General features: G+C 32.5%; 13 protein-coding genes and 4 long non-coding RNA genes across 27 annotated transcripts; 10 read left to right on the top strand and 7 right to left on the bottom strand.

Moving 5' to 3' along the window:
- The first annotated feature begins 234,060 nt into the window (after positions 1-234,060).
- LOC143189977 (uncharacterized) lies at positions 234,061-237,491 on the top strand. Its single transcript, XR_013004128.1, has 2 exons — positions 234,061-234,147; positions 237,383-237,491. It is a non-coding gene; the product is annotated as an uncharacterized LOC143189977 (long non-coding RNA).
- A 7,657-nt stretch (positions 237,492-245,148) lies between these two features.
- LOC143189974 (uncharacterized) lies at positions 245,149-246,016 on the top strand. The gene is made up of 3 exons (XR_013004126.1): positions 245,149-245,267; positions 245,644-245,811; positions 245,870-246,016. It is a non-coding gene; the product is annotated as an uncharacterized LOC143189974 (long non-coding RNA).
- A 4,587-nt stretch (positions 246,017-250,603) lies between these two features.
- LOC143189969 (sphingomyelin phosphodiesterase 1) lies at positions 250,604-253,589 on the top strand. Its single transcript, XM_076393995.1, has 9 exons — positions 250,604-250,826; positions 250,877-251,157; positions 251,531-251,698; positions 251,757-251,972; positions 252,023-252,198; positions 252,250-252,444; positions 252,771-252,941; positions 253,027-253,198; positions 253,252-253,589. The coding sequence occupies exons 1-9, from the start codon at positions 250,754-250,756 to the stop codon at positions 253,564-253,566; spliced, it is 1,767 nt and encodes a 588-aa protein (XP_076250110.1). The 5' UTR covers positions 250,604-250,753; the 3' UTR covers positions 253,567-253,589.
- Nmd3 (60S ribosomal export protein NMD3) lies at positions 253,554-259,243 on the bottom strand. Its single transcript, XM_076393996.1, has 7 exons — positions 259,034-259,243; positions 258,694-258,979; positions 258,398-258,638; positions 258,052-258,345; positions 257,732-257,999; positions 253,919-254,095; positions 253,554-253,864 (listed from the first exon to the last, which is right to left on the bottom strand). The coding sequence occupies exons 1-7, from the start codon at positions 259,075-259,077 to the stop codon at positions 253,672-253,674; spliced, it is 1,503 nt and encodes a 500-aa protein (XP_076250111.1). The 5' UTR covers positions 259,078-259,243; the 3' UTR covers positions 253,554-253,671.
- Positions 259,173-260,444, top strand: LOC143189976 (uncharacterized). Its single transcript, XR_013004127.1, has 3 exons — positions 259,173-259,418; positions 259,478-259,779; positions 259,827-260,444. It is a non-coding gene; the product is annotated as an uncharacterized LOC143189976 (long non-coding RNA).
- A 397-nt stretch (positions 260,445-260,841) lies between these two features.
- On the bottom strand, positions 260,842-325,245 carry Tsp66E (Tetraspanin 66E). The gene is made up of 7 exons (XM_076393999.1): positions 325,105-325,245; positions 314,188-314,273; positions 305,086-305,184; positions 276,875-277,003; positions 262,541-262,615; positions 261,372-261,653; positions 260,842-261,315 (listed from the first exon to the last, which is right to left on the bottom strand). Exons 2-7 carry the CDS (start codon positions 314,251-314,253, stop codon positions 261,172-261,174), a joined length of 795 nt encoding a protein of 264 aa, XP_076250114.1. The 5' UTR covers positions 314,254-314,273; positions 325,105-325,245; the 3' UTR covers positions 260,842-261,171.
- Positions 325,246-328,022: 2,777 nt separating this feature from the next.
- MED14 (Mediator complex subunit 14) lies at positions 328,023-337,392 on the top strand. 2 transcript variants are annotated; one of them, XM_076393990.1, is made up of 12 exons: positions 328,023-328,358; positions 328,414-328,546; positions 328,603-328,902; positions 328,954-329,086; positions 329,155-329,534; positions 329,586-329,727; positions 329,788-329,992; positions 331,387-331,546; positions 331,605-331,809; positions 332,223-334,570; positions 334,622-334,795; positions 337,104-337,392. In XM_076393990.1, exons 1-12 carry the CDS (start codon positions 328,189-328,191, stop codon positions 337,302-337,304), a joined length of 4,551 nt encoding a protein of 1,516 aa, XP_076250105.1. In that variant the 5' UTR covers positions 328,023-328,188; the 3' UTR covers positions 337,305-337,392. The 2 variants fall into 2 exon arrangements, with proteins under 2 accessions (XP_076250105.1, XP_076250106.1); XM_076393991.1 differs by having other exon boundaries at positions 328,027-328,358; positions 331,605-331,813; positions 332,227-334,570.
- Positions 337,393-338,557: 1,165 nt separating this feature from the next.
- On the bottom strand, positions 338,558-454,183 carry LOC143189967 (E3 ubiquitin-protein ligase RNF19A). 2 transcript variants are annotated; one of them, XM_076393993.1, is made up of 12 exons: positions 453,829-454,183; positions 418,547-418,850; positions 410,339-410,451; positions 374,640-374,832; positions 374,460-374,550; positions 370,476-370,690; positions 355,803-355,947; positions 355,290-355,426; positions 355,132-355,229; positions 345,119-345,400; positions 340,680-340,856; positions 338,558-339,491 (listed from the first exon to the last, which is right to left on the bottom strand). In XM_076393993.1, exons 2-12 carry the CDS (start codon positions 418,761-418,763, stop codon positions 338,904-338,906), a joined length of 2,256 nt encoding a protein of 751 aa, XP_076250108.1. In that variant the 5' UTR covers positions 418,764-418,850; positions 453,829-454,183; the 3' UTR covers positions 338,558-338,903. The 2 variants fall into 2 exon arrangements, with proteins under 2 accessions (XP_076250108.1, XP_076250107.1); XM_076393992.1 differs by having other exon boundaries at positions 453,948-454,183.
- Positions 347,605-351,135, top strand: LOC143189971 (uncharacterized). Of its 2 annotated transcripts, none has more exons than XM_076393997.1 (6): positions 347,605-347,850; positions 348,222-348,447; positions 348,508-348,634; positions 349,619-349,888; positions 349,941-350,481; positions 350,537-351,135. In XM_076393997.1, the coding sequence occupies exons 2-6, from the start codon at positions 348,233-348,235 to the stop codon at positions 350,656-350,658; spliced, it is 1,275 nt and encodes a 424-aa protein (XP_076250112.1). In that variant the 5' UTR covers positions 347,605-347,850; positions 348,222-348,232; the 3' UTR covers positions 350,659-351,135. The 2 variants fall into 2 exon arrangements, with proteins under 2 accessions (XP_076250112.1, XP_076250113.1); XM_076393998.1 differs by having other exon boundaries at positions 347,716-347,850; positions 348,207-348,447.
- A 451-nt stretch (positions 454,184-454,634) lies between the features above and the next one.
- LOC143189964 (uncharacterized) lies at positions 454,635-855,419 on the bottom strand. Of its 4 annotated transcripts, XM_076393988.1 has the most exons (11): positions 854,960-855,098; positions 644,493-644,545; positions 614,060-614,092; positions 571,167-571,258; positions 503,604-503,672; positions 464,454-464,698; positions 459,681-463,110; positions 458,436-459,614; positions 458,213-458,379; positions 457,498-457,712; positions 454,635-456,630 (listed from the first exon to the last, which is right to left on the bottom strand). In XM_076393988.1, exons 6-11 carry the CDS (start codon positions 464,660-464,662, stop codon positions 456,206-456,208), a joined length of 5,625 nt encoding a protein of 1,874 aa, XP_076250103.1. In that variant the 5' UTR covers positions 464,663-464,698; positions 503,604-503,672; positions 571,167-571,258; positions 614,060-614,092; positions 644,493-644,545; positions 854,960-855,098; the 3' UTR covers positions 454,635-456,205. The 4 variants fall into 4 exon arrangements, with proteins under 4 accessions (XP_076250103.1, XP_076250099.1, XP_076250101.1 ...); XM_076393984.1 differs by having other exon boundaries at positions 454,840-456,630; positions 458,436-463,110; XM_076393986.1 differs by lacking the exon at positions 614,060-614,092 and having other exon boundaries at positions 454,840-456,630; positions 458,436-463,110; positions 854,960-855,419.
- LOC143189973 (uncharacterized) lies at positions 549,360-550,547 on the top strand. The gene is made up of 2 exons (XM_076394000.1): positions 549,360-549,628; positions 550,241-550,547. Exons 1-2 carry the CDS (start codon positions 549,464-549,466, stop codon positions 550,400-550,402), a joined length of 327 nt encoding a protein of 108 aa, XP_076250115.1. The 5' UTR covers positions 549,360-549,463; the 3' UTR covers positions 550,403-550,547.
- Positions 855,420-866,461: 11,042 nt separating the features above from the next.
- On the bottom strand, positions 866,462-866,885 carry LOC143190617 (uncharacterized). Its single transcript, XR_013004287.1, has 2 exons — positions 866,805-866,885; positions 866,462-866,748 (listed from the first exon to the last, which is right to left on the bottom strand). It is a non-coding gene; the product is annotated as an uncharacterized LOC143190617 (long non-coding RNA).
- A 1,905-nt stretch (positions 866,886-868,790) lies between these two features.
- Positions 868,791-883,525, bottom strand: LOC143189963 (uncharacterized). Of its 5 annotated transcripts, none has more exons than XR_013004124.1 (16): positions 883,385-883,525; positions 882,250-882,349; positions 881,940-882,188; positions 881,192-881,320; positions 881,066-881,139; positions 880,619-881,005; positions 880,412-880,561; positions 880,232-880,352; positions 878,299-878,444; positions 878,090-878,240; positions 877,838-878,027; positions 877,650-877,784; positions 877,412-877,593; positions 875,953-876,128; positions 869,204-870,059; positions 868,791-869,098 (listed from the first exon to the last, which is right to left on the bottom strand). XR_013004124.1 is itself a non-coding variant. In XM_076393983.1 (15 exons), exons 2-15 carry the CDS (start codon positions 882,302-882,304, stop codon positions 869,322-869,324), a joined length of 2,883 nt encoding a protein of 960 aa, XP_076250098.1. In that variant the 5' UTR covers positions 882,305-882,349; positions 883,385-883,525; the 3' UTR covers positions 868,791-869,321. The 5 variants fall into 5 exon arrangements, 3 of the variants coding, with proteins under 3 accessions (XP_076250098.1, XP_076250096.1, XP_076250097.1); XR_013004123.1 differs by having other exon boundaries at positions 877,838-878,042; positions 883,385-883,521; XM_076393983.1 differs by having other exon boundaries at positions 868,791-870,059.
- Positions 883,526-934,253: 50,728 nt separating this feature from the next.
- On the bottom strand, positions 934,254-937,243 carry LOC143191076 (uncharacterized). Its single transcript, XM_076395773.1, has 3 exons — positions 936,607-937,243; positions 935,827-936,322; positions 934,254-935,724 (listed from the first exon to the last, which is right to left on the bottom strand). The coding sequence occupies exons 1-3, from the start codon at positions 937,105-937,107 to the stop codon at positions 934,859-934,861; spliced, it is 1,863 nt and encodes a 620-aa protein (XP_076251888.1). The 5' UTR covers positions 937,108-937,243; the 3' UTR covers positions 934,254-934,858.
- A 211-nt stretch (positions 937,244-937,454) lies between these two features.
- On the top strand, positions 937,455-940,101 carry LOC143191075 (uncharacterized). The gene is made up of 3 exons (XM_076395771.1): positions 937,455-938,081; positions 938,366-938,861; positions 938,964-940,101. Exons 1-3 carry the CDS (start codon positions 937,581-937,583, stop codon positions 939,827-939,829), a joined length of 1,863 nt encoding a protein of 620 aa, XP_076251886.1. The 5' UTR covers positions 937,455-937,580; the 3' UTR covers positions 939,830-940,101.
- A 28,671-nt stretch (positions 940,102-968,772) lies between these two features.
- On the top strand, positions 968,773-969,612 carry LOC143190801 (uncharacterized). Its single transcript, XM_076395370.1, has 2 exons — positions 968,773-968,838; positions 968,887-969,612. The coding sequence occupies exons 1-2, from the start codon at positions 968,773-968,775 to the stop codon at positions 969,610-969,612; spliced, it is 792 nt and encodes a 263-aa protein (XP_076251485.1).
- A 12,291-nt stretch (positions 969,613-981,903) lies between these two features.
- On the top strand, positions 981,904-993,917 carry LOC143189962 (brachyurin-like). The gene is made up of 4 exons (XM_076393980.1): positions 981,904-982,039; positions 991,179-991,339; positions 991,398-991,645; positions 993,427-993,917. Exons 1-4 carry the CDS (start codon positions 981,956-981,958, stop codon positions 993,732-993,734), a joined length of 801 nt encoding a protein of 266 aa, XP_076250095.1. The 5' UTR covers positions 981,904-981,955; the 3' UTR covers positions 993,735-993,917.
- Positions 993,918-1,083,937: the final 90,020 nt, after the last annotated feature.

Genomic DNA, 1,083,937 nt, shown 5'->3' with positions numbered 1-1,083,937 from the left:
GCGACAAAACTTCCCACAAAAGGGATAACAGGTATTAGTTTTTTATAACAGCATAATTACTTTTTTTCATTCAAAATAATTCCCTTCAAGTGTGATACACTGATTATAGCGACCCTCCAACTTTTCGATATTATTTTTGTAGTACGATTTGTACTTTGCTTCAAAATAGGCCTCAGTTTCGGCGATCACCTCTTCATTCGACGAAAATTTCTTCCCAACGAGCATTCTTTTGAAATCCGATGACCGGAAATATTCTCTAGGAGCCAGATCTGGAGAATACGGTGTGTGAAGAAATAATTCGAAGCCCAATTCATGGATTTTTGACGCGGTGCATTGTCCTGGTGAAGCAGAACTTTCTTTCTCTTCAAATGCGGCCGTTTTTGACGATTTCGTCCTTCAAACGGTCCAATAACGCTACGTAATAGTCGCTGTTAATGGTCCTTCCTTTTTCAAGATAATCAGTGTTATTAATATTCCTTCAACTAGTTTTGCTAACAGAAACGGCACTTTTTCATGCTGGAAAATCATCTTATCCAGTCTTTGATCATATTGCAAACGGTTTTTCGGTCAATAGACAATTCATATTGACCATTTGTTGTAAGTTAGAAGTTTTAAGTTAGAAAACAGTTTCATAGAATTTTTATTTTCATTTGTTGATGAAAAGTTGAAAAAGTTGAAGTTGAAAGCAATAGATAAATAAAAGCCATAGAACCAACCAAGATAATAAAAGATGATAAGTCAGAAGGAAATGAAAGATAAAATAGGAAAGCTCATGAATATATACTTTGCTATTATTAATTATCATATTAATTCATTAACACAAGGAGGTATCAAGCAAAACTTAAATGAAAGCGTACAAACCAATTTGCAGGAATTTGCATATATATATATATATATATGGTAAAATAATAATTACAGGGACATTTTGGGTTCATCTGAAAGCCCAAGACATTTGATGTGGTGAAATTTTTACATCGTCTTTAAATATACACAAAATTTACAAGAACTGGCAACATGGTAAAATGAAATGGCAGAGAGATAACTACCCTCTTATATATTTTTATCTGCCATGGTCCTTCCTATCTACTTCATAATTTTTATATATAAGGAATTATAAGGTATTGTTTTTGAACTAAAAACCTATTGCATACAAACTAATTGGCATCACATACATGTGCAATTTGTCAACTAAAATAAAAAAAACTAAAAACTACTTTTCAATTCGACCGCCAAATTTATTGGCCAAAAGCCACTTCATAAATTAAAGCTTTAAACTGTTTTCTGCGTCCTTATTTTGGACCGGCCTCAATAAATGCGCAAATATCATATAACCGCAACCACATTTCCAAATCGTTCGTATGCCCTCGTAAAATACATATTTTTATTGCAGACATGGAAATAAACCGAAGCAATTTCCAAACAGTTTACCATTTTTCATGTCCTGAATTTAAATTATGCCGGAATAAACTTTACCTGTAATAAATACAGTGATGCAATATGTACGGATATACGTACGGTATATGAATCAAAGATCAATAAACAGTGATGTATGCTTGGGTATATATATATATATATATATATATATATATATATATATATATATATATATATATACATATATATATATATATATATACATATATATATATATATATATATATATATATATATATATATACATATATATATATATATATATATATATATATATATATATATATATATAAGGATATTTTTCTAAAAACTTTTCGATCGATTTAAATTTAAGAAATTATATTTTGGACTATTATAAAAACACTGAAATTACCTAATCAAGAGAAATAATAATTTATGTATAGTTTCTCACTAGGATTGTCCTATATATTTTGGGACTGGTCTAAATTGTGATAGAGAGATAATTGACATTTCTATTCGTAAATTGATAATACATTTCACGGTTTAAGGCTTCAGCCTATATTTTTACAGGCTAGAATAGCGGCTACATAACTGTATTTGAAGAATTACTTTGTTTTGTCCTTTTCCGACTGGTTACTACAATGAAATTACATCTTATATATTTCTTTTATGTTCTTTTATACATATTAAACATTTTTCTAGAAAACTTTCTTTCGAGTTAAATATGAGAAAATAAATTTCGGACTATTATAAAAACACTGACATTATCTGATCAAGAGATATAATAACTTAAATATAGTTTCTCACAAGGATTGTCTTATATATTTTGAAACGAGGTCAGACAATATTATCCTTCTCTGGGAGAAATTCGATCATGTAACCGATTAAAGAATCCACGAAAATTCTTCAAAATATTGTAACTATTTCGAATTATTACTTGGTAAATATATATGAAATATTTAATTGCATTTTACATAATTTACTTTTTTAGAAATAAGTCTGAGAAAAGACACACAGTAGATAAGATTACTGAACGTTATGGCCATATTATTATTTGAGTATTATCTTCCTCCCTATCACATATTTTAAATCACATATTTGCATATTTAATTCAATTGAGTTGATATGGGGTATTGCAATAAGACATTCAGGTTGAGAAGTATATTGAAACCAGAACTGTCTGGATTTATGGAAATGGGCATTGTCGAAAGTAACGCCTTCGGTTTGGGTGACTTCGATCAGACACATTGAAGAAGAAACTGACAAATGGTAGATTCTTGATCAAATTTTTGATAGATTGGAAATAAACAGCTTACTTATTAACTTGATTAGTGTTTCTGAATGTGACAGTGATTGAATAAGACTTAATGAATGTTGGTTTATGATATAATGCTGACAATTACCAAGACAGGATGATGAAAGAGGAAACAACTAAAGGTCAATATACAATTGATATACTTTAATTATTGGAAATTGTGTTATAGAGTGGAAAAGTTTTCTGAGTATGTGTGTTATTATTCAGAATATACATGAACATTTTGTTAACATGTATGAGGAGAAAAATAACACTGTAACTGTTTTGCAGATATGGTAAATGCATTAAGGAGAATGCAGTGATTAAATGTAGTTTTATGAAGAAAGATGTATACAGGTAACGGGACAAATTATAAAGAAATATAGTAATACCATAATGACTTCACAAGGATACATGGCATCGAAAGAAACAAGAACTAAGCATTAGGCATAAATATGCTCTCTAATGAAAGTAAAATACGTTACTCAGATATACAATTGTTAATTAGGTGGACTAGGACTTTTGACAGGTCTCCCGTGTCACTACTGTTTTAAATAGATTCGGGATTGGGCTAAATTAACATATATATGTTAAAGATAAGTGACATTTCTATTTTTACATTGCTAATATATTTATTGTTTTGAAAGAAGGAGTGAAGCTTCATAACCGTACTTGAAGATTTGCTTTGTTTTGTCCTTTTCTGATTCGTTGTTGCATATATATGAGGACATTTTTCTAGAAAATTTTCGTTTGATTTAAATATGGGAAAATACATTTGAGACTATTATAAAGACAACGAAATTATCTAATTAAGAGAAATAATAATTTAAATATAGTTTCTCACGAGGGTGGTCTTATATATTTCGGGATTAGTTTAAATTAACACTATTATAAATAATGGATATTTGTAATGGTAAACTCCTAATATTTTTGAAGTTTTACAGTTTCAGCCAATAGAAACTTCTAGAAGTGCATCTTCATAAACATATTTGAAGATTTGCTTGGTTTTGTCAATCTCTAACTTGTTGCTGCAATTAAATTACATATTGCTCCAACAAACTGTAAACAAGAATTTGTTTTGCCAAATTTATTAAATTGTCAATAATATCAAAAAGACAGACATGTGGCATATATTAAGTACACTTCTACAATATTGATTTACTAATTTTCAGTACATTTTTCACAGTACAATATTTCCCAAAAGAATTGTTAAAATAGACTAATTTAAGCTAAAGCTAATGATAACACTTTATACAGGTTTTGACCAGTAGTTACATTGCCTATACGCTGTTGTGAATCAGTAACCTAATTTCATGTTTCTTACTTAAGTAGCGATAGATAAGGATAGAGCATGTAAATTTTTTTAGTTTCCACATTTTCTTCAGAACTTTTCAGAAATTTTAGAAAATGTGAATTAAGTCAATCTTAAGAACGAAAATCGAGCATTGATAAAGACGCTTCAGAGAGAGCTCCTAATTATACCTGCAAGCGACAAATACAAATAAGAGCCTAACAGGAAAAGGTTCAAGAATGTGCTAGTGGAAGTATATTAGATAGAAAGAAATATGTATCCTTAATGGCATATAATAAAATAATATTTAATTAATATAATAACTCGTTTAACATTGTTGTATAAGCGTGTCATTCCATGACAAAAAGAAAATCACTTTCGGATTCAACATATCCAAAAATATGAAGATGTTATCACCAAAACTAAACATCTCTCAGATTTTTTTCTGTACATTTGTGTTATTTAGAATCGAACAACAGAGCATGGGCTTGATACTTAACGACTACATGTCCCATTTTGGTGCAGAATCCCTTTAACGAAACTTATTTATTCGCTGAATAGCAAATTAATACTGAGAACATCTCCAGATATGAGCAATTTTGTGGTAGAATACGAAAGTGTGCGAAAATAAAAAGACAAGACTTACCAAACCTAAAAGCTGACTGGAAAGACAAAACAACTTGACAAATATATGTTCCACACATCGCACGAAAAAGATATAATATATATGTAAATACAAATAAAATATATTGCTAGTCAATAGTGGGTGGATTAATTAATCTCTATAATAAAAAACAACGATAATGTAAATGAGAAGACAACAAAAACCGAATGGCATAAAGTAAATCCCCAGAACGGGGAACCATTTTTCATCGTCTGAATAAAAAATCGACTCTATTAACTTTTACGAATAATAAATAGAAACGTGGCATATCGACGACGACATATGAAACGCTAACAAAACGTGATGTGCAATCGGTTCTTTTTTCAATATTTTTCGTTAGGCAACGTATTCAAATAAATAAAATACGTATATACGCTTTAAATTTATTCATACTAGAACGGACATCAATACAATTTTTCTCGTGTGAGCATTCAATATTTTAATATCTGAAAAATCGTATTGATTTCAATATACAAATTCCACGTCAGAGCATGGAAAACCGAGCTCGCTATTCATTTTTTTTAAACTAGGATGATGAGTTAGCAGTCGAACATACTATTGTTATATAAAAAAAGATTTCTGGAAGATTTTTAATAATTTATCTATAGGATTAATATATTGTACGCAGCCATGATTCATCTTCAAATAAATAATAGTAGATCATAATAATAAAATCGCTAGTAGATAAGACACTAACGGTAGGTTAGGTAACTAATTCTGTAAAATCATTTTTGACGTCTCTACGTATTTCCTTAAAATTTAAAAAAATTAAATGGAATTTGAAATTAAAATAGACGTTTAAAATAGTGTAATTCTAAATGCGCACCAAAATACTCTTAAACTGAGCACCTTGTATTGGTTTGGTCTGGTTTAGTTTACTAATTTTCTGTTACACTTAGACATTCGAAAGTATATGGTTGGTGTGAGGATGATATTACTAATGTATGATGATGATGATGTATTAAGTAACTTTAATTATACTGTAAGTGCTGTTAACCTAATACCGAGGTAAATAATACTGTTGATAATATTTGAGGTTAGATCTCATTCGTTCTGTTTATTGTATACTAGCGACCCGCCCCGACTTCGCACGGGTGCAATGCTGATACTAAATTAAATACACTACAGAAAAAATATGAACGTTGTATATAAAAACATAGCGGCCCGCTCCGACTTAAAATCGCACGGACATAAAATATATATGCCTATGTCACTCAATGAAAACATGATTAAAATCGATCCAGTATTTTTGGTTCATTCATTACTGCCCTTGGCCTGCACGCATTAAATTTGGAGTAAAACAATTCCTCTTCCCCTATACTTACTATGAAGATTTCCTGCTATCTTTGGAATATCTAAATTCATACAATTTTTATTACATTACACATTTTTAAACGCAAATTTTAAATTTGTAATATCTCCGAAAATATTTGTTTAATTTACATGCTGTAAGGAACCATATTGATCTATATTAATTGCACACTGTATTTAAGGTACTTAATTCGATAAGGATTAATGCCGTATTGCTTAAAATAGCTTCGTAAATAAGCCATTTTCTCACGTAAAAAGTAAACAATAAAAATGGTTAATGTGGGTTATCCCTAAAAGATAAACATATACCATCGCGGACTTTTTTGTAGACCTTTTTATGGTGTACAATACTGTAGTACATTAATTTGATCTAACTCGTAGGGTTAGGCAGCGTTTTTGTGAATTTCTAAATAAGCCTAAAAAAATAGGTTAATTTACGACATCACGTTAGAAACCTCTAAAATTAGCAATGTTGCCTTAGTATATTATGCATGTATTATACATATAAACCCTCTTGAATCACTCTATCTACTGAAAAAAACCGCATCAAAATCCGTTGCGTAGTTTTAGAGATTTAAGCGCATATAGGAATATAGGAACAGAAAAGGCGACTTTGTTTTATACTATGTAGTGATATGAGTTTTTAATAAATTTGTTATTTTTTCAGTTACCAAATAATAATATACAGGATATTATATGTAATATAATTTGATTGGTTTAATCGTACAAGTGTGCATGCAATCAGTATATATCTCTACAATATACGAATTCCAACCAGACAGAAGAAAATGGGCTTATAAATAAACATTCCTATTGAACGACCATGTATTCTAAAAATACAAAAAAGCATTAATTAAATTAAAGCATTTCACAAGTGTCAATCAAATTTCATCACGGTTGGATTCTAAAAACCAATATAAAATATCTGGTTTCTTGTTCATAAAATAGTTTGATGGGTTATACTTCGCTAGGTTAAGGGTAACTGATACATGTTTGTAGAGGTATTATTAAAATAAACTTCAAAATTACAATATGTGCGTTTTATTTAACCAATTATTACAAGCTTAAAGTAAAGTAAATTTTTTAGCGGCCCAGTCAAGCATATTTGGATACGCATCATCAAATTATCATCATAAAATTTTTCACTAAGTTTGCCATCAATAAAATTCTGATTCGACTTAGCAAATATGTGGCACTTGATTTCAGTAATACTACTCTCACATTTCCCAACTAGTTATTGTGCTGTTATTGGGAACCCTTTAGAGTTAAATTACCTGAAATTATTAATTTTCTTACCTAGTATTTTACTTATAGTATTTTTACTTAATATTCTTCCATATTCTACAACATTTCATGGTTAGTGTGTTTAGAATACTCGCTCTCCTTAGTTCTATAAAAGTTTTGCTATTCTTTTTAAAATTATTATTTTAGTTACAGTAACCATGGATGAATCATGTTAGGATAAATTTGGGTTTATTGCCTGGTAACTCCCATTTAATTTTTTTTCTTTTAGCTTTGCGTTTGTAGCACGAAATCGATTACCTAACTCCAAAATACAAGTTAATAATCGAAAAACATAAAATAAAGAGCACTTAAAATTTAAGTAACGCCAATGTTTCGCTTCTAATTAGTTTCTTAAAAAATTATCACCAAAAATCAATGGTTTTCCAACCTTTTATACCTTTAGTGTTCTTTCGGAACATGTTTCCTTTCATAATTTATTCGTGGACAATAATAAATGATATATTTAAATGTGTCTAAGACTATGACTTAAGCATAAAGACTGATATGGAATAAGTTCTTAGTTATTCTTGAAGTGATATCTAGCATATCAACAATGATAGTTATATGAAGGTCAATCGATCTTTGTACTATCTTTTTTTTTAGAACAACTTTAATGAAATTGCTTAAGGGATATACTGAACGCAAAACACACGGCTGAAGAATATTTATATACATTTTTTGTATGAATATCAGTAAGATAACAGTGCTATTTTAATATTTCCTAATGTTAATTGTTCAATAAAGTCACTCAACACTATTTTTATCTATTTTTCTATAATTAATTCATCTACAAAACAAAAAAATATTTTTCGACAATATCACTCATCTGCACACATAGTTTAAAAACAATTGTAAAAATCAGTATAGTTAAAATATAAGCAAAGAACAAAATTGCTAAGTTAAAATCCATCTTATTTACCAGATTTAGTTCTCACATTACCTTCCTACATTTTTATGTAGTATTTTAGAGATTCATAAAAAACTCTATAATTATCACATCTACAAGTTGGAGTATCCATGGAATACATAACAGGTCAAATGAAAAGTTCCCAGCCGACACATAGATGGCGCTTCTAGAATTAAATCCATATGTTTTTTAGTAGAACCCTAACCCTCAAAAGATGTGTGTAAAAATTTGACAGCTGTCCGATCATTAGTTTGTGAATTATAGCATTTTGAGTGAAGCAACTTTGCTATTGTGAAAAAAATGGTTAAAAGGAAATTCGATTGTTGATTAAATATTGCTATTTGAAGGAAAAAAATACAATTGAAGAAAAACTTGGCTTGATGCCGAGTATCCGGACACTGCTGCAGGAAAATCAACTGTCAAGGATTGGTATGCTAAGTTTAAACGTGGCGAAATGAGCATCGAAGACGGTGAACGCAGTGAACGCCCATAGGAGGTTATTGCCGACGAAAACATTTTAAAAATCCACAAAATTATTTTGAATTGAAATTGAATGAAATAGCAGACACTGTAAAGATATCAACTGAACTTGTACATCATATCATTCGCTAATATTTGAGTATGAGAAAGCTCTGCGCAAAGTGGATGCCGCGAAAGCTCACTTTTGACCAAAACCAACGACGAGTTGATGATTCGGAGCAGTGCTTGAAGATGATCAAGCGTAATAAACCCAAGTTTTTGCGTCGATATGTGACAATGGATGAAACGTCCAGTCGACAGTCATCCAAATGGACTGCACACGATGAACCCGCTTCAAAACGTGGGAAAACGCAACAGTTGGCTGGAAAGTTTATGGCGTCTATAATTTGGGATGCGCATGGAATAATTTTCATTGGCTACCTTGAAAAAGGGAGGATCATCGACAGCGATTACTTCATAGCGTTATTGGGCCATTTGAAGGACGAAATCGCCGAAAAGGGGCCGCATTTGAAGAACAAGAAAGTACTGCTTCACCAAGACAACGCACCGTGTCATAAGTGAATGAAAACGATGGCAAAAATCCATGAATTAGGCTTTGAGTTGCTTCCTCATCCACCATATTCTCCAGATCTGGTAGGCCGGGGACTTTTCAATTGACCTGTTATATCGAGCTGAGATAAATTAAACTGAAAAAAAATTACTTTCGCGAAATTACTGAACAACCTAATATAATGAAACGAAACACATAAAGTTAGGCACCACCATTAATAAAACCATTAAACCGACAGCGTTGAATTTTAAAATATACATATTCGAAACAATACCCATTCCCGTGGGCTTTTTTCATTATCCCGATATCATTCTCGAACTTAAACCCTGCCGTCGAATGATATAAGGCGAAAGATTAATTAGTTCCCACGTTATAATTACTGTAATAATCGCACGCCAGTATCCTACGGGAGAAAAAGGCGAGAGAAAAAAAACCGTATCCAACACGCCTGTAATAAATTTTAATTAAAGCCTGTGTCTGTCACAACTAAATTAAATTTCGTGCCTTTACCTTCCGGGTTCCTCTGGGATATGCGCGTACTTGATTCCGTTTGAATCGAGCTTAAAACAATATGGTTTCTCTTGTACTAGAATATTAAAAGATATTATTAACTCATTTGCGCGAATATGCGATGGCATATTCTTATTTAATGGATAATCGTCAGTTCGATGCGGATATTTTACAATATCATTGTTATTACTTGATTTCTCTGAAAGTTTGTATTTGTCTGGGTCGATACGATATTTTTGACAAAGATATAAGTTAAAAGCAGAGATATATTTGCACATATGCACATAAACTACGCGACTAATAAAAGGAATTTTACGTTTTACCGAAAAGGCAAATGGAATTTGAGAGAACATCCACTCCATTCATGGCATGCATTAGCTGTTTTATTGGAAAGTCTATAAGAAGGATATATAACAGGTCATTTGAAAAGTCCTCTACCGGACACATAGATGGCACTACTAGAATTAAATCCATATATTTTTAGTTATCCCTAACCCTCAAAACATGCGTGTATAAATTTGACAGCTGTCGGATCATTAGTTTGTGAATTATAGCATTTTGAATGAAGCAACTTTTGTTATTGTAAAAAAGTGGAAAAAAAGGAATTTCGCGTGTTGGTAAAATATTGCATTTTGAAGGGAAAAATACAGTTACAGCAAAAACTTGGTTTGATGGCGAATTTCCATGCACTACTCCTGGGAAATCAACCATCAAGGATTGGTATGCTAAGTTTAGACGTGGCGAAATGAGCACCGAAGACGGTGAACGCAGTGGACACCCAAAAGACTGTTAATCGACGAAAACATTTAAAAAATCCACAAAATGATTTTGAATTACCGTAAATTGAATTGAGTGAAATAGCAGACACTACAGAGATATGAATTGAATACATATCATTCACGAATATTTGGGTATAAGAAAGCTCTCTGCAAAGTGGCTGCGGCGCGAGCTCACTTTTGAACAAAAACAACGACGAGTTGATCATTCGGAGCAGTGTTTGAAGATGATTAAGCGTCATAAGCCTGAGTTTTTGCGTCGATATATGACAATGAATAAAACATGGCTGCATCATTTCACTCCAAAGTCCAATGGACAGTCATCCGAGTGAACTGCACCGATGAATCCGATAGAAAGCGTGGTAAAACGCAACAGTCGGCTGGCAAGGTTACGGCGTCTATATTTTGGGATGTGTATGGAATAATTTTCATTGACTACCTTGAAAAAGGAAAGATGATCAACAGCAACTATTACATAGCGTTGTTGAACCGTTTGAAGGACGAAATCGCCGAAAAATGTCCGCATTTGAAGAAAAAGAAACCACCGTGCACCGTGGCACAAGTCAGTGAAAACGATGGTAAAAATTTCTTCTTGCCTTCCTCGTCCACCGTATTCTGTAGACCTGGCCCCCAGCGACTATTTACTATTCTCAGATCTCAAAAGAATGCTCGCTGGGAAGAAATTTTCGTCGAACGAAGAGGTGATCGCCGAAACTGAGGCTTATTTTAAAGCAAAAGACAAATCTTACTACAAAAATATTAGTGTATCACCCTTGAAGGGAATTATGTTGAATAATAAAAAAATTTGCTAAAAAAATGTGTTTTACTATGGTAGGCCGGGGACTTTTCAATTGACATGTTATTTGTTAACACTGCATTAGGCTTCTTTTGTTATACTCTTAGTATCATTTTTACCTATTACGTATATATCTGGATTAGACCTATTGTTTAACATCTACTCCGAACGACGGTCCTATGCATTAGGTTTAGCAACTAGCGAGTGACTTAAATACCATCTCGGAAAACATAAATTGTTACCGACTTTGGTTACTGGTGTGACTAGATTGATTTTCAGAACCATTCCAATCCATAATAACCCATATTAGGTGGGAATCAATAATTAGAATAATTAGAATCAGCAATGTAAAGTACAGCTAGTAAGCTGCTAAATCCAAATGAAGTTGCTTAGTACAGATGCCCCCAGCGTACACATCAGACATAGCACCTTCTGATTGCCACCTGTTCAGTTCGATTCAACATGATACACGGTCTCGCACATGGTGTTAGAACAAGGAAGAAGCGCAAAAGTTAATCCAAGTTTCGAGTGCTGCAAAAACAACATTGTTCTTTGGACACAATTACGCGATATTACAGCAAAGATGGCAAAAAGTTGGATAAAATGATAGCAAATACTTTGGTTGATACAACAGGGACTTTTAGTAACATTTGATTCAAGAAGTTGCGGTTTTACGCACATTCTCCCAACATGTTCTAAATAAGCGTTACAGGTAAATGTCTCACGGAGTCGTGTATTTAAAATACAAAATACAAGATAGACATTTTAACTATTTATATTTAAAACTCCAAATACAAATTGCAAAATACAATCAGGTGTTCGGTCCAGTAAATAGAATAGGACTAATCCAATCCAGCATATTAATTAGTAAAAGAAAGATTTCCTTTCATGAATACTAGATTTTAAAATATGCTAAACTAACTTCTTACAGGCCCTGATGAACAAAAACTATTGTTGTATTGTATGAACAGATTTTATTATGTTTGAATCCCTGTGCGCAAAAACAAAGTCATTATATATGTGTATTTTATGTTTTTGTGTTTTGACTTTATAGCACGAATTACGACATTTCGAATTATTTGCCTCTCACCTGTCGTGATGATTTCTGAGAACCAACGCATTTTGTAACTAGAGTGGTAGTATGACGCTATGAAATCTTCTTTCTGAGCTCTATTTTCGCTGAGATGCAATAACAGAAAAGGCATTTATAAATTTCCATTCTACAGCCAATCTTATCTGGTTCGTTTAGACAATAAAGTAGATGCGCAAATACAAAGTCATTATATATACACTATTTTATTTTTTTGTGTTTTGCCTTTATGGTACGAATTACGACATTTCGAATTATTTGCCACTCACCTGTCGTGATGATTTCTGAGAACCAATGCATTTTGTAACTAGAGTGGTAGTATGACGCTATGAAATCTTCTTTCTAAGCTCTCTTTTTGCTGAGATGCAATAACAGAAAAGGCATTTACAAATTTCCATTCTTCTGCCAATCTTATCTGGTTCGTTCAGTCAATAAAGTAGATGCATTAGACTTTAGTGGGGAAAGTATTATTCTTACCTTAGGTTGTTCAGAAGGTTGGATCTCATCAGAAGGGTAATATCCTCTTCTAAAACCCTTCTGTCTACCATTATTAATAATTATAGAGAGGTAAAATCTTAAATTAACGTTTTTATAGCACACTATCACCTAACATACTTAAGAGATTTATTGATATTGATTGGCCAGGACCATATTCAACCATTTTTAATCTACTCGTAAATGAACGAGAAGATTTAGTTCGAGATAAGAAAATTTATATATACTGTTAATTTCCTACAAACCCATCTCTGTAATTTACCAAACATGTCGTAAACACAACTTTTATAAAAGTTAATAAATTTTACTCTTAAACACTCTTAACAAATGGTACATATTTAGACATAAAAGTAAATAAACAATAAAGAAAGCGTTGATATGCGAGATAGATAGAAATATTGGGCGGTCTCTATTTTTCTTACATAATCTACAACTTCCTTATTTTCCTGTAGAATGCATCTATTAATAAGATCCCTAAATGTATATTTAATCAAATCTACTTTGAAGTCATACGTATCAGAAATATTAATTAGAAGTCTAATAATAGAAGTCTAAGTATAAGAAGTTAGCTCAAATACCCTATATATAACGCTAACTGAGATTTTCACTTTCATAACAATATTACTCTCATAAACTGTTATTGTAATTATAAGTGCAAAAATTATATATAAGTAACGGGGTGTATGAATCCAAATTAAGCCTCAACATGAAAAGTGAAACCATTTTTTTACCACTCAACAGGACATCGAAAATTAAAAACTTATATATAAATATATATATATATATATATATATATATATATATATATATAAACATATACATATATATATATATATATATATATATATATATATATATATATATATAAATATATATATGTATATATATATATATAAATATATATATATATATATATATATATATATATATATAAACATATACATATATATATATATATATATATATATATATATATATATAAATATATATATGTATATATATATATATAAATATATATATATATATATATATATATAAATATATATATGTATATATATATATATAAATATATATATATATATATATATATACATATATATATGTATATATACATATATATATATGTATATATATATATATATATATTTATATATAAATATATATTATTTTATATATAAATATATATTATTTTATATATAAATATATAAATTACCAAACATGTCGTAAACACAACTTTTATATAAGTTAGTAGATTTTACTCTTAAACAATCTTAACAAAAGGTACATACTTAGACATAAAAGTAAATAAACAATAAAGAAAGCATTGATATGCGAGATACATTGGGCGGTCTCTATTTTGCTTACATAATCCACAACTTCCTTATTTTCCCGTAGAATGCATCTATTAATAAGATCCCTAAATGTATATTTATTCAAATCTATTTTGAAGTCATACGTATCAGGAATATTAATTACAAAATATATCAGCGTCAGGTATTTGAAATACAATTTGGCAAGTCTAAGTATAAGAAGTTAGCGCCAACTGAGATTTTCAGTTTCATAACAATATTACTCTCAAAAACAGTTATTGTAATTATAAGTGCAAAAATTATAGTCTTAAGTAACGGGGTGTATGAATCCAAATTAAGCCTCAGCAGGAAAAGTGAAACCATTTTCTTCCCACTCCACAGGACATCGAAAATTAAAATTATGTTATGTAACACATAAACTAACATTCATTAGCGAGACGAAGTAATTGAATTATTAATTTGTACGGCAACACATTTCTATATTAGTTAATTCATATACCGAGCGAGCGCATGCATTTTCAATGATTTAAAGCTAGAGTTTACCGTATATTGATTCATCATCAGGACCATAATGTATCGTTATTAGGCTAATTGTATATGCAAAATTATTACCATTTTTGATTTATAAATTAATCATTCGACTATCTGATAAACAAGTAAACAAATAACGCTATCAAATTCACTATTGAATTATAAATATATTATTGTGCCTGTATAACGTAGTGTATTTGTACATTGGTAATATTTTAATTGGAATATTGTTCTCCGATTTATTGGGTTAACATTAATTAGAATCGTTTGTTGTTTCTATAATATTCTATTTAGCATAATTACTATCAACATATATACAATATTAAATGGGCCATTTATTGACAAAACTAATCCAGTTTATTTAATATGCCAGGTACGAAAAATAGATGTTTATAATTATTGGTTAAATTGAATGAAATGTAATATTTAATAGTAAATGTGTTATTTTGAAGTGTAATAACGAGGTTTGGGGATTCATAACATTAATATTTTTTAATGAGTATCGGTAAAATTGTATTAATTATTAATTGGACTATACCAGGCATGTAGATAATTACTTACCAGTATTTGTAACAGTTTACTTTAGCAAAGGCGTACGATGTTTTGATTTGATACATATAGTCTTTTCAAGTTTTTTCGGTAGTGCGTCGTGGATATATGTGACGTCGAAACATTACAATGTTGCCGCATAAACTCTGAGTTTTTGTTCAGTTTGGCTTTGACAGACAAGAAAATTCTAATCTAAATAAAATAATTGAAAACAAATGTTGTTTAATATAATTTATTTTAACAATACAGTACATCTAATACATATATTATCAAAGGTCTTAAAACTACAATTAAGTATAATAGTTTGTAGGTTAGACGTAATTTGTTTATATTGAACTCTTTTCCACACAATCGATGAGGTACAGTTTCTAGGCAAGTTTTTTTTTACGTAGTGTAATGCCCCTGGAGGCCTAATCCACCGAATTAACAATTGTATATCTGAGAAAACTATTTTACTTTCATTCGAGAGCATATTTACTTTTTACGTTTAGTTCTTGTTTCCTTCGATGGTGTGTATACTTGGCATTTCACCTTGGTAAGACTGTATTTTTATTTCTCGTGATACTACACATATTACACACGTATTACCTGCTGCTAATTTTGTCTCTTAAGTATTAAATCATTATATGAACTAAATCAGGAATAATGTTCACATTATAATTTAAAAACCGCCTAATCACTCTTATCTCAACAATGCGTGTGTACTAGGTTACAGGACAATACAATACAATTAAAATTTACCAGTAGGAGTATAGGAAATATGGAAATCTTTCAGAATGTTCAAAAGTATCGGTTAAGATTACTGTATGTTTCGGTAATTTATATGTGGAAATTTAAACGTTCATGACAAAGAATCTCCTGGTATATTAGACCGAAAAAGCTTGAAGATGTGAAATTGCACGAGTTAATGGATAAAGATCCAACACAAACCCAATAACAGTTGGCAGAAGAATTGGATGTTAGACGATAGTAGATTACAAGCGATTGGGCATATCCAAAATGTGGGAAGGTAGGTACCACATGAATAGAATAACCCTAAATGATAAAATCGAATAATCTTCAGTGAAAGACTGCTTCAAGGATATAAAGGGAAGTCGATTATTATCGAAGAGCAAAAGATGATAGAAAAATCCAAAGCTAAAAAATCATGGTCATCACCTGGCGCAGCTACTCAACCACAGTAAGTTAATATCTGTGTTTGGTCGTATATTGAACTACTGAAACTTACAGCAATTGAATGATAATAATAAAATTATGAATTTGAACTGTAGGTTCATCAAAAATCTAAAAAGCCCACAATATGCTGAAGGGCGTAATGAAGTGATTTTGCAGCATGATAACACGCTGTTTTCAGCGCCATAGCAAAAGCAGCCAAAAAATATTGAAGTCGCTTGTAGAGGAAATCTCACCTGCCGTACTCTTCATACCTAACACTATACAAATACCATCTTTACGCATCAATGAGGCAAGCGCTCACATAGCAGCACTTTGCAGGTTTCGAAGCTGTTAGAAATGACTCTGTTAATAGTTTAGTTTGTTATATGTATATATTTAGTTATGTTAAAAGTTTCCAAAGAAACGGGCAACGTGTAGAGAATTAAAATGACCAACACAGTAAATAAATAAATTTAAAATATCCATTATAAACATTCCATTATTTTTCAACGAAAAGAACAGAAAGGAATTACCGACGATTAATGCTATTATGATCAGAAAATAGTATAGTCCGGTATTTGACATGCTTATGTTAACATACTCTATATTGTGAAAAGAATCTATAAAATTGTATTTAAAAAAATAATAAAATAATGAACATATTTGAAATCAGAGAAAATAAAAAAAAAAATTCTGTCACAAAATATTTTATCATCAAAAAATGTCATCATTTAATAAGAATTAAGCAAAGTTAGCTAACATTTACTTGGGTAAATATTTATTAATTAAATAGATATTATAGACCCCATTTAGACTGGATATAGGGACCCACAAAAAGAAAAGGGATTTTCTCAAGAACTTTTAAACACGCTACACCCTGGATATATATTTACTAAAATAAAATACTTAAACAAAACTTTTACGCACAAAAAAGTATTACCACTTACGCTACAACATGCCATCTTAATTAAAATCAGTAAAGAGGGTTAGTCCAAAAGTCCATTTTATTTAAACATGATGTTTTACAACCCTGTAAATTCTACTTAATGTAATAAACAAGAATATATTTCATGGAAAAGGTTCTGCGAAGCACTTTTACGAGTTTCCGTAGCTGTACTATTTTAAGTCAAACACCAAATAATTTTGTTCCATTCAGAACAACATTTTAATATTACATTTTGTCAATTAATATTGGTACCAATACTAATACCATATTTTTGAAACTATGCTGTTTGATATTAGCACGTTAGAAAGATTTGCTGTAAGAAATTAGTCATTTTATTACTGAAAAATGCTGAAAAATATTAAACATATAGAAAATAAGCGTCGATTTTAAAAATAAGCGGGACTTTTTAGTGTACAATCATAATAATATATTATTAGTAAATTATATTATATATATATATATATATATATATATATATATATATATTTATATATACATATATATATATATATATATATATATATATATATATATTTATATATACATATATATATATATATATATATATATATATATATATATATATATTTATATATACATATATATATATATATATATATATATATATATTATAATAATAAATAATATATATATATTATAACATAATTTTAATTTTCGATGTCCTGTTGAGTGGGAAAAAAATGGTTTCGCTTTTCCTGCTGAGGCTTAATTTGGATTCATACACCCTGTCTTATATACACGTTACTTATATATAAAACTATAATTTTTGCACTTATAATTACAATAACTGTTTTTGAGAGTAATATTGTTATGAAACTGAAAATCTCAGTTGGCGCTATATACAGGGTATTTGAGCTAACTTCTTAAACTTAGACTTTTCAAATTGTATTTCAAATACATTACGCTGATATATTTTTTAATTAATATTTCTGATACGTATGACTTCAAAATAGATTTGAATAAATATAAATTTAGGGATCTTATTAATAGATGCATTCTACAGGAAAATAAGGAAGTTGTAGATTATGTAAGAAAAATAGAAATCGCCCAATATTTCAATCTATCTCGCATATCAACGCTTTCTTTATTGTTTATTTACTTTTATGTCTAAATATGTACCCTTTGTTAAGATTGTTTAAGAGTAAAATCTATTAACTTATATAAAAGTTGTGTTTACGACATGTTTGGTAAATTATATATTTATATATATAAAATAATATATATATATATATATATATATATATATATATATATACGCAGTACCGTTATAACATAACAAGCTGTTCTAAATATTACAAATTATATTTGCATAATAATAAAAATAAATGTAAAAAACGGGTTCTATTTGTGTTCTCTTGTGCATTCCCTGTGTGCAGTGGGCGCACAGCACACAGAATGTTCTTTAGTTATTTATTTCAGATTCTGGTCTTACCCCTACGAGGTACTACTAACCCTAGTATCTTGCGCGTCTGCTTCCCTTGTTCTCGTTGCATGTCCAATATTTTTAGTTTTAGCTGGTACGTCGCTGTACCTTCCCTTCGTACCGCGTGCACATGTCATACTTCATCCTAGCATATTGTAACTCAAAAACAATTGTTAAACATATTTAATATGGCCCAAGAAACGATTAGCGGCCGATTACAAGCAATGGAAAGAATTCGAGAGATATAAAATTGGTACCACATTAATTGGATGACAGTCAAATAGAAACTTGAAAAATCGTCTATGAAATACTACTGTAGCGACCTTGAGGCATGTCGAATTTTACATCGTGGAATAACGGCCTACAATATGCCCAGAAATATAATCCCAGATGTTGAACACGGGCGGGGTGCCAGCAGCGACAACTAGAACACGATAACTATTAGTTGGCAACTACTATAAAGGTAAGCCACCAGTGTAACCATTGAAGAAGTGCACGGGCCATTAACAATGAGTACTACCTATTGTCCACCTAAATATAACAACAAGGCAGAACAATACCACGATTTCTTTAACACGCTGGGTAATAGATTCATTGCAGGAGGAGACTACAATGCAAAACATGTAATGTGGGGTTTTAGATCAATAACACCAAAAGGCAGAGGATTGGTTAAAGCAATGAAGAACCATAATTTATAGCATATCTCTACTGGTGAGCCAACATATTGGCCGTCAGACAGAAATAAAATTCCCGATACCATAGACTTTTGTGTTACCAAAAATATTAACAATAAACGTGCAAAGCTGAAATATGCTTTGATCTATCATGTGATCACTCACTAGTTATTATAACAGGCAATTCAAATATTATCAGCAAAACAAAACCGCCTTCTTTTCATATCACCAAAACTAACTGGCCATTATTTAGAGAGCAACTAAACAGTTTAATATCCCTAAATATACCTCTCAAAAGAGAAAGAGATACAGAAATAGTATCAAAAAATATAACAAAATCTATACAAGAGGCCTCATGGCACGCAACATCTAATAGCGCGTCATATTAAAAGTTTTATTATATATTAGCTACAATTAACCTGGCATAAAACCTATAAAACAATAAAACATGGAAAAAAATAAGGACAGAAGCAAACAAGAAAAATATCAACAAGGCAACAAAAGAGCTGAAAGAGCTAATAAATAACGAACAAAATTCGTTCCACAGGGCAGTGTTCGTGACTCATTGTTATATATATTGTATACAGCTTACCTACCGACCTCAAGAAACACTACTGTTGCAACATATACTGTCGAAATAGCGGTTTTATCTTCACACGAGGATCAAATATCAGCCACAAGAAAACTCCAACTTCATATCAACAAAATCGAATTGTGGTTGAAAATATGGTGTATCAAAGCCAACGAGACAAAATCTACCATCGTGACATTTACCCTTTGTAGAAAAATATGCCCCCCAGTAAAATTGAATAATCATGAACTTCCGCAAGCAGACAACGTTAATTATCTGGTAATGCATTTTAATCGACGTTTGACATGGAAATAATATATAGTGACAAAACGCAAACAGCTTGGGCTTAAACTAAACCAAATGTATTGGCTGATCGGGCGCAAATCTAAATTATCATTAGATAATAAGGCTTTGCTGTATAAGTCAATACTTAGACCCATTTGGATTTATAGTATTGAACTATGGGGTACAACTAGCAAATCTAACATAGCCATCCTCCAGAGGTTCCAGAATAAAGTATTGCAAGTCATCGTCGATGCCCCTTAGAACCCATAACGAGAGTGATTCAAAGTGTTAGTGCGAAGTACTCTGAAAGACTATTAGTGCATCCTAATGCATTCACCAAACAGTTAAACGTGCGCGATAGCAGTGTAGTGCATAGGCTCAAACGCAAACTACCATACGAACTGATTAGTAGATACATAGAGTGAAATTTAATAATTTATAGAATAAGTTAGAATAGTCTTTACAATAAGTTAGGATAGACGTTAAAATAAGTTGTACATCAGATTACTTACTGAAGCGATCTTCTACATGTCAGGATAGTTAACATACATTGTATAACGAAAATCATATAATAATACTTATTGCCCACGGGAGATTGTTGAAGATCTAAGAGAATATAAAAAATTTCAATAAAAAAAGATAATGACTTTCCAGTCCACCTGGCAATTGTTATTTTACTGGATTTAAATCTAGCCCTACGTTATTGCTGGTTTAACATTAAAAACTTTATGAACTATCACTCTCCTGTCCTACCGGTCATTTATCATAACCCAAGAAAAAAAAGAAACAATCAAGTTGACAAAGGTAAGACAAAGAAAAATCCCTACCGAAAACGAAGAGGACAACAGGAAACGATACAATAGAAAAATCGTCCCGTCTCCTACCCACGCGCGTCACCCTAACCCCCTACCCCCTCCCCACCACAACCCAGGCCGACCGCGATGTGTCGCACGTCCAAAGGTCGCCAGAGACGATGCTCGCAACTAAAATCGCTACGTCAATCACGAAGCGGATGTTGGCGCGACTGAGCGCCTTCCTCCCGAGACGTTTTTGCCGGTAAACATCTTATTTTCAATAAAGACGAGCGATTTGTCTTTGGGATTTGTCACGTGGCGGGGTGAGGGGTACAGGGACGGCGGAGACGTTGTTCGTTAGAAAAATCTATTTCGTCGACGAGCCGATACAGGTGACGGGTATTTCGGGTTTGGACGGTATCGATCGATCGTGTTTGATCGGAGAGATTTACGAGAGTTTGGGACGTAGACAACGTTAATGAGACTTTTTTCTGTTCCTTTCTACAGGATGTCATGGGTTAATAACTGAATATTGGGTATGGTATTCGATGTGAAGGGGTTTTATTATTATTTTTTACTATTCATCAAAGGGTAGTGCCTATTTTTGGAGAATCATAACCGGTATTGGGTAAACTTCGGCAATTTCCGCCTGATTTTGCGCCGTTGCCATTTACAAGTATCGAAAGGTAGAATCCAACGAACCACAGTGGCCATTTTGGATTTTACCTAATTGGTATTGGTAAGAGTTCTGTTTTGTAAGGTTAACAATTTTGTTTTATTTTTTAAATATATTTGAAAGTCTCCTTTTTACCAACTAGGATTTATCTGGACTGGTCCTACTGTCTAACGTTGGCTCCGAACCACGGTCCTCGACATTAAGCCTACCGGCTGGCCAGTGACAAACTTAGAGACTATACTAGAAGACATCCTGATTACCGGCGTGATTGGGATCATTTTATTTTTCTTATTTTGCACTGTTGCCTAATGACAATCACAGATGTTAAACAATCACAAATATAACGACCATGCCCTAGTAGGACTCAAACCCGCGACTATCGCAACGACAGGAGGACCGTCCTGTCGCCTTTACCACTGCGCCACCAGGCCGGCTAAAGATTTTGTTGTTTATAGTTTATTTGCTTTTGTACATTTTATATTTTAATTATAAAGGGTAGACAATAATGGATAAATCGTCAATTTGTGATTATTGTCAAAAGTGATATTATAACACCCCTAATTGGAAGAGACATTTGGGGACATTCAATCCAGGTTCGTATCCACTCAATTTTAATTTTAATTTTGCAAATTGTATTGAATTCTTTACCAAATTTATTATATTTTAGCAATAATTGACACCGCTAAAATAAAATTACCGATAAATATGACTCGATGTCATTTATATGAGCATATCTCATCAAAATTACAGTTCTCTGATCATGTAGACATTCCTTAACATTAAAATTGAAGCAAAATATTGAAGTTTAGCTAGATTGAACATTTTTGAGGTTGGCAGTTCCCAATTTGGTAGCAATATTACCACTACTAAATTTGAGCGTAATCAATCCTGAATTCATAAGGGTGTATCAAAGTGTGAGAATTAATAATCAAAATCAAATTAAAATATGATTGCATCCAGACTAGCGGCTAAAATTCCAATGGTTGTCATATTGGAAATCCGAGTTAATTTAAGAAAGGGCAAGTTGGAAATACTAGATTTATTGACTCATAATGATTAATATATTATGCAGCAAGCAAACCAATTCTATAAAGTACAGAAGAAAAAGAAGAAGAAATATAAAGAAGCAGAAGTACAAAGCATAAAAGTGATGTAACAACTGTTGAAGTATTGATAAACAGGGTTAAATATATGTATTGTTATGCAAGCCACAATTTTGTTTTCTGTATACCTACCGTTCTTTAAAGGAAGAAGGTATTAAATTAATCATAATGAAATAAGGACAAGATCTAATGTTAAAACAATATAGCCTTGATTCATTCCATAGTCAAATTTCTGTAATATCCACAAAATGATTTTGAATGGCCGTAAATTCAAATTGAATGAAATAGCGGACACTCTAAAGATATCAAGTGAGCATATCCATCATATCATTCACGAATATTTGGGTATGGGAAAGCTCTGTGCAAAGCGAGTGCCGCGCGAGCTGATTTTTGACCAGAAACAACGAGTTAATGATTTGGAGATTCGGGGAGTTAATGATTACGTTGACATGTGACAATGGAGGAAACATGGCTCCATCATTTCACTCCGAAGTCCAATCGACAGTCATCCGACTGGACTGCACACGCTGAACCCGCTCCAAAGCGTGGGAAAATGCAACAGTCGGCCAGCAAGGTTATGGCGTCTGTATTTTGGGATGAGTATGGTGCAATTTTCATTGATTACCTCAAATAGGAAGGACCATGAACAGTGACTATTACATAGCGTTATTCGGCCGTTTGAAGCACGAAATCGGCGAAAAACGGCCGCATTTAAAGAAAAAGACAATGCACCGTTTTACAAGTTAGTGTCAACAATGGCAAAAATCCATGAATTGGGCTTCGAATTGCTTCCTTATCCACTGTATTCTCCAGATCTGGTCCTCAGCAACTATTTCCTGTTTTCATATCGCAAAAGAATGCTCACTGGGAAGAAATGTTCGTCAAATGAAGAGATTATCGCCGAAACTGAGGCTTATTTTGAAGCAAAGGAAAAATCGTCCTACAAAAATGGTATCGAAAAGTTAAAGGGTCGCTATAATCTTGACTTCCTGGGAATTATGTTGAATAAAATAAACCAATTTTGCCAAAAAATGTGTTTTACTGTGCTACATTATGGTTACATTAGATGTAGTATAACGTTGAATTAAACTAAATTGTATAAAATTTCAAGGTTAAATTAAGTTTTAACTTCATAAATTGAGATAGCATAAGATTGGATACTACTACTTTGGATAGACTATATATCCATATTATTTATACAATTAAACTATTTCAGATGTCAAAAGGGATATGTAGGAAAAAGCATTTTTTCGAGAGTATAAAAACTACTGCTTCCTCGTTATTCTAAAAGCCTATTTAAGCACCACCCGCTAAGCCGCCAGTCCGTTAATTAGATTTTTAAACCTGCATATAATTCTCCGCTCTCGCGGTAGAAACTTTTACCCGCGCCGACTAGATGTAGAACTTTTCGCCGTTTATTTATTCCCTTTTCATTTCGCTGCCTGTCTAGACGCCTAACTCTAATTTGGCAGTTGATGGAAAATGCCGTTGTTTTTTGCCAGCGCTCCTCTCCAAATCTTACTTCAAACATTAAAAGCTTATTTCGCTGATCTTATCGTACATTATAGATCAGAGTGGGCGGAGCCTGGCGTCGATTGTTATCAGGTGTTATTAACGGTAAAAGATGGGAACGGTTTTATGGACGATTTTAAATGTCCATCATCAAAATTGAAACCTTGGCGGGTTTATTGAGGGGGTATTTTTATTGGCGTGTGGGCGATTTTTTATGATCGTTTTGTTTTTAAACTTTATGGTGACTCTGGCGAAGGTCCGTTAAATTTTAGGGTTGTGTGGTTTGGGTGGTAATTACAGTGAATGGAGTCATCATTTTAGGATGACATTAAAAGTATTTCAGGGTCATGAAGAATAAATAAACGGTGCAAAATTGGGATGATTTCGCGCGCGTTTAATATCGAAAAAATAAAACAAATGATATGGTACCAATATTACTCATTTAAACCAGCTGTTTCTAACCTTATGCACTTACAGTATCATGTAAAGTTTTTCGTTTTTGTTTCAACTCGTACCTCAGAGATAGACATTTTACTCTGAAACGCCATGACGAATGCAATGAAATACATCATATACTTAGGTGTTCCACGGGGCAATGTCCTTAGCCAATTGTTAACCAACCTCAAAAATCACTAATGTAATAATGTATGTTAATGACATGCTGATTTTATCAACGCATGAGGATCCAATATCAGCCACAAGGAACCTCGAACTTTATCTCAACAAAATTTGTAGTTCAAAAGATTATGTGTCAAGGAGAATGAGCCAAAATCTATCCATATGATGTTTACCCTGCATATATTATTAAGCATGAACTCCAGTAAGCAGATAATGTTGAATATCTGCGAACACATTTGGATCTACTCTTAATTTAGAAGAAACCTATTTTAAGTAAGCGTTATCAACCTAGGTTTAACGTGAACCAGATGTTTTGTATTATAGGGCGTAAATCTAAATTATATTTATATAACAACATATATGGTATCGCATTGTGGAATACTACTAGCAAATTCAATATTATAGGGATTTCACAAAAAAGTGCTGCGTGCCAACTTTGGCGGCATATTTTAGGCCGGTAACAACCTAATTGGGCCTTATACCTCTCTGAAAACCATAGCGAGTGCAATCCAAAGTACTAGTGTAAAAATTACTCTGAAAAAATGTCAGTGTGCCAAAATCCACTCGCCAGATACACTAAAACAGACTAAAACTTCTGTTACAATATAACCTGATCAATAGACATGTAGAATAGTTTTTAGAATAATATAAGATGGTAGCATATATTTATATTGGTAAATTAAATTATATACTAGTTTGTATAGGAGATGACAGCTGGAAATGCTTTTGCACATTAATTTTATAATATAAATTGCAACAAGTACTATTGTCTATAGGCAAATTGCGTAATGTTATGGGAATACTTAAAAAATATGTTTTTATTGCTTTAAATAATGCTGACATTATTTAAAAAGTAGATGTAAGAACACTATTTGGTGTGCCTAGACCATTCGAAAATTAAAAATATATATATTAATGTTTTAACAATATAATATATTTTTAATATAACCATCTTTCTTTCATTAAACATTTATATTTTTAAATGAAGCTTAGCCAAAGATCCTTTTTTAGATTATATTCCAACTGTAATAGAGAACCTTAAATAATATTAAATAATATGATAGCACACCCGTAGCTTTAACTATCAGGAACCTAGATTATGGTACATGAAATTGCAAATAATCTCAAACTTGAACACAACAAAATATATGATTTTAACATTCTTTACCTATCACGTTACATTTGTAACTTTTGCCAAGCGCAACTTTTGCCATATACTGATACAACTATTCAAGTTGCTGCTCATTGCTCGCTGGGTTCATTGCCCATCAGCTATCTTTGCCAACTCTGCTGTCTTTGCTCTCACCTTTCACAAATTTAATTTCATCACAAGATAATTTTAATAGCAGTAGATCTTGAAAAATCAATACGCATGTTATTATTATTGTTTCCGTTGTCCAACAGAATGTACAAATTAGAAGTTCATCTTGACTACCCGAAGTTCAAATTAGTAAAGGAACTACTTTTCAATATGACATAACAATATTTTCAACATTGTTTTAATCTGTTTAACATCAATAATTTTTAAAATTTAATATTATTTAATTAATTTAATAATTCTATTTTTAATAAGGTGCTTGATTTTACCGAAAAGTATATATCAATGATTTTATAATAATATAAGATAGCGAATCACGATGTGTGAAAAGGCAATAAAATAAAAAAATTAACGAAATGAAGAAAATATTCGCAAGATATTATTGGCACTCAGTACAACCGTAAGAACTTTGAGGGCTACAAGGATTCAGGATTTGCGAAAAAAAAGCTTCAGATTCAGTGCTGCAATTTGTTATCAATCACTATCAAAAAAAAACTGAGAAAAATTAACTTTTCCAACCACTAAAATAAAATAATCATTTATACTAATTTACGCGATTAAAATGACAAATGTAAATGATTATAAGTTATTGGGAGGTAATTAGCGAATTGTTAAGAACATATTTTACCAAATTCCCCAACCTAAAATGCAGATTGTTGTTATTTCACAAACACGTAGAAAGTTCTTGCCATAGAAAATATAATAATCGGTTAATATATACCCTTAAAAAACGTTAGTTTTTCCTACCCAGTATAAATAGTAATGCAATAAAAGAACACAAAAATATAAACTAATTTGGTCCGTATTATTGTCTATCATTATGGATGAGCTAATAACCCTAAAGCAGCTTCATAGAATTAACTTCTTATAAATATTTATAACGATACTAAGTATATTAAACCCTAAAGGGCTGATTTAAGTTTTCTCTAATATTTTTATCTTGTAACAATATATCCACTCAAATATAGTTTATTATCGAATTTAAAAAAATTTTAAAACTAAAAAAATCCATCCATAAAATATGTTAAGCCATGTTATGATAGTCAGATTATTTTCATCTAACACTTAATTATTTAAAATTTCAGTCGTCCATATTGATGAAAGGTCAGAAACCAGAAAAACTTCATAATTCATAGAAAAGTAATCCCAGTGTTATAAACGAAAACCCTATTCTTTGAACAACGTGATTTTTAAATTTAGTTGATGGTTTGAAATGATTCTATTAATGTAAAATTGGAAGAAGTACCTATTAAAATATACATAAAAGCTTGTTAGAAATTGGAAATATAAGTCTGCTAGCAAATTAAGGTAAACTAAAAATAAAAATCGTTCATATGTCATCTATAGCAATTTTTACAAGAGACTAAGAATAATAAGAAATAACATTCGCCATATCAACTACGCACAAGTAATAAAAAATAGGAATTCATTATTCGGAATAACGAGTGAAAAATACGTATAATTTTTCTTTTGTGTCCGTCCCTTTTCTACTAAAATAAAAACGGTTTCCCTTTCATCTTCGACATATTCGGCTGTAGCGCTTTATTGCCTTCCAGATCTTTTTTACCCTTGCGCTTCTGATATTTTTCCACTGAATTATATTCGGTTTCGGCCTTTGCCTTTGTGTCCTGCAAAGGGAATTTTCGCGTTTTTAAATGTTTGCACGGTTTCCAACTTAAGATTATTCGGTCTTATTTTTGTCTTATATAAATATAATCAAAATGGTAATGATCCGATTGATAAAGTTGCTTCTAAACTAAATGCAATATATGTACAGTTTAAAAGTATTATATATTATTTTTAAATTACACACGGTGTATTAAAACAAATATTAGTTATATCATTAATTAACCAATATACTAACAAATTTAATAACTGTTTACTTCTGTGACAATTTTTAATTTTAAATAGGCCTATAATGAGAAAATATTTCATCATTTTATATTTCTGTTAACTTAGCGATACCGGGTTAAAAGAACGATGTTGATTTTGAACTTCTTTAGCATTTAGAAACAGCGTGCCAGTCAATGCCAGTTATGCTGTATTGATAGATTGAAGTAGTAATTAGAAGGTGCTACTTTTCGTTAACACGCTGAACGCAACAGAACTTCCCATTCGAGCTGTATCGGTGTATCATCCACAAGATTTGATCTTATAGCGGAGCATTGTCATGTGAACTTACGCTTTATTGCTGATTTTACACAACAATACTTCGTTCAATTTATTGAATTGGTATCGGAAAACTTCTGCAGCAATAGTTACATTCGGATATAGTAGTTCGTATTAAACTAAACGTTGATTATCCCATCATATGCACAGCCCGACTTACCATGAACATTCCGTTTCAGCGTCTATGCGAATTCTGTTGTTGTTTTCTCGTAACAACCAATGACTTTTTGCACTTGGAATTTTTGTAGTAGGTCAATATTTCATCACCAATCACAACAAACTACAGAAAATTCTTCTTTTTGCCTGGCAAGCTCCTGTACAAAATACTACTTTAATTAATTAGTCATCTTTTGAAGCTTACTCTGTATATGTCCAATAATCAGATCGGATGGTGTTAGACTTTTTAGTCTAAGCACTTCACTGTCACTTCGCATATTTAGCTGATTAGCGACTACATTAGAATGCACTGACGCTCTTTCGGAATACTTCACACATAGACTTTGAATTACACTCGTAATTAGTTATTAGAGGAATATCGCGATATATCACTTCACAACACATGCCACACTTTATGCTGGAACCGTTGTAAGATGAATGTAATAGACTTGCTAGTGGTTCTCCATAGTTAGATTCCACATGACCAAATAGGCTTGAGTATAGATTTATACAATAATACCTTATTATCTAACGATAAGTTGGATTTGCGCTCGATAAGCCAAAACATTTAGTAAAGTTTAAGTCCAAGTAGTTTCCGGTTGGCGAGTATATGCTTCTTCCAAGTTTGGCGTCGTTCCAAGTATCATTGGCTTTTATACGCCATCATTTCACCCACGTTTGTATGAGTGTGTAGGTTTATTGTAAATTAATTCAAATGTAAACACACAATAACTTTCCTATAAGATTCATTGAAGGCAGAACTCAGTTAATTGAAAATTAACATCCGACCTTGCAATGGAAGAACAAATGCAAATGAGAAACCTTGACTTCGGTAGGACAGATGTTTTTTGTGAAGTTAGTGGTTAATAATAATTAAACAAGTTAACTTAACAATTATTTTTCAATTTTGGGGTTGTTGGAATTAGAAAAAATATGGATACCTAAAGTTAAGTATTCATTATTTATCATTATGAATCAGCTACTCCTATACAAATAGTCCAATTATATATGAAAATATACGTTCAAATATATTTGGTACTCGGTATAACAAAATCTTATTTATGTGTCCAGTGTTGACATTAACTTATTTGTAGAAATTGGAATCGCTTTTGTTTAAAAAAAAAAATATGATAGAAGTATCGTAGGACTCATATATGATTTATTTGAATAATCCTGTAAAAAAATTTTAATTGCACTAAAAAGATTCTTAAAATAATATTTATAGGCATAAAGTTTCCAAGCTATCACTGTTATAATAATTATGGTACGACAAACATTAATCTGATTTTTTTTTCATTCACGTATCATTTTTATAAAAAATGGTTTCTGTTTCATAACTTTTCCACATATGATACGCCGGCATTTGTGTTGCCTTTCAAATCGTTTTGGGCTCACGTTTCGGATATTTTCCAGCAAATTATATTCCGTTTGGACCTGTTTCTTTGTCACGCGCAAAAAGAGATTTCACATTTAGGACGTTTACATGTTTTTCCTCTCGACGTCAGCGTCTTATTCCTGCCGAGAGCAAATAATCAAAAACTTTGTCTTTAGGGGACGCCTCGGAGACAGGAATACATTCGTTCATTTTGTTGTTAGTCTGTGTATGTGTATTGTATATATGTTTTATTATAGCGCCATTTATTAATATTCAACACACCATTTATTAATGTTCAATACTAGTGTATACTCATTATTAATTGATAAATACTTATTATTAAATTAAAAATAATTAGACCAGTCTATAAAAAAATAAAGATTTCTTGAGCTTGGGTTTTACCCAATTTATTCTTTTATTTAACAGGTCAACTGAAACGTCCCGGGCCTGACACATAGATGGCGATATTAGAATTAAATCCATATATTTTTCTAGCTAGACTAAACACTCAAAATATGAGTGTATAAATTTGACAGCTATTAGATCATTAATTTGTAAATTATAGCATTTTGAATGAAGCAATTTTTTGTTGTGAAAAAAAATTGATAAAAAGGAATTACGCGTGTTGACAAAATATTGCTTTTTGAAGGGAAAAAATACATTTGAAGGAGAAACTTGGCTCGATGCCGAGTTTCCGGACACTGTCCCAGGAAAATCAATCATCAAAGATTGGTATGCTAAGTTTAGAAGTGGTGAAATGAGCACTGAAAGCGGTGAACACAGTGGACGCCCAAAAGATTACCAACGAAAACATTTAAAAAATCCACACAATGTTTTTGAATGACCCTAAATTGAAATTAAATGCAATAGCAGACACCCTAAAGATATAAACTGAACGTGTACATTATATAATTCACGAATATTTGGGTATGAGAGAGCTCTGTGTAAAGTGGGTACAGCCCGAGCTCACTTTTCAGCCAAAAACAACGACTAATTGATGATTCGGAGCAGTATTTGAAGATGATTAAGCGTAAAAAACATGAGTATTTGCATCTATATGTGACAATGGTTTAAACATGGCTCCATCATTTCACTCCGAAGTCCAATCGACTGTCATCCGAGTGGACTAAACAAAATGAACCGGCTCCAAACCGGGAAAATGCAACAGTGTGCTGGCAAGATTATGGCGTTTCTATTTTGCGATGCGCATGGAATAATTTTTATTGATTACCTTGAAAAAGGAAGGACCATCAACAGTGACTATTACACAGCGTTATTGGATCGTTTGAAGGACGAAATCGCCGAAAAACGGCCGCATTTGATCAAAAAGAAGGTGCTGTTTCACCAAGACAATGCACGGGGAATTGGGCTTCGAATCGCTTCCTCATACACCGTATTCTACATATCTGGCCCCCAGCGACTATTTCCTGTCTTCAATTCTTAAAAGAATGTTCGTTAGGAATAAATTATCGTTGAATGAAGAGGTTATCGCCAATACTGAGGCCTATTTTGAAGCAAAGGACCAATCGTACTCCAAAAATGGTATCGAACAGTTGGAGGGTCGCTATAACCAGTGTATCACCCTTGAAGGGAATTATATTGAATAAAAAAAGACTAATTTTGCCAAAAAATGTGTTTTATTATGGTAGGCCGAGGACTTTTCAACTGACCTGTTATATAAGCAAAATTATATGAAAAGTGCAAGTGGATATCGAAAATATTGGCTTTCATAAAAGTTATTGAGCATTTTTATTTTCGCGCCCAATTATTGTCAGTCCTTGCGCGCTGGCGGTTAAAAATGAAATTTACTTAATTCTGATGTTCGAATGTCCTATATGACATGATTTCGAATTTTTGTATAATCGGATGTAGAAATTTTCTATAGATGCATATGTTACATTCTCATTTGGATAAATTTATGGATAATATGGGATTCAGTAAGAGATGACATCGAATATTTGCCAATTGCAGTTTGTAAAATTGCAATAAAAATTTTATATTAGAACTCTGAGCGGATTTTACGTTCTCATTTTATCCCTATTAAAATGAGAAAGAATGTTCGCTGATGTCTGGTACCGTATAATCGAATCAGCCTGTTAATTTTATCAAATGTCAAAAGCGAAATTCTTCAAAACATTTGTGACAATTATTAGAGATTATAAACCGGAAAATTTGTTTTACCGCTATTCTTGTTTTTATTTATTGATTTGTTTGATTTTAATATATTTGGCAACATTGCGATACGCTGACGTCATATATTTTGATGAGGCGAGTCGACCTTTTCATTGGCTGTACATGAAAGACTAATACTAAATAATTATTTGCCTTGGAGTCAATAATTATTTCAATCTCATTGGTACTTTTCTGTCAATTGTTGAAAACAACGTTCTTTGGTATTGTTAACCACTTTTCATTTTATATAACTGATAAATATGCTTTAAATTTTTATTATAAAAATTGTATAAAATACAACGAAATAAGATATTGCTTTTAGTCAATCTAACATGAATAAAACGATAATTTATGCGAGGTTTAATCATCTTCTTGATATAATGTAAATAACCCTACTAATATACAACCAACAAAAAACATGAACAAGGAATCATAACTAGAGAAGTTGCTGAAAATATTGGCATAACAATTCGCTTATACTATGGATTTTTTTCGCATATTTCGGATATAGAACGTGCTATAGCAAAATATGTCCCAAAATTGTTATATTTCGACCAAAATCATGGAGGAGTGAACGTTGTCGAAGTCAATTATGAAGCAGAAAAACTAAGCAGTTTATGGAGGCCTTTTGGATTACCATTAGTTCTTACCACGTAAAGATCAAATAATAAATAACAAATACTACCTAAAAGTTTAGCGATATTTGCGATAAACTATAAAAAGGGCCTGAGCTTGTGTTAAAAATGCAAGGTTTTTCATCAGGATAATTCTTCTGACATATACAAACTACTTTCTACTACTTTCTTCTCTCAAAATTTAGGAAGTGCGTTTGTTTTAGTATGGTTTAGATTATTCAAGTGCTTAAAAATTACTTGAAAATTCTTAAATGTTAGTTACTGTGTTAGTTCACTGTGTTAAATATTGCATCACCTTAAGAAACACTCAATCATTTGAGGAGAAAAGTGGCGAGCAATATACTGTGATACCGGTATTTGTTCTGATTTTACTGACTTTAAAAGTGCATCATATCATAATATGTATTGAAATATTTTCCATAATTTTCTACATTTCCCCTCATCTCGGACAATATATCTATAATGCGTAAAAGTAGTTTGTCAGAATTTCGAAATATTGTGCCAGCCAATCCATGCTGCATCGAACTGAAAAAGTGCCAATCACAAGTCGTTGTGACACTATATGCACAGCACGACTTGAATGATTACGGCGCTTCGAGGGTCGATGTGGATAGCTCTTTTAGAACGATTAATAATATTTTGCTCTTGGTATTGCAGTCATAGATTCACCATGAATCACCAGTACGTAATACAATAGGCCAGAGACAACTCTTTTTGACCTGATAAATAATGAAACTGCGATGTTGAAACAATTTAAAATAGTATTCGAATGTACGGTAGCTATTTTAGAATTACTTGGTTTAACGCATCAAATAATAATCAGAACTAATCATCTCTCTGGCGTCCTGAACAGCTAGTTACCGTCATTTTGGGACTTTTTCATTGCATATAAACATTTGGAAATAGCTGATACAGTAAGTGCTAAGGTGACTGAAAAGTCTTTGAAAATTTGAGCTCGGTTTTCTTCCCATAAATCTTGCAATCCATTCTCTTCGAATTTTTCATCCATGACACTTTTTCCTGATATAAAAATTAACACCTTTAAATCGTTGGAAATTGGAAAATGATAAAGGAACACTTCCATATGTTTCTAAAAGTGTTTGATGGTTTCCAACAGTAGATTCCCTCAAATAAACAACAAAAGCAATTAATAAAACTATTGCTATTTATATAGGAGTATTTAAATTAAGGAATTTAACAGATTTGGCATATACATTTGTCGCGTTTCAACTAATAAATTTCACTGATTAAAATACATGCATAGAGTTAAAATAATTCCGGTAGCATGTTTTTTTAAAAATTTTTAAATACAATTGATATTAATATTAAGATCCTACATTGTCATCTATTTAATCTATTTTAATGATCATCGATATCAAGTTAACGTTGAGTTCAAACCTAAAGAAACATTAATCCTTGTATTATCAACCAACAAATATCATAACAAAAGGAGTCAAATACATTGTTCTTGCGCCCTCAGAACTCCTCATAATATCAACAGTAGTTGTTACATAACTCGTAACTTAATTAAATTATATGTTATTGTAATCAAGTTGGCATGATCATAGCTAATAAGAAAACAAATAAACCGTACATAAATCCTAGCCGAAAACAATAGAGATGGGAACGAGCGAAATTATTTTCGCCGAGCTCCGGGATCCGGATTCCCTCCGCCACCCATCCAGTCCAAAGACAGGCACTCTGATTATTTGCCCTCGACAGGAATAAGACGCTCACATCGAGAGGAAAAACATGTAAACATCTTAAACGTGAAACATCTCCCTGTTTCTCCCCGGGTTCTCGTGACAAAAAAGGGACCGGAGCGGAATATAATCTACTGGAAATTATTGGAATAGCGAGCGTAAAAAGATCGAGACGTCAATAAAATGCCGTAGTCATCGCGAAGGCGAAAAAAGAACTATATCTAATTTCAAATAAAAAATGAAAATGTTCCAGCGACTAGAATTTTAACCTCGTTCAAACTATGTTTCTTGGTTACCAGAAGGCCGGAGGTATAAAAGCAACAACCAATGGCGGATTTATTATTTTTGGTCTTGCCAGCATAGATGCCCAGTAAAAGAAAACAAAAATTTGGCAACTCCGAGAGCTCTATGTTATCTCGGAAATCATTGCAGGGTACTTTGGAACATTCACGCACTGACGATCGTTTAATTCAGACGTGCCACCATCCACTACCCAAGTATCTCGGATCGGTAACATTTGGCCCCCTTTTTTTTTCTATATTATATTTTTCTGATTTTTATAAAGTCAATAACGCCTACATCAAAAATATAACTGTGGTGACCCCGACGTGATCTTTCGCAAAGTTGGGTTTGGACTCGTGAATGAAGGGTACGTGGAACATGGTGTATTTTACGTGGCCGTTATATTTTCTGTTTCAAAATTTTAAATATTTTCAATTCGATTCGTTTTAGATTTTACCTTCAATATTCAGTATTCTCCAGATCTGCCCGCAGCGACTATTTCCTGTTCTCAGATCTCAAAAGAATGCTCGATGATAAGACATTTTCGTCTAATGAAGTGGTGATGGCCAAAAGTGAAGCCCATTTTGAAGCAAAGGACAAATCGTATTACAAAGGTATCGAAAAGATGGAGGGTCGCCATAATCAATGTATCACCCTTTAAAGGAAATTATGTTGAATAAAAAAAACTAATTTTGCGAAAAAAATTACTATGGTAGGCCGGGGACTTTTCATTTGACCTGTTATTTGTTTAACATAACGATTGTCAGATTAGATAGATTTGGTGTGCTTTCAATTTGTTTTGCATTCAAAACAAAACTAGTATTTAAGCAAAACGATTTTTTGTAGTTTCCAGCTATAAAGATTTCATGCTTGGTACACCCTCTGCTGGTAAACATGTACATAATATAGGCTTTGAAATATAGATTGTAACCAATCAATCATTGATATCAATTGTGGATAACTTGTGAAGCCACCTTCTTAACACAGCTGATATTATAATCACATATCAAACAAAAGAAGCAATATACAAGACAAGCAATTGCAAAGCTCAATTCTAGAAGTTGTTTGGTCAGGAAATATTGACATAATATCGTGAAAAAGCTAACAACATCTGAATAATGATTTAAAAACCTTAAAATTAAACATATTTCTCATTTTCACTATTTAATGAAGTTACTGTTCTTGGAAGATGAAATTAAAGAGCGTACAGCGCAGGGCAATATTGGGGGACAGAAACTCCTATAATGTCCTCCATCGTTCTGGTCTGATAACACAATAGAACCATTTTCTCTGGTTTTGGACAATATTTCTTTCAACTTAATTCATCAAGGTCTGTAAACTGCCTACAGTAGTACACTTGAGGTCAGGTCTGTATTGTTATATATGGCATGTGTTTGGCGAATTCATTCGTTTAAATAGAACATCGGCTTCTGCTATTTTGAAAATTTAACAAAATATATTTCACTAAAATTGCTAGCTATTTTTTTCTGATAATACTATCAATGAAAATGTAAACATCGGTAACCAAAATCAACAATTGGACCCAGATATGAAGAATGACCTTAAATGATACTAGATCTCTGTCTCAGTCTGTATAAATAATATTCCAGTGTCATATGAAAATACAGGAAAGTATCATACAAAAATGCTGTAAATTGACAGACCCAAAATTACGCTAAAAAGCTGATGTTAAATAGCTATGTTATGTTAAAAAGAAAAAATAACCTGATATTAAATTTAGAGGAATTTGTGGGAATATTGTCCTGTCAACATGCAATAAAATAATGTTGTGTAAAGAAATCCTTTAGACCATATGGACATACGAAACCTAGAAATAGGATTATGCGAAGAAGGGCAATTTGGACATAAGTTAGAGATTTCAAAACACACTAAAGCTATTAAGGACTACTGTTAATATCCTGTGATCCTTCAAAAATAGTGAATAGATACTTAGAAATGGACACCATTAATTAGCTCATTAAAACCCTTGTTCATAGTAGTAGTACTACTCTGCAGTGTACACGATAATATAAGTGTAAACAAGTTCATCGAATTAACAGATAAAATTCAACTTTTATTAATATTACTGAGATAACAGAAACTACAAACAATCTTAAACACATGAAATATCATATTAAGAGAATGTAGAATGACAATAAATAAAAACAACGAATGAATAAATGAATAAAGATAAAGTTTTTTTTAAATTAATCTCCTTGAACGTTAACAATCACCCCGTGGGCAATAAGTTTTATTATATGATTTCAGTTATAAAATATAACTATCCGGACATGCCAAAGATCGCTTCAGTAAGTGATCTACTGTACAACTTATAATCTAATCTTATTCTAGATACTATTCTAACTTATTTTAAAGTATATCCTAACTTATTCTAAAAACTATTCTAGCTTATTCTAGAGATTATTAAATCTCACTATATGTCTATTAATCAGTTCGTATGGTAGTTTGCGTTTGGGTCTACGTACTCCACCATCATCGCGCACATTTTACTGCTTGGCGAGTGCATTGGGATGCACTAATAGTTTCTCAGTTTTTTAACATTCCGAATCACACTCGTTATGGGTGCAATGGGGATATCGCGCTGAATCAGTTTGTTGGACACGTAATATGGGCCATCGACAATGACTCGCAATACTTTATTCTGGAACCTCTGGAGTATATCTATATTATATTTCATAGTAGTACCCCAGAGTTCAATACCAGAAGTCCAAATGGGCCTAAATATTGACTTATACAGCAAAACCTTGTTATCTAATGAAAATTTAGATTTACGCCCTATCAGCCAGTACATTTGGTTTAGCTTAACCCTAAAATGTTTGCGTTTTAACGCTGTTTAAGCCGTTAACATTGTCTGCTTTTCTACCAAGGGTGAACGTCACATGGGTAGATTTTGTATTTGCTTTAATAGGCCACGTTTTCAACCACAATTCGATTTTGTTAAGATGAAGTTGGAGGTTTCTTGTGGCTAATATTGGATCCTCGTGTTATGATTAAACCGCTGTATCGTCAGCATATATTGCAACAATAGTGTTTCTTGAGGTTGGTAGGTCAGCTGTATACAACATATATAACAATGAGCCAAGAGCATTGCCCTGCGGAACATCCGAATACATTGGGTGTAGGTCAGTGTATTCGTCACCCTGTTTGACAATAAAATGTCTATCTGTGTGAAAACTTTTTCAATTTAACATGTAGTCCACTGTGCTACAACTTGTCGAAGACCTGAGAAATATCGATAAATGCAACGGAGCAATATTGCTTATTGCTTAAGTTTTTGTTAATTTGCTTGACTAATCTATGTATTTGTTCTGTTGTTCCGTGTTTATTACGGAAGCCAAATTGATGGCCTGGAAGAATATTTCTCTTCTCTGCGATTATTTTGAGTCTTTTAATGTATAGTTTTTCGAATAGTTTAGAGATTACAGATAACAGGCTTATGGGACGATAAGGGGAGAGAAGATAACGTAATAAATACATAAACTGAGTGTAAAAATAGAACAATTTTCTGGGTGTAGATATCGAAACCAACAGAATCTAGGAGACAAAATGAACGCAATAAATTAGAAAAAGCATGAATTTGTATATTGCTATAAGTGGAAAATTTATTAACAAAATGAAAATATCAAACAGAACTAAAATAGAATAAAAAAAACTTCAATATAGAATTAGAAGAAGAGTAGACAGAAAGAAGGCAAATCTTGTAAGTGTGGGATATATACATTATAGAAATTCTTTAGGGAAGAGGAAGAAGGAATGGAAGGAATTACGGAGATTTTATTTAATAAAAAAAATTAAATCCCTCGGACTTTTACACTGTAACAACGGAATGTTAATTTATTTCATTAGAGTATTTTTTTTAAATTTAAGATCAAAGAACCAATATGGATAAGGAAACAACATTCCTATATGGAACGAACAAAATTCTGTTCGCCAAGAATCCAAGGGGAAGACAACAACCCCCGAAAGCATCCCTTTCCCGTTTCAAGACAAGCACTCTGATTATTTGTCCTCGACAGGAGTAAGACGCTCACGTCGAAAAGCGAAAAAAATATATAAACATCTTAAACGTGAAATCTCCCTGTGTTGGAATAAAGGGAAACGCCAAAACAGAATATAATTTCCTAGGAAATATTAGACTGGGGAAAAAACATATAAAAAATGTCGAAAAGGCAATAAAACGACCGTGACAAATAAGACAGAAATAGGAGGAAACGCGTTTTCGCTGCGAACGGAACGATTTTATTGAAACATATTTCCTGCTTAAATATATGGAAGAGATGATATTGTTTTATCGTTACATACATTATTATTACACAGAATTATTATTTTATTTCCTTTCAGGAATCGTATGTTTATCCGCACCATAGAAAAATTATAATTAAAAGGATATCTTAAACGGGTACGGCGTGATAATTATTACTACCTGCATTTAAATGAGAATTATTAGTAAAAAAATTATTCCGAGCAAGATTTTTAGAATAGCTGCCGACGCTCATAAATTAAATGAAAACAGAAAATGTCAGATATGTGAAAATATTGTAGGTGCCTTTGAAATTTGTGGTTTTCCCTCGATTTCCTCCCCTTCCCCCTATCATAACCTAACTTAGCTCCAATGGGATCAATGGGGAGTGCAGTCTTTCGAACAAAAAATTTTGAAAATTGGTCTATAATCGACGGAGAAATCGGCAAATGTACATTAAAAAAAATATATACAACTGAACATAGAACCTCCTCCTTTTTTGAAGTCGGTTAAAAATAGGAACCTCCGTAATCTCCTTAATCATTCTAACTTGACGATACTATAGAATAACTTTTCTCTGAACATTAGTCGTGATACTGGAATCTTAAACAATCCATATCTTGGCAAAATAATGCTCTTATCGTTCGTGCAAATAGAATAAAACCTTTTGATAAAGATTCAACCTAACTCATCAACATCGGACTGTAAATATTCGGTCCACTTGGGGCCAGATCTTCTAAATAATATGTTTATAAGAATAACACAATAAATACGTATTGCTCACTGATCACATTGTTGAAACACTAAAGATAATACAAAATACTGATGCTACAGTAGATAAGATAATCTTAATTACATTCTTATTATAAGTATATTTCTCATAATCAGTTATTGCACCACCATAGCCTTTTGAACCTAAAAATTCGACCCAAGATAGTGCCTCCGCTATATAAGAAAATACTTAAAACTTCTACTAAATATATTTGCTAAGGTACGAAAATTACTTCTACTTAAGTTTCTTATTGAATAAAATACCTTAACCCACTACTTCCTACAATAAAATTAAGAGAATAGCGCGAGAGAAAAAAGGAATGTCGAAATATATCACTAACTTAACTTGGAGACCCCCTTGACGCAAACTGTACCCGTTAAAGCCGTTAAGGGTCACATGGGTAGATTTTGTATTTGCTTTAATAGGCCACGTTTTCAACCACAATTCGACTTTGTTAAGATGAAGTTGGAGTTTTCGTGTGGCTGATATTGGATCCTCGTGTTATGATTTAACCGCTGTATCGTCATTATATATTGCAACAATAGTGTTTCTTGAAGTTAGTAGGTCAGCTGTATCCAACATATATAACAATGAGCCAAGAGCCTTGCCCTGCGGAACATCCGAATACATTGGGTGTAGGTCAGTGTATTCGTCACCCTGTTTAACAATAAAATGTCTGTCTGTGTGAAAGCTTTTTCAATTTAACATGCAGTCCACTGTGCCACAACTTGTCGAAGACCTGAGAAATATCGATCAATGCAGCGGAGCAATATTGCTTATCGCTTAAGTTTTTATTAATTTGCTTGACTAATATATGTATTTGTTCTGTTGTTCCGTGTTTATTACGGAAGCCAAATTGATGGCCTGGAAGAAAATTTCTCTTCTCTGCGATTATTTTGAGTCTTTTAATGTATAAGTTTTTTGAATAGTTTAGAGATCACAGGTAACAGGTTTATAGGACGATAAGAGGAGATAAAATATCGTAATAAATACCTAAATTGAGTGTAAAAATAGAACAATTTTCTGGGTGCAGATATCGAAACCAACAGACTCTAAGAGATAAAATGAACGCAATAAATTACAAAAAGCATGAATTTGTATATTGCTATAACTGGAAAATTTATTGACAAAATGAAACTAAAGGAAACAACTTGAAAAACCAAAGGTAATACAAAATACTGATGCAACAGTAGATAAGGTAATCTTAATTACATTATAATTATAAGTATATTTCTCATAATCAGTTATTGCAGCACCATAGCCTTTTGAACCTAAAAATACGACCCAAGATAGTGGTCGTAGTGGCCCTCCGCTATATAACAAAATACCTAAAACTTCTACTGAATATATTTGCTAAGGTACTAAAATTACTTCTATTTAAGTTTCTTATTGAATAAAATACCTTAACCCACTACTTCCTGCAATAAAATTGACAGAATAGTGCGAGAGAAAAAAGGAATGTCGGAATATATCACTAACTTAACTTGGAGACCCCCTTGACTCAAACTGTATCCGTTAAGGCCGTTAAGGGTCACATGGGTAGACTTTGTATTTGCTTTAATAGGCCACGTTTTCAACCACAATTCGACTTTGTTAAGATGAAGTTGGAGTTTTCGTGTGGCTGATATTGGATCCTCGTGTGATGATTAAACCGCTGTATCGTCAGCATATATTGCAACAATAGTGTTTCTTGAGGTTGGTAGGTCAGCTGTATCCAACATATATAACAATGAGCCAATAGCCTTGCCCTGCGGAACATCCGAATACATTGGGTGTAGGTCAGTGTATTCGTCACCCTGTTTGACAATAAAATGTCTGTCTGTGTGAAAGCTTTTTCAATTTAACATGCAGTCCACTGTGCCACAACTTGTTGAAGATCTGAGAAATATCGATAAATGCAGCGGAGCAATATTGCTTATCGCTTAAGTTTTTGTTAATTTGCTTGACTAATCTATGTATTTGTTCTGTTGTTCCGTGTTTATTACGGAAAGCCAAATTGATGGCCTGGAAGAATATTTCTCTTCTCTGCGATTATTTTGAGTGTTTTAATGTATAGTTTTTTGAATAGTTTAGAGATCACAGGTAACAGGCTTACAGGACGATAAGAGGAGAGAAGATAACTTAATAAATACTTAAATTGAGTGTAAAAATGGAACAATTTTCTGGGTGTAGATATCGAAACCAACAGACTCTAAGAGATAAAATGAACGTAATAAATTAGAAAAAGCATGAGTTTGTATATTGCTATAACTGGAAAATTTATTGACAAAATGAAACTAAAGGAAACAACTTGAAAAACTAAAGGTAATACAAAATACTGATGCAACAGTAGATAAGGTAATCTTAATTACATTCTTATTATAAGTATATTTGTCAAAATCAGTTATTGCAGCACCATAGCCATTTGAACCTAAAAATTCGACCCAAGATAGTGCCTCCGCTATATAACAAAATACTTAAAACTTCTACTAAATATATTTGCTAAGGTACTAAAATTACTTCCATTTAAGTTTCTTATTGAATAAAATACCTTAACCCACTACTTCCTACAATAAAATTAACAGAATAGTGCGAGAGAAAAAAGGAATGTCGGAATATATCACTAACTTAACTTGGAGACCCCCTTGACGCAAACTGTATCCGCTAAGGCCCACATAGTCTCGTTTCTTTCTCCCTTTAATTGAGTTCTAAGGGATTATAGCCTGGACTGGGCCACCCACGTATGTGTGTCACTTTTTCTTTCTCTATTTGAACTTTTTCTTACATTCCAATTTTCCATCGAGTATTCGACTATACATGGGCGTTTTTTTTCGAGTATTAAACTAAAAAAATGAAATATTTTTAGAGTTTTATATTGTGAATAGGGATTTTGATGACGAATAAGCTACAACTTGATATATAGTGGGATCCAATTTATTGATTTTTTTTTGTGGTTGTAGAATTCTGGAAAAAACTGATATATTTTTCAGAGCTACTGTCATTGTATTTGTTATTTTAGGCAATTTTTACATATATACAAACACATAAATATATATACAAATATATATTTAAGATGTGATTTATTAATAAATAGTTATATATCTTTAAATTTATATTTATTGTAATTAAATTAGCTAATTAATTTTTAGCATAATTAGTGTAGTAATCTGAGAGTGATACATTGTGGATTATCCTACTGTTAACTGACGTTTCCATAATTCGATTAAGCGCTCTTCTTGTTAGGAAATTAAAAAAATATAATCCAATTCAACTTTTCAAGGCTTAGTCCTGTGAAAATACGTCCTTTAGATTCAGAGGAGATATAGCTGTTTCAATAATGCTCCATATAAATCGCTGCATATAAAGAGGAAAGCTTAAATACATACACACACACTTAACATGATCTCAAGATGTTTACTAGCTATAACAGTGATAACCGTGGTTCGAAGCTTATGTTAAGCTATAGCTTCAGGTACATGCTGATTGGTAAAAAGGATAGTTTAAAATATAATTAACACCAAATATTTATTATCTTTTCACAAAACAACATGTCCAACCTATAAAAACATAATATTACTAAATTTTGTTATAAGTTTTATTACAAACTGAAAATAATACAATAGATGAAAATAAATACATAATATTAAAAACGTAATCAATGCAATAAATGTTAACCAAACATCATTTACATAATAAAACTCTAATAACTACACTAAATAAAAAAACATATTAACTATAATAACTACAGTAAGTCAGAATTAAATAATGGTTTTACAATATACAAGGATTATTTTGCAAGAAACTTTTATATTATTTTATTATTTATTTATTTATTTTATTTTAATAGCCACATGAAACGTTGACGTTCACATGAGGTGACAGATAAGGAAACGCCATCCAGGTTCTATTCAATTTTGAATTTTATTTTGTAAATTGGATTCATTTTTATACCAAATTTATTATATTTTCGGTATAATTCACCATCAGAAAGTAAATTTTCAGAAAAATTTGGCTTGATGTATATACATTAATATAAAATATGGGCATAAATTAATATTGAACAAGAGTCAGTGAAGATTCTGATGAAGAACTCATTTGAAGATTTTGAAGTGTTGATAGATAACATTGAAAAAATAACATAACACTTATTTGCTAAAGTTAAGAGTTGAAACGAAAATTTTGTCAGGGACAGAATTGAATTGTGTTTGAAAATGCGTTCAGATATGTTAAGCTTGAGGTGGATATAATAGAGTTGCGTAAATATGTTACTGTGTGATTATAAAGAAAAATATATGCTTGTGGCCTGGACCTAAAGCGGATACCACATAAAAAAGAGGGTGGCTATAACTCTACCACAAGAGTGGTATGGAAAAAAGTTTATTGCATATTGTTTATTTATACATTAATAAATAAATTATATTTTTCATACATAATGTTCTATTTGTTTTTCTTTCCTATAAAAGTTATTCTAAAATTAAATATATTTGTAAACGGTTCTTCGTATTACTAAAAACACACCACCGAAGGAAACAAAAACAAAACGTAAAAAGGTAAATATGCTCTTGAATGGAAGTAGCTACGGACTGCACTGTAATCTTAGGGGCATCTATTTTGAATAGTGTTACGAGTGAGATGTGGGGATGATTCTTACTTGTTTTCACCTTCAGTGTCGCATCGCAGTTCACTCAGTCGCCTCTTATTGCCATTAAATAAAACACATTTTAAGTAAATTCATAGCTGTTTTCTAAAACCTGTCACATTTTATTACACATGTACTTTTTTTCAGGGGAATGTATATTTGATGCCGATCACTAACGACTAATGCTGAGAATAGCCAAATAATAATAATAATAATAGTGCCATATAGTAAATCCATTGGCGTTAGGTTTTCTATATATTTTTTAAGTATTTAATTTTGTTAGTTGCTTATTAACCGATTCAGCTCTTTTGTTTCAACCGATGCTACGAAATATTCTCTGTGGAAAGTAACAAAAAAATTTAAAAAAGTCAACAACATAATCCACCCATTAAGATTGATGATAATACCTGAGCTAAATGATAAAGATAAAGCGGAAGTTTCCTCTAAACACTTAATAAAAGTATTTAATTCGTGAAAATAACATAGTTTTTTGACTAATTGCATAAATCTAAATTATTATTAGATAACAAGGTTTAGCTGTATAAGTCAATACTTAGGCTCATCTGGACCTATGGTATTGAAAGGTTGGGTACTACTAGCAAATCTAACACAGATATCCCCTAGAATTTCCAGAGTAAAGTGTTGCGAGTCATTGTCGATGCCCCATCTTACGTGTCCAACAAACTGATTCAACGCGATATCCCCTTAGAACCCATAACGAGTGTGATTCAAACTGCTATTGCGAAGTACTTTGAAAGATTATTAGTACATCCGAATGCACTCGCCAAACAGTAAAATGTGCGCGATGACAGTGAAGTGCGTAGGCTCAAACGCAAACTATCATACTAACTGATTAATAGACACATAGAGTGAAATTTTATAATTTCAAGAATAAGTTAGAATAGACTCTAAAATAAGTTAGAATAATATCTAGAAAAAGACATAGATTATAAGTTGTACAGCAGATTACTTACTGAAATGATCTTCTTCATATTAGGATTGTTCACCCTTTGTAGAAGATCTTGTCCCTCAGCAAAAATAAATAACTCCTGCAATCAGACAGCGTTAAATATCTGGTAATATAAATATATTGTATAGCGGAAAAATCATATTATAATATTTATTTTCCACTGGCAGATTGTTGAATTTGCAATATATTAATAAAAAAAATTATTAAATTTTTAAGTTAAAGACGAATTCGAACAATTTAAAAACTTGCTTAAGAAACTTGTGAAAATTTAATATTAACATAATAAATAAACCATATTTTATTAATATAATTGTTTTTGTTTTCTAATAATAGTTATTGGCACATAATTAGACAATTAACTTAACAATCTTACCCATCCACCATCGTTTTTTATTCGAAATTAACGAAATTGCCGTTTCCTAATACACTTTACCTTTCTGAATAAAACAAAATCAAATTTCGTGCGGATACGGACCCGACCGACAACTTGTTTAGGCCCAGAGGTCGTAAACCGTCATTTGGTCTAATAAAAACGAGACAATGGAGGAAAAAGGCAAAATCGGAATTCATAACTAACTCGGAATCTCCCTGATGTAGACCCGACCGAAGCAGACTAATTTCTTCGTTCTTTTAATTGGGTTTTAAGGGATCAACCAAACCGATGTTCCTTTTAAAGCTAATTACTTACTATAATATATACTTGCTGATGAACGTTGCGAAAGTATGTTAGTGATACGAAATGTTAATCAATGAAATCTGATGGGAAGTGAATTTTATCACTTTGGTTGAGATAAAATATATCATTTATTGCAGGTTATTATTATTATTGTTTTCTGCAGTGAAATGAAAATGATTAGTAAAAGAATAATTCAGAGCAAGATTTTTAGAATAGCTGCTGAGGCTCAAAAATTAAAAGCTCAACTCTTGAAGAGCCAGACCTTGAAACTAAATGACGAATTGCTCTTTCAACTAAGATATACTAATTAATTTAATCAATACAACCAATAAAAAAACAATCATTTTCAAGAAAACTAAATGGTTAATTTCAAATGATTCAATTAAAATTTACACGTAGCACTATCTCATGTGCATTATACTTTCGTTCTTTTTAAAATAAATGTTTCTAGTTCAACTGAAATATACTAATTAATTTAATTTATGGTCATCCACAATGATATCAAAGAATCACTATAATTTTATTTTACCTTTCACATGTTTGTAACATATTTTCATGATTAAGTTTTATTTAATATTAAATCTTTGTTCTTCTATGAGTCTTAACGAACTGATCAAAATAGTTTTGAGACTCCTTGTAACACTATGAAGGCATTAGTCTACCACCATTATGTAGAATTGAAACAATGGTTTGAAAGTGGCGTATACTTGGACTTGATTGAGTTTGTATTAAGAAAAGAAGTAGAAATATCAATGTTTTGTGCTAATAACTAATTAAGCTATTAAAAACATAAAAAAAATTGTTACTGTAATAATTTATATTGGCTTAAAAACACCGTTGAGTTCAGTATATTTGTATTTTAGTCGATTTATCATTAGCTTATTGCCCATATCTAGCTCACTCTGACCTTCTGGCTTTTAGAAAAGTATTTAGTGAGATTCTAGTTATATGAGCCACAAATTTTATATAAATATGATCATCCGAATAGATATATTGAAATATATTATTATGTGCTTGCATGTATATTTATCAGCTATATCTGTTAGTGAAAATCTGTCAATTCAAACAACTTCTAAACAACCTAACCCAACAGTTAAATTCGATTATTTTAATATGTCCTTATATAAAATGGCAGTTTTCCATTTCGTGTTATAAAATTATTAAATTTACACGGACGCTAATACAAGTACGTTAGTAAGACCATTAAATACATTTAGAAATCTATGCCAACGCTGGTCCGTCATATCCCAATTGTCGATATTAGTTTAAACGATTTAACTGGTTATCTTTAATCAATGATAGGACGATCTGGAAGTTTGTTGAAGAAAGTTTCAAGACAGTGTCGCAAAATTTTTAAGTGAAAACCCAGCTAAAACTCAAAAAAGGTTTTCAGTAATGTATTGAAGATATCCTATTAAAGAAACTTTTGAAGATACCCTATTAAAGAGTAGTTCAGATGTCTGAACAATATAGCTACAGAGCATAACGTCTGCCTCCACATCACTGCAAATTCAATCAAATCGAATTGTTATGGGAAGTGGCAAAGAATAATTAATATTAAAATGCAAGTCAAGAAAAATATACATGCAAGAACTCCTTGGATATGAGGAAAGGATTGTCTACAATAGCACCCTTCGATTTGACCGAACTTAATCACAAAAATAGACGCAGAAAATGACAAATGATGGAACTGAAAATTAGTATCACATAGGAAATTAAGATCTTAGTTATTTACTTGAATAGTGTTTCAGAATATGGCAGTGAGTGAGCGAAACTTCCTGGATTTGGGATTATAATTCAATCCTGAAAACGCCAACACGTGTGATGGAGTGTCAAACAACTAAAGCTGAGCATATAATTAATACAACTGTAGAAAATCGTATTGCAGAGTGTGAAATTATGTGAATAGACATATGTATTTGTTTAGAATATTAGGTTTTCCATTTGGTTAAAGTATGTGTAAGTAGAGAATGGATGCAAACTCTTTTGCAGATATAGCAAAGTCATTAGAGATGAGGCAGTGATTAAATATTAGTTTACCAAAGAAAATTTACACAGTTATCAACAGAAGAAGCTAAGGAGAAATAGAGTGGTATCAAAATGATCTGACAAGAAAATACAGCAATGAAGGAAACAAGAACTAAGCATAAGATAGTAAATATGTTCTCTATTACAAAAAAATACTTTATGTATAATTGTTAATTAGATAAATTAAGCCTCCAGGGAATATCATAGGTGGTTTAGAAAAGAGTTCAGTATAAATAAAACAAAATAACTATAATCTACAAACTATTGTGACTGTTTAATTAACTGTAGCTTAAATCCAAAGATAATCTATGCATTAGATATACTATAATGATAAAATTAATTACGTTTTATAATAGTTTTTAAAAATATATTCTCTATTACAAAAAATACTTTATTTAAATGTATAATTGTTAATTAGATAAATTAAGCCTCCAGGGAATATCATAGGTGGTTTAGAAAAGAGTTCAGTATAAATAAAACAAAATAACTATAATCTACAAACTATTGTGAATGTTTAATTAACTGTAGCTTAAATCCAAAGATAATCTATGCATTAGATATACTATAATGTTAAAATTAATTACGTTTTATAATAGTTTTTAAAAATATATTCTCTATTACAAAAAATACTTTATTTAAATGTATAATTGTTAATTAGATAAATTAAGCCTCCAGGGAATATCATAGGTGGTTTAGAAAAGAGTTCAGTATAAATAAAACAAAATAACTATAATCTACAAACTATTGTGAATGTTTAATTAACTGTAGCTTAATTCCAAAGATAATCTATGCATTAGATATACTATAATGTTAAAATTAATTACGTTTTATAATAGTTTTTAAAAATATATTCTCTATTACAAAAAATACTTTATTTAAATGTATAATTGTTAATTAGATAAATTAAGCCTCCAGGGAATATCATAGGTGGTTTAGAAAAGAGTTCAGTATAAATAAAACAAAATAACTATAATCTACAAACTATTGTGAATGTTTAATTAACTGTAGCTTAAATCCAAAGATAATCTATGCATTAGATATACTATAATGCTAAAATTAATTACGTTTTATAATAGTTTTTAAAAATATATTCTCTATTACAAAAAAATACTTTAATTAAATGTATAATTGTTAATTAGATAAATTAAGCCTCCAGGGAATATCATAGGTGGTTTAGAAAAGAGTTCAGTATAAATAAAACAAAATAACTATAATCTACAAACTATTGTGAATGTTTAATTAACTGTAGCTTAAATCCAAAGATAATCTATGCATTAGATATACTATAATGTTAAAATTAATTACGTTTTATAATAGTTTTTAAAAATATATTCTCTATTACAAAAAATACTTTATTTAAATGTATAATTGTTAATTAGATAAATTAAGCCTCCAGGGAATATCATAGGTGGTTTAGAAAAGAGTTAAGTATAAATAAAACAAAATAACTATAATCTACAAACTATTGTGAATGTTTAATTAACTGTAGCTTAAATCCAAAGATAATCTATGCATTAGATATACTATAATGTTAAAATTAATTACGTTTTATAATAGTTCTTAAAAATATATTCTCTATTACAAAAAATACTTTATTTAAATGTATAATTGTTAATTAGATAAATTAAGCCTCCAGGGAATATCATAGGGGGTTTAGAAAAGAGTTCAGTATAAATAAAACAAAATAACTATAATCTACAAACTATTGTGAATGTTTAATTAACTGTAGCTTAAATCCAAAGATAATCTATGCATTAGATATACTATAATGTTAAAATTAATTACGTTTTATAATAGTTTTTAAAAATATATTCTCTATTACAAAAAATACTTTATTTAAATGTATAATTGTTAATTAGATAAATTAAGCTTCCAGGGAATATCATAGGTGGTTTAGAAAAGAGTTCAGTATAAATAAAACAAAATAACTATAATCTACAAACTATTGTGACTGTTTAATTAACTGTAGCTTAAATCCAAAGATAATCTATGCATTAGATATACTATAATGTTAAAATTAATTACGTTTTATAATAGTTTTTAAAAATATATTCTCTATTACAAAAAATACTTTATTTAAATGTATAATTGTTAATTAGATAAATTAAGCCTCCAGGGAATATCATAGGTGGTTTAGAAAAGAGTTCAGTATAAATAAAACAAAATAACTATAATCTACAAACTATTGTGAATGTTTAATTAACTGTAGCTTAAATCCAAAGATAATCTATGCATTAGATATACTATAATGTTAAAATTAATTACGTTTTATAATAGTTTTTAAAAATATATTCTCTATTACAAAAAATACTTTATTTAAATGTATAATTGTTAATTAGATAAATTAAGCCTCCAGGGAATATCATAGGTGGTTTAGAAAAGAGTTCAGTATAAATAAAACAAAATAACTATAATCTACAAACTATTGTGAATGTTTAATTAACTCTACCTTAAATCCAAAGATAATCTATGCATTAGATATACTATAATGCTAAAATTAATTACGTTTTATAATAGTTTTTAAAAATATATTCTCTATTACAAAAAAATACTTTATTTAGATGTATAATTGTTAATTAGATAAACTAAGCCTCCAGGGAATATCATAGGTGGTTTAGAAAAGAGTTCAGTATAAATAAAACAAAATAACTATAATCTACAAACTATTGTGAATGTTTAATTAACTGTAGCTTAAATCCAAAGATAATCTATGCATTAGATATACTATAATGCTAAAATTAATTACGTTTTATAATAGTTTTTAAAAATATATTCTCTATTACAAAAAAATACTTTATTTAAATGTATAATTGTAAACTAGATAAATTAAGCCTCCAGGGAATATCATAGGTGGTTTAGAAAAGAGTTCAGTATAAATAAAACAAAATAACTATAATCTACAAACTATTGTGAATGTTTAATTAACTGTAGCTTAAATCCAAAGATAATCTATGCATTAGATATACTATAATGTTAAAATTAATTACGTTTTATAATAGTTTTTAAAAATATATTCTCTATTACAAAAAATACTTTATTTAAATGTATAATTGTTAATTAGATAAATTAAGCCTCCAGGGAATATCATAGGTGGTTTTGAAAAGAGTTCAGTATAAATAAAACAAAATAACTATAATCTACAAACTATTGTGAATGTTTAATTAACTGTAGCTTAAATCCAAAGATAATCTATGCATTAGATATACTATAATGTTAAAATTAATTACGTTTTATAATAGTTTTTAAAAATATATTCTCTATTACAAAAAATACTTTATTTAAATGTATAATTGTTAATTAGATAAATTAAGCCTCCAGGGAATATCATAGGTGGTTTAGAAAAGAGTTCAGTATAAATAAAACAAAATAACTATAATCTACAAACTATTGTGACTGTTTAATTAACTGTAGCTTAAATCCAAAGATAATCTATGCATTAGATATACTATAATGTTAAAATTAATTACGTTTTATAATAGTTTTTAAAAATATATTCTCTATTACAAAAAATACTTTATTTAAATGTATAATTGTTAATTAGATAAATTAAGCCTCCAGGGAATATCATAGGTGGTTTAGAAAAGAGTTCAGTATAAATAAAACAAAATAACTATAATCTACAAACTATTGTGACTGTTTAATTAACTGTAGCTTAAATCCAAAGATAATCTATGCATTAGATATACTATAATGTTAAAATTAATTACGTTTTATAATAGTTTTTAAAAATATATTCTCTATTACAAAAAATACTTTATTTAAATGTATAATTGTTAATTAGATAAATTAAGCCTCCAGGGAATATCATAGGTGGTTTAGAAAAGAGTTCAGTATAAATAAAACAAAATAACTATAATCTACAAACTATTGTGAATGTTTAATTAACTCTACCTTAAATCCAAAGATAATCTATGCATTAGATATACTATAATGCTAAAATTAATTACGTTTTATAATAGTTTTTAAAAATATATTCTCTATTACAAAAAAATACTTTATTTAGATGTATAATTGTTAATTAGATAAACTAAGCCTCCAGGGAATATCATAGGTGGTTTAGAAAAGAGTTCAGTATAAATAAAACAAAATAACTATAATCTACAAACTATTGTGAATGTTTAATTAACTGTAGCTTAAATCCAAAGATAATCTATGCATTAGATATACTATAATGCTAAAATTAATTACGTTTTATAATAGTTTTTAAAAATATATTCTCTATTACAAAAAAATACTTTATTTAAATGTATAATTGTAAACTAGATAAATTAAGCCTCCAGGGAATATCATAGGTGGTTTAGAAAAGAGTTCAGTATAAATAAAACAAAATAACTATAATCTACAAACTATTGTGAATGTTTAATTAACTGTAGCTTAAATCCAAAGATAATCTATGCATTAGATATACTATAATGTTAAAATTAATTACGTTTTATAATAGTTTTTAAAAATATATTCTCTATTACAAAAAATACTTTATTTAAATGTATAATTGTTAATTAGATAAATTAAGCCTCCAGGGAATATCATAGGTGGTTTTGAAAAGAGTTCAGTATAAATAAAACAAAATAACTATAATCTACAAACTATTGTGAATGTTTAATTAACTGTAGCTTAAATCCAAAGATAATCTATGCATTAGATATACTATAATGTTAAAATTAATTACGTTTTATAATAGTTTTTAAAAATATATTCTCTATTACAAAAAATACTTTATTTAAATGTATAATTGTTAATTAGATAAATTAAGCCTCCAGGGAATATCATAGGTGGTTTAGAAAAGAGTTCAGTATAAATAAAACAAAATAACTATAATCTACAAACTATTGTGACTGTTTAATTAACTGTAGCTTAAATCCAAAGATAATCTATGCATTAGATATACTATAATGTTAAAATTAATTACGTTTTATAATAGTTTTTAAAAATATATTCTCTATTACAAAAAAATACTTTATTTAAATGTATAATTGTTAATTAGATAAATTAAGCCTCCAGGGAATATCATAGGTGGTTTAGAAAAGAGTTCAGTATAAATAATACAAAATAACTATAATCTACAAACTATTGTGACTGTTTAATTAACTGTAGCTTAAATCCAAAGATATTCTATGCATTAGATATACTATAATGTTAAAATTAATTACGTTTTATAATAGTTTTTAAAAATATATTCTCTATTACAAAAAATACTTTATTTAAATGTATAATTGTTAATTAGATTAATTAAGCCTCCAGGGAATATCATAGGTGGTTTAGAAAAGAGTTCAGTATAAATAAAACAAAATAACTATAATCTACAAACTATTGTGACTGTTTAATTAACTGTAGCTTAAATCCAAAGATAATCTATGCATTAGATATACTATAATGTTAAAATTAATTACGTTTTATAATAGTTTTTAAAAATATATTCTCTATTACAAAAAATACTTTATTTAAATGTATAATTGTTAATTAGATAAATTAAGCCTCCAGGGAATATCATAGGTGGTTTAGAAAAGAGTTCAGTATAAATAAAACAAAATAACTATAATCTACAAACTATTGTGACTGTTTAATTAACTGTAGCTTAAATCCAAAGATAATCTATGCATTAGATATACTATAATGTTAAAATTAATTACGTTTTATAATAGTTTTTAAAAATATATTCTCTATTACAAAAAATACTTTATTTAAATGTATAATTGTTAATTAGATAAATTAAGCCTCCAGGGAATATCATAGGTGGTTTAGAAAAGAGTTCAGTATAAATAAAACAAAATAACTATAATCTACAAACTATTGTGACTGTTTAATTAACTGTAGCTTAAATCCAAAGATAATCTATGCATTAGATATACTATAATGTTAAAATTAATTACGTTTTATAATAGTTTTTAAAAATATATTCTCTATTACAAAAAATACTTTATTTAAATGTATAATTGTTAATTAGATAAATTAAGCCTCCAGGGAATATCATAGGTGGTTTAGAAAAGAGTTCAGTATAAATAAAACAAAATAACTATAATCTACAAACTATTGTGACTGTTTAATTAACTGTAGCTTAAATCCAAAGATAATCTATGCATTAGATATACTATAATGTTAAAATTAATTACGTTTTATAATAGTTTTTAAAAATATATTCTCTATTACAAAAAATACTTTATTTAAATGTATAATTGTTAATTAGATAAATTAAGCCTCCAGGGAATATCATAGGTGGTTTAGAAAAGAGTTCAGTATAAATAAAACAAAATAACTATAATCTACAAACTATTGTGACTGTTTAATTAACTGTAGCTTAAATCCAAAGATAATCTATGCATTAGATATACTATAATGTTAAAATTAATTACGTTTTATAATAGTTTTTAAAAATATATTCTCTATTACAAAAAATACTTTATTTAAATGTATAATTGTTAATTAGATAAATTAAGCCTCCAGGGAATATCATAGGTGGTTTAGAAAAGAGTTCAGTATAAATAAAACAAAATAACTATAATCTACAAACTATTGTGACTGTTTAATTAACTGTAGCTTAAATCCAAAGATAATCTATGCATTAGATATACTATAATGTTAAAATTAATTACGTTTTATAATAGTTTTTAAAAATATATTCTCTATTACAAAAAATACTTTATTTAAATGTATAATTGTTAATTAGATAAATTAAGCCTCCAGGGAATATCATAGGTGGTTTAGAAAAGAGTTCAGTATAAATAAAACAAAATAACTATAATCTACAAACTATTGTGAATGTTTAATTAACTGTAGCTTAAATCCAAAGATAATCTATGCATTAGATATACTATAATGTTAAAATTAATTACGTTTTATAATAGTTTTTAAAAATATATTCTCTATTACAAAAAATACTTTATTTAAATGTATAATTGTTAATTAGATAAATTAAGCCTCCAGGGAATATCATAGGTGGTTTAGAAAAGAGTTCAGTATAAATAAAACAAAATAACTCTAATCTACAAACTATTGTGACTGTTTAATTAATTGTAGCTTAAATCCAAAGATAATCTATGCATTAGATATACTATAATGTTAAAATTAATTACGTTTTATAATAGTTTTTAAAAACATATTCTCTATTACAAAAAATACTTTATTTAAATGTATAATTGTTAATTAGATAAATTAAGCCTCCAGGGAATATCATAGATGGTTTAGAAAAGAGTTCAGTATAAATAAAACAAAATAACTATAATCTACAAACTATTGTGAATGTTTAATTAACTGTAGCTTAAATCCAAAGATAATCTATGCATTAGATATACTATAATGTTAAAATTAATTACGTTTTATAATAGTTTTCAAAAATATATTCTCTATTACAAAAAAATACATTATTTAGATGTATAATTGTTAATTAGATAGATTAAGCCTTCAAGAAATATCATAAGTGGTTTAGAAAAGAGTTCAGTGTAAATAAAACAAAATAACTATAATCTACAAAATATTGTGACTGTTTAATTAACTGTAGCTTAAATCCAAAGATAATCTATGCATTAGATATACTATAATGTTAAAATTAATTACGTTTTATAATAGTTTTTAAAAATATATTCTCTATTACAAAAAATACTTTATTTAAATGTATAATTGTTAATTAGATAAATTAAGCCTCCAGGGAATATCATAGGTGGTTTAAAAAAGAGTTCAGTATAAATAAAACAAAATAACTATAATCTACAAACTATTGTGAATGTTTAATTAACTGTAGCTTAAATCCAAACATAATCTATGCATTAGATATACTATAATGTTAAAATTAATTACGTTTTATAATAGTTTTTAAAAATATAATCTCTATTACAAAAAAATACATTATTTAGATGTATAATTGTTAATTAGATAAATTAAGCCTCCAGGGAATATCATAGGTGGTTTAGAAAAGAGTTCAGTGTAAATAAAACAAAATAACTATAAGCTACAAACTATTGTGACTGTTTAATTAACTACGTTTTATAACAATTTTGTTTCATTAATGTATATACGTTAGAATGTTGTTATATATCAAAGCCAAAATAAAATAAAATCCGTAGAATGTCAAATTTATATGCGGCAATATCGCGACGTTTTGACGTCATAAATTGAGATGACATAAGTTCACTGTTAATAAATACAATAACGCTTAAAAATTCCATAATATATTGACCGATAATTTATTTACCTTGTTATAATTATCGTCATAGTAACTAACAGTTACCTAGTTTAATGCCAATATACATTAAAGAGCCAACGTTGCAATTACCGGTGATATCGCCACGCATAACATCTTATTTAGGGAGACAAAACATCGAGCTCCCCTAAACAAACACGCCGGTTGCCTAACTCCGGTCTAACCGCCGAAAACATCAGTAAACAGAGCCGCCGAATAATGTCGATGTTGTCGCGTCCATTCTCCGCTATTTAGGTCACACACGATCCCCACGGCATTTTTCGTCGCTCCATTATCCCCTTGTTGCCTTAAGCAACTAATTCCCCGCTGCACGTTATCAATTGCCCAGTAAAACTTTTGTTCCGTCGCGGCAAAACGACCCGCTTTCACACATTAAGGACGATTCTCAGGCTCTCGCCGCCCTGACGGCGTTGCCAGATGTTTAAGTGACACATGGCGAAATGGCTGTGTCCTCTCTTGTACATAATAGTTTATAATATCAGTTAAAATTTAATAAAGTGTGAGCGCGTTGGATTACATCAATTATCTCAGTAATTAGTAAGATATTTAAAAAATACTATGTTTATATATATATATATTATCGGTTATTGCATTCGGCTATTATCTTTTACTTCCCATAACATTCTTGTGGAACTTCTCATAACAATTAACTATTCCACATTGTTACTCGGTAAATATAATTAAAATAATTAATTGCATTTTATGTAATTTACTTTTTTAGAAATAAACCTGAGAAAAGATACCTAGCAGATATTGAAACCAGAACTGTCTGGATTTGTGGAAAGAAACATTGTCGAAACTAACACCTTCGGTTTGTGTGAGCTAAATCAGACACATTGAAGAAGAAATTGACAAATGGTAGAATACTGAGCATGTTTTTGATATAATGGAAACAAACAGCTTGATTATTAAGTAAATTAGTGTTTCTGAAAGTGACAGTGATTAAATAAAAGTTTATAAATGTTAGTTTATGATTCAATGCTGACAATTACCAGGACAGGGTGATGAAAAGGAAACATCTAAAGATCAGTATACAATTAATATGCTTTAATTCTAGGAAATTGTATTATAAAGTGTGAAACCTTTGTGAGCATTTATGTTATTGTTCAAATATACATAAACATTTGGTTAAAATTTATGAACAGACAAATACTAACTGTTTTACAGATATGCAAATACATTAAGAAGAATGCAGTGATTTTAAGGCAGTTTTATCAAGAAAGATGTAGACAGGCAGTAACAGGCCAAGAAGAAATATAGTAATATCAAAGTGACTTTACAAGGAAATATTGCATCGAAGGAAACAAGAACAAAGTGTAAAACATAAGTAAGCTCTCTAATGAAGGTTAAATGCATTACTCAGATATACAATTGTTAATTAGGTGGATTATGCCTTCGGAGTATACCACTGCATAATAAAGCGCCTACAACTCTATCTATACTAGTGTAGAAAAAAGTGTATATATAATAAAACACCTCTAACCTATAAGTTATCGTGGCTCTATATTTAATTGTCGTTTTAAGTTCTTCGATAATATATGCATTAGATGTACTATAATATTTAAATAAATTGTGTGTGTCACTACTTTTTTGAATAGACTATATATGGATTTTGGGCCTTTATTTTTCAGGATTATTTATTAATGTTATTCTAGTTTTTTGTATGGCTTTTCACCATCAATTTATTTGTATGGAAAAGAAAAATTCAAAGTCAGTACAATTCTTCCCATAACTGATACTCTGAGTATTCATTTAAAAATGTTGGTCTAAGTGTTAGAATAACATTCGTAAGCACACGTTGGAATTAAATAGAAGTAAACCAATCACTTTTATTATATTATGTCATTTTTACTATTCGAATATAAAATATTATTAAATATATTTGGGATCATTACTCCATTCCTTTTTTTATACTACCGCCTGCCAATTTAAAATTATTCCGAATGAACTAGTCAACTGGACCAAGTTACGACAATGCTTCAAATACGTCAACTCAGAAACCTCAGAAAGAAAGAAACATAGAACGAGACTACAAGGATCTATCTCAAGGAACAGGACACAGAAGCTCGCTCACTAGTTTTCTGTATGGCTTTTCACCATCAGTTTATTTGTATGGAAAAGAGAAATTCAAAGTCAGTACAATTCTTCCCATAACTGATACTATGAGTATTCATTTAAAAATGTTGGTCTTAGTGTTGTTTTATTTTTTCTCTTGAAAGCTGAACTATCAACAACGCGTTGCGACAAAATCGCCAATAATAGGCTTTTACAGAAAATCCTTTATAAAGATAGTAATGAGAAATAGTTGAAAATATTATGTGTGTAATTAATATGATACCGTTTATATGAAAATTATAGTATGTTGGAAATGTATCGCCTTTAGAGAAAATGCTGGTAACCAACTGCAATCGGTAAGGCTTCTTCTTCACATTGAAAAGAGTAAACCATGAACCAAGAAAAAAAAATATTTTAAGGAAGATTAACCAGTTTTTCAATGACGTCCACAGAATATTCTGAAAAAGAGATTTTGAAGAAGTGATTAACGATTTTGCTCATCCCAAATCTAGACGGGCACCTCTTCAATCAACATAGATTTTCAAACACTAAAATATTTACTTGTGTAGATTATATTAAATTATATATTCAATTAATGTTACTATATAGAAATAAAAAAACAACACATAGAGCATAAATCAACCTTCAATTTAGTACAATCCCGGAATATAAAAAACATCCATCATATAATATTTCTATTTAATACTTCGAAGTATTATAATTCATGGTGTTACCTTTCAATGATTATAAATACTGACAGAAAATTGTAACAAATATTTACATTTTTTATTAATGATTTTTAATATTATTTAAATCTCATTTTACGAATTCATCAAACCAAATAAAGTATTATAAAAATGTAAATATAAAAATGGGAAATTTAAATCGCTTTATGAACCATCCGACGCATAAACAAAGTTAAAACGGCTACCATCGTTATTAGCCAAATGAATTTTGATTTAATTTTGCCGATGTTGTATTCGTTTTGATAGCGGCCGTACACATTTAATGATGTAGAATCGGATTTGCTTAATGCGATTCCATTCGGATTGGAAACATTGCAATAATATTATCTCTGGGTGTAGATACAGTTTTTAACTGACGTATTCATAAATATAATGCATAGTGTTCATAATAAAACAATCTATCAAAACTCTATCAAGTCAACTCAAAATAGCAGTGACACGAGTGTCAATATGTGTCTGTCTAAAGTTGTAAATTTGTTTTAAAGTCAGACAATATTATTCTTGTCATTTTATTCTATTTAAAAAGAGATAGAATGCTGTTAGGGAAGTTCGAACATGTAAAGGAATGAGCCTGCAAAAGTTGCCCGTTTGCCAAACGCTTGAAAATTTTTCAAAATATTATAATTACAGTTTATAAACCGACAAAACTTAAACAAAACCTAAAAAGTAAAAATGTACAATAACTATAAGTACTAAATAAAAATTAAACATAGGTATATGTGCCTGCAAAAGTTGCCCGTTTGCCAAACGCTTGAAAATTCTTCAAAATATTATAATTACAGTTTATAAACCGACAAAACTTAAACTAAACCTAAAAAGTAAAAATGTACAATAACTATAAGTACTAAATAAAAATTAAACATAGGTATATGTGCCTGCAAAAGTTGCCCGTTTGCCAAACGCCTGAAAATTCTTCAAAATATGATAATTACAGTTTATAAACCGACAAACGTCGTTTTAACCTTTTGTTTTAATAAATTTGAAATCGCCGCGTTTTTATTGAAATTTTTTTTGCGCCTTGCAGCTGCACTGTATATTAATACGGACACGGTCACTAAAATATTTCAAAAAAAAAAAATAAAAAAAATAAAACCTTAAAATGGACAAAAAGAAACCGTGTTTGTGCGAAACAGGTAAGGAATCAAGATCAGCTTGGTGTTTCAGAGATCAAATATACGAAATATATAAAACGATAAGTAGTTTTTTCAATCGGAACATAATTTAATACAATTATTTCAGAGAAAATTGTTAGTCTGGAAAGTATCCATAAAAATCCAAAAGATATACAGCTATTTGAGAGATGTAGAACATCCGTTCATACATTGTTGGATACCATAGGACTTCAGTGGTGTAAAGATAACCCGCGAAAGGGTTTAATGGAACATCTAGATATTGCTTTTAAAAGAATACAATTTTTATAAACATATAACAAAATCAAAGAAATTTATATATCAATTTATTTATATATCAATTTATATATTTAAACGAGACATGAATATTTCAGAATGGTGCATTGGGTTGCTCATGGTAAGATGATAATAAATATAGTGTAAAGACAACAAAAGTTGACTGAAAAAGGTAAATGTTGGAATAACTATCGATCAGGTTTTGTTAGTCATAACATTTATTCATCGCGGACATATAGTTCTTCATGCTGGAAACAGGAATGGTTTTATATCTGGTGCAGAATTAGGGTTTCTCTAAGTCCAAGGGTTACTACCATGAAGAAATGAACGAGGGAGGAAGATGTAATACTCTGTGGCCATAGCATTCAGTAATCTGATGAATTACATAAAATTCAGTTAATTATTTCATTTATATTTACCGAGTTTTTGAAGTAGCTTGAAAATCAGCTTTTAAAGTACTTGGAGGAACCATGAGTTATTGTTATGTGTTATGTGTATTGTTAAGTATGTTGTTATGTCTACCACATATATAGTACACCCGTGGGGAAAATCCCAACAAAGGCTGCATCTAATGAATGGCTTAAAGTGTACAAAATAAATGTCAAGGAAATCATATTAAAGAATATACTATTTCAAATTGTTACTCGGTAAATATAAATAAAATATTTAATTGCATTTTATGTAATTCATCAGATTACTGAATGTTATGGCCACAGAGCATTACACATTCCTCCCTAAAACTGCAATTTTAATCCAATTAAGTTGATACGGGATATTGCAAAGAATTATTATAATATATTCAGGTCGAGGAGGATATGCAAACCGAACTGTCTAGATTTATGGAAAGAGGCATTGTTGAAAATAACACCTTCGGTTTGTGTGAGCTCGATCAGACACGAATAAATTGACAAATGGTAGAATCTTAAACAAGTTTTTAATAGATTGGAAATAAATAGCTTAGTTATTCATTTGATTATTGCTTCTGAAATTGGCAGTGATTGCATAAAACCTTATGAATGTTGGTTTATGATTCAATGCTGACGATTACAGAGACAGGGTGATGAAAGAGGAAACCACTAAAGTCAGTATAGAATTAATATACTTTAATTGTAGGGAATTGTATTATAGAGTGTGAAAGCTTTATGAGCATGTGTGTTATTGTTCAGAATATACATGAACGTTTGGTTAACATGTATGAGGAGAGAAATAACACTAAATGTTTTGCTGATATGGCAAATGCATTAAGGAGAATGCAGTGATTAAATGTAGTTTTATCAAGAAAGACGTATACAGCAAGTAACAGGACAAACAAAATGGAAATATAGTAATATCATAATGACTTTACAAAGATACATTGCATCTAAAGAAACAAGAGCTGAGTATAAAACATAAATATGCTCTCTAATAAAAGTAAAATACATTACCCAGATATACAATGGTTAATTATGTGAATTAGACCTTCAGGGGATACCACTACATAAAAAACACTCTTAGAACCCTACCTATACCAGTTTGGGAAAATGCTTAATGTATATATAATAAAACAACTCTAACCTATAAATAACCTACAATTGGTATAAGTGGCCATATAATTAATTGTAGTTTTAAGTTCCTCGATTATATTTAAAAGAATATTTGTTCAATTATTTTATTTATATTAAAATTGTGTTAGAGCCAAAATTTACTAAAACTCTGAGTAGCTGTGGCAACATTGCGACGTTTCCTATGTCATTGCTATTTTGAATTGACTATATGTTGAGATGCGGGAGAGAAAACAAGGTTGTAAATTATATAGAATTTATATATATATATATATATATATATATATATATATATATATATATATATATATATATATATATATATATAGATTTTTGTTTTCGCAGCCAACATACAACTTTTAATACGTCAAAATAATAAAAAATTAAGATAAAATAACGTAAATTGCAGAAACAAAAATAGAAAAAGCTTACGTCTTTTTGGTACTTACATCCCTGTAAGTACTATAATCACATATATTTTCATAGTTTATTTAAGAGTATTTAGAACAGAAAAAACAAGAAAGTTGGTTTTTAAAATAGAGGTTGTATTTGTTTCCCTACACAAAAATTTTTAACTGCAGAAAGTCAATAATTTGACATGCAAAATTGAGCAAACTTTTTAGATAGGTTTCGATTTTTCGAAATTTTTTTCTATATCTACTCGGTGGATTTGTAACATATTTTAATACGTTAAAATAATAATAAATAACGATAAATAATAAAATAACGTAATTTGCCGAAACAAAAATAGGAAAAACTTACGTCTTTTTGGTACTTACATCTCTGTAACTACTATAATTACATGTATTTTCATAGCTTATTTAAGAGTATTTAAAACAGAAAAAACAAGAAATTCAATTTTTAAAGTAGAGGGTGTATTTGTTTCCCAACAAAACAATATCTAATTGCAGAAAGTCAATAATTTGACTTGCAATATTGAGCAACTTTTTTAGATAGTTTTCGATTTTTCTCTAAAATTATTTTCTATATCTCCTCGGTGGTACTATCTTGAATAAAACAATAAATATTTTGAAATATTTACAAGTGAAATTTCAAAATAAAAGATTACTAAATATTACTTCTATTTTAGAAATTAACCTATATTTTTCATGGATAACCTAAATAATCTAGTTATCTTTGTCAATTACTCGTCAAGCGAAACAAAATCCACAATTCAAATAATTCAAAAGCCCTTTGATTGCGGGTTTAGCGAGCAATTTGACCAATAGACAATAATTCGTGTATTTAATCGGCGATTCATGGAGGAGGTTCGCACACCAAAATAACTATTATTTAACATCGACAAATTGTTGCGCACAAACCGCCATTGTGTGCACCTTTATGGATTTAATGCCTTAAAAATGCGATGCATAATAGGGAAACTATCCGATCAGGCAGCGTTTGTTTCTATTCGAAAGGGTGCGTATTAACCGAAAGCCCCATCTACGTCATTAGATCCGCACGCGCCTGGTTGAATATTGACATATAGGCAACATGGCCTTAATTTGATTTAAATTTATTAGGACCGATGATGCGTACATCCGATATAATTCAGATTACCTCATCTGTAAATTATAGAAGCAGAAGGTAAACTACATAATATTACCTCAGAACTGTGTTTCTATAGTGTCCATACGGCAAAATGCAACGTTAATTTTCGTAAATAGTATTGAAAAAATTGATTTATATTCGTAAAAGCTGACTTTATTTGACGAAAGAGGTTACACTAAAGCAACTTTATTGTTATTTGTGTCAATCAAGTCAACATTGCCATGAGCTTACAAAGAAAAATCGTTTCTCTTATCTGCAACCCTTTACTCAAAACTAAATTAGCAGAATAGAAAATAAAATCCTGATTCAAAAACGTTTGAACTAGTCATCAGAAAATTTTATTCTCTATACTAAAGTAATGACGTTTCCTTTTCTTTAAAACAATTACATATTTGTATACACTTGAGGTAAAAATTTTAATTTTTGCTACATTAAGTAGAGAAACGTATTTTAAATAAATAATGTAATACACAATCAATGTAATATTAAAATAACTATCTCAAGAACTACCACTCACTAACCTATTTTAACTGGCAACTAATTACATCTAATTTCCATTAAGTTTCAAGATTCAGCAAAGTTTAAGTTATTACACCTCTGAACATTAAACAAAGCATTATAAGTAACGTGTTCTTAAGAACTGAATCAAATTCAGCACATCACAATTAGGTAATTTACTTCTTACACTTTAAAAATGTATGCTAATGGAATGTCTTTATAATTCTGATTCCGATTCTGATCATAATTCATTCTTGTTCTGTTTGTCTCACTGATTACACTGAACTGCGATTGCATCATGTTTTATCGCTGAAGTTTTATCCATCGGGTTCTTCATGGTGGGTGAGGAGGCTGGTTCAAGAAACCCTTTTCGGTATCCTGATTCGTTCAGAATTTAGGGGAGGGAAATACTCTGCCAGCTACGAACCTCTCACGCGGATGGAACACGTGCGTAATGGGTTCTTGAAAATGCTCGAATATTCCACTATCTCAAGCCTTCTTGGAGTTTATGGTTATCTCTAAGACATAAGGGGTCTTCTAATAAGCCTAACTTGCCCCTTCAATTATCTGAAAGACTTGACAAGAAGCCGATGAGATGTCCTTTTTGCTAGCCACGTGTATTCTATTTTACTCAATGCCTTTCTATATTGGCCTGGCTTCACCAGACATTCGATACAATACGATATTTTATATTTTCTCAGGTCATAATTCTGTTTCCATATCATAAATATTACAAAATAAATTAGAGACCTAAACTATAATAATAAATATTGTAATATTCCTAAACTTAAAATTAAACATCTTTATTAAACATAGATAAATGTAATTTCATCACAACAACGACAATGAACTGAAAAGCGACCTTTATGACTCAAAACCTTGAAAATGATGAATTATTACTTACATTATTAAAATTACAATTATTACAGGGCTTATTACTTATTACCACACATATTTTGCATTGTTTCATTGCTTATCAATAATAAAGTATGGTTTTCTGTTGTGTATCTTAAATAACAGTGGAAAGGGGCTGTAGTTTATTAATCCCAAGGGCTAGAAGGAAAGATTTAGTGCAGCAGAGCTATCCATATCAACATCGAAATCCATAACGAATCCATAAAATAAAATAGCCATAAGATTTTCTTGTGCATGTGATGGAAACATCAAGGTTTATTAATATGCAAGGCAAATCATATATTAAGTTAGATTTCTACTGACGTCAATCTAATAAATTGATAGACATATTGTTGCAAAAAAGACAGAAAAGAAAATTAAAAATTGTCTTTAAATATAATCGTAGAATATAAATATTAATCGACTTATTTACTTTGATACGATAGTAGAACACATAGAAAAATCTCAAACCAAATACCAAGTAAATATAAAGGTTCTGTAGAATTTGAGATATCATGTCAACCACCTAGAAAATAATAGTTTTCAAGAAATACACGTTTCGTTTCATTTTAAGTACCACGTCAAACCTGTTATAACTCGGAAAACAATTTTAAATTTAAAAAATCCTCTCGAGGATTAAGCTTTGAAAATATGATTTTTTTTTAAATTTTTAGACTAGAATAACTCCATAGGGAGTAATAATTGTAAGAAGTTACTGAATACATATTTCAAGTGATCCCAATTCCCCCGTTCTCCCCTACTATCTCGCTTTCTAATTTATCTTATAGGAGGAATTTGGGTAATAAGCAGAGTTGAGAAAATTGCATGTTTTACTTTAATTAAAATACAAATACAATATACTTTTAAGTCGTATATTTCAGATACAAAATACAGTATTTGAACTACTTTTATTTAAAATTCAAATTACAAATTACAGAATACATAATTACAGAATCTTTGGGGCTTAAAAATATCTATTAAAGAAAAACATTTTTCTCAATCATCATCTTTTTTAAGTAAAAGATATGCTCAGCTATATTCTTAGATATAGCACAAGCCTTCGATAAGGTTTGGCATGAAGGCCTTGTTCATAAACTACAGAAAATGCTGCTAAACCAACACACCGAACTGGAAGCTAAAGCAAGGATACCACAAGGAAGTGTACTTGGACCAATACTTTATCTACTCTACATTTGTTATATACCACAAATGGAGAATATTACGATGGCTATATTTGCTGATGATACTGCGATTATAAGTGTAGGAGATAATAGTGAAGAAGCCTCACGAAAATTACAACAGGCAAGTGACAATATAAATAATAGGACACAAGCTTGGAAAATAAGAATTAATCAAAGTAAATCTGTACATGTGCGGTTCACCTATGAACAGACCGTACAAGCACCAATAAAATTAAATAATACTATTATTCCATAAAGCAACAACGCTAAATATCTCTGAATTCTTCTAGATGCCAAATTTTGCATGCAAAAGAAAAAAGGAAAAGAACTGAAATTGAAATATAAGAAAATGTACTGACTAATTGGAAGAAAATCGCAATTATCAGTACATAATAAATTGCTATTATATAAGCAATTACTGAAACCTATATGGACATATGGAGTTCAATTATAGCGATGTTCTGCAAAGAGTAACATAAATAAAACTCAAATTTTTCAGAACAAAGTCCTGAGAGGTACTGGGTGGTCCCAATTGATGGGCGCACCCAAATACTATAGGACTGATTGCATCGAGACCTTCAGATACCCACAGTCAGTCAGGAAATCAAGAGAATTGCAGGGGGGCATGAGGAAAGACTCCTTTCTGATGAGAATATTGAAATATTTCAGTTTTTGGATACCACCAGAACAGGACACAAACTCAAAAGGATCAAACCATCTTATCTTGTATAGTGTGTAGTGAGGTGCATATATTAAAATATTCAGCAGTGACGTGTATAAACATTATTTCACCAGGGACTGAGATAGGGCCGTTGGGGCCTCCTTGTTATATACCTAGATTTAAGTTATCATAAAGACAAATTGTAAGTTAGACGGAAACGACTAGTAACAAAGTAATAATTAAATAATAAAATAATCATATTGTTTACTAGTACTACTGCCCTTGTTACTTCCAGGTATTATTTCATGGTCTTTGTAATGCAAATTATTGAATTCTTTGCCTCATTCCTTGTAGTTATTTCCGACAATCAACGCACTTTGCAACTAGGGTAGCTGTTGCCAAGAGTTCTTTCTAACCCCCGTTTTAGTTGTAACGCAACAACAGTAAAATGCCTCAAATTACAATCCTGAAGCCAATCTAATCTGGTTCGTACAGATATTAAAATAGCATGTTGTCGGAGTCAAAATAGAATAAAACTTAAATTTTATGCGGCAACGTTGCATTATACATTTTGATGACGTATATTGACTGTCTTATTGGAAAGACTATATTTGCATTTCAATCACATATTTTAATTGCAAGCAATGTAAATACTGTCCAACCCTGGTAATAGGCGTTTTAATTTTTATGCTTAAATATTGTATAAATCACTCAAACAGTTATTTGTTAAAGAACTTTTAAAATAATATTTTGTATTTTTATTTTAACCAACTGTTCATTGCCAAGCTCAAATAACGAAAGATAACATAATTAAAACGATACACCCTATACGTAACGACAATTACATTGCGTTGTTTATAGGCGACCCGAACGAACTTCGAGCGTGTTATGAAAAACCGTTGGCGCGTTTCATTTGTTTCGAATAAAGTGAGGTTATGTTCGTAGCGGAATTATATTCTCGGGAGCGTTCGCCACATACAATAAATCAATGGGGTATCGATCGTTTCGGCTTACGGGTCGCGATTAACTCGTTTTGCCGTGCGTCTAAATGACCGTCGATTAAATTTCGTTTGACAAATTTAAATAAAACATTCGGCCGGCCGGCAGGTCGGCGGGTGTACGTCGCACCGATGCAGAACCGAACGAAATCCGGTAGATTTACGGCGTGGGGAGAGATGTATGACTGTCGTTTAAAGTTTCGCGGGCGAAAAAATATATAGACAATTTATTGACTCATCGTTGGGCTTATAAATTCGAACCTTGCTATAATCTAGTGTAGTTAAAATAACTTTTAATACCATAATTAAATTTATATATTGTCCTTTATTAGGTGGATATTAGTGCGACGCATTATAATTACCCAATTATAATTATCCAAGTTTACAAACACGGGTAGATATTTGATCCCGAGCAGATGAAAACGCTTCTTAACTTTATTTGATGCCCTGAACCGAAATATTCAAACGGTGCTTCAAGACTGGTTCTAGTTTTCGAGTTTTGCGCATGGTGTGAGCACTGCCCTAAAATAATATTATTTGGAACTTGCTTTTGTGCTGTGAATCTGACTAGGAACCATACAGTAACATATAGAGCGTTAACTTAATACAAATAATTTCAGAATTGTTTTTTGTATGGTCTCGGCTGAAAGGCACTGAGAACGTCATTTTGCTGAATTTCATTGGTTAGTTTAAATTACCATTACAGGTATCTGTAATCAAATATTTTATGAGGAGAGCATTTCATTGGTTGACGATTTCATACGTATCACGTGACTAACCTCTGACGTCACATTCTACTCACCCATTAAATTTTAAATAAAACGAAAATATAATTTTTCAAAACCATTTATTAACATATAATTCTGTATAAATACAAAGATTATACAAATGGCTGCAATCAAATTGAAAACATAACATATCTCGTGGGAAACATAATCAAAATTGTCTATAGCTCTTTCCCTTTTTTATATATTTTTAGTGCTATCAATTCAAATAAGATGTATTAAAGGTTCTATCTTATTGTTGCCTCATACTGAAAGCAAAGCAGCACAGCTGAAAGTCTGTGTCTATTTATATTTTACATACTTGTTCAACACAAAAATGTATTGAGGAAAGTTAATATTATTTTTATGGAATGGATAATTAAAACAGTTAAATTGTATGATATACGTCAGAATGGAAAAAAAACATACCAAAAAGTGATACTTTAAAGAACAGCAACAAAACATTAAAACATATGATATGTTTCAAAATTACTGCTGTGCTTTTATTATATTATTAACAATATCTATTACCAATATAATAAAACAAGCATGATAATCTCCTTTTGTATACCTACCAGGTAAAAAAAATGCTAGTCACACAAATCCTTAATCTTGCTAACTTGGGGTTCTTCCAAAGAAAACTACGCCTGGTTTTTATTTCCGAACATACACTGGATACACAACACTTTTGAGAATGAAGATACATTAAAATCGATTAATAGTGATTATATTTAAGACAGAATGCTAATTAGAATTAGAATGCTAATCGTATTTAATATCAGACACACAAAATTGCCGTCGTAAACGAACTGAAACAAACAATCACACTATAGAAATGAAATAATCAAATGCCTTCGTCGGTCAATTCAAATGAACCAATCAAAAAAGTGGGCCAGAGCCGCCATTGAATGGATCACGCAAAACATTTCCTCGATTTCGCCTATTTAAGTTAAACCTCTATATTTACTCTATGTTCGGAACGTGTGAAAATGCAGAGGCAACGTTGCGCGAAGTCGATTCAAAGTGGTTTTGCTACTTTTATGGACGTTATGTGCTCGACAAACGTGAAAAAATCATCTATCAAACATGCGTATTTACAATAATTTGAAGTAGTATTAAGCACTGATAAGCCATAGGTGTTGAAATTGTTTTATGTGGCGTTCAGAACAAAGCTGTACAAATGGCCACTTGGTGAAAATATATACTTTTTATTTTCTTTGCCAAAGTTATGGAGAGAAATGTCATGTGGATATTTGCTACTTTTGCTCGATCAATAACCTCGATATAAATAAAAAAAATAGCACACTATAAATATACTGATGGACAGTGGTCTATTACAACTAACGTAATTCCACGTACGGACAGTGGTCTATTACAAATTTGTCCAGATACAAGTGTCTTCATCATCAGCAATGAATAAAAATAATTTTGTTATGGAAGAAAAGCATTTAATTTATTAAAGAATAGTTATCGGCCAAAATAAATATACAAAATGTTTAACACCTGATGAAACAACAGCATAGACATAGTTTCAAGATATTGTTCACAACTTTGTCAGTTACCAAAAATTGTCATTTTAAAACCACGTAATCGATAATTTGTTGCAAAATAACTACAAGATTGATGTTCGAATGTTTCTCAAAATACATTTTCTGCATTCATATTTTTCTCACAAAACTTGAGGAAGCTATATCAAGATGTAGTGAAAATTGAAATGCGATACCAAGAGTTTTGGAACAAAAGCATGATGAACGATTATTGTTAAGTTATAATGGATGAAACTGATCTTAAGCAACGTAAAAAATACACAGTTCGACCTCTGTTCATTTCTGGTTTATACTTTTTACTTCAATAAATGTTAATAGTAAAATAATGAATTTATTGAATATTTCAGAACAGAAATAGAACCAATTTTAGAAAACAGATTGCTGATTTGCGTTTGGATTTTCCACAATTTACCTTATAAGCAGTTTTTGGTTACTTAGATTTAAAATCGGGTATAATTGAGTTATTTATTAAGTTTTAGGGACAAATGTAAAGAAAGCAAAAAAATCATCATTTTGAAGCTTTTATGCTTCTTTTTGATGAATCTATGAAGGGACGCCATTAGTCTGTGTCATGTTAGATCTTAAATCAATTTCGAGCGAGCATTCATTTGAGATCTAAGAACAGGAAATTCAAGCTGGGGGCCAGATCTGGAGGATACGGTGGATGAGGAAACAATTCGAAGCCCAATTCATGGATTTTTGCCATCGTTTTCACTGACTTGTGACACGGTGCTTTGTCTTGGTGAAGCAGCACTTCCTTTTTCTTCAAATGCGGCCGTTTTTCGGCGATTTCGTCCTTCAAACGGTCCAATAATGATATGTAATAGTCGCTGTTTGTAGTCCTTTCTTTTTCAAAGTAATCAATGAAAATTATTCCATGCCCATACCAAAATACAGACGCCATAATCTTGTCAGCAGACTGTTAGGTTTTTCCATGCTTTTAACCGGGCATCGTATGCAGTCCACCCGGCTGACTGTCGATTGGACTTCGGAGGGAAATGATGGAGCCATGTTTCATCCATTGTCACTTATTGATACAAAAACTCGGGTTTATTACACTTGATCATCTTCAAACACTGCTCCGAATCATAAACTCGTCGTTGGTTGTAGTCAAAAGTGAGGTCGCGCGGCACCCACATTGAACAGAGCTTTCTGATACCCAAATATTCACGAATGATATAATGTACACGTTCAGTAGATATGTTTAGAGTATCTGCTATTTCACTGAGTTTGAATTTACGGTAATTCAAAATCATTTTGTGAATGTTTTCGTCGGTAACAACCTCTTTTGGGCGTCCACAGCGTTCACCATTTTCGGTGCTCATTTCACCACATCTAAACTTAACCTACCAATCCTTGATGGTTGATTTTTCCTGAGGCAGTGTCTGGAAACTCGGGGCATCAAGCCAAGTTTTTGCTTCAACTGAATGTTTGTCCTTCAAAATGCAATATTTTTTCAACACGCGAATTTTCAATTATGTTTCTTTTACAATAACAAAAGTTGCTTCATTTAAAATGCTATGATTCACAAACTAATGATCCGACAGCTGTCAAGTTTATACACGCATCTTTTGAGGGTTAGGGCTAACAAATTTATTTAATTTTAGTAGCGCAATCTATGTGTCAGGCCGGGGACTTTTCAATTGCATGTTATATTATTTTCGTTTTCAGTATACCAAACTAACTATGTAAAGAGGAATGTTTTTTATTTTAATCTAATTAGATCTGAACGACAATTTCGTTCTATAATACACAAGCGTCTCTCGACAGAAATCATAATATTTTAAATTATGCAAAATACAAACTGCTGCGACTTCCATTTCAGGAGCGCATTTTTTTCGGTCTTAAGAGGGAAATGTTACGTCAACGGAAAATAAGTAATTTGCTTTTCCTTTTGTGTCTAAATGAAAGGTAATTTTTTTGGCGAAAACAAAACCTTTAATTCGACGACGTATTGTTCATTTTGTTCAATTATCTTTCGCCATCTTTCGGTCGGCTTTATGGTTTTAGTGGCTCGGATTTTCGGTCTATTTTCGGCGATAAGATTTTATTTTTTTGCTGTTGGTTAAAGTCCTGTTATTTACGGATCAGTATATTAAAGATTGTCGTTAAAATACATTCAGGCTTTTAAGAATATTTATTTACTAGACCTTTTTTTGCTATCTTTCTGGAAAGTCATAAATAAGGTCCCAAAAAAACAATTTTAAGCTGATCTTAGCCATGGCCATCTCCATGGTTATTAAATGTTTCGTGAAAAATTATCATGAAATTTTGCACACACATGTTATAAATTTACTTAGTCTTTGTAACTTTAGTGTACCCAGTATATCGAAATGTGTAATTGTATTTGATTGTCCATTTATAGTTTCATAGATTTTGAATGCGAGAAAAACATGTGTTAAAATCATAAAAATAGTTTAATAACAGCTTACATTTTATTTTAGGTTAGAAGGTGTCAAGATCATCTTAAAGAATTCTACAGATTTATTTTGTCACATTTATGGTGACATAACTATAACGTGACAACTAAATACAATAATTCCTCTGATAAAAACATTAAGTTTTTTATGGAGGAAAGAGTAAAATATTGCCAGGCAAAAACATATTGTACCGATTACTCAAAACGGTTAAGACATTGCCTTAAATGAAGACATAAAACAATGTAAATTATAACGCTAATCATTTGGACAGAACTTTAAAGCTATAGAAACATAGCTGTTTTGTATGACGATGAACTTTTATTTTACAAAAATAGTAATAAAATATTTATTACGCAATAATTTGAACATAAATATAACATATTAAAAAAAAGTTACCTAAATTAAATGTAGAAAAATTGAATTATGAAATTTAAATTAAATGAATAATAATTCCAAACGATATGTACGAAATATATGTACAATATATACGCAATAGTTATTTTTTGATAAGGTGTTGAGCGACCATTGTTTTAAAACATCTACAGTTCTTCACGAAATAAATTCGTACAGTCTCCGAATAGTTTCCAACAGAACGTTGTTCAATTTTTCAAGACAGAGCTTTTTTCGTTGTGCTATTTTGTTTTTAAGAGAAACATGTGTTAAAAAGATAAATAATTTAATAATAACTTTCATTTTATTTTAGATAAGAAAGTCTGAAGAACATCTTCATAAAATCTGCAATAACCTGACAACTAAATACAATAATTCCTCTGATAAAAACATTAAGTATTTTAAGGAGAAAAGAGTTAAATATTGCTAGGCAAAAACATATTGTACCGATTACTCAAAACGGTTAAGACATTGCCTTAAATGAAGACATAAAACAATGTAAATTATAACGCTAATCATTTGGACAGAACTTTAAAGCTATAGAAACATAGCTGTTTTGAATGACAATGAACTTTTATTTTACAAAAATAGTAATAAAATATTTATTACGCAATAATTTGAACATAAATATAACATATAAAAAAAAAGTTACCTAAATTAAATGTAGAAAAATTGAATTATGAAATTTAAATTAAATGAATAATAATTCCAAACGATATGTACGAAATATATGTACAATGTATACGCAATAGTTATTTTTTGATAAGGTGTTGAGCGACCATTGTTTTCAAACATCTACAGTTTTTCACGAAATAAATTCGTACAGTCTCCGAATAGTTTCCAACAGAACGTTGTTCAATTCTGTAAGACAGAACCTTTTTCGTTGTGCGATTTTGTTTTTAAGAGAAAAATTTATTAAAAACGATAAATAATTTAATAATAATTTTCATTTTATTTTAGATAAGAAAGTCTGAAGAACATCTTCATAAAATCTGCAATAACCTGACAACTAAATACAATAATTCCTCTGATAAAAACATTAAGTTTTCCATGGAGGAAAGAGTTAAATATTGCCAAGCAAAAACATATTGTACCGATTACTCAAAACGGTTAAGACATTGCCTTAAATGAAGACACAAAACAATGTAAATTATAACGCTAATGATTTGTAGGGAACTTCAAAGCTATATAAACATAGCTGTTTTGTATGACGATGAACTTTTATTTTACAAAAATAGTAATAAAATGTTTATTACGCAATAATTTGAACATAAATATAACACATTATTAAAAAAAGTTACCTAAATTAAATGTAGAAAAATTGAATTAAGAAATATAAATTAAATGAATAATAATTCAAAACGATATGTACGAAATATATGTACAATCTATACGCAATAGTTATTTTTTAAAAGTGTTGAGCGACCTTTGTTTTAAAACATCTACAATTCTTCACGGAATAAATTCGTAGAGTCTCCGAATAGTTTCCAACAGAACGTTCTTCAATTCTTCAAGACAGAGCTTCTTTCGTTGTGCAATTTTGTTTTTAAGAGAAAAATGTGTAAAAAAGATAAATAATTTAATAATAATTTTCATTTTATTTTAGATAAAAAAGTGTGAAGAACATCTTCATAAAATCTGCAATTATAACCTGACAACTAAATACAATAATTCCTCTGATAAAAACATTAAGTATTTTAAGGAGAAAAGAGTTAAATATTGCTAGGCAAAAACATATTGTACCGATTACTCAAAACGGTTAAGACATTGCCTTAAATGAAGACACAAAACAATGTAAATTATAACGCTAATGATTTGTAGGGAACTTCAAAGCTATATAAACATAGCTGTTTTGTATGACGATGAACTTTTATTTTACAAAAATAGTAATAAAATGTTTATTACGCAATAATTTGAACATAAATATAACACATTATTAAAAAAAGTTACCTAAATTAAATGTAGAAAAATTGAATTATGAAATTTAAATTAAATGAATAATAATTCCAAACGATATGTACGAAATATATGTACAATATATACGCAATAGTTATTTTTTGATAAGGTGTTGAGCGACCATTGTTTTAAAACATCTACAATTCTTCACGGAATAAATTCGTAGAGTCTCCGAATAGTTTCCAACAGAACGTTCTTCAATTCTTCAAGACAGAGCTTCTTTCGTTGTGCAATTTTGTTTTTAAGAGAAAAATGTGTAAAAAAGATAAATAATTTAATAATAATTTTCATTTTATTTTAGATAAAAAAGTGTGAAGAACATCTTCATAAAATCTGCAATTATAACCTGACAACTAAATACAATAATTCCTCTGATAAAAACATTAAGTATTTTAAGGAGAAAAGAGTTAAATATTGCTAGGCAAAAACATATTGTACCGATTACTCAAAACGGTTAAGACATTGCCTTAAATGAAGACACAAAACAATGTAAATTATAACGCTAATGATTTGTAGGGAACTTCAAAGCTATATAAACATAGCTGTTTTGTATGACGATGAACTTTTATTTTACAAAAATAGTAATAAAATGTTTATTACGCAATAATTTGAACATAAATATAACACATTATTAAAAAAAGTTACCTAAATTAAATGTAGAAAAATTGAATTAAGAAATATAAATTAAATGAATAATAATTCAAAACGATATGTACGAAATATATGTACAATCTATACGCAATAGTTATTTTTTAAAAGTGTTGAGCGACCTTTGTTTTAAAACATCTACAATTCTTCACGGAATAAATTCGTAGAGTCTCCGAATAGTTTCCAACAGAACGTTCTTCAATTCTTCAAGACAGAGCTTCTTTCGTTGTGCAATTTTGTTTTTAAGAGAAAAATGTGTAAAAAAGATAAATAATTTAATAATAATTTTCATTTTATTTTAGATAAAAAAGTGTGAAGAACATCTTCATAAAATCTGCAATTATAACCTGACAACTAAATACAATAATTCGTCTGATAAAAACATTAAGTTTTCTATAGAGGAAAGAGTTAAATATTGCCAGGCAAAAACATATTGTACCGATTACTCAAAACGGTTGAGACATTGCCTTAAATGAAGACACAAAACAATGTAAATTATAACGCTAATGATTTGTAGGGAACTTCAAAGCTATAGAAACATAGCTATTTGTATGACGATGAACCTTTATTCTACAAAAATAATAATAAAATATTTATTACGCAATAATTTGAACATAAATATAAAATATTATTTAAAAAAAAGTTACCCAAATTAAATGTAGAAAAATTGAATTAAAAATATACATTAAATGAATAATAATTCAAAACGATATGTACGAAATATATGTACAATGTATACGCAATAGTTATTTTTTAGTAAGGTGTTGAGCGACCGACTTTAAAACATCTACAATTCTTCACGTAATAAATTCGTAGAGTCTCCGAATAGTTTCCAACAGAACGTTCTTCAATTCTTCTATCTCTATATATAATCTATTTGTGCATCAAGAGTCAAAATTAATATTACATAGAATATTAACAGTTATAAAATAGTAGCTTTGGGAACTATCGACTGAAAACAGTCGAAATAGTCTATAGTTGCAAAACAGTCCAAACAGTCCATATTCAAAAAAATAGCGATTGAAAATAGTAATTACTATTTTCAGTCAAATGCACGGTTCGACTGTTTTTTTCATTCGTCATGTCAGACGAAGATGTTAGGTCTTGTCTGTATAAATTCTGAGATAAGAACGGACCGAGATAATTGCTTGAAGCAGTTAATTTTACATGTGTTTATACATTTTCTAAGGGTAGTACAAGCGAGACAGAGATGTATATATATTCGTTCACGTGACAACTTTAAAAAAGAAAAGGAAAAACAAACTAATTTCTATTAACATACAATAAATAATATAATTTTAAAGGAAGTTGGATTACTTTTATACTGAATATTCAGTGGATTTGTAAAAAAGGAATGGAATAATAACACCACAAATATTTTATCGTGTTTTAATATATTATTTGCTATTTTTAAATAACATAGTATAATAAATATAAATAGTACAATACAGCTTAAACAAAACCTAAAAGACTACAAACAAAAAGACTAAAATGTTCAATAACCATAAATACTAAATAAAATTAATCCATGACGAACCTAAAAATGATCGTACAATAACTACCAGACCCTTTTTAAATAAATGTTTCATTTATTTCTGAATGGAAATATTTTTGAATTACTGTTCAGAAATATTATCATGTTCAAATTTTCTTCCGTGAGGCAAGTTCTCCGATCGTTATTTATTTGCCCAGATTTCGAAAAAATCGTTCCGAGAGGACAGATGTTGCGGGTATGGAGGAATATTTTACTTGTAACTGATATAATTCAAGTAGTGTCATTTTATGGGCTTGCCAAAAATCCAATGGGTTTTCTAAACGCCCAATAAATGGCATTTCCAAATACTGCTAAATCTGCAAAATTGCTGCAATATTTGGAGTAATTATTTCTTTTATACTAGCCATTTTTTTATCAAAATATCTCCAGATGTCAATAGATTCTTGATCAGTAGTTTTGTCTTGAATTTCGAGATGTGGAACTATATTTGCATTCTTTGAAGTTAGAATGGAAGATACCTCTTTTGTGAACTTTTTGTATCGCCTCAGCATTATTTGCAATACCAAATCCTGCTTTTTTAAATCTAGGATCTAAAAATGTGGATTTCGCGCATATCGTGTTCATTTCTAAAATTGCCAGTCTTTTATTGATGACATCTAATAGAAAATTTTGTATTTTTTTCCCCATTCACTTGTTGAGATCCTGGATTTGATGGAATGTTGCAGTCCTCTTATTAACGGTATCATTAAAGACATCGTGGGATATCTTTCACCAGATAACTCGGTGGTCATTGTCTCAATGAGCTTTAAAAGTTGATCACATTCTGTTAAGATAGTCCATTCATCAACAAATAAAAACTGTGATGCTCTTCTTAATAGCCATCAAAATAAATTGTTGAATAGTAGAGTTTTCCTATCAGAAATTGTTTTTATTACAAATATTTAATATATTTTATTCACCTCTTTACCGTTAATATTTGCTACTGCAAAAATTTCTGAAACCTTGGCAACCTAATTTTAGTTTTCAAGATTAAACAAAAGTTTGGACAAAAGTCGTGAAAGTTTATCCAAAAGGTATTACCTATTATACCAGCCCAAAGTATTACCTATTATGCCAGTCAAAAGTATCTCACTGTTTATCATATATAATTTAATTTTTTTGTTCTCGAAAATTAGTGTTATTTACAATATACAGTTATTCATAAGCAAACTACAAAAAATCATAAAACCACATATTTTACAAATAAATCTATTAAAGCATAAATTCGGCGCATTAGTTTCAAGGTCGCGCTTAGGACGACATACCCACATTGTTAAAAATCAGTCGAATTAACTAGTTGAATCAAAAATAGTAACTAAAAGTAAACGACTGAAACAGTCGATAGTAAATAGTAACAAAATCAGTGGGACCGATAATAGCGACTGAAACAGTCGATAGTAAAAAGTAGTTAATTATTAAACAGTCGATAGTCGATTTCAGTCGATTGTTCCCAAAACTATAGAATAATTTCATAGAATTTTAACTGGGACACTTTATCAATAGATGAGTGAAAGCCATAAAAACCTAATAAACTGAAGATGAACTATCAGCAAGGGCGAGATCAAAGAGTAAATAAATAAGCAAAGAAAAATACAACTTCATTAAAAATATTAGGTAAAAATGTTATCCTTTTAATCAAACAGATAATAAATTAGATAAAAATATGACTATATGGACATAAATGAAATAATAAAAATATGCAGAATTTAAAATGAAAGTAACTACATAATTTACATAAATGGAGCACATAGGCCAATAGAAGAAATTATGAATTATTAACAGTACATTCGTAAACATTTTAGAGCATTAATAAATATTAGGGTGTTGAGTGATTAATGCCATAAGATATGTAATTCTATGATGTTTTATTCTCTGAATCTCTAAATCCAGTTAATTTGATTATTTACATCCACACTTAAGTTTTGGAAAATCAATAGTTAACTTAATGATTGTAAATACATTCTTTTAACATACATTTCTAAACTGCAAACAACAAATGACCCAATTCTGTTCGTTATAGTTTTAAAATACATGATAAAGTCAAATATCAGTTTGAAATTGTTTTATTTATATATGATCTCTATTAGTATACAAACATGCATTACTTTATAGCATAAAAGTAAAGAAAGATCCTGTATACTTATATCTGATGATCTAAAGTTAACAGGTCCATTGAAAAGTCGCCGGCCTGACACATAAATGGCTCTAGTAGAACTAAATCCATATGTGTTTTAGTTAGCCCTAACTCTCAAAACATGCGTGTATAAATTTGACAGCTGTCGGATCATTAGTTTGTGTATTTTAGCATTCTAAATGAAGCAACTTTTCAATTATTTTTAAATTAGTCCTTTTACTTTATTATGGGAGAAAAATGATTAATTTTATACATTGTGGTCGAATTTTGACCACAGGGCGATCACTAACTTTAATTAAACCTTTTTATTATCGGTATTAATTACCAATTAATCTCAAGAAATAATAATACTACGCCACTGCGCTCCAAACTGCAACATATACACAACATGTCGCATATATACATAGTAAGCCGTGGTCCAAACAAATGACACATACAAAGACACGCTAGATTAATTTTGCCGCTGTCTTGTCGTTGAGTAAGTAGGGCGCATGCAAACTCACACTCGACGACTGGCGGAGACCTGTCGCAGATTAAAAGTCGCCCTGTCACCTTTATTAATGTTATATCAGATATCCGGTCGCCATTCGTCTACAATAAGCCGACAGTTCGGGTAGGGTGAAGGCGCGACCGCTCCGATAAGCTCGCATTCACCATCGTTTCGGTTCGCCCTTATGGCGTGCGAGTTTATACGCCCACCACCAGCCACTACGAATTAGTCATTGGAATTATCGGTTTTTGGTTTTGCTGATAGTCTTGCGGCCGAGATTTATTGGCCGGTCAGGAAAAGTGTCGGCTTTGCCTCGTTGGTAAATGAGTAATGTTGTTAAGGTGGCAAATATATGCACCCCGGTTGATAGAGATATTAACAAGAATAATTACTGTCAGTGTATATTTAATAGACCTAGATAATAGACCTAGATAGAGCCTGGAGTGTGAAGTTGTCATTGTATTACGTGCTATCATTACTGTCAGTGTATATTTAATATAATAATATATATTATATATATATATATATATATATATATATATATATATATATATATATATATATATAATTTAGAGTGTGGATGAATTTTAAAAGATTTAAAGTGGCTTGTATAAATGATGATATATTGAATAAAACTTCTATCGCCATATTTAAATCAAAGTTGTCGTTGAATTAGGTGCTAGCATTACTGTCAGTGTATATTTAAGGATATTTTCAACATCTCCAGATTCATTCTATCTCCAGTAGCAAAAACTGTAGTAAATGGTAATAATTAGACATTTATTTTAAACCTAATATATTTTAGTTATGATTTAAATTTCGTTTTATAGCTAAGATGTAGCTAGAATTTGTTAAGAATAAAAGTCTAAGAATGTGAAATTCAGAGAATCAGAGAATAAATTAGTCAGCATTTTGCTAAGATATAGAACATTGTACCGCGATACTTTGGAATAATCAAATTTTCTAACAAAAGTAAACCTGGATCAAACAACCAAAATATAAAACTATCAACGACACCCTAATGATCTAATGACAAGGAAAATACAATGCATTATTATATAAGAGTATAGGTAAATAAATTATTGTTTTGTAAATGTAATGATATATTGACTGAGATGTCTTTGAACTTTAAGTACGATCATCCATTTGTTTTCGGCTAGTGAATGTACAATATGTTAATCGAAAGGTCGAGGTGGTCAATTTATTGATAGAGTTTGTTGATCAAGAATATAGTAGTGGCTTTTTCGTTTCATTTTAACTATATTGACTGTGTTTGATCTAAACGATTTTTGTCTTTTTATGGTAATATTTATTTGTATGGTTCTTGTAGTTCTTGTTAATTGTTCAAATATATAAATTTATTTACGCATGCGCCAAACTCGGATTATTCTCTGTTCTATTGGTATGCGCCAAATTCGGAGATGTTGGCGAATAATGTATTCTGTATATTTAGGACAGATGGATACAATTTAGACTGAATTAATTTTTAAGGCTTTAGAGTAGTTGATGTAAAATGTGATATACTGAATTGAATTGAATTCGGTGCTTCCGGAGAGATAACACTTAATACTGTGAATTAATTTTAAATGATCTAAAGTGGATTTTTTCAATGATAATATTTTAAATGAAACTTCTGTAACTATAGTTAAATCAACGGTATTATTACGTTAGCTGCTTGCAAGTATTCTGATTATTCTTCACTTGAAAAGAACATTATTGAGAAAAGGTCGTACTATATATTATTACGTACGTATTTTCTACAACTTTCGCCAAAACTATGTGCCAGGCAAACAAGACCATAATGGCCTGAACCAATGGTAATCAGAGGGCACTATATCTGATGAGTACGCTTGGCGCGATAGAAGATTTTTTCGAACGTGTGTTGAGATTTCTTAGGTAAGAGCTTTTCATCTATTACTCACTGTAACTGGTCCTTTTTGCAACAATATATTTTTCAATTCATTCAATTGACGTTGGCAGGAATTTGGAACAAGATTCATCCGATTTTGCGAGCTTTAATTTATATGGCATAAAATATTCAAGCATTTGGATCATTCTCATATTCTTCGAGCAATTGGACATTGTTTGTTGTGTTACTGCCAGCAATTTTTTATATTCTTCTTGCGCTTCCTCGTCAAAGACTCGTCTTCAAAATTTGTTGGTTTTCTAAAATCTTTTTGTCTTCAAAGTCTCCACTTTCAAATTTTTCAAATCCAGTATTCACATGATGAAAACAATAGAATTAAATTTAAAGACCCTTTAGAAGACATTTTTCTTTTTTATCTGAAATAAAAAAGTAAAACTTCCTGCAAACGCGATATACTTCACAAATTCAAACATTTTCAATGCACCGAAAAAGTGTTTTTGTTAACACTTACGAAACCACACATACAGAGTCCATCAATGAGTATTCAATATGAATTTGTTTACAAATATAGCCGATGTGATTTAATCTAATTTTAGTTAATCTATAGGCCCGATACTTGGGAATTCTAAAGACACAATTAGCTGTGTGCGCCATTATTCTAAATCTGAACAAGGGTTCGTATTGAGAAATCCTGCAAAAAAATGTTTACGTAATATAACTGACGTCATCGTAAATTTTGTTCCAAACCAAATTATCTCATTACAAAATGATTGGGACCAATAGTCAATTGTGATGTATTTTGGTGATGAATATTGGGAGATTTGCAGTACTAACAGCAGCATATTGGTTGAGTTACATGCATTGTGGTAATAAAATGTGCACAGCTACCATAAATACAGCTCTTTCTCGTTCACTACCATCAATCCAACACATCAATTCTCGCTCCTTAAAGGCGAACAGCCCGGGGCCATTCAACACGATCCCATTTACAAGAAAAATATTAATGAGCCTGTACTACTCGACGCGAACTTTACCCATTTGCGTCGGAAACTTCGCCAACACCATCAGGGCCTCGTGACGAATCGCGGGACCGACGCCGAATCGAAAAAGTCGAACTTTCCGCCGGGAGCTCTGCGTAAATTCGCGACGATTTAATAAATGCGTTTCTCTCGCCAACGACTGCGTCATCAGTCAACCCGAAATTGTGAAAGTTTCCGGATCGGGCCGGAGATTTATATTTTTTCGACAACTATTTCGGTTTTTCGCCGATCCGTTCGACAACTCTCTCTCTCCAGATTTATGCGACGGAGCGCGTTCCGGCACGGATGGGGGTCAGTCGGACGGGTCTGGAAGTTTATTTTGCGGAAAGTTTCCGGGGGGCGGGGGCGGAGGAACGGCGGCATCGATTAGAGTGGAGAATTATCGGCGGCGCGTCGTTCCCCCGAAAGATTTAAATGAGAAAAACATTAATCAATCAAGCGGCGCGCGGATTTCTTTATCTTCCCGTAGTCGGGGTGAATTTGTCGATTTGTATTGTTATTCGGGTCTGGATCGGGAGGTCTATAATTTGTTTTCGTTCGGTGTTAATTTATTTTTAATTAAAATTTGATTAGAGTCCGTTAAAATCGCGAGTTTTTGATTGACTTGGAAACTTGTTATTACCAACAAACGGAAAATTTAATAGGAAAGTGTTTAATTCTTAGATATCCTGCCAGGTCTAAATGCTGGGACATTGCAAAGCTATGTACTCATATATACTGAAGGCAGACCCCCTCCATAATGTCTCCGCTGTGGCGCTCCATATACATTGAGAGCTGGATAAGGTTTCTCTCATAATTTACCTAACCTATTTACCCCAAGAAACCTATACAAAGTATTTTGCTTCCTTGACATCCTTAAACTGATAATCAATATATGACTCCAATAAGTACTATAACAATTACTAGTTCCATTTACATCCATTTATGTTCTGTTTTGACCACTTTTTTATATACAAGTAGTATCTCCGTGTTTTAACATGTTTTTGTAACAAATCAATTTAAAAGTCTCCGGCCTAACATGGTAAAACACATTATTAATAATTTAATTCCCTTCAAGGGTGATTATAGCGACCCTCCAACTTTTCGATACCATTTTTGTAGTACTATTTGTCCTTTGCTTCAAAATAGGCCTCAGTTTCGGCGATCAACTCTTCATTAGACGAATATTTCTTCCCAGCGAACATATTTTGAGATCTGAACACAGAAAATCGTCGTTGGTGACCAGATCTGGAGAATACGGAGGAAACAATTAGAAGCCCAATTCATGGATTTTTGCTATCATTTTCACTGTCATATGACACGGTGCATTGTCTTGGTGAAGCAGAACTTTCTCTTTCTTCAAATGCGGCCGTTTTTCGGCGATTTTGTCCTTCGAACGGTCCAATAGCGCTATATAATAATCGCTGTTGTTGGTCCTTCGTTTTACAAGGTAGTCAATACAGAACCAAAATCCATTTTCACATGTTTCATCCATTGTCACTTAATCATCTTCAAAAACTGCTCCGAATAATCAACTCGTCGTTGTTTTTGGTCCAAAATGAGCTCGCGCAGCACCCACTTTACACAGAGCTTTCTCACACCCAAATATTCATGAATGATATGATGTACACGTTCAGTTGATATTTTTCGAGTATCTGCTGTTTTATTGATATTTCAATCCATGGTCATTCAAAATCATTTTGTGGATTTTTTCGGATGTTTCGTCGGTAATAACCTCTTTTGGGCATCCACTGCGTTTACTGTCTTCGGTGCTCATTTCACCACGTCTAAACTTAACATACCAACCCTTGATAGTTGATTTTCCTGGGGCAGTGTCCGGAAACTCTGCATCAAGCCAAGTTTTTGCTTCAACTGTATATTTTCCCTTCAAAAAGCAATATCTGATAACACGCGAAATTCCTTTTTATCCATATTTTTTCACAATAACAAAAGTTGCTTCACTCAATATTCTATGAAACAGAAACTAATAATCCGACAGCTGTTAATTTATACACGCGTCTTTTGAGAGTTAGGGCTAACAGAAAAACACATGGATTTAGTTCTGTGTGTCAGAACTATGTGTCAGGCCGGGGACTTTTCAAGTGACCTGTACCATTGTAATTCTAATGTCTAACTACCGTCTAATATTAGTGATTGCTCTAACTGAAAATGCAATTTTGATATTGTGATTGAAAATACCAAAACTATTAAACAGTCAAAGACAGGGACTGATTGTGCGCAAGATCAGTTACTTCGAACAGGATCAAGCTAATGAGGACTCCCTTTTACTAGTAAAATGCGTTATTAAGATAAATATTGATACTATTAAATATTAAGTTTCTAAATTTTTATAAATATTAATATAAACATTATGGATAAAATTTGTTTTAAAAAACCATATGTTTGATTGAAAATATCAAGATCACCCTGATCATCTTGTTAGCTCTATTCGAGATCAACATTATGATATGTATAAAAAGAGTTAATATTTGTTCGATATAAACTTAATTTAACCAAAGGTTTAAGAGAAAACTAGTAGGAATCCATAGAAAACTTAAGGATATGCAGCTCTTTGAGCGATACCAGCCTTTCATACACTGTTAGGAGACAGAACTTCGTGTTAAAATTATCAACGGACCGGTTTTATGGAACTTTGAGATTTTACTGCTTAGAATGCTTGCTTTTTAGAGTTACTTACATCTTTGAATACATTTTTGATAGGGTACAATAAAATTAAAGAACATTAATTATTTTAATTTATTATCAAGTGTTTAGAGACGTGGATATTTTAAAATAAAACCTTGGACCACTTTTGGTAAAATGCCAATAAAAACAAAAAACAACAAAAGTTTAAAGAGAATGGTAAGAGTTAAAATAACATTTTATTTGGTTTTGCTTGTCAAAATTTGTCAAAATATTTTGTAATAATACATGCAGATATATTATTGTGGTGGAAACAAGCTTAGCTTTATTCATTGAGCAGAGAGGTAGCGTTTTGTCACTAGGAGAATATTAATTAAATATGTATATTTTATATAATTTTTTCCTTGTTAGAAACAACTCTAAAAAAGACAAAATGTAGCAAGAAGCAATGTCTAAAATAACACCTTTGATCTACATAACCTCCATCTGACACACAAAAATGGGTGTCAAAAATGTGGATTTGACAAACCATCTGTAACCAATTGGGAAAGGTTTAAAAAATTATGGATCAAGTTTCCATCTGTGACTCGCTGCTAAATCCCAACAAAATCGAGCCATTTATGAAGTGGATGGTAACTAGTAACGAAAAATGAATCACTTACAACAACGTAATATTTTATAATATTTACGACATTACGACAAGCGTAATATGTACAAACGGCGCAAACGGCGACAAAGCCAGTATTGATGGTTGGATGGTTGGTGACTGACGGTTTTGCTCTTGAATAATTGGATTAGCATGGAATGAACTATTGAATTGTTAATTAGAATCTGTATTGAAAACAATTGGGGACTCTTGAAGGAAGATATCGCCCAAAAGCGTCCACCTTTGCCCATTGGGATAGGAATAGGGCTTCAGCAAAAGAATGCCAAACGATATAAATCGATGGCGACCCTCCAGAAAATTTTGAGGCTTCATTTTGAGGAAGTTCTAATGTATGTTATAATTCAGACCAGACACTACGTAATTCCCACCTGTTCCTGTCCATATTGTCCCATATTCTGTTGTAAAAATCAACTACCCCACAATTAATGGGAAGCCAAAACATGGGGAGCTGAAACTGTCCAAAAGTCGTAATGGAATGGCTTCAAAATGGCAATAAGTTTTCAAACAAAATGGTACATATTTGACCAAAATCGACTAATTCAACAAAAAGTCTTAAATTTGACTAAAAATTAACAGATTTGCTTTAACTATCTATCATATATTTACTGTTTAGTGAACGAAATTGAATTGTAATTATTTTAATTCATGTTTCTCTTATAAAAAACGTAACAATTATTACCTTTTTGTATCAACTCGTGATTAACTTATGTTAAGCGTATATATTTGTGCTGCTTGCTTAAATTACTTGCTGTAGCAAATGACAAAGTTGATGAAATAGTAAAAAATACAATTAATAGCTCTTTTTATTTGATTTTTGGCACATTTCCTTATCAAATACAAAGTTTCACTATTCAAAATTTCTGAGAAAATAATGATGTTCTTGTATAAATTATTTCATTGTTTGGTAAAGGCCACTATTATATAGTCACTTACTTTTCTTTAAATACTAGTCAAATTGGACCATTTTGGGATATAATGTTTCACTAAAGACTACCGAGAATAAGAATATATGTAAAAGTAATAAGCCATATTAAACTTCTCCGAGATTCTTGAAGAATGTGTTTATATTAGAAGAATGTAAAAGAAACATAAACACTACCCCAAATTTAGAAACACCATTTTGTTGGGTACATTTTTAAAATAACATATATGGAGAGACATGATGGTTATAATTTAAATTATTAATAACAAATGTAATTAACGTTTAGTATTGTCAGACTTCAATGACGTGTTAAAGAAGTAAATATTTACAATACCTAAATATTATTAAAAGATTTTTCAGGAAATGTTGAAAGTGCAACTGTAAATAATTGTACCATTTCCATAAAATGTATTTTTAGATCTTGTCGACCTATGTATTCAAAAATAGATATCTATATGAAATATATTTGTGATAATACCAGAAAATGGTCAAGGAAATCAAGGTCAAGCATCAATTTTTGAAATCCAAACAGTATTTATATTCGTGGATTACTTCCATACTAATAAAATAACTATTGTAACCTTTTCGATCAGATGGATATAAAAATGCATAAGAATAAATCCCACATGGCTGAAAATCGAAAGAATTCCATCCATACCATCCATCATCCAAGAAAACAATTTCATCGCGCAAAAGTATTTCACAGGTTCCCTGTCTAACATCAGGAAGGAAACCAGTGTTCTTGAACAACCATATTGAATTTTCTTGGACATTATGTCAAATAAAAATGTCTTCCAAATTATTATTCTATTATCAAACAACGATAATAAAAGGTTTTAAACTATAATCCTAACTAGATACCCACCACATCACTGTTACCTTATATTACCATCTTACTTATACAGAAAAGAATAACAAAAAACATATTTAATCAAAATAAAATAACAGAGAAAAAGAATTGGTAGCAGTAAAGATCTATGGCATTTTTCTCTTATTAAATAATACATTTTTGTTGCATTTTTGCAAAATTGTATATTTTCTGACAGCTCTTGGACCCCTGAAGAAACAAAACCAACGATACGAATTTTCCAAGTAATGCATTAAACCTGGTTCAAAATTCTTAGCCACATTAATTAATGGTTTTGACCTAAACTAAAATTCGCTAATAAAATACTTAAAACAATAATAATATTTGTTCTATTAATATTGTCAAATAGATCTAATAGTTTATAATTTTAACAAATAAAACTTACCTTTTAATGATTAAACACACTCCAAAATAGACTCCAATATCTGCAATTAAAAGACAAATAATGAATAAAGATATACATTGAATCTTAAAATGAATCAAATTCTAAAATATGCTCGTTATCAGAAATAGTATTATATAGGCTATTCAAAATAATAGCCAACTCACGTCATCAAGTTGTCGCATGTATTGCCTATTGCAAAATTTGAATCCGTTTTCAAATCAGACAATATTTTCGTATTTTATTCTAGTTGAAAAGAGATATAATGCTGTCTGGTACGTTCTAAAATGTAGCCGAATCAACCTGCCAATATTCCCTTGTTACAAACGCCTAAAAAATTCTTCATAACATGGGTTATAAACCAGCAAACATTCAACTTGCTGCTTATTATTACACTTATTGAAAATGCCCAAGTAATTAGATGGACAGAATCAGAAGATTACGTCTCCAATCAGTTACTTCGAACAAGAACTAGATAGTAAATGCATTAGATGTACTATAATATTAATGTAAATCATATTTGATAACTTTTTTCAATCTTATTATTTTATTTAAATTAGAATTTATTTATATTTCAAAGCCAAAATGAACTATAACTCAAAGTTGATGCGGCAACATTGACATATATTGTATATATTTAGATGACGTGAATTCACTGTTTTATTAAATGGATTATGGATATTTCTAAATCGATCTAAAGCCGTTTTTTGTGAGTCTTGTTGGTCGCACAACAAATCACGCAAAATTCACTTGATATCTAAAGGAGAAGGGGAATCTTTAAACACAAATTCGATATATGCATCGAACTTTATATGCTAGAGTCCTACTATTCCACGCAAAATTAATTAGTTGAGGGGTTGGAAGAACCTACAAAAGAGTCTAGATTACAAAGTCTAGTCTAGTCTACAGAGTCTAGTCTACAAAAGAGAGTGTTGCTGATGCAGCTTGGCATTATAATAGCGGAGAAGAGATTCATTGAATTGAACCATTATTGGTGCCGAATATACTCAGTTTCTTGAATATTGTTTGTTTCCTTGATAGCTATGGAACCAAATATTTTAGTTACGCAAAATTACCTATACCTGTATTCTTCGATGATTGTTCACTTTGAATTTTTTCATCACACCATTGTTTTTTTATAATTTCATTATATCGCTCATTTTGGCCATTATGCCTGGCTTATTTATAGGTAATACCTCATTGTTGGAATCACGGACGATGTGAACAGCCTAGAGCAAACGGTTCATCCTGCAGACGGAAGGGTGGCACAAACCAAAAGAGAGTCCAAAATAATAATGGTAATTTTGTTCAACAATTCTTCATTAAGAATTATCTCCTTTAAGCCAAACTATTAAGTATTAATATTATCATATTATTAGTACAGCATGATCCTGATATTTTCATAAAAATTTCAACTATATATATATATATATATATATATATATATATATATATATATATATACCTAAAAATTCCCACTGCTTTTAAATGGTTTCCCTTTTCTTCTACTTACACCGCCAAACACAATTGTTGTATTTTTTATTCATAGACGATACCCGAAAGAAAAGCCGGACTACCGGTCAGAGAAAGCGAGAAAAACGGTTTTCCTTCGAAAGGGGGGGAAAATTGCCGAAAATAAGCACATCCGCTTTAAAAGACGACCGACTTAGAATATCCCCAGAAAATTGCGGACCAGGGGGCGAACAGCGTGTACATTGGCGAACGGTATCCGCGCCTCCGAATCTTTCTCTTCTCTCGGACGAGCCTTGGATCCTACGTGACCAGAAAAAGGAAAGTTTTTAATCGGATCGATCTTTTCTTGAGGATTTACAAAGGTAATAAATGGGGTTATGTTCACGTTCGACTGTAACACGAGAAAACCGAGAGCGGCCTATAAATAAAGATCTTGTCATAAATAAATTGTCCCATAAATAATAAGTGCTGTCCTTGGCTCGCATCACCAGATATCCTTTTCAAATTGCAACAATCACTAAAATATGTAGAACATTAAAAAAAAATTAAATGTATACAAACCCCAAAATATTAGATTCTCAAACACACTAAACATTCGGTACATTAGGTGTTTACATGTATAGGGGACGTATAATGTAACATGAGCTTTGGATGCTACATAACCAGAAAATGGAAAGTTTTTTATCATATCGACCTTTTTTTGAGAATTTACAAATGTTATGAATAGGGCTATGTTCACGTTCAACTGTAATAAGAGGAAACTGACAGTGGCCTATAAATAAAGATCTCGTCATAAATAAATTGTCCCACAAAGAATAAGTGCTGTCCTTGGCTCGCATCACCAGATATCCTTTTCAAATTGCAACAATCACTTAAATATATAGAACATTAAAAAAAATTAAATGTATGCAAACCCCAAAATATTAGATTTTCAAACACACTAAACATTCGGTACATTAGGTGTTTACATATGTAGGGGACGTATAATGTAACATGAGCTTTGGATGCTACATAACCAGAAAATGGAAAGTTTTTTATCATATCGACCTTTTTTTGAGGATTTACAAATGTTATGAATAGGGCTATGTTCACGTTCAACTGTAATAAGAGGAAACTGACAGCGGCCTATAAATAAAGATCTCGTCATAAATTAATTGTCCCACAAAAAATAAGTGCTGTCCTTGGCTCGCATCACCAGATATCCTTTTCAAATTGCAACAATCACTAAAATATGTAGAACATTAAAAAAAAATTAAATGTATACAAACCCCAAAATATTAGATTTTCAAACACACTAAACATTCGGTACATTAGGTGTTTACATGTATAGGGGACGTATAATGTAACATGAGCTTTGGATGCTACATAACCAGAAAATGGAAAGTTTTTTATCATATCGACCTTTTTTTGAGAATTTACAAATGTTATGAATAGGGCTATGTTCACGTTCAACTGTAATAAGAGGAAACTGACAGTGGCCTATAAATAAAGATCTCGTCATAAATAAATTGTCCCACAAAGAATAAGTGCTGTCCTTGGCTCGCATCACCAGATATCCTTTTCAAATTGCAACAATCACTTAAATATATAGAACATTAAAAAAAATTAAATGTATGCAAACCCCAAAATATTAGATTTTCAAACACACTAAACATTCGGTACATTAGGTGTTTACATATGTAGGGGACGTATAATGTAACATGAGCTTTGGATGCTACATAACCAGAAAATGGAAAGTTTTTTATCATATCGACCTTTTTTTGAGGATTTACAAATGTTATGAATAGGGCTATGTTCACGTTCAACTGTAATAAGAGGAAACTGACAGCGGCCTATAAATAAAGATCTCGTCATAAATAAATTGTCCCACAAAGAATAAGTGCTGTCCTTGGCTCGTATCACCAGATATCCTTTTCAAATTGCAACAATCACTTAAATATATAGAACATTAAAAAAAATTAAATGTATACAAACCCCAAAATATTAGATTTTAAAACACACTAAACATTCGGTACATTAGGTGTTTACATGTATAGAGGACATATAATGTAAAATGAGCTTTGGATGCTACATGACCAGAAAATGGAAATTTTTTTTTATCATATCGACCTTTTTTTGAGGATTTACAAATGTTATGAATAGGGTTATGTTCACGTTCAACTGTAACACGAAGAAACTGAGAGTCGCTTATAAATAAATATATCGTTATAAATAAACTGTCCCACAAATAATAAGTACTGGGATTGGTTCGCATCACCAGATATCCCTTTAAAATTGCAACAATAATGAAAATATATATCATATCAAAAAAAAATTAAATGTATACAAATCTCAAGATGTTAAATATTCAACCACACCAAATAGCCTGTGTATTAGGTGTTTGTATATACAGAGAATGGACAGGCTAACATGAGCTTTGGTTCTTCTATGACCAGAAAAAGAAAAGTTTTTATTCTAAATCGATTTCTTCTTGAGGATTTACAAAGGTAATAAACGTTCTACTGTAACACGAGGAAACTCGAAGCGGCCTATAAATAAATATATCGTCATAAATAAATTGTCCTTTAAAGAAAAGTACTATACCTGGACCGTATCACCAAATATACTTTTCAAATTGCGATGGTTAAGCAAATATATATCACATCTAAATAATCATTTAAAATATGTAAAAACCCTAAATAAAAAATTAAAAAACACACTGAATACTAGGTATGTTAGATGTTTGCATGTATGGCACGCACTTCGATCATCAGCCAACAATGTTTATAAACTCCTATTTTAGGTTTACATGTAATAAAGTGTTAGTTTAACCAGTACATCTCTTCTCGTACCCAAATATATCAACAAGACTACCGTTGGTGACCCCAAAAGTAGGAACGCATGACGAACACATCAACATCACCTACACAGTCATCTATGTAATTGTTATCCAAATCCATATTCTGCCAAGTAAACCTGACTTATGTAGGAACATTGTTGATTAATCTATATTCATATGTTAAAAGGTTATTAAGTTATCCCTCCTCAATGCCCACGCTGTAGTTCTCCATACTTAAAATATCATATACTCTTAGAGACTTCCCTCATTGTCCATTAGACTTGCTCACGTCTGAAAACCTGCTTAAACTCCCAATATGCTCCACTTATAAGGGAGTATTGTAGCAATCGCTAAAACTCTTTAAACCAATACAAATACACCTGCGCGAGACTATGAGGTTGGTAACGTCAGGAGATTGGTACTCTGTGGTTTTGGGCTATAAAAGCGCAGCACGATCACGTCTCTTTCTCTTTACTATTTCATCCTATCATCATAAGAATATCTCAAGAGAAGCATCCATATAATGTAGTAGGAATTTTGTAGAGCCAATGTACAGTTTCGATAGCCTATGTCTCGGAAAATCTGAGAAATAATTCAATTTGGCAAACGGCTACGTAATTAACATGCCGAATATTACTTGGTATGGGAATTGGAACAAAATCCATAATTCATAGAAACATTTTACAATTTCGGCGTATATGGAAAAACAGGACCCGAAATCTAAAATTTGGATAGGCTATATCTCGGAAAGTATAAGAGATGATTCAATTTGTCAAACGACTGCGTATTCAGCGTGTCGAATAGTAGTTGGTGTGTGAATTGAAACGAAATCCTTAATTCATAAGACTATTTTACAATTTTGGAGTATATAAAAAAACAGGGAACAAAATGTAAAATTTCGATAGTCTATATATCTCGGAAACTAAGAGATAATTCAATTTGGCAAGTGACTGCGAATCTAGCATGCCGAATGTTACTTGGAACGAATCTTTATAATCTGTAATCTTTAAGAGCACTTTACAACTTTGGTCTATATGGAAAAATAGAAAATAAAATGTAAAATTTCCATAACCTATATCTCAAAAACTATAAGAGATAATTCAATTTGGCAAACGATTACGTAATCAGCATGTCAAATATTACTTGGTGTGTAAATTGGAACGAAATCCTTAATTTTGTATACTCTCAAAAAAATGCAATAGCTATTGAAATTGTAAAAAGTTTTTTATAAATTACAAGGTTCTATTCTAGCATAATAAGGCCCCTTGTAGTAGTGCGTGTTATAAAAACAGGGACGCAGTTATAACAGATACAATTATGATAAACAAATGAAAGTAATTAATCTATACCTCCATTAGAATGAGTATTTTATAAAATTAGAAATAATTTCTTGATTTACTCTGCTTCAATCTATACTAATTTCTGTTAAGGTTAACTTTTGCTTTTGTTGAGATGTCATCTTTTTTTAAAAATTAATTTGTTAATATTTTTCTACTGTACTTTTTTTCATTTGGATTTCTGCTACACCGGCCTACTCAGAGCTCAGTGTAACAACAGAGTCATGTTGGCAAAAAAAATTGTGAACAGTTGGAAAGTTATAGAAAATATTTTACTCAATATAGATTTTATATCTATTATGTATTACCAATATCAGTTTTTTTTTAATGCCAAAAAATAATAAGAATATATGCAGCCGCTTCATAATAAACCTTGCCTAATAAATAATGAATTTCTTTAAGAGTAATAATACCTTAGCGTATACAGTGATAGCTATTAACTCTGGAAAATTACTCTTATTAAATTTCCGATAATTATTGAAAAACAGTTTTAAATAACTTCCCCATCCATTAAAAAACAGTTAACCTTTTTAATAATTCTAAACATTTCAAAATAACCAGTCCAAGGCTTTCTTATATTCTATAATATTACAACAAAAAGCTTTTAACTACGTTTTTAAACCCGTCTGGATTTCACAAAATTATTAGCGAATTATAAAAAAGTTATTAAACCCAATATTTGATCGTACTCACTGTATTAATACAAACATTTTCAATTAATCAACATTATGAAAAAACTTGAAAATTGGGCGAAATATTGAACTGCTCGATCCGATGTCCGAGGAAAAGACTTCTCGTATCAGTATCAGTGACTATCGTCAAAATAAATGTTAGAACGCAAGAAGTAAATAGTTTAAATTAGTAGATCCAATAAGTCTTATTATCTTATAAACTCCTATCTCCTATGTTTATATATTGTTTTATTGTAAAAACATATGCATGACAGCCTATTAAAGAAAGTGTCACTGTTGCACCATCTTTTAATAGTCCATTAATGCTATTCAAACTTATCACCCAAAAAAACATCTTAAACATCCTAACAAATTATTTCAAATATACTTAGAAATAGGTGAAATTTCTCAAACTGCTCAACTGCATTACAGCGAGCGTTATAAATAATAACTTATTAATAGCTTTAGATCAAACATAGAAGCAGAAATACTAAAATGCACAGAAAACTTGAAATTCATTGTAGAACATTGAAACAGTTAAAATTGATTTATTTTAAAGTATACTAATATTCTTGTAGATTATTTAACTGCAGAGTCAATCTGAGGAAAACAGCAAAATACTATATTATAGGCATCAACTGATTACACTTTTTACATTACAATTTATTACAATTTACAAATATATAGTATCTTTAATAATGCATTTTTTATTAATTACATATAATATTAAATATGCTTAGTGCAATCTTAATTCACAAATTAATTTGTTACTACAGTCCTGTTATATTTGCATTAATACACAAGAAAGGCGAGTACGGAATTAATACATCAGCATGTATTTCCCAAATTAAAATAAATTTAATCTATTTAAGCTAAACTTAAGAATACACATATACATTAAACAAGTTCATGTGGTTTCGTACGCTTAAATCTTCTGATTTCCTGCGTCTTATCCAATGGCTGTATAGCTTCCACGTTGCTGTGATATAACAATCTTATTTCATGTTTTAGGCGATATCTTGGATTACTTGGTATATTCATTTGATTTCGAGGTCATCGTGCAGCTCTTCGTTGATTTCCTAGCGATAAGCATTGGTCATTGTATAACTTTGTTTTAGGTGCATTGGATTACTAGTTGGTTTGATATTTCAGTGCAACCTCATAGGTCCAAATTGGTTTTATGATTGACTGATGAACCAACCTTGTTGATTTTAGGTCAAGCTGAGCGTATCTTCCGACTAACTAATACATTTCCTTGAGTTTGAATCTATTCGGCTCTGCTTTTTGTCTAACTTGATGTTTCCATTTTAACCTACCATCGTGATATATTCCGAGGTATTTAGTTGGTACTACTTGAGGAATCGGGCATCCGTTAAGTGATATAATTATGTCTTTTTCTTTTTTTTTTTTGTTCTGGCCTAAAAACCAGGCGGTGGAATGCATGACACATACCTGGTCGCGGAGACTTGTCCTGGAGTGACAAGTTGGACCGGGTTATTTGGGACTGCCTCTGGGCTTACCAATACACTAAACCGAAACCGCCTCCCAATTGACCCCTGTGGATCACTACTGCTACTGCATTAAATTTGGGGATATGGCACCCGCTGATCGGGCAGCCGTTATTGGGCACGAAGGCCCGGCGATTCTATTGATTTGCGAACCTGAGTTAACACACAACTGGATACTGTTGTATGGGGGCAAAAGTTATGACTGTAGCGACGGATGAGGTCGTTTCAGCCTGGAAAGGGGCGGGAGCTTGGCGGTGACGCGGTGCTAAGCTCCCCACATGTCGACCAGCTTGCGATATAATTATGTCTTTGTCGCAACGCAAAATTAACATGGACAGATTTACAGCTATTAAGCTATATTTTCCAGTCTCTAGTTCGTCTGTAGATCTTGGTGACCAGTACTTGTACTTTTTCTACAGCCCCAGACAGAGATACCTCTTAATAATGCATATGTAAAATATATTTCACTTAAACAAGTAATAAAATTTCTATGAAAAAAACACAGACCGCATCATTCTCATTTCACCCGATCGATTCGTATAACTTATTCATACGTTTTTCATAATTCTTCTTTGTTCTCCGCCTGTCCCGCGGTAAAAGCTTTAATCTGAACAAGCCTGCCCGACTCTGATCCCATTTTCTTTTCATACAGTCCAGAGCCATGCGGTTGGATAACAGGGAATAATGGCTTATTCAACGGCATGAGACGTGTTGCTTTATACCGTGTCTGCAACGGTGACAGGCTGAAAATCAGACTAAAAAGAAAACAATCTGTTTCTGTACATATATGAATATATACAAGGTGTGTCGGTAATTACTTTCCGGTTTGGAACAGTTTTAATTAGACATAAGTATGCAATGTTCTGATTTGATACCTAAATACTTTTAATCTGCCGACATAAGCCTTAAAACAACACAACTTACTTTTCGCCAAAATAATAGCGTTACAGATTTATAATTTGTTGTAAATGTCGAGTTTTGTGCCTAAGAACGTGTATTTATGGCATGCATTACTTCTTTTGTTACGTCAAAAGAAAGAAGCTATTGAACGTTATCGTTTGCTGATTACTGGAAAAGTTAAAATCTGAAGAAACAGACAACAAATGATCAATTTGAACTTCGAAATTGTCCATAATAGATTCGAAAAGTCCAAAGATGTGATAAAATGGTTTTACAGCAGTCAAAGATGTGTGGAAATTACTTGGATGGGAAACCTAATCGCACCAGCAGTACTCTCCAGACCCGACTTCATCCGAATACCACCTTTTCACATCAATGGGACAGGTGCTTACAAAGCCTCGAAATTGGTGGCGTAAAAAATAGCTCAGTGAAAGGTTTAGAAGAGACCGTTCTTTTGGAATAACATACATAAATTGAAATTTTTCAAATAAATAAATATTAACTCTAATATAAATAAAGTATTTTCTATAGCGAAAAGACAAAGAATTACCAAATATGATATAAGAATAGAAGAATCGAAAATGAACGGAGTAAATATTACTAATTGTCGACCAGTAGTCCAAATATAACGTAATTCATTTATGTTATTATATTCACTTTGCAAAATAATCCTAATGGTACATAGCCAAAATGATCTGCAATACTAAAATGATTTAAATAATTTGCTAAAATTTATTCTTATCTTAAAACAACCTCAAATTTTAATAATACTTTCAAAAGGATTTTTTTTCATAAAAAATAATTAGTTGCAAAATTTGATATGACGTTTAAAATACAAATATTTATCGTCAAGTATCAAAGATCCCTTACAAAAGTTCAACGTTTTAAAAAATCTTTAAAATAATTTCTCTCTTTCAAATAATTAACCGAGACTAAAATAAATTAAAAATATCCATCAGGATCTCAAAATGTTGATGTAATAAGTTCACACCCGTTCGTTTATCAAGGAGCACATAACTAGTATAAACATATATCTACAATATGTATTATAAAAAAATTCCACCAATTATACCCTAAAACAACAAATATAAACATTATTCTAAATTTTAAAACTATATCTTATGGAGTATTGCCAATTTTAAAAATTTTAATATTTGTCTTCTTTTACCAACTATGGGTTTATCTGGACTGGACCTAAAATTTAACGTGGGCTGCGGACCACGGCCCTCAGCATTATACACAAATTGGCAACTATCTTGGTATTCTTAAAAGGGCGCTAAAAATGCACTTAGAGAATTAATATATGAAGTATATATAAAATATATATGTTTTTAACATAAAACTTATATGTCTACCAAAAATGGTTTTTTAAGAAGGGATAAAATTCACAAAACACAAATTACAGTTAAAAGCCTTAATATGTTAAAATAAAGCTAGAATAGTCTAAAATGGAAATGTTCAATTAAAATTTCTGACATTCAATTAAGCGGCAATAATCACATTCCATAAAGACACCAATTAAAATTCTAATCTATATCGAACCCATCAATGCACCAAATTTAATTGAAATTTAGTAGGTGACATTATGATGCACAACTATGTTATATTAAAACCAAAGTAACCCTGTCTCTTTTTATTAACTTTTATAAAATTTAATTTTTTGTTAAGTGTCGATAATTTTTTAAGATTGTCAATAATTTTGACCACAAGTCATTATTACGTTTCTCACATCAGTAATCATATAAAACAATTATCACATGATATATTTTGAATTAATTGAAAAAACTTTCCAATAGCACTATTGAATAAATAGTGTTATTTATTTAAATATATTCTGATCATTTTTAATTTTAAAAAAGTATTTATTGAAAAAAAATTGTATAATATATAAAACAAAATATTTCCCTTAATTTTCTGTCTTTCTACCATCTCTCTGGTGGTATAGCAATACCAATCAATAATCCATTTTCGCCTTTCATCATTTCAAAACTATGCGAAACTGTGCTGTCTCGACCAGAAGAAGCGGTAATCAGAAGGCGATATGTTTGGTTATGCGGCATAATTTCCAATTAGAGCTGTAAAAGTGCATTTTCAGAAATGTTTTAACGTGTGAGCAGACTTTGTTATGCGAAGAATTAGTTAGCGTTTGTTAGTTGCTAGTGATAGTATCTTTTGACCCAATACGTCATTCAATTTGTTAGCGAATGACATTCTCAGTGAATTCGTAAAGTAGCCATTTTTTTCTCCTTAAGGAACTTTGTCAGCGTATGTAAACGTCTAGAAACAGCTATAAAAATAGAAGGAGCATATAAGAAGATGCACGATAAACTCAACATCAAGCTTTGACACAACTACAACTTTTTTTGGTAAAACAAGCGTATTTTATTAAATAACAAGTAAGAAGTAATATTATGAAATTCGCTATGAGACTTCGCCAGTGACTCCAATGTCCAATTAAATCAGAGGTTCCAAAATAAGGTGCTGAAGTGTATTGTAAATTCACTGTGATAGGTACGCGTTTGTGGCCTACATGGCGACCTAGAAATTGATATAGTTATATACCCTATCAAATTTTTTGACGATTCCCATCAAAGAAAAATCAATAATTACACCAACACAGAAGTGTCCAGACTTCTGAGTGTAGAACATGTCATTAGTCGTCTACAACGGAAGAAAACCTCTGTTGTTGCAATTGTTTGAACACTAAGTGATTCAGTGGAAAATATAATAATAGTTGTTAATAGATTGAACTAAATTGATAATGACCGAAGAAGCCCATTTCCATCTCAGTATCCACATCAATAAACAGAACAGTCGGTTTTGGGGAAAATAGAATACTCAAGTAATTCATAAAATATCACTATGGTATCGTATTCTTACTGGAAACATCATTGGTCCCTTTTTTTGAAAACGACTAAGTCATGTTGCAGTTACTGTTACTGCTAAGCGGTACCAAGAGACGATTCGAAATTTTCTTCTGCCTGAAATGGAAGATCAAGGACTTTGGGTGTAGTTTCAGCAAGATGAGGCCACAGCACAAACAGCTTGTTCAACAATTCAATTATTGAATGACGTTTTCCAACGAATACTAATTTTGGGAAGTGGCTCCAGATTTAACAACAGCAGACTTTTTCTTATGGGGCTTTTAAAAATCAAAAGTTTAAGTAAAACGTAAATAATAAATAAACTTTTTATGAAAACCAAACTTACTTATCTTTTCTCTGAGTAAAGTTATAAGTAATCAAAATGGTAGTGGGACTTTTGGCCCACCTGTAAGAAAGGGGCAATGCAATTAAGCAGGAATTATAAAAATGAATTTTTGCGAGAAGTTTTCTTCGATCAAACTGATGAACCCTAATTTAAAGCTTAAGTTGCTAATGTATATACTACATACACTATAATTTCCAGATCTGATAACTAGAATTCATCGTTCTTGGCGGCGTCAAATCAATTTAAAAAAATATATATATAGAAAATGTAAAAGCCTAATTTATATACACTATTCTTGTATTAATCCATATACAAAAATGAAAAATCCTGCAAAGAACACCCCTCTCGAGCCATACAGTCTGAGCAGTATACAGACTGGGCAAACATATCCTAGGTAATAAAAGCGAGACCCCAAAATATAACAAAATATACATTCCTCTATTTTAACCATATTACGACAAATCGTACTCAGTTTATATATCAATAATTTAACGAAAATAACACACAAATACAAAAATATTCGTATTTCTTTATCAAAACATTGTTTCAAAGAATATCCTGCAAAATTACTAGACGTATGTTTCGATTTTCGAACAAAATTTAAAAGAGACCCGAGCACGCAAATACACATATATATATTTTCCTTTGAACAGTTCAAATATTTATATAGATAACATTGTTCAAGTACGTCAATATGAAAAATATTTTTCGGAAACGTATCAAATTTATTGAGACATCGACGGAGGGTTCTCTTTCGAAAGGGAAACGGCGTAACCGTGCTGAGCCTGCTTCGATCGCAGCGGCGTATTCGGAAGGAATAGGGAGATTTTTCATGTATTTCTGCTGATTTTCAATGATATTTTATCGTTAAAGAGATCTATAGGGAAAAAGTTAAACTTTTTCAATATTGAAATATAAAGAAAATTACTTTTATTAACAATACATTTTAATAACATTTAAAAAATTAAAATAATTTCAATTAAAATTGTTTATTGCCTGCGTTAGTTAATTATTCTAAATTCATTATAAAAAACGTTTAACTAATAAGGCATAAGAAAACTATTCAACCATTTTTATAATTTATCTGACAGGACAAGTATACACTGTTTTGGATCAGAGCTACCAAATGCGATTTCTAAGATAAATTAGGAGGCTGAATCCAAATTAGCAGGTCGTTTTTTAAATTGGTTATAGGATTCGAAATATTCAATAAATTATTTATTTTACTATTTTTGACCAGTAACGGACATACTTTTTATCGCCTGTTGATATTCGCTATAGCTTTTCGTGTAGCCGCCCTACTAGAAAAAGTCATAATTGGAATACAGAAAATGTATTTTAAGAGCCATTCAAACTCCATTCTTGTGGAAATTTTGTAACAAATTCCTGATTACATTTTTATTACTTTTTTTATATTGATTTGTGGTTACAGAGAAAATTGAGAAAAAACACTTGAAACAATTGAAACAAGCATCAAACATTGTGTATACTTTGCATCAGACGTTAGTTCTCGAATATCAGGTCTAACAAGTATTGATAAATAAATTTAATGCTTTTTTTCCATTCTCTTTCTTTAATGCTCTCATTGCATTCATTTCTTTCATTGCTCTCCGGAGATGAAGACAACTTTCTTGAGGTATTTTTTTCACTTGTACTTGTACCTTGAACAATAGATCACTGTTAGTGCATGGTTTTGACAATATATGTCATCATATTTCTGTTGTGTTATACCGACCATATTAATCGACCAAAAGTAGCAATAATCTACATGATTTTTCTATTCTCTCCATAACGTTATAACAGAAAATGGGAACTGTATATTTCCAGCAAGTGACGACTTGTACAGCTTAGTTCTACACGTGTTAAAAACAATTTCAGTATTCATAGCTTGTGTGTTCATATTCATAGCTTCATAGAGTGTTTACTGGAGTAGTACCAAAGTATATCTAATGCGCATCTTTGAGTAGATTTGTCATGATTTTTTCACGTTTACTAAGCATATAATATCTGTAAATATAACAAAACACTTTCAAAAAACTTTACCACGTTGTCTCTGCATTTTCACGCCTCCAGAAATATAATCGCAGCACAAAAACAAGTTCCCAATGATGTTTAGTGTACCGTCGACAGCCATTAACAGAGCATAGTGCTGCCACCATTTACGAACTCACAAATATGAACCAACTTCTTGACTTGACACATGATTGAAGACCTGAATTAAGGCCATGAAATAACGTAAAGAATCATTCTCATCTGCTGGAATCTAAAAGTTGGCCCGGATTTATAAACTTGTTCAATTAGATACCGAGTTACTTTTTGACACTTTTGTAATGTTTGTAGTGTAGTGATAGTACGCGAGATAATGATAAAAACAAGTGGTAGTAAGAGTCAGGCGGGTGCGGCAAAAGTTCTCAACCAAATACTTGCGGAGATGCAGAGATGATAAAGAATTACTTTTCGATGTCTAGTTTATAAAATTGATAGTTTTGAATATTAAATTTCAATAACTCATGATACACAACACGCTTAATATTGCATTATCTGTATTTTATATTGAAGCAACCTAGATAGTACAATTTAAATTAATTTGTTTGTTGTTTTATTTCAACAAATCTGATATCGACGTCCACCAAACATCTTTAAACACTTATGGTAATTCCTTCGCCATATTCTAATTATCAGTTTTAATTTCAAACATTTTAAGGTGGCGGTTTTGATATCAATGACAACGACAAAGAACAAATTTGAAGACCTAAAAAATTTTAAGGCAAGAAATTGCGGAACATATTGGAAGAAAACCCAGAGAAAATCCAGAAGATGTTTCAGACAGCTTAGTAGCTTATGAATCAATTATTTCTAGACACTTACATGCAATAGAAAAGATCCAAAAATAGGGAAATGGCTACCACATGAATTAACTGAAAATGATATTTCGAACGGTTTGAACATCACAGCTTAATTACTAGCCAGGCAAAAATAGAACATTTTTGTGATATATTGCGAATGAGAATAAAAATGGATAAATGGATTAACTAAAATAATTTCAAGTGCAAGTAATCATAACTCAATTTGTTAGAACACCTCACTAAAGTGAAAAAATGGCTAAAGCTTCAATATTTTAAGACACTTTAAATGGAATTGAAATAAAAAACTAAAAAAAGCCCAAAATGAAATCAAACTTGAATTATTGGACATTTATTAGGTAGCTCATAATTATTAATATTCCTCTTCATTAAATATTAATTAACTCTCCTTCAGTAAATAACTTAAAATAATATAAAAATAGACAGCTTTTAGCTGAGTATATATCGTATTAATAAAAACGACGTTATTGATATCAAATATCAATGTACATATATATATATATATATATATATATATATATATTTGAAAATTGCCCTATCCTGGTAATTTTGATGGAATAGTTTAATTCTAGTTACTAATGAATTTTATTGCAATTTGCCGAAAAGATAGCGTCTACATACCTTGAGAGTTCGAGATTAAATTTATAAAATGTATAAAAACGTTATTTTTTTCCAATATAAACATAAATTAATACAATTATTTCAAAGATAACTGTTTGTATGGAAAGTTCCCACAGAAAACTCAGGAATATACAGCTCTTTGAGGAATATTAATAATTTTATCAAGCACTATTAGGAAACAGGATTTAAATAGTGTAAAGATACTTCCAATTCCTGGACATTGCTCTTAAAAGAATAAAATTATAAAAATATACAAACAAGCATTTGGAATATTAGGCGACCCTTGACAAGATGCAGATAAAAAGAGTGTAAAGACAACAAATCATATTGTAGAGTGTAAAAGATTTGTTAGAATAAATGTGATTATTAGGTTAAAATGTACGAGGACGGAATGAATACTGTTTTGCAAATATGGCAAATGCATTAGGGCAGTGATTATATCTAATACTATCAAGAAACATGTACAAATAGATACTATCAAGTAGGTAGTAAGAGAAGAAACTAAGGATAAATACAGTAATACCAGAACGACTTGACAAAAAAGCACATCTACAATACAGGACTAAACATAAAAAGGTAAAAATGCTCTCTAATGAAAATAAAATACACTACTTGAATATACAATTGTTTATTAGGTGGATTAGGCCTCCAAAGGATATATGTGTTTCATGTGTAATTCAATGTATATATAATAAAATAATTTTAACCTACAAAATATTGTGGCTGACTGCTATAATGTTAAAGTTAGTTAAGTTGCATATTATACTATTTTTTTTTATTATTTACTTACGTTAGAATATTCTTACACATCAGAGCTAAAATAAACTAAAAGACAAAGTTAAACGGCAACATTGCCACGTTTTCATATCATAAATTGAAATGAGGCGAGTTCACTGCTGTATTGGATAGACAATATATTTTTTTACACTAGAAACAAATATATATTTTAATTAATAATTTTAGTAGTTTAAAAGACATCACTTTTCTATTTCTATTTATATAAAATACAATTTTTTACAAAAGACGATTTTTTATAACCGATCAGTACATGTAAAAAAATCTTGAGTTATTAAAACTTTCAATATCTTTATCTATAATCTGATCGTCAATTTGTACTCAACAAACAATCGTTAGTAATCATCAATATCAAAAGAGATATATTATTTTTTAATTTTTTATTTATTTTGTAAGCTAACTGAGCAGTCAAGCCAACAACTGATTCCAAAACTTTAAAATATTATGTAACATGAATAAAGCGTTTTAAAATTATACCCTGACATTGAACGAGTTTCAAACAAACAACCTGTTTACGACGCTCTATACAGACAGCTTACTGAAACGATATTTGCAGACAAATATTTAGAATCAATGAAAAAAGCTTACAAAAACACGCCGTATATTAAACTTCGGTATACAATATTTCGAAAAAAAAATTATATTTGAAGTTGCGACAACGGAATGAGTGCGTCGAGTTGTTTAGATAAAATAAATATTGAATTATAGAGAAAAATCGACGTTTATTTTCACTGTATTTTTAGAAATATATATATATATATATATATATATATATATATATATATATATATATATATATATATATATATATATATATATATATATATATATATATATATATATATATATATCTCACTCAATCAAAAATATATATATAAAATTTATTTTTCATAGAATTTTTATTCGTTTGTTTTTTTTTTATTTATTTAGTATCGATATTGTATGTTAGAATGAGCCCTGAACTATAATAACACATTTTGAGATATTTTCTTGCATGCTTAAATTTCGAATTTTGTTTATTAAACAGTTTTTTAAAATGAATGACTACAGATTAATAACCGAATTGATAACAGAATAATTTACGAACATGCCCTATCAGTATTCGAACCCACGACTACCGCAACGGTAGTTGCTTATCGACCTGCCGCCTTGACCACTACTCCAACCAAGCCGGTAGTATTTTCATTCAAAATATGTCATATCCGTTTGTATTAAGATATTGTTTTTTATTTAGTTTTGTCACAGGACAAGAAAAAAGTTAGAAGAATTTTACAAGAAAACTGTATACAGGAAGTAACGGAAGAACTAAATAAGAAGTAAAAATGATATTTTTAAAATAATCGATCAAAAATTTCAATATGAAATCGTTAAGAATATAAAACACTCGACAGGAAAACAAAAGATGGAAACACAGCAATAATTTCAGACAACCGAACGTAGAGAGGTTACTATGTTATACCAAAAGCGCTATATATTACCTCATTGTTTTTCTCACTTTTATGAATAAATATTGGAATTAGTCCAAAAGGTAGATCTGACCAACAAGAGACTTAGAGGAGTTAGAACCAAGCCATCACAATTTTTTTTAAAAACGCGCCTAGAACTCTATGACATAGGAGAAGACCTCGGTATGAATATAATAAAGATATAAAACAATCCAAAAACTTGTTGTCGATTAATATTTGGATGTAAGTACCTTTTATATGAAATATATTAGATATAAATACCATTATGTCAAAATAAATAATTATAATCTATTGTTCTAATCTATTTTATCTATCTTTGATACTAATCTTTGTTTTTCATTTCATTTATATTGTTAAATAGTGATTTTGAAACCTCCGATGGTATAAATAAACATATATGTATTGAGAAGCATATTGATATTGGAAACATGTGTAAATGGTGAATGTCACGGAATTTCTGTGCTTATATTTTTATCCAGACAAAGATGGATTATAATTGGATATATCTCTCCCTAGAAATAATTACTAATGAGGTTACGAGAAGAATAGTTAAACCAGCCTACTTTCACAGTACAAGGTAACTAATGGAGGAGCAATGGGGGATAAAATGCAATGTATCCACCTAATTAGAACAATCTCTTCATACAGTCTTTACTCAAATCTTTACGAACCTTCAAGAACATTCTAATACATGGTAAATGAAGCGCGAAACTGGTGCCACTTGATCGTTTAAAATTGTCGAAACTAACCTTTTAAACCCGTCCCGATCTACCAAAAATTTTGCCAATTTTTCTCTTTGTAATCAGGTGGAAGGAAACGCGCAACGATTAGCTTATATAATTAATTATTATCCAATAGAGAAAATAACCAGGAGATTGTAGGACTTGAACATAGAGATCACCACAGTTCAATTGTCTAAAACACATTTCACATATTTCCATGGTTGGAGCATGCTCACTGTAAACTTCTACCTAACTCTCTAGAGCAACATTGTTATTTTTAAAAAATTAAAAAAATTAACTTGTGTAGTTTTTCAGCTTTATTGGAATGAAATCACAACATATCAACAACACAACAACAACAGCATCATATCACAACATACACCCGCTATATAGTTCTTAAATTAAATAAAACCTGGTGTCTTTTTGGCACACTATATGGTTGTCTGACAACATATATTATTATCTAATAATCTACAAAGCTTTTTATGTCGCAAATATCAGAACTAAGCCGTGTTATACTGCCACCCAAAAGCCATTCATTATAGCCTATGTACTCGACATAACATACGATACCCTTAAGAAAAATATTTGTTCCAATATCGAGTTTCATATTTAGTAATGGCGAGAAAATGAAAACATGATACTTCTGCGGGATGACGTCAATTGGGGGTCGGGAAAAGGAAGGAAACCGGGGTAGGGGAGTTAGCACGGACAAATAACCGTTTTAATCTTGGAAAAGCAACCGCGAATTGCAGCACTTTATCTTTATACCACCGTACAACTTGGAGGTAAATTAAATTAACGATAAAAGTGGCTCAACAAGATATTTTTCCAACTTTGCACGTTGCGATAATATCTTCCACATGTAATCTTGTTATAACGTATTTCTTTCTTATATATAGCGCTGTAACTGGACAAATACCAATTCTTAACTTTAATAAATTACGTTAAGGAAAATTTACTTTAACAATATTTATTATATCATTGTATTAACGCTACTTACAGTCATATCAGTCAACGCTACTTATAGGCTCATAATTTTCTAGTCAGGCGCATAAATTGGATCATTGCTGACAATATGCTTTCTGGGTGGTATAAGCCTCCAAATCATACCTGTCAAAATTTCATATTCTTCCTAATACCACTTGACAAGCTGCAGTGGTTTCAGAAAAACCAATTTTTTATTACCCACTTTACAAATTCGAGTCAACTTTTAGAACCGAGTAGATGAAAATCATTCGTTACTTTATTTGATACGTTGTTTCAAGTTCTAGTTCAGCGCTTAGTGGCTTTTTTAACGACTGTCAGACGATGTTACATTAAATATCATTTGGAACTTTGCGCTGTGATTGTGCTTGGGAACATGCGAAAAGGCAGAGACTATTATTCAAAATGTTTTTTGATACTTTTATACATGTTATATGTTCGGTCACCGTCGAAATATCCTGATATATTCATTCAAACGTACATATTTACAGTACTTTGATTTTGCTATAATAAATACTGAAAAGCTATAGGTACCAAAATTTTTTTGTAACACGTGTATAATAAAGCTGTGCAGGTGATCACTTGGTGAAAATGTATACTTTTAATTTTTTGTGTCTACAATATGGAAAGAACAGAAAAAGCATGTAGATGATTGCTACTTTTGCTCTATGAATATCGTCTGTATAAATGCAAGAAATAGAACAGTATAAATATACTAACCTATCATCAGTATAGAAGCCAGTTTGGTGTACAAGCAATGACCTACTATGAATTTATCCAGGTATAAGCGCGAAAAATACCTTTGAAACATTGTCTTCATGAATAGCGAGAAATGAAAGCGATTTTGAAATAATAAAAGAAGGAATATTTTTCGGATCTGATATTCGAAAACTAGTGGCTGACGCTAAGTTTACAAAATATTAAATCCCTGATCAAGCAACAGCCTAATCATTGCTGTTCACGACTTTTCGGTAACCACAGATCGCCAGATTGCAAGCACGTAATCGACATTTTGCTGCAAAATTATCACAATTTTGGAGCTCGCACGTCTCCCTAAATGAATTTTCTACAATAACATGTTGATTTATTTCCACAAAACTTGGGTGACGCTGGCGACCAGCAATGAGAGCTGCTTACATCAAGATACTGAAAATCGATTGCTATGAAAACGCAATACTTAAATAATGTATTACTTAAACTGTGTATAGTGGGTTGCTGTTAATCATAGAAAATTTCAAAATTCTGAAATTTGGGAATACTCATCAATTACCCCCAAATTCATTATTATTGTAACTTTGAGTATTCAAAGCCTTTGATTTACTAAAATTTTCATATATAAATAAAGTTCGAGGGGAGCCGCCTGGGATTAAGAAGTTGACACAAAAAACAAATATACCCACAGAAAAGAGCTAGATATTAAATATTAAAAGATAACTAGCAATAACCTTGTTATCATGTTCAGGAAATGTGTCTTCAAAACTTGCTGACGAAGATACGCTTATATTATATAATATTAAATTATTTCTAGAATAAAAATTCAATGTTATCATTTCATAAATTGTCCTCAGCTTTTTGACAACAAAGGCATTATTTTTTAAAAGAAAGTCTATTTCGACTCATTAAATATTAAAGCTTACGTAAAAGCAGATGTTTCTTTACAAATATTTCAGAAAGTTAAATTTTGATCATTCCTTTTGTTAAGGGAATAAGTTTTTTCTTTATTCGTTATATCACTTTAGTAAACTCTAAAATGTTCGATACTTTGTAAATCGATACTTTTAATATGCCTTGAAAGTTTATTAAAAATAAGAAAAATACTTTTAAATGTAATTATTTGTCTTAATTCATTATCATGAATGAGAAAAAAAACAATTTCAAGCTTTTTTAGTTTTATTTTTGAAAACGAACTATGTATAATATATAAATTGTAAAGAAATCGAATGCCTTGTGGTAGTCAAATTTGTTGTCAATATCTGAGGGACCATAGGTGGTTATTAAATCTGCCGTCGCCGACTAGATTCATCAGTACCATCAATATCAGTTCATCAGTATCAGTTGTGTATCCATCAGTACAAATTAATGAGTATCAATAATTTAATTTTATAATGACTAAAGTAACAGGTGTGTCGGTAGTTACTTTCGTTTTTTTCGTGTTTTCTTTTTCGAAATTGAGCTAAACATTCATCGATTGAGCGAATTCCATCGATTCTAGAAGATGGGAGTCGAATATTTCAAAGCCTCGAGAGTACAGTGAGTGTGACAAAAATTTTGCTCTATGAGATGACCAGTGTTTTCAGGTTACACCATGCATATCAGAATATTATGAAGTTTTCTCGATAGATGCACAGCCCAAATTGATAATTTCTATAGCGATCAGTATTAACTATAACTGGTCCCATCAGACACTTAATGGCAATGGTGCAAGCATTTTGGCGTTGCAGTGGATGGACCAGCTTCGTCAGATGATATATTTTTTTCGCTCGAGATTTTCGAAATAACTTCAATTTTGACTTCCTTCCACATCTTTGAACAAGGTAATTTTAATTGTCTAATTGTCTGTCAGTGAATTCCTCCTTCCTATTTTCTACAACTTTCCCATTGCTTCTGATCAGTCACAAATTGCAACTCAATTATTTTTGGGTTTATATTTGTCTTTATTCGATAACTTCCACAATTTCGAGTATCTTTAAATGCAGCGCGATCCCCGTGTAGGTCTCTATCGGGAACCGATGACATTTAGCGGCTCGATTTTTTGATAAAACAAAAAACTAATGTACGTTTTCAGACACAAAACTCGATACTTTCAGGAAACGAAACTTTCGCAGTTTTGAGGTTAATATTAGGAATATAAAATAACATATGTATGAAGTCATAATTACCGTTGGGAACTATCGACTGAATGACAGTCGAAACAGTCGATAGTCAAAAAATTAGCGACTGAAAATAGTAAATACTCTTTTGAGTCAAATGCACGGTTCGATTGTTTTTCTCAATTCGTGATATCAGACGAAGATATACGTATCCTTTCCTGTACACATTGTGAGAGAGGAAAGACTGGAGATCATTGCTTGGGCCAGTTATTTTATATGTGGTTATATTTTCCAACGGTAACACAAGCGAGACCGAGATGTATAAATTCCTTCACGAACTGACTTTAAAAAAGAAAAAGAAAAAAAAATAATTACTGAATATTATTATAATAATACTTAACATGTAATTTATAATTTAATTTTAAATTTAAACGATTTTACGAATTACTTTTATATTTAAATGTTCTGTAAAATGGAATGGAATTTTTCTATGTAATGGAATAATACCCCACAAATGTTTTATTGTATTTTAATGTGTTAATTGCTATTTTTAATTAATATACTATATAATATATAGACAATACAATAAAACTTAAACAAAACCTAAAAACTAAAGATGTACAATAACGAAAAATACTACATAAAAATTAAACATATACCTAATCATAGAAAAAAAAACTAATCCATGACATTATTAAAAATAATCTGAACGAAATGATATAAATGCTTCATTTGTTATTGAACAAAAATATTTCTTAACAAAAACCGAGAGAGTAATGGAAATATTACCTATTATTGACATAAAAATATTTAAAATATTTTACTATTTATCATTCCAAATTTTAATCTTTCTACTCTATTACATTAACAGTCTTGAAAAATATCGTACCAAAATGCTATAATATTAATATAAAATATATTGTTATTTACAAGCAAACTACCAAAATAATCATAAAACTACATATATTATATATAAATATATGTAAGCATAAATTGGGTACGTTTTTGTCCAAGTCGCGGCTAGGACGACGGAGCCAGAACGTTAAAAATTAGTCGAATGAAACAAATGGAACCTTTGATTTTGTTACTTATTAGATTAATAATTAACTAATTTAATTATTAGATTATTAAACTTAGATTTATTAACCTTTTAGTTACTATTTTAACTAAAAGTACGACTGAAGCAGTCGATAGTAAATAATAGTCAGTTACTAAACAGTTGATAGTCGAATTCAGTCGAAAATTCTGAACACTAGTCATAATATTACATACTTACTATACCCAGTAACTATAAAACAAATATGATATCCGCAATCAAAAGAACCAGACTCATCAAGAATATTATGTCTGAGATCAACCCTATTGTAGTTCGGTTGCGATTTTATTCAGATTTCTAGCCATGTTGATTTTAAATTGCGATATAACAAGAACCTAATTATTTCTCTTGAGGAATGCCCGATTACTCAAGCAGAATCAGCTAAATACCTCGGCATACATTTCGATGGTAAGTTAAATTGGAAACATCATGTCAGACAAAGAGCAGAGTAGATTAGGCTCGAAGTACACCTCGAAGTACCACCATACAGGTTAGTCGGAACACACTATCAACTTGACCTAAAATCTGAAAAATTGGTTTGTCAGTTAATCATAAAACCACTTTGGACCAATGGGATTACACTGAAACATCATACCAACTACAAAACAAAGTTCTACGATTAATTACAACTGCTCACTGCTAAGATTTACTAAGAGATCCAAGATATACACTAAATCACAGCAAAGTAGAAGCAACGCAACTAAAATAAATGCGCTGGAAATCCACCAAAAGACGTTTAGTTTAATTTCAATTTTGGAAATACATACTGATGTATTAATCCCATACTCGTTTTGCTTCTCTAATACTAATGTAAGTAAATTAAGATTCTACTAAAGTAATATACGTGTATGCAATGGAAGGTGTAACAAGAAATCTAAATATTTTAATTGTTGTAATAAAATTAATAATTCAGACTTATAATTTCTAGAAACCAAATAATGTCTAAATTGACATATGACACTTAAATATAATAAATAATACGAAATTACCTTACAAAATATATATTTTCTGGACAACAAAAATAACAAATATTATTGCATATTATTACACATATTCTTAAGTATATAAAGTATTGACATTGGATCAGATAAAATATTTCTTTCAATAATGTGAAAAGAAGCAAAGGACATAAAATAACAAATTTGCATTAGCATCATAAAGTAAAATATATTTAAATATGGCTACACAGAATCTAAGATAATGTATAAAGAAGGTCATATAAAACAACTGATGTAGCTGATATTACGCTTATATGATTACCCAGTCCATTTACTCCCATAACAAAGTGACTCACGAAGAACACAATAAGACATAATCATACGATATACCGCCCGAAGGAAAGGCCAAACGTTACCCGAGTTATAAAAATGGGTACGAGCACCCCAGCCAGGCGGTGTTTCCAAAATAAGCGAGACCAGCGGGCAATTCGGGACATCTCGAGTATAATTTAGAGATTTATGAAGAGCCTTTATGAAGAAAAAGGGTTGAGTTATTTAACCCAATTTCAACAGCAGAAGGTCGCTAAAGTGGCTCTACATCGTTACGAGATCTTTATCGGCAATTTTTGCGGCCTAAAATCATTGTCATAACGTTTTGTTTCTTTAAAGAACAAGGTCACGTGTAAAGCTTTTTATTGAATATCGATACTCGAAATAAATATAAAACAAATTAATTTCTTTTGTTGCCTCTATATTCGAATATGTTATTAAATACTTGTAAAGCAATTGCCTTTTTATGTTTATATGTTTTGCTATATCCATTACATAGTTAATTACCTATTTTCTGAAAATGATCTAAGCAAATTTTTAAGGTTACAAATTACATTAAAAAGTTACATTATTTGATCAACTTTATGAGTTTAAAAGCAGTATAAATCAACGTTTAAACCGAGAGGATAATTTGTTAATATGTAATAAGTGATTTTAAACCAAAGTTGTATCGCATCTCTCATATAAATTTTCTGACGAATTAGGAAAAATATAATTTCGTTTCTCCAAAACATTGGTAAAGTATGATCCAATAGTAAAGGGCAATTTCAAACATTTCCATTTAATTTTAAAGTTTATGGAGAGCGTTCATGAAAGAATAAGAGCCGAACTATCTCACCTAAATTGAACATCATTTCAAGATTTTTATCAAAACTTTTCTCTGCTTAAATCTGCTATGATGTAGGCCATTCCATTGAACGGAAGAATAGTTACAAAATAGCGTTTTATATTCTCTTTTTTGAGACTTAATATATTACCAACACCGTTAATTTTAAAATCGTCATTGTGATTTATTTTGTAGATAAATATAATAATGTCTTGCAATAACAACATTATACAAATAATTGTATTATATATAGCGTATATAATTATCTTCTCTTCATTTTGTATATATTGCATATATTGTATATAATGTATATATTGTATATATTGTATACATTGTATATATTGTATACATTGTATATATTATATAAATTGTATATATTGTATATATTGTATATATTGTATGTATTGTATATATTGTATATATTATATAAATTGTATATATTGTATATTTTGTATATATTGTATATATTGTACATATTGTATGTATTGTATGTATTGTATATATTGTATATATTGTATAAATTGTATATATTGTATATATTGTATATATTATATATCGTATATATTGTATACATTTTATATATTGTATAAATTGTATATATTGTATATTTTGTATATGTTGTATATATTGTATATATTGTATACATTGTATATATTATATAAATTGTATATATTGTATATTTTGTATATATTGTATATATTGTATGTATTGTATGTATTGTATATATTGTATATATTGTATATATTGTATATATTGTATACATTGTATATATTGTATACATTGTATATATTATATAAATTGTATATATTGTATACATTGTATATATTATATAAATTGTATATATTGCATATTTTGTATATATTGTATATATTGTATATATTGTATGTATTGTATGTATTGTATATATTGTATATATTGTATATATTGTATATATTGTATATATTGTATATATTGTATATATTGTATATATTGTATATATTGTATATATTGTATATATTGTATATATTATATATCGTATATATTGTATACATTTTATATATTGTATATATTGTGTATTTTGTATATATTGTTTATATTGTATATATTGTATGTATTGTATGTATTGTATATATTGTATATATTGTATATATTGTATATTTTGTATATATTATATATACTCTATATATAGTGTATATTGTATATATTGTATATATTGTATATTTTTTATATATTGTATATATTGTATATATTTTATATATTGTATATATTGTATATATTGCATATATTGTATGTATTGTATATATTGTATATATTGTATATATTATATATCGTATATATTGTATATATTGTATATATTGTATATTTTGTATATATTGTATATATTGTATATATTGTATATTTTCTATATATTATATATTGTATATATTGTATAAATTGTATAAATTGTATATATGTTATAGTATATTGTAAATAAACGAATATATAATAATGGCGGATAAGATATTACTTATGAAATACTTATAAAAAAGACTTCTGAAAAACATGGCAAATGGAAAAATAGATGGCATCCCTCGAACTTATTGATCAACCTTGTATGGTCATCAATCAGGCGTTGACTTAACCGTTTTAACTTAGGCATTTTAACCAAGCTTGTTCAGAAAACATCAGGCCTTACTCAGCTTGGTTACTGGCGTTACTGAGATAGTTATTCTTTACTAGATTTAGCACTGTTGCCTAGAAACTTTACAAAACCACAATCAAAAGGTTGTACACAACCTTACCCTGCGGCATTCGAACCCCTCTCTATCGCTGCCATAGGAGGACTGTCCTGTCGCCATAATTACTGCGGCTATTAATCCCACACATTATAAAGCGATATATAGTACTAGAAGTTCTACTTATTAACAACATAATGTATAATGTGTTCGTTATATTATTATTATTATTACCGACATAAAATTCAACTTAAATATCACAATAATGTGTAGGGCCAGAGTCCCAACATAAAATAATTAATATAACTGTTATTAAGCATCCATTACTTCTCGGTCCTTTTGCTCTAAAAGCAAAACGTAGCCTAAAATAAGATATTTTAATGCTATGTTAATACATCGTTCCGTAGGAAGGTCAGGCATTATAATACTGTCACAAAAATGAAGAGGAGTCCCTTGACTGTATATATATATATCCAAAATAAAACCAGTAGGTAATTTGCCGCTTTTCCAGTCCAATTTAGAGATGTATGAAAAGGCTCTTTGTGAAAGAAGGTTCAGCCGTTTAATCCAAGTCATATCAACAGAATTCCACGCGATACTATGATCGTTATTAACCGATATTGCTTTGATATTTTAGAGAAACAAACAAATAATCAATAAAAAGGTTCAGGGTATATGTGCATTTTGTAACACCAACTAAGAAAAACATTTTAATTTAGTTTAAACTTGGGTTGAATTCAAAAATACATATTCGATTTGAGAATTTTTGATTACATTTTAAATCGCAACACCAAATACCGAGAAACCAGTTTCTTATAGTACGGGAGCTAGCAACCTAGAGAAAACAAGAATTTCAGGTAAGCTAATCTTTTGATATTTGATCTATCTCACTTGGTTTTCTGTTCGCTTTTCTTTCTCTCACTTGGGTTTGCGTTTACCAGTGCGCGTCGTATTTGTACAGGTAAAAATACTCAAAATTAAATTAAAAATAAAGAAATAAGAGTGCATAAATTTTTTGAAATGACTTTTAATGGGCTTAACAGAAATATTCAATTCATTTCCAGACATTTTTACGATTGTTTATAATGTTTTACATTTCATTTATAAGAAAAAATTGAAATTATTTCATTATGGCTGTTATTTTTATACGATTACTTAAGTGTTAAAATACGTAAAAGTTATTTGCCAGACAAATATAATTTTTTTACCAACTTTAAGTCTCCTTTTCTTTCCGTGGGCTCTGAACCACGGTCCTCAGCACTAAGCCTACCTACTGGCGAGTGACCAAATTTAGAAATCATCCCAGAAGACATCCGGCCTTACCCAGCCTGGTTACTGGCGTGACTGGGATCATTTTCCTTGTCGGATTCCACACTCTTGCCTAGGACATTCACATATTTTAAACAATCACAAACATACATTTACGACCATGCCCCAGCAGTATTCAAACCTGCGGCTATCGCAACAGTAGGAGGATCGTCCCATCGCCTTTACCACTGCGCCACCAAGCCGGCATAATTTATTTTAATATTATAGTACATCTAAAAACTACAGTTAATTATATAGCCACAATAGTTTATAGGTTAGGATTCGAACCTCTTATCACTATTGATTTCAATAATTTTGCATACGTGTGACAACCTGATGACTATAATAGGCACATTCCTTTACGTGATCGAACTAATCAGATAGCATTATGTCTTTTTAACTAGAATAAAATGAGGAGGAAAATATTGTCTAATTCCGACAGGCAATTCATTAAACATCTTGATGACGTATGTACAAAAAACTTTGATTAGACTATATGTTGTTTAATGTCTATTCTCTTGCTCTATGTAGATTTCAGTATTTATTTTTTCGATCTTCACTCAACATTTTGCTTCCTTAAGGTTATTTTAGGCCTCTGTTCGGCCTTTCTTCGTTCAGCTCGTTCTTTCCAAATTCTCGTTAACTATCTTATGTCCTTCATAAGTTATAAGTGGTGCCATCAAGTAACTTGTTTCTATTCTATACTCTTTCACTGCTTCTAATCTTAAATATTCTAATCTTCGCCATATTTGTTACACCCTTGACCGTTTGAGGTATATTGTTTCTTCTTTTTCTTTCTTCATGGCAAGACCCACATCTCACAGCCGAATGTTAATGTTAGTCTATATATTGCTGAGTACATTTTGATTTGATGTGACTGATCAAGCAAATCGCTTGATATTTATTTTCTGTTAAGGGATTTATTATTTATGGCATAGAAAAGATTCTTCATTTTTTCAACTATGACATTCATTTCTATCTCCTGGCCTACTAGTCCTTGTGTTTCATTTAGTATCATCAAGATGAATGTTTGTTTCCTCTGGCTCTCGCATCTATCTGGCTTTATTATATGAGAGACTGTCTTAGGAAACAACGGGATTTTCAGAAGGTATGATAATTCTATAGCTTGACAAAAAGTACTTTCCTTATACTTACCAGGAAAAGAAAGGCTGACTATAAATATGGTTACCGTCAAGACTAAGACGAGATGTACAACAAAAATAAAATAGGAAAGGCATAGGTGCGTATTACCAACTGCTGATTAATGATGAATGAACAAAAAAACAAAATAATTTCCATTACTTTGAAAAACGCTACGAATTAATTCCAACAAATCAATTTAACATTTTTTACTAAATCACCACTTCTTTTATAACAAAAACGAATATGTTAAAAATAAAATGCTCCCATGACAAAACTTGGACCAAAAAATGGATAAGTACTAAATTATGTTGAAATCCAATAGAAAACTTTTACGGACGACCTTTCCCGTCGAAGAAACAAAACATTATATCGATGATTTCGGGTCACAAATATTACCGATAAAGATCTTAAAACGGTGGAGGGCCACTCCGGCGACGACCCATTGTTCAAATTGGGTTAAACAGCTCAACCCTTTTTCTTCGGAGGGGCTTTTATAAATCTCGAAATTACGTTTTGGATGCGGCAAATTGCCCACCGCCGGTCTCGCTTATTCCGGGAATACAGTCGGTCCGATCGAGGGGGAGAGAGAGTCGTCTCCATTTTTATGACTGCGTAACGTTTGGCCTTTTCCTCCGGACGATATATCGCATTATTATATCTTATTTTGGGCTCCGTGGGGCACTACGTTATGGCAGCGAGAGGACCGAGTAATAATATATGCGTAATATTATCTACGTCGGATATTTTATCAAGGGGTCCTGGTACATTATCTTAGATTGCTTTTATTATGTTTGAATTGACTTTGTTATATGATTACTTGTTTAACTTATTTCCATAAATAAATAATAGCTATCTTCTATATAAATAAAAAAATATTTTTAACAAAAAATATTAACTATTACCAATTTTACCAACCTACTATCGACTAAACTGATCAGTTGATAGTAGTTAAAACAATATCCTACATAGATAAATAGGATTAGGTAGGTATTAAGGTAAATTGTGTGTATATAGTAGAAAATAAAATACGTGTAGTAGATAGGCTAAATAAGGTTTTTGTTTATTTTTATTTAGTTATTACAACGATTATATATTTTATTTTAAAACGTTTCTTTATGTTAAATATCTAAGTTGATTATTTATTATTTTTAGTGAGTTCGTTATTAATTTGTTTAATCAATTTTTTTATTACCGTTCAATTTTTTTGTTAAAAATATTTCATTTTTCTCTTTTTAGAGTGATCACTGGAAAGTTACACTAAAGCACTTTTATGCAAACTAGTTTTTGGATAGTTTTAGCATGTTCTTCTAATTTTCTCAATTTGTAACGAATATACAACATAGACAAACCTATTAGTATACATAACATATAACAGGTCAATTGAAAAGTATCCGGCCTGACACATAGATGGTGCTACTAGAAATAAATCCATATAGTTTTAGTTAGTTTAGCCCTAACCTCCAAAAGATACGTGTATATATGTGATAGCTTCCGGATCATTATTTTGTGAATTATCGCATTTTGAGTGAAGCAACTTGTTGTTGTGAAAAAATGGATAAAAAATTTCGCACGTTAATAAAATATTGCTTTTTGAAAGGAAAAAATACAGTTGAAGCACAAACTTGGCTTGACACTGAGTTTCCGGACACTGTCCCGAGAAAATCAACTATTAAGGATTGGTATGTTAAGTTTAGACGTGGTGAATTGAGCGCTGAAGACGGTGAACTGAAAATATCAACTGAAAGTGTACATCATATTATTCACGGATATTTGGGTATGAGAAAGCTCTGTGCAAAGTGTGACAAACTCGAGTTTTTGCGTCTATATGTGACAATGAATGAAACGTCGCTCCATCATTTCACTCCGAAATCCAATCGAGAGTCATCGGAGTGGACTACATACGACGAACCTGCTCCAAAACGTGAGAAAACGTAACATGGCGTCTGTATTTCGGGATGCGCATCAAATAATTTTCAGTGACTACCTTGAAAAATGAAGGACCATCAACACCGACTATAACATAGCGTTATTGGACCGTTTGTAGAACGAAATCGCCGAAAAACAGCCGCATTTGAAAAAAAGAGTGGTGCTTCACAAAGACAATGCACCGTATACAAAATCCATGAATTAGACTTCGAATTGCTTCCTCATCCACCGTTTTCTCCAGATTTGGCCCCCAGCGACTATTTTCTGTGCTCAGATCTCAAAAGAATGTTCGCTGCGGAGAAATTTTCGTCGAACGAAAAGGTGATCGACTAAACTGTGGCCCATTTTGAAGCAAAGAAAAAATCTTACTACAAAAATGGTATCAAAAAGTTTGAGGGTCGCTATAATCAGTGAATCGCCCTTAAAGGGAATTATATTGAGTAAAAAAAACTAATTTTCCAGAAAATGTGTTTTACTATGGTAGGCGAGGAACTTTTCAGTTGACCTGTTAATTAAGTATAAGCAACATAGATGTAGTTTTCTATTACATAATTTAATTCGTTTCCTTGCAATTTACTTCTTTGTTCTTATTCAGCGAAATCATGGCAAATGGTATTTTCAGAAAGCCACTTCTATTACTTCGTGTCGTTCAATCGTGTGGTTCAATTGGCTTGTTTGGTCCTTTGAAATCCCATTATTGACGAGATTTCACAAATTGCTTGTTTCAGATTTATTTAATTTTAAGGATTTGTTTTAACAGCTGGTAATTTTTAAAATTAATCCCAAGTAAAAGCCTGTAACTTGTTCAAATCTCAAATTAGAGATTTAAAAAATAATATTTTGAATAAAATGCGTGCTTTATTCTTTAAACTTCATCCAGTTTTTTGTAACACAACCATTTAAAAATAGTCTACTTAATATTGTGACACTTCAACTTATATTAGTTTCAAAGGTTGTTTTAGAGTGTGAACAGCTTTATTGTGAAAAATCGGTACAATATATTTTAATCAAAGTATTGTCCTTCAATAGTCGCTAATTTTTCCCATCTTTATTGTTTGATCTTCATCCAGTTTTTGGCAAAAGAAAAAGCCTTTGAATAGATCAGTCTTTAAATATTAAAAATAGTATTGACAGTTAATATTTTGACACTTATATTAATTTTAAAGGTTTTTTTTAATTTAAAGCTTTATTTTAAAAATCAGTACAATATACTTGAAATAATGTATTGTCCTTCAATAGTCGCTACTTTTTTCCTTCTTTCAAGCAGTTTACGAATTCTGTCTCGAAAGAACGATGTATCTTTCAAGGCTATCCGTGAATCGACCCATATTTTTTTATTTTTATAAGAAGTGATGGACTGCTCAGACAGGTTACGACTAATAGGTCGGAACAGGTAGTAACCAGAAGGAACAAAGACTGGAGAATAGGGCGGATGGGGAAGAATCTATTTTAATGTTTTCAATTATGTTTGTACCGGTTTTGTAGCATGTGGTCGAGCGTTGTTACGATGAAGAATAACATTATTTTGCTTTTGCTCGTATACTGGTCGTTTTTGCCGCAATGGTCGGCTCAGAAGCATCAGTGTTAGTCGATAACGATCCGTATTGATAGTTTTGTCGTGTCATTTTTTGGCCTATCCAGAACGTTTCTTGTCTTCGGTCATAGTCAATATAACATGGTTGCCATAAGCTTCACATAGTATTTGATGACCATTAGTAGTTTATTTCTCCAAATTTCTTCAAGCAAAATAGTAAAAGTTCCGGTAAACTACTTTACCCGGTACAAATCACGACATTTTAATAGCGCATACTGAAAAATGAAACCTGTACGTGAGTAAGATAGGATTTAAGACACAGTATCACCATTTGTTGTAAACCCTTAGAAATTAATGTATAATCCTAATAAAACATAGGTTAGATTTAGTCCAATAATTAAATAATTTTAAATATAGATATGATATCTGAGATATCTTATCAATTATATTCTAAAAAGCCTGTTTAAAAAAAAAATCTTCAAAGCTTTTACTAACTAGATAGTCCCGCATTACGAAAATTAAGTAACTCCATTTATTGGACATTATTTGCAGTAAATTTCAAATTAAAGGATATGCCAAAGTAAAAATGAAAATTACTAAATTAAAGCTATTTCCGAATTACATCGAACATTTTTTTTAAAAACGTTTTTCAAATAATTTAAATTGTTATTACATCTCCATATTCCATTCCAAAATGTTGGCTATTTTTCAATAAAAATTGAATTATGATGCTCTTTATTACCTTAAAATTTGGATGGAATAATATAAACGCCAGTGTTGTATATACTCCAGCTCCAACATCCACACGTTATGTACATACATTGTTTCATTTTTAAGTTAAAATTCCCAAAATGCTTTGTTTCGCATATTGTCCGTTGGCTACGTGTTAAATATATTTTCGGAACTGAATTGGTATTTGCTGTTTATACGAATAATTATGTGAAGATAAAATAAAAATATTTTGAATATAGTGTTGTTGTCCAACAGAGTAATCATTAAATTAGTGGTCAGGTTAAAATAACACAAGCAACTAATATTATGATAGGCCATAGCGACTAATATTTTATAGATCATGCAAACTATATTGGTTTTAGGAACAGCTGTCGAAAGCCTCTATACTCCTATAAAGTAGATATTAAATACATCACTTCCAGGAATATACTGATTTTAATCCAGTGTACTCAACTTCAGTCTATCTTTATCTTAGGTCTTACCTCAAAAATTACACTAATTTGGTAAATATAATTTTACAATTCTCAACCACCTATATCTATGACCGTAAACCTTCACGGTCCTCGGTATTAATCCTACCGACTAGCGAGTGATCAATTAGATATCATCCCATAAGACATCCGGTCTTACCCAGCCTGGTTACTGGCTTGACTGAGACCATATTTTTTGTCGGATTTTACACTCTTGCCTAGAACATTCACAAATATTAAACAATCGCAAACATATATTTTACGATCATGCCCCAGCAGGATACGAACCCGCGACTATCGCAACAGTAGGAGGACCGTTTTGTCGCCTTTACCACTGCGCCGCCAAGCCGGCAAATATAAGGTGTTGAGCGATCATTTGCTTTTCCAAATAGTTCCAACGGAATATTGTCCCATTCTTGTACCAAAGTATTCACTAATACGCTAAATGGCTGTTTTGAAAGAATTACTTTATAACAATTCTACGTATTTACTTTACCTGAAATAATGGAAGAAAATTGATTTGAAATAAAAAGTGTAGTTGTTTTGGTTGCACTGTGCAGTTTGTATAATCACAGGTCCTATTTATACATTTTTTAAATAATTTTGCGTTATAATTAGACAAAAAACCTTTTTTCTTTCTCTATTAGGTTAAATCTTGCAAGGCGCAAACTACATTGTACGCCATTCAATTTTAGATAGAAATTCACAAAAGCAACTAAGCAGAGAGATAGTTTAAGAATATATAGAGTATCTTAATATGTGAAAAAATATCTAAACACAGATTTTATGAAGTATTGCAGTAGCACGTGATTATAAGTTTGTAAGGCTATTATTAAAATAAACTTTAAAATCACAATTTGCGCATTTTATTTAGTCAAATATTGCACGGTAATTTTGCGAAATACAAAATACACCTTTTCTTTAACAGATCTCCTAGAAATTTAAGAAAAGAGTATACTTTAGAGTTATTACCTTATCCATATCTTTGCCAAGTGTAGTACTAATAGAATTTTTACTTAATATGCTTCAATATTTTATTACTTTTCATTGTTAATGTGCCTGGAATATTCACTAACTTCAATTCTAAAAATATTCTAGTATTCTTTTTGAAATTATTATTTCAGTCACAGTCACACAGTACAGTCACTATCGACAAATCTATTCTGGACAAATTTAGGTAACTTGCTATGATATATCACAGTTCAATTATTGCATGTATCTTTTTTCTTTAAAGATACATAAACCAAATAAAATCGAAATGCGTAAAAAATAGTTCAACCGCAGGAATGCGGAAATAATGGTTAAGAATTGGTAAGTGGCCTCCATATTTCATAGCCCTTTGATTTTGACTTAATATGGTGAACTTTTAAACTTTGTTTACTTATTTCTGGTAAAATCTTCTTAATTATATTTTTAGTTTTAAAATAAATGTATTTTTAAATAAACTTTCTAGTATATTATTATTATAAAACTTACGAATCAAAAATAATATCTTTGTGCTTCATTTATGTTAGAGATCGAAAACTACTTTTCACTCTGTGCTCTAATCATAGAGAGAGAAAGTCTAATACCAATAGTTTAGGTTCCTTAAACAATTAACCAGGTCCACAGAATAACAGATGTTATTAAAAAGCCTATGAAAATAAAAAAGTGTGCTCAGCTATATTCTTAGATGTAGCACAAGTCTTCAATAAGGTTTGGCATGAAGGCCTTGTTGGCATAAACTACAGAAAATGCTACCAAAACAACACACCGAACTATTAAAATCATACATTACAACCAGAATGTTTAGAGTCAAACAAAAAGAAGCTTACTCTACAATAAAAGAAGCTAAAGCAGGTGTAGTACAAGGAGCAAAGACTCACATAAATAAAATACAAATTTTTCAGAACAAAGTCCTGAAAGGTATAGTGTGTGCACCCAAATACTATAGGACTGATTACCTATATCGAAACCTTCAGATACCCACAGTCAGTCAAGAAATCAAGAGAATTGCAAGGGAACATGAGAAAAGACTGCATTCTCATGAGAATACTGAAATATTGCAACTTCTGGATACCACCAGAACAGGACACAGAGTCAAAAGAATCAAACCATCTGATATTGTGTAATGTTCTGTGGTGAGGTACATATATTAAAAAATACAGCAGTGACATGTATAAACATTATTTCACCAGAGACTAAGACAGGGTAAGAGGTGTATATAATTATATACCTAGATTTAAGTTATCATAAAGACAAATTGTAGGTTAGACGGAGACAAGTAGTAACAATGTATTAATTAAATAATAAAAAATAATAATTAGGTAAAAAAGGTGTATTTTCTTTCTATAGTAGGTTAAATCTTGCAAGGAGTAAACCAGAGGTTATGCTTTGAACATGAGTAATTTATTCGCAACAATAAAGCAATTCAAATGTAAGAAAATCACAAAAGGAACTAAGCAGATATCTAGTTTAAGAACATATAGAATATTTTAATATCTTAAAGCATGTCTAAACACAGATTTTGAAGTGTACTTGATACAGTATTGCAGTAGTACGTGAAAATAGGTTTATAAGGCTATTATTAATATAAACTTTAAAATGACAATTTGTGAATTTTATTTAACCAAATATTGCAAGGTAATGTTATAAAATTCCGTATACACCTTTTCATTCCACAGAGCTGCTGGAAGTTTAAGAAAACGGTATTCTTTAGTGTTATTACTTGCACTTAGCAAATTTTTTGCCAAGTGTTATGCTAATAGTACTTTTACCTCAATGTCCTTTAATATTTTATCACGTTTCATAGTTAATGTGTCTGGAATATTCACTAACTTTAATTCTAAAAAAATTCTAGTAATCTGTTTAACTTTTTTATTTCAGTTACAGTCACAAAGAAAAATCTATTTTGAGCAAATTTAGGTAATTTCCCTTCATAAATCTCAGTTCAATTTTTCGTTTATCTTTTCTTTTTTTGATAGGATACATAAACCAAATAAAGTCAAAGAACGCAGAAAAAAGTTGAGTTTCTTTGATATTGACTTAATAGAGTGTATTTTGAAATTTTGTTATTTTATTTCTGGTAAGATCTTAGTAATCCCATATTTAATTATAAAATAAATGTATTTTTTAAAATCTCTATAGTATATTATTATTTTAAATCTTTTGAAACAAAAATCATATTTTTGTGCTTCATTTATGTTTGGAGACAGAAAACAACTCTTCACTCTCGGCTCTCAACTCTCCAGACTGGTTCAATAATGTTGAGATTAATAACTGTTTGAATAAGTTTTACTAAAAATAGGGGCTAGAGAAAACGAAAATCATTTTTGCTCAATAAATTTCAATAGTAAATTTTACTTTGCACTGCCTTATTCGCCTGATTTAATACTCTATTCATAATTTAAGAAACAGTTTCCAGGACATGATTTTATGGAAACTTATGAATCGATTATGGGAACTCCAAGGCATTTCAAACATTGAATTTAACAACTACATTGTTTAATATATGCTTTTTGGGTATTGCAAACAAGAAAAATTGAAAGTGACAAATTTAATTAATTTAGAAAAGCTATAGAGCGTTAGTTAGACTATAGACCATTAATTATTAATTTAAAAATAATTATATTTTAATGTCGCAATTTATAACGATAAAAATAGTATTAAGTCCGATTAAGTGGACAAAATTGCCAGAGCGACAATTTATTATATTCCAGAGAACTGGAAAATATATAAGAACCTTAAAAACAAAAAGGGTTACAGCATTTAACCCACTTTGTTTTAGTGGCCCTTTACCAGTGTGAGATTTTATCGACAATTTTTACCGCCCCAAATCATCAATAACTATAATGCTTTGTTTCCCAAGAGAAAAAGGTCACATATAAAAGTTATTTATTGTGTTTCAACGGAAATATAATAGAAAGATAAATATTCTGATATGTGTTGCACTTTTTAGCAGCAATTGATTTATTTAGTAATATAAAGAGCAGTAAACAAGTCGTAAATTATTATATCATAATAGTACAGGATGACTAAAGACGAAATTAATTGAACAATAAGTTTATTACGGTAAATTCTAATATAGATAATCAAAACTGCATTTCAATATTTTTGAGGCTTTCAACATGAGGTTGCACTAAATGTGTGATTTTTAAAACATGGGTAGCTGGAGCATTACAATAATTCACATCTTGAAATACTGGGATATTAAATTATTCAATTTTTTTTAAAATATATTTTAAAGCCTCCTTTTACCAACTATGAGTTTATCTGGACTGGGCCTAAAGTTTCACGTGGGCTCCGAACCACGGTCTTCAGCATTAAGCCCACCGACTGGCGAATGACCAACTTTAGAAATCATCCCAGAAGACATCCGGTCTTACCCAAAACTGGTTACTGACGTGACTGGGATCATTTTACACTCTTGCCTAGAACATTCACAAATTTTAAACAATCACAAACATAAATTTACGACCATGCACAAGCAAGATTCAAACCCCCGGCTATCGCAACAGTAGGAGGACCGCACCATCGCCTTTACCACTGCGCCACCAAGCCGGCTCAAAATTTAATTATTTATACAATGTTGCCATTCCATTACCTTTGATCAAGATCATTTGGATGTTTAGATTTCCACAACTGTATGATGACGAATAGTCTAGATGTTTTTGGTTTATAACTAAATGAAATTTACAGTCCTCGCTCATTATATTTACTTCCTGCGGTTCTTGTATATAGGGAGTCTCTAATTTGACAGATTATTTTAATGTGTAGATATCAAAAAATAATAAAAACCAGAAAATTACAAATACAACGTGCGACAAACGTCTCTGTACTATTTTTATTGCCTATAATTTAGTGAAAGAAAAGATAAGTAAGTTTGGTTTCCAGAAAAAGTTTATTTGGTCATTATATTTCTTTTTTCGTTATGATTTAAAAATTATATCGGCTAAATGGTGACCGCGATTGCATAGCCAACTTTCGGCTCTTTTTAAGGCATTTTTCATGACATCCTGCAACATCTGGAAGCTGAATTTCTTCAGTTTCCTAACGAACATTGTCTTTAAGATGTTGAATCGTTTCCAAAAATAATAGTGAATGTTCCGATAAACGTCCGCGTCGACTGCCACACATTCCGACCGACAAGACGTACCTTCTTACATCATATTATATGAAAAGGTGTCCGTTTAATAGCCAAACCGCAAAAATTCATGATATAAAAGCATAAAATCATATATTTGCTAATTAAATTGCCACCGCTACAAAAACGAATAAGGAATAATATAAACACGTCTCCCTTTTCCCACACGATAAGAATTGGCCTCAATTCCAACTCGGCGCGAGACATAAAAGCCGTCCATTTTGGACAATTTCCAGATGCCGACGCAGTAAAACCGTTTGTCGAATGTTCTCCTCGCCGTACCCACTCCCCGACAAAAACAACCATTATATACGGATTGCGATCTGATTCCCGCGGCGAAATTGAGCTCGCGAGAACCTCCATGGTTTTAATTGTGTATGTGTGTGTCAGTGGGAGGAGGGGAGGGCGAAGGCGGGAGGTTTGGGCAGGCGCCAGATGCGAGTAGTGGAGCGTAAGCCTGTGCATGCAAGTCCAAACAGACACGGTTAATTGGCAATGATTCGTATGGTGTAACCGCATACTAAAATTCAGTCTTTAATTGGTGTTGGCTTGATGGTAATTCAGTCAGCAATCGTGGAGGAATTGCCTCGTTTGTTTTAGGCCGATTTTCTCGGCAATTACGCTTTTGTTCCGTATATACTTATATTAAATATTTCTAGAATAAAAATATTTCTACAATATCGAAATTTGTGATCTTTTAAGATCTATTTTCTAGCGTTGGGACAAGGGACTGAAAACAGTCGAAACGGTCGATAGTCGCAAAACAGTCGAAACAGTCGATAGTCAAAAAAACAAGCGATTGAAAGTAGAAATTTCAATTTTCAGTCAAATGCACGATTCGACTGTTTTTATCACTTCGTGATGTCAGACGAAGATGCACGAACCCTTTCCTGTATAAATTATGAGAGAGGAAAGGACGGACATAATTGCTTGGTGCATTTAATTTTATATCTGTTAATATTTTCCAACGATAGCATAGGCGAGACGGAGATGTAGATATTCCTACAAATGTTTTATCGTATTTTAATTTGTTAATTGCTTTATTTAAATAATATACTATAATAAATATATATATATATATATATATATATATATATATATATATATATATATATATATATATATATACATATAACATAATAGGACTTAAACTTTTTTAAATAAAGTAAATGCTTTATTTATTATTGAAGGGAAACATTTTTTTTACAAAAATCGAGAGAATGATAATCAAAATTATTTTACAATTTTAATCTTTTCACCCTATTACATTAACAATCTATTAATATCGTTCCAAAATGTTGCTATATTAATTTACAATATATTGTTATTTGCAAGTAATCTACCAAAAAGATCATAAAACTAAATACATATTACATATAAACCTATGTAAGCATAATTTGAGTACATTTTTGTCAAGGTCGCGGCTTGGACGACAGAGCCAGAACGTTAAAAATCAGTCGAATGAAACTAGTAGAATCAAAAATAGTAACTAAAAGTACACGACTGTTCATTGTAAATAGTAACAAAATCAGTCGGACCGAAAATAGCGACTGAAACAGTCACTGGTAAACAGTAGTAAAATCAGTCGAACCTAAATTAGAGACTGAAACAGTCGATAGTAAAAAGTAGTCAAATATTAAACAGTCGATAGTCGATTTCAGTCAATAGTTCCCAACACTACTATTTTCATTTATGAACTTTAATAATATTTATCCAGTGGAGTATTATTTACTCACTCCCTTTATCATGAAAAGTCAATTATGTTGGTCCCTGGGTATTCGCACAACTACAAGGCACTCTATATAGCATAGAATAAAATATTGTCTTCCCTTTCTAATTCAATTTGTTTTTTTAATTATTTAATTAATATATTGTTAGTAGTTGTTTCCGTCTAACCTACAATTTGTCTTTATGATAACTTAAATATAGGTATATAACTAGGAAGACCCGTCGGCCCTAACTCAGTCTCTGGTGAAATAATGTTTATACTTGTCACTGCTGAATTTTTTAATATATGCAGCTCACTACACAAGATCAGATGGATTGATTCTTTTGAGTCTCTGTCCTGTTCTGGTGATATCCAATAGTTGCAATAATTCAATATTCGTATGAGAATGGAGTCTTTCCGCATGCCCCCTTGCAATTCCCTTGATTTCTTGACCGACTGAGGGTATCTGAAGGTTTCGATGTAGGTAGTCGATCAGTCCTATAGTATTTGGGTGCACCTATAATAACTCTCAGGACTCTGTTCTGAAATATTTGTATTTGATTTATGTTACTCTTTGAAGAGCATCGCCATAATTGAACTCCGTATGTCCAGATAGGTTTTAGTATTTGCTTATATAATAGCAATTTATTATGTACTAATAATTGTGATTTTCTTCCAATTAGCCAGTATATTTTCCTATATTTCAATTCCAGTTATTTTCTTTTCTTCTTTATATGATCCTTCCAGCGAAGTTTTGCATCGAGATTCATTCCAAGATATTTAACGTATATGGAATGTGAGTGTTATTTAATGTTATTGGTTATTGTACAGACCGTACAATAACCGTTTATAGGTGAACTGCACATGTACAGATTTACTTTCATTAATTCTTGTTTTCCAAGCTTATGTCCAATTACTTATATTGTCACTTGCCTGTTGTAATTTTCATGAGGATTCTTCACTATTGATTAGCTGTATCATCAGCAAATGTAGCTATCGTAATATTTTCCATTTGTGGTATATCACAAGTGTAGAGTAGATAAAGCATTAGTCCCAATACACTTCCTTGTGGTACATCTGCTTTAGCTTCTTTTATTGTAGACTAACCTTCTTCTTGTTTGACTCTAAACATTCTGGTTGTAATGTATGATTTTAATAGTTCGGTGTGTTGTTTTCTGTAGTTTATGAACAAGGCCTTCATGCCAAACCTTATCGAAGGTTTGTGCTACATCATTGGCTTTTTCAATAACATCTGTTATTCTGTGGACCTGGTCTATTGTTGAGTGCTTGTTGATTAACCCAAACTGGTGTGCTGGTAATAGGCTTTTTCTCCCTATGATCGGTTTTATTCTTTTCAACATGAGCTTTTCAAAAACCCTAGATATTACTGGCAGCATTGATATAGGTCTATAGGCTTTTATTTCGTTTGGTGTGTTCCTAGGTTTCAGGATCATTATAATTTCCGCCATTTTCCAAATGTCTGGGACATGTTTTAATCTAAACGCTATATCGATCAAGTTGGTGATTTTTATAAGTCCCTTTCTTGGTATTTTTTGCAGTAATTCTCGTGTTATTAAATCGTAGCCTGGTGATTTCCTGCGTTTAATGTCAGTTTTAATAACTTTGGTTAACTCCTTCGGCGTGACTAATTCAATCATCGAATTTTCAGCTTCTATGGCCCGCAAATTATGTTCAATATTAGTTTCGTTTTGTTTGAAAGTTTTTTCTAGATATTCAGCAAATGCTTCTGCTTTTTGGCGATTGTCATGTGCCCAATTTCCACATAGGTCTCTTATAGGTGGACTGTGTAAACATGAGCCCTTTAGATAATTTGTGGCTTTCCAGAGTGAGTAATCAGTTTCTTTATCATCTGTTATTTTTCTCAGATAGTCATTTATGGTTTTATTTTTAATTTCCAGTATTCCAGTAACTGTACGTTCTTCTTGAGTGGATTGATACAAACAACAACAAAATATAGAATATTTAGATTTAATGTTGTATTAATAATTCTATAAGAATCTATATAGTAATCGGATTAACGAAAATTTTGTCTCTCTCTTTGAGGGAAACCGGGGAATCGGAAGGCGCAAAATTTGGCACGGTTAAAACTTATATTGGGCTTAAAAAATTTTATGCCTACATTTTTTAAAAATATGAGCTACATATATATATAAACCAATGCACCGGACAACGGAATTTAATTTTAAAAATTTAGGTAAAGAAACTATTGTTTTAATCAAAGTACTATGTTTATTTTTTGTCAAATATTAAAATGAATCATGGATGGAACATATAAAACAAACAAAAGAAGTTATGAATTATTAACAGTGAATTTGTGAATATCTTTAAGCATTTATGTTAAAACTATTAAGGTGTTCAACGATTAATGTTGTAACATAAACTATATGACATTATAAACTATATGACTTTTTATTGTTTGTTCTTTGTATTGAATAATTATTTTGATTATTTAATTCATATACGTAAGTTTTGAAAAATTAATAGTCAATTATTTATAAATCCTAATAAATAAATTACCTAATTAAAAAGATTGTCCTGTAGCTTTGACTACTGCGACTACTAAATCGGCAATAATATATTTTGACGGCTTTTTTAGATATTCAAATGACGCCAACATTTTTAACCACAGCCATATACAAGATTATTAACTTAATTCAAGATTCTAATTAAAGGGAAGCATATAACATTTTAAAAAAGGTTAAACAATAATCAATTAAATGATTAATAATTCCCCGCGTGTTAAATAAATATGCACTAATCATAAGATGAAACCTACAACTTTAAAAGTAAATCCGCTTGTACTTAGCAATGATTCTGGTGCCCTAGCTCATCAGCTACCTCTAATTTTCAGTGAAAATTGAAACTGGGACGTAGATAAAGGAAACCAACCTGGAAAAAAGAAAACATGTTAGTTGATGTTGACTAAATGGAATTGTAAATGCAAGTTATATATGTATAAAATAAGATATTATTACTAAATTGGTGAAAAATAACATTCTAATTTTTTGTATTATAGAATAGTTAATAGATCGAATCTGTGAAATGGTAGAAAATTGCCATTTCAATTATTTTCAATTTTGGGATGAATATAAATAGTTTATCTATATTTTATATAATTTGTTTTAATTTTTCTATACTAGTTAAAAAACAACTACAAAACAAATCTATATTTATAAACAAAACCCGAAAAAAGATAATATTATTATACATGTTCAATAAAAGTAAAAGTAAATATAATTTATAGACTTGGAAAATAATATCCTAATAATTTATAATATAGAATAGATTGAATGAACTATAAATAATATTATTAATATCATTCCATAAATGAATAGTGAAGAATACAACATGTCGAATGAACGTAAAAGAAGAAAGTCAACTACAGATTGCAGAAATACATTTAGAAAGAGTGCGAAACTAAAAAAAGCCCAAAAAGCAAAAAAGTGTAAAAGAGAAAATGAATATGAAGATAATATCATTATCATTATTGAATCGTCTAAAGAGAAAGTGCAGGAAGAGTTGAAGGAAATTAAGCAGGAACGAAGAGAATATAGGGGAATATAATACACAGATTATTGAAAATAACACAGTTAAGATTGAAATGAAGGGAATAAGATATATAGTCTATTAAAAATAACAATATTGAACTATAATGTTAAAATATATTTTACCTTATAACATTTTTGTTTCATTGTCTTATTTGCATTATAGTGTTGTAATATATAGAAACTGAAGTAAACTGAAAGTTAAATTCGACAATATTGCAACTAATTGAGGTCTTAAATTGAAATTACTTAATTAAAAAAAGAAATGCAGGCTTTCATGTAAGGCAAATTAGACATACAGCATCATTAAAAATTACCAGGAAATTGAGAAAAAGTATCAGTCTAACAAAATTACAAAATAACAGTAATCTAATCAGAAAAACGAAAAAAAAAACTAGCCAAATTAAGAGCGACATATAGTGAGGAGGGAACTGCAACATCTATTGACAAAAATGAGAAAATTTTGGAAAATGGTAGCCTGAAACATACGAAAATTGATTGATATGGAAAAGGAATTGGAGGAAGAATTTGAACAGGTTGAACAAAGTTTCTCCATCCTCCATCTACTCGATGTGATTGTATAGACAGCCTGTGCGAGTTTCTAACACCTCGTAGCCCATAAAATAAATTGACAAAAATGTTCCGAACTCTCATTCTGAACAATTTTAAATGCTCCAAATGATATTATTTGTTTAATGATAACAATTTCGATTGAGATGTGGCTCCAGCTAATAGTGTTTTTAGTGGTTATGGTGATATATTTCAAAATGCAAGTGAAACTTTTCCTGATGCACAGCAAATGTACCCGAAAATGTAGACGAAATCTCACAAATATATCTAAATGCATTGGGAATAAAACTGACAATGAAAATATTTCAAAATATTACAATATGTTAGCAAGATAATGTTTGTTTCTCAATATGTTACTATAGATATTGGCTGTAAATACAGAAATTGAGAATTAACTAAAAAAAGAAATGCAGGCTTTCATGAAAAGTAAATTAGACATACAGCACCATTAAAAATTACCAGGAAATTGAGAAAAAATACCAGTCTAACAAAATTACAAAATAACAGTAATCTAATCATCAAGAACTAATCAGAAAAACGAAAAAAATCTGGCCAAATTAAGAGCGACATATAGTGAGGAGGGAACTGCAACATCTATTGACAAAAATGACAAAATTTTGGAAAATGGTAGCCTGAAACATACGAAAATTGACTGATAAGAAAAAGGAATTGGAGGAAGAATTTGAACATGTTGAACAAAGTTTCTCCCTCCTCCATCTACTCGATGTGATTGTATAGAAAGCCTGTGCGAATTTCTGGCACCTCGTAGCCCATAAAATAAATTGACAAAAATGTTGGAATAAATCATGAATCTTTTATCTTCATTCTGAACAATTTTAAATGCTGCAAATAATATCATTTGTTTAATGATAACAATTTCTATTGAGATGTGGCTCCAGCTAATAGTGTTTTTAGTGGTTATGGTGATATATTTCATAATGCAAGTGAAACTTTTCCTGATGCACAGCAAATGTAGACGAAATCTGATAAATATATCTAAATGCACTGGGAATAAAACTGACAATGAAAATATTTCAAAATACTACAATATGTTAGCAAGATAATGTTTGTTTCTCAATATATTACTACAATTTTACAAATACCATATAATATAACAAACGCTATATATCATAAAAGGGCTAATTCAGCAAATACCTAAAATAATGGATAAGTATATTAGTTTTATGGAAGTTTAGTTCAATTTAGCTTGATCTGTCGAAAACAACACATTTTACTTTTAATATTACAAATAATATATCAATTTAATATCGTATTTATATTATTCTACATATAGCAATGTCCATTATTACAGCGGTTATCATGTATATTATGCTATCATATATACTTATCACAGCCACCTATCGCCTCTAATTAGGATTATAAATTATTTTCGAATCCACATAAATACGCATAACAATTTTCAAGATATTAATATATTAATATATTATATTATAGTATATTATAGTATATTATAGTATATTATAGTATATTATAGTTTATTAATTATAAACCAATATACACAACAAAGTGATTAAGTAACAGTTTACTAAAAAAACTCACCACATTGCCATCAACTTACTTGTAAGCTTATTAGACTGTATAATTAAGCCTTTGGAACATTAATTTTTGTTGTGTCGCAAGGGCGGGGCTTGAACATAGCCTACTCAGAAAAAACAAAAGTGATTTCTTCCTTTTTGTCAACGCCGTCTTGCTGACTAATGCGCATTAAATTATTTACGCCACTATTAATCCGAAATTAGGCATCGAGCTGGCTGCCAGACCCCCCTTCCTCCTGCCGCCTCATATCGCCCTACTACGCCATGGGGTTGAAACGGGATCATGACGAATTAATTAAAGTTAATGTAGCATTTCGGTCGTTATTTTCCCTTTACAAGCAGTAGAGGGGGGATGTTTAGAGAGGCGGGGAGGCAACGGGAGAGGTTAAGGGGCGGTTATATTGTGCTTGAAAATTGCCGACATAAAGCAATAGTCATCGGTACAAGCTTAAAGGCACCGTTCTTGTCGTCGGTTAGCTATTAATTTTGCCGGGGAACCAGCCAAAGGCAGGCAGGGGGTGAAAGCTCGGATGGGCATAAAGTTCAAATCACAAATTCAAACACAAACACACAAATTTCGGGCGTTCTGGATAAGGATCTGGTCTTGGATTAAACTGAATAGAGATTTACGTGTTGAAATGTATCCCTTGTATTTTTTCTCCTATCTTCCACGAATCGGAATATGACAATCACTGTGGCAACCATATTATACTTATATCGTAAATTAACACATTCCAAGCTTCAGTCACTTAGGCGTTAAGGTTATCTGGCAGTTAGTGCAGTTGCTTGCCGTAAAAATTTATTAAGATGGTATAAAAAATTGATTTTTCTCTTCCATATTTTCAAAGCCTAACCCTTTAAGAGCATACCCTTAAAAGGATTTTTAAAAATTCAAGTTACTTTCGTAGATTCAATGGTTTTAGTGAAGTGGTACCTTAAAACGAACTACCAAGTTCCACTGAGCCGATTTACAGGAAGTTACTGATTTACAAATTGCGGTTGGCTAGAATAAAAACCTTTTTTGGAATTTCTTTTTAATTTCTTTTAAATCGTAGAAATAATTTTTCGACAGTTAATACTCTTTGATATCGCAAATGATGATTGTCAAAAGTAAGCAAGCATAGAAGATCAATAGATATAAAATATAACATAAATAACTTTAATAACATTTATAATTCCACTTCCACGAATGATTCAAGAAAATAAAACATACTTTCATATTGCATAATCTTTTTAGACGCCATCTTTTTGAATCAGGTTTCGTACTAAAGAAAATACATTCATTTATAAATAACGTTGATATAATATAATCACTAAATGTCTAATGATTTTCTCTTTTTCTTATACCAGTATTGCAGTTTATAGGCAAGTATAACTTGTATCAGTAATAATATGCGAATAATCAAGAAATAGTGTGATGTACACAGGCATTATAAATATATCAGAAATGAGCACTTGTTCCTTTTCGTCAATCCAGATAACAGGTACCACTAGTAAATTATAAAATGTGAATCGTATCCTTTGAAATTATGTAAATATATCATGAGAATTCAATATTAAACTTATATTAACTAAATATTAGACATGAGAAGGCAAATTTAAAGTAGTTCGCTACTGCATTATAACAAATTGGTCTACTTTATTATCTAAACACTGAAAATTATGTTAATAGAAGACATAGTGTTGTATTAAGATCTCCTTTATTTTTCTAAACAACACGGAGTAGGTTTTACTTTTCAAACCCTAAGATCTTTCAACTTACTGCAATAAAATGCCAATAAGAATATCTTTAAAACAGTTAATTTCCTAAATTATGCTACAAATTAGTTCTAAAACACAAACTAACAAAATAATTACTGGTAAATGTTTTTGAAAATATATTAACAATTTATGGAAGAATACAAGCTCCAAATATAAAATCATCTTAATATACAATTAAATAAATCCACAAAAACGCTAAATTATTTATCGGTATAAACTGGGATAAAAAATATCGATATAGCAAAGATTTATTTATTTTAATATATTCGATTTATTCTTTTTTCTTTAATGAACGTATCAGATTTGTCTAGCTACACTACAATGGAAATAAAAATAAGCCTCCTGCACTAAATAAAAGACTATATCTCCAGTTAAATAACGTATAATTGTGTGAAAATGAGACAAGATGCCTTAATTCATTTTCGGAGATTGAGGACGATGAATGTATAGGGCAAATAAATTTAATCGAAAATCGAAGTCGTATGAAAATCTAAATTGATAATTCCATACAGGACTGATGTAGATCGCAATATATTAAAATTAAGTTTGATACAAAAATTATCTTTATGATGTAAGAATTAGTAGTAGCGGTAGTTATAACAATCTTATATATTGTTAATCAATGTCTTTATCAATTACTATTATATTTGCGATTACAGGCGATTAATAAGACCTCGCAGTGTTGCCGCATTTAACTTTGAATTTTAATTGATTTTAGCCTTTATATATTACAAAAATCTAATGCGAATAAAATAATGAATCAAAAATGTTATAAAACATTATTTATTTTAACTTCATAGTTGACTGTTCACTGTTACTTTGGATAGACATATACGCAATATTTATTTATTAATAACGTCTTGGGACACACTTTGCTTTCAACATAGCAGCAAATGAGAGTGAGTCCCATTTTTATACCAAATCATCAATTAATCAATCAACCAATGATATTAGAGATGAAAATACAGTCTCGGCTATATAACTCCCCATAACGGCTTAATTATTTTGAGATCTCGCAATTGTATTGACAAGGAAAGATTTTTTACAAAATTATGCTTGTTCCTCAAACCAAGACTGAACCTTTTTACCTGTCTGTATGAGCGCATTATTACCTTAGAATATGGTATTGTTCATCGGCAATATGCCAGTGTTAGGAACACTGGTGATCAATGAGGATAACGAGATACTCATTTACAGTAATCCAGTCATTAATGCTAATAAAAGGACCAGCTGATTATCACGATATTGCCAACCGAATCCTAACGAAACCTTCCTCATGTTTGACTGCAGCAAGCAGGCAGTTCAGATTATAGGATTGTTATAAGATTTTCGATTCATAAATCCAGCTATTGGCAGGAAAGAATATAAATAAAAGATGGCCCATGCGCATTCCACAATATTCCTCTCATTCTGTTTGCAGGTTTTATGATCATTGCATCAATTCTTTCGCAACAGAGCGTTGCTTCATTTACAGTTTTTGATGAAACAATATTACGTAAGTAAGTGTTTGAGTTCTGTTGTTACTTTTGCCACAGTAGTTTTTTGTTGCCTGTCCACAATTCTTTTAATATTCTTCGATCTCTGTCAGTTAACACGTTTGCTGCCAATAACGCACTAGAGAGTAATGTGAAGCTTTCATTGGGCGCCAATTAAACTGCAGCGCGTTATATTTGCGGTGGTCTTTCTAAGCCTTCTATTTAGTTCGTCATTAGCAGTGCGCCCGTACAGTTATATCGGCATTATCTGAAGACTACAAGTGAGTCATTTACATGCTTGGTTTAGATTTTTCCTTTTTGATTCGTACGTATTACAGAATTGCATAGGGCGAGAAAAAATATCGATATATCAGAGCCCTCTTATCCTAAGTGGAAAAACAGATATGGAACATGCTATAAATTTACAATAAAAATTCAAGCAATTGTATTCCAATTTACGAATTTTGTTTGTCTGTCATGAAAAGGTTACGAAACGTTCCGTCCAAACCTACTTCCAGAGCATTTAGAGCGAACATATTTTGAAAATACGAGAGAATAAACAATGTAAAAATTGTTATTTACAAGAAAAAAAAGAAGACACTATTTATACAGTGGATATATGCATTGGATACCCTAAATATTCTGGTTACTGTTTAGGCTGCCCAAAAATTAATTATGAGTGACATCTTGTGATTTATCTGAATAGGGATTTTGTTTATTTTGTGAGTATTAGTGAAAATTTGTATTAGCTTATGGTCGTTCATTTATTTCTATTGACTTCTCAATTTACTTGAATAGATATTTTGTTTGTATGTAGTAATATTTATTTAGTTACTTTCTTCTTGTTTTTTTTTTGCTGAATGTTTTTTTAACTTCAGCAGCGAACGTGTTACCTTTGGGTCTAGTCATCAGCATGGATACTGCCGCTCATGAAACGTTAAACATTTCAGCTATTTTCTTCACAGACCCTATCATTATCCTATCATCAACACAATAAAGAACTTCAGAAAATATTACGTTACTCTACCAATATTATGTTGCGTTACAGAAATTATTACATTAAGAAATACATATCTTATATCGTATCAAACGATATCTTATCACATATTCTTATATTTAATACCTACTTTCATTAACTTAAGGATATCTAGATATATTTTTAATCTTGTATAGCAAAAGACGTAAAGCCTTAGTTTTTAAAAATTAAATAAATTAAAGGCAAAATTATATATTTTTTAAAATATTTTAATCTCCTTTATACCAGCCAAGGTTTAACTGCATTGTGTAAACAGTATGGCTTTCTAACCGCAGTCTCCGACGTTAAGCCTACCGATTGATCAGTGACCAACTTAAAAATGATCGCAGAACGTCCGGTCTTACCCAGACTGGCTACTGGCGTGACTGGAATGATTTTGCTCGTCAGCTTTTGCACTTTTGTCCTATGAACAATCGCAAACATAAATCTAGAACCATGCGCCAGCAGCATTCGAATTGACTACGTGTCTATCACTTTAGTAGCACTGCATATATTTTAAACAATATATTAATTTCAACAAAAAACTGAGAACTATTTCAATATTTCCATATCTATTAAAACAAACCGAATGTATAAAATTTTAAACCACAATTTCTATTGTCGGTTCGGTGTTAATTTATCTGCACAGTCAAACATGAACGGGGCGAGAAACAACAAGAGGGTTACGGCGAAATCGGGGGTTGCAAAAATATTCAAGAAACTTTCCCCCAACTTAGTAATGCGACCTCGGCGACGAATAAGACGCGACATTGAATATTTCGAGGGAAGACAGTTAGGGTTTTATTTATTTTTCGGGGCCCGAAATATGCCACGAATATTCTTTATAAAGGAGAAAACAATACATCTGACGGAGAATTTAATATTAACATAAAACAGGTCGTTTTTTTCATCAAATATTTCGAGTTGTTGTTCGAAAGGGAGTTGTTGCTGCGGGCCTAAAGATCGTTATAATAAACAATGATTTTTTGCGAGAGAAAAAGTATATAAAACAAAATGAACATTACGATCATGTTTTAAATAATTTCTATGAAAATATGTTGAATAATAATTAAACATTTTATAGATTATTTTGTGTTACACCATTAAACTGCTCAGCTGCGTATTTAAGCATTTAATATGCTACTGTTAGTGCCGTGGGACTTCTTCGCTAAATCTCGCCATCTCCTATTCTTCAGTCCACATTTTATGGTGCTGGTTTTTCTCAGAGCTGTTTGTTGTATAGTACATCCAAAAGGTCGATTTCGCCTCAGAAGTATGTGAGGAATTCGATCACTTTTCATTCAACAAACAAGACCAAACCAAACTATTGTTCACTACGTCTCTAAATTTCTTCCTCAATTGTGTAGTGATTTTGACATCTTAAAATAATGACTTCCTTTCTAAAAGGATATTGGACCGAAACATATAGAATTGGCCTTAGGCATCGCATCTGAAAAACCTCGAGCTTACAAGTGTCATAGTATCTACATTTCAGAGCTATACAGATAAATTGACAAGAATGTTTTCTTCTCTAATTATCAAGCTATATATCTCTGCAGTGCGAATTATATCATGAACATTCATCATTTAAGTGTAGTACATTTTCGTAGCATTTTTTGTTGTATTAATATACCATTGGAATATATATATATATATATATATATATATATATATATATACAGGGTGTACCAAAAAGCTGTACGAAAGTATTTTATCGTAATAAACTAATTTTTGTTTCAACGAAATCTTCATGTGTTTCAACTCTATGCTAACTCATATTGTCGTGTATTCAGGGCATCAAACAAATATAGTGTCATTTTGAAGCTTTTTTTTTTCGAGAAAAAAATCAAAGTGAGATTGTTCGTTAGCCGTTCAGTCGGCCGTTTCTCTCGTCATCGATCATTTCGAAGAGCTTGGCCATGACGGTCAGCGTCTGGGAAGTGTAAGAACGTGCACTACCAACATTTCTGCTAATCGCTAGTTCTTTAAGATATAAATGCAGCCACATTCTAGAATTTGCATGAGAAGGGTCGCCCATAGAGCTGATATAAACAAGTCATCAAAGCATTGAAGAAGTTCAGCTCCTGATAGATGACAACAAGTGACTACCGCCCGAAAGATGAACTCAAGCGTCGGGGCGTTGCTCAGCGATGAGAGGGCATCCTCTTCACGGACGTGAAGTTCTCCACCGTTGAGAAAGTGCACAACCACCAAAATTACAAGAGCTGGTCCGCTGCGGCTCCTGGCACGTCGGCCAGAATTTGCGCTTTATTTGAGTTCCAACGAACGCTCAGGCGAATGGAGCAAAAGTGACGCAAGACTGGTTCCAAACCCATTTACCGGACATAAGGTCAGCAAAATGACCTCCCTGTTCGCTGGAACTCAACCCGATGCAATGCAGCATATGGTCCATTTTAAAGGGTAAGGCTTTGTCGAGAAGGTACAAAAGCTTCCAGTCGCTGAAGCAATCGCTGCAAAGAGACCCATTGTCGCCAGAAATGTCATCGCGTGATTATCATCGTGGGAGGAGGCCACATCGAAACTGGCTGAGTGTGTTATTAATTATGCTACAGGTCCATGTTATTACTGTTTATTATTGTTCTGATAAATTTATCTGATTTAATAAAATTATCACTTAAAATGTTTCATGGACTACCCTGTATATGTTATAACGTTATTTTTGTTTCACCGTTTTGTTTACATTTCCATTTTGTTATGTTTTTGTCAAGATAATGCATAGCTTAAATTTGGTGCGGCAATATTGCAATATAAATTTTGATGACTTGGTGGGTATTGGCTGTTTTATTGGAAGGGTTATATGTTCGACAAGATGTTTAAAGTGTTGCCTGCCTATTTGTAAATTCTTCTTAGTACCAGACAATATTTTCCCTTCTCATTTTATTTTAGCTAAAAAGACACACAACGCAATCTGATACATTCGAACGGTCGTCCAGTAGTCGAACGTCTGCAATATTCATCACAACATTAATTATAATAACTACAGGTCATAAACCGACCTTTGCATGTTTTGATAAATTTATCTGATTTAATAAAATTATCACTTAAAATGTTTCATAGACCACCTTGTATATGTTATAACGTTATTTTTGTTTCACCGTTTTGTTTACATTTCCATTTTGTTATGCTTTTGTCAAGATAAAGCATGACTTAAATTTGGTGCAGCAATATACATTATACATTTTGATGACTTGGTGGCTGTTTTATTGGAAGGGTTATATGTTCGACAAGATGTTTAATGTGTTGCCTGCCTATTTGTAAATTCGTCTTAGTACCAGACAATATTTTCCCTTCTCATTTTATTTTAGCTAAAAAGACACACAACGCAATCTGATACATTCGAACGGTCGTCCAGTAGTCGAACGTCAGCAATATTCTTCACAACATTAATTATAATAACTACAGGTCATAAACCGACCTTTGCATGTTTTAATAAATTTCAAATCGCTACTTATTGTTGCACCCTCTTGCCAATGCATTAGAGAGGTAAGCATTTTTACTGCTAAACATTAATGTGCTGCGGCTTATATTGAAAATATTTATCAGTGTGTTGCAGCCGAATCATAATATGAGCACGGTCACTGAAATATCTCAAAAAATGATGAAAAATGAATTCCAAAGGAAACTGTCTTGAAGGTACCTATAGACAGCTTAAAGCTATGAGATATGGTCTTTGAAACATGTAGAACATCCCTTCGTACCCTGTTAGGTAATATAGGTTTTAAATGGTCTTAAGATAACCCACAAAGAGGTCCTTGAAAATGGAACCTTCAGATATTGCCTTTAGAAGAATACAATTTTTAAATGCATATAGTAAATCCAAGGAAAACTTACTACTTCAATTTGTGTACTTAGATGAGATATGGATACTGGATCACTCATGAAAAGGTGATGGAAAAGGGTAAACGTCAGAATATCAATTAATTAGGTATTTTTAGTCACTTATCAATACTTAACAATAATTCGTTGCCGATATATTGTTCTTTTAATTATTGAGTTTTAATTATTAATAACACCTTTGGTTTGGATAAATTCGATTAAACACATTGAAAATGAAATTGACAAATGAAGGAATCATGAACAAATGTTAGATTGGAAAATAACAGCTTAGTCAATCACTTAAATTAAATGAATTAGTATTATGAATGCAGGATTATGAATGCTGACAGTTTCGAAGACATGGTCATGAGAGTAGAAATAACTAAAGATGAGTATATAATTAATATTCGACAACTGTAGGAAGTGGTGTTATAGAGTGTGGATGATTTATGTGCATAGATATGTGTGCAATTGTTCAGAATTATATATAAGCATTAGATTAGAATGTATGAGGAGAACATGAATACTAACTGTTTTGAACCACCATCGAAGGAAACCAGAACTAAATTTAAAAAGGTAAATATGACATCTAGTGAAAGTAAAATACATTGCTTGAATATACAATTGTCAATTAGGTGGATTAGGTCTCTAGAGGATACCATTACATAAAAACGCGCCTAGGACTCACCTCAAGGGTGGAGTGGAAAAGAGTTCAATCTAAATAATAAAACAACTGTAATCTACAAACTACTATAACTATGTGCTTAATCGTAGTTTTAATGCCTTCAATAATATATGCCTTAGATGTACTATAATGTTAAAATAAATTATAATTGATAACATTTTTTTAAATTGTTTTATTTAGACTCTATTTTGTTATATGTTAAAGCCAAAATGAACTAAAACTCCTTTAGACACCTTGACGTCATAAATTGAGATGGAATAGGTTCACTACTACTTTGGATAGACTATACTAATCCATTCTTGTTTACATATCTGATAATAATGATCGTTGTGACCAACATATATCGCTGATCAAAATACACGCTAGCACCTAACATTATTAAGAGCTTTTAAACTACATCCACACGTACCAATAAAACCAAAATGATCAAGCCTTTTCAATTGAGGCAAGAAATGTTCGCGCTTCCGTCAGCGCGGGGCAATTTCGATTTTTCCATTGCGTTTTTTGTTTTGTTTGTTACGACTTAATCGTCGCGCGGACTCTCAAATAGCTGTAACAAGCCGGCGGTATGTTTCGAGCATTCCCACCGGCAAACAAAAGGCGAAATCGGCACGATTATAATGGAGTTCATTACAAGAAAGTCGAGAAGCCTTACGTCGGCCTTTGTTTTCCGATTCATTGTTGCCGAGACAATATTAAATCTGAATTTAACCGAGGCGGCTTGGCGCTCGCCCTTATTGTTCCCCGGTAGGTTTTGGACTGAGAATTTGCCGGATTACAATCAATCGAATTTACATGTTAATTCGGATTTGATACTGGAGAGATAATCGAATAAAAAAACTATCGTGATCTGCTACATAATAGTTCCTGATAATTAAGAACCATGTTTCTGTACAAATATAGTATAGTTCTATCAAATGAAAAATTCAAACAAAATTCTTGTTATCAAAGATAGCTTGGTTGGCATAGTGGTGAAGGCGACAGGGCGGTGCTCTACCATTGCGCTAGTCGCGTGTTCGAATCCTACTGGGGCATAGTCGTAAATATATTTGTGATTGTTAAATATTTGTAATTGTTCTTAGGCAAGAGTGTAAAACCCAACAAGAGAAATGATACCAGTCACTCCAGTAACCAGGCTGGGTAAGACCGGATGTCTACCAAAGTTAGTCACTCGCCAGGATCATTGTTCTAAGTTCTCCGTTTCATCGAGTATATTGACGGCTCAACTGTCATATATAGGGCACTGATAACAGTACAATATGTGCAAGACAAACGATTATTGCCTCAGATTCAATGAGCTCCTTAAAGTGCCTCCAACCATATCTACTTCTACATCCGCTAGGAATGCTTATCCGTGAACTAACCTCTAAATTGGAAAAGAGCGGAAAAACTATCACCTTTATGTGGTTCCCTTGTCAGTCTGGGTATATTGCGAATGAAAGAGCGGATTACCTAGCCAAGAAGAGGGAGGGACCACTTACAGAAAATTTCCTCTTCTGAAGTAGAGATATGAAGCACCACTAGGATCTTTAGACATCTAGACCAACTGAGATGGGATCTAACAGAACACATCAAGCTTTTGGAGGTAAAAAAGAGCATTATCAGAGCCTTACCACCATTAACATCAGCACAACTTAAGTTTATTCTCTCGTCTCAAGATTAGTGACTGCAAACTATCCCATGAGTTTCTCATTAACGGAAGAAGTCCATCATTTTTTAGGCTGGAAAACCTGAACAAGCTGATTGATTTTCTAACCGTAACTACTAAAAACTTCTACCACCAAAAATATAATAGTGTGCATTTATGTAATATCATGCATGTTCGTTTACATTTTTTGTATCTTGTATCCTTATCACTGTCATGGGTTGTGCGACCATTATACTGTAACATTCATATATTCATCGCATCTGTATGCTTTTACATATTTTACTTGTCATCTTGCAATATGTACTCTCTATCCTACACATTTAACTCCAGTTTTCATATTCCGACCATGTATTTATATTCTTATTTGCATTCTATACTTTTAATAACATTGTATACTTTAACATTTGTAAATGTGTTGTATATTGTATATCTCTAAACAGGCCCTAAATAGTTCAGGAGGCTGATGGGTCTATAATATATCTTATATATAAAATTCTCATGTCACAATGTTCGTTCCCATACTCCTCCGAAACGGCTTGATCGATTCTTATGAAATGTTTTATGCAAATTCAGTAGGTCTGAGAGTCGGCTATCTATTTTTCAAACCCCTAAATGATAAGGGGTGTCCACCGCCAATTTTTTTTGAATAATTTTGTTTTATTATGTATCATTAAAAACACATACAACCCTAAATTGTCACGTTTCTATCAACCCCTGCTTTTTAATAGTCATTTTAATAATGTTATCATTTTTTATCCCGTTCGATAGCATCAATTATTATCACTTGGTAAGTTATCCCCTCTATGTGTCTACCGTTGTCAATTCTCACCCAGTAAACAGCACGGAGTAGAGATGACAACGAAAATGGTCTCCTATTTATCTCAAATTAGAAGCCTTCTCTCACTCCCTCTACAGTTTTCGGCTACTATTAGTGTTTATGTGTTAAGCGTAGTAGTTAAACATTTTTGCTATCTCAGTGTAAGTCTCATATCAAACATATTCTCAAATAACTTTATTATTTATTTATTAATAACTAATATTACTGAATATAATTAATACAATTATTAATTTTTAGTATAATTCGCACGATCAGTTAATTATTTCAATTCTGCACAATCATTGAATCGCAAGATGCTCTGATTGAACAAATATTTCCCGATGTACATACGAATTATATAAATCTCGAGTGGCTTGCAGAAAGAGCAATTTTAGCGGTAAAAAATGTGGACTTTAACATTTTGTATCTGAAGGTAAAATAGTTATTGCCATGGGACTTAACATCCTATAAATCTATTGACACAGTTTGCGATGCCATTGAAGCTGTATATGTTCCAACAGAGTTTTGAACTCACTGGATTTGCCAGGCATGCCACCGCATAACGTACAATTGAAGGTTAGATCTCCAATTATTTTCTTTCGTAATTTGAACCCACCACTGCCGTGCAACGATACGCGATTAGTCATTAAAAAATTAATGAAAAACTGTTAATAAATCCCAAGACCAAACAATGTCTGTTTGTGGCTTAGATTTGAGCAAATCATGTTTTTCACACGGACAATTATACGTTGGATGCTCCCGAGTGGTTAAACCATCAAGTTTATTTCTATTAGCTAAAGACGAGCTAACAAAAATATTGTTCACGCTGTAGCATTAAGAGATTAATATTATGTAATGAATTAATGATATAAATAATTACTACATAAAATAAATTATAATAAATTTAAAAAAATTAATGTTTGTTGTTTTGTTATTTTTATATTCCCTCGTCGTTTACAACGCTGCATGCCTTTTTCACTCATATACTACATCTTCACACACTTCCAACAAGTTAGTTTTTTTAAACTAGAAATTATCTTGAAATTTTTTACATGCCAAAATAACGTTTGCCGGATCAGCTAGTGAATAAATAAAATCAAATATCAACCTGTTATCATTTAACAAAACAAAAGCTCGATATTTTTGAGTGACTCTTGCAGCAATAACACAAAAGAGAATTTTATTCCTTATTCATCAAATGAATAAGGTCGTAACGCCGAACCGGAGAGCTATACATTGTATATAGATTGTTTGCATAAAGCATCGCCATTAAAGAGGATAGGCCATTCCAAATCGGAAATGGAATAATAAAACGTATAAAGAAGGTAATTCCCTTGGAAACTTGGGTCGTTACTACGCAAAGACGACGTGTGCCGAGCGAGATCGCTAGTTAGAATATTGCTTTTTCGATTTCGGTTTTAGAACAAACAGTCCTTCTCCCTCGCACCGATCTCCCACGCCCCCACCTCTACCCTCGCCCGTCGTCGGTTCCTTTCTTGCCGACGATAACAATAAAAAAAAACTTTTTCTCGATTGCGTATTAACGATCAACGCCACGGCATAATGAAAAATAACTCTCGTGTGCCTTCATCTCGGGCGATATCTCGAAGGTATTAACCTTTTTTACGGCTCGATATTTTTATAGACAGTTAAATTATTTGCTAATTAGTTGACGTTATATCTCGCCGCCCCCACTGTACCCCTTGGGAAACTTTCCGAATATTATTAAAAGTTTTATATAATGAAAGAGGGATGGCTAATTTTAGCCGGAATATATTAAAATCTCAAAGTCTCCGGAGACATATAACTAGACCATGTCATCAGTTTTTATACGGGATCAGCCTTAGCCATTTATTTCATTATGTTTTTTGTGTCACAGTTCTAGTATTTTTGAAATTAGTTCTTGTATGGTGTAGACAATCTATAGTCTAATCAAAACAGCAGTGAACTTGCGTCATCAATGTGTGCCTGTCGAAAGTTGTAAATTCGTTTTAATAGACAACATTTTCCCTTTCATTTTATACTAATTAGATAGAGATAGAATGCTGCTTGACAAGTTGGCATGTAACCGAATCAGCCAGTAAAAGTTGCCCGGTTGTCAAGCGTCTGCAAAATTCTACAAAATACGATAATTACGGTTTATAAACCGCAGTTTTTATTGAAATAATTTTTTTGCACGTTGCAGCTGCATCGAATATTAGTACGGGCAAGGTCACTAAAATATCTTAAAAAATTTAAAACAATATATAACCTTAACTTCACCAAAAAGAAAGCGGTCTTTATGCGACACGGGTGTATCACGACACGGTAAATCAAGATCAGCTTGAAATTATCTGTATCACAGTTCAAATATACGAAATGTATAAAAACAGTAAGTAAATTTTTCAATCGAAACATATATCAATATTATTTCAGGGAATAAAGGAATTATTTTGAAAATCAAATGTTGTAAAGATAACACAATTTGTACATTTAGATGAGATATGTATATTTCAGAATGATATATTGGGCCACGCTTGGCAAGATAATAATAAATATAGTGTACAAAATCAACAAAAGTGGATGGAAAAAGGTAAACTTTTGGAATAACTATTAATTAGGTTTCGTTTGTCATAACAATTATTAATAAGTTATTACAAACATATAGTTCATGCTGTAAACAGGAATGACTTTTTTCCTCGTGCAGGATTAGTATTTTCCTCTAAATTCAAGAGTTAAAATACATAAAATGAGTCTTGAAAAAACCGTGATAGAGAATTAAATATATGAAATTGTTAATCGGTAAATATGAATGAAATATTTAATTGCAATTTAGGTTGCCATTTATTTGCCATTTAATAAGTCTGACAAATTAAACATAGTAGATCAGATTGCTGAACGTTATGGCCACAGAGGATTAGGTCTTCCTTCCTGTCACCGCATTTTTAATCAAATTGAGTTGATATGTGGTATTGCAAATAATTATTCCAATAGACATTCAAACCGAGAACGATATTCAAACCAAAACCATCTGGATTTATTGAAAGAAGCATTGTCGATAATAACATCTTCGATATGGGTGAGCTCGATAAGGCACATTGAGAAAGAAATTGAGAAATGGTGTAATTGTGAGCAAGTCACTTGAGCAGTCATTCACTTAAAGTGACAGTGATTGAATAAAACTGGTTAATGTTGGTTTATGATTCTGACGATGAATGCTGACGATTACCAAGACAGGATGATGAAAATAAAACAACTAAAGATCAGTATATAATTAATATATTTTAACTTTACTTCCATATTTTTATTACTCATATTATATATGAATATTTGGTTAAAATGTATGAGGAGATAAAAAAACTAGAGAGAATGAGAAAACCAGAGATATGGCAAATGCATTAAGGAGAATGTAGTGATTAAATGTAGTTTTATCAAGAAAAATGTATACAGGTAGTAACAGAAGGGGAAATATAGTAGTATCATAATGCCTTTACAAAGAAAAATTGCATCGAAGGAAACAAGTACTTAGCGTAAAACGTACATATGCTCTCTAATAAAAGTAAAATATCTTACTCAGATATACAATTGTTAATTAGGTGGATTAAAACAACTCTAACCTATAAAATATTGGGCCTGTATTACTAAATGTAGTTTTAAGTTCTTCAATAATAGTTGTACTATAATGTTAAAATAAATTATAATACATAACATTTTTGTTTAAGTATTTTATTTAGATTATAATTTTTTTATAAGTCAGAGCCAAAATATACTAAAACTCAGAGTGGCTGTGGCAACGTTGCGAAGGTTTGATAGGTCGCGTGGGTATACTGATGTTTTGAATTGACTATAGATAGCTGTATTACATAACATATATGCATCATACGGGGCATGATAAAATAATGAACATTATAGCATATAAACTGAATTAGTTCATTAAAAAAACATCTTCTAGCGCAACTACAAAATAAACTCCGAAATCAACATATTAAAGTAAGAATTATTGTAACATCCCTCATATTGCTCTTTCTGATTATTCTCAGAGAATTTCGAAAAGACAGACGAGAGAGTTTTTAGGGTGATAAAGCTGAATTATAATATTTTTTACGACAAATCATACGACGCCCAACAATACTACCGCCACAAATATAAATTATTTTGCCGATAAAGTCCAAGTATTGACACATTAAATCCGACAATAGCGTATTGACACGCACAAATTACCCGGCACGTATGTATCCCACTGTTAACGGATCACGATATTTTCTACACGTATCTATGGGAACGTATCTACGGAAATCACGGCAGTATAATTGTCGCCATCAGAAAGCGATTTATTCCGTACACATTCGTCCCCTTTTCCGAATCAATTAGCGCGGGGGGAAGGAGACCCGCTCCTAACACCCCAAACTACGTTACAAGCCCCGAAATCGACGATTTAACTCAAATTATACAGTGCCGGATCTGACAATGTCGAACAAGCCTCGCCGTAACCGTCGCTAGATGGCGTCGTCCCTCGTCTTCCAATTAGAGGCCTCCTTGAATCGTCACAATCAGTGGATGTACGCGCGTTTGAACTTTATTGGCGTATGGAATCGTTGGGGAGGGGTGAATGGTAAAAAATCTATTGAGGCTCAATCTGTTGTTAAATCTAAACGGGAAATATGAATAATTGTAATTTGTAAATTCGGTTTTGTACCAACAGTGTGTTTTTGATAAAATTTTCCTCGCTACATATAATTTCAGATTCAGAATTTCGAACTCGCACATTAAAATACAGATTGCCTTATGTTATTAGATAAAAACAATGTTTTCCTGACTAACATTCTCGTTGCCTTATATCAGATGATTGCTAAACTTACCAAACCATAATGTAGCACTTTAATTATATTTGAAATAATTAGAAGTAATTTGATTGTAAAAATGTTGGATGTCATACAGGCTAAAGTGGTGATATGACTGAACAAAACCCCTTAATGTACCAGCTCCCACTTCAACACCGTAAAGTCATAACTATAGTCTATTCAAAACAACAGTGAACTCACGTCATCAAGATCTATAATGTATTGTCTGCCGCAATTAACGAATTCGTTTTAGATTCAGAAAATATTTTCGTTCTTATTTTGTTCTGGTCAAAAAGGGAAACAATGCTTCCTGATACGTTTAAACATGCAACCGATCGATCTAACAAAAGTCGTCCAGTTGTCAATCGTCTACGAAATTCCCCAAAATAAATACACCTTCAAACTATATTTTAACGCTTTGATTGTTTTAGTACATTTCATATCGCTAGTTATTATTAGTCTGATGCCGGAGTCATCAGATAGTCAGAGCCAGAAACAGATTGTATCTCTGATTAATTACTTCGAACAGGATAACGAACAGGCATGATATAATGGATGCTTTCTCTTGCATTTTTAGCATAATTACTACTTAATACTAAGTTGCTGCGGTTTTGTTGAAAATGTATTTTACCATGTTGTAGATACACTCAATATTAGGATGAACACAGTCACTAAAATATCTCAAAGAATGGAAAATAATATAATATTGAATCCACTGAAAAGAAACCGTCTTCATACGAACCGGGTGACGAATCAAGATCAGCTTGATGTTCACTCTATCAGAGATTAAATATATGAAACGTATAAACTCACTGAGTAGTTTTCTCAATAAAAACATAACTTAATACAATTATTTCAGAGAAAACTGTTAGTCCGGAAAGTATTCGTATAAAGCCATACAGAGCTCTTTGAGAGATGTAGAACATCCCTTCATACACTGTTGAGTAATATAAGATATAAATAGTGTAAAATGAAGACCCATGAAGCGAATTACTGAAACTTCCAGACATTGCTTTTAAAAGAATATAATTTTGATTGTATACAAGCATATAATATAAGCTGGAGCAAAAGTCCCGCTACCATTTTGATCCTGATTATGTGACGTTTAGTTCAGTTTCACTTTAAACATTGTGTTGTGTAGACATCCAAATTTTATTATGGATAAATATACGCCACAAAAACGAGCAGTAATAATGACAATATTTAGTGGAAATTGATGTGTGGATATGATAGATATGTGTGTAATTGTTCAGAATATATATAAGCATTGGGTTAAAATATATAAAAGGAAGAATGCTAATTGTTTTGCAGGCAAATTCATTCATTAGAACACAGTGATTAAATATCGTTATTCCAATAAGGATGTATACAGGTAGTAACAAAACAAACAAAAATGAAATGATAATAAATAATTTACCAGGAAACACTACAGCTACAAACAGAAACTAAACATAATAGGTATATATTCTCTCTAATAAAAGCAAAATACATTACTAGCATATACAATTGTTAATTAGGCGTATTAGGCCACCAGAGGATACCACTACATTAAAAAACGGGCCTAGAACTATACCCCATAGATGTCGTGGAAAAGTGTTAAATGTAACTATAATAAAACATAATCCTAACCTACAACTATTATGACTGTATAATTGATTGTAGTTCAATCCCGATAATATAACAGGTTAATTGAAAAGCCCCCGGCCTATCATAGTAAAACACATGTTTTGGCAATTTTTTTTTATTCAACATAATTCCCTTCTAGGGTGATACACTGATTATAGCAACCTTCCAATTTTTCGATACCATTTTTGTAGTACGATTTGGCCTTTGCTTCAAAATAAGCCTTCATTCGACGAAAATTTCTTCCCAGCGAGCATTCTTTTGAGATCTGTGAACAGGAAAGAGTCGCTGAGTGCCAGATCTGGAGAATACGGTGGTTGAGGAAGCAATTCGAAGCCCAATTCATGGATTTTTGCTATAGTTTTCACTGACTTGTGACACAGTGCATTGTCTTGGAGAAGCAGCACTTTCTTTTTCTTCAAATGCGGGCGTTTTTCGGCGATTTGGTGCTTCAAACGGTCCGAGAACGCTATGTAATAGCGTGCCAGCCGACTGTTGCGTTTTCCCACGCTCTCGAGTGGTTTCATGGTGTGCAGTCCACTCGAATGACTTTCGATTGAAGTGAAATTAGTAGTGAAGTTATGGAGTCCTATTTCATCCATTATCACATATAGATGTAAGAACTTGGGTTTATTACGCTTGATCATCTTCAAACACCGATCCGAATCATCAACTCGTCGTTGTTTTTGGTCAAAAGTGAGCTCACGCGGCACTCACTTTACACAGAGCTTTCTAATATCCAAATGTTCGTAAATGATATGAGTTACACGTTCAGTTGATATCTTTAGATGTCTTTACGGTCATTCAAAATCATTTTATGGATTTTTTTCATGTTTTCGTCGGTAACAATCTCTTTTGGGCATCCACTGCGTTCACCGTCTTCGGTGCTCATTTCACCACGTCTAAACTTAACATACCAATCTTTTCCTGGGGCGAATTCGATGGTGTCCGGAGACTCGGCATCAAGCCAAATTTATACTTCAACTGTATATTTTCCTTTCAGAAAGCAATATTATATCAACACACGAAATACCTTTTTAACAAATTTTTTATATTCCTTAAAAGTTGCTTCACTCACTCAGATGCTATAATTCACAAACTAATGATGCGATAGCTGTCAAATTTATACACGCATCTTTTGAGGGTTAGGGTTAACTAAAAAACATATGGATTTAAACTAATAGCGCCATCTATGTGTCAGGCTGGGGACTTTTATGCTTTAGATGTACTATAATGTATATAATAACATATATTTGATAATATTTTTGTTTTCGAATTTTATGTAAATTATAATTTTGTTATATCAGAACCAAGATGAACTAGAACTCGGAGTTAATGCGGCAACATTGTGACGTTTTAAAATAATCAATGAAATTAAACTATGAACAACACTTAATGCGTATAATTCAAAGTTTCTGTATTCCATTTGGTGGAATCTACTTAGTTGATAACTAATCTAAGTGCTTAACAGCGATTATATTAACAGTAATACGGCAAAATTATTTTGCAACATGACATTTAAAAGAGCTTATCGTCCATTCGGCTTGATGATTTCATTTTCAAAAATCAATCATGTATGTTCACACATTTATTATTATTTATTTATTTAATATATTGTTATTAGTCGTTGCCAAATAACTTACTAGTTGTCTTTAGAACAACTTAAATCTAAGTATGTAACTAGGAGGACCCATCGGCCATGAGTTCACTTTTTATTCAATATTTAATCGAATATGTCCGAAACATATAGGTCAAGGTCCATTCTAAGGTCTACTCCAAAGGACGTACGCTATTTTTTTTACTTTAAGAAGAAAATCTGTAAAAACATATATTACACAAAATAATCCCCATCATTTTCTACCAGTTTTTTCATATTATTTGCAATATGACCGATATCAAAAGAACGATGGCGGTTTAGCAACCTTCCAATCACTGATCTGTATTAGCACTTTTTCATCAATTCGGAGCCATGTAATAGCCAATGCTGCTGCAAAATATACTATGGTGGACTACCCATCACATTTTGCGGTAGATCTCGTAGTAAATAAACTTTCATACACCACAGAAACTCCTTGTTTGTCTGACAAGCAATGAAACTGCGATCCTAAATCGTTTCGAAATGGATTTTTTAGTAAATTTATATGATGGTAATTGGACTGGACCTTTCCCACGTACACATTGGAAATCAATTTATTGATCAACTGCTAAGCTGACTGAGATTTCTTTGAAAGTCTGAACTGTGTTTTAATCCAATAAACCTTTAACATAATTATTATTAAATTATTTTTAACTCAGTAAAACTAAATGGAAAACTCTTATTGTGCGCAACAGTGAGATTGGATTGCATAACAAGAATTTGCTTGTTACTTCATATTTGCACCAAGAGATAGATTAAATTAAAATACTGGAATATACCTAAAAAATAATAAAATTAAAAAAAATGAATTAAAATATTTCCATTTTAAACTGAAAATCATGTTTTTATAATTTTCAGGAACAGAAAACTATACATAACAAATCTATAAAAACACATTGTTGAAAATTAACCAAAAAAACCCTTAGTATATTTGATACAATTTAATCCATCAAATAAAGTTATAAACTCACATTATAGGTCATGAAACTTTTGATTACCCTTTTGTTACTGGAATATATATTACTAAGGACCTTTATTATTCCCTTATTAATAGAATTTTCATTAAATTTTAGTAGCTATAAACGTATCTAGATCATGGCATCGAAACATATCGACTTTTTTTTTGACTAAAATTATTTACTGCCCAGTCGTTTATTAATATTAGTCGATCCACTGGACTGAACACAATGGCAATCGTCAGGATTCAAGCTTCGTACAGTATTGACGAAGTTCATCGAGATACCAATGAAGTTATAGGCGTCAGAATGATTTCCAGGCTGACGATTTGACGCAATGAGTCGTTTCGTACTGTATGTGGTAAGTCCCCTTCATAGCTCATTAACTTCCATGAAATAATTTTCAGGAATATACTAATTAAGATTAAGTATAAATTATTTAGTTCATTATTGATGTTCGTATAATGTTCAATAAGTGATATAATGTTAATAAGAAATTTGAAAACGAACTTTTCATTATAATTTCCCTCAAAATCCATACAGTTAATCCGACAATCCTCTCATCGATTCAACGAGATTTTTGGGTTGTTTCACTATTTTAGAGATGCCTTGTAATGTATGGCAACAGGTACTTTGTGAATTAGAAATGAATTTTGTGTTTCTGTAAGCCAATTTTTTTTCGCATGTATTTTGCACCCAATGTTTGAGTTTAGCAGTTTAGAGGAAATCTAGAAATAAAACGCCTTTTACTGGTCCTTTTATAACAATACGTACTTCAATTTGATCCACTAATGACGCTAGACATCCGCAGTAACACTTTTAGGTTTTAGTAGCTTGTAATTCACCAACTATACATTGCTGCTAACTACATATGAACAAGGCTTGATTGTTCTGATTTTGTATCGATTTGGATGGGTCTCGTTAAGTAGCCCGTCACTTTTTATGCATCGGATTACTATTGTTGATCTACTGTTCTTCGCGAGCCGCAATACACCATAAAAAAATCCTGGCACGCAATACAACCGCGATGTTGAAACGTTTGGAATCGCATTTTTCGTGAATTCGTCACACAGGTCCAATAAGTCCTATAATTTAATTGCCTTAGAACTTTTTAATCTTTAATGCCATTCTGTTTTATCACTTTAAAATTGTTTAAACCAAAATCAAAAATTGTAATATGATAAAACACTATCGCTGTTAGTTTCTAAAATTGTTTTATAAGCTTCAGGAGCAAAGTTCTTCATATCAAAAGTAATGAATGTCCAAAATATATTTATTTTGTACGTTCCAGGTTATAATGAACATATCAATAATAATGAGTGAAATACTTTAATTTTATGCAAATAAATGTCAAAAATGTCGCATTTTAAACAAATAAGTTATTTAATATTATTTTTCGCTGATAAAAATATACGCAAGCACACATACATTTTTGCAGAGAAGGTGGCAAAAAGACATTTAAGAAAACTGAAGATAAAAAATGTGTGATTATATGAAAATATATCTTTGAAATAAAAAGTAGATCTCACTTTTATATTGAAAATATTACAATGAGAAGAAGGGAAAAGAAGAACAAGAAGGGGCTAAGTGTTTCCATTCAATTTTTTAAATATATTTTATCTGACAACGCAACTTAGGATGAACATTCTTGTAAATTGGATATCAAAACCAACCACTAAAAATTACTGACCTGGGTGTGTCACTACGATGTTGAAGCTTGAAACAAAACAAGAAGAAGTTGGTAGAAGACAACGAGAGGAATTTGAAATTAATAAACACCAAAATAGTATCAACCAATTACAATGGCTGAAAGCATAAACATTACTCAGTCGTGGCAGACATAAGTCTCAACTCAAAAATATTTATACAGAAGCATTCTCAGGTTAGTATTTTCTATTGTAGTCTCGAATTCGGTTAACAGAAAAGACTTGCAATACCTAACACACATAAAGAAATATATAGTTATAGAATAAGAGAAAATAACAAATACATTTAGTGACAACAATGAGTCAGTTAAACTCAATGACTAGACTACCCTAGATTTTAAGTAGTCTAATGCAAGTAAAATAGTCCATATTTTAGTTCACCTTCTTCATCGCCTTTCTTATGATTTGTTTCACCAGGACATCATCGTCTCGTATTTTCTAACTTTGAAAAAATGTTTAATTGCAATATACCTCAATATATATTTAAAGGTATAAAATCATGTTTTCTTAGTTCGGATAGTTGGAATAGTTTGGTTTCAACCTCCATAGAGTGAAGACGTGTTTTCTCTTCTCGAAAATAACCCTTTAGAAATATTACAAAAATACATTTGTATTTTATTACGGTCAGCTTTTAGTTAATGGTTTCAAAGAGTTCCCAGGTACGGGATATGGTGATATGGTCAACCTAAAGTGAACTGAATACGTGCCGCGAAACAAAGAACGTTCCAAGGTACGCTCTTATAATAATCGGACAGTGAGAACAAGAACTCTTGTAGTTACAATACATTACAAGTATCAAACAAAATGGATTCGATTGCATTTATGAATGAAAACAACGAGTTAAAAACAACTTATCAGCAGTTAAGCCAAAAATTGTTGGAACTAAGTAATGGACCAAGATGGATGGAGAAGACACCAAGAAAATCAGAAAATTATATAGAAGGGATATAACTATGAGGTTGCATTAAAATATCAAACCAACTAGTAATCCAACGCACCAAAAATAAAGTTCTACTATTAATTACCAATGCTTATCGCGACGTAACCAATGAAGAGCCGCACGATGGTCTCGAAATCAAAAGGATATACGAACTGATCCAAGACTTGGCCTTAAAACGTAAAATAAGATTGCAAACTCACATCAAAATGGAAGCAATACACCTATTGGACAACACTCAGGATATCAGAACATTGATGCGAACCAAACCACGCGAACTTGTTGAGATTTTAAGTGTATTTTTAACTTTATCTTAAGTAGATTCGTTTTATTTTAGTTTTCGAAGTACATACTGATCTATTAATCCCGTACTCGCCTTGCTGGTGTACTGATGCAAGCACCAGAGAACAATCGTAATAAATTATTTTGTAAATTAAGATTGTACTAAGTATATCTAATGCAAGATGTAATTAATTAAAAATATGTTTTCTTACAGGGCAATAGCTCTATTGTAGTATAGAATATAACTCTACTAAAGCTTCAGATATAAAAAAAACCTTTTAAATGTTTCTCGTACAATTCAAAGCGTCACCACACTATCTGGCCCGACAGATAAAGTAACAGACCATCCTTTCTCAGCGTCCTAATTAAAAAAGTTTTCTACTCACAGGGACCACAGTTGATAGCCTTCCACCCTTTAAATATCATTGGTTGGTCGCTGGATTTAACAAAAATGACCGGCAGATGGAGGTATAGATAGCATCTCACTAATATCGATGTAGTAATAATAATTTTTACTATAACTAAAAAATATATATTTGTTTACATTTAGCAGGAATTAATCTTTATTTATTTTAAGTGTCATACAAAAATATAAAAAATTATTACTTATAATATAATTCATTCTATAAAGTTATGACAAAGAAACAAATCATTAAAAATTCAGTAATCATAAAATATATAATCTTTTTTAACGAAAGAGATACCATTTTACTTATGGCGTTTCTCTATATCGCTTAAACAGATTAAATAACTTCCTTGAGAGCATATTCTTCTCTATAGGCATTATGTTTAGATATTTTTTTAAGTTTTTTTTATTATTTCATTATTACATTGTCACTGCTGTATTTTTTATTAACTGCACCTCACTAAACAACTCTACACAAGATGAGATGGTTTGATTCTTTTGAGTCTGTGTCCTGTTCTGGTGGTATCCAGAAGTTGCAATACTTCAATATTTTCATAAGAATGGAGTCTTTCCTCAATTCTCTTGATTTCTTACCTGACTGTGGATATCTGAAGGTCTCGATGTAGGTTGTCAGTCCTATAGTATTTGTGTGCGCCCACAATACTTCTCAGGACTTTGTTCTGAAAATTTTTTATTTTATTTATGTTACTCTTTGCAGAACATCCCCATAATTGAACTCCGTATGTCCATGTAGGTTTCAGTATTAGCTTACATAATAGCAATGTACTGATAATTGTGATTTTCTTCCAATTAGCCAGTGAATTTTCCTATATTTCATTTCCAGTTCTTTTCTTTTCTTCTTCGTATATTCTTTCCAGTGAAGTTTTGCATTAAAATTCTTTCCAAGATATTTAGCGTTGTTACTATATGAAATGATAGTATTATTTAATGTTATTGGTGTTTATACAGTCTGATTGTAGGTGAACTACACATGCACAGATTTATTTTCGTTAATTTTTATTTTCCAAGCTTGTGTCCAATTATTTATATTGTCACCCAGTACAATTCCTTGTAGTACACCTGCTTTAGCTTCTTTTATTATAGCTCTTTTCAAGTGAACTAAGAAAACAAACAATATGTTTATTGTCCATTTCTTTACAATATATTTGTAAAGAATGGATATAAAAAAACGAAAAATTTGAAAATTCACTTACAGGCTGATGAAATGTTCTCTAAAAAATGGCGTTGACTCTATTACCTTTTTAGTAATTTGAGTACAAAAAAAAAGTTTTTTTTCGCTAAATTGCGGCTATTTTAAAAAACCCAGAAAATATTTGTTGACATTTCTGTATTTATTAAAAACAACAAAAATCAATATTTTGTTATAGCTTTGTTATTTTTTATATTACATTTTTATTTCTATTTATTCAAATCGAATTTAAAATAAATCGGTTCAATCGAGCTTGAGATATCATGTTAATAATTTCATAATAATTCCATGTTTGGAATAATTAAACAGTTTCGAAGAAAACTTATTTAAATTTAAATTTTTTGATCACTAAAGCACATATATCTCTAAATTTTTTTTTGAAATTTTGAAATATCCTCTAAAACGACATGTTTTTAAAGGGTTAAATTTTCTAAATATGAAAATTCTTTTTTGGGTTAGTTACGAACCGGCTTAGATATCACCTCACTAAAACAGCTATATCTCCGAAATTAATTTGAATTTTGGAAAATCCTCTTAAGTGCACATTCTTGAAAGGTTACGCTTAGGAAATATGAAAACGATTTTTTTTTCGAATTTCTGCCCCCTTAAATTAAAATCAATTTGCAGCAAATCCTTTATATTTTGCTTGTTTCCAGAAAATTTCAGTTTCAAACATATTCTTGAAATCATTTTTCCCCTCATGTGAAACGAGAAATATGTTATATTTTCAATGGTTGCATATAAAGTATGTAAAAATAAGCAATTCCGACGTAAACAAACATTGGGACCGTCTAGACCGATCCTTCAGGTCATAACCGCAAACCTTCATATTTTTTCAAATAATAAAGTACCTTTTCGTATCGAGTGGAAAAGTTACAGTATACAGTCCCTGAAAATCCTTGAATATCCAAATAATGTGATTTGCTTAAATACGTTTAAGTGTATTAACTACTTACATCAATACCTTATAGATAACATTATTCTAAGACGATGTCGCAAAATCTGTATATTATATTACATTCTGGCCACCCTTGTCCTAGAAATTATTTGTCACAATCACAATTATATATTTAAAAAAACTGCATAATAAGGTCTTTCGATATCACAATAGTTTGCTGTCAAATTTATTATATTTTAATTGATATTGGTTGAGCTCCAAGATTTAACTATAGTCTTTCGGTTTATTTAAACGTAAAATTAATTTTACTTTAATTAAAAAGCGATATAATGCTGACTGATGCGTCGAAACAACCGAAACAGTATATAAAATTAGACTTGTGTGAGTACTGGTCGACACTGTTGTCATAACAGCCTAATTACAGATGAATTGAAAAGTCCCCGGCCTACCATAGTAAAACACATTTTTTTGGCAAAAATAGCTTTTGAACTTAAGTAAATTTTGTTACATTTTAGTTGGTATTTGTCGAGTTCTAAAATTTTAAATCTCGTATAATTAAAAATAAAATCAACTAGTACTACAACAAACAAAATTATTTTAATCAGTATCATAGGTATATAAAATTAGACTTGTGTGAGTAGTGCTCGTAGTAAAACACATTTTTTTTTGGCGAAAATAGTTTTTTTTATTCAACATAATTCCCTTCAATAGCGATACACTGATATATAGCGATCTTCTAACTTTTCGATACCATTTTTGTAATACGATTTGTCCGTTGCTTCAAAATAGGTATCAGTTTCGATCACCTCTTCATTCGACGAAAATTTCTTCCCAGCGAACATTCTTTTGAGATCTGAGAACAAAAAATAAACGCTAGGGCAGATCTGGAGAATACGGTGGATGAGGAAGCAATTCGAAGCCCAATTCATGGATTTTTACCATCGTTTTCACTGACTTGTGACACGGTGCATTGTCTTGGTGAAGCAGCATTTTCTTTTTCTTCAAATGCGGCCATTTTTCGGCGATTTCGGCTTTCAAACGTTTCAATAACGCTATGTAATAGTCGCTGTTGATAGTCCTTCCTTTTTCAAGGTAGTCAATGAAAATTATTCCATGCGCATCCCAAAATACAGACGCCACAACCTTGCCAGCTGATTGTTGCCTTTTCCCACGCTTTGGAACGGGTTCATCATATGCAGTCCATTCGGATGACTATCGATTGGACTTCGGACAAAAATGATGGAGCCACGTTTCATCCATTGTCACACATCGACGCAAAAACTCGTTTTTATTACGCTTGATCATCTTCAAACACTACTCCGAATCATCAACTCGTCGTTGTTTTTTTTTAAGTTAGCTCCCGCGGCACCCGCTTTGTACAGAGCTTTCTCATACCCAAATGTAACAACCTCTTTTGGACGTCCACAGCGTTCACCGTCTTCGATACTCATTCCACCACATCTAAACTTAGCATACCTATCCTTGATGGTTGATTTTCTTGGGGCAGTGTCCGGAAACTCGGCATCAACCCAATTTTTTACTTCAACTGTATTTTTTCCATTCAAAAATCAATATTTCATCAACACGATAAATTCCTTTTTATCCATTTATTTTACAATAACACAAGTTGCTTCACTCAAAAAGCTATAATTCATAAATTAATGATCCGACAGTTGTCAAATTTATCCACGCATCTTTTGAGGGTTAGGGCAAACAAAAAACCATATGTATTTAATTCTAGTAGCGCCATCTATATGTCAACCCGAGGAAATTTCAATTGACCTGTTATTTCTGTAAAATTATTTATTTACAGTAAAATTATTAATTTTATATATATTAAACATTAATGATGCTTATTAGAGTTTCTTAACCGTCAAACGTTCTGTTGGTACTTGTTTTGAAGATTTTGCTGTTTATTATTTGTGATTACTCTGAAGAAGCTCAGTTACTCTGAGGGTAAGAAAGAGACATCTTGATGTCAGCCAGAGATAGGATTTTATGAATTGTTTAAAAACAGTGAGCAGTTTTTTCGATATAAATATAATCAATCATATAAATAATTTCATCAGAGAGTGTAATCAGGGTATGTAAATGATACAGAAATGTATTGGTATGAATATAAGCTACAAAGATGTTTAATTGAACTTTAAGACATTACTTTTAAAATTATATCATTTTTAATATCAAATAATAATACTAGGGAAGATTTATTATTTCAATTTATGTATCTAGACAAGACGTGGATATTTCAAAATGGAACATTGAGCCACCTGCTAACAAAGAGTTTAAAGACAAAAATGTTAATCAAAAGAGGTAAAAGTTATAAAAACGTTTTTATAAAGTTTTGATGTTGTGGAAACAGGAATGGCTTTATTAATAGTGCGGAATTAGTGGTTTGTTACTCGATAAATATATTAAATGTTTAGGTTTTATGTAATTTACTTTTTTTAGAAACAAGCCTGAAGAAAGACAGAAGAAGAAATTGACAACTAAGGATGAGTATATAATTAATATAGGATAACTGTGGAAAATCAGAATGTATGAGAATATGTGTATATATAATATATAATGTATGTGTATAGATATGTGTGTAATTGTTCAGAGTATACATGAGTATTAGGTTACAATTCATGAAGTAGAATTAATACTAACTCTTTAGCCAATATGGCATTAGTGATAATGCAGTTTTATTTTATGAACTTTGTAAAGGAAAATGTACACAGGCAGCAACAGAAGAAACTCAGTAGAAATACAGTGATATCAAAATGACTCGTTAAGAAAATACAGGAAATGTGGAGACAAGGACTAGATGTAAAAACATTACTTGAATATACAATTATTAATTGGGTAGTTTAGGCTTCCAGGGGATACTACTACATAAATAACGTACTTGCAACTCTACAACTCTACAATAGGTGGTGTGGAAAAGAGTTTAATGTAAGTATATAATGTAAATTATCGTAGCTGTTTAGTTAAGTGTTAAGTTTTTAATAATATATGTTTATATAACAATTATAATAAATTTTATAATAAATTATGTTTTATAAAGTTATTTTTGTTTCTTTGTTTTATTTACATTAGTATTTCGTTATGTCAGAGTCAAAATAAACCAGAACATAAACTTAATGTTTATTTGAATACATTTCTGAACTCCTGAAAACCTTACAAGAATTAATTACTTTAATTAATTAATAGCTACTAACGAATCATATTCAATACAACACTCGTTTTCAGCAAAGTGATTATTTAATGTTCAGTATTTTTAAGCCCAAAACATTTTCATTATAGCCAAGAGGAATATGATATAACATCGTGACAGAAAGCTGTAAACTATCTAACTTAGAGTAAGCCTTTAATTTTATGTATTTTAGTTATATATTTTGAGGATGCGCACTCTAAGCTTCGAACTTTAGTTCACCTTTCTCACACCCCGACGGTGTAATTAAAAAAGTTTCTGGAGCCATCCTGTGGGACTGATGCCGGTTGTCGCCACTATTTAATACTCGCTGGTCTGGTCGTCTGAACTAACGACAATGACCCGGAGTTAACTTAATTTCTCCAGTGTACCATACCGAGGACCGAGGATATTTCGATTATTATATAATAGTAAAGTGATACTTTGAACTTAAGTAAATTTTGTTACATTTTAGTTGGTATTTGTTGCGTTCTAAAATTTAAAATCTCGTATAATTAGAAATAAAATCAACTACTACTACAACAAAAAAAACATTATTTTAAGGTTCTTGGAATTAAGGAACCATATCACAAAGTCATTATTGATTTTACCTCAAACTCCAGTATCTTTATAACATATCAGCGGAAACTATATAAAAAACAACATTATCAATGGATGCTTGCATGTAATTTGATTATTGATGTCTATTGGTAAAAAATGCAAATTATCAATGCCAGTTATTTGCATTGTTTACAAATTCGGTGATTTCGGTCCATATATCTTGTATTTTCGATATTCACTAATTCTGTTGTTTGACATGAAGAAATCAATTTCCGAAGCTCGTCAAACATTTTCTGAAACTTATGATGCTCCATCATATGCCAATGGTTTGGATTATAGTGATATAAACGCGATAAATACAAATCCAACAACAAAACAGTACGAAGGATAAAAAAATTAGAAGACAATATCTTGAAGACAACTTAACCGTTGATGAATAAACTGAAGTAAATAGTATAGATGTTTACGGGCACTGAAAAAGATCCAAAAGGAAGAAATATGTGGTAACCCTACAAATTGATTTGAAACACCATTTTGAACAGTTTTAATATAGCGGTTTAGGTAAAAAAATTAGTTTTCTGTAACTGTTCTGCATACTGTAACTGAAAATGAAAAATGGGCATACCAAGACAAACCCAAGCATAATAGTCATTGGTCATGGGTCATAAGAGAACTGTGCATATGGTGTTATCATCAAGCTGTAATATATAAATTACTGCTACGGAATTTTAGCAATAACAATTAAACAAATTAAGCGAGGTAAATTAAAAAACTATAATCTCATCTTCCATGACAACACATTGAAAGAGTTGTAAAAGAAGCACTGTTACATCTCGAATGGAATGGCTCACCAAGTATAACATCTTCAAAAATGGGAAAAATTATATATTGGGCATATGTTTGTCATTAAAAGTCTTTCACAATAATTAATTTCTCTGCTTGTATTAATTGCATCTTACATTAGATATGCTTATTACAATCTTAATTTACATTTAATTTATTACTACTGTTCTCTTATACTTGGATTAGTACACATGCAAGGCGAGTACGGGATTATTATACCAATATGTTTTCCTAAATTAAAATAACATTAACAAAAGTTAAACTAAAGTTAAAAATACTACTTATACTTACTTATACATTCAACAAGTTGGTGTGGATTGATTGGCTGCAATCTTCTGACTTCTTGAGTGTTGTCCCGTGCTTCCACAGTCCTGTAATTTAGCAACTTTATTTCACGTTTTAAGACGAAATCTTGGATCACTTGGTATATGCATTTGATTTCGGGGTCATCGTGCATCGTGTCATCTCTTTAATGTTAGGTCAAGTTGGGTATGTCCTCCAACTAACCAGCACAGTTGTTTGACTTTAAGTAAGTTTATTCTGCTCTGCTTTTTATCTAACATGATATTTCCAGTTTATCCTACCATAGAGATATATTCCCAGGTCCATCCGGCCAGTAATATAAATAAGTTTTTGTTGTTTAGCCTCAACGCAAAATTAACATGGACATATTTGAAGCTCTTAAGCTGTATCTTCCAGTCTGTAGTCCATTTGTAGATTTTTTTTGACCACTACTTGTACTTTTTCTATATCCTTAGACAAAGATACATCTTTTGCCATTATAACTGTGTCGTCGGCAAATGTTCCAAGTACTGTTTCTTTTGTTGCTTATATATCAGGATCAGTATAAAGCAAATATAGGTATGGTCCCAAGAATCAATCCTATGGAACGCCAATACAAAATAAGTTTAAGCTCCATACCCGGTCTGAAGCTTGTGAGATGTCCAGGAATATTGCAGAGCAGTATTTATTTTTACTCTGTGTACTTGATCGATTAATACATCAGTGGTAATTTCGAAATCCTCGCTGGAAATATGGTATTTCTATCAATGGTTTAATACGTTTTAACAGCACTTTTTCAGATAATTTTAATGTTGCAGGTAGTAGCGAAATAGACCTGTAGGATCCAACTTCTTCTGCCGGTTTCTCTAGTTTTTTAAGCATAATTATTCGAGCTACTTTAAGAGATACCGGAACATGATTCAGACTCAAACAGGCATTGAATAATAATTAAAATGGAAAAATATATATACGCTACCATCTAATATTTTACATGTGCCACAAAATTAAATTCTTCAACATTTATTCTTTATTAACAATAGCATTCTACCAATCACTCTAACAAGTTATTCGATCAGAGATCAGATTCGCTTTACCGAATATAATCCCTAATAAACTGGATATTCTAATTTATAGATTCCATCTTTGAAATAAGATCCCGGAAGATATCTGCTATGGCTTTTCCTTCGACGAAAATGACTTTCTACAAAGATACACTCTGAGAGAGCCCAATATTCTGATAATTCCTTTTGCAATCAAAAAAAAAATTCTTGTATTTATTTTTTATGAATTATTAATGAAAGCTATATTATCAAAGTTCAACAACAAGACGATCTGGAATAAGTTTATTCAATTGATTTCATAAAATCATAGAAAGGTCACAGTATGTGAAAACGTTGTTGAACTGTTCTTCTATACCATGTTAAACCATTTATCATGGCTAAAATGGCTTTATGGTCTTATTTATTCTATTCCAATAACATTGAAAATATTATTTAAATAAATATGTGTCCCTTATTGGAGTTATTGTATAATGTAGTTAAAATTTATTGTTACTGTTAGATATATGTCTTAAGTGAAATTTATCAAACATTTTATAACAATTAGATATAGAACATTTTAATAGAAGGTATAATATGTTATGAATTTTACCAAATAACCTAGTTGTCGATATAATTGAAGTCCAACGAAAAGAGAAAGCTTCAAAAACACTGTAAAATGTATAGTGAACTTGTGGATTAATATGATTTTGACTATCTATTATTATGATTCTATTTTATGAAAAGTGCAGCTATTGATGCACAAAATCTAAAAAGAGCGATGTCAATTTTAATACTCAACTGCAGCTTGTAAGTAGTCAAAAAGTTGCAAGAACTGGGCCAAATACAGCCTACATAACGTATATGCAGGTTTACATGACATGAAACAAAAGGAATTTTTGACATTGCGACAGGTAATGAAAAGTATACGGTTATGAAAATCCCAAAACGTAAAAATTCAGAAATATTATCCTTCCAAGATTGAAATTGAACCGAAGAAATCTTGAAAGGCTTTTCCAGGAATTAGAATAAATTGATTATATCCAATAAGTAATTAATAATTAATTACTTTTGAGGAAAAAATATAAATCCATTAAGATAAAACCTGTTTACAATTTCGCTCAAGAGCCCTGCTATTTTTGATCATAACGGTACATTTAACAATTTTATTTTTGAATTAATATATACGTCTTCTTTAATTTTAATGATTTGTTTTGCGAAAAAGAACGGAAATCTGTACTGGAGGAATAATATTTTTAAATCATTAGCATCAGCTCTGCCCGCTATTTTCCAATGTAGAATTACGAGGATTGTAGCCAAACAATGAATTTTAATTGAAATGGCATTATAATCAGAAAGTATTGCGAAAACAAGTCGATAAAAACGAAGAACTCAAGAGCTAATTTTTTACGAAATATTTGGACGAATATATAAATAATTTATTAGAAAGTAAAGTATGTTAATAGGGGTAAATTTTCTCAGCTGTGACGAAATATGTAAAAGAGCAGAAATTAAGCAAAACAAGATGATAAATGTGTTGCTTACATTTTCCTGTTTTCAACATCTGTGAATTAAAATCTTTTTTTATAATTAATCATAATTTTCTATTTAGTATTAATATAACAATTTTCTTATTTAGAAAGCACATGGCACTCATATGACAATTAGTCCTTCATATTGTTCTTAAAGTCCAGATATATGATATCAGTTTGATGGGTGTACTAAAGACTCCACATGAAATTAAATCACGACAGAGTTTTCATATATAGCTCAACTAAGCTAATTCAAAGAGTTGATGGAAGGCTGCATTTACTGCTGCTAGACGTGGCATTCGATAGTAAATGACACGAGGGCCTGTAAGAAGAATCGAAAAGAAACTGCCCAACCAGATAATTGTAGAATGTTAATTCTAACAACGAATAAAAATTTCAAGTGATAAGAGTATATTAAACATAAACGAGCAAAACTTTGTATGAGCGTCCAAAGGTAGTCGTAAATGCTAGGAGGAAAATCCGAATAAAAGAGTGTGGACATACTATGCAACTATGGGGTTACACCAATAATTCCAATATCATTATGATCCAAATTTACCAAAGACAAATTTCTTTGCAGCATTCCCAACGACACATCGTATATTAGAAATGAGGATATGTACAAAGATATAAGGTACCAGCAATCAGCGAACAAATTAAATAGTTAATAAAAAAAAATAGCGATAAAAAAACATTTTAATTTAATCAAATCTTAATCCACATAAAGATCTATATGGTTATATATACCTATACAAAATTCATATTTTAAAGCCAATAGATCTTTCCGTCAAAATACTGAAATTTGATGACGAAATGAGATGAGTTTATTCAATAATATATATTTATCTGAAAGACTCATTTTTATAAGAATGGTTACTTTATAGACAAAATTTCAACTGACACCAATTGGATATCAATCCTAAACTAACCAATCCTAAAAACCTGATTCTTAATCCAACAAGACGGGGTAATATATCACCTTGATGATTCTATAATAATATTCCATAAATATTTTGGTAAAAACTGATATTTAAAATAAATGACATTATCTAACTAACCCCAACCGACTTCTTCATTAATAACTTATCAGTTAGCCACAACCAAAGCCCAAATCCAAGGACATAAATAATTATTTGCCCACTTTGAAAAATTAACTATTACTTTATACTTCGCCATGAATAGTAAATTTAGAAACAAGGGACAAATATATATAGACCAATGTTCAAGATTCCGCTGTGAGACATGAGTGCTATTAAAAAGGTTAATCAAAATCAAGTAACGGATATGGTTTATCTCAAAATAGTGAGTTAACAAAAATAGACATGATGATAAACAGAAATTAGAAACTATTTCAATACGGAAGCATAACAACAGCTTAAGTGTTGAGGCCATTTACAACGTGTGAAAAAGAGTATTAAATATTTTAAGGTATTTAGGGAAGCAAGAATGAAAAGGCGAAAAATAAAAGACAACCTAAACTAATCTTAAAGGAGAATTTAAAAGGAGTTATCAAGCAGATACCGCAGAAAAAAGAGAAAAACTCCCGCCGGAGGAAGAACATTGAGCAAAACATTTCCAAACTAGCTGCAAGAGTGTATAGTTTTCAACGCTTGCCACGGATGGCCGAGTATTACAATATAAATGATCTTATGCTTGTTAGCTCACGTGGGAACTAACAACTAACAACAGTAACAAATGAGGATTTAGAATTCTATAGGACTATTTTATAACTGCTAATATTCCATGGAATATCTCTTCATTAAACACACAAATTAATTTATTTTTTACCTTCACCATTCAATTAGTGCTTTATATTGCGTTTACCAATGAAACCTTAAATTAATCAAAAGTTTATTCTATTAGAATTGACCTTTAAAGTTACCTCTAGTACAATGATATATTATGACTCCAGAATCATATCATTTACTAACAATTCTTAAGCACGAACATATTTCTTTTTTAATTTTTCTTTATCAGACATCAAATTAAATCTAAAACTGATTTCAAAAATCGAAATATCTTGTAAGCGAAGAAAACTGACGATTCTTGTTATTCTCGAATTTTGTTAATCTAAGCTGGGATGAAATTTTTACACATGTCGAATTTTTCTTTTCACAGCTCTATATACCTCTCGATAAAACGGACTCGTTAATTTGTTTTCTCTGCAAAAAATGTAAAATATAACTTTACGTGACCTATTCTTAATAGTTTTTTATACAAACTTGCCATAGACCTTAAGTAATTCCAACAATACCGGAGTAATCGAAAGTAACAGAAAATCTTAACACTTTTAACCAGTGTTAAGCATTAAATAACTTCCTGCATTAATGCTGTGAACACTAACTTTACATATTAACATTTAAAATGTAAGGATTTGCCTTCCGATCCAAAACTGTTTATCAGCGTTTTGCAGTACAATGTTGACAGATTTTTATTTCAAAATTACGTTCTTTTTTTTGTTCTGGTCTAAAACCAGGAGGTGGGATGCATGACGCATACATGGTCGCGGAGACTTGCCCTAGAGTGAGAAGAATTGGGCTTACCAATACACTAAACCGAAACCGCCTCACAGTTGATCCCTGTGGATCGCTACTGCTACTGCATTATATTTGGGGATATGGCAGCCGCTGATCGGGCAGATGACACACAACTGGATACTGTTGTATGGGGGCAAAAGTCATGACTGTAGCGACGGATGAGGCCGTTTCAGTCTGGAGAAGGGGGGGAGCTTAGCGGTGATGCGGTGCTAAGCTCCCAGCATGTCGACAGGCACGCCAACAGGCGCGTTTTCAGAAGAACTTGAGCTGAGTTGTTATTTATGGAATGATTGAGATATGAAGTGCTTGATTTCTGGAGTATCAGTTTCAATATGAATTTGATTATTACTGACAAACCATGGAGCGTTTAATACTCTCCTGAGGAGCTTATTTTGAAAAACATGAAGCCGTTTGACTTGGTTGGGTGTAACAAACTTGAAGTAGACATTAGATCCGTAGAGGAGTACGGACCGAATTAACATCTGGTAAAATAAGCATTTGATGGGAACTCTGCTAGAAGGGCAGATCACAGAAGATAGCAGGTTTGCTATCCCCGAACCTTTTTGGATTGCCTTCTGGATTAGGGAATGCCAACCGAACCCCCGGTCGAATTCAAAATTACGCTTTCGTAGTTGATTTATGTATTACAGAAACGACGAATAATCCAGCTATAAAAAGACAAAAACTTTTAAGGGACAAACCGAGGGAAAAGTTATTTTCAAAAATTTATATACATGCATTTTTATTTGTTTGCAATACAAGGTGGAGTCCAACGTGTATATATAAAAATTTTCTGACACTCTATCGACAAGTCGAAATCCGGCATTGTGCCGGGTTTATGCATGATTCTGTTTATGCTTCAAATGAGCAATGACTTAATTACGACGTAAATGATATATTTTAAATATAAATCAGTTCGAGATTATCAGATTTGAATTAACGCCTAATAAGCGTTGACTAAATAAAACATTTTAATATTTACATTTTTGTTACTTTAATTGTTTATTAACTTAATATTTTATACAATATTTATTCTATATAAAATGTAGTAATTTCAAATTCTCTTGCGTAAAATTTAACATAAATATATGAATATTTAGGCTGTTTATTCTATTAGAATAATGAATTATAATTTGTATATAATTATGCAGGCTTAAAAACATTACCATTTATTGTTTTGCAGTAATGTAAATTCATACGTGGTCGTTAATTAGTTGTCAATATCTCTAGTAGAACAAAACAAAGATAGTATAAAATTTAAGCGAGATATATAACTGTATTTTACCCAAGAATTAAAGGACCCTATCCCGCCATTTAAAATTAATCAACAAATTAGAGGTTACTAAGGTTTTTAACGTTCGGTAAATGGAGGTTTGTCTCCTTGTCAATTCCTTGTCCTTTTAATTTATGCTAATAGCCTAATATTAAAATTTACAAATATACATAATTGTAAATACTATATGAACCCAAAGACATTTGACGGCATTATCGAGAAGTACATTAAGATATATGTTTGTGAAAAAAATTAGCTCATTGGCCATGGATGTTTTCGCTATTGAATATCTATAAACAGAGTAATATATAATAAAGAAAAATACAAAAACGTTGGTATATTTTCTCGTGCTGCTAGCTGATATTGTTAAAATATTGCGTAGCTGTTACTAAATTTTAAAAAATATATAAATTAGTAAATAACTAAATGCATGTAACGTGAAATTCGTTAAAATATATTCTTATTTGCGTTTAAGGTCATCGACACATATAAAGGACCGCAGTCAAATTTTCCTTACACTTCTGGATTTGAACGTGTTACTGCAGACCTATAATGATGTGAACTTAAAAAATATTAGAGGCGGTGACAGATTAGAACTAAACAAGGGATCGCCACTCATTTCAGGTTGTTGAGATAGGTCGGCAAGCCGTCAAGGAAACAAAATATAATTATTGAATAGTTTTTAGTTATAATTTCTGAGAGCTCATCTTATATGGTGTCTATATATTTTTGGTTGACACTCTTACAGTCAACTCTCGAACCTAAATCTGTATATAAAAAACCTGTTAAACAAAGAACAACAAAAAACACTCTTAATAAAGTGAGCCCGGCAAAATGTTTGCATTATGCGTTATATATATATATAAATATATATAAATATATATATAAATATATATATAAATATATATATATAAAAATATATATATATATATATATATATAAGTATATATATATATATACATATATATATATATATATATATATATATATATATATATATATATATATATATATGTCGCTTTAAAATGTCAAAACCATCAAACTCAACACTTCTATTAAACATGTTTTATGAAATGGTCAGAACAAAATAATGTCTATACTAAATGTCGATAACAAAATTCTCTATATTAACAGTTATATTGATCAACCTACTGATCTGATGTGGTTTCCCAAGATTATTATTTCTCTTTTCTTGTTACCATTTAGAAACTTTTCAGACATTCGGTTCTCTATTAATTTTATGTCACAATAACAAGAAAGAAAATTCCTAATAGAAAAAAATATATCCTCAGTAGATACGAGAGTAACTCACTGAGTTTATCGGAGTGGAAAATATTCTACTACCCCGCCCAGTTCATAATTATTGGGTTATCTTCAGAGAAGTTCGTCAATATGGTGCGATCGAGGGATTCCGATGTAGGGTCATTGTCGTTAGTTTAGCCGACCAAGAACGATTAAGTAGCTGGGGCATTCAACATAAGTCTCCCGAGACGACTCCTGAAACTTTTTTAATTAGAACGACCGGGGAATATAAGAGCGGTGAACTGAAGCATCAACCAGCGGAAATCGTTTAGCCTCTGTATATTTAAATATAGAAAGATAGGAAATTTGAGTAATTTCAATATTGTATTTACAATATTTAACTATTATATTAACAAATATTATCAATTTTGAAATAAAAATAATAGGACACTCTTAAAATACATTTTTATAACATATTTGTACTTGTTTTTATTTTAAGAAACAATGATCACTCACTAAAACAAAACATTAACAGCAATATCAGATAAGTAATTATAAAGAATGTTACCAAAACTATCGATCAAAAGCACACTATGCAGCGTTATAACCTAAAATAAAACAAATATTTTTTATTCCAGTGATTATAACAGCCAGATTAAAACCAACTTAATGGAAAACCCGACCAGAATAACCCTATAGCCTGCGCTTCCATTATTACTCCAGTTTCCATTAATTTAAACAGCTCATTTGATCATGTTGGAGCTTTGAAAAAACAAACGAATATATGGTAAAACAAAGGAGCGATAAAACTGCCGAGGGGTTATATTCTTCTTGAATTATTAGCAACGGTTCTGCTGCTGGGTATTTACCAATGAAGAATTATCTGGCTTAGTCGAATACGTTGAATTCTAATTGAAAATTTATATACGTCATATTTTACACGTTATTGTCTGAATATATTTCGTGTAAGAATGTAAAAACTAAGGCAAGAAAAGTATTACAAATGTTTAAAAGGGCCGTTTTACCTTTTTAAGAAGATACGCTAATATTAATTAACAATATAAACCAAACAAAACTAATATTGAATATCATTTGCGTGACATAGAAGCTGAAAATTCGATGATTGAACTAGTCATGCCGAAAGAGCTAACCAAAGTTATTAAAACTGAGTGTAAACCGAGGAAATCACCAGGCCACGATTTAATAACAGGAAAACTACTGCAAAACCTACCAAGAAAGATTATAAAACTCACCATCTTGATCAATACAGCATTTAGATTACAATATGTCCCAGATATTTGGAAAATGGCGGAAATTATAATGATTTCAAAACATGGGAAGTTATCAAACGAAATAAAAGCCTATAGACCTATATCACTGACGCCAGTAACATCTAAGATTTTTGAAAAACTCCTGTTGAAAAGAATAAAACCGATCATAGAGAGAAAATACCAACACACCAGTTTGGGTTTATCAACAATCGACAAGGTCCACAGAATAACAGATGTTATTGAAAAAGTCTACGAAAGTAAAAAAATATGCTTAGCTATATTTTAAGATGTAGCACAAGCCTTCGATAAGGTTTGGGCATGAAAGCCTTGTACATAAACTACAAAAAATTTTACCAAAACAATACAACAAGTTTAGAGTCAAGCTAAAGCAGGTGTACCACAAGGAAATGTACTGGGACCAATCCTTTATCTACTCTACACTTGTGATATACCACAAATGGAAAATATTACGATGGCTACATTTGCTGATGATACTGCGATTATAGCTTTCGGAGACAATAGTGAAGAAGCCTCACGAAAATTACAATAGGCAAGTGACAATATAAATATTGGACAGAAGCTTGGAAAATAAGAATTAATGAAAGTAAATCTGTACATGTGCAGTTCACCTATAAAGAGGCTGTACAAGCACCAATAACATTAAATAACACTATCATTCCATATAGCAACAACGCTAAATATCTCGGAATGAATCTTGATGCAAAACTTCGCTGGAAGAAACATTTAAAGAAGAAAAAAAAAGAACTGGAATTGAAATTTAGGAAAAAGTATTAGCTAATTGGAAGAAAATCCAATTGGAATCCTAATTGGAAAAAATACAGCAGTGACATGTATAAACATTATTTCACCAGAGACTGTAATAATTGAATAACAAAAAACTAAAAATTTAAATACATATTTCCAAAATAGGCAGTTTTTTCTCCTGTTAAACAGAAACATGATTTAGAGGCAAATCAGAGAAATGATTATATATTACAAGTAAGTACAATTAATGAAAATTTGGCATCTAAATTTATTTATAACATGCTCTGGCATACTAGCATTTATACATTTTTTTTCTTGCTATATACACGTTCATTTTGTCTTGATATTAGCAAATGTGCCGCAATAACATGGAGTAATAAAATTATATAATAAAGGAAGAAGCATAGAAAACCAAATATTAATTAATAAATATATTAAAACATCAAAAATAGAGTATGATATCAGTAATAGAAGAAATATTCTGGTTTATATTGTAACAAAGAAAAATAAATGTCAAAATAATAATTCACAAATGCTGTTTTTTAATTTATTCGTTAATCTAATATTTACACCTCTAAACAATTAGTAGTTCTTTACTCTTGTTACTTCAGATAGTAAGGGTAAAGTCCGCTACCCTCGGAAGGAGAGCACAGATGAATAGATATAATAGATGTCACCCATATAAACCAGTCATTACGAGCAGAACTTGAAGAATAATATGATGATTTATATTCAAAACTCCTCACCAAAGTTCCTCGGCTTCACAACAACTTAATTACATTTTGAATGGGACCGTGCTAATTGAGATGCAAGCAAAGAACAAAATTCCTTTCTTATTAGAGACACATTGTTGAAAGATGATGAATTCACACAAGTCGAGATTGAATAGCAAAATTTAAACTCTGATTTAAATTCCATTCAGTATCTGTGATATATTTTCAAACTTTTTACAATTCCACGACATTCTATCTACACGACTGGAACTACAAGTAGAGTTCAACCATTATTTTTTATTTGAATGTGATAATAAAAATAGATACTATGTTTGATCACTCCAATAAAAAATATTCTGTGCTAAGTACTGCAAAGAATCGTATTATTAAAAGCCGATGACTCCTTAATTACAAATTTATTGATTTTTATCAATAAATTCTAAAAGATCAGTAAAGTTTGATAGAAATATTATGAAAAGATTTAGCAATATGAATTAATTTTAATTTAAACATTTGAAATAAACAATTTAAACACTATCTAGAGATAGTGTTTTCTAAGTGCTTTAAGATAAAGAAATTTGCATCTCATATAACATAAGTAACCGCCCTATGTTTTCTAAATTACCTCCCAATTATCAGTACACTTTCAACTGTCTTTATCGTCTCTCAACTCGAACGTCGAACATAACAGTGGCTGCCATTATAACGTTAAATTTATAAGAATTTATACAATAGTCTATACTGCTAACACACTATTAATTAATAATTAATAATTAATATACTATTAAAACCTATACCTTTTATATTACAACTAAAATATACCAATATAATTAAAAAAAATAAAAACGCTTTTTTTTAGTTTATTTATTACTATTTGTCACTTAATAAATGACAAATGAAACTAAATACCTTAATAAATATAACGTTAATTAACGAGGAACCAGACATAGAGCTTTCGAACTTTTGTTGTATTGTACATTTTGCATTATTTGATATCAAATCAATATTTGACAACAGCCCCAAAAGTCCTTCGATAACAGGAGTAACCCAAATTGACCCTTTTCCAAATTCTCATCCTAGGGCATCTCGTTTTCCAACCCCATGGTTCTGAAATATTCGATAAATACTGATCATATTTATCAAGTTAGTTTAGTTACCTTTCCATTATTTAAATTCCATATATTTAATACTATTGCTATGTTATATATGTTAACAGATTACCCACTAATAAGTATAAACATAAATATCTTGGCTATCAGATGAAATGGAATTATGCACGGTATGGAATTATTAGTTCTATTATCTAACATTAATAATTTATATCATTTCTTTGTTAATCGAGAGATAATATGCCATTATAATAATATATTAAAAAATGCATTTCTACCAACATATACACATGTTTGTATAATAATCAGGAAGAAACCAAAATTCCTATATTATGGTAGATAACTACGTATTAGACAAAGCAAGCTCTAATACTTAATATATTATGAAACTGCAATACATATTTTTATATAGGAAATAGTTAGTTATATATATATATATATATATATATATATATATATATATATATATATATATATATTTTAAATTAATTAAATCTTACATTCGATACACTTAGTGCAATCTTATGTTACAAATTAAGTTTTTACTACTATTCTGTTGTACTTAGATTAATATACAAGGAAGACGTGTACGGGATTAATACATCAATATGTATTTCCCAAATTAGAATAAAATAAATCTGCTTAAGATAAAGTTACAAAATACACTTATACACTAAACTAAAAAAGTGTGGTTTGGTTGGCTTCATTCTTCTGTTTCTTGCGTGTTGTCCAGTAGCTTATTGTATATTGCTTCCACGTTGTTGATTAGCAACCTGATTTCTTATTTTAGATTGAAATCTTGGATCACTTCGTATATACATTTGATTCCGAGGTAATTGTGCAGCTCTTCGTTGGTTACGTAGCGATAAGCATTGGTAATTAATCGTAGAACTTTGTTTTGAATATGTTCGATTACTAATTCGTTTTATGCTTTATGGTGCAACCCCATATTTATACCCCATAGGTACAAATAGGTTTTATGTTTGATTGACAAACCAATCTCTTTGATTTTAGCTCAATTTGAGAGTATCTTCCGACTAACCAATACGGTTATTTGACTTTGAATCTAATCTGCTCTACTTATTGTCTGACATGATGCATCCAGTTTAGCCTACCTTCGAGCTACCCTATTTAGCTAGTTTTATATATTAACTAAAATTTTGCAGATATTTTGATACCCAATACCTGGACATATATGTCACACATATTTTATATACGTCAACTAATACTGTTTTAGGAACATAGAAACAACTGATAATTAAGCAAGATTTCTTCCATTATTTCTCACAATGACTGATCTGTTAAAGCATTTGGAAAGGAGTGGACGCTAAATATAAGTATATATATTTATATATATATATATATATATATATATATATATATATATGTATATATATATATATATATATATATATATATATATGTATATATATATATATATATATATATATATATATATACATATATATTTATATTATATTATATTATATTATATATATATATATATATATATATATATACAACATACATACATACACAATCCAATCCTTTATACATACATATACATATACTATGTATAAAAAATCCTATATAGTAATATATACTGATTAATATTATTATAGATATTAATATCATTATATTATTATAGATTATATTAGAATAATATAACTGAGTGTTAAAATACAGTGTTCTTATATTGTTTAAGAAAAAGATCCCTCAAGAACCGATAAAATCATGCAATGTTTATTAATGAATAAGATTAAATTATATAATAATTGTATAAGGTCTACTAACAATTAATATCTATATGATGTACGAAGAACTAATTAACCAGTTAAAATCAGTATAATATTAACTGTTCTTAATTATTTTTACTGTAAAAGTCGTTTGTCTTTTGTTATATTAATTTTTATAATTCTAATTTAAGCAAGTTCTTTGGTATTAGGTCTATACTCCAATATGTTGTATATTTATGTATGCATATGTTGTATGTTTTATGTATTGTTTAAATTGAATATTGTTTAGGTCGATATATTGATATTCTTTTCAAAAAAGTACTGATAGTTTTAAAAGAGAGTATCGAATTTTTGTTTAGAGATTTCTGCCTAGCGGTCATCAAAAGAATTTTGCCTGGAAAAGTAGGTTTGGAGTAAAAAAATATTGATAGTGCTGGTAAAAAATATCAACATTTTTTTGTTTCTGATATCTTGAAATATCGCTATTTTTCTCTGCGCTCGACAAACCTATATTTTAAGATAAATAATAGTTATTATCTTGTATATATATATATATATATATATATATATATATATATATATATATATATATATATATATGTATATGTATATATATATATATATATATATGTATATGTATATATATATATATATATATATAAAATAGGCAGTACATTCTGACAATATACAGCCAACATTCTGATAAATCTTATACAGTTTTGTATAGTTTTAGATTAAAATTGTTGTGTAAAATAGATTGTTGTTTGTCAAAATCCTCCTTATAACTACGTAATTTTTTTCTGAATAAATAATATTCCGTGAAAGTAATAGAATGTTGGTTCCTCTTTTAAACTCCTCTTTTAAAACATATATGATACATATTATTAACTAAAGAAATATATGTTTACAGGTTAAAATATATTAACTTTTTCAAATAATGAAAATGAGATTTTTTTCAGTTTGGAAAGTAGCATGTAAAAATAAACATGTTAAAGGAATGTTTATCATCGTTAACTTGATTTGTATTTGAAGATAATATCAATAAAATATCCTATCCTATAAATAGTATATATATAGTATTACAACCTCTATATTCTAGGATATATATATATATATATATATATATATATATATATATATATTAGTAAAAAATTGTAGGAATGTTCGTCTGTCGACAGGAAGGTTTATCGGAGCAATCACTACTATTTTTGTGGAAGGAATTCACAGGTGAACTGAAAACACTGGTTGAATAAAAACTTATGTTCAATACTACGTGTGTTCGAAGGGAGGATTGACAGGATATTTGTTTAGGTAAAGGAAGTACGAAAGCGCTATGGAAATGGTACTGTCACAAGGGGTAGAGAAAAATAAAAAAGAGAGCGAGACTTTTTTTCGTTTTCTAGATTGACCAGCTAGATCCAAATTGTCTTCAGCTGATGTCGTTGCAGGTTCGGGATATGTTAGTTTTGCGGGCTATAGAGTCCCTGAGCGACTGGGACTGCCGTAGTTTGTTTACTACCGGGGTATGTGCACGGGTAGGTATTTTATTAAGGTTTTATCGTGTGCTAAGGTTCCTATGGAGAACATCACACTGAGCATGTTTATGAAATTTTTCACAAACGGTATGCCTGATTCGAGGTGTGTGTTGACGTTACTCATAAATCATGGGACTATGAGTAACGCACGAACTTTTTTGGATTGGAACACTTGGAGCAATTCAAGTTGTCTCTCCGAGGCATACCTGTACCACACCTGTGCTCCATTGAGGCAGATTGGACGGACTAGCATTTTATACGAATCGCTTTTTGTAGGATTGGGAGTTTGTTTTTCTCCAGAGTAGAGGAAATAATAGGCTGTACACGCCATTTCCTTTGCAAAGGGCGTGCTGGATTTGGGCAGACCATTGAAATCTGCGGTCGAACTGGATACCGAGAAATGAGACTTTCTGGAACCAAGGGATAGGGACTTTATCGATTTGGAGGCGATAGGCGCGAAACTCCTTCTTGCGGTGGAACAGAATAGTTTTGCTCGGGTTAATCTAAAGCCGCCAGAATTTGTACCACGCAATCGCTTGGTTCAATTGTACTTGGAGTCTAAGAGCGCATGGTACCAATCCACCAGCGTTGCCAACGCTTGAACTTAATTTAGATGAAAGTGGTGGCCTAAAGGCTTGTAGCGGTCGCTACAATATAATTTTTCAATTAGTCCTTTTACTCTATTATGAGAGAGAGAGATGATTATCTGATATTAAACTGTAGTATTTCGATCACCGACCCATCACTAGTAGAATATTATTAGAATTAGTAGAAAAAATTTATACCACAACTAATCAGCGTGCCATATTTTCCGGAAACAATGAAAATATGTTTATTAGTTAAACATGAGATTTTTCAACCAGGTCATGTCTCAAGAATATCAACTAAACCTAAATCGCTTACATTTTAATACGTATGAATTTTCGACGCGAAAACACAATCGTAATATGAAATTATAGAGACAGTTTCATAGTAGGAAAATGGAAAACAAGCAGAACTGGAAAAATTCATTTAATGCAGGCAATTACATTTGCGTTCGTAAACCGTGTTGACTCGGGGGCCTAACTAGAAAATCCCCGTTGTTTGTGTTGCCATTATTACCGCGGCTTCCATTAATTTAAACAACTCATTCGATAACGTTCGCGTTTTTTTCGACGAAATACGACGGCAAAAATGATGAATCAGATTGATTTAATCGAAAAATTGGGAGAATATCCGATTCCTATACACAGACATATTCCAGATTAAACCTAAAAGAATTCAGTGAATTACGAGCAACAAGTTTGATATTACCTGGCATATCAAATTAATCCATGTTGTCAGATGAACTCTGCCTGCTCATCAGGTGTACCAAAGCAATCAGCGAATTTTCAAATGCAGAATATGATTTGAAACATATGTAACTCTATTCTACAGAAATCAAGCTTGAAAGTTATATATGTTATATTTTGCGAAAGTTAAATCGTCATGGATTTATACCTCTTTGAAAATATCAAGTTTCGTACCTGAAAACGTGCATGCGGCACGTATTACTTTTCTTATTTAATCAAAAGAAAAAAGCCACTGAGAGAAAATTCAAGAGTGGTGATTTTCATGTGCAAGACGAAGGACGTTCTGGAAAAGATGGGAAAATGGATGCCACTTAATCTTAATCTTGATTAATTAAATGACAAGCAAATGGACAATCGCAAAGTCGTCTGTGAAATGCTTAAGGTCATGATGATAATAAATATAGTGTAAATACAAAAAAAGTTGACGGAAAAAGGTAAACATCGTAGTAACTATCGATTAGGTTTTATCAGTCATAATATTTATTAATAATTCATTGTGGACAAATAGTTCATCATGCTGGACACAGGAATGTTTTTACACGTGGTGCAGAATAAATATTTTCCTCTAAGTCCAAGGGTGACTACCATATAAAAATGAATCATAACTTCTTTTTACCCTGGTGTTACAGTGATTTAAAAAACAGCTTTTAAAGAACTTGGCACCATATCATAGTATAATCACGGAGAAGATCCCAACAATTGCATCAACAAAGGTTGCAATTAAGGAAGGCCTTAAAGTACATAAAATGAGTTTTGAAGAAACCATGTTAAAAAATGAACTATTTCAAATTGTTAATCAGTAAATATAAATGAAATATTGAATTACATTTTATGTAAATTACCTTTTTAGAAATAAGCCTAAGACAAAATACATGGTAGATCAGATTGATGAACGTTATGGCCACAGAGTATTACGTCTTCCTCCATATCACTGCATATTTAAGTTAATTGAGTTGATATGGGATATTACAAAGAATTATTACAATAGACATTCACATCGTGAAGGATATTCAAACCTGAATAGTCTGGATTTATTGAAAGAAGCATAGTCGACCATAACGCCTTCGCTTTGGATGAGCTCGATCAGACACATTGTAGAAGAATTTGACAAATGGTGAAATCGTGAGCAAGTTTTTGATAGATTAGAAATGAAAAACTTAATTTCATTGATTGTTGATAGTAGATATACGAATCAAGGCTTCAGAATATAATGAATAATTCCCTTCTAATCCCATCAACCTCTTGAACACCTGTTGTTTGAAGGATATGACTACTAAATTGAGTTTAGGAAGGAGTCGGCATGATGTAAATGTTAGACCTAGAACTTATTGAATGATATTGTAAGATATTTTTATATTACAGCATAGTATACAGTTTTTCATTTGTTCATTAATTGGCGTTACCAGGATGTTGTCAAATATTGTAAATAAGCTTTATAAACCCAGTGACTATTTTTTAGATGAAGTTCAATTAGTTTTCCTATACTGTTTAAAGTTAATGGTAAGAAACATTAAGTACGAAACGTGTCGCTTAATAACGTAAAACTAATAAGATGACTGACGATTCACCAGTAAAAACTTGCAGATATTGATAAAGAACGCTCCTGGTGAAGTTAATAAAATATAGCTTATTATATGTCGCTCAAATCAGAGGAAGCCATAATGACCAGTCGCTGAATAACTCAACAATACTAAACAGAAACACTTATTTTTCGTGGATGAATGTTAACAGTATCGAATTTAACAGACTGTTGTTTGCATATTTTGTATTTTTACGTATATATATCTCTCATTAAAATACATGAAAGTATTTATTATTATACCTAGATCAAAGTAAAAGCTATCAAAAGAAGAACATCCTTTTTCGATTTTTTGTCAAAATTGTATTGCAAATATATAATATAAACATACATAAGAATAAATAAAGATATAATGCCTCAAATTTTATGAATCTGATGGAAAATTATCTACAATTAAATGCTGCCGGCCGATGTAGTACCTCCTATAAGATCTATATTTAGATATCTCCATAGAAATCTGATATGTTTAACGACCAGCCAACTAGACGAAAATAACTAGACAATATTAAGCTGATAAACTCTATAGAGACTTTTCTACTTAGGAGACTCGAATCAATGGTAGATTTTAAGGTCGTCTCCGTGAAACTTTCCTTACAGCTCATTAATTTTAATTAGCTATAGGCGTCGGAAAAATGAGTAATTCGCTGGTCTTTTCTTCGTTATTTGGGTCGTCCTGTTGTGGTTTGTCGGTGGATTTAAAGTAAAGTTGCCTTCTCATGCCGTTAATTAGATTATACGGAAAAAGCGAGTTAACAAAAAGTTGTATTAAACCTATTAAGTTTGTTTGAAAAGTTAATTTACCTTAAAAAAGTCGAATAAGACGAGGAAGAACAATTACGCGTTTGGGGTAATCTGGAATTATTTGCGAGTTTCATTGTGATAATTTTGTTTTTTTATGTAAAGTGTAATCAAAACAAAAGAAAAATTAATTTTAGTATACAATTTTTTTAGATTTAGTAAAATACGTCTTAATAGATATAAAATTAATTATTCTAAATGCCTGTATTTCTTACACTTATGCTTTAGGCACTGTAAATTATTAGTTTTCTGTATATTTACAGTATTACTATTAAAAAAAACTACAAAATTTAAATCCTCGTTAACCGCTACAATTTTCTTCCCATTTTTATGGGACCCTTTAAATCCTACTTCGAATTGACTAACAGGCTATCAAAAAAGAAAATTTAAAGAGCATATACATAATAATTAAGGGTGTGCTCTGTCAAACTATATTAGTGGCGTCGATGTTAATAAATATTTGAAGGAATAATACCTAGCAAATAGGTCGCCTAAGAGTTTTTTAAGCATAAGTAAGATTTCAGACCTTCTACCATACATGACCAGAAATTCTCATAACACAAAACTACTTTATCGCATTTCTGCCGAAGCAATGATTTTCCAAGGTAATTTCTTACGGCTTGAAGTACTAATTTCTTCAATAATTTTTTAAATTAACTTGTTAATGCCACATCTTGCCGTATATTTGCAATACGTCCTTAGCGGCTAACTCAAAAACATATGGCTTTAGTTCCAGTAGCGCCATCTATGTGTCAGGCCGGAAACCTTTCATTTGACCTACTGTATTCAAAATGTTCAGTTACATTTCAACAAAACCCCAAATATTGTTACCATCGAACTTTATAATCAAAATAAAAGTTCCACTAAAAATAATTATGATCTTTTGAAAACTATAAGCAATAACATCCCCTATTTTAATTTTAAAAACATTTATTTAGGATATTTTAGGAGGGCAATATGGTTTTAGAAAAGTAATTACCAAATATAATAGTACATTCTTGAAGAATTATTGTTTCTACTAAAAGATAATCTTACTCAGAGAGTTACTTGAAGTCGGAGTTAAGGTTTTCCCTTAAAACTAAGGGCATCCACCATGGAGAAATATTTTTTTATTATTTAATGTGTACATTGTTACTAGTCGTTTCCGTCTAACCTACAATTTGTCTTTATGATAACTTAAATCTACGTATATAACTAGGAGGACCCATCGGCGCTAACTCTGGTAATAGTCTCTGGTGAAATATTGTTTATACATGTCACTGCTGAATTTTCTAATATATGCACCTCAATACACAACACTACACAAGATCAGATGGTTTGATTCTTTCTAGTCTGTGTCCTCTTCTGATGGTATCCAATAGTTGCAATATTTCAATATTCGTATGAGAATGGAGTCTTTCCGCGCGCCCCCTTGCAATTCTCTTGATTTCATAACTGACTGTGGGTATCTGAAGGTCTCGATGTAGGTAATCAGTCCTATAGTATTTGGGTGCACCCACAATACCTCTCAGGACTTTATTCTGAAAAATTTGCATTTTATTTATGGAACTCCGTACGTCCATATAGGTTTCAGTATTTGCTTATATAATAGCAATTTATTATGTACCGATAATTGGGATTTTCTTCCAGTTAGCCAGTACATTTTCCTATATTTCAATTCCATTTCTTTTCTATTCTTCTTTATATGTTCCTTCCAGCGAAGTCTTGCATCGAGATTTATTCCGAGATATTTAGCGTTGTTGCTATATGGAATGATAGTGTTATTTAATGTTATTGGTGCTTGTACAGTCTGTTTATAGGTGAACTGCACATGTTTACTTTCATTAATTCTTGTTTTAAAAGCTTGTGTCCAATTATTTATATTGTCACTTGCCTGTTGTAATTTTTGTGAGGCTTCTTCACTATTGTCTCCGAGAGCTATAATCGAATTATCTCCGGCAAATGTACCATCGTAATTTCTTACGGCTTGAAGTACTAATTTCTTCAATAATTTTTTAAATTAACTTGTTAATGCCACATCTTGCCGTATATTTGCAATGCGTCCTTAGCGGCATCTGATCCACAGCCAATAGTATTATCTTCGCATTGACATAGAAATTAAAACAAATTGTTAATTACATTGCAACAAATGACATAGTTAAAAGACAGCATTGTTATCTATATATAAGAGTTTTGTCATATATTTTGAAATCATTTCAAGATAATTTGCAGTCCTAGTATTAATAAATGAAATCAGAAAGAAGCAATAACTTACAGGTAATGTTTCTGTCCTCGGTTTGTTTTTAAAATACCAATTTTCATGAGACACATTCCAAAATTTGATTCCATTTTGATAATTAGACAAAATTACAAATTTTAATATTTACAAAAAGATCGAAAAACGGATGCTCTTGTTTTGATAGCTTTTACTTTGATCTAGGTATAATATAAAATGCCTGCATGTATTTTAACCAGAGATCCATATAAGTAAAAATACAAGATATGCAAACAACTTTGTCTGTTAAATGCGATACTGTTGACATTCATCTACGTAAAATAAATGTTTCTATTTAGTATTGTTGAGTTATTCAGCGTATGTATATAAGCAACTTATAAAAAGTTATATAGATTCTAATCATGGAATATTAAAAGTTGCATTTTCGGCATTCATTACTTTTATTCCTTGATTTGAAGAAATCTGATGTTGAATCCTATCAAGAACATTTCGCGACTTATGGTGAAGCTTATTTCTTTTACATTAATCAACTATTTCTAAACGTTTATATGCAACGAAAATGTTGCAGAAAATGCCATTTTATAGTAAAGAAATTATCATAAGACATGTTTTATACCACCTAATATTTCCTAAATATATAATTTCTCCCTTGTTACATGACTAGCTAAACTGCATTGATTTGAAGAATGAAGTTGCATAAGTGCTTTTCAATGTGTGTTAGGTTAGTTGTTTTTACTGGTAAAACATCAGGCATCTTATTAGTTTTACATATGTTAACTGGTAACGCCAATTAATAAACTAATGAAAATCTATATACTATGCTGTAATATAAAAATATCTTACATTATCATTCTATAAGTTCTAGGCCTAACATTTACAACACGCCGCCTCCTTTCTAAACTTAATCTAGTAGTCCTATCCTTCAAACAACAGGTGTTCAAGAGATTGGTGGGGTTAGAAGGGTGGGGTTAGATCATTCATCAGCCTTAATTCGAATATCTACTCTCAACAACCAATGCAACTGAAACAAGCGATTAAAAAAAGCCAGAATTGTTCAATAATAAAGGCGTTGTCTTCCATCGTGGCAACGCTAGAGCGCACACATATTTAGTGACTCAAAAACGTTTAAAAATTGGCAGAAAATGTTGATGCGGTGAATTCTCGATATTATTCAATTTGAACATCATTTGTTTTGGTATCTGCACAACTCCCTTAATGTCGTAAGTTAACTTCAAAACAAGCCTATGGAAATATCTTGATTCAAATTTTCCGATAGACGGTTGAGACAGAAAAGTGGCAAAAAATCACCGAAGAAAATGGCGCGTACATAACTTATTACTGCTTGGTATTCACATGAATACCTTTGCTATATAGGATACAATTTTATCAAACTCATTTAAATATACCAAAAACTTGTATAAGTTAGTTCATTACAAACTATAATGAGTCGGTAATTATATAGGTAATCATTGTGGTAACTTTACAAAACAACTTTAGTTTTCTTAAAGTTTAAAATATCTCATTTCACTTTACTATGAGGATGTTTACGTAAAATGAAGTCAAACAAGAATATCCGGTGGTTAACCTAATCATCCAAAAACCGCAAAAGATACCGTTCTCTTGTCGCCCGATTCAGAAAAGTTTCGAACAAACACACAAAGCCGGAATTGCAAGAGACAGAATAATCATCTTGTCGGAAATTATATTTTAGAAAAGGAAGAAAACTGTATGCAATTTAAAAAAAAATCATAAAGTATTTTGCAAGAGAGCTCAATATATTAATTAAGAGTTACATATTCTGATTAGTCATTCTGAATGAAAACAAAGTCAAACAAAATGTATAGTAACATATAACGGCCTACCATAGTAAAACGCTTTTTTTTGGAAAAATTAATTTTCTTATTCAACATAATTCCTTTCAAGGGTGATACACTGATTATAGCGACCCTCCAACTTTTCGATAGCATTTTTGTAGTACGATTTGTCCCTTGCTTCAAAATGGGCCTCAGTTTCGGCGACCACCTCTTCATTTGACGAAAAGTTCTTCCCAGCTAGTATTCTTTTGAGATCTGAGAACAGGAAATAGTGGCTGTTTCTCGGGTTTAATACGCTTGATCACCTTCAAACGCTACTCCGAATCATCAACTTGTCGTGGTTTTTGGTCAAAAGTAATGCTATATCATGCCCAGATATTCGTGAATGATATGATGTACACGTTCAGTTGATATTTTTTAGAGTGTATGCTATTTCATTCAATTTCAATTTACGGTCACTCAAAATCATTTGGTGGATTCTTTAAAATGTTTTCGTCTGTAACAACCTCTCTAGGGCTCCCACTGCTTCACCGTCTTCGGTGCTCATTTCACCACGTCTAAGCTTAGCATACCAATCCTTGATAATGATCAAGCCAAGTTTTTGCTTCAAGTGTATTTTTTTACTTTAAAAAAGCAACCTTTTAGCAACATGCAGAATTCCTTTTTATCATTTTTTTTTCACAATAACAAAAGTTGCTTCACTCAAAATGCTATAATTCACAAACTAATGATCCGACAGCTGTCCAATTTATACATGCATCTTTTGAGTGTTAGGGCTAACTAAAGAACATATGGCTTTAATTCCAGTAACGCCATCTATGTGTCAGGCCGGAAACTTTTCATTTGACCTACTAAATTCAAAATGTTCAGTTACTTTTCAACAAAACTCGAAATATTGTTACCATCGAACTTTATAATCCAAAGAAAAGTTCCACTAAAAATAATTATGATCTTTTGAAACCTATAAGCAATAAGATCCCCTATTTTAATTTTAAAAACATTTATTTAGGACTAGCGACCCGCCCCGGCTTCGCACGGGTGCAATGCTGATACTAAATTAAATACACTACAGAAAAAATATGAACGTTGTATATAAAAACATAGCGGCCCGCTCCGACTTTGCACGGGCATAAAATATATATGCCTATGTCACTCAATGAAAACATGATTAAAATCGATCCAGTATTTTTGGTTCATTCATTACTGCCCTTGGCCTGCACGCATTAAATTTGGAGTAAAACAATTCCTCTTCCCCTATACTTACTATGAAGATTTCCTGCTATCTTTGGAATATCTAAATTCATACAATTTTTATTGCATTACACATTTTTAAACGCAAATTTTAAATTTGTAATATCTCCGAAAATATTTGTTTAATTTACATGCTGTAAGGAACCATATTGATCTATATTAATTGCACACTGTATTTAAGGTACTTAATTCGATAAGGATTAATGCCGTATTGCTTAAAATAGCTTCGTAAATAAGCCGTTTTCTCACGTAAAAAGTAAACAATAAAAATGGTTAATGTGGGTTATCCCTAAAAAATAAACATATACCATCCCGGACTTTTTTGTAGACCTTTTTATGGTGTACAATACTGTAGTACATTAATTTGATCTAACTCGTAGGGTTAGGCAGCGTTTTTGCTAATAGCTAAATAAGCCTAAAAAAATAGGTTAATTTACGACATCACGTTAGAAACCTCTAAAATTAGCAATGTTGCCTTAGTATATTATACATGTATTATACATATAAACCTTCCTCTTGAATCACTCTATCTATTGAAAAAAACCGTATCAAAATCCGTTATGTAGTTTTAAAGATTTAAGCGCACATAGGGATATAGGGACAGAAAAGGCGACTTTGTTTTATACTATGTAGTGACATTTTAGGAGGGCAATATGGTTTTAGAAAAGTAATTACCAAATATAATAGTACATTTTTGAAGAATTGTTTCTACTAAAAGTTAATCCTACTCAGAGAGTTACTTTAATTCGGAGTTAAGGTTTTCCCTTAAAACTAAGGGCATCCACCATGGAGAAATATTTTCTTTATTATTTAATTAATACATTGTTACTAGTCGTTTCCGTCTAACCTACAATTTGTCTTTATGATAACTTAAATCTACGTATATAACTAGGAGGACCCATCGGCGCTAACTCAGTCTCTGGTGAAATATTGTATATACATGTCACTGCTGAATTTTCTAATATATGCACCTCAATACCCAACACTACACAAGATCAGTTGGTTTGATTCTTTTTAGTCTGTGCCCTGTTCTGGTGGTATCCAATAGTTGCAATATTTCAATATTCGTATGAGAATGGAGTCGTTCCGCACGCCCCCTTGCAATTCTCTTGATTTCATAACTGACTGTGGGTATCTGAAGGTCTCGATGTAGGTAATCAGTCCTATAGTATTTGGGTGCACCCACAATACCTCTCTTTAGAACTTTGTTCTGAAAAATTTGTATTTGATTTATGGAACTCCGTACGTCCATATAGGTTTCAGTATTTGCTTATATAATAGCTATTTATTATGTACCGATAATTGTGATTTTCTTCCAGTTAGCCAGTACATTTTCCTATATTTCAATTCCGGTTCTTTTCTATTCTTCTTTATATGTTCCTTCCAGCGAAGTCTTGCATTGAGATTCATTCCGAGATATTTAGCGTTGTTGCTATATGTAATGATAGTGTTATTTAATGTTATTGGTGCTTGTACAGTCTGTTTATAGGTGAACTGCACATGTATAAATTTACTTTCATTAATTATTTTAAAAGCTTGTGTCCAATTATTTATATTGTCACTTGCCTGTTGTAATTTTTGTGAGGCTTCTTCACAAATCACAAGTGTAGAGCAGAAAAGGCATTGGTCCCAGTACAATTCCTTGTGGTACACCTGCTTTAGCTTCTTTTATTGTAAAGTAAAAAAACTTCTTCTTGTTTGCCTCTAAACATTGTGGTTGTATGTATGATTTTAATAGCGTTATCCTTATCGAAGGCCTAGCACAAGCCTCGAATCGAAGCACAATCCAAGAATATAGCTGAGCATACATTTTGACTTTCGTAAACTTTTTCAATAACATCTGTTATTCTATGGACCTGGTCAATTGTTGAGTGCTCGTTAATAAACCCAAACTGGTGGGTTGGTATTAGGTTTTTTCTCTCTATGATCGGTTTTAGTCTTTTCAACAAGAGTTTTTCAAAAACCTTAGATATTACTGGCAGAAGTGATATAGGTCTATAGGCTCTTATTTCGTTTGGTGACTTCACTGTTAATGATCCCAATCATTATAATTTCCGCCATCTTCCAAATGTCTGGGACATGTTTTAATCTAAATGCTGTATTGATCAAGTTGGTGAGTTTTATAATTCCCTTTCTTGGTAGTTTTTGCAGTAATTCTCCTGTTATTAAATCATATGTGGTGATTTCCTGGAGTTAACGTCAGTTTTAATAACTTTGGTTAACTCTTTCGACGTGACTAATTCAATCATCGAATTTTCAGCTTCTAAGTCCGGAAAATCATGTTCAATATTGTATGTTGTCTAGAGGGGTACATTTAGTTGAATTCATTCAATTCTTCAGCAAATCCTTCCCAGCCTGTTCTCTTTTTTGTTAACGTTGGGTTTCTTTCTTTTCTTATTATATTTTCGCTCAACGTCAGAATCACTGAACTTAGCTTAAAATTTTCTTCGACTTTTATATAGTTGGATGTTATGTTTCTTACTATGAAGAAATCTAACAGGTCTGGGGTTTTCGCTTGATCGGTCGGTCAATAAGTTGGTTTTCCAATTAATATGTAACTACATCTTAGTTCAGTAGCCGCTTTGTGCAGTCCATTGCGTTTAATTGTTGTCATTCTGGATCTCCATCTTTATTTTTTGTATTAAAATCACCTCCAATTACAAATTTTTCTCCCAGGTTGCTTAGGACATTCAAATAATTTTCCTTTTTTCTGATTGTATCTTGGAGGACAGTAAATTGCGGCTATTGTAACCTTGTATCTGCTTGATTTAATAGTTACTGCTGTTACCTGATTTTCTGCTGTACTGAGCCCGGGTTCTTGATGGTGGGAAATGTTCTTTTTCTATTATTATTGCACTTCCTCCTCTTGCGGTGTTAGCTGGATATATGGTATGAATATGTACATCCTATACATTGTATAAAGAATTCTTTTGTTAAATTGGTTTCTGACATTAGGCTAATATCTAATTTCTGCATATCTAGGAATATTTGTAGGGTAGCGTGATGTTGCTGGATTCCATTATCATTCCAAATTGCTGTTCAGATATCTTTATTGGCCATTTCGGGTTTTTGGGGCCACAGGCCTAATGTTTTTCATTTCTAGTTTTTCAATCCTTTCGGAAAAATAATGGAGAAATATAATATTAAATCATAGTTTCCGCTCTGGTTTGAAAATCCGCCAATCCACTAAGCATAAAATCTAATTAAGTAATGGATTGCAAAACATAATTAATTTTTGAAAATATCTTGTCCACAATAACACCTCCGCTTGAAGAAACTCCATTAGATGAATAGAAGTAGAATTTGACAAATCAGTTAACAAATTACAGACCTATGTAGTGACTCCAATGATTGTGATCAATGAATGATTATAATCCAATGCTGACAATTACTACGACAGAGTGTGAAGAGTGTAAATGAGTAATGTTGTAAATATAATTAATATAGGATAACTGTAGAAAATTGTATTGTAAAGTGTAAAATATTTATGCCCATAAATATGGATGTAAATGTTCAGAATAAACATGAACATTTAATTAGATTGTATGATTAGAGAATGACTAACTATTTTGCACATATGGCAATTACATTAGAGAGAATATAATGATTAAATCTAATTTTATCAAGAAAAATGTACACAGAAGCAATTAATGACAAATACCGTATTATAATAGTGATATCGAAATGACTTGACAAGGAAACACAGTAACGAAGGAAACAAAAACTAAACGTAAAAACGTAAATATGTTCTCTAATGAAAGTAAAATATACAATTATTAATTATGTGTATTAGGTCTGCAGGGAATACCAATGCTTTAACAAAAACGCGACTAGAACTTAGAAACTACAAAAGAGTTATATGTAAATACAATATAACTCCAACTTACTTAATATTGTAGCTGTATAATTAACTGTAGTTTAAGTCCTTCGATAATATTTGCATTAACTGTACTATAATGTCAAAATAAATTATATTTGATAACAATATTATAGCTTCATTATTTTATTTATAATAGAATGTCAGAGCCAAAATAATCTAAAAGTCAAAGATCATGCGGCCACACTCTGGTTCACCGTTTTATTGAAATAAAGTTCTAAAATTATGTAAATATAAAATAGTACCCAAAAAAAAAATAAAAACTTAAATTAAATTGCTCATAACGATTAATATTTGATCAACTCGTAAAACACAGCAAAAAAGATACTTCATTGACTTTTCAGTCGATAGAAATTTCAAAAGCCTAGAAGTTTACGATTCTGATGGGTTTGAATTATTAAAATGTCCGTTGAAGTTTTAATTGGCTCAAAAAGTGAGATGTTTTTGCTTTTTATTACATTATCGCTTTTTATTAACTTTTTCGAAATAATATATCTAGACTTTCTTAGACATTTTAATTAATATAGAATACTAATTTTGTAGTGATAAATGACTAAAGAAATAAGATATTTTATCAATAGTAATGTTAATTTAACCATTTTATTGTAAAATTTATCAAGGTTTTATATAAACCAAGTTTAGTTTTATAAAATTATAAGAAAGCAAGAGTATCATACAGTTACAGAGAGGAGAAAACTCTAGTTAACTGTGCAAGACAAAAGTTATATAACAAATGGTGACCTAAAAATAATAATTCAGAAAATAATGTGGTAGAAAAGGGCATGACATAATCTATACTGGAGTTATCTTATCGATAACTAATTGAAATACGATACATTGAAATTTACATATGAAAAATCAGTTTGAAACCCATTACAAAACAAACAAATTAACAATAAACAGAACATGCTAGAAATTGCTCACAAAGTTTAGGTTTGTTGAATGTTACTTATAATCAAATTAATAAAACTATTACCAGCGAAATTTTTTTAACTCTTTATGAAGCCCAGAAAATTACTACGAAGAGGAGGGATTAGCAAATAATGAAGAAAGTTATGTATACACTATATTTTCGATGCATAATAATAAATCTATTAATAGATTTATTTATAGAATAGAGGACCGTTGCTTTATACATACACTGGCAACGTTTCAATATTACTCATAAAACCATTATTATTTAAATTGTTATAATATAACATAAATAAGAACATATATAAGAATAACATAACATTTTTTAAATTATTTATTTATTACATTGTTATCAGCCGTTGTCGACTAACCCACAATTTGTCTTTAGAGTAGCTTAAATCTAGTTATATATCTAAATTGAAACATAGGCTCTATCTCAGCCTCTCGTTTGATAATATTTGTATTAGCTCTGTTTTTCTACGAAATGCATCTCATCACACTGCAATATACTAAATAAGTTCAAGTGGTTTGATTCTTTTAAATCCGATTCGTCTTCTGGTGTTATCCAAGAGTTATAATACTTCGGGATTGACATGAGATTAAAGTATCTTCTTATGTCATTTTGCGATTCTCTTGGGTTGCTGATTCAGGGTCGGTATCTGCAGATCTCGCTGTATGTAATCAATGCTGCAGTATCTTGGTGCACCTACAATCAGGACTTTGTTCTTGAAAACTTGTAATTGAATTCCATATAACACACAGCCTGAAAATTTCCGAGCATAACACATGTATGGTGCTAGTTTCATTGCATTCGCCCCTTTTTTAGTCAATACTAACCTTCAAAAAAAGGCTGTTACGATTTCATGATATTCTAATCATAAGTTTATAAGTTATTGTGCTAAAAGTGGCACTACTTTTGTTATTTTCAAAATAATGGATCAAAAACATTTTCGTGTTTTAATTTTACTTTTTTCTTGATGGGAAAACCCTGCTCAAGCAAAGCAGTGGCTTGAAAGGTATTACAACGACTCCGTTCCATTAGAAATAATGATAAAATATTGGTTTGCTGACTTCAAATATAGTCGTAGAGACACCGATGATGCAGAACGCGGTGGACGTCCAAATGAGGTGGTAACACCAGAAATTATCAAAAAAAAATCGTTAAAATCGTTTTTAATGATCGAAAAGTGAAGTTGCATGACATGGTAAAGATATCAAGAGAATGTATTGGTTTCATATTACATGAGCATTTGACTATGAGAACACTCTGTTCAAAGTGGATGCCGCGTTTACTCACTGTTGACCAAAAACAAAACATATTGATGATTTTGAGCAGTGTTTGGCCATGTTCGAACGTAACAAATCGAAAGGTTTGCATCGATATGTGACAATTGATTAAACATGAGTCCATTACTTGACTCCGGAATCTACACGATCGTCATCTGAGTGGACAACAACTGGTGATAGGCTTATTTTGGGGCAAGAATTATGTCGTTCTACAAAAGTGGTACCGAAATGTTAAGCGCCGCTGGAATGATTGTGTGGCTCTTGATAAATATTACGTTGATGAATAAAGTCAATTTTGAACAAAGACAAGCGCGTTTTCTTTGTTACTCTGGGACTTTTCAGTTCCTGTGTTAGATCTCAATAATTAGTTGTGTAATAGAAATTTATTATGTATTGATAACTGTAATTTTACTGCTGCAATTAATCGTTAAATTTCCTATATTTGAACTCCAATTATTTCTTTTTCTTTTCTACATGCTCCTTCCAATAAAGTTTTGCATCATAACATCACATAAGTTGAATTTTTAAAGGAAATGATCACATTTTAAGAAAATCTTGTACTGACAAAATAACAGAACAGTGGTATTATCAAGACAACGCAGACCAATCTAAGCATGATTACAGATATTAGGCCGTTTAATATAGAAGAGAAGCATGATAAGAGATTGTCACGTAGTCAAAGGTCGGATTCTCTAAAAAAGGATGAAAAATATTACCGAAGTATTTTTGATAGAAAATATATTTGTTAATTAAAATTATTTTATTTATAGTACAAGGAAACTAGTTAAAATGTTATTCCTGAAAGTTGGATAAACTTGTCTTTTTGCTCTACTAAGATCTTTTCATCATTATCAATACATTCTAATGTCGCAGGACTTCGAGTATTACTCATTAAATCACAGTTAGATATATAGCTGTCTTGACCTGTAAAGCAAAGAGTCATATGACGATGACAATGTTAGTCGACTTCCTTTCAGGTTCCTTTCTATGATGTTAATGTATGTATTTTTCGGAGCTGTCCGAAAAATCGATTTCGCAACAGAAGTCTATGAGCAATTCATTTTATTTGAGAGACATGTCCAAACCATTATAATCCATCTGCGTCCCTGATTTATTCGTAACCTGTACATTGATTCTCATATATTAAACAAATGAGTTCATATCTAATACGAGCTCAGAGAGTAACATGTAGAATTTGCCTTAAATATCATATTTGAAAGATCTCATCGTGTCCAATTGTCTGAACCATGCAAAATATTGAGAATATAAACGTTCAAAGAACGAATTTTAATATTCATCGTAACATTTCCTTTATTTCACACTCAGCACCTTAGGAATATAAAAGCACTTACAACTTAGCTTATAACACTTTCTTCTCCTGTATTACTGATCCCAGAAACTTGAATTTCTGCGCTTGCTCTAACTGGATCCCATTTGCATATACAATAAATGGTATTTTATACAAAAAATATAACCTACTGAATATATAAGGTGGGGCAAAAGTCCCGCTAGCACTGATGCAATTTCCGCTGAGTGACAATAATGGATATTGTCAATATTTCCGCTCGTTCTTATAGCGTATAATTATCCATAATAAAATTTGGACATCTACACAATAAAATGGTTGACGGGAAACTGAGCAAAATGTCACATAACCAACATGGCGCGCAATCAAAATGGTAGCTGGAGTTTTGCCCCACCTTAATGTCAAATCAAAAACCCCTTATATAAGTACATTTCTACAATTCTTGAATTTTGAAATTTTCAAGGAATTTTATTAAAACTTCCCTAAATATCTGTAAAATTATCTTATTACTATACATAAATCATAATTATTAGCCATTCCTTAAAACAATTTTTTACAACATCATAAGACTACTTTCAACCTTTTAAAAATATTCTTATATTTTAAAGAAGTAACCATAACCAATCTAGATTGTGAAGTAAAGATTTAGAATTAAGAACCGGAAGTTATACGAAGTTTCAGGGTCTTAAAACTTTAACTTTTTCCAACTAAAGGATTTACTACCAAAAATGCTGGAGGAATTTTTTTAAAGGCAAAATATTTAATGATTCTGGTCCTACCGTACCTAAGTCTGTTTAAAATAAAATAAGACTCTATGAAACTTTTAGCCAATTGACATTCAGGAAGTGGTACAACTAAAGCTGAAAAGGTAAACAGATATAAGAAAAGCCATTAACAAAGCACTTTGGGGAAGATTTTTTCAGATGACCCATATTTCAGATGACTTTTGAATTTATCTTAAATGTTTTAACATTAAAATTGTTAATGAACTTCAAACTGTACGATAATGATGAGACATGGATATTTCAGGATGGTACATTGGGTCACTCATGGCAATATGATAGTAAATATAGTGTAAGGACAATAAAAATTGATGGAAAAAGGTAGACGTTAGAATAATTATCGATGAGCTTTTGTTAATCAGAGCATTTATTAATAATTAATTGCAGACATATAGTTCTTCATGCCGAAAACAGGAAAGATTTAATTGACTACCATGGAGAAATGAACCATAACTTTTTTGCAGTAGTTTGAAAATTAGCTTTAAAGAACTTATATGAACCATCAGTTATTATTATGGACAACTGACCATATCAACAAAGTCTACAATTAAAAAAACCGCCTAAAGTAAATAAAATAAGTTTTGAAGAAACCATGTTAAAGAATCAAATATTTCAAATTATTACTCGGTAAATATAATTGAGATATTTCATTTTCATGTAATTTACTTTACTTTTTTAGAAATAAGCTCGAGAAAAGATACATGGTAGATAAATGGTGAGCGTTTTTCTCCCTATCACTGAATATTTAGTCCAATTGAGTGGTTAAAATGTATGAGGAAAGAAATAATACTAATTGTTTTGCAGATATGGCAAATTATTTAACGAGAATGCAGTGATTAAATGTAGTTTTATCGAGAAAAATGTAACAAATTAAGAAGTAATATAGCAATATCAAAATTACAAGGAAACATTGCATCGAAGGAAACAAGAACTAAGCATAAAATGTAAATATGCTCTCTAATGAAAGTAAAATACATTAGTCAGATATATAATTGTTAACTAGGTGAATTAGGTCTTCGGGGGATATCACTGCATAAAAAACACGCCTAGAACTCTACCTATACTAGTGTGGAAAAAGTTCAATGTAAATATAATAAAATAACTCTAACCTATAAATTATTGTGGCTGTATAATCAATTATAGTATTGTAATTTTAAGTTGTTACCGCGTAACTATTGTCAATTGTTGGAGTCATATTTATTCGGAAGAAAATTTAGAGTATTGCACGAAATGGCGTTCTCGACATTTAAAAATATCTCGGCTGGAGTTCCACAAGGTAGCGTCTTAGGACCTCTCCTGTATCTGCTCTACACTGCTGACATTCCAACAACAAAAGAAACACTCTGCCTAGAGCAATAGAAAAAGTACAAGTAGCACTCAATAAAATCTACAAATGGGCAAAAGATTGGAAAATTCAACTTAATAGTTCCAAATCTGTCCACGTTAATTTTGCATTAAGGCAAAATAATAAAAACTTAATTATATCACTCAATGGATGCCCGATTGCTCAAGCAGAATCAGCAAAATACCTTGAAATCCATCTTGACGGTAGATTAAATTGGAAGCATCACGTTAGACAAAAAGCAAAACACATAAGAACCAAAATAAAACAACTATATTGGTTAGTCGGAAGATACTCTCAACTTAATCTAAAATGAAATAGGTTGATCTATAATACAATTATAAAGCCAATTTGGACCTATGGGGTGCAAATATGGGGTTGCACTAAAAATTCAAATCAGTTAGTCATACAGCGCTGTCAAAACAAGGTTCTTCGATTGATTACCAATGCCTATCGCTATGTAACCAATGAAGAACTGCACGATGACCTGGAAATCAAATGGATTTGCGAAGTTGTGCAGGATTTCGCCTTGAAACACGAAAGAAGATTACTAAATCATACTAACGTGGAAGCAATACAACTGCTGGACAGCGCGCAAGATGTCAGGAGATTGAAACGTACAAAACCATAGGAACTTGTGTGAACATTTAGTGTGTATTATTAGTGTAAACTATAGCTATAAGTTAATAATTAATAAATAATTATAATTTTATAACTGAGGAATACATATTGATGTATTTTCTCGCACTCGTCTTGCTTGTTAATTAATCCAAGTACATAGGAAAAGTAGTAATAAATTAATTGTAAATTAAGATTGTACTAAGCGTATCTAATAAAGATGTTATAAAAAATGTACTAAATCGCAGAGTTGCTGCGGCAACATCGCGACCTTTTAACAGATCACGTGTGTTCACTGCTGTTTTGTATTGACTTGAAATTTTTAAAGGATTAAGCTTTTAAGATGCAAAAATAATATTTTCCCTATTTCGGGACCAGAATAAGGTGTCTCAAAAATTGAAATTTTATTATTAAAAATAGAGATGTCAAGAGACAGCATAGTTCTATAGAAAAATATTTCAATTTTCTGGAATCCATTCAAATAAAAATAAATGAATTTTACTATTAAAATAAAATACTGAATACTCTTATGGCAATCTCGATAAAATAGTTGAAATAATATTTAATTGCAACAACACCAAATATAATTTAAACCACAATTAACAATATTTAGTGGCAACAACATATTAACGAAGTTGATAGATACATGTCGCTCTAGTACAAAATGCATAATTAAGACTCAGCGAAGCAGAATTTCTATTTTAATTAAATTATGTAACATTATTATTGCCGGCACATAAATTTGTAACTATTAATTATATCCTCAAATATTCTAATTATAATAGATTAACTAAATATTGTTTCTTATGTGCCAAAAACATTTCGAATTAAACTCGCCAACTTAAGTACTTAAAGGAACAATGTTTCTGATTCATTATATCATAAAATATCTTAACTAAAAATACGACTCGATTTCTAAAGAGGATCACATAGTACCAAACCATGGTAATTGAGTTATATTTTAAAGAAATTAAATTAAGACATTTTTTCTGCTATCCCCTCGAACACAAAACCATGCCATCGTTATTTTTTCTGTTAATTAATATTTGATGTAATTAAAATCGTACAGTTTAATCCCGTTGACGTTCGACACGAAGCCGCACAGCGCACAGACACAGACATACAGGCTCACGCGATTGTCAATTATTGTAAATATCAAACTTTACAAATTCATATTTGCCAACTATCTAATTGCGAAATGTTTATTATGTACAGACGGGATGGGCAGCCAATGCAAGAATTTTTTTTAATTGTGTAACGACCGATATTGCGTACCGTGTTATGGATAGAATATCGTTTGCATAGTAATTTAGCTGATTCAAAATTTCAGTTGAATGCTTTGAACCAGTATATTATCACCAACTAAAACCAACAAAATAACAGGTAAATTGAAAAGTCTGCGGCGTACCATAGTGAAACATATTTTTTTGGCAAAATTAGTTTTTTTTATTTAACATAATTCCCTTCAAAGGTGATACACTGATTATAGCGACCCATCAACTTTTCGATACCATTTTTGTAGTACGATTTATCCTTTACTTCAAAATAGGCCTCAGTTTTGGCGATCACCTCTTCATTCGACGAAAATTTGTTCCCAGCGAGCATTCTTTTGAAACATAAGAACAGAACAGTCGCTGGGGGGAGGGTGTGGCAGATTTGGAGAATACGATGGGTGAGGAAGCAATTCAAAGCCCAATTCATGGATTTTTGGCATCGTTTTCACTGACTTGTAACACGGTGCATTGTCTTGGTGAAGCAGCACTTTCTTTTTCTTCAAATGCGGCCGTTTTCGGCGATTTCGTCATTCAATTGTCCAATACCGCTATGTAATAGTCGCTGTTGATGGTCCTTAATTTTTCAAGGTAATCAATGAAAATTATTACGTGTTAGTGTCATTAAAAAGTGTATCCCAAAACAAAGACGCCATAACCTTGCCAGCCGATTGTTGCGTTTTCCAACGATTTGGGGCGGGTTCATCGTGTGCAGTCCCCTCGGATCACTGTCGATTAGACTTCGAAGTGCAATGATGGAGCCATGTTTCATCCATTGTCATATACCGATGCAAAAGCTTGGGTTTATTACGCTTTATTATCTTCAAATACCGCTCCGAATCATCAACTTGTCGTTGTTTTTGGTCAAAAGTGAGCTCGGGTGGCACCCACTTTGCACAGACCTTTCTCATACCCAAATTCGTGAATGATACAATGTACACGTTCAGTTGATGTCGTTAGAGTGTCTGCTATTTCATTCAATTTCAATTTACGGTCATTCAAAATCATTCTGTAGATTTTTTTCATGTTTTCGTCGGTAACAACCTCTATTGAGCGTCCACTGCGTTCACCGTTTTCGGTGCTCATTTCACCACGTCTAAACATTTATTAAAGTTTTGTTATATGTCAGAGCCAAAAAGTACTAAAATTCATAGTTGCTGTGGCAACAGTGCTACCTTTTGACACGTCTCCCGTGTGACACTTACAAGCGTACAAACTTTGGAAAGATTGAGGCTTATATCGAGGAAACATATTTGAGTCTAAAATGTTTGTGTAATATGCTCTACAATTAAATAATTCCCAATAATACGAAATCTACAGGAAGGATAGGATACATATAAATAAACAAATATTATGAAAGAAAAAACAGACATAAGCGAAAATTTCATCCCAACGTGGATTAACAACATTCGAAAATAACTAGAATCCTCTGGCCTCTTTGTTTACAAAATATTTAGATTTTCGAAGTCATCTTTTGATTTAACTTGATGTGATTTTCATGCATTTATTAACAAAGCACTAAGTTGCAAGGAACAATTAAAAAGTAGTTTCATAGAATGTTAGTTCCTCATTTGTGGATGAGTTATTAATTCCCATGAGGGGCATAAGAAAAAATAGAAAGCAATAGATAAAGGAAAGCCTTAGAAGGAAAATTAATGATGCAGGGCAAAATCGAATAGTGAAATAAATATGTAAAAAATGATGCAATCTTATTTAAAAATCTAGGTAAAAAAAAATATTCTCCTAATGAGCCTCATATTTTGTCTGACTTTATTGTCTTTGCAATATCTAATTTAGGTGAGAAATATGAATAAAAGCTAAAGACTATATAAAAACATAAATGAAGTAATGAAAATATGCAGCAGTTAAAATTTAACTAACTACATAATTTGCATAGATAAAACATAGGACAAATCAAACTAATTATGGATTATTAACAGTCTTAGTAATCCATATGTCAATAGTCTGTAGTCCATGTGTCAAACACTGGAGTAGCACCTTACATACTAACGATATTATTTTGAATATGTTTCAATAATTTTAATTTCTAAGACTTATATTATCGTTTATGTTAAAGTGTACTTTTTAGCAACATTTATATTTTTTAAACAAAAAAAAAATATTCTCGATAATTTTACATTAAATATTAAAATTATCGTCTTACTTACTTAGAATTAATTTTAATGGATATACAATAAATTACTTAACTTATAATGGACTCATTTAAGTGTAATATTGATATCAAAATAATAATGTCAGACTTATCCTCGACAGTATATTTTTATCAGCTTAGAAGATAGCAAATTGCGAGTCAGACTCAGATGTACTCGGTCAGTTTCTGATGAAATTCAAATGACATTGATCTTTGGAAAGTTTTAATACGTAATAAGTTGATATTTCGATGCATTAGAGAAAGACCTAATAAACCGACGGAACAAATTGAATCTTACAAGCCTCTTTCACGGTTACCTACGATATCAAAATTATTTGAGAAAATACTGTTAAAACGTATTACACCATTCATAGAAATACCAGATATGCAGTTTGGATTTCATAATCACCACTCGACAATCGACTAAGTATACAGAGTAACAGCGGTTATTAAAAAAGCATTCGAAGACAAGTGGTATATTGCAGGGAGAAATATTCTTCCTGCAATATTTCTTGACGTCTCACAAGCTTTTGGCCAGGTTTGGCATTTGGGATTAATTTACAAAATGAGCAAATTTCTACCCCGGAATTACTATCGACTGCTGGAATTATATACTTTCGAAATAAAATTTAGAGTCTTGCATAAAGGGACATTTTCAACACTTAAACCTACTTCTATTGAAGTTTCACAACATAAGGCCTTGGGACCGCTTCCTTATCAACTCGAGACATCTGAAAACTCAACAACAAAAGAAACAGTACTTTGAACATTTGCCAAAGACACGGTTTTCATGGCAAAAGATGTATCTCTGTCTAATGCTGTAAAAAGTACCGATCACCAAGATCTACAAATGGAGACTGGAAAATACAGCTTAATAGCTCCAAATTCTTCCATGTTATTTTCATAGCAAAATGACAAAAACTTAATTATATAACTTCAGCTCGATGATAGGTTAAATTAAGAAAACATCATTTTAGACAAAAGGCACAGCAGGTTAGACTTAAAGTCAAGCAACTATACCAGTTCTAAGTTCTAAAAAGTTCTACGTTCTATTAATTACCACTGCTTATCGCTGCGTAACCAACAAAGAGCTGCTCGATGACCTCAAAACACGGATATACGAAATGATCCAAGATTTCGCCTTAAAACATGAAATAAGGTTGCTAAATCATAGAAACGTGGAAGCAGAACAGCTACTGGACATCACGCAGGAAATCAGAATATTGAAATGAACCAAACCACGCCAACTTGTTTAGTGTATAATTGTTTTCTTAACTTTATTTTAAGTAGCTTAGTTTTATTTTAATTTGGAAAACACATACTGATATATTAAACCCGTACCCGCCTTACCTCGCCTAAATTTGTAAATTAATATTGTACCAAGCATATCTAGTGTAATATGCAATTAATAAAAAAATAGAAAAAGAAGGTGTTGATCGACCAAAAAATGTAAAACAAGGATTTCGAACCCTAAATCATTCAACCCGAATCGAGCTAATTCGTCATGAAAGATTGCTGTTAGATGTAAACAATATACTTATATCTAGTATTAAAAAAAAACAAACCCTTATAATGCAGAGCTATGTATTGTAAAATATGTGAGAGCCTACAGGGAAGTACTTACACGAGTTCTACCCTTTCAGTATTCACCAGACATCGTTCAATCAGATTATTGCTTATTCCTACTACCATCAGAGTGATCATTATTTACGTATTTACATTAATATAAGTTAATATATTTTATATAATATTAATATAAGATGGTAATAGATAAAGAGTAACAATGGATAGCACCTTAGAATACAATAATGTACACATATGTAATAACACAATAAATTTGAAAAGAAGTCCTCAAAATTAATTTATCTACTGTTAAAATTCTCTATTCGCAGATAACAACATAAACTATAAATAATTCGTAAATTAAATTCGGATACTCAACAAAATTACATACCTATACTTTAATTAGTAATTATTTTTATATATAAATGTAAACAGCCCTAAATGTTGAGCTAAATGCTACTTACAAATGATTAATAATACTCGACTAAGGCAAAATTAGTACAACTCCCAAAAGTTGAATTATTCATTTTTTTACTAAGTAATATCTAGAAATTAATACTGATTCCAGATAACCGGCATGACGTATATAATTTTGATGAAAAAACGTAATGTAATATGTGACGTTAGGATGACGGATTGGTCTAGAGTGACTTGATTATATTTCGGAATCTTAAAATATTATATATATTCTTTTGTTGTAACAACAACTGCTTTTGATATTTTTGACAAATTGTTTTAACGACAAGCTACACAATTAATTTATTCTCAAGACATGTGTAGTTGTTGAATAGTTTTCTATGGTCTTATTTTACCTTGCAGATTCGTATTTATTATATTACGACAAATAATTTTAATTAGTAATTTTAAAATTCCTCTTTTTAACACATTTTGATGCCAAAAGTTTAAGTCAAGGAACCCAATATAATCCACAAAAATATCAATGACTTTCTAAAAAATTAAGAGTTGATGAGTTAATAGACGTAAAAGCTTCATACGTCTTAGAAAAAAATTTTGTGTAAGAAAGTTGACTTAAAAAAATTAGTGATCAGTGATAATCAAAAAAAGATAACTATATAGCCTGCAAAAAGAACATTTTTTTAATTAATAGAAATTGAATCATAGATAGATCTCCAAAATATCCACACAATTACAATAATCTTGTACTAAATGCTCGGTTACATGTTACAATATATATAGATATAGTTGTATGAAAGCTTATAAATAGGATGGAGGATTTATATAGAATGTTTTATCTTGTACAATGCACTCTCCAAACTCAATCCCGCCTAATTTAGATAGTTCTAACCAGATGGATATACACGGGTATAAGAACAGAAAAAATAATATCATTCAAGCTTTAACCATACTATTTCATTAATTCTACATATTTTATAACATATTTTTATAGCACTTTATAGCATTTTATACTATTTTTCTAAATTATATATTTGATAATATATCCTGATTTATAATTTAACAACACTCTTAAATACTATTCAAGCCATAGAAGTAGTTAAATGTTTCAAACTAAAATTGATTTAGGGCGACAGGTCAAATTACACCAGTGCTTTAAATCACAGTAAGATGATATAGAGCACAAGTCAGCAAATATCCTACAACGGAAAGGGATTGACAGTCTCCTTCATATCCTAGTTCTTGGAAATGACAAGGGGTTCTGCAATTAGGTTTATAATCAATGGTTTGGCTATATAAATGGTAGCAAAAGCAATATCTGACATATTATGTGAACATGTAATTTATTTTACTAGAGAGACATCATCTTATACATTCACCTATTTCATAAAATATAAATATATTATTCTTTAAACACACTATATATGCATAATATGCAAAATTATATTTCAAACTTTACGAAAATGTTCAATTAACATAGTTAAAAGAAAATGGTTTTTTACACTCACATTACAATATATATTTCTTATAGTTATATATGTATATTATAGATATATGTATTATAGATATATGTATTATTATTGAAATTAGTTCCATTCATTTTTTTTAATATGAATTAAATTAAAATGTGCATCAGAATTACAAAAATTATACATGAAAGTAATTTTTACTAACTCAGTAATTTAAATTATCAAAATATTAATGATATAATTATTACATATTTACATCGTTACAGGTACGAAAAAAAGTAGTGATGTAATTACAAAAGGGCCAAATGTTTGAACTGATCTCTAGGGAGTTGTAACAGAAATAAAGAAAAAATTGTGGCATTGACAGCTAATCAAAAAGGCTATAAAAGACTTAAGAATATATAAAAAATAATACAAAAAGAATATGAAAATGAAGACAAAGTAAAATTGAAATATTTTATGAAAAACTTTTAAATATGTCTAGAAAATACGATTTTGATAAAACTTGCAGTTTTAAGAACTAAACCAATAATAAAAAATATAAAATAAAAATATATCTCTATTCATATAAAATATATAACTGAAAACTAATAACAGAAAACTAAAAATCCTCAAAAAAATGAAAAAAGATTAGAGAGAGATTTTTTTCTATAACACACCACAATGGCTTATAAAAGTAAAAAAGTACAATAATTAAAATATAATTGAGAATATATCAATATTATGAATTACAATAATAAGTAATATATTCATAGAAAATTAAAATAAAAGCGAGTTTTTTGAAAATATTTGACGATAAAGAGTTGTATGAAAAATAAAAAGCAAGAATGGAAGAAAATTATATAAGGAATGCGGAAAGAACAGAAAAGGAATAGAAATAATCACCAGATTTAAAGTTAAGTTAGTTAAGTTTAGTTAAAAATGCAATGAACAGAACCCTTAATTTTATATAACAATGTTTAACCGAAAGCTACAAAACTAGAAGAACTATTTAAACTAACTGAGAAGATATTAAATAAATTATAGTATATGCTCTAGAATACTTACAATATAAATTCCAAGAATGAAATTAACATAAAAGATCTTATAATAAGTTTGAAACAAAGATGAAAAAACTATCTAACAAGAAATGTATACTAAGATTTTATAGACTATAAAAAAGTATTTTACAAAATTCCAATAAAAAATACCCAAAAATAAGCAAAACTAAAGTAAACCAATACATACTGTTATTCAAAAAAAAGTAAAAGAAGAAAGGTTTGAAAGGTCTTTCAAACTTCATAAAAATATTATTTATCAATAGTTCCATTCTATACATAAATATATTATTAGGAATCTTAAAGAGTACGAATCTTTGAAACAGAACAACAAGGATTATGAGTATCATAGTTTCAAAAATTATGTATTTTTTAAATAAATATTTGTGATACATTTGTGATGAAGTTGATTTATTGCTACTATCGAAATTAACAAAAACATTGTTAATCTATCTCATTAGGATCTTGGAAGTAATTTCAAATAAATAAGAAAAAAACCGTATAACACGAAATGTTTACATTGCATTATGAACTTCCAAAATGTATTTAACAAAATTACAATAAAAATAAGCTTTCGAAAATTCTGACAAAATAATAAAATGAAGAATAAGCAAAAATTTAGTATATCAATATATACTGTTATTAATAAAAAGTTAAAAGCAGAAAGGTTCGTGATATTGCTTCATATAAATTGTAGTGACACATATTTTAAATTATACAAACGTATTATTTCACAGTATTTTTGTTAGCATTTATATTTTCACTTTTTAAATTTAAATGTTATAAAATACTACTATCTTTATCGTAAGTAATCTATGGTATGATGGCAACTTAATTACCTACCTACCAGTTAGTGTATTTAACAATGTTAAATTTTTATCTTATTCGAAAAAATATCTGGTATTTTTCTGATTTAAAATCAGTCTTGAGTTATATAATTTATATTATATAATACATCTCCAAATATATTATCAAGAGTTTCCAGCTAACATATTTTGGTATCTATTGAATTAAATTGTACAATTAAATACAAGTATAAGTTATTTATAACAAAAATGATTACGATTATCATAGCTTCGAAAATTATGTAAATAATTTTTATTGAATTTTATTTCTGGTGTTGAAGTTGATTTATTGCTACTACTCGAAATTAACGAAAACATTGTCAATTACTCACCGAAATAATTGAAGCCTTAACTATTTTCTCAATTGAAAACGAGGTACGCCTCCCTGTACGATCTGATCAAATCGACAAATGAGCCAGACAAGGACAGAGACGGGAACAGAGCGGAGTTGCACCGTTTCGCGACGGAACACCGCGGACGACTGATGTGGAGAAGACTCGGCGTTTGGGGCCTCCCTCTGGACCAGAGGGGCGCTGGCGCACCAGCCACACTCCACGGCCGATGCATCTCCTTCGAGAGGCGGTGGTAGAGAGTTCGGTTGAATGGAAGGCGTTAAAAGGGGTTTTGTTTTAATTATTTTATTTTGTAACTTTTTTGTGCGTTTTAAATAGAAGCCGGAGAAATGCGTTTGTTCCCTGGTTTAATGCGGAATATGGGCTGGAGTTGATGGCTTTGTTAATTAAATTCGAATGACCATTTTATTAATATCTAGGTTGATGATTGTTTATTACCCTGTAGTAAAATTGTTAATTTTCGACCAAAATAATCATTTTTAAATGCAGACGCAGAATTTTAAAGATAATCTATATTAAAATATAAGTAGCATCATATAAACATTATCATTATATATCTAAATAACCCCAGTAAACTCATAATGTAATATTATGTTATAATGTAATATTATGCTTATGTTGTAATAGCCACTTCCTCAATCGTCGGTGAATCAAACCTCCTGCTCTGCTCACCAGCAGATATTTTGTAACCTCTGATGAATATATTATAGTCATCACGTGGAATTCTATCCAACGCTAATTGAAACATTTTGATAAAATCGATCTTCACTGTTGGATTATGCTCACAGCGCCTATCAAACTCCACATCCGAAATATCTGCATCTAGTAGTGGTACCAGCGCTTCTAGTATGTGATATACTTGACCTTGTACCTGGGTCTATATTGAGATTGTTTTAACTTATTTCTGATACAAATTTGAATCTCAGCGAAAAACTTGAATGGTATAATACTTTGAAAATGGTCATGAAATTGTCTTGTTCTATATGCGTTGTGTCAAACTAGGTTATTTGGGAACAATTATTATATTTGTGAATGTTGGTCAAGAGGTAGTTAGAAAGTTTTCTCATCATAGAAACTAATAAGCATAATAGGTCTTGGACAACTGGTAGGTCCAATTGTGGCAAGTTTACTTTTCATACCAATACGACAGTCACTATTTTCTGCCTCTCGCTGACACTACGTGAGGTAGCATTTTAGCGTCACGCATTTTATTGACTTGGATGACATAAGTGAAGTCTTTTTCTTGGCACTGTTAATAATAAAAAAATATTGTCGCGCAATAAATTTGTGACTAATATTATTTATTATAATAACAACAAATATGTAAAAACCTTGATAAAGTATGTTTTACCATAAACAGTCACTACATATTTCAACTATATTCTTGGTAAGTATTCTTGTTGTCTTAATTGTAGATATATAACAAATATTTGTTTTACTTGGATACGAAATTTTTAATAATTCATAAGTAAAATTCCATAAACAACCTTTTTACACTATAAAACTGTTGTTTGAACATATTGTTTATAATTGTTTAGAAACTCAAAATGTAATATTAATACATAATATAATAAATGTCAATTTTATCTATATTTTAATATTGTTCTCATTCCAAATTCGGTCGAAAAATATCCTTAATTAATAGTAATTTATTTAGTTCAATTTATTTCAATTTTAGACACTTAACATTTATTGTATCTGTCATTTACAGTATATTGAATATTTGGTTATTTGGTAATTGCGCTATTTGGTTACAGTTCAGTTTTAGTCTAATTAATTACCTTAACATTATGACATAGTATGTGCGTCTCATATATTGCTAAATTATGTAAACCAATGATGAATTTGTAGTGGTATAAAAAGCACTGATTTTTCAACAAGATGTAATACTACAATAATAAATGAAAGATAAATATAGAGTTATATTTTAATATTCAGTATGATATACATATTCTAATAATTTTCTAATTAACTGATTTGAAGCTAAAATGAGAATCCAGTTTTATATTGATAAACAATTCATAGTAATTCAAGATTCCTAGCAATGATGTTAAAAAGGATGAAAATATTAATCATAGCTATTGATATATGTGCGGTTTGATTATATACGAAACCGATGTGAAATTATTTATTTTCATTAAATTATTTTCTATGCCCATGTCCAGTTATTTATACTGTTACTTGCTTGTTGCCGCCTACTCAGTTACATAGTCGTTATCTGCAGTAATAAGTACCGCAGTATCAACAGCAAAACAAATAGAAATTATATATATATATATATATATATATATATATATATATATATATATATATATATATATATATATATATATATATATATATATAGAGTGTGCAAAAGAAACATAAATAAATAAATATAATGTATGATACCTCACCTAAGTTATCTTAATGTTATTATGTAGTATAGCGTATCATGTATTTCGAAATTATGTAAACCAATGATCAATATGTAATAATGCAAATAGTGAACCCAGTGTGGACTTAAGGTATACTATTATGGACTTGCACAAAGAAACATAATATAAGCATGATTCAAACTTACTAAAACAAAGTTCTCCATACCATTACTAAAATCCCATGGTACATTAGAAGTAAAGCCATACCCAATGACCTAAGGATATCAACAGTGATTAAAAACATTAATTAAACACCTAACTAAATTTACGAAAAAGCATTAAGAAGGCATGCGTGATCACAAAAACGTTGAAGTACTACATCAGCTCGACACAGTGGCCTTACCTGAAGGTTAAAAAGACAAAAACCATTCAAACTAATATAGATATGAGTAAAAACTGTGCCGTGGAGTGCACTAGTATGAGTACATTCATCAAATATTAATTAAGTTGGGGTCTGTAGTACTGAATCTGAATTTATATCTGTCTAAACATAATATGAAAGAAACATTACTAGATTGTTGTATATAATAACTAATATTATGTGTGCAATATGCTTTTAAATTAAGAAAATATTATTCCTAATATTATTCCTGATGATTTCCAAATATATATTCAAATAATTTTCCAACAGAATCAAAGCCTAAAATAAGAATTTAAAAGAGTGTATAAATATACGAACGTATTTTCTACATTTGAATCATTTCGGATATCAAATGGACCGGAACTTAATGAACACTTTTATTTTATGTTAAGATACTCGTTCGAACTCGGAGTATGACGTCGTATTGATGAATACTTCATCATCTTCTAAGGTGCGATCTATATGAGGACTTACCTTGATACATCGGCTTATTATCTATGTCTGTATCAAGTTATTTACATTGTTAGCAGTTGTGGCTTTCTAGTTGCTTCTTCTCTATGACCTCAAATAGTAAGTGTTGCGACATCAACAGCAATTGTTCTATATAACACATAAAGTAAGCATATAATTACGCCCAAATTCCTCAGGTGCTTTAGTTCCTTTTATTATTCAATTGGCTTGTTCTATCAGAGTTTTAGTACATTTAGGCTCTGACATACCAAAATTCTAATATAGGTAAAATAATTGAACAAATATTCTATTAAATATAATTTATTTTAACATTATAGTACATCAAATGCATTTATTATCGAAGAACATAAAACTACAATTAATTTTACAGCCGCAACAATTTATAGAATTATTAAATGTTATTAATATATAAAGTATTAATATATACATATATATATATATATATATAGAGCTTTCCTCCACACTAGCGTTTTTTTATGTAGCGGTATCCCCTGAAGGCCTAATCCACTTAATTAACAATTGTATATTTGAGTAATGTATTTAATAATACTATAATGTACTTTCATTAGAGAGCATATTTATGTTTTACTCTTAGTTCTTGTTTTTTTCGATGCAATGTATCCTTGTAAAGTCATTATGGTATTACTATATTTCTCTTTAGTTTGTCTTGCTACTGTTTGTATACATATTTCTTGATAACACTACATTTATTCACTACATTGTCCTTAATGCATTTGCCATATCTGCAAAACAGTTAGTGTTATTTCTCTACTCATGCATATTAACCAAACGTTCATGTATATTCTGAACAATAACACACATGTTCATAAAGCTTTCACACTCTATACTACAATTCCCTGCAATTAAAGTAAATTAATTGTATATTAACCTTTACTGGTTTCCTCTTTCATCACCCTGTCTTGGTATTCGCCAGCATTGAATTATAAACCAATATTCAAAAAATTTTATTCAATCACAGTGTCAATTTTAGAAATACTAGTCATATTAATAACCAAGCTGTTTATTTCCAATGTATTAATAACTTGCTCAAGATTCTACCATTTTTCAATTTCTTCTTCAATGTGTCAGATCGAGCTCATACAAACGGAAGGTCTTATTTTCGACAATTTCTCTTTTCATAAATCCAGAGATTTCTGGTTTGAATATCCTCCTTGACCTGAATATCGATTGTAATAATTGTTTTCAATACCCCATATCAACTCAATTGGGCTAAAAATACAGTTATAGGGAGGGAGACATAATGCTCTGTGGTCATAACATTCATTGATCTGATCTACCATGTATCTTTTCTCAGGCATAATTCTAAAAAAGTAAATACAGAAAATTCAATTAAATATTTCATTTATATTTACCGAGTAATAATTTGAAATAGTTCATTCTTAAACATGATTTCCTGGAAAAACTTATTTTATGTACTTTAAGCCATTCCTTAATTGCAGCCTTTGTTGAAATATTTTCAATAAAAACCGCGGCGATTTCAAATTTATTAAAACAAAGCGTTAAAATAACGTTTGCCGGTTTATATCACGTAATTATAATATTTTGAAGAGTTTTCAGAAGATATGGTGCATTGTACATAACAATATGATGGTTCCTCCAAGTTCCAAATTCCAAATTCTTTAAAAGCTGATTTTCAAACTACTGCAAAGAATAGTTATGTTTCATTTCTACATGGACCTTAACCTTCCTACCCTTGGACTTACTGAAACACTAATTCTGCACCAGGAATAAAACCATTCCTGTTTCCAGCATAAAGAACTATATGTTTGCAATGAATAAATGTTATTACTAAAAAAACTAATCGATAGTTATTCCAACCTTTTTCCTTGAACCTTTGTTGTCTTTATACTATATTTATTATCATCTTGCAATGAGCAACCCAATATACCATTCTGAAATATTCATGGCTCTTTTAAATATATAAATTGATATAATTCTTCCTTGATTTTGTTATATGTTTTAGAAAATTGTATTCTTTTAAAAGCAATCTCTGGAAGTTCCATTAAACCCCTTCGTGGGTTATCTTTACACTAGCACTAAATCCTTATTATTATCCATTATGTTATCCAACAATGTATGAACGAATGTTCTACATCTCTCAAATAGCTGTATATCTTTTCGATCTTTGTGGAGACTTTCCAGACTAATGATTTTCTCTGAAATAATTGTATTAAATTATGTTGCGATTGAAAAAAAACTACTTACTGTTTTATACATTTCGTATATTTGATGTCTGAAACCCCAAGATTGACCTGACTCGTCACCTATTTCGCATAAACACGGTTTCTTTTTGGCGAATTTAAGGTTATACTGTTTTTTATTTTTTGAGATATTTTGGTGTTCAATAAAAACGGCGGCGATTTAAAATTTATTGAAACAAAGCGTTAAAACAACGTTTGCCGGTTTATAACCCGTAATTATAGTATCTTGAAGAATTTTCAGAAGTTTGGCAAACGGACAACTTTTGCACACTCATTCTATTACATGTTGGGACTCCTCTAACAGCATTCTATCTCTTTTTAAATATAATAATATGACAAGGATAATACTGTCCGACTGTAAAATGAATTTACAACTTTAGACAGACATATATTGACACTGGTGTCATTGCTATTTTGAATTGACTATATATAATATATTTTAACAAATAAATCGTGTTTTCTCAAGAAATAAACCAATCTTTGGGTATTTTACTTTACTGAAATGGTCACGAATGATGCCCACATATCACCCAAAACGGTTTCATTTTATAAACGATCCGAAACAGAGATTCTAACACTGAACGTTAACAACAGCATTTGCGTTTATCCATCATGGTTCTATACCGAAGCAGACGGAAAAAGTAATTTACTAAACTATCCCGTCAGGATAAATCGCTAGACGCAATTTGAAGCGGCTCAAGCGGCCGAATTAATTCGGAATCTTTTTAGAAAACGCGGATCAGCAGTGAAAAGTGTATCGTTTTAATTTATTTGATGGGGAACGGGGATAGGATTGGTTCCCATTTTCGACGGGAAACTGTTGAGATTATCTTATCGGATACTAAAAATTTTTCTCCCTCTCTCTCTTTCTCTCATTTTCCTTCCGAATCTATTTGAATTTGATGGAAAGTTGCACGAATGCGCTTATAAAATCGGAATAGTTTGCCACGGATCATTGAACATTCGGATATATAATTGTGGGGTTAAGGGGTTCGAGTCTCGGCTATTCGTCTGTGTAATTTGCTAGAGATTTATTTTATAATAATGATAATTGTGTTATTATTAGAACCTTTTTTGTCAAAAGTATATCGAATGAAATATTCGTGAATATATGGGGAGGATTATTTGAAGTAATAGGAGGGTGGTTCAAATATGATGGAGAGAAACACTGTAGATGGCGCGCATGTACGTTTTGAAAGTCGTGGCTTGAGTATGTGATAGCTGGGTTCCTTACGTACAGTGTGGCATAGTTTCTGTCGGAAGTACATGTTTCACGCGCCACGGGTCAACGTCAAGTGCCGACCGCCGTAGCGCAACTTATTGTCATTGTGTTTTAGTGTAGGAAGGTGTTTTAAAACAGATTTATTCTGCTTTTATGAAATCACTTCGGTAGTGAGTAGGGCTGCCGTGTTTAAATAGATCAAAGCATTCAATGATGGCCGCGAAATTTGTCGAGAATGGGCCGCATGATCGTCGACCGCCAACCAGCATTACACCAGACAACATTCGCCACGTAGAACAACCCAATTTGGAGCACCGAAGGATGAATGTTCGAGACATTTCAGCTAAACTTGGCATCAGTATTGGTAGTGAAGTCTATCATCCACAAACGCCTTCAATATCGCACAATAACGACGCGCTGGGTTCCTAAAGTGTTAAACTTCGAGCAAAAATTTACGCTGCTTGCTGACGCGATACGAAACGGAGGGGGACTGTTTTTTAATGCGAATCTTCACTACAGACGAGATATGTGCACACTATTACACTCCCAAGAGTAAGATGTCGTCTAAAGAGTGGTGGAAGAAGGAGAAAGTGGAGCCAGTCAAAGCGATCACGACTATTTTCGTGGGTAAAGTTCTGTGTACGGTGTTCTGGGACCGGCGGGGCGTGCTGTACTTCGATTTTCTGCGCACCCAACGCACCATTAATGCTGCATACAACCTTCTGAAAATAAACGTGAAACCCGCTTATAACGCACGTCTCACGCTCGATACAATATCGGAATTAGGGTGGAAGTTACTGGAACACATCTTCTACAGTCCGGATTTATCATCCTGCGACTATCGCCTGTTTGGACCACCGAAAGAAACCATCGGAGACTCAACACCGACGATGAGGTAGAGGACTTCGTGCGCACATGGCTGTCCGAGTTGCCCAAGGAATTATTCAATACCGGCATCAAAAAACTACCAGAAAGATGGACAAATGCGTAACTAGTGAAAGGAAATACCTAGAAAAACTGTACATTTTTTTAATTTTTTTCAGAAGTAAATAAACGTGTCAGAGCATTTGTCTCGATCATATTTGAACCAGTCTTGTATTTGTCCTATTTATAAAAAGGGACTTAAACTGAAATGTAATAACTACCGCGGAATATCACTCTATGAACTGCGTATAGAATTATCATATGCATTATTAACTAATGCCTACAACCTCTTGTAGATGATATAACTCGGAAATATCAATCGGGTTTCAGGCATGGTAGGTGTAGGATGACTCGATTTATAGAAATATACTGTGTTCATATGAGTATATATCTGCGTATAAACTATTCTATTTCTCGAAAGGCTTAAAGCAAGAAAAAGTAAGGCAGATAGACATCGGGAAGAAAAACCTGGTAACCAACAACAGGTCACAGCGGCTACCTATGCACATAACATCAATATTATGAGCCAAATAGCAGAAGCGGCAAGCCAAACATATTCAGCATATTAGCATAGCAAATTAAATATGACATCCCTTCGTATGTCCATTTGATTCCGAAATAATTGTTCAGTTATTTGTAATTACGTAGTGATAACTCTTGCCAATGAAAGTACTAGCTGGTTTTATGTTTTAGTGCAACCCCATATATGCATCCCTTAGGTCCAAACTGGCTGTATGATTTACTGATAAACTAATCTCGAATAATTTTGGGCTAAGTTGAGAGTATCTTCCGACTAATCACTAGAGTTGCTTGGCTTTGAGTCTAATCTACTATACTTTTTGTCCAACACGATATTTCCAATTTGAGCTACCATCCAGATAAATTCAAAGGTATCTATCTGATTCTTCATAATGGGATGAGGGATATCAAGTGATATGTTATAATTAGGTTTTTGTCATTTCGCCGCAACTCAAAATCAACATGGACAATTAAGTTTTATTTTATTGTCTATATTTATTATAGTATATTATTTAAAAATAGCAATTAACATATTAAAATCCGACAAAGCATTTGTGGATAATACCCCACATTCCACAGAAAAATTTCACTCTTTACAAATCCATAGAACATTCAAATACGAAAGTAATTCTGCTTCATTTAAAATGAAATTATTAATTGCACGTTAAGGGTATTCAGTAAATATTTTTTTCTTTTCTATTTTAAGGTTAGTACGTGAACGAATATGTACATCTCCGTCTCGCCTATTCTACCATTATTAATTAATTTAATTATCACTGTTCTTTCCTCTATAACTATTTATACAGGAAATGATTCGTACATCTACGTCAGACGTACCACGAATGGAAAAAGTCAAACCATGCATTTGACTGAAAATAGTAATTACTATTTTCAGTCGCTAGTTTATTGACTATCGGCTGTTTCGACTGATTTCAGTCGATAGTTATTCGTTAGTATAGTTCTATTTAAAAGAGTGCGTTAGAAAAAAAATACAATTACTTTATGTCCAACCTTTTATTTTCAATTTTAAAATGAATGTCCACTTTACCATAAAAGAATAATAAAATTTAACACAAATGTTGCGCATAAATGTTAAACAGAGTTTAGGAAAAACGCGCGTTATTTTTATCCAGCAATGTATCTACATCGGGATAAATTTACAACAAAACGAGCAAAAAACATCGAATTTCGATTTATATTAATATGGAATTCGTCAATTTGCTCGGACAAGGTTTACCGATGAAAAAGTTTGAAGTGGCCCCGTGTACCTTCGAAAATCGTGGGGTCCGTGTTTGATCGCCGTGGAGCGTGTTTTCCCGAAACGAAATAATTTGTCGAATTCGAGGTATTTCGTCGGTTTCCTTTGCATTATCAAATATTAACTCGACTTGTCGGCCATTTTGCGGTAGCGAAACGCTTTTACTTTCGAACGTATAAGTATCGTTCATAATTAATATTGTTTTTGTTGGCGCTGAATTATTCAACCGCGATTCGGAAAAGCTTTATGCCAAATTGCCGAGTTACAAGTCGAGTTACAAGCCGGAAAGTGAACGGCTTTTGAATTCGCTCATTTATTTCTGTTCATCCATCTTAAAATAAACTAGTAATCGCACTGTGATCGAATATATATATATATATATATATATATATATATATATATATAGGCGGGTTTTTATGTAGTGGTTTCCCTGAAGGCCTAATCTACCTAATTAACAATTGTATATCTGAAACGTATTTTACTTTCATCAAACAGTATATTTATGTTTTACACATAGTTCTTATTACTTTCGATGCAATGTATCCTTTAAAGTTATTATGATATCACAATATTACTCTTTGGTTTGTCCTGTTACAGCCTGTATACATCTTTCTTGATAAAATTACATTTAATCACTGCATTCTCTTTAATGCATTTTCCATATCTGGAAAACATTTAGTATTATTTCCCTCCCCATACATGTTAACCAAATGTTCATGTATATTCTGAACAATAACACACATGCTCATAAAGCTTTCTCGCTCTATAATACAATTTCCTACAATTAAAGTATATTAATTGTATACTGACCTTTCGTTGTTTGCTATTTCATCGCCCTGTCTTGGCAATTGTCAGCATTGAATCATAAACCAACATTCATTAAGTTTTATACAATCACTGTCAGCTTCAGAAACAATAGTCAAGGTAATAATCAAGCTGTTTATTTCCAATCTATTAAAAACTTGCTCAAGATTCTACCATTTGTCAATTTTTTCTTCAATGTATCTGATAACACAAACCGAAGGTGTTATTTTCGACAATGCCTCTTTCCATAAATCCAGACAATTCTGTTTGTTGTTGAAATTTTCTTTGTTGATGCACTGTCCAGGGTACTATATATATGTTAGCTATAGTCCATTGTACATAACAATAACTGATGGTTCCTACAAGTTCTTTAAAAGCTGATTTTTAAACTACTGCAAAATGTTACGGTTCATTTCTCCATGGTAGTCAACCTTGAACTTAGAGGAAAACACTAATTCCGTACCAGAAATAAAAACATTCCTGTTTCCAGCATGAAGAACTATATGTCTGCAACGAATTATTAATAAATGCTATGACTAACAAAACCTAATCGATAGTTATTCTAAAGTATACCTTTTTCCATCCAATTTCGTTGTCTTTACACTATACTTATTATCATCTTGCCATGAGCGACCCAATATACCATTCTGAAATATTTATGTCTCATTTCAATATATAAATGGATATAATAATTCTTCCTTGATTTTGTTATATGTTTTTAAGAATTGTATTCTTTTAAAGGCAATGTCTGGAAGTTCCATTAAACCCCTTCGTGGGTTATCTTTACACCACCTAAATCTTATATTACCCAACAGTGTATGAAAGGATGTTCTACATCCCTCAAATAGCTGTATGTTTTAGCTTTTTATGGATTCTTGCCACACTAACAATTTTCTCTGAAATAATTGTATTAAATTAGGTTTCAATTAAAAGAACTACTTACTATTTTTTACATTTCGTGTATTTGATCTCTAATACAGCTAGCAAAAAACTGATCTTGATTCGTCACCTGTTTCGCATAAACACGGTTTCTTTTCGGTGAATATAAGTTTATATTGTTTTTTATTTTTTGAGATATTTGAGTGAGTACTAACATTCAATGCGATTTGCAATTTATTAAAACAAAGCTTTAAAACAACTTTTACCAGTTTATAACCGCTAATTATAATATTTTGAAGAATTTTGCAGACGTTTGACAAACGGACAACAGCATTCTATTTCTTTTTAAACAGAATAAAATGACAAGGATAATATCTCAAGAACTAACACTCACTAACATTTTTAAATTGCATTTAATTAAATCTAATTTCCGTTAACTTCTAATGATCAACAATATATTAATAAATGTAAATGATTACGCCACAGAACATTATAACAAAGTATTATAAGCATGACTATTTTTCAGAACTGTAACAAATCAGTGCATCATATATAAGTATACATGATCTTTCTACACTTTTATGTTATAAACATAAATATGGAATAACAAATGAGGTAATACATGTTTGTATAATAAAGCAGAGAATATATAAATAAAACTATTTTAAAATTCATAATTAATTTAACATGTATATTAAAAGAATACCAAACACTATTTCTTACAAATTAGAATGTAGTTAGAATCACTAAATTAATTGTTGAATTTACAAACTTAGGTATATAAAGTAAATAATCGAAATAATTGATACAACGTTCAAAAATAAAATGTCAAATAGTCACTTGTCTTATTGCATTGGTCATTAAATACCTTAATATTTATCAATGCTTTAAAATGTTTACAAATGTACCGTTAATAATTTATAATTTCTTCTGTTCGTCAAATAAGTTCCATCTATACAAATTATGTGGATAGTTTCATTCCTTTTTTTCGTTTCAACTCCTGTATATATTATTCATTACTTCATTTATGTGTTCATGTAGTCCTTATCTTTTATACACATTTCTCACCTAAATTATATATTACAAAGACAATAAATACACCAGGCTGATTAAAACAGTTACCGGAATGTTTGAATAAAATTACATTGTTCTTTGCTTATTTATTTCACTCTTTGAACGAGCTTACAGATATTTTAATACTCAAATTAACGTATTTATTACCTGCAATATTTGGCTAGTGCTTAGTTAAGTATAAAATGTACAGAAAAACCTTAACAAACATTATAATTGCCTCTAGTACAACGATATACTATGTCTCCAGAATCATATGAACTAATAACAGACCTTCAGCATGAATAATTTTTCTTTCTTTCTTTTTGTTCACCAGAGTGACGATCTAACAGTTTTTCCTGGTTGCTTGATTTGGACCTTTTTCAATTTAGTGAATTTTATTTACCTGTAGCGCATATTGAAGATCAACAAGATTGTCGCATATCGACGCAAAAACTCGGGTTTATTACGTTTGATCATCTTCAAACACTGCTCCGAATCATCAACTTGTTGTTTTTGGTCAAATGTGAGCTCGTACGGCACCCACTTTACACAGAGCTTTCTCATACCCAAATATTCGTGAATGATATGATATACATGTTCAATTGATATCTTTAGAGTGTCTACTATTTCATTGAATATCAATATACGGTCATTCAAAATAATTTTGTGGATTTTCTTAATGTTTTCATCGGTAACAACCTCTTTTGGGCGTCCACTGCATTCACCGTCTTCGGTGCTCATTTTACCTCATCTAAAATTAGCATAATCCTTAATGGTTGATTTTCCTGCGGCAGTGTCCGCAAACTCGGCATCAAGCCAAGTTTTTGCTTCAACTGTATTTTTTAAATGTTGGCAAAATTCCTTTTTATCCATTTTTTTCACAATAACAAAAGTTGCTTCACTCAAAATTCTATAATTCACAAACCAATCCGACAATTGTCAAATTTGTACACGAATTTTTTTAGGGTTAGAGCTAACTAAATGTGGATTTAAGTCTAGTATCGCTATCTATGTGTCAGGTCAGGGACTTTTCAATTGACCTGTTATTAACATATTACAAGTTATCCTCCTTAGTCTATTATGAGGGGAACGTGATGAAATTAATAAATTGTAGTCGAGTTTCCATAGGGCAACCACAAGTATCCCTTAAAATGAATTAATAATTCTTATTACTTATTTAGCTACGCGATAGAAAATTATACAATTTTATATAGGTGTTAATCGGTCTATTATATGACCAAACCGTATAAAACCCATATTTGGAAGAAACGGAGAATATATATCAGGATTTTTCCCCTTTCCGAAATGAATAAAATAAAATATTCATCTTACGGAACGAGAACACAATGGCCATTCAAAAATTCCCCATTAATTCTGCATGCATCGTACTCCTTAGAGATCGCCACCTTTTTTTCGTTAGTTACAAGACGCACGAACCCGAAACAGCATTAAAACCGCAACGAAACAAAAGACATCGTCAAAACGTAACGCACCCTCCCCAGGGCCGACGCCGATGGCGCACAAAGGGAAGCTAAACGAAGAAATACATTCAACAAAGGCGGCGTTGATGAATGCGGCGGTTCTCCGTAGGACCTGGATCTTGTCCGCAATTTGTTATTGGTCATAGGTAAGACCCGATCTCGATTCGGTTAATGCAGGCCAGAACGAGGGGATTTGTTCCGATTTTCGACGCGTAACGATACGTTTTTCGTTATGTGCTATTTTTTCTAATTCGGACAAAGGAGAATTAGTTCCTAGGGAGGGAAAGGGAATTGGAGTGTGGATTTATATATAGTTAATTAGGTTTTTCCGTTGTTATTATGTGTTTATAATTAAATAAGCTATTTATTAAGTAAAATTGGTCTTTTTTATATTAAACAAAAAGTTTTTCGGAACGCTATGTACTAATAAACATCTGACTTTCTATTGTTATCATAAAAGAGCCGGTCATAAAAGTGAATATCAGTCTCAACCATTATAGGGTTAGAACGTGATTTGAAACGTGAACTTTTGAGCGTGAAATTAATGTTTTATAAGCAAGGCTGAATCTTCTAGGAATTTTCATTCTTAATTTCTTAAAGGTAAATTGAGCGAGTAAAATATGAGTAATTTTAATTAACATTTAAGTGAATCAGTACGATTAATTTCAATACATAATGGCTAATCCATAACACATTTCTGTCGATTCATCAATGGAATAGTTCTGTTCAAACCACCGCGGAGTGCAGACGTAACTTGCAGAACACTCTGTTGTAAAAAAAACATCTGAGTTACTATTGGTGTCATAAATGCGCCGGTCATAAAAAGTGAAAACCTACTATCAACCATTGTAGGATGAGAACGTGATTTAAAACGTGAACATTTGAACCCGAAATAAAAATTTATTTTTTGTAAGCAATGCTCTACCTTCTAGGAATTTTCTATCTCATTCTCCGAACGGTAAATCGAGCGAGTAAAATATGAGGAGCGTAAACTTAAAAATTTAAATTAAACATTTAATAACTATTAAGGATCTGCACGGTTAACTTCAATACATAATGGCTAATCCACAACACCTTTCTGTCGATTTATCAATTGAATCACCCGCTAGTCCAAAATAGCGATCAACTGCCAATAACTGAAATCCCTCAAATGCCAGATTGGAACTTCGTTACAAACAAAAAACGCTTGAGAAGTCCGGAAAAACAAGTCGTCCGAAAACAAACGAAAATCAGCGACTACTGGATTCAAAAACCCATCCAAACATAAAACAATTTCAGTGCCCTGACAGAAGAGACAGAATAAACTAGAACAACAGTCAAAACCAACCAAAAACAATTTCCAGTCTACCTCCAGTAACTATATGCAAGGTAAGAGTTGTTAAACATCTGCATGACTTTCTCAAGACAATATGTAATAATTACCCAATAAAAACAATCGGATCTGAAACAACAAAGATTCAGATGTTTGATCCTGAACACTTCAAAGTGTTTATAAAAGAATTGGACAATAGAAATACCCAATATCATAATTTTTGACTAAAGTCCGAAAAAACATTTAAATTCGTCATAAAAGAACTACTTCACGTCACAAATTCAAACACAATTATAACAGTCCTAGCTGACCAAGGCCACGAAGTTGTAAATATACACAATATTAAATATAGTGCAACAAAAGAACCACTATTTTGTATTGACTTGAAACCCACAAAAAATAATAAACATATATCTGGACCACAATTTCATTAATCGATTGTATTGATGTGTGAAATGCGTGCATGCGACGAATGATTGCACGCGTAAAACACGTCACGATAAAGTAAATTGCGTCAACTGTAACGGTGACCATCCTGTAAATTATAGGGGATGCCTAGTAAATAAAGCGTTGCAACAAAAACTTTATCCAGTACTAAGAGAAAAAGAAACTTGCAGCTACCAAGGCAGCAAATACCATTTAACTCATCTTAGACACCAACACAACATCCTCATATATCATACACACACGCAATAACTAACAGGCAGATCCAACCTAATATGCAGACAACGCCAATCACTGCTGAAACTGTAAGTACTATTAGTAAATTAAAGGAAGGGGTGGGTAAACTTATGGAGCATACAATGAGTACAATGATTAATTTACTCACCGTTGTCGTTAGTAAGCTAGCCTAATGACTGATAGCCATTACAGCAAATACATAATAGTAGTCTGGAAAGCTAATAGACTCCAGCAACATGCCAGAGAGCTTAAAATATTCTTATATGAACAAAATATATGAGGTGAAATGATATATGAATATATATCATGAGGGTATCCGAAAAGCATTTCATGGTTAGAAATTATTTACGGATTCCATAATACAAGCTATATCTCTATTTGATCTGTGATAGAGCTGATATTGCGGTAATCTTACTTCGACAACCGCATCGAATGAAGATGGTTTCTTTTCGGTGAATCTAATCTAATCTTCGGTAATTGTGCCCATACTAATATTGAGTTCAGCTGCAACACGCTAAAAATATATTTTCAGTTAAAGCAGTATTACCTAAGACATCCCTCCTGAAGAAATGACGACAGTGATGTATGTGGTCGTTATTCCATCTAGGTAATTTATAGTTGTTATTATAAAAATAGTTTTTGAGTATTTTTGGTCCCTCATCAGCCAGTTTTCCTTTGAAGATCTTCGAAATTGCATTGTTTCTACCAAAATTTCTATGATACATGTCTCAGAATGGCTTTACAAATGTTGGTGACTCCAGATTCCAATAGTCTACGGTTAAAAACTGAGCTACTGTGGCCGTTCACCTTGAACTCCAAGGTTCTGTCCAATTTCCAGAAGACTGTATTAATTCTCAGCAACTTCAGTCCGCCTTTGGTGACCCTACACATTGAACTGTGATACATATGCCGGGAATTCACGAACCAGAGGTGTTGTTTAATGTTTTTTACTTAGTATAGTTTATGGCTAGAGGTCATTGAGCAGAACCTTCAAGCCACCTTTTGTAAAATTCAGCTACGATGCTTTTACCCGAACTCCGCATAAAGACACCAAGAGAGGCTTCGAGTAACTGCGGAACGATTGCCAATCCAACTTCAATCTGTCTATTTTTCTTGAAAGTTAATTTAATTGCAGTTATTTGAATGACACCTACGAACTGCGTCATTAATGAGTTGTAAAGGAATTTGATAATACTGTTTTATTTTAAGGAAAGAAGACGCAGCTTATTAAACAGCGACACCAACGAGCATATAGTCTATTCAAAACAGCAGTCAACTCACGTCATCTGAATTTATGACGTCAAAACGCCGCAATGCTGCCGCATAAACTACGAGTTTTAGTACATTTTGACTTTGATATATAAAAAATTCGAATGTATATAAAATAATGAAACAAAAATGTTATCTTAGGTAATTTATTTTAAAACTATAGTACATCTAACGCATATATTATCGAAGAAATTAAAACTATAATTAATTATACAGCCACAATAATTTATAGGTTAGGGTTATTTTATTATATTTCAATTGAACTTTTTTCACACTAGTATTGTTGTAGAGTTCTAGGTGCGTTACTTTATGTAGTAATACCCCCTGAAGGCCTAATCCACCTAATTAACAATTGTATATTCAAGTAGTGTATTTTACTTTCATTAGACCTTTTACGCTAAGGTCTTGTTTCCTTCGATGCGATGTCTCCTTCTAAAGTCATTTTGATATTATTGTAGTTCTCCTTAGATTGTTCTGTTACTACCTGTACACATCTTTCTTGATAAAACTAGATTTAATCACTGCATTATCTTTAATGGATTTGCCATATCTGCAAAACAGTATTATTTCTCTCCACATATATTTTAAACAAACGTTCATGTATATTCTGAACAATAACACACATGCATATAAATGCTTCACACTCTATATGAACAATCCGAATATGAATTCATATTTGCAATAGATGGCAATACTTATGCTACATTGGTAGTGATTCATACATGTATGATCTATTCAAATCAGCAGTGAACTCACGTCATCAGTATGTGCCTGTCGAAAGTTGAAAATTCGTTTTACGGTCAGATTTTTATTCTCATTTTATTCTATTTAAAAAGAGATAGAATTCTGTTTGACAAGTTCAAACATGGAACCGAATAAGCCTGCAAAAGTCGTCCGTTTGTCAAACGTCTGTAAAATTCTTCAAAATATTGTGATTACGGGTTATAATGTTTAAAAGCAAACTTTTTGAATCTTTGTTTCAAAAAATTTCAAATCGCGATTTTTAATGGAAATATTTTTTAGCATATTGCAGCTACTCGGAATATTATTACAGTAGTATTATAGTTTTAAGCTCTTCGATATATTAATATGCGTAAGATGTACTATAATCCCTTTTTAAATATAATAAAATGAGTAGTAGAAAACGAATTTCAAACCTTCGACAGGCACATATGAATAGACTATATGAATAGACTACAGATATATGAATCAGCACCAATGTAGCATAAGTTTGGCCATCTATTGCAAATATGAATTCACATTTCTAATACATTACAATATCTTAATTCAATTGTTTCCTTCCACAGAGTGAAAGTACTAATAATTTTCTAAATATCTTGATAGCGTCAACACTCAATATCCTTCAGTTATCTTCGAGTTCGAATAAAATTCCTGAAAAATACCGAGGAAATATTAATCAGACTGAAATATAAATTATATCGTCTCGAATTTATTAACAGGACAATGGCATAAATCAAGTGAAGTATCGTTGAATATATATATCTGCTTTAATATTTCCGTCGGTTTTTCGCGAGGGTGGCCAGGACGGTGGGAGGGAGACAGTTCGGTTTTTGTTTCGTCGAGTTTTATTGTTATTTCGGGCGCAACTTAAATATGGACTTTCGTATAAAATTAGAGAAATGTACCGGAAAAATTTACTGCTTTCGCGAAATTTGTTTAGTTTTTTCATGAATAACATGCACAATGACGAATAGTGGCATTATCAATATCATTGTTATGTGTATTAGGTCTTCTATATATAAAAATTAAATGCTAATGTTGTTTGCTGGTCCCGCTAAAACTCGAGAACAGCTGGACCGATTTGACTAATTTAGTCTTAATTAATAATATTTGCGTAAGTGCATCGAAAGTTTATATTGCGAGAGAATATTGAATAATTGCATTGACATTGACAGCGAGAGAAAATGATAATGATCGATATAAATTCACACATAAATCACACTTTTCTATACCTGTGTAATACCTCATGAGAAACTCTCTTAAATATTGTCACTATTAAATATATCACTTGTAAAAGTCAAAACTAAACCTTCACATACCAGAAGTTTTGCTCTATTGCTAAATTGACGGAAATAATTTTGAATGTTACTGCATTAAAGTGAATTCCTAGAACATATGCAATAGCCAAAAAGTTTACTTAGTGTCGAAAGCGTATAATGGCTTTAGTATATAATCAGGTTTTCTCATATTATTCAACTATAAATATTGCTGGTTTCAATTAAATACAAACACCATGTTAATTTCTTTACCCAAAATCCGGCTCTTAAGATGATGTAAAATTCTCAAGTTCGGAAATTGTACATAAATTGATCCATTGGTTCGTACGATTAACATTCGACGTCAGAGATTCACGAGTTTGACCTCTTATAGTAAGATATCTGTTATCCTTATCGCTGTCTTGATTCCGAATCAACAACTTGACTACAAATAACTTCGTTGTAAATCAAAGGAATTATATACTTTAATACTCATATTATTATAATTATTTATAGTTCCTTTTCTAATATAACATAGAAGCGAACCAAGACAATTTTCAGACTATCTTATCGAGATTATTTTAATAATGTATTTTGTTATAAACTAATAAATATATATTTAACGCTCTTCTAGCAAAACCACAATTCCTGATATTTTTTGTCGAAAAATTAGAGCAACACTTCAAACACTTTTGAAGCTAAATTTTTATAAAAGAAGAGATATTCTTAGTTAGGCTGAATATAACGTCTTTCCTGTTGATCAGTTATTACCATTTTCTCAACCATCTGCTCCAATGGCATTAGTTGTTGATAGTAGAAAACCGATCTGGTGGTTTCGCAATATTGCAGCAGTTCATAACCAATAAATCCTGCTCTTCATGTCATCTCTTCAGAACTACCCTCATTGATGCAGCTTTTACGACAATTTTTTTTCACAAATATATGTTAATACAATCCGTTCAATAAAACAGTGAACTCACGTCATCTAAATGTATGACGTCAAAACGTCGTAACTTTGAGTTAACGTTCATATTGTCTTTGATACATAACAATATGATTTTGAAATTTACCTACATGAAATAACAGATTTCCCTTTTGTATATTTGATTTATTCAGTGTATAACATATAATATATACAATATCAGCAAAAAGTATAGAGATCGAAATTTTTTGACATCCTTAGCACTCATACCACGGTTTAAATGAAATATTTTCAATCACTATAGCCGAGGATAATTAGAACCGAAAATTGTTACCAAGGAGAATAATTTTTCAAATATTTCTTCAATGAAATATTACAGTTAATGTTATTATTCATCGTAGTTGTTCGGTATAACAAAAGCACGTAAACACCATAAAATTTAATAAAGTACTTACCTCCAACAGAAACCCATAAAAACGATATTTGACTCGGCTTATATAGTTTTAAATTACGGAACAAGAACGTAATTTTCATGCTGAATCTCATTACTTTTATACGCCTTCTTGTTCTTCAGTTTTGCGAAACAACAATTGAAACGGGTGAAATAAAAGAAAATCCTACCAAGTTCTCCTCAATATTAAAGCAAGGAACAACAAGAAATTAATTAAAAAATAACTTTTCTGGTTAATTTCAGTTTACGATGGTTTTTGCCCATTTGTTTTGTTGCAAGTTATCTAATTAGATTAGCTAGCGTCATTTTGTAACTATTACAGTATTTTGTTTACACTACGTATTAAATAATATTATAACAGTCATACGCATAAATATCGATAAATATAAAAAAGATATTTAAAAAATAGATTAATATTTATTATATAAAACGAGGGTTTATCAGGACTGCGCTAACTGTTTAACGTGGGCTTCGAACCACGGTCCTTGGCATTAAAGCTATTAACTAGCAAGTGACCAACTTAGAAATCGTCCCAGAAGACATCCGGTCTTACCCAGCCTGGTTACTGGCGTGAATGGGACCATTTTCCTTGTCGGATTTTTCACTCTTGCCTTAGAACAATCACAAATATTAAACAATCACAAACATAAATTTACGACCATGCCCCAGCAGGATTCGAACCCGCGACAATCGCAACAGTAGAAGGACCGTCCTGTCACCTTTACAACTGCACTAAACAAACCGTTATATAAAAATGTTAATTACTAACTTTTTGATTTTTCTTATGATTCTGCGGCAACATTGGATGAACGAAACGTTAATTTTACACAAGAATCGATTAATTTTCAATTATCTTCATAAAAATGGAAATACAGTGCAACTAGACTACGAAACATTTATCAGAACAAGTGGTGATTGTGGAAGGCAATATCTGATGAATAAGGAGGATGAGGATTTTTCATTTAAGCGTTCTCATGCAGGATTTTATTAATTTTGTAATATTAGCTGAACGTTCTCATGCTGTTGAATATCAGTTGGATCAACGCTCAATGCAAATTCTTCATTTTGAACTATGTCTATCTGTCTTGGATTCATTTAGTATAATCTTATTTTAAAAAATAATTTATTACTACTGTTCTGTTATAGTTGTGCCGATTCACAAAAGAAGTGAATGCGAAATAAATGCATCAGCAAATAATAAGCACGAGACTATGCAAGAGAAGATAACATATACGTGTTAAGCACTTTAAAAAGTGTTAGTGTACCCCAATGTCTTCGCAAAACAACTAAATGTGTGACGTGATAGTGTAATGCGTAAACTAGAATGTTTAACATCAGTTTAGAACATTATTATATATTGTTAACTTTGTTATATAACAACATTCTAATGTAAATAAAATAATGAAACAAAAATAATGTTATCAAATATAATTTATTCTAACATTATATTATATTGAACGTACATATTATCTAAGAGCTTAAACTACAGTTAATTATACAGTTAAGGTTAAAATTACAGTTACAGTTAAGTTAATTATAAGTTACAGATGCTTTATTATATTTACATTGATCTCTTTTTCAAACCACCTATGGTATACCCTGGAAGCCTAGTCAACCTGATTAACAATTGTATATCCTCATAATACTTTCAAGTATTTTAGTTTCATTAGAAATCAATTTTTATGTTTAGTTCTTGTTTCCTTCATTGCTGTGTTTCGTTGTCAAATATCAACGTATTTCTCCTTAGTTTCTTCTGCTACCACCTATGTATCTTTTTTGCCATATTTGCAAAACAATTAGTATTAATTCTGTCCTCAATCATTTTAAGCTAATGCTCATATATATTCTGAACAATTACACACATATCTACGTACATAAATCTTTTACACACACGATACAATTTTCTACAGTTATCCTATATTAATTATCTACTCACCCTTAATTTTTTCCACTCTCAACAACCTTCATTTAGTAACTGTCAAAATTGAATCATAATCCCACTTCCAAAAAGTTTAATTCAGTCAGTACCACTTTCTAAGCCACTATTCAAGTCAATAACTAAGCTGTTTAAGCTGTCAATAACTAAGCTGTTAAGGTGTTGTGTAATTTGTCAATTTCAAGTTCTTTCCACTTACACACCACATACACAAACAGTTTTTGCGTGTTTATAATGCGGAAGATATTCAATAGTATCAAGAAGCGCTTCCCATTATCTCGTTCCTGTTCGAAGTTATAGATTAGAAACGTAATCTGTTTCTGACTGACTGCTTATTGACTTGGGCATTTTCAGTCAGAGTAATCACAAATATTAAGCAGCGATTTGAAATTTATCAAAACAAGCAAAGCACCAAAACAACGTTTATAGCCTCTTATGATCACTAATTTAGAAGTTGATTTGGTTACATGTTCGGAAGCATTAAATTAAGCCTCGTTTTAACTAGAATAAAACGCGAAAGAAAATCTTATCAGATATTAAAACAAACTTACAAATTGTAATAGGCAACACATTATACATCTTAATGACGTTAGTTCAACGTTATTTTGGATAAACTATGTTTGTTACCTTCATGTTGAAGACTCACTGATGGGCTTCACTTTTCAGTATGTGCCATTTGGTCGAAGTTTGAACAAAATTCTACTCCAGTGCGTTAAAAATGTCTGAGTTTGTACTGAGTAAATAACATTTGCGGCAGGTTTCATTACTTTACTTCAATTTTGAAACTTATGGCAACCATACTCCATCGATTTCAACGTGTGTATCGACTACAATTGATGACAATTTACTGACCTCAAAATATGTTTAACCTGGCCCGTCCTTAAATACGAAGGTCACTGTTTATATTTCAGGAATAGGAAAAAAACAAATAGTTAAGCTGCGAATATATTTTTATTGTTTTTCGAAGTACTGGCCACGATGATTGATACACTTTTGCATACGATTAAACTAAATTTTAAAGCATTTATTCCATTCCGAATGAGGTATCTTCAAAACATGATTTTTTGACGTTTCAATAGTTTCTTCGGGCGATAAAAATCGGAACAAAAAGAAGTCATTGGGTGCCAAATCAGAGCCGTATGGCAAATGACCCATCAATTCGATGTTTCGAGTGCTCAAATAATCTCTTGTGTGAGCCGACGTGTGAGAGCTCGCATTGACATGATGAAGAACAATCCGGCGTCTCTTGTTTGTTTTCCGTATTTTTACGAATTCTAAATAATCATAATTTACCCTTCTCTAGAGGCACTGTTGCAATATAGCCAGTTTTCCCGAAGAAACAGACCACCATTTTCTTTGAAGCAACTTTTGTTGGTTTTGGTTCATCTTGAATCACCCATACAATCGACTACTACTTACTTTCGGGCTCATACGATTATATCCATGATTCGTCACCTGTCACGACTTTATAAACGTATTTCGAAGCACCGCGACTGAATTTCTTATGCATTTCTTTGCTCCATTCGACACGAGGATTTTTTTGAGCAATCTTCAAATTGTGTGGGATCCAACGCGAACATAACTTCCGCACAACTAACTATTCATGTAAAATCGTATATATGCTGGTGGAACTAATGCTTAGCATTTCGCACACAGCATCATTGTTTTATGGCACAACAGCCGATTCTGGGCGACCTTCACGAAACTCGTCCGACAGCGAACTACGACCACGATTGAATTCACTAAATCAGCGATAACACGGTAGTTTTTGATGGAGCGTCATCGCCAAAAGTCTAATTAAGTTTATTAATACACTCTTGTTGTGATAATCCACGTCGAAAATCATCGCACGAAAATGTTCACGATTCAGTTTCATTTTTTGCGGAAACTTTCAACTAAATATAAAGTAAACAAATAGCGTCCGTACGACAAAATGTTCTGAGTACGTATCATAGAAAAATAGAAATTTCACGGTATAGGCGACCTTGGGGAAATGTTTTGTTTAGTTCAATCAACGGTAGCGCTGAGATCACAAATGTGATTGGCTAGTTTAAATTCCTAGTGCCGCCACTAACATGGAACGTTATTGGTCGATCAAATTGTGTGAAGTCAGCATTTTCTATGGGCGTCCATTTTTAAGTTTGTTGTAGGTTTTGGTTTTTGATTAGATCAAGAAATCTTCGTTTTACGTTGTGCATATTTTCTGTTTTACATTAATTATTATGGAGTAATAATATAAAAATTGATCACAATGCGTCAGTGTAGTAAAAGATGTAGTGTACCGGGGTAAAAATCTGCTATGGAAATTAAACATCGTTTCCCAAAGAATGATCTCGTTCCTTTCCAAAAATGGATTGATCAAGTAAATAGTAGTAAGTTACCTGGATAAACCATAATGCAAATATATCAACGTCATGGTGTCTGTCACCGACATTTTAATGAAAAACTTAGAATTACCCTTCCTTCACGAATAGGTATTAGGGTAAATGCATATCCAACATTGTTTTTATCAGGTACATATAAAATTATCTATCTACCACATGTCTGTTTATATATTGTTTGTTTACAGAAAATCAAAACCTACTTATGAAGATATTATTAGTAACAAAATTGTAATAAAGTTGTTCGTATGCTGTCAGTGTGATGTCCCTACATAAAGAAGTCTTACAAGAAGGTAATAATTAAGATAACTGGATAATTAGTAGTAATAAATACTACTTTTAATTGTAAAATATCCCTAAAATATGTGTAATACTTTAACTTTTTAGAACAATCAGTGTTCAATAATTTTATAGTAGAGCTATTTTATATTTAAACTTGATTGCCTTGTTAAGAAAATATTTGTTACGGTGCCATCAATTAAAAATTTAATTCCTACTTTTAGAAAGAAATCAATTTTGTCTAACTTTACAAATAATTACATTTGTTTAAGAAATCTTAACCAAGATTGCTTAAAGAATTTCGTTGGATCTATTAGAGGTCATCCAGGTAGAAACAGCATCCTTCACCTAGTATGTTCGATAAATCTTTAAAAGGGCACATCATCACATCAATTTTTTCACATCATTCTCCCGGAAAAAATTGTGAAGAAGATGAACATGTTAGATAACTTATATTCTTTTTTAACGGGAGATCTAGTACCGCTTGAGGTTGTTAAGTCACCAGTTGAGTCTATATTTTCAGTTCCAGAGAACTTTGCTCTCAGAAAAACAAGTGTCTAATATTGTATTTTAGTCTTATTTCAGGTTATTTAACAAAACTTCTGAAAAAGACACAACATGCAATATTACATTCTATATTAAGTAGTTCCACAGATTAAATACTCTAAAATCTAAATATGTTTAAAAAACACATAAATGTTTAGTCTTTCAAATGTCCAATCCATAATGATTTTTAAAACCAAATTTTAAAAGTTATTATGAGGTGTGATTGTATTTTTGGTTTAATGAAGTTAATGCAATATCAACAGGGAAGGATTTAAAGTTTACCTTCAATATACCAAGATAAGGTAGAACTCTAATAGATCCCATAAAATTGATGGCACTAAACAAATATGGGAAGGCGTTATAGAAGAATTATATATATTTTAATTTTGCCTAGAATAGAGTTCATAATTGTTTTTTTTGCTTTTTTTTATATATATTTATACTATTTACACTTATGTATATTTGTATAGGATTTTATTTTAACAAATTAATTTTAAAAATTAAATTTGATTTTCATTTAAATTCTTTTGGCCAATAAATGCCACAAAGTCAGGCGAAATGGCAGACCAATCAAAGCAAAGTATTTTCCTTACAGGTTTCTACATAATTATTTTAAACTAACCTATCAAATTCACGTTGTCAGCGCCGCCAATGATTGAACTAAGCGAAATTTTGCCCCACTACTCACCATTGCAGTTGCATACCCCTGGTACACACATGACAACAGTGTTGCCAATTCCCAAAATATAAATAGTGACCCTCGTACATCACATCATCAATCACAAAGCTGTATGTATAGAAACACCCTTAACACATTCTTAGTAAACTAATAGCAAGATCGCAAACAACTTAAGAATATTAATTCTTGCAGTCTATTTGAAGCGAATAAGGAAATATCTGAATATCTCTTTTAAACTGCGAACCATTTATTAATAGTACGAATTCCAGTCAGTCCCACTACGACCTATTAAACTCGATCATTCCCTAACCCACCTGGAAAAGTTTAGTATTCCACAACGGTAGCGTAATTCTCATTTCGACTCTTATTAATTTTATATGCATCCGGTCCGGGGAGCGAAACAACATTAAGAGTCGACAGAACAAGCGCTATTTATAGAGCGGGGTTTCCAGCAACCTACTTTCCGTCTCATCGTTTTCGATGTTTAAGTATTCCTGCATACAATTTGTAATTCATAACGTTTAAAATGACGTTAGATAATTTACGATATTCGACGTTAAGTGTTGTTGAAGCAATTCACCTTCTGCATAATGGTGTGTTAAACGCAACAACTTTTATTTAAAAGTATTACGGTGTGATCATTTTTCATTTACGCCCCATCAAAATAAACAGGAATGTGATCGCAACGTTTCGTGCGTGATGAATTCAGCGAAATGAAAAGTTAGGGGTCTTGCAGTGGATCTTACTGGAAATCACCTACGACTGCTTAGGAACTAGATATCAATTTTATAGTTTTTTTTTTGTTAACTACATCTTACATTAGATATGCTTAGTACAATCTTAATTTACAAATTAACTTATTACTACTGTTCTGTTGTACTTGCATTAATACACAATCAAGACTGGATTAACACAACAGTGTATTATCCAAATTAAAATAAACTAATCTACTTAAGCTAAAGTTCAGAACACACTTACACATCAAACAAGTTCGTGTTGTTTGGTTCGCTTCATTCTTCTAATTTCCTGCGTTTTTGTCTAGTACCGCAACGCAAAATTAACATGGACAGATTTAAAGCTATTAAACTGTGTTTTCCAGTCTATAGCCCATTGTCTGTGGACCGCTACTTGTGTTTTTTCTACATCCTTAGATAGAGATACATCTTTTGCAATGAAAACTGTGTCCTCAGCAAATGTTTCATGACTTTATTCGCTTATTTTTCTTTCTAAACACTACATATGTTCTCTTAGATGCTAACATTCTTGGTCTATCTTACATTGCTTACTGTTTTCCCGCGTATATTCATAGAAAAAATAGAAATTTCACGGTATAGGCGACCTTGGGGAAATGTTTTGTTTAATTCAATCAACTGTAGCGCTGCGATCGCAAATTGTGATTGGCTAGTTTAAATTCCTGGTGTCGCCACTAACATGAAATGTGATTGGTCGATCAAATTGTGTGAAATCAGCATTTTCTATAGGCGTCCATTTTTATGTTTGTTGTTTGTAGGTTATGGTTTTTGTTTATATCACGAAATTTTCGTTTTACGTTGTGCATATTTTCTGTTTTACTTTAATTATTATGGAGTAATAATATAAAAATTGATGACAATGCGTCAGTGTAGTAAAAGATGTAGTGTACCGGGGTAAAATTCTACTACGGAAATTAGACATCGTTTCCCAAAGAATGATCTCGCTCCTTTCCAAAAATGGGTTGATCAAGTAAATAGTAGTAAGTTACCTGGATAAACCACAATGCAAATATATCAACGTCATGGTGTTCGTTATGGACATTTTAGTGAAAAATTTAGAATTATCCTTCCTTCACAAACAGGTATTAGGGTAAATGCACATCTATCATTGGTTTTATCAGGTACATATAAAATTATCTATCTACTACATGTCTGTTTATATATTGTTTATTTACAGAAATTCAAAGCCTTATGAAGATGTTAGTAGTAATAAAATTCAATTAATCTACCAAGTTGTTCGTATGTTGTCAGTGTGATGTCTCTACATAAAGAAGTCTTACAAAAAGGTAACAATTAATATAACTGGATAATTAGTAGTAATAAATACTACTTTTAATTGTAAAATATCCCTAAAATATTTGCAATACTTTAACTTTTTAGAACAATCAGTGTTCAATCATTTTATAGTACAGTAATTATATATTTAAATTTGATTGCCTTGTTAAGAAAATATTTGTTATGGTGCCATCAATAAATTTAATTGTTACTTTTAGGGGATTTATTACCTTAAAGAAATCTATTTTGTCTAAATTTACAAATAACTACATTTGTTTAACAAATTGCAACCAAGATTGCTTAAAGAATTTTGTTGGATCTATTAGAGGTCATGGAGGTAGAAACTTTTAGTAGAATTTTTAAAAGGGCTCATCACTTCAATTTTTTCACATCATTCTCCCGGAGAAAATTGTGAAGAAGATGAACATGTTAGATAACTTATATTCTTTTTTAATGGGAGATCTAGTACCACTTGAGGTTGTTAAATCACCGGTTGAGCCTATATTTTCAGTTCCAGAGAATTTTGCTCTGAGGAAAACGAATCTAATATTGTATTTTAGTCTTATTTCAGGCTATTTAACAAAATTTCTGAAAAAGAGACAACATGCAATATTTGTTTATATTCTATATTAGATAGTTCCACAGACTAAATACTCTAAAATCTAAATATTAAAAAAAAATCAATTTTAGTGTTTCAACTGTCCAATCCATAATGATTTTCAAGACCAAATTTCAAGTTATTATGAGGTGTGATTGTATTTTTGGTTTAATGAAGTTAATGCAATATCAACAAGGAAGGATTTAAAGTTTACCTTCAATATATCAAGATAAGTTAGAACTCTAATAGATCCCATAAAATTGATGGCACTAAACATATATGGAAAAGCGTTATAGAAGAAGTATAGATATTTTAATATTGCCTAGAATAGAGTTCATAATTGTTTTTTTTTTGCTTTTTGTTTATATATATTTATATTATTTACACTTATGTATATTTGTATAGGATTTTATTTTAATAAATTAATTTTAAAATTTAAATTTGATTTTTATTTAGATACTATTGGCCAATAAATATGACGTCACAAAATAATCAGGGGAAATGGCAGACCAATCAAAGCAAAGTATTTTCCTTACAGGTTTCTACATAAATATTTTAAACTAACCAATCAAATTCGCGTTGTCAGCGCCGCCAATGATTGGACTAAGCGAAACTTTGCCCCACTACTTACCATTGCAGTTGCACACCCCTGCGTATATTCTGACTTAACCTAACTTTTCACAAATGTCAAACACTACTATTAATCACGTCGAGGACATCCGAACTATCTTACCCATCGAAGAAAGAAATATTGCCCATCGACGTGTAAATATAACATTGAGGTTGTTGTTACTTTCGGTAGCAACTTCAATTAGAGAAATCAGATTTACATCTATTGTAGATTATGTATCATTCGGTTGCAATAGGTTAGCTAAATATTCTGCGAATAATTAAGCTTTTTCATTATTGCGTCGAACCCATTCATTTTGATCAATTTTAATAGGCGGTACTGTAATAATTGGTTGTTCAAATCTGCGAGATATTTTCGTCTGCCTCAGGGCTTAATTCACTTACATATTTTTCGAAGTAACTCTGTTCATATTCTTTTATCTTTTGATTTGTCCGATAACTGATTCTATTAAATCTTGTTTTGTCTACAGCATTTCTAGTTCTGTGCCGTACTCTTCTAACTCTTCGTCTTTTTTTTTATCAATTCCCTAATTTCAAGGGGTAAAAGTTTATAAAGTGTTTAACATCTGATGAAACAGCAACATGGGCATCTTTCGTCGTGCAAGTGTCGTTCACAACTTTCTCGGTAACGACAAGTTACAGCATTGTAAACAGGTGATCAATAATTTGTTGCAAAATCACCACAAGATTGGAGCTCGAATATCTCTCAAAATACATTTACTTTCATTCATATCTTGATTTTTCCCACAAAACTTAGGCAACATGAGCGACGAGCAAAGAGATCATCTACACCAAGATAAGGCGAAAATCGAAAGGCAAAATCAAATATTTTGAGACGAAGAACTGATGAGTAATTACTATTAGATCCTAATGCATGAAACTGATCGCAAGCAGTATGAAAGACGTAACCCAACCTCTATTCATTTCTGATTTATACTTTTTAAATCAATAAAGAAATGGCCGTTAATGGTCAAAAATAGTAAAATAAGGAATTTAAAGGAGTTTTGAGGAAACTACAACAAACAAAGAAACGATATGCAGGTTTGGATTGAGCCTTATCATGTTGAGGTTTTACGGTTATTAATTGATATACTGAGATTACTTTTAACAAATAACTTTATTGAATATACCTGCCTAAAGAGTTGACTGACTCTATGTAAACGAGCTAATGAATTAATCTATATACAATGACAAACAACAACAACGTGGTTTCTCTCTTGAGTGATACTTATATATATCTGACAACTACATAACTAAAAAGTCCCTAGAAAATATTAACATTTCATTATTGTACTTATACACAGATTCCTTCTTTTAACTAAAGAAGAAATATTTATTTTAACAAAACAGCTTTTGATTACTCAGGTCCAAAACCGTGTAGAGTTGTGATAATTACAATACCTAATGCAACTATTAACGCTGACTATAACATCACTCCAGCCTCACATAACCCCATTAAAGACAATATAATATATGGATTGATAATGTATCTGGAACGGTCTAACGTCCCGTCTCGTCCCCCAGTAACAGGTTATTATGGAGACCTACATACGGACTTGATAATTGATTTCAAGATCATACCCGATGCAGCAACTAAGTTCGTTAGCGATAAACTCAATCGCAAGCAGATTTCCTTCGGCCAGTTTAATAGATTGGGTTCGGAGCCGAAATTGCCAATTAACTTCCGATTTTACATCACGCAACGTCCGAAACTGTTTGTACAACTGGCGAGGCATCGAGTGCGGAGAGGTTTCTGCCAAGGCGGGTCAGTTTTTGCTGACCGGGCGTATTGCGCCAATTATCGTTTGTTGTTCCTTTATAACGTGAATAATTTGAACTGACGTTATTGTTATAAGTAGCGTTAGGAAATATAGACTGAAAACAAAATAGTCGAAACAGTCGATAGTCGCAAAACAGTCGAAACAGTCGATAGTTAAAAAACTAGCGACTGAAAATAGTAATTAGTATTTTCAATCAAATGCATGATTCGACTGTTTTTTTTTTCAATTTTTCTATGGAATGTTTTATCGTATTTTAATATGTTAATTGCTATCTTTAAATAATATACTATAATAAATATGGAAAATAAAATACAACTGAAACAAAACCTAAAAACTAAAGATGTACAATAACCATAAATACTAAATAAAAATTAAAGATATACCTAATTATAGAAATAAAAACTAATCCATGACATAATTAAAAAAGACCGCACAATAACTACTAAAACTTTTTCAAATGATTCAAATTTCAAAAATGATTTTTTTATTATTGATCGGAAACATTTTTTAACAAACAGAGTAATTAACGAGAAAATAATCAAAATATTACCTATTATTGCCATAAAAACATTACAAAAATTTTTACTATTTATCATTCACAATTTTAATCTTTTTACTCAAACTAAATACAAAATGTTCCTATATTACAATATACAATAATATAATAAAACTATAATAGACAACATAGTGTTATTTAAAAGCAAACTACCAAAAATATCATAAAAATATATATATGACCCAAAAATCTATGTAAGCATAAATTGGAACGGGATATATTACTTGTATAATGCTAATTAGTGGATTCCAGAGGATACCACTACATAAAAAAACGCGCCGAGAACTCTAACTAATAGATGATATGAAAACAAATTAACGTAAATATAATAAAACACAACCCTAACCTACAAACTATTATAGCTATATAATTAACTGTAGTTTTAAGTCCTTTGATAATATATACATTAGATGTACTGTAATGTTAAAATAAATTATATTTTATAACCGTATTTTTGAATTTAATAATACAACTATTTATTTTTAAGAGTTTAATTATTTTATTTTTATTAGAATGTTGTTTGTCAAAGCCAAAATGAACTAAAACTCAGATTTGATGTGACAACATTGTAACGTTTTGACGTCATCAAATCAAATAACGAAGTTAAAAGGTAAAGCGAAACTAATTTTTATTTCAAGATTTCTAACAGTTCGGTACAGTAACATCATAAATATCTATATAACGTACATATGTCTTTAAAAAGAAGAATATTTAGTCTAAAATTACTATTTAAAAAATTATAATACAAACTAGAATTTTTAGAATAAACTAGTTTTTTTATATTACTTAAATCTTGCCTAAAATAAACTGATATTAAGAAAATCCAAAATATAAAAAGTTTACATCATTTTAAATATCGGGGACCATTACCCATAATCCCTAAAGCGTTTTGATTGGCTCGCTAGGTGACGCCTAATAACTATAACCTCTAATAAGTGACATTTGAATAAAACAGAAGAAATATTAAATTTTAATAACTAATCGTATATAAAACGAATATTTTAGTGTGTGAACTAATTATAATTATTTATTAGGTAACATATATTAGCACATTCAATAGGAAATTCTCCATAGATATTATTTTTACAAGGAATATTCGGAGAGCGAATATTTTGAATAGTTGATTCTATAAAATATCTCGCCTCATCCATACGTCGAATCTAACGATTTTCTCGAGGTGGTTTTAAATTTCCGACGGATTTCGCGCCAGAACGCAAATAAGAAAATTGTTTCGTCCCCACTAATTCCCGGTCTCGATCCCGTATCCAGATTTTGGACGGGATTCGATTTGCGTTCGCGAAATCGATAGTCGCGACTCGGCCGCATCCAGGTGGAAGGAGACGACGGATACGTCTGAAAATTTACGTCGTCGTCGACTTTTCTTTATTCGGAACGTACGGTAAGGGACGCGATGCAACGAGAAAGGCATGAAATAATAAATAATCATATTTCAGGACCGTTCGCGAGATCCGAGAATGCACCGAACGATTTTTCTCGAAACAACTGAAATTTATTTTTCGTTTTGGGCTGCGTGATCCTGCAGAAATGTTTCGTTTTCGTTCGTTCGTTCGTTCGTTGCTTTTGTTCGCGCTTATCAGTCGCGATCTCGTCCATTATTCACAGCAATATTTTTACTTTACCTTTTTTACAAGTAACATATTGTGTCCTCAATTGTGTCCGTGTATTGAAAACAACTGAAAGTATATTTCAAAAATAATACTTAAAATATAAAGCTTTCTACACTGAATCCAATAAGAACAGGAAATAATGAACATATAATATATGCAATAAAACCGTGTACCACGTCATTTGAATTAATGACGTCAAAACGTCGCAATGTTGCCGCATCAACTCTGAGTTTTAGCTCATTTTGTCTTTGGTATACAACAAAATGTATTTAATATTATTTAATAATTTGTGCTGTTAGTACCTTGATAAATTTGTTGTACCTAATTTTATGTACCTTGAGATTTAATTACTGCATTCCTAATGCATTTGGCATATCTGCAAAACAGTTAGTATTCTTTATCTCGTCACAAATTTTAATCAAATGCTCATATATATTCTAGATCGGTCCCGAGCTTCATAGAGTCAAGACGTGTTTTTTTCCTTCCCGAAAACGATTTTCTGTAAATATCAAATAAAAATACATCTGTTTTTTTTTACGGTCAACTTCGGTTAAGGTTTGAGTACTCCCAGGTACAGGGTACGGTGAAACGACCAACCCAAAGTGAAGTAAATAAGTGCTCCCAAACAAAAGACGTACCACGTTTTCCAAAAAGGGAAAAAAGTGAAAGTTAGTGAAAAAAACATTTAATTATAACAATACAACATAATGTATTTGAATATATTGCTGAAAGAAAAAGAAAATAATTAAAACCGAATAACGAGCGACTGAACCAATAACTGTTGCAATTAACTAAGGATATGGCTGCTATCCATTTGCAACTGCAAGGTCACACGCAAGATACACCAAAAAGGCATACTGATGAAGACGAACTAGCATTAGAGGTAGGAGAACAGTCTGACTGGACCGAAGTAACAAACAAGAAGGATAAAAACAGGGAGAAGTCTGAGATGTCTACTTCGCCAATCGCAAAAAGTGCTATAAACATTAAAAAAAACGAAGCATCCTCTTGTTCTTTGCGAAGCAAAATCCCTCTGCCCTCTCCGATCAAGGTAAGCAATGTTAGAAATTTTAATTTATTTAGATCACAAATAAAACGAGTAGCCACTGACCGAGTGAAGTTTAAAGCTTTATCTAACGATGATATTAACGTAACCCTTAGTAATGAAACGGATTACAGGAATGTAAAAAAGCATTTCATTGAGATGAACAAAAACAATTCATTCAATAAACTCGAATACCACACTTATCAGTTAAAAAGTGATAAGTGGTATAGAATAGTCATTAGAGGATTACCGTCCACAACAAATCAAGACGATATTAAATTGGAATTACGGGCTTGCGAGCACGAAGTAGTGACCGTCACACCTATAGCGAAAAAGACAAATAATGTAAATGGTGATCAACAAATTAAAACTTTTCCGTTGTTCTACGTAGACATGACACAAAACGAAAATAATAAAAATATATATGAGCTGGCTCCGTGACACAGTGGTAAAGGCGATGGGACGGTCCTCCTACTGTTGCGATAGCCACGGGTTCGGATCCTGCTGGGGCCTGGTCGTAAATTTATGTTTGTGATTGTTTAATATTTGTGAATGTTCTAGGCAAGAATGTAAAATCCGACAAGGAAAATAATCCCAGTCACGCCAGTAACCAGGCTGGCTAAGACCGGATGACTTCTGAGATGATTTCTAAAGTTGGTCACTCGCCAGTCAAGTTCGGAGCCAACGTTAAACTTTAGGCCCAGTCCAGATAAACCCATAGTTGGTAAAAGGAGACTATAATATATATATATATATATATATATATATATATATATATATATATATGTATATATGACATAAATTATTACTTGTACATTGTAGAATAAATATGGAACATCCGAATAAAAATAATAATATAACTCAGTGCACAAACTGTCAAAATCTTGGACACACTAAACATTTTTGCAGTAGGGAACCAAGATGTGTAATATGTGCCGGTAAACATCACACAACTCAGTGCAGAAAACAACGCAATAGTATAGCAACATGCGTATTGTGCAATGAAAAAGGTCACCCTACCAATTATAAAGGATATGCAGTATATCAAAAAAAAAAGAAGCCCAACCAAAGAAAATTATACCAGAACAACGCTTAAGACAAATTGACAAAGCCAAAAACTCTGGAATAACATCTACCGTTGAAAATAAAAAAACACAAGAAACAGCAAGACCATCGATCAAAAATATAAATGCCACCAAAATATCAAATGATAAACAAACAGATACGAAACCGCAGGAGGCTGCAGCCAACGAGCCAACTATCGTCGACATGATGAAATTGCATGAAGAATTCCGGAGTGAAATGAGACAGAAATTCAGTCAGTTAGCAGATAGAGTAGAAAAATTTGAGAAATCCGGATTGGAGAAAACTACCCAAAACAAGCTAAAGAAAAACAAAAATGAGTAATTCGTTTTTAAGAATTATAATTATAACGTGGAACGCAAACGGACCAAATCAAAGAGTCCGGGAACTAGAATTATTCTTAAAAACAAATAACATAGATATAGCTCTCATATCGGAAACACATTTTTCTAAAAAAAAACTACATTAAAATACGGGGTTATGATGCTTACTGGACACTACACCCCAGCGAACGGGCTCGAGACGGAACAGCTTTAATAATTAAACAAAATATACATTTCGTATAAGAAGAGATTAAAAATGAAGAAATAGAAGCTACGATAATTAGTATCGAAAAAAACGGAGCTGAAATAAATATTGGCGCTATATATCCATCAAGACATAAAATGACACAACAACAATATAAAGATATCTTTTCAAAATTAGGCCCAAGGTTTATTATTGGTGGAGACTTTAATGTTAAACATACAGCTTGGGCTTCACGAATAATAACACCTGGAAAAGGAAACGAATTACTCAAAGGCATTAACCTTACAAATTGTAATTATGGTTCAGGGCGCGAACCCACTTACTGGCCTACAGACAGTAATAAAGTCCCAGACCTGCTGGATTTCTACATTACAAAAGGCATCTCATTAAATCAAATTAGTACAGAAAGCTTGTGCGATCTAACATCTGATGACACTCCAGTATTGTTAACACTGGGCACGACTACCCTAAGAAAAGCAAAAAAGCCTAATCTTACCAACAAATATACTGACTGGGAGAAATTCAGATTAATACTGCAGGAACAAATCAGTTTCAAAGTATAGATAATCTTGAGCAACAAACCAAAGATATAACTGAACAAATTCGGTCAGCTGCAAAAGATGCTACCCCAACAGCAAGAGAGAAATCAGTATATGAAGTAATTTACCCCCTCGAAATTAGAGAAATGATAAAAGAAAGGCGAAAAGCTAGAAGAGTATGGCACAGAACCAAAAGTGCTGCATGAATGTAATACCACAAAGCTTAACAGAATCCGTACAAAAAATCAAAAACATCACAGATGCAAAACAAAAATCTGAAGTGGTTTGTAGAGCTTGCGAGATGGTATATCCCTTAGAAAAAGCCTGGCCGATAGGGATACAATGATTGATTATTTAAAAAAACTTTGTAATGTGTATACCGACTTTGGACCAATCGCCTGTGAGGGTTATGTTAATCTTGACGTTGTAAGTTTTTTTTTCTATATTGTTCCTTTAAAAATTTAGAATAAATACTAATCTCCATATTAATTAATGCTTGTGAGCTATAAGTCATAAAATAGGTCAGCAAAATTATTTGGAATTTAAATAATTCGAAATAATATATCGTGCATCAATAGTTCAAATAGTTCGTCAAATTAACGTCATTATTAGATTATAATTTTGGTTAATATAGTTTAATGAACTATATCGAGATTCGCGAATAAATAAAGTCTTGTCACATTTAATGTCAAAACGTATTAAGCAAAACGGCTCTCTCGTTAACTAAATATAGTTTTTATTAATTGTAATTATTTATTGTTATCCGAAATTCGTATATTATGAATCAAAGAATTATTTTTAGGACACCGTTTTATTTGTCATCGACTATAGAGCAAATTTTACACCAGCAAGATTTTGTTCAATACGCCTGCAAGAATATCAATGCATCGATCCCCAAGCCGAGCCGTGGGTAATACCAATTCCACCCCCATCGCAGCTACCATCTGAATCAGCTACAAGCAATAAAACCGTAAGTTAAACTCAGAATGTGTTGTGATCGTCCGTATAAAGAAAATATATGTTTTTAGACAGATTCAAAGCCACTTAATAAAGCTTGTGCGATCTAACATCTGATGACACTCCAGTATTGTTAACACTGGGCACGACTACCCTAAGAAAAGCAAAAAAGCATAATCTTACCAACAAATATACAGACTGGGAGAAATTCAGATTAATACTGCAGGAATAAATCAGTTTAAAAGTATAGATAATCTTGAGCAACAAACCAAAGATATAACTGAACAAATTCGGTCAGCTGCAAAAGATGCTACCCCAACAGCAAGAGAGAAATCAGTATATAAAGTAATTTACCCCCTCGAAATTAGAGAAATGATAAAAGAAAGGCCAAAAGCTAGAAGAGTATGGCACAGAACCAGAAATGCTGCAGACAAAACTACTTTTAATAGAATTAGTAATCAGACGAAAAAAAAGATTAAAGAATATAAACAGAATTGCTTTAAAAAGTATGGAAGTGAACTAAGCCCACAAGCAGACAAAGATTATTCGCTATGGAAAGCAACTCGAGGATTTAAAAAACCAATTATTTGAGTACCGCCAATTATAAACGATCGAAATTAATAGGTTCGACGCAATATTGAAAAAGCTGAATTGTTCGCACAATACTTAGCTGGTGCTTATACTGGCGCTTGCGGTTATTCTAAATAAATTTTCTCTTTCAAAAGAAATTGTTTGCAAAAAACTAGTAGAATATATAACAACCGAATTGTTTTTATCAATTTCCACAACTTTATAAAAAGTCTAATCTGGAGAATCGTACACGGATTTGAATTTGCAATGTTGCCAGATATTGAAAATTATACGTACATTTGAAAAATATAATATAAATATATTAAATTATCTTGGATTTATAAATTAGTCTAATATTTCCGTTGAGACTCAATTTAAAATATTTTGGTACTTAGAAAATGTAGTACGAAAAACCTTCTATAAACATCTTTCATTTTATAATAATTTATAAGGAAAAAAGAGATGTAAAGTGGGTAATGCTCAAAATATAATAAATTTGGTATAGAATTGAATCAAATTTGCAAAATTAAAATAAAAATCGAATAGATACGCCCCTAGATGGAATGTCCTCATATGTCTGTTAAGATTAAAAGTGTTATAAAAGTTTTTTGACAATATTCACAAATCGATTATTTATCCATTACTACCTATTTATAATCAAAATATCAACAGTATAAGAACAAATAAACTATAAAAAACAAAATTCTTAAACTTACAAAGCAAAATCTTTATCAGTACCAGGATCAAACCCAAAATAACCGCTATAGTTCGTTGGGTTCTACCCATATTCTACTTCTTGATTGCTTGTAAATGGCAACGTCGCAAAATAAGGCGGAAACTATCGAAATTTACCGGATATCGGCTATGATTCTCCAAAAATAGCCACTTCTACAAATTTAGATGCTTGCGTGTATTCTGATAAATGTTTTCCTTAATATAGCATTTATTGCGAAAAACTGGTACAATATATAACAATCGAAATGTCTCCATCAATTTCCACAACTTTAACCCATCTTTTTGGAAACATGGAGAAATTTCGACGCATTTTCGTACTTCTTCAGCATTTAGAATCAATCTGAACAATGTCTGGGGCGTACGCTAGATGCAGCAGAACTTCCTGTTCGAGCATAACTGTGTATCGGAACAATCGCAACGTATTATCAAGCATTGTCACGAAAGATGTTAATTTCGCAACTATTATTCGCTATTACTGGTCTTTTTGCAACAATACGTCGTTCAATAACTACAACTGACTGAAGTTCAACTGGCGTAAATATTTGCAGTATAAATTTCAGTAGCAGCTTTAGCAGCTCGTATTATACTATACCTTGTTCATCCTTCCGTATAATTCCTAGAAGAACTCTCCTAGACTAACCCATGATGTTTTACGCTTGGGTCTATCGTAGTAGCCACTTTTTAATCACAATATAGCCTACAAAGAGCATCTCCTTTTACATAATATGAAAAAAAGACAGCAATATTTAAAAGGCTCAAGTGGCATTTTCGGTCAGTTCGTATGATAGCCATTTTCCCTTCTTTTAGAACTCACATCCAAATTTCTAGAAAAAGTTGATTGATCAACTACTAATTTTTCTGAAAGTTCTTTTTGGGTGTTTGACCTAAATGTAACAAGTAATTGTATTCGAACATTTTTGGTCCTTCATACCGTTTCATTATTAGAATCAGCAATTAATTTTCATTTTAATTTTTTACTTGAATATGCATTTATTAAAGAAAAAGTGATAAAAAACTTAAGTTGAGTTAAACTAATTTCTAGTACTCATTTCCATATCTCTAACAATATATGGGATGGCCATCTTCAACCATTTTTAGGCATTTATTTGAATAAAAAAAACTACAATCAAAAGGCATCAAGTATGGTGAGTTTGCTGAATTCGGTAGATTTTCATTATCTTTTGTCTCTCTTAAAACGTGTTACTTAAGACTCTTAAGAACGTTATTAAAGTAACTTTACGTCTATTACTACAGCTAACCTATTCCCTGGAAGACCTCAGAAATGATGATCAAATAGTTGATCGTTGTTTTTCCTACCAAATACAAGATATGAGTGAATATACTTCCTCAGGACTAGCATATAACACATGAACTGAAAAGTCCCGAGCGTAAATAAAGTAAACGTGGTTTTTTTTTGTTCAAAATTGGCTTTATCAATATAATCTCTATCAAAAGCCACACGATTATTCCAGCGAGGCTCTAACATGTTAACTTTTATAGAACGATTTACCTTTTGCCTCAGGCCTACTATCAGTTGCTGTTTACTCAAATAACGATCGTTTTGATTCCGGAGTGAAATGATGGAATCATGTTTCAGCCATTGTCACATATCGACGCAACAAAATCCTTTAAACATGGCCAAATACTGCTCAGAATCAACACCGTCTTGTTTTTGATCAACAGTAAGCAAATACGGCACCCAGTTTGAACAGAGCTTTCTCGTAGTCAAATATAAAACCAACGCGTTCTTTTGATGTCTTAATGATGTTAGCTAACTCACGCAACTTCGCTTTTCAATCATTCAAAACAATTTTATGGATTTTTGTTGTTTTCTGATGTTACCATCTCATTTGAACAACCACTGCGGTTTGCATCATTGGTGTCTCTACGACTACGTTTAAAGTCAGCAATTGTTTCTGATAGAGCGGAGCCCTTATAACACTTTTCAAGCAATTGTTTCGCTTGAACTGTATTTTTCCCAACAAGAGACACTGTAAAATTAAAACACGAAATTGTTGTTGATCAATTGTTTGGAAATAACAAAAGTAGTGTCACTCTTAGCACAATAACTCACAAACTTATGAGTAGAATATCATAACATTTTTTCTTTGCTTTCATTTGACGATAAGTACTAACTGAAAAAGCGGTGAATGTGTAGGAATGTTTGTCGGGTCGGTCAGTCGGTCGAAATGTGTGACTGTTGCTGCGATTATTTATCCGAACACTCACTACTATTTTTGGAAGGAATTTGCACGAGAACTGAAAGCACTTGTTGAAGAAATACTATTTATTTTAATATTAAGTTATGCATGTGGACGACAGAAGAATTGACAGGATATTAGGTTAGGTAGAGGAAGTACGGTAGCGCTGTGGATGTGGTACTACAGCATTTGTGGCGACCGCCACGACCCTTTAGGCCACCACGAATTCACCAACAACAAGTACAATGGTTGGCAACGCCGGTGGATTGGTACCATGCAGTTCCAGGCGATAAAAGACCATCACGACCACGTCTCGTTCTCTTTTCTTTTCTCCATCCCCTTGTAACAGCACCACTTCCACAGCGCTACCGTACTTCTTGTAACTAACCTAATATCCTGTCAATTCTCCCGTCGACCACATGTATAATTTAATATTAAAATAAACAGTATTTCTTCAACCTGTGTTTTCAGTTCTCGTGCAAATTCCCTCCAAAAATAGTAGTGAGTGTTCTGACAAATAATCGCAGCGGCAGCCACACATTTCGACCGACTGACCGACCCGACGAACATTGCTACAATGTAATTAAACTAGCGCCATCTATATGTTATACACGATACTTTTCAGCCCATGTATTATATATAGTAAAAAATGTAAATGTATCAAAACGCACAATACCTTGGTCAAATCGAGTCCTAATTTTAGGTAACAATTTTTGGTTTTTTTATATATATGAATAAAATTATTTTCAACTTAAAGAAACAAAAAATTATAATAATATTTAAATATCAAATAATGTTTTAAATAATAGTCATTTGCAGTCAGCGCCGGTGGATTGGTACCATGCAGTTCCTATAAAAGATCATCACGACGACGTCTCGTTCGTTCTCAAATAATGTTTTAAATAATAGTCATTTTCATTAAAATTGAATAGAAACCTATTTTATTATAAATTACATTTTTCACTCAAGATACTCTAATCTAACAGTTTTTAAGTTTTGAAGCAATTCAACAATGCCTTCACAATAATACAATTTTTGCTTCAATACCTAAATACTTTATACAAAATTGAATTTACATATTTTTCTGTTAAATACGTGACAAGGTTTAAAATATAAATTTCTCAAAAAATAAAAACAATTTGTCATTAATATACATCACCATAACCCACCACAACTTCAAGTAAACCAATCAGATTGTAATTTATATGAATGTATTTTAAAAATGTATTGTCGTGAATACATATTCCGATAACTAGTCATAAATATTTATTAAAGTAAAAATAAATACGAAGGCGAACTGAGTATTTAACTTGCCGTTTAGGAGCATCATTAGCTCATTGCTTTGTAAACAGAATTATTTTAAATTTGTTTTGTTTTCGACGAATTCTCCAGACTTATCATTCTATTTAAACTAATTGTACTAAGCAGTTTATTTCAGTTTGCATCGAGATGGTCACCCTAGCGCATTTTATCTTCTTGATAATTACGGTTACGGGTATTTATGGATATCCTCAGCAAGATGGTAATATACATTAACATAAGATTACATATTTAATAATTTCTATATTGTAGGAATCTTAGAACAGATTAACTTAGGAACCAAACAATTGCAACACTCGAATGTAATACCACAAAGCTTAACAGAATCCGTACAAAAAATCAAAAACATCACAGATGCAAAACAAAAATCTGAAATGGTTTGTAGAGCTTGCGAGATGGTAGCCGGCAATGTCATATCCCTTAGAAAAAGCCTGGCCGATAGGGATACAATGATTGATTATTTAAAAAAACTTTGTAATGTGTATACCGACTTTGGACCAATCGCCTGTGAGGGTTATGTTAATCTTGACGTTGTAAGTGTTTTTTCTATATTGTTTTAAAAATTTAGAATAAATACTAATCTCCATATTAATTAATGCTTGTGAACTATAAATCATAAAATAGGTCAGCAAAATTATTTGGAATTTAAATAATTCGAAATAATATATCATGCATCAATAGTTCAAATAGTTCGTCAAATTAACGTCATTATTAGATTATAATTTTGGTTAATGATATAGTTTAATGAACTATATTGAGAATCGCGAATAAATAGTCTTGTCACATTCAATGTCAAAACGTATAAAGCAAAACTGCTCTCTCGTTAACTAAATGTAGTTTTTATTAATTGTAATTAGTTATTGTTATTCGAAATTCGTATTTTATGAATCAAAGAATTATTTTTAGGACACCGTTTTATTTGTCATCGACTATAGAGCAAATTTTACACCAGCAAGATTTTGCTCAATACGCCTGCAAGAATATCAATGCATCGATCCCCAAGCCGAGCCGTGGGTAATACCACTTCCACCCCCATCGCAGCTGGCATCTGAATCAGCTACAAGCAATAAAACCGTAAATTAAACTAAGAATGTGTTGTGTTCGTCCGTATAAAGAAACTATATGTTTTTAGACAGATTCAAAGCCACTTAATATTTTACACCTAACCGATATTCATTATGACGCACTCTACAAACACGGTAGCGATGCACAATGTAAGGAACCTCTTTGTTGTGAAGAAGGCACTCCTAGTAAACCTGAAAATGCGGCTGGATATTGGGGTGACTACAACTGTGATACACCTCTAGAGGCGATTGAAGATTTACTTAAAAGAATTAATGACAAACATGTAAGTACTGTGTATAATCTAAAGCCCAATGCGTTATCATTATATTGTAGAAAAACATCGATTTGATATATTTCACTGGCGACATAGTCAGTCATAAATCATGGGCAACATCGATACAGTCCAACAGAGAATCCATTAGATTAATATTGCAATTTTTCAATAAGTCTTTTCCAAATATAACTATATTTCCAATATTAGGCAATCATGAATCTCATCCATCAGATTAGTAAGTTCGCATATAATAGATATCTATAGTATACATATTTACAACTTATAGCTTCTCTCCACTAAATGCTTTGTTTACCAACGTGACAACTGAATGGATATTCGATTTAGCTGCCGATGAATGGATTAAATGGTTACCCATTGAAACCCAATCAACGATAATAAATGGGGGATATTACACCGTGTTGGTAAAGCCTGGTTTTAGAGTGGTTGCTTTAAATAGCAATGTATGCTTTTCAAGTAACCTGTAAGTATCATGTGATAATCTTTATACTAAAATCAATCTATGTTTGTTTTTGCAACACTCAAAAAGTGCTCAACTGCACTCAACATGTACTCCCTATTTAAACATTCCATGCCTTGCCAATACATCTAAAAAATCCAGTTACTTTTTGAACACACCTCGTATATTTTAGGCTTAATTACAACTTCCAAATATTTATAATGAAATGATTTTTTTTTCTTCTGTTACTAAGTATTTTAAAATTGTCTCATGAACTTTTTGAGTTTTTTATTTTAATCAGTGTATTTACATTTTTTTTTTATTCATTGTTACAAGCATATTAATTTTAGGTGGTTACTGTATGATGATAAAGATCCCTTTAATCAACTCCTTTGGCTAGTAAAAGTTCTAGCACAAGCTGAACAAAACAATGAAAAAGTTCACTTGTTATCACATATTCCTCCTGGAGAACTTACCTGCCACAAACAATGGAGTAACCAGTTTGCGAAAATAGTTAAGAGGTAAAGGAATGAAATAATCTAATATAATTTTCGGTACAAATGATTAACCTTCACGATTATTAAATTAAGTTTGTTTTAAATTTAGATTCTCCAAAACAATAGTGGCACACTTCAATGGTCATACACACACAGACGAATTTAGACTATTCATTGAAGATGATCAAGTAATTAATATAGCCTTTAATGGGGCCAGTTTTACAACTTTTAAAACCTTTAATCCCAATTATAGAATGTATGAAGTAGATAACAACAGTTTGGTATGTACCGAGTATCTATTACCTTTACAGCAATAATAAACATATTTTTACAGGTGGTTTCAGATTATGATCAATATATTTATGACTTGAAGCAAGCTAATAAAAATTCGGGCACACCTCCTCAATGGTACAAATTGTATTCATTTAAAGATGCTTATGGATTGAAGGATTTGAGTTTTCCAAGCCTCAAATCTCTCTATGACAAAATGACCTCAAATGGGTCAAATAACGCTTTAGTTGAACAATATTATAAATATGCAGGAAAGATGAGTGAAGTATACCTCTCGGTACCCTGTGATATTAAATGTAAAAAACAAATGATTTGTTTTATATCATCCGTTGAAGCAAACACAAGTTTTAATTGTTGAATAAATTGGTTTAATTTGTTTTACCTTTTTGTTGTTTTTTTAATAAATTACTTTATATAAACTATAAAGTATACAACTGTTAAATTATTAATCAATAAAAAAGGGCTATTCTGCCATTTCAACATCATCAACAGTTAAATCATCCAACATTTCTTCCAATGTAACATGAGGAGTATTGCAATCATAATTTGCATCATTTTCATCCACAGCAATGGTCTTTGTATTGTCTTTGAATATATTAACATTTTTCCTTAATTCGGGGTCTTCTTCCAAATCATCCATAAATTCATTAAAATCTCTGGCAAAACCAAACATTCTTATTATGCTCGTTTAAAAGTAAAAATAAACTTACTTTCCATCAATACTGCCGGTATCCTCATCAGCCAATCTTTTCAATTTCCAAATTCTCTGCCTCTTTCTTAATGCCTTATCTGCAAAATATTTCTTTACCAGAACAACATCAGGCACATTAGACTTATTCAATTTATCGAAATTAGTATCGTTCACGTTACTTTCATCAAGATTATATCTGAAATAAAGATGTGTATTTATAATATTGGTACTAACATAAGGGTTTTCAATAAAAGTAGGATAATGTCAAATGAAACAAGTGGTGTGCAACAAATACTTGGATCACCGATAAACACTTTTAACTGACCTAGTCACTAATTATTTTTTGTAGAGCTTTTAGTTATTGTTGCGCAGCTTCTGTATTATTAACTGTGTCAATTAATATTTAAACAAAATAGAATACGTTAAATTTTATTGATTTTGTTTTCTATGGAAATTATATCTTACATGTATTGAACTTCTCTTTCTGATGATCTTTTATTCTAAAAAGTTCTAATCTTTTTCCTGTTAGAGGAGGCCATATTTAAAATTTACCAAATTATCGGTTTAAGAAAACATCGCTCATATGTATTAAGGAAATTATTTTTTTATTTTAAAAGCCTGTCTGTATAGAATATTACATTCATATGTTCAGTTTCTCACGTTGCCACTAATTACAGTAATTTCAATTAAGATCCCAGCGAGTTATATAAAGAATGCGAAAATAATTTTTCATATTTTTTTTATAATTTTTTTTTATATTTTATATAATTTTTCAAATAAGGCATAATAGATAATAATCAAGACCAACTTTGAAACTTTTAGATGAGTGTGATAACATTACCAATTTATTTAAGTCAAGCAAAATGTATCTAATATACCCTAATTATTCATGGAGGAATGAAAATATCTGAACAAACGGACATTGATAACAAATAATATAGCAATTGACATCAACAGCATTTACTTATAGAGATCAGCTATTACTGTCACATTCTCTGTTAACCTGGTGAAAAAATCCTCACCAAACTTTTTAAGTATGCATTGCCACCTGTAAACCTCGTGTGGATTAGCTCTGTCTCATAGCTATAGATGATTTTTTCACCAAAATTGGTGTTCTAGTAAAAAACTTTTGGTAATAATGTTTTGTGGTTCAGACAAGTTGTCCAATTGTGTAAGTTGTAAACACAATTTGATTTCAGTTACTACCTAAACACAACAAGGCAGAACAATACCTCGGTTTCTTTAATACGCTGGGTAATAGATTCATTGCCGGAGGAGACTATAATGCAAAACATGTAATGTGGGGCTCAAGATTAATAACAGCAAAAGGCAGAGAATTGGTCAAAGCAATGAAAGCAAATAACTTACAGCATATCTTTACTGGTGAGCCAACATATTGGCCGTCCGAAAATTCCCGATACCATAGACTTCTGTGTTACAAAAAATATTGACACCAAAACGTACAAAGCTGAATCATGCTTCGATCTATCATATGATCACTCACCAGTTATTATAACAGTGAACTCAAATATTCTCAACAAAACAAAATCACCTTCTTTGCATAACACCAAAACCAACTGGCGATTATTTAGAGAAAAATTATACATTTTGTTATCACTAAATTTAATAATAACAAAATCTATACAAGAGGCCGCATGGTACGGTGTAACGTACGCAACGTAATAGAGCGGTATATCAAAAGTTTAATTATAATTATATTACATCTACAATTAAATAAAAAATTGCTGAAAAGAGAAAACTGCGAAAAACCTGGCAACAAATTCAGAACAGAAGAAAACAAGAGAAAATTCAACAACGCCACAAAAGAGCGAAAAGAGCTAATAAAAAAGGAACAAAATCAAGGAATTATTCAGAAAACTTAACATCAACTGATGCAACGGAATATTCTGTCCGGAAAGTAACAAAAAACATTTTAAAACCTCAACAGCATAATCCACCCATCAAAATTGACAACAATGCCTGGGCTAGGAATGATAAAAATAAAACGGAAGTTTTTTCTAAACACTTAAAAACCGTATTCAATCCGTATCCGTCTGAAATATCCGCAACAGAAGGAAATAACATAGCTGACTTTCTTAACACTCCGTTCCAAATGGATCTGCCACATAAGAAATTTACTGTTAAGGAAGTAAAACAAACAATGCTCAAAAAAATCAATGATAAAAAGCTTCCGGTTTTAACCTAATTACTGGAAGAATCTTGAAAGAGCTCTCAGGAAAGTGCATCAAATTAATAACATTCATATTTAATGCCATGCCAAGGCTTAATTATTTTCCTAGCACTTGGAAAGTGGCTCAAATCATTATGATTCTTAAACCTGGGAAAAAATCAGAAGATGTCTCCTCTTATCGTCCTATAAGCCTTCCGGTCCTATGTTACCTCTCATCTCAAAACTTTTCGAAAAACTATTCATTAAGAGGCTAAAATTAATTGTAGAGGAGAGAAATATTATTACAGACCATCAATTTGGCTTCCGTAATAAACACGGAACAACAGAACAAATACATAATTAGTAAACCAAATTAATAAAAACTTATAAAAACGATAAAAAATGTTGCTCCACTGCATTTCTCGATATTTCCCAGTCCTTCGATAAGGTGTAGCACAACTTTAACTTTTTTTTTAACTGCACGTTAAATTGAAAAAGCTTTTGCCCCATATGCACTTTCAACTGCTGAAATCGTACCTCACAGACAGACATTTTATTGTCAAATAGGATGACGAATACACTGACCTACAGCCCATATATTCGGGTGCTCCGCGTGGCAATGTTCTCGGCCCATTGTTATATCTAATATACAGCAGATCTACCGACCTCAAGAAATACTACTCTTGCAACATATGCTGATGATACAGCGTTTTATCATCACACGAAGACCCAATATCAGCCACAAAAAACTTCAAACTTCATCTTAACAAAGTCGAATTGTGGTAGAAAACGTGGCGTATTAAAGGAAATGAAACAACATCTACCCATATGACATTCACCCGCTGCAGAAGAACATGTCCCTCAGTAAAACTGAATAATCATGAACTTCCGCAAGCAGACAACGTTAAATATCTGGGAATGCATTTTGATCGACGTCCGACTTGGAAAAAATATATAGTGACAAAACGCAAACAGATTAGGCTTAAACTAAACGAAATGTATTGGCTGATAGGGCGTAAATCTAAATTATCATTAGATAACAAGGTTTTGCTGTATAAGTCAATACTTAGGCCCATCTGGACCTGTGGTATTGAACGGTGGCAAATATAAAATAGATATCCTCCAGAGGTTCCAGAATAAAGTGTTGCGAGTCATCGTAGATGCCCCATATTACGTGTCCATCAAACTGATTCAACGCGATATCCCCATAAAACCCATAACGAGTTTGATTCAAAGTGCTAGTGTGAAGTACTTTGAAAGACTATTAGTGCATCCCAATGCACTCGCCAAACAGTTAAATTTGCCCGATGACAGTGAAGTGCGTAGGCTCAAATGCAAACTACCATACGAAGTGATTAATAGACCCAGAGTGAAATTTAATAATTTCTAGAATAAGTTAGGATAGACTTTAAAATAAGTTAGAATAGTATCTAGAATAAGATTTAGATTATAAGTTACACCAGATCACTTACTGAAGTGATCTATATCTCAGGATAGTTATATTATATAACGAAAATCATATAATAATACTTATTGCCCACGGGCAGATTGTTGACGTTTTAAGACATTAATAAAAAAATCAGTAACTGAATAATAAAGAGGCTAAACAGACTTTGCATAAATTACTGCCTTTATTGGTATATAAGCTAGTAAAATACTTACCCTAACACAGAATCTCCTGGTTTTAATACATGTCCTAAGTGTGTCCTAGTATGAATAGTATTATCATTAATACCCAATTCTGAAGCTTTGACTAGCCAAACATCAGATAAAACATGTTTATTGGATATACTCCCTTGTCCTGGGAAAAATTTGCGATCCTTATCCATGATAGGTTCAATATCCATCACAATAAATTCAACCAATTGTTTAGGATTGAATATTGCATTAAATGGATTTCTCCAAAATGTGGTACTATTAACTTCAGCCACTGGAAGGGTATTATAAGCACTTTTTTAAACTTAATATATTGCTACAATTACCTTGTCCACTTGTTGGATCAATTAAATGTAAAGTATTTGTGACCCTGTATACCAAGCACACTGGAGAAATACCAGCCAATGTCTGAGTCAATTTTTTAGGAAGACAAACAACACTGTCTTTTGAAATGGGTACAATTTCCACACTAAATGTGAACTTGTAATTGTAAACATTGCTGTGTATATCATGTGAAATCAGTTTCTTTGAATGTTGATATTTGCATGGCAAAACAGTAACTAAGAAATCAACCATTTTTTTAGCATTCGCTTCTGTTGCATAAAAAAAGTCCAAGCCACCTGAAAGACAAACTATCAATAAGCAATATAATAATTTATTATTGATATTTACCATGAATTGGTTTAATACCCAAGGTATTTTCATGAGCCTTATATTTTAAAATAAGCTGTTCCAAATAGTAAAAAGTTTTCTTGTTCTCAGCTTTTTGTCTTACTTGTACAATAGCTTTCCAATAATCTTTAGCTTCTGATCTGTGACAGTCATCACACATTTGATGAGTAATAGTATAAATTACCACAAATTCTTTCTGTAATATAGCACCCATCACTTCTCCATGAACCACCAGCTTTACCTAAATTGACCGATATAAATACCAATATATACTTCATCAGATTTTACAATTTAACCTTAATTCTTTTTGAATGTGGCTCGGTCCATACAAATCCGGCATCAATCAGTTTTAATCTATTAAGTCCTTTAAGCTTTTTCAAGCATAACGATAATAATTCCCTAGACTCCAAGGCACAATGAATCCATTCTGAAGGAGGCTGAAAGTACCGTTCACAACCACGACAAAAATATAAAGTTGCTTGTTCTGGAATTCCTTCTGTTATGTTTACATGATTTCTCAAACAACCTACACACATATTGGCAGGATTTGGTTCTATTTCTAATCCACACATGCAACATCGTCTAAAATGATGATGGAATAGAAGTAATATAAGATTAATTTAAAAAATTACTCACATTAATCGAATATGTTCTTGATTTTCAACGTTAAAAGGCTCCATATCTTCCAATGTAAAACATGCCGTAAGAACTAGGTTATGCTTTCCAATTCTTCTTTTTGCGTATTATTTTCTTCAAAATTATTATATGGTTTTGTATACAAATTATGATTATTATGTGCAAATGTTGCTTGCCATGGTTTTGTTGTGTTATTTGGGATTTCCAAAACAAAAATGCATGAGTAGTGATGCAAACTGGTAAATCGTTTAGTATCTAAAATCTGTTTGTTGTATGTGTCTGTAATTATTAACAATGAATTATTTTTCGATTTGTGGGGATGTTTTACATTACCTATCATTTTTTATTTTAATTTTTAAGATTTGTAGAAATAAATCTTGTGCAGGTATAAAACATTTAAATTATTTATAAAACCGGTTAACAATTTAATTGTTTTATTTTTAGGTATTTCTGCAAAAAGCCAAGTACTTTTCGCGACAGTCTTTACTGTACGATATATAAATATTTTTGCAAAATATAATTTTTCATATCTTAGTATTTGCAAAGTAATGTTTTTAATATTGTCATATGTTATATTGGGCTTGATATTCTTTCTATATTATTCTACTTATAATCGTTCCAAAGATACTTTTCCTGTATTATATATTATTCTGCCGGTATTAGCACTATCTTTGGTTTTCAACTATAATGTAATTGATCATGGAATAGAAAATTATTGGAAGTATCTCCTACAAAATCCATATGAGGTATATTTGCAGATTTTAGAGATTCCTTAATATAATTTTATTTTTAGGTTGCTTGGGCTTTCAGTATATATCTAGAAGCATTAGCAATTGTTCCTCAATATATTATGATTAGCAACACAGGTGATGGTCTACGTATACGTGCCTATGTAGTGGCTATGACAATGTATAGAATATTTTATATTTGCAACTGGATTTATCGTTATTATTTTGAATCTCGTTCTGATCCGATATCTTTTATTTCTGGTTCTATTGAAGTTATCATTTTAATATTGACACTTATTAAAATACAAGAATGTACATCCAATAATCCAAAGTGGCAAGAAAGGACCAAAATATTTACCATCGAAGGATCTAGGATTAAGAAGACCAGTGAAAAAGAAGATTTACTGCCTTTGACTGTGTAAAACTAAATATTTTTCTATTAATAATTTTTATATTATATTATAAATTAAATATTATATCATCAAGTTAGTATACACATATATTTTTAGAAATCTTATATGCTTACAATTAGAGCTTTCAAATAATAATTTTATTATACAATTGTTTTTACTAATTTTGATAGATATTTTACTAACAATATTATATTATTATTTGTAACAATATTATAGCCACAAAAATGAAATACTGGCGTGTTTATGACAATAAATGTGTTTAATCAATAAGTTATTTAAACTTCAATTCACTTTAAAAATATCATTAGTGCCTTTAAATTCAGCCTGTGAACAAAACTGTATCAGAAAATTAGAAATTAATCCTGATCAAACGTGCGATATAATTTACTTATTCTATAATCCTGGCTAAGTCCAATATTGGCTCAAATACGGGCCTGTTTTTGTGTACGCGTGTGCTTTAATTAATTTTATTATAATTTGCTTCGCCTTCGCCATTTTCTTAATAGGGAGAATGCATTTCAGAATAAACGTATTAATTTAATTTTATATGTCTCTTTGAGTTTCAAAGATGAATAAAGTGAGGGTCATATAAGCATCAGATAAAATATTTGATGAAAATTATGTCATTGCGCAGAAATTTGAGTGATTAATAAAAAAACACTGCAAGTATTACTTAATTGAACTTGTTTATTGTAATAACTTATTAGTACAATTGTTACCTATAAGTATATGCTATATATTTATATGTATGTACAATTATATAAATGCAATCAAAGTATTCAAAGAAATCATTCAGATTGAGTATGTTTTTGTTCGAATGTTTATTATGACTAGATTTTTGTTTCAGACCCTAAGGCACTGTTTTATTCATACATTTTTATACACAAAGATTACAAACTTTATTTGTATATAATACTGAATTATTACTTTTCATTTAATTAATAAACACTAATCTAGTAGTAGTTTATTAATTAAATCCAAGAACATCATAAATATGTTACTTTTCATAAATGTTTATCTTTTTCGTTAGACAAAATGCGAAAAGTATTCCGAGTAATTCGACAAGAGCCAACACGGCTGCAGTGATTATAACAATGTTGAGATTGGTTATGATCCACTTGATGAGTTCATCATAGCAACCCTAAAAATGAAGAAGTTAGATTATATTTTCTCAAAGTATAGAATAATAGAACTTACAGTCTGGTAGTAGGAATTATCTTCCGTTGGGTTCTTCATACAGTTCATATCAATAGGAGTTTTATTATCGTCAAGTTTGCAACAAGTTGCAGGAATCACATAACCATTACTAATCCAAGTGAGATCCGACTTAGCTACTTTGAAATCTTCATAATTATCTACACCGCAACATTTTAGTGAAACTTGTAGTGCATTCCAGGCTGCAGTTAAAGGCTCTTGCATGTTGCTGCTGTTATAGTGACTAATGTACTGTTTAAGTATGTTTTTGGTTTCTTCTTCAGCCTAAAACAGATTATTCAATAGAAAATGGAAGAATATTGAAATAACATGAAAGTAATTCTTTTTATAGTGTAACAAACTCGGTTTATACAACTATTTTACAGTGTCCAGTGGAAATTAAATTCTAGCATTACAAATGAAAAAAGGTAATTGTAGGAAATTATGTATCTATAAAAATGTTTACAGTTTTTGTATCAAATACCCTCCGAAAGTTTTCCATTCATTTTTACACCCTCCTAATCAAATGCATCCAACAAGTTACCTTTGAACGGTGTGACAATCTTTAAAGTATCTTTTTAGGGCTACTTGCTAATATCTACAGTTCTGCTTGTGAACATAATCTTCTAAATGAAAACAGGCTTCCTCACTAAAACTTGGTATATTTACTCTACGCCGTCTAGAAAACAGTTCCAATAATATTTCAGTCTTTTTTCAATTTTTTTTAAAAATAAAATCATAAAGTTTGAATGAATTGAATTTTGTAATAACGAAAATGTAATATGAAGTCTAATAACTGAATCACAGACTCCTTTCACAGGTATCAGCTGGTTCATTCAGCTTCACGGAACCTCATCGATCTTTTTAAAATCACAGGTAAATTTTTTGTGCAACTACAAAATAGGAAAACGAGTTACCACTTTTAAAGTATGTTTCGAACTACGCACGTTATGGGCATAAAGTAGTACAATACTCTATGGTAAGTAGTATAACACTAACTCTTATTAACAAATGCCGAGCGAAACTTATTGGAGATAAGAACATTTCCATTGGACACCCTGTACATTTTAGTTTTTGTTAGAAGAGACACAAAAAGTTAAGTTTATATTTACCATTTTTTTCTTACTTTGTCAAGTAGTTACTAATTAAAAATATATATAAATCAAACTCACCTTAGATTTGTATGTTATAGCCAATACACCTGCAGCTATCTCTAATGCCAATATCAGGATTAGTAAGATGCCATACTAAAAAATTAAATAAATATGAATGCTAAATAATGTTAATTATTATTTATAAAATAAAATTTCTAATTCTAAATTATTTCTAAATTAGAAAATAATATCAAAAATAAACTTGAAAAATTAAACATAAAGTAGCATTTTTCAAACATTCACATAAAAAATAAATAGTGGCTACTTTTCGAGAATCTTTCAGTAGTTTCCGTCTGATTTTGCGACATTGCCAATTACAAGTAATCGAGAGGTAAAATTCAACGAACTACAGGGGTCATTTTAGGTTTAATCCTGGTAGTGATGAAGGCTTTATTTTGTAAAGTTAAGAATTTTGTTGTTTATAGTTTATTTGTTTTTGTAGTTGATTATAAATAGTAGACAGTAATAGATAAATACATTATTCGTTAATATTGTCAAATAAGATTTTATTATAAGACCTTTAATCTGATCATACATATGAGGACAACCATAGAAAAAATAGAAATTTCACGGTATAGGCGACCTTGGGGAAATGTTTTGTTTAGTTCAATCAACTGTAGCGCTGCGATCGCAAATTGTGATTGGCAGTTTAAATTGCAGGTGCCGCCACTAACATGAAATGTGATTGGTCGATCAAATTGTGTGAAATCAGCATTTTCTATAGGCGTCCATTTTTATGTTTGTTGTTTGTAGGTTATGGTTTTTGTTTAGATCACGAAATTTTCGTTTTACGTTGTGCATATTTTCTGTTTTACATTAATTATTATGGGGTAATAATATAAAAATTGATGACAATACGTCAGTGTAGTAAAAGATGTAGTGTACCGGGGTAAAATTCTACTACGGAAATTAGACATCGTTTCCCAAAGAATGATCTCGATACTTTCCAAAAATGGGTTGATCATGTAAATAATAGTAAATTACCTGGATAAACCACAATGCAAATATATCAACGTCATGGTGTTTGTTATGGACATATTAGTGAAAAATTTAGAATTATCCTTCCTTCACGAACAGGTATTTGGGTAAATGCATATCCATCATTGGTTTTATCAGGTACATATAAAATTATCTATCTACTACATGTCTGTTTATATATTGTTTGTTTACAGAAACTCAAAAACTTATGAAGATGTTAGTAGTAATAAAATTCAATTAATCTACCAAGTTGTGCGTATGTTGTCAATGTGATGTCTCTACATAAAGAAGTCTTACAAGAAGGTAATAATTAATATAACTGGATAATTAGTAGTAATAAATACTACTTTTAATTGTAAAATATCCCTAAAATATTTGCAATACTTTAACTTTTTAGAACAATCAGTGTTCAATCATTTTATAGTAGAGGAATTATATATTTAAATTTGATTGCCTTGTTAAGAAAATATTTGTTATGGTGCCATCAATTAAAAATTTAATTGCTACTTTTAGGGGATTTATTAACTTAAAGAAATCTATTTTGTCTAAATTTACAAATAACTACATTTGTTTAACAAATCTTAACCAAGATTGCTTAAAGATTTTTGTTGGATCTATTAGAGGTCATAGAGGTAGAAACAGCATCCTTCCCCTAGTATGTTCGAGAAATTTCTAAAAGGGCTCATCATTTCATTTTTTTCACATCATTCGCCCGGAGCAAATTGTGAAGAAGATTAACATGTTGGCGCTTTAGATAACTTACATTATTTTTTAACTGGAGATGTAGCATCACCAGAGGTTGTAGAATCACCAGTTGAGTCTATATTTTCAGTTCCAGAGAACTTTGCTCTGAGGAAAACAAGAGTGGAACGTTGCACGTTAGTCTATATTTCAGGCTATTTGATAAAACTTCTGAGAAAAAAGACAACGTGCAATATCTGTCTACATTCTACATTAAGTAGTTCCACAGATCAAAAACTCGATACTGATTTTATAGAAGCGATGCAGCCGCGTAGACCCAAATTAACAACTCCATCAAGACTGTTTTACTATACTGTTTGTAGATCTTTAAGCTATCTCTTTTATTTAATACCTAGATTTTGTCATAAAAATAGCATATCTGTTATTCTGAGAGATGTCTTAAAAAAACACATAAATTTTAAACGTTTCAACTGCCCAGTCCATAGCGATTTTGAAGACCACATTTTAAATCTTATTGTCAAATGTTCATTGTATTTTTGGGTTAAACAAGTTAATTCAATATTAACAGGGAAGGACTTAAAGTTTACCTTCAGTATAGCACAAATACAAGATAGAACTCTAATAGATCCTATAAAATTGATGGCACTAAACAAATACGAAAAAGGGAGCAGGCGTTATAGAAGAGAATTTTAATTATTTTGTCTGGAGTATGGGGCTTTTAATTTTTTTTATTTACATTTTTGTAGTTTATTTATTTTTGCTTTTTGCAATTATGTATATTTCTGTTGGTTTTTATTATAATTTATATTATTTACATTTATGTATATTTGTATAGGATTTTATTTTAATAAATTAGTTTTTTAAATTAAATTCGATTTTCATTCAAATATTATTGGCCAGCAAATGTGACGTCATAAAATAGTCACGTGAAATGGCTGACCAATCAAAGCAAATTATTTTCCTTACAGGATTCTATATAATATTTTTAAACTAACCAATCAAATTCACGTTGTCAGCGCCACCAATGATTGGACTAAACAAGATTTTGCCCCACCACTTAGCATTGTAGTTGCACACCCCTGAGGACAACTCGTTGATCATATATAGTCGAAATTTGTGATTTCAAAACGTCGCAATGTTGCCGCATCAACTCTAAGTTTTAATTCAGTTTGGCTTTGACATACAACAAAATTCTAATCTAAATAAAACAATTGAACAAAAATTAAATATAATTTATTTTAACATTATAGTACATCTAAAAACTACAGTTAATTATACAGCCACAATAGTTTATAGGTTAGCGTTATAACCTCTTATTACTATTGCTTTCAAGAATTTTGTATACGTCCGACAACCGGACGACTTTGACAGGATCATTTGTTTATGTGTTCGAAGTAATTAGGAAGCATTGAGTGACCTCTTTTTAACTAGAATAAAATGAGAAGGAAATATTGTCTGCTTCTAAAACGAATTTACAAAAGAGTTATTCTAGGACATTAAAATTTAACAAGGAACATGAAAGTTTGGTTAAAACACAGTAATTTTGATAATGCGGTAGTATTTATAGACAGAATTTCTTTATTAACGAGTATGTCTAGTGCTCAAACAAAAATAGTGATATTTGAAATGTCAAACAAATGAAATGGTTGTCAGAAATAAATTTTCAAGTAACAAAATCTTTTTTAATTCATTATTTAATAGTTAAAATAAAGGTTAATGTTTTTTGTCTGTTTTATCCATTTTTTGTTTTGCATAATGCATTTTCTAGAGCAAGAAGGACCAGTTCACGACCTAAACAATTGCGACCGCCTTTACTTATTAGAGAACATTTATTTCGTTAAAAATACACCTACAGCTGAACGTAACGGGCATTAGTTTAACACGACTAATTGCATCGTTCGCGCCTTGTCGATACATGTCTTTTGTTTCCCGGTTTTAACAGTTATTAATGCAAAACTGTACCATAACGAACCACCGGCGTATGAACCTTGATCAAGGTCGGCCGCTTTTTTCGAACAAAAGACAATTTGTATACCCGGAAATGCACGTTCTTACAGTCCACGTCGGGTGGTTTCTCTTATCATAACGTCTATAGATCACAATGCATGGAAAGTTTTGTTTTACAGGACAATGCTGGGATAGTTAAATCATGAAATATTGTAGCGGTAAATTGTAGATTCATTATTCCTTCATATCAAATTATTCCACTCAAGTTTATTGCTAGAATTCCATGGCATTTTGTAATAGCCTTAATCTTTATAATTGTATTATATGGCTTAATAAGAAACTATAAAATACATTTTTAAAAACACGGATTTTGACGCAATGTACAAGGTACGATCAAAATGAGATGTATTTCCTTCATATTGGTGTTCATATTGAGTTTTTTTTGTTATTAAATATGGTCTAATCAAATTTTATATTTAAATTTATGTGGGCCTATAAATTAGATTCGAAGGAGTTTTTTTTAAATTGAAGCTTAATTGTGAAAAATTGGTACAACCCATTTTATTCAATGTACTCTTTTCCATCTTTCAGGTGATTTACCGATCCCATTTCGAAAGAACGATGCATATTTTAAGGCTATCCACGAATCAAGCCACTTTTTGGTATCTTTATAAGAAGTAAAGGAATACTCAGACTGCTGGAGACTCATGTCGGAACAAGTAGTGATAGGGTCTGGTGAATACGGTTAATGGGATAGTACTTCCCATTTTAATGTTTCCAAATATGTTGTCACTGGTTTTGCAACATGTGGTCGAGTGTTCTCATGCTGAAGAATAACATTGTTGTGGTCTTTTTCGTATTGCGGCCGTTTTTCGCATAGTGCTCGGCTCTTTTCATGGTTTCATTAGGTTTTAGCGGCTCATAATATACCACATGAAGCTGATACCTTCAATTAGAGATCCTTAGCTCGGAGCTTTATCGTTGATATTGATGCATGACCATATAGACCCCAATTTTTTTTCGTGATAGATTCAATTTTCATCACCAGTAACAATAGATTTGTTGCATCGACCTTTCCGATTTTGCAGTTCAAACGGAATTTCACACATGTTGGCTATACCTTTCATTGTCTCTTGGCTTCTGGAATCTGGACTCTTTGAAAAGTTATCTATACAAAATCTCTATGAAGTGTTGGTCTAGTTTTTCAGTTTCAAAAATTAACTAAATAAACTTAATTGCCATAATCATATGAAAATACAATAAAGAATGATAACTTATGAACAGTCTTATTTGCTTGATGTATGGAAAATCAAAATAAAAATGAAGATACGCATATGGCTGATGGTTGTGAATAAATGAAATATAATAACATGTTTAGTAATATCTATAGAAGGTGAAAGTTATGTTATACATTTTCATTTTGAACAAGCATATTGAAGATCATATGAAGTTTATTATTTACTTTTATATATTTTGATCAACGATATTTTTTTAATTATTTAATTAATATATTGTTACTAGTCGTTTCCGTCTAACCTACAATTTGTCTTTATTATAACTTAAATCTAGGTATATAACTAGGAGGATCCATCGGCCCTGTCTCAGTCTCTGGTGAAATAATGTTTATACATGTTACTGTTGAATTTTTTAATATATGCACCTCACTACACAACACTACACAAGATCAGATGGTTTGATTATTTTGAGTCTGTGTCCTGTTCTGGTGGTATCCAATAGTTGTAATATTTCAATATTCGTGTGAGAATGAAATCTTTCCTCATGCCCTCTTGCAATTCTCTTAATTTCTTGACTAACTGTGGGTATCTGAAGGTCTCGATGTAGGTAATCAGTCCTATAGTTTTTGGGTGCACCCACAATACCTCTCAGGACTTTGTTCTGAAAAATTTGAATTTTATTTATATTACTCTTTGCAGAACATCCCCATAAATGAACTCCATATGTCCATATAGGTTTCAATATTTGCTTATATGATAGCAATTTATTATGTACTGATAATTGTGATTTTCTTCCAATTAGCCAATACATTTTCCTATATTTCAATTCCAGTTATTTTCCTTTCTTCTTTATGTGTTCCTTCCAGTTCCTTTTCCAAGCTTGTGTCCAATTATTTATATTGTCTCTTGCCTGTTGTAATTTTCGTGAGGCTTCTTCACTATTGTCTCCGACAGCTATAATCGCAGTATCATCAGCAAATGTAGCATCGTAATATTTTCCGTTTGTGGTATATCACAAGTGTAGAGTAAATAAAGCATTGGTCCCAGTACACTTCCTTGTGGTACACCTGCTTTAGATTTTTTTATTGTAGAGTAAGCTTCTTCTTGTTTGACTCTAAACATTCTGGTTATAATGTATGATTTTAATACTTCGGTGTGTTGTTTTAGTAGCATTTTCTGTAGTTTATGAATAAGGCCTTCATGCCAAACCTTATCCAAATGTCAAAGCTTGTGCTACATCTAAAAATACAGCTGAGCATAATTTTTTTCTTTCGTAGGCTTTTTCAATAACATCTGTTATTCTGTGGACCTGGTCAATTGTTGAGTGCTTTTTAATAAACCCAAACTGGTGTGTTGGTATTAGGTTTTTTCTCTCTATGATCGGTTTTATTTTTTTCAATACAAGTTTTTCAAAAACCTTAGATATTACTGGTAGCACTGATATAGGTCTATAGGCTTTTATTTCGTTTGCTGACTTCCCAGGTTTTGGGATCATTATAATTTCCGCCATCTTCCAAATGTCTGGTACATGTTTTAATCTAAGTTGGTGAGTTTTATAATTCCCTTTCTTGGTAGTTTTTGCAGTAATTCTCCTGTTATTAAATCGTAGCCTGGTGATTTCCTGGGGTTAAGGTCAGTTTTAATATCTTTGGTTAACCCTTTCGGCGTGACTAATTCAATCATCGAATTTTCAGCTTCTATGTCCGGCAAATTATGTTCAATATTAGTTTCGTTTGGTTTGAAAGTTTTTTCTAGATATTCAGCAAATGCTTCTGCTTTTTGGCGATTGTCACGTGCCCAATTCCCACATAGGTCTCTTATCGGTGGACTGTGTATACATGAGCGCTTTAGATATTTTGTGGCTTTCCAGAGTGAGCAATCAGTTTCTTTATCGTCTGTTAAATTTCTCAGTCATTTATGGTTTTGTTTGTAATTTTCGGTATTTCTCTTTTCAGTCTTTGGGTTATGTTGTTTAAACTATTTTTATTTTCAGGTGTTCTGTTTTGTTGCCATTTTTTTAGTAATTTACGTTTTTCTGCTACCGTTTCCTTCACTTCTTTTGGATAATTAATTCCTTTAGTTGTACTCTTAATTTCTGGAGTATACGAATTTTTCTGCTTCAAAATTTAATTATTTAGTTGTCTTGAGGGGTACATTTAGTTGAATTCGTTTGTTCAATTCTTCAGTAAATCCTTCCCAGTCTGTTCTCTTGTTTGTTAACGTTGGGTTTCTTTCTTTTCTTATTATATTTTAGCTCAACGTCAGAATCACTGGCGTATGATCTGAACATAAAATTTTCTTCGACTTTTATATAGTTGGATGTTATGTTTCTTACTATGAAGAAATCTAACAGGTCCGGGGTTCTTTCTTGATGATCAACGATATTAATTAATTAAAATGTGTACCAATATAAACAGTAAGCATTTTATTAGATGATTTTGTTTTCCATAAAGAATGATAACTTATGAACAATCTTATTTGCTTATTAAATGATTCATTTAACAAATATGAATCTCAAACCGCCCGTATTGTGTCTTGTTTATTACTTTATTAGTAGTTGAATAATTTTTTTTACAATCTTATCTAACAAGGTAAATAGTTTAGTTAATCCTTTCAGACCCTAATAAAGGATATTATGATTAATGTGAACATTTACCAAAAATTCTTCAAAATTAGTTAACAAATGTACAGTAAAGCTGTTAAATATATTCGTTGAAAATAATAAATTTGTCATAATCATTTCATTGTTTTTTTGTTAGATAAACCTTTTAGTCAACATTGTCACACCTGTTGCTGCCGTTACTCACCAAATAGCTAAATATGTTCATAATATAGTACTAAGAATAAATTTATAGGCATTTATTAAAAGACGTATTTTGATCACATATATCTATTGTTGAAAATGTGATCAATTAAAACATTAAACAACCTAACCTAATTTTAAAATTCGGTGGTTTTAATATTTAACTAAATAAAGTAACGGTTTCCTATTTAGTATTATTGAGCGATTCTGTTTATATTGACGCTAATAATGGAATGCTGTCATTCTTTATTTTTGTTCATTGATTGAAGAGTTAAATCCTAGTTGGTATTGGTTTCAACAATTAAAATGTGGCGATTCTATTTATTTGATTGAACGAAAATCGAAATCAAACTCTTAAAGAACTTTCCGACGACAAGAGCTTAGCGTTTATATAACAGGTCAAATGAAAAGTCCCCGGCCTGACACACAGATGGCACTACTAGAATTAAATCCATATGATTTTTATTCAGCCCTAACCCTCAAAAGATGGGTGTATAAATTAAATAGCTGTCGGATCATTAGTTGGAGAATTATAGCATTTTGAGTGAAGCAACTTTTGTTATTGTTAAAAAATGGAAAAAAAGGAATTTCGCGTGTTGGTAAAATATTGCTTTTTGAAGGGATAAATACAGTTGAAGCAAAAACTTGGCTTGATGTCGAGTTTTCGGATACTCCCCAGGAAAATCAACCATCAATGATTGGTATGCTAAGTTTAGACGTGGTGAAATGAGCATCGAAAACGGTGAACGCAGTGGACGCCCAAAAGAGGTTGTTACCGACGATAACTTTTAAAAAATCCACAAAATGATTTTGAATGACCGTAAATTGAAATTGAATGAAATAACAGACACTCTAAAGATATCAAAGGAAAGTGTATATCATATCATTCACGAATATTTGGGTATGAGAAAGCTCTGTGCAAGGTGGGTGCCGCATGAGCTCACTTTTGACCAAAAACAACGACGAGTTGATGATTCCGAGTAGTGAGTTTTTGGGTCGAAGTCCAATCGACAGTCATACGAGTGGTCTGCAAACGATGAACCCGCTGGCAAGTTTATGGCGTCTGTATTTAAGGGTGTGCATGGAATAATTTTCATTGCCTACCTTGAAAAAGGAAGGACCATCAACAACGACTATTACATAGCATTATTGGACCTTGGAAGAAATCGCCGAAAAATGGCAGCATTTGAAAAAAAAAAGAAAGTGCTGCTTCACCAAGACAATGTACCGTGTCACAAGTCAGTGAAAACGATGGCAAAAATCCATGAATTGAGCTTCGAATCACTTCCTAATCTACCGTATTCTCCAGATATGGCCCCCAGTAACTATTTCCTGTTCTCATATCTCAAAAGAATGCTTGCTGGAAAGAAATTTTCGTCGAATGAAGAAGTGATCGCCAAAACTGAGGCGTATTTTGAAGCAACAGACAAATCGTACTGCAAAGATGGTATCGAAAAGTTGGAGGGTTGCTATAATCAGTGAATGAATTACCCTTGAAAGGAATTATGTTGAATAAAATAATCTAATTTTGCCAAAAAAATGTGTTTTAATATGGTAGGGGACTTTTCAATTGACCTGTTAGCAGCAAATTTCTTTGATTTTCTGTATTCCTAACTGTTATTTCAATACCTAGTGTTCACAGGTTCTTGTTTACTAGAGTAGCGGTTAGATGGTGTATTTTAGGTCAATTTTGTGTTTGCGTTAGTCTTCAATTAGTTTATATAATTACTTACTACTTAACAGAGATAGTTAACTAAACAACAGACAATACGAAAATACGTGTATAAGTTATAAATTCTAATTTAGTAACAGTAATATTGTAGAAACCTTGCTATGGAACAAATATTTATACTATTTATGTTAAGAACTAGTTGATGAATATAGATGATAGCATAGCTAAGAATGAAAAGTGGTCATGTTTGTAAACGTTTATACTTATACCTTTCTAATTCTGCAGGTATTTGATGAAAATATTTATCAAACGGTACAAGGTATACCAATGAAATATCACGAGTTTTTCAAAAAGTATAAATATAAGATATGATGTAGAAAGTGTATAAAATAAATCAAAAATAACATAAGATTTAACACATTGGGGTACAAGTTGACTAACAAAAATAGGGTAACAAGCTAAAAATAATTTAGAATTTGTGAATGGAAAAGTTTTAAGAACCAAAAGGTCCATCCACTAAAAAACACTCCTTTATATAGGGATTTAATATTGTTAATTCTTGAGAATTACAGTCCTAGATGTTGTTGAAAATCATTGTCCTAGTAAAAGAAATCCAGCTACTTAATGATCAGTTAATAGGTACTAAAAAGTCTAAATTGTACGTATGACAGGAACTGATTTTAGTACCCTTGCAATCAGAAAAATTAAAGGACAACAATAAAAATATTAATTAATTAATGTGAAGGTATTTGTCTAATTTACATTTATATGGCTGAACATTTAAAGAACTGAATTTTCGCTATTCTTTATTTGTAAAGTAAGCGATAATAAGTAACTGCGTGTTTTCACTTACAAATATTATAGCTGGTGTGTTACTAATTTTTATTATCATTAGTCATAAGTATGCAATGTTATGATTTGATACGCCATTTATGTCGTTTTATTCTACTGACATTAACCTGAAAACTACACAAGTTAGGTTCCGCAAAAATAACAGCAATATGGTGATTTCAACGTTGAAAACAAATAACGTCCTGGTAGTCCAACAACATTTCAAGATGCGGAATTACAAAAGTCATCAAAGCAACACAAAACTCAAAAACAATTGGCAAAAAAGTTGAATGTGAGCGATTAGAATCGATGGCGGAGGTCCAAAAGATGGGAAGATGAGTATAACATGGATTGAATGACAGCAATTAGAAAATCAAAAATTCGACAGTGAAATGCTGCTTCAAAGGTATAAGAGGAAGTAATTTCTGCATCGAATAGTAATGGATGATAACAAATTAATTTATTTCGGAAATCCCAATCATGGTTATCACCTAGGCAAACCAAATCATTGATTACAAGGCCAAATCGCTTTAGTCGCAAGACCATACTGATCGATACCGACAACAAATAATTGACTAAAAAATGTCTGCAATAGGCTCAAAGACGTGCTAAGGTGAATTTTATGACATGACATGACAACGAGCCATCTCATGGAATAAAATCCGTCAAATAAGTGTTGAAATTATTTGGATGTGAAATTTTATCGCCCCCGTCGTACTCCCCAGACTTGCGTTCATTCGATCACTACCTTTTCGCATCGATGGGGTACGCGATTGCTCTTCGCCAATTTCTGGTTTAGGTCGAAGGAGTATTCTTTTGAAACGGCATCTATAAATTTCTAGAAAGAATGAAATGCCCAATACATTGAATAAATAAATTTTAACTATCCAGTACCCAGGACGATCCGGATGGGACCTACCAACACGCCTGGTAGTATAATCTATTGTAATTTTTTTTGGACTGTAATACGTAGTACGTTGCCATTCTAAGAACTTACACGAGAACACATTTATTGCAATCAAAAATAAAACTCATTGTTCAGGATATAATAATTGTAAAATCCAATTTCTGCTAATTTAGTTTTGTTTACCCATTTAATTATAGCGTTTGACGAATTGTTACGCATCTCATTTTTATCTAATTATCTATGACGAACAAATAGGACAGTAAAACGATGTTAACTTATCTAATACTTCGTCATTGAAAATGTGAAACAGATGGATGAAGAGTCCCCTATTCAACTTTATAGAAGCATCTTTCAGTGTTTTTGGTTCAAAATTACTCTTCATATGGACATTTGGACATATGGACACTTAATGAAGACATTAAAATTGATTTGATGAATCTTATTATTAAGTTCATTGTTTCGTAAAGTCTTATATGAGACATTATACTTCTGATAAATTTATTAAACATTAGATCGTCTGATACCAATGATTCAGCACAAAAGTACTTCACTCTATATCTGCCAAGAAATGTTTAGAATATCTACAAAATAGCTTTAAACTACTAAGTTGCTGGAGATTTTTGATATGTCAAAGATATCAAAATGAAGCCCTGGTTCTATTTTTAATATGATGTAGCGTCTAATATTAAAATAAAAAGAAGTCGCGTGTTAAGAACAACAAATTAATATGAGGTCTTCTTAATATATTCAAGAATTTAGACTCCTTTTTGGTAGACTGCTCGGACAGATCATATGATATCGGTCGTAAAAAGTAATAAACTGAATGGGCAATATCTGGCGAATACGGCGTTTGTGGTTGTATATGATTGTGGTGTATCCAACTTTACTGTTTAGTTAGAAGCTGTTCTCAACTTGGGCTAAGATCAAAGACATTGGCTTATCACTCAATTATACAGTTTATTTGGACTTATAGGGTGCAAATGTGGGATTGCACTAAAATACCAAATAGACTACTAATCCAACGTTGTCAAAACAAAATTCTTCGATTAATTAGCAATTCTTATCGTCACAAAACCAACGAATAACAGGTCAATTGAAAAGTCCCCGGCATATCATAGTAAAACACATTTTTTTGGCAAAATTAGTTTTTTTTATTCAACGTAATTCCCTTCAAGGGTGATACATTGATTAGAGCGACCCTTCAACTTTTCGATACCATTTTTGTAGTACGATTTGTCCTTTGCTTCAAAATTGGTCTCAGTTTCGTCGATTACCTCTTCATTCGACGAAAGTCTCTTCCCAGCGAGCATTCTTTTGAGATCTGAGAACAGGAAATAGTCGCTGAGAGCCAGATCTGAAGAATACGGTGGATGAGGAAGCAATTTGAAGCCCAATTCATGTCTTTTTAACACGGTGCATTATCTTGGTGAAGCAGCACTTCCTTTTTCTTCAAATGCGGCCGTTTTTCGGCGATTCCGTGCATCAAACGGCCCAATTACGCTATGTAATAGTCGCTGTTGATGGTCCTTCCTTTTTCAAGGTAGTCAATGAAAATCATTCCATGCGCATCCAAAAATACAGAGGCCATAACCTTGCCAGCCGACTGTTGCGTTTTCCCACGAGTTGGAGTTCAGCGTATGCAGTCCACTTGGATGAATGTCGATTGGACTTCGGAGTGAAATGATGCAGCCAGGTTAAATTCATTGTCACATATCGACGCAAAAACTCGGGTTTATTACACTTGATCATCTTCAAACACTGCTCCGAATCATCAACTCGTCGTTGTTTTTAATGAAAAGTGAGCTCGCGCGGCACCCACTTTGCACAGAGCTTTCTCATACCCAAATATTCGTGAATGATATGATGTACACGTTCAGTTGATATCTTTAGAGTGTCTGCTATTTCATTCAATTTCAATTTATGGTCATTTGAAATAATTTTGTGGATTTTTTAAATGTTTTCGTCGGTAACAAACTCACCTCCACTGCGTTCACCGTATTCGGTGTTCATTTCACCACGTCTAAACTTAGCACACCAATCCTTGATAGTTGATTTTCCTGGGGCAGTGTCCGGAAACTGGGCATCAAGCCAAGTTTTTGCTTCAACTGTTTTCCTTCAAAAAGCAATATTTTATCAACACGCGAAATTCCTTTTTAAACATTTTTTTCACAATGATATAATTCCCAAACTAATGATCCGACAGCTGCCAAATTTATACATGCATCTATTGAGGCTTAAGGCTAACTAAAAAACATTGGATTTATTTCCAGTAGCGCCATCTATGTGTCGAGCTGGGGACATTTCAATTGACCTGTTAACTGCACGATGACCTTGAAATCAAATGGATCTACGAAGTTATCCAAGATTTCACCTTAAAACATGAAATAAGATTACTAAATTGTAACAGAGTGGAAGCAATAAATCAGAAAATTCAAGATACTATCACTATTTAGTTTAGGTACTTTAGTTTTAGTAGTCTAATTTAATTTGAAACTGGGAAATACATACTGATGTATCTATTCTTTCTTCTGTATCGATGCAAGTAAAACGGAACAATAGTAATACATTAATTTTAAAAATTAAGATTCTAGTAAGCATATCCAATGTAAGAGGTCATAAAAGAGATCTTTATCATTTTTGTAGAACAGGACCTTCTTTGTCAACTAATACATTTGTGTTAAGGAAGCATGTTCACGGTAGTTATGTTCAATGTTAATATAAATTAATTAAAATAGAAAAGGCAAACAATGATGATGTTTTGTTGGCTGTTAGTTCAAGATCTTCAAAGTTACACAAACATGTTGATTATATTACAGCAAAATAACATCTAATAAAAATAATCACCTTGAACCTTGACATGATTATGGTTAGTGTCTATTTCAAATCCCTCAAAATTAACTCACAATCGTTATAACAAATTAAAAAGCTATCTTCGTAATAATAATCACTGATTCTGAAGGATGTACACTAAAACATGTACTAATACTTCTTAAATATAAATTTCCTTATAAAATGACCAACATTTAATATTAGCGTCACAAATATTAATCACAATTCTAACGTCCGTTTATTATACAGAACGTTATTATTTTTAGTAGGTCATAAGAACTTTAAAGATGTAATATAAAATAATTCTTGCGACGTTATTTTAAAAGTTAAAATCTAAACCTAACCGTTAATTTAAGCTTACAGTGTAAATTATTAGAGCTTAGAAGAAAGGAAATGCCAGTAAAATTAGTAGATATATCGGGATTTAAAATCACAAAGAGATACGTACCAATGTTAACATCCACCTAGATTCTCGCATAGCACCGCAGTATCCCAAGAAGCTGATTATAAACATAAAAGCTCCGACAGCTACCAGTATGTAGGAGGCCTGTTGAATTACATCAACCGATGTAAAAACCTGCAATAAAGAAGGAAACGTTAATTTAAATGTTCTTATTAATATGTACATTATATAATGTTTATGTATAGTTAGATGGTGGGAGATGAAAATGTAGAAAATGTGTATTTTTATCTATTTTTTACAATAGAAAAGAAAATTTCGGACCCTAAATAATATTTGAATAGAGAAAAATCTGCAGAATACATAATCGTGTATTAAGAGTGTTTTCAAATATTTTTAAGCAAGTTTGGGACGTAAATTGTATTCCGAAGAGCGGACTATTTTGACGACATTTCAGTTATATTTTCATTTGATTTTAGCCATTTATAGCCGATCACATCCATTCAAACGCGTAGATGAAATTGCAGCTGATGAAGGTGGTTAGATTTCCCAGTTTCAAACTTTTTTAGTATTTTCAAACTCTGTGCGCAAGCAAGCAAGTGATAATTAGGAAGTCCTATGCCTGGATAGTATTACAGGGGTATCAGGACTTCTTATTTGACTTGCTACAACTTATCCTCCATAAATCTTGCAGCTTATGACCGACTGTTGCCATGCAAGAAGATGACTTTATCTCTGTTATTCGCTATCAGAATTGGCCAGTATTAAAACTGCTTGTAAATAAAAAAATACCTATTTGGTATTTGTTTTTCAGTTACTTCTTAAAAATGCAATTTGTAATTAGTATTTGGTAAATACCTGGTGGTGAGATATTTTGGAGTTAGTATTTTACAAATAATGTTGGATAACTTCCTTAATATATATTATTTACAGTTGGCAACATTGCACCTGTATTATACAACAAATTGTCAAGTATCTTGTCAAATGCCATTTTCAATTTTTGAACGATTATTTTCGCGATACTTCTGTGTATTAATTAAGTATATTAGTGTTTGAATGTCATGATAGATGATTAAGGGAATCAAATGAATGCCGTGGCCTATCCAAGATTGCAATTTGAAGCATATTATTGTTACCGCATCACAATATCTAAATATCTAAATATACATAATAGTCCAATTGAAAAGTTCCCGGTCTCACACACAGATGGTGCTACTAGAATTAAATCCATATGTTCTTTAGTTAGCCCTAACCCTCAAAAGATGCGTGTATAAATTTGACAGCATTTTGAGTGAAGCAACTTTTCTTATTGTGAAAAAAATCGATAAAAAGGAATTTCGCGTGTTGAAAAAATATTGCATTTTGAAGGGAAAAAATATGGTTGAAGCAAAAACTTGGCTTGATGCCGAGTTTCCGGACACTGCCCCAAGAAAATCAACCATCAAGGATTGGTATGCTAAGCTTAGACGTAGTGAAATGAGCACCGAAGACGGTGAACGCAGTGGACGCCCAAGAGAGGTTATCGATGAAAACATTTAAAAGATCCGCAAAACGATTTTGAATAACCGTAAATTGAAACTGAATGAAATAGCAGACACTCTAAAGATATCAACTGAACGTGTACATCATATCATTCAAGAATACTTGGGTATGAGAAAGCTCTGTGCAACGTGGGTGCAGCGCGAGCTCACTTTTGACCAAAAACAACAACGAGTTTATGATTTGGAGCAGTATTTGAAGATGATCAAGCGTAATAAACCCGAATTTTTGCGTCGATATGTGACAATGGATGAAATATGGCTCCATCATTTCACTCCGAAGTCCAATCGACAGTCATCCAAGTGGACTGCACACGATGAACCCGCTCCAAAGCGTGGGAAAATGCAACAGTCGGTTGGAAAGATTATGGCGTTTGCAGTTGGGATGCGCATGGAATAATTTTCATTGACTACCTCGAAAAAGGAAGGACCATCAACAGCGACTATTACATAGCGTTATTGAATCGTTTGAAGGACGAAATCGGCAAAAAACGGACGAATTTGAAGAAAAAGGAAGTGCTGCTTCAGCAAGACAATGCACCGTGTTAAAAAGCCATGAATTGGGCTTCAAATTGCTTCCTCATTCACCGTATTCTTCAGATCTGGCTCTCAGCGACTATTTCCTGTTCTCAGATCTCAAAAGAATGCCTGCTGGGAAGAAATGTTCGTGGAATGAAGAGATGATCGACGAAACTGAGGCCTATTTTGAAGCAAAGGATAAATCGTACTACAAAAATTGTATCGAAAAGTTGGAGAGTCGCTATAATCAGTGTGTCACCCTTGAAAGGAATTAAGTTGAATTTTGTCAAAAAAAAAATGTGTTTTACTATGGTTGGTCAGGGACTATTCAATTGACCTGTTAATGTGTTCATACAATATAACGTTATAATATAAATTTGTACTAATTTGGTACCTGTAGAAATATTATTTTCTTTAGAAGGTTGTACTCTTTCCTCAACAAGAGACTGTTTGTCTGATAGTGCCTTTAAAAATTTTACTGTTCATAAGAGGAAATTTTTCTATTACTATAATAATAAGTTGGATTGGATTAGTTATATTCAATTTACATAACCTAACAACCTTATTGTATTTTATATTTCAAAAACACATATTTTATATACATGCGAGATACTAATTTGTAATTTGTATTTTATTTTTTGTAAAGCATGTATTTTGTCCAGCTCTGTTCGCTAAATAAATATTTGCAGCAAGATTTTTGTTCGGTTTTAGCTGTTAGTAATGCACTACACTCTGTTGAACCGTTAGTAGTTGTTATATAATAAAAAGATACTTTCTTAAACCTTTACACAATATAATTAACAGACTACCGAACCCATTTATTTGTGTTCAAAGGTTTCGAATTTGCCTTGATTGTCGATGAGCGTATGGTTTGCGCAGTGGTGGAAGTAAAATATAAACTCGATTAAATTGTTACAGAATACAATGAACAATGAAGTTAGAAAGTTAGTACTAAGTGATTTTATACATGTAGTGTATATAATAATTATCATAAGAAGTACTGATTTTCAAACTTATCTAATGTTGAACTAATGATTGATATTTATGCATTGACAAAATATTATATTATTGAGTTTATAGTTACTCATACTAAAATGTTCGCAGATCTATTTTATAAACGTGAATTGGAATGTTATATGGTTGTTGAAAATACTAAACCTAATAAAGTAAGACTTTATCATTACAAACCAGAGTACTGGCCATATTATTAGCAAAATCCTAGATATAAATGATTTGTTTATAGTTTATAGTGGTCATTTTATAAAAAGCTTCATGGAATATTCAAGATAGGGTTATGAGCCTAAAAACAGCAAAGGAAATTGTATAGGAAATTAAAAAAAAATTAGTATCTATATATAATTATCTGGCCAAATATTTAAGCAGCTGTCCAAAAAACATGTATTAAAACTTGCACAACTTCACTGTTAATTCCATATAATTAACATATTTGTTATTAACATATTATGATCCCTATACTAGGCAAATCGCTCAACGATAAACATCATATTATTCAATATCAGTAATACCAGTCATATCCAAACTTTAGGGTTGTTTATATCGCTCAGTGAATGGAAATAAAACGAAATAAAACAGAAAAACGTCTCGGGGTTGCCAGCTATTCGTTATCGTATTCTAGTTGTCGCAAACCATAAAATTATCCTTATAAAACAATACCCACTAATATTCATATTCAAAACTATTATCAACCAACCAAACCCTGCAATAACCAAAAACATTAACATGTACCGCTTGTCATTACGAAATTTCTACCGAAATATTTTCATGCGCCACCAACAATAGCCGAATCGCTCGCTCGTCGATACGACGAAGCCAAACGCATTGACAAACAAAACGGAACGATTTGAAAGTCTTCCCGTACGAAACGAGCAATTTAATCAGGGGAGGCCCGGTATCGTCGCCGACTTGATTAAAAAGAAAAGATAGAAACCGATCGGCCGGCCGGTCAACGTCGTCTCCGATTATTTGTTTTTAATTTATTCGGGCCGTAATGAAAACGGCCGTGGCACGGTCAATTTCCGATTTCGTTTCTCGAAATTGGGATTAGAATTTCGCATAATGCGCAACCGGCGGCCAATTTAGTAACGTTCGACGTTCGTTTCGGTTTAAAGAAAGCGATCTTATCGACAATCGTAAACAATCGGTTTAGTGGGCGATGAAAAAACAAAACATCGTTTTTGACAGAGTTTAAGTTACATCAAGTCAGTTACGACAGTTTTAATCATTTTTCCAATTTCTGTAATTTATTATTCATTAACTATAATAAGTGATAGGTTGTACTGTAAGCCATATCGCCTTCATATTCCTTTTTTAATTAAACCTTGACAAATTATCACTGGAAATATTGACGCCAAATTCTCGTTGATAATTTAAGATGAGAACAATGCGAAAGATAAAACTCCTAGCGTTAAAATCGATTTGCAACTGTTTAAAATTAGACAAATGAGTTTATATCGTGATTTTACTAAAATCAAAATCTGAACAAATAATTATACATTAAGTATAGTAAGTACACCAGTAGGTCTACAAAAAAATTAACATGGTTCAAAATAGGGGTGTTGGCTACCGAAAAAAATATCGATATTTTACAAAAAAAAAAATGGATATTTTTAGGAAAAAATAAAAATAGTAAAATATTAGTCTTGAAAAAATAGATATTCTTTATAAATATTTAAGAAAATATTGAACCGGCTTCAAAAAATAAATAAGGAACTCAATAAAAATTTAAAAATAATCAAACTTTTTAAAATAAAATATGTACATAATAACGGCTATAATATCTATCGGCTATCGACTACATGTATTTTATATTCTGTTATATACGCATAATTTAGCTTAATACCTACCTAAACCTATTTATATATTTACTAAGTTAATGAAACTTTTTAATTTTTTTAATTATTATTATTTTTATCAATTTTTTATTTTAATTATATTATTTCAATTATTATTTTTTAAATTATTTATTTTTGAAGTCCGTTCAATTTTTTTGTTAAAAATATTTTTTATACCTATTGCAAGTTATTTGCCAGCATACGTTATTTAAAAAAAAAATTCTGTAAATATATTTTAAGAAAACGTTTATATATATGACGCATGGAGATTTAATTTAATAATAATAATTTAAATATGTAAATTAATTTAAATAAGGTGTTTTCATAAAAATAGAAAGGTTGGGCATATATTAATTATATTTTTATTTCATTTTATTCTATAATTTTTGTAATAAAATGTATTATTCGTAAATGAATATTCGTGTTTGTTTAATATTTGTGATTGTCCTAGGCAAGAGTGCGAGATTCGACAAGGAAAATGATCCCAGCCACGCCAGTAACCAGGTTGGGTAAGACCGGATGTCTTCTGGGATGATTTCACTCGCCAATCGGTAGGCTTAATGCTGAGGACCGTGGTTCGGAGCCCACGTTAAGGTGTTTCATGTTAAACATCACAGTTTAATTGCTTGGTAGTCGAAAAAGTAGGGTTTTCAAAATTTTTGACAATCCCAAATTCAAAAATTGAAGTGGAATGTTGTTGTGAATCAACAAGTTGTAGTGTATTACGAGTTTTTAAAACTGAATGACGCCAACTGAACAATTTGAATATTTCTCAATAAACGCGTTTTTAAAGTGAAAAAATGATCATAATAAACGCACCACTTTTTCTGAGACTTATATATAATTCGGAAATATCTCTCCGAGCGCTTTCTTCCTGGTTTGGTATTATCTACAAAGCACGATTCGTACTTTCTCGAAACGTCGAAAGGTACAGAAAAGTAATAGAAAGGTCCACCACCGCCACAATTACCATTCCCCGTGATTGGAAAATGATATTCGCCTCTGACAAGCCACCGCGACTCGAAAGTAAAACTGGATTTAATATATACCGACCAACCGGTCGGTAGATACGACTTTTTTTGCGTTAGTCGAAAAATCCGCGGTCGCTTTCACTTTCTTGGCGATTCGGACGTGGAGCCGACGCGGCGATTCGGCGGATGGTCTCCCTGGCCGTTGCCATTGTTATCCGATTGCTTCAACGCTATTAATTCGACAATTAACTCGATTACTGAGGATGCAAACGTGATGCAAGACTGCGTTAAATAATCATATCTTTCGATTCGTAGCGAACACCTGCGTTTACTAGGAATGAAAAAAGTATTCAATTTTTTGCCCACTCTCGATTTTTTATACTTAGAATTTTCCTTTCATTTTACAATTTATTGCTGTAGAATGCTATAAAATAATTAAATGACCTTATTCTAAGCAGCATCCCAAAAATATCCATATTTGTTGACCAATATATCGATATTTTTGTTAGCATATTTTCCAAAATATTATTTTGATAAAATATCGATCGTTTTAGATTCCCATCGTCCTCCCGTCCTCGTCCTTCCTCCTCCCATCGTCCAAAGAATTTTACGTGAAAAACTGGCGCTGGAGCAAAAAAATGTGGATATATTTTTGAATATTCTAACGATATTTTGATGAACCTCTAAAAAGTACCAAGTACCAAAACACAAGCCGCACCATAGAACTTTCGAATTTTTGTATTTAAAAAATGCTTGCATAAAAATTAGGACTACAACAGTATTACAAAGATATATCGATATTGTTAAGAAGCATCCACCTTTTTTGGGTTGTTCTCCGGTATTTTTTATCGATATATCCACATTTGCTTAAAAATATAGTAGCACTTTGTTGTTCTAAAAAATTAAAAATTAATTTATAGCCCTAATATAAATAAAAAACACTAGCATTTTTATTGGTAACGGAGGAAATTAGTCAAATTGAGTTTGTGAACATATATTAATCCTCGTGAATATCCGTTAGTATACTACTATATAATACTAGTAAAAAACCTAACTATCCAAAAACCTAACTAAAATTTACATATAAATAAAAATAATAATATATTTCAGATGTAACGATATTAACAAATTACTAGGATAAGGTACGTACCCTTTTTCGAAGTAATTATAAAAAAATATGCTTAGACATTTGGACTCGAAAAGAATATAGAATGGTTACTGATACTTTTACAGACAATAATGTACTATTAGATGAAAAATATAAAGATAGTGAAGAAGAATCCAGACATTCAAGGTACATTTAGAGCTCAGTGATGGTATGAAAAAAAAAACAAATCCAGGAAATACGTGTATATAGACAATTGAATATATCAATGGTGTTACTTTCATGTTATCAATATATAATTTTAGTGGCTTATAATTTCATTTTGTAACTTGTAAGTTCTTATGGTCTCCAACTGTGTATATTACTTTGTTGATTCTAGAGGTTTCAGAATAAAGTGTTGCGAGTCATCGTCGATACCCCATATTACGTGTCCAACGAACTGATCCAACGCAATATGCCCCTAGAACGCATAACGAGTGTGATTCAAAGTGCTAGTGTAAAGTGCTCTGAAGGACTATTAGTGTATCCCAATACACACGCCAAACAGTCAAATGTGCGCGATGACAGTGAAGTGCGTAGGCTCAAACGCAAACTGCCCTACGAACTGATTAATAGACACATAGAGTGAGATTTAATAATATCTAAACTAAGTTAGAATAGTCTTTAGAATAAGTTAGAATAGTATCTAGAATAAGATTTAGATTATAAGTTGTACAGTAGATCATTTACAGAAGTGATCTACTAAATGTCAGGATAGTTATATATATCGTATAATAATACTTATTGCCCACGGGCAGATTGTTGACGTTCTAAGAGATTAATTTAAAAAAATCTGATTTTTAATTGCCTTGTATATTGGTGAATTTTCTTATGATCAAATTACAAATTTATTATATCATCTTATGCAGAAGACAAAAAAGCATTCTTTTTCCGCTGTCAGTTCTCATTTCTTCACAGTATTTTCCGATTATTGTATTGTAAATTGTCCTTTCTACTCTACTCTTGAAGCAGCTCTACAATTCAGTTTCCTACGTTCAAACAAATTTTAAATTTGTTTGAATAAAATCTGTTTCTATACAATCAATTTATTTTTAAATATAAAAGAATTTGTGCAAAAAAAGACGCAAAAATCGTGCAGCTGTTCATTAAGAATTCCCTGTCAACTGCCAACGAGGAATTATATTAAAGATTCATCGAACTTTTTGCTCTTCCCTAGACTAGACCGCATCGAGAACAACCTTCACAAGAAATGATAGAGTACTCCAAATAATATTGATTGCAATAAATGGTAGTCAAAGGGTGTCACATATAGAAGATAGGGCGGGTGATATTCGAAAAAGTGATGACGGTGATGACTGAACTTCACACTTCAAAGAACATAACGAACATTTACGTTTATTCTTCGTAAATAATAAAATTAGATTAATTTGAAATTACAAGATCAAAACTACTATCCAACCAACCTAGTAAGACATTAAATAGAACAAAAACAATTTATACATTTACTGAAATCAATATTCCTTTTACCAACACTATTTTCATTGATCGATACTGTAAACTTTTAACCTAGTTTAGTAAATTGTTATAAATTCCTAAGTAAGTTTCAGTTTAATTAATATGACATATAAATTGTTATGGCGAATTTATAGTTCAAAAAAATCTTCAATTTTTTTTTTTGGTTGCAGTATTTTTTTTATTACTCTTCGTGAGTCCACAATCTACCCTATTGGTAATACGTATTTTTTATGTCTATATTATATATACATGGCATGTAGAAAATCACTTCATTAAGCAATCTTCTGTATAAAATATTATCTTAATTAATTAGTCTTATTCTAAAGCTTATTCTAAAGTCTACATATGTCCAGTAATCAGATCAGGTGGTGTTAAACGTTGTAGTCTACGCACTTCACTATCACGTCGCATATTTAGCTGATTAGCGAGTACATTGGGATGCACTGACACTCTTTCGAAGTACTTCACACAAACACGTTGAATTACACTCGTTATAGGTTCTAGAGGAATATCGCGTTGTATCACTTTATTTGAAATATAGTACAGAGCATCAACAATGGCACGCAACACCTTATTTTTGAACCGTTGATATATTAGATATATTAGATTTGCTAGCGGTACCCTATAGTTGGATTCCATATGCCCAAATGGGCTTGAATATAGACTCATACAGCAATACCTTGTTATCTGATGATAACTTGGATTTGCGCCCGATGAGCCAATACATTTGATATAATTTTAGTCCCAGTTGTTTCCGTTTAGAGAGTATGTGCTTCTTCCAGGTTAGGCGTCGATCTAAGTGCATACCAAGATATTTAACATGCTCTGCTTGGGGGAGTTGACTATAATTGATATTCACTGGTGGACATGTTCTTCTACGCAGGGTAAACGTTGTATGAGTGGATTTTGTTTCATTGGCTTTAATACGCCATGTCTTCAACCATAATTGTATTTGCTCCAGGTGGGTTTGTAGGTTTATTGATGCTGTCACTAGATCTTCATGGGGTGCTAAGATTGCTGTATCGTCTGCATATGTTGCCACAGTAGTTATTTTTGTGGTGGGCAGATCAGCCGTATACAGAAGATACAGTACTGGACCCAGTACACTACCGGAACTCCTGAATATATGCGATTTAATTCGCTATGTTCATAGCCTTGATTTACAATAAAATGTCGATCAGTGAGATACGATTTTAGTAACTTAACCTGCAAGCCCGTATGCCATACTTTGTCAAAATCCTGAGATATGCCTAGAAAAGCAGCCGAACAATATCTTTTGGCATTTAAGTCAGTGTTTATTTTGTTTACAAGTCTATGCACTTGTTCTATAGTCCCATGCTTATTGCGAAAGCCAAACTGATGTTCTGGAATAATTTTTCTTTTTTCTATTATATAGTTTAGCTTTTTTATGTATAATTTCTCGAAAACTTTTGAGATTATCGGTAATAAACTTATAGGTGTGTTTCAAGTGTAATTAACTTAATATCGAGATAGATAATACTGTTGATAACATTTAAAGTTAGTCCTATTTTTTATATTGTTTACTCCATAATAATGTTGGTTCTTTTCCAGTTACCAAATAATATGGAAAATTATATTTAATATAATGTGATTGGTTTAATCATACAAGTATGTAACAAGAATTGAACGCCAACAAGACAGAAGAAAAGCTTCTAAACTGAACTCATTACTAAACTATCATATTTTCAATCTTATTAATCCGCATGGATTAATTTTCATTGACAACCTGAAAAAGGAAAGAACATCAACAGCGACTATTACGTAGCGTTAATGGACCGTTTGAAGGACAAAATCGCCGAAACATGGCCGCATTTGAAGAAAAAGAAGGTGCAGATTCACCAAGACAACGCACCGTGTCAAAAATTCATGAATTGGGCTTCAAGTTGCTTCCTCATTCACCGTATTCTCCAGATCTGGCCCCCACCAACTATTTCCTGTTCTTAGATCTCAAGAGATTGCTCGATGGGAAGAAATTTTTGTCGAATGAAGAGGTGATCGACGAAACTTAGGCCTATTTTGAAGCAAAGGACAAATCGTACTATAAAAATGGTATCGAAAAGTTTGAGGGTCGCTATAATCAGTGTATCACCCTTGAAGGGAATTATGTTGAATAAAAAAAAATTGCCAAAAAAATGTGTTTTGCTATGGTAGACCGGAGACTTTTCAATTGATCTGTTATAGTATATTCTTATTATAAATCAAAAATTTTGTGATTTTTATTAGTCATCTAGCCTATTGTGCGAAAGATACTGTCAGTTGACTCAACTTTTAAACTGCTAATTGTAAACGTCCGATAACATTGCCTCGTTCGACTTGGTATTCTACTTTTTATCCAAAACCAGAATACAATTCCCAGCGTTTTCTAGTGTCTCCGTTGAAATAACTAGTTTTTTTTTATTAGCGACTATGTCATTGCTACGCAAGGCATAGCATTAAGCTCTTATTGTTATTTCTATTTTTATAATTTACAAGCAGGATTCAAATGCAGTATGTATTATTTTCAAAAAACACAACAAACACAATGCAATAGTAACAAAAGTGTCAACTTTTGTTTATATTGCATTTTATGTGCACAAAGTTCTTGTTAGAACTTATGGCGGTTATGTTCCCTCGAAAACATCTTAGACAGCTATCTTCCAATTATTACGAATAATAAACATTCTGCACGAAAGTATTACGGGAGATTCTAGATAAGGCGTTTAAGTTGATATTTGAGAGGAAAATTAGCGTTATAAAAACAAATCTACAACAAATTTATTAACCTGGTAATAAAATCCAGTAAAACCTCATTAAAAACTCTAATTTTCATCATAAAAAAGGACGAGATAATGTTCAAGGTCATAATATTCTCCTGTGGATATTTGGTAATTGTATAGCATGCATGCTAGTTTTCATTTACTGGGTTTATTCAAAAGCTATAACAGCAAATAATGATAAGATAGAATAGATTTAATATGAATACTTATTAACAGTTCAATTTAAAGTAATGTTCTACGATTAAAATTTCGCGATGACTTCGAACTTGTTAGTGTGAACTGTTAGTCTTAACTTTAGCTTAAGTAATTTAATTTTATTTTAATTTGGGAAATACATAGTGATGCATGCGCCTTGCGTGTGTTTGGTGCAAGTGCAACTGAACAGTATAATAAATTAATTTGTAAATTAAGACTGTACTAAGTATAACTAATGTAAGATATAATGAATTAAAAGAAAATAAAATTCGTCCAATTTATACCCTTTAACCTCTTGAGTGTCATGTATATTAGAGGAGTATTGTCATGTTACAAGAATACTGTGCTATATACTCTATAAAAACTTCGCGTCATAGATATTTGGTTTTGTCATTTGGATGTGGAAAACTCTCTTTCTTCTCTAGCGTTGCACAATGTAACGTGACATACGGTGTAAGGGCAAAATTGCTTTTGCGTTTGACAACAATATTAGTCTAGCAGATCGTCCAGTTACGAATCTAAAAAAATATTTACTGCACTCCAGAGGTTCTTTGACCGCCACGTGGGAATCACTTGATTTGAACCTCTAAAACTATTTTTGCGTGTCCTTTCACTGTTTCACACATGTTGATACTCTGGTCACCATATATCTCTACTATCATTCTAAGTACACCTGCTGCACTTTTTGTTGCAATTAAAATAAAAAAAGTAACACTGGAAATGGTACTTGTGATAAGGAATCGTGGATACATTTTTTACCATATCAAATTCACATCGCCATTTTGAACAACCGTTTTTCGCTGGCGCTATCATTTATAAAATGGCAGGGTTCAATTTGTAACCTTAGCATTAGTTATAAATACAATAAATTTTTTTTTATACAACATATCCAAAATTGCACGTAACGTTTTCTTCTGACACAATTTTTAAATCTAAAGCCATACATTACATACATTTCCTTTTACAGTTTTCTGATGGGATGACTCTAGTAGTAAGTAGAAGATGAAATATGTCGCAGATGTCAATCAATAAATTTGGGTCATAACTCATTATAACAAATTCATGAATAATTTGTAAGATTTTTTGATTTAGCATGAATATATCTTAAATATACTCAGGATTGCCGAATGGTCTCAAATGTGGAGTATCTGTATTTGTAAGAATATGACTTGGGTGATATTAAAGCTTTACGAACGTTAATTTTTAGGTTCAATCACTGTGGGCCCGATTTATAAAGAAAATTCTGTAACTGTAAGAGTCAAACGACAATATAATGCCCATTAATGGAAACATTATTTACAACATTCTTAGCAATATTGGCAACAAACTATCCCATCCCACAGGCCCATATATATATATATATATATATATATATATATATATATATATATATATATATATATATATATATATATATATATATATATATATACAACAGGCTACTTCAACTACCTGAAAGGGACTATTATTGTGAAAAAACCCTTTGCAAACGAAGGATCTAGTCAAAAGATCAAGACGAAATCCGTGGAATCCTACATGAAACTGAAATGAGACATTCCTCTGAACCCATATTTCATTCATATTCAGACGTTGCACCCTTCGACTTATCACTTGTGTCATCAATGTCATACGTATTAATCGTCCAACAAGATTGACTAAACATACAAGCAAATTGTAACAATACTCCTCAAGATTTAAAAGAAAAATGGTACCAGCAAAGTTGTACACTTATTACATAAGCAAGAATAATTAAACAGAATCATCTTTAATTTAAGACAATATTTTAATTCTTTAAATTTCATGAAATATTGTTCACATAGAGAAGTATATATTATATAGTGTACAAAAGTCTGCAATTAGCTTCGAAACCGTCAATTAGTCACGCTGGTAAACAGTAGACTAACAAAAAAAATGAGAATGTAATTCAAATCCCATATATAATAGATTGTATGCTATAAATAACGAAAATATAAGGAAACAATCGATTTTCCAAAAATAATTTAAGGAAATAAACTAATGAGGTACAGTTAAAACAACTGAACGTTATTAAATAATCATATCAAGGGAATAACGAGAACACCTGAGCTCCATTCGGTCAGAAATTTATTCATGTCTGTCGACCTTTATTAAAAACTGTTGTTTCCTTGAAACGTTTTATTTTAGCTCTTGTTAGATTAATGCCAATTAAAAACAGTAATATCATGGGTATTTTTCAACATATATAATTTATTTTTCGTTGGATAAACAGACTTTATAGTTTTCATTCAAGTTAATTTGAGAAAACACTTAAAAAGTATCAATATTTTCATAATTGATCATCATTATAGCCAAGATACTTTTATACGATTTATTCTTATTGATTCTCGAATCGTTGATATTGATACATATATTTATAAACTTTGATGCTTTTCCGATACTTTGAATCTAAACTCATATAGTGACTCATTGGGGTAGGATATAGAAATATATAAATGTATTTTTGGATAGTACTTAATTTATACGAGGCACATTAGACGTTGTTCATCTATAAATGCAGCAAAACTGATTACCGAATCATTTTCATTATTTGGAATATTTCTTACTTCTTAACCTGGTACAATAATGTACAGTAATGTTCAGCTGCAGTTGGTTCTTAATTAGAAATCTAAAACTAGTAAAACTTAAATTTTGAATCAGTTAGACCAATATTTTTTGAAACCAATATAGTACTACAATTTTCAACTGTAGGGCCATATCAGAGAAGGCAATTTTGCATCAATTCAATCAATCATCATCTCTCAGTTATTAGCATCAGATAGAGATTGAATATCATGTATATTGGTCATTTTTTTCACTTCAAAAAAGCATTTATTGGTCGTTGAACATGACCAAACAGAGCAATTCGAAGCCGCGCTGCATCCATCTGAACAAAGGGAAACCTGAAGACTCTGATGGTCAGTACGATAGGTGTGGCAGAAACTCCATTTAACCTTTTTTAAGAAACAATAGGTCATTAAATTTGATTAATTAAAACCGGTAGCCATCTACAGTAACAGTTCCATTCAGTTCTGACAGATCATAATACACTACACTTTGCCATTGATGTTATTTCGCTCTGGTGTCGATGTGGATGGCTCTCCTATACCATCCCCTGACTTTCCATACCATACACCATAACCTGCCACAATAGGGCATAAAAACGTTTAGTCTAGCAAGGAACGAAACAGCGATATTGAAAGGATTTGTGTCAGCCGTTTCTCCTATTTTGAGTTGGGTTTTCATCTTAGCCGACCATTATAGTTGATATTAAAATCACCAGTTTTAAATATTAGCTTTTTGGCAGACTTTAATATTCATGATGGTTCATTCATGAACTGATCAAAGTACATACAAGCATCTAATAAAACGCTGATGTTAGTGCTGCATTACTTCTTTACTCCCGCCACCACTGACAACTGGCCGCAATCGTTCTAGCTTTATATATTTAATTATGTATTTTTTTGATGATATTATATTTTCATACTTATTAAATATGTCTGTAATTGTAAATGTTAACTCAAATGCATACAAGCAAAGTAGTCAATGAGCAGATCAGGAAGATCTCAACTGCGAAAAGAAACTCCACAGCTACCCACATATTAAATATTTAGTTAATCAAAACTTGGTGAAATTGTTTAGTTATGTGATGTGTAGAGAAGAAAAAAATATATAAAATCTACGGAACTGATTGAAAACATAGTGAGTGGTCAAAAAGTGTACGAAAATGAAAATTTTACTCCCTTATCATCATTAACGACTTATTTCATCATCATTATCATTCTAATAGTTTTTAAAACATAGTAGAGCTTCAAAATATCTTCGAAATCGTTTTCCATGAAAAAAATTTCATAACTTGATGTATTATGTACGCGTCTAGGAATTGAGATGGTCACGGATACAGGAGACATTACTCTACAACATCTCCAGATTTGGCGCATGCGAATTCTGCTGCATAGAATAAACGTTAGAAAAGAATAAACTATATTGTCTTCCTTTTCTAATGGCGGTACATACTTTTCGAGTTGATCGGTACGGTCCATCAGATCAAAACAACAACAAAAATCTAGAATATTAAATTTTGTGTTACATTAATAATTCTATAATAATAATAATTAAATTGTTGTGTTATTTTTGGTGGTCTAACATACATTGTTTTTAAAATATGGAAGAACAAGGACATGTACAGAATGTGAGGTGAGGAAAAATAACATCCAAATAGTATCGATTTTATTTATGTGGGAATTTTAGTTAAATAGCTAAATTTATAACACACCATTTTCAACGATCTAGAATAGCTATCAACATATGCCAAAATTTAATGATAACAACAACAGAGAAGAAAATGAATCTTGTTGTGTTAGAAGTAGTCAAGTCATTAATGAGGTTTGTCCATCTAGAATACTAGCAAAAATTATAGTAACTGCTAATAACTAGACATTTATTATAAACATAATATATTTTAGTAATGATTTAAAATTTATTTTATAGGTAAAATGTGGGAAAGGAATATAGGGAAGAAGAAATTAGACAGCATTTTGCTAAGATGTAAGAACACTGTGCAGTGATACTTTGAAATGATTAAATTTGATAACAAAAGTAGACCTGGATCAAATAAACAAAATATAAAACTATCACTGACACCCTAATGATCCAATGACAAGGAAAATACAATTATCATATAAGAGTATAGGTAAATAAATTATATTTTTGTAAAAATAATGATGTACCATTCGTTTTAGGCTAGTAATTGTACAATATGTTAATCGAAAGCTCTAGGTAGTCAATTCATCAATGGGGTTTGCGGATCAAGAATAGTAGCGATAATATTTGGAGATTTTTAGGATAACTTTTGCTGCTTTCTTATATAGTGGTGACTTTTCTGTTTAGTTTTAGCTATATTGGCTGTGATTGATCTAAACGATTTTGGTCTTTTTTATGGTAATATCAATTTATGTGATTCTTGGAGTTATTCTTAATTGTTCAAATATGTAAATGTATTTAAATATGGTGTTTATATAAAAATATAAAGGCAGAGAGAAATTTCATTTTATTCAATAAAATGTGTTATTTTAAAAAAGTTTCAATGTATATGTCTCTTCTTATATATAGTTTCAACATTAAAACAATTATTTAAATCAGTGTATTTTTATTTATAAAAAATAATGATGATTTGTAACATTATGTTTTTATAAAAATAGAATAGCTGGACATATATTAATTATATTTTTATTAATTCGTTTCATTCAATGCTTTTTTAAATAAAATGTGTTATTTCCAAAATTTTACCATTTTTATTTATCTGCTTAATATATTCGACATTAAATCGAATAATCACCACTAAAAAAAGTAAATAAAGCTGTATATACGCCTGCGTCAAACTCGGATTATTTTCTGTTATAAAATTAAATGAGATGTGGAGTAACGTATCCTCATGGATACTATCAGAATATTTTCGGATTCCTATCGAAGAATACTCCAGAACCACGTTAACGCACTACTAAATGTGCATAATATCATTAGCCATCACAGACGGAAGAAACCATCTGATCTTACTAATCTCTGAACACTAAGTGATTCAGTAAAAAATATCTAGCTGCAGTTAATTGTTAGTATATTAAGACAGTATGTTAATTGTACACTAGTTTGAATAAATAAGAAGAAAACTTGATGTATAACTTCAAACATAATTCACAGCTTTACATCAAGAAGTGATCCTACTAAAATATTATTTGCAATATGGTGTCACCATTACGGCGCTGCGGGCTCATCCAACTATCATCCATCAACATCCATACCTTATAAGATCATTAAAAAAAAATCAACGACAACCAGGCACATACTCTACAATCTTGGATTATATTCTAAGAATATATACTTCAGTGAGTTTCAATGATATGGCGTGACTGATTTTAAGAATCTATACAAACAATTAGAAAAAACGAAAAAATTCTGATGAAAAAAATTAAATTAAACCATCTCTTTTAGTACTGAAATATTTGTTAAAAGCAAAATGCCTTTTAATTTAAATTGTAAGATTATTTAATAGGTAGTACTAATGCTTGTAGGCGTTTAAATAAAAACATGCTGAATTAAGTAATATGGTAAAAGTCAGTTATTCTTGAGTTGTATAATCTTTCATACTTGCTTAACAACATTGAATATTAATTACCGAACACGTTGTTATTCATCCTATTTATATTTTGTAATGCATCAAAGCAGTTGGATAAATCAATTTAGCATCGGCTTGGTTCTCGCTTGAAGAAATGTTCATTGATATTTTATTTAATTTTTTGTTGTTGTTACAGATTCCTTCAAGCCGCAATCGGTTTTTAATATTACAAAATTATTACGTGGCAATTTGCAACATTAACCCGACGAAAGAAAATTATAAATCTTGGTTTCACTGGATCAGACGAACGGTTTATTTTTATCAAACACAATAATTTATTGTAGCTGCTTTATAACTAACAAAATCAACAAGCATTAATCATTTAAGGTTTAACATAATAACGTCCAGTTAAATTTTTCTGCTAGCACTTAAGCGTGTCACAGTTTACTTGATAACTGGGCCATTATTTTTTTCAAAAATGATTGATAATATTGCTTGCCAACAGCCAAGAGCCAACAATAGATTAGATCGAAGAGAAATTTTCTGTTTGGTTTAAATTGTAATTATTCACTGTTCTAAGATACGTACGTTATAAAACGACATAACTACCATCGACTGTTAGACCGTGAGAACCAACGCTCAAAGAATAGCTGTCTTTAGATGTTTGGCTGTAATGTTGATGAATGTAATGCTGCTTTAGATGTCAGGCTTATAAATTAATTTTAAAGGATTTAAAACAGATGGTCTTATTTAAATTGCATAGGGTATATTTGTGACCAACTTCATGTTGAAGCCTCACAGAGAGGCTTCAGTTTTCGGTATGTGTCATTTAGTCGAAGATACTACGAATTAATAACTTTCCTAGCATCTGGAAAGTAGCTAAGATATTAATGATTCTTAAACCAGGAAAAATACTAGAAGATGTGACCTCCTACCGGCCTATAAGTTTATTACCGATAATCTTGAAAGTTTTCGAGAAACTATATAGAAAGAAGCTAAACTATATAATAGAAAAAAGAAAAATTATTCCAGAACATCGGTTTGGGTTTCGCAATAAGCATGGGACTATAGAACAAATGCATAGACTTGTAAACAAAATAAACACTGACCTAAATGCCAAAATATATTGTTCGGCTGCTTTTCTAGATATATCTTAGGCTTTTGACAAAGTATGGCATACGGGCTTGCAGGTTAAACTAAAGAAACTTCTCTCTCATCCAGACTATCAGTTACTAAAATCGTATCTCATTAATAGACATTTTATTGTAAATCAAGGCGATGAACATACCGAATTAAATCCCATATAATCAGGAGTTCCACAAGATAGTGTACTGGGCTCAGTACTGTATCTTCTGTACACGGCCGATCTGCCCACCACAAAAATAACTACTGTGGCAACATACGCAGACAACACAGTAATATTAGCATCCCATGAAGATCCAGTCACAGCATCAATAAAGCTACAAACCCACCTGGATCAAATACAATTATGGTTGAAGACATGGCGCATTAAAGCCAATGAAACAAAATCTACGCATGTAACGTTTACCCTGCGTAGAAGAACATGTCCACCAGTGAATATCAATCATCGTCAACTTGGTATGCACTTAGATCGACGCCTAACCTGGAAGAAGCATATACTCTCTAAACGAAAACAACTTGGACTTAAATTATATCAAATGTATTGGCTCATCGAGCGCAAATTCAAGTTATCATTAGATTACAAGGTATTGCTGTATGAGTCTATAATCAAGCTTATTTGGTCATATGGAATCCAACTATGGGGTACCACTAGCAAATCTAATATATCCATTATTCAACAGTTCCAAAATTAAGTGTTGCGTGCCATTGTTAATGCTCCGTACTATATTACAAATAAAGTGATACAACGCGATATTCCTCTTGAACCTATAACTAGTGTAATTCAACGTGTTTGCGTGAATTACTTCGAAAGAATGTCCGTGCATCTCAACATACTCGCTAACCAGCTAAATATGGGACGTGATAGTGAAGTGCGTAGACTAAAACGTTTAACACCACCTGATCTGATTACTGGACATATGTAGACTTTAGAATAAGCTTTAGAATAAGAGTAATTAATTAAGATAATATTTTATACAGGAGATCGCTTAATGAAGTGATTTTCTACATGCCATGTATATATAATGTAGACATAAGAAATACTTATTGCCTATAGGGCAGATTGTGGAATCACAAAGAGTATAAAAAAAATTCGTCGAAGCGCGAAGAAACATTTTTTCGATGCGTCGAAAATGTCTGAATTTGTATTGAGTAAATCGCATTTACGGGAAGCTTTACTTTTTTACTTAAAATTAAAGAAAAAGATGGTTAGAAGTCATCAAATGATGTGTGAAGCTTATGGCAATCATGCTCCATCGATTTCAAAACGTTAATACTAGTTTGGACATTTCGAAAATGGTTATTTTGACACCGAAGATAGATAGCGTTCTCGACAGCCAAAAAAATCAAAGAGGAGGATTTACCGAAAGGCATTACTTGATGAAATCATCAATGAAAAGCCGAGCACTGCGCGGAAACGGTAGGAATACGAACAAAGACACAACAGCTTTATTCTCCAACATGACAATGCTCGCTAATCACATGTTGCAAAACCTATGAAAACTTACTTAGAAACATTAAACTGGGAAGTGCTACCCTAACCACCGTGTTGTCCAAACCTTCTTCCTTCCCATTACTACTTCTTGCGACATATGAGTCATGACTTGTCTGAGCAGCACTTCACTGCTTATGAATATGCCACAAAATTGGTCGATTACTGGATACCTTCAAAATATTAATCGCTATTCCGAAATGGAATCAGTAAATTGCCTGAAAGATGGGAAAAAGTAGCGGTATCGCTAGCTAATATACTTTGAATAAAGTGCATTGTACCGATTTTTCACAATAAAGCTTCAAATAAAAACATTTAAGACTAATTTATAGGCCTAATATTTTCGAAATAGTAGAAAGTATTTTGTGTATTGGCCAGATATGCTTCTGTTTACAAAAATATTGCTCAAACTAACAATTTTTTATTACATTTTAGTCCAATTTTTACCCATATTTTTTTAGGGACTATCCCAGGAAATATTCAGTTTAATGTATCTTGATTAATGGCATGATTGAGATAGTTTCTTCTTCTCTGATTTTATACAAAATAATTATAAATATTGGCAAACTCGCGACTATCACAGAAACAGTAGGCAGATAGCCATATCCTTAAGGCAAATAAAGACTTGGCCATGGTAATATTTTGACAAATAACTTATATTAGGTGATTGCATTCATTCTATTAATTTACTAAGAAAAACTGGTACAACATCTATTAATCAAAGTATTTCCATCATTTTTTACAAATTTTGTTTATTTCTGGCAACATGGTGATTCCACGTTGCAAGAACGATGTTGATTTGGCGAAGATCCAATCATAGACCCGTTTTGTACATTTTTGCATTTCAGAATCGTGTACTAGTCAAGGTATATTGCATCGATCTGACCAAAAAGTAATTAGAAAGCACTATATCTGTTGAATACAGAGAGAGTGACATTCGAGCCTATTCGAGCTGCAACAAGCAAGTCTACTGTCAATTTTGTACACAATTATGTACTATCATGCAAGAAGATGACTTTGAGTCTTTGAGTGAGACGTTTGAGTCTAATGTTCTACAGACATTTGCAGTTTCAACACAGTTTCATTACATTTTACATTTTAGCAGATCATAATTCACTACACCTTGCAGATCCTACCTACAATATTCTGCTTCATCGTCGATGCGGATGGCTCCCCTGGACTAACCCATACATATTTGGGCTTGGGATTGTCCCTTTAGATCCACTTTCCACCGCAAGTCACAATACATCACTGGAAACTCTTATTCTCTTACCTCATAACCTACGAGACTACAATATTTACAAAAACCGAATAGGTATTTCCGTCTGTTTTTCATCCTTTTGTCAACTGTTTTTGATTTTGAATGAAGATTTTGAGTTGGATTTTCATCTAATAGATCTTGATTTTCATTGTTTTAGACCTTTTTGGTTGTCCAGGGCATTTTTTGTCATGAACATGAAAATTACCACTTTCCAATAATTCAAAATTGGTATTTTAAATTCGCACATTCACTAATAGATATCGCTGATCAAAATACATGCAAAAACCTAATTGTAAAAAATAATATATATAAAATATTTTTTTTAATGAACTGATTCGGTGCTTATGGACTGTAGTTAGTAACTGAGCAATTTCTATTTAACATGGATAATTGGATTTGATAATTTATGTGATAATTTGTTGGATTTTAACGTGAAATGTATTAATTATACACAATAACAATTATGAGCGTGTACAAACAACACAACAACTGTACAACAAATAAAGCGTAAGCAAATAGCAGAAAATTTTCATCATATCTTCAAGAAAATGTTCAGTAAGCTGAATAAAATTAATTGCACATTTGTCACTTCGGAGGAATTGAGTAAATTTATTCACATAAAAAGAATTTCACTAGGAAAGGAACTAAGTTAGTCCTGAAAAGTATTAATACTTTAGAACTTTGGGAACAATGAAGTCTAAAATCAAGAAATGCAATTAAGAGCATGGCAGGAAACAAGACAGCCTTATTTTCCATAATGACAACGATGATGCTGAGAGACTGGCTGTTAAAAAAAAAGTTAGAATGAATCCACCTGATTACCACTTGTTCTAGTTTCTGTAAAACTATCTATAAAACTGGCTGTTAAATTTAATTGGTTCAGTTTTTCCCCCATAATAACTACACCTTCCTACAGTGATGTCATTCTACAGAAAAGTGGCGAATGGCCATCAATCAAAATAGCACACATGTTTGCAAATTAACCATATGAAAAAGTAGTTATTTTATAATTTTTGTAAAGATAAATCATGATTTTTAATCTTATAATTTTTGTATATTTTAATTCAAACGCCAGTTGTGAAAATATAAAGTAGTTCAAAAACGTTAATTGCTGTAATTATCAATTTCCTTTAAAGATGTCCGCTTTTTAAAGAACAGTTTAATTTGCTCGAATATCTCGTAATGGTTGTAGGAAAAGCCCAAAGGTTTCTAAAAACCTGTCTGGTGCGAAATGCTGCCACACCTGCATGTCCTCATATTTTATAGTAGAAATTGCATATTTTACCGTTATTTTATTATGTGTTATCATATTACGTATTGTGTGTATAGCATGTTTGTCTCCCCTATATAGAGAGAGTTACTTTTAATTTGAAGAAAATTCGCATTGAATCCTTAATAGGTTAATTGAAAAGTCCCCGGCCTAACCATACGTGGCGCTACTAGAATTAAATCCATATGTTTTTTAGTTAGCCCTAACCCTCAAAAAATGCGTGTATAAATTTGACAGCTGTCGGATCATTAGTTTGTGAATTATAGCACTTTGAGTTAAACAACATTTGTAATTGTAAAAGAAATGGATAAAAAGGAATTTCGAAAATACAGTTGAAGCAAAAACTTGGCTTGATGCCGAGTTTCCGGGCGAGAGGTTGTTACCGACGAAAACATTTAAAAACTCCACAAAATGATTTTGAATGGCAGTATACTCAAACAAGAAGAAGCTTACTCTACAATAAAAGAATCTAAAGCTGGTGTACCACAAGGAAGTGTACTGGAACCAATGATTTATCTACTCTATATTTATGATATACCACAAACGGAAAATATTACGAAGGCTGATGATACTGCGATTATAGCTGTCGGAGACAATAGTGAAGAAGCCTCACGAATATTACAACAGGCAAGTGACAATATAAATAATTGGACACAAGCTTGGAAAATAAGAATTAATGAAAGTAAATCTGTACATGTGCAGTTCACCTATAAATAGACCGTACAAGCACCCATAATATTAAATAATACCATCATTCCAAATAGCAACAACGCTAAATATCTCGGAATGAATCTCGATACAAAACTTCGCTGGAAGGAACATATAAAGAAGAAAAGAAAAGAACTGGAATTGAAATATAGGAAAATGTACTGGCTAATTGGAAAAAAATCACAATTATCAGTACATAATAAATTGCTATTATATAAGCAAATATTGAAACTTATATGGACATATGGAGTTCAATTATGGGGATGTTCTGCAAAGAGTAAACAAAATTCAGAACAAAGTCCTGAGAGGTATTGTGGGTGCACCCAAATACTATAGGACTGATTACCTACATCGAGACCTTCAGATACCCACAGTTAGTCAAGAAATCAAGAGAATCGTAAGGGGGCATGAGGAAAGACTCGATTCTGACACGAATATTGAAATATTACAACTATTGGATACCGCCAGAACAGGACACAGACTCAAAAGAATCAAACCATCTGATCATGTGTAGTGTTGTGTAGTGAGGTGTATATATTAAAAAATTCAGCAGTGACATGTATAAACATTATTTCAGCAGAGACTGAGATAGGGCCGATGGGTCCTCCTAGTTATATACCTAGATTTAAGCTATCATAAAGACAAATTGCAGGTTAGACGGAAACGACTAGTAACAATATATTAATTAAATAATAAAATATAATGTTGACTCTATTCCAGATTAAATTTATGAAAGTATACAGTCAATATAAATATTATTTAACACAATCATTTCAGAGAAAAATATCGACTTGAGTCGACTTTGACGCTTATAAGTCATCCCTTCCTATACTGCTAGGAAATATAAAGTGATTTAAATATAGCCCATGAAGAAGTCTAATGGAACTTTGAAGCATTTAAAAAAATGTCATTTTTAAAAGCTTAATAATAAAATTAAGTAATATTTATTATTTCAATGTATATATTTCGACAAGACATGAATATTGAGTGTAAAGGGAAACAAAGTTGATGGAAAAAGGTAAACAACAACGTTAATTTTGTCACTTATAATGTTGTTTAATAAATCATTGCGGATATTGATGGTATTCATGGTGGAAACAGACATGGCTTTTTGCCTGGAGCTGAGTCAATGTTTTAACACTTGTTAAATATAAATTAAATGTTTGTGTTTTATGTAATTTACATAATTTTTTAGAAACAAGTCGGAAAAAAGTTACTATAGAAAGAAACATTGTCTACAAAAAGACCTTCCTTTCGAATAAACTCAGAAGAGAAACTTGAACAGTGAGTTGTTCTAGAAGTTCTAGAAGATGAGTAAGGGTAACTCTAAAAAATCATATTTTAATTTGTAAAATATCTATATGCGTAAATATTTCTGGAATTATTTAGAATATATTTTAATATTTAACTGTAGTTTAAGTCCTTTGGAAATATATGCATACGATGTACTACAATGTTAATATAAATTATATTTGATAACGTTATTTTTGTTTAATTTTTTTTACTTACATTAGTATTTTGTTATGTCAAAATTAATATAAACAAAAACTTATATTTAATGTGGCAATGTTGCATTATAAATTTTAATGACGTGCATTGGCTGTTTTATTGGAAGGACTATATTGATGTATTTATCCTGTACTCGCGTTGCTTAAGACTTGGTCCAAGTACAAAAGAAAACTAGTTCTACATTAATTTATAATTAAGATTGTACTAAGCGTATGTAATAAAAAATTGTTAAAAAATGAAAATTTCCTCTTCTGGAGTAGATATAACATATCAAGCACCACTCTACTCGAATTTTCAGGCATCTACACCAACTCTGATGGAATCTAACAGAAAACAACAAGTCTTGGGAGTTGAAAAAATAGTATTATCAGGGCCTTAACACCACTAACATCAACAGGCGCAACTTAAGCTTATTCTCGCGTCTCGAAATTGGTCACTGCAAACTGACCTATGACTTTCTCATTAAGGGAAGAAGTTCACTACTGTGCGTCGGATGTGGTTCCTCACTCTCAACCAAACACATCCTAAACGAAAGCCAAAGATACATCTCGTAAAAACGGTAAAAACCTGGGAGAGACGATGGACCAGTGTCTTAGGCTGGAGAAATATAATAGTGCGCATCTATTTAGTATCATGCATTTTCGTTCGTACCTAATTTTTTGTATACTCTATCCTTATCACTGTCATGACCATTATACTATAGCATTCAAATATGCATGCATCTGTATGCTTTTACATATTTTTCTTGTCATTTTACAACATACTTGTAATAACATTGTATAACATATTTTAACCGATAACTGATACTGTAAATGTGTTCTATATCTGTAAATAGACCCTAAATAGTACTGGAGGCTGACGGGTCTATAATAAACAAATAAATAAATAAATAATAAGTTGTCAAACATTCTATTGAATAATGTAATGTAATTAATCATAAAATGTATTTCATTCAAACCAAAAAGCTGTGATTTTCTTATCGAACAACCCAATTTGATAAAATACTTCATTACAATTCTCAATCCAAATCTTGTAAATCATTCCGTCAATACAATAAAGACATAAATATATTACTTTATGATTCTGAAAACATATTTAAGATGACGCACTCAACGTTATTTTCTTCCTCATTATTTTATAATAGGTCGCGTCAGATTGGCCATTGTTGAGAATATTCGGTACACGATCTGCATCACCACCAACCAACAAAACGTAATGATATTAGGTCAACAGCATGAATGAACCTTAAATAACGACCGTTACGTATACGTTAGGGTCGCAAACCCACGCTAAAGCATAATTGAAATTGATTATCAAGGATATGCATTAACTAAAACTGTCTGTTAAACTCTCGGGTTGCCTGTCTAAAAAATGTCCATTTTATATTTGATTTTGCTTAGTGTCATCAAGAACAACAGTCATATTTTCGGGTAAATTCTTATTCCTAATTCCATTTAATTTATAGTGACTCACTATTAACGATAAATTTATAGCAAATAATTATACTGTACTTGTAAATGCGTCATACGACACAATTAAGACAATTCTTATCAGTTAAATTAATTAAACAGTAATAAAAAGTTACTAAATTTAAATTTTCGTCAAAAGAAACAATGGTATATTTTTAACGATAGCTTTCGTAAAGAATATGCAGAATAATAATTGATAAAATTATTAGGTTATTGCATTTTGATCAGCAACATCAAATGATGAAAATACGAACCTAACCTTTTCTACATAAAATAACAATTTTTTATCGTATAATTTGAATAAGTCTGCTGATGATGCTGGACCGTCATATCCCAACTGTCGGTTTTGGCTTCAACGATTTAAAAGTGTTGATTTTGATGTCAATGACAAAAAATGGCCTAGAAGTCCAAGCAAGTTCGAATACAATGGTTTGCAAGACTTATTAGACGATAACCCAGCTCAAACTCTTAAAGAACATTCAGACATCGTAGCACTTAATGATTCAACTATTTTCTGTTAGTGCAATCCAAAAAAGTGGGATTACTACCGCATGAATTGAATGAAAATGCCAACGATGAAAATTAGATTTGTTATGATAGTCCCAAGAGCAAGAAGTCATGGGTTAGTCCAGAAGGACCATCAACATCGACACAGAAGCGGAATTCATAGCTATAAACATATCTTATTTTGCATATAGTGGGAAATCAGTAAGATCTAGTGTATTAACAACTGCTAAAATCGAAACTATTACAAATGTCTACCGACATCAAGTGAGCACTGTAAGCGACGTACTATTATTTAAAAAAAGTCACGTACACCCAGCGTACCTATCAGACGTAGCACTTTCCGATTACCACTTGTTCAGAATGATACAGCATGGCTCAGTTGGCACACGGCTTCGAAATACAAAGATTCCTCAAAAAGAAGCCTTAGAGCAGTTCTACTTAGTTCTACTTACTACTTGCTAAGAAAATTACAACTCTGAATTGGTTCATCGCAAAATAAAATTTGAAGACATACTGTTCGGACAACAAGCTGGCGTTACCAAATTCCGTTGCTTTTTGTATCTTGAGCAAATTATTGGACCAAAAAGAGTTAGCCGAAATGCAGATTCTACTCACAAGCGAAAATGTACAAAGAGCAGCATCATTGGGTGAAAGAAGAGGATTTAATGTGTACCAGTGAGCACACACACATAATTACCTAAATTGTAAAGAAAGCGTGTCGTCCTATGAGAAAGAGGAACTCATTTTCAGATTCATCACACTCAAAAATATAAAGATTTTGGCAGACAATCTAAACTATCTTGCAGACCTGTGTAATCTATCCAGCTATAAAAAATGTTAAATCTTCAAGACCATAAAGTGAAATAACTTTTGATTGAGTATACGAATGACGCTATCTTTATATCAAGAATATGGAAGGGGCCGTCATTTTTCAAACGCCTTGTGGAGCGACTTCATTGAATAAGTAGCACTGGAGATATGCGATTTTGAAGTAAAACCAATATTACTTTTCTGAAAAAATCACCTTATATATTGATGTTAGAGATATATTTATGTTTAGAAATAATTTCAATTTTAACTTATTTTTATCCTGTAATGTAATATATGTAAAAATAAAGTCAATTTTAAAATAAATTCTACTAATATTCCAAAACAATAGCATATTTGTAATAACATTTATGAACATTTGACAATAACGTTTTATAATTTATATAAGATTTATTTAATTGCATTTTGCAATGAATGTAACATATTAACATATATGGGTGATCAACTTAAATGATTAGAGTTATAAAAAAACATACCTGTATTTCATCTAAAGGAACAATTTTTGCTATTTCTACAAAAGAGCTTTTATCCACTAAAAGCCATACTCCCACTCCTAGAACTATTGTTGCTACAACCTGAAATGAATAAAATTTAAACATTATTACTGTATATTTAAAAGATTCTGAAAAAAATGCACGTTATAAAGTATATTGTATTATTCTAAGCTACAACAATTTAATCCATTAGCATTCAGATATCTGAAAAAAGGTCACAAATCGTACAACAAAAATAGTATCGAAAAGTTGGAGGGTCGCTGTATAATCAGCGTATCACCCTTGAAGGCAATTATATTGAACAAAAAAAATAATTTTGCAAAAAAATTTGGTTTACTATGATAGGCCGGGGACTTTTCAATTGACCTGTTATTTCCCCCAATTATTTTAGTTCTAATATAGTTTAATTTGTGTAGTTCAATAGTTAGCGATTATAAACAAAATTTTTCAAATAAATAACACCTATTTACGTTATACAAGAAAGACAGAATCACATTTAAACTGCAGTGGTCTAGTTTTGAACAGCGTTTTGAAGAAATTATAGAGATGGAAAGTATTTCCAAGAACATAAGTAATTCTCATGTTTACTGTTACGGCAAATATTTACCATTTATTCTGAATTCTGAAAATATATCAGGCTGTTGATTCGCTTCCTTAAAGGCAATGACCAGACATTCTTTGAACGCGGAAAGAGTTTTCCAGAAACATGTTTGGTCTTGTGATAATACGAATTGAAATTGGCTAAAATATATTCAAAATATGGGAATACTGCCAAAATAGGATTAGCAGTGATATTAACATATTATTTGACTGAATTCATTTCACCCACATTGCAAGATAAATGATGATTAGATGCTAAAAAATTACCACAGCTTTATAAAATGATACGTTATCATGACCTATATGTATATACCATTTTTTAAGATTTTTATCTTAAACGTTTCTTCATACTTTACTGAACATAGTCGAACACAATTTGGCATTTACCCGTAATTTTGCTATTCTAATTTAATACTGTTACAATTTTATGGAAATTATGCAAATGCGTCTTCAAAAAATTCGCAAAGTAATAAGTCGAAAAGATCGTGCAGGATTAACCAAAGGGGGGTGGTGTAGATTTTCGCATTCCATCAGTTTATGGGGTAACTCCTCACTTTGTGCGACTTTGAAAGCTGAATATGTGCTCTAGATATCTTCTAAAAATTGTTAAAATTCTTCGGGTATCATTGAACGATTCCATTAGTTGCGTGCACGTTTAAAACGTTTTGTTTAATTTATTTGAAGCCAAAGCCGATGTTTACGAAAGATAATCTAAAATTTTGCCTGAAGAAGAAAGGGTATATTAGAATCAAGATTAAAATCCTCTATTTTAGAAGGTTTATTTTATCAAATATCCCATATAGTTCCAAGACTTGAACATTGAACTTGACTCTGAGTGACTAGACTTGAACAGTCACTATTATTATTGATTCCACGGTTTGGATAGGTCTGAATGAAGGTGAACGTATTCTTTACAGACTCTTGCGGCGAAATCGACCATTTATATGGAAAACGCAAAGAACAGCTCCAGACATGCGATCAGGATTATAAATACACTAATATTGTCTGAAGACAGTCAACAGCTGTATTGAGTTTGTTAAACGGTTTCGGTTCTCTCCCCGAGCGCCATAGATAATGATGACAATTAGTAAACAGTAAATAACACAACTATATGAGGTTTTGGACCTGAGCAACCAAAGGCTGTAACTGTGTAAGATAAAGTAACTTTTAAGACTACTTAGCAGATCGTTTTTTAAATTGGTTCTAGTTCTCGAAATATTCAATAAATTCATTATTTTACTATTTTTTGCCATTGGCCATTGGATTAAAAAGTATAAATCAGAAATGAACAGAGGTTAAACTGAGTCCTTTATACTAATTGTGATCTGCTTCACGCGTTATGGTCTAATAATAATCACTCATCATGCGTCCATCCCAAAATCCGTATCGTCTTTCGATTTTATCTTGGATATATCTTGCTCATCGCTCGTGTCGCCCAAGTTTTGTGGGAAAAACCAGGATGTCAATGCGTAAAATCTACTTTGACAGACATTCTCAGAGCTCCAATTTTGTAGTAATCTTGAAACAAATTGTCTACTACGTGCTTGTAATATGCTGATTTGTAGTTGCCGAGAAAGTTATGAATAACTTTAAACGATACCCATCATGCTGCAGTTTTCGAATCAGCTCAACTGGCTTCAGCACTGTTGATATGTCAAGATACTTATACTGTGCTTGTTTCTGTATTTATACCGACGACATTCATCGAGCTAAAGTAACAATCATCTACATGATTTTTTCTCTTCTCGCCATAATGTTGATGCAGAAAATTAAAAGTATACATTTTCACCACTTGTACAGATTTGTTCTGCACGTGTTACAAAATAATATTCAGCATAAATGGCTTGTCATTGTTTACTGCAGGAAAACTTGCAATTACGCATTTACGGATCGCAAAATACAGACGCCATAACCTTGGCAGGCAACTGTTGCATTTTCCCACTTTTTGGAGCGGGTTCATCGTGAGTCCATTCGGATGATTGTCGATTGAACTTCAGAGTGAATTTATGGAGCCATGTTTCATCCATTGCCACATATCGACGCAAAAACTTGGGTTTATTACGCTTGATCTTCAAACACTGCTCCGAATCATCAACTCGTTGTTGTTTTTGGTCAAAAGTGAGCTCGCGCGGCACCCACTTTGCACAGAGCTTGCTTATACCCAAATATTCGTGAACGATATGATGTACACATTCAATTGATATCTTTAGAATGTCTGCTAATTCATTCAGTTTCAATTTACAGTCATTCAAAATCATTTTGTAGATTTTTTAAATGTTTTCGTCGGTAACAACCTCTTTTAGGCGTCCACTGCGTTCACCGTTTTCGGTGCTCATTTCACCACGTCTAAACTTTGCATACCAATCCTTGCCAGTTGAATTTCCTAGGGCAGTGTCCGGAAACTCAGCATGAAGCCAAGTTTTGCTTCAACTGTATTGTTTCCCTTCAAAAAGCAATATTTTATCAACACGCGATATTCCTTTTTATCCATTTCTTTTCACAATTACAAAAGTTGCTTCAGTCAAAATGCTATAATTCACAAACTAATGATCCGACAGCTCTCAAATTTATACACGCGTCTTTTGAGAGTTAGCGCTAACAAAAAACATATGGATTTAATTCTAGTAGCGCCATCTATGTGTCAGGCTGGGGACTTAACTTGTTATTTATAACTAGAGAATGAATACAAATCGTAGTAATCTGATTATTGACCTGTTACTATAAAAAAAAGATGTCATAAATGTAACAGGTCATGACACACTGCGAGCCTAAGCTGGTAATGATAAACAATCCATAATTTAATTGTATCTAGTACTCACACACTTCAAATGATGCTCGATAATCAATAACAATTAAAGTAGGAAAAGATATAACAGAACAACAACGGCAATCTAACTAATTAAACACATAAACGCAGTCAAATACCAGGAAAATCTGTATGCAAACACCAGATAATAGTATCAAAACAAAGCGCGTTTGCATAGTTGTTGATGTTAACGTTACACCGTTGTCAACAATTCGTTTCGGATAATCGTAAAATTACCATATAAAATATTTTTAACAAAAAAATTGAACCAACTTCAAAAAATAAATAAGGAACTCACTAAAAAGAAAAAAAAATCAAACTTAGATTTTTAACGAAAAAAAAAACGTTTTAAAATAAATTTATTATTAGTTATTTAACCTATTTACTACACGTATTTTATATTCTACTATATATACTAAATTTTTTGTTAAAAATATTTTAACTCAGTAAATCACTCAGTTATTTTATTAATTATTGCGATGGGTAGGCCAAGTAATGGTCCACCCTATATGAGCAAAAATAGGAATAAAGAAACAATTACTGAAAATAAGGAATGTTTCAGGCTCTGGGATCCGCTACCTACCCTAGGTGATTTAATAAAAGTTTTAACCAAACTAGAACAGCAAAAAGTATTTGCCAATGCTGAGAAACAAACCCGCGACCGCCGCGTGTGTGTTGAACCCTCTAACCACTACACAATAGAAATAGTTGCTTGTAATATTTTACGGCTTCCCATATGATAACAGGTCAATTAAAAAGTCCCCCGCCTAACACATAGATGCCGCTACTAGAATTAAATGCACATGTTTTTTAGTTAGCCCTCAAAAGATGCGTGTACAAATTTGACAGCTGTCGGATCATTAGTTTGTGAATTATAGAATTTTGAGTGAAGCAACTTTTGCTATTGTGAAAAAAATGGATAAAAAGGAATTTCGCGTGTTGATAAAATATAGCTTTTTGAAGGGAAAAAATACAATGAAGAAATTTTCGTCAAATGAAGAGATGCTCGCCGAAACTGAGGCCTATTTTGAAGCAAAGGACAAATCGTACTACAAAAATGGTATCAAAAAGTTGGAGGGTCGCTATAATCAGTATATTACTCTTGAAGGGAATTATGTTGAATAAAAAAACTAATTTTGCCAAAAAAATATGTTTTACCATGGTAGGCCGGGGACTTTTCAATTGACTTGTTATAGTTAGTGCTTAAAAAGCAAACTGAATGGCTTTTGCACTGAATGACTTCCGATCTTCCCTCACATCAGTTCAGCAATCACATTATACACAAATATTTGCTTATGTTAGATAAAAAATATGTGAAAACTTTGTACGTGCTTTGAAATTTGACGGTTCCCCTCGATTTCCAATGGGACCACCTCGGAAGTGCACTCTTTCGAATAAAAAAAGAATTTTAAAAATCTATCCATAATTGACGGAGAAATATTTTAGAAGCCGGTTAAAAATCGTCGCGATGACCATTATTTTGTAATCGACGGTCGTTTTAGAATGAATATTTCAACATGAAGGGGACGTTGGCCTGCGAAGGGTTCGAAAGAATAATTTCGATTTTATCGTTTGGACGACATTATATCGCATATCTTTATACGAGATGTCTATGCCTATTCTATAATAAAATAAAACGGTTCAAGAAAAGCTTTTAACATTCCTTAGATGAGATAAATAGTGTTTTTTTAAAAACACGAACTCTAGAACAATGGTTATTGTTAGAAGAAACTAAAAACTTAATAGTGACTTAAACTAATATCGTAGGATATGATAACAAAAGAACAATGTATTTTGTAAATAACGTATTTCTATGAAAAAAAATACTACAATATTTTCCAAATTGAACTCGTCGCCTACAAAGTATAGTCAATTCAAAATAACAGCGAACTTGCCTATGACAAATTGTAAATTATTTTTAAAATTAGACAATATTTTCCTACTCATTTTATTCCAGTGAAAAAAAAATAGAATGCTGTCCGATACGTTCGAACATGTAACCGACTCGGCCAACGAAAGTCGCCCGCTTGTCAAACGTCCGCAAAATTCTTCAAAACAACAGTGATAATAACTACAAGTTTTTTGGCAAACGTTGTGTTGATGCATTGCTTATTTTGATAGAATCAAACCATCTGATTTTGTGTAGTAACGTCATGTAGTGAGATGCATATAATAAAAAAATACTGCAGTGACATGTATAAACATTATTTCACCAGAGAGTGAGATAGGGCTCCTAGTTATATAATTAGATTTAAGTTATCAAAAAGACAAATTGTAGGTTAGACGGAAACGACTAGTAACAATATAATAATTAAATAATAAAAAAGTCTCCTATCTTAAAAATAGATTTCTATAATGATGATCCATTTTTAAATCTGTTTACTGGGTCTTTCACTCAAAAGGAAAATCCCATTGTCCAAACCATTGTAATCTTCATCTCTGATTTTATTCTTCAGTTGTGCAGACATTTCACAATAAATGACATAAATGACATACAGTTATTGTATTTGAAGTAATCGTCATTCAATGACATCAAAACAAACTAACAAGACAATTCGAAGCATTACTGTTAAGTACTGGAAGGTGTCTTAATACAGCTCAATGACTTTTGAACTGATGTAAATAGAACGGGAACGTGATGTGATAAAATACTAGTATTCTTAAGAAATACTTATTGCCCATTGGATAGGCTGCTGAATCGCAAATTGAAATAATACTTAATTAAATTAAAAGAAGAATTATAGGGTCGAATGTTGATATATTTTATATAGACAACATTACTACGACGGACATTAGTGAAACTGTTGGTGTCTGACATGAATGAATCTGTTAAATTAGTTGTTTGAAACAAGATATGTTTGAAATTATGAGAAGTGAAATAAAAATGGTAAGCGGTAAAAGTAGTACGTGCTAACTGAATTTCCTAGGTGTTAATGACTTGACTTGCTAACTGATTTTTGTTGCTGCTATTAGGCGGTTTGTATTTAGATCAACTTTAGTTCCAACAAGTTAAATTGCTTCTTTTGAGGATATGTTAAAGTCCAGTATTAGACCAACTACTTACGAACAATAGATGCAATTATATTACATATTAAGGATATATTAAAAGGATCTTATGTTCACTGAATGAATAGAAATGCATGATTAATCTCACAGTTCCATTATTATAATTATTCTCACAGTAATCCCTGTTTTCCAATAATCGTTATAATCAAAGGAAGCATCCTTTGTTTCTGTTTTTTCATTCATTTCATATTTTCTAGATTGAAATTTTCTTTGATTCAAAGAAAGTTGTAGTTGGTCAACATCTGTTGCTTGTATAGATATTCTCAGTATATGATAACACTGACTTAATCGACTAAATAAACTAACATTATCGCAGAAGGAACAATCTCAACACTTAAACCTATTTAGGCTGGAGTTCCACAGGGCAGTGGCTTGGGATGAGTCATGTATCTGCTCTGCTGAAATTATACTCCTGATACTCCAACAACAAAATAAACAATATTTAGAACATTTACCAACCACACAGTTATCATGACAAACTATGTATCACTGTCTAAGGCTGTAACAAAGAGAAGTAATAATATCAATAAATGAAGTAGAGACTGTAAAAGGCAGGTTAATAGCCAAATCTGTCCATGATAATTTTGCGTTGCGGCGAAATAACAAAGACCTATTTAAATCTCTTGACGGATGCCCGATTCCTCAAGCAGAATCAGCTAAATAACATCTCGATGGTACTCTAAATTGGACACATCATGTTAGACAAAAAGCAAAGCATATTAGGCTTAAAGTTAAGCAATTGTACTGGTTAGTCGGAAGACACTCTAAACTTGACCTAAAATCAAAGAGATTGAAATCACTAAAACATCAAACCAACTAGTAATCCAACACACACAACACAAAGTTTTACGATTAATTACCAATTCGTATCGCTACGCAACCAACGAAAAGCTGTACGATGACCTCGAAATCAAACGATAAACATACGAAGTGATCCAAAATGTCGCCTTACAACATGAAATAACATAATAAGCACAATACACGCCAACTTGTTCAGTGTAACAGGTCAATTGAAAAGTCCCCGACCTGACTAGCGCTACTGGAATTAAATCCATATGTTTTGTAGTTAGTCCTAACCCTCAAAAGATGCGTGTATAAATTTGACAGATAGCGAATCATTAGTTTTGTGAATTATAGCATTTTGAGTGAATCAACTTTTTTTATTGTGAAAAAATGGATGAAAAGAAATTTCGCGTGTTGATAAAATATTGCTTTTTGAAGGGAAAAATACAGTTGAAGCAAAAACTTGGTTTGATGCCGAGTTTCCGGACACTGCTCCAGGAAAATCAACCATCAAGGATTGGTATTACAAAAATCCACAAAATAATTTTGAATGAACGTAAATTGAAATTGAATGAAATAGCAGACACTCATTCACGCAGATATCATTCACGAATATTTGGGTATGAGAAAGCTCTGTGCAAAGTGGGTGCCGCGCGAGCTCACTTTTGAACAAAAACAACGACGAGTTCATGATTCGGAGTATGCTCGAATATGATCAAGCGTAATAAACCCAAGTTTTAGCGTCGATATGTGATAATGGATGAAACATGACTCCATCATTTCACTCTGAAGTCCAATCGACAGTCATACGAGTAGACTGCACACGATGAACGCGCTCCAAAGCGTGGGAAAACGCAACAGTCGGCTGGCAAGTTATGACGTCTGTATTTTTGGGATACGCATGGAATAATTTTCATTGATTACCTTGAAAAAGGAAGGACCATCAACAGCGACTATTACATAGCGTTATTGGACCATTTGAAGGATAAAATCGCCGAAACACGGCAGTATTTGAAGAAAAAGAAGGCCAGTGAAAAGGATGGCAAAAATCCATGAATTAGGCTTCGAATTGCTTCCTCATCCACCGAATTCTCCAGATCTGACCCCCGCGACTATTTCCTGTTCTTATATCTCCAAAGAATGTTCTCTGGGAAGAAATTCTCGTCGAATGAAGAGGTGATCGCAGAAACTGAGGCTTATTTTGATGCAAAGGACAAATCGTGCTACAAAAATGGTATAGAAAAGTTGGAGGGTCGCTATAATCAGTGTATCACCCTTCAAGGGAATTGTGTTGAATAAAAAAAACTTATTTTGCCAAAAAAATATGTTTCATTATGATAGGCCGGGGAGTTTTCAATTGACCTGATATAAGTGTATTCTTAATTGTAGTTTAAGTAGTTTAGTTTTATTTTAATTTGGGAACTGCATACTGATGTATTAATCCCGTACTCGCCTTGCTTGTTTATTAATTCGAATACAGCAGAACAGAGTAATAAATTAATTTGTAAATTAAAAGATGTAATGAATTAAAGAATATATTTAGTTTAAAAACTATACTAACATATGAACAACAAAGATACAGAAAATAAAAACATTAAATTATTTAACTTGAATATTTATTTCCAAACGCAGCTAATTACATTATGAAACAAGAATGGAACAAATGGCACTTCGTCTATAAACAAGTGAGTAAATATTGTTTTCCTTTTGCCTAATAAATATTTTATGTGGTTAATTAATTGATCGTTCGTCAGTTACCGTGCGGCCATAAGCGCACAAGACATCCGCAATAAAAAGCAATTCGCATTAAAAGAAAACGGTATACTTACGAAAATGACGAAGTTGAACGCGCACAGCACGTATTTCGCCACACAGGAACCACAGTCGTACACCATGTTGCCCAAGATGAGTAATCCTGAAAACAACGACGATATTTAATTATGCGAATTGAAAATGTGGTTTATTGACAAATCAACATAACCGAACATTTGCCCCGATAAAGATATGTATTATTAGATATTCTTAAATGCACTATCGACGTCATAATGACAAATAATAATCATAGAGAAATAGAGACTTAACTTCATAGGAAATTTTGGCGAAATGTTTCGCGACGACCAACATGTAGATGTCGCCACCTTTAACATATTACTTGCTATCCGCTATGCTAAGAGCCACAACGGTATTTGATTGGTTTATTTTGTTCTATGGTTTATTTTGCACGCCATTTTAAATGTGCCCTATATAAAGAACAGTGTGGTTAGCTTTTTATAACGATTATACATTAAATTATTATTTTATTTTATTAGTATATACAAGTCGGTAACAACGAACAATTTAGCGATGGTGAAAATAATAACACGAGCCCAGAATATGTACAAATGGAAGTGGATCAAAATCAAAATTATATAGAAGGTAAATTGAAGGAGTCAATCACATTTCTGTTCATAATTGTTACCATTAATTTCTAAACTGTCTTACTATATTTGTAGTACCTATTTCCATCTTCCCAAGCCCACCACCTGGGTGTTCGACATTTGAACAAACTCCAGAAGGTAATGGTAAAGTTTGTATTCAATCAGCCAGTATCCCCCTTTCTGCTCATTCTTACTGTTAATTACTTGACTCTATAACTTCAGTCCAGATGTTCCTATAAGAGCAAACAAAGTTTTACGTTGTACCGTAGTGTACATCTCAAGTTATTTAGTAAAACTCTTTAAAAGAGATAATTTTGAATTGCAATGCACCAAAGTTTTTTGCTTATGGTTTTATATACATTTATATAATATTTATATTTTATAGATATATTTATTTTTATATTATAATTATATTTTGTAGATAACTTTACATTATAAATTTATAATTATAGTTATAAATTACATTTATATTTATTTATTTTTACAGATTATATTTGTATTTATTTATTTTTAAATATTATTTTTATATGTATATTTAATTGAATATAATTTAATAAATTTATTTCAGAAAAAAAATTTTTATTTAAAACAAAAGTTGTTTCACTCAAAATGAAATGAACCGACAGCTGTCGAGGTTATCACGCATCTTTTGAGGGTTAGGGCTAACTAAAAACATATGGATTTAATTTTAGTAGCGCCATCTATGTGTCAGACCGGGGACTTTTCAATTGACCTCTTATATAAACTAACAATGTTTCCTGGAATCATATAAATGCATGATTTAGCCCACAGTTTAATTAATAATCAATATATATTATTTACATAATTGCCATATAATTTTTAGTTGATAATAATCGCAAAAAAAATATTAAGAAAAATGCTGACCAATGGGTTTTTACTCTAATTCCATTATGTATTTAAAAGCAAAAGGAAATGTACACCATAACATTAATATATTTAAAATTCATTAATATCCATAGATATAATCCGATAAATTTATTTATATAATGTATATTTATGTGAAAAATTAATTAAAATTAATGATATTTTATAATTAACTAACATTATAGCTGCTGATTTTTGATGAATAACACAATGTCTGCTTATCACTATCAATATAAAAAAGCATAATTGTATATGTGCCGAATTATCCATCATATAGATGAAATGTTGAAAAATAGAAGGAATATTTTATGCAATCTCATCATGTAAAGCATTTTAGAACTTTATTCCAATAAAAATGGATAACAATGAGATAATCTTACTACAATATAACAATAGTGTTAAAGTATATAATGCTACCACGAAGAATAACTGTTGTAATTTTACAATTTTCGAGCAATAATATGTTTTAAATAATTGAGACTAAAACGAATCTTGACGATATTTATAGAGACTCTGTTCCATCCTTAACAAACCAACCAAACCAAACAACTTTTTTTATTACTTAATTAATATATTGTTACTAATCGTTTCCGTCTAACCTACAATTTGTCTTTATGATAACTTACATCTAGGTATATAACTAGGAGGACCCATCGGCCCTATCTCAGCCTCTGGTGAAATAATGTTTATACATGTCACTGCTGAATTTTTTAATATATGCACCTCACTACACAACACTATACAAGATCAGATGGTTTGATACTTTTGAGTCTGTGTTATGTTGTGGTGGTATCTAATAGTTGCAATATTTCAATATTCGTGTGAGAATGGAGTCTTTCCTCATGCCCCCTTCCAATTCTCTCGATTTCTTGACTGACTGTGGGTATCTGAAGGTCTCGATGTAGGTAATCAGTACTATAGTATTTGGGTGCACCCACAATACCTCTCAGGACTTTGTTCTGAAAAATTTGTATGTTATTAATGTTACTCTTTTCAGAACATCCCCATAATTGAACTCCGTATGTCTATATAGGTTTCAGTATTTGCTTTTTAATAGCAATTTATTATCTACTGATAATTGCGATTTTCTTGCATTTAGCCAGTACATTTTCCTATATCTCAATTCCAGTTCTTTTCTTTTCGTCTTTATATGTTCCTTCCAGTGAAGTTTTGCATCGAGATTCATTCCGAGATATTTAGCGTTGTTGCTATATGGAATAATAGTATTATTTAATGTTATTGGTGCTAGTACGGTCTGTTTATATGTGAACTGCACATGTACAGATTTATTTTCATTAATTTTTATTTTCCAAGCTTGTGTCCAATTATTTATATTGTTACTTGGCTGTTCTAATTTTCACTATGGTCTCCGACAGTTATAATCGCAATATCAGCAGCAAATGTAGCCATCGTAATATTTTCCATTTGTGGTATACCACAATTTTAGAGTAGATAAAGCATTGGTCCCACTACACTTCCTTGTGGTACACCTGCTTTAGCTTCTTTTATTGTATGATAAGCTTCTTCTTGTTTGACTCTAAACATTCTGGTTGTAATGTATGATTTTAATAGTTCGGTGTGTTGTTTTGGTAGCATTTTCTGTAGTTTATGAACAAGGCCTTCATGCCAAATCTTATCGAAGGCTTGTGCTACATCTAAGAATATAGCTGAACATATTTTTTTACTTTCGTAGGATTTTTCAATAACATCTGTTATTCGGTGGACCTGGTCAATTGTTGAATGCTTGTTAATAAACCCAAACTGGTGTATTGGTATTAGGTTTGTTCTCTCTATGATCAGTTTTATTTTTTTCAACAGGAGTTTTTCAAAACTTAGTTATTACTGGCAGTAGTGATATAGGTCTATAGGCTTTTATTTCGTTCGCTGACAAACCAAACAATAACATATCAATGTAATAAAAAAATCGTGTTTTTATTACTTATTATAACAATTTAGTAAATTATCATTAACATTGGTATCTGTTCTTATCCTAATTTGCTAAACCCCCTTTAACATTTTAACTAAGCCATCATTACCTAAAAGCTAGAGAACAACATTAATGTGCTAATGAAGCTTATTATATACTGACAACGCAGAATATCTACCCAATAACAAGTATTTGTACTTTAGCTTAAGTTCTTCATAATTTTTCTTAACATGTGGCTTTCAAATGCGTTTAACATCAAGAGTCAAGATATTTGGCTTTATTTCCATATGGGATTACTTGCTAATTTATATATACTGGCTTGAGCTTGATTTCTTTGTTATTTATTTTGATTCATTTTGATAGGCCATTTTTTTTGTCTAGCATTGTATGTCAGCAATAACTGTTTACAATTTTTCGGTTTATTCAGTGTTACTCCTATCGCTAGGAGCTAGTTAGAATAGGCACCTTCTTGTTTGACTTGCTGTTGACTGATACCAGTTATATGTGATTCTAAAATGTCTGTTATTCATTAGGGAGAAACATTTTAATCTTATGCTTTAAATCCTTATACGAAACATTATCGAAAGCTTATCAATCGTGAAATGTTATTTCCTGAAACCAAATTGATGATCCGGTGTAAGATGCTGTTCTTCAATGATTGGTTTTATCCTTTTCAATAGAAAAACATCTTCAAATAATTTGGGCATTGTCGGCACAATGAGGACTCTCCTGTATTATAACGAAGCTAAATCGGGTGAATAGAGCTATGATGAAATTATGTGTTTGAAGATATATTATTGAAATTATGTGTTTGAAGATATATTATCTAATTTAATATTAGGTGCGTGCATATATTTTAATTATGTACATAATACTAGTATTTAATACTATATGCATACTATCAATGTAAATAACAGTTAAATAACCTAACCTAACTATTAATTTTGATGATTTTGACATTTCTCTACATATAATAACAGTTTAATATCCTTGAGCTATTCAGTTTATAGTAAAGTAAAACTTATTGAACGAAAACCCAACAGTTCAGCAGTTGATGAATAAACCGTTCTCAGATGTTTACATGCGAAGGGAAAGATCCAAAAAGGAGGGAAAATGATTACTACATGACCGTTTCAGGCAAAAAGAGTTCTCGTTGACGCAATGTATCTGGAAATGAAAAGCTGATCTACTACGACAAACCCAAGAGCAGTCATCCACATCAACAAGTTTTTTTTTTGGACGCAAAATGAATTTTGTTTACAACATACCTCCAGACACAACACAAAGAGTTGTCACAAAAATCAGTAAACACCCTTTAGCTCTTTCTGTTCTGAATAACTTTAAGTCTTAAGTTATCGACACGAAATGAAGTTTCAACGGCAAAATGTGTTGAAGAACCTGATCGCTGCGAAATAGTTCTTGCTCAAAAGACAAGGATTCTAAGGAAACTAACATAGATTGAACTATAATTTGTATGTTAAATCAAATTAAAGAAAATAGTGCAGATATTTATATATATACACTAGCGACCAGCCCCGGCTTCGCACGGGTACAATGCTGATACTAAATTAAATACACTACAGAAAAAATATGAATGTTGTATATAAAAACATAGCGGCCCGCTCCGACTTTGCACGGGCATAAAATATATATGCCTATGTCACTCAATGAAAACATGATTAAAATCGATCCAGTATTTTTGGTTCATTCATTACTGCCCTTGGCCTGCACGCATTAAATTTGGAGTAAAACAATTCCTCTTCCCCTATACTTACTATGAAGATTTCCTGCTATCTTTGGAATATCTAAATTCATACAATTTTTATTACATTACACATTTTTAAACGCAAATTTTAAATTTGTAATATCTCCGAAAATATTTGTTTAATTTACATGCTGTAAGGAACCATATTGATCTATATTAATTGCACACTGTACTTAAGGTACTTAATTCGATAAGGATTAATGCCGTATTGCTTAAAATAGCTTCATAAATAAGCCATTTTCTCACGTAAAAAGTAAACAATAAAAATGGTTAATGTGGGTTATCCCTAAAAGATAAACATATACCATCCCGGACTTTTTTGTAGACCTTTTTATGGTGTACAATACTGTAGTACATTAATTTGATCTAACTCGTAGGGTTAGGCAGCGTTTTTGCTAATTGCTAAATAAGCCTAAAAAAATAGGTTAATTTAAGACATCACGTTAGAAACCTCTAAAATTAGCAATGTTGCCTTAGTATATTATGCATGTATTATACATATAAACCTTCCTCTTGAATCACTCTATCTATTGAAAAAAACCGCATCAAAATCCGTTGCGTACTTTTAAAGATTTAAGCGCACATAGGGATATAGGGACAGAAAAGGCGACTTTGTTTTATACTATGTAGTGATAGTTAAACTATTCAAACTAAGAGTGAACTTAATTCATCAAGATGTTTTCTCATATTATTCTAGTTAAAAAAGCCACAATGTTGTCCGATAAGTTCGAACCAGCCTGCAAAAATCATCCGTTTGTCAAACGTCTGCAAAATTCTTTAAAATATGAACTATATTAACTAGAGCTTATAAACCTGTAAACGTTGTTTTAATGCCTTGCTTCTTTTGATAAATATCAAATCGTTGCTTATTATTGTTCCAATTGAAATGGCGAAGCCTGATAGAACAGATTGCGTCTCTTCTTGAAGGCTCTTCTTGATGCTCTTCTTGTCAATAAAATTCGTTAGAGAGGTAACACATTTTACTGTTAAATATTAAGTTGCTGCGATTTTTATTGAAAATATTTTTAGCGCGTTGCAGCTGCACTGAATATTAGTATGGACACGGTCACTGAAATATCTCAACAAACTGAAAATATAATCTTGAATTCAGTGAAAAGGAACCGTCCTCATATGAAGCGGGTGACGAATCAAGATCAGCTTGATATTAGCTCTATCAGAGATCAGATATATGAAATGTATAAAAATAACGAGTAGTTTTTTCAATATAAACATAACTTAATACATCTACAGAATCTACAGAAAGCTTAGAGATATGCAGCTCTTTGATGGACGTAGAACATAATTTCATATACTGTTGTGTAACATAGGACTTAAATGGTGAAAAGATAGCACATGAGGAGGTCTAATGGAACTTCCAGACATGGTTTTTAAAAGAAAACAATTTTTAAAAGTATATAATAAAATCAAGGATGACTTATTTCAATTTGTGTATTTAGATGAGACATAGATATTTCAGAATGGGACCAATATACCCAATGGTTGTAGCATGTGAAAGATTTGTGTGCACAGATATGTGTGTAATTGTTCAGAATAAACGAGCATTTGGTTAAAATTTGCAAGGAAAAAAGAATTACTAACTGTTTTGCAGATTTGGCAAATGCATTAGGGAGAATACAGTGATTAAATGTAATTTTTTCAAGAAAGATGTATTATAGCTAGTAACAGAACAAACTAAGGAGATATAAAATGACTTTACAAGAAAATATTGTACCGAAGGAAACAAGAACTAAACGTAAAAAGTAGATATGCTCTCTAATGAAACTAAAATATACTACTTGGATATACATTTGTTAATTATGTGGATTAGGCCTCCAGGGAATACCACTACATAATAGAGCGCTCCTAGAACTCTACCTCATAGGTGGTGGACGAGAGTTTAAATATAATAAAACACAGCCGTAGCCTACAACAAACTATTAGAACTTTATAATAATTAATATATTTATAATTATTAATTATAATAATTAATTGTAGTTTTAACTCTTAATTATCTAGGTTAGAATTTTGTTGTATATCAAAGTCAAATTGAACTAAAACTCAGAGTGGATGCGGCAACATTGCGACGTTTTGTTGGTCAGTTGCCGCGAGTTCACTATTTAATTGAACGGACTAAAGATATTTACTAAAAATGTGACACTTGAGTAACCTTAGTATGTTGAGTGATAATAAATAAATTTCATGTATTAAGTTATCAGAATATTAGCAGGGATTTACACATAGCTTATATGTAATATACAAATACCTTGATGATTCATACATTGAATAAATTAATAGTTCAGCATCGGTATATAACTGGTTCTTACGATGCTTTGCAATATCCATTGATATTTTGGAAAGGAGAAGCTAGATATCGTTCAAACATTAAACAAAGAGATCCAGTGGCAGGTACAATATATACTTTTTTTTGGTACAAGTAATTTAGTTGTATCGTATTTATCCTTTTACTGTTCAAGCGCAAAAATTAACAAGAAAATTAGCGCGATGAATTTTTACGCATACTGATTGATGATCCGGGCCAACGAAGATAATAACGTTCTTTGATGCCGTCAGCTATTTCATCAATACATCGTTGATATTTGTGCGAAAATTGAAAGTGACATCGTGGGTGCATACGGTCGACCAGATCTGTTCATCACATTTACGTGCAATACAAACTGAATAGGACAACATCTGTCGGGTCTACTAGTATATACATAACACCTGGGCTTTTTTTTACTCAAAATTGGCTTTATGCATCATCGTAATCTTCATCAAGAGCCACGCAATCATTCTAGCGCCGCTCCAACATTTCAATAACTTTTGTAGAACGATTTATCTTTTGCCTCACAAGAGGCTTGTCATCAGTTGCTGTCCACTCAGATGACGATTGATTTGATTCCGGAATGAAGTGATGAATCCGATGATGGATATCGACGCAAAAAATCCGGTTTGTTACGTTTAAATATTGCCAAACACTGCTCTGAATCATCAACACATTCTTGTTTTTGATCAACAGTGAGCAAACGCGGCATCCACTTTGAACAGAGCTTTCTCATAGTCCACTACACGTTCTTCTGATATCTTTACGATGTTAGCTAACTCACGAAACTTCACTTTTCGATCATTCGAAACGATTTTGTGGATGTTTTTGATGTTTTCTGTGGTGTTACCATCTCATTCGGGCGTCCACTGCGTTCTACATTTTTACTGTCTCTACGACCACGTTTGAAGTTAGCAAACTAACGCTTTATTGTTGTTTGTGATGAAGCGGAGTCCTTATAACACTTTTCAAGCCATTGCTTGGCTTGAGCGGTATTTTTTGCCAAGAAGCAGCATAAAACTAAAACACCAAATTGTTCTTGATCCATTATTTTGAAAATAACAAAAATAGTGTCACATATATATATGTGTGTGTGTGTGTGTGTGTATGTGTAATAAATGAATGAGTGAATTATTTAATTATTAATATTAAATCGATTTTGACCATACCGACATATTCACCCCTATTTCTATCGCTAACCACTACTTCCCTTCTCTTTTAGCGCATTTGAACTTAAGTTTAGAAACAATCACATTACAAAACTCCTAAAAAAAAACTAACTGAAAAAGCTTAGTATCAGATGATAAGAGTATGTAGTAGTTAGTAATCAATAACGCATAGAAAAATATATTTTGGCCAGTTTGTATGAAGAATCTAGACATTATTTATATCAATTAATACATGTTAACGGATAAATGTATTATAAAATTAACAAGTGTGTTCATTCTGTCGAAATTAAATCATAATATTTTGGCCCAATTGCTCACTTGAGTGATTGGTGCCTGTAATTTCATCTATTTCCTAACCACTGCTATGTTTCACCGTGAATTAATCTCCCTGATATACACAATTCCAACAGTTCCCAACAATAAAATGACCTATTTATATTACCACCCTCTTCTTTTCTGATTTTACCCTCTTCAAAATACTACCCTTGGATACAATGCTTTTATGCCAACGGCCAACAACAACAAAGCCTTCGTCGATTCAATCTGAATTAGGGGATAGTCAGAAGTCCAACGTAACTAAATCGGGCGAGTCGGACAATTGTGCGAAGAACAAATACCAATGTTATTATATTTAAAAGTACTCCAAGTTTATCAATAAGATTTTTTAAAATGAGCTGGTCAAAATTTAGTAAGAACATTTAGAATTATTTAAAAAACAGCAAATAATATAAAACATTTTAAGAAAGTAGTACTAGGTTTATAATAGTCGACCAAAATAACAACAAAAAATTAAGAAAACCAAAAAAGTAGTAATCAAAAATTATAATATGCGTTTTAGGTAAATGATTCAAAGAGTCGATATGACTGGTTCCAATAGAACTAATTTTTGTGTAAGCCGTCCACCATACTGACCTGACATTGTGCTCGTATTTTGTATTCCTGATTGTGTGATTATTTAACAATTTCGCATATTTTCCATACATAATATATAGAAAATATTTAATTTAATAACATCTTAAATAACATACCGCGGAACTTATTTTCAGTTTAGGCACAAAACAAACAATCAACAGGTGCTAGGTTAAAATATGTCCAATGTAATTAATAAAAAATACAGGAATTTCGTAAATATTGACGTCCAAATCTTCTGTCTCGATGTTTTAAATGTTACCTATTAACTATTTGGTGAACCAAAACCGTACTGGCCTTGACAATGTTATATTTTACAATAAAAGTGTTACAATACAATTTAATCTAGTGGCTAGACCGAGTTCATTCGTCTCCTGCCTAGATTTAACAAACCGACATGACTAAACAAGACGTAAAAAATGCTAAAAAGCACGCTTATAAAACAATATCTGCTTTGCTCTCTTTTGCAGGATCCTTTCCTGCAAATCTAATTAGTGATTTAATGTTCGCTAATTGATGTCATAATCACTTTCCTTTTTAAGCCGATAACTATTATTAGGTAACGGTTAGAATGGGGTATTTTTCAAAACTGAATTGTATTACGTAGGTCATTGCGAACAATAAGAAACAAATTTGCTCTGATATTTCGGAACAAAAAATAAATAACAAGGTCGTGTTGTCGGAATCAGAAACCTGGGGCTGATTCTTTTGTTGTTCAAACTGGGATGGAGATCCAATGTTATATTTTTCAAACTGTCTTTTGTTTGGCGCGTTTTAGCATTGTTAAAATTACCTGGTGATCTTTAGCATAGAACAAATCAGTGATTTTGTCCAACATTCTAATCATATTACACAAAAAGACTAGTGGATAAATAAATTCATATAAAAATCACAGTATAAAGATACTATTGTTTATATTATATCCCATTTTCAAATAATTAATTTCTATTAATATCATGGAGCAAATTATGACGAACTAAATCTGTTAAAAGTTAAAGAAAATATATCTGTTCTACACTTATTTATTTTCGTAATACCCTCAATAAATATAATTGTCAAAAATATTGAAAACTTCACATTCTATTTAAAAAAAAAAATTGAAACATTAAAATAGTATTCAAATAAACTATGTATGTGTGATTTTATTCCATAAAATTATAGTACTCGTTACATTAATTTAGTAAGTAACATATTTCTTGTTTCAATCTTTAATCTAAATTAGAACATTATTGCAAACTTTTACTGGCGTTTTTTAAAATGTATGTCAAAATCTGAAACTACATTAAACTGTCTAAACCACCGAATTTAACCTAAGCAAACAATGCAAGAACATTTTTGTGAGTTGTGTACTTACCGTTAAGACGAAAACCTTAAGTCCAAAACCAGTGTATTTCTAAATAAAAACGGGGACAAAAGTTCAGATTTATTTTAAAAACAGCGGCGCGAAGAACTACACTGACGGTACCCGAAACTCCCGACCAACATCAAAAGTGTTCGAGCAGAGACTCGACTCTTACGACTTGTCTCGATTAAGCCCGACGAGGCAACCTAAGTGAATGAAACGATTTAAATTGGAGATTGCCGCTCGAAAAGTATATATACCATGTAGCGGAACGGTAGACACGGCGGATTACACTGACCAACATAGAAACTCCTAATTCAAACAAATATATCTTAATTACAGGTAATCAATACTCCTTCGAAAATCAATAACAAACACTTAACTATGGTTTTCCAATTTTAATTTTAAATCATAATTACGTTTTTATTTTTGAAATGTCATGTCAATGTCAAATTCTTTTCCATAGTAACCTGCACTGACATATATACATTTTGATTGGTCTCTGTTATATTAGATAATAGGCTTTTTAAAATTGATTAAGTTTTTTTGGTTTTTTTGAGTTACGTTAAGTTTTGAGTTTTGAGTATACGGTTACTTTAAAGATTTAATAATAGATAGAGATGACAAACACGTGTCGATGGTAAATCAGAAAGCCGATATTTTAGGAACCTTTTAGTTTTTAGGTAATGATGTGGATATATTTATTTTGATTGATTGTAACCTACCTTTTTAAATTGAAATTATTTTTCTTTGGATTTTCAAGTTTAAATTCTGTTTAAAACAAAGCAGTTTACACGTTCAACTACAAATACACTTGGCTAAAAGCAATAACTGTAGCATGTATATATAGTATATGTATGTACCGCTTTTACCAAAAATCCAGACGCTTCATGCGATTATAATATTTTTTATTTAACTAAATTTTTGGCGAATAATTGGTGGACATTCTGAAGAGAAGTTCAAAATCAAAGTGATCTTTGTTGTTATTAATTACCAAAAATTTTAATGTCGTTGAAAAAATTGTATTTTACGGTGATAATTACTTTTCCCAGTAAAATATTTTAAAATAACTTTTCTTGTTAATGCTAATTGATTTTCCACACATAATGAATTCTTTCAATAATAAACTATATAGTACAGCAAAAAAATTTACCGCTAAATATTCAATCCTTTTCATTTGCAGCATTTTAATTTGAAAAAAAAATAGAAAAATACATATTTCTGTAATAATATTTTAATATATTTTAAAGTCTCCTTTTACCAACTATGGGTTTATATGGGGACTGGACCTACAGTTTAACGTGGGCTCCGAACCACGGTCCTCAGCATTAAGCCTACCGAATGGCGAGTGACCAACTTTAGATATCATCCCAGAAGACATCCGGCCTGGTTACTGGGATCATTTTCCTTGTCGGATTTTACACACTCTTGCCTAGGACAATCACAAATTTTAAACAATCACAAACATAAATTTTGCGACTATGCTCCAGCAGGAATCGAACCCGCGGCTATCGCAGCAGTAGGAGGTGTCCTAGCGCCATTACCACTGCGTCACCAAGCCAGCAATATATATTTCTACAACCAGTAGTATATATTTCCTTTGTCCTTACCGGTTTTGTTGTCGAATTCGAATAACGTACACGCGCAGTTACAGAAGATAAGACAACGAAGCAACTAGTAAGGCGGCCGGAATGCATTCGTTCTTGTTTCGGGGTAAAAAGAACAGTAGAAGCGACGGACCTACTTTCAAACAGGTGCAAAAAGCAACAAGTTGGAAGATATTTCGGGAATGTGACCATGTAACGAAGCATGTCTGTCGTTGAGCATTTATCCCACTTGGATTCAGGGATTGTTCTCAAGATCATATTACCCTATGGCTTCGGTTATTCACCTGTTGACATAAGATATATTAATATTGCGACACTTTCTTAGTAAATATTACGTGTGCTATACTATAAATTGCTATATATATTGCCTTATGTTAAAAATCTAAATAATTTACGATCTACCGCCTTTTAGGATCCCAAAGTTAAAAAAGACAATTATCAAACAACAGGAATTATTATGCAGGTACCTAATATTAGCATAATTAACTATCATTTGCCATAATAATTATTATGTAAATTAGAAATGTTTTTATGACTATTGATAGCATTTGTGTTTAATCGACTCTAAATTATATAGCCCAAAATTATCACCGGCTTTCCAAATTTGCTTATGATTATCAAAATAGTTATACTATGACAAATAAGTCAACAACAGGTTACAAATTTTAAATATATTAAAACATAAGGTTATTCATAATAAATTATTTTACATTAATATCTAAATTATATACAGCAGGCTCTTTTAATAAAATATACCATAGCAGCTAAAGCCCATATAACAAAAAATACAGAGTGCACAGCTATAAAAATTAATAAAATAAATTTTTTAATCGGTTCATTCTTATGTTTTCGACGGCGTCTCAGCGGTGGTACATTTTCTTTTTCTACATAAGGCTCAACTTCTAATATACTATTCGGTATTATAGACATTATTTAAAATTTGTTTGACGTTTTCTGGTTTATTTTATGATGATCTTTAAACACTGATTGTCATATTATCTGTGTATATAAACATTAAAATTCAAATAACCATGATTTGTAAATATTGCTTGGTGCTGCCATCTAAGGGCCGGTTCTGATACTCTAAATTTGGAATTAACTTATATAGTTCTATAAAAAATATTATATAGATAAGTTGTTTGAAACAAAATTTACAATAGACGTACTATCAAGTTGTTTTTACTAAATTCATTTTCTTATCGCTTCCAGCACAATCCAATAAAATATAAATAAAACAGTTATCTTTATTTGGAAGAATTATAACCACAGAGAACTGATTATGAACACAGAACTCTATGATTATGACATTATTTTGACAGTAACGTCAAATAGTAATGGGAAGTCAAAGGATTGTCTACTTTTAAAAGATGTTTCTCTAACATTCATAATTAAGTTATCGAAATAGATAAGCCGCATAGATGTTATTTTTAAAACGACAGAACAGTGAGTGAGTTTTAAAGTTAATGGTTGTGATAGTATTTTTTTAAAAATGGCTCCACTTCCCTTGGAGGGTTTACAAACCCCCGTAGCAAATAGCGTGGGGCAAAATGCTATAAGTGCACCCCAAGAAGGAAATAGAGGCGGCATGATGTCTTTGGCAATGCTTATAGATTTTATTGTTCAAAGGACATATCATGAATTAACAGTGTTAGCTGAATTGTAAGCTATTATTAATAATTTGTTTAATTTGTCATATCTAAAACGTATCTTTTAGATTGCCAAGAAAAACTGATATGGAGAGAAAAATTGAAATATATAATTTTTCAACAAGGACTAGACAGTTATTTGTACGTTTGCTTGCTTTAGTTAAGTGGGCTAACAGTGCATCAAAAGTTGAAAAATCTGCTGTAAGCACTCTTTATTTACTTCTCAGAAAATTGGGCAAACCAGTTATTTTTTCTAGAGAATTATGGCCTTTTTGGATAAACAATCGCTATTATTTGTTGAAACTGCTGATATGTTAGCCAGAATGGCAAGGGAAACATTAGTTCAAGCTCGTCTTCCAAATTTCCATATTCCTGCAGCTGTTGAAGTATTAACCACAGGCACTTATGGAAGATTGCCAGCGTGCATACGTGAAAAAATTGTTCCTCCTGATCCTATTACACCTCAAGAAAAAAGAAACACACTTTTAAGGCTAAACCAAGTTATACAACATCGACTTGTGACTGGCAATTTGTTACCTCAAATGAAAAATCTCAAAGTATGCTTTGAAAATATTTATAAAATATGTTTATTATTAGAGATATTGTAGATTGAAAATGGAAGAGTAATTTTTCATGTACAACATGAGTTTGAGGTAGCCCTCACTGTAATGGGCGAAGGTCCAAATATACCATGGCGATTGCTAGAAATTGATATATTAGTAGAAGATAAAGAAACTGGAGGTATATTGACTTTATATATTCCTGGTTATTATTATGGTCTGGTCTCCTTTAATTTACCTATTTTTTAGATGGAAAGGCTTTGGTTCATTCTCTTCAAGTGCAATACATTCATCAGTTAATACAAGCTCGTCTTGTCGATCATTCACAACCTTTGACAGAAGTTTATAATTGTTTACATTTCTTTTGTCAATCTTTACAATTAGAAGTCTTGTACTCTCAGACTTTGAGATTAATGAGGGATAGATTGGATGACCATATCCATGTTGACGAGTATATTCCTGGAAAATGCTTAACTGTATCTTATTGGAGGGAATTAACGACTAAAGGAAAAGAATTGTCAAATAAAGATTTAAGATCTGAACTTGGATACAAGTTAACAATACAGGTTGATCAACATGATCCTGCAAGACCATTGGCTGTGCTTCATATTCCTTCCTTAGGAAATAAGGTATTTTATTAAGATCATATGTTGAATGGATTTTGAATGATGCAATTTTAGGAATCTGAGATAGCTGATAGGGCGATTAGAAGTGAAGTATTGTCAATGGAAAGACTACTTGTTCATACAATTTATGTACGGACAAGAAGTAGACTTAATGACATTAAGTTAGAACTACAAGGAATGTTAAAGGATGTTGAGTGTACGTTAAAACAATAGTTTGTGTAATATCTATAGGCATTAATAATTTTATAAATGTTAGGTACCTTACAAGGCTCTCCAGCAATACTTTCTGTGGCAATCCTTCAGCCTTGTTTAAGAGCCGAACAACTTCTTATTACAGTGGATACACATACAGGCATGCTGCAAAGTCATGTACCACAATATGACCCTCCTTTAATACCTGAGATCAACAATGTTTTGAATGGTGACCATTCAAAGCTTCCTTCTTATATATCAGAATTAAGGTAAATATATTTTAGCAGTAATTTGTTTTATAGTATTGGAAATTCTAAGTATTCTTTATCACTACTCAAATATAATGGGAAAAAAATGTAAAAAATGTAAATGAATGGTTAGCCAAGGTGGCTGGCAACTCCTTCTAAAGAAGCTTTCTAGTTGGCAAATGTATTTATTTAATTTTCTTATTTGCTGATATACTTTCCGCAGGAGTTCCTTAATCCTGGCTTTTCTTATTTCGGGCTCTCTTATTTCCATCACTAACAAATCATCAATTTCATTTTCCTATTTTTATTTTTTCCCGCGTTTGTTTTTCCAACCATCAATAATTTTGTAATTCCTCATTCACTCTCCTTCCATTAACAATAATTTGTCTATCGATTTAATATATCTGTTCTAGTGTGTATATTTCTCCATATATCTTTAACGAGTATTAACATATTTTTTCTATTTTTATTTTTGTTTATTTTCATTTTTGTTTTTATTTATATTCTTGTTTTGTGCTTAAGAGTTCTTAAAGTATTCATTTCATAAAATAATGCTCGCGTTCCTTGATATTCGTCGTTGTCTTGCTTCATTAGTTTTTTAAGAAGCTTATTCCATCATGTCAATGCAGTATGTGACACCCTATACACAAGACCAACTTCTGACGTTTTATAGGTTGGGAAATCTTTTAAAAAATTCCATAAAAATGTGAAGTTACATCCAAACAATTCAAAAATAACATAATGACTCGATTGACGATAAAGGGCAGTAAATTTTAATTCACTAATAAGTTGGTATCACTCGTAATTATTACATTTATGAACTTGTTTGATTCTTGATCTATATTTGGATTTTTTCTTAGGAAAACGATTGTTTGATGATTTGTTTGGTTTCTCTATAGTATATAATTTAGTTACAAAAACATTAGAAAGTGTTAAACATAAAAATAATCGTGAGACATTCCTCCAAAGTCACCTATTAAGTCAGACCTCTATTTACCCAATTTTCTATATATACTGTGTTCCAATTTTTACATACTTCTCATCATATTTATATAGGTTGAGAGTCACTATCTAAAAACTAGGAAATTATTCTTATTATTATATTTTAGATTTTTATTAGTATTAATAAATTTTGAATTTTGTAATTATAAATTTATATTTGGATTAAATAACTAATAATTTATTATGTGTACGAAATCACACTAGTTAGGCCTATAAAAAGTTTTACTTACAATAAATTGAAAAATATTTATAAGTTTCTCGAAAATAGAAAAAATCATCAGGTTATAAATGAATTTTCAGTAGTGAAGTTGCAAACTTGTGTAATTAACCATATATTAAGAAAGGTCTAGGATTAATAGATTGACATTATTTAAACCATAAGAACTGGTTATAATGGTGCTGGTGTTATTCAGATACTGGATTACAAAAAGACGCTGTGAGAAAACTCTACAGCATCTGCCTGCGACGGCACATGAACGATTGCCTCTGCTTCATATTCCAGATCACCCCATTACCAAAATCGGAAAACACCACATGTATATTCAACTCCACAGACATACTAATGTGGTATTGGTGAGTAATTATTATTCACAAAAAATGGTTCAATTTACCGAATGTCATTATTCTATAGATCGTGGAAATTAACGAAAAAGAGAATAATCCATGTGAAATTGATTGCTCCTTTTACATATGTGTTGTGAAACATTCAAGCATTGACGATAACCCCAATGACGAGACTATTGAGACCGAAATTCCCAAAGTTTTTTTGAAGGTTCAGACGTTGATTGAGTTTGATACATTTGTTGCTACTCATGGTCCTTTTACATGTATAGATGGTATGTATTAGATTATGGTGAAATATGTAATTTCTAAAAGCCTTCTAAAATCTATCCAAAGTAGCAGTGAAGTCACATCATCTCAATTTATGTTGCCGCATTTAACAATCAAAGCGCAGAACAATGTTTTGCCGGCTTATAACCACTTATAAGTTCATTATCACTAATGAATTTTGCAGACATTTTACAACCGAACGACTTTTACAAGCCGATTTGGTTACATATTCGAACGTACCAGAAGCATTGTATCTCTGTCGGCATTAAAACGAATTTACAAATTGCAATAACCATTACATCTTATACACATCATCATCATATCATCATATACATCTTGGTGACGTGAGTTCACTGCTTCTTTGGATAGACTATATGTGAATTTCATTACATTTTCTATAATATCCCTTTGTTTATAGGTAGTTTAGATGCAGATCATACTGAGCCCAACTCACTGAAACGAAAAGGTTGTCTTAAGCCAGAATCAGCAACGAGAAGATCCAAGCAGCCGGCATATTTCATAGCAGAATTAGCTCACGTCGTTGCTATGTGTGACGAAAGACTTCCCTATGTAACTGTAGCCAGCGAACTAACCAAAAAGAATATCTTCCATCAAGGTCTTCAAGTAGAAGCAAACGCCACGGGCTTGGTATTGAAACTTATTCAATTACCACCACCAACGCCTGAAATTGGCCATTCACCTGCCTGGATGGCCTTATTGAAACGTTTGCTGTCTGTCTCTATAAGAATATTGATGAAGGGCAACGTCAAAAGTTGGATAGTGGAATTCGTATTTTACTCAACTCCGTTGTCGAGCACCCACGCGAAAGAACAAGGTCCTAGAAGACCTATCTACTTTCAGTATGAGATGACTACAATCGATCAAACATCCAAGACTGTCGATAGTTTATTGAGCGACTGGTGGCAAATCGTTAACTTATATACTATTGTTCACGATTTGAGTGAATATCTCAAAGTTGATAAGTACAACTTTTTGGGCAACTTATTCTCAATTAAATCATATAACTACAGCAAACTGGTACTGTGTTACGGACCTGAAAAAGGAGCAATGGTGTCTGTTGTCTGGAACAGTCAAGATAAAGCTTTCAAGTTAACATTCGGTGCGATGCACAATTCTTTAAATGCCCATTCATTAATTCAAGAACAACTTGAGGCTCACTTGAACGAATATCGGAACTTAGCGCAAATAATACAGTTGTTGACAGAGACTTATGAACCATTATTATCAATTAGTAAGTTGCCGACATTACCTCAGTTAGGCGTGCATACGAACAGACCTAAAGTTCCAATACAAACTTTCACCATAATGCCTCAGTCAAGTACATTAATTCGCATTGCGTTTCAAGGCATGTACTGCTTGGAGTTGCGCATCCGTGGTGGTGGATTGGTATCTTTGAGAGATGGTGCCTATAGTCGATTTGACAGAAGTAATGTGGTTGATGTTTTTAGTCCCACACCCGGCTTGAAGACCTTTTTGTCCAAATACGTCGATGAAAGCGCCGTATTTAGACGAAGAAGCCAAAGCGAAGATGATAATCCACCAAGCCCGATGGAAATCGATGGTGGAGGTAACTTTTTGGGTCCACATCGACCGCCTCAGTCACCTGCCGGAGGTAGAGCGGAGCCAGGACTTCGTTTCCATCCACCTTTGACACCTCCCTCTGGTTCAAATCCTCATACCCCGGCATCGCCGCATACTGCAAATATTAGTCAGCCTCATGCTAGTTTCGGCTCGAGTCCAGCGACCTCATTCAATATGGCGTCGCCCACTTCATTGTCAGCCAATATTAATCCGAGCCCCATGCCCCATCCTAGTCCGAGCTCGGGGTTAGTGCCAAATTCACCTCTGAACCCACAATTAGCGAGTCCTGGGGGGTTATTAAGTAATTCCAGTCCCGGTCCTCAAGGGACGAATCTGCCGGGTCATTCCCCCGTCGGAAGTTATATGCCGTCAAGTCATACGGACGGTAGTCCGTTCCCGGCATCACAAAGTCCGGCCGCTTCGAACTGGCCGGGATCGCCCAGTATGCCCCGGCCATCTCCAGCTAGACCAGGTCAATCGCCAGGTGGTCCGGTAATGCACAGCCCTCAACAAATTGATTTGAAGACCGGAAGTCATTTGGCCCGAGTTTTGCCGCAACGATCTTGGGCCGGTGCGGTTCCGACTTTGCTAACGCACGAGGCTTTAGAATCGCTGTGCTGCCCGTCTGCCCATCCTCAATGTATTCCAGGACCAGAGATGAGCTCCTTAGAAAGATTTTTAGGATGCGTTTATATGCGTAGGCAGTTGCAACGGTTCGTCCATAACGAAAGCTATCTTACCGCAATACCCAATAATGAACCGGGAGTAATACACTTTAAAGTCAACGAAATGCTGCAATGCAGGATAGGTTTAAACACTCAGCATCTTCAAAGTTTACATATCAAGATAACACCTTTAAGCGACCACAAAGACGTTTGGTCTATGGAGGAGATACAAATATTGGAACGATTTTTTGAAACAAGAGCGGCTGCACCACCTTATAAACCAACGTCCACGTTTACGTTTTGTAGCATGTTGAACTGTCCGCCGAATGTGTTGAAGGACTTTATTCAAATTATGAGATTGGATATGATGCCTCAGTTAGCCCAGCAAGGAATGAAATGGTCCGTCCAATGGTTACTCAGGATACCGCCTAACGCCATTCCAATTGTTCCGACAGGCACTCAAGGCGTGTTAGCTTTTAGACAAAAGATTCTTTTCTTTGTAAGTAGTTTCGAAAGAATATAGTCATTATTCTAATAATTGTATGCGTAGATTCAGATAACCAGGATAGTATATCCGCCTAGTATGGAACCACCTTCAGTTGTTTTACCTCTTATTTACGACATTGCTGGGAATACTACGCAGTTAGCTGAAAAGCGAGAAGCAGGTCCAGTTCCTGCAATGACAGCCGCTAGTCAGTTATTGAGACATTTTTGCCAAATGCATGTAAGTATCTCATATGTTTTACTACTGAAATTAATAAGTATTTTAAACATAACATTTTCAATTCGGCCAATCAATAAATTTGTCTTAGTATTAATTTTTAAAATACTAATTAGCATATATAATTTTTTTTCTCTCGATCATGTTCACACTTCTGTTAAATATATTAGGTGGTTGTATTTATTCTGATCATTTTTTCATAAAAAAAACAAGTGTCTAATTCTGCCGAATGGTGGCATGTGCACAAGGATTTAAATTTGCAACGTTGCCAGTCCCTGGAAATTATACGTACATTTGAAGAATATTATATAAATAGAATAAATTATCTTGAATTCACAAATTAACCTAATATTTTTGTTGAGACTCAAATTAAAAATTTTTGTAATCTATAATATAAAACAATTTTATAAACATATTTCAATTTAAAATAATTTTGAAAAAAAAAGAAAATAAAACAATATCTAATTATTTATCAATATATAAACATTACAATAACAAAAGCAATTTATAGTTATCGCAAATTATTCGTATACTTGAAGAGATATTCTTAAATTCACAAATAAACATAAAACTGAAGTTCAAATTTAAGTACGTTTACTATATATTATTTAAGTTTATGTATGTGAAAGTAATTTAACCTTTTATAAACGTATTTAATTTTAAAAGGAAAAATAAAACAATAAAACAACATGTATGGCAACATGTAAAATATAATTTATTTATCATATATAAAAACAAAAGCAACCATTTACCTTTAAAATTATTGAATATCTTTCACGGGACTAAAAAATACCTTCATTGTTTCCTCGTCAAATCTGTTCGATATGTAACAACACTATGGAAACTCCTCTCTCAATAAAAACAAGGAATGCAATTCAAATAGATATGCATTAAGCCTGGGTGTAGAATATACACATATACATTCATGACTATATTCTTTTAACATTTCATAATGTCCGTCATTCATTATGATTAACATTAAATCTTCTTCCTTTAAATTACGGTAGATATCCAGAAATTAAGATTGTGATTTACATAACAACACACATTCTCTATTTTTGAACTCATTTGCCCATACTTCAACACTTGTAGTGTCACTTTTATGTTTTGTACCTGTGGAATTCAATTTGTTTGCTTGCTGAATATTATATAAATCTTTATGAATCAATAACTCTAGTCTTTAGTCAATTTCTAACAGCTGGTTTGAAACCTTGATTTCTAACCTTGAAATTCTTCAAGCGAGTTAAATTTCAATGTTTCTTGTTCAATTTTAACACTGTGGAATGACTATGGACTGTGATTTTGACGAGATATACTCACATGAAGGACATCGAGTCATATTTATCTGTACCAACGTCAAATGCAAATAGCCCTTGTAGTTCGTTGTATTCTACCTCTAGATTGCTTGTAAATGGCACCGTCGAAAAACCGTAAAGCCAACCGTAACACCGTAAAGCCAAAGCCTCTTAAGCCTTTATTGACAAAATTGTATCGATACAATATATGTTAATTAAAATATCTTGCATCATTCTCTACAACTTTTTCTCATCTTTCTATCAGCATGGTGATACCGTGTCGAAAGAATGATGTTGGTTCAGCTTCTATCGATCGGAGTTTAGTGCCAACCCAGCCACCGTACAATCGATAAGAACAAGTGATAGTCATTCAATTTTAGCAGCTCCTAATAGAATACACCTGTTGATCCAATTTTATCGACAGCAAGGCTTTATGCCAATAAATATTCCGTTTAGATATGAATGTGGATGTTAATATGTTACAATACGCCACAGAAAAATATTTTTCAATGAAACACTAGTAAGAAGAACAGTGGTAGTATCTTTTTGGATCTTACCGGTCTCAGGAAAACAGTTGAATCATCAACTTTTTTGGTCCTGCATCAAAATACATGCAAGCACCTGATTGAAAAATAAAAGCAAACAGGAACCTATTTCGTTTGTTAAGACCATTCTATAAACACTTACACAAAAAGAATATGCCTAGTTTTGATTGCTAATTAAGCAAGTATTGCTTAAAACTATACATATTTAAACACATTCTATTTAAAGTATTTAAGATTCATAATAAGTGTATTGTTTATTGTTAAAATGTGTATTATTTATGGAAAAAACTAGATTTTAAAAAATACTTACCGCTATTCACTTATATATTGTAGAGTATTTTGCCAATACATGACAATCAACGACTAGTTCTGAATAATCATTTAATGATAACAGTAGGTTAAATCATTTGTAAAGTATGTTTTTTTACAATATAGTAAGAATCGCAATAAAATGTGAAAACTTAATTTCAGGCTAGCAGTATGGAATGTACAGTATACCCTGCCTTAAAAGAACTTCTGCAGAATCTAATACTACCCACGGATCCACAACCTAGTCCCGGTGGTCCTGGGGGCGTACAGCAAATACAATCACCAGCGATGCCGTTACCAGGTCAGGGTGCTAATCCAGGATATCAGCCCCATATGCAAGTTGGTATGATGGGCCCACAATAGCCATCAAAATCAAATTCAGTGTTGTGTACATAATTCGTTATAGTTTTTAATCTAAGGCTATATAATTTATTAAAGGGTTTTTTATTAACTTGATCTGATTTTTAATACTCCTTTCTTTACCGATTCGTAAGACGTGTTTCAATTAAAGGAAATTTTCCTTCATTCTGAATGTCTGATACATCCTAAGTTACCTGCGTTATTCCCACATTTCATTAAGTAGTACGGACATTCATTTTCATTTTAAGCATCTTCGTGTATGCGTATTTAAAGATTATTATGAATGACAGATTAATAATAATTTTAGTACAGAATGTGGTTAACTTAATAATTGATTATAATAATCTCTCCTATGTATATGTGTGCCCATATGTTAAAGTTTAAATTATTCTACATAACTCTTATTTTCTTCTAAAATTGATTTTTTAATGAATTTACCTTTTTTTTATTAATCTAGAGTCATGTTTGAATTTTTATTGTCGTCATTGAGATAAAAAGGCGAGGCGAGGAGTTATGTAGGAGAACTTAATTAATCTTCTCATCACCCTCAAATCTACACTGTTCCAATATGCACTTATGCTGAGTATATTATAAAATATGATCTTGTTTTGTTATATAACATTATTTTTATTTAGAGAGAACTTACTACTTTTTCATAATTACACACTACATTTTCTTGGACTCTTATAAATCAATCATTGATGCTAAAACATGAGCACTAACCTATCAATAAGATTTATGCAATTAATACATGCCACATTTATTTGAACATCACTGTACTAGATATTATTGCTCTTCTGATTATTTCTGTCACCAAAAAATTTAAATTAGATTTGACATTTCCTTAGGCTTAGTAAAACAAAAGCAGTTTTTTCGTTGCTACATAAACCGTTTCCAGTAGAATACGTTTGACATTCGGTCAACTGTCAGATATTATGAAATTTTTTGAGATTTTGAAAATATTTCAATCAGGAAAGTATTTGACGGTAGATACTTTATAACAGACTAGAGTTTCATTCATAATTGTGCGATATATACAACCACAAATGCTGAAATTTTTCAGCTTAACAGATTTAAAAAAAGATTAACTAAAAAAGTACTATTTGAATATTGTGTACCATTTTCTCTCGTAGCAATGACAACCAGAGCAACGAAAAAATCCTAGATCATAGGTAAGAAATGCTTGAAGTATAAAAAAGTGTACTGAAAACTAGTATTTTAAGGAAGGAGCTGTGAATGGTAAATAAAATATAAAATGATCTTAAATTTATTTATTTGGGTTTCCTTCATATATTATTCATTCATTCATCGGTTATGGTTAAAAAGTAAACCTTTATAAAATAGAGTATGTTTAGAATCTCCGAAATCTGAAATACCAAATTAGAATCCGGAAATAAACACGTTTAAAAAGGAAAACGAGAATTGAAAAATAAGAAATTATAAAAAATATTGCGTATCAATATTTAATACAACTTATACATTAATAAAACGACGTAACTTTAAACGTATTTAAGCCTTTTACAATAAATAACGATTAATTCACATCAGTCTTTCAACGAGCGTGTATAAGGAGTTGGAGTTGAGGATCGGTGGTAACTATCATTACGCACACTTATCCATATCACCTGAAGGACAGATCACCGCCTTCTGCGCGTCGGGTATTAGCGGCACCGAGGAATTGCTCAGGCTTTCGTTAGATGCCTGCTTCATTGAGATATTATCGAAGTTTGACGTCGCCTTGTCCAAGCTGACCGAGGAGGATGCCGGTCGCAGTTGACATATCACTAAATTCTGGGTCTCCTTGATCAGTGGCGCTGACGGCTTGTCCAGCGTCTCGTTCGATACCTCGATAATGGTCTTATCGTCCAGACTTTTGGACGCCGGTTTACATTCATTGATGGAGTGAAAGAATTGCGAGCGTAGAATGGCCGCTTGCGATGATAGTTTTCTGGGTGGTTTGTTCTCCTCAATGTCAATATAGATGCTGTCATTGGACAGGGTGTCTTGGAGTGGAGATACTTTGCCGACGGACTGTTTGGAACAACGCGCTCTGAAGCTGCAGCTGCTGCCGATGCTGGTTTTTTCCGCTTGATTAGCGGCAATATAACTGATATTATCATCGAACCTAACTCGTTCCGAAGTACAGTCTTCTGTTGTCATACAGCTGCACGAATCACTGCCGTTGGCTGACTGAAAATGATAAAATATTTATTAATGATATAACTCCAATGAAAAACGTGGAATTGCTTTAACTAAATAAGGACAATACTGTGAACAAAATATATAATATCTACATCTATTTGATATTAAAAAGACAAATATCTTTGGAAAAATTGTTAGCAAAGTTTATATTATAGGTTTAAAAGAATTATCACATCGTTTAAGAAATCACATTTGAAGTCTCAGTTGCAACAAAAAAAAGGATGTCGGTTTGGTAAAATATATTTCGAAATGCTTCTTTCTTAATCAAGTCAGATGGTGCATTTAAATTGGTGAAATCCTTTGAGCAATACAATGTTTAGTGTTCAGACATAATCGTTACATTTCAATAAACGATATAATCGAATTATAATTAGTTAGTTCCAATTATATTAGTACTTGACCAAGATAACAAAAGGAAGAAAAATAATTGACATAAATCAGATTATATATCTTTCACGTCAGTGGTTATAATCGATATATTATATATTTTACCATAATCAATATATTTTGATTATAGATGACATGTATGTCAAATGAACAAGATAAATAATTGGCTCTATTAGCTGAATAGAGAAAAAGTGTTCTTCGTTTTTTTAAGTCAAAGTCAATTTCTATTATTAATTTTTTTAAAGTAAATATCACTCAAAAGTTACATTAATGATACGATCAAAGAAGTTTCTTTTGCAGACATACTAAAGTTCTGCCAAGTTAAAAGGTCTACAAAATCCGTGAGATCAAATAGTTTGTTCTGACTATCAAACGCGATGGCTCTTTGTTATAACAGCTTAATATCTTAAATTGTAACAAAAAAACTGAACACATTTTAACAATTAATCAAAAGAAAACAAACCAATGCATCTTATAGCAAATTATTTGACAAACAAGCGTTAATTTATTTTAAAAATGAATTGATTATGAACAATCTGGAAGAAGAAAAATGGGTGAAAATATACTACTTTTCAAACATTTGAAAAAAAAAGGTTGTCTCTAATGGCGATTATCGAATAAAAGTTATTTTGAATAAACTGGTAATGTTTTATGTTTAAATATATGGATTACTTTACATACCAAATATTATATGTTTTAAATTATTATGATGAATTATTTTGGTGATTATAAAGACATCAAAAATACTAGTAACTCTACAGTTTGCTTTTAATTAAATTAATATCATACCTTATAGTTTATAATACTCCCGGCAAGAGCTCGAACACTGGCGCCACCATCGTCCAACGTTATACTAGCATTAACAGATTCCGTTAAGCTGCTCAAGCTAAATCGTTGAGTAGATACTAAATCAGCTTGGACTTCCAGGCGTTGAGTGGCTTGATGTAAGCTACCAGCTAAAGCCACCTAAAATAGATCAATATTAATTATTACAAACACCTAACGGTAACATAACACATTAGGTGCTAGCATATATTTTGATCAGCGAAACTAAGTATACGTTAAAAATCATCGTGGTCCGGAGATTCAGCTACTTTCGAAACTATTGGTATATTCGTCCGCCCAATAAACGTTGGGCATTTATTTGTTTAACTATTAAAGCGTTTGATATGGCTTTTTATAAAGTTAATCATTGAATTTTGACAAGGTAATAGAGAATTATATATTTAAGTAATATCAATTAATCATCTAGTCTTCAGGAATTGCAGAAGTGCATGAAAAGATTCCATACCATTAATCCTGAAGAGGTAGTTATTTGGGAAAATATTGTACTTGCTACGGCTGTATGATTGTTGATAACGAAGAGTTATCTGCCAAATTATCAAAGTAGAGAAAAGCAGATCGAATAAGAAATTAAAGAAAATACTTGAAAAGAAAATATACTAAAAAAACACAAAATATTAACATCATTGAGTTTTGAGTCTTGATTTCGTTAAATATGGCGGTGGTTTTTTAGGGGTAAGCCCTTTCTCCATTAAATATATTAGCCTTGCCTTTATTTGAAAAAATGTTCTATTGCAGCTTTTATTGTATTGTAATAAATTAGTAAATAGTGGCTAGAAGTATAAAGGAATGTATCTACAGGGAAGTCGTTATAAAATGTTATATATAAAATGTATATATATATATATATATATATATATATATATATATATATAAATACATTTTTTAGTAAATGTCATAGTTAAGGTTCGTTGTTTTATATCCTTTAATTTATAATTAAAATCTTAATATTATGCAGCATTTTTCTTTTTACTTATTATATTAATCTATATATATCTGTATGGTATATATAGGTTAATATAAATCTTATGAACATTACCATTTAATTAAAAAAGTAATACAGAGGATATTTTACGTCTTGAAGACTAATACTATGCCGATATCAGAAGTTTGATTATAATTAAGACACACAGCAACTACTATTTCTAAAAATTGGGACGCACGCGCCAGCGTAATATATTCAATCTACCGGGCCACGATGCTTTTTAATGTATCCTGCGAAACTGTACGGTATCAAATAAACAACCTAACGTAACTGTTGCGTTTCAACAAATTGAGTTTATGAATATATATTAGTCCCAGTAAGTATCTGTTAGTATACTATATATTACTAGTACAAAATTAATTCAAAAACGTAAATAATATTAAAATATGAATAAAAATCATAATATTTTCTAGATACGACAGTATCGATAAAATTACAGTGTGGGTAAATTAAAGTGTCAAGTTTGGTATTGTCAGTTTTCGTTTGTTAAAATTAAAAGTGGAGATTTCCAGATGTTTACATGGAATGGGAAAGATGTAAAGAGAAAAAGACTACCACACAAATAGACTGAAAATGCCATTTTGAGCCATTTCAACATCGTGATCATTGCTTGCCGTCCCATATTTTTCTAGCACTGGCTCAGGTATTTTAACTAGTGATGAATAGTGGATTGACAATGATAATTTCAAGCGCAAAATATCATGGGTTAGTTCAAGAGTAACATCCACATAAAGACCGAAGGGAAAAATATTCATGGCCATAAAATATTGCTGTGTATATGGTAGGACCAACAAAGTGTGGTATATTACGAGCTGGTGAAAACGAATGAAACTCCAGATGTCTACCAACATCAATTCCATACATTCAGAGACGTATTGTTGCAATAGTTGTGATGGGTACACTGTTGTAGCCTGAATAGAAAGTTCTGTCGGCCGTTACGTACTCATCAAACATAGCACCTTCTGTTTTTGAAATGCTGAAGAAGTGCAAATATGCGGTGGCAAATTATTTCTACCAATATTTGTCAATAAATGCTAAATAATATTTATATTTCCAACATCATTAAATAATAAGAAATATAGTCAATATTTCCAATAAAACAGCCAATGCACGTCATACATGATGTTACATGTAATACCAAATTCAGTTTGGGAATTTCCTTCTCATTTTACTAATCAGCATTACTATAGTTAACAACAGACAAAATACTATCTGGTGCCTCGCAATGTGTAACTAATTCAGTCTAAAACATTCAATTTGTGTTGGTACTGGTCGACACTGTTGTCAATATTAATGACAATAAGTAGAAGTTCTAAACCGGCAAACATTGTTTTGATAAATTTCTAGCCACTCTTTAATATTTGTGAGTATTCTGATTAAAAATGTCAAGGCCATTAAATAGCCAGAGTCAGCCAAAATGCGTTAGAGAGTAATATTGATACTATTAAATATTAAGTTGCTGCAAATATTTTTTAGGGTATTGCAGCTACAATAAATATTAATATAAGCAATCAAGATCTCCTTGATGTTCCTGATCAAATTTATGAAATGTATAAAAACCGTGAGTAATTTTTTTGAGATAAACATAATTTAATACAATTATTTCAGAAAAAAAACTGGAAAGTTTTCGTAGAAAACTTAGGGACTCGCAGCTCTTTGACACTGTTAGTCAACATAGGATTTACATAGTGTAAAGATATCCCATATAAAAGATTAACACCCTCTAATGGAAGACATTGCTTTAAAAAAATACCATTTCAATTTATGTATCTAAACAAAACTCATAAGTCTAAAGACAAAGAAAGTTGATGGAAAAAGTAAAAGCTAAAATAACTTTCTTTTATTAGCTTGCTTATTAGTCATGATATTTTTTAATAATTCAATGTAGATATATTATTGTTCAAGGTGGATTGCTGGAACTGAGTTAGAATTTTGTCACTCAGTAAATATACACTAAATAACTGTGTTTTATGTAATTTACTTTTTTTTAGAAACAAGCCTGACAAAAAGATACATTGTAGAAAGATGCATTGTCTACAATAACACCTTTCGTTTAGTTAAACTTCATTAGACAGAAGCAGAAACTGACAAATGGTGGAATCATAAACAAATGTTCGATACATTAGAAATTAACAGTTTTGTAACTGACTTGAATAATGATTTTGATAGTGGAAGTGACAGTGAACGGATCAACATTTTTTTTGTTTTGGGCTTATGGCCCAATGATGACAATTACCAACACAGAGTGATAAGTGCGGAAACAACTAAAGATGTTTATATTTGATGTTATATAATTAATACAGTATAACTGTAGAAAATGATATAGACTTGACAAGGAAACACAAGAACGAAGGAAACAAGAATTAAATGTAAAAAGGGAAATATGCTCTCTAATGAAATACATTATATAGATTTACAATTATTAATTAGGTAGATTGGACCTCCAAGGGATACTATTACATAAAAAACGCGCCTCATAGGTGCTGTGGAATGTAAGGTGCTGCATAATGTAAATATAGCATCATGTTAGACAAAAAGCAAAACACATTAGAACCAAAATAAAACAAATATACTGGTTTGTCGGAAAATACTCTCAATTTGATCTAAAATCAAAGAGATTGATTTATCAGACAATCATAAAGCCAATTTGGACCTATAGGGTGCAGATATAGGGTTACACTAAAAATTCAAATCAACTAGTCAACGCTGTCAAAACAAAATTCTTCGATTAATTACTAATGCCTACCGTTACGTAACCAACGAAGAACTGCACGATGGCCTGGAAATCAAATGGATTTGCGAAGTTATCCAAGATTTCGGCTTGAAACACGAAAGAAGATTACTAAATCATACTAACGTGGAAGCAATACAACTACTGGACAACGCGCAGGATGTCAGAAGATTGAAGCGAGCCAAACAATACGAACTTATATAAAATGTATACTTTTAGTGTAAGCTATAGCTTAAGTTATTATAATTTTATAATTGAAGAGTACATATTGATGTATTTATCTCGCACTCGTCTTGCTTGTTAATTAATCCAAGTACAAATGAAATGTAGCAATAAATTAACTTATAATTAAGATTGTACTAAGCATGTACTAATGATAGATATAAGATGTACTAAGCAGCAAAAAAAGTAATAGAACAACTCTAACTTACAAACTATTGTGGCTGTTTAACTGTAGTTTAAATCATTCGCATTCGTTAGATGTACTACCATGTCAAAATAAATTATTTTTTATGACGTTATCATTATTGTATTTACATTAGTACTTCGTTATGGCAGAGTTAAAATAAACCAAAACTTAAATTTGATACGGTAACATTGCGACGTCATAAATTTTGATGACGTGCCTTGACTATTTCAGTGGAAGAACTACATAAAGGCAAAACATACCGTACTAGCGCTTTCCCTGTCTGTCTCCCTGAGTTGCACCTGGCTACCAGAGGCCAAACTGAGACTTGCTTCTCCAATGCTTGGATTGACCGCACCTTTTGAGCTGACAGCGTCCACCGAAGACGAATCCGGTGCAGGTGTAGGAGCATCATCGGAACTCGAATTTCCACCGCAACCACCGCTTCTGCACAACGACACCGGTACCACACCGTAAACATAAAATAACAGGATGGGAACACCTATTCCAACAGCTAGTCCTGCCAATAACGGCGATATCATTACCTGAAAATGTAATAATTTATTATTAAAAACATATTTTGGAAGTTTATGGTAAAATTTGCATAAAATTTAATAATATAAATTCGTTACTCATAGATTTGTTATCGAAATCAACAAAATACATATAAAACTTTACATAAACTCGTTATATTTTACAATGATAAATATTTAAAACTATTCCAATATGTATTAAAATACACTGTGTATCTGTGTAAATTATTTATTTGAATCTCGACTATTTATAACTGATTTTATTGCATTATTAATAATTGTGACCATCAATTATTACTGATAACTCAACCATAAATAATAATCACAAAATAGACAGACTAAGCGTTTATACATGTCCCATGTATAAAGTTTTAACCAAGTTTTGTTCGTCAGGGCCACTTGAGTGGTCGGACCTTAAGGTTGGTTAAGGCGAAAGATCGCAATATACACATATTATGTATTTGTATTATGAATGTAGATTTTAATGAAAGACTTACTAGTATTAAAATTACAATTAATCCATAATCATCTGGTCGGTCTAAAATGCAAATAATAAACCTTCTTGTTCGAAAACTGTATGTACGAAGAGGTTTCCTGCAGTTTATTATTACTTTTACAGTCTGCTCTAGTGCAGAATCTTTTGGTATTAATTTTATTTGAAATTTCACATCCAGGAAAATAACACTCCTATTATGATTTTACATTTAAATTAATAAAAATTACCTTAAAAGCTACAAAAATAACGACATAACAACAAATCTCTTTACAATTATACATAAAAAAAGAAAAAAAAAACAAATATGTGACAAAATTTTAAATGGAAACAAAGAAAAGAAATCTGTAATCTTTTTACCTACGGCCCACTTGTGATTCGGACGTGCAAAACATGGTCATGGGTGTGCCCATTTGAGTTCCCATTCTATATTTTTATGTTTTGTAATAATAATAGACGTCATAGACGACTTTAAAATAGCATACATACGATGCGTTTACGCACCTTTGACCACATTATCATAAATCGACTTGACGATATGTCTTGCAACAAGCTATTGTTCGTCATATTCGGAAATGGTTGTATATTATTATATAACATATATTATTTTGCATACGGCAATAATTAGCACATAAATGGAGACGTTATCGTCCCTTCGTGTTCAGAAGGGTTGGAGCATGACATTCGACTAATTAATCCATCCATTCTGTTTTATCTCGAAACATTTTCTGGGGGGATGACGAGAGAGGGGATGAAAGGGAGGGGTTACCATTTCGACGACGTGCAGCCCTGCACCGTCGACCCGTAGCGCCCTCTGCCGCATACACCGCAAAAGACGCGCTTAATGTTTCACGTTGTCAAATCTATATGAATTTCATGAACTTAACTATAATTTTTGTGACATCACAAAAAGTGAAATCAATTCAAAAATATAAATGTTTGTGTTAAAAATCCTTTGATCCTTTCTAGAATCGTGTTCAATCATTTTGTTTTTTAAAACGTTTTTATCTAAATCTAGAAAAACGCTTTTAAATTTTAAACGAATTCATTGATTACTTTTCAAGTTTTGTGGATACAACTATAAAAACAAGGTTTTTATCAATTTTGAATTGAAAATGTAATTTCTTTCATAGCGACTGTTAACAGGATAACGGTTACCATGGCAACGTAACTATGACATAAGTCAACATAGCCAACATGCTAAGAATTTTGAATTTCCGTTCGACGTTTCGTAATATAGTATATAAAAATGTTATTATCTTAAAATGCAACGTTGTGTAAACATTTTATGTCTATTCATAAATCAGTTCAATCTATTTATTACTTTCCGAGTTTTTCGGACCCAAATATACGAAAATATAAAGAGGGCATTTTTTTCAAATCCTTTAAGAATATACCTCCAAAAATAATTTAAATTTTGAACCACTTAATGCATATTATTAAAGGATTAACCTTTAAAATATATTTTAACACATTTTGTTAAATATCTTACTCGAACGCTTAATTTACGCTTAGTTAAATTTATTGATTCTGTAGAATTATTAAACATTCTTACACGTTTAACAATCTCCCACAATTTAGTATTCCCAACAATCCATTCTTTAGATTTTCGCGGATTTTTTAATTCTCGACCTTCAGGTTCATTCGCAAATATCAGAAAGCGACGAACAACGGCAACGTTGTTTCCGTCGGTCTCCTTTCCCGTCTAGCCATTCTCCAAAGCGTAGTCACCGCTCGGCATCTAGGTGGGGCGTATCCAGGTCCAGAAGCTGATCCACTGCTCGCTCCAGCAAACCACCACCACCACACCGCCTTTCGAACATCGTGTACCGAGAGAACATCATCGAAAGGGCGTGTTTCGATTGTTTAATTCCGCGGCCTCGCGCTATCCGCGTTCCACGAACTGTTTGTTTTTTGGTGGAACATTTTGTTGTTCGAATAAAAAATTATAAAAGAGAATCGCTGGCAGGTAGAGTTTTATATAGTTATTGTTATTTTAATATGTATGTAAATAACTTATTGACTGAATATTTCGTATGATTTACGGAATTTTACTGATTAAATGGATATTTCAGCTAATTAAAAAAAAATCCATAGTTTAAATTGCACAAAAAAACTTAACGTAAAGATTAGATTAGATTTAGATTCTATAAATGGATATACAGCTACATGCAAGGCATCTTGCTTAATTAGGTTATGACTCACAAAAAAATCGAGTTTAAAAATACACGAAATAGAATAATTAAGCGAATAAATAATAATTAAACAAGTGGCAGCTATTAATATTAATTTAAGAACAGTAACTAGTGTAGCAATGACTAGTAGTAGTTAATGTTTCAGTGAACTAAATAATGTCTGATAGCGAAGAAGATAGCAGTGGTGCAACTAGTACCTGTGCGGACTGGCCCATCACTGAGGAATGTCTCCAAGCAGTTCTTAAGGAGCACCACAAAGACGCTGACCCAGCTCATATAGTAGTGCTGGACTTTTCCGTTAAACCAGGTTGTGAAACTGGCGAAAGCGTCCTCTCCGATATATTAGCAGTCACTGTTAAATATAGCCTTCGGTAAAACTCTTTCAAATCAAATTTATAACCTTTAATTAATGAAATTTTGTTTTCGAACAGGGATGACCCAGGTGGCACAACTCACTCTCTCAGTTTCATCATCAAGCTACTACCTCAAGATCCATTCAGTCGGTTTTTCGTAACCGAAGCCCAGTTTGATTTAAGGGAAATCAAATTTTACACTCAAGTAAGTCGGTAACCTCTTCGGACCATCTGGTTATGATGTTAAGCCTCAATGATGACTCACAGATATATAGATATTTTTTCAAAAAAGCATCGATAGTTGTAAATGAGAGTATCGAACTTTTATTTTGGGATTTTTTCTTAAGCTGTACTACTTCAAAATTAAAAACAACAAATTTTCACACCAGAATATCTTAGGTTCTTTTTTAAAATATATTTTAAAGTTTGCTTTTTACCAACAAGGATTTATCGGGACAGGAGCTACTTTTTAACGTGGACTCCGAACCACGGTCCTCCGCATTAAGCCTACCGACTGGCGAGTGACCAACTTTAAAAATCATCCCAGAAGACATCCGGTCTTACCCAGCCTGGTTACTGGCGTGACTGCGATCATTTTGGATTGGCCTTGTTGGATTTTACAGTCTTGCCTAGGACAATCACAAACATAAATTTACAACCATGACCCCAGCATTCGAACACCTTGACCGTCCTGTCGCCGTTACCACTGCACCAATCAAGTATCTTAGGTTCTAATAAATTTTACACTAATAGTTACATACTTTTTAGTCAATATATTTTTTTGACTAAAACTTTTTGATATTTTGTCAAAAATATAATATGAATAATAAAATATATAAAAATAAATATATAAGCTTTAAAAATTAAATCTTTGGCACTTAAATTTAAAGGTTCAGTGAATTCTTACTAAATTATATGCATATAACTTTATGACGTTTTCCGGTATTTGATTTTAAAGGTCTATTAAAAATATTGATTTTTTTTTGACACGATATATCAATTTTTTTCTTTCCGAGATTTTTCTTCACGGCCGACCTCCCTAATTCAGATAACGTCAATTAAATACGCAACGTGATGTATAGTGAAACTCTGTGAATACATTGTATTAAAATTGATGTATATTTAGTTGTATAACAACCAATGTATCTTGACCATTTCGTTTTTATGCGATGTTTTATATTTTTTCCAGGTAGTTCCCGATTTAGAAGTTTTCAAGAACGACGTTTTGATCGACGACTCGGAGAACGTCACCTTACCGATACCGAAATGTTATTATGCCCATTATAGCGCTGGCGAGACAGAACCCGAACTAACACCGCCATCTTCTGTCCTAGTTCTGGAGAACATCAAACCCAACGGTTTCAAATCGGTGGAGTTTTCCGCGGGTCTCGATCTGATACAAGCGAAGGCGGCTGTCGAAGCCATAGCGCAGGTTCACGCCTTGTCGTTGTCGCTTAAGGTAAAGTGTCCGCATAGTTTTACACCAAACCATAACGAAGAATGTGTTTCAGATAAGTGAAGGTAAACCGCTGTCGGAAAAGTATCCCTTTCTCTTCCAGACATCGCGAGCGTCAGATTCCTATCAGCAGTTGGTCGAACGCGGCCTGCCGCAGCTCTTCCAGTTCCTGGAGAGCAAGAACGAGCTGCAGGACGTGCTCGACGCCTTGAACGACCTCCGCCCGCACACCAAGACCATCATCGAGAACCTCCTGGCCGCCGAGGAACCCATGGCGCTCATAACGCACACCGATTTCTGGTGCAACAACCTGATGTTCCGCGAAGTGGACGGCAAGTGCGAGTGTGCGGTGTTGGATTGGCAGATGGTGACGTACAGTCGACCGACCAACGATCTTTCCTTGCTTTTGGTCAGTTCCGTGTCGGCGGACCTGAGAAGGAATCATACCGACGAACTGTTGGATGTATACTGGGAAAAATTGACCGATACATGTCGAAAGCTCAAAGTTGATATAGAGGAAGCCTTGAAGTACGATCGGAAGACCCTGGGCGAGGATTTCAAGAAAGGACAACTGCTGGCGTTGCTCCTCTGCATAGGTAGGTGTTATATCAAAACAGACACAACAATAACGAGTAAATCCTTGTTTCAAAGGTTCCGTCGACCTAGCATTGGGAAATGCCCAAATGGAAGAAAGACTCATCGAACTGCTCCAGGATTTAAATAAAGAGGGACTGCTCCAGGCCGAGGTGGCCTCGTCCACAACCAGCACCTAAATAGACACCATCTTCGTAGGAACTATCGGTGATATAAATAGCTGTGAAAACAAAAAAAAAACGAACTTTTTCAAATTACTAGTGTCCCAAGTGTATTATAGTACTAATAATGTGTTAATTCCGCTCCTACTATGGCATTGAAACTAGATTTCAAACGCGTTCGTTTAGTCTAGTCCTATCCCCTCATAGAAGACGCGGGAAGGTCGCGAGGTACGTCCCCGTCAACCAAAACGTCTTACGCCTGAATCCGAGCCTGGGAAACGTTGCCAATTAGTATTGCGCTGTTGCCAATTCGTAGTATTTTAATCGCTTCAAGCACAAACCTGCTTCGGGATCGATTGAACATTACGGTTATTGTTCTGTGCCAATCTTGTATTAAGCTGATGTTTGCTGTGTTATCATATGGTATCATTTTCAATTTTAGACATATATACATGTTATAGACAGTTATATATAAAATAAACATATATGTAATTATTGATGAATTTTCTTCACAAATTAACCCTATCTACATGAGAAAACCCATAAATAAGACTATAGTCTATCCAAAATAGCAGTGAACTGACGTCATCAAGATGCATAATGTATTGCATATTGCAATTTCCAAATTCGTTTTAATACCGGACAATATTTTTTTTCTCACTATTCCAGTAAAGAGATACACTGGTGTCTTGTCATCTTCAATTTGTGTACAGATGGGTATTTCAAAATGAAACATTAGGCCACCCTTGACAAGACGTTAATAAAAAGAGTGTAAAGAAAACAAAACTTGATGGAAAAAGGTAAAAATTAGAATGATAGAATGAATTTTTTAATAATTCATTGGAGATATATTGCTCTTCATCAGCTCGGTCAACAAGTGGGCAGCAAAGGATAGGCTTACAAATTATAAATTAAGTTTTTAAGATATCACGTTAAAAAGTGAAATATTTCCAATTACCACTTGATAAACATAAAAGAAAGGCTTAATATATATGGTAAATCATATGGCTGAATAATATGGCCACAGAGTGTAACGTCTTCCTCCCTATTACTGCATATTTAATTAAATAGAATTGTTATGAGATGTGGCAATAAATAACCACAACAGACATGTAGGTCGAGAAATATATATAGGCAAGAATTGTTTGGATATTTGGAAAGAAATGTCTACAATAACACCATTCGGTTTGGATGAACTCCATTAGACACAGAAGAAGAAACAGAGCAACTAAGGAAACAAGAACTAAACATTAAAAGGTAAATATGTTCTAATGAAAATAAAGTACATTACTTATTAATTGCGCGGATTAGGCCTCCAGGAGATACTATAGGTCGTTTAGAAAATAGTTCAATGTAAAAATATAACAAATTAACTCTAACCTACAAACTATTGTGGCTGTTTAAGTAACTCTAGTTTATAATAATATATAATATATGCACTAGGTGTAATATAATGTTAAAATAAATTTTGTTTTATAATAATTTTGTTTCATTATTTTATTTATATTAGAATGTTGTTATATATCGAAGCTAAGGTAATAAAAATATCAGCGTTAAAAGCAGCAACATTCCACCGTTTTGACGTTATACATTCAGATGACGTGTATTCACTGCTAGTTCGGATAGATTATTTTTTGGTTGATTTTAAAAATTATGTGATAGTGACAACAACAGATCTTTTTTTTGCTGCTTAGAATCTTCAGAAATCCAATAGTAAAATAATCGTATAGATTATTTAAAATAGACATCTAGAAAATATTCACATTTTTGAATGAATAGCCTTAGTCTCAAACATAAACAGAATATATAAATATTCATGCAATATATTTCTTATATTTGTTTCGTTGGGAAACAAAACAAAATAACACGACAAGAAAAATTGTTATTTCTGCCGCTCATAAATCGTTATTCATTTGTTTCAGAAAATCACCTTCGGCCTCAACGTCACGTAATTCGACAAATATAACTAATTTAAATCTTTGCAATTATTTTCTTATATTGATAATTGCTTGACTCGAATTAAATGAATATGTATTCCATCCCTTTTTGGTATATATATTTTTGTTAATGTCAAAACTATCGAATTTGACAGTGTCATGAATAATTGATAGTAACAGTTTCTAGTTGGTCCCAGCCATTCGGCAGTTTCTGCGTGATTGCCCTTTTTGTTTTGACCCTAACATTGGTAAGAGTCAGTAGGTCTAGTAGCTCTTCGTTGTTTGTACCTGTTTAGAGTTTCTTTTTTGCTGTACCGTTCATATTTTGATTATAAATAATGGGTAGTAAAAGTTTTTGTAGCAGTTCTAATATGAAGAGACACATTTCAATCGGGGTGCGTATCTATTCGATGTTTATTTCAATTTTGCAAACTGGATTCAATTTTGTTTTTTATTTTTAAAATTATTTTAAAATTAAATGTTTATAAAAGCTTCTTCTTATTACATTTGTTATATAAGATGAACGAATGAATGCATATCAAATCAGTATCAAAAAATGTTAGCTTAAGTTAGCTTATTCTATTTATATTATATTCTTCAAACATACATATATTTTACAAGAACTGGCAACGTCGCACATCAGTCTTTTTATATTTTCTTTGTTCTTGATTTAGTTGTTCAGTAATGATTTAGAAAAGTCATGTTGGTAAACTATTATACAAGTAATATCATAATTTTTATAAATTTTTACAATACTTTTACTGAATTTTAATATAATTTTTAATTGTTTGATCACTCTCTAAAGTGTAAATTCTAACGGAAGCTTTGGTAAAAACTAGCAAAGAAAAAACCTTCGACCCTGTCGTAGGTCCATAAGTCCGCAGAACACGTATGGTCAAAGCTTGTTCAGTTCGAGCGGGTTAAATTAATTTCACTGGCGGTGAATGCATTATCACCGCGCGATGCCTTCGAACGCCTTGGACGGTTTATTTTGCTTTGTGCTCGATTATTTACGTCAAATCTACCGAACGTGTAAAGTTTATTGATTTCAATTTACGGCAACCGGTAACAATGGCGTTGTTGAACCGACAGATTGCCTGTCAGCAGGATTAGAATGTTTTTATTTCCCTGTTCGGCGAATCGCTTTCCTCAGAACTCGACCTCCTTAAGCGCCCTAACAATAAACCTTAAAAATATGTATATAATTTGGTACTCTGACCCTCATGTAATAAATCCCATTTATTAAAAAACATTTTACTACTTAAAAAATGCATAGAAATATTAATACTTCAATAAATTTATATATATTTTTCAATTCAATAAAAATCCCTACTAAAATATGATGTAATACATCCGATAAATAGCAGCAAATGCAATTAATTACGCCATCCTTCCTTTTTATTTAATTACGAGCAAACCTAGACCTAGTTTTCGGCTCTCGTGTTATTCCCATATAACATCAATGGAAGTAGATATTTTTTAAAGTTCTCGGTCGATGCAATGACCTAGTTAATGTTTCCCACAGAGCCGTCAATCATTATCTCTCCCCCGGAGTTTAAAACTGCTCATGAAGTGCTAGCATAAAACCCGGCATGTACTGTTGCCTTAAATAGGCTATTAACTTTTCCATTAAAACCTTATAAAGCGAAACCTTTAAATGATAGCGTTTCTGTCGCTGCCGCCATCTAGTTGCGACGATCTCAAGTACGGTGGAATATCGATGATAAAAACCTAGTTTTCTGTAAACAATGGGAATAATTTAAAATTTTATCCCAATACGCGTATCGAATACAAAATAAAACCATTATTTTATAATTATTTTTTCGAAAACTTTACTATGGGCAATTAATTTCAATTACTAGTTTTAGCGTTATAAAAATGGTACAACCTTTGATGAAATCGATGTCAATGTTGCCTAATTTAACCTCAATACCAATGGTTTTCTATACATGTATATTAACCGCTATTAACGCGATGTAAGCTAACAAACACTAATGATAAATATGACATTGGTCGAGCATTTAACACCGATGTACTGTCAATTTCGAACTAATTTTTGAACATGAATAATTATAAAGATCCAACATTGTCGAATAATATCGCTACTATATAATATTGTCACTATATAGTATTAAGGTGATGAAATGGTTTACAGGAGAAAGTATTTTAGATAATTGTTTCCCTTATATAATACCAAAATTATACAGGATGATGGCGTAAGAAAAAACAAATTATAAGCTGAATTATATCATAAAGTAAACTAAATGTATGAAATCTAATTACAAAAATTATAGGTTGTTTTAACGACATTTTCTTGGTTTCAGATATAAGCATAATGGTGTAACTAAACGAAAAAAATAAGAACGAAGATTATTTATGAGCTCCTACCTCTTACAACGGGAACAAGGTGTACGAACTTATGAATTTAAAATTAGAGGTAGTTATTTACGTTTAAAAATTGTTATTGTTGTTGTTCACGGAGGTGAATGTCCGTAAATGAGACATTGATACACTAGGGATATTTGTAAATACCTAATTACTGACGACAACTTACCGATGCGAACACTCCAGCTACGATGGCGGCATTGCGTTTATGTTTGTTTGCAGTCTTATAACGGGCGTACAGTTTTTTGCCCACCCAAACTGGAATGCCTGGAATAATGAAGCGATGTTAGTAATGAAAGGGAGGGCATTTTAGAGTAGGCGATTTACCAATAATCATTGCAGGTACAGTGATACCTGCGACTAGAGCTATGCCAACTGGCGCCCCTACTAATGTACCCAGTTGCCAAAGGATTTTCTTCTTCCTTGACCATGGTTTTTTGCCCCAGAAGGTGCAGCCTGATGGACTGTAAAACGAAAAGGTCAAGTTGACAAGTAGGAACACTTCATTTTTACAATTAATTGAGAAATTAAACATTAAAAAATAGACCAATATTGGAATATGACCCTTAGTTACTTTGATCTATTCGATCAATAACAAAACTGATCAAACAATCATTATGTCTAAGAGATTCATCCAAAATTTTCAAATGTGTTAATCAGTAAGAAACTTTAAGTATAATACATTTTCTTATTATTCAAATAAAGGGAATCTTTTTTTGATTTTGATACTTTTATTTATTTTTGATACTTGATACTAGTTTCTGATAGTGTTAAACTTAGTTTCGATAGTCATAAGTGATCAAACAATATTAATTAGTGTAGCTACATTTATAAACTCACCTTAAAAAATGCAGATCGTTAATCTCTTTCATACACAGCCAACAAAACTCGGCCCCACAAACGGCGCACATCATATGATTGCAGGAACCGTCATCCATCTTTACTATCAGGATTTGGCAGCGAGGGCATGGTTTTATATCATCCCCTAGAATAAACAGAAAAACGTATAGTATGAAAGTGCTATTGCAAATTTTAAATTAAGTTGGCATGGAATCGTTAAAACAACTGAAAATATTTCAATGTGTATTTATTCTCCACTCCAGAAACATTATTTTGAACTTCTTTATTAGTTTTACTAAATTTTATAGCTTGAATCAGTAAGAAGTTCAAGACTCAAACATTTAACTGAACTTAAATATGTGTATTGTTCTCATCAACGCCGATATATGGAAAATGAAAATGTTTGTGTGTTATAATTTTAGTCCTAGCAAAATATTTTACGAAAATTTCCATGAATCAATTCGGTGGCTTTAACCGCATTGTCTTAATTTCAACAAGGCAGATATTCCCGAACAGGTTTGATATACGAGCTTGTTCGCCTTCAACTAAACAAACCAGCATCAGCGGCTATTAATCAAGCAATTTCCTAACTACATAAGGCATAACCTTGCATAATAACCCATCAAAGCATCGTATATTGTGGTATAACGAATCGCTGTGATTTGACGAAATTTAACACTGGAGGAAGCGATATTTCGCCATATTTTTCCAGGTGACAGATGTTTCTTTAACAGAAATCAAATATCTCTTTTTATAAGCACGCGCATATACGAGGGTCACTATTTATATTTCGGGAATAGGAAAAAAAAAACAAATAGTTAAGCTGCGAATATATTTTTATTGTTTTTCAATGTACTCGCCACGATGATCGATACACGTTTGCATACGCTTAAACCAATTTTTAAAGCATTTATTCCATTTCTGAATGAGGTATCTTCAAATAGTCTCTTGTTTGAGAGCTCGCATTGTCATGATGAAGAACAATCTGGCGTCTTTTGGTTGAAACTCGTCGGACAGCGAAATACGACCACGATTGAATTCACTAAACCAGCGATACACGGTGGTTTTTGACCAGTTCCATTTTTTGCTAAGGCGAAACTTTCAACTAAATAAAAAATAGCGCCCGTGCGACAAAATGTTCTGAATACGTATATCGTCAAAAGCGTCAAAACTTTACGATGGAACCGTCAGATGGACTCACATGACAACAGCGTTGCCAATTCCCGAAATATAAATAGTGACCCTCGTACACATCTTTACAAAATGATAATGAGTACACTCTGATTACTTTATTTGGTTGCTAGTGACGAAATCGTAACTGGTGACTGATGCGTATCACTTTTTAACAGATCTAGTAATCACCCATTGTGTCTGGTAACTTTAATAATGAAACTGTATATGACTATTAGATGGATATGACTTGCTAGATTTGACAGGGACATGTGTTGATTCATTTCGATGTCTATTGTTACAATGATAGCCTCAATTCTTCTCTATTAAGAAAGGCATTGTTTTATTCAACAGATAACAGGTTAGGTGAATCTACTTGTTTCAAAAGCTAGACGGTGAAAATATTAAACAATTGAGATTTTGACTAACTTTGCTTCCGATAGTATGAGGCAATATGCCAAACATTCAGGGAAAAAAATCACCTATTCCTGAAATAGCCGCAAATAATTGGCTTATTGCAAAAATCAAGCCAGCCATGGGCAGTAATTTATCTGCACTTCCTAAAAATGATCAAAAGTTGTATTTTCTTGAATAAAGTAATTAACAAAATATCTATAGAAATAGTTTCAAAGTATTCTTAAAAATTGATAATATTGATAAAAATATAGTTAAAATTAATGCTTGATTGATTGAATTCTTGAAAAGATATCGTTGACATTTTGCTTTCATGTCAGTTTCTAGAGAAAGGCTATATAGATGGAACAAAAAAATCTAATTTGTTCTAATTTTGGTAAAAATGTTATTATAGCCTCTCCAAAATAGTCAAAACGTCGCAGTGTTACCGCACTTAACTTTCACTTTTAGTTAATTATGTTTATATTGAAAAAACTACTTACGGCTTTTATACATTTCATCATTACATAGTCTTTATAATTAGAATAAGGTAAGAAGGAAAACACTGTCTAGTATTTAAACGAATTTACAAACTAATAGGCAAGGTAATAGGCAATACATTATACATCTTGATAACGTGAGTTCACTGCTATTTTGGATAGACTATACATCTAATCGATCAATAATTTATAAGGGATGAGAGAATGTGCAGTAGAATATATCAAAACACGTGTAGGACATGAAAATGACTCGAAATTGACATGAGACATTTCTGTTAAAATGAGATAGACATATAACTGCAGCTAAATTCCAATGGATGCTATCATAGAAAAAGTGCGCATAGAACTCTACCTCATGCGTGGCGTGAAAAATAATTTATGGCATATTTTTATAGAAATACAATTTTGGTTTGTTATTGTAATGTGTATATATTGATAAATAAATTTATGTTTATTTGCATATTGTTTTATTTTCTTTTTTTCTCCTATAAAAATAATATATTTTAAATTTAAATAATTTTATAAAAAGTTCTTGATGTTATTACGTAATATAACTGCAGCTAAATTCCAATGGATGCTATCATAGAAAAAGTGCGCATAGAACTCTACCTCATGCGTGGCGTGAAAAATAATTTATGGCATATTTTGATAGAAATACAACTTTGGTTTCTTATTGTAATGTGTATATAATGATAATTAAATTTACGTTTATTTGCATATTGTTTTATTTTCTTTTTTTTCCTATAAAAATAATATATTTTAAATTTAAATAATTTTATAAAAAGTTCTTGATGTTATTACGTAATGTATACACAATAATAAAATAAATATAATAAATTACATTTTTATCTCATATATTATTTTTTTCCTTTTTTACTTTTTTTCCTTTCAATAATTTACAACAACTGACATCGACACAAATTCAAGTTCTTGTGCGCATGTCAGGTGTTCCTACGCGTAACCACTAAAAATTATGTCTTGATTGCATGGATTGACTGGATGTGCGCATACGCATTTTGCCAACCCAAATTATTGGTGGTCGAACTCTGTCTATGTGAACAGAACGATAATCTCCAATATCTTAAGAATGTTTGAAATTTCCGTTACCGATGGTGAAAAATGAAAAATTGTCTGAACCTTAGTCATCACATGCTCCGGATGACGATTGAACCTCGCAGACAAAACACGAATCGACACTAAAGACTTTTATTGGGTCGTGAATATTAAACCTTTTAATAGTTAACGATAAAAATTCTTCGAATTATTTATCGGTACTTATTTGGTTATTGATATAATAATAGACGTTAAACGATTGTAATGCAATAAAAATCGCTGGATATATGGCGAATAACAAATAAAACGATGCGTTCGAAATGTTTCGTTCAAGGTCGCCGACTGTGAAATATTATGCAGCCGGGTGTTGCTGCTGTGTAAACAAATTTTGCAATCGTTTAAGGAATTTCAATTTTCCTTTCTGTTGTGGTTAGAGGTGATAAATGTCGAATCGCGTCGAATCGAAAAGGTAATTTGTTTGTTTTTTAAAATGGTACTTCAATAATTATTGTTTACGTGTTGCACATGTCTTTATCGAAAGATATTGGTAATGCGTCAGAAATCGTCACGTCAGAAATAATAATTACTTATATCGTGCCCACTACAAATAGTACACACATAAATAATTAATAATAATAATAATAATAATAGATGAATAATAAGATCAATTGATTTATAATGTAGGGGTAAAATAAATATTTTATTAAAAATACTGTCAAATAAATTACACGGTTGTCACAATCAGCCAACTTGATGTCCCACAAAATCACCACCATTCATTTGTTTTATATTTTAAAGTCTCCTTTTAACGTGGGCTCCGAACCAAGGTCCTGGGCATTAAGTCTACCGACTGGTGAGCGACCAACTTAGAAATCATCCCAGAAGACATCCGGTCTTACCCAGCCTGGATACTGGCGTGACTCAGATCATTTTCCTTGACGAATTTTAGACTCCTACAATAAAATTTGTCTAGGACAATCATAAATATTAAACAATCACAAACATAAATTTACGAACATGCCCCAGCAGGATTCGAACCCGCGACTATCACAACAGTGGACTGTGCTGTCGCCTTTACAGCTTTTTTTTTGTTCCGGCCTAAAACCAGGCAGTGGAATGGATGACGCATATCTGGTCGCGGAGACTTGCCCTGGAGTGACAAGTTCAACCGGGTTATGTGGGACTTACCAATACACCAATTTTCTAAATTGTCCTATTCTACTAGCAGGTTAAGAAATTAGTTATTTTGATTTTTTATATATTTTAAAGTCTCCTTTTACCAACTATGGGTTTATCTGGACTAGGCCTAAAGTTTAACGTGGGCTCCGAACCACGAACCTCAGCATTAAACCTACCGACTGGCGAGTGACCAACTTTAGAAATCATCCCAAAAGACATCCGGTCTTACCCAGCCTGGTTACTGGCGTGACTCCGATCATTTTCTTTGTCGGATTTTACACTCTTGCTTAGAACAATCACAAACATAAATTTACGACCATGCCCCGGATTCGAACCCGCGGCTATCGCAACAGTAGGAGGACTGTCCCATCGCCTTTACCACTGCGCCACCAAGCTGGATTTTATATATATATATATATATATATATATATATATATATATATATATATATATATATATATATATATATATATATATGTTTCAAGTGATTGTTTATGTGTTGTTATTCATTCTTTCTTCATAACATCTGACAACAGCAGGTAATTTTTAAAGTTATATTACAAAAAAGACAAATATGTTAGTTTATAATGATCATCAATGCACAATGTAAAAATTAACATATTCCACATACATTTTAATTACAACAACGTTGTTTTCCATTATAATTCCATCATGACAATGCAAGGTCTCGCATATATGCCATAACTCGTGGGAAATTATTGGAGCTTAGCTTGGAAATGATGTCACATCGTTGATACAGTCCCTGACCTAGCTCTCATTACTATTGCATTCGTCTTAAAAAGCAGTTTGGCACATTTTTATTAATTATAGTGACTATAAGTACGATTATAATATACCATAGCTGCGGTTTAATCTTGAGACATTTTTGTGTGCAAACTGAAGGTTCTATTGTCTAAATTATGTACACTACCGTCAACTGCTGGTGAATATGATTGATATATATATATATATATATATATATATATATATATATATATATATATATATAGCTAGTATTTTTCTGATTCTTTTTCCTCATAAAAATAAAGCTGTTACATGGTTAGAAATGGCATTGAAGTGATTTTGTAACATTTATAAGTTCGACATTTTATAACTCTAGCATTTGAACTTGAATTAGATCTTTGGATTCATCTGGTTGAGCAGATCATTCTTTGTCAGTTATTTTGAAGTCACAGTTTCGAGGTCAATATGAACACCTTTTAACTGATGGAGTATGTATGTTCACTGGAAAACACTCAATAGATTTCAAAATTGTCCGGTTTCAGTTCTTCTGGTGTTTTTTTGGTTCATAATTTACATTGTAACTAAACTAACTTTCGTTATTGTAAAAAAAATGGATAAAAAGGAATTTCGCTTGTTGATAAAATATTGCTTTTTGAAGGGAAAAAATACAGTTGAAGCAAAAACTTGGCTTGATGCCGAGTTTCCGTACACTGCCCCAGGAAAATCAACCATCAAGGATTGGTATGCTAAGTTTAGACGTGGTGAAATGACCACCGAAGACGGTGAACGCAGAGGACGCTCAAAAGAGGTTGTTACCGAAGAAAACATTAAAAAAATCCACAAAATGATTTTGAATGACCGTAAATTGAAATTGAATGAAATAGCAGACACTCTAAAAACATCAACTGAATGTGTACATCATATCATTCAAGAATATTTGGGTATGAGAAAGCGCGAGCTCACTTTTGACCAAAAACAACGACGAGTCGATAATTCTGAACCGTGTTTGAAGATGATCAAGCGTAACAAACCCTAGTTTTTACGTCAATATGTGACAATGGATAAAACATGGTTCCATCATTTCACTCCGATGTCCATGGGATACACATGGAATAATTTTCATTGACTACCTTGAAAAAAAAAAGGACCATCAACAGCGACTATTACATAGCGTTATTGGACCGTTTGATGGCCGAAATCGCCGAAAAACGGCCGCATTTGAAGAAAAAGAAAGAAGTGCTGCTTCAGCAAGACAACGCACCATGTCACAAGTCAGTGAAAACAACGGCAAAAATCCATGAATTGGGCTTCGAATTACTTCCTCATCCATCGTATTCTCCAGATGGGTCCCCCAGCGACTATTTTCTTTTCTCAGATCTCAAGAGAATAATCGCTGGGATAAAGAGGTGATCGCCGAAACTGAGGCCTATTTTGAAGCAAATTACAAATCGTACTACAAAAATGGTATCGAAAAGTTGGAGGGTCGCTATAATCAGTGTATCACCCTTGAAGGGAATTATGTTGAATAAAAAAAACAACTAATTTTTCCAAAAAAATGTGTTTTACTATGGTAGGCCAGGGACTTTCCAATTGGCCTGTTAAATATGTTAGATTTATATCATCGTAGTTGTATTCTATCCTCCATAAGTTTCTAAAAGTGTTTTCTAATGGGCTTTGGCAACAGATTTTTTCAAATGAAACGTCCGTATACATTGGTTATATTACTACTTTTCACCAATATATATCGGTGATCAAAATACATTTAGGCACCTAATGAGAAGTAATCTCAAAATTATGTAGCCATATTCACACATGACTTATTTGCATGTTTACACTATATAATACTGCAATTAAAGTGAACTATTTGTAAATTAATAACTTATTCGGATGCACTAAGAACAACATAAACTTAGAAAGCGTCATATATTTACTGGAAGCTTTTATAGAATTTGTACTGCATTATCAACTATTAAGATAATATTCACTATTATGGCTTCAGGTATTTCTAAATTGCGTTTAATTTATACCCATTATTGGCGCTTGTTAAAAATGCTAATTAAATATCGGTGTTGTTAATTCGAACCATTTTAAACATTCCTGATAAAACATAAGTGACATTGTAATATATGATATTTGTAGAAATAGAGAAATAGTTAGATGGTTGGTATAGCTGAGTTATTGGAACATTTTAAAAAGCTTTTCGGCAACAGTTTTAAGAAATGCTACTGCAGATCGAGAAATATTTATTTATAACAATTTGGACTCGATAGCTTTTTAATTACCTAATAATTTATTTCATCTACATCTAGTAATTATCTATTCTTTAGTAGTACAGTATCTATAATAAGTAAAAAATCTTTCAAATAATATAAATTTGTAGTGTTTTCCAATTTGTAGCCACCATAACAAGTTACGTCAAAGATCAGCATGTCTAAATGATGATTTTTTTGGACCCAATGGTTGATGTGGTCTTGGTACATATATGTGGTTCTGTAGAATAACTACACGGTAGACATCATCATCTAGACTCCGCGAGAAAACTTTAAATTAAATATTTTTTACTTAAACACTCATAAGTAAATCATTAGCTTTTAGCTATTTGTATGATTATAGATTCCGTGTAAAATTGCGCCAAAACTAAAGCACAGTCATGTAAAAATAATCATAATCTTGATCAAACATTTTCTACCATATAGCATTTTTTCGTAGTTGTTCAACATTGTTAAATTATTTACCATCTAAAGACCGTTTTACCTTCATAGGCTTCTTTAATTACATTCTCTATGTACCTGGTTAATTGTTGAATGTTTGTTAACAAACCAAAACTGATGGGTATTAGGTTTTCGCTCTGTAATCGATTTTATTCTTTTTTTTTTGGGAGTTTTTCGAATTCCTTAGATATTCACTGGTGGCACAGAGATAGGTCTATAAGCTTTTATTGCATTGGGTTATTTTCTCCGTTTTGGGACCATGATAATTTCAGCCATTTTTCAAACGTCTGATACATGTTTTAATGGAAATGCTGCATTGATCAAGTTGGTGAGTTTTATAATTCTCTCTCTCTTGTAGTTTTTGCAGCAATTGTCCAGGTATGGTTTTAAGTCATAGCCTGGTGATTTCTTTGGATTAATATCAACTTTAATAACCTTGGTTACTTCTTTCAGCATAACTGAATCGTTGAATGTCCGGCAAGTTATACCCAATGTACTTTGGTACGTAGGTCTCTTATAGGTGGACCGTTTAAACTGTGTACCAGAACACACACTAGTTTAACTCAATAATTTTCAGTAATATTCAAACTACGGGAGTGCGCTTATTACTTTGATGAATATTGTATTCTAAAAAATAGTCTTATCTTGCTGAAAAATATTAAATCTCACCGACAATTTGTGTTCCCTACTTGGCCAACTGTTCATTTTCCCCGAAATGCATTTTATTTCCATCTCTTCTTCAAATCCTATAGCAGCCTAATATATAACATTTCCTCCACACAACTGACTAGGACTTAAAATGATCTTTTCTTTCTTTCTTTAAATATATTTTAGAGTCTCCTTTTTACCTACTAGGGTTTATCTGGACTGAAAATATTGTTTAACGCAAGTCCGAACCACTGTTCTCGACATTAAACTAACTTTGGAGTGTATCCGGGAGACATCCGGTCTTACCCAGCCTGGTTACTGGCGTGACTGGGATCATTATCCTTGTCGGATTTTGCATTCTGGCCTAAAGACAAACACAAATGTTGAACAATCACAAACATCACGACCAGGTCCCAGCAGGATTCGAATCCGCTATCATAGCAACAGCAGGAGGACCATCGTGTCGCCATTACCACTGCACCACCAAGCCGGCAGATCTATTCTGATGATAGTAATACTACTTATACTTATACATATATAAATACTAATTATATTCATCAGGCCCTTTCAAATTGAATTTCTATTCATACATGACGAAATATTACTGACCCCACTCTTTCCATGAGATATGTTCTCCGGCAAATTGTAAGCGTTCTTTCTTATGTTTTCCACTGAAAGGTGATTTCTGTAAAGCTTCCTTTCTTCTTCAGCGCGTGTAGGAGACGTTGAAAATTTGTTAAATTTATTTTTACACCAGCTGTACTATAAGCAATGTCGTCAGCTCCAGCATAGAATTTGAAGGAACTCGCAATATTCCGAGTATCTGTCTATCATTTATGATCCTTGGCCAGTCGACTTTTTTATACAATTTTCGGGATCTTTTAAGTAATTCCTGATGACTTTTTCAGACCTATTTATTATATTTGCTATTTGTTTACAACACATGACATTACATTTTTTAGATTATTTATAATATTTCACCTGTATTTAACTTTTTTTTTCATAGTTATGATGAAAAAGTAATAATTGATTGCTGTGTCAACATCAAGAGTTGTATGTAATGAAAATTGTGTAGTGTGTTAAAGTTTTGTCGCGGTGCTTATATTAACGAATTGACAGTTTTAGATCTGTATCAATAAGCTACCGATGCCCTTAAATTAAAAATAACCCAGGTCCAATCGCTTAAATTAAGGCAGAACTATCCGGCAGAGTCATTGAAAATTGATTCTTGACTGAAATGCAGATATATCAACCATCTTCAAAGATGCCCTTATAGAAAATAACGCATAGAAAGAATCTCAGGAGAAAAAATTGCGAAAGTCTTTTTTACTTTTTTTAGATACAATAAATTGCTCCATATAAAATATCAGGAAAAAAAAGTAAACATTGTCCGATGGTCCGACGCCAACGCTACATGTTTACATGACATGGATCGTTATGCCGAACTATTTTTAAAGACAAATATGCACATAATTACTTTCCGCATCGTTTTGACGTATTTGTGTATTTTTATTATACCTCTCAGCGTAAACTGACCCGAATAACAAAACTGTTATGCGTTAGGTGGTACAAAAACATCCATAATCGCCTATCCGTTTTTAGATATTTTACTTTAAACCGTACGTTACAACACACATAAGGTGGATGCGCAGCTAATGATTTATTTGGAGCGATAAATTGCGAGATAAATTATTTTCACTTAAACTTTACCGTCATTTAAAAGCTTTAAAATTGTTGTATTTATGCCCCAACAAGATATTTACCTTATTTAATGAATACTTTTCGTATATTTTGATCGGTGTAGTTTAGTTTACAAATATATTAGGTGCCGCTATGTTGTAGTGACCGCTACAACTCTTTAGCCACCGCAAATACACTAATACTGGATTTAGCCAACCGTCAAATGCCATTGGAGGATTGGTACCGTGCGTACCGCGGTATAAAAGACCAGCACGACTACCTTTATTACTTCATTTCTTTCACACTTATATAAGGTATAACCTTAACCTAACCTGATATCCTGTCTATCCTCTTGTCGATATGAAGTCTTTACCATAGAAATAAGCAAGTTTTATGTCAATCAGGGTGTTCTGTCCCTGTGTAAATTCCTCTCACAAAGTAGCAGCGAATGTTCGCACAAACAAAATCAATACACACCCAAAGACCGAACAGGTCCACCTGAATTCCTACAGGTGGTTTCGAAGTCAATGATAAAGAATGACCAGGAGTACCAAAAAAGTTGGAAGACAGTGAATTGCAATACTTATTAGATGAAAACCCAGCTTAAACTTTCACATAGCTCTTAGATATTTATCAAATGTTAAAGGAAATACTCAAAATGTCATTTCAACATTGCGTGTTAGGCAAAAAAGAAGAGCTTTCTGTGGCATGTTGTGACGGACGATGAAGAATAACGAACTTCTACAACAATCCCAAACGACAGCTATACACATTGACATCTGGCAGGATAAGCAAGGTGTAGTGGGTTTCTGTATGCTAAAACCGAATGAAAATCTATATCAGATATCTAGCAACTTCAATTGAACAAGTTAATAGGCGTATTGTTGCAAAAAAAAATCAGCAATAACGAGTAACAGAAGCAAAGTCATCCTATTGCATGACAGTGCTCAACCACAGGTTGCAAAAGTTTTCAAAGGTACACTGTTATGCTCGAATGTGAAATTATACAGCACATAGCAGCTTCACTAACCTCCACACAGTTTCTAAACGCTGAAGAAGGCGAACGAATCGATAATTGGATCGCTGTCAAACTAACATGGTTTTTTTTCAACATGGTATGGCCATATGGTCAAAGGAAAAAGATAGAGACTATTTTGATAATATATTTTATTCTAATTTTTCTCGACAATGTATTTTTAAAGTTAAAATATTACCAGAGTACAACCAAAATTTCTTGGATTGAATACTCATAAATGTTCAAACTTGATGTCAACATATAACCTGAACCGTAACTGTTTTCAATGCTATTAACTGTTAGCTATTGATTTGACTTAAATGGATTTTTACACAGAGTTAATTTTACTTCAATTAGAATATGACGTTTTCTGGGAAGGGAGGAAAAAGTGGTTTACGTTATTTCTCTGGCAACATTAGTTTGCTGATTATATTTGTTTTGATATAAAGCGTTTTATTATAGTATAAAGATGTATGCAGGTATACTGTAAGGCCTATAAATTAATTGATTAAAAGCATTTAATAGACAGTGTATTAAATAAGCATCACTGACAGCCTTCACTTTTCAGTATGTGCCACCTCGTCGAAGTATGAACAAGAAATTGTTCCAGTGCGTTGAAAATGACTGAATGAATTTGTACCGAGCAAATCACATTTACGGTAAGCTTTGTTTTTTTACTACAATTTGAAGAAATAGGTGGCTGAAGGTCATCAAATGTTGTGTGAAGCTTGTGGCAACTATACTCCATCGATTTCAACATGTGAATGCTTATTTTGACGTTTTTAAAGTGATGATTTTAACACTGAAAACATAGAGCGTTCTGGACAGCTGAAAAAACTTGAAGACGAGGATTTAAAGCCATTAGTCGATGAATGCACCAACGCGGATCGCTATTGACTACTATCGATGCGTTTGAGTTTGTTGAAAACGAACAAAGACATAACAGTGTTACTCTTCAGCGTAATAACGCTCGACTACATGTTGCAAAACCGCTGAAAACTTAGGAGAGGTACTACTACACCCGCTGCATTCTTCAGACGTTGCTCCTTCTAATTTCTAAACCTTCTTGTTCCTATATATGAGTCGTGACCTGTCTAAGCAGAGAAAAAATGGGCTGATTAGTGAATAGCCTCGAAAGATACATCGTTCTTTCGAGATGATACAGATTCCACTGCCTGAAAGATGGGAAAAAAATAGCGACTATAAATGGACAATACTTTGTTTATATATTAAGTTCTGATGATTTAGGAACTGTTGGTCATTGTTTTGCCATAAAAGTAAATGATAAACCAACCTCAATCTCAATTTGAAACACTCTATTGTTATTATTAGCCAAATTGCTATATCAGAATATATTTATGTAAATCTAAAGATAAATTAGTCAAATCAGTAATAATGTGTATGCAGCTAATTATAAGGATTATAAAAATGGTAACACAGAATTTGTCAAGAATTATTGGCTATATCTATCACTCGACATCGTAAAAGTCTAAATGAGGTCGCCATAAAACGACAATAGTCTGGAACATAATTATGAGAAATAGAAAGCTTCTTAAAAATATATTTAAAGACGACAATAGAAGTGGAATGGAATGGAAGATTTTATGAAATTTATTTATGACTTTTTTTAAGTTTTCAACAAACTACAGTGAAAATAAACATTAAATAATTCATTGTGTGTATTTTACTGTTTAATTTATTCCGATTTTCTCTTATTTCACAGACTCCATAAAAAATAAGAGAGTGTATAACTGTTAGTGCTGGTTTCCTCTATATATGTTATATCGCGCAATTGATATGGCCATGCTTGTTCAAAATGAGAAAAACGGTGCTTTTATGTCAGACCGGAAGATGTGATGAGTGAGATGTCTAGATATAAGGGTTTCGTTTAGTGTTGGGAACTATCGACTGTTTAGTAATTGACTACTTTTTACTATCGACTGTCTGTTTCAGTCGCTATTTTCGGTCTAACCGTTTTAGTTACTATTTTCTATCGACTGTTTCAGTCGTGTACTTTTAGTTACTATTTTTGATTCAACTAGCTTCATTCGACTGATTAACGTTCTGGCTCTGTCGTCCTAACCGCGACCTCTACATAAATGTACCCAATTCATGCTTACATAGATTTATATGTAATATATGTAGTTTTATGATTTTTTTGGTAGTTTGCTTTTAAATAACAATATACTGTTTATTAATATTATAGCATTTTGGTACGATATTATTCAAGATTATTCATATAATAGGGTAAAAAGATTAAAATTGTGAATAATAAATAGTAACTAAATATTTTGACTGTTTTTATGGCAATAATAGATAATATTTCTATTACTCTCTTGGTTTTTGTTAAAAAATATTTCCGTTCAATAATAAATAAAGCAATTATATCATTTCATAGGTCGTGGATTAGTTTTTTTTAAGATTAGGTATATGTTTAATTTTTATATAGTATTTATGGTCACTGTACATCTTTAGTTTTTAGGTTTTGTTTAAGTACTATTTTATTGTCTATATTTATTATAGTACATTATTTAAAAATAGTAATTAACATATTAAAATACGATAAACATTTATGTGGAATTATACCATTCCATAGTGAAATTTCATTCCTTTTTACAGATACACACAATTTTTTACGTGTTAGTAGTAAGTGAAGGTATATATACATCTCCGTCTCGTTTATACCACCGTTGGAAAATAATATCACATATAAAATTAACTGCTCCAAGTAATTATTTCCGTCCTTTCCCCTCTCACAATTTATACCGGAAAGGATTCGTACATCTTCGTCTGACATCACGAATTGAAAAAAAAAGTGGAATCTAGTGCGCTAGTTTTTTGACTATCGACTGTTTCCATAGTTTTGTGACTGTTTTCAGTCGATAGTTTCGTTTATATTTTCGGGGAAAGAACAAGGCTCATCAAAAAGATCACTTATTTAAAAATTTATTGAATTAGTCAAATTTAATTTACTGATCAAAAAAAATATATTATCAAGAAAAGAAGACTGACAAATTATTGCAGCTGAAGCTGTAAGGTCACATAAGGTGGATTGAAGGTGCTCAAAGATCCCTAGCCATAACTTTCAAATGCTTTGAAAAATACCCTTGATTCATGGATTACTGGCACAGACATTGCTGTTGAGGTTGTGATGCCACCAAAAGCGGACAGCAATTGATGTGAACTAATATGTTCTACTGGAAGTTACATAGAAGCTTGCAATTTAGGGTGTACGGTCTCAGCCGAAGACTACTGGAATTTGGAGTAGTCACAACTTGATAAATCATTATTTGTACGAAGGTACAGGCTAGGGATGCAGAAAAATATCGATATTTTCCGAAAAAATGTGGATATTTTTTAGCCGCTATTCTTCGATATTTTTTCAAAATAAATTAAATATAATTTTTAATAAAACTTTAAAATTGGTAATATTAAATGTTTGAGGTCCATCAAAAATATTACTACTCTTTAGAAAAAAAAAATTTAGGGTAATATTTCACTATTTTTATTTTTTCTTAAAAATATCAATATTTTTTAAAATATCGATAGCAAGAGATAAGGAATGATAATGAATACTTACTATGCTGCGAATCCAAACTATAAGCTATAGAAGACGATCTAATATTTGGGGAGCGTTGGGCCCTTGCAGCGTCACATGTCTGGTTCGGGTGCCACTCGGCTTTGCAGTGGTAGCAGAAGTACGAATCGCAGCCTGGTCGCTCGCAGCGCAATTTCGGACAGCTGGCGCACTCTGATGCTATAACGGCGAAGCTACAGTCGGGTGCAGGACACCACCTAAAAGTTACCAACACTATATACTCGGAAGACTATATAATTGAAGACAATATTTAATACCAGAGCTGGGCAAAATACATACTTTACATTAATTAAAAAACAAATTACAAATTACTATCTTGCACGTATTTAAAGTCCGAAATATTTTATAGTGTATTCGAGATATAAAAAGCATAAATATAAATATTTTCTTTTAAAATACAAAATTCAGTCAGGTATTAGGTTAAGTAAGTAAAATACAACCAATTTCATGAACACTATATTCTTAAATGTACTATCAGATAAAAAACTTTTTGTTGGAAAATGAATAAAACCTCCTAAAGAAAACTATATTTGTACAGGTCCTGATGAACACAAACTTATGTTATACGAGGATCACTATTTATATTTCGGGAATTGGCAACACTGTTGTCATGTGAGTCCATCTGACGGCTCCATCGTAAAGTTTGACATTTTTGACGATATACGTACTCAGAATATTTTGTCGCATGGGCCCTATTTGTTTATTTTATATTTAGTTGAAAGTTTCGTCTCGGCAAAAAATGGAATTGAATCGTGAACATTTTCGTGCGATGATTTTTTACGATTTTCGACGTGGATTATTACAACAAGAGTGCATCAATCCCGTGCATAAACCACCGTGTATTGCTGGCTTAGTGAATTCAATCGTGGTCGTAGTTCGCTGTTGTGCCAGAACATCGATGCTGTGTGGAAAATGATTAAGCAAGATCGTCATGTCATCTATTGTGAGATTGAGGCATCCCTAAGCTTTAGTTCCACCAGCATATATGCGATTTTACATGAACACTTGCTGTGCGAAAGTTACGTTCGCGTTGGATCCCACATAATTTGACAATCGCTCAAAAAAAGTCCTGTCTCGATTGGTACAAAGAAATGCTTAAGAAATTCAATCGCGGTGCTTCGAAAGACGTTTATAAAGTCGTGACAGGTGACGAATCATGGATATATTCGTATGAGCCCGAAAGTAAGCAGCAGTCAACTGTATGGGTGTTACAAGATGAACCAAATCCAACAAAAGTTGGTCGCGCATGAAGCACTTCAAAGAAAATGGTGGCCTGTTTCTTCGGGAAAACTGGTCATATTGTGGTCAACAACATTTCTGGTCAACAGTGTCTCTAGAGGACCGTAGAACGGTAAATTCTGATTGATACCCAACCATTTGTTTGCCAGAAGTCTTCGGTGAAATAAGGAAAACAAACAAGAACAACTCTTACACATCGGCTTAACCAAGAGACTATTTGAGCACTCAAAACATCGAATTGATGGGTCATTCGCCGTACAGCCCAAATTTGGCACCCAATGACTTCTTTTTTTCCCCATCCGTGAAGAATAAACCGCGTGGTCAACGATTTTCATCACCCGAAGAAGCTATTGAAGCGTTCGAAAATCATGTTTTGAAGATACCTCATTCGGAATGGAATAAATGCTTTGAAAATTGGTTTAAGTGTATGCAAAAGTGCGAGTACTTTGAAAAACAATAAAAAATATATTCGCAGCTTAACTAATTGTTTTCTTTTTCCTATTCCCGAAATATAAATGGTGACCCTCGTATTATATGAACCCATTTTTTATATTTGCATATAATTCCAGGATAAGCTTTTTAAGTTTAACGTTTAGGAAGCGAGTAATATAAAATTACCATTTTTGATGTCTATGGTTGATTACTGTCCATATGCGCAAAAATAATCTATATACTGCTACTCCTGTTACTCCCAGGCATTATTTCATTTTTTAAAATTTTTCTCTAAGGCATAAATTGCAATATATTTATTTCAGGTGACAGTTAAAAAAAAGCTATCAAGTCATAAGCTTTCTTTTAGTTGTGATGCAATAACAGTAAAATTCCCCAAACTGCGTCCTGCAGCCAATCTAATTTGGTTATTACAGGCATTAAAGTAGGTATAAGTTTGCCATAGTCACAATTGTTGCCCTGAATGTAATCTAATGCTCTAGCAATCGGTTATAGTAGTAAATCAATGAATTGAATCAAAATTATTACCTGTCAGTAACATTAATTTTATAATTTTTCAGCTAGAATTGATATAATTTCAGAGAATGGGAATTTAAATTATATAAAATATTACGTGCCAATTGTATGAACATCGAGGACTTTTCAGTTGACGCGCGTTATCTAAATTTTTTTCCGCCACCATTTGTTCGGTCGAATGAAAATCACCTCATAATAACAACGGAAGCAATTTTGCAATCAAGCGGGTTTTTGCCGCTTTATTGTTATGAATTTTAATGTATCCAAAGGATTTATTTCAATCTTTCCATTTCCAAGCAAATGGGCTCGGCTAATTTAACGGGGTTCTTGAGTGGGTCGTATTTTTTTATCGTTAATTTACCATCCGCCTTCATATTATGAAATCTGGTAGTTGAATATTTCAATCGATTAATAAGACGTCTGAGACTGTATGAGAAACCGTTTGGATTTAATTAAATCCAGGTAATTTTTTATTTGGACACATCTTTTTAAGCTTAAATTAACATTAAAAGTTTGCAAAACTCAAAACTTTCAAGAAATTCAAGATTTCAACCCAAGAAAATACAGATGATAAACCATATAATATGAATACCTGACATATACAAAATATTTTTATTTATCAATAAGGTGTTGAGGCATCACTTGCTTTTAAAACTTTAAATCTACTCCTAACTATCTGTTCTAAAACTCCATATAAAGGGTCAGTTATGTCGAGATCTGGAGGAAACCAAGACAGATTTTTTTGCTGTGTATACGGACGCATTTGGCGGCAACATGCTTGTCTTAGTAAGCACTTCATTGAAGACTTCGAAATCTTCATTCACAGTAATCTGACCAATGATATTGAATAAGACTACCAGCTAAATACCACCATATTACCGCCCAAATCATCACGGAACCTTCCCCATGCTTGTCTGTAGGAAATAGGCAGTCCGGACCGCAGACCTCTTTTAGGGTTCTTCAGACATAAAGTCGGCCGTTTGTAGGAAATAATATAAACGATGATTCATTGGACTATACCATATTCTTCCAATGATCGAGAGTCTAGATTTTGTTATCTTTGCACCACTTCTGTTGTTCTCACCTGTCGTACGGTTCTCGTAAAAATGGTATAACTGTTTAGAGGTTTGTTCTAATCGTCGCAGAACAAAGTGTATAATACAATCAAATATAACCAATTTTTTATACGCAAGTAGTTTTGCCAACATGCAGCGAGATGAACTATATTGCTTGGTGTTTATTCTAGTTAAAAAGAGACACAATGCTGTCTGATTAGTTCGAACACGTAAACGAGCCTGTCAAAGTCGTCCAGTTATCAGACGTAATCAAAATTCTTGAAAGCAATAGTGATAAGAGGTTATGACTAACTTATAAACTATTGTGGCTGTCTAATTAAATGTAGTTTTTAGATATTCTATAACGTTAAAATAAATTAAATTTGTTGTTCACTTATTTTATTTAGATTAGAATTTTGTTGTAGGTCAAAGCTAAACTGAACTAAAACTCGGAGTTGATGCGGCAACAAATTTAGATGACGTATGTCAAAATAACTTTGAATGGACTATATATTATATTCTTGAAATATACGTATAATTTAGAAGAACTGGCAAATTGGCAAAATCAAATTTTAGTACGCATGCCATAGGATCCTGCGTGAAAAACAAGAATTTCGAGTGTATGGTTGGTAAACAACACTACAAATTGATACAAAAATAATCCAGTGTTACAACACTTAAACTTTATAAACAAAAAAATGTATACCTGGTATCAGGATCGACAGCTAGTACCCTACGCACCATAAAGTCTTCGTATTTTTCGAACAACATCTGATTGTTTAATATATTCCTGATTTCTGCAAGAGAGTAAGGCCGATAAATAGAGAACGAAAGGTCGATGTGAATATGGATGGGTGGAGATAGGAAGTCGTATCGGATAGCTTACCGTTGGGATGCATCGGTTCGAGGCACTCTGGACAAGCGATGCAGACGCGGGATTCGGTGATTTCAACGCGCAGATACTGCTTGAAGCACGATATGCAGGCCCGGTGGTTGCAGGCGTTCAGCTCGAAGAAATCTTCGGGTGCTAATTCGGCAAAGCACAGAGGACATTCCAGAAGCTGACCTGCTTCCATACTCTGAAACAAAATAAAAATATTCTTTATTTATAATCAAAAGAAATTCTTATTATCCATTGGGTAAATTCTTCAACCATTAAGAGCAATAAATTTAAAAAAGCATTATTTAATAACCATAACTCAGATAAAAACAATAACTTATTACTCAACCATTTTTTAAAGAATTATATTACTCTGGGTTTTCTGTTGATGGTGTGAATTGATTTTATAAATCAATTATGATATTTAAAAAGAGGAAAATCCTAAATATATGGAGACTTACTCAATTCATACGATAAAACGAATGGATATTCGTTTTCAGAATTTAAAAAAAAACAAAATATTCTGGGTATCGAGGTAAACAGATGGTGAGGTCATTGAAGAATAATTTTTACAAGTTTGCCGTTAGAGGGAACACTGCTTGTGTTGAATAAATACTAAATGACTAAATGACTAAATTTGTGCGACTTTGCGTAAGAACATATGACTCTATAAAAAACTGAAACATAAATCTATAAAAAGCATTTCCACTGCTCTTGGTACCAACTAATAAGCTAATTTCGAACTGACTTTATATGATTTGTATGAAATTGGATGTTATCAGGATTAAGTTCGTTGAACACTCAATATACGACAACGTATAAGAGACTAGGGGATGTTTTACATCATTCAGAAGCTGTTTGGCATTGGAATAGCAAAATGAGTGTGAAACGAGTATTTTTTTTCATTCAAATCAGTTTCATCATATTGATTTGAATTTTGTTGCTTTTACATATGATGTTTAAATATTAAAGTCAATTTTGCCGACTTGTTTACTAAAAAAACGACTTTTTAACATTTGTAACCATTTTGTAACGATGAAGTCTTAAAGATACTTATGGCTTAGGATAAAATCAGGATAAGATCTTCAGCATTTCGAAACAAATGCTAAATGAGAAGTATTCAGAAGGTGATACGTCTATGGTTGGCGCATAACTTCCAATTCAAGCTACAGTACTATTCACAACTCTTGCAATATGTTGCTGAACGTTGTAGTGCTTTGCATAGGTTTTTTGCCTGACAAGCGATGAAGCCGCAATGTTGAAACCGTTTGAAACAACATTTTTATCGCACCAAAATCGCCATAAATTTCCAAAAAGTGTTTGATGGTCTTCAGCATAAGATTTTTTCAAATCAAACAAAAATAATTACTCCGGAAAGAGCAATTTTTATAGCAATTTGGAGCGCTCTGTGATTAGCATCGGTATACACTGAATAACTTAATAACATGGAAAACTGTTATTTTATCTATAAAAAAGTCAAAACTATATTTCATTTATAATTCGCATTTTCACCATTTACAATCAGTAAGGTTAGATAATTATAACTAATTTAATTTTTTTTAAATTATTTAATTAATATATTGTTACTAGTCGTTTCCGTCTAACCTACAATTTGTCTTTATGGTAACTTAAATCTAGGTATATAACTAGGAGGACCTATCGACGCTATCTCAGTCTCTGGTGTAATAATGTTTATACATGTCACTGCTGTATCTTTTAATATATGCACCTCACTACACGACATTAGACAAGATCAGATGGTTTCATACTTTTGAGTTTGTGTCTTATTCTGGTGGTCTCCAAAAGCTGCAATATTTCAATATTCTCATGAGAATGGAGTCTTTCCTCATGCCCCCCTGCAATTCTCTTGATTTCTTGACTGACTGTGGGTATCTGAAAGTCTCGATGTAAGTAATCAATCCTATGGTATTTGGGTGCACCCACAATACCTCTCAGGACTTTGTTCTGAAAAAATTGTATTTTATTTATGTTACTCTTTGCAGAACATCCCCATAATTGAACTCCGTATGTCCATATAGATTTCAGTATTTGCTTATATAATAGCAATTTATTATGTACTGTTACAATTAGCCAGTACATTTTTCTATATTTCAGTTCCAGTTCTTTTCTTTTCTTCTGTATATTTTCCTTCCAGCGAAGTTTTGCATCAAGGTTCATTCCGAGATATTTAGCGTTGTTGCTATATGGAATGATTATCATTAGTATTATTTAATGTTATTGGTGCTTGTACGGTCTGTTTATGGGTGAACTGCCCAGGTACAGATTTACTTTTCATTAATTCTTATTTTCCAAGCTCGTGTCCAATTATTTATATTGTCACTTGCCTGTTGTAATTTTCGTGAGGCTTCTTCACTATTGTCTCCGACATCTATAATCGAACTATTATCAGCAAATGTAGCCACTGTAACATTCTCCAATCACAAGTGTAGAGTAGATAAAGCATTTGTCCCAGTACGCTTCATTGTGTAGTGTTAATGCTTAGAGACTTTATTGTTTTTCTATGGTTTTGTGCTCATTTCATAAAACAGTCTTTCAGTCTGATCACAATAACATGCAATTTTAAAAAACGTAAAAGATACCAAGACAACTAAGGAAAGATGGGGAGGAACGTCACAAGTATTAAGAACGTTACGGTAATTGAAAATATATGCGTCACAAGATACACATACACACAGAAACTAGCCTTAATAATGGGTGTCATCTTTCATCGATGCGTCAGCGTGACTCAGGGTCCAGACGGAGGCTTGTCGTCACGTCAAATGTAACCAATTTATGATTGTTACTTGTGATTCAATATAAAATTGAATTGAAAAAGAACACAAATGTTTATTTGAACTAAATCGAAAAACTTTGAAGGTTTTTTATGAAGTCATTTTAATTTTTTTAATGACACAATTAATGAAGGTAATTATACAAACATCTTATTCAAAATGATTTAAGTTGCTCCATTCATTGTCATTAAAGAACATTATTTCATTTCTATAATTATAGAAAATGGAATATTAGTATTAAATATAGTTATAAAAACATCATAAGCTTAATGTAGGAAAAACCCCAAATTTAGCTGGACTATTTAAAAGCGAAATAATGTTATTGTTGATTATTATCACTTCCATTCGAGTTATAAATAGTTTTCTAATAAATTGCACCATAGTGGTGGAAAATTTCGACACTTATTACGTTTGTCATGTAGGAGTATTGCCCACAACGATGTTTTCAACCAATTATTTCTTTGTGATTTTTTTGTTGTTTGATGTCATTGATCTTAACTAATCGATTACAATGAATACATGTTATCTGATTATGTTAATGTCAATGTTAAACGCATATAATAATAACTAGTGGACAAAGACTCGCCAGTGTGCTATATATAAATACATTTCGCCTATACATATATTTTGTTTGTGTCTTTTTTTTTATTAGCTGGGACATATAAACCACCATACTATTTTCACTTCTAACCAATTAATCAGATTATGTCAGTGTTTAACATATGTAATAATAACTAATAGAGAAAAACTCATCAGTTAGCTATAAATATAAACATTTTATTACAAAGGTAATGTATTAGTAATTTTTACTGTCTAGGGCCTATTTGGACTAAAAACTGATTACCTTAGGTTCTAAATTTCTGTTAGCACTAATTCAAAGATAATGCAAGAAAATACCTAGCTTAGTTACAGGGATATTTATTCCTTGTAGGACTTTACGCTTCTATAGACAATTTTGAAAGTAATTGTACGTATTTATTGTATTGTTAAGGTAACACTTTCCATTTTTATGTTTTAATTATGCTCTCAACAGTTTTGCAACATGTGGTCGAGCGTTGTAATGCTGAAGAATAACATTGTTGAGTCTTTGGTTGTATTCCGACCCCTTGTCATGCACTGATTAGCTTAAACGCATCAATTGTAGTCGATAGCAATCCCCATACAGAATGCTCTTTGTCTTCGATGTTAACACCACCTTTAAAACGCCGAAACCAGTATTCACATGTTGAAATCGATGTAGCATGCTTGTCATAAGCTTCACACTGCATTCTTTGACCATCAGTCGCGTTTTTCTTCAAATTGAAACAAAAAAGCCAAAAAATTTCCCGTAATGCAATTTACTCGGTACAAATTTAGACATTTTAAAAGCACTGAAAACGTTTTTTGTTCACAGTTCATTGAAATGACATACTGAAAAATGAAGCTTAGGATTCAATTTGAAATTGGCTATAAATGTACCAGATACGATTTAATACAAACACCATCTGTTGAATGAAACCATATGTTGAATATCCTTTCAAATTAATTTACGGATCAGATACAGTTTATATAAATCATTTTTCGTTACTTTCTTTGTACTAGATTCAAACACATCAAACTCCAGCGAAAAACTCCACGGTGATCCTTATGTTTAATTCTTACATTTTTCTTTGACATTGTCTATTCGTTAACCTTGAGGAAGGCCACGGGAAGACTGCATATCATCAACTTTATATACTATATTTAATTAATGCCAATATGAATATTTTACCAGCAGTCGCTCATAATTACCAATACACTACACAAAGTAAATTACTCAAAACTAATGCGCTAGACAAAATTGTTATATCCTACATATAATTATATTAATTATATTTTATATAATTATTTATGACACATATACATAAATTGGAGAATATAAAATATGTAACCAATGTTCAACTTACTCACAAGTGCGTGAAAACAAATAATTCCTACAACATATGTTTGTAAGAGCACATGTTTTATGTTAATCAAGTTATTGTTAATATTCTAGTAACGTTAAACAATTGATCGCAAAAATATGTTATGTGTAAATATTGTTGTACGGATAAGTACATATACAACACTTCTCGCTAGAAATGATATATTAGATACTAAATAAAAACCATAAGATTATTGTAAACATATCGACTACTCCAAACTTATAGTTTTGTATGGCATAATAACCGCCTATCAATTGATGTCAATTCGTCTTTAACAATCATATCGGATATATTTTTAATTTATTGCTCTGCTCCAAAAGACTGATATAAACGTTACAGAAGTGATAAAGAACGTTAAAGAATGAAGTTTCAGCTCTGCTAAATGTGAGTAAAAATATCTTGCAATTTTTCTCTATCAGCTGGTAGTTCTCTACTGAGTTACCAAATGCACTTTCAGTGTAACGAAAAATGAACAGAAATTACCTTGGGATTTTAAAACCAAAAGAAAGTGAGTTTGAATATAATTTATTATTGAATACGTATAAAAATTCGACGATTCAACCAGTAAAAGTACTCGCCAAAGTTATAAAAACTGACATCGATCCAAAGAAAGTCTGGGTTTAATTAAGATTAAGTGGATAAATGCTGCAAAATCTACACCTGTATATCAGTTTTCGTTTTATAAACAAGCATTCAAAAATTGATTAAGTGTATAAAATCGCAGACATCATTGAAAGAGCTTTTATACTTCACACACGTTATATATCATAAAAGGAAAGTATCATCATGTGGTTACATTTGCTGATGATATTGCAATGCCTATTGCACCCAATTTTAATTAACTGGGCCCTAACTTATACCATATTGAACTAATATATAGCAAACAAAATTAAAATATAATCAAACTTACAAACAATACAAAACTAATAATATAATTTAGTGATATATACAAAAAATTAAATTACCAACAAAACAAATCTAAATTAATATAACTGTTTGGGTTCGGTACCGACTTCAAAGTAGTCAGTTGGTAGTAGTTAAAATAATATTGTAAATAGATAATTAGGTTTAGGTAGGTATTAAACTAAATTTATAGTGTATATATTAGAATATAAAATACGTGTATTAGATAGATTAAATAAGGTTTTGCTTATTTTTGTTTAATTATTATGATTATTATGTACATATATTATTTTAAAATGTTTTTTTTTGGTTAAAAATCCTTTTTGATTATTTTTTAATTTTTAGTGAGTTCCTTATTTATTTTTTGAAGTCGGTTAAATTTTTTTGTTAAAAATATTTTTTCCATATTATTTGCGTTTTTAGCATACCAAAATATATGGATTTTAGTTGAAAATACTAAAAGCCCTTTTTTTGTTGCAAATCAGTTTTTATTTTTTAATTGTAATTACTAAATAAGTTCGGATCGCTATATTTCGGATTTTGATTATTACCACTTTCAATATCTTTACAGAGATAAAAAAAATGGATTTCCAGTCATATCGATTAAAAACGCATTATTTTTTCGTCGGATTAATAAATATCAAATCCCTGGGAATCGTGTAAACTCGGAATGATTATTGGTACAACATTATATATTGAAGTTCTCGATGTTAAACATTATCAAGGATATGTTCCCTGAATTAACAATTTATTTGTTCGCAGTCTCTTGACTTATCCATTGGTGCGTGCAAATAACATGAATTGGCAACATAACTAACCGAGCGTTACATAGACGACGCGAATAGTCGGCTCTCCCGCAAACTTTGTGGTATCGGTTCCTTTCTAGTTAATTTTCGAGATATATTTCCATATTAAGTTAAATTCTTTGGTATATGTTATAATAAAGTTGTGGCAGACACATTATTATTGATATTTGTAACAATTTTAAGTTTATCGTATTTGTTTCATAGAAAAGAGTAAACAGATAACCAATCTTCCTTTGTTTCTACCTAATAAACTATAAATAATAAACAATGAATTAAAAGAAGGAAAACCATGAATATGTACTTGGCTATAAATAGTAAGTTCATTAAGAAAAAAGAAATATCACATAGAACAAAAATTAAAGTGTACAAAGCAATTTACGGACCACATTGGTTTGCGAGACGTGGATATAATCAAGGAGGGATAAAATAAATATACAAGCAGTAGAAACACCTTTGGAGAATCAGGGATGTAATAAAGTGTGACTGGATGAAAAGTAGAGATATTAGAAGCTTTAGATATTAGACTTACAGCACATGCAGGAGCCAAAACACGTCAGAGAACAGGAATGAAAAGCAGAAAGACCGGCCGAAGCGAGAAGACAAAATAGAGAGAAAAAAATTGACGGATCTTAATCACTCTTGATAGTTCAGCACCAAAACTTAATATAGTATATAGATTTATCTATGTATATAATAATCTATAACTTAATTCTTTTCAAGATCTTAGTTGCCTCAAAATTCCTTATGGTAAACATTTTAATCTCGAGAAATTAAAAAAAATCACAGAACAATGTTTGGTGCGTATAAAGCTTCTTTAGTGATATCTGCTTTAATTGTAATAAAAGTAGTGCTTGTAGAAAAAAAATTGAATGTAATTATTGCAAATAATTGTCGAATGAGTAATATAATTCAAAATTACTGCTGTTAAACTACAGCAAATAAAAAATAAAGATTTAAAAGATTAGATATTAATATTTCTTTGTTTACACTATGTTACTGCACTAGCACCACACTACACCAGCTGAGACATGATGAAAAGTATCTCACAAATTCTCTAAATTAATATCCTGATTAATGGTGTCCTTAGTACTTTGTTGTTTTTGGTACGACCGCATATCTGGATGCCATATCCATACGACGTATTTACGTGGAAATAAAATTTCTTGGGATTGTATTGTTATACTTTATAACTGGCTTGAATTAGTTGAAGTAGATTTTTCTCAAATAATTTGGAGATTACGGGCAATAAGGAGATTCACCTTTCTGGGTTTAGTTAAGTCTTAGAATCTCTCTTGTTATCTAGTAATTCCAAGAGCCTTCTTACAGTTTTACTTTTATTTTAGCTTATGCAGGAAATATGTTTGAAAATTGGTTATTTTAGCAATGAAAACAAGCTTCGTTATGAATAACCAAAAATATGGAAACCCCAATGATATACATCAAAAACTAGCAGAATCGTTGACAGTTAATATAACTAATAGTTTCAGCTGGATTTATCTCTATGAGAATAATTCACAAGAAAGGAGATTTTTTGAGCTTGGTAAATTGAACATTCATAAAACAAAGCATTGAGTACAGGAAAAAAACAATGAAAAAGTTATCTTTATGACACAAAAATGATTTGGAAACATCAGTTAATTTCTTTCTAATAAACGGAAATGATGGACTTCGGAAATTTCCTAAGATTTGCGCAAAATAAATGTTCATTAATATTGTGATGACCTTTCATTATTGAATTTAAAATCACGAAACGTCGATGAATTTGCTTATTTATTCTAATATAAAAGCGTTATGAATCACAAACAAGAGAAGAAACTGTACTCTGTACTCCAAAAACAATATAATCTAGGATTTAAATAAATGTAAAATTAACACATATTCTGGTGGCTTAGCAACAACCACAATTATCAATAATGTTACTATAAAGTTTATTAAGCTAATAAATGAATTACTTATATCATAGTGTATCTTGTATAGTTACAACGAGACTTCCTGGAGATTATCAAAATAATATATTTATATTCTGGGATTTTTCCCGTATATACAGACAATAACAATGTTATATTGCTATTATTAAGTCGTTTATAACAAGAAAGCGAAAATAACGAAAATATAAGTTTTACAATTTTAATTCCGGTTTATAGTATTTGTTTTAACTTTCACACGTTTACTACGAAATATATATTAGTGAGTAATCTTCCGTGAATTTTTAATAAATATATGTTGAGATAAATCATTACCACTTGTATTCTAAAGAAATAATTCATGAAAATAATATTAAGAACACGATTCTGCGAATTACTTCGGATCTTCATTAGCCTGCAACGTAATATTTCACAATTCCTAGCAACTTTAAGCGAACTATTTTAGTTTATTACGAAAATAATTATTAAAAATGCAACAATTAATTATGAACAAAAAATGTGTGCTTATTACAATGAAACTTCCAACTCATAAATCTATCAATATGCATTGAAACCAGCATGTTTTACTGAGATACTAAATAGTTACTGCATTAAAATATATCAATAAATCTACTGGGTAATGTTGCGCCGGTGGAAAAGTAAAATTGCTACAATCGGTGACAACACCAGATCCATTACACTAATAAGTTTCTAGGATGGAATACTGGAATGCTTCTAAACACTTCTTGATCAACATTCAAAAATATACTAGTCGTTTTCAAAAGACGTCGTCTAGCTCAACGAATATTGTACAGGACAAGTTCGTGCCCACTTTCAAGTTACTATAACAGGTCAATTGAAAAGTCCCCGGCCTGACACATAGATGGCGCTACTAGATTAAATCCATGTTTTTTGGTTAGCTCTAACCATCAAAAGATGCGTGTATAAATCTGATAGCTGACGGATCAATAGTTTGTGAATTATAGCATTTTGAGTGAAGCAACTTTTGTTACTGTGAAAAAATGGATGAAAAGGAATTTCGCGTGTTCATAAAATATTGCTTTTTGAAGGGAAAAAATACAGTTGAAGCAAAAACTTGGCTTGATGCCGAGTTTCCGGACACTGCCCCAGGAAAATCAACCATCAAGGATTGGTATGCGAAGTTTAGACGTGGTGAAATGAGCACTGAAGACGGTGAACGCAGTGGATGCCCAAAAGAGGTTGTTACCGACGAAAACATTTAAAAAATCCACAAAATAATTTTAATGCACGTAAAATTAAATTGAATGAAATATCAGGCACTCTAAAGATATCAACTGAACGTGTACATCATATCATTCACGAATATTAGGGTATGAGAAAGCTCTGTGCAAAGTAGGTGCGGCGCGAGCTGACTTTTGACCAAAAACAACGACGAGTTGATGATTCGGAGCAGTGTTTGAAGATGATCAAGCGTAATAAACCCGAGTTTTTGCGTCGATATGTGACAATGCATGAAACATGGCTCCATCATTTCACTCCGAAGTCCAGGGCTTCGAATTGCTTCCTCATCCACCGGGTTCTCCAGATCTGGCCCCCAGCGACTCTTTCCTGTTCTCAGATCTCAAAAGAATGCTCGCTGGGAAGAAATGTTCGTCGAGTGAAGAGGTGATCGCCGAAAGTGAGGCCTATTTTGAAGCAAAGGCTGAGGCCTATTTCACTATAATCAATGAATCACCCTTGAAGGGAATTATGTTGAATAAAAAAATCTAACTTTGCCAAAAAAATGTGTTTTACTATGGTAGGCCGGAAACTTTCCAATTGACCTATTAGTATGAAAACTTTTTGGTAACCTTGAGATTGGCCTCAGAAATAAGTTAACAAAATCTTAAACCTTTGCTGATACAAGAACAAATTTATCACGTACTAGGAGCGCTGTAACCACTACCTGATGCAGATCATTAATTCGTATAAATTTACTTTCTGGACAATTCGGAACTATTGTCCAAGAAGTACCAACATTTCTTCATCAGAGCAAAGATTTAGTCAAAATATTTAAAATAGCATTGGGTCTGATTCCATCTGTCTGGCATAATATCGTCCTCAGACCTCACAGAACCTATGTTCACCGCCGGTGAACATAGGAGATACTGAGTCAGCTAGTACTAATTACACAATATACATATTATTATGTAATTACATATTATCACAATTACATATTATAGTAAAAGTGTTTATTTTAATAATTTCAGGGGATTTTATGTTTTGCATAAAATATTTTCCAAAGGTTATCCATTGTTACACACTTCTCTAACCAAAAGAATTCTTCTTTTTCCAAACTTTTTCAGCAAATTACCACTGGGGTATCTCGCCATGGTTGAATATTTGAACAGAGTCCAAAAATCTTGAACGACCGCAGCATACGAATTACCAATTTTGCTTCAATCGCAAAAACGATTTTGATTACAAAAATTCGACTGACCCGATCAAAATCCCCCTCTATTGATACTTATTCATAAATGTAGCATTATTAGAAATATGATAAGAAAGAAATGAAAATATAAAAAATGTTTAAGAACCAGGCAGATCTTAGGCAACTCTCGAAACAGTCTGTAAATGTTTCAGAATCGAACGAAGGTATATTTTTGATGCACTTTATATATTCAAGAATGAATAATCAAGATAGGATAAAAATCTTCAAGATGAGTAAGTGCAGATAGTTAAAAAAGAAACTGAATCAGATTGTGATAAATTATATACTTCAATAAACAGAAGCTTCGTTATTTTAAAGTTATTAAAAATTGGATCGATACTTGGAGTGCTTTCAAAGAAGACGAATTTAATCGATACGGAATCCGCATCTTACCCGAAAAATGTGCCAAGCTTGTGACTAGTGATGGATAGTATTACCCAGAATAAATATAACAAGGTTTTTAATTTGTGTTCCTAATAAAACGTGCAATGTTATATAGCAAAAAAAGACAAGTTAAACATATTAACTAACGAATATCAGTGTATTAAATAAATATCTTAGAAAATAACCGAATTAACATGTTCAAAAACTTTAGCAACGTTCCTGATTAAAAAGAAGATACATTTAATGTATGTGATTGTTTGATTAAATGATATCATCAGCGAAATTGATCGCAAGAGAACACGGAAACTTAGAAAGAAAGGCATAGAAAGGAACTAGCTCGGTGTTATTCAGAGAGGCGCGAAGATTTATAGTTCTGTTAGCGCTCTCTGTAATGGAAATGGGCATACAAACAACTAGAATTATATTATTTTGCACAAATTACTAGAGATTACATAATATATAGTAAACGAACTGAAACATACATGAATAGTAACTAAATAATTATACATTAATTTGTCTATGTAATTAACAATCTAGTAAATCTATCGCCAGAAAGTAGTCATGAAAAACGACAGTAATTGTTCGAATATTGATAAAAAGACATATTAAAGATTGTGAAAACTATCGAGAAACAAGTGTGCTACCAAATTTCGAAAAAGTGTTTATGAAAATTATGCAAATAAGATTACAAACAACTTGCGAAGAACAAGCCGAGAACAGCAGGCAGGATCTATATGGAAAGGATACGTTACTCCACAGTCACTTCCGGGTTTGGCGCATGCGCACTATCCTGCATAGAATAAACCATAGAAAAGAATAAACCATATTGTCTTCCTTTTCGGTACATTCTTTTCGAGTCGAACGCTACAGCCGATCAAGTCAAAACAACAACAAAATCTAGGATATTCAAATTCTGTCTTACATTAATAAATTCATAGTCTAACATACATTGGTTTTAAAATATGGAAGTGGAAGGACATGTAAGAACAAGGCTAAGAGCAGAATGTAAGGTTATATTAGTAAAAGTTATAAAACCCAAACAGCGTCAATTTTATTTGTAGTAGGAATGTTAGCTCCCCAATTTATAAGACATCATTTTCAACGATGCTCTATAGTGAAAGGAAAATACATTACTTCGATATACAATTGTTAATTAGGTAGATTAGGCCTTCAGGGGGATATCACTACATAAAAAAACGCACCTAGAACTCTACCTCATAGGTGGTGTGGAAAAGAGTTCAATGTAAAACAAACTCTAATCTATAAATTATCGTGGCTGTATAATTAACTGTAATTTTCTGATGTATTATAATGTTAAAAAAAACTATATATATTTGATAACATATTTGTTTCATTATTTTATTTAAACTAGAATTTTGTTATACATCGAAGCAAAACTGAACTAAAATTCAGTGTTTATACCGCAGTAACAATGCGTCGTTTTGACGTCTAAAATTTAGTGACGTATGTTCTTACCAACTTTCGATAGACTATATATAGTCCGTTCAATAATATAAGCTTGATTGTTGCATGCATCTCGGGAAATAGACATGTTGCAAAATCTACACATCTTTATGTACATCGAAACGCGACTAGATCCGAGTGGTACTTGTTATTCTACACGAAATAACATTATTTCTGTTGTTTATTTCCAATCACCGTCCGATCCCATGCGCCGCAAATAAAAACCTTTTTTGTAACTAATCCAACTAGCAAAACGACATTTCGGTATTTACATAAGGCTCTTTGTACGCCTTGTACAGCAAATGACCGAGCATAAAATTATATAAATACGAAATATGTGTGCGTTTCGATCGCCTCTCTCTCTCTCCCTCCGACTAGTCGATTCGAGCGGCGATTGTTTCGTAAGTGTAAAATCGAAAGCAAGTCTTTTGCCGTTGACCTAGATAAATGGGAAATATTGTGGTTTGTTACGGCTTTGGCGATTATTAGATGAAAAACTTGCAGTCGTACTTGTACTCGTACGTGGTTCGTTATATAAGTAACACTTGGTTAGATAACCAAGTTATTTGTTCGTTTGTGCTCCAGTTTCTTTTAAACAAATAGTACATGTTTACGATTAAATATATTGAATCTGCGAGTACGATGTTCCGAACTATATATTTATATCGGCTGATTTCCATAGCTTCCGTAGGTTCAGTAAATCTTGCCATTTATTAAGAGTAACACACGACCGGTGCCGAGCGACAAATTAGATTTGCTTTGTTAGTAATTTAATATTAAGAACCCAACCGAACCCAAACAGTTATATTGGTTTTAGCTAGTGTTGGGAACTATCGACTGAAATTGACTATCGACTGTTTAGTAATTGACTATTTTTTTACTTATGCTATTTCTGGTTCGATTGGTTTTACTATTTTTTACCAGTGACTGTTTCAGTCGCTATTTTCGGTCCGACTGATTTTGTTACTATTTACTATCGACTATTTCAGTTGTACTTTTGGTTACTATTTTTGGTTCTACTTGTTTCATTCGACTGATTTTTAATGTTCTGGCTCTGTCGTCCTAGCCGCGAACTTGACAAAAATGTACCCAATTTATGCTTTCATATAATTATATGTAATATATGTAGTTTTATGATTTTTTTGGTAGTTTGCCTGTAAATAACAATATATTGTATACTATTGATTGTTAATGTAATAGGGTAAAAAGATTAAAATTGGGAATGATAAATAATAAAATATTTTGACCGTTTTTATGGCACTAATAGGGAATATTTCGATTACTATTAGTTTTTAGGTTTTCTTTGAGTTGGTATTGTGTATATTTATTGTAGTATATTATTTAAAAATAACACATTAAAATATAATAAAACATTTGTGGGGTATTATTTCATTCCGCAGAAAAATTCCATTCCTTTTTACAGATCCACAGAACATTCAAATATAAAAATAATTTTACTTCATTTCAAATTAAATTATAAATTGCATGTTTTGTATTATTATTATAATAGTATTCAGTAATTATTATTTTCCTTTTATTTTTTAAAGCTATTTCGTGAGGAAATTTATATATCTCCGTCTCGTTTATACTACCGTTGTACCGTTCTACAGGAAAGACTTCGTACATCTTAGTCTGACATCACGAACTGAAAAAAAAAACAGTCGAACCGTGCATTCGACTAGTTTTTTGACTATCGACTGTTTCGACTGTTTTCAGTCGATAGTTCCCAACGTTAGTTTTATCACATGATTATAAGCTAAAATCAATAGCAATATATTGTGTATTGATATTTTTGATTTTCTTATAGGTGTTCAATATAGGTCTCTATATAATATTTATAACTCGACTATTTTATTTGTAACATATTTATATCACTTTGATTTAGTATATAATGTCATACTTAAATATTTAGCACTATTTTCGATTATTTTAGAATTTTGTTAGTAAAATTTCTAGAAACAGTTTTGGGTCTCTGAACTTGCTTCCAGTTTAGGTATATTATTATATAGCAAACAGAAGATATATCCTATAACTCCATCGTGAGATATATCTGTTTGCATTTCTTGAATTTGAATATTGATCTTCATTTTAAACTCTGAAGAATAACATACGATATTAATATATTAAACCTTTGTGCCAATACTGGTCACTGTCTATAAGAACTACAGAAAGTGTTACCGAACCAAATTAAAATCATACATTACAAGCCAGAATGTTTAGAGTCATACAAGGGGAACCCTATATAATAAAAGGAGGTAAATCAGGTGTACCATAAGGAAGTTTATTGGGACCAATTCTTTACCTACTCTACACATGTGATATACCAAAAATGAAAAATATCACGATGACTATAAATTTGCTATTATTCGGTATTTCGGAATAAATCTTGATGCAAAACCTCACTAGAAGAAATGTATAGAATGTATAAAAGAAAAGCAAAGAAATAAAATATAGGAAAAGTATTGGTTAGCTGGGAAGAAATCACAATTATCAGTACATAATAAATTACTAGAATGAAGTCCAGAGAACTATTGTAGGTGCACCCAGATGCTACAGGACTGATTACTTACAACGATACCTTCAGATACCGACTGTCATTCAGGAAATCGAGAGAGACAATAAATCAATTGATGAGACAATTGATCTTGTGTAGTGTAATGTGGTAAGGTAGATTTTTTAGAGAGACAGCAGTATTAATACATAAACATTATTATACCAGAGACTAAGATAGGACCGATGGGTCCTCCTAGATATATACCTAGATTTAAGTTAATGTCAAGACATATTGTAGGTAGAACGACTAGTAATAATGTTATAAATAAATTGAAACCAACTGATTGTATATGAATCTAACCTGAGTCTTAGATCAGGTTGACAAAAAGTTTCGGGACAATTGTTAGTAGAGGAATAGATAGCAGACGACGCATAATATTTTATTAGATGCTTGTATTAGTTTTCACTTTCACACGCGAAAAATTCGTACAATGCATATTAATTTAAATAATTTTCATTATTTTCTACAACCCACTTTCTGAAAACATGGAGATGATGTGCCGGAAGAACGATGTTTGACAGCGATCCAATCATTGATCCATTTCCACACATTCTCAGCATTTCAATATGAATAAGTATTAAATAGAAGACGCTATTTCTGATCAATACGCTGAGTGGGACAAAGAACAATTTCTCCCATTGAGTGTACTGGGTGTGGCAGAATTTCCCATTCTCTTTATCTTGGCTCACAAACAATGAAACAACGATACTGAAACGATTCCTGTTGGATCTTTCTCATGGCTTACAAACATCTGGAAATAGTTGACTGATCAACTGCTAAATTGTCTCAAAGTTTTTCGAGAGTTTGAGCTGAGTTTTCCTTCACTAGGTCTTGCAATTATAATATTCGAATATGGTTTGGTTTGGTTTGGTTTTCTTGGTTCTTCGATAATGACATTAAAATCTCCAATTTTAACTGATTGAAACCAAAGCCGCCATAAATTTCAAAAAGAGTTTAACAAACTTCGACAGCAGATTTCTTAAAATCAAGCATCAAAAGTAACGAATATTGAAACATTTCACAAATTCATTTCACCAATACTAATTCACTGATCGAAATACATGCAAATACCAGATACCACTGATTCAAATACATTCAGATGTACCATATTTCGACAAATAATAAATTAATTTTAATAACAACTTAATTACTTCGTAAATTGTAAGAAAACAAATATATCTCGTACGTTAACCCACGCAATTATGTATTTAATTTGAATTTGCATGTAAAAATACATTTTATACGAAGAAATCAGAGTTAAGAGAAATGAAAAAAAAAGGGGAAAAAAGAAATATATTTTTACATTTACATAACGTACCAAGTTATGTTCAACAATTTTATCGAAATAATTCTCGAAGGAATTATATAAACATTGAAATGTCACCCAGCGGTCGATGGATTATGAAAGCGGTTTATTTTTAGTAGGCGATGCGAGCATTTTTTTTTCGGAACGAACTAAAAAAGCACGAAACGCTTGTTACATTTGTGTTCCTTTCTTATCAGAACAATTACGAGTCGGGATTTGATTCAGTAAATATTTGCTTTGTAGATTTCGGGACTATTTCGTTGTATGCCAATATTTATAGTTCATTAGTGCGACTATTAATACGTTGGATGATTGTTGGAATGAAGTATTGATTAACACGTTTAATAAAGAATACATATGATATTTCGAAGGCATGTTTTTGGGATTGGTAAATTCAGTTGCTTTTTTGATCACAATTCGAAAAATATTTAAAAAACAATTGGCTGTTGATATAAATAGTGTAAGCATTACTGGATGAAATGAGACTTAATCTTAGACTGAATATTTTTTGTAACTTTGTAGGAATGTTCGTCGGGTCGGTCAATCGGTCGAAATGTGTAGCTGCCGCTGCGATTATTTGTCAGAACACTCACTACTATTTTTGGAAGGAATTTGCACGAGAACTGAAAACACTGGTTGAAGAAACACTGTTTATTTTAATGTTAAATGATACATGTGGTCGACGGGAGAATTGAAAGGATATTAGGTTAGGTAGAGGAAGTACGGTAGCGCTGTGGAAGTGGTACTATTACAAGGGGATGGAGAAAAGAAAAAAGAGCGAGACGTCGTCGTGATGGTCTTTTATAGCCTAGAACTGCATGGTACCAATCCACCGGCGTTGCCAACCTTCGTACTTCTTGTTGGTGAATTCGTGGTGGCCTAAAGGGTCGTGGCGGTCGCCACAACTTCAATAACTAAGCCATGCATCTCGATGTTGGGTAAAATTGGAAACATTATATTAGAAAAAAAGCAGAGCAGATTAGATTCAAAGTTATGCAACTGTACTTATTAGTCGGAAGATATTCTCAACTTGATCAAATTATATCAAATCAAAGAGATTGGTTTATCAGTCAATAATAAAGCCATTTGGAGCTATGGGGTGCAACTATGAGGTTTCTCTAAAACATCAAACCAACTAGTAATTCAACGCACCCAAATCAAAATCCGATTAATTACCAATTCTAATCGCTACGTAACCAACGAAGAGCTGCACGATCATCTCGAGATCAATATGGATATACGTAGTGATCCTAGATTTCGCTTTAAAACATGAAATAAGGCAGCTAAATCACAGCAACGTGGAAGCAATAAAGCTACTGGACAGCATGCAGGAAATCAGAGGATTGTATTCTTAACCTTAGCTTAAGTAGTTTTGTTTTATTATTTGGGATATATGTACTGATGTAGTAATCCCGTACTCGCCTTGCTTATGTTTTAGAGCAAGTACAACAGAACAACAGTAATAAGTTTTGAATTCTGTAGAGATGAACAAATGCATTTTAAGAATAAAAAGTAGTGACATGTTGAATCCACTGATGCTATAAAAATATTGCTTTTCTGCTCCTTTAAAAATACAAAAATATAAACACTTGAAATCATTTAAAAGACAGTTTAACAAATGCTACACTGTATCATATGCTTCTGTAACTATACATGATATATGTCAAAGTATTCACATTTAGGTTTTACTATGGCTTCTTGCTGAAATGTATACAAAATGGTTTTGCCCACAGATCCGAAAATATCAAACTATAGGCCGATAAAACACGATTTGCGTGAACTCCATTTTAATTTAAAGACAAGTCTGGCTGCAAGGGATATTTTAGAAATGGCGATTTCGATACATGATGAACCGAAAGTAAACTGAATACAGTCATATTGTAAATGAAAAAACTATATAAGAACTTTCTTCCTCATCCATTATATTTATGAAACATTAGCCTTTTCAATTGCCAGGTATTTCAATCAATGCCAATTATTTTGATGAATGTATGAAATAAAAAATTAACAGATAACAGTCTCAAATATCATTCTATTTTTTCCACGTGGTATTAAGATCATGTCAGGAAAGATAAGAAAAATAAGAACCAAAAAGCTGGTGAAACTATCCTCTCATAATAAACCCTTAAACCCAACAATTGAAAAAAATTATAAATATATTTCACATTCAAGTAGCTCAATGTGAATAAATTGTTTACATAGTCAAACGTATCTAAAACATCCCAGATAGTTGGAAAAGAGTTAAGAAATCTCTTATGAAGACTTACAAAAGCCTAAAATATGAACACTTGTAACGATTAAAAATGAAAATCGCCCTACTGGCTTGATAAACTTCCCTTATGAAGAAATTGACTAAAGAGTTATTCGTGATTGTAGCTCGTTTTGGACAGCTTCTAGTTGTTTTTTTATTTTTGAGTATTAATAGTGCCTTCATCTGTCAGTTCACATTAGATGATCCTCTGAATTGAAATGTTTTTACCTAAATGTCCATGGCTTTTATGCTATGGTGTGGTTTTCTAAACTCAGACCCGAGCTGTTCCTGCTACTGTTCAAGCTACTGTTTAAATTCCAATGATTTAAGGCTAGGGACACTTTCAGCCACTTCAGATTGGTTTTGGTAGCGACAGACTAGTAACTGTGATGCTCTTATCCTAATTCCAGTAAACTAGAGTATTTCTTCAACTTCAGAATATCCAAATTCCATAAATTCGCAGACTAGCGATATTTTCCAAAAAATGAACGTTTCCTAATTCTAATGGTTCATTAATATACGACTTTGGACACTTTCAATTCAGCTTTGGTGATACTGAAGTTTAAACTGCGATCCTTTCGCCTGAACTCCTCGAAATTTTAGTTCCTGTGTTCCTTCCTTAATAATAATGTTTCTTGATATCTAAATTAGATGAAATTATATTGATAAATAAATTGATGTCATTTAAACTGGATAGTTTTCGAAGTATAATTAAATTTCGGCTTTATGTAATTCAATTTTATATGTTTAAATACATTTCACAAAACATTTCTGTGGTTGCTATGATTTTTTCTGACCTTTATGACGCTATCGGTTTGTGGTCAGTCTTAACATGAAATGCAACAAAACATTTGCCATACTTGTTTTTATATCCATATAGTAAAGAATGTTACTAAAAATCAGAGCCGAAGCTGAATAAATCATTTTATCAAAGAATATAAACTTTCTACCTTTCAGTAATAATCTGATGAGTTACCCGAAATTCAAAAAGAATGATGTAAATTAGAGATATATAACAATATTATAGACACGGTCTACAAACAGTAATTCACACAAATTCGATTAAATTAGATGATTTGAAAAATTAATTAGAAAATTTTTCACATTCATTTTTTTTTTCATTTTACTGCATAAATATACCTGTTATAGTACTATTGCATATATTTGTTTCAGCGCATTATTAATTTTGTTTCCGGTTTTTTCTGTTGATTTTCGTTCAATATCTGGAATGAATCCATCATATATAATACTTATTTACGTAGATAAGCGATAGATTAAGTAGAAATATCGGGAATTTCCAAACATAATGTGATATTTGCTCGCAGCCTTAGACAATTAATGTTTTACTTTTTAGTAGAAAAATAATAATAGTTATGTGAATTATTATAGAAAGGTATGGTAAACATCATGTTATATTTATAGAAGCGCTATAGAACCGGCAAATTGCAAACGATGCACGGTGTGATGTACCATAGACAAAATTAACTAAAAACTGAATTTATAACCTTTAAATCTTTTAAAAAATAAATTTTCCAGCATTTTAAACTTTGTTCGAATTTTAAAAAAAATTAATTTGCGTCACATCCAAGATTTTTCAATAAACTAATAACAAAAACTAATTTAGTATTTCCGAAAAAAATGTGAATTGCTGTGGGCTGTGATTAACGGATTAACAGGTTTTTTTTAGTAGCGAATGTTACAATAAAACATTAAGATATAATAGAGATGATTAGAAAGTCCAAAAGTACATCGAAAACAGTGGGTTTATGAAAAAATATTGTCACTTCTTAATGTTGAAGAACCATAAAAACGTTAAAAGATAAAATAATGAATTGTAGTCAGGTTTTTGGGTTAAGAACGACCACTAAAAATTAGAAACTATATCGTTCTCGCAGGGTACTTTTAGTAATTTACAAGAAACGCCATCTTTGGATATAGACCAACCTAATTCCAGTTTAAAGTGGAGAGGAATACCCCGGGTTCATTTCGAAGAGGGCTCAATTAAAACAAAAAGAAAAAGCTGAGTTAGCGGACAGAACACTAGAGGAGCTACAGTTTGATTCACACTTGGTATCGGGAAGTAAAATCGGATTCAATCTACAATATCTTATTCAATATTATGATTCAATATTTCAATATTTTGACAACAAACCTTACTTATTACACACTTAAGACAAGTTTTTAAACTTTTAATTAGAAATATATATATATATATATATATATATATATATATATATATATATATATATATATATATATATATATTGCAAATTGTAAGAAATGCAGATTGTCAAAAAGAAAATCTTTTGTGAGGAATCGCGACCCTCCGGCTTCTGCGCCCTCTAGCGAACAGTAGACAAACTTCAACTAATTTCCAGATTTTTATTTTGGTCTAATAGAGTAATAGTAACGGAGCACCCTGTATATTAAGTAAAAATCATTTAGTATATTGTTAGAGCATGTATTAAATTATTGAAAACCGTTTATAGAATTAAAATTGGTGCTATTATTTTTAAAATATCGAATTTTGTCCTTATACTGTATATTACGTCGCACTGTGCGATAAAACAACGGATGGAAATATCAAAAACATTGATCGATACACGTATCGAACTTTTATTTTGAGATATTTACCCCGTTGCGCGGTCTGGTATCGACATTGATTGATTGACGAAGTTCATAATTTTTTAAGCGTCAAAGAAAAATCTTTGAAAATCAAAATTACGGGTTAAAAGTTCCAATAATACGTCAGAAAGTTTCTAGCCAAATACTGCATTTTACACAGATCTGGTACCGTGTGAGATTTACCTGGTTCCTAAGGTGAAATCTTCATTACAAAGAACAGTAATTCGAATCCATCGGTGATGTAACTGAAAGAACATTCAGGACTGTAGTGATACAGAAGGTGTAGTATATACTGAAGATGAAAACAAATAAACATGTATGAAATTAAAATACGACATTTTACATTGTCAATAGCATTACTTCACAGCGAAACTTTATGCTTTTTCGGGTCGGTCAGTCGGTCGAAATGTGTGGCTGCCGCGGCGATTATTTGTCAGAACACTCACTACTATCTTTGGAAGGAATTTGCACGGGAACTAAAAACACTGATTGAATCAAAGTTGTTTATTCTAACTTACGGTTGATACATGTGGTCGATGGGAGAATTGACAGGATATTAGGTTAAGGTGAAGGAAGTACGGTAGCGCTGTGGAAGTGGTACTGTTACAGGGGGACGGTGATAAGAAAAGAGAGCGAGACGTCGTCGTGATGGCCTTTTATACTCCAGAACTGCATGGTACCAATCCACCGGCGTTGCCAACCTTTGTAGTTGTTGATGGTGAATTGGTGGTGGCCTAAAGGGTCGTGGCGGTCCACAACAATTTGTACTTTATGCCATTTATTGCATTGCTATATATACATTAAAGTCATTATAGTCTATTCAATAACAACAACAATATTACCGCATCAAATTTTACTTTTAGTTTACCATATTTACCGACTTATAACCTCTAATTATAATCACTAACGTTTTGAATAATTTTGTAGACATTTGACAATATGGTCGACCAGTCCCAACGCAATGCAAATATTTTATAGATTGATTCGGTTGCATTTTCCCAAGCATCAGACAGCACTCTGTCAGTTCTTATCTAGGATAAAATGGGAAAAAATCTGTTGATACTTTAAAATGAATTGAGCTCGTGATATAGAATACGGTTGGAGTTTTACGGTAAACATACTCTACTGATAAAGCTCAATGGACTTTGAAGATTTAGTAGTGATAATTTGGATAAGAATTGAGAAATTACACAAAAATGGTTGCACAAGTAGAAATGCGACAAAATGATTTTGCAACATAATATCTAGTCACATATTGTAAAAGTCGTGAAAACACTCATTGCTTTAGATTACCACAGGTTTGAAAAGATGTATTACAAGACCATTTGCCTTTTTCTATCGACCTTCAAGTAGTGTTAGAAATAAAAAAAATAGTGTAAAAATCGGCTCATAGTTTAAAATGAACTATACATTTTACAAAGTGCATTTGGCAATATATTCGACGAGATCTATGACGTGCATTGGTGGTTTTATTGGAAATACTATAGTGTAATGTTATTAGGTGCTTGCATGTATTTTGATTGAATTTTTTTGAAAATAATAGTTTTTCTTTTAGTACTGTTGAACAATTCAGTGTATACAGATACTATCGTAGATCCAAATATATGACAGCAATTAAAACCTTGCTAAAAATGTGAGTTTTCTATTAAAGATTATTTTAGGCCTCCAATATTTTTGTCGAATTTCTGCATTGTCGAATGACTGAGAGATATAGTACCCTTGGAACTCAAATCTTATCAGACAAAATGGCCTGTTTCAAGCAAAGTTGATGCCAGAGAATTATTTACTCACTAGTAACTGAAAACCCTCTTAATATTAACTATTGAACTGTCATAGCGTCGATTTTACCAAATATAGAAATAAGTGATTATTTTGAAGGTGCCTCGATTAAGAAGAAAAATTGCTTTGAAAAATTATTAACGATTCTTAATCGAAATTATTTTGTTAAATAATCCATGATATTTGGCGATTTTTTATAACAATAATAGATATATCTTTGGAATAACCGCATATTTTTGCGGCTATTTCGACAGTATTTCCCTGTTACGAAGTACTATATGAATCACTGATTCGGTTATAATTCAGAATGAATCACTCACACGGAAAATACACAAAATAGAAGTGTGGAATTGGATTTGTTTCAAGTGGAGTCTTCCAATTATAATTAGACACGACGCTTTTGTCTCTTGAATATCAAACGAGATTGTGGCTGTTCCTTTTTTTATTCCTCTGGTCACTGGAATTATATTACATTGTTCAACATTTCTTTCTTGTTATGAGACTTCTTTTGTTCATAGTGTCAAATCAATAAAAACGAATAATTTTGTTTTAATTGTTACCTATATATTATATTTTATATTTCACTGTTCATCATAGTATATTAATTAAAATAAATTAAATTAAAAAGAAAAGCCAATGCAAGAAATGATGAGAAGTGTGTACTAATTTTGAATTTATAATTCGTTATAAAAGCTAATTTTTTAAAAGACAGTTTAACTTACCTTGCATCTTGCTGAAATTCAAACAACATGGTTCCTAAGATGTCAAATTACATGCCAATAAAATACAAATTAAGTGAACTCGAACTCGAATTTTAATTCAAAGGAAAGCGTCTAGCTGAGTCGCGTTTTAAAAGTTATTATTTCGATATAAAGTGATGAACCGAAATAAAATATACCAAGAAAAAACTAAATGAAAAATGTTTTCCTCATCCGCTGTATTTATCAAACCATTACCCTTTTTAACCATTTTGTCAGATGTTTCAATCAATGCCAATTGGTTTTATGAAGATATTAAATAGAAAAATTAACAGACCCGTGAAGAGCATTAAAGATCATGCTTTTTGGGAGTGGTATTAAGATCCTGCAAAGGAACATAAGAGCAACAGAACCCGAAAAGCCAGAAGCCCCGGATCCAACAACTGAAAAAATCCTTTAATAGAATTCACGTTTAAGCAGTTTAATGGAAATGAACCGTCCAATTAGTAAAACGTATCTAAAATATCTCAGATATTTGGTAAAGTTACAGAATCGTATTGTGGAATGGATATGGAACATTCAACGAATAGAAAATGCAAAATAGCCAATAATTATACTGAATAGACTAATGTAGTTATTAGGTGATTCCCTATATTTGATAAACGATTCATGTTGGTGAAAATGTGAGGTATCCATGCAAACAACTGTTTAACACCTTAACCTAACTGTTAAATTCGATAGTTTCTACATTTCCTTGCCTAAAATAAGAGTTTTCCATTTACTATTATTAAGTTTCAGTATATACAAACGCTAATCGTGGAATGTCCAAAATTGCATGTTCCCTTGAGTGCTTATTGAATGAAAACTGAGCATAAATAGTATACTTCTGCTCAAACCCTAAAATAAACAGCTTCGCATTTGATGAATTAACTATTTCCAGACGCTTACATGTGATAGAAGAGATCCAGAGCAAAAATGGCACTCATAACACTAATTAACTGAAAATGTCATTTTAAACCGCAACCTGATGATATTTTTGCAATATACATTGATATTTTTAATAAACTCTTACAATTAAGTACCAAAATATATTAGGTATACTAAACTAAAGGTTTATTAAAAATAATTAAATGGTTTTTTATAATGTATTTAATTATAATGAAATATATTTAATTTTTTTGAAAAAATATGGATATATCGGCCAAAAACATCGATATTTTTTAGGAATAATATGGATGTTCCCTATGTCAGAAAGATGGGAAAAAATATTTTGATTAATATAAAAGGAACCAATTTTTCTCAATAAATGTATTTTTGAGGCGAAAGCATGTTTAAACTACTAGTCTATAACAGAAAGCAGTTTTGACTTATACAAGAAGAAATAAGAGTTTTTTACCAAGAAAGCACGCCCTTATCACAAAAAACTAACAGAAAGAGGGATTACTGTGTAAAGGACCAACTCAAAGAAGTTCTCTATATATCGAATGCAAAAGCCTTCAATTAATCACTTATGTATTAATTATTAATGTTAAAACAAAATAAACGTTTAGATAATGTTATTTCAATTAACACTCCAATCAACGAAACAAATCATCAGACCGTATAACCACTACACCGTTTTCATAAATCAATTAATTATATAATTAACAATTATATAATCATCACCATTAGATTCATCAATCATTTAGATCGTTAATTTAAATATTATCCGTTGTAATTGATTAAAATAACGTTAACTTATGAAATTACACGATTCATATTATTTAAGTTTTCTAATGAGTCAGCAGACTTGGTGATATTTCAGGAATGCTTATCTAAAATTGGATAAAATTAGCAGCGATAAAACGTAGTTGTTGAGATAATTCACTATTGTTTATTGTAAAAAGGAATTCAATTGTTTCGAAATCAGGTCTTTCGACTAAGCATTTTCTAAAAATGTGAATTAATTTCGAGAATTATAATAACTAACGTAACTTGTGTAACAGCTTCGGGCATTTCTATAAAACGATCAAAATACTATTTTAATCGAAGTTTTACTTTGTTTATTTCAGGCAAAAGAGCTCGTGATATAGAATACGGTTGGAGTTTTACAGTAAACATACTCCATTGATAAAACTCAATGGGCTTTGAAGATTTAGTAATGATAATTTGGATGAGAATTGAGGAATTACACAAAAAAGGTTCCACAAGTAGAAATGCGACAAAATGATTTTGCACCATAATATCTAGACACATATTGCAAAATTCGTGAAAACAGTCATTATTCCTTTAGATTATCACAGCTTTGAATAGATGTATTAAAAGACCCTTTGCCTTTTTCAATCGACCCTCAAGTAGTGATAAGAAATGAAAAAAAAAAACTAGTGCCTAGTATGAACAAAAATGAAACATAATAATTAACACATTTTTCACAATATATCTATCAGTTAACAAAATATTACTTTCAAGTTTTTATGATTACATAAAGTTGTGGATTTATAATTTTTTAATGCCGTTATAGCAATTGCTATAACGCTTTAGGCCACCATTATTGCATTTTTGCAACGGTGGAGGACTGGTACCACACGTTTCCCGGCTATAAAAGACCACCACGGCGATGTCTCGCCCTCTTCTCTCTTTTTCTCTACCCTTTGTGACAGTACCACTTCCATAGCGCTCCCGTACTTCCTTTACCTAACCTAATATCCTGTCCATTCTCCGGTCGACCACATGTATCATTTAACATTGAAATAAACAACTTTTTATAAAACCAGTGTTTTCAGTTCCCGTGCGAATTCCTTCCACAAATCAGTAGTCAGTGTTCGGACAAACAATCGCATCGACAGCCACACATCCCGACCGACAAGACGAACATTTTTAAACCATGTTTTGTGCCTGAAACCCGTAAATATGGAGATTTCAACTTTCAAGACAAAGAACATCGTGGTAGCTGGAAGACGCTGGGAGATACAAAAGACCCAACACAAACTCAAAAACAATTGGCAGAAAAGTTACCGTACCCTCTACACCTGGCTACACACAAATACCTCTTTGTTTCATCGATGTGGCACCACAGAGCACCACTTAGCAAGTTCGAAGAAGTTAAAAAATTGTCTGAGAGATGGGCAAATGTATACAATCAGATGGCTAAATCTCGAATAAATAAATGTTAACTACCTATCGTAAATAACGTAACTTCTTTAGAGAAAAAACCTTTACTTGGTACTGGTGCTTCCTTTACTTTATATGAATAAGTTTATATCATCGCCATCACTTTATCTTGTTTCAGTAAACAAAGGATAACCAAATTATAACGACCAAGTTGAAGTAGATTGTAAACGATTAAATCTATGGCAACAAAAATTGTATATTGATGATGTTTTTTCAAAGCCTGACTGAAACTGCTTCCCTAGACCAAAAATTAATATATTCCAGACCTAAATTAGTTCTCATTCGTTATAGTCCGTTCATCGATAATCTGTGGTTTATGTCCTTTCAATTTACATCATTTTACATACACTCGCTCAGTATTGCATAGATCTCCAGTGATTTTCAGTCTGCGAACGACCTGTTGTCCATTGTACCTGCAGCTGAAGAGTCTCTGGGATTTCACTGAGTGTAGCATAACTTTGTGCTTCTCTGTGAACCTTTTGTCTTCTTCGACTGTACAGATTTCTAAATATGAATTGACAAGCGCTCTAAGTAAGTCTAAATTGAATATATGTTATATACTGCAACTAACAGGATACTGGGTACTCTGGTCTGGTCTAAAGTCATCAAAATTGGTCCCCTAGTCATGAACTATTAAAATTAGGAAATAATCATGCTTTTGCATGGTTATTTTAGACATGGTACTATTGGAATTTTGGAATAGCAAACTTTGCGAAATTATTCCACACGGGCAGTAGAAATATGAGCAAAAACTGTGATATTCAGAAGATCACAGACAATTGGCTCACGAGGATACAGTCGATATTCACAAATAATTCTACTACAGTTGTAAGCTGTTCAGACAGGACAAAGTCCACATATATATTTTGGCCGATTTCTCAACAGGAAGACTCTTTGTTCAGCAGGTTGTTTATAGTGCGAATAACACGACACTGGATAGTCTAAAATATTGGTTGGCTTCACTGAGTGATGTACTTATATCACAAGAGGTACGTTAATACGTTGTTGTAAGATTGAAAGGGTTTTTTTGCCTGCATACCTATTCCAACAATACGCCATTTATTTTTGTTAAATTAAAATGTTTTGCACGTAAAATTAAAGTACCTTGCATATTAGTAAAGTACGCAATACCTTTCTCCGAAATATTTCAAAATTTTTTGGTGCAATTCCACAATTGTATACAATATGGCCATACTGGTTTTAGCACACATTATACCCAAATAATAAATAATTCGGGACTGCTTTCATATGGTACAGTAGCGTCATTTAATTCAACATAATAAAATATCGCAATGTTTAAGAAGCGATATGATGTCAGAGACAGATACGAGTTTCTAAACATATGGTTTAGACATTACTATTGACCTAAAAAATCAAGTCTAAGATTTTAAACCCAATGTATACCATTAATCATATAAATCTGTAGTAAACACCATTCCGCAATGTTTGATATGGAGTAACAGCAAGTAATATCAGTCATATGCATGCTGGTTTTGTTATACTGATAACCATATTATCGAGAACTATTGAAAAATATAATAGAAACGACGAGTCTGCAAACAAATATTATATAATTACTCATCTTATTTCAAGCTTTGATGTTCTCATATTAAGATCTTAAACAGAGTTGCTTCAAGAAATATGTAACAAGAAATATAATTGAACAAATTTGGTATGGTGCAAAAAAGCTTGCCCGACATCAAGAGAGAAATCAGAATATGAAGTAAATTGCTCCCTAAAAATGACGGAATTGATAAAATAAAAAGGAAAAGCTAGACCAGAAATGCTGTAGACAAAACAGCGTATAATATATTTAGTAATCACACAAATCAAAATATTAAAGAGTATAAACAGAGTTGCTTCGAGAAATATTAATTAATTAAGTCAGGAAGCAGACAAAGTTTACTCGCTATGGAAAGCAACTCGGAGATTTAAAAAACCAATTAGAGTACCGCCTACTAAAAATGATCAAAATGAATGGGTTGGACGCAACGATGAAAAAGCTGAATTATTCACACAACATTTAGCTAATGTATTCCAACCGAATATTATAGATTTACAATGGACATAAATCCTGTTTAACAGCCCGATGTAGCTGTAAATCTGATTTCTTCAATGAAAGTTGCCACAGAACTTGAGAACAACCTGAATCCTAAAAAAGGCACCTGGTATAGATGACATTTCGCCTGTATTATTAAAAGAACTGCCACGAAAAGCAATCATCATGTTGACATATATATTTAATGCCTGTTTAAGACTGAAGCATGTTCCGGAATAGTTTAAGGTGGCACAAATTATTATGCTCAAAAAACCTGACAAACATACAGAATAAGTCGAATCTTACAGGCCTATTTCGCTACTACCTGCAATATCAAAGCTATTTGAGAAACTAATATTTAAACGTGTTAAAAATTTTGTAATAATACCAGATTTCCAGTTTGGTTTTCGACAATTTTTCAACAATCGATTAAGTGCACATAGTAACTGCGGCTATTGAAAAAGCGTTCGAGGAAAAGAAATACTGCCCTGCAATATTCCTGTATGTCTGACAAGCTTTTGATTGGGTTTGGCATTTGAGATTAATCTGTAAGATGAGCAAATTGTTACCGCCTATTGTCAATTGCTGGAGTCATATCTTTTCGGAAAAAAATTTAGAGAATCGCACGAAATGGCGTTCTCGACATTTAAAAATATTTCGGCTGGAGTTCCACAAGGTAACGTCTTAGGATCTCTCCTGTATCTGCTCTACACTACTGACATTCCAACAACAAAAGAAAAACACTACTTGGAACCTTTGCTGACGACACAATTATTATGGCAGACGACATATCTCTGCCTAGGGCAATAGAAAAAGTCAACAAAATCTACAAATGGACGAAAGAATGGAAAATTCAACTTAATAGCCAAATCTGTCCATGTTAATTTTGCATTGCGGTGAAATAATAAAAACTTAATTATATCACTCAATGGATGCCCGATTCCTCAAGCAGAGTCGGCTAAATACTTTGGAATCTATCTTGACGGTAGATTAAATTGGAAACGTCACATTAGACAAAAGCAAAACACATTAGAACCAAAATAAAACAACTATACTGGTTAGTCGGGAGATACTCTCAACTTGATCTAAAATCAAAGAGGTTGATCTATAAGACAATTATAAAGCCAATTTGGACATACAGGGTACAAATATGGCGTTGCACTAAAAATTTAAATCAACTAGCCATACAACGCTGTCAAAACAAGGTTGTTCGATTGATTACCAATACCTATCGCTACGAAGAACTATATACCAACGAAGAACTGCACGATGACCTGGAAATCAAATGGATTTGCGAAGTTATCCACGATTTCGCCTTGAAACACGAAAGAAGATTAATAAATCATACTAAAGTGGAAGCAATACAACTGCTAGACAACAACTTGAATACAACTTTAGTGTAAACTATAGCTAGTTATTGTAAAGTTATTATAATTTTGTTATTAAGGAATACATATTGATGAATTTTCTCGCACTCGTCTTGCTTGTGAATAAATCCAAGTATAAATAAAAAGTAGTAATAAATTAATGTATAATTAAGATGTTATAAAAAAATATTACGTATTGATAATACGGTTACTTTGATGAATTGAAGCAATCAAAACGAAGGCATCTAATTTTAGAGAAAACACAAAAGAGAGTAATATGTTTTCTCTCTTCAAGACCCGTTATTAATCGTGTAACCCTTGTACCATAAAATCACCAACCAAGCACAAATCATCGCTTTCGATAACATTATATTTATTATCGATTATTTTTATTGAATTCGTACCAAGGAATCAATAAAATAGTTAGAAAACTGATTCTGATAACAAACGAATCGGATGCATAACGAATGAATCACGCTGATTTAACAGTCCGAAGGTGTGGCAGGAATATCGTAACGCAACAATCGAATCAACTAGATAAAATCGTGGCGATTGTTCGCTGGGCTAAGTGAGCAGAAGTACCGAGGAAATACCTCTTTAATCGTTTCCATTCCAGTTGTTTTAATTGTTACACACGTTTGCCATTGTTCTAGACGTAAATCAAATCGGTAATTGATAACAATGGAATTGGCTGTAAAGTCGGAAACAAATCGGTGAATATTTCAACAGAAAATATTTGAAATTAAAATTAGCAAAAAATAATGTATACATTTACGAAATTTGTGAAATAAACAGACCTACGACTCGCATATTGGTAACAATGGAACTATTTGCTTGTGAATTAATCATTGAATATTAAGCATATATAAAATATTCTCGCATTGAAAATATTTTAATCAAAATAATAATCTATTTTGTTGAAAGATATTACAGTTTTTAGGGTGTTATATGACTCGGTGAATGGAGGCAAGACGAAATGAAACAGTCGTGTTTACATTATGTGACCGTTATTTATTGGCTATATAAAAAAATGTGAAAAATACAATTAGATAAAACGGATGGCAGCGGTGTTACCTGGAGACGAGACTTGGGAAGTCGATGGTGGCACGTCCAAACCAAACGATGGTCGGTTACTGAATGATGGAAATACCCTTCAATAATATCCCAGATAAACGACTCGGGGATGCCAACTATTCGTTATCGTGTTCTAGTTGTCGCTGCTGGTACCCCGACCTTGATCAACATCTGGGATTATATTTGTGGGTACTTTGTTGACCGTTATTATACGATGTAAAATGCGACATGCCTCAAGGTTGCTACAAGTTATGTCTCGTTAATATGTCATGACGTAATAATTATTGTTAAAAATTGTTATATTGCTGCAGCTGTAATAGTTTATTCAGAAATTTAATTAAGAATTTAAATTTTTGAAGAGCAATATTTTGATTTTCCCACAATTTTTCTTGACCCTCACTACGACATTTCCATATATTTTTATCTCATCGCCAGTTATCATTCGATCTAGATTATTTCTTCTCATATCTTTAAAGCAAAATGTAAAATAGCTAATACTTCTAGGAACTGAAAATTGACAAAAGACAATCAACATAATTAAGAACAACTTTTCATTCGTATGACATACAACAATTAATATTGTTAAAATAGTGATCAACACATATTTAAAATAGATGGATGGTAATTAATGTTAGATCTAGTTAAAACAATTCTTAATTACTCCAACTGATGACTTTAATCAATTGTATGTCAAGTTGTAAAAGTTTAAATCATTTTTCTGGAAAAGGTCTGCTACAAACAGAAGCTGGATGTATGCCTGATACGCAAATTAAATCAAAAATTCTTCATAGACACGGCACCAAAGGCTTGCCACCTGTTTCTGTCCGTGGCCAACTATTTTGCTGGCATGGAAAAATCAAGATGAGCTTGTAAAAATAGACTATCTCAATAATCACTTGGAAATTGGATCAAAATAATAGATTTCTTGTCCGCCAATCCAATATTCAACATATATAATTCAAGAGAAACATGTGCAATAGACTGTTTATTGAATAAGAGAGTACGAATGTATGAAAGTTGATGTGTATAACAGGACATAAAGTATAAGTATATTAGGTGGATACACTATTATCCTGAAATATAAGGATAAACCATGATATCGCAAAATAAATGGTTGATTTGGACTAACTGTGAATTAGAATAGTGAAGTTTGCTCTTATAGAGGTCTATTAAAAGTTCTCAGCACAGCTTAGTTCCCAATAATACATAGTCAATTGCGTGATTTTCGTTCCGTTTAAACATATTTTGTTGAACTTATAGTAATTATTATTCTTTAGAAACAACTTGTACGTTTTTAAAGACAAACTTAGCCGATTTTCAATCAACAATACACACAATTTCTATACATATCTGAATCCTAGTGTGATTCAGAGCCATGAATTTTAATTTTTTTATTAATTTTTAATTTTTTAACAGTTTATATGAGAACCATCAAGCGAAATTCCACAGCCGCAGAAACACATATCAGCCGCATGAACCACAACAACTACTAATTAAAAACAACAAAAAAAGAGGATCAAAGCTCGTCAATGAATATTTTTGAAGACCATCAATTCTTTGATATCGAAAATGATAGTGAGAGTGATATATATGAGGAATACAATTAATAAAGGAATATTTAAAAAAAACAAGATTTATATTATATATGAACAATAAAAGAGAAAACTTTTATCAAAATTCGAACTAAAATTACTATTTTAACCTAGAAAAATATATTAATATTTGCATCATATTTCTGAATGAAAATTTAAAAAATTATTCAGTCTTACTATACATATTTTCCTGAAACAATTCAAGTCAGAATACGTGAACAACAAATATTCAAACAAGTAGATTTTTTGTTAGATAGGTAGTATTTTGGAGTTAAGAAGCGGGCATAAAAAATGAAAATATAACAACAAACATAACTCCACTTAAAATAACAGTTTTCCAATTGGTATTATTGAGTTATTCAGGGAATACAGACGATAATCTAGAAGATAAGGGATGCTGAAAATTGCATTTTGAATGTTCATTACCATTGTTGCCTGTTTTGAAAAAAAATTGCTGATAATTTCCTAAGAAACGCTTAGAGATGCTGCCCAACTTTAACCCAATTCTGAATTTTAGTTTCAAGGAGACAATTCTGAGACACCAGTTGGCAAATCAACTATTTGTAGATGTTCGACAGAAAAGATTCAAACGGAAAATCCATTTTCAGTCATCTTATCCCAACTGTCGTTGCTTGCCAGGAAAAAAAGAAGAGTTTTGGTGAGGTAATATGACTGGCAATTAAAGTGGATATACTAAGACAATCCCAAGCACAATAAGTGACGGATTAAACAAAGAGAATCACTACGACATCGACATAGAAGCTGAATATTCATTGCGATAAAGTCTTGCTATGCAAATGGTATGATCAACAAGGTATAGTGTACATATTACAACCCAACGTATTCAACAGTCAGATCCAGTCGATCGATACGATAGCTTTTGATACAATAATTTTACTTAAAATATATTGTACTAATTTTTTCCAATAAATACCTTTTAAAATGAAAAATGATCAGATTATATACAAGCATTTGTCTGCAAATGAAAGGAAAATCGGACACTACTCCATTTCAAAGATCTAGAAAGCTTCTAAGTAAACCATGGATAAGCTTACACATGATGTTAAGCCATTCTATACCAGATTTATAACAGGTCAATTGAAAAGTCCTCGGTCCGACACATAAATGGCGCTACTAAAATTAAATTCATATATTTTTAGTTAGCCCTAACCCTCAAAAGATGCGTGTATAAATTTGATAGCTGTCGGATCATTAGTTTGTGAATTATAGAATTTTGACTGACGTTTTCGTTACTGTGAAAAAATGGATAAAAAGGAATTTTGCGTGTTGATAAAATATTGCTTTTTGAAGGGAAAAAATACAGTTGAATCCAGAGCCAAAAACTTGGCTCGATGCCGAGTTTCTGGACACTGCCTCAGAAAAATCAACGATCAAGGATTGATATGCTAAGTTTAGACGTGGTGAAATGAGCACCGAAAACGGTGAACGCAGTGGACGCCCAAAAGAGGTTGTTACCGACAAAAACATTTAAAAAATCCACAAAATGATTTTGAATGACCGTAAGTTGAAATTCAATGAAATTGCAGACACTCTAAAGATATCAACTGAACGTGTACATCATACGAATATTTGGGTATGAGAAAGCTCTGTGCAAAGTGGGTACCACGCAAACTCACTTTTGACCAAAAACAAAGATGAGTTGATGATTCGGAGCAGTTTTTAAAGATGATCAAGCGTAATAAACCAGAGTTTTTGCGTCGATATGTGACAATGGATGAAACATGTCTCCATTATTTCACTTCGCAGTCCAATCGACAGTTATTCCAGTGGACTGCACACAATAACCCGCTCCAAAGCGTGGGAAAACGCAACAGCCGGCCGGCAATGTTATGGCGTCTGTATCTTGGAATGCGCATGAAATAATTTTCATTGACAACCTTGAAAAAGGAAGGACCATCAACACCGACTATTACGTAGCGTTATTGGACCGTTTGAAGGGCGAAATCGCCGAAAAACGGCCGCATTTGAAGAAAGAGAAAGGGCTGCTTCACCAAGACAATGCACCGTGACACAAGTCAGTGAAAACGATGGCAAAAATCCATGAATTGGGTTTCGAATTGCTTCCTCATCCACCGTATTCTCCAGAACTGGCCCCCACCGACTATTTCCTGTTATCAGATCTCAAAAGAATGCTCGCTAAGAAGAAATTTTCGTCGAATGAAGAGGTGATCGCCGAAACTGAGGCCTATTTGAAGCAAAGGACAAATCGTACTACAAAAATGGTATCGAAAAGTTGGAGGGTCGCTATAATCAGCGTATTGAAGGGAATTATGTTGAATAAAAAAACTAATTTTCCCAAAAAAATGTGTTTTACTATGGTAGGCCTGGGGCTTTTCAATCGACATAACAGGTAATCGAAAAAAAATTCAGTTTTTCAATCAAGTTTGATACCAAAACCACAATAAAATCAAGTTCTGAACTATAGATAACCTGTTTAAACAATGTTATCCATACCATCATATTAGAAATATATTGAAAAGGCTTCATAAAAATAAAAACTAGTTTAACTGGACATGTCCGCCTTTGAACACTTCATGTTCGGCATTAATCAATGATCTAATAAATCATAAAAATAAAAAAAAAACTAAATAAAATTACAAACCTTAGTACTCGACGCATATACCGACGATTTACTCGTCGCTCGGTGTAGTTCGGCATGGTTTTTATCACTATCTTTCGATGTATTTGCCAATTTTCCATCTGGAGCATCTCTCGCTGCAACAAAAATCATTATTAGACGTTAAAAGAATCGACCTAGTTACGTAATACATTATAATACCAGCGTTGTGTGTTTTTATTTTCGCGAAACGAAACAAAACACAACTATAAAATTTATCTTTATATTGTAATTTGTTACGAACATTCTACCAAGCTAGCGAAAACGATTACTGCAACTATATAAATAAACAAGAGTGATTCATGCAAAATTATCGAGATATTTTTGTTGAGCGTTGCGAATTTCTTTTTATGTGATGCACAGATAAAAATACACCCCATTTTACTGTAAATAAAAGGCATCCCAATAAAATAGATGACGTCGAATATACTGCCAAATGCAGTTTGTAAACATGTAAAATTCCTTTTAAACCCGAATTAGATTTTTTCTTCTCATTTTGCCCTATAGTTAAAAAGAGACAGAATGTAGTCTGATGGCATACAGTAGTTGACAAATAATTTCAGATTTGGCGCACGCGCACTATATTACAGAAAATAAACTATGGAAAAGAATAAACTCTGTTGTCTTCCCTGTCTAATGACGGTACGTTTCATACGTTTCATGTTTTCGAATATTTAGAATTTGTGCTACAATAATAATTCTATAGGAATAATAATTAAATTGTTGTGTTATTCTTGGTGGTCTAACATACATTGGTTTTAAAATATGGAAGAACAAGGGTAGAATGTATGGTTTTAAAAGGTATACAATCCTAACAGCATCAATTTTATTTATAATGGGAATGTTAGCTGTCAAATTTATATCAAATAATTTTCAACGGCATCAAATAGGACTCAAAATATAGCAACATTTCTCTTCCAAATAGCAGCAATTTCAAAATAATAACAAGAACAGAGAAGAAAATTATTCTTATTGTGTTGGAAATAGTCAATTCGTTAATGAGTTTGTCCATCAAGAATAGTAGTAAACACTGTATTAACTGGTAATAATTAGACATATATTTTAACCATGATATGATAAAATTAATATAAGATAAGATAATGAATAAGATATATGAAATAATCAAATTTGCTAACAAAAGTAGACCTGTATCAAATAAATAAAACATAAAAATATCAACGATTTCCTAATGATCTAATGACAAATAAGGAAACGAGAACTCATTTTTAGGTAGAATATAGGTAAATAAATTATTGTTTTGTAAAAATAATGATCTATTGACTGGGGACTTCTTTCAGCTGGGGTGTGTCGATCAAGAATAGTAGCAAAAGTTGCAGTAGGGATCATAGTATGATATATATAGTAATTGTATTTATATTATTTCACTTCATACATTAATTTAAATGAAATATGTTATTACAAAAGTTTTACCAATTTTTATTTCCCTCCTTATTTATCAAATTTGTATATATTTATTTATAAAAATAACTTATATATAAAAAAAGAAGTAAGTAAATGAAACTGTTTACACGCATGCTCCAAACTCAAATTGTCTGATTCTAAAATAAAGATATAACCGAACCTGTTTGTAAAATTCAATTTATGTTCGTACTGATCGACCCTTGCCAAATTTCTTTAAAGAAGTTAATGCCGTAACATTGCGATGTGCTGACATTTGATGACGTGCACTGGCTGTTTTATTGGATAGTCTATATGTTTGGCCTATTTAAAGTTTCAACTTTCAGGTATAGTTTTCTCTAGATTAAAAGACAGTTCATAGGTCCCTTTTTTGTGGAATATTCGGGTGTGTTGTATAATTAAATAATTTTTTCCTTTGATAGAAAATGTGACAAATATAAAATGGAATTAAACCGGCATGATTCCAGAGCTGGCAAATTCAGTGTACAGTTTTCTAAGCCAGCCTATGACAAGTCTAGTTTAGATGTAATTACAATTAACAATTCTATCTTCTTTTTCCTGCCCGTCTGTTAACTTCTGTCAGTTACAGGTAAAATACAAGTATAAATGGTAAACAGGAGGACTATATGTATGACTAACACAAATAGTGAATAAACGTTACTTAGCTTGTATGATGAATATTTGTTAGTTTTCTGACAACTGCATGGTTTAGCGTTGAGATTGTCAGGTTATCCAAATTTATGGAAACTTCATTGTAAGTTTTCATATAAGTTAAGATTAACTGTTGAAACTTTGTAATCCTCGGTCAAATTCAAACAAACAATTTGAAAAATTCTATAATGTCATAACGTTACAAATAAGTGGTAATATTACAAAGTTTCACGTATTGTTTACGTTTACACTATGACTGGTTTGGAACTATACTACACCGGATAACGTATTTTAAATAATTAAGCAATAATAAGTTATAAGAAGTCCATATTTATTTCTTTAGGGCAACGTTATAGAACATGTATTAATATTTTCTTTTCAATCAAATAAACAAAATCTAAGATATTTTAATTGGTTTTTTTTATCAGTTACAGTTGTAGATATATTATCCTTTATGAAATATGAATGTTACAGTGAGTATTCTTACCTGTCATGGTTATCACAAGTTATAATGACCAGAAACTAACTTCTTTCAGTGGCACTTATTGTTATTATTTAACGTTGTTATTATATAAGAAATTAACTGTTAAATATATTAGGGGGATACAATTTTATACATTAATGTGTATAAATCAGATGAATCAAACAGTTGGAAAACATCTACATGGCTTGGTAAAGATAATTAATTCACATGAGATTTCTAAATGTCCTGGATTATTCCATTATGAATAACTGTTTCTGTGAAACAAATATACCATTTCATACATATATTCTAAATCTAAATTAAATATCAAATAAATAGTATCACTTCAATATATATGTCTATGTATATGGATGTGTATATATCTGAGCCACAATTAAGAAATGCTAAAACAGTTAATCAGTATCATTCATTCCCAGAATTAGCAATAAAGTACATAAAAGAATCAAACGTACAGATAGGATTGTTCGGTGAGTCAAGAAAATATGTGTGAAGATAAAAAAACAAATAAAGATTTGAGCTAACTATTAATAGCCAGAATAATTACTAATTCAATAATTGACTAATAATTCTCTGACGCTAATACTACTAACATTTTGGAAAATTCGTTTTTTTCATTCAACATAATTCCCTTCAAGGGTGATTATTGGGTGATTATATTGAACACTGATTATAGCGACCCTCCAACTTTTCGATACCATTTTAGTAGTACGACTTGTCCTTTGCTTCAAAATAGGCTCCAGTTTGGGCGATCACCGCTTCATTTGACGAAAATCTTTTCCCAGCGAGCATTCTTTTTTTTTAGGTCTAAGAACAGGAAAAAGTCGCTGGGGACCAGGCCTGAAGAATACGGTGGATGGATGGACTTTTGCCATCGTTTTCACTGACTTGTGACAAGGTGCATTATCTTGGTGAAGCAGCACTTTCTTTTTCTTCAAATGCGGCCGTTTTCCGAAGTACGAACTTAAATGGTCCAATAACGCTATCTAATAGTCGCTGTTGATAGTCCTTCCATTTCCATCAAGACAGTCTATCAAAATTATTCCATGCGCATTCCAAAATACAGAAATCATAACCTTGCCAGCCGACTGTTGCGTTTTCCCACGTTTTGCAGCGGGTTCATCGTGTGTAGTCGACTCTGATGACTGTCGATTTGACGTCGGTGTGAAATGATGGAGCCATGTTTCATCCATTGTCACATATCGACGCAAAAACTCGGGTTTATTACGATTGATAATCTTCAAACACTGCTCCGAATCATCAACTCGTCGTTGTTTTTGGCCAAAAGTGAGCTCGCGTGGCACCCACTTTGCACAGAGCTTTCTCATACCCAAATATTTGTGAAGGATATGATGTACACGTTCAATTGATATCTTTAGAGTGTCTGCTATTTCATTCAATTTCAATTTACGGTCATTCAAAATCATTTTGTGGATTTTTTACATATTTTCGTCGGTCCACAGCGTTCACTGTCTTCGGTGCTCATTTCACCACGTCAAAACTTAGCATACCAATCCTCGATGGTTGATTTTCCTTGGGCAGTGTCCGGAAACTCGGCGTCAAGCCAAGTTTACATCATATTATCAAGTATTTTTCCCTTCAAAAAGCAATATTTTATCAACACGCGAAATTCCTTTTTATCGATTTTTTCACAATAACAAAAGTTGCTTCACTCAAAATGCTATAATTCATAAAGTAATGATCCGACAGTTGTAAAATTTATACACGCATCTTTTGAGGGTTAGAGCTAACTAAAAAACATATGGATTTAATTCTAGTAGCGCCATCTATGTGTCAGGCCGGGGACTTTTTAATTGACTCGCTAAGTGTTGAGAATGCATGAATTTCGAAAAGATATGGCTCTAGCAGTTGACTATAGTTCCGCAGTAGCAATTTGTACATCTTGTAGATTACATACATTGACAAAGTTAATTAGATCAAGGTAAGAGCGGTGTGAGATGTTGAAACAACCAGTAACATATATATAATATACAACACATATTATCTTATTACAAGTTCAATTACCAGGATGTTTATATGTTTTGTTGTGTTAATATAAATGCTATGCAACTAATTGTTTTCACAAAACGCCACAACATCCAAGGTTAGAAAGGAACGTTTCTTTTAATAACTGGCCGCTAAACATCGAGGATATTTTGTTCGTGTGCGATAAAAATATAAAACTTTTGGAATATAACAAGGAATCGTTGGCGAAGCACCGTCGACCTTGACAGTTGATAATAATAACAGTCGACGACGTTATGTTATGAAACGGGTATGGACGCAAAATCTGAGATCAACAGGTCAGCCGTGTTATTTAAAGGCGTTCAATTTCTTGTATTTATAGAAAGAGAACCGTTATTTTTTCCCATTTTGATAAGTTATTTTAAACGATGACTCTGCACTTGTTTAATTCATGCAGTATATTGATGCTGACGGGATATCACACATTATCACCTAACAATAGTAGCGCAATCAGGTTTCGTTTAGAAAGTTGTAGATTGCTACATGTATCGATCCCCTCATTTCTGGATCCACTACTGTCAATCAACTCCAGTACAAAAGAACCGTTATTTTTTCCCATTTTGATAAGTTATTTTAAACGATGACTCTCCACTTGTTTAATTCATGCAGTATGTCGATGCTGACGGGATATCACACATTATTACCTAACAATAGTAGCGGAATCAGGTTTTTCGTTTAGAAAGTTGTAGATTGCTACATGTATCGATCCCTTCACTTCTGGAGTAATCAACTCCAGTGATTTAACAAGTGCGCAAGAATAAGGATTACCATTCATTCATATTTACGGAGCTGTATTGCGATTATGCACTGACGAAAACAACTTTGCCATCAGAGTAGTAAACTAATATATACAAGTCTACAAGTCTCTCAAAATAGGTCTGTCACCAGTTGCTGTTCACGTTGACAAGTATTTTGATTCCGGATTTCATCCATAGTCATATATTTTCCAGTTTGTTACCTTTAAACATGGCCAAACTCTAATTAGAATCATCAACACGTTCTTGTTTTTGGTCAATTGTGAGCAAACGTGCCACCCATTTTGAACAGAGTTTTCACATAGTCAAATGCTGATGCAATATAAAACCAACACTTTTGATACCTTTACGATGTTAGCTAAATCACGCAACTTCACTTGTCGATCATTCAAAACGATTTTGTGGATTTTTTAAAATGTTTTCTGGTGTTATCATCTCATTTGGAAATCCACTACATTCTGCATCATCGGTGTCTCTACGACAACAAACCAATGTTTTATTATTTCTGATGGAGGTGTTATTGCTTCGCTTGAACGGTATTTTTACCATCTAGTAGCGGCAGTGTAAAATTAAAACACGAAAAGTAGTGTCACTACATTCTGCATCATCGGTGTCTCTACGACAAGAAACCAATGTGTTATGTAGTATATTAGTATATTATTTGTTAGTAAGTATATTAGCTGTTTTCAAGTATTTCTTTTAGCGAAATATATTGATAAAAATGCAAAGTAACAAGGTAGATTGATTTAGTTACATGTTCCAATGTATCAAACAGTATTCTGTCTCTTTTTAATTAGGGTAAAATGATAAGAAAAAACTGCATTTTGCAGTCCATTTGACGTTATCTATGACGTGCATTGACTGTTTTATTGGAGTTATTTAGTTTAATAATTCATAATAATTAAAAACACCAAATTACTTCTTTTGTTTACAATATAGACAAAAAAATAGATATGAATGGAGAAAATCGATATCAATATTAGTGTTGAAGCAAATTGTTGTTAAAAACAGATCATTGTACTACTAATGCTTGTTTTAATACTCTACCGCTAACAAGTGCTTAAATAAAAATAATCAATTTGTTATTGTCATGTTTTTAAACAATTTTATTCAGAATAACCTGAACTGGCGAACTTAGCGCCTTTAAAACCGTATCTAATCAGTCATTTTGGCAAATTTGATAAAGTGCAATTGTAAATCGCCATTCATACCACAGAACACTTAAGATATACGAAAAATAAACACCTTATAATTTATTATCTCGAGAAACATCCGTAGATAACATTATGATATCATAAACATTGAATATAAATATATGGTATTTACTAAATGAACATTATTTTTATCTGTTTGGGACGTCCACGTATCAACTCGTCATTTAATGAATGAATGTTAAATGTGTTATTATTTTGAAAAATTACTTAAATCATAAGTTCCAAATTGCTTTTTATATCCTAATTACATGTTCGTGGTGAAGAGACGTATCTTATCATATTATTCCTAAAACTAGAATTGCTGCAGATCGAATACATTTAGGACAAAACCTATAACAGTGAGGAAAACTTGGTGATGATATCGGGTAGCGGACTTTGATACCTGATATTATCATTTTAAGACATTTTCATAACATTCACACTCACATGATGATGACCGACGTTAATTGAACAGATTGGACAATGTATGAAAGATATCCTCTTGCATGACAGCATATTGCAGTAGTTGTGAAGGATATACTGGTACAGCTCGAATGAGAAGTTCTGTACCTACCAGCGTACTCACCAGAGTACCGCTTTCTGATTACCACTTGCTTGGGTCGATGATTGGATCGCTGCCAAGCCAACATCATCGCCATGTCGCCAGAAAGGTGGGAAATTTTTAGAAAATGATTTGCCTGTTTATAGTAAAAAAATATGCAAGCGCCTAAAAAAACATATGATAGTATTTAATGACCCCAATATATACTACGCTTATAAATTAGTTTCAAAAGATTGAAAATTTGAAGCCTTATTGTGTAAAATCGGTGGAATTCTCCCAATCACTCACTCAATTTACGGACTCCATATCAAAAGAACGATGTATCTTTTGAGGCTATCGACGAATAGATCCATTTTTAGTAACTTCATAAGAAGTTAAGCGCTGCTCAGATGATTCATATGTCGGAACAAGTAGTTTCAGAAGAAGCAAGGTCTGGAGAATACGGCGGGGTAGCACGCCCTATTTTAATGTTTCCAAGTATGTTTTCACCAGTTTTGCGACATGTGGTTGAGCGTTGTCATGCTGAAGAACAACATTGTTGTATAATTGCTCGTATTCCGGCCGTTTTTATAGGTTTTCTAGGCGTTAGGCTAAGCGCTCGAGCACACCAATTAGAATCAATAGAGACCCCCATTGATGGTTTCATCGAGCAATGCCTTCAAATCCTCGTCTTAATTTTTTTTTGTTCTCCAGAACGGTCTTTGTATTTGGTGTTAAAATTACCACTCTTAAAACGTTGTAACTAGTATTCACATGTTTAAAATGGATGGAACATGGTTGCCGTAAGCTTCACACAACATTCGATGACCTTCAGTACCCTCTTCTTCGAACTCAAATAAAAAAGTTTTTCACAAACTTTTCACAAATGCAATTTACTCGGTACACATTCAGGTATGTACAACACACTGAAAAAATGTTTTGTTCACACTTGGACGAAATGACATATCCTGAAAAGTGAAGCCAGTTAGTGTGGCCTCAACATCAAATTGTTTACAAATGTAGCCGATGCTATTTAATACACAGTAACACCATAGGTTGTAAATATTTATAGATCAGACAAAACAACGTCTGTCGGATCAGCTAGTAATAAATATAAATCGAACCTACCTGTTGGTCCGTGATCCAACTTTCGATGGGACTTGGACGTTCCGACGCCACTGCCCGAACTGCGACGGCGCGTTAACGGCGATGAGTAGATCAGCTGACGCAGCGACCACCGCCCCGGGAAACGCTTCTTGGAACGGGTGCCCGCCACGCAAGGTGACAAACCACCAGAGGCCGTTCCGCCGCCACCATCGCCGCCATTATCCAGCGAACCTCTCATGATATATCCAAGTTTCGGAGGTTAGGTCTTGTTCAGTTGATGAAGATGTAACAGACTAGTGGGCATCGCTGGCAACCCAGGAACTATCTGAAATACGAAAATAGAGAAATTAAAAAGAGTGTCATCATTTCATATTTATTCATTCTTATATAAATTTTAATTTTGTTGTTATATATATATATATATATATATATATATATATATTTATATATATGTATATATATTAAAGTCTCCTTTTACCAACTGTGGGTTTATCTGGACTGGGCCTAAAGTTTAACGTGGACTCCGAACCACGGTCCTCAGCATTAAGCCTACCGACACACAAATTCACAACATTCACAAATTTTAAACACAAACATATTTATGCCCCAGCAGGATTCGAACCTGCGGCTATCGCAACAGTAGGAGGACCGTCCCATCGCCTTTACCACTGCGCCACCAAGCCGGCAATTTTGTTGTTGATTGTGTATTCATAATAGCCATTTACGACAAATTAGTAAAAATAACTCGAATTCAACTCTTTCTATTTGTAGTATATCACATATATAGACAGGACTCTAAATACTGCCTTGCCGTACACTTGTTATTGTTTCTTTTATTCATCAAAAACCCTGTCTGAACTTTGTTCTTTTCGTAGGCTTTTTCAACTGACTGTTCAATACTTTTGAATAAGTCATAATTTTTGAATATTAGGAAGCCAATAACGGACATTTGGAGCTGGCAACATTATCTCATTGAAATATGTGAAAACTTACTCAACATCGCAACATAATTTTATCAGCTTAATCAAATGATACGTTAAGAGAATTCATTATTCATATTCAGCTCATCAAAATCAGGAAACCATAAACCCATACAATATATCTCGCGGTTTTAGTCAAGGTAATATCTATTTGTTATTCCATACGATCAACAAATACCACAATAGAAGATGAATGGTGTCACCTTCATCGGTATTCCTACATTTGATGATTCAAAATGTCGCTAAAAACAATAGAAAATCGGCAAAAACACACAAAAGAAAATTACAAACATTACGACTTGTGTTTCTTTTTTGCAATAATGCCGTTCAATTTATTCAACGGACATTGGTAAATATTTCCAGTAACTGTTTAATTAGGTTTCAGCATCTCGTAATACACTACAACTTGATGATGCCACCATATGCACAGTAAGCCTTTAGAACCATGAATATTCCACTTTGGTGTTTATGTGGATGGTTCTTTGGTGCTTTGTACTTTCCATCGCCAACAATACGCCATAGAGAACTAAGGTGGTCATTAGATTTCGAGGCAATACCGAGTAGTAAGGTGGATAATCTATAATATTAAGAAAAAATCTAATTGCAATTTAAATAGTTAGTCCTTCATCATGGTCGATGTACATAATTGAGCTGAAATATATAACATTGCCTTTATTCGCAAATTATCTACATTCACCAGTTAGAAAATTTAGATCCAGAGGTTTCAAAATCAAACTGAAAATAACAATATGTGTTTTCATGCAACAGTCCGATCTATATCGTACACCCAATTTAACTAAAATTCTCAGTCATTTTTATGTCAGCAAATGCCAGTATTTTTAAACAGTTGAATTAAACAATTACAATAGTTCGTCTGGCGCATCCTCACGAGGGTACTGTAATAATAATAATAATAATTTGTTTGTCTTGATTGGAAAAGCCAATAGAATAGGAAAAGGCAAATATAAAATAATTTCCTTGCCAAATCTAGATATAACGTGGATAATGTTTAGATATATATTTATAAGAAATACTTAGCAAAGAAAAAATGGTTCATATGTTATATAAACATTTTCAAGTTTCCAGTGATAGAATGTATTTACTGACTATGTGTACAATGCAGAATTGTAACATTGAATATAAACATTATAGGAAATATAAACATTAACACTACAAAAAATTTATTGTTTAAATAAAATAAATATTTAAAATAAAATGTGTTATATTATGTTAAATTTAAAGCCACAGCAATGAACAAATAAGAAATAAGTTTTCACACAACTTTTTTACACATGTCTTTATGTTAACTGTTATTGTAGAAGTAGAACACTAAGTTGAACACTTAGTCATCTAAGTTGAATAAACAGGATATTATTTATAGCTTTATATTTAATATGCTAAATAATAAAAATTAACAGCTTAGATTGAATCTTTTTATTTATTGTGTAAATGTTTGATCAAATGCCAGTAATATTTAAAAACGTTACTTTTAATAAAAAAATGTTTTTTAATTTCTTGCAATAATTATTTTAAACTTGACAAGCCCACTGGTGACTATACTTGATGAAGACATTAAAGATTGTTACACAGTCCAAAGATAAGGCCCGTTTGGTACGATTTATGTTTCTGTCATATCGATTAGAGGACAGTGTAAGAGTGCATGAAAACATTTTAAAAATATTTCATACAAAAAAAACTAAAATTCCGGATAAAATGTTGAATATTTTGATAAATACATATAATTCTACAGTTATTGTCGGATACTATTCTATTTATAAATCTCTAAAATTTAAACTCTCCCATTAATTGAAAAACCAAACGACAGAACTAATAAGATTATCTCTTACGGAACACAAAAGTTACGATTTTAAGAATCTGATATCAACAGAATTATAATGGGATTATATCATAATTCTTAAATACTATTTAACGATAGAGAGCATAAATCAAATACATAAAACAACGAAAGATTCCTTCCATTCATCGATTATCCCCAATTCATTAATACACTAACAGGTCTTTCAATACAGCGATAAATAAACTTCATACCTAGCACCTGTTATATTTTTTACCAGTTTGTCGTGAAATAATTTGTTAAAATTTCTTGCTATAATTATTTAAAACTTGCTAACCCTCTGGTGATCAATCAGCGCTAAACTTGATTTAATTTGTATGTATGGCAGATTGTTTTCTATATTCTCTATATTAACAGATATATTCGGCCATATTAAGTATTCCTAAGTTGGCATTTCATTTAATTATGAAGAGAAACTTGGCATTCCGTTCTTATAAAATCCAATAAGTGCATGTTTTCAAGGAAAATTATAATAATTTAAGAAAAACTTGCCCACAAAAGAATATTGGAAGTATTTCCTAGGCAGCGTAGACCAAATAATAGCGTAGACCATATTCAGAGGCAAAGTTCAATTTTCATTTAAACGCTTATATAAAAACACAAAATTGGAGACATTGAACTACTGCTAACACAAAATGAAGACATTAAATTATTGACAGACATTAATTAATTGTCACACAGTCCAAAGATAACGCCTGTTTCGAACACTCTGATGAAAACACACACAAAAAAAATTCCGCATAAAATTTTGAATATTTTGACAAATACATACTATTCTACAATTATTCTCGTTCTATTTATAAATCTCTAAAATGTGAACTCTCCCATTAACTGAAAAACCAAACGACAGAACTAACAAGATTATCTCTTTTGGAACACAAAAATTACGACTTTAAAAATCTGATATTAACAGAATTATAATGGGATTATTTCATAATTCTTAAATACTATTTAAAGATAGAGTACAAATACATAAAACAAGGAAATACTCCTTCCATTCATCGATTATCCTCAATTCATCAATGTATTAACAGGTCACTTTAAAGAATGAAAATTTCACTGCGTTTTAATAGAGCGCTAAATAGACTTCATACCTAGCACCTGTTATATTTTATTACCAGTTTATCGTGAAATAATCCTGTTTTTATCGCGTTAACATGGCTATGACGAAAAGCAATTAACAGCTGATGTCGTTTTAATATATTGGCTATATTCGGTAAATATACGAGAGGATATTTGGGAACCAAATTTTATTTCTAAAAATAAAATCGTACGATATTACATAATAGATGAAATACCAACTGTGCAATAAATAGTAATAGCAACTTTTTTTATTCTATTACAGCAAGGATTTTTAATTATCTTTTAAAATGAAGAAAAAATGTAGGTCAAATATTTGAAATAAAAACAGTTGAAATGGAGACATAAAGAACCTCCAATTATAAATATAATAGTTAAGATTTCTCTCTTGATTTATTTAAGTAAAGAATATAAAAATACAGCTATCATCAATTTCGTTGTTCTATACCTAGGACTATACAAATCAATAGCAATTACTTTCATCAACATCATTATTCTAAATTCAAATGATAACGACAGAACCTAGGATAGCGTGCATGCCTCGTTATCTAGCGATATCTATAGAAGATACATTACGGAAGAGCTAAATTTTTTATTTTACGACAGAAAAGGTTTATTTTCAGCGGGTTATTAAAAACATTCATCAATTTCTATCTGTCTGACTTTATACTGATTTCTTTTAATTTACCACAACTGGTATTATTCCATTATTTTGATGCCACGTATTACAAATTGTTGTTACAGAAGAAAATAAGTTTTGTATGGTGTTACGAGTTTACAAATTCTGGTGGAGGTGGAAAAATAGAGGTAGCACTGTGCTTTTATAACGCCTGTCAACTGACGACGTTGGATTAAACATCATTTGGAATTTGTTGTTATGCTGTGATTCTGCTTCGAAACGTGTGAAAATGCAGATATATAGTTGCATAGTCGATTCAAAGTGTTTTTTAATGTTTGTGGATGTTATATGCTCGGTAAACGTTTTGATGTAGTGAACATTGACAAGTCAATAAAAAATACAAGAACAAAGCTGTACAAATGTCACTTGGTGAAAATATATATCACTTAAATGATAGCTACTTTTGCTCGATGAATGTCATTGATATGAATGAGAAAAACAGTACAGTGTAATTTCAGAAATGCCTTAAGAAGTTCGTCTTCATCACTAGCGAGTAATGGAGTACGGAGCAAGGAATATAATAACTAACTCAAATTTTACAAAAGGTTTAACGCCTTAATGTTGTTGCCATAATTTCACAGTGTTGTTCACAACTTTCTTGGTAACCACATATCACGGGATTAAAAGCACGTAATCGATAATTTGTTCCAAAATAGCCACAAGATTGAAGCTCACGTGTCTCTTAGACGTACGCAAAATTCTTTAAACCAATAGTGATAAGAGGTCAATCACTCTAACCTATAAACTATTGTGGCTGTATAATTAACTGTAGTTTTTAGGTGTACTATAATGTTAAAATAAATTATATTTGATAACATTTTTGTTCAATTATTTTATTTAGGTTAGAATTTTGTTATATGTCAAAGCCAAACTGAACTAAAACTCAGAGTTGATGGGGCAACATTGCGACATTTTGACGTCACTAACTTAAATGACATATATACATAGAAAAAATAGAAATTTCACGGTATAGGCGACCTTGGGGAAATGTTTTGTTTAGTTCAATCAACTGTAGCGCTGCGATCGCAAATTGTGATTGGCTAGTTTAAATTCCTGGTGCCGCCACTAACATGAAATGTGATTGGTCGATCAAATTGTGTGAAATCAGCATTTTCTATGGGCGTCCATTTTTATGTTTGTTGTTTGTAGGTTATGGTTTTTGTTCAGATCACGAAATTTTCGTTTTACGTTGTGCATATTTTCTGTTTTACATTAGTTATTATGGAGTAATAATATAAAAATTGATGACAATGCGTCAGTGCAGTAAAGATGTAGTGTACCGGGGTAAAAATCTACTACGGAAATTAGACATCGTTTCCCAAAGAATGATCTCGCTCCTTTCCAAAAATGGGTTGATCAAGTAAATCATAGTAAGTTACCAGGATAAACCACAATGCAAATATATCAACGTCATGGTGTTTGTTATGGACATTTTAGTGAAAAATTTAGAATTATCCTTCCTTCACGAACAGGTATTAGGGTAAATGCATATCCATCATTGGTTTTATCAGGTACATATAAAATTATCTATCTACTACATGTCTGTTTATATATTGTTTGTTTACAGAAAATCAAAACCTTATCAAGATGTTAGTAGTAATAAAATTCAATTAATCTACCAAGTTGTTCGTATGCATGTATTATGTATTTGTCAGTGTGATGTCTCTACATAAAGAAGTCTTACAAGAAGGTAATAATTAATATAACTGGATAATTAGTAGTAATAAATACTACTTTTAATTGTAAAATATCCCTAAAATATTTGCAATACTTTAACTTTTTAGAACAATCAGTGTTCAATAATTTTATAGTAGAGCTATTGTATATTTAAATTTGATTGCCTTGTTAAGAAAATATTTGTTACGGTGCCATCAATTAAAAATTTAATTGCTACTTTTAGGGGATTTATTACCTTAAAGAAATCTATTTTCTAAATTTAACAATAACTACATTTGTTTAATAAATCTTATCCAAGACTGCTTAAAGAATTTCGTTGGATCTATTAGAGGTCATGGAGGTAGAAACAGCATCCTTCACCTAGTATGTTCGAGAAATCTTTAAAAGGGCACATCATCACTTCAATTTTTTCACATCATTCTCCCGGAGAAAATTGTGAAGAAGATGAACATGTTAGATAACTTATATTCTTTTTTAACGGGAGATCTAGTACCACTTGAGGTTGTTAAATCACCAGTTGAGTCTATATTTTCAGTTCCAGAGAATTTTGCTCTAAGGAAAACAAGAGTCTAGTATTGTATTTTAGTCTTATTTCAGGCTATTTAACAAAACTTCTGAAAAAGAGACAACATGCAATATTTGTCTACATTCTATATTAAGTAGTTCCACAGATTAAATACTCTAAAATCTAAATATCTTTAAAAAACACATACATTTTTAGTGTTTCAACTGTCCAATCCATAATGATTTTCAAGACCAAATTTTAAGTTATTATGAGGTGTGATTGTATTTTTGGTTTAATGAAGTTAATGCAATATCAACAGGGAAGGATTTAAAGTTTACCTTCAATATATCAAGATAAGTTAGAACTCTAATAGATCCCATAAAATTGATGGCACTAAACATATATGGGAAGGCGTTATGGAAGAATTATAGATATTTTAATATTGCCTAGAATAGAGTTCATAATTGTTTTTTTTTGCTTTTTGTTTATATATATTTATATTATTTACACTTATGTATATTTGTATAGGATTTTATTTTAATAAATTAATTTTAAAAATTAAATTTGATTTTCATTTAAATACTATGGGCCAATAAATGTGACGTCACAAAATAATTAGGAGAAATGGCAGACCAATCAAAGCAAAGTATTTTCCTTACAGGTTTCTACATAACTATTTTAAACTAACCAATCAAAATCGCGTTGTCACCGCCGCCAATGATTGGACTAAGCGAAACTTTGCCCCACTACTTACCATTGCAGTTGCACACCCCTGCATATGTAGAAAATAACTTTGAATAGACTATATGTGCAAAGATATAAGCAACTCAGAGAAGTCCGGGACTGAGAATAAAGTTAATTTTTTCTGAAAAGTTGTTTATTGCTTGGGATTGGGAAAAATGACGGTCGCCGATCAATATTACTTTTAAAACGCAATATTTTTCCTTGACATGTTACGAACAAATTAAATTCAATTCAAATAACGCGACAATAACAGAGACTCGTATAACTTCAGTACATTTCACCATAACAAGACCCTTCAAATTTTACAAACAAAAATACTCCTTGCGACAGTTTTAATTTACGTCAAAGTGTGCGCTGCTTACAACAAAACGAAATCATAAACGAGAAAAATAACATCAGAGCGGGCGTTGACAACCTCCTAAAGGTCTAGATTTAATAACGTTTTCGGGATTCATAATTCGAAAGCCTACGGTACGATCTTTGATACCTTATATAAAACAAACACATTCCTTTCACTTAAAAACGACGTAAAAAATCCACAAGCCTTTAAAATCCTTCGAATATTAATACGGCCGCCATTATTAGGTAACGACAGAGTAGAACCCAGCGAGAAGAAAAAAAGAGACATTGCGGAAAGTGACAACCTTGCACAGCCACTACAAATCGAAAAAAGTACAATACCGAGCGAAATATTTTTAATCGGTTAATACACTTTAGAATATCTAGTGCCTATTAAAAATGATATTTACAAAGTAACACTGTTTAATGCATTGTGATTCAACAGCTAGAACAAGGTCAATGTTTCGTAAGGCAAATATCAAGGAATATTTGGATAACCATGCTCCACTGTAATACATATTAAAGGTTATTGGGACTATAAAAATATGTTGGGTGTTTTTGTATTAGATATTAGCGAAAAAAGCGTAAAAAGTCAAGGAAATTAAATAATTTGATGATTTCTAGGTGTATATACAGTATATTGTTTTTACTATTCAAGTTCAGAAGAAAGAACCTATAGTCAATCCGAAAAACAAGTCACGTCATCACGAGGTCGAATTTATTGCCAATTTCGTTTTAAAATCAGGTGACGAATCAAAATTATATTAGCTATTTCTATTCCAGATCAAATTTATGAAATGTATAAAAACTGTCAGTAATTTCTTCGATATAAACATAATTTAGCACTATTATTTGAGAAAAAACTCTTAGTTTCGGAATTAAGTCTCTTTGAGGGTTGTAAGTCCCTTTATACATTTATGTTAGGAACCACAGAATTTTAAATGTGAACGAAATGATGTAAGATAAGCCACGAAGAGGTCTAATGGAATTTCCAAATAGTGCTTTTTAAAGAATACATTTTTTAATAACGTATAAGAAAATTAAAGATTTGTTATTTCAATTAGCGTATCTAGACGTGATATGGATATTTCAAAATAGAACATTGGGCCACTTTTGACAAGACGATAATAAAAAGAGTGTAAAGACAACAAAAGTTGATAGGAAAAGGCTAGAATAATATTTCATTAGGTTTTGTTAGCAAGAACATTTAATAATTCGCTGCAGATTACAGAGAGAATTTCATCCAGGAAACAGGAATGGTTTTATTCCTGAAACAAAATTCATGTTACACCATACCATAGCACACTGGTGAAAAAAATCAAAAAAAATCAATCAAAAAATTTAAAGAATACATTTTTTAATAACGTATAAGAAAATTAAAGATTTGTTATTTCAATTAGCGTATCTAGACGTGACATGGATATTTCAAAATGGAACATTGGGCCACTTTTGACAAGACGATCATAAAAAGAGTGTAAAAACAACAAAAGTTGACAGGAAAAGGCTAGAATAATATTTCATTAGGTTTTGTTAGCAAGAACATTTAATAATTCGCTGCAGATTACAGAGAGAATTTCATCCAGGAAACAGGAATAGTTTTACTCCTGAAACAAAATTCATGTTACACCATAGCACACTGGTGAAAAAAATCCCTACAAGTGATTCGACAAAGGCTGTAATTAAGGAATGGCTTTTAAAATATAATTAAGTGAAGATATCATGTTAAGGAGAAGACAAATTTAATATTTAATGCTTTGCGGATATGGCAAATGTATTAGGCACGATGCAGCGATTAAATCTAGTTTTAAACTGTAAAAACATTCAGAGGTAGGAACAGAAGAAACTAAGTAAAAACGCAGTGATAACACAATGACTTGACCAGGAAACACAGCAACGAAAGGAACAAGAACTAAAGGCAAAAAGCAAATACGCTCTCTAATAAAGCTAAAATACATTACTTGGATATACAATTGTTAATTAGATGAATTAGGGATACCACCACATAAAAAACGCTTTCGTGGCTGTATAGTCCCAAAGGATGTTCTAAATCTAAAAGAAACCATATCGCAAAACATGAAACCAAGTCGATTATAAATGTAGTTTAACATCCAATGACGTTTTTGTCAATTTGAAGCAAATCATGTTTCAGTTTATCCAACCATCTTGGCTTTGCCCTTCTCTTCTTCCTGCTAGTAACTAATCTGTTTAATTATTAATTTACAATTACTTTCTGGCCGATTCTCAAAACATATCCTACCTACTTTACTATTTGTATTATTTTTCATCTTATATATAGTAAATTATTATTATGTATTCCATATCGATTATTTAGATTCGAACACTGGGTCCATACTTGGATAGTCTTCAAATAGGACGAATTGTATCATATCAACATCATCCGCATGTTACCCGAAAGATGGGCCAAGGTTTGATATTGACAGTGGTGGACAATATTTTACCGAATAAATATGTCGTGTATATATAAATAGCTCTTATATAAAAACGCTCAAAGAAAAAGACGATTTTAAATTTGTACTTTTAATCTTGATCTTAATGTTAATTGATTTAATCACTATATTATTACTTAGTTATACAGACCATTATATTTCCAAATTTCATTATTTTGTTTTTTTTCATACACAGCTCGACTTTCTATCCTTATATTAATTACTAGCGGCCCGCCCCGGCTTCGCACGGGTGCAATGCTGATACTAAATTAAATACACTACCGAAAAAATATGAACGTTGTATATAAAAACATAGCGGCCCGCTCCGACTTTGCACGGGCATAAAATATATATGCCTATGTCACTCAATGAAAACATGATTAAAATCGATCCAGTATTTTTGGTTCATTCATTACTGCCCTTGGCCTGCACGCATTAAATTTGGAGTAAAACAATTCCTCTTCCCCTATACTTACTATGAAGATTTCCTGCTATCTTTGGAATATCTAAATTCATACAATTTTTATTACATTACACATTTTTAAACGCAAATTTTAAATTTGTAATATCTCCGAAAATATTTGTTTAAATTACATGCTGTAAGGAAATATGGTTCCTTACATATGGTTGGATCTATATTAATTGCACACTGTATTTAAGGTACTTAATTCGATAAGGATTAATGCCGTATTGCTTAAAATAGATTCGTAAATAAGCCATTTTCTCACGTAAAAAGTAAACAATAAAAATGGTTAATGTGGGTTATCCCTAAAAGATAAACATATACCATCGCGGACTTTTTTGTAGACCTTTTTATGGTGTACAATACTGTAGTACATTAATTTGATCTAACTCGTAGGGTTAGGCAGCGTTTTTGCTAATTGCTAAATAAGCCTAAAAAAATAGGTTAATTTACGACATCACGTTAGAAACCTCTAAAATTAGCAATGTTGCCTTAGTATATTATGCATGTATTATACATATAAACCTTCCTCTTGAATCACTCTATCTATTGAAAAAAACCGCATCAAAATCCGTTGCGTAGTTTTAAAGATTTAAGCGCACATAGGGATATAGGGACAGAAAAGGCGACTTTGTTTTATACTATGTAGTGATTCTAACATATGTTTTAGCGCTTCTTCTATCTTCTTTTTGATATTATAACTAAGTAATTTGCATATTCCAAGAGTCGTCTAGTTCCAGATTACTGTTTTACTATATCATTCTTGTTATATATTCTATAAACGTATATAAAACGCGTATATATTGAGAAAGCATCTACATATTTTACTCATTTTGTGTTGTTACATTGGTTTTATATTACTTATACTTTAATTCCTTTTTATTTTAATTTACTTATAATTTATATTTGTTTTCTTTAGTTTAATTGATATTTTAACTCAGTTGATTACTATTTAAAAAACTATTTAAACTATTTTAAATCAATATATATTCTGCAATATTTTAGGAAAAAAAATAGAAAGACATTTTGATACGCGATGAAAATAGAAGCTTGAGGGTTTCATAACCATAGAAAAATGAAAACAACAGAACAGAATCCGATCTTGAAAAAAAAACTATAAATATGATAACAAATATAAACAAAACCAACCAGCAGAAAAATAGGTTATTTAACAAATACAAATCCTCAAAGTTTTGAAAATATATAAAACCAATGATCAATAATCACATGATCGAAATATAGCTAAATTTTATAGATAAATAATGTTTTCTAAATATTATAATTCTCTTTATTAGAATTGCCACCTATAGGTCACCTACATCTACTAAATAGATTATATACATTTAAAATATTTGATGCCACACGTCAATACCATTATTTAAAATACAGACGTAAGTGATTTGTGTTTTACCTTGAGCTGGTATACGGTTATATCAGCAATTCAAATATATGTAAGATGAATATCAATATAAACTGCTTCCAATTATTTCAACAATTTCATTATAATGTAGAAATATGTAAATAATCTCGAACAAAATTATTGCAAAATTAATTATGGATAATCTACTTGAAATACGCAACACAAAACAAGGTTTTATCGATATTCGAAAACAAGTTAACATTTATAAAATCTGAATAAATGTGAGTTCAGAATATTCATTGATTATGCTGTGTCATATTATTATTCGACCGCTCTATCGACTTGATTGAGCTACCTCGGATTTCTGGCTCTTCTGTAAATTCAAAATACTTTAAACATTTTAAAATGTTTTTCTTATGCGGTCAAGACCCTAATTCCACTGGTTCGAAGAATTGAAAAGACGTTGGTAAAGTAGACACAACAGTGTAAAACTAAATAACCCGCCAATTTTACTTTAAAAATTACCTTTATTAAATTATTATTAACAATAAACCATTAAAAACAGACGAAAAGGCAAAACAAATAATAAAATTAACATTTTTAAACAAAGACGTAACTAATTTGTACTTGACGTCCTTCAATTAATGGACTACTATATCAACAATTCAAATAACACGGTTAATTAACATAAGTTTGGTGTAAAAATGAATATTTCTACGTCGATTGACAAAAAACGAATGTCACCTTACAAAAATAGATATAACGGCAAACTCATTCCGTATATTGGACCATTATTTTTTCTTTTAAAACACAAATAATTAATTTAATTAAACATGCAAAGGGTATTTTTAAACACAAAACATTGAACTGCAAGCCTTAGTTTTTTTAATCTCATGGCAAAATATCGATACTGTTTCAACAAGCTTAAGATGTAAACGTCATCCTGTTCTGTGTGCAAACATCGATAATTTCTGGGTTTCTAATTGTTTGACTATACATCACTGATATGCTACATGATGAGAAGATACGAAGGTGGTATTTATGCGATCGCAAGAAAGACTGAAAATGTACAAAAAAAAACGGTAATGCTTACTTTTCATGCATATCCCAAATGCTAGATTTGTGTAATACATTTTGCATTCCAAACACTTCCACCATCTGTTAATTGATACTTAACCTATCTAATTGACAGATAACTCACTCTAGGAAATACACATACTAACACAACTACGTTGTTGCCTATTTTTATATGAAATAACATTCCGCAGATGAAATCAAATAAGTAAAAAAAGTCTGAGAATTAAATCATATTCTTATATAGTCAGCACCCCAAATACTTGTATAATAGATCCATCAAACACCCAATGGGATCCTTACTAAATCTTTAGATGACTGTAAAGAACATTAATTAAACGAAATAGTACACAAAAATGACATGAAGCAAAATGCATAAATAGATAATAACCAATAATGAGTATGTATATAAAAATTAAAACAAAAAATGACGAACACACATAATTATGAGCACATATCAGATGATTGCATGTATTTTAATCAGAGATATGTATTGGCAAAAACCGAAGTGTTGTACAATCCATGTATCAACCAACGATCAACTATCGTCAAGGTAAGGTCATAAATTCTTGCTGGATATATAGTACTCCCCGAACCTTTCTGGATTTGGGAATACCAACGGAACCGTCGGTCGAAGAGAATACCTAGGTACGTGACTTCATTCAACCACAGGATGGCTGCAGCGTCGATCTTAAGTTGCAAAACGCGCAGTACGGAACGCTTCTTATGGAAAATGATGGCCTGGGTTTTCTGAGGATTGAGCTTCTTCTCAAGTCGTCCTTGAATCGTGTTCTCGCACATAGATGCCGTGAAGAAAGCAGTGTCGTCAGCATAGAACGCGTTTTAACAGTATATTAGGCTTCATATATAAAAACACTACACCAAAGAAACCTGCTTAGAACTCTACCTCATCGGTGGTGTGGAAAAAATTTCCTAATATAAATAATAAACACGACCCTAACCTACCAACTACTATGACTATAATTAATTGTAGTTTAAGTCATTCGATAATATATGCATTAGATACACTATAATGTTAAAATAAATTATATTTAACATTGTTATATGACATAACCAAAACGAACTAAAACTCAGAGTTGACGGGGTAACACAGAGACGTTTTTATGTCACCAATATAGATGACGTGAGTTCACTGCTTTATTGAACGGGCTATAGATGCACTATAATGTTAAAATAAATTATATTTGTTTAAATTAGAATTTTATGATATGTCACTGTTTATTGATTTCACTGTTAGTTTGGACCGACTATATATCATAATTTGTTTCATACATCATAATCTTCCTTTTACTTATGTAACCAGTTCGTTCTAATATACGGACATATTTGCACGGTATTTCAGGAAATAAATTATCTGCACACCATTCGCCAAATTGATTATTCCATCCATCGATTGCCCCAAGCCGCTTTCAACCGGACCCGGTCCGGTTCCAATCGATCAGAACGAAACAGTCGACAGGAAGTCCCAGGACACAAATAAATATGCCGAGATAAGTTGATATGTAAGCCAAACAAAAACCAGTTTCGTATTTACACAGTGATATAGAATGAAATTTATTTTTGCGGCGTTATTTACTCTTTATGTCTCTCGTGATCAGATATTCTTATTATTATTCTTTTTGTTTTATTATCACTGGTTATCTCTAGCGTTGGGAACTTTCGACTGGACTTGACTATCGACTGTTTAGTAATTGACTATTTTTTACTATGGACTGTTTCAATCGCTATTTTTGGTTGGACTAATTTTACTACTTTTTACTAGTGACTGTTTCAGTCTCTATTTTCGGTCCCATTGATTTTATTACTATTTACCATCGATTGTTTCAGTCGTGTACTTTTAGTCACTAACTATGAACTTGAAAAAAATGTACCGAATTTAGGCTTACATAGATTGGTATATAATATATATAGTTTTATGATTTTTTTAGTAGTTTGCTTGCAAATAACAATATATTGTATACTAATAATATAGTAGCATTTTGGAACGATATTTTTTAAGATTGTTAATGTAACAGAGTAAAAAGATTAAAATTGTGAATGGTAAATAGCAAAATACTTTTGACTGTCTTTACGGCAATAATAGGTAATATTTTTTTGATTGACCTTTTGCTTTGGATCTAACTGTTGATTTTTGTTAAGAAATATTTGCGTTCAATAATAAATAGAGCATTTATTTTATTTAAAAAAGCTCTAGTAGTTATTGTGCAATCATTTTTAATTATGTCATGAATTAATTTTTTTCTATGATAAGGCATATGTTTAATTTTTATTTAGTATTTGTAGTTATTGTACATCTTTAGTTTTTAGGTTTTGTTTAAGTTCTATTGTATTATCTATATTTATTATAATACATTATTTAAAAATAGTAATTAACATATTAAAATACGATAAAACATTTGTGGGGTATTATTCCAATCCTTTTTACAGATCCACACTACATTCAACTATAAAAGTAATTCAGTAATTCTACTTCCTTTAAAATGAAATTTTTAATTGCATGTTAATAGTATTTTAATAATTATTTTATCCTTTTCTTTTGTAAAGTTGGTACGTGAAGGAATCTGTACATCTCCGTCTCGCTTATACTACCGTTGGAAAATGTAAGAACATATAAAATTAACTGCCCCAAGCAATTATCTCCATCCTTTCCTCTCTGACAATTTATACAGGAAAGGTTTCGTACATCTTCATTTGACATCACGAAATGAATAAAACAGTCGAACCGTGCATTTGACTGAAAATAGTAATTATTATTTTCAGTCCCTATTTTTTCAGTCTACGATTCCAAAATATAGTTTTGCGTACTATAGCCCATGCTCCGTACTAGGTCTCTAGTGTTAAATCTATCTATAACGAATATTATTAAGTGGACCTCAAAGAACTTGGCAATCAGCTAAATATGAATGACAAGAGTGAAATACGTAAAGTAAAACGCTTACCACCATCTAATCTAATTAATGGTAATATATAGGCTCTAGTACAAGATATTTTACATAGGGGATCACCTAATAAAGTAATCTTTTACATGTCATAACATACATTTACATGTAACAACTGTTACATGAATAATTATCATAAGAAATACGTAATGACCACTGGACATATTGAACCACTAAAGACAATAAAAAAGCCTATAATAAACAAACGGCCACAACAAAAAAAAAACATGTATTGAACAGAATTGATTTGAAAGCCTCTAATGAGCTTGTGAAATATATATATTCTTAAGATAGCTACTGAATAATCTTAAATTGCAGTAGTAGTAGTAGAAAAATACTTTTAATTTTTCTTCGACACCCTTCTACAACAGGCTGGATGACTATTTTGGAAAAACTACTATATGCGTAATTATAAATGCGCGCTAAACCGCTCCAAATCTGAGCGTGATTATTTTACTAATTTTTTATTATAATTAGACATTATAATGTTTATCGCTGGAGTGAGGGTCCCTAATGTAATTATACAAATCTATAAGAAATATATTAGATAAATGTGGATGAATTGTGTAAGGTGTAAACCATAATTTGATTGATTGATAATTTATTTGCAGAAATGAGACCATTCTAATGTAAGTATTTACTATTTATTACCTCTAATTATGTTTAAAATGCAAATATTTTTTTAAAAATTATTGCTCTTAGTTGTTTCACAATCTGCCCACAGTTCACGTCGAAAGTCACGTAGAAAATCACTTCATTAAGTGATCGCCTGTATAAGATACTATTTTAATTAATTAATCTGCCCAATAATCAGATCAGATGGTGTTAGACGTTTTAGTCTATGCACTTCACTGTCACTTCGTATATTTAGCTGATTAGCGAGTACATTGGGATGCACTGACACTGTTTTGAAGTACTTCACACAAACACGTTGAATTACACTCGTTATTGGTTCTAGAGGAATATCGCGTTGTATCATTTCATTTGAAACATAGTACGGAGCATCGACAATGGTACGCAACACTTTATTTTGGAACTGTTGTATGATGGATATATTAAACTATCTAACGGTTGTCCACAGTGGAATTCCATATGACCAAATAGGTTTGAGTATAGATTTATACAATAATATCTTGTTATCTAATGATAACTTGGATTTGCGTCCGTTAAGCCAATACATTTGGCAGAGTTTGAGTGCAGGTTGTTTCCGTTTTGCAAGTATGTGCTTCTTCCAAGTTAGGCATCGATCTAGATGCATACCAAGATATTTAGCATCCTCTGCCTCTGCAGGAGTTGACAATTATTGATATAGACTGGTGGACATGTTCTTCTACGGAGCGTAAAAGCTGTATGACGATTTTGTTTCGTTGGCTTTTATACACATATCTTTTCGGCCACGTCTGTATCTGATTTAGGTGTGTTTGTAGGTTTGTGTGTGTGACTGTCGTGTAGTCTGCGTATGTAGCCATAGTGATAATTTTTGTTGTAGACCCAGTATACCACCTTGAGGAACTCTTCAATAAAATGCATGTAAAAGGTAAATAACAAAGATTCATTTTCACACAGAAAAAAACTGATTCACGGCTGTTTACTACTGAACGACCACATATTCTCAAAATACAATGAAAAATGTTAATTAAAGACAAACCCTTAACAAAAAGGTGGTTAGGTTACAAAAAGCCAATAACAAATAATTAGTTTCTTGTACATCAGATAGTTTAACTGTGCTATTATTCGGTACACTTTAGAGTTATTATCTAGAATGTTATTCTGAGAGTATTTTTACTTAATATTGATATTATACCACATTTCATGGTTAGTATATCTGGAATACATGCTCACTTCACTTAGTTCTATAAAAATTCTAGTATTGTTTTTAAAATTATTACTTCAGCTACACCCCCACAATACAGAAATCCCATTACAATTTTTCCATTCTATGTATCCTTCTCGTTGGTAGCACAAAACCCATTTTTAACTGTTATAAGATAAATACTCCAGGTAAAATCAAAGAGCTCCAAAACATTCAAATGTTGGAATTCGGATATGATGGTTAGGAAACGGAATTAAATGACGTCAATGTTTCGTAAAAAGTCTGATTGGTGTTTGACGTAATACGGTGAATTTTTTCTATCACGTTTGTTCAAATCTTAGTAATTTTACAAAACATTTATTTTAGAATTTGTCTGCCCTATATTAATAGCATAAATCAAGATTTTTTGACCTTTATTACAGTCATCAAGCCAATTATAACTGTAAGTCATTGAACAATTTAGCTCCAACGGTTTCCGACAGGATAACAACAAGCAAACGCTAATCCGCGTCCCATAACCGAAGTTTAATTCTTTCGAACTCATTAATATCGACGCACCTCGAACAAAACATCGCCATGTAAATTTCCGACCTATCACACGTCGGAAGCGACGATCCGTCCGCGTTTATATATCCATCCATAAAGACATGAAGGATATCGATGATTTATAGATCCGACCGACCATCTATAAATTCGCCCGGCAAGGCCGCCTCGACTAGCGAAACGGTCAGCCGTAAGTGTAGGAAAAAGCCACGGGGGAACTTTTACGTTTTTAGTTGTTCGGACGGGTACGTGCGCTACGTGCAAATTTGTTTTGGTACCTCTCGGTCCATACTAATTCAATTATTCAGTTGTGGACGGCCGAGCTTTTATTTCGCAATGGTTTACAGGATTCTTTGTCTGTTCTTTGTTCGATTTAAATTACTTGGAATGTTATCATATACAGTACAGCGTTCACTATTCAACACATTTCTAACTTTCAACATGTATTTAATTAATTACTCCTTGGTATCGTTATGTATGTTATCTTCGTTATGTAAGGTGATATATTGATTATAGCGACCGTCCAACTTTTCGATACCATTTTTGTAGCACGATTTGTCCTTTGCTTTAAAATAGGCCTCAGTTTCGGCGATCACCTCTTCATTCGACGAAAATTTCTTCCCAGCGAGTATTCTTTTGAGATCTGAGAACAGGAAATAGTCGCTGGGGCCAGATCTGGAGAATACGGTGAATGAGGAAGAAATTCGAAGCCCAATTCATGGATTTTTACCGTCGTGTCCCTTGACTTGTGACACGGTGCATTGTCTTGGTGAAGGCACTTTCTTTTCGTCCTTCAAACGGTCCAATAACGCTAATCGTCGCTGTTGATGGTCTTTCCTTTTTCAAGGTAGTCAATGGAAATTATTCCATGCGCATCCCAAAATACAGACGCCATAACCTTGCCAGCCGACTGTTGCTTTTTCCCACGCTTTGGAGCGGGTTCATCGTGTGCAATCCACTTGTCGATTGGGCTTCGGACTGAAATGATGGAGCCATGTTTCATCCATTGTCACATATCGACGCTAAAACTCGGGTTTATTACACTTGATCACCTTCAAACACTGCTCCGAATCATCAACTAGTCGTTGTTTTTGGTCAAAAGTGAGCTCGCGTGGGACCCACTTTGCACAGAGCTTTCTCGTACCCAAATATTCGTGAATGATATGATGTACACGTTCAGTTGATATCTTTATAGAGTGTCTGCTATTTCATTCAATTTCAACTTACGGTCATTCAAAATCATTTTGTGGATATTTAAAATGTTTTCGTCGGTAACAAACTCTTTTGGTCGTCCGCTGCATTCACCGCCTTTGATGCTCATTTCACCGCGTCTAAATTTAGCATACCAATCCTTGATGATTGATTTTCCTGGGGCAGTGTCCGGAAACTTGGCATCAAGCCAAGTTTTTGCAATTTTTGCCAAGTAATATTTTATCAACACGCGAAATTTCTTTTTATCCATTTTTTTCACAATAACAAAAGTTACTTCACTCAAACTCACTCAAAAATGCTATAATTCACAAACTAATGATCCGACAGCTGTCAAATTCTAGTAGCTCCATCTATGTGTTAGGCCGGGGACTTTTCAATTGACGTGTTATAATAGTCCATTCAAAATAACAGTGAATAAAATATCTTAATACGTTATGGAGCCTAAGTGCTTTCCAGTTCACAGAAAAAAGTTAAATTACATTGTGCTTTTATTACTGTTTCTATTAACATTGGATTATGCACTAGGAATGTGGAGAAAAAGCAAACCATATCATGATTCCATACCGAAATGGATTGATAGAAATTATATACCAAAGAATGAAGAAAAAAACATTGAAAATTTACGGGATATGTGAATTCGAATTATGGCCGGTGGAAACAAATTCAGATTGTGTCAAACGGATTAAATAAACTAGGCGAGACATCCGACTAACCGGGTAACTAACTAACTAACCAACCAAACATGGCGGTGACAACATCATGGCTTAGGGGGTTTTCTCTGACCGATGATAAAAATTACGACGACACGCCTTTAGTTAAATTTTAATATGGAAATAACCAAACATTTAGCCGAAAGCAATAAATTCTGAGAACATAACAATAAGAAAAACAATTATTATAGTATTAGTCCGTACAAGATATCCAGATTTAAATGCAAATAAAAATAGATAAATAAATTTAAAAGTATGATTTATGGCAAAATTGAAGGATGTCAGGAATTTTATATTTTATTGTGTATTAAAAAAAGCTTATATTGATACTAGATAAAATAATTTAACAACGACAGAAGTAATATATTTAGAAAATGTATTCACAGAAAATATTGACATTCACAGCTGGTAAAAATGAACCGTTAATATCTTGGTAGAACGGAATATCTTACCATATCTTACTAAAACATAATTTATTTAAAACCTTAAAATGTTATTTAAGAAATAGTATGTGATTTGTTTGAGGAATCAACTAGAATAATAATCAATGTTTCTGCAGTTACTAATCGAATAAATGACAGATTCTTAGTAGTGTTAAAAGCGTAATCGATATATAATTCCTTTATTTTAGTTCATTTATTCATGTATTTTTATGAAAACATTTTATTTCAATAATCAAGTAATAAATCAAGTAATATCATTAGCCGGCTCGGTGGCGTAGTGGTATAGTCCTCCTACTGTTGCGATAGACGCGGGTTCGAATCCTGCTAGGGCATGGTCGTAAATGTATGTTTGTGATTGTTTAAAATTTGTGATTGTTCTAGACAAGAGTGTAAAATCCGATAAGGAAAATGATTCCCATCACGCCAGTAACCATGCTGGGTAAGGCCGTGGTTCGGAGCCCACGTTAAACTTTAGGCCCAGTCCAGATAAACCCATAGTTGGTAAAAGGAGACTTTAAAATATATTTAAAAAAATCTTATTATCAAATATATTTAGGAAAATATTTTTAGAACACAATTAGAATCTGGATGATTTATATTTTACAGTTGAGAAGTCAACAATGTGAGTTAGGTTGAGCCATGTTTACACATATATTGGAATAATATATAAAATAATATATATTATTTTTACTTAAAAACCTATTGGTGTTCAAAAATAAGAGAATTTAAATGAGTGAGGAATATTTTTAATTTTAGACCAAAGACTGGACGGAGAAACGTGAAACTAACATTGTTGAAGCATAATGATAGCTTTTGTTGTGAGTAAGAAAGTCACAGAATTTCGATTTTTTATATAGTTCTGCTAAATCTGAATCTGAATGAAACTGACGCTGCAGATATTAAATAAACTGGACGACGTCTGATTTCAAAAATATTTTTAACAAAAAAATTGAACCGACTACAAAAAATAAATAAGGAACTCACTAAAATGTAAAAAATAATCGAACTTACGCATTATTTCATTACGATTACGCAATTATTTCATTAAGTATTACATTGGACAGCCCAATTAAAAGCCCTTATGAGAAAAAATAACAGTAAAGAAACGATGATTAAAATAAGGAACGCCTCAGGACTCGGAATCTGCTAACTAGTAGAAGTACACTGCATCGAAGTTGCTGCATCGAAATCGTGACCTCCACGTAAGAGCTGAACGCTCTAACCATTACACCATAAAAGTAGTTGCCTACAATATTTCTACAACTTTTCAAATGATATGGTTAGTGCTTAAAAAGCAAACTGAAGGGCTTTTACACTACTGAACTACTTCCGATTTTTCGTCATATCAGTTCAGCAATAACATTATACCCAAATATCTAATTATTTTAGATAGAAAATATGTGAAAACTTTGTACATGTCTTTGAAATTTAAGGGTTTCGTTCGATTTCCCCCCTTTCCTCCATTAGATACTCACTTGGTTCTAATGGGACCACCTCGGAAGTGTACTCTTTCGAATAACAATTATGGACCGATTTTGAAAATCGGTCCATAATTGACGGAGAAATCGATGAATATACATTTTGGAAAAAAAAAACAGCCGATCAACCGAGAACCTCCTCCTTTTTCGAAGTTGGTTAAAAAATTACTAGTAACAGCGAGCAACAGACTCAAAATGGAACGTTCTGCCTCAATCAGTGTATTCTGGTTCTTCAAATCTCTTCAAATGGATGCAGCTAGGCTAGCACACGGTTTCGAAAGGCTGAAGACATTAAATATGGATCTATAATTGGATATCTGCTAAAGCAACATCGTTCTTTCGACATGGTTTCATGGAACATATTTTAATCAATACTTATTGTACCAATTTTTCCCAATAAATACCTTTTTAAAGTGAAAAAATGATCGGAATACATGCAAGAACTTATACTACTATAACTTTATATTTATCTTGACATAATAAATGAAAAACTATATCAGAAATTAAATATATTAAGAATAATTCTAATAAATTGAAGAAGATATTGTACATTTTAGCGGAAACAAAACTGAAGAGGTTAGATTTAGCGTCATAAAGACTTGATTGTGTACAGACATTATAGTTAATTCATATAAAACTTGTTTAAATAAATTGATAAAAAGTAAGCACCATATTATTCAAAAACTACCATATGCTATCTATTAAATAAGTATCCATTATATAAAATAGTTTTATCATCACGTTTCGTAAAATATTTTATAATATATAGTATAAGCGTTTAATGAGATAATCCATATTATCAAACACACTTCCGTTTAGAGCGAAATATATTATCGATTATTGTATACATAATTTTTATCTATGGTCAATTCAAAATAGCAGTAACACGAGTGTCAATATGTGTCTGTCTAAAGTTCTAAATTCGTTTTACAGTCAGACAATATTATTCTTGTCATTTTATTCTATTTAAAAAGAGATAGAATGCTGTTAGAATTCTTCAAAATATTATAATTAGGGGTTACAAACCGGCAAACGTTGTTTTAACTCTTTGTTTTAATAAATTTGAAATTACCGCGGTTTTTATTGAACTATTTTTTGCGTCTTGCAGCTGCACTGTATATTACTAGGGACACAGTCACTAACATATTTCAAAAAATAAAAAACAATATAACCTTAAATTCGCCAAAAAGAAACCGTGTTTATGCGAAGCCGGTGACAAATCAAGATCAGCTTGGTGTTTCAGAGATCAAATATACAAAACAGTATAAAACAGTAAGTAGTTTTTCAATCCAAACATAATTTAATACAATTATTTCAGAGAAAAGTGTTAGTCTGGAAAGTATCCATAAACATCTAAAAGATATACAGCTATTTGAGAGATGTAGAACATTCATTCATACATTGTTGGATAATATAGGATTTAAGTGGTGTAAAGATAACCCACGAAGGGGTTCAATGGAACTTCCAGAGATTGCTTTTAAAAGAATACAATTTTTAAAACATATAACAAAATCAAGGAAGAAATATATGAATTTATATGTTTAAATGAGACATGAATATTTCAGAATGGTACATTGGGTTGCTTATGGCAAGATGATAATAAATATTTTAAGACAAATGAAAGCTGATAGAAAAAGGTAAATGTTGGAATAACTATCGATTAGGTTTTGTTAGTCATAACATTTATTCATTGCAGACATATAGTTCTTCATGCTGTTACTTGATAAATGTAAATTAAATATTTAATTGCATTTTAGTAATTTACTTTTTTAGAAATAAGCCTAAGAAAAGATACATAGTAGATCAGATTACTGAATGTTATGGCCACAAAGTATTATGTCTTCTTCCCTATCACTGCATTTTTAATCCAATTGAGTTGATACGAGGTGTTGCAAAGTATTATTTTAATACATATTCAGATCGAGGAGGATATTCAAACTAGAACTGTCTGGATTTATGGAAAGACGCATTGTTGAAAATAGCATCTTGGATTTGTGTGAGTTCGATCAGACACATTGAAGAAGAAATTGACAAATGGTAGAATCTTGAGCAAGTTTTTGATAGATTGGAAATAAACAGCTTAGTTATTCACTTGATTATTGTTTCTGAAAGTGAGAGTGATTGAATAAAACCTCATGAATGTTGATTTATGATTCAATGATGACAATTACCAAGACAGGGTGATGAAAGAGGAAACCACTAAAGGTCAGTATATAATTAATATATTTTAGTTGTAGGGAATTGTATGCTAGACTGTGAAAGCTTTATGAGCATGTGTGTTGTTCAAAATATACATGAATGTTTGGTTAACATGTATGAGGAGAGAAATAACACTAACTGTTTTGCGGATATGGCAAATGCATTAAGGAGAATGCAGTGATTAAAGGTAGTTTTATCAAGAAATATGTATACAGATAGTATAGAACAAACTAAAGAGAAATATAGTAATATCATAATGACTTTACAAGAACACATTGCATCGAAAGAAACAAGAACTAAGCGTAAAATATAAATATGCTCTCTAATGAAAGTAAAATGCACTACTTAGATATACAATTGTTAACTATGTGGATTAGGCCTTCAGGGGATACCACTATATACAAAAACGCGCCTAGAACCCTACCGATAGTAGTACGGAAAACAGTTCAATGTATATATAATAAAACAACTCTAACCTATAAATTATTGCGGTTGTAAAATTAATTGTAGTTGTAAGTTGTTCGATAATAAATGCATTTGATGTACTATGATGTTAATTATATTTAATAAAATATTTGTTCAATTATTTTGTTTAGATTAGAATTTTCTTGTAAGTCAGAACCAAAATGTACTAAAACTCAGAGTTGATGCGGAAACATTGCGACGTTTTGACAGTTCTCCCGTGTCACTGCTATATATTTGAATTGATTATATAATAAATTCGTACGGAGTCAGAAGGTAATTTATTAGATTGACAATTATTGTTGATGTTAACGTATAAATAATGATACAACTATATCGAAAGAGATTTGTCAGTATAGACCAATAAATGCAGTTGTTCGTGGTCAACAAGTGATAAAACAAATGAATTATAAAAATAACAACCACATTATGTTTTACTACAACAATGAGACTTGTGATACACTTTTCGCAATTAAAAAGCGATCGAAGCTGACTTATTTAAAAGTCCTATCATACCATTTCTATATATTATATATATATATATATATATATATATATATATATATATATATATATATATATATATATATATATATATATATATATACATACATATATAAATATTTCAAATGAATATATTAATAAATAACACTGAATATATTATTTTATAGAAAGTCTCAATAGGTCTTATTAGCTTCGGGCTCGAATATAGTAGCTGATGAATCAAATGCACAGTTCAAGATGGGAGTTCAGATGTACTTGTCGTAGAACTGAAGGACTCAGAACAGCAACAAGTCTCGAATATTGATAAGTAGAAACTTCAGCTAAACTGTTCAAATAATAATAGTCTGCAAATATTCGATAATTTTGACATTTCTCTACATAATAATATGTACTTATTTAAAAATTACTATCATGATTTAAGAAAAGATCAGATATTTTTAAGACCCAGGCAGTTGGGTGAAGGAAGTGTTATTATTTGAATATTATTGAATATTGTCGGGGTGCTGTGTGTCAAAAGTAAACAAGCAACAATGTTGAACGATCAAAAAATGACACACAAGGTGAGTGGAAAAGGTTAGATCAAGATTACGTCAAAACTATTGATTAGTTATATTTTACCTAATTCTGCTAAAGTTTTAAGGCATCGTTTGAGTGGCACAATTTTACGCGCAACGTGTAAGTGAAAAATAGCTGTTTCTTTGTAATGTAAATTAGACGAATACCATGACTAACGGTCTTTAATCTTAGAATCCACTAGCTAAAAATATTTTTATTAAGAGTTGTAGTGAAAAATGTGTAATATGCGAATTGTCGCGAAGTGCGAATGTACGTTAATTCTTAAACGGAAACAGGCTACTTTCTACTTATAAATAATGTAACTAATCAGTTAGGTTAATGTCCAGGTGAGTCCAGAAACATTAAAGGAAAAAGAGAGAGACGCGTTTTCTTTCGTTGTCCTGGATGGTCAGCTAGAACCGAATGATCTTTGACTGATGTTGCTTTAGATTGAGAGTTGGATATATTGTGAATTACTGATACCCTGGGCTACGACTGGGACTATTGTAGTTGGACTACCTATGCTGTGCGTTAAGAGTAATAGTGATCTTATAAAGGGGTTGGAAGGTATCAAAGAGGAACCTCACAATGAACATATTTATGAAGAATCGGAATGCCTGATTCTAGATGTGAATTGACGTTCATAAACTTGGACCCCATACGTACATAGATCTAACCAGTATTTTATACCTTCAAGGGAATAGAGAATTTGGGAATTCTCAGGAATAGAGGAAATAACTTACCATACATGCCATTGCCTTAGAGAGACGCAGTCTGGTTAGGGATGCCGAAAAAATATCGATATGTCGAGTATCGATAGTAAATGAGAGATTCGAACTTTACTTATTTGCAATATTTATTTTTTGAAGTCGGTTCAATTTTTTTTGTTAAAAATACTTTATTTTTCTCCTTTTAGAGTAAGATATTTACTCAATAAAATGCGTAGTTGTCTTATTTAATATTACAATGAGTAGACCAAGTAGAGGTGCAGCTCGTATGAGGAAAAATAGGAATAAAGAAACAATGATTGCAATTAAGACTCCGCTTTAGACTCCCGGGTCCGCTACCTAGTCAACGTGAAACTAAACGCTTTAACCATTACTCGATAGAAGCAGTTGTGTACAATATTTTTACGACGTCAAATATGTTATAGTTTGTGCTTAAAAAGCTTTTGGCTAAATGGCTTTTGCAATGAATGACTTCCAATTTTCAGTCACATGAGCTCAACCGTAACATTATAATACACAAATATCTGATTATTATAAATAAAAGATATGTGAAAACATTGTACGTGCCATTGGAAGTTTTCCCCTCCTCCCCAACAGATCCTGATTTAGTTCCAACGGGACCACCTCGAAAGTGCACTCTTTCTAATAAAAAACGAATTTCGAAAATTGGTCATAGAACCTCCTCCTTTTTCGAAGTCGGTTAAAAAAATAAAAAAGAGAACATGAGAATACTGAAGATTACTTATTTTATCTCGGACCTGCATCGCGCTCCCTTCACACGATCCAAATAGTAAAACAATCGAAATTTTATTCGTTTTAACATTAAAAATCGCAACAGCCGTGCAAACAGTAGGCGCCTGCACGAGGTTCCCATCGGCATTACGAAAATGAGGCGGCAGATTAAATTTAATTAGGAAGCGACGAGAAAACTCGAATTCGCCTCGGACTGAATGCTAACGGCGGATTTCGTAACTGGTCAGTTCGCGTATCGCCAACACGTACAGGGATCCTCTCGGAATCACAAGTTCCACGATGCGTGCGTACGTGTGTTAGCTGCGGTGCTTTTACTTTTGTTTCCAATTAAAAATGCAACGCGTTCAGTATTCGTGGCGAGCAGCAACTGTGCCGTCGTAAGGAACGTGCAGCGATAAAATCATATTTTTATGCAATCGTTTCAATTAACATGTGGGCTGAAAAGTCCCGGACATAACAAAGAAAACGCGTTTTTTTGTTCAAAATTGGCTTTATTCATCAACGTATCTCCGTCAAGAGCCGCTCAACTCTTATTGTTGTTTCTAACGTAGCGGAGTCCGTATAACACTTTTCAAGCCATTGATTCGTTTGAACGGTATTTTTCCCGTCAAGAAGCAGCGTAAAATTAAAACGCGAAATTGTTTTTGATCCATCGTTTTGAAAATAGCAAAAATAGTGACACTCTTAGCACAACAACTGACAAACTTATTAGCAGAATATCATAAAATTTTATTTAACAGCTTTCTTTTGAAGGTTAGTATCAACTAAAAAAGCGGTGAATGCAATAAAACTAGCACCATATGTATGTATCGACCGTTGTCTATCAAAAAACTCTTCAAAAATTGCACTAAAACCATTCAGTAAGTACTTCCATAAATGAACAAACTGCAGAAAAAGTCATTAAAACACTATTAGATGTAAAAAGACTTAAACACGATCGTGACATATTAGTGATTTTTGTATTTTTGTAACATATTTTTTCTTCTTTTCCCCGTAGTGACCTTGAGGCATGTCGAATTTTACAGTGGTGCCGATTTTTGGAGAATCGCAACCGGTCTTCGAGAGGTAGAATCCAATGTACTACAAGTCATTTCGAATTTGTTCCCGGTACTGGTAGGGGATTTTTTTTTTGAAAGGTTAAGAATTCTGTTGTTTATAGTTTATTTGTTCTTGTACTATCCATATTTTGATTATAAATGGTAAGTAGTAATGGAAAAATCGCCAATTTGTGAATAATATTAAAAAAGCTATTATAACACTATTAATCTGATTAGACAGATGAGGATAGATGAAAACATTCCATCCAGGTGAGTATCCATTAAATTCTTATCTTAATTTTGCAAATTGGAATCAATTCTAATACCAAGTTCATTATAGTTTAGGCATAGCTGACCCTGTGAAAGTAAAAGTACAGATAAACATGACTCTATGTTCTTTACGTAAGTGTATCAACATCATCAGAGTTCGGTGATCAGAAATTCATAACATCAAAATCTCAAAGAGTAATAGATGAGAGTTATTAAAATCAGATAAACAAATGATTGCAGCCAAACTAGCTGCAAAAATTCCAATGGATACTAGATTGGATTAAACACAAGCTAATTTAAGTAGTGGCAATTTGAAAAGACCAGATATATTGACTTATAAAGACTTCGATATAATATTCATCAAGCAAACCAATAGAATTCAACAAGTACAAAATAACAAGTCAATTGAAAAGTCCCCGGCCTACCATAGTAAAACACATTTTTTTGGCAAAATTGGTTTTTTTATTCAACATAATTCCCTTCAAGGGTGATACACTGATTATAGCGACCCTACAACTTTTCGATACCATTTTTGTAGTACGGTTTGTCCTTTGCTTCAAAACAGGCCTCAGTTTCGGCGAGCATCTCTTCATTCGACGAAAATTTCTTCCCAGCGAGCATTCCTTTGAGATCTGAGAACAGGAAATAATCGCTGGGGGGACCAGATCTGGAGAATACGGTGGATGAGGAAGCAATTCGACGCCAAATTCATGGATTTTTGACACGGTGCATTGTCTTGCTGAAGCAGCACTTTATTTTTCTTCAAATGCGATCGTTTTTCGGCGATTTCGTCCTTCAAACGGTCCAATAACGCTATGTAATAGTCGCTGTTGATGGTCCTTCCTTTTTCAAGGTAGTTAATGAATATTTTTCCATGCGCATCCCAAAATACATCCTTGCCAGCCGACTGTTGCGTCTTCCCACGCTTTGGAGCGGATTCATCGTGTGCAGTCCACACGGATGACTGTCGATTGGACTTCGGAGTAAATTATGGAGCCATGTTTCATCCATTGTCACCTATAGACGCAAAAACTAGGGTTTATTACGCTTGTTTTTGGTTAAAAGTGAGCTCGCGCGGCACCCACTTCGCACAGAGCTTTCTCATACCCAAATATTCGTGAATTAGAGTGTCTGCTATTTCATTCAGTTTCAATTTACGGTCATTCAAAATAATTTTTAAAATTTTTTTAATGTTTTCGTCGGTAACAACCTCTTTTTGGCATCCACTGCGTTCACCGTCTTCGGTACTCATTTCACCATGTCTAAACTTAGCATATCAATCATTTATGGTTGAAAAACATATGGATTTAATTCTAGTAGAGCCATCTATGTGTCAGGCTAGGGACTTTTCAATTGACCTGTTATAAAAGTGACGCCACCATCGACTGTCCAAGCGTCCTCTTCAGGTAACACTGCGGCGCTCCCTTTTATCTTTTCTATATTCTTAATATTTTATAACGTCAATAAATAACGGTCACATCATATAAACCACTACTGTTTTATTTCGTCTTACCTCCATCCACCGAGCAATAAACCCGCAAATCTCCATTTAATTTTTTTGGGGCACAAACCCACTTATACTGGATTTTACCACTAATGGTTTTTACATTTCAATATTCGTTTCTATATATATATATATATATATATATATATATATATATATATATATAATATTATAAATAAACTACACATTTTTCAAAACAAAGTCTTAAGGGGTGTCATAGAAGCACTCAAATACTATCAGAATATGATTATATAGACAGAGACTCAGGAAAACAGTCGAATAGCAGGCAGCTTCAAATGAATTAAATCATTTGATCTTGTGAAATGCATTGAAGTGTATTTACAAAAAAAAAACAGCAGTGTGAATTAAAACATGAAATATTCATACAGAACTACTAGTGGTTCTAGTTTTAAAATTATTGTGAAATCAAATTGTAGGTTAGTCGGCTACGGTTAGTTATAATATATTAATAAAAATATACCGTTTTGTGTCAAACCCCTGTTAACTAGTGTAAATTAGATAATAATTCTGGAATTAACATTCAGAGAAAATCAAAAGTTCAGAATAAAAGCCTGTGGTTCAAAATAAAAAATCTTTAAATACTTTAAAACTTGAAAACTTTAATATAGACTAGTTTTAAATAGCTACTTTATCACTGTGAAAATAATTAAAACTGGTTTATTTATTTTTAGGGCTAATCTATTTGTCATCGGGTCAAAGCCTTTAAATACAACGTCAGGTGGAAATATCATGTATAATTGTATTTAATAGTACAGATAATATTCGTAATATTCATTATTTACAATGATAAAATATTGCTTTGTCAGATTTCTTTATTACACTATTATAATGACTAATGGTCAAACCAATTGTTCTCTTTATTATTATGTAATTTTTATTTATTTGTAAAAGTATGTCAAAGATATTTATAGGTAACATTCTCAGTTATTGTGATATACAACAGTTACACTGTCGCTCGAAATGTGTGCCATCTGTATAAATTTCATTAGTTAACCATTTTGTTCTAAAAAATGTTTAAATTTCAATAACGTCGGAATCATTGGTATTTAGACCGCATTCGACTTGCCCGTCGAGACAAAATGTTAATTTAATAACGTTCATCTGCGAGAAATTTAGTTATTTGTCAACTTTTGCTTCTTTCGAGATCTTCACTCGTAACAACTCAGCTGTTTGTTCAATCTATAAATATTTACACAACCTTCCCTGACACCATACTGTATACATATTGTTCCTAGTGTTCGGGTGATATGAAACAGTTTTATCATTTCAAAATATGTTTATATAGAACACATAACATATATTCGGAAAGGTAGATTATTAAATGTGATTATCAAAACAATGGTAAATATTTCAATAGTGTAAAGCGTATTATAGAAAACAGATTGACTTTGGATTGCCAATTGTTCCGCATCTCTACTGTATGTACTTCTCCATAAAACTCTAGCCTAGAACTATCGGAATTAGAAAACAACCATGCTTTAAAAAACAAACCTAGTCAGAAAAATCCATTCAAAACGTCATGCTACAGAGGGTAACCACCAAGGGCAACAATAGGAATTGTTATACCACGTAAAGGTTGGTAAAAAATGTGCAATTTAGAAATCATCAAAGATAAACTCATGAACAATATGATAAAAACGATACTAAAATCATTCTACTGCGACTGAATGCTGTCCAGACAGAACCACAATCACGTGCATTCTTTTGGACGTTTCTTCATGGATGAGGTGTTATATCGCATCACTAATACTATATATTGGCACTGGATATTATAAGAAATTAAGGTATTTTTCATTAAAATAAAATAGTTTTTAAACAAAAACGCTTGTTTTTATCCCTATCAATTTCATAACTTAGCTTATTTGTATTTAGTATAAAAGTTTTTTTCTTCTTGAGGTTAAAACAAAAAACAAAGCAGGTACTGTTTCTCTCTACTTTATCTCTTCATCTGTGTCTATTGGCGTCGCTTCTGGTAAACATCTCAAGCCTTAATCTCGATTTTATTAGTCAATTTGGTGGGTATAGCTAGAAAAAGGTTTCGGATGCCAACTAAGAATCAATACAGCCTAGACTATCATAAAATCGAAAAAAAACTATTTGTCTCGACCAATATTCCACAAAAAATTATACAGTGAAAATGAAGCTAATTCGATTTCTTTTTGCTGCTGTAAAACCATCTGTTTGAACCTAATTAATTTTAACATAGGGGAAGAAAGCCAGTTGGACAAGTAATGATAAAAATTAACGTAAAGGCAATAACTATCCAAAGACTTCAACATATAATCGAAGCGACGGGGAGTGGAACGTCGGAATATTAAAAACAACCATATCGGTTGTAATTTTATTAATTAAAAGAATTATATCGGTCATAAATTAGGTTTAACAGGAATACACAAACGCGGAAATTTATCGGTTACTTTAATCGCTTAAAATATATCGAATAAATTAAATTGCAATGCTAAAACTGTCGCCACATAAAGAACGTAGCATGACATTGATGCAAGGTATTGTAGCTTTGTGTTTTTACTTACTGACAGTGATTATGACGGTAGAACATTATTCGTCATTTAGACAATATATTACCGGTCAGAAAAGTAAACAATTCTCTAGCTAATAAGGAAATAGGACAGGTATAGCCCAGACCCTTTTATCAAAATCTAAGTACCATAAATAACAACTACATCAATATTTAATTGACAAGACTAGCAGGTAGAATATTAATACTACATTATATATTGGTCATTTAGGTAAAGAAAAACTTCTCTCAAAAAAAAAATTGAGAAAAACTTAAAATATACCATCATATATTGAAATTCGGCTTAATTTGATGTTATCATTTTCAAAATTGTTCATCTAACTTTAGACGAATACACCAAGGATTTGTCGACAAGATCAATACCCAAGCATCCCAAGATTCCGGAACAAAATATTGAGATCAGAGACACTGACCTTCATAGACAATATTGACCTAACAAAAAGACTCAAAGGCAGTGAAATTATGCAATGTATTTGGCAGAAAAGCTGGGCTTTCTACAATTTAATCATAGATAAGTGAATATAAAATCATCAATAGTAATATTAATTAACTTCATTATTAGAATTATTTATTCAACTGTTGTTGCAAATATTTATTTAATAAATAACAAATATTCTTATAACAAATAATCATCATCAAACCACAATTTGTTTAGATTTTTAGAGATTGTTATAATGTAGTTAAATATTTTTTAACACAAAATATTTTCTAATGCATCACATAATTATTCTTATATTCGTATTATTAAATATAAATAAGGGAGAATAAGGCCAGAGAACAGAGTACCAATTTAACAACACCTAAAAAAGAACACTCAGTATTAAATAATATCTGGTTGCAAATATTAGAGGTGCGTACGTACACCCACTAATCAGAGTTGATATTTCATCATAGGACTTTCTTTTAAACATTTCAAAACTCGATGACAATAAAGCTTTCTCTTTTTCGTTGTCCTTTTAAATAAAATTGGAAATAGTTTACCTATACATAGTATTAATAATCTAGCCCGAATTATGGAAATGTTTGCTTATTTATTGGATTAGTTTTACCAGCCATATTTTTATACCACTTTAGGGTAAATGAGGTCGCTACACCACATAAAACCACTCTTAAATTCAATGTATATTTTATAAAATTTATACCATCAAATTCAAATTTTTTCAAAAAAATCGATATTAAATCAGAAACCTCAAACAGTTTTCTACGAAAGCCGTAATATATCACAATTATAGACAATTTTGTTTGGGACGCTCCAAACATAACACACATCCATATAAATAAATAACAAATAAGTATAATATTTAATATTGGTCAAAAAATCACGTCATCTAAAACAAAAATTGGCACACTTAAAACATACGTGCGTAGACCACAAAAGTAAACCATTACGAAACCATTCAACATGCTTATATATTAAATGGTGCATATAAACAACATATACTTAATATAAACGTTAAAATAAATGTATAGATAAAACAAAACCCAGCAAAAATATGTCGTTTATTGCTTTTGCAGAATGATAGGAAACACTAATCTTGAAACAATTTCTAACTGTTTATGTAGAAAGAAATAAAACAACCACTTTGCCAGAAAAATATATCGAGCTCAACACCACATATGGGTAGATAATAATAAAAAAGACTGAGCCTGATAAACTTAAGGTTATCTCAAACAATAACACGATATGATATCCAAGCTGTAGTGTAATATACAATATCTAATAAAGTTTGTTTATTGAACGTAGTCTGGAAGATTATGTGTTTGATTTTCAGTTGGCAGGCAATGAAAAATAAATGATTTAAAAATAGTTTTATCATCACGTTTATGAGACATCAAACAAGTTAATCCCTATCACCAAATACGTATCTGTCTTGTAATCAAATTTATTAGTTTTCTCATCAGTTTTATAGCTAATTTTTATCTTAAATATATTAAATGATTTATTAATATTACATAGCCACAATTAGCCTTAGTACTTAAAATTCATGTTTGTAAAAACATTACCAACCTAGTCGCCCATTTCAAACAATGACACATCACATAACATTAAACGGTATTAGGTTGTTAGTATTTCTATTCAAAAAATTGCTACAATGATTTAATTAAAATTATTATGTTACAAACAAATGAGAAACTTATTATGTCCGAAACAATTCAACTGAAAATTCCCTACTAAAACACAAAAAACAAACTGCTACTAGTACACAGATCAAAAATAAAAATTAACAAATAAAACTTAATGCTTATTAACAATTCTGTTGGCATTCTTACTGGCGAAATCTCGAATTCATAAAACGCTGCTTACAACATAAAAATAGACTGCAATGCATACACTACGGTATTTCCCATTATAAAAACCAAAATAAACACACTATTTAAAAATATCAGTACAATTTTAGGCTATCAATATAATACACAATTGGAATATTGTCCGCACACTGTCACTGTTTCATGTCGAACCATAAAAAATGTAAAATAGAAAAAAACTTGCCTTCCTAAAAACCCACAACTGTCAGATTCCTGGGCACCAACTGACACTATCGTACGGCGATCCACAACACGACGCAGTTAAACAACCCGTACAGAGACGATTTATTTGAATAAGGAGTCCAAATCGACCGATAAGTTAAATTGAAAATGATACCGTAACTGCCACTTCGCAGATTTTCTACAAAATATCAAGGCAGGCTTCTCGCAAGCCCTCCCGAGAAGATACGGAGAGAAAGTGACGTTAGGTGGTGGGGGATCATTTTGACGTTTAAAATCTGGCACTTCATTTGACAGATAAGAAATAGCTTTAACAATTACACATCAAATATTAAATACTTTATTTTTGGAACAAATATAATATATATTGCAACATGCAGTATTAGTTAGTTAACATAAAATAAAATTCGGTATAAATTTGTCAGCTTGTGTTTTACTGGTTGCCTAACATATAAAATTGAATATGTTTTTTAGAACAGTATAGTATTTCTGAAATATATTAATAGTCTATTGTATTAGAAAGTTACCCAGTAACATAACCAAATGCATTCTAGTTGCTTAATTATCATTTAAATTATTCTTAAATTAAATATTTGAATAAAATTGGTTAGATTATACCCATATTTAAAAAACTTGTCTTCTTTGTTAAGAGTTAACAAAAAGGGTAGCTACGGGAAAGGAAAAAAAACAATTTATATATCGATCGTCCACATATTTTATATGAAACAAAAGGAAAAAAAACATTAAAAATGTGAAAAATTAGTCATAAATTAAATATATTTATCCTACAAACACTGATAATAATAGCACGAATCGGCAAAATCACAACTTTTCTTTTTTTCTTATAATTTTGAAGCATTGCACTTTGCCTCAACTTCAATTGATTTATTCTCTCATTTTTAGTTATTGAATCACAGATAATATTAACTGTACAAAACCACCAGAAAGGCAGAAGTAAAAAATAAATACATCAATATACATGATTCCTCTGTCTACTTAGATAAAAAGCTATAAACAAAAAAATAGCATTTTCTGTAAAACTACCCTAGTCTCAATTTGTTAAAAATATTCATTTGTTTTCTCATAATAGGACTTTGATTTCACTTTTGAGTTTGTTGCAGAACTTTATGTCGGTGTTGCCGTCCATCATACAAGCTTTCCAAAATAAACTTATCGGCTAAAAGATACAAAAAATTATTTATATGTTCCCTGAGCATGAAAAAATATTATTAAAGGTAATACTATATACTGAATAGTAAATTGCTAGGAAAAGGGTCAAAATTAAACATTATTTTTATAAACCATAATTTTAAAAATTAAATTAAATAAATTTGTCACCCTGTAAACATTGATATTACAAATTTACTTAAAAAAATTAACATAAAACACTCGATATGTTGAATTAATACTTATGTGCAACTGCGGATGTAAGTATATCGAATGAAAATATTCTCTATAGCATCTAGTTTTTATTTTGAACGTTCAGTTGCTTTTCTAAACTACTTACTTGTTCTTTAAAACTTAACACTTGTTCATGTTCACTAAATATTGTATCTTCACCAAAAACTTGTGGGATAATTTTAAAACAAATATTACTAGGTTACTCGATGTATTTGAGAATTTCTAAGAAAAAAGTAATAATGCTTAGATATACTGATGCACATTTGTACGACATCGTCACACATAAATAGAAATTTCTACTATTGTATATTTTAAACATTCTTATATACCAATTTGTTTTTTGAATATTTGTGTAAACAATCAAAAAATTAATAAAACCATGGAATAAAATTCAATAAAAAATTAAAACAAAACCTTAATTGATAGATTGATGAGTTATATTTTGTAATTTATGTTCCAAGAATTATATAGTACTATTGTTCTCACCAAATAACAATAATTTCATCTCTTAACACAATACATGTGTTATATAATTACATAATTTAATTATTAATTCTGGAATTCGATTGCCCTTCTCCCATGTATTCACTTATATTGTAAAAAATAAAAATTGCACTTAAACATAACATTTCGCTAATTAACTAAAACATTTCCTACAAGAGCTGGTAACTAAATAAAACAATATCAACAAATTCATTTTGTTGGGCACCAAATAATTGCATCGCAGTAAATACAAAAGGAAATAATGTACATCGTAGTAACATCACAAGAACACTCGCTGTCCGGACACACGAACGCCGTTAAAAAAATTAAATATCACCAAAAAAATTATGTACAAATACACGAAGGCGAGGTCGAGCGTCACCTGGCGGTGATCACAGTCGTCTCGATACCCAACAGTTCCTTCACCTTATCGGTGTACTTCACTAACGCTATCTTTGTCGCTCGCGTGTTTATCTTCTCGCCCATGTTGAGAAACTGGCAACAGTGAGCCTGTTCGAGAAAATCAGTCATTTTTAATTCGCGCAACACGCTCTTGTAGTTAACGGGGGCGTTCGGTATGCTGGGAGGCGCGATCTGACGCAAGAGAGCATCCCGCGATTTGATCTTCAGCTGGTTGGAAAGGTCTTGCAGCAGAACCCAGCGTTCGGTGGGCGGTTCTCCACGTAAGGTGTACAGATTAGGCGGCAGCGTTTCCGACATGTCGACCTCGATGTCCTCAATTTCCGGATCAGAATCGGTCTTAGGAACTTCGTCCAGGATATCGTAACCCGATTGCTCCGGATCTGAAAATTAATGTTTAACATTGGTATTGGGCATATATTTCAACGGAATATGTATTTTGGGGCTAAGAATAGCATATTTTCAGATATTTTCATCCGCTGATTTAAAAAATCATCGTATAAAGAATTTTTCTAATATAATTTCATATTTTATGCCGTGTCTATGTGGGAGAAATTCGTGTTTCGATATTGGCACACCTGTTAACTATCAAAATACAAATAATACTAGCTGTTTGAAGTTAAAAAGTGATAAACTTATGAAGTAAGTAATATATTTTTTAATTCTATTTAATTTTATCATATTTGCTGGTATAAAATTGGTATTAATATTGTAATTGTAATTAATTGGTATAAAATATTTTTTGTTTTTGTGTGCGTATCTGCGTGGGGAAATTCGCGTTTCGGTATTGGCACAACTGTCAAAATACAAATCTAGCTTTTTGAAGTTAAGGAGTGATAGAGTTAGAAAGTGATAACTTTATTTTATTAAAAAAATATTTTATTTTATCATATTTGCTGTAATTGGTATAAATATTTTGATTTTTTAAAGAGTACATTTTGTTACCTCAACATGCACGGAAATGTGTAAATTAATGAAGAATTTTTTATTACATATTAGTTTTTATTAACACAAAATTAGTAAAAATCGACTTATAATCTCAATATTTTTTCAAGTGCAAATTTATCTACAACTAAATTACATATTATTTGGAGTAATTTTTATTTCATTATTATTCAAAAATCAATGTTAGGCACTATCCCACGTACTTGATTCGACATCTTTGATTCAAGTAAAAATATTTCGGGAGTTATAATCAAAATACTAGTTATCTTTAGTTTAAATTAACCTTAAAAGCGTACTATACACACCGAAACAAGATGCCGGACCATTAAATTGCCACGGGCCTCCGTTTTCCCCCGATTTGTCGGTCAGATGGCTTTTTAGTAATTTTTTGGTGGCATCATCGGTCGCTAGAGAAAGAGGAGTCACGCCAGCGTATGTAGCTAGGGCAGGATCGGCTCCGTAAGACAACAGCAACCGTACAATTTCCACAAAACCGCTTTCAACTGCTTCATGGAGAGGCCTAAAATTATAAATACATGGTTAATTAAAGTTATTTTGTATTTCACCTATAACTATAGTATTCTTGGTAGGTAAATTTACACCGTTATTAACATAATTTGCTTTAATATCATAAAAATCCTAGTCCACTTTTATTATACAACAAACAAAACGCTACTTTAGTGGTGGTTTTTTTCTAGTTTTGTGATTTACTTATTTATCTAATTTACTGATTATCTTCTGAAATCTCAAGCTTCAAAGCACAATTACATATGATTGAGTAAATGTCATTGATTAGCATAATGTTCTATGGACTATGGATTAATTATTACCAGATATATGACTAATGCAATATATCAGGACTTTTTATTTTTATTTTACTTCTTCATTAACATTTAATATAATTTTTGAAATAATCATAGACATTATTAATAGATTAAAAAGTTGACTGAACAATATTTTTTAAAGTAAATATTATCAAACACATAATATTCAATATTAATTTTCTAATTGATTCCTCACCTTATCCCACCTTGCGCAGATTCATGTACGTTGGCACCATATCGTAGCAATAGTTTGGCTATATCTAAATGGCCCTTTACACTAGCTTCGTGAAGTGGGGTATATCCAGCATTATCTCTGGGAGAAGGTGGACAATCCATTTTTTCCAAACAGTATGCCGTGATATCCTAAAAATAAAATCAGGATTAATAAAAAAGATTCAGCAAAAACAAGCATAACTTACAGCATAGCCCAGTCGTGCTGCTCTGTGAAGATGAGTTTCTCCAATACCCTTATTCAAGACCCAGCTCTTTATTTCCTTTTGAATATCATCAATTGATTCTGGAGTTTTTGCCACTACTCGTTTCTTACGTTCAACACTACCCATATCTGGCTCTTCTTTCTTCGCCTTCTTCTTCTTCCTGATGTAGTCGAAGCCCGAGCTAAATTTCCGTCGGATCTTACCTAGTTTGCTTCGTCTTTTGCCAGAAATGCTACTATCGTCACCATCTAACGAAGCAGTTTCAGATCGAGCATCGCTATCTCTTTTGATGAACTCGATCAGTCTCTTATTTTCATCTTCGTCATCATCGTCCTCCAATATCTCCTCTTTGATTTTGCGGTTGGCCAGATCCTTCAGCAAATTCGTGTTATCGGTGTTGTTTAGTTTCTCTTTCATTATCCGTTTAATGTCCACGTTGGTTTTGGGTGGAGTGATGGTCTCAGTCTCCTTCTTTATGAGGATCTCTTCCAGGGTCTTCGAGAAGGGTTCCAGGTTCTGTAGGTCGTTCTTAATCTCCACGTCGTTCACGCAGGTTACCGGAGGAGCCGATGCGGGTCGGTCCTCGCCGAAGACTTCTTTGATCGTTGCTCGTTGTTTCATGGCTCGGGTCTCTTTACGCGTTCTGGACGTTAGAACTATGGTGGTGAACTTATCGTGAACTCCTAGAATGCTACTGCCGCTGTTGATGAACGCATCCTTGAAGGTGTTCACTGTGTCCTTACGGAATGGTAGTACCGCCGATTTGGCGTTGATAACGGGAACCGTGAGTCCCTTGGATTTCTCTGGAGATTTCTCAGAGGGTTCTAGACCAGGAGTGGGCGTAGGAAGAAGTTCGACGGGATTATCCGCCTTGGGGATGAGTTTTGGACTGTGGTCCTCTTTCCTCTTCGATTTCCGTTTCTTCTTCCCGCCACACTTCTCCAGCAAACGGTCGAGTATAGATTGGTTTTCCTGCTTGGTGTTGGGAAGACTCCTGACGGACGACGATCCTTCCGAATCATAGTTTGTTTTTTTACCGAACAGATTAAAGCTGCTGGTGCTCTCGCTATCGCTGTCTATCGGCTCCGACTTGAACTTTTTAAAGCTCCTCTTCAACGCTGATTCCTTCTCGACGTCTGTCATTACCGATGGTGTCGGAGACTGCGGACAAGGATCCAAGTCGGGAAGAGAAGTGGATAACCGCATTGCGGTCGGAGGCCGAGTTACCTGTATAAGACTGGGTGGCATTCGCAAGGATTTCTTGTAATTATACACTTCTTCTTCCCAGCCCGGATAAAAGTCTGAACCATCGCCGAAGAGGGGCTTTGTCGCCGGTCGAACCATCGATATGGAGTCGGTTGAGGTGCGCCGCTGTTCGGTGTTTTCTTCGGTGACTTTAGCGTCGCCTTGCAGGACGTTTTCGGTTTTTACTTCCGCCGTTTGCTCGATAGGATCCTCTACCAACTTAGTCTCGTTCAAGCTCCTATTCGCCTCTTCTAATTTAGCTTCCAGTTCTTTCAAATCTGGCTTCTTCTCTTCCGTTTCCTCGTCCTCTTCTTCGTTGTCGCTGCTATCACTCGAACTGAGTACTTTTCGCCGGACTCTTCGTTTGTTTCTTATCGCTATTCGATCATCCTTTTTAATCTCGCTGTCCGAATCGGTATCCGTTTTCACCGTGTCGGTAGTAATTGGCGTCCTTTCGTTTTCCTGGAGGACTTCGGGGACTTTCTCCTCGCTTTCTGGCTCACATTTGGTCTTGCCCTCATCGATACTTTCCGAACTTTTATCAACGGGTTCGGGATCCGGTTCAGTTTTGATCGTGACCATCTCCGACGGCTCTTCCTTCTTGATCTGAACGTCACAGTCGGTTTCCTCCATTCTTCTTCGCTTGACCCGTTTTATGGGGGTCTTCTTCATCTGTTCCACGAACGTATCGCAGATGGAACCGAAAATATCCTCCTCTTGAGACTCCGGTGGCGACTCCGGTTCGGTCTTCGTTTCGACTTCGAAGATGTTTGTCGCGGAACCGGTCGGTTTCAACGAGTTCCTCCGATCTCGCCGCATGGCCCCCAACGATTGTCTTTCCAGGACGGGCATCTCGTTATCGTCGTCCGAATCTGGAAAATCGAAGATGGATGTCTCGGAGGAACTACGCAATCCGGATTTGTCTCTTGTTGGTACGCCGTTCTTTGTACTATCGTCTTCCGTCCGACTGAACAGTCTTTTTCTTGGCGCTACAGCTGGCTGGCGTTCTTTCAGTAGCTTCGGAGGGCTCGTGCTGCCGCTGGTGGTGCTGGACGAACTGGAAACGTGTTGTATGGTGGGTTTTTGAGGCGATTTCATCGGATCGATCACCACCTGGATGATGGCATCGCTGGAGGAATTATTGTTCTCGCTGTGCAGCTGTTTCAACTCTCCTTTGGTACGAACCCGGATCTCCAAGAACGTCTCCAGATAGGTGATCTCCGATGAGCTTCCGTTCATGACGTTGTTGGCGGTCGCGGCTAGTTCCTTGATTTCCTGCACGCTGGTCGGAGGGACCGGACTGACGTTGTTCCTGTCGATGCCCGGTTTTGGTTGGAACGGTGCCTTCACGTCCGTACTAGGTTGTTGCACGTCCGATCTCTGAGCGACCACCTCGTGGGACTTCTGCTGTTCGAGCTTCTTTTGTTCTTTGACTTCGATGCTGTTTCGTAGAAGGTTCAACACTCTTTTATCCACTGCACCGGCGCTTGGTTGACGACTCGTCGTCGGTATCAGCGCGTTATGGCTTGACCTGCCGGCTTGATTAAGGTACATATGAGATGAACCCTTGGCAGAATTAGTGGAATACTGATGGTTGGTTGATCCCGATTCGCCAGTTGGTATCTGTATAGGTCTTACGGCAGATGTTTGTTTACTGTATGGCTGAGGAAGTTGATATTTCGGTTCAGAACATATCTGCGAAATGACGCTGATCGGCGTTGAGACCGTCGTTTGTTGATGGTGCTGTTGCCCAAGCATATGTTGCTGCGTGTATTCGGAGAGTTTCTGCTCGATCTGGAAATCGATGGATTGCCTCCAGTTCTCCACCTTCGGGATCTTGTTGGGAATGACCTGTGGAGGGACATCGGCGGGTCTCTTCATCGACGGCATCTCCCGGTGTTCGTACGGACTCACGGACATGATTTTGGGACTGTAATCGGTTCGAACCGCCGTACTCTTCGTCAACGCGTGCAGAGCCGCGGGGACGTGCCCGTTTTGATAATGTGTCTTGATCGGTTCCTTGTAGGCCGCCTGTCGGAAATCCGGCCTGAAGTCGGTCGATTGCTCGTACACGGTCTTCCGCAGAGGAGGTTCCTCCACGGTCTTGGTCGACGGCCACCCCGAGTGCCTGGGCAAGTTGAAGTTGGGCTGAAACTCCACTTTCGGAGCCGTCACGGTGGCCGACTGCGACCTGTTGGTGAGATTCCTCTGGATAGTGTTGATATCCAGCGTGGGATAGTCGTGACTCGAGAGAGATCCCGTTGCAACTTTGTTTTGACCGTGTTTCCCGCCGCCTGTCGAAGTCTCCCCTTCCTCCGTAGAATCGGCCGAGGTCCGGACCGTCTTCACCGACAGATCCAGCGGACTCTCCCGTTTCTGTTTGATGACCGTGGAGGGTTCGTTGATCACGTTGGCCCGGTTATAGTTATCAGTTTGACGCCTAGGCATGGCGGGAACCTCCGCTTTCGGCCGGTTGTAGTACCCCGACGCGGTGGCCTGTTGGCTAGAGGTGGTGGCGTAATGGGAGGTGTTGGCTAACGTCATTATCACGTTGCTGTAGGAGTATCCGGCCTGCGAGCTCACCTGCGACGGGATCTGTTGTTTCGTATGCTGACTGACCGGCACCCGGTAGTGATTGTAAGTCGCGCTGGAAGTACCGCTCGAGTACACGTCCCGTTTGGACGCGGATTGCTGAACGGGAGCGGACGAAGTAACGTGCGAATAGGAACTGGACGACGGCAGTCTCGCCCGTGGAAGCGTCACTTTGTTGGGATCCTTAATATTTCTACTGGAATGATAGTTCGATAACTCGGCGATGGGTGGAAGATTGTGGGTCCTTCGATAGGTCTGCTCCGTGCTGGCCGTCGAGTTCTGGTACCCTTGCTGAACGTTCGCGCTTAGAGCGCGATTCTCGCCGTGGTACATCGGTGGCTGGGACGATATCACCGGAGTAGCCGTCGGATATGATTTCTGTTTATAGTAAGCGCCTTGCGGGGAAGCGGTCTGGTAGGACTGCGTCGACGTGTACGTGGTCGTGCTCTTCGGCTGCGGTTGCTGATAGGATCTCGGCGGATACGGGTACTGTGACGCCGCCTGGTACGCCTGCTGGTAACTCTGCGCCGGGACCGATTCTCTGGAGGGCGCCCGCGACACCTGGGGAGTCTCCGATTGAAGAAGGTGGTACGGCGACGTGGTAACGATGTGAGGTTGGTATTGGTGCGTTGGGGTCTCTCGCGACTGAGGCCTGGTGAACATGAAGCCTAGTTGCTGGGGAGAGGGCGCCGCGTTCTGTCTTTCCGGCGTGTAGCCGCCGTGGTACTGTCTCGGGACGTCCTGGTATTGGCCGGGGTGCGACGGGGGCCTCGAAACCGACGGCGATCTCTGGACTGAGGTCTGCTCCCGCGACTGTGACCTGGAAGAAGGAATATTCAAATAGATTATAAAATTACGAGAAATGTTTTTGAATCGTTAATAAAACTCTTAGCTGATTGAAATTCGGTCTGCTGCAAAAGAAGCTATTCTGACATTAAAAGAGATTAAACCAATTAATAGAATACCGCCTATTAAAAATGATTTTAATCAATGGGTTCCACGCAACGATGAAAAAGCTGAATTATACGCAGAACATTTAGCTAACGTATTCCAATCGAATGATCCTAAACAGGCCTCTGAAATTTATCATATTTCACCTGGATTATTAAAAGAGCTGTCACGAAAAGCAATAAGCATGTTGACTGAAGCATTTTTCGGAATGTCCCAAGGTTTCTCGAATAATTATGCTTAAAAAACTCTTATGCTTACTCAACGTCAAGCAACTGTACTGGTTAGTCGGAAGGTACTCTAAGCTTGACCTAAAATCAAAGCGATTGGTATGTCAGTCAATCATAAAGCCAATTTGGACCTATGGGGTGCAAATATATGGTTGCACTAAGACATCAAACAAACTAGTATTCCAACGCACCCAAAACAAAGTTCTACGATTAATTACCAATGCTTATCGCTACGTAACCAACGAAGGGCTGCACAATTACCGGGAAATTAAATAGATACACGAAGTGATCCAAGATTTCGACTTAAAATATGAAATAGGGTTCCCAAATCATAGCAACGTGGAAGCAATAGTGCTACTGGACAACACGCAGGAAATCAGATGACTGAAGCGAGCCAAACCACACGAACTTGTTTAGTGTATATGTGTATTCTTAACTTTAGCTTAAATAAATTAATTTTATTTTAATTTGGGAAATCCATGCTGATTAGTATTAACTCCGTACTCGCCTTTCTTGTGTATTATTGCAAATATAACAGGACTGTACTAATAAATTAATTTGTAAATTAAGATTGTGCGAAGCGTATCTAATGTACGATGTAAATAATAATTAAAAAAAAATTTAAGTTGAGGTATCTGTGTAGCAATTAAATTATTTGTAAAACATATTTAAAGGATATGCCAATTTGTTACACTTACATCATTTACATCATCGTCGAGTCATCAAAACAAATTTAATAAAAGCTCTATGCTCTACAATAAAAACGTATCGTAAACCTCAAAAGCCATAGCTTAAATCAGTGACTTCAGTTTATTAACAATATTTAGTTCCGTCTGGCTTTTGGCGTTACCGATATCTCAAACAATTATTTCCCAGAAGTTGAGGGAAGTTATATTAAGAAATAGATATATTGTAGCAACTATAAATCTCTTTTCTAGCCGGTTTTATAGAAGTAAAAAAGATATAAGGGAGATATCTAAAATACCTGTTAGTATCTGGGGTGGTGGCGTGCTGCTGCCAATGTTGACTGGGCGTTCCCGGAGACGGGGTTCCATGGTGCTGCTGGTCGGTGGGTTGACGTTGCGGCACGTTCTGCTGATGCTGGAAGTAGGGGCCGGCCGCCGTGCCGGTCGACGGCAGCCCCTGGAAATACTGACGAGCCCCCTCCAATACGTTATTGAAGGACACATCCATAATCCGCAGGTGAATACCTGCTCAACTACCCTCTATCTGAAACAAAGAAAAACAATTAGCGTAGGGAACTATAGACCGAAAACGACTGTTTAGTAACCGACTATTATTTACTATCGACCGTTTCAGTCGTGTACTTTCAGTTACTAGTTTCATTCGACTGATTTTTAAAGTTCTGTCTTTTTCGCACTAGCGACGACCTCGAAAATAATGTGTCGAATTTATGCTTACATAGATTTATATTTATGCTTACATAGTCTCTCGATGTGTTCAAGCCTTTTGAACCTTACAACTTCTCTCATTCATGTTTATACGAATAATAATCTTAAAATATTCCTTTTTAATGATAGATAAAATTAGTTTGAAATTTAAAAAGGGTGCGATGGTTAAAGAGTTGTTAACGATAACCCCATTCCTCTTTACAATCAAGTCAAATATATAATATAAAAAAATAATTTTATATTAATCAAAATAAAACTGTTATTTTGAAGCTAATAAATTACCGAAATCATCTCTTTTCTTTTCCTTCCCAAAGAAAATTCGAAAGGAAATATGTACAATCCTGTCTCACTTATAGCATCGTTGAAAAAAAGTAGCAAGCACATGTTGGCATGAAATAGAAATAAACCAATAACTTTTATTACATTCATTATTGCTATCTGAATATTAAAATACGATCAAATATATTTGGGATCATTATTCCATTGCATTTTCCACCCTGCCACCTGCCAATTTAAAATGATTTGTTAGCAACTACAATATTTTATAAGTTAACTGATGTGTATAGCACAGAGAATGAAACAATTATCTCCGTCCTTTCCTCTGTCAAAATTAGCACAGGAAGTAATTTGTACATCTCCGTCTGTTATCTCTGAATAGAAAAAAGTGTATATTTGACTGGAATCGTAATTACTATTTTCAGTCGCTATTTTTTTACTATCGACTAGTCGACTGTTTCTACTATTTTCAGTCAGTTCCCAACGCCAAAAAACAATTATTAACGTGTAATATCTCGTACTAAACAGAGCCAAAAAATATTCGTAGTCTACCTCATTAAATATACCCTTTCACATATAAAAAGTAAAATAGGGGCTTTTGGCCGAATAAGTATCCAAAAACGTATATTCTACCGTAATATAATGATAATAATGAACAATCGCTCCTGGGCACCACACACGACAAAACAACTTTTTACCGCAATGCTAGAGCGATTAAAATCTCTCGACGAAGTTATGGCGAATGCGCCGGGATCGCCCGTCCTCCACCGTCGAGCTTTTTCCCACTGGTTTTTTACCAACATCCGTCGTTGTTCCGAAACTCGTGTAATTATCGTTTGAACGTCGGGCTTGTATAATCGTATTATTAGCCAATTTCAGCATAAAATCGTCTCGCTCGCCGTACTTATCAAGAATGAGACAAAAAGAAGCTAAAAATAGACAAAACTTACCAGAGATACACGTTATAGAAATTGGGATCAGTTGATTTATGTATGAACACGTGGTTGTAATAGTTTAGTGATGAAAAATAAACAAAATCTTGGTAGGTTTGTGTTTGACTGCGGACAAAACAAAGCAGTAATTAGTTGATTTTGTTTTCAATGACTCTTGATTGCATTTCAAACAAGCATAGAGCAGTACATTTTTTTGCTAAATGAGAAAACTAGCAAATCTATAAATAAATCAACACTTTCTAAAAATATCACATGTATGACATTTCAAACAATTCTTAAAATAGTTTTAATAGTTAAAGTTGTATACAGTATTAAACAATTACTGTGTTCTATCTATATCGTCACACATTATGTATATAAAGACAACAAAAAACAATAAAACATTGGTTTAACACGTAAAATCAAAAGTAAAACAATACACTAGTTTTACCTTTTTCTCTATAGAAGAAATGAGAGAAATACGTAGCAAACTCTAGCTAGTTAATAAGTATCAAAAATAATTAGTTATTCAACGAACATTTGTGTTTGAGAAAGCTCTTTGTAAAGTAGGTGCCGCGTGTGCTCGCTTTTGACCAAAAACAACGATGAGTTGATGATTCGGAGCAGTGTTTGAAGATGATCAAGCGTAATAAACCCGAGTTTTTGCGTCGATACGTGACAATGGATGAAACACGGCTTCATCATTTCATTCATGAGGAACAGTTGACTGGCAATGTTACAGCGTCTGTATTTTGGGATGGGCATGGAATAATTTTCATTGACTACCTTGAAAAAGGTAGGACCATCAACAGCGATTATTACATAGCGTTATTGGACCGTTTAATGGACAAAATCGCCAAAAAACGGCATTTGAAGAAAAAGAAAGTGCTGCTTCACCAAGACAATGCACCGTGAGAAAATCAAATCAGTGAGAACAGTCGAATTCGTATCGTATTGATAATAATCAGTTTGGTCCGATGATTCAGTATTATCCAAAACCAGGCATTCGATTTAGTAAGTCTTTTTCATCTAATTCATAATTCTTAGCACCATAACAAATTAATAATTTATAATTAATTTATTTACAATGAATTAATTATTAACACATTATAAATTGATTTAACATTTTTAAATTTATATTTTTTAATATTATTCAGTTAAATAAACAACTTGTCTTTGTGCATTAATTTACGCAAAGAAGAGAAAATAATCTGCATTTTATTACATTGTTTTCTCTCCAACAATTGAACAATACTAGTGAATTAAATTCGTAATTTATTAATTTTAATAATTAAGATTTCGACCATATCTAATATAAGACGTAATTAATACATAAAAGTAACATTTTGTTACTAGTAAATGTTTCGGATGGTTTTCTTCGAAGTTTTCTGATTACCAATTAAACCCAATACTTACTAATATATTAATAAGTAAAATCGAAACCTATTATCGACAAGTACGACGTAACTTATCTAATATTTACTCTCATGAAAAAAAAACATTTGCAATAGCTTGCTGTTTTATTTTGAACGTTAGAAGGTCAAGGCAGCGGATATACCTTACAGTTTCGAGCTAATAAATCGTTTTCTGTTTCTCTACCCGCTGGATTTTATCTGATTCGATAGAAAAATAAACAAAGATGAATGTCTCACTTTGTTTCATATATATTACGGCGTAAAATATATATTTTGCCAGCACGTTTTTCTTATTTACACTTGCGTTAAAAGGTTTCATTCTTAATATGCTTTCTGTCATGAGATGGTGTTAATTGGAAATGGTTAAGGCTCGTTATATTCATTCTTCATGTGGTGTTTTTGCATATTTGTTTTCTTGTACATGTTCTAAAAAGTACACAATATGAAAATTCGACCTTAACAAAACAAATCTAATTTGTTATAAATAATAAATGTTGTAAATAGATAAATAGGTTTAGATAGGTAATAAGCTAAATTGTGTGTATATAGCAGAACATAAAATACGTGATAGGTTAAATAAGATTTTTGTATTTTTTTAGTTAGTTATTACAACGATTATTATGTATATTTTATTATATAATACGTATATTTTTATTTTATTTAAAATTTTTTGTGTTAAAAATCTAAGTTTGATTATTTTTTACTTTTTAGTGAGTTCCTTATTTATTGTTTAAAGTCGATTCAATTTTTTTGTTAAAAATATTTTATCAGCAATTTTATACGACAATTCAGTAAACAAAAAAAGTAGCTTATATAGAAACATATAAATTAGAAAATTAAACTATTAAAATATTTAAACCAATTGATGAAGATGTTTTTAGTGATCACAAAGTGTTAAAATTTATAACATAACTATCATATATGCATTTGATAAAATGAATAAAAATGAATAAAATTCTTGGTAAAAACGTATCATTAACTCTTGATTATCGAGTAGCATGGCTATTAATGTTATGGTAAGAGTTTGAAATACACAAATACATATACAGTACTATTTTTTTATATAATAATTTATTGAGTAACAAAAATAATTATAATATAATAAAAAATTATTATTATAAAATATTACCCATACGTATTTGTTTTTATTGCTGTTGGCACTATTTCAATTAACCCAGCTAGTATTGAGAGTCTGTACATTGCCCAAGCGATGGGCAAAATGTATAGAATCAAATAGTAGTGGCTATTTTTAGAGAATTATTCGGTAAACTTCGGTAGTATCCGTCGAATTTTGCGACGCTACCATTTACAAACAATCCGAATCCGAGGAACTACAGCGACATTTAATTTACGATAACTATCGATACTTCATTAAAAAAAATATTGGCCAAAAATATATCGGTATTCTTCGACATCCTTACCTAATACTATTAGACATACAATGTGCGAAATCCGTGAAAACATTCTTCTTTCCGATTATCATTTGGTCAATTTATTTTCAGTCCTTTTACACCCTATATTTTGTGTTATAAGCGATAAAAACATATTTCTCTTTATCGACTACGTTTGACTCTAGATCTTTACTATTGTGATTTATACTCCGTCCGCTAGATTTCAAAGAATCGAATTGAAATTCTAGAAATTCTCTCTTCCATTGTACGTTACGTAGAATCGAGAAGACGTTTGAAATTAAGAGAGCGATTTCTTAGAGTCCGGTAAAATTTAATATGTCTGAATATATCAATTCGGAATATTTTTCTGGTAGATTTATTATATTTTTCCGTCGTTTCCGGGATGTTCGTATTTTCTTCGGAGAATCGTGGATATTCTTTGGCCGGTATTGATTACTTTTCTATAATGATATATTACGGCGAATTAGACGACTTTCTGGGAATCGTATGGAATTTTTCCCGATCTCAGATTCTATTAATAACGATAAATTTAAACGGAGAAATACGAAGACGAAAGATGAAGAAAAATTGTGTAACGAAAAAATTGATTCAAATATATAACATTATATCTAACTATTAATTTGCAAACAAGACAATAATAATTAAAATTAAATTAGACACTTTTATCACTTTATATACATCTATTTGGTTTGTTTCGCGTCAAATTTTGGATTTCATGTGTTGTCTAGTTGTATTATTTCCACGTTATTACGATTTAGTAACGTTCTTTCGTAATTTGCGGATAAATCTTGAATAACTTCGTAGATCCAGTTGATATCGACGTTATCGTGCAGTTTTTCGTTCGTCTCATAGCGATAATCATTGGTAATTATCAAAGAACTTTGTTTTGGTAGCGCTAGATTACTGCTGCGTTGCTCTTGGTGCTGCAAGATTTCGAACATTCTTCACTAAATTCCACCACAGTTGGTAATCGGTCGTAACTGATCTGACGGTGTCCTATTTTTTAGAGCTGTTTGCTGTATCTTCCGTCTAAAGCCAACTTCGCCAAAGAAGTCTGTGAGGACATTCATCTTTCATTCCACAGACATGTCCAAACTATTGCAATTTACGTTTCTGATTGAAATAATCTCAACAGTACAAATATTATTATTGATTAACATATCAGTTTTTTCAATCTAAGTTGAAGTTTGAAAAGTTGTTTCTTCATAGGAAATATTTAAAAAATATAACAAATCTACATTAACATGTTTTTGATACATGTCTTTTGTTACGGTTCTATTTTACATTTATTTATGTATTATTTATTATATTTTAGAGTCTTATTTTTACCAACTAAAATTTATCTCCGAATCACAATCCTCGGCATTAAGCCTACCGACTGGCAAGTGACTAACTTGAAGATCATCCCAGAAGACATCCGGTCTTACCCAGCCAGGATACTGGCGTGAATGAGATCACTTTTCTTGTCGAATGTTGCACTATTATAAATAATCATAAACAGAAACTTACAACCATTATGCCCCAGCAGGATTCCAACCCGCGACTATCAACACTAGAAGAACAGTTGTTCTGTCGCTTTGACCACTGCACCAATATTTTTAATATGAAAGCAACGGAAGCCAAAGGTAAAAATAAAAATGAATTTAGGAAAAATACTAACGAAATGGTAATGAAAAGGTTAAAGGTTAATCTTATACATGGGATATCCCATAGTTTTTGGATACACTACAAAAAATTATTGAAGCTTTGAATTGGTAGTACCATATTTATATAATTCAGATGTTTTTTTTAAGAATTACAGTGAATTTTATTTGTTTTTAAGTACCAAAATACTTATTATCATGGAATGTAATGCATTTCTAGAATGTTGGTCGTTCTATTAGCGTTTACTTTAAATAATCTTTGTTGAGCGTGAGCACTGATAATGCGATTTTTTGAAAATACCTTCCTTTGATATAACCACCAGATTACAACTTCTCTACCCTATTCTTAACACAGAAAATTTTTCCAAACCCAACATTTTAGCTTACAGAACTTTGCCAAGCCCTTTGATTTTAGTTGATCTGGTCCCAACCCATCAGGAGTTTCGAATAATCCCAAGAATCTTCTTCAAAGCATCTTAGATTATTCATCAAACACTATTCAACTTTATCAAGAATCGTCATAAAGACAGGCATAAAAGCTTCAATTCTTATTGGATTGTGATAAAATCGATGAAATGCTTGATATAAATTAATTTACTGATATAATGCATTCAGTTATTCTTTAAAGTTAATTAATCATAAAATATTAAATAGTAATGCGTTATTAAAAACATTTACTTTTTTATAAATACCAATAATAAATCGCGAGATATAAAAAGCAACCTTCATATCATTGATTAATTTCTTCTTTTAATCATTCTTTTTTTCAATGTAAGTTACCAATAAAAAAAGATTAAAAGGCAAGAACTTTACGGAATTAATTTATTGGTATACGCAGGTGACCGTATCTCGATGTAGATATTGTCTGATTTATTAGCATATTACCCAGTTAGCAAGTATTATATTACCCAGTTAATGTCCCTCTTTTAGTGAAGCGAAGAACTGCCATCAAATAAACCGTATTTTCACCTCGCTGGCGCAAAAGAATTCGAGATTGAAATCGGTCAATATCCCCGCGGACCTACGCAATATTAAAAGAGTAGGTCTTTCATCTTCACTTCTGTGAAGGACTGCGCGTTACCTTGAGATTATAAAAAAGATTCGAAACAGTGGTCGGGGAATGTGAGGTGTCGAGACAACCTACCTACCGCCGGTTTTCTGTCGTTAATTAATAAAAATCGAGAACGAACGCGTATAATCACCAACAATTATGGAAGTTTTTCGTAGTGACAGATGTTTGTCGATTACTGTGTGGATGTGGAATATTTCAAGCAATGTAAACAGTACTGTTAATGGGTAATATGTAAATTTGTGAAAAATGTAACGGATATTGTAATTAAATCTGTCAATTTCTCCACATTCCAAGTTACTGATTGAACACTTTGCTTAATTAACATGTCAAAAATTGGTTAAAAAGCTGGCCAACGACACTTTTTCTTAGGACAATATTTTAGGTTATTTAAATTTTCTCAAAAATTATAAAATGTTTGCAGAATACTACCAAGAACAATTTATGTAAACTAATTTATTCTGCTAAAATACTAAATAATAGTGTTGTAAGTTACGTTCGCTTCAGTGTTTTTGTTGAGCTAGTTCCAGTGGTTTGCTTCACTTGAGTTATTTCATTATATGTTTCACATTTTAAGGCCATTGACGTAATACTGAAGACGATTTTCCTTCGAAATATGATATTTGCGACAGCTCGCAGATCTCGCTAATTTCTTGCACGTAATTGGACAACATACGTCAATAATGAACACAGCACACTTGTTTTTAAAGCAGTATATTACTGATTTTACAATTAATGAAAGTGAATTGACTTTTTAATGGACAAGCCTTTTGATGAAAATAATGATATGGAGACCCTTTTTTCAGAGTGAGTGTTGAACTAATTTTTAGAAGATTTAAGGGGCGTTTCTTCTATCCATAAAATAAAATATTTTTATAAGTAACATAATAGTTTTTATGTTTTAGACCCTTTCGTATTTCGTAACTGGCGCAGTCGATACGATTCCGAGGTCTTAATCGTTCGTTAGTTACTCAAAGCATTTCTTGGTGTAGTTAAATGGAGTTCGGGCAAAAGTATCGCAGCTGACGCTGTAAGTTCATAAAAGGTGGAACGAAGGTGCTCAACGACTTCTAGCCATAAACTATTTCAATTACTCGAAGCGTTTCTTTCAGTAGTTAAGAGAAGTTCGAGCAGAAGAATCACGGCTGAAACTCCAAGGTCGCAAAATATATATATATAATACAGATCAATCATTGATGCGATCAAAAATATATTTATATCACCGTTTAAATACCAAAAAAAAAACTGTAGATTTATTGGCCCATATATTGGCAAATAAATTCGGGTAACTAACAATAAAGAATAATAAAAAATCTATTTCCCTTTGTAGTAGCCCGCCACAAAAACATAAAAAAGGAGAAAACATGGCAAATAACCGGAGACTTAAAACTTTAGTTTGTTATTTCTTTCATCTGGATCACGATTTATGAACCGACATCGCGGACCTTAAAATCAAGATACTTCAAAGAGACTTTCAACCTCGCCTCCATCAAGGATTACAGGTTGCCTCCTGGAGGCAAAAAAACTTTTTCATACAGCGGTTTGAAATAACCCACCCTCATCGAGACAACCTCTTTTTATGCTCTCCTATAAATTTTTAAAATTCGCTAGAAAATTTCCATTTTTTTGATCTACCCGGTTTATAAAAAAAAACTTGGGTTCAAAAATAGATTTTTCCCGTCCTTTCTAACACTTCCTTTCATATAGATTGTAAACTGTTCAATGAGTTGTACATTTATAAAGTCTCCCTAAACTCTATTAGACTATTGTAGACTCTGAAGGAAGAATCGATATTAATTTTTCGTTCGATAAAAATCACGGTTCACCTATAAATGTTTCACAACCAGAAATCAGAGGGAGCTAAATCTGTCGAATAGAGTTAATCTGACAACATTCACTGAGCGAGAGTCTCTAAACCAGACCTTAACTCACATTCTTTTATGTCGACGAAGTTTGAATAATTATAACAAATTGGCTTTATTATCTTACTAATTTAGAAGAAACTAACGATAAAAATTCCAAGGTATATACCTAAAAACTGATGCTGGCCTATTTTTGTGGCCTGTGTGAATATCATTGGAATCGAAATTTTAAGGTTACAGCATTCTTATTTCTCCCCCTCTTATTTTCATTCAGTATGAGGCTGTTCATCTATTCTTAAACAACTGTTGCCATTTTGACCCCCTCTCTAATTGGTTAACACCCCTGCACTCCATTCAATTTGACGTAAGCATCCACTACAATTTATTGAAGAAATAAGAGGAATAATTTAAAACTCGTCTGTTTGTTCAGCGCCTCATTTATTAAAACAAAGAAATCATTCAAAGGAAAGAGCTAAAAGAAGAGGAAAATAAGATTTCTATTGGTCCATAATATAGAATTCTAGGTTGTTGATTACTTATTTTACGGATATCACCAGATAACTCTTTCTAACTTTTACTTGTTTTGACCAATATAGAAACTTCAGAAAACCCACTTATTTTTAAGAAAAAAGTAAAACAAATCAGTCAAAAAATTAAGGGATTGCGAGAATGTTATTGACAGCAATTGTTGACGTATTAATACAAATTTCTTTAAAATAAAGTTAACTAAATGAAACGGAGTAATACCACATGTATGATATAACATTTAACTTCACAAAAACCAACAGACAGCTTCGAACGTCAAATTCCCTCGTAAAAGCTAAATACGCGGTAAAAGCAACATAATAATTATGAGCAACATTCTTCACATTTAATAAGAGACTGGCTTCAATTAGTATATCATACCATTCTTGACATATGGAAGAGCAACATCTCAATCTGTAGAAAAACACAAATAAAACAAAATACATAATGCCGTATTTTCAAATATTTCTGGTATGATGTGATATTATGTTAAAGTAGATCAAATATATCAAGAGAAAATTGTTTTATATTTTGGTTGAGGTATGGAATTTTTCTTAGAATTAATTAATTATAATGCATCTTTGCCAGGAATTATTTCCTTAACTGCCTTTTTTATTTCTCTAAGTTTATTTTTTATTATCATACAAAAGCAGTAATTTGTTGTTAGTATAATAAACATACTTTGTATCACTTCGAATAACTGAAGGCCCTTTCGACTTGATGGACTAGTAATAAAACAATAAATTAATTTTTAGCGAGTTTAAAATTTGATAAAAATCTGATCAAACGCCTAAAAGTCTCAGGAATGACAAAAAAATTGGATCGCTCTTGAAATCAATAAGTGTTTTTTATTGATCACCGACCCAAGAGCTTTTGGAACTTCCCTATGAAGTGAAACTTCGAGGATAATTGAAATGTCCTTTTTGTATGTAATATACATACATACGTAAAAATTATATAGAAATTACATATTTTTATAAAAAGTTCTTGATATTACTTTTGGAATACTAAATTAATTTTAATTTTTGATATTAACTTTCAATAATAATGAGTAAGTTTATCAACATTTTTAAATGAATTTAAAGGGATAGTTTTGTTTAACATTGTATGCATTTCAAAAAGTCAATTGCCAAATGATAGCATCACTTTAGAACAATCGCGAAATATAATCATTATAATTTATGCTGAAAGGCAGAAAGAACTGGCAACGTGGCAAAATCATTTTTTATATAATTCAAAACGTCAACTATTAAATGAGAGCACGGCTTTAGAACAATACCGAAATATAAAAGGCAGTTCACCCATAGAGCATTTTTGAAAATTGTTATAATTTATGTTGCAAAAAACTAGCAAAGTGGTAATTTCACAACGTCAATTGTTGGACGACAACAACACTATAGGACAATCCCGAAATATAAAAGGCAACCCTCCCACAGAGCATGTTTGAAAATCATTATAATTTATGCTGCAAACAACTGGCAATGTGGCAAAATCAATTTTTCTGCATTTCAAAATATCAAATATTAGATGAGATCACTGCTTTAGAACAATACCGAAATATAAAAGGCAGTTCGCTCATAGAGCATTTTTGAAAATTGTTGTGATTTACGTTGCAAAGAACTAGCGACGTGGCAATTTCACACACAACGTAAATTGCTAGACGGTAGCACTACTTTAGAACTATCCCGAAAGTTAAAATGCAGCCCTTCTACTAAGCATTTTTGAAAATGATTATAATTTATGCTGCAAAGAACTGGGTACGTGACAAAATCCAATTTTATTATGTATTTCCAAACCTCAAGAAACAGTTGACAGCACTGCTTCAGAACAATATCGAAATATAAAAGGCAACCCTCCTATAAAGAATTTTTTAAAATTATTATAATTTATATTGCAAAGAACCGGAAACGTGACAAAATAAGTAATTTCTAGTGTTATTGTCAAATGATTCGACATTTTCATTCCAATACGATCTTGGAGTGACTGTGACCTGTTTCAATTAATCTGATCTTCAAGAGCGAAGTTCGTATGAACATTGAAGAAACTGAAACGCGGAATTCGTATTTTGAAATTTTTGAATTCCATTGAAGCTCAGGTAAATTGCGTTTCTCTGATAATAGTTACATAATTTGCGTCTTTAGAAAACAATACAATCCTACGGACATTTACACGTTCAGCTGATTTCTAATTAAAAGCGACAAAAATAAATCGTGAATTCCGATCGATCGATATCAGGTGATCTCCCACGCCGAAATGTTATGCCGCACCATAACAGCGACCCAGAACGAGAGAGAGTCCCATGCAATTACCTGCTAAAGCGCTGGTCTTGACGGTACGGAGCCGCGCATAAATTTGCATTTTTAGCATCGTAGTCGACTCGGTTCGGGTATGTTAAATTCGATTAAACTGTCTCTTACATAAACGACATCCTGCTACTCGTCTTTACTTTTCTGTGTTTTCATTTTTGATGGCGGGTGATTCCCCCCGTTAATCGCGACTCGTCTTTAGGGGTATGACGGTCATGACAGAATAAACACTCGTTTCGAAACGATAATGCTTCGCGTTTGTTCGGATAATTTCGCCGAATGTTACGATAGCCTGATTTTTTTATCGTAACCATAAATCTTATCTGTATACTGCATAACAAATACTTGATGTTATATTAAAAACTTAATATGAAATGAGTTCGACATTGTCAGTATAATTTTCGGAAAATTTTCAGGTTGATTTTCAAGATGTCTTTAATATAAACAATATAAAAACTAATTTTAAACATAAAATACATATATGATCGAAAAACATGAGACGATATTTCATTTATTTAAAAAATAATTGTTATAATTATTTAATATTATATCGCATCTTAATATAATATTACTTTCTGAATAATTAACTTTAGTGATTTTTAGGAAAAAATAAAGAAGGATTATATCTGTTTTATCCTATCTACATATTTGTACAAGTTTTAAAATGAATGAAAGGTAACTAAAACTATATTTCGTTTCTTTAATCCAACTTATCAATTTATCAATTAAAATCGGTAGGATTATGATCAGAATTACATTCTATACGATAATAAATATTAATATACTGAATTAAGTTAAAACAACCTGATTAATCGACTTGAAGTTGTTAATGGTATATTGGTTACTGTTGGCTCGCTTTCTTAGCTATTAAGGCACAGGAGTTTTAAATTCAGCTGTAGCATGGACTTTGTAACAGTATAAAATCATTTAACTGCGTTTTCTACTTTAATAACAATTGTTTTCTTTCACTTCTCAACTCAATGTATTCCCTACGAAGGCTATATCTCCCATGATAGTACACTCGAAACTTTCTAATTTTTCTCTCTTTGACGTTCTTCTGTTCAATTTTTCAGTGATAACAAACTTCTTCTTCAACTTCTATAGACCATTATCAATAGACAATTTTAACTGAACTCACTGGTGTTTTCCACTGCCAAATGATGAAAAATTATTTTATTAACAAGTTCAAAACTGAATGATTTCTGAAATGATAAGATATGTTAGATGTGTCAATACCATAGATGTGTTAATTGGAGAGAAATGCCGCTGCAGTTTCCGATTTTTCATGTAATTTACGGATTCCACCTTGAAATAATGATGTATCTTTTGAGGCTTTCATAGCATACGCTAAACTGAATATAATGATGAAATTGTGCGCATGCACCAAATATTTGCCGTCATCCTTTCCCCACCTACAGTGTACAATCAGCCATTTTAAAATTAACCGTTGGTAGAGTGTAAACAAATAACCTAGAATATGTAGATTAAAAAAAATAAATTGAATTAAAATTTTGCGTTAACAAGTTTATAATAATAATAATTAAATTATTGTGTTATTCTTAGTATTGTAACATACATTGGTTTTAAAATATGGAAGAACAAAGGTAAGTACGGAATGTAAGGTTAAGTTTTATAATGTTAAAATATCCCCAAACAGCTTCAATTTTGTTTATAGTGAGAATATTGAGCCCCAAATTTGCAACAAAACATTTTGGACATTGAATAGAAGTCAACATATGCCAACATTTCACCCCGATATAGCTACAGATTTCAAAACGATAACAAGAACCAAAGAAGACAATTATTCTTTTTGTTGAAATAAAAACATTGCCAAGGATATGAGAGAAATAATATACAATTGTACTAGAAGTAGTATTAAAGGTAATTATAACTTTTATACACATTTTATTGTAATTAAGCATCCCTTTTTAGGTTAGTAAATGTACAATACGTCAATTAAAATATAATCAGTTCAGTACTAGATTCATTACTGGCGTTTGTCCATCAAAAATAGTAGCAAAAATTGCAGTAACTGATAAAAATGTCTATACCTCAACCATGATATATTTTAGTAACAATTTAATTTTTCTTTTATAGGTGCTAATAGTTGTTCGAGGCAAAGCTGATGAAAGTTAAATTAGAAAAATCGAAAAAATTAGATATGATTTTGCAGATGTAAGAGTAATGCAGAACGACACACTGAAAAAATCAAATTTACCAGTAGGAGTTTACCTGAATCGAATAACCAAAACATATAACATTAATCATCAATGAAATCCTAACTCTAATGATCTAATGACTACTACTCTGAAGGTGGATGAGTGAAATAAACAAGGAAAAAAACAATATATTTTTGTAAAAGAGCATAGGTAAATAAATTTTTGGTAACTGATAAAAATGTCTATACCTCAACCATGATATATTTTAGTAACAATTTAATTTTTCTTTTATAGGTGCTAATAGTTGTTGAGGCAAAGCTGATGAAAGTTAAATTAGAAAAATCGAAAAAATTAGATATGATTTTGCAGATGCAAGAGTAGTGGACAGCGACACATTGAAAAAATCAAATTTACCAGTAGGAGTTGACCTGAATCCAATAAACAAAACATATAACATTAATCATCAATGGAATCCTAACGATCTAATGACTACTAGTCTGAAGGTGGATGAGTGAAATAAACAAGAAAAAAAACAATATATATATATATATATATATATATATATATATATATACAAAAGAGCATAGGTAAATAAATTTGTGGTTAGTAAAAATAATGATATATCGACTGCTGACTTCTTTCAGGTGATTTCAGTACGATGATGTGAAGATTTTGCTTTGAGACAGATGAATTACATATACAAATATGGTTTTCAGACCTTTCGTAAATAATATTAGATAATATCAAGGCTTTATATTAATATAGTTTATAGACTTTGTCTAAAAATGTTTCAATATGATGTCTTTATGTAAATATAGTGCATGGACTTGATGTAAACATAGCAATCTATATATTAGCAATATATATATATATATATATATATATATATATATATAATCTCTATATAAATATGATATTTTTCAATCCGTTTTAAAGATTTGAAGATTATTTACTAGTCATTAAATGATTCCCAGCATTTCCTTTACTATTCTAACATGTTTGAATATTTTTTAATTTCATAGGGTTTAATTTCTCCCTTGCGGAACGATACACAAAGAAAAATAAATAAGAGTAAAATTTTAATCACCAGTTACAAAACAAGGTATATGCGCTTGGGTAGAGTTTACCGCTTCTTCACTGAGACTATTAATTCAAATAAATGAAAATGCGCATGTGCTAAACTGAAATTACCTTCAGTTTACAGTATCCTGGCTTTCATGTCCCAAATTGCCTTTTCATTGTTGCTTAGACAGCTCACGACTCATATATCGGAACAAATAGTAATAAGAACGAGCAAGGTCTGGAGAATACGGCGGGTGGGGTGATTTTTCACCGGTTTTCCAACATATTCTTGAGCATTATCATGCTGAAGAATAACATTACTGTGTCCTTGCCCGCATTCTCATTTTTCGTCAATTCGCGTCAATTGTAATCAATAACGACCCCTATTGATCGTTTCATTAAGTTTTAGTAGTTCATAGTATCACACCAAGTTGATCGCACCAAATACAGAACATTAACTTGGAGCCATGAGATATTCAGCTTTGGGGTTAATGTTGTTGTTTAAGCAAGTGGTTTCCATGATTCTTTTCACTTCAGATTATCGCTCTTTGTCCTTGGTGCCAAAAATCGATGGACCATGCTTGTGATAAGCTTCACACAACATTCGATGAATCTGCAGTCAAAGAGTAAAACTTCTCATCAAGCACTCCTAATTTACCTGATGCGATTTAATCCCTTAAAATTAATTTATAAGTCAATAAGTTCAAATTAACTTCTGTCGAAGACAACGCATCTTAATTTTGAACTAAAATGTCCCGGGCGAAACAAAAAAGGGCATTTTTTTGTTCAAAATTGGCTTTCTTCATGAACGTGATCTCCATCAAAAGTCACACAATCATTCCAGCGCCGCTCTAACATTTCAATACCACTTTTGTAGAACGATTTATCTTTTGAGTCAAAATATGCAATAAAACTAGCGCCAGCTATTTGTTAGGCCAGGGACTTTTCAGCCCACGTCTTAATAAATAATATATGAATATAGCATAACATTTATTATATTGTACTCTAAAAAAACAAACATTTTAATTAAATAATGTTATTTGATTTCCTGACAATACCAAAATCGTAAAAAAACGTAGCATTAAACCAAACTGGCAACAATTAAAATTGGCACGAATGCAATTTTATTTTTAAAACGAGACGTACGGAAATAGAACCGTTTGAAGATAACAACAACGATAAAAAACTTCGTAGAAATAACCATGCCGTCGATGAACAACGTTCGCTCGCTCGCACTGCGTGTATGTGAAATATTTCGGCGAGATGAAAAGATATTTTTTGGCAACATCTGCAAGCGTCACAAAATGAGAAACAAAAACTCATAAAAACGTGTTTAGTGAAATTTCCTCGTAAAATTTTTATGTCATCATAGTTCGCCTTCCTGTGCCTATGTAGCTGTTGTTATTGTTGTTTCGAATAATATTTACCAAATGTATCATTGATAATCAGGCCGTGTTGAAACTGGATAACATAAAACTGAATGGGCCTCGTTGGGAACTTATTCGTCGATTGTTTTGTTGGTTGCGTTGTTGCCAGTTTTAGGATAATAACATTAAATTTTGCTGATTTTCAGTTGTGTTGTATGTAAAGCAAAATAAATTAGTTGGGGAAGTCGTAATGGATTGTGACTTGAATGATACAGTGGAAAATCATTCTTGAACCATTGAATTAGACGAAAAGTACGAAAATGTTAATTTTATTTACCATGCGCTGTCTTTGATTACATTTTACTCTTGCTGTGATGAATTATGACCATTTTTGTTACTTAGTTCTAATAATGCGAGGAATAAACAGTAATTTTAACATTAATGGGTATTTATTTTCTAACTTTTCTCTTTTTGATGATCTTCGCTTCAATTTTCTCAGTGATACAAATCACTAATATTTCGATTTTAGTTATTGATAGATAAACCTTTCTATAAGCCATTTTCAATAGAGAATTTTAGCTCAACCAATTGACAGTGTTTTGCTCTTCAAATGATGGAAAATTACTGTGCTGAATTATGACCATTTTTGTTCGTTAACTCTAATTATACGGGGAATAACCAGTAGTCTTAACATTCATTTATAATGCGAGTGTATTTTATAAGTATTATAGACATTTTGAAAGCTGAATTTTGTAATTTTTTGAAGTATTTATAGGTGTAAAAACTGCTGTCTCATTTAGAATTAGTATATATTGTATTTATGATTAGTTTTATTATAGTGTTAATATATTAGCAGCTAAGATAGTTGTAAAAATCCGATTGGAAGAATTGGATTGGATTAAAACAGGTTAATTGAAAAGTCCCCGAATGAATGAATAATATTGAATTTTACTAAAAACCATATCGTGTCTATGACTCAGAGCGCTATTTAATCTTGATTAAGGGTAACAAATATTATTTTTATAGTTCTTATATTGTTACTAGACAATAGGTAAAAGTACATCACTAGTAGACATTGTAATAAAAACAGAAATCGGCTGAGTGAAAACAAACAAGAATCAATCAGATTTTTATCATTTACGAGATGTTGTAACATTTTTTTTAAGATGAAGATATATGTGGCTGAGGCTCATTGTGTGTACTCAGATTTTTATAGAGACGCTTTTATTGGTGTCAATAGTTGAAAAATGTGATTAAGTTCAGTAAAATAACGATGATAAAATACTTTTTTCAATAAATCACAATAAAATCTCAAATTTCGAAACCAAAAGTCGGTGGAAGGAAATTGGTACTGTTACTGTTTAATTTTATAATTTATTTTTGATCTATTAAGTTTCATTTGTTAGATAAATAATACCAATATCAATCAATAGTTTTTCGGGATGTGTCTTATATTAGGTGTATTTTGATCAGTGATATCTATCAGGGAAAATGCTATTAGGGAACATTCAAAATTACATTGCGCTTGTTGTTTGATTGAATTATTACTGTTATTGTAAATGTCTGCGAATATTAATTGAGCAAATTTAACCATCGTATTGTTGTAAAGAGGCTAGTAATAGCGAGTTACAAAGACAGTCATACCTTTTCTTGTTCACACGTTGCAAGAGTTGTGAAGGATACACTGTTGCGACTCGAATGGGAAGTTCACCGCATCTAGAGTGCTCATCAGGCGAGCGCCTTCTGATTACGACTTGTTCAGATCAATGCAGTATGACTTGGTTGGCACACGGTTTTGAAATGCTAAAATCAATCGATGATCGCTGCCATCGTTCTTTCAGTATAGTATCACTAAGTCACCAAGATACGAAAAATTTGTAGAAAATTATGGAAAACATCTCGATTAATATGTATAGTACCAATTTTTCTCAATAAGTACCTCCATGTGAAAAAAATGATCAGAATGCATGCGAACACCTAACATATCATGGATGATTAAGAACATATTATCTTATAACTATTAAATATACATATTAAATAGCCTCGGCTTACACTTTATATGAGCGACGCTAAATAAACACGTACCAAACTGAAACCTTGACGATCTAAGATCAAATATGCAATTTTTTTAGTTATGTTTATTTAATAAAGCACGTTTGGCGAAAAATATTATCTCGCGAAATCCCAAAACGTTTTTTTTTACGAAACCTTTCCACAACCTCCCGACAAAACATTATACGGGCCTTAAAATATCTCCCCATTAACATTCAACACAATATTTGAACGCTCTTTTTTCTGTCGTTTGAAAGTTCGAACGCTATCTGTCCGCCATCTTTAGGTTGTGTTTTTTTTTGGGTCGTGCCACCAACAAATCGTGTTTTCGATACCATGACGTAATTTAATTATCGGGGGATCTGGATGTCGGTTAGTTAGGCATTGTGGGTCACCTAATTGGAATAATTAAACGACTACGTTGTTATTCTCACAATCTGACCGAATTGCAACTGAACAAAAGTCTATAAAGAACACTCGATAGTTTCGTTTCTAACAAAAGGAAATTACGTTGATTAAACAAACTATAAATATAGTTTTTATTGGAAATATACGAAGGTCAAGCTATGATTATTGAAATTAGAAAAAGCTGTCAATTACCCGCCAATTTTAGTTTCGCGAAATCAGATGTATAGTGTTTCAGAAATATCTTAATAACTAATCTTTGGACTAAAACTAAACTAAACTTTGGAATAATATTAAGCAAGGCGTCAGTAAACTTTGAAATCGATGTTTGGAGGTCTAACATTTGCATGCAGGCGCAACTAGGTTGTTGTATACTCAAAGGAAGCTGATCCTCCTTTAATTGCTGTTAACTCTAAAAATAATGCTAGTGAGGAATAACTGAATCACCTATGTCTTGGAGAATACGGTAGATTAGGAAGCAATTCGAAGCCCAATTCATGGATTTTTACCATCACTGTTTTCACTGACTTGTGACACGAAGCATTGTCTTGGTGAAGCAGCACTTTCTTTTTCCTCAAATGCTACCGTTTTTCGGCGATTTCGTCCTTCAAACGATCCAATAACGCCATGTAATAGTCGCTGTTGATGGTCCTTCCTTTTTCAAGGTAGTCAATGAAAATTATTCCATGCGCATCCCAAAATACAGACGCCATAACCTTGCCAGCCGACTGTTGCCTTTTCCCACGCTTTGGAGCGAGTTCATCGTGTGTAGTCCACTCGGATAACTGTCGATTGGACTTCAGAGTGAAATGATGGAGCCATGTTTCATCCATTGTCACATATCAACGCAAAAACTCGAGTTTATTACGCTTGATCATCTTCAAACACTGCTCCGAATCAACTCGTCGTTGTTTTTGGTCAAAAGTGAGCTCGAGCGGCACCTACTTTGTACAGAGCTTTCTCATACCCAAATATTCGTGAATGATATGATGTACACGTTCCGTTGATATCTTTAAAGTGTCTGCAATTTCATTCAATTTCAATTTATGGCCATTCAAAATTATTGTGTGGAATTTTTTAATGCTTTCGTCGGTAACAACCTCTTTTAGGCGTCCACTGGGTTCACCACCGTCTTCAGTGTTCATTTTACCACGTCCAAATTTAGCATACCAATCCTTGATGGTTGATTTTCCTGGGGCAGTATCCGGAAACTCGGCATCAAGCCAAGCTTTTGCTTCAACTGTATGTTCAAAAAGCAATATTTTATCAACACGCAAAATACCTTTTTATGCATTTTATTTTACAATAACAAAAGTTGCTTTACTCAAAATGCTATAATTCACAAACTAATAATCGGACAGCTGTCAATTTTATACACGCATCTTTTGAGGGTTAGAGCTAACTAAGAAACATATGGATTTAATTCTAGTAGCGCCATCTATGTGTCAAGCCGGGGACTTTTCATCAATTGACCTGTTAGTGTTTCAGAAATCGCACAATTAATCGTTTATTTAATACTGAGCAAGGCTTTAACCTATTAACCTATTAAGCAAGGCATCAGGAAACTTTGAAATCGATGTTTTGAAGTCTAGTTCCTTAATTAATTACAATTTATTGGTGATATAAGACATTTGCATGAAGCCGCAACTAGGTTGTATACTCAAAAATAATTGGATTTAATTGCTGTTAACCCTAAAAATAATGCTGCAGTGGAGGATAACTGAATTACCTATGTGCTGGTACAATCCAAATTCAAGATACGATCATCGCAAGTAATATCAATGTACGAGTCGTTTCTTCTTGTATTTAATAAAGTGGTTTAATAGGGGGATCGTATTATGAAAAACACGTGGTTGTACAGCATCGATAAATAGCACTTCATCATCAAAATTAACATAATAAAATTACCACTATAGAGCACCCCTTATACTCGCCACATTTGGTAATGCGTGACTATTTTTCTAAATCAAAAAGCATCTTTAAAATGTTTTTTTAACTAATTTAACTAACTAGTTCTGATGGTAGTTACTCTTAATACAATTCTTTAAAAAACAAATCTGGTAATATTTATATGGTGTAGGGCGCTGATTTAAGCACATATTTATGTGGTGTGGAGTTGATTGGGTTATTAAATCCAATATGAGCTTGTTTTGGTGCGATATTAGGTTTTAGAATTAATTGTTAGAACACAAGGTTGGGTTTGTAGAGGATAAAACAGTTTTATGTGTAAAATATCATATTTTAATGCAAACTATTATCGGTTCAATATACTTACTCCAACATGTTATTTATTTCTTTTGTCTTAAGAATAAATTGCCTTTAGTTAGTTTTTCCATTTTGATATAATAATAATACTTTTTTTTACAAAACCTACGGTTCACAAAATAGTTTTTAACATTTACAGTGGCGTATACCTTGTTTATTGTTTTGATGTTATTAGTAATTGAAGAATTTGAAAAAATACTGTTTCTTAGGGATCAAGGTGAATTCTTTAAAGACTACAGGCAAGTAATTAGCTACTAAGAAAAGTCGGTCGCAACAGCTTTCGCAGATACGAGCAAACAAATCTTAGAGCAAAACTCATAATACAATAGGGCCTGTTTTTGATATTGTCTACGAGAATGCATGACAATATTTGTCTTCAATTGTCAGACTATATACAGTGTATAATACTATATACAATTATAATTCTTATTTTATAAAATCTTAGTTCTATATTTGTTACTTGAACAACCATATGAAGCTATCTTCAAATAAGACACAAAATTTCGAACTCAAAATTAAAACCTTTAAAAGCATGGTATTGATGAACAAGGACAAATAAACATAGGTCCAAATTGGCTTTATGATTGACTGATAAACCTATCTCTTTGGTTTTAGGTCAAGTGTTAAGTGCTCTATTTTTTTTTATATGAGTTTTCAATTTAACCTACTTTAGAGACATACTCCGATGTATTTAGTTGATTCTGTTTGAGGAATCGGGCCTTCGTCAAGTGATATAATTAGTTTTTTGTCATTTCACCGTAACGCAAATTTAACACGGACAGATTTTAGAATAATTAAGCGGTATTTTCCAGCCTCTTGTCAATTTGTAGGTCTTGTTGACTTCTAGTTGTACTTTTTCTACAGTCCTAGACAGAGATATATCTTTTGCCATGATAACTGCATCATCGGCAAATGTTCCAAGTACCGTTATTTTGTTGTCGGGATATCAGCAGAATAGAGCAGATACAGGAGTGGTACCAAGACACTACCCTGTGGAATTCCAGCCGAAATAGATTTAAGTGTTGCGAATGCCCCTTCATGTGACGTAGATTGATCCCAAATGCCATACCTCGTCAAAGGTTTATGAGACTTCCAGGATTATTGCAGGGCAGTATTTATTTTCTTCGAAAGATCATAGTGACGTACTTCTTGTAAAAAGTAAAATTATTATTACTTGTACTATCATATTTGTCGAAGTATGTTGCATCTGTCATCGCTCGTCGTTCAATATCCGACCTATCTACACCCGATATACCACGTGTTTCGATTTTCCCGCCACCAACTCGAAATCAAAAATGCACCCTTCCCTTCCAGCTATCGACGATACCGGTTTTTTCGGTCCCCCATTTTCCACGAAGAAAAATCGATGGTGAGCCTCCCGTACGTGCGAGTCCCCCCTCGTCGCCTCTCGCGCCCCCCAGCATGGCATCGTCGACAAAGGCGCCGCGGCGCGGACGAAGGGGAACGAACGTCACGGGGGAGACCCCGTTTTCTATTTTCCGCTCCGCATTATACCTTGACGTACCCTTCGGCTTACTGCGCTGCCTGAATCGATATCGCCATCCCCTCGTCCTATCGAAAAGCGGGGGCGAGGCGGGGAGGAGGGAGGGGGATCGGTTGGAGCGGCTGAGGGCCGACGACAGCGACGGCCGAGGGGGGGGTTTCGGATGGTGGCGTGTGGGGCAACGGCCATCTGTGGCAGACGACATACGGAAAAAATTGTGTTTTTTTTCGCCTCCTTTCCGTTTTCGGTGGGATTTTATCGATGATATTCGTCTTCTCCATTGATACGGTTTCATTACAGACGTTTCGACACGGTTACGAGGTCGTATCAAATGTATTAATTTGGTTTTGATAGAAAAAAAGCAAGTATTATTGAAAATAAATATTGTTAAAATAACAGTGAAATGTTTAGATATCTAGCTGTGTCTATTGATGAAAATAAGAAGTATCACTGTAAACAATCTAACTTAAATCTTAAATTCCATGGTTATGGCATTTCCGCACATAAAAAACTATACTGACGCTAATTATGGAATACTCAAAATTGTGGTTTAGCTCAAACTATTAAAGTTTTTTTTCGAATAAGTTGGCATCTGATGAATAAATTGTTTCCAGATGGCTGAATGAAAAGATATAGATCATGCAAAAAACACAGTTCTACAGTTCACATAATTAAAAAAAAACACAATTATAGAGCATCCAACAGGTCAATTGAAAAGTCCCCTGCCTGACACATAGATGGTGTTACTTGAATTAAATCCATATGTTTTTAGTTAGCCCTAACCCTCAAAAGATTTTTTTTATTATTCTTCGTGAGTCCACAATCTGCCCTATTGGCAATAAGTATTTCTTCTGTTTATATTATATATACATGGCATGTAGAAAATCACTTCATTAAGCAATCTTCTGTATAAAATATTATCTTAATTAATTAGTCTTATTCTAATGCTTATTCTAAACTCTACATATGTCCAGTAATCAGATCAGGTGGTGTTAAACATTTTAGTCTACGCACTTCACTATCACGTCGCATATTTAGCTGATTAGCGAGTACATTGGGATGCACTGACACTCTTTCGAAGTACTTCACACAAACACGTTGGATTACACTCGTTATAGGTTCTAGAGGAATATCGCGTTGTATCACTTTATTTGAAATATAGTACGGAGCATCAACAATGGCACGCAACACCTTATTTTGGAACCGTTGAATGATGGATATATTAGATTTGCTAGCGGTACCCCATAGTTGAATTCCATATGTCCAAATGGGCTTGAGTATAGACTCATACAGCAATACCTTGTTATCTAATGATAAAAGATGCGTGTATAAATTAGACAGATGTCAGATCATTGGTTTGTCAATTTTAGCATTTTGAGTGAAGAAACTTTTGTTATTGTGAAAAAAATGGATAAAAAAGAAATTCGCGTGTTGATAAAATATTGCCTTTTGAAGGGAAAAACACAGTTGAAGCAAAAACTTGTCTTGATGCCGAGTTTCCGGACACTGCCCCAGGAAAATCAACCATCAAGGATTGGTATGCTAAGTTTAGACGTGGTGAAATGACCACCGAAGAGGGTGAACACAGTGGACGCCCAAAAGAGGCTGTTACCGACGAAAACATTTAAAAAAATCCACAAAATGATTCTAAATGATCGTAAATTGAAACTGAATGAAATAGAAACTCTGAAGATAAAAACTGAACGTGTACATCATATCATTCACGAATATTTGGGTATGAGAACGCTCTGTGCAAAGTGGGTACCGCGCGAGCTCACTTTTGGCCAAAAACAACGATGAATTGATGAGTCGGAGCAGTGTTTGAAGATAATCAAGCGTATGAACCCGCTCTAAAGTGTGGAAAAACGCAACAGTCTGGCTATGGCGTCTGCATTTTAGGATGCGCATGGAATAATTTTCATTGACTACCTTGAAAAGGAAAGACCAACAACAGCAACTATTACATAGTATTATTGATCGTTGTCATGAATTGGGCTACGAATTGCTTCCTCATCCACCGTATTCTCCAGATCTGGCCACCAGCAACTATTTCCTGTTCTCAGATCTCAAAGGAATGCTCGCTGTGAAGAAATTTTCGTCGAATGAAGAGGTGACTAAACTGAAGCCTATTTTGAAGCAAAGGACAAATCGTACTACAAAAATGTAGTACGAAATCGGAATTATGTTGAATAAAAAAACTGATTTTTCCAAAATGTGTTTTACTATGGTAGGCCGGGGACTTTTCAATTAACCTGTTAAAATACATTTTAGTGTAATAAATTTACTCCAACGATGCCACATGAACTGACTAAAAAGGCCTTTTCGAACAGTTTTAACGTTGCGGATTAAATGCTTGCCAATTAGACAAAGAGGAGAAAAATCAGAGCGAAAATCTGAAGCGCTAAAAGTCAAATATTATTAGATGATTTTTAGTCAGAAAAGTCATCCATATCGATACCGAAGCGGAATATTCATAATTATAAAGCCTTTCTGTGCATATCGTGAGGTCAGCAAGATTTAGTGTATTATCAGCTAGTAAAAAATACTAATCTACCGACAAAAAAAAAGTTGTGAAGGATACACAGTTACAGTGAAATATCAGCGTACTCACCAGACAATAGCATCATCGAATAACTTAATAAGTTAAGATCGATACAGCATGGGAAGACTGGTATATAGTTTCGAAATGCTGAAAAAATGTGATAACTGATCGACTATTAGATTGTTGACAAACCAATATCGTCCTTTCGGCACAATATCGCCATGGAAAGCTGATGGAAAATATACGTTGTACCAATTTTTCTCAATAAAGTGATAATCATTTATTACGTAACACGATGTTTGTCCGTGATGATGATCACCTACCCCGCTATGTAAGGAAAAATAAGAATAGACCAACACCCTCACCTTTTGTTTAATATTTATCACGTAAAAGAGGTTTGGTTTGTTTATAAAAAAGATGTAAATATAAAACAGCACGAATCGTCTCTAGGATGTGTCTCCATCAAGCTCATCTTACGAATACCATTAGAAAAATGTAGCCAAAAATGAAACACAATATTTCAAAACACATAATGTTTACTTACATAAAATCTTGAGTTCACAGAAAAATATAAAAAATAATAATAATAATCTGTAAACGACCCCGATATTAATGAACACTTTTTACGGAAAAATATCAATTTATTTAATAAAACAAGGATACACTTGTCAACATCATCTAGGACTATTACGATTTAATAAATATATATTTCATATATATAGTTTGATAAATACTAAAAACGCCTATATAACAACAATTCAATAAAATTAAATTAAAGAGAAAAATGAAAAACACAACATTAAAACACATTATGTAAGAATAACAGAACGTTGAACTATATAAAACACGTGACTCACTGAGGGTTACCTATCAAGCCAAGATCTAGTCTGGTAGATTACCATCAAGTCTTTCCTGAATACATACATATATGAATGAGAATTAGTATTCCACTCAATTCGTATGAATAGAGAGCTTACTGATCCACTACTCTTCAGATTTTATTGATGTTGATTGATGCAAGTGAATTATTCATTAGTTCTTTAAGCATCTACCATTCTCTCTAATTTGCAGATCTAATTCTAATCTTATATAGAGTTCTATCTACATTATTGAAGGAATTATGCATAGGAGTTAAGGCTGTATAAAACAATGACTAAAAAAACATTGTTGATGATCATGTTGACGTCACAATGTTGCTTTATCATCAAAATTAAAGCTGTAAAAATAGGGAAGGTAAAAAAACTGAAGGACATTATTCGTCAAATTAAAAGTTATTTAAAAAAAGTTTCAAATAGTAAAAAAATAGTTCTATAAACGGTTTGAGACAAGATTTTGGTTAAATGTTAACTTAATTGAGACGCAATCCCCTTGTGAATTCAGAGATAAAATATATTTTAAATATGCATAACAGGTCAATTGAAACGTCCCCGGCCTACCGTCGTAAAACACATTTTATTGGCAAAATTAGTTTTCTTATTCAACATAATTCCCTTCAGGGGTGATACACTGATTATAGCGACCCTCCAACTTTTCAATACCATTTTAGAAGTACGATTTTTCTTTTGCTTCAAAATAGGCTTCAGTTTCGGAGATCACCTCTTTCGACGAAAATTTCTTCCCAGAGAGCATTCGTTTGAGATCTGAGAACAGGAAATAGTCGCTGGGGGCCAGATCTGGAGAATACGGTGGATGAGGAAGCAATTCGAAGCCCAATTCATGGATTTTTGCCATCGTTTTCACTGACTTGTGACACTTTGCACAGAGCTTTCTCATACCCAAATATTCGTGAATGGTATGATGTACACGTTCAGTTGATATCTTTAGAGTGTCTGCTGTTTCATTCAATTTCAATTTACAGTCATTCAAAATCCTTTTGTGGAATTTTTTCATGTTTTCGTCGGTAACAACCTCTTTTGGGCGTCCACAGCGTTCTCCGTCTTCGGTGCTCATTTCACCACGTCTAAACTTAGCATACCAATCCTTGACAGTTGATTTTCCTGGGGCAGTGTCCGGAAACTCGGCATCAAGCCAATTCTTTGCTTCAACTTTATTAACACGCGAAATTCCTTTTTATCCATTTTTTTCACAATAACAAAAGTTGCTTCACTCAAAATGCTATAATTCACAAAGTAATGATCCGACAGCTGTCAAATTTATACACGCATCTTTTGAGTGTTAGGGCTAACTAAAAAACATGTTTAATTAACTTTAATAAACAAAACTTAATTGTAATAGCGGCCGGCGACTTTTCAATTGATCTGTTATAAATCACTCTATAAAGTTAACGTTTTACAGAATTCATGCCAAAAACGACAGACGCGTCTTTAATCTACACGTAACTAACAAAAAAACCAATTACCAGGGATTCAACACTCAATAATGAAGGAAGCGAAATGATCAACGAGCGCGTTTTCAGTGATAAAGCGGAATTAACGGAGAAAGAGAAATCTGGCTTCAATAAACAAGTAATAAATCAATCGCTATTGTGCACGGAGCCACCACCACCAGCTAGCTGCCGCCGCTGTCTGATGCAAGCAATCGGGATGGCGGACGAAGCAGCTGAATCGAAACGAAAGTTAATTAAAATGCACGAGTCGCATCGATTCCGAGCATTAGATCATCTTTAATGACTCGCTTATCCGTCAAACGTTGTTTATAGATTCATAATTTACCGTTTCGAAATTGTTTTATACGGTTTTTGATTTCTTATATTAATTTTCAGGCGTAAATAAGATATGATAACGATGAAGTTGAGAAGTGATACAAAGGGTGTCAAGAGTTTTATTGATTATGATGAACAATTATTTATATGTATTCTATTTGATGTTAAACTATGTTAATAGGCCGTATAAGTTAGTCCTAAAGGATTTCTTTTAATTTGAAGCTTGTAGGAATGTTCGTCGGGTCGGTCAGTCGGTCGAAATGTGTGGCTGCCGCCGCGATTATTTGACAGAACACTCACTACTATTTTTGGAAGGAATTTGCACGAGAACTGAAAACACTGGTTGAAGAAATACTGTATATTTTAATATTAAATTATACATGTGGTCGACGGGAGAATTGACAGGATATTAGGTTAGGTAGAGGAAGTACGGTAGCGCTGTGGAAGTGGTACTATTACAAGGGGATAGAGAAAAGAAAAGAGAACGAGACGTCGTCGTGATGGTCTTTTATCGCCTGGAACTGCATGGTACCAATCCACCGGCGTTGCCAACCTTTGTACTTGCTGGTGGTGAATTCGTGGTGGACTAAAGGGTCGTGGCGGTCGCCACAAGCTTTATTGTGAAAAGTCGGTATAATGTATTTGATTCAAAGTATAATCCATCGATAGCCGCTACTTTTTTTTCTTTATCTTTTGGGTAATTTACGGATTCTTGAAAGAACGATGAATCTTTTGAAGCTATCCACGAACCGACCCACTTTTTAGTATCTTCATAAGAAGTTAAGGGCTGCTAAGAATAACACTGTTGTGTCCGTGCTCGTATTCCGATCGTTTTTCGCACAGTGCTCGGTTTAAACGCATTAATTGTAGGAAATAGCTATACCAATGGTTTGCAGTTACCACTAGGTTTTAGCAGCTCATAGTATACGAGGGTCACTATTTATATTTCGGGAATTGGCAACACTGTTGTCATGTGAATCCATCTGATGGTACCATCATAAAGTTTGATATTTTTGACGATATACGTACACAGAACATTTTGTCACCCGGATGCTATTTATTTATTTTATATTTAGCTGAAAGTTTCGTCTCGGCAAAAAATGGAACTGAATCGTGAACATTTTCGTGCTATGATTTTTTACGATTGAAGCATTCAAGAATCATACCAGATACCTCATTCGATATAGAATAAATGCTTTGAAATTGGCTTAAGCGTATGCAAAAATGTATCGATTATCGTGGCGAGTACTTTGAAAAACAATAAAAATATATTCGCAGTTTCACTATTTGTTTTATTTCCTATTCCCGAAATATAAATAGTGACCCTCGTACCTGCCCAAGCTGATCCCACCAAATTCAGAACATTGGCTTGGAGTCATGGATATTCTGCTTTGCCGCAAATGTTGATGCATTACCAGGTAGTCCCCATAATTTTTTTCGCCTTAGATTATCATAATGTATCCTCTTTTCATCACCAGTAGCAAGCAATAGGTTGGGAAAAATCTATTCAATTTGGCCGTTGAAGCAGCACTTCACACTGATCAAACGTACTTCAATGTCTCTTGGCTTTAATACATACGACACAAAATATCCAAGCTTTTGGATGATTCTTCAAGCTATTAAAGAACATATCTAATTTCTAGCGTTACTGCCAACAGTGATGCATATTCTTCTTCCATTTTACACAGATCGTAATCAAGTAATGCCTTCAAATCTTCGTCTTTGGCTACCCAAAACGCTCTTTGTCCCCGGTAACAAAATAACCACTTTTGAAATGTCTAAACCAGTATTCACATGTTGAAATCCATGAAGCTTGGTGTCGAATCATCGCCAATACAGTTTATTCAGTACAAATTCAGACATTTTTAAATCACTGAAAAACATTTTTGTTCACACTTCGACGAAATGACACATATTGAAATGTGAGGCTTCAACATGATGTGGGTTACAAATGTACCCAAAGCGATTTAAGACATAGAAATTATGGAAAATAGCGGAATATCGTAAAGAAATTGGGCTTTTCTAGCTTTACTTCAGACAAATTCGTTAGCTGATGCTGTAAGTCAGACTTAGAATTGATAGCAAGATTTTATAACCGCTCCTGGCCCACTCTAGGTAGTAAGTAATCGTTAATTAATTTTAAATTAATGAACTCAGCTGTTGCTACAGAAATTGGTGTAACTAATAATATACGTTATGTAATTGTAACATTTAGGAATGAATGAATGTTGTTAACGTTTCTACTACAGACGACGTTACATTTTTATTGTAATTTTTTAGAACAGCTAAAAGCTCTGTTCCATCTATACCTTTACGTTATCGATCCTTGTCGGTTAAAACTTCAGCAAGCTTTGAAGAAAAAAAAATGACCAATTTACATTTTAATCAAAATACTTGCTGAAATCGTTAATATTCCACGAAATTTAAAAACAATTAACCGATGAAGAGTAATATTTAGAACCTCAAAGAAACAATTCACCTTAAACTTGAACTCTGGGTTTTCAACTGACTGATCTTCACTATCGTAGGAAAATTGTCTTTTAGTTTTCATAGTTTAAAAATTTAGAATAGTAGAATTTCAACACTGCTCTGGCCGGTCAGTATTGATAGATAATAAAATGCCACCAATGGTATTGATAAATAATCTTTGGTTTTACATAAATTTGTTGTAATAAAGTTTTAAAAAATCTTTAAATTTAACTTCACGGCACCTTTTAAGCTTTTGGCATTTATTTTCGTATTTTGATCGAGAATGATAATTTATTTGATAAAGTATAACCAGAAAATACATTAATCTGCCATAATAAACTGAACGCCAATCAGAATCAGAGTGAATTACGTTGGTGTTTAATGATGGATACTATAAGGATGTCGGTTGCTATAAGTTTCCTTTAGTAATGCGTCATGGATATTTGTGACGTCGAAAAATTGCAACGTTGCCGCATCAACTCTGAGTTTTAATTCAGTTTGGCTTTGACATACAAGAAAATTCTAATCTAAATAAAATAATTGAACAAAAATGTTATCAAATATAAATTATTTTAACATTATAGTACATCTAATACATATATTATCGAAGGACGTAAAACTACAATTAAGAACACAGGTGATATACACACATAAATGTATGTATATCATCAGGCATCACGTAAATGTTATATAACGTTGCTTCTGTTTTTTTGTTAGGCAGTATTACTAGTCTAATGTGATTTTATTTTTCTGTTTTCAGTTGAAAATGAACATTTCCGACACCTGTTTTCCTTGGCACTTAATCAATGGTACCGAGCTAAAACAGATGTTCGCTGTTTTTAAACTATTTACTGATGATGGCTAGAAGAATATACTAATAGTGAGATTTTTATTACAATTTTAAAATTATTAATAGTAGTTAAAAATAGGCAGAATGCTGTCTGATGCGCCGGAACATGTGACTGAATCAAACTCTAAAATTTGCTTTATATTAGTACTGGTCGACCCTGTTGTCAAATGTTTACAAATTTCTTCAAAACATTAGTGATAATAAGCAGAGGTTATAAACTACTTAATTAATGGTACCAAGCTGAAACAGATATTCGCTGTTTTATACTGCCTGCTGTTGATGACTGGAGGAATGTACAAATAGTGAGATTTTTATTGCATATTTAAAATTATTAATAGTATTGGACACCAAATAAATACTGTCACTGTTTGTTATCCTATTCAGTGAATGTATCTATTCCAACATGATGAGTTTGGTATTTCTGGTGATTATGTTGGATGAGGAACTCCTCATTTCAGCTGCAACAGTGTATCCTTCACATATTTTACAACGTATGACCGAGCGTTGCCAAGCAAGAGGATGATTTTGCTTCTTGCTATTGCTGTAATTTGTACAACAATAAGTCTTTCAATTTATTCAATAGACGCCGGTAGATATCTGCCATATATCGCCAGTCAGAATACGCCACAGACAATCCTCTTTTTTACCTGACAAGCTAATAAATCGGATGTCAAAAAGGTTCCACGTGTAATTTTCGCTCAATTCTTTTGGTAACCAATTTCCTTTCTTTTGGATTCTTACCATCACATGTAACGACTGGAAATAGATGATCCATCAATTGATAAGCTGCATGAATGGTATCTTCAGCTAAGTACTTGTCCAATAAATCTTGCAATTAATTCGTACTGATTATAACTTATAGCTAGTTGAAACCAAAGTCGACAAATGCGACATAACTGACCACAGTCACCAAAACTTTCTAAATGTGACTATTAAACACTTTTTGTGTGTATGATCTTCAGCAAATATCAGAAAAAACTAATTTAAATAAGTTCTCCCCAGTGGTAATTTTTAATTCTAGTATAGAAAAACTCACAAGGAACCGTATCAAGTAAATATGGTGCCTAGTCAATCACTTTTATAAAATGTGTCCAAATTATCAGTAATGATTTTATGAACAGCTTTCAAGATACCAGTATGCCTACCATAAGATCGAAATCACAGTACATGAAGTGCAACGTTGCCAAATTATAAAAAGCAATAGTGATCATTTAGCGGTATTTTCAACATGAAATTTGTAATATTTCCTAAGAATTTCTAATATCCTGAAGTTAACTGCAGATAAAAGTCGGCGATTTTTTTTCGCGTTAAATAACGACGAAATAATGATGTAAAGTCACGCGTCTGCCACCATCTATAGCGCTACAGCTGTTACGATCACGATTTAATCACCATTATATGTTTATATAGTTGTTGTAATGACGTTTTTAGCATTGATATATGACATAAAGCGTTGACAAGCCCGGAGCTTGTATCGTTATAACTAAGATAGCCGTCATAACTTTTAGCACTCAATAAACCATAAACATCGGTATCTATTGCATTTAGTGGTGCCGATATAAATCAAAACTGTTTTTCAAAGATTTAGTACCTAACGGTACGACTTTGTCTTTGTTAATGCCTTGGGTAATTCATGTCTGGTTTATTAATATAAACTTTTAGTCATTTAATTCTCAATACAACTCTGTTCAGTAGAGTACATTAATTATCGTAGTTATTACCGCACAAAAATTTGGAGAAACTCGATTTTTAGTAATTAATATACTGTAACAAATTTATAAATAAACATGTTGATATAGGAGTTTCTTATTTTTACAAAAGGGCTTATAGCAATAATCAACAAAATTATTAGTTTCTTATCAAAGGTTCATAGAAATAAATTAGGTTTATAAGATTTTAATGTATAATATTTAGTCTCGCTACGCCTGAATAACTATGTATTTCTACACTAAGACAATTCTACAAAGCTGGCTTCGCAAAACAACAAACACGAGGGAAAAAGTTGTGCAGTTCTGACAGGCACACCCGAGAAAGAAGTGCTTATTTTATGACATAAAACTAAAACTAGCAGGAAGATAGAAAAGCTCAAGAAAAAATGAGAAAAGAAAACAATTGTTCATCATAGTTTTATATAGACAATCACTCTGTTAAAACAGTTAATAAAAAAGTCAGAAAGAAGAATAAGAATGTAAGGAAGCTTCCTTCAGGCACTGAAGATGATTTCTATTCAGACAGTACCCATGAGAATAAGACAGTTCAACAAGAGATCAGTCCTCCCAATAAAATAGTCAATGCGCGACATAGATGACGACCAATATATTGCCAAAAGCAGTTTATAAAAATGTACATTTTGTTTTAACCTCGGAGCGGATTTGTCTTTCTCAGTTTACCCTCCTGCAGCTGCACTTAATATTAATATAAACACATAGAGTCCGTAGGGCGGCACAATAGAAAGCGGGTGACTAATCAAGATCACCTTGATGTTAAGGCTATTCGAGATTAAATTTATGAAATGTATGAAGGAGTATTGAGAGTAGTTTTTCAACATAAATATAATTTAAAAATTACTTGAGAGAAAACTATTAGTCTGGAAAATATATGTCATTAGAAAACCTAGAGACATACAGCTCTTTGACGAATGTAAATCATTTCTTTATAGCATTAGAAAACATCGGATTTAAATGGTGTAAATAACCCTTGAAGGGGTCTAAGGGAACTCCACACATTGCTATTAAAATAATACCATTTTAAAAAGTTCATAATAAAATTAAGGAAGATTTATTATTTCAATATTCAAAATGGAACATATTCGTTGAAACAATGGCTTTATTAGGTTTTGTCAGTCATAATATTTTTTAATAATTCATTATAGATATATTATTGTTCATGGTGAAAACAGGCATGGTATTATTCCTGAAGTTAAGTTAGTGTTTGGTCACTCAGTAAATATATATATAATGTTACTTTTTCAATTCTTTTCTTTTAGAAAGAAGCCTGAAAAAGATACACTAGAAAGAAGTACTATTTCATCCCACATATCTCACACATCAAACAGAAGAAGAAATTGAGAAATAGTGAAATTGTGAATAAATATTCGATAGATTAGAAATTAATTATTTGGTAATTGATATTGAACAGTGATTCTGATAGTTGAATGAAAAATTTTGCTGTGGGATTATGGCCCAATACTGACAATTACCAATACAGAATGATAAGACCGGGAACAAAGTAAAGAGTGTGTTGTTCGGAATATATATGAGCATTAGGTTAGAATTTATGAGGAGAGAACTGTTTTGCATATATGGCAAATGTATAATGCTGCTATTAAATTTAATTTCATGAAGGAAAATGTACACAAGCAGAAAACAGAAAAAACTTAGGAGAAATACAGTAATAATAAAATTACTTTACAAGAAAATATTGGAACAAAAGAAACAAGAGCCAAAAAACTAAAAAAAGAGAGTACTCCGTGGGTATAAAATTGTTAATTAGGTAGATTAAGCCTCCAGGGCATACCAATAAATAAAAGAACGCGCCTAGAACTATACCACATAGGTGGTGTGGAAAGTAATTTAATGTAAATATAAGAAAACAACTCTAACCTACAAACTATTGTGGTTGTTTAATTAACTGTAGTTTAAGTCCTTTAATAACAGATCCATAGATGTACAATGATGTTAAAATAAATTATATTTGATAAAGTTTTTTGTTCATTGCTTTATTTATGTATTTTGTTATGTCAGAGTTAAAATAAACCAAAACTTAAAGTTAATGCGGCAAGGTTGCATTATAGATTTTGCATGTGCATTGGCTGTTTTATTGGAAGGACTATATATATATATATATATATATATATATATATATATATATATATATATATATATATATATATATATATATATATATATATATATATATATATATGTACATATTAAAAAATTCGTATGTCATAACTCTATTTGTGGTTAAAAAAACTAAGAGTTTACAAATAGATCAGATCTAAAGATGCCAATTTCCTTTGGGTCTCTTTGGCCTAATAGACAATTTTCGCCAAATAAACAAACATAATGGCTTTCGATGCCGGAGACAGTCGGTCATCGCCAAATTAATTTAGCGACGTCGCTCGCCTTTATCCCCGTTTCAAAGTCGCCCAAAACTAACTTCCCCCGGCCCGAGACTCTTTTGTTCGCCGCATCTCGACCAGTGTACCGATAAATGTTGGTTCGTCTAGGGTTTAGGGAGCTTGCGACGTCTTTAGAGGAAATATTTGGGCGTCACAGGCTAAAAGCTAATTTATAAGTCAAATATGTACGTATATGTGTATTTATATAATTATATAGAGTATATCTTAATCCGGCGCTATTAAATATCACAGGGTGCTTCATTATTGAATGTACGAGTGACCGAGGTGTATAGTAAAATTCAAGAAAAAGCATATCCGAATGTACATATTGATTTATTAGATGTTTGTGTCTACTCTGGTCATTTCGTCCGTTTTGAAGTGACATTTGTTGAAACAAATGAGTATTATATATACAATTTTCTCTTACCCTTCTAGCAAATTAGCGATATTATGTTGAAAAAACGGTGTTGGTTTAGGCGATCCCACCATGAATTCATTCATTTTTGCACTTTTTCAGCATTTCGGAACCGTGTGCAGCCAAATGGGAATCAGAAGATGCCATGTCGGATAATACGTTGGGTGTGGCGCAACTTCGCATTTGGTCTACAACAGTGTTTCTTAGGGATGCGAAAAAGATATTTTTTCAAAAGATATTTCTCGAATATTGTACATCGCGATATATCAATACTTTCCTCCGCGGGCGACACTCCTAGTGTATCCTTCTAAACTTTAGTAACTTGTGGACGAGCGTTGTTACTCGCTATTGCTGATGTTTTCTACCACAACATGTCACTCTTTCGAAATTTCAATCAATTAAGATCAGTAGATATCAGCAGTTACATTTTCATTCAGTTTTACCAGCTTCTAATACATTCCACTTTGCTCATCCTGCCTTATACACCGCAGGCATGGTTATGAATATTTCACTTCGGTGTCGATCTTAGTGGTTGGATCTTTCCCACCGTATGTAAATGTATGATTTTAATGTTTTTTTTGTGTGTTTGTGACAGTTGATTCATCAACTGTTAAGCTGTCTGAAAATTATTTGAGAGTTTGTGTTTTGTTCTCATGCAAGTCTTGCAGATTTCGAAGTTATATGACCCTCCAGAGCATCCTTTGTCACTGTCATCAAAATGACGACTTTTAAGACGTTGCAGTTTCACCATAAGTTTCTAAAAGCGTTTGGTGGGCGACAGTACATATTTTCAAATAAACACAAACAATAAAAGTAATGGATATCGTAAATACAATTTTAAACCTTACGTGATTAGCGCTGAATATAGTGAATAACTCAATGAAGCAAAATAGAAAACTGTTAGTTTAAATGCAGAAATGTTAAAACCATCAAATTTAACGGTTAGGTTGGGTTTTTTAAGAGTTGGTTCCATTGATAATTCACATTTTCACCCATAGATATCGCTTAACCATTTAGGGCAAATTAGATGATTCGGTGAATGGAGGTAAAACGAAACGACAGTGGTGTTTACATTATGTGACCATTATTTATTGAAGTAATATGAAATATAAAAATACAAATGATAAAACGGATAGCAGCGGAGTTACCTGTTGAAGAGGGAATTGGGCAGTCGATGGTGGCACGTCTGAACCAAACGATAGTCGAGTACTCAATGAATCGAAATACCCTTCAATAACATCCCAGATAAACGTCTCGGGGTTGCCAGCTATTCGTTATCGGGTTCTAGTTGACGCTGCTGGCACCCCGCCCGTGTTCAATATCTGGGATTATATTTCTGGGTATTTTGTAGACCGTTATTCTACGATGTAAAATACGACATGCCTCAAGGTCGCTACAATACCCCCTGCCAGAATTTTGCATATAATTATTTTAAGCAAATAAAAATACAAAAATGTATGAAAAAAAAATCAAATACAAAACAAAATGTGCTGCATGAAAAGAGCTTTGAAATATATGATAAATCGAAACGGTTGTGGTTGGTACGGTTGCGATTTGGTACGGCTGTTGATGTCTTCCGGTCCTACAGATACCGTTGTCTCCTCGTCGCTTTGGCACTTGAATGTGGTCCATAGACGACGTTGAAAACAAACTATTTTTCGGACAGGGCTCCCGTAATCAACGCTGTGGGAGGATCCATTGTTCGACGACGTGGTAGCTTATTTTCTTCGACGACGAAACGTTGGAAATTCTGGTACCTCGGCGAAGACATGACGAGTCTACGGTTCATCGACGAGGTACTTTTGGCACTTGATTTTTGCTATGCCTACATCGACGACACCCTGGTGGCATCAACAACAGAGGAGGAACATCGTCAACAGGTAACTCCGCTGCCATCCGTTTTATCATTTGTTTTTTTATATTCTTATATTAGTTTAATAAATAACGGTCACATAATGTAAACACCACTGTTTCACTTCGTTTTACCCCCATTCAAAGAGCCATATAATTTACCCTAAAACCAGATACATGCAAGCACCTAATAATAAGACAATTGCTTATCTACTTATTAAAGTAACAATTAACTAAAGCCTGATCTTTTATAACTTATTTGCGGAGGTTTCGAAAAAATAAAATTGCGTTGACAAATACAGCAGGTAGTAATTTTTTTGAGACCATTTTATATAGATAATGAAACAATAGAACTTTGTATGTAGTTTTAGATTGGCAATAGGAATAGAATCTTCACCTTTTATACATGGTTTTCATCTTCCTGTACTTCTTCATATATATTTATTCATCTATCAACACTTGCTCTGTCTCTACAGTTATGCAGGTTTATTTTCGATATTTGGAACAAATTTTGAGGCAAAAATTCGCTCGAAGGAACATATAAAAAAAAAGAAGAGAACTGGAATTGAAATATAAGAAAATGTATTGGCTAATTGGAAGAAAATCACAATTATCAGTACATAATAAATTGCTATTATATAAGTAAATACTGAAACCTAAATAGACACACGGAGTTCAATTATGGGGATGTTCTGCAAAGAGTAACATAAAACAAATACAAAGTCCTGAGAAGTATTGTGGGTGCACACAAATACTACAGGACTGACTACCTACATCGTGACTTCCAGATACCCACAATCAGTCATGAAATCAAGAGAATTGAGAATTGAAGGGTGCGTGAGAAAAGACTCCATTCTCGAAGAATATTGAAGTATTGCAACTTTTGGATAACACCAGAACAGGACACATACTTAAAATAATCACATCATCTGATCTTGTGTAGTGTTGTGTAGTGAGGTGCAGTTAATAAAAAATACGGCAGTGACATATATAAACATTATTTCATCAGAGACTGAGATAGGACCGATGGGTCTTCCTCGTTATATACCTAGATTTAAGTTATCATAAAGTTAGTCGGAAACGACTAGTAACAAGAAAATAATTACATAATAATAATAAAAAATCGATAAGTTGTCTTTGAGTCTAATTAACTAGTCAATGAGTTGTAATATAATCAAATATAATGTTATATAATTATAACAATCAAGCTCCTTAAGATATCATTTTATCAGTATTTATCAGTTTAATTATTCAAATAATTAGATCTATTCAGTCAATACTACAATACATTCACATGAAAAACGTTGCACATCATCTTTTTGGAGTAATATTCATTACTAGCTACTTTTCACAATTTTTCTTGTAACATTCGAATTCTAGAATTGTAAAGACGACGTATTTTTTATGTATATATGTATCGTAGTTAGTTTGGGTCCTTCGAAAAAATTAATATGTCCATTCAGCACGAGAAAGTTCATAAAAGTAATATAATTACTATCTAAGATTAAGGTAGAAAAACCAACAAATAAAATTTTACAACTATAAATTAAAACTTACCAATATTCTCAGTTAGCCTGCGGTGTAAACAGGCCAGCTTTTAGCCGGCAAATTGACAAATTTCGTCATCTGAAACAAAATATTCCATTCAATTTCGCGTCATCAGCAATATTCATACACAATTATAATAATAATAATAACAGCGATTACAATAATCTGCGAGCACTTTGTAGAAATAGCAGCTAGTTCCAAGATGTTCGTGACGTAATAGAAACGAATAAATTCAACGATAAACAAAGCAATACAAGTACGTGTGCGCTCGTTGCAAAGCATAGTTGACCTTGGTCAGTAGTAATAAACAAAAGCCTAATTAAGTCGGCTTGAAATTCAAAACATTCGTTTTACGGTTGAACGTTTCGTTAAGTCAATTCGACATTTGTTACTTGGCGTTGAGCATAAATATTTCTGCAAGACGAGGCGGATTTTTTAAAATAAATATGGTCAAAATCAAGAATAAAATAAACTACAAAACAATTGAAATATTCGGTTTAATGCCCCAATCTTTTTTTATAGGCACATTGTGCATCTGATTCACTAGAGGGCCGAAGATATATAAAAAAATATTTTTTAGATTTTATGTCAGCAAATGATACTGTTTTTTTTTTAATTGGTTGTACTAAATCCTGAGCAAGGCAATATTATAAGAAAAATAATAATTAGATGTTGCTTGTTCTGGTGGATGAAAAAAAATGATGGCGATTAATATACAATTACATATATATATATATATATATATATATATATATATATATATATATATATATATATATATATATATATATATATATATATATATATATATATATATATATATATATATAGTATATTTAAGTCTTATATTTGTAAATACATTCTGGAAATTCTGATTTTTAATATTAGTATTTAAGGAAGTAAAATGTATTGTATTATAATATTTAAGGCAATAAAAATGTACAATCGGAAAATAATTAGTTGTCAGATTAGATAATGATTTTTATGTATTTTAAAAATGCAAACAAATGTTAATCAGTACTTTTATAAGATATTCTATTAAAATCCTTTTTCTTTAATATCGTTCCTATAATAAATGATTATTTTTGTTGGAATATACACTCTCAGTTATATTGGGAGTACACACAAGTCTTCACCGTTTTTTTTTATCGAGAACTGGACATTTATCGTGAAAGGACGTAATCTTATGTTTTATTCAAAATATTGTCAATTGTTTAGTTTTCCCCATCTTTCTGTCAGCATACGATTACTACGTTCGAAGAATGCTTTATGAGATGTTGCTCAAACAGGTTATGTAGTTTTATTCGGAGTTTGTAGCAATTAGAAGCAATAGATGCGATCAACAATAGATTTCTTCTTCAAATTTGTGTTAATTTCCTTCATTCTAGCTTTATCAAAACGTCTTCAGATGTAATATATTCTTGGTCAGTATTTTAGTCTTGAATTTCAAGTTGTAGTACTGTATTTGTATTATACGAGGTTAGAGTGGAAGATATCTCTTATGTGATAATTTCTTGTATTGCCTTAGCATTATTTGTAATACCAAAGACTGATCTCTTAAATCGAGGATTGCAGGTAGCAGAAGTTGACGATTCTCTTTCAAAATATTCTCAAACCATAGAACGATTCGCTGAATGCATCATTCTACTGAAAAGTTATAAAATAATAAAAATAGGTTGTAAAAAAGATTTATCTGTCTTACCTGCTGATAAAATAAATGTTAACCAAAAAGTGTCCCGACCATCATTATTTTCTTACATTTTTTAATAGCCAAAGAAATACATTGTTCAATACTAAAGAAGAGTTTTCTTTCTAAATTTAGTTTTTTAGATTTTAGGAAATACGTTTTGACAATCAAAAGCTCTAGTAATTGTTGTGCGAACATTTTTAATTGTCATGGATTAGTTTTTTTTTTATGACCAGGTATATGTTTAATTTTCATTTAGTATTTATGGTTATTGTACATCTTTAGTTTTTAGGTTTTGTTTAAGTTATATTGTATTGTCTATATTTATTGGAGTACATTATTTAAAAATAGCAATTAACACATCAAAACATTAACGAAAAAACATTTGTGGATAATACCCCACATTCCATAGAAAGGTTCCACAGTTGTACAGATCCACAGAACACTCAAATATAAAAGCTGTAATTCTGCTTCGTTTAAAATTAAATTATTAATAATTAAGGCAATTAAATAGTATTCAGTAATTATATTTTTCATTTTCATTTTTAAAGTTAATACGTGTAGGAATATGTACATCTCCGTCTCGCTTATACTAACGTTGGAAAATATAAGCACATATAAAATTAACTTCTCCAAGCAATTATTTCCGTCCTTTCCTCTCCCACAATTTATACAGGAAAAGATCCCTACATCTTCGTCTCACATCACGAATTGAAAAGAAAAGTCGAACCGTTCATTTGTTCATTTACTAGTTTTTGACTATCGACTGTTTCGACTGTTTTCAGTCGATAGTTCCCAACGCTAATAAAAAGTAGTCAATTAATAAAATAAAGAATCGAAAGTACCTAACGCTAATAAGAATGATAAAAAGAGAGAAACTTTTCATAAGCCAAAAAAATGAACATGAATCAATAATTCCCGAACACTTGTGGGCGTTGTTGGAGTTGTAATTGAATAAAAATAAAACCCTTCACATTTTTAAACGCCTTTCTCCCCTTTGTATTCCGGTTATTATTGACAAGACGTCGAATGGCGTTTATTCGGGGAACTGTATCAATTTCGAGCTCGGGAATGCCTTTTCCGGGAACGGAGGGGAAGGGTTACAAGTGAATGTGATGCTTCCAGCGAGGCGTATCGATATCTCCGATGCTCGTTAGTAGTTTCCCGGTATCTGGAGCGAAATGGTTTCGAAAGTTTGGCACGAAAACCGGCATATTCGGTTTTCGGAGGTTCGTAAAGGATTTTTGTTATCGGAAACGAATCCGTGCTCGTTGTAACCGTACGAATTGGGACTTGTAGTGCATCGATGTCGAAAAAATATGCCCCAATGGTTTGAGAGTTGGTTTAAAACCACATAAATGTTGTATAATATTAAATGTATTTTGTAAAAGCTGTTCATTGGGTTATACCATTTTTGGTTGACAAATTACCCGTAGATTATTCTTGATTCGAAATTTTCAAGTTTTTTTTAAGCAGAAGACAAATCTCTACGTTTTATACTTGAAACGATATTAAAACCGAAAGTGAGATTCTGTATTACCTTTGGTTATTACCGTATTGTTAGAACTATTAAAGAGTTATGGTAAGATAAAAACGATCCAAAAGAGTTGCGTTATATAAAGTTGTATTTTACATTTTTTGTAGGAATTTTATCTGAGAAAAATTGTTCTTGCTTAAGAACTGGTAGTATCTGATATGGCTTTGGAAACCTAGCATACATAGTAAGGTAATTGTAAAAGTTTAAGATTTTTCTAAATTTTATTGATATTAACTTAGCAAAGAAACAGTAAAATTAATAAATAAATAAAAGTTAAACTTAAATAAATGGTGGACGAATTTCGACTACTAGGCTATCACTAGTTATGTATTACACCTCGTACTTTATGGATTTACCTGCAATTTTCGTAAACTGAGAGGTAGAATTACAACTGACATAAAATAGAAATTACTACAAGACCGACAATAACTTTGATCATTACATTGAAAATATGGTGTATTTGTATGTATTCTGACTATTTTTTGAATATATATATATGATTTTATCGTTGTCAACAAATACATTTCCGCTCTTAAGAATTTCGAAAGCGCGTGCTGCATTAATACGAAAAGGTGGTAATCAGAAGGTGCTATGTCTGGTGAGTGCGGTAGAATTTCCCATTCGACCAAGGGCTATTACTTAAATTAAACTATAAAAGGGTTTTATTAAAATCAAACTATAAAAGTAATGCTAAATTTAAATGCATTTTAAATTATCAATGCGTTATTATTGATACAATAAGCCTTTTACCTATATAATATATTATATATTTAATCTACTGCTTAATCTTACCTAAGCATGACCACCGATGTGACTAGATGATCAAAGGCACTAAACAACACTCTCAGTGGAATTCGAATCCGCAACTGTCACAAACGAAAAATGACGATCCCGTGTCCTTGATAACTACACCAACAAACCGACTATTACCGTTTAGTTAGCACTAACACTATTCTCACGACACTACAACAACACTAGAAGCTCGATTACGAATCAACTATAACATGAAAAAAATGAAACCATTACTTAGAGAGTATCCTTCAAGTACTAGACGTTGATGAAGAAAGACGTCTTCTATATAGTACCAGATCCAAACAAATTGATAAAGGGGGTTTTACCGCAATAAAATACACAAAGGATTTATTGCTTATTAAAAAAACATTTTAATAAAGAACATAGGAATATACAGGGCGGGACATTTTTATGGTTATTAAAAAATATATATAATATAGATTCTTTATGGTTATTTCAATTCTTGGCTGCCGCAGCTGCTTGGTGCTTGCTAGCTCATTCTCCTAACACAATTTCGAACCAGCCTGTATATGCAGATACCGATTCTCGGAAGAAACAGGTAGGAAGGGGGAGAGGCGATTAAAACGGATTGAGAGATATAATCGAACTTTCTTAATTACCATCGTAAACCAATTGGTAAAAGGAAACATTATATTAAACAAATAAAAAATATAGAGATGTCATAAAGCATAAACGTCTATTTACACGTTCGATGTTTAAATTAATGTATTAAGGTAAGTATTTGAGAATGGACAATTGCAACACAATTAAATTGATAAAAATAATAATATACCAGGTATGTGGGTAATTCCTTTTGGTTTTCTTTTTCATAAAAAAAACTATTGACAATTGATAATTAATTAATTAAATGAATTTATATTACTCATCTGTTAGGCCATTTATGGATGTCATTCTAAAATAATAGTTTATCCTATACGATTCATTGTACTACTACTTAACGTCCTTGAAATAGGCGAAATGCTGATTATCATCGCGAGACCCTTCGGCGCCGGAGAGTACGGCCGATGCGATCCTCCCGTCCAAATGATTTTAACTCTTTTTTGACTAGCGGTGCAATGCTATACTAGAAAATCACCGTCTAATGCCATTACCTAACACTTGTAATCGTTCACAAATTCAAAGTCGGGTCACGTTCAACTTTTCTGCCAATTGTTTTGGAATTTACGTTGGGTCTTCATCCAATAACCCTTGCAATTCCGCATTTTCATTCAACCATTTTCTTTGGACTAACAGGTTTTGTCCTGAACGCTGAAATCACCACATTTTAACTTTCGAAACCATGTTTCACACGCCCCCCACAAATCTCCACCAGCAAACCATGACTTTCTGAGATTTCCCCTTTCTATGCAACAAGAAAAATGATCTGTGTCGCTAATGCACGTCTTCAGACACAAAACTTGACATTCAAATAAAAGTATAAATCCATAGCGTTGTTGTTTTGGCATAACGTAAGTTGTATAGTTTTGAGGTTAATGTCAGTCAAAACACTGCATTGTCATAGCTAGTAAAGTCCGCTACTAAAACTGTAAAGTAATTACCGACACACCTGTAATAAATATTACACAGTAATAACATGTAATACACTAACAATTATAAATATTTCATGATAAATCGGCAGGAACATTTCCGAAATTTTTGCGAAAATAATCTTCCATTTATAGTCCTTCTAATGTTGCCAGATCAAATTTAATTTTTCGTACATTTTGACTCTGACAACAAAATACTAATGTAAATAAAATAATGAAACAAAAATAATGTTATAAAATACCATTTATTTATACACTATATAAGTTTATAATAGTTTAGTTTAAGGGTTATAGTTGTTTTATTATACTTACATTTACATACGACAACGTTGTCGGCTAGTACCAACAGAAATTGAATTTTATTAGACGATTTGGTTATATGTTCGGACGTATCAGATTTCATTTCGAAAATAATATTCAAACTATAGCCCTTTCAATAAAACAGCCATTGCACGCCATCAACATTAATAATGCAATGTTGTTGGGCCAAATTTAAGTTTTCGTATGTTTTGACTCTGACAACAAAATACAAATGTAAATAAAATAATGAAACAAAAATAACGTTATAAAATATAATTTATTTTAACATTATAGTATATCTAATGTATATTTATTGAAGGACTTAAACCACTAGTTAATTAAACAGCTACAATAGTTTAAGGGTTAGAGTTGTTTTATTATAGTTACATTTACATATGACAACGTTGTCGGCTAGTACCAACAGAAATTGAATTTTATTAGACGACTTGGTTATATGTTCGGACGTATCAGATTTCATTTCGAAAATAATATTCAAACTATAGCCCTTTCAATAAAACAGCCATTGCACGCCATCAACATTAATAATGCAATGTTGTTGGGCCAAATTTAAGTTTTCGTATGTTTTGACTCTGACAACAAAATACTAATGTAAATAAAATAATGAAACAAATATAATGTTATAAAATATCATTTATTTATACACTATATAAGTTTATAATAGTTTAGTTTAAGGGTTATAGTTGTTTTATTATACTTACATTTACATACGACAACGTTGTCGGCTAGTACCAACAGAAATTGAATTTTATTAGACGATTTGGTTATATGTTCGGACGTATCAGATTTCATTTCGAAAATAATATTCAAACTATAGCCCTTTCAATAAAACAGCCATTGCACGCCATCAACATTAATAATGCAATGTTGTCGGACCAAATTTAAGTTTTCGTATATTTTGACTCTGACAACAAAATACTAATGTAAATAAAATAATGAAACAAAAATAACGTTCTAAAATATAATTTATTTTAACATTATAGTATATCTAATGTATATTTATTGAAGGACTTAAACCACTAGTTAATTAAACAGCTACAATAGTTTAAGGGTTAGAGTTGTTTTATTATACTTACATTTACATATGACAACGTTGTCGACTAGTACCAACACAAATTGAATTTTATTAGCCGATTTGGTTACATGTTCGGATGTACAGATTTCAATCCAAATTTAAAAATTTTCGTTTTTATAAACATAATTTGGCAATAAGTTCGATCGTGTTGATGACGTGCATTGGCTGTTTTATTGGCAGGACTGTATATATGATTAACGAGAGTCTATCTACAATTTCCAAGATTCGATTTTAACAATTAGAGTGTCAAAATAAGTGTCATTAAGTGGAGCGAAAAAATGATTGCTTTTAATGTTATATGTTCGTTTATATGTTGATTGAAAACAGCTCTTTTGAACCAGATGGAATAAAAAAGAATTGGCGATATCGTATGATGCCTGACACTAAAATTAACATAGATGAGTCACATAACAATACAGAGAAGCAGCAGATGAACTAAGGCAGTCAATGACGCCCACACAAAAGGCTTTTGTAGAAAGAAAAAACGTATCTGTAAATGTACCAAAATATCTTGTAATATTTGGGTAAATAAAATGCACTAATTGTAATTTTAAAGTTTATTTTAATAATAGCACTGCAAACTCATGAGACCTGCGCTTAGACATTGACATTAAATTAGACACTGTTTAGACACAATTAAATTCTGTAAACTCTTAATCTAGATACTTGTATTAGTTTCTGTTATTTTATTTGGCTTCAGTGACATTTGGGGACATACATACAAGCATTGTTTGAAATGTTTGAAACTTATCATCACACACACATATCAGGCTGTAAAAACCTGATAAAATCACGTTGTTGAACTAAACATGTATCAGTTACCCTTAGTTACCATGCTGAAGTATAACTTACCCAATTATTTGAAGTGCAAGAAGTCAGGTATTTCATATTATCTTTTCATAATCTAACCATGATGGGATTTTATTGAAACTTTCTGAAGGCTTGTATTTAATTAATATATTCCTTTGTATTTTAAGAATATATGGTCGTTTAATAGTGTTAGAAGTCAATTGTGTTCTATCTGGTTGGCATTCAAATCTTGTAGGAATATATGCTAACTTCATCCGCATTTGCAAGACTAAACCCATTACATTACATTAAATATAAATTTCCATATTATCTAGTAATTGAAACAGGAACAACATTATTAGAGACTCATATACACAATAAACAAAACAAATGAGGTCTAACCTCAAGTTTTTATTAACGTTTTATCATTTGATAGCGTTTAGATATGATTAAATATAGTTAATATAGTAAATACAAACAAAAATTAGCGTTGGGAACTTTCGACTATCGACTGTTTTAATAATTGACTACTTGGTCCGACTGACTTTATTACTATTTACTATCGACTGTCTCTGTGGTGTAGTCCGAAAATAGTAACTAAAAGAGTTACTATTTTCGGTTCTACTAGTTTCATTCGATTGCTTTTTAACATTCTGGCTCTGTCGGCCTAGCAGCAACCTTGACAAAAATTTACCGAATTTAGGCTTACATAGATTTATATGTAATATATATAATTTTTTGGTAGTTTGCTTGTTTATAACAGTACTAGCGACCCGCCCCGGCTTCGCACGGGTGCAATGCTGATACTAAATTAAATACACTACAGAAAAAATATGAACGTTGTATATAAAAACATAGCGGCCCGCTCCGACTTTGCACGGGCATAAAATATATATGCCTATGTCACTCAATGAAAACATGATTAAAATCGATCCAGTATTTTTGGTTCATTCATTACTGCCCTTGGCCTGCACGCATTAAATTTGGAGTAAAACAATTCCTCTTCCCCTATACTTACTATGAAGATTTCCTGCTATCTTTGGAATATCTAAATTCATACAATTTTTATTACATTACACATTTTTAAACGCAAATTTTAAATTTGTAATATCTCCGAAAATATTTGTTTAATTTACATGCTGTAAGGAACTATATTGATCTATATTAATTGCACACTGTATTTAAGGTACTTAATTCGATAAGGATTAATGCCGTATTGCTTAAAATAGATTCGTAAATAAGCCATTTTCTCACGTCAAAAGTAAACAATAAAAATGGTTAATGTGGGTTATCCCTAAAAGATAAACATATACCATCGCGGACTTTTTTGTAGACCTTTTTATGGTGTACAATACTGTAGTACATTAATTTGATCTAACTCGTAGGGTTAGGCAGCGTTTTTGCTAATTGCTAAATAAGCCTAAAAAAATAGGTTAATTTACGACATCACGTTAGAAACCTCTAAAATTAGCAATGTTGCCTTAGTATATTGTGCATGTATTATACATATAAACCTTCCTCTTGAATCACTCTATCTATCGAAAAAAACCGCATCAAAATCCGTTGCGTAGTTTTAAAGATTTATCGCACATAGGGATATAGGGACAGAAAAGGCGACTTTGTTTTATACTATGTAGTGATACTGTATAGCAGCATTTTGAAACGCTATTTTAAAGAATTATCTATATTCTATCTATATATTCTAAAAGCTGAACATGATTATATTTTTGAACAGTGATTAAAAAATATTTCTGTCCAACAATAAAGGAGACATGTATTTTATTTAAAAAGGCTCCGGTATGTTGGTTATTAAGCGATCATTTTTAGTTGTCATGGATTAGTTTTTTTCTATGATTAGGTATATGTTTAATTTTTATTTAGTATTTATTTTATAGTCGTATTTTATTAAAATATGATAAAACATTTGTGACGTTATTATTCCATTCCTTTTTACAGATCCACAATTATTATTGAATTATAAAAAATATAATTCAATAATAAAATTCTACTTCCCTTTAAATGAAACTATTCATTGAATAGCAATAGTATTCAGTAATTATTTCTTTCCTTTTCTTTTTTAAAGTTAGTACGTGAAGGAATATATACATCTCCGTTATACACCGTTGGAAAATATAAGCACTTAAAATAAACTGCTCCAAGCATGATTATCTCCATCCTTTTCTCTCTCACAAATTATACAGGAAAGAATTCGTACATTTTCATTTGACATCACGATTTGAAAAACAGTTGAACCGTGCATTTGACTAAAAAATAGTAGACTATGTTCAGTCGCTAGTTTTTTGACTATCAACTGTTTTACGACTATCGACTGTTTCGACTATTTTCAGTCGATAGTTCCCAAGGCTAATAAAAATGGTCTTCAAATAAATAAATTAGCAATGTTCAAGGTATATCAGCTGGTTGGCGTCTGACAAGATTTCACCACATTTCTCCAACCAACTTTTCGTGCCTTGAAACGAAAATACGCAACGGAAGTTGTTTATTTAGTTTGTTGACGAATAGATGACGCTATGGTAACCTATTGTATATGCATGCTCTTATTATCATTAAACTAGCATTTAAAACCAATTTAGTCATAAACAATTTGAATTCGATGGGAATTTCGATTATTAAAATCATCACGGCAAGATTTCGATAAATGTACATCAATTTCCATTCAAGCTCGTCTGTTTCGGGGACCGCAAGAGCGGCGGACGGATTTTAAAGGAGTATCTGATGTTTCCATCGAGTTTTCAGCGGGACGTATCGGTATCGGCGATGCTCGTTAGTAGTTCGCCGCTATCTGGATCAAAACGGCTTCGAAAGTTTGACGCGGAAACTAGCAGGTCTCGGTTTGCATCGGTTCGCGGCGGATTTCACGGTAAAATTGCCGTGGAATTTCGGAATCAATTACTTACTCGGGACGGACCCGTCGCCGTTGGATATCGCGCTCGTTCGCCGCGAATTTATGTCGAATATAATTAATCGATTTGCAGAACCATTGTAATCGGGTGTAATAGAAACATCGGCGATGAATAATAAATTAAATTCAACAAGTGCCACAACAATATTTAGAATTTAAAATGGCGAACTGCTACGTTATTCGATTCAGTGGGATTTACTTATATATTCTATGCGTAACGCGACTATTACTCGAGAATAAATCATTGTGGTACAAGGTCATTCCCCGATCAAACCGACCCCCGATTAAGGATTATATCAACATTTCGGAAATTTCGACTGATATGGGTTTAATGTTCTCTACAAATTTCATTATTTTTAACCGACATTAAAAAAGAAGGAGGTTCTATGTTCGGCAGCATATATGTATATATATATATTATTTTTTATATATATATATTAATAAAAAAATTATATATATATATATATATATATATATATATATATATATATAAGTAAAAAAAGTTGTCAAGGTTGCTGCTAGGCCGACAGAGCCAGAATGTTAAAAAGCAATCGAATGAAACTAGTAGAACCGAAAATAGTAACTAAAAGTACACCACAGAAACAGTCGATAGTAAATAGTAATAAAATCAGTCGGACCAAGTAGTCAATTATTAAAACAGTCGATAGTCGAAAGTTCCCAACGTTAATTTTTGTGTGTATTTACTATATTAACTATATTTAATTATATCTAAACGGTATCAAACAATAAAACGTTGATAAAAACTTGAGGTTAGACCTCATTTGTTTTGTTTATTGTATACATGAGTCTCTAATAATGTTGTTCCTGTTTCAATTACTAGATAATATGGAAATTTTAATGTAATGGGTTTAGTCTTACAAGTGCGGATGAAGTTAGCATATATTCCTACAAGATTTGAATGCCAACCAGATAGAACACAATTGACTTCTAACACTATTAAACGACCGTATATTCTTAAAATACAAAGGAATATATTAATTAAATAGGAGCCTTTCGAAGTTTCAATAAAATCCCATCATGGTTAGATTATGAAAAGATAATATGAAATACCTGACTTCTTGCACGTCAAATAAATGGGTAAGTTATACTTCAGCAGGCTAAGGGTAACTGATACATGTTTAGTTCAACAACGTGATTTTATCAGGTTTTTACAGCCTGATATGTGTGTGTGATGACAAGTTTCAAACATTTCGAACAATACTTGTATGTATGTCCCCAAATGTCACTGAAGCCAAATAAAATAACAGAAACTAATACAAGTATCTAGATTAAGAGTTCACAGAATTTAATTGTGTCTAAACAGTGTCTAATTTAATGTCAATGTCTAAACGCAGGCCTCATGAGTTTGCAGTGCTATTATTAAAATAAACTTTAAAATTACAAGTAGTGCTTTATATTTACCCAAATATTACAAGATATTTTGGTACATTTACAGATACATTTTTTCTTTCTACAAAATTTTAGTACGAAATTCTATGTATCTTAAAATTAGCATCATAAAATTTTTAGACTTAGTATCTGTTCTTATTAATTTTGTGAACTGTTATATATAGTATTTTGTGCTTTATTTTCTTCAATATTCTAGTAAATTTTATAGCTAGTGCGCCTGGAATACTGACTTCCATTTTAAAGAGTTCTAATATTCTTTTTAAAATTATTTCAGTACAGTCACCTTAAGTACCCAGAACTTAATTTTAAAGGTTATTAAAAATATCGTTATGTTGATATTTTTCTCCGCAGTCGGTTTTCCCTAGCCTAAGTATTCGCTGATTGAATTTTGGTATCTATGTCAACAATGTTGCCGCACTTGCAGAAATAACATCTTATATTATATTCTTAGTTTACAAGTCCAAAACCACTTATAATTTTATGATGTCTGTCTTTTGTGTGGGCGTCATTGACTGCCTTAGTTCATCTGCTGCTTCTCTGTATTGTTATATGACTCATCTATGTTAATTTTAGTGTCAGGCATCATACGATATCGCCAATTCTTTTTTATTCCATCTGGTTTTACTTATATATTCTATGCGTAACGCGACTATTACTCGAGAATAAATCATTGTGGTACAAGGTCATTCCCCGATCAAACCGACCCGCGATTAAGGATTATATCAACATTTCGGAAATTTCGACTGATATGGGTTTAATGTTCTCTACAAATTTCATTATTTTTAACCGACATTAAAAAAGAAGGAGGTTCTATGTTCAGCAGCATATATATATATATATATATATATATATATATATATATATATATATATATATATATATTAAATATATGTTCACCGATTTCACCGTCAATTATGGACCGATTTTCAAAATTCTTTTTTTATTCGAAAGAGTGCATTTCAAATGCATGTTACTCGTATAATGTTCTTGCTGAGCTGATGTGACGAAAAATCGGAAGTAGTTCAGTGCTTTTTAAGCACTGACCACATCATATGAGGAGTCTAGTAGAAATATTGTAGGCAACTGCTTCTATGATGTAACGGTTAGAGCGTTCAGCTCTTACGCGGAGGTCGCGGGTTTTAGTTCTAGTTTGGTTATAACATTTGTCAAATCACCTAGACTAGGTAGTGGGCCCTGAAGCGTTACTTATTATCAATTATTGTTTTTTTATTCCTATTTTTCCACATACGAGTTGGACCTTTATTTGGCCTATCATTAATGAAATAACTGCGTAATTTATTGAGTAAGTATTTAACATTAAAAAGGGAAAAATAAAACATTTTTAAGAAATAAATTGAGGCGACTTCAAAAAATCAATAAGCAACTCACTAAAAAGTAAAAAATAATCAAACTTGGGTATTTAACACAAGAAAACGTTTTGATATAAAATATGTACATAATAATCGCTGTGATAACTAAATAAAAATAAACAAAAAACTGATTTAACATATCTACTACACGTATTTTATATTAGACTATATACTCACAATTTAGCTTAATATCTACTTAAATTAATAATTGATACTTATATATAGTAAATATCGCTTAGTATTATTCAAAATCAAAATTATTTCTCTTAAACCACAATATCACATTATTTAGTTTAAAATATATCTGCTATATTTGTATCAACAAGCATAGCATGAGTTTATAATTTTAATAACTTAGTACTCAATTTAATCTTCTAATATTAATAACTTTTACGAAATTGTTTACATACTGTTTTTACAGAAGGTTAGAAAATACGCCAGAAATTGTTAAATGGAGCCTAAAATTAGAAAAGATTGCCTCCTGAGCCCTACATGTTTTTGTTTTTCTCTGTTTGACAAGTAATTCAGGATAACATCAAAATCATTATAAAAATATCAAATATAATATAAAAATAAATCCTTTCCCAGATTTCAATGTATGGTAAAAATGCAATAAAAAGGTCCATTTGGGAATATTCAATTATTTTTAAATGACCTTTTGAGTGCTTTCAGGTTTTTAAATTTAAAAAATGTGCTTCCATAAAATATTGCCATTCAAGTGAATTTTCATGAGCGAAATCAAGGAATGAATTTTGTAGAAGATATTTTACAAAATAAATGGAAAAAGAAAAACATATGTATTTGTTTATCAACTCAACCAGTTTTATTGATATAGAGTATAAATTCAACTTCAACTGTTACTCATAATTTACAAATATAATTATTTATTTATTGAGCGAGAAATTACAAATTAGCCAAATGCACGGAGAGCGTTGATGTAAAATTTGGCGGTTTTCACCCGAAAAAAAAAAAACGAACGACGGCAAAATAAGCCGACACAGCATGCCAGATTCTCGGAATATCTCCAAGTCTAATTTTACCGGCGAGCCGCCAGGTCTATCGCGTGGAGGAGACGATGACTAACGACACCTGAACCGAAACAAAAATAAAACTCATTTCATTCAAGCCAACATTATTTTTTCAGGTTTTAGAGGAAGCCAAATATTTTTTTAATATAAGGAACGGGTTGTACGAAAATGTACGTACAAGGAATATCAATATATATATATATATATATATATATATATATATATATATATATATATATATATATTATATATATATATATATATATATATATATATATATATATATATATAAACTGTATAATTGTATGGGAAATTCTTAGATAAATTATTCCATAGTCCCTTGAATAAAACAGCCAATACATATGATAAATATAATATATAAGATAATGTCAAATGTAAAATACGTTTTAACCTCGGAATGGATTTTTCCTTCCCATTTTATCCTAGTTAAAAAGACATAGAATACACTCTGATGCGTCCGAACATATAACCAAATCAGTTCATAAAATTTGGGTTCGTCGTAGTCACCTTATCAAATGTCTACAAAATTCTTGAAAACATTAGAGGTTAAACCGGTATCTGTAATAGGTTATTCTGAGCAAGGACGAGACAAAGAGCTTGCCATTAAACTGCGTTAGAGAGGTAAGTACTGATACCAAAAAAAAATTAAGTTGCTGTAGTCTTATTGGAAATATTTTTAGCGTGTTGCAGCTGAACTGAATATTAACATGTGCACTGCGGCTAAAATATAAAAAATAAAAATAATATAAAGTTTACAGAAAAGAAAGCCTCCACATACGAAGTAGGTAACGAATCAAGATTACGTTGATATTAGCTCAGTTCGCGATCAAATATATGAAATGTGAGTAGCTTCTTCTGATATAAACATAGTTCAATACAATTATTTTAGAGATAACTGTTAGTCTGGGAAGTACCCTTAGAAAACTTAGGAATATGCAACTATTTGAGGGATGTAGATAATCTTTTCATATACTGTTAATACAAATATAACCCACAATAGAACTTCCATTCCATTGCTTTTAAAATAACATAATTTAAAAGCATATAATCAGATTAAAGAAGCTTCAGACATTAAATTTCTATATCTAGATGAAACATGGATATTCCGAAATGGAACAACCACTCATAACAAGATATCAATGTCAACAAGATGCTAATAAAAAGAGTTTAAAGGTTGTTGACAAAGGTTGATGGAAAAACATAAAAGAATTATATTTGGTTTGGTTTTGTTAGTAATAATATTTTTTAATTTATCATTCTTCATGGTGGAAAGAGAAATGATTTTCTCTGGTTCTGACTTAAAAGTCAACTGTTAAAAACCTTGCAGTAATCATCAGATATTGTTATGGACAATGCAATACATCATAGCACATTAGTGAAAAATATCTCAACAAATGGATTGTTAAAGCTTGGAATTAAGGAATGACTTGCAAAAAATAAATTAGGTTTTACATATACTATGCTGATGAGTAAATAACTTCAAATTTTTACTTATATATATATATATATATATATATATATATATATATATATATATATATATATATATATATATATATATATATATATATATATTACTTATATATAACTAATACTTCACTATTTCTATTTTTTCTTAAATATTATATCTTTATAATGATCTGTTTATATGATATTATTAATAAAATTAAACACAAATTATCAGTAACCGCCGTAGATATTCCTTATAGACAATAGAAAAAGTTGCTGAACATCGTCTTGAGCCTACTGAATAAATTTAAACAAACCGAAGAAGACTATTGCAGAAAAATAATTGAATAATTACGTTTGATTTCAAAAACGTAATTTTTTGACAGTACACCTAGGTAATACACACATCGCATTTTGCCTCACTTTTTTTATTAAGGGTATTCAGAATTTTATAACCAAATTCTTAATAAAATTTTAAACTGTAAGAAGGCCGAGACTTTTTTAACAGCAACATAAAACAATCGAAGTGAAAATATAATAAAACAAGGTGAAACAATAACGCGATTAACTAACACGTACGTAAAAATCGTTTTCAAAAGAACTGGAAATGTTCAGCTCCGGTAACTTGATTTCCACGGCTAAAATCGATCCATATTACGTGCCATATGCAGCTATATCACGAACTGTTTGGCGCACTGACACTTTATAACCATTTAATGTGATGTTCATCTTGTACGCTTTTGAACCTTTCGGCTCTGGAATCTTTGATCTTCGTCAGTTAATAGGGTACTTACTGATTTTTTTATTTTATCATTAGTATATTGATTAATGTACACTATTAGATTTATTACATAAGAGTTTTATATTTTAATATTGGGAAGTTATAAAAAGAGTTGACAATATGACTTAAAAAGAAAAAAATGAATCTAGATAATAGATGAAGAATAATACTAAAAAATAACGCTATATTAATTAGATTAGTGTATAAAATAGTTGTGTTTTGTTCTGGTTGGATCCAACTGTTCTTATGTTGCTGGTCTGACGTGTATAGGTTTTGTTGCGTGGCCTCAATTCCAACACAACCTTTTTGTTATATATTATCCCTTATTTTTGGGTACATTTACGGGCTAAATTCCACTATTATATAGTTAATCAACGTAGTCTTTTGATTCTGATCGTTACCAAATCTAAACATTAATCGATCTCAAATAATAGGAACTGGTAGATATTTCTTTTGTTTTGATTTGAAATTTTGTAAGGCAGCTTGGATTATATTTGTTTTTTTTTTATTTTTATGTATAATTTTAAGAAAATTTTGTGTTATTATGTTATTTTTCTAACATTTAAGATAAATCTTATTTGTTTAAATAGAAAAACATAATAACAGTATTGTTTTTCAGGATGTGAAGGTTCGAATAAAATAATTTTTTTACAAAAAGATTCTCCTCTAGCGGCGAAACGGTTTTTGAACTTTAATCTTCTTTGAAATCTTCAAAAAAAATTATTATCCAGAATATAAAGGTTCTAATAAAATTTTATTTTTCAAAAAAATTCTGCTCTAGCGCTGACACGCTTTTCAATCTCCAATATTATTTAAAATCTTCAAAAGTAATTAGTACAAATATAATATTTTTTGAGATGTTGGAAAAGTGAAAATTGGTTGGTGAACAGGTGTTTCTCCATGGATCCTCTTGAAACAGACGAATTTTTACCTGCAACTTTATACAGATAAGAACCAGACAGTATAAGACCAAGAATTGATAAAAAACATATATTTTTATTATTTTACCGTTATGTTATATTATCTAAATGTCATCTATTTTAATTAATTTATTTATGAAGCTATCTACAGACTTCTTTATATATTGGAAATATAATGTGCAAAACCAAGTTTAACGAAAAATTTTATTTCCATATTATGTCAGCAAATGGTGCTCTTATTTAAAAAGACTAATTGTGTAAAATATGCCGAGCAAAGGCAATGTAATAAAAAATATAATAATTAGATATTGCTTGTTTTTGCAACTTAAAAAAAACGATTGCAAAGGCAAAAATGATAAATTTTGCATGACTACATATAACACAGATGGCGTCCAAATATATACCCATATATATACTATTGTTGATAAAATCGAAATATGTAACCTTATAATTTTAAGTATATTTTGGACAATTTACTTGTTAATTTATAATTTCTATTTATATATTTTTATATTTCATAAATTTATAATATATAAAGTAATAATAAGGTACAATTAGAAAATTATCTGTCAGTTTCAGATTAGATAGTGGTGTTTGAATGAAACAACTTAATTTTCCTTCGTACAAAACTTGGCTACAACCTTATATATAAGGGTGTTGGCCACCGAAAAAAATATCGATATTATTAAGAGAAAATAAAATTAGTGAAATATTAGCTTAAAAAAGTATATATATATATATATATATATATATATATATATATATATATATATATATATATACATTATCTCTAAATAATTTAAAAAGTAGTTAATTTTTGGTGAATCTTTAAAATTAAATAGTTTATTAATAATTATATTTAATTTATTTTGAAAATATATGGAAAAATATCAGCTAAAATATGGATATATCGGACAAAAAATATCAGCGAAAAAACATCGATATTTTTATTAGAAAATATCGATATTTTCTGCATGCCTAATATGCTATATCGCATTCTATATGACTTTATTTTTCTCGTATTTTCTCTCCGGGGACAGTGATACACTCACTTATAATCTTTGTTATGTTGGTGGTTAAGGACAATTTCATTTTTAAACGTACTGGAATAAACAATTTACAATTAATTTCTTCCTTTTGTGATTTAAACTTATGAATCCGTTTTTAAGACAAGATGATAGGACAATATAAGATAATATCAAGTTAAATTTCCACCATATATAGCTTACAACCATCTCGGTCGTATTTCTTGTAAACGATTTTAAAAAACACTCTCGGCATTACATTTTCTTTTTTAACATATCTTTAGCTCAAATATATCAAAAAGAATCGTAGAAACTATTATCATTGAGGCTCCTGTCAAGTCAGGGTCTAATACTTTACAAATTGTTATTCCTGTATAGTGTTAATTAATTTCCTTATATGATTTATTCAATTATTTTTCAGCCTACCCTCGTATCAAAACAAACTATACCCAAAAAAATTACGACTGAACAAATATATTTTGCAATAACTTATTTTTATTACCTAAAACTATTCGCAAGGTGTCGCTCTTTTTTCCATTCTTGCTCGGGCCAAGTTCAAGGTAAACCCAACAATTAAAAATGTGTTTCTAATTGGCGGCAAATAACGTTTTTGACGGCGACCTCGGTCTCTTGCGCGAAATTTATGACGGCGGTCCGCCGGTCCTGGTGGTTGGTTGGTTATTTTGTATTCCCACCGCTGGCACGTGGTGAAAGGCGCGGGGATAGGACGACAACCGACGGAGGAGAGCACGACGAATATTACGACGAAGGGGAAATGGAAAAAATGTAATAAAGACGTCGTAATATCGGACAAGGGCCTCGGATTGGTGTTTGAGTTTTGAACGTTCCGTTTTTCTTAACTTATGTCTGAACGAAAAGAAATCAGCTATAATATATTAATTTTTTGTGGTTTAATTTATGTAACTTATTTCCGATAATACATAATGTATAAAAAGTATCCAGAACGATACGCTTAGTACAATCTTAATTTACAATTAATTTATTACTACTTTTCCTAAGTACTTGGATTAATTAATAAGCAAGACGAGTGCGAGAAAATACATCAATATGTATTAGGCAATTATAAAATTATAACTTATAGCTATATTTTACACTAAATGTATACACTTTATATAAGTTCGTATGGTTTTGTTCGCTTCACTCTCCTGACATCCTGCGCGCTGTCCAGCAATTGTATTGCTTCCACGTTAGTATGATTTAGTAAGCTTTCGTGTTTCTAGCCGAAATCTTGGATAACTTCGCAAATCCATTTGATTTCCAGATCATCGTGCAGTTATTCGTTGGTTATATAGCGATATGTTTTATAATTTACGAAATAATGCCTTAGTCAACTAGAACGAACCCCTGAAGAAGAAAAGTTGAGAGCTCAAATCGAATTAAATCAATGTAGGCCATAGTTATCGATTGCAGGAAATGCGCTTGAGCGGAGAAATGAAGGGAAAACGGTCGTCATTACAAGCAGAAACGCGACAGGCCACCTGTTGCAAGTTTAGAAAAAGTATTGGTTAACGGCGACGATATTTTGAAAAATATTAATACACACACAATTTTTAGTATGTGGATTTAAGTGTTATAAATGCGGCCCTGAGAAAATTACTTGTGTTAGCTGCGTCGTTGCACAATATACAAAAATAAAAAATATAAATAAATAACAACAATATAAACCAGCAGTTTTGATGACAGACTTCTTATCTCTTGACAAGACTGTAAACATTTGAGACAAAATCACCTCACTCATACCAGTACCATACATACAGTAACAAACCTGAATGTACTTACCCAGCCGAAGGATAATAAACCTCGTAGAAGTTTAATAAGTAGTTCGAAACAGTAGGCGGTTACCAAAAAAAAATGTTACGACTTAAAATTCGACTGATGAAATTAAAATGAGCCACACAAGCAAAAAAATATTAATGTTCAACGAACCAAAGTTATCTCAAAAGCGTTCTTTAAAAAATATCACGGAAGTTCCAAAAGACGATAAAAACAATACTTTACTTTTCATTAAAAATCTTCTTTCCTGACGTCTCCTTCACTGTTATATGTATATAGTTTTCGGATTGATTCGCATCTGTTGATTGATGAATGAGCCATGAAATATTTGCCTCTATAAACCTTATCTCATTTTGCACAAAAATTTCACTTACTTTTTATTCATATGCTTGTGAAGGCATGTATATGAATACTTAGCCAAAATACCTCTTTATATGAATTAAAACTTTAAAAAATTTATGCTACTTTAATAAGCATATTTTTAAAATACAATGAAATATGACACTATTCAAATGTTGATTGACTTTGCTATATAAATATTCTTGTAGAGCAGTCACATTACCTAAGCCCTATATCAAATGTCTTCGCGGTTTTTAGCAAGCCAACAATGAATAAGTTCAAGTGAAAACCAGGTATTGGACGTCGCAAAACTATTCTCCAAAATGTTTTATAAAGTTAAATCTCTATTTTCTCCGTGGTAAAGATTTAACCCAGAATCATCGCACTTTCGCCGGTAACAAAGCTGGGTAGGGCCGGATGTATCTACCCAGCCTTAGAATAATAAATTCCGTATTCCGTAAGTATAACTAGTGACTCAAAAGTAGATGCAGCAATATAAAGAGCTTTTCTTGTTTCACTCGTTTTGTAGTTGACAAAATAATGCCTTAGTCAACTAGAACACCTGAAAAAGAAAAGCTAACAGCTCAGATCGAATTAAATCATTGTGGGCGATAGTTATCGATTGCGGGAAATGCGCTTGAGCGGGAAATTGAAGAGAAAATGGTCAATCAAACAAGCAGAAACGCGACAGTAATATTATAACATAAGAACGCTCGGTTACCTGTTGCAAGATAAGAAAAAGTATGGACGATATTTTAAAAAATAATAAAACATAATTTTTAGTATGTACATTTACGTGCTATCAATGCAGTCCTGAGAAAATTACTTGGGTTAGCTGTGTCGTTGCACAATATACAAAAACAAAATATTAAACAAATAACAAAAACATAAAAAAATAGTTTTGGTGAACAGACTGTTTGCTTTTTGACAAGACAGTAAAGATTTTAGACAGAATCATCAGACTCACGTCAGTAACAAAGCTGGATGTACTTACCCAGCTGTATAAACCCCATAGAAGTTTAATTAGTGATTCAAAACAGTAAGCCGTTACCAAAAAACTGATACGACCTAAAATTCAGCTAATACAACACTTAAAATTTGACCTAAAAAACTACTAACAAGTTCCATAAAACAATAAATTAAAATGAGACACCGATGAGACGCACATACAAAAAAAGATTAATGTTCAAAGCATTGTAGAAAGCGTTTTTTAGAAAAATATTAGGAAAGTTCCGAAAGACGATAAGTAAACTGAATGAAAATCAATTCTACCCGACCTACTTTACTCTTCATTAAAACTCTTTTTCCTGACGTCTTCTTCACTGTTACATGTACATCCCCTTCGGATTGATTCCCCATCATCCGTCATTTCATCCCCTCCCGATCATGGGTCCCGTTCGATCGCGAGCAGCAATAAAAAGAACTCGGCCGAACCGTCTTTAATAAAGTCGTTTATAATCAATTACCAACATAATTTTGATGGCCCGCGTCGCCTTGAACTTGATACTGGAGCGACGCACAACTACTCTTCTAATGACGTTAGGATCGAGAGGAGAAGTTTTCGATCGCTATGGATGTCGGACAAACACATTTACGTGGAAGTACGTCGGAACTTCGTAATTAGTTGGCGAAATTTAATTCCCGGGAAGTTGACGGTTTCGTTAAAAACGGTTTTACAACGTTAGGGGTTGTTTTTAGGAGTTCGATGATACCAGATGTGATGCATTTGCCAAGTTGGTTAGGTATTATTTTCGTTTTGTGTTTATATACAAAACTATATAATTATAAGAAAAAAATCATAAATGGTCCTTTCAATGAAACAGCTTAATGCACATCTTAGATGACGTAGTGGATCTTTCTTTTTCATTAATAATAAACAGTTAGTAAAATATTTTAAAGAAAATATTTGAATCGGTTTCAAAAATAAATAAGGAACTCACTAAAAAGTAAAAAATAATCAAACCTAGATTTTTAACACAAAAAAAAGGTTTTGAAATAAAATATGTACATAATAATCGTTGTAACAACTAAATACAAATAAAGAAAAAATTAATTTAAACTATCTACTACACGTATTTTATATTCTACTATATACACACAATTTAGCTTAATACTACCTAAACCTAGTCAGTGCCGAGCAACAAATTAGATTTGTCTTGTTTGTAATTTAATGTTGTGTATATGTCACAAAATTATAGTAATATTTTTCTACTGTTTAGACTCGGTACCGACTTAAGTAGTAGTTAAAATAATATTGTAAATAGATAATTATAATAGATATTGTAATAGATAAATAGGTTTAGGTAGGTATTAAGCTAAATTGTGTGTATATAGTAAAATATAAAATACGTGTAGTAGATAGGTTAAATAAGTTTTTTGTTTATTTGTATTTAGTTATTACAATTATTATGTACATATTTTATTTAAAAGGTTTTTTCTGTTAAAAATCTAAGCTTGATTATTTTTTACTTTTTAGTGAGTTCCTTTAATTTTTGAAGTCGGTTCAAATTTTATGTTAAAAATATTCTTTATTTAGATAATTTTCTCTATTTAGTGTTAGATATTTACTCAATAAATTACGCAGTTATTTTGTTACGTATTACAATGAATAGCCAAGTAAAAGTACAGCCCATTTGAGTAAAAATATAAATAAAGACAACGACAACAATGATTGAAAATAAAGAACGTTTCAGGCCCTGCGGTCCGCCACCTAGTTTAAGTGATTTGACAAATGTTCGAATCGAAGTTGAACAAAAAAAGTTGCTCCCTATTGGGAATCGAACCCGCGACCTTCGCGTGTGGACTTAACATTCTAACTAATACAGTTCATAGAAACAGTTACCTACAATGTTTCTACGACTTCTCATATGATATGGTTAGTGCTTAAAAAGCAAACTGAATGAATGGCTTATACACTGAACTACTTCTGATTTTTCGTCACATCAGTTCACTAATAACATTATACCCAAATATCTGATTATTTTAGATAAAAATAAGTGAAAACATTGAACGTGCCTTGGAAATTTGAGGTTTTTCCCCGATTACCGCCCCCCCCCCCCTGATATACTCACATAGGTCTAATGGGACCATCTCGGAGGTGCACTCTTTCGAATAAAAAAAGAATGTTGAATATCGTCTTCCTCTTTTCTTGAAATCGGTTAAAAAGAGACATAATGCTTTCTTATTCGTCGGAACATGTAATCGGATCAGTCTACAAAATTCAATTGTTATTGTCACTTTTAAAAATCGATTTTAAAAGTCGATTTTTAAAAATAAACAGTTATAAAAGTCGCTTAAAATTTGTTTTTAGATAAGATTTAGTAGCGTTGACAGCTCGACATCCTGTTTAATGACTATAAAAACGACTTTACTTCCGAAGTAAAAAGTCGGTATCCGTTTATCACATGATATCAAAACATGATTGATTGAAGAATAATAGTCGAAAGTTTCATACGACATTCGATAACTTTCAATGGCCTATTCTTCAAATATAAGTTTTTTTAAAAATTAATTACATCTTAAATATGCTTAGTACAATTTTAAAGTCTCCTTTTTATCAACTAGGGTATATTATCTGGAGTCAATCTACTGTTTAATGTGGCTTCCGAACCACGGTCCTCGACATTAAGCCCACCATTTGGTGAGTGACCAACCTTGGAGATCATCCCAGAAGATATCCAGTCTTACCTGGTTACTGGAATCATTTTCCTTGTTGGATTTTGCATTCTTGCCAAAGGACAATATCACACAGAAACATAAATTTACGACCATGCCATAACAGAAATTCGTGACTATCAGACTAACAACAGGAGGACCTTCCTGTCGCCTTTACCATTGCGCATTAGTAATAAGAACAATAGTAATAAATTAATTTATTCTGTTGTAATACTTTTTTAATTAATTACATCTTACATTAGATATGCTTAGTACAATCTTATTAATTAATAGTAATCAATTTAATAAATATTTAATCAAATTAATTTAGTTATTACTGCTGTTGTGTTGTACTTGCGTTAATACCGTATGTATTATCCAAAAATGTATTATAAATTTATAGGCCTAATATAACATAATATTTTTTAAATATCGAGTTATTTCCTTTCTAGCTAACAACAAAAAAAACATCCATATTCGACGCCAACACCGAAGATTATTCCACAAACTAATATTAAACTTTCAATTCGCTTCAAGGTCTAACTACGTCTGTGCGAAAATTCGTAGTACACCGTCTAGAACTTCTCAATCCGAACCCATTTACAGGGATCGCGCTCGGTCTACCTCCCCCCACCCTCATCCTCGACGACGTCGTCGATCCGTCCTTGTCGCACTCTTTCGACGCTCACTATTCCCGACTGTATCAAGTTCAAGGTGCCGCGGACGATTAAAATTGCGATCCTAATTGTCAGCAAACGGAATCGTTAGAGGCGGGCTCGAATTTATGGCGATGCTCTCGGTCGTTTCGTATTGTTGCACGGGGGGGTCCACACTGAAAATTGGATGGCAGGGGTCGGCGGGCGAACGCGGAGGGTGACGGGGCGGTAAGGAGGGCCGACGCGGAACAAGGAAGAACGGAGGAACGAGGAAAATATAATAAAGGAAACCCTGACGGGAGAGAAACTGGGGCAAGTTGGGTTTTGGACGCTGGCCAAAGCCATGTGGCGAATTGACGGTGTGCAAGTGGTGTTTTATTTTTAGAACGCGACAATGAAGATATATGGATGTGTGTGTATCGATATAGGGCGGCGAAATGATGGTTTTTCGAGAGATACGGTCTAGTGTTAACCTATAGGGTTATAGCATATTTATTTATTAATTACATCTTAAATTAGATATATAATTTATAAAATTGTAGCGACATCGTGGAATAACGGTCTACAAAATACCCAGAAATATAATCCCAGATGTTGAACACGGGCCAGCAACGCCAACTAGTACACGATAACGAATAGCTGGCAAACCCGAGACGTTTATCTGGGGGATTATTGAAGAGTCATTCGATGATTCAGTATCTGACCAGCGTTGAGTTCAGACGTGCCACCATCCAGACATCCTTTCATGCACTCTTACAGGGCATAGGGTTTAAAGATAATCCTCGGAGAGGTTTAATGGAACTTCCAGACATTGCCTTAAATAGAATTCAATTTTTAAAGGCATAAAATAAGACCAAGGAAGATAAACTATTTCAACTTTTGTCTTGAAAAACGAATATTTCAAAATGGTTCATTGTGGCACTCTTGGCAACACAGTAACAAAAAAGTGTAAAGACAATAAAAATTGATGTAAAAAAGTAAAAGTTACAATAGCATTCGGTTAGGTTTTGTTGGTCATTATATTTATTAATAATTAATTGCAGATATATTGCTGGTCGTGAAGAATATTCCATCAAGAACTGTTTGGATATTGTGAACCATAATATTTTCCGTTTGGATAAACTCGATATGACATACAGTGAAAATAATTGATAAATGGAATCGTGAACATGTTTTAGACAGATTAGAAATTAACAGTTTAGTGATTGAATTGGACAGTGAATCGGAAAATGAAGTGAATAAATGACTGAAGGAAACTTTCGGGATGTGATAATGCTGTGCAATGCTGGAAATTCCTGAGACCGAGTGATGAGAGAGGAAACAACTAAAAGTATGCACATAATTAACTGTAGAAAACGGTATTGTAGGGCGTGAAAGACTTGTGTACACGTATATGATTGTAATTGTTCAAAATTAAACATGAGCATTAGGTTAGAACGTATGAGGAGAGAATGAATACTAACTGTTTTCTAGATATGATAAATGCATTAAGACATAATTCAGTGCTTAATTTTATGAAGAATGGTGTACACAGCTAGTAGCAGAAGAAATAAAATATACAGTGATACCAAGATGACTTGCCAAGTAAACATACCATCAACGAAAACAAGAACTAAACGTAAAAAAGGTAAATATGCTCTCGAATGAAAGTAAAATACGTTTCTCAGATATACAATTGTTAATTAGGTGGATTAGGCCTCCAGGGGGATACCACTACATAAAAAACGCGCCTAGAAACTCTACCTCATGGGTGGTGTGCAAAAAGTGTTCAATATAAACAAAACAAATCTAACCTATAATCTATTATACCTGTGTTCTTAATTGTAGTTTTAAGTCCTTCGATAATATATGTATTAGATGTACAATAATGTTAAAATAAATTATGTTTGATAATATTTTTGTTCAATTATTTTATTTGGATTAGAATTTTCTTGTATATCAAAGCCAAACTGCACTAAAACTCAGAGTTACTAAAAAACTAGAGACTATATATAATAAACCACAAATATAAGTAATCCACTATTATTCAGTTGAACTTGCATCAATTTATAAGGAGGATGAGTAAGGGTTAAATCCATAAGTATTTTCCAAGTGGAAATAAAATTAGATTGAAGGTAAAGTTAAGATTAAACACCTATAGTATATCCAAAGTAACAGTGAACTCACGTCATTGAAACGTATAATGTATTGCCCATTGAAGTTTATAGATTCATTTTAATATCAGACAATATTTTCCTTATCTTTCCATTCTAGTTAGAAGATGTACGAGCATTTCGGTGCAAATTTCAATCATTAAATTGAAAAATAATATATAGTCTATTCAAAATAACAGTGAACTTACATCATCACGATGTCGAATGGATTCGTCAGATTGTAAATTACTTTTAAAATCAAACACTATTTGTCCTTCTCTTTTATTCTTGTTAAAAGGAGTTATAATGCTGTCTGATACGTCCGAACATGTAACCGAATCAGCCTGTAAAATTCGTCCTGACAAATTCTTCAAAACACTAGTGATAAAAGAGTTTATAAACCGGTAAACATTGTTTTGGTGCTTTGCTCTCGTTTTAATACATTATAAATCGGTGATTAATGTTTATGTTTACTCTGGTTGAAAATGCCGACGCCAAATAAGTAGATAGGCAGAAAGAGATTACATTAAATAAACTAAAATGTCTAAAATATTAAAGGCGACGTTTTGGCGTCATAAACTAAGATTCATTACTACATTATTGCTTGTAAGTCCATTGCTACTTTGGATAGACTATATACTATATGCAATACAAACATACAAAACGAATAATTTAATTTTGGGTTATATACATAAAATTAATTACCAACAAAACAAATCTACTTTGTTGCTCGTACCGACATCAAACTGATCAGATGGTAGAAGTTAAAATAATATTGTAAATAAATAAATAGGTTTAGGTAGGTATTAAGCTAAATTGTGTGAATATAGTAGAATATAAAATACGTGTAGTAGCTAGGTTAAATTAGTTTTTCGTTCATTTTTATTTAGTTATTACAACGACTATTATGTACATAGTATATTTTAAAACGTTTTTTTGTGTTAAAAATCTAGGTTTGATTGTTTTTTACTTTTTAGTGACTTCTTTATTTATTTTTCGTTTTATTTTAGCCGGCTCAATTTTTTTTCAAATATTTTATCTAATGACAGTTACATTCGTTTCGAGTTGATTTTATGGTGCATTAATAACCCCATAGGAATAATAATTAAATTGGCTTATTCTTGGCGTTTTAACATACACTGGTTTTAAAATATTGAAGAACAATAGCTGAAAATTGCTGAAATAGCTGTAGATTTCAAAACTATAACAAGAAACAAAGAAGAAAATTATTCTTGTTGTTTAAATAATTAATACCGTTATACACATTTTGTTGCAATCAGTTACCCGTTTATTTTACGCTACTAACTTAATTAAGCTTTTAGCCGTAGTCTTCAATAATGTCCACAAATAACTGCATCTGATGCTGATCTCCAACGAGTGGCAACTTTCCAAGTAGGAAATAATTTTACGATATTTATTGGGATATATGTATAAGATGTTTTCAAAATTTCAATAAATTGTATACGACATCACGGCTAAAATATGTATCCAATAACAATCATGCAAATCACGCACGCATGTCTTTATTATTGTATGCTTGTGCCAAATAAAATACACCAACAATCAAATTTAAACTTCATTAATTAAATTAAAAAAGTATTCTTAGAATCAATGATGTTATTAGAATTTAAAAATTAACACATTAAAAGATAATCCGTTATTATATTGGATTCAATTGATAGAAATAAAAGAAACAGTACTTGGAACATTTGCTGATAACACAGATATAATGGCAAAAGATGTATTTATGTCTAAAGCTATAGAACAAGTACAAGTAGCGGTCAACAAGATCTAGAAATGGACTAGAGATTGGCAAATACAGCTTAATAGCTCTAAGTCTGTCCATGTTAATTTTGCGTTATGACGAATCGACAAAAACTTTATTATATCACTTGACGGATGCCCGAATTCCTCAAGCAGAATCAGCTAAATACCTCGGAATATATCTCGATGGTAGATTAAACTGGAGACATCATGTGATACAAAAAGCAAAGCAAATTAGACTCAAAGTCAAGTAACTGTACTCGTTAGTCAGAAGAAGTCGGTTTATCAGTCAATCATAAAGCCTATTTGGATCTATGGAGTGCAAACAAGAGGTTACACTAAAACACCAAATCAACTAGTAATCAATGGCACCCAAAAGAAAGTTGTACGATTAATTAATGCTTATCGCTACGTAACCAACGAAGAGCTGCAAGATCTCGGAATCAAATGAATACACGAAGTGATGAAGATATGAAATAAGGTTGCTAGCTACAGGACAATACGCAGGAAATCAGAAAAGAGGACCCATCGGCCCCATCTCAGTCTCTGGTGAAATAATGTTTATACATGTCACTGCTGTATTTTTTATTATATGCACCTCGATACACAACACTACACAAGATCTGATGGTTTGGTTCTTTTGAGTCTGTGTCCTGTTCTGGTGGTATCCAAAAGCTGCAATATTCTCATGAGAATGTAGTCTTTCCTCATGCCCTCTTGCAGTTCTCCTGATTTCTTGACTGACTGAGGGTATCTGAAAGTCTTGATGTAGGTAATCAGTCCTATAGTATTTGGGTGTACCCACAATACCTCTCAGGACTTTGTTTTGAAAAATTTGTATTTTATTTATGTTATTCTTTGCAGAATATCTCCATAATAGAACTCCGTATGTCCATATAGGTTTCAGTATTTGCTTATATATTAGCCATTTATTATGTAGTGATAATTATGATTTTTTTCCAATTAGCCAGTACATTTTCCTATATTTCAATTCCAGTTCTTTTCTTTTCTTCTTTATATGTTACTTCTAGCGAAGTTTTGCATCGAGATTCATTCCGAGATATTTAGCGTTGTTGTTATATGGAATGATAGTATTATTTAATGTTATAGGTGCTTGTACGGTCTGATTATAGGTGAATTGCACATGTTCAGATTTACTTTCATCAATTCTTATTTTCTAAGCTTGTGTCCAATTATTTATATTGTCACTGCCTGTTGTAATTTTCGTGAGTCTTCTTCACTATTGTCTCCGACAGCAAATGTAGCCATCGTAATATTTTCCATTTATGGTGTATATGGCATTATATAGTAGATAAAGCATTGGTCCCAGTACACTTCCTTGTGATACATCTGCGTTAGCTTCTTTTATTGTAGAGTAAGCTTCTTCTTGTTTGACTCTAAACATTCTGCTTGTAATGTATGATTTTAATAGTTCCGTGTGTTGTTTTGCTAGCATTTTCTGTAGTTTATGAACAAGGCCTTCATGCCAAAGCTTATCGAAGGCTTGTGCTACATCTTAGAATACAGCTGAGTATACTTTTTTACTTTCGTACGCTTTTGAACTAGCATCTGTTATTCTGTGGCCTTGTCAATTATTGAGTGCTTTTTAATAAACCCAAACTGGTGTAGATTAGTAGGTTGGTATTAGATTTTTTCTCTGTATGATCGGTTTTATTCTTTTCAACAGGAGATATTATTGACAGCAGTGATATGTAAAGTATAAATAAAAACAAAAAACTTACAGCAAAGAGCAAAAAAAATAATGAAGGATACTGTGCTTCATTTTATTAATAAATATCTTCTACATTAACATATTAATTTGGTGAATTCTTTATATGGTATGCACACAACAATCAATAAATCATATTCAAACGCTCGTTAAACATCGCGAAATAATTCCGATTCAATAAACGCCGATCGTTCCTCTTTGAAGGCCGAGCCGAAAGCGGTCACTTAATTAAACGAAGAACGAACCATCTTCAGTCAGACGCGGTGCCGGAAGATCACGTTGCAGGAAGAGATCGCCACGTTCGGCATCAACAATCCGATGGGGAATCGATCAGATTTGTTCCGGTACGCCGAGGTATGACGCATACCGTGTTTGTTAATATTGAAAGGCCACGACTGGGCACTGTTTTAATTGGTACTGCGGTAAATATGTTTGTACACATTTATTCGGTGCTGTTCTTGGGTAAATAAATAATATTCTCATATCCTAATAATTTTATAACAAGTTAACTAACATGAATCTACTACTAATCAAAATAATGCTCTTGTGTTGAAAGCCATGAAGGTAATTAGGCCTAGTAATGTGTTTTAAAGGATTTTTTGAAGTTTTATTGTGAAAAATCGGTACAATGTATTTTATTCAAAGCATTTACTTGGTCCTATCATTCAGACAATCTACGGTTTCCATCTCGAAAGAACGTTGTATCTCTTGAGGCTATTCACGGCTCAACCTATTTTTTGTTATATAAGAAATGAAACAAGGTCTGGAAAATTCTGCGGCTGGGGTAACACATGTTGAAGAATAACACTATTGTTGCCCGCATTAGCGATCTCCATTGACAGTTTCGTTAGGTTTTAGCAGCTCGTAGTATCCAAACTATGCTGATCTGACCAAATACAAAGCATTAGCTTGGAGCCATAGATATTCGATTTTGCCGTTGATGTTAATGCATGACCAGGTGGTCCTCATGATTTTTTTCACTTTGCAGTATCATAATATATCCATTTTTCTTTTCACCAGTAACAATACCATACAAAAAAAACCTTTCCGAGTTTGCCGCTGAAGCAGCATTGCCAACACGCGACTAATAACTACGACCTAAAATATCCAAGTTTTTGGATCATTCGCATGTTCTTTGAATAATTGGAAATGGTTTACAGTCTTACTCCCAACAATTCTCCGTACTGCCCTTACGATTTATACGGATCATCATCTCATAACGCTCTATTTCATCGGTGGCCTGACAGTTGACTCTTGGGGCAAAAATTCGTTTGAAGGTACATGTTAAAAAGAAAAAAAAACTAGAGTTAAAATATAGGAAGATGTATTGCTTAGGAGAAAAAAAATCACAATCAATAAATACTGTACAAGCAACTATTAAAATGTATATAGACCCATATAATTCAATTAAAGCAATGTAAATATAATACAAGTTTAAGAAGATATAATATAAGTTAAAAATCAAAGTAACTTCACCCAGATATTATATAACAGGTCAATTGAAAAGTTCCTGGCTTACCATAGTAAAACAAATTTTTTTGGCAAAATTAGTTTTTTACTTAACATAATCAACTTTAAGGGTGATACACTGATTATAGCGACCCTCCAACTTTTCGATACCATTTTTGTAGTACGATTTGTCTTTTGCTTCAAAATAGGCCTCAGTTTCGTCGATCACCTGTTCGTTCGACGAAAATTTCTTCTGAGAACAGGAAATAGTCGATGGGGACAGGATTTGGAGAATACGGTAGATGAGGAAGCAATTCGAAGCCCAATTCTTGGATTTTGACACGGTGCATTGTATTGGTGAAGCAGCACATTTTTTAAATGCGGCCGTTTTTCGGCGATTTCGTCCTTGTAATAGCCGCTGTTGATGGTCCTTCCTTTTTCAAGGTAGTCAATGAAAATTATTCCAGGCGCATCAAAAAATACAGACACCATAACCTTGCCAGCCGACTGTTGCGTTTACCCACGCTTTGGAGCGGGTTCATCGTGTGCGGTCCATTCGGATGACTGTCGATTGGACTTTAGAGTGAAATGATGGAGCCATATTGCATCCATTGTCACATATCGACGTCAAAACTCGGGTTTATTGCACTTGATCATCTTCAAACACTGCTCCGAATCATCAACACGTCGCTGTTCTTGGTCACAAGTGAGTTCGCGCGGCACCCACTTTGCACAGAGCTTCCTCATACCCAAATATTCGTGAATGATATGATGTACACGTTCAGTTAATATTTTTGGGCGCCCACTGCGTTCACCATATTCGGTGCTCATTTCACCATGTCTAAACTTAGAATATCAATCCTTGATGGTTGATTTTCCTGGGGAACTGTCCGGAAACTCGGCATCAAGCCAAGTTTTTGCTTCAACTGTATTTTTTCCCTTCAAAAAGCAATATTTTATCAACACGCGAAATTTCTTTTTATCCATTTTTTTTTTCATAATAACAAAAGTTGCTTCACTCAAAATATATCTTGATTAATTTCCTAAGTACATTTGATTTCGAGGTCTTTCGTCGTTGGATTACCAGTCGGTTTGGTATTTCAGTGAAACCCCAAATTTGCACCCCGTAAATCCAAACAGGTTTTATAATAAATCCATCTCTTTGATCTTAGATCAAGTTGGGAGTATCTTCCGACTAAACAGTTCTTTGTTTTTGATACTGATATGGAATCGCGCTTATGACCAATATTAGTTGATCGCCACAAACACTATTTATGCTGTGTATCGAAAGTAGCCCTAAACTAAGACTGACTGTGTGACTTCTAATTTTATGTCTAAAATATAAAAATATATAACTTTTAGTAAGCTACTGATTTGTAAATCTAATAAGTTAAAAAGCTAAAAGCTAGTTTAATTTTTGTTGAATTCGATGTGTGCATAAATCTCAACCAAACACTAACTGTTTTAATAAATGCAATAACGTGGACAAACTAATGCTCCGCACAGTTTATTGCGTTAAAGGGTAGATCAGAGCGAGAGGACTAGCCCGGATTTAATTATCTTAGGATAATGTTAACCTAGTTCAGCGCCGATAGTCTGGCACCAGTTATATAGAGTTGATATATTGTCGAAAGTGTTATTCGTCTTGATTACCAAGCTTACCTTCAGCTTTCATCTCAATGTACAAGTTCTAAATAAATTGATACATGTGAATACTACTATACTTGGAAGAAAATAATTTTTATTTTATATTTAATTTTAATTGGTGTCCTAATTTTAGGCCATAAATTGGAAATTATCAAGTCGTTCTAAATTGTATTTCGAAACATTTCTGTTTACTTCTATTTTACAGTTATTTATCTTTGTAGATTTGATATCAGTAACATTTAAATTACATTACAAGCAGACTGTATATAATTAAAATTCATTCAGCGGTTTATTTATTATTTTTAACGTGTAGTACAATATTTTCAGAGATTTTAAAAATATATGTGAAAATTATGGTTTTCTCAATGATAAATAGGTGTTGATATAAAAATGTTATACATTTTGTGGTACTTAAAAAAGGTACTGCATTTTCTTCTGTTATCTGGTAAATATTAGCGTCAAAATTTGCGTATTACATTTGCTAAATACTATTGTTGTAACCAGTATTTCTGACCAGAAATATTAAGTTGCCCCAGTTAGAACTTGAGATCAAATATCCAATCAAATAAATTAATGTTCTACAAACATGACTAAAATCGCAACTGGTAATTCTAAGATTTCAGAATTTCAGTGCTACTAGGTGGGTCATTCAATTGTAGTATTTTCTACCTGAATGGCAGGTGTTTTCACTATTGTCGATCGCTTAATGTAGATTTATTATTGGTTCCAAAAGATACATAGGAGAGGAGAATTGGAGTACCTGTTGGGTAATACAAAACTCAATAAATTCAAAAACATTTTTAAAAATCCAGATATTTTGAATGCCTTTCCAATAGATCTCTAACCGAAAGTCACTGAACAAACACAAAGTTTACTTAAATATAAATACTTATTAAAGTTTTGTTTGTGAAAACGTAAATACAGATCACTTCATTGCAATTTGATGAAAAACTAATTGGTATATAAATAATGTTGAATTTAGTGAAAGTATAGTTATAACATTGCATATCATTTATTGCATACTATAAATGATAACAGTTATATAACATGTCGAATATCATTGATTCAGTGTTTTAATCCACCCAACCATGTACAAGAAAACTTATAACGTTACGAAATGTTATAGGGCATTGAAATTTCGATAGGTTAAACCAAAATTCCGTGGCGAATATGATTGGGTGGCTAAAAAAAGCTTAATGAAATATTCTTGGTGTGGTCAATCAATTACAAAGTTCAGGTTGTATCGATCATTAAACTGTAAAAGGTCAAAGAACATAAACGTCACCCACATCTCTTTTACATATGAGTAGATATGTGTCGAAAATATAAACAACAATATTACTTGCTGGTTAGTTGAGTCCAGCCATGCATTTCTAGCATTGTTGCACTTGTCGAACCTGTTGTACTTGTACATAATCGAAGTTTCATGGTATTTGGTTATCTGGACTAAAAGTTAAAATTATATATTGATATTGAGAATAAATTAATTTCCAAAATATAGATTATATATAGATGTAAATTATTTATAAAATATACAAGATAAATGTCTTGTAATCAATAGACATCTTGAATTTCTGGATAAATTGAGTTTGATATGTCACAATCTGTTAAATTGTTCATAATAACCTCGTAAATAAAGCATTATTTGATACTTAAGTGAAGATTTTGCTTGATTATTTATGCTTGTAACAAAATATCATGTACAGAGGCACTAAATATGTTAACGGTACTCTATGGTGCCTCAATATTGTTAGGAACACAATCATATGAGTGGAACAAAAGGGTCTTTTATACCCCTTGCGACAGACGAAAACAATCGAGAACGTTAAGATAATTGTACTCATGAGAGATCGTCATAGCATAACTTGCATACGTGCTGTGATGTATATCACTGAACAGTTCTACAACAATAAAACTGTGAATTTGCAATTTTAATTCATACCATAATAGCTATTTTAAATAAATAAAGGTTTTCAGTTTAGGTAATAATATTAATATTTTACATTATTATGAAGACCGTAAAGTTAGATATGTCGGAATAGTCAGTATGATGTGATAACGAACGATAAGTAAAGAAACGAAGTAATGTAAGATATAAACGAAAGAAGTATTCACTGATTTATGATTATGTGTGTTACAAACATATGATCTCACAAGAAATTAATTAATTAACTATTGCTAAGCTACCAAATATTCTTTTTGTCCAAAATGTATGGCATTTAAATGACATTTATCACATGATCAACAACAATATCGATGGTTTTGTCGTTTTCCATGGCGTGATTCCTATTTAATTTCTTCCATTGGGCCAAAAGAATATTACGCGAGAATTATAGGGAACCATTACAAAGTGGTTTCAGCAACACGACTCACATATACCGTTATATCTACGACTATTTGACCGAAACAACCATTAATACCGTTCCGTAAGCTTCGTATTCACCTGACGTGGCCTCGTGCGACTTTTTCCCTGTTCCCACGACCGAACTTACTACTTCGCGGTAAACGTTTTGAGACAATTATGGCCGTAAAGGAGCATTCGCGGAAGGAGCTCACAGTTACATAAAAAAATCGACCTATGAAAAGGGTTTTGAAAATTTTATTGAACATTAGAATACATGTATTGGCGTATGATGTAGATCACATGACACTAAATAAAATAAACATCGATGAATAATCGGGACGACGATTAATTTTGAAAAATCATTCTATAATATTTTAATGTACTTATTATCTGTAGGAATAATATATCAGAACAAATGCTTTGACCAAAATAAGGCTTTTTTGTTGTTGGACGCCAAAACATCAACATTATTCATTCTGTGTGTTAATTATGAGCCTTAAATGTAGAGGTTTGCTAAATAATGTTTGCATCCTAGCCTTGTTAAAAAAATATAGTAAATATATCAATAAAAAATCGATAGACTATATTAACAGTTTAGTCGAATATAGACCAGGCATAAAAACGGTATATTTTCAACAAACATATATTTTCCAGCTTTTTTGGTAGTCGGTTTAGTAAATCTATAATATGTACAGTGTTTAGATATTTATATATATTTCCCTATAGCATCCGTCATTGAACACTGGCCTAATAATAACTCTCATTGGGTATTCGACTTATTATTCCTGGCTATTATTGGCTGGTGTATTTCCTTGTTTATTTTATCAAATAAACAATATTTAGGTCGATCTAGACCTAAATATGAAAATAAATGTATTTTCTTATAAACTTTTTTATTATATATATTTATTTTTATTTAAAATAAAATTTATTATACATAAATGTATAAATCTATAATATAAAATCGACTTAATTAGACAAATACTAATTTTCTGTCATTGTTGATTAGTCAATGAATAATGTAGTAAATACAAATTCTTTTTCCATTAGTCGTAACTATTTTAGATTCATAGACTAATATAACCTATTAATTATTTTTAAATAAGACATCATTAAACTATATAGTACAGCGTAAAACACACAAGGACTTTAACAATGAAGAAGACGATAACTAATCACCGGAAGTTACGAACGACCCAATGAGGACGAACATAAACTGAAAAAGGTTACACGAGAAAGTCTCCTAGTCTCCGATATTAATCGACGTTAACTGTTCTCCCACTGAAAATTAACGAACAGCTGTTACAACTCTTCATGATCAATGGATTACACTGCTCATTTAAAGATAGTAAAAGGTCATAGTGCAAAGAGGTAATGTAAACAGTAAATAATTCTTGTTATATACATGTTCGCGATATTTTACGTGATACGATGATATGGAGGTCAGAGCCTCGAAGATTCATGACGACGGCATCAGATATGCAAAAGTTATTATTGATATATTTCGTATACCATAGTCTGGATTAAAAAGTAATATAAGATAATTAAGTACTTAAAAATCAATGTTCTTAAGGATTAATTGTATTAAAATATTTTAAAATAACATGCATTAATTTTTTTTATTAAACTCTTAGAACGTCAACAATCTGCCCATAGGCAATAAGTATTATTATATGATTTTCGTTATATAATATAACCATCCTGACATGTAGAAGATCACTTTATCTATGTGTCTATTAATCAGTTCGTATGGTAGTTTGCTTTTGAGCTTACGCACTTCACGTACATTCAACTGTTTGGCGAGTGCATTGGGGTGCACTAATAGTCTTTCAGAGTACTTCGCACTAACACTTCCAATCACACTCGTTATGGGTTCTAAGGGGATACTGCGCTGAATCGCGCAGTTTGCTGGACACGTAAATGGGGCATCGACGATGACCCACAACACTTTATTCTGGAACCTCAGAAGGATATCTATGTTAGATTTGCTAGTAATACCCCACAGTTCAGTACCATAGATCCAAATGGGCCTAAGTATTAACTTATACAGCAAAACCTTGTTATCTAATGATAATTTAGATTTACGCCCTATTAGCCAATACATATAGTTTAGTTTAAGCCCAAGCTGTTTGCGTTTTGTCACTATATGTTTTTCCATGTCAAACTTCGATCAAAACATGCATTAATAAAAGTGTGTTTAAGAACTCAAAACTGACGTATATTTTGCTGACCATTTCTGTAATCTCCTTGATCCTGGCTGAAGTAATATTTTTTCGAAAGAAAATTCTCGCATGAAAGAGAATTCTGTACATTTAAACCTATTTTAGCTGGAGTTTCTCAGGGTAGTGCCTACTGTATCTGCTCTATACTGCAGATATCCTAACAATAAAAGAAACAGTACTTGGAATCTCCGCCTAATCTGGAAACTGGAAAAAGTACAAGTTACAGTCAACAAGACCTACAAATGAACTAGAGACTCGAAAATACAGCTTAATAGCTCCAAATCTGGCCGTGTTAATTTTGCGTTGCAGCAAACTGACAAAAACCTAATTATATCACCTGAGGGGTATCTGATTCCTCAAGCAGAATGAATAAAGATCTCGGCAACCATCTAGATGGTAGGTTAAGGAAACATCATATTAGACAAAAGGCAGAGCAGACTAAAAATCAAGCAAATGTACTGTTTATTCAGAATATACTCTCAACTTAACCGATAACTGTAATGTGAAAGCAACACAGAAGAATGAAACGAACCAAATCACACGAAACCACAGGAAAAACCTATAATATGTAAGTGTTACTTGTTAACTTGTAGGCAGAATTTTGAATTACTTGCCTTTTTTAGAAATGGGTACAATACTTTCGACCAATAGGATAGAGCTGATAATCTTGATTAACTTCAGTAGGCTAGCGTCAGTACCAATAGTGTACCGTTCTTAAAAGAAAAAATAATTGAATGAAGATTTCAGTATACTTCTATCTTGTAGATTAAGATGTCTGTTAAATAAAATAAATTTGTTGTGAGTTTTTATTAAAAAGAACCAGATTATATATAATAAAATAATATAACTTATGCAGTTTATGTTTGGAAAGTTTTATTTTTAGTTTAGAAATTGTATTTTACATGTGGGCATACGACCCTTGTAGCAACAGCTAGCCATGATAAAACCCTGGTTGCCTATCCCAAAAAGGCCGAAGTATCAGAAAGGTAGATCTTGAGCAATAGATATTCAACTATATATATATATATATATATATATATATATATATATATATATATATATATATATATATATATATATATATGTGGCGACCGCCACGACCCTTTAGGCCACCACCGATTCACCATCAACAACTACAAAGGTTGGCAACGCCGGTGGATTGGTACCATGCAAGTTCCAAGGTATAAAAGACCATCACGACGACGTCTCGCTCTCTTTCTTATCACCGTCCCCCTGTAACAGTATCACTTCCACAGCGCTACCGTACTTCCTTCACCTTAACCTAATATCCTGTCAATTATCCCATCGACCACATGTATCAATCGTAAGTTAAAATAAACAACTTTGATTCAACCAGTGTTTTTAGTTCCCGTGCAAATTCCTTCCAAAAATAGTAGTGAGTATTCTGACAAATAATCGCAGCGGCAGTCACACATTTCGACCGATTGACCGACCCGACGAACATTCCTACAATTGGTGACCCCGACGTGATCAAAGTGCCTAACAGGTAAATCAACTCAACATAAGCCACTCGACAGGTGCTTGACACGTGCATGGAAGGATAGCACGAGGAACGGAACCCATCAACATCACGTGGTCGACGACATCCCACGAGACTAGCCTGATGGACGAAAACCACAGAAGCCCATCATGTATACCAGCAACACATGAGCACCCTCGCATCACGAAACGGGACACGTAACACATTTACAGGTACCTTCAAACAAAGCTAAACGCCTCAAGACGAACGACGTCCTGCTACAGCTCCGATGGCAGCTGATCCCGTAAAACTCCTCGCTCAGGTTGGGATCCCCATCTTATCAGCAGTCCCCGGGCGTTTGTTTGCGTGATTGCGGGTGTATTCCGGAACTTGCACCACATATAGGTACGTTCCACGGCTGTTCCACTAGGAGGGGAGTTATGTGGCGACCGCCACGACCCTTTAGGCCACCACCAATTCACCATCAACAACTACAAAGGTTGGCAACGCCGGTGGATTGGTACCATGCAAGTTCCAGGGTATAAAAGACCATCACGACGACGTCTCGCTCTCTTTCTTATCACCGTCCCCCTGTAACAGTATCACTTCCACAGCGCTACCGTACTTCCTTCACCTTAACCTAATATCCTGTCAATTATCCCATCGACCACATGTATCAATCGTAAGTTAAAATAAACAACTTTGATTCAACCAGTGTTTTTAGTTCCCGTGCAAATTCCTTCCAAAAATAGTAGTGAGTGTTCTGACAAATAATCGCAGCGGCAGTCACACATTTCGACCGATTGACCGACCCGACGAACATTCCTACATATATATATATATATATATATGATATAGTATTATAGTAGGCAACGATTGTAAAAAAACGGCAATAAAAAAAGTTAACTTCGCGCGATTCAACTTAATTAACTAATTAAATTAAATGTTCATTATAGACTTCAAATAAAAGATAAAGAAACATTTACCGTCTGCTCTCTTAACCGACTAATATGTCAGAACTCTTGTTTTCGTTCCAGCGAAGGAAAGGACCACTTCATCTAACAACTTCTCAGACAAAGACGAAAAAAACAGAAAGCGAAACTTTCGACATTCGCACCTCCTCGCGCCAAAAGCGCGTCGACGACGTCCTCCACATTCCGAGTGAATCAGATCGTTAACAGACGAATTCGCAAAGTTATAATCGTTCGGAATAAATCATCATTAAAGTTATCCGTCGTAAGGAGTCCGCGACCTGCGAAAGAAGCTCAGGAAAAAAATCCTATCGAAGGAAAAGTTGGCACTTTATCGTAATAAATACGGTTTGCCTCTAAATTTAATTTGAAATTTAATTACAACAGTAAAATGTAAAAGCGACCGTATTACGGCGGTAAACAGGCGGAATTTATATCGTTACGCTTAGGGAGTTATTGCGTGCACGCACATTAACGTTAACGTTATTTACGTTTAATTAAAAAACTATCTGCATTTCTTGTGTTGTTTGTTCTTATTATATATTGTATTTTTTAGTTTAAATCATTGTTACTGGTGTAATTGGGGGAGAGAGTATTTCTTAACTAATAAGCTGATGTTGAGTTGGCCTACAATATATTTTTTAAACATTTTAACCATTTTAACATTTATCATTTTGTCATTTTGATACAAAGACCAAATTAAGCAATGAAATGTATCTAGCAAATGAGCAATACATGGTGGTGAATTTCTTTTACCCAGTGACAAAAATTATAAGTCTAATCATGCTAAGCTAGTGCTAGTTGCGATTTAATAATGGTATTCTGAATTATACTAAAGTGGAGTGTTAAGAAATACTGTTAATATTACGTGGCACGTTTATAATGATTATTCATTGGGCTTTTGGATGAATTATGTAAGTCATGAGGTTTTATAAAAGGCAAATGTTGAAATGTCTTAAGCATAAAGTATATATCAAGATTTTTCTTAAATAGGGGAAACCAAAGAAATGTTTTGCAAGGTCCAACCAATATTGCCTCTGAGATCACTTTCTTGATTAGTTCATTTGAAATACCCTACAAAGACACTTGAGTGGCTCATTTCTAACAACGCAATTTGTTGTTTCTTGTGCCATTTTTGTGTGTCTTGATTATAACACAATCAGCATTTTTGTAACTTAATTATAATCTCTATTATTTCATTATAATGTATCTTCAGTTTCACAAGCGTTACGTATCCCGTGTATGTGCGGAAACAAAAAAACAACACGTCATTTTCATTGGAGGAAACAGCCCAAGTTGGCTAGATTAAGGATGTCAGTGTGGCTTAGCATTACCTTTACCTGGTACGTCTACAATTATTAATATAGAGCACCTGTATTCACATGTATGTATTTGTACAACAGGAATACAGCAGATGAAATCATGAAAATATTACCCACAGTTTACACCAAAAATGAGTCCAAATAGGGTGATGGCAAAATTACATTGAAGGTAAATGTGATTAAACTACATGAAAAGTTTTAGCATATAGAGAGCCAAATTTTGTTGCCATTTAAGAGGTTGTTTGTAAAGGTCATTAATTAAAAACTGGCTTGATTTGAAAGTGTTCATTTACTAAAGCAAAAGTATATTGATCAAGATTCTTATATTTCATATATCGGCTTAAGGCTATTTAACTCATTTAGGTGGGATTTTTTGGGTCTACAAAAATTAAATTGGCAAAAATTAATTATTCAACAAGGATGTCAAAAAACACATTAATACAAAATAAAATAATACAATTTGTAGACCAACAAGTTGAGACTGATTTTATAGACAAAGTAGTCTCATGATTGTTTTACTATAATGTTAATAGATCCTTAAGTTGTCTCTTTAACTCCTCGATTTTACCATAATAAGACTACAGCAGTGATTTTGATATATATCATACATTTTAATTTTGTGTGTGTGTGTGTGAATGATGTGTTTTCTCTATTCTGACATATATCATACTGATTAACCGTTTTAATTATCCATTCTACAATTTTCACAATAACATTGTAAAAAAAATAACTTGCCTCGATACATTTTGTGTTGAACAAGTAAGCAAAATGTTAATAGACACAGACTTTCAGCTGTGTTGCTTTGCTTTCAGTATCACTACATAGTATAAAACAAAGTCGCCTTTTCTGTCCCTATATCCCTATGTGCGCTTAAATCTTTAAAACTACGCAACGGATTTTGATGCGGTTTTTTTCAATAGATAGAGTGATTCAAGAGGAAGGTTTATATGTATAATACATGCATAATATACTAAGGCAACATTGCTAATTTTAGAGGTTTCTAACGTGATGTCGTAAATTAACCTATTTTTTTTAAGCTTATTTAGCAATTAGCAAAAACGCTGCCTAACCCTACGAGTTAGATCAAATTAATGTACTACAGTATTGTACACCATAAAAAGGTCTACAAAAAAGTCCGCGATGGTATATGTTTATCTTTTAGGGATAACCCACATTAACCATTTTTATTGTTTACTTTTTACGTGAGAAAATGGCTTATTTACGAAGCTATTTTAAGCAATACGGCATTAATCCTTATCGAATTAAGAACCTTAAATACAGTGTGCAATTAATATAGATCAATACGGTTCCTTACAGCATGTAAATTAAACAAATATTTTCGGAGATATTACAAATTTAAAATTTGCGTTTAAAAAAGTGCAACGTAATAAAAATTGTATGAATTTAGATATTCCAAAGAGAGCAGGAAATCTTCATAGTAAGTATAGGGGAAGAGGAATTGTTTTACTCCAAATTTAATGCGTGCAGGCCAAGGGCAGTAATGAATGAACCAAAAATACTGGATCGATTTTAATCATGTTTTCATTGAGTGACATAGGCATATATATTTTATGCCCGTGCAAAGTCGGAGCGGGCCGCTATGTTTTTATATACAACGTTCATATTTTTTCTGTAGTGTATTTAATTTAGTATCAGCATTGCACCCGTGCAAAGCCGGGGCGGGTCGCTAGTACAAAATAAAATGATACAATTTGTAGACCAACAAGTCGAGACTGATTTTATAGACAAAGTAGTCTCATGATTGATTTACTATATTGTTAATTGATCCTTAAGCTGTCTCTTTAACACGTCGATTTTACCATAATAAGACTACATCAGTGATTTTGATATATATCATACATTTTAATTTTTTATTGCTGTTTTTTAAAGTATTACTTTATGGTGTGTTTTCTCCATTCTGACGTATATCATACCGATTAACCGTTTTAATTATCCATTCTACAATTTTCACAGTAACATTGTAAAAAAAATAACTTGTCTCGATACATTTTGTATTGAACAAGTAAGTAAAATGTTAATAGATACAGACTTTCAGCTGTGTTGCTTTGCTTTCAGTATGATAGAATAAAAAGATAGAAACCTTAATACATCTTATTTAAACTGCGCTAACGAAATATGTAAAAAAGAATAAAATGAATGAATGAAGAGAAAAGTGAAAATTATGGAAAAAAAGTTATTTATTATATATAATATATTATTACTATATACTTATATTTAGAATTTTAATATTTTATAATACTTGTATTTATCTAGAATTTTATTTTAATAAATTGTTTTGAGAAATTATATGTGGATTTTATTTCAAATTTCACTGATTGAAAGTGACCTCAGAGGTTAGTCACGTAATGTACATGAAATTTTCAACCAATAATGCCTGCAACCAACCAACCAAATGCCCTCGTAATAAAATATTTTTGATAGGTACCTATAATGGTAATATAAACTAACCAAATGCAGCAAAATGGCGTTCTCAGGTCTCGCCTTCCTGCTAAGATCATGCAACACAATTCTGAAATTATATGTATTAAGTTAACACTCTATATATTACCCTATGATAAACACATTAAACAAATTCAGTGATACACGCCCCTATGTCCATGGATATAGCTACACTAAAAGGCGCTGTCCAGTATTCATTCCATTAATAAAATCAGCATCAACCATAACCGGTTAACGTTTTTCAAATGAAGCTCTGCGAACGACCCAACAATAAAAACAGATGCCACATAAACCGACGCCAGCTGTTACGATAGCGACTCATTAATTTCCCGTCAACCCGACAATGTATTCGCATCGCGGCATCAGAATCCGTCGTCTTCTTCTGAATATCCGATTCAAAACGCCTCAAATAATAAGGCAGAACGTCGTCACTGACCATTCCACCGCGGATTTTTACGTCTCGTAATTAAAGAACCGGTTCGCTCGACGAGAGCCGCCTATCCGACGGTCGGTCAGCCTCACCAAACAAGCGACAATCAAAAATAGTGGATCAAGGCCAACCGAGACTCAGCAGATCGGAGCGCGAGCCCATTGCGGACGGATCGGATCGATGGAATATGGCGAAATCGACTTTTGGCATCTCTTACCGCCGCTTTGTCAGTCCGCGTGTTCGGCTTGCGAACCTTAATTTCGGTAAAATGTCCCGGCAGATCAACAAGTCGATTTCCTCGTTTCGTATTATTGTTCTGTTGTCGATTTCTTATAAGATCTAGTAAATGATATCTATAAAATTATAATACATAAATAGATATAGGACTTTTGAATAAATCGCGAGTAAAGCTGTGTCCATGGTAGAACTGTTACGTTATTCTGGACGTATTGGGACCTATATAATGTCAACATATTTTAAAGTGAATGTCTGTATACCGAGACCGACCCTTCAGATGTTTCGATCCTTATCACTTAAATGGGGTTCGTTTCCTTTCTTTTACCATATTGATCAGCTAGAACCATGGCCTGATGGAATGGTCTTTGACTGATATCGCTTCGGCTTCGGAGTATGATTGTTTTACGGGCGACAGAGGCCTTGGGTTACGACGGGGACTGTCGTAGTTTGTTTACTACCGGGATTGTGGATGGGTAGGGATTTTATCAAGGTTGTAGCGACCTTGAGCATGTCAAATTTTACATCGTGGAATAACGGTCTACAAAATACCCAGAAATATAATCCCAGATGTTGAACACGGGCGGGGTGCCAACTGGAACCCGACAACGAATAGCTGGCGGCAACCCCGAGACGTTCATCTGGGATATTATTGAAGGGTATTTCGGTCATTCAGTGCTCAACCCTCGTTTGGTTAAGACGTGCCATCATCGACTGCCCAAGCCTCGTCTTCAGGTAACTCCGCTGCCATCCGTTTGATTATTTGTGTTTTCACATTTTTTTATATTGCCAATAAATAAAGGTCACATTATGTAAACACCACTGTTTTATTTCGTTTTACCTCCCTTCACCGAGCCACATCATTTACCCTAAAGTGGTGACCCCGACGTGATCTTTCGCAAAATTGGGTTTGGACTCGTGAATGGAGGGTACGTGGAACATGGTGTTTGGTATGTATTTTACGTGGCCGTTATATTTTTTTTTGTTTCAAAATTTTAAATATTTTTAATTCGATTCCTTTTCAATTTTACCTTCAAGATTCATTTTCATTTTATTCCGATTAATTTCATTATTTTCAATTAATGTTTTAAAATTTTTTTTTGTCAAAATTTTTATTTCACAATCTTTTGGAATATTTTTACATCACTGCTTAATCATCAGCGTCTCGGCTAAACATTTCTTTCGGCGCTATGTTTAAATCATAATGTCTTCCTTCGCTCGCCGTCTCCGTCATAATGGCAGATATTTTGATTTGAAAGGCTTTGGGCAGCTTCGGTCGGATACCGTCGTTATTTGTTTTTTCTGAATTAACCTAACGTATGTGACTACGGATTAGTCACAGAGTAGCTCCAGAAGCTAGGTACCGATTGCAGTCACCGTAGACTCGTCATGTCTTCGCCGAGGTACCAGAATTGCCAACGTCTCGTCGTCGAAGAAAATAAGCTACCACGTCGTCGAACAATCGATCCTCCCACAGCGTCGATTAGGCGAGCCCTGTCCGAACAATAGCTTGTGTTCAACGTCGTCGATGGACCACATTCAAGTGCCAAAGCGAAGATGATGCAACTGTATCTGTAGGACCGGAAGATATCAACAGCCGTACCAGATCGCAACCGTACCAACCACAACCATTTCGAACTATCATATTTTTCAAAGCTCATTTTACACAGCACATTTTGTTTGGTATATATTTTTTTTGTATTTAATATTTTTTCATGCATTTTTGTATTTTTGTTGCTAGAAATAATTTTATGTAAAATTCTGGCAGGGGAGTATTGTAGCGACCTTGAGCATGTCGAATTTTACATCGTGGAATAACGGTCTACAAAATACCCAGAAATATAATCCCAGATGTTGAACACGGGCGGGGTGCCAACTGGAACCCGACAACGAATAGCTGGCGGCAACCCCGAGACGCTTATCTGGGATATTATTGAAGGGTATTTCGGTCATTCAGTGCTCAACCCTCGTTTGGTTAAGACGTGCCACCATCGACTGCCCAAGCCTCGTCTTCAGGTAACTCCACTGCCATCCGTTTGATTATTTGTGTTTTCACATTTTTTTATATTGCCAATAAATAACGGTCACATTATGTAAACACCACTGTTTCATTTCATTTTACCTCTATTCACCGAGCCACATCATTTACCCTAAAAGGTGTTGTCGTATTCTAAGGTTCCTACGGAGAACCTGACACAGCAAGTTTATGAAATTTTTCACAAACGGGATGCCTGATTCGAAATGTGTATTGACGTTCCTCATAAACCATGGGGCTTTGAGCAACGCGCGCACTTTTTTGGATTAGAACACTTGTAGTAGTTCAAGTTGTTTCTCCGAGACATATCTATGCTCCGTTGAAGCGGACTGGATGGACTAGCATTTTATACAGCGTCGCTTTCTGTGGGATTGGAAGTTTGCGTTTTCTGCAGAGTAGTGGAAATAGTAGGCTGTACACGCCATTTCCTTTGCAAATGGCGCGCTGTATTTGGGTTGACTTGATATTAGAATCTGCGGTCGAACTGGAGACCGAGGAACTTTCTGGAGCCATGGGACTTTATCGATTTGGAGGCGATAGGCGCGGAACTCCTTCTTGCGGTGGAACAGAATAGCCTGAGTTTTGCTCAGGTTTATCTGTAGCCGCCAGAATTTGTACTATGCTATCGCTTGGTTCCGCTGTACTTGAAGTCTGTTACGGATAGTGTCGGGACAGTAACCGGTTGTGAAGAAAGCGGTATCATCTGCATAAAATGCTGTGTGGGAAAGTTAGTAGAGCGGGAAATCAGCCATATAAAGGTTGAATAGGGCTGGGGCTAGTGGAGCACCACCTTGCGGAACTCCTGTGGAAATTTGTTATGAGAGGAGACTGCATCACCGATCCTCACCTGAAAGGGCCTACCGTCCAAGTATGAATCTATCAAGGAAATGAGGCTCAAAAAATTGTTATCACATTTAGGTGCTTGGCAAGTACATTGAAATGCTGTAACACTTTTTCAAGTGTCACAGCACGGATTCACTATTTCACTATTTGAGTTTTAGAGCGATATCCCGTTGAATCACTTCATTAAAAATGTATTATGGATCAGCCAGATGCGGAAGATACAATACTGAAATCAGTACACTGCCTTGTAGAACTCTTGATATACAAACAACCGATCTGTACGACAAGATATTAGTAGAGAGACGATTTTTTAGTTTAGCCTGCAAATCCGTATACCATAATTTATCAAAAACCTGCAATATATACATGGATGCAGTCGAGCAATATATTTTAACATTTAGGTCTGTATTCGTTTGGTGCTTATAATAAAAAAACAAATAATAGACAGAATATTTCGTCCTATCTTGTTCAAATATAGAACTTCTAATAGATCCTTGGTTATTTAGTTCATGACATAATATTTAAAATAGATTGATATAAATTTGCACCTGTTGCGCATCAAAAAAAAGATCGATTAATAAAGATGGTTATCAATTAAGAAAAAATTCGAAATTAAACTGGCCAGAATACAGTACTCCCGAAAGAAATAATTAACATACAGCTAACGGCCCAGATGTATTACCATACTCACGTTGAAAACATTCTAGAATGAAAATATTTCATATAACTCCACTGTATTCACTGCAGCTTGTCGATGAAAGGCAATAAACCAAAGGAGTATCAGGAAAAAGACACGACAACATTACTTCTTTGAGACCTGACTGAAAATATTTTGAATTTACAAAATTTAATTCCTTAGCTAAATGAATGTACCTAAATAATGTTCAGTTATTTTATATTTAAATATTTAACCCATGTAGTTAGTTCGTGATCTGTACTTTCTCAACTAGTCCATCTTCTCATATAGATGTCCATACCTTTAAAGGACGTGCCAAAATGTCATGACAATGTAGCAGTTAGTTCAGTTTTTAAGGTAGTGCTTTTAGAAAAAGTTTCAAATTTTCAAACAAACCACTGTGTCAAAATTTCATGAAAACAGTGATCTAGTTCTGATTACTCATTATTTGTAGACTTATTCTTATTAACATGTAATTTCGACTAGAGCTTGATGCTAAGTAACAGGTCAATTGAAAAGCCTCCGGCCTACCTTAGTAAAATTTTTTTTAATCTATTTCGTTCTTCAAACGGTCCAATAACGCTATGTAATAGTCGCTGTTTATGGTCCTTCCTTTTTCAAGGTAGTCAATGAAAATTATTCCATGCATCCCAAAATAAAGACGCCATAACCTTGCCAGCCGACTGTTGCATTTTTCCACGCTTTAGAGCGGGTTCATCGTTTGCAATACACTCGGATGACTGTCGATTGGACTTCGGAGTGAAATGATAGAGCCATGTTCCATCCATTGTCACATATCTTGATCATCTTCAAACACTGCTCCGAATCATCAACTCGTCGTTGTTTTTGGTCAAAAGCGAGTTCGCGCGGCATCCACTTTGCACAAAGCTTTCTCATACCCAAATATTCCTGAATGATATTACGTACACGTTCAGTTGATATCTTTAAAGTGTCTGCTATTTTATTCACTTTCAATGTACGGTCATTCAATCATATTGTAGATTTTTTAAATGTTTTCGTCGATAACAACATCTTTTGGGCGTCCACTGCGTTCACCACCTTCGGTGCTCATATCACCATGTCTAAACTTAGCATACCCATCCTTGATGGTTGGTTTTCCTGGGGCAGTGTCCGGACACTCAGCGTCAAGCGAAATTTTTGCTTCAACTGTATTTGTTCCTTTCAAAAAGCAATATTTTATTAACACGCGAAATTCCTTTTTATCCAGTTTTTTTTTCACAATAACAAAAGTTATTTCACTCAAAATGCTATAATTCACAAACTAATGATCCGACAGCTGTCAAATTTATAAACGCATTTTTTGGAGGTTCGGGCTAATTAAAAAATATATGGATATAATTCTAGTAACGCCATCTATGTGTCAGGCCGGGGACTTTTCAATTAACCTGTTAATAACGAATATGCTTTTTATTAAGTTTATATTTTAAATTATTTCAAAGTCTTATTCTACTTTCCATTTTTTTTGTATTATCAAAATTATCTAATTTTTAAATAATGGAAAATAACCTTTATCTTCGCCTATGGCCACCGGCGTTTTAAACTCGAAATGCCGTGGTCAGCGACCGAACTGCGGTTTCTAACCGGTCTCGAACCATTGCCCCAACATCATCATCATAATCATCATCGAAACCGAAACGTTTATCGTAAGGTTCGCCGTGCGAATACCAAACAGGGTATTATGACCGTGCGACATATGAAAGGCGACCCAAAAACAACAATAACAATCGTGGCGAGAACGGCGACGACCAACGACTACGAAAATAAATTACGCGGCCGAAACCTTCGACAGAAACGACGCGAGCGTCAGCCTCCGAGAGCGCGATACGCAATCCCAGCCGCAGCGGACACCTTCGCCTTGACCGTTTTAAACGTGTAGCAGAGATAATATCCACACAAACACATACACATATAACATTTCGCGTATTGAATTGCATAATAAATCGCCGCTCGGAGGTCTATCACGTGCGGGCCTGTAGTTGACGAATACCGAAAATTACACGACCGGTCGATCCCAATAACCTATTAAAATCGAAATAAAATATGGTTTTTACACCGCCAATAACGAATAATAACCATTTGTATATTTTGATCGTGTTTTTTTATCTCTACACGTATCTTTAAACTACAGTATCATATATAAAAATAAATGTTTATTTGTCCTCCATGCGATCTTAAACTGTTGATCCAATATGATAAAACGAAGCTATTTTATTGGTTTGTTTGAATTCACCAAACTATGATACACAAAAGCTTTGATTGATTCATTTCTCCAGCTTGTTTATTAGTCTTGGATGCTGGTTTCTGTGTCTCTAGCAAAGAAACGTACATAGATATTTTTAGTTAGTTTTATTGTGAATAATCAGTACAATGTATTTTATTGTCAATAATGTGTCCAATACGCCATCAAGATGTTTTAATGTTGTGGCGACCGCCACGACCCTTTAGGCCACCACCAATTCACCATCAACAACTATAAAGGTTGGCAACGCCGGTGGATTGGTACCATGCAGTTCCAGGGTATAAAAGACCATCACGACGACGTCTCGCTCTCTTTTCTTTTCACCGTCCCCTTGTAACAGTACCACTTCCACAGCGCTACCGTACTTCCTCTACTTAACCTAATATCCTGTCAATTCTCCCATCGACCACATGTATCAATCGTAAGTTAAAATAAACAACTTTGATTCAACGAGTGTTTTTAGTTCCCGTGCAAATTCCTTCCAAAAATAGTAGTGAGTGTTCTGACAAATAATTGCAGCGGCAGCAACACATTTCGACCGACCGACCGACCCGACGAACATTCCTACAATTGGTGACCCCGACGTGATCAAAGTGCCTAACAGGTAAATCAACTCAACATAAGCCACTCGACAGGTGATTGACACGTGCATGGAAGGATAGCACGAGGAACGGAACCCAACAACATCACATGGTCGACGACATCCCACGAGACTAGCCTGATGGACGAAAACCACAGAAGCCCACCATGTATATCAACACATGAGCACCCTCGCATCACGAAACGGGGCACGTAACACATTTACAGGTACCCTCAAACAAAGCTAAACGCCTCAAGACGAACGACATCCTGCTACAGCTCCGATGGCAGCTGATCCCGTAAAACTCCTCGCTCAGGTTGGGATGCCCATCTCATCAGCAGTCCCCGGGCGTTTGTTAGCGTGATTACGGGTGCATTCCGGAACTTGCACCACATATAGGTACGTTCCACGGCTGTTCCACTAGGAGGGGAGTTATGTGGCGACCGCCACGACCCTTTAGGCCACCACCAATTCACCATCAACAACTATAAATGTTGGCAACGCCGGTGGATTGGTACCATGCAGTTCCAGGGTATAAAAGACCATCACGACGACGTCTCGCTCTCTTTTCTTTTCACCGTCCCCTTGTAACAGTACCACTTCCACACTTAACTTCCTCTACTTAACCTAATATCCTGTCAATTCTCCCATCGACCACATGTATCAATCGTAAGTTAAAATAAACAACTTTGATTCAACCAGTGTTTTTAGTTCCCGTGCAAATTCCTTCCAAAAATAGTAGTGAGTGTTCTGACAAATAATCGCAGCGGCAGCCACACATTTCGACCGACCGACCGACCCGACGAACATTCCTACAATGTATTGCCTGCCGCAATTTGTAAATTCGTTTTAGAATCAGACAATACTTTCCTTTTCACTTTATTCTACTTAAAATAGATACAATGCAGTCCTGTATGTATGAACGTGTAGCCAAAGTGGTCCGGTTGTCAAACGTATGCAAAATTTTTCAAAACAATAATGACAAGATGGTATAAACCGGCAAACGTTATTTTAATGCTTTGCTTGTTTTGATCAATTTCAAATCGCTGCTTGTTATCGCTCTGAAAATTCGGAAGCCAGACAGAACAGATTGCGTCTCACTACTAATCAGTTACTTTAAACAGAAACGAGGTAATGGAGGCCCCCTTTTGCCAGTAAAATTCGTTAGAGAGTTAAGCATTTTTACTGTTAAATATTAATTTGCTGCAATTTTTATTGAAAATATTTCTTAGCGTATTGCAACTGCACTGAATATTACTATGAACACGTTCACTGAAATATCTCAAAAAAATTAAAAATATAATCAGGAGCAGCTTGATGTTAGCTCTATCAGAGATTAAATATATGAAATATATAAAAACAGTGAGTAATTTTTTTAGTACAAACATAATTTAATATAATTATTTCAAAAGAAACTGTTAGTCTTTTCTGTTAGATTTTAACAATAATTCATTGCAGACATGTGGTACTTCATGCTGGAATTCATTGGCATTCGTTCCAATGGTAAATATTTGGTTGTATAATATGCTTATTGAATTTAGTTAGGATACACATTATTGATTGTGTTTCAGTCTAGTTCTGATATCTTCATAACGACTTTTACACGAATTGATGATCATTAGTGCCAAAGTAATTATCGCGTTTGGTCTTCAATCAAATTATCCCTAGTATTAAATTATTTAACAGCGTGTTGCATTTCTCTATTTTTATAGAAGTCGCAAAATATAGTATTTTAAAGAAGTTAGATCACACCTCTGAACTATTTACAATATAAACTCTGTTTAGTTGCTTTTTTGTTTTTTAGATACCTGCTTATGCGTCTGCCTGGTGTCAAAATATAACAAAAATAAAAATAAAATTAATACATATTTATGTTGACACGAATAATAATAATAGCTCAAAATATTTATCTTCAAACAATATGTGTTTCTTGAACCATAGAGTAAGGGATTGATGAAATGCATTTCTTTCAAATAAAACTATCAGCAGCTAATTCTTCGGGATTCTGACTGATATGGCATTAAATTTAACTGGGTTTGGGGGTTTTCGGAAACCCAACGATCGTATAAAAGGAGAGGGTCTGCATACTCAACGCGCTAGGGCAAGTAGTCCCCTAGAGAATTTAGGGAACGATTTTCTTATTCCTGTGCATCAAAGGGAACCGTGCACTAGCCTGTGGAAAATCCTTGGTAAATAGGATCCAAATCTCATGGTATATTCGGGGAGTTTGTAATCTGCTAGGCGCGGATATTTTTTGACAGTAAATCTTCCAGTTGAATGAAACATATCTCTGGCCCACTGGGTTATGATTCTTTTAACTTAGGGAATAAAATAAGTTGTTTATAAAATTCGCCTGATTGCTATATTTGTTGAATCAGATGTTGCATGGAATAACGAATTTCAACGTATGTTATATCTTTCCTTGGCAAAAAATATGGCTTAACAGGTCAACTGAAAAGTCTTCAACCTGACACATAGATGGCGCTACTAGAATTAAATCCATATGTTTTTAACTCTATTTTTCAATATTATTTACTAATTTACCAAGGTAAAAAGAATTTTCCAAATCTCTCAATGTTTATTCAAGCCTTATGAATGTCAAAGCTATTTTCAGTGAATTTTCAACGAATAGTAATTTTAAAATATGCCTTATTATTTAAATTGAAATTGACTTTTGGAACATAATAGAACCCATCAATTATCTATTTCTTGTTCTTTCCCAAAATTAGTACGAGAAGGAATGCGTACATCTAAATTATGTCATTGTTACTTTCCAAATATTAAAATACGATGAAACATATTTTGGACCATTTAAAATTATTTAAAATGAACCTCTATGACATAAGAGATCCAGCAATATATACGTTCTTTTTTTATTTTTCACTATTTTCACTGACTGACTGTTTTCAGTCAATAGTTCCCAACGCTAGTTTTATGATTGAGTAAATCGGTTGATGCAAACCATAACGTATATTTATATAAGTGCAAATAAAGAATTCTGATTAGTTTTAAATATGTTTTCTTCTTTCATATTCATTTCGTGTACCATAGCTGTGACTTCTGTGTTAAAGAAAGAAGGCGAGAGCAAACAAGACCCGACCATTATTCGCAAACTTCCTTAATTATTTCTTTCGTTTTGTGCCGTCGTCCGCCCGTTGCCGCCGCCGCCGTCGTTCGTCCTTCGTCGACCCGGGGATCCTCCTCCTCGTCTCGTATAACTTCGCACCCTTCACGAAACTGTTTTGACAAAGCAGTAATTGTAATATAAGAAGGATCTTAGTCAGCACGTACTATCGTCCCAGTCATTTCGGATCGATTTAGGATTATAGCTTTGTTAAAACTAATTTTTCCTCTCCCATTCATTGAGGTAGGACATAATAGACAGAAGGGATCGTTAAAAAGCAATTTTTGTATTTTCGCTCATCCGTACTGAAAGATGCTGATGTCTGTTTTTTCCTTCTGTCGAATTAAAGATGATTTTGTTTTCTAAGAAACCGTAAAACATTATGTCTTATTAAATTTTTTGTTATTTTTAGAGTTTCCTTTTAATCAGCTAGGGTTTATCCACACCGAACCTACTGTTTAACGTGGACTCCGAACCACGGTCTTCGGCGTTAAGCCCACTGAAGAGACACCAACCGAGGAGGACATCCGGTCTTACTGGATTTTTATCACTGATTGATTAAACAACATTAGTCGCTAGAATAAACCATTAATTATTCTAATAATCTTATTTACAAATAAAACTGTTTTAAGAACAATAGTTTTATTAAGGAATACTATATGCTCACCCTATATTGTCATGAATACATTATTGCACACTTTGTTGATTATTGCAAACATTTCTTCCATTTCGCCTAAGATATTTAAAACATCCCAAAAATGACTTCCGAAAGCAACAGCTAGAGAACTTTGTCGATACATAAATTTATATCAAGTTGATTATTGATTACCAACCAAGTACTGTCATTGTTTCTTGAAGAATATCTTTGCGCAAATCGACAAGAATCTCTTACAACGAATAATTTTGAGTGGTATCGGACTTGATTAAAAAGGACGTATTAATTCCTTGAAGTTTTAACAATTGTACTTTCAATGCAATATTTAATACTGATGTATACTAAATTGTGAAAGAAAAACGTTTAATATATAAGCAAAACCGTAAGAATCGAGTTAAATAATGTTAGGATAGGTTACGCATAGAATAATCCATAGAAAAGAATAAACTATACTGTCTTCCTTTTCTAAGGGCGGTAAATTCTTTTTGAATCAATCAGTAAAGTCGATCAAGTCAAAACAACAACAAAATTTTAGGATATTTAGATTTTGTGTTACTAATGTAATAATTCTATAGCAGTAATAATGAAATTGTTGTGTTATTCTTGGTGGTTTAACATACAATGGTTTTAAAGTATGGATGAACGAGGGTAAGTGCAGAATGTAAGGTTATATTTTTAAAGGTGATAAAATCCAAACAGCATCAATTTTATTTATATTGGGAATGTTAGCTGCACAATATAAAACACATCATTTTCAACGACATCGAATAGGTATCAACATATGCCAAAATTTAATGATAACGAGAAAAAAGAAGAAAATGATTCTTGTTGTATTGGAAGTAGTCAGTCAAGTCATTAATGAGGTTTGTCCAACAGGAATAGTAGCAAAAATTGTAGTAACTGGTAATAATTAGACATTTATTTTGAACATAATATATTCTAGTGATGAATTAAATTTTATTTTATAAGTCAGATGTAGCTAGAATTTGTCGAGAGTGAAAGTGAAAGAGTGAAGAAATTAGACAGAATTTTGCTAAGATGTAAGAACAGTGTACAGTGATACTATGGAATAATTAAATTTCATTTAAACAAAAGCAGACCTGGATCAAATAAACAAAATATAAAACTATCAACGACACCCTAACGATCTAATGACAAAGGAAATATAATGCATTATTATATAAGACTATAAGAAAATAAACTCGGATTACTCTGTTTTAAAATTAAATGGAGCTTAATATGCGCATGCGCCAAATCCGGAGATAGTTGTGAAGTAACGTATCTTAATAAAGTTAACTCATTATATTTAAAGCAAATGATAAAACTGGAGTAACTGAATGATTTCCGTTGAATATTGGATAAACTCGCATTCGATTCTTCTTCCATTATCCTACATACACATTTTGCAACTTGCTATGATTATTTAAAAATCGAATACTAGTAACATTTGAGTATACACATATTGTAAGTTAATAAGGGCATGTTTATTCATGTATTTACTTGACAATTCCTTATAATTGCATTGGATACTTATCTAATTAAAATTAGAATAATTTTTAATATAGGATTGTAAATTTATTAAGGAAGTATTCTAGTTTAGAAATTTGAAAAAATGTCATCAGATTTTCAAACCTTATTCGTTTAAAGATATGCCCCTAAGATAATTTTTCCAAATTTATGTTTTCGGAGATATAGATGTTTTATTGACGGTATCTAAAAGCAGAAACTACTTTTTTGAGATGGTTGACATTTCAAGTTATACTGAACTGATGTACTTAAAATTTAGTATGAGCCATTTCAATATATTCTTCTATGGTATCAAATGAAAGAGTGAAAGATTTTCTTTGACTGTTTTACGATTGTTCGAAAAAAACGGGACATTCCAATTTGACATTTCCGAATTTTTTTAAAATTCATTCAAATGTTATAGTTAAAAATGTATTTTTGTTGACCTTATTTTTTAGTCCATATTATACAGGTATTGAAGTAACTATATTTCTGCAAGCCTTACTTATTGTTGTGCTTCTTCACGTATTTATTCAGCTATTATTTATTCAGTTATTATTAGTATTTATTCAATGATTCGTGGTTCATGATGAACGTAAACAACAGTAAGCTTAAGATTCATCAAATAGTCCCTCCTATTTATAAAAACTTGAAGCTATGATCTTTGTCAGGGCAACAGCATTGGAAGATATAGTTTTATAATGCTATAATAATATTTACATATCCAAATGATATTATTTTAATTCAACAATATAAATTTCACAGTTACAATCCCGTCAACTTCTTCATTAAGAATTAAAGACAGAACATGAATGAACGATGATGGTATCAAAAGACATCGACGCCCCTACCTTCTTTATGGTACGACACTAAACAAAAACCCCAAAGGCCAACCAAATGGTCAAACTCGGAGCCCATTCACATCACCGACGGCGGCCCTTCACCCGAGTTCATCGACAGGCAAGATTTACGATACAGTAATGGTTTTCGGTGTACTTTTTCCTGCGGTTCGGCAGAGAGCTCAGCGAGCGTTCGCCTCGTGACGCAATAGGGCGGCACAAAAAAGGGATGAGACCTCATAAAAGGGAGAAACGTGCTCTAAATGCCCGAGGTATAAACGAACATGGCGCGGGGACAAATTCGGGAGACGTTGCGGACCGGGTCTGTATTTTAAATAAGGCCGTTCTATGTTTCGGGTATTTTTTATTTCGTGCGGGACTGTGAGCTCTTTTCGGGGAGATTTGCGCGAAACGGAGAGAAAACTCGGGAATATGGCGGCGTTGGGAGTGTGACCTCGCGATAAGCGTTGTAAAAATGTTCCATCATTTTTTATTAAGAAAGAAGGGAGGACGACGGGGAGGAGGCTAATTTAAGTATTGAGATCGAGCTCGGTATTAAATATTCATTTATGCACTAAATAATGGGTCTGTAAAAAACGACGACGGTTTTTTGGGTACTGATGGCGTACACATTAGGGCATCATATTCATCACACTGTTAATTCTACCAAAACATCACTTTTCAGAACATATGAATATCAAAAGGCATCAAATATGCCAGCAGCATTAGGGAGAGGTTCCCCTAAAGGACGTACGCTTAGTATAAACTCAATTATAAATTGATTTATTCTTACTTTAATTTTGTACCTATTATCAAATAAAAGATAAAGTCAATAGTAGCCAATAGTTAGCGGTTTTGAGGCATGTCGAATTTTACATATTAGAATAGCTGCCTATAAATTATCTCAGATGTTCAACGGAATATCGATTACCCAATTAAAAAAGTGCTCCCGCATAAGCAGCTCGCCGAACTGGCAAACAACATTAACTCCATCATGCGGCTGCAACATTTCTCGGCGTCTTGGAAACACGCATATATATAGCGGTTAATCTCAAGAAAGGAGCAAAAGCATCTCATCAAGCATCATATATTGGTAAGCCCAAAATTTATAGAATCAAAAGGCCAATACTTTGAATGAATAAAAATTGTAAATAAAATATTTTCTTAGAAAGCAATTACCGACATACCTGGTTTCACATATTAAAATTAAATTATTCATTCGGAATTGGACATCCCTGATCTAAGTTTCTGTCCTTTCGCATAGGACGTAAATCCATTTTTGGATCGTGCTGATCATCACCCGTAGTTTTTCTATAACTCTAGGCAGAGATACATCTTTTGCCATGATAACATTGTAGTACAGTAGGTAGGAACTCTCTCACAAGAGATAAAGGAGTGTTTCATAGATGCAAACCTACACTATGCGAACCTTGATTCCCAGACCGCTTTCTCCAGGAAAACTATGTTCCAAATTCAAATACTTCACGCTCAATACCCGTCCCGGAGCATTCTTTTGCAAACCAGCGTAGCCAAGGTAGCGAAATAGAGTCTAGCATATACATAGATGGCTAGACAATAAAGATGATGATGAAGGCAATAATCATAAACAAGATAAGAACTTCCAGACCTATATACTAAATAACTCACTTCTTTGATGGTTTGAAAATCATAATTAATGCTTTACCTATCCGAAAAGGACAAAACTTCAGCAAGAACCTGCACATTCATTAGAATTTACTCAACAAGACTATTCCAATCACGTTAAAATTACTCCCATAATAATATGCTGCGGGAATAATTTAAAAACAAAGATATTGTATATGATTGAAAGCCTGTGAATATTGGTGAGAACCACTCGGCTCGGTCTACTACGAATGAAACGACTAAATAACAAAATAGCCGCTATATCAAGAAAAGCCAGACAAATATTCTTTGTGACATGGCAATGCTCGTCCGTTGAAAAGGTTAAAGGGAAAATTCTACCCACCCGCTGTATTCTCCAGATATTGCTCCTGTAGATAACTATCTCCGGTTAAAGGCACACGGTCTGGCAGTACAATAATTTCATCCTTTTAGAAGATATCGATAACTTAGTCGATTCTTGGAGAGCCCGCAAATAAGAGGAATTTTATCGACATGGAATTGGCAGGTTAACAGAAAAATGGGACAAAGTTGTAGATAGTGCTGTGGATAGTATATGTTTTGTAATTAATTTGAATTCCTAATAGATCAGGATAGTGTATAGTTAAAAAGTGGATTATTTAGTTCAAAATAAAATTAGGAAGCTGCTGTTGCAATTCGAAGTGCATTACTACTTTTTATTTTATTTAGCGTATGAAAATATTAAACTGAAAGCCTGTCAATGTAATACCGCATAACACATTTAATAAAACATTAAATCTATTTTCAATGCTCTGCTCACCTCTAGCCTTTCTACAAAAAAAAACCTGATATCCGACAAAAAATAATGATGGAAAATGAAATATGGACAAAAAAAACATTTCGACCTATACGTTGTGTTTATATCATAATAAAACTGGCTAAAACCGAAATAATTGCCTATTTTGATGGTTTGTTTTTTTTTCTGTTATACAGAATTGATCAGTAGAGAGAAATTCTTTTCTCATGTTCTGGTTTAAAAAAATTCAATCTATATATTAATGAATACTTTTCCATGTTCTAAAACATATTATTATTTCTTTTCCTCTTGATGTCTCTAATTATAAAGAAGATTAATTTTTTATAACAATGTCCATATATTTGTTTTACCACAGAAGATATTCACGTGCATAAAACAAACAGAAAAAATAAAAATAATCTCGATTTACAAAACAGATTAGGAAGTTACAAAATTGTTCGGGCTGATTCACAGAACGGACTTAATGAGATTTATAATTTGAACCGAAACTAAACTTAATAAAACCTGAATGAACTCATCTGGTTGTTTAAATTGCTTCCTCATTCACACGATATGAGAATATATATTAGTTCAAGGAAAAAAAACACATGTGAATATTTTAGGTAATTTCAACCGCAAGATAACAGGATATGAAATATTAATGTATATCAAGTAATTGGCGAATTTATAATACAGGACCTTGCGTAAGTTCTCGCTGATTTTCTTTAAATATTAATATTTTATTCATTACTATATAAGAGAAAAAGTATTGTTCATCGAGAGCTAGTACTATTTCCCTCTTTTTACAAGTATCAATAGCGAATTTCCTGATGATACTAACCGGATTTAATATGAAAATGATGTAATATGCCTTCACTTGACCGTTAATTTCATACGTTCAACGATTCGGTTGCCTATAGAGCTAGTTCTTTCAATAAAATAAACAGTTAATGTAAATTTAAATGTCAGCTTTCCCATATTACTGGTCATGATTAGTTCTCCCATGAATGAATGTATTTCAGAAATGCCATTACCTAAGAGTCAAGGTTGTAATAAACCAAAGACATAATCCCTAGGAACGATCAAGATTACGAAAAACTACATAAACGTGTTCAACGGCCATGCAAATTATCGCCTGATTGTTATTAGTTTCTATCAATGAACGCTCTTGGTTTATTAATTAATGTACTTGTATTCTGCTGAGATAATTCGAGACCACACATGTTTTATCATCTGACAAGCATTTTATGTTTATTTCGCTTTTTGCCTAACAAATCATCAGATTAATAAACAGAACGTATTACACTGAACGATAAAATTTAACTTCTACTGTGTTAAATTAATTTAACTATGGTTAAATGAATATATTAATTTTATATGTGAGGTATAGAATATTCTAGTATGACAGTTTTTATTATTATAACTTTCTATTGTGACTATGTGTGATATATAAAAAATGCATATTAACCAGAATGGCAATTTGGAGAGATTGACAACGTAGCAGGTTAAGTTGGTTTGATTTTCCACCTGTTATAAATCTGTTGAAATGAGATTAGCCCTGGAAAATAAATTGGCAAAGTGTATTGTGACGAAGAATTAAAGAGATGGTTATTGCTGTATTAACAAATAGGTAGAAAAAGAAGCATAAATGTAGAGGATAGTGAGAAAATAAAGAAAGAGGTTATCTGACGTTAAAGCCATTATCGGCCCACGGAGATTCGCCTAATAAAAGCGCACCGATGCCGGACTGACTTATAAACCTCGACAAGAGAAAACGAGTTGAAAGACATATTATTTTTCAAAGAAATTGATTTAAAAAGCTCTTTTATAGCGGTACGATATTGCAGAGAATGTATCACTAACGACGACGGAAAAAGAAGAAAACTTAGTGCACAGAGGGTTTGGAAAGAGTACGACGATTAAAAGAAGCCCAAATAGAAGAGAGAAAAGGAATAGTTGGACATGATTATTAACTTGAAGGAACTAAGGGAAGAACAGGAGCTGGACAGGATCAGGGAGGAAAATGAGAAAAGATCTATTAAGATGGAGGCAAATGAGAAATAGGATTAGTTATATAGATGGAGAGAAAAGGAGACGCAATGCAGTTGTTCAAGGATTGGCTGTGAAAATAGAAAATGAGGACGAATTGAAGATTGACATGCAGCGTTTTGTAGCCTACTTTTGTTCAATTTCAATTCTTCGGGGTATTGCTTAATAGGTACGTGGTTTTTGGCGCTCTCTGATATCACAAACCATGAAGGAGATACGAGATACACTAAATAAAGGGGTCTAGCGAGAGGGTACAAGGAAAAATAGGATAGAATGTCACTATATCTATATCACTTATTTGGTACAATATTTCCAATCCTCTGTGGCGACCGCCACGACCCTTTAGGCCACCACCAATTCACCATCAATAACTACAAAGGTTGGCAACGCCGGTGGATTGGTACCATGCAGTTCCAGGGTATAAAAGACCATCACGACGACGTCTCTCGCTCTCTTTTCTTTTCACCGTCCCCTTGTAACAGTACCACTTCCACAGTGCTACCGTACTTCCTCTACTTAACCTAATATCCTGTCAATCCTCCTATCGACCACATGTATCAATCGTAAGTTAAAATAAACAACTTTGATTTAATCAGTGTTTTTAGTTCCCGTGCAAATTCCTTTCAAAAATAGTAGTGAGTGTTCTGATAAATGATCGCAGCGGCAGTCACACATTTCGACCGATTGACCGACCCGACGAACATTTCTACAATTGGTGACCCCGACGTGATCAAAGTGCCTAACAGGTAAATCAACTCAACATAAGCCACTCGACAGGTGCTTGACACGTGCATGGAAGGATAGCACGAGGAACGGAACTCATCAACATCACGTGGTCGACGACATCCCACGAGACTAGTCTGATGGACGAAAACCACAGAAGCCCATCATGTATACCAGCAACACATGAGCACCCTCGCATCACGAAACGGGACACGTAACACATTTACAGGTACCCTCAAACAAAGCTAAACGCCTCAAGACGAACGACGTCCTGCTACAGCTCCGATGGCAGCTGATCCCGTAAGACTCCTCGCTCAGGTTGGGATCCCCATCTCATCAGCAGTCCCCGGGCGTTTGTTTGCGTGATTGCGGGTGCATTCCGGAACTTGCACCACATATAGGTACGTTCCACGGCTGTTCCACTAGGAGGGGAGTTATGTGGCGACCGCCACGACCCTTTAGGCCACCACCAATTCACCATCAACAACCACAAAGGTTGGCAACGCCGGTGGATTGGTACCATGCAGTTCCAGGGTATAAAAGACGGTCACGACGACGTCTCGCTCTCTTTTCTTTTCACCGTCCCCTTGTAACAGTACCACTTCCACAGCGCTACCGTACTTCCTCTACTTAACCTAATATCCTGTCAATCCTCCAATCGACCACATGTATCAATCGTAAGTTAAAATAAACAACTTTGATTCAATCAGTGTTTTTAGTTCCCGTGCAAATTCCTTCCAAAAATAGTAGTGAGTGTTCTGATAAATGATCGCAGCGGCAGTCACACATTTCGACCGATTGACCGACCCGACGAACATTCCTACACCTCTACTAACAACTAATATTAATCAACTTACTCTCTAATTCTAATATACTATAAAAAAATAATATTTACAATATCAACCGAATTAATTTCCAACGTTAATTTTAAACGTTAGTTTCATGCAACGCAGCATGGGTATAGAAGAACTAGTAAAAAATGCCTTAGTATTGGAAGTATAGAGAAGTAGTGAGTATTGGAAGATAGGATGTGTGTAATTGAAATGAGAATAAACTAGTTAAATTGACAGAAATAGTGTATATTAACGAGAATATGTCTAAGGAATAGAGGCAAATGCAGGGAAAATTAAGAAATAAAACGAAGGCAGAGAGACAGAGAAAACAGGATCGGAAATCGGAAGTTGATAATATATGTAGAGAAGTGGACATGTAACAAGGATAATATATGTGGAGAGAGAAAAGAGGATGATAGGAGAGTATTTGAAAAACAGTTAATGGTGAGAAAAGGACAGTGGGACAGTGAGGTATGACGGCGGCAAAAAGTAAAGATATTGGTGAATCAAAATTGGGAAAAAACGACGACGAAAAAAGATAAAGTAAATGAGAATGAGGACAGAAAAATTAATTCATTTCTTATACTAGTATAACCACCACGTTTTTATATCAAAACAGACAGATGGACAAGCCAAATTTTGTCATTTTTTAATATTTAACAATTTTTGGGTGTTACTAGGACATTTAATGATTTTTATATTACGCAAAATAATAGCTCATTGATTTAAAATGTAGAAAAAACATGTGTATAGTTTACACATCGTTATTTTCAGTTATTTATTCAATAATTTCGCATTGACTTCTGTGATGTATACGAAGAACCTCCTGAAATAGAAATGATTCGTCTCGTCTCACTAAACTATAAATCGTTTTAAACAGAAACTGGTAATTTCTTATCTGAAAATTCTTTAAAACAAATTATAATACATTCCATTTCCATCAGGAAAGGTATGGGAATAATAATTATTAATTTATTTAACCGAGCGCTTTTTTCATACAGTCGTCATCGAAAGAAAACAAAAGCAACAATTACGACCGCGTATGCAGAACCGACGCCATTAAATCTACACAACTCAAAACGGCCGGTGCTCCTTTCTAACCCAGTTCCGGTTCCCGAGACACATTCAGGACGCCGCGTTCGCGAGAGACTCGCAAATTAACCGGGTAACGTGGAAATTAAACCGTGTTAAAACATCGAACTCGAAGGCCCATCGACACGGCCACACGTTTTCCGACGACAAGGAGACGAGAGAGTGAGCGAGAGAGGAAGAAAAATCGTCCCGAGGCCTAGAAAAGTTTCAGGCCGGTCGGGTGCTTTATTATTTGTTTACGTCTTTGATAGTTTACGACCAAATAACCAGTTACTTTTAAGAAACAAATATATAGTCCTTCCAATAAAACAGCCAATGCACATTTTCGACACCGTCGAACGTATTGCCCAATTCAGTTTAAATCAACATAAAATCCCTTTTATTATCCGAACATATTTCTTGCTCATTTTACTAATTAGCATGACTAGTGTCTAAATTTGGTACGACAACGTTGCATTATACATTTTGATAACGTGCATAGGCTGTTTTATTGGACATACTATAGTAATATATTTAAACAGTCGAACTAAACGATAGTGAATCCCTGATAATTACTACTTCAGTCCTTACGAATTCCTTTCCATATTAACTTTGAGAGACGAAAGGACCGAAATAATTGCGCTGTAGAGGTCAGTTATACATACAATTTCGGGAAAGAAATGGAAAGACATTATGGTTAGATTTTAGTATATTCCAAAGAAAAGTTTAATTTTGGATCAATCATTTTTATATTTTGCATATTTGATTTGACTGTAAAGAGGAATGAGGAAGAGAAGGTGAATAATGACCTCTAAATATTTGTGTGGCATGTTCTCAATCAATCTTGATCAACTATTTAACTACCACACTATTTTTAAATAAAACAGTGGTTTTACTTATTATTAATCAGGAATATTTTAAAATTATAACTCGTTGAAACTTAAATGAAAGTAGTTTTAACTTTCAGAAAGCTTGAACAAACATTGAGGAACTTCTAAAATCGAAAAACTCAACCAAAATGAAACCTAATAGCGGAGAAGATAACATAAATAGAGTCAAAAGTATTTTACTATCCTTGAATCTTTTTAAAGTTTAAAGTTTAAAATCTTCGTTTTTTTAATCCTATTAGATTAATAGATAACATTGAAAAATAGAGTTCCTAAATGCTGATGTACATTGTTATTTACAATCATATTACAAATAAAACATAAAACCATATATTTGCATATAAACATAAATTCCGCCATTATTTTCAAGGTTGCGGTAAAAACAGCAAGGTCAGAAAGTTAAAAATTTGTTGAATGAGGTAGTTGGCTGAAACTAACCGACTGAAATAATTGAAACTGAAACCATAGCAAAAAGTGGTCAATTACTAAACAGTCGATAGTTCCCAACGCTAGTTTTGACATGTCTAGGATTTGGTTTCAACGACATAGGAGCGGTGATTTTGACGTCAATGACAAAGAACTGCCCTGAGGACCAAAAAGAGTTCGAAGACTATGAATTTGCAAGATTTATTGGAAGAAAACTTTCAGGCAGATTAGGATTTAATGGGTCAGATCTGTAAAAGAACATGTGGAACAAGAAAAAAACGAGAACAAGAATGGATCTAATAAAAAGGAAAATGGCTAGCACACGAATTGGCAAAATGCCAACTAGAACTGTTTCAAAATCACGGCTTCAGTGATTACGAAAAAGCAAAAACAAAAGATTCTTCCTGTAGCTTTGTAACATCAAACTCAAAGCTTTTCCTACTTTGGAGAGGACTTTTTTATTTAATTTATTGAAGTATCAAACGTAAAGTTAGAAATACAAATACAAGAAATGTAAATATAAAATATTTCAACAATAAGCAGCACGATTTAAATGAGAATGAGGTCATATAAAAAGTGATTTTCATATCGTCATAAATATACAAAGATGCTCAAACGGCCTTTTAAAGAGGAACAGATTAGCAACATACTTCTATCATTTTTAATGAGCAACGAAGGGAGATTGAAATGGAAACAATGTTTGACAGTCTACGTTCGAGTTATACAATGCATACACCCTAACTTTAGGTGACAAACATGATCTAGCTGTTCCGAGATACTGCTTAACTAATAAACACAAATTAAAATCATGACTACATCATTTTAGATGTCCATATATAAAACGGGACAACTTTATCATATGCTGCGAATATTTAATGGGCTCAATGCGAATTTTCTAAATAATGTTGTGATTATATATTTATCAGTCTATTGGCTTTACGAATTTTTACACATTGAACATTTTATGATAAATATTCACTACCATATACTTCCTGTAATAAAAATATTAAAATTGCGGTTTTTCAAAGTTCCATATAAAATTACACAATGCATTTCTTCATTAAAACATTTTTAATTTCTTCCGGTAACGAAGGTCATGGCCAGATTAATATGTCTGCACCAGGCATGGAAGTGGTAACCTTATACCGCTGATTATAATACGACTTTGGCGCATGAGTAGTCCGCCTATAGTAGCATCAGTATCGTTAATGTTTGGTGCTTTCGTCCTGGTTGACAGCATTACTTTAGCGTAATCATTTTAATACTCTTAATCCTGCCTTTTTAAATTAATTGAGAGTTGCAAACAAACAAACAACTTCAGGTTTGCGATTTTGCAAATTTAAATAAAAGCGACATATAATTACTTACAAACATTTGGTGAAGCTTGATGAAAATTCCGATTACAACATTAGGATCCCTCAAACTAATATTGTTTTTGAGTGTAATCCAACTTACAGTGCCTGAAACAAAATAAATCAATTATTAAAACCAATTCGAAAAAAACATAAATGCACAACAATAAGTTAATTTTTTATCTCAACTAAAGGTGATGGGAAAACATTTATTTAATAGCTGGATTCAATTAATTTTAATTAAACGAATATACGGCTTCAATTGTACACGTTCCCGAGTTAGAAACGACAGAGAAAGTATTAGGAAATGAATATTGTGTTTTAACGATGTGCAGGTCTTCAACGCCCACATATACTGGAGGAGTGCTTGCTGTGTAACGTTAGAAAATATTATTTTCACTTCAAACGTAATTTTAAGCAGGTGTTATTAGGGTGGTATATTACTTGTTGACTGTAATTTGAGTTAATTAACGAAGGCAAATTATAAATCTAATTTTAAACGATTTATGGGAGAAATTAGAATAACACGAGAATTATTAAACTACAGAAATACTGGTTGATTTTGGAAATACTTGCTGTAGCTAGAGTGCTAAATTAAGAATGACGCCCGGAATTCGCGTTCAAGTGTAGCAGTTTATATATCTATAGCAGATATTTCTAAAATTAACGATTTAATCAGGGTTGTTTCTTTTCTTTCTGGCCTTGATAAAAATTGTTATGATTTTTTTTGCTTTCTTTGTTTTTTTTTTGAAGTTCTGATTATTACTAAGTTAATAAGACAGTTTTAAGATAGTTTTTTTATTGTTATTAATAGGACCTGGCATTACTTCTATATTCCATTAAAATTATTTTGTAGAAAACATACTTCAACATATAAAATTGAAAGCAAAAATGATATTTATCCTAACAAGTCTATCCTAACTTATTCTAAAGACTATTCCAACTTATTCTAGAGATTATTATTAAACCCTGTTATCTAATGATAATTTAGATTTACGCCCTATCAGCCAATACATTTGGTCTAGTTTAAGCTCAAGCTGTTTGCATTTTGTCACTATATGTTTTTTATATGTTTAACGTTGTCTGCTTGCGGAAGTTCATGATTCTTGTACAAAAGGTGAATGTTACATGGGTAGATTTTGTCTCATTTGCTTTCATACGCCACGTTTTCAACCACAATTCGACAGTGTTAAGATGAAGTTGGAGGTTTCTTGTGACTGATATTGGATCCTCGTGTGGTGATAAAACCGCTGTATCGTCAGCATATGTTGCAACAGTAGTGTTTCTTGAGGTCGGTAGGTCAGCTGTATACAATAAATATAACAATGAGCAAAAAACACTGCCCTGCGGAACACCCCAATATATTGGCTGTAGGTCAGCGTATTCGTCACCCTGTTTGACAATAAAATGTCTGTCTGTGAGGTATGATTTCAGCAGTTGAAAGTGCGTATGGGGCAGAAGCTTATTCAATTTAACGTGCAGTCCAGTGTGCCAGACCTTATCAAAGGCCGGAGGTATATCGAGAAATGCAGCAGAGGAAACATTTTTATCGTCTAAGTTTTTGTTAATTTGGTTGACAAATCTATGTATTTGTTCTGTTGTTGCGTGTTTATTACGGAAGTCAAATTGATGGTCTGGAATATTTTTCTCTTTTCTGCGATTATTTTAAGTCTCTTAATATATAGTTTTTCAAAAAGTTTAAGAGATCACAGGTAACAGGCTTATAGGACGATAGGAGGAGACGTTTTCTGATTTTTTCGTGAGGTTTTGCTCTAGTAATCTAAATTATAAAAAATTATATTAACATAATTATAAAAAATTATACACAACAACTGTTATACACTTACAATTATTACCCATCAGAAGAAAAAATAAAATATTAATATTTAATGTGAATAACAGCGAAGTATCATATAACTAAAACAATAAAATAAATTTTAAAATCCTTCAGTTCCAATCAACTTTTGAGAACACATCTTTCCATATGAACTTCTAATAATCTTATTTCTCATATTATTCATATCAATGAATATAACCCGCATAATAACTAAAGCCTCACTACCATTAGAACAAAAAGTATGAAACCTGTATTAATAAATCAAATCTGTCAAACTCGGGACTTTCAATGAGGAGCCGTTTTGTACCTGCCTAGCAAGGAAGACAGTTTAATTGAAAATTTAAAAGTCAATTAAAGGCGAGGGGTCTATCGATCACTGGGCCATTTATTTATTATTTGTTTCCATTAATTAATTTTCTTAGGTTCTATAATTTTCATTGGTTTAACGTATTGGTTGAACGTAAATATCCTGAAGAAAGGGAAATAACCATTCATCAAGCCAGTTTTTAACTTCTATTAAATCGACAAAGTGCTGCTTTGCAAACTCGTGCCCCGTCGATGCGAAACGGAGGTAGTCAATTCAATCCAGGTCTGGAGAGTAAGGCGTATGCGATAAAACTTTCCATCCAAGTGATTTTAAGAGTTCTTTGACCTGTTTTGATGGATGAGAAGGCGCGTTATCATGCTACAGTCGTCTTATAATCTTTGGGCGTATTGTGAACGTTTTCGATCAGTGACGTGTTGAGAGTGACTGTTTGTTATCGGTAGCAATCAGTATAACTGTTTCTCCAGGTTTCCAATATCAGTGTGGTCTAACCACACACAAACTTTGGTTTTGCAATCAAAATGTTTTGACCTTGCATGATGCATGATTGCAACATGTTTTTTTCGCTTGGGATTTTCGAAATAAATCCATTTTGCAACTTCCAATTTTTCTGCCAATTGTGTTTGAGTTTGTGTTGAGTCTTTTTCAACCTTTTCGATCTACTAGGAGATTTTTTGTCTTGAATGTTGAAATCACCACGTTGGAATTGTCAAAATCACGTTTCACATGTTCTTATGATTGAAGCATGCTCACCGAAAGTCTTTACCAACAAACGATGACATTCAGCGAACAAACCAAACCAAACCAAACCAATAACGCTGTTATTTTGGTGGAACGTAGCTTGTATCGATTTGAAGTTAATATCAGTAGAATAAAACTGTAAAATTGCATATATCAAATGTAATATTATATGTTTCAAATCAAAATATTGCATTTTTATGGTTAGTGAAATATGTTACCAAAAAAAGGAATTATACCTGGCGGATGCGAAAATGGAGGTAGAAATTACAGGAGACAGATTTCATTAATTAAAAAAAATATTAGCTACATTTTATGAGTTACGAATTTACTTATTAATTTCAGTATGTGTCATTTTGTGGAAGTGTGAACAAAAAATGGTTTCGGTACACTGAAAATGTCTACATTTGTATCGACTAAATCGCACTTGCGGGAAGCTTTACTTTTTTAAATTAATTTGGTTGAAGGTTATCGAATGCTATGAGAAACTAACGGCAACCATGCTCCATTGATTTAAACATGTGAGCACTGGTTTTGACCATTTAGAAGTGGTGATTTTGTAACCGAAGGAAAACAGCATTCTAGACAGTCAAAAAAATTTGAGGGCATTACTCCATGGATCAATGGGACTATTGACTACAATTGATGCGTTTAAGGAGAATACTGCGCAAGAACGGCAAGAGCAGCGCCTCACTTTTCATGAAGATATCAAAAAAATAGGTCACTTCGTGGATAGCCTCAAAAGATATATCGTTCATTCGAGATGAAATCCGTAAATTGCCTGAAATATGGGAAAATTAACGGCTATCGATTGACAATACTTTAAATAAAATACATTGTACTTATTTTTCACATTAAGGCTCCAAATTTAAAAAAAATCCTTTCAAACCAATTTATAGGCCTGTAAAATGAATTGAAGCGATTTATTTTAGTCACCTGTAGAGTCGCAGAAGCCTTGATATTGGTTCGATTCTTATTCCAATAAGATACAATGAGGATGATGAATCGTTAAAAATGGCTAATACTTGAAGGTTGTATTTGAGGCAGATGACAACATTATCACATCAATTAAATGTTCTATTTTCTAATTAAAAATGTTTTATAAGAAAGAAGTTATTCTATGATGGATCATCTGAATCGTAGAACAATGAATGTTTAACTATTTCTTGTGGTGGAATACGTATCGCGAACACAAGCCCAAGGCCTCTAAAAGTTACAGGCCGGAGATAGGCGGCAACGTCGCGATCTGCCGCTACTCGGAACGGTATCGCCTCGACTTCGGAAAGAATTCCATTTCGGCCGTCGGTACGTCGCGCGCGACACGGTAGTCCCCTCTGCCCCCACGCCCCAAACCCCTCCGCGAAGCGGTCAATGCCTGCTAACTGTTCCGACGGGACCGGCGGTGGGAGATGGACAGAGAGGGCCGGGCCGGGGGACGGGCGGTTAATGTGGTGGTGGAGCGAGGAACGGAGAAGCCTGTGGATCGGAACGAACGTGGATTTATCGTCGGCGGTGTATCTCGACGACGACGAAAAGAGGTTGAAGGGGGCAGGAGGGGGACGAGGGACACGAAGGGTGGGAGCCGAACTGGGTGACGGTGGTGGTGGTGGTTTTGGTGATGTTTCGAAACTGAGTTGCGTGTTCGTCTTCGGCATCGGTTTTACGTGACCGAAATTGTTCGGTAATTAATTTGCCGCGCGATAGTCTTTTTTGCGTATCCGTATAGCTTCGCGAACAACAGTTCATCTACCGGTAACTGGAGTGGACGTTAGTTGTCCGGTTAATGTCATCTAGGAGAACAATAAAAAATATCTAGTTATACAAATATGCAACTACGTTCAAATTTCCCATAATAACATAGAAAAGTAATGACATTTTTATAAATATCACTTTCAAATGGTATAATAAAACAACTTAACGGTTCCATAAAATGGCATCGTCACTTTCAAAGTGTTGTTCTTCAAAAAATATATAAGGACCTCGCTAAAAATAAAAAAAAAATAATGAAACTACACAAAAAAAAACACGGACGGAGAAATCGGCGAATATACATCAAAAAATATATATATACATCCGAACACAGAACCTCGTCCTTTTTCGGTTAAGTCGGCTAATTATTACTCAAAATATCTATTACTGTTATTGGTTATGATCACAACTAAAAGAAGCCTAGAAAGAGGATCTTGAGAGGAGAAAAACTTGATAAGTTTTTTTCAAATCTCACCTAGAGTAAAAGAAGTGAATTGACGCCATGCTACCACCCTAGTCACAAAATGTCTTGTTTGTCAGGAAGAGGCAAATAATTCAAAGTCTTGACTTCGTGCCTAGAGATGCCTAGATTTTCAATAATTTATTTTTTCAATATTTTTTATTTGATGGAAGTAAAAACCTTATCATCCTGGAACGCTATCTAAATATAAAAAATATATTCATACAACTTGTATTAGTTTGTGCTCATCAGGATCTGTAGAAAGATTATTTTCTTTAGTAGGTTTTATTAGCTCCCCAAAGAGAGGAAATTCTTCTGTTACTGGTTAATAGGCATGGCTGAATTAGTTTTGTTCTATTTACATAACCTAGCATCTAACTGCATTTTATATTTCATATTTCAAATACTCGAGTCACTTTGTATTATTTTGTAGAGGAGAGAGTATTGCGTAATTTGTATTTTAATTAAAGAAAAGCTTGCATTTTATCCAGTTCTGCTCATATTGATATTTTCTTTGATTTCTCCACTTCGTTAGGTCCTTATTTATTCTTGTATATTTTTAGTGTGTCTTACTTTACTTTTCCTCAACTTAAACTAATTTATTATCTGAGTTTTCTATTTTGAAATGTTTATCAATATTAATCTGAAGATCAATCGTTAAAACATTAATATTTCTCAATGTAATTAGTCTCCCTCCGTCATATTTCTCAAATTGTTTCGTTTATTTTTTATGGGTCCTATATTGCTATATAATAAGTTTTACCTCTTTAGTAAATTTAACACTGTAGTTGATTTTTTATCTGTTATTTAATTACTTTATACTATACATTTTTGTTTTACTCAGCAGGTCCCTTTACAATTAATCTGATATTTTTCAAAACTGTACGAAATGTAAATGGAAAGAAAAATAATCCAATTCAAAAATAATTAAAAAATCATCAGCACCATGTAGTAAATGTTAAATATCAATTCAGTGAATAAAACAATAAGGAACTTTTAATATTTTTAGAAATATTCTGAAAGCTGATAACACTCTAAATCTAATCAACAATCGATAAAAATATTAAAATCATTTTGTTTATTTCTACACCTAATCTCGTCAATTTGAAAACAATGACGTTATATTTAACGAATTTACTACGTTACTATTGTTTTCAAAATGTTAAATTACAGTAATTAAAAGATTATCACTATGAATATTGTAGTCACTATGATTATTTTATTTATAATTATTTTTATTTTTAGCGTAATAACTATGAAACAACTATAACGAAGTAATATGTAGAACAACATAGATTAACGTAGATCCAAATAATATTAATTATCTTTTCACAAAGTGATGATAGCATCTTGTATAGTTAAATTACGGAAGAAAGTTTTTCATTAATTATTTATACTGATAATTTCGATCCAACCACTTATTTGGAGATTTTTCAATTTTAATTCTATAAAATTTATACTAATTTTAAAATTATGTTTCTTTTTATTTTCTCGAATATTTTCTTCGAATTCTTCCTTTTTTTATTAAGAAGAAAAGTAGAACAAGAAGAAAGTAGAAATGTGTAGAAGAACTTAATGTGTTGCTATATGGTCTCAGGTTGTTACCCTACTTCAATAAGAAAGTAAGAACTAAAAAGATAATCTTGAAAGTTGATAAGTTAACAATAATGATAGTTCGACGAGAAAATTCAAAGGTTCTTGGCCAAACACATCAACTTACAATCATTATATGTCAAGATGTATCAAGATAAATATAAGTTCGAAGTGCTGGTCCACAATTGAAGAACTCTTAGACCACCTTTCTCAACTGACCACTTGACACAATGAGGTTTTACTTGGTCTCCTAACTCAAGTTACACAGGACCTCGTATCTCACTTCTTATTAGCTCCACACTCAAATAAAACTCAATATTAAAATCTAAGGGCAATTAGTAACGGATGTTTCTTTATGTACCTGAACGTCGACATGTAAAGTTCATTTAACTGGAGTTAGGGAAAATAAATTGTAAACCATTTCACATATTATAATCCTAATATTATATCCTTTCACATCTTATTACACGAAAATGCATAAAACATATGAATAATGATGTAAAATATGACATAATACACAAATCACTACAAATCATTTCACTACAACCTCCGCATACTAATCCGACAAGGTGGTGATGTGACGACATTGAAGCGAATTAAAAAAAAAAACATCGAAACCGAGGAGTGTTTTAAATACTTGTAGCGTTGTCGTATATAAAAAACACTAACAACATCCTATAACGCAGAACTAAATAAAACACCACAATTTTATTCTAATTATCGATAATAAAACTATTCAAGGTTTTTTTTTTTGTACGGGCCGAAACCAGTTCAGGGCATACCTTGACCTTTCTTATCCAGAGACAACGAAACAAACGCCATTAACCGATGAACCCTTCGACAAAATCGCAGCACACTAATCGTCATTTCGGTCGGTTATATTTAGAAAACGCTGCATATCTGACAACTTCATTAATTTATCATCGTCTTTCCTATATTCAATTGACTGGCTATTTTTATTCAATGTAATCATAACCTTCGCGGCTCGTTGTAGTTTATCGCTCGAATTTATAAGTAATTGGACGAGTACGAGAGCGAAAACGCTCGAATATAGATGTCCTTGTTTCGAAAATAAATAACCGATATAAATGGGGTAAACTATTTTTAAGTTTTACTAATAACAAACGATTTATTATTGGTAAAGAGTTATCAGCGTGTCGTATAAATAAATAAATCGATGTACATATTATCATCGCCTTATATATATATATATATATATATATATACTAGAACAGCAACGACTTTTTGTTATTGTTCTAATTTGGCTAGAACATTTTGTCAGGTATTAAACAAAAATGTGTGTATATAGTAGAATATAAAATATGTGTAGTAGATAGGTTAGGTATGGTTTTTGTTTATTTTTATTTTGTTATTATAAGGATTATTATGTACATATTTTATATTAAAACGTTTTTTTTGTGTTACAAATCTAAGTTTGATTATTTTTTCTTTTTAGTGAGCTCCTTATTAAGTCGGTTAAATTTTTTTGTTAAAAATATTTTATTTTTTCCTTTTTAGTGTTAGATATTTACCCAATAAATTACGCAGTTATTTTATTAAGTATTACATGGCCCAATTAAAAGCACAGCCCTTATGAGAAAAAATAGCAGTAATTTAACGATGATTAAAAATAAAGAACGCCTCAGTACCTGGTGTCCGCTACCTAGTCTAGGTACCTGACAAATTTTCCAACCAAACTATAACAAAAAAAGGTGCTGCCCTCGTTGAGAATCGAAGACGCGTGTGAGCATAATATCCTAATCGGTACACCATTCAAACTGTTGCTATTTTGTTTCAACGACGTCTTATATCAAAAGGTTAGTGCATGAAAAGCAAACTGAATGCTATTTACACTAAATTACTTCTAATTTTTCGTCGCATCAGCTCAGAAATAACATTATAAACAAATATCTGATTATTTTAGAAAAAAATATGTGAAAATTTTGAGCGTGCCTTTGAAATTTGAGCGTCTCACTCGATTTCCTCCCCTTCCCCCCCAGAGATCCTGACTTGGTTAAAATGAGACCACCTCGGAAGAGTACTCTTTCTAATAAGAAAATAATTTTGAAAATCGTTCCCTAATTGACGGAGAAATCGGCGAAAATACATTAGAAAAAATACACAGTGGAACATAGAACCTCCTCCTTTTTCGAATTCAGTTAAAAAACTAGAAAAATATGTAGTGTCGTGTGCTTGAAAAATCTTTCATACTTTATGGAAAATATTTACTCTTGCTTAGACATTTAATATCAAATCTTTCACACAGCCTCAAGCAAAAATTATTCATTAAGTCAGCCAACGAATAACTACATTCTCAACTTGAGTCATTACGTCATGGCTAACTAAGACCACAACGTAACTGTACTTATGATATAATGGTAATATTTATAAACATGCTTTGTTTTGTTGTAGCGATTCTGGATGCAAATAAAACATATCTTGCATTGAAAAAACAAAAAATAATCAACCGAATAAAACAATGGACGGTCTTTTCTCAGGAATGATTTCATACTGACGCGACGACGCTATTGTTCTTGTTAAGCATTGAAACGTATTATATACTTTGGCTTTTATATTGAATGTTTGGCAAAATATAGTAAAACCAAGTTGAACATATTGAAACCAGAGAGTTTTTTTAGAATTTTTATGTTAAATATGTTCAAAATAATTTATTCCGTGTGATGAGTAGAAATTATATGGCTGAAATTTTGCAGGTATATACGTTTTAATCGCCACTAACAATTATTAATACTTTGATTTGTCACCTACTAGGAAATACAATTTTTGTAAATGTAAATGTTTGCGTAATATATGATCAAATTACACGTTGTTTACACGTTTTTTGTTATTTTTTTATTATTTTATTAATTACATCTTACATTAGATATGCTTAGTAAAAAGTTTATTTACAAATTAATTTATTACTATTGTACTATTGTACTTGCATCAATATACAAGCTGGGCGAGTGTGGGATGAATACCATAGTATGTATTTCCCAAATTAGAACTAAATTATTATAAGTAATTATATATATATATATATATATATATATATTATAATATATTATAAGTAATTAATATAATAATTAAGTATTGGAAATTTGAATAAGTTCTCGCTGTATTCTGAGAGATAACGTTATCATTATTGCGTTTGTGTAGTTTACAACGATAACGCATTTTAAGCAAATTTGAAATCCAATGTCTTATAATTTCTACGAAGTGTAAACATATTACAAAAATTAAACACGTCGAGGTTCGTGCTAAAATAAAGAGAATATGCAGCAAATTATTCTGCACTATTTAGTTCAAAAAAAGCTGCAACTGAAGCATTCAATATTCCTATGAGAAAAAGCGCGCATAATGGGTTTAAGATGTTTTATCACCCAGCTATAGTTTGTTAGAAGTTGCTTAAATTGAAATAAACCATCAGAGGAGGTTACTGCTGATTATAGTTGATGTATTGAACTGCGTATTAATTAGTAATAAGTAATTTAACACCAGCTTGGTTGGCGCTTGATCTAGGCTAGAAAACTACTGTTGCGATAGCCGCAGGTTACAATCTTAATTCATGGTTGTAAATTTATGTTTGTGATTTACGTTTAAGTTTTTGTAATAGAAATTAATAATATTTTAGCCGGAAATACCGTTAAAAAAGAAAAAAGCGTATATTTGTTTTAATTAAATCACTAAATGGACCTACAACCCGTATAAATAACATCATCTCCCATAAAATTTCTAAAAATATCTCCCGTTTATCATGAAATGCATAAAGCATATCAATCAAGTTGGTTGAATAAATAACTATTAGAAATAGATTTTATTTATGATTTAAATAGGATTGTATTTAACAGGAATAAGAGAACTATTTGTGAATAATCACTACATAGTATAAAACAAAGTCGCCTTTTCTGTCCCTATATTCCTATGTGCGCTTAAATCTTTAAAACTACGCAACGGATTTTGATGCGGTTTTTTTCAATAGATAGAGTGATTCAAGAGGAAGGTTTATATGTATAACACATGCATAATATACTAAGGCAACATTGCTAATTTTAGAGGTTTCTAACGTGATGTCGTAAATTAACCTATTTTTTTAGGCTTATTTAGCAATTAGCAAAAACGTTGCCTAACCCTACGAGTTAGATCAAATTAATGTACTACAGTATTGTACACCATAAAAAGGTCTACAAAAAAGTCCGCGATGGTATATGTTTATCTTTTAGGGATAACCCACATTAACCATTTTTATTGTTTACTTTTTACGTGAGAAAATGGCTTATTTACGAAGCTATTTTAAGCAATACGGCATTAATCCTTATCGAATTAAGTACCTTAAATACAGTGTGCAATTAATATAGATCAATATGGTTCCTTACAGCATGTAAATTAAACAAATATTTTCGGAGATATTACAAATTTAAAATTTGCGTTTAAAAATGTGTAATGTAATAAAAATTGTATGAATTTAGATATTCCAAAGATAGCAGGAAATCTTCATAGTAAGTATAGGGGAAGAGGAATTGTTTTACTCCAAATTTAATGCGTGCAGGCCAAGGGCAGTAATGAATGAACCAAAAATACTGGATCGATTTTAATCATGTTTTCATTGAGTGACATAGGCATATATATTTTATGCCCGTGCAAAGTCGGAGCGGGCCGCTATGTTTTTATATACAACGTTCATATTTTTTCTGTAGTGTATTTAATTTAGTATCAGCATTGCACCCGTGCGAAGCCGGGGCGGGTCGCTAGTCTTTCCATAATTCGCGAAGCCTATTAACAATTTATTACGAGGTTCAACTAAGAAGGTATCCATCCGTTCGTACTCATTTACAACAAAATAAACAAGACCTTTCTCGCGTCATACTACGGTATCCGTCTGGCTTCGCTAATTTTATTGCTGGCTTAATGTCATACTTAGTAGAATGAATATTAATAAACCTACAGGAGAGTTGACCACTAGTAAATAATATCGTTCGACATAATTTACTAGTAGAGTGCTACCACTAATTCGCTAAAAAAAGCAGCCGAGCTAAAAATAAAATAGCTATATTAGCGTCTTAAAACACGGTATTGCGTAAGACAGTAAACCTACCTAAATACGTACGCAATGAAGATTTTCATCCAGAAATCCCTACCATCAAAAAAAAATCAAAATGAACGATAGGAAGCATGAGACTAGGCGGAGACACCTCCAGGCCTGAACTTCCAGGCTCTGCAACTACAAGACGGACAATACCTTGTTCGTACCTTAAGAGGACGGAACACAGGATGGAAAATCTGGGAAGGATTGCCTTCGTTTTAGTTTGTCAAATAATTTGTTTATTTTGTTTGTAAAAAATGTTGAATACTGATTAGAAATACCGACCACAATTAGCAAACCACGATTAGAATATATAATGTGTTAAACATTTTATTTATAACATTTTTATTAGATACACTTAGTACAATCTTAATTATTATTATTATTACAATTAATTTATTACTACTTTTCCTATGTGCTTGGATTAATTAACAAGCAAGACGAGTGCGAGAAAATACATCAGTATGTATTCCTCCATTATAAAATTATAATTATTTATTAATTATTAACTTATAGCTATAGTTTACACTAGTAATACACACTAAATGTTCACACAAGTTCGTATGGTTTTGTTCGTTTCAATCTCCCGACATCCTGCGCGCTGTGCAGCAGTTCTATTGCTTCCACGTTAGTATGATTTAGTAATCTTCTTTCGTGTTTCAAGGCGAAATCCTGCACAACTTCGCAAATCCATTTGATTTCCAGGTCATCGTGCAGTTTTTCATTGGTTACATAGCGATAGGCATTGGTAATCAATCGAAGAACCTTGTTTTGACAGCGCTGTATGACTAACTGGTTTGAATTTTTAGTGCAACCCCATATTTGCACCCCATAGGTCCAAATTGGCTTTATAATTGTATTATAGATCAACCTCTTTGATTTTAGATCAAGTCGAGAGTATCTTCCGACTAACCAGTATAGTTGTTTTATTTTGGTTCTAATGTGTTTTGCTTTTTGTCTAACGTGATGCGTGTTAAACATTGAAGATAATTTCTCGGCACTGAACGTATCATACTTTCCACGGTGTATATTAATTAGAAATGTGGGTATTTTCTGACAGGTACATTGATTTGATAACGTGAAAATAAAGTGAACTATAATATTATACAACGCTAACGATAGTTTCGAATCGTATTCTAACATAATTACGAATAAATATTTACCAAGAATAAAGTTCAAATATGTAATGACTGTTTATGGAAAAGAATACTTTGTAAATATATAGCACATTTGTTATTATTTAGTGACAAATTTAGTGCGCGGACACTTTCTTTACATTTATTATCAACAATACCAAGGAGACTTATACGAGGGTCACTATTTATATTTCAGGAATTGGCAACAGTGTTGTTATGTGAGTCCATCTGACGGTTCCATCGTAAAGTTTGACATTTTTGACGATATACGTATTCAGAACATTTTGTCGCACGGACGCCATTTGTTTATTTTATATTTAGTTGAAAGTTTCGTCTCGGCAAAAACTGGAACTGAATCCTGAACGTGGATTATCACAAGAGTGCATCAATCAACTTAATTTGACTTTTGGCGATGAAGCTCGCTGGTTTAGTGAATTCAATCGTAGTCGTAGTTCGCTGTCCGACGAGTTTCGTGAAGGTCGTCCAAAATCGGCTGTTCATCAATTTCAAAAGAAAAACAATTCACAATTTCGACGTTTTTTTGTAATTACCATTTGCAAAATAGAAATCAAAGTTAAATATTATTTCAGATATCATAATAAGATTCCGGCAAGTAAAATATAAATATTTAAATTTTTCGTGCTTTTTATCAGGTTTGTGTATAATTATATGTATTATTATTAATCATTAATAGATATAAAACGCATATTTATCATCCAAGGACATCTTTATAGTAATAATTAAACTACAAGCAAAAACAGGGTTATTTTCTCGAAACCAAAACATGTCATTCATAATCCCGCCAATTTCTCCTACATTCGCTCAAATTTGTTGGCTAGATCCGCGGCTCCTGGAACTGCGTTCTGTTCGTCGTCAAGCGCTGAAAGTCATTGTGGCGAACACTGGAACTTAGCAAAGTGCATGCGCACTACGACTGTGAACCAATTTTGAAACCTGTTCATCATGACTGTTCGCCAAATTCAGTTCTGCTCATGCGCATTTTCAATTTTCCCACGAAATTCGCCCTGAATGCTTGCTTAGGTCTGTAGCCACCATAAGGTTGCGCACCCCTAAAATATAGAAGCACGCGCCGCCGCTGCTTGTATGTATGACAATGTATGTATTGTATCTATGTATGTATCACAATAAAACGATTGTATGACAATCGCTTGTCAATACTACATAGCGATGCCACAATTGGTCCAATCAATGGCTGGGAAATGATTCAGTAGTAATGTGCGTCTTGTCGGTCGGAATGTGTGGCTGCCAATGCGATTTTTTGTCCGAACACTCACTAGTATTTTTATGGAAGGAATTCGCACGGGAACAGAAAACACCAGTTCAATAAAAACTTGTTTATTTCATGTATTAAATACTACAAATGTTCAATGGGGGAATGGACAAGATATAAGATTAGTTTAAGCAAGTACGTACGGAAGTGATATGGAAGTGGTACTGTTACAAGGGGTAGAGAAAAGAAAGAGGAGGTTTAATTCGCTGACAATCGACGCTAAATTCGTAAGATACAAAAGCATAATAATAATAATCATAATAATCAATAATCAATAATCATAACAATCACTGTAATCACTAATAATAATCTGTACCGTGGCAAGTATTTTATCGAAGCATTTTTCATTATAAAGAATAATTACACGCCAAAAAAACATATGATCTGGTGTCTCCTTGGCATTGGTAGCCAACACTTTCACGAAACTAAACGTAATCGAGTAACAAACACAAACAGCGTTTCCCTAGCAAACTTTCAGTCAGAACTAAGCGATAAAAACCGCTACCTTACGAAATCATCGAGCACGACAAACAGAGCTTTTGCCGAAAACAATATACCCAGCCAGCGTCATAACCCGAAACTTTTTAATCCAATTGTACGCGTTTATCGGTGTCGATTTCGAAACGACATTGAAAAGTATGAGTTTCTGAATAGTTCCTGTCCCATTCTTTTATACCCATACGGCTTTAACGAGACTTGCTTCCATTCGATAAGATAAAGCGATAAAGAATCGAGTGTGAGATGTTTGTATATTTTTTAAGAGATTACGTGTCGTAAACATAACCTAGAGAGAGGCTCTCGCAAGTTTATTACCACCAATATTTTCTTTAATAATGTTTACCACTTATTTTATTCTTAAAATTAGTGTTGTAAACTATAGACTGAAAACGACTATCAACTGTTTAATATTTGACTACTCTTTACTATCGACTGATTCAGTAGTGTAATTTCTGTTGCTATTGTCGAACCTACTAGTTTCATTCAACTGATTTTTAAGGTTCTGGGGCTTTGCTGTCCTAGCTGCGACCTTAAATGTGCCGAATTTATGCTTACATAGATTTATATGTAATATATATAGATTTGTTTGTAGTATGATTGTAAATAACAATATATTGTACATTAATATAACCGCATTTTGGGACTATTTTCAAGATTATTTATTAATGTAATAATAATATTGCGTCTTTTTTGTTTCATTGACTTTTTGAAGGCTTTTGAATGTTAAAACTTCTTACATTCAAGAGTCAACGAATAATAATGTTCTTAATAATAAACTATTTTTTATTAAGGATAAATAAAATTATTATTGCATTTAAAAAAGGTGCGATGGTTAAATAGTTGACAAAAATAGATTGAGAATATACGATACACATATTTAGTGGCCATTGCTCCATTCCTTTTTACAATCATGTCAAATATATTTTTTATTAATCTCCTAGAACGTCAACATCTGCCCGTGAGCAATAAGTATTATTATATGATTTCAGTTATATAATATAACCATCCTGGCATGTAGATCATTTCAGTAAGTGATTTACTTTACAACTTATAAAATTCAATCTAAATCTTATTCTAAATACTATTCTAACTTATTTTAAAGTATATCCTAACTTATTCTAAAAACTATTCTAGAGATTATTAAATCTCACTCCGTGTCTATTAATCAGTTCGTATGGCGTTTGAGCCTATGCACTTCACTGTCACTGCGCACATTTAACTATTTGGCGAGTGCATTGGGATGCACTAACAGTCTTTCAGAGTACTTCGTACTAACAGTCCGAATCACACTTGTTATGGGTTCTATGGGGATATCAAGCTGAATCAGTTTGTTGGACACGTAATGTGGGGGCATCGACGATGAATTGCAACACTTTATTCTGGAAACTCTGGAGGATATCAATGTTAGATTTGCTAGTAGTACACAGTTGAATAACATAGGTACAAATGGGCCTAAATATTGACTTTACAGCAAAACCATATTATCTAATGATAATTTAGATTGACATCCTATCAGCCAATACATTTGGTTTAGTTTAAGCTGTTTGTGTTTTGTAACTATATGTTTTTTCCAGAGAGATGCATTCGCAGATATTTAACGTTGTCTGTTGCCAAAGTTCATGATTACTCAATTTTATTGAGGAACATGTTTTTCTACAAAAGGTGAATATCACATGGGTAGATTTTGTCTCATTTGCTTTGATACGCCACGTTTTCAACCACAATTCAATTTAATTAAGATGAAGTTGGAGGTTTCTTGTGGCTGACACTGGATCCTCGTGTGCTGATAAAAACCGCTGTATCGTCAGCATATGTTGCAACAGTAGTGTTTATTGAGGTCGGTAGGTCAGCTGTATACATAAGATATAACAATGGGCCATGAACACTGCCCTGTAAAACACCCGAATATATTGAGTGTAGGTCAGTGTATTCGTCATCCTGTTTGACAATAAAATGTCTGTCTGTGACGTACCATTTCAGCAATTGGAAGTGCGTATGGGGCAAAAGCTTTTTCAATTTAACATGCAGTCCAGTGTGCCACACCTTGTCGAAGGATGTCGAATATATAAAACATACAAATAATTTTGTATAATTCAAAATGGACCTGTTATTTTGAAGCTAATACATTATAGCAATTATCTCTTTTCTTTACTGTTCCAAAGAAAGTTCTAAAATAAATATGTACATCTCCGTCTCACTTACGATCTGATCCGTATAGTACCCAGAGTCAAACAATTGCTTCCGTTCTTTCCTCACTCAAAATTAATACAGGAAGGATGTCGTACTAAGTTAGGTTTTTACTACAATAGGTTTTTTGCTAGTTCGACTGCTTCTATTATTTTCAGTCAATAGTTCCCAACGCTACTTAAAATCTTAATATTTGTAATGAAAATATAGTAAACATTGATCATTTACGCCACAAACACCTGGGAAAAATAAATGATTTGCTTTAAATAAATTACTCATTACAAAATACTATCTCCCATGTTATAAAATAAAAAATGCAAAATAATATTAATATTAATATATAATATAGGACCTTTAATTAAAATATAAAACTATTTTTATAGATTTATATTATTTATTTTTATTATTTAATTATTTATATTAACTATGTTTATTTAAAATACAAAATGCAAATTACAAAATACAGTCAGGTGTTGTTTTCCTTAAATTGACATTAGATTTTTAAATATACTAACAGACAGACAGTCTCTTGTTAGGAAAATAATGACACCTGCTAAAGAAAACAATCTTTTTATAGGTCCTGATGAGCGCAAATTCCTGTTATATTGTGTGAACACATTTTTTATATTTGGATGATATGATTTGGATGTTCATGGATAATAAGTTTTTTGCTTTTATCGTTTAGAAAGCTAATTATCCATTTCTTCCATTTTTGTTGTCTGTGATGAAATATCACAAAATTATTTACATTCAATTCTAGTACTGCCAAGCGTTATTTTATGATTTTGGTGAAAAATTTTGTGATGGCTAGGCCCATTTAGATGATATGATAGTTTAGAAAAATTATCAAACATTTCTAGGATTCCTTTTAGTTAAGATGAAATAACGATAAAACTCCACAAAATGCAATACTGCTCCGATCCATTTATTTTATTTGAAATATATTTGTATATCAATATATATTTTTATTTTTTATGCTTGCAGAACCATTAACAGCCAGAAGACAAAAATAATGAGTAAGAAATAATATTAATCTTAAGGTCACTGAACTACTGAATAACAACATGGGGATATGAGACGCCCGGAGTCTGAAGGGTGAAGTCATTTGTATCGGTTAAGTTACTATAAACAAAGTTATGAGTAGTACTTTAGTAATGAACAAGGGTTTGTAATTGCCAGAAGGAAACCAGTGAGATTAAAACTAATGTGTTGGACATTCATTTATGAATGTAGTAGTGGTTAAATGTATATGGAGGGGTCTACTTAGATGTGTTGTGTAATTTAAAAAAACTATCTCTAATAGGCGATGTATTCCTCTGAAAAAATACTTCTAGGATGTTCGAAAAATAATTGAAAAAATCAGACCTCTAGCGTCAATCTGGCGACCACTTAAGCCGATGTTATATAATGAAACAAATGACAGTCTGGCCAAAATAGGCTTAGGTTATATGGTTAACGTATCAGGGCTTTCAGTTTGTGTTCAATTCTCGGAAACTTTGCCCAGGAGTTTTTTCTTCGTTTTACTCAGATTGATTTAATTTTAACATATTCAAAATGAATTGTGCACTAACCACACAAAATATTATTCACTGGAACATCAATAGTATAACATATTTAGAATGACATTGATCGACATAATATTATAAAATATTTGTCAAAAGGCAACATCGCACAATGACGCGAAAATTGTTACTACTGTAACATTAAAGGGTGTCCACTTGTATATATATATATATATATATATATATATATATATATATATATATATATATACAGTTACAAGCAATTTAGATGTTACCATTATTTATATATTTTTAGTTCCTTTATTGTCTTGTTCCTTATTTATTATTATTTTTCGTTTAGGATTATATTACCCAAGTATAATACTTACTTTTACATTTTATATAGAATATAGAATGAAGAATATATAGACTCTTATTTGCTTTTAAACAGTTGAGATTTTAGTTTTCATTAGTTGGCTGTAATAGATAAGTCATTTAGTTGTGAATATTGTCAAACCACCAAACAGTAATTTGGAGAAGTTTCTTTCAGATGAGTATCTATTCTATTAATTTTATTAATTCTGCAAATTGTATTCAATTCTATAGTAAATTCACTGTACTTAAGTCAAAATTGTTGCTGTGAAAGTAAAAGTTCAGAGAAATATCACTTGATGTACCTTGTGTGAGAGAGAAAGTCCAAGAAGAAACGTTTGTTTGACTTGTTTGAAGCGTATCACTACATAGTATAAAACAAAGTCGCCTTTTCTGTCCCTATATCCCTATGTGCGCTTAAATCTTTAAAACTACGCAACGGATTTTGATGCGGTTTTTTTCAACAGATAGAGTGATTCAAGAGGAGGGTTTATATGTATAATACATGCATAATATACTAAGGCAACATTGCTAATTTTAGAGGTTTCTAACGTGATGTCGTAAATTAACCTATTTTTTTAGGCTTATTTAGCAATTAGCAAAAACGCTGCCTAACCCTACGAGTTAGATCAAATTAATGTACTACAGTATTGTACACCATAAAAAGGTTTACAAAAAAGTCCGCGATGGTATATGTTTATCTTTTAGGGATAACCCACATTAACCATTTTTATTGTTTACTTTTTACGTGAGAAAATGGCTTATTTACGAAGCTATTTTAAGCAATACGGCATTAATCCTTATCGAATTAAGTACCTTAAATACAGTGTGCAATTAATATAGATCAATATGGTTCCTTACAGCATGTAAATTAAACAAATATTTTCGGAGATATTACAAATTTAAAGTTTGCGTTTAAAAATGTGTAATGTAATAAAAATTGTATGAATTTAGATATTCCAAAGATAGCAGGAAATCTTCATAGTAAGTATAGGGGAAGAGGAATTGTTTTACTCCAAATTTAATGCGTGCAGGCCAAGGGCAGTAATGATGGGATGAATCGGAATGAAAAATACTGGATCGATTTTAATCATGTTTTCATTGAGTGACATAGGCATATATATTTTATGCCCGTGCAAAGTCGGAGCGGGCCGCTATGTTTTTATATACAACGTTCATATTTTTTCTGTAGTGTATTTAATTTAGTATCAGCATTGCACCCGTGCGAAGCCGGGGCGGGTCGCTAGTTATGGTATATTTTTGAAATATATGCAATTCAAAAAAATTGGCAACGTGGCTAAACCAAATTTTAGTGCGCATGGCATGTGTCCTATGAGTATGTTCTTGTCTTTCACAATGGGTCTTTCGTCAATCGGTGTGTTTAATACCAAGAATCATGGTTCCTAGATCTAGTTAAGCACTAGGTCCCGTCCAGATAAATCAAAATTGACGAAAAGAAGTAAAAATAAAAGAAAATATACATCAGTGGTCATTCACAACAGAAGGAAAAACCCCGCTGTGTACAAATAAAGACCCGATCGGTCTTAGACCCTCTGAGCGAATAATGGTAATATATGATCGATGACAACTTTCAAGAACTAGGAAACTGTTTTATTCCACTGTTATATAATGACCACGTGAGAATTTTGAAATATCATTAAACCAACCGTACCAGTTTCATTCTAGATTATTCATTCATATTATTCATGATATATCACATTTAAAATAATAAAAGCATTAAAAATCACTATTTCCAATTAAAAAATATAGAAAGAATTAAAACGGCTTTTCTCAGGAACAGCTATAATTTTAAAAAAGAATGGATTAATCATTAAAGATGATTTACTGTTTACAGTAACTTGAAAAAACGCATCTCATCTAAAAATAGAATCGAGTCGTGAACATTTCGAATCGTTTATTTTGAATTAATCGAACAACAGTGCATCGATGAATTTAAATCTACTTTTGATGTTGAGGCACCATTGAGGTCCAGGGTTTATTAATTGATTTTTATTGATTGTTCATTAACCGTAGGTGTTGTGCGGGTTTAATGATGAATTCTGTCCGAAAGGTCGTTTAAAAATGGACTGTTGATCCGGTAAACTGATATTATAAGATGGTCATGTGGATTATGGTGAGATTAAACCATTCTTGAGGGTTAACTGATACATTCAATAATGGTTTAACATTTTGTCTTCAAAGATAGGTTAATTTCTGACTAATTTTTATATACAGATATTAGGAATGAATTGGAATATTTATAAGTTAAGGAACAGAAACATAAGGTGCTTGATTCAGTGTCGATAAGTGCTTTAAAAGTATATAAAAAGATACATAAATCAGTGCACTGATTATTGTCACCAAAATATTTTAATAATAAGGTCATGAAGTTCTGTTTTTAAAATCTCTAAAAATAAATGTACATTTTGTATAGCAAATAAAATAAATATGACTTTTGCTGTTAATGCATATAAATGCTAAAATGACTTTACGAAGACATGAACAGTGAAGCTGAACTAGAATCATCTGACAAATCGTTTCTAAATTTCCTATAAAGTTTTAAATGTCATTAATTTTTGAACATTATCAAAAATTGCAAAAACTGGCTTATTCGGGCGAACTTAAATGTACAGGGAATTCAAATTCACGTTTTTGAAATGCCGGTATTAGATTTTGAATTAACTAATTGAAAAATTGCTAAAATTGATTAGTTTTTTCCTCAAATGGACAAATATCGATTAGGCTAGAAGATATTCCTCAATAAAGCGCGTGCGTTATTGTTTCATTACCAATCACTAATATATCAGGTGCTTGCATGTATTTTGAGATATCTATAATTAATAATAATATCTATTGGTAAAAATCCGAAGTATCTATGTATACAACTGTTAAACAATTTAACTGAACTATTAAATTGGACGATTTTGACATTTCTTTACATAAACAGTTTTACATTTAGTATTACAGAGTTTTTCAGTACAATGTAAGGCCAAACATGGAATGTTTCATTTGAAGAAATCTGCGGCCGAAGCCGATTAAACAATATTAGAAAACTAGTGCATCATATTCCCATTGCCGGTTTTGGTTTCATCGACTTAAAAGTGGTAAGTTTCACGTCAGTGACCAAGAAATTCAAACATTATAACATTCCAGACTTATTGGATGAAAACCTAGCTCAAATTCTCAAACACATTTCTAACAAACCTTCAAATACGTAAGAACAACGAAAAGTACATACGCAGACGTACATATGGGTTTGCTTGCCAAATAAAAAAGAAGAATTTTCCGCAGCGTATTGTGAATGGCGATGAAAATTTACCCTACTACGATAATCTCAAGCTCAAAAAGTCATGGGTTGATTTAGGAGACCCATCTACATCAACATCGAGGAGGAATATTCATGGCTATAGTCTTGCCCTGCTTTTGTTAATATCAGCATGGTACGTATAGCGTATTACGAACTATTAAAAGCGAACGAAACTGTTATTGCAGAGGTTTACCACAGTCAAATGAAAATTGAATGATACATTGTAACAAATAAGCCCTGTAGAGTTGTGAAGGATACAGTGTTGCCGCTCGGATGATAAGTTATGCCACACCCAGTCTACACCAAACATAGCGCTTTCTAATTATTATTTCTTTAGATCCATGACTTTGATGGCACATATTTAAAATTTATGAGATCTTATTATAATTCGGTTGATTTATTCGGTTTGTATTCAATGGTAGTAGATATAGAGATAATATATAGTTATCTAAGTAAAATATTAATTACCTCATTAATTTTATCAATTAGATATTAGATGCTGGCTAAAAACTAGAGATGCCGAAAAAATATCGATATTTTTTTCTGCCGATAAAAAAAATAATTAAAAATATTTCTAAAATATATAAAATTGGTACCTAACTTTAAAGGTTTAGTGTATTTTGGTCTTAAATTTTGAATATTTATTAAAAATATTGCAGTTATTTCAACAGAAATGCCGATATTTTTTCCCACCGATATATCGATAATTTTTAAAAAATATCGAAAACGATATGTTTTAAAATATCGATATTTTTCTCGCCCGCCGGCACCACTACTAAAAACAGCTCAGATCTCAGATATATTTAATTTAGAAGTGGAACAAAATATTCAATCAATGAAACACTTAAGAAACCCAAAAATGACGTTATTTTACGTCATCACATCTGTTGATAGGACGTGACTCATTGAATACAATCCCTTCAACAGCTAGAAAGAGAACACCCGACATAGCCGACAGACCAACTTATTTACCAAGCGTAATATTTCATTCGAAACAGAACGACACGAAATAGTAAATAAAAAGCGGGCCAAGACGCAGTTTGTAGTGGACAAAATAACATCGGAAAAAAGCTCATAAATCACGGCAAAATTCCGATCTCCGAAATTTTGATTCTGACGCCAAACGGTGAGAGCGCGCGCTACCGAAATTTCGAATAATTATTTTTATTTTCCGTTTCGGAATCGAATTATGTCAGGCCTGTCACTGGAACGTTGTTGGATTGGTATTAACGCACGGGCTTTGATGGTTACATCAGATTTTCACACAACCAAGAAATAAATGCCTGTAGTCTGTAGTTCACATATAAATTCAGCTCTCGATGTTTTACTTTTTTCGGATAGTTCCTTCAACTTTTTCTTCTATTATTTATATATTAATAGAATAATTCAAATTAAACATCCGGCAAGGAAAATAATCTGAGATGATGTCCCAGTTGGTCACTCACTAGTCGGAGCACATTTAACTGTAGGTTCATAAAAAATATATGTCCCCTTTTTTAAGAATATTACGTGCAATATTTGAAACAGTTTGAGATTTCGCATAGTTAAAATTTATACAAAGTGCATAGAACAAAAGTTTACACATAATATAAATTTCACATATAAATTCAGAACATTATATAAAATAAAAGGACTCACATACAGGCCTGTACACATATATGTTAATTCGAACAATCAGGTGGTAACCTTTATTTTTTATATGGTAGTATATCCTATTGCCAAACATATATTGAGTGTGCTTGTATTTTTAAAAAAATTAGCAGCACTTTAAAAGAAAAATGTAGAAAATATAATTTCATATAAAGAGTGGTGCTGCTGATATTTAATTACTAACGATTTCTTTAATTATTAGGCAATATTATTATTCCAGTAGTATTGGAAATATGAGAGAGCAAAGGTAAAATCAGATTCAAAACTATTTATATATAAATAGTATGAGAGAATATATTGTTAATTCTTTTAAGTACAATGAATGTATGCACCTACTTTGTCGAAGATATATCCAACTGTGAAAAAAAAACGAATACGTGAAACTTTCATCCTGATAGAGATTAACAATATTCGAAAATGTGAGCAACAATATGCCCACAATAGAAAAATGTCACCATATATCCAGACTTCCATAGGTATCTCAAATTCACAATATAAATATTAGAGATAATAGTAATTTAATTGATTCTAGAAACAGTGAATCATTGTATTAGAGGTAACTGTAAAGGTTATTGAGATTTTTGGGTGTTAATTTTGTTGAAATTAATTTTTCGTAAGTAAAAGCACCATCCTAATGTTGCATATAGTAAATATATTTATATGATTTTGTACCTTATTACCTAACTTACAACCATTATTATTAAACTAGTAATTATTTAAACTAATTAAACATTAGTAACAGACATTAGAACATACGCGGATACTTTCTGGTATTATAAAAAATAAAATATGAAACATAATTAATATTATAATATCCCATAAATGGAATATAATACATAATATAAACTTGGAATAGTGCAATATGTTATTCATTTGTCGAAAAATGCATATATTGACAAACAACGAAACTAACACACGACCAAAACAGAATATATAATTTGATGTTCCTTTTATATTCGTATAAGTTTTAAGGTCTTTATCAACAAATGCAATAAAATATGGGGTAATAATGCGTTTTGTACTTTCGATGTAGTGAGCGAGCCCTGAGTGATTTTGTTATTTAAAATGTTAGCAGTCTTTGATTTTTGGTGATTTATATTAATTAATATATTTATAATTTAAGTGAGATGTCAAAAATATTAGGAATTAAATGATATTAAAAAACTGTTTTCAAAACACTATCAAATTTTCAGTTAATTTTAAGCTCATTTTTTATATTAATATAACATTCTTCAATTTATTTTTATAATGTATCAGTAGAAATGTTTTAAGCCACTGGATAATTATTAATAATAAGAGTAATGTATTAATTGATGTTACAATTTGATCATTGATGGTTTATTGATTAATAAAGCCTTGTTTACTGATATACCTTCTTTAGTAATGAAATAGTCTACAGTGTCCATTTCGATATTAATTTTTACTTTTGTTCACAATTCAGTCCGGCGTGTTAGATCAGGCGAATAAAATGGATAGTTTAATACTAGAATGTTAAAGGTATCTGCTTTTTTGTCTGATTTTGAGGATTTTTAGTTTTAGCTATTTCAAAAATAAATTATTAAGCCGTGCCCATTAGTAAACCTTCGCTTCAAACATCTTGTTAGTCGTGGAATATTTAATTGTTTCAGCATTAGAAGTAGTATAGTCTAGTATTTTTTCCTTAAATTTGGGCTGTGCGTTATTTTCAGTCATCACGGTCATCTCGAAAACACTTAGGCAATCAAAAGAGTACATATATTCATCGCAAGTCACATGTTAAAACTGAATTGTCATATCATAGTTTTAGTAGAGAATACTTTTCAGCAAAGACTTAATATAAAATTTCATAAAAATGTATATTATAATGATATAAATGTATTCTATTGAAGTCATTTTCAGACAATAAATGGATGTTATATAAATGAAGGTCAGAAGTAGAATGCCTACAAACACGGGAAGGATAATTTAAAATGAGGTTTTACGCTACACAGCTGATGCTTGTAAGAGTGTGTTATAGTTCATCTAGTTATATATAGTCATATTTCGTATTCCTCATATAAAACATATTACATTAAATTAATAAAATTTCTCCCGTTTTTATATTTCTAAAATTTTTTCTGTATTAATTATTTTAATTTCCTTTACGCCAAATAACAATAACATTCATCTAGTCTACACATCTTATATAACTACGAGGAACAATGGGAGAATGAATGAAAAATATACGCGATACGGATAATTAAGACTAGAAACAAAATATTATATTTACCCAAAATAACTACTATTGTTCGCCGACTAGATAATGATCCGACTTTTTTGATTGCAACAGGTTAAAAATCTCAAAATTTATTATTAAATGATGTTAATTTTCTTCGACCTTGTTTTGTTCCCTTATTTCTGAGAGGTTCTGGTATGCGGAAACAATCATCTGTCAGACCGTGGTTATGATGAAATAATTATGTGAAAGGACCATACATAATTTTAGTTGTTATTATTAATAAATATTTACGTATATGTCTAATGATTGACATTGAAAGGGAATCGAAAAATGTCTACGATAGGTTTCAAATATTAATAAAGAACTTTTATTCTTTTCTAGTTTCATCCAGTATAGTAAAATAATATTACTTACATCTTTAAGAGAATTGGAAAATGAATGAATTTTTTCATACTTGAAATACTTCTTTTAGAACAATCACTGAAATCAAATATTATGGGCTAATGCGTTAGATTGTGAAAAAATCAAATGTTAAACTGCATTTTTAATATATTTGTTTAGTTGCCAAAATTTATCACGCCTTATAAAATATTTTGTGTTAAAAAAAGATAAAACTTTGGTTAAATCCACCAATGAATTAAAGATGTTGTGATGAAACGATATAACCATAATGATTTCTTATAAACACAAAATCTCGATAACAAGAAACATAAGCTCTACTTTTTTTCTTATTTCACTATCATTTCTTCAACAGATTACTTCTTAACAATAATTAATGATCATATCTATCATATTTCAAGCTTATCTATTAACTGGCGGGTTATTCACTCTCAAATGTTACACTCTTGTCTAACAAGTGTCAATGTTTTAGCAGGATTCGACTAACAACGGCTTAGTGGGAAGTTTTTTTTTTGAATTTGAATAAGTTTGTAATTGATATGTAATATGTAATTGAGTTTGTTTCGAATTGCATAGATTGCTTATTGAAACATTCGGTTCATTTGAGAGCGTTACTCCAAGATATCTGGTGCTACCTATTTGAGCCTGAACAACATTTCCATATGAAGATGCCAAAAAAGTGGGTCGATTTGTATATATCCCACAAAGATAAAGAATTTTTCTGAAGTTCCGTAGCTGTCAGAAAGTAAGGAAATAACCGGAAAACAACTATAGTTTGAATAAAATATAAGGTTCCATTCTTTTGCAATATGTCCGAATGTACGAATTCATTCTGGTACTAATTTTAAGAGAGACGACATATATGGTTGCTTGGAACTGTGCGTTGTTAAGATCTGCTAATTTCAGTCTTACTTTCGATTATAAGTATTTGATTAATAAAATAATTAACTGCAGTACCTTTTTAAAATAAAATTTTATATACTGGATCCAAAATCAACAAGCATATATAGTGTATTAGTGTTGTAAGGGGATTATGTACCCAATATATTTGATGCCGGATAACAAAACTGATTCTCTTATCGCCTATTTCTCATATTTCGCCTATTTCCAACTAAAAATGCTTAACGCTCTTTTTCCTTATTTAATATTCCCATGTAAATTTTATTTACTTTATTAGTTTTTGATGAGTGAATAGTTTACGTTAAAACGTCAAAGAAGATTCAAAGCAAAATCCAATTTAGATTAAAACATTTAAAGGCAAACATCAGAACAAAATTAGAACAAACAGCGGAAGAGGCAAAATATCGAAAAAGTTGATCAAAATGAACATTGGCCAATAGTTTACCAACGTAACAAAAAAAAATGTTTTACTATCCCAAATGCTGCTATATTAAAGTAAATTATTATTTACAATCATAATACAAACAAAACCTACCTATTTTGAAAGCACATGCTTTGCCTGAACAACATCTCATACCAAATGAATGATACCATGTAGTTGATTTGCACATTGTATGAACAAAATTTTTTCAGAAAAAAGTAAACAAAAAAAAGTTTCAGTTATAAAAAAACTGACCGATAAGTGACATTCTTTTGAATTAAATAAAAAGTTCCGTTAAAAAATAAAAGCACAATTCCTGGATTCAAGAAGGTCCTACTAAGCTGACGTATTTCAATCTGAAAACATCTTCAAAAAATCTACGACATTGCATTTCGAAAATATTTCTCTAGCGAAAAATCATCACAATTTCCGGTATAATCCGCCGGATCATAAACCGAGCTGTAAATGTTAATTTTATTAACCCTTCGCGATGTCTCGCATCAAAGAGGAGTAAAATAATTTTATCGACATTTTATTCCGGATTTTTATATCGGCCTTGCACTTCTATTCGCCAAATAACGATGATAATTCCACCGAATAACTTTTGGCCTAATATCGACGCCCGACGCTCCGGGCCAATAATCTTTATTTATGCCCTCTCCTGGCTGTTGCCATTTTCTGTTCCTCCTTGTAGCTTTTACGTATTATTATATTTGTGTTTCCAGATATTTTTTCTTCATTCGCCATTTCTTATTGTTATTTTCGGAATAGAATCTCTCTCGGTTTACGATGCTCTAAATATGACGTTGGTACGGATATTTTCGAATATAAAAGGCTGCAGTCTTAGTTATTTTAATCTGTTTGTTATTTCGTAAATTCGAAATAATGTCTGGTAATCTTTGAACATTCTTGATTGATGGATAAAAGTGAAACTAGTTGCTTTGTAAAATAAACATAATGGGAATTTACGAAAAAAATAATAGAGGTTCAGTTATTTCGATGCAAATAAATAAGTGATAACCATGACAGTCATCTTACTGATTCTGTAGTGGGGGGTTCAAGACTCGCTCAGAGACTAGATAGCTTTAATTGATGACTGTTATTATCTGCGGCGAGGGTATATAATCCGACAAAAAACGACCATACTAGTCATGTCAGTAACCAGTCTAGATAAGACCGGATGTTTTGTAAGTTAGTCGCTCACTAAGAGCCCTCGCTAACAAGTAGTCTAGTCTAGATAAACCCTAATTATTGAATGTCCGATATCATGAAATACATCAAAGAAGCCTTCTGGTTGAAAGAAATCTCAACAAGAAAATAACTTAGAATAATCAATAATATCTATCAAAATCACAAGACGTCATACTATAAAAGTGACAAAAACTGTGTCAAAATATGTCTGACATATACGAGGGTGGTTCAAATATGATGGAGACAAATGTTGTAAATAACGCGCATGTAGCTTTGAAGGTCATGGCTTGAGTATGTGATAGCTGGGTCCCTTACAACAACTTACTTACTTCATTTTGGAGGACCGTAGGATGAATGTTCGAGACATTTCGGCTGAACTCGGTATCAGTATTGGTAGTGTAGAGTCTATAATCCACGAATACCTTCAATATCGCAAAATAACGGCGCGAAGGCTTCCTAAATTGTTCTTCTCCAGGCGCCTTAATACCGCGCGTCTCACGCTCGATACAATATCGGAATTAGGCTGCGAGGTACTGGAACACGCCCGCTACAGTCCGGATTTATCACCCTCCGACTACCACATGTTTGGACCACTGAAAGAAGCCCTCGGAGGTCAAAGATTTAACAGAAGGAGGACCTTCCTGTCGCCATAACCAGTGCATTCACCATATTATTATAATAATAGTATGAACATAAAAAGATTTGTAAAACAAAAAAATCTGAAATAAATATAACAAACGGTGAAAAAGAGCTTCAAATATTTTTAGACGGAAATAAACGAAACAGGGCAACCTGAGATGATAAGAGACTACCACTAATAAGCAACAAATTTGACACAAAAAACTATCTAAAGCATTCAGTGATAAATAATAGTAATTTCACTGTAGTTACTAATTAGTTGGACATTAATGAGCTGATGCTTAAATGATGAAAAACTGCTGAAAATGGATGAATGTTTACTTAAAATAAACATTGTCTATAAATAATGCTTATAGAATTCTTCGAAGAGGCCAATATAAAGATGAATAAAATCACTAATACAGAAATAAGGAAAGATCCAATGATATAGTGAACGTTGAGGTTACTAGAGAATGGACAACTTGAGTTGATAGAGCGATAGTAGAGAATCGCTATTTACATGCAAACCAAAATAGTACAGGCCTAGATCAGACAAACAAATTAGAAGTAAATAAGTCAAACTTCAATAAAGGGAGAAAGGGTCGGACAATCCTGAAATTATGGTTAGTTAAATATCAACGAAAAGGGGGAACTGAATTTAACCGAAGAAGGAAAGAAATTGGAATGATAATAAATTAGATGTGTTATGCGATAACCCAAAGATTAGCAGGTATAAAAAATAAAAGACGATGTCATTTGTGAAGATTTAGTACTAAAACATCAGTAAGAAACACTGGAGCTGATCGACCATCGAGACTTACAGTTTCACGCTTATTAAGAAATATTGGTATGTTCGGGTGTAAGTATCAACAGCAAAAATGAAACAAACAAAATAAAAACACGTCAAGTTAATTTTCATCGAATATGATAAGAAATTTATAATCAGAATCCTATTACATCGATCTGATATTTTAGTTTCTGATATTTATATAAAAAAATATTGGGGTGATGCTCATGTTCTGAAATACTTATGTTTGAGACAGTTATTAGTGAACGTGTTGTAAGTGACTCAAATTATTGAAAATATTAAAGAAACAAAAATATTTTATATACATTTCAGTCCTTTTTATTGACAACCAAACAAAAAAATGAAAGGATAAATACATTAAAACTATCTTCGAAACAAACGACAATATTCCGGTTTTCCCATCGTTCCGAACACTAAACAACTACAAGAAAACAATCTCTATACCCTCGCTTCGATTCCAAACAATTCCGACTGAGGCAAACGACCCGAGAGGATCCATCCCTCGATGAAAGACAGAGAGAATGCCCTCCCCTCCCCGGTGCCCGCGACGAATAAGAAAACAAAAATACGCACAAACTACATCACAAAACCAGGCAATGAACCAGAGCAAATAAAGAGTCCTCGGCGAGGGCCTATTCGGCGAAGACCAGACCGGAAACGCCCAGCGATGATCGCAGACTTTACCAGCTCGGCTCCGAAAGTTCTCATGAAATATTTATTAAAAGTTACAGAAAAATTTACTTTTAATCCAATGAAAGACGGAAGGCTGTTAAGGCATTAGAGTGTTTTTTTAATTAATTACATCTTACATTAGATATGCTCATTACAACACTGTACAAGTTCGTCTGGTTTAACTCACCTCAATCTTTTGAGTTACTGCGTGTTGTATAATAGCTGTACGGCTTCAATGCTGTTGTGATTTAATAAACTTAATTCATATTATAAGGCGATAACTTCGTAAATCCATTTGGGTTCTAGATCATCGCGCGTGTTGCGTAGTAATAAGCATTGTAACTAAACGTAGAACTCTGTTTTTCCAGCGTTGGATTACCATTGGGTTTAATGTTTACACTAAAACATATTTTCAAATTAGTTTTATAGTTGACTAATAAACCAATCTCTTCGATTTTAGATCAAGTTGAAAGTACCTTCATTAACCAGTAGAGTTCCTTGAATTTAAATCTGCTCTGTTTTTTTGTCAAACATGATGTTTCCAATTTAACCTACCATCCAGTGTGATACCGAAGTATTTAGCTGATTCTGCTTGAGGAACGAATCCGACAAGTAATATAATTACGTTGTCGTTATTTAGCCGCAACGTAAAATTAACATGGACAGAATTGGAACTATTAAGCTGAGTTTTTCCAGTGTCTAGTTTATTTGTAGATCGTGCTGACTGTCACTTGTATCTTTCCTAGCCAGCCTTAGGCACAGATTTATCTTTTGCCGTAATAACTGTGTTAGGTAGTAATAAGAACAATCCTTCATGCGAAACTCTACATTTTCTTTTGAAAATATACTATTTCATCAGTTGACCATAGTTCCCCGGTCGCAATTCTCTCCAAACACAATACAATGTTAAAAGCTGATGAGACCTTCAGGAATATTGCAGGACAGTATTTATTTTCTTCAAATATCTTTTCAACAACTGCCGTTACTATGTGCACTGCGTCGATTGTTGAGTGGTGATTTCAAAATCCGAACTGAAAATCTGGTATTTCTATAAACGGTTTAATACGTTCCAAGAGCAGTTTCTCAAATAATTTTGATATCTTAGGTAACATCGAAATAGGCCTTTAAGATCCGACCGATACTGTTGGTTTGTCAAGTTTTTTAAGCACAATTATTTGCGCAACCTTAAAATATTCAGGTACATCCTTCAGTCCCAAACAGGCACTTAATATATATGTCAACATGATGATTGCTTTTCATGGTAACAGAGTGTTGTAGAAAAGCTTAACAAAAGTGTAATGATGTCGATATTTCAAAAGAGATAACCATGATAAACCACGAAGAAATAAAAATGCAAGAACCAGTAATAAAATTGGAGACATGCAGAAACGTGACAAAGTAACTCTACAATATCAATCAGATATCAATACCAATCAGGTGATATATCTACAATATCAATCAGGGTCAGACGATGTCGTGGCACTTGACCAAAACACCAAACGTTGTAGCACTTTGCTTATGTCTGAATATCATGTTATGATGGATTCACAGTATAATGATATCTTTGTTCATTTATGCTTTCGTTAAACATGTTAATATTTAAAATTAGAAACACTGCAACTGTACTCTACGTCAAACTGTCAAGTATCTTGTTGTATCTAATTGTCATTTTCATTCCTAAATGATTTATTTCACGAAAACTGTGTATTAATTAGTATGAATGTTGTTGTTAGTTAGGACAACAATTGTAGCTATTTAAGCAAACTTCCGCCTATTTTAATGTCTGTAAGAATCATATTAGATCTTACTGCAATAATATAGAATCACAACAAACACAAAGCTTAGAAAGAATATTTGATAATTTAACTATCATCTGAAATAAAAGGAGCCATATTGGTGTGTATAGCCAGAAAGTATTACAACCTTACATACTGCCTGGAAGTAACGGCTGTAGAAGCACTAGTAAGAAGATGATGATTTTATTATTTTTAAGGATATTATTATAAATTTATTATTATTTATTATATATAATTATAAAGGATAATTAGCAATATCTAAATTATTTTTACGGTTTGTTCTTAAATACACAGTAAATAATATTAACGAACAATATCTCATTCTCTTGTTTCAGAATTTATATTCCATATATCTCTATAAATCTATTATGTGAGGACACTCTGTACAATAGATTAAAAGCAAATATATACAACAAATAAATTAATGTTAAAAAATGCAAGGGACTTGTAAGACTAAAAATGATTAAATATTAATAATGATAATGTTATCGTATTACTCAGATAAGATATTACAAAGTTGTAAAATATTCGGCGGTATTTCCACTTCCTTGCCTTATCCTCACTTTTTGATATAAAGTTTTGGTTAAAATCACAGTAGATATTCAAAACTTACATGAATAAAATATTGAACTGAAATAACGGTTTTATTGCCTTATTTACTGAAACATATTTAATACAAGAATATATATTATCGTTGAAATTGTTTTAGTTGGTGTTTAACCTTGAATACATATTAAAAGCCGACGGTCTCCATGATTGAGGTTATGGCCTTGATAAGATTAAATATTTCTTAAGAAACCATTGTGATGATCCAACACCAAAAAAATATTATTTTTATGTTTGATTACTCAATAAGTATCCGGTCTAAAAAAAAATGTTGGTTCATTAATTATACATAACATCCAATGGTTTCTCTAACTTTTAATGTATTTTTGTACTTTAAAAGCAACTTTCGCATGTTATTTGAATTAGATGTGATCAGAATGTTCAGTATCTTTGTCTTATCAGTATAGGTATAGATATGCAACTAGTAGTGGTTACCAGGGATGTAGGCCGCCGAGTTTCACTCCATAAACATATCTAGAATTGTTAAATTTCAGGTATTTTAAGATTTATTGCTTTTAAAAAGTTTTTGATATTGCAATGTTTATAAAATGATATATGCAGATTAAACTAAAGTCCCCCACCGGAGTGTTAATTTATGAAGAATCAAATAAATAAAAGGAAATGACTTACTACATATACATAACAATGCTGTTACATCTGCAGGATTAAACTGGTCCAATTTTATTCCACTAGCCACGAAAACATTACCAATGGTAGTAAAATGAAAGCGATATTATTATATTTGTTATCCTATATATTTTATAAAAAGTTCTTATCAATAAATTATTAAAAAAATGGTTCTTGAACCAATAAATTTATCAATGTTTCAACTTTAAATTAAAGAGATATTTCAAATTAATTCGTAAATCCAAGAAAATATAATCTATATAGATATTCTTGAAATATGCACATAATTAACAAGAACTAGCAACGTGGCAAAATCAGATTTTATTTGTTATCATGCAATTTTGATACGTTGAAATGTAGTACGGTTCAGAAATTATACAAATAGTTCTGTCCACAGTGGTATCTAGAGGCTTGCAAGCATTTACACTTTTATGATAATACAAAGTCTAGGAAACAAAAAATATATAAATATATATAGAACATAAAAATATGCAGATTAAATTAAAGTCCCCCACCGGAGTGTTAATTTATGAAGAATCAAATAAATAAAAGGAAATGACTTACTACATATACATAACAATGCTGTTACATCTGCAGAACTAAACTGGTTCAATTTTATTCCACTAGCCATGAAAACATTACCAATGGTAGTAAAACGAAAGCGATAATATTATAAATAATCACACTAGAACGCTGCTTAGAAATAATTATTTAATATTACCGCTTAGTTTAATCTTTCTTATATACATACGTGTAGGACATAGTCGTTAATTATATGAATAATTAATGTTGTTAATAGAAGTACCGTTCGAACCTAACTATAGTCAGCTTATTCCGATTCAATATAAAGATTGGACGATAATATTGGCCTATAAATTTATTTTAAAGGATTTACAGCAAATGGTGTATTAAATCGTATCTGGTACATTTGTAATCAACTTCAAAAATATTTTTCAGTGCGTTGAAAATTTCTGAATTTGTATCGAGTAAATCGCATTTGCGCGATCTTTGAAGAAAAAGGCGACTGAAGGTCATCAAATCCTGTGTGAAGCTTATGACTTATGTTTTAAAAGTGGTGACTTTGATACCGAAGTTAAAAAAGCATGGACAGCCAACAAAAATTGAAGACGAGGATTTAAAGGCATTACTTGATGATGATCCGTGTAAGAGGCAAGAAGTATATGTAGAATTGTTGGGAGTAACACAAGACACTCCAATTCCAATCGCTTGAAGAACATTAGAATCATCCAAAACTGGGATGCTTTGTTCTGTATGAATTGAAGCCTAGAAACATCGAAAGGCTTTTGGTCATATGTAAAATGCTGCTTCAACGGTAAAATTGGAAAGATTTCTTGCATCGTATTGTTACTGGTGATGAAATATAGGTATGTACCGGTGATCAATGGCGATCGCTATCGATTATAATTGGTGTGTTGAGCACTGTGCAAAAAAAGGCCGGAATACGAGCGAATGGTATTCTTCAGTATGATAATGCTCGACCACATGATACAAAACCGTTGAAAACATACTTGGAAACATTAAAATAGGGCATGTTACACCATCCGCCGTATTCTCCCGACCCTGCTCCTTCTGATTGTTACTTGTTCCGACATGAGTAGTGACCTGTCTAAGTAGCACTTGATTTCTTATGAGGATACCAAAAAATAGGTCGATTCGTGGATAGCCTCAAAAGATGGACCCTTCTTTGCAGATCAAATCCATAAATTACCTGAAAGACGGAAAAAGCGGCTATCGATGTGCAATACCTTGAATAGAATACATTGTGACGATTTTTCGCAGTAATTAAAGCTTCAAATTAAAAAAGAATAATGTATAGGCCAATGATAATAATAATAAGGCGCAACTACCTAACATACGTCGGCTATTAATTTACGAACCTCCTCGGTAGATCGTTAGAGAGAGTATCGATCGAGGATGACGACGAGCAGGTATCGCGGCCGCTGTGGACGACACTGAGCCTCGTAAATAGTTGCGAAAAGGAAAAGAAGGTGTTTTGCGGAGGTGGAGATGGTCGTTCCACCGTGACTTGTATATTCGTGTTAAAACAATGACTCGGATGCGAATCAATTCGCATTTTTAGGATGACACGGTGCTTTGTGTTTTTATTTTCCTTTCTAACAGGTTAAAGTTCGTGCGTGTATAGGTAACAAATTACTTTCGGGTTTCACGAAGTAATACGCAGCTTATCGAGAAAAAAAACTTAATACGAAAACACCAGTTTAGATTTATTAATAGACATTCAAGAATTGATCAGGTGCATTGTATAATAATTATCACTGAAAAAGCCAAAAAAATATGCTCAGCTATATCCCTAGATGTAGGACAAGTCTTCAATAAGGTTTGGCACGACAGTCTCTCGTTCACAAGCTACAGAAAATATTACCAACACAACATACTTAACTAATCTTTCATCACAGCCAGAATGTCTGTCAGTCTACCCTACAATAAAATAAACCAAAGCAGGAGTATCACAAGCAAGTGTATTGGAGCCAATTCTTTACCTACTTTACACATGTGCGATGATTGCTGTTGGATACAATAGCGGAGAAGTAATCCGAATGTTACAACAAGTCAGTGATTTGACCAAACTGTACAAATACCAATAATAATAAATAATACTATCATTCCATATAGCAACAACGCTAACTATATCCTAATGGCGTCTGACGTAAACATTCAGTGGAAGGAACATGTTAAAAAGAAAGATCTGGAGTTGAAATATAGTAAAATATATTAGTTAATTGGGAGAAAATTAACATTATCAGTGCATATTATACAAGCAAGTATTAAAACCTGAATTCAATTATGGGGATGTTGCGCGAAAGTCAATGTAGATAAAGCCCTTAGATGCATCCAGATACTAGGACAGATTACTTCAGATACTGACTGTGAGAATCAAGAGAATCGTAAGGAAGCATGAGGGGAGACTCCAGAATCAAAAGAATCAAACCATTCGATTTTGAATTGTGTTGATGTTGCTAATTGTTGAGGATGTTTCTGCCTTCCATAATGTCAGAGTAGTTCAAATGTCCTTAATATTAGTTTTAAGTTTTGAAACAAGCAACGTGTTGTGTTAGCAAATAACGATCTAGCATAATATATAGAATTAAAATTAGTAAATACATTTGATAATAAGATCATTGTTTAATAGGTAGTGTAGTGTAGTGAAGTGCATTTAAAAGAACAAATTAAAGTTTTTAATAGAATTAAAAACAGCGGTGTTAATACATGAACATTATTAGACTAGAAATCTAATTGAGAACAATGGGTCACCCTAGTTATATATTAAGATGTCTATTGTAAAGACAAATTGTAGGTTAGTCGGTAACAACTAGTAACAATATAAAAAATAATTAAAAAAAAACAACGTAATATTTTCGATTTTCTTTCAAAACTATGTTATGTCAGCATGGTGGAGAATCACAGAATTAAAGCAATAATTATCACAGAACATCACGGATAACTTTCATAGAATAAGAAAAGAATGAATGTCAAATTACAAGACCTAGTCATTTAGTCGATATCGTTTTCTGTGTTTAAATATTAATCACAATAGTTCAACTATTAAAATATTAACACAATAGTTTTACTGTCCTTGATGTAAGAATGGTTTAGAATAATTTTATGAAAATAATTCACGGAAGTACGAAAGCTTTTGTAGGCCCTGAAAATTTTCATTTCCCATATTTAAAAGTTTATCTTGTGACGGTCCTATCTACCTTTATATATTTGTTCCTTCTCCATGTTCCTTAATATAATTTTCAGGACTAAAAAAATCTCTTCAGGCAACTCTGGAGAAAGTTCTTGGTAAAAAAGGATTTGAAGTTTGCCAACATTTTTGCAAAATTTCTTTATAATTTTCTGTTTTATAGTTATCTAGAAAGTTTTTGACCACCAACACAAAACCTCTACAAGCATCACTATCACAGAATCAGTGTAATTAGGTTTGTATTTTTTATATTATTATCTGTTAAATTCTCAGCTATGTATTGAAATTGTATTTGATGCATATTCTTTCACTGTCCAAATGTACTCAACAAGTCATAGGTCATAGGGATACACATGATACTTTCCTTTCTTCGTTAAACATAAATTCCCAACAAAAGATGAGCAAGCCTTATCAAGAACCGATGACTTTTTTTATTAGTTTTTCCGAAATAAATAATATATAATCCTCCTTGACAAAGCCTGTGATATTTCTGTTTCCTTATATAAACACCACAAATATAAAAAGTTACATGAGAGCTATATTTCATCATTGACGTATCTATGCTAGAAAACAATACAAAAATAATAATATAATTTTGTGATATACAAAAAATTAAATTACCAACAAAACAAATCTAAATTAATATAATTATTAACGACTTCAAAGTAGTCAGTTGTAGTAATTAAAATAATATTGTAAATAGATAAATAGGTTTAGGTAGGTATTAAGCCAAATTGTGTGTATATAGTAGAATGTAAAATAAGTGTAGTAGATAGGTTAAATGAGCTTTTTGTTTATTTTTATTTAGTTATTACAACGATTATTATGTACATATTTTATTTTAAAACGTTTTTTTGTGTTAAAAATCTAAGTTTGATTATTTTTAATTTTTAGTGAGTTCCTTATTTATTTTTTGAAGTTGGTTCAATTTTTTTGTTAAAAATATTTTTTAACTAGTGTATTCCAAGATACAAGATCTTAATTTAAAAGACCCTTAATCTTATTAATGTTATGATTGAATATGAGCGCGAAGGCGACAGGTGTTATGTAACTGTATGGCCCCGAAATCTACTAGGCGAGCTACTAGCGAACGTTGAATTTCTCAGAATCGAAATCACATTTTAATTATCTTTTCTATTTCATAACGGTGCATGCTGAAACCGCAGTGGTTTCCTGAGAGTCAAGAGCCTGCCGGCTCTTGTCTTTTTCATACTGTCCGTTTTTTTACCAGGATCATCAGATTAAAACAATTTATGTTTTATGGTACAGTATAACATTAACATTATACATTTTAAAATTATTAGTCAACAATAAATCATTGTGTAACTCAACAATAAGTCATTTTCAAAAACATTTCTGTTTGTATATAGGTTCTATTGTCTAGCAGTCAGAAACTTTTAACGCTTGCATAATCAAAACGTATGACTATTTAATACATGTGTCTATAATAAAATCGAATTATTATGTTAGCTATAGAAGTTTCATTCTTCTTTATTTTAATCTTTCGAAAACTAAAAATTAGATGTAATATTAATGTATATATAACAATTAATGTATTGTATATTTTACATTAAATTTTAGAGCTTTCTTTTTACCTAGAATTTATATAACTAGAATTTATATGAACTAATATTACTGCTTAGTATGGCACTGATACCTTGGTTACCGCCTGAGCAGGATTCGAACCCACGACGTATCATGAAGAACAGTTGCGTCGACTAGACCACTATGCTACGAAATCGGTCCCTATAATTTTTAAATCATATATTTTTATAGCATAAATACTTTTTGTCCTATGATTGTGATTAATTAGGTGCTTGCATGTGGTTTGATCAGCGATATCTACTGATGTATATGTGAAGCATCGATGATATTTTAATTTTAATTTTTGATATTTCCGTAAATAAAATAACATTTTGCATTTAGTATTATTTGTACTTTATATTTATTACTTTTGTTGTTTAATTTGAAGAAGAAGCCCATAAATACTTTTAGAAAAATCTGTCACGATCTGTCATATCCCAATTGTTGGTTTTGGTTTAAGAATCGTCATTTTGGTGTCGGTGACAATCAATGGCCTGGAAATTAAAAAAGTTAGGACACAAAGAATTGCAAAACTTATTAGACAAAAACCCAGCTCAAACATTGAATGAACTTCTGATAGTCTAGCAACTGTCTTCAGATGTTTGGAAGTAATTGGAAAGATACAAAAGGAGGGAAAAATGCTACTACATGATTTGACTAAAAATACAATTTCGAACCGATTCAACATCGGTGTTTCATTGCTTGCTAAGCAGAAAAAGACGAGTTTTCTAAGGCATATTGTGACTGGCGATTAAATGTGGATCTACAACGACAATACCAAGCGCTAGAAGTCATGAGTTAGTTCTGGAGAGCCATTCACATCGACACTGAAGTGGAATATTCATACCCATAAAGTCGAAATTAAACGAAAAACGTCGTTAAAAAACGTTATTTTTTAAAATCGAATGAAACTATTTCTGCAGATGTCTACCGATACTAAGTGAACAACGTATTGTTACAGAAAAAGTAGCAGTAGCAAATAATCCTCTTGCAGAACAATGCTCGGCCACACTGTTGTAGCTTGAATGGGAAGTGGATCGCACCCAGCGTATTTACCAAACATAGCACCTTCTGATTAGCGTCTATTTAAATCGATGCAGCATGGCTTGGTTGGCAAACGTATTTGAAAAATTGAAGTGCGAAAATCGATAGATGACTGAATGGCTAACTAATCAATATCATCCTTTCGACACAGCTTCGCAGTGTTTCCAAAAATATGCGACAAACTTATGAAAAATTATGGGAAATTGTTATAAATATATACTGTACCAATTTCTCCTCAATAAGTGCCTGTTTAAAGTGGAAAAATAATCAGAATATATGCAATCACCTACTAGTTCAATTATAATTAATTTGTATTCAAATTCAAGATGACTAAACGCAGAGTTCAAGATCAACCGCTGTCAAATGAATTTTTAAAAGTATACTGGCATAACTCAGTATGGTTACAACCGGTTTATTAACAAATTCAGTACTAATTCAGAAGTAATGATAAACAGAACTGGAAACCTCGAAAGATATGCTATAAAATCAAAACAGATCGTTGAATCAACTGAAAAAAAAGATATTCCAATTATTTAAAATTAAATAAATTTTAAGTTTGATATAAATTAAATGCATCTATTATTAAGTAAAATTGAATTCTTTTAAACGAACTTTTCTTTAGAATTATAGAGAAAATCGGTTTAAATCACTAACAAATATACTTTTTGTTGTTGTTATTGTTTTATATACACAAACAGTTTTCAATGCTTCGGTACATTATAGTGTCCAACATTTTTATCTGGATTTAAATACAATAGAAATCCTGCCAAGAAATTCTGGCAAAGGAGGCTTACGATAAATAAAAATCTCCAACTACTTATTCATTTTATGTTCCAACTTATCAAACTAACAAAGTACTAAATAAATTAAATAATACCTGATAGGGATAGGAAAACAAGCGCTTATTATAAACAAAATGAGGTTACTAATTTTTTCAATTGTTTAAGAGTATGTAAATACTGATTTTAATTCTATAATATTAATAGATTAATTTAAATTATTAGTAACTCCTAACATAAATTTTCATAAGAATACTGTATAATAACAAATAAATTAATAATTGTTTCAAGTATATCTCGGAAATCCGTATTGAATAAGCATCATCAGATAATAACAAAGCCATCGACCTTGCCGGAATGATTTTCTATTCTCGGTATTCGAGACGTTTTATCTGGCGTACGAATTTCGTGGCCTGCGTACCTCTAAATAAAGCGGTCGTTGAAAGTTTACGTAATTTTAAATTGTTCGGAAAATAAGTAGGGGCCGTACGGTAGAGGGCGTTAAGGGAACGATACAAAGCGATCCGTGTTACGACGCCCCTGACCGTAACAAGTCGCTAATTAAATTCAGAGCCATGTTTATGCGTTTATACTTTTAATTTAGTGAGGCCTATTTTTCATACTGATTGGAAATGCCAAGCTAAATGTAAGGCTATTAAAATTATTCGGACGGCAGTCACCGCGCCTACTGGATAATTGTTAAAATTAAACAAGTGAAAAATGATTTTATTTTTTACAAGGTCGACGTTGCGATTCCACTTCCATTATCTTATTGTTTTTTTTATAACGTTAACACGTATACGTTCTGTATAAAAAGTATCAGGAAAACATTACTTGAAAGGCTGCGTACGGGATATCCCCACAAAACATTAAATGAGTGCTATGGTAACCAGGTTCACACTATGCGTCTTGGCCACCAGAGGTCCAGAGGCATAAAAACAAGAATAACTTGCATTTATTTTTTTTTAGTCCGATGCTTTGGTCTGAAATTGTACAGGACATTTTTGGTTATATTTGTTTCTATTGTGCATGACATTTTAAAGATATTTGTTGTTATATGTTGTAATTTAAATAGTGAGTCCTTCATTATGGTTAATACACATAAGTGAAAGGAAATACGTAGCGTGTTCATTCACAAATCCTTTACCTTAACCTCACGAAAAACAAAAATTAGTTGAAATTGTTCAGTCCACATACTTACACATAATCCACATATTGCATATGTTTATACATTGATCGTTACATTTTAGCGTTATTTACAGATCTGTTTATTACTCAACGGTGTCAGGAATCTATTTTAATTATTTAGTCAATGATACATTTCTATAATTTAAATAAAATTTCCAATATTTAATCCTAAATACGACATCGTAATAAGAATAAATAATTAACGGTAGTTTGTTTTGATGGATTAGAAAAGTCAACAGCATTTCAAAGGGCATTTTTTAATAGAAATTTTAGTATATTCCAATTTAAAATTACATTATATTGGACTAACTTTTCGTACTAGGTTAGATTAGATAGTATTTTAATTAATTATGGTTAATATATTATGGTTTTCTCCGGTTTTTAACATGAGATACATTGCAGGAAACCTAGAAACACCCGTATAAATGGTGTTATTCATATTCATTATTCATATTCATATATAAGGGAATATTTACAAAATTAAGAATATGGAGGATAATCATCATATTCTTCTTCAAAAGTTAACCAATAGTCGTATATATATTTGAAGTCCCTTCTGATAACATTCTAACTGATATCAATATGAAGAGTTCATATCTGATTAACCAAAGTTCTACTTACCCAATGTGCCTTCGAGTGATCTGTTCTCTATTTCTGAAATCAAAATTGTCGTAATAAGTGGATTGTGTAGAGGTTAGGAATTATTATACAACAATCATCACACAGAAAATTATTGGCTTAGTAGTTCCATGTTATTTATTCAACCGATCTGTATCTCATGGCACATTTTCTTTAATTTTTTCTTATAACATCTTCATTAGATACGCTTAGTACAATCTTAATTATTATTATTATTACAATTAATTTATTACGACTTTTCCTATGTGCTTGGATTAATTAACAAGCAAGACGAGTGCGAGAAAATACATTAGTATGTATTCCTCAATTATAAAATTATAATTATTTATTAATTATTAACTTATAGCTATAGTTTACACTAAGTTCGTATGGTTTTGTTCGTTTCAATCTCTTGACATCCTACGCGCTGTCCAGCAGTTGTATTGCTTCCACGTTAGAATGATTTAGTAATCTTCTTTCGTGTTTCAAGGCGAAATCCTGCACAACTTCGCAAATCCATTTGATTTCCAGGTCATCGTGCAGTTCTTCATTGGTTACATAGCGATAGGCATTGGTAATCAATCGAAGAAATTTGTTTTGACAGCGCTGCATGACTAACTGATTTGAATTTTTAGTGCAACCCCATAGGTCCAAATTGGCTTTATAATTGTATTATAGATCAACCTCTTTGATTTTAGATCAAGTTGAGAGTATCTTCCGACTACCCAGTATAGTTGTTTTATTTTGGTTTTAATGTGTTTTGCTTTTTGTCTAACGTGATGCTTCCAATTTAATCTACCGTCAAGATGGATTCCAAGGTATTTTGCTGATTCTGCTTGAGGAATCGGGCATCCATTGAGTGATGTAATTAAGTTTTTATTAATTCACCTTAATGCAAAATTAACGTGGACAGATTTGGAGCTATTAAGTTGAATTTTCCAATCTTTTGTCCATTTGTAGATTTTGTTGACTGCCAGTTGCATTTTTCTATTGCCCTAGGCAGAGATATATCTTTTGCCATAATAACTGTGTCATCAGCAAAGGTTCCAAGAAGTGTTTCTTTTGTTGTTGGAATGTCAGCAGTGTAGAGCAGATACAGGAGAGGTCCTAAGACGCTACCTTGTGGAACTCCAGCCGAGATATTTTTAAATGTCGAGAACGCCATTTCGTGCGATACTTTAAATTTTCTTCCGAATAAATATGACTCCAACAATTTACTTATCTTACAGATTAATCCCAAATGCCAAACCCAAAAGCTTGTGAGACATCCAGGAATATTGCGGGGCAGTATTTCTTTTCTTCAAACGCTCTTTCAATAGCCGCAGTTACTCTGTGCACTTGATCGATAGTTGAATGGTGATTTCGAAAACCAAACTGGAAATCTGGTATTGGTACCAAATGTTTAACACGTTTAAATATAAGCTTCTCAAATAGCTTTGATATTGCAGATAGTAGCGAAATAGGCCAATAAGAATTTTCTTTAATGCCTTTTAATTTCATTAATATAAAACACGCTGCCTATTACAGCATCAATCTGATTAGTAATTCAATTAAAAATGGCTTTAATTTATTTGTAATTAGTCTTAATAAGGCCTATACAACTGAAATCCTGCTAATTGCAGACGTTAAGATCTGATATCCAATAAAAATGTTATGATTATATAGGGGCACTATATCTTTATTTATATTGATATTTCACCCTCTTATCGGATAAGCGTCGCCGAAGACCTGGAATGCCTCAACATTGACAGGTTCCTGAAATTAATGTTGTTTGTGCCCTCGTGTATACGACCACTCGATGGGCCTCAGTGGTGCCGAGTTCAAAAGACGCTTTAAAAATATGTCTCAGTATTTATTTAAATTTTCTAGATAAAGTGTCAGGCTATAAAAACTAAAAAGTTGATTTTTTTGTAATGTTATTTTTAACGGATCATATAGTGTTGAGCTACTAGTAATAAGAAATTAATCAACAAATAGTGTTTATATATTGTTTGGAATACATTCGGATTAGTCATTATTATTATAAATAATACTAAAAAATAATAAAAAATGTAACTTGCTATATAGGATCACTGGATTCGCACAATCCCGTAATATAAAAGACAATCTTACTTACTTATAATCACGGTTGTTCAGATTTTCTGTTCAGAGTTCGACAGTGCTTGGATATTCCTCAAAAGGTTCAATTTAACTGAAAATTGTCTTCTATAAATAATTGGACGTTGAATTTACTCTAATGAATAATGTACAGTACTATGTATAAATAGTTTAGTTTACTGTATAAAATCAACCTGATATATAAATAAAAATAACAACCAATAAGAACCTAAGACCATTTTGCTTATTGACAAGTTAATAAAAATATAACATATTATGACATTTATTTAAAGTCTATTTTGATATTTAGAACACCGTCCAAAAAAAACCCATTTACCATTTGTTGATAAACTTTATAAAGATGGGCTAAGTGACGGGCGTAACTTTTTAAAATGAAAAATATCCTTTATGACAGTGTGTACTTTATTGTGCTCGAATATAGTAGCAGTAAAATATCGTCGACGCGATATATTATTGTTGGTTTTTTGTTGTTGCGAACATTTTGTTTGCATATAAACACGATGACGGCACATGTTAAAATTACATGCCGTAAATCAAAGGTAATGAAAATTATGTCCGCGCTGTTAATAATATAATGGTCGAAATTAATTTAACATGACTTGTATTCATATATATTCTTAAAATCACAGATATAAACTATGAAATGATATTAATAAATAGTATAGTAAAATAAAAACCTAACTAATAGTCAGACGGTGTTAAGTCTAGACTATAGAGCAGGTCCTTTCCTGAATATATATGTCGCCTGTGTATATTTGGATGATGTAATAGATTAGGACGTTCGTATTGTAGCTGAGGCTGATATGACTTGAATACAGCATGTGCAGCTTCCGAGTATAACGCAGAAAAAACATGAAGAAATATTGGGAAGTGAGGTAAATGAGGAAAATATTATATATGGAAAACTATTATACTAGTAGGAATATGGTAGAAGTTTTTGGTGACGAATAGGAATTCTGTAGAAAGGAGGACAGGAGTAGTTGCTTTTTGTGAAAATAATATCTTAATAATCGATCAAAAAGTTAGTTGGTTCTTCAGCCACTGAATCTATTATATCTCTTATCTTACACATATACTTTAGTTTACAAAGTTAAAACAATATATTTCGGATATACAACATATATATATTCAGGAATTTCACAAGACAGTGTAATGGGTTTAGTATTGTATCTTCTTATTCTAATGATTCACCGACCATAACAATACTACTGTGGCAAGATACGCAGACGATACAGCAATTTCAATCAAAATCAATCAATATAAACCAAAATATTAAATCCAGCTGATAAAACTAATTTTAAATATTAACATTCCAATCAAACTACAGTTTGAATTTTATTATTTGGCGACTATTTATACTGTGTCAGCACACGTGTTTTATGATTCTCCTGTGTACATTCATTGAAGCCAAAGCTGTTCGTACAAAATGCATGACTAACCGTTATTTACATTCATATTAAGATTTTATCAAGCATAAACATTTGTAGGAAATTGCTCGTACGTAGGGGAGATCCTACGGAAGAGTCGGTAAAACGAGTCGAAATTTCAGTGGTTTAACTTTCGTTTAGTTTTTCGAATAATTTAAGTGGAAACGCTTATTTATTGTTTTAAATTGTTTTATTTATCAGATAAGATTATATTTTACAGTTTGTCAACCTTCAAATGATAAATATCTTAATGTTCCCCAAAAATTTAATAACTATAAAAGTAATTTTGATTATGATATTATGTAATTGTTATAGTTATATGTACTTTCCCATTGTGTAAATAAGTGTCATAACATCATTATCATAAATTTTGTTTTCAATTTCAATACTTCCATTTCAATTTAACGATTTGTGAAAGTTACGAGTCAAATTCTTCGAATTCTAGTTTTGAGAAGAGTAATAATGTGCAGTGTCTCGATATTAAGAAACAGGCAACAATAATTAAATTATTTCTATTTTGTATCTTCCGTAAGTAAGCTTCAATAATTCCTTTATTATTTTGTTAACAATTTCAGGGAACCTCTAAAAATACAGAATAAAATAAAGGAGACATTACTTCATAAATATAATAAACTATATTCACAGAATATTACCCTATGACTATATTGTCTTTCTTTTCTAATGGCGGTACATTCCTTTCGAGTCTACAGGTAGGCCATCAAGTCAAAACAACAAGAAAATCTGGAATATTTAGATTTTGTGTTATTCTTGGTGGTTCAACATACATTTGGTTTTAAAATATGGAAGATCAAGGGTAAGTGCAAAATGTAAGGTTAAATTTTTAAAAGTTTTAAAATCCAAACAGCGCATCAATTTTATTTATAATGGGAATGTCAGCTGCTAAATTTATAATACATCATTTTTAACGACATCAAATATGTATATCATGCATGCATTTTGCTGAGATGTAAGAACAGCGTACTATGAAATACTATGAAATAATTAAATTTTCTATCAAAAGTAGACCTGGATCAAATAAGAGTACAGTAGAGTACAGAGTAAAAGAGTAAAAATAATGATGAATTGACTGAGATTTATTTCAGCTTAAATGTTCAATAATCCATTCATTTTAGGCTAGTAAACCTACAATATGTTAATCGAAAGCTCAAGGTAGGCAATTCATTAATGGGGTTTGTGGATTAAGAATAGTAGCGATCATAGTTGATCATATTTGGAGTTTTTAGGAGAATTTCACTGCTTCTATATATAGTGGTGGCTTTTTCGTTTGATTTTAACTATATTGGCTGGGTTTGATCTAAACGATTTCGGTCTATTTTATGGTAATGTTTATTTATATTGTAATTTCTTTCTAAAAAGTTCTAAAATGTAATATATTTTATAAAAATAGAATGGCTGGACATATTAAGTATATTTTTATTATTTCGTTTTATTCAATACTTTTTTAAATAAAATGTGTTAATTCCAAAATTTTACCATTTTTATTTACCTCCTGAATATTTTTATCTGCTTATATATTTTCGACATTAAATCTGATAGCCATTACAATCATTAATAAGATACAAAAATGTAAGTAAATAAAGTTGTATGTACGCATGCGCCAAATCCGGAGATATTTGTGAAGTAATGTATTCTCTCCCAATAAACCCTAATTGTTAAATATCTGCTCATTACGACACTGACACTGAAAAAATACACTCAGAGCTACATATTCATTAACAATAGTAGTTAGGTTAATTTTATGTTTATATAATTTTTCAATTAGTTTATGTAATTATTTATTATTTAATAAAAAAATTATCAGTAGTCCATACGGAAATAGGTGTAAGATATGAATTATTAGTAAAATGTTATAATTTTGCATATTGCTAGGGAACAAAGGAATATTCATGCCGAACAATATGAAGATAGAACTCGTTTGAAGAGTACAGTAGATAAGAAGAATGCTACCTTTTTTCGTTAAGGATGTCAGAAAGATATATGTCAGTGTTTGATGACATTCTGCTACCTGCCATTACCTGGCCTATGGCTTAACTGAAATATCGACAAACCCTTATAATTTGCTTGATTAGAAGGAATGTGATCGACAGATACAGTTTGCTTTCAAAGTATGAGTGACATGTGTTTCAAAGTACATGTCACCTTAAAAAATAGCGTACCGAGGGGTTCTATTGCATTTACTAATATTCATTTCATTCAGTAAACTTACAATTCACGACAATTTGTGGATCTGGGAAGAGAAGTTTATTAGATGTAAAGACCCAAATTAAAGGTCGCATTAGTTCTCTTAATTGTAATTAGTGCAAATAAGATAAGTGGTGTAAAGTAAAAGTGTTTCATTAATTCGTAAGAAAGCCCAGCTGAAATCGTCAATTGTGAGCAACCAGGGCGTAAAGTGAATCAACAACAATAAACAAATAAAAGGGCTGACACGGTAATTTGCTGCGAGAGCTATTGAAGAAGTTCTCCGACGACGACGAGAGATCTACTTGTTTATTAACAATAGTATGAACTCAATGGAAACCATAGCTGGGGATTGAACCATGACCGTGAACATTAAAAGGAAAAAAGCTACTTCACCTAGCCGTATTCACCAAATGTTGCTCCGTCCAACTGTGGCTTCGATAAATAAGTTGTCAGCCAAGGGTCATTTGGTAGATTTTATTGTAGCAAATCGAAGTGAATTTTCTATGAGCTGAACAATCATTTCATCAATTACCTACGTTTTTTTGATGATATTATAACTGATTGCATCATCCCGAAAAGATCATACCTCAAATAACGTAGTACAACCACATATAAAATAAAGTGCACAACAATTAATATAAAATATGCCCTCCTTAAACGGTAACCGAGGTTCGTACATGATCCGTAGTGTCTTTATTCATCAGAACGTTTACTCGAACTCGGTTGCGGTCCGCGTTTGTTGTTATCGACGAACGAACGAATCCCCCGGGTCGGCCGAGCGCTCGGCCGGAGACCCGGCAACACGGCATACGTGAAATTAGCCAAGATCTGTGTCACGGCACTTTCACATCGCTGAAACTAGAACCGTAGAAAATACGCAGCGAAATAAAGCTGATTCCTTCCACGGACGTTGGGTGCCTGCCACATAATCTGATCCGGGCTACGGAAGAAAAGACACAGAAAATATGTGTCAGCTGTTCCCATTTATTTTTAATAAAGCAGAAACCGTTTTCCAGGTTGTTATCAATTTTTCTCTTTCGGTCCTCGTTTTTACGGGATTTTTATTACTGTACATTTATTTCACTCTGGTTATATAACTTAATAACGGAAGGTAAATGATAACAATAAAAACAATTCTTTGTAAACAAACTTGAGATTCAAATATAATTTATTAGGTGCTTGCATGTATGCTGATCAAAACATTAGTTTTCTGTAACTTTTTCGTTGCCGGTTTGATGGCGCAGTGGTAAAGGCGACAGGACAATCCTCCTGCTGTTGCGATAGTCGTGGGTTCGATCTTGCTGGGGCATGGTCGTTAAGTTTGTGATTGTTTAACATGTGTGTGGTTGTCCTTAGCTAAAACCTCAAATCCAACAAGGAAAACGATCCCAGTCACGCTGGTGACCAAGCTGGGTAAGACTGGATGCCTTTTGCAATGAACTCTAAAGTTGGCCGTTCGCCAGCCGGTAGGCTTGATACCGAGGACCGTGGATCGGAGCCTACGTTAATTCTGGTACCATGGTAATACCATGTCAACAGAACAATTTTGGTTTGGTAGTGATTCGATAATTTATCTATTTCCGGATTTTTTCAGCATTTCTAAATGGCATCGATTTGAATAATTGATGGGAAGTGGTAAACAGAAGATAGCGCCTAGTCTAGTGAGTACGCTGCAAGAGGATAACTTTGAATCTGTTACTCGCTATTGCTGATCTTTTTTAACAGTATGTCGTTCAATTTAATTAATTGACAGTAGCAGTTTTATTCGGTCTCCCAGCTCTTAATACACCATCATATACCAAGCAAGACTTAAATGGCCATGGATATTGTCGGTTCCTTGATTGTCGATAGCTTTCCTAGATTAACACTTTACTTTTTGCGCTTGGGATCATCATAGTATGTTTATCATCGCATGTAAACGTCTGGAAATGGTTGCATTATCTGAACACTTATTTCTACTAGTCATAATTCCAATTTAGGTGTGCTGTTGCAAATTTCAACCTAGCCTGACTATTTTCCAATTATGTGATTCGTTTGATAGCAGGTCGTCTAGCATACTATTTCTGAATTCATCTAATGAAAAATGAAAAAATTGAAATTATGGTTTCTGGTTAGTTGTTTCAATTGGTTTTTGATATAAATATTGAAAATTACTGCATACATATAATGGTATTGAGTAACAATAGTTTTTTCTTTCAATTTCCTGGAATGGTACTGTTCAGATTGAGCACACAATTCTTCGATTTCAGCTTTTCCATCGGCCAGGGTCTCTATATTAAGTGTACTATTGTAAAATTATCCCTTCCGATACATGAAACCAAATTATAGTGAAACATTAATCAATATAATATATAGCCCATCGAATAAAACAGCCAATGCTGGTCACAAATGTAATTAGACAATTGGGTTTTAATTCTAGAGGAGAAGTAAAACTAGAATGACAATTGATTTTTAGCAGTTATGATGAACAGAATGATTTATTTTAAAATTTAACAAAGAAAATTCATTTCTGTTCACCAACTAGATATCATCGGAGCTAAAGTAACATATGTTGTTTGTTTGCACAGCAAAATAACATAAACTACTTCAGAAATATCTAATAATATATAGTATAAATCCCTCAAAATTAATTAACTAGTAGTGTGGCTACACTTTGGATTGCAGAGATTTTAGTTGTTTATCTTTTATAATTTCAAATTAAGATACCCTATCAATGGCCTTGAATCGTTGAGATTTACGAAAACGGATGATAAAACGAATAAATGTGTCGGTCATATTTAACAAGAAACTTTCCTATATCGAAAACTTTACCAATTTCAACACCAAATGCGAACAGCTGACGGGAAAGCTAGAATTCAGCGTGAAACATAGATCCACCGCTAAATATCGCGAGTCGAGTCGAGTGAACAGAAAAATGTGAAAGCCACTCAACGAGACCAAAATAATGGTACAGTCGACCGGAAAAGTTACGGCCTTCATCGACTACACAGTATTATTGGATGGGACGAAGGTTAAAGTAAAAGAAACGGCGGCACACAGTAAAAAACTTCTTGATGGGATAAATTAAAGTTTGAATTTTAAGAATTATTTATATAGAGTGTTCAAAGATCTAGCTACTATATAATATATAAACAGATAAGTATATAATACAAATTGTATTTACAAATTCTACAATAAATTACAAGATAAAACTCTGACCTTGTAAGAACAATTTTCTATTTTTAGCTCTTTATTCAACATTTGTTTGGAATTCCGAACGTATTTAAACATTTATTCTATGCACCTTATTTTTTAACATAAATTATCAAATGTGACAGGAATCATTTTGTTTTGTTAATGGGTTTTCAGTATAACAATGCTTTTAGAAAAGAATGAATACCTGATTTATTTGCTAAAATAAATTGATTTCTGAATATTATAAACAGATCTGCAATCTTCAATCATAAAGAAGCTTTATAGATCCTTTGATATGTCCTATAGATGTCCTTTGATCATTTTGTTACTTTGCCATGTCATATTTATTTTGCTCACTATTTTATTTTCCTACTATATCGACTTAATATCTATTCGTTCTATGATATTCTTGACCTTGATTGATTTTATTGTTTTTTCCTTCAATTTTAGTTCTTCATCAGGGTTTTTCTTATTAATGTATTCTTTTTAATCTTTAAGTGTCTTTTAGCAATATTCTATTAGAGTCTTATTTCTGCGAGAATTTTATCTTGTATATTTAATATTATATTTATTGTATGTTTAAACTCATTTACTTCTACAAACTAAAGGTTTCCAAATTTTCCTTTCCTCTCTGACATTCCCATTATCATTATTTTTAATTTATCGTTGTTAATCCCTTATCCTGTTATTTACTATTCTGCTATTAATATTTCAATTAAGAATAGTTAATTTTTTCATCAAAATTTTTATCAGTCAAATATTTCGAAGAATAAAAAATACTTTCATGAAATCTAAGTTTTTATTAGAACAATTCAATACTTGTATAAATTGATTTGAAAAATTTATTTTAATGCTCTACAAAATAAACTGGAGAATAATATTCATGTATACTTTAAGCTTAAATCGCAAACAAATGAAAGATTGACCTTGTAAAAATAATTCTCTATTTTTAGCTTGTAATGATTTATATCACATACAGACTATTTTTATTTCATAGAAATTCTATTTAAAAAACAATCCAAAATTATCCATATTATGTTTTTTCTCTCTAAAAATATCTATGGTTATATTATATTTTTAGATACAGCATTTCTACATACTCTATGCATTATTAAAAACCTATACTATATCAAATTAAATAATTTATAAGCTTAATGCTAATTCAGTTTATATTAACTTTTTAGGTTAATATTAATGATGTAAATTAATGTGTTTTTTTTGTTGAAGATTGAAGAAAACCAGGCTATATTCCTTATATAGAACCCAGACCACTTTAAAACTATGTTAATGAACACGTAATTAAAATGTCGTCCAACATGTTCGATTCAAATCGTTTCAACTAAATACTTGCTTATAATCAGGACATTAAAAGGGTAATTAAATTTCAAAAAGGAATAATCACGAAGCCGTGACTTAATGGATGTTTTCGACGACAATAACAATCAGATGGGTGTCTATATCTGAAACTGATAAGGCCTCTCGTAAGGGTAATTGTGCTTGAAACATTTTCTGTTCTTTCCCAAGTCTGACAAGTCCTATTAACTAATTATTTGTTGTATTATTTCAAAAATGCTATTACAAATAAAAATATTTTATGTACAAAGCTTCTATTGATTTTTTTCAATTCTTTTGATTGACGACTTTTTGTTATTTTTCGTAAAACTTTCGATCGAAATGATTATTTCTAGTGGGAAAACTAAACAAACTTTTACCGGAGTTCTTTTGATACCAAAACTTGTAATTTTACTTATTTCAAGCGTTTAGCTTATGATTTAGGTTGTTGCCTTCCTTTTCTTTTATTAATATGTCTTATTTTATTAATTTATTAATATTGATTTTATGCAACAGGTTTTTTCAAATATTACCGTTTGGTCATTAATTTCAATCGAATTCCTTCAGAAATAGTATCCAGCTAGTTATGCTGTCAACAATCCGATGCAGCTCCTACATTTACTCACTCTATCAATTAATTAAATTAAAATACATATGTTGTTTCCATCTAAAAATATCATCAAAACGGAACAATCTGCAAGAAAAAACGGGGAATTCGAAAGAGAATAACTTAGTTATGATAAAAACTAGACCTTCTGAGATGATCTCAGAATGATGTAGATCAGTCGCCATTCAATAGACTTCATAAATTGGCAAATATTAAATTGTGATTTAAAAATTGATCTTTTTTAATTTTCTGAACTTCTGCAATTTCTAGAGTTTGTTTAGCAGAAAGAACAGAATATGTAAATCTTAAAATAGGATCAGCAATCACTCATTAACCAAATGAGTATTAAGTCAACTTTGAAAGCCTTTTCCTCAAAACTAATTCTTCGACCAAATCGACATGATAGTTCAAGCTCTATGAAATATATATCTTTGAAATTTAGTAGAAATCTTCCTTGTATATCCTTCTACATCAGTGAACAAGGATTTTTTCAATTTTTTTTTTAAAGGAAGGGCCAAATAATTACCTATGTTAATTAATATTTGATGAAATTATTTGAATACAAGTATATATTGCCAAAATATATAATAATATAAAATAATGTTTTTTTAATAAGGCTAATTGACCAGTCCACACGGAACCAATTGGTCTTTTGCTGATTTCGCTTCAGATTCAGGATGTTTGGATATGCGCGCGAGAGAGACCCTTAGAGTATATATTATTTTGATTATCTACCGCGAGTGAGGAATGAGTAGGGTTTTGATTTTCGTGTTGCAAGGTTCCAAGGGAGAACCTCACACTGAGCATATTCGCGAAGATTTTCACGAACGGGATGTCTGATTTGAAATGGGACATTGAGTAACGCGCGGACTTTTTTTGGATTGGAACACTTGAAATGCAAGTTGCCCCTCGGAGACGTACGTTGTACCACACCTATGTGCCATAGAGGCTGGATCGGACCAGCATTGTCTACAGAGTCGCTTTCTGGGGAGAGAAAGTTTACTTTCACTATAGAGGAGTGGGTAATAGGATGCAGTCATTGCCTTTGCAGATAGCGTGTTGGATTTGGAGAAAAAATTACGTATACCTCTTACGGGTTGACTTACTTAATAATACATATTTTTGAAGGGAAGGTTTATTAATCATTTAGAAATATAACTGCTTCAATATACATTTCAAGTACCTCTTAATAAATAATAATATATAAATTGCAAATCCCATTTTGAACAGAAACAACTTGGTTATCTAGTACGTCGAGTCAAAAAATCAGAAAAACTAATCAAAATTCTTTCCACTTCCCAGCTCTGGTAAAATTTCAAACAAAAATAGTTAAATAATGTATCATGTACATTTCAAAAACTTTTCTCAACAAACTTATCACACTTCACTATCGTAAGCTTCAGTTTTCGTCAGAATACTCAACATACCGTGTACGTACGTTATAGAAAGACCACCCCAGTGGGCGGTTCGTTTCTTTTATCGATTTTTCAAACCGACTCAAGCCCTAAAAGGTTCACTTCAAGGCCAGGAAAACCGGAAAAGGTTAATCAGTAGTTAGTAGAAGTGAAGTCGATTAAATAGTCGAATCTTCTCGTAAAACATATACACCACATCAATAAGTTATTAATTTTTTTTTCTGTCCGCTCTCAATAGAGTATCCCGTGATATTTTAAATTAATTATAATGTTAATAATCGTATGCTACAGTAAACGCTTTCACGATTAAGTCAATTTAATTCATGGACTATTGATTATTATAATAGTTATGTTGGCGTAGTATTAGTTGAATTGTTTATTAGACTATAAACACGACATAATTTGTCTCGATTAAACTCGCAAAAGAAAACATTTATGAGTAACAAATAAAGTTTTAATGATTTTAATGTTTAATGGTTATATATTGAAATATAATGATTTATAACTTTATTTATTTTCTCTCGTTTAGTTTAATGTATTAATATATTTACTCATAATTGCTATACATACTCCTATAAACATAGGTTAGACAAACAGCAGAACGATCAGACTCAAAATCAAAGAACTACATTGGTTAGCCGGTAGACACTCCCAACCTGTCTTAAGGTCAAAGACATGATACTGATGAACCAGTTAATTATAGAGCCAATTTAAATTGATTATAGAAGCTTATCGCTACGTAATCTACGAAAAAACTGCACGATAACCTCGAAATTAAATAGATATACGATGATTGAAGGAAACCAAATGGCATGAATCTGTATAGGATATAAGAGTTACTCGTAATTTTAGATTTGGGAAATACAGACTGATTTATTTTATATCGCACTCGTCTTGTTTGTGTATTGATGCAAGTATTGACACAACAGAACAATAGTATTAAATAGTGTTGGGAACTATCGACTGTTTAGTAATTGACTACTTTTTATTATCGACTGTTTTATTCGCTATTTTCGGTCCGACTGATGTTACTATTTACTATCGACTGTTTCAGTCGTGTACTTTTAGTTACTATTTATTGTTCTACTAGTTTCATTCGACTGATTCTTAACGTTCTGGCTGTGTTGTCCTAGCCGCGACCCTGAAAAAATGTACCTAATTTATGTCTACATAGATTATATGTAATATATAGTTTTATGATTTTTTTGGTAGTTTGCTTGAAAATAACAATATATCGTATATTAATATAGCAGCATTTTGGAACGATATTTTTCAAGATTGTTAATGTAATAGGGTAAAAAGATACAATATTTTTGACTGTTTTTATGGCTATAATAGGTAATATTTCGACTACTCTCTCGATTTTAGAAAATATATATTTCCGTTCAACATTAAATAAAGCTTTTCTTAAATAAATAATCTTTATTTAAAAAAGCTCTAATAGTTATAGTGCGATCAAGCTCGATTTTAGTTATGTCATGGATTAGAATTTTTCTATGATTAGGTATATGTTTAATTCTTATTTAGTATTTATAGTTATTATACATCTTTAGTTCTTAAAATACGATAAAACATTTGTGGGGTATTAATCAGTTCCATACAAAAATTCCATTTCTTTTTACAGATCCACAGATGACTCAAATATAAAAGTAATTCTACTTCGTTTAAAATGAAATAATTAACTACATGTTAATAGTATTCAGTAATTATTTTTTCCTTTTCTTTTTTAAAGTTAGTACGTGCAAGAATATGTACATCTCCGTCTCGCTTATACTACCGTTGGAAAATATTGACGCATATAAAATTAACTGCTCCAAGCAATTATCTCCGTCCTTTCCTCTCCCTCCTCTTCCCAATTTATACAGAAAAGGGTTCGCACACCTCCGTCTGACATCACGAAAAAATCAGTAGAACCGCGCATTTGACTGAAAATAGTAATTACTATTTTCAGTCGCTAGTTTTTTGACTATCGACTGTTTCGACTGTTTTCGGTCGATAGTTCCCAACGCTAGTAATACATTAATTTATTAAGATTGCGTTAAATATATCAAATCTAAGATATAACATAAAAAAATCGCTAAAATAATTAGAAATATGGAAAGACACATTATTATATTTTAGTTATTAAGTTAACCCATTTCGCTGAATAGCGCGGATAATTAAGAAGCATAAATTAATTAAAAAGAATAATAAAAGTTTTTTAACCTAACGTAAGTAATGGCAACAATGTAAAAAGAAACGAAATAAAGAACTAGACCTTTTGAATTTATATTTACATTACATATGATAAAAAAACCTAACAAAAAAGCTAAAACAATACCTTACTATTTATCTATTCCCTAAATCAAACTAGTGACTGTTTTATTCACTTTATTATGAATTCAATGTCTTATAAAAACCTTTCATCTAACCAAAAAATTAGCCACATGGTGCTCATTTTTCAATTAATTAATTATGTCATCAGTATTAACAAAATTGTCACAAAACATTAAGGCCGATATACACATAAATGACATTTCCGATAGTTATATATAGGGTAACCACCTACCATTGACGCAATTTCCGCTGAGTGGCAATAATGGAACGATTATTTTCAATAAATATTGTCACTATTTCGTTCTTGTGGCGTATATTTATCCATAATAAAATTTGGATGTCTACACAACACAATGGTTATAGCGAAACTGAGCTAAACGTCACATAACAAAGATGGCACGCAATCACAATGGTAGCGGGACTTTCGCCCCACCCTATATAAGATTATTTGAGTTTGTTGATTTCCTCTATGACAATTTAAATTAGTTAATTTATTCGAAACCGTAAATTCGGGAAAAAGTAATTTCGATTTTCCGGAATAGAAACCATATTATACCGCCTTTGAAAGGTAAAATGACAATAAGCTCGATATTTGGGTTTAATATTAATTCACAGTAAAAGTTAGACCAAGTTTTCATTTGTCAATCACTGTTGAAACGAAATCGAATTTTTTGTCGTTTTCAAGACTGGCGAATCACAATAGATGTCAAAGCTAAGAAATCTAGCCAAATCATTAATTCGACTGTTTACTGTCAAAAACTAATGTAACTGAAACACATTATCAAAGAAAGTCTCCAAAGGCGTTGTCTCCCATAATGACCACCCATATCTCTAGTGCTTCGCCGAAATGTTGATGCATTCACCATATAATCCGGACTTTGCCCCATCTGACTGCCATTTCTGTAAAATTACTTTAATGTGTACAAACTGGCATTAAAAGAGGCGTGAAAGTCAATTCGTCCAGTTTCTCGCTCCGAGATATCAGGAGTCCTAAAGTGATGAAATATAAATTAAAGTGATTTTATAACAAAAACCGGAAATTCATATGAATAAATTCGTTTTGTAAATCATCAAAAATGGTTTAAACTATTTCAGTATCAATTATAGCCTCAGTGAAATTGGTACAAGAAATAAACGAAATTGATACTTTGATGTTGATAATATTGTAAATATTAAAATAAACTGTAAAATTAAGAGGCATTATAATAAAAAATCATTCTAAAATATACCACAAGCTTAATGTTTTGAAAATCACACTAAAAATAACGGAATAATAGCTGACGATTACTTAACAACAATTTTATTTTAAATTTATGGATATTCATCAACTGTTGAAACGAATATGAAATAGAGATACCCATTGATCAACCATTTATCAACCTCCACAAGCAAAAATGTTTTAAGGAATGAAAACTGTCTATAAAATTCGATATATAACATATAAAAAAAATAATACATAACATTGTATCCTTATTACAAAGCATTATTTTATAAAATTTACATATTTCAATAAACGATAATCAAAACAAAAAAGAAATAAACACGAACCCATGATATTTGACCGATAGATAAGCCTGACCTTTAACCGAAGGAATTAATTTAAATACAAGGAAAAAATCCAAAATATATCACTGATTAACCAGCAAATATCAACATATAAAAATTGTTTTAAAATAACATGGGGAACTGTAAACATCGATATTGAAAATGCTAATAACATAAATAATAAAAACATAAAAAAACGAATATTTGTTGACATAAAACACCAGGTGCTGATGTTAAGACTGTGTTTTTATTAAAATTAATCACTAAATTATGGCTATTAATAGGATGTTGTCTTGGATATTGGAAATTTAGAATTGACAACAAATGGTATGTCGGTATGCTAGCAATTTTGCATTCCGTTTTATTTTGGTCGGATGTAGTCAGGTCTGGAGAGTACGGCGTTACTTACGATATAGAAATGAGTTCCTTTCATACCCCGGAAGCAGCCACTGACAATTTTTCGACTTTTTAATTGCCTGTCATGTATATGGGGCGTCTATTGTACAACAGGTCAATTGAAAAGTCCCCGGCCTTCCATAGTAAAACACTTTTTTTGGCCAAATTAGTTTTTCTTATTCAACATAATTTCCCTTTAAGGATTATACACTGATTATAGTGACCCTCCAACTTTTCGATAACATTTTTGTAGCACGATTTGTGCTTTGCTTCAAAATATTGCCTCAGTTTCGGCAATCACCACTTCATTCGACAAAAATTTCTTCCCAACGAGCATTCTTTTGAGATCTGAGAACAGGAAATAGTCGCTGGGGGGCAGATCTGGGGAATACGGTGGATGAGAAAGAAATTCGAAGCCCAATTCATGGATTTTTTCCATCGTTTTCACTGACCTGTGACACAGTGTATTGTCTTTGTGAAGCAGCACTTTCTTTTTCTTCAAATGCGACCGTTTATCTTCAAACAGTCCAATAATGCTATGTAATATAGTCGCTGTCCTTTTTCAAGGTAGTCAATGAAAATTATTTCAAGCGCATCCGAAAATACAGACGCCACAAACTTGCCAGCCGACTGTTCCGTTTTCCCACGCTTTGGAACGGGTTCATCGTGTGCAGTCCACTCGGATGACTGTCGATTGGACTTCGGAGTGAAATGATGGAACCATGTTTCATCCATTGTCACATATCGACGCAAAAACTTGGGTTTATTAGGCTTGATCATCTTCAAACACTGCTCCGAATCATCAACTCGTCGTTGTTTTTTGTCAAAAGTGAGCTCGCGCGGCACCCACTTTACACAAAGCTTTCTCCAACTCAAATATTCGTGAATGATATGATGTACACATTCAGTTGACATCTTTAGAGTGTCTGCTAATTCATTCAGTTTCAATTTTCGGTCATTCAAAATCATTTTGTGTATTTTTTTAATGTTTCCGTCGGTAACAACCTCTTTTGGGCATCCACTGCGTTCACCGTCTTCGGTGTTCATTTCACCACGTCTAAACTTAGCATACCAATCCTTGATGATTGATTTTACTGGACAGTGTCCGGAAACTTGGCATCAAGCCAAATTTTTGCTTCAAAAGCAATATTTTAGCAAACACGCGAAATTCCTTTTTATCCATTTTTTACAATAACAAAAGTTGATTCACACAAAATGCTATAATTCACAAACTAATGATCCGACACCTATCAAATTTATACACGCATTTTTTGAGTCATTCTTCTATGTCAGGCAGGGGACTGTTCAACTGACTTGTAAATTGTGAGGTCAATGTCAGTAGAATAAATTGACATAAATGCATGTATCAAATCGTAACATTTCATACTAATGGATACCGGAATCTTTTACAAAAATCGGAAAGTAATTACCGACACACCTGGTAAATTAATTGTGAATTAAGCAAATAAAATATATAAGAAAATAAACAATAGAACGACCCTAATTTTCACCACATACACCAGAAATATCACCGATATGACCGCAAAAACGAATATCTTAGGACAGACTAAAAGGGAGCAATAAACCGACCTTTTCCGTCTTCAGGCGGTCATTTATTTTGATTACTTCTCAACGTGCCTGCCGAGACCAAAAATGGCAACCAGGTCCCTTCCTAGAACGATATACAGATGTAATCTAGCCCTTTGAGCTTAGTGAAATTTTAGATAGACACACCCACAAAAGCCCGATTCTTTAGGATGTCAATATATCGGTGTAAAACCATTCTCGTGGATTTATTACTGTAAATATTAATTATTTATATATTTTATTAAGTATAAATTACGTACCAATAAAAGCAGCACTCTTTGTAGTACTAGGTTTGTTTTTTATATTTTATATTGCGTTCCTAGACATATCTCAGGCCTTTGATAAAGTATGGCATACGGAATTGCAGGAGAAATTAACGAAACTTAGTCGTCATTTTGCTGTAAAAAAAAGGCGATGCACATACCGAATTACATGCAATATATTCAGGAGTCCCGCAAGGTAGTGTACTGTTCCAGTATTATATCTTCTCTACAAAGATGATCTACCTACAACAAATAAAACCACTGTGGCAACATACGCAGACGACGCGGCAGTATTAGACTCTAATGAAGATCCAGCCACAGCATCAATTAACCTACAAACACACCTAAATCAAATATAAATGTGGCTGAAGAAATGGCGTATAAAAGCCAGCGAAACAAAATCCATATATATATATATATATATATATATATATATATATATATATATATATATATATATATATATATATATATATATGTAGCTTTTACGCTCCGTAGAAGAACATGTCCACCACAAAATTATCTTATCATATTTCATCTTTTTATTCTCTTTCGATCTTATTATATCAATACCTTTTAACAACTAAGGTTTATTTGAACTGGAAGTGGATCTATCAAGATGTTAAGCCTTACCAATTATTAGTAACCAACTTTGAGACCACAATTTAGATTTATCCTACAGGCTATTCTTGTATATCTAGCTGAAAACTAAACATTAACAGTTAAAACTTCATGAACCTCCCTTTTATCAATCCACACATTCTGGTTAATTATATTAGCCCAATGTCTATTGCGAGAAGATTTAGTCTGAGTGTGTATCTCCAAGGAAAACCAGCTATCGGATAATCTGCGAATACATTCAGTTTCCTAAGAGATATTGGAGTTATTACACTATTATTTCTTATCATGTGTTTATTATATTATACCTTTTACGCCCATTTAAACTTTATGTATTATACTCATTTATTATTTTAATCTCTATTCGCTTTTTTAATGACCTATATTGCCCCTACCAACTCATTTAACAAAATTTTATTTTATTTCGGTTTTATCTTTATTGTAAATGCTTCATCTTGTAAACATTAAGTTTAAGAATATCGTTAAATATTAATGTGCGATATGATGTAGTTTCGGTGTCTTTTTCAACAATTTATACAACAATTCTCAGATCTCTTATAGAAACTCAGTGAAATATCTAAAAACATTGACAAAACACAAAACATTCCAAAAAGGTTTGAGGAGCATTGCTAATTCACCTTGAAACATCAAAACTGGTAATAAAATTTACAAAAAAGAACAGTTATTTCAATAGCCAGCGCTGAAATTATTCTGGTTTTTGGCCATTAAAAAACCTCAATAAAAAAGCATTTGCAGCAAGTAACCGCTACAGTGGTAAAACCTATATTAAAAAGAATATGTAACACCTAACCAGAGTTTTTATTATGTAGATTGTACTCATATTAATATTATCTCTGCTCGCTAATAATAAAGTTATAAATCATTATTTCATAAAGCGCAAAATCCCTAAAACTTTGCTTCTTGCTCATAATTGCTTTACTCATAAATAGCTTTTAAATATATTTCATCATTTTAATAGTTAAAATGTTAACATTCTCCAAGTATTAATAGAATTGAATTAATCTTGAGACATTAAATAACGATCATTAAATATAAAAATTAAGTGATTAAAGCTGTGTATGATAGACTAATAGTATAGAACGTAAAATACTAATTAAAGCAACAGAGTTATTACCATCAAATTTGTTCAATATTTTATAACATAATATATAATTATGTCAATAGAAGATTGAATATAATTAACTTGTCTCAATTAAATTCACTTATAAATAAGAAGTAATTATATATAACATGTATGTAAATATAATGTATTTATGTAAATATTACATAATGAGAAAGTGATGAAAAAAAAACAGAAAATATAACTTGGAATAAAAAATATTATTGGGTTTAAAGTATAAAGCAGGCATATAGAAATTAGTTGAGTTGAGTGAAATCGGAAAAGAACATATAGTATTTAAAAAAGTATTTCAAAATATTTCTATTATATAATTATTACACCATTATTATTACAATACTAAGATTTTAATGAAGATAGATGAAGTTAAAGTCTCTATTAACTATACATTGTGACAATTAATTCTGAATATAAGTAAACACAAATAAACGTTTTGTCATAATAAAACTAAATATTGAAATACTTCTTAATAAATCTGAATCAGAATAATACAATCCAAAAACATACTCTTTAACATCTTTAATTAATAAAAATGTATTTGGCTGAAAGAACATGAAACTGAGCAGTCAAACGAATACAAACTAAATAAGTTAACAACTCAAAATTCTTGTAAGTGTTCCATTTCACCACATGTCCAATTTAATATCCCCCCTTCAAAATCAAATTAAACCAAAAGAAAACAGAAAATAAAAGTTTGAAATTATGTAAGAAATTCCCAAACAGCGATTTATAAAGAGATAATAATCGAAAAAAATCTATATCTAGTATTATTGAGTTGTTTAATCGATTGTTACAATAATACCTTCTAGTACTTCAAAATCCTATCTACACCGCAAGATAGCAAACTTCAAAGTGGATCACCTTGACTCGCATAGCGAGTAAAAAGCAAAGCCTTGAATAACTTGTTTGGTGACCCGCTGACTTTGCAAACCTAAAACTAATTGAAAATAACGGGCATTGACTTTCCATAGAAATATACACTTGATGCCATGGATATGTCAATATTTAAAAAGAAATTACCAAAAATAAAGAGTTAAAGATTATTAAAAAGTATATTTTAAAGTTAATGGCGTCGATATTTTACGAAATCAAAAGAAATATCTTGCCACGCCTACGAAACTTGCCTGACCTTGTGCCGTCAAACTTCTACCTCGGTTTTGTTAAAAATCCCTCACTCCTGAGAAAAAAAGCAAGAGGTCGTTGAACAAGATCAGGTAATAGCAGCCATTGATCTTTGTTCTTTATAAGAAATAAGTATGATATATTGTATGTTAAATTTAAATAAATTTTTTCATTTCATTCATTTTTTCGGCATCCTCGAGTATAAGTGTCAAATCAGTGGTTATTATACTCTCTATACTATTCTCTAACTGTACTATCTTTCTCTAGTTTCTGTTTTATCACATTACAGTCAAATGTTTTAACTACAGGGCAAGGTTTTTGTATTTTTTTAATTTACAGAAACAGCAACATTTCGATGCTCTATATGTTATTTAGCTACGAAGTATACATATAGTCTATTCAAAGTTTATTTGTATAGGCGTCATCAAGATGTTTAAGGTATTACCTACCGCAATTTGTAAATTCGTTTTAGAAACAGACATAATTTTTCTTCTAATTTTATTCTAGTTAAAAAGAGACACGATGCTCTCTGATTAGTTCGAACACGTAAACGAATGAGCCTTTCAAAGTCATCCAGTTGTCAGACGTGTGCAAAATTCTTGAAAGCAATAGTGATAAGAGGTTATAACTCTTGCTAATGGTATCGAAACTATGTTAAGTTTGTTTATATGACATTCTATGTAGTCATGGTAAATGCATTGTCTACTTACATAATTTTGCCTTTGTTTACTTATACTTTTTATTTATAGTGGCTATATTTATACATCTTGCGTTCTGTTATTAATTGAAATCGTTTGTATATACTAATATTTATTATCATTCTTATTAATTGTAATTAAATTTGTACTTGGCTCTAAATAGCCCAAGAAGTTGAGGGGTCGTAAAATTAAAAATAAAGTTTAAAAAAATAAAGAATCTTAGGACTGCACGTTTAGAACAATTATGAGGAAAAATTACTAGACAGTGAATAACTGCTGTAATACGTGTTCCATGTGTTATATTTTTTTGTGATTTTACATCCGTTTCCAAATTAAAATAACCCAGCAAATGACAATGAATGTGTGAAAATATTCTGCAAATCGTAGCCTACGTCGCACGATATCTTAAAAATGTCTATAACTGATTAAAAAACCGTTACAACTTGTGTAGGACCAGTGAAGTTATCACTACATAGTATAAAACAAAGTCGCCTTTTCTGTCCCTATATCTTTTGTGCGCTTAAATCTTTAAAACTACGCAACGGATTTTGATGCGGTTTTTTTCAATAGAGTGATTCAAGAGGAAGGTTTATATGTATAATACATGCATAATATACTAAGGCAACATTGCTAATTTTAGAGGTTTCTAACGTGATGTCGTAAATTAACCTATTTTTTAGGCTTATTTAGCAATTAGCAAAAACGCGTTAGAGTTAGTTCAAATTAATGTACTACAGTATTGTACACCATAAAAAGGTCTACAAAAAAGTCCGCGATGGTATATGTTTATCTTTTAGGGATAACCCACATTAACCATTTTTATTGTTTACTTTTTACGTGAGAAAATGGCTTATTTACGAAGCTATTTTAAGCAATACGGCATTAATCCTTATCGAATTAAGTACCTTAAATACAGTGTGCAATTAATATAGATCAATATGGTTCCTTACAGCATGTAAATTAAACAAATATTTTCGGAGATATTACAAATTTAAAATTTGCGTTTAAAAATGTGTAATGTAATAAAAATTGTATGAATTTAGATATTCCAAAGATAGCAGGAAATCTTCATAGTAAGTATAGGGGAAGAGGAATTGTTTTACTCCAAATTTAATGCGTGCAGGCCAAGGGCAGTAATGAATGAACCAAAAATACTGGATCGATTTTAATCATGTTTTCATTGAGTGACATAGGCATATATATTTTATGCCCGTGCAAAGTCGGAGCGGGCCGCTATGTTTTTATATACAACGTTCATATTTTTTCTGTAGTGTATTTAATTTAGTATCAGCATTGCACCCGTGCGAAGCCGTTTAGTATAACTTTTATTTATTTTTTTACAACAGGATTTATGATCCATCTACTAAATACTTCTAAACTGGTCTAATATAAACCATTTGTTTAAGACTCTTGATCGTAATTATATGATAACGTTTTTCCTGAGACTGTCATTAAAACATTATATAACTGAACAAAACTTTGTACGCCAAACCGTATAATCACAAAACGAGTAAGGCGTAATTCTAAAACCAACAATCTCAGAAATCAGACACAGAGATCTACAAAACCAACGGCCGGCATCTAATTAACGACCAATACCGTCCAATTAAATTATTCCAGATCTCTTCCTATACGTTGCGCAACTATGCCGACCCAATAGCCGCCCGCCCGCCCGCCTTTACGGTTCGAAACGAAAAGGAAATTGTGTCGACACGATTTTTTCCTCATCAAGGTTGTTGTACTGTAATTCACTCACTTATTATTCTTGGTCGGATCGTCGGTTACCTCACGCCCATTACTAAAAAAGATGGAGAACAGCGGTTCGTCGCCGACTCGCGCTTAATTTATGTAAATGGGTTTGGAGCGCGGGTGACGTCACTCAGTCCTATCGAAAGCAAACTACTACCTATTCGGGCCGCGAAAGAACCATCATCTAACGGTGAAATTGCTCGTATGGCCGACGGCGTTCGCCCGAAGCAACTGCCGAAAGTTAATTGCGACCGTCTCGAATTCTAAGCCTTCCTTGAACGGTGGATATTTCTTCGGTAATAGTAAGGGGATTTATGATTTTTTTCACATCAACGAAGAAAATGGGTATTTATTTTACTTGTATTATGGTTTATTCAAATTTAAATAAAAATGAATTTGTATATTATTGTTGGCTTCAAGTCGCTTATAATATAACTGGGCTGAAAATTCCCGGGCGTAACAAAGAACACGCGTTTTTTTTTGTTCAAAATAGGCTTTATTAATCAAAGTTGTCTCCATCAAGGGCCACGCAATCATTCCAACGCCGCTCTAACATTTCAATGCCACTTCTGCCAGAACGATTTATCTTTTGCCTCATAATATAACCTATAACCAGCAATATCATTCGAGCGAAATTTCTTTGAGGTTTGAGAACAGCCAGTAGTCACTGGGAACCAAATCTGGCGAATACGGTGAATGTAGGAGTAATTCGAAGTTCAATCCATGTAGTTTTACCATTGTTTTGATTGACTTGTGGCACGGTACGCTGTCTTGATGAAATAACAAATATATTTGTCCCTTTCGGTCGTTTCCTTGCAATTTCGTCCTTTAAACGCTTCAATAATCTCTATATAATATTCACTGTTATTGGTATTTCTCTTCTCAATATAGTCGATAAATATTACACCACGTACATCCCCAAATACCGAGGCCATAACCTTTCCAGTCGATTGTTCTTTCGAGTGCTTTGGACGAGGCTCACCAGTTGCTGTCAAATGAGTTTTTGATGGAGCCGAGTTCTTATATCACTTTTCAAGCTATTGCTTCGCTTGAACAGCGGGACATAAATTATAATGTACTAACCAATCAACTATAATAGTGAAACGCATAGACTATGACCTTTACTATCATCGATCTGATTAAGGTAAAGATATATATTTACTTAAAACATTATCTGGACAGGATTATTGAACCCCTAAGGACAATATAAAAATATAAAATATTGGTGAATTTTACTTGGATAAATTTGCTTGAATAGTGAATTGCTGAATAACAATTACTGAGAAAAGATTGTGCGACGGATATTTTCAAATATTCGATGGCGTTATCGTACTACCGTTCATCAAGTATCGAACAGACTAGAAATATGCTTATCTCTGGAAACAAGTCAAATTCCTTACTTATAAATCACTGGCCGATCCTTCCTGCCACGCTTAGCCAAGAAAATTTTGACCCTAAGAATATGTATAGAATGCCTGACAATATTTCCAAGAGACATTGGTCAAGCTCGTTACCAATTACTCAGTAAAAAACACTTAAAACTAGTGCTAGTAATAGTGCCGAAAAGGAAAATAGGTGATACAACAAATTAAAAGACATAAAACTGATTAATTACAGTTATAATAGGTAACAGGTTCAGTGATAAATAACAAAAAAAAATTATCTAGTTATTACTTTGTATGTCAAACAAAGCAGAACATATACAACAGCTCCATTTTTTATAAGCAAATATCGACCAAAAATTATGATGTTTGGCTCAGATACATAAGAAATACAATGGAAACATCAAAGTAATATCGTTACTTTGACAACAAACCTGCTAGCCATCTGATATAATTATTATAAGATGAAGATCATATGATGATTGATGATGAATGATCATATAATGAAGACCTGATATGTTCTTGAAATTATTCAAACATGCACGGAGCCAACCAAAGTACTTACCGAGTAATAATAATCACGTAAACATCGCGACCGATTGACAAAACTAAATTGACATATGTAGGGTAAAATTAAATTCGAAAGAGATACAAACTCTTCAAAATAGGATTACGTACATATAACTCTCTATATAGACTCGGTTTAGTTTCCTTCAATTACTTTTCTGATATATTCAAGATCTAATTATACTTTTGTTCTTAACTTTGTAGGAATGTTCGTCGGGTCGGTCGGTCGGTCGAAATGTGTGGCTGCCGCTGCGATTATTTATCAGAACACTCACTACTATTTTTGGAAGGAATTTGCACGGGAACTAAAAACACTGGTTGAATCAAAGTTGTTTATTCTAACTTACGATTGATACATGTGGTCGATGGGAGAATTGACAGGATATTAGGTTAAGGTGAAGGAAGTACGGTAGCGCTGTGGAAGTGGTACTGTTACAGGGGGACGGTGATAAGAAAAGAGAGCGAGACGTCGTCGTGATGGCCTTTTATACTCCAGAACTGCATGGTACCAATCCACCGGCGTTGCCAACCTTTGTAGTTGTTGATGGTGAATTGGTGGTGGCCTAAAGGGTCGTGGTGGTCGCCACAACTTATATCATCAACAAAAAATCTTTATAAATATTGGAAGTAAATAACTTTTACAATAAATCCCCAGTCCACAATTTCACTGAATGCTCACGTATTGAATAATAAATAAATATAAGGAAATAATTCCCAGGATATCTTAGACACCCCTCCATATAAAAACTGTTCTTTTATTTAAAAAATCAATAATTGCCTACGTGTTTATCAATAATCAATCTTTTCTATTAATAGAAAATAGTAAATATAATAAAAACAATATAATTACTGATTTCTGCTGAGTACCACTGCAACCGAAAAAACATGGACACCCATAGAAATAATTAACTATATGATTGTAAAGATTAGTTATGCTCAAATATAACACCTATTAGGCGCTACAACAAAATGTTAAGCGTAAATAACGACTACCTACTGTGTTATAGTGTTGAAAGAACCATTGTATTTACGACTACTGAGAAATATTAAAATCGAGGTAAAATATACACACACTTTATTAACAGAAAATTCAACCGATTATACATAATTCGTTTACTCGTATTATTTGAACATGAACAAGACCCGCATATTATTATTTTAATCTACGAACAAGTAGGTGAAGGTTAAGATGCTTCCTTAATCATTTGGATAACAAAATGCAAATAAAAAACTGATTTTACACTTCGTTTATCTATACTTAAAACAACATAACATTTTTATCTGTATAAATATTTGCAGATTTGCATAGATATTTGCTATAATGCAGGAATCGGTCATGTTCTGCAAGGTCGACTCTCTTTAACTGCTTAAAGGAAAAAGAGAATAATCTGTGTATCGTTCTAATAATAAACAACAATTATTCATATCAGACAGGATCTGTCTTTCATAGATGACTAGACATCATCAAATATGATATGTGGCATAAAATATAACACTGCCAATAAACAAATAAATAGAATTGAATATAAAATTGTTAATAGATGAAAATGTTGTGAAAACATAGTTGTTTTTAAATATTAACAATGTTATATGAAATGGGTATGTATTGTTAAATGTTGTTATAATGAATAAATATCACTTGATCTAAAAATAAATATTTCATTCAGCAACAAACGTCTACTGTGTATAATTATTATAGGAACTCAGTGTCGTTAAGACGTCTATTATATTATTACTGTTTCATCCATTTAGCCTTGTTTGCAATAACTACAATTTATTTCTCAGGCGCGTTATTAATTACCTCCTTTAGCAAACTGGATTAAATTTTGGATCAAGAAGATTGCAGCACTTTGTTCGAATTAAGGATTATTATTAATTGATAGTTTTTCCTGTCTAGGATAATTAAAACTCGATAATTAATAGCTATTAGTCGATAACAGTAGATATTCTATCTTTAGATATCTAGTGATACAAGCCTCCTTAGATCATGGACTAATCCACCTCCCTTAGGTCGATAATTCATTATTTTAATAAGTTTTATATATTGTATATTTATACCAATCAGATTATTTTATTCAATCTCCTGTTTCTATAAAAACAAAAACAACAACAAACATAAGAAAGTGCATTTATACATATAAAATATACCAGTAAAGAGAAAAAAATCTAATATACTTAATTGGAATATATTTTATATTAAACACAAATAAAAAACCCACCGTTAAAACGAAAAAAAAATTGTATTATTCTTCCCAATAATTTTTAGTGTTCATAGAATGTAACAAGGAAAAAAACAACGGCAGTTTTCATTTAAAATCGTAAGAACTCATTAGCATACTGGCGTCCATAAATATCAATAACAAAGTCAAACAGAACAACAGACGGTAGCATTATTTTTCCATAAATTTTCAGGGAATACGCTTATGTAAAGGCGCTTATCTAAGAACGCATAAAATTCTTAGTTTTCCCTACAGTACGATGTAAAATAAAAAACAGTTTATAAAAGAGAAACCAGAGAACAAAAATTGGACATCCGGGATGTCTCAGACCGAAGGTGGGACCCGAGGGTATTTAAATATGAGGCTGGCCGAGCAGGTAGATCTTTTAAAAGCAGATTAATTCCTATGAAATAGTTTTTAGGTAAATAGCAGTAACAGATAAATTGATATTTTATAGTCAACAAAATATTTCCCGATACTAACAGGTTACAAACAATAAAATGTATAGATATACAAGCATGATTCTGTCTTTTCAATAGTATCTGTTACTGTTTTATGATTACTACTCGTATATTTACATATAGCAATGCATAAACAGCAAAAGACTCTTATTTACCAAAACATTTAATACACAACAGAAAATTAAAAAACACATATATTCTAAAATCCAACACTTTTCGAAGAAGGCCATAAAAATAAACGAGCTTCTCTGACATGCTTGGTTTCCTGGACTTGTCCAGTAAATTATCCCAACAAAGACCCAGAGAGCCTGTGTGCCACATCTGTTCAATAGTTTCCCCCTTTTTACGGATACCATCAATAAAAGAAGCTGATTTACTCGTAGGGTTGATAATTTAATTGCTGGAATAAGTTATAAGAATTAACGCGTACATATCAAAATGAATCGTTAATGAAATATTTTCGCACTAAAAAACTTACGAGATAAATCCGAGATAACAGGTGATTAAACGACCGAAGAGGACTGATGTTAATCGCGTAACTGTCCGAAGTTGAAGTGTGCTGTTAGTCAGGTAGAAACTTTTCTTTAAAGAAGGCTTTCAATAGCGCTTAGATTCTTACAAAAATAGATCTATACGAGTAATCTAATAGTACGACAATAAATAATACATTTCGCGTGGAAATCCACTTTAGTACTGTTACAAATATCAGAATTATTGTAAAATGCCGTAAATTAGAAGAACTTACACTATTGTAGCTCTAGTAGAATTGTTTTATATATTTGTAGAAATTAAAATAAAAGATACTAAACCAATCCGTTAAAAACTGGGTCTTACTAATCTTTAGAGAAAAAAAGTATTAAATAACAAAATATTAAAACAAAATATAGATATTATGAACTAGTGAAAGAATCAGTTAAATATTTAAAATTCATAAGTCAATATATTAAAGAAAAACAGTTTTATTTAATTTCTGTTTATTACTAGAACCATACAACCAAATAATTGAAAAACTATGTCACAATGGATATTAAAACATCAGACAAACAGAACTCAATAAGAAAAGGGCAATAATTATCTCAATATTGTCTTATACAAATAGAAAATAGAAGGCCAATACCACACAGTTATATTTATAGAAATTTACAAAAAGATGAAAGTAGAATACAAAACAAATGGTAATTTATAAAATTCAGCAAAATAGCAATTGAAAATCTGGTTAATTTCTAATAATTTGACATGAGAAAACAAAAATATAAAAATGAGTTAAATTCTATAAAACAAATTATTATATTTCACTAACTGATTATCATTAAGAGATAAGTAATCAAAAAGTTGGATAATTTGCACTAATTTAATATCAGAGAAATACAATTTAATAGTAAGTTGATATTGTACTGAACAAACCGTTTTAATTCCTATTTTTAACTATACAAGTAAGAAGGGTCATTTATTTTTAATTAGTGATGGAAGACAAATAGATAGAAATAAAATAGAAAGTAATTAATAATTTATTAATAAGGATTCACAAATGTAAATAGGAATTGAAAGCTTGATTAATTGATAATAATTTAATATGAGAAAACAAAAATTTAAAACAAGTTATATTCCATAAAAAACTCGTTTTTTCATTTCACGAACTGATTATTATTAAGAGATTACTGTAACAAAAATATTGTAAAATAATTTTATGATGAATGTCAAAACAATATTCATGAGATAATTAATCAAAAGGTTGGTTAATTTTTATGAATTTAATACCAGAAAACTACAATTTAATAACAGGTTAATATTCTAGTGAACAAACCGTTTCAATTCGTATTTTTAACTATATAAGTAAAGTTGAAGACCATTTATTTTTAATTACTGTTCGAAGACAAATAGAAATTGCAAGCCAAATAGAAATTAGAAAGTTTTACGATGATTTTATGTCTTTTTACCGACGCTAGACTATTCAAATGAATTCTCCAGACACAAAGCTTCTTCGAAAGAATGGTTAGCGTGGTTTAAAACACGATGGTTCTAGAACTCGACTAGTTAACGATAATGATGACGTGTATAAGACAGTTGTCGTAAATAATGACTCAAAGTTTGACTTACCTTAAATAACACCGAACAAATCCAGAGTGTTTCGCACAGTTAATCCAAAACACCTGAAAAAGAGAAACAAACTAGTTCACTTTCAGTACACACCAGGCCGAATAACAATAACAGAATGGAGACGATTGAATCGTCTCGGTATTTATAGAAATTTCAGCTTCGTAGTTATTTTCAGTGAGAAATGTGGTAATGTTGGCGCGTTGTCACACAGCAAGGTCGTCACCGAAATAGCGCCGATTGGCGTCTTTCTAATACCGAAGCGAAGAAAACACAAAGATACCACCAACACAATTAGGGATCACACAGAGCGAGAGAATGGAGGAGAGATCGTCGACCATCTCATGCACACAGACACACAACAGCACTGACGACGACGACGTAGCGTGGTTTTCCTTACGTTCTAACCTAATTCTCGTCCGAAAACAAATGCCGAACGTCTGAAAATCGATTTGCAGTCGCGTTTCACGACGGAAAATTCACAATAAAGAACGTGTACACGCACGTAACAAGTGCAACGGCGAAATCTTGAGATTTCTCGGCGACGCAACCCACAACGCAACTGGCCGCCGTTGATTCAGCGCCAAGGCCAAGCGCGATGCCCGTGTGGTACGGGGGAACGCGCGCGATCGCAGGGTGGGGATGGAACGAGCCGATGCGCAAGCGTGCGGCAGTGTTGCCGCTGGCATACATTTCGTTTTGATGAGAATTAATTTGATATAATGCACCGATCGCGGGGTGCTGGGCGAGCGGTATGCATTTTATTTTCGTGCGAGCGCTAAAAATTAATAACGTGTCTTTTTGAGAGTCACTTAATTGACGTTTTATGACCAAACGAAAAAAAAACAGGCCCGATTTGAGACTATAATTTGAACAAAATGTGCTGATATGAAGTTGAGCGCCACAATTAAAACAGTGGGCGAGGGAAATATTCAATATTCATGACGTTTCGTGGGACGGTGCAAGAGTGACGACGATTGTTGGAATCGGTAATATTAGATTTTTTAAATACCGTAATTTTTGACTTGAAATATTTCGTGACCCCTATTTTTAGACGTGGAATATTTCTGTACTATTTATTTTTTGCTAGCAGTATAAATAATAACTGTTTATTTTATAATTTTATTGTTTCCTTTTCGGTTGATGATTTAATAGGTTTCCAAGAAGATTTTGATTATCGGTTTACATCTCGATTATCATGTAATTATTGTGTGTATTAAGTAATTTCTGGCATTCCTTTTAGTAATAGATTGTCTTCAATTTTTTATTTTTAATATTTAAAGTAGGAAAAAGTATTACGATTATACTTTAATAGTTTCTGTATATTTAATCGTGTTTAAGAAGTATAACAGGTCAATCGAAAAGTCCCCGGCCTGACACATATATAGTGCTACTAGAACTAAATCCATATGTTTTTTAGTTAGCCCTAACCTTCAAAAGATGCGTTTATAAATTTGACACCTATCGGATCATTAGTTTGTGAATTATAATGTTTTGAGTGAAGCAACTTTTTTATTGTGAAAAAAATGGATAAAAGGGAATTTCGCGAGTGGATGAAATATTGCTTTTTGAATGGAAAAAATAGAGTTGAAGCAAAAACTTGGCTTGATGTCGAGTTTCCGGACACTGCCTCAGGAAAATCAACCATCAAGGATTGGTATGGTAAGTTTAGACGTGGTGAAGTGATCACCGAAGACGGTGAACGCAGTGGATGCCCAAAAAAGGTTGTTATCGACAAAAACATTTAAACAATCCACAAAATGATTTTGTATGACAGTAAATTGAAATTGAATGAAATAGCAGACACTCTAAAGATATAAACTGAACGTGTACGTCATATCATTCGTGAATATTTGGGTATGAGAAAGTTCTGTGGAAAGTTGGTGCCGCGTGAGCTCACTTTTTACCAAAACCAACGACGAGTTGATGATTCGGAGCAATGTTTGAAGTCCAATCGACAATCATCCGAGTGGATTGCACACGATGAACCCGCTGGGAAAGTGGCTGGCAAGGTTATGGCGTCTGTATTTTGGGATGCGCATGGAATAATATAGTGTTATTGGACGCATTTGAAGAAAAAGAAAGTGCTGCTTCACCAAGACAATGCACCGTGTCACAAGTCAATGAAAACGATGGCAAAAATCCATGAATTGCGCTTCGAATTGCTTCCTCCTGCACCGTATTCTCCAGATCTGGCCCCCAGCGATTATAGTATAGCAAAAGTATAGTATACGTAGTATCGAAAAGTTGGAGAGTCGCTATAATCAGTGTATCACCCTTGAAGGAAATTATGTTGAATAAAAAAAAGTGCCAAAAAAATGTGTTTTAGTACAGTAGGCCTTTTCAATGGGGACTTTTCAATTGACCTGTTATGTTATGGAAGTATTTATTTCTTATATAATTTTATTTTCTTGGTGATTTTTTATGATTTTACTGTTTCCTGGTCTATATTCCTTGATTATCATGTATTTATTGTGTGTATTAGGTAATTTATGGCATACTTTTTAGTAGTAGAATGTTTACAGAATAATTTTTTGTTGTGAATATTTGATGTAGGAAAAATTATTGCGTTTATGGCTAAATCGTCTCTGTATATTTTATTTTGTTTAGGAATAATTATATATTAAAGAAATATGTATTTGTTATTCACTTTTATTTTCTTGATGATTTAAGGGCTCTTAAAATCTTATTATCTTATAACTTTAATTATTTACATGATAATGGTAACTAATATTTTAGTCCTATAGATTAATTTTAAAGCATTCAGAATAGATATGTAATGTATATTAAATCGCATTGGGCACATTAGTAACCAACTGCATGTTGAAGCCTAATTACAGAACTTTCGATACGTGTCATTTCGTTACATTATACACATAATAATGATGTGAGTTCACTGCTACTTTGAATAGACTATATGGCCTATTGGTCTGTTTAAAAAACAATTAATATTATGTTTTTATCAAAAATTACCTAATATTTTCAAATTTATAATAAAGTCTATTCAATGTATGTGTAATCAATGTTTCTATCGAAGACAATACATCATTTATATTTCTTTGCATTTTTTACGAACGAAAAAAGGAAAACTAAGAGACGAGCGAAAAAAATTTACGACAACACACGTGAAATATTCGGAGTGATAAAGGTCGAAATTTTCCCTGTTTTTCTGTCTCACGTCTTGTCGCTTTATCCCGCCGCCTGCAATCTCTCCGCCAGCCAACGGTAGCTACATATTATTTTCGTAAAAAAGGCCCTTCGCGAATTTGACGATCGTTTATATTATTTTTGAGAAATATTCTATTTATTTTTTATACAGCTTCGGTGGCGTGTGTTGAAGTCAGGCTATCAACGATGTTCTGTACGTCACATAAAATATAGGGTAAATTATTTGCTGATTTATTTTTAATAATGCCGTTGAGACTATATTTGCACTTCAAGAAGGCACTTATTGGAATAAGTGATAGCCCTGTGGGCGAAATTCGACTATATTTTATTAACTTAATATTTCTTCCAAAATAGAGTGAAGGGAATAACTTAAAAATTATATGTTACTAAAACTTGTTTTCATAGTATTTTCAATATAAATAAGCCGGTTTGGTTGGCGCAGTGGTAAAGGCGATAGTACGATCCTCCTACTGTTGCGATAGTCGCGGGTTCAAGTCCTGCTGGGGCATGGTCCTAAATTTATATAAGAAAGATCATGTATACTTATATATGATACTCTGAAGTTGTATAACTGTTGTTCTGAATAAATCTTCCTTCTGATACTTTGTGATGTTCAGTGTTGTATAATGCAGTAATTTAAAATTATCAATAATTATCAATCAATTTAAACTCTCTTTTTACCAACTAGGGGTTTATTTGGACTGGAGCTATAGTTTAACGTGGGCTCCGAACCACGGTCCTCGGCATTAAGCCCACCGACTGGCGAGTGACCAACTTTAGAAATCATCCCAGAAGACATCCGGTTTTACCCAGCCTGGTTACTGGCGTGATTGGGATCACTTTCCTTGTCAGATTTTACACTCTTGCCTAGGACAATCACAAACATAAATTTACGACCATGCCCCAGCAAGGTTCGAAACCGCGACTACCGCAACAGTAGGTGGACCGTCCTGTCGCCTTTACCACTGCGCCACCAAACCGGCTTATTTTCCTTTTTAATATCGTTTCAAATGTATGGCATTTTGTGGTACAACGTTGCCTGATTTTGATTTTAAAACTTACGTATCCCTACTTGATATACAGAAACGACGAATAATCTATCGTAAGAGATGGAGCTGACAGCGCGTTGGTCAGAGCCTAAAAAATGGTTTTATATTTTGTGTCACCTGTCTGACAGATATTCTTGGTTGCCTAATTTGGGCGTATCATTGGCGTTTTATTGGATTTTATTTATTTGTAGCGCACACTACACAGGTGGTTCCGGTTTTCCTCAAAAACTGAGGCAATATCTTCGCTAAGCTGATTAATAAATAGCTAATAATTATTGAGAAAGAGGTACAATATATATTAATCAACATATTTTCAACTTTTTCTCATCTTTCTGACAACATGACGATACTGTGTTGAGAGAGTGGTGTTGGATATAATGACGTTTGAACAATCGCGGTTTCGGACTCCGCCATTTTGTGGAGAAACGTATTAGAAGTGGAAAGCGTGGATGGATTTTATTGATTGATTTTCACCCTGCTGTCGACTGTATACACTACATTTTAAGTAAAGTTAATACTACCTCCCGACTAGTCAGTACAATTTTTTGATTTTCAATTTGGTCTGCTCTGCTTTTTGTATAACGTGATATTTCCAATGTATGCTGAGGTATTTAGTTGGTACTGCTTGGGGAATCGGGCATCCGTCAAGTGATATAAATAGGTTTCTGTTATTTAGCCGTACAACAGATTTGGTGCTATTAAACGGTATATTCCAGTCTCTAGTACATTTGTAGATCTTGCGTTATCGTGTTGTATCTCTATTTAGGCAGAGCCTAAAGCAGAAACATATTTTGCCGTTATAATTATGTCTTGGCAAATATTACGGAATATCAGCAAGGAATAGCATATACAAAAGTGGTCTCAAAACACTACCCTGGGGAACTCTAGCCACGATAGGATTAATTGTTGAGAATGCCCCTTCATGTGAGACTCTAAAGTATCTTTCGAAAAAGCTTTAGCAATTTACTCATCTTGTATGTTAGTCCCAAATATACCATGGCTGGTCAAAAGCTTACAAGACGTCCAGTTAAGTTCAATTGATGAATAACCATCGTTAATTTGTGCACTTGGTCGATTGTTCACTGGTTATTTCGAAATCCAAACTGGAAATTTCGTATTTTTATTAATAGTTTAATAAGTTTTAACAGCAGCTCCTCAAATATTTTTGATATCGCAGATAGCAGCGAAATAGTCCTGAAAGATCCGACTTGTTCTGCCAGTTTGTCATTTATAATAGTATGATGCATCCGGTTGGATACTTCTGAAACTACCCGCGTACATACAATACAGTCTCAACAATAAAACAATTAATAATATATATGTCATCTGTTTAAGATCAGGTTAACAAATGATCGATGACGAAAAGGAATCAACATTTCAGTCAGTGTATAGAACACGTTAATAACGGACAGGTTATTGACAATTAAAATCCATCAAATTCCAAAGCACCTGCAGCAATCATCAAAACTAAATTAACCACAATAGATCACCTCCATAATATCGAACGCGTTACCGTCTATCTATACTGTTCTTCTCGTAAATTGTATGCTAAAGTGAAACTTGAAAAGGGTGCGCGTATGTCGGGAGGGTTACAACACGCCCCTTTATTTTGTCGAGTCTATATCGAGACACCGTTTATTAAAACGAACCGAGGAGCAATGACGAGTATCCGAAGTCTCCAGGGTTTGAACTTGTGGATTAAGATTGTAAGTGGAAGACAAAGACATTTTTGTTCAAAAATAATTTTTGCTTATTAATAATACAATAAATAATATTAAGCAATACAGCAGACAGTAGTTAATTACTTTAAACCAAGTATCGTTTACATAATTGAAATGTCGACATTAATGAATGTAATATAAATGATTTTTCCCTTCTCCGTTCTGAGCCATGACAATTTGTTTCAGAACATTATGCCACTGTGTTGTCTATTTTCTAAACTGTTTGTTATTATAATTTCTAATGAAAGAGCTTCAATTTATGGGCGCAGCTTCCATCCATCCAGATGAATCTATTGCTGAGACTAGAATGTCGCGCACGACAGTAAGGCCACGCGCAAAATGGGACACAACATGGTGATGTTTGAACAATTAACAAGAACTCCAAGAACCATATAAATACACATACCATAAAAAAGACCAAAGTCGTTAAGATCAAACACAGCCAATATAGTTAAAACCAAACGAAAAAGCCACCACTATATATGAAAGCAGTGAAATATGATCAAATATGATCTCTATTATCCTTGATCCATAAACCCCGTTAAAGAATTGACTACTTCGAGCTTTCGACTAACATATTGTATATTTACTAGCCTAAAATGAATGGATTATCGTACTTTTAAGCTGAAATAAATCTCCAGTTAATATATCATTATTTTTACAAATCAATAACTTATTTATCTAAACTCTTATATATGATAGATTTATATTTTGTTTATTTGATCCAGGTCTACTTTTATTAGCAAATTTAATTATTTCATAGTATCACTGTACGCTGTTCTTAAATTTCTTCGACTTTCACTCTCAACAACTTCTAGCTACATCTTAGCTATAAAATAAAATTTAAATTATTACTAAAATATATTATGTTTAAAATAAATGTCTAATTATTACCAGTCAGTACAATGTTTACTACTAATCTTGATAGACGAACCTCATTAGTGACTTGACTACTCCCAACAAAACAAGAATAATTTTCTTCTCAGTTCTTATTATCATTAAATTTTGGCATATGTTGATACCTATTCGATGTCGATGAAAATTATGTGTTATTAATTTCGCAGCTAATATTCCTGCTGTAAATACAATTGATGCTGTTTGGATTTAATAACTTTTTCAAATTTGACCTTACATTCTGCACTTACCCTTGTTCTTCCATATTTTAAAACCAATGTATGTTAAAACACCAAGAATAATACAACAATTTAATTTTTATTACTATAGGATTATTAATGTAACACAAAGTCCAAATATTCTAGATTTTTTTGTTGTTTTGACTTGATCGACTGTACCAATCGACTGAAAAAAAATGTACTGCCACTAGAAAAGGAAGGCAATATAGTTTATTCTTTTCTATGGTTTATTCTATACAGGAGATACGCATGCGCCAAATCCGGAGATAATTTTGAAGTAACGTATTTTTTGCTGGCGCTGTTTTGGCTAACGTGATCTTGCGGAAGACAGTGTTCTTGCAGTTTTTCGAATTCGCCTTCCAAATCAGATTCAGCACCAAATTCTAGTTCAGTCGTTATTAGTGCAGTATCAATTTCCATTGAACCAAGCCTACTACTGTGTACAGCTTTACTTACTGCGAAGCGACAACTGTAATCGTATTGCGCGGTTTCGTCGTTTGGCAGTTTTATCCCGGGGACACTCGCCCTCAATGCGTCACCTCACCAAGCTGCGTCCCATTTTGCACCTGACCTAAAAGCCAAAGGTCTACGAACAGCTCGTGCGCATTCATACGAAACTAGATTGACAAATTTCAGATGTACGCCTAGTTTACAAATGAGAGTTATTATGAGGTATTCTTAGGTTAATTTTATGTCTACAAGAGATTGTTGAGGTAATATAATTAATTACTACTTAATAGAGAAACTTAACAGCAATCAATACGAAAATTAGTATTACAGCCTTCAGGCAAAATTTCAAGTAAAATATCAAAATAAAACATACAATGTAAACGTAAATCAAATTTGAGAATAGTTATAATATATATTATATTGTATTGTAGAGTATGTAAGAGTGTGCATAGGTATGTCCAGACAATACGACTACGAAAACTCTGTAAGCATGTGAATTTGGTATATATGCACAAGGAGAAAATGGGCACAAATTCTTTTGTAGATGATTTATCAAGTGCTCTAGAAGAAAATGCGGTTATTAAATCGCAAGATCAGGAAGAAATTAAAATAATATTTATTACAAGAAAATTATACACAGGGATTAGCGAAAGAAGCAAATGAGGACAATAATTTATATAATATATATATATATATATATAAAACCATTGGATCAAGATTCTCAGGTGATGCTTCAGAGATTTTAACAAAAAAAATAAGCCAAAAGGAAAACATAAAATGGAAACGCAGCAATACCTTTCAACAAGCAAATGTAGAAAAGGAAATATGTTCTCACTTTTAGTGCATCAGTATTTGGGTTACATAATTTTCTGTAATAGTTATCTGCTCTGGAGAGATATACAAACCTAAAGAAATGATAGGTCACAAAGCTTCACATTTTATGTTAATAATTTATTTCATAATTTCTGCTAACTACATCTTGTAACTACACTATCCTAAAAATTCATGACATTTTATTTAAACGTCTACAAAATCAAAAAGTTATAGGTATAAAGTATAGAAATATGACCATTTTTCATTCTTACCTTTACTAAAATCTTCAAGCAAATCCTGTTTTCAAGTTATTTAAAATACATATCCTATTACTTACCTGTGATCTTTATCCTGTTATTACTTCCTATGATTCAATTGCCTATGCCTTCCTATGCCACTCAACTCATTTGTATGCAGCGCATGCCTCCTCTGATACTTTATGCTTTAACGTATTATTTCCTGTTTTAAGGATTATTGAACATGTCCCTTAAAGTCCTGCTTTGGAACCTTTCCAATGCTTCTATAGTGGCAATGCTTGCTGTACCCTATAATTGAATATCCTATATCCAGATTGTCCGGATGATGGATTTTTAAACCACCTGTAGCGACCTTCAGATGTTTTGAATTGTCCCGCAATTCTTAGCAGCCCACAGATCTCTTCGAGGCGTTGTACATACCTGTAGTTAGCACCCACAGTGAAGTGGTACTGACAGAAGGTACGATGTGACAAAAAGTTGGGTGGTGAAGCTAAGGGATGACGCGACGCCTCGCGGTTCTCTCCGTTCGGGACTCTGAGAGTGATCTGACGTGTCGACTGTTCGCGTCACCTGAAGGTAACTGTGCCACGTGCATTTTTTAATTTGTTACATTGTGGTTCTGTTTATTTTTAGTATCTATTCTTCATATAATTGGATCCTGTTCGTATAGAAATAAATATTCGAAATATTCGTCCTTGTCTAACCGCACCTGAATCCTAAGCATCATTTTGCTCTCTGTTATTAACTTTTTTTTCTTGTTCCAGAATGACCAACTAGAACCAAATGGTCTTTTGCTGATGTCGCTTTAGGTCTACGATAGTGGCGACACATTTATATATATATATATATATATATATATATATATATATATATATATATATATATATATTTGTATATTGTAGGATATTTGTAGGCGACAGAGACTTCTATATACCGAGGGTTGTGAATGGGTAGGGATTTGATCAAGATGTTATCGTGTTCCAAGACGCCTCTGAAGAACCTCATACTGAGCATGTTCGCGAAATTCTTCACGAACGGGATACCTGATTCTAGATGGTTATTAAATGGGAATGGCGACCTGTTAACCAATACAAACGACGGGGTCTGCTATCGAGTAGTTTACGCTTGATCCAGATGTGCCTCTGCCCAATTACCATACGACACAAGTATTTTGCATGTTCCTCTTGTAGGATGTTGCTGTTATATAATTTCACCGATAGACAGCTTTCTATTCTCGAGTGTAAGTAATATAAGTGTACTTGGTTTGGTTTGCATTTATTCTCCAATGGTTAAACAATTTCTCGATCAACAGCGATAATTATTTTTACTTAAAAAATGACGTTATTCTATTTATAATCTTACTGTACCTGATGATTTAATGGGAAAATATTTTTTTGATCACAAAATCTCTGCTTTCTGTGAGTTTTGGGACGCCCAATACAACATATGTTATCGTCGTCTTGTTATATACTACACAAATTAGCGAGGCTTTTATAAAATGTTAAATATTGTTATTTCATTTATAAGGTATGTGCTAAATATGTATGGACATATACAGTTTATTTGACGGTTGTTTAATGTTTGTTATGATGTAAAGAATTTAGAATTTTGATAAATGTATAGAAAATTGATTTTTGAATTTAATATATCAACAACCTATTTCTTCGTTAAAAATAAGAATTTTTATTAAATTTAGAGGCCTTTATTTTTTACTTTGATTAATTTTCTGATTTTTTGACATATGCATCTGGGATTAATATAGAAAATGAGCCAATTGCTACCACGGAATTAGTGTCTGTCGATTGCTTGAATCATATCTTGTCGAAGAAAAATTTAGTCTCGCATGAAAGTGTACTCTCAGCACTTAAGCATATTTTGGCTGGAGTTCCATAGTGTAGTATCTAGGATATACTGCTGATATCTTAACAACAAAAGAAAAAGTACTTGGAACAATTGCCGAGGACACGGTTATCATCGCAAAAGATGAATTTCTGTCTAGGGCAATAGAAAAGGTACAAGTAGCGGCCAACAAGATCTATAAATTGACTAGAGACTGAAAAATGCAGCTTAATAGCCCCAGATCTGCCCATGTTAATTTTGCGTTGCGGCGAAATGACAAAAACCTAATTATATCACTTGACGAATTCCGGATTCCTCAAGAAGAATCAGCTAAATGTCTCGGAACACATCTCGATGGAAGGTTAAATTCGAAACATCATCAGACAAAAAGCAGAGCAGATTAAACTCAAAGTCAAGCAACTGTACTGGTTCGTCGGAAGATATTCCATGGTTTGAGTGGTTTATCAGTCAATCATAAAGCCATTTTGGACCTACGGGGTACAAATATGGGGTTGCGCTAAAACATCAAACCAAGTGGTAATCCAAAGGACGCAAAACAAAGTTCTACGATTAATTAGCAATGCTTATCGCTACATAAACAACGAAAAGCTGTACGATGACCTCGAAATCAATGGATACACAAAGTGATCCAAGATTTCGCCCTAAAACATGAAATAAGGTTGTTAAAATCTAGTAACGTGGAAACCATACAGTTATTGGACAACACGCCATGAGTCATCTAGTCTATTCTATGATTCTAGAAAACGAAATACTATAAACGAGCATTGGAGAAGAATAACTAGCTTTCATTACTACTCACTATAAAAAAACGTTGGCTTTTGAAAAAACATGAAAAATAAATATCTATCTGAAAGTTCAATATACATAAGTGTAGATATTGCTCTACATCTATGAATTCTCTAAAGAATAAACAACTGAATATGAAAAGCATAACCATTACAGGAAGTCTACCAATAGCTTTAGCGAAGAATTATGAAAATGGTCAGAAATGGCGAGTAACAATTTCATCCATTGTTACACATGGACGCAAAAATTCCGGCTTGTTACGTTTAAACATGGCCAAACACTGCTCAGAATCATCAATACGTTCATGCTTTTGGTCAAGAGTGAGCCACTTTAAACTTTCTCTTAGTCAAATCTTCATGCAATATAAAACTAACACGTTCCTTTGATATCTTTACGATGTTAGCTAACTCACGCAACTTCACTTTTCGATCATTCAAAACGATTTTGTGGATTTTTTTAATGTTTTCTGGTGTCATCACCTCATTTTGACGTCCACTGCGTTCTGCATCATCGATGTCTCTACGGCCATGATTAAAGTCAACAAACCAACGTTTTATTGGAGTGTTTCTGATGAAGCAGAGTTCAAGTAATTTTTTCATCATTGTTTTGAAAATAACAAAAGTAGTGTCACTCTTAGCACAATAACTCACAAACTTATGAGTAGAATATTATGACATTTTGACAACTTTCTTTTGAAGGTTGGTACTAACTGAAAAAGTGAATGCAATAAAACCAGCGCCATCTACGTGTTAGGACCGGGACTTTTCAATCCATGCGTTATAGTAGAAAAATGTATATGAAGATGCATTGGGATTATCGCAATAACCAACAATCACAATATTAATAAAATATAGATGTACATGTACATTTATGTGTTAGGTTCGATACTTTTCAACCTGTATCTTATAAGAAAGAGAATTTACTCGAATGGGCCTTGAACACTTAGCCTACTTACCAGATTTGGGCCTTCTGATTATTCCTCCTCCAGGCTTACAACAAGTATCACACTTGGGTTCCTAAAATAATGAAACGATGCGAATATGGACAACTAAAAGAATTAACTCAAAATCACAACGGTTGTATTGATACAGACTCGTTATATTACCAGAAAGATGGGAAAAAAAATTAAATATGTACTTAAACAAAACAATGTTAATAATTTTGCGTGGACTTAATATTTTCAAAGTACAATGTCAAGGTCATACGCCTTATCACGTAAAAAAATCGTATCATTAATAATAAATGGCAAAGAACATGCTTAAAATTAATACCGAATACATACATTTTGTGAGCGGCTTTAACGACAAGAAAAAGAAACAAAGAAAGAAATAAATGCTAATACCACAATAATAACATAATCAACCATTATTATTTTTTCAAAGTATACGTTCGTTTCTCTCTCCGCGCTCTTTTGTCAATATCTCTCTCTCCACTAGCGTATTCGACCTTCTGTTATGTCGCGTTTTTCTGCTCGTTCGCCGTCGACGAAACAACGACGAAGATGACGGAGACGAGGTCCCTCATTTTTATGGCATACATCCTAATCAGTTTTCTTTCGTACTTTCAACGAAAATGGTTTTTGATTAATGAATCTACCGCGAAATAACAAACCGTAGATAATAAAACCACGGAATGAGAAAAAATGTTGATTTAATTAATATATACACTAATATTCATATTAAAATAACATGTTGTGCATTAAATAATGATCAGATGTTTAATGCTTCAGGATTGTCAGGGATCTTAACGAAAGCGACTACTTTTATATAGGAGATATTTTTTAGATCGTGCTATTGAGATTTTTAACTCTACCTGTAACAAAAATACATTTTCGTGTAAAACCAGGGTTAATATCATTATACTATTTTGAATATTTTTTATAATAATATAGCACGCTCAAAAATATAGGTAACACATGGGCTGAAAACTCCCGGGCGTAACAAACAGTTGGCTTTATTCATTAACATACTTAATCTCCATCAAGAGCCACACAATCATTCCAATTCCAGCGCCATTCTAATATTTCAGTACCACTTTTGTAGAACGATTTACCTTTTGCCTCAAAATATGCAGTATGCAGTTTCACCGATAACCTCTTCATTCGAGCGAAATTTCTTACCGGTGCGCACTTTTTTTTAAGTCTGCGAACCAGGGTTAATATCATTATATTGTTTTGAATATTTTTTATAATAATATAGCACACTCAAAAATATAGGTAACACATGTGCTGAAAACTCCCGGGCGTAACAAACAGTTGGCTTTATTCATTAACATACTTAATCTCCATCAAGAGCCACAGAATTATTCCAATTCCAGCGCCATTCTAATATTTCAGTACCACTTTTGTAGAACGATTTATCTTTTGCCTCAAAACAGGCCTCAGTTTCACCGATAACCTCTTCATTCGAGCGAAATTTCTTACCGGTGCGCACTTTTTTTTAAGTCTGCAAACAGCCAGTAGCCCCTGGTATCCAAATCTGGTGAATATTCTCGATGTGGAAGCAATTCGAAGTTCAATTCATGTAGTTTTGCCATTGTTTTAATTGAGTTGTCACACGCTGCGTTGTTTGATGAAACGGTTTTTTTTCTTTGCCATTGCGGTCGTTTTTTTACAATTTCGACCTTCAAACGCTTCAATAACGCTATATATTATTCACTGTTGATGGTATTTCCCCTATCAAGATAGTCGATGAATATTATTCCATGTACTTCATGTACTCTCTGCGCTCTTTTGTCAATATCTCTCTCTCCACTAGCGTAATCGACCTTCTGTTATGTCGCGTTTTTCTGTTCGTTCGCCGTCGACGAAAGAACGACGAAGATGACGGAGATGAAGTCCCTCATTTTTATGGCATACATCCTAATCAATTTTCTTTCGTACTTTCAACGAAAATGGTTTTTGATTAATGAATCTATCGCGAAATAACAAACCGTAGATAATAAAACCACGGCATGAGAAAAAATGTTTATTTAATTAATATATACATTAATATTCATATTAAAATAACATGTTGTGCATTAAATAATGATCAGATGTTTAATGCTTCAGGATTGTCAGGGATCTTAACGAAAGCGACTACTTTTATATAGGAGATATTTTTTAGATCGTGCTATTGAGACTTTTAACTCTACCTGTAACAAAAATACATTTTGGTGTAAAACCAGGGTTAATATCATTATATTATTTTGAATATTTTTTGTAATAATATAGCACGCTCAAAATATAGGTAACACATGGGCTGAAAACTACCGGGCGTAACAAACAGTTGGCTTTATTCATTAACATACTTAATCTCCATCAAAAGCCACACAATCATTCCAATTCCAGCGCCATTCTAATATTTCAGTACCACTTTTGTAGAACGATTTATCTTTTGCCTCGAAATAGGCCACAGTTTCACCGATAACCTCTTCATTCGAGCGAAATTTCGTACCGGTGCGCACTTTTTTTAGGTCTGCAAACAGCCAGTAGCCCCTGGTATCCAAATCTGGTGAATATTCTCGATGTGGAAGCAATTCGAAGTTCAATTCATGTAGTTTTGCCATTGTTTTAATTGAGTTGTCACACGGTGCGTTGTTTGATGAAATTTCGGCCTTCAAACGCTTCAATAACGCTATATATTATTCACTGTTGATGGTATTTCCCCTATCAAGATAGTCGATGAATGTTATCCTATGTACTTCAATGAAGCAATTAATGCAATTCAGAGAAGAAGAAATTATATAATATAGCACGCTCAAAATATAGGTAACACATGGGCTGAAAACTACCGGGCGTAACAAACAGTTGGCTTTATTCATTAACATACTTAATCTCCATCAAAAGCCACACAATCATTCCAATTCCAGCGCCATTCTAATATTTCAGTACCACTTTTGTAGAACGATTTATCTTTTGCCTCGAAATAGGCCACAGTTTCACCGATAACCTCTTCATTCGAGCGAAATTTCGTACCGGTGCGCACTTTTTTTAGGTCTGCAAACAGCCAGTAGCCCCTGGTATCCAAATCTGGTGAATATTCTCGATGTGGAAGCAATTCGAAGTTCAATTCATGTAGTTTTGCCATTGTTTTAATTGAGTTGTCACACGGTGCGTTGTTTGATGAAATTTCGGCCTTCAAACGCTTCAATAACGCTATATATTATTCACTGTTGATGGTATTTCCCCTATCAAGATAGTCGATGAATGTTATCCTATGTACTTCAATGAAGCAATTAATGCAATTCAGAGAAGAAGAAATTGGACAGTATTTTGCTAAGATATAAGAACAGTGTACAGTAATACTACGAAATAATTAAATTTGCTAACAAAAGTAGACCTGGATGAAATAAACAAACTATAAAACTATCAACGCCACCCTAATGATCTAATGACAAGGAAAATACAATGCATTATTCTATAAAAGTATAAGTAAATAAATTATTGTTTTGTAAAAATAATAATGTGTTGACTATATATTATATATAGAGATATATTTCTTTCAGCTTAAAATATGATATTCCAATCATTTTAGGCCTGTAAATGTACAATACGTTAATCGAAAGCTCGAGGTAGTCAATTCATTAATGGGATTTGTGGTTCAAGAATAGTAACGATCATAGTTGATCATATTAGAGATTTTTAGAAGAATTTCACTGCTTTCATATACAGTGGTGGCTTTTTCATTTGGTTTTAACTATATTGGCTGGGTTTGATCTAAACGATTTTGGTCTTTTTATGGTAATGTTTATTTATATGGTCCTTGGAGATCTTCTAATTGTTCAAATATGTAAATTAATTTAAATAAGTTTTAAAATAAGTGTTTTTATAAAAATAGAAAGGCGTATAGAAATTATCTTTATTTCATTTTATTCATGAATTCTTTCAATAAAATGTGTTATTTCAAAAAAAATTATTTCCCTCCTTATATATAGTTTCAACACTAAATCAATTATTTGTCAAATTTGTGTATATTTACTTATAAAATATAATGATATGTAGTATGATTTTATAAAAATAGAATGGCTGGATACATTAATTATATTTTTATTATTTCGTTTTATTCAATACTTTTTAAAATAAAATGTGTTATTTCCAAAATTTTACCAATTTTATTTTATTTACCTGCTGAACCTATTCTTGACTTTTGACCATTTGTTCTCATTCGACAGTTCCTAACACCAAAAATATAGTAAATCCTAATATATAATCGTAGTACAATAAATCCTAGTATAAATAAGTAATAACTTAGAAGAAAATGGACTCGATTTCCAAAAAGAAATCATGGTATTTAACTACTAATTAGCGTCAGAGTTAAATCGATGAGATCGAAGATCCGATTGAACAATTACCGAAAGCATGGCCGGACTAATCGTTTGGTCAGGTAACGGTCCCTAGATGGCGACTCCCTCCGTTCTCCATCTCCTCTTCGGTTGGCAATTAATGATACTCGCCCCCCCTCCACATCTAGCGCGTCGCGAACGGGGTGAGATGGGATCTTAGCGCGGTATCGTCGGCGATCAATTTCGATGCAAGTGCAGCGAAATTGGCTCGTTATCGATCCCGAGAATATGCGAAGCAACGATCACGGAAGATTTGCGTAATAAGTAGGAAGTCGTCGCGGAGATGTTGCAGCCGGCTCGATGAAGGAGCTAGTGATTGTGGCCGTTATCGGTACCTGTTCAGTTGTATCGGTTATTACGCGGGTAACGGATGGGAACCTCTGTCCGTTGATTGACTGCTACGATGATGCTTTAGAAACGGACTAATTATCTAGGGAACGGAATTGTCGTGGCTACGGTGTAATTGATTAAATCGTCATGCAATTATCGGCCTATAAAAATTCGATTGTTTTTCAAATTCCGATTGAAAGGTTGTTAATGAAAGGTTCCATGTCCAAGGGGACTGTACAAATGTTGTTGAGATGTTTATTATTGCAATTTATTTTGATTTTTTCTCTTCTTTGTATGAGTTAATACCCAAGGAGGAGCTGTTTATTTTAAATTAATAATATATATATATACTAGCTGACCCGACAGACTTCATACTACCTCAATCGGTATAAATGCTCGGTATGAATGAATTATTATTATTATTTCTATCTTATCTTTCTTTTTATAAAGCTTTCTAATAAACTATATTTTTTGTTTTGTTTTGTGATACGTAAATAAACAAAGATGACGGTTTTCCGACGTGCGAACACGCGACCTATAATTATCCATGCGCCAAACAGGGAAACTCCAAGTTGATTCCGCAAACTTCCAACGACTGGCCTTGAGATTTATTTATGGTCATTGCAAAGGCAAGACGCACTGGAAATTGTAAATGTTTAAAATCGAATGGTAAATCCGTTGGAATCATCGGTATACGCGAGATCAAGACATCCTTTCCTTTGTATTTTGCCTTTATGATTGTTGCCTCAATGACGTTATTCGTCATTTTTTTTTTCACAGCCGCTCTTGTTCTATTGCACAGTCGAGGCTGATTAATGTTACGCAGCATGATGACAACTGATCCTACTTTTCACTTGATTGAACAAATTGTGGGGTGGTAATTCAGGTAATTCCAGTGAATTTAAAAACTTCATGAGATAGTTGACTACGTCGTCCTAGTTCATAACGCTGTCGACTGATTTGCAGGAAACCAACTGTCCCGGAAGAAAATTCTGAATGGCCGCATCGAGATCCTCGACAAACTCGAATCTTCGACTTTTTTCCTCCTGACCATTTTCTAAATGGATTGCCAAATGGATTACTGTAGGTTGTCTTTCATGGATCGCAAATGAAAATTGCTTCATTGCTGCTTACATAGCGACCCATCTGGTACTGTGATATTTTGTCATTTGCATTGGTTACAGCGAAGAGGGCCATATCGCTACCTTTGTTAACATATTTACATATGTACTTTATCGACTTCACAGAGTTACAATATCCCACATTGATGTGAGTCTCAAAAGTTTTGAATAATATTGGCGAGTTATCAGCATTATCCAACGATTATCTACATCAACATTTTGTCATCTTGCCTTTACAACTACCAATCGCCCATTGTCCGTAACTCATCGCAGGCGATACAATGGGTATCCATCATTTCCTTATGGTTTCAGCAACCAGGTCTCTTGAGTATTGCTTGGAACACTTGCCGTCAACCATACAGGGTGAATTGTAGTTGAAAACTCCGGAAGGTTCATGTATTATGTGTTTGGTAACTACTGCATGCAATTTTGGGTCAACTGTGGGAAAGTGGGCAAGAAATTGCCCTGTATAATATGTGTGGCGCCAAATGATGTCCCCTGGAAACAGCTGTTATATTTCTGAATGTTGGCCAAGAAGTGCTTAGAATCATTCAAATCCCAGAAACTAAAGACCGTAAAGGATCTGGAGGTGGGACCAATTGTGGCAATTTTACTTTACCTCCAGCACAACAGAATTATTATTTAAAATCATTTAAAACTCAAAGTTGATACGTCAATATTGTAACATTTTCACGTTCTTCAGTTCACTGTCTTATTGAACGGATTATAAATTTGTTTTTTTTATAACATCTTTATTAGATACGCTTAGTACAAACTTAATTTACAATTAATTTATTACTACTTTTCCTATGTACTGGGATTAATTAACAAGCAAGACGAGTGCGAGAAAATACATCAATAAGTATTCCTCAATTGTAAAATTATAATTATTTATTAATTATTAACTTATAGGTATAGTTTGCACTAAATGTATACACTAGATCTAAGTTCGTATGGTTTTGTTCGCTCCAATCTCCTGACATCCTACGCGCGGTCCAGCAGTTGTATTGCTTCCACTCTAGTATGATTTAGTAATCTTCTTTCGTGTTTCAAGGCGAAATCTTGGATAACTTCGCCAATCCATTTGATTTCCAGGTCATCGTGCAGTTCTTCGTTGGTTACATAGCGATAGGCATTGGTAATCAATCGAAGAACCTTGTTTTGACAGCGTTGTATGACTAGTTGATTTGAATTTTTGGTGCAATCCCATATTTGTACCCCATAGGTCCAAATTGGCTTTATAATTGTATTATAGATCAACCTCTTTGATTTTAGATCAAGTTGAGAGTATCTTCCGACTAATCAGTATATTATTTTGGTTCTAATGTGTTTTACTTTTTGTCTAACGTGATGCTTCCAATTTAATCTACCGTCAAGATGGATCCATTGAGTGATATATTTAAGTTTTTATTATTTCGCCTCAATGCAAAATTAACGTGTATAGATTTGGAGCTATTAAGTTGTTTTTTCCATTCTTTCGTCTATTTGTAGATTTTGTTGACTGCCACTTGCACTTTTTCGATTGTCCTAGGCAGAGATATATCTTTCGCCATAATAATTGTGGGATTATAAATGTGATTATCAGGTACGTATTTGTTCAATAATTTGATGAAATTCAGTTCGACTTACTCGAATGATTTATTTGTTTACATTGATATTCACATGTTTATTAAGGAATGAATGAAATTAAAATTAAACAATTTTATCTTCTTACAGATGAAAAGTTGCCAAAAAAAACAACCCAAATGCACGTCATACTAAATATTTGAACATACAGAAAAAAAGCCAGTGAAAACAGAAAACAAGGCCCAATAAATAAAACAACAATTCATTTATCGAAGTTTCTCCCTCGTACTGGAAAAAAGGGACGGACCCGTCCCAAAAGAAACAAAAGAATACGCTGAAACAGATGAAACTCGATCGCTGAATTTCCAATTTGCATTTAGTCAGACACCCAGTTTCATTCTTGGAAAGAGCCTTTCCTTTTATTTTATTCGGTTGATATAAGCAACATTCTATGGAGATACTTTTAGTAATTTTATTATCCCATGAGGTGTTCTAAATTCAATTCGGAACAAGAGATCCCTTAACACACGGAAAATATCTTGCCATAAAAGGTTTATTAAAATCTTAACACGAAAGAACGTTATGGGTTTAAACAAGACATAAATAATGTAATGATAATGTTGATAATGAAGAAATGAAAAGATGTCGCCTCATAATTCCGACCTCTGGTGGATGTAAGTAATGTAAGTAGACGAATTTTTTAAAACTATTTAAAATCCAAATTTTGTTATAGTAGAGAAGAATGTATTCAGAAGGTGCATACTTAGTCTTGAATAAATCGGTTCACCAGAACTTGAGATATTATGTTAAATATCTCTAAAAAAGAAGTAGTCTCGAAGAAAACGCGTTTAAAGTTTAGTTTCCATATGGCGTGTCACTAAAATAGCTATATCTCCGATTTTTTAAAATTTATTTGTTATATTGTTACTAGTCGTTGCCAACTAACATACAATTTTTCTTTGCAATACTTCAAGATTAACATAAGAATGGAGTCTCTTCTATGCCGTCTTGCGACTTTCCGAGAAACAGTCGGTAACTGAATATGTCGATGCAAGCAATTAGCCTGTAGTATCTGGCTGCACCTACAATACTTCTCAGAATTTTGTTCTGGAAAACTTACTTATTATACTTTTCGCGGAACCATATTTTCGCCATATACTTTTCAATATTTGCTTGTATAATAGCAAATTATGATGTACTAACAATTGTCACTTTATTCCTATTAACCAATACGAGTTTCTTCTAGTAAAGTTTTGCATCAAAATTGTCTTGGGGACACTTAACGTTGCCACTTAACAGGTCAATTGAAAGGTCCCCGGCCTGACACATAGATGGCGGTACTAGAATTAAATCCATGTATTTTAGTTAGCATTAACAGCTGACGGATCATTAGTTTGTCAGTTATAGTATTTTGAGTCAAGCAACTTTTGTTATTGTGAATAAAAATGGACAAAAAGGAATTTCGCCTGTTGATAAAATATTGACACTCTAAAAATATCAATTGAACGTGCACATCATATCATTCACGAAAATTTGGGTATGAGAAAGATCTGTGCAAAATAGGTGCTGTGCGAGCTCAGTTTTGACCAAAAACAATGACCAGTTGATGATTCGGAGCAATGTTTGAAGATAATCAAGCGTAATAAACCCGAGTTTTTGCGTCGATATGTGAAAATGGATGGAACCTGGCTTCATCATTTTACTCCGATGTCCAATCGACAGTCATGCGAGTGGACTGCATACGATGATGCCGCTCCAGAGCGTGGGAAAACGCAACAGTTGGATGACAAGATTATGGCGTCTGTATTTTGTGATGCGCATGGAATAATTTTCATTGACTATCTTGAATAAGGAAGGACCATCAACAGCGACTATTACATCGCGTTATTAAATCGCCGAAAAACGGCCGCATTTGAAGAAAAAGAAAGTGCTGCTCCACCAAGGCGATGCAGCGTGTCACAAGTCAGTGAAAACGATGGCAAAAATCCATGAATTTGATTTCAAATTGCTTCCTCATCCACCGTATTCTCCAGATCTGGTCCCCAGTGACTATTTCCTGTTCTCAGATATCAAAAGAATGCTCGCTGGGGAGAAATTTTCGTCGATTGAAGAGGTGATCGCCGAAACTGAGGCCTATTTTGAAGCAAAGGACAAATCGTACTACAAAAATTGTATCGAAAAGTTGGAGGGTCACTATAATCACTGTATCACCCTTGAAGGGTGTTGCATAAAAAACTAATTTTTCCAAAAAAATGTGTTTTACTATGGTAGGCCAGGGACCGAATGGCCTGTCCCGAATTTTCTTAAAAAATATTTCCGTTCAATTTTTTTTCTATGATTAGGCATATGTTTAATTTTTATTTAGTATTTATGGTTATTTTACTTATTGTACTAGGTTTAAGTTCTATTGTGTTGTCTATATTTATTATAGTATATTATTTAAAAATAGCAATTAACATTAATTTTCTCCTTTTCTATTTTTAAGTTAGTATGAACTCCGTCTCTCTTATTCTACTGGTGGAAAATATATTAGCACACATAAAATTAACTGCTCCAACAATTATCTCCGTCCTTTCCTCTCTCACAATTTATACGGGAAAGAGTTCGTACATCTTCGTCTAACATCAGGAATTGATAAAAGCAGTAGAATCGTGTATAAATAGTAAATATAGTAATTACTATTTTCAGTCGCTAGTTAGTCGATAGTCGACTGTTTTAACTGTTTTGCAACTATCGACTGTTTCGACTGTTTTCAGTCGATTGTTCCCAACGCAACTTTACCTTTATAGGTTTTATCAATTTCATATGCTATTCTATCTATGTACCTGGTCAATTGATGAATGTTTGTTATTAAACTCAAACTGATGTAGGTATTAGATTTTTTATAATCGGATTTGTTCTTTTCAACAGGGTTTTTTTTAAAATACTTTAGATATTTCTGGAAGCATTAAGATAGGCCTATATATATATATATAGGCTTTTATTTCATTTGCTGATTTTCTAGGTTTCGAAAATCATGGTAATTTTAGCCACCTTGTAAACGTCCGGTACTTTCTTGGTAGTAAAATAATTTAAATTTTTAAAAATGCATATTTTAGAGTAACCTATGAAAATCTGAATAATTTTTTTTTCCAAATTTATAGACTAGAATGTCACCTTAATACTTTCCGTTGACAGTTTAACACTATAATTTTTAATCACAGTAGTAAACCATTTTTAGTTAAAAACAAATACAAATTATTCTCAAGTAACGGAACTATTACTTCAACATTAGTTTTGCAACATAAATTCCTTCCGGATTTTTCGTCTATTCAATTTTTACGTATCATTTTCGTGCGCGTTTTATACTCTTCCCTCTTGACTTATTCCTCATAAACGTTATGAGAGCTTGCGGTGGTTAAACGGTCGACGTGTTTTACGACTGTTTGATGGCCTATAAGTAATCAAAAAAGTAAAAGTAAGAACGTCTTTTTCGGTCATTGGCAATGTGGGTCACAGCATCTGGGCACATCTAAATTATTAAACACATATATAAAATTTATTATGGGAATATACCGATTTTTTATAACGCCGATGTTTATATTCGATTTCATTTTTACGAAATCCTTTTTCGTATACATATGACCTGTTTTTAATCGTTTTCTAAGAACACGTTACTTCTAAAAACTTTAATAAATCCAATATTATATATAAACGAGCATTATTTATTTATAGTCTGTTCAAAATAACAGTGAGCCGTCATCAAGATGATTAATGTAATGCATATCGCAATTTGTAAATTCGTTATAGAATCAGACAATATTTTCATTCTGATTTTATTCCACTTTCAGAGAGATACAATGCTGTGAGATAGGTTCGAACATCTAACCGAATCAGCCTAGAGAAAATGACCAGAAGTTGTTAAACGTCTACAAAATTCTTCAAAACATTAGTGATGTTTTGACGCTTTGCTTTTTGATATGTTTTAAATCGCTACATGTTATTACTCTGATTAAAAATGTCATTAGATAGTCATAGTCAGAAACATATAGAACTAACACGAACGAAAAATTAGAGACCCGCTCTAGAAAGTAAAATGCGTTAGAGAAGTTATTATTACAGTTAAATACTGTAACTATTTATTGGCGTGTTGTAGGAAATGGCGTGTACAGCCTATTATTTCTTCTACCCTGCAGAAAAAGCAAACTCCCAATCCCACAGAAAGAAAAATGCTAGTCTGTCCAATCTATCTCACTGGAGCACAGGTGTGGTACAAGTATGTCTCGGAGAGACAACTTGACAATCCAAAAAAGTCCGCGCATTACTCAGAGCCCCATGGTTTGTGAGGAACGTCAATACACACCTCGAATCAGGCATCCCGTTTGTGAAAAATTTCATAAACATGCTCCTAAACATGTGTGAGGTTCTCCACACGAACCTTAGAACACGATAACACCTTAATAAAATCTCTACCCGTCCACAAACCCCGGTAGTGAACAAACTACGACAGTCCCACCCGTAACCCAGGGTCTCTGTCGCCCGCAAAACAATCGTATCCCGAACCTAAAGCGACATCAGCCGAAGACCATTTGGTTCTAGCTGGTCATTTTAGTAAACGAAAAAAAAAAAAGAATTTGCGTGTTGCAGCTGCTCTGTGACTAAAATGTCTAAAAAAATGAAAAACAATATAATCTTGGATTGACCGAAAAGAGACAAATCAAGACCACCTTGATGTTAGCTCTATCAGAGGTCAAATTTATGAAATGAATATTACCAGTGAGTAGTTTTTTCAGTGTAAACATAATTTAATACAATTAATTCCCAGAAAACTGTTAAATGGAAAGTATACACAGAAAACTTAATAAATATGCAGCTCTTCGAGGGATATAGAACTTCTTACGCAGTTGGGAAACATAGGATTTAAATGCCGTAAAAATGTAAAGATAATCCATGAAGAGGTGTAATGGAACACAATTTTTAAGATGAGACAGATACTTCATAGATAGAGATAATTCATTATTGATATATTGTTCTTCATGCTGGATATAGGAACGGTTTAATTCCTGGCGCTGAGTTAGTGTTTTCCTCCAAGACCAAGGGAAACTACCAACTTAAATAACGGGAATAAGGGGAAACATCTGTTATTGTTATAGAAAATGAACAACATACTGGTCGATAAGATTCCATCAAGTACTGTACATTACCACATTACTACTACTATTTACATTTTACTTCTGTTTTGTTTACAGTGAACTGAAAATCTCTAGGGAAATGGATGAATAATGAATTTTATGAATTAATTATACTATAATAAATTATGAACTTCCACTCTGATTATCAAGACTAGCTATGTGAAAATTTGGTGTAATGAGCTAATCTAGGTCATATACGATAGTCTCCAAAAACCAATTGTCTTATTTAAAAAAAGCATTGAGGAAGTATTTTTTTAGAAAATATACATATATACCATTATAAAAGTACTCGAAAGTTCACAAAACTACTAAAACTAAAAAAACTGTCTAAAACCATACTTTGAAGATACAAATGAATTGCAAATGATGATTATCGATTATAATGGAGAATATTTTGTAATACTACTGAAACCTTCTCCAGTGTTAAATTGGGAGCACATAGAACATCTTTAAGCAATATATATCAGGCGCTGATAAGAAACACATTAGACTATGCAAGCCAGTGCTACATTACCGCACTCCCTTCATACGTGAAGAAACTGGATCCCATCCAAAACGCCGCTATGAGAATCATATTGGGAGCACTCCGCACTAGTCCAGTTGAAAGCTTACAGTGCGAGGCAAAGATTCCATCACTCTCCTGCTACTAAATTATGCAAGTTCCCTCAAATTCCATCCAGAATTAAACCAGTTCACTACCTTTTCCCCACGGAAAACAGGCTGGATCAATATAACGAAAAGGCACATAAGCCCTTCATCAGTCTTCCAGAGGATATGCAATCGAATGATGATTACGATCCCAGATGCGAACAGAAGAATCACTACTTTACAATCATGGCAGTTCTCAAAAATACACACAGACTTCTCTATGAAGGCTCTGCATAAAGAAACAACTAGACTCTCTACAATAAAAAGGTTTTTTCGACAGATAATTGAAGAGAACTATCCGAATCATCTTATCATCTACACAGATGGTTCAAAACGAGAAAACTTTGTATGTGCCGCTTACACTTCTAGTCTACTTGAGAGACACTTTTGGCTTCCATCACTAACTAGCGTTTTCTACGCGGAGCTGCTGCCTTGGAAGAATCATTGATTAACGAATCGATACTAATTGTATCGGATTCTATGACTTCCCTAGAGAGCCTAAGATCTGTAAAGATAATCCACCCTCTGGTTACATATATTAGAGAGCTACAGACAAAGTTACAATATAGGGGAGCAAGGATCACATACGTTTGGGCCCCCTCTCATAGGGAAATACCCGATAATGAAAGAGCCGACCACCTGGCCAGCAAGGAAGAGGAGTCAAACAAATTAAATAAACTATTTAGCAAAACAGATGCCAGAACTTACATGAAGGACCTCTATTGGCAGTTAACCCAACAAATTATGGGAAATCAAGAAAATATTTTATCAGTCCATTAATTATAACATCAGTAAATATAAGTCAAGTAGACTCGCACGACTACGAATAGGGTACTGTAAACTAACTCATGAATATTTGTTGAAGGGACAGAGCCCACCCCTGTGCGATATATGCCGGACTCAGCTTAGCGTCAGAAACATGGTGATTTGTGTTCAAGACAACTAAAATTACCGAGAACACTGGAGCAATTGGCCCAACCTGAGCAGCTGAACCTGCTGATTAGCTACCTGAAGACAGCACACCTTCTTCAGCATTTGTAATATCCATTAAGAAAATGACTATTTTAAATATTTTATTATGTAATTTATATATTCTTTTCGCATAGCACTTAATGTCTCTTAACACATTGTAATCCACCCTAAATAGCCCTAGAGGCTGACGGGTTAAATAAACAAACAAATAAATAAATAAATAAGTGATTTTTCAACTGGTATTTTTATTTTGGCATCCTTTGTTTTATTCAGCTATATAAATATGAATATGTCCATATATGGTAGACCTGAGCTATCAATGTCTTTTTAAAAATATTATATACACGAAAGCAGGCGATTAAACATAATTAAAGAGAACCTGGCCATTTTCATGAAACATTACCTTAAGTCCGAATATTGCTAATAATGTTTTCATTAATACGTTATCAAATTTGAAATATGTCTCTTCTCGACCTGTTTATTCCCAAATTCTTTGAAGTCTTATTTGTAAAACTCTTACTCCAAATTTTAAAACTTTTATAATAACTTAATAACATTATTTTAAAAACATTGGACAGCATTTATACTTGTTTATACTCTGTAAGAGCATATTCCATTGGGTGGTTTCTTATAATCTGTGGTATTTGGTCAAATCATAACAGTTGCATAGACTATATAGATATTAAGAGTGCGAACTGAATCGACATTTTAAAATTAAATATCTTATAAAGAAAATATGTAAAACTTTGCCATATAAAATTCAAACAGTTGAAAAAGCGTGACAAATGCTTGTCATGTGAACGAGAACTTAGTCAATGTAACAAGAATTTGCATCAAGTGTATGCATCTTAGCTAATAAATTACGGTCGAATTTCGGCCATCTGGCGACCTCTAGTAATTATAAATTACCTGTAATAACTGCTAGAAAAACATATTGCGTATTCTGTTATTTTTTATGGTTATTGTATTATGTAACGTTTCTATGCATATCTAAACATATTTTGTGACATATCTCACAAGATAATTCAGCTTCATATCGCGTTTGTCTTGTCTCTTATTTAAGATAAATTGCTTAATATTATGCTCTCAATGTAATATTGTAGAGTTCTTTGTTTTTGTAACAATGATTAGTGTAGTACACTTTTACTCATTGCTGTATCCAGCTCTGATTGATTCTAATAATATTATTTATTCATAACTCATTCATAACAATGGTTCGTTTATCGTTAGACATGCTTTTTCCTATGATTTTTCAATAACATTTCAATAGCATCCAATACATTAACTATTCAAGAATAGATTCTTCTTCTAATAATAAAGAACAACAGATTATTTTATTCCATATACAGTGAACATAACTTGACATTTTTGGAGTACAGAAAAAATATGGCGCTGAGAAAACTCTTCGGCTTTGCTTGGCTTTAAACCTGCATATCTGTGGTTACAGTTCATAGAATATTTCAGTTATAATGGAAGCGCCATTCACTTACTCATTCAAAAGTTGTTGCACTTTGAAAATGGATGTTCCAGAAGGTTATTGTCGTCATGTATTGTTTTTTTCTACCAGCAAAACGGAAATATTGTAGCGTAAGCTCATTGAAAATTGTTGATACTCAAGTGAACGTCAGTGTTTGACTTAGTTTACTGGTTATCGTGTCCCGAAAATTTCGATCTTAAAGATGAACCTGATGTTTGGAACTCTCATCGTCAAAATTTATGACGTCACAACGTTGTGTCGTTCAATGTTGGCGCATCAACTCTGACTATTTATCGCCTTTAGCATTTTCAATGAGAGTAATCGCAGATACTAAGCAGCAATTGGAACCTTTTTAGAACAAAGCGCCCAAATAACGTTTGCTGGTTTATAACCTGTAATTAATATCAGCAATATTTTAAACAATTTTGCAGATACTTAACAACCAGGTGAATTTTATAGGCTGATTGTAGTTTTTTTTTTATTGGAATAAAATCAGAAGGATTACCGTCTTAATTAAGGTGTGAACATAAATTTTCAAACTGTAAATGGTGTAATAAATTCGATAACGTGATGACGTGACTTCGCTGTTATTTTGAACGAACTATAGATGACATTTTTAGGCGTATCGACTTACACTGGGAATAGAGATCGATCATAACAAAGTTCAGAACCATTTACATAAGAATATAAACCGAAAGAAGCTCGGTACTTGGGTCCAAAAGAATTAACAATGAAAAATCAAGTACGACAAGTTTTTATTTGCGACGGAGCGGATTGTAATTGTGGAACGGGAGAGATTTGGACTTTTCTTCATCTACCGTACAATCCAGACTTTGATTCCCTGATTACCATTTGTTCAGACCTCTACAATACTCTCAGTAGTTTTAGGATGGCTACAAAAAAGCTTGTAAAAATCACTTAGTTCATTTATCGGTCAGAACGGTTTTATTACAAATAATGGATCAAAACTGTACAATGAAAACAATGAAATTATTTGTAATATATATTATATTGTGAATGTTAAAAACCCTAATGACAGAGCCTTGACATGTGTCGAATGTGATATAGCATTACAGTTGCAGGGACGTCATTAAAACCTTGGAATATGAAAAAATGCATTGAGTACTTAGAAGAAAATACAAATTATCCATACATAATAACTTTCTGCTGTATAAGCATGTACTAAGTACTAACTATCTAAGTATCTAAGTACTAAGTCCAGAGAAGTATTGTGTATGCACCCAGATACTATAGGAACAATTAGTTACATCGAGACTTCAACTGTCATAGAGGAAATTAAGAGAGCTCTTAATCAACTTTTGGATAACACCGAACTAGGACGCAGACTCAGAAAAACCAAACCTTGTGATCTTGTGTAGTTGTGTAATGAAACGTTTAAATGGCAAAAGCACTGAAGAGTGCTACTAACTTTTATTTTATTAGACTTGCAGGAATGTTCGTCGAGTCGGTCAATCGGTCGAAATGTGTGGCTGCCGCTGCGATTATTTGTCAGAACACTCACTACTATTTTTTGGAAGGAATTTGCACGGGAACTAAAAACACTGGTTGAATCAAAGTTGTTTATTTTAACTTACGATTGATACATGTGGTCGATGGGAGAATTGACAGGATATTAGGTTAAGGTGAAGGAAGTACGGTAGCGCTGTGGAAGTGGTACTGTTACAGGGGGACGGTGATAAGAAAAGAGAGCGAGACGTCGTCGTGATGGTCTTTTATACCCAGGAACTGCATGGTACCAATCCACCGGCGTTGCCAACCTTTGTAGTTGCTGATGGTGAATTGGTGGTGGCCTAAAGGGTCGTGGCGGTCGCCACATAACTCCCCTCCTAGTGGAACAGCCGTGGAACGTACCTATATGTGGTGCAAGTTCCGGAATGCACCCGCAATCACGCAAACAAACGCCCGGGGACTGCTGATGAGATGGGGATCCCAACCTGAGCGAGGAGTTTTACGGGATCAGCTGCCATCGGAGTTGTAGCAGGACGTCGTTCGTCTTGAGGCGTTTAGCTTTGTTTGAGGGTACCTGTAAATGTGTTACGTGTCCCGTTTCGTGATGCGAGGGTGCTCATGTGTTGCTGGTATACATGATGGGCTTCTGTGGTTTTCGTCCATCAGGCTAGTCTCGTGGGATGTCGTCGACCACGTGTTGTTGATGGGTTCCGTTCTTCGTGCTATCCTTCCATGTAGGTGTCAAGCACCTGTCGAGTGGCTTATGTTGAGTTGATTTACCTCTTAGGCACTTTAATCACGTCGGGGTCACCAATTGCAGGAATTTTCGTCGAGTCGGTCAATCGGTTGAAATGTGTGGCTGCCGCTGCGATTATTTGTCAGAACACTCACTACTATTTTTTGGAAGGAATTTGCACGGGAACTAAAAACACTGGTTGAATCAAAGTTGTTTATTTTAACTTACGATTGATACATGTGGTCGATGGGAGAATTGACAGAATATTAGGTTAAGGTGAAGGGAGTACGGTAGCGCTGTGGAAGCGGTACTGTTACAGGGGGACGGTGATAAGAAAAGAGAGCGAGACGTCGTCGTGATGGTTTTTTATACCCAGGAACTGCATGGTACCAATCCACCGGCGTTGCCAACCTTTGTAGTTGTTGATGGTGAATTGGTGGTGGCCTAAAGGGTCGTGGCGGTCGCCACAGACTAAAAGAGCCTATGAGTTTTCCTAGATAAGTATTTGGTTTTAAGTCACTGTAATAGATTTAAAAAACTATTAAATCGTTGAAATTCTTCAAATCCATCAATAATATTTATTTAAAACAAAAATGATCACAGATCGCTTACTGATTTTATCAAATTATTACAAACATATAAGTCCAATACATATAAAACTATTCTAACCGCCGAATACATTAAAAATACTAACACAATTATCGGACCTTAAAACCGATAGAATACGTTTTACCACTCTATTAAAACCCATCCGGATAAACCACTTAAAAATAACAGGTGATGATTCAGAATGAAATGTGTTTCGCGTGTTCCACAACGGAAATGGAAACAAACGAGTATCCCGATTATATTCTAAGAAGAAAAAACAGTCCCGATTCAAAAACAAAGGAACATATTTTTAGAGATATTAAAAAGGTCCAAAGTACCACATATACAATTCGCAGGAAGGTTGTTATTGAAATAAATCGGAATTTATTCATAACGACATTCGTGTTAAGGCGTATTTTAATATAAACAAGGATATTATGGGGCTGAATACAACCAATATGAGACGATATTTTTCGATTGTACTATACTGTACGTATAGGATAAACACCTGACATATATGCAATTTTTATATAGTAATAAGGTGTTGAGGCACCATATGTTTTTAAAACAGCTGTAATACTTCAACGAATAAATTCGTACAGATGAAAACACTCGACAATTGCTTCCATGATGTTGTAGATAGATATCTACTCCTCACTTTCTGCTCTATTTAGAGTATCGCACGAAAAGGCGTTCTCGACATTTAAAAATATCTCGGCTGGAGTTCCACAAGGTAGCGTCTTAGGACCTTTCCTGTATCTGCTCTACACTGCTGACATTCCAACAACAAAAGAAACACTTCTTGGAACCTTTGCTGATGACACAGTTATTATGGCAAAAGATATATCTCTGCCTAGGGCAATAGAAAAAGTGCAAGTGGTAGTCAACAAAATCTACAAAGGGACAAAAGATTGGAAAATTCAACTTAATAGCTCCAAATCTGTCCACGTTAATTTTGCATTAAGGCGAAATAATAAAAACTTAATTATATCATTCAATGGATGCCCGATTCCTCAAGCAGAATCAGCAAAATACCTTGGAATCCATCTTGACGGTAGATTAAATTGGAAGCATCACGTTAGACAAAAAGCAAAACACATTAGAACCAAAATAAAACAACTCTATTGGTTAGTCGGAAGATACTCCCAACTTGATCTAAAATCAAAGAGGTTGATCTATAATACAATTATAAAGCCAATTTGGACCTATGGGGTGCAAATATGGGGTTACACTAAATATTCAAATCAGTTAGTCATACAGCGCTGTCAAAACAAGATTCTTCGATTGATTACCAATGCCTATCGCTATGTAACCAATGAAGAACTGCACAATGACCTGGAAATCAAATGGATTTGCGAAGTTGTGCAGAATTTCGCCTTGAAACACGAAAGAAGATTACTAAATCATTCTAACGTGGAAGCAATACAACTGCTGGACGGCGCACAGGATGTCAGTAGACTGAAACGAACAAAACCATACGAACTTGTGTGAACATTTAGTGTGTATTATTAGTGTAAACTATAGCTATAAGTTAATAATTAATAAATAATTATAATTTTATAATTGAGGAATACATACTGATGTATTTTCTCGTACTCGTCTTGCTTGTTAATTAATCCAAGCACATAGGAAAAGTAGTAATAAATTAATTGCAATAATAATAATTAAGATTGTACTAAGCGTATCTAATAAAGATGTTATAAAAAAAACTGTCTGCTCTAAAACTCCCCACAACGGTTCAATTACGTCAATGTTTGGCTAATATGGTAGCCAAGGAAGATTTTTGATAATATTATGATGTTCCTCAAACCAAGACTGAATTGGGTGTATGTATGGGCACACTGACATCTTCGAATATGGCAGAAATATACCACCTGACTGACCACAGTCGTTTTGGTTCATGTTAATCGGTCTCTGTCAGTTAATTTTGGATTTGGCCCACTATTTCTCTTCGCCGATTATATTTTACCATGTTTCCTATAAGCTGTCATTACTATGGATATTTTCGATTGTCAAGGGATTCAAAAAGTCTGGGAGATCACACATTTCATCCAGGTATCGCTTGTGTTAACCCTCGTAGAACAAAACGTATAATACTCTGAAATGTAATTTACAAGACTTCGCATGTTGTCTCCTCGCAGTGTTGCTAACATGCAACAATATCATAATTATCGTTGGGAACTATCGACGATTTTGTAATTGACTACTTTTTAATATCGACTGTTTCAGTTGCTATTTTTGGTTCGACTGATTTTACTACTTTTTACTAGTGACTGTTTCAGTCGACAGTTTTCAGTCGCTATTTTCGGTCCGACTGATATTGTTACCATTTACTATCGACTGTTTGAGTCGTGTACTTTTAGTTACTATTTTTGGTTCTACTAGTTTCATTCGACTGATTTTTAACGTTCTGGCTCTGTCGTCCTATCCCCAACCTTGACAAAGACGTACCCAATTTATTCTTACAGAGATTTATATGTAATATATGTAGTGTTAGGTATTTGGATCGGAAAATAAAATTCTCGAGCGGGTTTAAGACGTATATTATAATAATTCTTTAAATAATAAAAATATAAACGAAAATAATGACATATATTAAGTAAGACAATGAATAATATAATAAACACGTAAATATGAAGAGGGCTATTGTTATTATAAGAGAGATGTGAACTGTATAAGATGGACCGAGGAATGTATCCTCGACGTTCCCAAAGCGTCCTTTTGTAATCCATGCCAAGGGCCATGGAGAGGGAGTAGGCGGTACCAGGCAGTAGCCCAGTGCATCGCTAATAATAGTTTTATTTATTTTTTGCTAGTTTGCTTGTAAATAATAATTTATTGTATATTAATATAGCAGCATTTTGGAACAATATTTTTTAAGATATGTTATATGTTTAATTTTTATTTAGTATTTATGGATATTGTACATCTTTAGTTTTTAACTGTTTGTTTAATTCTATTGTATTGTCTATATTTATTATAGTATATTATTTAAAAATAGAAATTAACATATTAAAATACGATAAAACATTTGTGGGGTATCATTTCATTCCATAAAAAAATCCATGTCTTTTTACATATCCACAGAACATTCAAAGAGTAATTCTACCTCCTTTAAAATGAAATTATTAATTGCATGCCGTCTCGTTTATACTACCGTTGGAAAATATAAGCATAAATAACATTAACTGCTCCAAGCAATTATCTCCGTCCTTCCCTCTCTCACAGTTTATACAGGAAATGATTCGTACATCTTCGTCTGACATCACGAATTGAAAAAACAGTGGAACCGTGCATTTGACTGAAAATAGTAATTACTATTTTCAGTCGCTAGTTTTTTGACTATCGATTGTTTCGACTGTTTTCAGTCGATAGTTCCCAACGCCAATCGTCATGTTAAAAAATAAAAAGACTAAAATGGTTTATAACAGTAGCAAAAACAAATAAATTGAAAAATTCGGATAAAGAATAAAAAACGAAAACAAAAAAAACTATTCTTAGATGATTGATCTATTAGCTAATCATCATAATGAACCAAAATCAATAAAAATGTAAATTATTTGTAAAACTGTGCTGTATTTTAAAGTTATGTGGAGGGCATAAGTGAGATTATTGCAGTGCAAATATTCTGATCGAAATGTAAAATTTAAGAGTTCAGCATGTTGCTTTGATGTTGCTTCAAGTTAGTGGGTGAGTGCCATATCTTGTCAACGTCTAACAAACCTTGAGCTACGTCTAATAATATTGCTCTGAGAGTAGTAATTATATGCACCTGGCAATTGTCAATTATTTTCTCTCTACAGTTGGTCTGGTTCCTCATCATCATTCTATTGGTAGCAGTGTAATAGGTTATTGGTTTTGGGATCATTATTATTTCAGCCATATTCCAAATATCTGGGATATAGTTCAGTCGAAGTTGTTTAGTTTTATAATTCCCTTTCTTAGTAGATTTTACAACACTCGTTCGATTAGTAACTCATAATCCGGTGCATTCTTTGGCATTAAAGAAATAAACAAGGATCAAAGATCTCTGTCCTTATTATAATATAACACCCTCCTTAAGAAATACTAATATATGTTGTTGTTGAATAAAACATGTATATCAATTATAATTAATTAACAAATACTAATAGGTTGTTAGGGTAATTTAAATACAATCGTCTCAACTATGTTTAAACATAAATGTTACATTAATATACTCATTAGTCTTAATCACTAATATTTAATAAACAGACATTAGTGTTTTAATTTGACATTTAAACAGACATTTAATTTCCAATTGAGCGCGCCCGATATAGCCCAAGACGAATTTGAACAACAAACGAGAAAAATGCAACAGTAAAAATAACCATAAGGAAAACATCTCCAGAAAAACAAATGAAAATCGATGATTACGACATCATTTCCTTTTCCGGTGTGATATATCGGTGTCTGCGCCGCTCCAAACAGTTCCAAAGGACGGCAAAATATGTTTTTGTTTTATGCCGGCAGTAAAAAGAGAGAACATCAAATAAAAGTGGAGGATTTGCTGAAAAGTGGAATAATAAATAAGCAACAAATAATTTTGATGATAGAGTTACGGAAGATAAATGAGCGATAGTTTATAATTTAAATATCAATAATTTAAAGTCATATGATTGATAATGTTAATAGTTAATGATATTATATAATTATTAATACTAGTGATATTGTAGTGATCGAAATTCGACCGAAATCCGTGAAGTTAATAATGTTTATTTATATGTATATATAAATGTATAACTATATGTATTTTGGTCTAAGATATAAATATATTGAAGAAAATGCGAACAACTTAACGTAACTGATAAATTTGATGGTTTTGGTAGTGTTCTATGCTGTCAACATTTTGTCTTCATTTCCTATCAGAAAAATTTCTGTGGCGTATTGACTACGATAAACCCAAACACAAAACGTCCTGGGATAGTCTAGGGGAGTCATCCACATGGACACAAAAACGAAATATTCATATCCACAAAGTATTGCTGTGCATGAAGCGGCGTCAACAAATTGTGGTATAAAAGAGAGACTAAATCCGAATGAAATTGTTATAGCAGATGGCTACCCATGTCAACTGAACAAACTGAATGACGTCTTGTTCCAAAGAAGAGAAGTAATAGCGAGTAACAGACCTAAAGTTATCCTCTTGCATGACAACACTCGGTCACATGTTTTAAAAGTTGTGAAGAATACACTGTTGCAGCTTGGATGGGAAGTTCTGCTACACCCAGCGTATATCAGGCACGCGCCTTCTGATTATTACTTGTTCAGATCGATGCAGTACAGCTCGGATGGCACAGGATTTCAAAATACTGAGGAAGTACGAAAATGGATCGATGATTGGTTAGCTTTCAGAGTAACATATTTCTTTCTATACGGTTTCCATATCGCCATGTATCGATAAAGATGGGAAAAGTGGAAATTGAGGGAAACGCTCAAATTTCAAGGCTCGTGCAAAGTTTTCACATATTTTTATAATAAAATAATCGGATATTTGGGTATAATGTTATTGCTGAGACGATATGACGGAAAATCGGAAGTCGTTCAGTGCAAAATCCATTCAGCTTCCTTTTTAAACGCTAACTATAGCATATAAGACCTCGTAGAAATATTATAGACAACTGCTTCTATGGTGTAATAGTTAGAACGTTATCTCCCAAACGAAGGTCACGGGTCATCCATTCCCGGCGGCGACGATACCTTTTTGTTATTTAGTTAGAACATTTGTCAAATCATCTAGGTAGTGGACCCCGGAGTTTGTGCGACAACAAAATGTGAAAGTTTCATCTTAGGATTAACAGAATACGATAAAATATTTGTAACAAAAAATCATCTAACAACAAATCAGTTGATAGTAGTTAAAATAATATTATAAATATATAAACAGGTTTAAGTAGGTATTAATCTAAATTGTATGTATATAGTAGAATATAAAATATGTGTAGTATATAGGTTAAATAAGGCTTTTGTTTATTTTTATTTAGTTATTACAACGATTATTATGTACATATTTTATTCTAAAATATTTTTTTTGTGTTAAAAACTTAAGTTTGATTATTTTCGGTCGGTTTAATTTTTTAAAAATATTTTATCGTATTCTGTTAATTCTAAGATGGAACTTGCACATTTTGTTGTCACTGCTAAACATGTAAAGTGATTTAACTCTTTGTGGACATTACATATATTACTTATAATAATTGTTTATCCGATCAAGTTTATGTTCTGTCATGGTTCAAACAATATAGAAATAAGTAATTCAAAATTTATATAGTACTGAAAATTAAACAACATTGTTTAAAATCAAACAAAATCGTTTAATGTTGTATCGATTTACAATTGTATGGCTTGAATTTGGTATGATTCTGCTTTTGGTGCTGACAAATATGGCATTGTTTTATTCATTTCACGTATTTGTTTCTCTATTCATTTCTTCTTCTTCTTCGTAAAATCTCATAGTCTTGCATATGCGCAGGAATTTTCAAACGAGAGGCGTTTTCAGTTACCGTATTAATAATATAGAATTTCTAATAATTAGCTACAAATACTCATCATACAAATCATCAATAAAAACAGAGCTCTCCACACGAACCCCAAAATACAGTATTAAAACAAAAAGTTATATAAAACGCCGCTAATGGAGCGTTAAAAATCAACCGGGCACAAACAAAAGAACGCGCCCCAAACAAATGAAACTCGATGGCGGAATTTATGATTTATGTCTGGGCCGATACATTTCCATTTTGTCCCCGAAACGAAAAAAAAGGGATCTCGGCGTTCTCCTTTTACTTCTTCCCGTATTTTCCATAAAAAATTGATTCGACGCTGAACCGTATTCAAAACTCTTCACCTAAAATGGAATAAAAATGCAGCATTACGGAAACAAATGAATGTTTAATGGGGATATTCTAATTTGGTATTTATGTGCGGAATATATTCGGTGGCGTTAGTACAAACCGGCAATTTATTAAACAAAAAGTCAGCAACAAGTGTGGTACATTAATTGTTATGTCACTACAAGGTAATTTTTAAATAAACACATGAAAATAAATAATTAATATTAATCACAATAATCCTATTAAGGAATTACGAATTGTGTTAAATTATAATTTAACAAAAATAATAATTATATAATTAAATCACGTTTAATTCGCTAATAATTAATTGTAAATTAATAGTAATTATTAGGAGTGACACTTAATTATAATGGACATCTTATTGGCTCTAATACATATGTTACTCAACCAAATTAAATAAAACTTAAACGATCAAAAATATTGCTCCCCTGCATTTCTCGATATTTCTCAGGCCTTCCACAAGGTGTGACACACTGGACTATATGTTAAACTGAAAAAGCATTTGCCCCATACGCACTTTTAACTGCTGAAATAATACCTCACAGACAGACATTTTCAATCAGTTAGAGTCATTAGATCAGCTGATAGGGTGGGTAGCCCAGAGGTAGTCTCCACATAACCAGTCCAACTCGCTTATTCCTGCGGTCTTCCCGACCAAGTATCCGTAACAGGATTCCCCTACCCGGTTCCAGGCCAAAAAAAAGTTTCATTCTCTTTTCTTTTCTCCATCCCCTTGAAAACAGACATTTTATTGTTAAACAGGGTGACGAATACATATATTCGGGTGTTCCGCAGGGCAGTGTTCTTGGTCCATTGTTATATCTATTGTATACAGCTGACCTACCAACCTCAAAAAGCACTACTTTTACAGTATATCCCGATGCTACAGCGGTTTTATTATCACTTTATATCAAATCTGCAACTTCATATTAACAAAGTCAAATTGTCGAAGAACTTTGTAGAAGGACATGGCCTTCAGTAAAATTGAATAATCATGAACTTCCGCGAGCAGACAGCGTTAAATATCTAAGAATGCATTTTGATCGGCGTTTAACACGGAAAAAACATATAGCGACAAAACGCAAACAGCTTGCGCTTGGACTTCGAATTGCTTCCTCATCCACCGTATTCTCCAGATCTGGCCCCCACCGACTATTTTCTGTTCTCAGATCTCAAAAGAATGCTCGCTGGGAAGAAATTCTCGTCGAATGAAGAGGTGATCGCCGAAACTGAGGCCTATTTTGAAGCAAAGGACAAATCGTACTACAAAATTGGTATCGAAAAGTTGGAGGATCGCTAAAACTGATTTTGCCAAACAAATGTGTGGGCCGGGGACTTTTCAATTGACCTGTTACTTACTGAGAAACCATGGGTAAAATTGTGTGGAAAAAAAGTAGAAAAAAATTAGTTTATAAATTACTTATCATGAACATGAAATAAATATTACAGATATTTACAGTAAAAAGTTGTCAACAACTAGTATCAAGTGTCACGAGAGAATTTTTTATGTTGATAATATGGTGTAGCGGGAAGCGACGAAACTTTCTTCTGAGGATAAAACGGGATAGGTGTCTGGCGAGACGTAACTCGCAACTTATACGAACGAGCTTTATCTGTTTTGGCATTTTCTTCATTGTGTTCGGACTAATTGCATCCTCTTCCGGTCCTAATATTATGCTTTCTCTTTTATATACAATGTTATCATTATTTCCTAGTTTGGAAAAAATGTGGAGTGAATATGATTAGATTATTGTTCGAAAAAGCCGTTGTTGATTTTTTGTAGGAACTGATACGACCATTACAAAAATGTATTGTAATTTCGAAATCTTAGAATAAATAATGGCAATATACTGGTTTAAAATTTAGAAAAAAATTTCTTTTTGCGGATATTGGAAATTTATTTTTGTTTTGTCCTTTAACCTAATTATTACAAATTAATTTAATTGCGAGCTACCCCCGGCGCTTCACCCCCGCCCCTTTTGATCCGCATTTGTAGGCATATGCGAAAATTTTAGAATTTTTTGTTTGTTGTTATTATCATTATTTATTAATTTACTTACATATGGCACTGGTTGTTCAAAAAAATACGGCGTGTTTATACTAAATAATAGAAGATGTGATGAGTGAGGTGTGTAGAGAAAGAGAGAGTCTTAGAAAATAATTCAACACATTATGAAAAATAAAAAAAATGTTTGATTTATATCCTGGACACTTTAAAACTTATAAACAATCAATATACCCTATTTACTAAACCAGTACTAAATACCCAAAATACCCAGAAATATAATCCCATATGTTGAACACGGGCGGGGAGCCAGCAGCGCCAACTAGAATCCGATAACGAATAGCTGGCAACCCCGAGACCTTCATCTGGGATGTTATTTAAGGGTATTTCCAATCATTCAGTAACAGACCATCGTTTGGTTTAGACGTGCCACCTTCGACTGCCCAAGCCTCGTCTCCAGGTAACACCGCTGCTATCCGTTTTATCTATTTTATATTTTCTACATTTTTTATAGTACTTCAATGATGCGTGTATAAATTTTGACAGCTGGCGGATCATGAGTTAGTGTAAATTATAACATTTTGAATGAAGCAACTTTTGTTATTGTGAAAAAAATGGATAAAAAGGAATTTCGCGTGTTGAAAAAATATTGTTTTTTGAAGAGAAAAAATACAGTCGAAGCAAAAACTGGACTTGAAGACGAGTTTCCGGACACTGCCCCAGGTAAATCAACTATCAAGGATTGGTATGCTAAGTTTAGACGTGGTGAAATGAGCACCGAAGACGGTGAACGGCCAAAAGAGGTTGTTACCGACGAAAACATTTAAAAAATCCACAAAATGATTTTCAATGACACACGATACACTCTAAAGATATTAATTGAATGTGTACATCATATCATTCACGAATATTTGGATATGAGAAAGATCTGTGCAAAGTGGGTGCCGTGCCAGTTCACTTTTGACCAAAAACAACGACGAGTTGATGATCGGGCCAGTGTTTGAAGATGATCAAGCGTAATAAACCCGAGTTTTTGCGTCGATATGTGACAACGGATAAAACATGGCTCCATCATTTCGATCCGAAGTTCAATTTTCATTGACTACCCTGAAATAGGAAAGACCATCAACAGCGACTATTACATAGCGTTATTGTACCGTTTGAAGGACAAAATCGCCGAAAATCGACGTTGTGATATCATACATTTCGAAGGCGTGAGTTAATTGTTATTTCGGAAAGACTATAGTCAATGGAATTATCATTAAAACATAGAAAGTAAAATTTAAAAATTGAACTATGTTTATTATCAGTGTCCAACTACCTGTATATTGAACCCGATTTTTTATTGCGCCATAAACACCGAAAAATCCGAATAAAATAACAAATTCGCCACTAAAATCAATTTTTCAATAAAGCCGTAATTTTATTCCAGCCGACGCGAGCGGCTTTCAATAAAGTTTTAGGAGAAATCTTTTTTCTTCCTTCTGTTCGACATGGCCAATTGGGAAAAGCGCAAAAACGTTTTAAACCCGTTTTTTTGCCCGACGACTGCGACGACAAAACGGATAAGTATCGGACCAGATGTTAATTACAAACTTTGTGATCCAGCTTCATTTGTTTCGGCGTTTTCTTTTGTTTTTTTGAACCGGTTCTCACCCTTCTCGTTTTTTTTTCACCGGCCTGTCGTAAAAGCCAGGCTAAAGAGGATTTTATTCTGTTTGTTAATTCGTTTCAGATACTTTCTGGTTCCAGTTTTCGCTCATCCACAATTAACCATAATTAATTTGTGCGATACAACGTAATTACTTTAATGTTAGTTAACGGCTAGGTCTGTGAAATAATTTTAGTAGGTGCTTCGCTCGTATTCTATACATTTTTTTACTTACGTACAACAGTACGGTGTTGATATAAAGTGGGCGGGGACAGACATAAAGCGTATATATAAGATAATAAATTTCCGGCTTGGTGGCGCAGTGTTAAAGATGATGGGGCGGTATACCTACTGTTGCCATAATCGCGGGTTCGAATCCTGCTGGGGCATTGTCGTAATTTTTATGTTTGTGATTGTTTAGAATTTGTGAATGTTCCAGCAAAGAGTGTAAAATCCGACAAGGAAAATGATCCCAGTCACGCCAGTAACCAGGCTGGGTAAGACCAGATGTTTTCTGGGATGATTTCTAAACTTGGTCACTCGCCAGTCCAGATAAACCCATAGTTGGTAAAAGGGGACTTAAAATATATAAATTGCAATATTGCCTCATCAACTCTGAGTTTTAGTTCACTTTGGCATTGACATACAAGAAAATTTCAATCTAAATAAAATAATTGAACAAAAATATTATCAAATATAATTTATTTTAACATTATAGTACATCTAATACATATATTATCGAAGGACTTAAAAGTACAATTAGATTTGTTTTGTTTACATTTATAGAATATACATGAATAGATTATACAACAGTACGGTGTTGAAATAACGGGGGCGGGAACAGACATAAAGCGTATATATAAAATAATGAATTAATACATAAATAAAATTAAAAACGCAAACAGGGGGGGGGGGTCGAAAGGGTGCTTGCGTATCTGTAAATATGACTCTCGTACCTATTCCATAATCGTAAAGTAAAATTTTAATACATAATCAACTTGGAGGAAATGTTTCCCGACGCCTAATATCCAGATAACATCACAATTGATTTTCGATCCATTTTATTGGTATGTTCGTGATGCCACGTGATGTGTCAGAGAACCAATCAAATGCCTTCATAATAAAAAAAATTTACAGGTCTATAATGAAAATTTTAACTAACCAGTCAAATTACTCGGATGGTGGTTATTAATAGTACGTCTATGATTAATAAAATCTTCTTACCCTAAATACAAGTTGCACTTGAGAACAAGACATACCTGAAATAGAGAGAAAGTCATCAAAATTAAAATGTTAATACTAATTTATATTAAAAATAGCATTAAACAAATTTGAAACAAACATCAAATTCTCACTAACTTTTAGTAAGTTTAACGAATACAATTAAGAATACATTGTAGCGACCTTCAGATGTCTGTACCCTAAAACATTATTAGCGATTTCTTTAAACAAAGCTTCATAACCAAAACAAATAAAACGATTTCATCATAGGGATTCTTGGTGTCTAACGAAAAATACCGATATCTCTATTTTTTAAATTATCGATATACGACCGCGAACATAACATGTCGATACTAAATCTCGCAAAATTCACTTGATATCCAGGAGGAGAAATCTTAAAACAAAAGTTCGATATATATACTGAACTTTTTCTGCTCTGGTCCTCTTTTTCCACACAAAATTCACATGATGACCGATAGGTTTTTATTACGCTATTTTACTTTGCAAACTAAAAGTTCGATTAGTAGTAAGTAATTAGTAACAGTTTAAAGTAAGTTAGATAGTAGTTATCCACTTCTTTGAAAAAAATATCGACATATTTTTTTCAAAAAATATCGATATATCTTTCTAGTGCTAATTCGTCAACATATTAGGGGTTTATATACGAGAATATTGTATTAAAATGATGAAAATAATTCATAACAAAAATATTATCATCTAAGCACTTATTACTTAATAAAAAACGAGAGTTTTTCAAATTTTTAACTTGATACTTATCTAAATAGTTATAAAATTCTATATTCATGCTCAATTACTCGCTTAAAACTTTCAGCCGCCATCAGACCATTGTAGATGTGCGGTCTATCTTCGCAAACAATTTTCATTACCACAAATTGGACTATCGCAAAAAAACATCGTGAAAGTCTGATTTATGAACGAGCACAGCCGACCTGATCTCGACTATCAGACAGCGAGCGCTCGTACAGACCGCTATGGCCGCTCGAAACAGACGAATGTCGAAAACTAGTCGGACGACCTTGGATGAGATAACTCGGGCCTCATACCAAGGTGTCCAATCAAGAAGCTCATTTATTTATTAAATCCAAGTTAGTGATTATTGTCTGGATTTATTTATTAAAACCAAATTATATATAATAAATAAAATTCGGATTTCTCAGTTTGCAAGATAAAAAAATCAATAGTTTTCCAATTACAAGTTTAAAGACAATATAATATTTATTACAGATAATATAATATTGAATAAGATATGGTAGATTGCACCCGATTACTTCCCAATACCACGTGTGAAGCAAACTGTAGCTGCTCTAGAGTTTTGTCCGCTAACTCAGCTGTGCATATTCTTTTTGTTCTATGAAGGTCACTATTTACATTTCGGGAATAGAAAAAACAAATAATTAAGCTGCGAATATATTTTTGTTTTTAAAAGTACTCGCCACGATGATCGATACACTTTTGCATACGCTTAAATCAATTTTCAAAGCATTTATTCCATTCCGAATGAGGTATCTTTAAAACATGATTTTTGACTTTTGAGGCTTCAATAGCTTCTTCGGACGATGAAAATCGTTGATAACGCAGTTTATTATTCACGGATGGGAAGAAAAAGAAGTAATTGGGTGCCAAATCAGGGCTGTACGGCAGATGACCCAACAATTCGATGTTTTGAGTGCTCAAATAGTCTCTTGTCTGAGAACTCGCATTGTCATGATGATGAACAATACGGCATCTTATGTTTGCTTTCCTTATTTCGCCGAAGAGTTCTGGCAAACAAATGATTGTGTACCAATCAGAATTTACTGTTCTACGATTCTCTAGAGGCACTGTTGCAATATGACCAGCTTTCCCGAAGAAACAGGCCACAATTTTCTTTGAAGTGCTTCGTGCGCCAACAACTTTTGTTGGATTTGCTTCATCTTGGAACACCCATATGGTCGACTGCTGCTTACTTTCGGGCTCATACGAATATATCCATGATTCGTCACCTGTCACGATTTTATAAACGTATTTCGAAGCACCGCGATTGAATTTCTTAAGCATTTCTTTGCACCAATCGACACGAGAATTTTTTGAACGAGTGTCAAATTGTTTGGGATCCAAGGCGAACATAACTTTCGCACAGCTAAGTGTTCGTGTAAAATCGCATATATGCTGGTGGAACTAATGCTTAGGGATGCCTCAATCTCACATTAGGAGACATGACGATTTTGCTTAATCATTTTGCACACAGCATCCATGTTTTCTGGCACAACAGCCGATTTTGAACGACCTTCACGAAACTCGTCGGACAGCGAACTACTACCACGACTAAATTAAGTTAATTATATAATAGAATAATTAAGTTCACGATTCAGTTCAATTTTTTGACGAGGCGAAACTTTCAACTAAATATAAAATAAACAAATAGCGTCCGTGCGACAAAATGTTCTGAGTATGTCGTCAAAAATGTTAAACTTTACGATGGAACCGTCAGATGGGCTCACATCACAAGAGTGTTGCCAATTCCCGAAATATAAATAGTGACCCCCGTAAATAAGGCCTCTTCAAAAGGAACCTGGGGTCTTCTACGATTTAAATTGGAATTAGGTTGGTCTATATGCAAAGATGGCGTTACTTGTAAATTATTAAAAGTTGCATCAGACCTACAAAAATTCATTATTTTATCTTTCGAACGTCTTTTTTTTAAATGTATTTTCAAGTCCTCTTTTACCAACTGGGGTTTATGTTTAACGGACTGGACCTACAGTTTAACGTGGGCTCCGAACCACGGTCCTTGGCATTAAGCCTACTGGCGAGTGACCAACTTAGAAATCATCCCAGAAGAAATCCGGTCTTACCCAGCCTGGTTACTGGCATGACTGGGATCATTTTCCATGTCAGATTTTGCAGTCTTGCCTAGGAAAACCACAAATATTAGACAATCACAAATATAAATTCACGACCGATTTTCGATGGTTCTTCAACATTAAGAAGTGACGACATTTTTTTGATAAACCGACTGTTTTCGATGACCTTTTGGAGTTTCCAACCAAATGTCTATTAAATCTTTAATTTTTTTATTGTAACATCCGCCACTAAAAAAACTCTGTTAATCGCAACCCACAGCAATTCAAATTTTTTTTTTGGAAATAGTAAAGTAGTTTATGAATAGTTTATTGAAAAATCTTGGATGTGACGGAAATGGATTTTTTTTAACTCGACAAAGTCTAAAATGTTGGAAGATTATTATACAAATTTGGCTAGATATTTTTCATTTATATCTATAACAAAATTAAGTACTTACCAACTTGAAAAGAAGTCATGTAAAGAGTATAGTACTTGATTTAATCGTGATTCTTGGCTGAAAGTTTAGAAGAGTGGCTAAACAAAAGCTCGGCCAACCAAGATAAAGTGATGTTTTTATGGTATTCAGTGACAAATAGTCTGCCCAACAATTCAATAAAGATACTAAAATTTAAAAGGTATAAGTTCAGTTTTTAGTTAACACTGTGCGCCGTTTAATAGACGAAAATGAGGTAATCGTTGTGAATCCGAACTTAACTATTCTCGATGTTACAATGAGCGCCAAAAACCATCAGTCGACATCGTCTTTATACCTGCTGTTTATTAAATAAAGGTAGATAGTCATAAAGGTTCCTTCGACCTTGCATCGATTATCCGTTAGAGCGAGTATGCGGGAGCCTTGAATACAATGTCAGATATTTCCTGGGTTCGTGTAGCCGATCCTCCCCACCAAAAACCACTGCCAACGGGCTCACGCTTAATTCGTTCTCGCATTACCGTCGTTTTGCGTTAATTTTAACATTAACAACGTGATGATGTAAGTATCTTTATTTGATATTTTATCAGTTGCGCTTTTATTTACTCCATCAGTAGGTTTTTTACAAAAATAATGCTTGTCTAGAGGCCTAAAATTAATTATTGTACAATCAAATCTATAGCTATAACTTTTGACAATCTTTTCCAAAAGAAATTAATTTCTCTATAAATAATGTAATATTATTTAAATCTGTGACAACTTTAAGACTTTTGGAAGGATTAAATGTCTTATATTAGGTAGATTATTGACTAAATTTATGACCGTGAAAATAAATAACGTCTAGTGTCTTAATTCAATGTGTATTTTACCAATTTAACACGTGACCGAGGCTATCATGAGGAAGTCATGTTTAGGTTCTTTTTATATTTACATTTTGTTGAGGTAATAATTTCATAGGCAATTTCATATATAATTATTTCATAGGCAAAATTAGCAGCAGATAATGCGAAAATAAGTGTAAAAGGTATGAAGTATTAGTAAAATATTATCATTTTATAACACTAATTTTGTAGATTGTTATGGAACTAGGGATGTATTTTTATGTTAAATAATATGGAAACAGAACTTATTTGAAGATTATAGTAAAGGTAAGAATGAAATATGGTTATGTTTGTATACGTTTCCTGTCTATTTGTTATTATATCTTTTTTATATAATACTTTATATTCTTTATACTTATATCTTTTTGATTTTACATATATATTACACATACATATTTTACATTATATATAAAATACATAATAAATAAAATATTATATAAATGTTTAATCGAAGTGGCGTGAATTTTCAGCATAGTGTGAATATAAGGTGTACTTAATAGAAAGTGGTTGGAATAAATTGATAACATAGAATATGACAAGAGGATTTGATTATTTCGCTCATTTGCCTAGGCAATTTCTTTGCCAGCTTGTACTGGAGGCAGGGATGTCATACTATATCAAAGGCGGTATAAAGCGAATTATACACTTTTACAAAATGCAATTCGCAAAATATTTAACGTCATGTATGACGTACATTGTTTGTTTTATTGGACGGGCTATAAAATTAATTTGTAACGTATTTAAAACCGTACAATACTGTTTTTCTTGTAAAACGACAACATTTATGGAACTCCATAATATATCAGACCTATAAATAAAGGAATTACAATAGGTGGTGTTACTGTGTATTAAATCTCATTCCTCTCCTCTGTGAAGTTTGTGGCAACCATAATCCATCGATATCAACACGACGAGCACTTGAAGATATTACTCGATGATGATCTGACTAAAATGCAAGAAGGACGTGCAGAACTGTTGGGAGTAATACAAAAACCAATTCCAATCGCTTCACGTACATGAGAATGATCCAAAAGATTGGGTATTTTATACCATATGATTTGAAGCCAAGATGCACTGAAAGCTGTTTGCAAGGCGACAAACTCGAAAAGGTTTTTTCCATCGTATTGTTACTGCTGATGAAAAGTGGATCTGTTATGATAATGCAAGCAACACAACAACGTTATTCTTTAGTATGAGAACGCTCGATCACATGTAGCAAAACATTAAAATGGGAAGTGCTGCTTCATCAGTCGTATTCTCCAGACCCTGCCCTTTTTGATAACTGTTTGTTCTGACAAATGAGTCGCGACCTGTCTGAACAACGGTTTCCTTCTTATGAAGATACCTAAAAATATTTTTAACAAACAAATTGAACCGATTTTAAAAATAAATAAGGAATTCACTAAAAAGTAAAAAGATAATCAAAATTAGATTTTTAAAACAAAAAAAAAACCTTTTAAAATAAAATATGTACACAAGAATCGTTGTAATAACTAAATTAAATGAACAAAAAACTTATTTAACCTATCTGCAACATGTATTTTATATCACTACATAGCATAAAACAAAGTCGCCTTTTCTGTCCCTATATCCCTATGTGCGCTTAAATCTTTAAAACTACGCAACGGAATTTGATGCGGTTTTTTTCAATAGATAGATAGAGCAAAAACGCTGCCTAACCCTACGAGTTAGATCAAATTAATGTACTACAGTATTGTACACCATAAAAAGGTCTACAAAAAAGTCCGCGATGGTATATGTTTATCTTTTAGGGATAACCCACATTAACCATTTTTATTGTTTACTTTTTACGTGAGAAAATGGCTTATTTACGAAGCTATTTTAAGCAATACGGCATTAATCCTTATCGAATTAAGTACCTTAAATACAGTGTGCAATTAATATAGATCAATATGGTTCCTTACAGCATGTAAATTAAACAAATATTTTCGGAGATATTACAAATTTAAAATTTGCGTTTAAAAATGTGTAATGTAATAAAAATTGTATGAATTTAGATATTCCAAAGATAGCAGGAAATCTTCATAGTAAGTATAGGGGAAGAGGAATTGTTTTACTCCAAATTTAATGCGTGCAGGCCAAGGGCAGTAATGAATGAACCAAAAATACTGGATCGATTTTAATCATGTTTTCATTGAGTGACATAGGCATATATATTTTATGCCCGTGCAAAGTCGGAGCGGGCCGCTATGTTTTTATATACAACGTTCATATTTTTTCTGTAGTGTATTTAATTTAGTATCAGCATTGCACCCGTGCGAAGCCGGTGCGGGTCGCTAGTTTTACTATATACACACAATTTAGCTTAATACCTACCTAAAATTATTGATCTATTTACAATATTATTTAGTAAGTAGTACCAACTGATCACTTAGAAGTCGGTACGAGCAACAAATTAAATTCGTAATTTAATTTTGTATATATGTTACAAAATTATATTATTATTTTTGTATTGTTTGGGCTGGGCACCGAAAACTATGTATGTGCCTTTGAAATTTGAAGGTTTTGCTCGATTTACCCGGATTCCACCATCAGATCCTGACTTGGTTCCAATGGATCTACCTCGGAAGAGCACTCTTTCTAATAAAAAAATAATTTTGAAAATCGGTCCGTAATTGGGGGAGAAATCGGCGAACATACATTAACAAAATATACAGTCGAACATAGAACTCCTCCTTTTTTGAAGTCTGTTAAAATGAATTAAAGCGTATCCGCTGTCGGCTGTCGATGGACAATACTTTGAATAAAATACATTTTACTGATTTTTCTCAATAAAGTTTCAAATTAAAAAAAAATCCTATAAAACTAATTTATAGGCCCAATTATTTAAGTACACTACATTAAAGTATACAATTATTCATGGAAGTTTATTCATACAACCGTCTATATCCTCCTGTTTAGTACCCATATTAACACCTCCATTCATCCTCGTTATTTATAAAAACAACTCGACATTCCCACGGAATTAAATAAAAATAAACGACAAAATTGTAACGTACACAAAGCCTAAATGCAGACTGCCGAGTAATGCGAATGGCCCTTTACAACGTAATTCCGCCGGGAACATCCACAACAGATTCCAGAAACTGCCACGCAAAGTGGAATGTTGTCGCTTAATACTTATCGTCAAATAATTCCTGCGAATGTAGGCGGAGGAGACTGCGGGGTAAATTGTGTTCGTTCGTTCGTGTACGGCAGAGCACCGGCAACAATGATTCATTTGTTTCTCGTTATTTCCGACCTAACTCGATTAATTGAATCGATTTAGATCCTGGATTTTTGGCCGGATTTAATTAACAATTTATAATGAAAGGGATTAACTGTGATATAAATGTAATTAAACAGAAATGTTTACTTTTGTGAATGTTAGTTTATCTACATCATCGTCAACGCATAACCGCATCAAAAGTTGAAGATAAAGTAAAGGCCAGAAATCAAATACAAACAAACACGATAAAAATATTTTTAACGAAAAAATTGAACCGATTTCAAAAAATAAATATGGAAGTTACTAAAATGTAAAAAAACAATAAACAAATACAAATATTTCAGAAAAAAATCCTGATATGCACCTAGATATTGTAGGAATAATTGCTTACACTGAGACTATCGGATTCCAAGTGCCATAAGGGCAATTAAGAGATTCTCAATAAGATATGAGGAAACACTCCACTCCCATGTAAACACCGAAGTGCTGCAACACTTGGACAACACTGAACTAGAAGGCAGACTCAAGAGAACCAAGCCATGTGATCTTGTGTAGATGTAGAAAAGTGCTACTAACTTTTATTTTATTATAGGCTTAGTATTTAGTATAAGTAAGGGCCAATGAGTCTTCCTAGATAAGTGCCTAGTTTTAATTTACTGTAGAGATCAATTATATTAATAGATAAATAAAAAATTAATTAGTGGATTAATTTTGATTAAAATAAAATTGTTCATAACAATTTGTAAAACCACATTTTTCAATAATAACGTATAGATTCACATTAACTAAAAAATGAATACAAGCAAAATGTTAAAGAAAAATTAAAAACTAAAAACTAAATGAAAAAGGCAGACAGTGTTAAGAAAAAGAAATAATCTCAGACGTCTACATTATCACGGTCACGTTATATAATGCTCAACTGTATGTCCGTAAAAGTCCATTCCAACAAGGAAACTCAAAAGGGTTAGTGTAAAACAAGTGAAAAAAATGATTACAACACATGCAAGACCTTCACCAATCTTCACCAATAATTCAAAAACTTTAATTGAAGTATCATCTTATAACTTTTTAATTTTAGTAAAAAGGACATTAAAAACCGAAGATAATTAACCGTCCAGTCGGTCATTGACCACCCGAGTATCCATTTCAAATCCGCAGGTAAAATATATTAACTTCTCCTTAAAAAAATATGGCCGTCTGGATCCCTAAAATTTAAGTAATTTGACGCCCATTTTTCGTCAAATTTTGTAACAATCAATTAATTAATAAGAGTTATTAACTATCAAACTTGATACGCCCGTTCAATATCTAGGTACCCGGGTACCCACTAAGATTAATGTATATGAACGACGGGTTTATACACACTTCAGAGACTGCTTATTAAAGTATTTAGTTAGACTTTTAAATTGATAATAGACAATCTAGTTTGTAATTTTTTTTTATTTAAACAATAATTAAAAAATAATTCTTATTATAAACAATAACAAAAATAGTAAGTAAAAATACATAACTCCGTTTTATTTTATTTTATTAATATCGCTTTCCATTCTTTTACAATTTATTTATTTACATTAATTTATTTATTATGATACAGTGCCATATAAAAATTGAAGCACATTAAATTATTTCGTACATCCTTCACATGTCGTGGTTGTAATACAGTGTTCGTCACAAATAGGGTTCTCACATACCGAACATATTTGTCTAGTTTAACGTATCTAGATTTGACAGCATGTTGGTGTTCCTATTAGGTCTACATCTTTATCGAACAATATTACGCCTCCGAGCTTGATGTTCACTTGGTGATGTTTTTTTGCTGTTATTCCAGACGCCGTCGCTTCTACTTCACTTTCTTTATCTTCATCTTCCTGATCTTTATCTTCATTATTGAGTGCAATTTCACCATCTATTATGAATAAAATATACAATTTATATAACATAAAATACATTATAACTATCAATGTAGACAAGAGAAAATAGAAATGTTAATTACCTGTATCATCACAATCCGGTGCTGCATCACGTAGTCATCATCAGATTCTTCTGCTTCGAATGTTTTCTCCAAATTCTTATTACTCTGAGAGCGGGTGACTCTATTGTAAACAATTTAAAATTTATTTATTACTGTTTTTTTAAATATTGAAAACATAAAATAAATAATTTACTTATAAAACAATTAAATCTCTCCTTACCGTCTAAAACTCGATGAATCAGCCATTGTATTTAGATTAAATACAATTATTTATTAATATATTATTATTATATTATATTTTAATATATTAATAATTAATATTAATTTTGTATATTTTTTTTCACTTTCAGTGTATATTAATAGTCTGGTCACTACCCTTGTAGAATTTCAACTGAACACGTTTCTTTCTTATGGTACGACATGAGCAGGGACATCTCAGCAACCAAATATCGATTGGCTTGGTATTCCGCTATTGTTATTTCTATGAGGACTATAAACTGTGTCCCTATAGCTATTTTAAATGCCACATAGCCAGTTTACATAGAATTTTTTTATTCAGTACACTAATGACTTGCACATCTGCCTATATAGGTGGGTACTCGGGTACTCGGTAATTGAACGAATGGTGTATGTTTGGTCATTGACTAGCAATGTCTCAACAAAAATACATTGCAAAAATAAAAAATATATATGAAGGCATAAATAGAATACAGTAACACTAGGAAACAATAGTTTTGGGAAATATACTTTCAGTTACTTTAAAACACCAATTTTTTTAATATATATTTCAAATATCAATCGATCAATAAATCATTAATTAATGCTACTGCAGAAGAAATTATTCAAGTTTCTCCGTCGGACTGTTATTTGTCCTTGTCTCTGAAAAACTATCTTAATGATGTAAGCTTGCTTAAAAAGAGGCTTATGAATATAAATTTTTCGTCGAAAAATTTCAGAAGTCTATATAGCGATAGAATTAAAAATTTACTATAAAAGTGACAAAAATATTTTAAATTTATAGGAATAAACTTACTTAAAAAAAACGAAATAAATTTTTTCTCAAGCCTTTAGATGCTTAAATAAAATAATATACTACATCAACTATGTATTTAAAAATTTAATTTACAAGAAATACTAAGTACTCAAGATACTATTACCTTAAAAGGATTAAGAGATTTTCATATGGGCTTTCAGATAAAAGATATAAAAGTTTCAACGTTCATAGCTTCAAAGTACCATCTCATGCCAGTCATAGAATACATCAACTTACAAATATTAACCTATAGGGGCAACATTACGTTGTAGTAATTTATGAGTAATGATTATCTGATTATTTACATAATTTATCTATTATGCATGCAAAGATACTGATATAGTAAGACAGCCCTTGCCATCGTTGTAATTAAAATTATGATTTACAATCTGCGTAAGTATTTATTTTACAGCCATTCTATTAAACAATAAATATGACCAGTTTGTTATAAGGAACTTGTTTTTTTCTTCTTACTATTTCCTTACTATTAACTCCAATCTTCTGGGGTTCATTCAGTGATCGGTTAAAACAAATGAGATTCAAATGTGGAAAAACGAGTCAACTTTATTTAATAGCAACCGCCAAATGTTGTTTTCTAGCTTTTTATTCTGATAAATTTCAAATACCTGATTCATATTTGTCAATATTCTGACTGAAAATTCCGAAGCTAATAAATGGTCAGCCAGAAACGTCTTTAATCAGTAACTTGGAACAGAAAGAAGATAATGGAGGTCCCTTCTTACCATACTCTTATATATTAAGTTGCTGGAGTTCCATTCGAGATGATGAATTTATAAAATGTATAAAAACAGTGAGTTGTTTTTTAAATAAATTGAAATAAACAATTAAATAATAAATATAACTTAATACAATTATTTCATAGATAAGTGTTACTACTCTTTGCGGAATGTAAGTCATCCCTTCATACACCGCTAGGAAACATAAGGTTTAAACAGTGGAAAGATAACTTACGAAAAGAACGAGTACCATGCAAATAAAGCATAAATTTTTGCTTAGATTTGCTAATCAGCTGTTACTAGGAGGAACTATCAGTTCATCAGCTATTGTTATTCCCTTATTAAAAGATTCCAACAAGTGGATTGGCAAAGGTTGTAATTAAGGAATGACTTCCATAACATAAATTATGTTTTGAAGATACAGTGTTAAAGGGAAGAACTATTTCAAATTGTTACTTGGTAAATATAAATGAAATATTTAATTGTATTTTACGTAACTTATCTTGGTTGGTTTGCTGACTTTAAACCTGATCGTACAGATACCTATGATACAAAACGCAGTGGATGTCCAAATGAGGTGGTAAGTGAAAAGTTGCGTGAATTAGTTAACACCATAAAGATATTAAAAGAACGTGTTGAAAGTGGGTGCTGGGTTTGCTCACTGTTGACCAAAAACAAAAACGTGTTGATGATAAGCAGCGTTTGGCTATGTTTAAACGTAATAAACAGGAATTTCTGCGTCAATATGTGACAATGGATGAAACATGGATCCATCACTTCACTCCGGAATCAAAATGATCGTCATCTAAGTAGACTGCAACTGGCGCTGGGATGATTGTATTACGTTGATGAATAAAACCAATTTTGAAAAAAAAAATGTATTTTTTTTTGTTAACTACATCCGGGACTTTTTGCCCATGTGTTATATTAAGTAAGATAATAATTAATGCAATAAAAATGTATATATAAAGAGCACTATTATTATTATAAGTGAGAAGTATACTCTACGAGATGGTGCCGAGGAATGTGTCCTCAATGTCCCAAAAACAGGGTCGTTACGTAATTGAACCCAAGGGTGGAAACAGAGTAGGCGGCTTCAGACAAACGGCAGTTGTCCAATAAGCAATCCACGCAGATCCCCAACATTACAATATTCTTTAGGAAAAAATAATTGTATTTCTTACAACTTTCAAGTTTTTATAAAGATTATTGATTTTGTAATCAGCAGTGATACTGTGGCGGAGACAAAATTTACTACCCAATATTTATCTAAAACCCGACCGGCTAATCCCAATAACAAACGAAAAATCTGGTCGGAATTAATTTCTTTAATCGAGTGGTCCTCGGAAAGTTTTCCGCAGAAAACTTCAAGGTCGCGCCAGTATCTTCGAAACTTTTCCGAACTCTTTCCTCGGCGGGCGTCCGTTATTGTCTACGTCACTTTAAAACCAAAGGACCAACTTTTGATTCAACGAACGCAAACTCGATAAAGAGTTTTAAACGTTGTTTCGTCGTTTCTGGTCGTTGTAGTCGGTGCAGCGTAATTTAGTCGACGGCTGATTCGAATTTCTAATCGGATCGAAAGATAAAACGAAGCCGGAATTACGAGCGATTCGTTAATTTGTTGTTGTGACGTCGGGGAAAGGATCGTCGCGGCTTGGTTCGATTAAAATCGACATGTTATTAATATTAGTTCCTTAGTTAATCTTTGATGTATTTATTTATTTATTAAAACTAGACTAAAACTACCGATTAATCTTTCTTAATATCCTAACAAATAACTGCAACTAAGATATTTTCCATTGAGTAACTCAGATACTAGTAGGATAATGGATTTTTCTTTTTGAGAGGTCTATTATTTTTTATATAGCAACTACTTTTTCCCATCCTTCACTCAAACATCTGCCTATTAATCAGATCAGAGGGTAGTACAATTTCAACCGACTTCAAAAACGGAGGAGGTACTATGTTAGGTGAATATATATATATATATATATATATATATATATATATATATATATATTTAGCATTGGGAACTATAGACTGAAAACAGCCGAAACAGTCGATAGTCGCAAATTAGTAGATAGTCAAAAACCTAGGGACTGAAAGTCAAAAGCACGGTTCAACTGTTTTTTTTTAATTCATGAAGTTAGACGAATATGTACGAAACCTTTGGTGTATAAATTGTGAGAGAGAAAAGAACGAAGATAATTGCTTGGAGCAATTAATATTATATGTGCTTATTTTTAGCAATAGTAGTATAAGCGAGACGGAGATGTACATATTCCTTCACGTACTAACTTTAAAAAAGAAAAGGAAAAATATAATTACTGAACATTATTAACATGCAATTAATAATTTAATTTTAAACGAAGTAGAATTACCTTTATATTCGCATATTCTGCGGATATGTATAAAAGAATGGAATTTTTCTATAAACAAAAGTTTTATATATATGTCTAATCATAGAATAAAAAACTAATTCATGACATAATTAACAATGATCCCATATAACTACTAGAGCTTTTATAAATAAAGTAAATGCTGAATTTATTATTGAACGGAAATATTTTTTAACAAAAATCGACAGAGTAATCGAAACATTACGTATTGTTGCCATAAAAACATAAGTATTTTACTATCTATCATTGCCAGCCGACTGTTGCGCTTTCCCATGCTTTGGAGCGGGTTCATCCTATGCACTCCACTCGAATGACTGTCGATTGGACTTCGGAGTGAAATGATGGAGCCATGTTTCATCCATTGTCACATATCGACGCAAAACCTCTGCTTTATTACGCTTCAAACTGCGCTACCATCTTCAAACACTGCTCCGAATTATCAGCTCGTCGTTTTTTTTGGTCAAAAGTGAGCTCTCGCGGCACCCACTTTGTACAGAGCTTACTCATACCTAAATATTCGTGAATGATATGATGTACACGTTCAGTTGATATCTTTAGAGTGTCTGCTATTTCATTCAATTTCAATTTACGGTAATTCAAAATCATTTTGTGGATTTTTTAAATTATTTCGTCGGTAAAAACTTCTTTTGGGCGTCCACTGCGTTCACCGTCTTCGGTACTTATTTCACCACGTCTAAACTTAGCATACCAATTCTTGATGGTTGATTTTCCTGGGGTAGTGTCCGGAAACTGTTCAAAAAGCAATTTTTTATCAACACGCGATAACAATTCCTTTTTATCCATTTTTTTCACAATAATAAAAGTTGGTTCACTCCAAATGTTATAATTCACAAACTAATGATCCGACAGCTATCACATTTATACACTCATCTTTTGAGGGTTAGGGCTAACTAAAAAACATATGAATTTAGTTCTAGTCGCGCCATTTATGTGTCAGGTCGGGGACTTTTCAATTGGCCTATTATGAGGGTTTGATCTATGTTTTCGTCCATAAGTCTTGAGATTCATCGTCTTCGAATTTTTTAGCCCCTCAGATTGTTCTTAGTTATTGACATCAATATCACCATTTTTAAATAATTCAAACCAAAACCCATTCAACCATAACACTAATTTTCTGAAAGTTTAGTATAGCATTTAAAATGATGAATATCGCAAAACCAATTTGGGGTTATCCGTGACAAGCATTTGTGCACGGTGAATAGGTCAATAATACTAAATGAAACATTGTTATTTTATGTAGAGAAATATCAAAACAATGGAGCTAGTTTATTTAACGGGTTTTTACACTAATACTTGGCATCAATAGATATCGCCAATACATCTAAAAAAATTGGAAAGGCCAATATCTTCAAACAATATTATTTGTAATTATAAAGGAATGGAGTGATTAAATATCATTAAAGGCATAATCGATATGTCTGATGAAAGAAAAAAAATTGACAACTGTTGTTCGTAAGATTTCACGACTTAATAAGAAAAATATAATAAAGATCGCGCCAAAAACTGCCACGGAAATCGACACGACACGTTGCCAACCAATTAGCGCAAAACAACAATAAAAAAGCCGCTTTAGCGCGGCTAGTCACGGAAGAATTGCTGTACGAAATCCATTGTTACGCAAAGAAAATAAAATTAAACCATTAAACTAGACTAAAAAGAACTAGAAATTTCAAGACCTTCGAAACACACTTTAGCACTAAAATTGGAATTTATCGCATCTCGGTATCGTTCTCCTTTAAAATTAAATTATATTAATGTATAATTAATTAAGAGGGAGGGTTACAAATTATGAAACAAGAATAAATTAAACTAATAAGAAATTATTGTTCAGTTTTCGCGCTTTCTTGATGAACAAGACTGTATTAAAAGTATAAGGGGTTGTGTATAAGATCTACAAAAGGATTAGAGACTGGAAAAGACAGCTTAATAGGTCCAAATCTGTCCACGTTAATTTTTTATTGCGGCGAAATCACAAAAACCTAATTATACCATCAGACGGTTCATCGATTCCTCAAACGAAATTAGCTAAATACATCGGCATCTGCAAAACATCATTTTGGACAAAAAGCAGCACAGATCAGATTCAAAATCAAGAAACTGGACAGACTATTCGGAAGATACTCTCAACTTGGCCTCAAATCAAATAGATTGGTTTATCAGTCAATTAGGAAGCCAATTTGGACCGATGGGATGCAAATATGGGGTTGCACTAAAACATTAAACCAACTAATAATCCAACGCTGCCAAAATAAAGTTCTATCATTAATTACTAATGCTTATCGCTACGTAACCAACAACGAAGAGCTGCACAATTACCTCGAAATCAAATGAATTTACGAAGTTTTCTAAACGTTTGCCTTAAAAAATAAACAAAGGTTACTTATCTACTACTAAATTATATTCTACTACATATACACAAATTATTTTAATACCTACCTAAATCTATTTATCTATTTACAATATTATTTTAAGTACTACCATCTAATTACTTTGAAATCGGCGCGGAGCCCAAACAACACAAAAATAATAATATAATTTTGTGACATACAAAAAATTAAATTATCAACAAAACAAATCTAAATTAAAATAACTGTTTGGGTTCGGTACCGACTTCAAAGTAGTTAGTTGGTAGTAGTTAAAATAATATTGTAAATAGATAAATAGGTTTAGGCGGGTATTAAGCCAAATTGTGTGTATATAGTAACATATAAAATATGTGGAGTAGATAGGTTAAATAAAGTTTTTGTTTATTTTTATATTATTATTATTAGTTTGCAGTCGGTTCAATTTTTTTGTAAAAAATATTTTATATTGTTTTAACTTTACCGTTTCTATATTGTTCTTTTTTTAATTAATTTTGATATTCTTATCTTTATTATTTAATTAATTAAAACAACAAATGTAGCATTAATATAAATGAAAATGTGGCAAACTAAAAGTATTCTTAGATTTTGTACAGTAATTTTACATTAAAAGATATTTACCAATTTTTCGAACAATTCATCCAGTTAGTTTAAATTTCACTGTTATAAGTAAAGTAAAAGTAGTTTTAATCTATTGAAACATTCATAACTTTAGGGAATTAAATTTTCTGTGCATAACATTCTTACAAAATATGTTTTCTATTCGTCGATTATTTATTCGACGTCAGCATGTCTCAATGTTGCCGAATTAACTTAGAATTTTGGTGTCAGACAGCATTCGTCGTCTTTTTAACTATGGTAAAATGTTACAAGGAAAAATCCGTTCCGAGTTTAAAACGAATGTTATTTTCACAAACTGCCTTTGGCAGTATATTCGAGATAATCTAACAAATCAATTGAAAAGTCCGCGCCCTGACACATAGATGGGACTACTAGAATTAAATTCATATATCTGTAGTTGGCCCTAACCCTCAAAAGATGCGTGTATAAATTTGACAGTTATCGGATCATTAGTTTGTGAAGTATAGCATTTTGAGTGAAGCAACTTCTGTTATTATGAAAAAAATGGATAAAAAGGAATTTTGCGTGTTGATAAAAAATTGCTTTTTAAAGGGAAAAAAAGTTGAAAAAATACAGTTGAAGCAAAAACTTGGCTTGATGCCGAGTTTCCGGACACTGTCCCAGGAAAAAAATTCTTAAAACATTTAAAAAATCGACAAAGTTATTTTGAAAGACCGAAATTGAAATTGAATGAAATAGCAGACACTTTAAAGATATCAACTAAACGTGTACATCATATCATTCACGAATATTTGGGTATGAGAAAGCTCTGTGCAAAATGGGTGCCGCGCGAGCTCACTTTTGACCAAAAACAACGACGAGTTGATGATTCGGAGCAGTGTTTGAATATGATCAAGCATAATAAACATTAGTTCTTGCGTCGATATGTAACAATGGATGAAACATGGCTACATCATTTCACTTCGAAGTCTAATCGACAGTCATCTGAGTGGACTGCACACGATGAACCCGCTCCAAAGCGTGAGAAAACACAATAGCCGGCTGGCAAGGTTATGGCGTCTGTATTTTGGGATACGCATGAAATAATTTTCATTGGCTACCTTGAAAAAGGAAGGACAATCAACAGTGACTATTACATAGCGATATTGAACAGTTTGAAGGACGATATCGCCAAGATAATGCACCGTGTCACAAGTCAGTGAAAACGATGGCCAAAATCCATGAATTGGGCTTCTAATTGCTTCCTCATCAGCCGAATTCTCTAGATCTGGCCCCTAGCGATTATTTCCTGTTCTCAGATCTTAAAATAATGCTCGCTGGGAAGACATTTTCGTCGCTATAATCAGTGACTCACCCTTGAGGGGAATTATGTTGAATACAAATTGATGTAAGAATGGGACAAGATTCTCTTGGAAACTATTCAGACACGCTACAAATTAGTGTTGAGAACTATCGACTGAAATTGACTATCGGCTGTTTAGTAATTGACTACTTTTTACTACCGACTGTTTCAGTCGCTATTTTTGGTTCGACTGATTTTACTACTTTTTACCACTGACTGTTTCATTCGACTGTTTTCAGTTCGACTGATTTTGTTACTATTTACTATCGACTGTTTCAGTCATACTTTTAGTTACTATTTTTGGTTCTACTTGTTTCATTCGACTGATTTTTAATGTTCTATCTTTGTCATCCTAGCCGCGACCTTGATAAAGATGTACACAATTTATGTTTACATAGATTTATATATAATATACGTAGTTTTATGATTTTTTTTGAAGTTTTGTTATAACTGTAACAATATTTTTCAAAAGTAATTCTACATTGTTGAAAATTAAATTATAAATTGCATGTTATGTATAATTATTATAATAGTATTCAGTAATAATTTATTTCCTTTTATTTTTTAAAGTTAGTTTGTGAAAGAATTTATACATCTCCGTCTAGCTTATACTACCGTTGGAAAATATAACCACATATAAAATTAACTGCCCTAAGCAGTTATCACCTTCCTTTCCTGTCTCACAATTTATACAGGAAAGTATTCGTACATCTTCCACTGACATCGCGAATTGAAAAAAAACAGTCGAATCGTGCATTTGACTGAAAATAATAATTACTAATTTCAGTCGCTGGTTTTTGACTATCGACTGTTTCGACTGTTTTCAGTCGATAGTTCCCAACGCTACTACAAATCTATTCCACATTCCATCCTTATTAATAAATAATTTACCCTGTGCTAGGGATGCATATATCGATATAGAACGACATATCGATATTTTCTGAAAAAAAACGATATTTTAGGCCGATATTTTTTTAGCCGATATTTCTCGATATTTTTTCTCGAAATTTAGAAAAAAAAATTTTAAGCTAATATTTCACTATTTTTATTTTCCCTTAAAAATATCGATATGTTTTTTTTGTAAAATATCGATATTTTTTATACTAATTGCAAAAAAAATTCGATATATTTTTTTCTCCGATATATCGATATATAGAAAAGTGAAAAATGATTTAAAAAATATCGATATACCGAAATATCGATATTTTTGGTGGCCAACACACCTGAACAACCACTGTAGCTTACTTTTTGCATCATTAATAGTTAAGAAACAACATAACATAACTTCAGATAATATGACGAGACAAAAGAAAATAAAAGCGATCTCTTACGGTATTCATTCGGATATTCTGAAGAGGCCAATAGCGGCCCTATTTCATAAATCATGACAATAAAAATGAATTCGATTCGTTCCGGATCTCGGATAAAATAATTCCTGCAAACGTGGGCGAGACAGACTGGTTCCGTTATATTTATTTATAAAACGACGATGAGAACGGCCCGAGTCTTTTTTAACTTACGACCGACCTGGACTTTTCTTTCCGATGGGGACAAGAATAGATTTTCAACAATGAATTTTTTTTGTTCTTCTATACATATATATTTTTGCTCGTGCTGAGTCAACTTATTATCGGGATCGTTTCTCGTTCGGTTCTGTGGAGATGTTTGGGATTAAAGTCGATTTATATAGGGGTTGATAAGTATTAATTGGGTATGTTAAAGACAGCGAGTTTCCGCAGCCATTTGTTTAAAATTGAATGGTGTTGGAAATTATGTTATTTTTGTAATAATACAATTTATTGGAGCAAAATATTGAAAAAAAACTGATAAATGATGTGAAACACCATCTTATATTGATGATTTGTGTCTTTCTAGATGATTTTCTGATACAGAATCTTTTTTTGAATTACTTATTTGTTACATTGTTACTGCTCAATGGTGACTAACCTACAATTTGTCTTTATAATTCCTTTGTAGCGATCTTGAGGCATGTCGAATTTTACATCCTGGAATAACGGTCAACAAAGTACCCAAAAATATAATCCCAGATGTTGAACATGGACGGGGTGCCAGCAGCGACAACTAGAACACGATAACGAATATCTGGTAACACCGAGACGTTTATATGGGAAGTTACTGAAGGATATTTCCAATCATTCAGTAACCGACCATCGTTTGGTTTAGACGTGCCACCATCGACTGCCCAAGCCTCGTCTCCAGGTAACACCGCTGCCATCCGTTTTATCTATTTTGTATTTTCTACATTTTTTTATATTGCCAATAAATAAAGGTCACATAATGCAAACAATACTGTTTCATTTCGCTTTACCTCCATTCACCGAGCCATATCAATTGACCCTAAAACCTAAATATAGGTATATATCTAGGAGCACCCACCGGCTCTACCTTAGTCTCATGTAAAATAATGTTTATGTGTTAAGACTGCTGTTTTCTGCTGCTGGTCTGATTCTTTTGAGTCTACATCTTGTCTTGGTGTGATCCAAGAGTTGCCGATATTGATATGAGAATGGAGTTTCTCCTGATGTCTCCCTATGATTCCCTGAGTGACGGTCGGTCTCTGAAGGTCTCGGTGTAATAATCAATGCTGTAGTACAATACTGTAGTACAAAGACAACAAAAATTGATGAAAAAAGGTAAAAGTTACAATAGCATTCGATTAGATTTTGTTTGACATTATATCTATTAATAATTAATTGCAGATATATTGCTGGTCGAGCAGGATATTCCATCAAAAATTGTTTGGATATGTGGAAGGAAGTATTGGCAAACATAACACCTTTGGTTTGGATGAATTCGATAAGACATACAGAGGAAGTAATTGATAAATTAAGGAATTGTGAACATGTTTTAAACAGATTAAAAATTAACAGTTTAGTGATTGAATTGGACAGTGAGTCGAAAAGTGAAAGTGACCGAAGGGGCCTTTCAGGATATGTGATACTATTGTGCAATGCTGGAAATTCCACAGACACAGTGACGAGACTGGAAACAACCAAAGGGATGTATATAATTAATTGAATATAACTGTAGAAAATGGTATTGCAGGGCATGAAAGATTTGTATGCACAGATATGATTGTAATTGTCCAAAATTAAACATGAGCATTAGGTTAGAACGTATGAGGAGAGAATGAGTATGCTAACTGAATGAATGTATGCTAACTGAATGAATGTACTAACTGTCTTGTAGATATTGTAAATACATTAGACATAATTCAGTGACTCATTTTATAAAGAATGGTGTACACAGATAGTAGCAGAAGAAATAAAATATACAGTGATACCAAGATGACTTGACAAGTAAACACACCATCGAAAGAAACAAGAACTAAACGTAAAAAGGTAAATATGCTCTCAAATTAAAGTAAAATACGTTTCTCAGATATACAATTGTTAATTAAGTGGATTAGCCCTCCAGGGGGATACCACTACATAAAAAACGCGCATAGAAACTCTACCTCATGGGTGGTGTGGAAAAGAGTTCAATGTAAACAAAACAAATCTAACCTACAAACTATTATACCTGTTTTCTTAATTGTAGTTTTAAGTCCTTCGACAATATATGTATTAGATGTTGGATATAGATAAACATACGCCACAAGAACGAGGAGAAATAGTTACAATATTCAAGCCTTCATCAAGCTGCTCGCGTCGCAGCAACAATCCACCAGGTATTAAGAAAAAGTCGAAAAACTGGCGCCATCTTTTTAGATGTTTCCAAAGCTTTCGATCAAGTATGGCACCACGATCTAATATTCAGAGCAAAACAGCTGTCATCTACCGAATGTCCTAATCTCCCTGATAGATTCATACTTGGATGGCAGGTCCTTTCAAGTGAGGATCGGTGACGCAGTCTCCTCTTGTAAACAGATTTCAGCAGGAGTACCGCAAGGTGCTCCACTAGCCCCAGCCCTATTCAACCTTTACATAGTTGATTTCTCACTCCACAATCATTCCTACACAGCATTTTATGCAGATGATACTGTTTTTTTCACAACCGGTTATAGTCTCGACGCTATTCGCGACAAACTTCAACTCTAACTGAACCAGGCCATTGCGTGGTACAAATTCTGGCGGTTGCAGATAAACCCGAGCAAAACTCAGGCTATCCTGTTCTACCGCAAGAAGGAGTTCTGCGCCTATCGCCTCCAAATTGATAAAGTCCCTATACCCTGGCTCCACAAAGTATCATACTTCGATCTTCAGTTCGACCTTCAGTTCGACCGCAGATTCCAATGGTCAGCCCAAATTCAGCACGCTATTTGCAAAGTAAACTCCCAATCCCTCAGAAAGCAGCTCCGTATAAAATGCTAGTCCGTATAGTCTGCATCTACGAAGCAACGAGAGATAACTTGAACTACTCCAAGTGTTCCAACCCAAAAGTGATATGAAAAATACACCCTCCATTAAATACCCTAAAAAATAAATTGATCGCCAATAAACGCGCCTAAAATATCCTCAAAAAAAATCTAAACCCCCCAAGTCTAATAGGCGTGATTGAGAAAGAATTAATTGCTCGCTACGCCTTTGTTATAATTGGGTTTAAAATATAAACAAGTCCCGGGGACCTTCCGGTATCGGGCCTACTCCCGGTCCCTCCTTTTTCCATTCTTCGCTTCCCGTGTACGTCCGCGTCGGGACGCCCCGAAAGACGGCCGAAAAACAATTATTCCCATTCTGTTTTCGAGCAGGGTTCCCCGGCCGAAAACGCTTGAACAAAAACTGAAGATGGATCCGATACTCGTCCGGATTTCGTTCGGTATTAACGCGATTAAAAGTATCGAGATCGACCTTTTCAAAATTAATAAGGCGAGATCTATCGAGTAATACAGGATTTTAACTTCAATACTAATTAATGGGCTATTAATTAATAAAAAATATAATTATAAAGTAAGAACTATTTAAAAATGAGTGAGTGAAATCAATTGTTATACAAAATACAATCTATTTTCTCTCTTTTTTTGTGTACATTAATGCACAAAGACGAGTCTGTTTCTGTAAATTAATAATGTAAAAAATATACAAAATAAAGGAGGTATAAAATATTTTTATTAAAAAAAATTTAACCGACTTCTAAAAATAAAAAGGAACTCATTAAAAATTAACAAATAATCAAACTTAGATTTTTAACACAAAATTTAGGTAGGTATTATGCTAAATTGTGTGTATATAGTAGAATATAAAATACGTGCAGTAGATAGGTTAAATAAGCTTTTTGTTTATTTTTATTTAGTTACTACAACGATTATTATATATAGAATCTATTTAAAACATTTTTTCTGTGTTGAATATAAGTTTGATTATTTTTTAATTTTTAGTGATTTCCTTATTTATTTATTAAAGTCGGTTCAATTTTTTTGCTAAAAATATTTTATTTTTCCCTTTTTAGTGCTAAATATTTACTCAATAAATTACGCAGATTTTGTTAAGCATTACAATGGATAGCGCAATTAAAATTACAGTGTGTATGGGGAAAAATAGTAACAAAGATACGATGATTAAAAATAAGGAACGCCTCAGGACCCGGGGTCCGCTACCTAGTCTAGATGATCTGACAAAGTTTCCAACCAAACTACAACAAAAAAAAGTTGCTGTTCCCGTTGAGAACCGAAGCCGTGACCTCCGCGTGTGAGTATAACGTTCTTGTCCTTACACCACACTTACGACCGCCGGCTTCGTTTCTACGACGGCTCATGTCATAAGGTTAGTGATTAAAAAGCAAATTAAATGTTTTTTACACTAAATTACTTTCGAATTTTCATCATATCAGCTCAGCAATAACATGATAAACAAATATCAGATTATTTTAGATAAGAAAATATGTGAAGGCTTTGTGCGTGCCTTTGAAATTTGAGAGTTTCCCTCGATTTCCCCCCTTCTCCCCACCAGACCCTGATTTAGTTCCTATGGGACTACCTTGGAAGTGCGATTTTTCGAATAAAAAAGAATTTTGAAAATTGGTCCATAATTGGCGGAGAAATCGGCGAACACACATTTAAAAAAATATACAGCCGAGCATTGAATCTCTTTCTTTTTCGAAGTCTGTTAAAAATAGATTAAAAATAAAAACTAATCTTCTGTCTAATTTGGCTAATACTATTTTCATCACCAACTGATGGTTATACACATGTTATACAAGATTTCTTCTTAATTCTGATTGTACATTCTTCTCGACACTGATACTCTTGACTTTCACTCTTAGCTTAGTTCTTACTAACTCTGCTTCTTGCTCTTTGTTCTGGATAAATTTTGCTTACTATGGATGGATCGTATTTGATTGCGGGAGCTCCTCCCTCAGGTTCTTGGTGGTGACTGAGAAGGCTGGTTCGAGAACCCTTTTCGGCATCCCGATTCGTTCAAATTATCGGTGAGGAAAATAAATAAATGAGGAGTTATTCCACGATCACAGGCCTTTTGTAGTTTTATGGTTATGGCTACATTAAGGGATACTCCAACAGGTCTAACTTCTTACACACGTCGTTTACCCCTAGTATCTGCATGGATGTGTTTTCCAGATGACAGTAAAAGACCTCGCCATCCATGCCTATACAAGTTTCTATTGGCTAGGACTGCAGATGCGCACTTGTTCTATTTAACCTGACAGTTTTCAAAATTCGCGTCCTTTTCTACCACGCCTGCCGTACCACAGTCTTAGTTGTGGTTAGATGTCATTTTTAGGTTAATTTTGTATTTACATCTCGTTGAGGTAATATAATTATTTCATAGGCAAAATTAGCAGCAGATAATGCAAAAATAAGTGTATAAGTGTATAAAGTATATATAGCGTGAACTGTGCAAGCATGTGCATTTAGTACGTATGCATGAGGAGAAAATGGGCACTAATTATTCTGCAGTGCTCTATGTAGCAAGTGCTCTAGGAGAGCAGTCAGTGATTAAATCGCAGGACAAAGAAGAAACTAGAAGAATCTTGCAAGAAAAATATATACAGGGAGAAGCGGAAGAACCAATGAGAGAAAATTACTGACTTTTCAGTATAATTAACACTTTGAAATCAATGGATCAACAATCACAAAGCCAAATACTTAAGAATAGAGAGGTTATGCTTCGGAGATTTCAACAAAAATGTGATTTAAAAGGAAAACGAAAGATGGAAACACAGCAATACTTTCCAGCACCCAAACGTAAAAAAGTAAACATGTTTTACTAAAAGTACAATGTATTATTTCATTGTTTTTCTTACTTTTAGCAGTAAATATCAGTCAGGAATATTAATGAATACTTAGATGATACTTAGACTTAGAAAGATGGATTAGGCCTACCGCGTAAACCACCACAAAATAAAAATAACGCGCCTGGAATTCTACCTCATAGGTGGTGTGGAGAAGAGTTTAATCTAAATATAATAAAGAAGTATAGAGACAAATAACCTGCTGTCTTTTTGTTAGTATTCCTTTAATATAAATTCTTTTTGCAATATTTCATTATTTATCAGCTCCGAGAAGTTCTATAAACCGAAAGAAATAATACATCACAAAGCTTTGAATACTATGTTACCAATTTATTCCATTTTCCATTAAATACACCTTATATTTACACTTTTCTGAAAACTTATGATACTTCGTTAGCTTTTAGCTTCATTATAGCCTTTTTCTGCTTTTAAAATATCTGTAAAATCAGAAAGATATAAGTATAATAACAAATAGACAGAAAACGTATAAAAATATGACCATAGTTCATTCTTACCTTTACTATAATGTTGAAATAAGTTCTGTTTCCATATTATTTAACATAAAAAAATATCCTTTGTTCTATAAGAATCTACAAAATTTATATTATAAAATGATAATATTTTACTAATAATTCATACCTTATACACTTATTTTCGCATTATCTGCTGCTAATTTTGCTTATGAAATAATGTAACCACAACTAAGACTGTGGAACGGAAGTCGTGGTAGAAAAGGACGCGAGTTGTTGTGAAAACTGTCAATCTAGATTAAAACAAGTGCGCATGTGCAGTCCTAGCCAATCGAAATTTGTATAGTCATGGATGGCCAGGTCTTTTATTGTCGTCTGTGTTTTCCATGTTCCGCAGTAACTTTCCTACAATGACCTGAGTTCAACTTTCGATACAACACGATATTGTATATTGTCTGTATTGTATAAGTGTATTGTATAAGTCATAATTCTCTTCCTATATCATAAATATTATAAAAATGTTCCCTAAACAGTTTTCTTAAATATAGATAAATGTAATTACGTCGCAACAAAGTGCTTACACGTACACTGATAATTTTTCTCACTATAAAAATCTGGTTTCTTTAATATTTGATGTATTGCCTATTGCCGTTTGCGAATTCGGTTTAATATCAGGCAATATCTTCCTTTTCATTTTATACCTGTTAAAAATAGATACAATGCTCTCTGATACGTTCGAACATGTAACCGAATCAGTCTGCAAAAGCCCTTCGGTTGTCAAATGTCTGTAAAATTTATCGAAACATCAGCGATAATAAGAGATTATAAACCGGCAAAGATTGTGTTGGCGTTCTGCTTGTTTTGATAAATTCCAAAACGCCGCTGAATCTTTGTGATTACTCTGGTTGAAAATGTCGCGGCCAAATAAAGAGTTAGGAACAGATTATGTCTCATGTCATCATTATTAGGTTACGAATCAAAATCTTCGAATAAGAACGATGCAATGGCCCCCATTCTTACCGGTAAAATGCGTTAGGAAGGTAAGTATTGATACTATTAAATATTAAGCTGCTGGGGTTTTTATTGGAAATATTTATATTGTGTTGCAGCTGCACTGAATATTGGTATGGACACTATAACCTATATAATGTATCTCTCAAAAAAAGAAAAAATATAATTTTGGATTAATCGAAAAGAAACTATCTACATACCTTAATTTTAGTTCTATTCGGGATTAAATTTAAGAAATGTATAAATACGGTGAGCTGAAAAAAAATGGGTAAAATATTAAGTTAAATATTATACTATATCAAATATTAATAAAATATTATATTAATATAAAATAAGTTAAATGCGGCAACATTGTGAGGTTTTGACGTCATAAATTGAGATAACGTGAGTTCACTGATACTTTGGATAGACTATAAAAACTATTGTGGCTGTTTAATTAACTATAGTTAAAGTCCCTGGAGAATATAAGCATTACATGTACTATAATGTTAAAAAAATACTTTATAGCATTTTTGCGTTTGATTGAATGATTTGATTGATTCTTTAATTATATTTTTTACCTAATTGTGCTACAGTTTTGTCGTTTTTTAGAGTGGTAAAACCATTGTTTATGGTAGATGTAGGTTCCGCGTAAAGAACCTATAAATGATAATAGTAAGTGTTTATTTGTATTATTTACATGAACCGTACAATCTAAAAGCCAACTTTTATTTTTATTGAGAATTGAAATGAAAAATCTGTAGTGTACTAAAACATTGTTATGATTGTCTTTTCAATTCCAGTTGCACAGATATAATAACAGAAAATATAAGGTCGACTAAATCAATGGATGTGCTTGTATTAAAGTAAAAGTATAAACAAGGATGAATAGTAAACAAAAACTAAATTACATGAATTTTAAAATTAAATGGTGAATGCGCCCAACTATTTAGCCGAAATTATAAACACAAACAAGGGGTTTGATTTTTTGAGTGTCGTGCCCGTTTCCCTTTCACCCCACATGCTCTGTTTGGCAGGTTGAAAAACAGTTCGGTTTAATTAAGAGGGTGTTCGTAACGTAAACAAGCGAACAGGGTCTTGAGGTCTTGTTCCACTTTTGAGACTTTTTTAATCCCCGGTTTTTCTTGTTATTGTCACCGTAAATTATCCCTGAAAAAACAACTGTTTTCTCTTTCCTGAACTTCCAAATGAAAGTCATTCAGTGTTTTCGTTATCAGGAATCGTGTTATATTATCAGTTTTCAAATGAATAGGTTTTAAAAGCTAGGGATTACTGTACTTGAGTAAAATATCAGTTATTCTCGGACGGAGTACGGACGATTCTTGTTATTTTCGAATTTTTTATGTCGTGTTTTTCTTGCAGAGATACCGCACTTTTTTAATAGTTCTGTGGCGACCGTCACGACCCTTTTAGGCAACCACTAATTCACCATCAACAACTACAAAGGTTGGCAACGCCGGTGGATTGGTACCATGCAGATCCAGGGTATAAAAGACCATCACGACGACGTCTCGCTCTCTTTTCTTATCACCGTCCCCCTGTAACAGTACCACTTCCACAGCGCTACCGTACTTCCTCTACTTAACCTAATATCCTGTCAATCCTCCAATCGACCACATGTATCAATCGTAAGTTAAAATAAACAACTTTGATTCAATCAGTGTTTTTAGTTCCCGTGCAAATTCCTTCCAAAAATAGTAGTGAGTGTTCTGATAAATAATCGCTGCGGCAGCCACACATTTCGACCGACCGACCCGACGAACATTCCAACAGTTCCAATAATACGGGAATAACCGCAAGTAATACAAATTGTAAAAAACACTGTTTAACATTAAAAACAAAATCATTTAATAATATCTTAACTCACTCACTCATTACACACAAATTTTAGGCCTAAAATTTTTCACCCGAATAAGATTTGACCTTGCCAAATTTCTAGCCTCTTGATGCTCCCGTTTTCCTTTTCAAAATGGGAGGCACAATTTTGACTAAGCCAATTAGTATATAACAGGCTTGTATTGAAAAGTCCTAGGCCTGACATATACATGGCGCTACTAGAATACCCTCACACGCGCGCTACTACCCTCAAAAGGTGCGTGTATAAATTTGACATCTTTCGGGTCATTAGTTTGTGAATTATGGGATTTTGAGTGAAGCAACTTTTGATATTGTGAAAAAATAGATAAAAAGGAATTTCGCGTGTTGATAACATATTGGTTTTTGGAGGGAAAAATACAGTTGAAGCAAAATTGACTTGACGCCGAGTTTCCGTACACTGCCCCAGGAAAATCAAGGATTGGTATTCTAAGTTCAGACGTGGTGAAATGAGCACCGAAGACGGCGAACGCTCTGCACGCCCAAAAGAAGTTATTACCGACGAAAACATTAAAAAAATCCACAAAATGATTTTGAATGGCCATAAATTGAAACTGAATGAAATAGCAGGCACTCTAAAGATATCAACTGAACGTGTACATCATATCATTTACGAATATATTGGTATGAGAAAGCTCTGTGCAAAGTGGGTACCGCGCGAGTTCATTTTTGACCAAAAACAACAACGAGTTGATGATTCGGAGCAGTATTTGAAGATGATCAAGCATAAACCCGAGTTTTGCGTCGATATGTGACAATGGATGAAACATGGTTTCATCATTTCACTCCGAAGTCTAATTGACAGTCATTCGAGTGGATTGCACACGATGAACCCGTTCCAAAGCGTCGGCTGGCAAGGTTATGGCGTCTGTATTTTGGGATACGCATGGAATAACTTTCATTGAGTACCTTGGAAAAGGAAGGACCATCAACAGCGACTATTACATAGCGTTATTGGACCGTTTGAAGGACGAAATCGCCAAAAAACGGCCGAATTTGAAGAAACAGTAAGTGCTGCTTCACCAAGACAATGCACCGTGTCACAAGTCAGTGAAAATGATGGCAAAAATCCATGAATTAGGCTTCGAATTGCTTCCTCATCCACCGGATTCTCCAGATCTGGCCCCCAGAGACCATTTTCTGTTCTCAGATCTCAAAAGAATGCTCGCTGGGAAGAAATTTTCGTCGAATGAAGAGGACAAATCGTACTAAAAATATGGTATCGAAAAGTTGGAGGGTCGCTATAATCAGTGTATCACCCTTGAAGGGGATTATTATTTATTGAATAAAAAAAATTAATTTTGCCAAAAAACCTATTATTTCGACTAATTAAATTATACAACTCGGCACACTCAAAAAAATCTCTCCAATTTCATTCCATTATTTTCGAAACCTTTTACGAAAATCAATCTTAAATCAACCAATCACTCAGGGAAAAAATTCAGACGGAACCGGGATACCTTCTTATTTGCCTTGTCTTTCTCTCTCTCCCGCCGTCCTAATTATTTCTGTTCGGGAAACCGATTCGCCGGGACAAAGTTTTCGACGCTGACAAATACCGATAATGCCACGGAAAATATTGGAGAAAATATGTTACGATAGGATATCCGAAACTCATCTCGATCTCGTTGATTTGTTTTTTATTGTAAAGAACGGGCCGGGTCGGTTCGGTTCCCGGCTACGATCGAATTTATTCGTTTCTTAAATATAGCTCGGGAAATATTGTCGTATAAAACGTTTCTCGAATTGTATTCCTTTTAAGTTGATTTTTTAGAGTTTTTTATAACGTCTAGGGTGTTTTTTAGCACAGACGACTGTACGTGCATGTTCATTAGACGACAGTAAAAAAAACCATCCATGCCTATACAAGTCTCTATTGGTTAGGACTGCACATGCGCACTTGTTGCTTGTCTTGCCCGACAGTTTTCACACTACCCGTCCTTATTAAGTTGTACTTAATAAAGGGGTTTGAAGTTTTGTGAATTATTATTTCTTTCAGTTTATATAACTCCTCAGAGCAGATAAATAATGTCAAAATATTACATCATTTAACAAATCTTATTGAAATAAATGGAATAAAATAAATAAAGAAAATGTAATCTAAACAATACACATTTAGAGACATACACACAAACCATATAAATAAAATATTAAAACAAAGATGTGAATCAAAATAACTTATCTTACATTTTCGTCTCGAATTGACAGACATGTAGTAGATAGATAATTTTATATGTACCTGATAAAACCAATGATGGATATGCATTTACCCAAATACCTGTTCGTGAAGGAAGGATAATTCTAAATTTTTCACTAATATGTTCATAATAAACACCATGACGTTGATATATTTGCATTGTGGTTTATCCAGGTAACTTACTACTATTTACTTGATCAACCCATTTTTGGAAAGGAGCGAGATCATTCTTTGGGAAACGATGTCTAATTTCCGTAGTAGAATTTTACCCTGGTACACTATATCTTTTACTACACTGACGTATTGTCATCAATTTTTATATTATTACCCCATAATAATTAATGTAAAACAGAAAATATGCACAACGTAAAACGAAAATTTCGTGATCTAAACAAAAACCATAACCTACAAACAACAAACATAAAAATGGACGCCCATAGAAAATGCTGATTTCACACAATTTGATCGACCAATCACATTTCATGTTAGTGGCGGCACCTGGAATTTAAACTGCCAATCACAATTTGCGATCGCAGCGCTACAGTTGATTGAACTAAACAAAACATTTCCCCAAGGTCGCCTATACCGTGAAATTTCTATTTTTTCTATGATTAGAACAAGTGCGTATGTGCAGTACTAGCCAATAGAAACATGTATAGACATGGAGAGAGAGGTTTTTTACTGTCGTCTCTGTTCAGTAGCTAGAACTGCTCATGCGCATTTATTCTAAACTAGTTTGACATATTTCACAGATAGGCGTTCTTTGCCACAATTACAGTCACAGAGAAATAGAGATTTAACTTCACAGGAAATTTTGGGGAAATGTTTCGCGACTTCCAACATCTAGATGTCGTTACTTTTAACTTATTACTTGCTTTAATCGCCACGCTATAAGCACCGACGGCATGTGATCGGCTTACTTCGTGTCTATGGTACGTTTAATAATTATATTATTTCGTTTTATTTATTTTGAGCGCCATTTTCAGTATGGCTGACATAAGGCATAGTGCGTTTAAAGGTTAAATTATTAGTTCATTAGTATATATATAAGTCGGTAATACAAAAAGTAAAGTAAATTAGGAAATGATGTGTATCCGGATGCAAAGATAGTAAAGAAATGCAGAATCGTTTTCGTTCGAAGAAGTATTTGGCTGTCATTAAAAAAATGTTTGATACTGTTAAAAATCCCACACCGATTGGATTAAGTATTAAACAAAATTTATGACCATTACAGTATGTTTTGTTGTTGAAAGTTTATTCATATATATATATATATATATATATATATATATATATATATATATATATATATATATATATATATATATTATATATATATATATATATATATATATATATATATATATATTATATATATATATATATATATATATATATATATATATATATATATATATTATATATATATATATATATATATATATATATATATATATATATATATATATATATATATATATATATATATATATATATATATTATATATATATATATATATATTATATATATATATATATATATATATATATATATATTATATATATATATATATATATATATATATATATATATATATATATATATATATATATATATATATATAACAAATATTTATTTTTTTAATTTTAGAAATTAATCCCCTTCCGAAAGAAGCTATGTAAATGGCTATATACTTTTCTTCATGGATCAATGGCTGCAGCTCCAAAAAAAAAGCTCCTAAATGCAACTTTAGTACAAAAGGATTAACCAATGTTAAATACACCAGGAATTTTGGTGTAAAATTTAGGTAAGAACTTGATGGATTCACTTCAAAGAAAAAAAGTGTAATTATCCAAATAAATATATTGGCTTAAGGCTACTTAAACAAGATAGTTTGTTTTAGATCTGGGTCATGGATTCAGGAATTCTCGGCTAGTATGTTTTAGAAATCATTTGAAACGCTCAACAGAAGTTAATTTTTTTCATCTCATTGGTCTTGAGATTGGAAGAAATTGTGAAGAGAATGAACATGAGGGCTCTAAATAATTTACATTTTATACTAACCGGGTATGACTCTATAACTTCAATTCCAGATTTTCCTGTATGAATAGATGAGTAAAGGCCATATCTTATGCTCTAAAAAACTGTTTTATTATACTGTCAGTAGATCCCTTGATTTTAAACTCTTATTTTATCCCGCGATATTGCCATGTCGATAATATAAATTGTACTAATACAATTGTAATAATAAAATGTATAATTGTACACTACGTAATGATTTTCCAGATAGAATATTACAAATAATAAGGTGTGTTATATACTTTTGGGTAAACCCATAATAGATCTCTAATATATTAAATTGATGGCACTAAACAAATATAGAAAAGGGAAAAGACCAGAAGTAATTTTGATTTGTTCCAAAGTTCCTTGTTCAATCAAATATCTTCACAGCAAAATATTTTTTACCGGTACATAAAAAGTAGATTTTAATTGACCAATCGAATTATTTGAATAACCAATATAACCCCATCTGGATGTTGGGCAAAGCAAACATTTTCGCCAGAGAACCCTATTGACTCAACTCTCTATTACTCCATTGTTATAGTTAGGAAGTCATTTTTAGGTTAATTTTACTATTATAAAGATTTGTTAAGTTAATATAATTATTTATTGTTTAATAGAGAAAATGAACAGCAAACAATGCGAAAAAAGTATGTAAGGTATTAATAAAATATTATCTTTTAGTTAAATATTATTCTAAAATTGGTAAAAATTGTGGGAACCAGGCCACAAAGGCTCTTATTCATGGAATATTAAAAAGAACATTCTAGGCAGAAGGAAAATACAAAAACTGGAACATAGATGCCAAATGAAAGAAGAAATGAGAAATGAGAAGAATTGTGGATGTGCACATTACAAAATTACTATTATTATTATTAAGTATGTGCTACTAGCACTTATTTATTTATTTATATATTATAGACTCACCAGCCTCCGGGACTATTTAGGGTCTATTTACAGATATAGAGTATAGAACACATTTACAGTATCAGGTATCAGTAAAAGTATACAATATTATTACAAGTATGTTGCAGGATGACAAGTAAAAAATGAAAAACCATACAGTTGCATGAATATATGAATGCTACAGTACAATGGTCGCACAAATTATGATAGTGATAAGGATACAAGATACAAAAAATTCAAAAGAACATGCATTATATTACAGAGATGCATACTATTGTATTTCTAGTAGTAGTCCTGTTACGGTTAGAAAGTTAATCAGCTTGTCCAGGTTCTCCAGCCTAAGGCACTGGTCCATCCTCACTCTCAGGTTGACCAACCGTCTTTGCGAGTTGTATCTTCGGCACTCGATTAGTATATGTTTGGTAAACTATCACTGGGCTAGTGTGGGAGCCCCCCAGGGCGATTCTAAGAGCTGAGTTGTGGGGGCAGTGGAGACGAAGCCATACTCCAATTTGCTTACCGTTAATGCTTTATAAATATTTAGTAATATAGTAATGTAATGAAATATAATGTAGTAGTGTAGTAAACCCCTATGGGCTCCCCATTGAAAGTTGGTCAAAGTGCATAGGAGACTGATATCTGCCAAACTGCATTCGCCAATCGTCAGGGTTATCGCTTTGGGGCAATTTTCATTCTGCAGAAATGGACATTGGCAGATTTACCGTGCGAGAACGATAATCCGTTTGTTTTGGCCCATGATGGTAGGCTATCGAGACATTTTTGCAGCAACCTTTGACTTAACTTATGATTTTGGCTAGTGATGGCTTATGATCCTATTCAGAAAATAATAAAAAAGTAAGATTTTATATTCTATATGATATATTCTGCAAAAAAATGTTGATATTTCGTTTCTAAGGAATGTTAATAGCAGAATATCTGATCTTAAATTTATTCAACAAGAGAAACTAATACTTTGCTTTAAAAATAAAAATATTTTTGACAAAATCACTTATAGTCTAAGCAGATTCCGTACATAATTTCAACATATCACTATTTCCTAAATTAAAAACAACTTTATTTAAAGCAAATTTAAAACGTAAACAATATAAATGATAGGCCGTGTTTATAGTTTCTCCTTTCTGCTTTCATTCGTGTCTAAGGACTGCGAAAACAATTATTTTTATTCTTTTGAATTGGCCCGTCTCTGTGCTGATAAATGATGATAATAATGATAATATTATGATGAAAATATTGAAAATAATATGTGGCTGTGGATCTGAATTTTCTCGATTTGTTTTTTATTAAAATGAGTACGTTGGCCTTTTCAAAACTCAAATTTATTCGGCTTATATATATATATATATATATATATATATATATATATTGTGTATATATATATATATATATATATGTTGTGGATCTGAATTTTCTCGATTTGTTTTTTTAGTAAAATGAGTACGTTGGCCTTTTCAAAACTTAAATTTATTCGGCTATATATATATATATATATATATATATATATATATATATATATATATATATATATATATATATATATATATATATATATATAGGTTTGAAATTGTTGTTATAGTATATAAAGTGTGTTTTGTATTGTATTTAAATATTTAAGTGGAATTTTTACGATGTTTTGAACACCGATGTTTTGTTTAATATATATTTTGTGTAATGTGCCGAGAAAATTCTTTTAATTTGTTGAATAACATCATATGTATTATTGCTATAAAATATCTGACGTGATACGAAGATTAAACTACAATTATTGAGAATAGAAAGATATTTTCGTCACATTTTCTTGATCATATTATCTGATATTTTATAACATTAATCCGTAATAAATTTGTTAACAATATGAACAACTGCCATTTTCTCGATGGGAAAATTATTGGCAGCCGTAAGTGATAGGAAGTCATTTATATTCCATTCAATGGAAAACATTTCAGATTTTAATACCTTTAATATTGATTTTTTAATATAACAGCTATTGGCAAGCCGCTGCCAATAGCGATTTGTTTAATATCCATGCATAAGTTAATTAGAGCCTCTTGTAGCTCTGTTATTAGACAAATAACAGTTCAATTTAAAAGTCCTCGGGCTGACACATAGATGGCGCTACCAGAATTAAATCCATATGTTTTTTGGTTACCTAAGCATCAAAAGATGATAAATTTGACAGCTGTCGGATCATTAGATTGTGAATTATAGCATTTTGAGTGAAGTAACTTTTGTTATTGTGAAAAAAATGCATAAAAAGGAATTTCGCGTGCCTTGCCTTTTGAAGGGAAAAATACAGTTGAAGCAAAAACTTGGCTTGATGCCGAGTTTCCGGACACTGACCCAGGAAAATCAAACATCAGGGCTAATAATGCTAAATTTAGAGGTGGTGAAATGAGCACCGAAGACTGTGAACGCAGTGGACGCCCAGAAGAGTTTGTTAGCGACGAAAACATAAAAAAACCCGGAAAATGATTTTGAATGACCGTAAATTGAAATTGAATGAAATAGCAGACACTCTAAAGATATCAACTGAACGTGTACATCATATCATTCACGAATATTTGGGTATGAGAAAGCTCTGTTCAAAGCGGGTGCCGCGCGATCTCACTTTTGACCAAAAACAACGAGTTGATGATTCGGAGCAGTGTTTGAAGATGATCAAGCGTAATAAACCCGAGCTTTTGCGTCGACATGCGACAATGGATGAAACATGGCTCCATCATTTCACTCCGAAATCCAATCGACAGTCATCTGAGTGGACTGCACACGTGGAAAAACGCAACAATCGGCTGGGAAGTTTATAGCGTCTGTATTTTGGGATGCGCATGGAATAATTTTCATTGACTACCTTGAAAAAGGAAGGACTATCAACAGCGACTATTACATTGAGTTATTGAATCGTTTGAAGGACGAAATCGCTGAAAAACGGCCGCATTTGAAGAAAAAGAAATTGCTGCTTCACCAAGACAATGCACCATGTCACAAATCAGTGAAAGCGATAGCAAAAATTCATGAATTGGGCTTCGAATTGCTTCCTCATACACTGTAGATCTGGCCTCCAGCGACTATTTCCTGTTCTCAGATCTCAAAAGAATGCTCGCTGGGAAGAAATGTTCGTCGAATGAGGCCTATTTTGAAGCAAAGGGCAAATCGTACTACAAAAAAGGGTATCGAAAAGTTGGAGGGTCGCTATAATCAGTGTATCACCGTTGAAGGGAATTATGGTGAATAAAAAAAATACTTTGCCAAAAAAGTTGTTTTGCTATGGTAGGCGGGAGATTTTTCAATTGACCTGTTACATTTGTATTGATGCAAGTGCAAATGAAAAAAAGTAAAGCCTTAACTTATAAGTCACTTTTAAATTCAGATTATTAAAAATCTATAATATAAGATGTAATTAAAAAAACACATTAGACTACAAAATGCTTCTGCAGTGGAACAAAACTCGACCTCCTATTACAAAATTTGTAAAAACCTACTTGAAACGATGCCCTACACCTGCTGTATTCATCAAATATTGCCACCCTCCCATTATCTCATGTTTAGACCGATGTCACCTAATCTAAAGCTGAGCAGTACATTTATTTCTATGAAAATACCCAAAAATACTATTACATACTACTTGAAAAGGGAACAGAAAGTTGTCACTAGTAATAAACGATACTTATTCAGCAAAAATGCATAAATATGTACAAAAAAGCCTGGTATATTCTAAAAGGCTTTTCTAATTAACCTCTTAGAACTTCAACAATCTACATGGAGTAATAAATATTATTATGTGATTTCCGTTATACAATATACCTATACTGACGTGTGGAAGATCGCTTCAGTAAGTGATCAGCGGTACAAACTTATAATTTAAATCTTATTCTAGATACTATTCTAACTTATTCTAAAATATATCCTAACTTCTTCTAAAGACTATTCTAACTTATTCTAGAGATTATTATATCTGACTCTATGTGTCTATTAATCAGTTCGTATGGTAGTTTGCGTTTGAGCCCAAGCACTTCACTCTCATCGCGCACATTTAAGTGTTTGGCGAGTGCATTGGGATGCACTAACAGTTTTTCAGAGTACTTTTCACTAACACTTCGAATTACACTCGATATGGTTTCTATGGGAATATCGCGCTTAATCAGTTTGTTGGAGACGTAATATGTGGCATTGACGATGACTAGCAACACTTTATTTTAGAGCCTCTGACGGATGGCTATGTTTGATTTGCACATTGTAGTATCCCACAGTTCAATACCATAGATCTAAACGGGCCTAAGTATTGACTTATACAGCAAAACCTTGTTATCTAAGAATAATTTATTCTAAAAAACTAATTAATACGATTTGAAATTCCTATTATAGATAGATAGATATTTAATGTTAACCACATTAGAGTAAAGAACAATTTACTAGCATTAATTCGCAGTATCACTCTCCAATATCTACATTTAGTTAAAAGGAAACTTAAATAAACGACTTTATATTGATAGTTACAATATGAATATCTCCCTCCTAAACATCCTCAATTCTAACGAAAAAACAACTTTTCTGTTTCCCAGCCGTAGTTTCTCCGTCCATCTGCTTCCATCAGTCCCAAACTACTACGAAGCAATTATTTTTGTTCTTCTTTTCAAGTGTATTCGTCTAGATAAATCTCCGATACTAATAAATACAGATAATACTTCGAAAAATATTGAGAAAATAATGTTATTATAGATCTGGATTCTCTTGATGTGTTTTCTATTGAAATTGGTATATTGCCCTTTAAAAAAAACAAATTTATTCTCTTAGATCTTGGATAATATTGAAAATATTGTCGTATAAGGCACATTTTAAAGTTTCAGAAATATATAAATGGTAAATCGTGAATTGATTTCCATTATATGTTCTTTTATTTATACAAAGTAATTTTTATTCAGATTTTGTACCAGATTACCAACATTATGTGCTTGCATGTATTTTAGTTGGCGATATATATTGATGAAAATAAGAAGTATTAAGGTAACAATTGTTAAATAACCTAATCTAACAGTTAAATTCGATGGTTTTGGCATTTTTCTGCATAAACCAACAGTTTTATATTTAACATTATTCAGTTGTTCAATATATACAGACGTAAATATGTATTTTCGACATTCTTTGATTACGAATTAACAATTCCTATTACATTTTTATTTGAACATCAAACCAATTAGTAATCCAACGCTGCCGAAACAAAGTTCTTGGATTGTTTACCAATACTTGTAAATCAAATGGATACACGAAGTGATCTAAGATTTGGCCTTAAAACATGAAATAAGGTTACTAAATTACAACAACATAAAAACATTGCAGCTACTGGACAATGCGCAGGAAATTTGAAGATTGATGCGAACAAAACCACACGAACTTATATATGTTAATGTATAAGTACTATTCTTAACTTTAGTACTTAAGTTGTATTTTATTTTTCATTTGGGAAGTATATACTGACTTATTTATCCTATATTCCTTGCTTGTATTTTGCTGCAAGTACAGCAGAACGGTAGTAATAAATTAATTTCTAAATTAACATTTTACTAAATACACCAAATGTAAGATAGAACTAATAAAAAATACTTTTGTTGTCTGTTGCTACCGAAGTTCATCAAACACTTTTAGAAACTTATGGTCATGATCATATGCAAATTGTTGATTTTGGTTTCAATTATTTAAAAGTGGTGATTTTGATGTCAACAATAAAGAACAAGTTGAAGAATGGCAACAGTTCAAAAACAATTAATTGCCAAAACTTACTGAACGAATACTGAGCTTAAACAGTTGAAGAACATTCAAACTGCTTAAAAGTTGATGAGTAAACTGTTTCTAGATATTTACATGGATGGAAAAGGTCAAAAAGGAGGCTGCTAGCTTATTCCATCGTAACGCTGGACCACATGTTGCAAGAGATGTGAAGGATACACTGTCGTTGATGGGAAATTCTGTCCTACCTAGCATATTCATCAAGTATAGCCCTTTTTGGTTACCACTTGTTCAGATCGATGCAGCATGGTTTCGATGAATGGGTCTCTGCCAAATTAAAATTGTTCTTTCAACATGGTATTGATATATTGCCAAAAAGATGGAAAAAAGTTGTAAAAGTGAATTTATATATTTTGATTAAAATATTTTGTAGCAATTTTCCTCAATAAATGTCTTTTTTAAAAGAAATTACCAAAATGTACGCAAACACTTATATACTTAAAAAAATATCAAAGCATTTTATTTTTTATTAATATGTACTAACTATACCTAAATTGTTCAAAGAATAATTTCAAACGTAGTAATTGGACGACCTACTGATTATTTTTTAATCTTTAAATGACATTTTATTTCTCTATTCACGCATTAAATTTCAATTTTTTGCCCAATTTTTCAAAAAAATTTATAGCATCTGCCTTTTTCATGACAGTATTTTAGGTCTCTCTGGAAGAACATTTTATTGCCACTGCCTGGCAATGGCAATGTTCGCAAGCATTCAAGACCAATTCACAATAAAGTATTGATGAAGATATTCACGACTAGTTGTTAGTTAAGTTAGCAAAATAAGATCGATCCGTATGATCGAAGATAGTTTGGGTACTTTATGTTGTATTGTATTGTAACTGTATATATATAAGTAATTAATAAACATTTTGCAATAACTTAATAAACAATTTAAAGGAAGAAACCTAGGAACTAATTGATGTCCGTCTCGTGAATCATTCCCATCTCTAAGAAGAACTTATTTTTGACTCTACTGATTATATACTAAATTAAACAAGTAATTCAACATGCTCCTTCGAGTCGGATAGAAGTAGCAGATAAATCAACAAGGTCCCACTTAAGTGCTTCAACCTAGATTTGTAAGAACGTTGTAAAATATTCAAGCATTATTCATTGGAAATTGAATTACCTCCATCGTTATATTTCTCTTTATTTTATTTTTCATTTCCTTTTCTTAATTTCCTCTCGGTGGTTTCTGTCAATCATTAGTTTTTTCGTAAATATATAGATTAAATTAACACGGTTTATTTCAAAGGCCTTAAAATAAAATCACATTCTGATTCATACATCTGGATACCATACACTAAAATTAAAATAAGGTATTTAAAAATTAGAAAAACAAATATTAAATAAATAAAATATGTCCAGTTTCAAACAACATTTGAGCACTTCTTCAAGCTAAAACTTTCTTCCACTTCATTAATATTTAGCCACCCAAGAAAAAGAGTTTACAAGATAATTTCAGTTTTTCCCGAACATTTTCTTATATCTCTCTCCTACTTCCTCCGCCCTCGTTAATTAAAACAGGTTCGAGACGTTAAAACCTTGGGAGACGTGCCGGAGTCAAGGCTTTTTGTTTCTAATTCCTTCTTTTTCCCTCCTTCTGCGCGTCTTGGCGTTGTACTGTCCCCAACGTTGGAAATTCGCCTTGGAGTCGATGTGCCGCCAGCAGCTTTGTAATATTCATTTTCGGCTACAAATTAAAACGAAGCAAATCAAATTGTTTCGAAATTTTATTATTCTCGATAATTATTTCGACATTTCTTCTATTTGTATTGATAAATATTATATTATTATATATGTTGCTAATTGGAAAAATGTTGCAATTATCGAAACCTATATGGACATACGGAGTTCAATTATGGGGATGTTCTGCAAAGAGTAACATAAACAAAATACAAATTTTCGCACTCAAATACTACAGGACTTACTACCTACATAGAGACCTTCAGATACCTACAGTCAATCACGAAATCAAGAGAATTGCAAGAGGCATGAGGAAATACTCCATTCTCATGAGAATATTGAAGTATTTTAACTTTTAGGTACCACCAGAGCAGGGCACAGACTCAAAAGAATCAAACCATCTGATCTTGTGTAGTGTTCTGTAGTAATTTCAAATTTTGGACCGGTCGAAAGTACGTTATTAATTTAACTTTAAATTTTGATGAGCATGTTTTTGATGCCAGCCCCCGGCATCAATAGACTTCTTCGGCAACGTATCTGTATTTATTATCAATCGCGCTTCTGTATCAACATTTCGTATAAAATCTTCCTCGTCTGTAGATTCATTAGACGATAACGTATTGTTTATTTTTTATGGATTATTGTATTGAGTGACGACAAAACAACATTGATGATTATTTTTGAGGTTAGAGGTAGCAACGTTAATGACAGCGGTAAACAATTTGTTGTAGCGACAGAATAAACAGTCCCTGGTTACGAGTATAAATAAATACGCATAAGAAATTCTTTCCAGGGGTGTGCAAATCCAATGGTAAGTAGTGGGGTAAAGTTTTGCTTAGTTCAATCATTGGCGGCGCTGACGTGTTTGTTTAGTTTAAAATAGTTATGTAGAAACCTGTAAGGAAAGTACTTTGCTTTGATTGGTCTGCCAATTCGCCTGATTACTTTGTGACGTCACATTTATTGGCCAATAGTATTTAAATGAAAATTTAATTTTTAAAATCAATTTATTATAATAAAATCCTATAAACAAAAAGCAAAAAAAAACAATTATGAACTCTATTCTAGACAAAATTAAAATATCTATAATTCTTCTATAACGCCTTCCCATATTTGTTTAGTGCCATCAATTTTATGGGATCTATTAGAGATCTAACTTTTCTTGATATATTGAAGGTAAACTTTAAATACTTCCCTGTTGATATTGCATTACCTTCATTAAACTAAAAATACAATCACACCTCATAATAACTTTTAGAATTTGGTCTTGAAAATCATTATGGATTGGACAGTGGAAACACTAAAAATTTATGTGTTTTTTTTAAAGATATTTAGATTTTAGAGTATTTAGTCTGTGGAACTACGTAATATAGAATGTAGACAAATATTGCATGTTGTCTCTTTTTCAGAAGCTTTGTTAAATAGCCTGAAATAAGACTAAAATACAATATCAGACTCTTGGTTTTATCAGAGCAAAGTTCTCTGGAACTGAAAATATAGACTCAACTGGTGATTTAACCTCAAGCGGTACTAGATCTCCCGTTAAAAAAGAATATAAGTTATCTAACATGTTCATCTTCTTCACAATTTTCTCCAGGAGAACGATGTGAAAAAATTGAAGTGATGATGTGCCCTTTTAAAGATTTCTCGAACATACTAGGTGAAGGATGCTGTTTCTACCTCCATGACCTCTAAGAGATCCAACAAAATTCTTTAAGCAGTCTTGGATAAGATTTATTAAACATGTAGTTATTGTTAAATTTAGACAAAATAGATTTCTTTAAGGTAATACATCCCCTAAAAGTAGCATTTAAATTTTTAATTGATGGCACCGTAACAAATATTTTCTTAACAAGGCAACTAAATTTAAATATACAATAGCTCTACTATAATATTATTGAACACTGATTGTTCTAAAAAGTTAAAGTATTACAAATATTTTAGGGATATTTTATAATTAAAAGTAGTATTTATTACTACTAAATATCCAGTTATCTTAATTTTTACCTTCTTGTAAGACTTCTTTATGTAGAGACATCACAGTGACAGCATACGAACAGCTTGGTAGATTAATTGAATTTTATTACTACTAACATATTCATAAGTAGGTTTTGATTTTCTGTAAACAAACAATATATAAACAGCGATGTAGTAGATAGATAATTTTATATGTACCTGATAAAAACAATGTTGGATATGCATTTACCCTAATACCTGTTCGAAAAGGAAGGGTAATTCTAAATTTTTCACTAAAATGTCCGTGACAGACAAAATGACAATGATATATTTGCATTGTGGTTTATTCAGGTAACTTACTATTATTTACTTGATTAACACAATTTTTGGTAAGAAGCGAGATCATTCTTTGGGAAACGACGTCTGATTTCCGTAATAGATTTTTACCGGTACACTACATCTTTTGCTACACTGACGCATTGTCATCAATTTTTATATTATCACTCCATAATAATTAATGTAAAACAGAAAATATGCACAACGTAAAATGAAGATTTCTTGATATAAACAAAAACCAAAACCTTCAAACAACAAACTTAAAAATGGACGCCCATAGAAAATGCTGACTTCACACAAATTGATCGACCAATCACGTTCCATGTTAGTGCCGGCACCAGGAATTTAAACTAGCCAATCACAATTTGCGATCGCAGCGCTACCGTTGATTGAACTAAACAAAACATTTCCCCAAGGTCGCCTATACCGTGAAATTTCTATTTTTTCTATGATTCTTTCTTCCCGGCGTTATAAAGGGCGCGGGTGTACTTCTCAGGAGTAAATGTTTAACTTTCTTCCCTGTCATTAGGGACGAAAGAACGTACTTTCGACCGAGGTATGAAAAAAAACATTATTTCACCAGAGACTGAGATAGGGCCGATGGGTCCTCCTGGTTATATACCTAGATTTAAGTTATAACAAAGACAAATTGTAGGTTGGTTGAAAACGACTAGTAACAATGTAATAATGAAATAATGAAAAAAATTATATATATTAAAACTGACGGTGTTTATTAGAAAAAAACATCAACATTATGTTATAAAAACATTTATTCTTTTTAAAAATCATAATTTTATTCTTTTTAAAAATCATAATTTCAAGGTCAAGGCCAATATTAATGCAAATTGCATTTTTTGCATGGAGATCGGAATAATAGGGTTTGATTTAGCGTATATGTGCTGATTTATATTACAGATATATGTCATTTCACAAAGTAAATAAAGTTTTAACTTTGAAAATTACTTTGGGTAATAGTTTCGTAGCGTATATTGGGGCTGTTGGCCACCGAAAAAAACATCCATATTTCGATATTATTATTATAAATATATTATAATTTATTATTATATTATAAATATATTATTATTATAAAACGATATATCGGTATTTTTTCTGCATTCCTAGCGTATACCACTGCGATTGGCTTTTCGAACCATTTTATTGGAGTCATTAAATTCTATGTCAAAATTCGCGAAGATATTTGGTTGATCACTATAATGCCTGTTATCTAGTAACTAACCGTTTATTTTATACATTTTTAGTTTTTAAAGTAAGTTTTACGTGTGTATACTATATATACGTATCTATATCGTATCTCTTTTTTTACCGGTTTTAGAAAAGTAGGAGGTTCTATCTTCGGCTGTATAAATATATTGTTTAATGTATGTTCGCAGATCTCTCGGTCAATTATGGAATGATGTGGGGGGGGGGTGGTTGGAAATCCAGAGAAAACCTCAAATTTCAAAAGCACGTACAACGTTATTACATATTCTTATCTAAAATAATCAGATAATTAGGTATAATGTTATTACTGAACTGATGTGACGAAAAATGGGAAGTAGTTGAGTGTAAAGGCATTCAGTTTGCTTTTTAAGCAAGAACCATATCATCTGAGAAATCGTAGAAACATTGTAGGCAACTATTCCTATGGTGTAATGGACAGATAGTTTGGTTTGAACATTTGTCAAATCACCCAGGGCCTGAGAAATTCGATATATTCAATCATTGTTTCTTTATTCCCATTTTTCCTCATACGGGCTGTACTTGTACTTCGGCTATCCATTGTAATACTTAATAAAATAACTGCATAATTTGTTGAGCAAAAATATAACACTAAAAAGAGAAAAATAAAATATTTTTATAAAAAGAAATTGAACCGACTTCAAATAATGAACTCACTAAAAAGTAAAAAATAATCACATAGATCTTTAACACAAGAAAACATTTTAAAATAAAATTACATATTTTAATCGTATAATGTAATGTAATAATCGTAATAACTAAATACAAAATCACTTTGAAGTCGATGCCGAGCCCTCAAACAATACAAAATTAATAATATAATTTCATGTCATAAACAAAAAATTAAATTAGGAACAAAACAAATCTAATTTTATATTTACAGGCAAAAGTTAGTTACAAATTCATAATATTTCTACTTTGCTTAGTTTAGAAGGAAGGTTCAATATTCTTGCTATTGTTAGAAGTAAGATTCGATATATTTGTCTTTAGAAAAAGGTTAAGAAGTGAAGTAATACGTATGAAAAACATTTATAACTTAAGTTTATGTTATAAGAAAAGTCGTTTACATTTAAATCTTATAATATGAAGAGGGTGATATAGATTAACTTTTTTAAATGGTTTGAATCAAAATAGTCGTCAACATCAGAGGTGGTTGATGGGAAATAAATTAATACATTCAGTCGAGAGCAAAAAAGAAGGAAGACATTAACAAGTCAATTAAGAGTAAATAATTAAAACCAGCTAATTCAAAATATTACCGAAGTCAGATTGAAGAATCTAGAGCAGCTGCTGGAATATATACTTTAGTCCTATGGTACACATAAAAGAAAATATAGTCGAGGTCATCATAAACTATATAGAAAATGTATTAACTATTCAAATGATAAAATTGTAAGTAAACGACGAACATTTAGAAATGTGCTGTAGTGGTCTCAAAAAAAAAGGTCTACATATACTTCATAAGAATATAATGCGTGATTTCAAATGACATCCTTGAATCTTCTAACTTTGAAATCTAGAAGTAATACTTTATTCATTTACGCCCAGCAAAAGAGCCATCAGCTGTTACATATAATCACTACATTCAAATTTTAAATTTATCTTTATTATTGTTTTGAAACTTCATATTTTCATCATTCATATATTCATATTTTACACCTAAATTCCACAATCAACAGTTTTATTGTACACAACGAAACGAGCGGTTACCAGCTAGTTAGCTAAGAAAATCATTGTGACTTTTTAAAAAATTTTAAAATATGTTAGAACCAAAATCGTAGATTAAAAGCCCCAACATTATTTGCGACCAGTTTTTAAGTACAAATAAAGGACAAAGCTCTTGATAAATCCTTTAATTTGTATTGCATTCTATTGTTCGATGACATGTTTACCGTATACGTACCAACTTTTTGTTATCGTTAGGATTTTATGCACATATGTACATATTTTCTAGGTCACTGGTTGTAGATAATCGTGAGTAAAATGTCACGAAAACTTAAGAATGTTCAGTTGATACGATAAGCGTGATAGAATTGTCTTTTTATTGTTCTTATACTATCGCTGAGTGTCATTAAAATTCCATTAGTGCCACGGCTGTTTAAAAGTAGTTTGAGTGATCGTAGAAAAACGACCATACCATCGGGAAATATAGCTAGATTCATTTACATTAAATATATTTTGATATTCTAATTCATGTCCACAAAAAAGTGATTTAAAACGAGTTTTGTCACCTACGCTTCAAAACTCAGATAAAAGTAACGCTTACTACTGGTAATAAATCAGATCGTGCCACATAAATCTTGTTTAAGAGCATATAGAAGAAATATTGTATCATCTATTACGTTAATATTTTCTATTTTGTCAATATATCAATGTATACTGATTAGTGTATTATTTATAAAGTTCTTGTTAATTAATAAATATCAAAATGTTAAAATACCACCAGTGCTGATAATTACTATTCGGCTTTTATAACCGATTTCACTGACCATGCAATGTTATGATTTTATTACGATGTTATTCTCAAAACTATAAAACTTAGAAGAAAACAAGTGTTGCTTTCCATCCAAGTGAAATCAAAGATTTATCGCACTCACCATACTCTCCAGATCTGGCCAAATCCGACTACCACCTTTTTAAATCGATAAAGTATAAGTAATCTAATGTAACACACAGAAAGAATTACAACATAGTAACAAAATTTTGCCAAAAAATTGTTCTTTGGCACCAACACTGCTAGCTACGTAAACAAGATCTATGTAAGTAATCAATCCTATAGTATGTGGATGCACCTCCAATACTTCTCAGGACTTTTCTCTGGAAAACTTCTATTGTACTTATATTACTTTTCGTGAAACATCCCCATAATTGAATTCCATATGTTCATATAGGTTTCAACATTTGCTTGTGTAATAGCAATTTATTATGAAGTAGCAATACATTTTCTTATATTTTAACTCCAGTTCTTTCCTTTTCTTTCTTACATGCTTCTTCCAGCGAAGTTTTGCATCAATATTCATTCCGAGCTACTTAGCGTTGTTGCTATATGGAATGATATTGTTATTTATCATAGAGAGAAAAAAGCGAATACCAACACACCAGTTGGGTTTATTAACAAGCATTCAACAATTGACCAGGTCCACAGAATAATAGATCTTATTGAAAAAGCCTACCAAAGTAAAAAAGTATGCTCAACTATATTCTTAGATATAGCTTAAGCCTTCGATAAAGGTTGGCATGAAGGCCTTGTCATAAACTACAGACAAACGCACCGAACTACTAAAATTGTATATTACAGCCAGAAGAAGCGTACAAGAAAGTGTCTATTGTGAGTATGATTGTTTGCTGATGATACTGCGGTTATAGCTGTCGGAGACAATAGTGAAGAAGCCACACAAAAATTACAACAGGCAAGTGACAATATAAATAATTGGATACAAGCTTGGAAAATAAAAACTAACGAAAGTAAATCTGTGCATATGCAGTTCACCTACAACCAGACCGTGCAAGCACCAATAACATTAAATAATGCTATCATTCCATATAGCAACAACGCTAAATATCTTGGAATGAATCTTGATGCAAAACTTCGCTGAAAGATGTTCCTTCCATAAATAAGAAAAGAACTGGAATTGAAATATAGGAAAATGTATTGGCTAATTGGAAGAAAATAACAATTTCCAGTATATAATTAATTGCTATTATATAAGCAAATACTGAAATGGTACATGGACATAAGGAGTTCAATTATGGGGATGCTCTGCAAAGAGTAACAAAAGAAAATAGATATTTTTCAGAACAAAGTGGTATTGTGGCCGCACGTAAAGAGTATAGGACTGAGTGCCTACATCGAGACCTTCAGATATCCACAGTCAGTCAAGAAATCAACAGAATTGCAAGGGGACATGAGGAAAGATTCAATTCTCATGAGAATATTGAAGTATTGTAACTTTTGGATACCACCAGAGCAGGACAGAGTCAAAAGAATCAAACCGTATCAAGAATCATCTGATCATGTGTAGTGAGATATAGTGAGGTGCAGTTAATAAAAAATACAGCAGTGACATTATATTCATTATAAACATTATTTTAGCATATACTGAGATAGGGTCGATGGGTCATCCTCGTTATATACCTAGATTTAAGTTATCATAAAGACAAATTGTAGGTTAGTCGGAAACGACTAGTAACAATGTAATAACTAAATAATAAAAAAAAATATTGTTATTGGTGCTTATGCGGGTGATTATATATTATATTTACTTTCGTTGATTTTAATTTTCCAGGTTTGGGTCACCACTATAACAATCTCTTTACTACATAAACAAGAACTAGAGGATGACCTCGAAATCAGTTGGATCCACGAAGGTTTCCTGATTTCGACGTAAAACTTGAGAGGCAACGCCCAGGATATTTTAGATTAAGTTAGTCTAATTTAAGTTTAATTTGAGAAATACGTACTGATTTATCAGACATATATTTATCCCGCACTCACATTGCCTGTGAATGGATCGAAATATAAATGAGAAGTATCAATAAATTAAGTTATAATTGAGCTTATACACATTTACAGACACGATTAATTATAATAACTGTTCAATACTCTTGTAAATTTTAAGATTAGTTTTGAAAATAAAATGTTTTCCCTCCATTAGACAACATAACCAACAAACAACAAAGGATTTTATATTATAATCTAATACCTTTTATTCAAAAGCACAACTATATTATGACTGCAAAATTATTAGCTTTTGGCTATTTATTATGTTTGACAAAACAAGGAATTGTATATATTTAAACCTTGTAGAGACTTGTACCGTTTCAGCCACAACAGATGGTAAAGTATGTTACTGATGAACTGCTCAATGAATTTTAATCAATGTAATTAATTCTGGTTTACTCTTGTCGGGTTTTCCTTCTTTTTTTACGAGTATACCATTGTAAAATCAGGTTGAATGTTCCGATAGGCAATTTTCTTGTACGATTTTATTTCAGCATATTCAGCGAGAAGTTATTGTTAAGCATCTTATCGTTCATTTGAACTTTCTTGAACATAGTTTTAATTATAAATATAGTTATTTGTATCTTAATTGAGTTCACCATTAAACTCCTAATGTTTTATGCACATTCACATGATATTCATTTACACGTATTCACATAATATGTAGTAATTTTCATATCAAATAGTGGTACTCGGAAGGAGCAGTGTCCTGCGAATATAGCAGATACTCCCATTTAAATATTTCTGGGTATACTGACGTAGATTTCAACGAATAACTTGTGATCAAACGTTTTCATATTGTTAAACTACACAGAGAGATATATGTATAGTCTATTCAAAGTTTTTTTGTACATACGTTATCAAGATGTTTAATACTGCAATTTGTAAATTCAGAATCAGACGATATATTCCTTCTCATTTTATTCTAGTTAAAAAGAGACACAATGCTGTCTGATTAGTTCGAATACGTAAGCGAATGAGCCTGTCTAAGTTGTCCGGTTGTCAGACGTATGTAAAATTCTTCAAAACAATGGTGATAAGAGGTTATAACTCTAACTCATAAACCCCTGTGGCTGTATAAACTGTAGTTTTTGATGTACTATAATGTTAAAATAAATAATATTTGATAACATTTTTGTTCAATTATTTTATTTAGACTAGAATTTTGTTGTATATCAAAGCCCAACTGAACTAAAACTCAGAGTTGATGGGGCAACACTGCGACGTTTTGACGTCACAAATTTCGATGACGTATGTACAAAATAACTTTGAGTAGATTAAATAATTATTTTAATATTTAGTGGCAGTTACCTTCTAGCCTGAGAAGATGTACATTTGGAAAAAAGCAAAAACAAAATGCACCTGCATGTGCCAGGCTGAGTAGATTTTTTATATTAGAAAATAGTCCAACCGTAACAGATTCAAATGTGACATCGAGTGACGGGCATTACTTAATTGATGCTGCATTTGTAATGTAAATTCTAATATACAAACATAGAAACAGGGAGACATAAAATATTAAGCGATTAACTTGAAAGCAGTGTAAAAAATTGCTTGACAATTGAAAACCTTATAATTATCTAGAATAAGAACATTTGAATCAATGATACTACTGGATAATAATTGAGTGTTTTATAACTACCACTTGAAAAAGAAATATGACAATATGTTATTTAGATGCTTACAATATGTGTCAAATTATATTAAAAATACTACTTTCAAAATTATTGTATAACCTCCATACCGTTTTATTTGATTAACCTACTCTATTTTTTCTTTAATTAGTATCTAATTTCTTCTGTTTAATTAATAAAATCCATTCTTGCGACCAATTGTACTTTTGTTCAGTATGTTTTCGAACAATTTTGATCTTACAGGCCGTTCTTTCTAATTGATATCAAAATCTGTAATTTAAATAAATACCAAAACCAAAAGTAGCAATTGGAATATGATGAACCAGCGTTAAATAATTTTACTGTTTGATGGGTTTTAGCAGCACATTCTTTCAGATCAAACAACAAATGTATTTAATACCGAAAATACAATTCTGAGTGTGCCATGATTAGCATTTCTATACATCAAATAAAACATTTTTAACAAAAAAATTAACTCACTTAAATCAAACTTAACATAGATCAAACTTAACCTAGATTTTTAAGTTTATTTTGAGATTTTTAAGGCAAAAAACGGTTTAAATTAAAATATGTACCTAATAATCGTTGTAATAACTAAACAAAAATAAACAAAAATCACACACTCAAATATCACACAATTTAATTCAATACCTACCTAAACCTATTTATTTATTTAAAATACTATTTTAACTACTACCAACGGATCACTTTCAAGCCGGTACAAGCAGCAAATTAGATTTGTTTTGTTTGTAATTTAATTTTGTGTTTATGACATAAATTTTTTTTTATTACTCTTCGTGAGTCCACAATCTGCCCTATTGGCAATAAGTATTTCTTATGTCTATATTATATATACATGGCATGTAGAAAATCACTTCATTAAGCAATCTTCTGTATAAAATATTATCTTAATTAATTAGTCTTATTCTAATGCTTATTCTAAACTCTACATATGTCCAGTAATCAGATCAGGTGGTGTTAAACGTTTTAGTCTACGCACTTCAGTATCACGTCGCATATTTAGCTGATTAGCGAGTACATTGGGATGCACTGACACTCTTTCGAAGTACTTCACACAAACACGTTGGATTACACTCGTTATAGGTTCTAGAAGAATATCGCGTTGTATCACTTTATTTGAAATATAGTACGGAGCATCAACAATGGCACGCAACACCTTATTTTGGAACCGTTGAATGATGGATATATTAGATTTGCTAGCGGTACCCCATAATTGAATTCCAAATGGGCTTGAGTATAGACTCATACAGCAATACCTTGTTATCTAATGATAACTTGGATTTGCGCCCAATGAGCCAATACATTTGATATAATTTTAGTCCTAGTTGTTTCCGTTTAGAGAGTATGTGCTTCTTCCAGGTTAGGCGTCGATCTAAATGCATTCCAAGATATTTAACATGCTCTGCTTGGGGGAGTTGACGACGATTGATATTTACTGGTGGACATGTTCTTCTACGCAGGGTAAACGTTATATGCGTGGATTTTGATTCATTGGCTTTAATGCGCCATGTCTTCAACCATAATTGTATTTGCTCCAGGTGGGTTTGTAGGTTTACTGATGCTGTGACTGGATCTTCATGGGATGCTAAGATTGCTGTATCGTCTGCATATGTTGCCACAGTAGTTATTTTTGTGGTGGACAGATCAGCCGTATACAGAAGATACAGTACTGGACCCAGTATACTACCTTGCGGAACTCCTGAATATATGGGATTTAATTCGGTATGTTCATCGTCTTGATTTACAATAAAATGTCTGTCAGTGAGATACGATTTTAGTAGCTGATAGTCCGGATGAGGGAGAAGTTTCTTTAGTTTAACCTGCAAGCCCGTATGCCATACTTTGTTGAAAGCCTAAGATATGTCTAGGAAAGCAGCCGAACAATATCTTTTGGCATTTAGGTAGCGTTTATTTGGTTTACAAGTCTATGCACTTGTTCTATAGTTCCATGCTTATTGCGAAAGCCAAACTGATGTTCTGGAATAATTTTTCTTTTTTCTATTATATGGTTTAGTTTTTTTATGTATAATTTCTCGAAAACTTTCGAGATTATTGGTAATAAACTTATAGGTCGGTAGGAGGTCACATCTTCTGGTATTTTTCCTGGTTTAAGTATCATTAATATTTTAGCTACTTTCCAGATACTAGGGAAGTAATTAATTCGTAGCATAGCATTAAATATATATGTTAATAGTTTTATAGCCTTTTCTGATAGTTCTTTTAAAATTTTGCCAGTAATTAAGTCATAACCAGGAGCTTTTTTAATATTAATCTCTCTCATTATTGTATGTTTAACTTTTTTGACCGTTAATTTCTCGTGCGGTAAATCCATTTGAAATGGCGAATCTAGAAAGCTAGTAATTTTATTTTCGTCATCTTTATGTAGCTGAGACTGGAAAGGTTTAAAAACATTTTTTAAGTGTTTTGAGAAAATGTCGGCCTTCTCTTTATTGCTTCTCGCCCAATTATTTTCGCTTGTTTTAATAGGTGGGTTATGCTGCTGGGATCTCCTAAGCTTTTTTGTTGCTTTCCACAACGAATAGTCTGTAGCCTCAGTTGATGTCAAGTTTTCTAGGTATTCTTGAATGCCTTAGTTTTGTTCAATTTGGATTAGATCTCTCAGCTCTTTTATGGCCCTATTAAATTTTCTTTTATTCTCTTCAGTCCTTAGCTGTTGCCAATTTCGTCGTAACTTTCTTTTTTCTGCTATCTTTTTCTGTATTATACATGATATATGTGTATTTTTTCTTGGAAATGTTTCACTGTTGGGAGTCGCGGAATATGCTGCCTCCTGTATATTTTTTGTAAGATTTATTGCTGCTATTTCTATATCCATTTCAGTTTGTAACGGTAAGTTTAGAGAGATATTTTGGTCTAAGTTTTCTCTAAATGAGGGCCAGTTAGTTCTATTATTGCACAGAGAAGGGGGTTTATCTTTGATGGTAATTTTTGAAGAAATTGTTACTATTATTGGTGAATGATCAGAAGACAGGTCGAAGCATGATTCTGCCTGACACTTTTTTGGATCAATATTTTTTGTAATACAGAAATCTATTGTATCTGGTTTTTTATTTCTGTCTGAAGGCCAATATGTTGGTTCACCAGTAGAGATATGTTGTAAGTTATCTTTCCTTATGGCTTTGAGCAGTTCTCTACCTTTTGAGGTTATTATTCTTGAACCCCACATTAAATGTTTTGCATTATAATCTCCTCCTGCTATAAATCTATTCCCTAGCGTACTGAAGAATTCTTGAAATTGTTCTGCCTTGTTGTTATGTTTGGGTGGGAAATAAATCGCAGAAATTGTTAATGGTCCATGGGCTTCCTCTATGGTTATACTGGTGGCTTGCAGTTAGTCTTTGCGGAATTTTTCTTTTTCGAAATGCTTTATATCATCTCGAATTATTATGGCTGTACCTCCATGTGCTTTATCATCAGGGTGAGTTGTATGATAAAGCTTATATTTAGGAACTTTCAGATAATTCTTGTCAGTAAAGTGTGTTTCGGAAACCATCATAACGTCAATATTTTGTTCATTTACGAACATTTTTAGTTCCCTGGCGTGTTGTTGGAGCCCATTGGCATTCCAGACGCCGATTTTGTAGCTATTGGTTTCAGGCATTAGGCAAGTTTGCTTACGACGGTTGTGAGTAGACCAAGCATCGTACTCATTTGATCCATTAGTTTGGCCATCATATTTTCTAATCTTGAGATGTTGCTAGTTTCAGTAGGTTGAGATATTGTCTCTCGTTTTTGTGCTGAACCATTTTCAACTATTTGGGCATAAGTTATGTCTGGTTGACTTGTTCTGGTGGGTAGTGGTAGATTGGTAGTACTGGATTGTTTTTGTTGATGCCTTTTTTCCCTTAAGGCAGGATAGAGTTTCTGCTGTAGTTGCTTGTGAACTGCGCAACCCTTGTAGTTCGCTGGATGATTTCCGTTACAGTTAACACATTTCACTTTTTCATCGCGAACTTTACGAGTACAATCTCCTGTCTTATGTTCTCCTGCACATTTTACGCATCTATATGATTTGCGACAGTAAGTCTTTGTGTGCCCGTGCGCTTGACACCTTGTGCATTGTGGTATAATTCTTTTTATATGTGGTGGTTCGCATTTAATAATACTATTTTCCAATTTGGTGATTTTATACACCGCCTTATTATTTCCATTAGGTTTTATGCCTATATAAAACATAGGCAGAGGTTTTTTTGTCGTGTGATGTCGTATATTGTGAATATTTACGACCTCGTGGCCTTTTTCAGCTAGTGCTACCTTGATGGTGTTAAAGTCCGTCCCGTGATGTAATCCTTTTAATACGAATTTAAATGTTCTCTCGGTTTTTGGTCTGAATGTATGGTATTGGGTGTTTCTTTCATCTAATTCTTTTATAAGAACTTTAAAGTGATCCGCTTCGAACAATTGGATTTTAATTGTTTCATAGCTCACTGTTTTAATTGTGTAGTTCGTAGTAATGGTTTTCAATAAGTCGTGGATGTTTTTTATTATTCCTACCTTATAGACTGTTATTGGTGGTGGTTTGGGAACAACTTTTTCAGGGCTTGGTTGTATGTTCTCTTCAATTTCTTCCGACAGGTTGCTAAAACTGTTTTTTGTCTCTATCGGTTTCTGCAACCAATAGTCACTGATTCTTGTTTGTTTCCTCCCGATTTCTTCTTCTGGACTTCTCAATCGTTTTTTGTTAATGACTGTAGTCCATTCTGATGGTGGAGTTTGCGTTATTGCTGTTTGTTCTAATTTTATATCAAAGTGTGCAGGTGATTTGGTTGAATCGCTATGGTTTGCCATTTTTTAATTTTTAATATTTTATTTAATTTACTTCCAGAGGATAAAAAAATAAAATAAATACATTGTTTATTTCACGCACTTCATTTTTCACTTACGTTATTTTAGCACTAGTTTTTTACTATAAATACTATAAATGAATTTCAAAAGGACAGTTGTAAAATAAAATAAAATAATTTTAAACACTAATAAAAATGAGATGCAGTCCTTTTGTGTGGTCACGTAAACACGTATTCACTACACTTTAGGTGATGATATAAAATTATATTATTATTTTTGAATTATTTGGGCTCAGTACCAACTCCAAAATGATTCCAAAAAAAATTTCCGTTAAAGTTTGATGATTTTTGATTTTTAGTGAGTAATTTACATTTTTTTTATTTTATTAAGTATTATAATGGGTAGGCCAAGTAAAGATGCAGCCCGTATGAGGAAAAATAGGAATAAAGAAACAATGATTGGAGCGATTGAATTTCGAACAATAAGGAACGCTTCAGGGCTAAGGGGCCCCTACTTAACCTAGGTGATTTGATAAAAGTTCTAACCAAACCAGAACAACAATAAAAAGTCGTTACCCCCGTTGGAAATCGAACCCGCAACCTCCGTTTGTTAGCTGAATGTTCCAAACACTACATCATAGAAGCAGTTTCCTGCAATATTTCTACGGCATCTCATATTATATGGTTAGTTCAATTATACACAAAAATCTGATTATTTCAAATAAAAAAATATGTGAAAACTTTCTATGTGCCTTTGAAATTTGATGGTTTCCTGTTTTGGTTCCAATGGGACCAGCTCGGAAGTGCACTCTTTCGAATAATAAAGGAATTTTGACAATCGGTCCATAATTGAAGGAGAACTCGGCGAACATAGAACCTCCTTGTTTTTAGAAGTCGGTTAATAATTCAATAGTAGTAAATGGGACACTGTTATTTTATTATGTAATGAAATGTCATCGAATTTAATATTCAGAGACTTTAGAAAATGAAAGAAATTCCGCAATTCAACGAACAGGTAAGTACATAATCTATAAAACTAATTAGAATATAAAATTATTATTAATTAGTCTAACTTTAAGCAAACAAAATGTTTTAAAAGATCATTCTTCACTGCATTGCTTGATTAAAGTTATTTTATTAAACACAATATAGCGCGTATACAGACGAGAACTGAACGCATTTAACAACACGACACCGCACACATATCAACTCTGTGATTAGACCTGTAAATTTAATCAACTGGTGTAAGATCCGGTCGAGCAGGCGGAATAAGCGAGATTAGGTCAATTTAATTTTCGAATTACGGACGTGATATGGCTAGAGCGTCAAGTGAACAATATCCTATCGTCAGGACACGTATTCAACGTTAGCGATGATGTTAGGTAATGATATCTTTTGATATTCGATATTAATTGAGGTTAATCTGGTAAATGGGCTGATGATGTGCGATCTATCAGACTTAATAGAAAGGGCTCTGTTTCTATTAAGAGGGTGTTATGGTCTAATGGCATATATTTAGGGCGTTATACAAAGCTGGATAAAAAAAATCAAAAATATTTTGGCAATCATTTTAAACATTATATTAATTGATACTTTCAAATATACAGTTACAGTTTAATTTTTAAATGAAATTGATAAGGTTCATACAATAGGATTGAAATTGAACGTACTGGTTGCCAATAACTTTAAACATTATATTAATTGACACTTTCAAATATACAGTTACAGTCTAATTTTCGAATTCGATAATCGAATGTACTGGTTATCACAATAGCGATTCTTCTCTTTATTTGAAACAAAATTTGAAAAATACTCTTAAAAAAACAGAGAAAAATCAATTTTCGACTTTTTGTCGTATTTTTAATTTTGTAGTAATAATTATAGGGACATGATGACAGTAACACAAATTAGGAAAATATTGAATTATAATAATAATACAGTATTCTAAAAAATATTTATTATTAAATTATTAACAAAATTACTAGAATTTTAGTAGATTTTTTCAAAATTATTTAACTAATATATTGTTACTAGTCGTTTCCGTCTAACAATTTGTTTTTATGATAACTTAGATCTAGGTATATAACTAGGAGAACCCATCGGCCATATCTCAGTCTCTGGTGAACTAATGTTGATACATGTCACTGCTGTATTTTTTATTATATGCACCTCGCTACACAACACTCCACAAGATCTGGTGCTTTGATTTTTTTGAGTCTGTGTCCTGTTCTGGTGGTATCCAAAAGCTGCAATATTTCAATAATCTCATGGGAATGGAGTCTTTCCTCATGCCCCCTTGCAATTCTCTTGATTTCTTGACTGACTGTGGTTATCTGAAGGTCTCGATGTAGGTACTCAGTCCTATAGTATTTGGGTGCGCCCACAATACCCCTCAGGACTTTGTTCTGAAAAATTTGTATTTTATATATGTTACTCTTTGCAGAACATACCCATAATTGAACTCCGTGTCCATATAGGTTTCAGTAGTTGCTTATATAATAGCAATTTATTATGTAAAGATAATTGTAATTTTCTTCCAATTAGCCAGTACATTTTCCTATATTTCTATTACAGTTCTTTTCTTTTCTTCTTTATATGTTCCTTCCAGCGAAATTTTGCATCAAGATTCATTCCGAGATATTTAGCGCTGTTGCTATATGGAATGATAGTATTATTTAATGTTATTGGTGCTTGTACGGTCTGTTTATAGGTGAACTGCACATGTACATATCTACTTTCATTCATTCTTAATTTCCAAGCTTGTGTCCAATTATTTATATTGTTATCTGCCTGTTGTGATTTTTGTGAGGCTTCAGAAAATGTAGCAATCGTAATATTCTCCAATTGTGATATATCACAAGTGTAGAGTAGATAAAGCATTGGTCCCAGTACACTTCCTTGTGGTACACCTGCTTTAGCTTCTTTTATTGTAGAGTAGGCTTCTTCTTGTTTGACACTAAACATTCTGGTAGTAATGTACGATTTTAATAGTTCGGTGTGTTGTTTTGATAGCATTTTCTGTAGTTTATGAACAAGGCTTTATGCCAAACCTTATCGAAGGCTTGTGCTACATCTAAGAATATAGCTGAGCATATTTTTTGACTTTCGTAGGCTTTTTTAATAACCTCTGTTATTCTGTGGACCTGGTTAATTGTTGAATGCTTGTTAATAAACCCAAACTGGTATGTTGGTATTAGGTTTGTTTTTTCTATGATCAGTTTTATTCGCTTCAGCAGGAGTTTTTCAAAAACCTGTAATGTAATAACAGGTATGTAATTGACCTGTTAGTCATCATGCCTATTCTATCAATTACTAGAGTGTAAAAATAACTAATTAATGCTCGGGAGGATTAACACCCTAAATTATTTTTTCGCCAACATATTCTCAGAACATATATTGGTCCAGTTTATGTTGTTATGAATGATTTTTATCAGCCAAAATTCTTCTGTAAAAGCTTCTGAACTGGTAATTAGTTTTCGGAAGTTTTATCGTTATTAATATGATCTTATATAATGATAATTAACGAATCACGCAAACAATACAATTTATTTTAGTTACTGTTAACAGTTTACAAGAACTAATAATGAAGAAGCTTATGGCTTTGTTTATATATTTTTCTCCAATAAGACAATAATTCTTTGATATAAATCCGACACGTTCTGAGTAGGCCATGTATCACAACTATCTCACCTATAATGTGTGAAAAATTTTTTTTTCAATTTGTTTGATAAAAAAAATGTAAAAAATTAATAACAAAAAAAATCCAATTATCCTATCAATATACCGCACTTTGCTGTGAGGTCGCTTGCTCTGCCATCCTCTTTAGATGGGATCTCCACATGGAGTCATCCACCTGTCTTGGAAGCATCCTATCCCTAATTACCTCACCTGACGCTCTCATATAGTTGCTAAACTTTATTCTGGGGTTGATGTTGACTTATTGCATTCCCTTCCTATTCACTACCCTAACTTTCCTTCTTGGACCTTCACTACTAAGCATTCCGTTTCAAGCTCCCAGAATGGTTCTATCTTAACCACTATACGATATACTCAAATCCTTATACAACATTACAATCTTCCAAGGAAATCACCAATGCCACTTCAGTTTGGGTGTTAGTGTCTGCATACATAAAATACATCCATGCCCCAACAGCATTCTAACCCACCACTATCGCAACAGCAGGAGGACTATCCTTTTTTTTATTACTCTTCGTGATTCCACAATCTGCCCTATAGGCAATAAGTATTTGTGATGTCTATAGATTTGTATTATATATACATGACATGTAGAAAATCACTTCATTAAGCAATCTTCTGTATAAAATATTATCTTAATTAATTAGTCTTATTACAAACACGTTGAATTACACTCGTTATAGGTTCTAGAGGAATATCGCGTTGTATCACTTTATTTGAAATATGGTACGGAGCATCAATAATGGCACGCAACACTTTATTTTGGAACCGTTGAATGATGGATATAGTAGATTGGCTAACGGTACCCCATAGTTGGATTCCATATGACCAAATGGGCTTGAGTATAGACTCATACAGCAATACCTTGTTATCTAATGATAACTTGGATTTGCGCCCGATGAGCGAATACATTTGATACAATTTAAGTCCAAGTTGTTTCCGTTTAGAGAGCATGTGCTTCTTCCAGGTTAGGCGTCGATCTAAGTGCATACCAAGATATTTAACATGCTCTACTTGGGGGAATTGATGATGATTGATATTCACTGGTGGACATGTTCTTCTACGCAGGGTAAACGTTACATGAGTGGATTTTGCTTCACTGGCTTTAATGCGCCATGTCTTCAACCATAAATGTATTTGCTCCAGGTGGGTTTGTAGGTTTGTTGATGCAGTGACTGGATTTTAATAGGATGCTAAGATTGCTGTGTCGTCTGCGTATGTTGCCACAGTAGTTATTTTTGTGGTGGGCAGATCGGCCGTATACAGAAGATACAGTACTGGACCCAGTACAATACCTTGCGGAACTCCTGAATATATGGGGTTTAATTCGGTATGTTCATGGCCCTGATTTACAATAAAATGTCTATCAGTGAGATATGGCTTTAGTAACTGATAGTCCAGATGAGGGAGAAGTTTCTTTAGTTTAACCTGCAAGCCCGTATGCCATACTTTGTCAAAAGCCTGAGATATGTCTAGAAAAGCGGCATGCTTATTGCGAAAGCCAAACTGATGTTCTGCAATAATTTTTCTTTTTCTATTATATACTTTAGCTTCTTTATGTATAATTTCTCGAAAACTTTCGAGATTATCGGTAATAAACTTATAGGTCGGTAGGAGGTCACATCTTCTGGTATTTTTCCTGGTTTAATAATCATTAATATTTTAGCTACCTTCCAGATACTAGGGAAGTAATTAATTCGTAGCATAGCATTAAATATAAATGTTAATAGTTTTATACACTTTTCTGACAGTTCTTTTAAAATTTTACCAGTAATTAAGTCATAACCAGGAGCTTTTTTAATATTAATCTCTCTCATTATTGTTTGTTTAACTTTTTTGACCGTTAATTTCTCGTGCGGCAAGTCCATTTGAAATGGCCAATCCAGAAAGCTAGTAATTTTATTTTCGTCATCTTTATGTAGCTGAGACTGGAAATGCTCAAAAACATTTTTACAGGACTATCCTGTCGCCTTAACCACTGCGCCAACAATCCGGCTGCTGATACTAGTTTATAGTCGTAAAATGACGACATTCATCAAAACTACAAAAAAGTAATATTGTGATGAATACAGTCAATTTAAACGTCACAAGTGTTATAACTTAGAAATTGTGATTAGCCATATTGGATAAAAGCGCAAGAACAAAAGTAGTTATCACATTAAAACTTTTAATATTGCTTCAAAAACAATGCAATAATTGCAGAAAGAGTTATTTTTACACATTAAAGAAAAGAAAAGCACCGGTGAAAGTCATCGTACGTTTATTGAAACTTGCGGTAAACAAACACTAACGATTTCAACAGGTAAACAATGATTTAAGAGGTTTTGGTTCAATGCCAAAAATGGTAATGTCAAGGTAAATGATAAAATTCATTTCGAACACAAAAACAACTTGCAATAGCATTGAGCATAAATCGAACAGTCATGAGTAAACATCCGAGAGCTCTGGATATAAATCAAAATAAAAGAAAATTAAATGTTACTGCGAGATTAGTTAAAAAACTATATTGTTTTATGAAACAATGTACTTATTTAATTTTTTTATCCTCTGGAAGTAAATAAAATGAAATATTAAAAATATAAAAATGGTAAACCACAGCAATTCAACCAAATCACCTGCACACTTTGATATAAGATTAGAACAATCAGCTATAACGCAAACTCCACCATCCGAATGGACTACAGTCATTAATAAAAAACGATTGAGAAGCCCAGAAGAAGAAATCACGAGGAAACGAACAAGAATCAGTGACTATTGGTTACAGAAACCAATAGAGACAAAAACAGCGTTAGAACCCTGTCGGAAGAAATTGAAGAGAATATACAATCAAGCCCTGAAACAGTTGTTCCCATACCTCCACCAATAACAGTCTATAAGGTAGGAGTAATAAAACACATCCATGACCTGTCGAAAACCATTACTACGAACTACACAATTAAAACATTGGGCTATGAAACAATAAAAATCCAATTGTTCGAAGCGTATCACTTTAAAATTCTAGTAAAATAATTAGATGAAAGAAACACCCAATACCATACATTCAGGCCAAAATCCGAGAGAACATTTAAATTCGCGTTAAAAGGATTACATCACGGGACGGACTTTAACACTATATTTTTACTATAGGTAGCCCTAGCTGAAAAAGGCAACGAGGTCGTAAATGTTCACAATATACGACACCGCACGACAAAAAAATATCTGCCTATATTCTATATTGATTTAAAACCTAATGAAAATAATAAGGCGGTGTATGAAATCATGTGCAGGAGAATCCAAAACAGGAGATTGTATACGTAAAATTCGCGATGATAAAGTGAAATGTGCTTAGTGTAACGGAAATCATACAGCGAACTACAAGGGCTGCGCAGTTCACAAGTAACTACAGCAGAAACTCTATCGTGCCTTAAGAAAAAAAGGCATCAACAGCAACAAAAACAATCCACACCTACCAGTCTACCCACCAGACCAAGTCAACCAGGCATAACTTATGCCCAAATGGTTGAAAATGGTTCAGCACAAAATCGAGAAACCACATCACAACCTACTGAAACTAGCAGAAACCTTGTTAGATTAGAAAACATGATGGCCAAACTAATGGATTAAATGAGTACGATGCTTGGTCTACTCACAACCGTCGTCAGCAAACTTGCCTAATGCCTGAAACTATTAGCTACAAAATCGCTGTCTGGAATGCCAATGGGCTCCAACAACACGCCAGAGCACTAAAAATGTTCGCAACTGAACAAAATATTGACGTTATGATGGTTTCCGAAACACATTTTACGGACAAACATTATTTGAAAATTCCTAAATATAAACTCTCAGACAAATCACATAATCACTCTATCATACAAATCACCCTGATGATAAAGCATATGGAGGTACAGCCATAATCATTCGAGATGATATAAGGCATTTCGAAAAAGAAAAATTCCACAAAGACTATCTGCAAGCCACCAGCATAACCATAGAGCAAGTCCATGGACCATTAACAATGTCGGCGATTTATTGCCCACCCAAACATAACAACAAGGCAGAACACTTTCAAGAATTTTTCAGTACGCTAGGATTTATAGCCGGAGGAGATTACAATGCAAAACATTGAATGTGGAGTTCAATAATAATAACCTCAAAGGTAGAAAACTACTAAAAGCAATTAAGACAGAAAATTTGCAACATATCTCTACTGGTGAACCAACACGTTGGCCTTCAGACAGAAATAAAAAGCCAGATAATATAGATTTCTGTATTACAAAAAATATTGATACAAAAAAGTGTCATGCAGAATCATGTTTTGACCTTCTGATCATTCACCAATAATAGTAACACTTTTTTCAAAAATTACCATCAAAGATAAACCCCCTTCTCTGTGCAATAATACAACTAACTGGTCATCATTTAGAGAAAACTTAGACCGAAACATCTCCCTAAACTTACCGTTTCAAACTGAAATTGACATAGATATAGCAGCAATAAACATTACAAAAAATATACAGGAGGCAGCTATTCCGCGACTACTAACAATGAAATATTTCCAAGAAAAAATACACATATATCATGAACAATACAGAAAAAGATAGCAAAAAAGAAAAGGTTACGACGGAATTGGTAACCGCAAAGGACTGAAGAGAATAAAAGAAAATTTAATAGAGCAATAAGAGCTGAAAGAACTAATTCAAAATTAAGAAAACCAAGGCATTCAAGAATACCTAGAGAATTTAACACCAACTGAGGCTACAGACTATATACCCCAGCAGCATAAGCAATAAAGAGAAGACTGACATTTTCTCAAAACACTTAAAAAATGTATTTAAACCTTTCCAGTCCCAGCTACATAAAAATGATTCTGGATTCGCACTTTCAAATGGACTTGCCGCACATGAAATCCACGGTCAAAAAAGTTAAACAAACAATAATGAGAGAAATTAATATTAAAAAAGCTCCTGGTTATGACTTAATTACTGGTAACATTTTAAAAGAATTATCAGAAAAGGTATGAAACTATTAACATTTATATTTAATGCTATGCTACGAATTAATTACTTCCCTAGAATCTGGAGAGTAGCTAAAATACTAATGATTCTTAAACCAAGAAAAATACCAAAAGATGTGACCTCCTACCGGCCTATAAGTTTATTACCGATAATCTCGAAAGTTTTCGAGAAACTATACATCAAGAAGCTAAACTATATAATAGAAAAAAGAAAAATTATTCCAGAACATCAGTTTGGGTTTCACAATAAGCATAGGACTAAAAAGTGCACAGATTTGTAATCAAAATAAACACTGACCTAAATGTCAAAAGATATTGTTCGGCTGCTTTTCTAGATATATCTCAGGCTTTTGACAAAGTATGGCATACGGGCTTGCAGGTTAAACTAAAGAAACTTCTTCCTCATCCGGACTATTAGTTACTAAAATCGTATCTCACTGATAGACATTTTATTGTAAAGCAGGGCGATGAACATACCGAATTAAATCCCGTATATTCAGGAGTTCCGCAAGGTAATGTACTGGGTCCAGTACTGTATCTTGTGTATACGGCCGAACTGCCCACCACAAAAATAACTACTGTGGCAACATACGCAGACGACACAGCAATCTTGGCATCCCATGAAGATTCAGTCACAGCATCAATAAACCTGCAAACCCACCTGAATCAAATACAATTATGGTTGAAGACATGACGTATTAAAGTCAATGAAACAAAATCCACCCATGTAACCTTTACCCTGCAGAGAAGAACATGTCAACGAGTTAATATCAATCATCGTCAACTCCCCCAAGCAAAGTAAGTTAAATATCTTGGTATGCACTTAGAGCGACGCCTAACCTGGAAGAAGCACATACTCTCTAAACGAAAACAACTTCGACTGAAATTATATCAAATATATTGGCTTATCGGGCGCAAAATCCAAGTTATCATTAAATAACAAGGTGTTGCTTTATGAATCTATACTTAAACCTATTTGGTCATATGGAATCCAACTATGGGGTACCGCTAGCAAATCTAATATATCCATCATTCAGTGGTTCCAAAATAAAGTGTTGCGTACCATTGTTGATGCTCCGTACTATATTCAAATAAAGTCAACGTGTTTGTGTGAAGTACTTCGAAAGAGTGTCAGTGCAATCCAAGCCTAGACTAAAAAAGTTTAAACAAGACTAAAAAAACTAAAAAAAACACCACCTAATCTGATTAATGAACATATGTAGAGCCTTAGAATAAGACTAATTAATTAACATAATATTTTATACAGAAGATCGCTTAATGAAGTGATTTTCTGCATATTTCTGCATATATATATATATATATCTGATAAAAAGGAATTTCGCGTGTTGATTAAATATTGATTTTTGAAGGGAAACCATACAGTTGAAGCAAAAACTTGGCTCGATGCCGAGTTTCCCGACACTGCCCCAGGAAAATAAACCATCAAGGATTGATATGCTAAGTTTAGACGTACGGAATTGAGCACCGAAGACGGTGAACGCAATGGACGCCCAAAAGAGGTTGTTACCGACGAAAACATTAAAAAAATCCACAAAATGATTTTGAATTACACTAAGTTGAAACTGAATGAAATAGCAGACACTCTAAAGATATCAACTGAACGTGTACATCATATCATTCACAAATATTTGGGTATGAGAAAGCTGTGTGCAAAGTGGGTGCCGCGCGAGCTCACTTTTGATCAAAAACAACGACGAGTTGATGATTCGGAGTAGTGTTTGAGGATGATCAAGCCCAATAAATCCGAGTTTTTGCGTCGATATGTGACAAAGGAAGAAACATGGCTCCATCATTTTACTCCGAAGTTCAATTGACAATCATCCCAGTGGACTGCGCACGATGAACCCGCTCCAAAGCGTGGGAAAATGCAACAGTCAGCTGGCAAGGTTATGGCGTCTGTATTTTGGGATGCGCATGGAATAATTTTCATTCACTATCTTGGAAAAGGAAGGACTGTCAACAGCGACTATTACATAGCGTGATTGGACCGTTTGAAGGACCAAATTGCAGAAAGACGGCCGCATTTGAAGAAAAACAGGTGCTTCTTCACCCAGACAATGCACCGTGTCACAAGTCAGTGAAAATGATGGCAAATATCCATGAATTGGGCTTCGAATTGCTTTTTTATCACCGTATTCTCCAGATCTGGCCCCCAGCCACTATATACTGTTCTCAGATCTCAAAAGAATGCTTTTTGGAAAGAAATTCTCGTCGAATGAAGAGGTAATCGCCGAAACTCAGGCCTATTTTGAAACAAAGAACAAATCGTACTACAAAAATAGTATCCAATATTAAGTTAAGTAAAGCAAGTACTGAATTGTAGAATTGGTAAGACGTCGTCGTAGTGGTCTTTCATAGCCGTGAACCGCGTGGTACGAATCACCAGCCTTTGAACTTGGTGTAGGTGAATACATAGTGGCCTAAAGGGTTGTAGCGGTCGGTACATCAGTCTATTCAATTTTTTTTTGTAATTACGTAATCAAGAAGTTTAATGTATTGCCTGTGGTAATTTGTAATTTCGTTTTCGAATCAGACAATATTCTCCTTTTCATTTTATTCTAATTAATAAGAAATACAATGCTGTCTCATTAGTTCGAATACGTAAACGATTGAGCCTGTCAAAGTCATCCGGTTGTCAGACGTATGTAAAATTCTTGAAAGCAATAGTGATAAGAGGTTATAGTCTAACCTACAAACTATTGTGGCTGTATAATTAACTGTAGTTTTTAGATGTACTATAATGTTAAAATAAATTATTTTGATAATATTTTTGTTTAATTATTTTATTTAGAATAGAATGTTGATATATGTCAAAGCCAAACTTAACTAAAACTCATAGATGATACGGCAAAATTGCGACGTTTTGATGTCACAAATTTAAATGACGTATTTACAAAATGACTTTGAACAGACTATATAAATAAACTCTAAATTTAGCTTATACTATATATGCTGACACTATACCTCCATAATATTCCGTAAAACTAAGCTGCTTATCTTGTGATCTATTTTTAGCATATCCTTGATTGTTCAAGTTTCTCTCGAGGAATTCTAATTTTTCTCGAAAACAGGAAACCGATGAATGATCCGAAAAATATGACCTTTGATATATAGAACGAATTAAATATGAAAGAAAAAACGGAACGGTATCAAAGAAACGTTCCACGTTTTCTGGGACTTTACACGCGGGCTGTACATTTAATTGAATTTCGGATTGAGGCCGGTGGTTCAGACGCCGCGTCGTCGAAAAACATCGCGTTCGTATGTGTGTGTATGGTTCATGCCATGCCGCAAATTTAAATTATAACGGTTGTTTCGTTCGCAGACGGGAAACCTTTGATACGAATTACCGCGTCGACGATAAAAGCCAACCTATAAAGTAAGTCAAACAACTTGGGAAATTACATAAAACTTCGTAATTTAAACTTTCGGCGTTTCGGCTCTGAGAATTCCGATAGGGAGAGGTGAGAGGGGTGCGGACGGGTCTTTTGTTCGAATTTAGTTTCCAACTGGCAAATGTACGAACATATTTCATGGATGCGTCTAATAATAGACAGCGATGGTGTTTCAAATAAATCGAAATGGTTCGATGGCTTCTAAGAGTGTCTGATGACCGATTTCGGACGTCTGTTTATTGTCATCGTCATCAGGACGGTTTCGATTGCTTTCGAAATGTTATTTTAATGGTAACTTACATTAAATATCCTTAGTGCAATCTTAATATATAAATTAATTTACTAGAAGAAAGTAACTAAATGTGGGCTAGTGCTTTATTATGGGCTGAAAATAATTCTTGATAACAAAATAATGAAAAGACGCAACAAATGACATCTTCGGTTGCATTCATTCGCCCTAACATCACAATCACTCTACTTCGTCAGTTCCATAGAAAAAATAGAAATTTCACAGTATATGCGACCTTGGGGAAATGTTTTGTTTAGTTCAATCAACGGTAGCGCTGTGATCGCAAATGTGATTGGCTAGTTTAAATTCCTGGTGCCGCCACTAATATGGAACGTGATTGGTCGATCAAATTGTGTGAAGTCAGCATTTTCTATGGGCGTCCATTTTTAAGTTCGTTATTGGAAGGTTTTGGTTTTTGTTTAGATCAAGAAATCTTCGTTTTACGTTGTGCATATTTTCTGTTTTACATTAATTATTATGGAGTGATAATATAAAAATTGATGACAATGCGTCAGTGTAGTAAAAGATGGAGTGTACCGGGGTAAAAATCTACTACGGAAATTAGACATCGTTTCCCAAAGAATGATCTCGCTTCTTACCAAAAATTGGGTTAATAAAGTAAATAATAGTAAGTTATCTGGATAGACCACAATGAAAATCTATCAACATCATGGTGTCTGTCACGAACATTTTAGTGAAAAATTTAGAATTACCCTTCCTTCACGAACAAATATTATGGTAAATGCATATCCAACATTGTTTTTATCAGGTACATATCAAATTATCTATCTACTACATGTCTGTTTATATATTGTTTGTTGACAGAAAATCAAAACCTACTTATGAAGATATTAGTGGTTATAAAATTCAATTAATCTACCCAGTTGTTCGTATGCTGTCAGTGTGATGTCTCTACATAAAGAAGTCTTACAAAAAGGTAATAATTAAGACAACTGGATAATTAGTAATAATAAATACTACTTTTAATTGTAAAATATCCCTAAAATATTTGTAATACTTTAATTTTTTAGAACAATCAGTGTTCAATAATTTTATAGTAGAGCTATTGTATATTTAAATTTGATTGCCTTGTTAAGAAAATATTTGTTACAGTGCCATCAATTAAAACTTTAATTGCTACTTTCAGGGGATTTATTACCTTAAAGAAATCTATTGTGTCTAAATTTACAAATAACTACATTTGTTTAACAAATTTTAACCAAGATTGCTTAAAGAATTTTGTTGGATCTATTAGAGGTCATGAAGGTAGAAACAGCATCCTTCACCTAGTATGTTCGAGAAATTTTTAAAAGGGTTCATCATCACTTCAATTTTTTCACATCATTCTCCCGGAGAAAATTTTGAAGAAGATGAACATGTTAGATAACTTATATTCTTTTTTAAGGGGAAATCTAGTACCACTTGTTAAATCACCAGTTGAATCTATATTTTCAGTTCCAGAGAACTTTGCTCTGAGGAAAACAAGAGTCTAATATTGTATTTTAGCCTTATTTCAGGCTATTTAACAAAATTTCTGAAAAAGAGACAACATGCAATATTTGTCTACATTTTATATTAAGTAGTTCCACAGAATAAATACTCTAAAATCTAAATATCTTTAAAAAACACATACATTTTTAGTGTTTCAACTGTCCAATCCACAATGACTTTCAAGACCAAATATTAAAAGTTATTATGAGGTGTGATTGTATTTTTGGTTTAATGAAGTTAATGCAATATCAACAGGGAAGGATTTAAAGTTTACCTTCAATATATCAAGATAAGTTAGAACTCTAATAGATCCCATAAAATTGATGGCACTAAACAAATATGGGAAGGCATTATAGAAGAAATATAGATATTTTAATTTTGCCTAGAATAGAGTTCATAATTGTTTTTTTTTTTGCTTTTTGTTTACATAAATTTATATTATTTAGACTCATGTATATTTGGATAGGATTTTAATAATTATTTTAATAAATTAATTTTAAAAATTAAATTTGATTTTCATTTAAATACTATTGTCCAATAAATGTGACGTCACAAAATAATCAGGCGAAATGGCAGACTAATCAAAGCAAGGTATTTTCCTTACAGGTTTCTACATAACTATTTTAAACTAACCAATCAAATTCACGTTGTCAGCGCCGCCAATGATTGAACTAAGCAACACTTTGGTCCACTACTTACCAATGGAGTTGCACACACCTGGTCAGTTCAGCGCGAGATGTCAATAGAATAAGACATTGTCATTTCGCAGCTGTTTAAACATTTTAGAAGGTACGTAAAATAATATTTCTATCTTAAGCAAAATTAATACTAGTAGTACTAACAAAACATACAAATAAATACTAAACAGTGTAATAACATATTTTATTTATAGGATATAACTTGAATTTTATGTTTTACAATTAATTAAATCCTTTGTAATGTATGACTTGTAAAGTACAAGGTCAAGTTTATTTCCATAAAAAATTTCTAATTAAATATGGACTCGCCCCGTTCACGTAGTAGTACTTAAGATGCCTAGACATCTGTTTGCAGTGTTGGTTTATTTTACTTTTTCAGAATCTACTAAGAACGACTTTGTAATTTTTAAGATTGCTTAAAAATTAAGCTTACTTCGGAAGTGGCTGTTCTGTTTATTTAGTAATCTTATTTAATGTTTTAATGCGAAATCCTCATAAATTCATAAATATTAGATAATTTTGTTTTGGCAGCATCGGATTACTGGTTGGTTTCATGTATTATTGCAACCCCATGTTTGCACCCCGTAGGCCCAAATTGGTTGTGTGATTGATAATGAGACAATGAAACTGATATAAGTGATTTATAAACCTATATTTGTTGAAACCTTTAATTATAGGTCAAATTCAGAATATTTTCCGACTTACCACTACAGTTTTTTGATATTGAATCTGATATGCTCTGCTTTTACTTTGGCTCAAATGCTGAGGTATTTATCTAATCCTTCTTGAGGAATCGGGTATTCGTCAAGTCATATAATTGGTTTTGGTTATTTCGAAACAACGCAAAATTAACATGGATAATAGAATAATAGATCAATATTACCTCTACCAGTTGTACTACCAGCAAAATTGAACAGGAGTGGCCAAAATAGGTTTAAATATAAGAAGTAAGAATTTGGAATACTCCTTCAAGCGTTTGTTGTCCATTTGTTGACAAAAATTCCGCGGTAGCAACTTGATCATATTGTTGATTACTTGAGACTAATATACAATATGATCATGATCATATGCTATACCTAGTCAAAAGCTTCTGACACGTCCAGGAGTATTGCGGGGCAATATTTATTTTCCTTTCTCTAGCTTTTCAAGAAGCGCTGTCCCTCTGCGCTTAGTCGATTGTTGAATGGTGGGTGGAATAATATCAAAAATGTTTCGCAGCCAGGAGAATATCAACTTATTTTTGAATTTTGATTTAAAATTTAGTTTTGAAAAATATATGTCATATTGCATACATTAATTATTCTGTACATCTGCACCTGCATAATAAATATAAAATATATTGACATATATAAAATCAAAGAAATAATAACAATATACTAGAACGTTTTTTTAAACGAAATATCGTTCACGTACTAGTATTTAGATGCCTAGACATCTGTTTGCAGTGTTGGTTTATTTTACTTTTTCAGAATCTACTAAGAACGACTTTGTAATTTTTAAGATTGAAAAAAGCTTACTTCGGAAGTGGCTGTTCTGTTTATTTAGTAACCTTATTTAATGTTTTAATGCGAAATCCTCATAAATTCATAAATATTAGATAATTTTGTTTTGGCAGCATCGGATTACTGGTTGGTTTCATGTATTATTGCAACCCCATGTTTGCACCCCGTAGGCCCAAATTGGTTGTGTGATTGATAATGAGATAATGAAACTGATATAAGTGATTTATAAACCTATATTTGTTGAAACCTTTAATTATAGGTCAAATTCAGAATATTTTCCGACTTACCACTACAGTTTTTTGATATTGAATCTGATATGCTCTGCTTTTACTTTGGCTCAAATGCCGAGGTATTTATCTAATCCTTCTTGAGGAATCGGGTATTCGTCAAGTCATATAATTGGTTTTGGTTATTTCGAAACAACGCAAAATTAACATGGATAATAGAATAATAGATCAATGTTACCTCTACCAGTTGTACTACCAGCAAAATTGAACAGGAGTGGCCAAAATAGGTTTAAATATAAGAAGTAAGAATTTGGAATACTCCTTCAAGCGTTTGTTGTCCATTTGTTGACAAAAATTCCGCGGTAGCAACTTGATAATATTGTTGATTACTTGAGACTAATCTACAATATGATCATGATCATATGCTATACCTAGTCAAAAGCTTCTGACACGTCCAGGAGTATTGCGGGGCAATATTTATTTTTCTTTCTCTAGCTTTTCAAGAAGCGCTGTCCCTCTGCGCTTAGTCGATTGTTGAATGGTGGGTGGAATAATAACAAAAATGTTTCGCAGCCAGGAGAATATCAACTTATTTTTGAATTTTGATTTAAAATTTAGTTTTGAAAAATATATGTCATATTGCATACATTAATTATTCTGTACATCTGCACCTGCATAATATATATAAAATATATTGACATATATAAAATCAAAGAAATAATAACAATATACTAGAACGTTTTTTTTTTAAACGAAATATCGTATTAAGTATCGTATTCTGTTCATTCTATTATGTTCTTTTTGCCAGACTTAATTTGTTTTTATAGGTCAAAGTTCAAGTTTTTTTCATATCAATCTTTTTCAGAATAAGCTTAGTTCTCATTTCCTGTTTCTTTTGTTCTCAGAATTATCAGAAAAATACGAAAAAAAGGTAAATACATTCTAGAAGAATACTGAAACGTTTGTAATATATTTTTCAAATTATATTTTAGTTGAGTCCCATAAGACCATTTAATGAAATGTAGCCCAGTAAAGCATCAGATGGAGAAGGGCGTGACTCTATTTTTGATTGCAACATTTACTTTCATTCACCTTACCAACTTATTAAGTGCTTGAATGTATTCTAATAACATTTCTATATAAATGAGCATTTATTGAAAACATTTACAAGAATATATATTAATCAAGATATTTCCATCATGTTCTACAACTTTCCCCATCTCTATCGCAACAAGGCGATATCGTGTTGAAAAAACGAAGTATTTCTACTCTCATAGTGTATCCTTCCAAAACTCTTGCAAAGTGTAAACGAGCGTTGTCATACAAAAGGATGATTTATATTAATCCCTGTTACTGGTCCTTTTTGTAACAATACATGGTTCAATTGACTTCGGTAGCCATATGCCAATTGACTACCATATATACAAGACATTATGGTCATGGATATTCCGCTTTGGTGGCGATATGGATATTCTCCTGGACTATCTCCATGATATTTTACCCTTATAATTGCCGTAGTAGATCTACTATTCATCTTCAATCACAAATATTACAGAAAACCCATACTTTTTTGCCAAGCAAGCAATAAATTGCGATGTTAATAGTTAGAAATTGCATTTGCAATTAATTCATTTATTGCATTGCATTTCGTTTTAAGTTAACATATCTCCTCTTTCGGATCTTTCCCATCGCAAATAAACATCTGGAAAGAGTTGTTTCCATCAACTATGTTGTTTGGTCCATTGTTAGGTTTGAGTTAGATTTTCGTCTAATAAGCCCTACAATTCATCTTTTTTTTTGTTCCTTGTCATTCACTCAAAAATAATAACTTTTAAGTCGATATGATAAAAACCAAGAATTGCGACATGATGAAGCAGCACCATAATAAGCCCTTAAAAGTATTTGATGTATACACTGAATAATAATACTATGTAGAAAACTGGAAAAATATTACGTCCAGATTTTAAAATATTTAATTCAATTTAAAACATCACTGACCAAAATATATGCAAGCACATAACAAACACGTGAAGATCTACAAGTACAAATACTGAATAGTTGCTCTATGTCGATCCTTTATTCAGCTATCCTTGACCTAGTATTAGAAACATTGACTAGAATAAAATAACATTATTATAATTCAGTTATGTCTATTATATTCAGCAATTTTAATACTTATCATTAGGAATTATTTAAACTTTATTAAAATAAAGAACTTGTCGAAAAAAGATCTCTCTATATAGTGAAATTAAAGTTAACCTATAATTCTGAAAGATCATTATTTCACTTTATTGCACACAATAAATGAACACGACTTAAAATACCTTAAACTCACTGAACTGAATATATTATTATATACTATTACCCATACTCATATTACTAGTATCAATATTCAACTTATTACATAATCTATCTTCATTTATACATCATCATTAATAAAAAATAAAATATTCATATACCAGCAAGGGGGATTCATTTATATCAATTTACCACATACGATGTCATATTTAAATTCAAAATTGAATAAAAAAATCTTCTAAAAAATGTCATGATACATCAACATAATATCTCTCAAGAAAACAAAAGAGCCTTTATTATGACAGGCAACTACCCTATTACGAAACTCGAGGGGTCGCTAGGCCATGACCCTGGGGACGCCGAAGACCAAAGTTCTAAATCCTGTGGTAAAATTCCCCGGTGATATACACTACAACATCTAATGAATTATTAGTTAATTTTTCAAACGCTGTATTAACGTGGCCTTTAGTATTAGCCACTTAACCACTACCTAAAAATGTTTATATTTAACATCAATTAATAATTTATTTTTAAAACAACTTGCTTGGTTGATTTTGAATGAAAATATTGTAAGAAAAACAAACAGATATAAAATGATGTTATGTCAACATATCGTATTAAAGCAAAACAAACAAACAAGAATTTCTGGAAAATCTGGTTTTCTTGTTTCTTCAGCTCGTTATTCGGATTCCCAATGTAATGTTAACTGTTAACAATACCAAACATTCCAGTTATTATTATTTTTACTTTTTATATAGCATATTTAATTTATATGTTAAGCAATGAATCAAGTATTTGGGAGTAAATCCCCTTAGTTGTAATAATTTGCATCATTGATATATTAGTCTTACCTATATTTTAATCAGCGACACAGTATACACACGGTAATATTGGAATGATCGAAATTGTATTTTTGACATTCACTACTTTCGTTGTTTGATCATCGTCATATCCCAATTGCCGGTATTATCAACGTTTTAAAAGTGATGGTTTTGACGTCAATGACCAAGAACAGTCTATGGGTCTAAAAAAGAAAAAGTTCAAAAACAATTAATTGCAAGACTTATTGATCAAAAACCCAGCTCAAATGCTCAAGAACTTTCAAATAGCAGTTGATGAAGACCAACAGAAAAGGGAAAATACCATATCTAATGGTTTCAACATTAGTTTATTTGCTTGTCAAACAGAAAAGAAGAGTTTTCTGTGGCGAATCTTATATATTTTCAGTGGCGATGACAAGTGGATTTAAAACAATGAACCATGCAATATTCAAATATAACATATATTTATTGCTATAAATTCTTTATGCTTACGGTGAGATCAGCAAGGTGAGATATGTTACGACTCTAGTTGAACCAATTGTTCGTATTTTACAATACAAAATTCAAAATAGCGAATAAAAGATCATCATGACAATGTTCGGCAAGAGATGTCAAGTGGCCGTTCGAATGGGAAGTTCTGCCACAATCAGCATATTTACCTTCAGCTTGACTGGCACACGATTTGATAATGCTGAAGAAGTATTAACTGATATTGTTTGAAAGAATGAAAAGTGAAGTTTAAATTCAAGGCTAATATTTCTAAACTAATACGTTCTGAACGTTATTATCTTTAATAATATTATCCATTGCTAAATACTGTATTTGCCAAACTTTCTGACTGCGGTTAAATTCTAGTAAATCGTAATAATATAAGTTGCATAGACCAGACCATTTTATATGAATCTAAACCAATAATAATGTAGTGGAAGAATAAATAGATAATATGGATTAAAACTTCCAAGTGGTTGTTTTTGCTCAACTCGACTTTGTTATGTTACAAAATCACTTGTATCATATATCTGCTTCTTTAAAGACCATGTTTTTGTTAGATTTCGCAGATTAATTGTATTCGAGAAGATGTACATTTTAATCAACCCAAGGTTCGGCTATAGTAAACCTGCTATCTTCTCTGATCTGCCCTTCTAGTAGACCTCCAATCCGTACTCCTCTACGGATCTAATGTCTACTTCAAGTTTATTACACCAGGTGAACGGCCTCAAGTTTTTCAAAACAAGCTCCTCATGAGAATATTAAACGATCCATGCTTTCCAAGAAATAATCAACTTCACAGGGAAACTGACACTCCAGAAATCAAGCACTTCATATCTCAATCCTTTTACAAACAACTCAGCTCAAGTTCTTCTGAAACCGCGCTTGTTCGCGAGTTGGTCGACATGCACCGCGTCACCACTAACCTCCCCCCCCCTTTACAGGCTGAAACGACCTCATACGTAGGCGCAGTCATAACTTTTGTCCCCATACGACGGCATCCAGTCGAGTGCTAAGTCATGTTCGCGAATCTATAGTTAGGTTCACTAAATTTAATGCAGTAGTAGTAGCAATCCACAGGGGTCACCTGTGAGACGATTTCGATTTAGTGTATTGGTAAGCCCAGGGCAGTCCCACATAACCCGGTTCAACTTGTCACTTCAGGGCAAGTCATCCACCGCCCGGTTTGTAGGCCAAAACAAGAAAAATGTACCTTTAAATTAATTCATGTACGTTAAATAATGTGTTATCCATTTCAAGGTAACATCATAACCTTCTAGTATTAGCGATTGTGTATTAATATCAAGTATTTTAACTTCTCTTCTCTATTCTCTTCTTCTCTTCTCTCTTCTCTTTTCTTCTTCACTTTCTCTTCTATTCAATTTCTGATCATTTGAAAAATATATGTTGCAGGAAGAAAGATCTAGTACAATATTCACGCCATATTCATCAAACATTACTCTTTTCTAGCTGAACAATAATACTGTAGGAAATATTTTTATTAGTTGGTAAATAAAATGGAAGTAATCAACAAAAAACTATAATTACGTTATACTTATTAGCTTAACATTATACAAGGCCCTACAATGATAATTACCCAAATATTCACATAAAAACTATATCAAGAAAATACTGTGAGACATTCTGTGTGAAACACTTTCGCTGTTGTCTTATTACTACTTACTTAGTAAACTTTCTTTTATTTTATTTATTAGATGTTAACTAAAAGCCGATGAATCTTCCTAGGTAAGTATCTAGTTTTAAGTTACTGTAGAAAAAAGTTGTGAGTTAGTCGACAACGACTAGTAATAATATATAAATAAATTTTAAAAAAAATTTAAATGTTCTTACCCTAAACAGAGTTTGCAGTCAAAACAAAACGTACCTACCTGAAACAAACAAAAATTCATCAATATAAAAACATAAAATATTTACCAATAATTTACATTTAAATCATATCTTTTAAAAAATGCATCAAATAAACAAATATCCAGCGAACATTAAATTCCCACTGACTTTTATCAAATTTAACGAGATTAAATCGAACAATACGGGCTATTGTCGTCCAATCAATCGATACAAAACAAACTATGGATATCCGAACGAGTGTATATACGCACACATAGGTTGGTAAATATTTTTAAAATCGAATATCGAAATTACGGCCGGTTTCTTTTTATTCCGGCGTGGTTTAGAGGTCGACATTCCCATTAGCGAGGTATTAAAATTGGAACGACAATTAAAAATAAACACCTACCGGTTGAACGAATTCAGTTAGTGTGAAACTAAGTAAATACCGGCGCGTATGTACGTCGCGTATCGAGTTATTTGGGAGATAAAATTACGGAGTTTTGTTTATTAAATTGAAACATTTAAATGAACAAATTTTATATATGTTGGAAAAACTATCCCGTATTCATAGTAAAATTTAAGCGGTTTTCTTACAGAATTTTTTTTTTTAATGTATGTTCGCCGATTTCTTCGTCAATTATGGAACGATTTTAAAAGTTATTTTTTTACTCGAAAGAGTGCACTTCCGAGGAACAAAGTCAGGATCAGATGGGGGGAGAGGGGGAAATCGAATAGTAGCGGATCCCGGGGTCTGAAGCGTCAATCATTGTTTCTTTATTCCTATTTTTCCTCATACAGGCTGCACCTTTACTTGACCTACCCTAATTTATTGAGTAAATATCTAACAAAAAGAGAAAATAGTTCAGACAAGACAAAAATAATAATATAAGTTTCTCACATATACACAAAATTAAATTACGAACAAAACAAATCTAATTCATTGCTCAGCGCCAACTTCAAACTCATCAATTGGTAGCAGTTAAATAATTATAGATAAATAGATTTATGCAGGTATTAAGATAATTGTGTGTATAACAGAGCAATTGAAAAGTCCCCGGCCGGACAAGTAGATAGCGCTACTAGAATTAAATCCATATGTTTTTTAACTATCCCCAACCCTCAAAAGATGTGTGTACAAATTTTGACAGCTGTCGGATCATTAGTTGGTGAATTATAGCATTTTGAGTGAAGCAACTTTTATTATTGTAAAAAAATGGATAAAAAGGAATTTCGCGTGTTGATAAAATATAGCTTTTTCAAGGGAAAAAATACAGTTGAAGCAAAAACTTGGCTTGATACCGAGTATCAGGACACTGCCCCAGGAAAATCAACCATCAAGGATTAGTATGCTAAGTTTGGACGTGGTGAAATGAGCACCGAAGACGGTGAACGCAGTGGACGCCCAAAAGAGGTTGTTACCGACGAAAACATTTAAAATATCCACAAAATAATTTTGAATGACCGTAAATTGAAATTGAATGTAATAGCAGACACTCTGAAGATATCAACTGAATGTGTAAATTATATCATTCACGAATATTTGTGTATGAGAAAGCTCTGTGCAAAGTGGGTGCCGCGCGAGCTCACTTTTGACCAAAAACAACCATGAGTTGATGAATCGGAGCAGTGTTTGAAGATGATCAAGCGTAATAAACCCGAGTTTTTGCGTCGATATGTGACAACGGATAAAACATGGCTCCATTAATTCACTCCGAAGTCCAATCGACAGTCATCCGAGTGGACTGCATACGATGAACCTGCTCCAAAGCGTGGGAAAACGCAACATTCGGCTGGTAAGGTTATGGCGTCTGTATTTTGGGATGCACATGGAATAATTTTCATTGACTACGTTGAAAAAGGAAGGACCCTCAACAGCGGCTATTACGTATTATATAATACATTAATATAAGTACTACAAAATGGTATCGAAAAGTTGGAGGGTCGTTATAATCAGTGTATCACCCTTGAAAAGAATTATATTGAATTAAAAAAAATAATTTTGCCAAAAAATGTGTTTTACTATGGTAGGTCGAGGATTTTTTAATTGACCTATTTTAATAGAATATAAAATATGTGTAGTAGATATGTCAAATAAGATTTCTGATTATTTTTATTTAGTTATTAAAACGATTATTATTTGCATATTTTATTTTAAAACATTTTGTGTTAAAAATCTAAGTTTAATTATTTTTTACTTTTTAGTGAGTTCCTTATTTATTTATTGAAGTCGGTTCAATTTTTATCTAAAAAAATTATATTAATATAACTTCTGTGGCTTCTCCTTGAAATTATTTTCCTGGGAATTATTTTCACAAGTTACTCTTGAAAGCAGCTGAAAGAACTGAGAGTTTTATTGAAGGCGCTTTATAGATATCAAAACAATTTATTCCCAATTACATATCATGCTAGACACACTTATTGCAATCTTCAGTGATAAATTAATTTATTACTATTGTTAAGTGTAAACAACTCGACAGCAGGATAGATTTGGAAGATAGATAACACAGTGACTTATTGTTCTGCGACGGAGTTACCATATCGCAGAACAGAGGAGGAAAAGAACTATAATTCTGTTCTACTTATATCGATTCACAAGAATCCAAGAAGGCGAATTCGAATCAATACATCAGCAAAGCAAAAAGTAATGCTTATACATTGGTTTGGTTCGCTTCCGGCATATTATTCAGTAGTTGTTTTGCTTTCGGTCTGGTGATTTTTTTATGGCAATATTTTGGATATCTTCGTAGATCCATTTGATTTCGAGGTCATCGTGCAGTTCTATGTTGGTTAGGTAGGGATGGCCGATTTAGCGGCATTGAATTACTAGTCGGCTTGATGTAACCCCAATGTTTCTGTCTTTTTGCAATATTGACCTGAACAGATTTGGAGCTATTAAATTAAACTGTATTTTCTAGGTCGCTCGTCCATTTGTGACTCTTGTTAATTACCACTTGTAATAGTTTATAAGTTTGACTTATTACCTATTATCACTATTGCTTTCAATAATTTTGCATATGTGTGACAATCGGACGACTTTGACAGGCTCATTCGTGTACGTATTCGAACTAATCAGACAGCATTGTGTCTCTTTTTAACTAGAATAAAATGAGAAGGAAAATATTGTCTGGTTCTAAAATGAATTTACAAATTGCGGCAGGCAATACATTAAACATCTTGATGACGTATGTACAAAACAACTTTGAATAGACTATATGTTATTTCAATAGACATTATAACCCGAAATAAAAAGGACGGCATTTTCTTATTCGTCGCCACAAGCGACAATTACCGTAAACTTACTACCCTGCTCGAGGAAAGGAATTACCCTTACCATTCCTTCTGTCATCCGGAGGAGAGAGCATTCCGGGTAATAATAAAAAACATCCCAGAATCACTCTGCATTGACGAAGTACGTGAACTTCTCTTTGATCAAGGCTTCCATCCCAAATTTGTGCAAAGATGGAAATTAAAATCCGGGATAGAACTACCAATTGTTCAGGTAGTTGTCCCTCGCGAAGAGCGACAGATCATATATATGACCAAACTCGGCGTCATCACAGTGAAGGTCGAGGTCCAGAGAGGAAACGGCCAGCCAGTGCAGTGCTTCAACTGCCAGCTTTTCGGGCACTCCAGCTCATATTGCCGAGCCCCCCCACGGTGCGTCAAATGTGCCGGGCATCACGACACTAGATCCTGTACCAAAATCCCAGAAGCACCTCCAAAGTGCAGCAACTGCGGTGAAACTCATACCGCAAACTTCAGCGGTTGCACCTGCCGTCCTGCTCCAAGAAAACCAAAAATTCCGACCGAAACCAGACCTCCACAAGGTTCTGCATGGAGTAACCAAGGTGGCAGAAAGCTAGCCCAAAAATTAGCCAGCGCTACCCAGCCTGCTCCAACTCAAACTCCTGCTCCAACCAATACACCGGACCTTAACTCCACAATGCAGGCGTTTACTGACCCGCAGGCTTTCCTACAAGTGATCGCCCTGGCTCACCAACTTGCTCGTCTTTTTCCAAATGTCGCCGCCTAAGCGGCAACACTTACCTGTCTCTATAACTTTCAGCAGCCTTTAACTCTTCGAAATGGCTGTTCCGAAATCTCTTATACTGATGACATGGAATGCAAATAGCTTACGCGGAAAGCAAGCGGAATTGGAGGACGTCATAACATTCTATGACGTCGACATCGTGCTCATCCAGGAAACTTTCCTGAAACCTTCGCATCGTCTCTCTTTCGAACACTTTTTTGTCTACAGAAACGATAGAACTCCGGGTCGAGGCGGTGGAACCGCCATTCTCGTCAGAAAAGGAGTCAAACACGAGCTCCTTCCATCGTTATCAGTAAACAACTTCGAAACAACCTCCATTAAAATCGATATCCAAGAACGTCCCTTCGTGATTACATCCCTGTACAGGAAATCTTCTGCATTCAACTATGCCGAATACCGATCACTCGTCGAAGGAAAATTTCCGAAAATAATAGGTGGCGACTTCAACGCCCACCACCCCACCTGGGGGTGCTCCAGAGCGAATCCCGCAGGTAACGCCATCGTAGCTCTAAGTGCAGATCTGGGCTACGGTCTTGCCTTGCCAGATGAACCCACCCATCACCCTAGTACAGTCTCTCAAGGCGCAGCAAGAATCCTTGATTTCTTTATTCTTCAAGACGTAAATCGCGATTCCGAAGTTCGAGTCCTTGACGAACTAGACTCTGATCATCGTCCGATCCTTCTCAAACTCGGAAACTGCGCCACCACTGAAGTCCCACTAACAAGATTCAGGAAAAAAACCGACTGGAAAAACTACCAATCTCTTCTCCTGAAATCCGATCCAATTCCGAAAATTAACACACCAGAACACCTCGAGGAAGCCGTACTCAAGCTAACTCGCGATATTCAGTCTGCTCACGAATCTTCCACAGTCAAAATTTCATCACAACCCCAGCCGTGGAAAAACAATCTTCCCGCTTCTCTTAAACGTGAAATTCGCATCAAAAACGGTTTATGCAGATTAGCTCGATTCACCCTTGATGCTGCAGACAAAAGGGAGGCGAACAGAGCATGCAAGAGGGTAAGGGCGGCCGTCTCGACTTGGCGAGCAATGAAATGGAACTCATTTCTCGCGGACCAAAGGCTGGATGGCCCCCCTTCCTTCTGGCGTGTCTCCAAATGCCTCGTGGGGAAGACGCACAATGTCATCCCTCCCCTGAAGTCAGCGGTTACAGGAAATTTTGCAGTCACTGACCAAGAAAAAGTCGAGCTCCTTGCAGAGACCTACGAAGCTCAAATGAAATGCCTCCCACCCGCACAGAACACTAAAACTAAAGACATTGACACTGTCATCAACGAATCCAACTCCGTCAAAAGACCAGTAACCCCCGCCTTTCTTCTCAACCATTTTGTATCTCCAAAGTCTCTACAGACTATGATCGGCAAACTTCAAACCAAAAAATCTCCAGGTTTCGATGGAATATCGATTACCCAGTTAAAAAAGCTCCCGCATAAGCAACTCGCAGAACTGGCAAACATTATTAACTCCATCATGAGACTGCAACACTTCCCGGCGTCTTGGAAACACGCACATATAGCGGTTATACCCAACAAAGGAGCAAAATCATCTCCATCTGATTACAGGCCTATCAGCCTTCTCAGCGCCATTTCGAAGCTTGCCGAGAGGGCAATACTCTACGCTCTCAACTCTTTCACAAAGGAAAACAACATCATTCCAGATGAACAATTCGGCTTTCGCGCTCACCACTCATCCGTCCATCAAGCTTCCCGTCTGGCTGCACACATCCATCATGCTCTTGACCAACGTAAAAAGCTTGGAGCAGTTCTTCTGGACCTAACCAAAGCCTTCGACAAGGTCTGGCACGACGGATTGTTCGCAAAGTGCGTGCGGTTAGGCCTCCCAGAAGACCTAACCGCTCTCATCAAGTCCTATCTCTCGGACAGATCTTTCCAGGTCAAGATCAGGGCGTCACTTTCCAGTCGTAAACAAATCGATGCTGGCGTACCTCAAGGTTCCCCGCTGGCCCCAGCCTTATTTAATCTCTTTATTTCAGATATGCCGAGAAAAGAGCATATTGACGTCGCCTTTTACGCTGACGACACTGCTTTCTTCACGGCCGCCAGGTTCGAAGTTACAATTCATGAGCGTTTACAGAAGCAGCTCGATCATGCGGTCAAGTGGTTCAAATTCTGGAGGTTGCAAATCAACCCCCTGAAAACCCAGGCCATCATTTTCCACAAGAAGCGTTACGCACTGCGCGTCTCGCAACTTAAGATCGACACCGCAATAATTCCATGGCTGGATAACGTCACGTACCTAGGTCTTCACTTCGACCGGCGGTTCGGTTGGCATTCCCAAATCCAGAAAGCAATCCAAAAAGGTTCGGGGATAGCAAACCTGCTATCTCCTCTGATCTGCCCTTCTAGCAGGCTTCCCATCTCCATCAAATGCTTATTTTACAAGATGTTAATTCGGTCCGTACTCCTCTACGGATCTAATGTCTACTTCAAGTTTGTTACACCCAACCAGGTCAAACGGCTTCAAGTTTTCCAAAATAAGCTCCTCAGGAGAATATTAAACGCTCCATGGTTTGTCAGAAATAATCAAATCCATAGGGAAACTGACACTCCAGAAATCAAGCACTTCATATCTCAATCATTCCACAAACAACAACTCAGCTCAAGTTCTTCTGAAAACGCGCTTGTTCGCGAACTGGTCGACATGCTGGGAGCTTAGCACCGCGTCACCGCTAAGCTCTCCCCCTTTTCCAGGCTGAAACGACCTCATCCGTCGCTACAGTCATAACTTTTGCCCCCATACAACAGTACCCAGTTGTGTGTTAACTCAGGTTCGCGAATCAATAGAATCGCCGGGCTCTCGTGCCCAATAACGGCTGCCCGATCAGCGGGTGCCATATCCCCAAATTTAATGCAGTAGCAGTAGTGATCCACAGGGGTCAACTGTGAGGCGGTTTCGGTTTAGTGTATTGGTAAGCCCAGAGGCAGTCCCACATAACCCGGTCCAACTTGTCACTCCAGGGCAAGTCTCCGCGACCAGGTATGCGTCATGCATTCCACCGCCTGGTTTTTAGGCCAGAACAAAAAAAAAAAAAAAACCATATGTTATTTGTATTTTCATTGTTAAAACGGGTATTCTTATATACTTTATTGTTATGTGTTTAAACGCATGTATTGCTTGTGAAGATTCTCTAGTCGATTTCGCAATTTATTTGATTAATTATTGATTAACTTTAGTAAACATTCTCATTACTTACGGTAATTATTTGCCCATTAAAACATATAACGAATTTAAACAATTACATCATCCGACGCCGGTTCGTTCTTAATCGTTAATTTTGACAGTTATTTCACGAAGTTCCGTCCCCCGAAAGCGTGTTATATCAATAATGGACGAATGAAAAATGAACGGCGCGAGCGCCAAACTCGGATCAGCCAGACCGGGCCAGTCGGTTTCGACTACGTCATCCACTTTCACCGAAATTAATCAGACATAATACGGTTTTGATTAATGACGAGAAATGTGCAAAATGCAAGCGCGTAAAGTCAACAGCAGCAATTATGCCGAAGCTGTTAAGTCGTGTGTAATTAAAGTTTTTATGTCAACACGCCGTAATGGTTACTTAATATAAATTAATATTAATAATCTATCATCTGAAAGAATTGAAAAAAAAACACGCTTTTAGATTTCATTTCCTCGTCCTCGTATTTTATTTTCCTTGTCCAGTGCAGTGTAATAATACCAGTGCTTGACCTAAATTTCTTTTAATATACATTTCCCAACCAATCAAGCGATTTCCAGTAATTTCATAATCAACTTAAATCGCCTTCATCAAAACTTTAACAAAGTTTGGAAGAATTAGCTTTGGAAATAGTCACAATAAATCTTTTCGCGTCTGTTTTTTGCACAAAACTTACTATTATTTTTAGCGTTGGGAAATATCAACTGAAATTAACTATCGACTGTTTAGTATTTGAACTACTTTTTAACCGACGTATATTTTTTTTAATAAATGTTCGGACTTCTCCGTCAATTGGGGGTCGATTTGCAAAACCCTTTTTTATTCGAAAGAGTGCCCTTCCGAGGCGGTCCCTTTGAAACCAAGTCAGGATTTGTTTAGGGGAAAGGGAGAAATCGAAGGAAACGCTTAAATTTCAAACGTATGTACAAAGTTTTCGCATATTTTTTTATCTAAAATAATCAGTTATTTGCGTATAATGTTATTGCTGAGCCGATGTGACGGAAAATCGAGGTCGCGGGTTCGATTCCGGGCGGAGACAGTAACTTTTTGTTGTTGTTTAGTTAGAACATTTGTCAAATCACCTAGGTTAGGTAGCGCACCCCAGGGCCTGAAGCGCTCCTATTTTTTTCCTTATTCCAGATTGACCAGCTAGAACCAAATGGTCCTCTGCTGATGTCGCTTCGGGTTCGCAATAGAGAAATGTTTATTTTACTTTTACTTGACTATTTTTTAACGTTCCGGCTTTGCCGTCCTAGCCGTGACCTTGAAGATAATGTACCGAACTGCCTTACATAGATTTATATATTTTATGTAATATGATCGTAAATAATAATATATTGTCTATTAATACAGCAGCAATTTGAACCCTATTTTTCATTACTTATTAATGTAATAAGGAAAAAAGAACAATATTTTGATTGATAAATAGAAAAATAATGCTGACTGCATTTGTGTTATCTTGGTAACTATTGGGTCCTTTTTGGTTGTCTTTTTCAATTTTCTAAGTCTCTTCTTGTCTCCCGTTTCAAGAAATAATAATATTCTTAATAATAATCATCTCCGTCTTACTTATAATACGGTTGAAAAAAAAATATTAAGCACATGTTGGAATCCTAGGGCAATAGAAAAAGTGCAAATAGCAGTCAACAAAATCTACAAATGGACGAAAGATTGGAAAATTCAACTTAATAGCTCCAAATCTGTCCACGTTAATTTTGCATTGAGGCAAAATAACAAAAACTTAATTATATCACTCAATGGATGCCCGATTCCTCAAGCAGAATCAGCTAAATACTTTGGAATCCATCTTGACGGTAGATTAAATTGGAAGCATCACGTTAGACAAAAAGCAAAACACATTAGAACCAAAATAAAACAACTATACTGGTTAGTCGGAAGATACTCTCAACTTGATTTAAAATCAAAGAGGTCGATCTATAATACAATTATAAAGCCAATTGCACCTATGGTGTGCAAATATGGGGTTGCACTAAAAATTTAAATCAACTAGTCATACAATGCTGTCAAAACAAGGTTCTTCGATTGATTACCAATGCCTATCGCTATGTAACTAATGAAGAACTGCACGATGACCTCGAAATCAAATAGATATGCGAAGTTATCCAAGATTTCGCCTTGAAACACGAAAAAAGATTACTAAATCATACTAACATGGAAGCAATACAACTGCTGGACAGCGCGCAGGATGTCAGGAGATTGAAACGAACAAAACCATACGAACTTATACAAAGTGTATACATTTAATGTAAACTATAGCTATAAGTTAATAATTAATAAATAATTATAATTTTATAATTGAGGAATACATACTGATGTATTTTCGTCTTGCTTTTTAATTAATCCAAGTACATAGGAAAAGTAGTAATAAATTAATTGTAAATTAAGATTGTACTAAGCATATCTAATAACGATGTTATAAAAAACATGTTGGAATGAAATAGAAATAAACCAGTTACTTTTATTATATTATATCATTGTTACATTCCGAAGTTAATATTAATATTAATGTTTTAATGTTAATATTAAAATACGATGAAATATATTGGGATCATTATTCCATACCTTTTTCAAACTATTACTTGCCAATTTAAAATAATTTAAAATTAACTGATCTGAAAATCAGCCTGATGTTAGCTCTATCAAAGATTAAATATATAAAAAGTATAAACACAGTGAGTAGTTTTTCAATACAAACATAATTTAATACAATTATTTCAAAGGGAATTGTTAGTCTGAAAAGTACCGAAGAGGTCAAATGCAACTTCCGGATATTGCTTTTCAAAGAATAACATTTTTAAAAGCATATAATAAAATGAAAGAATACTTATTTCAATTTATGTATCTAAATGAGGCATGGATATTTCAGAATGGGACCAATATACCGAATGGTCATCTATAAGAAACTGATAATAAAAATAGTGTTATGAGAACAAAAGTGGATGGAAAAAGGTAAATATTGGAATAACAATTGATTTTTAGCTATGGCATTTATTAATAATTCATTTTAGATGTATTGTATTTCGGGCTGGAAACAAAAATGATAACACAACTTAATAACACCTTCGGTTTGGATGAACTCAATAAGACACATTGAAGAAGAAATTGACAAATGATGGAATTGTGAACAAATGGATAGATTGGAAATTAACAACTTACTTATTCACTTGAATGAAACTTTCTGAATATGATATGATTCAACGCTGCCAATTTCTAACACAGGGTGATGAGAATGAAAACAAGTAAAGGTGAGTATATTATTAATATATGAGGAACTGTATTAAATCTTATTGTAGAGTGTAAAATATTTATGTGCCCAGATATGTGTGTAATTGTTCAGAATATACATGAGCATTTAGCTAAAATGTATCAGGAAAGAAATAATAGTAACTGTTTTGCGGATATGGCAATGATTAAATCTAATTTCATTAAGAAAGATGTGTATAGATATTAACAGAATAAACGAAGGAGAAATACAGTGATAACAAAATGTCTTTACAAGGAAACACTGTACCGGAGGACACAAGAACTAAGCGTAACGGGTAAATAAGCTCTCTAATTAAAGTAAAATATATTACTTGGATATAAAATTGTTAATTAGGTGGATTAGGCCTCCAGGGGATTCAACGACATAAAAAACGTACTTAGAACTCTAACTCATAGGTGGTATGGAAAAGAGTTAAATATAAATATAACTTACAAACTATTATAACTGTGTGCTTAATTGTAGTTTTAAGTCATTCAATATTATATGCATTAGATTTACTATAATGTTCAAATATATTATATTTGATAGCAGTATTTTTTGTTTAATTATTACAATTAGATTAGAATTTTGTTGTATGTCAAAGCCAAACTGAACTAAAACTCAGAGTTCATAATATGTACGTAATAACTTTGGATAGACTATATTTAGCTTATTAAATTTTTCTTGCAGTCTCAGGGTTTAAAGAAAGCACGGCAACGTCTGTCAGTGTCAGTTTTAATCAATCACTGTTTTCTGTTTCCGTGCAAATTCCTTACATGAAATAGTAGTGACTCTTCGGAGAAACAAAAAGAGAAAAAAGGTTAATGCATACAACAAACGAACAATCCTACAAATTGAAGAGTTATAGCGCCATCTCCTATCGAACACAACAATTATAAACTTTATCACAAGAAATAGGTAAGTGTATCATGATGAAAACAACAAGGGCTTTTATTCTTATTATTGCTTATTTTCTTGATCGATGCTTTTTAAACTGTGAACATTCGAATGAATTAAATAATGAATGAAAAATCCGTGATTAGTTTAATTAAACACAAACAATTATAAGTTAATTTATTCGATTTCCGCTCGAACGAGTCGAGTGGTTTAGATTTTATTACTGTTTTAAATTCAAAAGGTATTTAATGTTTCGCGCACGAGGCACGTAATTTTTTAACTTTCTTGCGGCAAGTAATCAATGGCGTGGTTATACACTACATATATTTATATATTTGGTATTAAATCATAGTGTTTTTTTTGTAGAAAACTTTATTTAAAGTAAAATAAAAAGACAATATTGAAATAAATTTTTTTCGCATATTTTGAGCAAGGTGAGAATGAGTGGGACTTGCATCAGACCAATGCATCAGACAGCTTTCTGTCTTTTTTTAACTATGGTAAAATGAGAAGGAAAATCCGCTCTAAGATTAGAGCGAATTTTACATTTTATCCAAAATGCATTTGGCAACACGGTCGACGTCATCTACGACGTGTGGTGGCTATATTAGATGGTTGCATGTATTTTGATCATTAATTGAGCATTGATTTTGATATTTATTAGTAAAAATACGAATTATTAATCTGAAAAACTTAATTCAATTATTAAATTCCAACGTTTTGACATTCATCTACTTAAAATACCGTTTGTCAATTAAGTGTACACACTCTAATAATACTTTGATTTTGTGGTTTCAATCATTGTTTGATTTTAAGCAATCTATCATCAATCAAACACCTTTAAAATAATATAATGATGCTGCTCCTTCATATCCGAATGGTCGGTTTTGCTTTCAACGATTTAAAATTGATGATTTTGACGTAACTGGCAAAGAATTGGTGTTAATGTGAATTAAATTGCATTAGGTCCGTTTGTAACCAACTTCATGTTGAAGTCTCAGTTACAATGCCCACTCTTCAGTATGTGTCATTTCATCGAAAGGTAAACAAAAATATTTTCAGTGCGTTGAAAATGTCTTTAAAATATTATAATGATGCTGCTCCTTCATATCCGAATGGCCGATTTTGCTTTCAACGATTTAAAATTGATGATTTTGATGTAACTGGCAAAGAATTGGTGTTCATGTGAATTAAATCGCATTGGGTCCGTTTGTAACCAACTTCATGTTGACGTCTCAGTTACAATGCCCACTTTTCAGTATGTGTCATTTCATCGAAAGGTAAACAAAATTTTTTCAGTGCGTTGAAAATGTCTTTAAAATATTATAATGATGCTGCTCCTTCATATCCGAATGGCCGGTTTTGCTTTCAACGATTTAAAATTGATGATTTTGATGTAACTGGCAAAGAATTGGTGTTCATGTGAATTAAATCGCATTGGGTCCGTTTGTAACCAACTTCATGTTGACGTCTCAGTTACAATGCCCACTTTTCAGTATGTGTTATTTCATCGAAAGGTAAACACAATTTTTTCAGTGCGTTGAAAATGTCTTTAAAATATTATAATGATGCTGCTCCTTCATATCCGAATGGCCGGTTTTGCTTTCAACGATTTAAAATTGATGATTTTGATGTAACTGGCAAAGAATTGGTGTTCATGTGAATTAAATCGCATTGGGTCCGTTTGTAACCAACTTCATGTTGACGTCTCAGTTACAATGCCCACTTTTCAGTATGTGTCATTTCATCGAAAGGTAAACACAATTTTTTCAGTGCGTTGAAAATGTCTTTAAAATATTATAATGATGCTGCTCCTTCATATCCGAATGGCCGGTTTTGCTTTCAACGATTTAAAATTGATGATTTTGATGTAACTGGCAAAGAATTGGTGTTCATGTGAATTAAATCGCATTGGGTCCGTTTGTAACCAACTTCATGTTGACGTCTCAGTTACAATGCCCACTTTTCAGTATGTGTTATTTCATCGAAAGGTAAACACAATTTTTTCAGTGCGTTGAAAATGTCTTTAAAATATTATAATGATGCTGCTCCTTCATATCCGAATGGCCGGTTTTGCTTTCAACGATTTAAAATTGATGATTTTGATGTAACTGGCAAAGAATTGGTGTTCATGTGAATTAAATCGCATTGGGTCCGTTTGTAACCAACTTCATGTTGACGTCTCAGTTACAATGCCCACTTTTCAGTATGTGTCATTTCATCGAAAGGTAAACAAAAATATTTTCAGTGCGTTGAAAATGTCTTTAAAATATTATAATGATGCTGCTCCTTCATATCCGAATGGCCGATTTTGCTTTCAACGATTTAAAATTGATGATTTTGATGTAACTGGCAAAGAATTGGTGTTCATGTGAATTAAATCGCATTGGGTCCGTTTGTAACCAACTTCATGTTGACGTCTCAGTTACAATGCCCACTTTTCAGTATGTGTCATTTCATCGAAAGGTAAACAAAATTTTTTCAGTGCGTTGAAAATGTCTTTAAAATATTATAATGATGCTGCTCCTTCATATCCGAATGGCCGGTTTTGCTTTCAACGATTTAAAATTGATGATTTTGATGTAACTGGCAAAGAATTGGTGTTCATGTGAATTAAATCGCATTGGGTCCGTTTGTAACCAACTTCATGTTGACGTCTCAGTTACAATGCCCACTTTTCAGTATGTATTATTTCATCGAAAGGTAAACACAATTTTTTCAGTGCGTTGAAAATGTCTTTAAAATATTATAATGATGCTGCTCCTTCATATCCGAATGGCCAGTTTTGCTTTCAACGATTTAAAATTAATGATTTTGACGTAACTGGCAAAGAATTGGTGTTAATGTGAATTAAATTGCATTGGGCCCGTTTGTAACCAACTTCATGTTGAAGTCTCAGTTACAATGCCCACTGTTCAGTATATGTCATTTCATCGAAAGGTAAACAAAAATGTTTTCAGTGCGTTGAAAATGTCTGAATTTGTACTGAGCAAATCACATTTCCGGGCTGTTTTACTTTGTGATTTCAACATGTGAATAGTGGTTTCAACGTTTTAAGAATGGCGATATTAACACTCAAGACAAAGAACATTCTGAACAGCCAAAAAACATTAAAATGGGAAGTGCACCACACCCGCCGTATTCTCCAAACCTTGCTCATTATGATTACTACTTCTTCTAACATATGAGTTCTGTCATATATCGTTCTTCCGAGATGGAATCAGTAAATTGCCTGAAAGAATGTGTAAAAAGTAGTGGCTATCGATGGATAATAAAATATATTGTACCGATTTTTCACAACAAAGTTTCAAATTAAAACAATGTTTTTAAAACTAACTTATGTAAAAGCGGGTTTTATTTGTTTATATTTCCTCGATATTTTTTGTTCTAAAACACAAGGACACGTACCATTCAAGGAAATCATCAATCGTTCCGAATATCTATGGTACTTAGAATTCCAACTGGTAGTGCTACATTTTATACCCTTTAATTTTTGGGTCATGTTTTTTTTAAAGTTTAAACGAGAACGTAAAGGAACTAGGCGGGATTGCCGCTTCTTTTTAATTGTCTAATTTGTTGCCTTAGCGAATGCTTAGCAACAGAAATAATTACCAATGAAGATTATTAATCTTTCTTCAGGCCCTTTCTTGATGTCCTAAGAACGATAGAACTTCATAAGAGTTCATTTCTGAAGACTTTTTTCGTGTTCAGTTTATTTTAGTGGCAGCGTATAGCGTGTGGCTTTTAGCTTTCTCCCTTGTACGCATTGCACATTCATCATAACTGGAGCCGGATAAATGAGTACGCAATAGCAACAGTACTGTTCATTTACTTATTTATTTATTTGTGTTAGGATATAAGCTGGTACGTCGTGCGATACTTTTCCTTGGTACCGTGTACACATGTCATACATTTATATTTTAATATTACCTGACATTAGAAGTATCTATTGTAATAATTACCAATCTCTGTTACATTTCACCCTTGTCACTGAAAATTGGTTGATTAGGTACTGTCACAAAACCACCTCGACATCAAGATCTCGCACGCTTACTTGTTTCATTTATTTTGCCATTTATCAAGTAAGTAGTTCATTTATTTTCTCTGTTTATATCTCTGATTTATTTATTTAATATGTTAGATTATTTTATATTGTTTTATTAAATATAATTTTTATTTTACGCGCTGGATTTAAATATCACCCTACACTTATATTTATAATAATTACAAAAAAGACTGAAAATTTTGAATCGATAAGTTTATTTTCAAGACTACGCATTATTTTCAAACTATTGGAAAACTTTCATGTATTTATATAAGTTACATTGCGAAATAAAACTGACCTAAAAATAAGTAAGTCACCATACGGACGTCGATCCAGCAGATACGCAAAAAGGAAACGGTGCGAAACAACAAAACAATAAAAAAAGAAGGTACGATCTCGCGTCGAACGAACTGCAGAAATGACATCCCGTTCTCAGACACGCCCAATCTGGTAACATCGCAGCAGCCTGTGGCGGCCGATCGCAACCTGTCACGAACGGCCGGCCGTCTGCGACGTTGCCGCGTCGGCGAGGCATTGGCCCCGACCGCTGAAGAGAAACGCTTTGGCCCACTTTCCAGCGACCAGACCGGACGGGCTGCTGCTGCCGCTGCCGACGACGACGACGACGTAGCCTCGCGGCGGGCTGAGGGGAAGGGGAGACTTTTGCAATCGGCTTCGTGTTTTATGGTGTTTTTCGGTTTAATTCATAGCCGTTGTTCTTTTGTTTGGGGAGGGGCGCGCGCGAGGGTAATGATTTGGAATAGGTCCAAGTGTTGTTTAGAAACGGGCGTAGGGGGAGTTTTGTTGAAATTATGTCGCTATTATTGTACTATCGCGATTATATCGACCGGGTGAAATTAATGTCGCGCTTTTTTTACGATATTCGATTTATATTGACATTGAAAAATAAGTAATTTACTGTGTTATTGTTGACTCGATTGCTCGTTAAATATAAAACTTAACGATCTTAATTGAATCGTTACTTGGATATCGGAAGGGCATTTTACTGGTTTATTTTTAAACTGTATGTTACTTAGACATGAATAACGTTATTAAGCTTGACATTGACATGTGTTTTAGCGAAAACCTCTGATGTAAAAAAATAATTAAATACATCTTTCCTGAAGGTCCTGAATATTTTTAGGAAAAATTCAACTTTACTCATCAAAATTCCAGCGCTTTTCCATCTTTTTCCCTTTCAAAATAGGCTTCAATTTGGGCCATCACTTCCTTCTTGTTTTGAGCTCTGCAAATAGCTGATTGTCTCTGGAGTGTATTGTCTTCCAACAAAAGTTGTTTCCAGTAGCGCCAACTAGTACAGGATAACGAATATCTGCAACCCCGGGACGTTTATCTGGGAGATTACTATTTAAAGGTACTCTCATTCATTCAGTGTCTGACTAGCGTTAAGTTGAGACGTGCCACCATCGACTGCCCAAGCCTCGTCTACAGGTAAATCCAGCGCCGCTTCCATTTATTTATTTGTATTTTACAAATTTTATATAATATTACTAAATAACGATCACATCATGTAAACCGTAACTGTTTCATTTCGTCCTACCTCCATTCACCGAGCCATTTAAGACACCCTAAATATTAAAAAATTATTACAGAGATATTCCTAAATTTCGGCAATCATTTCCCTTTTCTTTTGAGCTCTGCCAATAGCCAGTCGTCACTGGCACATTCCTAAAGTTCTCACCAGAGTTAATATAATTTGATTAACAATTTGTCCAAAGGCACTCACATTCATGCTTCCGAAATGATGAAGAAGCTCAGAGAATTTTTTTCATAATATAAGAGTTCATGATAACCGCATTTCTTTATCTCCCTTTTCTTTAGTGTTCCTATTTAACATTTCTTTCAAATCATAACACCTGCCTTTCCATTCTACCGTCGATCATGTGTGAACAATATTATAAGCAATTAATGACATAACAATCCGTGTCAATGAAACAGTCGATTCATATCATCAATATTTATGACATCAACACGTGACGCCACGTCTACTTCGACTTTTAGTTTACAACGCTTGCCGATTTATAGCCTCTACTTATTATCACTAATATTTCGAAGAATTTTTCAGATATTTGACAATATGGTCCACCAGTATCAGTCCAAATTGAATTTTGTAGAAAATACGTTCCGACGCATTAGACCACTCGCATATCTCTATTTAACTTCAGCAAAATAAAAGGGAGAATCCGCTCCAAGTTTATAACAAATTTTACATTTTTATATTTGCAGTTAGTAATAGATTCGAAGGCATCTATGACGAGAGTGGTGCTATGGCCAAAAAAGTTCTTGGTCCTCATGCCTTTTAGTTTAAAAAGTTCTGAGTACACAAGGCATAAAAAATAGTTAAAAAAATTTAAATTGAATTTTTACGATCGCAATGCGAATTATTCGATGTAAAGACTAGTACAATCCGGAAATATAAAAAATACCTTATATAATGGCAATTTCGTATTATTGGAATAGTGAAATATAAAAATCGATTCCATATAGCCAGCTATTCAGTTTTTGTATTAATATCAATGATATACCTCAGTGATTTTAACGTGGTTCATTGACCCAGATAATATTCTATGGACTGACAAATCAATTGAATCAGGACTCGATGATGTCGACATGGTTACCAAAACCGAATCAAATAATTAATGGACGTGAGCACTAAAGTTCAAAGTCAATAATAAATCACAAAGGAAGCGTCCCCCCCCCCCCGTATTCGATATCGAATGATGTCTAATTGATTGGGTAAATAGCAACGAAAAATTACCGAGACGATGAAATGGTCACTTCTTTCACTCGACGTTCGAGTTTGTTCGGATTTCCTTATCTGATGGCGGGTATTTTTAATAATATTTAGGTCAGGGTTACGCGAAGGCCATACCGATTACGTTACACCGTCTTGAGCAATCCCACTGTTTTACATTTCTAGCGGTGTTGGAATATCTTTTATGTTCGGTCTCGTTTGCTTTTCGTATACTTGGTTTATAACGGATTTAGGTCAGTTTACAAAATAAAATATAATTTCGGAGATATTACATAACGTATTTACTAGGTCCGTGAATTAATTTTGAGGGATTTATAATGTCATTGTAGCGACTGAGGCATATCGAATTTTACATCGCGAAATAACTGTCTACAAAATACCCAAAAATATAATCCCGGATGTTGAACACGGGCGGGGTGCTAGCAGCGTCAACTATGAAATGATAACGATTATCTGGCAATCCCGAGACATTCATCTGGGATGTCATTGAAGGGTATTTTCGACCATCGACTGCCCAAAACCCGTCAACAGGTAAACCCAGCGCCGATCCTTTTTATCACTAGTATTTTCCACATTTCTATATTACATCAATAAATAAAGGTCACATAATGTAAAAACAACTGTTTCATTTCATATTACCATCATTCACCGAGCCATCTAATTTACCCTAAATCATAAATAGACATTATACCAGGTGTGTTAGTAATTACTTTCAAGTTTTTGTAACAGATTTCACCAGCCGCCAGTTATGATTTTGATTCATACAGAGTTTGATAGTATTTTAATTACTTGTAATTAAAATATGTATATGTACATCAAGCATTTCTTAAAAATGTAATGTGTAATTAGTATTTCCTCTAAACAGGTCTGCAAGGTCTGTATGTGATACAATATTTATGTTTTTATGCTGAATCCAAACATGACTTCCTGTTGTTCATATGGCGGCACGAGTTGTCGTTCGACCTTCGTAGAGTAAAGACGTGTTTGGAGCGACGGTCAGTGTAATAAATTTGAAAGTGTACTACCTGTGCCACAAATGCGATTTTAAAAAATAAGTAAAAACCGTGACGACAATAACAGTGTTAAAACTGCGCGTTAAATGTTTAGTGAAAATGTGTTTAAAACGATGGTCACTGCAATAAAGTAACAAAGGTAAAATTTTGGGGGCTGTTAAGGGTCGGAGGTGCATCATCTGTACCACAAATGCGGCGTTATAACGGTTCTGAAACAAATACCGGTACTGAAATTTTTGTAAAAACGTGAATTAAACTATTCATTAAATAAAAATGATTAATAGAGAGAACCAGAGACTAAATGAGATGGAAACACAATCCTCAACGTCAGGTGAAGCTTATCTGGCACAACAGAATCAAATCTTTTGTCAAGAAAACCATAAGAGAACGCAAAATGAGCAAGCTCTCTATAATGCGTATATTAACGAAAAAACAGCCCGACGGAATCTGGAAATTGCACTAACAAATATGCAAAAACAATTAGATGCACTACAACTCCTAATAAAAAACCAAAACACATACAATCCAACTAGCATTCCCGTAGTGAACCAGTGCACTGAAAACAAATTGCCTGTAAACTATGAAACAGACGAGGAAGAATTGCAAAAAGAAGTAGGCTGGATAACAGTTAAAAGAAATAAGAAACGAAAAGCAAACTACACACCTGAAGCTTCACCACAACAACCAAAAACCATTAAAGCACAAGAATTGAATAAAGAAATAAAAGTGCCGAGACCACCTCCAATTATAGTAAGTAATGTCACAGACTTTGACTTGCTATATGAAACAATGAAAACAAATAATATACTATTTAGAGCAACAACATTAAACAATGGACAAATCAAATTAAACGCCGAATGTCGTAAAACTTTTACGAAAATTGCTGAGTGCTTGGAATTCCTAAAATTACAATGGCACTCGTATGAAGATAAGCAAACCAGAGACATTAAAGTAATGGCAAGAGGGCTTCCACCGACAGCTAAAACTACTAAAATAGTGGAAGAGTTAATAAAAAATGGACTTAAATGTACTGACGTCACAAATATCCTGAAAAAAGAACGAAATAAAAATAACAATGGAGAAATAGTTGTCCAGAAGAAGCCTTTACCACTGTTTATGTTATCATTCCAACATAACACGGACATAAAAGCAATTTATGAAATTAAACAAATTCTAGGAGTCGAAGTAAAAATAGAACCTCTTAGAAAGGCAAATCTTGTGCCACAGTGCAAGAGATGCCAATTACATGGACACACACAAAAATTCTGTAAAAGGGAACCAAGGTGTGTAAAATGCTCAGGAAAACACATCACGGGAGAATGCAAAAAACCCAAAGGAACAAAAGCGAAATGTGCGAATTGCAATGAAGCGCATCCAGCAAGCTACAGAGGATGCGTAGTTGCGAAAACATTCCAAGAGAGAAGAAATAAAATCAGTCAGGCTAAAGAGCAAAAAACAGTGACTCAAAATAAACAACCAAAAATGTACAACGAAATCAACGATGAAATGACCTATGCTCAAAGCATAAACCAAACCGCTCAAAAAGAAACAAAAAAAGAAGACGTTACAACCAACGAACTGCTATTGAAACTTATAGCAAAGCTGGACAACCAGGAAAAGATTATTGAATCGTTTTCTGAAAGATTACTTAAACTCGAAAACAATAGGGCGGTGGCCTCAAGAACTAAAAATGGCAAGTAAAGACATCCGCATCGCAATTTGGAATGCTAATGGGATTCAGAAACATCACGCTGACCTACAAGTATTCCTAGAATTGCAAAAAATAGATATTTGCTTAATATCTGAAACCCATTTGACAAAGGAATCCTTTATTAAATTTAGAGGATATTACTTTTACCACACCATTCATCCAGCTAACACAGCAAGAGGAGGAAGTGCAATAATAATAAAAAATAATATATGCCATCATCAAGAACCCGGACTCAGTTTAGCAGAAAATCAGGTAACGGCAGTAACTGTTATATCTAGCAAATACAGGGTTACATTAGCTTCCATATATAGCCCTCCAAGATACAACCAAAAAAAAGAAAATTACTTGAATGTTCTAAACAACCTAGGAGAAAAATTTATAATCGGTGGTGATTTCAATGCTAAAAATACAAGATGGGGATCTAGAATGACGACAACTAAAGGTAATGAATTACATAAAGCAGCTGCTGAGCTAGGGTGCAGTTACATGTCGACAGGAAAACCAACTTATTGGCCTACCGATCCAGAGAAAACTCCAGACCTGTTAGACTTCTTTATAGCTAGAAACATAACCACTAACTACATGGAAGTTGAAGAAAATTTTGACTTAAGTTCAGATCACACACCTGTGATTTTGACGCTGAGTGAAAACATTATAAGAAAACAACAAAATCCAACATTAACCAACAAGAGGACAGACTGGGAAGGATTTGTTGAAGAAATAAACAATCGAATTCAACTAAATGTTCCCCTTAAGACAGAAGACCAATTAAATTATGAAACCGAAAAATTCGTTGCAGACATCCAACAGGCTGCTTGGAATAACACTCCAGAAATTAAAACTTCAACCAAAGGAATAAATTACCCGAAAGAAATCAAGGAAATGGTAGCTGAAAAACGAAAACTACGGAAAAAATGGCAGCAAAATAGAACACCTGAAAATAAGAATATCTTAAACAACATAACACAAAGGTTGAAGAGGGAAATTTTGGAAATTAAAAACAATTCCATAAATAACTATCTACGAAATTTAACAGATGACAAGAACACAGACTACTCGCTCTGGAAAGCCACTAAATACCTAAAACGATCCTGTCTACATAGTCCTCCGATAAGAAACATGCATGGAAGTTGGGCACGCAGCAACCTGGAGAAAGCAGAAGCATTCGCTGACCATTTAGAGAAAACTTTCAAACCAAACGAAAGTGAAATTGAACATACTTTACCGGACATAGACGGCGAAAATTCGACAATTCAATTAACAACTCCGAAAGAAGTCACCAACGTTATTAAAACTAACATCAAGCCAAATAAATCACCAGGCTATGATTTAATAACAGGGCAATTGCTGCACAATCTGCCAAGAAAGGGTATTATAAAGCTCACTAACTTAATCAATGCAGCATTTCGACTGAAATATGTCCCAGACGTTTGGAAAATGGCTGAAATAATAATGGTTCCAAAACCTGGAAAATCACCAAATGATATAAAAGCTTATCGACCTATCTCACTGTTACCGATGATAGCTAAGGTATTTGAAAAGCTCCTCGTGAAAAGATTAAAACCAATTATAGAGAGAAAAAACCTAATACCAACACACCAGTTTGGGTTTATTACCAAACATTCAACGATTGATCAAGTGCATAGAATAACAGATGTTATTGAAAAAGCCTATGAAGATAATAAAGTATGCTCAGCTGTATTCTTAGATGTAGCACAAGCTTTCGACAAGGTATGGCACAAAGGCCTCGTCCATAAGCTACAGAAAATATTACCGAAGCAACACACCGAACTATTAAAATCTTACATCACAGCCAGAATGTTTAGAGTGAAACAAGAGGAAGCTTACTCTACAATAAAAGAAGCTAAAGCAGGTGTACCACAAGGAAGTGTACTGGGGCCAATGCTGTACCTACTTTATACATGTGATATACCACAAATCGAAAACATTACAATGGCTACATTTGCTGATGATACTGCTATTCTTGCTGTCGGAAACAATAGCGAAGAAGCAACCCGAAAACTACAACAGGCTACTGACGCTATAAATAAATGGACCCAAATCTGGAAAATACAAATTAACCAAAACAAATCTGTGCATGTTCAATTCACCTATAAACAGGCCGCGCTTACACCATTGACCATAAACCACACTGTCATACCATACAGCAATAATGCTAAGTATCTCGGAATGACACTTGATGCAAAACTACGGTGGAAGGAACATGTCAAAAAGAAAAGAAAAGAACTTGAGTTAAAATATAGAAAAATGTATTGGCTAATTGGAAGAAAATCTCAATTAACTATACATAATAAATTACTTCTATATAAACAAATATTAAAACCTATATGGACATACGGAATACAATTATGGGGATGTTCCGCAAAAAGCAACATAAATCTAATACAAGTTTTCCAGAACAAAGTCCTAAGAAGCATCGTAGGTGCACCCAGATATTACCGGACCATTTATTTACATCGAGATCTTCAGATACCGACTGTCAATCAAGAAATTAAAAGAATTGCAAAGAGACATGAGGAGAGACTTCACTCTCATGTTAATTTCGAAGTATTACAACTCTTGGACAACACCAAAACCGGACGCAGACTCAAAAGGACCAAACCATTTGAACTTGTGTAGTGTGTTGTAGTGTAGTGCAGTGAGGTGCATTAGAAAAAACTCAAAGTGTTAAAACAATTATTATTATGTTAGAGACTATGTAGGACTGATGAGTCCTATTAGATATATACCTAGATTTAAGCTATTATAAGGACAAATTGTAGGTTAGTCGGCAACGACTAGTAACAATGCATATAATTATAAAAAAAAAAAAAAAAAAAAAAAAAAAAAAAAAAAAAAAAAATATGGCGGCACGTTTATTGACAATTTGGGTATTAAAGAGAAGTCAGTTCAGTAGCACACCCTAAAACCTTTTCTTCTTCTCAGCGAGGCTCTTCTTTTTACATATTCGCTTGTGTAAAGTATCTGGAAGGTCTCCATGAAGGGTCCAACAGTATCATCCATATATGTATAAGTCCTCCATTTCTTTAATGTCCTGGTAAAATCATTCATCTTGCTCTTCACTAACAATACTCATGGAATTTTCCGGAAAATGGTCAAGATGAAATGAAGAAAATGTATTATTGTATCATAAATTAAGGTCTATATAATTTCCTAAAAATGTTTCCATGGCTTGCTTAAAATCAACCCACCTTTCTTTTGAGGACCCATCATGGACGTGATGAATTATGGGTCAGTCATAAGTCTCTAATATCTGGTAAGATGAAAACACCTTCCTTTACTTTTTTGTCTCAAATAAATTGTTCAAGATCACAATTTTACAAATTCAAAGCTCGGCGTCTGCTATCCCATAGTCATAACAAGCAAGAGAATTTGATAAACACAGATTGTTGTCCGGGCAACATGCACAAAATTTTAAAATTGTCGCACACCTGCCGGCCATGATCTTCTAATAAAACTAATTCCAAATTCTAGTAGCTTTCTATGAGATATATGGTATGATCTACAGGAATGGAAAACTGTCGTTGTGAAGTGGTACTTCTTTAAGGTTTAAGATTCTTGATAAATCTATGAAAAGATGCCATTGTGCTGTATCGTAGTGGATCTCAAATGCATATCGAAAAATCCTGATGTCTTGGAATTTTTTTCTGTATTATTTAGGTTTTCAGAATATCAAAATACCCTGTCCCTCAAGATGCCACTCTCTTTATAATTCTATAGAGCATCTTATGAAAAATAAATTAAAATAAAATTGAACCAGAACACTCGGAGGAATTCATTGATATATTGAATAAAACCGCTACGTATGCAGAGCTACGATCCTTACCATGTCAAACTTCTGGCTACTTCTATAAGAATAAGATTAAATAGCATATAGTATTGCAATTTGATTTATATTGTACTGTTGTTGCACCGCAAATAAAAAAGAGTTTAGAAAGAAGATCTGATCAAATTTTTTAAACTGTCACCTGAAATAAAAGGAGCCATATTGACCTCATGTTACCAAACTACAAAATGCGTTCGATAGTATAAAAATTGCACAACAGATTAGAGGCAAGTAATTCAAAATATTGCAATTAATGCCTCGGGTAAATTAAAAAAGCAAAGTTTGGATGAAAATCGATTACGTTATATTTTATATTTATTGTAGGGACAACGAACTAATGTATCTGTTTTATCAGAAGATATATTCAACTGTGAAAGAAAAACAGGGTATACGCGAAAACTTCTTTATCTTAATATAGATTAACGAAATTCGACAAAAACAATAACATTAATAATCCGTTTACATGGGGTTTAGATTTTCACAAGTAGCTTTTTCAAATTCATAATATAAACAATATTCAATACATTTTAAATATTAAGGATTTCAATTAATTTGATATCTGGTGAATACAGAACAGCTAAAAAAAGCTTTAAAAGCATCAGCCTCTTGGGCTATTTAGGGTCGGTTACAATGTAATATTTAAATAAAATATATAATGATATATAGTAATTATATGGCATACGGTAGACAATAGTAAACCAACAATATATAATATATATAAAATATAAGACAAAATAAAGACATTTAAATTAAAATAATAAATAATACAAATTGCACTAGAACATAATAACTGATTTCTCTGAAGATATCAGAAGAGCTGCGACAAACCCGCCGCCGTCAAAAAGTTGATAAGCATGTTCAGGTGCTTGAGTTGGATCAGTTGCTCTAGTGACCTTGGCATCCCGAGTTGCTGTCTTAGTGTTTCAAGCTTTCGACAGTCCAGAAGATCACATAGTAGAGGGTCTCTTCCTTTTAACAAATGCTCAACTGTGTACTATCCATAGCCGAGCAAGAATGCTCAGTTGGAACTTGCTAAAGTTATTAATATTAGGAGATTGATGAATGGCCCTTTTGATCTCCCACAACTTGTCATTTTCCATAAGGAGATCCCAATTTAGTTGATCCACTTTCTTGTATAGAGTACCTATGTGCATTTTAGCGTCTTCCTTGCTAAATAACATGCTTAGTTTAACTGAATCTTCCTTGTTGCTCGCCAGATAGTCAGCGCTTTTGTTACCGAATATTCCCCTATGAGAGGGACCTCATAGATAATTTATCTTTACTCCCCACCTCTCCAGTGCTGTATGTAGTTAGCTCTCTGATAACTAGAGGGTGGACTGTATTTACTGAAATCAGACTCTCCAAAGAACTCATTGAGTCCGACATTATAAGTATTGGTCCGCCTATTAATAACCTATCCAAGGCAGGTAGGGCCTTCTAAACAGCCAAAAGCTCCGCAGAAAAAACGCTGGTAATAGTAGCCAGTGTGTGCCCATCTAATAAACTTAATGTGTATGCGGTACACACGAAATCTTCCCGTTTAGAACCATCGGTGTAAATGGTGAGATGATTTAGGTAATTATCCTCAAGTGTCTGGCCGATGACCTGTTATGGAGTAGTGGTACTTCTCCCTTAATGTTTAAATTGGTAAATCTAAATTTAATGAGAAATTAAAACAAGACGTAGCATTAACATAAAACTTATCTGTTCAAAACAAAAACATTTAATTATAACGACAGTGATGAAATTCTGATGATGTAAGAACAGGATAATATAGTAAGCATCATAATATACCCTTTTCAAGCTCCGGTATTATTCAGGGGGTCATCAAACTCACTGAATGACCTAGAATGTTCGACACGACGCCGACAACTTTCTTACAGAATGTTCCATTCGTACTGCTGAACATTAAAAAACCACCAAATAAGATTTGTATAAGGTACAGTTGTCGGTAAAAATGCTTCTGTCAAGACAAAAAGGGAAAAAATGGATAAGATGCATCAAATGTTTCTAACGGATGCATAAAGATTGCGTAGAAAGTCCAGGACATTGATTTTATCTGTAGAAATTGTCTGGATATACCCATTATTATGATCTCAAAATCGTCACTAGTGAAAATATTAACAGGACAGTTCAAAAGTCCCTGACCTACCATAGTAAAACAAATTTTTTTGGCAAAATTACTTTTTTTTATTCAACATAATTCCCTTCAAGGGTGATACATTGATTATAGCGACCCTCCAACTTTTCGATACCATCTTTGTAGTACGACTTGTCCTTCCATTCAAAGTAGGCCTCAGTTTCGTCAATTACCTCTTCATTCGACGAAAATTTCCTCGCAGCGAGCATTCTTTTGAGATCTTTTGAGATTCTTTTGAGAGAATAAGGTGGATGGATGGATTTTGCCATTGTTTTCATTGACTTATGACACGGTGCATTGTCTTGGTGAAGCAGCACTTTCTTTTCATCTTTCAAACGGTCCAATAACGCTATGTAATAGTCGCAGTTGATGGTCCTTTCTTTTTCAAGGTAGTCTTTCAAGGTAATTCCATGCGCATACCAAAATAGAGACGCCATAACCTTGCCAGCCGACTGTTGCGTTTTCCCACGTTTTGGAGCGAGGTCCTCGTGTGCAGTCCACTCGGATAACTGTCGATTGGACTTCGGAGTGAAATGATTGACCCATATTTCATCCATTGTCACATACGGACGCAAAAACTCGGGTTTATTAGGCTTGATCATCTTCAAATACCGCTCCGAATCATCAACTCGTCGTTGTTTTTGGTCAAAAGTGAGCTCGCGCAGCACCCACTTTGCACAGAGCTTTCTCATATCCGAATATTCGTGAATGATATGAACTACACGTTCAATTGATATCTTTAGAGTATCTGCTGTTTCATTCAATTTCAATTTACGGTCATTTAGGCTTATTTTGTGGATTTTTTAAATATTTTAGTCGGTAACAACCTCTTTTGGGCGTCCACTGCGTTCGCCGTCTTATCCGAAACATATCCGACAACTGTCAAATTTATACACGTATCCTTTGAGCATTAGGGCTAACTAAAAAACATATGGATTTAATTATAGTAGCGCCCTCTATGTGTCAGGCCGGGGTCTTTTCAATTGACCTGTTATATAGTCAATTTAAAGTTGTTTTGTACATACGTCATCAAGATGTTTAATGTATTGCCTGCCGCAATTTGTAAATAAGTTTTACAATTAGACAATGTACTATAATGTTAAAATACATTTTATTTGACAACATTTTTGTTACTAAAACTCACAGTTGATGCGGCAACATTGCGAAGTTTTGACGTCACAATTTTAGAGGATTGTACAAAATAACTTTGAATCGACTATATATTTAAATTTTATACGTTTTTGTATGTTGATAATTTGTAAGATTAAAGGACTGTACGACTGTGTACGACGAGGACTGTGAAGATGTACCTAATGTTTGAAGTTTTGTTTATTATTTTACCTGTAATATTTTGTAACCAAAAAGAGACGATATTCAGCAACTGTACCTTAATATTCTATTAACGTAAATACCAACGAAAACCGTGTATTCTTTTTTAAGTTAACCAAGGACTATTGTCATTGTACTGACGCATTAAATTTGTTGTTTGAAAGGATCACACAGAAGATAAGGGAATGTGGACCATCAAAGCAGGACAGTGCCTGCGCTTGTTTTGGGCTTTTATCAATTTATCTGGGGAGATTTTCCTTAGGAGCGGCGATGGAATAAAGTCCCGCAGCCCCGTTCTCTCTCTTGCTTTGTCAAGTATAAAGAACGGTTACCGGGGAAAAGGCCCGTTATATATATAAATATTCCTTTTCTTTGCGCTTTATTAACGTTTCAGAAAAATTAAAGGAAAGGGGAACACGAAAGTTTTTTAATTTTAGTTTTTCGTATATATATATGAGAATAAAGAAATGTGGTAAAGAAACAAGAAACTTGTAAATATAAGTAAATAAACGTATAAACTATTCTGGCTGTATAGTCAATTAGAATAATGTGTGAATGTGTGATTAGCATAAAACAGTGAATAAAGTCAATAAACAGTTAAAACCATTGTTTATTATTTGCTACAGCTAAATAGCACCTTAAAAGCAAATTGGTCCTTCGAGTTTGATGAACGTGTTAATTTCTGTATACTTAAATATTTGGCAAACCGAAATCGCGGCTTAAAAGCCACAACACACATAGTCTCCTCCTTCCATAGAACATTTTTTTCCATACAGTTTTATGTAAACTCTCTGAGGCCTGCAGATAGTAAAAAAGTGTTTACGGTTGTGGTTGAAAGTGGCTTTTCTCGTGTATCATATAAAGTGGCGGTAATTTGTATATTGATACTTAAAAACATTATAACAAATTTCTCCTCTTACTTTGTTATAGATTTGGGACGTAGAATTTTTGGACACTATAGTATATGGCTATAATGTGCATTATTAGGTAAAAATCCGATCTTTTCTGCAATTTGGCACAAGGAATACTCCTTCCTCGCTCAAAGCACACACAGCACTCCTGTTCAAGTTGAATCTTATTTCCATCTTCAAAAAAAAAACAAGTTTAATACAATCTCCTGGAGCAAAGCTTGGAACATCAAGTTAAACTAAAGTACGTTTGAAACGTTTTAGTGATTCTAGAATGAATCACTAAAAATAATTGATGCACTCGATAATGCCAAAACAAAGACATCTATCGGGATTTTCAGATGGATACTGTTGATAAAATCCTAATCAAATTAAACTATCCAGCTACTGAAGAACACAAACCTAGCAGGAAGCCTCAGGGTTGCCAAAAATAGAAGGTTAGGAAAAGCATAATGTTGTACGATAAAAAGAAACACATTTATGAGACAAAATTCGAGTTTATTACGCTTCATCATCTTCAAACACTGCTCCGAATCATAAACTCGTCGTTGTTTTTGGTCAAAAGTGAGCTCGCGCGGCACCTACTTTGCACAGAGCTTTTTCATACCCAAATATTCGTGAATGATATGATGTAAACGTTCAGCTGATATCTTTAGAGTGTCTGCTATTACATTCCGTTTCAATTTACGGTCATTCAAAAACATATTGTGGATTTTTTAAATGTTTTCGCCGGTAACAATGTTTTTTGCGCGTCAACTGCGTTCACCGTCCGCGATGCTCATTTCAGCAAGTCTAAAATTAGCATACCAAGCCTTGACGGTTGATTTTCTTGGAGCAGTGTCCAGGAACTCGGCATCAAGCCCAGTTTTTGCTTCAATTGTATATTTTAATGTTAAAAAATGTGTATTTAACTCTAGTGCCGCCATCTATGTGTCAGGCCGGGGACTTTTCAATTGACCTGTTAATAAGCCCATGTTCGTAGGAATTTTGCTCATTTTGATCACACGGCTCAAGACGGCAATATATTGCTCAATAAGTAAGTTTGTGGTAATTTTGAAACTTGAAACTTTTAAAGATATTGGTATAATTGTATAATAACATAAGTATTGAGAAATTGACTACAATTTCCCCCCAGCTTAAAGGCATGACACGATTTCGTGTTGAAATTATTTTTATATAGATTTTTTGATCACATTTAAGTATTAACCAAGATTTTAGCTCCTCCATGAAGTGCTTTTTGGTAATCAGAAGAATAAACTCTCCATTCGATCTAAATCTTTTAAGACCGAACTGTTTCTTATGACTTGAGATAATATAAAACATCGTATCACATCGAATGTCTGGTGAAGTTAGGCCAATATAAAAAAGACACGGTGCATCGAGAATGAGAATCAGAAGAAAAACATAATTAAAACTGTTCTGTAACTCCCAAAACGAAAAATAGTACAATAATTATAGAATAACAAACAAATAATATGAATAAAGAAACAGTCATGATTGAAACAGAATTAAGAAGAAAGTAAAAGTATCAAGAATGAAAGTCAAGAATCAAGAACAATAGAATTCTTACATAGTCTACTCAAAGTTGTTTTGTATATGCGTCATCGAAATTTGTGACGTCAAAACGTTGCAATGTTGCCTCATCAACTCTGAGTTTTAGTTCAGTTTGGCTTTGACATAAAACAAAATTCTAATCTAAATAAAATAATTGAACGAATAGGTTATTAAATATAATTTATTTTAACATTATAGTACATCAAAAAATTACAGTTAATTATACAGCCTCAATAGTTTATAGGTTACAGTTATAACCTCTTATTACTAGTGTTTTCAAGAATTTCACATACGTCTGCCAACTGGGCGACTTTGACAAGTTCATTCTTTTACGTGTTCGAAATAATCAGACAGCATTGTGTCTCTTTTTAACTAGAATAAAATGAGAAGGAAAATATTGTCTGATTCTAAAACGAATTTCCTGATGACACATATACAGATAAACTTTGAATAGACTATATGTCGTATGTATAATCAGTTTAATCAGTTTTATCTTAAACAATTTCTATTCAATACATAATTATTTCACCGTATCAATTTAACATCTTTAATTGTATTTATTCCTATATCATTTATTATTTAAAATTAACCATACTCGTCTTGGTGTATTAATTTACGCAAAGAAGAAAATAAATTGTATTTCATTTGCAATATTGTTTTCCCTCCTGAACAATTCTACAGACACAGCTTACTGAAAATCCCACTATTCATTCTGGCTATAGATTACCCTAGGACAGCAATGATGCATTTAAGTCATTAACTCATCAAAATGCCCTCGTAGTTCTAATCATATTATTGGTTAATAAATCAATTATAGTAATAACGATAATAATTTGAAGGTATGGTTAATGAAACCAAATCAAGACGTAAATCATATATATTTAGAAAATAAACAAGAAAATAACCCGTAAAAATGATGAAAACAAAACCGAAAATATCCAAGTTATTTTATAAATAAAGACGTCCCGCAAATCCCCGTCTTAAAATGTTTATACTAAAAACATCGAACATAATATTCGCGATAAAAACGCGAAAGAAGAAAATAAAAAACTCCGACCGCCGAAACCGTCAAGCCTCTTCCCATATCTCTCTATTTTCCTTTCTGTTCCTCCGACATTTCCGTGATATAAACGCTGACAGTGACGAATATACGGTCGTCTTAGTCTTTTCCATTGTCGGTCGTTTTTCATTTCCCATTTTTCGGACCGGTTTTCGTGCCTGAGTCTCGGGAAACGCGCCGCTTCCTTTCCCTCTCCCCACCTCCACGGTTTACCCGGTGCTTTTTCGCGATAAAATTCCAGTTTGTCGAAATACTCCCCTCGAATGCTACGGCTTAAAATGTATTTATTGTAAATTATTTTGCGATATCGTATTTGTATGTGCGTTGTTAGTGGATAACTTCGTTTTGCTTTAAACAGGTCAATTGAGTCCGCGGCCTACCATAGTAAAACACATTTTTTTGGTAAAATTAGTTTTTTTCAATCAACACAATTCCCTTCAAGGGTGATACACTGATTATAGCGACCCTCGAACTTTCGATACCATTTATGATTTGTCCTTTGCTTCAAAATAGGCCTCGGCTTCGTCGATCACCTTTTCATTCGACGAAAATTTCTTCACAGCGAGCATTATTTTGAGATCTGAGAACACGAAATAGACGCTTGGGGCCAAATCTGGAATATACGGTGGATGAGGAAGCAATTCGAAGCCCAATTCATGGATTTTTGACACGGTGCATTGACTTGGTGAAGCAGCACTTTCTTTTTCTTCAAATGTAGCCGTTTTTCGGCGATTTCGTCCTTTAAACGGTCCAATAACGCCATATACTAGTAGCTGTTGACGGTCCTTCCTTTTTCAAGGTAGCCAATGAAAATTATTCCATGCGCATCCCTAAATACAGACGCCATAACCTTGCCAGCCGCCTGTTGTGTTTTCCCATGCCTTGGAGCGCGTTCATCGTGTGCAGTCAACTTGGATGTACGTCGATTGGACTTCAGAATGAAATGATGGAGCCATGTTTCATCCATTATCACATATCTATGCAAAAACTCGGGATTATTACGCTTGATCATCTTCAAACACCATTTTGCATAGAGCTTTCTCATACCCAAATATTCGTGAATGATATGATGTACTTGTTCAATTGATATCTTAGAGTGTCTGCTATTTCATTCAGTTTTAATTTACGGTTATTCAAAATCATTTTGTGGATTTTTTTAATGTTTATGTTGGCAACAACCTCTTTCGGGCGTCCACTGCGTTCACCGTTTTCGGTGCTCATTTCACCACGCCTAAACTTAGCATACCAATCCTTAATAGTTGATTTTCCTGGGGCAGTGTCCGGAAACTCGACATCAACCCAAGTTTTTGCTGCAACTGTATTTTTTCCCTTCAAAAAGCAATATTTTATCAACACGCGAAATTCCTTTTTATCAATTTTTTTCACAATAACAAAATTCCCTCAAAATGCTATAATTCACAAACTAATGATCCGACCGCTGTCAAATTTATACACATATCTTTTGGGGGTTAGGGCTAACTAAAACACATATGGATTTAATTATGGTAGCGGCATCTATGTGTCAGACCGGGGACTTTTCATTTAACCTGTTAATTATAAAATAGCTAGAGTTTAATGGTATTTTTTAGCGTTGGATAATCGACTGGAAATAGTACAAACAGTTGATGGTCACAAAACAGTCGAACTAGTCGATAGTAAAAAGCTAGCGATTGAAAATAATAATTACTATTATTTCAGTTAAACACAAACTTAGACTGTTTTTTAACCGACTTTTAGAAAGGAGGGGGTTCTATGTTTGGCTGCATATATATATTTTTAATGTATGTTCGCCTATTTCTACGTCAATTGTGGGCCGATTTTCAAAATTCCTTTTTATTCGAAAGAATGCAATTCCGAGGTGGTTCCATTGAAACCAAATTAGGATATACTGGGGGAAGAGGGGAAATCGAGGGAACGGCTCATAAAATGTTTTCACATATTTTTTATCTAAAATAATCAGATATTTGGGTATAATGTTAATGCTGAGTTGAAGTGACGGAAAAACGGAAGTCGTTCATTGCAAAAGTCATTCAATTAGCCATTAACTAACTATAGCATATAACAATTTGTAGAAATATTGTAGGCAACTGCTTCCATGGTATAATGGTTAAAGCGTATAGCTCTCAAACGGAGGTCGCGGGTTCGACTCCCTGCGGGGACGGTAATTTTTTGTTGTTGTTTAACTAGGAGCCTGAAATGCTCCTTATTTTCAGTTATTGTTTCTCTATTCCTAATTTTCCTCATACGGGCTGCACCTTTATTTGGCCCACCCATTGTTATATTAAATAAAATAACTGCGTAATTTATTGTGTAAATATTTAGCACTAAAAGAGAACAATAAAATATTTTAAACAAAAAACTGCCTTGAAAAAATAAATAAGGAACTCACTAAAAATTAGAAAATAATCAAACATAGATTTTGAACACCTTATTTAACCTATTTACTACAATTTATATATTTTACTATAAATTTAGCTTAATATTATTTTAACTTCCACCTAGTGATCATTTTAGAATCGGTGCCGAGCTCAAACAATACAAAAATAATAATATAATATTGTGACATATATAAAAATATTAAATTACCAACAAAACAAATCTAAATCAATATAACTGTTTGGTTATTTCATTCATCGTATGAAGAAAATCAGCGCGATTTCTATAAAAAGAACTAATTTGCGTAAATCGCAAGTAGCAAGTCATACGACGTCTGTTGAGATGAGGATAAGAATGAAGTAGACTAACACTATACATCTATCAATATCAGTGAAGAACATAAAACGATTTTTTCAGTTTAATATGCACAGGACAATGTAAAATCACATAAAAACCAATACAATATAAAGCCATAAAGACACATTATGTGTAATCATGCATCATCATTATAAAAAATTAAGGAAAAAATATCTTGAGAAGGCAAATCTTATACTAATTTGCGTCAATCTTTGACTTTGACATTGACATTCAAAACTCATAGTACGAAAAACAGGTCACCACAAAAAAATTACTTAATATTGATATTACTATTAATATTTATTATGTCAATATTAATCGAAATAATCAATTTTATAAACAAAAACAATGAAATAAACAAATAACACAATAAAAGTATTATAATTTAGAGAAAAAATGAGGTTTGGCAACGACGCTAGGTAAGTTACCAGGAAATGGGAGGTGGCGACAATTAATTGTTGAAAGAAAAAACCGCAAGTCTATCGAGCCCGGTCAGCATATTCGGTTTACATTCGAACGGTCGTAATTGTGTAATCAATTTTGATGACAACGACGGTTCTTTTTTATTGGTTCAACGGGAACACAAACCAATAAATCTTGAATATGTTTTCCATGTTTGGGTTTATATGGCGTCGAACATCTGTTAGTTGTGTGTTAATTTGATGTTAGTGTAGGATATTATATTATTATTTGTAATGGACAACAATCGATTAAGTGCACAGAGTAACTGCGGCTATTGAAAGAGCTTTTGAGGAAAAGAAATACTGCCCTGCAATATTCCTGGATGTCTCACAAGCTTTTGATCGGGTTTGGCATTTGGGATTAATCTGTAAGATGAGTAAATTGTTACCGCGTAACTATTGTCAATTGCCGGAGTCATATTTATTCGGAAGAAAATTTAGAGTATCGCACGAAATGGCGTTCTCGACATTTAAAAATATCTCGGCCGGAGTTCCACAAGGTAGCGTCTTAGGATCTCTCCTGTTTCTGCTCTACACTGCTGACATTCCAACAACAACAGAAACACTACTTGGAACCTTTTCTGATGACACAATTATTATGGCAAAAGATATATCTCTGCCTAGGGCAATAGAAAAAGTGCAAGTGACAGTCAACAAGATCTACAAATGGACAAAAGATTGGAAAATTCAACTTAATAGCTCCAAATCTGTCCACGTTAATTTTGCATTGAGGCGAAATAATAAAAACTTAATTATATAACTCAATGGATGCCCGATTCCTAAAGCAGAATCAGCTAAATACTTTGGTATCCATCTTGACGGTAGATTAAATTGGAAGCATCACGCTAGACAAAAAGCAAAACACATTAAAACCAAAATAAAACAACTATACTGGGTAGTCGGAAGATAATCTTAACTTGATCTAAAATCAAAGAGTTTGATCTATAATACAATTATAAAGCCAATTTGGACCTAATGGGTGCAAATATGAGGTTGCACTAAAAATTCAAATCAACTAGTCATACAACGCTGTCAAAACAAGGTTCTTCGATTGATTGTCTGTCACTATGTAACTAATGAAGAACTGCACGATGACCTGGAAATCAAATGGATATGCGAAGTTATCCAAGATTTCGCCTTGAACCACGAAATATGATTACTAAATCATACTAACGTGGAAGCAATAAAACTGCTGGACAGCGCGCAGGATGTCAGGAGATTGAAGCGAACAAAACCATACGAACTTAGATATAGTGTATACATTTAGTGTAAACTATAGTTATATATAAGTTAATAATTAATAAATAATTATAATTTTATAATTGAGGAATACATACTGATGTATTTTCTCGCACTCGTCTTGCTTGTTAATTAATCCAAGTACATAGGAAAAGTAGTAATAAATTAATTGTAAATTAAGATTGTACTAATCGTATCTAATAAAGTTGTTATAGAAAAAAAATGTAATGGCAAAAAGGTAAAATGAGCTCTGTCTTCGACAACTCAAGCTAAACTTAAGATAGTCCCCTGAAACTACTGTACATCTGAAGCACTGTACAGTACTTCATCTGATACGACAATAAAAGAACTCCAGCGTGCGTGTTGATTGACCAGAACTGCTGATTCTATTAACTAGCTTGAGAGATTTCACATCTTGTTTCACGCGTTGTTGTTTAGGGTAAATTGATATGGCTCGGTGAATGAAGGTAATACGAAATGAAACAGTTGTGTTTACACACATTATGTGACGGTTATTTATTGAAGTAATATAAAAATGTGGAAAATACAAAATAGATAAAACGGATGGCAGCGGTGTTACCTGTTGACGGGTTTTGGGCAGTCGATGGTGGCACGTCTAAATTGAACAGTGGTCAGATACTGAATGATCGAAGTACCCTTCTATAACATACCAAATAAACGTCTCGGGGTTGCCAGCTATTCGTTATCATGTTCTAGTTGTCGCTGCTGGCACCCGGCCCGTGTTCAACATCTGGGACTATATTTCTGGGTACTTTGTTGACCGTTATTCCACGATGTAAAATTCGACATGTCTCAAGCTCGCCACAGTTCTTTACGAGAATTTAGGTTAGAAAGTGTAGGAATGTTCGTCTGGTCGGTCGGTTGAAATATGTGGCTGTCGATGTGACTGTTTGTCTGAACACTCACTACTATTTGTGGAAGGAATTTGCACGGGAACTGAAGACACTGGTTGAATAAATACTTGTTTATTTCGATAACAATTGTTACATGTGGTCGACGGGAGAATGGACAGGATATTAGGTTAGGTGAAGGAAGTAAGATAGCACTATGGAAGTGGTATTGTTAGAAGGGGACAGAGAAAAGAAAAAAAAGCGAGACGTCGTCGGGGTGGCCTTTTATAGCCGGGAACTGCATAGTACCAATCCACCGGCGTTGCCAACCTTTGAACTTGCTGTAGATGAACGCGTGGTGGCCTAAAGGGTCGTAGCGGTCGCTACAGAAGTAATTTTTAGGTTAAGTTTAGATTTACAAAATTTAGGTTATCTAATTATTTATTATTTAATAGAGGAAACTAATATATAGTCTATCCAATGAGGTTTTGAACATATACCATCAAGACGTGTAATGTGTTGCTTACCGTAATTTGTAAATTCGTTTTAGAATCAGATAATATTTTCCATTCATTTACTTCTAGTTAAAAAGGACGCAACGCTGTCTGATAAGTTCGAACGTGTGACCGAAGTCGCCCGCTTGTCAAACGTATGCAAAATTCTTCAAATCAATAGTGATAAGAGGTTATAAACCGGCAAACGTCATTTAAATGCTTTGCTTGTTCTAATAAGTTTCAAATCGCTGCTTATTATTACTCTGATTGAAAATTCCGAAGCCAGACAGAACAGATTGCGTCTCTAATCAGTCAGATCGTGTCTCTAACTTTGAACAGGAACGAGATAATGCAGGCCCCCTCTTTCCACTAGAATTCGTTAAAGAGGTAAGCATTCTTACCGTTATATATCAATTTGCTTAATTTTTTTAGCGTGTTGCAACTGCACTGAATCTAAGTATTGACAATGTCACTGAGATATCTCAAAAAATTTTTTTTTTCAATTTATGTATCTAGATGAGATATGGATATATTGAATTGGACCAATATTCCAAATGGTCACTTATGGCTAGATGATAATAAAAATAATACTATGACAACAAAAGTTGATGGAAAAAGGCAAACGTTGGAATAATAATTGATTAGGTTTTATTAGTCATTACATTTATTAATAATTCATTGCATATATACTGTACTTCATGCTGGAAACAGGAATGGTTAATAACACCTTTGGTTTCGCACACATTCGCATCAAGAAATTTTCAAATGAATTGTGAACATATGTTTGACAGATTGAAAATTAACAGCTTAGTTATTCACCTGATTGAAACCTGAATATATCATTCTAAGACAGGGTGATGAGAGTGGAAACAACTAAAGATGTATATATAATTAATTTATGATAACTGTAGGACATTATGTTAAAATGTGTCAGGAGAGAAATAATAGTAACTGTTTTGTAAATATGGCAAATGCATTAAAGAGAATGCAGTCATTAAATCTAGTTTTACCCAAAAAGAAATGTGCAGGTATTGACAGAACAAACGGAAGGAGAAAAACAGTGTCATCAAAATTTCTTTATAAGGCAACACGTACCGAAGGACACAAAAACTAAGCGTAAAAGGTAAATATGCTATCTAATGTAAGTAAAATATTTTACTTGGATACACAAATGTTAATTAGATAGATTAGGCCTCCAGGGGATAACATAACTCTAACACGTAGGTAGTATGTAAAAGAATTAAATGTAAATATAATCAAACACAACCCTAACCTACGAACTATTATAACTAAAATAATTATACATAACATACAATTTATAATTTAATTTTAACGAAGTAGAATTAATTTTATATTTGAATGTTCTGTGGATCTGTAAAAAGGAATGGAATTTTTCTATGGAATGGAATACCCCACAAATGTTTTATTGTATGTTAATGTATTAATTTCTATTTTTAAATAATATACTATTATAAATGTAGACAATACAATACAACTTAAACAAAACCTAAAAACTAAAGATGTACAATAACCATAAATACTATATAATGAATGAAATTATATAAATGCTTTATATTTATTATTGAACGGAAATATTGTTTAACAAAAGTCGAGATAGTAATCGAAATATTACCTATCAGTGCCATAAAAACAGTCAAAATATTTTACTATTTATCATTCCCAATTTTAATCTTTTTACCCTATTACATTAACAATCTTGAAAAATATCGTACCAAAATGCTGTAATATTAATATAAAATATATTGTTATTCACAAGAAAACTACCAAAAAATCATAAAACTACATATATTTTATCTATATAAATCTATGTAATTATAAATCGGGTACATTTTTGTCAAGGTCACGGCTAAAACGACAGAGCCAGAACGTTAAAAATCAGTCGAATGAAACTAGTAGAACCAAAAATAGTCACTAAAAATACACGACTGAAACAGTCGATAGTAAATAGTAACAAAATCAGTCGGACCGAAAATAGCGACCGAAAACAGTCGACTGAAACAGTCATTGGTAAAAAGTAGTAAAATCAGTCGAACCAAAAATAGCTACTGAAACAGTCGATAGTAAAAAGTAGTCAATTACTAAACAGTCGATAGTCAATTTCAGTCGATAGCTCCCAACACTAAAATTTACCCTATACTAGTAATTTTGTTGATGTTTTACAGATAGTAATAATACAATAGTTACAAATTCTGAATTTAATAATTAATATAATTTAATTTTAATAATTAATGATTATAATAATAAATAATATAAATAATTAATTAATTTTTATTTAATAAAACAGTAGATTTAAACTCAAAATTCTACTTTTTACAATTTTTTTGTAAATATATTTTTATTTACTTTATCTTACATCTTACTTTAGATATGCTCAGTACAATATTAATTTACAAATTAATTTATATATGATTGTTATAGTTATTAAAAGGTATATGTTATGATTGTCTGTGATATAGTAACTGTATATTTCAGTCCTGTGTTTCAGTTCCTGTCAGTAACTGTATATTTCAATATTACCTGAAATTAGAAATATCTTGTCGTAATAATCACCAAGTAGGCTTGGTGGGAGCAGTGATTAAGACGACATAACTTTACATTATATTTGTGATTGTCATTCTAAATGTCTTTATAGGCAACAATGGAAAATCCGACAAGGAATAACCATCCCACTCATGCCAATAACCAGGCTGGGTAAAGCCGGATGTCCTATGAGATACTGGAAACAGTAGTCTTTAAAATATATATAACAAAATCCCAGTTATGTTTCTTATATATATTCAGAATTGTCACCCAACCTCCTCGACATCAAGATCTTGCACGCTTAGATTTTGCTTTTTTTTAGATTTTTTGTGATCTCTGTTCCTATTTATCTAAGATGTTAATTTGTTTTATTTAAATATAATTTTTATATTAAGCACTGGGTCTAAAATTATCTCTACATATATAATTAAATTAAATAGGGCACATAAAATGTTTGAATTATTCATAATTAATAGGTTTTAAGAAACAAGATAATTTTACATCGATTGTATTAAAACAAAAACGAGTGTTCAAATATATTTCAGTGTTTCATACTTAACAACCCGAACTAAGACAACAAAACCCTTATAGAGAAGATAGAGAGGAAAAACGACGGGAAAAAATAATGCGATCATAAAACTGACGCGAAACGATGGGAAACCGTTGCGTCGTGCAATTTGTCCAAATCCAATTAAACGAAATTTCTCTATAAAACCGCCAATTCTGAAGGCTACGAGAAAAATAACGATCATCCCTATTATACTGAAGAATTTCTCCGTTCCTCCGGTCGTTTCGACGATTTCAAGTATCGTTGAAAACATTTTATCAAGCCCGGCGACAGGTCCTCCCTCGAATCTCCCTAAAAAATCTACAACTGCTCTTAACTGGAAATTTATTTCATCGTGGCTTGCTTGCCGCTATTGATTGCCGGCATTAGAGATCGAACCACCTAGATGTCGAACGGCGATTATGATAAGATATCGATAAATTATATTTTCCCAATTTATTTGAAACATTGTTATTTTATTAAACTTACAATTTTATTACTTATTTAGTACGATGATGATTGATAAATTAATATTATATATATGATATTGATGAAATATTATTTATTAATTATGTTGGAGTTACAAAAAAATTAGGCTTATAAATTTTTAGTTTAATGGTTTGTTTTATTTGAAACTTTATTGAGAACCATCGGGAAAATATTTTTATTCAAAGTATTATCCGCCGATAGCCGCTACTTTGTCCCTCCCATCTTGCAGGCAGGCAATTTACGGATTCTGTCTCGAAAAAACGATGTATCTTTCAAGGCTATCTAGGAATCTACACATTTTTTGGTATCTTCATACGAAGTGAAGCGCTGGTCAGACAGGCCGCGATTCACATATCGGAACAAGTACTAATCAGAAGTCGCAAGGTCTGGAGAATACGGCGGTTGGGGCAGCACCTCCTATCTTAATGCTTCCAACTATGCCTTCACCGGTTTTGCAACAGGTGGGCTGTCATACAGCAGTGTTGTCATACTGGAGAATAACATTGGTATGTCATTGCTCGGACATGGACGGTTTTCTCGTAGTGCATCTCAATTTAAGTTTATTCATTATCACGGTTTCAGTTCTGATAAGGCTGATAATTCAATTCACAAAATATACAGACTAAGAATGCGATATCCCCTGTATAAAATTATAACCAAATTATGCTCTGCCGAGTCACCAGAGCTCACGCAAAGCTTGTTCATTTAATACAGGGGGAATTAAAAAAATAACATTAAATTTTATTTATATTAGAGGGGGAAATTAAAAATACACATTAACATTTGTTTAAAATATTTTCTAAATACATACAAAATTCTATGCGCAGATAAATACTCATGAGAGAATCCCTTAAGTTTGCCATTGGCTTAAAGCAGAACTTTTGGGAAAACGATGCATTCTGTTAGAAACTTCTCATTCTCGAACAGAATACTTTTAAGTTTTTAGATTTAAATCAGTGCTTCTCACGGGAACTGCTGAAAAAAAATAAATGATAAAAAGCTGCTGATTCTAAAAAAAAGGTATCTATTAGAAGAACTTTCTTCCTAAAGGCTAAAAAATTAAATTCTAAATAACAATTTTTAATAAACGTTACACCCAATATTTTGTAAAGCTTATATTATTCAAATAAATATTATTATTGATTAAATTATTATCAATTATTCAGCTTATTCAAATAAAAATAAACAAATCTGTAATATAATACTTCAAAACCAAACAAAGAAATCCGTAATATTTTTATCGGCGGACCTCTAGCGTCTAGGTCGTACACTGAGATTCTATGTGTCACTATTTATACTTCGGGAATTAGCAACACAGTTGTCATGTGAGTCCATCTGAAGGTTCCTCGTAAGATTTGACATTTTTGACGATATACGTACTCAGAACATTTGTTTTGAACAAAGTTTTGTCTCGCCAAAAAAATGGAACTGAATCATGAACAAAAATGTGCGATGATTTTTTACGATTTTCGACGTGGATTATCACAAGAGTGCATCAATCAACTTAATTTGACTTTTGGCGATGAAGCTCCATCAAAAACCACCGTGTTGTATCGCTGGTTTAGTGAATTCAATCGTGGTCGTAGTTCGCCGTCCGACGAGTTTCGTGAAGCTCGTCCAAAATCGGCTGTTGTGCCAGAAAACATCGATGCTGTGTGCGAATTAATTAAGCAAGATCGTCATGTCACCTATTGTGGGATTGAGGCATCCCTAACCATTAGCTCCACCAGCATATATGCGATTTTACATGAACACTTAGCTGTGCAAAAGTTAAGTTCGCGTTGGATCCCACACAATTTGACAATCGGCTCGTATCGATTGGTGCAAAGAAATGTTTAAGAAATTCAATCGCCGTGTTTTGAAAGACGTTTATAAAATCGTGACAGGTGACGAATCAAGGATATATTCGTATGAGCCCGAAAGTAAGTAGCAGTCCACTGTATGGGTATTCCAAGATGAACCAAATCCAACAAAAGTTGTTCGCGAACGAAGCTCTTCAAAGAAAATGGTGGCCTGTTTCTTCGGCAAAACTGGTTATATTGTTACAGTGCCTCTAGAGTATCGTAGAACAGTAAATTCTGATTGGTACACAACCATTTGTTTGTCAGAAGTCTCCAGTGAAATAATGAAAACAAACAAGGGACGCCGAATTGTTCTTCATCATGACACTGCGAGCTCTCACACATCGGCTCAAACAAGAGACTATTTGAGCACTCAAAACATCGAATTGATGGGTCAGCCGCCGTACAGCCCTGATTTGGCACCCAATGACTTCTTTTTGTCCCCATCCGTAAAGAATAAACTGCATGGTCAACGATTTTCATCACCCGTAGGAGCTATTGACGCGTTCAAAAGTCATCTTTTGAAGGTACCTCATTCGGGATAGAATAAATGCTTTGAAAATTGGTTTAAGCGTATGTAAAAGTGTATCGATCATCGTGGCGAGTACTTTGAAAGACAATTCAAATATATTCGCACTATTTGTTTTTTTCCTATTCCCAAAATATAAATAGTGACCCTCGTAACTGAATTCCTAATATAAAATAAATTATTTTTATTAAATTATCCGCACTAATAAAATATAAAGAGCTAAAAAATATGGTTTTAATATGGTTATTCCTCGTATTTGTAGGGTAAATGGATCAATGCGCAATTTTATTCTAATATAATCCATTTTTAATTGAAATGTTTAAAACCCTGACGTATATTAACATGGTCTGATACTTTAATTAATCATACGAATGAGATTACAGAGAGCTTGAGGAGAAACCAGCCAAGAATAACAAGGAGGATTTCGACCGAATAGCGGATATATAAATCAATTCTTCGCACTCCGTCGACTAATGGAGGAAGGTATACGGCGCGAGAATCAAACGGTTATGGTTTTTACAGATTTTTCACCACGTTTCAATTGAATCGCTAAATCGTACCATGAGTAGCTTTGGAAAAGATTCTAATAATAATGATTAAAATTGTTCAAAATCCTATGATGGTGGATTTTCAACAGCTATATATCGATGCAATTTTGAGGAAAATTTTTAAGACCATAAATTACCTCCCGTCTGATCATTTATTCGATTACACAGATGCTGGACATTTTTTGAATATATTTTGTATACGAGACAGGTCACTAGCATTCACAAATCTTAATCATAAGATATCATTATCATCAATTCTAAGAATTTGATATCGTTATCTCTAGAAACTAATATATACTATACAAAAAACAGCAGTACAAATTCAAGCGGATTCTGCGATTTTCTTACAGACATCAGTGACAAAGTGGAGCTATTGAAAGAAAAACAGAACGAGAATTATCCAAAGAATAACCTACGCTCAGTTAGCAATACCTAGGTTGGTGAAGAATATACAAAATCTACCAGTCTTAGCAGCATATTTTCATTCAATAATTAAAAAAGACTTCGATGAGATCAAACTACTCATGGTATTTAACATAATTTTTGAGTAAATATTTCTTAAAACTGAATTATATATAATAAAGTGAACCAGGAGATATTTAACTACGAAACTAACACATGGGCTAAAAAGTCCCGTCCCTTGGTTTTATTCACCAACGTAACCTCCATCAAGAGTAACACGATCATTCTAGCGCCGCTCTAAGATTTTAATACTACTTTTGTAGAACGATTTATCTTTTGCCTCAAAATAGGCCTGTCACCAGATTATGTCCATTTAGATGACGATCGTTTTGTCACATATTGACTCAGAAATGCAGGTTTGTTACGTTTAAACATGGCCAAACATTGCTCAGAATCATCAACACGTTCTTGTTTTTCAAGACTTCATTTTTTGATCATTCAAAACGATTTTGTGAATTTTTTTGATGTTTTCTGGTGTTATCACTTCATTTAGACGTCCACTGCGTTCTGCATCATCGGTGACTCTACGACCACGTTTGAAGTCAACAAACCAATGTTTTATTGTTGTTTCTGATGGAGCGGAGTCCTTATAATACTTTTGAAGCCATCGCTTCGCTTAAATGTTTTTCCCATCAAGAAGCAGTGTAAAACAAAAGTAGTGTCACTCTTAGCATAATAACTCACAAACTTATCAGGAAAATATCATGAAATTTTAACAGGTTTCTTTGGAAGGCTTGTACTATCTGACAAAGCGGTGAATGCAGTAAAACTCCCGCCGTCTATATGTGAAATAGATTTTGCAATTCATTGTGTTCGAACTTTTTTGGTTCTCCAGACCATTCTTTGTCATTGACATTAAAATCACTGTTGAGGTATGACAGAGCAACATCACCGTAAGCTTCTATAATTATATCAAACAGAAAATGTTAAACATGTATAAAATAATTTTAAGGTCTCCATGATTAGCGCCTGTATGCACTGACTAACTGAATAATACTAAATCGAAAATTGTTATTTTATATGCAGAAATACCAAGACCATTAGATTTAATAATTAACTTATATATAGCTGATTAAAATACGCATACAAGCGACTAATATTTCCAAAAACACCGAATGTACATACATACATACCATTTTCTTTTTAACTATTCTTTAATATATCTATACGGCTCGGAAACTTAATTGCATTTTGATGATATCATGTCTCATAGTCCCATGAAAATATTTCAATGTGAATCGAGCAAAACTACTTTTAAAGCGTCAAGACGTAAACTGTTGCCAAACATCTGTAAGTATTTGGGATGTTTTTATACAAATGTATTATCTAAATTTTCGTATAACTGATTTGTAATCCTTAAAGCTTAAGCCATCTAAATTTAACGCTCAACTGATAATAAACTACTACCACATTAACAGACAAAGTTGATTAATAAGTTTTCAAAAATTTCAAATTGTGTCAGGGCTGGATACACCCCATTCACATTTACCTAGTATTTGCATCTACCGTAAACTATTACAATGAGGTAAAATAATTCGCCCATCTTTCAACATCAATGAGAAAGTTCAAATATCAAAGTGGTATAAACTAAACAAAAGTAATTGTAGAAAAAACGTTATTTTTCACAAGGTTAATTTTAGCGGATTCTTACACATTCCTCTAATCAGAAACTTAAAACCTAAGCACTAAACCTTTGGTCGATGTAACAATATATATGTGATATATATAGTTGATATCTGTTTTTTTTTTGATATAGCGGATTATCTTCAATTTTATCGCCTTCATCATTAATGTTTGCTTTATTTAAATAACGTGGCTTAGAAAAAACTTCCAACAATCTTTCATTAATTCAGAATTAAGTGTAGCATCACCTTAGAGTATACCTAAAATCACAAAAACGGGTAAATATTTGCCATTAAATTAAAATATAAAATCTTCCAATAGCCGCACAACGTAAACTACACACCGTTTTGGTCAAATGGCATTTAGTTTTAAATAATTGGCGGTGAATATGAGCACAAATTTCTAAAAATAAGGTAAAAGACGTGATAATACTAGTCATATCCATATTTGTTCAAGTTAATCTGAATTAGCTCTTTTAGTACCAATTACTACGTAATTTTTGACAGAAAGTCCTGTAATGTTATCCTAACACGTCCATAAGGTCGTTTTATCGTTTCTTCATATATTTCTTGCCCTGTTTGATCCACCTTTCCGTAATCTATTTCGGTTTTCCACCGTGTAATATAAGCTGGTCAGAACAACTCGATATTGTCGTAAATATTTAATTGGATATTACATCATCCCAGCCTGTTCGTTAATAAACTATACATTATCAATGAAAGGGCTGAATCTATGTCAGAATTAACCTCTTATTAATATCTCAACCTAAAACCGACTGATTTATAATTCGTGCATAAGAAAAACTCGAATGATTTAGAAATAAATCAAAATATTTTCTTGCCAATCCAGTTTTTTAGTTCAAAAAGTCTTGAAATGCATTGTTTTAAGTCGTTGAAATGACAAAAGATAAATGGGATATGGCGAGGCAGCATCGCCATAAGTGTAGAAAAGTGTTTGATACGTTTCTGAAAAAGATATCCTCAAATCGAACAACAACAATAATGAATGTCAAACAATTAATTTTGAGTGTTCCGTGATAGCATCTGCATACACTGATTGCTTCATTAATATGAAATGGAAAAGTGATATTTAACAGATCAATTGAAAAGTCCCCGGACTGTCATAGTAAAACACATTTTTTTGGCAAAATTATTTTTTTTATTCAACATAATTCCCTTCATCACCCTTGAACTCAACAGTGATTATAGCGACCCTCCAACTTTGCGACACCATTATTGTAGTACGATTTGTCTTTCGCTTCAAAATAGACCTCTGTTTCGGCGATCACCTCTTCATTCTTCACAGCACGAAAATTTCTTTCCAGCGAGTATTCTTTTGAGACCTGAGAACAGGAAATAGTCGCTGGGGGCTAGATCTGGAGAATACGGTGGATGAGGAAGCAATTCGAAGCCCAATTCATCGATTTTTGTCATCGTTTTCACTGACTTGTGACACTGTGCATTGTCTTGGTGAAGCAGCAAATTCTTTTTATTCAAATGCAGCCGTTTTTCGGTGATTCCGTCCTTCAAACGGTCCAATAACGCTATTTAATAGTCGCTGTTAATGGTCCTTCCTTTTTCAAGGTAGTCAATGAAATTTATTTCATGCGCATCCCAAAATACAAACGCCTTAGCCTGTTGAGTTGTCCAACGCTTTGGAGCGGGTTCATCATGTGCAGTCCACTCGGATGACTGTCGATTGGACTTCGGAGTGAAATGATTGACCCATATTTCATCCATTGTCACATATAAATGTAAAAACTCAGGTTTATTACGCTTGATCATCTTCAAACACTGCTCCGAATCATCAAATCGTCGTTGTTTTTGGTTAAAAGTGAGCTCGCGCGGCACCCACTTTATACAGAGCTTTCTCATACCCAAATATTCGTGAATGATATAATGTACACATTCAGTTGATATCTTTAGAGTGTCTGCTATTTCATTCAATTTTAATTTGCGGTCATTCAAAATCATATTGTAGATTTTTTAAATATTTCCGTCGGTAACAACTTCTTTTGGGCGTCCAATGCGTTCACCGTCTTCGGTGCTCATTTCACCACGACTAAACTTAACATACCAATCCTGGATGGTTGATTTTCCTGGGGCAGTGTCCGGAAACTCGGCATCAAGTCAAGTTTTGGCCTCAACTGTATTTTTCCCTTCAAATTCCGAAATTCCTTTTTATCCTTTTTTTTTCACAGTAAGAAAAGTGCTTCACTGAAAATGCTATAATTCACAAACTAATGATCCGAGAGCTGTTAAATTTATGCAAGCATCTTCTGAGGGTTAGGGCTAACTAAAAACATATGGATTTAATTCTAGTAGCGCCATCTATGTGTCAGGCCGGGGGCTTTTCAATTAACCTGTTAATACAGACAAAAGTCAAAATCATCTATTTGTACAGTTAATATCAATGCAAGTATCAAAATACATGCAAGCACCTTATATTTATAGCTACTTAAATGAGTAAGCAATGATGCTTTAATCCCTTAAGCTAATTAACACGTAATCTAATAGAGTACTACATGCATTTCCAGATCTATTCAATCTCTTATCAGTGTTATTCGTTATCTCTCGAGTCACTATCATAAAAAGTAATATCGTCATATTTAATTACAAAATAATATTAAAGCTTTTGTTCATTTATAACCCAAATTAAACAATATACTACAATATCAGCCACGGTAAACAATGGAGTGAAATAAACATATGAAGTGCATTTTACTGTTATAAAATAATGATATAATTCGTAGTAACGTACTAAATATGATATAAATGTTAAATGTAGCTACGCATTTCTAAGAGTGGCTTAAAGAAAAACCGAGATGTCAATGTCGATGTAGAAATTAAATGACGACTTGAATTTGACAAATCGTTTGGTGAATGTTACTCATCATTCAGTAATATCCAGTGGATCACTCATTCACGAATTAACAATTCATAATCATTCTTTCGAAACGTTTATATAAAAAATTAACAAAAAAAATTGAACCGACTTCAAAAAATAAATAAGGAGCTTTTTCAACAGAAGAAAAAAACGTTTTAAAATAAAATTTATACATAATCGTTGTAATAACTAAATGAACATAAACAAAAACTAATTTACTACACGTATTTTATATTCTACTTTATACTCGCCATTTAGCTTAATACATACCTAAACCTATTTATCCATTTACAATAATATTTTAACTACTACCAACTGATCACCATGAAGTCAGTACCGAGCAACAAATTAAATTTGTTTTATTCGTAATTTAATTTTGAGTATATGTCACAAAAATAGATAAATAGATTTAGGTAGGTATTAAGCTAAATGGTGTGGATATAGTAGAATATAAAATACGTGTAGAAGATCGGTTAAATAACTGTTTGTTTATTTTTATTTAGTTATTACAACGATTATTATGTACATATTTTATTTTAAAACGTTTTTTTTGTGTTAAAAATCTAAGTTTGATTATGACTGAGTCCCTTATTTATTTTTTGATGCCGGTTAAATATTTTTGTTAAAAATATTTTTTATTTTTCTCTTCAAAATATTCAGCTGAATATACAACCTCATCCTTTTTAGAAGTCGGTTAATAAAAATGAAATGATGTTCCCTAATCTTGCTGAAACTCGAAAACGGCTGGAGTGATTTGGCTAATTTCGGTTTTGAATTATTTGTGGAAGTCCAGGGAAGGTTTATATGATGAGAAAGTATACAATAATTACGACAAAAATAGTAAAAGAAACAACGTTGGTTTTCCATGCAAAGTGTCACTATCATCAATAGTCAATCAATTATTGCTAACCGCACTGATGATCAGTAATGAACAGAAAATGATAATAGCCCTATTGGTATGTCCGAATTGAGTGGAAATGAAGTGGGTAAAGCTTAGAATGGAACAAACAGTATTCGACACAGTATATACAATACGATCCGGAAATAGATTATGGGGCCAAGTGTACATTATATTGATTGAATTGTAAGGCATTAAAATACAGCGATGAATATACTGGGTTATGTTGGGCCGATGGAAAAGGAAGTCTGCATTAAACAATACATCCAGTCATCAAAAACGTTATTAAATTCCATATACGTTTATGCAAACTAACCAGTAAATCTGAGGCCAAATGACAATGAATTTTGGTAGAAACATGAGAAACGAACCAGAAGGCAGGGAAGAAATAAACAAGATAATTTAAACATTCTTTTAAAATTTTGTAAAATATGATTTATTAAACGAAACATTTATACTTGAGTATGACAGCATTTAAATATTTAATTGGAAAAAGACACGCGATGTGCTATAAGTTCTTCTAATTGCTTTAAGGGTTGTCCTTCTTTTCTTTTCTTTTCTTAGCTGAAGAAATATAATCACGTTAAATAGCTACCATTTTTGAAAATTTTGGACTAAATTAAATGTTGATGATACGAAGGCAGATTAATAAGTAAGTAACTTTTGAATTTCTCAGCGCAGTAACTTTAAATGCATCACCGCTGGCCTCAACTGCCATCTATTAACAGACCACGTTGAGATTTTAAACAAGCTGCGTGATTTTGTTTGTGTTCGACAGTCATTGACAGCAGACAATCATTGGATGTTAACAATGCAGATTAAGCATTATTTTTTGCGCAAAAAATCACTAAATCTAAGTAAAAACTTGATAAATATTTTGTGGACTCTACACCATCAATTGCAATGGTTAAGTGCGGTTGACTGAGTCTCATTGTGGCCGTACTAGCACAAATAACGCAGAACATTCAGTCCCAATGGAAGTCGTCACGCCACAAATCGTCAATAAAATCCATGGAATAATATTGGACAGTCGGAGAATGAAGTAGCTGAGACTGTAGGTATTTCAACTGAGCAAGTTTTTGCATTTACATGAATAATTGGATATGAGAAAGCTGTCCACAATGGGTGTCGCGATTGCTCACACTCGACTCTAAGCGCAACTATTGTAACCTATAGTTATGAAGGACTACTTGGCGATGTTCAGCCGCAATTTGAATGAGTTTTTATTCACTTTCAAAGATCAATCTCCGGTTTAACGTGTACCAAAGAAAGTCAAGTTTGGTCTACCGGACTTGAAAAGGGTAAAACGACTATCGGTGAACACTATTCAGAACTTTTAGATAGACTGATATTGATTTATAGTAAGAACGACCGCATTAGGCTAAGAGAAAAGTGTTGTTCCATCAAAACAATGCACAAGAGCACACGTGTGTAGAATCATGGTAAAATCCATAAATTAAGCAACGAACAGTAGTTCGTATTGCGTTCCCATCGACTATTACCTGTTTCCAAACTTGAAAAAATCACTGGGTAGTAAGAGGTTTGGGTTGAGGAAACCCATTAATTGGAAGAAATTAAAAAATTGTAAAAACGCTGAACTAGAAACGCTTTTTCATCAAAAAAATATTTCATCCAAAAAACACTATAAATACTTGTGGATATTACTGCTGCGATAATTCCGCCATTTCCTTATAGATATTTTACAGCGAGAACTTACTCAAATATACAACCGACATATTCTCTAATATGAAACAAAATCAAACGTCCAGACGAGCGTAATAGAAGCGTAAACGAACAAAACACAGTTTTCCTTTTACAACCATCTCGTAATAATCCCATTAGCCGTCGGTCAAATATCGCATTAAAATCGAGATGATAATAAAAGGTGTTCGGAATTAAAACTGCATTCCGCACTCTAGACACCTGACAATAGTCGCGGACGAACAGAGGATGATCCCCTAGGGTGAACAGCCAAATAGGGGAGGCGGTGAAAAAAGAAACGATCGACAACATTCACTTGTCAACCTGACGAGCGGGGACCGTAACGTCACCGATTTGCGTAGTTTACGGCAGCTTTTTGACAGAAACTACCTGTTTGGGTGATAAACTATACCCTTATTAAATACCATTGATATAAATCGATAGATAATATTCATACAAATAGATAGATAGATCGAAGAATCGAGGCATTAATAATGTTATGGGGTTTTAAATGGACTAAAACCATGAAATTATTTAATTATTTAAATAATATTGTGATCAAAATCTAGCAGAACTATAAATTAATTTTAAAGGATTTATAACAGATAATGTTACTGTATATTAAATCGCATCCGGTATATTTGTAACAAACTTCATGTTGAAGCTGCACTGACAGACTTACCTTTCAATACGTCATTTCATCGCAGTGTGAATAAAATGTTTTTTCAGTACGTTGTTGAAGTTGTGCCGAGTGTTGGGGCTTTTAACCTACGATTTCGGTTCACCAAATATTTACCTGTCTAGAAATTAACACGTGTTATCAAAATCGGAGGACTAATTTTCTTTTAAGGTGCTAATTAGCTTTAGCAAATGGCAATTTTAACCTAACTTCTATATAAACATATGCTAAACGTTATATCTAATTATGTCGGAGGCATCTGAACTACTTTCGAACCATAGAAGAAAGAAATATTGCCCATCGACGTATAGCCACAAATTATAATTGCGTATTTAAATAAAAAGACCGCATATCGAGTAAATCGCATTTGCGGGAAGTGTTACTATTTTACGTCAAAGAAAAAGGCGGCATGAGTATTGTGTGAAACTTATGGCAAATATGTTCCATCGACTTCAATACGTGAATGCTAGTTTCACTGTTTTAAAAGTGGTAATTTTGACAATGAAGAGCAATTAAGGCATACTGCACAGCTAAAACAATTTCAAAAGCGGATTTCAAGGCACTGCTCGATGAAACCATCCTCAGAACAATGTTATTCTTCACTATGACAATGCTCGACCACATGTTACAAAACCGGTGAAATCATACTTGGAAACATTGAAAAATTGCTACCTCAACCGCAGTATTCTCCTAACCTTGCTGTTTCTCATTACTAACAGGTGGGACAAAAGTCCCTCTACCATTTTGATTGCGCGCCATCTTGGTTATGTGACGTTTAGCTCAGTTTCGCTTTAACCAATGTGTTGTGCACACGTCCAAATTCGGTTACATGTTCTTTTATAGACTGATTTGATTACATATCTTTAAGGTTTAATTATTATCACTAATGTTTTAAAGATTTTTATAGAATTTTAGAGACATTTGGCAACATGGTCCACTCTAGTATCAACCTAAATCCAATTTATATTTAATAATTTAATATTATAATTTAATTATTATAACTAATGTTTTAAAGAGTTTTACAGACATTTGGCAATATGATCCACTAATATCAACTCAAATCGAATTTTATAGACTGGTTCGGTTACATGTTCCTAACCTCTAATTATCATCACTAATGTTTTAAACAATTTTGCAGACATTTGGCAACATGGTCCACTTATACCAACCCAAATCGAATTTTATAGACTGATTCGGTTACATTTTCCTAACGTCCAATTATTATCACTAATATTTTAAGGAGTTCTAAAGAATTTTGCAGACATTTGGCAATATGTCCACTAGTACGAATCCAAATCGAATTTTATAGACTGATTCGGTTACATTTTCCTAACCTCAAATTATCATCACTAATGTTTTAAGGAGTTCTAAAGAATTTTGCAGACATTTGGCAACATGTCCACTAGTACCAATCCAAATCGAATTTTATAGACTGATTCGGTTACATATTCCTAACGTCCAATTATTATCACTAATCTTTAAAATAATTTTGCTCTTTTTAACAAAGAACAATTTGAAACCCTAATTTGCAAAAAAAATAAATAAAACCTCTAACAAACAGTAATCATATCAAACCTAATATTACGGGAACGCCAACAAAAAAATGAAAATTAAATCTTCTGATCCGCATGGTCGAAAATTCGTCGTTGATTGTTGTATGCTTGTTTTTTTTATCGAAAAAGCTATCATCGATAACATCCGATTAACAAATAAAACGTTTTCGGGCATTTTTACATCGGCCAACGTTGTTTAACAACCCTTTCCTGTTATTTGTAATGGAGGCAAATCGGCGATCGATCGGTAAATTTGATGAAAATTCCATGCATTATTCATTCTTCTGCGTTTTAAATTACGACTAATGACTGAATTATCCATCCGTTCGGGTTAGGCATCTGATCCTTTGCAACCTTTACAAATATTTAATTTCCGTACCATGTTTACGCGATTAATTTTCACGGACATTATAAAATTTTTGCAATGGATATTATTCTAAGTGATTGATTTCCGTTATGGAAATTGATCTAAATTGCAAAATTTTCCTTTAAGATGTGAAAAATTTCCACAGGATAAATAGTTATATTGTGTGTGAAAATTCTAGTAGTGTGAACTAGAGATGTTGAAAAATATCGATATATCGATATATTAAAAAGATATCAATATTTCGATATTTTCAAAAAGATATCGAATATGAAAAAAAATGTCGATACTAATTTATAATACCAATGATATGCTGATGCCACTATCGATATTTCTTCACCTACCTTTCCAACCCTACATTTCTAGGCAAAATTCACTGGACCGGGGGAAATCTCAAAACAAAAGATCGATACTCTCCTTCAAAAACCCTACGTTTTAATATCGATTTTAATTTGCGAGCCAAAAGTTTAATACTCTCATTTATAATTATCGATACTTTATTGAAAAATATATCAAAAATATTGGTAAAAAAATTAATATATCGGCATCCCTAGCGGGAACTATAGCATTACTCAATAAATTATGATGTTCGCTAAGTAACATAACATTTTATAGCCAGTTCAACAAAATAGTATATTCACATAATCTACATTTACGACGTCAAAACGTTGCAGTGTTACAGCATCAACTTTGAATTTTAGTTCATTTTGGTTTCACATATAAAAATTCTAATCTAAAGAAAATAACTAGACAAAAACAATGTATCACTACATAGTATAAAACAAAGTCGCCTTTTCTGTCCCTATATCCCTATGTGCGCTTAAATCTTTAAAACTACGCAACGGATTTTGATGCGGTTTTTTTCAATAGATAGAGTGATTCAAGAGGAAGGTTTATATGTATAATACATGCATAATATGCTAAGGCAACATTGCTAATTTTAGAGGTTTCTAACGTGATGTCGTAAATTAACCTATTTTTTTAGGCTTATTTAGCAATTAGCAAAAACGCTGCCCAACCCTACGAGTTAGATCAAATTAATGTACTACAGTATTGTACACCATAAAAAGGTCTACAAAAAAGTCCACGATGGTATATGTTTATCTTTTAGGGATAACCCACATTAACCATTTTTATTGTTTACTTTTGACGTGAGAAAATGGCTTATTTACGAAGCTATTTTAAGCAATACGGCATTAATCCTTATCGAATTAAGTACCTTAAATACAGTGTGCAATTAATATAGATCAATATGGTTCCTTACAGCATGTAAATTAAACAAATATTTTCGGAGATATTACAAATTTAAAATTTGCGTTTAAAAATGTGTAATGTAATAAAAATTGTATGAAATTAGATATTCCAAAGATAGCAGGAAATCTTCATAGTAAGTATAGGGGAAGAGGAATTGTTTTACTCCAAATTTAATGCGTGCAGGCCAAGGGCAGTAATGAATGAACCAAAAATACTGGATCGATTTTAATCATGTTTTCATTGAGTGACATAGGCATATATATTTTATGCCCGTGCAAAGTCGGAGCGGGCCGCTATGTTTTTATATATAACGTTCATATTTTTTCTGTAGTGTATTTAATTTAGTATCAGCATTGCACCCGTGCGAAGCCAGTAACATATAATTTATTTTAAAATTATAATACACTTAATGCATATAATATCTCGTTCAAAACAAGCAGAGCGGCAAAACTACATTTGTCGGTTTATAACGTGTAAATATTGTAACTAATGTTTTGAAGAATTTTGCAGACGTTTGGCAATCAGGCGAATTTCGTAGGCTGATTAGGTAGGCTGATGATCTTCTAACGTATCAGACAGCATTTTACTCTTTTTAACCGACTTCAAAAAAGGAGGAGGTTTTATCTTCCGCAGTATAATATATATTTTTTTAATATATGTTCGTCGATTTCTCCGTTAATTATGGACCGATTTTCAAAATTATTTTTTTATTCGAAAGAGTGCACCTCCCATTGGAACCAAGTTAGGATCTGACGGGGGAAAGGGGTGAAATCGGCGGAAAACCTTAAATTTCAAAAGAACGTACAATGTTTTCACATATTTTTTATCTAAAATAATCAGATATTGGTGTATAATGTTATTGCTGAACCGATGTGATAAAAATCGAAAGTAGTTCAACGCAAAAGTCAGTCAGTTTGCTTTTTAAGCACTAATCATATCATATGAGACGTCGTAGAAACATTGTAGACAACTGTTTCTATGGTGTAATATGGCTAGAACATTGAGCTCACACGCGAAGGTCGTGGATTCGATTCCCAACAGAACTTTTTTCAATCATTGTTCCTTTATTCCTAGTTTTCCTCATACGGGCTGTACTTTTACTTTAGCTATACATTGTAATACTTAATACCATACATTAATTATTATAAATAACTGCGTAATTTATTGAGTAAATATCTGACTCTAAAAAGAGAAAAATAAATATATTGTGTATATGTCCCAAAAATATATTATTATTTTTGTATTGTTAAGGCTCGGCACCATTAATTATTAACTAGAATAAAATGCGAAGGAAAATGTAGTCTGATTTTAAAACGAATTTACAAATTGCGACAGGCAATACATTCGACATCGTAATAGCGTGAGTTCACCGTTATTTTGAATAGACTATGGTTATATTGTGGATGTGATAATTCTATTAGTGTGAACTAGAGATGTTGAGAAATATCGATATTTCTATACATTAAAAAAGATATCGATATTTCGATATTTTAAAAAAGATATCGATAAGAGAAGATCGATATTTCTTCACCTACCTTTCCAGTCCTACTTTTCTACACCTTGCACCCGGGTGCACCAAGTACACCAACTTGCACCCAGTGAAATCTCAAAACAAAATTTCGATACTCCCCGTCAAAAACTGTAGGTTTTAATATAGTTATTTCAATTTACAACTGAACAGTTCGATACTCTCATTTACAATTATCAATACTTTCTTGAAAAATATACCGAAAAATATATCGACATCTATACATAACGGTATTTTTTCGGCATCCCTAGTATGAAATATAGCATTGATCAATAAATTTTGACGTTCGATAAGTAAAATAACATTTTATATAGTCCGTCTAACATCCAATGCACATCATAAATGACGTCGAATATACTGTCAAATGCAGTTTGTAAAATGTGAAAGAATACCGTCTGATTTGTCTGAATATGTAACTGAATCAGTCTGTAAAATGGCCACGTTGCCAAATATCTACAAAACTCGTCAAAACATTAGTAATAATAACTGTAGGTTATAAACCGGTATCTGTAGATTTTTTAATAACTGTAGGTTTTAACGTTCTGACTTTGTCATCCTAGTGGCGATCTTGAAAATAATGTGCCCAATTTTTGTTTATATTACTTTATTTTGTAATATGGAATTGAAAATGATGAATGCTCGATTCATCAAACAGAAAGCGTCCCCCGTTTTTTCTATATAAATGTAATTAAAACAATTATTTCACGGAACCGTTTAGTATGGGAAGCATCATTGGACAACTTTGAGGCATGTAGATCATCCCTTCACAAACTGTTGGAAAACATTGATTTTAACTGATGTAAATATAACCCACAAAATTGGCTAATGGAACTTCTTAAATAACTAAAGTAACGTCTGATTTAAAAAAAAGTCCAATTTTTAAAACCACATAATAAAATTAAGGAAGGTTCGTTATTTAAATTTGTGTATCTGGATGAACGAATTGGGTCACTCAATGCAAAATGCTAATAAAAAAAGTGTTAGAACTACAAAAGTTGATGGGACAAAATAAAGGTTAGAATAACATTTGATTAGGTTTTGTTAGTCATAATATTTTTTATAATTAATTGAAAAGAACCCTATAAACATACCATAACAATTTAGTGACTGACTTGAACAGTCATAATGAGACAGAAGAACAATTGTGAAACAACAGAAGTGACAATTAATCAGAAGATATAGAAAATATCGATAGAATTTAATAAGAAATAAGTAGAATAAGAAAAATGTAAACAGGTTTTAACAGAAGAAAACAAGGAGAAATAGAGTGTTATTAAAATGACTTGACAAGAAAACACAAGATGAAAACAGTGCAACAAAGGACTCAAGAACTAAACGTACAACGGCAAATATGCCTTCCAGAGGATACCATTATATAAAAAAAAACGCGCCTAGGACTCTACCTCACACGTAGGGTAGAAAAGAGTTCAACGTAAATATAATAAAACACAATCCTAACCTACAAACCATTATGACTATATATTTGTAATTTAAGTATATTTGATAACATTTTATTTACATTGGTATTTTGTTGCATTTCATGTTATATGTTTGTATATAAATATCAAGAATTTTTTCACTGACAAAAGTCATAATTATTGGTTTAAAGGAAACATGTAACGAACAAATAATTATATTAAAACATGCTAACAACTATAACATTATTACAGACGAGCCGCCACTGTACTCATTCGGGTAATACCCAATTTCATAATTTTACAAATTTATTCATCTCCATACCGACACATCTGGTATATGAGAATGTTCGCCTTCTAAGTGGCGGTACCGTATCTTTTTTTAATGGCGGTAACTTGTCTCTTTCACTCACTGGGTTCTTGACTTTTAATTACGTTTTCACTACATATATATAAAAAAAATCTAAAAGCTTCATTCTTGCGTAACGTGTACGGTAATCTTTAAACAAAAACGAAACGTCATAGCGTGCCCGGATTGATTAATTAGCCGTAGTTTGTTGTATTATATTACGGGTACATTTTAATTTAGTTGTGAGCACTATAAGGTATTACAATGTCCAATATTTACACTTATTCCACGCTTGCTGGCACTATTATAATAATGGCAATACCGCAAACGACCAATGGATATGGTTTTGCTAGAAAACGTATTAGAAGTTAAACATTTAAAAATGCAGTCGTGGTTCTTCATTTGTTTTTTTATTCTGGTAAACATTACAAGGCTAACAAGACTTTAATTGTTCTCTTTTATCTTACACTGAAATATATAATTAGTGGTTTAATGATATTCAGGTGTATTTTTCGAAATACTATGATTTAAAATAATGATAATATATATGTTTTCAATGACATTTACAATATATACAAATCTACATATCATTTATTGTTTGAAACTAAGACATAACTCTGCTATAAGACTAAGTTAATAAATTTTAAAGGATTTAACTTCTGATTCTTTTTTGAATTAATTATTTTTCATTACTGATAATATTGATTTAGAAACCAATCATGCTCTTTTTCAATTTACAGTGTTACTTTAACTTGTGGATAAAGTGGATCCTGATAACTAATTTAAGTATTCTAAAGTCGACTTTAATCGTTTTTCCGTTGCAAAATCACTTTGCTTGTCATAATCCCGTTAATTATGAAATTAGCGTTCTCATATAACGCTTTCTTTCTGGTTTAGCGGTTCAAGACTGTCAAGGGTAGGGATACAGAAATAACATCGATATATCGAAATTTTTGAAAAAAATATCAATTTTTTTAGCCGATATTTTTTTAAAATAAATTAAATATAATTATTAATAACTTTTTAACTATTTTTGATACCACTACTGTCTAAAATATTTACAGAAAATGTATGTTCTTTAGGCTAATATTTCACTATTTTTATTTTTCTAAAAACTATCGATATATTCTTTGTAAAATATCGATGGTTTTTATACTTATTGGAAAGAATATATCGATATTTTTTTTCTCTCATAAAACAATATATCGATGTTTTATAAAATATCAATGTATCGAAATATCGATATTTTTTCGGTGTCCAACATGCCTAGCCCAGAGCATTTTCCGTCAACTATTCCCCTATTATTACTTCTAAACCATTGAAACAATAACACATGTTAATTTAGATGAAGTATGGCATGTTTACTGTAAATTTGAAGAATTTTTATATGAATCTATAACCTGTTTTTTACACAGACAAAATTTAGTCATTGTACAGATTTTTTTTTGAATATTGGTGCCAAAACAAATTATTGTATATGTTTAATGTTTCTTCCCTTTCAACTAGAATAACAGTGTAGTAAAAAAATAATAAATTTATTTAAAATACTTAGTATGGTCTAATTTGGGTCAAATATGCGCTGTTTTGTTCTATCACTTGTTGCCAATTTAAAGGTAATATTACTATGACCCTCAGTCACTCAGAACCGCTCCACTGCCACAAGTCTCTCTTGACGCGATTTTTTCACTATCAAAATACTTCACCATGATAATCTTGATGCTATATCTGAACTATAAAGTGGATGCATAACAACCTCCCAACCAAACTTCCAAAGCTTCTAGCGAGCTGCTATCGAGATGATGTTTTCTTGATGAAACACAATTCCCATTCTAGTGACGAAAGTAGGCTTCTTGGTGTTTTTTTCCTACAAATGGTCCAACTAGTCATAGCACAGGTTCAAATTAGGAGTTTGGTTGTAGAGGAACAGCTCACAATATCATCGTGACATTATAAATATTGATGACGTGAGTTCACTGTTTTTCGGATACTACATCTGTATCCCAACAGGTCAATTGAAAAGTCCCCGGCCTACCATAGTAAAACAATTTTTTTTAGCAAAATTAATTTTTTAATTCAACATAATTCGCTTGAAGGGTGATACACTGATTATAGCGACCTTGCAACTTGTTTGTAGTACGATTTTAAAATAGGCCTCAGTTTTGGCGATCACCTCTTCATTCGACGAAAATTTCTTCCCAGCTAGCATTCTTTTGAGATCTAAGAACAGGAAATGGTCGCTGGTGGCCAGATCTGGAGAATACGGTTGACGAGGAAGCAATTCGAAGGCCACTTAATGGATTTTTGACACGGTGCATTGTCTTGGTCAAGCAGCACTTTCCTCTTCTTCAAACGCGGCCGTTTTTCGGCGATTTCGTCCTTCAAACGGTCCAATAACACTATGTAATAGTCGCTGTTGATGGTCCTTCCTTGTTCAAGGTAGTCAACGAAAATTATTTGCCGTTGCGCTTTCCCACGCTTTGGAGCGGGTTTATCCTGTGCAGTCCTCTCGGATGACTGACGATTAGAGTGAAATGATGGAGCCATGTTTCATCCATTGTCACATATAGACGCAAAAACTCGGGTTTATTATGCTTGATCATCTTCAAACACTGCTCCGAATCATCAACTCGTCGTTGTTTTTGGTCAAAAGTGAGCTCGCGCGGCAACCACTTTGCACAGAGCTTATATAATTCACGAACCAATGATTCGACAGCTGTCAAATTTATACACCCATATTTTGAGGGCTAGGACTAACTAAAAAACATATGGATTTAAGTCTAGTAGCGCCATCTATGTGCCAGGCCGGGGACTTTTCAATTGACATGGTAGTTTCTTCAGAAATGTAATTAAGGGTTTAAATTTTTGAAGAGCAATACTTTGATTTTCCCACCCGGGTCTCATCTTGCCTCTGTATATTGATAGGACAGAATAATTGTAATAAATTAATTTGTAAATTAGGATTGTACTAGGCACATGTAATATAAGATCTTATTAGAAAATTAATTAAGGAAGTAAAATGTTCTGAAAATGACACTAAAAACAGCAGGAATATAATGTTGAAAAGAACAAAGCAATGGTCTATTCCATCACATCACACCTTCTCGAAACTGTTACTAATTAGTAAAAACATATAACAAGTTTCTCTATAATAGGCGCTGATTCATTATAATCGAGTCACTATTGTTTTCGCGTAAAAAAGAAGTTAACAAAATAAAAATAAATAAAATAAATTTATGGTTGGCTGTTCGAACTTTAGTCAGACAAAAATCGGTTTTTTTCTCGCCATTTTTGTCTAATGAGATCGAATGTCAATGCGAAATTTCATTAAAATTCCGACTATGTTCATTCTTTTTTTACACATTTTCCCATACCGTATGCATGATTACAAAAGTTTTACCTTGGTTTTTTTTTCGACGATGCTCATGAATATTAATTGACCGAACATTTTATCGAGTTTATAATGGTAATTCTAAAATTAAAATGATTTGAGGAATCCCGATGATTTCTGACTGGTTGATTGATTGTTTATTATCAATTTGCCGTGAAGAAATGTATATGAAAGTTAAATTGGTGACTAAAGGTCAATTAACTCGATGTTTCTTTACATTTTGTTGTTTGTATAAAACTGTTGACATTGTACTCGTTTGACAAATATGATCGTATCTAATATATCAACGTAATATACAACGTATCTAATATATTTAAACATTAAAAAATTTATTAAATGACTTAAATTTTGCAGTAAAAATAAATTAATATGTCAAGTTTGTACCATCCATAATATACATGTTAAACAATCTAATCTAAATTTTAAGAATTTGAAAGTTGGAAATCACAGGAGGACAAACAAAAAAGATATTATTGCTTTTTTAAGCAATTATATATTAAGAATTTTACAGCAAACAATATCAGAAGTTTAATGTACTGCTGTATAAGGAGTAATCGTCAAGGGTGTAAATTTAGGTAGGATAAATAAAGGTGCGATAAGGCAAGAAAAGTTAATGGCAAAAAATTAATTTGAGCCTGTCTATATAAAATGTCTGTATATATAAGTATATATTTGTTTTTTGTTAAGAGTGATATAAGACCCAATATTGATGAAACAAGTAGAGGTAGCCAATATGAATCCCAGAATAATACCCTACAATTGAATTTTGACAAGGTAATAGGAATTATATATTTAAGTAATATCAGTTAATCGTCCAATTTATAGTCATTGCAAAAGTACAGGAAAAAATTGCATACCATTAAAAGAATTTGAAAGACTTTGAAAGTTGGAAATCACAGGAGGAAAAACAAAAAAGATATTATTGCTTAAAGAATTTTTCAGAAAACAATATCAGAAGTTTAATATACTGCTGTATAAAGAGTAATCGTCAAGGGTGTAATTTTAGGTAGGATAAATAAAGGTGCGATAAGGCAAGAAAAGTTAATGGCAAAAAATTAATTTGAGCCTGTCTATATAAAATGTCTGTATATATAAGTATATATATGTTTTTTGTTAAGAGTGATATAAGACCCAATATTGATGAAACAAGTAGAGGTAGCCAATATGAATCCCAGAATAATACCCTACAACTGAATTTTGACAAGGTAATAGGAATTATATATTTAAGTAATATCAGGTAATCGTCCAATTTATAGTCATTGCAGAAGTACAGGAAAAAATTGCATACCATTAATCCTGGAGAAGTAACTATTTGGGAATGTATCGTACTTGCTACAGTTGTAAGAATTGTTATATATATATATATATATATATATATATATATATATATATATATATATATATATATGTCATTGTCTTCGACTAGCACATAAATTAGAACAGAATATAACAAGAAGCTAAATTTGCACTAATGCAACAGATGGATCATTTTCACAGCTAGCCTTACGTCATCGACAATCAAGGAACAACACAAAAAAAAACCTTTTATAATCTATAAAAGTATATTCCATTGGAGAGGAGCGTTCGATGTTTTCATCGTGCCCGTCCATACAAGGGAGAACAAACGAAACAGAAAAGCGGAGTCGTCACGCCCAACAACAGAAACAACAAAAATAATCAGGGGCTTTCAGTTTGTTTGACGTCGTCCCGAAACACCGACAACATCACACTCGACGCGGCAGGCGCGTTTTATATGCCGCTTTCGATTTTTATTCCGTTGATATTTTATCGCTCTCTTCTCATTATCGGGGTTTATCCTTTCGTCGTTTTTCGGCAATAATATCATCGCGATCCCGACGATAAAACAACCCTTTTTAATAAGAAATTATATTACGAAGGTCAATCTACGATTATTGAGAATATAAGGATTCATTTTAAATTTTTTAAAATTATTTGCTGCTCACAATAATCGACGACGTCAAACAAACTGAAAGCCCCTGATAATAATCATTTTTGTTTCTGTTGTTGGGCGTGACGACTCCGCTTTTCTGTTCCGTTTGTTCTCCCTTGTATGGACGGGCACGATGGAAACATCGAACGCTCCTCTCCAATGGAATATACTTTTATAGATTATAAAAGGTTTTTTTTGGTGTTGTTCTTTGATTGTCGATGACGTAAGGCTAGCTGTGAAAATGATCCACCTGTTGCATTAGCGCAAATTTAGCTTCTTGTTATATTAGGTTCGTTCTAATTTAGGTGCTAGTCGAAGAGAATGTTCCTAATGATGATGATCATGATTATCATTAAAGCTTTTAATGTTCGTTGTCATTAAGGTTTCGCACATCAGCCGCTTCTCAAGATCTGCAGTTATTGCAATCACACAAACAACTAATAAGTACTAGTGATCGCCCTGTGGTCATAATTCGTCCTCAATATAATAAGTTAATCATGTTTTCCTCATATTAGAGTAAAGAGAATAATTTAAAAATGATATGTGAATGTTAATAAAACTTGTTTCAATATAAGATAAGAAATACATTTGTTATAAAACATTAATTATTTCGAAGAAGAACTTGTTGATATTTATATACGAATGATATTGTAACTGTCATCGTAGTACAATGTATACTTGTATATTGTCAAGATAGTGAATATTACAATGTTTTATTGGATATTTGTATTTTATTTAACAACCAACAGAAGTATTTCTTACATAAAATTAGTTAAATTCATCTACATCATTAAATAATTGTTCATTTCGACTTACCGGTAACCTAACGGGACTGCACTTAACGAAGTTGGCAAACATCATTAACTCCATCATGAGACTGCCACACTTCCCGGCGTCTTGGAAACACGCACATATAGCGGTTATACCCAAGAAAGGAGCAAAATCATCTCCATCTGATTACAGGCCTATCAGCCTTCTCAGCGCCATTTCGAAGCTTGCCGAGAGGGCAATACTCTACGCTCTCAACTCTCTCACAAAGGAAAACAACATCATTCCAGATAAACAATTCGGCTTTCGCGCTCACCACTCATCCGTCCATCAAGCTTCCCGTCTGGCTGCACACATCCATCATGCTCTTGACCAACGTAAAAAGCTTGGAGCAGTTCTTCTGGACCTAACCAAAGCCTTCGACAAGGTCTGGCATGACGGATTGTTCGCAAAGTGCGTGCGGCTAGGCCTCCCAGAAGACCTAACCGCTCTCATCAAGTCCTATCTCTCGGACAGATCTTTCCAGGTCAAGATCAGGGCATCACTTTCCAGTCGTAAACAAATCGATGCTGGCGTACCTCAAGGTTCCCCGCTGGCCCCAGCCTTATTTAACCTCTTTATTTCAGATATGCCCAGAAAAGAGCATATTGACGTCGCCTTTTACGCTGACGACACTGCTTTCTTCACGGCCGCCAGGTTCGAAGTTACAATTCATGAACGTTTACAGAAGCAGCTCGATCATGCGGTCAAGTGGTTCAAATTCTGGAGGTTGCAAATCAACCCCCTGAAATCCCAGGCGATCATTTTCCACAAGAAGCGTTACGCACTGCGCGTCTCGCAACTTAAGATCGACACCGCAATAATTCATTTGGACCGGCGGTACGGTTGGCATTCCCAAATCCAGAAAGCAATCCAAAAAGGTTCGGGGATAGCAAACCTGCTATCTTCTCTGATCTGCCCTTCTAGCAGACTTCCCATCTCCATCAAATGCTTATTTTACAAGATGTTAATTCGGTCCGTACTCCTCTACGGATCTAATGTCTACTTCAAGTTTGTTACACCCAACCAGGTCAAACGGCTTCAAGTTTTCCAAAATAAGCTCCTCAGGAGAATATTAAACGCTCCATGGTTTATCAGAAATAATCAAATTCATAGGGAAACTGACACTCCAGAAATCAAGCACTTCATATCTCAATCATTCCACAAACAACAACTCAGCTCAAGTTCTTCTGAAAACGCGCTTGTTCGCGTGCTGGTCGACATGCTGGGAGCTTAGCACCGCGTCACCGCTAAGCTCTCCCCCTTTTCCAGGCTGAAACGACCTCATCCGTCGCTACAGTCATAACTTTTGCCCCCATACAACAGTACCCAGTTGTGTCTTAACTCAGGTTCGCGAATCAATAGAATCGCCGGGCCCTCGTGCCCAATAACGGCTGCCCGATCAGAGGGTGCCATATCCCCAAATTTAATGCAGTAGCAGTAGTGATCCACAGGGGTCAACTGTGAGGCGGTTTCGGTTTAGTGTATTGGTAAGCCCAGAGGCAGTCCCACATAACCCGGTCCAACTTGTCACTCCAGGGCAAGTCTCCGCGACCAGGTATGCGTCATGCATTCCACCGCCTGGTTTTTAGGCCAGAACAAAAAAAAAAAACTTAACGAAGTGAACATCGACTCTCATCGGTACGACGGAGAACGAGAGGGAAAAACAACATCGATTTAAAAGTTTCTTAATAATTCTGCCAGATTCGATTCCTGAACGGGAACCGAAACTGTTAACCGAGAGATAACGATTCGGACAGCGATCCGAAATTATTTGCCAAGTAATGTATCCTCTTAAGTAAAAATTATATAGTTTCTAGAAGTATTTCGAAGAATAACTTGTTGACGTTGTTTATAGACGAATGTTATTGTAATCACCATCGTAGTACCTTGTATACTGTCCAACTAGCGATCATTGTAATATTTTGTTGGATATTTGTATTCTATTTAACAACAAATAAAAGTATTTCTTACATAAAGTTGACTCATTTCATCCGCATCCATCGTTAAATAATTGTTCATTTGGACTTACTGTTAATTTTTTTTTTTTCGTTTTCAAATGGTCTTGGGCTGATGTCGCTTCAGGTTCGGGATATGTTTGTTTTGCGGGCGACAGAGACCCTGGGTTACGACTGGGACTGCCGTAGTTTGTTTATTACCGGGGTTTGTGGACGGGTAAGGATTTTATTAAGGTGTTATCGTGTGCTAAGGTTCCTATGGAGAACCTCACACTGAGCATGTTTATGAAATTTTTCACAAACGGGATGCCTGATTCTAGGTGAATGTTGACGTTCCTCATAAACCATGGGGCTCTGAGTAACGCACGGACTTTTTTGGATTGGAACACTTGGAGTAGTTCAAGTTGTCTCTCCGAGACATACCTGTACCACACCTGTGCTCCATTGAGGCAGATTGGACGGACTAGCATTTTATACAGAGTCGCTTTCTGTGGGATTGGGAGCTTGCTTTTTCTGCAGAGTAGAGGAAATAATAGGTTGTACACGCCATTTCCTTTGCAAATGGCGTGCTGGATTTGGGCAGACCATTGAAATCTGCGGTCGAACTGGAGACCAAGGTATGAGACTTTCTGGAGTCAAGGGATAGGGACTTTATCGATTTGGAGGCGATAGGCGCGAAACTCCTTCTTGCGGTGGAACAGAATAGCCTGAGTTTTGCTCGGGTTCATCCGAAGTCGCCAGAATTTGTACCACGCTATGGCTTGGTTCAGTTGTACTGAACCAAGCGGAGCCTATTGCGTATTGCGTCGCGACACTAACCGGTTGTGAAGAAAGCGGTATCATCTACATAAAATGCTGTGTGGAAAAGTTTGTAGAGCGGGAAATCAGCCATCTAAAGGTTGAATAGGGCTGGAGCTAATGGAGCACCTTGCGGTACTCCTGCGGAGATTTGTTTATGAGACGTAACTGCGTGACCGATCCTCACCTGAAAGGACCTACCATCCAAGTATGAATCTATCAGGGATATTAGGTCATTCGGTAGACCTCATTGTTTAGCTTTAAATATTAGGCCGAGGTGCCATACTTGGTCGAAAGCTTTGAAGACATCTAAGAATATCGCTTTTATCATTGCCTGGTGGACAGCTACGTAACTGTTAACTGAGAGCGAGCGATCCGAAATTATTTACCAATTAATATATGTACTTAACTGAAATTTATATAGTTTCTTTCATATAGAGAGTGTTTCGAACAATAACTTGTTGACGTCGTTTATAGACGAATATTATTGTAATCACCATCGTAGTACCTTGTATATCATCAAGATAGTGATCATTATAATGTTTTGTTGGATATTTGTATTCTAATTCGCAAGAAACAAAAGTATTTCTTACATAAAGTTGGTTAAATAATTGTTCATTTCGACTTACCGTTAATCTGACCGGACTGCACTTAACGAAGTGCCCATCGACTCTTGTCAGCATGACGGAGAATGAGAGGGAAAAACAACATCGATTTAGAGTCTTTCTTAAGAGTCTTTCGAACAATAACTTGTTGACGTCGTTTATAGACGAATATTATTGTAATCACCATCGTAGTACCTTGTATATCATCAAGATAGTGATCATTATAATGTTTTGTTGGATATTTGTATTCTAATTCGCAAGAAACAAAAGTATTTCTTACATAAAGTTGGTTAAATAATTGTTCATTTCGACTTACCGTTAATCTAACCGGACTGCACTTAACGAAGTACCCATCGACTCTTGTGAGCATGACGGAGAATGAGAGGGAAAAACAACATCGATTTAGAGTCTTTCTTAAGAGTCTTTCGAACAATAACTTGTTGACGTCGTTTATAGACGAATATTATTGCAATCACCATCGTAGTACCTTGTATATCATCAAGATAGTAATCATTATAATGTTTTGTTGGATATTTGTATTCTAATTCGCAAGAAACAAAAGTATTTCTTACATAAAGTTGGTTAAATAATTGTTCATTTCGACTTACCGTTAATCTAACCGGACTGCACTTAACGAAGTACCCATCGACTCTTGTGAGCATGACGGAGAATGAGAGGGAAAAACAACATCGATTTAGAGTCTTTCTTAAGAGTCTTTCGAACAATAACTTGTTGACGTCGTTTATAGACGAATATTATTGTAATCACCATCGTAGTACCTTGTATATCATCAAGATAGTGATCATTATAATGTTTTGTTGGATATTTGTATTCTAATTCGCAAGAAAACAAAAGTATTTCTTACATAAAGTTGGTTAAATAATTGTTCATTTCGACTTACCGTTAATCTGACCGGACTGCACTTAACGAAGTACCCATCGACTCTTGTGAGCATGACGGAGAATGAGAGGGAAAAACAACATCGATTTAGAGTCTTTCTTAGAGCCTTTCGAACAATAACTTGTTGAGGTCGTTTATAGACGAATATTATTGTAATCACCATCGTAGTACCTTGTATATCATCAAGATAGTGATCATTATAATGTTTTGTTGGATATTTGTATTCTAATTCGCAAGAAAACAAAAGTATTTCTTACATAAAGTTGGTTAAATAATTGTTCATTTCGACTTACCGTTAATCTGACCGGACTGCACTTAACGAAGTACCCATCGACTCTTGTGAGCATGACGGAGAATGAGAGGGAAAAACAACATCGATTTAGAGTCTTTCTTAGAGCCTTTCGAACAATAACTTGTTGAGGTCGTTTATAGACGAATATTATTGTAATCACCATCGTAGTACCTTGTATATCATCAAGATAGTGATCATTATAATGTTTTGTTGGATATTTGTATTCTAATTCGCAAGAAAACAAAAGTATTTCTTACATAAAGTTGGTTAAATAATTGTTCATTTCGACTTACCGTTAATCTGACCGGACTGCACTTAACGAAGTACCCATCGACTCTTGTGAGCATGACGGAGAATGAGAGTGAAAAACAACATCGATTTAGAGTCTTTCTTAGAGCCTTTCGAACAATAACTTGTTGACGTCGTTTATAGACGAATATTATTGTAATCACCATCGTAGTACCTTGTATATCATCAAGATAGTGATCATTATAATGTTTTGTTGGATATTTGTATTCTAATTCGCAAGAAAACAAAAGTATTTCTTACATAAAGTTGGTTAAATAATTGTTCATTTCGACTTACCGTTAATCTGACCGGACTGCACTTAACGAAGTACCCATCGACTCTTGTGAGCATGACGGAGAATGAGAGGGAAAAACAACATCGATTTAGAGTCTTTCTTAGAGCCTTTCGAACAATAACTTGTTGAGGTCGTTTATAGACGAATATTATTGTAATCACCATCGTAGTACCTTGTATATCATCAAGATAGTGATCATTATAATGTTTTGTTGGATATTTGTATTCTAATTCGCAAGAAAACAAAAGTATTTCTTACATAAAGTTGGTTAAATAATTGTTCATTTCGACTTACCGTTAATCTGACCGGACTGCACTTAACGAAGTACCCATCGACTCTTGTGAGCATGACGGAGAATGAGAGTGAAAAACAACATCGATTTAGAGTCTCTCTTAGAGCCTTTCGAACAATAACTTGTTGAGGTCGTTTATAGACGAATATTATTGTAATCACCATCGTAGTACCTTGTATATCATCAAGATAGTGATCATTATAATGTTTTGTTGGATATTTGTATTTTAATTCGCAAGAAAACAAAAGTATTTCTTACATAAAGTTGGTTAAATAATTGTTCATTTCGACTTACCGTTAATCTGACCGGACTGCACTTAACGAAGTGCCCATCGACTCTTGTCAGCACGCCGGAGAACGAGAGGGAAAAACAACATCGATTTAGAGTCTTTCTTAGAGCCTTTCGAACAATAACTTGTTGAGGTCGTTTATAGACGAATATTATTGTAATCACCATCGTAGTACCTTGTATATCATCAAGATAGTGATCATTATAATGTTTTGTTGGATATTTGTATTCTAATTCGCAAGAAACAAAAGTATTTCTTACATAAAGTTGGTTAAATAATTGTTCATTTCGACTTACCGTTAATCTGACCGGACTGCACTTAACGAAGTACCCATCGACTCTTGTCAGCATGACGGAGAATGAGAGGGAAAAACAACATCGATTTAGAGTCTTTCTTAGAGCCTTTCGAACAATAACTTGTTGAGGTCGTTTATAGACGAATATTATTGTAATCACCATCGTAGTACCTTGTATATCATCAAGATAGTGATCATTATAATGTTTTGTTGGATATTTGTATTTTAATTCGCAAGAAAACAAAAGTATTTCTTACATAAAGTTGGTTAAATAATTGTTCATTTCGACTTACCGTTAATCTGACCGGACTGCACTTAACGAAGTGCCCATCGACTCTTGTCAGCACGCCGGAGAACGAGAGGGAAAAACAACATCGATTTAGAGTCTTTCTTAGAGCCTTTCGAACAATAACTTGTTGACGTCGTTTATAGACGAATATTATTGTAATCACCATCGTAGTACCTTGTATATCATCAAGATAGTGATCATTATAATGTTTTGTTGGATATTTGTATTCTAATTCGCAAGAAAACAAAAGTATTTCTTACATAAAGTTGGTTAAATAATTGTTCATTTCGACTTACCGTTAATCTGACCGGACTGCACTTAACGAAGTACCCATCGACTCTTGTGAGCATGACGGAGAATGAGAGGGAAAAACAACATCGATTTAGAGTCTTTCTTAGAGCCTTTCGAACAATAACTTGTTGAAGTCGTTTATAGACGAATATTATTGTAATCACCATCGTAGTACCTTGTATATCATCAAGATAGTGATCATTATAATGTTTTGTTGGATATTTGTATTCTAATTCGCAAGAAAACAAAAGTATTTCTTACATAAAGTTGGTTAAATAATTGTTCATTTCGACTTACCGTTAATCTGACCGGACTGCACTTAACGAAGTACCCATCGACTCTTGTGAGCATGACGGAGAATGAGAGTGAAAAACAACATCGATTTAGAGTCTTTCTTAGAGCCTTTCGAACAATAACTTGTTGAGGTCGTTTATAGACGAATATTATTGTAATCACCATCGTAGTACCTTGTATATCATCAAGATAGTGATCATTATAATGTTTTGTTGGATATTTGTATTTTAATTCGCAAGAAAACAAAAGTATTTCTTACATAAAGTTGGTTAAATAATTGTTCATTTCGACTTACCGTTAATCTGACCGGACTGCACTTAACGAAGTACCCATCGACTCTTGTGAGCATGACGGAGAATGAGAGTGAAAAACAACATCGATTTAGAGTCTTTCTTAGAGCCTTTCGAACAATAACTTGTTGAGGTCGTTTATAGACGAATATTATTGTAATCACCATCGTAGTACCTTGTATATCATCAAGATAGTGATCATTATAATGTTTTGTTGGATATTTGTATTTTAATTCGCAAGAAAACAAAAGTATTTCTTACATAAAGTTGGTTAAATAATTGTTCATTTCGACTTACCGTTAATCTGACCGGACTGCACTTAACGAAGTACCCATCGACTCTTGTGAGCATGACGGAGAATGAGAGTGAAAAACAACATCGATTTAGAGTCTTTCTTAGAGCCTTTCGAACAATAACTTGTTGAGGTCGTTTATAGACGAATATTATTGTAATCACCATCGTAGTACCTTGTATATCATCAAGATAGTGATCATTATAATGTTTTGTTGGATATTTGTATTTTAATTCCCAAGAAAACAAAAGTATTTCTTACATAAAGTTGGTTAAATAATTGTTCATTTCGACTTACCGTTAATCTGACCGGACTGCACTTAACGAAGTGCCCATCGACTCTTGTCAGCACGCCGGAGAACGAGAGGGAAAAACAACATCGATTTAGAGTCTTTCTTAGAGCCTTTCGAACAATAACTTGTTGACGTCGTTTATAGACGAATATTATTGTAATCACCATCGTAGTACCTTGTATATCATCAAGATAGTGATCATTATAATGTTTTGTTGGATATTTGTATTCTAATTCGCAAGAAAACAAAAGTATTTCTTACATAAAGTTGGTTAAATAATTGTTCATTTCGACTTACCGTTAATCTGACCGGACTGCACTTAACGAAGTACCCATCGACTCTTGTGAGCATGACGGAGAATGAGAGGGAAAAACAACATCGATTTAGAGTCTTTCTTAGAGCCTTTCGAACAATAACTTGTTGAGGTCGTTTATAGACGAATATTATTGTAATCACCATCGTAGTACCTTGTATATCATCAAGATAGTGATCATTATAATGTTTTGTTGGATATTTGTATTCTAATTCGCAAGAAAACAAAAGTATTTCTTACATAAAGTTGGTTAAATAATTGTTCATTTCGACTTACCGTTAATCTGACCGGACTGCACTTAACGAAGTACCCATCGACTCTTGTGAGCATGACGGAGAATGAGAGTGAAAAACAACATCGATTTAGAGTCTTTCTTAGAGCCTTTCGAACAATAACTTGTTGAGGTCGTTTATAGACGAATATTATTGTAATCACCATCGTAGTACCTTGTATATCATCAAGATAGTGATCATTATAATGTTTTGTTGGATATTTGTGTTCTAATTCGCAAGAAAACAAAAGTATTTCTTACATAAAGTTGGTTAAATAATTGTTCATTTCGACTTACCGTTAATCTGACCGGACTGCACTTAACGAAGTACCCATCGACTCTTGTGAGCATGACGGAGAATGAGAGTGAAAAACAACATCGATTTAGAGTCTTTCTTAGAGCCTTTCGAACAATAACTTGTTGAGGTCGTTTATAGACGAATATTATTGTAATCACCATCGTAGTACCTTGTATATCATCAAGATAGTGATCATTATAATGTTTTGTTGGATATTTGTATTCTAATTCGCAAGAAAACAAAAGTATTTCTTACATAAAGTTGGTTAAATAATTGTTCATTTCGACTTACCGTTAATCTGACCGGACTGCACTTAACGAAGTACCCATCGACTCTTGTGAGCATGACGGAGAATGAGAGTGAAAAACAACATCGATTTAAAGTCTTTCTTAGAGCCTTTCGAACAATAACTTGTTGACGTCGTTTATAGACGAATATTATTGTAATCACCATCGTAGTACCTTGTATATCATCAAGATAGTGATCATTATAATGTTTTGTTGGATATTTGTATTTTAATTCGCAAGAAAACAAAAGTATTTCTTACATAAAGTTGGTTAAATAATTGTTCATTTCGACTTACCGTTAATCTGACCGGACTGCACTTAACGAAGTGCCCATCGACTCTTGTCAGCACGCCGGAGAACGAGAGGGCAAAAACAACATCGATTTAAAAGTTTCCTAATAATTCTGCCAGATTCGATTCGTGAACGGGAACCGAAACCGTTAACCGAGAGCGAGCGATCCGGACAGCGCGAACAATAAAAATAATCAAAAGGCTCCTCTGGTGCCGTTTGACGTGGGGGCCCGAAACGCTCGCTCTCGTGTTTCGCTACGCCGGTTTCAATCTCGATCCCGCCAGATATTTTATCGGCCGCCGCTCATTATCGGGGTTTATCCCTTCGCCCTGTTCGGCGATCGCTCTCTTGAATATTCGCGCCGTCGAAATTTCATTTTTGAAGCCGCTGCTAATGGAATTGAAAAATATGCGACTATATGGAGGACGGGAGGCTCCGGGGAGAGGAATGTCATTGGATCGGGGAATTTTACGTAGTGGTGTCTCTCGTTTCTGTGATATCGAGATTGACAACTTACAGGGTAAAAATGTATTGTATTTGGTATGGTTTATTTATTATTATTTTATTGGCTTATACATTAGTTTTAAAGGATTTGAAGCATTATTGTGAAAGTCAATTGTCAATCGATTGTCCATGACAACTCTGGAGATTTACGGATTTCATCTCGAAAGTAATATGTACTCTATGTTATATCTATGTTATCGAACTTTAACTAACAGGTAAATTGAAAAGTCCCCGGCCGTGTCACTTTCACTTCACCCTACAGGACACCACGTCAAGTTCAAAGGTTGGCAACGCTAGCGGATTGGTATCATGATCCCGTCGACCACATATATCATTCAATATCGAAATAAACCAGTTTTTATTCAACCAGTGTTTTCAGTTCCCGTGCAAATTCCTTCCACAAAGTAGTAGTGAGTGTTCGGACAAACAATCGCATCGACAAACATTCCGACCGACCAGACGAACATTCCTACATACTTATCGGACCATCCGCGTACATATGAAGGAGGATATTATTAAAAGAAACCAAACAAATTTCGAAAAATAAATAACCAATTTGTATTTTATTTCAAAAATCTTACTATTGTTTATCACAGTAATATTTTTAGGCTAAACAAAAATTTATATAAATAACCACTAAAATTACAAATAATCATTATATATAGCGATAACAACACTGCTATAGTTAAAAAAATATATATAGTAAGACAACATTCAGTAAAATAAATAAATCATCTTATCTATCAAAATTCATATCAAACCGCAACAAAAAACAGATAATAATTTGTAGTATCTATAATATTATCTATAAAATAATCTTAGCTATCCTGTGGGGCTATACACACAAAATTACGCCTACCCTAACAATGATAAAGTAATAATAAGAATTGCTAAAAAATAATAATTGGTATTAATAGATAATATTTGACACATAGCACTTACGAAGATTTTTGATTGTAATAAATATAAGGTATAAGTCGGTCTAAAATAATTACTGATTATACAAACTGAAGTATGATAACGCAGGTGTAGGATACAATACCTAATTCCTTCACATATGTATAAATGGTTAATTGAAACTTCTCCGGCCTGACACATAGATGGCGCTACTAGAATTAAATCCATATATTTTTTAGTTAGCCCTAACCCTCAAGAGATGCGTGTATAAATTTGACAGCTGTCGGATCATTAGTTTGTGAATTATAGCACTTTGAGTGAAGCAACTTTTGTTATTGTGAAAAAAATGGATAAAAAAAAATTGTGTGTGTTGACAAAATATTTCTTTTTGAAGGGAAAAAATACAGTTAAAGCAAAAACTTGGCTTAATGCCGAGTTTCCGGACACTGTCCCAGGAAAATCAACTATCAAGAATTGGTATGCTAAATTTAGACGTGGTGAAATGAGCACCGAAGGTGGTGAACACAGTGGACGCCTAAAAGAGGTTGTTACCGACGAAACAAATTTGAATGACCGTTGAAGGTGATCGCTGAAACTGAGGCCTATTTTGAAGCAAAGGACAAATCGTACTACAAAAATGGCATCGAAAAGTTATAATCAGTTTATCACCCTTGAAGGGAATTATGTCGAATAAAAAAAACTAATTTTGCCGAAAAAATTGTTTTACTATGGTAGGCCGGGAACTTTTCAATTCACCTATTATTTCATGTATAGCAGGATTTTCCTGTTTTGTAACGCTTAGTATTTCGTTCCAAGTTTGGATCTTCCTCTTTTCCTTCTTCTTATAATCCTAAACGTTAAAGCTATTCACGTTTCGTTTACTGTACGGTTATTTTCAACGAATCACTTGCTTCTCTTGTGTTCAAGATACGACGGTATGGGGAAAACTCTCGGCCTAACCGTCAGACATTCCATTGAAGATCTTTACAGCCATCCAGATTCTCACTCAGAAGGAAGACGTTAGAGAAATGCTTGACCAAGTATGTTCAATGAAAATAATTTCTTACTAAATTTTTTCACCTTACCATCATAGTTCAATTTGGAGTTTTATACAATTTTTTTAGGAGCTCCACATATTTCTAAGACTATATATTTAAAACCAATTATGTTTTATATTTTTTATATTACCAATCCTATTTCCCTATGCAATGTTACATAAAAAATAATTCTAATTTACGATTATTAATTTTCGTTTTTTTAGATACATCTATATATATTGGAATATGTATATATTGGAAGCAAATCAGGAATGGATGGCGGAATCCTGGGAAATCGATGGATATCCTCAAATTTCTAAGACACGTACAATGTTTTAACATATTTTTAATAGTATAATGCTACTGCTGAACTGATGTAACGGACGACAGTACAAAAGCCGTTCAGTTTGCCTTTTAAATATTAACGATATCATGTGAGAAACCGTAGAAATATTGCAGGCAACTGCTTCGATGGTCTAGTGGTTAGAGATTCCCGGCGGGCACAATAACTTATTCTTTCTAAGCTAGATAGCGGACCCTGGGGCCTGAAGCTTATTTTCAATCATTGTTTCTTTATTCCTATTTTTCCTCATAGGGGCTGCACCTTTACTTGGCTTATCCATTGTAACACTTAACACGTAATAACTGCGTAATTTAATGAGTAAATATCTAACACTAAAAAGAGTAAAATAGCATAAACAATACAAAAATAATAATATGATTTTGTGACATGTACACAAAACTAAATTACGAACAAACAAATCTAGTTGTTGCTCGTACCGACTTCAAACGTTTTTCTGTGGTCAAAATCTAAGTTTGATTTTTAAATTTTTTTAATATTTTTAGTTCCTTATTTATTTTTTGAAGTAGGTTCAATTTTTTTTTTGTTAAAAATAGTTTAGATACATCTTATGTCTCTTACTTTGCAAAATAGTTAATATAGGGATATTAATGCTCAAAATATTAAATATTAAAAATACTATATTACAATTAGTTATATCTAACAAAAGACCTCCAATCAGGTCAACAATGATTTCTGAATATTCGCTACTATTTTGTTGCGCAAAAAAAGTGTATGAGTATAAAGTTTTAACATATTATTAGTTAGATAATTCTTACAAATAACGGCGTAATCTTAATGATATTCTCGGTGCTTTCTACGAATTTTCATTTGATCCGAAATAACGATAAAGAGCGCTCTTAAATTAAATAGTTTATCAGTTCTAAATAATCACTATATCTACTGATAACAGCTATTTAATATGTAAAAACAATATAAACACTACAAACGTGTCAATAAAACTACGATAATAGATATTTTTTTAATATTCGAATTCAGTTCGTCCTTAAAATATATGAAAGGTGAATTAATCTTGACGGTTTTTCTATCTACTTGAGATAGTTCAATATAAAATTGGTATTTTATTGTTTTCAAACCTAAACACTACTTGCTCTGAACAGTCCGCTCCTACAACTGAAGTTTATTTGAGGCTGTACCAATTCATTTCATAACAAGTACTGTTTAGAATGGGGTAACGTCTGGTGAATATGACCGGTAGTAATATAAGTTCCCTTTAAGAGTTTAAGCATTCACAAATCTTCATATCGTCACGTATTGTCATATGTATATGTTGCATATTATTACAGAGAGAAGCTAATACCATCAGATTGGCTATATTAACAAATATTCACCAATTCACCAGTTGTATAGAATAACAGATGTCATTGAAAAAGATAAAAAAGTATGCTCGTATATATCACTACATAGTATAAAACAAAGTCGCCTTTTCTGTCCCTATATCCCTATGTGCGCTTAAATCTTTAAAACTACGCAACGGATTTTGATGCGGTTTTTTTCAATAGATAGAGTGATTCAAGAGGAAGGTTTATATGTATAATACATGCATAATATACTAAGGCAACATTGCTAATTTTAGAGGTTTCTAACGTGATGTCGTAAATTAACCTATTTTTTAGGCTTATTTAGCAATTAGCAAAAACGCTGCCTAACCCTACGAGTTAGATCAAATTAATGTACTACAGTATTGTACACCATAAAAAGGTCTTCAAAAAAGTCCGCGATGGTATATGTTTATCTTTTAGGGATAACCCACATTAACCATTTTTATTGTTTACTTTTTACGTGAGAAAATGGCTGATTTACGAAGTTATTTTAAGCAATACGGCATTAATCCTTATCGAATTAAGTACCTTAAATACAGTGTGCAATTAATATAGATCAATATGGTTCCTTACAGCATGTAAATTAAACAAATATTTTCGGAGATATTACAAATTTAAAATTTGCGTTTAAAAATGTGTAATGTAATAAAAATTGTATGAATTTAGATATTCCAAAGATAGCAGGAAATCTTCATAGTAAGTATAGGGGAAGAGGAATTGTTTTACTCCAAATTTAATGCGTGCAGGCCAAGGGCAGTAATGAATGAACCAAAAATACTGGATCGATTTTAATCATGTTTTCATTCAGTGACATAGGCATATATATTTTATGCCCGTGCAAAGTCGGAGCGGGCCGCTATGTTTTTATATACAACGTTCATATTTTTTCTGTAGTGTATTTAATTTAGTATCAGCATTGCACCCGTGCGAAGCCGGGGCGGGTCGCTAGTATATATATATATATATATATATATATATATATATATATATATATATATATATATATATATATATATATATATATACAATTAAAATAATAGGACCGTGGAAAATAAAAATTAAGTAAATCTGTGCTTGTGTAAACATCACTAACAATAAATTAATATATCGTTCCATATAAAAAAAAATAGACAATAGTTTGTAGTATCGATAATATTATCTATAAAAGAATCTTAAATCCTGTAAATCCTGTATATGCCCAAAATTACTTCTACCCTAATAATAATAAATCAATTGCAACAATTAGTAAAAAATAATTGGGATTAATAAATAATTTTTGACATATAGGTACTTATGCAGTTTGATTGTACGAGAGTGGTTCAAATATGATAGAGACAAACGCTGTAGACGTATGGCGCGCATGTATGTATTAAAGGTCGTGGCTTGGGTATGTGGCAGCTGGGTCCTTACGAACCGTGTGGCACAGTTTTCGTCGGGAACGCATATTCCACGCGCGTGCTACGACCATGAGTGAATGTCAAGTGCCAACCGCCGTAGCGCAACGTCATTCGTTTTTTTAACGTGAATCTTCACTACAAACGAGACATGGGTACACTATTACATTCCCGAAAGTAAGATGTCGTCTAAAGAGTGGAGGAAGAAGGAGGAAGGGGCGCCGGTCAAAGCGAAGACAACCAGGTCCGCGGGTAAGGTTCTGGGACCGGCGGGGCGGGATTTCCTGCGCACCCAACCAACGTACCAATGCTGCATACTGCTCTAAATTTCTAAAAAAAAGACGTGAAACCCGCTTATCGCTCGAAACGGAGGGGCATTCCAGCACGAAGTGCGATTCTTCTCCAGGATAACGCGCGCTCTCATACCGTGCGTCTCACGCTCGATACATTATCGGAATTAGGGTGGGAGGTACTGGAACACCCCCTCCCTTCAGTCCGAATTTATCACCCTGCGACTACCGCATGTTTGGACCAGTGAAAGAAGCCTTTGGAGGTCAAAGATTGAACACCGACGACCATTCTACCTAGAGGTAGAGGAGTCCGAGTTCTACAAATTCGAATATCATCGATAAACCTTGTCCTACTTTTATTTGAATTTATAATTATGTTCCTCATTGTAACTTGTTGTGTTTTTCCTCATTGCCAACACTAATCAGTAAACCATTTTGTAAAACTGCTTAAAGTTCAGCGTCAAACTATTATGGTTGGCGCCATTATATAAAATATCTTCTTTTTATCTATATTACTACGGATAAAAACAATCTGGCTATTATAAAAAGTTGAGTTTTGATCGCAGATCTTTTACTCAGAAGGAATAAGGTCTGGGGGATACGGCTGGTGGGGTAGGTCTTTTCATTTTAATGTTCCCAAGTATGACTTCACCGGTTTGCAATTGTAGTCGATAGAGACTTTCATTAGGTTTTAGCAGTTCCTTGTATACCACTCATGCATTAGCTTGGTGCCATGGATGCGACTTTGCCGTTGATATTGATGCATGACCAGGTGGCCCCCATGACTTTTTTTGTTTTAGATTAGCGTAATGCTATTTCCATCACCAGTAACAATACAATTCGATGAAACAAAATATTTACGAGCAATAACCCTAAGCATCCCGGGAAGGCTCGCTTAAAAACATGTTAAAAAGAAAAGCAATGAACTTGAGTTGAAATATAGAAAATTTTATTGGTTAATTGAAATAAAACCACAATTATAAGTTCATCATAAATTACTATTATACAGGCAAGTATTGAAACCTATATGGACCAACGGAATTCAATTATGGAGGCGCTCCACAAAAATCGATGTAAATATAATAATAATTGTTTCCCAGAACAAAATCCTAAGAAGCAAAATACGGTAGTGTTAATGATAATTAAACATTATTAGACTAGAGATGAAGTTAAGACTGATGAGTCCTCCTAGATATATACCTAGATTTAAACTATTATAAATACATGTTGTAGGTTATTGGACAACGACTAGTAACAATGAAATAAATTATTTAAAAAAATGCCGCATATCATCTATCTTACTTGTCAGCTATATCAAAAATGAAACTTTTAAAGTCTCAAAAACCAACACTCATCCTTTTATAAATCTAATATATTCAGAAAAAATATAGTTCTGTGTTCATCATTTAAAATATTGGACATCATACTAAAAGGTGATGACTATAAAAATAATTATTTTATTTTCAGATAGAAATAATTGATACTATTTACAAAGTCTGAGAAACTACGTACTATATAAAACAAAAATATTATTAAAATCTATAAAACTAGAACAGAATTATTACTCACGGCTATTTTGGAAAATAAGAATATAGTTTAGTGGTACTAATGAAATGTCTATTAACTGATGCACTATTCTAAAACAGATACAATATCACCCATGCAAGTTTTCTCCGTTATATTAGATGGCCCTATTGTTAGAGCGGCAGATGTTTGATAGAGAAATAACAAGTGTGTCCTACTTTACGACCCACAACGTCTAGACAAGTGTACTAGGTTCTTTAACCGCTAACGACTTGTAAATCAAAATCCGAAACATGGTTAACCTTCAAGCACAGTCAGGGTTTCATGTTACAATTATCAAAAATATTTATGGTCGGATGTAAAGAAAAAAATTATGCTAAATATAAACATTAAATGAAAATATAAACAAAATATTTTTGACAAAATTGAACCGACTTCAAAAAATAAACAAGGAACTCACTAAAAAGTACATCCTTGCACAACAAATAATATTTCAATATACAAATTAAACAATCGTTAGCAACTTAATGTTATCTTATGTAAAAGGATATGCCCACCAATGAGTGTTGACAATTGACAACTCCATTCCCTAATATTTTGAAAACATATGGACTTAGCTGACACAACTTGAAACTATTTTATTGACCCAACGCAAATGGAATTTATCTTGAGTAGATTTAAATCAGTAGTTTTTCAGAAAATCTCTAATAAAGTGCTGAATGACTACGATTTCGCCATGTTGCGTCTCTAATAAAATGATACGATTTTAAAAACCCACCACAACTGAAACTAGTGACACTACATTAAGCTATATATTTTCCATTATTTGCTACAAATGGTTCATATATTTCTAATACAATCATCGATCCATTTTAGCACAATTCTATATTTCGAAACTGCAACAGTGGATCTTTTGCAACAATATGTTCAATGAACAAACTGGACGTCACTTGACATCTGCAGTAAAAGTTTCATTCGGTTTTAGCAGCTCATAATATACTACACTTTGCTGCTCCCACCAGATGCACAGCAAGGATTAAAGACCATAAATACCTTTGGGTGTCAATGTGGATGATTCTCCTGGATTAACTCATACCTTTTGTGTGCTCTAGATTGTTGTAGTAGATCGACTTTTTACCAGGCACATTAAGTCACAGAAAACTCTTTTTTTTTCACTGACAAGTAATAAAACCGCGATGATGAAGATGTGATTGCCATTTTACCTTCTTTCAGTTCTATCCCACGCATGTAACAACATATGGAGAGTTTAACGTTAACAACTCGCAATTAACAACACGACATGATAACAACAATTGAATTGACAAATTACAACAACTGTCTGAAAGTTTTTTAAGACTTAATGAATAACTTGTGCATATACCGAATAATTCAATAATTTCAAATGAAAAACTTTTATTTTATGCTGAGAAACATCAAAACCATCAAATTTAACAGGTTTTTTTAATAATTAATAGTTTTAAAATAAGAGTATTGAACGTTTGGTTTGGTATTTCTTATATATGGTTGTAAAATGTTGATGAAATTCACAAAAAATAATAAAACACTAGAGCTGTTATTGGTAATCGAAGAAATTAACAAATTATAGTGAGAGCTGAAAAGCTGAGAATATATATTGATGCCAATAAGTAACTGTTCTTCTATATGTTACTGGAATAAAATAAATTCAACTACGTAATTTATTCTAGATCCGACAATATCAAGAAAATTACTTTTTTGATTTTTTCAACATTCAATTCCATTAACTGTCTTAAATGATAATTGTAATCGCATTGTGATAAAATGTTTTTCAAAAAGAAACAATATCATTAACTAAATTTACTTCTCAAAGAAATAGACCTGTAAAACCATCAAAACATCATATATAACCAAACAAAATTGAAATATTATTCATTTTATGTGTATAAGTGCTCAATTACATCTTGTTCATTTCCCAGTCTCAGAAAATTATCTAGGGGAAACATAAAAATATGTACAATAAAAAAGACTAATTTTCTACAAAAGTATTCATTTTCCCAATAGTATTTGGAACATTTACCGACTACACAGTTATCATGGCAAAAGATGTATCTATCTAAAGCTATAGAAAAAGTATAAATGGCGGTCAAAAAGATCTACAAATGGACTAGAGGCTAGAAAATACAGCTTAATAGCTCCAAATCTGTCCATGTTAATTTTGAGTTGCGGCGAAATAACAAAAACCTAATTAGGTTTGGTTGGGTTTGGGTCCCCGATTCCTCAAGCAGAATCAGCCAAATACCAGATTGGTTTATCAGTCAGTCATAAAGCCAATTTGGACCTATGCCAATCTAGCCAATCCGACGCACCCAAAACAAAGTTCTACGATCAATAGGCAATGCTATGGCTTATCGCTATGTAATCAACGAAGAGCTGCACGATGACCTAGAAATCAAATGGATACACGAAGTGATCCAAGATTTTGCCTATACAGCTACTAGATAACAAGCAGGAAATCAGAAGATTGAAACGAAGCAAACCACACGAATTTGTTTAGTGTATAAGTGTATTCTTAATTTTAGCTCAAGTAGTTTAGTTTTATATGTATTAATCCCGTACTCGCCTTGCTTGTGTATTGATACAAGTACAACGGAATAGTAGTAATAAATTTATTTGTAAATTTAGATTGTACTAATCATATCTAATGTAAGATGTAATTAATAAAAAAATCCAATAAAAACATAACAACAGTGATATAAAGGTAATACTTTACATGTAATTTGCATGGCATAAAGTGAACGAATGTGAATCGAATACAAACAAAAATATCAATATTCAAACTACCTGCAATTCGAACAAAAACCGCAGCGTAAAACTATTTTGAAACAATATCTACGAAATTAATATGAACGGGAAACAAAATTGCCAATATAAACACAATTAATATTTCGCGGCCTTGATACCTGTTAAACAATGAAATCAGCCTGATAAAATTTAAATAATTTATGTACGGTAAAAGTTGCCAATTTCTAGGAAATACGTTTCGAAATATCGGCGTAAAATATGCGAAATTGTTGCCAAATATTTAACTGCACCCAAGCGCGAAGGAATAAAAGCGTTTTTATCCGCAAAAACATCTTTCAGTGCCAATTGTAAATGAAAGACATATTGTCCATGTAATATGTATTTCAAAGAGGTTGATCTATAATATAATTATAAAGCCAATTTGGACCTATGGGGTGCAAATATGGGGTTGTACTAAAAATTCTAATCAACTAGTCATACAACGCTGTCAAAACAAGGTTCATCGATTGATTACCAATGCCTATCGCTACGTAACCAACGAAGAACTGCACGATGACCTGGAAATCAAATGGATTTGCGAAGTTCATGATTGACAAAAACGGGCAGAATACGAGCAAGGAAACAATAATGTTATTCTTCAACATGACAACGCTCGACCACATATTGCAAAACCCTACCAATGTTGCCCTATCCGCCGTATTATCTAGGTCTTGCTCCTTCTTATTACTACCCGTATCGACCTGTTTAAACTGCAGTTCACTTGTACCAACTAAGATACCAAAAATGGGAAAGATGGGAAAAAGTAGCGGCTATCAATGGACAACACTGATTAAAATACTTTATACCGATTTTTTACATAAAGCTTCCAATTTTTATACGATGTGATATCAAAATCACCGCAATTTCCTCGCGTAATGCCAGATTAATAGGCAGATATAGACGTTAAAATAAGATTTAGAATAAAATATTTTACCAAAAAGGCCACAGTAAGTGATTTTTTACATGTGATGCATAAAAAGAAATACTTATTCCCCACTGTGCAAGTTCTTGAACCACTAAGAGTAATAAAAATTTAATATACTCAGAAACATACAGATATTCCCTTTCAGAAGCCTCAGCACGTGTTTTCTACTGCAGGAATTAAAGAATAGAAAAAGTTTTTTGTATAAAATTACTGAATACATTAGCAGATATCTCCTTTTGTATATTAATCGACTTATCGAAAAGTTTGCCTCCCTTTTCGTAAAAAACGGGGGCACCTGGAGCCTTATATTAACGCTTATATCGACGAAGAATTTTTAGGCCTGAAATTTTTGTGTAAAAATGAATATATTCCAATAAAACGAAATACCATCAAGCAACCAGATATAGCTGTAAGATAAGTCATCTAAGCATGACGAATATAAAATGTTAAACGAATAAAGTCACAACAAAAGTCATTGGAATTATAACTTCCGGAACACCTAAAATTGAACAAATGTTATAACAATTAATGAATTAAGTTTCGGATCAGACCACCCATATCCCGTAGGCAAATCTATAAATTGCAAGAACGGGCCGTGATGTCACACGCGCCATTTATCGAATGATGGAACGGATACCCCTAAGCTGGATCTCCAAATTACCTTGAACGCGGACAAGCAAACGCGAGAAATGGAAACACTTTACTCAACAGATCATAGGGAACGTCGAATATTAGTAAAGTAATAAACAAACACGAAACAAAAAACAAATCACCTACGGAACAAATAAAATCAAGTGTGCCTCAAGGTTGCGCCGTTCGACTGCTCGACGGAATCGGTGTCGGGATAATGAAAACGCCAATCGTAAACTTGAAATTAGGCTTCTCAGCTTCGATACGAAATAATCCGAGAAAATGTTGCAAATATATTGACGCGAAGGAACTAGGTTAACGAAAACGAAACATTCTTGATTACAGGCTAGCTGACTATTTTTGAAATAAGTTATTTCTGTAAAAAAACGGATTTGAAAGAAAAATTGACGTTTAAAGCAGTAAAATTTTAAATACGCCCTAAAACGATTGAAATCTGCACGTGACATAGTTATTTTGATCGTACTAGACGGTTTGTATGGGTACAGATTTTATTTATACATTTTTTTAAATATATATTGTAAAGTCTCCTTTTACCAACTATGGGTTTATCTGGACTGGTCACGGTCCTCAGCATTAATTTTATCGACTGACGAGTGACCAACTTTAGAAATCATCCCAGAAGACATCCGGTCTTACCCAGTCTGGTTACTGGCGTGATTGGGATCATTTTCCTTGTCGGATTTTACACTCTTGCCTAGAACATTCACAAATTTTAAACAATCACAAACATAAATTTACGACCATGCCCCAGCAGGACTCGAACCCGGGGCCATCGCAACAGTAGGAGGACCGTTCCATCGCCTTTACCACTGCGCCACCAAGCCGGCTTACTTATACATTATTTTAACAATTTTGTGTTATAATTAGACATTCTAATGTGAATCGGCAGCTTGAAGGACCCTAATGAAATTATACATGGGTAAAAACTCAAAACATGGGTAAGCATTTTTACTGTTAAATATTAATTTGCCGCGATTTTTATTGAAACTATTTTTAGCGTGTTGCAGCTGCACTGAATATTAGTATGGGCACGGTCACTGAAATATCTCAAATATTAAAAAAATATGATCTTAAATTCACCGAAAAAAAAAACCGTCCTCATACGAAGTGGGGAACGAATCAAGATTAGCTTGATGTTGGCTCTTTCAGAGATTAAATATATGAAATGTATAAAAAAAGTGACTAGTTTTTCGATACAAACATAATTTAATACAATTATTTCAGTGGAAACTGTTAGTCTGAAAAGTATCAAACAGGTCTAATGGAACTAACCGGATTATTGCTTTTAAAAGAATATAATAATATGAAGGAAGACTTATTATTTCAATTTATGTATTTAGACGAGTCATGGATATATCAGAATGGAACCAATATACCCAATGGTCACTCATGGCAAGATAATAATAAAAATAGTGTTAGGACAATAAAAGTTGATGGAAAAAGGTAAATGTTATGGAGGTATGTTATGTAATAGGTATTATTAATTAAATTATTAATTAGGTTTAATTAGTCATAACATTTATTAATAATTCATCGCAGATATATTGTAATTCGTGCTGGACACAAGAATGGTTAAAAGCACCTTCGGTTTGGATGAGCTTGACACATTAAAGAAGAATTTGACAAATGATGAAATTGTAAGCAAATGTTAGACCGATTGGAAATTAACAGCTTACTTATTCACTTGAATGAAACTTTCTGAATATGATATGATTCAATCTCCAATTCAATCAAGACAGGGATGAGAATGGAATTAAGTATATAATATAAGAATATAGTATATAAAATCTTATTGTATAGTGTAAAAAAAATTATCTGCACAGATATGTGTGTAATTGTTCAGAATATACATAAGCATTAGATTAGAATTTATAGGAGAGCAAGAATAGTAACATTAAGGAGAATGCAGTAATTAAATCTAGTTTTATCAAGAAATATATATACAGGTATTAACAGAACAAACGAAGGAGAAATACAGTGATATCAAAATGACTTTACAAGGAAACACTGTACCACCCAGTGTTCATCGAAGAACACAAGAAATAAGCGGAAAAGGTAAATATGCTCTCTAATGAAGGTAAAATATATTACTTGGACATGCAATTGTTAACTAGGTGGACTAGGCCTCCAAGGGATACAACTACAAACGCGCCTAGAACTCTACTCATAGATGGTATGGAAGAGAGTTGATGGTATGGAAAAAAGTGGTATGTAAATATAATCAAACATAATCCTAACCTACAAACTATTGTAACTGTGTACTTGATTGTAATTTTAACTCCTTTGATAATATATGCATTAGATTTACTATAATATTGAAATAAATTATATTTGATACCAATATATTTGTTTAATTGTTTTATTTAGATTAAAATATTGTATGTCAAAGCCAAAGTGAACTAGATCATGAAAAGAATTAACAACTCAGAGTAGATACGGCAACATTGCGTCATTTTAACGTCACAAATTTAGATGTAGATAATAACTTTGACTATAAATCAATATGTTTGTGATTCTTTATTATAGTCATCGAGTTTATTATGATATATTACGCAGGAGTGTGCAGTAATAACAACGAGAACCATCATAAAAAATAAAACGCTGAATAAAACAGTCGTCGAAACTTTTACGAAACACTCTCCAGTCAACTGTTTATGACAAACGTTTATAATAAAAACATAATCCCCGCTATTTTTAGAACCTATTACCGAATACAACTTGATAACATGCGAGTTTACGTACAAAACTCCCGGAGTTTCGAAATTAATAGAAGTCCGGCTTTCTACGAAACAAACAACAATCGTCTTTTCATGACCTACTTGGTCGGTGCGGACGACCGAAAAATAATTTTAGGTGTTCGGTTAATCAACAAGACATTCAAGAACTATGCATTTTCGAATGCAAATACACAGTAACACCATCTGTTGTAAATCCTTTGAACAATCAATTTATAGGCCTGATAAATAATTTCCGGATGTGCAGAAATTCAACAATGTTCAAAAATTCAACTTATTTCGTTTATAACGTCGTTTGTGTTTGTCCTAAATATCACTATAAAAAAATCGGATAGCCACTTATTTCGCAACTTTAATTACATGGCATGTGATATAATGAGATATCGAAAATAAACACTGAGAGTTTTGATGAAGACGCAAAAATATGGAAAGAAGAAACTTTAAATAAAAAAATTAAAAAATAAATAATTTAAAAGAAATAAAAAAACCGTGAGTTAAGCCGAAGTTTTGAGAACATTATATTTGCATCTTATTTCTGAATATCGCTATAAAAAATCGGCTGGCAACTAATTTTGTGAGTTAGATGATAAGGCATTTGATATAATAAGATGTTATAAATAAACCTTGAGTTTTGATAAAGACGCAAATATAGGGAAGGAAATTTTCGTTTATCATAACCCTCTTGACAAAAACAGACCAAGCCGTGAAAAACTATTTTATATCCGATGTGAAAACCAGCATATTTGGAAATTCAACAAAGCACATTCGAAAATTCAATTAATTCGTTTTAGAACATCGTATTTGCTTCTTATTTCTGAAAATCACTATAAAAAAATCGGATGACAACTATCTCTAAATATCACTGTCAATAATTTCGAAACATTAATGATATATTTAATATATCGATAATAAACATTGAAAGATTTGGCAAAGATGCGGAAGGAAACTTTCGCAACCCACTTGATAAAAGGGACCAAACCCTGAAAAACTATTTAATTTTCGATGTGAAAGCCGGTCTAATTAAAATTCAACAAAGTACTTTTACCAAAATACAACAGGTACTCTTTATTTCTGAATATTACTGTCAAAAATTCGGATAACAACTAATTTCGTAACACTAACAATATGACATTTGACATATCGAAAATAAGTTGTGTTAAAGACCCAAAGATCGGAAAACAAACTTTTGTTCATCACGACTAACTGAATAAAATAACACCAAACCCTGAAAGACAATTTAATTCGATATGAAAACTAGCCTAACTGTAAATTCACCAAAATACGTTCGAAAATCCAATTAATTTGATTTACAACGTCCCTTGTGTTTCTTATTTATGAATACCAATGCCAAAAATGTCCGATGACAACTAATTTCGTAACACTACTAATATGACATTTGATAATATCTAGATTAAACATTAAAAGTTTTGATAAAGACTCAAAGATAAGGAAAGAAACTTTCGTTCATCATGGCCCACTTGATAAGAGAAAACGCCAAACCATGAAAAACGTTTTAGTTTCGGATGTGAAACCCGGCCTAATTGAAAATCCAACTAATTTGGTTTACAACATCGTTTTTGTTTCTTATTTCCGAATATCACTATCAAAAAATTGGATGACGACTAATTTCCCAACATTAATGATTATGACATTTGATAATATCGAGAATAAACACTGAAAGTTTTGATAAAGACGCGAAGATGGAGAAACTTTCGTTCGTCATGACCCACTTGACCAAAAAAACGACAAACCGTGAAAAACGATTTAATTTCCGATGTGAAACCCGACCTAATTGGAAATTCAACAAAGTACATTCGAAAATCCAACTAATTTGGTTTACAACGTCCCGTTTATTCTCCCGGTTTATTGAGTTAAACGTTATAATGGGATTATCGTAAAAATTGGTTGCCCGTAATTCGACGATGATAATTCCATATTAATTGACCGCTTTAACAATCGTAATTATATACATATAGGTTATGTAACGCGTATAAATAAAACATCGCGATACAAAACACATATTTCAACAGGACAAACGTGGTCCGCGAATTTCCGGAGTGCTTCCGTGTTAAAGTGGCCTTAGACTAGCAACGTCACCGCATTGTTGAAGAAACAAAAGAAAACCGTCGACTTACCTGTCGAAACTATGAAATAAACGTGATGGTGTTTAGGGTAATCCAAGAGGTAATCCACAGAGTGAACTTAACTGTTCGCGAACGACACCAAACACACCCGCAAAGACGAGAGATTCATCCGCCGAAAAGCAACGGCAACTCGAATGCAAGAACTGGAAATAACTCACGACGTGGCGCAAAAATAGCAGTGCCGAAAACACAATCCTGTTACTGTCAAGTGTGACGCGCGCTCTACAGTATTTTTAAACTTTATTGCTAGTCCCGCAACCGGGGAGCACACGGGGGGGGCGAAAGTCGAACGGAATGTCAACACGACGTCGAGATTTGATCGACCATCGCGAGCGATTTTTCGCGAACGCCGCTTGGGACCCAAACAATAACAAAAAGTGAGGTAAAGGCGCGGTTAGAGGTGCAAACGATGACGACAAACAACAACTCCAGCGGCGACTACGACTGGAATGAGGGGATCCGCGGTGGGGGACACTTGCGCCGCATGATAGTGGTAGGGACCGACTGGTCGGATAAAACCGATGATATTCGGATGCGGCGTTGCTAAATCGCCGTAAACGTGGCGGCGTTTAGGGAATCTAAAACTGTTTATGCCGAATAATCCGTAGACGTTCGTTATGTCATCTTAAAAATTCCCATAACATCTAATTGATTTTTAACCAAGAACTGTTCATTGCAATAATCTAATTGAAATTAATTTAAATTTGAATGGAAGGCTTTATAGAATTAGTTTTAAAAATATTATTAATTATAATTATTTAAAATTATTTTGAGAAGATAGTCTTAAATTTTACCAGTTGTATTGGCTCATCGGTCGTCAATATAAATAATCTTTGGACATAACAAGATATTGTTCTATAAGTCAATTATTAGACCTATTTGGACGTAAGATATTAAATTGTAAAGCAATTCAATTTGCAAATCCAATAGTAATCCTTCACGGATTTCCCTGGAACCCATAATAAATATGATTTAAAGTGGCAATATCGGTAAAGTGAGTAAGCTAAAACGTATAATAGCATCCAACTTAATTAATAACGTAAACACGTATCACTAATACACAGTCTTTAGAATAAGATAGAGTAGTAATTAAATTAAACTCTAGTTTTACTTACTTACTGAAGCCATTTTTATATGTCAATATATAATGTGAATCACATATGATAGGTATTATCTATTAGACACATTGTTAAAAGCTAAAAGAATTTAAAATATCCATTGTAAGGTGAGTATATTACTTTAACTCTAACTTCAAGTTATATTGAGTTCGGCTATCCTTGTGCGGTGTATGAATAGCCTAACAGGTATCTAGAGAGAGCGGAGTACTGTTATCTATGGTCTATCCAAAGTTATTTTGTACATAGGTCATCAAGATGTTTAATATATTTCCTGCCGTAATTTATAAATTCGTTTTAAAATCAGACAATATTTCCTAATCATTTTATTCTATTAAAAAGAGACATAATGCTGTCTGATAAGTACGAACGTGTAAGCGAACTAGCCTGCCAAAGTCGTCCGGTTGTCAAGCGTATGCTAAATTCTTCAAAACAACGGTGAAAATACAATTTAGCATAATTTAATACGATTATTTCAAAGGAAACTGTTAGTCTGAAAAGTATCGAAGAAGCCTAATAGAATTTCTGGATATTGCTTTTAAAGAAATACAATTTTAAAAGGCATATAATCAAATGAAGGAAGACTTATTATTTAAATTTATGTATTTAGAAGACATGGATATTTCAGAATGGGAACAATATACCCAATGGTCACTCATGGTAAGATGATAATAAAAAGAGCGTTATGACTGAGAAAAGTTGATGGAAAAAAGTAAACGTTGGAATAACAATTGATTGGGTTTTATTAGTTATAACATTTATTAATAATTCATTGCAGATATATTGTACCTCATGCTGGAATCGGCAATGGTTAATAACACCTTCGCTTTGGATGAGCTCGATCAAACCCATTGAAGAAGAAATTGACAAATGATACATAATATGTATAATACATGAAATGGACATATTGGAAGTTAATAGCTTAGTTATTCACTTGAATGAAACTTTCTGAATATAATACGATTCAATGCCGCCAATTTCTAAAACAGAGCGATGAAAGTGGAAACAAGTAAAGGTGAGTATATAATTAATATATGATAACTGTAGGAAATGATAATGTAGATTGTAAAAGATTGTTCAGAATATACATAAGTATTTGACTAAAATGTGTTAGGAGACAAAGAATAGTAACTGTTTTGCAGATATAGCAAATGCCAAAATAAATACAGGCAAATAAATAAAATATATATACAGGTATTAACAGAACAAACGTAGGAGAAAACCACAGTAAAATCAAAATTACTTTAAACGGAAACACTGTACCGGAGGGCACAAAAACTAAGCATAAAAGGTAAATATGCTCTCTAATGAAAGTAAAATATATTACTTGGACATGCAATTGTTAACTAGGTGGATTAGGTATCCAATGGATACCACTACATAAAAAACGCGCCTCGAACTCTTACTTATAGGTGGCAAGGGAAAGAGTTCAATGTAAATATAATAAAGCACAACCCTAACCTACAAACTATTATAACTGTGTACTTAATTGTAGTTTTAAGTCCTTCGAGAATATATGCAATAGATATAATATAATGTTAAAATAAATTATATTTGATAACATTTTTGTTTAACATATTTAAATTAGAATTTTGTTCACAAGAACTCAGAGTTGATACGGCAACATTGCGACGTTTTGACATCACAAATTTAGATGACGTATGTATAAAATAACTTTGAATATAATAATAATCAACAATCCATGCAGAAAAAAAGGCTGGGGATGTCTTTCCTTGTAATAACAAATATTGATATTTAATATCTAAGTATTATAAATATCAGTTATTAAGCCAACTTGGTCCACGATGGTCCACTCTGAGGATGAGGTGAGCATGATTGATTGATATGAGTGATCGTGATTGTAAATAGAAAAGAGTTAAAAATCCGATAAGGAACAACTATTCCAGCCAATCACCAAAGGAAATGCTCCTTGGAATGGTAACTAAAACTTAATAAAACCGCAATTTTTTATAACCGTTAATGTTAAACCAACTATAAAATCAAATTAAGTGAAGGTATGTAGGGCTAAATTTACACCCGGGTATATACATTTAGGTAAAACAATATAAAATAATAAAATGTAATGTAATAAAATAAAATAAAATGTGTTAAACAAATAAAAACCGAACAAAATAAATTATATAACAGCTTCTTAAAAAATAAAAATAATTCTAAGTAGTGTGGGGATCTATGGACTGAAATTGACTAACGACTGTTTAATAATTGACTACTTTTTACTACCGACTGTTTCAGTCACTATTTTTGGTTCGACTGATTTTACTACTTTTTTCCAGTGACTGTTTCAGTCGACTATTTTCTGTCGCTATTTTCGGTCCGACTGATTTTACTTTAGTATTTACTATCGACTGTTTCAGTCGTGTTCATTTAGTTACTACTTTTGGTTCTGCTAGTTTCATTCGATTTTTTGATTTTGAACTTTCTGTGTCCGTCGTCCTAGCCGCGACTTTGATAAACATTTGTAATTTATACTTACATAGATTTATATGTAATATATATATAGTTTTATTTTGGTAGTTTGCTTGTAAATAACAATATATTGTATATTAATATTATAGCATTTTGTTACGATATGTTTCAGGATTGTTAATGTAATAGTTAGCCTATAAATATTAAAATTGTGAATGATAAATGGTAAAATATTTTGACTGTTTTTACGTCAATAATAGGTAATATTTCCATTACTCTCTCGATTTTTGTTAAAAAATATATCCGCTCAATAATAAATAAATCATTTATATAATTTTATTCAGATCATTTTTAGTTATGACATGGATTTTTTTTTTGATTAGGTATATGTTTAATTTAATTTTTATTTAGTATTTATGGTTATTGTACATCTTTAGTTTTTAGGTTTTGTTTAAGTTCTATTGTATTATCTATGTTTATTATAGTATATTATTTAAAATAGCAATATATACATTAAAATACAATAAAACATTTGTAGGGTATTATTTCATTCCATAAAAAAATTCCATTTCTTTTTACAGATCCACAGAACATTCAAAGGTTATAGTAATTCTACTTCGTTTAAAATTAAATTATAAATTGCACGTTATGTATTATTATTATAATAGTATCCAGTAATTATTTTTTTCCTTTTTTTATTAGAGTTAGTTGGTGAAGGAATTTACACATCTCCGTCTCGCTTATACTACCGTTGGAAAATATAACCACATATAAAATTAACTGCCCCAAGCAATTATCTCCGTCCTTTCCTCTCTCACAATTTATACAGGAGAGGAGTCGTACATCTTCGTCTGACATCACGAATTAAATAGAACAGTGTAACCATGCATTTGATTGAAAATAGTTTCAGTAGTACTGAAAGTAGTTTTCAGTCGATAGTTCCCAACGCTAATTCTAAGAGTGCGAGATCTTAATGTGGGGGTCGGGTTACTGAATTACTGTTCTGAAAACAAAATGATAACGTACATGAATGACTAATTTTGACAAGGACAAGGGAAAAATTAAAAATACATATGAAATATAACAAGAATTAGTAATGTTTTTTATATTTTAAAGTCTCCTTTTTACCAACGAGAGTTTATCTGGACTGGACCTACAGTGAAACGTTGGAGCCCACGTTCCTACCGACTGGAGAGTCGCTTAACTTAAAAATCATTCCAGAAGATATCCGGTCTTACTCAGCATGGTTACTGGCGTGACTGGGATCATTTTCCTTGTCGGATTTTACACTCTTACCTAACGATGACCATGCCCCAGCAGGATTCGAATCCGCGACTATTGCAACAGTAGGAGGATGGTCCTGTCGCCTTTACCACTGCGCCAACCAAGCCGGTAAGAATTGTTAATTATCACGAAAGATATTTCTAATATCAACTAATAATGAAATAGAATGGTACTGACAGTTAACATTACTGGCAACTGATAGTACGGGTAATTAATTTTACTAACAAGTAATAGTAGTGGTAATATCAACAATGAACCATAACAACGATAGTAAATAGCAATGATATAATGATTAAGATGGTTAACAATAATCTTAGAAAGTAATACTAAATAACTCTGACATAATAACCATGACAGTCACCAATAATCTTAGTCAATAACAATGAGAATAACCATAACAGACAATAGCGATAATTTTTTTGATATATTTTAAAGTCTTCATTTTACCAACGAGGGTTTATCTGGACGGGACCTACTGTTTAATGTGGTCTCCGAACTACAGTCCTCAGCATTAAGCCTACCGACTGGCCAGTGGCCAACTTAGAGACCATCCAGAACATTCATATCTTGTCGAATTTTTCACTGTTGCCTATAAAGATATTTACAATCACAATCACCACCAAGAACCGACAGGAATCATTTTCGTTGGCGTTGTATATGTATATCAAGATTATTTTCTTCCAAATTCTTGAGGAATACTGACCGGAAGAATGTCAACTTTCACTTTTTCAATGATGATCAATATTCATTACAACATGGCTTTCTGTACAATTTGTAGTGATTCCCTGGAACACACTAGACACTAGACAGAATTCCTAGTGCCCCATGTATATTTTGAGAAATCGAAAACTCGCATAATAAATTATCTTGATTTGTTTATTTGATTATTTGTCGTTAAAATTATTATTAATAGTGTCATTAATATCGTAAAGTCAATCAATCGGGTTTCAGTTAAATACTTTGCACAATATTCAACATTCTAATCGAAACCAGACGTCACAAACATCTCCAAACGCGGAAAATGAGTTGTCTGTGCACACGTTATAAATCCAACGAAATCGTTAACACAGTTTAAAACCCACATCAATGGAACTGTCACTAAATATTGATCGAAAGTAACGCGAGCCTTTCATATGACTTAATTTATTCAACAAAAACAATCAATATTTGCATTTCTACTTTCACTGCTTTCGTGTGTTTACTCTTCACATTATTGATATTCAATATTTTACTTTCCGTGCGGTTTATACTGTCCCGTGTCGAAGATTCCTCATTCGGCAACGATGAAAAGGGGTAAATAAAAAAATAGTCGATCCAAGGATATATCTTTTCAATTATAGTAGCTTATATTAACCACCAAATCTCAGGTTGATTTGTTTTCTTACCTAATGTCGATACATTATTTTGTAAAAAGATATTTTTAAGATAACTGAAATACTGTTTTTATCTAAAAATATAAAACTGACTTTCGGTGATAACCCATTACGCCCATAAAAACAGCGATATAAAGAAATAATAAGGTTATGTTGTATACAAGAGTCTCATTCTAGAAAATTATAACATGTTCCCAAGGATTTGAATTTGCAGCATTGCCAGTTATTGCAAATTATACGTACATTTAAAGAATACAATATAAATAAAATAACTTATCTTGATTTCGCAATTTAACCTAATATTCCCGTTGAGACTCAAATTAAAATGTTTTGGTACATAAAAAGGTAATTTAAAGAACCTTTTATCTTTCGTTTTTAAAATAATTTTGAAAGGAAGAAAGTGAAAAAACAATTTGTTATTATTTATCAGTATAAAAACATTACAATAACAAACCAAAGTTATAGTTCTTGTAAGTTATTCGTATATTTTATGAATATAAATCTCCCTTGAAACTAAGCTATCTGTTTATTATCTTAAATTTATAAATTACGTCTAAGTTATTTTACCTCGAATAAGTATATTTAATTTTAAGGCAAAAAAGAGAAAATTAAACAACATTTAAGGTAACAAATATAATTTATGTATCAATAGATAAAAACACAAGCATCCATTTATCTTCGAAATTACTCAATATATATTTTTAACAAAAAAATTGAATCGACAAGAAAATTCAAACTGAACAGTTGGTAGTAGTTAAAATAATATTGTAAATAGATAAATAGGTTTAGGTAGGTGTTAAGCTAAATTGTGTGTACACAAAACACTACATAGTATAAAACAAAGTCGCCTTTTCTGTCCCTATATCCCTATGTGCGCTTAAACCTTTAAAACTACGCAACGGATTTTGATGCGGTTTTTTTCAATAGATAGAGTGATTCAAGAGGAAGGTTTATATGTATAATACATGCATAATATACTAAGGCAACATTGCTAATTTTAGAGGTTTCTAACGTGATGTCGTAAATTAACCTATTTTTTTAGGCTTATTTAGCAATTAGCAAAAACGCTGCCTAACCCTACGAGTTAGATCAAATTAATGTACTACAGTATTGTACACCATAAAAAGGTCTACAAAAAAGTCCGCGATGGTATATGTTTATCTTTTAGGGATAACCCACATTAACCATTTTTATTGTTTACTTTTTACGTGAGAAAATGGCTTATTTACGAAGCTATTTTAAGCAATACGGCATTAATCCTTATCGAATTAAGTACCTTAAATACAGTGTGCAATTAATATAGATCAATATGGTTCCTTACAGCATGTAAATTAAACAAATATTTTCGGAGACATTACAAATTTAAAATTTGCGTTTAAAAATGTGTAATGTAATAAAAATTGTATGAATTTAGATATTCCAAAGATAGCAGGAAATCTTCATAGTAAGTATAGGGGAAGAGGAATTGTTTTACTCCAAATTTAATGCGTGCAGGCCAAGGGCAGTAATGAATGAACCAAAAATACTGGATCGATTTTAATCATGTTTTCATTGAGTGACATAGGCATATATATTTTATGCCCGTGCAAAGTCGGAGCGGGCCGCTATGTTTTTATATACAACGTTCATATTTTTTCTGTAGTGTATTTAATTTAGTATCAGCATTGCACCCGTGCGAAGCCGGGGCGGGTCGCTAGTTAGAATATAAAATACGTGTATAGATTGATTACTTAAAGTTTATTTTTATTTAGTCATTACAACGATTATTATATACATATTTTATTTTAAAATGTTCTTTTGTGTTAAAAATCTAAGTTTCATTATTTTTAATTTTTAGTGAGATCCTTATTTATTTTTTGGAGTCGGTTCAATTTTTTTGTTAAAAATATTTTCTTTTACTTTTAGTATTAGATATTTAATGATAAATTAAGCAGTTTTAAAATAAATGAATAATGATTGAAAATAAAGAGCGTTTCAGGTCTCGGGGTTCGCTGTCTAGCCTAGGTGATTTGGTAAATATTCTAACCAAACTATAACAAGAACGAAAAGTCGTTCCCCCCGCCGGGAATCGAACCCACGACCTCTGTTTGGTAGCTAAATACTTTAACCATTACACCATAGAACCAGTTGGAACAATATTTCTACCAGGTCTTATATGTTATAGTTAGTGATTAAAAAGCAAACTAAATGGCTTTTGTACTAAACGACTTCCGATTTTCCGTCATATCAGCTCAGCAATAACATTATATCCAAACATCTGATTATTTTAGATAAAAAATCTGTTTCCCTCGATTTCTACGATAAATACGTACAAGGATTGGATACCCTGTGTGAATCTATAGATAACAAAATTCTTAACCCTACATCACAAAGTCTTTACCAGTGTCAGAATCAAACCCAAAATGGCCGCTGTAATTCGTTGGATTCTATCTTTCGATTGCTTATAAGTGGCAACAGCGCAAGATCAGGTGGAAACTACCGAAGTATATCGAATACCGACTATGGTTCTCCAAAAACAGCCATTAGTTATTACTATTGAGTTTATTACAGTCTTTCGGAAATAATCTTTATAAAACAATATAATGATTTATCAAAGTCTATTTGTGTTTGTTACTTCTAGATATCACTGTCAAAAAATTGATTTAGAACCATGTTTGCGTGTCTCAAACACTAGAAGGCCGGAGGTAAAAAGATTACAGATTTCTTTTCTTGCTTTCAATTTGAAGTTTTATAACATGTCATATTTGTTTTTTTTTCTATTTGTGTGTATGATTGCAAGGGAATTTGTTGTTATAATATTATTTTTGTAACATTTTTTTAACATTTTCCGCTCTAGTGCAGGAATTGTTTTTAAAAGTAAATAATGATAAACTTCAGGAAACCCCTTATAATCTCTTACATGAAAATTTGGAACAGGAAAGTTTATGCTTTGGATTTCAGAACGAACAAATTATTTACTAAAATTCGATAATTGAACTGAAATACATAATATGTGTATATTAACAGATCATTTCTTATAACCTATCGAAAAGGAAAATATGGCCATAAGTTCAATATTGGAATCAGCAGTTGTTCAGCCCACATTAGAATCTTCAAAAAGAATTAATTATAGTTAGAATAAAATATTAACTTTAAACTATAAAAACTGAAAATATTTTAGAAAATGTTTAGTGAAGTAAAATAAATACCTTTAGCAAAAAAAAAGAAGAAGAGCCATATTTGATCGCAATATTCAACGGAACATCTGATTTGGAATTATGCCAGTGGAAACAAGTATTGCGGTTCATGAAAAATGGTAGAGCGGAATATAAAGACTTTATATCCTATAATAAGACTATTTTCATATTTATGAAATTTCATTAGGGTAAACTTTAAAATGCAATTATATTTTAAGCAAGCCTTGCTGTGAAAATATTGAAAATTGCTCCTAGGCAGTGTAGACTAAGTAGTAACAGTTCAGTGGCGCAACTTAATGTCATTTGCAAGGCTATGTAAACAAATAAATCTACAGATACTGGGTTGCTGCTAGCTCAGAAGAGAGACATTAAAGATTGCTTTACATTAATTATTCAACGCAATTAACACATAATGGTTCTTCAATTGAAAGTTTCTCTATTTCCGTATATTATCCCAATTAGCATATTTAATAGCATATTTTACCAATAAATCAACCAATTTCTTGACACCTGTAAAAGGGTGACGGAAATAAAAAAAATAAAGTTATATTTGAATTTTCGCGAAACCAAACTCGGTTTTCGTTTTAGTTCATTAAAGTAGATATAAATAATTAACATATAATAAATCGAATCGAATATCTTATTTTGTACCTTAAAATATAGTTATTTATACCATTATCTCAAAAATATTATTTTGAAACGTGTGTAAAAAAACCTAATATGTAATTAAAGTCAATTTGCTTTCTTTTATATGCCTTGTTAGAAATATTCTATATAACGCCATCTGTCGATAGAAATTTTAATTTAGAGAAAATATTTAACTATTAACATGGAATAAATTATTTTTATAAAAAATATTAAAAAAGACATCACATTATACAAAATATTGTAACTGTTTATTTATTATTTCTATTATATTCATTACTGCATTTAACGTTGGCACATTTGTACAGTGTGACAGTTAATAAATTTAAAAAACAGCTTACTGACTATATATTATTTTAGGTAATTATTTGACAGTAGACAGGCTTTTAAAACAAAATTTTAATTCGATATATTATTGGTACTGCATATTAAATTTTTTATAAGGGAAATAATACGCGAATATGGTAAACATATTAAAAAATGCTACATCATAATCGTATAGTGTTCGTGTATCTTTAATCTCAATAATGATCGAGATCTCGAAAACCTTCTTCGCAGAGATTACCGCTTGCCGTGCCGTAGCGAACAAGTCTAAAGCGGTGAAAGTATGCCAAGGTGGGTACCTCATAACTTCTCGATGATAGTTTTCACGTTAAAAATTTCCGTTGCCTTTTTTCGGCAACAATGACAGTTCCATGTTATTTACCAAGAAATGCGTATAGTTCACTGTATAAAGCATTTTTAAAATGTTATTTTTTTACGAATCTTTTATGATTCGGGACGGGACTGAATTAATACACCACTTACGGCCTTGGAACAAAAGAGAAACTTTGATCATAGAGTAATAGAGATGCAACTCAATAGGGGATTCTGGTGCAAAGTTTTGCTTTGCCCAACATCCAGAGGGAGCCATAATGGGTCATTTAAGTAATTTGAGTGGGCAATTTAAATCTCTATTATAGGCATCTGTAAGAAAAATATTTTACTGTGAAGACATTTGATTGATTCATTAGTAATGTTTGGCACGTGACAGCCTTGACGTCATGTTTACTTGACCAATGAAATTTAAATAAAAAACTTTTTTTTTTTTCTGAAAGAAATTTATTAAATTAAATTCAATAAAATATACATATAAATATAATATTTAAAAACAAATATATATAAATATAATCTGTAAAAGTAAATAAATACAAATATAATATAAAAGTAAATATATCTATAAAATATAAATATTATATACATATATATAAAACCATAAGCAAAAACTTTGGTGCATTGCAAATCAAAATTATCTCTTCCGTCTTTTCGTTAGTACTTTTAATATTTTATCCGAAAGATCATTATAGAATGTACAATTGAAGGGTTTTAAATTTACTTTTTTTTAAACATTTGACAAAAATTTTGTTATATTATCGACGTGGCAAAATCGCTGAATAAAATAAGACATAGCTCAAAGACCTACTGACAGTATAATAAAACAATTTTGTTAGAGTCTGGGGCACGAGATATTGTCTTGCCTCTATAAAATCAGTCTAAATTGCAGTAAAACTTTCTTTGCTCTTATAGGAATATCTGGACTGAAGTTATAGAGTCAAGTAATTAACAGTAAAAATGAGCAGAAAGAAGGATACTGGCTGAATGAAGACAAACTTTACCATTACTTTCTGGAGTTTGTTCAAATGTCGATGATATTTGCTTCGAACACCCTGGTTGTGGGCCTGAAATGATGGAGATAGGCACTACAAAAATAGTAAGACAATCTAGAAATTAATGGTAACAATTATGACTGGAAATGTGATAGACTCCTTGAATTTACCTTCTATATAGTTTTGATTTTGATCCACTTCCATTTATATATATTCTGGGCTCGTGGTATTACTTTCACCATCAATAAATTGTTCATAAGTACTTAAAGGAAAGTTTAAATGAATCACAAAAATGTCTCACATGGTAACGATCATAAATCTGTTTCATGTTTAACCCAACCAGTTTAAGATTTTTTTTACTCATTTGTTAAAGATCGCTTTTTATTGGAAAACAATGATGCATTTCCTCACCATCTGTGCATCTGGACACACTACAACACTTCCTAGAACGGGAATGCATTTCAACTACCGACTTGTATATAGTAATAAAATAAAATAATAATTTATTGTATAAACGTTATAAAAAGCTAACCACACTGTTCTCAATATAGGGCACAGTGCAAAATAAACAAACCATAGAATGAAATGAACCAATCAGATTCTGTCGCGGCTCTTAACATAGCGAATAAAACAAGTAATATGTTAAACGTAGCGACATCTACATGTTGGACGTCGCGAAACATTTCGCCAAAATTTCCTACGAAGTTAAATCTCTATTTCTCTATGATTTTGATCCCTGGTAATTTATTTGTGAGTCACAGCGCCCTCTTTTAACTTTCCTTCCTCTTTTCTGTACTGGCTCTTGTATCGAGACAAGTCATATTTTTAACAATTTTCTGTTATAATTGTTAGAAATCATTAGTACATAACCTTTGAAATTGATTCTTTGTTTTTATTACCTATTGGGAAAAAGCAGTAGAATTACAATTCACGTCTTTTTTTAAAACCTTTGGAAATGCCTTGCGATTATTATTTAAATTTCTATTATTGAAAAAATCTAGGACTGATTGAATACTAATCGGTATCAAAATTTAAAACTAATCCGTTGTTATTAAATAAATACGTACAAATAAAAAATTGTTTGCACATGTCGTCATTCTATAGTACATAACTTCAAAAATATATTATTAGATACTTGCGTATACTTTAATATTTTTTCCACTTTAAAGGGTATTGAAAGGGATTAATCGAAATATTTTCATTTTCCACAATTTTTTCCTATGTTTCTGGAAACATAACAAAAGCGTCTCCAAAGATGTCGATGTTGGTTTAGCAGCAACCCAATCATCGATTAATTTTCGCCCTTCTTCAACATTTCAAAACCTTATGCTAGCCAAGTCATGCTGTATCAATCTGAACAAGTGGTATTCAGAAAGTGCTCCGTCTGGTAAGTACGCTTGGTACTGTTAGTGTATTCTTTACAACTTTCGATTTTATCAATTCGCAATACAATGGAACATGAAGAGAAATATTTTATGACCATGAATACTACGTTTTGGTGGCAATGGCCAGAAAATTAAAAACAATGTTGAACGTTTCATGATTAATGTCATAAACTGAATGAATGTATAATGACATAAAAAACTATTATTTTATACAGGGAAATGTCAATAATTGACTTTAACAACTTTTGTTATTCCGTGTTAAATTGATACTCTCTGTATTCTGGTTTAGAAAAAACATGAATCACAATATCGTTCATCAATATTAACAGTTCAATTTTAAAGAACAAATTAAAATGATATTGTAATCGGTTCTTTGCTTTAAGAGCAAAATTTTTATTATTGTGGAATATCATTACTTTCAAAACGTTGCCATATTGTTATATTATGGAGGCGATAATTATCCATATTTAATTGTTAAAAACGAATTCATTTATTCGTTTTACAAGTAGAAAAAGTACTCATCTTATATATAACAGTGTATAACTTAAAATGTGAAGGCTTTTTGTTTTTCAAGATCAACTGTTGTTTCTCTTTTACAGTTTTTTTGTCTCTTTTTAACATATCGCCGATATAACTGTTGGAACTATATTTATATACTAATTTTTGTTAAGTGATCATAACAAAAGTATTTAACTTATTGGTTGAGATTCATACAATATTTTATAACATTATACAAGGATAATTCAGGAATAAATAAAACCACACCAAAAATATCATAAATTCATATATTTTTCAGATATAACAATAACATTCAATATAGTCTCGTTCGGTACTTGAACATCAAATATAAATAGAACCTTGATGATATCACCAATAAATAGATTTTAGACAGTTATCATTCGTACGTTAGTAAAGCGCAAAGGAAGACTACTATCATTGGTTCAATCAGCAAGAAGGCAGTAGTTCAAAAACCTTGCTGGCTAACATGGTCCCTAAATATATTATTTGAAATACGTATTATTTGATCTATTCGTTGTAAAAAGTGGAAAACGTTATAAGGCACGTGTAATATAAGTCTCCTGGATATAATATGCATGGCATAAATATTATATTTTTTGTTCGTTTTTTTTTTAATTTCGTAGTAACATTGTAAATTCGTATACTCTAAAGTATAATATAATAACATGTGAAAAATAAAATAATATTCGTAACTATATTCGAGTATGTGATATGAAGTTATTAGGTCATAAAGTGAAGGCGTTGCTTGTTCCCGATATCATTCCCATCCCATTTTCCGTAGCCTCAGAACTGGATTCTATACTTGCTAGAATCAGCCGAGCTCTTCGTCTCTCTCCCCAGGGAATTGCCGCGTCGCAGACCGTTTCCGTAGATCTTCGTCTTCGATGGCGTCGGCAAGGAACTGGCCGAATTCTCGCTCAGTGTCGATGCCGAGTCCCGTTCCCCCGCGCTCCCGCTTCGCGCCCTCGCCGAAGACTTACGTAGGCTCGCGGAACTTCCTCCGCTCTCGCTCAGTCGACCGTACTCTCCCAGCTTACGCGGCGGCTGGATGAGGGAACGGGCCGGGGAGGTGCGTCTGGAACTGGCGTTGGACGACAGCGAGTCCGCACCGTTGGAGTTCTTCCTCTGGGTCTCGCTGCCGGCGCCGCCACTGCCACTACCACCGCTCTCCAGACGATTGTATTCGCCCATACGCCGAGGAAGCCCGGATCGGTGGGAGGAACGAGGAGGACGAGGCAAGGAACTAGGAGATGGGCATACGTTCGTGGCGCCCTCTTGGTTATTGTTGCCGCCACTGTTGTCCGGCATGCGATTCTGTTGTGACGTACGACCTTGTTTCTCTAACAGAAGCATGTCGCCGTTCTCGTGACGATTGGATGGCGCGAAGAACGTGGAGGAACCAGCCTCGAAGGGCGATTGACGATCGTTCGGGGTACTTACCCCGCTCAGCAACGGTTTCGGTATTTTTCCTTTCCGTTGGGTGCCGATGGGGTTAAGTCCGGGGAAGCAGCATAATCCTCGCTGGAAATGTGCATACTTGAGATATGGCGACTGATGTTAATTAGAGTTTAGTAAACGAACAATCCAATGAATGGTGTGATATACAGCCTATCCAACAAAACAACCAATGCGCGTCATCAAATTTCAATTTTGGTTTACAACCTCTAATAATTATCCCTAACGTTTTGAAGAATTTCGCAGACATTTGGCAACATGGGCGACACCCACGATCTCTTTTTAACTCGAGTAAAATGAGAAGGAAAAATCCGCTCCGTGTTTTTAACGGATTTTACAAACTGCAATTAGCGTTATATTCGGCGTCATATTTGATGTACATTGGCTGTTTTATTAGACGAATGTTTTATTAGAAGTGTCAGTCATGCAAGCCTTGGATTATCCTTAATAAAAAGCGGCGTAAAATATAATGCTTTATGAATATGACGCGTTGTTTCGTACATAAAGTGAATTAAACATGATTTAAATTAAATATATTTTATCATAGGCAAATTTAGATACTCTTACATTAAGCCAGGACGTATTGTTTCTATTTGATCATCAAAGAATGCCGTTCAATAACCACCTCTAGATTTGGATATTAATGATATTGTTCTATGGGGTATTCTAGTATAGAAATTTGAAAAAATTGATATTTCTTCATATTTCCAAAACTTAATCCTTTAAAAATATGTCACATGGCTCACCAGACTATCTCTTTTTAACTCAAATAAAATGAGAAAGAAAAATCCGCTCTGTGGTTTTAACGGATTTTATATTTTTACAAACTGCATTTGGTGCTATATTCGACGTGCATTGACTGTTTTCTTAGACGGGCTGTAAGTACCAGTCGTGCAAGCCTTGGATTATCCTTAATAAAAAGCAGTTTCTATCTAATCAACAAAGAAGGTCATCACTATTCAAAAATCATCTATACTAGATTCATATATTAATATTATACTATGGGGTTGTTGGAAAAATTAATATGTTGTTTTATATTTCTAAAGCTGAGTCACATGCTGTTAAAAGGATATCTCAAAATCTAAATTAATTTTGGTGATATAGCTGTTTTAGTAATGTAACACCTAAAGCCGAAACTTTAAACACGATTTTCTCAACACAATTTTTTTCGTGATCTTTGAAATTATATCTCAAGTTCTACTGAAGTGGTTTACTTGAAATTTGATATGAGGCTATACATTTCTCTATCGTACTAAGTATAGCTATAAAATTTGGATCAAAACTTTAAAAAAACATTCGGAAAAGTTATATCCCCACTTCATCAGCTTGTAACCTTCTAGATTTTTAATTTTCGCACCTCTTTATTCTTTTGTGTATTCGTTAAACACTAATAAATATCTAGTAAAAATGGTAAATATATTGTTTGTATTTTTTAATTGCTCTTGAAAAAATACCTAAAATTCATGCCTTGCAAGTACTTATTTGTCATTCATTTTCTTCTCACCGCAATTCACAAGTTTATTATGTTAATAAATGCTTCAGTTTTGAAAAAGAGAACAAAGCTATAATAATTAAAAGAACTAATGGATAATTTAAAAAGAGAACTGATGAAAAGAGAACAGTCATGGAAATGTAAATATGATTACACATCAAAAGCTCTTTGAGTACAATAAACGTTTACATATTTCTGATAATTGACCTAAGGTACTAATCAGGATTTAAGTGTTTATTTGATTGAAAACTAACATCAAATGACTAATATTTTGATTTTAAGGACGCTGGATTGTGGGGTTTAATATATTCATATATTTTTAGAAAGTGATTTTAAATACAACATGGTCAGTCATTATTATGAAAACATTTAGAATAAATGATTTATAGTTTATATTATTCAACTATTATTATTATTATATTACAAAACTTACATAAAAAAATAGTTAATATTTATATTAGTATATATTATTTATATTAGTACCTACATTGGGTAGTTTAAAGATAACAAATATCTAAATCAAAACGAAATGTTATATGTTCGTATATTACTTACTAAGTTTTAATTATTTATTGAGTACTTTTCCTTTAGGATAGGCAATGATGAAGAATTATAGTATTTCTCAAAAAGAAACCATATATATTCATATATAGATGTTTTAAGGTAATCAAGTGTTAAAAAAGACATGATATCCTTAAACTGGCACTATGAACATTTCAGAACAATAGTGGTCAATTATTTTCGGTGAATATAGTCCCAATTGTTTTTTTTTTATTATTATTTCTCAGACAATTTACCATTTTAAATGTTTTGTTCATTAATTATATACTTCTTGTTCACTTAGCTCTAATAAAGGAATGAGATCTTTATAATATTGACAGTGTTTTGTGTAAGTATATTTGTGTTATGTAAACACACTATCTGAAAATTCTAACAATCTTTTATGTGATTTAAATTGGAAATTTTGAATATAATTTTAATTTAAACCTCATAATATATTTAGTAGTATTCATAAAAGATTCCATTTTTTTTTTGGTTATTAAATTCTTTGTACTCACAATCATTATATACATATACGTTTAAAATATCATCTGTTATAAAAACAGCCTAATATCAATAGTTGAATTTTGAAGATTATTACATAATAACAGATCAATTTAAAAGTCCTCAGCCTACCATAGTAAAACATTTTCTTTTGCAAAATTAATTTTTTTTATTCAACAACAACCTTCAAGGGTGATACACTGATTATAGCGACCGTCCAACTTATCGATAACATTTTTATAGTACGATATGTCCTTTGCTTCAAAATAGGCTTCAGTTTCGCCCATCACCTCTTCATTCGACGAAAATTTCTTTTGAGATCTGTGAACAGGAAATAGTCGCTGGGGCCAGATCTGGTGAATACGGTGGATGAGGAAGCAATTCGAAGCCCAATTCATGGATTTTTGCTCATCGTTTTCACTGACGGTGACACTTGTGACACGGTGCGTTGCCTTGGTGAAGCACCACTTTCTTTTTCTTCAACGCGGCCGTTTATCGGCGATTTCGTCCTTCAAACGGTCCAATAACGCTATATAATAGTCGCTGTTGATGGTCCTTCCTTTTTCAAGGTAGTCAATGAAAATTATTCCATGCGCATCCCAAAATACAGATGGCATAACCTTGTCAACCGACTGTTGCGTTTTCTCACGTTTTGGAGCGGGTTCATCATGTGCAGTCCACTCGGTTGACTACCGATTGGACTTCGAAGTGAAATGATGAAGCCATTTCACCACGTCTAAACTTAGCATACAATCCTTGGTTGTTTTTTGTTGCACAGAGCTTTCTCATACCAAAATATCCGTGAATGGTTGATTTTTAAATACCATTCAAAGTCATTTTGTGGATTTTTTAAATGTTTTCGTTTAGAATTTAAATACCGCGAAATACCTTTTTGTCCATTTTTGTTTCACAATAACAAAAGTTGTTTCACTCAAAAATGCTATAATTCACAAACTAATGATTGACAGCTGTCAAATTTATATACGCAGATTTTCCGGGCTAGGGCTAACTAAAAAACATTACTTTCTTAATTCTAGTAGTGCCATCTATGTGTCAGGCCGGGGACTGACAATTGACTTATTATGCACAATGTGTTGGCTCCTTTACACACAGAATTTTAATTCTTCATAAAAAAAAACTCTCAAAATAATAAACTCTGACTATTATTGCAATATTTTTGACTAATTGGATGTAAAAATTCTTGAAAAAAGACTTGATGTACAGAAGAAATCACATATCAAGACAACAGCTCAAAAAAATCGCCAAAATTAGTGAGTTAAAACATGACTTATTTCAAAATCTAGCTGATTCGCCAGATTTAATTCCCTCGGACTTCAGATCTTTCCTACACCTAAAAAAACTTTTTATGCGTGGTTTTCGTCAAACGAAGATTATAGTAGAAAGACAATTTTGCAAGTTTTTCTCAAAACAACTAGTACCTTTGTAAGATTTTTGCGAACTTATTGTACACCTTGCTTTGCAGATTGTTCCAAATAATTATTTCATCTACATTCAACTAAATATTATTGACATTTAAATATGATGGTTTCATTTGATATAACGGTCCTGGAAAAATAAAAACATTAACGACATTGGTACCAGTTGTAAAATAAACGGTGTCTAATATTTCACGAGAATTTACAATCATTGCGATATCAAAAACAAACATTAATACAAAAACAATAACAGCCTGTAGTAAAAAACATGTTTAATTCATTGACTAACCGGCGTATGAAATTTAATTATTAATGCAATTATTTCTTTGGTCTGCTAAATCCAATACAAATCATTGGTGATAATTAAATTCTTGTGGGTTTTTAGATTGTTTTTTTTAGTAAGAACTATTTCAATATATTTCTAGACAAAAAAGTTCTTTTAAACATTTTTTTTCTGTGAACACAACATCATTACAGAAAAGCCCTTCAATGTATTTGTCAAGATACTACAATACATAACTCCATAAGAACCAGTAGTCCTAACCTTAACTTTTAAAATGCAGGATGTGAAACAAGTTTATGACACTTTGGCATCTAGATCAAAAGTTATAGTGAAACGATTTTAGTTAGTTTCAAAACAATATATTTTGTCACGAGTCACTGAAATTGCCTTGGTAACTATATAGTCCAGTTCTAATCCTGAGTGACCTCAAAAGAATGATTTAGTGAAAGAAGTTTGGTTCAAAAGAAGTGATTGCATAAGTTGGAGCCTATTTTAAAAATTAAGGCGAATTGTTCTACAAAAAAAGGAAGTATACAGAATTAGTGAAGCATTGGACTGAATGTACCACTTTTAATAAAATTGAATGTTGACTAAAAGTTGTCTTATTAGTTATTTTCGGGACTTATTGACTGCTGTTATTATTAATGATTCAGAGTAATGGCTTAAGAGAGTATATTTTCGTTTAAATCATATCAAGTGTATGTTTCTACTAAACTATATTGCGCTTAAAGGAATTAAAGGAAAATGGGAAGAACAGGGTGATTGTGAAAAGAGAACACCGATAAACGTTGCGAAATAAAATAATAAAAGTGCACACACAAGGATAAAATAAAAAAAACAATTTATTTTCACATGCTATAAACACAGTACATGCAAAATATATATTAAAAAAAAAAGAAAAAAACTCATAACCGCTCCCCACCGATGATCGAAATCCAAAACGAGAAATAAATAAATTAAATCAGATCTAAAATGGATTCAGCGGTGAGATAGCGGCCTTTTAGCAGAGTAACACCAAATTCTAAACGCTTTTAAAGTAATTAAAAATAAAACGTTAGTCGTTTTATACACTAAGTCTCGTAACTATACATTCGATTCGATTTTGTAAATCCAAGAACTAAGATAGTCCAATTTCGATAAAAGAAAAAAACTATATTTATTAATTAGTAACTTATTGTTAGGAATGTCTAATACATTCAACATGAGCCATTGGTTGTCGTAAATCTGTTTTTAATAATCTGGAATGTATTTTATAATACTTTGGAATCATTGCTGATATTTGAACTGACTGAAGTGGTAATTTGAAAATTGATTGAAACACAAAAAATTTATAAAAAGAATAGCTCTTAAAATATTAATTTTCCTAATAAAGTTAATGAGAAAAAAAGAGAAAAAACTAAACATAAAAATAACTATAACATCTTTGGTACAGTATAAAAGAAAACTTGAAAAAAATCAGTCGTAGCTGGGTAGCAAACCAAATTTGAAAAAATGTGCATCATGCTTTAACACATTCTCCTTACAATGCATTTATCGTTGTTAATAAACGCAAGAAGGAATAATGTCCAAATTATTGACCGAACAATTGTTCCAAAACGGTTTCTTTTGAACCCTGATTAACAATTTGGTAACATAACCACCTGCACATTTTTTCCGCCTGTTCAAAACCCTTTGTCATCAGTAGAAGGTTTCGGCCTCTCCTACCTTGCTCAGTAGTTGAGTGTCCAAATGACTGTCGATCTCCTTCAAGGTCGGTTTTGACGTGTCGAAATTTTTGTTGGTGTCGTATTTCCCGTACGATGCCATATGGTATGTAGAATCATTGCCCGTGTACGAATTCCCTGAACCATAAGCTGCCGAATTCGTTAGAACACTGCTTACTATAAAACGAGATAATACAGAGTTAATTAAATTATCTTCAAAATTCTGTAATAATTTTATTGCAATAAAATAATTGATGAACTTAAAATGTAATTTAGCTTAAACCTTCTGTAAAAGGTACTTCCATGTATTCACTTTAAAAAGCATTTACTGAGAACATTTGGTATAAACTATAACATTGAAAAGATTTGGTCATCTTTCTGGCAACATCGCGACACCGTGTCAAAAAACCAATGCGGGTTTGTTTTTCGCACTTCTTGAATCTGTTGAAATCTTGTATCAATCAAGTCATGCTGTATCAATCATAAATAGCGGTAAGCTATGACACTGCGATGTGGCATGTGGAAAAATGGCAATTTTAGGCATTTTTAGTCGTGTGATAAGGGGTGTCGGCCACCGAGAAAATTATTGATATATCGATATCGATATTTTTGGCAGTATATATTGAATTTAATAAACCTTTACTATTTTTATTTAGTAGTTTATTAAAAGTAATTGAATGTTTTTTTATAATGCTTAATATATTTAATTTTTTTCGAAAAAATATCGATATATTGGTGAACAAAATATCGGCCAAAATATCTATATATCCTAGAAACAGTTGCTCCTGATTTATCAATTGCTAAGCTGTCACACAATAAAAGTAAGGTATCTTGAAAATTCAATGATACTAAATGGAAAACTGTTATTTCATATTGAGACATGTCAAAACCATCGAATTTAATAGGTTAGTTAATCTTATAAAAGATGAAAATTAAACTTGCGTGTTCTATTAATATATTAGCGATTTGCAACAAAGAAAAATAGTTTAAACTTGAAAAATTTTATATACAACACTTTAACATGTTTATGTATTAAAAGGTGGAAAAAGTTCCATTCTATTCAATGTTGGGTTAGTAATTTAAGTTAAAGTTATTTAAATAAGTTAATTTAATTAGCATATAAGAAAATAGAACATTCATTTGTTGAAATTTGGTAGTAGATTGGGAATTGCTAAAACAAATATTGACCAAGTCTTGGTGATTAGATTCCTTGTTTAAGAGGGAAACCTTTTTTATATTCATTTTCAGAGCATTATTTCTGTTTTTTATGATGCTTTCAAGTCATTATAGCATGATATTGAAACAATCTCAGTGAATCTTACACACCACTATCTCGAAACAGTATTTTGAAAAACTACTTATGCTGTAAATCAAAAATTCATGGTTTGATCGTATTCTAACTTAGTAAATCTAGAACTAGATATTTGATATAAATATTTTAAATTAGTAGTAATATTTACCTAGTTCCTCTCGGGAAACTGTCGCACCAAGTCCCAAATCTATATCGGTTCCAGCTAGACTGGCGTGTGGTGTATGATGGGGCGACCTCCCCAGCATCGATACGTCTTTATCGTACGTGTGTTTGTGCAGTACCTTGATCATCGCATCCTTTTCAGCTAACTTTGACTCCAAGTCTTTTACCCTGAAATATGTTTAAATGAGCCTAATTCACCATGTTTGTTGATGTTAAAAGCTTACCTCGATTCTAAATCGGCTACTTTCTTTTGAGCTGCGTGTACTTCATCCATATGTCGTATTTTTTCATTTCTGGCCTCGGCAATTATCTTCTCAGTCTCTTGGCTGGTCTTTTCTAACGCCGCTATTTTTGCGTCTCTAAATGATGATTATTAATACTACTGTTTAAAAAAAGGGTACAAACAACGTACTTTGGAATACTAGCGGCATCAATCGCAGCCTGCCTCAGAGCACTCTCCTCTAAGAACCTTTGTTCTAGTTTGGCACAATCCCCTTCCAATCTCATTATCTTCTCATCCTTTTCTCTGAGCTGTCTCTTCAATTCGGATGCCGACTCACTTTCCGATCCGTTAGGCGAGTCCCAGCCGCCTTTGCGCTCTCCTGAAAATGTTAACACTAACCAATAAAATTATAGTCTTGGTATGGAGTATATTAGAACATACCTTGTGCAGCTTTGGTACGTTGCAGCTCCCGCTCAAGCTGTAAGCGTAGTTTTCGTTCAGTTTCTTCGCGTCTGTCACTGGCTAATTGCAATGAATACAGCGCTCTTTGAAGTTGAGCTACTCGTTCAACGTAAACTTGTTTCTTTCGATTCTAAGATATAGTGTATCATTAACGTCTTGTTTTTTTTTTTACAAATAAATTAACTTACTTCCTCTTCAAGTCTTACAACATTACCCTGAGCGTTGGTTAGTGCTGTATCCAAAATATCGATGTGTGTACGTTGCTCTTGCAAAGTGGCTCTTTGGGCGGCTAATTCGATTTCTTGTCGCTCCTTTGCTGCTGCCAATTCCCTGTCTAATAAATATTAAATGTTGTAGATAGTCGATACCAGAACAATTGGTTATGAAAAGTCAGCCGCGTTTGGAGAAGAGCAACAAAGGTACTTTTTTAGATGATAGTGTTGGCAACTATATGAAGCTTCAACAGAAAATTTGAATATTGTTCAAATAATTTCGAAGATTTATTTCACTTGAATCATAGTTCACATATTTCGAAACTGTCCTTTTCGTTGGAAAAAATGTTCAAATAGTCGACAAAGTAACAAACAGGAATTCTTGCATTCTATCCATGATTGGACCGCTGACATTTGACCAGTACCGCCTATCTTTTCATGGCCGTTGGAATAGGCTACAAAAGGACGTTTTCCCTCCTACCATCTCATACAGTTCACATCTCTCTTATAATAATAATAGTTCTCTTCATATTTACGTATTTGTTGTATTATTCATTGTCTTACTTATTATATGTCATTGTCCTCGTTTATATTTTTATTATGAAATTATTTTGATATACGTTTCAAACCCGGTCGAGTATTTTCTTTCCAATCTAAATATCTAACATCAGAAGTGGGATACATGTTCACAATCACCGGCGCAGAAAAAAGACAGATATTTTCTCATGCAAACAGTATTTCTTCCATGAATAAATACCCAAAAGTATTCAAATAATTTTGGTTTGTTCATCGAAAAATTGCAAGTACTATCTGTTAATATTTTTAAAATACTCCAGAGTTTAGAAATTACTAATTAATAGTGGTAAGTTTTGAAATTAACTTTTGCTCCAATTAATCAAAGCATTAATTATTTTAATTGATACTGTAGATACTAGTTTAAAATTTCTCTGAAATAATTTTATCCACATTTTCCTTAAGTGCTAAGCCAAATCTATGAAATTTATATCAAACATAATCTTCATTATTCAATTTTAGTATATAGTCTTCAAGCGACACACATTGAAAGTTCAATTCAATTGTTTGTGTAATTGAACTATTTCAAATTCTATTCTATATTCAATTCTTTGATTTAAAAAATAATAATACAACCCTTCTGAATAAATAGCTCACAATGCCACAAACTTTATTATTAATAATACTATGCGACAATTGCTTGTTATTATTGTTTTTTTATTATATTATATAATTTGTAGGTTATGGAAGACTACTATTTCAACAATAATAATAATTTCTATTACTCAGCTTCTGTAGAATTTGTTGATAAAAATAATGTTCATAAAAATTAACAGATATTTCTTGTGCTTATCGTTTTTAAGCATTGTGGATCACTAACAATAGAATTATGTTGCCACTATATAAACTTAATATACTTTTATTCCGGCGGGAGTTTGCTATTATATCGAGTATTTCGCAGCTGATTATATGAATTATCTTATTTTTATTTTGCAAACAATATCAGAAACTCACTTTTATCACGTACTTAACAACATGACATTTGTTACCTCTCGTACTTGACACTTGTTATCTGTCAAACCTACTGCGATCGACTACGATAATAGGCAATTGTTCTCAAACCTGCACCTGTAGTGATATTCGAATAAAAAAAGATTTGGCTATTACAAAATGAAATGTGACGTTTATATGATCTTAGGCTAAAATTATTGCTATTAAGTTTCAATACGTTAAGAAGTATGGGTTCCTTACTTAGAAATATAACATATTTAAAAGATACGTGTTTAAAAATAAATATCACCCAGTTTTGGGGAATTGACTTTCTCTTATCAGTCAAATTTACATTTTTTATTATCATACACGTTTATCATATAAAATACATAAAAACAAAGCTTACTCTGCATGATTAATTGTTTTATTATTCCCTCTCTCTTGTTAAGCTCCCTTCTTAAGTTTTCTGGTCCATTTGCATCTGGCCCAGGGGATCTACTAAGTACTTGCGTAGATAACATATCGACCTAAATCGAATAAAATTTCTTTATGAACCAAACCAAACCTATATTGCGATAAAATATACCTGGTCTCTAAGTGTTCTGCTGAGGTCCTGATAACGTCGACAATCAGCTTGTAGTCTAGCTCTAGCTGCTCTTTCAAGCCTTTCCCTTCTGTCACAAGACTGTACTAATTCTTCATGAGCTTTGTGAACTTTTAAGATCTCTTGCTCCAGCTGAAAATAAACCCACGTATTTCTATCGGCACACAGTTGATAAGAATTAGCTATTACTTTATGAGTTTTCTCCACTCTTAGGTAACAGTTTTCGAGCTCATGTTTCAACGCGCTGTTTTCTTTAATGAGTATCTCTACCATCTCACTAGAAGACGACCACATCTCTTCGCCTTTAGATTCATTTTCCTCTCTTCCTTTGGTCGGCGGTCTGGGGGCCGAGACTCCTCGCTTGAAACCGGCGAAGTCCGTCTTACCGATCCCAATCGAGGTCAGATCAGGCTGAGATTTGGACAAAGCTAATTTTTCACTGTTTATCTTGTTTCTGTTGTGAACGGCAGCCTGTAGTGGGGACTTGTCAGCCCATTTAGTCGGGTATTCAGGAGGAGGAGGAAGATTGTGCATGTCAACATTCCCAGCAGTGTTACATGGAGAAGGAACTTTTACCTAAGTGAAGAAATTCGATCACGAAATGAAAATCACTTGGTATATGCAAACATTTCTCACCTCTTTAGCTAAGTGCTTTAAAACACTAGACTGACTCAGATAGTCATCAGGAATATCGGTTATCTCTTGAACACCTTAAACAAAAATACAATAAAACAAATATTTATTAATTATGAATTAAAATACCTGTACTAGTAATGGAGGGTGATGGCGAAGAAGAACTTCTCTTTTGACTTGGGGATAATTTCAAATCATACAAATTCGATTGTTGATGAATGTAACTGGATGTTGACGATGTGGGGCCAGAATTTCGACCTAGTAAAAAACAAATAAACATCAAAATATATGAATACTGACGGATATGACGCAAATTGATGACATCAACTTGGTAATATTTAGGAAAATATTTTCTTCTCCTGAATATTTTTATCACACGGTTATTAACTTATATGAAACAATTGTTCATAATTACTAAGAAACATTTGAGTGAATTGTAATTAGATCGGAGTATGTTGTATCCCAGTTATGAAGACTGAAGAGTCACTGGTTCTGTTCAGCAATCAAAATCATTGATACTTATTTTGTGTGCAGCTTTTAGTTTTTATTTCATCAATATGTTGTAGAATAACCAATAATATGATATATTAATTAATTAATTATTAATTTTAATTGATTATTGATTTTAATTAACAACATCAACATTGTTTAACAACAATAATAATTCAGTTATGATTAAGTCAAATAACTTCAAAAGTATTGTCAATAAATGGTTGGAATTAAATCATTAAATAACAAAAGGTATTTTAATTATTTAAGTTTTACTATGAATATGCATTAAACAATTTAGCAACCAATTAGATATTTAACCTGTTGATTCAAAACTTACATATTTAAAATACGTTATTGAATGCAAATTAAGATCAAACATTGTTACCTGTCCATGGTTCATCTCCAGCACTATGAATAATTAGGGTATTGTATGACGACGATGATACATCCAAAGAACTTCTGTTGGAAGGTAAACTATCCCTTAGTGAACTTCGATTACTGGCCTGCAAATTTTCTTGTCCTTGGGGCTCCTGCCTTGGGGTATGTCTAATAGCATACTTTTCTTCATTCGATAAATTTTCATTTGAAGTTGAGACATCGGTTTCGCTTCCACTTAAGCTCTGCGGAAAATGGCCTACGATCGAGATTTTTATTTTTATTCGAAAATTAAAAAACGAAATGATTCATCACATTACCTTGTGTTGCTCCGAGCTGGACAGGATACGGTCTAAACTGATTGGATGGTTGCATTTTTTTCAATTTAATCTATCAATGTCCTGGGAATATCATGAAAAACTGTAACAATAAACGCGAATAAATTTGCATTCTTTAATAAATATTCTTATCAAAATCGTCGTTAACCTCTTTGTATTACAAAAATAAAAATAGTTTTACTCAAGTTTGTTGCATAAGATAGAATTCTTGACCGAGACAAGGCAAATCATGGCCAAAGACTGGTTTATACTGAGTGATTCATAGTATAAACATGCTAAGGACCCGCTGTAAGTTGAACTCTTAAAAATACACACACACGCACACAATACTATTCATAAAAAATACCATAGATATCCTACCTAGTCGAAAGTAACCAACAACAACTAAAAACTCCCACTGACCGATGAGAAATCAAATTACGACATAAAATAACATCGGAATGTTATTATAATTATCAATAAACAATGAGTGGGAAAATATGATAAGAACATTCCTATTGAAATATTTAGCACATTCCAGTGAAGATAAGCAATGTGGAGTTATTTAAACAACTTATTATTTCCAATTAACTTTCTTAAAAGTAGAACAACACTTTATCGAAAGAAAATAATGTAAACTGTAGAGTTAACAAAAGATGCTAAAAATAAGTATTTTAGGATTTTTTTTGTTACAATACACGTTTATATATATTCTCTAAAAATATCGAGAATTTTTGTTAAGATTTCATAGTAGAAAGCGAGCAGTAAATGTACATTCCACAAATGCAATTTACTAGATTGATTAGGAATTATGAAATAGCATTGCAGGAATCCGAACGAAAAGAAAAAACTGAATATGTTCTTATTTTATCAAAACACCAGAGAAAATAAAACAAACGTCACGAATTAATGATAAACAAATAACGTAAACCGTACGAAAACATTCTACGCAACCAAAAATACCTTAATACGAAAATGTTCTGCGGCTATTAACAAATGCGAGAATCATTTAAATGGAATGCAGGAAAAGGAATGCGGAGTTTAGCAAAACGACTAGTACGATTCTAGAACTCAATTTTTGTTGTGAAACGTTTACACCTATGGATATATGTTAGACATATTTAAGTAAACTACTTACACGACGACTTAGGAGACATTTTTTGATGGCATCACGAATAAAAATATGCAATGTTTAGAAAAAATAAGATGTAATTAGATATCACAGCACCAACCTCACGCACACACCATTGGAACAACTGACGCGCATAGTTACGTGCGCAAGAAAGGTTAGGCGAAGTTATTTACACCAGATGGCGTATCGAATGTAAACAAAAACGAATAGAAATTACAGATTTTGAAAATTTTAGATTGGTGTCATCCTTTGTATTTTTTGTCCTTAATATTCCTATTGCCTTCAAAATATTTACGGGCTACGGAATACAAATTTTATTAAAACTAGTGGTATTTTATTCTGTTATTTTAACGGTAAACCTAAGTTACCTTGGAAAACAATTTTTATTTAGCAATTACTATTAAATTTCGTTTTATTTATAGACATACTCTTTTCAACTGATCTGATTGGTTGCATAATAAAGGTATAAAATTGATGTCACATAGATCATTTTTAACTGTTTCATTCAACTATACAGTTAAACATATAGTAATAGTTTCTTATTTAACTTTGTTTAATATACGATATATATAACTTGTGATTTAAGTATATATTTAAATTAAATATTAAATATACATAACCATTTAATATAATTAATAATAAGTAAGCAGTGATGATACCAAACCTTCGCATATTTTGTGTCCTCACAAATATTTCATGATAACATGGTTCATTAAATATTAATGAGTTGATTTATTTTAAATATTTTATCATGCAATTGTTTTTGGTCGTTTTGTGAAATATGTATGTATTAAATTATTTGTAACATGTTTATATTACCTTGCATGAAAATATATGTTCTAAAATTTTGAGATAATTAATTTAATCAATAAACCCTGTCGTATGTTGAGCTTATGACTGGTTAAATACCTCCACCATTATGTCAACAATGCCATCTTTATTAACTTATTATACATTCAAATACCATAATAAAGAGTTAAAATGTTGTTATAAGAACATCTAGTGATTACGAATGAAGTTTATTAAAATTATTATCACCAATAACTATTTATTACGTTCGCAGGATTAAAAGTTGATGCGTTACTAAAACAGATCCCTGTAATTCGAACAGTTCTTGGTAAGATCATTGTGGTTAGATGGCAAAAATCGCTGAAAGTTTTATAAAGTTGGTAAAAGATGGCGCGAGGTAGAATTTAATGGGATTAATATAGTTTATAATTAATTTGTTTAGATAAAATATTAACTTAAATGTGAGATGTAGGAGCTTTAAAGCACCAATTATTGATTGGCCGAGCTGTTTGTTTAAACAGGGTGCTTTTGGCGAAACGTTGCAAAAATAAATTAATTGGTTACACTTTCATTAATCACTCGTCAGGCTAAGGCCAAGAAGTAATTGAAATATCTCTCCTGGCAAAATATGTACATTTATTTAAATGTCTTATTTAGGCGGGCGGCATCTGTTTTGTCCCGGCAAAGCCTCGCTCATATTTCTTCGTTACCGCTAAAGCCCGAAATTATCAATTTAATTTCTTGTAGGGCGGAAAATAACAAAAGTTCCGTATTATTTTATAGGCGCGATGCAAATCGCGCTAAAAGGAACTGTCCCGAGACGTAATTCGTAGTTGTTAGAGTCCGCTCCGGACGTCCCATAAATTAATCTGGAAAAATATAATTCTGCGATTTAAATGTACCCTTATTACCATAATGCAAGAATTTATATTTAGACAGTATCCTAAATGTTTTTATGCTGTATTGAAATATTTTTGTGGTAAATAATTGCAAAACTTGAAATATAGTCATAGAGTAATAGAGATATAACTCAATAGGGGACGCGAAAAGTTTTGCTTTACCTAACATTCAGATGGGGTTAAATCGGCCATTCAAGTAATTTGATAGGTCGATTTAAATCTCCATCATAGGCACATGTAAGGAAGACATTTTGCTGTGAAGACATTTGATTGGCTCTTTGATAAAGTTTGGTACGTGACTGCCCTGACGTCACGCTTAATTAAAATTTAAATAAAACACAATTTAATTTCTGAAAAAAAATTAAATAAAATTCAATGAAAGAAATAAATATAATCTGTAAAACTGCAAAAATTAAGTATAAAATAAAAATATAGTGTAAAAATAGATATATCTATAAAACATAAATATTATCATAGACAAAGAACTTTGGCACAAATCACAATTATCTCTTCTGTTTTTTTCCCTTTTTCATATTTGCTTAGGGCCATCAATTTGGCAGAAACTGTTTTCTTATACTGGAAGAAAACTTTGAGTCTTTCTCTGTTAAAAATTATCTGAAATATCATTCAAAACTGTCCAATAAAAAGGTTTAAAATTTACATTTTTATAAAGATGCTTGGCAAAATATGTGCTTGTTAGTTAGTTAATTATAATTAATTAATTATAGTTAACTTTATAATTTAAATATACTAGCATAATATCGTCTTATAAGGACTGTGGCTTTTCCATCCAAATCATCTTGCACTTGTCACTTTTTATACTACTTAGCCATTATGTCTGAAATAATTTATACTCAGTTAACAAATATTTCACCTTCAAAATTGTATTAAAGTATATACAATATACATCATGCAGTAAATACAAATTCATACTTGTATATACAATTTCAGTCCTTATCATTGAGGGATGAATTGCCTAATGACTCCAAATATACATTGTGTGCCACCAAATAAAGGTAATATTCTTAATTTAAGGTTTTATTATGTCTACCTCATAGTGAAATTTACACATATACACTATTTTCTCTTGAGACTGGATATATCTTCTGGTGATTTTGGATCATTTTGTAATCGTTACAGAATTATAAATGTTTGAAATCTATTCACAAATCTATAAATAAAATACTAAAGCCGCATAAACATAAGAGTTTTATGTTTTAACTTCAAACTAGTCGAATTTCAATATTATTCGTATTTTCTTCCCTATCATAACTTTGTTTATGTTACCGGTCATACTTACAATAATTTTGATACTCTTTTAAAAAACGATTACACGCTACATATTATTTGAGCAATAAACATTGTTTTTTAGGAAAAGAACACTGTACGTACCGTCGAAAAATGATTCACAAAACATTTTATTTTGACATGACATTGTGAAAAGCATGGTCATAAACAAAATAATATAAGGTTCCGAACCAAACGATGAGAACCGTCAAATGATTTTTGGAAGCTGAAACTTACCGACACTTCACAAATAATGTAATCAATCGCAGCCTCTCTGTTCAAGAAGAATCCGCCAGAGTTATGCGGGGAATTCAGGTAGGTGACCGTTTCAGATTTTCGCATAGAAATTAATTATGCGACAGCGGGAATGTTTGGTTACGGGAATAATAGGAAATTTATGGATCGCGTCTTCCAGGCGTTCGGTAATGCCCGCGAATCTTTTCTTCTTGTGTTCATCGCTATTGGTAACCGCAGGCGGCGTTGCTGGTCGCATAACGTTTTCGGGTCGGTATTTGTTAAACAAATGCCGATTGGAGTGGGTGCGGTTAAGTGCATAAAAATGTTTAATTTGGTAGGTGTTATTTGGTTAATTGGTTAAGTGACGATCTGTTAGCGGTGCTATTTGCAAGATTCGACTACTGACGTTCCAACTGCCTTTTTGCAATTATATAGTCTATTCAAAGTTTTTTAGTAATGCGTCATAGATATTTGTGACGTCGAAACATTGAGTCATAACTCTGAGTTTTAGTCCAGTTTGGCTTTGACATACAAGAAAATTCTAATCTAAATAAAATAGTTGAACAAAATTGTTATCAAATATAATTTATTTTAACATTATAGTAAATTTAATACATATATTATCGAAGGACTTAAAACTACAATTAAGAACACAGGTATAACAGTTTGTAGGTTAGATTTGTTTTGTTTGCATTGAACCCTTTTCCACACCACCCATGAGGTAGAGTTTATAGGCGCGTTTTTTTATGTAGTGGTATCCCCCTGGAGGGATATCTAATCCACTAATTAACAATTGTATATCTGAGAAACATATTTTATTTTCATTCGAGAGCATATTTACCTCTTTACGTTTAGTTAAACGATTACACGGTACATATTATTTTAGCAATAAACATTGCTTTTTAGGAAAAGAACACTACACGTACCGTCGAAAATGATTCACAAAATATTTTATTTTCGCATGACATTGTGAAAAGCATGGTTATAAACAAAATAATATAGGGTTCCGAACCAAACGATGAGAACCGTCAAATGATTTTTGGAAGCTGAAACTTACCGAGAAGCCCCACTAATTGATTTCGATCACCGCGAACGGAGAGATTTTGGCCGAATCCATACCGAATCTTCGCGCAGACCCGAACGTTCGCTCCGTGCAATTCTGTACTCACCATTAGATGTACTATAATTTTGAACAAATTATAGTTGAAACCAGTATTTTTGTTTCATTATAATATTAGATTAGAATTTTGTTATATAGTCTATCTAAAGTTGCTGTAAACACACGTCAATTAATATAGAATTTAACATTTTTAACAGAGTTCAAAAAAGGAGAAGGTTCAATGTTCAACGATTTCGCCGCCAATTGTGGACTGATTTTCGAAATTCTTTTTTTATTCGATAGAGTGCACTTCCCAGGTGGTCCCATTGGAACCAAACCAGGATCTCATGGTGGAATCTGGAGAAATCGATACAATCTTAAATAATAACACAACTCCTCAACGATTAGGAGTTAGAGGATATTTCTTTGAATATTATGGAGACGCACAGATAACTAATTGTATACTTTGAAGTTATTTAGGTAAGCTGATGATGAAAGCAAGGATTGGACCGCTATATCTTTCAGGGGGTTTTTGAGGAGTTTTTAGTAAGGGTCTGCTTACCAAAGACGTTCAGTTTGCTTTTAAAGCATTAACGATATCATATGAGAAGCCGTAAAAATACTGCAAGCAACTGTCTCTATGGTGTATTGGTTAGAGCATTCAGTCCACACGCGCAGTTCGTGGGTTTGATTCCCGGCGGGGGCAACGACTCTTTGTGGTTAATCTAGTTTGGTTGGAACATTGGTCAAATCACCTAGGCTGTATAGCGGATCACGTGGCTTGAAGAGTTCCTTATTTTCAATCATTGTCTCTTTATTCCTGTTTTTCCTTATACGGGCTGCACCTTTACTTGGTCTATCCACTGTAATAATTAATAAAATAAATACGTAATATATTTTAGTAATACCTAACACTAGAAAGAAAAAAATAAAATATTAAATAAAAAAAATTAATCCGACTTCAAAAAATAAATAAGGAACTCACTATAAAGTAAAAAATAATCAAACTTTAAATAAAATATGTACATAACAATTTCTTATGTACATTTTATTGGAGCTATACAAATATTACTAAAATAATATACGAGGGTCACTATTTATATTTCGAGAATTGGCAACACTGTTGTCATGTGAGTCTATCTGACGGTTCCATCGTAAAGTTTGACATTTTTGACGATATACCTACTAAGAACATTTTGTCGCACGGACGCTATTTGTTTATTTTATATTTAGTTGAAAGTTTCGTCTTAGCAAAAAATGGAACTGAATCATGAACATTTTCGTGCGATGATTTTTTACGATTTTCGACATGGATTATCACAACAAGAGTGCATCAATCAATTTAATTAGACTTTTGGCATCCGCCAAAGCAGCCCTGGTTTGGCACCCAATGACTTCTTTTTGTTCCCATCTGTAAAGAGTAAACTGCGTGGTCAACGATTTTCATCGCCCGAAGGAGCCATTGAAGCGTTCAAAAATCATGTTTTAAAGATACCTTATTCGGAATAGAATAAATGTTTTGAAAATTGGTTTAAGCGTATGCAAAAGTTTATCGATCTCTGTGGCGAGTACTTTGAAAAACAATAAAAATATATTCGCAGCTTAACTACTTGTTTTTTTTCCTATTCCCCAAATATAAATAGCGATCCTCGTATTAATGAATATAACTTCTCTAAAACGTTTTCTACATAGTTGTTCGCCTAATACCAGATTAGATCGAGAGAAATATTTACCCAAAGCGTCGCGATATATATTGCAACATCGATCACAGAGCAGGAATCCAATGTATCACGAAATAAAACAATTATCCGGCGGGGACAATGAAGATCGACCTGGCGCCGACGACATAAATCACAAATAATGTAATCGCAGCCTCTCTGTTCAAGAAGAATCCGCCGGAGTTATGCGGGGAATTCAGGTAGGTGGCCGTTTCGGATTTTCGCCTAGAAATTAATTATGCGACAGCGGGAATGTTTGGTTACGGGAATAATAGGAAATTTATGGATCGCGTCTTCCAGGCGTTCGGTAATGCCCGCGAATCTTTTCTTGTTGTGTTCGTCGCAATTGGTAACCGCAGGCGGCGTTGCTGGTTGCATAACGTTTTCGGGTCGGTATTTGTTAAACAAATGCCGATTGGAGTGGGTGCTATTAAGTGCATAAAAATGTTTAATTTCATAGGTGTTATTTAGTTAATTGGTTAAGTGATGATCTGTTAGTGGTGCTATTTGCAAGATTCGACTACTGACGTTCCCACTGCCTTTTTGCAATTATATAGTCTATTCGAAGTTTTTTAGTAATGCGTCATGTATATTTGTGACGTCGAAATATTGCAATGTTGCCACATTAACTCTGAGTTTTAGTCCGGTTTGACTTTGACATACAAGAAAATTCTAATCTAAATAAAATAGTTGAGCAAAATTGTTATCAAGTATAATTTATTTTAACATTATAGTAAATTTAATACATATACTATCGAAGGACTTAAAACTACAATTAAGAACACAGGTATAATACAGTTTGTAGGTTAGATTTGTTTTGTTTACATTGAACCCTTTTCCACACCACCCATGAGGTAGAGTTTATAGGCGCGTTTTTTTATGTAGTGGTATATGCCTGGAGGGATATTTAATCCACTATATCTGAGAAATATATTTTATTTTCATTCGAGAGCATATTTACGTTTTTACGTTTAGTTCTTGTTTCCTTGGATGATGTTTTTACTTGTCAAGTCATCTTGGTATCACTGCATATATTATTTCTTCTGCTACTATCTGTGTACACCTTTCTTCCTAAAATTAATCATTGAATTCTGTCCAATGCATTTACCATATCCACAAGACACTTAGTATTCATTCTCTCCTCATACGTTTTACATTAGTTAATTACAATCATATTTGTGCACACAAATCTTTCTCGTCCTACAATATCATTTTCTACAGTTATATTCAATTAATTATGTGCATACACCTTTAGTTGTTTCCTCTCTCATCACTCTGTCTCAGGAATTTACAGCACTACTGCTAAAAGTTTTCTTCAGTCACTTTCACTTTCCGACTCACTGTCCAATTCAATAACTAAGCTGTTAATTTCTAATCTGTCTAAAACATGTTCACGATTCCACCATTTATCAATTACTTCCTCGGTATGTCTTATCGAGTTCATCCAAACCGAAGGCGTTATGGTTGACAATGCTTCCTTCTACATATCCAAACAGTTTTTGATGGAATATCCTCCTTGACTAGCAACATATCTGCAATTAATTATTAATAAATATAATGACCAATAAAAGCCAATCGAATGCTATTGTAACTTTTACCTTCTTCCTTCAGTTTTTATTGTCTTTACACTTTTGTTGTTACTGTCTTGTCAAGAGTGCCACAATGAACCATTTTGAAATATTCAAGTTTCATTGTGATACGGAAATTCGAACAGTTTATCTTCCTTGGTCTTATTTTATGCCTTTAACAATTGAATTATTTTTAAGGCTATAAAATCTTTGCACCATTTAAACCCTATGCGCTGTTAGAAGTGTATGAGAGGATGTCTTACATCCCTAAAAAAGCTGCTTACTGTTATAGAGCCAATATCAAGATGGTCAAGATTCGTCATCTACTTTGTATGTAGACAGGTTTTCTTGGGTGAATCTAATGTATTAGCTATTCTTCATTTCGTAAGCGATGTTATTCACAGTACCCACACTAATATTTAGCGCCGCAGCAACCCGCTAAAAACATTTTCAATAAAATTGTCGGGACTTTAACTTTTTATAACGTTTGTCGGTTTTTAATCTGTAGTAATAATAACTAATATTTTGAATAATTTTGCGTACGTCTGACAACCGGCGGCCGTCCGTTTGTTGGTCCGCTGTTCAATTATTTTCTTTAGATTAGCATTTTCTTGTATGTCAAAGCCAAACTGAACTAAAACTCAGAGTTGAAGCGGCAATATTGCAATGTTTCGACGTCACAAATATCCATGACGCATTACTTAAAAATCTTTGAATAGACTATACATTAGATATCAAAACATTTCGATTCTGCACATGCTTATTTTCGACTATTTTTATTCGTTTGTTTTGCCAGTAAACCAGTGTAAAATCGCAGCTACAGTCTATCCAATATTATTTTGTACATCACGTCATTGAATTTGTTAAGTCAAAACGTCGCAATGTTGCCGTATCAACTCTGAGTTTTAATTGAGTTTGGCTTTAACATACAACAAAATTCTAATCTTAATAAAATAAACCAAAATACTGTTATCAAATATAATTTATTTTAACATTATAGTAAATCTAATGCATATCTTATCGAAGGACTTAACACTACAATTAAGTATACAGTTATAATAGTTTGTAGGTTAGGATTGTGTATGATAATCTTTACAATGAACTCTTTTCCATACCATCTATGAGTTAGAGTTTTAAGGGTAGTTGTATCCGCTGGAAGCGTAGTCTACCTGATTAACAGTTGTATATACAAGTAATATATTTTATTTTCATTAGTGAGCATATTTTACTAAGCATATAATCATTCCGCAAACAACAACTCAGCCCAAGTTCTTCTGAAAAGGCGCTTGTTCCCAAGCTGATCGACATGCTGGGAGTTTAGCACCGCGTCACCGCTAATCTCCTCATCTTCCAGACTGAAACGACCTCATCCGTCGCTGCAGTCATAACTTTGACATACATACGACAGCATCCATACGACAGTATCCAGTTCAAGACTCAAGTTCGCGAATCAAGAGTTTCACTAACTGTTATTTTGCCGGGTGCTCGTGCCCAATAACGGCTGCCCGATTAGCCGGTGCCATATTCCCAAATTTAACACAGTAGTAGCGATCCGCAGGGGTCAACTGTGAGGTGGTTTCGGTTTAGTTTTCACATAATCCGGTTCAACTTGTCACTCCGGGGCAAGCCTCCGCGACCAGATATGCGTCATGCATTCCATCGCCTGGTTTTAGTCCAAAACAAAAAAATCTATCAGAGATTAAATATATGAAATGTATAAAAACAGTGAGTAGATTTTCAATACAAAAATAATTTAACGTTAGAAACGTCAGTATCGAAAAGTATCGAAGAGGCCTATTGGAACTTCTGGATATTGCTTTTAAAAAATACAATTTTTAAAAGCATATAATACAATGAAGGATGACTTATTATTTCAAATTATGTATCTAGATGACACATGGGTCTTTTAGAATGGGATCAATGGTAAATGATAATATAAATAGTGAGTTAGTTATGACAACAAAAGTTGATGCAAAAAGCTAATATTGGAATAACAGTTGATTAAGATTTGAAGTTCATTGAAGAAAAAATCGACAAATGATGGAATTATGAAAACATGTTGGATAGATTGGAAATTAACAGCTTAGTTATTCACTTAAATGAAGCTTTCTGAATATGATATAATGCAATGCTGTCAATTTCTAATACAGGGTGATGAGAGTGAAAACAAGTAAAAGTGAACATATAATTAATATATGAATACAGTTATGGAAATGTTATTGTGGAGTGTAAAAGTTTTATGTGCACAGATATGTGTGTAATTGTTCAGAATATACATGAGCATTTGGTTAAAATGTGTTAGGAGAAAAAAAAAGGTAACAGTTTTGCAGATATGCCAAATGCATTAAGGAGAATGCAGTGATTAAGTCTAATTTTATAAAGAAAAATGTATACAGGCAGTAAAAGGACAAACTCAAGACAAATTCCGAGATATTCAAATGACATCACAAAGATACACAAGAACGAATGAAACTAGAACTAAATGTAAAGGGGAGATCGGAACAACAGTTGATTAAATTTTATTAGTCATAATATTTATTAATAATTCATTACAGACATATTGTACTTCATGCTAGAAACAGAAACTTTCGATTTGGATGAACTCCATCAGACACATTGAAGAAAAAATCGACATGGAATTATGAAAACATGTTGGATAGATTGGAAATAAACAGCTTAGTTATTCACTTAAATGAAGCTTTCTGAATATGATATAATGCAATGCTGTCAATTTCTAATACAGGGTGATGAGAGTGAAAACAAGTAAAAGTGAACATATAATTAATATATGAATACAGTTATGGAAATGTTATTGTGGAGTGTAAAAGTTTTATGTGCACAGATATGTGTGTAATTGTTCAGAATATACATGAGCATTTGGTTAAAATGTGTTAGGAGAAAAAAAATGGTAACAGTTTTGCAGATATGCCAAATGCATTAAGGAGAATGCAGTGATTAAGTCTAATTTTATAAAGAAAAATGTATACAGGCAGTAAAAGGACAAACTCAAGACAAATTCCGAGATATTCAAATGACATCACAAAGATACACAAGAACGAATGAAACTAGAACTAAATGTAAAGGGGAGATCGGAACAACAGTTGATTAAATTTTATTAGTCATAATATTTATTAATAATTCATTACAGACATATTGTACTTCATGCTGGAAACAGAAACTTTCGGTTTGGATGAACTCCATCAGACACATTGAAGAAAAAGTCGACATGGAATTATGAAAACATGTTGGATAGACTGGAAATAAACAGCTTAGTTATTCACTTAAATGAAGCTTTCTGAATATGATATAATGCAATGCTGTCAATTTCTAATACAGGGTGATGAGAGTGAAAACAAGTAAAAGTGAACATATAATTAATATATGAATACAGTTATGGAAATGTTATTGTGGAGTGTAAAAGTTTTATGTGCACAGATATGTGTGTAATTGTTCAGAATATACATGAGCATTTGGTTAAAATGTGTTAGGAGAAAAAAAAAGGTAACAGTTTTGTAGATATGCCAAATGCATTAAGGAGAATGCAGTGATTAAGTCTAATTTTATAAAGAAAAATGTATACAGGCAGTAAAAGGACAAACTCAAGACAAATTCCGAGATATTCAAATGACATCACAAAGATACACAAGAACGAATGAAACTAGAACTAAATGTAAAGGGGAGATCGGAACAACAGTTGATTAAATTTTATTAGTCATAATATTTATTAATAATTCATTACAGACATATTGTACTTCATGCTAGAAACAGAAACTTTCGATTTGGATGAACTCCATCAGACACATTGAAGAAAAAATCGACATGGAATTATGAAAACATGTTGGATAGACTGGAAATAAACAGCTTAGTTATTCACTTAAATGAAGCTTTCTGAATATGATATAATGCAATGCTGTCAATTTCTAATACAGGGTGATGAGAGTGAAAACAAGTAAAAGTGAACATATAATTAATATATGAATACAGTTATGGAAATGTTATTGTGGAGTGTAAAAGTTTTATGTGCACAGATATGTGTGTAATTGTTCAGAATATACATGAGCATTTGGTTAAAATGTGTTAGGAGAAAAAAAATGGTAACAGTTTTGCAGATATGCCAAATGCATTAAGGAGAATGCAGTGATTAAGTCTAATTTTATAAAGAAAAATGTATACAGGCAGTAAAAGGACAAACTCAAGACAAATTCCGAGATATTCAAATGACATCACAAAGATACACAAGAACGAATGAAACTAGAACTAAATGTAAAGGGGAGATTGGAATAACAGTTGATTAAATTTTGTTAGTCATAATATTTATTAATAATTCATTACAGACATATTGTACTTCATGCTGGAAACAGAAACTTTCGGTTTGGATGAACTCCATCAGACACATTGAAGAAAAAGTCGACATGGAATTATGAAAACATGTTGGATAGATTGGAAATAAACAGCTTAGTTATTCACTTAAATGAAGCTTTCTGAATATGATATAATGTAATGCTGTCAATTTCGAAGACAGGGTGATGAGAGTGAAAACAAGTAAAGGTGAACATATAATTTATATATGATACAGTTATGGAAATGTTATTGTGGAGTGTAAAAGTTTTATGTGCACAGATATGTGTGTAATTGTTCAGAATATACATGAGCATTTGGTTAAAATGTGTTAGGAGAAAAAAAAAGGTAACAGTTTTGTAGATATGCCAAATGCATTAAGGAGAATGCAGTGATTAAATCTAATTTTGTAAAGAATAATGTATACAGGCAGTGAAAGAAGAAACTCAAGACAAATTACGAGATATCAAAATGACATCACAAAGATACACAGCAATGAATGAAACTAGAACTAAATGTAAAGGGGAGAATATGCTCTCTAATGAAAACAAAATATATTACTTGAATACATAATTGTTAATTACGTAAATTAAGCCTTCAGGAGATACCAGCATATAAAATAAACGTTACTAAAACCCTAAACCATAGGTGGTGTAGAAAAAGAGTTCAATGTAAATTTTATAAAACCACTCTAATTTAGAAGCTGTTGCGGCTCTTTATGTTAATTAACTGTAGTTTAAGTTTTTAGGAGTGCGATATATCAAAAGTTGAATTATATTTCATCTATAATTAAACAAAAAAATTGCCAAAAAGAGAAAACCTGGCAAAAAATCAGAACAGAAGAAAATAAGAGAAAATTCAACAAGACCACAAAAGAGCTGAAAAAGCTAATAAGGAACAAAATCAAGAAATTCAAAACTATATAGAAAACTTAACGCCAACTGATGCAACGGAATATTCTCTCTGGAAAGTAACAAAAAGATTAAAAAACCTCAACAACATCATCCACCTACTAAAATTGACACCTATACCTGGGCTAGGATAGTTAAACATTTAAGCACTGTATTTAATCTGTACCCGTCTGAAATATCCGCAACAGAAGAAAATAATATAGTTGACTTTCTTAACACTCCGTTCCAAACGGATCTGCCATATAAGAAATTTACTGTTACTTTACTGTTAGGAAGTAAAACAACCAATATATAAAGCAATCAATTCTAAAAAAGCTCCTGTTTCTGACCTAATAACTGGAAGAATCTTAAAAGAGCCGTCAGGAAAGTGCATTAAATTAATAAGATTCATATTTAATGCCATGCTAAGATTTAATTACTTTCCTACCACGTTGGAAAGTGGCTCAAATAATTATGATTCTTAAACCTGGGAAAAAATCGGAAGACGTCTCCCCTTATCGTCCTATAAGCCTGTTACCTGTGATCTCTAAATCATTCGATATATTATACATTAATAGACTAAAAATAATCGCAGAACTATTATTCCAGACCATTGATTTGGCTTATGTAATAAACACGTAACAATGGAACAAATACATAGATTAATGAACCAAATTAACAAAAATGATAAAAAATATTGCTTCCCTACATTTCTCGATATTTCTCAGGCCTTCGATAAGGTGTGGCACACTGGACGGCATGTTAAATTGAAAAACCTTTTGACCCATACGCACTTTCAACTGCTGAAATCGTACATCACAGAGAGACATTCTATTGCCAAACAGGGTGACGAATACACCCAATTTATTCGGGTGTTCCACAGGGCAGTGTTCTTGGCCCATTGTTATATCTTATATATAGAGCTGACCTACCGTCCTCAAGAAATACTACTGTTGCAACATATACTGCGGTTTTATCATCACACGAGGATCCAATATCAACCACAAAAACCCCCAACTTCATTTTAACAAAATTGAATTGTGGTTGCAAACGTGGCGTATCAAAGCAAATGGCATGATGGCAAAAAGCAAAAAAATCATGAACTTCCGCAAGTAGATATCGTTAAATATCTGGGAATTCATTTCGATCTACGTCTGACATGTCAATATTTATTTATTATAGTGACAAAACGAAAACAGCTAGGGGTTAAACTAAACCAAATGAATTGGCTGATAGGGCGAACATATAAATTATCACTAGATAACAAGGTTTTGCTGTATAAGTCTATCCTTTGGCTCATTTGGACCTATGGTATTGAACTCTGGAGTACTACTAGCAAATCTAACATTGATATCCTCCAGAGGTTCCAGAATAAAGTGCGATATCCCCATAGAACCCATAACGAGTGTGATTCGGAATGTTAGTGCGAAGTACTCTGAAAAACTATTAGTGCATCCCAATGCACTCGCCAAAGAGTTAAATGTGCGCGATGACAGTGAGGTGCGTAGTCTCAAACGAAAGCTACCATACGAACTAATTATTAGACACATAGAACAGACTCTAGAATAAATTAGAATAATTTTCAGAATAAGCTTATATAGGTTATACTTTAAAATAAGTTAGAATAGTATCTAGAAATACATTTAGATGATAATTTGTACAGAAGATCACTTGCTGAAGTAATCTACATGTCAAGAAGGTTATAATATATTATATAACTGAAATCATATAATAGTACTTGTTGCCCACGGGCAGATTGTTGAGGTTTTAGGAGATTAATCCAAAAAAAAAGTTTTTCGGAAATTACAATTTATACAATGTTAAAATAAATTATTTTTGATAACATTTTTTTTGTTTCATCCTTTCAATTATATAAGTATATTCTTATGTCAAAGTCAAAATAAAGCCAAACTGAAATTTGATTCGGTAGTTTCGGGGATTTCATATCATATCATAGGAAAAAAGGACAGTCGGATTATCGTAATATGTTACCGTAATATCCATAATTATTTCACCTCCCCTACTCTGGCACTAGCTAACGTACCCCCGGCGTGAAATACTGTTCGGCAAAATGAACACGGCACACTAAATTTAAATAAAAGCGATGCCCCTCGACGGTCGCGATTTAAAATATACGTTTTAATTGCGTCAAAATCAAATATATGAATTCCATCAAGTCGTTCGGCATCGAGCCGAAATCGTAGCCGGCGCTGCCGCCGCGGGCGCCTAATTAACGAGCGTTAATTTCGTCGGGTTTTATGAGAGCGTCGCGACATCTGATTCCGAATAATGGCACTGCGAGTAATTCACGCCCGTTTGACAGCTATTACGTTCTGGTTGTTCGCGAGCTTTTAGAGGTTGTACTCAATTGATCAAATAATACGCTCAACATTTTTAGTATCTTGCAACAACAAAACAACAAATTAAAGTAGAAAAAGAGGAAACTGTAATCAACGAGCCATCCATCGTCGATATGATGAAATTGCTCAATGAATTTCAGATTGAAATGCGACACTATTTTAGTCAGTTAGTAAACAGGGTAGATCAAGTTCTTAAGAATTATAACATGGAACGTAAATGGGCTAAATTAGCGAGTCCGGGAACTAGAACTATTTCTGAGAACAAATAACATACATATAGCTCTCATATCTGATACTCATTATTCTAAAAAAATACATTAAAATGTAAGGTTATGATGTATACTAGACAGTACACCCCAGTGAATGTACTTGAGTACTTAGCTCATAAATCCAAATATACAGCATTTCCAACAAGACAAGATAAAAAAGAACAAATACAAACTACGATAGTTAGCATTGAAAAGAACGGCGTTGGAATAAATGTAGGAGCTATATACTGTCCACCAAGCTCATAAAACCAAATATACAGCATTTCCAACAAGACGAGATAAAAAAGAACAAATACAAACTACGATAGTTAGCATTGAAAAGAACGGCGTTGGAATAAATGTAGGAGCTATATACTGTCCATCAAGATACAAAATAACACAACAATACAGAGATTTATTTCTAAAATTAGGCATCTCATCTCATCAAACCAAATACAAATCGAGAGCTTTTAGAACATTACAACTAAGGTATTCCAATCGAATTATATATAATCTACAATAGATATAAATCCTGCTTATCAGGCCCATGTAGGTATAAATCTGATTTCTCCAATGGAAATTGCCACATAAACTGACAACAACCTCAATTTTAAAAAGCTTCCTGGAATTGATCACTTGGGTTATTAAAAGAGCTACCACGGAAAGCAATATTAAAGTATATTTGTAAGGTAGTTCAAATGATTATTTTGATTGATCCATTTCAGAATTATGCTTTTTGAAAGAATGGGAAAATTGTTTTCAGTTTCGTTACTAGGTTCTTTTATAAATGTGAGTTAAATAATTAAAGAAGTTCTTCATAAAAAGGGTTATCATACACTGCTAAATTATGTGGCATCGCCTGAAACTGGTAATAACTAGAGTTGGGAACTATCGACTGAAAACAGTCGAAACAGTTGATAGTCGCAAAACAGTCGAAATAGTCAATAGTCGAAAAACTAGCGGTTCGACTGTTTTTTTCAATTCGTGATGTACGTGTCAGACGAAGATGTACGAATTATTTCCTGTATAAATTGTGAGAGGTTAAAGGACGGAGATAATTTTATGTGTGTTTATATTTTCCAAGGGTAGTATAAGCGAAACGGGGATACAAATCACGTACTAACTTTAAAGTCGTAAAGTCGATAGTACGAAGTAGTTAATTACCAAACAGTTGATAGTCAATTTTAGTCGATAGTTCCCAACACTAGTAATAACTAAAACAGGCAATGCTAGATGAAGACGGTGTAGATACAGCTTTTTCAAATAAGATGTATTGTTATTATTATGTTGATTAATAATTGCTTTTATGACATAGGGACTATCAATCAAGAGAAATTTATCAATACAGCTACCAAAAGGACGTTTGCCGGTTTATAACTCCTAATGTTTTGAATAATTTTGCAGGTATATGACAACGGTGTCAACCAGTACCAACATAATATTGAGTTGATATTTCTTTAGTTTTGATATATAACAACATTCATATATAAATAAAAGAATGAAACAACAATGTTATAAAGTATAATTTGTTTTAATATTATAGTACATCTAATGCATATATTATCAAATGATTTAAATTGCAGTTAATTAAACAGCCACAATAGTGTGTAGGTTAGAGATATTTTATTATATTTTACATTGAAATTATTGTTTCTTTCCTTGCTGTGTTTTCTTGTCAAATTATTCTGATATTATTCTATTCCCCCTTAGTTTCTTCTGTTGTCACTACCTGGGCATATCTTTCTTCATATCTGCAAAGTAGTTAGTATTCATTCTCTCTTTGCATATTTTAACCAAATGTTTACATAATATTCTGAATAATTACATACATATCTATGCACATAAGCCTTTCATACCCGCACCACCCTCTATAATTTTGTCAGCATTGAATTACAATCCCGCATCCAGAAAGTTTCTTGCACTCACTGTCACATTCTATTCAACTCAATAACTAATAAGTAAGTAAGAGTAATTTCACAATCTAACGCTAGTTCATAATCCCACCGTTTGTTAATTTCTTCTTCTGTGTGATTGGTGGAGTTCATCTCCAAACCGGAGGGTGTTTTTGCACACAATCCTTTCCACGTATCCAAACAGTTCTAGCTCGACCTACATGTCTATTATAGTTATTCTTTGCTACATCCCATAACAATTCGATTTAAATGAAGATACAGTAATAACGAGGAATAAATACCCTCTATGGCCATACTTTAGATATCGAACTACTGTGTATCTTTTTTCATGCCTGTTACTAATAAAGTAAATTACATAAAATAAAATTAAATATTTCATTTATATTTACCAAGTAACAAATTGAAATGCTTCAGTTAGTATCCTTAAAACTTTATGTTTTGCAAGCCATTACTTAATTACAGCCTTTGTCGACCACCTGTTGGGATCTTTTTGTTGCATTACTGCTTCTAGTATGAAGATCAATATATATGCAATGAATTATCAAAAATATTATGATTTACAAAACCTAATCAAATATTATTCTAACTTTTACCTTTGTCCATCAACTTTTGTTCTCAACTATATCTGTACATAAATTGAAATAACAACTCTCCCTTGTATTATTATACTATTATCGTTATCTTTATACTATTTAAATCCTATGTCTCCTAACAGTGATTGAAGGGATGGCTTCTTTCCCGCAAACAGCTGCACATCCCTAGTTTTTTTATGGGTACTTTCCATACTAGCACATTTTTTTGGAGATTTTCGTCATAGTGTCCATATTAATATTCAGTGAACTGTTATACAATAAAAATATTTCCAATAGAAACTCCAGCAGCCTAATATTTAACAGTATTTATACTTATCTCGCACTTATAATACATTTCACTTGTAAGAACGAGTCCTTATCTCCTCGTTCCTGTTTCAATTTATTGATAGAGACGTAATCTCGTTCTGGGCGACTATTTATTTGTCCTTGGCATTTTCAATCAGAGTAATGGCAAATATTAAGCAGCAGTTTGAAATTTATAAAAACAAACATGGTTTGAAACATGTTGCAGACATTTAACCGTACGACTTTTGCATGCTGATTTGGTTATATGTTCGAAGGTATCGGACAGCATTCTATCTCTTTTTAACTCTAATAAAATGAGAAGGAAAATATTGCCTGATTCTGTGACGTGCATTGTTTGTTTTATTAGAAGGATTTTGAATCTGACTACTCCATAGGCAGTTTTGCAATACCATTCTTTCTAGTAGGTTTTTTAATGACGTGTTGTAGATTTTTTGCTTTAGTGCTTCAGGGAATTTAAAATATAAGTTTATGGCGTCGTAAAACCTTCGTTGTTGTACCAGTTGCCGTGCACGCTACATGTAACATTCTCCTCGTTAATTAACGCATTCGTTATTAATGAGTCCCCGATATGCAATTGACGGGTTGTCTTGGGCAGATGCTGGCCGTTGGTCAGGCGGTCCGTTGGGTAGAGCATCAATCATCGAAGCGATGACGTGAAACGCGGCCATTGTCTGCAGCCATGACGCTGCGACTGTTTTATGTTTTATATTATATTTATGGTGCGCCGCATTCAGTGGTCGATGGCCCTTTGAAAATTTGTAATATAGCGAAATTAAAATCGGTGAAAAATTGTCGTTTTTGTTCAACAGTTACCAGGCAAAAATATGAGCTAGTCCAACAAATACATTAGAGTGCTTTATATTTTTTTAAGAGGTATCAACTATCAATTAACATTTTACCAATATAATTTGAGGAAGTATTGTTAGAAGGTCAAAATTACAAGAACGGAAGAAAAATAGACAAAATGGAAATGTTAAGTTAAAAATACATTAGAAATATCGTTGCAAAGCAATTATAATTAATTATGTTTAAGAAAATTTCTTACTTTTAAGTTTAATTAAAATATAATGTCTTTTGTGTTTGTTTAATTTAGAGGTCTAATTTATTAGACCACTTAACTGTTTTCATCCTAGTGGACTGCACACGATGAACCCGCTCCAAAGCGTGAGAAAACGCAACAGTAGGCTGGCAAGGTTATGGCGACCACCTTAAAAAAGAAAGGACCATCAACAGGGACAAGAATCCATGAATTTGGCTTCGAATTGCTTCTTCATTCAATTGCTACCGTACTCTCCAGATCTGGTCCCCAGCAACTATTTCTTGTTCTCAAATCTCAAAAAAATGCTCGCTGTGAAGAAACTTTCGTCGAATGAATAGGTGACCACCGAAACTGAGGCCTATTTTGAAGTAAAGGTCTAATCGTACTACAAAAATGGTATCGAAAAGTTGGAGGGTCGCTATAATCAGTGTATCACCCTTGAAGGGAACTATGTTGAATAAAAAAAAAAGAAAAAAATGTTTTACTATGGTAGCAGGGGACTTTTCAATTGACTTGTTATTCAAAGTTTATTTGTATAAGCGTCATCAAGATGTTTAATATATTGCCTACCGCAATTTGTAAATTCGTTTTAGAATCAGACAATATTTTCCTTCTCAGTTAATTTTAGTTAGAAAGAGTCACAATGCTGTTTCATTAGTTCCCTAACACCTAAACAAATGGCCTGTCAAAGTCGTCCAGTTGTCAGACGTATGCAAAATTCTTGAAAGCAATAGTGATAAGAGACTATAACTCTGACCTATAAACTATTGTGGCTGTATAATTAACTGTAGTTTTTAGATGTACTATAATGTTAAAATAAATTATATATGATAACATTTTTTTGTTCAATTATTTTATTTAGTTTAGGATTTTGTTGTATGTCAAAGCCAAAGTGATCTAAAGCTCAGATTTGTTGCGGCAACATTGCGATGTTTTGACGTCACAAATTTCCATGACGCATATACAAAGAAACTTTGAATAGATTATACGTGTTCAGTAAAACTTTTTCCCATCGGCACGTTGTTAAATGTTTCGTTTAATGAGGAATCAGGTACTCAGGCTAGACGAAGCGTGTCGAAAATTAGACCTGGTTATGATTAGACGCTTCTTATGGTGAAAATAACAAGGCCCGAGATCGTGATATTTCGGAAATTCCTTGAGTCCGAAAAGCACGTGTTCTATCGGCATGAGAAGTTGGGAAGGGAAGGGTTTCTTGAATCAGCTTTCGGAACCACCACCGAGAACCCAATGGATGAGCTTAGATCGTAAAATATATGGTGATCGACAACGACAATCAGAATTGTTCCCAATCCCCCAGAAAGCGACTATGAATAAGATCCTAGTCCGTCCAGTCTGCCTCAACGGAGCAAAGATATGGTACAAGTATGTCTCTAAGAGACAATTTGAACTACTCCAAGTGTTCCAATCCGAAAAAGCCCGCGCGTTACTCAATGCCCCATGGTTTATGAGGAACGTCAACATTCGCTTAGAATCAGGCATCCCGTTCGAAAAGTTTCTCGAAAATGCTCAGTGTAAGGTTCTTCCTAGGTGCCTTAGAATACAATAAAAACCTGATCGAATTCCTACCCATCCACCGGTAGAAACCCCGGCAGCCAAACGAACTAAGCCTGTTTAATCAATTTCGACAATCCCATTCGTATACCAGGGTCCTTGACGCCCGCAAAACTTCTTTATCCGGAACTCGAAGCGACATCAGCAAAAGACCATTTGGTTCCAGCTGGTCAATACGGAATAAGAAAAAAAAAACAATCAGAATTGGTAGAATATTTGTCAAGAGATTTGCATTTTTTTAACAATTAATCCTTAAGAAACCTTATCCTTAAGAACTTTAACAATCTGCCCGTGGGCAATAAGTATTATTATATGATATCCGTTATATAATATAACTATTCTGACATGTAGAACATCGCTTCAGTGAGTGATCTGCTGTACAACTTATAATGTAAATCTTATTTTAAATACTATTCTAACTTATTCTAAAGTCTATCGTACCTTATTCTAAAGACTATTCTAAGTTATTTTAGAGATTATTAAATCTCACTCTATGTGTGTATTAATCACTTCGTATGGTAGTTTGCGTTTGAGCCTACGCACTCTACTGTACACATTTAACTGTTTGGTGAGTGCGTTCAGAAGCACTAATAGTCTTCAGAGTACTTCGCTCTAACCTTCGAATCACACTCGTTATGGGTTCTAAGGGGATATCGCGGTGAATCAGTTTGTTAGAGACGTAATATGGGGTATCGATGATAACTTGCAGCACATTACTCTGGAACCTCCAGAGGATACCTATGTTAGAATTGCTAGTATTACTCCACAGTTCAATACCGTATGTACAAATAAGTTTAAATATTGACTTATACAGCGAAAATATTTGCAAGATGATTAAAAAAGTTTCCAAAGAATCAAATAAATAAAAAACCAAGAACAGGACATTAGAGTTAATCAAAGGATTGTCAGAATCACAATGAATCAAGAACAGTAGAATTATTATCCTGTGTATAATAATAAGTTGGGCCTGATTTATCAGTATTATGCAAAACCAAGTATATGATTTAGTAAGTTATTTTCTTCTAATTCATAATTCTTTTCAATTTTGAGTACCGATCTAATATCTTTAAATGTATATATTTCTATATTATTAGTTCAAATAAATAAACACGTCATTGGGCATTAATTTATGTAAAGAAGAGAGAACATAAATTGTTCTTAATTTACAACCTTGTTTTATCTCTTTAACAATTCAACAGATATAATAGAATATGCCCAGGCTCCTTTTAAGAAGACGAAGAAGGGAAAAAGGAACAAAGAGTAGTTATTTAGATAGATTGGATAATGATCCGTGATTCTTACCACTAATCATATCTAATCTATTAACTTACCACTTTAACATTTTTTTTTTACTATTTATTTATATACTATTACTAGTTGTTGCTGTCTAATTTACAATTGGTATCTTCAGACTTAAAACTAACGATTTATTGGTTCTTACTTAGTTTCCAATAAAGTAAAATAAAAGTTATTAGGACTTTCAGAGCTTTTGCCATTTAGTATGCTTCACTACATAAGATTATACGGTTTGGTACTTTTAAGTATGCGTCCAGTTCAGCGTTATCCAATATTTGTAGCATTTCGCTGTTTACATGGTATTGGAATATTTTCTCATGTCTTGTTGCGAATCTCCTTTATGAACATTCTCTATGACAATTGGTATACGTAATTGCTCCGATAATATCTGGGTACATTCAAAATGCTTCTCAGAATAGGAAATATTTGTATTATGTTGATATAATTTAGCTCACAACATCTCCATAACTTGTTTTATACGATTAATTTAGATATTTTCAAAAATATCTTATACATTTGATTGTATCTTTGTTTAGGTTCATTTCTTTCATTTTTGATATGCTCATTCTAACGAAGTTTTGTATTAGCCTATTTGTTTGTATTATTCAAATTTATCGGTATGTAAATAGTTCGGTTGTAGGTGAGTTCAATATGAACTAATTAATTCTTGTTGACTTCTCTTCTCCATATCTGGGTCCACTTATTTATATTATTATTTGCGTTTTGAACTTTTCTGGTTGATTCTATTGTCTCCAATAATAAATATCGCAGTATCATCAATAATGTGTAGTAACATTTTCTATTCATGGTATGTTACATGTATAGAGTAGGCAAATAAAATGACCTAAAACTCCTTGTGGTTCATTCTAACCCTGTTTAACATTACACATCTTAGTTGAGATGTAGGAATTTGACGTATTGCTTCGGTAACATTTTATGGAATTTATACATTAGTCCCTTACGACATACTTTATCAAATATTTGCTCAAATAATGTCTGTGATACTATCTAGATGGTTAATTGTTGAATGTTTGTTCATAAAACCAATCTGATATAGAGTTATTACATTTTTTAATTATTTTTTGAGCTATTTCCAAATATCCGAGACAAGTTTTAATCGAAATTAATCAAGCTGGTGACTTGTTTAGTATAATTATCATTTTTAGTAGATTTTTCTTTGGATTGATATAACTTTTTATAACTTTGAATACTTATTTTGGTATAATAAATTTAATTGGAAACTTTCTGCACTCGCTGATGGATAGTTTCATATTGTTTAAGGTTTATTCTAAATGTTCCACTAGGTGTCTTACAGGTGGACTGTGCAAATTTAATCACTTTAGGTCTTTAGCGGCATTCCCGTAGATATATATTTATGAATTTGATTTTGATTTCTAATAGGTTTGGAATTTTATTTGGATCAGCTGGGCAATAAGTTGGCTTTCCTGATAACATGTAATTACACCCTAGTTCAGCGGCTGCTTTATGTAACTCGTTACCTTTAACTGTTGTCATTCTAGTCCTCCATTTTGTATTTTTAGAATAGACATCGCCATCAATCGTACATGTTTCTCCTAAGTTGTTTAAGTATGTACAGGTAATCTCCCTCTTTTTATTTTATCTTGGAGGGCAGTATATTAAAGAATCTGGTTTAATCCTATATGTGCCTGAATTAATTACTACCACTGTTACTTGATTTTCTATTAAACTGAGTTTGACAAATTATTTCATTGAAAAAGGTCAAATTTTGAAATAACAAAATAACTTAACTCATAAGTACAAAAGAACCGAACGTGAAAACTATAAATGCGTCAATTATGTGTAATGAGATTTAGTGAGATATTCTTTCCCCCTTTCAAATGTAATACCTTATACATCATTAAACAGCCAATGCTCGAATCATCAGACATAATAAACCCAATTTATGCACGCTGAACTACAAAAAGCCATTTTATTTTAAATCGACGGCAACGGGATTGTTTTAATATAGATAGAGTAATATCGTTGCGATTACACAAACGCATTCATGGATATTCTATATTTAATGGATAAACGTATGTTGTTTAACTGTAGTGAAAATAAATTGTAGATAATTAGTATTTGTACTAAAATTAGAATTTATTTTTAAAATAAATATTCAATTTAGTTGATAATTTAAAATAGTAGTGGTGTAAACATTATTATATAATTAATTATTAGGATATATTGAATAGAGTTAGCGTAAATTTCATGAAACTAAATTATATGAAACTATTTTATATAAAATAATATAAACACCTAACATATACATAATACTTATTTAGTAATTTAAGGAATTATATGGTTCGGTGAATGGAGGTAGGATAAAATAAAATTGTGGTGTTTACATGATGTGGCCGTTTTTTATTAGCGTTAAATCTTGTATATAAAATTCTCATGTCACAATTTTCGTTATTTCGTTACTTCTCCGAAACGGCTCGACCGATCATTATGAAAATTTGTATGTATATTCAGTAGGTCTGAGAATCGGCTTCTATCTATTTTTCAAACCCCTAAGTGATAAGGGGAGTCCATTTTTTAAATTTTTTTATTTTTTGGATATTTTTTATTATGTGGCATTTAAAATACATGCAAACCTAAATTTTCACAACCAACTGCTTTTTAATAGTCATTTTAATAATTTTATAATTTTTTTCCCGCTCGATAATATCAATTATTATCACTTGGTAAATTATCCCCTCCATGTGTTTAGCGGTTTCCCTTCTCACCCAGTAAACAGCATGGAGTAGAGATGACAACGAAGATGGTTTCCTATTTTTTTCAAACAATAAGCTTTTTCTTACTCCCTCTACTATTATTATTTCTTTACGTGTCATTCCTCTACTTTTATTAGTTTTCGGCTATTATTAGTGTTTATGCCTAGTTAAACATTTTTGCTATCTCAGTGTAACTCTCATATCAAATATAGTCTCAAGTAACTTTATTATTTATTTATTAATAACTAATATTATTAAATATAATTTATTATTAATAACTAATACAATTATTAATTTTGAATGTAATTCGCAGGATCAGTTAATTAAGTGATTTACATAACCTCTAAAATACTCAACACGTGTCACGAGTTCCCGCAAACAACGGCTTTTGAGTCGTAAGTATAAATTATTTTTATACGTTTATTATAAAATCAAAAATTATTCTTTCTTATTTATAGCGAAAATATTGCTGGGAATGGTGAAAAACGAATTCGGTGAAAGTTGTATATTTTTTTGTTAGATTTGGGATTTTTTTTTGTGTGTCTACTTATAGTGAGCTTTAACTTCTACAGACTTTTTCGCTTTCGTGAAACTATCTAATAATTACATGCATATTTAATGTCATCAAAGATAAAATAAATTATTAAATAATAAAAATATCATTAAATAATTCAATCTGTTCTATTTATGTGTATTTTATAGTGTACAGTGAACAATGCTAACAAAACGCAAAGGGGCCAATTTAAGCCGTGATACAAATAAATCTAGAAGTATTCGAAATAGAAGAGCCCAAAGAACCGAAGAATAAGTTAATGTTTGGTGTTTTGTTATTTTTATATCCTTACACACTTCCAATAAGTTAGTTTTTTTTCTACACTAGAAATTTTCCAGAAATTTTTACATGGCAAAACAATGTTTGCCGGGTCAGCTAGTAAAAACTATAAAACACAATGGATACAATTAAAATACAAAAGGAAGCGGCACTGGTTTTATCTGAAGAGATGCTTGGGCAGTCGATGGTGGCACGTCTGAACTGAACAATGGTCAATGGCAATATATGTGTGTTACTGTTCAAAATTTATATGCGCATTTGGTTAAAATATACGAGGAGGAAATTAATACTAACTCTTTTGCAGATATGGCAGATGCATCAAGGATAATGCAGTGATGAAATTTAATCTTATCAAAAAAAAAATGTATCCATACAGAGGAATATAAAGAGAAATACAATATCAGAATGATGTGACAAGAAACCATAGGAATAAACATAAAAAGGTAAATATGTTCTCTAATGAAAATAAAATACATTACTTAGATGTACAATTATTAATTAGGATTAGCCTCCAAGGGATACCATAGGTGGTTCAGAAAGCTGTTTGGTATAATTATAATAAAATATCCAAACAAGCAAAGCGCCAAAAACGTTTGCCGGTTTATAACTTCTTATTATCGCTAATGATTTGAAGAATTTTACTAATTATAATAAAATGGGAGAGAAAATATTGTCTGATTCTAAAACGAATTTACAGACTGCAATAGACAATACATTATACATCTTGATGGCGTGAGTTCACTGCTATTTTGGACATATATACAAGACCTTGCATGCAAAATCAGCAATATATACGCGTGTCATTATTTACACGGAAGCAGTATCTCCAACATATTGTTTGTTGTTTATATTATTTTGTCTATCCCCTGCAGATATCATATCGAAAATTTTATTAACTGTCAATTTTAAATCAATGTCTATAAACCATAAACCGTAAATCAAGCTAAATAATACTACAAGTTTTAAATAACTGAATGAGTATTCCAGATACACTAATTATGAAATGTGATAGAGTGTTAAAGAATATTAAGCAACTATACTATCTGTATAACAGTTGATATGAGAAAAACTAAACGCAGGTAACAACTCTAAAGAGTTCCTAATAATAGGACATGACAAAACAATTGGTGGTGCCACAACAAGTGAGATAGAACATCAAGAGAAAATTTGCAAGATAGATGTAGGTAATACGAAATTCATCGAGTCTAGTAGATTTTGTGAATTTCCATAAATTAATATCCCAATAATGAAATTAATCCAAAAAAGTTATAGTTTACAGGATAATAGCTTATGTATCTCGAAATTATGACCATCAAAATTATTGGCTATTAAACAATAATTGATTACTAATGCACGCAAATCCGTTAAATCTTTGATCTATCTTTTCAAACGCAAACATCAGCCCCGAATCACTGGCCTCGCCATCGTTTTTACATCTCCCCACGGGTTCCGTTTAATATTCAGTACCTGCGGGCGGCAGGATCTCTGCGCGTTATGATTTATTTCCAGTTTACGGCGGGTCATTCGAGAGCATCGTTATGTGGAAAACCCTGAGTAATTAGTGGTCGTGCGAAAATCCATTTGCATATTGAAGAAACGCGCGCAGGAACTCGTTGCCTAAGCGGACCGCCATATGGGCAATAATAATATGTTTCGTTGTAACGAGACTGGGCCTTTTTTTAATTCCCTTTCGGGGGAGGCGGGCGAACGGGCCGGCCATGTGTGTTTTATGTCTTGTTTTCGCGTTTCTTTGCTCGTTACGCTCGTTAATTAAAACGGAAAAAGGAGTATAGGTGAACAATAGGAGCTTTATGTTTTGTTGTAGATTATTTTTTATTAAATGCAATCTTGTTTTTATGGAACTACATAATAATTATTTCTTGAAATACTTACCATACTGCTATTGTCATTTTATTGTTGTAGAAAATATTCTAGGCCTCTAATGTATTAGTATTGTAGGAATGTTCGTCGGGTCGGTCGGTCGGTCGAAATGTGTGGCTGCCGCTGCGATTATTTGTCAGAACACTCACTACTATTTTTGGAAGGAATTTGCACGGGAACTAAAAACACTAGTTGAATCAAAGTTGTTTATTTTAACTTACGATTGATACATGTGGTCGATGGGTGAATTGACAGGATATTAGGTTAAGTAGAGGAAGTACGGTAGCGCTATGGAAGTGGTACTGTTACAAGGGGACGGAGAAAAGAAAAGAGAGCGAGATGTCGTCGTGATGGTCTTTTATACCCCGGAACCGCATGGTACCAATCCACCGGCGTTGCGAACCTTTGTAGTTGTTGATGGTGAATTAGTGGTGGCCTAAAGAGTCGTGGCGATCGCCACAGTATACTTGGAGTTCATTTATGTCAGGTTGATTTATGACAACAAAATTATTCGAAACCCATATGTGAAATGCGTTTCGTATACCATCATGATATCAATATTTTGTGGATATAAGAAGATTTTAAGATTCCTGGCATGTTGGTGGATCCCATTAGCATTCCAAACGGCTATTTTGTATTGGCTGTAATAGCTATCAGTCATTAGGCTAGCTTACTAATGAGAAAGGTGAGTAAATTCAGCGTTACTCATTTGCTCCATAAGTTTATCCATCATTTCCTCTAACTTACTAATAGTACTTACAGGTTCAGTGGTGATTGGCGTTGTCTGCGTATTAGGTTGGATCTGACTGTTGGTTACTGCCTGTACGTATGATATATGACGATGTTGTGTTGGTGCATTTGATGAGTTAAATGGTATAGGCTGCCTTGGTGGCTGCAATTTTCTTCTCTTTGTGTTAGATAAAATTTTTGTTCCAACGCTTTATGGACTAGGCATCCCCTATAATTTGCAGGATGCGCATTTCACACATCGATATGACTTGCGACAGTATGTTTTGGTATGCCTATATGCTTGGCATCTGGCGCATTGCGGGATGATTCTTTTTGAGTATGGTGGTTCATATTAAATGACATTGTGTTCCAAATACTTACTATCATAAACATGTTTATTATTTTCTTTGGGCTTCAAGTCAATATAAAATATAGACAGTGGCTCTTTTGTTGCATGATGTTTAATATTATGTACATTTACAACTTCGTACCCTCGTTCAGCTAGGGCTATTTTAATTGTGTTTGAGTCAGTGGCGTGATGTAGTCCTTTTATGACGAGTTGAAATGTTTCTTGGACTATGGTCGAAGAGTATGATATTGCGTATTTCAAAAATAATGATGGAGACTTCTTGCAGGTGAAAAATACGATGGATGATTACAATGCAATGAAATATGAAGATTTTTCTTTGAGATATGTTAGATGAATAACATATATAAATATAGTTTCTGGACTTCTTGTGAATAATATTTGATAATATCAAGTGTTCATTTAAATTTGAACATGAACATGTGTATTAACTTAATGTAAATATATTTCAATATGATCTCTATATAAATATGGATTATTTAATTCCATTTTTTTCAGAGTTTTGCAATAAAATTTTCTATTAGAATATGACTTCTTATTTTCAAATGTTTCCAATATTCATTTACTTAGTTAGATCCAATAACATCACTTGCAATATTAAAAATGTTTATAAAATTACACAGTTAAATATTATATTTATTTAGTATTTTATTTAATATATTTCATAAAATATTATTGACAACTTTTCATATTACTATTTTTGCTGGTCTTTAAACGATTTCCAATTACTAATAATCATAGGTTTCACCATCTCAAGAATATTCAGCTCCCTTGACTCTAGCGCACAGTTGGCACTACTTGATGGTATGAAAATTGTCATCATTAAGTATTTATGACACCCGTCTATTCTTGTAAGTTAAGCTTATTCCATATAAAATAGTTTTTAGCTTGCCCTTTGTTTTTCTATACATTCGAGAGATATAATACGTGTAACATTTATTCTATATTGGTTTACGCTATGAAGTTCATAGATAATTGTAATCTTGGAGAATTATGTATGATTTAATATTTATATGATTGACTTTAGACTTTACTTTGGATGCTAATTAATGAATGCTAATAAAGAAAAACCAAGTATGATATAAGTAAGTAAGATATATATATATATATATATATATATATATATATATATATATATATATATATATATATATATATATATAATGGTTCCAAGACAGTTCTGACTGAATGATAAAACTTACTGAATACGTAAATATATTTTTTGGATTTAATATTTCGAAATAAAAAATTTCTTTCAAAATCAAATGTCCACGTAAAAGCGTTCTATTGTATGATAATTTATCGAATTCAATCAATGATTAATATCGATCCATATATACTATCTATTATAATAAAGCAACGGTCGAAAACCGAATCGTTCTTTCGCTAAATTCCGCGCCACTAAACATCAAAAACTTTCAACAGTTTAACAAACATTTCGTCGCGTCATTGTTCCATTCCCTCTGTCTGTGGGCCGCAGAAAAAAAGCCTCGTGCCTCGAGTTGAAAAATCGCTGCGTCAGTGAAAACCCGTCATAAATCATACGCCAGATCACTGCAAATGACTGTAAATAACCGCCCTTTGCTCATCGGGACTTTGGACCACCCTTCAAGGGATCGCGCTGCTCCCCCATCCCGATTCAACGACGACATGATCCGGCTCGAGGGCACTTTGGAGAACTTACTTACGTGTCGTCGTCGTTCTCGTGGATATTTTCCCGGTTTTTATTAGGCCCTGGTAACGATCTTGATCCATATTTATTAATTATTTGCTGAATCTTAGATCTACAGAAGGTGTGTATCATATCAAGAATTATTATAATATATTTTATGGAAGAATACTTATACAATATTATATATAGTCCTACCAATAAAACAACCGATGTAGGTCATAAAAATTTATGACGTCACAACCTTGCAATGTTTCCGCATTAAATTTAAGATCTGGTTTATTTAGACTCTAGATTTGGACTTTAAACATTAGACAAAACAAAATACTAATGTAGTTAAATATATAAAACAAAAATAACATTTTAAAATATAATTTATTTGAACATTATACTACATCTAGTACATATATTATCGAATATTTTAAACTACAGTTAATTATACAGATACTATAGGTAGTAGGTTAGATTTATTTTATTATATTTACATGTAACTCTTATTCATACCACCTATAGTAGGTAGATTTCCAGATATGTTTTTTATGTAGTGGTATCCCTTGGAAGCCTAATCCAACTAATTATTTTATATCCAAGTAACGTATTTTCCTTTCACTAGAGAACACATTCACCTCTTTACGTTTAGTTCTTGTTTCCTTCGTTGCTGCGTTTCCTTGTCAAGTCATTTTGATATCACTGTATTTCTCATTAGTTTCTTCAGTTACTAATTATGTACATTTTGCTTCTCAAAATTAGATATTGTCACTGCATTCTCCCTAATGCATTTGCCATATCTATAAAACAATTAGTATTATTTTCTCATAACTTCCAACTCCTCTTGTATATTTTCTGAATAATTCTTCCACATTCTACAATATGAATTTCTATAAATATTCTATTTTAATTATTTACTCATGTTTACTTGTTTCCGCTCTTATTACTATGTGTTGGTAATTGTCAGCATTGGGCGGTAAGCCTACATCAGAAAAGTTTCATTCCATTAATGCAATGTTTAACTCTCAGAATCATTGTTCAAATCAATTAGAATATTGTTAATTTCTAAGATTTCGAATAATTGTTCATGATTCCAATATTTTTAAATGTCCTCTTTTATTTGCATTGCAGACAATGCTTCTATCTACAGTGTATATTTTCTGTCATTTGGGACTAATCGACAATATGAGCAAATTGTTAAATTGCAATTATTGGTTCCCATAGGAATGTTAATAAATTATAACAAATATTATTTGTTTAAAGATGATAATTAAGTTAATAAAGGACAAGGAAAGAAACAGAAAAAGAAAAAGGAACCAGAGGCAGGTGGGCTACATTTAGTTCTGCTGGTAACACGAATACTATCAAGTGCTTTTGTTGTCGAGTGCATTTTCTAAATGAATTCTGCAATGGCTAAATCAGGAGAAAAAAATGTTACGGAATAATCATTCCGGAAGTTATAACAAGACTGCAAAGAATCAACGAGGTATTAAGGTGCATTATAGGTACAGAAACCTTGGAATGACTTCTAAACTTAGGCGATCGATTTCTTGAGATGAATGAAATATTATATATCTTACTTTTTGATCGCGGCAGAACAAAGATAGCCAAAGATAGCTTAGATATAGCCTTTGATAAGGACTTAATATGAAAATGTTACCGAAACAAGACACTGAGCTCCTGGAATTTACGTTGCAGCCAGAATATATAGGGTGAAACAAGATGAAGTCTACCCTACAATAAAAGAAGCTAAAGCAGATGTATCACAAGGTATATTGCGTTTTGAGGCCAATTTCCTAGCTACTCTACACATGTGTTATACCACAAATGGAAATTATTATTATGGCTACATTTGCTGATGGCACGGAGATTTTTCAACATGAAAATTACTACAGGCAAATGACAATATAGATAGTTCGACCTAAGCCTGGAAAATAAAATTCAGCGAAAGTAAATCTATGGATGTGGGGTTCACGTATAATCAGACCGCACAAGCATCAATAATAATAAATAATACTATCATTCCATAAAGCAACACCTTTAAGTATCTCGAAATGAATCTTGATGAACTTCGCTGGAAGGAACATATAAAAGTGAGAAGGAAAGAATTGGAGTTAAAATATAGGAAAATGTTTTGGTTAATTGGAAGAAAATCACAATTATCAGTACATAATAAATTTCTGTTATAGAAACATGTATTGAAACCTATATGGACACATTGTATTCAATTATGGGGATATAAACTACTATAAATACAACACAAGTTTCCCAGAACAAAATTCTGAGAAGTATTGAAGGTGTACCATTAAAATCTGTAGTGATACTATAGGACTGATTCAGAAGACTTTTAGGTATATCTAAGTTGTATTACATCTAATATCGAAGTAATACAACTCTTAGGTAAAACCAGAACAGTGTAGTGTAGTATAATAAGGCGCATTTAATGGAAGAACTGCAGTGTTAAGACATAAACACTGTTACAGTAGAGATAGGGAATATGGATTCTTCTAGATATATACTTAGATTTAAATTATTGTAAAAACAAATTGTAGGTTAGACTACGATAAATTTAAAAAATTACTTCATATGAGCCTTTTTTTAGAATAGTTTTCAATTTTTTCCAACTGAATTTTACCTTTCCTATCATTAAACGTTACAATGTCGATCGTAATGTAACTAAATTATGCAGATAGATTTTCGAAAAGCCAATTTGTTTTATATCGAATGGAAACACATCGTGTGGTAACACAACGTTAAGCTCTATTATATCTCTACGCCTATTTGGTTCGTTCAAATCCAGTTTGATTTAGGAAATGTCAGCGTGGTGATCGTAAATTCGCGTTGCTGATCTTCTGTAATGCGGTTTTTAATGCTCTTTCGAAAATAACGTGGGTTTTGCTATTTAATTTTACCCAAAATAGACACTGGCTTTTTTAACAGGAAAACTTTTGTCGAGGATTTTCGATTGTCCTTTTTTTAATACTAAAAGATAAATATGGAAAAATAATTCCTATGAAATTATTTTACTTATTCGATCTTTTGTAACATTTTTATATTGCTATTATTTATTTGTCATATGGAATAAACATAATAATAAAAAAATTGAAATCGTAAATAAAGGAAACTAATACAAAAAGTTAATAAACAATTAAAATAGGTGTCAGTTGCTTACAAGCAGAATAAATAATAAAAATTTAATTTAAGCGTTCTAGGTCTTGACTATGAGATGATTGATAGTCAACTAATTTTTATAGAGAATTATAGAGCCAAAGAGCAAACAGTTTGTAGTCTATTCAAAGTTTTTTTAGTAATGCGTCTTGGATATTTGTGACGTCGAAATATTACAATGTTGCCACGTCAAATCTGAGTTTTAGTTCAGTTTGGCTTTGACATACAAGAAAATTCTAATCTAAATAAAATAATTGAACAAAAATGTTATCAAAGATAATTAATTTTAATATTATAGTACATCTAAAACATATATTGTCGAAGGACTTAAAACTACAATTAAGAACAAGTATAATAGTTTGTAGGTTAGATTTGATTTGTTTACATTGACCTCTTTTCCAGACTATCCATTAGGTTAAGTTATCAGGCGCGTTCTTTTATGTAGTGGTATTCTACTGGAAGCTTAATCCACCTAATTAACAATTGCATATCTGAGAAACCTATTTTACTTTCATTCGAGAGCATATTTACTTTTTACGTTTAGTTCTTGTTTCCTTCGATGGTGTGTTTATTTGTCAAGTCATTTTGCTATCATTGTATTATTATTTCTTTTGATATTACCTATGTATACAATTCTTGATAAAATTAGTCACTGAATTCTGCGTAATGATTAATGCTCATGTTTAATTCTGAACAATTACAATCATATCTATGTACACAAATCTTTCACACCCTACAATACCATTTTCTACAGTTATATTCTATTAATTAGGTGCATAGTTGTTTATTACGCTCTCATCACTCTGTCTCAGAAATTTCCAGCATTGCACAGCATTATCATATATCCTGAAAGTTTCATTTAGTCACTTTTATTTTCTGACTCACTGTCCAAGTCAATCGCTAAACTGTTAATTTCTAATCTGTCCAAAACATGTTTCCACCATTTATCAATTACTTCCTTTGTATGTCTTATCGAGTTCACCCAAACTGACAATGTTTCCTTCCACATATCCAAACAGATTTTGATGGAATATCCTTCTTAACCAGCAATATATTTGCAATTAACTATTAATAAATATAATGACCAACAAAACCCAATTGAATGCTATTGTAACTTTTATCTTTTTCTGTTAATGATAATTGTCTTTACACTTTTTTTGTAACTGTATTGCCAAGAGCGCGACAATGAACCATTTTGAAATATATATATATTTCTATATATATATATATATATATATATATATATATGTATTTATTATGACTATAAATATATTAGATATAGCATTTTTACTATAGTAATGATAATCCAAAGTCATAATGATAAGGCTAGCGAGGAGTATGGCGTAAGGAGAAAGCACTGTATGTGGTCCGTCAAAAATAAGAGTAAACTCACATCATCAATCAATTTTGACTTCTAGTTTAGTTTCGCTTTGATATATAACATAACTCTTTTTCATGCCATCTATGAAGTAGAGCTCTAGGCGTTTTTTATGTGATGGATGGGATACCACCCCTGATTGTCCTAGGCAAGAATGCAAAATCCGATAAAGAAAATGATTCCAGTTACGCCAGTAACCAGGTTGTGTAAGACCGGATCTCTTCTGGGATGATTTCTAAGTTGGTCACTCGTCAATCGGTAGGCTTAATACCGAGGATCCTGGTTCGGAGCAAAAGTTAGTCAGTAGTTCCAGTCCCGATAGACTCTCATTGATAAATAGGAGACTTTGAAATATAAAAAAACAATTATATATAAGTAATGTATTTTATTTTCATTGGAGATCAGACTTACCTTTTTACGTTCAGTTCTTGTTTCCTTCGTTGCTGTGCTTTTATTTCAAGTCATTTTTCTATGAATATTTTTCTCCTTATTTTTTTTGTGTTATTTATTACTTGTGTACATTTTTGTTGTAAAATTTTACGGATTTCCTCTATATCTTCTGATTTAATGACTGAATTCGTCCTGGTGCTTTTGCCATATCATCCGTAAAAAAGTTAATTGCAATTATCGCCTCAAACATTTTAACCAACAAATCTTACACATTTTTCTATTTTTTACAATTATCCTATAATAATTATATACTAATTTTTAATTGTATCCGTTCTTCACTTTGTCTTGGTAATAGAGTCATAAACACAAATCGTATTATATATAGTCAATTCAAAACAGCAGTGACACGAGTGTCAATATGTGTCTGTCTAAAGTTGTAAATTCGTTTTACAGTCAGACAATATTATGCTTGTCATTTTATTCTATTTAAAAAGAGATTGAATGCTGTTAGAGAAGTTCGAACATGTAACGGAATGAGCCTGCGAAAGTTGTACGTTTGCCAAAAGTCTGAAATTTCTTCAAAATATTATAATTACGGGTTATAAACCGGCAAACGTTGTTTTAACTCTTTGTTTTAATAAATTTGAAATCGCCGCAGTTTTTATTGAAAATATTTTTTTGCGCGTTGCAGCTGCACTGGATATTAGTACGGACACGGCCACCAAAATATCTCAAAAAATAAAAAACAATATAACGTTAAATTCTTCGATTAATAAAATATATTTAAATGAGACATGAATATTTTAGAATGGCACATTGGGTTGCTCATGTTAAGATGATGATAAATATAGTGTAAAGACAACAAAAATTGATAAAAAAGAGGTAAACCTTGAAATAACTATCGATTAGGTTAGTCATAACATTTATTCATTGCAGACATATAGTTCTGCTGGAAACAGGAATGGTTTTATTCATGGTGCAGAATTAGTGTTTCAAGTGCAAGTATGACTACCATGAAGAAATAAACCATAACTTGTCTTTAAAATAGTTTGAAAATCAGTTTTTAAAAAACCTTGCAGGAACCATCAGTTATATTATATTACATAAAATGCAATTAACTTTTTTAGAAATAAGCCTGAGAAAAGATGCTAAGATCAGATTACTGAATGTTATGGCCACATAGTATTACGTCTTTCTCCCTATCACTGCATTTTTAATCCACTTAAGTTGATATGGGTATTGCAAAGAATTATTCAGATATTCAGGTCGAGGGGGATATTCAAACCAGAACTGCCTGGATTTATGGAAAGAGACATTGTCGAAAATAACACCTTCGGTTTGTGTGAGCTCGATCAGACACATTGGAGAAGAAATTGACTAATGGTACAACCTTAAAGGTCAGTATATAATTAATATACTTTAGTTGTATGGAATTGTATTATATATACAGAATATACATGGACGTTTGGTTAACATGTATGAAGAGAGAAATAACACTAACTGTTTTGCAGATATGGCAAATGCATTAAAAATAATGCAGTGATTAAATGTAGTTTTATCAAGAACTGTCTGGATGTATAAATGATACAGAGAAATATACAGATAGTAATAGGACAAACTAAAGAGAAATATAGTAATATCATAATAATTTTACAAGGATACATTGCATCGAAAGAAACAAGAACTAAGCGTAAAGCATAAATATGCTCTCTAATGAAAGTAAAATACATTACTCAAATATACAATTGTTAGTTAAGTGGATTAGGCCTTTGGAGGATACCATTACATATAAAAACGCATCTAGAACCCTACCGATACTAGTGTGGAAAAAAGCTCAATGTATATATAATAAAACAACTCTAACCTATAAATTATTGTGACTATAAAATTAATTGTAGTAAGTTCTTCGATAATAAATGCATTTGATGTACTATAATATTAAAATAAATTATATTTAATAGAATATTTGTTCAATTATTTTATTTATATTAAAATTTTGTTATATTTCAAAGCCAAAATATACTAAAAGACAAATTTGCTGCGGCAACATTGTGACGTGTCCCGTGTCACTGCTGTTTTGAATTGAATATAGATGTTTAATTTAAATAGGCGAAATCTGATATTGCGTGGTCTCATCAACACTGATACTATTTTTTGGTTGGTTTGTTTGAATTGCCCTACAAAGGCATTTGATTTCTATAAAGCAAATGTATGTTTCTAGGGTTTGTTTCAGTTTGTTTATGACACCATTTTTACGTTTTTACAGGAATACAACGGAGAAATCATGAAAATATTATCAAATTGTAAAAGTTTAATAAAAAAATGTGTTCAAATGGAGCAATGTAAAATTACATTGAAGGTAAATCATGTATACTACATGAAAAGTTTTAGTGCAAAGCCATTTAATATACATAGAGCCAATTTTGTAGCTGTTTAAAAAGCTGTTTTTATAATCCCATTAAAAACTAAATTGTTTTGAAGGGGTTCATTTATATAAACAAATATATATTGGTCTCGATACTTATATTTAACATTTTGGCTTAAGGCTACTTAACCGAGATAAGTGGCTTTTATTTTGGATCTACGCATGGAGTCAGAGAAACTAAATTTCAACAAATGTTTGAGAAATATATTAATACAAAGTAAAATAATATAAATCCTAGACCAACAAGTTGAGATTGGTTTTATAGATAAGATACTATCTCGTGATTGTTTTATTATATTGCTAATGTTCTCTCTATTCTGAAGTATATCAGTACAATTTCACCGTTTTAATTATCCGTTCCAAAATGTATATAATAACATTGTAAAAATAATTATAACTTGCCTCAATACATTTCTGTGTTGAACAAGTAAATGAATATATATATATATATATATATATATATATATATATATATATATATATATATATATATATATATATATATATAAAGAAGTAAATAAAGAAATATGAAAATGGAAAAAAGTAACGAAAAAGGAACTTCTGTAAAGAATAATATTAAAAAAAAATTTCCATTGAGTTTCCATTTACGTATTTTACTTTAAATTGCATAATTATGTACGCATTACCCAGTATATGAATGTGTGTCGTGATTTCATATTAATTACAGAACAATCACGTTAGAAGATTCAAATAACTTTCTTCCGGTCAAAAGAAGCGATAATCGATTCATGTTGATCGATTTAGACATCTTCTGTTATTAACATTGAACGACGTCCCTATAACATAGTTGACGACTTCTTTTCCTTAATTCTTCTTCTCAGTTTCCCGAACCTGGAAACTTAACTGAAAGAAAACAAAACAAAAACCATAAACCCAAAACCAATTCGTTATTCTCGAATGTCGGGCCAGAAATTTACCAAACTAAACGACAAAATAACTCATCCCCGCCTCCCTCCGCGGGCCGCGCGCTTGGTGCCGGAACCGGACCCCCTTTGCCCTTCCCGCGGGGCACCGGCCACGCCCACAGTCCGCGCAATCCAGTGCCGCCAACTACACTTCCACTATTTTATGGCGGGCGACAAAATAATTCGACTGCCATAAATTTCAGTTAGTGGCGCGCTGGTTATGACAGTCTTTTAGGCTGGCCGCAATTCGTTCCGAGAGGGGGGACCCGACGATCAAAACAAAAGACCGGTTTTTAATGCCATCTCTCCATGGACGATTTGGCGGCTACGTTATTATACCGCGTCGTAGAGAATACCTTTATTTGCAATTGGTTTATTGCTTTATATTATTATCAACTGGGTTACTTAATAAGTTCGCGGTATTCTATTGGATCTGTCGAATTTTTTCTGGATAATGAGGCATATATGGTCTATTCAAAACAGTAGTGACACACGTGATCAACATGTGTCTGTCGAAAGTTGTAAATTCGATTTACTGTTTGACAATATTTCCTTTATCATTTCATTTTATTTAAAAAGAGATAGAATGCTGTTAGCGAAGTTCGAACAGGTAACACAAGGAGCCTAAAAAATTGTCCGTTTGTCAAACATCTGCAAAATTCTAATTATGCGTTATAAATCGGTAAACGTTGTTTTAACGCTTTGTTTTAATAAATTTCAAATCGCCTCGGTTTTTATTGAAAATATTTTTTTACGCGTTGCATCTGCACGGAATATCAATACGGGCACGGTCACTAAAATACCTCAAAAAATAAACAACAATACAACCTTAAATTCACCAAAGAGAAACCGTGTTTATGCGAAACTGGTAACGAATCAAGATCAGCTTGAGATTAAATATATCATATATAAAAATCAGCTGTATCAGAGATTAAATATACGAAATGTATAAAAACAGTAAGTAGTTTTTTCAATCGAAAAATAATTTAATACAATTATTTCAGAGAAGATTGTTACTCTCGTTAGTTAGTCATCTCTTCATATACTGTTGGGTAATATAGAATTTAAGTGCTGTAAGGATAACCCACGAAGGGGTTTAAAGGAATTTCCAGAGATTGCTTCTAAAAGAATACAATTATTAAAAACATATAACAAAATCAAGGAAGAATTATTATAATAGAATTATTATATTTAAATGAGACATGAATATTTCAGAATGGTACATTGGGTCGCTAATGACAAGATGATAATAAATATAGTGTAAAGACAACAAAAGCTGATAGAAAATGATAAACGTTGGAATAACTGTCGATTAGGTTTTGTTAGTTATAAAATTTATTAATAATTCATTGCAGACATATAGTTCTCATGCTTGAATCAGGAATAGTTTTACTCCAGGTGTAGAATTAGTGTTTTCCTCTAAGTCTAAGGGTGACTACTATGGAGAAATGAACCATAACTTGTTTTTGAAGTAGTTTGAAAATCAGCTTTTAAAGAATTTGTAGGAACCATCAGTTATTGTTATATACAATGCACCATATCATAGTACTCGTACGCTTGTGGAGATAATCCCAACAAGTTTATCAATAAAGGCTGCAATTAGGGAGCGGCATAAAGTACATAAAAAAGTTCCTAGGAAACCATGTTAAACAATGAACTATTTCAATTTGATACTCGATAAATTTAAATGAAATTTTTAATTGCATTTTATGTAATTTACTTTTTTAGAAATAAGCTTGAGACAAGATACATGGTAGATCAGATTACTGAACGTTATGGCAGCAGAGTATTACGTTTTCCTCACTATCACTGCATATTTAATACAATTGAGTTGATATAGGCTATTGAAATGAATTATTATAATATACATTCAGGTCGAGGAAGATAACACCTTGGGTTTGTGTGAGCTCGATCAGACACATTGAAGAATAAATTGACAAATGATAGAATCTTGAGCAAGGTCTGGATAAATTTCAAATCGCTGCTTAATATTTTCGATTAATCTGGTTAAGAATGCCGAGGCGAAATACATAATCAGTCAAAAACAGATTACGACTCTAATCAGTATCTTCGAATATTAACGAGGTAATGGGAATTCGTTCTTACCAGTAAAATGCATAAAAGAATGTTATAATATAATGGAATGTTATGTTACCGTTGGTAAGGCTCCAATAAAGTGAGTGTAAACAAAACAAAAGTTGATGAATACAGGTAAAAGTTAGAATAACATTTGATTAGATTTTGTAAATCATAATATTTTTAAATAATTCATTGCATATATATAGTTCCTTATGCTAGAAACAGCAATCCAATAAAATATCCCAATAAATTGTGAGTAATTAAGTAGCTGAGATAAGGAATGACTTGCAAAACATATATTAATTTTTGAAGAGATTTTGCTCAAAAGTGAATTATTTTAAATTAATGCTTAATAATTATAAATGAAATATTCAATTGCTTTTCGTGTAATTTGCTTTTTTCTAAAATCAGATGCCTAAATAATATGGCCATAGAGAGTAACGTCTTCTTCCCTATTACTGCATATATTACAAAAGTAATATCACTAACAAAGTTTAGAAAAACCAAGCCAGAAATAATTATTTATAAAATATATTCGCTCTGATAAGAATACTGTTTAGCGAGAAAAATAAAACTAGAGTGAGTAATGTACGACATTACCCATACCCATACTGTATTAATACTCTTTCTAAAATTGTGATAGAAACGGAAGTAAAGAAAACAATCGCACAAGGCACGACATAGGGACTGCAAGTAGAATGAAAACCGGATAAAAGTTGATTTGTTTTAGGACTAATTAAAATTAAAAAAATACTATATCAAAGCAAAGCAACTGAAATTATAAATATAATTACAAGTACCCAGTCTATCCATATTTCATTATATTTATATTAAGAAATATTGGATTATCGCGAGTTTAATGTTACATCTGATATTTTTGAAACAATAGAAAAACAGCTCTATATGTTGTTTAATCATTGCCTTTTAATGGCAAAAACGCCTGTTATACACGTGTAAATATGGAATAAATAGGAGTTTTTATATCGGTGTGTCGGTGAATTAAAAATGCACATACCGGAAATAACATGGCTGTTGGTCGAGCGTATCGAAAAAGATGAAAGCGATCAAAAACACAGTCGACTGGACAATTTTGGCATTTATTTTTTGTATATATATATATATATATATATATATACATATATATATATATATATATATATATATATATATATATATATATATATATATATATATATAAAACATCATCATTACTGTAATTTATAAAATAACGTATTATGTCATAAATTATCGGTTTTAGTCGGCTTTTATTCATTCATTATTCGGCTGTCGATTTTATTTTTTTTCCATAACAAAAGTGGTTCATATAAATAAAAATATCGGGATAAAATGCTAAAAGTACGATCAATTTGTAGAAAAAATAATTACTAGGTGTCTGCACCTATTCAATACAAATACAATTTAAGATATTTATTTCAAAGGAAAATGTTAGTCTGGTGAGTGTCTATAAAACCCTTAGAGATAAGCATTATTGTGTAATATAGGATGTAAGTGGTGTAAAATTAACTCATGAATAGGTCTAATGGAATCTCCAGACATTATTTTTAATAAAATAATTTTTTAAAACATATGAGGAAGACGAATTAATATTTCAGAATGGAAAATTGGATCATTTATAGCAAGATGATAATAAAAGTAGTGTTAAGACAACAATAGTCGATGGAAAAAGGTAAACGTTGGAATAACAATTGATTAGGTTTTATTGGTCATAACAATTATTAATAATTTATTGCATATATATTATTCTACAACTAAGGTTTAGTATTTAATTAATATACGATAAATGTAGGAAATAATATTATACAGTGTAAAATATTTATGTGGTAGATATTATTTGGTTAAATATGCGAGGAGAGAAAGAATACTAACTGTTTTGCAGATACAGGCAGAGTCGGCACAGCTAGTAACAAAACAAACTTTAAAAGACTTTACAAGTTAACACTATTGAAGGAAATAACAACTAAGCGTAAAAGGTAAAACGCTCTCTAATAAAAGTAACATGTATTACTTGGATATACAAATGTTAACTAACTGCATAACGTGTTAGCACTACATAAAAAACGCTCCTAAATCCCTAACTCATAGGTGGTAGGGAGAATAGTTCTACAGATTTTTGTATAATTAGTTTATTTAGAGTGGAAAGTCAATGCCAATATGAACTAAAACTCGTAGAAAAATAATTTCATTTTTCAAATATACAGTTGAAACTTTAAATTTAAAAATTTCTAACTCTAATAAGATTTTATTTAACTGCCGTATTAAATATGAAAAATGCCAGCTTGGTGGCGTAGTGGTAAAGGCTATAGGACAGTCCTCCTACTGGTGCGATGGCCGCGGGTTCGAATGCTGCTGGGCCATGGTCGTACATTTGTGTTTGTGATTTTTTAAAATTTGTGATTGTCCTAGGCAAGAGTGTAAAATCCGATAAGGAAAATGATCCCAGTCACGCCAGTAAACAGGCTGGGTAAGACCGGATGTCTTCTGGGATGATTTCTAAAGTTGATCACTCGCCAGTCGGTAGGCTTAATACTGAAGGCTGTGATTCGGAGTACACGTTAAACTCTAGGTCCAGTCCAGATAAACCCATAGTTGGTAAAAGGAGACTTTAAAATATATTAAAAAATAAAAAAAACTATAAGAAATATTATTCCAATTAAAGTTTTCGAATATAAAAATCAATTATACTAATTTACTTGAAAGCTTATATTTCTGGAGATGAATTAATTTATTGGAAATTAAATCTCTAATGAATTTCAAATAATTTCAGTAAGAGATAAGAAACGTTGTAGGTGTCGGAAAAAATCCGACAGCGAAAAAAACAACGTAGACTCCGGCTTAACGATCCGAGGATTCTCCCCATCTTGCTAATCTGAATTTGAATGAATTATTCGTATCGGAAGGAGAGCGCAAACAACAATGGCGCTTAGTCAGTGTCTGAAAACGTACCGACATGAGGGGGGTGCGTTTTGTCTTCTTCGCCGCCGCTTAAACACACTCGGTTAAGTTCAAGATTGAGATGTGGCAGTTTCGCGAAATACCTCAACGCTTAACAATGGAACGCCTCGATATATGTTTCTCCTTCGATGATACTTCGGTTTTCGACACGGAATTCTTGAGGGCTTAAAATTCGAGATGTAAAATATTACGGAATAAAATAATTGCAAGAACGCGTATATCGTACCTATATGAATTATGAAAAGCCTTTAATTTACTTACAGCTATTTTATTTCAATCACGCTACGTTACATTTCTTTCTTAAAAAAGCGGTTAAAGGGATGTTCCGTCTAGACTGTTTATAACTGTACTAAAATTATTTGTAAGTATCACCTGTATTTTCTTCCGCCAGTTTGCCTTTGATGATCTTTAAAATGGTACTATTTCTACTTAAAATTCTTAAATATCTAGAACGAAATGATTTTCCAAGTTTTAATGATTCCAATTTCCAACAGTGTATGGATAAAAAACTGAACTACTACAGTCCGTCTTTAATGAACCCTCAACTTCTATCCAAAATACAGTAAACTATATTAATGATCAGCAATTTTAGTGCGATTTTAGTGCCCTTACATTCCGAACAATGATGTTTGTGTCGAGAATCCATGGACTAGGGGTGTTTCTCAAATAGTCGATGTTTCTTAATTTTAACTTACAGCTTCAACTTGATACTTTTGCACGAGCTACAATTAAATATACCATTAATTTTATTAACGACTAACTAACTAAAAGCGTAATGATTGCCAATTTAACGTCAACCTGTGGTCTTTCCTGATAAGTAACTCCAGATCGTTTTATTGTATTAATTCGAAACAGAACTGCCTTATGATTTGGTTTTACTCTGAACTAATATGGTAGGGAACCAAAATGTTCATAATTCAATAAAACATTTACATAATGAGGGTTTCTGAAGCGCACTTCACAGATAAACACTGTCTGCGAATTTTCAAATATAAGCTTTATGATACAAAACACCTAGTTGATAAAGCACGTGGACGTACAGGTATTATAATAAGTGAAGACATAAAACATTACGAAAGAGCAAAAATTACCTATAAGCAGCTTGCCTAGCCATAGAACTCAGCGAGTAGTCGTACGGGCTTTAAGGTAAATTAGATGGATCGGTGAATGGAGGTGAACGAAATGAAACAGTGGTGTTTACATTATGTGACCGTTATTTATTGAAGTAATATAAAAATGTAAAAAAACAAATGATAAAACGGATGGCAGCGGTGTTACCTGGAGACGAGGCTTGGGCAGTCGATGGTGGCACGTCTAAACCAAGCGATTGTCAAGTACTGAATCAATCGAAATACCCTTCAATAACATCCCAGATAAACGTCTCGGGGTTGCCAGCTATTCGTTATCGGGTACTAGTTCAACATCTGGAATTAGATTTCTGGGTATTTTGTAGACCGTTATTCCACGATGTAAAATTCGACATGCCTCAAGGTCGCTACAGGGCTAAGAGTTTAGCTTGTCGACAATAACGCCCTAGAATTGAATCTTTCTGGTCTCAGTCGTTTAAAAAAGATAGTAAAATAAAAGATAATGCCAATAAAAATGAGAGTGTTGGAAGTTGATAAATTACGCAACAGTGTTGGGTCGACTATATATAATTAACTGTAAAAGAGAACAAAAAACCAATAACAGTGTCAGTGATTTATTGTCCTCCTAAACATAACAAAAAAGCCTTCCAAGCCTTCTTTAACATGTTAGGTATTATACTTTGTATAGATTTATTGCCGGATGAGATTACAACATGTGGAGATCAAGATCAATAACATCAAATGGTAGAGAACTGGCCAAGGCGGTGAAGACAGATAACTTATAACATATGCCTAATAGTGAACCAAGATATTGAAACGAAATCCCGAAAAGCCCGATACTACAGATTTTTGTGTTAAAAAAGTATCATGTTTTCAACCCTCTTCTAACCAATCGTCAGTAACAATAAAATTTTATCAAAAATTATTATCAAAGATAATCATGTTATAATATCATGCTCTGTGTAATAATTGAACTAATTGACCACTATTTAGAGGAAATATAGACGACACAATCTCTTTAAATTTACCTTTAAAAACAGAAATTAATATAGAAATAGCGGCACCAGCAGCATAACCCATTTACTAAAAAAATATAATGATTGGGATAAAAGCAATAAAGAGACGGCTAAAATTTTTTCAAATCATTTAAAAAATGTACTTAAAATAACCGGAAGCAGAATTTGGAAAGCAGAATATATAATAATGATTCTGAAGCTCTAGGAAAACAACAGAATATGCCATATCCAACCGGCTTATAAGTTTGATAAGTTATAATCCAACCGGCTTGAAAGTATTTGAGAAATTATACATAAAGAGGCTTAATAATGTAATAGAAAAAAGGAAATATTACTTCAGAACATCAATTTTTGTTTCGTAGTAAGCACGTAAATCGTAATAGAAAGTATATAGACTTGTAAACAAAATTAATATGGATTTATGGCACAAATATGGATAAATTGAAGAAACTACTACTGCAATTACATTTTCAGTTACTAAAATCTTATCTCACATATACACATTTTACAATAAAATAAGACGATGAACTCACTGAATTACATACAATATATTCTATAGTTTCGCAAGGCAGTGTACTGGGATCGATACTGTATTTCCAATATCCAGCCTATCTATTGACCACAAAAATCACTACCGTGGCAACGTATACTCACGAAGATCTAATAACAATATCAAAGAACTTCCAGATACACTTTGATGAAAGATAACTATGGCTGAAGACATGACGTATTAAAGCAAATTAAAAAATCTACACATGTAATATTCACTCTGCGTAAAAGAATATGTCCATAAGTAAATACCAATAATTGTCACCTTTCCCAAGCTGACGATGGTAAATATATTGGTATGCATTTGGACCAACGTTTAACCTGAAAGAGGCACAAATTTGCTAAATGAAAATAACTATATCAAATATATAGGTTTATCTTATATTATATTATGTATTATAAAGTATATTTAATTCCCTCGTAAAACCATTCTGCTGAAAATTAATTGAGAAAGGATACCTTAGTATACTAAATCCTGTTGTTAAAATAACTTAAGTACAGTATAGAATAACCTGATAAGTTAAAAGATAAGTCAAGATTATTTATTTTTTATTTAAATATCTCAAATTCTAGTATCTAGTATCTATAGAATTATTTTGATTGACATATTGGACAATTTTGTGTATTGTAATAGGATTGTTGTAGGCAAGTTAAAGAAAAATAATGGTGTTTTCATACTTATAAAGTTCGGTAATTATATCTTATTAAATTTTTCTTATTGGAGATAACGACCATTCCTCAAGCTCTAATAGCAGTAATAACATAGAGAGCATATAATAATACGTTTGGTCAATATATAACATTTCAGTGTAATGGCCAGTCTTGTTGCTTGAGGTCTACTTTGTATAATGCTTTTAATTTTTGAATTTTTGTATTATTTGGAATAGATTTGAGCATTTTCAACTTAGTTATTGTCAAATTTAATTGGAATAATACTGATGTTTATTATGAATCCCTTTTTCATGCCTAAATTGTTAAAAATAAAACTGTTTGCCCTATGTCATTTGTTTGAAACTATTCATCCCAAGAATTATTGGCCAATAATTCTTAGTTTCTCCATCACAATGAGGCACCATCTTACATTGGTGCTCTGCAACTTTCTTTAAAAAATCAATGGACTTCTAGTGAGTATATTAAGGAGGGCTTTAAAAATCTTTCAACAAATGTAATTCAGTAACAGTTGATTAGTATAAAAAATTTTTCGACATTATTGTATTATATCCAAGAAGGCAAAGAAACGACATTTTAATTAATTTAAACGTTCCCTGTCGGATGAACATTTTAATTATCTAACACATAGTCTCCGTAGCATTGATTTTTAGTATCCAATCAAAGCACGATAAAATATGTGATATAACACGTATTTACGGAATACACATACAGAAATTCACTTATCTTTAAATAAAAGATAATTTTTTATCGATTACTGATGAAAAAAGGTCGCCATATTTTTTCATTTGTCAACTCCTTCGTCCTTTCTCTCACCTCGGAAATGAGTCTTATAAAGAAGCGGCTCCCATATTTCAAAAATTCCCGATGATTTATACCGGAAAATCAATTAGGTATTATGGGAGCCAATCCGACTTGATGATTTAAGACTTACCCAAGTGAGACCTTCATTAAACTTCGGCCGGGAAGTTTTCGGAGCGTTTACCTATCGGGAGAGGCGTTGTTTGTCGAGCACGTAATTGGATCTGACACGGGAAAAAAGCGACAATGACATGCTGCCTCACTTGCGAGTTTTATTCATCAATCAGGAGGACCAATTATAGGACGATACGTTCTTTTTTGTTGTTGTTGACAGTTTTATAGCCCCGACAATCTATACGGTTGATGATATATGTGACGAATTTAATAGAAAAACTGAAATAAAACAAATACTATTCTAAATTATTGTTATTAATGGATATAGAAATTGTCCACCTGGTAGATGCTAACGACTGGCGATAGGCATTGATTAGTACTGAGCGACCAGATGATACAATATATATTTTTAACAAAAAAATTGATCCGACATCAAAAAATAAATAAGGAACTCTCTAAAAAGTAAAAAGTAATCAAACTTGGATTTTTAATAGAAAAAAAATGTTTTAAAACAAAATATGTACATGATAATCGTTGTAATAACTAAATAGAAATAAACAAAAACCTTATTTAACCAATTTACTATACGTATTTTATATTCATCTATATACACACAATTTAGCTTAATACCTACCTTAACCTATTTATCTAATAACTATATTATTATTAAATATATTATTTTAACTGATCACTCTTAAATCAGTGCAAAAACTAAACAGTTTTATTAGACTTGTTTTGTGGGTAATTTAATTTTTTGTATATGTCACTAAATTATATTATTATTTTTTGTATTGTATGGGGTCGGCATCGACTTCAAACTAATCAGTTGGTAAAAATCTTTGAAGAAAAGTTTGATTATTTTTTAACCTTTAGTGAGTTTCTTAATTATTTTTAGAAGTTATTTTTCTTTTATTTGTGTTAGATATTTACTCAATAAATTACACTATTAGTACAACGGCCTCCCAAGGTAAAGGGGCAGCACGTATGAGGAAAAATAGAAATAAAAAACAATGATTGAAAATAAGAAACGCTTCTGGCACCAAGGTACCTGGCATAGGCTATTTGATAAATGTTCTAACTAAACTGGAATAACAATAAAATATCACTGTGCCTGCGGGTTACCTCCGCGTGTGAGCTGAATACTCTAACCACTACACTATAAAATCAGTCGCCTGAAATCTTTCTACGGCTTCCCATATGATATGGTAGTGTTTAAAAAGCAAACTGAACCGCTTTTGCACTGAACGACTTCCGATATTCCATCACATAAGTGCAGCAATGATATTATACATAAATATTTGATTATTTTAGATAAAACAATATGTGAAAACTTTGTACGCGCCTTTGTAATTTGAGGTTTTCCTCGATTTCCCACCTTTCCACTATCAGATCCAATGGGACCACCTCGGAAGTGCACTCTTTCGAATAATATTTTTTTTTAAACCGGTCCATAATTGACCGAGAAATCGGCAAACATACATTAAAATAAATAAATAAATTTCCAAATTTGACCAACAATGACGTTGATTCATTAAAAAGCTGCTGCTGACCTATTAGACGGATCGAATCTTAAATCGATATTATTATAGATAATCGATTTTAATACTGTTAAACATTCTTATATTTGATTTAAAAAAATAAGACAATCTTATAAGACAACGTGATAATATTTAACAGACGAATTTAATTTGCTAGAGATGTCAGAGAACAAAACTCTCATTTGTAACATAACCGATTCCTGTATCACAGAGTAGATTTGAACAGTTGGTTAGGCGAAAGACGAACTTTAGATACGAGCGCTTGAAACTCTACATCTGCGGCGTGTTTAGGACTAGAATTACCATAAGCCAACTTGGATCGGATTTCGGGTCAGTCGAACGACAATTTATCTCGATATGTTTTACCGGTTCGTTCGTTAGTAGTTGAACCTGCAGTTGATAGATTGCTTTAAAATAATAAAAAAACAATTACCAATAATATATTTGAGTTGGGAATAATAACAAACTTATATTTCGAGTATTTTAGTTGAAATAAATTGTAAATATTACGTTGGATGTCGTTGTGCCAGGTTGAGGAAAGAATATTATTGCAGTAATTTATTTTTTTTGTTATAGTTTGCTTATTATCTCCGAAAAAGAAAAAAAACCAGTGTAACCTCATGGAAAGCTGTATTGTATTTATGACGATGATTAGATCGTTATAAATGTTGATATTAACTATGAATCTTGCTTTGGTCGGTCAATCATTGTAAAAACTGATAAAATTCTTACAAATATCACGGTAGGTCGACATATATCATAATAAAACGAATATAAAATAGTTCAGAATCATTTAAAAACGACTGGACATCAAAACAAGTTCGATAGTTTCTGTGCAAATTTTTAGTGAAAATCGAATGAACTGAGTTTTCATTTGTTATTTTTCATTCGCGACTATGATGTTCGAAAGAACTCGTAGTCGAAGCCAGGAGAAGCTTGATAAACGCTTGAGGACATTAACCCCAAAAGGCATGACGTAAGACTTGAAAGTAACTGTTTATTGTTAGAATATTGCTACCGTAACTTTACACATTTGATAGAGATCATTAATACATATATATATATATATATATATATATATATATATATATATATATATATATATATACATATATATATATATATATATATATGTATGTATATATATATATATATATATATATATATATATATATATATATATATCTTATATATAAAAATGAATCGCAAAATATGTTCCTAAGCGCATAACTCAACAACGCCAATTCGTATTTGATGAGTGTGTGATGATATTACGGCATCATTGAGAGTTTGATCCCAATGAGCGTCATTTTCAAGCAATTGCAAACGTTGACAGGCTTCTCTGTAGGATCCACACAATTCACCATCAACAGTTCGTAACAGTTGGAATGATGTTGGGCCACGTACATTGACTAATAGCAGTCGTAAATAAAAACATTCATCATTGCTTGGATGTACTGAATAAATCCGGCCAATCGCATCGGTGGAATATACATCTGTATATCCTGGAACTGGTTTTCCTTGTTTCCGTCGTATAAATCTCCTTGAGGATTGATTCCAGGTATAATATTTTGGCATTTCAGAATATAGCAATGTTTGTGCGAAATCATCGTTTTGGCATGTCTCAAAAAAACTGGTTAATGTAGTAGATGGTGGCTGAGCAGCTCTTTGTACTGCGTTCTGTGCTGTAAAATACACTCTTTGTCCATTTTCTAAATGCACAGCTAAGTGAACAACAGAAGGGTGTCTCTCATGAATAGGAAAAGAAAATATTCGCCAAACTGCTTCATTACTACTGACATAGCGGCCCATTTGGTATTGGGTAACTTCATCATTAGAATTCTCTGCACCAATTCCAATCACAGCCATATCACTCCCTTTGGTTACATATTTGCAAATGTATTTAATCGATTTCACTGAATGGCAAGATTCAACGTTGATGTGTGCTTTGAATGTCTTTGATAAAATGGGTGAATATGGAACAATCCAACGATTATCTATTTCAATATCTTGTTAATTTAATTTGACAATTGTTGATTTTCCATTGTCTGCTGTCGATCTGCGACGATACAATGGATAACCGTCATTACCAGTAATTGTTTCCGATATTAATGTCCGTGGATATCGTTTTGAACATTTACCATCCATCATACACGGTGAATTTTGATTAAGAGTTCCACAGGGACCATGTATCATGTTTTTGATAACTACCTCATGCAATCCAGGATCTACTTGTACATTAGGGATTTCAGCTGATATCACTGCATCAACTTCATTTGGCCTTATCTTTTCAACCAACCAAATCAAAATGTGTGCATGTGGCAATCCTCGTTTCTGCCACTCCACAGAATACATCCAGCAGCGTGTCTCACCAAACACATTATGTTTTACGATGAAATTCATTAAAGATTTCAACTTTTGTCTAAAGACTCTGGCTGTAATATCATGACGATCAATGGATGATTTCCCAGGTAATAACTCCTGCTTAATTTCTATCCATTGCGGATTGCATGTAAATGTGATGAACAAATCTGCTGTACCATAATGACGAACATACGACATGGCATCTTGAGCATATTCGTGCATATGCCGAGGGCTTCCGATGTATGTTGCTGGAAGAATAGTCATCCGACCGACATTCTGTGCATTTCCATCAGTATTAATCGCATCTCGAAGGTGAATATACTCTTCAGATCGGAGTTTGGTTTGATTCAACCTGATGAATGTTAATCTCTCCGTTTCAATTTTAACATACATGTCATCAACATATTTGTGATATAATCGCCGACATTTCAATATGTGATTATCTGCATTTTCCCGAATCATTAGGCGGTATGAATAATAGTTCATTGAACTGACTTTTTTGTTGGTTTCAGAACCTGTAAACAGATTTTGTTTTAATAACATTCAAATATAAAATTAAAATACATAATATAGTGACTGAGATATTATCGCCATAGCTAAACTAATATTTTAGTTACCTGTAATGGGATTTATCATTTTTATTGATAAATCGTAGCTATCTTCACCTTGCCAAAATATAATGGGATATTGCAGTGCATCATATGAGCGGTGTGTTTCCTTTATAGGTTGTAATTGAAAATTCCGACGATGTAAAACAATATCACGGGATTCCAAGTTTTCTCCAACTACAACGATAGCAACTTCATCAATAGTTGGTGCATTAAAACGTCTTGTATGTTGACCTGCAGGTGTTTTATCAGCTCTGATTACAATTTTGTGATTATCGGATGGCATCAGATCCAGGGCAGTTTTAAACAATATAATCAATTGATTGTGTTGATGAAATAAAGTTTGTAATTGTTCTACAATAGACCTTTTTACTAAATTGTTATGTGCACAACGCAGATCAATTTCTTGTGGTGAATTGCCCATAAAATAAATTTGCAGGAATTTGTTGTCGCTATCTGACACTGGTAACAGTGAACCTGCTCTGTGATATATTTGCCCTTGTATCTGTAAATAAAAAAAATATTATGGTGTGATATAAATTAATGGATTGTCAATGATCAAACTTAAATAATATTTGATCTTAAAAAGTATATATTTAGTTTTAACTAATATCTATCAAATATAAAATATAATAAAAGTGTCACTGAAACTGAATCACCATATAATATGATGACTAAGTGATATATTTCGTAATGATTAAGAAATTGAAGATTAGTAACACATCTTAACTTTGGTGACAGAAAATTTTGTTCGCTAAAATAATTATGAGTAACTGCTATAATACATACCTTGAAAGTTGGCATAAAATTTTCCCGAACTGCATTTGTTGCCCCAAATGAAGTCATTTGAAAGCAATTGTTATATTGTTGAATATGTGTCAAAAAGTGTATAGAATCTGTTCCTATTCCTGAAACCAATGAGTACAATGGTTCTGGTGGTGGATCCAATTGTATCAATTTCACTTTACCATTTGCGCAACACAATCCATTGGCTTCGTTTTTGTATTTTAATGCCTTACAGTGTGAGCAAACCAAGTTCATAGAACCAATAACAACACATTGGTAGTTACTGTAGTCAATTGACACATCGTAACTGAAAGCAGCTGGATTCAAACTTGCGCGATTATTAGTTGAATGTCGCGCTCGCGCTTCACGCGTTTGTGATATCCGAATTCTTTCACGTTCATTTCCGTCGTCACGTTCTTGTGCAGTACGATTAGATCGGTAATTAGCTTGGTTTATAGCATTTCTGGTTCTTCTACCTAAATTGCTTCGTCTTATAGGAGGCATATCAAATATAAATTATTTTTTCACTAATCACGAACTAAACAAACACTAACTAACTAAACACTCTGCACAAAACACGATATACGAATTTGTTTCGTGTATCACTTGACAATTCATCTGTCATCTGTCAAAAGTCATCTGTAACAGACAACTTTTTTTTTTAAATTTGATATGACTTGAACTCAAATCCTTTTAAGCCGTACGAATTGTTTTATTTATTTAAAATTTGAATTAAATTTTAAACAAATAAAAAATTTTAAATAAATAAAACAATTCGTACGGATTAAAAGGATTTGAGTTCAAGTCATATCAAATTAAAAAAAAAAAGTTGTCTGTTACAGATGACTTTTGACAGATGACAGATGAATTGTCAAGTGATACACGAAACAAATTCGTATATCGTGTTTTGTGCAGAGTGTTTAGTTAGTTAGTGTTTGTTTAGTTCGTGATTAGTGAAAAAATAATTTATATTTGATATGCCTCCTATAAGACGAAGCAATTTAGGTAGAAGAACCAGAAATGCTATAAACCAAGCTAATTACCGATCTAATCGTACTGCACAAGAACGTGACGACGGAAATGAACGTGAAAGAATTCGGATATCACAAACGCGTGAAGCGCGAGCGCGACATTCAACTAATAATCGCGCAAGTTTGAATCCAGCTGCTTTCAGTTACGATGTGTCAATTGACTACAGTAACTACCAATGTGTTGTTATTGGTTCTATGAACTTGGTTTGCTCACACTGTAAGGCATTAAAATACAAAAACGAAGCCAATGGATTGTGTTGCGCAAATGGTAAAGTGAAATTGATACAATTGGATCCACCACCAGAACCATTGTACTCATTGGTTTCAGGAATAGGAACAGATTCTATACACTTTTTGACACATATTCAACAATATAACAATTGCTTTCAAATGACTTCATTTGGGGCAACAAATGCAGTTCGGGAAAATTTTATGCCAACTTTCAAGGTATGTATTATAGCAGTTACTCATAATTATTTTAGCGAACAAAATTTTCTGTCACCAAAGTTAAGATGTGTTACTAATCTTCAATTTCTTAATCATTACGAAATATATCACTTAGTCATCATATTATATGGTGATTCAGTTTCAGTGACACTTTTATTATATTTTATATTTGATAGATATTAGTTAAAACTAAATATATACTTTTTAAGATCAAATATTATTTAAGTTTGATCATTGACAATCCATTAATTTATATCACACCATAATATTTTTTTTATTTACAGATACAAGGGCAAATATATCACAGAGCAGGTTCACTGTTACCAGTGTCAGATAGCGACAACAAATTCCTGCAAATTTATTTTATGGGCAATTCACCACAAGAAATTGATCTGCGTTGTGCACATAACAATTTAGTAAAAAGGTCTATTGTAGAACAATTACAAACTTTATTTCATCAACACAATCAATTGATTATATTGTTTAAAACTGCCCTGGATCTGATGCCATCCGATAATCACAAAATTGTAATCAGAGCTGATAAAACACCTGCAGGTCAACATACAAGACGTTTTAATGCACCAACTATTGATGAAGTTGCTATCGTTGTAGTTGGAGAAAACTTGGAATCCCGTGATATTGTTTTACATCGTCGGAATTTTCAATTACAACCTATAAAGGAAACACACCGCTCATATGATGCACTGCAATATCCCATTATATTTTGGCAAGGTGAAGATAGCTACGATTTATCAATAAAAATGATAAATCCCATTACAGGTAACTAAAATATTAGTTTAGCTATGGCGATAATATCTCAGTCACTATATTATGTATTTTAATTTTATATTTGAATGTTATTAAAACAAAATCTGTTTACAGGTTCTGAAACCAACAAAAAAGTCAGTTCAATGAACTATTATTCATACCGCCTAATGATTCGGGAAAATGCAGATAATCACATATTGAAATGTCGGCGATTATATCACAAATATGTTGATGACATGTATGTTAAAATTGAAACGGAGAGATTAACATTCATCAGGTTGAATCAAACCAAACTCCGATCTGAAGAGTATATTCACCTTCGAGATGCGATTAATACTGATGGAAATGCACAGAATGTCGGTCGGATGACTATTCTTCCAGCAACATACATCGGAAGCCCTCGGCATATGCACGAATATGCTCAAGATGCCATGTCGTATGTTCGTCATTATGGTACAGCAGATTTGTTCATCACATTTACATGCAATCCGCAATGGATAGAAATTAAGCAGGAGTTATTACCTGGGAAATCATCCATTGATCGTCATGATATTACAGCCAGAGTCTTTAGACAAAAGTTGAAATCTTTAATGAATTTCATCGTAAAACATAATGTGTTTGGTGAGACACGCTGCTGGATGTATTCTGTGGAGTGGCAGAAACGAGGATTGCCACATGCACACATTTTGATTTGGTTGGTTGAAAAGATAAGGCCAAATGAAGTTGATGCAGTGATATCAGCTGAAATCCCTAATGTACAAGTAGATCCTGGATTGCATGAGGTAGTTATCAAAAACATGATACATGGTCCCTGTGGAACTCTTAATCAAAATTCACCGTGTATGATGGATGGTAAATGTTCAAAACGATATCCACGGACATTAATATCGGAAACAATTACTGGTAATGACGGTTATCCATTGTATCGTCGCAGATCGACAGCAGACAATGGAAAATCAACAATTGTCAAATTAAATTAACAAGATATTGAAATAGATAATCGTTGGATTGTTCCATATTCACCCATTTTATCAAAGACATTCAAAGCACACATCAACGTTGAATCTTGCCATTCAGTGAAATCGATTAAATACATTTGCAAATATGTAACCAAAGGGAGTGATATGGCTGTGATTGGAATTGGTGCAGAGAATTCTAATGATGAAGTTACCCAATACCAAATGGGCCGCTATGTCAGTAGTAATGAAGCAGTTTGGCGAATATTTTCTTTTCCTATTCATGAGAGACACCCTTCTGTTGTTCACTTAGCTGTGCATTTAGAAAATGGACAAAGAGTGTATTTTACAGCACAGAACGCAGTACAAAGAGCTGCTCAGCCACCATCTACTACATTAACCAGTTTTTTTGAGACATGCCAAAACGATGATTTCGCACAAACATTGCTATATTCTGAAATGCCAAAATATTATACCTGGAATCAATCCTCAAGGAGATTTATACGACGGAAACAAGGAAAACCAGTTCCAGGATATACAGATGTATATTCCACCGATGCGATTGGCCGGATTTATTCAGTACATCCAAGCAATGATGAATGTTTTTATTTACGACTGCTATTAGTCAATGTACGTGGCCCAACATCATTCCAACTGTTACGAACTGTTGATGGTGAATTGTGTGGATCCTACAGAGAAGCCTGTCAACGTTTGCAATTGCTTGAAAATGACGCTCATTGGGATCAAACTCTCAATGATGCCGTAATATCATCACACACTCATCAAATACGAACATTGTTTTCTATAATCATATCTACATGCTTCCCATCAAACCCAATTGATTTGTGGATGAAGTACAAAGATTATATGTGTGATGATATTTTGTATCAAATACGGAATAGAATGGGAAATCCAAATATACAAATCAGTGAAGAAATTTACAATGAAGCATTGATTTCAATTGAGGACATGTGCTTGATAAGGTCAAACAAACTATTAATTCAATTAGGCCTGACCGCGCCCAATCGTCCAATGCATGACGCTTTTAACCAAGAGTTGCATCGAGAAAGACTGTATGATCTCAACGCTTTGAAAGAATAAATTCAAACAAATCTTCCACTGTTAAATGAACAACAGAAGTATGTATTTGAAACTCTTATGAAAGTAACAAATGATGAAACTGGAGGGATATACTTCTTAGATGCACCTGGTGGTACAGGAAAAACTTTTTTGATTTCATTAATATTAGCAACAATTCGCTCACAAAATAAAATTGCACTTGCACTCGCTTCGTCGGGAATCGCAGCAACTTTGCTTGAAGGTGGTCGAACAGCCCATTCAGCACCAAAATTGCCATTAAATATGCAAAGCAATGAAACTCCAACCTGCAACGTTTCGAAGAACTCTGCAATGGCAAAGGTTATGCAGCAATGTAAATTGATTGTTTGGGATGAATGCACGATGGCACATAAAAAATCTTTGGAGGCTTTAGACAGAACCTTAAAAGATCTACGTAGCAATAATAACCGATTTGGTGGTGCAATGATTTTATTAGCAGGAGATTTTCGTCAAACATTGTTAGTGATTCCACGATCAACGCCAGCTGATGAACTCAATGCATGTCTAAAGTCCTCCAATTTGTGGAAACATGTTAAAGTACTTCATTTAAGCAAGAATATGCGTGTCGAGTTGCAAAATGACCAATCTGGAAACATATTCTCTAAACAACTCATTGACATTGGTAATGGCAAATTTCCTATAGACATGTTGACGGCTTGCTTTTGCTATGACTATAAACAAGTCCCAGGGGCAATCATTAAGTGTTTGTGGTATTAATCTAGAAAACCCATGTTTCTCACATGGTCAATTGTATGTTGCCTGTTCCCGTGTTGGAAAACCATCAGATTTGTTTATCTATGCGCCAGGTAATCAAACAAAAAACATCGTATACCACAAAGCAATATAATGATAATAATAATAATAATTATGATTCACATGATTAACAATAAAGCGATTACTTACTTTTCAATCCTTATATATGTTTTATTTAATTATTTTTTATTCACAACGCCCTATCACCAGGGTGATGGTTCTGTTCAGGAGAATTTTTTAAAATACGTAGGCACAAAAACTGCCACATTACAAATCTTTTTGACAGGACGAAGTCTGTCGGGTCAGCTAGTATATATATATATATGTATGTATATATATATATATATATATATATATATATATATTTATATATATATATATATATATATGTATGTATATATATATATATATATATATATATATATATATGTATATATATATATATATATATATATATGTATATATATATATATATATATATATATATTTATATATATATATATATATATATATATATATATATATATATTTATATATATATATATATATATATATATATATATATATATATTTATATATATATATATATATATATATATATATATATATATATATATATATTTATATCCTACTTCTTTAATTTCTATATAGAAAAACATCACTTACACTATTAAATATGGGACCAAAACCATTGGAAATACTGTTAGATGAAGCCACATCTCAATCAAAATTTTTGTTAGACAAAATTCATAAATTCAGATTCAATCTTTTTGAAATTTTCGTTTATGGATGATCAGAAGCAAAAATTAAAACACGTTGTCTCTACAATCATATTGAGCAGATGGAGAAAAAGATGTATTCGCGTCAATCAAGATAATAATATTTAGGAAAATGATTATTAGTATAGCTTCGTAACATATTAATGACCATCTGCATAAGAGCATGAAAATAGAAACTGTCCATAACATTATCAAGGGCTATGTTCAAATACATGAACAGAGAAATAGATTCGGCACAACAATGTTGAGGATCTCCAGTCCCTAGATAGTCCATACTGATAGCCTAGTTAGAATATTACAGAGATCTAAACTATTTGATCCAGTTCAGTGAAGTTATAAGTAAGTTCGGTGCACACTAAAAATTATGACATAGATGTTAAGCCCAAACTGTCTACCGTAGAATAAGTATTTTGAAATTTTAAAACCGTAGCAAATTAGGATAAAATAAATAGCTTATTAGTGTTGATTTATTAGATTGCTATAAAATTAATAATACAAAATTGCTGAAGTAAAGTTTGAGAAATGAGTGAAGAACATTCTTCCTCTGTTCGAGATGGTTATCTTATGGCCAATATTTTATAGGATTTTTGAATGTTGTCGTTTGGCAGATTTGCTCCTATTACTCCATCTTTTATAATGTTTGGTGTAAAGATGCAACAAGTTCAAAATCGGCGGTCATGTCATTTCAGTCTTAGATGAAGTACAAGCCTTCGGTAAGGTTTGGCATGAAGGCCTTGTTCATAAACTACAGAAAATGTTAACATGTGTGTAAACGAGACATCTAACTACTAAATCGTACATTACAGCCAGAAAGTTAGAGAGTTAAACAAGAGGAAGCTTACTGTACAATACAAGAAGCTAAAGTAGGTGTACCACAAGGAAGTGTACTGAGGCCAATGCTTTATCTACTCTACACTTGTGATATACCACAATTACTAGAAAATATTACAATGGCTACATCTGCTGATGATACTGCGATTGTAGCTGTAGGGGGCAATAGTGAAGAAGCCACACGAAAATTATAACAGGCAAGTGACAATATAAATAATTGGACACAATCTTGGAAAATAAAAATTAACGAAAGTAAATCTGTGGATGTGCAGTTCACCTACAATCAGACCGTAACACCAATAACATTAAATAATACTATCATTCCATATAGCAATAACGTTAAGTATCTTGGAATGAATCTTGATGCAAAACTTCACTGGAAGGAATATATAAAGAAGAAAAGAAAAGAAGTTTAATTGAAATATAGGAAAATGTAGTGGATAATTGCTAATAAATAATAAATTGCTATCATATGAGCAAATACTGAAACCTATATGGACATACGGAGTTCAATTATGGGGATGTTCTGCAAAGAGTAATATAAACAAAATACAATTTTTTCAGAACAAGGTCCTGAGAAGTATTGTGGGCGCTCCCAAATACTACAGGACTAACTACCTACATCGAGACCTTCTGATACCCATAGTCGGTCCAGAAATCACGAGAATTGCAGGGGGCATGAGGGGCACGCTATTTTTATGAGAATATTCAAGTATTGTAACTTTTGGATACCACCAGAGCAGGACACAGACTCAAAAGAATCAAACCATTTGTAGTGTTGTTTAGTGAGGTGCTTTTAATAAAAAAATACAGCAGTGACGTGTATAAACATTATTTCACCAGAGACTGAGATTGGGGCGATGGGTCCTCCTAGTTATATACATAGATTTAAGTTACCATAAAGGCAAATTGTAGGTTAGTCGGAAACGACTAGTAACAATACATTAATTAAATAATAAAATTAAAAATGTCATTCCAGTAAGCTATTATTTCTAATTTGACTGAAACGATATATTAGAGATCAAACGCACACCAGAAAGTTTTAAGAATTGGTCAAATTTATAAAAATCAAACGCCAACCATAACAAAATCAGGTCAGCGTTTACAAACCTGTCGACGAATAAAAGCTTAAATTACTGCCACGTTTACGAATATAGTTCTCGAGATTCCATCCCCGAGACCGTCATATTTCCACGTTTATTTATAATGGGACGAAAGCCGCGAGAAGAAAGCAAAAGTCTCGAAAGGATAATTAAATCCTGGACGAGGCATTGTCCCTTTTTTTATTCAATTAGGCCGTTTTTAATTATTCTTGTTTAGTCGACAGACAAGGAAGAAACCGGAGAAGGCGGAACGCCTCCACTTATCTCGTACAAGTTCTCGGAGGAAAATTTAATTATCGAAGGAGCAGACTGGAAAAGGGACTAATGTCGGATTAATAGCGCAAGAAAATAGAAAATCGTCGAAGTGCTCTAATGAAGATGGCGCTGGTGGCTTATTTGAATAAATTTAACGCTCAGCCTGCAACAGCTTTATTTACATATAATGAAGCTCCGACGAACTGTGCGCTGAGGTGGAGTCTTAGAATGACGGGATGTTTGCTATGCGTTTGGATTAATTACGATAGCTATTAGAAGATGTTTTGTTAAGGACGAGCAAACAGAAGGAACAAATTTCTTTTCACACAATTTGAGAATTATCACAATCATTATAATGGATAAAATACTTATTATAAACTAATATATTTACGATTGTAAAATATTTTCAAGATTGTGGTTGCGTTTCCCGAGTGACTGACTAAATGGTAATTTTCCTAAAATATTTTACCTCCATTTTCCTCAGTTGTTTTCCGATAGATTCATCCACTATCTACCTAGGCGGTAGTGGCTATTTTCCTTTATAATCATGCCACCCTATAGACTTTTCAATAAAAGAGTGAATTCACATCATATAAATTGATGACTTCAAGTCATCGCAATATTGCTGCATTAACTGTGAGTTTTGTTTTATTTTGGCTCTGGGTAACAAATTTCTAATCCAAAGAAATTATTTCTTTTATTATCTCTTAGAACGTCAACAATCTGCCCGTGGGCAATAAGTATTATTATATGATTTCCGTTATTTGTTCTAGATATCATTAAATCTCACTCTATGTGTCTATTAATTAGTTTGTATGAATTATAATTAGTCTGTCATCGGCGCACATTTTGTTGGACAAGTAATATGGGGCATCGACGATGACTCGCAACATTTTATTCTGGAACCTCTGCAGGATATTTTCTAGTAGTACCCCACAGTTCCATACCATAGTCCAAATGGGCTAAGTATTGACTTATACAACAAGACCTTATTATCTAATGATAATTTAGATTTATGCCCTCATCAAACAGTACATTTGGTTTAGTTTAACCCCAAGCTGCGTTTTGTATATGCGTTTTCCATGTCAAACGTCGATCAAAATTCATTCCCAGATATTCAACGTTGTCTGCTTGCGGAATTTCATGATTAATCAATTTTTCTGAGGGACATGTTCTTCTACAAATGGTGAATATCACATGGGTAGATTTTGTCTCATTTGCTTTTATACGCCACAGTTTCAACCACAACTCGACTTTCTTAAGATGAAGTTGAAGGTTTCTTGTGTCTGATATTGGAACTCGTGTGTTGATAAAACCGCTGTATCATCAGCATATCTTGCAATAGTAGTGTCTCTTGAGGTCGGTAGATCAGCTGTATACAATAGATATAACAATGGGTCAAGATCCAAAAATATTGGGTGTAGGTCTGTCAGGTGGTGACCATTTTAAACGTCGATGTATTCATATACAACACAGATATAATACGATGTTCGTAATATTACGATGCTTTGCAATATGCAATAATATATATATGTAAGGAGAAAATGGTACAACTTATGGATTATTTTTTTTTTAATTTTGTACATGTAACATAAAATCGTATATGTCTTACTATTGTTCAAGCGAAGAAATTAACAAGGTCAGCACGATAAACTTCTACGTATACCGGTTGGTAATTCATGCCAATTGAGATAATATAATTCTCCGATTTCGCCATATATTATATACAATATCATTGATGATATGCGTGAAAAAAATGAAAGTGAGCGATTACGATACATTAAGTTTAATCAAACGAAGCCTCGTTGTGTGGACTACATACATTTGCCTGATGCAAACAGGTCAATTGAAAAGTCCCTGGCTTGAGACATAGATGGCGCTAGTAGAGTAAAATGAATTTGTTTTATAGTTAGCCCTAACACTTAAAAGATGCGTGTATAAATTTGAAAGCTGTCGGATTATTAGTTTGTAAATTATAGCATTTTGAGTGAAGCAGCGTTTGCTATTGTGAAAAAAATGGATAAAAAGGAATTTCGCGTGTAGATAAAATATTGCTTTTTGAAGGGAAAAATACAGTTGAAGCAAAAACTTGGCTTGATGCCGAGTTTCCGGACACTGTCCCAGGAAAATCAACCATCAAGGATTGATATGCTAAGTTTAGACGTGGTGAAATAAGCACCGAAGACGATGAACGCAATGGACGGCCAAAAGAGGTTGCTACCGATGAAAACATTTTAAAAAATCCACAAAATGGTCTTGAATGACCGTAAAGGGAAATTGAATGAAATAGCAGCCACTCTAAAGATATGAACTGAACGTGTACATTATATCATTCACTAATATTTGGGTATGAGAAAGCTCCGTGCAAAGTAGGTGCCACGCAAGCGCACCTTTGACCAAAAACAACGACGAGCTGATGTTTCGGAGCAGTGTTTAAAGATGATCAAGCGTAATTAACCCGAGTTTTTGTGTCGATATATGAGAATGGATGAAACATGGCTCCATCATTTCACTCCGAAGTCCAATCGACAGTCATCCGAGTGGACTGCACACGATGAACCCGCTCCAAAATGTGGTAAAATGCAATAGTCAGCTGGCAAGGTTGTGGAGTCTGTATTTTGGGATGCGCATGAAATAATTTTCATTTACTACCTTGAAAAAGGAAGGACAATCAACAGCGACTATTACATAGTATTATTGGACCGTTTGAAAGACGAAATTGCCGAAAAACGGCCGCATTTGAAGAATAAAAAGTGCTGCCTCACGAAGAAATACACCGTGTCACAAGTCAGTGAAAACAATGGGAAAAATCCATGAATTGAGCTTCGAATTGCTTCCTCATCCACCATATTCTCCAGATCTGGCACCGGTTTTCAGATCTCAAAAGAATGCTCGCTGGAAATACATTTTCGTCGAATTAAGAGGTTATCGCCGAAACTGAGGTCTATTTTGAAACAAAGGGCAAATTGTACTACAAAAATGGTATCAGAAAGTTGGAGGGTCGCTATAATCAATGTATCATCCTTGAAGTGAATTATGTTGAATAAAAAAACTAATTTTGCCAAAAAATGTGTTTTACTATGGTAGGCCGGGGACTTTTCAATTGATTTGTTTGATGAGTTAATGTTGATTAAATGATCTCGAAAACAAGAAATTGCAAGTCTCATCAGTAATGTAGATGGAAAAACTGATGTCGGAAACATCGGTACGCTCTATATTTTTCCATATCATTATATACCGACAGTTCGCGTCACATGGAAGAATATTTTCAAAACACCATGCCAGGTCAAACATTAAAACAACACCATAATATCACTCCGCTTGTTTTCAAACAAACTTTAAAATTGTTGATAAACTTAATTTCGCTGGATATGAAAAATGATGTTCGAACAGGACAACGTCTGTCAGATGTACTAATCATGTATAGAATATCGTTAACCATATACATCGTCAACTGCATTGTGGAACAATTTATTGCTACATTTTTTGAACGATTTAAAACCCGTTTTTTTTGAAAACCTATACATAAATTTCAACTTAATAGAGCCGACTTCATAATATATAACTATAAGAGCTGACTATAAGAGCCTTTTTCACGGAAGAACCGTACATTTATTACAATAAAGTCCAGATATTAAGAAGACGTATTCTGCAATCTAGCGACATCCGAAAGTAACACGAACGCATCGTCATTTACGGCACCGAAACGGAATCGTCACCATTAACGCGAAATTCCACGACTCGAGCCGACATTAGTCGCAGGCAACATCACAGCAATAAACACTTGCCGGATCCGAAATAACAATCGGATTTCATCGCGTGCCACCGTCATCAGATCTATTCCGATAGGGTGAAGGGGGGCAGGGGTCGCGCGCGGTACACCTTTATGCGATCGCCCCTTTCCCGAAAAGCCGCCCACGCTCTAAACGGCTTCCGGAGCGGCGTTCTCGACGCAATTCGAGCAGGAAAGCAGGATCGTTCGCTCGCTCGCAGGTACGGGACGGTTTTTTATCCGGCCCAAAGAGGACGGTTTTTTTTCCCGCGAATTTAATTAAAGCTTATGGCCTTTGACGGTGAAAATATTCGAAGGGTATATCGGAAGTCCTACGACAAAAAATCCCGGAAAATTAAAAGTAATTTTTTTAAATAAATTTGGAATATAATGGGACGTATGGTCCAAATTTATTTAAAATGGGTTCAAGGATTTTATAGCAGGCTGTGATATTATTTTTGGCAAACTGATAATCTCTCTACTCTACGTCATAAAATAAAGACACACAGATGTAAGCATAGAGTAGTATATATTAGATTAGTAGTTTCATTGGTTAGTTTCAATTCCCATTACAGAAACCTGTAAAGAAAATATTTTATTAGGAAGGCATTTCATTGATGATTTAGAAAAATATATTAAAATAAAATCCTACATAATTACAAGCATTGTAAAATATTAAAATGCTAAAGTATGTAAAATGTTTATTGCGATATTAAATGATACATGTGGTCGATGGGAGAATTGACAGGATATTAGGTTAGGTAAAGAAAGTACGGTAGCTCTGTGGAAGTGGAACAGTTACAAGGGGGTTGAGAAAAGAAAAGAGAGCGAAATGTTTTTTTTCTTTTTCAATGATGACCAGCTAGAAACAAATGGTCTTTTGCTGATTTCGCCTCGGGTTTGGGGTAGTGAATGTTTTGTGGGCGACAGAGACACTGGGTTACGACTGGGAATGTCGTAGTTGGTTTATTACCGAGGTTTGTGGGTGGTCAAGAATTTAATCAAGGCGTTGTCGTGTTCTAAGGCGCCTATGGAGAACCTTACACTGAGCGAGTTCGTGAAATCGTTCACAAACGGGATGCCTGATTCGAGGTGAGAGCGAGACGTCGTCGTGGTCTTTTATAGCCGGGAACCGCATGGTACCAGTCCATCAGCGTAGACTTTTAACAACCTTTGACTTTGATGTAGATGAATATCTCGGTTAAGTAGCCTTATCCAATATATATTTGTTTAAATCACTACATAGTATAAAACAAAGTCGCCTTTTCTGTCCCTATATCCTTATGTGCGCTTAAATCTTTAAAACTACGCAACGGATTTTGATGCGGTTTTTTTCAATAGATAGAGTGATTCAAGAGGAAGGTTTATATGTATAATACATGCATAATATACTAATGCTACATTGCTAATTTTAGAGGTTTCTAACGTGATGTCGTAAATTAACCTATTTTTTTAGGCTTATTTAGCAATTAGCAAAAACGCTGCCTAACCCTACGAGTTAGATCAAATTAATGTACTACAGTATTGTACACCATAAAAAGGTCTACAAAAAAGTCCGCGATGGTATATGTTTATCTTTTAGGGATAACCCACATTAACCATTTTTATTCTTTACTTTTTACGTGAGAAAATGGCTTATTTACGAAGCTATTTTAAGCAATACGGCATTAATCCTTATCGAATTAAGTACCTTAAATACAGTGTGCAATTAATATAGATCAATATGGTTCCTTACAGCATATAAATTAAACAAATATTTTCGGAGATATTACAAATTTAAAATTTGCGTTTAAAAATGTGTAATGTAATAAAAATTGTATGAATTTAGATATTCCAAAGATAGCAGGAAATCTTCATAGTAAGTATAGGGAAAGAGGAATTGTTTTACTCCAAATTTAATGCGTGCAGACCAAGGGCAGTAATGATTGAACCAAAAATACTGGATCGATTTTAATCATGTTTTCATTGAGTGACATAGGCATATATATTTTATGCCCGTGCAAAGTCGGAGCGGGCCGCTATGTTTTTATATACAACGTTCATATTTTTTCTGTAGTGTATTTAATTTAGTATCAGCATTGCACCCGTGCGAAGCCGGGGCGGGTCGCTAGTAAATAATAATATAAATGAATGAAATGTGTAATATAAATAATATTTTTTAATCTATTTCTTACCCTTTTCTATTAGTAAATAAATCCGCTTTGCAGGTGTTCAGGTGGCTTGGACAAAACTTGGTTACAAATTTATACAGGGGAGAACGTATTCTAAGTCTGTCTATTCGGTGTCTTAGTCACCAGAGAGTAACGGAGGTATAAAAGTAAGAACAACTGGTATGGCTTCGTTTATTTAGTATTTAAGTTAAAAATTATATGTTTAAATATAAAATCCAAACAAATATGTCGATAAAATAATTGATAGTGCATTACTTTCCAAAAGCTCCTGTGCTAGCTCAGAAATGGGTTTTAAAAGTAAACAATACTGCTCCTAAGATGTTCTCTTATTTTGGGCACAAGACTTCCAAGTACAGGAAGAGCACTAATTAATACGACATAATTCCTAGTTGTAATTTGGATAATAATTATTTTATTATACCTGCCAACATGTGTTAATTCAAATATATTTACCAGTTGGGATCAACAGAAGTTGATGAGTCCAGATTAGAACCTCCAAAAAAAAAAACTAAATAGAGGTAAGTACAAATATTGTTTTTTCCAAAGGAAGTAAGTTAAATAATCCATAAAAATTATGTGATAATTCAGAAAACTGCCAAGATTTTTATATTAAAAATTAGCATAAGAGGGAGACAATTCAGATAAATAAGTTTGTCAACATACAACAATTATTATTAAAAATATATCTGTAAATTTCATTTCTGTATTTTCTTATTATTTCTGTAAATCATACATAGTTCAATGAAAATGGTATGAACGATATAACGACGATAAGAGAAACATATTGTATATAAATATTATTGTATATAAATATATATTTCAAATAAATTGTAACGTGTATGTTACTATAATATGTAATTATTCAGTGATCTTTAAGTTTGTGTATTCATGAATCCCTGACGGGAAAATTCAAGGTATTGTTAACTGTCGATGCGATTGTTTGTCCGAACACTCACTACCATTTTGTGGAAGGAATTCGCACTTGAACTGAAAACACTGGTTGAATAAAAACTGGTTTATTTCGATATTGAATGATACCTGTGGTCGACGGGAGAATGGATAGGATATTTGGTTATGTGGTATTATAGAAGAAGTTAACATAAATCTCACGAAATACTTTGCTCATTGGTCAGATGATGAAATGCTAAGAGAGAATTAAAAAAAAATATGGGGTAAAAATTAATATTACATTACCTACAGATCAGATGGTGTTGGTTTGTATTGCATCGGATACATTTGTAATCAACTTCATCTTGAAGACTCACTTCTCTTTTCAATGTTCATTATATGTAATTTCTTCAAAGCGTGAATATAGAATGTCCTCAGCACCAATGATACGAATGTTCCAATGTTCGCCAATAATATTCTATCATAATTTGTGTTTATCATGAATACTGTTTATGAAGCACTATTGTTTATTCTAACCGTCGTAGAACAAGAGGTATAATAGAGAAAAATATAATCTACAAGGCTTGGCATGTAAACTGAGTAATACAAACCTGAGCATTATTTATACAGAAACAATGTTGCCATTCTGTTATCCAGTATTTTCTTAGCTAATTTCTAAAAACTAATTTCTTTGGCAGTCAATATACCGATAAAATATTCTTCAAGCTAACTAATATCTAATTCTGTTCAAACCACCGCGGAGTGCAGACGTACCTTTCAGAACGCTCTGTTGTAAAAAAATATCTATATGACTGTTAGCGTCATAAAAGTGCCGGTCAAAAAAGTCTAAACCTAGTCTCAACCATTGTAGGGTGAGAACGTGATTTAAAACGTGCACTTTTGAACGTGAAATTTAAAATTTATTTTTTATAAGCAAGAGTTGTTATTTTCGGAACGGTAAATCGAGCGAGCAAAATGTGACGCGCGTAATTTTTTTAAATTAAACATTTAATGACTATTAAGTGATCTCTATTGTTAATTTCAATACGTAGTGGCTAATCCACAACATCTTTCCGTCAATTCATCAATTGAATCACCCGTTATTCGATATAACAATCAACTGCCAATAACTGAAACCTCTCAAATGCACGAATGGAACACGGTTACAAACAAAAAACGATTACAAATTCCCGAGTAACAATACAACAGTTTCAGTGCCCTAACGGAAGAGACAGAAGAAAACCAGAACAACAAAGAAAACCAACCAAAAGCAATTCCCAGACCACCACCATTAACAGTATATAAGGTAGGTGTTGCTAAAGATCTGTATAAGTTGCTCAAGACAATATCCAGTCATTATACAATAAAAGTAACCGGATCTGAAACAATAAATATTCAAATGTTTGACTCTGAACATTTCAAAATTCTAATAAAAGAGTTAGACAATAGATACACGCAATATCATACTTTTCGACCAAAATCCGAGAAAACTTTTAAATTTGTCATAAAAGGACTACATCACGCAACGGATACAAACACAATTAAAACAGCCCTAGCTGAACAAGGCCACTAAGTTGTAAATATACATAACATAAAATGTCGTGCAACAAAGGAGCCACTGCCAATGTTTTATATTGATTTGAAGCCAAAAGAAAATAATATACATGTTTACGAGATTAAGTATTTGGACCACAATGTCATTAAATGTGAGCCACCAAACACAAAAAGAATTATCCCACAATGCGCCAGATGCCATGCATATGGGCATACCAAAACATACTGTCGCAAGTTGTATAGATGCGTGAAATGCGCAGGAGAACATGCGACCTATAATTGCACACGCAAAACACGTGACGACAAAGTAAAATGCGTCAACTGTGACGGTGAGCCTCCTGCAAATTATAGGGGATGCTTAGTCCATAAAGCGTTGCAACAAAAACTATATCCAGCACTGAAAGAAAAAAGAAACAGCCACCAAAACAGCCTATACGAATTACAGCAGTACGAAAACAGCATTCCGAAATACACGCTGTTTCACACAAAACACCCTGATGATAAAGCACATGGAGGAACATCAATAATTATCCGTAAAAACATAAGACACTGTGAAAGAAAGAAATTCAGCGAGGAATATTTACAAGCCACCAGTGTAACTATTAAAGAAGTGCATGCAACAATTAATGCTATATATTGTCCACCTAAACACAACAACAAGGTAGAACAATACCAAAGTTTCCTTAACACGCTGGGTAATAGATTCATTGCCGGAGGAGACTAAAATGCAAAACATTTTATGTGGGGTTCTAGACTAATAACACCAAAAGGCAGAGAATTGGTCAAAGCAATGAAGGCACATAATTTACAGCATATTTCTACTGGTGAGCCAACATATTGGTCGTCAGATAGAAATAAAATTCCCGATACCATAGACTTTTGTGTTACAAAAATATTGATACCAAAACGTGCAAAGCTGAATCATGCTTCGATCTATCATCTGATCACTCACCAGTTATTATGTTATAATAACTGGTGAACTCAAATATTCTCAACAAATCAAAATCACCTTCTTTACTTAAGACTAAAACCAACTGGCCATTATTTAAAGAAAAATTAGACAGTTTGTTATCACTAAATTGACCTCTCAAAACAGAAAGGGATACAGAAATAGCAGCAAAAATATAACAAAAACTATACAAGAGGCCGCATGGTACGCAACACCTAATAGAGCGACATATCAAAAGTTTAATTATACTTATATTTTATCTACAATTAAACAAAAAATTGTTGAAAAGAGAAATTCAACAAGGCCACAAAAAAGCTGAAAGAGCTAATAAATATGGAACAAAATAAAGGAAATCAAAACTATTTAGAAAACTTAATGCCAACTGATGCAACGGAATATTCTGTGTGGATATTAACAAAAAAATTAAAAAACCTCAACAACATAATCCACCCATTAAAATTGACAATACTTGAGCTAGGGGCGATAAAGATAAAGCGGAAGTTTTCTCTAAACACTTAAAAACCCTATTTAATCCGTACCCATCAAATACTCGCAACAGAAGAAAATAACATTATTGACTTTCTTAACACTCCGTTTTAAATGGATCTGCCACATAAGAAATTTACTGTTAAGGAAGTAAAATAAACAATACTTCAAGAAATCAATGATATAAAAAACTTCTGGTTTTGACCTAATTACTGGAAGAATCTTGAAAGAGTTCTCAGGAAAGTGCATCAAATTAATAACATTCATATTTAATGACATGCTAACAGTTAATTATTTTCCTATCACTTGGCAGTGGAGTCATTATAACTCTTAAACCTGGGAAAAATTCAGAAAACGTCTCCTCTTATCGTCCTATAAGCCTGATCTCTATCATCTCAAAACTTTTTGAAAAACTATACGTTAAGAGATTAAAATTAATCGCAGAGGAGAGAAATATTATTCCAGACCATCAATTTGGCTTCCGTAATAAACACGGAACAACAGAACAAATGCATAGAACAGTCAACCAAATTAACAAAAATTGCACTCTACTCTCATACTGCTAGCAAATCTAACATAGATATTCTTCAGAGGTTCCAGAATCAAGTATTGCGAGTCATCGTCGATGCCTCATATTACGTGTCCAACAAACTGATTCAACGCGATATCCTCATAGAACCCATAACGAGTGCGATTCTAAGTGCTAGTGCGAAGTACTTTGAAAGACCATTAGTGCATCTTAATGCACTCGCCAAACAGTTAAATGTGCGCGATGATAGTGAAGTGCGTAGGCTCAAACGCAAACTACCATACGAACTGATTAATAGACACATAGAGTGAAATTTAATAATTTCTAGAATAAGTTAAAATAGTCATTAGAATAAGTTAGGATAGACTTTAAAATAAGTTAGAATAGTATCTAGAATAAGATTTAGAGTATACTGATAGTGATATTCTACATGTTACGATGGTTATATTATATAACAGAAATCATACAATAATACTTACTGCCCACGGGCAGATTGTTGACGTTCCAAGAGATTAATAAAAAAATCTAATATCTAGTCTCATCTGGTAATTTTATTAAATATTTGCCATTTAACCGGAGATTCAATGATCAATGGAAAAATAAGAAGACCGTAGTAATGTAGTGACCGGTACGACCCTTTAGGCCACCAGGCACTCATCTACAGCAAGTTCAAAGGTTGGCAATGCTGGTAGATTGATACATGTGGTTTCCGCCTATAAAAGACCACCACGACGACGTCTCGTTCTCTTTTCTTTTCTCTAGCCCCGTGTAATAGTACCACTTCCATAGCGCTACCGTACTTCATTTACCTAACCAAATATCCTGTCCATTCTCCCGGCGACCACATATATCATTCAATATCGGAATAAACCAGTTTTTATTCAATCAGTGTTTTCAGTTCCCGTGCGAATTTCTTCCACAAAATGGTAGTGAGTGTTCGGACAAACAATCGCATCGACCGGACGAACATTCCTACAGTAATAATGCTATCTCTTATCGGAAGTAAACCTAACCGAACAACCTTTTAATAGAGATATTTTCCATAACTATTAGCGCAATTTTTCTTTATCGCTCTCATAAAAAATAATTCGGCACCACTTCGGAAACATCGCCGGGGCAATAATCCCGAGCCGGTCGACATTTATCCCCGATAATTCGACACTAAAAAACCGCGAAACCAGAAAGTTCGAAAAAGCGTCGAACGAAAAATACCGCCCTCCCATGGAAACGGCTAACGGCGGCGGTTTCACGGCAGGAAACGCCATTATCGTGGCCGCTTCGTTAAAGCGATTTAATTATAACCGCGCGCAGATAAGCCGGATCGTGCAGTGTTTAATGAACGAAAAGAGATACGATAGGCGAAAAGGTGCGTATAATTGATGATCTATAGCGCCGGCTATATTGTTGTCCTTATCTGGCGGCTTTCCGCTCAATAACGCAATTAGGAGAGGGCGAGCTGGAAGACTATTAGCATCTACGGGTGCACGATACAACCCCCTGCGTTCAGGATCTGCAAGGTTTTTAATGCACGTTACTTGCGTCGAGATATGGGACGTTCATTATTCATTGCCGAAGAAACGTAACACGTGGACGATTATAAACTGAAATTACTGGTGATCACCCTGTGGTCGAAATTCGGCCACAATTATATTAAATTAATTTTGTTTCTCTTAAAATAACTGGTCAATTGAAAAGTCTCCAGCCTACCATAGTAAAACACATTTTTTTGGCAAAATTAGTTTTTTTTATTCAACATAATTCCCTTCAAGGGTTATACGCTGATTATAGCGACCCTCCAACTTTTCGATACCATTTTTGTAGTACGATTTGTCCTTTGTTTCAAAATAGGCCTCAGTTTCGGCGATCACCTCTTTATTCGACGAAAATTTCTTCCCAGCGAGCATTCTTTTCAGAACTAAGAACAGGAAATAGTTGCTGGGGGCCAGATTTAGACAATACGGTGGATTGATGGATTTTTTCCATCGTTTTCACTGACTTATGACACGGTTCATTGTCTTGGTGAAGCAATCGTTTCGTCCTTCAAACGGTCCAATAACGTTATGTAATAGTCGCTGTTGATGGTCTTCCCCTTTTCAAGGTAGTCAATGAAAATTATTCCATGCGCATCCTAAAATACAGACGCCATAAACTTGCCAGTCGACTGTTGCATTTTCCTACGCTTTGGAACGGGTTCATCGTGTGTAGTCTACTGGGACAACTGTCGAATGGACTTCGGAGTGAAATGATGGAGCCATGTTTCATCCATTGTCACATATCGACGCAAAAACTCGGGTTTATTATGCTCGCGTCGTTGTTTTTGGTCAAAAGTGAGCTCGCGCGGCAACCACTTTGCACAGAGTTTTCTCATACCCAAATATTCGTGAATGATATGATGTACACGTTCAGTTTATATCTTTAGAGTGTCTGCTATTTCATACAATTTCAATTTACAGTCTAAACTCAGCATACCAATACTTGATGGTTGATATTCCTGGGTCAGTGTCCTGAAACTCGGCATCAAGCTAATTTTTTGCTTCAACTGTATTTTTTCTCTTCAGAAAGCAATATTTTATTAACACGCGAAATTCCTTTTTATCAATTTTTTTCACAATATCAAAAGTTGCTTCGCTCAAAATGCTATAATTCACAAACTAATGATACGACAGTTGTCAAATTTATGCACGCATCTTTTGAGGGTTAGGGCTAACTAAAAACATATGGATTTAATTCTAGTGCCATCTATGTGTCAGACCGGGGAGTTTTCAATTGACGTATTAAATAGAGAGTGAGTCAAGGGAGTAATTAAAAAAAGACATGTTACTTGACACGTTCGCTGCCGATCTGGGATCAAATACTTACCCTAGAGTGCCTGGCGAATTAAAATGGACAGAACAGGAAAATACATTGTTGATTAAAAGATATAATTTAATATACCTCATCAAAATTATATATATAATGGGAATGAATCAACTACTAAAGTAAGATGAAGTAGGAATGGAAGTGGGATGGAAGTAGGTTTGGACGGAGCATTTAGATACCTTTTAATGACAGACAAACGAAAGTCGCAAATTGTAATACGATCGCTTGAATATTTATTGAAGAGTTAGGGCACGTATTTATTATATTTATTTTTCCATTTTTCCACTTAACACCCACCAACTTCATTCAAATGGTTTTTAATTAAATTTAATTTCCGCCAATATCAAATTATTGATAAATTTAAATTACTACACTATTGGACAATATTACAAAGGCATCATAAGTCGGAACCATAAAAACTTCAGATCACCAAATATTAGTATATATGATCTTTCTTTGCTATTACATTTTAAACATAAATATGGAATAATAAATGAATTAATACATGTTTGTTTATTAATATAGAGGATACGTGAATATCCACACGCATCATCTTATAGAGGCATTTCGTGCATAATTCTCAACATCTCAACATCTATATCGCAGAATAGAACGCTATTATCAGATTCGTATAATTGCAACAACTGTTATGTTGAAAAGCAATGGAGACCCAACATCACCTTGGTGAAGACTGGCTTAAATCTCAAAATAATCTAACAAATCATTTTGCACACTCATTTGGCTATTGAAACAATCATAAGATGCCTCAAGATTTTTAACAATTTGTTGGTGAACCTCTTTAGCTTCCACAGCTGCCCAAAATGGTTATTAGCAGTACAGTCGAATATATACAATCGAAAGCAGAGCGATTATCAATAAAAATAACAATTACACGCTTTCTATATCTAATAAATTACTCAATAAAGTGGCAAAATGTAAAAATGTATTAACACATGGGCTGGAAAGTCCTGGTCCTAGATGGCACTTGTATTGCATTTATCGCTTTTTCAGTTAGTACTAACATTCAAAAGATAGCTGTTAATATTTAATAATATTCTACTCATAAGTTTGTGAGTTACTGTGCTAATTTTGTACATTTCAAAACAATGAATCAAATACAATTTCGTGTTTTAAGTTTACACGGCTTCTTGATGGGATAAATACCTTTCAAGTGAAGCGATGACTTGAAAAGTTTTATAAGGACTCCACTCTATCAGAAACAACAATAAAAGGTTCGTTTGCTAACTTCAAATGTGGTTGTAGAGACACCGATGTTGTAGAATGCATTGCATGTCCAAATGAAGTTGTAACACTAGGATATATCAAAAAAGCCACAAAATCAGTTTGACTGATCGAAAAGTGAGGTTTCGTGAGTTAGCTAACATCGTAAAGATATCAAAAGTACGCGTTGGCTTTATATTGCATTAGCATTTGACTATCAGAGAACTGTTGTCCAAAAACAAGAACGTGTTGATGATTCTGAACAGTGTTTGGCCATGTTTAAACTTAACAAATCAGAATTTATGCGTCTCTTGAATCAAGACGATCTTCTGAGTGGACAGCAACTGGTGGCAGGCCTATTTTGAGGCAAAAGATAAATCATTCTATAAAAGTCTAATTGAAATTACGATGTTGAATAAAGTAAATTTTTATAAATATATAAAAAAACACGTTTTATTTGTTAAGTGCGGGACTTTTCAGACCATGTCAAGACACAAAATTGTTTCATTTATTAAAGTATCTACTAGATGTTTCCAATATTGACAATCCGTGAACTTCAGATTCTTATCAGTAAAAAACTCATTTAAGCCACCATAATATTTATCCAATTAACGCGTTATTAATTAATAAATTAACCCGGTAGAAAACAATAAATAGTATCCAAGTGTAAACAGGGATAGAGAATCAATTTATCAATGAGCAATCGAACTGTACAAACAATTAGCACTTGTTGAGATAAGACCCATTGAATAAAGGAAGTGAATCTTGTTCTATCTATTAAGACATCTTCGATAATGACACTCGAAAACAAACGAATATCTAAATTGACGATCGTTTCATTGTTAAAGTTTTTAGAAATGAAGCAGAATCGATTATTTTGCAATAGGGATCGATTGTTTGTCGGGTGAAACTTAATGGAATCGTAATATTGTGATATTTTTTCGAAATAAAGTACTCGAAAAATGATGATAAGCAATACTCGTATATGTACTGAAGCGACGAAACGTTTGTTTTGCTATATGAAATAATGCTCTGTGCATGTTTATCGGTAAGTTGCTGACCCGGTGAACCTTGTACCGTCGGTAACAGTCAATGAATATCGCGTTACTTTTTCACTAAACTTAATTTAGGATCTTATTAACGTAATAAAATTAATATAAAAAAATCAATAAGTTCTCTATATGAATATAGTAGTTGCTTAGTCGACAATCTATTAATACTCCACGATAAACTTTTATTATACAAGCAAATCTTCAAGCCGGTGTGGATTTACGGTGTGAAATCATGGGATTGCATGACGAAATCTAACATTAGCATCATCGAAATTTACTAAAACAAAGTTTCGTTCGCAGCGTTTTATTAGTACATGGTGACACCTACAAAGATCTAAGAGTACCAACGATCAGTATTCACTGATTTGAATTCACTGAAATTAAAAGGTTTGCGAAAAGACATCAAGAAACATTTTATGATAACAAGAACGTTGATATATTACAACTGCCCGAAAAAAAAACCGCAGAATAATAATATATGTAACTATTCTTGCTTGCGATATTAGCACATATTGACTTACTGATTAACCTCTTTGGTGTTGTACTGTCTAGTTCCTGCCCACGCAAACCTAAAGACAGGTTCGGGGAAAACATGATAAATTTACGTTGTTAAAAAGCTTTCAAACCTCTCAATTTACTTCCTTTGAGAAAAAAATTATATTTCTTCTAATTCTTTTTCTAGATTCTAACGTGGCCTGAAAAACTGCTGATTCATATTTTCAACTTGAAGCCACATTTTCCTTTCCGATGGTTAAAGCCAATGGTCTATGAATATACACATATATTATACATGTTGATGTATATGTTGATGTAGACTTTAACGGAAAATTTATTATTTATTACCTTTATTATGCGATGCCCTTTAACATTTTGATCCATAATCTTCTGGTGTGAAAGCGTAATATAGAAGCTCATAAGAGATTTGTATTACTTTTGAACAATTGGTTTTTACTTCTTTTTGTTTAAGTCTTTGCCTACATATCTCAGATTACTAGTTTACACGGGGGAAGAAAAAAAATTGATTGATTCTTAAAATACCATAAAAGAGAAAAAATGCTCTAGTTGTTGTAAAAAGACATAGTTCACGACTTGACTTTCATAAAATCTACGGTAAAGACTTATCTGAGTAACATTAAATATATAATTTTATACAGCTAAAAAGCATACATAATTTCTTCATCAAATTTCATAACATGTTAATTAAAAAGTCCACGATCTGACACATAAATGGCGCTACTAGAATTAAATCCACATGTTTTTTAGTTAGCCCTAACCCTCAAAAAATGAGTGTATAAATTTGACAGCTGCTCGGATCTTTAGTTTGTGAATTATAGCATTTTGAGTGAAGCAATTTTTGTTATGGTGAAAAAATGGATAAAAATATATTCACGTGTTAATAAAATATTGCATTTTGAGGGGAAAAAATATAGTTGAAGCAAAAACTTGACTTTGGCCGAATTTCCGGACATTGTCCCAAGAAAATCAACTATCAAGGATTGGTATGCTAAGTTTAGACGTAATGAAATTAGCACCAAAACGGTGAACATAGTGGACGCCCAAAAGTGGTTGTTACCGACCGTAAATTAAAATCGAATGAAATAGCAAACACTCTAAAGATATCAACTAAACGTGTACATCATATCATTAACAAATATTTGGGTATGAGAAAGCTCTGTGTAAAGTGGGTGTCACGCGAGCTCACTTTTGACCAAAAACAGCGACGAGTTGATGATTCGGAGCAGTGTTAGAAGATGATCAAGCGTAATAAACCCGAGTTTTTGCATCGATATGTGACAATAGATGAAACATCGTTCCATCATTTCACTTCGAAGTTCAATTGATAGTCATTTGAGTGGTCTGCACACGATGAACCTACTCCAAAGCGCGGAAAAACGCAACAGTCGGCTGGCAAGGTTATGGCATCTGTATTTTGGGATGCGCATGGAATAATGTTCATTGGCTACCTTGAAAAAGGAAGCACAATCAACAGTGACTACTACATAGCGTTATTGGACCGTTTAAAGGACGAAATCGCCAAAAAACGGCCACATTTCAAGAAAAAGAAGGTGCGGTTTCATCAATACAATGTACCGTGTCACAAGTCAATGAAAACGATGGCAAAAATCCATGAATTGTGCTTCTAATTACACATCCTTAATCTAGCTATCTTGGGCTGTTTCATTCAAGGAAAACTACGTCTCGTTTTTTCATTTTCGCACATACACTGGATACACAATAATTTTGATTCTGAAGATACATTATAATAGATAGACTATAATTAAGTCACAAAACCGGTTTGGCATATTTAAATTAAACCTCTGTATAATACTCAATGATCATGATATCATCATATTGTCAATACATCGACTAATAAATTTATATATAATTAAATATAAAGGTATAGCATATTATATGTTAAGATTAGGTAACATATTCCAACCCATCAGAAGGCATTGACTGTTTTATTGGAAGGTAAATTGCTGGTAATTAACAAAACATATTTCAAACATAATAAAAAGTTTAATAGCAGAACTTTAACATGACATGACATATTCATATTCATATACAAGTATGAGGGTCACTATTTATATTTCGGGAATTTGCAAGACTGTTGTCATGTGAGTCCATCTGACTGTTCCATCGTAAAATTTTGACATTTTTGGACGATATACGTACTCAGAACATTTTGTCGCACAGACGCTATTTGTTTATTTTATATTTAGATGAAAGTTTCGTCTCGGCATAAAATGGAACTGAATCGCGAACATTTTCGTGCCAAGAATTTCGAAGTGGATTATAACAATAAAAGTGCATCAATCAACTTAATTTGACTTTTGACGATGAAGCTCCATCAAAAACCACCGTGTATCGCTGGTTTAGTGAATTCAATCGTGGTGGTAGTTCGCTGTCCGACGAGTTTCGTGAAGGTCGTCTAAAATCTGCCGTTGTGCCAGAAAACATCGATGTTGTGTGCAAAATGATTAAGCAAGATCGACATGTCATCTATTGTGAGATTGGTGCATCCCTAAACATTAATTCCACCAGCATATATGCGATATTAAATGAACACTTAGCTGTGACAAAGTTATATTCGCGTTGGATCCAATTTGACAATCGCTCAAAAATGGCTTATGTTGATTAGTGCAAAGAAATGCTTAAGAAATTCAACCGCGATGCTTCGAAAAACGTGGTAAAAATGCGATAAAATCGTGGCAGGTGACGAATCATGGATATATTCGTATGAGCCCGAAAGTAAGCAGCAGTTGACCGTATAGTGTACTGTATGTGTTCCAGGATGAACCAAATCCAACAAAAGTTGTTCGCGCACGACGCACTTTAAAGAAAATGGTGGCCAGTTTCTTCGGGAAAACTGGTCATATTGCAACAGTGCCTCTAGTGGATCGTGAGACAGAAAATTCTGATTGCTACACGACCATTTGTTTGCCGGAAGTCTTCGGTGAAATAAGGAAAACAAACAAGAGACGCCGGATTGTTCTTCATCATGACAATGCAAGCTTTCAAGTAAGATATTATTTGAGCACTCAAAACATCGAATTGATAGGTCATCCGGCACCCAATGACTTCTTTTTGTCCCTATCCGTGAAGAATAAACTGCGTGGTCAATGATTTTCATCGCTCGAAGAAGCTATTGAAGCCTTCAAAAATCATGTTTTGAAGATATCTCATTCGGAATGCAATAAGTGCTTTGAAAACTGGTTTAAGCGTATGCAAAATTGTATCGATCATCATGGCGAGTACTTTGAAAAACAATAAAAAGGTATTCTCAGCTTAACTATTAGTCTTTTTCCTATTCCCGAAATATAAATAATATAAACAAAAAGGAATATATTAAAATGACCTGAATATGAGAGAAAAATCGTCTCGGGTAATACCAAGTAAATGAACATTTTATCCCCGGAATAATATTTCACAGCACTTAATTTCAGCCACGCAAATAGGTCGTAGTACATAAATAAAATTAATTTGGAAATTGAGTATTTAGGCAGTTTTGTTAATGAAATACTGGCTGACTAAGGACCGGTTTCTAATTTAATTTTCTCGTTAATTCTTCTCGTTGCGAACCGCCACCTGATGTTGAACCGTTCCGTTCCCGCCGCGGAGCGACATCTAGCGAAACCTGTCACGTGTCATTAAATAATGATCGAGACCCGGCAAAATAAAGCTCGTTTAATTTATCTTGCGGAGCTTGGTGTGCGGAGGAAAATTAAGTTTTAGAAAATTACTTTTAAAATAGTGTTGGTAAGGTTTCCTGAGATAAAAGAATTGCGTAACGCTGATTACACAGGGTGTTTCACTGGGAAAACTCGCGCTATACGTTTAAAAATGATGTAAATATAGAGAGAAAATACGTACACGACCGACGTAATGGTTTGGGTTTATTAATAAGCATTCAAATAAGAATGCAATTATGCAACAAACATAGTTACATTCTTAGACAGGATTTGCCACATGAGAAATTGACTGTTAAGAAAAAAAAAACAAATAATAAAAAAGTAAATAAATGATAAAAAGCTTTTGGCTTTGACTTAGTTACTGGAAGAATCTTAAAGGAAGTCTCATAAATGTGCATCAAGTTAATAAGATTTATATTTAATGCCATGTTAATACTTAATTAATTTCCTAGCACTTGGAAAGTAGTTCAAAGCATAATGATTCTTTAACCAAGGAAAAAATTAGAAAATCAGAAAAAGACCTATTTCTTCCTTTTACCGTCCTATAAGTCAGTTACCTATAGTTACCTATTCCAGGCCGTCATTTTATTGCAAAAAAATTGTAAAACGAGTGACGAATACACTGGTCTTCTAATATATTCACGTGTTCTTCAGGGCAGTGTTTTTGGTCAATTGTTATATCTATTGTGTACAGACTGACCTATCGACCTCAAGAAACATTGACAGACATGTACTGACGATACAGCGGTTTAATAATCACTAGAGGATCCAATATAAGCCACAAGAGACCTCCAATTTAATCTAAACAAAGTCGAATTGTGGTTGAACACATGGCGTATTAAAGCAAATGAAACAAAATCTACCCGTATGATATTTACCATAGATACAAGAACTTGTTTGCCAGTAAAAATGAATAATTATGAACTACCGCAAGCACACAATATTAAACATCTGGGAATACATTTTGATCGACGCTGGACATGGAAAAAACATAGTGACACAACGCAAATAGCTTTTACTTAAACTACACCAAGTGTATTGATTGATAAGACATAAATCTGAATTATCTTTAAATAACAAGGTTTTGCTGTATAACTCAATACTTTGGCCTCTTTGGGCTTATGGTATTAAACTGTAGGGTACTACTAAAAAATCTAATATAGCGGTCCTTCAGAGGTTCTAGAATAATGTGCTGCGAGTCATTGTCGATGCCCCATATTACGTCTCCAATAAACTAATTCAGTGCGATATCCTCATAGAACCCATAACGAGAGTGATTCGAACGATTCTGAATAAATGTTTTGCTCACACTTCGACGAAATCACATACAGAAGAACAAAGAAGCGTGTTGGACCAATTCTTTAACTACTGTACATATGATGAAAAGTTATATAGGTAATATTATTATACAGAATTAAGTATCAGAGAGGCCCATTGTTTTAGTTTACTAGAATTTAGACAATAGAACTGTAGTCGCCTAATTGTTCTTCTGTGAATGGTAGTAAATCAAAAAGTAATGCATTTACAGAAACTTTAGTATTTAGAAGATCATGAGATCAAAGAATATCACTATCAATGGTGAACTTGGGTATAAATACTAAGTAGAATAAAGTTTTAAGGTAAAATAAATTGTTCAGATTAAGCCATCATCATGGACAACTGTTTGTTAGTGGCATTTTCAATTCTATCAACAGTTTATAATGTTGCCTTTCATTTCTCTATGATATATAAATAGTATATAATATTCAGATAATGCTGTACGGTTGTTAAATTACAAATTACAAAAAAATATTAGTAGCATAGTAAACTCATTGTTCGCATTCCTCTACAAACCCCAATTCAGCTTAACACTCTGGTATAAAAATGAAATTCTGCTAACCATACAAGGACATCCTACATGTCATGTATGAATTTCAGATGCTGTTAAATTCGCTAGTTTTAACATTTCTAAACATAATATAATAGTTTTTACATTTAGTATTATTCAGTTATTCGGTATAAACAAACGCCAATCATGGTAAGCTCTTGTTGTTCTTGTTTAATTTAAAGAAATCTGCTGTCAAAGTCCACTAAATTATTTTGGGAACCTATGGTTAACTTACTTTTGAATGATTTAAAATTAGCGTTTTTGATGTCATTGACAAGAAAGAGCCTGGAGGATAAAATAATCTCGAAAACAAGAAATGACAAATCTTATTGGACGAAAATACAGCTTGAAACCGCAAAACATTTTAATATAGTTTAGATGTATAAATGGGCTATTTACAGATACGTTATAGTTTAGAGATTCAAAAGGTTATTTATTACTTTCTAATAGGCCAATTGAAAAGTCCCCGGGCCGACACATAGATGGCGCTACTAGAAATGAATCCATATGTTCTTTAGTTAGCCCTAACCCTCAGAAGATACTTGCATAAATTTGACCGCTCTCGGATCATTAGTTTGTGAATTTTGAGTGAAGCAACTTTTGTTATTGTGAAAAAAATGGATAAAGAGGAATTTCGCGTGTTGACAAAATATTGCTTTTTGAAGGGAAAAAATACAGTTGAAGCAAAAACTTGGCTTGATACCCAGTTTCCAGACCCTGCCCCCGGAAAATCAACCATCAAGGATTGCTATGCTAAGTTTAGACGTGGTGAAATGACCACCGAAAACTGTGAACGTAGTGGATGCCCAAAAAAGGTTGTTACCGAAGGAAACATTTAAAAAATCCACAATATGACTTTGAATGACCATAAATTGAAATTGAGTGAAATAGCAGACACTCTAAAGATATCAACTGAAACTGTACATGATATCATTCACGAAAATTTGGGCATGAGAAACCCCTGTGCAAAGTGGGGGCCGCGCGAGCTTACTTTTGACCAAAATCGACGAGTTGATGATTCGGAGCAGTGCTTGAAGATGATCAAACGTAATAAACTCTATTTTTTGCGTCGATATGTGACAATAGATGAAACATTGCTGCATCATTTCACTCCGAAATCCAATTGACAGTCATCTGATTGGACTGTACAAGATGGATCCGCACCAAAGCGTGGCAAATCGCGACAGTCGGATGGCAAGGTTATGGTGTCCGTATTTTGGGATGCGCATGGAATAATTTTCATTAACTATCTTGAAAAAGAAGGACCATCAACAGCGACTATAACATAACGTTATTGAACTGTTTGAAGGACGAAATCGGCGAAAAACTGTCGCATTTGAAGAAAAAGAAAGTGCAGCTTCACCAAGACAATGCACCGTGTCAAAAATCCATGAATTGGGCTTCGAATCACTTCCTCATCCACCGTATTCTCTAGATTTCACCCCCAGTGACTATTTCTTATTCTCAGATTTCAAGAGAATGCTCGCTGGCAAGAAATGTTCGTCGAATGAAGACATGATCGTTGAGGCCTATTTTGAAACAAAGGACAAGTCGTACTACAAAAATTGTATCCAAAAGTTGGAGGGTCGCTATAATCAGTGTATCACCCTTGAAGGGAATTATGTTGAATAAAAAAAATTAGTTTTTCCAAAAAAATGTGTTTTACTATGGTAGACCGGGGACTTTTCGATTGACTTGTTACTTTCAAATGATTTAAAATTGGCGTTTTTGATGAGTTAGTCTAGATTAAGTAATCTCGAAAACAAGAAATTGCAAGTCATATTGGACGAAAATACTGCTCGAAACCGCAAAACACATTAATATAGTTTAGATGCATAAATGGGCTATTTACAGATATGTTATAGGTTGGATATTTAAAAGCTTATTTATGACCTACTAATACCAGATGAATCTATTACTGTGAATGTCCATCGTCCAGTATTGTCATGTTGCCAGAAAGATGGGATTATTCTTCATTCTCGACTACTTTCTGAAGAATTCGGTGGTTGCTAGTGTAGCGACCGTCAGATGTTTCGAATTTTCCCGCAATTATCAGCAGCCCACAGATCTACTCGAGGTGTTGCACATACCTGAAGTTAGCACCCACGGTGAGGTGGCAACAAGTGGTACTGACAGAGGGTACGACGTGGCAACCTCGGGTGGTGAAGCTAGGGGATCACGCGACGCCTCGATGTTCTTTCCGTTCCCGACTCCGAGAGTGATCAGACGTGCCACTGTTCTTAACATCTGAAGGTAACTCTGCCACGTGCATTTCTTTATTTTTATATTCATATAGTTTGATCTTGTTTAGTGTATAATATCTGGTTTAGTGTTTAATATCTGCTCGTCAAAAATTAATATTTCTTCTGCATATAATTATAATCCCTTTGTACGAAAATAAATCATCGAAGATATTGTCTTTATCTAACCGCACCTGTACCCTAAATTGGTGACCCCGACGTGCGACATCGTGTTATATTCCACATTTCGTTTTCTTTTCTGGTTTATTTTCGATTCTTGAAGGTTTAGTTTTTTTTTTTGGTTTGCGACGCCATTTTGTTGTTTGTTTATTCGTTGTAAAGCATCATGTCGGCTTCAAACATCAGATTGCCTGCGTTCAATCCGAACGATCTAGAGATATGGTTCCTGCAGGTCGAGTAGACCTTGAAACACGCAGGGATAACCACGAGTGCCGAGAAGTTTGAGATCGTAGGGGCAGCACTGGACCCCATCTATACTCAGGAGGTGCGCGGCCTCTTATTTAATCCCCCACCGGAAGCTGAAGATCCATTCAGCAAATTAAAAGAGGCGCTTCGGGAATGCTTAGGGTTGTCAATCCAGAACCGGACACGGCAACTCCTCGAACGGGAAGAAATCGGTGACCGCACCCCGTCGCAGTTTCTCCGTCGGTTACAGTCATTAGCAGGGGACGCAGCGGGCCAGGATATCATTAAAGTAATATGGATGAGCCAACTAGACCCCATTACCCGAGCTAGTATCGCGGCGCAGCAAGGGAGCGCCAAGCTGGAAGACCTGGCGAAAATCGCTGACAACATCAAAGACTCCATAGGCTCGTGGCGGCCAGCAGGCGGTACGGCACCGACGAATAGTTCAGGGAGCCAATTGGCGGAGGAGTTCGCGCGGTTGAGGCTGCAGATTCACGGGCTGCAAGCCAAAGTTGACGAGGTAGCAGAGCACCAACGCGCGTCGTTCCGTACCCGGGCATCGTCGCGCTCGTCAAGTCGTGGCCGATCGTCATCGCGCTCTTCAAGTCGCGACCGGTCTCGGGTTCGCGGTGGCGAGCTCTACGATGGTTTGTGCTGGTATCATTACAATTACGCCGAAAGGGCACGGAGGTGCAGACCGGGGTGCCGTTACGATAGAAGCCCAAGCGCGAATGCGGGAAACCAGCCGGGCGGTCACTAATGGCGGCAAGTGACGGCCATCATATCGCGCGCCGCCTGTTCGTCAAAGATCGGAACAGCAACCAGGAATTCCTGGTGGATACAGGAGCGGATTTGTGCGTGTTTCCGCGGCGGTTGGTGAACGGACATCGGAAAAAAACGAACTACGATCTGACTGCGGAGAACGGCAGTATTATAGCGACGTATGGTTTTAAGACAATGACGTTAAACCTCGGTTTACGACGCGATTTTCCATGGAGTTTCGTTATCGCGGATGTGTCGCGGCCTATTATCGGGGTTGATTTTATTGTTCATTACGACCTCTTAGTTGATCTGCGAAATAGGAAATTGGTGGACCGGAAAACGCGCATGACTGTCAACGGGAGACAACCGCAGTACGAAAATGTCGCGAGTATAAAACTCATAAACAACAGTTCGCGATATCACGACATCCTTCAGAAGTTCCCGGAAATCACTCGACCCGATGGAGCGTGTAAAACGGCCGCCGTAAAACACGCGACGGTACACCATATAAACACGACACCCGGACCTTCAGTAGCTGCGAAACCACGACGCCTGGCTCCAGACCGACTAAGAGACGCCAAGAGGGAATTCGAGACCATGTTGAAACTAGGATTGTGCCGCCCGTCACAGAGTAGCTGGTCTTCTCCGTTACACATGGTCCCCAAAAAAGGCGACGAATGGCGTCCTTGCGGCGATTACAGAGCGCTCAACGCACGCACCATCCCAGACCGATACCCTGTTAAGCATATTGAAGACTTTACACAGACACTCCACGGGAAAAAGGTATTTTCAACCATCGACCTAGTCAGAGCATACCATCAAATACCCGTGGCACCCGAAGATGTCCCGAAAACCGCCATTACAACTCCTTTCGGGTTGTATGAATTTACCGTCATGGGTTTCGGTCTTCGAAATGCAGCACAGACCTTTCAACGGTTCATCGACGAGGTACTTTTGGGACTTGATTTTTGCTATGCCTACATCGACGACATCCTGGTAGCATCAACAACAGAGGAGGAACATCGACAACATCTTCAAACTCTGTTCGAGCATCTGCAGCAATATGGCATGGTGATCAATCCCAGTAAATGCTGTTTTGGACTAGCCGAAGTTCACTTCCTCGGATATCGGGTCTCAGAAGAAGGGACCGAGCCGCTCCCAGACAAAGTGGTTGCTATACGGGAGTTTGGACGGTCAGAAACGGCGAGAGGGTTAAGACAATTTCTGGGTATGATTAATTTTTATCGGAGATTTATACCCAGAGCAGCCAGAACCCAAGCACCGCTCAACGAACTCCTGAAGAACAACATCAAAGGAAAGACACCGATCAAGTGGGATGATTCAACAGAAAGAGCATTCGAGGAATGCAAAGATCAGCTTTCCCGAGCAACCTTACTGGCACATCCAGAACCAGGGGCAGAAATATCACTGGTATGCGACGCTTCAGACTACTGCATTGGAGCCGCCCTACAACAACGCGCAGGAGACCATTGGAAACCGCTTGGTTTCTTTTCAAGAAAACTTAACCAAGCGGAGTGTAAATACAGTGCGTACGATCGTGAATTACTAGCGATCTACAGTGCTGTGCAGCGGTTTCGTCATATGATAGAGGGACGCCACTTCACGATACTAACAGACCACAAACCGCTGACATTCGCATTCCGTCAGAAGACCGACAAATGTTCTCCGCGCCAGTTCCGGCATCTCGATTTCATTAGTCAGTTCACCACAGACATTCAACATATCTCCGGGCAGGATAATATCGTAGCTGACGCACTTTCCCGCATCGATGAGATTACATCACCAACAGTCAATTTCGAGGCCTTAGCAGCATCCCAGGAACAAGACGAGGAGTTACAGAGTTATTTGGAAAACGATAACACGGGCTTGGACATGCGAAGAGTTCTCATCCCCGGCTCAACTACAGCGGTATACTGCGATGTCAAGACACCAACCGCTAGACCATTTCTAACAAAAGCTTTCCGCAGGGCAGCCTTCAGCGCAATTCATGGGCTGTCACATCCTGGAGTCAGAGCATCAGTACGGCTAATGAAGGAACGGTTCTTATGGCCATCCATCGATAATGATTGTCGCACCTGGGCTCGCGCTTGTATCCAGTGCCAGCAAGCTAAGATCACCAGACACGTCTCTTCTGCGATCGGCACCTTTCAAATGCCATCTCGCCGATTCGAACATGTCCACGTAGATTTGGTTGTAATGCCGTATTCCCAAGGTTACAGGTATTGCCTGACGTGCGTCGACCGTTTCTCGCGGTGGCCGGAGGCGATTCCCCTACCAGACCAGGAAGCAGAGACCGTAGCAAGGGCCTTCTACAGCAACTGGGTCGCGCGGTTCGGTGTTCCACTTCGGATTACTACAGATCAAGGCAGACAATTCGAATCTCGACTCTTCCGTTGCCTTAATCATCTCATGGGAACCATGCACCTGCGGACAACGGCCTACCACCCAGCTGCCAACGGTATGGTCGAACGCCTACACCGTCAATTAAAATCCGCGATCAAGTGCCTCCAACCTGACCGCTGGACGGAAGCCCTCCCATCCGCCTTGCTGGGCATTCGTTCTTCGTGGAAGGAGGATCTACAATCCACTACAGCAGAGATGGTTTACGGCGAACCATTACGGCTGCCAGGCGAATTCCTGGTAACCAACGCTAAGGAGGTGGACAACTCTGTCGAGTTCGTGCGCAATTTACGAAGGCAATTCGAGTTGTTGCGACCAGTTGAAGGAACAAGACACGGCGACAACAAGATTTTCGTCTTCAAAGACCTTGCCACAGCTACGCACGTCTTCGTACGTCACGACAGCCCCAAAACGCCACTGCAAATGCCCTACGATGGACCGTACGAAGTAATTTCTCGCAGTGAAAAAGTCTTCATACTTTTAATGCGAGGAAAACAAGTCCCGGTGTCGATCGATAGATTGAAACCAGCATACTGTATCAACGACAACCTCAGACCACGAGAAAGCGATCTAGATGATGACGGAATAGTGATCGTGGCGACGCAACAAAATCCAGACCCCCATTCCCCTCCACAACTGAGACGATCAGCAAGACGGGTTCGATTTCCCGATCGGTATCAGGCGGGGTATCCATAATCGACCCAGGTAGAAATGTCTAATGGTACAGTATATGGGTGTAGGATCCTTTTGTCTAGATAATAGTTTTTTTTGTTGTTTGTTTGTTTTTTATTAATCACAAATTAGGATTACGCAATTAGAATTATCGCTAGGATGTCATTCTTTTAATATTACTTTTGTATTAGGTGACATATATCGCTCATCCGTTAGATATAGATAGATGTAAGTTAGATGTTGTTTTATTTGTATCGAGATTTTTATTAGGTTAATATAGTATTACGTAGGTAATATATGTAAGGTATTAGGGTACGTTTGTAGGTATTTGTATATTTGTATTCGTATATGTAATCTGTATAATCATTGTCGGTAAAATTCTGGTGGGGGAGTACTGTAGCGACCGTCAGATGTTTCGAATTTTCCCGCAATTATCAGCAGCCCACAGATCTACTCGAGGTGTTGCACATACCTGAAGTTAGCACCCACGGTGAGGTGGCAACAAGTGGTACTGACAGAGGGTACGACGTGGCAACCTCGGGTGGTGAAGCTAGGGGATGACGCGACGCCTCGATGTTCTTTCCGTTCCCGACTCCGAGAGTGATCAGACGTGCCACTGTTCTTAACATCTGAAGGTAACTCTGCCACGTGCATTTCTTTATTTTTATATTCATATTCATATAGTCTGGTTTAGTGTTTAATATCTGCTCGTCAAAAATTAATATTTCTTCTGCATATAATTATAATCCCTTTGTACGAAAATAAATCATCGAAGATATTGTCTTTATCTAACCGCACCTGTACCCTAAACTAGTGAAGATAAAAGACGTGAACGATTTCACCAGGATACTAAACATACCAAGGTAAAACCAAGGCGTCTCAATAATCCGCTCTCTCTTCATCATGCTCTAGATTCGAAATTGTTCCCGTAAGCTAAAATGTACGAAAAGAAGCTCCACTGGAAAAAATTAAAAGTTTTAGTCTACGATATATTACTGCGATTATTGTTGATATTAAAAGAGATTACTTACGGCAGGCTAAATTCTAACCCAGGGTGTAAATTATACTTAATTATATTAATAATAATAATTATATATTATTATAAAATTATAAAAATTATATTTAAATGAAACATTATAAACCGCTTTAGCATTCTAAATAAATAAAATCAGAGATTAAAACAAATGATATAACACCTACTTACTTAATTAACGGCAAAATAAATAAAGTAAATTCTAAACGTAAATTTTCACTGACAAAGGTTTGATTAAAAATACAAATGAAATATAACAAAGATTGGTAATTATCATGACTCATACTTTCAATATCATGTAATAAGAAAATATGATGATAATGACAGTTAATATTACTGTAGCCAATAGTACGTGTAATTAAGTATGCTGTTGAATCATAGTAATGATAAATAATAGTGCCGGCAAGTTATGGTTCTAATAATAGATGGTATTGATAATGAACAGTGTTGATAACATTAATAACAAACGATTACAATGATACTCAATAGTAGTGAAAAAATAACCATGATGGTTAACAACATTCTTAATCCATACTAGTCAATAACAATGACGGTCATAACATCCACCATGACGGTCATAACATCCACCATAAGACCACACATAACATACAACGGATAAAGGCAAAATTGATAACAATGATTAATATGCTAGGGTGAAGTATGACCTCTGTACATGGTACGAAGGGAAGGTAACGCAGGACGTATCAGCTTTTATCCTAACACTAATAGTGATGGGCGTGCAATGAGATCAAGGCAAATAGATGCGAGAGATCCTGCCACTAGAGTTTGCTTTTAGTTACTACAGTCAAAACTAAAAATAAATAAATGAGCAGCACTGCATATCAGCTTCTCATAAATCCGATTTTGATTAACGTGCAATGCACATAAGAGAAATAGCCAGAAACACATTAGATACGCTACCACCAAGAACCAACAGGAACCACTTTCGGTGTCATTTATGTATACTTCAAATTGTCAATAAATCATAAATACTCCTCAGTTACTTTTGTCGCTTTGGCATTCGTTTTTAGCTTATAAAATAGACGATATAAATAATATAAATATATAAATAATACTTTATATTTGCAACAATAAAACTATTTCCTTTAATTTACGGTAATTCAATAACTGTCCGAAATAATACGAATAAATAAAAAAGTAGAGTAAAATAAAACAGATAAAGATAATTGTTTTATTGTGAAATAAAAATATAACCTCTGATAATAATGGTCCACTAAAGAGTATCATTAATTTTACATGATAATTGATTCTGTTGCTAGGTATCCGTAAAGGAGACAAATTTCACAATTAAAAGAAGAGACAATCCTGCTTAGTTCATTTCCCATTATTGTTCAAACTTTTTTTTAAGTATAAATGACTCAAAATTAAAAAAAAGTCTTAACATTTCTAATTACCATATGAAATCGAACTTGAATGATAGATGTCTTTGAGGTTTAAGAAAAAAAAATATCGACAAACTACAAACAAGTAAATCTCGCTTTTACATTTAGTATTATGGTTTATAAAATAAATGAGTAAGACCTAGAAATCACTGCAATTGATTATGTTATGCATTGCAATGAAGCTATTCATCTCAAAAAGTTCGACTTATGGACCGATAACTTTAAGTTTATTCATTTATGCATATCATCCCGCAAATACGTGATTTGGCTGCATCGAACTTATAATTATTTCCTAAACTAAAGAAACGTTTCGAAAACATCATTAACATGTTTAAATATTATTTCCTTTTACATATTTTTTTAAACACTTATTTTAAAGTCTCCTTTTACCAACTATGGGTTTATCTGGACTGGGCCTAGAGTTTAACGTGGGCTCTGAACGACGGTCCTCAGCATTAAGCCTACTGACTGGCGAGTGACCAACTTTATAAATCATCTCAGAAGACATCCGGTCTTACCCAGCCTGATTACTGGCGTGACTGGGATCATTTTCGTTGTCGGATTTTGCACTCTTGCCTAGTACATTCACAAATTTTAAACAATCACAACCATAAATTTCGACCATGCCCCAGCAGGATTCGAACCCGCGGCTATCGCAACAGTAGGAGGACCGTCGAATCGCCTTTACCACACGCCACCAAGCCGGTACATATCTTTATTATTATTACTTTGTTTCAACAAACCATAAGTCATTGTCTGGAGTTTTTTATTTCTGTTCCCATTCATGTCATAGTACCGTGAATTTGCGATAAGTATACCACAAATATCATAACAAGATATTCTTAAAATTAAAAAAAAACACGGCACGAAAAATCTTATCTAAAATTAACTTTCCGAGGAGTTAAAATTTTAGATGGCACTTAATTAATTTTGACGATATCAACGCGATAAATTAAAAAAAGGTTTGAAGTCTTCAGGCGAGGAAAAATTTGAGAATATAAGTGAGTTATTTTAGAATCCTATTTTAAGAGTTGTTCGGTATTAAACGAACATAAAAACACATGTGCTTCGAGGATATTTGGAACCCCTCGAATCGGTTATTAGAATGTTTACGATATCTGCAAAATATCTGAAACGTCTTAATGGTAATTTTGATTTCTGGAAAAATTTAAATAACGATGAGAAATTAAAAGTCGTTGTTGTCGTTTCATTTTTTTGTGGGATATGTATAGTAAAATATGAAATAATAGCTATGAATGACAACATATTTGATCCTTTTTCTTGGAGCTGAATTTTCCAGATGTAATATCTCAACATGTTCAATGCAAGTAACAACTTGATAAGAGTTTGTTGAGAATTTGATCATAGTCCGTTCCATTCTATTTATTACATTTATTTTTTTATATTTCCTTATCATTTATTTACTTATCTATTCATATTATTGTTTTTATCTATTTTATTTTCCTCTATTTTATTATTTGTTCATACATTTACCGTAGTTCTTTAATTATTCTAAATTAGATATAATAGTTTAATGATATCTACAATAAAGTATAAATTATGATTATTTATAAGCCAGAAACCGATACCAAAGTGGCCAAAGTAACTGATTTATAGTTACGATTGATTGATAGTTTAAAACATAAATTTTTTTATTTATCTAAATAATTCCTTAATATAAATTAGTATTATTATATGATCCGTTATATAATACAACCATCGTAACATGTAGAAGATCACTTCAGTAAGTGATCTGGTTTACAACTTGTAATCTAAATCTTATTCTAGAGGTTCTTAAATCTCGGTCTATGTGTCTATTAATCAGTTCGTGTGGCAATTTGCGTTTGAGCCTACGCACTTCACTCTCATTGCACACATTTAATTGTTTGGCGAGTTAATTGGGATGCACTAATAGCCTTTCAGAGTACTTGATGATGTTTAATATTGTGTATATTTACAAATTCGTGGCCTTCTTCAGCTAGGGCTGTCAAGCATTTGTATCTTCATTGTTTCAGATCCGATTATTTTTATTGTGTAATTATTACATATTATTTTGAGGAAGACATACAAATGTCTAACAACACCTACCTATATTGTTACTGGGGGTGGTCTGAGAATTTCATTTGGTTGGTTTTCTTTGTTGTTCTAGTTTTCTTCTATCTCTTCTGTCAGGGCACTGACACTGTTGTAAGTTTGGATGGGTTTTTGAAGCCAATAGTCGCTGATTTTTGTCTGTTTTCGGACTACTTGTTCTTCCGAGCTTCTCAAGAATTTTTTGTTTGTCACAATGTTCCATTCTGGTATTTGAGGGATTTCAGTTGAGTTGCTCGCTATTTCAAATAGCTGGTGATTCAATTGATAAATCGACAGAAAGGTGTTGTGAATTAGCTATTATATACTGAAATTAACCTTTCAGATCATTAGTTATTAAATGTCATCATCATGTCATATCAACCATACAATGGTTGAGACTAGGTTTTCAGTTTTTATGACCGGCACTTTTATGACACCAATTGTAACTCAGATGCTTTTTTACAACAGTGTTCTGAAAGATACGTCTGCACTCAGCGATGGTTTGAACAGAAGAGATGGTATACATAAACGCTACTTGAAGTGATTCTACTTGCTCTTGATGGCAGCGTATTTATCGTGTTTGCTTTTAGATTTTCCATTGTGTACATTGCAGGTTCATATGAGAAGTGACTGCCCAGAAAGAGAGTTACTTATTTCGTTATTTGATATTTTTGTTGTACCCTAGTGAAGCCTAATAACCTAGATATCGTGCTGCTTCCATCGATCTAATACCACCTTCATTATTGTTAGTGTTAGGATAGAAGCTGGTGCCTCGCGAGTCTCTTCGCACTCTGTGCATATGTTATGTGTTGTCATATGTCATGTCAGTGTTCATATTAACAATTATCGCTATTATCTGTTGTCTGTTATGTTTGTTCATCGTTGTTAATGACTACTATGGGATAATATTGTTGTTAATCATGACTATTCCGTCATTGCTATTGATTACCATTGTGATTGTCTGTTGTTGACCATTAATACCATCTCTGATCAGTACCGTTACTTGCCGGTATGTTTATTCATCAGCATGAAGTTCTGTTAAAAAAATATGTACCCGTACTATTAAGGACAAAGGATAAATCCATCTAAGGAATCTTGGAAGCTTTATGTTTGTTTAGAAGCGGATATAACCCTTCACTGATCGTTTTCGGTACGCGAACAATCAAGTTTCCGCGGGTCCGTAAATATGCCGAGATAATATCGCCAAACCACGACTGTATCGCTGCTGATTGTGTCCTCTGCGAACTGTTCAAGACGAAGCAACGAGAGAAAAAAATATACGGAGAATAATATGCCTGTCTGGAACAGCAGAGGGACAATTTTTCTACCGATACGGTTTCGTTTTGGGGGCGATTTTCACGGTTTGGTGTGCCGAAGGAGTTTGTGCAGTTGACAGGCGTCAGAACGTGCCCTGGAGTTTCTCGTTTCTTTCCTTTTTTTCTTCCGTCGTAGTTGTTTTTGTCGTCGCGCTACGTGACCAACGGGGCCTGATTTTCATTTCAGATTAAATCTAATCAGCTAGTCTAAATAAAAATGATTTCTTTTTTATTGCTTCTTTTTATTACATGTTATTGATAGTTATTATCTGTATTATAATATGTAATAGAAAGATGCAGAAGCTGAAGTATTCTAATATATTCAATTTCAAAATATTTGACTGTAGCTCTAACCTGTTGTATCCTACTTTTATTTTATTATATTTAGTTACTTCCTACTTTTCTAGTTTTTGTTATAACCATCAATTTTTATAAAGGTTATTGTTATTTTTATTAAAAATCTAGTGACTATCAACAATACTGATTTTTTTAAGGAAATAACACTATGCATTTAAGGAGGCTTTTGTTCTAGAAAATATTGATTTTCTTCTTTTTTTATTCTATTTCTTCATTAAAACTTAATCTTTTTAAGAATGTGTCTTTAATAGTATTTTTCAACAATTAAATTATTTTCAAAGATATATCTGTTCTAGTGACGCGGCATATCCCAACCTCTACTGAAATTTTTATCTACTTGGAATTGATGTGAACCTTCTCTATACATTCTTCTATCGTATCAAAGTAAAACAATAATATTAGATTTCTACTATTTTCAAAATATTATCGTTTTCTTGAACAGACGTAATTTGGTAAGAAAATTTGGATTGTTTTACTTTTTAGATGAAATAGTTAGGATTAAAAATTATTTCCTATGCTCAGCGCTCTGGAAAGGGAACTATTTAAGCGGATCTAAAGGATTAAGAAGAATTTCTATATATTTCTATGAATATTTTCCACAATTTATATATATATATATATATATATATATATATATATATATATATATATATACAGTATATAGTGACGGTTTTCAAAATTCGTGTCCTTTTCTACCACTCCTTCCGTATCACAGTCTTAGTTGTGGTTAGTTGTCATTTTTAGGCTAATTGTGTATTCATTTTGTTGAGGTAATATAATTATTTTATTGGCAAAATTAGCAATATTGCGAAAATAAGTGTATAAGGTATAAATTATTAGTAAAATATTATCATTTTATAACACTATAATTTTGTAGATTATTATGGAACAAAGGATATGGTCATTATTAGGTTAATTTTGTATTTATATTTTTTGCTGAGGTCAAATAGTTATTTCATTTACAAAATTAGCGGCAGATAATGCAAAAATATTAGTATAAGGTATGAATTGTTAGTAAAATATTATCATTTTATAACACTAATTTTGTGGATTTTTATATGTTGTTATGTTATGGAACAAAATATATGTTAAATAATATGGAAACAGAACTTATTTGAAGATTATTGCAAAGGTATCTTCTGAAATCTGATAAAAATGCTATTATTGGAAAATTGAAATCTGGTGTAACAACAGATATAATTTTGTCAGACATAAGACAAGCCGATATCCCACAAATGCAGACGATAAATATCATTAATAAAGATGATATATTCTATTTAATAAAAAAACACAACATCAATTCAGTTAGAAGTCATATCACATCTTGTTTGTTTCCCTGTAGTATCGCATTTACCAAATATTTTCTGATGCGTCGGTTATCAATGATTATTTTCTTGTATTTTCTGTTATGCGCAGTTTTATTTGTTTTTTACTTTGTTTTGAAAGACTAAATGTAATATGATGTCCATATTCATGAAATATATACTTTCTCAACCAATACTCCGCTTAGCTACCAGCACATATTTTTCACTAAACATCATCCCTACTGAAGTTCTGATTCGCCATTGTCTATGATTTCCTTGATACATCATTTGGCTACTTTTATTTTTGTGTTTTCTTAAAATTGACTAAAATTTTATGAGGGTAGGCTAAAAAGTCACATTAATAGACTAATCAACACGTACCTGTTGAAAATGTTGGAATTTCAACCTCTGAATATGCTTTATATGTTCAACCAGTACTGACTAATATCATCATGCGCCTCTGTTATTTCTTTTAACGGATCTCTTTTAGTTTTGTGGTTAAGGAGCGCTTGTGGCACCCTCTAGTCTGGTCTGTATATAAACTTTCATGTTGTGGCGATTTAGTAGTCTTCCCACGCGATCTGTCAATTTTTGAGAAAAAAAAACAGCAAGACTGTTGGGAAATATTTTTTAGTGTTATTTCCTTCTATTTCCCAATTCGTACTTGGTGGATTTGTCATCGAATCTTATTGCTAATTTGGTAACTACATATTCAACAATCATTCGTTCATTGTCTGATTGTTTTTGTAGCTTTCTGGTCTGTGGCAAGATTTTTCAGACGATTTTCAAGAAATAACAAGCACACATGCCTAAAACAGGATACAAACTCGTGAACTTCTATTATATAGCTTAATTTAACTATTAAATTCGATGGTTTTTGACATGTTTCTAGGCTAAGTTGCATTTTTAACTATCATTCCTTTTGTTGTTTTACTTGAAATAATCATCAAATGCTTTTAGAAACTTCAGAAGGCTTGGAGGGTCAAGAAAATTCGAAGATAGCATAGTGCAAGGTTTATTCCAGAAAAAACCAATTTAAAATTTTCACAAATCTTAGCACACAGCTTAGCAGTTGATGAAAGAACAGTTACCAGACATTTACACGCGACGGGATAGGTACAAATGGTTACCATGGTTGAAAACTGTTTCGTTTTTAAAAAAGAAGATTATGTGGTACAGCAGGATTCGAACCCTCGACTATCGCAAGAGGACGGTGCACCTACCAACCACTGCGCCAACCAAGCCGGAAAATATTTTTATTAAGTATCTAGTGTTCCAATTTCTCAATATTTGCCTAAATGAGAAAATTTTCAGAATACATACAATCTCCACAGAATTATATTCATCTAATTTACTAATATTATCAAACTATATAAGGACCCTCAAGATTAAAATTAAATAAATAAATACTAATATTCTTTCGTGACACTGCAATATCCACACATCTACGAGCTGATGAAAAATATTTTTAATGAAAATTATTTTAATCTCATCGTATTATCAAAGAAATTATTTCGAAACTGTTAATTCCTACTCACCTGATCATTAAAACAAACCAATAAGATTCACTTAATTAAAAAAAAACCCTAACCAAACAAATATCGTATTTTACCATTGATAATAATTGCCGTATATTTGCAAATCTTCGATCTATCGCAGCTAAATCTAAAAGATCAATTTTTAAACACTTATAAACGGTATATAAATACGTAGATGACATAGATTAGGAGTTCATTCAGATATTTTGCCATTAAACACTTCGATGTATCGCAAAAGAAGCACCAGTATGAACTATATCTTTCTGTTTTATTACCTGAGCTGTGCGTTGGCTTATAACTTCAACAGAGTAAGTACTGTTGTTCTTATTAATCAGTTTAGTGCCAGTATATTTGCGAATATATTTTGATAAAATTCGAAATCAGTAATTAATATTATTGATAATAGAATTTGATTGATGGACTACATCGTTTTTGTTTTATAAAATTTTTAAAAAGTGTTTTCGGTATTAGTACAGTGTGTACCAATTTATTTCTGATTATTAGATTCAAAATAGTTAAAGCGTTCATAATTCTTTGTTTTTTTTTATTATACATTAAGAAAATAGTACGATAAATTCTACAGATCGATATAATACCTTAGGATACATGTACTTAAAGTCTACTTGTGACCTGTGTGTGAAAATGTCTTCTATCTTTCAAAAAATGTACAAATTCTTAAATATTTTAACTAATTTTATAACACAACAACTGTAAAAGTGAAACAATATATATCATGATGTTTCCTGATTCTTGTTTAAAATCATAATTATTAGTCTATCTATATTTCACGTTTATTATTCTAACATTGTTACAATAAGATACTCTTCACCAATTCCATTCATTTCGTTGATACATTTTTTTGCTTTTATTTGCATTAATTTAAAATACGTACCTTTTTCCTTTTAGAATTATACGTTTAATGATCGATGGTTAATCAGGCTAAATATTACGAGGAAATCTTTGGGAAAAATAATATTGAAGTACAAGGAAACTGTCAGAATCTTAATAAGCGTTGGCTGTAACATTTTCCTTTTTCCAAATACGTTATTTTAGGGAATTCCTTAAACATCACCCAACTCATTTGACCGATTTGATTATTGTACCACGGCTTAGCCCAATGCTGTATAATATATTCACATCAATTAATAAAGAATAGTACCAGCTCAATGAAATTATCATGAGTTGAGCTTGCTTAGTGATGTCTCCATAAATAATTTAAAATCTTTAAGCGACATAGTTACTATATTTTCTTTTGTTGAATGGTATTAAGATAAATATTATGTAAACTAGTATATACACTATTTGGACTAATTTTTATCGTATATCTATAAAATTAATAAATTTAAATAAAAACCACCGCCACGTGATCATACAGGGTCGAAATTCTTGAAAACATATTTTCATTTAAATATGATTAAAATGATAATAAGCTACTCAACCTATTTTTATCAACAAATATTAAAATAAAACTCGTTGTTCACCAAGTCACGTAATACAAAATAAATGATGCATTTTTAGAAATAAATAACACTTAGTCCTATAGGAAAAAAGTGATTTCCTAAAAATCACCATAATTTTATGGGACTGAATTAGTTAGACAACAATTCTTCAAGTATCAGGTCCAACCCATTTCATTGTTTCACTGGCTTCATATAATTTACTTAATTGCAACAGTATTGGCTGTAATATTTTTCACAACTTAATTACTTTACTAGGTGAATAGGTTGTAGCATCATCCAGCGATATTATTTTATTTCAAATCACAATACATAGCCAGAAAGTTATACATGAATTTTGTCAAGAAAATACAGGTTCCTAGAGTTTTAGGCAAAATATGAATCAGATACTCATTTTAATTTTTTCTAGCTATATCTGCTTCAATAATTTACTGGATATTCACGTATCTTTTGGCAGTATTGATTGTCATAGTGTTTCAGCTTTTTATTCAATTTCACAATCATATACTATAAGATTTTTTTTATGGTTTCAATATTCTTTTTCACTGAGTCAAAAATTCTTCTTATTTACAATAAAATATACCATATTTACATTTCAAGAAATTATATTAGGCCTATAAATTAATTCTATTTTTTTTTATTTGAAATTTTATTGTGAGAAATTGATAAAATATATTTTATCTAAATTATTGTCCACAGAATGACGTCAAATGAATGAATCTTTCAGGCAGTTTACGAATTCCATCTCTAAGGAACTCTTTTTAATATTTGCACAAAAAATGTCATCATATCATTCTTGTGTCTTTGCTAACAGGTCAATTGAAGTCCCTGGCCTACAATAGTAAAACACATTTTTTTGGCAAGATTTTTTTTTTGGTTCAACATAATTCCCTTCAAAAGTCATGCACTGATTATAGTGACCCTCTAATTTTTCGATACCATTTTTGTAGTATGAATTGTTCTTTGCTTCAAAATAGGCCTCAATTTTGGCGACCACCCCTTCTTTCGACGAAAATTTCTTCCCAGAGAACATTCTTTTGAGATCTAGGAACAGAAAATAGTCGCTGGGGACAGATCTGGAGAATACGGTGGATCAGGAAGCAATTCGAAAGCCCAATTCATGGATTTTTGCCATCGTTTTCACTGACTTGAGACACGATGAATTCTCTTGGTGAAGCAGCACTTTCTTTTTCACCAAATGCGATCGTTTTTCGGCGATTTCGTCCTTCAAACGATCCAATAACGCTATATAATAGTTGCTGTTGATGGTTTTTCCTTTTTCAAGGTAATCAATGAAAATTATTCCATGCGCATCCCAAAATACAGACATCATAACCTTGCCAGCCGACTGTTGCTTTTTCCCACGTTTTGGAGCGGGTTCATCGTGTGCAGTCCACTCAGATGTTTGGACTTCGGAGTGAAATGATGGAGCCATGTGTCATCCATCGTCACATATCGACAATAAACTTGGGTTTATTATACTTGATCATCTTCAAAGACTGCTCCGAATTATCAACTGGTTACACAATTTTTTGGTTAAAAGTAGGCTTGCGCGGCACCCACTTTGCACAGAGCTTTCTCATACCCAAATATTCATGAATGATATGATCTACAAGTACAGTTGATATCTTTAAAGTATCTGCTATTTCATTCAGTTTCAATTTACAGTCATTCGAAATCATTTTGCGCATTTTTTAAAATGTTTTGTCGGTAACAACCTCTTTTGGGCGTCCACTGCATTTACCGTCTTCGGTGCCCATTTCACCACGTCTAAACTTGGTATACCAATCCTTGATGGCAGTGTCCGGAAACTCAGCATCAAGCCGAGTTCTTGCTTCAACTATATTTTTCCCTTCAAAAAAGCAATATTTTATCAACACGCAAAATTCCTTTTTATCAATTTTTTTCACTATAATAAAAGTTACTTCACTCAAAATGTTATAATTCATAAACTAATGATCCAACAGCTGTTAAATTTATACATACATTCTTGAGGGTTAGCGCCAACTGGAAAACATATGGATTTAAATCCAGTAGTGCCATCTATGTGTCAGGCCGGAGACTTTTCTATTGAATTCTTAGTATTCCAGCCATTTTTCGCACAGTGCTCGATTCAAACGAATAAGTTGTATTCGATGCCGAACACATTGATTATTTCATCCAGTTTCTGGTTACCCAGAACGATCTTTGACTTCGATGTCAAAATCACCACTTTTAAAATATCAAATCCAATATTCACATGATGAAATCGATGGTGCGTGGTTGCTATAAGCTTCGCACAAGTTTTTTTTCACATTTTGATGAAATTATACGTATTGAGAAGTGGGGCTTCTACATGAAGTTGGTTACAAATGTAGCCGATACAATTCATACAATAACATTATATGTTGTAAGTTCTTTATGATTAATTTATAGTTGTAATATTATATTTTATATATAGCATATATTACATATAAATATGATAAAGTATCACCATGACAAGACTCATCTAACATCAAACCGAATTAAAATGTAGCGGTGTCATGAAGTTAAAGTCGACAGATGACGGGCAGTATCAATAAATAACGTGAAATCACATATATTGTCCAGACCTATTAAAAAAAAATAAGTTGTAAAATGTTATGAAATAACACGAGGTAGTTTAAAATGTTAGGAATTATATATATGCCATAACATTTTATGACACATTTAGAGCAGAATGAATAAAATACAGTAAAAATGAAAGAAAGCAGTAGTATCCCAAATATATATAAAATTTAATGTATTTTATTAAGACCAATTGCTTTAAAGTAATTTAGCGTTAAGACACTCAAATATCACGTGATACGTTTTAATATATTTTATTGGATCTTCTAATAATAAAATGCTAAGTAATTTATTTTTAAATAATTTCTAAATGGATGGTGAAATATATTTTCTCTCAAAGTAATACGTCTATTAGCTCTTGTCTTCTCTACAATAATTTAGAAACCATTTGAAACACTCAGTACTCTAAATGCTTAAATCAGACCGGAAACCTATCAACAATTTTATATGTAATTTTTGGATCTATTTCAAATAAATGAATTTTAGATCCCCCCGTAGCGTGTATAATAAAAAATTTAAAAATACCTTTAGTCTTTAGTTCTTTAAATTTAAGGCGTTACAGTACCGAACTTGGTCTTATGTCACCGCTCATCAAACATTCATAATTAATGAGGCTCGCCCGGGCTTTCCAAAGTTTCCCGTTAAATTCCTAATTGAACCCTTATTTTGTTCGAAACAACGAATAATTTCTATTTTCCCTTCGATATTTTCGCCCATTAGATGCTAACCTGTTTGCTATTTATAATTCATTCGTGTGACAATAATCCGTCTATAATTTACGTACCAATAAACAAGAATAAGTTACGCTTAATTCTTTTAATCTCCTTTTTACAATTTTCTGCATTTATTGTCATAATACGTTATTTTAAATCAAGTAATATTAATCGTGGAACGTCAAGAAAGTATTTCTTGATATAAAATGTCAAGATATAAAATATAATAAACTGTCATGGACTATCGCAGTATCCAAACAAGATATATTATCATAGAATTTCAAAAATATAACATATGAGTATAAAAGTATGACACAAAATCTTTTAAAAATTAACGAATTATCGTGCATTATTATAAAACATAGTGATGATGAAAATTTATGTAATGTCAAAATGCATTAAAATGTAATTGTAATTAAAGTTTCAAGTGATGTCAATGAATGTTAATAAATATTTAAAAAACACTTAAATGATGCCCAAATATATTATTAAAACTATGAAATAATTCTCCTTATGAAATTACACGAAATGGTTTAAAATGTTATGAAATATTATACTTATATCATGATATAATTAAAATTAAATATACTATCAAGTATAATGTAGTGCAAAAATTTGCATTAACATATGTCTGTGACTGTTAACAAATGTTAATGGATGCTAAGTGGTGTTAAAGCAAGTCGAGATATCACAGTGAAAGTGTTGAAATGTCAAACAATGCCAATAATACCGAAATAATGCCAAATAATATATAAAAACTATTTTATTTAATACCTTACACGCATCATATTTAATTCCATTAAATTGCTACCGACCGTTTTTAAAAAGTCTATCGTTTTATTTAGTTTTAGACACTAAAGTAGGAATGGTGAAAAAATATCGGTATATCGATTTATCGATATTGACTTTACTAGCTATTTTTCAATATTAAAAAAATATATTTGTAAAATAATATGAAAAAAAACATCTAGTTATTGATAATATATTTTTCATATCGGTACTTATAGGTTTGGATATTTCAAAAGTTGAATATCGACATTCCTATTTTAAAAGTCGGATATTTTAATGCCATTATTTGGTTATGTATTATGATGATGATGCATTAAATGTCTAGTGATTTATTAAGATTAGTATACTGAGCAAAAACTTTTTCTCACCGTTCACATTTAATTAACAATGGTTTTATTATTGCTATTGCTGTATCATTAACTAATCTATATTATCTAAAACAATATCTTATCTCAAGTAACGGATTGTTAGATTACGAAAATAAAACTATTCTTAATTATCTATTTTGATTTTATTCCTTAACTTTAATAGTTTTGCTAGCGACACCATTTATTTTGTTCTATAATTTATTAATCGACATAGGATACATAATTGATATAATTACTCTATAGATGTTTACTAGTTCTCGGTTCATTCATTAGGCTTGTTTATTGATCGATTTTCGATTAACTAATCCAGCGATTTAAATAACTTCCTGCCAAATATGAAAATTAGTAAACAGTTAGATATAATTTTACGTAAGCTTTTACAGGAGAAAGCAAAGAGAAAAATAAGTCATAAATCATATGAATTAGTGAATCATATATAACAAGGAAATACTATTTTAGATATGCTATTAATATTATAGATAATAAAACTATATTTAGCCGATTATTGTACGTCTTACAGATGTACAATGTTTAATTGCTTTATTTAATTATTGTATAATTTATATTTTTGTTAAATTTAATTTGAGTGGAATTTCGAAGAAAACATGATTTATATTTGGGAAATTTACATTTGGAAGATTATATAAACGATTTAATTATCTCCTTGATTTATAGTTGGTTTATTTAAACAACAAATTATTTCTTTTTTTACTCTTCGTGATTCCGGAATCTGCCCTATAGGCAATAAGTATTTCTTATATCTATATTGTATATTATATATACATGGCATGTAGAAAATCACTTCATTATCTTCTGTATAAAATATTATCTTAATTAATTAGTCTTATTCTAAAGCTTACTCTAAAGTCTACATATGTCCAGTAATCAGTTCAGGTGGTGTTAAACGTTTTAGTCTATGCACTTCACTATTATGTCGTATATTTAGCTAATTAGCTAGTACATTGGGATGCACCGACACTCTTTCGAAGTACTTCACACAAACACGTTGGATTACACTCGTTATAGGTTCTAGAGGAATATCGCGTTGTATTACTTTATTTGAAATATAGTACGGAGCATCAATGAATATATTAGATTTGCTAACGGTACCCCATAGTTAGATTCCATATGACCAAATGGGCTTGAGTATAGACTCATACAGCAATACCTTGTTATCTAATGATAACTTGGATTTGCGCCCGATGAGCCAATACATTTGATACAATTTAAGTCCAAGTTGTTTCCGTTTAGAGAGTATGTGCTTCTTCCAGGTTAGGCGTCGATCTAAGTGCGTACCAAGATATTTAACATGCTCTGCTTGGGGGAGTTGATGATGATTGATATTCACTGGTGGACATGTTCTTCTACGCAGGGTAAACGTTACATGCGTGGATTTTGTTTCATTGGCTTTAATGCGCCGCGTCTTCAACCATAATTGTATTTGCTCCAGGTGATTTTGTAGGTTTATTGATGCTGTGACTGGATCTTCATGGGATGCTAAGATTGCTGTGTCGTCTTAAGCAACAAATTATAAAATTCATTTAAAGGTAAATAAAGGTGTATTTTTGTGTGTTTATAATATGTATATTCACTATCTATTCGAGATTTTCTGCTGAGATATACTTACCATGTTCATCAATATCTTCCTTGAAGCTATTCAACACTTAATACTCAGGATCTCACTAGATGCCCCCCTGTCATAAGTCTGTGTAGCCACCACCACTCTACCAATCGCATAGCGTAGATACCTCCTTAATTAAAAGCTTTCTGTCCGATAACATATTTAATATAACTCGTTTTCCTCCTGAAGTTACTCGTCTACTCAGAATAGTCATTCCATCTTATATATCCTCCCAATTTCGCCACAATGTTTATTAATACCTTTCCTGTTAATTGTTAAACAAGGAGCATTGCGGTTCCTTATGAGCTCCAAAATGTGGATATCAATTTGCTATCCCTCTACCCCTAGAATAAGTATATATATATATATATTGATGACTACAAGTCTTGCAGAAGACTCATGAATGCCTTTGTCACTAGCGTTAATTTCTTATTTTTAAACATTTGTAACCTAAATTCTACACAGACTCAGAATCAAGTTTTCAAAGCACTGTTTCATGATTACGAGTTCTGAATGATTACATTATCTCTACATACAGGAAATAACATGGAAAACTGTTATTTTGGAATGGCATACATAAATTGCCTAAGAGATGAGCAAAATGTATAGAATGAAACATTCAATACTTTAAATAAATAAATGTTTTACTATTTAACTAAACAAAGTGTATTCTATAGTGTGTTCAAAGTTATTTTGTACATACGTCATCTAAATTTGTGACATCAAAACGTCGCTATGTTGCCGCATCAACTCTGAGTTTTAGTTTAATTTGGTTTTGATATACAACAAAATTGTAATAAACATAATGAACGAATAAAATAATTAAACAAAAATGTTATGAAATATAATTTATTTCAAAGTTATAATACATCTAAAAACTACAATTAATTATACAGCCACAATAGTTTATAGGTTAGAGGTATAACCTTTTATCACTGTTGCTTTCAAGAATTTTGCATACGTCTGACAACCAGACGACCTTGACAGGCTCATTCGTTTACGTGTTCGAACTAATCAGGCATCATTGTGTTTCTTTTTAACTAGAATATATTGAGATAGAAAATATTGTCTGATTCTAAAACGACTTCTTAATTCTTGATGATTTATGTACAAAAAACTTTAAAATTGACTATGATTAGTCATATTAGTCATTCATACAAATCCGTGTAAACCTATATTTTAATATTCTAAAAGACGTTTCAAAAGATTCATAAAATCTTGTATTTGCGTATTTAAATATCAAAGATCAAAGGTTCTAAAATCAGTTTTTTGTAGATATCCATCTTCCTATAGCTTTGATGCTATTTGCATTTATTTTGAGTATTAGAAAATAAAATTTGTACTATCTCTTAGGCAATTTATGGATGCCATTCCAAAATAACACTTTTCCATTTAGTATTATATTATTTAGTATTTGTAGATATCAATCATGAAATAGTTCTTTCAAAACTTCAAGAGTCAGTGTGTTTAGCAATTTGTTTGGCTTATATGACTAGGTTATTAGCGAAAAAAATCAGCAACGATTACAGACACACGTAGTAGCGTTAATACTAGTATGTGTGCATGAAAATAATCAAGTTATATCGTACTTAAGAACTTAGATCTTTTTGTATAAATGTATTTGAAGTTTCGACAGAAATGTTGAATACTTAAAAGAATATTTTAAATAATTTTCAACACGTGAACAAAACTCCTATAAATTTAGAGGATCGAAGATAGGGTTCATGCCTCATTCAAAAATCGATAAAAGTGATAGACAATACTTTTGAAAATACATTTCTACGATTTTATTTATATAACTATTTTTTTCAAATACTATGAATGAATTCCAACAGATAATAATTTTTGTTTGATGTACCACCATGAGTTGAGACTTAGAGAATAATTGCTATCTATTTTTATTAATATTACAGCCTACGCCACGATCAGATAAATTATATGTTGTCGGTGGAGTAGAAGTTTCCCCCCATTCTCTTCCATATCAAGCGGCTATTTTGGTGGATGACACCTATTTCTGCGGCGGTGCTGTCATATCAAACAGATACGTCATAACTGCAGCTCATTGTGTTTGGGAGTAAGCATATATCTTCAGTATCATAAGTTCTATTTAATGACAATTCACTTCCTATTAGCTGTAGGTTCGTTCAGGTTTTACTCGGTGCACATAAATGGAGAGTACGTGAAACGACGCAAAGAAACTTCTATTCCAACACTATCATCATACACGAAAATTACACTGGCCAGAAAGTGGAGGATAATGACATTGCCTTGATAAAAAGTCCGATGTCCATACCATTTTCCAGTTCGATCAAATCGATTGCTTTACCAGATGATGGTTGCTGCAACTTCACCGGGTCTACAGCCATGTTATCCGGATGGGGTATGTATTAATGTTGTATCTAGTCTAATTTATAATATAAAAATCATTGGGTTTTAGTTTTGGGGGTTATTTCAAATGTTAAATCTTTATTAAACAATATATATTACATATTTATTTTATGAAATACTGTTCGCCACTATCTCCTATCATTCGTGTAACATAACGCTCGGTTTGTGATAATTTCAAAAAAGCCGTTCCCTAGGCTAATTAGGGAGAATATTTTTCTGACTTTAAAATAACAACCTTTATCTATGTAGTTTTTTCATTTTCATATCTTAAAGATTCTGCAGTCTTTCTGAATAATACCCGAAAATTGGAACTTCGCTTACACTCCAGATCCATTATATTAACATTTTTTCTTTGTTAATAAACAAAAAGAATTGTTAACAGTTCAACAACATCGAACAATTAAATACATTATTAAATAATTAGTTTTTATAGCTTCAAAGGTGTGTGAATAAGACATTAATGTTATAACTTACGAATAGATTGAGACGAATTCTGTCAAATTACAGGCTGTTGGTAACCACTTCGAGCATTGTTTGTTACTATAAATCTTTGAAAAAAATCCTTGACACAAAAAATCCTTTGTATGAACGAATTACTTCATTGATGTATTGATGTTGTTTACTGGACGTCTATTATCATGAAATAACTTAACATTTTTAAGGGGTTGTTATGTATATTATGTGACACTTCATTTTTGTAAATATTAAATATTTTTATTTAATATTTTAAAGTCTCCTTTTTACCAACGAGAATTTATCTGTACTGGACCTACAGTTTAACGTGGGCTCCGATCCTCGGCATTAAGCCTACCGACTAGCGAGTCGCCTAACTTAGAAATCATCCCAAAGACATCCAGTCTTACCCAACCTGGTTATTGGCGTGACTGGGATCATTCTTTGTCGAATTTTACACTATTGCAGGATAAAAACAGTCATTTTAATGTTATTATCGAAATTAGTTAAATTATTTGAAATTATAGTAATAAAATAAATCTTAAATATAGAATGCGACCTCCCATGTATAATCTAGTAGCCAAGATTTGCGCGTCTGAGTCATCAGAGGGCGCACTAGTCGGGAATATATATTATTTGTAATATGGGGCAATTAAAAATATAGGATTTGAAGGTTATTTAAATTTTTATTGGTATTAAACATTTTCAAAATACATGAAAAAACACTATCTAATCTGACAATCTAATCTGGTTTGGTTAATTTCAAAGGCGCGTACAAAGTCTTCACGTATTTTTTAACTAAAATAATCAGATATTTGGGTATAATGTTATTGCTAAAATAATTATACTTAATAATAATATAACTTAGATTTTTAACACAAGAGACATATTTTAAAATAAAATATGTAGATAATAATCGTTGTAGTAACTAAATAAAAATAAACAATAACTTTATTTAATCTATCTACTACACTTATTTCACTATTATATATACACTTGTTCTACTATATGCACACAATTTAGCTAAATACCTACCTAAACCTATTTATCTATTTAAAATATTATTTTAACTACTTGGTAGTAGTTGGTACCAAGTAGTTAAAATAATTGGTAGTAGTTTGTATCAGTTGGTACTGATCATACAGTACAAAAATATAATATAATTTTATGACATATACAATAAATTAAATTACTGTTACTGTTAATTTAATTATTGTGTGTAATAAAAACAAAACCAGTATGGTTATTCATAAAGTATATTTTGGAGTCAAAAAATAATAATTAGAGACCTACATAAATAATTAATATGAATTTTTACAGGATATACATCTACAAATGGAGGAATATCATCTGTTTTGAGGAAAGTTTATCTACAAGTTGAAAGCCTCGCATGGTGTGCGAAGTATTTCTCCTATGTCAACAAGTCGCAAATATGTACAAAGGGCACTGATTCAATTACAGGATCTGTAGGTGCATGCTATGGAGATTCGGGCGGACCTTTGGTCAAGAGCGATGTTCTCATCGGGGTAGTATCGTTCGGAAGCGACGCTTGTGATATGGGTTATCCTTCGGTATATACTAACATAAGTTACCACAGGGATTGGATTAGAAAACATTCGGGAGTATAACAAAGTGCTGTTGGTCGGACATGGACTCCGATAGAATGTTCTTTTCCCTCGTCGATCGCTGTCAATAGAGAGATATAACACCTAATACTGATTGAAAATCACGAGCGCTTGTATGATGAAATTGAACGGGGAAGTTTCTGAAACGATTAGAAGAAAACGGATTAATATTATATCAATTACTTAATAAAATATAATTGAAAAAATATTGTATTTTTCTTAATTATAATTTGTAGTCCTCTTATGAACAAGAGGTTTATCTGAACTGACAGTTTATTAATTAGTGCTTAAAATGAATAATTTAGAAACCGCTTTAAAAGACATGCAGTTTCATCCAGCATGGTTGACTAAAATTGTTGTTTCTTGTTGACTATTATGTTGTATCCTAGTCAACTGGTTAGAGGTGCCGAAAAAATAAAATGTAAATTATAAAATATCTAAAAAGAGAGTATATAATAAACATTTAAAACTAAATTTTCAGGTAATTAATTTTTGGTATCTGTTAAAAATATCGATATTTACCTGGTTGTTGCAAAAAAATATAGATATACGGATTAGGAACTATCGACTGAAAACAGTCGAACTAGTCGATGGTCAAAAAAAAAGGCGGAGATGTACATATTCCTCCTTGAAATTTCTTGGGGAACGAAAAGGGGGTAATTGCTGGATACCATTATATTCACAAGAACAGTTTTATGTTCAATGATAAAAAAGAATTTTTGTATTTTATATATTTGGCATTATTGTAGAGGTAGTAAGTGTAGTAAAGATCACCAAATATTTATTTCCTACTTTCGCAATAAATCTGTATTAACTGCTTTAAGATTATTATTCGTTGACTTAGAAAATCGAATAATCGAATAATTATAATATAATATTAATATCATATTACTTTCTATCACTCAAAACTTTGTTATTTTTACTCTATTACATTAATAAATAATCCTAAAAAATAAAGTTCGAAAATGTTGCTATATTCGTGTACAATGTATAGTTATTTACAATCTAACAAACATAAAACCATATATATTATTATTTATCCGTTCCACAATGTTTATAATAACATTGTAACAATAATTATAACTTGCCTCAATACATTTTTGTGTTGATCAAGTAAATAAAATATTAACAGACACAGACTTATTTTGCTTTCAATATGAAGAAACAAAAAGATAGGAGTTCTGCTGTGTATTCAATTAGGTTGCAGCTTTTTTTATAAAATGGAGAAAATGGAAAATGGAGTTTTCAGCACCTTTCTGCTAAGACCACTCAAAATAGTTCTGAAATTATATGTATTAAGTTAACACTCTATATGTTACTCTATGGTTTGAATGTGTCTATCGAGTGAAAGGTTAACGAATTCATTGGAAACCGTAAGCATTAAACCAAATTAGACGAAAATGTTCGTACTAAACCGAATCGGCGATATAATACTTAATAAAACAACACATATAATGATTAATGATTAGAGAATTCAAACAAGAAAACTGCAATACATATCATATTAATCATAATCGTTTAATTTGTTTACATATACATAGATATTGTGTAAGTATATGTACAACAAATCTTTATTAAAGTACTTCTGTGAAATAAAAACATTTCATAACAATTTTTTACATGAGAATGTACTTTGATACTCAGACTCGTACTCGAAAGAAATTTTAATTGTACTTTTTTATAATTGGATATAATTAACTGATTTTTTAATTATTTCCCATATCAGTTAGTCTTATCGTTTTCATGTATGGAAATAGTGGCACTCTTAAAAATAAAGTATTATTAAAATGACTAATAATCTTAGGAGGAAGAAATTGAAGAAGCAGAGTATATATATATTATTCAACTTAGTTTTAGAAGAAAAGGAAAAGAAATAGCCTCTGAAAAAATCTCTGAAAGGAACTACTTAAGTGAACAAGAGAAATCGTAACTGCTTTGGTCACAGAACTTCTACGAAAATATCATCAATTTGAATGCAATATCTACAAAAGTTAATTTTCAACATTCCCATCTTAATTTTTTCCACTTAATTATAAAGCTGACATTAACGAGCATGGAGAAGAATTCATCAATATATTTCGGTGATCGAACGGTGATAAAATTGTTAAATATTAAATAATATTCATATTTAAATTAAAATATTGTTGGAATATATTATTAACATTTATCATTTCCGTTAAAATCTTAGTATAATATGCATGGTGTGTCACTAAAAATTAAGAATTTGTTTTTTATTCATCATTTCCGTTTTGCTGAACTCAGAATTAATTAAGTTTAACCCATAAAGTGAATTTGTTTTCGTTATGTTTTTTTATTGTTAATCCCTTAGAACTTCAACAATCTGCCAGTGGGCAATACGTATTATAATTTGATTTCCTTTATACAATATGTAGAAGATCACTTCAATAAGTGATCTGCTGTACAACTCTTAATCTAAATTCTACTTAAGAGGCTATTCTGACGTACCCTAAAGTGTTTCCTAACTTATTCTAAAGACTATTTTAACTTATTCTGGAGATTTTTATATCTCACTCTATATGTGTTAATCAGTTCATATGGTTGTTTACGTTTCAGCCTACGCATTTCACATCGGGCACATTTAACTGACTGGTGAGTGCACTGAGATGTAGTAACAGTCTTTCGTACTAACACTTCGAATCACACTCGTTATCTAAGGGGATGTCGCTCTGAATCAGTTTGTTGGACACATAATATGAGGTATCGACGAATCAAAATGCATTCCCAGGTATTTAACGTTGTCTACTTGCGGGAGTTTAAAATAATTAATTTTTACTGAGCGACAAGTTCTTTTATAAAGGGTGAATGTCATATAGGTAGATTTTGTTTCATTTGCTCTGATACGCCATGTTTTCAACCACAATTCGACTTTGTTAAGATGAAGTTGGAGGTTTCTTGTGGCTGATATTGGATCTTTGTGTGATGATTAAACCGCTGTATCGTCAGCATATGTTGTAACAGTAGTGTTTCTTGAGGTCGGTAGTGCAGCTGCATACAATAGATATAACAGTGAACCAAAAACACGACCCTGCGGAACACCTCAATAAATTGGATGGAGGTTAGTGTTTTCTATACCCTGTTTCACAATAAAATGTCTGCCTGTGAAATATGTTCTTAGTAGTTAAAATTTCGTATGGGGCAAAGGTTTTTTCAATTTAATAGGCAGTTCAGTGCGCAACATCTTATCAAAAGCATGATATTTATAGAGAAATGCAATGGAGCAATATTTTAATTATTTAGGTTTATATTAATTTTATTGTATAGTTTTTTTTTAAATTTTAGAGGTCACAGGTAAAAGGCTTATAGGACGATAAGAGGATACGTCTTCTGATTTTTTCTCTGGTTTAAGAATCATGATGATTTTAGTTATTTTCGAAGAGCTAAGTAAGTAATTAAGTCTTAACATGCCGTTAAATATAAATGTTATTTATTTAATGAACTTTTCTGAGAACTCTTTTAGTATTCTTCTAGCAATTAAGTTAAAACCAAGCGCTTTCTTAGCATTGATTTCTTTAACTATAGTTTGCTTTACTTCCTTAACGGATTTGAAACGGAGTGTTAAGTGAGATAACTATATTATTTTCTTCTTCTGCCCTTATTTCAGACAGGTACGATCGAATACATTTTAAGTGTTTGGAGAAAATTTCCGCTTCATCTTTATCATTTCTAGCCCAGGTATTATTATCAATTTTTATATCAGATTATGTTGTTGATGTTTTTTATATTTGTTGCATCAGTTAACGTTAAATTTTCTAAATATTTTCGAGTTACTTGATTTTGTTCGTTATTTATTAGCTCCCTCATCCCTTTTCTTACCTTGTTGAATTCCCTCTATTTTTCTGTTCTTATTTGTTGCCATGTCTTTCATAGTTTTCCCTTTTCAGCAATTTTTTGTTTATTTGTAGATAATAGATAATTAAACTTTTAATATATAACGCTATTAGGAGTTGCATACCTCTTTTATATATTTCGTTATATTTGTTGCTGCTATGTATGTATCTCTTTCAGTTTTGAGAGGTAGAATTAAGGATACTAAACTGTCTAGTTTCCTTCTAAATAATGGTCAATTACATTTAGAGTTATGCAAAGAACTTGGTTTTGTTTTGTTGATAACATTTGAATTGACTTTTATAATAAGTGGTGAATTATCAGAATATATATTAAAGCACGATCCAGCTCTGAACTTGAACTGGTGTCAATATTTTTTGTATATATGTACAATAGTCTATTTTATCGGGTATTTTATTCCTATCTGACGGCCAATGTGTTGGCTCACCAGTAGAGATGTGCTGTAGATTTCGTTCCTTCACGGCTGCGACCAATTCTCTGTCTTTTGGTGTTAATCTAGAAACCTATATTACATATTTTGTATTTTAGTCTCCTCCGGAAATGAATATATTACCTAGCTTGTTAAAAGACCCGTAATGGTGTTTTGCCTTGTTGTTGTGATTAGGTGGACAATAGATAGCACTCATTGTTGGTGGCCTGTAAATAGTTCTCGCTAAAATTCTCTCTTTCGTAGTGTTTTATGCTATAGCGGATAATCATCGATGTGCCCTATGTGATATGTCCTCTATAAGTATCTAGGTGTTTTGTGTGATATAATTTGTATTTTGGAATCCTTAAAAAGTTTATAACCGTAAAATGTGTTGGATATCATCATGATATCGCTACTTTGTTGATATAAGAATACTTCGTTGGAGTATTGGAGTTGCTGGAGTCCTTTAGCATTCCAGGCTGTTTTTGTTACGTAGTGACAACTTAATTTACCCCTCATTTTCCCGCATTTTTTTATTACAATTTCCTCATACTTAATTTGCAGCTATTATAAATAAAAAGGTTAATATTTTAACGTTAAAATGCGTTTTCAATAAACCTCAACAACACACATTTTTCACAATTTCAGATTATAATACTGCTGTGCTTGGAAATATTTAAAATAATAATAAACAAAGAATTGTGTGAGAGTCAAATGACAATCACCTATTCGAATATGTAATAATTACTGAACATAACAAATTTACCATTAAAAATAGTTAAAATAGTCGTTTTTTAAATATTATAATCTGATTAATTATTACTAGATAGCATTTGAGTATGAATTTCGAGTAGTTTTAAATAACGTGACGATCAAGTGATTTCCCAGAAATGTTTATTGTAATTGACGTAATAAATTGTCGTATAAAAATAACATTATTTTTTTTTGCGCGAAAAATAAAAGAAATTCAAATAGTTTATTACAATTTACTTGATCTGGGAAAAAGTTTATGATTTTTTTTTCTAACAACTGAAGTTAATTAAGAATAATAGATCACTGCGATGTCATTAGGTGATCGTTGGAAATCTGTAGAAGTTATTGCCCTTGAAAATGAAGATTAGCTATGACAAATTGCACTGTATTTTACAATAATATAATGATTAAATAAAGAAGGCGACTATGGATAACTAGAGAGAATACTTCAAGCAAGTGAAATACGATAACAGGTTAATTGAAAAGCCTAGGCCTGACACATGAACGGCGCTACTAGAATTAAATTCATATGTTTTTTAGTTAGCCCTAACCCTCAAAAGATGCGTGTATATATTTGACAGCTGTCGGATCACTAGTTTGTGCATTATAGCATTTTGAGTGAAGCAACTTTTGTTATTGTGAAAAAAATTGATAAAAAGGAAGTTCGCGTGTTGATCAAATATTTCTTTTTGAAGCGAAAAAATACAAAACTTGGGTTGATGCCAAGTTTCCGGATACTGCCCCAGGAGAATCAACCATCAAGGTTTGGTATGTTAAGTTTAGACGTGGTGAAACGAGCACCGAAGACGGTGAACGCAGTGGATGCCCAAAAAAGGTTGTTACCGACGAAAACATTAAAAAAAACATAATGATTTTGAGTTACCGTAAATTAAAATTGAATGAAATAGCAGACACTCTAAAAATATCAATTGAACGTGTACATCATATCGTTCACAAATATTTGGGTATGAGAAAGCTTTATGTAAAGTGTTTATAATTCGGAACAGTGTTTGAAGATGATCAAGCGTAATTAAGCCGAGTTTTTGTATCGATATGTGACAAAGGATGAAAGATGGCTCTATCATTTCACTCCAAAGTCCAATCGACGGTCATCATAGTGGAATGCACACGATGAACCCGTTCCAAAGCGTGGGAAAACGCAACAGTCGGCTGGCAAAGTCATGGCGTCTGTATTTTGGAATGTGCATGAAATAATTTTCATTGATTATCTTGAAAAAGGAAGGACCATCAACAGCGACTATTATATAGTGTTATTGGGCCGTTTGAAGGACAAAATCGCCGGAAAACGGGAGCATATAAAAAAAGTAGGCGGTGCTTCACCAAGACAATGCACCATGTCATAAGTCAGTGAAAATGATGGCAAAAATTCATGAATTGGGCTTCGAATTGTTTCCTCATCCACCGTATTCTCCAGATCTCGCTCCCAGCGACTATTTCCTGTTCTCAGGTCTCAAAAGAATGCTTGTTGGGAAGGAATTTTCGTCGAATGGAGAGGTGATTGCCTCGAAAGTGAGGCCTACTTTGAAGCAAAAACAAAACATACTACAAAAATAGCATCTAAAAGTTCGATGATGGATATAATCAGTGTATCACCCTTGAAGGAAATTATGTTTAATAAAAAATACTACTTTTACCAAAAAAAAAAGTTTTACTATGGCAGACCGGGGACTTTTCAATTGACTTTTTAGCTCCGATCCTGTTGTTTAATGTTTCCAAAACCCACTTATATTATTTTAGGTATATCACTCTACCAGAGAAGTGATAGAAAAAAAGTATATTGATGGATGAAATACATATCCGAGAATCCCCTTGTATACAAGAAAAATATAGCAATTGTAATAGCAAGTAGATTTGAGAAGGAGCCACATTTCATTATACGTCACTTCTAGTATCATTGACAAACATGCCCGTTGAATCGCTTTTGTGCGGAGAATAATCAAAAATGGAAATGAAACGTGAAAAGCTTCGTCCTATTTTACATTTTGCCAGCTAACAGAAAAAAATCGTCGATATCCCCAATCCTCATTTCGGTCTTTTGAAATTCTAATTCGCGTTTTTATTTCATCAAACATCGAGTGCAGATTGTTAATCTGAATATATATTCGGTCTACAAATAATAAAATTTAAGTGAAGTATAATATTTACACTTAATTTTTTAATATTTGCTATTATTTTTATCAGGGTGTATTAAGAGTTTTGACATATTTTTTTGATATATTTTTAACGTTTTTTTACTTCAAACAAAAAAACTATATGATTAATCGCTAATAATATCGCTATTACATTACTTAAAGATTTTATTACCTTATTACCACATCAATTTTTCTTATTATAAAGTGTAACGTTAATTTTAGCTAGTGATCGCGCAGTGTCCCTAATTCCACCGTAATTCTGCTTTGCAAAAAAAACAAAAAAACAGATGTTAGGATTTTGTGAGGTAATCTGTGGTAGGCGTGTTGGCCAGCAAAAAAAATATAGATATTTCGATAAATCGATATTTTAAAAAATATCGATATATCGATATATCGGACAACAAAAATGTCGATATTTTTTTGCAATAAGTATAAAAAATATCGATATTTTTAAGAAAAAATAAAAATAGTGAAATATTAGTCTAAAAAAATATATATTATTTCTAAGTTTCTTAAAAAGTAGTAATATTTTAAAATACCAAAATTATTAAGTACCAATTTTAAAGGTTTATTAAACATTATATTTAATTTATTCTGAAAAAATATCGAAAAATATCGGCTAGAAAAATATCGATATATCGACTTATCGGGCAAAAAATATCGGTCAAAAATATCGATATTTTTTTCAGAAAATATCGATATTTTTTTTGCCTCCCTAATCTTTGGTAATGTTTTTGGATGTAATGATCTCGAAAATGCGATCCCTTTTATCATAGGACGATATGTTTCTTGATTTTCTTTGATAATTCTATAATAAACGAGTTATTACACAGCCTAGACTTGACACATATTATTTTATTTACGAACCATTAACGTTACATTTTTTTTTCTAATATCCTTTAACTTGCACACATTAAAACCTCTTTCTTTTTCCCAATGAGGCTTCCCTTTTTAACCGACTTCAAAAAAGGACTCCTCCTTCTATTCCTACTCCTCGTTCTATTATATATATAAATTTTGATTATATAAATCAACTGACCGATTATTTTTTATTCGAAAGAGTGTACTTCCGAGGTGGTCCTGTTGGAACTAAATCAGTATCTGTTGGGGGCAAGGGGGAAATTGAGGGAAACACTCAAATTTCAACGGCACGTACAAAGTTTTCACATATTTTTTATCTAAAATAATCAGATATTTGTGTATCATGCTATTGCCGAATTGATGTAATAAAAAATCGGAACTAAACTAGTTCCAACAAAACAAAGATGATAATAAAATTTTGTGTTATATACACAAAATTAAATTACGAACAAAACAAATCTAACTTGTTGCTCAGCACCTACTACATATTATATTTTAATAAATTTTTTTAAATTTGATTATTTTTTAATTTTTAGCAGTTTTGGCAAGCAAAATTACAAGTATTAATTAATGTTCATACATTAATAAGTTCATACAAGTAATTAATGTACATACATATTATTTAATTTCTTAAATTATTCCAGCATAACATAATATTTCTGTTTTTTTTCACTTATCATTATATTATTGGTGGCTTCTGGCCATTATTTTGTAAAATTCAACTTGTTTCTTCCAAATCTTCTGGTTTAGTCACGGCATTCCCGCTCATAATATATTTGCTACATCTGTAAAATAATTAATATCCATTCTCACCTCTATGATTTCTATGCACACATATGTTTATAATCAATACTCATCTCTGGATATTGGTCCATAAGCCCACATTTGGAAAGTGTCTAATATCGAATAAAATAATTTTTTTATACATTTCGTATATTTGATTCCGAATAGATCTAACTTGAAACTGATCTTGATTCGTCACACAATTTGCGCGTTGATGGTTTCTCTTTGATGGATCTAACATATTTTGTTCTTCACTTTTTAACATATTTGGCCACAGTGCCCTTGCACTAGCATAATTATTATACAGTGTACATACTACACGCTAAAATATTATAAGAATAAAAGCGCAGCATTTTGTTTTAGCTGCACTTGATATTATTATGGATATGATGACTAAAATTTCTACAGAAACGAAAATCAATACAATTTTAGATTCTAAATTGGTAAAAATAACACATGGAAAGGTCTAAGGCAACTTTCAGGTATTGATTTTAAAAGAATACAATTTTTAAAAGCATATATCGAAACAAACCTTCGGCTTCGATGCTTATAAAAAGAGTGTAAAGCCAACAAAAGTTGGTCGAAAAATTAAAATAACATTTGATTCGTTTTTATAAATCATAATATTTTTTAATGATTCATTGCAGATATATTGTTGTTCATGCTAGAAACAAATGATTCCAACAGTAGTTCAGATGGATGAACAATATGGCTACTAGGTGCAACGTCTTCATCCCAATCACTGCTTATTTAGTCAAATCGAATTGTTGTAGAATGTGGCAAAGAATGTAGAGAAGTAGATCGAGAAAGATATACAGGCAAGAACTGTTTGGATATGTGGAAAGGATTGTCTACAATAACACCCTTTTATTTGGATGAACTCCGTCAGACATCCAGAAGAAGAAATTAACAAATGATGGAATTGTGAACTAATATTAAATTTGATAATTAAAAGCTTAGTTATTGACTTGAATATGACAAGGGTTGAATGAAACCTTCTGAATGAGAGATTTTGAATCAATGTTTACAATGCCAAGACAGGGCAAAGTGAATATACTTAGTTTTTTATGACGTCTTTATTAGATACGCTTAGTAAAATCTTAATTTACAATTAATTTATTACTGCTTTTCTTATGTATTTGGATTAATTCACAAGCAAGACGAGTGCGATAAAATACATCAATATGTATTCCTCAATTATAAAATTATAATAACTTAATATAATAACTTATATAAGTTTGGTATGGTTTGGCATGAAAACCAGTTTGTTTAAACTCGAGCTATCACGGATATCGCCTTCACAAATCCAGAAAAAGCCAAGCTTCTCTCAAACGCGTTCGAAGATCAAATGAAATGCAATCCTTCGATGGGCCCAACTCGACAGACATTATACATCATAAACGACACTATCCCCTCTCTAAAGAGGAAAACTTCCAGTCAGTTCATCTTCTGAAGAGTATAGTCTCTCTCAGAAACCTTCAGCTCTCCATAAAACGTCTGTCCTCTAAAAAACTCCAGGCCCAGATGGTATAACAGTAAACCATCTAAAAAACCTCACTAGCAAGCAATTATCCGAACTTGCTAATATTATCAACTATTCTGAGGTTAAGGCATTTCCCAAGGAACTAGAAACATGCGCTTGTCGTTGTCATTCCTAAAAAAAGTGCAAGTCCAGTCCATATGACTACAGACCCATCAGCTTGATCAGTTCACTCTCCAAACTTGGCGAAAAAGAGATATTAAACGCCTTAAACAATTTCACAGACGCTCATCACATAATCCCGAACGAACAATTCGGTTTCCATACCAAACACTTATGCCCCCATCAAGCTGCCCGCGGTGCAGCAACTGTCCACCAAGCACTGAGAAAAGGTCGAAAAACCGGAGCCATATTTTTATATGTCTACAAAGCTTTCGATCAAATATGGCACCATGGTATAATATTTAAAGCGAAACAGCTAGGTATACCGAATAACCTAAAATACCTGATTCATACTTGGACGGTAGGTCCTTTCAAGTGAGGGTCGGTGACGCAATCTCCTCTCATAAATAAATTTCCGCAGGAGTCCCGCAAGGTGCTCCATTAGCGCCAGCACTATTCAACCTTTATATTGGCTGATTTCTCACTCTACAAAGTTTCCCACACAGCATTTTACGCAGACGATAATGCTTTCTTCACAACAGGTTACTGTCCCGACGCTATTCGCAACAGACTCCAAGTACAGCTGAACCAAGGGACAGCGTGGTATAAATTCTGGCGGCTACAGATAAACCCAAGCAAAATTCAGGCTACTCTGTTCCACCGCAAGAAGTCCGCGCCTATCGACTCCAAATCGATAAGGTCCCTATCCCATGGCTCCAGAAAGTTTCATACCTCGGTCTCCAGTTCGACCGTAGATTCCAATAGTCAGCCCAAATCCAGCATGCCACTTGCAAAGGAAATGGCGTGTACAGCCTACTATTTCCACTAGTCTGCAGAAAAAGCAAACTTCGAATCCCACAGAAAGCGACTCTGTATAAAATGCTAGTCCGTCCAGTCTGCCTCAACGGAGCACAGGTGTGGTACAGGTACGTCTCTGAGAGACGACTTGAACTACTCCAAGTGTTCCAATCCAAAAAAGTCCATGGGTTACTCAGAGCCCATGGTTTATGAGGAACGTCACTACACACCTGAAGTCAGGCATCCCGTTTGTAAAAAATTCATAAACATGCTCAATATGAGGTTCTCCATAGGAACCTTAGAACACGACAACATTTTGATAAAATCCCTGCCCGTCCACAAACCCCGGTAGTAAACAAACTACGACAGTCCCAGTCGTAACCCAGGGTCCCTGTCGCCCGCAAGACAACCATTCCCCGAACCTGAAGGTACATTAGCCGAAGACCATTTGGCTCTAGCTGGTCAACCTAGTAAATAAAAAAAAGTTCTCTATGATATTTGCATAGATTATATTTAACACATTTTTACTGGCAGGAAGGCGCAATCTATTTCTGACTCTGACTATTTATTGGATTTAGCGGTGGTCAAAACAAACAAAGAGCTAAAACAACCTTTGACTTCGGACGCATCACACAGTAGAGTATCTTTTTCTAACTAGAATAAAATGAGGATGAACTGTTGTAGGATTCAATGTTATTTTCGATGGACTAATAGCTGCAATTTACTAAAAACTAATCCCTCATAATTAATTCACAGACGTTATAAACAAAAACAAACAACAGGTCATATTTGTACGACAAAAATTGTTTGATTTTAAGGTCGGCTGAGTACGGCGTATCAGCACTGGGTCGAGACCATCGGACCGTTCCTATTATCCAATGAACCATAAGACAGATCGGTTGTTCGGTACGAAACAGCGGAGCGAAAATTGAATATTTTCACAGAGGACGTCCTGTTTTCCTACGGTCCTTATTTAATAATGACGAATCTTCTCGATGGGGACGTTTTAAGCTGGACAAATAAACTGAGTCGCTCCTTGGGGAATAATGTAGTTGTACGATAAGAGGGAGCGTTGCGAGTCTACCGTGGGAATTTACTTTTAATTGAAATATTTGTGTTTGACAATATTTATTGTTATACATTAATATTAGAATAGTATTATTATTTACTGTTTTTTTATTAATTGCATTTTACATTAGATGTGCCTGAAATCATTACTTACAAAATCCCCGTCTGGAATGCCAATAGACTCCAACAATAGGCCAGGGAAATAAAAATGTTCGTAATTGAACAAAATATTGATATTATGATGGTATTCGAAACACATTTTACGGACAAATATTATTTGAAAATTCCCAAATATAAACTTTATCATACAAATCACTCTGATGATAAAGCACATGGTGGTACAGCCATAATCATTCGAGATGATATAAAGCATTTTGAAAAATAAAAATTCCGCAAAGACTACCTGCAAGCAACCAGTATAACCATAAAGGTAGTCCATGGACCATTAACAATGTATTGCCCACCCAAACATAACAACAAGGCAGAACACTTTCAAGAATTCTTCAGTACGCTAGGTAATCGATATTGGCCTTCAGACAGAAATAAAAAGCCAGATACTATAGATTTCTGTATTACAAAAATTATTGATACGAAAAAGTGTCATACAGAATCATGTTTTGACATGTTTTCTGATCATTCACCAATAATAGTAACACTTTTTTAAAAAATTGCTATCAAAGATAAACCCCCTTCTCTCTGCAATAATAGAACAAACTGGTCCTCATTTAGAGAAAACCTAGACCGAGACATCTCTCTAAACCTACCGTTACAAAATGAAATTGACATAGAAAGAGCAGCAATAAATCTTACAAAATATATACAGGAGGCAGCATATTCCGCGAGTCTTAACAATGAAACATTTACAAGAAAAAATACACAAATATCATGTACAATACATAAAAAGATAGCAGAAAAGAGAAAATTACGACGGAATTGACAACAGCAAAGGACCGAAGAGAATAAGAGAAAATTTAATAGGACAATAAAAGAGCCGAAAGAAATAATTCAAAATGAACAAAACCAAGGCATTCAAGAAAATTTAGAGAATTGGACACCAACTGAGGCTACAGACTATTCGTTGTAGACAGTAACAAAGAAGCTTAAGAGACCCCAGCAGCATAACCCACCTATTAAAACAAGCGAAAATAATTCGGCTAGAAGCCATAAAGAGAAGGTCGACATTTTCTCAAAACACTTAAAAAATGTTTTAAACCTTTCCATTCTCAGCTACATAAAGATGACGAATATAAAATCACTAGCTTTCTGGACTCGCCATTTCAAATGGACTTACCGCACGAGAAATTAACGGTCATGAAAGTTAAACAAACAATAATGAGAGAGATTAATATTAAAAAAGGTCGTGGTTATGACTTAATTACTTGTAAAATTTTAAAAGAATTATCTGAAAAGGCTACAAAAAACTATTAACATTTATATTTAATGCTATGCTACGAATTAATTACTTCCCTAGTATCTGGAAAGTAGCAAAAATATTAATGATTCTTAAACCAGGAAAAATACCAGAAGATGTGACCTCCTACCGGCCTATAAGTTTATTACTGATAATCTAGAAAGTTCTCGAGAAACTATACATCAAGAAGCTAAACTGTATAATAGAAAAAAGAAAAATTATTCCAGAACATCAGTTTGAGTTTCGCAATAAGCATGGGACTATAGAACATGTGCACATACTTGTAAACAAAATAAACACTGACCTAAATGCCAAAAAATATTGTTCGGCTGCTTTTCTAGATATATCTCAGGATTTTGACAAAGTATGGCATACGGGCTTGAAGGTTAAATTAAAGAAACATCTTCCTCATCCAGACTATTAGTTACTAAAATCGTATCTCACTGACTGACATTTTATTATAAATCAAGGCCATGAACATAACGAATTAAATCCCATATATTCAGGAGTTCCGCAAGGTAGTGTACTGGGTCCAGTACTGTATCTTCTGTATAGGGACGATCTGCCCACCACAAAAATAACTACTGTGGCAACATACGCAGACGACACAGCAATCTTGGCATCCCATGAAGATCCGGTCACAGCATCAATAAACCTACAAACCCACCTGGATCAAATACAATTATGGTTGAAGACATGGCGCATTAAAATTAATGAAATAAAATCCACCCATGTAACGTTTACGCTGCTTAGAAGAATATGTCCACCAGTGAATATCAATCATCGTCAACTCCCCCAAGCAGAGCAAGTTAAATATCTTGGTATGCATTTAGATCGACGCCTAACCTGGAAGAAATACATACTCTATAAACGAAAAGAACTTCGACTAAAATTATATCATATGTATTGGATAATCGGGCGCAAATCCAAGTTATCCTTAGATAACAAGGTGTTGCTGTATACTCAAGCCTATTTGGTCATATTAATCAGGAAGTTAACAAATTGATCAGAATAATAAATAAAGAATTTTTATTATGCCAATGTCTAGGAAATCCTGCTTCTCGACGGCACGATATAAGACTATCCCCTAAGCTGGTGTAACGTGGTGTTAATTAATAATTTAATATGAAAATAATTCGTCCAAGCTTACTCAATATTTAAACTTAACTTAATTGTTGTGTTCGATATTTTTGACATCGACAAAAAGGAGAGGTTTCTGTGCCAAAAATTATAGGTATGATCGACATCCACACCCACATCGACTCCGAAGTGGAATGTTGATGGCCACAAAGTCTTGCTATGCATATGGTGAGACTAGCAAGTTATATTTTATTATGAATTTCTACAGTCAGTACTACAAACTGTTACTATTACTGTGACAAATTAACCGTTAAATCCAATGTCTACCGATAGTAATTTAAGAAGTCGAATGAGGTATTGCTGGAAAAAAATGAATAATCAATGACCAACAGGCGCAAAGCCATCCTCTTGAATGACTACAACTGGACACATGTTACAAGAGTTGTGAAGGGTACAGTGTAATGGTTTCAATAAAAGTTCTGCTGCAACCAGCGTATTCATCAGATCTAGCACCTTATGAGCACCACTTCTTCAAATCAATGCCGCATGGCTTGGCTAGTATACAGTTTCGAAATATTGAATTCGAAATGTTCGAAATATATGTTGAATTACATTTTCTCTATATATACATTTTAAAAGCAAAAAAAAACATCAGAATACATGTAACCATCTAATAATATTACTGAACTTTTGATGAAAATACTATCCATTATTATTTGAGAATATAAAAAGTGATTTGTTGACAATGACAATATAAAACAAGTGATGACCCATCTTATAAAACATTTTAGGTAGCACTATCCTCTATCGTATCAGTCGTTTTGTTTGAAATACTGGGTCTCATTTCAAGGTAGAACTAGCTAGCAAAAAAAGAAAGAAATCTTCACAGTGTATGTCCTTTATTATTACAAGAGCATCTCCGAATGGATAGAGTTTCCGCCGCTGCGGAATACAAAAGCTGCTTTTTGTCTGCCACTTTCCGTTTTCCGGCCTGATTATATATTGTCTACAGACATTTTTCTACAGATAACTCGGATTCTTCTTGACGCTTTGTGCTAATGAAAATTTCTGCTCGTTGCGCATTTGCTTCCTACGCCTACTGTTACGGGATCGCTTTACGTACTAGTATCCATTACGGAAAAGGATTTTTAATTTCTTTTCGCTTCTAACAAGTGAATAATCGACGTGTAATTACTATTCATCTTTGTAATAGTGGCGTATTAGCGGAAATGTACCTTAAAGATGAAAACCTTTGATGTATTCTCGTAAATGAAATATTACATAATGGAAATTCTACATAAAAAAAGAAAAAATGAAAAAAATCATAGGATTAATTGTTATTTTTAATGTACACTAAAACTTTGAGGCCCAAACGAGATACTTATGTTCTTCAATATTTCTGAAATTTTAAGATAATTCTCATTAGGTTACAATGCAATTATAGCAATGTTTCTATTCTTCGAAACATTTAATTATAATAAAAATAACAAAATATTATCTTGCATGTATTTAAAATACGAAATATGTTTAAGTCGTATGTTTGAAATGCAAACTACAGTATTTTAGCTATCTTTTTTTAAAATACAAACAAATTAGAACAGTCTGGTGTTGCGTTACGTAAAGGTAATTGAATTAATATATCCCAATCTATTCAGTAAATTCAGAAGATTTGCCCTGCGTACATTCGAAACGTACTATCAGACAAACTGGCCCTTGTTAGAAAATGACTTAAACCTGCTAAAAAAACCTATAAAACAGTAATTTATTTATCTAAATTCTTATATTATAATGTATTGTATTTTCATTGTCATTAGGCTATTAGGGATATAGTCGTTAATAGTTTTATATATTTGTATATATTTGTTTGTTTGAATTGATTGCATATTTGATCCGGGTCTACTTTTTTGGCTATCTTACCTATAAAATAAAATTTAAATCATTACTAATATATATATATATATATATATATATATATATATATTAATATATATATAAAATAAATGTCTAATTATTACCAGTTACTACAACTTTTGCTAGTATTATTAATGGACAAACCTCATTAATGACTTGACATCTTCCAACATAATAAAAATAATTTTCTTCTCTGTTCTTGTTATGATTAAATTTTGGCATATCTTGATACCTATTCGATATCATTGAAAATGATGTGTTATAAATTTAGAAGCTAACATTTCCACTATAAATAAAATTGATGCTGTTTGGATTTTATAACTAACTATTTTTTAAAAATTTAACCTTACATTCTGCACTTACCCTTGTTCTCCCTTAATTTAAAACCATTGTATGTTAAACCACCAAAAATAACCCAACAATTTAATTATTATTACTATAGCATTATTCATGTAACACAAAATCTATATATTCTAGATTTTTTGTTGGTTTGATTTGATCGTACACACCAATCGACTCGAAAGAAATGTACCGCCATTAGATAAGGAAGACAACATAGTCTATCCTTTTCTATGGTTTATTCTATACAGGAAAGTGCGCATGCGCCAAATCAGGATAAATTTGTGGAATAATATATCCTGAATATCTACCCAAAACATTTTTTTGTATCTCAACAACACTTCTATACATTTTCTATCATGTGACTTCCACCAGAGTCCCAATAAACTTCCCTGTCGACGTTTCACTTTTACAGGGTAAAAACATGTTCGAAGAGACGGTCAGTGAAAAGAAACAAAAGTGCAACATCTGTGTCACAATTGCGGCGTTAAAAAATGTTTAAAAATAACATTTTAAATACTGGTGTAAAAGTGAAAGTACGATCGGGAAAAAGGTTAGTACAGTAGAAAATAACTGGGAAATGCCATAAAACGTTAAGCTTCGAAAACTCAACACCTGGACCACAAATGCAGCGTAGGATAATTTGAAACATAAAAATAACAGTATTATTTCAACAATACGTAAAAAAATCTATGGAGAAGAACACTACACAAAAGGCGGATAAAATGGAATTATCGACATCACGCGTATCACATATTGCAGTTTGAATCTAGAGACCACAACTAGAACCCAGAAGGAACAGGCACTCTACAATGCGTGGATGAACGAAAAGTCGGCGCGGGAAGGTCTTGAAATTGCATTAGCCAATATGCAAAAACAAATAAATGCCCTCCAGCTACAACTAAATAAACGAAGCTCTGAGGGAAAGGACAAAACAATGATAAACCACCAAGCCAACAAAAGCAGTCCAATTCCTCCAATTCTAACATATATGAAACAGATAAAAAAAAATTGCAGAAAGAAGTAGGCTGGATAACGGTTAGAAATAAAAAAAGAAAACCAAATAATTCTCCAGGATCTTCACCGCAGAAAATAAAAATAAAACAAAATAATGAACAAAATAACGAAATTAGAATACCCAAGCCACCCCCAATTATCGTAAGTAATGTTAGCGACTTTGACTTGCTTTACGAAACACTGAGGTCCAACGATATAGTATTGAAAAACTGGAATGGCACTCTTATGAAGACAAACAAACTAGAGACCTCAAAGTTATGACAAGAGGGCTTCCATCAACAGCTAAAAGTGTAAAAAATATTGTCGAACCAAACCAAAATGGGCTTAAATGCTTAAATGCGACAAATATTTAAAAAAAAAGAAAAAATTAAAAATAACGAAGGAAAAATTTTGGTCCACAGGAAGCCATTACTTCTATTTATGTTAGCCTTTGAACATGATACGGACACAAAAACCATTTTTGGTATTAATATAGTTTTTGGGGTCGAAATAAAAATCGAACCTCTAAAAAAATCGAACTTAATTCCGCAATGCAAAAGATGCCAATTGCATGGACACTCACAGATATTCTGCAGAAGAGAACTTAGATGTGTAAAATGTTCAGGTAAACATATCACCACAAAGTGTAGAAATCCCAAAGAAGCTAAGCTGAATTGTGCAAATTGTAATAAAGCGCATCCGGCAAGTTATAGAGGATGTTATAGATGGGGATCCAGAATGACAACAACTAAAGGCAATGAATTGCATAAAGCAGCTGCTGAACTAAGATAGAGACACAGAAATAGAAATACCGACATATTTATAAAGGAATAACAACATATTTTTTAATAAACTGGCGAATTTTTACTGGTTTGTGTCGGATTTCGAAATGTTGAAAAATTCCTCCGGTCCCCCCTTTGAACTTTTTTCACGTAATTTTGAAAAGTTCGCCTTTTAGTTCCTTTAATCACATTTTGTACTCCAAAGTACGCCGGTTAAAAGTACTACTCGCATTCTGAATTACCTCAAATAGTTTCTGAGATATGTCGGATTGTAATTTGCTAATTTGCCTAACCGCTGGTTTCTCAGTACTTTGACCATAATGCGAAAACTGTAAGGACTAGAGACACGGGGTTTTCACCATAAGGAATAACAACATATTTTTTAGTAAACTGGCGAAATTTTACTGGTTTCTGTCGGATTTCGAAATCTTGAAAAATTCCTCCGTTCCCCCCTTTGCACTTTTTAATTTTGAAAAGTCCGCTTTTTTTTTCAATTTTCAACTTTTTGTATTATTGGTTTGTAGTAGTAATAACATCTTCAAAGCTACTGAATACGCTTAAGTACTAGTATTATTTTCACGCCATTATGACATTTATTTTAAAAGAGAGCGTAAAATATTTGACGTCGAGTAAACTGTCGCTTTTTACTCGAAACCTCAAACTCGAAACGTCAAAGAAGCTCCGCGAAATTCGGTAATACAACATCATAAAATCCTTCACGGCATAAAACATTTTATTAACACGATATTAACCAGAGGAAAGCGGAACCGTCCCACTGGAAAAGACATTTTGTTTTCGTGGCTTTTCACCTTGCCGGGAAACTTTGTCGTTATTAAATAACCGAGTCGACGAGAATCAATCGAAATATTCAATTTTCCGGCGACATTCTACGGCGAACAAACAATCTCTTTGTATAGTTCATTTGACGATGTGGATGGATCGGCCGCCCTACCAACTCCCGTCGCCGGCACGTGGAAATTCAACCAGCCATAAAAATCGAATGATTTCGTCGGAACAAATACGACTCGAGAACTAACACGACAGCGGCGATAACACCATTTCGGTTTCTGATAAACATTTCGTTTGAATTAAGTGTTTGGTTCACGGCTTTGATATTATGGTGATTTGATTATGGATATTAATTGCTAAATTGTAAGAAATACTTTTATTTCTTAGTAAATAAAATAACATTCAACAAAACATTATAATATCCACTATCTTGACATTATACAGGGCTATTACCATAATATTCGATAATAAACAACGTCAACAAGTTACTCTTCTATAGACTCTAAAAAACTATATGAGTTCCAGTCAAGGTGTTAAATAATTTAGTTATAAAGTATTTATTTAGATCGTTTAGATAAAATCAAGTCAATATCACAGCAGCACCATTATATACGAAAGCAGAGAAAATATCCTAAAAATATCCAAATGTGATCAACAACCCCCATTCAACAATTGACTACTTCGACCTTTTGGTTGACTTATTGCATATTTACCAGCCTAAAATGAACGGCGTACTTTTCAACTGAAAGAAGTCTCCAGTCAATACATAAAATTTACTTATATAAAAATACATTATTTTTGTTTGTCATTAGATCATTAGGGCGTAGGTGATAGATGTATATTTTGTTTATTTGATCTAGGTCTACTTTTGTTGGCAAATTTAATTTTTTCATATCACTCTCCGCTGTTCTTCCATCGCAGCAAAATATCTCTTTCTCTTCTCTGATTCTAATTTCGCCTTCGCTTTCGTGACTTTCGCTCTCAACAAATTCCAACTACATCTAACCTGTAAACTAAAGTATATCATGATTAAAATAAGTTCCTCATTATTACAGGATACTACAGTTTTTCCTACTATTCTTGATGGACAAACCCAATTAATGAATTGACTACTTCCAGCACATCAAGAATAAATTTTCTCTGTTTTTGTTATTGTTTTAAAATCTGTTGCTATTTCGGCGAGAAATGTTGGCATATTTTGATTCCTGTTCGGTATCGCTGAAAATTATTTGTTATACATTTGTCAGCTAACATTCCAGCAACTACAAATAAAATCGATGTTTGGATATTATAGTTTTTGAAAATTTAGAACATTACATTCTGCACTTACCCTTGTTCTTCCATATTTTAAAACTAATGATTTTAAGCCACCAAGATTAACACGACAATTTAATTATTATTCCTATAGAATTATTAGTATAGCACAATATGTAAATATTTTAGATTATTTTATTGGAAAAGAACGTGCCGCCATTAGAAAAGGATAACAATAGAATTTATTCTTTGCTGAGGTTTATTCTATGATATTATTATTTATTCTTATTGGTACTTGTGCGGTCATATTAGACATAAACTGCATATTAATAGATATGCTTTTGTTAATTTTTTTTCCAAGTATGGGTCTAATTATGTATATTGTTACTTGCCCTGTAATTTTCGTGTGGCTTCGCTATTGTCTCCAGTAGCATGAATATCATAATCACCAGCAAACGTAGCCATCGTGATATTTTCTATTTATGGTATATCACTTGTGTAGAGTAGGTAAATAATTGGCTACAATACATTTCCTTCTGGACCACCTGCTTTAGTTTCCTTTGTTGTAGTTTTTGTTTGGCTTTAAACATTTTGGCTGTAATATAAGATCGTAATAATTCAATGTAGTAGTTGTTTCGGCAACATTTTCTGTAACTTTCTAATAAAAGCCGTCATGCACATACTTTATCGAAGGCCTTTGCCACATCTGAGAATATAGCTGAACCTACTGTTTTAGGCCTTTTCAATTACATCTGTTACTCTATGCACCTAGTCAAGTGTCGAATGTTTATTAACAAACCTAAACCCATGTGTATTAGGTCTTTTTTCTCTATAATCGGATTTATTCTTTTCAACAGGGTTTTTTCAAATAATATTACTGGTAGATAGGTCCATAGGGTTTTATTTCATTTGAACATGAATATTAATACAATAATATTAGGTGGTTACATGTTTTTGATTAGGGATATATATTGATGAAAATGAAAAATATTAGTGTAGTTGCACATCATCGTTTGAAGAAGTGGATTCAATCGCTGCCAAGCCATGCAACGTTTTATCACTATCTACTGTCATGATTTTGAACCAATAAAACATGAAATGAAGTTGTATATTTGACTCCGAAGAGAGATAGTGATTAGACATCAACCAAAACACTATTGTGTCACTGTTTCGGCATGTAAAATAATGTTGTGTTTCTAAGATACATAACTTCAACTTGATGATGTTTTATCAGGTGTATTTCATCGTCTTTGAAATCAGTGATCTAACTTACAAACTGTTTCAAAATCTGACATATTCACCATATTTAGCTTCTTTTGATTTGTAACTCCACTCGCACTCCACTTATTTTACAGAAAATGAGTTTTTTTCATGTATCAAAAAACAATGAGTCCGCATTCTTGACAATGAGTCCGTTTATTTTTCGAAATTGTTTTAAGGTTATACATAATCAGTCTTCTTCTTTATTCACCAGGCATTGTTCCTTTCGGTTACCAATTGTTGAGAAAATCATACTATACCAATACCTTGACAATTGTTACCAAGATAATGGTACGATATAAATAAAATATTTTTAACAAAAAATTGAACCGATTTCAAAAAATCACTAAGAAAATTATTTTATTGAGTGAGTGAGTTAACAATTTCCCCCATTACCCCCAACAGATCCGGATTTGGTTCCAATAGGACCACCGCATTTTGAAAATTGGTCCATAATTGATCAGCAAACATATATTAAAATAACATTATTCTCAAATATTTGATTATTAAAAAAAAAATAGGAATAAAGAAACAATGAATAAAAAAAGCGCTTCAGATCCCGGGGTCCGCTACATAGCCTAGGTTACTTGACAAATGTTCTAACTAAACAACAACAAAAGGATATTGTCCTCCTCGGGACTCGAACCCGCGACCTCCGATTGGAAGCTAAACGCTTTAATGATTACACCATAGAAGCAGTTGTCTACAGTATTTCTACGAGGTCTTATATGCTATAGTTATGCACAGTGAATGGCTTTTGCACTGAACAACTTTTGCGGACCGATTTTGCATGACCTCAGCAATAACATTATACAAAATATCTGATTATTTTAGATAAAATATATGGGAAAACTTATCTGTACGTGCATTTGAAATTTGAGCGTTTCACTCGATTTACAACCCCCCCCCCCCGTTCCTCATTAAAAAAGAATTTTGAAAATCGGTCCACAATTGACGGAAAAATTGGCGAATATACATTAAAATAGCAATATACCCAAATATTTGATTATTTTGATAAAAATATGTGAAAACTGTGTACGTTCATTTGAAATGTGAGCGATTCCCTCGATTTCCCCCCCTTACCCTCAACATATCCTGATTTGGTTCCAATGGGACCACCTCGTAAGTGCACACTTTCGAATAAAAAAGGAATTTTGAAAATCGGCCTGCAATTGACGGAGAAATCGGCGAACATACATTTAAAAAATATATACAGCCGAACATAGAATCTCCTTTTTCGAAGTCGGTTAAAACACTAAATATTTTCTCCCTCTATATGTAAGGACCCTTAATGTATTTTGTAATAAAGTCTTTAATTTACCAAAAAAAACTGCGTTTGATTACTTTCTATCAGAAAATAATACTTTAATTCCAATGTGTTTAATATTTCTAAAAAATGTTTAATATTTCTAAAAATTATGACAATCAAACCCAAAAATTCCAGTGATTTTTCTATGTTGATAGAAAGGAAGAACTTGGTTGGTCTGGGAGACCGGTTTTAATAATAAATACAGTTTAAAATAATTATAAGTTATTTACATAAGAGCCTCTCACTCCGGGAAATATCAGCTGATATAAAGTTATAAACGAACATGTGTTAATCTTTGATTCAACTCATGCAGTACAAACGTTTCAGTTCTCAAGCTTCATGTTATGTTTAACTGACTGACCAGAATATTGTGTCGTAGTAACAGGTCAATGGAAGAGTCCCCGATGTACCGTAGTAAAACACACACTTTTTTGGCAAAATTATTTGTTTTTTATTCAACAGGAATCATCTTCAAAAGTAATACACTGATTAGAGCGACCCTTCAATTTTCAATACCATTTTTGTAGTACGATTTGTCCTTGCATCAAAATAGGCCTCAGTTTCGGCGATCACCCCTTCATTCGACAAAAATTTCTTCCCAGCGAGCATTCTTTTGAGATCCGAGAACAGGAATTAGTGGATGGGCCAGATCTGGGTGATACGGTGGATGAGGAAGCAATTCGAAGCCCAATTCTTGGATTTTTGAAACGGTGCATTGTCTTGGTGAAGCATCACTTTCTTTTTTTTTTCAAATGCGGCCGTTATTCGGCGATTTCGCCCTTCAAACGGTCAAATAACGTTTTGTAATGGCCGCCGCTGTCTGCCTTTTTCAAGGTAGTCAATGAAAATTATTTCATGCGCATTCCAAAATACAGATGCCATAACCTTGTCAGCCGACTGTTGCGTTTTCCGACGCTTTGGAGCTGTTTCATCGTGTACAGTCCACTCGGATGGCTGTTGATTGGACTTCGGAGTGAAATGATGGAGCCATGTTTCATCCATTGTCACATATAGACGGAAAAACTCTTATTTTATGCTTAATCATCTTCAAACACAGCTCCGAATCATCAACTCCTCTTTGTTTTTGGTTAAAAGTGAGCTGGCGCGGCACCGACTTTGCACAGAGCTTTCTCATATCCGAATATTGGTGAATGATATTATGTACACGTTCAACAGATATCTTTAGAGTATCTGCTATTTCATTCAATTTCAATTTAAGGTCATTAAAATCATTTTGTGTATTTTGTAACAACCTCTTTTGGGCGTCCACGGCGTTCACCGTCTTCGGTGCTCATTTTACCACGTCAAAACTAAACCGGAAACTCGGAATCATGCCAAGTTTTTGCTTCAACTGTATCTTTTCCCTTCAAAAAGCAATATTTTATCAACACGCGAAATTCCTTTTTATCCATATTTTTTTGATAACAAAAGTTGCTTCTCTCAAAATGCTATAATTCACACACTAATGATCCGACAGCTGTCAAATTTATACACGCATCTTTTGAGGGTTAGGGCCAACTACAAATATATGGATTTAATTCTAGTAGAGCCATCTATGTGTCAGACAGGGGATTTTTCAATTGACCTGTTATACATATCTTGAAATCATAGCAATACTGTAAAAAGGTTGATAAAAATGTTTATTTCAAATTTCAACGAACACAACGTTATATTTGCCAGTTGAATTTTAATGGAGCCGTTACCTAGATATATTGGATATTATAATATTTTATATGATAGGAAAATGAAATAGGATTTTTCTAAAGATTTTTGAATAGTGCCGACGATCCATTAGGCAAATAAATGCACCCCAAACATTTGGCGAAAATATCGCAACGAAACCGCTCGGGAAAAAGCAGAACCCGCTCCATTCTTTCAGCTTTTCACCTCATTGAGAAAATTCGCCGTTATTAAATAACAGCGGCGGCAGAGAGAGCGGACCGCCCTTTGTGAAAATATTCAATTTTCCGAGGACGGTTTGTGGCGAACAAATGGTCGTTGTGTATGGTTCGTAAAGCGATGTTGTTGACAGATCGGTGACCGAGTTATATAACAATTTATTACGCATAAATTGTCATAATTATATTATATATATCAATGTGTTTGTTCAGTTTTTTTTTTCTAATTTATTTAGAGTATTCTATCAAGACTAGGTTCTTCGATTGATTACCAATGCCTATCGCTACGTAACCAACGAAGAACTGCACAATGACCTGGAAACCAAATTGATTTGCGAAGTTGTGCAGGATTTCGCCTTGAAACACGAAAGAAGATTACTAAATCATACTTGCGTGGAAGCAATACAACTGCTGGACGGCGCGCAGGATGTCAGAAGATTGAAGCGGACAAAACCATACGAACTTATATTAAGTGTATACCTTTAATGTAAACTATAGCCATAAATTATTATAATTTAATAATTGAGGAATACATACTGATGTATTTTCTCGCACTCGTCTTGCTTGTGAATTAATCCAGGTACATAGGAAAAGTAGTAATAAATTAATTGTAAATTAAGATTGTACTAAGCGTATCTAATAAAGATGTTATAAAGAAAAATTTAGAGTATTCATATCACAAAACTTAACCACTAAAGGGCTGAAAGTAAAGCGATGACAAATATATTTCCTTTCTATCGATTTACAAATTTTGTAAAATATCTTAGGTTATATTCGATTTTTTTGTGTATAATATTAACGAATTTTCTTGTTATGGCATTATTTGTGTAGCATTTAAGAATACATAATAAGCAAAAAAGGATTGTACTTCACCGTCGAAACAGTTTTAAATGTAGACAACAGTGATACAAGAAACCTCTAACAATCTCTTATATTTAAGTTTCCAAAGAGGAAGATGTATTCTTTGCATTTCAGAATGACCATGATGATTATGTGGAAGATAATTGCTTAAATAAGATGTAATATCTAATTCTAATTGTAATAGTAAGACTTTCATTAAAATATACATCGATAATTCAATTGAAAAACATAATATATGTATATTCAAGAAGCATTTTCCTTAGCATATCGAAAACGAAAATAAGGCTACATGTTAAATATTGGATTAAGCCGCTATTCACTCACATTAGAATCTTTAAAGAGAATTAGAAGTAAGTACAAATATAATATTTTTTTCAAATGAAATAAAGTGAGAAGTGCCGTCTTCGTTACCGCAGTGGTTAAGGCGACAGCATCGATAGTCGCGGGTTTGAAAAGTCCCCAGCCTACTATAGTAAAACACATTTATTTGGCAAAATTAGTTTTTAATTCAACATAATTCCCTTCAAAGGTGATACATTGATTATAGCGACACTCCAACTTTCCGATACCATTTTTGTAGTACGATTTGTCCTTTGTTTCAAAATAGGCCTCAATTTCGGCGATAATCTCTTCATTCGACGAAAATTTCTTCCCAGCGGGTACTCTTTTGAGATCTGAAAACAGGAATTAGTCGCTGAGTATCAGATCTGAAGAATACGGTGAATGAGGAAGCAATTCTAAACCCAATTCATGGATTTTTGCCATCGTTTTCACTGAATTGTGACACGGTGCGTGGAAGCAATACAACTGCTGGACAGCGCGCAGGATGTCAGAAGATTGAAGCGAACCAAACCATACGAACTTATATTACGTGTATACCTTTAGTGTAAACTATAGCCATAAATTATTATAATTTAATAATTGAGGACTACATATTGATGTATTTTCTCGCACTCGTCTTGCTTGTGAATTAATCCAAGTACATAGGAAAAGTAGTAATAAATTAATTGTAAATTAAGATTGTACTAAGCGTATCTAATAAAGATGTTATAAAGAAAAATTTAGAGTATTCGTATCACAAAACTTAACCACTAAAGGGCCCAAAGTAAAGAGATGACAGATATATTTCCTTTCTATCGATTTACAAATTTTGTAAAATATCTTAGGTTATATTCGGTTTTTTTGTATATAATATTAAGGAATTTTCCTGTTATGGCATTATTTGTGTAGCATTTAAGAATACATAATAAGCAAAAAAGGATTGTACTTCACCGTCGAAACAGTTTTAAATGTAGACAACAGTGATACAAGAAACCTCTAACAATCTCTTATATTTAAGTTTCCAAAGAGGAAGATGTATTCTTTGCATTTCAGAATGACCATGATGATTATGTGGAAGATAATTGCTTAAATAAGATGTAAAATCTAATTCTAATTTTAATGGTAAGACTCATTAAAATCTACGTCGATAATTCAATTGAAAAACATAATATATGTATATTCAAGAAGCATTTTCCTTAACATATCGAAAACGAAAATAGGGCTACATGTTAAATATTGGAATAAGCCGCTATTCAATCACATTAGAATCTTTAAAGAGAATTAGAAGTAAGTACAAACATAATATTTTTTTCAAATGAAATAAAGTGAGAAGTGCCGTCTTCGTTACTGCAGTGATTAAGGCGACCGATAGTCACGGATTTGAATCCTGCTGAGACCTGGATGTACTTTGTGTTTGATTGTAATTGTTACTGTCTTTAGAGGCAACAGTGGAAAATCTGTCAAAGAATAATCAGCCCATTCACGAGAGTAACCAGGATGGCTAAGACCAGATGTCTTCTAGGATGATTTCTAAAGTTGGTCACTCGCCAGTCGGTATTCTTAATGTCGAGGACCATGGTTCGGAGCCCACATTAAACTGTAGGACTAGTCCAGAAAATCTCTCGTTGGTAAAGTGGAGACTGAAATATTTTTAAAAAATTGGAAAATTTGAAAAATGTAAATTATAGCATATGATTCCTGGCAGATGCTTTTTTGACTTCATTCTGATGATAACTAAACCAAACCGAGAAGATTAATAACTAAGAGTATATATGGCACTATTGTAAGAAAAGAACTGTTATATATTTTTTTGTAGTTCTGCTATTATTTTATATTATCTAAATGTTATTTAACGGTACCAGGAACTTATTTCAATTTTTTTGTGTGCGAAGCTATCTCAAAACATTTCTATGGTAAAAAAATCTACGAAAACATATCGAACGAAAATTCCCATTCAGATATTATGTTAGCAAATGGTGATCTTTTTTACAGCGATTAATTGCATGCAACATCCTGAACAAAAGCAATGCTATAAGAAAAATAGTAGTTACGTGTTGCTTGTTCCGGTGGATAAAAATAAATAAATATCGCAAAAGAGCAAAATGATTTTTTTTAATTTCTTGTAAAATTGGTGATTATATATATATATATATATGATTAGTATATTCAGTACATTCAAATATTGCATTCTTATGTATATTTTGTATAATAATAACAATGCACAACTAAAAAATTAGTTATTAGTTTTCAGATTAGCCAATTCAGATTCAGATTTCAGAAGGCCAATTTCTGGAGATTTTAGTGACTTGTTTACGATAATTAAAATATATTAAAGCTATCTGATTCTATATTCTTGCTTGCGTATATTTTACACATACCGCATTAATTCACTACTTTAATATGTCATAATATATGTCGCATTTTTTTCTACAATATTTCAATCTAATCCATAATGAATTTGGCAAGCTGTTATTTTAGATGAACATCATGTCAGACATCCTGTACAGTAAATCAGAATTTTTTATATGCTATTTTTAGAATTATAGCCATCACCAGCAATAAATTGTTCTCAATATATGGATGAATATGGTAAGCTGCTCTGAACTTATTTTTCCTTTGGTCAACCTTATTTCTACTACTGTTAACTGAATATATTTTTCGTCAGATGAATTTTTTCTCATAGTCTCTTTTACTATAATGCCATACTATTGTGCCATTATATGGTATAACAATTTTGTACCCTATAAAATGGCAGATCACTGAAATAACTCTGCTATTGTTCCCTGAAATTATCAGAAAAATAACAACAAATCCTATTGAATTAAACTATTTGGTGTGAAGAAACATGTGACAGGAATATCTAAATGTTTTTGTGTTATAAGCTACAATAATTTGGAATATTGGCGTTTAACAGGGCATATCCTTAATAAATTATTAGAATTTAAATATATGAAAATTTAAAATTCGGAGATGTAGCTGTTTTCGTAATGTGACATCCATAGAGACAGTAGAAATGGGACTATTAGGTGACCTTGGGGTAATGTTTTATCAGATGCGTTCAGAGGTAGTGTTACCAAAGCAACGTGTGATTGGTCAGTTTAATTTGTGCCACACAATCATTTTTAAGTTTATTGTTTGAATTGGTTTTGTTTTAAATATTCGAAGGCATTTTGGACGTCATAAAATAGAAGGAAATCTTCATTATACATTATGCGTATTTTCTGTGTTAAATTAGTTGCTACTAAATTATTATTCAATATAAAAATTGATTAAAATGCAACCTATTAGTAAAAAGTGTTGTGAACCTAGATGTAAAGCTATTAGAGAAATGGGATATCATTCTCTAAGGAATAATCCCACTTCTTTCTCAAAATGGATTGATGAAGTAAATAATATTAAACTAACTGAATTAACCACAATACATATTAATTCATAGTTTGTGAATCACCGACATTTTAGTGAAGAATCAGAAAGCCTTAGCTAACATATCAGTTGAAAAGTCCCCGGACTGACACATAGATGGCGCTACTAGAAATAAATCCATATATTTTTTATTTCGCCCTGACCCTCAAAAGATGCGTGTATAAATTTAACAGTTCTCGGATCATTAGTTTGTGAATTATACCATTTTGAGTGAAGCGACTTTTGCTATTGCGAAAAAAATGGATAAAAAAATATTTCGCGTGTTGATAAAATATTGCTTTTTAAAAAGAAAAAATACAGTAGAAGCAAAAACTTGGCTTGATGGCGAGTTTCTGGACACTGCCCCAGGAAAATCAACCATCAAGGATTGGTATGCTAAGTTTAGACATGGTGAAATGAGCACCTAAAACGATGAATGCAGTGGACACCCAGAAGAGGTTGTTATCGACGAAAACATTTAAAAAATGCACAAAATGAATTTGAATGACCGTAAATTGAAACTGAATGAAGTATCAGACACTCTACAGTTATCAACTGAACCTGTACATCATATCATTGACGAATATTTGGGTATGAGACAGCTCTGTGTAAAGTGGGTGCCGCGCGAGCTCACATTTAACCAAAAACAACGAAGAATTGATGATTAGGCGCAGTGTTTGAAGATGATCAAACATAATCAACCCGAGTTTTTGCGTCGATATGTGACAATGGAATATGACTCCATCACTTCACTCCAAAGTCCAATCGACAGTAATGAGTGGACTGCACACAAAGAACCCACTCCGAAGCGTGGGAAAACGCAACAATCATTTATTTAATATATGGTTATTGCATGTGTATATTGTTTTTTTTTAAAGTCAACCTACATATTATAAGTATAAGACGTAAATGATAATGGTGAAAATATTAATTTTAGTAGTCTAACAAGCTGTTATTAACAAATTGTACAAATATGTACTGTGCTGTATTACAGTACAGTACATATTTGTTACAGTGTCATCACTTAAAGTTTAATGCCGACTATATTTCTGAAGCTATATTTCTGAAAATATTTTTATTTTTGAATGTTTCTCAGAAGGGCATATTCTTAAAGGGTTAAGCTTTGAAAATATAGAGAAAAAATCGATTTGTTCAAATTTCTAAACTAGAATATCCTATATGTATACTTCTAGAAAATATTTACTCTGTCCACTAGTTAGATTATCGATAGTTATAATCTCCAGACATTAATCGGATGAAGAACCGACCGGCATATATTAAAACAGAACGGTAATAGCACGGACCCACCTAATCCATAATCGTTTATTCTCGAAATTGCCGAATTCCATAATCGCGCTGGGGGCCACCTCATCTAAAAGTCGTCCGGCAGCACTAGACGCTCGCTCGGGCTCCAAATTAAAATTTAACGAATACTCCCGACGCCTCGTAATTTGGACGCGATGGCCCAATTGCCTTCTCGACAACAAAAGGCACCTGAGCCGTAAACTACGCGTTTATATGCCGGTACGTTCTTTATCAAAAACCGTTCCGCTATGAACGATGCCAATAACGACGGCGGTTCTCGTTCTCTTTCGCACTCTTTCCTCGTCATCGTCGTCGACCCCCGCCTCCTGGCCATTTAACGTATCCGGTGCCTGGCGTTCGAGTTGTCCGGGTCGCCTTCAGGCCTCCTCCTTCAACTGCGAGGGACAGTTAAAATTCGAATTTTATTGAGGACCTAACTCGATTACTTCTCGATGGTCCTCGAGGAGGTTTCATGTTATGTTTGTTCCAATTATCCTTTAAAATTTTATTGACTTGTCTATTGTAACTACCGCAATTATTAGTGAATTGATCATCTGTTAATTTATTTTTGTTAATGTTATAAAATCCGATTTTGAAATGACTTAAAATTATATACAAATATAATATACATATATATATATATATATGTATATATATATATATATATATATATATATATATATATATATATATATATATATATAACTAGCGACCCGCCCCGGCTTCGCACGGGTGCAATGCTGATACTAAATTAAATACACTACAGAAAAAATATGAACGTTGTATATAAAAACATAGCGGCCCGCTCCGACTTTGCACGGGCATAAAATATATATGCCTATGTCACTCAATGAAAACATGATGAAAATCTATCCAGTATTTTTGGTTCATTCATTACTGCCCTTGGCCTGCACGCATTAAATTTGGAGTAAAACAATTCCTCTTCCCCTATACTTACTATGAAGATTTCCTGCTATCTTTGGAATATCTAAATTCATACAATTTTTATTACATTACACATTTTTAAACGCAAATTTTAAATTTGTAATATCTCCGAAAATATTTGTTTAATTTACATGCTGTAAGAAACCATATTGATCTATATTAATTGCACACTGTATTTAAGGTACTTAATTCGATAAGGATTAATGCCGTATTGCTTAAAATAGCTTCGTAAATAAGCCATTTTCTCACGTAAAAAGTAAACAATAAAAATGGTTAATGTGCGTTATCCCTAAAAGATAAACATATACCATCGCGGACTTTCTTGTAGACCTTTTTATGGTGTACAATACTGTAGTACATTAATTTGATCTAACTCGTAGGGTTAGGCAGCGTTTTTGCTAATTGCTAAATAAGCCTAAAAAATAGGTTAATTTACGACATCACGTTAGAAACCTCTAAAATTAGCAATGTTGCCTTAGTATATTATGCATGTATTATACATATAAACATTCCTCTTGAATCACTCTATCTATTGAAAAAAACCGCATCAAAATCTGTTGCGTAGTTTTAAAGATTTAAGCGCACATAGGGATATAGGGACAGAAAAGGCGACTTTGTTTTATACTATGTAGTGATAATCCAGCAAAATTAGAAAATCTAAATCAGGCAAAAGCGGCTACCGTGCTTCATTGTCCCCTTCTATGCAGCAAATATCACTCATTTGGGAGTACGGCCTGGACGATAAAAGGACCCTTGAACTCCCCTGACTGTGAGCCCCCACCCGAGAGTCCTCAATTGCAACAACATCGCCCGTAGTAAATAAACCATTAGGGTATCGCTTTGCGTTAAAATGCTGAACTTGTTTATTTGCGTTGCTTCGAATTCGTTCTCGAGCTTCGGCGACGGCCTTATTGCTGTCGACGAAATGATCAATAGGAATGTCGTCCATAAATTGTCTCGCTGCAGATAATCTCGGATTGACACCAAAGTGAAGTATCGTTGGCGCATAACCAGTAACTTAAATGTATGCACGCATTAGTGTTGTCTTCTACTGCTGTTACTGCATTAGTCCATGAGTTTTTTACTCTATCTTGATCAAACAAAACTGTCTCGCAGTGCTTTTGTTAAGAATTGGTCCAACTACTGTTCAACTAAGCAATCAGATTAAGCATCAACAGTAGTATTAATATTATAACCATTAATAATCAACCAATCTCGACTCCACGCCCCAATGGCTTGTGATTTTCCAGCAGGCATTGTAGGTACTAAGATTTTCCATATGTCAACTTGTGATAGAAAAAAACAGTATCAGTCTGGGTTGTTATTTTTGCTAGCCTAAACGTCTTGTGACTTTATCCAACAGCTCTGACCTTGATGGTAATCTAATTTTAAATTTTCTTTAATAAACTACCATATGTCCACATGAACTATAACATCTTTCGTTTTCTGATTTCACTTTTTTTTTCATCGTAAAGTGGCTACTATTTCACTGATCTCTGATTATGACTGATTCTATTTATTTGATTCTTCGTATTATTAAATCACTTTAGAATTACAATAACACTTTCTATTAAATCGTCTATTGTTTCACAATAATTCTTACAGCATATTCATTATTTTCTTAGTATATTGTCGATTTTGTAAATGGACGGAAATGCTCAAATTTCTAAGGTACATATTTTTTACATATTTTTTATCTGAAATAATCAGATATTTGTGTATAATGTTTAATTTAAAATTAAATTACAAAGAAAACAAATATAATTTGTTGCTCGTACCGACGTCAAAGTGACCAGTTGGTAGTAGTTAAAACAATGTTGTATATAGATAAATAGGTTTAGGTTAATCTAAATTGTGTGTATATAGTGAAATATAAAATACGTTTAGTAGATATACAAAAATATTCTGTATCCTATTGTGATTGGAGATAAAATTAAATCAGCTATGGTCCTCAAAAGTGCAAAAGTTATGAATTAGTTCAGGAGAACCTGCCACACCCAAGCAGAATATTCAGGGCAGCAAGCGTTGAGTGTACTGTTAAAAGACAGAGAGCAAAGTAATTTTGTTGTATGACAACACTCAGCCTCAGTGTTGACAAGGACACGTAATTGCAGTTCGAAAGGGAGGTTTTGTCACACCCAGCACCACTAGACCTAGCTCCATCTGATTACCAATTATGCACGATGCATCGATAAAGCACTACTTAAAAGATACACCATTTTTAAATAATTAGAGAATGCTACCAAAACAACCTCCTTCTTGGGGAAATGTTGTAGAAAAAGAAGGAAAGATTGTGATTTATATATTATACCTATTTTTTAAACAAATGCCTTTATAATCTGGAAAACTTAATACATGCAAGCACCTAATATCATCAATTCTGAAAATATTAACAAAACCATCCATTCTCGATAATTATAGCTCGATTCTTATAAACATCGTGCCAATTCGAAGCTTGTGATTTATTTAACTTGATCTTGTACGAATGCGATAACAAATAACAATGATACTATTCAAACAGGGCGATTATTTATCCTACGTTCGATATTAATATAACATTTTAAGTTATACAAAAGAAGGCCATTATCTAATTTGTTTAGCCAAATCCAATTTCCAGGACACGGAAACCGGAGCGTATTACGCAACTTCCCCAAGCCCTACTGAAACCCATAAAAACGCCCGAAGTCTTGTAAAAACTGTTTCGAAAGTTCGACGAATACTCTGATTCGGATTTTCTTCGGAAAATTAGTTTTTCCCGCTACGTTATGTCTATGGCCGATATAAACTTGTTTTCGTCTCCTTTTATTTCGGAAATAGTCATGTAATTTTATAACGTAACAATTCACGAGAAAGTTTCGGCCTTTTATCTAAATAACTGCAATCTAGGTTGAAATATTTATCATAAAAAATAATATCTATTTGTGGTTGTATGATATTTTATTAAGATAGCAAACATTATTGAATATTTCTCTCATTATAAAGTGTGTCTCAAAATTTGCGCGATATTTGGATTTGCCTTCATTATAAATCGATTTAGATAAATTGATTGGTCCTTTACTCGCTATTACTGGATTTATTTAAAAATACGTTGTTTGAATTACCAAATTGGCATCTGCAAACATATAAAGTCATAGTCCCTTTCTGTTTTGAAACTATCAAGCCATAGAGTAATATATAATTAAGAGATCAATTGAAAAGTCCCCGGCCTACCATAGTAAAACACATTTATTTGGCAAACTTAGTTTTTTAATTCAAAATAATTCCCTTCAAGGGTGATACACTGATTATAGCGACGCTCCAACTTTTCGATACCTTTTTTGTAGTACGATTTGTCCTTTGTTTCAAAATAGGCCTCAATTTCGGCGATCATTTCTTCATTCGACGAAAATTTCTTCCCAGCGGGTACTCTTTTGAGATCTGAAAACAGGAATTAGTCGCTGGGTATCAGACCTGGAGAATACGGTGAATGAGGAAGCAATTCGAAACCCAATTCATGGATTTTTGCCATCGTTTGCCAACGGTATGTTCGGTATATCTATTTTCAAGGTAGTCAATGAGAATTATTCCATGCGAATCCCAAAATACAGGCGCCAAAACCTTGCCAGCCGACTGTTGCATTTTCCCACGCTCTGGACCGAGTTCATCGTATGTAGTTTACTGGAATCTCTGTCGATTGGATTTCGGAGTGAAATGATGGACCCATGTTTCATCCATTGTCACATACCGACCCAAAAACTCGGATTTATTACGCTTGATCATCTTCAAACACTGTTCCGAATCTTGATGATTGTTGTTTTTCTCGTCGTTGTTTTTGGTTAAAAGTGAGCTCGCGCGACACTCATTTTGCACAAAGCTTTCTCATACCAAAATATTCGTGAATGATAGGATGTACACGTTCAGTTGATATCTTTAGAGTGTCTGCCATTTCTTTTAATTTCAATTTACCGTCATTCAAAATCATTTTGTGGATTTTTTAAATGTTTTCTTCGGTAACAACCTCTTTTGAGCACCCACTACCTTCAACGTCCTCGGTGCTCATTTCACCACGTCTAAATTTAGCATATCAATCCTTGATGGTTGATTTTCCTGGGGCAGTGTCCGGAGAAAAAGTTTTGCTTCTGTATATTTTCCCTTCAAAAAGCAATATTTCCTTTTTATCCATTATTTTTCAGAATAATAAAAGTCGCTTCACTAAAAATGCTATAATTCACAAACTAATGATCCGACAGCTGTAAAATTTATACACGCATCTTTTAACGGCTAACTAAAAAACATATGGATTTAATTTTAGTAGCTCCATCTATGTGTCATGGCGGGGACTTTTTAATTGACCTGTTGGTGTTCAATTTTAAATGAATTTAGAATGTTGATGGTTAGATGGATCTTCTGAAAATATGGTGAATGCGCCGTGGGACATAAAGAATTCACAGAAATCTGAATAACTCAGCGGTGAAGAACGATATACATTCGATAGCTATCTAATGTGCATTTGGGGAAGTGCAGTATTATATAGAAAATATATTACACGAAAATAAAAAAGAAATTAAAGCTATGAAATAAATATTAAGAAATTTAAATCAGTTTTGAACGAAATTTGGAATATTTTTTACATTATATGTCAATGTTTATGTATATAATCGTTAATGGCACAATATAAATGCATATATATATACCTGAAAATCTTGAAGATGCTAAGCAAGGAAGCAACTTTTGGATTTGTGTTGCTTTTTCTGTAATGTCAATGGCATAAATAATCTTATTTTTGGTTCGGATTTTCACCGCTGTTATAATTATAGACCAAGAAAAACGTAGAGAGTGGTGAATTTGGTTCTGTGAACTATCAATATCAAGTGTTAATCCAATCATAATAAATCATTGCTACTACCAGTTGTAATTGGATCTAGATCTAGAATGAGCATTTCATTGAAAAAGGTCTAGAATATCATTCTATAAAGATATTTATGCTTTGATTACACATGATTACATATTAACGTTACAGTTAACGTCTTCGGTCAGCATAACTTTTGTTGAAATGAAATATGCGTATATACATGCTGTACAAAATGTTATGTAAGAAAAAAGAGTAGCGCCAGTAATACTATTGTAAATAATTCTGCATGATAAAATCTCTACTACTTAATGCCTGTTATTTGTGTCGCAAGACTTCAAATATATTTTAATAAATCTTGCAGTTATGGTACTCACTTGATTTTTATGATCTTAATCTGCGTTTTTTTTTCGTAGTTGTGCTACCGAATATGTTGACTCAACTTTCATTCGACAAATATATCCATACCATTATAATTTGCTTCTCATATGTGCTTTGATTGTACCATTTTGAACGAATAATTTCTTTTCTAATTGTGATCATAGAGAGAAACATACAAAATTTGCATTAAGCATTGCACTTGAAAGACCTCTTGCAGAAAGAAGCTTGCAGATTTCAGATTGTAACTGAGTCCAAGTCTTAAAATGATCAGTGATGAGAAGAATCAGATAATATTTCCTCTTTTCATCACGCACCATCTTAGGAAATCAAAAACTGTTGTGTTGTACTTGAAGGCATATTCTAACAGGATGCTGTTGAAATTTACAATAGCAGGCAACCCGTCTGTTGCCAATGGTTTGGTTTTTCCTCAAGCCATATGTAACTCTGAGTTAAGATTAATTCATGCCCCATTGCTTCAACAATCCAGGTTTGTGGGCCTCCTATTCATAAATAAAGTAGATTTACTTTTCATGTTTTAATAATTTCTTTCTGGTGCCCCTCAAGATCTGATGCTCTAAACAATTGCTTAATATGCCTATGGGTTAATCCAACATTGGCCATATGATACTGTAATGTTAACTATTTCATGAAGTAATAAATCTACAATACTTTGAAATGTAATAAAATCTTAAATAATATTTTTTGAAGGTAAATATATTATTTAATAGATAATAATTAATATTTTCAAAATTGGCCGAGTTTGAAAATTTTCACCTGATATATTAGATCCACATTTCTAACCAAGGAACTTTAAATATACATTCACTTCAGATTTTTTGTTCAAGAAAATACCAAGGCTCTTTCTCTAAATAAGATATATTAACCATTTCTGCCTGCGTCCGATATTACTGCCTCAGTTAATAAGCAATAAAATTTCCCCCAGTTTCTTAACTTCGGTATAGCACAGCAATTTCCATAAAACCCCGGTAAATATAAAAAATCTCACATATCAAATCTCGCTATCAAAATTAGCTCTTATTTTAGCGTTTTACGTAATATACTATAATAAAAGTAATAAAATCATAAAAGGAATTTTGTTTATTATAAGTTATGTATTGGAAGAATTGTATTAGAGAGAGGTAATGACAAGCTTCAAAGTTAAATGATAAACATATGGATAAATCAACATAACATATACTAATTTAAATGTAACAGCAATCAATAATCAATTATCAAGAATTATTATAAACATAAGAAGAAATATAGTCTATTCAAAGTTTTTTTAGTAATGCGTCATAGATATTTGTGACGTCGAAACATTGCAATGTTGCCGCATCAACTCTGAGTTTTAGTTCAGTTTGGCTGTGTCATAAAATAAAATTCTCTTCTAAATAAAATAATTGAACAAAAGTGTTATATTTGATATAATTTATTTTAACATTATAGTACATCTAATACACATATTATCGAAGGACTTAAAGCTACAATTAAGAACACTGGTAAAATAGGTTTGTAGGTTAGATTTGTTTTGCTTACATTGAACTTTTTTCCATACGAATGAATTCCATTTTTCCATTTCCATTCCATATATTTCCATGAAGTAGAATTTCTAGGGGCTTTTTTTATATAATGGTATCCCTCTGGAGATCAAACCCACCTAATTAACAATTGTATATCTAAGAAACGCATTTTACTTTCATTCGAGAGCATATTTACCTTTTTACGTTTAGTTCTTGTTTCCTTCGATGGTGTGTTTACTTGTCAAGTCATCTTGGTATCACTGTATATTTTATTTCTTCTGCTACTACCTGTGTACACGATTCTTCAAAAAATTAATCACTCAATTCTGTCTAATGCTTTTACCATATCTACAAAACAGTTAGTATTCATTCTCTCATCATACGTTCTAACCTAATGCTTATGTTTAATTTTGAACAATTTTAATCATATCTGTGCTCACAAATCTTTTACGCCCTACAATACCATTTTCTACAGTTATATTCAATTAATTATATCAAAATTATATTATATACAATGACCAACAAAACTTATTTGAATGCAATTGTAACTTTGACCTCTTTCCATCAATTTTTGTTGTCTTTACACATTTTTGTTACTGTCTTGGCAATAGTGCCACAATGGACCATTTTGAAATATTTAAGTTTCATCAAGATACACAAATTCAAATAGTCTTCCTTGGCCATAAAATAATATCAATCTTCCTGGGTCTTATTTTAAGCCTTTAAAAACTGATAAACCTCTCCGAGGGTTATCTTTACACCATTTAAACCCTATGCCCTGTAGGAGTGTATGAAAGGATGTCTTATATCCCTCAAGAAGCTGCATGTCCCTAACTCTTTTATGTGTACTTTCCAGACAGACAATTTTCGAACAAGTAATATGATATGAGTGACTTAAAATGTATCAAAACAATTAAAGGGCTAAAATAATGTTTGCCGGTTTATAACCTGTAGTAATTATAAGTAATATTTTGAATAATTTAGCGTAGATTTGACAACCGGACGGCGACCAGCAGTCAGACGTATGCAAAATTCTTGAAAGCTTGTGACTGTATAAGTAAATGTAGTTTTTAGATATAATATCATATTAAAATAAATTATATTTGAAAAGTTTTTGTTCAATTATTTTATTTAGATTAGATTTTTTTGTAAGTCAAAGCCAAACTTAATTAAAATTCAGAGTTGATTCGGCAACATTGCAATTCTTCGATATTACCATATATCAATATCCATATCCATGACGCATTACTAAAAAAACTTTGAATAGACTATACTTATTGTTTGGATATCAAAACGGTTATATCAATATCAATTCAACTATACAAGTAAACCAAACAAATATTAATTTATTCTTTGTGTCACTTTACGCCATATAACTGCTGCTATTATTACAGACAATAAGTGGTCCGAACTACCAGCTATCGCGGCTATCGATTACTCCCTCGTTAACATTCCCTAAGATGTTAGCCATTCCAGAAGATACCCAACACACACTGTCGTGTATTGATTTTGTCCTTTTGGCTTTTGAACAAAACTATTTCATGCACATTCAGTAATGCCCATTATTTATAAATTAATCACAGATGTAACTGACATATTTAACAACAAACTTATTATTCCTGAATTGTATTAGTAAAATGTTCAGAAATTATAAGACAGCATTAGCACTGACCTCATTTTAAAAACGTTGCTGAAGCGACACATGTAAATATTTTCAAGTGATTGCTTTAATCAAGAAATTGATCGTTGATTCGATTATTTATAAAATAACTTTCCTATGATATATTACACAAGTATACACGGTTTTGAACCTGATTAAGACAAATCTGTTTATAAGGTAAATTGGGAGAGAAATTTTCAGTAATTTCATTATTTTGCTATTTTTCACAGCTATTTATTGAATTAAAAAGTATAGATCAGAAACAAGCAGAGCTTGAATTGTGTCCTTTGTACTGCTTGGGAAGTTTTTCTCGCGTTAATGTCTGTTCTTTAGAAAGTACCATCGATAATATAGTTATGATTTAGTAAAAGGTTCTAATACGTTCCACTTGAAGTAAAGTGTACGAAGAAGTCGAAAATTGATTGTAAGTAGGGATTCATTATATATATATATATATATATATATATATATATATATGTATATGTATATACATATATATATTAAAGTCTCCTTTTACCAACTAGGGGTTTATCTCGACTAGACCTACCGTTTATCGTGGGCTTCGAACCACGGTCCTCGACATTAGCCTACCAACTGACGACTGATTAACTTATAAATCATCTCAGAAGACATCAGGTCTTACCCAACCGTGATTGAGATCATTTTCCTTGTCGAATTTTACCCTCTTGCCTAGGACAATCACAAATATTGAATAATCACAAACATAAATTTACGACCATGTCCCAGCAGGATTCGAACCCGCGACTATCGCAACAGTATGTGGACCGTCCTGTCGCATGCCGACTATTCATTATTTTTATTTGAATAAATTGGCGACCACGTGCATCATAGTATATGGTCAATGAGAAAACTGCTACGAAAGGCAAAGAGGAGGGAATTCGAAAGATAAGGTGATGATAAATTGATAAGAGTAATTCGAATACAAATACTGTAGTTATGGGTAATAAGGAATCAATCACGTTCAACACTCAAGCAAGACTAACACTAAGGAAAAAGACTAAGCTCAACAATGATTATGATAGAATATGAAGGGGTTTAGTGGAACTTCCGGATATCGCTTTTAATAGAATACAATTTTTGAAAGCATGTAATAAAATAAAGGTAGACCTATTGTTTTAATTTATGTATTTAGATGAGACATTTTCAGAATATTCAATATACACAATGGTCACTCATGGCAAAATGATAATAAAAGTAGTGTTATGACAAAAAAAAAGTTGATGGAAAGAGGTAAATGTTGGAATAACAACTGATTAGGTTTTGTTAGTCATAACCTTTATTAATAATTTATTGCAGATATATTGTACTTCATGCTGGAAACAGGAATGGTTAATAACACTTTCGGTTTGGATGAACTCTATAGAACACATTGATGAAGAAATTGACAAATGATGGAATTGTAAATTGAAATGAATGAATTGAAATGATGAATTGAAAAGTAATGTTGGATGTTAATGTTAAGTTAATGTGAAGGAATGTTAGATTGGAAATTAATAGCTTAATTATTCACTTGAATGAAACTTTCTGAATATGATATGATTTAATGCTGCCAATTTATAAGACGGGTTGTTGAGAGTTGAAACAGGTAAAGGTGAGTATATAAATAATATATGATAACCGTAGGAAATGTTATTGTATAGTATAAAAGATTTATGTGCCCAGAGATATGTGTAATTGTTCAGAATATACATGAGCATTTGGTAAAAATATGTCAGAATAGAAAGAATAGTAACTGTTTTGCAGATACGGCAGATGCGTTAAGGAGAATGCAGGGATTAAATCTAGTTTTCTCAAGGAAGATGTATACTGGTATATAGTGATATCAAAATATCTTTACAAGGAAACACTACAACACCACACATAGAATTAAGCGAATAATGTAAATATGCTCTCTAATGAAAGTAAAGTATATTACTTGTATATAAAATTGTTAATTAGGTGGATTAGGCCGCCAAGGGACATAAGTACATAAAAGACGCCTAGATGTAAATATATTCAAACACAACCCTAACCTACAAAATATTATAAATGTGCACTTAATTGTAGTTTTAAGTCCTTCGATAATATATAAATTAAATTTACTATAACATTAAAATAAAATATATTTGGTAACAGTATTTTTTATATTTGATTTTATGTATTTGATAATATTATTTAGATTAGAATTTTGTTACATGCCAAAGCCAAACTGAACTAAAACTCAGAGTTGATACGGTAAAATGGCGACGTTTTGACGTCACAAATTTAAATGACGTATGTTTAAAACTTCTTTGGATAGACTATATATTACTTGGATATACAATTTTTAATTAGTTGAATTAAGCCTCCAGTTAAGCCACTACATAAAAAAGCGGAATTTAGAACATTGGCCTAGCACACAGGGGGTGTGAAAAAGAATAAAATGTAATTATAATAAAATAACTCTTACACATTCTAAATCTCTTGTAAAAAGAGGATAAAATAATATAAAGTTAAATAAATTATATTTGATACATTATTTTTGTTAACATTAAAGTTAAACTAAATGAAATTGAAAGTTGTTGCGTCAACATTGTGACGTTTTGTCGTCATAAATTTTGATGATGTGACTTCACTGTTTTACTTTTTTTAATTAATTATACTTTACATTAGATATGGTTTCTTTCTTCTGGCTTAAGACCAGGCGGTGGAATGCATGACGCATACCCCTGGACTGACCTGGAGACTTGCCCTGGAGTGACAAGTTATGTGAGACTGCCTCTAGGCTTACCAATACACTAAACCGAAACCGCCTCACAGTTGACCCCAGTGGGTCGCTATTGCTACTGCATTAAATTTGGGGATATGGCACCCGCTGATAGGGCACGGGGACCTGGGCGACTCTATTGATTCGCTTCAATTCTGATTACGTATTCTGATTCTTCTGACTTCCTGCGTGTTATTTCATGTTTTAAGGCGAAATCGGATGTTCATTTGATTTCTAGGTCATTGTGCTGTTCTTCGTTGGTTACTTAGCTTATTGGTAACTTGTTTACTGTGCTTCATTGGTAACTAATCATTGAACTTTGTTTTTGGTACGTTGGATTACTAGTACAACCCTGTAGAGACCGCTTGACAGCGATGGTGGATTGGTACCATGCAGTTCCCGGCTATAAAAGACTGCCACAATGACGTCTCGCTCTTTTTTCTTTTCTCTACCCCCTTGTAACAGTACCACTTCAAGAGCGCTACCGTATTCTTCTACCTAACCTAATATCCTATCCATTCTCCTGTCGACCACATGTATCATTCAATATCGTAATAAACAACTTTTTATTTAACCAGTGTTTTTAGTTCACGTGTGAATACCTTCCACATAATAGTAGTGCGTGTTGGGACAAACAATTGCATCGACAGCCACACATTCCGACCGACCAGACGAACATTCCTACAATTGGTGACCCTAACGTGATCATAGTGCCCAACAGGTAAACCAGCTCAACATAAGCCACTCGACAGGTGTTTGATACGTGCATGAAAGGATAGCCCGAGGAATGGAACCCATCAACATCACATGGTCGACGTTATCCCACGAGACTAGCCTGATGCACGAAAACCACAGAAGCCCATCATGCATAATATCAACACATGGACACCTTTGCATGACGAAACGGGACACGTAAGGCACCAGATTTATAGGTACCCTCAAATAAATCGGAACGCCCCAAGCCGAACGACGTCATGCTACAACTTCGATGGAGTTGATCACGTAAAACTCCTCGCTCAGGTTAGGATTAAATTATATGTGAATTCCTCCTGCAGAATAGTAGTGAATGTTCGGACAAAGAATCGCATCGACAGCCACACATTCCGACCGACCGACCGACCAGACGAACATTTCTACAACCCCGTGTTTGTACCCCATAGGTCCATATTGGCTTTATGATTGACTGGTAAACCAGTCTCTTTGATTTTAAGATTGTTTTGCTGAATAAAACATAATATATTTCGAATAATAAACACAAGGTTATACAGATACCATCCTATCAACACGAACTGGTAATATCTACCCATCATATTTGAAAAGCTCGTAGCGATACCAGAATCTGCGTGTCATTTTTCAATCTAACCTCGTATTTATAACGTAATTTTATAAACCCCGATTACAGAAAAAGAGAGACAATATAAGCGTCTCGTATTCGAAACTGATTATATCTGATTAAATTCTCCCCGTTCGCCGAATAATACGCGGCCGGCCGTGAGAGAATAAACCGTCGCCGTTTCCATCCACGGAAAATAATTTCCTTCTCTTTTTGTCCTCGACAACAAAAGAATATTTACGCCGATTGCGGTATCCAATCTTATTTTCCTACACGGCGGGACCCGTGTTTATCGACAGCTGCCTCCGATATTGAGATCCCTCGCCAAATCCAACAAATCTCGGTCGTACGTTTCGCCTACTTCGGAAATGGCTTTCGCTAGGGAACCACACGCCGTTCCAGTCTGGATATAAAGCCGGAATATGTTGCGGAAGGCAAACAGGTTATTACCCGAGGTATATTCGGGGGAACCGTAGAAATAGAGCATCTCGTTGTTTTGTTTAATGTGTATTGCCAGGGCCGCTCCAACTTCGCATTGTTACTATTATTATTGGTTTCATTAATTAATATATTGGTTAAATATTACCTTTTTATTAGGTTTTTTCAATAAAACACCGAATAAAACAAAAATAACGTTATAAAATATAATGTATTTTACATTATAGTAAGAGGTCAATTAAAACGTCCCCGACCCACCAGTAAAACTCATTTTTTTGGCAAAATTATTTTTCTTTATTCAACATAATTCCTTTAAAGGAATACACTGATTATAGCGATCCTCCAACTGTTCGACACCATTTCTGTAGTACGACTTGTCCTTTGCTTCAAAATAGCCCTCAGTTCCGGCGATCACCTCTTTATTCGACGAAAATGTCTTCCCAGCGAGCATTATTTTAAGATCTAAGAACAGGAAATAGTCACTGGGAGCACATCTGGAGAATACGGTGGATAAGGAAGGAATTCGAAGCCCAATTCATGGATTTTTGCCATCGTCTTTACTAACTTGTGACACGCTGCCTTTTCTTGGTGAAGCAGCACTTCCTTTTTCTTCAAATGCGGCCGTTTTTCGGCGATTTCGTCCTACAAACGCTCCAATAAAGCTATGTAATAGTCGCTGTTGATGGTCCTTCCTTTTTCAAGAGGCAGTCAATGAAAAATATTCCACACGGATCCCAAAATAGACGCTATAACTTTGCCATCCGACTGTTGCGTTTTCCAACGCTTTGGATCGGGTTCATCGTGTGCAGTCCACTCGGATGACTGTCGATTGGACTTCGGAGTGAAATGATGGAGCCACGTTTCATCTATTGACAAATATTGACGCAAAAACTCAGATTTATTACGCTTGATCATCTTCAAACACTGAATCATCAACTCCATTACCAAATCAACTCGTCGTTGTTTTTGGTCAGAAGTGAGCTTGCGCGACACCCACTTTGCACAGAGGTTCCTCATACCAAAATATTCGTGAATGATATGATGTACACGTTCAGTTGATATCTTTAGAGTGTCTGCTATTTCATTCAATTTCAATTTACGGCCATTCAAAATCATTTTGTGGATTTTTTAAATGTTTTCAACGGCAACAACCTCTTTTGCGCGTTCAATGCTTTCACCGTCTTCGGTGCTCATTTCACCACGTCAGAACTTACCATACCAGTTCCTTGATGGTTGATTTTTCTGGGACAGTGTCCGAAAACTCGGCATCAAGCCAAGTTTTTGCCTCAACTGTATTTTTTCCGATCAAAAAGCAATATTTTATCAACACGCGAAATTCCTTTTTATCAATTTTTTTCAAAACAGCAAAAGTTGCTTCATTCAAAATGCTATAATTCACATTCTAATGATCCAGCTGCAAATTTATACACCCATTTTTTGAGGGTTAGGCCCAACTAAAATATATGGACATAATCCATGGATAATATATGGATTTAATCCTAGTAGCACCATCTATGTGTCAGGCTGGAGACATTTCAATTGACCTGTTATATCTAATGCAAATATTATCGAATAACTACAGTTACTAAAATACCCACAATACCCTGTAGGTTAGGGTTGTTTTATTTCCTTTATATGAAACTCTTTTCTACACCACCTATGAAGTAGATCTCTAGGCCTGTTTTTTTACGTAGTGGTATGGTCTCCTGGATCTAACTAATTAACAATTATTTATCCAAGTAATGTATCTTATTTTCTTTAGAAAACATAGTTACCTTTTCACGTTTAGTTATTATATCCTTACTACCTCGCTTTCCTTATAATTTTGATGTTATCGTTGTTCTTTTGTCACTACCTCTGTATATTTTCTTCCTAAAATCAGCTTTGATAACTGCATTTCTCTTAATGCATTTATCATATTTGCAAAACAATTGATGTTATTTCTCACCTCATAAATTCTAAACTAATGCTCATATATATTCCGAACAATTACACACACGTCTTTAATATATACTTAAATTTTATTATATGCTTTTGAAAATGGTATTCTTTTAAAAACAACGTCTTAATGTTCTACTAGTTCCATTCCATTCCATTATCCTCTTCATGGGTTATCTTTACACTATCTAAATTCTGTGTTTCCTAAAAGTGTATAAAGGGATAACTTACATCCCTCAAAAAGTTTCTGAAAGCTCCATTAAACCTTTTCGTGAGTTATTTGTGCTATATTTGAAGGGATGTTCTACACCTGACTGTGCTGCATATATCTAAGTTTTCTATAGATACTTTCCAAGCTTAGTTTTCTCTGAAATAATAGTGTTAAATTATGTTTATATGAAAAAAACTACTCCTTAATAAAAAAAACCGCTTTGTATTATGCTGCTGCTTGTATTCACTCTCTCTAAGGGCTAGTATTAATATTATCGGCAGCTGAAACACGGTATACAATATTTCTAATAAAACTGCAACATCTTAATATTTAATAGTGACTATACCTACCTCTCTAACGCGTTTAATGCAAAAGGCCCGTGTTAGAAATAACTGATTAGACATGGAGTCAGTTTCTGAATCTGACTATTTAATGGCTTTGGCATTTTCCACCAGAATTACCAGAAATATTAAACAGCAGTCAGAAATTTATTTAACCAAATATCAGAATAACGTTTGCCGTTTACCTCTAATTATTATTATTAATGTTTTGAATAATTTTGCAGATATATGACAACAGTGTCGACCAGTACCAATACAAATCTAATTTACATTTTCCGATATCAGACGACGTTCTATCACTTTTTAGCTAGAATAATGCAAATTAGTAAAATGAGAAGGAAAAGTCCGTTCCCAGTTTAAGCCGTATTTTACATTGTTAAAAACTGAATTTTGCAATACATTCGACGTCATCTATGACGTGCGTTTTGCTGTTTTACTCGACAAGGTACACATAGTCTATCCAAAGTTATTTTATACATACTTCATTTAGATTTGTGACGTCAAAACGTCGCAATGTTGCCGTATCAACTCTGAGTTTTAGTTCACTTAGGCTTTGATATACAACAAAATTCTAATCTAAATAAAATAATTAAACAAAAATATTGTTATCAAATATAATTTATTTTAACATTATGGTAAATCTAATGCCTATATTATAGAATGACTTATAACTACAACTAAGTATACAGTCATAATACTTTGGAGGTTAGAATTGTGTTCGATTAGATTTATACTGAACTTTTTTCCAGAACACCAATGAGTTAGAGTTCATTTGAGGCACGTTTGAAGTTGTATCACCTGGAGGCCTAATCCACCTAACTGTGCAGTTTTCACATCCAAGTAATATATTTTATTTTCATTACAGAACATATTTATCTTTTACGCTTAGTTATGTCCTCCGGTAAAGTGTTTCCTTGTAGAGGCATATTTATATGACTGATGATTGCTAATTATGGATTATTGGTGGTTGTTATTTATTTATATCTGGTGTTTGATCAATGTATTCCAAGAAAAATAGTGGTTGTAAAATTAATTTGCGACAAAACATGCTGCATTGTATATGGAAACTTATATGGTAATGTTTAAATGCTTAATTATCATACTTCAATTATTACATATTCGAACCGTTCAGAGACAATCATGAAAATACTTGATAATGAACTAATCTTTATGTAATATCAGAAAACCTTTTTTCTGACATGGATTCTGACTGTTGGACTGGTGGTAAAAATTGTTTATAATAGCAGTCCCAATTCACAATAAAAACGTAACATAAATTCATGTAATGACCTCATTTTAGATATATAATTTCAGAGTTACAAATTTGCTGTAAAACTCTTATTAAACTCCACGACCCAGATTTTAATTACGTAAACAAAATTGAAAAAAGAAGAAGCATGCAACTCCTAATAAAATTTTAATGACTTCATGAACTTTTATCGAGTCTTAATTAAAAGGAAAAGACTTTCGAAATTATTTCCCTAAAAAAATACCCCCATCTCCCTTAATCTAGAGAATTTTTACTGTTAATTAAATGTTGATACTGCCAAATACACGTACGTCTTCCCGTCTTCCGTTTCCCCTCACGCTCTTTCCGCTTCCCTATTGCCCTGACGCCTTAAATAATTCCACGAAAGGTGGGACAGGAAAAGCAGGAAAAGTTGTTTCTAATAATGCATTGAAATCTTGACATGATAGTCATAGTGATCAATGCATTAGTTATGATTAATTTTTATTATAATTGACCCAGTTAGGCCATTAATCAGATCAGTCAATATTATTAATTTAATAAAAAACATAACTAACAGTCCCATTTCACAATCACAATTCTATACATTAGTCGGCTTGACGAAAATTTTGTGTTAGTTGTCGTATAACTTCTTGTGGTTATTCCCGTATTGTTGGAATTATTAAAGAGTTTGGATAAAAAACGATTAAGAATAATATGGCCATATAAGGATACTTTTTACGTGAAAGAAAAACCCGATATATACGAAAATTTCATCCTTACATAGATTTATAAAATTCTAAAATAACAAGAATCTTGAGTCTTCTTTGTTTACAAGATATTTCGATTTTTCGTAAGCAGCGTTTGATTAAATTTGATGTCTGGTAAACACAAACAGAGCTAATTCTAAGGGTTAATAAGACATTTTTGTAAATCTTAGTGGTATTAACTTTTAGTTTTTTCAGATGACATATCGAAATTTGTAAGAAAACATAAAAATATTGATAATCGGCCCAGAAATATATCGATATTCTCTAAATGTTTTAAATAGTAGCGATATTTTAATAAAGTTTTAAAATTAGGTACAGAAATACACTGAAATTTTAAAATTCCAATTCTAAAGGTTTAGTAGGAATAATTACAAAGTTTTTTTTAGAATACTTAAAAGTATATTTAATTTTTTGATAAAATATCGAAAAATATTGGCTAACGAAAATATAGATATTCGATATATCGGCCAAAGGAATAACTACCAAAAAATCGATATTTTTTCAAGAAATATCGTTATCAAATATCGTTATAAACATCGTTATTCTATATTCTTATATTCTTATATTCTTATATTCTTAATTTATTATATTCTTATATTCTTATATTCTTAATTTATTATATTCTTATATTCTTGTTATTCTTATATTCTTGCAAGTACATTACTTTAATATAGATTTCTCAATTGTATAAAATAAATTATCTAATTGTGTTCGTTACTGTTTTAATATACATGTTAAAGTCAAATATTTATTTCACAAATGATTTACTCATATATTTCCTGTTTAAAAATACAAACATGTATTACATCGTTATTCTATATTTATATTTATAACGTAAAAGTAAAGACAGACCATATATACTTATATTTGATGCTCTGAACTTGTTACAGTTCTGAACTTAAGCTTAACATATATATAATATAATTCTGATCTTATGTTGAAAATAATGTTTAAACAAGTTTTAGCTTGAAATATCATTTTAGAATTATTCTCTGTACTCTATTATATGAGAATCATGATTAATTTAATAAATCGTTGTCGAATTTCCGTCGCCAATTATAAAATTTTATCAAAGATGGTCTTTAAAAAACACAACTTTATTAGATAAACAATATAATAAGCAAGAATTAAGATCGGTACAATAAACACTAATACAATCAATCATTTAAATAACTATTCGCCAATTATGAAGGTGGTTTCTATTATTTAGGAGCGGTTAAATTGGTATTGGAATATTGGTACAAGATGACTTAGCTGACTATTCAAAACAGAATATTCAAACCAACTAATTCAAAAACAAACTGATTCAAGCTGATCACTGAGCGGTCAGTTTAATAAATTGCTTCGAAACTCCATAAGAAATATCTTCAAATTCCAATTTTTTCAATTTTCAATAATCAATTTCAAGTAACGCCTAATAAAATTTTAATGACTTCACGAACTTTAAAGAAACATGATTAACTTCATTCAATCATGGTCGAATTTCCGTCGCCAATTATTAAATTTTATCAAAGATGGCCTTTAAAAAAACACAACTTTATTAGATAAACAATATAATAAGCAAGAATTAAGATCGGTACTATAAATACTAACACAATCAGTCACTTAAATAACTATTCGCCAATAATGAAGGTGGTTCTATTATTTAGGAGCGGTTAAATTGGTATTGGAATGTTGGTACAAGATGACTTAGCTGACTATTCAAAACAGAATATTCAAACCAACTAATTCAAAAAAAAAATGATTCAAGCTGATCACTGAGCGGTCAGTTTAATAAATTGCTTCAAAACTCCATAAGAAAAATCTTCAAATTCCAATTTTTTCAATTTTCAATAATCAATTTCAAGTAACTCCTAATAAAATTTTAATGACTTCACGAACTTTAATTGATCTTTAACTAAAAGGAAAAGAAAATTGATATAACAAATACCACCATCTCCCTTAATCTCGCCACTTTTTATTATTCATAAAGTTTTGATATTGCCAAACACACCGAACATCCTCCCCTCTCGCTCTTGCACCTACGCTATCGTCCTGACGTCTTAAATAGTAGCACAAAAGGTGCAACAGGAAACGGTCCTTAGTTCCCGCGGTCTCGCCAGAGATACGACACGTTCTCTCATCCTTTGTGTCACCCGTTTGCGCCTATCAACTTTCTCCCCCTCGAACCGCTAAACAATTTTTAAATTAAAAACGTGTACAAAAAGGATTTTTTTTGTTTCCCCGATCGAGAATGCGGGCGACATATTTTCAGGCTCTTTTATGGCGCGAACGCGAACGTGGACGTGTCTAATGTTCGGGCATAAATTGTTTTCCATATTGTACAGTGGAATGTTATATATGTGTTCTTTTGAGCGTGTGAAGATAGCTGAAGTGGGTATAGGCTGTTACCCATTATTTTGATGACTAGTTTTCACAGCCTTTATAATAATTGTTGAAATCAATGATGAAATCGTTAGGAAGGTTTTCTTATTGATCGGGAAAGTCGTGAGTTCGAATCCTTCCAGAGCATGGGTGTTGGAGTTTTAATGGACCAACAGCAGTTGATCGGCACGTTTGTACAATTCTAATCAGAGCATATTGAACCCTAATTGAAGAATTTTGTACCACCGCCATCTTACCACGCATCTATTGGAACCATTTCTACATCCGTTAAAAGGGCAAGATTCTGGGATAATATACTCTTACGGTGCAGTTGTAACACACCATGTTAAGATAACATAACAGTTCAATTGAAAAGTCCACGGCCTAGCATAGTAAAACACATTTTTGTGGCAAAATTAGTTTTCTTTATTCAACATAATTCCCTTCAAGGGTGATACACTGATTATAGCGACCCTTCAACTTTTCGATGCCATTTTTGTAGAACGATTTGTCCTTTGCTTCAAAATAGGCCTCAGTTTCGTCGATCACCTCTTCATTCGACGAAAATACTTTCCCTGCGAGCATTCTTTTGAGATCTGACAACAGGAAATAGTCGCTAGGGGTCAGATCTGGAGAATACGGTGGATGAGGAAGCAATTCGAAGACCAATTCATGGATATTTACCATCGTTTTCACTGACTTGTGACACGGTGCATTTTCTTAGTGAAGCAGCACTTTAATAAAGCGGTTTTCCTTATTCTTCAAATGCCGCCGTTTTTCGGGTTTTCATCCTTCAAACGGTTCAATAACGCTATGTAATAGTTGCTGTTGACGGTCCTTCTTTTTTTTAAGGTAGTCAATGAAAAATATTCCTTGTGCATTCCAAAATACAGACGCCATAAACTTGCCAGCCCACTGTTGCGTTTTCTCACGTTTTGGAGCGGATTCGTCGTGTACAGTCCACTCAGATGACAGTCGATTGTTTCATCCATTATCAGATATCAACGCAAAAATTCGGGTTTATTAGGCTTGATCATCTTCAAACCTCCGAATCATCAACTCGTCGTTATTTTTGGTCAAAAGTGAGCTAGCGCGGCACCCTATTTGCACAGAAATTGAACATATTAAAAACTAAAAATGTTGGTGCTAAGACATTGCTAAGAATTGAAGAAGTTAAAATTCTAGGCTATGACAAAAAAGAAGTTGCTTAAGAAGAGCATCAAGAAGATTTATAAGATTCACCAGGTCTTTGCAATAGTGGGATCAAGAATAGAACTTTAGTGCGATACATCAACAGATAACGTTAAATTTTTTATCACGTTCATAGATTAGCACAGCCAGAAGTGAAAGCTATAGTAAAGCAAACAGTTGCTATATATAGATATATAATTCAAGTCACTGAATCTGCATAAACACATTTTTAACACCAGATGAAAAATTGAATAAACCAACATTTATAAAAATGAATTTCTACTAATTGAAACTAAATGATAGCTGAATGGAGGCTTCAAAGAAACAAAATAACTTTCGTGAATTTGATTTCTAGATTTGATGTACCTGAAATGTTAATAACGTATCAAGGATAGCTGTTCAAGTCTGCAGCAGCGTGGAAACATATTGAACACACGATAGCTTATCATCCATACACAAACATATTTGATGAAAACTTGGAAAATTAGTACTACAAGAAAGGTAGACACGGTCTGGACGATATATCATATATCCTCCAATCTACCATTTATAGTGTATTCAAAGTTCTATTAGTATTTGTGTATGTGTCATCAAAATGTTTAATTTATTGCTTTCCGCAATTTGTAAATTTGTTTCAGAATCAGACAATATTTTCTTTCTCATTTTATTCTAGTTAAAAAGAGAACAATGCTGCCTGATTAGTTCGAATATGTAAACTAATGAGCCTGTCAAAGTCGCCGAGTTGTCAGACGTATACAAAATCCTTGAAAGCTATAGTAAGAAGAGGTTATAACTCTAACCTATAAACTATTGTGGCTCTATAATTAACTGTAGTTTTTAGATATACTAAAATGTTAAAATAAATTATGACAATTAAATTGTTAAAATAAATTATGATTATTGACATCACAAATTTCGATGACGCATATAGAAATAAACTTTTAACAGACTATATATCTTTAACTATATGTATTGTGGTGGTGGGAAAATGTTCCATCTCTGCTCTTATCAGTAATCAGTAATCAGCAATTAATTAGTAAAATATTGGTGTGAAAAATACATAAGGTATTTACAAAGAAAATTTGTTATAAACATTATTTATATATATTAAATTTGTAGCATCGTGTATCCAAAAATGTGGTAGTTTAGTATTTATGGTTCATTTAATATTTTATTTCATTTAACTTTTTTCCTTACTATAAGTGTTGATATATAACTTTTGACTTAGTTATTATTATTATACGATTATTATCTACATATTTTATTTAAAAAGGTTTTTTTTGTGTTAAAAATATAAGTTTGATTATTTGTTACTTTTTATTGAGTTCCTTATTTATTTTATATCCTTATTGAAGTCGGTTAATTTTTAAAATGAATTTTCTCTTTTTAGTGTTAGATTTATACTCAATGAATTAGGCAGTTATTTTACTACTATAACAATGGGTAGATCAAGTAAAGGTGCAGCCCGTATGAGGAAAAATAGGAACAAAGAAAGAGCTTAGGTAATTTGACAAATTTTCTAACCAAAATAGAAAATTCGTTGCCGCGACCTCCGCGTGTTAGCGGAACGCTTTAACAGCTACACCATACAGACAGTTGCTTTCAGTACTTCTGCTGCAATGACACTATACACAAATATCTGATTATTTACGTGCCTATGTGTCTGTGTAAACTTGAGGGTTTCCCTCGATTGGCCCTTATTCCACTATCAAATTCTGACTTGGTTCTTATGGCCTCGGCAGTGCACTTGTTCGAATAAAGAAAGAATTTTGAAAATCGGTCCACAACTGATGGAGAAATCAGTGAACATACATAAAAAAATAAACATTCGAGCATAGAACCGAACGATGATAGAACTTTTTTGAAGTCAGTTAATAAAAGTAAATTATAACCATTTAGATCACCTGGGTGTAAAAATTCGTCAGAGAAAAAGACTAGTTTATAGAAAAATTTGTTGTTTAATTATTCGGAATAATTATCTCAAAATATGTATCAGAGCTACTTAAGCATCATTAAACAGACAGTGAGCGTTAAAAATAATTGTTGCTTTGTTATGTAAGACTAAATATTACGATAAAAATTCAAAAGCCAGCTTACACCAACCTATAGTTTAATGAGAAGGAACCCCAGCCCAATTGCCGGCTAGGGACAACTTACGTAAGATAATTTTTGATATTTATGAAAAATGAGGCAGTAAAAACACTGAACAGCGCTTATAGCAAATATAATAAAATTACGTATAAACGTTCATAAATTAACAAGTTTTATCTCACGGGGAACTGTATTACTTCTCATGACTTATATGTTTCGAAGTATTGTCTGTAATATGTCATTAAATGTTGTGTGAAATATATTGCCATCGTCAACAAAGAAATAGTTCTTGAGTCGGTTAATTTCACACGAGTGGTTGTGTTTTTAGAGCATAGTAGTAGGCTGTGATATGTAGGCAGCTATATATGAATAGTCGTAACACGTAACATTTATTCAAATTCAATGAACATTAAATACTAAACCTTTTCTATTACAGTTCTCATTTTAATTTTTTCATATTGCACAACCTCCTACGAGCAATTATTCTAATTACCTAGTTAATTACATAAGGTTTAATAAAATTTGGGTTACTTTTGCAAAATTTCAGAATATTCTTTTTCAAATATTAAATTTTGAATAAAGGGATAAAGTAAAGACTAGTTGAAAACTAGCTAAAGAAAAGTTGTTGGCTGAAATATTCCTCATACGTTAGAGAAGTTTAACAGGGTATATTAAGTCTTTCTAGTCTAAGGGCTTGAAAAAATTGATTTTTTCCAGCTTAACCCAACTACAATATGCCCTAAAGAGAATCTTTAAGAATTTAAGTTAATTTTGGAAATATAGCTGTTTCAGTGACGCGGTATGTAAAAACAACTCTTTAAACGCATTTCTCTCGAAACTATTTTTTTTGTAGAGATAGTTGCTATGATAACTTAAGCTTTACTCAAGAGATTTACTTGAAATTTGGTGAGAGACTCTATATCTTCTTCTATTATTCAATTAAATGTCCACATTATTATGCATCCACATTACATTACCTCGATATATTCAAGACGTAGCATCAGACACAAAATATATTAACAATATAAGCGTAATGAAACTTTCTGAATATGATATGATTCAAGGCTGCCAATTTCTAGACAGTGTGATGAGAGAGTAAACTAGTAAGGGTGAGTATATAATTAATATATGATGATTCTGAAATATAGCTTTTAGATTAAAACATGTCCCAGGTATATGGAAGATGGCGGAAGTTATAATGAATCCAAAACCCGCGAAGTCACCAAACGAAATAAAGCCTATTGACCTATATCACCGCTTCCAGTAATATCTAAGGTTTTTGACAAACTCCTGGTGAAAAGGATAAAACCGACCATCGAGAGAATAAACCTAATAGAAACACATCAGTTTGGGTTTATAAACAAGCATTCAAGAATTGAACAGGTCCACAGAATAAAAGATATTATTGAAAAAGCCTAGTTAATAAACTACAGAAAATGTTACCAAAACAACACACCGAACTATTAAAATCGTACATTACAACCAGAATGTTTAGAGTCAAACAAGAAGAAGCTTACTCTACAATAAAAAAGAAGGTAAAGCAGGTGTACCACAAGGAAGTGTACTGGGAGCAATGCTTTATCTACTCTACACTTGTGATATACCACAAATGAAGAATATTACGATGACTATATTTGCTGATGATACTGCGATTATAGCTGTCGGAGATAATAGTGAAGAAGCCTCGCGAAAGTTACAACAAGCAAGTGACATAATAAATAATTAGACACAAGCTTGGTAAATAAAAATTAATGAAAGTAAATAAGTGCAGGTGCAGTTCACTTATAAACAGACCGTAAAAGCATCAATACATTAAATAATACGATCATTCCATATAGCAACAACGCTAAATATCTCGGACTGAATCTTGAATGCAAAACTTCGCTGACAGGAACATATAAAGAAGAAAAGACAAGAACTGGAATTAAAATATAGGAAATGTACTGGCTAAATGGAAGAAAATCACAATTATCAATACATAATAAAATTGCTATTATATAAGCAAATACTGAAACCTATATGGACATACGGAGTTCAATTATGGGGATGTTCTGCAAAAAGTATAATACAAACATAAATATAATACAAATTTTTCCGAACGAACTCTTGACAGGTATTGTGTAGGTATATTGTATATTGTAAAGACTCCATTCTCATGGGAATATTGAAGTATTGCAGCTTTGGAATTTCACCAGAAGAGGACACAGACTCAAAAGTATCAAACCATCTGATCTTGCGTAGTAAGTTGCAAATAATAAAAAATACAGCAGTGACATGTATAAATATGTTTTCACCAGAGACTGAGATAGGGCCGATGGGTCATTATAGTTATATACCTAGATTTAAGTTATCATAAAGACAAATTGTAGGTTAGTCGGAAACGACTAGTAACAGTGCAATAATTAAATAATAAAAAAATTGTGGGAAATGTGATTGTAGGGTGTAAAATATTTATTTGCACAGATATGTGTGTAATTGTTCAGAATATGCATGAGCATTTGATTAAAATGTGTTGGAGAGACAGAATACTAACTGTTTTGCAGATATGGAAAATAGAGTGACTAAATCTAGTTTTATTAAAAAAGGTGTATGCAGGTATTAACAGAAAACACTAAAGAGATATATGATGATATCAAAATTGGAGAGACAGAATACTAACTGCTTTGCAGATATGGAAAATAGATTGACTAAATCTAGTTTTATTAAAAAAGGTGTATGCAGGTATTAACAAAAAACACTAAAGCGATATATGATAATATCAAAATGTCTTTACAAGGGAACACTCTACGGAAGGACTCAAGAACTACAAAATTTCTTTGGACAGTCTATAATGTATATCAGGTGTACTCATAATATTTTATCCACTTCGTGTAAGTGTTGTTTTGAAGCCTGGCCGTGAAATGTGATTTATAAAGTCGAAAAAAAAACGACATTTCAATCTCAACAACATGGTATCTTCACGACATGAACATTTTAACGTTATTATAAGTTTATTATTTTTTATTCAATGCGGCTTTGCTCTCTACACTTCATGACGTGGCCACGCCCTTTCCTTTTCGTTACTTACCTGATCGATTTTTTCCCATCAATCGACTGATCGTGTATCACGATGAGGAGAAGTGGTCAGCGTGGACGGTTGATTAGCCGGCTCACGCCTTGTGGCAACGTCTGACTTGAATAGAATTTAGAACGAGTTCGAGGTATTCCCATATCGCGTAAAAACGTTACTGTACATTCCGTAATTGCCGGTTAAAGATCACTCGTACGAAAATTACCGTTTACGCTTTAAAGCATCTGGTGATTATAGTTATTTAATTTGGTAATATCACTTTCATTCGTGGAAGTTTGGCGTTGGACTTGGACATTCTTCTTAAAATAACGACCTCTTCAAAATTAACTTGGCACTGTACAAATTTAGTTAGATTTTATGTAATCAAAAATTTTTTTACTGTTGGACAAAGTTCTTGCATATACTTTTCATTGCATAAATTGAATTTTAACATTAGTATTGTCATACGTAATATTTGAAATTGTAATTGTTAATCTGAAATATTCTATGTAGAGTAGATACTATAATGTTACTTATATTATTAGGTGCAATTAACCTGATTATTTTTAACTTTAAAAATTAAGGAAAGTAAATATGTGCATGTATAGTTCACCTACAATCAGACCGTAGAAGCATCAATACATTAAATAATACTATCATTCCATATAGCAACAAAGCTAAATATCTCGGACTGAATCTTGATGCAAAACTTCTCTGAAAGGAACATATAAAAAAGAAAAGAAAAGAATTGGAGTTGAAATATAAGAAAATCTATTGGCTTACTGGAAGAAAATCAGAATTATCATTACATAATAAATTGCTATTATGTAAGCAAATATATATGGACCGAAGGAGTTCAATTATGAGGATGTCCTGCAAAGAGTAACATAAACAAAATACAATTTTTTCAGAACAAAGTCCTGAGAAATATTGTGGGAGCACACAAATACTACAGGACTGGCTAACTACATCGAGACCTTCAGATACCCACAGTCAGTCAAGAAACCAAGAGAATTTTTTTTCCATTTTCATGAGAATATTGTGGTATTGCAACTTTTGGATACCGCCAGAGCAGGAAACAGACTCAAAAGAAACAAACCATCTGATCTTGTGTAGTGTTGTGTAGTGAGGTGCATATAATAAAAAACATAGAGCAGTTACATGAATAGACATTATTTCACCAGAGACTGAGATAGGGCCAATGGGTCCTCCTAGTTATATACCTAGATTTAAGTTACTACAAAGACAAATTGTAGGTTAGTCGGAAACGACTAGTAACAATGTAATAATTAAATAATAGCTATAATAAATATAATAAATTAACTATTGAGGTAAATTAGAGCAATATATTTCAATCAAAATATTTTCCATAATTTTCCACTACCTTTTTCTATCTTTCTCACAACCTGGTTAGTTTGGCATCGACCAATTTTTGTAGTTCAGCATTTCGAAAACATATGCTATAAAAGATGAGCTACAACTGTTTTTTGCATCTGTTACCCACTATTGCTGGGATTTTGTTTGCAATAATACACTATTCAGTGTAATCAATTGACGTCGGTAGACATATGTAATATCAGTTTCATTAGGTTTTGGCAGCTATTCATTATATAATATCCTAATCTTACCATAAGTACAGCAACTCTTTATGCACGGAATGTTCTACTTCAGCGTCGATGTAAATAGTTCATCTGAACTAGCCCTTAACATTTTGCATTATTGTTATAGATTTTCTTTTCATCGCCGATACAATACGTCGTCGAAAGCTCTTGTTTTTTGCTTAGTAAGCAATGAAACCGCAATTCGAAATGGCTCTTTCAGTTAATTCGTGTTAAATTATTTAGAGGGAGTTTAGTATAATTCATCATAGAGGTGAATCAAAGTTTTTTTTGATATTTACTTTTTTTTTCGGTTTCATTACTTTCCTACTAATAAATCACCTGTGAACCTAAAATAAAATACAACATATGTGATTCATTTTTAAGCAAAGATAGGATAAGTAAATAATGAAACGTATATAAAGTCGTTATATATTTGCTAAAAATAGGATCATTTATGATTAAGGTGACAGTTAACGGAACCCAGTCGGAATATATATGTAGGGGAACCATGAAGGTTGCATACAGTTCTCCGAAACATTGGAATTGAAGCATTGTTTGGATATTCGAAATGAAAAGCCTCAATGTTTATATGAAAAACACTACCTAGTCCAACATAGCACTGGATATATTTTTGAATATTCATTCATCATTGTAATTCTACAATTTCTGAATTTTGTAGGCAAGCACTGAACTAAGCGATTTTCACAAAAACTTCTTTTCAAGGCCACTTCATACAATTTTTTTAGAAATTTTAAAAATTAGCGTGTAATAAACCTCTAAAATTAATTACCAAAATGCAATAACCATTAAAATTAAAAGCCAATTTTAAAGGGTTATCACTACATAGTATAAAACAAAGTCGCCTTTTCTGTCCCTATATCCTTATGTGCGCTTAAATCTTTAAAACTACGCAACGGATTTTGATGCGGTTTTTTTCAATAGATAGAGTGATTCAAGAGGAAGGTTTATATGTATAATACATGCATAATATACTAAGGCAACATTGCTAATTTTAGAGGTTTCTAACGTGATGTCGTAAATTAACCTATTTTTTTAGGCTTATTTAGCAATTAGCAAAAACGCTGCCTAACCCTACGAGTTAGATCAAATTAATGTACTACAGTATTGTACACCATAAAAAGGTCTACAAAAAAGTCCGCGATGGTATATGTTTATCTTTTAGGGATAACCCACATTAACCATTTTTATTGTTTACTTTTTACGTGAGAAAATGGCTTATTTACGAAGCTATTTTAAGCAATACGGCATTAATCCTTATCGAATTAAGTACCTTAAATACAGTGTGCAATTAATATAGATCAATATGGTTCCTTACAGCATGTAAATTAAACAAATATTTTCGGAGATATTACAAATTTAAAATTTGCGTTTAAAAATGTGTAATGTAATAAAAATTGTATGAATTTAGATATTCCAAAGATAGCAGGAAATCTTCATAGTAAGTATAGGGGAAGAGGAATTGTTTTACTCCAAATTTAATGCGTGCAGGCCAAGGGCAGTAATGAATGAACCAAAAATACTGGATCGATTTTAATCATGTTTTCATTGAGTGACATAGGCATATATATTTTATGCCCGTGCAAAGTCGGAGCGGGCCGCTATGTTTTTATATACAACGTTCATATTTTTTCTGTAGTGTATTTAATTTAGTATCAGCATTGCACCCGTGCGAAGCCGGGGCGGGTCGCTAGTTAAAAATAATTAAAAGGTTTTTAAAATGTTTTAAATTTATTTTAATTATCGAAAAATATGAGCTAACAAAATTATCGGGATATATCCGTCTAAAAAAATATAAATACAACATACTTCCCTTTTCGGAGATAAAAAGCAAAATAAGACAAGGACACTTGAAGATTTCATTTTCAAGACTCAATAAATTATTTGCGATTTTAAAGCCTTCTTTTAGAAAAAAAACAAACTGGAAAAAATATAAAGTATAAACTTGAATAAAATAGAAACTTTATTACTTTTATATTTAGCTTACATTTTGTTATACCCATTTTGCATACTATTCATTATTTCCGCATCTCACTTTTTCGCAAAATAAATTATTTATTCAAATTATTGATGAGCAATAATTGATAGCAGTTCAAATCAATTATATTTTAACCTTCCATTGTCAATTTTCCCTGGCATGCTTATTAAGTAATATGCCCCGTTAATGTTTATTAACAAATTTAATTTATATGCATATATCCGTAGTGAGTTATTTACTATTAGCATGTAGAGAATTATGTCAACTGGTATACGATAAATTTCAATGAATATTTGAATATCATTGTCTGTTATATTATTGTTAACTTATATAAAAATTATAATTTATATAACTATTTTATAATATTGCTAACGCAAGTAATAATTAATATAAATACACAGAAGTAATGTTGATATATACATGGAAATTACGTAATATTGGATTAGTTGCTTTCTAATTCTGCCATATGCGTCTTTTAACACACTTATTACGAATTACTGTAAAGAAGCTGAAAAATTATTAAAAATGTATAGTGAAGGGACTATATCTTGGTATAAACCGAGAGATGAAATATATCAGACGTTCGATAATTGCCATCACTTTCAAAGCACACTTACATTCTTTATAATGAGAATTAAAGTACTTTAAAATGTTTGTATTATATCATTTTATTTTCTATATTTTAAAGTCTCCTTTTACCAACTAGTGGTTTATCTAGACTGGACCTAGAATTTAACGTGGGCTCCAAACCACGGTCCTCGGCATTACCGATTGGCGAGTGACCAACTTAGAAATCATCCCAGAAGACATCCGGTCTTACCCAGCCTGGTTACTGGCGTGATTGGGATCATTTCTCTTCATCAAAACGTGAAGGACAATATAACGTTAGATTCAGCAATGAGAAACCGTTCACATTCATCTGCAGATGATAAATGAAGATTCCCTAATATTGGCCGTGGGAAGTATTCTCAGAGAACTAAGTAATTTTCAACTCTCAGGGAGAACAAATTTTCACTCAGCAAATATAAATTAAATGTTTATATTTTATGTAATTAACTTTTTTAGAAACAGTCTTCGAGAAAAGATTATGACAGGGAGGTTCAAAGAATTATTATAATGGACATGTTGGTCGAGAGGAATATACAATGATAAAATGTTTGTGCATGTGGAAAGAAGTATTGTCTATAATAACAACTTCGATTTAGATAAACTCCATTAGACACCTAGAATAAGAAATTGACTTAGTAGAATAGATACTAATTATTTTATAGATGATACAGCAAATACGTTAAGGGGAATGCAGTATTCAAATCAGAAGATATAGAAGAAATCAGTAGAATTTTGTATGAAAAGTGAACACAGTTAATAATTCAAAAAAAATAAGGGGAAATGTAATCATATCAAAATAACTTGCCGAAAAATCAGATGGAAACACAACAATGAAGAAAACAAGAACTATACGTAAAAAGGTAGAAATGCACTCCATTGAAAATAAAATACATTACTTGGACATAAAATTGTTAATTAGGTTGATACCACTACATAAAAAAACAAACATTGAATCCTAATTCGTAGGTGGTTTGAAAAAGATTTCAATGTAAATATAATAAAACAACCCTAACCAAAACTAATTATTGTGGCTGTATAATTAACTGCAACTTAAGTCCTTCGATAATATATGCATTAGATGTATTATAATGTTAAAATAAATTATATTTGATAACATTATTTTTGTTTCATTATTCTATTTACATTAGAATGTTGTTATAGGTCAAAGCCAAAATAAACTAAAAGTTAAAGTTGATATTTTACGTTAGAACTCTGCACTATTATTGTGAAGGGATTATACCATATACAAATATGTTTTTTACGTTCAACAAAAGAAAACAAGACTAGTTAAGTGATATAAAAATATGTAAAATATATATGTCAATAACAAAATCTTCAACTATTATCAAATCTGCATCAGAATCATTATTGTTTTGCTATTTAACCTAGTTAGAAACTAAATTAATATACTTATACTGTTTCTTTTCGGTCGGTAGGTCAGCTGTATACAATAAATATAACAATAGGCCAAAAACACTGCCCTCTGGAACACCCGAATATATTGGGTATATGTCGGTGTACACGTCACCTCGTTGGACAATAAAATGTCTGTTTGTCTGTTGGTGAGGTCTGTCGATTTCAACAGTTGAAAGTGCGGATGAGGCAAACGTTTTTTCAATTTAGTTCAGTGTACCACACCTTGTCGATCCGATGCACATAAAGTTGGGATTGATGAAGCAGTTAGTAAAATCACTTCACAGAGATGGAGCTTCTCTTGCTTGAAATACATAGTTTCAAAGTTTCCGGTCGTCTGAGAAGCAAAGGTGAACGAAGGTATTTTCGTCGAATCAGACTCAGATCGATCAGAGTGATAATAATTCACCCACAATTCATTATGACGATGATTCTCAAAAATAAGGGTGGATTGCTTTTAAGTGGACCATAAATTTTAAGTAAATTTTAGGCAATTATAAAAATCTTAACTACAAATAAATAGTTAAAAATGCTAAAAGGATTAGGTTGAATAATTAAACTAAAAGTACATTTTCTTTATTCCCACCTCAACTACTCTTCGAAAAATTTAGATGTGGGTGAAGAGCAAGGTGACCAATTTCACTGAACAGATATGGACAAAAAATACCAAGAATGGAATGTTTCAGTGATATCGTATACCTGTTGGGTGCTTCAGAGAGAACCTGGAAGTTCTTCCCACAAAGAAAAAAGTACAAAGATGAGCCTCACTGGGAAAAAGAAAAAAGGTCTTAGTGTGTGTTCTTTGATAACATATTTGATAAAACGTATATATCGTTAACAGTTTATAAATTAAATAGTCTTTTTCAATTTTCTGTTATTTTAGTACAACAACCCCCTTAACATAGTTACCCAAATTTTCAAGAAACGTACCTATGATAAAAAGCTAAACAGCTTTTAGAATGCTTTTGCCGACCTGTGTAATTTTTTTTTTTCATTTTATTTTTAGCAATATTTCTGCCAATGGTTAAGAATATTGTTATAAAGCAATTGTGAAGTTATCGAACAGGAATAGACGTTTAAAAAACTTCCCATATATTTTTGAACAAAAAATTAGAAAACCATCCCGTTCATCTTACGTTGTTCATATTTTAATATGCGACGAACGAAACTTGATATTTAAGATTTTGATAGTTAATTTTTATTCAAATTCACTGGTAAAAAGCATGATATGAACTATGAAAAAATTAATAAACAAGAATAATGGAGCAGTGCAAAAATAAAAGATTCGACGGCGCTTTGTTTCGTTGAAAACTGGAACACAGTTATGTTGAATATTCGTTAAAAATTAGATCTAAAAGCAACAGAGATAATGTGCGCTGAAAACAGTTCATTGTTAAATATTTACTAATATCCGAAGAGGGCAGGGTAGTATTAATTTTATACAAGATATAGATGTAAGTATAGTAATATAATCTGTGTTTCCCATCGACATCTACAACGTTAATATATTCTGTAAGATCGACATGCATACATAACAATAATTGTGTTTATTATAATATTTTTCCTTAGTTAATGTGTATTATTCTTTAGTAGCTCATCGCTATTCTCAACTACGAATAAAATGATCCGTTTCTTGGGGTTTTATTAATGCTAATATTCTTTTTAAGTTATAATTACATTCAGAATTACTTTGATAATTTATTTTTGAACAATGATCTGTTAGTTCAATATAAATGCCCTCTTGTAATCATCTATTCTCTGAAGAATCTCTTATCATATTTACTTAAGAACAAATTGATCATTGGTTTATGAATTAAAAATAATTATACTTAAAATTTTGAGTTCTACATATCGGGATTATGAAATCTTGATACTATTCATCAGGAAATCTATTTTTCTGATGGTTTGATGGCATACTTACTCAGAATGGTTGGAATAGCGTTGGAATAGAATATTTTGATCATCGATTTCTGCTGTTGAAAATACAAAGTATCAATATAAACAATTCTAAAACAACGTAATCTAAGTATTAAAATCGGTGGTATTGGCCTTTCTTTATATATAATAATACTTTTCCATTTAGTATTATTGACTTATTCAGTGTAAGTAGACGTTAATCATGGAATTATTGAACGAAACTCCAGATCAGACTTTCAGAAATTTTCAGATAGCGAATCAGATAATGATATGAGATAATCAACGGTTTCCATGCGTTTTAAAAATAGTGAAAATGGTTCTATAAGAATTTTTCTGCAACATTGATTATGAAAATTTGATCTACAATGACAATCTCATGCACAGTAAGTGAGTTAGTCCGAGAGAACCATACACAATGATATTGAAATGATTATTAATTGATTCTGAAGTGATTCATGATCATAAAGCCTTGCTGCCAAATGAATCTCTTACTGTAAATGTTAACAAACGACATATTTCTACAATAAAACTAGCAACAGCGAGTAATAGACGTAAAGTCATCCTCCTATGTGATAACGCTCGGCTGCACGTTGCAAGAGTTGTGAAGGACACTCGAATGGAAAGTCTTGCGTACTCATTAGGCTCACCAGTATCTTATGAATACTATTTGTTTAAGTTGGTGGAAATTGGCTGGCACATGGTTATGAATTGCCGAAGAATTGGATTGCTACCAGCTCAACAGCGTTATTTCAGCAGGGTATCGCAATTTTACAAGATATATTTGAAAAATTTAATTAATTTTTCAATTTTTCTCAAAAAGGTCCATTTTAACGTATGTAAGAACCTAATATTTTCATCTCAAATCTCATATTTTATATATAAAAATTCCATATCTATGCCCGTAAAACTTGGAAAGTAATTAATATATTGCGAATATGATATGAAGTGTTTTATAATTAGTTATAATATCATATATATTTTTATTTCGTCTCCTCTATATTAGTTTCTTAAAAAATACAATTTAAAAATTATATAATCGTTACCCTAATAAGTTACCAAAGTGCTTTCTAAGATTATTTAGTGTCGATTCGATAAGGGGAACTGAGAAAGAGCAGGATCAGGACTGGGATCATTTTCCTTGTCGGATTTTACACTCATTCCTAGGACAATCACAAATTTTAAACAATCACAAACATAAATTTACGACCATGCCCCAGCAGGATTCGAACCCGCGGCTATCGCAACAGTAGGAGGACTGTCCATCCCCTTTACCACTGCGCCACCAAGCCGGCTATTCTCGTTATTATTCCGATATTCTGTCTAAATATTGTTATGTAGTTAAATATTTTAAAATAATTTTTAATTTTTAGAATTTATAATTTTAGTTAATATATTGTAATGCATTCATTAATTAATAAAAATATATTCTTTTAATTACAATTATAATCAATGGATATATGGAATTAATAACCTAAATCAAGAACAATGAAATCATAATTTTTATTTTTTTAAATAATGTGTTTCTTTTTCATATCTAAAAGTCTCCTTTTTACCAACGAGGGTTTATCTGGACTGGACCTACCGTTTAACATGGGCTTCGAACCACGGTTCTCGGCATTAAGCCTACCGACTTAGCGAGTGACCAAGTTAGAAATTTTCCTTATCTGGTTTTGCAATCTTACCTAGAACAATAACAAATATTAAGTAATTTCAAACATAAATTTACGACCATGCCGCAGCAGAATTCCAACCCTCGACTATAGCAACAGTATGTAGACCGTCCTGTCGCCTTTACCATTACGCTAATCAAGCTGGATATTTCCCTCATTATTATTAACTAGCAAATTCAGGGAACTTAGTTCTGTCTTAGAATTAATTTAAGTTGTGCTACCTTATTAGCTGCATTATTTTTTAATGATTAAGCAGATTGAAATCCTTTTCTTCAATTATCAATTCATAGATTATGTTCATAGAATAACAGAGAAAAACTCAAGAGGTGTCTCTTGAGAAAAAAATCGTAAGGTCCAATATACAGATGGTATTGTAAACGCCGTTCCAGTAATTTGATTGGTTAGTTTAAATATGCATTAAAGACACCTGTAAATAAAATATTTTAAGGGGAACTGAGAAAGAGGGATAGATATCCCACGTGTAAACAGAATAAAAACAATTTAAATAACGAAGCGATTTTTTATGGCCTTCTTTATATCTTGCTCTCGCCTACTTAAGAGCGACGTTGTTGTATGAAGTAAACCAGAATTTATGTCGTGTGTGAGGGTGAAATACCGGCGACAATAAACAGTAAAGAAGCTAGAGAGCATCAAACGCCATATATCAGTTGTTGGAGGACTGCCAGTATTTTCCTGTCATTTTATATTTTTCGCTATACAGGGCAAAGTAGATTGTTTAAACTTAATGCTAAATATACGTTGTTTTGTCTGCTTTATAGTACGAGGGTTGCCTTTTATATCTCGATATCGCAAATCTACATACATTCATACTCGTAAACATCGAAACTAAAATATACAGCCTATCCAAAGTGGTTTTGTACATACGTCATCAAGTTGTTTAATATATTGCCTGCCAAAATATGTAAATTCGTTTTAGAATCAGACAATATTTTCCTTCTCATTTTATTCTAATTAAAATGAGACACAATGCTGTCTGATCACTTCGAACGTGTAACCGAACTAGCCTGCCAAAGTCGTCCTGTTATCAAACGTATGCAAAAATCTTCAGAATAATACTAATAAGAGGTTATAGATAGGCAAGCGTTATTTTAATGCTTTGCTGTAAACATATTGCGTATCCAATTAGTTACTTCAAACAGGAACGAGATAATGGAGGCCCCCTCTTGTCGGTGAAATTCCTTAGAGGGGTAAGAATTTTTACTGTTAAATATTAATTTGTTGCGATTTTTATTGATATGGAATATTTTAGCGTGTAGCACCTGCACTGAATATTACTATGGACGGTCACTGAAATGTAATAATTGAAAAATATAGTCTTGAATTTACTGAAAAAAACCGTCCTCATAAGAATCGGATGAAGAATCAAGATGGGCTTGATATTAGCTCTATCAGAGATTAAAAACATGAAATATAAAAAAACAGTGAGTAGTTTTTCAATACAAACATAATTAAATACAGTTATTTCATAGGAAACTGTTAGTCTGAATGGAATTTCTGGATATTGCTTTTAAAAGAATACAATTTTTAAAACGATAATAAAATGAAGCAAGACTTATTATTTCAAATTATGTATTTAGATGAGACGTGGATATTTTAGAATGGGACCAATATACCCAATGATCACTCATGGCAAGATGATAATAAAAATAGTGTTAACTTGATGGAAAAAGGTAAATATTGGAATAACAATTGATTAAGTTTCATGATTGACCCACAATTCGTTATGACGATGATCCTCATAAAGAAGGGTGGATTGCTTTTAAGTGAACCAAATAAATAATTAAAAAATGCTGAAATGATTTAAAGCTTTAGGTTGAATAATTAAACTATTGTAATTAATCATTTAATTTAAAAGTGTAACGAAAATTGGTTCTAGCGCATGCAAAATTGATCACCTTGGATCACTTTGATTTTGCGTTGTTAAACAGGTGATGTTATAGATCTAAACTGTCATGAGATATTATCGGGCCTATACATTAATTTTAAAGGATTTACCACCGATGGTGTTACTGCGTATTAAACAGCAACGGGTGTATTTACAACCAACTTCCAACTATGTTGCAGTCTCAGTAACATCAAAGTGTGAACAATATTATTTTTCAACTCGTTTAAATGGTCTGAAATTCTACCGGGGAAATCGCATTTGCGGTAAGTTTGATATTTTTCATTCATTCTGAAGAAAAAGTGAGCGGAAGGTCATCGAATGTTCTGTGAACCTTATGGTAACTATGTTCAAGGGTTGCAGTTACTGTTACTGCTGAATGGCGCCAAGACAAGATTCGAAATTTTCTTATGTCTAAAAGGAAAGAGCAAGGACTAGAGGACATGTGGGTTCAGCAAGATGGGGTCACAGCACACACAGCTCGGTCAATTATTGAATGACGTTTTCCACGAAGACTAATTTTGCCAAGTAGCCATTTAGCATGACCAGACATGTCTCCGAATTTAACAGTGGATAAGGCCCAAACGAATTAACATCTTAAAGACAATATTCGTCATGAAATTGAAGAAATTACGCCTCAGATATTGAGGGATATCATGAAAAATGGCTTAAAAGAGTCGAAAGTCTCATAGCGAGTTCCATTAATTTCAATATGTGAATACTGGTTTCGACGCTTTAAAAGTTGTCATTTTGACACCTAAGACAATTAGACAACCAAAAAAAAATTGAAGACAAGGATTTGGACGCATTACTCGATGATGATCTATATAAAATGCAAGAATAATATGTAGAATTATTGGGAGTACCACAAGAAACCATTTTCAATTGCTGGAAGAACATAGGAATGATTCAAAAGTTTAGATATTTTGTGTTGTATGAATTGAAGCCAAAACACATGGCGATGTGTGAAAAGCTGCTTCAATAGCAATATCCGAAAGGTCATCTTGTTATTGGTGATGAAATCCAAAGCGAATAAATGACGAGGACTTCTAGGTAAGCATCAATATTGTCGGCAAAGCCGATAATTCATAGCCCCAAGCTAATATTCTGTAATTGGTGTGATCAGCTTAGTGTGATATCCTATGGGTTGTTAAAACCTAATAAAAACATCAATGGGGATACATACGAACATACTTTGAAATATTAAAAAGGAAAGTGCTCCCCCACCCTCCGTATTCTCCAGACCTTGATCCATCTAATTATTACATCGTGTAACATATGACTCGCAACCTGGTTACAACTTATGGAAATACCAAAAAATGGGTCGATTCTTGGATAATCTCAAAATATATATCGTTCTTTTGAGATAAAATCCGTAAATTGCTTGAAAGATAAAAAAAGTACGATTATTAAAAACTAACGCATAGTCTCAAAGTTATAAAACATATACAACGCGGCGAAAAAGTCCCGCTACCATTTTGCATAATTACCTGTAGCTTCGCTCAAAGAAAAGATAAGTAAGTTTGGCTTTTATAAAAAGTTTATTTGGATTTTTTTTCGTTATGATTAAAAAAATATCGGCTAAATGGTGACCGCAAATCGCTATGAGACTTTCCGCTCTTTTAAGTCATTTTTTATGATATCCCTCAACATCTGAGGCGTAATTTCTTAAATTTCATGACGAATATTGTCTTTAAGATGTTAATTCGTTTGGGCCTTATCTACTGTTAAATTCGGAGACTTGTCTGGTCATGCTAAATGGCCACTTGTCGAAATTAGTGTTCGTGGAAAACGTCATTCAATAATTGAACGAGCTGTGTGTGCTGTGACCCCATCTTGCTGAACCCACATGTCCTCTAGTCCTTACTCTTTCCTTTCAGACATAAGAAAATTTCGAATCATGTCTTGGCACCATTCAGCAGTAACAGTAACTGCAACACCTTGGTGATTTTCAAAAAAATAGGAATAATTAGGGATGTGTCCAGCATGAATACCACACCATACAGTTGTTTGTAGTGGATGCAATGATGTTCCATGAATTAATTGAGGATTCTGTGTTTCCCAAAACCGACTGTTCTTTTTATTGACGTGATCACTGAGAAGAAAATGGGCTTCATCGCTCATTACCAATTTAGACGAAAAATATTTAATGACCAGACAGCCTCAGGATCGCTTTACTGTACTCAACTCATTGATCAGGATCTCTCGGTAACAATTTCAGTGTTCAAAATTTGCCTTAAACTTCGTGCAGTAATGTGTAACTGGGAACCACGTCTCCGAATTGATGGGATTGTAAACGATAAATTGTGGTTTTGTAAAACACTGGACGATTAGGATATTTTTGATGCAATTTCCACTGAGTGGCAATAATGGAACGAATATTTTCAATAAACACTGTCACTATTTCTGCTCGTTCTTGTGGCGAATATTTATCCATAATAAAATTTGGACGTTTACGCAACAGAATGGTTAAAGCAGAACTGAGCTAAACGTCACATAACCAAGATGGCGCGCAACAAAATGGTAGCGGGACTTTTGGCCCACCTGTTGTTAGAACATATATTATTAGCTATTTTGATCATTCTTCATTACTTCAAATTAGCATTCATTGAGAAAAATTGGCATAATATATTATCCATTTATATATACATCCAATCATCATGTTTAACAGTTAATTTAGAATTTTTAACAGTTGTTTACTATATTTTCACCCAATAGATCATTCCGTACGTTTGAGTCCACAAACCTCGAAAAATTGTCAATAAATTACCAAACAATATTACTTCTTGAAATTCTATTTCGGGTTTCTAAAAAAAAGTGTTTGGGATTGACTTATAATTTCATATATATTTGTGTATATTTAATATTACTTTTATAGAAATTACAGTCTGTAATGGAAAACTTTAAACAAAATTATTTAAGAAAACATTTAATTACAAAACGGTTTCAAAGTTTCAGACACAAGCAGTGTTTTCGCCAAGCCTACTACTAATATTGATTCAAAACAATGTAATGCAAATTTTATCACGCTGTTGGCAGTACATTTCCTCGCGAATGTTGAAAAATGTATGCTGATAGGGGAACACTGACAGTTTTTCAACGCCTATTTCTCTTTGGTATTGTAGCCTCACAGTCGTTTTGGCAACTTTTCAGGTTCATAAATAGACGCGTCCGTTTTAGAACACGCAATGAAAAAAAAACTGTAATTATATTTTACTGAAAAATTATTATATTAATCTCTAGTTTTTTTAATCAAATATTCTCGTTATTTTTTTTTAAATATCTTTTAAAGCCTCCTTTTACCAACTATGGGTTTATATAGACTGGACCTACAGTTTAACGTGGGCTCCGAACCACGACCTTCAGCATTAAGCCGACTGACTGGCGAGTGACCAACTTCAGAAATCATCTCAGAAGACATCCGGTTTTACACAGCCTGGTTACTGGCGTGACTGGGATCATTTTCCTTGTCGGATTTTACACTCATCCCTAGGAAAATCACAAATTTTAAACAATTACAAACATAAATTTACGACCATGCCCCAGCAGGATTCGAACCCGCGGCTATCGCAACAGTAGGAGGACTGTCCATCCCCTTTGCCACTGCGCCACCAAGACGGCTATTCTCGTTATTATTCCGATATTCTGTCTAAATATTGTTATGTAGTTAAATATTTTAAAATAATTTTTAAATTTTAGAATTTAAAATTTTAGTTAGTATATTTTAATGCATTGATTAATTAATAAAAATATATTCTTTTAATTAAATTTATAATCAATGGATATATGGAATTAATAACCTAAATCAAGAACAATGAAATCATAATTTTTATTTTTTAAAATAATGTGTTTCTTTTTCATATCTAAAAGTCTCTTTTTACCAACGAGGGTTTATCTGGACTGGACCTATTGTTTAACATGGGCTTCGAACCACGGTTCTCGGCATTAAGCCTACCGACTTAGCGAGTGACCAAGTTAGAAATTTTCCTTATCTGGTTTTGCAATCTTACCTAGAACAATAACAAATATTAAGTAATTTCAAACATAAATTTACGACCATACTCCAGCAGAATTCCAACCCGCGACTATAGCAACAGTATGTAGACCGTCCTGTCGCCTTTACCATTGCGCTAATCAAGCTGGCTATTTCCCTCATTATTATTAACTAGCAAATTCAGGGAACTTAGTTCTGCCTTAGAATTAATTTAAGTTGTGCTACCTTATTAGCTGCATTATTTTTTAATGATTAAGCAGATTGAAATCCCTTTCTTCAATTATTAAACCTTTAGAAAACACTGTTATAATGTCGAATATTCTGCAATAAAAGCTTTCATAGATTATGTTCATAGAATAACAGAGAAAAACTCAAGAGGTGTCTGGTTAGTTTGGTATTGTAAACGCCGTTCCAGTAATTTGATTGGTTAGTTTAAATATGCATTAAAGACACCTGTAAAGAAAATATTTTGTTGTGAAGGCATTTGAATGGTTCTTAAACGGATCTTATCACGCAGATGTGTCACGTGATTAACTACTGACCTCACATTTTATTGATAAATAAATTAAGATAAAAAACGAAATTTAATTTCTTAAAAAAAATTTATAAAAAAAGTATATATAATATATAGAAACAATATATATAAATATATACATATTTATATCTATATTTATTTTTTAACATACATATGTAATTATAAATCTATAAAATATGAAATATAAAATAGTATATATATATATATATATATATATATATATATATATATATATATATATATATATATATATATATATATATATATATATATATATATATATATATATATATATATATATATATATATATATATATATATATATTATCTATTAGTGTTCTATCTTATCTTATCTTATTTTTTATATTAAAAACAAATTCCTCATCCTTCCGTGTTATAATTCCAATAACTTTTTTAATACAAAAATATGTCATGCACTTCTCATTCATATTCTTAACATAATAATTGTAACAATTTTCACTGAAAACCATTTCCTCAATTATCATATATTTAGAAAACACTGTTATAATGTTGAATATTCTGCAATAAACGCTGTCATATGTTAGATTATGTTCATAGAATAATAGAGAAAAAACTCAAAAGGTGTCTCTAGGGAAATATTTTATGTCCAATATACAGATGGTATTGAAAACACCATTCAAGTAATTTGATTGGTTATATTGAATATGCATTATAAACACCTGTCAAGGAAATATTTTGTTTGGATAAAAGGGAGGAAGTTGATTGGTTCTAGAATTGGTGGAGACAAATTTTATTACGCAGATGTGTCACGTGATTAACTACTGACGTCACATTTTAATTATAATTTGAATTTAAATATAATTAACATGTAAATGTAATAAAAAACTAAATTTAAATTCTTAAAAAAAATATATTCAATAAAATTCAATTAAAAGAAAAGTATATAGAATATATAGAATTAATATATATTAATATATACAAATTTATATCTATATTTATTTATATTAATATAAATATGTAAATATGAATCTATAAAATATAAAATATAAATTATTATATATAATATATTTACCTATTAGTGTTCTATTTTTATATTATTATATAAAACATTAACAAAAAACATGTCATAAACATATCATTCATATTCTTAACATAATAATTGTTACAATTTTTCCTGGAAAGCATTAAGTATTATACAACGAAAAGGTTATAAATTTATATAATTAAAAAATAAGTAAGTAGCATTATTCACATGGCAGAATCTAAGAATTCAATAAATCAGATAGCTTCCATTTACAATATAATTATAACAATATTAACGTAGTTGGTAATTGTGGCACAAGATATTGCCTCTTCTCTATAAACTTAATCTCATCTTGGTCTACAGAGTTAGCCATAACAGACTATAAACAAAAAATTCTCATAAAATGTTTTTTTAACATTATTCTTGTGGCATGCATATTTTTAACTCTATGATATCTAATGGGTCCAGACTAGCCATATGTCACAACATATTGATTTGGATACTTAGACAAAATATATTTCTTAAAATAAAGTAAACCTCTCAAAAAAAACTCTACTACACTTCTTCACTCAGAAAATGATACCCCAAACCAACAAGCAACAAACGCATAAAAATCAAATCAAACTTCAAAGTAATTGATTAAAAAATTCAATCAACATTTTCTCTATATTACGTAAATTAACATAATGTAATTGTTAAAGTCTTGTAACAATTATGAAGGACAAATGAACTCTGCAAATACTCTCCTACAGAAATTACAAGTCGATTTTTTTGCACAATTTCATTTAAAGGAAATAAAAAAACTGAATTAACTACAAAGTATATGTCGCCGAATGAAGTTTTCTGGAAAAAGTTTAGCTCTCAAAAAGTTACTCTCAGTAGGTTAGGATTAAATGGATCTGGTTCATCTGAAACTTTTTGTTATTAGGGAAATCCTGCTGTTATTAAACGTTGTCTTTTTATTTTATTTGTGAAGCTATTAAAGTAGAACTGGGTTTGTAGAAGTGTTTTTATATATATTTTTTATTGTATTTAAATAGACTTCATTAAATTAACTTCATAAATTTAATATTTTTAGAGGCTATTTTTTATAAGATGAACAATTTAACTACAATCAAAATACTAGAGCTTGGCTAAAATAACTATAGGTTTATAAGTTACTTTCAGCAGATGATGTTATTTTGTATTAAATTAAACCTCATCTTCATGTTGTAGCGTCACTCAGATGCTTCACTTTTCAGTATGTGTCATTTCGTCGAAATGTGAACAAATTATTTTTCACTATATTAAAAATGTCTGAATCTAAGCCAAGCAAACCGAATTTTTTTTGGAAGTGTTCCTTTTTTCTCCGGTTAGAAGAAAAATGCAGTTGAGGGTCTTCCAATACTGTGCGAAGCTTCCATGGAAACCATGCTCTATCAACATGTGAATACTGGTTTTGACGTTTTAAAAGTGGTGATTTCAACACTGAAGAAAAAGAGCGTTATGGACAGCCAAAAAAAATTTAAGACAAGAATTTGAAGGCATTACAGTGGGGCACAGAACTTTGTGCAAAACGGTGAGAATATGAGAAGAGACACAACAGTGTTTTACTTGGAGATAATAACATAAAATAGAAACTGCTATCCCAACCACCGTATTATCCAGAGCTTATCCTCTCTGATTATTGCTTGTTCTTATACTTTAGTTGTACCCTGTTTGAGCTGCGCTTAATTCTTATAAATATACCAAAAATGGGTCCATTAGTGGATGGTCTCAAAAAATACATCATTCTCCCGAGATGGATTCCATAAATTGCCCAAACGATCTACAAAAGCAGTGGCTATCGATGTACAATATTTGGAATGAAATCGGTGCAATATACCGATTTTTTACAATCAGGTTTCAAATTTAAAAAATCTTTCAAACCGACTTATAGGTCTAAAAAACATGTATTTTCAAAAATTGGTACAATATAGACTAATTAAAATATTTTCCATTCTATCTTACGGTGTTTCCCACATTTTGGCAAAAAGGTGATACTGTGCAAAGAACTATCTTGGTTTGGCAGCGATATAATCATCGATCCATTTTCGTGCTTCTTCAGTGTTTGGAAACTATGTGTCAGCTAAGCCATGCTGTCTAGATCTGAACATGTTCTGGTGAATACGCTGGATGCTCTTGAAGTTCCCATTGAAGCTGCAACAGTGTATCCTTCACAAGTATTGTGACATATGGCTGACTGTTGTAATGCAACAGGATGACTTTGGGCGTTGGTAGATATACGCAGTAACAGTTGCATCAACAGTGACAATATACTACAGAAAAACCTTTTTATGCTTGAAAACAATGAAAGCGAGATATAGAAACAGTTCGAAAGGACACATTATATACAGAGATCTGGTGAATACGCTGGATGCTCCTGAAGCTTCCATTCGAGCTGCAACAGTGTATCCTTCACAAGTATTGCGACATATGGCTGACTGTTGTAATGCAACAGGACGACTTTTGGCGTTGGTAGATATATGCAGTAACAATTGCATCACCAGTGACAATATGCTACAGAAAAACCTTTTTATGCTCGAAAACAATGAAACCGAGATATAGAAACAGTTGGAAAGGACACATTCAGCTAATTCTTGTGGTAATAATTTTCCCTCAAAGTCTTAAAGCAGCTTCGTTTTTTGAGTGTTTAAACTGGACTAGTCTGTCTAACTAGTTTTGTAATTCATTGTCTTTGAACGTTTTGGCCCTCAAAATCAATAATTTTACATCATTGAAACCAAAACCGACAGTCAGAATAAGACGGAGCAACATCACCGTACGTTTCTAAAAGTGTTTAATCTGCTTCACCTGCGTATTTCTTCAAATCGAATAATAAATGTAATTAATGTTGAAATAGCAACTTTTAGCATTACATGTTAGGGTCTGTATTCACTGAAGTACCTTTTTGAATTTTGTTCTATGTGATGCCAAAACCATCGAATTTAACAATTAGGAATGTTGTTTCATACTTTGAATATTCACCAATAGATATCGCTGATCAAATTACATGCAATTACCTAATAATTATTTTATAAAATATTATTCAACATTTTCAAACAATCTAATACACATATGCTGAATACAATATTTGTTAAGTAGAATATATTTTATATACTTCGATAAAAAGCGAATACTTCGAAGTTCCAACTGTAGTTAAAAAGTGAGTTTTTAGAACCTATCAATACTGGAAACATAAAGGTCTTCTCTGTTTCTCGAACTGGAAACGAATTTATTTTGTTACTTACTTACTTACTGAGAGGCCATGTTGTTCTATAGGTTAAATCTGAATTTATGCCATGTGTGAGGCTGATATATCGCCTACAATGAAAAGTAAAGAGGCCAAAGAGTAACCTGAACAGAGAGTCGCAATATATCAAAGGTTGGAGAATTGCCAGCACTCTCCGGTCACCATATATTTTTCATCATACAAGGCAAAATTATTTCGTCAAGTAGGCTATAAAATTTGCATTGCATAATTCGATCGATATGAAAAGTTTCTAAATATTGTCAGATATTAATGACCTATTTATTATCAACATACAAAGTGCTTCAAAACAAAGTTTATATTCAGTTGATTGATTAAAAGGCGAGTTTTCTATCGAAAATCCATTTATTCATTATTAAAACGGACTAACTCACTACACTCTAGTATTGTTAAAACTACAGGCGAAAATTCTGAAAAAAAACAAAACTATAAAATCTTACTAACAATTATACTAGTAGGGACAAGTTGAAATTTAACGTAAGACTCAAAACTATAGGTGATGTTAGGCAACAAACTCAAAAATTTATAGAACCTATTCAGTTAGTTGAAACCGAAACTATTCCAATAACTTCTCTCTTGGACATGAGAGTGGAGCCTTTCCATATATCTTGTTGTGAATCTGAGCTTCTTGTTTAACAGTTGGAATCCAAATGATAGTTTAAATCAACAATACTTGTCAGGACTTTACACTGAAATACTTCTGTTATGTTGATATTATTTCTCGCAGAAAATCCCCATAGTAGCATATAGGCTTTAGTATCTTCTTATACTTGCAACTTATTACTTACGGATAATTTAGATTTAATTTGAGTTCCTTTTATTTTTGTCATTCTCATTCCAACGAAGCTTTGATTTAATTGATTCATCCCAAGGTAGTAAGCATTGTTATTAAATGTCATAATACTGTTATATATATTTATTGAGTTATGAACAGTTATGTTGTAGTTAAATTCAATATGCTCTGATTAACTCTCGTTAATTTTTATTCTTAATGTTTGGACTCACTTATTTATATTACTACTTACTTGTGGCAGTTTTTTCGAAACATATGTTAGTGAATTAAGCTCGGAAGCTAAGAAAGATTATTCGCTATGGATAGCAACTTACGTGGATATAAACAGCAACGAGCAGCTTAAAAAAAGCATATTTATCTTGTGGCACCACGGTAGTATACACGATGATAAGCAGACTGTTATGGACTAATAGCTCTTCTTATGAAGATTTTGAGAAAAAAAATTGAAAGAGTCAGAGAGAGATAAATAATATGTGTGTAAAAAAACCTACTGATTATTATTACTGAAATTTACTGATTTTAGTGAGTGAAATACGCCAATTTTCAATACAAATTAAACTTAACTATGTAACTTATGATAATATAAACTTAATTACGATTATATCTTAATGAAAAATGGCAGTGGCTGACGGAAATTGTACATTTTTTTCTTACTAAAAAAAATTAATTATCCCTGTTTAAATATTTGTTTATATGTTAATAGAATTTTGTAATATAGCATTATATTTAATTTATTATTTAAATCACTCAATTCGCGTTCGTTAATGTAAACATCCCGATAATGTGAACTACACTTGGTTTGAATTAATTCACATTAACGAGAGTCTGCTGTATTTTGTATGTATTCTTTTCAATAACGTTTTACATTATATAAATCTCCGACTTCAAACCCACATGCAGTGGAAATGGGGAATTAATTTCATCCATCAAAATATTTTATAGTTCTCTAACTATAACTATACACAGAATATAATTAATTATAGTTGGATATGAGCAGTTCTAGGATGTACTAATATGAAAAGTAATTTTCAGGAGTACCCTGTAGATATTATCGATATATACTATCGTCGCTAATGCCCTAAATTAGTTTGTACTCCCTAATCCTGACGGTATATAGACCTTTCCTGCCTCTTTGCGACATGTACATATGATCGAGGTCTACTTGAGGCCAAAGTAACTCCTCCAGGTCTTCGCTTTACCTTCTTGTCTTGATTCTTCCTATTATAATTATTTATTTCATAGATTACTTTTATAACTTTAAAGTTATATTCATGCAATTTTAAAAAGTCGCCCCAATTTTTAGCTTCATAGTGGCAATGACAAAGAACAATGTTTGATGGATACTGCTGGTGTGATAGAGTTTTCTGGTTTGATACAGTGTGATAGGCAAATTTTTAAGATATAACTGAACGAAATCATTTTGAAATATTTGCCGGTTTCTTTGATTGAAATCAGATTTCAATAAATATATATTTTCTATTGAATCAGTGGATGGAAGCTGATGGTTAAGACCATCGCGTCTACAGAAAACATCATGGCTGGTGGAATTTTGGGAGGCTCTTCGCATCCAGTAGAGGAACCATAGATGAAATTTTATTACTGGTAACTCCGAATTTGAGGTATATCATTTCCTTGTCCGTCTTTAACGCTGCACACGTCTCGGGTCAGAATTTTGGGACTGATATGTATGTGGTTTCTCACTTCAACTTTCGTTTTACTTGATATTTCTTTAATAAATTTACTATTTATTAAAGAAAATAATTTAGCTTCCATTATCTTCGATTTCTATATACATATTTAAATAGATTTCTTGTTCTATTTATTTATATTTTCTGACCCTCACATTACCATGCCTTTCATTTTGTTTTTATTCGTTATTATTCTGTATTATCTAGGTATTATACTTCTCTAGTTTAAGATTTTCTGTAGGTGATCTAGTCCATAATTTGCATTTCGTACATCATCTACGCCTAATGTATGTAATCTATGTTCTTTCTATTTGATTCTTCTTGATTAGAAGAAATTCACAATTATCAGTACATCATAAATTGCTATTACAGAAGCAAGTGTTGAAACCTATATGAACATACAGAATTCAATTATTGAGATATTCCGTTAAATATAAACACAATACAAGTTATCCAAAATAAAGTCCTAAGAAGTAATGTACCTGTATCCAAATACTAGAGGATCGATTACTTACACCGAGACGTTTAGACACCGACTGTCACTTAGGAAATCAAGACAATTGAACGGAGACATTAGGACAGATTTCATTGTCATGTCAATATAAAAGTAACAGGTCAATTGAAAAGTCCCCGGCCTACCATAGTTAATTACATATTTTTGTAAAAATTGTTTTTTTTATTCAACACGGGGAGATACACTGATTATTGCGACTTTCCAACTTTTCGATACTATTTTTGTAGTATGATTTGTCCTTTGCTTCAAAATAGGCCTCAGTTTGGGCGATCACCTCTTCATTCGACGAAAATTTCTTCCCAGCGATCTCAAAGGAATAAATCTGTGAACAGGAAATAGTGTGCTGGGGGTCAGATCTGGAGAATACGGTAGAGGACTAAGCAATTCCTAGTCAATTCGAATCCCAACGCATGAATTTTTGCCATCGTTTTTACTGGCATGTGACACGGTGCATTGTCTTGGTGAAGCAGCATTTCCTTTTTCTTCAAATGCGGCCGTTTTTCGTCCTTCAAACGGTCCAATAACGCTATGTAATAGTCGCCGTTGATGGTCCTTCCTTTTTCTAGGTAGTCAATGAAAATTTTTTAATGTTTTCTTCTGTTACAACCTCTTTTGGGTCCACTGCGTTCGCCGTCTGCGGTGCTCATTTCACCACGTCCAAACTTAGCATACCAATCCTTGATGGTTGATTTTCCTGGGACAGTGTCCGGAAACTCGGCATCAAAACAAGTTTTTACATCAACTGTATTTTTTTTCCTTCAAAAAGCAATATTTTATCAGCACGCGAAATTCCTTTTTATCCATTTCTTTCACAATAACAAAAGTTGTTTCACTCAAAATGTTATAATTCACAAACTAACGATCCGACAGCTGTCAAATTTATACACACATCTTTTGAGGGTTAGGGTTATGTGTTAATCCGGGGACTTTTCAATTCGCCTGTTAATACAGCTCTTGGACAACACCTGAAAAGAACACGGACTCACAAGCAATAAAGCATTTGGTCTGATGTCGTCTAGGGTAGTGAGGTGCATTTAACAGAAAAACAGCAACGTTAATACATAATCATTATTATACCATTTATACTGCAAATGGAGTAGGGCTTAATCTTCCTCTATGTGAATTATTCTTATTTGAATCAATTTTTGTTCTAACATCAAAATTATATAACAAATAGAAATCAATAAATCAATTTTAAATAATTTGGCATTGGTGTTGCTAGCAGTTAGATACAATAAAATTATTGGAGGACCTTGCACACTTTGTTTTAGTTTTAGTTCCACGCCGTGTACATCAAAACAATCGCCGATACAAAAACTAATTAAAAATAGGGTATTTTTAGAAGGCACCTAAAATAAAATTATGCCGCACATTTAAAATTGAATTTATAGTTTATAATTAGATTAAAGTGGTCGGAGAAACATATCGTCTGGAAATACATCACAGCCAAAACTATTTTCATTTTGCCATTAGCATCGAGTAAATCGAAGCAATCGGGCTATATTTGGATTGATCGCGTTATAGTTTAATTGGTTTCGTTTGGGTTTTTCAAGTGACCTTAGCTGGTCTAGTTAGACGGCTATGGAAGAAGGATCGAGCTACCAGAACAACGATATCGCAGTTTTATTCTGTGTGTGTTTTATCAAATGCAACTGGTGGAAATATTCGTGAAAATATTTCATATTCATATAAAATCATGATAGCTGTCATTTTTGTTTGAATATAGTTTTATTTGGTAAACAACACACATTAATCATTCGATGTATTGTCCAACAACAGATATTTGCAACATTTTCCAAGTTTTTCTTCAGTTAATCTCTTTAAAAAGTCCTTTTTTTCGAGCTTAATATGTTTCCAAACAATGATGTGTTGAGTTATTATTACTAGTCGTTGTCAACTAGCTCCACTGTTATCCTGACACATTTAAACCAAATGCTCATGTATATTCTGAACAATTACACATATATCTCTGCTTATAAATCTTTTACAATCTACAACAACATATCACACAGTTATCATTTATTAATTATATACTCACCTTTACTTGTTTCCACCCCCATTACCCTGTCTTAGAAGTTGGCAACATTGAATCATATAATTCAGAAAGTTTGATTCAAGTGAATAACGAAACTGTTAATTCCCAATCTACCTAATATTCAGTTATTATAGAGTTCATTCAAACCGAAGGTATTATTAATCATTCCTGTTTCCAACATAAAGTACAATATATCTGCAATGAATTATTAATAAATCTTATGACTAATAAAACCTAATCAATTATTATATCATTTCCATCCACTTTTGTTGTCATAACACTAGTTCTATTATCATCTTGCCATGAGTGACCGTTAGGTATATTGGTACCATTCTGAAATATCCATGTCTGATCTAAATACATAAACTGAAATAATAAGTCTTCCTTCATCTTATTATATGCTTTTAAAAATTTTAATCATTTAACTTCGTAGATACCTTTCAAACTAACAGTTTCCTTTGAAATAATTGTATTAAATTGTATTTGTATTACAAAACCACTCACTGTTTTTATACATTTCATATATTTAATCTTTGATAGAGTGAACATCAAGCTGATCTTGATTTGTCACCCGCTTCGTATGAGGTCGGTTTTTTTTCGTTGAATTCAAGATCATATTATTCATTTTTTGAGATATTTCGGTGACCGTGTCCGTCCTAATACTCAGTGCAGCTGTAACATGCTAAAAATATTTTGATTAAAAATCGCAGTGAATTAATTTTTAACAGCAAAAATGCTTACCTCTCTAACGAACTTTACTGGCAAGAGGTTACGTTACCTCCATTATCTCGTTTCATTTAGGTTTTTCAAGTAACCTTAGCTGGTCTAGTTCGACGGCTATGGAAGAAGGCTCTAGCTACCAGAACAACAATATCGCAGTTTTATTCTGTATGTGTTTTATCAAATGCAGCTGGTGGAAATATTCGTGAAAATATTACATATTCATATAAAATCATGATAGCTGTCATTTTTGTTTGAACATAGTTTTATTTGGTAAACAACACACATTAATCATTCGATGTATTGTCTAACAACAGATATTTGCAACTTTTTCCAGGTGTACTCCAATTAATCTCTTTAAAAAGTTCCTTTTTTCGATCTTAATATGTTTCCAAACAATGATTTGTTGATTTATTATTACTAGTCGTTTTCGACTAGCTCCAGTGTTATCCAAGAGTCCGTTTTAATGTATGGATATTTTCTTGCGTTTGAAACAAATCTCATTGCGAAACTCTTAATTTACTCTATCGCAATCCAAGGGTTGCAATGTAAGTAATTGGAACAATAGTACATGAGAGCATCACACAATACTTCTTAGGACTTTATTCTCAAATACTTGTTTCGGTAAGGTTTGCTCTAGGTCCAAGAATAAAGCTGATCAAACTTTTCTCTTCGCAGCTTCGCTTTTCATTAATATTTATGATTCTATATACTTGGTCAATTCTAGAATTTATTTATTGCCCATAAAACCAAATTGATTTGTATATATCTTTTTAATTGCCTGATTTTTCTATGATTGGTTTCAACCAATTTAACAGGTTTTTCCAGAGTTCAGAATGATAATATCTTCAGCCATTTTCAAGCAACCGGTATATGTTTTAATAAGAATGTCGCTCTCAAGATGATGAGTTTTATAATTGCCTTTCTTGGTAGATTTTTCAGTACTTGTTCGGTTATTAAATCATTTCTTTAACTAGATATCACTTTTTATAATTTTAGTTCATGTTCAAACTCAGTTTCATTTGGTTGCACGTATGTTTTAGCGACACATGACCATGGGCTCAAAAGTCCCGGGCCTAATACAGAGATGGTGCTAGTCTTCTCATATTCGCCGCTTTTTCAGATAGCATTAACCTTCAAAAGGAAGCTCTTAAAATGTCATAATATTCTACTCAAAATCTTGCGAGTTATTGTGCGAAGCTGTTTTTCAAACAATTTCTTGTTTTAATATTACACTGCTTCTTGATGGGAAAAATTTCGTTCAAGCGAAGTAATGGCTTGAAAAGTGTTGTAAGAACTCCGCTCCAACAGAAGCCACAATAATACTTTGGTTGACTGACTTCAAATGTGGTCGCAGAGACATCGATGATGCAGAACACGTCCAAATGAGGTGGTAACACCAGAAGACATAAAAAGTCGTTTTTAATGATCAAAAAGTGAAGTTTTGAAAAACAAGCACGTGTTGATGATTTTGAGCAGTGTTTGGTCATGTTTAAGTGTAACAAACCGGAATTTTAGCATCAATATGTGACAATAGATGAAACATGGATCGATCACTTCACTCCAGAATCAAAACAATCGTCATCTGAGTGGAAAGCAACGGAATACAGGCCTATTTTGAGGCAAAAGATACATCGTTCTACAAAAGTAGAATTGAAATGTCAGAACGACTCTGGAATTATTGTATGGCTCTTGAAGGAGATTACGATGATGAATAAAGCCAAGTTTGAACAGAAAGAACACCTTTTATTTGTTACATGCGGGACTTTTCAGCCCATACGTACTTTTACTTAAATTTAACAATTAATGCTGCCGGTAAACTCGGCTTTCAAGTATTTAAAATCAACCGGCTATCGATCCAATAATCCCTCAATTCACTGTACCAGCAGCCTATTTACACTACCGATTATTTCCTCCTAAGTCGACGTTAAAACCCACTAAGCCGTTTAAGAACGTCTCTGAAAAAATCTCACACATCGGAAACAGATCACCCCCCGCCCTACGTCTCTTAATCGCTCCGCTTCACTGCCAACACTCAATTGTTTCCTCCGTTTTCGACACCGCATTCCAACCCAGGCCTGCCGAGACTTTGACGGATTTGCTCGCGTCACGTTTCCGAACCGCCACCATCTCCCTCTGCATGTTTCCTTCGCTGTCACATACCGGAGCTCGGTGCGCCTTCCTGTTAAGAATTTATAGGAACGGTTTCGGCCTGGATATTTCCTCAGAAAGGATCGGAAATGTAATTTGTTCATTTTTAATCAACTGTTACGTAGGTTGAAGTGGAACTTGCTATAAAAATTGTTAATTTCACTGATAATTGGTATACTTAGGGCAAATCTATAGTCTATCCAAAGTTATTTTGTACATCGTCGTCTAAATTTGTGACGTCAAAACGTCGCAATGTTGCCGTATCAACTCTGAGTTTTAATTTAGTTAGTAATAAAATACTGTTATCAAATATAATTTATTTTAACATTATAGTAAACCTAATGCATATATATATATATATATATATATATATATATATATATATATATATATATGTATATATATATATATATATATATATATATATATATATATATATATATATATATATATATATATTGTCGCAGGACTTAAAACTACAATTAAATACACAGTTATAATAGTTTGTAGGTTAGGATCGTGTTTGGTTCTATTTACACTGAACTCATTTCCTGAAGGCCTAATCCACTTAATTAACAAATGCGTATCCAAGTTATATATTTTACTGTGATTAGGGAGCATATTTCCCTTTTATGCTTGTTTCTTGTATCCTCTGGTGCAGTGTTTGCTTGTAAAGACATTTTGATATCACTATATTTGTCCTTCGTTTCTTCTGTTAATACATGTGTATATCTTCCTTGATAAAATTAGAATTAATCACTGCATTATTCTTAATGCAGTTGCCATATCTGCAAAACAGTTACTATTCTTTCTCTCTTGGTACATTTTAACTAAATGTTCATGTATATTTTAAACAATTATATGCACACATATCTATGCACATAAATCTTTTACACTCTACAATAACATATCATACAGTTATCATATATTAATTATATACTCACCTTTACTTATTTCCACCCTCGTCACCCTGTCTTAGAAATTGGCAACATTGAATCATATCATTCAGAAAGTTTGATTCAAGTGAATAGCTAAACTGTTAACTTCCAATCTATCTAACATTTGTTCACAATTCCATCATTTGTCAATTTCTTCCTCAATGTGTCTGATCGAGTGCATTCAAACCAAAGGTGTTTTTAACCATTCCCGTTTCCAACATAAAGTACAATATATCTGCAATGAATTATTAATAAATCTTTTGACTAATAAACCCTAATCAATTATTATATCATTTTCCATCCACTTTTGTTGTCATAACACTAATTTTATTATCATCTTGCCATGAGTGACCGTTAGGTATATTGGTACCACTCTGAAATATCCATGTCTGATCTAAATACATAAATTGAAATAGCAAGTCTTCCTTCATTTTATTATATGCTTTTAAAAATCTTTGAAATAATTGTATTATTTGTGTTTTTATTGAAAAGCTACTCACTGTTTTTATACATTTCATATAATTAATCTTTGATAGAGTGAACATCGAGCTGATCTTGATTTGTTACCCGCTTCGTATGAGGACGGTTTTTTTTCTCGTTGAATTCAAGATCATATTATTCATTTTTATATACTCAGTGTAGCTGTGCTGTAATATGCTAAAAATATTTTCATTAAAAATTGCAACGAATTAATATTTAACAGTAAAAATGCTTACCTCTCTAACGCACTTTACTGGCAAGAGGGTGCCTCCAATATCTCATTGCTGTTAGAAGTAACTGATTAGAAACGCAATCTATTCTGGCTGACTTCGGAATTTTCAACCAGAGTAATAATAAGCAGAGATTCGAAATGTATCAAACCAAGCAAAGTATTAAAATAACGTTTTCCGGTTTATAACATTTTATCACTAGTGTTTTAAAACATTTTGCAAACGTTTGACAACCGGACGACTTTGACTGGCTAGTTCGGTTACACGTTCGAACTTATCAGATAGCATTGTGTCTCTTTTTATCTAGAATAAAATGAGAAGGAGAATATAGTCTTATTCTAAAACAAATTTACAAATTGGGACAGCCAATACATTAGACATATTGATGACATAAATTCACACCAACTTTAGATAGACCATATATATTATTTAAAAAATTAAGTGAATATTAAAAATGTTAAAATGATGTAATTTAAAACTCATAAGGTGGGATTGGACAAATTAGCATCTCATCACTAATTTAAGATGACACTTTTTTAATCTTACGATTTGAAGAAATTTTAAAAATTTAAAAGAGATAAGCCGTTACAGGTGTCTGAAAGTGTATGAAAAATTTTAATGAAATCATCATGGAAGACCAATATATGTTCGACTGATACCCTGAGCCAAATATTGTCAAAAAAACTGCGTTTATAAAAGCAGAAATGCGCAAAAATATTTCTTCAATATGACAACGTTCTTGCTATGCCCTTCTGCTTCATATATATTGTACAAAATAGGTTGGATTAATAATGCATGGTCATATCACATATCTAGGATTGTATCATATTCATTCTTCCATCATAAGATGTTCTTTCCTGGAATTTTTCCACAATTACAACTTTTATTTAATTTAGGCTTGAGAGATTAGATGACTCAAATGCATTATATCTTGGTAATTGCTAATTGTTTTCTGTAACATGAAGAGTCTTGTATTAGCTACATTCATCACCGATTAATGTCATCACCGATCATTTTATTTGATATTGAAATATGTTCTTTCACTTTAAAAATTGTTGTTATTTGGAAAATGTTTGATTTTACCAAGAATACACTTCAATTCAATTCAAATTCAATAATGGCGATTGCAACTAAAAGTCTCAATAATCAGATGATCTATATTGAATTGGAACGGAGTTTTAAGCATTTAATTTCAGCTTTTTGACTAATTTGCTGTTAATTGTTGACATCAAACATTCTTCGCCTTCCATATCTTGTTTCTGTTAAAAATAGACCGCAGTCTCCTGGTTTTCAGATAGTTAAAAGCCTTTATTAAGGTAACTCTTTAAATTCTCGATCTATGTCATTTTTAGGGCTACACGCTCAATACTTATTGTTTCTTCATTCCACAATCATGTTCAAATCATTATAATTACCTTAAGCACAGACTGTGAAATAGTCCAAGTTTACGAATTTTAATCTGTGACTGTATCTAAGCTATGAAGGCGTACAAAAGAATAGGCAATATAAGGAAGAGTTGAATTTCAGTCTTGATTGTAGCGTTTTCCCTCACTCACACGCAACATCCTAAATAGTGTATCATCTCTGAGAGAGAGAGAGAGAGAGAGAGAGAGAGGAGAGAGAGAGAGGAGAGAGAGAGAGAGAGAGAGAGGAGAGAGAGAGAGAGAGAGAGAGGAGAGAGAGAGAGAGAGAGAGAGGAGAGAGAGAGAGAGAGAGATTTTAGAAAGTAAAAAGGTAGTTCTTTCTGCACTTTAGCTGATTTGGCTTATTGCCACATTCCTCGGCCATATCAGTTTTAGATACCATGTCTCTGTCTCCATTTCTTTCTATATTCTGCTGATTAGAGGTATTGCTAATTCCAAGTATTTGAACCCCTATAATTGATATTAATACCGTTGTGATACACAAACCGATTTGCAGGCAATAAATCCGTTTGTTAACTATATGTTAATTTTGGCCTTCTTTTCAGTTGTTACTAAACCATATGCAACTAACGAATTGAAAGCAATGAACTCTATTGAGATAGATTATATGAGAGCTATGAGATTGAAAATGATGCGAATCAACAATATTCTGCTGTTTTCTAGGCGTATACTAAAGATATTTCTTATCTCTTTCGCTTCCCGCTGAAGCCGATGCCGGTTCAAATGCCACAATCTTTTGCAAAAAATTATTTTAATGATATAAAGCGGATCTAAATTAATAAAGATCTAAGTAAATATGTAAAAATCTTACATATGATAAAAAATAATAAATAAAATTAATTACTTGAACAATCTTGCGTTTGCTAAAAGTTTATAAATAGTTGGAAATACAGTAACAGTTTTTTTTATTTTAAAATTCTATGAATATTAAACTTATTCAAATTAAACCAGGTAAATCATCCAACGATAAAACATCATACTGACCAATTTTACTGCTACCAATCATATCTAAAT

The sequence above is a fragment of the Rhynchophorus ferrugineus genome, unplaced genomic scaffold, assembly GCF_030347505.1.
Source record: "Rhynchophorus ferrugineus isolate W39M unplaced genomic scaffold, kcgeb_rfMv2 rfM2, whole genome shotgun sequence".
NCBI lineage: Eukaryota > Metazoa > Arthropoda > Insecta > Coleoptera > Curculionidae > Rhynchophorus > Rhynchophorus ferrugineus.
The sequence above is the reverse complement of the archived record's forward strand: the minus strand, read 5'-3'. Positions and strand labels throughout refer to the sequence as shown.

Coding starts and splice junctions, on each gene's coding strand:
- LOC143189969 (XM_076393995.1), top strand. CDS start 250,754: ATGGTCACCCTAGCGCATTTTATCTTCTTGATAATTACGGTTACGGGT. Junction 251,158..251,530: donor GTTATGTTAATCTTGACGTT/GTAAGTGTTTTT, acceptor AATTATTTTTAG/GACACCGTTTTATTTGTCAT. Junction 252,445..252,770: donor GTATGCTTTTCAAGTAACCT/GTAAGTATCATG, acceptor TATTAATTTTAG/GTGGTTACTGTATGATGATA.
- Nmd3 (XM_076393996.1), bottom strand. CDS start 259,077: ATGGAGCCTTTTAACGTTGAAAATCAAGAACATATTCGATTAAT. Junction 258,639..258,693: donor CACATTCAAAAAGAATTAAG/GTTAAATTGTAA, acceptor CGGTCAATTTAG/GTAAAGCTGGTGGTTCATGG. Junction 258,000..258,051: donor TGATCCAACAAGTGGACAAG/GTAATTGTAGCA, acceptor ATACCCTTCCAG/TGGCTGAAGTTAATAGTACC.
- Tsp66E (XM_076393999.1), bottom strand. CDS start 314,253: ATGGTGTACGACTGTGGTTCCTGTGTGGCGAAATACGTGCTGTGCGCG. Junction 305,185..314,187: donor CGTTCAACTTCGTCATTTTC/GTAAGTATACCG, acceptor TATTCATTTCAG/GTTGTAGCAACAATAGTTCT. Junction 261,654..262,540: donor CTATAACATACAAATCTAAG/GTGAGTTTGATT, acceptor AATCTGTTTTAG/GCTGAAGAAGAAACCAAAAA.
- MED14 (XM_076393990.1), top strand. CDS start 328,189: ATGGCTCCACTTCCCTTGGAGGGTTTACAAACCCCCGTAGCAAATAGC. Junction 328,903..328,953: donor CTCAAATGAAAAATCTCAAA/GTATGCTTTGAA, acceptor GAGATATTGTAG/ATTGAAAATGGAAGAGTAAT. Junction 329,993..331,386: donor TCTTATATATCAGAATTAAG/GTAAATATATTT, acceptor GGTGTTATTCAG/ATACTGGATTACAAAAAGAC.
- LOC143189971 (XM_076393997.1), top strand. CDS start 348,233: ATGTCTGATAGCGAAGAAGATAGCAGTGGTGCAACTAGTACCTGTGCG. Junction 348,448..348,507: donor ACTGTTAAATATAGCCTTCG/GTAAAACTCTTT, acceptor GTTTTCGAACAG/GGATGACCCAGGTGGCACAA. Junction 348,635..349,618: donor AAATCAAATTTTACACTCAA/GTAAGTCGGTAA, acceptor TATTTTTTCCAG/GTAGTTCCCGATTTAGAAGT.
- LOC143189967 (XM_076393993.1), bottom strand. CDS start 418,763: ATGAGAGGTTCGCTGGATAATGGCGGCGATGGTGGCGGCGGAACGGCC. Junction 374,551..374,639: donor CGAACCGATGCATCCCAACG/GTAAGCTATCCG, acceptor ACTCTCTTGCAG/AAATCAGGAATATATTAAAC. Junction 339,492..340,679: donor GGAGTATTATAAACTATAAG/GTATGATATTAA, acceptor TATCATTTTCAG/TCAGCCAACGGCAGTGATTC.
- LOC143189964 (XM_076393986.1), bottom strand. CDS start 464,662: ATGGATGTGTCCTTCAATAACGTATTGGAGGGGGCTCGTCAGTATTTC. Junction 457,713..458,212: donor TCTGCGCAAGGTGGGATAAG/GTGAGGAATCAA, acceptor TTATAATTTTAG/GCCTCTCCATGAAGCAGTTG. Junction 456,631..457,497: donor TGGTCCGGCATCTTGTTTCG/GTGTGTATAGTA, acceptor ATTAATTTTCAG/ATCCGGAGCAATCGGGTTAC.
- LOC143189973 (XM_076394000.1), top strand. CDS start 549,464: ATGTTGAACACGGGCGGGGTGCCAACTGGAACCCGACAACGAATAGCT. Junction 549,629..550,240: donor TGCCCAAGCCTCGTCTTCAG/GTAACTCCGCTG, acceptor GTCACAGAGTAG/CTCCAGAAGCTAGGTACCGA.
- LOC143189963 (XM_076393981.1), bottom strand. CDS start 882,304: ATGCAACCATCCAATCAGTTTAGACCGTATCCTGTCCAGCTCGGAGCA. Junction 881,321..881,939: donor TGGAGATGAACCATGGACAG/GTAACAATGTTT, acceptor GTTTTTTACTAG/GTCGAAATTCTGGCCCCACA. Junction 880,562..880,618: donor GAGTGGAGAAAACTCATAAA/GTAATAGCTAAT, acceptor GTTTATTTTCAG/CTGGAGCAAGAGATCTTAAA.
- LOC143191076 (XM_076395773.1), bottom strand. CDS start 937,107: ATGCCTCCTATAAGACGAAGCAATTTAGGTAGAAGAACCAGAAATGCT. Junction 936,323..936,606: donor ATTTTATGCCAACTTTCAAG/GTATGTATTATA, acceptor TTTTATTTACAG/ATACAAGGGCAAATATATCA. Junction 935,725..935,826: donor AATGATAAATCCCATTACAG/GTAACTAAAATA, acceptor ATCTGTTTACAG/GTTCTGAAACCAACAAAAAA.
- LOC143191075 (XM_076395771.1), top strand. CDS start 937,581: ATGCCTCCTATAAGACGAAGCAATTTAGGTAGAAGAACCAGAAATGCT. Junction 938,082..938,365: donor ATTTTATGCCAACTTTCAAG/GTATGTATTATA, acceptor TTTTATTTACAG/ATACAAGGGCAAATATATCA. Junction 938,862..938,963: donor AATGATAAATCCCATTACAG/GTAACTAAAATA, acceptor ATCTGTTTACAG/GTTCTGAAACCAACAAAAAA.
- LOC143190801 (XM_076395370.1), top strand. CDS start 968,773: ATGTCGGCTTCAAACATCAGATTGCCTGCGTTCAATCCGAACGATCTA. Junction 968,839..968,886: donor TAGAGATATGGTTCCTGCAG/GTCGAGTAGACC, acceptor AGTGCCGAGAAG/TTTGAGATCGTAGGGGCAGC.
- LOC143189962 (XM_076393980.1), top strand. CDS start 981,956: ATGTATCGCAAAAGAAGCACCAGTATGAACTATATCTTTCTGTTTTAT. Junction 982,040..991,178: donor TGGCTTATAACTTCAACAGA/GTAAGTACTGTT, acceptor TTAATATTACAG/CCTACGCCACGATCAGATAA. Junction 991,646..993,426: donor AGCCATGTTATCCGGATGGG/GTATGTATTAAT, acceptor GAATTTTTACAG/GATATACATCTACAAATGGA.